Source organism: Aedes albopictus, chromosome 2 (assembly GCF_035046485.1).
Source record: "Aedes albopictus strain Foshan chromosome 2, AalbF5, whole genome shotgun sequence".
NCBI classification, from domain to species: Eukaryota; Metazoa; Arthropoda; class Insecta; order Diptera; family Culicidae; genus Aedes; species Aedes albopictus.
In genome coordinates, this window is record NC_085137.1 from 301,228,844 (window position 1) to 302,382,276 (window position 1,153,433).

At 40.9% G+C, this 1,153,433-nt stretch overlaps 1 protein-coding gene, 2 long non-coding RNA genes and 1 other non-coding gene across 10 annotated transcripts; all 4 read left to right on the forward strand.

Annotated features, from left to right (window-relative positions):
* Window positions 1-146,045: 146,045 nt before the first annotated feature.
* LOC109423842 (CUGBP Elav-like family member 4) lies at window positions 146,046-738,538 on the forward strand. Of its 6 annotated transcripts, XM_062852156.1 has the most exons (14): window positions 146,046-148,081; window positions 148,791-149,826; window positions 237,628-237,676; window positions 427,352-427,477; window positions 531,744-531,823; window positions 671,932-672,172; window positions 672,288-672,434; window positions 672,533-672,643; window positions 715,411-715,458; window positions 715,702-715,779; window positions 716,860-717,018; window positions 721,011-721,175; window positions 721,303-729,018; window positions 730,696-738,538. In XM_062852156.1, exons 2-12 carry the CDS (start codon window positions 149,770-149,772, stop codon window positions 721,136-721,138), a joined length of 1,224 nt encoding a protein of 407 aa, XP_062708140.1. In that variant the 5' UTR covers window positions 146,046-148,081; window positions 148,791-149,769; the 3' UTR covers window positions 721,139-721,175; window positions 721,303-729,018; window positions 730,696-738,538. The 6 variants fall into 6 exon arrangements, with proteins under 6 accessions (XP_062708140.1, XP_062708141.1, XP_062708142.1 ...); XM_062852157.1 differs by lacking the exon at window positions 730,696-738,538 and having other exon boundaries at window positions 721,303-729,020; XM_062852158.1 differs by lacking the exon at window positions 715,411-715,458 and having other exon boundaries at window positions 146,050-148,081.
* Window positions 738,539-847,062: 108,524 nt separating this feature from the next.
* LOC134287145 (uncharacterized) lies at window positions 847,063-847,694 on the forward strand. 2 transcript variants are annotated; one of them, XR_009997068.1, is made up of 2 exons: window positions 847,063-847,233; window positions 847,299-847,694. It is a non-coding gene; the product is annotated as an uncharacterized LOC134287145 (long non-coding RNA). The 2 variants fall into 2 exon arrangements; XR_009997067.1 differs by having other exon boundaries at window positions 847,063-847,229.
* Window positions 847,695-935,469: 87,775 nt separating this feature from the next.
* Window positions 935,470-935,588, forward strand: LOC115270806 (5S ribosomal RNA). Its single transcript, XR_003899565.1, has one exon. It is a non-coding gene; the product is annotated as a 5S ribosomal RNA (ribosomal RNA).
* Window positions 935,589-1,079,176: 143,588 nt separating this feature from the next.
* LOC134287146 (uncharacterized) lies at window positions 1,079,177-1,080,059 on the forward strand. The gene is made up of 2 exons (XR_009997069.1): window positions 1,079,177-1,079,306; window positions 1,079,806-1,080,059. It is a non-coding gene; the product is annotated as an uncharacterized LOC134287146 (long non-coding RNA).
* The last annotated feature ends 73,374 nt before the right edge of the window (window positions 1,080,060-1,153,433 follow it).

Sequence of the window (1,153,433 nt, forward strand, 5' to 3'; positions counted from 1 at the left end):
ATGTGTTGCAGTATTGATACATAAAAAAAAATTAAAGGCTAAAAAGTTTATCATGATCGGAGTTTGTATTCTTTAGAATAAAAAAGGATCCTGAAATAAATGTATAAGCATTTCAAAGCTCTTCTTTCACTGGTACCGTGAAACAGAAGACAAGGTGCCGACTTCAGCCAGGAAGTCGCACACATTTTATATTTACTAACACAAGAAAACAGGTAACACAAACACCCAGTGGCCGTTTGAAGGAAAATTTTCCGCTACTGGAACTGGAATCGATCCCATACTTCGAGGTCTTCTGTATGTCTCGACGACTAACATTGCTAACTGTGCGACGACGAAGCCTTCTTTAACTTTAACAAATACCAATATCAATGGTAAAGTGTCGTTAATAAATTATTATTATAAAAATAAGAATGGTCATGGAAAGGGATCAACCTTCACCCATTATCAAGACAACTGTAGTTTATCGGTTGTTTAGTTTTTGAAAAAAAATGTCATCAATAGAAATACGAAAGCAGCTAACGGGCCGTTATTGGAGTGGAAATACATTTCCCTTTATGTAAGTTTCCCTTAGCATAATAATTATAAAGTTTAGAAAACAAGTTATAAGTGTAACAATACCTGTACAGATTTATAACACAATTTTATTCGGAAATAAAATTGTTATACGAAAGTGAATTGATAAGAAATATGTATTCAGTTCCAGATAAGCGTCTATTCTGCGATAGCCTGTCTCATCTATCGTACAAGTATGAATGATGCTGTTGTTTTCAGCTAATGGTTAGTGCGCTGTGTCATGTGGCCTAAAAAAAATCGGAGCTTTTTGTCTGTACAAATAAATACATGTGTGTGTTTGGTAGCATCGGTCTTAGTGCTAAAGAAATAAGCATATTGCAAAGTATGAGAAATTGTATAATAAAAAAAAAAGTGAAACGTAGAGAAGAACTATGGCTTATTGTTTAAAGCGGTATTTAGTTGTTTGCACAGTCAGATTCAGTTCCTGAATCAACAGATCTTATCCGATTGGCAAGAATAACGCTAATAATCAACGAAATAATTCAAGATAAATTCGATCAGTCGAAAAAATGATATTATTAAATTGTATCTGTAGATCAGGAATAATATTATGAAATTTGAAATTAAATCAAAAGGTGAAACTGTGCAATATTTATTTAGCTCGAAATAACAGGTTATTGGTCATAAGTCGAGACTATTGTTAATTACATATCCTCTTGTACATCATCATAAACAATTAAAACAATTATTTTTTTGCGGTTACGATACTCGTTTATCATGAGAAAAATATAGCAACATGACCCGTGATGTTCTTTGGGGTGGGTTGTGTCCTTTAACTATTGCAGAATAGTTCACCGACGAGGGTAGTAAGTACATATAATTGATGATGTCGAACTTTTGATCTAGTGTGTCTCAGAATCAGAAATCCAGATGTTCAACACATTTGAAATTTTGTATTGAAAAGCAACTCCATATTGTTTGGGTAATACATATCTAGCTGTCATCTAAGGATAGGCCTTTTACTGTATTGCATGGTGATCGTGAAATTCGGAATTAGTTTCGTACTATAATTTGGAAAGCGATCTTTAATGAATTAGCTGCTGTTCAACATAACATATTTGATGTCATTTATATTGGACCTTAGATTCATTGAGGCTGTCATCGATAAGTCCGCTACATAACTAAAATGTTGTCTACTGAGAGATATTTTAGACCTCACATTACAATTTATGTTTTTACCTCCATTAAAGTGCAACTAAGTATTTGTATAAAACCTCTGATTGGGAGTTTATAATCATTTCATTGAACTCGTCAAAAAAAAAATACAAAATACTTTGAAGATCTAGGATATTGTTACTTTTAATAACTAAAAGATCTGAAATAAAGTTTAGGATAAACTTGTTAGAATCTTTAAATGGCCACCACAATGGACGACTTTGGCGTCTACTCAAGACTTGAAATTTCTGCGTCAGAAGTTCTGATGCACTGTGGAAGTGGAATTTCAAGACGTTTGTCCTCAATAATTTTGCTTCATCTAAATTTACACAAACCAAACAGCCAGAATTTGATTGTGTTTTTAATTATGGTATCCCATAAAATATACGATAAATTATAAAATTTAGATGCTTTGAATGAAAGAATAAGGGAAGGATATAGTCATGTCTTTATGAGACGTTGAATGAATTGTCATGTAAGCATATCCACTTTAATATGATAGGGTTGTCACCAGATAAAACGAACATGCGTGCAGCATATATTCATAAGGGTATAAAGCTACACCATAAAGTAAACTGATACCGACTGCGTTCTTATATTGAAAAGTTTACCGATATGTGAGGTGTTGTGAGCAGTAAACAGTTTAAACATATTTTCATTAGTCGGCAAATAAAGTTTCAGTTAAATGCTAATTAAATCCTTGAAAATCGTTAGGCTAAACTTTGGAGTAAAAAAAAAAAGCTTCAAATTTAAACTTTTCTATAATTAACTTTTTATAGGGAAAAGGGGATGTGGTAGAGTCTCGATGAACATTTGTACACACTTCGCGCGCACCCGATTGTTCTCGTCTTATCCACTTTGTTGCGCATTCCTTTAGTCTCTCTGTTACCATGCACGCGTGCAGTTCATAGTCCTCCGCAGCGCGTGTGATATTAATCTTGATCTTATTAGGTCGTTACCACAAACTTTACATAACATTTTTATATACAAAAATCGTTAAATACGTTAAGTTGAAGACATCAAACGTAAATTTAGTTAATTATCTTTGAAATGAGCCAAAAATAATTAAAATTGAACTATAGATGACGAAGATATCACCAAATCACTTTTCCATGTTTTTTTGTGAAAAAGTTTCTTTTAAATCATGTTCAAAGTTTCTTGGACTTATTATCTTTTGAATTAAACCTAGGGTTTTGAAATCGGACGCAAATTGGCGGAGATATGGGCCTAAAAAAATGACATGTTTTTGATGGGGTGACCCCAAACTTTTGAACGGGAGTGTATGCTAGTTGTGCCAGAGTGGCCATATTAGTTGATACAGACTTCAGTCTATCGTTTCTGACCCAGTCATTCGAAATCATGAAGATTGGTATGTTGCACGGCATGTTTAGGTTAAAAAACAGAAGTGTCTAAAATGAGGCCCCGCGGAACCTGTCACGAGGATGCAGATGGGCCAACTTATTCAAATCTGGTTATCGCAGTTGTGTTTCACTGTTCGCAGTAAAAAATTTGCTGAAAGTCTATGGTTCAAATAATCGAAATAATCACTTCTAGCCATTTTGGCAACCTCCTGACCCCAGCACAATCCGGAATATCCCCGGAATGGTTCCGGATTTTACATGGCCACCGGAGTATAATGAATTTGGATTGAGGGTGACTTCATAAAAAGTCGGATGAACATTAACGAAATGCCAGCATTTTGAAAATGAGTTGTCGGAGGTTGGGTATGAGAAGGTTAATTTTCAAGAATAGTTCATTTACCAAAACTGATGCCTGACATATTGCCAAAGAAATTCTGCAGAAAATTTTAAATGGAATACAATAGAAATTGCTGGATAAAATTGCTAAAATAATTTTTAACAGAATTTCCGGAGAAATTATTTGTAAGGAAAACCAAAGCAAATTTCAGTGGAATGGTCATTAACAGAGGAAGCTCTTAGTAAATGATTGAGAATAGAACACAAAGCTAACAAGTTGGCTCCAAGTAAAGAAGAACACTATCATATTGAAGTGGGAAAAGATCGAACTAAAATGTTTTCATTCTTCTGTCTAACTTTGTCGAAGACAGTATACTTCTAAAGTGGCCCGGAACGTGAACAATGCATACATATACAACATTTAGACTCACAAAAGCAGTTGCATCACGTAATGAGTGAATTTTGAAATAATATATCTTCTAGATCAGTGGTCCTCAAGCTTAGTGTCTATGCGGGCCAAAATTGAATTCTGCAGTGAGACTGCGGGCCGCAAAGTATTTAAAAATTCAATTTGGACTAATTAAAAAAATATATCACTGGTACGGCGATCTTCAAATGGGCCATTTCTCCGAAGGAGAGTTTCCCATATGATCCATTTCAACGAAAAGATTATACATTACTTTTTTGTTCAAAGTATTCGCTTGCCACATTTTTTTTTTATTCATGAATTTTAACTAATGCTAATTCCTAATAATTTGCTTGCCACAAAATTTAGTCAGTAGGGACTTGGTGTTAAAAAGACCAAGCAGCAATAAAAAAGGATTAAAATTGCCTTTGTTTATTTTAAGATGATTTTTTGTTAATTTATCATCATTTTGATGTTTAAAAGACTAAATTTGGGCTAAATTTCGAAAAAAAATTTTTTGATTTAGCAATTCAGCCTAAATTTGATGGTTTGTGGGCCATGCCGAATATAGCCAAATGTGTGATGGAACAATCAATAAGGAACAGTACAAAAATAAACACGACACTATTGAAATAAAAAGTGTTAACTATTGAAAAAATATATATTTTAATTATTTTGATTGTTGATTACACTAGTTTACAAAATAAAATGAAAGTCGTGAACTTCTGTCAACGACCAAAATTTTTGAAGCACAATTTAGCACCGATTTCGAAACCGTGCTTCAAAAAATTTTAAGTAGAGCAGTTTTTGAGTTTTAGCTCAATATCGAGTTTTACAACTTTTAAAAATATGGAATTTACTAAAATTCAAATATCTTGCGTTTTGTTCAACCAATTTCAAATCTTTTTCCATAAACTAAAAGCTGAATACAATACCATTTGATCATCTGAATGCAGGTTTTGCGTCAGATTGATGAAATTCAAGATATTGGCGAATTTTAGGGACGATCTCCTTAAAATTTAGCCAAATTTCCAAAAATATATGAAGAAATGTATTTTTTTCAATAAGAAAAAAACAATCTAAAAATTCTTTCTCAACGTTTATTTGACATATCATATGTAGGCAAGTTACAGTAAAAAATTCAGTTCAATCGGAGCATTGATTACGAAGAATGAGATGTGTGAAGTGAGCGACGTTGCTTAAAAATAGAACAAAAATCGATTTCAAACCATCAACCTTGTATGGAAAGTCGAAAAAATTTCCGCTCTACTCTAATTTTTTTCCTTCGCGTTTTCGAACTCAGGGCATGATTCTACACCAAAAATGATCATCAGCTTACCGAGTTCAAAAATGCTGTAAACTAGTGTTATTAAACGCAGCAATTTATCATTGAGAATGATATCATGGGCTGCTCTTTTCGCGCGTTCAATATTTTTAAGAAAGCTCCCGGTTGGCATGAAGAAAATTGATTATTTAGAAGAGTGTTAAAACTACCACAGTATTGTAGTAGTTGAAAAGCGATCTTAGAGTTCCCATACAAAAGTGTGCGAATTTAACGTACGTCCATGTTTTTTTATTGAATTAGTAAACTTGTTCACAAATTCACACCAAACATTTGAAGGATCAATAATTCTTTGTTGCAAAAATGTAATGAATTTCAGCGTTATTGAAGAAATAACGATACTGATTCAAAAAAGCTTTGTAGAGTAAAATAATTCTGCAAGGTGATTTTATTTTCTTACAAGTCAAAACATATTTAAAAAGCATCCTTTTTCAAAAGTTATTCATTCTATCTGCGGGCCACATTCTTATACATATTCCAAAATAGGGTCGCGGGCCGCACCAAACCTTCTCGAGGGCCGCATGCGGCCCGCGGGCCGCAGTTTGGTGATCACTGTTCTAGATAAAAGGTTTGATTCTTTCAAACAAATTTATCGAATATAGCACTGGACCAATAGAAACCTCTGTTCCTCTGAAGTTTCTAAAGAAAGTCCCTCAGAATTCCGTGTGAATCCCTCTTACGATACTGAGGTATTCCCTCTCAGTATTCTTGAAGAATGTTTCCAAGCATTCAGAGAGAATCGCCCTCAAAATTCAAAGTGAATCCTTCTTATGATTCTGGGATAACTTCTCTCAGTTTGAAGGAATCACTTTCAGGATTCTAGATAAAATTCTTACTGGAAAACCGCTACCAGGATTCTATAGGAATCCTTATCAGGATTTTTGAAACATTTCTCTTAGGGTTTTGGAAGAGTCCCTGGTTAAATCTATCCTCTTATTCTGGGAGCGGTAGTATCTCTCAGATTTTCTTAAGGACCCTCCCACATATGAGAAGATAGGTTTAATTAAAAATACGTAGATTTATATCAAATACTCTGCTAAAACTCTGTAATCTGCTGATACCCTTATGGCCCTTATCAGCCGCGGGCTGAAAATCTTTTTGATAAAGCTAATAATAATAATTAGAAGAACCTGTCTCAGGATTTCCGGGGGAATTCCTCTAAAGATTCTGATGCCATCCCTCTCAGGATTCTAAGGTAATTCCTGTTGTTAAGCATTTATTCGCATCGTACTGAGGAGAGCCAGTTCGATTCCCGCCGCAGCTGTCAGGAAGAGTTTTCGGGTTTGTATGCCGTTGTCTAGTGTCGTGCTTCCTTTAAATAGCGAATAGCTCACTGGAAGCTTTGAACGTGTCCGTGTCTTTTAATAACTCTGAGGTAATCTGTCTCAGGATTCTGTCTAGGTGAATCCTTAACAGATCTTGAGGGTATCTCACTGATAGTTTTTTTTTTCTAAAGCTTCAAGGAGATTTCCCTCAAGACTCTGCGAAAACACCTCGCAGTTTTCTGTGGGAACCACTATCATAGTTCTCGGGACTCCTTCTGTGGATTATGGGCAAAAGTTTCTTATGATTCTGGATAAATCGCTTCCGGGAAAATTTCTCTCAGAATTCTTGAGGAATCTCTTTCAGGATGATAGGAGAATTCCTCTCTGGTTTTCGGGGGCAGATCTCTTTGAGCTCTGGGAGAATACTTTTCAAGATTTTGTGAGAATTTCGCTCAGCATTTTGAGGAAATTCATGGGAGTTCCCCTCAGGTTTTTGAAATTATGCAAATCAGAATTCATTGCAAACCTCTTTCAAGTTGATATGAATTTTCTCAAGATTTTGTAGGAATCCCTTTTAGAATTATGCGAGAATGCCTCTCACAAATCTAGCAGAATTGCTATCAAGATTCTGAAATAATCTCTTCAGTATTCCAGGATTGTGGTTTTTTTTTTTTCTCAGAATTTTGTACTATGGAGGAATTCCTTTTGGGAAATCACCCTCTCCGGTTTCATTAAGTATTTTGGGGGAATCCATCTCAAGATTCTGGAGAAAAATATGGGAGAATCTCTCTCAAGATGTTACAATCCTTTGCAGAACTCTAGGAATGTACTACAAAATCTTAATAGTCACTTGACAACTTTGTATAAAGCTGTTACAAATATTTATTACACTTTCTGTCCCACCACTCTCTGGCTGATCGAGGGGGGTATCAGGTATCAGTAGGTCGGCTCTAGAGGCACGTTCTCTTCCATTTGGGAAATTTGTGCCATCGCCATGAACACGAGCCTATTCATCATTTACCTGACGGAGAAGGGAAGGAAAAAGGATAGGACAGGAGAAAGGACAGGTAAGGGAATAGGATCGTCATACACGCAAAAGTGTACCACAATGCGCCCTGAAAAGCACACTGTAATAACGCATAAGCGTACCACAATGGGTTCAACAGCGCCCTGAGGGGCTGTCCATTAATTACGTAAGGGTTTATAGGGGGAGGGGGGGTTTGAGAAATCTTACGGGCCATACAAAAATATTTGGCTTTCCATACAAAAAATCTTACAAGGGGGAGAGGGGGTGTCGAAAAATCGCAAAAAATCCCTTACGTAATTAATGGACAGCCCCTGAGAAGGGCACTGTGATAACGCATAAAGCGTACAGAAAGTCTACAGCTCTATACCACAGCGGGTCAAGAACAGCAGAACGTCCTGAAGATTCAGGTTTCTGAAGTCAGTTTCACTTAATAAGTGTTTTCCGAGTACTCGGAAATGGAGTTGTGCAAAAATTGGACAGTTAAATCTTAAATGATACGAAGTTCCATAATCGGATTCACAGCTATCACAGTCAAATGAATCAGCTTGCTGAATATTCGCCATGTGATAGCTGAGTCGGCAGCGGCCAGTCAAGCATGCTGCAATTCTGCTTTGACAGATTTGTAAGATAATTTGCAAGAGATGGCTCTACAATTTTGTTTGACGACATGACTCCAAACTATTCCAGTATTGTTTGTGCTGAGTGGCAGCCCAGGTGTCAATCTGAAGCTTTACCCAACACTTGGATATCGGAATAGCTGGCTCAGGGCCAATGAAGTCATGTGATGCTCTAGTGCGAGCTAACTCATCAGCCAATTCATTTCCAGCGATGGAAAAATGGTCAGGTACCCATACAAGGTGTACAGCGTTTGCTGAATTCAGCTCCTCGATTTGAGTTCGACAAGCGATAACTATCTTCGACCTGGAATTGGCCGAAGCAAGTGCTTTAATAGCAGCCTGGCTATCTGAACAGAAGTATATTACTTTGCCCATTACGTGCTGCTGAAGTGCTGATTGCACTCCGCACATAAGAGCAAATATTTCGGCCTGACAAACGGTGCAGTGTCTACCAAGTGAGTAAGACTGATACAGCCTTAGCTCACGAGAATAAACACCAGCACCTGCTCTACCTTCGAGAAGGGAGCCATCAGTGTAACATACGATGCCGTCTGAAATACTTCTCTCTAGATAACCAGATGTCCACTCTTCCCGGGAAGGGAATTTCGTGAAAAATGTCCTATATGGAAAATTACAAGCAATTGTAAGATCACTTGGAGCAAGGACAACTTTGTCCCAATTCAGCAAAAGGGGAAACAACGAGGTGTGTATTGAACTGCGGTTCACAGGAGTTTCCTCTAGTAAACCGAGTACCCATAGACGGTAAGTGCAAGAAAGTGCTTCTTGTTTGAGATGAATGTGTAGTGGGGCAACGTCAAAGAGAACTTCGAGCGCTGCCGTAGGAGTTGAAGAGAACGCTCCAGACATAGCCATTAAGCACATCTTTTGGAGATGGCCTAACTTTGATTGGACCGTTCTCACTTCGCCCTTTTGCCACCACACAAGACATCCATAGGCCAATATTGGTCGAACAACAGTTGTGTAAATCCATTTGATATACTTGGGTTTCAACCCCCAAGTTGTACCAAAGGTTCACCGGCATTGCCCGAAGGCCATACAAGCCTTCTTGATTCTGAACTCAACATGAGGTGTCCAGGAAAGCTTGGAATCAAGAATGACTCCAACGTACTTTACCTGTTCAGTCACATTGATTTCAGAATCAAAGAGACGTAAAGGTCGAACACCATAACGGTTTCGCTTTTCCGTGAAAAGAACAATAGATGTTTTACTCGGATTAACTGAAAGGCCATATTGGCGACACCAACCCTCAACTACCTGAAGACCGTTTTGCATCAGGTCGAAAAGGGTGCTGATGCACATACCGACTAACAATGTTAGGTAGTCGTCGGCAAAGCCATAAGTAGGAAAACCGCTATCATTGAGTTGCCTCAATAGCGTATCTGCTACGAGATTCCACAAAAGTGGTGATAAGACTCCCCCTTGGGGTCATCCACAAACACTCAATTTCCTAATCGCCGCTTGTCGCAATGTCGCGAAGAGATGTTGGTTTTTGAGCATTTGGTTAATCTAATTGGAAATCATTGGAGATATACCATGACTCCGTGCGGCTTCCAATATGGCATCGAAAGGCACGTTGTCAAAGGCACCCTCGATACCTAAGAAAACACCCAAGCAGGATTGCTTTTCAGCGAATGCCTTCTCGATATCGTAAACAACTTTGTGTAAAAGAGTCACAGTGGACTTTCCAGATTGGTAAGCATGTTGGTTCACATGAAGAGGCACATTGGCCAGATGAACAACACGGATGTGAAGATCGACAATGCGTTCTAAGCATTTCAGAAGAAAAAAGGTCAAACTGATAGGTCTGAAGCTCTTTGCTTCTTCATACGACGCACGACCCACTTTCGGAATAAACTTCATGGGTAATTCTCGCTGAGACCGGCCCACTATTTACACCTTGTCTTCAAAAATGTTTAAGGTGTCGATTTTCTGAAACCCCTGCCTAAAAAGTAAGAAAAATGCATTTGGTTACTCAAATTGATGGACCCCCCGCTAGTTAGAGCCACAACAATTTTTGCAGACCCCTCGATTTTGGTCAAATGGTGACTCACTTAAACCGTTATAACTCGAAAGTTTCTCCAACAACCACCTCAAAACGAACTGTTGTTGAAAAGAGGAAAGATAGAGCTACTATTTACAATAATAAAAAGTTGGGTCAGCCATATTGATTTTGGCCGCCATCTTGGATTTTTATACCAAAACATTGTTTTCAGCATGAGGGCAACCACCGATTTTCAAAATTTTTGCATCAATTGAAAGCTGGGACATTTATACATAACATATCAAAATATTTCTTCTTTCAAAAGTTATCTGCAGTTTTGTAAATTAAGCCACGTTTTCTCCATACATTTCCATGCGCACCGGCAACGACATGCAACAGCATCCGAGTTTACGCCTGCATGTATACACAAAGGCGCGTGTCGCAAAATTTGGCCAAATCGGAGGCTCGTTTCCGTTTTTGACTGTTTTTCAAAGATGCAGGCATTGTTTTTATAACTTTTTTAGTGTTTTGAAAAGCTTAAACCTTCAGCTTTCCATTAGTGGGTTCAGAATTTAAATTCGTGTTCGAAAACACTGCGAAATAACGGTGCATTTATGCACCGGGCCCAGTGCGCAAAAGTGGCATGGTTTACAAAACGGCAGATAACTTTCGAAAGAAGAAAAAGACATCTCCTATTTTTTGATATGTTATGTATAAATGTCCCAGCTTTCAATTGATGCAAAAAATTTGAAAATCGGTGGTTGCCCTCATGCTGAAAACAATGCTTTGGTATAAAAATCCAAGATAGCGGCCAAAATCAATATGGCCGAGCCAACCTTTTATTATTGTAAATAGTAGCTCTATCTTTCCTCTTTTCAACAACAATTCGTTTTGAGGTGGTTGTTGGAGAAACTTTCGAGTTATAACGGTTTAAGTGAGTCACCATTTGACCAAAATCGAGGGGTCTGCAAAAATTGTTGTGGCTCTAACTAACGGGGGGTCCATCAATTTGAGTAACCAAATGCATTTTTCTTACTTTTTGGGCGAGGGCTTTCAGAAAATCGGCACCTTAAACATTTTTGAAGACAAGGTGTAAATGGTGGGCCGTTCTCAGCGAGAATTACCCTCATAGTAATATCCCTTTTACCAAAACTCCTCGTGAAACTTTGGATTTAATGATGGAAACCCATTTTCCGGGTTCGGTTCTAAGTGTGGATTCCAATGATACTATATCTCTGGAAGGTGAAGGATGTCCTAGTATAAACTCTTCGGAGTCAACTAGGACAATAAACACCACCTCAGATTTAGCTGATGAAATCTTCACGAAGGCCAGAGTGGAAAATGCAATTAGATCTTTTCAGCCTTTTAAATCTGCAGGAGTTGATGGAATATTTCCAGCACTGATTCAAAATGGAGAAGCGGTGTTGGTACCATCACTAATTGAGATGTTCAAGGCTAGTTTAAGATTGAATTACGTTCCATCAAAATGGAGACTTGTGAAAGTTATCTTTATACCAAAAAAGGGGAAGCGAGACAAGACGCATCCCAAAGCATACAGGCCAATTAGTCTTTCTTCAGTTTTGTTGAAGACTATGGAAAAGGTTTTGAAGGATTTTATCAATTCTTCTTACATAAAAGACCATCCCCTATCTGACTTCCAGTTTGCTTATCAATCTGGTAAGTCAACGGTTACAGCACTTCATTCGCTAGTAACAAAAGTGGAAAAAACGTTTTCAGCAAAAGAAATAGCTCTATGCGCCTTTTTAGACATAGAAGGAGCATTTGATAATGCCTCCTATTCATCTATGAAGCGTGCCATGGAGAACAAAAACTTCGACCAATGTATCATACATTGGATTTATACTGTGCTTGCAAAAAGAGAAATCACCTCTGAGCTGGGAAGTTCTTCTATAACAGTAAGGGCAACGAAAGGTTGCCCTCAAGGAGGAGTCCTCTCACCACTATTGTGGTCCTTAGTTGTAGACGATCTTCTAAGAAGCTTGAAGGAAAAAGGTTTCGAAGTTGTGGGCTTTGCAGACGATATAGTCATAATAGTGAGAGGAAAGTATGACGAAACTGTTTCGGAGAGAATGCAAAGGGCCCTAAACTATACACATTCATGGTGTATTAAGGAGGGCCTTAGCATCAACCCGTCAAAAGTCGTAATTGTCCCTTTCACTAGGAGAAGGAAGATCAACCTAAAAGCTTTTCGGCTTGGAGGGATACAAATTCATCCTAGGGATCGAGTCAAATACTTAGGTTTGATACTGGATGCTAAACTGAACTGGAATGCTCAAATTGAGTCCGTGATCGGTAAGGCAACAAGTGCGTTCTGGTTATGCTCCAAAACTATTGGCAGGAAGTGGGGCTTGAAACCAAAAATGATAATGTGGATTTATACTGCCATAATCCGCCCAAAAGTGACGTATGCTTCGTTTGTCTGGTGGCCAAAAACGAAAGAGGCTACCACACAATCAAAGCTTGCCAAAATTCAACGTCTTGCGTCCATTGCTGTTACAGGAGCGATGCGAAGCACTCCATCAAAAGCTTTAGATGCGATTCTCAATCTGCTACCTTTGCACGAGTACGTGCAATTAGAAGCAGAAAAGGAATTGCTGAGACTTGAACGAGTTGAAATGTTTATGCCAGGTGATCTTGTAGGTCACCTGAGCATTTCACAATACTTCCAAAATAGGCCAGTAATGAAAATGATTAAAGACTGGATGAAACCTGTGGAGAATCATGATGTTCCTTACAAGTTACACGAAACAACTCGTGCAGATTGGGAAGTCGGAGGTCCCACTGTTCGTCAAGGGTCAATCAAATTCTTCACAGATGGCTCAAAAGTTGGAATAAAAACGGGAGCGGGAATCTACGGCCCTGGAATACAAATTTCAGTGGCGATGGGACACTATCCTACGGTGTTTCAAGCAGAGATTCTTGCTATTTTGAAATGCGCAAATATCTGCCTTGAGAGAAAATACAGATACGCAAATATTTGTATTTTCTCAGATAGTCAAGCTGCACTAAAAGCATTGTGCGCTTACAAATGTACTTCAAAGCTTGTCTGGGAATGCATTCTTTCACTGCGCAGGCTGTGCCAAGGGAATTCAGTAAACTTATACTGGGTTCCAGGTCACTGTGGCATTGAAGGAAATGAAATGGCAGACGAGCTTGCTAAAAGTGGTTCCAATTTACAGTTTGCTGGTCCAGAACCATTCTGTGGTATATCAAACTGTACAATTAATATGGACCTGAAACGCTGGGCTGAGCAGAGGGTGATATCCAATTGGATGGACGTCAAAAATTGCAATCAGTCAAAACGATTTATAACACCAAATGCTTATAAAACCAAAAAGCTCTTAGAGCTCAACAAGAGAGCTCTATGTACATACACTGGCCTAGTAACTGGACACTGCCCGAGCAGGTATCACTTGAAAAATATTGGCCATATTCAGAGTGATATCTGTCGTTTCTGTAATACGGAACGTGAAACCTCGGAACATCTGCTTTGCAGTTGTGGTGCTTTATACACGCGCAGGCAAAGATTTCTAAATAGTGGTTGCTTGCAACCCAGTGAGATCTGGTCTGCAAAACCTGGGAAGGTCTTGGAGTTTATTAATTCCATTGCACCTGACTGGGAGACGACGCATCGTGGCAGTAGCTGATTACTTGACACATGGTAATTAGCTGGCTAGATGCGAATATCAAAACGGGACATGCCACGAAAGTTCAGCCTATTGGACGCAGTGGCTTAATTTCCCCAACAGGGGAGGAAAAAAAACAAAAATATCCCGCCAGGATTTGGGAATATACCCTGTAGCAAAACTGCAAACAAGTAGTTGTTTCAAAACATGTTTGAAATGATCAAATCCCTTCTGAAGCAAAATGGGATAAATCCCATCTGCCCCAGGAGATTTGAAAGGAGCAAAGCTATTAAGTGCCCATTCAATCGATTCTAAAGTTATGATACTCCGAGCCGAAGCTAAAGAATCATAACTACAAGAAAAGACACCAGGTTCATCCGAAGATGTAATATATCCACACATCCGGGGAAGTGTGTACTGAATAAACATTCCAAAACTTCCTCATCAGAGGAAGTGAAATCACCATTTAGTAAACGAAGTTCGTTCACTTGAAAATAATTAGATTTTGCTAAGATTTTGTTCAACCGACTGGCTTCACTCAGACTTGAAACATTTGTACAAAGATTTTTCCAGCCGGATCGTTCAGCAGACCGAAGAGCTTTCTGGTAGGCCATGCGAGCCGACCTGAAAGCCTCCGATCCAGCAGAACGTCATCTGTTCCAACTCTTTCTACATTGTTTCCTGAGCTTCGCCAGATTAGAGTTCCACCAAGGGGTTCCTCTTGTGGTCTTCACAGACCGCAGAGGGCAAGCTTCTTCAAAAGCTTCCATGATGAATGCCGTTGTAGTATCAACGGCATCATCTTAATCACTTGGATTATCAATGGATGGTGAGTATCCATGACATTTGGCTGCAACCAAAACGGTAAAGAGATCTCAGTTGGTTGACCGGGGGTTCCTGAAACGCAAAGCTTGCGAAGTAACATTCACATGTTCAAACAAAATGTAGCGATGGTCAGATAAAGATTCTTCATCTGCCAATTGGTCAGCTCGTGACTAATTCTGCTAGAGCAAAGCGTTATGTCTAACACTTCCACTCTAGCAGATACCATGAAGGTTGGGCGGTTGCCTATGTTAAGTAATCCAAGATTTGTACTACTTAAGTATTCCATCAAACTGGAGCCTCTCAAATTGATGTCTGAGCTGCCCCAGATTATATGATGAGCATTAGCATCACTACCAACAATTAGCGGAAAGCCTTTTGAAGTGCAGTATGCAATGACTTGCTTGAAAGCAACCGTAGGGGATGGTTCATCATGCGATAAATAAACCGAACAATAAACGTATTTCCTGTTGAGGTTTCCAACAGATACATCGATTGTGATAGCACATACATCTCTAGTAGTTAGTTCAGAGATGAGTGTAGCAACGATTGCGTTGTTGACAAGCACACATGCTCGAGGCATGACACGTGAGTTTGCCATTTCATTTTTACTGAAAGTAACAAACACCGGATTCACAAGGTTTCCTAGATAGAAATTCCCCTTACGAAAGTAAGGTTCTTGGACTAACGCCACTTGGGCTGTACCATTTTGCATAAATCTACAAAGATTGATCGTTGCTGTTCTTTTGTGCTGAAGATTGATCTGAGCTATCCCAACCGTAGCCACTACCCAAACTAGGCAAGATTAAACTCTTAACAATCACAGCACAAAAAAAAGAACAGCAAGCCAGATCGGTATCGATTTGAATGCGCCAAAGGCGAGGATGCACAGCATACACTGTGTAAAACGCATAATGCGAAACCATATAGGTGAAAATTTAAAGTAATTAATAACTCTCAGGCTTATCGAGGGGGGGGATAAAAATAATTTATTTATTTATTTATTTATTTATTTATTTATTTATTTATTTATTTGTATAGTAAGGTGAAATCGTGATCTATTTTTGTTGACGAATAAGTAACGTTTTTTTGCTCGTAGAATACGAAGCACTCATTTCTTCTACCAAGCATATCTTTCTGCGTTGTGAGCTTCGCAGATGTGGGACAAATTCATAAACATTTTTTCTACGGTCTTCAAAAGAAACCTGATAATTTAACACAACTGAAACAAAAATTGATTATTACAGTATTTTTGCCTGATAAGTATGACGTGATATTCACCCATCACCCATTTTGGACCGAGATGAACCAGCCCTGGGATGAAAATCTCGTTAATAAAGATAATAATAAAAAATTCACCCATTTGAAAAAAAATAACACAGTCAAAATAAATTTCCGATAAAAGTTTACTATGCTGGGCTTGGCGAGATGTTAACTTTGGGCAACGATTTCCCTCCAGATTTTTCATCTGACTGTGCGCAGTGCGCACTTACATAGTAATAAAAATAGTTTTATACCCTGAAGTTAGAACTTGAGACAATTTCGTCTTCTACTTTTGTAATAGTACTCTTGTCACTCTCTATTTTCTTCACCGAACTGTAAAATGATGCTGCCTGACTGTGCATAAAAATCAACCAAATTCGATTTTTTTTCTTCAAAAATAAAAAAAAAATGCTGGGACTGCTATCGCTCGATAAAAAAAAGCTTTCAACAGTACAAACGTTACTGTAACCCAGAATCTTCATGTACTTTCTCGCAAAAATCTTTCAGTTTTTGAACTCTGATGTTGAAAGTTCCGTTAAGGACAAACGTATTGAAATCCCGCTTTAGCAGTGCATCAGAGCTTCAAACGCACAAATCTCAAGAAGCAAGCTTCAAAAAATAGTGCATTTTATTATTCTGTTCTTGCTCACTTGTAAAAAGCTTAAAATAAGAAGCTCAGGTGCACTTGTTCTGTTTACGAAGAGATTTGTGCTTTCGAAATCGTGAGTAGGTGCCAAAGTCGGCCATTGTGGCGGCCATTTTGGGATTCTAACAAGTCTGTCCTTAATATGTTTGATGTGCTTTGTGCTTAGTACAAAACCGGTTTGACTATTTTGACATTTCGCGGGACATAATTTGTCGCGGGACATTTGGTCAAAATGCGGGACTGTCCCGTGAAACGCGGGACGTCTGATCACTTTAACATAATTGAGCCGAAATCTTTTGTTTTTACATTGATTTTACATTAAACAATTTATTACTACATTAATACTATGTTAGTTTGGGAAGTCGAAGTACTCGCGGCTGTTTCGAGGTTAAGGATTTAAAAAAAATGGGAAGGAGAGATGTATGGGTTTAAAACTAAATTATTTGCTAACATATTCTAAAAACATTGATGGGACCAATTGTCCATATCTGTAACCAAGAAGAAAGGGCTTTATCGGTAGACAACGACAAGAAAAGGACAAACGGAAGGGGGGGGGGGGCGACGACAGACAGGGGCGAACAACAAAACCAATAGGCGGACAACGTAAACAAGGAACGTACTGCATCAAACTCTGACATCAACACGTTTCAAAAACTGGTAAATCATGTATTCCAAATCAAGTCTTGCCAACACTTCTCTAACGGGTTTGTGTTGTTTTTCTCGGCACTGGTCGCTGAAATATCTGAAAGAAATAATCTCAACCGGACACTCGATTACATAGAAATCGTATTTTTGCGCGGACGCATCCATCGCGTAAAAACAGAATTGAGTGAACTTGTTTTCCACTCAATTGGTCTTTGAATAATATTGTTCAGTCACAACACATAGCTAACTGTAGATTTTCCGAAAATTGCACCTAATAAATAACAAACGCATTGAATGAAGACAAATCGATCCGGCGAGGGAATCGACTTTACTTGAACATTTTCCATGCTTTATTCACTTCAAGTTGAATTAGTCCTCTGAGAGCACACGTTTCTGAAAGATCTCAGTTGCTAAAGTTTTTCCATCCGTTTCTTCAACCGCAAGAAAAAAAAACAACAAATAATGAATGGAAAAATAACCACACCACATCATTGCTATTCCGCAATCACATATTTTAACCATTTTTTGCGGTTGAAGACGTTGAGGGAACATTTATTATTTTATTACTGCCACTGAGGTGAAATATTCGGGCCCCGAAATAAGACAAAAACCGACAACAAAAATGAAACAAGCCGGAAGTTTCCTGCCACGCTCTTTGCGCCTCCTCGATGCTGAACTGATCCGGAGTTTTCTTTTTCTCTGTCCATTTCAAAGGCGCACGCTTTTGTTATCGTAAAAGTTTTCCTCCTTGCGGCGAGGAGGATTCGCCTCGGAACAACTCATATTCTCATGTGGGGTTTCGAAGTTTTTTGCTTCCACCTCTCGTGAACGTGGGTAATTTTTTCGCGCGCATTGTTTTTCCCTTACTCGCAGAGGCAGGTCAACCCCACTTCGTCACCAATTGCGGTGTGAGTGTTGTGTGGAAGTTTGGCTGACACATGAGATATTGCTGGAAAATTGAAATCTCTGGGGACCTTGATGGGAAGTTGCGTTGTTTTTTTTTTTTTTTTTTGAATACTCCAGTATGGGTAAAGTTTTATTTTCTGCATGATGAAGATCGTGAAACTTATTCGTTGTTCATCTTTTCAAAGTGATAAGGTGTAAACAGGTTGTAGAAAGCTGATAAGAAGGATGCTTAAATGAACCCGGGTTAATAATGGAAAATATAGTGGTTGGTAGTAATAGGCAAATTATACCTATGACGTTTTAAATAATTCAACTATTTTGGTGTGTTTCCAGTCTCTTTTATTTTGTTGTATCTTCTTTGGATGATAGAAAAAAAAAACAACGAACAGAATTATTGATTAAGAATTCACTCGGGAGTCAACAAAGAAGAGTCGATAAGCATCGGAGTATTTAAAATCCACTCTGCCATAAATCCTTGACAGTTCTCAAACTATAGAATAAGCAGGTATACTACATGTGTGCTCTCTATAGTTTGAGCTCCATACCAACTAAGCATTTTGAAATGTTTAATGTTATATTTTTTTTTAATAGTGAATTGAAATGAAAAGATTTCGCAGAAGGTAGAGAAAAAATGAACGTGTCACATACGTGTATCAGTTTTGTGAGCATGAGCATTGGTGACCGTACACTTCGTAGTTGCTACTCTATGATTGACCAGAGCTATCGGAACTGCACAGAGAACCAAAAGATGGGCCTTGGGATTAGCAGAACTTCCTCAATGTACACGTTCCGAGAAATCTAACTTCAAAAGGTTGATAACGGCACCGGTCACGTCTCTATGGTCAACCGGGGAAGGGAAGGAATATTAGTTGGACAACCGTTGCTAATACATACTACTGCACCATTTATAGATGTCACGGGATGGAGTTTTTGTTAATTGAGAGGGATTGATAGCTACGTAAATCAGGATTAACTTTGGTAAGCAATGGGATCTATGTAACTGTGAGCATCAGGTATCAGTAGGTCGACTCCAGAGGCACGTTCTCCTCCGAAGCATACACAACACATGTATTCACAGAATTGTGCCACCTCACAGTTTGGAATAATGTTGCGACCATGAAAATTCTTATAATACTGGAACATATTGAAAAACAAAACACTGTGACCAGTGGCGGACTATTTTATTAAAAAAAATATGAATAGCAAAAAAATGCGCCGACACTTGAATTGGTGAACTTTACAGGGCTTGTTGTGTAATTAACGAAGGATGTGAATTCGAAATATGGATACACAAACAGATACATAACAGATACAGCCGAAGAGATAATTTTCGAGAGTCCAAGTTTTTATGCGAACGTAGAGCCGAAAAGAAGAAGAAGAAGATGATGAAGAAGAACATAACATATCAAACAGTAAGAAATGTCTTTCAAGTCATTTTTGAGCCGCAGTTTTTTTTATATTTCAAGTTTTGTGCTCATATACATATGGAATCACCATGCGTCTCCATCACTTTAAAATAGCCGTTTATTTTATTTATTATTTATTTATATACAGCCATGGACTACTAGGTGAACTTCAGTTAGTTAAAACATATCAGTGAATTCGCCTGCTAAAGAGTGATAATCCTCCATGAATTCCATCAGGCTTTCCTTCAGAAATTCCTTCGGCATTCTTCCATAAATAGCCTTCTGATTTTCCTGTGGAAGTTTTTTCTCAGATTCCTCCTAAAATTCTTTCTGAGTTTCTTGTAGGAGCTCCTTCTGGAATTGCTCCAGGAGTGTCTCACAGATAAGTCACAGATTAAAACTCATTTCTTTCTAAAATTTCTCCAGAAATGAACCTCCCCAGGAGTTCCTACTGAAATTAATTCAGGGAAATCTTTAGAAGTTCTATCTTGGATTCTTCAAGAAATTCCTCTTTGAATATCATTTTTGCCTTTCTCGTACACTAAGTGTACTGGAAAGGCTATATGTTCACTCCAAAAATGACTTTTTGATAGAAGGCCCGGAGGGTCGAGTCACATATACCAATCGACTCAGCTCGACGAATTGAGGTGATGTCTGTGTGTGTGTATGTGTGTGTGTATGTGTGTGCGTGTGTGTGTATGTGTGTATGTGTGTGTACAAAAAACTCACATCACTTTTTGGCAGTAAACCTCAACCGATTTTAATGACCGACGGTTCATTCGACGCGGCATACAGTCCCATTGTTTCCTATTGAAAATGGTTCAGATCGATCCAGCCGTTCCGGAGTTATGGCCATTTAGGTGTTCCGGACCGGTACCCCTGGAAGGGGCCAGACATGAAAATGCAACAAACCCAAGCATTCGACATATCAAACCACGGCATTTTCGATCATCTGATGAACGGTTAGCAGAAAAATAGTCTCAGATCATATCAGAATCGGTAGTGTTCCGGAACCGGTTCCGGATGCCCCGCCGGAAGTGGCCAAATATAAAAGAGAACCAAACCCATGCATGCGACACATCAAACAGCGGAATTTTCGATAACCTGATGAACGGTTAGCATGAAAACAGTCTCAGACCATATCTGAACCGGTAGTGTTCCGGAACCGTTTCTGGGTGTTCCGCTTGAAGTGGCCAAATATAAAATTTAACATAACTAATTCATGCGACACATGAAACAGCGGCATTTTCGATTACCTGATGAATGGTAAGCAGGAAAATAGTTTCAGACCATATCTGAACCGGTAGTGTTCCGAAACCGGTTCTTGGTGCCCCGCCGGAATTGGCCAAATATAAAATTGAACATAACTTATTCATGCGACACATCAAACAGCGGCGTTTTCAATAACCTGATGAACGGTAAGCAGGAAAATAGTTTCAGACCATATCTGAACCGGTAGTGTTCCGGAACCGGTTCCGGATGTCCCGTCGGAAGTGGCCAAATATAAAAGATAACCAAACCCATGCATGCGACACATCAAACAGCGGCATTTTCAATAACCTGATGAACGGTTAGCATGAAAACAGTCTCAGTTCATATCTGAACCGGTAGTGTTCCGAAACCGGTTCTGGGTGTTTCGCCTGAAGTGGCCAAATATAAAATTTAACACAACTCATTCGTGCGACACATCAAACAGCGGCATTTTCAATTACCTGATGAACGGTAAGCAGGGAAATAGTCTCAGACCATATCAGAACCGGGAGTGTTCCAGAACCGGTTCCGGATGTCCTGCCGGAAATGGCCAAATATAAAAGAGAACCAAACCCATGTATGCGACACATCAAACAGCGACATTTTCAATAACCTGATGAACGGTTAGCAGGAAAGCAGTATCAAACCATATCTGAACCGGTAGTGTTCCGGAACCGGTTCCGGGGGGTCCCGATGGGTGGATGCAAACTTTTTAAGGAGTGATATAGGGGTCTTCAGTTAGGCTAATGGATAAGGCTATGGATCGCCAATCCGGAGACGGCGGGTTCGATTCCCGTTCCGTTCGGGAAAATTTTCTCGACTCCCTGGGCATAATGTACCATTGTACTTGCCACTGAACAAATTCATGCAATGGCGGGCGAAGAAAGTCCTTCAATTAATAACTGTGGAAGTGCCCTAAGAACACTAAGTTGAAGAGAGGCAGGCCAAGTTCCAATGCGAACGTCGAGCCGAAAAGAAGAAGAAGAAGAAGATGATGTTTTTTACTTTGCTTGCCTCAAACTGGCTATTACTTGAAAATGGTCAAACTAATCGCAGCTTTTTAACCCTCAATCGAAGGTTTAATGAATTTTCTTTTAAAAAAGATCTTTTAATCTATTGGGTTAGTTAAATAACTTAGTTTTCTAAAGCAAATAAGCTCGAAAGTATAATTTTGCCTTTCTCCTACACTGAAGTGTAGGCCGATAGAAGGCTCGGAGGGTCAAGTCACATATACCAATCAACTCAGTTCGACGAATTGAGATGATGTCTGTATGTGTTTATTAGAGTGGGTCAACATTGTATGGAGCTCAAAAAGCGTTGCTTTTTCAATCTGTATTAGCGTCCAAAGCAACTGTGCAAAATTTGGGAGCGATTGGTTGCGTCCCCGTATTCCGCATTGCGATTGAAATTTGTATGGAATTTAGTATGAGAAACGTACTTTTTTGCATTTTTTTCCCAATTTGATTTTTTTTTGTCTAACACCGTGTAACTAATGACGTTAAAGTATAGCCTAGAATATGCCGAAAAACTTTGTCGAAGACCGCAAAGCGATCCGACGCTTGTGAAAAGAGTTATTTTTTCGGTAACTTAGGCCAAAAGTTGAGATTTTATTGATGTTATTCCTTTACATGTTAAATGTTCAGCACCACTGGGAAATCTGCACGTTATAACTTTTTTCACAAGTGTCGGATTATTTTGCGGTCCTCGGCAAAGTTTTTCAGCATGTAGGCTAGGCTATACTTCAACGTCATTAGTTGGATCGTTTTAGACAAAAAAAAATCAATTTAGGAGAAAAATGCAAAAAAAAACCCGGATTGATCCACCTAGTGGTGATAGTGCCTTTCTCGTCGAATATGTACTCATGACGTTTCCGTTGACGTGAGCTGAAATGTTCCTGAATCATGAGAATACTTTACTTAGAATTTTATCAGAGCCATCATTGAATTGACTTTAAACTTATTGATGGCACATATTCCGACGTTATGTTCAACGTATAGGCAGAGCTGAAAAATATCAGACCTCTCAGTTGACAGCTTGACCTCCTTCACTATCACTGGAGACCGATCAACACCAAGACGATACAACTTTTTCACAAACACAGATACCTTAACGATTTTTGACAAAATATTTTTTACACACTTCTACACACGCTATATTTTATTATCATTGGCTACAAGATGCATGTAAAATTTGACAAAAACATGCAAGTAACTGAAATTTTTTATACTGAATCCCATTCAACTTTCAACCACATTACAGTGCGTGAGGGAGCAACCAGCCGCACAAAAATTTTACGCAGTCATTTTAGACGTGAAAGAGAATTGAAAAAGTTTGTTCGGAGTTATTACGATTAAATTTTAATTTTCCCATACAACGTTGACTAATCCTTCTGCATTATTACACCTCAGGAACCTGAAATGGTGTTTTTTTTTTTCCTTCTAAACCATAGGGGGATAAATCTGCTCATCAGACACCCTAACAGGAAGGTTAGGGTAGTGTGGGGATGAGGCCGTCTTCTACAATGCCGGTAGAAGCCAGGACTACTCTCTCCTCGACCCACTAAAACACATTCCTATGGTCGCCAAACCCTACGTCTCTCCGGAACCACCAAGAAGGTATTGCTTCAGAGAGCCTGAAATGGTGTGATTGGATGAGATCGTCTTAGTTTTGACAAGATATCTATCGCTTGCTTTAATTTTTCTCACTTTTGAATTCCGACGAAGCATCCAACGCTAGTTTTGGAATACTACCGGTAGTTTCTTATGTGGTCTGAGATCATTTTCTTGCTTACCTTTCATCAGGTTATCGGAAAATCCGCGATTTGACGTGTCGCATGCATGGGTTTGGTTCGCTTTTATATTTGGCCACTTCCAGCGGAACACTCGGAACCGGTTTCGGAACACCATCGGTTGTCCCAAATATGGTCTGAAACTATTTTCTTGCTAACCGTTCATCAGGTTACCTGAGGAGCCGCGATTTGATGTGTCGCATGCATGTGTTTGGTTCACTTAAATATTTGGCGGTGGAGCGGGCCTGGTTTGATGGTTAGAACACAAGACTATCATGCCAAGTACCTGGGATCGAATCCTACTCCCGACATATTCAAAAAACGTAGGTTCTTCCTTCGGAAGGGAAGGGTCCCAAGATGAACTAGCTTCGAGCTAAAAATCTCGTTAAATAAAGACAAAAAAAAAAATAATATATGGCCACTTCCGGAGGGAACCCGGAACCGGTTCCGGAACACCACCGGTTGTCTCAAATATGGTCTAAAACTATTTTTTACTAACCATTCATCAGGTCGCCTAAGGAGCCGCGATTTGAAGTGTCGCATGCATGGGTTCGGTTCACTTTTATATTTGGCCATATCTGGCGGGACATACGGAACCGGTTCCGGAACACTACCGGTAGAATCTTAGATTGGAATTTTCTTGCTTATCATTCATCAAGTTATTGAAAAAGCCGCGACTTGATGTGTCGCATGCCTGGGTTTGCTTCACTGTTATATTTGGCCACTTCCGGCGGGACCTCTGGAACCGGTTTTGGAACACCGGTAGTTTCTTATGTGATCTGAGACCATTTTCTTGCTAACCGCTCATCAGGTTATCGCAAAGGGCGCGATTTGACGTGTCGCTTGCATGGGTTTGTTTCATTTTTATATTTGTCCACTTCCAGCGGGACGCCCGGAACCGGTTCAGGTACACTACCGGTTCAGATATGATCTGAGACTATTTTCATGTTAACCGTTCATCAGGTTATTGAAAAAGCTGCGATTTGATGAGTCGCATGTATGGGTTTGGTTCACTTTTATATTTGGCCACTTCTGGTGGGACCTTCGGAACCGGTTCCGGAACATTACCGGTTCAAATATGGTCTGAGACTTTTTCTTGCTTACCATTCATCATATTATCGAAAATTCCGTGGTTTGATGTGTCGCATGCGTGGGTTTGTTGCATTTTCATATCTAGCCCCTTCCTGGGATACCGATCCGGAACGCCTAAATGGCCATAACTCCGGAACGGCTGGACCGATCCGAACCATTTTCAATAGCAAACAATGGGACCAGATTCCGCGTCGAATGAACCGTCGGTCATTAAAATCGGTTGAGATTTACTGCCGAAAAGTGACGTGAGTTCGTTTGTACACATACACACACACATACACACACACATACACACACAGACATCACCTCAATTCGTCGAGCTGAGTTGATTGGTATATGTGGCTCGAATCTCCGGGCCTCCTATCAAAAAATCATTTTTGGAGTGAACATATAGCCTTTCCAGTACACTTAGTGTACGAGAAAGGCAAAACACGTTTTGCCTTTCTCGTACACCAAGTGTACTGGAAAGGCTATATGTTCACTCTAAAAATGACTTTTTGATAGGAGGCCGGAGGGTCAAGTCACATATACCAATCAACTCAGCTCGACGAATCGAGGTGATGTCTGTGTGTGTATGTGTGTGTGTATGTGTGTGTGTATGTATGTGTGTATGTGTACAAAAAACTCACATCAGTTTTTGGCAGTAAACCTCAACCGATTTTAATGACCAACGTTTCATTCGACGCGGAATGTGGTCCCATTGTTTCCTATTGAAAATGGTTCGGATCAGTCCAGTGGTTCCGGAGTTATGGCCATTTAGGTGTTCCGGACCGGTACCCCAGGAAGGGGCCAGATATGAAAACGCTCCAAACCCATGCATGCGACACATCAAACTACGGCATTTTCGATAACTTGATGAATTTTAAGCAGGAAAATGGTCTCAGACCATATCTGAACCGGTAGTGTTCCGGAACCGGTTCCAAATGTCCCGCTGGAAGTGGCCAAACATAAAAGCGAACTAAACCCATGCATGCGACATATCAAACCGCGGCTTTTTCGATGATCTGATGAACAGTAAGCAGGAAAACATTCTCAGACCATATCGGAACCGGTAGTGTTCCGGAACCGGTTCCAAATGTCCCGCCAGGTGGCCAAGTATAAAAGTTATTCAAACCTATGCATGCGACATATTAAATAGTGGCTTTTTCGATATATTGATGAGCAGTAAGCAGGAAAATATTTTCAGAATATATCTGAACCGGTAGTGATTTCGAACCGGTTCCGGGTGTCACGCCGGAAGTGGCCAAATATAAAAATAAACTAAAACCATGCATGCGATATATCAAACCGCGTCTTTTTCGATAACCTGATGAACAGTAAGCAGGAAAACATTCTCAGACCATATCGGAACCGGTAGTGTTCCGGAACAGGCTCTAGGTGTCCCGCTGGAGGTGGCCAAGTATAAAAGTCACCCTAACCTATGCATGCGACATATCAAATAGTGGCTTTCTGATATACTGATGAACAGTAAGCAGGAAAATATTTTCAAAATATAACTGAACCGGTAGTGATCCGGAACCGGTTACGGGTGTCCCGCCCGAAAATGGCCAAACATAAAAGTGAACTGAACCCATGCATGCGACACATCAAATCGCGGATTTTAGGAATCTTGATTTGGCAAACAAGTTTCCGGCCATATTTGGGACAACGGTAGTGTTCCGCAACCGATTACAGGTGCCCCACCGGAAGTGTTCAAATATAAAGGAGAACCAAACCCATAAATGCGACAAATTAAATTACTTTTAGGTAACCTGATGAACGGTTAACAAGAAAAAAAAATCATAGACCATACTTTGGAAAACCAATAGTGTGCCGAAACCGGTTCCAGATGCCCCGCCTGAAGTGTGGTCAAATGTAGAACAGAACTAAACGCATGCACGCAGCACAATAACTAACGGCTTCTACGGACAGCAAGGAAATAGCCTCAGGACACATGAAAGACTGCCGGTAGTGTTCCGGAACCAGTTTCGAGTGTCTTGCCGGAACTGGCGAAATGCACAAATGAACCACACCCATGCATGAGGTACATCAATACGCGACTTTTCAGGAAAACTGATTAACAATTTGCATGATACTAGTCTAATACCACATCAGGGACAATCGGTAAGTTTAGTAAAATGTGAACCGAAAGTGGTAAAATGTGAAATTGAACCAAACCCATATGTGTGGTACCATAAAACCACGCTAATTCGACAATGATTGCAGTCAAATCCTACAGTTCATTTTACGATTGTTGGCTTCCGAAGTTCACTGCGTTTGATTACCAAACGGATCAAGTGTCGGAAAGCAACCAATTTGAACTTCAGGAAATAACAGCCGCACGAGGAGCAGCTGCGGGTGTGAGTAACAGCACAATATCAGATCATTCGTGTTTCCAGAGTTTTACACTGCGACATTTGATCATTTTTTAATTCGACAAATGTCGAATGAACGAGGCACAAATTTAAAAGTGTCGTATTGTAGAGTGAGGATTACGCGGTGTTTGACAGTACATCAAATAGCAGCTTTTTTGTTAACACGATGATCGATTCGTAAGAACCGTAGACCATATTTTAGAGAACCGGTAGTGTCTCAAAACCAGTTCTGGGTGTCTCATTGGAAGTGGTTAAATGTAAAAATGATCTATACCCAGATAATTCAAATCGTGTTTTAGGTAACCATATAAACGTTAGCAATAAAATAATCTGAGACTATATTTAGGAGACCCGGTAGTGCTCCGGAACCTGTTCCGGTACCGCATCGATAGTAACCAAATATACCATGCGATACACCACATTTCGAATTTTTTAATAACCTGAGGAACGAAAAAAGGTTTATACAGGCAAGTGATAAAAATGTGTAAGCGAACAAAATTTTGACAAATTAAAACCACATACAAACAGACGTCTCACTGTACTAACTACCTATCCTTCTTGTTTTCAACTGTCATTAAAATAAAGCCTAAAATGTGCAAAAAAAAACTTTGTGATCTGTGATTGTGTAAAAAGTTATATCTTAGCTTGTTGGTATCGTCTTGATATTGATCAGTCTCCAGTGCGAATGAAGGTGCTCAAGCAGTCGACTGAGAAGTTTGATATTAATCAGCTCTGCTTATACTATACTTATACTTATCGGACTATGTGCCATCATAAGTTTTCCAATAATGGATTTGATAAAATGCTTGTTTTTCTTAAAAAAAAAGTATCGGGATTCAGGAACACTTTGATTTACGTCGACGGAAAGATTATGAGAACATATTCGACGAGAAAGGCACTATCACCACTAGGTGGATTAATTTGGGTTTTTCCATAAAAAATTCCATACAAATTTCAATCGCAATGCGGAATACGGAAACGCAACCAATCACTCCCAAATTTTGCTCAGTTGTTTTGGACGCCAAAAGGAATCGAAAAAGCTGTGTTCCAAAAAATTGACTTTGTTGATCCAGTCTTTTGAATATTTCTATTAAAATGGTACGGATAGGTCGAGGCGTTCCGGAGTTATGGCCATTTCATTGATTCAGACCAGCTCCGGCGGAACTGGCCGTATATAAAACTGAACCAAGCCCCATTATGCGACTTATCAAACTGCGGCGATTTTTGTAACCTTTAGCATGGTTTACGAATTTTATGCGAAAATGAAAACTGGAGACCAGGAATTCCACGATATCGGTCAAAAATTCAAGATGGCATCCTAATATTCAAAATGGCGGCTGTTTAAAGGAGTTTCAGGCTTCAAAACCATGCAATATTTGGTATTGGAAAGATGTGGGAAGTCCAAAAATGATGATTAAAATATCCTAGATGGCGACCAAAATATCCGAGATCGCATCTCAAAATTCAAGATGGCGACTGTTTAATGGAGTTTTAGGACTTGAAACCATGCAATGGTGGGGAAGAAATCTTTACTCCAAAAATGACAAACAGAGTATCCAAGATGATGGTCTACAATCCAAGATGGCACCTCAAAACTTAAAATGACTTCTGTTTAAAGGAGTTTTGGGCTCTATAACCGTACAATATGGGTGTATCTTGTATGGGGAAGAAGTCTGGAGTCCAAAAATAGCGACCGGAGTTTCCAAGCTGCTGGACTTTAATCCTAAACGGCGGCTCAAAAATCAAAAACCAGATAAACGATATGGTCTCTGATGCCATGAAAAGGATTTCTGTTAAATGTATGAAAGTGCAATATCCATCAACATGTCACTTGAGTTGTGTTGAAAAGTATTTTCGAAGGCACGAGAAAGGCGCCATCACCGCTAGGTGGATTAATTATGGTTTTTTAGAATTCTTATCAAAAGTTCCTTCTATGATTTTTGTTAAGAGTTCTTTCTGAGATTCTTCAAGGAGTTTTTTGGGTTCCTTTGAAAGCTCCTTCGAGGATTCCTTCAGGAGTTCCATTACGGATACCACCTGAAGACCCATCTGGGATTTTTCCACGATTTTTTTTCCGGAATTATTCTTTAAAAAGCTCCTTCCGGAATTCACTCCTTTTCCATGATTTCTTCAAGAGTCTTCTGGGATTTTTCAAAGAGTTTCTTCCGAGAGTCCCCCTTTTGAAAATTCCGATATTCCTCCAGATGTTCCTTTCGGGATACTTCTACAAATTCCTTAATGGTTTACTGGAGTTTTTTCTATGGTTTCTCAAGACGATTCTTCTGAGATGTATTCACGAGTTCTTTCCTGGATTGAAAACATCTCCTTTCAGGGGTCCACCAAAATTTTTATGCGGGATATTTTCATTAACTCTTATTGGGATTCCTCCAAGTACTTCTTCAAGGAATCCTTCATGAAAGTCTCCCATAATTTCTTCAGGGGTTTCTTCAGGATTTTCTCCGAAGATTGCACAAGAAGTTCCTTATGGGATCCCATCAGAAATTTTACCCTGGATTTTATCCAGGTTTCCTCCAGAAGATCTTCTCGGAATTGCTGCCGGGCAATCCTTCAGAAATTTCAGGAATTCTTTCTAGGTTTCATCCAGGAAAAGCTTCTCGGGGGATTCTTCCCAGAATTTATTCCGGAAATTTTAGGTAATTCTTCCAAAAGCTTCGTCTGTGATTACATCTCTCCAGGAATTCCTACTGGGAATTCCGGAAAAAGTAGTTCTGAAGACATTCCCTGAAAGATTCTTTATGTAAATCTTATAAGGAATTCCTGGGGGAATTACAAAAATAATTGCTAGAGATTTCTTGGTACTCCTGGATGCATTCCAGATGGAAAACCTTTAGGAAACTCATAGAAAAAAAACTCCATAAGCTCAGAAGAAACTCCTTGAAAAATCCCAAAAGGCTCTTGAAGAAATTGTAAAAGGAAGGAGAACCAGAACACCGGAGGGAATCACGGTTGAAATTCCCAGAAGGAGGAATCTTTGAAGGAGCTCTTGGATAAATCACAGAAGCAACTCTTGCTGAATCTTGGAAAATCTTTGAAGAATCCCAGAAGAAACTCCAGTAGGTATCCGTAAAGAAACTCCTGAGAAAATCCTCGAAGGAGCGTCTGGGGAAAACCTGGGAAGACTTCAGGAATTTCTTTGGAAGAAACTCAGAAAGAGCTCCTTGAAAAATCACAGAAGAAACTTTTGAAGAACTTCCAGAAGAAACTGTTGGAGGAATTCTCAAAAAAAAAAAAACAAACGAAATCCTTAAAGGAATTTCTGGACGCATCCAAGAAGAAACTTCTTAATGATTCCCAGAACTAATTCCTGGAGGACACCGAATAAACTGTTGGAGTACATAATATCAGTAGGAACTCTTGAGGTCCCTCGAAGGAACATCTGGAGAAATTTTAGAAAGAACTCTTAGATTAGTTTGAGCAATATCGGAGCACTTTTATTCTCGAGAATATTATTTCTTTCATGAATGTTGTGGATGTTGGAGACATGTAACAACATTTCATTTAAGAGTACAAGTAAATTTGGTTTCGTTAGCCCATGCATATTTCATGGATAACTCGCTTCCATTGGCACTCTAAGAGAGTTTCATTGTGGTTTTGTTACTACAGTGCCTTCCATTGAGGTATACCATAACTATTGCTCTAAAAGAAGCAAACCGTAGATGTGAGGACCGCCAGGGGAACTCCTGAATGGAGCTCAAATCTGGTAGTTCAAAATATTCTTCTGCTAAACCAGTTTTTTCGTATAGTTGCGAATCTCTGGCTTCTATTCCGAGTATTGTAGTTTAGAATGTAGATATAGAATCGATTTATTGGGCACTTAAGATTTACGCTTCCTTGAATTCTCCTGGAGTAAATCAAGCAACTTCCATTCCCTCCAGAGGAATTTGGATATTACCAATTGCTTTAAATATCTACACTTTTGTGGTTTTTTATTGGGTATTTTTATAGTGTGAAATAACTTTATTGTTTCATCCCGATAGGGTGCGTGCGTTGTATGAAAAAGCAGAGTTACAGGTTAACCTTGTTGCTTCTGACTCTTATGTCTCCCAATTTGGAATGTCTACATTGACTCTTCTACACAAACTTGTATTATGTCTCTCAAGAAAATCAAAATACCGTCTTACCCCGCTGGTTCAACACGTTTCAATACGACACTTTTTAATTGGTACCCCGCTTATTAAACATAAGTCAAATTAAAAAGTGTTCAAAAGTCACAGCGATGCACAATGTAAATACGAAACACTTTGATAATGCACTTATAGGGTAAGTAATCATGAGCTAAACCAAATTGCGGCTTTCTAAAGCATCGGGAATTTTGACCGATTTTTTCACCCACTTGGAAACAATTTACTACAGTAAAGTCTCAGGTATATGAAAGCCACGGGTATTAGCTTTTCACAAAGTGGTGAAAAGTTAACATTTGCACCAAATTTCATTGAAAAATTCAATTATTCATCAATAGTGATTTTAATCTTAATTTGAACCAATTTTAATCTAGATTTGAACTACTGGCGGCAGCAGCTCGAGCAATTCCCTCAACAGCCAATTTCATTCTGAACAAGTAAAAATCACATGGATCTGACAATTCTCATAACCATTTTTCATTAGGCAGTGGAATTTCAACTCAGAATGTTCTGAATTCTTCAGAAATTTGGAAACTTAATTTGGAATTTTCCACCTCTCAAGAGTAAAACAAAGCAGCCACTAGCGCAGTCTGCAGGCCAACACTGGAAGCTCGCCCCCATTCATTAGTTCAAATCTAGATTACAAATGGTTCAATTCAAGATAATATTGTCCAAATAATAATTACATATATTTGATAATTTTAGTACAAATAATGTCGAATTTTATTCGGTTGGTCGATTCTACGATGAATTTGCTTTTAATTAACGTGTTACCGTAAGCCATTTACCAACTTTTTTGCGACAATATTTGCCCAAAAATTGTGTAATTTTCATGGATTTCGAAATGGTTCAAATTATGATTACAATTTGACTAGTTCAAAGCTAGATTTCTTACCCTACACGCACCCGCAGCAGTTCCTCTTGCAACCGCTCATTCCGGAAGTTCTGAGTTGATGCTATTCGACACCGGGGTAATACGGCATGGCAATTATCTGCCTCTGGCATCTGATATAAGCACGACAGTCACTAATCATAACAGCGTCATCAGATTTAAAAAGTATTTCATTCCATTATATGGGGTTTGACAGCAAGGATACTCATTCCAATAAGCCACTCTTGCCGTTCATCAAAAATACATTTAAAAACATCTGTCACTTCACACACATTGTCTTTTGTTTTGCCTTGCGAGTGTCACTGCGGCTGTATGTCTTGCGAGCGTACGACCGCCGCCGGACTCTCAAAAAGATAAGCGCGGCAATATACGTTTTCAAGAGAGCGCTCGCTCAAACCAGAGAAGTTGTTTATAAAGAGAAGTGCGAAGACTGAAACCAAAAGTTTCAATTGAACCGTCAAACGCGGTTCCAATCGAGCAAATTCAAGGAAATGGAGAAAACAGAGAATAACATGGTAAACAAAACTCAACATGGGAGTGTGTTGGTGAAAGCTGTGACGTCACTTATTTGCTTGGCGACTTTTGGACAGCTCAGACTAACACTGAAGCTAAAACATATTTTTGTTTACCTAAAAACATATTGTTATTGGGAGTGATGTAAATAAACACAACCAAAATCCTCTCCGCGTTTCTCTAATAACAACTCTCTGGCTCAAACGTACACTGAAATAAATTTTGTTGGAAACTACGGATTCCATAGTAAAATTAATAACCGTACCTATGATTCTCAATCGACAACAAAATCTGTGAAGTTCATTGAAATATGATTGAAGTTACAATGCAATGCAGTAAATCTGACTAAAAGCGCAGTCGCCTCAACAACAAAACATTGTCAATTATTCCTTGACACGCATCTCACAACACAGTATGGTTAAAAATACAATACCCAGCCGTGTAAATTAATTGTTTTTGGTAATGTTAACAGCACTACCACTTAAATTGACCGTGTTTTAGTGAATGTGATCTAATTTCTCATACATCTACTATTGAAAATCAGTTGTAGTAGTTTTTACTTGGGTGAATTCTTGAATGCTAAGGTTCCTTTGATGACCTGCCTTTCAATTTCGTATAGGAAATCGATGACGTCACAAGCTACCTCCAATAAGCTATAGGCTTTCATTGTTCTTTTCTGGGTGGGCACTGAACAAATCCGCTGTGGTATGGGTTATGAGCTCTAGTTACGCTTATGTTTTAATTTTCACTTCTAGAGTACTCCTTCCTCCAGTTCAACAACCAAGGTAAAATATTCCCGCAAATGTCAATAACGAGACCCACTAACACATCTGCGTTAGTTATGAATAGTTTGTGATTTTACTCTAGAATGTCATTATTTCTGCAAAATTTGTAAAGTTTTATTAGTTTGAATGTTTTTAAATGCTGTAAAAATATGTTTAGAACCAATTAAAAAATGTTGTCATTGATTTTCAAATGGCGATTTTTTCTGATTTATTGCATGGAAGTCTCTTTTTATCCAGTGAGATGCCTTTTAATAATTGCCTCTATTATTTTTTGAGCCTAATCTATATCTATCTATATATATAAAAATTATTTTGAATTCCCTTTTAGGCAACAAAACTCAAGAACGGGTGAACCGATCAGGATGACTCATGCAGGGTTTGATTCATATTCATGGTGGCTGTGTTTATATGCAGGAAAAATTACGAAAATCATTTAAAAAAGCATGAAAATTGTGAAAATGCTGGTTTTTGATGAACCGGGAACAAATTCAGCGTGATCAAAATTAAAACAATCTAGAGTACGTTGCTGCGATGCCCTTAACAGTTGTCAAACCATCGCAGCTTGGCAAGACAAAGTTTGCCAGGACAGCTAGTCTATATATATAAAAATGAGTTTGATGTACTTTTGAGGCAACAAAACTCACGAACGGGTGAACCGATCAGCATGACTCTTGCACGGTTCGATTCGTATTCATGGTGGCTGTGTTTATGTGTATAAAAAGTTATGAAAATAAACTAGAAAAGTAAGAAAATTGATAAAATACTGATTTTCATGAGCTTTCAAGCACAAATCTCAATAAGCAAGCTTCACACAACAGTACACATCATTGTTCTGTTCTTGCTCACTTGTTATAAGCTTAAAATAAGAAGATCAGGTGCGCTGATTTGTGCCCTCGAAATCGCGAGTAGGTGCCAACGTCGGCCATTGCATTGTGGGGGATTCAAACAAGTCTGTCCTTAAGGCTATGGATCGCCAATCCGGAGAAGGCGGGTTCGATTCCCGTTCCGGTCGGGAAAAATTTCTCGACTCCCTGGGCATAGAGTATCATTGTACTTGCCTCACAATATACAGATTCAGGCAATAGCAGGCAAAGAAAGCCCTTCAATTAATAATTGTGGAAGTGCTTGAAGAACACTAAGTTGATGCGAGGGAGGCCAAATCTCAGTACGGACGTAGAACCGTAAAGAAGAATTACTCCTGATGTATACATCATATTTTCCTTTCCTAATCCCCATCCCTTGTCCCATTCTCCCTCAGATAAATGATGAAATGCCGGTGTCCGTGGCGCAGTGGTCACACGTTCACTTCATAAGTGGATGGTCATGGGTTCGATCCCAGCCCCGGCACGTCTGTAATTTGACCCTCTTCAGAGCCTGTGCTCTAACGGAGCAGTAAACTTGAATGGACTCCCTATCGAACTGAAAAAAAAAAACAGCCACACCACACATCAACATCATCGTGCTCATCATTCTACCATGGACAAGGTAGGAAAGCGACAGGACAGCAGCACATAAGTAACCAGTACGATATAGCCCTTTCGTGACGGAGCGCAAAAAAGTGAAATCTCCATACAAATTGGTCAACTTTAGCTCTCCAGAACTATTAGATTTCCCAAAAAAAGCAATAATTATTTTTCTTCATTTGAAAGAATTACTCTTTGTCTTTTGATTTCAAGCGTTGACCACGTAGATAAATCGGAAATAAAAAATATGCGACAAATAAAACTTTTTCATGTTTTACCGTTTTTTCCCACATTTTGTTTACCATGTTGTGGTAAATTTTGCAGGCAACGTAAACAAAAATTTTTTTCACACATACAAGTATAAGCGATGGCTGAATTAGTGGAACAATTTACATCATATAAAACAAAGTCTAAACAGATGAAAAATATGCAAAACTGTTACCGCTCAACAGCACAACTGTGTTAGTTCGTCACGAAAGGAATAGTAGAATTAGAATAGAATACATTTAAGTGCTGTGCAAAAGCGTAACTGCAGCTGCCAATAAGAATCGCTCACGTAGTGCCCTAGAGGACAAAAGAGCTGTTAAAAAGGTTAAGTGCTCTAATATATTTGGCGGTGATACAAACATCCCAAATGGAGGATAACGTGTCTCGTGAGTCAGCCTTTTGATACACAGATAGCCCATGAGGTGCCTGAGCCTTCCAAATAAAGGACTTGAAAATACTTGGAATTTCTATGCAATCATGTTAATCAATCATTATGAGTCTTGCCACTGACTTATAAGCCAGGTGCGTTCGAGTGAAAGATTATTTGAAAAGTTTCAATTAGTTTCCGTAGGATCGTAAGCCCAAATATATCTCAAATAGCTCACTGTTTTCATATAAAAGGGGTACTGAACGTATACGCTTTTCTTTCCGCACCGACAAGGTAATCCTAAAATTTTAGAGCATAATTAATTACCGTCAATAATCCACCAACTGCGGACAAAATTTCAAATCATTTTAGGGGCTGTTCATAAACCACGTAGACAAAATTTTAGCCATCTCAGACCCCACCCCCCCCCCCTCCCCCCTCGTAGACTTTTGTCCATACAAATTTTTTGAAATTTGTATGGAGCGTAGACTTTGGCCGAACCCCCCCCCCCTCCACCCAAAAAGTCTACGTGGTTTATGAACGGCCCCTTACCTGTAGCAACACGAAAAAATCGCTTCCAATGGTAGCACACAGAGTACATAAGAATCCCATTTTTCCCTCTCACATTTTCTGTTACCACCAGCTACATCATCCGAGCGGGCAGCAAGGGAAACCGATTTATTGGGCAATTAATATTATTTTCCTATTTTTCACCAAATCCCCATCGAATTCTTAATGTTGCCACCGCCGTTGACTGTGGTCCCTTTTAAACACATGTAACACAGTGCACCAGCTGAGACCTAAAGTTTAATTCACGTCTCTCCACCCCACCACAACCGAGTAGCCAAGGATTTTCGACGCCCACACTCGCGGAAACTGTGCCACTTAGAGAAAGTAAGGTGGAGGCATTCAAATTCCAATTTTTCTCGGAAATCACGGGCCCGAACACCTTGCCTTTACCGGTCGGAGGGAGATCCATCCTGGTAAAAACGAGAAGGAATATATTTTTCAATTAAAATTTCATTTATTTTTAATTAATTTCGAATGCTTCGGTACTTGTGCTTTAGGAAACCGCTGCCGTCAGGCGAGGCGAGGCGGCATTGGAAGGCAGTCCCAAGCCCAAGGCCGAAACGTTTTGTTTCAGTCTCCGAAGGAGTGTGTACCAGTTTGGAACCATTTTAGCACCCAAGTAATCATTTTCGTCGCCCTTGGAGGCCGAGTGAAAGCAATTTTCGGAAGTAATAGGCTTTCCTCCTGGCTTTCGGCGTCGAAGCAACAAAAAACCTCAACATGAAGGGGTTCAACCGGGGCTTTGTGGAGCGTAAGGTAGGCCAAGGTATGTGGGTACGTACGACGTGGAACAGTTCGTTGAGCCTGCTGAAACACAAAGGCAATTTGCGGATGTCATCTGGGAAGAAACGAGAACTCGAGTGGCGCACTTGAGAATCAACACCGAGGACGACGGTTACGATGATGATGATGATGATGACTCTCCGTATGGGTAGAACAATGTGTTTTCGACTTTGGTAATGGTTGTTCATGTGATATTGTGATATACACGGACTGTGTTGGTCTACTCTATGCCGTTATGAACGTTACCGTTGTTCACATTGTTGGGCTAGCGTGTGGCCTTTCTCACCATGGGAGCTGAGAATGCGAGTGACATATGTTAAATTGTTCCTAGTAGGACATGTTTACAATCCATGTCTGCCTATATTCAAAGGTGCCTACATAGAGTGTTCTTTAACTTTCTACTGGTACTGGGAACACATTCAATTATATCTGTTTAGTTGTCAAGAAACGTCAGCGTCACTTAATTAGGGCTTTTATTGTAAAAATTGCTTTGTTGCTATGAAAATTGAATGAACATATATATTCACAATAACATCATTTTTTTCTATTTCTTTTCAGGTATGCTTCACCGCACATGATATGGACAAATACAATAATTTCAACAACAAATGATAAGTACAAAAGCCACGAATGAAACTATAGCCTTTTTTCGTGCTCAACCAGGTGGAACAATAACACGTTTCAATAATTAAAAACAGCGCTTGCTCATTGTTGACTTGCAGCGCAAACAATCAGCAAGAGTATATTTGCATTAACGAATTATTTAATGTAATGCAAAGATAAATACGCTCGTACGAAAAAAAAAAAACCTCACTCATCTCGGCAAACAGTCACATTTCATCTCGCAGCTCATGTGTAAGCATTCTACCAAAAAGCGTCGAGGAAAAAAAGCACCCCCGAACGTGAATCGTTTGTAACTCAAACTATACGGAAGTAAACGTGTACTTTCATAGCAAGCAGACGAATGCGGTGTTTTTTACTCAGGGTATGCGTGCCGGCGGAATAGACCCACCGCAATTTCAGACGGAGGCGGTGGCGTTGGGCTTCGGAAACTGAAATTAAATTCCGAAAAAGTAAGTTTTAAACAACGATCTGGCTCGGCTCTTTTCCTCGAGGTGCAACGACAACAGTGTGAGGGCGTTTTTAACCATAAGGGATGGTGGGGTGAGATGAAGCTTTTTGAGAATTCGTCACTTCGCATGTTCACCGACATTTAAAATAGATATATTATAAGCCAGAAGGATGAAACGCAAGATGTAAAAAAAATATTTCAGGAAATTGTATGGAACCATGTTGAACTCATTTATCCTCTATACGACTATCCGACAAACAGAAGCAAAATCCTGAATAAACAACGAACAAAAAAAAACTCGGAAGCGCTACCTGCACGAACAACAAGTGGAAAACATTTTCCAGCCATTAATGAAATTGTAAAACCAGCGTTAACATTCGTGTTTCCAGCAAAGCGGGAATCTCCGCCTCTCCGGAGATACATACGATGATATTGGCGACGAAAGTAAGTGGGGATGGAATGTGCGAGAAATTGTACACGGATAGTGCCGGTCCATATCACATTCCAAATAAATCAAACAATTTTGCACTTGCTGCAGCAGCAGTAGCCAAATGAGCTACGGGATCTGGGAAGCGAGGAACCGAAACAATGAACAATGATATGCTGGCGAGCGGCTAATTAATTTGTTTTACCATGTTATTTAAGTACTTTTTATCGGAGATTTTGCGCTGAGTTTTTTGCGTGAATTGCTTCATGAGCATGCAACGTGAAATGTTGTGTTTGTTTCAGATTTAATTTATATAACTTGATCAACGCGAGCAAATCAGATTGAAAAAGTTTACAAAATTCACTCTATTTACTAAAATATCAAAATATAAGAATATACTTGTTGGGGCACGTGGCGCAATCGGTCACACGTTTGCTTCATAAGCAGATGGTCATGGGTTCGATCCCAGCCCCGGCACTTTCGTCAGTTGCTCTTTTCCCCTGAGAGCAGCGACACTGACCCTCTTCTGAGCCCATGGCTCAAATGAACCCGGATACTTGGACATCGGCGAACGGCAACCCATAATGGACCCCCAATCGGACTGGAAAAAGGAACAACCAACAGCCACACATCAACATCCTCGTGCTCATCATTCTACCATGATAGGGTAGAAAGTGAAAGCAGCGCAACGGCAGCCAGTTCGATATAGTACAATTAGAAAGTATATTCAGGCGCTGTACAAAGCGTAAGTACAGCGTCCAATTGGAATCGCTCACGCATTGCCCTACTGGACAATAGAGCTGTAAATTAGGTTAAAAAAAAAGAGAAAATACTCGGACATCCTGCGAATCGGACGAATCTAAGCTCCATAAAACGGACACACATGCCATTTTCTATTTCTTTCTAACTCGAAGTTCTTACTGGAACTTGGCTTGCCTCTTTTCAACTTAGTGGTCTTTGAGTACGACAGAAAGATCCGTTATATCAGATTTCCGGCGATGTCCAGAAGGCAGATAGGTCTGTATGCCTACGGGTCGCCATGTGGCTTCCTGGTTTTGGGCAGTAGAGCCAATCTCTACCTTTTCAAACTCTCCGGAAATTTGCCTCTATCTAGGCACATCTACACAGCCGTTCTGAATACGCCAGATGACCTCGATGGCCGTCTTGATGGCTATTGTCGGGATACCGTCCGGACCAGGAGCCCTGTTCAACTTAAGCGTCTTCGCTGTTGCGATGAGCTCGTCGTTCGTCACCGGGGCGACCTCGCTGTGGCCGGTTCGACCATAGGGGACGGGGGCCTATGGTCTTGTTTCGTGGCGCGGGAACAACGTTTCTACGATCTTCTGCGGAATCTCAGGGAAGTGTTCTGGGGGTGCTGACATGCCTTTCGCTTTGGTCATGTTTGTAGGCAGTATCCCAAGGAGTCGGTTGTGTTGGCTGCCTGGCAGAGATTTTCGAAGAACGCCCGCTTACATGCCTTAATCTCTTTGTTCAGTGCCAGTTTAGCCGCCTTGTGGGCCTCACTTCGATCATTTGCATCCTCCTTCTAGCTCTTAGGCAGGATGCGCGGAGTTCTGTGATTTCTTCACACCACCAGTACACCGGCTTGCGTTCATTTCTGGGTAGGTATCGCCTTGACATAGCGGCGTCACATGCACGGCTTAGGGTTCCGACAAGATCATCGCTGAATAGATCGTCGGTGTTACTCTCCATAAACAATCGCTCCACAAATGCCAGCTTATCGAATCGCGAGGTCAGCCATCCCCGATGACGGTCGATGACCTTCGGCTGTGGCCGTCTTCCTCCGTATTCCACTCTGTATCGAATCGCCAGATGGTCACTATGCGTGTATCCATCGTCGACCCTCCAGTCCGGGCTCTAGAAGGTCACATCAATGATGGACTCTGCACCATTCCTACTGTAGGTTTTTTTGTCGCCTACGTTCGCGACATCTACGTTTAGTCTAGCCATAGCTTCGAGTAAGGCCCAACCTCTCGCGTTAGTCAAGCGGCTACCCCACTCAATCGCCCAGGCGTTGAAGTCTCCACCGATTACCACGGGACTCAATCCCACTATTGCGCTTGTTTTCGAATCCAGCATAGACGAGAACTGGTCTATCGGCCACCTGGGAGGGGCATAACAACTGCAGTAGTACACTCCGTTGATCTTCGCTATCGTGAAACCCTAGTGCGACGTGGAAATTATTTCCTGGACCGGAAAACGGCCAGTTGTACAGATCGCCGCTAGCTTGACCTTATCCGCTATCCAGTTTCCGTTATCGGGAGCGATGCGGCATGGGTCCGATAGCAGGGCGATGTCTGTACTTGACTCTGAGACTGACTGCCACAGCAACTGTTGTGCGGCTCCACAGTGGTTCAGGTTTAGTTGTGTAACCTGCATTATCGTTAGGAACTTCGACCTCTTCGCGTGCCTGAACATTTAGGCCCGCCCGTCGTCGTGTCACTCTTGTCCGCCGTGAAAATCCGGCATTTTGGCGCCGAGTTACACTCCCTGGCGATATGGCCTTCTGCTCCGCACTTCCTGTGTAGAGCTTACTTCGGTCGAGGCCTTTGCACGCCCAGGACTTATGCCCTTGCTCAAAGCACTTGAAGCACGCCATTGGCGGCTCGTATGCACATTCACCAAGCTACTTTTTCGCAGGTGGATCAATGCACTTGGTACATCTATCTCACACTGCTCTTTGAGTGTGGCTGCGAACTCTTTTGCGCCAGCAATCTCGTCCAGGTGTTTACACTGGAGAGTTGCCTCTGCCGTTAGGGCTCTTACCTGCACCTTTTCGCCAAGAACCTCTCGGGTTAATGCTTTGTAGGAAGTACCTGTATTGTTTTTTAATATTAACTGCTTCTTTTTTCAGCACTAGCATCATCTCTCCCGTCCTGGTGCGCCGGATGCTTTCGACATCTGCGCCCAGCAGTGAAAGACGATTTTCGCCTCGGATGGCCTTCAGCACCTCGGCGTATGTGTCTGCTTTGGTTTTGAAGACCAGCGCGTCGCTTCTCGCTCGTTTGCGGGCTGGTTCCGCAAGTTCTCATTTTCTTCTTTTTTCCAACCGTAATCCAAGGGTTCTCCTTCCCTTGGTCCGGTTGACCTCCGTTCGTCATAGGGTTGGCCTGCTGGGGCTTGGTTTCCCTGCCTCTTGCGCGCTTCACAACCGGCTTGGCAGCCTGGTTACCTGAGCTGGCATTCACCTTCTCTTTCTTCGGATTTGCAGCCGTCTCAACCGGCACTTCTTGGGCCGCGTCCCATCAGCAGGCTCAGCAAAGAGTAATCTGTCCGTTTGGGTGGACTGCTCTGCCCTGCTCGCATCAGCAGCACTCCGCTCTTCTACCAGGAGGTCGTACTCCTTCTTGACCAGAGCCAGCGATTTGTGGAGCTTCAGCAGACCCTGTTTCAGATCCTTGCTGATGGTGGTCCGCCCGCTCGTCCAGCTGTTCGGCAACTACCAACATCTTTGGGTCGACCAAGTGGAGGACGATCTGCAGACCCTACGCAGAGTGCGGAACTGGAGACAAACAGCCATGGACCGAGTGGAATGGAGACGGCTATTATGTATAGCAGAGGCCACCGCGGCCTTAACCTAATCGGTAAGATTAAGGTAACATCTTAGGTAGCCCGCTCCTGTTGCGGTTCAGCGCCCGCGTGAGGTCCGCACCGGTTATCTGTGCTTCCTCCGTCGGCGCTGTACCGCTTCGTGCACTACTTGCTCCACTTGTTGAACTATGCGAACCAGTTTATGACGGGAGGATAGACGATTCCTGCGACCACAACAAGAGCAGATGCGTTGTTGTAGTCTGTAGCGAATTGCCAGGTGGTCGCCTTGAGCGCAGGAACCGTTTATCCTCCCGTTATAAACTAGACCCCGCTGGTCCCCATTCCATAGCCCAGGAATTGGAGTCACTCGCTATTATCACCGGCCTTCACCCTGTCAACTCAGCCGTCGACCAGAAGAGGTACATAACAGTCACAGTAGAAGAGTTAGTTCACCCGACGACCACGAAGCCTTGGATGTTGCCACCAACTCCTGCGTATTCGCACGTCGTCCAATATGGACCACGTCCACAATTTTGGACCGGTCCGCAACCCAATTACCATTTTCAAAGGGTCCACGTTATTGGGTCCATACCGCAATGGCAATGTCCATCCCGAACCAGTAACTGCCTGACGTATTCCTCTTGTATAAACCTTGGTACAGTGCATTTCTTCACTGACTAACCGATGTACCTACCCGAGCATGAATATTGAATTGTGGCTTCATTAATTCATGCAATGTGTTTTATTCTCTCTTTTGCCTCGATCCATATCATCGCACTTCGTTACTCACCGTTCAACTGTGGTGACATTGGCTTCCCAACCGACGAACCGACGACGAATGCGTTTTATTGTTCCCTGAACGCCTCCCTCTTCCTTCCGGATCTCACCTCGGTACACCAGGCGCCCGGGCGCCCCACAATGACTTTGCCTGATAAGTTTTGAGTTATTTTTGATGAGAGTTTTTCACTTTTATGGTTAATTTACATACGCACCTTTCGCGGGTTCCCCAGCAGTAAATTTGAAGTATAACAGCCACGCAACGAATCTCGTGGGAACGGGCCGCAATGTCGTTGGCTCTCGATGTCTTTGAACTATTAAAACGCTATTAGGATCACTTAGGCTTCATTTTCGGGGAGGGTTTGCTTGCTTTGACACAGGTAAGAAAGCAGGTGGTGAAAATTCGTCGTTTCTCATAGAGGGAATTTTTCAGGTCAAAAAAGGAACAAATGTGTGGATAAGTGAAACAAAGGTGGACAGAAAACTTTGTTCTCGGGGTGTGTGAATTATTGGGATCTGTGTTTTTATAAGAAACAGCTTGGCCAAAAAGAACCAAATAAAATATTCATCAGTCGATTGGAAAATGATTACATCCACTCAGGCATATTACCTTTTGGTTTCATGGGATGTTCCATTATTAAAGATATTGTTTTCTAATAGATGGTATTTTTTCATAGCACGTTGTTTTTGTGGTAAAGATGTCTTAAATCGAGTGGTGGTCAGCAATAATCAGAGTTTCGATGATTGCCTTTCAAGAACAAAGAAAGCCGTTAAATTAACTTGCAATATTATAATATCTCACACAATGGCAAACCTCTAAATTCAATACAAAACCTAAATAACTATGCCCTAATAAGACGTCATTACAGTTGACAGCCTTCTACCCGAAAGGTATTCCCTGCGTTGCTGGTTGCTATTATGTTTCACCCGGTGGAACCTGGAGAAATAATCTTCCAACTCATCAAATCCTGTCCACGGCAGAAATTATTTTACAGAGCTTAGAGAAGAACGGAAATTGACAACGGTTCGGCCATGATTGCAAATACGAAAATCAGCTCATCCCCATGTCATCTGTAGGTACGGGAACATGTGTGATCCCACATCGTCTTCACTCCTACCTACACATATGATGTCATCTTTGCTTCTTTCATCTTGCCGAGCGAGCTTTTCAAACTGTCAGCTCTCGGGCCAAGAAATGGGAAATAAAAAGAACCGACACCTGATTTGCTGCCGATGGCAACTTTCAATTTTCTCCACTCAAAAAAAAAAAGTATCAGCAGGGGAGCAGGGAGGCCTTATTTCTGTTTCATCGAGCATTTGCAGCGGGATCTGATTGAAACTGACAGGGCCCCTTTCTTACATGAGTGGTTGAGTTGATTTTTTTTCTTCCCGCAGAAATCAAAGTTCACAACGAGGAGCTATGTTCGGCATTGGGATTGAGTATAAATTAAATTTAAATTAACTTTATCTTCGTGGGGAACCTTAGAATAGCTATGCCACGACTCCAAAAAGTAACATGAGAGTGCGATTTCAGATGTTTTTAAGGAAGAAGGTGTTCTCTGACATCCTGACACACTAGTTTTGCTGCGATGATGTGGAGTTGGCATTTGCCTACCGACCTAAGCCTACGCCTTCGAAACTGTTACCGAACGGTAACTTTCCTTTTTCATAAAATTTGATGCGGGCAGTAAGGGGCTTTGTTGAAAACAAACTAACGATCATTTTAAATCACTATCTTGACCAATAGTAATGGCTCAACTCAGAGAAGGAAGATGGGAGGACATTTTATTTTTCCTTCTACATCATGGGGGCCGGAAATCTGCTCAACAGACACCCGAACAAGAAGAACCGGGTAGTGTGTGCACACTTAGAAATTCTGAAATTTGCACGAAACGGAATCACCAAAGAACGTAAATGTTTTCAAGACTGAATCATAATTTGGACTCAATTTTACGCGCATCATGTAAGTGCTGGTTGGTTGCGTTAGATGTCAACAAATTCGTTTCACCAGAAACGTAGAAGCAGTATCACGTTCATCAGCCACCTTCTAACTCGGTGAAATAGCCGAGGGGTAAGAGATGCGGCTCACGATCAGGAGATCCGGTGTTCGAATCCATGCATGGCATTATTTTACTTTTCTATGTTTTATCTGTCAAATTGGTTTTAGCGATTGCTAGACGCTAAGAAAAAATAAGTTTATTTTGGGAATTGAAAGACGTAAATTTACATGTTTCAACCTCTAAATTTGTGTTTTTGGAGATGCTCGTATATGTCAGGTTCAGGACACTTAAAATTACATGATATTTTCTAGGTGTGTGGTTAAGGCCGTCTTCTTCAACACAAGTAAAAACCAAGGCTACTCTCTCCTCGACCCACTAAACACATTCCCACGGTCGCCAAACCCTACGCATCTCCGGAATCACAGAACCTCAGAAGGCATTGCTTCAAAGAGGGACTAGTGCACATCGCACCCTCAAGGTTAGCTGCGTAACCTGCCGCAATGAACATCGATGACTTGCTTTGGAGAGTCCACCACGATAGCAAGCTGGCGCTTAGCCAGTTTCCCGAGTGGTCCTCACCACTCCTTTTGTCCTCGGAAGGTGGGCAAGGTAAACCCTACGCCCGCACCCAACTGTTTTGCAGACATCACGAACTGATACCTACGTGCAACCCGATCTGATTTGTTGAAGGCTGCACCAGAAGGTTGCTGACAACAGGGCCCCCACCTGCCCCGCCCTTACCGGGGATTCCTTTCCAACCATGGGCTCGAATCCAACCCAGTAGACCGACGCCACGACAGCAACGCTACCAGAATGTTCTCTGTGCAGCCACTTAATCGCTGTGTGGGTCGATTCTGACCGCAGGGTACCGGTATGACCTACGATGCCGACTCTGAACCCCTGGACCACCTCCTGTATCGCGTCTGAACTAGCCATTCACCGAGCTCACGCGCCATTTGCTCTGACTTTATAACTATGTGGGTGATAACCGTTGAAACGGCATTCCAGCAAAACTCATCCCAACACATCCTCTGGACAAGATTTTCCGGAGTTGTGTCCTCCCCGCATGTGGCATGCATGCGGTTACGCATTGTGTGAAAACGCAGGCACACGAACAAAAAGTGTCCCACCGTTTCCTCTAAACCAGCACAAACCGGACATTCGGGAGAAACCGCATGACCGAAACGATGCAGATACTGTCGGAAGCAACCATGACATGAAAGGACCTGAGTCAGGTCTACCCTCGGGATCAACCTGGTTGAACTGTCCCACGTGCACTGCCATTTGACCATGGACGCCATATGTATATTATATAGTTCTCTCAAGCATTCTTTGTTTGAGTGCTTCGAATGGTTGATTCACAATAATTTGATGCCCAGTGGCATTGCCGACACCAAGCATAAGTTTCGTTTATATCAACATTATTGAACATCCACCATCAAATGTTCAAGCCCAGCTTATATGTCATTACTTGAACCTTGTTAACCCAACCTGACTGCTGTCTTCTCAGTATTTGGTTATCATGCTGGAAACAGCGGTGATAGTTCAAGGTGATTTCGACTATGTTGTTGTATTGTCTTATTTTACATTCAAAACAAGTTTTGCCATCTGAACGTTCCTGTGGCAGTGTATTTAGTGCAATATGTTCTAATTAGATTATATTACGTTAAAATACGATAATTTTAGAAATATTTATCCCGAATGCGTAAAATGATTCTAAAATGCGAAATAACCCCACTTGGCCGATTTTTTGTGTTTGGGATAAGTTTAGCGTAAGCATGCTCAAATCTGCCATAAGAATATGCGAGCTGTCAACCCAACAACAATTAATAGTGTTGATGTAAGCATATCATGTGTGAGTCAACCATTTTACTTGCTTTAATCAGTTCTTCAATTTGGTTATTTTAAACTTCTGTTATGCTTCGTTCTACCGTATTATGCGTAATCTCAATCTCAAAAAGGACTATACAAACATCAGTGCACAAATTTGCTTGTTCGTGATCGCAAAATGATAGCTTTTTTTTTCTTGATCCACAGGATCGAGTTGAATGGCAAGACGCTGAAGGACCTTACGCAAGAGGGATGATTCGCATTCCCTGCCTTAACAATGCGGGGACGCACCTGATATCCGCTGGAACTCCCCCCCCCCCTGAATCTGAAACCCTTTAAAACTCCTGGATCGTTCACTGGAAGACCACTTTTACTCCATGGAAACTCCTGGAACGCCCTGAAACTCCCTTAAATATCAACAAAATCCTTTGAAATCCTGTAGAACGCTTCTGAATTTTCCTGGAATACCGTTGGAGCATCACATAACTCCTTGAAGACCCCTAGGATCCTGAGATTCCATGAAACACCCCTAGAATGTTTTTGAAACCTTTTGATAACCTCTGAAAAGCTCTGGAAATCCTGCAACACCTTTGAAACCCTTGAACACTCCTGAAATCCTCTGTAACATTCGTCAAATCCAATGAACAACACCTTTGAAACCCATTGAACGCTGATATTTTCTGGACCACCCCTGGAACACCCATGAAACCCCTTGAAACTCTCTGGACCGCCTTTGGCAACCCCTGAAAGCTCCTGACACCCCTGGAACGCCTCTTGTAAAACTTTGATGTGTACAGGGTTTTTGACTAAATTCATCGACAATATGCTACATGATCTTGGTCCCGCCGGAAGTGGCTAAATATAAAATTGAACATACCTCATTCATGCGACACATCAAACAGCGGCATTTTCGGTAACCTGATGAACGATTAACAGGAAAATAGTATCAGATCATATCTGAACCGGCAGTGTTCCGGATGTCCCGCCGGAAGTGGCCATACATAAAAGAGAACCAAACCTGCAGCATGCGACACATCAAACCACGGCATTTTCAAATTTCAACCGTTACGTAGTAATTGAAATTTACATGTTTTTGACTTTGCTTGCCTCAAACTGGCTATAACTTGAAAATGGTCAAACTTATCGCAGCTTTTTAACCCTCATTCGAAAGTTTATTGAATTTTTTATCAAAAAAGATCTTGGAATCTAGTTAAATAACTTAGTTTTCTGTTAGTTGTATTGTTTGCCTTTCTCGTACACCGAAGTTTACTGAAAGGCTATATGTTAACTCAAAAAACAATTTTCGATAGAAGGCTCGGAGGGTCAAGTCACATATACCAATCAACCCAGTTCGACGAATTGAGATGATGTCTGTATGCATACACACATACAGACATCATGTGTGTCTGTGCGCAAATAAAGTACACTCATTTTTAAGGCACTTCCCATTGGCGGATTATAGCTCGAATCGAACCGGAATTTTACCGCATTTTTTGCTATTAAAATGGTTCGGATTAAAATTCAAGATGGCACCCTAATATTCAAGATGGCGGCTCAAAATTCAAGATGGCGGCTGTTTAATGGAGTTTCAGGCTCTGAAACCATGCAATATGGATATATTTGGTATGAGGAAGATGTCCGGAGTTCAGAAATGGCAACCAGAATATCCAAGAAGGCGGTCTAACATCCAAGATGGCGGCTCCAAATTCAAGAAGGCGACTGTTTAATGGAGTTTAAGGACCTGACACCATGCACTAAGGGTATACATATGTGATATATGGACTCCGAAATTGGCGACCAGGATATCCAAGATGGCGGTCTAAAATCCAAGATGGTGGTTCAACATTAAAGATGGCTGCTGTTTAATGGAGTATTAGGATCTAAAACCAAGCAATATGGGTATATTTGGTATGGTGAAGATGTCCAGAGTTAAAAAATGGCGACCAAAATATCCAAGATGGCAGTTCAACATTCAATATGGCGGATGTTTAATGGAGTATCCCCAAGCAACACACATGTTATAATAAAGTTACGACAGCGCAAGTTTTGGTTATGTAGAAGTTTATTTTACGTAATTCTAACATTGTGTTGAAATAACGTAAAATAAACTTCTATACAACCAAAACTTGCGCTGTCGTAACTTTATTATAACATGTGTGTTGCTTGGGTCAGGCTCTAAACCAATGCAATATGGGTATATCTGGTATTGGGACGAAGTCTGGAGTCCAAAAATGCTGATTAAAATATCCAAGATGGTGCCCAAAACATCCAAGATGGCGTCTCAAAATTCAAGATTGCGGCTGTTTTTTAAGAGTTTTAGACTCAAAAATCAAAAATCAGATAAACGATATGATCTCTGATCAGTGTGTAAAAAATTCGAAGGGTGAAAGTAAAGATTGACATTCTCATTTTTTTCATTCGTGCTTGTCCACATTCATTGTCAGCTGAATGCCTCTCTTTTTTCATCCAATTCTCTGTCGCGAATATTTATTCGCACATCGTTGAATATCCAATTTCTGTTAACAGAAGCACAATCCCACTTAATGGACAAATAGAGCAGTTAATTAGTATTCTGATTAACTATTACACTATACTTTTGAAGTGGTTGGAAGGATAATTGGGAGTTACGGTCTAGTTATATTGTCAGTGACAGAAAAATGAATGAATTAGTGAGAAAACTCATTCACCCAAATTAGTTTTATTTTGATCCCTCAGTTGAGAATTATCACTTTGAATTTCACTCACTGAAAATGAAGTTTTTATACTCTGTCTCTGATGCCATAAAATGGATTTCTATTAAACGCATGAAAGTGCGATATTCATCAACATGTTGTAACGTTCTACTCTGCTCCTTAAGCAACGGCTTAAGCGCCACCTTCGTATTCAGAAGGACCGTTACCCTGTCTAAGCCCGGTATGAGACTACCCTTCTCAGGGCAGGTCGCAAATAGTCAAGCGCAGAAACAAAACCAACAAACTTGGCACACACGAAAGGACAAATGAACTAAATGAACAGGAAAAAGACTAGAAAACTACTAAGTATCGGAAACAAAACCAAAAACAAACCAAAGCTGAGCGGCAGAAAAGGGTTAATCTTAAGGAACAAACAAATTCAAGAACAAGCTTACAAAATAATCAACGACGTAAAACTAGTAAAGTCGTTCTTATCTGAACTAGAAGATATTAAAGAAAATTATGAAACAATGAGACGAATTTATTATAAAAAAAAATGAATTTAGAGAGTTGTTTGCATAGGACCAATTCAAAAAAGTCTGCAATCTCTCAAATTTATTGTAAAAATTCAGATAAACCTAAACTAGTCTGGTGACGTCACGCATTTAACTGCAATTTCTTATTCTAGGGGTTTATCTTCATTCAAATAGGAAAACTAGTGTGGATCTGACCTTGGCTCTGCATGGCGAGGTGCTCCAACGGCGAAGGCTTGAATCTCTCGACGGCGGGAGAGATGCGTTGAATTCTAATTGGAAAACGTCCTATGTGGTTGACTCGCGCGTGGGCACGATCATCAGGGTAGAGGCGTCCCTGGAGGTTGGTGGAGCGAGAGCGTAGTTGGCGTCGCTCTTGCGCCTCACGCTTTGGCTAAACGAGTCCGAGTCGTCGATCTATCCGCTCTAATCTAACTAATCGACGAACCACCACAGGCAAACGCTCGGGCACAAGCTCACGTCTGAGCTGCTCGAATCGGCAAAGCTTGACTCGCCGACAGGAATTTTCCACCCACCACAGCCTACAATCACTCCCAGACGGAAGGACTACGTAGCCGGAACAACCATCGTCTACTAAGCACGTGGTTTGTTGGGTGCCTTCTTGGACTAGCGTGCACTATTCTGGGTTTGCGTTAGCCGAAACTAGCAGGTTTGAGCCGGAACTAGCTGCCCACGTTGGCTGGGCTTGACGATGCCTATTCAACGTGATAACTTCACTAACTTGCATTTCTTAATAGCATTTAACTAAGGGCTTACCTGAATCGTCACAATAAACTGTTCACTACTATTACCGGTCAAACTATATAGAACTCTGAAAATTCAAAACTAAAACAACTCGAATTTAATATTGGGTTCGAGCAACTAGAAAGAAAAACTCGCGCACTCACTTCGAGTTCAGATTGGGCAACTTTCGACAAAGAATTAGATCCACTTTTGAAAGTTGGCTTCACTTTAGGAAACTTTTTCAGCTCGGAAAATGATCCGTCTATTTCAACTGACTCCACCAGAATAAAATGGAATCGCGCACTAGAATCTGGTTGAACCTTTTAGTTACGACGCAATTTCCATTTCGCTCTGTACTCGGGTTTTTAAAGCTAACTCTTCATTGGTCGGCTCTGCCGAACTCAAATTAATCTAAAAACTTTCCATGGGTTTTAGTTTTCCTATTGGCGGTTTAACAAAATTCAAAGGAGCAGGTACAAATTAACTCGCGGAAAATTCCATAAATTACCGAACGATTTCGCTCGCAAGAAGTTCATTCGCCCTTTAGTATGCATCGTGCGCAACACTTACTTTAAGGTTTACTTCATTCGGGCACAAAAGCTTATTCAAAAGCTTCTCTTTCTAGTGATCATATAGAAAAGGGAACTTCGTTAGATTGGTCCAAACTGATCATTACATATTCGCCTACACTAATTGCAATAAAAATTTTGAAATTTATTTCAAAATTTTTATTGATCAGACAATAATATTCATTAAACTCTTTTTGAATTCAAAAAGTATTGAATTTATAGAATTTTACTATATTAAAAAAAACATGTAATAACATTTAATTTGAATTTTAATAAACATACAGTATAAATCTAACACAAGTATTTTTTTGGACTTCTAATTCACAAGGTAATCTAACATGAACACAAACATGGTCAATGCTATGCCACAATGAACTCTCACATTGCTTACTAATACAACCATACTCATTCAAACCGACTTAAACTAAACCGAACAAACCTCAGAAATGTCTGAGAAACTAATCGTACTACCCAAATTTACCTCAGAAATGTCTGAGCATCTTCGACCGACGAATAACCGATTAAACCAAATTGCCCTCAGAAATATCTGAGCAGATTCTCTTCCAAATAACCAACGTACTTCAGAACAATGGTCTGAAAATATACTTGATCATAAATTACCTAACTTAACGCGAACTCATTCATTAACTACGCGCATTCATTCAACCACTATGTCATAGCAAAAACGCGAAACACGAAACAACGAACATTTCGACGAACGCTTCACAAATTTCCCGAAATTTTCGGTACCGGGTTATCGCGAAAGCTTTTAGCCGATCTGTCAAAACGAAACACGAAATCGATCAACACGAAAACAACAAACGTGAGCTGTGCTGTATGTGATGAAGGTAAATTCTGACTAATTTCTTCGAAAATACGGGTTTATACTACGATGGCATGACGGAATCTACTTTTCAACGATTACGTGATGATTATGGAGTGAATTGAGAATAGAAACTGTGGTAAACTATGGGTATTTTAGTAGAAAGGGACAAGTTTAGTGAATTGGGCTATTGTTATTTTTATTATGGCAAAGCTGTAGGTGATGGGGTCAAGGTCAGCGATTCACATCACTGGCCTCTGTGAAGATTGCAATATATGCAACACAGCTCGACACAAACTATACAAGACGAACAAAATTGAATTCTAATTGGATTTCTATTCTAGGTTTGTTTGACTAGTTAGACTGGACGATAACGATCAACGATGTGAGGAAATTGATATTTTGACTTCTCGAACATCGGACATGAACTTTTTCAACTCAAGGAGTGTTTTATGTCTAAATTGAATGGTTTATGTGCATCAAATAGCACAGTCATAGCTTGTTTGAACATACAACTAGATTGCTAGTTGCTAATTTTGTCAACGATCGAGGAAACACGAGGACATCTCGGATCGGACTGCATCGTTGCACCACAGTTGTGTATTTTGTTGTTGTGAATGGTGTATGTACTACGCGGCCGTAGTACAGTCATAGCTGGATTTTACGAACGAATAATTGTTAGTCGACAATGTGAGGAAACAGAACTAGCTGACATCTCAAACATTGGACGTAGTTTAGTGACCTCATAGAGTGTTTTGTTGTAAATTACATGGTTTATGTACATTCTCACGAAGTACCGACATAGCTTAAGGTTTTACGCTCGTTTTAGAAACGATCCATGATAGCTTCCTGCAATTCGTTGGCCGTCTAGACGCTCTAAGACGTAGGTATTCGTTCCGACGACCTCTTTTACTCGAACCTTATCGTATTTGTTGGCAAACTTGCCCACAAAGTTCCGTGATTTGTCCGAAAGGTACACAGTTTTCTTGTAGACAACATCTCCTTTCTCAAATTGGTGTTTTCGATTGGCACGCAAGTTATATGGATGGCTGTACTTCTGATACGCCTTAAGCAGGTTTTCCTTCACTCTACTGTATAGAAGTTCCAGGTCTCGGCTGACTTCTTGGGGACTCTTTAGTGGCTCACTTTCTCGCAAGGTTTCGTATTCACTACCAGAGCTAATCATATTCCGTCCGAAGTTGACGAAGTAGGGGCTGAATCCCGTACTTTCATGTACGTTGGTACGTATGGCTTTCGCGATTTGATGGACGTCCTTATCCCAATCGCGATGGTCTTTTTCCTTGTTTAAAGAACATCTTATGGCTGTTACGATGACCCTATTAACACGTTCCGATGGATTTGGGCTGGGATGATACACTGCTAAAGGCCAATGGGTCACGGAGAACTTTTGCAGCATTTTCTGGAACAGGTCCGATTTGAAAACCGTTGCATTATCCGTAATGCAGATTGATGGTGCTCCAAATACGTTGAAAATCATATTTTCAACAAAGTTACACGTTGAAACCGCCGTTGCGGAGCGCATGCACTGTACCATAACAAATTTGGAGAAGAAATCACTCACTACGAGCAACCAAACGTTACCTCTTTTCGACCTTGGATATGGGCCTAAAAAGTCCATTGATATCAACTCCCAAGGGCGAGAGCAGTGTTTGGGCTTTCCACAGATTGGTTGTACGTTGACGTTCGGTGTTTTTGATTCACGGCATATCTCACATTGGCTGCAATACCGCTTAACGTCTGAAGCTAAGTGTGGCCAGTAATGCCTCTCTCGAATTTTGGCGAGCGTCTTAACAAATCCTAAGTGAGCTTCGTTATGGATTCTCTGGATAGTTTCTCTCCTTTCAACGACTGGAACAACGTATTTCCAACGGAAGGATGGATCTTCAGCAACGGTTGAGCCAGTAATATATTTATACAGCTTCCCATCTGAGACACGGAAGTCGGAGTATCGTTCAGGCACGGATTGAATCATTTTCATCAATTTTGTGATATACGGGTCAGAACTGGGCGTTACATCAATAGCGTTGACCGCACGAGACAGCGCGTCAGCAGGTATGTTGTCGCTTCCTTTCTTATACTGCAGGAGCATGTCGTATTTCGAGAGTTTTAACGCCCATCGAGCGATTCGTGGAGACTTACTCTCGATAGACATTGTCTTCAGGAACGTCAGACTCATCGCATCAGTCTGAATGATGAACTGCGACCCCTCGATAAAGTGCTTGAAATTCTCTATGCTGAGTAGAACAGCAAGACATTCACGCTCTGTGGCGCTGTAGCGTCGCTGGGTACTCGAAAGTTTTTTAGAGTAATACGCAATGGGTTTGCGCTCTCCATTTTGAACTTGAGCTAGGACAGCGCCTACAGCCAAGTCCGAGCTGTCGGTTTCAATCACGAACGGCAACGAGAAATCTGCATTTGTTAATATTGGTGCTGAAACCAATGCAGCTTTTAGTTTTTCTAAGGCAGAATCTGCTTCCTTCGTCCATTGAAATTTCTTGATCCCCTTCTTTAGCAGATTAGTGATGGGTGTCGTAATCTCCGAGTAATTTGGCAAGAATTTCTGGTAAAATCCTGCAAGTCCTAACAATCGGCGGACATCTTTCACCGTTTTTGGAGCTGGATAGTCTAGAACCGGTTGTATTTTGCTCACGTCCATTGAAAGTCCTTCTTCAGACAACACGTAACCTAGATATCTAATCTTTTGCTGACAGAACTTACTTTTCTGGAGGTTTATAGTCAGTCCTGCTCTGCGGAGCCTCTCTGCAACAATAGTGATGAGCCGGATATGCTCTTCGATACTGTTGGACACGATAATAATATCGTCCAGATAAACGTATACATATGGTTCAAGATCATGGCCTAATACGCGAGTCATCAATCGGGCCATTGTTGCCGGGGCGTTAGTCAGACCGAAAGGCATAACAGTATATCGGTATAAACCTTTATTTGTGCGAAACGCTGTTTTGTCTTTTGCTGAAACTTCTAACGGCACTTGATAATATGACTCTGACAAGTCGATAACCGAAAAGTATTTCGATTTAGGAATCCTTTGGATGATCCCCATCATGTTCGGGAATGGAAAGTCATCTTTCTTCGTACATTGATTTAACCTGCGTGAATCCAAACAGATACGCCATTTGCCATTCGCCTTCTTTATCGGCAATAGCGGGTTGAGGAAATCTATTGGACCATGGCACTCCTCGATAACTCCTAGCTTTTCCATTCGTTCTACTTCGGCATCAATTACGCTTTCGACACTAGGTGACCAACGATAATACGCAATTTTTCTGGGTTTGGCGTCTGGCAACAGATCAATACGGTGTTGAATCAGATTCGTTCGTCCCAAGGAACCTTCTTGGGTTTCGGGTAACTGTTTTATTGCTTCAAACAAGGCTTTTCTTTCTGACTCCGTGAGTGGATGTTCGGTGGTTAGGTCTTCCAGAGTTTCCAGGGTCTTTTGTGGCACTTCGACGGTGGGCATCTCCAAACTCTCGTCGATGTTTTCCATGAATTTCGATCGGTCCACGTCAGAGCTTGGCTCGATCTGAAAGCATACTTCGTCATCCCGATCTCCGAAGTAGTCGTCAGCAGAAGGCATGTGGTTCAAAGTCCTGGATTCCTCTGGTCCCGCTAAAGAGGTTGATAGTGGTGGAGGAAGAAGTCGAAAACCGAATTTGTCCAGAAAATCTACACCCAATATTAGGCATTTCGACACCTCTGGAACGACAATCGTTGGGATGATATGCGTTTTACCCTGATAGGAAAAAGGCGCATTGACAAATCCTAGACACCGGTATGCTGTACCGTCAGCTGTCGAAATTTTCACGGAGATTGGATGGATTTTCAATCCCAATTTGTTGATCAAGTCTACCGAACTAATGATTGTGAGACTTGCTCCGGTATCTGCAAGACCTTCGATTTCTTCCGACAGGATTTTCACTTTTAAGTGTGGACAGCGATGAAATTTGGTTTTTATTTGATGAACGTGATTGAAGATATTGTATTCGGCATTGGGAACCTCTGGATTAATGCTTGGAGGACATGGATTCCCGGAATTGCCCTCACTTAATCGTTTTTTGGCAACTCGTCTCTTTGGCCTTGTTCGTGCTTATTTGGGCACCGGTAGGCCGTAGTATCTGACAATCCACAAATATGGCAGAAGATAGTCTTCCTTCTATCACATTCCCGCCACATGTGTCCCACTCCTTGGCAATTCCAACAAATCAATTGCTTCATTTTATCCTGGTTCTCACCCGTTGTCTGTTTAATCGTCGGAATCTTCTTATTGAATCTCGCTTTGATTGCATTGAGTTCTTCGGTTTCTTCAATTTCACGCTGACCATCGTCATAATCTTCATCGCAATCGATCTGATGGATCACTGGACGCGAATGGCCGGAGATTGTGTACAAATTCGACTCGAGAGCATCAAATTTGAAGCATAGTTGCGCCAAATGCTCAATCGAGTGAATCGGTTCCAACGCGAGTCGACGCTTGTACGATTGTTTCATATTCTCCACAATGACTTCAAACTTTTCAGCTTCGGTCATCTTCTTCATCATCCTTTGGGCCAGCATTTCCATTTCCGTTAGATAAGCGCTGAAGAGTTCCGTGGGTCGTTGTTTCCTAGCACGCATTTCTTCGCGAATTATACGATCGCGGTTTGGATTGTCATACCTCATCTTAAGGTAGGATTCCAACATCTCCCACGACGTAAACTTTTCTTCGTACGTAGTATACCACACGTACGCACTGTCCTTGAAAAGTAGATGGGCATGCATCCGTAATTCTTGCTTCGTAATGTCGTAGGATCTGCACAAGATATCTATTTGTCGCAGAAAGTCTGTGACAGGAACCGTGTTGGTGTCGCCCGTGAACTTTGGCCACTTTTCGATAATACTGCACTGCTGATGCGGCAGTCTTCTTGGGTATCCACCTGTCGACAGTCTGCCAGAGTTCATCTGATTCATCGGGGCGAACGTGACATTTCCTATACCTGAGTGTGCTGATGATCTGAAATCATTCCTAGGTTGACCAGTCGGGTTTACAGGATTCCATGCTCCTGGATCAGGTACCGGTGTGCTACGGTGTCCCATAGCGTTTCCAGACAACTGCAAAGGTGGCGAAGGATCAGGGAATCTACCAACTCGAGTCGGGTGATCACTTGGGATGGACATCGCACGAGGAAGTGGTCCTCTGGATTGTAGATTCATACCACTCAGATTGTTCGACAGCAAATCAACAGTTGGGTCACCCGCGAGTCCGGGGAACCGTTGGCGAAGCAACTGATCAAAGCACTTTTCAACGTAAGTTGTAATCTCGGAAACATGGACGTAGTCACTATTCTTCACCTTTTCATTCACAGGTACGGTACGAGACGCTAAGATGGTCCCAAATGGGTTTGGAACCGATGGTGACACACCAATCCTAGGAGGTTCGAACGTAGCAGGGCTTCCACGCTCTTAATCTCAGGGTCGTGGGTTCGAGCCCCACGTTGGGCGCCAAAATGTAACGTTCTACTCTCCTCTCGAAATCACGAATGTTCTGCGAATTTCCGCCTGCTTGGTCTTCTTCTTGAGACAAAGGCGCAGTTGGCAAGCTGGGTAGTCTCATCTGACGCGGAATGGCTCCTGTCGCGGGTCCTTGTTCTTGGTTGCAGAAGTTCAAGAGATTTTCAACGAGTGCTGGTATCACATCCGTCGCATTCTCCGCTGTATCCGCATTTCCGCCAACCGCTCCTTCCGTGTCATTCCAGGTCCTCAAGATTGGAGACTCCTGGTAGTGCTGAGAATTCATCTGCTGCTCAGAGAAACTATGAGGAACCGGCTGTGATCCAACGGCCATGTTTAACGGCGCACCTGAACCGTTTCCTTCCGGTAACTGGACCTGTACGGTCGATTCGGCGACTGGTGCCGAACGTAATGCATCATCGTAGTTGAGGCCATAATAGTGCATGGTTATTCTGGAGATCAAATCGAGCAAGTACTGTACGTCTTCTTGCTGTCGCCGAGTACGAGGCTGATAACGTCGGATTCGTTGATGGTAGTGTACCAAGCGAGAAAGGCACGAAGGATCCGATCCCTGATACAAAATGTCCGCAATCTCCTTCAGCTTCCTCGGCACCGTACAGAGGTCATCAACCATCATGTGCTCCGTCACCCGTACCAATCGCTCCGATTCTGGATCCCGAAGTACTGCCCGGAGGTCTCGTCGGCGTTCTTCAAGCGATCCCCTCGTAGAATAATCACGCAACAGTAGTTCATAATTCAGTTCACTTTCGTCCAAATAACAAGCTTTTATTTTATACCACTCCATTGTCAAACAAACCAAATTCAGTTCAACAGTAGAAAAAACTTATTTAAAGGAAAATAATAATCGAATTCAAACACAATTCACTTAAACTTTATCACTAAACCGAAAATGCTTATAACCGAAACTTAATAACCAAAACCGAACTAATTACCGACCGAATTTTATCACTAATTACCGAAATTATCGAACGAACTTAAACCTAGCCGCGTATTTATTTAGAAACAAGATGAAATTGACAGAATATATGGAAAATGTGAATGAGAGTACTGTGTAAGAGTTCAAATAGGCAATTTACTTCAATTTATATACAAAAACTAATTCAACTCCAAAAATTTAAATTTGAAAACTATTGCTTTTCGAGGGCCCCACGTTGGGCGCCAAAATGTAACGTTCTACTCTGCTCCTTAAGCAACGGCTTAAGCGCCACCTTCGTATTCAGAAGGACCGTTACCCTGTCTAAGCCCGGTATGAGACTACCCTTCTCAGGGCAGGTCGCAAATAGTCAAGCGCAGAAACAAAACCAACAAACTTGGCACACACGAAAGGACAAATGAACTAAATGAACAGGAAAAAGACTAGAAAACTACTAAGTATCGGAAACAAAACCAAAAACAAACCAAAGCTGAGCGGCAGAAAAGGGTTAATCTTAAGGAACAAACAAATTCAAGAACAAGCTTACAAAATAATCAACGACGTAAAACTAGTAAAGTCGTTCTTATCTGAACTAGAAGATATTAAAGAAAATTATGAAACAATGAGACGAATTTATTATAAAAAAAATGAATTTAGAGAGTTGTTTGCATAGGACCAATTCAAAAAAGTCTGCAATCTCTCAAATTTATTGTAAAAATTCAGATAAACCTAAACTAGTCTGGTGACGTCACGCATTTAACTGCAATTTCTTATTCTAGGGGTTTATCTTCATTCAAATAGGAAAACTAGTGTGGATCTGACCTTGGCTCTGCATGGCGAGGTGCTCCAACGGCGAAGGCTTGAATCTCTCGACGGCGGGAGAGATGCGTTGAATTCTAATTGGAAAACGTCCTATGTGGTTGACTCGCGCGTGGGCACGATCATCAGGGTAGAGGCGTCCCTGGAGGTTGGTGGAGCGAGAGCGTAGTTGGCGTCGCTCTTGCGCCTCACGCTTTGGCTAAACGAGTCCGAGTCGTCGATCTATCCGCTCTAATCTAACTAATCGACGAACCACCACAGGCAAACGCTCGGGCACAAGCTCACGTCTGAGCTGCTCGAATCGGCAAAGCTTGACTAGTCGACAGGAATTTTCCACCCACCACAGCCTACAATCACTCCCAGACGGAAGGACTACGTAGCCGGAACAACCATCGTCTACTAAGCACGTGGTTTGTTGGGTGCCTTCTTGGACTAGCGTGCACTATTCTGGGTTTGCGTTAGCCGAAACTAGCAGGTTTGAGCCGGAACTAGCTGCCCACGTTGGCTGGGCTTGACGATGCCTATTCAACGTGATAACTTCACTAACTTGCATTTCTTAATAGCATTTAACTAAGGGCTTACCTGAATCGTCACAATAAACTGTTCACTACTATTACCGGTCAAACTATATAGAACTCTGAAAATTCAAAACTAAAACAACTCGAATTTAATATTGGGTTCGAGCAACTAGAAAGAAAAACTCGCGCACTCACTTCGAGTTCAGATTGGACAACTTTCGACAAAGAATTAGATCCACTTTTGAAAGTTGGCTTCACTTTAGGAAACTTTTTCAGCTCGGAAAATGATCCGTCTATTTCAACTGACTCCACCAGAATAAAATGGAATCGCGCACTAGAATCTGGTTGAACCTTTTAGTTACGACGCAATTTCCATTTCGCTCTGTACTCGGGTTTTTAAAGCTAACTCTTCATTGGTCGGCTCTGCCGAACTCAAATTAATCTAAAAACTTTCCATGGGTTTTAGTTTTCCTATTGGCGGTTTAACAAAATTCAAAGGAGCAGGTACAAATTAACTCGCGGAAAATTCCATAAATTACCGAACGATTTCGCTCGCAAGAAGTTCATTCGCCCTTTAGTATGCATCGTGCGCAACACTTACTTTAAGGTTTACTTCATTCGGGCACAAAAGCTTATTCAAAAGCTTCTCTTTCTAGTGATCATATAGAAAAGGGAACTTCGTTAGACTGGTCCAAACTGATCATTACAATGTCACTTGAGTTGTGTTGAAATGTGTTTTCGAAAGCGCGAGTAAGGCATCATCACCGCTAGGTGGATTAATTAAGTTTTTCTTTTCTTTAAATTTGTCAAACACGCACTGCGTTTAGACTGGATTGGACAAGGACCGAATTCTGTGGGAAGGATTATTAATTCGGAACTATTACATACTTGAATAGGGTTTCTATTTGTCTGATTATTCTATAACACTAGTTAACAAAATGAAACAAACGACGTGATTTTCTGTCAACGACCAACATTTTTGATGCACAATTGAATCTATGACAAAAGGTCGAAAGACATAAGGTCGAAGGACAAAAGGTCGAAGGACAAAAGGTCGAATGGACAAAAGGTCGAATGGACAAAAGGTCGAATGGACAAAAGGTCGAATGGACAAAAGGTCGAATGGACAAAAGGTCGAATGGACAAAAGGTCGAATGGACAAAAGGTCGAATGGACAAAAGGTCGAATGGACAAAAGGTCGAATGGACAAAAGGTCGAATGGACAAAAGGTCGAATGGACAAAAGGTCGAATGGACAAAAGGTCGAATGGACAAAAGGTCGAATGGACAAATGGTCGAATGGGACAAAAGGTCGAATGGGACAAAAGGTCGAATGGACAAAAGGTCGAATGGACAAAAGGTCTAAAAGGGTAAAGAGGTTAAATAGACTAAAGACAAATTGGAAGACATGAAAAAGTGATCAGAACTCGACAGAAAAACGACGATTAAAAAATAGAACGAGTGAAAGCAAAATTATTCAACAACTTTAAAACAATCATTATTGGAAAATAGGAAAGTGTCTTCTAAAACTTGTAATAGCTTATATGCAGCAGTGTTTACCGCATTGCAATTCGAAATAGATGCCCATAAATGATGAAAAGTAATGTTATTCATTAAGATTAAATATGGAAAATAATAAGTCTACGTCTACGAGGGGGAGGGGGGTTCTGAGATGGCGTGGTTTATGAACAGCCCCTTAGAGTGCTGCGTGAGAGCAATGAGAGCCCGCAGGTCATAATCCTAGTGCGCAATTTCTGCGCGCACGCAGAAAAAAAAAAACAGAACTCAGTGCACACGCAGTGTGTTTAAAGGGGTCAGTGTTGTTTGAGCATTTGGTGAACCGAAAGCATGCCAGTAAGTCCAAAACCCGCTAAGGGGTATCAAATCCTGTGATATCAGAGACAAGCAGACGTCTTATGCTGGTCAAGGACTTACAGTTGATGAATATTTTGGTTCCAAATTCCACCAACAGGTGGTGCTAGTGAGCTAACAAATTTTGTTTTTCATATATATCAGGAAAATTTGCAAAACATTGCAACTAGCGCCACCTAGCTGCAGAAACTCGAACCAAACAATAATTATCCTGAAAGCCCTTGATCTACCAAACAATTTTGCCGAAGACACCATCTTTCTAAAGAATCAGAATGCTGAGATATGTGAAATGTAAAATTTGTACGCTATTTAGCGCCGCCTAGCGGTGCAATCACAAATCATACGGCACATATTATGAAAGCTCTTGACCAGCTGAACAACTTTGTCGAAGACACCAACTCTCTAAGTAATCAGGTTCCTGAGATATATGGGATGGAAATTTTGTCAGTGTTGCATCTGCTTGTCTAAGATATCAAATTTTCCTGATATTTATGAAAAAAAAAGTTTTTAGCTCACTAGCACCGCCTAGCGGTGGAATTTTGAATCTTAAATCTTATTATCGGTTAGTCCTTGACTAGCCAAACAACTTTGCCGAAGACACCAACTTTCTAAGTAATCAGGATCATGAGATATATGAGATTGAAATTTCGTTAGTGTCACATCTATTTGTTTGTGATTTATGTGATATCTTAGACAAGCAAGTACTTTTATACTCCTGTGGTACACACTGTATTGCACTGGAAGCACGACTGAGTGCGCTCTCAACCCGAATTTTTGTGTGCTCATTTTCTGCGCGCACAAAACAAAAAAACATGTTTGTGCTAACATTTGTTTGAGCACTCATTTTGAGGGTGAGCGGGTGGTTTGTGTGTGAAAAAAGTTGAGTAGTTCACCCTCGCTCTCGTTGAAAGTCGTGTGTAGAGTGTATGTTTTCTCTTCACACATTTCGCACTGAGGAGCATGCCATCTCTGATTCCTTGAAAGAACAGCCTATGGGTTGAAGAAGGATGAATCATAGATCGGAATATTCTCATTTGCAATTCCAATCATTAATGCGATTAAATAAAGTCAAGCAGTCTATAAATTAGAAAAGGACAAATCTTTGGGTATTATAGGGGTAATCCATGAAGTACGTCACGATTATAGGGGGAGGGTGGTTTGCAAAAGTGTAACAAGCAATATAGTTAGTATTGGACAGGGAGAGGGGGATCGAAAATTCTCAATTTTTGGCGTAACGCCTGTATGAGCAAACAAAATGAAATTGTTTACTTATACAGTATAATTTTTAGGATCTACCTATCAATCCAAGAGGGGATGATCACTAAGCACAAGAAGTTTGTGAATGTTTCTGTAGTACAGTTAGAAAGAACAGATATTGAAAAGAAGAAGGCAAAATTTCTGATTGAAAAATAAGTCCCTAAGGAGTCAATAATTATTTCACTAACAAAAGTTAAAAGAACAGCTTATAAATTTAAGATGGAAAAATTCCCTAACAAAAAAACCAAACTAAATTGCCGTTAAATAAATACTACATTAACAGAACTTGAAAGAACAGCCTACAAACAAAAGAAGGAAAAATTTCCTATGGAAATGTTAGTGACTGAAATGCATATGATTTCTATAACAGCACTACAATGTTTCTTTCAATGAGCGTCAACAAAGACTTCTCAAAAATATTTGTCTAGCGAGAAATACCAGCTGGTAAATTGGTCTACTAAAATTCGACCTTTTGTCCCATTCGACCTTTTGTTCCATTCGACCTTTTGTCCCTTCGACCTTTTGTCCATTCGACCTTTTGTCCATTCGACCTTTTGTCAATTCGACCTTTTGTCCATTCGACCTTTTGTCCATTCGACCTTTTGTCCTTCGACGTTTTGTCCTTCGACCATTTGTCCTTCGACCTTCTGTCCCAAAGTCGCACAATTAAGTGCTTCAAAAAATTTTAAGTAGAACAGTTTTTGAGTTTGATCTAAAATCGAGCTCTACAGTTTTAAAAATCTGGGGTTTACTGAAATATATCTTGCGTTGTCAACCAATTTTCAATTTTTTGGCATAAATATAAAGCTGAATATAATATGTTTCGATAATCTGAATTAATTTTGTGCATTAGTGGAATGGCCAATATGGCCAATTTCTTTAGAATCGAGTAAAATTTCCAAAAAATAATAAAGATTTGTATTTTGTTTCAGTAAGAAAAAATCAAATAAAACAAATTCTTTCTCAACGTACGTTTGAAATATTAAAATTAAATCAATCGGAGCATCGGTTACGGAAAAAAAATGTATGGACAGAGCAACTTTCCTTAAAAACAGAACTAAAATCGATTTCAAATCGACAGCGTTGTATAGAAAGTCGAAAAAAATTCCACTCTTACTGTAATTTATTTCCTTCACGTTTCCAAATTCAGGGCATGGTTCTACAATAAAAATTATAATCAACTTACCGAGTTCAAAAATGCTGTAGACTAGTGTTAATCACTAGTGGATTAAAACTAGTTTTGGTATTCGTAAATTGCATCCATTGAAAAGTTATATTACAAAAAAAAAATTAAAAAAATGTAATAATCTATTTGAATTAGCCAATATCAGCGTGTTTGACAAGCACCACACAGGTGAGAAACAAATATTGATTGAAATTTACACGACCCTGTTTGATTCAATGCTCTCAAGCCAAGCAGAGGAACATAATTTTTAATGGAAAACCATTCATCATACTTACTGGCGCACATATACTTTGACGAATGATTTGCACCTCCATCGGTATCCAGGAGCAACGACCCACGGAAGCTGCTGATTCAGGCCCAATTTTATGTCTGCTGATCCGGCCTTTTAACCAAAGCATATAAAATATTCCTGGCAACTTCTACCGTTTCGTGCACGAAGACGACGCGTCGGCTTTGGCAGGTAACAAAAATTCACCGAGCCGGAGTCATAATTTATAGATTGAGTTTAATCTTTATAATGTACCCATTCTCGTTCCTTTGCAGGAAGGTTCGCATGGCCTTAAGAAACTCGATGATGGGCTCACTCGGTATTAAGGCTGACATCTCAAGGACCAGCTTTTCGGTGAAATCGTCTGGGAAAATGCGGTTGAAATTCGGCTCACCTAGGGTGACAATGGGTATTATCGGCAGGTTTGTTCTCTTCGTCATGGGGGGTTTTTGTCAGCCAAATTGCCTGGAACTTGGCCATATAATTCAGCTTAGTTGGGAAGGATTTGAGACAAAATCTGAGTTCAAAAGGTTTCAAAAAACCCCCAAAGACGAAGAGAACAAAACGGCCGAGAATAGGTAATTTCCCCTATCTAGTGAGAGAAATAAATAAATTGTTATGTGGAATGGAGTATGGTTTCGGATTTTGATGAAGTATTTTTTTTTTGGTTTTGAATAGTGATGGAATTTAGCACGTACAGGATAATTTTATCCCAGAATTCAAACTTGTCACACACGTTCATTCTTATCAATGTATCGTGTGAAACTATGTAACCGTTCGTCGAATTTGCTCGAGAGGTCTGCAAAACTCGGTGGCTTTTGCGCCACTCTCGCGAACGAGAGACCACCGGTTCAATTTAGGTTTGCCCGACTAATTTGATGACTCTACTCTCAAGGGCTCCTTCGAACGGCCGCTATCTTGAACAAAAACCCAAAACGCACTAATTTGTATACAAAAAACGAACGAACTGAAACTCTAACGGAAATTTACACAAAAACGGACTAGAAACTGAATAAACAACAACAAGCAAACTATTACGAATTGATGAAGTGAATTTATTAATTACTTATCGAGAGAACGAACACAAAACCAATGAAAACAAGAACATTAAACAATCGAATTCGTTTAAACGTATATTCTTTTTCACAAAAATGCTCGTCAAGTGTGTGTGTGTGTGAGTGTTGTGTGTGTGTGTGATCATGGCCATGAGTAACGTACCTGCGCAGGTTTTTGGTCGTTGACGGTGCTATCTTCGTGGCCAATCGTCGACGACGGTGGGCTCTCCTTGACATTCGCCGAACTAAAGGTGCGGAGGGGTGTCGGCGCCGGTACTCTGCCTGATCGTGCCTAAACTGCACGCAGGTAGGCCGGAAGTATCCCCTTGAGTCCGTTTAACTGCCAGTAACTGGCGGGCGAGGACGAGCACTAGTGGCTTAAAGCCCAAAATAAAAAGCGTCTTGGACGCTTTGAAACTACAAGTAAAGGCACAGGGAGCAGAGTGTCTGCCCCTGGCGACAAAATCCAATATAATTAACTTTAAAACAGAACGAACTGGGAGAAGGTCGCCGAAGCTCACTTCTGCTCACCAGCCGACTCAACTATGAAGTGATGGAGTCAGTCGAAATCTCTAGTCAAGTAAATTTCCTGCTATTGAAGCAGTCGTCTATTCAATCTTAAAACTATTATATACAAGTGCGCCAAATTTAAATCGCACATGGCCGTAAAAACTATTTAGCGCCATCGAAAAAGTCCTATAAGATAAGTAGCATGAATCGTCATTAGCTTAGCCTAGACACAAACCATATATGAAACGGATAATCTATACTAAATGAAACGGTTCAAACTCTAAGGCAAATTCAACGAATCCAATTCAATTAAGATTTTACTTGAAAAGATAAAAACGTCAAAAGCTACAAATTAACTAAAATAATCATGAAAACTAATAATTAATTTAAAAAAAAAACAAATTCTAAAATCAAAATCAAAATATTCAAAAAATATATCAATTTAATCTAATTGAATTCAAACTTTATTTTACTTAAACAGAATAAAAACGTCAAAACGTTACAACTACCATATTGAAGATGTATCGGTGTTGTCTACCAAACGGTTGAAAGGTATTCAGAATACAGTAAAAATACTCCTATGCAAGTGAATGGAAGCACCTAGTTGAAAGGAATCCGATGCACTTCAAATACCTGCCCGGATCAGGGTAAACGATTTCACGAAACCTGTCTTCTGCTCGACTGTCGATTGACTTCCATGGCTGTGCGAATCGAAATCCACACAATATTTTCCCGATCCAGTGAACGTCGATGCACGGATTCGATTACACTGCTAGTCGGATTATCTTTCTCCTGCTGTGTCTGTCCGTCGAAGTCCTTCACTGCTCAAAGTCAATAACTTACCCTTTCAATTATGGTGCAATAAATACCGGGTAAAATCATCGACAATCGCTCGAGGATATCCTCCACTTGATTTTTTTTTTGACGCCGTATTTCTCCATTCTCAAGTTAACAAGTCGGAGTTCGGTCAATTCCGACATTTTCAACATAGCATTGGATAAAAATACCAGTTGCTGCCAGCAGCAAGCATGAATGGAGAAAAAGATCTAAAGAGAAGAATCCCATTCCCATCTCCGAAACTGGGCTCGGAAGCTTTTGGTCAGAGGATCCTGTTGAATCAAAAACCGTTATCAACACAAAAGGACCTCTGGCATGGCATTTGGAACGAGTCATTCGCCTTTTTCCGATATTGAAAGCAACATGAGCTGATTATTATTTTTGATGCCACTTTTCTTCGCAGCGAAAGCCCATTTCCAACGAAGGCTAAACTCCAGTCAGAAATGGCAGAAGAAGAAACCTCTTAGCGCTTTGTTAAATTAAAATAAAAATTTGATTTCCCATTCCCGAGTCTACCCGCTGCCAGCTGCCTCCCAGTTTTTCTTCGATTTTCCGTTCTCCTCTGTTGGATTCGGTTTTTCGCCACAGTCAGTCCCAGGTCCTTCAATTCACTTAGATTAGATTGGACGCATTTGTTCCTTATGGACACAACAATGGTGGTAATGCGGATAAAAATATTACACTGGATGACGGCGATGATGTAGGAAAAAGTACCAAAAGGGGACGAAGAAAATCTTCCTTCAATTACTTACCTTCTCGACCCTCCACTGGATGACGTTTCTGTCCTGATTGAAGGCAAAAAAAGGTAATGGAAAAGGCGAGCGCGGAGCAATCGGTTTTGCATTAAAACCGTTCGATTCTTTTTTTTTTTGCTCGGAGATGGTTCCTTTTCGATCCACCGCATAAATTCATTTCTGATGATTGTTTTACATTTCTTGGGTGACACAAAATGGACCGTTGATTTTGACTGCTGTGTTTTAAATCAGTTAGATTGAATATCTTTCCCAGAGTAAAAATAGTAGATTCTGCCTTTCTCGTACACTGAGTGTAGTGGAAAAGTCATAGCGATAAGCGATTTTATTAGACTTTATCAAATGTTTTACAAATTAGTATTTTTTTTATCTGTATTAACGAGATTTTTAGCCCTTGGCTAGTTCATCTCGGGACCCACGCTTTACTTCCCTTCCGAAGAAAGAACTCACATTTTGTGAGTTTATCTGGAGTGGGATTCGATCCCAGGTCCTCGGCGTGAAAGGCATGCGCTTCAACCGTCACACCAGGTCCGCTCCCAAATTGGTAATTTTATTTTGGGTGGCTTTGGGTATTATCGGCAGCTTTGTTCTCTTCGTCATGAGAGGTTTCTGTCCGCCAAATTGCCTAAAACTGAGTCGCATAATTCTGCTTGATTGAGAAAGATTTGTTGCTTATCTTTCGTTCAACAGGCTTCAAACCCCCCGGCCCCACTGGCGAAAAGAACAAAACGGCCGAAAAACATAAGTTCCCCTATTGAGGCGAACCAACCAAGGGTTGAAAACCTCATTAATCTTGGCCAATTACCAGTCGTTCATTCATGTGCTGATGTTCTCGTACTGGTTACTGCACAGGGTGGAAAAGCCAGTTGAATTCTTAGTTCAAATCCTGCCTCCGCTATTGTTTTTTAAAGCATGTTCGGTAATGATGCAGCCGTAGCTAGCAATGGTACTCATCAAGTCTTTAAAAATAGGTCTAATAATGAGAGAACCGCAAGTTCTCAGGAAAGTAGAGGGTTTGTGTCTATGCGAGCGCCATCTATAAAAAAAATGCCGATCTACTGCCGGTTCTGAATTATAACGATGTTGGAGGTGTGCTGTACATGATCCGTGGTGCGCACATTTAGAGGTATCATACCATCTACCAGATCTGCGATAATACAAGCCAGCTGAGGACAGCATTCATAATGATGGACATTATGCATAGGCGCTTTATTGGTTGGAGACCGATCGACGAAAGAATATGCAGATTGAGGATCACGGGCCGATTTTTCAACTTCAGCATAATCAACGTGCACAGTGTACACTCCACACTGCACGAATACGAATTCCCGGATGAACTGATACGATTGATCTAGACGACGATGGATCGAGTGATGTTCGTAAAGCTTGAGTCGTTTAATATCTGGACGCAAGAAACCGGAGCTATCTCGGAAATATGTTATTGAAATAAAAAATGTTTTACACTCAAAATATAGGATATTTATTGCACTTTAAAAGAAAAATGGCATTGAAATTATTCCGACTTGATTTTAATAAAATCTCAAACCTTTCTTAGAACACCACTAATCATGTCTTGGACAGTCCGTTGAAAAACTTGAGTTATAACCTGGTAGCTCATGGGATAGGGGAATCTACAGGGTCGTTGATGGCATTTCATTCACCCCGATACACCTGCCATGGATGGCCTTATCTCGCAGGAGCAATAGCTAAATAAAAACCTGCCCACGGAGGTCTAACTACGTCATCTAAAAAAGGAGGGGAGGATACTCTTACGGCAATGATCCAGGAAAAGCGAGGCTTGGAGGTTCCTTTGTGAACCCGGAGAACGCCACAAACACAAAATGGTGAACAGATCTTAACTCTTGGTGGCTCTATCTAAGATACGCTACACCTGAGGTTACAATTTTATTAAGTGACGTCACAGAATGGGTACTTGCATGCTTACTGGTTGTTCCGGATCGTTGTTGGTGGTGTAGCTAGTGGCTAGTGAGCTGATCGTGGATCGCCGATCGCTGCTGGTCGTGGAAGCAGGCGTCAGAAACTTCGAAGGGGTGTTCGACGGACGCATGCCGACTTCGGACAGGCCGGGCTATTGTCGGTGTTGGTGCTCGTCGGTTCGTGCAGATGGGAGAAGATGACGACTGAAGGATGGCAGGCGGTGTCGAGAAGCATAATTGCGCCAAAGCAATGGCGGCACGGAACTACTCTTCAGAGTAACGAGACGGGTTCTGAATCGCCTCCGGAACTACAGAACTTGTGCACACTTCCGGCCCACACATTCACGGAACCCCGCACGGCACTTCACTGTCGGAAACTCAGAGAAAAGGAGTAGAAAAGAAAAAGATCCCAAGCATGGAACTTTTTCTTGTTTTGTTCTATGTTACACGTTGTTTTGTCGTTCATTGTTCTATTGTTTGTTTTTGTATGGGTGGGTTTTACGTACTAACACATTTTAACACACATTCCGTACTATTACATTTTAATACATTTACTAACAAACATTTTTAACTTTTTCACGTATGTTAAACGAACAATTTAACTGATCCTCAAACTACTATTTACACACGCGCGCTACTACTACTCTGTTCGAGGATCACTTACAATAAGGAAAGATCCCCTAGTTTCAGTCAGGCTTTTATAAGACCCGCCAGCTTGCATAGAATTCTGCATATGCATTTATGCTCTTAATTTCATGTTTACCCATCCTGTTGTAGTTAACACCATCTATGGGACGAGGTGAGTACTTTCAGGGCTGTTGTTTGTTTTGCCCGAGCTCAAGCTGCTCGAGTTTGGACGCATTTTAATGGCACGGTATGACGTGAAAGCGAAACACGACTCACTCATGCACGCAGAAAAATAAATTGTAAACACAATTAAATTCTAGTTCAAATCAACCAATTTTTCAGTTTACTATAGCGACAAACTGATTTCTAGTTTAAACTGAACTGTTCTATTGTTTGATAATACAAATATTTTCATTTGTCGAAATTTTTGACAGTTTGTTAAAACAAACAGAGATTTGGTATTTTCAACATGAAGTAATGGATTGATTCAAACAACTGCATTTTGCCACTAACAAACCCGGAATGTGATTGTGTTGGTGACGGCAGCAACTGCGGCAGCTCGGAAATCTATGTTTAGACCGTCAGTAAGCGGATGGGGAGGAGAACGACTAAAAAAGACAAAAAAAGGCGAAACCGATCAACCGTGAGTACCTGCGCGTTGTCCATCACGGCCAAAGCTGCACTTGGAAGTTGGCGTGATGAATTTGCTGCACCTTCTTCGTTGTGGCGATGTTGGGGTAAGCATTTTATAGATGTGTGAGTGCTTTCGGACCATGTTTATGATTTTTATTTTGTTGAAACAAATGAAATTTTTGACATATCGGTTGTTTTTATCGATAAACTCTAAATGAAAACAATCAAATATAACTTTGGAATAAATAAATTCTCAGTTTGAAAATCAACCATGCGTTTTATTGTTTTAAACAAGCACTGTTTTTCTGCGTGTGGTCTGCATCCAGTGAGTGTGTGCGTTCCTTTATTACAGGGTCTAATTCAGGGATAAACATTTTTGAAAATAGGATTTGTGACAGAGCCAACAAGTAAATTTGGAACCGAACAGTTACAGAGTGGCCATTTTCTTCCACTATATCTTCATCTTCGTTGCATCCCGAACCACCTCTCCACTGTTCTTCACTCTTCTTCAACTTCTGCTTGACAATTGCCCAAAATGTCTCTACTGGGGGGAACTGAGGGCAATTTAAAAAAATTGATGTCCTTTTTTATGAAATCCACCCCGCTGCCTCGATACCACTGTAGCAATTCTCCACTGTAGTGGCAACTTGTCAAATTAGGCCAAAACTCTACAGGTCCATTGTGAGCTATAATGAACGAAAGAACACAGTTTTTCAGGCACTCCTGCTTGTAAATTTTGGATTCCTCGGTATTGTTTGCCACGATTTTTTTTTTGCCCAGTGCTGCGAATACCCTGCCAAATCAGCAGTTTTTATGCAAGTTCATCGGCAAAACAAACTCAAACTTGCTAGAGACATCACCCCAACCTGTGGCTTTCAAGATCTTTTGTCCGGAAAGCGGACCCTAATCCATTTTCACGTAGGGAAGTGGAACCATCTCGGCAGGGGTTCTATTTTGGGTACTTTTCTGCTATAACTCAGCCAATTCTGAACCAATTGACACAATTTTTGGAACGCGATGAGATACCTATAGTATCTAGCCGAGTATAAAATTTCAAGTCAATTGGTTTGGAATTAACTGAGTTATAGCGAAGAGTGCCCAATATACCGGCCGCTGCCCAAGTGGTTCGCTACCCTACGTTTCATCGTCCCTGAAAATGCATCCTTCGTACTTTCTCAGAACCTCGTCATACAACTTTCGGGTACGTGTTTTGGTCACTTAGTTGTGCTTTAGTATCCTGTTGAGCTGCTTACTGGCCCGAAAAGATCAGAATCCTTCTCGTAGATGAATTCTTGTGCCGGTACTTTGTCTGGCATTTTTTTTTTTTTGACGACATCATTATCCGGCTACCCAGGTTTTGCCCTAAATGTTCTCACATCTTCAAATGCAACTTCCGATCCTTATTTTCACTACGACGCTTGTTATGATCCTGCCGATCGATACTATGCCCCTGACGGAAACATTTAAGAACGCTGCAACGGTCGATATGGCCAATTTCAACGATTTCGCATTTTTTGAACTTGATCACGTCGGATTTTCGAAGTGAGTATCCAAAGCTAATTTTCGGTTCGTGGCGTCCATCACATATAACTTATTCGAAACAAAACGAATCGTGACGAAATTTTCAGCATTCCAAAATAAATTGCTGCCAATTTTCAAATCCGACCACCAAGAGCGCTGCAGTAAATCAAACGATGAGTCCTGATATAGGCAACTCCAACGGAAGCTAACGATCCCTCCGCATCTGGTGGCGGGAATGAGAAACCTATGAAAAGAGGGGCTCCGCCAAAATTTGCCATTGCGCAGCATAGGCAAACTGCACTTTTTTCACTTTTTCATATCGAATTCCGCATCGTAGAGAAACAAACGAGCACTTTTTGAAAAGAAAATCTAATTCTCTTTCAGATGCGTTTAGATCCGGTTGGTACTTACAAACAACTTAGGTGATTAATTTGAGGAGCTCTTGCTATGCCTCCGGCGGGCAATCTTCCGGATTTTTTGTTAGCTGGTCAATCCGGTGTCTGTCGCCGTGGGCATCGAGATTGATGATAATAGAAGCCATTACCAATGGAAAATAGCAACCACCAAGGCAAAATATGAGTTAATTTTGAAAACGAAAAAATGAATTTTTGATGTAAACAAACGATTTCCACCTTATCTCACTTAGCGCCTCTACAATTGGGGGTCATCTGAATTCACCTATTAAATGACTCAAGCTCGAGTATCAGGAACACTCTCGAGTCCCTTCGAATCTCGCGGAGGGTTACGGCAAGGTGATGGTCTTTCGTGCTGGATCTTTAACATCGCCTTAGAAGATGTAATAAGGAGAGCGGGAATAAACACGATTGGAATAATTTTCACGAAGCTCGTTCAGCTGCTTGGTTTCGCTGATGATATAGGCAAATCCAACGGAAGCTAACGATCCCTCCGCATCTGGTGGCAGGAATAAGAACCCTATCAAAAACGTGACTCCACCAAAATTTAACATGGCGCAGCATAGGCAAAGTGCACTTTTTTCACTTTTTCATATCGAATTCCGCATCGTAGAGAAACAAACGAGCACATTTTGGAAAGAAAATTTAATTCTCTTTCAGAAGCGCTTAGATCCGGTAGGTACTTACGAATTATTTATGTGATTAATTTGAGGAGCTCTTGCTATGCCTCCGACGGACAATCTTCCGGATTTTTCGTTAGCTGGCCAATCCGGTGTCTGTCGCCGTAGGCATTGAGATTGATGATAATAGAAGCCATTACCAATGGAAAATGGCAACTACCAAGGCAAAATATTAGTAAATTTTTAAGACGAAAAAATGCATTTTTGATGTAAACAAACGATTTTCTCCACATCTCACCTAGCGCCTCTACAATTGGGGGTCATCCGAATTCACATATTGTTATTATAGCGCGTAAACTTGAGACGATGGCGGAAACGTACATCCGACTAAAGAGTGAAGCCAGGCGAACCGGACTAGTCATTAATGTGTCGAAGACAAAGTACATGATGGCAAAGAACTCCAGGGAGGAATCACCGCGCCCGCCACCGCGAATTTCTATCGACGGTGATGAAATCGAGGCGGTTGAAGAATTCGTGTACTTGGGCTCACTGGTGACCACCGACAACGACACCAGCAGAGAAATTCAGATGCGCATTTTGGCAGGAAATCGAGCTTACTTTGGACTCCGCAGAACTCTACGATCGAACAAAGTTCTCCATTACACGCTGATTGACCGGTAGTCCTCTATGGGCACGAAACATGGACCCTACGTGCAGAGGACCAACGCGCCCTTGGAGTTTTCGAACGGAAGGTGTTGCGTAATGGGATCCCGATTAGAAAATTGTAACAAAAATATAACAAAATCCTAACAAATCATGATATTTATATCTGATTGTGATATAATCATGTTCAACATCCTTGGTGTTTTCAAAATACTATAACTCCATTCTATCACATTATGTTATAAATGTTGTTTCATATCTCATTGTATTATAATTTAGTTTTAAATCTTCGACATTTGGGAAATAATGTAACAAAATTATATCAAATTATAATAGAAACCAGTAATCCAGAGGCTAAAATTCATATCACATTTGGTTATAACTTTGATATGATTATAACAAAATAGGATATAATCTTGATTAGACCAGTGTACTTTTTGTTACAATTTTAGTTATTTTAACATCATCCTGCATCTAGTTTATAACATAATAAGTTAGAGAAAAATATTATAACATCATAACACAATATGATACAAACTTGATATAATTTTCTAGTCGGGATGCATATGAAAAACCGATAAATTTACTGAAAAAACATGCAAAAAAAGAAATCGCCATAACTTATTTTCTTATTAATAATTTCAAATTAAGTCAACTGTTTTTTAAAGTTCATTATATAAGTCGTAAATGATCAAAATTTCATTGCATTCGGTTCATTGAACCTGGAGATATAACAGCTCAAAGTTGGCTATCGAATAATTATACCTTTTTCTAGAATCTCTATAACTTCGTGTAGAATGGTCCGATCTTTTCCAAATTTGAACCACTGATACACAACTAGTTGATGAACTTACAGTCAAAATTTGAGAATATTTGATGCCCTTTTCGAAAAGTTATTGCGAGTTGAACATTTTTTGAAAAGTGAAAATTTCACCTGTCCCAGTTATTTTGAGTATCCCCTGTAGGCGTGGAAGAAGAATTCAGACCCATCAGCAAACGGTCTAGGACTCATCGACTTCAGCGCCTTTAAAAACATGGCCTTAGGAAGCACATTTTTTCAACAAAGCCTCTAAATATGGAGATCACCACAGCAAACGGAATCGCAAAGTGACCACGTTCTGATTATCGGACGGTACTCTTATGTTATCGACGTCAGAACCTATTTATCGTGGCGCTAACATCAACTCTGACCATTACCTGGTGATGGTCAAACTGCGCTCAAAACTTTCTGTCGTCAATAATGTTTGGTACCAATGGCTAGCACGGTAACAACACCTTGACCGACTGAAGCAACCAAATGTCGCCTCATTGGCAGACTACTTCCTCAATTAGTAATAAAGGAGGTGGTCACAGTACATTTAGCTGAGCAGCAGGATTTGTTCCAGTAAAGACGTTGTCAAGGAGAAAAGAGAGAGAGAGAGTCACAAAAAACTAGCCAAGATGGCGAAATGCAATTCATCATCCACCGATGATGGAAGGTCCTATACGTCCCACGGACCACAGCCAAGAGTGCGGCATCGTCACACATAAATTTTATAGGAAAAACATGTAGCTTCGATAATGAAACCAATTATCGGAATACAATTTTCTTCGTTCCCTTCGTCGTTGCAGCCTGTCCGATTCAGGCCAGAGTTTTATGATATTTTTCCACCACATATGAGCACGAACACTGGTGCAAGTCCTATATAGTAGTGCACTGAACTAGAACTCACCCGGCAGAAGGGATGGAATCGGTGAACTCTATCCGCCGAGGTCTAGCAGTTATAGTTTGGTGATGACGCATTTAGCACTTCATATTGTGTCATGCCGAACGAGCCGGAAGACCGGGTGGATCCAGGGGGATCGAAAGTGCCGACAAGTTGGATTTATTGGTGGTACAGATACCGGCAATAAAATTGATCGCTGTACTTTGGGGCACGTAAATTGGAAGCATGATTCCATGGTGGAATTGCAGCTGGCTGTGAGAGATCTCTAGTTGAGCTGGCAATGCTCGAGGACTGCACTTTCAGCACGTGGGTTTTCTGTAATCAGCACTCGTGCATATGGCCGTTTCGAGCGATGGTTGAGATATGTTCGAGCGTAAATCCAAAATTGAGTGCCACAAAATTCGAACACGTTCATGTGCTTGGGTTTTTTTCTGCTATCGGTGCTGATTTTTATGTGATACGGTGTGTGAAAATTTACAGATTTATGATTCTTAGCGGTTTAGTTGCGATGACGGATGATAGAAATTTTTATTCTACTTGGAATGAACTTCCAACTGGGAGACAGACTGTTTGACGGTTTTCTGTTGTTTTGAGCACTTCCATAGTTATTGACTGAGAGTTTTTTTTTTTGACATTTACCCATTTGGTATAACAAGCACAAAATACTAAATGCTTAAGAAAGGCAGAGTACGTTTCTGGACAGGCTGGAAAACGAATTCTGACGCTTTTAGCTTCACAGCAAAAAAATATGAAAGTTAAACAGCACGTAAATTGAAGATCAACTGAAATTTGCAGCAGAAAAATGTAAATCACCAACATTTAACGTCAGCCGAGCAGCCCGCTGCTGGTCAGACGGCTTGTTTACAGATTTTAAAGCATATTCGCTTTAATTTTACATGCATCTGTTATAAATCATGCCAGCCACTCTCCGATCAGCTGAACGAACGGCTGCTTGCGGCTGTGGCGGTTTCCTCGTTGTCTCTCTCAGTACTCTCTGTAGCAGCCGGAGCACGTCGTGAATGCGTGCATTATGGTAGAAGCAGTTTAACTTTGACTGTCAGCTTTTCAACAAGCTGAGATAGCCGAGAGAGCTCGGGCGTGCTACTCACACCCCAAGGATCTGAGTTCAATTCTCGCTCGGAGCTCAGTTTTTCTTTATATTTTATAACAGATATCTGCAATGTAATTTTAAGATCGCACAAAAATTTCCATCATATATGACGGGGTCCTTTTGTTACATTCGATCCGTCATAAATTTACAGGTTTTTTTTCGAACTGTGTTGGCAAAATGAATAGCTCCAGATATGTAGACTTTTCAAAGCAAGTAGTCTTATGAGTTTTATTGGAAAAATCACGTCGTTTGGCGCATACGACCAACTAATATTAGGCTTTCTGATTGGCAGTAGTAAAAGCGAAAGATTCTTTAGCATGAGTGTTTACTATACTACTTTCCCGAAGAAGGTTGTGCAATGTACAATGATTCCATTCGATATTTTCAACTTACGTCATTGAGAGTATAAAAATTATCAATCATTCTGGACACATAAAAACCATAAGAACAAAAGCAGAAAAATGCTGTAAACTAATTGAAGTTTTTTTTTCTCTTTTCAGGTATGGATCATGCTGAATATAAAAACAAATTCGCTGTTTGAAGGATAAGTATGCCATCTCCAGTCCCGATTTGTTTGAATTCTCCGGTGTGAATCGAACTCACGACCCTCAAATTCGTTGAATCTTATGTAAAGATCTTATCCGTTGTCCAGTGGCTGTCAATGTGACCGGCCTAATAGTTTTCCACAATTTCATTTACTTGGGTGAAAAACTATGGAAGATAGCACTTAGTAAATGGCATTCATAACTGTTATTGCTCGGAAGTTCTCACACTCCAACTCGTCACTCGTCTTGTTAAATGGGCAGATGACCCCTTCGATCTCCTAGATCTGGACTATTAGCCGGTGCAATAAGGTGACCAACTTTTGCGGGCCCATCTTGATAAGTTCAGCAGTGACACCATCCTTATCAGCTGACTTTTTGTTCTTGAGCTACCTGAGAACATCCTTAACCTCCCTCAACGTAGGAGTTGGCTCGTTGTTGCCTACTGACGAATTCATTGCTTTTGCTACCTTGGTCCTCTATGTCAGCACTCTCCGCCCCATTCAGGTGTTCGTCGTAGTGCTACTTTCACCTTTCTATAACTTCAAGCGCGTCCGTCAGGAGACTCCCGTCCTTATCCTTGCACATTTCGGCTCGTGGCACGAAGCTTTTGCGAGATGCGTTGAGCTCTTGGTAGAACCTCCGTGTTTCTTGTGCATGGTACAGCAGTTCAATTTGTTTGCTTATGATCAACTGGAAGCCGCTGTACACAAAGTTTCTTTATTCCTTCGAAAAAAAAAACTGCCGTGAAGAACTATACGTTGCAATGACAACTAGTGGTACGACGGCACACCCTTCGTTTTTCGATATCCGAAGGTGCTGAAAAGGTTCTAGGAGAATCCAGGCCGAGTTTGACAACGATGTTGACGATGCTCTGCTGTCTATGCACCATTATTCATCTGCAGTGACTTTTTTAGCCCGTTCGAAGACATTTGTCGCCAATGTTTGATCCTGAACACCACGTTCATTGACCACTGTAGACACATCGCTGTTTCTTAGAGTTCTACAGGTGTTATTTCTCACGGACACAATCCCGCAGACATATTCAATCCTCCACTCGCTGATGGCAAGGAAAATTCTGAATTTTTTTGCATCCACGCTGCTGGCCCAAAACCATCATAAAGATCAAGTTGTTCAAAAAAGAATTGTCACCCTATTCAGTGCTCAAGAACAGAATTCAGTTTATGAACGCAGATTGTGTGACGATTTTTCCAAGTGTTTCAAATTTTTCAAAAGACCGCCAATCTTTCATTCTGAATGACACTTTTCCCTGCATCGCTGGAACCCTTTTCACGTCCTAAATAAAGCAAAAAAGAGTGGAAACTTCTTTCGAACGGAAAATCTGTGCGGGTGAAATATTTTTTCCCGCACTTTCCAATCCGATCCGCGAGAGTTGAGCTCATATTGCAGTTTAGTGGAAAAATATCACATCTCGCAGCCAGAAAACACCAAACGTCAACTAACCCAAACCGCCACCGCACAATTCATCAAGCGTAAAAGGATCCATGTTGGTCCCAAGCCCGACGACGACGACGACATGCTGGATGTTGGTTCTCGTCCTCATCGTCGTCACCATCGTCGCCGTTTTCCAGTTGTGCAAAATCAGCAGAAGGGGTTGACGGAAAAATATGGTTTACGATTATGATTGTCATATCGTTTTCACTTCGGCGCGAAACGATGTGTTTTATGCGAATGTGATCCCGGCAAACGGCCCACGTCCGTCCCCGTCCCAGCCTCCCTGCTTTCAGTCCTGTCTAGTTGCTGAAATTTCCTGAACGCGGGGTTGTTATGGGAACACGGGCCACTTCATCATCAGTGCTGCTGCGTTGGGGAAGAATTGTTGATTCGATTTTACGGTTCTATTTTCCGAACGCCAATATCAAATCTCTTTTGCCTCAGGGGTGTCACTAGATGCAGGTGCGATAATAAAATTTCCATGTCGATAAAATGGGTAGTGATTCTGTGGCCTAGCATTGGAACTATCTTTAAAATAATACTTTTACAAGTAGTTTGAACTTATAACTGCATGTATTGTAAGCTCTTTATTTCAGCTCTTACAATTGAGGCATTGGTGTTACATATCAGTAACTTTGCCTCTACTTTGATAGCTACAGCCAGCGTCAAGACTTTAGTGGAACCTCAGGTTTGGATCTCAGTGATCTTCTTCTTCTTCTTCTTCTTCTTCTTCTTCTTCTTCTTCTTCTTCTTCTTCTTCTTCTTCTTCTTCTTCTTCTTCTTCTTCTTCTTCTTCTTCTTCTTCTTCTTCTTCTTCTTCTTCTTCTTCTTCTTCTTCTTCTTCTTCTTCTTCTTCTTCTTCTTCTTCTGCTTCTTCTTCTGCTTCTTCTTCTTCTCCTTCTCCTTCTTCTTCTTCTTCTCCTTCTCCTTCTTCTTCTTCTTCTTCTTCTTCTTCTTCTTCTTCTTTTTTCTTCTTCTTCTTCTTCTTCTTATTCTTCTTCTTATTTTTCATCTTCCTCTACTTCTTCTTTATGGCTCGACGTTCGCATGGGCCTGCCTATCTTCAACTAAGTGTTCTTTGAACACTTCCACAATTTATTGAGGGCTTTCTTTGCATGCACTTTTTTTGAATTTGTACATTGTATGGCAATCACAATGATACGCTATGCCCAGGGAGTCGAGCAAATGGTAATCGAACCCGCCATCTCCGAAGTGACGATCCATAGCCTTAACCACTAGGTTCACTGGACACCTGAGATCTGGAAGTCTCAGTGATGTTGAAGGTGTAGTTCTATGTGCGTAACATTATCCTCCTTCTTCTTCTCTTTGACATAACGTGATAACTGGAACAGAGTTTCCCTAACCAATCAATGTCAACTTTATATTCGTATATTGTCTATCAGACACAAAAATACTCAGTACCCAGGGAGTCATAGAAATTTCCATTACGAAAGGTTCCTTGATCCAACCCTCTGGAAAAAGACCATCTAAGTTCCTTTTATTCTTTGGAGCCGGCGATGAAACCTAGCATAACAAACGTGTTCGAGGCCAGCGAGGTTGTCCATTCTCAATTCTGAATCCACCTGGATCTTCCTCCCTGAAGACCTCTTTGAACCATTTTTATCCCCTTTGTATATCTTAAAACCCTTTTGAAACGCCCCATTAATCGCAATGCAGCGCATATTAAACACATCTAAAAACGTCATAAAACTCCTAGAACCTTATTATTTCTGAACCATCTCAAACCCTGGAACCTTAAATCTTAAAATGCTTCTGAAACTTATTAAGATCACCAGAAATATTCTAGAAGCTACATTAAACCACTTTAAAACCCTAAAAACTACCATAAATCTTGAATAAAGCTCTTTAAAACCTTCTAGGATGGTTCTTCAAACTTACTTACTTTCAGTCCTGAGCACCCATCGTGGTGCAGAAGGCTGATTTGAAATATCTCCATCCTGGGCTATTGCCCGCCATCGCCTTGACCTGTGGCCAGGTCAAATTCTGTCGACTTCCTTTATTTCCCTGTTAAGGCTGCCCCACCATGAGCCTCTGTGTCTGCCTCTGCTGCGATGTCCTGCTGAGTTCCAATCTAACGCCTGTTTGCAGATTTCGTTTCCGACCCTGCGTAGAGTATGGCCGACCCACCTCCACTTTCGTTCCTGAATTTCTGACGCTATCGGATTTTGATGATATCGACGGAGGAGCTCCACGTTGGAGATCTGATTGTGAGGCCACGATTCACAAATTATATACCGCAGGCATCTATTGATGAAGACCTGCAGCCGTTGAGTGTTTTCCGCTGATACACATCAGGTTTCACTGTCGTACAGTACCACAGATTTCACGTTCGTGTTTAAAAATCGAATTTTGATGCGCCGACTAATCTCATTGTTTTTCTGTGCCACCATTTAGCTACCAAGATATTGGAAGCTTTCAACATTCTCCACTGCTTGCCCATGTACCGTGAAGCTGGAAGGGTTGACCGTGTTTATATCCGATTTGGTCTTGTTGATGTTAATGGTAGGACCTGCCGCCGAAGAGCAATCGTCAAGATCATCGATATACTCTGCACATCAGAGCGCCGTTGAACTAAGAGACAACGTCATCAGCTAGTTCGAAGCCATTTAGGTGCTTCATGGTAATGGACTGTCATAGCATCCAACGATTTGGTTCACGATCAACCGCATCTACCAGGATCTCGTCGATTACGATGAAGAACAGCAACGGTGATAGGATGCAGCCTTGCCTCACTCCAGCAACGACCCGGATGGTATCGGACAAGATACCGTTGTTTAGATCTCTGCACGAAAATGCCCTGTACTGTGCTTCAATGAGGCCGAAAATTTTCTCAGAGACACCTTTTCACTACGCCATGTTTTCTCAGTCAGGTCACACGCCTTGCATCCAGTCGACCGGAAATGTAGCGGTTTCCCATATGTTGCAGAATAATTGATGCAGCAGTTGTGCAGATATGGCGGGATCAGCTTTGAGCATCTCAGCTGATATGCGTTCGAACACCGGGGCCAATTCCGGGGCTCTGTTCGATTTCATGCTACGGATGGCTGTTTCTGTATCCTGCATTGATGGAGTTTCGGTGTTGACACGGGTAATACGTCGAACCGTTGGTGTTGGTATTGAAGGCGTGGCCGACACTTGAAAAAGTTTTCCAAAGTGCTCGAACCAGCGTTTCAGCTGGTCAGCCGCGTCAACAGCTGTCCAGATGTGTCTTTCACGGGCATCGTAGCATTCATCCTAGTCCCACTAATGCGTCGTGAGACATCGAATATCGCCGGTATTTGCGGCTATCTCGCCTTCGTCGGCTAGGGAGTTCGCCCATGAACCAGCCTTCGCGTTGAACTAGCCCATGATATCACCTTTCGGAGTCTTGTCCACGACAACATTCAGTTGACTGTAAAATTTCCCTTTGTCTTGCAATTCGGCAGCATCGTTTGGCGCGTAACATTGTATTACAGACAAACAGACGTAACTCTTAGAGGAAATTAATCAAAAATTTTTGCCCGGTGACTTTTTCATGAGCACACTGCCACCTGTTGGTAGAACCGCGCTCGACACAGTCGGCCATGATGGATTTCGATTTGACGTTTGTCTAACACGCACGCTCCTACACAAACTTCCTGTAATTTTGTAATTTGCTTGTAATAAATAAATAAATAAAAAATAAATCAAATGGAATTTGCATTGATCGTTACATGCATGTGCCAAGTCGTTTTGAAGTGTGTTACGTCTGTTTGTCTGTGATTGTATCATGGTAAGGTTTCGAACCCGTATTCTGAATCTGGCTACAATTATCCTCTCGTTAATAGGTTCCCACTTCATTAGCGCAGCGTTGGCGTGAGCGCTAAGCAGGAAACCAACTCCACGGTGCCAAGGAGCGTGTTTGCCTTGCAGACCAGAGTATTGACCAATCCAAATTCCTGTGTGGTAGTGGTTTGTGTTCAGATTTCCCGTGTTAATCTATCTGTAAGAACTTTATAAACATCTTTTGTTCTCATGTATATGGATAGGCTTGCAGTAGGTTTCGTGACACTTTTTTTGGACAACTCAATAGCAGAATTTGACCCGACGCTTATCTGTGTTCTTCCAAGTTTGGCCAACCAATTTCGCTTAGTCACAGGATCTCAAACTTCATACGGCATGCCTCATTGGCTAGCTGTGCCAGTTTACCCTGCTGGGCTAGGGTTGATACATTCTAAGTTCCAATTCTTGTTCGTTGATTCGTGCTAAAAGTCGTTGCCTTTGACTCAGTTTGTAATCTTTCAATTTCGGTTTCTGTAACGGTTTCGGGAACAGTAGGTTGTTGGCCTAAGTTCCCCTATCTACCGTGGTGGGGCTGCCATCTTAGGTATACAGCTTCCGGTGGATGAGCCGCTGGAGGCCACAACAGACGCTGTTTGAGCTGCACCTCCTTGGTGAACAGACGCTCGATACGTACCTTCTCAATCTAGCTGACGTCAGACTGACAACAGTGCCCAGGCTGCACTACCAGCTAAGCACGCAACTCTTGGCGGTCTTTGTCGTCTCTTGACCCGTGGAACCATGAGGTAGGAACTTGTGAGGACCAGAGCTATGTTGGACGCTCTCCTTATCGACTCATCGTTCTGCAGCCCAGAACTCGTTAAACGCTCTTTTAAATCCCTCTGACACTCCCTAGAGACCACGTGAGACTTCCTGAATCGTTTCTGCAGCCTTATAACCTGTTTAAACCCTGAAATTTCAATGAAAGCTTTTAAAAACCCCATTAAGCCCGCTGAATCCCCTAAAGTCCTAGTCTCTAAACAGCTCGTTAAAACACTTTAGAAGCCTGCTGAAATTTTAATAAAATGCCCGCTCCTTCAAGTGCAACCTTGAACTGTAAATTTGGAAGAGCGTCACTCTATTTTATCCATCTAAGATCGCAAATAAGGTAGACGCTTCGTTTGCGATTCGATCGCTTGATATTGATCCATTCAGCTTTGCAAGTAATAGCGTAATATGTTTCACTATAAAACCAGGTTCCAACATTAGTTACCCAATCGTGTTACCAATTTGCAGGCATACTCTTTATTGTGATGTTACAAGTGATTCTAGCCATGGCTATGGACACCTAGATAAAAGGCGACAGTACCAGTTGGTGGAAAGACTTAAAGTATGTAGATAAAAAGAAACGGACTGATATTTAACCTAGGACCTTGTGCATTCGAGTTAGAAGTGTCAGCCATTAGTCTACCAAGCCCTTTAGTATTACACACATAGTAGCTTTTATTGAAATGATTATCTGTCTACGCCACTGAAGTCAAAACCAAAGTCCAAAAACCAACAATCCACCCGGAAGTCAGCGGTGTGAGTCGGTTTATATGTCATCAATTTTATCAGCGCCGAATATTAGTCAATAAATTATAATTCCGAATCAGTGGGGCCGGTCGTTGGCCGATGAAGAAGGAAACAAATCATCGAGCTCACATTGTAGAACTGAGGGGGGCAACCTTCTCTGCTGGCTGAATGGAAAATTGTCCTTTTTGTCCGAATCAGTTCCCCCCGATTTTCCAGAGCGAGCAAAACGGATCGTCAAATAAGGAAAGGATAAACAAATTCACCGGCACCCGGAGCTCTGGTGGTTGGGGAGCAACGACGCTGCCTTAGTGGAATGGGCAAGAACGGCAAAGAAACGACAATGGCCAGCCGAGAACCGGTGCGAGTCAGATCCTCGAGAAGGATATGATTCCGTTATAATGTGCTTTTTGCTGTCATTTGTTCCGTCCATAGTATGCAGATGTTGTTGGCTGAAGGTCGTTATGAGAACTATAATGATGCTTCTCTTGTCCTGTGATGGTCACTTTTCTGGTCCTGAGAGGAGATTCGGAGCTGTGCAGTCTTCAATGTATATGGACAAAAACGTTTGGGTAGTAGTGACTATTTGAATTATGACTGCAGTTGGAGAGTTGATAGATTGACAAAGAATCGATGAAAGAGTTAAACCCTTTTAAACGTATGTATATTTTTTATGTTTGCACTTTTTTGTTTGCTGTATTTTGTGTATGGTTCAAGTAGCGTGGAGTTTTCTCCAAATCCTCTCTGGAAAATGTTTACTTATTTTGAAACATATATAACAACTTGAACAGACAGGTTGATATTGGGACACACAAGAATGACACACAAACTCACCCGTCATGCTATTCCGAAAGCTTTTATTTATATGCTAATGAGGGAAAGCAAAGACATCTCGAACCGGAATTCTCGGGTCAACTTTAAATCATCACTCATCATAAAGTGTTTTAAAGCCGATGAAATATGCCCAACTCCATTGTCGCACTCGTTTCCATTTGGGCTGACTGACCAACCCAAGTCAGGTTAGGTGCGCCTTTGGACAATGATCTTAATCAAACAAAATCCAACAGCAAAGTTTATGTTCGTGTGATAGTCCCCTTTCCGGTCCCGGCAGAATAACTTTCTGGGCCCTTTTCTCACTTTCACAAAACCGACGCCCGACAGCCGGCATCATCATCATCATCACTTCAATGCCTTATTACGGAATCCCCATAAAATATGCCTCCTCACAGGACCGGGATTAAAAACATACAAGTTGGAACGTTTCCTGATCCACATTCACAGCCCGGGCGGGAAGTGAAATAAAAGTTTAGCTCTGCTCCATTGTTGATCTCTGTTTGTTTTCATAATGTAATGCCTTAATTATGGAAAGACTTCCAGCTGGCCATTTGGGTTGGAATCTGGTCCGGAAGGGGGGCCGAATCATGTGCAAATTTTATGCCCGGATAAGGATGGAGAATTTTTGCACACGATTAGGTCGGTAATGTCTAATGACAGCTGAAGCTAATATTAGCAGGGGATATGATGCAATTTTTTAACATGTTCAGATGGCTCTATGAAAATGGAATTGGACTCATGGCTGTGATTCACTATTTTCTAATGTTTCTGAGCTCCAATAAAAATGAGATGAAAGTTTCAACCTTTTCTAACCCCTAATTTGATATTTAATTAACTGTGCTTGCTGGATAGCATGGAAAGATTACCATTTACCGGTACTGATATAATACATATCTCCCATGCAGAGCCGTAGCGTGTGGTTGGCCAGGTTGGCCCCGTCAAGGGCGCCAACCTCAGAGGGGCGCCGAAATGGCCTAAGACTAGAAGAAAATGGAATGATGATGTTTTATTTTATAGATTTTGAGTATTTCTTCGCAATTTCTTGCTAGGTTTCCCTCAGAAAATCTTTCAAAAATTCTTTCAGAAATTCTTCTAGGGATTTCTTTCAAAAAATCTCAAACAATTCCTCCAGAAATTCTCACAGAAAGTCAAAACAGAAAATCAAAAATTCTTCTAAAGATTCCTCTCGAAATTTTTCGAAAGATACCTATAGAAACTACTCTAGGGAGACATTCTATCTAGTCATCTAATTTATTATCTGGTTATTTATTCAGAAATTGGCTAAAGGTTTTCTTCTAATATTTTTCTAAGGATTTTATTAGATAAACTTCCATAGTTTCCTTAAAAAAATTCTTCCAAAAAATCTTTCGTGGATAAATTTGGAAATTTCCTTCAAGGTATCTTTAGAAATTTCTCCACTGATTCTATAAATTTTCTGGGGGTTTGAGCTTCTATTTCTCCATACTTCTATTTCACATTTTTTTTACTATAGAAAATCTTTTATAGATTCCTTTAGAAATCCCACGCAGGATTTTTTTCAGAAATGCCTCTGAGAAGAAATCTCTCATATCGCTTAGAAAATTTACCATAGATTTCTTCCAAAATTATTCCATGTTCACTAAAGATTTCTCCATAAATTTCTGCTGGAGTCCCTCTATAAAACCATGAGTTTTCCCATAAACTCCTCCAGAAAATCATGAACTTGGCATTCCGTTAGAAAATCCGCCATTGATTTCATCCACAATTTCTCCAAAGATTTTTTTTTGAAAGCCTTACATGGATTTTTTCAGAAATTCCTCCAGGGATTTCTTCGTAAAATCTTCTGGGGATTTTTGGAATATCCTCCAGAGAATCGTTATTTTTTTTTATCAGGAATTACTTCAAGAATTCTTTCAAAAATATTTCCAGTGGGTCTCCACAAATTCTTACATGCAATTCTTCACAGGATTTTCAGGAATTGAATATTCTTGTTGAAATGTTTCCCGGGTTTTCATCAGGTATTCCTCCGAATATTCCTGCAGGAACTCCTCCAGAATTTCAGAAGTTCATTCAGTGATTCCAGCAGGAATTCTTCTGGAGATTCCAACAAAAAAACTTATAAAGAGAGTTCTACAGGATTTTTTTCCGGCACTCTTCCATGTCCATGGTGCGTATAATAATTACTGAAAATTCACTTTTTTTCTGGGAAATATTTTGATTAAACTTCAGAGGAAGCCATTGGTCCTCCTCTCTCTCCTCTTCTTGGGGTCACGTCCTCCTGGGACAAAGCCTGCTTCTCAGCTTAGTGTTCTATGAGCACTTCCACAGTTATTAACTGAGAGCTTCCTCTGCCAATGACCATTTTGCATGTGTATATCGTGTGGCAGGCACGAAGATACTCTAAGGAACACCAAAATCCAACCTTTAAAGAAAAAGCACCTCTTTCTGAGCCACTATGTTTTTTTTTAGATTTTTAGAACTTTATTTTTGTACCTAAAATCAATTTCAGACAATTTTTGAAATCACCTTTTGACAGCTGGGCAACTACTTGACAGCTCCGCCCCTTACAAAATGCAACGAGTGGTGATTCGACAAACCGAGCCCATACAAACTTCGAACTGATTTTTAAATAGGTTCCCGGGAACCAAAATTAATGAAAATTTGGATTTCGGCTCAGTTTGACAGGCAGATTCAGGAGTCATCTCAACACCGCTAAAGAAGCCAATTGTCGTGGGGCGCCAATCTGAATGCTTGCCAAGGGCGCCATGGGACCACGCTACGGCTCTGCTCCCATGCGTGTGGTACCATAAAACTACGCTAATTCGACAATGATTGCTGTCAAATTATCTGGGTAAACTTTTAACTCGATAAACTAACTCTATTTTAGTTTTTGTTTAGATTGTAGTATTTGTCTTTGAACACAAATCCTACAGATATTGAGGTAATACGAATTAATAGCTTGTTCATTATACGATTGTTGGCTTCCGAAGTTCACTGCGGTTGATCAACGAATCAGATGTCGGAAAGCACCAACTTTGAACTTCCGAAAGTAGCAGCTGCACGAGGAGCCGCTGCGGGTGTGAGTAACATCACAATATCGGATCATTCGTATTTACAGTGTATTACACTGTGACATTTGATCATTTTTTAATTCGGAAAATGTCAAATGAGCAGGCTACGAATAAAAAAGTGTCGTATTAAAGAATGATGAATACGCAGGGTTTGACAGTACATCAGATAGCAGCTTCTTTGTTAACTTTTTCTTCTTTATGGCTCGACATTCGCATTGGAACTTTGCCTGCCTCTCTTCAATTTAGTGTTTTTAGAGCACTGCCGCAGTTATTAATTGAAGGGTTTTCTTTGCCTGTCATTGCATGAATTTGTATATTGTGAGGCAAGTACAATGATACACTATGCCCAGGAAGTCCAGAATATTTTCCCGACCGGAACCGGAATCGAAATCACCGTTTCCGGATTGGCGATCCAAATCCTCAACAGCTAGGCCAACTGGAGACCCTTTTTGATAACACGATGATCGATTCGTAAGAACATAGCCTCAAACCATATTTTAGACAACCGGTAGTGTCCCGAAATTAGCTCTGGGTGTCCCACTGGAAATGGTCATATGTAAAAGTGATCTATACCCATGTATAAGATAAATCAAATCGTGGTTTTTAGGTAACCTCATGAACGTTAGCAATGAATTAATCTCAGACTATATTTGAGAGACCCGGTGTTGCTCCGGAGCCTGTTCCGGTACCGCATCGAAAGTAACCAAATGTACCATGCGACACATCACATCACGGCTTTTTTAATAACCTGAGGAACGATTGATTAGAAAATAGGCTCATACCACATTAGAGACTACCGGTAGGATTGCACAACCAGCGTTTGATCCTTCGCCGGAACTACGAAAGTAAATAAAATCAATGCAAGCGATAAATATGTGTAAGAGAACAAAATCTTGACAAATGAAACCCACATACAATCAGATGTCGCACTATACTCACTACGTTCTTGTTTTCAACGGTCAACAAAATATAACCTAAAATGTGCAGAAAAAACTTTATCGAAGACCGCAAGGTGATCTGTATAAAAAGTTATATCTTAGCTTGTTAGTATCGTCTTGATATTGATCAGCCTCCAGTGTTAGTAAAGGTGCTCAAGCAGTCAACTAAGAAATCTGATATTATTCAGCTCTGCTTATACGTTGAACATAACGTCGGACTATGTGCCATCGATAAGTTTTAAGTCAACTCAAAAATAGCTTTGACAAAATGCTTGCTTTTCTTGAAACAATATCAGGTTTCGACTTACGTCGACGTTAAGATCGTGAGAACATTTACGACGAGAAAGGCACTATTATCACTAGGTGGATTCATTTGTTTTTTTTTTTATCTGTATTAACGAGATTTTTAGCCCTGGGCTAGTTTATCTCGGGACCCACGCTTTACTTCCCTTCGGAAGGAAGAACTCATATTTTCTTTTGTCGGGAGTGGGATTCGATCCCAGGTCCTCGGCGTGATAGCCAAGTGTTCTAACCATCACCACAGGTCCGCTCCACACGAAATGTGAGTGTCAAATAAGTAAAAAGAAGTGCGATTGATCGTCTAAAATCCCTTCCAGAACAAATTTCTGGCAGCGCCACTGCCCTGATCCGTTTATGGAACGGTTTGAAGCGCCTCTAAAATTTCCCTGTAGCTCATTTGAGAGTAATGATCCAAAATATGTTTTAACTTTTGAGAAATTTAATGTAGGCTCCCTAAAACACTCTCAAAAATCCCTGAAAAACGTTTGTCACGCTAACACTGCACAGTGTTCGAAATCGATGATTTTGCGATCAAAATTGAATAACTTTTTTTAGGTTGGTTCTAGAGGTTTGGCGTGTTCTACAAAGTTTTTCTGCATGTTAAAAGGCATCTTTTGATAAAGTGTTTTCAATGAATAATCCCCCTAGAAGTAAGATGAAAATTTTATTTTTTCAAAATTTTTTTTAGAGGTTTGACGTCTTTGTCAAAGTTGTAGGCCATAACAAGAGAAAAACTTTCGTAGAGCATGTCAAAGCTTCACCTCTTACGGTTTTCGAAATATGGATCGTTTTGTGCGAAGTACCCCTGAAGCTAGTTTATTCAGTGTGGCTTCAACAGATGCAATCTTACAGCTTTATGACCTTCTCCAAACTTGTTCAGGACGTCAAAATACACATTTCTTCCGAAGATGTAAAGTCATTAGGTCTTAAAACAAAAAAGTTATAGGCAAATTTGCCATATTTTAAGGTGTACTTTCACCTTAAGTAACTATTTCCGGCGCAAGATGACTCAGTCGGTAGTTGAAAGATTAGACTTTTTGCTATCACTTGGGGGTGGAAACCCTCGTGGGCAATAGTGGGAAAGGTGATTTAAATACAAGGCAAAATTTTATTATTTTGTTTGTAATACAAGAAAAAAGAAATAAAAAATAATAAATTAGAAGCCCATAGTATTCTTTACTGCACTGTGCTACTTCCGGCAAATCTTGACAAAGTTTTTGCAGAAAACAGTGAGTTTTTATCACTTAATTTGAAAAATCAGAAGAAAATATTGTTATAACCCGAGAGTTATAACTAAAGCTAGTTATATTGTTTGAATAAATTCAATACTTTTATTTAAAAGTATTAAATTTCTTCAAACATATGCCCAAACGATTGACTACCTACCCAATAGGCCAATAGTCATAAAATTAAATGGCTACAATGGTTAGAATATTAAATGCAGTTCGCAGTTCTAATTAAGATAGTTGTAATTTTACATTTTTCAAATCAAATCAGCAAAATGATTTTCTGGTGAAAAAAAAGTAAATTGTTTCAAATGTGCAATTTGATATAAAATTTTATTTTCAACCCGATTTTTTTGAAACGCACTGTTATAAATGTGAATAATACTTCAAATAACTCATGAGACAGACGATGGGACATCAAAACATGTAATTTTTCAACGTCAAGAGATTAAAAATAATGTTTGAAATAAAAAATAATCTTTCGCATTATTTCATGGCACACCTTGTATTTTATTGATTTAAATCTCATATATTTCAATTGCTTCCCAGTTGTGAGTCAAACTCGTGGGTTACCGAAAAAGCTGTTAATCTGCTATCGGACGAATCAAAGCTTCTCCTGATATTTTCCGATACTGAGTCCATAGTTGAAAAGTCAAACAACAAATATTATAACCGACAAATAGACATTTCTAGGATAATTGGCCGGTGAAGACATAATAAATATTCACATGGGAAAAAGTTTTCCCAGGTGAATATTTCCCCTCAAGACTATTGCTGTAGATGTAATGGCATTCGTTTGACGGTTTCATGGCATCCTAAAGTAAAATAGAATCAATTGGCATTTTTATACATGTAGAAGCAATTGCATACTTATTTTGGGTACCCAACAGGTATTCAGTGAATTAAATTTGCACATTGCTTCTACTACGAAGGGGGAAGACAATATTCATTTGATCCAATATAAAACCTTTCTTTGCTTTCTCGTATTCACAGCAAAGAACGTATGCGCCAACGAGATGATTGCTCTGTATCATTGCGCTGAAAGGTGGTACAGAAGAGTGGAAGAGTGTGTGTGTGTGCGGAACGTATGTAATTATGTGCGATCCCATTTTATGAATATGATTATTACGTGTAAACATAACCACATGTATACGGCTGTGCCACGCTTCCCAGAAGAGCCCTGTTTGAAGGCGAAGCGCCTCTCCGTGCTGGATTGAACTGATACCGATCAAGCATCGAAGAGTTGCCAGAATGGTGGCGATGATAGAGGAACGTGTTTTGTTGTGAAGCAGGGCAGGGAAGGCACAGTCGTCGGTGCGCCCGTCAATGTCGAATCGTTCGCATTTCGGCAGATAGTAAATTATGCCACAGAAACAGCAATGATAAATGTAATTTCTATGGAAATTTACTCCTGTGACGGGGCGTGTAAATGAACATACATGCGGTGTGTGGAGCTGGGTGGAAGAGCCGGGTGCTTTTTTGCGATGGAATCGTTTCCATTGGGAAATTTCGTGCCGGAGCAGCCAGCAGCAACAGCAGCAGCAGTGGTTTGGCGAGGATGGCGGTGGTCTTTGTGACTGTGACACACATGCTGCACCGGGTTTGTCAATTTATTTGCATATTTTGTACCAAGCTCAGCAATCACCGAGCGGGTTCTTGCATGGCGGTGGATACGCGACTTGACTTGTAACGTTTGAGTGGATTAGTTGATTGGGTTTCCTTTGTGTTCGCCATGTCATCATTGTGTATTTAGGGCGGTTTGAATTAAAGAGATTGGTTGAAATTTAATTGCATCGTTTCCTTCATATTTAAACGGAACAAAAAAATAACAAAAATAATTACAAATTAATCGTTTTTATCTGCTCTTTACTGGTGATGACAGTGACTATCTTAAAATGTGTTCTCAAGTCCCTTCATCTGTAATAAACAAGGCCTATTTTCCCACACCAAATTATCAGTGCTGTAATGGTTCATTACAGCACTGATTTGCGATGCGTAATGAACCATTACAGCACTGTTTTCAGTTTGATCAACTTCTTGATGTTTTCTGGACGCAGGTTTGGAAAATTGTGACAACTACACAGTATAACCTGCTATGATCAGACTTTCTTAAACATGGCTATGAACATCAGTGTGCAGTTTGATGAAAAAGTTTTATTAAAAACTATCCTCAAGTGGTAATTTATGAAATTGCAAAAAACGTTGTACGCATCTCGGTGTAGAACTCGATTTTTACAGCACTCGTCGTACTTATCCAACTCGGCAAGCCTCGTTGGGTAAGTGTACAACTCGTGCTGTAAAAATCTTCATTCTGCACCTTGTTGCGTAAACTACTATTACGCAATAATTGTACAATTAAGAAAAACCGTGACCACACGACAAGCAGAACAGTAAAACGTCGGGCAAAATAAAGTAACACCATCCAAAAAAAAAATATGACTTAGATTGCCGCAAATAAAAGTCAATATCAAGTTCAAGTCGCAACAACCATTCAATGGAAATTACCTTACGTAATAAGTGCTGGACAGCCCTCTGAACAAAAGTGTCCTGCAACAAGCCAAGGTCAGAATTTGAACACATCTTGGCAATCATAGTTTACATAACGAATTTCGCGCCAACCCTTCTATGGGACTGGCAGCACCCTCTCAAAATCGAACGAAACTTGGTGGACATAAACAATAGGTCTATCTAAGCAACTTTGCGTACTTTGTTTTTCGAAATTTGTCTAGAAAAACTTTTGAATAGGGCCTATTTTTTCCATAGATTTTATTTTCAAATCGATGAACCTAAAAAATGACAAGACCTACAAAAACGTATCCCGAGCAGAGGAGAATATCAAAATTATAACAATAGAATCACATGGCCAGTTTTTATATCATAATTTGTTATTATTAACTTATCAAAGTATTACTTTGTCATAACATGTTTTGTTGGGCAATCTTAGTTTGTTATGTTCAAATTATTGAGATTCATCCATTAAATAACATTTCAATAGTAGACTTTGTTGTAGACCAAGTTTTGTTATTGAAAATGTATAAATATGTGATGAACTATAACACAACAATAACAAGTTTTCAAACTCACTACAAGATAAGCGAGATAAAAAAATATTTTTCCAAAAAATACAGATAGACGTTGGATGTTTTCGGCAAAGTTGGGCAAAATGCAATTTTGAACAACTTTGTCAAAGACGTCATAATGCTAAATCTCATACTTTACGGGATATATTGCGTTGTATGTGCATGACCCCTAGAAACCATATATCTCATCATAACTTTTTAACGGGATTATTGACATTTTTTTCGTCTTCTAAAAAGTTGTTAAGAATGTAAAAAAATCATGTTTTTGCTGAACATCGATAAATGCTAACTTTTAGAAAAAAAAAGTTATTCACAAATTACTGATTTTTATAGGGTAACTTTGAACACGTCTAACTGCTTTCGGCGCAAAAGGGCCCAGAGAACCGTTTCGAATAATGGAACAACTATGTTTCTACTTTATGAAAATGGCTTAAACTTTTGTATGCAAGTGTATTCTTTATGTGTTTTGGTAAATAAACAAACAATTATCAAATGTTGAAAATATTTAATAACTTCTTAATTAAACGAGATAGAATGCCACAATGTCCAGCGTATTTTAGTATGCTCAACAAGTCACATGTTTAAGCTGTAAGTTTCGTAAATCTCTTTTAACGCGGTTATAATAAATAATCCATGTGAATTAACTTTTGTAATTCTCAATCATTATTTGTTGCCAGAAGCATGTCTACTTATTAGCAATCACTCTGATCGTACGTTCACCACATCACAAAACAACTCTGCATAAATCAACCTAATCCAGTTCTGTCTGTTATACAACCGTTAAACAACTAATGCGTTGCAAGGCAATCGATGTTCCTGCCGTCACTGTAATTGACAGACGATCCGCACCGAAGAAATCAACCCCCAATATATCTTTCCCTATCTCGTCCCGATGAATTGCAAAATAATTGTATGCAAATAAATCAGCACCCATCGGATCCACACCGCACTGGCTGCTGGCTGACCGAGACTTAGTATGGACACTGCTTTATATTCCTCGTAAGGTTCGCTCACCAGCCAACTCGGGGTTAGCGTAAGTAATTTTTAATTATATGGCCAATGCTGATCACTCATTCAATTTCTGCTGTTGCACCCCCAGAGTGGCCGGCCAAGCACAAGCCGGAATATGCCGTCCCGAACGACAATAATGTAATGAATATAAATTCAAATTAGAGTTCTGTCTTCCCTTCGGTCGTCCGTTCGTCTGAAAGTTCTATCCTTTTGGGTCCTTTTGATCCAGGACTCGGCTCAGCATACAAAAGCCAAGCCAGACCACCAACAACAACGAACGACCGAAGTACGATGGGTGGCAGAGTGTGATTAAGCGGCGAGGTCAAAGTGTTTTAAATTGACTTCGTGTTCGCTCTCTCGTTGTACCCCTGCGTGTGTCCGTCCACATCCACATCCGGGAAAAATACTGCCACGGAGCCGGATCAAAGGATTTCCCGACCAATAATTATAGCAAGTGGTAAATGAATTTATATTCACGCTTCCGAACTGCCTGCCAGCGACCATCTCCGTTGGTGGGCAGCATGTGTCTTCGGGGCAAAATTGAGGCAAACGACCGAACGAACAAAAAAGTTCTTTTCCAATAATGTGGGCAGACAAGGACGCTGGCAGTAAACATCCCCCATATCACCACGACAGGAAGTATTACTTCTGCACGTATTTTCCAACGCCTCCGGGCAATCTTGGCGAACTCGCACCAGCAATCGCTGTCTAATGTTAAGAAAATGAAAATTTATGTGTTTTTGTTTTCGAAGGACACCTCTGTCGAAGTGAAGCCGGCCGAAGAGTTTCTCAGGAAACATATTTCTCAGGCTAAGCTCTTTATATATCGGATCATATCAAGGTCGGGCTAAATTGACGACGACGGTGGAATAAAGCAAAACGCACTTTTGTTCAATTGGTGGTTGATTGGTGGTGGTTTAGCGGTAATCAGTTGATAAAGTAAACCAATACAGAACGTTCAACTTTATGACAGTGTAGGATATTGGAGGATGTAAGATTACATAGGAAAATGAAATGCTATGGTTCCTGTTGAATGCAACATAAAAAATATTGGGAATAAAAATTGTTATAGGGTAAATGACGGTTTACACTTCAACAAGATTCAAACGATTTATTTATTTATTAAATGCATTAACAAAGTTCATACATTATCAAGATAATATTTCATCTATTTGATGAAAAATTGAGCTGAATAACTCGCACAAGGAGTCTGTTCATTGCAATTGTTCCGTATTCTCTTGCATTGTTCTTATTACACTGCTTCCACGTTCTGGATCCATATCGCTGAGGATTATACAAAGAATCCTAATCTTATGACACAGAATCGCACCCAAAAAGCACACGAATCGTGCCAGCACAACAATGGGAAACCTTTCCATGAGCACTTTTTCCATTCTTCTCAATGAAAAATCGCCAAAAATGTCCCGGTTCATCCATACGTGATTCCGGACCGATATTCGGGTGCCTATCCGGTACCAAGACGGTGGAGATGTATGCATGTTTTCCCCTTTCATACCCACGCGCTACGAGTATACTTGGATTCAAAAAAAAAGCAACCATTCGTATCTTTCGAAACGAACGGTATAGGCCGTTTGCGGACCAACGAACAGTGGCAGATCTATGATTGCGTTCCGAGCCTAGTCAAATATTTGTTTATGATCTTCTCTGATGCCTAGGCGGTTGTGAGACCATCGACCGGAAGATTGAGAGCTACCGGCGGCGGGAGTATATGACAATTGCCTTTGTCCTTCGTACGCTGCTGGATACGTGGGATGGTCCAAATTCAATAGACTGACTGAAGGTATTCTTCATTCTTGCGCAATACCATTTCTATCCATTTTTTTTAGATCAGAAACTTTCTCAGTTTCACGGGATATAGAAAGCGGCATCACTAAAAACTAAAACTAGAGATACAGGTTATGACAACGCTCTGTGGGGAAGAAGGTTTTGTAGTAAGAGTAAAAAACTGCTTTGAAAAGTATTATACTGCTTTTACTTCATTATACATTTCTTTCACAAGGTATATGTGTATTTAATAAGCTTATTGATTTTTATTTGGATTTTATTGCTTACCACATCATATTAAATAATTCAACCATAATATTGATCAAACCAAAAGCGTTTTAACCTAAATCACATTTAATTACTAAAACTCAATAAACTGTGATGTTTGTCAAACAGCCATGCCGTAGTCGAAAAAAAACCTGCCACTTCCGCAAACAGAAATATGATAAATTACTATCCTCGGCGACAAATCAAATTAATTCAAACTAGAATAAATTGGTTTCATATCCGTGGCTCCGGTCTCTTTTATTTGGTATTTATCCCTCAACCACTTTTCTATTTACTCTAGCAAACATACACACAAAGTCCGGTCCGGATTTAGTCTCTTCATGTGAACGGTAAATATTCAATGTGTGATTTTGATGGATCTACTACCTCTACTCTGTTCTGTACCGTCGGCCGGCCTCCATTGACGGAAGCAACTCGTATTCATTAGGGTGCGCAAGCGTTCCAAAAGGAGACTCTAATGTTTTTTGAAGTATCCTATTGATGGGCTACAATTCGCTCCGTTACATATACCGCCAATCCGGAGACGGTGGGTTCGATTCCCGTTCCGGTCGGGAATACTTTCTCGACTCCCTGGGCATAGTGTATCATTGTACTTGCCTTTTACTTACTTGATACTTGATGGGCTACAACTCTTAGCGATGAGTCTACGCCGAATGAAGTATCCGCCTCCACTGGCCTCGGTTCTGGGCCAATCGCTTCCAGTAGCCCTGAACGTTTAGATTCCTTAGGTCCTCCTCAACTGCAAAAAGCCAACGAGTGCGCGGCCTTCCACGAAGCCGACGACCCCTTCCTGGTTCTCTGCTGAATATACTTTAAGCTTGTCGTTCTTCCGGCATACGAGCTACGTATCCAGCGCACCGCAGCCTGCCGTGTTGTATTCGCTTCACTACCCATGAGATTCCATCCCTTTATATACCTGGTACAATTCGTAGTTCATGCGACGCCGCCAGATGCCGTCCTTCAGTTTACCGCCGAGTATTGTTCGCAGCTCTCCGATCAACTTCTTTTAACGTCCACGTTTCATGACCGTATAAAGCGACCAGGAGCATCAGAGACTTGTGCAACGCGAGTTTTGTCTTCGTTTGCAGCCTGCGGGACCTCAGCTGGTTTCGCAGACCGAAAAAGGCCCGATTTGCAGCCGCAATCCGTTTTTTCACCTCGCGGGTAACATCATTATCGCACGTCACTAGGGTACCAAGATAAACAAATTCATCCGCAATTTCAAACTTTTCCCCACCTATCACCACTTCGTCACCACTACCACGGCCAGACCGACGTTGAACACCAGGAATCATGTACTTAGTCTTTGTGGTGTTGATCGTAAGTCCAATCCTCGCAGTCTCCCTCTTAAAAGGTACGAACGCCTCTTCCACGGCCCGACGGTCGATTCCGATGATGTCGATATCGTCCGCGAAGCCCAGGAGCATATGCGCCTTCGTGACAATGGTTCCGCTCCTGTGCACACCAGCTCTCTATATCGCTCCTTCCAGTGCTATATTGAACAGTAAGTTCGAAAGAGCATCGCCCTGCTTCAGTCCGTCAAAGGTTACGAACGATGTCGAAATTTTATCAGCAACCCGTACACTTGATCTCGACCCGTCAAGTGTCGCACGAATCAGTCTAATCAGCTTCGCCGGAAAACCATGTTCGATCATAATCTGCCATAACTCGTTTCTCTTCACTGAATCGTACGCCGCCTTGAAATCAATAAACAGATGATGGGTCTGCAAGTTGTACGCAGAAAAAAAAAGAAAAAAAAAGAAAAAAAAAGAAAAAAAAAAGAAAAAAAGAAGAAGAAGAAGAACATATACCGTCAAGTCGTCATTCAGCGTGGGGGCATTCACCGTGGGCCTTCAAATATATTTTCATTATTTGCATATTACAATGGAATGGTATTACAATTTCACTTTAATTTCACCAACACGACACTAATGGATTGTTCCTATGTAAAAACGCGGGTTAGAAACTTTTTACAGTACCATTTTGACACTAAAGTGTGTTTTCATGAAGCAATATTTTGCTCAGTCACTGCATTCGTAGTAAAAAAACAAAAACTGCGCTTACGTGATTTAAGCGATTAACTAAATATAGTGACGATATTATTTCACCCAGAAGCATTAAATTCACCTATCAGGTATCTATTTTGCATTATCGAAGCAAGTTTACCAAAAAAGTACGATTCCACTTATTTTTTTTTATTGAAACAAAAGGGCATGGAAAATGGGTGGGTACCCTGAAAATCAATGGTCTCTATTCACCGTGACCCATGTTGACCCATGTGGAAAAAAAATGAAAATTTGAAAATTCATTTTTCTAAATAAATCTTGCAAGTTATTACTTAAAATCAATATAAACGAAGAAAATTTACTTTTCTAGGTGGTTTTGATCATTTTCAAACAAAAGAGAAGAAATCTTCTGACACACGGTGAATGGGTATCTACTACCACGATGAATGGTGACCTACCACGGAATCAGGCGACCTTCCCATCCTCAACTAAATGTACTATATCATCAATTTTTGAGAATTTTTTTCTACTTTGTGGTTTTTATTTTTATTCTAACCTATAATGAAGGCAATTAACAGCGGTACCAACAATGTTTATAAGATTGGTGTAAAACGACAGCCTTTATTCGCCTCAAATTTTCTTAGATCCGCGGTGAATGGTGACTTGACGGTATGTCTGCTTTGCGTAAACCAACATGTTTCTGCCTCTCTAGGGCATTACGGCATCCTCCAACGTACTTCAACACCTTGATCAGAAAGAAAAAACTTCAAGTTATCTGTTAAATGTGGCGGATGTGCGTGGGTTTATGCAGAGACAGATACGCAGCCCAAACAACACACATGTTATATAAAAAGTTACGACCGCGCAACTTTTGGTTGTATAGAAGTTCATTCGACGTTATTTCAACATAATGTTAGAATTGCGTCAAATTAACTTCTATACATCAAAAACTTGCGCTGCCGTAACTTTTATAAAACATGTGTGTCGCTTGAAAGATAGGCCCTTGTCAGTTGTTACGCTGGAATTTTTCTTCATTGGATATTTTTGGTTAACCTTTCAGTACTCGCGCCAATTTTTGTAACGCGAGCAGTCGCGCGTTGTACTTTGTACAACACCCATACATTCTGAAATATCTAAGGATCCTGATTGTTTAGAGGAGGACTGTCTTTGGCAAAGTTGTTGTAAATGTCATGGGCTACTTGATGCTGACAAAGTTGGTTCGTAATACGTCCGCTAGGCGGCGCTAGTGAGCAATATCATGTTATATCTTATATCTCAGGATCCTGATGTCTTAGAAAGATGGTGTCTTCGGCAAAGTTGTTTGGTAAGTCAACGGCTTACAGATTATTGGCCGTTTAATTGGAAATTCCACCACTAGGCGGCGCTAGTGAGCAAATAAACTTTATATTCTATGAATCTCGGGATCCTGATTACTTAGAAAGATGGGGTCTTTAACAAAGCTGTTTGGTAGGTCAAGGACTTACGGACGATTCGCAGTTTAATTTGAAATTTCACCACTAGGCGGCGCTAGTGAGCAATTTCATGTTATATCTTATATCTCAGTATCCTGATGTCTTAGAAAGATGGTGTCTTCGGCAAAGTTGTTTGGTAAGTCAACGGCTTACAGATTATTGGCCGTTTAATTGGAAATTTCATCACTTGGCGGCGCTAGTGAGCACGTAAATTTTATATTTTATGTAACTCTGGACCCTTATTACTTAGAAAGATAGTGTTTTCGGCAAAGATGTTTGGTATATCAAGGGCTTATAGATGAGTGACAGTTGCGCTAGTGAGCATGTAAATTTTTATTCTCATGTAGCTCAGTATCCCGATTAAAAAGGCACGGGACACCGTCTTCAGCCAGAGGCTGTACAGACTGTACAGAACTTAACACTAGACCATGGACACGACATACATTACATGCACCAGTGGATAGCATGGTGCGGTTACATGCTTGGTAACGCTAACTGAACGGCCACGAAGCTCCACTTTACTCAGAAATTGCGTAATTATTCGACTGGATGATTACTCAGAAAGATGGTGTCTTCGGCAAAGTTGTTTGGTAGATCAAAGACCAAATGGAGGAAAAGTTACCTCTCGTGCCGACCTTCTAAAAGATCAAAAACTTACAGATAGGTGTCCGTTTGAATCGTAATTTCACCACTAGATGACAATAGTGAACATAAAAAAATGTATATGCAATAGTTCTCAGGATCCTGGTTACGGTAGTTTCGGCAAAGTTGTCAAATAGGTTAAGTGCAATTGGTTTATGGGTCGTTGAAATCAATATTTCGCCAGTAAGTGGTGCTAATGAGTATGAAAATTTTATATCTTATATATCTCCGAGTCCGATTACCTGGGAAGTTGATATCTTTGGCAAGGTTGGTTGGTACATCTAGGGCTTTCAGTTGATTGACCATTTGATTCGTGCTTCTGTCACCAGAAGACGCTAGTTGAAAATTTGCAAAAGCATGAACGTGTTATTATTTATCTAGAAAAAAAAATCAACGAGCTGTAAATTTTTATACTTCCGAAAGTTTTCAAAATTTGAAAATTACACAACTAGTTGATTATAATTTGTTTAAATTTGCACTTGATTGATTAATTTTACATGAAGTTAAAGCGCTTAGTAATATATTCAATATCTGACCGTCGTATTTCAATATACTCCATCTTAAGGTTGTCAATGTCACGGAATAAGTACATCCATCCTTTATCCATCAAACAACAATGTCGAAGACATCATCTTTCTGAATAATCAGGATCTTGAGATATATGAGGTATAAAATGGGAATGCTCACTAGTGCCATCTGTATGTGGAATTGCACGTCATATTTGTCTTCATCAGTTAGTGTTTGATCTACTAAACAACTTTTCAGAAGACACCATCTTTCTAAGTAATCAGGGTCCTGAGACACATGAGTTGAATACCCACTAGCGCCACCTAGATGTGGAGTTTCAAATCATACGGCTCTCCATCAGTTAGTGTTCGATCTGCAAAACCACTTTGCTGAAGACATCATCTTTCTAAGTAATCAGGATCTCTAGATATATGAGTTATAATATTTGAGTACTCACTTGCGTCACCTGGATGTGGAATTCCACATCATACTTGTCTTCATCAGTTAGTGTTTGATCTACTAAACAACTTTGCAGAAGACACCATCTTTCTAAGTAATCAGGGTCCTGAGATGTATGAGTTATAAAATTTCAATGCCCACTAGTGCCACCTAGATGTGGAGTTTCAAACCAAACGGCTCTCCATCAGTTAGTGTTTAACCTACCAAACAACTTTGCCGAAGACACCATCTTTTCAAGTACTCAGGATCCTGAGTTATATGGGATATAAAAATTACATGCTCACTAGCGCCGCCTATCGATTGAAATCTGAATTTCTCAGATCACTTCGCGAAGGCCCTTGATATTCCAAGTAACTTTGCCGAAGACACCATATTTCTAGATCATTTAGATTTTGAAATACACTAATTCACATTCAACTGTCTATCTTATCTTAAATATAGTACGTTCTTCATATTGTGATTTTCAACTTTCCGCATTATAAGGAGTTACACTGTTTTCAAAAAAGGTCTCATAATATTCCAAATAAGATTCCTGTAGAATACATTTGGGGTTGACATCGATAGAAAAGATGGTATCAAAGTAATAGTCGATAATTCTCATATGTTGTACAAAGTACAACAGCGCGATTAACGGAAGGTTAAAGCACGATTTATAAGCAAAAACTGCTGCTGGTGCATACTGTTTACCTGAAGCATGCAAAGTAAATAGAATTAGTACGAATTATGGCAACATTTGCGTGCCTAAAATCACAAAAAGTCATTTTCTTTGGATCATTAAAATAACTAAAACGACCGCTATGAAATGAACAGATAGCGTCACCGTAGCCTTGTGTGTTTGACATAACTTCACTGCTGTCACAATGGTAATGTCCATATACGGTGGCGCCTTCGTTTACATGCGGCGAACAAAAAAAAATTGCTGCTTTCATCCGTTTGAAAAAAAAAAACCCTAATTAATCCACCTAGCGGTGATGGTGCCTTTCTCGTGCTTTGAAATATCCTTTCAACAAAACTCGAGCGACATGTTGATGACATTGACATAAATACAAAATGAAAACTGCTTGGTTAATCTACTCAATATGGATACATTTTATATTAGCATAACATCTAATATTCAGAAAATATAAGACAACGATCCAAAACTCAAACCAAACAAGTGTCATGAAGCCGCAAAACTTTGAAACGTCATTTTAGATTTTCCGGTCATCATTTTATGACTCCGGATATCTACCCCAACTAAACTAACCGCCATCTTGAACATTGAGACACCATCTTGGATGTTCTGGTATTCATTTTTGGACTCTGCACCTAAAATTACATAAAATAGTCGCCGTATTTAATTTTGGCATGTCGTTTATGATTTTCTGGTTCCCAGTTTTGGACGAAGACCGGCATTCTTCCCCATTCAAACTATAGTCATATTGCAGACCTTGTGAAACAGCGCACAGCTTGGGTTTTCTGATTACAAATTTTGAATTCTGGACATATTTTCATACAAAATATGCCCATAATGCAAGAATTAAAAATCCTATAAAATAGGCACTATCTTGAATACTGGGCCATTATCTTGGACTTTGGACCGCTATTTTGGATACTCTGGTGGACTCCAAACAAATTTCCCATACCAAATACACTTATTTTACATAGTTTTAGAGCTCAAAATTCCTTAAAACAGCCACCATCTTCTGTTTACGCGATCAAATTTTTATTTTTCCATTCAACGTTGACCAATCCTGCTATAACTTTACACCTTAGGAATCTGAAATGGTACGATTTGATGAGATCGCTTTAGTTTTGTCTATATTTTGTTCTCATATATGCGAACTTAGACCTATTTGTCACTGTTGTTCATACCTAATGTTTATCAGGCCATTAAACAAAGCCACGATTTAATTGTTCACATGAACGTTGATTGTTACACAACAGCTAGTCTCTAATGTGATCTAAGGCTATTTTCTTGCTAACCGTTCATTAGATTATCAAAAAATCTGCGATCTGATGTGTCGTATGTATGGGTTTGATTCATTTTTATATTTGATAATTTCCGGTGGGATAGTCGGATCTGATTCCATGAGTTATGGACCATGACACTACCGGTTGTCCCAATTATGGTCTGATAATATTTTACCGCGATTTGATATATCACATGAATGGGTTTGCTTCACTTTTACTTCTAACCACTTTCGAAGCCACAGCTGAACCCACAACACTACCGGGAATCTACAGGGTGTTCAATAAGTTCGGATACACCATATAACTTCAATTAATTTCATATCTGTAATTCAGATTTTCAAAGTAAATGTATTTATTGAAAGGTCAGATAACACTGATCAAATATAGCATATGGTTTTGAATAAAGTTTTTTTTCTACTTTTTTTATAAGCCTTAGATGTATCTAAAGTTTGTTAGCTCCGGCACGCTGGAATAATTTTCGATAAGTTGCTCAAGCTACAGAAGTCTAAAACGTTGACTTTTGAGTTTATATCTCACTATACTATATTAAAATAAATAAATTAATAGACAAAACCTTTACACTGCTATTTCAGTGATGATATGGTGATAAATTTGCAAGTTTAGTCAAAATGTGCTTAAATCTATGAAAATGACATAAAAACATTATATAAAGCCAATTTTGTTTCAAATTTGCCACAATAGGGATATAATCAAGTTTTGGAAAAGATAACTATGGATTAAACTGAGATATAACGCAGCCTTGCTTTTTGACAAAACAAAAATCATTAAACCAGGTACAGCGGCAATTTTAGAAATTTTAAAGATCAAAATAAAATGAGTCCGTATTTCACCCAATCTGAATCTTATAAATTATTTCGTATGGCCATAGTTGCTACCACTAATGCTGAGGACAACAACCTAATTTAATTCAACTTAACGCCATTACTCAATAAAAGCTAGACGAAATACCAATGACAGACGTGCGTGCCGGCCAAAAGGAACTTGATACACATTTGCAATTATTACAAAAGGATAAAGGACAGTTTATTTCAAAACATATACTGTATTTGATCAGTATTATGTGAGCTTTCAATTAATACATTTACTTTGCAAAACTGAATTACATATGGGAAATAAATTCAATTTTACTGTGTATCCGAACTTATTGAACACCGTGTAATGTGGTCTGACCCTATTTTTCCATCAGGTTGTTGATAAGTCGTGATCAGTCTTCGTTCTACTGCTCGTGTTGTGTGTAGGTAAGAGGTAACGATAGCACACGAATGTAACAAAGCCGACTGCGGCAACGAAATGAAGGTAGTAAAAAGTGTCGAATGTTTACAAGACTGGTCGTGATTTGATGTACCACATCCATGGGTTTGGTTAAATTTAACATTTTACAACCCGGATCTGATTCCGGGTAACTACCGGCTGAACCAAATATGGTCTAACATTATTGTCTTGTTAACTGCTCATCGGTTAACCAAACACGCTGCAAATTGAAGGTGTCACATGCAGGGTTTGACAATTTCGACGGGACTCTCTGAACCATTTCCGGACCACTACCAGTGACGTAAGGCTATTTTCTAACTGTTCATCAGGTTATCGCAAAAGCCACGATTTGATGTGTCACATGCCTGGATTTGGTTCACTTTTACATTTGGCCTCTTCCGGCCACTCAAAACCGATTCCGAAACACTTGCTGACCGTTCATTAGGTAATCTAAAAAGCCGCTATTCGATGTGACGCATGTACGGGGTTGTTTTTCTTTCAGATTTAATCACTTCGGCGGAACCCCGGAACGGGTTCCGGAACACTACTGGTTCAGATATGATCTGAGATGGTTTTCTTGCTCATTGTCCATCAGGTCATCGAAAATGCCGTGGTTTGATGTGTCGCTTGCATGGGTTGGGTACAATTGTATATTTGGCCACTTATAGCGGGACGCCCAGAACCGTTTCGGGAACACTACCGGTTCAGATATGGTCTGAGACTATTTTCCTGCTTACCGCTCATCAGGTTATCGAAAATGCCGTGGTTTGATGTGTCTCATGCATGGGTTTGGTTCACTTTGATATTTGCCACTTCTCCGGAACGGCTGGACCGATCCGAACCATTTTCAATAGGAAACAATGGGACCAGATTCCGCGTCGAATGAACCGTCGGTCATTGAAATCGGTTGAGGTTTACTGCCAAAAAGTGATGTGAGTTTTTTTTGTACACACTCACACATACGCACACACACGCACACACATACACACACACACAGACATCACCTCAATTCGTCGAGCTGAGTTGATTGGTATATATGACTCGACCCTCCGGGGCTTCTATCAAAAAGTCATTTTTGGAGTGAACATATAGCCTTTCCGGTACACTTAGTGTACGAGAAAGGCAAAACAAGTTCATATTTACCGAGCCCGCGGTGGAGATCTAAACTGAACTTCAGCTAATTACATTACGAGGCATCGCATTTATCTTGGTTTGTTTCTCTTTGTCATGTCCATTCTTGGTGTCATGCTGGTGGGTGACTGCGTTAGTGTTTTTTTCACACTGATTAAACATCTTTGGGCTGATTTTTTAGGAACTGGATTTTAGGCTTTCTTCAGCTGCTAACAGGCACCAGCCGGGCCTCTTCTTGATTCTCTACTGAATATTATCTTCCCTTGTCGAAACCTGCTGTGCTTGATTAGTATGTGAATATCCATCACTTGGTGTAACTCAAAATTAACAGGTCACACCCAGAATCACATTGTAGTCAGACGTCAATAAAGATCCAAGGCAGACGAATTTCTCCACCACCTCGAAGATATCCCTGTCTATCGTGGCATCACTACCTTGAAGTATTCGGTCGTTTTCGGTTTCTCCTACCAGTACCAGCAAGTACTTTCATTTTAACGCGTTCACTTCCAGTCCGACTTTTGTTGCTTCGCGTTTACGGCGTGTGTACTGCTCTGCTACCGGTCTAAATGTTTTTGCAATAATATCTATGCCATCCACAAAACAGACAAATTGGTTGTATTTCGTGAAAATCGTAGCCCAGCTGTTGAATCCGGCTCGTCACATAACACCTTCCAGGGCGATATTGAATAGCAGGCATGAGTATCCATTACCTTGTCGTAGTCCTCGGTGAGCTTGCTACTCATGGCAAAGAATTTCTTCTGGGCGGATTCTGGTGGAACCGTATTTCGAGACCGACAAACGGGTGAAACAACCTGCACGCCGTATCGAATGATAGCGGCCAGCGATGCGTAAACTTTGCAGCCTCCCGTGGGTATGGTAGTCCGAAGCAACTTCTTCCCCCGCAAAGATATCCACATAGCCACCTGGAGGTCACCCGACCATTAAACAGAAAACCAAATCGACAACGTTCTAATCGACGGTAAATTCTTCTCGGATATAACCAATGTCCGCACATACCGCAGTACGAATATAGATTTAGATCACTATTTAGCCGCTGTATGCATGCGCTCAAAACTTTCGACAGTTATTACAATGCATCAAAGTTGAACGCCGCGGTTCAGCATCGAGAAGCTACGTAATGTAGAAGTAACTCAAGACTACGCGCAGCAGCTAGCAGTGGCCCTACCAACGGAAGAGCAGCTTGGCGCAGCTACACTTGAAGATGACTGGAGGGACATCCGATCCGCCATAGGTGGTACCTCGGCTACAGCATTAGGCCTTGCGACTCCGATCCGAATCACAGAAACGGCTGGTACGACGGCGAATGTGAACAGTTAAAAATGGGAAGAATGCAGCATGGGCGAGAATGTTGCAACACCGTACGAGAGCGAATGAGGCACGTTATAGTCAGGCACGGAACAGGCAGGACTCCGGAGTCTTCCGGAGGAAAAATCGCCAGCAGGAAGAACGACTTCGCGAAGCGATGGATGAGCTGTGCCGCGCTAAGGACACACGAAAGTTCTACGAGAAGCTAAACCGCCACAAGCCGACATGTGCCGAGACAGTCACGGGAATATTCTCGCGAGCGAGCGTGAGGTGGTCGAGAGGTGGCGGCAGCATTACGATGAGCACCTCAATGGCGACGTTGCAAGCACCGAAGGTGGCGTGGTAACAGATCTATTTGGCAGTACGTGCGCAGGACGAAAGATTTCCAGCCCTGACCTCCAAGAGATTGAGGAGGAGATTGGCCGGTTGAAAAATATCAAAGCTGCTGAAGCCGATAAACTACCAAGCAATCTTCTAAAATAATGTGGACAAGCACTGATGAGGAATAGATGGAAGGTATAGCGTGTTCCATTTAGAAGGAGGACTACAAGTTGGATTGCGGGAACTATTGTGCGATCACACTACTGAGCGATGCCTACAAAATCCTTTCTCAAATTCTTTGCCGCCGACTATCACTGATTACAAGAGAGTTTGTGGGACAATATCATACTGGATTCATGGGTGAACGTGCTACAACGGACCAGATGTTCGTCATCCGCCAGGTATTGCAGAAATGACGCGAATACAACGTGCCCACACATCACTTGTTAATCGATTCTAAATTGGCGTATGATACAATCGATCAAGGCCAGATATGTCAGATCATGCACGAATACGGAATCCTGATACGATTGATCAAGGTGACGATGAATCGAGTGATGTGCGTAGTTCGAGTATCAGGGACACTCTCGAGTCCCTTCGAATCTCGCAGAAGGTTACGGCAAGGTGATGGTCCTTCTTGCCTGATGTTCAGCATTGCTTTGGAGGGCGGTTTTTACGAAGTCTGTTCAGCTGCTTGGTGTAGGGTCCACTTCCGGAAGCAACTCTCGCAACGGCAAACTCCAGCTCTCCAGTTCAGAAGCTTTCTCCGGTCGTTCGGATTCACCAGACTTCCACAGGTTCGCTGTCCGTCGTCCGCCGACGCTCCACTTTATCGCAACTGTCACTCTACACGCTCATTCGTAACTGCTCAATTCGCACCATCTACACACTCAATGTAAACATAGAGAGTGCATGCCAGTACAAACCCTACACCCCCATCTTTCATTAAAAAATGTTATGAACCTGACATCTGAACAATCTCTCTTTATGTAACACTAAAACTACAGGCTCCCTTGAATTCAGCAAATTTAACCCATGCTCTGAAATGCAATACCAGCCTTATTATCACTCAGCACCCATCATTTACGCTATGCAACGCAATACTTGAAAACAACGCTAAAAAACCAACACAATACACGGACCGTAATGTAGACGGTTCAACAATACCGCATACTGTTCGAATTGTACCCCGAATGGGTGGTTAAGCAAATCGTATGGTTATCGTTTATGCGGGAACAATCCACAATGCCTCCGCTGGACTTTGGCCTGCCCAGTAGCAACATTCCATAAGCAATCTAACATCAAGGACCTTCCCCGCCTGCTATTGGACGAACTTGCACATTGTGGAAACCTCATTGATATATCACATCCAGGAAATCTCGAATACCTTACGATCGAGACGGGAATCCAACCGAGCAGGAGAAAATAGCTGAAGAATACCAAACTCAGGTATGGAAAACCGAATACCTACAACCTGAATGAGGTATTAATAAGCCCTGCATAAGAGGTAAAATACCTAAAATAGTAACTGATGTGTATTCTGTGCATAACACGTAAATAATGGCATCAGGCATGGCAATACCTAAATAATAATCGGCGATTTTTCCATACAAACAGTGATTTTTCCATAATTGAATAATACCTCAAGCAGTCCTCAACACCAAACCAATAACTCGTTGAGGTATTATATCAATACCAACACAATACCTAAATGAGTTATTTTCCCCACCGGGATAACCGACCAATACCTTGTCTTGGTATGATACCTGACTTGGGTATGCTGCAGTTATGTGTCAGTTATTTGTTCGTGCTCGGGCAACTCAGCTTCTCTGCAATTGCAAGCCCTATCCATTAGACCAGTGTTGCTCAAACTGCGGCCCACGGCTTAAACGCTAAATTTCAATTTAGCCCGAGGTATGCTTCAGCCCAAGCACCACTGCATTGGACTAACTGGAGATCCAACATCTATCAAATACGAAAACACATCCGCGAAACCAAAAACAATTATCCATAACCTTCCCCTTCTTAATTATCAAACCCCGTCACACAAATTATCAGAACAATCCACAAAACAAGACTCTGTGTTCAGCAGCTACCATCAATCTTCTTGCATTTTTTTTTGCATGCCGGCCCACATGCTCCCCAACATCAACGTGATGTGACGTGGCTCAACTATTTCGAATAACATCCCCTTGGCTTTTCAAACCTTTTCCAATTCTAATTCCAACCTTTTATCAATGAACAACAGTCAATAGCTTCGTCAATAGTTTCACATGATGTTCACTTTTCCATAACAAGGAAATACTTAGTCAAAGTTCAATAGAATTCTATTAGCCGCACTGCACCGATGCGTCAAGCAAGTGAATGAATGAATATAAAGAATGTATATGAGAGAAACTAGACAAAGTATACTTATAAGACAACTTTTAACTGTTCAACCAGTTGATTTTTCCCATTGGTGCAGAGGTAAATCCAAACAACCTTAAGGATTTGTTTACCTCTCAAAAATCTCAGTTTTCATGGCACAACACATTTTGGCCATCCACAATGAACCCAAAACTTGAAGTCACTATTTTCTTTTTTTAGTCACGTTTTCTGTCTGTGCCTTATACTCATTTGGTTTGATAGGAGCCACGTGTGTCACTCTCTGAACTTATGCTTCATTTGAACTACACACTGCTTTTCATAATATTGCTGACCCCTTCGGTCAACCGTGTAAGATATATTAATCATAGTCGTCAACTCTTTTCAACACTAGATACAGTGGACGTTTGATAACTGCAACATGTTTACGTTTCACTTACCAAATGAAATTTGATAACTGCAATAACTGACAGACGTCACATAGCTGTTAGTTGCTGCAGACGAAAAACATCACATAGCAACAAAAGTGCATGCGAAAAGCATCGCATTGCTGTTGACATTTCATTTTGACGAATAGCGGTGCGATAACTGCAAAATTGTTGCACTTTACGAACTTGCAGATAAAGCGTTTGCACCGAGCGAACGTCTACTGTACTTTATTTTTCAGCCAACTTCTCAAATGCGCAATTCAATGACGCACAAAGTCCAACCAAAATTTTCTTATTCCAATCCCAACCATCCGCGTACAGATAGCTAGCCAACCTTCAACAACCAAGTTTCAACAACCCTTGGTATAATCAACAATCCATTCTTGAATCCAGCATCCAAGTCAGTAAACAAAACATGTCTCGCTTTCCCTTCCACTCCGTGCACAAACCATCAAACATCACACGTTCGCTTGGTGTGACAACTGTTGCATCAAATCCATCGAACTACGAAAACCCTGTTCTCCTCTTCCATGACAGAATCAATGGATCAATGAAAGCAAACTTTTCTAGTGTTCACCGCACAAAGGCGCCATTGTATATGGGCATTAACATTGTGACAGCAGTGGAGTTACGTCAAACACACAAGGCTACAGTGGCACTTTCTGTTCGCTTCATAGCAGCCGTTTTAGTTATTTTAGTGATCCATTATATACATGTATTACCCTTTACAAGCACTTTCAAACCATGGAATACAATAATTCATGCCCGCACGTCTCTCGCAAGAACTATCAGGCGATAATACGATTTACTTCTAGTGCTCTCGAAAGTCTCAAGTGCAACTTGGAATCTCTAAGTCAGACCAATCTTCTTAGAGGCATCCTCAAACCATGGGAACACTACACTGCCTTCAAACACAACATGCAAGGCATCGCCCCTCCATCATCCAACCAATCATCACACTGTTCCAATTAATGGATCCACTAATATACCCAGGTTTTCTTCCTGAAGGAAGGAGCTTCTAAAGCAAATTATTTTATTGTCATGCGCCCCCAGCCATGGAAATGTTACCATGTTGTGGTTACAGGAACTGTCAAAACCACTACCAACTACTATAGTGTATTCAACGCACCTTTAAGTCATGGCAACACAACACCTCGATGTCATCTGATTGCATCTGATTGCAAGAATTTACGGATCCTTTTCCGGGCGCCCCCAAGTCATGGAATCACTACCTTGCTCCCAAGCACCCTTGTAGGGACTTTCAAGGTTAATCATTCTCTTTGATCGGCAACCCGCAACGATCAAATGTTCCTTTCGACCGGCAACCCGCCACGGCCTCGATTATAACCGGCACCCGCAACGGTTAAATTCCTTTCGACCGGCACCCGCCACGGTCTCAATTGTCCTTTCAACCGGCACCCGCAACGGTTGAATTTCCTTCGACCGGCACCCGCCACGGTCTTTTTGTCAATTTTAACTGGCACCCGCAACAGTTAAATTTGCTTCGACCGGCACCCGCCACGGTCTCATGTGTTCTTTTAACCGGCACCCGCCACGGTTAAAATTTTCTTCAACCAGCAACCCGCCACGGTTGAAAAAAATGTTCAGATAAATACCGATTGTACCACGCACATTCACACTTCTCCACTGAAAATATCATACAAGCACGCTCTCTCAATGAGCTGTCCAAAATTATTAATCAACACCTGCATTTACAAAACACTGTGTCATCAATTCCGTGCAAATAATTACACTTCCTCTTTTAATTTCACCTGCCGAATTGTTGCACCGTTTCTCCCATCATCATAACACCAACCAACCTGCCAGCAATCCATTTGAAAACAAACACGTTCAAAGGGTCAAAAAACATTCACCATCCCATCCTCGTCGCCAATTGTAGGGTCCACTTCCGGAAGCAACTCTCGCAACGGCAAACTCCAGCTCTCCAGTTCAGAAGCTTTCTCCGGTCGTTCGGATTCACCAGACTTCCACAGGTTCGCTGTCCGTCGTCCGCCGACGCTCCACTTTATCGCAACTGTCACTCTACACGCTCATTCGTAACTGCTCAATTCGCACCATCTACACACTCAATGTAAACATAGAGAGTGCATGCCAGTACAAACCCTACACTTGGTTTCGCTGATGATATAGATAATATAGCTCGCAAATTAGAGACGATGGCGGAATCGTACATCCGACTAAAGAAGGATGGCAAAGGGCTCTAGGGAGGAATTACCGCGCCTGTCACCGCGAATTTCTATCGACGGTGATGACATCGAGGCGGTTGAAGAATTCGTGTACTTGAGCTCACTGGTGACCGCCGACAACGACACCAGCAGATAAATTCAGAGGCGCATTGTGGCAAGAAATCGAGCTTACTTTGGACACCGCAAAACTCTGCGATCGAAAAAAATTCGCCGTCACACGAAGTCAACTATCTACAAAACGCTGATTAGATTGGTAGTCCTCTACGGGCTCAAAGCATTAACGCTACGTGCAGAGGACCAACGCGCCCTTGAAGTTTTCGAACGGAAACACATCTACGGCGGATTACAGATGGATGAAGGGAATTGGAGAAGGCGAATGAACCACGAACTGCATCAACTGCTGAGAGAACTAACCATCGTCCACACTGCGAAAATCGGGAGACTACAATGGGCGGGTCACGTCGTCAGGAATCAGGATGTCGGATAGCAACCCGACTAAAATGGTTCTCGAGTGTGGAACTGGGACACACAGCCATGGATCGAGCAGAATGAAGACGACGGCTTTGTTCCACAGAGGTCACGCAGGCTTTACTCTGACCGGTAAGGTAGATCAAATAAATACCAACTGATTTGCGAAATAAACTATCCTATACCTTTACATTTTTGCGCTCATTTCACGACCTGTATAAAAGTATGCTAGATGTAACAATTTTGAACTAAATTTCCTAAATGGATCACCCTACTTGCCAGAAATAGGCACAAGATTTAGTCCCTACTCGTACAAATACACTACAGCACTAAACTGGGACTATTTCTGCTCGGTTCTTTATTGATTGAAGGCTCTACGTCCATTGCGGAAGACCAGCACACATCCACCCAACAACGTATCCTATCATTGCGTATGGCTGCGTTTCAGTTGATTACGAATAAAAATCATTGCAAACATGTTTTATTCATCGTCACTACTGACTGGTGGCGCCCCACCACTACCCACTCACTGGTACTGTCGGACTGACAGGCAGATAGTCCATCTCGTTGAATAGATTCCGTAATGACAAATCACTTTTTACGTTTGCCGAACCTGCAAGAAGGATGCACGCACACTGCCCACAGTGCGGAGAGTGAGAGCCAATTTTTCCGCTGATATGATTTGATTCCGGCTTCCCCGTTTCCGGATGGAATGGAGTGGGCTATATACTGGGGGGATGGCTCGTCTCACGGAATGCCACGTCAGGAAGTTGTGCGCTACCCAGACAGACCGGCCAACGCACATTCAACACAAAGCCGAGGCCTCTGATTTTGAAATGGAAACTAATAAACCACAATTAGATTACGTTCCGTTCCGGCTAAATCTGATTATACAACTAAGCGATTTTTTCTGCCTTATGGCTCCACGTGAACGGCTCTGGTCTCTCTTTGTTGGACGACAGCAGCAGCAGCAGCAGCAGCAGCAGCAGCAATGTGAGCCTAGCCTTTATCCCTCAGCTGGAGGGGCAGAGATGGAGTGACCGTAAGTGGAAGCGACATGGCGGCAGGCTGGCACTTCCTCCCGAATATGGCAATCACTCGGATTATCTCACTTTGAGGTAAATCGGATTTCGGCAGAACGAGGATGATTTGATGAAAAATTGTAAATTAAATTGATTCTACGTATTGAGGATGGAGATGGCGTTATATAAACTTGTTATACGGATTGTGTTCGCTGCAAATATAGTCTGACAGAGCATAAATCACAGCGAAATACACTATGCTGGGGACGTGGACGCATTTTGCACCATATGGAAGCAAAATTCTTTCAAAACTCAATGTTCTTGTTCTGAATGTGAAGAGATATTCACTAAATAAGCCATTCAGTACGTTTACCATGATTCGAGGTAACATTGATTTCAAAAAGCCTTTCAAGGATTCTTTTTGAAAGTTCTTTTAGAACATCTTTCATGGATTGCTTCAGAATTTCCTTCAGAAGCTCTTCGAAAGGATCCTCCAGAAATTTCTCCAAGAATTCCTTCCCTGACTCCTCAGAAGTTCATCCATACATTCATTCAGAAATCCGGTCGAGAGCTCCTTCAGGAAACCATCCATGGCTTTCTAGAAACATATCGTAGGAATTTCTGCAGGACTATCTTAGGAATATTTCAAGAGTTTACCCAGGCATTTCATTAGATTTTCGTACAGAAATTCCTTCATAAATACATCATCTAAGAACTTTACTAAATGATTTGTTCAGAAATACTTCCCGGACCCTTTCCATAAAAAATCCTCAATAATCTTTTCTAGGAATGTCACCAAAAATTTCCCTAGTAGTTTCTTCATGAATGTCTTCAGCAGTTCTTCCTGGAATTCATTTAGGAATATCACTCTGATTTCTTCATGTACTTCTCTAGAAGTTCACCCAAGAGTATTTCCTGAGATTTTTGCAGAGATTCTTCTGGAGATTTCTTCATAAATTCCTTCAAAAGTGTCTCCAAATTTTTCTTCAAAATTTTGTAGGTTTCTTCACGAATTTCAGCAAGGTATTTTTCAAGTTATTCTTCAATCGGAAAAAACTCTGGTGGTACCTTTGGCGATTCATGGAAGAAACCCTTTACATTTAAATTTAAATTTAAAAGGCGCCTGGAGAAATACTTAGAGGAATTTCAAAAAAAAAAAAACTCTTTGAAAATGTCTGAAGAAATGGCAAGCAAAAGTACTGGTAGAATTCTTTAACAAATCCCTCAATAAAATTCGGAAGGATCCCTTGAAGTAATATTCGGAAGAATTACTGGAGGAATTCTTAGAATAATTTCTCTAAGATATTTTGAAGAAATTAATACACAAAAATTCCTGTAGAAATTTCTGAAGTATACCTGCAGAATCAAACAAAAAAATCGGAAGGAATTCTTTAAAAAACTGAAGGATTCTCAGAAGAACATCTTCAAAAATTCCTTGAATACCTGAAACCCTGAATATATAAAGTAATATCTGACGTAATCTATTGAGAAAATCAATAATATTTTCGTGTTGCTCGCAAAATGAATTTATAAAGGGAAACACTTTGAATCTCTGTCTGAAGAAAAACCAGGGAATGTACCTGGAGGAATTCCTAAAAAAATCTAAAAAGAAGAGAAAAAAATATATATTACATACATACTAGTTTATTTGTGGACGCAATAGCGCCCGAGGCAAGTGTTTTTTTTTTTGTCAATATAAACGGTTCATGTGGTATTCACGCTTGTAGATTTTAAATAAAAAACCCGATTTAATCCACCTATGCTGAACAGAACCCTTCTTACACTTATTAAAACTATTGTTGTATTATTTGTATTTAACATATTTATTTAGTGTGATGGGCCAAAAGTTCTAGAAAATATTGTGGATTTGGCATCTAGTGAATTGGTTTCCAAAATAGCATCATGAACCATGGACTAAACTACCAGAAATGCCAGACACCTTCTAGAATCTTGTGTGAAATTTTTAAAAAATAGCTTACATATTCTGGAATATTGTATCTTTAGTTAACTGCCAAAAGATCTTGAATCGATTAACAAATGGATAAGAAAATCAGCGCGATACACTTTGTCTAATACCTCTTAATCAGTCGATTTTTTTTGTCTTTATTAAAGAGATTTTCAGCCCTAGGCTGATTCATCTCTGAATCAGTCGATTAAATTAGCTCTGTAGTACTTGGTATTCATGGTTATGGTGCAAAAAGGACACACATTATATATCCACTAAGTTAATCAGTTTTGGCATTAGCTAGTTATTTTCGCTGTCCGGTTCTTGCATTTTTCCCACAATATATAAATTCAAAGCTTTCATTTAACATATTGTTTTCATAAAATTCCTGTGTATTTGTAATTTGTTATTTATAATTTTATTGAAAACAACAATACACTTTGTCAGCATTATTTATTGAAACATAATTTCCCATAGAGCTTGAGCTTGAGCTTGATTGACCGCCCGTGGATGCTACTCCAGTATCGCCAGACCAGCTACACTCACACAAGGACCAATGAGATAACTGCCGGGGACTAGCAGGCATCTTCAGTGTGTGAGCGTTGGTGATCTTCTATTTTTAGGCGACAATGGCGCCTGCCACGTCAGGTTGCAGGTCAATGTGGGGAAGGGGTAAGGAAGTGATGATTGCAATCGTTTGTATCCACATCTGGCCGAATATACCTCTGCGCCAGCACAAATTCATGCGGATGTTGGAGTGTTGGTGGGAATTGGTTGGCAGAAGGTTCACACATTGGTGTGTGGATACCAGGGGAAGGTGATAGAATTGTGTGTTTCATTATTTTGAAGATGTGCGGCACAGTTCGCTTGATTGCATAACTTGTAGGCGTTTTCTTATAGGATTGTTACACTGTGCTGTGAAAGTTTGGAAGGAAGGGAAACGGCTTTTTTTTTAACCCGTTTCTGTTCTAGCGACGGCTATGAACATGTTTATATACATGAGTTGTATATGTAGAGAGCAGAGAGAAAGTATATAGAAAGATACAAAGTAGGAGGAAAGGGACGGGCCAGGGATTGAACCCAGGACCTTCTGCATATAAATCAGAAGCGGTAGCCACTAGACCACCAAGCCCGTTTGAAAAATAATTTCCCATAGACTGGTCAAAAACTAATGCAAGATATCAAGTAAGTGAATAGATTAATAAAAAAGAATTTATAGAAATACTCTTCGTAAGATATCTCAGTAATCAAATGTCGAATCGAAATAAAATTTCAGGGCCTTATACAAGGATATTGTAGCTTTCATTTGGTGCTTAGAGAACCCAAATCGGTTGACAGACAGCTGAGATATTTATTATGGTACCCTTGGTCAAAAACCTCTCAAAAAGTTAAACTTACTCCCAAGTACTCTTTGAAAGATATCTCGGTAACCAAATGTCCAATCCTAATAAAATTGTGTAGGGTTCTACTAGAATGTTGTAGCTTTCATTTGGTGCCAGGATAACCGAAATCGGTTGACAGACGGCCAGAATATTCATTATGATACACTTGGTCAAAAATCTCAAAAAGTTTAGATGTATGACTCATAAGTACTCTTCGAGAGATATCTCGGTAACCAAACGTCCAATCGAAAAAAAAATTCAATAGCGTTCTACTAGGATGTAGTAGCTTTCATTTGCTTCCAAGAGAACTCAAATCGGTTGGCAAACGGCTGGTCAAAAACTTTAAACCTCATTCACTCGAATGTGGGTTTTTGTCACTTACACCCCTTTGCTTCTAACCCCCTCAAATAAACTTTTGAAAGCTATTGTATTACTTATATCAATAGACTTTTGTAGTGGTTGAACTTATTTGTGTTCTTTGTCAAAAATTCAGCACTTTCCCCATCAGCAGCTATTCAGTGCTGTAACAAGATACAAAATCAATATTTCCAATTTTTCTTCACGCCAGTTGGTGCTCCTGGTATTATGGATGAATGCTCAATATACTGTATCCCATGTAAGACATGTTCAAAAAATGAGTTTCTGCCAGCTTTTCTCAAAATTGGAGCTCTGTGACTCGGCAAGTTGACTTTGATGGCACTGGCTGCTGACTACAAAAGAACTCAGAAGTCCACAGGTGATGGGTATTTATCTCAACTCATTTCGCAAGTAATAAATATTTGAATTTTTAATTATGATTTTGATTCGTATTTTGATTAGGGTGTTAGAAGTTTTGTTAACCATTTCAAGCATTCATAAATTCATAAATCATAATTTCCCATCACATACCTTCGAAATAGTCGCATTTAATATCGGTTCAGTATCGATATTATCGACGACACATGGTATGATGTTTAGCCTCCTCGTCGTATCGGCACTATCAACATCAACACCAGCAATGATTATAAGTCTAAAGTATACATATGTATCGAGTATGGTGCAGCGTGCTGTTCTATTTGTTGACTTGCGTAGCCTCCTCTCCTCATCATCCTTCCACTGGATACACGTGTCCCCGATACATATTCATTCCCCTGTCGTCCCAGCGTGCAGAAATCCGTCATCGGCACCAATACTTTGTAGTTTTTTTTCATACCCTTTCTATCACAGCGTGTTTTATTCCGATGAAAATTTCAACAAGCTCAACTTCGAACCGAGTAAGATTGATAGCAAGCGGTAAACATCAGGCACCAAAACTAAAACGCACTCGCACACACCCTCATCCGACCCAAGCGATCAAGCGGCTACGGTGGTGGCGCCTGTTCAGCGTCAGCTACTCGCCTCATATCATGGCACATGCCTGCGACCTGGAACCTGTTGGATGGGTTGGATACGGCAGGGATAGAGGAATGGATTTTTTTTCTACGTTCGTTTCCTTTCGTTTCCGTTCCTGGGCGTAATAATGCGAGGAAAAGCGGAATAAACACAGCAAATATGTGTGTTCATACGTACTATCCAGCAGGGTCGAATCGAAGATTTTGATAATTTACAAAGTTGGTACACAGTTATCACCATAAATAGATGGTACATATACGATTCTGCATGCAGAGGCTATATCCGGTTGCTTCAGTCATACTAAGCAAAGTCGATGTTTCGCCATGAGTGGTCCTGACATCGATTATGGTGTCAGAAAACTGCCGTTCTTTAATCAAAAAGTAGTCGATTTGCGATTGCGTCTTATATATGATATCAGATATAACGACATGGCAGGCTATGCTGGGAGGCCGAAAATATTGAGTCAGATACCATTTGGGTTCGTCAATCATAGATAACTTCTGTTAAAATGTCTTCATCGCATCGGTTGAAGCTATTCCTGAATCGGGACCTGCTTTCGACAGACACACAAGTGTGTTGTGTGCTCGGAAACTGGCAAACGTGCGACCGTGTCTCACATGTGCGTGTGCAACTTTATCGCCCCGTTTGTTGGTTAGCTGGACTCTGCTCTGAATAACAACACCAATAGTGCACTGAGCTCAGCGATACATGTTACGTATATGTAGGAGACAGTCCGTGTGTGTCCTGGACGAAGGTCGTGATATCAGTGCAGGGGTGGTCCAATGCGTAGCGGAAGCAACAGATCCCCACCTCAGTATAGGGTGACACCATGATTGATGGTTGTGTTTTTCATGGACGATCAGGGATTGCTGCCGTTGGAGCCCCTGCATAGTCATTTCGCAAGCTTTTATCAACCAATCGACGTTAGAACAACCCAACGATATCTTGGAGCCACCCTAGCAGTCACACATAGTGCAAAAACGACCTGTTGGCGTTGCTGCCGAGAATCTACTGCGGGTTGGGCTGAGAGGGGCGGAGGGAAGAAATCAAGTCCAAGGAAATGAGGGAAGGATATTAAACAAGAGGAAAAAATAAATCAACATCACTGCCTGCCATGGCACGCTACAGCTGTCGGTCTGTTGGTTGGTGGTGCTTCTGGTAGAGGTAGGATTGTGCCATACCTGTTGCCACCAAATGAAACGGAACCAATTCCGTTGATTTGTTTACGAGCATTAAAAATAATTTATTTGCAGGCGGCATTGATTTGCTTCGCTGGCGTCGCGGTGAGTGATGACGTAAAGTTGACCATGTGTCTCCAGGCGGAAAGTAGAATTGATTGATAATTTTTCCAAAAAGGCTGATTGGATTGCAGTGTTTTGGTCATCAATTATCATGCATGCGTTAAAACAAACACAGATGGAGTTTGAGATAGAAGTTGCAGATGGCGACAGCGCCATTGCATCGACGAAAAATGGGATTTGAGATTAGAAGTCGGTACGTTAAACTGCAAAACGGTGAGTCGATAAGGAGAGCATTCAACAAAGCTCTGGTCCTCATAAGTTCCTACCTCATGCTTCCACGGGTCAAGCGATGACAAAGTCTGCCAACTAAGAGTTGTGTGCTTAACTGGTAGTGCAGCCTGGGCACTGTTGTCCTTCTGACTTCAGCTAGATTGAGGAGGTACGACCCCAGCGTCTGTTCACCAAGAAGGTGCGGCTTAAGGACAGACTTGTTAGAATCCCAAAATGGCCGCCACAATGGCCGACTTTGGCACCTACTCACGATTTCGAGGGCACAAATCTCTTCGTAAACAAAACTAGCACACTTCAGCTTCTCATTTTAAGCTTATTACAAGTGAGCAAGAACAGAATAATAAAACACTCTGTTGTTTGAAGCTTGCTTCTTGAGATTTGTGCGTCCGAAGTTCTGATGCACTGTTGAAGCGGGATGTCAAGACGTTTGTCCTTAAACAGCGTCTGTACTGGCATCCAGCGCCACAGTGGGAAAAAACCGACCCAAAAAGGCACCTAATTATTGCGGCTGATTGCGATCTTTGAGGCCCATCTTTTCCGAATGGAAAAATGCCAAGGAATCGATTGGTGATAGTTTCATTCACCGGAATTGAGTGTAAGTGTCCATTTTGCCCCATTTCCCCTAAAAAACACTGTTTTTCTGAATTAAATAATGGTTTCAACTGATTGCGGCTAACCAACCAATTTTTTATTGATGTAGAATTGACAGGTGAATTTTATGGAGCATACCTCGATCTGTGTCTTTGACTGGAAGTGCCCATTTTGCCTCATTTTCCCCTAAAAATACTGTTTTTCTGGATTAAAAAATAGTTTCAACTGATTGCGGCTAACCAACCATTTTTTTCTTGATGTAGAATTTACAGGTGCATTCTATGGGACACACCTTGATTTGTGTCATTGAAAGAAAGTGCCCATTTTGCCTCATTTTCCCTTAAAAAACAGTTATCCTGAATTAAAAAATAGTTTCAACTGGTTGCGGCCAACCAACCAATTTTTACCTGATGTAGAATTAACCGGCACATACTTTGGGGTGCACCTCGATATATGTCATTGACTGGAAGTGCCCATTTTGCCTCATTTTCCCCTAAAAATACTGTTTTTTCTGAATTAAAAATTAGTATCAACTGATTGCGGCTTACCTATTATTTTTTCTTTATGTAGAATTGACAGGTGCATTTCTTGAGGCACACCTCTTCCCGTGTCCTTGACTGGAAGTGCTCATTTTGCACAATTTTCCCCTATAAAAACTGTTTTTCTGGATTAAAAAAATAGTTTTAACTGATTGCGGCTAACCAACCATTTTCAATCTGTTTCAGAATTAACCGACGCACCTCGATCTGTGTCTTTGACTGGAAGTACCCATTTTGCCCCATTTTCCCCTAAAAATACTATTTTTATGAATTAAAGAGATGTTTCAACTGATTGCAGCTAACCAATCGATTTTTGTTTGATGTAGAATTAACTGGCGCATATTTTTTGGCACACCTCGTTCTGTGTCTTTGGGTGGTGGTGCCTATTTTGCTCCATTTTCCTCTAAGCTACGGATTTTCTGGATTTAAAAATAATTTCAATTGATTTCAACTAACCAATATTTTTTCCTATAATTGAATCGACCTATGCATATTATGGAATACACCTCGCGCTATGCGTTATTCTGAAATTGCCCGTTTCACCCCATTTTCCCCTAAAATACTGTTTTCTGGGTTAAAAAGTTTGTTCCTACTAACTAAAACAGTGTTTTAGGAGAAAATAGGACAACATGACCACCTCCAATCAATGACACAAAGTTTGTCTGACAATATGCTCTGATCAATTCTACATGAGGAAAAACTTGTTTTGTTAGCTTAAGCTGTTAGCTTAAATTGCTTAGCTTGTTAGCTTAAATAAGTTGAAATTGTTTCTCAAACGAGAAAAACAGTGTTTTAGGGGGTAAAGGGGGAAATGGGCACTTCTACCCAAGTAACCATTAAGCCGTAAAAATGGCATTAAGTCGGTTCTATAGTTGAATATAGAACATGCTCAACAGAGCTAATTGGAACTATATCCTCTAATAGGGCTGCTCAAAAGCCACTTTTGGCGAATTATTCGGCTGATAAGCGGCTTCCCGTACCGAGTTTCTGGCGAGAGGAATGTCAAATGTAAATAAAAAAAAGAAAAAAAAAACACTTCTATTTTTGTCTTGATTTTCTACTTCCACTTTCTCATCGACGTTCATCTTTTTGCTACTTGATCCAGATTCCGGCCAATGTCCTCAATGTTCCTGCGTTGATTTTCTACGTGTTAACCATATACTCCACAAATGCATCGTGAACTTCATACGCTCAGAATGGTATTTGAAGCAAAGAGGCGATGCATTGTTGATTTTTCCATCCAGGAGTAGCAGAGGGATCCTAAATCAGGTACAAAGACGATCGGATCCGAAGCCAGATTCGATCGATACAAGTGATGATAAATTTGGGTTGTTTTCGGTATCAAGGTAGGACAGCGAGCGAAATATCAGGAGTAATCTACTAGAACAAACTGAGAGCTCGTTGGTTCTATAAAGGAAAAGATATTGCTAAATCAGATGAATCATCTGGAAATTTGAAGGGGATCCATCTCGATTTCAGATAAAATCAAATCCATGGTGCACTACATGCTGCCGCTTGTCAATAACTTTTTTCAATTCCTGAACATTTCTTCTATGTTAGATTTGCTTTCACAATTTTAGTTTTGGCGAGAGTTATGGTTTGATTAAAATTTATTTTGATTGGTGTGGATGTCATGTCAAATGTCATGTTAGACAAGCCGTTCAACAGCACTGACAGCTGTCTAACTAGGCTTGAAAGCACAGGGCTAACAAGCACTAAAAGATAGCGTTATATACCCATATACGGCTTATTTCAATGCTTACGACTTACAAGGCCTATAAACATTTGAAAACCTTCTTTAGAGCCTGTTGGCACTTATATCAGTGCTTAGTGGTTACCTGGGTAGTCATAATGCATCGATTAATTTCACATTAGGAAAAAAATGCTTGGTGAACCGCAATTAGTTGGAACTAATTAGGGGAAAATTGGTTAAACGGGCAATTTCAGACTAACGCATAGCGCGAGGTGTATCCCATCCGCGAGGTGTTATCCAGAAAATCCGTAGTTTAGGGGAAAATAGAGCAAAATGGGCACTACCACACAAAGACACAGAACGAGGTGCACCTTAAAGTATGTGCCGGTTAATTCTACATCAAGTAAAAATTGATTGATTAGCCGCAATCAGTTGATACAATTGTATAATTAAGAAAAATAGTATGTTTAGGGGAAAATGGGGCAAAATGGGTGCTTCCAGTCAACGACACAGATCAAGGTGTGCCCCAAAGCATGCGCCGGTTGATTCTACATCAGGTAAAAATTGGTTGGTTAGCCGCAATCAGTTAAAACTATTTTTTAATCCAGAAAAACAGTTTTTATAGGGGAAAATTGTGCAAAATGAGCACTTCCAGTCAAGGACACGGGAAGAGGTGTGCCTCAAGAAATGCACCTGTCAATTCTACATCAAGAAAAAATGGTAGGTAAGCCGCAATCAGTTGATACTATTTTTTAATTCAGAAAAACACAGTATTTTTAGGGGAAAATGAGGCAAAATGGGCACTTCCAGTCAATGACATATATCGAGGTGCACCCCAAAGTATGTGCTGGTTAATTCTACATCAGGTAAAAATTGGTTGGTTGGCCGCAACCAGTTGAAACTATTTTTCAATTCAGAATAACTGTATTTTAGGGGAAAATGAGGCAAAACGGGCACTTTCATTCAATGACACAAATCAAGGTGTGTCCCATAGAATGCACCTGTAAATTCTACATCAAGAAAAAAATGGTTGGTTAGCCGCAATCAGTTGAAACTATTTTTCATCCAGAAAAACAGTATTTTTAGGGGAAAATGAGGCAAAATGAGCACTTCCAGTCAAAGACACAGATCGAGGTATGCTCCAAAAAATGCACCTGTCAATTCTACATCAATAAAAAATTGGTTGGTTAGCCGCAATCAGTTGAAACCATTATTTAATTCAGAAAAACAGTGTTTTTTAGGGGAAAATGGGGCAAAATGGACACTTACACCCAATTCCGGTGAATGAAACTATCACCAATCGATTCCTAGGCATTTTTCCATTCGGAAAAGATGGGCTTCAAAGATCGCAATCAGCCGCAATAATTAGGTGCCTTTTTGGGTCGGTTTTTTCCCACTGTGCAGCGGCTGAGTAAGAAACGCTGCATCTTGCCCAGCTAGATCCAATGTGGTAGCCGCATCAGCGTGGTCGTTCCAGTGTTAGTTGGGACGCTTAACAGAACTGGTATCATGGCCCTCTGGCTAGACAGGAGTATTGGTGTAGGTCCAATAAGCTACCAGTAAAAATCCTTTTTACGAATAACCTTGGAGAAAATACGACTAGATACAATCGGCAAGAATGCAGCATGGGCGAGAATGCTGCAACACCGTACGAGAGCGAATCCTGAGCAGGAGAAAATAGCTGAAGAATACCTTATTCAGGTATGGAAAACCGAATACCTACAACCTGAATAAGGTATCAAGTAGTCCTGCATAAGAGGTAAAATACATAAAATAATAACTGGTGTGTATTCTGTGCATAACAGGCGAATAATGACATCAAGTATGACAAAACCTAAATAATAATCGGCGGTTATTCCATACAAATAGCGATTTTTCCATAATTGCATAATACCTGAAGCAGTCCCCAACACCAAACCAATAACTCGTTGAGGTATTTTACCAATATGTACCTACAAAATACCAAAATAAGTTATTTTCAATACCTGGATAACTGCACAATACCTTGTCTTGGTATGATACCTGACTTTAGTATGTACGAGTTATGTGTCAGTTATTCATTCCTGCTCGGGATGAGGCACGTTACAGACAGACGCGGAAGAGGCAGAACTCAGTCATCCGTATGAGGAAGCGCCAGCAGGAAGAACGAGATTGCGAAGCGATGGAAGAGCTGTACCGCGCTAAGGACACTCGAAAGTTCTACGAAAAGCTGAACCGCTCGCTCAGAGGCTTTGTGCCACAAGCCGACATGTGCCGAGAAAATCACGGGAATATTCTCACGAGCGAGCGTGAGGTGGTCGAGAGGTGGCGGCAGCATTACGATGAGCACCTCAATGGCGATGTTGCAAGTACCGAAGGTGGCGTGGTAACAGATCTAGGTGTATGTGCACAGGACGAAAGACTTCCGGCCCCTGACCTCCAAGAGGTTGAGCAGGAGGTTGGCCGGTTAAAAAACAACAAAGCCGCTGGAGCAGATCAACTACCAAGCGAGCTTCTAAAATACGGTGGCGAAGCACTGGGTCATTACCAAGATTTGGGAGGAGGAAGTATTACCGGAGGAATGGATGGAAGGTATCGTGTGTCCCATCTACAAAAAGGGCGACAAGGTGGATTGCGGGAACTACCTTACGATCACACTACTGAGCGCTGCCTACAAGGTACTCTCTCAATTTTTATGCTGCCGTTTATCACCAATTGCAAGAGAGTTCATGGGGCAATATCAGGCAGAATTCATGGGTGAACATGGTACAACGAACCAGATGTTCGCCATCCACCAGGTGTTGCAAAAATGCCGCGAATACAACGTGCCCACACATCACTTGTTCATCGATTTCAAATCGGCGTATGATACAATCGACCGAGAACAGCTATGGCAGATTATGCACGAATACTGATTCCCGGATAAACTGATACGATTGATCAAGGCGACGATGGATCGAGTGATGTGTGTAGTTCGAGTGTCAGGGACACTCTCGAGTCCATTCGAATCACGCAGAGGGTTAAGGCAAGGCGATGATGGTCTTACGAGCTTGCTGTTCAACATTGCGTTAGAAGGTGTAATAAGGAGAGCGGGGACAAACACAAGTAGAACGATTTTTACGAATTCTGTTCAGCTGATTGGTTTCGCCGATAATATTGATATTATAGCTCGTAAATTTGAGATGGTGGCGGAATCGTACATCCGACTGAAGAATGAATCCTGCCGAATCGGATTAGTCATTAATATGTCGAAGACAAGGTACATGATGGCAAAGGGCTCTAGGGAGGAATAACCGCGCCCACCACTCCGAAATTCTATAGTCGGTGATGAAATCGAGGCTGTTGAAGGATTCGTGTACATGGCCGCACTGATGACCGCCGAGAACGACACCATCAGAGATATTCAGAGAAGCATTGTGGAAGGATCGATCGATCAAAGTTTGCCGTCACAAGAAGTTAACTATCTACAACACGCTGATTAGACCGGTCGTCCTCTATGGGCACAAAACATGGACTCTACGTGCAGAGGTTCAACGCGCACTTGGAGTGTTCGACCGGAAGGTGTTGCGTACCAGGTACGGCGAAGTGCAGATGGAATAAGGGATTTGGAGAAGGCGAATATACAACGAGCTGGACATTCAGGCCTTTATCTGACTGGTTAGGTAAGTATGTTAAGCTGCAGATATTTCAATTTCATCGGGATCATTGTGATATCTCTGGATTCTTCCTGGCAGCAATTCCTGAAGCTATCCATCAGAAATCTACTGCATAAACCTCAGCATAAATTTCCGTAACAATTTCATGGTTGGGATGCGACTGGGATGATTTTGCTTCGGAATGTTGGCTTTGCAGTCTTTTGGGGAATCGAAAACACTAGTTTATGATTTTTCCCGACGTTTCGGTCCGTATGGGACCTTTTTCAAGGGTTCAATCGGTCAAGGTTTCCTAGTCAAGATGGCAATGGTGGAAGATTCCAAAAACAGAGACCGAATTCTAGACCGCCCGATAGGTAGGAGATTATCCGCATCATGACGGTCGAAAACCGAACGGACTCAATCTATACCAAAACTTCCGCATGACATTTTTGAGTTTAGCAAAGCCATCTTGGCTAGGAAACCTTGACCGATTGAACCCTTGAAAAAGGTCCCATACGGACCGAAACGTCGGGAAAAATCATAAACTAGTGTTTTCGATTCCCCAAAAGACTGCAAAGCCAACATTCCGAAGCGTAACAATTTCAACAAGGGACCGTTCATAAGCTACCTAGACCTCTCCGTTCCTCCTCGTAGACTTTCGTTTGCATTAGCATTAGCCTTAAGAGAGTTGCACAAATTCGTAGGTAATACAGTCCTATTGTCCGCTTTCAAGCCAAGGTGATCTACCCACGTTACGGGAAATTCCTCCTCGTAGGCTTTCGTTCATACAAAAAATTGAAAATTGGTATGAAACGCAGACTGTGGCTAGACGGGGGCCCCTTGTTCCCCTAAAACTCTTGCTGGTTAATGAACGGCCCTCAAGTGTTCATGGAGAAATCTTCTAAGGGCATCTGTGGAAAGAAGACGTAAATTTAGTATGTTTTCCATATTGTGACGAGAATTCATTAATGAAGTGATTTCAGCACCTATTTGAAGATGTCTACCTGACCATTTCAAAAGGCAACGATTGACGTTTGTTTGGTCCCAGTCAGTCGTAACTAAGAAGAAGAGTCCCTCAGCATCTTGAAACGGCAATGGTTTAAACAATTGGACAGCGTTATACTACCTACGTTAGGCTCAAAGGAAGTAGAAATGTGTAATTTATTCGAAAATATTTTGACGTTTTCAAAAGTTCGACGAGATATCGTCCTGCTATTTATAAATATAGGGTCTGGGATAATTTGGGAAGAAGCACCTATTTTGGGCGTTTGCTGCTATAACTCAGTCAATTTCAAACTAATTGATATGATTTTTTGTACATTGCTAGATACTGTGCGTATCTTATCGTGTTCTATAAATCAAATCAATTGATAGAAAGTTGACTAAGTTACAGTAGCAAGTGCCCACAATAGGTGCTCCTGCCCAAATGGTCTCAGACCCCATGATGCCAAAATACAATAACTGAACTTGTTTTGATTATAAAATGGTAATGTTGAGTGCAACGTGCTATTTTCCTTGTTAAAAAAGCTGGCCAAACCGTGACGTACGTCCATTTTGCAGGTTTGTTCTCCAGCATGCCTAAACATGTCCTGCCATGAATTCTTCCAGTTCTGTCCACCTTGCGGATTCTAGGTGTGCCGTAGAGCGCAGCCAGCTCATGGTTCATCTATGGCCGCTAAACATCATGCTCCTGCACACCACCAAAAATCATCCTTAGCACGCGTCGCTCGAAAACATAATATTGACCACATTGATACATTGATGACATTAGAAAAGATAATTCATGCATGGTTTAGAGGAAATTCCTTTGAGGAATCAAAGGCATTTCTGAGCTTGGAAGCTGCATCGAAAGACTACACTGTATATTGCGATTTCTCAACGACATCAATCACGACCCGCAAAAATGGCACTCATCCATCAAACTCATTATTAGAGCGATGTCATAACTTACTCTACTTCCCATGACAACCATCTCTGTAAGTATAAAATATTTATGAAAACCAAAAAATCCCCAAAACAGTTGAGCAGCATCAGTTCCGCCAAAAGGAAAACCTCTGCTTTATCGTAGATCCTGGCTCGATAAGACGCGTATAATAAAGAGGCAACGAGGCATTCATAACTCCGACTCGGACTAACGGTGGAACCACGTCGAAAAAAAAGGAAAACAAAAGCGTTGAATCATAACAAGCACAATAAAAAATAAGCGCAACGAATAATGCCACCAAAATCGTCAAAGCACAAAAAAAGTTTTCCGGCTGAAGAAGATCCCAGGCGCACCGTCCGACTGCGGCTCTATGTAGGCATCCAGCGGTGACTCTCTACAGCCGGAGTCGTCGTCCTTTGGAATAAAATTTCTTATTTCACGCTTTGATGAAATTATTATGACATTTCTAGATCATTTTCAGATGATAAGATTCTGATATATCTTCCTCGTTGGCTGCTCACGGATTCAGAAAAAAGGGAAAAGAAGAAAACCTCCAGAGAAGGAAAACTTGTTGGTGCCAGTCGAGGCGGCTGGTTTGCTTTATGTATTTTTCGCCAGGCCGCTCATTATTATTTGTCCGGAGCTGTTGAAGATTTCCGTGAGCGATATGGTTTCGGCCGAGTTGGGCTTGGGCTGCGTCTGGACCGTCGCCGCCGTTATCTTCTGCTTCAGCACCGACCGTCTTGCTATCGATAGGAAGTGTCACAACGAAACCAACTCAAGCCGAAACTTTGTCCAAGATGTGACAAACACACGGGCTGCGATGGTAACGGACAAAGGCCATCCACAGTCACCCGTCCGACTGCCGACGTGTGAGCTAGAAATATTATCCTCGTCATGGATGAATAGAGGCAACGAGGACGATGAGGAGTTTGCTCATTGGGGTTCGTTTTTCATCTTTCGTTTTCTGGATCGCGATGGTGTTTGGATAGTTATCCAGGACAAATTGACGATAACACCAGCTTGGTGACTGTGGGGATACTTGAATGGGACCATTGAGGACGCATATCTTTTGATGTGACAAGGTTAATATGTTTTTATTATACATGGCGTTTGCTTTCGTGGTGCTCGAAAACCCTTATTAATGCTAATGAAGGAGCCTACCTAAACAGATAATAAGCGAAGAAGGAGTTTGATTTTGATGATGCAAACCTTACATTCACTTATCATAGGTATTTCTCTAAAATGAAGGAAACTATCAATCTATAACCCGTGCACTGAAAAGGCGACAAGGTAAGGGTTTTTTCCGGACTATGCGGACGGGCGCATAGTTTATGGAACATCGGCAATGGGAGGGGTTTAACCCCCAAAACCCCTCCCTTGTGCATGGGCTTGACTGTGCATCTTTTCCTGCTTCCAGGGCATCTCCATAAACTTAGTACAATGCACGAAATGTAGTGTAATATGATGCATTGTACCGCATCCAACTCCAAACTTGGAGCAAAGGTGATTCGGGTGATAGTCACAGTTTGTAAAAAATTGGTGAAGTGGTTCTGGTTTCCGGAAGCATAAAATTGAAGGACTTCGATAGAGTTCATTTGAAAATTCATCTAAAAAATCTAAAAAGAACCCAATTTCTTCAAAAACTTCTCCAGGAGTTGGTTTGAAGATGTTCCCAAGAGATTTACGTAAATCTATTCAACAGACACCTAAAGGAAATACAAAATTCAGGTAGTGTGGACTGAGACCATCTTCGACGTCAACGTAGAAGAAGGAACCGACTTTTCAGACCTAACCCTAAAACTGTGTCGCTGCTGCCAAGCCTATTGTTTCCTCAGAGCTACTAGACATATTGCTTCGAAGATGGGCTAGTGCAGTTTTCTACACCGAAAACATCAAGGGTTTGCCTCAACTTCCGACGGCTTCGGTTTATTTTAAATCTTTTTCAGGGGATTAAAGGCTTGCTTTCTTGCTAGAATCCATGCAAGCCCATGAAACTTTATCCAACGGAATTTGGATGGCGCCACCTTCGGTTTGCAGACGCTGTAGTGGTATAAACTGTTCCCTTAGCTTTTAAGCTTATTTTTGCTTCGCTTTTAGCTGAACTTTTTGGGATTTGCTCGCCTACACTTTTATCGACACCTGCTATGGTGGATATCTACTCAACTTTCACATAGTGCATTTGGTGCGTGAGTGAATCTTTTTAGACTACAGCTTCTTCTGGAGCCCGTAGTAGGCCTGACTTCCACTGATGAAGCGCCTTCGAATTTCACGACTCAAATCTAGACTCAAATTGTTGTCAGCCGTCAGTAGATGAACTCCTCTACCACCTCTAAGGTATCCCCGTCTATCGTAACATTTCTACCCAGACGGACTTGGTCGTGTTCGATTCTACCTACCAGCATGTACTTTGTTTTTGAAGCATTCACTAATAGCCCGACCTTTGATGCTTTGCATTTTAGGCGGGTGTACAGCTCTGCCACCGTTCCAAATGTTCTGGCGATAATGTCGATGTTGTCCGCAAAGCACACATATGCTGTTGAGCCCTTATAGTCGCATCACACCTTCCAGAGCGATATTGAAGAGTAGGCATGGGAGTTCGTCACCTTGTTGCAGTCCTCGACGAGATTCGAATGAATGGATAGTTCACCCGAAACCCTTACGCAGTTTTGCACACCGTCCATCTTTGCTTTAATCAGTCTAGTTAGCTTCCCAGGAAATCCGTCTTCGTCCATGATTCTCCTTAGCTCATTGCGGTCGATACTGTCGTATACCGCTTAGAAGTCGATGAACAGATGATGCGTTGGGACCTGGTATTCACGGCATTTCTAGAGGATTTGCCGTACAGTAAAGATCTGGTCGGTTGTCGATCGGCCGTCGATGAAGCCGGCTTGATAACTTGCTACGAACTCATTCGTTTTAGGTAACATACATCGGAAGATAATCTGGGATAGCACTTTATAGGCAGCATTCAAAATAGTTAATACTCTGAAGTTCTCACATTCGAAATGATCGCCTTTCTTGTTATTGAGCAGAAACCTCTTCCTTCCACTCCTCCGGTAGATTTTCGATTTCCTAGATCCTGACTATCAATCAATGCAGACAGGTGGCCAACTTTTCTGAGCCCATCTTGATATTTTCAGCTGCGATGCCATCCTCACCAGCTGCTTCGTTGATTTTAAGCTGGGGAATGGCATCCTTAACTTCCCTCAGCGTGGGAGTTGGTTTATTTTCGTCCTCCGCTGCACTGGCGTCGTCGTTTCCTCCGTTGCCGAGATCTCCCGTTCCTTATATATCCACGAAGTGTAGATTTAGCATTAGTTAAAATACACAGAAATAAAAATTAAAAAATAATACTATCTCCACCCCACTCAGGTGCTGATCGGTCCTTCCACTTTTCGATCACCCAACGTCCGTTTGTCAAGAGGCCTCCGTCCTTATCCCTGCATATTTCGGCTCGCGGCACTGAGCCGTTGCGAGATGAGTTGAGCTTCTGGTAGAACTCCCATGTTTCTTGGGAATGGCATAGCAGTTCCATTGCTTCGTACTCCGCTTCTTCCAGGTGGCACTTTATCTACCGAAAAAGCTGGGTCTGCTGTTTCCACTTCTGTTGGTAACGTTCCACGTTCCGTCGGATCCCTTGCTGCAGCATTACCGCCCGCGCTGCGTTCTTCTCGTCCAAAACCGTTCTGCATTCTTCGTCAAAGCATTCATTGCTCTCGGCAGCGTCGTTGATGGCTGCTTTCACTGCATTCCAGCAGTCCTCTATAGGGGCTCATTGAGCACGCCCTCGTCGGGCAACGCGGCCTCGAGATTCTGCGCGTATGCTGAGGTTAAATCAGGTTATTTAGGTCGCTCCAGGTTGTACCGTGGCGGTCACCGGTACCGTTTATTGGTGATGACGGAGTGTTTTGGGCGCAGTTTGACCATCATTATAGCATGCTACACAAATTACGTAACGCTAAATCGGCGGTTTCATACTCCCCCTCCCCCTTGTAAAGCTTTTTGTATGAAAACCAAACAAATTTTGTATGGTTTGTAACGCTAAGTTAGACTCCCCATCTCCCCCTATAGCGTTACGTAATTTGTGCACGATGCCTAGGTAGTGGTCGGAGTCGATGTTGGCGCCACGATAGGTCCTGACGTCAATAATGTCGAAGAAGTGCCGTCCGTCCATCAGAATGTGGTCTACTTGCGATTCCGTCTGCTGTGGTGATCTCCAGGAGTAACTATACGGGAGACCGTGTTGGAAGAAGGTGCTATGTATGGCTATGGTTTTGGAGGCGGCGAAACCAATGAGCCCTAGGCCGTTTTCGCTCGTCTGCTGGTGGGCGCTGAACTTTCCAATCGTCGGTCTGAATTCCTCCTCCAGGCCTACCTGAGCGTTTAGATCTCCTATGATGATCTTGACGTCGTGACTTGGGCAGCGGTCGTACTCGCGTTCGAGCTACTCGTAAAATGCGTCCTTGTCATCATCAGTGTTGCCGGAGTGTGGGCTGTGTACGTTTATTCTGCTGAAGTCGATGAATCGGCCCTTGATCCTCAACCTGCACATTCTTTCGTCGATCGGCCACTAACTGATCACTCGCCTCTGCATATCACCTATCACGATTAAAAGTGTTCCCATATCGCGTGTGTTGTCGCAGTTTGTAACAGGATAAACCTCACACGATACAAAAATGCTAACCAGAATTTGCTTCGACCGAGGGTTACTGTCACGGTTAGGGGCAACCTTTGTAGTGCGCTAGCGTTATATCGCAAACGAGACGAACTAGGTCCAGGCTTAGCGCAGCTACCCTTCAGTTGCGACCGATTTCCAAACCCCGTAAAAGTATACAAGTCCCACTTATGCGCCAACACACTTAATAAATGTGATGCGGAACCGCGTTTTTTTAGTAAATTGCCCGACTACCTCACTCAGGGCGGGTTTTGGGACGATCCATTCCACAAAAGAAACTCAAAAGGAATCAAACGAACAACCGTATCAAGAAATTTGGATTTCGTTAACAAAACTATTGGGGGCTAGTGTTTCAGCTTATATTCATTACTTGACCTTTTCTCTCCCTAGCTTATTGTGCGCGCACACAGAATATTGTAAATATAAAAGTTATAAACTAGTAGCTACTATGCTCTATCAAATTAATACTAATGATTCGACTCACGTGACGAAGTGGTTGATGCGATGGCGGCTACAGTGGCTTTGGTTGGCCGATGGTTTGCCCGGACTCACTATCCTTGGGCGACTCTACGGCGTAACTGGGCCAGCGGATAGCTAGCGGCGGAACGGCGTCTCGACGTGTCGGAAGGTGACTTGATGGTGCCGACGGATGGGCGCCGGATTTCTGACGGATTGCCAGTGGATCACCAGCGGCGATAGGCCGGTCTGCTTGGTCGAAAGTTGGCTCTCGACTGTGCCGACGGATTGCCGGTGAAACACCAGCGACGAATGGCCGGTTAGCTTGGTCGGAAGTTGGCTTGACTGTACTGACGGATTGCCGGCGAATCACCAGCGACGGATGGCCGGATTGTTTGGTCGGAAGTCGGCTTGATAGCGCCGACGGAATGCCAGCGGGTTACCAGCAGCGGATGGCCGGTTCGAGTGGTCGGAAATCTGGCTTGACGGTGCCGACGGATTGCCAGCGGATCGCCAGCGATGCTTTGCTTGGTCGGGAATCGGCTCGACGGCGCCGACGGAATGCCAGCGGGTCACCACGTGGTGTCGGGTTATTCGACCGTTCACTTATCTTCACCCTAATCGAAACTGAAAGGCGCAGCCTTCAAATAACAGAAGAAATTAGCTGCATGCCACAAATAGAATTAATCGCTTGCACATCCTACCTTTTATTACTTATAAAACATCCTCTTCTGGCTAGTTTTCCACTATAAATTATACTGTTTTATCAACTGTTTAAATCAACTGTTTCCTATGACGTCCAAAGTTCAAAGAGAACAGGTTGTTGAAAATGACTCAGGAGGAAAACTCGCGGGACAGATTATCATGACGTTTTCCATCTGATGAGGCTCATCAGTTTGGCTGATGTGATGAGGAGAAAATCAAAATAAAAGTCATAACAGTATAACTGTTATACACGGTGAATGATCACCGATCGCTCTAGATGGGTCCTGGCTAAGGTAGCGTTAGCTTCGCTATCGCTTTTAAATTGACCCGTACTGTTAAAGCATTCGTTGGTTGCTTACGCGCGAACGCACAGATCATTGCCCGCTATACTGTTACAAGTTCTGGTAGACGGTATGATTACTTCTAAACGTTCACACCATGTATCCTGTCCAACATACCTCCTGCAGCGCACATTGGAGTAAATCATATCGAAACCTGATCATAAGTGGAAAAATTCAAAATTAATCAATTTTGTTTTCCGTTGTGTTTTGGCCAAGTGTAGTTTTCGTGTAATCGTTTGACAGCTAAACTGTGTCCAAATGTTCTGTTTACGCTTATCAGAAGAGGTTTAGTAAAGCTGAATTTTAGCCGTTTTCTTTGATATAACTCACAGCGCGTGCAAGTTTTGACCGTATAAAGTGAATAAAATTGATTGTCAATCAATTAAACGATACAGTTTGTTAAAGAAGGTTAATATTAAGGGTACTCACTAAACAGATTAAATTGCTGCGTAAGCCATGACTTACTGCTTATTTGAAATGTTTCATGATTTTGCGAATGAAATAATCAAAGATAGCCTTGGTGATCGCGACGTTTAATCAAAATAAACTTTAATAAGCAGTTTACGCCGTTAAGTGAATCCCCCTATTGTTATTCTGTTTATTTGAAACCCAAACAAATTGACGTTAAGTTTCCACACAATATATAAAAAATATTGAGGAAAAAAATATTTGATGGAATCTTTTACCGTACATTCAAAAGGAAATAAATTGATTTTCCGGCTGTTTCCGGGAAATCTTATTTTAGTGTATGATAAAACTAGTGTTCCTCTTTCCTTTCCTTCCGGATGTTTCCGGTTTCAAAAATTACAACACTTTGATAAAATCGTGATAATAATATTATTTGCCTAAAAACACTATTTGGCCTTCCGGACGCATTTTTGCTGGAAACTAAAATTCAACAGCTTTCAAGCAAAAAAAAAGTTTAAAATCGGTCAACTGGTTCAAAAGCTGTGATTTTTTGGAAAAGTTTCGTTTTGAAAAATCTTGATTTCTACTATCATAAAATTGGTCACCCTAATTAGGAAATATGTACAAAAAAACGGGTCTAATTATTTTTGATAAACTACAAAACCACCAAGTATCACGATGTTCGGAGACACACTACACAGTTAGAAAAAATCACCGACTTCGGTAATGTTTCACCGAAATCTCAACCGTTAAGTTTGTGTTGTGTGGTAGCAACTTTTACCGAAGTTCGTTAGAGTTTGACAGATAAACGATAACATTTTACCGAATTTTGTAAGTTTTTTACAGAATTTCGTTTAAAATCCATTACCGAACGCTCAGCGGTTGAGATTTCGGTAAAAATTACCGAACGCAATTAGCTGTGTATATCGATTTTCTATGGAATTGTTGTATTATTAAAAAAAAGTCTTGTTGAAGTCGGTTAGGTTGGTTGTTTCTCACTGCTAGGCGAATTTATTGTTTTAAAATTCATTGAAAACTATGAAATACGTTTCATTTCTAATTTGAGTTGCATTTGGGTTGGGAAAATACGTTGATATAATTTTGATCAGTTTTGATGTGTTAGGTACTCCACTGTGCAGCGCTACGATGCCGAACCCGCGATCCTTCAGTAGATCGGCGAGTATGCTGGTGCTACCAATGGAATTTAGAGAGCGGCAGTTCCGCGTACCGAGTTATCAATCGCAAGGTTTATTGCTGATTGTCCTTTACAATGGTTTTTAACGGCTGGCTCGTAGGGCCGGACAACAACCCCCTACTTTCCGGAGGGCCATAGTGTGCAGTTGAACTAAAGGTCCTTGACTATGCCGAGTTTTCACGCCTTTGCAGCTGTGGTTTTAGTGGATTTTTTTTTTCAGATGTTCCTTTTTAACTTCGGTATTTCATAGGGAAATTTCTCCAGGAATATTCAAGGAGTTTTCTTTTTATTCGAAAATATTCAAGGAGTTTTCTTTTTATTTCTTACAAGAGTTCGTTTCGAAACTTTTAAAATTTGGTATAAAGTTTTTCCAGGAGGAACTTTTTTTTTTCGAGTAAAACTTTACACAATAATTACACTAGTTTACAGCATTTTTGAACTCGGTAAGCTGATGATCATTTTTGGTGTAGAATCATGCCCTGATTTCGAAAACGCGAAGGGAAAAAATACAGAAGAGCGGAAATTTTTTCGACTTTTCATACAAGGGTGATGATTTGAAATCGATTTTTATTCTATTTTTAAGCAACGTCACTCACTTCACACATCTAATTCACCGTAGTCAATGCTCCGATTGAGTTGATTTTTTACTGTATCTCGCCTACATATGATATGTCAAATAAACGTTGAGAAAGAATTTTTATATTGTTTTATTCTTATTGAAAAAAAATACATTTCTTCATATATTTTTGGAAATTTGGCTAAAATTTAAGGAGATCGTCCCTAAAACTCTCCAATATATTGAATTTCATCAATCTGATGCAAAACCTGCATTCAGATGATCGAATGGTATTGTATTCAGCTTTTAATTTATGACAAAAGATTTGTAATTGGTTGAACAAAACGCAAGATATTTGAATTTTAGTAAATTCCATATTTTTAAAAATTGTAAAACTTGATATTGAGCTAAAACTCAAAAATCGCTCTACTTAAAATTTTTTGAAGCACGGTTTCGAAATCAGTGCTAAATTGTACTTCAAAAACTTTGGTCGTTGAAAGAAGTTCACGACTTTCGTTTTATTTAGTAACTTGTGTTACTGTCATATTGTTAATGGCATTTTCATCCATCATTTTCCGTATATAAAATACATTCGTGAAAAAGATTTTGGAGCTACTTAAGCAAGCTTTCTGTAGAAAACTGATGAAAATTGATGGATGAGAGGTATGTCGCTAACGAAGACTTAATTGTATGTTCACTTATATTTATAAATTTAATTTCCAGATAATCATGAAACATTGCAAAACTCTAAAATCTAAATTTAAACATAAGTTTACCTATCTTCAAAAGCCATCATCTAAAAGATCCACATTTCCAAGAAATCGAAGTCTAATTAGGCATCATGTCTACCGTTTACGTCGGAAGCCCACCCTTCGTTTGTCTGACGACGACGGAAAACGGGTTTCCTATAAACGATTCTTCCATCAAACGCGCATTTCATGGAAAAACTCTTCCGATGATGATTTAGTTGTTTTGGACCGGCAATGCTGGTCCCCATGCGATGATACCTACCTAATGTTTGTCTTCTTGTTTACCAAACAACCCACTTCAGGTTCTACGTACTTCACACTGCGTGTACATCAGTGAGCGAGTCAAACCATAGAAAATAAAATCTAAAATTCCTGAAAAAGTGAAGAGAGCACCGGCATACCCGATGTGTCATTCAAAACAAATCAAAAGCGATTACATAACACTTTTGGCCGCAATCAATTCTCGAAACTCATCAGTTTAGGCTGTGCGGCGACGGGAACAACTCTTTTCCCAGATTGGATTGAAATTTGCTCAATCTGTTTGATTTTTTTTGTGTGTGTGTTTCGTAATCGGTGAGTTTTGGAGCACATTTGGGGCTATTGAACAGGTTCGCTTTAAGAGTGGTAGGTTCGATTCCCGTTCGGTCCAAAAAAATTTCGAAATAGATACATTATCGATTTCTTTACGCATTCAATAATTTCGTTCCTGTCCCATAATAACGGTGAATTGACAAAATAAACTCTCAGTTAATATGGAACGCTAAACGTAGACTCTTTTTCATTGGGGACGTTGCGTAAGAAAAGAAAATAAAAAGCTTTTTCTAATGGTCATTATTTGTTGAAGTTTCCATTTTTAATTTATTTTTAACTGCAACCAATATCCCTTTTTTATCAAAATGAATTTAAAGTAAATCAAGTTACGCGAATCATAAAGTATTTGTTCAAGCATATTGCAGAGCTCAACCCCCATCGCCACATTCTCTCTTCACGCCATTGGAGAAAATCGGTGGTTAAACATCTTGGCCCCAGATAATGTTTTCCCCGACGAAGAACTCAGAGTGGGAAAAACAAACAAAACAAAAACGAACCAAAGCTTTGCCGATTTCAACTGACAAGTCGGTTCAAATCCCTTGCAAGCGCACACACGCGCTCCACACCTCCGTCGGTCGGCCAACTCGGAAAAGTTGATGGATTTGCCAAAGGGATGCGATTTGTGACGATTCCGATTGCGCCGACGACGACGGCGGAGGAGATAGGATCACCACATCTCCCTCTCAATTTAACTTTGCTAATTTATTTAATGACTACCGTAGCGTAATGAAGTCATAGAGACGACGAGAAAACCCCGAGGTCGCTAGGGGGTGTGGTGGTGGGTTGCGACACGCGCGCGGTAGGAGGACAGAAAAATCAGGTTGCGATCCTTGCCTTCCACTACCGCCCGCGCGCCGTACCTACTTCGTGGTGGGTGGCGAAGACACATACTGCCAGCGAGGAAAGGGGTGGATGGTTGGATGGTTGCTTGGTTGGAAAGCACTCACTCATACCGCGTTCTCGAGGTGCAGGGTGTTCGTTGGGGTGCGATGGTCGGTCGGTCGTCGGTTTTGCTGTTATCGCTACAACGCATTTCGTCATGCACCACTACGCACGAACTCACGCACAAATACAGGGCGCATACACAGACATACGCACCCTCCCCTCGACCACCCAGCCACCCACGCACTAGACTGGTGCAGCGATTTGTTGACTTCCAGTGGTTTCAAGAAGGGAATATTATTTGGGGTACATTTATTTTTCATAATAACTACCTTTGGACATAGCGAGTGTTGCTAAACACACGAGAATTAAACATAATTTAAATCTTGCTTCTCGAGAGACATATAATCATTGGAGGTCAATTGACCAATTCTGCACTATCGGTTTTTGGAGAGTTTACAGTGCTGCCATTGTTTCGCACTCTTGATGTTATGCTTTTGCGTAACGTGACAAACATTAAAAATGATACCATAAATTCGCAGTCAAAACAATTTGTAATCTCCATGACGTTTTGTTTATAATATGTATAAGGAACAAACTTTCACACGTGCATTATCGTGTAGAATTTAATAGTTTATTCTTTTTCTATTTTCAGGTACGTATTGTTCGTTTCACCGAATGCCAGGGACAACAATGATGTGAGGAATAATAAACAATACATCCTCAGTCCATGCACTGGAAATGGAATTACAACAGGTTGAGTTTCCATTTGCTTCAACTTTTGCTCATCATCAACAATTCGTCGGTTTTTTAAGAGTATGTTATTGAGCTTAAACTTTCTTACTTTACTTTCAGTCCTGAGCACCCATGGTGGTGCAGAGGGCCGATTTGAAAGATTTCCATCCTGTACGATTGCCCACAATCGCCTTGACCTGTGGCCAGATAAAATTTCTGTTGATTTCCTTTATTTCCTTATTGAGGCTGCACCGCCATGAGCCTCCAGGTCTACCTCTGCTGCGATGTTCTGCTGGGTTCCAATCTAAAGCATGTTTGCAGATTTTATTCCCGCCCCTGCATAGAGTATGGCCGATCCATCTTCACTTTCGTTCCCGAATTTCTGTCGCTATCGACTTTTGTAATTCCACGTTGGAGATCGTGAGGCCACCATGCACTAATTATATACCACGCATCTTTGATGAAGACCTGCATCCGTTGAGTGTGCTCCGCTGATACACACCAAGCTTCACTGGCGTACAGCAGCACAGATTTAACGTTGGAGTTGGAAATTTGGATTTAGGAACGTCAACTAATCTGGTTGTTTTTCCATACATTTCTTAAATTCGCAAAAACAGTTCTCACCTTCTTGATCCGTGCACCTATGTCGATCTTGGTGCCGCCATTAGTCGCCATTCGGCTACCAAGACATTGAAAACTTTCAACATTCTCTACTACTTGCCCAACTACCGTAAAGGGTTAACCGTGTTTACATCCAACGATTTGGCCTTGTTGATTTCGATGGTAAGACCTGCCGCCGAGGAGCGATTGTAAGATCATTGATCTAACTCTGCATATCAGAGCGCCGTTAAGATACACAGATCGAAAAAATAGTGTAAAATTCTGTGACATATGATGCACAGAAATTTACATGACATATCATGTAAAATCAATAAAATATCCTGTGAATTTCCATTATATGTCATGTATTTCAGCATGACTCTGAGTGTATACATGGCATATAACACAAATGTACATGATATATCATGTAAACCATCATAACAATAAGTTTTCATTACTAAAAATAATGTAAAGAAAAAATATGTTATTAAAATTCAGTTAGAAATCATGCACATAAAGGGAATGCTAGAGGTAGTGCATTTTTACATGAGATATAATGTGAAATTACATTACCATCGTGTAAACTTCCGCCATCCATCGTGGACTCCAACCGGTTACGTGACTATTAGCGGAAATTTACACGATTGTAACGTAATTTTACATGATATATCATGTAAATATGCACTAACTCTAGCATTCCATTTATGTGCATTATTTCTCGCTGAATTTTACATTAATATTTTTTTCTGTGTACATGACGTGTAAATCTCATTATTTTTTTCTGTGTAGGAGAGCAACGTCATCAGCCAATTCGAAGTCATTTACACTCAGGAAAATTGCATCATACTTAATAGCAAATATCCATGTGCCAAACCACATCCAAAGTATATGCAACCAATACCCAATTACGCAATTTATTTCACCAAATTAGGATGATAGTGTGTTTTAATACACAGAACACCTAGATTAAGTTGAAGAATGTAAAAATTGATTGAGATACTAATAAAGATTATTAAAAAAAAAAAATACCCAATTACGCTTGGAAATTAGCGCATGAATAATATGTGCTCCAAATTGTATGAGTCGTTGCTGTATGGTGCCTCATCAAAAGTATGAGTCGCACTAATGGAAAACATTTGTTTACCCCCATTGCAAAAATCCATGTCCCGGACACATAGAAGAAATGAAGATTTTTTTCAAAGTGTAGGTGCTCCATGTTAATGGGCTGCCACAGCAACCCATGCTTTGGTTTACGATCAATCGTACCTACCAGGATCTCGTCGATTACGATGAGGAATAGCAGTAAATAGCGGTGATTGTATAAATCCTTGCCTCACTCCAGAAACCACCCCACAGTGGGAAAAAATGGACGCGAAACACGACCCAATTCATTTTCTCAGCTGAGTAATGGGTTCTGCCAACGACTGAGACCATTTTCGTCTGGAAAAAGTGTGCTGACTCGATTGGTAGCGGTCTCGTTGGCCGGAGGCCTTACCCCAGTTAGAGGGCCGGAATCAACCCGAGCTCCTTACGGAAACCAAAATCATTGTCATCAAAGAATACTTTCGCACCAGATATTTATTTTGAAGCCGTAAACCAGAAGTAAATCGCATTCCGGATAATAACAGTTGCATTTTATGATCTGTGTGTGATTTCGGAACCATCCGGAACATCCGTTATAAACGGTTATACAGAAGACTGACTCTAATAGACATTTATATTACATTCACACCCATATTGAAAGTATGATAAGTAAATCTGCAAAGATCTAGTTTTACACGCAGAGAAAAGAATGCTAATCTTAAATGAATCATGTATTGTTTCAACGCAAGTTTCGGATTATCTGCCGGCCTATAATACGCTTTTATAGATTGTATGCGATTTGGATTTGAGTTTGACAGCTGGGTTACTAGCACTTCTACAAAATGTTTTGTTGAAACAACAAATTTTATGCATTGAAATTACACTGTTTATTTTTGAAATTACAATTTTCTTCGTATTAAAACAACAATGTTTATTTTTAAAAGAATACATTCCGTTTTATTAAATCAAATGTCGTTGTATTTATTCAAACAAACGTTCACCAAAACTAAATGGGTGGTAACTAAACGGCAATCCTAAATGCTTCCGGAATCCCTCAGGGATGCTTCCAGAATTCTTCTAGGCTGGGTCAAGAATCCTTCTGGGTTATTTTCAAAATACTTCTGATATGCTTCCGGATTCCTTATTGGATGCTTCCAGAATACTTTTGTGATGCTTCCAGAATGCATCTGGGATGCCTTCAAGTTCCTTCTGGGATGCTTCTAGAATCTTTCTGGTTTCCTTTAAAATTCTTCTAGGTTGCTTCAAGAATCATTCTGGGATGCTTCCAGATTTATTTTAGGGCGCTCCCACAATCCTTCTGGGAATCTTGTAGAATCCTTTTGGGATGTGTCCAGATTCCTTCAGGTATGCCTCCAGAATCCATCAGAGAAGCTTCTTGAATTCTTCTGGCTCGGGACACCTCCATATTCCTTCTGGGAATCATTTTGGACATTTCTCGAGTTTTTTTAGGGATATTACCAGATTTCTCCAGGGACACCTCCAACATTCTTCTGAGATGCTTGCTGATTTCTTCTGGGATGCTTCCAGAATCCTTCTGCGTTGCTTTCTGAATTCTTCGAGATGGCTCGCAGAATCTTTCAGATTTCTTTTGAGATGCTTCCGAGTTGTTTTGCGATACTACCAGAATCTTTCTGGGACCAGGTAACAGTAGGTCGGCTCCAGAGGCACGTTCTCCTACATTTGGAAAATTTGTGCCATTGCCATCCTTCTGGGATGCTTTCTTCTTTCTTGTAGGAAACGGTCAGCTTTATTTTCTGGGATGCTTCCAAAATCCAATGCTTCCAGATTTTTTTTTCATTAGATATGCTTCCCCAGTTCTACAGGGATACTTTCAGATTCTTTCTGGGTTGTTTCCAGAATGTTTCTGGAATTATACCAGATTTCTTCTGAGATACTTCCAGATTCCTTCTAGGATTCTTCCAGAAACCTTCTGAGTTTATTTCAGAAATCTTCTAGGCAGCTTCTAGTCTGAAATGCTTCCAGATTCCTTTTGGGACACTTCCTGAGTTCTTCTGGGATTCTTCCAGATTCCTTCTGAGATGCTTTCCAAATTATCCTGGGATGCTTCCAGATTTCTTTTGGAATTCTTCTAGATTCCTTATAGGATGTTTGCAGATTCGTTTCAAGATGCTTCCAGAATACTCCAGAATACTTCTGGGATGCTTCCAAATTCTTCCAGGGATGTCTCCAAATTTCTTATATGATGCTTCCAGAATTATTCTTGGCTGCTTCCGAAATCTTTGTGGGATGCTTTCAAATTACATATGGGAAGCGTCCACAATCTTCCTGGGATGCTTCTAAAGTCCTTCAGGTATGTTGCCAGAATCCTACTGTGAAAGAATCTCAAGGATACTTCCAGAATCATTCGGCGATACTTTCAGGGACCAGCAGAGATGCTTCCAGGGTTTTTTTTTCTGAGATGCTTTCAGTTTCCTTTGTGTATGATTCAAGAATTCCTCTTGGTTGCTTCCGAAATCCTTCTGGAATATTTAAGAATTCCCAATGGGAAGCTTCCAGAATCATTCTTGGATACTTTCAGAATCCTTCAGAGTTGCTTGGAGAATTTGTTTTGTGATACTTTTAGATTCGTTATGGAATGCTTCCAGAGTTCTTCTGGGATGCATCCAAAATGTTTCTGGAATGCTTTCAAGTTCCTTAGGGGGGGCTACCAGAATTCTTTTGAGATGCATCTAAAATTCGTCAGGGATGCATCCAAAATCCTTCCTGAAAACATTTAAATTTCTTGAATGCATCAAGAATCTTTCAGTTATTCTTCCAGAAACCTTCTGGGATGCTTCCAGGTTCCTTCAGGGATGCCCGCCAATTTTTAATATGATGTTTCCAGAATCCTTCTGGTACGCTTTCAGAATCTATCTTGAATTCTGGAAGCATTCTAGAAATTAGTTCTGAACTATCCCAGAAGAATTCTGAAAGCAACCTAGAAGGAAACTAAAAGTGGCCCTGAAGGATTCTAGAAGCATCACAGGAGGAACATGAAAGCATCCCTAAAATAATCTGGAAGAAAAAAAATTGAAAGCGTCCCAGAATTATTTTGGATTTGGAATTTTGGAAGCTTCTCCAGGGTATCTGCTCATAAGACAAAATGAAGTTCTCTTAGTTTTCCAGGATTAGGGTTGAGTTTTGTAATATTTCCAATTTGTGAGTTAGTTTATATTTTATAAAATATAAAGTTCTGAAAGCAACGAATGTAAACAATTAATCTTTAAAAAAAAACTGTACAAAAAAATTTTCAAAAATTTAGGTTAAATTAAGCGGGAGTTTCGTATGGAAGCTCGTAAACAAACATAAAGAAGTTGCTGAAGGAACAGTGCCATATTTTTGTCACAATCGTTTGATAAAAATGACCCGTAGAAATCTGCTCATAGAGCAGAAGCAAAAATGAGTGAACTATGAACGAAATAAAGCCTGTATCCGCAATAATCGGGACACAGAAGCACGGCTGTAGCTATGTAATGAATCGGAAAAATTGGCCATATATTTGACTGCGAACTCTTTGGTGTATGTTTATTATTTGTGCAAAATTTCATAAAAATCGATGCATTTCTTTTAACTGTGGATGAAAAACAAAAAGACGTGGTTTTAAGCATTTTGTACAATCATGACCAATTTTCCTTCGCATAATAGATGGTTCTTTCACGCTACAGTTCAAAGTTCTGTGATGATAATTATGAAATTTCGTTAGCAATTATGATACTTATAGAGACATATTCTTGCAAAATTTCATCAACTTTAATCAATTGGTTTGAAAGCTACTGGTATTGATAGGGGTGAGTGACAGTGAATATTTTTCGTGCTTTTCATGTGCGATGTTTTCCTATTCATAACTTTTGCATTTCTCTGCGAATTTTCATGAAATTTTCACAGAAGGTAGTTGATTATGTGTAAATTATGCCTGCAAAATTTGATGAATATTGGTTTAGTACTTTCAATAGTACAATCGAAACAATAAATGGTGCTCACTAATTGCTGTTCAAGGTGCTAAAACCACGTTCAGTCCCAATACATGTTTCGACTATAAAATTATTGATAGTGAATCGATTTTTATGAAATTTTACCGATGCAACAAATGTAGATTGCGAGGTTTGTGTGCAAAATTTCAGCCATTTCCTTTGCCATATTCAAAAGTTACAGCGCTGACGAGCAAAACTTGGGGCTGTACAAATTTCAATGGCGCACATTCAACTTTTTCATTGCTACAACAAAAAGTACTGCACTGATTCACATGAAATTTTATAGGTGAAATGAAGACATTGAAAGATGTTATTAGGCCAAATTTTAGCAATTTTAATATATCTATTGAAGAGTTACAGCTGTATTTCTGTGTCCCGATTATTGCGGATACAGACTTTATGTGAATGGACGAGATGTGCATTTTGGTTCACGACTATCGGTCATATAATGATGAAGTTCATTTACTTGCAAATCTGTCTACGCTCTGATTTGATGACAAGCTCAACGTCAGCTAGTGCCTGGTCCGCAGATTTGTAGAAAGCGCAATCAGTGTCAAAAGGCTCCTACAGTCCTGGGACTCTGGCGTCTTGGTTTTTAAATATGGAGCTAGTATTTATCTGACACTCAGGGCGACAACTCAATCAGCTGTAACACGCACATCACAGAACTTCCATCCAGAGCCCCATGAACCGGTCTAGCCCACATTCACAATCACACACCGACACGGCACTGGATCCTGGAACGGGGTGCGGTGTGGTGCGGTTGTTTTCGAAGAGAATAGGTCACGAGAAGCACATTCACAAGACGTAAAAATAGTCGCACATTTCATCCTGCGTCCTCCTGATGATGGTGGTGGCAATTGCAATCATGGTGAAATCGCGCGGACAGCTGGTTTTCCGACATCACTCGAGTTGGCAAAATTTTCCCAAATTGACAGAGGAAAGTAATTAATATTTGAGCTGCGGAGTTTGCGGACCAGAAGCGAGATTCGACATCGATTAAAGTTGTCCGTTTTTCGGAAACAAATTTGATTAATTGTCCACAAGATGGTCGACTCTGCAGTTCTGGGGCGACAGGGCCGGGTGGAATTGGGTTATGGAGGTGTGGGATTTTAGGATTCCGATACGGAGGAAGAATAAGAATGACACAAGTTCGATGCAATTCGGAACGAGCGGTGAACGGACGAACGGACGGACGGAAGAGACAATTACTACACACTTACAGAGCCCACTTACAACTGCACTGCGTGTGGTGGGTGGCGGTGGGTTGAGAGGGTGGGCTTGGGGTATGGTGCAAGGTGTTCGAGACGAGGTAATAAGGTGCTGCGCATGTGTATTTGAGGGAAAACCCCGCCTCTGTGTGCAGCAGTAGAAGGCGCCCTGTCGGAAAGCGAGCGAGGAACTCCGGTCAGGATGCTGCTATCTGTATAGGTCACCGTGTCGTGTCGTCGTGTGTCCTATTGATGTCCTATGGATGTGTCGGTCGGTTGGCGAGGCATTGCGACGAGCCGAAGCTTGGGGCTCCGAACTTTCGAAGGCGAATCGGTTTGCGGTGGATGTAGTTGTGCGGGATGTACGTGTGACTCGGAGCTTCGAGGCTTCGGGGGGTGAAAATTATGTAATTCTTCGAGCAGAATCAACAGTCTGTTGTTTCGAGTGAGGGCTCAAGGGGGTAAAAGGGTGGAGGAGACAGTGGGTTCAGCGGGTGATCGACATGCGCATTGCAAGGCTCACGGAAGGTTTCACTAGTGGGGGTGGAAAGGTTTCAGGTTGTTTTCGTTTTTTTCGTTCGACCGGTGTCGGCACAACATTACTTTGTTGGCGCCAGTCTTGCTGTGTGGGTGCATCGGTTTTGAGGGGAACTGCTCGAAATGGTCGTACCTGCTCGAATGATAACTCTTTCACAGTTAATGGTCATAGATTGACTGTCGAATTCCCCCTCGTCATAGCCGCTTAGTCGCTCGGTGCAACGTGTTTCAAGTGGTTCTGATTCCTTTCCGCTTTGTCGTGTTTTATCCTCTCGAGTTCAACCAGAACGGAGGCACGTGTGGTTGTGATGAGCCATCGCTGTGTGTGGGCGCATACTGTCGCATCAACACGTACACCGTCGTTTGCGTGAAGGGGATTTTCGGCTTTTCCTAGCACGACGAAAGGAAACTAGGAAAGAGTAACAACGGAGACCGATTTCCGAAGTCGCCGTTCGGAAGCACCCGTTTTCCCCGGTGTGTTACTACATACTTACAAAACAACCGACGTGCGGTCCGTGCTTTAGTCTACAATTGAGTTTTGTATAGTTAAGTCGTGATCATATACACTTGTTGTTTGTTGTTATATTTAATTATCTGTCTATAAGCTGTGTCTGTGTTTTTCGGAAAAACCGTCACAAGAAGTGGAAGATCGCGATTTTTGCGGAAGAATCTAGGTTGACACCTGATTCTTCTCCAAGGGGGAGTTCAGAGAGTGTGGAAGTTCTTTCCAGCCTCCTTCCGGCCAGACAGCGAACCGACAGCAGTCAATAAAGCGTTTTTGAACTACACAAGTGCAGGAGATTCGTACGCTCGGCTAGAACGTGTGTTTCCAAGCGAGTCGCGCGATCCGGCGTTCTCAGATAGATCGTTTCGATCTCCGCCAGTTTGGTGATTTTGAAAAGTAATACGAGCTTTTGGCACAGATGGTCAGCTGTTCTACAATATGGTTGATTGATATTCAGTTGATGGCAACTTAACAGATGTTGAACATTCCGTTCCAACTTAAAGTTTTACATAAACTATTTTTATTAAAGTAGTGCAGATTAAACTTATACGATTCCCAAATATTCTTAAAGTGACGCATTCTTGTGATTAAAACGCATTGAGGTAGTACCGTGTGGGATTTTTTCGTAGCATATGGTACACTTGTTGATAAGATAAAAGATAATGAAAGATAGGAGATTATAATAAATTACGCATTGAACAGTTTTTAAAACAACATGCTTCGGCTAAACAAAAAAAAAATAATATTTTTAAAACATACTATTAAACGGTAGTTAAGTTTCCAAATTACCGAATTTCTTGCTATTATGCTCAATTTGTTGTTTTTTTTTACATTTTTGTCAAACTCGTTTGATTTTTTTAATTTTTCATCTCCAAGTTGAACATTTCTCGTCTCAATGCAAAGCTTAGTTCGATTAAGTTTATTCCTAAAAGGATACAATCCATTCAGTAGAAACTTTTCATGTTACTTTTTCACATAGATTATCGTCTCATCCATCAATCAACTTATCAGTCAGCATATTGTAGAACCTGGCCATGAGTTATTAGTTCTATTAACGAATCCAACTTAAAACGAAGTTTATAACTTTTTCGTTTTTCGTTAACAGAATTGAATAGCAGCAAAAACATTTCCAGAAAAAAGTGGTAATATAAAAACAATTAAATTTGTGCTTTGCATAAAAAAGTGAAAAGGCAGTGAGTTGTGTTTGATAAAATATCGAGCATCCAGTGCGGGAAAAAATCAAGACTTGTAGTGTGCACCACGAGTGAAGTGAGTTTGAGCAGAAAAAAAAAATCTATAAATCCTCCTTGGAGAAAAAAAAAATAAATATAATAAAAGTTAGTCCAAAGAAGTTGAAACTGTTTCTCGTCTCTCCGGTTTGAGCTCAGAGCAAAGAAGAAAGTATTTCGCGTTGAAAAGCGAGGCAAAATTTATCGCTCGTTAAAGTAGTGGGTGTCGAAACGGGCGGAAAGTCTGCCGTTCCAGCTAGATCGCTAACCGCATACCGAAGGCACTGTGAGAAGAGATTGCACGTGGAAAAAGAAGAAGCTGAGCAGAAGCAGCAGCCGTAGAAGAAGAAAAATTCAGTATAAATCATAAATACACATACCGCAAAACAACAAGTCCCGAAACTCCCGAAAACCCATCGAAAGTGTTGGTGGTGACGTAGAAGGTGGCGACACAGTGAGAGAGGCGCGCGCGGAGAGCTGCTGCACACCCCACACAGCCCCTTTGATCGGTCGGTGGGGGAGAAAACGCATTCTCTTGTGTGAGTTTAATCAATTTAATAACATTCACCCGAGCCACCCTCTCCGGAGGAAAAAAAAAACACCGAAGAAAAACCGCTCTCTGATAGAAAACAGAAAAACATACCCACAGTTTAAGTGAATCGCCAACAGTGAAGAAAAAAACTCTCGCAGTTCGATTCGTTCCTGAAGCTTGAAGGAGACGACGACTAAAGCAGCCGCACTACTACCATCCAGAGAAGAGGAGGAAAAAACACGCAGAAGAAGCATCCAAAAGAGAAGCCTGAAGTTATTCCAATATTAATTTCGGTTCCTGCAAGTGAATTCAATACATTCCATATGGTTCACATGATAGAAATCGTTCGTCAAGGGAAAGTTGACTTTCCTCAAGTGATTGTAAGTTGATTTTTCGCCTTTCTTATTCGCTTATACCCTCCTAGACTAGAGCTTGATGCCCAATGATAGGGGATAACCCCGGCATTCCTTCGTCCTTCTTGCATGCCTTTTGCAGAGGTTCCCACCAATACTGTTTTTTAGCACTCAGGCATGGTTAGTCAATTAAATAAAAATATAAATCACAGAGCCCTAAAGGTGATTTTTTTTTGTTCAAAAAATTGTGTTTATTTTTTTTTGTAAAATTTCAATATTTGAAGAAATTTAGTTAGGCTGATACAAATTTAATTTTGACTAGTTCTATACCACCCCCACCCCCTCTTCAAAAATGTTCGACTAGATTTTGGATTTTGACAAATTGTCGAATCTTTTCAAAAATTCTGTAACAAGTCCGATAAGTTTTTATTATTTTTCAGATTAAATACTCCGTTATTTTTAAGACCCCCCCCATCAACCAGCCAAAGAGTGGCGGGACATAAAGTGAAATAAATATTTGTATCGTCCTTATTAACATCAGCCATTAGGCTGACACGAATTTCAATTTTCCCTCATGTCACCCCCCTCGGAATTTTTTTGTCTGAATTCGACATTTTGAGGGGGGACGCAAATAAATTATTTAGGAAATTTAAAAATTTTAAAGTGAAATTAGAGTCTTCGAGAAAATTCCTGACAAATCCGATGAGTTTGACGATTTTGCCTAATTGTTTGGGTAATTGTTGATGAAATACATTTATTATTTATCACCCCCCCCCCCCCCCTCTTGACGAGTCAACAAGCAAAGTGACAAAAGGAGAAAATGAGATTTGTTCCGGCCTTTTTCTTTTAAAGATATTTTGGTCTTAATGCGTATATTGGATTTACATCAAATAAGCTTCTGAATTTAATTTTGTGAAGATAAAACGCCAAACAGAATTAAATTTATTTTTATAGCAACTTAAGGTTAGCGCGGTTAATTATTGTCAATAAACCTTGTTTAAAAAAAAAAACATCTCATAAGCTTTTTATAATTCCAGCGCAAAATACTGGTATAACTTTAAGTCTAAAGTACTTTAGAATATTTTTGAACATTGTTTGAATTATTTTAGACCTAAAAAATGTGAATGCATTTTCAGTCGTTCAAGTGTTTGCCGGTCTTTCGTGGAAGATAATGCAAAAAATGTAGCTCTCCCTTATCAAAGAAACATAAATTAACCCTTCAGGACGCGCGCTGCTGTAAAAAGTACAACTCCGCCAAAAAATCTCGCTCGCTTACAGTGTGAGCACGGTGCAGTTTTGCCTCAAAGAGGTATGCATCTTGAAAGGTAAACCCACATGGTTAGAAGAGCTAGTTAGGCTACCTCCACAGATGAAAATTTGATGTGTTGATGTTTCTCTCTTTGTTTTCAAAAGAACTCGTGTGAGGTGAGACGAGAGGGAAAACTAGCTATTGCTAGTTGAAAAACATTAGCTGTTATGTTAGGTAAATTTGAGTTTTGAAAACTCACTGAGCTAGAACATTTTTCTATGCACACCTTGTAAAATTTTGCTCAATCCTCAATCACTTACATGATTGTTAAGCGCATCCATATTTGTATAAGCATTTCGTGTATTCAAATTGTAAAATACTCCTGAACTTCTTTCGCTTCGGAAAAAGTTTCTACTACTTTGGTTTCCAGTTTCAAAAACTATTCCAAATAGGTAGTCCGTTCCAAGTGGCTCCTAAAATGCACTGCCTCTAAAGCCTGTCCACGTGAAATTTCGGGCACCTAAGAACTGCAGAAACTCTAAAACAATGTTACAAACTCCAGATAAAATACCACGTGAACATTACGTCAAGGTCGTAGAAAAAAAAAACATTGCGCATACAGTTAGTTTACGGCATCAATAGAGACAACTTAGTAATCTGCTTGAAATCTCAAATTTTAGGGGCCTTTTACCAACTTATTCTCGCGTTTCCATCATGTTTTTTTCAAGAAGATATTTCTGCTTAGAAACTCCAAAAGAGACTTATGTTAAAGTAGTTTTTCCAAAAAAGTTTTTAAGACCATTTATTTTGGAGATTTCTTCAAAAGAAATTTGTTTACACTAAAACCAATCTTTTGGAGATTGCTATAACAGGGGTTAGTACAGATTCTCTTTAAAAAAAAATACATCCAGAGTAAAGCCTTCGAAGTTTTTTCCAAGATACATTTTTTGAAGAGAAATTGTTTCGGATATTGGCATCAAGACAAATTCCTTCAAAAATTACAGCCAAAAATTGTTTTTCAAAAATTTTTCAAAACAATTTTTAATAGTAAAACTAAAAAAAGATTCCGCTTCCCACATTCAATGCGACTGAGGTACGAAAGCGTTGCTTTCAATTACTCTTACTCTCACTGAGTCCCGTTGGTATAGGGGCTATTGGCTGCGACCGGCAATCACTCGATCTGAATTATAAGAAACTTTTTTCAATTGCTCACGATGTCGATAAGTAGATTTTTACTATTTTCGTCGATAAAATAGCTCTGAATGTTGATAACAAAACCAGTTATCAATCAGCTGTATTGTTAAATGTTGATAACTAAATGCAATGTTGAACAAAATATTGTATAACACAATTAGTTATCAACTTGAACTCAACGATAACTTAACTTCTTATCATGTTGATATTCGAGGAGTAAATTTGAGTTATCATGTTTGTTATGTTGGCTCTTAATTCAACCTAAATAATAACAAACTTAGTTATCAAACGAATGATAACCAGGAAACAGAACTTGCTATTATTTTGTTATTCGCCTTTGCTCGGGTAGGAACTCCTTCTTAATATCCTCCAGAAATTTTCTCCATAGATTTCAAATATGACATTATCATAGATAGATCGTAGATATTGCCAAGAACTTCTCCAAAGCTTCCTGCACGATTTTTTTTCTCGAGAACTGCTTCAGAAATGTGTCCGATAAATCTTCCAGAAATTCGGCCTAAGATTTCTCAACGAATGCCTTTGAAGTTTCCGTCATAAATTTTTACAAGGATTTCTCAAAAAACACTTAAATTTTTTGTTTCTGGATTCCTTCACAAATTTATTCGAAGATATCTAATTGCATAATTTACACCCAAATCCTTTAAAGACTCCACATGATTCAGAAAGTCTTTCCAAGATTTCTTTGAAAAAATCTTCGGAGATTCCACCAGGAGTTAATCAAGCAATTTTTATGAAGATTCCTGCAAGACTTCTTCTAAAGATTGATCCAACAACCCCTCTGAAAATTCCTAAATTTATTCAAAGATTCGTTAAAAAATTTTTGTAAAAATATTACCATAAATGTCATTATTGATTTCTTGAGGCAATTCACCATGAGCTCCTGCAAATATCCATCCAAAAGTGTCTTCGAAGATTTGTTCAAGAATTATCACGAGGATTACACCAGCGATTCCTTCAAATTTTATCTGACGTTTGGCCAGCTCTCAATTGAAACTTCAACAGGGATTTTTATTAAACATTAACAATATTTTCTCTCTCCATGGATTCCTCCTTAGATGTAGGATAACGTGCCTCTGGAGCTGTCCGTGGAGCGGACCTGGTGTGATGGTTAGAACACTTGACTATCACGCCGAGGACCTGGGATCGAATCCCACTCCCGACAAACCTACAAAATGTGGGTTCTTCCTTCGGAAGGGAAGTAAAGCGTAGGTCCCGAGATGAACTAGCCTAGGGCTAAAAATCACGTTAATGCAGATAAAAAAAATCTGGAGCTGTCCTTCTGAAAGAAGGATGAGTTCAAAGATTTTTCTAAGAAGTTTCCTTCCAGAAGAACTCTTCAACGTTTTTTTTCTAGAAATAATTAATTTAAAAATGTCCTTACAGTAGCTCCTTCGGATTTTTTTCAAATATACTTTCGGGGATTTCTCCAAAAGAAAATAATTTGAAGATGCTCCTAGAAGAGCTTCTGTTGATGGTTCTTCATGAAGATATTTCTGCCATGAAACTTCTTAATAAACTTATATAAAAAAAATTCTTCCGAAAAATTTTCTAAGAGCTTTTTTTGGCGATACTTCAGAAGAAACTTTAAGGAGAATTCCTTCGAACTTTCCTCTGAAAAGAGTTCCTTCCTGAAAAGAGTTTTCCGCAGAATCGAAAACAAAATCTTTTTTGAAGATTGATCTAAGAGGAATAAGTTTACCCTCAAAGAGGAGATTTCTTCAACAGTAAATTCTTCAAAAACTTTCTCACGATACATTTCTTGAAACGAATTCCTTTAGAGATTACAGTCCATGGATTTTTTTTAGAGATTTTTTAAGATATTTTTTTTACGGTAATTCCTCCAAAAAACACCTTATTATTTCAAAATTCCTTCAGAGATACTTTCAGGTATGCCTCCAAAAGATTTTAACTTGAATTTCTTCAGAAATCGCTCTGATGGTTTCTACGGGAACTCCGCCCAAATTTTCTGCACTTTTTTTGTTTTTCAAGGTTCTCGTTTTTTGTAAGGATCAACAGAAATTTCTTCAGGTATACCTTCAAATATTCTTATTCTAAATATTCCTATTCCAAATATTTCTTTGAGGGAAACGCCAAGAACTTCTCTAAAAATTTCTCCAGGATTATATTTCCTAAAACTTCATTAGGATTTTGTCATGCTAGGATTTTTTTAAAGATTTTTTTAGAGAATTCGTCATAAGTTTCAACAAGAATTTCTTCAACAATTAATCCAATTATTTTTAGAAATGTGTTCTTGAATCTCACACAGAATGTTTCACGATTTTTTCTAATAAATCTTAGGAAATTACCCCTCGAAAGATTTTTCCCAAAATTCAAAATTCCTCTCGAATTTTTAGTTGAATTCCACCAAAGAATTCTTAAAAAAAATCCTGTGATGATTCTTCCACAAATTTGTTCTAAGATTCTTCCATAACAAAAGCCTTGCATTCAAAGATTCCTGCAACAACGTCTCAGATTATTCTCACATTTTGACAAAGATTTCTCTAGAATTTTTCTGAAAAAAAAACTACCCAAAACTCTTACAATATTTTCTCTCTCCGTGGATTCCTCCTGAGATTTTCTATTACGAATTCTCTTAAGATTTCGCAATGAGCTTCGGCGAATCTTCCCACAAAATTTTTTTAGTAAGTTTGTTTATTTTTCTTACGAGGAATACGCCAGGAATTCATCCGAAAAAAAAATCCGGCCTGGACTTCTTTACAAATTTCTTTAAAGATTCTATAAAAAATAGGTACTTCATGTCAAGGCCGTATGTGAGCATTCTCCACTTAACATTCTTTTAGTCAACATATTGGATTAATATTCAAAAAAGAAAAATGGTAGGAAGCTCTCAGTTAATAACTGTGGAAACTCTTCTTCTTCTTCTTCTTCTTCTTCTTTATGTCTCTACGTCCCCACTGGGACTTGGCCAGCCTCGTTTAAACTTAGTGTTCTTTGAGCATTTCCACAGTTATTGACTAAAGGGCTTTCTTTGCCTGCCATTACATGAATTTGTATATTGTGAGGCAAGTAGGATAAGTGTACCAATTATGGCTATAGTACTAATTATTCGCCATAATTGATTTCCACCCTTTAACGATGTAAATCAACAAAAAAAATGTGAACAACAGATCACGTTCACAAAAGATGATTGCACTCATTTAAACTCCACATTTTGTTCAAATTATAGTAGAAATAAATCATTTTCCTTAAAATTTCGGCTTCCTTGCACCCTTTTTCGCCATAGTGTACCAATTATGACTAACTCCATAAGAAATGCATGCAAATAGTGCGAAAAGGAACCGAAGTTGAAAAATGTAGCCATAACTGGTACAGGGCTCCCATCATTGACACACGATGTAATAAATACTAAAAGTAGTTTTGGCTCCGTTTCTATATTTTTCCTGTAAAGTATGGAAACTAAACTATATTTTAACATATTGATGACATTCGTTGGTCTTCTTGTTATTTTTGTACAAATAGTTTTCCTTATGTAGTGCCATGTACCAATTATGGCACTACATAAGGAAAACTATTTGTACAAAAATAACAAGAAGACCAACGAATGTCATCAATATGTTAAAATATAGTTTAGTTTCCATACTTTACAGTGATGCACTATGCCCAGAGAGTCGAGAAAATTCCCAACTGGAATGCTTTGTATATGCTGGCAAATTCGTTTATATCATCCTATTTTCTATTTGCATGAAAACACAGCAGTTGGTTCACATATTTACAATTGGATGTAGGAAAAACCAAGATAACTTGTAACACACGGTAATTAGGAACCTCTGCTCCATCGGTTCGATTATTTATTTTTTTCTACATTTTCTGTAATCATTCCTTCAACGATCAGAGCATCCATCTTATCCATCCATCCAACCCGAAGAAGCTCGACAGAGCTTTACTCCCCCTCAGACCTCACCGCATGCAATAAGAATGCCAGGAATTTTTCTTTCTTAACCCCATCTTCCATTCCGCTTCATGTGCCTTTTCGCTACTACACGAGCCGTATAAATTTCAATGATCGATCACAAGACCCTCCGCTCAGGCCGTAGTGGAGTCGTCTTCCAGCCAGTTCGATAACCACCAGAGCGTTCCATATCTGTAGTTGGTAGCCGTCCTCCGAAAAGAAGCGCATCAGGGTTGCCTGGTTCAAGACGTCGTCGTCGGCGACCAAACAAAACCGAAATAGATATGTAGTCCGTTGTATTAGAGAATCTGCTGCTGCGATTATGCGGCGGGATCGGTTGGATGTATTACATACCCAAAAGGAGTCGGTCACCATAAAGATACTCGAACCCCACATCTTCAGAACTTACGTCAAACATTCCCTATTGCTGATAACTCTCCCCTACGGTTTACTCGCGACCCAATGCACAACCGTCAACATCCAATCCAACGCGAGTGTATGTAACGCTGCCACTGGCGGCGGCCACCCCCATGAAGTATTTCATTCATCCGTTTAAATTTTATCGATTTTCATATTATTTTCTATATAAACATCTCGGGCTAATCCGGTTGATGATGCTGCGAAGCGAGGTTTTCCTGCTGCTGCTTTTTTTCTTGCTGGATCCCATGTAAACAACCCAAACCCAACCGCGCCGACCGACACACGACAACAGTCGGGCAAGCTAGGGTATGACTCTTCAAGGAAAACGGGTTGAGTAACGGTTACTACAGCGGATCGGAGCGACCGGAGATTTTTTTCCTCGTAGGTATTTTCTTCGGGGATGTTTAAGGATCAAGGGACAGCAGTGAGCAGTGAGTGCGGCTTTCCGAAAACGGTTTATTGTGGGAAATTTTTCCAAGCTCGAGAGGTTTATGTGGATGATTTTGGGCCTTGGCTGTGTTGTCATGTATTTTGGTGTGAATACTTGAGGGCAAACGATTTTCGGTACTTGAACATGGTCGGTCGTACTCAACGGTCAAGATGGATATGCTCTGTTGGATGTGCAATAGTTTGTTAAATGATGTTTAATGTTAACGGAATATGTAAAAAAGTATTGGGGAAATTGGAAGCCACGGCGTATCTATATATATAAAAATGCAGTGGCATACGTGGGACCGCGCATAACTTGCGAACGGATGGTCCGATTCGGGTCGTCTAAGTTTTGTTCTGTTAGTTTTCACCCAAGGAAGGTTTATGAGGCCTAAAACATGGGAAAATTGAGAGTTTTTAAAAATCGGGTTTTCATACATTTTGAACGGGGACTTGAGCGCTTGGCTAGGGACTTGAAACGTCAAAAACGTAGTAGGCAAGACAAAGTTTGCCGGGGACAGCTAGTTTTCTGTAATTTATTAGAAATTCCAGCTGTATTTCAGAAGTAAATTCTGATAAAATTCCTTCTTGTGTTATAGAATTTCTAATAAGAAGACGTTTCTCCATTAGAATCAGATCAAGATAATTTTTCGATTATAATGATTTTTAGGTCAAATAGGCAATGATTGACAACTCAAATATTTCCTATTAAGGCGAAACTGGAAGCATTTTCTCGTTTTTTCGGTTTTTGATTTTTTTTTATTTAATAACGAAGCAATATTTTCAAAATCGGTTTTCGTACACATGTAGAGTATGGATCAAGGTATCTTCTGAATTTTTTTGACGTGGAAAATGTTTTCCATTTTTGCAGAAACCATTTTTTTGTGAAATTTTGTTCAAAAATGGTTTCTGCAAAAACCAAAAACATTTTCCACTACAAAAAATTCAGAGGATACCTTGATCCATACTCTACATGTGCATGTGAAAACCGATTTTGAGAATATTGTTTCGTTATTTAATAAAAAGAATCAAAAACCGAAAAACGAGAAAATGCTTCCAGTTTCGCCTTAACTTGTTTTTCCCAAAAACTGTAAATATTAATTTCTGGTATTGTAAAAATACTACTCCACAAATATGTCAAGTTTTTGGAATTAACTATCGAGAAATTAACCAATTTAGCAAATGCATCAATACAGGTTTATGATAAGAACTGTCACTACGACGACACTTCTGGTTTTGTAGGACGGTTTTATCCAATTTGTTGTTTTTAAGTAAAATAAAACCTTTGACATTGTTCGTAAAGTAGTGCAACTTTTTGCAATTGAACTATTTTTAAAGCTGATTTTCATGTTTCAATTGGAATTTTAGGTTGATCATTATTCTGAAAAATTACATGCAAACAGTGCTATGAATTTTATTTAAAAAAAAAACAATCTACGTTGTATTTTTATCAACATTGAACAACCACAATCCATCAGAATATCTGTTCCATATCGCTTACAAAAGATTCTACTCAAAACATTGGTGCACCAGTTCAATGAAAATGACCCGAACCGGGATGGCAAGAGCAAAGACCACTATTGAAAAAAATTCTTCATGTTTCTGGCGGTAATATCTAAATTTGGATTTCAGTTCAGTTTAAAAAAATTGCAGTAGCAATTTCAGAATATGCAGTTGTGTTGAAATCTTGAAATACCTAATTTTGGTTTCAGCTTGAATAGGTGAAATCAAACTTCAGAATTCCTAAAATGCTTCTGCATTCTGCTAAACATTCCTACAATTTTACCATCATTCCGTGTGATTTTTTTTTCACAATATCATCAAAATATTTAGGGTGAACTTTTGGATTTTTCATTTAACAGGGTTAAGAATTCATGTGAAGATTACTTCCAGGGTAATCCTAGTACTGGCAAGTAGAAGAAAAATGCGATACTGGTTCTGTGTATCACGTGGCATGCATTTATTGAAAACTAACGTAACCCACTCGTACTACATGGTGAGCGTAAACGATGGAACCAAGTGGAGTTGGAGTACACCGCCAGAAGTTACGTCTATGATTATTAGAAATTTATTGCCTGTGAACGGACAACACAATGTCCTATGATTTGCCTAGATCAAAAAGTTTCATTCAGAAAAAGAATTATGAGCTGCCTCTTATGTTGCGCCATCACTATTTCATTGAATTTCTACAAAACGACATTTAAACACTCTTTTGATATGTCCATGTTTGGCCACCCGAAAAAAAAATCAAGGTAATCAACCTTCAAATGAAACACCTACATAATTGTAGCACCTTTGTAAAACATTTAAATTTTCTTCAACAATATTCAAAAGTTTCACCAGGTAATTAAAAAAAAAAATTACCTGACAATTAAAAAAAAACAATTTTACAATACATTAATATTTCAAACTTCTGATTTTTCTTATATATTTTATATTTTACTAAGGAACACTATTAAGTGTTAGGTATTAGTTTTTGAAATATTACATTTATTTATATCGTAGAACCTTATTTGTGCAGATAGAGTATCTGTTTTGCAGCATATTTCATCAAAATTTGTCAAAAAATACGTACACCATTTTTTATTTACCACCATGGAAGTTTTATTCATGTATATAATTTGTGTCAAAATGACGGGCTTGGTGGTCTAGTGGCTACCGCTTCTGATTCGTACGTAGAAGATCCTGGGTTCAATCCCTGGCCCGTCCCTTTCCTCCTACTTTGTATCTTTCTATGTACTTTCTCTCTCCTCTCTACATATACGACTCATGTATATTCACATGTCCATAGCCATCGCTGGAACAGAAACGGATTGAAAAAGCCGTTTTCCTTCCTTCCTTACTTCCACAGCATAGTGTCAAACTATCAGATAACGCCTACAAGTTATGCAATCATGTGAACTGTGCCGCACATCTGCAGAATAATAAAACACACAATTCTACACACTTAAAACAGAATGCCGAGATCGGCTGTGCAAATCTCGGTTAAAGTTCATTTGCTGAATCTCGGCTAAATACTTGACGTTTGAAGTTTGATGCCAGCGGCAACCGTAGGTGCTGCTACGAATAAAATTGATTTTTTGCCGATATTTCAGTGAAATTTAGGTTGCCGAGCAATCGGCTGTGCGGATCTCGGAAAAAGAATGGAAATTAGCCGAGCTCAACTGAGTGTGTATCTCCTTACCCTGCCATCCACGCACCAATGTGTGAACCCTCTGCCAACAAATTCCTACCAACATTCCGACATTCGCACGAATTTGTGCAGACGCAGAGTTATATTCGGTCTGATGTGGATACAAACGATTGCAATCATCACTGTCGTCCCCTTCCCCACATTGACCTGCATCTTGACGTGGCAGGCGCCATCGTCGCCTAAAAATAGAAGATAAGCAACGCTCACATACTGAAGATGCCCGCTAGTCTCCAACAGATATGTTATTGGTGGCTTGTGTGAGTGTAGCTGGTCTGGCTATACTGGAGTAGCATCTACGGGCGGCCAATCAAGCTCAAGCTCATAAGTCCTGTAAAAAATGAAATATCTTTTTTGGAAAATGAGGTATTATGCTTTTTGTAAGTGCACAATATTTTAAATATTTGCAAAACTTTGTACATTGACCTTTGTGACGTTCTAAAGTATGCATATTGAAGATGTTTTGGTTGGGGATCATGCTAAAAATCCAGACTTGTAATCAAGTGTTTTCATACATAAAATATTTCTTTTTCAAAATGGTTAAGAACAGTTGGAGTACTTAAGATTAGGGATAATATTGGTTTATTAAAAGAAGTAGAGTGGAGTTAAGGGGAGTTTGGAACGTGTTCAAGGGTGCAAGATGAGAGGGTTTGGATCTATTTAAGGTTAAATAAATGTAACGCCACTGAGATCATCCGGAATTCCTCAATACGTTCCTCTGGAACCCACTGAAAATCCTTTGAAAGTACCTGAAGTGGCTCTGAAATCCCATGAAACCGCATTGGGTTCCTGTAATGCACATGAGAACATCTAAAACAGAGGAGCGGACCTGGTGTTATGGTTAGTACACTTGACTATTACGCCGAGGACCTAGGATCGAATCCCACTCCCGGCAAACCTACAAAATGTATACGAGATGAACTAGCCCAGGGCTAAAAATCTCGTTAATACAGAAAAAAAAACCTCTAAAACCTCCAAAAACTGAAACGCCTCCGAAATCCGCTGAAAGTCTTCTGAATCTTCTAGTAATGCCACCGAAAACCCTCTGAAACCCCCTCGGACCACATGTAACGCATCTGAGACCCTCCCACGAAGATGCCTCTGGAACCTCGTAAAAATCCTGTGAAACATCCTGCACAGCAAATAATTTTGTAATATCCAGGCGCCGAATTTATGGCGATGTATCCATTTTTGAACGTAATCTCACTCGAATATTTCATTTTCCAACAATTACCACTCTCGCCATGTACACCTTGGTTTGCACCGGAAAGTGCCAACTAACTCATTCCAGCAGATACCTAGAATCAGTATCTTATTTATCTTCTATCTTCTATCTCGGTGAAATAGCCGAGAGGTAAGGGATATGCCTCACATTTGATGGATCAGTGTACGAATCCATGCCAATATTTTACTTGTAAGTTATCACTCGAATGGAATTCGGAGTGTTTTTGAGAATTTAAAACCGATCAAAGTAACTGCTAAAACTGAACTAACTTTATTTCTTACTCTCTACCCTAAGCTAACCTACAGGTCCCTACCGAAAGGCACACGACTGTTCGAAGATGCTGACTCCGTCCGTTCCCGTCGTCGTCGTTCTTCGTCGCTCGGTGTGGTTCGATCAATCGATGGACTTTGTTATTCCACGCTGCGCTCCTACATTGAAGTCGATGCACCCGGTTGGTTTTGGTGCGTTGATGATGATGTTGCACTATCGATCGAAGGGTGTCGTGGTTGGCCTCTGGACTTGAAGATCGCTGACTCGTCTCGATATCGTTGATAGCGTTCTACTCCAAGAATGTGAAATCCAGCCGTTGTTGGGTGGCTTTGGATGTTCTTTCATCTTGTGGGTGAGGTTCGGATGATAACTTATATATGATTCATCCATCGATCCGGTTCTAGCGATTGCAAGACCCACTTTGAAGCTGCGGCGGCTGATTTGCTGCGTGGAAAGGTGGTAATTAGTATCACTTTTACGACGCGACTAATGTGCAGGGTCAATGATGTGATATCACTTTTTTTTGCTGTGTGAAATGCCTCTGAAAACTCCCACGGACCCCCTGTAAAACAAGTGAGACCCTCCTAAGACAACGCCACTGTAACGCCTCTGAACACCCCTCCCTGCTCCTAAAACTTCCTTGTTAACTCTCTAAAACCTCACAGTACCTTCTTTGAAATATCCTAGCCATTCGCTTTCTATATCGTTAACGACAAAGAATAAGAAATTTGCATATGTATGTACAGATGGATACATTATAGGAGAAAATTAGAAAAATATCCACAGCCTAGGTGATATTTGAACTCGCGACCAAACACAAAATACAACACCGCTCGAGGGTTAATACAGGTCGGACTCGATTATCCCGAGTCGGATTTTGATACTTCTCTAACATATATCTGAGGAACGGATGCTCTATAATGCTGATTTTTTTTACATTTTGTCGAACCAACTTTGATTAGCTTCTTACAGCATTCTGTTTGCGAGATATTATTTTGGGAAGCGCCAGAACCCGACTCCGGATAATCGAATCCGACCTGTAGTTGAATTAGCCATTCAAAAGGTGATCTACGGAGAGCAAGTTGAGTGCGGCGTCTTCTCTGTACTGAAAAAAATGTGATATGTTATATAATATTTACCATAGAATGTTTGAATTGGTAATGTAGAGCTAAGTCTGATATATAATCAATACTTCGTAACAAGTATTGATCTGAAGGCATCAACTCAAAAAAGTTATGAGAAACCCCTAGAGATAAATAGAGCTCTGGAATGAATCAAGCATGCTTTGTATAGCAACTGGGAACCAAACGCGGAAATTCCAAAAAGGGTATTGATTCCCTTATTAAGCATGTGGCTCCCGTTTTCATCCTACGAAAAACAAAGGATTGAAGCGCTGTTTGTTTTGTTTCTTATTTTTGTATTTTTTGTTAGAAGTGAGCACCCATGAAAACAAAAAGAACTTAATCAATCGGTGCCGCAATCGCTTGTTATCGAATAGGATGAATATGGGAGCGTAAGATTACTGATGGCACACATACCCTATGTGTGCTCTTGGTACACATTAGAGCACATTACACATTTTGATCAAAGTGTAGAATTTGAATTAGTTAAGACACACAAAAATAAAAATTTAAAAATAAACATTTTGGCCAAACATTTAGTTAGAATAATTTGGATGATCTAGTATCAAGATGAAATACTCAGTATTATATACATTTTATTATCAACTGTCTAAGCTAGAGTGATTTGTAGCCCTTGGTTGGTGCATCTCCTACTTTATTTATCTTTCCTAACTGCTTCTTATTACCTCAAAAATCCCTATTTGGATGACAATTTATTAACAAATAGAAATATTCCCCTATTGAGTAATCAATGTACCTTAAGAATCCACCAGCAACCAAATCACTTCAAAATAAGGCCCAAAATTGCATAACATCACCGAAGCTTTCGTTGTTTTCCCCATCGTTGCACTCACCAAAATTGCATCGATACTTGGAAAGCCCGGGGGAAAAGTAGCAAAAAGACACCACCCCATTTCCAAATGCAGTTGCCCCTGCACAAACACGGCAGTCAGGCAGGCAGGCAGGCAGGCAAAGGCTCGACAGATGCATTGAAGTCGTTTCCTGTGGAAGTTCTCCTCTATCGGCGCAGCTTTGGAGGAAAATCTTTTTCTTCCTCTTCACGTTCTTCGGCCGTTTTCTTAGAGCTCGCTCACTACCTACAACCAGCAGCGCCCCGGCCGTCGTCGTCGTCGTCATCGGTCGGTGCCGTACCGACTCACACTCTTCACGCTGCCCCAATAGGAGGCCAGTGTTTGCAAGTTTCTCTCTCCACTCTCCAGAAACGAGCTTTGGCTCTGCCAATTTTCATCTCTCGTTCACATGAAAACAGGCCGACCCCCGCCACCCATCCGTGTCGGTTTTGCTTCGCCGTCTTCGTCCTCATCATCATCCTCGTGGGTTTGGTTTCGGCTCTTTGGGCTGGAAATCGGGCCGGGCTTGGCAGCCGCTGCTGTCATATTCTGTCCGTGGCCTCGGAAAGCAGCGCCAGCCAGGCAGCGAGCAAAGCCGGTGCTTTGGGTCGTTGGGGGGTGAAAATGAGGGGCCAAACACTTGGGCGAAGCGAAAAACCGGAATGACACCGAAATAGTTTTCATGCACTATCCAGCAAATGACAAAGACGACAACAGCCGGAAAATCTCGGCCCCCGGTATGAAAGTGTACCGGTTTTTTTTTGTGTGCTGCCCGGCTCGCTGCCTTTTCGCGTGTGCATGTCCGAAGGAAAAGTGGGTGGATCCTTTCCCGATGTGGGGATGAGAATTTCATTTTTCCATGTTTTATAACCCTTTCCGAGCTGGAATGCGCTCTTTTTTTGCAGCTCGGATGGAGGGTCGCTAAAGGTTAAATGTAAATCAATGTGTCAATATGTTGGGTGCTCTTAAATGGCGATAAAGTTTGTTGATGTACTGGCAATAGTCGAGCTTTTTTCGCTGGTGTGGCATACACGAGCATGGGAATTACGTCACCTGGTGAAACAGCTGATTCACTAATGCTCTGCTGCGCATTTACGCAACCGTATAGTTCGGAGTAGAAGGGTTGAATAGCTTGTTCGTGTTTGGGGCTTAGGAAGAAGCACGCGATCGATACTGATGGGATTTATATTCCCACAGCTGGTGTCGATATACGGATGCTCAAGGGGAGCTATGTCGATATGCTGGGGGGAAAAGGATGAGCAGAAATGTTTTCTTGACTGGTTTATTTTTTTTGGAAAAGAAACAAGAAACCTAGGGGCTATAAGAGTTTATGTGATTATAGATAACAGCCCATAGCCAGCATGGTAAGCGCGAGAGAATTTGACAAGGTCATGCTGAGGGTGACGGGTTCGATACTCGGTCGGTCCAAGAACTTTTCGTAATGGAAATTTTTTGATTTTTGGGCCTAGTGTATCTTTGTGCATATGCATACCAGTAGAAAAATATCCACAAAAGATTGAATCGCAATCGTGCGATAAACACTCTTCACGCGTTCTGAACCAATGTTCCTAGTAGAATTTCAAACATAATTTTAATGAAATTATTATAAAAAATATAATGGGACTTCTTATACAAAAAGAAAGAGAAGAAAATTGCCAGATAGAAGAGCCACAAAATTAAGGTGGAAAGTTTATCCTTTGTCCCAACTTGTACATCTCAAAAATGGTTGTTTGTGACAAAACAAAATATTTTAAAATATGTGACGTATATTTTAACTAGTGAATTATCAGTTATGGTAAACCGAAAATCATTCTGTTTGGTGGTGGTTATTTAACAGTAATATATTGTTCACTAACTGAAAGTTATTTCTTCAAAAATACGGTCAATATTATTCAGTTCAAGTTGGGAAGATCCCATGTCGTACTGGGTGGATTATCACAACAAACGGAGATTGCGACAAAGTGTTACTATTGCTGCATGATGTTCATAGTTGTATTCAAGTTGTATTCATGAATGAACACACTACAATCCCTAGGAATTCAGCCACAAATTCCACCACAAAGGTATAGACTAAAAAATCTCCATAGTAATGCATTCTTCACTGCCTATATTCGTATAGCTGACGTAAGTGCCACTGTACTTTTCAACACAGCTTTGAAATTTTAACAATGAACAACGGAAAGTTCAAGTATTTTTTTTTATATCTAGCTAATGATTAAATCATGTGCTCTATTGAATAAAACTGGTCACAATTATGCACATGTGATAGACATTAGCTCGTGAATGCTGAAATTGTCAATGGTGGTTACGTCGACTATGCGATCACGGGCAGTTCACCTTATCCGGGATTTTCTAAAAATTGGAAAAAGTTTGTCGAAATTATCTTTTTAGGGTCAGACATTTTTCAACCCCCTAATACCCAACCCCACATTAGGGCAATTTTGTTTTTTTTTTTCTATCCTGAACAATCATTTTTTTTTTAAATTTTGGGCTGATATATAGGACTGTTCTGTATATCTTAAGATATACATATTTTGATATTTTGATGTATTTTTAACCGTATTTGCATTTTTTTTTTAAATCATTGCAACACTGATGTTTTGATTACCTTTCATATGCCATTGTTTCTTTTGTATTGATTAGTGTTAATTATTAAATATGAAATTTTCCTCAATTATTCTGTTATAATAAAATAATTAAAAGGAGTTTAGTGCACTCTAAAATTATTTTCCTTAAAATACTTGAAAAATATCATTTTCCATAAGAAAATTAAAATTTTAGTATTTCATCAATAATCATTAAATCTCTAAATGTTTTTGTCTGAAAAAAATCTGCATTCTTATTAGGCTTTCTGGAAAAATATAAAAGTTCAAGAATGTTCGAAAATAAAATTTAGAAAAATCAAAAACCAAAATTCACAAATTAGCGAATTAAAACGAACCACCTTCCAAAACATGTTCCAATTAATAAAAAAAAAATAAAAAAAAACAAAGAAATGAAAAAAAAAAAACGATTTTGGTCGAAATATTAAAAACAATGGGTTTTAGAGGGTTAAGATTTTTGGTAGTAGTAGCTTTATGAAATTAAAATCCAATTTATAATAAATCTGAATATTTTCAGGAATTGCCCACCATAATATCTACACAATAGTTTCGTTAAATCTTTTCTGAGATGGACGCCGAGATTTGTTTAAATCTTCAAAGAAATTGTTCAATGTCTGCTCTCCATCAATATTTGACTTTATCTCAAAAAAAATAGTGGAAGTAATCACGTTAAATGATAACTGTACTGATGCAAACGATATACAGGTATACCTCGATGTAGTTGACCCTCGATTATATAGACCCTCGATTTTATGTACATTTTTAAAGGTATTTTTTTCAATATCCAAACAGTTTAAAACTTGTAGTTTGCATTATGATGATTAATAATGCAGGGGTTTTCAGCCTTTTGACGCGTGGAGCACTTCATATCAATAAATTATTTTGTGAAGCACCCATACTGAAATTTAGATATTTACCTTATTCTTATATTTCCCTTTCTGACTTTATTTATATAAATATGTCTCGCTTTGTCGATGATCACGATGAGCGGAGTATATGGGGTGCTTCTCTGACAATATTTTTACTGATCTCTTAGCATTTTTAATGGATGTACGTCAGACTTTTCCTCAAAGCTAACAAACTTCTTTCAATATTTTTTATGACATCTTCGCCGAGTAGATGATTTTTACTATCTTGGCGTGTACTCAGCTGATTGAATTCCATCATTTGTAGCAAACTCCATATAAGTTCATTGTAATGCTTCAACAGATTACTGACAGGATGTGTGGTAAAATATTTCCAGTGCTATCATGGTAAAATTAGAGCTTTTCTTTTTATTTTTATTATCGAGATTTTTAGCCCTAGGCTAGTTCATCTTGGGACCAACGCTTTACTTCCCTCACATTTTGTGAGTTTGTCGGGAGTGGGATTCGATCCCAGGTCCTCGACGTGAAGAAATCCCTACTGAAATTGCCGAAGTAATTCGATTCCTAGACTTGAAGAAGTCTCTAAAGATATTTCCAAAAGTATCACTGAAGAAATTTCAGAAGAAATAAAAAAAAAATCTGAAGAAAATAGTAAATAAATTCCTGAAAGAATAAAAACAGGAATATTTCAGGATTTTCTGAAGAAATTCTAGAAGGTGTACCTAAAGAAAAACTTGAAAACCACTGGTGAAGTATTTAACAAAACCTCTTGAGATGTTTTTGGAAAAAAATTTGGAGAAATCCCCTAATAAAAATCCTACACATTTTTTCAATAAATTCCTGCAGGAATCAATAGAGAAATTACTAGAGGTACGCTTGGAGGAAATCCTGGAGAAGTTTCTGAGAAAGTATATAGAGGAATACCCGTAGGAATTTTTGTTGACAACTCTGAGTGAATTTCTGCAGGAATCTCTGCTAGAATGTCTTCCAGCCTTTCCATAAGAATCCTTCTAAAAATCTCTGAAACAATCTGTAGAAAAGAAATCTGAAGGAACCTTTGAAGGATTTTCTAAGACTTTTCTAAGAAATCTTTGGAAAGTGAAGAAATCTTGGGAATTTCCTTAACAATCTCTTGTGGAATGTCTAAAGCAACCCTTGGAGAAAATTCTTCAGAAAGCTTCTGCGAAAATTTTGGAGTTCTGAATTCCTGATGCTTAATGTGCCCGTGAATAATTTTCTTGAACAAAAATCATAGAGTATTTTTGAAAATGGAAGGTTTTCTAGATGGATGCTTTGAAAAATTTCTAAAGAAATCTTTAAGAAAAAAAATCAGAAGAAACTCGCACAATCTACGCAATTTTTTATCAAAGGAATTCTTGAAATATTGAATCCATGCAACATTTTTGGAAGCTATCCGTGCAAGACTTTCTTAAGGAGTTCTTGGATTTTTTTTAAATAATTTTTGACTGAATTTCTTTAAGATTTCCTGGATGATTTTTTAGAAAAAGAAGAAGAAGGAGAATGCTTTTAGTCTTTGTGAACACCATCAAGCAAGCAATGCATGATATACCCCGATAATAAATATTCCTTAACAAAACAAGATTTACACCATACATTGATCTTGTTCTTCCCAGAAGGATGATAAAATCAAAGAATTGCAAGCCCGCAATCACGGCCCTAAAGTCGTTAAGCTTCCCGTTCACCTATTTAATTTAATCAATTTCCATGCTCTTTCACCTGCTTCCGATTCAATTCCAAATCTCGGAAAAGCGCAGTTTTTCCTCTCAATTTCGCACCAACCCACATTCTCTTCATCCCACAGCACAAAGTCATTGAGCTTATGTGTTGGCTCTTCTTCATCCCCATATCCACCGCCAGCCACGATTTCCCAATGGCCCCAAAAATAGCTTCCGACTGGCAAATTTAAATATTTTCTTGACCTTAATCTTCATTTGCATAGGAAACTAATTTTTCTCCCAACTTTATATGCGAAATGTAGGCGCTTCTTCCTTTCGCTTCCGGATCCAGCCAGCGCAGCGCTGCTGTTCCGCTCGTTGAGCAAACGACGACTTTGAATGGCGACGACGACGACGACTTGAACGACTATTGAAAACGAGCCGACCGACCATCTCGTCTTCATCGCCTCGGAAAATGGTTTGTTTGGGGTCGGGAAAAAAGCCCCACGTTCCGACACCTGAATTCGGCGACCTAGAAACGATGTCAAGTGGAAAATGTTTCCCTCGCCTCTTGGCCACGTTCGGCTTACCTACCCGTCTCATCCGTGAGGCGACTGGTAATCCCTAATACGATTCCCCTCTCTTCTTCGGTCACCCTCATCAGCCCTGGGATCCCACCATGTTTCGATTCGATATTTATGACACGGAAACATTTTGTATGAATTTTACGGCCTGAGGCGCCTGGCAAGTGCCGAAAATCTCTTATAAAAATTGATTTTTCGTTATAAAATATGCAGTAACCTTAACTCTGAGTGTGTGTGAGTGTGAGTGCTCGCCGGCTGGTTCCGTGGGGTCGGGTAGGTGAGAAGCAACCGATGAGTGTTTATGTCATCTTTTTGAAGGATTCCTTTTTTCGGTTCCTGAACACACATTTATTCGCTCGCTACTCCAAACCGGAGGATATATTTTGTCGTGTCACATGGTGGCGAAGCGAGCACGGTTGCGAAATAAGCTGACGGCTAAAAGAGTCCCCCGTCGTTGTCGTTGAACTGTTGGAAAAATTGAATGCGAATGTCACACAGCGGAGCAGCGAGCAAAAAAAAAAGCAGCGCATAAAATATTAACACGATATAAAACGAGCACTTTTCGGCGTTTGCGTTTTGCTCTCTCACCGACTGGGTGCTCGCTGGAGACCACCCACACCTTTTGGCAGCAATGTGCTGCGCGATAAAATATGAACCCTAAAAACAGCCATTTGACACCGTAAAATTTACATTTTCCCATTGCGAGACTGAAGCGGAGCCGGAGGAGCAGGAAAAAAAAACTGTAAGTCGCTGAACTAGATGGCTCAACTCCATCACCTGGAACTGGAACGGCGGGCAGCGGAACAGAGAAGAGGACATTATTCACTGGGAATCAGGCGGTTCCGGCGATAAGCAAGGTTGGGTGTTATTTGATGGGAAATCATTTTAAATTACTGTATTGGCATGGTTGTGAAGAAGCATTTTTAAATTATTTCATATGTGGGAGAGCAATGAATCTTCGATAAGGGAATATATAATCTAAGGTGCAATTGCACATCGCACATAAGAGTAAAGATTTCAGCCTGACAAACGGTGCAGTGTCTACCAAGTTTGTAATACTGGTGTAGCCTTTGCTCACTAGAGTGGACACCAGTGCCGGCTCGAACCTCGAGAAGGGAGCCATTAGTGTGTATCATACGATGCCGTCTGAAATACTTCTCCCCAGATAACCAGATGTCCACTCATCCCGGGAGGGGAATTTCGTGGAAAATGTCCTACAGGTCGACTCGATTATCCGGAGTCAGGTTCTGAAGCTTCCCAAAAATATATCTGAGGAACGGAACGCTCTACAAAGCTGATATTTGACTGATTACACTGCTCGACAAAATTTTACAAAATATGGTGTTACTAAATTTAGTATTGAACGGTGTTACTAATCAAGGTTGACTTAAAAAATGTCAAATTTACAGCTTTATACATCATTCCGTTCTCCAGATATATGTTTGGAAAGCTTCAGAACCCCACTCCAGATAATCGAGTTCGACCTATATATGGAAAATTACAAGCAATTTTAAGATCACTTGGACTAGTAAACCGAGTTCCCATAAGCGACGAGTGCCAGAAACAGCTTCTTGTTTGAGATGAATGTGAAGTGGGGCAACATCAAAGAGAACTCCGAGCGCTGCCGTGGGAGTTGAATAGAACGCTCCAGACATCGCCATTAAGCACATCCTTTGAGGATGCCCTAATTTTTATTGGACCGTTCTCACTTGGCCCTTTTGCCACCACATACGATATCCATAAGCCAATATTGGTCGAACAACAGTTGTGTAAATCCATTTAAACACTTGGGTTTTAGACCCCAAGCTGTACTAAAGGTACGCCGGCATTGCCCGAAGGCCATACAAGCTTTCTTGATTCCGGACTCAATGTGAGGTGTCCAGGAATAACTCCAACGTACCTACCTGGTCAGTCACATCGATTTCAGAACCAAAGAGATGCAAAAGTCGAACGCCGTTATGGTTTCTCCTTTCCGTAAAAAGAACCATAGTGATGTTTTACTCTGATTAACCGAAAGGCCATGTAGGCGACACCAACCCTCAACTACCTGAAAGACGCTTTGCATCAGGTCGAAAAGGGTGGTGATACACATACCAACTAACAATGTTAGTTAGTCGTCGGCAAAACCATAAGTAGGAAAACCGCTATTATTGAGCCTCAATAGCGTATCTGCTACGAGATTCCACAAAAGGGGTTAAAAGACTCCCTCTTGGGGGCATCCACAAACACTCAATTTCCTAATCGCAGCTTGGCGCAATGTCGAGAAGACATGTCGATTTTTGAGCATTTGGTGAATCCAATTGGAAATCATTGGAGATATACCATGACTCCGTGCCAATATGGCATCGAAAGGCACGTTTTAAAGGCACCTTCGATATCTAAGAAAACACCTAAACAAGATTGCTTTACTGTGAATGATTTCTCGACATAATAACTTTGCGTAAAGTATTTACAGTGGACATACCAGATTGGTAGACATGTTGGTTCACATGAAGGGGCATGTTAGCCAGATGAACATCACGTATGTGATGATGCACAATGCGTTCTAAGCATTTTAGAAAAAAGAGGTCACACTGATAGGTCTGAAAATCTTTACTTCTTCATACGATGCACGACCCACTTTCGGAATAAAGTTTATAGAAATATCCAGCCAGGATTTGGGAATATAGCCAGTAGTAAAACTGCAAACAAATATTTGTTTGTTTTTTTTTCAAAACATGTTTGAAATGATCAAATCCCTCCTAAAGCAAAATAGAATAAACCCCATCAGCCCCAGAAGATTTTAAATGAGAAAAACTATTCAGTGTCCGCTCAATCGTTTCTACAGTTACTACACTCCGGGCCGAAGCCAGAGAATGATAACTACAAGAAAAGACATCAGGTTAATCTGAAGATGTACTATCCACACATCCGGGGAAGTGTGTGCTAAATAGGCATTCCAGCGCTTCCTCATCAGAGGAAATGATATCGCCATTTGGCAAACGAAGTTCGTTCACTTGGAAATCCTTAGATTTTGCCAGGATTTTGTTCAACCGACTGGCTTCACTCAAACTGGAAACATTTGTACAAAGGTTTTTCCAGCCGGATCGTTCAGCAGACCGAAGAGCTTTCTATTAGGCCTTGCGAGCCGTTCTGGAAGCCTCCGATCCAGCCGAACGTCGTCTGTTGGAACTCTTTATACATTGTTTCCTGAACATCGCCAGATCAGTGTTCCACTAACGGGTCGTCACAGACGGCAGAGAGCAAGCTTCTTCGAAAGCTACCATAGGCTAGAGGAACTGGTTCACCTAGCGTGAATGAGGATGAAGCATCTGTCACTTTTAGCATTTTTTTTATATGAAGATCTACTTTTTCTTTGACAGATGCTTCATCCTCATTCACGCTAGGTGAACCAGTTCCTCTAGCCTATGATGAAGGTCGTTACAGAGCCACGGGATCATCTAAATCACTTGGAGTGTCAATTAGATAATGAATATCTATGAAATTTGGCTGCTACCAAATCGGTAAAGAGATCGCAGTTGGTTGACCGGGGGTTCCTGAAACGCAAAGTTTGCAAAGTAACATCCACGTGTTCAAAAAAGATGTAGCGATGGCCGGATTAAGATTTTTCATGTGATATTTACATGCCAATTGGTCAGCTCAATACTAACTCTACTAGAGCAAAGCGTTATGTCTAACACTTCCTTTCTAGCAGACACCATGAATGTTGGGCGGTTGTCTACGTTAAGTAATCTAAGATCTGTACAACTTAAGTACTCCATCAAACTGGAGCCTCTCAAGTTAGTGTCTGAACTACCTTAAATTATGTGGCGAGCATTAGTATCACTGCCAATGATTAGCGAAAGGCCTTTTGAAGTGCAGTATGCGATGACTTGTTCGAAAGCATCCGTAGGGGATGGTTCAACATGCGGTAAATGAACCGAGCAATAGACGTGTAGACGAGTGTAGAAACGATTGCGTTGTTGACAAGCAAAGAGGCTCGGGGCATGACACGCAAGTTTACCATTTCATGTTTACTGAAAGTGGCAAACAACGGGTTCACAAGGTTTCTTAGATAGAAATTCGCTTTACAAAAGTAAGGTTGTCACGAGTTGTCAGTGCACGAGACCACTTGGGCTGTGCCATTCCGCATAAATCTGCAAAGACTATTATCGTTGCTGTTATTTTATGCCAAAGATGGATCTGTCCTAACTGTAGCCACTACCCAAACTAGGCAAGGTTAAACTCTTCGCAATCACAGCACAACAAAGAACAGCAGTCAGAAATCTAGATTGGCATCGGTTGGAAAACGCCAAAGACGAGGATACACAGAATACACTGTGTAAATCGCATAATGCGAAACCATATAGGTAAAAATTTAAACTAATTAACAACATCTTCATAATTCCGCCCTTATTCAGTCACAAGTTTGAAAGAAGGGCAGCTGATTGTCTCGGAGAAACACAAGGTCCACTATACGGAGCAATGGTTAGCGCAGTAAGGGCAAAATACTGTGGAGGGTGCCCTGGTTCTTCACAGGCTCCGTTAGCGGTTAGTTTTTTATTAGACCCCCCTATAGCCATTCATTCCTAGGATCGGTAAGCATATAGCCGCATCACACCAACAACTAGGGGTCGCCTATTTAGTGGACTCTTACCACTGGAGCAGGCAATCCGTAGTGCTAACCTTAGCCAACTAAACAACCGCCACCGACACTACACAGCCACAGACAAACAGACGTAATACTTAGAACAAATTCCTTAAAAAATCATCGCTTAGCTACACTAGCACCTGCTGGTGACATTATTGCGCGAAGCATTGAGCTATGCAATATCGTCAACAGCAGGCGTTAATGTGAAACGTCAAACGCAAACAAAAACGATACGCGCGCCTCTGGTTGTGAAAGTAATTACTGCGGAGATTTAAAATGGTCGTTAAAACCGTGGGAGATGAAAATTTCGTCATCGTTACGTCTGGTGCTATCTAGGCTGATCGAGAAAAGAAGTTAATATTGATAAGGTGGTCATCATACGCTCGAAAAGCTGGGAGACCAACAAGAGAAAAGCACCTTAACATCAAGCGCCAAGGTCTCGGTATTTCATCCACCCAAATACAGTCAATCCCCACCTAGGTGAATCAATCTCCGCTCGACTTATCGTTGAACAGCTCCGGTTCCATTCATTCTTTTGGCGGCCTTGCCAGCGCGATTTACATCCTCCAATCTCTTATTTTATTTCCATTTTATTCGCGTTTAGCTGACAGCTGCCAAGAGAAGAATGGTGGTTGGTATCTCTCTGAAAGCACTCGCCCGGTTTGGATTCTCAGCCTTCGCCGGAAAAAGGTGAACTCTTGAACTTCTCTACGCCATCACAGTCGCAGTGGAGTGCCCTAAATTGCAAAGCTTCTGCTGCTGCGGCTGCTTATCTTCCCGTGTCTTCTTCGGCATTTGTAAAAGAAACCCAACGACGAGCGTGGGTGGCTGGCTGGCTACAGTCGAAGAGAGGGTGCACACCGATATTTTCACCCCATTACCGAGGCACGGGACTAATACATATGCATTAGTAGAGAAAAGACGAGCCCTGATCAGCAGAGCAGCTTGGGGGTGGTGGTAGGTTAGCAGCACATAAAAGAAAAGAACTCGGCTCGTTGCGAGGACCAGGAAGGCAATAATTTTCGACATTTATTTTTTTTTTCCTCGGCTGGCTGCAAAAATAACAATGGGAATTTTCGCTCTCCGCCCACACGTACACCGCCTGAAGGATTCATCGGAAGGATCACGGAACGAGCGGAAGGATAAAGGCTTATCAACTACTTACAGCATGTAACAGAGCAGCATTCAACCGCACAACCGAGATTTGCCAATAAGAGTACGTCAGAGCAGAGACCTTTTTTCCCTGAGTCGAATGCCGAGAAACCCATCATTATCGATCCGAAGATATACGCACTCAGTCGAAGCCGGAACAAGGGCATACAAATAAATTCCGATTGGCTGTTCCGAGCTCCCAAAATGGCAGTCAATCAGACTTGGTTTCGGTTGATGGTATATTGCGGGCAGTTTTCTCGTTTTGGGCCAAATCGATTCGTCATAAAATTGTGTACCTCTCCTACGTCGTCGTCTTGGTTGTCCTCAGTCACTTGAGCTGACTTTGAATCACACTCTCAATTTCGGTGCGTACAACAACTACCGGTCCCCTGCCATTTCGGTCCCGGTAGGCAGCTATGGGGCTGTCCATTAATTACGTAAGGGTTTGTAGGGGGAGGGGGGGGTTGGAGAAATCTTACGCGCCATACAAAAATATTTGGCTTTCCATACAAAAAGTCTTACAAGGGGGGGAGGGGGTATCGGAAAATCGCAAAAATTTCCTTACGTAATTAATGGACAGCCCCTATGTGGTTAGGAGCAGCTCTCGGCAGTAAAGTGGTTTTGATTGGAGCTTAACGAACGGTACTCCGGTAAAGTACTTCGGTGCGTGTTTTCGGTTCAACGATGGCGATGATGATTGCCTTGCAATGATGTCCTGACAAAACAGGAATGAATATTAATGTCGGGGGGTTCTGTTGCACGGTATGGTGATAGCATCATTAGTGTGGAATTGTAATGCATACACCAGTTGTTGGGCGATCCGGAAGATGAAGTAGCTTCCAATGACCAGTAGTGGTACAAAATGTGATATTAGCATCAAATCCACGTTGTGTATGATTTGGAGTTGCTGCAGTCCGAATGCAAGTACTGTATGTATGGAAGATGAAACCCACTCAATGTTTCCAGAAGTGTATTCACTTTAACAAAAGCTCAATCACTTTTGAAAACAATTTGAAATATTTCGATAATGTGAAGCACATATTTCACATACAAGTGACATGACACCATTTCCGTAAGTTTGGCGGAAATTTAGTGGGACGAGACATTGTCACACGGCAGCTACATGTATAATTTGAGGTAGTACTTCTTACGAAAACGAAGGTCGTCTGGGAGAGGAAGATACCAGAACATCAATTAGTTCGAAATGCGGAGACAATCATAAGTCAATCTTTTGGAGTTGCCCTACCCGTAAAAAAGTTTTTGTTGTTTCCAAACATGAAAAAATAATGCTGTAGTTGTTCTAAGTCGGGCTATAATTCTACTGAAGCCCATGGCCAATACCAACGTTTCCATGTACTTTTTAAAGACATTATCGACTTCGTTCGGTTCGTTTTCGTGCACAAATTCAAGCATCTAAAATCACCCCACAGAGGAATTTGTTCGCTCGCCGCAATAATCGCAACCCATGAAAACTATTAAGATAATAGACTGATAATGTCCATGCCCTCGCGCGCGCTCGTCAACCCCGACAGCCAAATGTATAAGCGTACTCCTCGCCACAGGAAAAGAAATCATTACCCAACAGACCGCCTGAATCCTGTTCGCTGTGCCACCCGCCCCTTCATCGTTCGCGACGGTCGGCAACAACACTCATAGTCAGCCAGTGCAGTGGCAGGGGGTTAAAGCACTCATTGTTCGTTTTCCCTGTGTGTCGTTACGGTCGGCGACTCTAAGCGAGCACTAGAGCAACTAGCTCCACTATGACACTGGCTACGAAAGGATATTTATGCACTCACTAAACATAAAACCGTGCAGCCAAGTAATGGGCGAATTGTAGCGAATAAAGCACCCTCCCACCTGTGGAGAGCCGAAGCACGGCAGCATTAAATTAAATACAGAAAAATGCTATTTGTCTTTGGGCTGCCGTTAAACCACCCCGGGCTGGGCAGCCGGATTTATGTATAAACACTCCATAAATATAAAATTCTTATTCTCTGGGAAACGCTCTCAGTTCAGGCGACGATTCCGACGACCGACTGGAGGGGCCTCAAAATTAATAGAAAATTAAAATAAAAACAGAAACAAACTCGTCCCGTTTGTCGTCGGTTGAAATAGAAAAAATACCGAAATCACTAAACCCCGTGAATTTATCGTTATTGTCCAGAACCGGGGCCATTCGCGCTCTATTGTTGCGCTGGCCTCATCCGGTCCGGCCTGACACACAGTCTCCCACCCACCCGAATACATGTGAATACGTGGGCAAATATTGAGAATAATAGTTGCCATACATATAGTTTTTTTTTCTTTCCACCCTCGCCTAAGCACAGACAAAAGCAACACTCATAAATTCTGACACAATAAAGCGCTGAAAACATGGGCTAGTTTGGTGATGTCCTGGTTCTGGATCTGAACTGGACAGACCAGACGGGGGAAAAAAAACCAACCATACCACACAGCGATCCAGCCAGAGTCAGATGCGAACCCTCTCCCTCGTCCACCTAGCCGTATAAGAAAGTGGAAACTATACTAGGGGAGTGAAGGGTTAAATGTGTTTTCCGGATTTTCCGTTAAAGAAAATGTTTGCACAGTGGTTCAGAATGGCCCCTATAATGAATTTATAAAAGTCTTAGAACGTCTAAAACGATTACAACACCAGAACACTATAATGATACAACGCTATATCTATAATGATATATCCCACATTCAACAGACCCTATATAAAGTAGACAGAGACATCTGCAGCTGAAAACTACCATCGAAGTCATAGTTTTCGAAACCTTTTGACGTTGGAATTCAGAAAGAATACTGACTAGAATAATGATTTGATTATGATGGAGGTCTAGTATTCCAGCCACTTTCATGTGATGGTAAGGAGAGTTACCAATTTATTGATGGAGCTACAGATACAGAGGAACATGTAATTAAAAGGCACGAAATGATTCTAATTGACAAATTGAGAGATGAAATTAGTGAAAAAAATCGCGTTCTGGTGGGATTCAAACCCACGGCTTCGTATTCGCTAGACCGGCGCTTTAACCAACTAAGCCACAGAACATGTAACGATTCGGCGGAATAGGAAGCCAAACTGACTCCGAAGTCACACTTTGAACACTCCTTTTTCTCACAAATCCATATCTTTTTCGGCTCAGTAGCCAATGCACAATGGAATAGTGTAAAAATGAGTATTCATAAGGCGTGGCTTCGGAGTCAGTTTGGCTTTCTATTCCGCTGAATCGTTACATATTCTGTGGCTTAGTTGGTTAAAGCGCCGGTCTAGCGAATACGAAGCCGTGGGTTTGAATCCCACCAGAACGCAATTTTTTTCACTAATTTCATCTCTCAATTTGTCAATTCTAAGTTTTTCCAGCATGTTTCAGACACACCATGTTTCAGACAAACCAGCAAATCTGGTAAATGTCAGTAAAGTACAATACATATGGGGTAAGTGTTACAATTATGGTTATAGTAACAACCATTCGCCATAGCTGATTTTCATCCTTTAACGGTGTACACTCCCGATCAAAAGTTTGGGGTCACCCCCTCAAAAACATGTCATATCTTTAGGCCCATATCTTCGCCAATCTGAGTCCGATTTCAAAACCCTAGGTCTCATTTAAAAGATAATAAGTCAAAGAAACTTTGAACATTATTGAAAAAAAAACCTTTTCAAAAAAATATGTATGTAAACTTAACCCAAAGTTACTAAATTAAAAAAAAAAAAATGAATATAAACTTACGGCAGTGTCGCTGGAAATTGGGTCGACCAAATTTTAAGATGAGAGCGGTAATATAACCCATTTTCTATTAACTTTCAACTGCTTTTTACAGAACTTAGCTAAACAATCTAGAAAAAAAGTTGTTAAGTAAATTAATCCTTGATGTCATCGACCAAAAGTTTGGGGTCACCCCTCAAAATGATGCATCGGCCAAAAGTTTGGGGTCACTATCGTAAAACATGGAAAAGCGATTTGTTAATATCTTTGTCATCTTTTATTCAATTTTAATTCTTCTTGGCTTATTTGAAACACAATTAATGATACTTACTGCATAGCCACACATATTTGTTGAAATTTACATACTAAAGCTTATCGTAAAGTTGCCTCATTTTTTGAAATGTGGTGAAATGTGTTAACTTTACATAACATTTTTATATACAAAAATCGTTAAATACGTTAAGTTCAAGACATCAAACGTAAATTGAATTAGGGGGATTAGGGGCATAATGGACACCCTAAGCAAATGAGTATGTTAGGCCTGTATAACAGACAAAAACTTAATATATTATCAGTTGGCTTACAACTTTAACTGGTTTCCTACGTATTTCAATCATTTACAGCTGGTAGAATGTCATTATTGTGAAGAAACAATGAATTGAAAACCGTGTGTTTTTTTGGGGCTGGCAGCAAAGGTACGGGGCGAAATGGACACCCATCGGGGCATGATGGACACCCCTGCATATTTTATGCTGTATCTTTGAGAATATCGACCAGTTAAGTAATTTGCCAACGGAGATCAATACCACAATCAATAATACTCCATCTTAGACGAGTTTACATAACTTCAAAGTTAATTAAATAAATTTTAGGCTAAAATAATCGGATTGAATATTTTCAAACTCTCTAAAACGCCTAACAGTATGCAACGCGCGTACATCCATTCGTAATTGCCAGTGTTCATTTCGCCCCTAATCAAATACAACATTAAAATTGCTATTTTCAGTGTGTTCTGATCAAAAATATTATACTTCATCCATTGCAAAATCTACGTATACATGTAGATAAGCTAACAATTCACTTGTTTGTATGGTAGACACACTCAATCACTCGAAATACCTTATTTGCTGCTGCTTCGAAATTATAAGAAATCCACCATATGAAAAACATACTTCAATTTCAATGATATTTTGGTTATTTTAAAGGAATATAAAGGGTACTTGTAAAAAATAGAACAATGACTTGTTCCTTTACACTTATGCATTGAAAGTTTTACTTAAAAGTCAACGGTTTCGGCAAAAACAGGGGTGTCCATTTCGCCCCGGGTGTCCATTATGCTCCTAATCCCCCTAATTATCTTTGAAATGAGCCAAAAAGAATTAAAATTGAACTATAGATGACGAAGATATCACCAAACCACTTTTCCACGTTTTACGATAGTGACCCCAAACTTTTGGCCAATGCATCATATTGAGGGGTGACCCCAAACTTTTGGTCGATGACATCAAGGATTAATTTACTTAATAACTTTTTTTTCTAGATTGTTTAACTAAGTTCTGTAAAAAGCAGTTGGAAGCTAATAGAAAATGGGTCATATTACCTCTCTTATCATAAATTTTGGTCGACCCAATTTCCAGCGACACTGCCGTAAATTTATATTCATTTTTTATAAAAATTGGCAACTTTGGGTTAAGTTTACATACACATTTTTTTGTAAAAGTTCCCTTTAAATCATGTTCAAAGTTTCTTTGACTTATTATCTTTTGAATGAAACCTAGAGTTTTGAAATCGGACGCAAATTGGCGGAGATATGGGCCTAAAAAAATGAAATGTTTTCGAGGGGGTGACCCCAAACTTTTGATCGGTAGTGTAAATCAACAAGAAACAATTTGTGAACAACAGATCACGTTCACAAAAGGTGGTTGCACTCATTTAAACTCTATATTTTGCTCAAATTATGGTAGAAATAAATAATTTTCCTTAAAATTTCGGCTTCCTTGCACCCTTTTCCGCCATAGTGTACCAGCTATTGCCAAACCCATAAGGAATGCATGCAAATAGCGTGAAAAGTTTAAAAATGTTACCATAACTGGTACAGGGCTCCTATCATTGGCACATAGTGTAATAAATACTAAATGTAGTTTTGGATCCGTTTCTATATTTTCCTGTAAAGTATGGAAACTAAGCTATCTTTTAACATATTGTCAACATTCGTTGGTCTTCCCGTTATTTTTGTTCAAATAGTTTTACTGAGGTAGTGCCATAATTGGTACAGGCACCCTATCGTTGTACTATGGTACCTCTCAAAATTCTTCTGGAGATTCCTCCTGGGATTGTTCCTGCGATTCCTTCCGGAATTTGTGCTGAGATTATTTAAGAAAATTTTTCTGAGATTCTTTCAGAAGTATCTCCGATAATCTGGTGGGAATAGTATCGACTAAGATAATCTGTCAGAGATATGTTGCCGGCGTAGCAGTAGCTTAACAAATCAAAAACAAATTTGTTTCGACAACATATCACTGTTTCTCTAAAAAATTATCCAGGAATTCCTTCATAGATTTTATCCAAGGATTCATGCAAATATTCCTCACGGGATTCCTCCAGGACCTCCTCTTGATCTTCCTTCAGGGATTCCAACTGGGATTTCTCAAACAATTGCTCCTGCGGTTTTTACAGCAATGATAACTGTAGTTCCTCTAGAGATTTCTACCGTGTAATCATCCTATCATTCATGCGAGAACTCCTCCATGGATTTATTTAGAATATCTCTACCGACACTTCCGATTTACTCTTAGGGATTTCATCAGATATTTCATCAAGTTACTTCTTGTGGAGCGGATCTGGTTGGATGGTTAGAATACTTGACTATCACGCCGAGGACCTGGGATCGAATCCCACTCCCGACAAACTCACAAAATGTGAGTTCTTCCTTCGGAAGGGAAGTAAAGCGTGGGTCCCGAGATGAACTAGCCCAGGGCTAAAAATCTCGTTAATGCAGATAAAAAAAAAGTTACTTCTTTTAGGATTTGTCCAGGAGTTCCTTATGTTTTTTTTTCTGGAAATTTTGATACAGATTCCTCCAGCAACTTCTCATAGAATTCCCCTGGAAATAACCACTATGATACCTCCCAGAACTATTCTGGGGATTTCTCCTGGGATTCTTTCTGAAATTCTTACTGAGATCATTCAAGTGATGCTTCGCAGGGTTCTTCCAGAAGCTTCTGCTGTGGTTTCCCTGAAATTCTTATAAATACTTTAAATACTTCCACTGATTCGTCCAGGGACTCCTATACAGTTTTTTTTGCAGAGATTCCTCCAGGATTTTTTCTAGATCTAGATTCTCTTGGATTCTTACTGGGATTCTTCCTGGCAGACTTCGTAGGATTCTTTCTAAAATTCATTCGGTGATTCTTCCAGAGACTGTTCCATGGATTCATCCAGAAACCCCTCTTGGCCTTCCTCCAGGAAGTCCAGCAGGAATTTCTAAGGCTATTTCTCCTGTGTCTCTTTCAGAAACTCTTCCTAGGGATCATCCATAAATTCTAACTGAGGCTTTTTTATGAATTCTTTTAGGGATTTCTCCTAGCATTCTTGCTGGAATTCTAACATGCAATCATACTATAGTTCCTGCGAAAACTTCTCCATGGATTCCTTCAGAATACCTTCACCAACTCTTCCAGGGATTTCTGTAGGTTTACCTTTAGGGATTCCACCAGAATGTCCTTCAAGCAACTTCTTTTAGGATTGCTGTAGGAGTTCATGATTGGGTTTCTCTAGAAATTTTTGTACAGATTCTTCCAGCAATTCCTATAGGTTTCTTCTACATATTTCTACTGTGATACCACTCAGAATTATTCTTGGGATCTCTTCTGCGATTCTGTCTTGTCTGAAATTTTTGCTGAGATCATTAAAGAAAATCTTCCTAGGGTACCTGAGGAAGTTCCTGCGGTGAATTCTCAGGAATTCTTTCAAAGATGTTATCCAAGGTTTCCAGCAGTAACTTCTGTTGGACTTCCTCCAGGAATTCCAGCAGGGATTTGACAAGCAATCCCTACTGTGGTTCTTCACGTTATACATCCTAGGATTCCTCTATAAATTCTTACATTTCTCTTGGCATTACTGAGAATCTTCCGGCCAGTTTTCTTAGGATTCAATTTCATTCGGTGATTCTTTCAGGAATTTCTCCATGGATTTTATCCATGGTTTCCTCCAAAAATTTCTCATGGAATTCCGTCAGAAATTCCTCTTGGCCTTTCTCCAGGAGTTCAAAGGTCCAGTTTTTAAATAAACCATTAAATCGGTGTACGATGGGTATTATCAGAGTGTTACGTCTGTTTGTCTCTGATCAAAGTGTTGTCTGTTTATACAGGGGATGGCCAAAATGTTTGGGATAGGCAACTTTTTTTACTCTCACAAAAAAGTTCAACAAGCTATAACTTTTCATAGAGCGCATCAAAAAATCTTAAATTTTGCCTGTTTGTCAACCTATTATGTGTGCATCATTGACATAAATTTGGGCTCGATTGATTAATATTTCGCAAAGCTAGAATCGTTCGGGTAAAACACTATTTTTCAAACAACTCATTTTTGAGGTGTCATATCTCGGAAACCAGTGAACCGAATTGAATGAAATTTTGAACGTACACTAGCAATATGTAAATGCATCACAAACTATTAAAACATAGGTACTTTTTAAACGTTGAAAAAAGTTATCATGGATTGACACTTTTTTGATTTTTCTCGAAAAAATGTATTTTTTTTACATTAATGTAAAAAAATTTTAGTGTTGATATCCAAAGATTTTCCACTTCTGATCTCAAGTTATCTCTAATCAGATATATTAGAGCCTATTTAGATTGAAGGAAGAACACATTTAGTAATTTTTGTGTAGTATTGTAAATTTGACTTATTTTTCTCTGTATGGGTGAAAATTTCAATCCGGTATAACTTAATTCGCCGTGAGAAAATATTACATTTTATAACGTCGTATTAAGTATCAATATATTGTTGATAAACGTTATGAAATTCATTCAATTCGGTTCACTGGTTTCTGAGATATGACAGTTCAAAAATTAGTTGTCTAAATAATAGTGTTTTACCCAAACGGTTCCAACTTCGCGAAAAACTAATCATTCGAGCCCAAATTTGTACCAATGATGTACATATAATAGGTTGACAAACAGTCAAAATTTGAGATTTTTTTATGCACTCTATGAAAAGTTACAGCATGTTGAATTTTTTTGTGGGAGAAAAAAAAGTTGCCTATCCCAAACATTCTGGCCATCCCCTGTATGTGATAGATAGTATGTTTTCAGGCAAAAATGTTTAAAATATAGTGGTGTTAATTATTGTAGTTTTTTTTTTCTGGCGTTACGTACCAACTGAGACAAAGCTTTCATCTAAGTTCAAAGTGCCATGAAAAGTTACACATATTTTACTGACTAACTAGAATTTCCGAGAATCTCTTGATTATTTAAGGTTAGTGGCTTAATATTAATTGATTCTTTCGGTTTATTGGAAATTCCTGCAGAAAAAAACGACTATTCTGAATTGTTGCACAGCAAACACGGTTGATTGTATCTACCGTCTGACGCATTTCACATTCAATCCCCCTCCCTGCGACTCACATCCGTGCAAAAAAGGCGATGACGACGGCCAGCTTTTGTGAAAAACTTGACATTGTTAGCGAAAAGTTGGTCCGGAAAAACTGCACACATTTAATGACGTCATCAATTCCACCGGCGACGACGACGTGCCTTTGGTGCTAGTCACCCGAGTGCCACAGTCGGTGAAAAGTTGTTCTTAAAGACTCGCTTCTGGTTTGCAGCCTCGTCCCACTCCTCCGAGTTACCTACCTACTACATAACAAAGCGTTCGACGTCGTTGAGCTAGATTTAGCCGACTTGGCGATGACGATGTGATTGTCGTCGTTGTTGTTGTTGTCGCCGTTCTTGCTTGGAAGGCTGTTTGCTGGTCGGACCAAGGAGCGGCGGATCTGTAAAGAGTTATCTTCCTTTAGGTGACCTCTTCCATGGCAATAATCGTTAAATTATATGATTGGATGGAATAATCGTAAAAAAAAGCTGGTAGCGAGGAAACGGAGAACCGTGCTGTGCTGGCAGTACTATCCTAGTTACTGTAGTGAAGGAGCTTACTGTGAGTCAGTAGACGTAGAGTGGGTAAGTGCGAAGAATACGAACACAGTGACAGTATGTGAACGATCTTGAAGACTTCGAACAGTAATGACGTAAGATGTTTTGAAATTGCGCTTCTAGTTTAGGTAGACGTGTTCATTTGGTATTCTGCTAAACAACTTTCAATGCAGGATCTCGAGTTCATTTGAATTGTGTTTTTAAGATGGATTAGGATTTTCTAAACATTGTCAATAATATCTGTGAAGAGTTCGAATTCACATAATGGTATTGTAGTTTTGGTTCAAACCTTATTTGAATCCATTGCCGACATGTAGTAGGGTCTTGTACCATTTGGGCAGGTGTACTTATTTTGGGCACTTGCCGCTATAACTAAGTCAATTTCAAAGCGATTGATTTGAGATTTTGTCCAGAGTTAGGCACGTTCAGTATCTAACTCTGTACAAAAATTCAAATCAATCGGTTTGAAATTGACTTAGTTATAGCGACAAGTGCCCAAAATAAGTACACCTGCCCAAATGGTACAATACCCTACAATGATAATTTTATTTGTATTTTTTCCTACTTGGACTGCATCAGCCATAGTTTTAGAATTTCAATAGTTTGTTACGACTCACTCAAAGTGCAAATTTTCGGTAATACCAATCCGTGTGGTCAATTATGAATTTCAAATAACTCAACGTACATATGTACAGATGGGTAAATTATTGGTTAAATTGGGAAAAAAAATCCACAGCTCAGGTGAGATTTGAACTCAAACAAGGGTCGTGAGTTCAAATCTCACCTGAGCTGTGGATTTTTTTTCCCAATTTAACCAATAATTCACCCATCTGTACATATGTACGTTGAGTTATTTGAAATTCATAAAAGTTTGTTGTAATTGTTCATATAAAAGTCAAAACCAGAAGCAGGCATGTGCATTTTCAAAATCTTCTGAGTTTGAATTTTGCTTGCTAGTAATGACTGCGGGAGAGAAATTTGTTGGACCTAGATGGGTGTTAGAGTGGCTCATCGTTTATATGGAAAAATGAAAAATTCAATGGTATTCCATCAGATCAAAGCTTTTTTGATCCCATTTCAGAACCCAAATAAGTGTGCAAAATGTGGGCACGAACGGTTATGTCTACGTTTTGCGCATCGCGTTTGAAGTTTGTATGGGGTTTTACATGGGAAAACACACTTTTTTGCATTTCTCTCATAACAAGCTCGATTTTTTTCTCTAAAACCGTGTAACCGATAAAGTGAAATCATAGCCTAGGGTGTCCTGAAAAACTTTGTCGAAGACTGCGAAGTGATCTGATGCTTATGAAAAAAGTTATAGCGTTGACATTGCTTGTCGAAATAGTATGATTTTGTTGCTATTGTTATTCCTTTACATGTTAAAACATAAACACATGCATGCGGTTCGTTGGTTATACCTATTTTCACAAGTATCGGATCGCTTTGCGGTCTTCAACAAAGATTTACAGAACATCCTAGGTTATAATTTTACAGTATCGGTTAGAAAGTTTCAGACAAACTTTTTCAACTTATGGTTAAAATTCAAAAAAGTATTTTTTCCCATACAAAATCCCATACAAATTTCAATTGCAATGCGCAAAGTGTAGACGCAACCGATCGTGCTCAAATTTTGCACAGATACCCAGGACCCGAAACGGAACCAAAAAAGTTTTGATCTGAGAAAACGGTTCCGATGATCCACACTAATGGGTATGCATGTTAGTATGAATCAACCGTTCATTGATGGGAAAATGTGCGAAGTAAAAAAAAAATATTGCCTACAGAGTTTTGATAAAAAAAAACTGACATTTCCATTCATCTACCAGGCAAGCGATTCAACAATTTTTTACGGGTAATACAATATCAAGAGTTCATCTTGTAATAGCCTCCAAATTTTGAACATTGTTTTTTTTCTGGTATCTTTCGTCACTGGACAATTCGTTCTTTACGTGTGAAGTGCCATCACAATTCATGCTCTCAGCACCCATATGGGGCAGTATCTCGTTTCGTGACCCCACTCTTGCCACTTTTCCTAAACAAATCTATCATATTGTTTATTTATAACCTTTTACCATGGAGCAGTAGTATTTGTAAAGTGCAGACAGCTTATGTCCAAGATTTCTTTCATGTTCATTTTAACCTTACATCTTGTGTGATAACCATTCCTAAATCTCCATCATCATTGATAATTCGCATTCCCATCCATTTCCCCTCAATTTAATCCTGGCCAAAATAAAACACACAAAACACCTACTAAACCCGGTGAAACTTTTCGGCAATCCTCCGGCCCAACCCTCCTCGTCCAACATCGTAACATATCTACTCAGCACTCGTATATTTTGTTTGTATTCTCCCACCGGAAAACTCATTTCCAAGTCACCTTTGGTAGGATTCAATTTAGTTTGCTTTATTAGCATAATTTTCATCCTGGGGAAAACCCATGTTAAATTTGGGTTGTTGTACCTATCTCTGAGCAAAACGAGGGAAAAAGCAACCTAGACCTTTGCCCAGCTATCCAGAGTCGATTGAGAGACCGGGAAAAAAGCTCCGACCCAGGCCGGAATCTCCTCGAGAGTTATTTATTTTTCGACACCACTCTCGTCCTATCGATCGGAAAACTTTTCAAATTATCCCATGAAATTGTCAAAAATCGATAAATGTAAATGATGGTGGTGGATCCCATCGCTCAACGTCGTCGTTGTCGTCGTTGACGTCTAGCTGGGCCGTGCTGGGATGTGCTCTCCCTCTTCAGACAATAATGCGGTCACCAGCCAGCCAGCCAGCCAGCCTTCGAGCAGCGTCAGAGTGACTGTTTTATTGCCAGGCGACAACGAACCCAATCTAAGCTACTCTTTTCGGAGGTGCGACGGGTTGAGATGGAAGAGGTGATCCTTCTCCCAAAAAAGCGAGAATCCTCAAAAGGTTCTATCCAGCGTAACCACCACTGAGCTGAACGCCCCCCGGCAATTGCGAGAGGATCCTAATAATGATACACCGCAAAGCTGGGTTGGTTTCCTTCGTCGGGCTCTCTTTTTCTCTCAATCATAGGACACGAGTTCTCAAATTCTAATTTCCATCCCCCTTTCAGGGAATCCCTGGTGACCGACCTACCGTCATCGCCAGTCCCTTGTATTCACCGAGTAGCATTCCAAAACCGACACACAGGGGGCGGGAATGTGTCACGATAAAGTATTCTAATTTTGTATCTTTGCCGTATTTCCGAACTGGCTGTTTGGCTGGCTCGCTGCTGGTGGAAGTTGTCACCGTCTACTGGGGGGAGGATCTGGAATGGAAAATAATTGAACACTGAGGGTCGATATTTTAGAACGAAATTTGGAAATCCGCTCCACAGTGCCAAAGAGCGGTACTGCTGGTAGTAAAATTCGTCTTTCGTTGACGAAGAAAAACGAAAACACTGAGGAGGCTTTAATAATTTAAAACAGAAACAGTGGGAGTTTCTGTCATTGGTGGTGAGAGTGCAGAGTTGGATTCGGCGAATTTTCCTTCACGTTGTTGTTCTACTGAAATGATTAATACAGATGGGCTTGGTGATCTTATGACTCCCGCTCATATGCAGAAGATCCTACCCAAGCAACACACATGTTATATAAAAGTTACAACAGCGCAAGTTTTGGTTGTATAGAAGTTTATTTTACGTTATTTCAACACAATGTTAGAATTACGTGAAATAAACTTCTATACAACCAAAACTTGCGCTGTCGTAACTCTATTATAACATGAGTGTTGCTTGGGTAGGTTCAATACCTTGCCCGTTTCCTTTCTCCCACTTTGTATCTTTACATCTATTTTCTTTCACTTTGTTTTCTATTTATATAGGTATGTAATTTATGTTATTTTTGAAACAAAAGCCGTTTCCCTACTTTCCATTTTTTTTAAATCTTCAGCCACTCAACCTAATTTACAAGACGGGCTTGGTGGTCTAGTGGCTACCGCTTCTGATTCGTATGCAGAAGGTCATGGGTTTAATCCCTAGCTCGTCCCTTTCCTCCTACTTTGTATCTTTCTATCTACTTTCTCTTTCTCTCTCTTCTCTACATACACAACTCATGTATATTCATATGTTCAAAGCTATCGCTAGAACCTGAAACGAATTGAAAAAGTCGTGACCCCCAGATCTCCCATCCTTTCCATCTAACAAATACCTCAATCCGTGCTGGTTGTGGGGACGCAGAGGTGCTCTCGGTCTCTAGTAGCAACAACCATCACACTCTAACATTCTTTTCCCTTCTCAGGTGACTATAAGGACTTGGCCGACGTCGTTATTGATCAAAAATATATGAGCTGCTTAAATTGCACTTTGAGAATAAGTGAAGTGTCCCAGCCCTTATTCATTTGGATCTCAGTGCAATTGGTACCAACTCGGAGGAGTAACCATTGACATGTATAGTCATTGTTTTTTTTTTTTTGATCGTTCAACTACTTAACCTAATTTACAGTTCTTTTTGTCCACTAAGGCACTGCGATTCCAATTGGCAACTGCACTTACACTTTGTACAGCGCGTAAATGTATCCTATTTTATTTCTTCTATATCGAATTGGTTGCCTTTGCGCAGCTGTCACTTTTCTACCCTGTGCATGGTAGAACGATGAGCACGAGGATGTTTATATGTGGCTCTTGTTCCTTTTTCAGCCTTTTAGCCGATATCTAAGTTTGTGGGTCCGTTAGTGCATATGCTCAGAAGAGGGTCAGGTAGCATACACTCTTAAAAGGGAAGAGCATCTGACGAAAAATTGCAAGTGCTGGGACTGGGATTGAACCCATGACCATCCACTTATGAAGTGAACGTGTGACTACTACGCCACGGACCCTAGCACTTTCTTTCCAGCTTTACAAGTTATTGTACTAGCTAACTGTGTCGCACTTTTACAGTATTCTACCACCTACCAAACAGAAACCACGCACCAACGTAAACGCTCTGCTACACTGCCTCCCCTAACACTCCGCCATCCCAGCCTGAGCCTATGCAGATGCAGAGGACTCAGAGCTCACACGCAGAAGGGTTTGCTCCTTTTCATACCACGGGCTCAAATCCAACCTGGCTGGCTGACGCTACAACAGCAACATTACTAGGAAACCTCCACGTGACCACTGTTTCGACCGCAGGGTACCACCGTAATCGACGCCTAGGCCTCAGGCCACCTTTTGGATGTGACTTTACTATCCACTCTTCGATTCCACGCGCCTTTCCCGCTGTTGCTTCGAGACGACTTGGGCAACTGTCGAACTATTGGTGTTCCAACCAATCTCGTTTCGGCACATCCTCTAGACGAGATTGTCCGAATTCGCTCTTCCGTAACTACGGACACATAAAGAGTAAGTGGTCCACCTGAGTATACCGCTGTCAACTGCCCAAAGCTTAGACTGCTTAAGTTTCGCTCATGTAAGAGCGTCTCATTCAATACCTCATCGCTGAAGAATGATGCCTTCCACCTGTGAGGGCATGGCCTGGTCGTCCCGTCCTCCCATCCACTGTCATTTTAGTCGATGTAACAACGCCAGAAGTACGTTACGGTGACTCCCACACCTCATAACATGTTGCTTGAGTAACGTCGGTGATCGGCAACACTTCGTTTCAGTCAAAGGAATTTTTGTTCCAAACTGACCTGATCAGTAAGGACCCTTGACGCCTCTACTGGTTCGTCAAAAGGATTCCTCTTTACACTTTGAAGTGACTGAGGTTCGCTGGAAGGCCTCCCGTCGGGTGATTATTTTATCGGGTTTTCTGAAACAGTTCAGACACTTGATATGTTCGTGCAGCCTTGTACCTTTAGGTCTGTTCATAAACTACGTAGACTCTTGGGGACGGGGGGTCTGGCCAAAGTCTACGCTCCATACAAATTTCGAAAGGACGAAAGTCTACGACAGGGGTGGGGAAGGTGGTTCTGAGATGGGCAAAAATGAGTCTACGTAGTTTATGGACAGCGCCTTATGCCCTTCGTCTCCTCATGGCCTGCTCGCTTCTGTCAGAACCTTTGTAGTTGTACAACTTGTGTCCCGGTTCGAAACACCTGAAACCAGTGGTTGATAATTGCTCAAAGAGCTCTGTGATTAGCCGACTTGAGCTTACCTACTTTACGGATTTGTTAGCGTTCGCTGCAAGGTAGCCAAGGCACTCCCGCATGTGTCCCGAACTGGCATTTCTGCAGCCTAACGCAGTGCTGTGGCAAGCTCCTCCGTATCCATGATGCTATCCAGGTTTTTGCACTGGATAGTTGCTTCAGCAATCATAGCTCTGATTTGTACTCCTTCGTCCAATTATGGGACCCTTGCGCTCGGTATGTTTCCCAATATCCCGGATCATTTCACCAGTACGAGTAGGCAGGATAGATCCTCTTCCTGGAGCGCCCTAACTTGTAGTAGCTGAGGTGAGGACCCACACAATGTCACTGCTTCTGCTCTGTTCAACCTAGGTCGATCCGGCTTTTTCAGACCCAACCCAACCTTCGTAGCCTTCTGCAGCGCCTTACTGGAGGTCAACTTATTGGATTTATAACCATTTTCATATGTGAAAACTCGGTTGCCAGCCAAGCGTTCTGAAAAAAATAGGAAGGGTGGGCCTAAAAGGCCGGCCATTCCCGGAGCCGGAGGTTTCGACCACTGATTGGTTCTCAGTAACCACAAGTTAGTTTGGATCAGGAGGACGCGGAGGGAAAAGAAAAAAAACCGCAGGACATGATGAAGCGTAGATACATCAGGCCTAAAAGGCGTAGGAGGACGTCATGAAGACAAAAGAGTCTAAGTAATCTAAGCCTTGAAAGTGATTAGAAGCGTCACCTAGCTCGTGGATATGGGATCCGACGTGCGCACTGCGTAGTATTAGACGTACTGTACAGGTGAAATGGACTTCCAGCACAAGCGCGGCAAAAGGGTGCCGCTTGCAAAAGTCTGGCGGAAGAGGTCCTTGACGAGGGTGTCGAAGTGAGGACTCTTACAGCGGAGGCAACTCTGAAGGTGCTCGTTACGGCAGTGTGGCAACAGTGCGAGATGCAAGTAATCACCGCAGCCGTTCGGCTATGGAAGGGCCCGGCAGAGACAAAGGTGGGCTAGGTACAGCTACCTGTGGTGGACGCAAACAAGTCTGTTGAACTAGGGAAGCACTAGGTGGGCCAATAAGTATGCCAACTGATGCTACATGAGCCATCAGAGGCCCATGCCTTCAGAAGAGCCACGGCCTTCAGAAGAGTCACGGCTGACAAATCGCAGTGCAAGTAACACAGCTGAACCTGACCCATTACTGAGACGCAACCCAGAAACTGTTTTGTCAGGCAGTTACTGAGTGGGAGACGGATATCGCCATCATAGCGGTAACGGCAATTGGGTTACGGATGGGTCCGAAAATTGGAGCTGATATGGACGATGGGTTAATGCCCAATACATGAGTTGGTGTCTACTACTTAATACGAAGGCTTCGTGGTCACCAAAGTAAACGGGGTCTTCTTCTGTAGCTGCTTTGCGCCTCTGCGGTGGTTGATCGAGCAGTTCGCACAGATGTTAGACAGTATGAAGACCGCGCTGACAGGGCAAAGCCCGATGGTATTAGCGGGTTACCCAAAGGGTGACCTCAATGCCTTGGCCGTGGAATGGGGAAGCCGTTTCACGAGCCAGCGGGGTTAGACCCTGCTAGAGGCACTGGCCATACTAGATGTCGATCTCATTAATGTCGATACCAAAAGTACCTTTAGTCGAAACGGAGTGGTGTCGATTATTACCGACGTTACTTTTTGTAGTGCTGGGGCGCATACAACCTTGAATTCAGGTCCCCTATTTGATTGGTGTCTAGTCTATCCTCCATACAGGTGGTCCAACAAACTTCTCTAGCACAATGATTAAGTTGAAATAACTACAGTGCCATGTTGAGTTTCTTTTCTCCTTCTGGATTGTCGCTGTTGAATGAAAATAGCTCCTTTTTGTATCAGCATATGGCTAAAGATCTCACCAAGGTTGCTCGTAGCCTGACCAATTCTACGAGGAGCATAAGTTATTAGGATACAACTCATTCTCATTCTCAAATTATATTCCCACCTAATAAAAACCCATCCGACCCTGTCCTTCTCGCCGCACAAATGTGTCTCCCTCGATCATCGAAACCGAACTTTGACCGATTTGTACCGCGCTCGTCACTGCTGTTGCTGGTGCTGGCGGCGCGGCACTATCAATAATTTAAATTATTTCAAGAAGATTATAGGGGTTGACGACGGGCAAAGACACGAACGAGGACACGTCCGCCACGACGACGACGACGACGACGTGGTGGATGTACGTACCCAACTAGACAACGTCCTCAACACAGAACACCCCGTGAACCTCGGGAAAAATATAGGTTGGTGGGTTGATGCTATTGGAACTACATAAACGGAGGGTTTGAAGTTGAGAATTAAAAGCGACAGACGACAACGGCGGCGGCGGTGGCGGTGAGGGCCGCGCTGCCACTGGCACATGCCACGCGAACGCCGGATTGAGTGTGTCACAAAGGAGGCATACCTGAAGGTTCGTCCTTGATGTGACAATACTGTGCCATTACGAGGTGCCGTACATGCAATTTTTATCTGTCTTCGGGCGATTGGAGGAGGGTTCGACAAAGCGGCACGCGTTCGGCGAGTTGTCCATCTTTCTACACTGTCATAGATGTTTACCAAGTTATGGCCTTCATTTCAAAACTGCTCTAGGGATTGTTTTATTAATTCTTATGCGCCACCCAGCTCCGTAATCAGAATAATAATTACTATGTAGTAGCACGTCTCTAGTTTCCTATTCCGAGGCCCAGCACGTATCATATTCCACTTAAACATAATTCCCGGGTGTTCGGTGGCAAGCCCTCTCATAACTTCTCTTAGCGCCGCCAAACCACCCATTATTCCACAGTATCAATTTATTGAAAACTTTCATTCCCCTTTCTGATGTGGCCATCGGAGCTCCGTCCGAGTCGGAGGAAGGCGAAACGACTGGCATAGAGCCAGCCGCCGCGCCGCGACCCTTGAAGGAATATCGCCATAAATCATACTCCGCAGTTGGTTGGTGGTAGGTCCTTCGGTTCTTGGCCGGATGGTTTCATTCCGCAATTCAGGCACGCACCTCGTAGTTTCGCGCTAATCGTTCGCTGTTGTTGGCAGCTCGCCCGATAGCTCACCCATCCCACTAGGATGGAGAAGCTATATGGCAAACACGGGCGATCGCTTGCTCTAATGGAACGGGTTACTAAAGAGTAGGGGATGTCATTTTGGTTTTACGCGCACTATTAAAAGCGCTGTGCAAACTTGGTCGAGAGGGGTCTGGGTGGCGCGCCGTACCGGCCAACGGCGGCTGTTCGACAAATGACGATGTGGCTGGAAATAATTACGCCAGGTGACAGAAGAGCTATTTTGGAGCACACTTTAGTTGTTGCCACAGTTGTTTGTTCCTGTTTGTTCCGATGTCGTCGTTTGTCCGCGCGGTTTCGTGCCATTGATTGGGCCGGTTGTTGTTCGTGGTGAGCTGGGGTGGTGGATTATTGAATTTTGAGAAATACAAAAGAGTTGCTTGACAGTTTTGTCCTGGCGGTGACACATTTGTAATAAGTCGTAAATTATGAAGGCTGTTTGGCAGCTATATTTGAATACGGATAGAGTGAAAAAGTAACTTCTACTCTACGTTCCGATCGTAAATAATAAAGTATTAAATTTTTGGTCTCTAAGTTCTTGCTAGTGTATGGTCAATTATCTGTTTTTGTAAAATCTATTTATGTACTTTCAGAAAAAGTACCTTCACATAAATATAATGTTATTGCATTCAGAGCATTACATGATGTGGGGTGTAATATATTTGATAGCTTTACTTTTTTGGCATGGGATGTTCTCTACAATCTGTTGAACTAAAGGTTGGCTTCAAAATTCTCCTACCAAACTGAAATACGTCCATGGTTGAGGCTATTTGGCCAATGAAATAGTGGGAATAATGCTATTAGAAATAACCACAGGCGCCCTAGCTAAAGCAAATGTCGTTTTAACATAAAAATGTTACTATAACAGCTGCACGATATTTTAAGTTCAACCCTACCTATTATAGAGTTAAAAATCAGCTCAACGTCTACGTGTGATTCTCAAAATGTTCGCCATCATTTTCGAAAACAATTGCAAAAAAACTAACAAAAAGAAAATTGGTTGAAATTTTCAATAAGGTACGTCTTTAACCCTAAAAGGGATACCTGGGGTCCATTGGACCCCAGGCACCTTTCAGAGCTCGTCTTTGATGGAACACACTCAGCGAGGTGACGAAACTGAGGCCATGAAGGTATCCCTTTTAGGGTTAAATATCTCCGGTAATTTATTTTTATGCAATTCAGTATCATAATTTATAATTTATATAACTCATTTTGGTATCATAATGACCAATTTTTCCGAACTGGTTCATTATACAACTGAAATGAGTTGCATAATGAAAAATACTTGTATAATGTTATGAACATTATGCAACTGAAATGGGTTGCATTATGAAGAAATCATTGCATATAATTTTGTGTGGAACTCGTTGGAAAACTCGATTTTCTCAGCACTCTTCGTATTTATCCAACTCGGCAAACCTCGTTGGATAAATGTAAGACTCGTGCTGAAAAAATCAATTTTTCGCAACTCGTTACACTAATAACTATTAAGAATTTATCAAGTTAAACAACGTCATGTAATTAGAGAATAATAATTCTTGTGTATTTATTATTGTTTAACAGCTTCTGTTTGTATATTATGATGTTAGCATCTTTGATATTTATTAGAAGAGAATCAATGGGTGCTGCAATCGTTTTTTTTTTCAAAATTTCTCCTAGAATTCATTTTGGAAAATATAAATATAAATAATTTCTTAGGACTTTTTGCAGAATACCTTTTAAAACTCCTCTCGGTTTTTTTTTATAAATTGTTTCGTAGAACCCCTACCGGAAATTATTCTATGATTTATTTGATATTTCTTTTGGGATAATTTTTATAAATTCTACTGAAATTCTTTACAAGTTTTTTCGTCAAATGATTATGGAGATTTCTCTTGAAATAATTCCATTTTTGCCTTTCTCGTACACTAAGTGTACTGGAAAGGCTATATGTTCACTCCAAAAATGACTTTTTGATAGAAGGCCCGGAGGGTCGAGTCACATATACCAATCAACTCAGCTCGACGAATTGAGGTGATGTCTGTGTGTGTGTATGTATGTGTGTGTGTGTGTGTATGTATGTGTGTGTGTATGTGTGTGTACAAAAAAAACTCACATCACTTTTTGGCAGTAAACCTCAACCGATTTTAATGACCAACGGTTCATTCGACGCGGAATCTGGTCCCATTGTTTCCTATTGAAAATGGTTCGAATCGGTCCAGCCGTTCCGGAGTTATGGCCATCTAGGTGTTCCGGATCGGTACCCCAGGAAGTGGCCAGATATGAAAACGATACAAACCCATTCATGCGACACATCAAACCGCGGCACTTTCGAAAACATGATGAATGGTAAACAGGAAAATAGTCTCGGACCATATCTGAACCGGTAGTGTTCCGGAACCGGTTCCGGGTGACCCGCCGGAAGTGGCCAAATATGAAAGTGAACCAAACCCATACATGCGACACATCAAACAGCGGATTTTTCGATAACCTGATAAACAGTAGGCAGGAAAACATTCTCAGACCATATTTGAACCGGTAGTATTCTGGAACCGGTTCTGGGTGTTCCGCCGGAAGTGGCTAAATATGAAAGTGAACCAAACCCATGCTTGCGATACATGAAACAGCGGCTTTTTCGATAGCCTGATGAACAGTAGGTGGGAAAATATTCTCGGACCATATATGAACCGGTAGTGTTCCGGAACCGGTTCCGGGTGACCTGCCGGAAGTGGCCAAATATGAAAGTGAACCAAACCCATACATGCGACACATCAAACAGCGGATTTTTCGATAACCTTATAAACAGTAGGTAGGAAAACATTCTCAGACAATATCTGAACCGGTAGTATGCCGGAACCGGTTCTGGGTGTTACGCCGGAAGTGGCCAAATATGAAAGTAAACCAAACCCATGCATGCGATACATCAAACAGCGGCTTTTTCGATAGCCTGATGAACAGTAGGCAGGAAAACATTCTCAGACCATATCGGAACCGGTAGTGTTGCAGAACCGGTTCCAGATGTCACGCCCGAAGTACCCAAGTACAAAAGTTAACCAAAACCTTACATGCGACGCATCAAATCGCAAGCTCTTCAGGCAACCTGATAAACGGTTAAAAAGAAAATAGTTTCAGATCTAATTTGGAACAACCGATAGAATTCCGGAACCGGTTCCGGGTGTCCCGCAGGAAGTGGTCAAATGTAGTAGAGATCAAAACCCATGCCTGCGGCACATTAAACAGCGACTTTTTGAATAACGTGATGATCGATTAGCCAGAAAATAGGCTCAGACCACAAAGAAGATCTTTATAAAGGCTACCGATAGTGTTCCGGGACCGATCTAGGGTGTCCAGCCGGAAGCATGCGACACATCCAACCGCGGTCTTTTTTTAAACCATGAGGAACGATTAGCAAAAAAATAGGCTCAGACCACATTAGAGGCTACCGATAGTGATGCAAAACCAGCATTGGGTGCTTCGTAGGGTGCTTCGCAGGAACTACAAAAATGAACAAAGTCAATGCAAGCGATAAATATGTGTAAGAGAACAAAATCTTGACTGAACTAAGGCCACATACATACAGACGTCTTACTCTACTCACTCTCCATTGGAGAGTGAGTAGCAGTACTGCAATTTTTCGACAGGCCTTTATGATAGCGATATTTTGCTTTTTTCATTTTCTTCGTTTTGTTTTTCCTGTCAATGTTGATTTCCGATCAGCAACACGGGAGCGAAATGAAATAGGTACTCACACTCACATGCAGCGTGCTGAAAGCGAGAGCTGACCGGGCTAAATTTCCATTCAATTTTCTGTATTTGAGTGTTTTCACCCGTGGTATTGTATAGGGCACTCCCTCTCAGAAGCCACCGCTTGAGACGAATGGCCTGTCAACATGAGTAGTGTGTGAATGATTGGGAATTGACCTTGTTGGGTTGCTCATGAATGGAGCTCTCGGACTCTGTCAGTTCTCACATCGAGGAACTGAAAATGACCGCCGCAGTCATTCATTTTCGACTGAAAAACAGGCACTGACACTGATATTTTGCAGGACTGCTCTCCATCGTCCTTGTTTTCAACGGTTGAATCAAATATTAATCGTTTTTGCTCGTTTGACGTCTACTCACTACCAACATCAAGCCAGCAGCGGCTTGTGAAACGCAACCTGATTAGCATTTGGCGATTATTTTTTTGTAACGATGAATATAATAGCAATATGTTACAATTGATATGTCTTTTTTTCTGTACTAAAGCAATCTCATCAAATCACTGAGGTGTAAAAATATACAGTAGGATAGGTCAACGTTATATGAGAAAATGAAAATTATCGCATCAAAGCTTTTTCAATCCTCTTTTGCGTCTAAAACTACTGGGAATTTTTTTATGGGATTTAGATGGGCAATTTCACTTGCTTGCATTTTTTGTCAAATTTTACATGAATTTTGAAACCTATGATGATGAAATATAGCCTAAAGTGTGAAGAAAAAACTATGTCGAAGACCGTAAAGTCATCTGTGATTGTGAAAGACGTTATATCCTAGCTTGTAATAATCGTCTTGATGTTGATCGGTCTTCAGTGATAGTGAAGGTGCTCAGGCAGTCAACTGAAAACTCTGATATTTTTCAGCTCTGTCTATACGTTTAACGTAACGTCGGAATATGTTCAATTATTAAGTTTCCCAATTTTATTAAAATTATTGCTTTTCTAAATAAGGTATTCTCAGGATTCAGGAACAGTTCGCATTACGTCGACGGAAATATCATGCTTCGGAATGATGGCCCATGCACAGAAACTAGCTAAACAAAGCAATAGTCGAAGATTCCAAAAACAGGGACCGAATTCTAGACCGTCCGATAGGTAGGAGATTGTCCGCATCACGACGGTTTTAAACCGAACGGACTCAATAAATACCAAAACTTCCGTGTGACATTTTTAAGTTAATCGAGGCCATCTTGACTAGGAAACCTTGACCGATTAAACCCTTGAAAAGTCCCCATACGGACCGGAACGTCGGAAAAAATCATAAACTAATGTTTTCGATTCCCCCAAAAGGCTGAAGCCAACATTGTGAAGCAAAATCATCCCAGTCGTATCCCAACCAAAGAAAGATCATGAGTTCATGTTCGACGAGAAAGGCACTATCACCACTAGGTGGATTAATCTGGGTTTTTTTCTTAAATGTGCTACTGAGAGTTCTCCCGGAATATTCCATGGGGTTTTTTGAGGAATCATTTTTTCCCTGAATTCCCCAAGAACTTTTTCAAAAAATTCTTTCGAAATTTCTGACGGAACCCTTCTAGGTATGTCTATGGAAGTTTTCTAATATTATTTTCAGGATTTATGCCTGAATTCCTGCCAAAACATTCCCTGACACTCCTTGCACGACTTATCAGCAAATTATAATGATTACAGTTCCATAGTTTTTCACAGAATAGATTCTGGTATTTTTTTTTTCGAAGTTTGTTTCGGGATTTCTTTGAATTTCTTCCAGAATAGCTTTCTGGATTTATCTGAGTTTTCCTCTCGGCATCTCTCCCAGAAATAATTCTGACATTTTTTCTGATATTAATTCCAGAATTAGGGTGATTCATGAATTTTTGAACGTTACCCAAGTATTGAACAGTTTCTGAAAATCTAATTCTAAATCGAACATAAGTCATTCTCGCTCAATGTCAACGTCATATGTAGATGCATATACATGAGTGCCACGATATTGCACTGTTTTAGTTACTGTATGTTGAATTCAAATTTTGTACCGCTGATTGTACAAAAACTGCACTATTCTTAAAATGAATTTCAAGAAAATGCTGTTAAGAAATTTGCTGACAAACTGACCAGAAATATCAAGGTCACACCATATTTTTAAGAATTGTGAATAGAAAACTAATATTAAATAAGTGAAAGTTACATACACTTTTGCATTATTCAAAATTAGTTTTTGATTAAAACCAAAATTATCATATTTTCATTATTTAATTGTTCAATCATTCAATTACTGAACACTGGCGTTCCCTAAACGGTAAGCTTGACCGCCTGATATGTTTCAATTTACCGTACATTTCAAACGGTTTCATGGGTGTTCAAGATATGTTCCAAGGCGTTCCAACGGTGTTCGAGAAGGTTTCAGAAACATACCAGAGTTTCAGAGGCGTTCCAGGAGATTGCAGAGGCTTGTAGGAGTCCCAGGGGCGTTCCCGTTGGCGTAAATAGGGGGTGGCCAGGGGAAGCCTGGCCTCCTCCAGAATAATCCATTTTGTAAAAAAAATACACAATTCAAGCGAAAAGTATATTTTAGTATAAAAAGACTATATCGACATGGCCTTGGCCCCCCTAGAGCTATGACCTAGTTACGCTTATGTGCGTTCCAGGGAGCTCCAGGAGCGTATTAGTATTTTCAGGAGCGTTCGAAGATGTTAAAGTAGTCCCAGCCAGGGGCATTCCAGAGATGTTCTGGGGGGTGATATGGGCGCTCAAAGGGGCTTTCAGGAGCTTTCAGGATCATCTAACAGGTGTTTCAGGAGGTTATATGGGCGTTCCATGGAGGTTTCAGGGGATTTCAGGAGCGTTTCTGGGGTATTGGATCCCAAGGGCGTTCTGGGGGTTTTCCATGGGGTTTCCTCCTCTCCTCTCCTCTTCTTGGCGTAACGTCCTCACTGGGACAAAGCCTGCTTCTCAGCTTAGTTTTCTATGAGCACTTCCACAGTTATTAACTGAGAGCTTCCTGTGCCAATGACCATTTTGCATGTGTATATCGTGTGGCAGGCACGAAGATACTCTATGCCCAAGGAAGTCAAGGAAATTTCCTTTACGAAAAGATCCTGGACCGACCGGGAATCGAACCCGTCACCCTCAGCATGGTCATGCTGAATACCCGTGCGTTTACCGCCTCGGCTATATGGGCCCATGGGGTTTAGGGGGTTTAAAAGGTGTTCAAGAGGCCCCAGGCGGCTTCATGGGCGTTCCATGGAATTTCAGGGGGTTTCAGGAACGTTTCAGCAGATCTGAAAAGGTTCCAGGGGCCTTCCATGGTTCTTATACGTGTTTCAGGATACCCTAGGAACGTTCCTTGGGTGTTCCAAGAGGTTTCAGGTGTGTTTCATGGTACTGCAGGGAGTTTCAGAGGCGTTCCAGAGGGATTTTAAGGGTCATTTCAGAGCTGTTGCAGGGAGTCTCAGGAGGTTTCATAGGCGTCCCATGAGGTTTCAGAGGATTTCTGAAGTGTTTCAAGGTGTTTCAAAGGTGGTCCAGGGGATTCCAAGAGGTTTCAGGTACGTTCCGTGGGCGTTCCTAGTCTTATCATGGGGTTTCAAGGACGTTCCAGGGGATGAGTCTCTGATATTACTTGAAACCCTGAATTACTTTCAAACCTTTTTGAAAATCTTCTGAAACTTCCTAGAAAGCCCCCTAAATTCTCCGGAAACCCCTCCGAAACCTTCAATTTTTACTTAGAAAATGGATTTTAATTCAAATTCCATTGGAAGTATAAGAAATGACTGGATCTGTTTTTTAACAGTTATATTATGCACGGAAAACAAACGTTTCAGCATCAACCTTTCAGCAATTGGCGAATCAACCTAGTTCTGATTTATTTTTTCAAATTTTTTCAGAACCTGGAAATTTTTGCGAAATAGTTGTCTATTGATGCCTTCCCAAACTTCCCCCTGGATTTATTCCAGATTTTTTTCAACGATTTTTGTCGAAACTTCTAACGAGAATTTTCTTGATATTTCTTACAAGACATCTCCCAAGATGTCTTTGAGAATTTTTCCAAAAATCCTTTCGAAGTTATCCCTGACGTGTCTCACGAAGTTGCTTTTGATTTTCTCTTAAACTTTCTCCCAGAGTGTCTCGCGATTTTTTTCTATGATGTTCTCGGAAACTCATTCGAGAAATTCCAGGAATATTTACCGGAACTCTTTTCAGGATTTCATTGGGAAATTATTTTGAACAATAAAGCTTTCGAAATTTATGTCTTCTAAAAATTTATCACGTAGGGTAATTCGCCAATTGTTGAACGGTTAGTACCGGCATTTTGGTTTTCGTTTATTTTTCCGTGCATAATTCCACTTTAGTTGAAAAATATCCAGTGAACGTCTAGATCTACTTATCCCTTATACTGCCCATTGAATTTGTATTCCCTTAAATTTCATTTTCTAAGAGAAAATAGAACATTTGTATGGGAAGTCTGTAACCCAAATGTTGAACGCTTCCTTAAGCTAGCTCATCCTAATGTTGGACGGTTCTCGCCAATTGTTGAACGGTTGAAGCTTTGTTCGTAATTGATGACGTATAACCCGACATCAACCTATCATTCACCTGTTTTTATGTTGGCCACCAAACCCAACATAGACACGACAGTTACCCGATGTGGGTCCAACAGTGGTCCAACATCTGATGAAAATTGACCCGACTTTGACCCGACATCCGATATTTTTTCACCCTGGCGGATTTTTTCCGGGTTTTTTGTGTTTTGTGCCCAGCTAGTCCGAGCTAGTGACAATTCATTTAAATAACAAAGAATCGCACATTTGAAGAGAGCTCTAGTGGACTGAAATCGGTTTAAAGATGACTAGTTGCAAAAATGGCTGAAAAGATTTGATTAGAAGCGAAAACGACAGAAGAAAAGTGCGCCTGTTCAAACCCCTGAAACTCTTCTGGAAACCCATGGGACCCACTCAACCCCCAAGAACATTCATGGAACGACCCTGAAATCCCTTGAAAACCCTTGGATTGCTCCTGAGCCTTCTGGAACGCCTTGAAATACTCCTGGGACCCCCTTAACACTCTGAATTCCTCTTGAACACCTCTGAAACGCCCTTGAAACCCATTGAAAACCACTGGAATCTTTCTGAAGCTCACTGGAACACCCCTAGAACATCCCTGGAACGCCTTTGAAACCCCACGAAATGTACGGTTTTGTAAACTGAAAAAAAAAATCTAGCAGTCATGCTAACATCGTAGGTTATGCCAGTGTTCAACAATTGGATCATGGATGCATAATGATAGTGTGGTAAGAAAAATATTTTTTTCAAATTAGATTACAATGAAAATGTGATTTTAAACAATGTGTTCGCACACAACGTCATTATTATTGCCACTGATTCTATTCCTAAATACCACCACATACCAACACATTAGGCTATAAGATTTACTGAATGCAAATAAACAGTGTTGTTTGAGCCTCCGCCATGGCTGGTCGGCGAGAAAATCGATCGTGTTTCAATTATATCTTTATCATCACACAACGTATTTATGCGGTCCAACCTGTTGTTCATACATAATTTTGGTGCCATGACCTAACCATACTCGATTCCTGGCTGGCAATGATTTTTAATCCATGGTGAAACAATAGTGAGCATGCAGAGAAGACTCGAAACAAATGCAAACGAAAAAGCAGTGTGAATGATGCCGTCGACAATCCTGATGACTCCCAGCTACGATGGTGTGGCCCAAATGGTAGCCATCTGGCAGAGTAGGTACCGTTCTCGACTCACCTCGGACTACGGACAGTCTTGGTCGAGAAACCTATCCTCATCAAAAGGCGAGCGCGGATGGATTTTTATCGTCGATCATTACTTGCAGCGGTGCTATCTACATATTGTGAGAAGAGTCTTCTAGAGGAAAACAATAGGCCTGCACGATCTACGCCGTTCTACAGAAATTCATTTCGTTCTAACAGTTTTATTCTGTGCATATGAGTTTGTATTCGTCTCGTCAATACACGTTTTTGTAATATAAAACCGTTGGTTTTGGCGGGCGGTATGTTCGCACACAACGTCATTATTATTGCCACTGATTCTATTCCTAAATACCACCACATACCAACACATTAGGCTATAAGATTTACTGAATGCAAATAAACAGTGTTGTTTGAGCCTCCGCCATGGCTGGTCGGCGAGAAAATCGATCGTGTTTCAATTATATCTTTATCATCACACAACGTATTTATGCGGTCCAACCTGTTGTTCATACACAATGTTAAACTGTTAATGACATCCTTCCAGTTCTTGTAACTATGGTGTGCCTTTGATATTTGTGGTCGATTTGCCCGCAAAGCTTAGTTCGTAACAGCAATTTCTTAAAATTAATCTTAAGAATTCTGCAGTTCCCGTGTCATCAGCGGTATAGAATTTTCAAAAAATTTTTTTGACGAAAAATATGTATAATTTTGTAACTTAATTAGAGCAATATCGTGACCCACATGTATATGCATCTACATCATACGTTTACGTTGGATGAAAATTACTTAAGTAAGAATTATAATAAAATATTCAGAAACTGTTCAACATTTGGGTAGTGTTCAACAATTAGCGAATTACCCTATTTCTCGGGAATACCTTTCTGAACACTCCGTCCAGACATTGTTATGAAAATTCTCTTGCTGTTTTTACAATATTTTTTCTCAGAATTTCTCTTACAGTGCTGAAATGCTTCGACATCCGTTCACAACAGAAAAATGTGTGTTAATTAACAAATCCAGATTTAAATTGCGCAAATAAATCCACGTGTTCAGTGGATTAAAACCCACAATCCCAATTCGTTTGACGTGCGTGTTTTCCCTCCAAGCTACGAAGCCACTTGACCATCTCTGTCTCCTAAACTCGAAGAACTGAACTCGATTCCACCAACGCACATTACATCTGGTAGTTGTTTCTTTCGTTACGATGAATGCTTCTATGTATTCCTGTCCAAAATCTTTAACTCCTCTTAATTATTTGAATATATAACAAGCAATTACCATCAATCCTCCTTATGCAGTGATGCCCTAGCTCTATCGTCACAGCATTCATTCTGCCCGTTGCACAACCCTCACTAGCAATTGCATCCTTTCGTTATTTAAATGCACTTCAGCAGCACATCAGGCGTTTCACTCTCCAGCTCTTCATCCGCATTCATCCCTTTTTCACTTCTAGTTACCATCCAAGTTGTGTATAGCATTATCCTGAGTTGATAATCAGCAGGAGCCGACAGATTTTGCAGTGCAACGATCACACATTAATTAACGCAAACATCACCAACTCCGGTAGAAATATAGTCTCGTCATCGCCTGGAACGAGATTAAAATAAATATTTTAATTATGACAATCGATGCGAGTAATGGTGAATTTGCCCAGCATCATCATCACCATAGCATCGCCCTCGCATTCTGCTGAGTCGTTACGCAAAGCAGCCATAGAATCCGCTCTTCCAAATGAGCAAGACCCGGTCCGGTGGTGTTCGCGTGTTTGCGCTCCGGTTTGCAATGGGATTAATATTTAGGAACCTACACCAATCGTGATAAATTACTGCAACTTGTGCGCGAATTGTGTCTGCTCCTGTATTGACGATGCCTGTCACCCATCAGGAACGACATCCAGGATGTTGTTAATACAAACAGCCGCTGACAGTTAGGTAGTTGCCCGCGGATAGATGCACTGGCTGTGCACCACCACCGGGGCGGCGATGACGACTGCCGACGTTTCGATGACTGCGGAGCACAGTGTAACCAAGTGGGGACCAGAACTCGCAGGATCAAAATCTGTTAAGACTTAAGTAAATTGTGAACCTGATGAAGGTATAAGTTGGAATCGAAAATCGAAAATATAAGAATAGTACGACGACTGTTGCAAGATAATGCAGTCACCGCAAGAGCGTGATTTCCTTTTCTATTCAAACTGGAATTTCTTATACCATAATTTTTCAACGTTTTGTCCACCTTCGAAACTGCAGTGCCCCACCATGCAGGAAAAACTGTGCACTGTTGTCATTGCCGCTGAAGCGAAAAGAAAATAGATCCGCTATTTACATGAACCAGGAAACGTCGAGCAACCCTTCCCGGCGATCCAGTGGCGACGACAACGCCGACAATGACTACGCGAGACAAGCGAGATCTGCTTCTGCCATCGCATCGCATAGCATCGGTCCGTCGTCGTCCGTGCACTGAATGGTATACACGGCTCGGAATGCCATGCCGTCTGCATTAGTGTTTATGTTTGAATGATAATTATTATTATCGTAAACAATTGCGTTGACGTTTATAAATGTACACCACAAACACAGACGCGCTGCTCCCGGATCGAGGTCGGAATGTTCTCACGTCGTCCAGCTCCAGGCCTGGGATGCTTGTTTTCCGGTGTTCTCTTCTCGGTAGCCCACCAGCTAGCACGAGCGGAGATTGACTGGGACTGGAACCATGCGTTTAGAATGTAACATCATCCAGTAAGCAGTTGGGACTGTGGGTTATTCTGGCAGAGGGAGAACATGAATTACGTGGCAACATGAGCAAGTGTCAACCGACCCGGCACAGATGAGTCTGGGTTTCCGTGATTCGCATTAAAAAGTATTATTTAAATAAATAGAACCGGTGCTAGAGGCCAGGCAGCGGTGGTTCAGCTTTGGAGGAAATGCTGCGGCATTTGAACTTCAGTGGTGTGTGGCTCTGGCACGTATTTATCGTAGATATTAGAACGTAGCTGGAGAAAACAAGACTCCTGGGTCACTGGTGTGGGCTGTAGTTCAGTGGTTTTTTCTAGGAGAGTTCTTTCTTCTTCCTCTTGGCGTAACGTCCTAACGGGTACAAAGTCTGCCTCTCAGCTAACTGTTCTATGAACACTTCCCCAGTTGTTAATTGAGAAGTTTCTCTGTCAATGACCATTTTGCATGTGTTCACGATATGCAGCATACTCATGCTGAATACCCATGCCTTTACAGCTGCGACTATATGGTCCCAACAGGTTTTCCAGATTATCTAGAACCTCGTGTACTTTGCCGTTTTGCCCAAGACCATGAGTGTAGGTACCTCACATTTTAAAAATATTAATTTGATTTTAGTTGTGGTTGTACATGTGGAAACTTATAAACTTGGATGATTTAGAAAACATCTTCCGCCCTCAATTCTCGGTTCCGTTCAGATTTATGAATCTCGAAACAACATACCCTTTGCATGGAACTTTAGGTGATCACTGGTTTTTTATGTACATAAATAGATCACATGTAAGGTTTTTTCTTCTTCTTCTGAACCATGGGGAAAAAATCTTCACAACAGACGCCTGAAAAGGGAGGGTCCAGGTAGTGTGGGGCTAAGGCCGTCATCTACAACAAAAGTAAAAGCCAGGACTGCTCTCTCCTCGACCCACTGAACTACATTCCTATGGTCGCCAAACCCTTCGTCTCTCAGGAATAACCAAAAAGGTATTGCTTCGGAGAGGAGCTAGTGCACATTGTAGGTTAGCTGCGTGGCCTGCTGACTCGCTTTAAAGAGTCCATCATAATAGCATGGTGGCGCTTAGCCAGTTTCCCGAGTGGTCTCCACCATTCCTTTTGTCCTCGGAAGGCGGGCAGATTCAACTGCACGCCCTCGTGCAATTGTTTTGGAGGTACCGTAATCCGGGGTATCATTGATCAGCGGGGTAACATTGATCGGCTTGACTGACCTCATGAAATGTTCAAACAAGCATTTTACATTGAATCAGTTTCTGCTATCAAATTTTATATCGTAATCTGCTATTATTTGGCTATTAAATGACATGTAATTCTTGAAAATTGAATTTCATAAACATTGAAATAAATCGATTTTTCCATAAATGTGGTTCGTAACGCAATGAGATACATTGTCAAACATTCATGTATGGCATGAATGCGAGATACAATAGGAGGTTCGAAATCACTCTATTACTTCAATATAATATCCTAGAGTTGGATTTAATGAACGAAACTTTTATGAAAATGCTCCTTTTCAGTAAAATATACGTTTTATTAAAAGTAGCCTGTCAAATATTTATGCAATTGCCTACCTTTAGGCGTTATTCGCGGTTTGGAGGATTTTAATCTTAAAATAACTCAAAAAGTACATAACTTGTAAGAATTTAGACAACATATTCGATATCAGCGACCCCGAATTGAGTAAGTAAGGGTATTTTCAAAACAAACAAACATTGATCACTGACATGATCAATGTTACCCCAAATCAATAAAACCAAAAATTAGATTAAAAAGGCTATTTAAATATGTTTAAAAGTATTACAATACTTTTTCGAGTAGTTTAACACATAATCAGAGGGCCAGTACTTGTTTTAAAAATATAAAATATGTAACATTTGTTTTAACAAGAGAATTATTCAAGAAAGATCGAAAATTCTGATCAATGTTACCCCGGATTACGGTATCAAGAACTGATGCCTACATGCAACCAGATCTGACCTGCTGAAGGCAAGGGTATCACTAGCCTTTAGCCCCTTTTAGCTGCACCAGAAGGTTGCTGACAGTAGGGTATCCACCCCTTACCGGGGACTCCTTTCCAACCTCGGGCTCGGATCAAACCCAGTAGACCGATGCTACGACAGCAACGCTACTAGGATGTCCTCTCCGTGACCACTTTAAAGGGTCGAAGCTGACTCCGAACCCCTAGACTGCCTCTTGTTCCGCATCTTAACTAGCCATTCTCCGAGTCCACGCGCCACCTACACTGTAGCTCCAAGACGATGTGGGTGATAGCCGTTGAAACGGCAAACTCATTCCTACACATCCTCTGGACAAGATTGTCTGGAGTTGTGTCCTCCCCGCATGTCGCAAGCATGCGGTCACGCATTGTGCGAAAACGCGGGTACATCAACAATGGCCTGAAAAGACCTGTGTTAGGTGGAATGTTACTTCCCCATGGTGCCTATTAATTCAACTATCTACCCTCGGAATTAATTTATGTGGCTTTCCCGCCGCAGCTGTCAGGAAAAGTTTTCGGCTGTGCCACTGGGCATTGCATGCTAGTCCGTTGTCTAGTGTCGTGCTTCCTTCAAAGAGCTAATAGCTAATAGCTGAAGCATTAAACGTGTAGTGTCTTTAAACCTATGGGTCCACCCTCCTTTGGTGAAAATGTCCCACGTGCGCTGCCATTTAACCTTGGAGGCCATCCTGGCAGTCCTGCGCATTCCTCTTTTTCCGCTCTCTATGTCCTCCCTGATAAGGATGCCGATAGGCACCATATCAGTGATGACTGGCGTCATGTGACACGGTACGCGCCCGGTACCCTCAGGCACATCAGCCAGTACTTTTCAGCTAACCTCGGTAGCTTTCGGTACTTAGCGCAGTGCCCCTCGCCGGGCCGCCATACATTAGTATGGACGTAGCGACACTATCCAGAAGCTTGCGCTTAATGGCGTACACCGTAGAGCTGTTGGACATAATCCGGGAACTTTAACCTCAACACCTCGTCATACATGACATTCCATGACACTGGACCCAAGATCGAACCTTGCGGGACTCCTGATGTTATATGAAAGCCTTTCTGACCCACCTCTGTGTCGTTAATTAGTACTCGATTCTGGAAGTAACTTCCGAGAATCTTGTACAGGTACCTGAGTATCCCCAGACGCAGGAGCGCATCGGCAATAGTTGGTTAACTGGCGCCGTGTCGATCAAGATTGGTCTAAATGCCGACGGATCTCCGAATGGTTTCCCCGCCTTTGGCAATAGAACCAGGCTCTGCCTCTGCCATACTTCTTGGAAAATTCCTTCGTTCAGGCATTTCTGCGGGAGCCTTTGCAATAGCTACTTTCAAAGTCAGGTTCGGAATCCGTCCGGACCAGGGGCCTCACATACACTAAGGGACTTTGTTATCTCCGCAAGTTCCACATTGGTGACCCTCTCCTCTATGCCAGCCCCAGATCCCGGCTGTCCTACGAAAGAAGGCCAAGGACTCGGGTCATGACGAAGAAAACGTCCCTCAATGATTCCCTCCAACATATCTGGAGATTACTCTGTAAGAGCCATTACATGTCTAGTCTTGGTAATCACGATCCTGTTAGACATTACTCCGCGGATTTGCATTGGCACTCGGACAGAGTCGTAAATTGAGGACAATGATCGGAAAGTTTTGGTCAAAACTTTTTTTTTACTTAATCATTTATTTAAGGCTCATGGGCCGACAGGCATAACGGAGCCGAATTCAGTTAAAACTTTTTACAATTGGTCAAACGCAGAGTGGACAAATTACCTGTAACGATAAAAACAGAAGATTTTCGAAGGGACACGAGGTGGACAGGTGGAGAAAAAAGATGGGGATATCAAACGAAGACTAGTTTCAAGAAGTCGCGTACACAAGATTCATGTACCGTAAACCGGGGTCAAATTGATCTCCGGGTCGAGAAACAATTTAATGTAGGTTTTATCTAATTGAAAATCGTCTGATCAATTTCGACCCGAGATCAATTTGAGCCCGGTTTACGGTACTCAAGTTCAAGTTTACCCAACACATCTCCAATGTCTTTTTTCCTGGTTTCCCTCGGGCCCTGAGGGATGCACATAAATCGGATCTGGCAATACCGTATTCGGGGCATTCCCACTCAACATGGTTGACATCTTGATAGCTTAGACCACAAATACAGCGATTGCTATCTGTGAGCCCTATTCGATAGAAATGCCAAGAGAGTAGTGATTGGACATAAGTCGACACATCCCAACTTACAATTGCAAGTCACAAACAAGCAAGCTTGCTGAATTGCTGCTTGATAATGGTAATGATAGCTGAACCAAAATTATGAAAGTAGTCAATGTTCGACTTTCCTCATCGGTATGATAAATTTAAACACTTTTTAAAAGTTTAACAAGAAATTTATTTGACAAGCACTTTGACATTTATTTGACAAGCACTAACAAAACATTTTTCTGCATCTTATGAGGCTAATGTATCAATAAGCATATGTTCCTGTACAATGTGTTTCTTTCTTGTCAAATAAACGCCATCAACCCGTCATAGTTTGACTTGTAACTTTGTTCGGATAATGAAATAAATCATGGCTAAAACTTTTTAGACAACCAAGGCTCAACACTGATTGTTAAGAGACGTAAAAATGAGGCATTTATTAATTATTATTAGTCTGTAATAAGAAATACTTTGATTATTATATTTGAGGAGGTTAGAAGCAAAGAGGTGTAAGTGACAAAAATCCACTTTCGAGTAAATGAGGTTTAATGTTCTTCACCAATTTTTCATCCCATACAAAATGTATGAATATGCAAAATCGACCCAATTTTCTCCGATTAATTGTATTTTTTCTAATCATCGTAAATACAAACTTGAAAAAGTTCACGAAAGCTTGAAATTTGAAGAATTTTGTGATATGCTCAACTCAAAATCGACAAAATGGTCACTTACACCCCTTTGCATCTGGGCCACTCATTTGTTATCCATAGCAGTTCCGCAGTGCTGTCTGTTTAGTGAATATTGTTCCCACAAATAACCAAACAACATTCAGAAGATTCCATGACAAAAACATAAATAAAAATTTTGCTTAACAGATCTTCGAGTGAATATGAGTAAACTACCTGAACAGATGTTGTGAATTCACCATGTCCAAGACCGTACCGCACCACATATTGCCATACATTTATAAAGATCGATATTTTATAATAAAAATAAAAACATATTCATTTCGCAATTAGTACATCTGAAAACAATATCTTCAATAAGTATGTACCAAAACTTTTTGGCCGCATTCGATACAAGTTTTCTCACCGTGCGATAAAAATACTGTCAGTGAAATCAGAATGGAAAACACGTGTTTTGGGCTGAACAGCTGTTGAAGTATAAGGCGTTGTTCAGTTGATTACCACGTGCTGTGCTTATTCACCACTGCTGAACACAAGTTCAGGAGTGATCATTATTGAGTCAGGGCAAGAGTATGTTTTGCTTTGGGTGCTGCATCTCATCATCTCTAGGATGGCGCAGATAGGAAGGCATGAGGTTGGCAATCGACAGCTCTCAAGTTCTTATCCGGATTTAGGTAATTTTATATGTAATTCTTATTTCATAATAGGTATTCACAATAAGAGCAAATACTTACTCTCGTGAGAGTTCAACATTTTTGCATTTTATTTATTTTCAGTCATTATTGCCAAAGCTTAATAAAAGCCTTCCTGTGTAATTGTTAAACGCTTTTGACAACAAAAAATTAATTTGGTGCATAACATGATGCTTTATAACTTCTCCAAATTTGTGTGAACCAAACCCGAACATAGGTTGTACGTGAAAATAATTCAAATGTTATTCAACATTATGCTGAATTAATTCGTCATAAAGATGCCTGTTAAATGACTGATTGTTAGTTGGGATTATCCTGATAAAATCTTGACTCATGTCCAACCCCTTGAACCATGACTTCGATGCCTGAAGACGATGCCTGATACCTGAATGAGAATTGAATGTAACCACCTGTCCAATTCGCCTGAATCCCATTTTTGATGCCAACTGACCAAGGCATGCTGACGAGCAATTAAAAAAAAAAAATATCATTGAAGGCGATATAACGGTCATAATCACCTTGACGAGTGAGTTTACTTTCTTATTGCACGGATTGAACAACGCGAAACTAAGGTGATATAATATGCTTGATTCGATAAAGCACTCAAAAATGATCGTTTTCTGCATAGGAAATACGTGGAATGCTTTACCGGCCTCATAGCCTCAATTGAACTGAGACTATCCGTCAAAAATCCGTAAAAATATTGGTCAGAGGGAAGAGAGGCGATGCTCTAATGTGTATTATATAGCCGCCAATTCTGGGACATATACTGAGCAAGGACTTTGAAGCTTATGGGCGACGCTATGAAGCTTCAGTGAAAAATGTTAACCTCCAGAGTCATGTACGAGTAGTACACTGTCATAAATTTTGTTTAAAAATTAAAAATTTTCAATTATCATTAGATTCAGCACCTCACAGCGGATGACAAACCTTAACGAACTTTTTTAATAAACCTATTTGTAAATTAGCTGTGTTATATTTAATTTTTGTTACTGATCTTTAACGGTTAAATATTAAGCATTTTACCGATCCTTGACAGTAGCAACCTCCGACATAAATTACCAAACCCCGTATCCGCGAGTTCCTATACACATCCTTACAGGCTGACTGTGATTGCCTCAACCGCCTGGATCCGTGCTAGGTCTGCTAAAGTTGTACATTACTGATCGTGTGCTTGTTGTATACCGTACGTAGCCCAGGAAGGATATATTAACATGAACACAATGAGCCTGGCACCCACCATTAATGCAGAACCATCGCATCGCCGCCGCCTTGCAGCACAGCAACAGCAACAGCAGCAGCAAAAGGGCTGAAAGCGCACAAAGCGAAATTTGCAACTTCCTTCCGGTGAATCGTTTTAAAACATATGCATTCCCTCGCAGCAGCAACAGTAGAAGCAGATAACTGCTGCAACAGTCAGTCCGTACAATGGAGCGACGACGACGACGACGACAACGGCAGAGAGGGCGGTTAAATGCTTTCACAGTGTAGCGTGTACATTTCACGATACACACCCTGCCACAGCCACAGCCCAGCCCAGTCCGCGCCGGAGGACACAATCCTTCAGCGAGAGGCACGGCACTTGGTGTGACTCCTCCTGGGTCCTCCGTCCGGAGGACGACGACGACGCAACAAGAGAATGTGAATGATAAAATCAAAAATTATAAAATTATTCATGTAGATGATGCACTTGTAAAATTGCACGGTGCCAAGCGGAGGAAACGACGGGCAGCAGCGTTGGAACAGAGAGACGCATTTCTGTTTTTTTTTCCTGCTGCTTCTGTGGTAGACACGCTCCGGCCATATGGTACCCCGAGGGCACGACACCGCGAGTGACGAGAGAAGATATCATGTGCAAGCAGGCAGCGCTCGACTGGCGTCGAGTCGGGATAGGATATGTTTATATCAGCTTTCTAATCTATTTTTTTTTTCTTTGTTGCTTTGTCGTCGTATCCCTCAGCTGATACCGAAGGGAGGAAAAATGAATGTGTAAATGAATGCAGCTTGAAAACTCTCAAGTGCATGCTTCATCCACGTGCAATGTGCATCGGGAGAATAATGTAAACATAGGAAAAGATCCATAGGGTACGGTATGCGGCGATTGCAACAGAGGAACAGAAACGCTGAAGATACCTGCACAATGGTACTCAGGTAACATTTAGACAATTTGAACAGGTTGGGAATTCAAGCGGTAACTACTATGTGAAACTACATGACTCTGGATTAGTATGGCCTGGTTTTTCATCGGATGAGAGCTAAAATTTTTACTTTTTTAACCATTTTGTCTTATGACCATTATCGAAAGTTAAAAATTAAATGCATTCATTTTAATTTTGCAGAGCTAGAATATAGACATTACCAATATACTGTCATAAAAATAGTCATATATATATATATATATATTTCACATTTAGCGTATAAAAGCGCCATGAACCTTTCGCATTTTTCCTGCTACACCCTGTATTTTTTCAGCCAGTTTTCGTCCCAGTCTTTGTACATAACGGAATACATTGCTACTTTCTCTGTACTTCCATAAAATGTCCGCATATCGTTCTGTTCCGTATCATTCAGTGCCTCAGTACTTACATATTTTATAAGCTGCGTTCTCCTCCTGCTGTGAGTTCTTTTTTCCTTTAACTATTTGTGTTACTTTAAAAAAGTTTGCTTTTTTGATATTACATACAGGGGATACTCAAAATAACTGGGACAGGTGAAATTTTCACTTTTCAAAAAATGTTCAACTAGCTGTAACTTTTCAAAAAGGGCATCGAATATTCTCAAATTTTTACTGTGAGTTCATCAACTAGTTGTGTATCGTGGTTCAATTTTGGAAAAGATCGGGCTTTTCTACATGAAGTTAGAAAGATTCTAGAAAAAGGTATAACTATCCGATAGCCAATCTTGAGCTGTTATATCTCTGGAATCAATAAACCGAATGCAATGAAATTTTGATCACTTATGACTTATATAATGAGCTTTAAAGAACATTTGACTAAATTTGAAATTATATATTAAAAAAAAAGTTATAGCGATTTCATTTATTCTATGTTTCTTAGTAAATTTATCTTTTTTTCATATGTATTCCATTACTTTTTCAATTTAATGCCTGCAATTTTATTACTTTCCTTCGAAACATAAATATATTTAAGTCAATTAGAGGGAATTTAAATGAACTATAAATACTATTCATAATTTTGAAACGATGATGAAGTTTCGGATAAATTGGTGTTATATTAGAAAAATAATCTAATCGTTTTAACTTTCTTTCGTGTAATGATTTTTAAGTTTAGTCAAAAGTTTTTAATAGCTCATTATGTTAGTCATAAATGATTAACATTTTATTGCATTTGGTTGGTTGAATCCGGAGATATACCAGCTCAAAGTTGGCTATCAGATAATTATACCTTTTTCTAGAATCTTTCTAACTTTATGTAGAAAAGCCCGATCTTTTCCAAAATTGGATCATTGATACACAACTAGTTGACGAACTCACAGTAAAAATTTGAGAATATTCGATACCCTTTTTGAAAAGTTACAGCTTGTTGAACATTTTTTGAAAAGTTAAAATTTTACCTGCCCCAGTTATTTTGAGTACCGTAAACCGGGGTCTAATTGATCAGCGGGGTGAAATTGATCACTTGGGTACTACATTGTAATTCCACATTAGGAACTCTTAATCGTCGTAATGATCTTAAACTTTTTACGTCATCTGATTCGTAGATGTCTAGAGATGAGTGTAGACTTTTAATTTTTTAGAAAAAGGTTAGTTTTGCGTTATTTTTTTAAGGAATTTGCAATGTATTTCTCATTTAGCTGAAATCATTGCTACTAAACAATCAATTGCTAACAGGACTTCCCGTAAATTCTCTGTTTTAACATTTTTGTGGAGCCTTGGTTGGGATGTTATGCAGTTAATCAGAACAAGAAATAGTTATAAAAAGTTCATTTTATGAAGAAATAGTCATTTATTGTGATAGAAATCACTTATTTCAAATGAAATTGTCTACCTTTAGGCGTTTAAAAGAAAATTTCAAAATTTAATTTTGCATTTAAAGTATTAAATTCACCAGTTGTAAGATTTTAGATGCGTTATTCGGTTTAAGAAGAGCCAAATTAAGCGGAGAAGGAAATTTTCTTTTCTAACCGATTCATAATTGTATACTGATCAATTTCGCCCCAAAGTGGCATTTCCAATATTTTGATATTTGAAGTTATTTAACTCAAAGTTTAAATTTGTTGAACAAAATTCTGTCACATGGTTCCATGGAGATCCACTGGGTACTGGTTTTACAGAAATTCTTTTGGCAATATTTGGATAGGCACTGATGTTATCCGCTAAAGTTGTTTTAAAGTGATCAATTTGACCCCGGATTACGGTATCCCCTGTACAGTCATCAACATTACCACTTCCAGAAATGTCATTCTTCTAAGCGTTCAATTTTCATACGGGCATGGTGCCACAAAACCTTCCTATGTAGTTAACTTTTCTAAACACATTGTGACACCCAACGAAAAGCTACGGGTATCGTTTTCCTGCGTCGTAATCCACCTGTCAGCTAATCGTAGATAAAGGAAAAAATCGATTCCGGTTCCTATCTATGCCATTCACCACCTCTACCACCTGGCCTATATAAGCTGGCACTCAAACAAGACATGATCCAACAACCCCATCATCGTTCTAACAGACAACCACAATCAGCCACCCCATGCTAAGGCTGCGTGGGTTTTGATGTATTACCAGGGCTATTGATTTATATTTTATTACACCCAAATAGAGCCATTAGCCAATCTCACTAAATTACCATTACGCCACGATGCCCACCGCTGGAAATAAAGGAAAAAGTCCCTCCCCCTCGCACATTTTCCCCACCCAATTCTATGCTGCTACGTGCGAGAGGCAGCGGTGTGTGGAAGTGATTGGCGCTGCCGAGCTACCGGAGAAGACATATGTTTTCCACGCACAGGTGATTGGCGGTGCGGTGGCGGCTGGGACTCGGTCGGGAGTCACCCGGATGCATCCGAAGAGGAAAGAGCTCGCTCATTGAACCGCACGTTCACTAGGTACTGACAATAGGTGGCCAAACTCATCCACGTTGCGTTATCTACGCCGAACACTTTGTTATAATCTGAAACATAATATAAATGGTAACTAATTACGTTAATGGATGTGTGTTTGTGTGCGCTCGCGAACCACTACACAATGCCCTATTCCGGTGGTCGTCGTACGGTGTGGTGAGCGCTGTGGGGAAGAAGCACATCCAACGCCAACGCCATCTACACCGCACAGTCAGTCAGTCCAGTTGGTGGATTGTGTTTGCACTGTGGGAACAGAAGGCGAAGGACGACCACCACCAGCTCGAGGATAGCCACACTTATTTACAAGCCTGTTTCGACCGAAAGTGTGCGGCTCAACGATATCGTTGAAGCGAACAAAGTCCAATCAAGCGTGCAGAACTTTGGTCTTTTGGTCGACCGGAATTCCAGCTCGCCACCAACCGAAGAACAGAACCAGACAAAGACATACTGAGCTCGCTCATCCCTGCTATATCATTCACTTTGAAAATTTATTTATTACGGCATCTCTTCCATTCCTCACTCCGTCCACCAGTTGCCAGTCGGAGCTTCTTGGTTCTGAACAGAGATCGATCCAGTAATTAATTAATTAGAGCCCTGGCGTTCTGCTTCCACTTGACATCTTCTCCATCGGGCACTGCCAGCAGACGTTTCAGCTTTCAATCTCCGGGGACCCATCACCCGCCTACGTCAAGCTGCGAGAAACCTAAGACCAACGAATTCCAACCAAACGACCCAAGAAGTGAAACTTTTTTCTTTCCAAAGCGAAAACTTTCACCGCCTCAAAGAATCCGGAACAAATTGTCTCCCGAGGTTCGAGGAGACTGGATCCAAAGAAGCACAGCAGCGGCGCGGCTGGCGCGGAGTGCATTAAAATATTAACGAAGTGTCTTCGAACCAGAAGGACAACTTGCCACGCCGACTGATTGGTCCCCACTATTTGCTGAATGAATTGGTTGCCTTCTGTTTCTCAGTCAGTAGTGCGGCGAGGCGCCGTCGTTTGTTCGACAGCTATTGCAATACAATACCGGGGGAGATGGTGCGCGCGTAGCACTCGTAAGTCCGCTCGTTCGCTCGCTTGAATGGTGACGGAATCCACCGGGGAAATAATTAAAAGTGGCTTCCTCGATTTTCATTTATTACATATGGTTTGGGATTGGGCGGGTGGAAAGGGCAGGGAAGGATGGGAGGAGGATTGAGGGGGAATCCACTTGAGTAGATGAAAACGTCGTTGTCGTCACTGCGTTGGTTGTCAGTGGAAGTCCTGTGGCGATTGTGCAAAGGGATGGGCAACACACGATGCAGCTTAGGAAACGGTTGCACGATTTTCACTTTAGTTATAACGAATGGCTAATGTCCCAGGAGGGAAGTGCACTGTCTGAGTTGCAATCCGACTTGGAACTGTTGAACGTTTGAAGTGTATGATTGAAGATGATTTATTTGACGGGGTGTTTTGGCTTTATTTTGAAAAGGATTTAAGTGACTGTTTGTATTGATCTTTATTTTATTCTGTTTTTAAGCGTTATGGAAACATTAGTTATCAAGGGAGCCAGCCTCAAATCATTTTCATTTACTTAGCAATACATCACAATCAAAATAAAACTGGATCAGCTATCTAGATTGCCACAAAAGTCGTTTCTTGACTGCAGGCCTCCATTCTCGGCCATACTTGCCAGTTCTGCAGCTGGTCCGCCCACCTTACACGCTGTCCTACAAGTCATCTTGTACCATCAAAATCTCTTGCAAACACCAGCTTTGCAGGGTTGTTCTCTGGCATTCTCACAACATGCCCGGCCCATGATATCCTTCCAGCTTTGCGACCTTCCGGATAATAGGTTCGCCGTAAAGTGCAGCAAGCCCGTGGTTCTTTGTCGCCACGCACCGTTCCTCTGAATACCGCCAAAGATGGACCTAAGCACCCGTCGCTAGAGCACTTCGAGTGCTTGCATGTCCTCCTCGAGCATAGTCCAGGTCTCGTGCCCATCGAGAACTACCGGTCTTATCAACGTTTTGAACATGGTACATTTGGTGCAAGGGTAAATCTTTTCAGACCGCAGATTCTTGTGGCGCCCATAGACCCGACTAGACAGATCACCCGAAGCCCTTACAAGTTCCTTACACCTTCCATCGTTGATTTAAACAATCTAATAAGCTTCCCGGAGAAGCCATTTTCGTCCATGATTTTCCATTGTTCTGAGTGGTTGATACTGCCGTATGCCACTTTGAAGTCGATGATCATATGATGTGTAGGTGACCTGGTATTCACGGCATTTCTAGAGGATTTGTCGTGCGGTGAACATCTGGTCCGTTGTCGACCGGCCGTCGATGATGCCGGCTTGATAACTTCCCACTAACTCATTCGTTTTAAGTGACAGATGACGGAAGATCATCTGGAATAGCACTTTGTAGGTGGCATTCAAAATAGTGATCGTTACCAACTGCTTTGTTGGTTTAGAGCAGCCACTTGTCATCCGAATACTACCCCACAGTAAAAAAGCGAGCCAACATCTCTGACCCCCACTGTGCTTTGAACCCCATTTTGACAGCAAAAAGTTTGTAAACAGTAAACTTTTCTAGCCCAACACTTGAAATTCGCGTAATATTTTCCACAACAAAAAAGAAAATTTTCGAAAATACTAGGAGAATTATGAAAAAATCTTATTCTCTTAGCTGAAATGTGTTATAATAAATAAAAACGTGTTCAAATTAGGCCGCAATTGGGGATGCAAAGAATTTTTTTGTTAAAGAAAAAATATCGCTCGTAAACTACGCCTCAATCAAATGTTTGACCTGAAACAGATGATGACTTCAAAAACATGGCCGCTTCGCAGCCGGTTGGTTTTGAGGTGGTGAATGGCATTCTTGCTTCTACCTTTCGATCACTCGCGTTCGCCTGTCAAGAGGCCGCCGTTCTTATCCCTGGATATTTCGGCTTGCGGCACGAAGCCGTTGCGGGATGCGTTGAACTTCCCGTAGAACTTCCGTGTTTCATGGGAACGGCACAGCAGTTCCATTTCCTCGTACTCCGATTCTTCCAGGCGGCGCTCATTCCCCCGAAAGAAGCGGGTCTGCTGCTTCCGCTTCTGTTTGTAACGTTCCACGTTCTGCCGAGTTCCTTGCTGCAGCATTACCGGCAGTGCTACGTTTTTCAGCTCTGAAATCGTACTGCACTCCTTGTCGAACCATTCGTTCCGCCGACTGCTTTCCATGTACCCGATGGTGCTCTTGACTGCGTCATTGATGGCTGCTTTTACTGTTCTCCAGAAGTCCTCTAGAGGGGCCACATCGAACTCACCCTTGTCTGACAACGCTGCCCCGAGATTCTGGGCGTATGCTGAGGTGACATCCGTTTGTTTCAGTCGCTCAAGGTTGTACCGTGGTAGTACCATCACCAGATAGTGGTCGGAGTCGATGTTAGCGCCACGGTAGATCCAGACGTCGATAATGTCGGAGAAATGCCGTCCGTCAATCATAACGTGGTCGATTTGCGATTCCGTCTGATGTGGTTATCTCCAGGTGTTACGTAAGGGAAGCTGTGTTGGTGCTACGTACGGCCATGTTTTTGGATGCGGCGAAATCAATGAATCGTAAGCCGTTTTCGTTCGTTAGCTAGTGGGCGCTGAACTTTCGGCGGTATGAATTCTTCTTCCTGGCCAACCTGAGCGATTGAGTCTCCTATGATGATTTTGGCGTCGTGTTTTGGGAAGTTATCGAACTCGCATTCGAGCTGCGCGTAGATTCCGTCCTTGTCATCATCAGTGCTTCTGGAGTGTAAGCTGTGCACGTTTATTATGCTAAAGTTGAAGAACCAATCCTTAACTCCAACTGACACATTCTTTCGTCGATCACGCGCCCCTGCATATTACCCATTACTATAAAAGCTATTCCCATCTCACGTGTATTGCCGCAGCTCTGGTAGATAGTATGGTTACCTCTAAACGTTCGCATAGTTGATCCTGTCCAACACACCTCCTGCAGCGCTACAACGCAACACTGAACCCACGGTCCTTCAGTACATCGGGAAGTTTGCGGGTGCTCCCGATTGAAAGATCTGCAGCTCCACGTACCGAGTTTACAATGGCAAGTCCTTTTTGTTCGCTGGGATCCCCCGCGTTTACTGTCCGGAGGGACCCAGTAAGTATGCCGAAGCAAACCCCTCTTCTCTGCCAGCATAGACCAAAGTTCCCACCAGGATAGATTACCCGATCTTCCCTGAGGTTGCTCGAATCCCGACCGATGCCTCTTGGAGTAAGGAGTGTAGTTGCGTGGCAAGAAGCTGAAGAACCTTACAAGAGGTTTAAATTGCATTGCCAACCTTTACCGTGCCGACGCTGCAAACCATTATCTGTGTCATCCAAACGTTCATCAAAGTGCAGCAACCACCTTTCGATCAGCTCATATTAATTCGTCTGAATGCTTCCAGATAGTATCAAGGCTGGAACCGTACATTGTTGATGCCATAGAATTTTGGACAGCTTGATCATCACAAGATAGTGATGAGATTCGATGTTAGCACCACGGTAGGTCCTGATAGCGACATTGTTGGGAAATGTCGTCCGTTTATGGAATTGGTGAAATCCATGGCCGTCTGTTCCAATACTCACTTTAGCCAAAGATAATTCCAAGCTGAACCAACGCCGATTAAAGCTACAAATCACAGCATCCCCATCAAACAGCTGATGTTCCGCTTTAAAACCGCCAATTCCATCCGGTGTGGTGGTTTGTCTGTCTATCCTGCACATTCAACAGGCACAGTCAGACATCATCCCCGGCTCCAAACAACGGCACCACCAATTAGCTCATCTGTCAGAGCATTCTGGCGCCCGCATTTTCCAAACCAGTGAAAACCGACTTGTCATTCAAAGCCATCAGCAAGCTGGAAAAGTGTCACTTAAAACTGCATAATTGACGACAACTGGCACCGCTTGACTGCAAACAATACCGAGTGACGTCCAACAGCAGCCCGAATAGCGGCGGTGGTGAATCAACAGCTCCCCAGATCCTTAATGACAACATTCTACTTCTTCAGCGGAGGACGACTACGGACGGCCGGGTGCTGCAATTGCCATTGTAGTTGTTGAATGGTGAAAACTTTTCCTTCCGCAATTGTTTTTTGCTTCTGCCTTCTGCTTCGCCGTTTCTTCTCTGGGTCCTTAATGCTTGTTGGAAAACTTTAATCCCCCTTTCCGGGTTGTTTTCCGCGCGGCTTTTCTTGTCGCTGCCGCGCGCTGTACTCATCTTAAAGACAATCAACGGGAACAATGTAACTATTCATAGGATTTTTTTTTCTACGCGAGCGCTGGTAAAGTTCCTTCTTTACTCAGCCAACCAGTGGCAGCAACATTTTTATCGTTATCCTTTTCGGTTTTAATTGTTCACCTCCGTCCCTTTTTCCGGACTTGAGCTGGAACTGGAGCTCGTCCAGAAAAGCGCAAAATTTCACAATCAAACTGTGAATGCGCTTCCGTCCGATGAGCATTGCGCCCGGAGCGAAAGGTTGCAACCGGTGAGTGGCGTGGCGTGGCGGCACTCGTCCGAGGAATGCTCATTAAATGCTTCTCACGATCCACGGGGTCATCTTTCTTGTGCTTGGGTGGGCCGAGCCGGGACCGCGGGAGGAATCGAGATCGGGTGCAAAATCAACACGCTTAAGCGCACTGTGAACTGCATTCGAAACGAGCCCCAACCAGGCGATTACTTTTCCGCGGAAGGATAAGACCATAGAAAAATAATCGGAACCCTTAATTTTTCCTCCCTTTCAGCGTCCGGAGCTATGGGAAGGTTGGAAAAAGTACGCGCGGACAATGGGGGACAAAGGCTGGGTACTTCTCCCTAGACCCGGGGAAATGAATGAGCGAACGAAATTTTCCTAACAGAGGTAATCAGAGTGAAGATACAAAAGGATTTTCCCGGGGATCGATGAGGGTCCAGCGGACCAGCGCACGTGGAACTCGACGAACGGGGTATAATTTAAATTGTATTATGGCTGAGGCTCAAAGAGAAATGCTTTCCCCTCGTCGTCGTCGTCGTCGCATCGGACGTTGCTGTATTGTGCAGACACACATTGCCACGTCCACGCCGAGTGCCAGGAGAAAAATGTTTTAATTAAAGTCGAAGGGTTTTGTGTAGTCCTCGGTGGAGTTCGGGGCTTTGTTGCGGACTTGGCTTGGAAGGGGCGAAGAGCCTCCAGCTTGAGCATCGGGACACGAACGAAGCATTGTTTCGAGCGAGGTCACGGCTGCTAATGGTCGAGCGAGGCGGAACGGTGGAGGACTCCGTAAGGTGTGATCAAACGATTCCGAGAAGGATAACGAACGATTCTGGTGGGATTGGAAGGTACGCGCGTGATGGGAATTGTACACTGCATTCAGTGGTTTAATTTAGTTTGTGCTGCCTGTGACCTAAATAAACAACTGTGGCCGAATGGGTTGAAGTTGAAACAATAGTACAGCAAAACAGTTTTGTTCGGTATCTAGTTAGCCTAGTAGGTAAGGGGTTTGATAAGTAATATAGAGATGGTGGGTTCGATTCTATTCGAAATTTGAAGGTTTAGTTCTTTTCCGAGGAAAATCTGCTCCTCACAAAATTTACAAATTTACCCTAGCAAGATGTGGGGGTCAATATGACCTAGAATAATACGCTGAACACACTAAGATGTTCCGTTGCTATTGTGTTGAGCGATGCAAGGAACCTTGAACTATACACGGCGTACGAAAAGTTCGGATACACAATCAAACTGAATTTATTTCCCATCTGTAATTTAGATTTTCAAAGTGAAATTGAAAGCTCACATAATAGGGGCTGTTCATAAACCAAGTAGACCAAAATATGGCCATCTGAGACCCCCCATCCCCCACTTTTGTCCATACAAAATTTTTGAAATTTGTATGGAGCGTAGACTTTGGCCAGACCCCTCCCCCTCCCCTTATAATGTCTACGTGGTTTATGAGAGGTCCCATACTGATTAAATACAGCATATGTTCTGGAATAAACTGTCCTTTATCCTTTTGTAATAATTGCAAATGTGTCTCAAGTTCCTTTCGGTCGGCACGCAAGTCTTTCATTGGTATTTCATCTAGTTTTTATTAAGTAATGGTGTTGTTGTCCTCAGTATTAATGGTAGTGTGATGGTTAGATCACTTGACTATCACGCCGAGGACCTGGGATCGAATCCCACTCCCGACAAACTCGCTAAATGTGAGTTCTTCCTTCGGAAGGGAAGTAAAACGTGGGTCCCGAGATGAACTAGCCTAGGGTTCAAAATCTCGTTAATACAGTTAAAAAAAAGTGGTAGCAACTATGGCCATACGGAATAATCTATAAGAATTCCTTCAGGAGTTCCTGGTGGGATTATTCAAGAAAATCTTCCTAGGATACTTCCAGAAGGTTTTTCGGTGATTTTTCCAGAATTTTATCCTGGTATTTCTCGAGACATTCCTCATGCAGTTTTTTTTTTCAGGAGCTTCTATTGGCCTCCCTTCTAGAATTCTTGCAAGGATACCTCAGCAACTCCTGCTACGGTTTTTGCAGCAATTTCTAGATCTCCTCCAGAAATTCTAACAGTGGTACCTTCAGAAATCTTATTAAAAATGTAGATTTCTTCTAGCATTCCTGCTGGGATTCTTCCGGGCAACCTGGTGATTCACCCAAGGATTTCTTCAAAGATTTATCCTGGATGTCTTCCTGAGATTGCTTCCAGTGATTCTTCCTGAAATTTCATATGGCATGTCTCAAGGAAACCCTAGTGGCCTTTCTCCATGAATTCCAGCAGGGATTCCTCAAGCAAATCCTATTAGGACTCCTTCAGAAATTCTAGCTGTGGTACTTCCAGGTATACTTTTAGGGATTTCTGAGCAATACTTTCAAGAAGCTTTCCTGTGATTTCTCCAGAAATTCATCCTGCTATTCTTTTAGGGCATTATATATGCATTCCTCTAGAATAGGGACCGTTCATAAACTACGTAGACTTTTTGGGGGGAGGGGGGGGTGTCTGGCCAAAGTCCACGCTCCATACAAATTTTAAAATTTTTGTATGGACAAAAGTCTACGAGGGGGAGGGGGGGGGTCTGAGATGGCCAAATTTTGGTCTACGTGGTTTATGAACAGCCCCATACCTCTACCCGTTCTACCAGGGGGTTCTCGAGGCATTACTCCAACCAAGCATTTCTTCGATGAATTTATCTTTGGATACCTCCAGGCATTCCTGATGGCGTTTCTCTTCAAATTTCGTGTATAGTTTCCTTTGGCAATTCCTCCTAGGATTTTTGCTGAAATTTTTACAATAATATACCCTAGAATCCTTCTGAGAATGCCACCAGAGACTTTTCCTAAGATTCTTCCAGAAATGCCTCCAAAGATTCCTCTGGAATTTTCATCCAAGGATTTCCCCATAAACTTTTCATTGAATTCCACCAGTAACTCCTCTTGGTCTTGTCCATGCGTTCCAGCCGGATTCCTCAAGTAATTCCTGATGCTGTTCTTCCAGCAAATTCTCCTAGGACTCCTCCAGAAATAAGTACTGTAATACATTTCGTAATTCTTCTAAGAATTCTTCCAAGGATTTTTCCTGGGATTCCTTCAAAACTCTTGCTGGGGTTATTCAAAGTAATCTTGCTAGTTTTCTTCCAGAAGTTCCTTCGGTGACCCCTCCAGAAATTTCATCTTGGGATCATTGGCGTGATCATCTTTTTCTGTTTTGATGAGAGTGAGTAATCTCATAAGCAAACACGAGAATGAGAAGGATGGAAGAAGGGCAGTGAATCCTTCCTTCACCACGATCTTTTTAATGTTAATCAAGGAGAATGAATGAGCAAAAGAAAAATCTGATTGTGTCAATGCCTGAAATTTATCTAAAAATTTCTAAAAAAAACCTTCATGCAGGTACTCATGCTGGGATTCCACAAGCAATTCCTGCTACGATTCTTTCAGAAATTTCTCCTAGGACTCCTTAATAAATTCCAACTGTGATACCTACAGGAATCCCTTTCTCCTTATTTCCTGGAGTTTTTCCTGGTAGACTTCCTAGGATACTTCAGGAAATGTCTTTGGTTATTCTTCCAGGATTTTCTCATTATTTTTTCCGGGAACTCCTCTTGGCCTTCCTCCAAGAATACCAGCTGAAGGAATTACGATTATCTCGAAATAGTGTTTCGTGGTGGTGATCACGATATCTTTAATACTTGTTGGCCGATTTGCCGCCTCTTAGAATATAGTCCTACGTAGCACCTATTTCCAGCACTGCCTCTCTCATAGTTATACCTGGAGATCAACAAAGCAGATAGAATACCAAATTGACTACGTTTGCCCTGATTGATGGAAGGCATTTCTTCGACATTATCGACGTTAGGACCCATCTTTACCCTGACATTGACCTTAACCATTACCTGGTGATGGTAAAATTGTGCCAAAAACCACTGATAAACAATGTACAGCACCGACGCGTCGACCGCCTTGCTATAATCTGGCTCAATCTGGCTGCCTCAATCGCAACCGGATGTTGTCACCGCATAAGGGCAGCACCTCAAGCAACGTTGCCGGACGAGGACGAGCTCAATTGAGTACCTCTAGAGGACTGCTGGAGTAATCAGCCATCAACAACGCAGCTTTGACCAATGTTGGGTAGGGTAATTGATCCGATCATGGAGGAGTTAAGCGCTGGGTTCATGTTTAAACCACAATTGTATCGCCCCAAGCAAACTTTTTACATGGATTGAATTGAAAATAATAAAATCCATCCTTAATCTATGGGAAAATAACGAAATATTGCCACTTTGATGTTGTTATGAGCATTTTATTCGTTTTTATCTGAAAGAACATTGTGTTCCTAATGTTGCGGTATGTGTTCCTAATGTTGCGGTATTTTGTTCCTATTGTTGCGGTATCCCATTGAAATCATATGGGATACCGCAACATTAGGAACACTACCGCAACAATAGGAACACAGCAGCAAACACATTTAGGAAAATATTTTTTTAAAAATAGGTTTTTGGGCAAATCTTAAGCAAACAAATGGTGCAATCTCATAATTTAAGCACCATACATCTATTAAAAATACCTTTTGGTAACATTTCAGTCGAAAAAGTGCTCAATTGCCATTACCGCAACAATAGGTACTACCACAACGATGGGAACAATTACCCTATGTGGAACGGATCCGAAGGAACGAATGGTTCGACGATGAGTTTAGAGCAGGGTTCCTGATTTCCACTTTTTATCTTCTTCCACAGTCAGCAGCGAACGGTTGTCGCTTTAGTTTGTGTGTTTGTTTGTCAGCGACGACAGCAAACACCGGCGAACGGTGGGAAACCATACATGGAATTTAAACATTCGTCCACATTCGCATCGCAAGCGATGGAGAGGTGATGCGATTCGTGAGTGATATTGCGCGAACGAATATTTGAAGTTTTCAAAAAATGTTTATAATTTTCTTTGCTAATCTAGCATTTCAACAACAATACACTAAAAACGTATGCATTACATGCAGAAATTCTCTTCAAGTTATGATAATTGCCGCTTCGATCACTCACCAGCATTCGGCACCATTCGCCATTCATTCATTCGCTTGCGATCCAAACTGCGACGATCGGCCACGAATATCCATGTCAACCAGCTTGCGCATCGCTTCCTACTGGTGATGGGGTTGCGTGTTTGATCACGACTATCCGTTTGCTGCATCTTTCTCGATTTACCGATCCTTGGTTTAGAGAGATTTTGGAGAAAAAGAACGCAGCGAGGGCGTTCATGCTGCAGCACGGGACTCGACAGAACGTGGAGTGATATGAAAGAACGCGGAAACAGCAGATCCGTCTCTTCTGGGAGAAAAAGCAGCACCTGGAAGAAGTGGAATGTGAACAAATGGTACTGCTGTGCCGTTCACAAAAAAACACGGAAGGTCTACCAGAAGCTCAACTCATCCCGCAAAGGCTTCGTGCCGCGAGCCGAAATGTGCATCTTGACTGACGGACGTGAGGTGATCGATAGGTGGAAGCAACACTACGACGCACACCTGAATGGTGTGAAAACCGCAATCATGGAGGATCAATACAGCGGGAGACTGGTGACTACGTCAGTACAGTAGGGAGCAACAACGAGTTGAGGGAAGTTACGAAAGCTACCAGCAGCTCAAGAATAATTAGTCACCCGGTAAGGATGATATCGGAGCAAAACTTATCAAGATGGGCCCGGAAAAGTTGACCTCCCGCGATCAAGATGCTGAGGAGTCGAATTTTGTGTCTCCATACAACCTTCTCCAACTCGCGGTTTGAGGCATCGGTCTCAAGGCGGATGTCATTCCTTATGTTGATAAAATTAGGGACAATCTTACACCTTCTACAGTTCAACAGAAACTTCATTCTGTTGTTCGCTTTCGCCAGCCTTACAGACACTTTGAGAAACCGCCGAATCGTGTGCCGTCCTTCTTCGCCATACTTGTTCGTGATTTCATTAACTATTAACATCTTGTCTTTGCCAACTGATTTTTACTGTCCGGGGTTGATCACCGTGAACGATTATTATGTGGTTTTACTGGCAATTCCTCTCTTCTTCTCTCTCTTGTTGGCGTAACGTCCTCACTGGGACAAAGCCTGCTTCTCAGCTTAGTGTTCTATGAACACTTCCACAGTTATTAACTGAGAGCTTCCTCTGCCAATGACCATTTTGCATGGTGGCATGCATGTGGCAGGCACGAAGATACTCTATGCCCAAGGAAGTCAAGGAAATATCCTTTACGAAAAGATCCTGGACCGACCGGGAATCGAACCCGTCACCCTCAGCATGGTCATGCTGAATACCCGTGCGCTTACTGCCTCGGTTATATGGCAATTATCGATGAAAAATAACGAAAACAGCTTATTTCGGTTCTTCTTTTCTTCGGTCATCATCAGACGCCTAAAACATTATACATTTATTTAATACATTGATTCAAGTACAAATACAATACAATTTACAAATCACAAAACACTTACATTCAGCTGGAATCACCCCTTCAATTTCGTCAGTTATATAAAACAAATTTGCAACACCCATCTCATGCCTACTTTCACCCAACTTTCACCCATTATGTTGTTTCACTCATTCTCTCATACTCGCAGTTTTCCTCTCACGGTTGTCTTCGCAACTGAGCTAAAAGCCCGTTGTAAGCCGAGTTAAAGTTTCCACACTCTCTCTGAAGGTTCACAGTGAGTTCTTCGCCTTTCTTCTTAATATGAAACACCTCTGCTATGTTCCTGGTTGCCTGGTCTTGGATTCGATCCAAAATCTTCACTTGATCGAAGTTGAAGATAGTCCTTTTTCCATTTTTTGGACTGCCAGGCCCGATTTCGGGTTTCTACCTCGGCAGTCATTCTTGTGTTCCGCCACTCTTACTTCTAGCATCCTTTTCGTTTGGCCGATGTACACCTTGTCGTGACCTCCTGCCTGCATCGGCTATTAGCCGGCTATTGCCCGGAACTGGAAGGCCGAACAGCTTTCGGAGCAGTGAAAGGAAGGGATTATTTGCCCCATCTACAAGAAAAGTGACAAATTGAAGTGCGAGAACTCCCGAATGGCCACAATTCTGATTGCCGCTTACAAAGTGATATCCCAGATCATCCTCCGTCGTTTTTCTCCGAAAGTTAATGAGTTTGTGGGAAGTTATCTAGTCGGCTTCGTTGATGGCCTCTCGACAACGTACGAAATCTTCACCGTGCTGCAAATCCTTGAAAAATGCCGCAATAACCAGGTCCCAATGCACCACCTGTTCATCGACTTCAAGGCGGCGTACGATAGTATTGAGCTCTTTAGTTTGATCAAAGCAACAATGGACGGTGTAGGAAACTGCGTAAGGGTTTCGAACGTTCTGTCTAGACAAGGTGATGGACTCATGTTTGCTGTTCAACATCGCCCTGGAAGGTGCTATGTCACGATCCAGGCTCAACAGCCGATGCACGATTCTTAAGAAATTCGGCCAATTTGTCTGTTTTGCGGATGATATGGATATTATAAGTAGCACATTAAGAACGGTGACACAGCTACACACCCGCCTGAAATGTGAAGCAGCAAAGGTCGGATTTACGGTGAACGCGTCAAAAACGAAGTACCCTGGCAGGCGGAACCACGGCGACAGAACAAGCCTAGGCAGCAGAGTTACGATAGACGAGGACACTTTCGAGGATGTGGAATACTTCATCTACCTCCGGTTCTTATTAACGGCAGACAACAACGTGTTGGCCGAGAAATACGAAGGTGCATCATCAGCGGAAGTCGGGCGTACTTTGGGCTCCACAAGAACCAGCGGTCGAAAAAGATTCACCCTTCGACAACCGCATGGCTTGCGCAGACTCAGTAAATTCTACTACTGTGGGTAAGTTCTACTGCTGTGACGAAGGTCTGTAGTTCTAGGGGAGAGAAAGAAGCCTTCTTGCTGAAAGCTTCTCTCTACAGCTCCAGTGACTGTATCCCCATGCTGGTGACCTACAGGATCCTTCTGAGCGATATCCGCTGCATCTCGGACGAGGGTGCAGATAGTTTGTGCGATGATAATCCTCAGAATCTTTGGTATGGTGGGTGGTGTGGATGCAGATTAACAGATTCACGGTTCTGGTGTAGTGGTGTGCTCTGTTGCGTACTTCCTACGCCCTACTCGACTCGGTAGATCATCCAGGTGGTTTATGCGCTAGAGGTGCTCTTCGGTATGCCTGCCGAGATGTGCAGACTCCCACGGCGTGGTTCCTGGTATGCTACTGTACTGTATCCTCTTTCCGCGAGGGCAGTGTGTTGAGAATTATACAGGACGATCTTCTTGCACTTTCGGTTGTAGCAAACTGCACCAAGACTTGCTGGCCCTTACTGGCTTCTCAATAAATCCAATAACCCTATCGTGGGTATTGGTTTTCTTCGTCGGTACAAAGCTGCTGCCGCGTACTAGTGTAGCCGTTTACACCGCACCAGAGTCGTCCTCCTAGCACCGACCACATTTTGCGAATCGCCGTTTCTGCTCGTTATGCTTCAGAATTTTGGAGTAAACGATTAGAGTGTGTAGTTCATATAGAATCCTATGCAATATTGCATCATAAAACTAGTCCAGTTTATGGAATGCCCAAAAATCGGCTTAATATTGTTTGAATATCAGAGAAAACCGAACAAAATAGCGGAGGGTCATTACCTTTGAACACCCGCCTTTTCCCAGGTGATCAACTACATAATAAGGAAAAACGTTTTCAGCCAGCTTTTAATGACTTCAGCTCAGTTTTAATTTATTTTCAATTTCTTCACAATCCTCCAACCACGGAAGAGCCTCCTGTAGCCGTCGTCATCATCTGGTCGGAAATCTTCGTCAACAAAAAGAGTAAAGTGGAATTAAATTTCCTACGAGGAAAATATGAGCTACCTCCGCCGCCGCAACTGCCGTCAACGCTTTTTCCACGAAGCAGCAGCAGCGGTAAGGTGAATCCTTACAAACATAACATGATTGAATCGAGCGCCGAGCCCAGCATCCATTACGCGCTCAAGCCGTCGAACCACCCAGTGGAGTGGAGCGGAGGCAGGCAGTTCCTCCAAACGGTGTGGCACCGAGCGAGAGTAATTTTCATTTTAATCCTCCTTTACGTCATTCACAAAGCCGCAACAATGTTTTCGTTTCATTATAGCAAATTTTCGGTGCGTTATTTTCCCCGCTCCTTCCCACCCAGGGAGTGGGTGGGAAGGAAAGCCGCTTTCGCAGTTATACCTACTCCGAGGAAAACCCGCCCCGGAAAGGTATAATGAGTGCTCTCGAGCAATATTTTATATGTTTTCGCTAGCTTTAGATAAATTTTAATAGTTATTTCATCATTTGCGAGCTGCTGGCGGCGGCTGCGAGCTTTGTGGCACATAAAAAGAGTAGAACGAGCACGACGAGGCAGCAAGCGGTGTAGCAGACGGTTTATTTCTTAATTTCTTCGCGCTCGCGGGTTAACATTATCAAACGACAAAAACGACCACGACGGCAGCGGCGGCCAGGAGGAAGACGACGACGACGGCGATGGATAGATGGAAATATACATGAAAATGGTTTTATTTCTGAGCCGTTCGCTGCCACACAGGCGGCGCACGGATTCCTCCTGCAGACAGAAACCACAAGCACGGGCGGCATCGGTCGTCATCGGGGAGGGGAACCTATAGGTGTAGGTTATACAATTGAGAAAAGCGGTAGTAAAAGTGAATGTTTCAGAGTCGTAAACAAGAAGGGCTTTTATCTTATCGCTGCAAATAGCGAAGTAATTGAAGTCTGGCTGATAAGTGGGATTGGTTAACGATTTTGGCGAAGGGAGTGGAGCGACATTGTGTCTCTGTTTGGGAGATAATGTGTTTGGAAAGGATTTACCCGGGAATCAGATGTAAAATATATATTTTTAGTTGACTGCTACTTGTTTCCGAAGTATCTTCTTTTACACTTTGTGCTGTTTGGACAGTATTGCTAGCATTGCTTTTATGAGTTTGCCAAGCATTCACTTTGAAATTTCTGGAAATTTCTCCAGGATTACCTTTAGGGACGCCGCCGGAAATTCTTTTAGGGATTCCTTGAGGATTTATCAAAACAATTCTGGAACGTCTACATAGAGAAGGTTCTCGCAGAAATTCTTAGAATGATTTTAGAAAGAATTTTTCTAAATATATCCCTGTCAACAGATTTCTTTGAATTTTTCTACAGCGATTCATCCAGAGATTCTTTTAAAAAATTCCTCAGGAATTACCCTTGGCACTTCTTCAGAATTACAATAATACTATTGTATTTTTTACCCTGGCGCCGCCTAGCGGCCGAATCACGAACCAAAGTCGCCGTTGCCAGTTAGTTCTTAACCTGCTGAGCAAATTCGCCGAAGACACTATACTTCTATCTCATCGGGATCTTGAGATATTCTTTGCGCAACGTATGTGGCCAATTTTGGTACCCCAAGACAATCCGGAATAACTCCGGAACCATGTGGACCAGGCACCCATGTCCCCGGCATCAAAAACTAGAAGAGTTTTTCGGGAAATTGTGAAAATTTCATCAAAATCCATCGAAAAACAAAAAAGTTATGACCATTTTTGTGCTTTTCCGAAGGTGGAAAATGTACGTTGGCTGGATGAAGGTTAATTCAATTTGTTTTCAAACACTTTTTCAGAAATTATTGCACACATTTTTTCAGAGGTATTACTCCATGTAGTTTAGAATTTATATTTCAATTCCTCTAGAAAATTCTCAAGATATGCTTCTGCAAGTTCATTCAAGGGTTTCCCCAATAGTTCCTTCAAGTATTCCTCCAGCCATTGCTTTGGATTCCTTCTGGTTTTTTTTTTTAATTTTTTCCATACATTCTATCAACAATTCCTGCAGAAACTTCTTCAGAATCCTAAGCATTTTATGGAACTTGTCAGAAAAATTTTCTATGAATACCGGAAAAAGGATCTGTAGCTTATTCAGGTATTATTTAAGAGTTCTTCAAAAAATCATGTTTTTATTGCCTTCAGTAGTTCTCTCCTCCCGATTTTTTATAATGTTTTTTTTTTTGCAAATTTTCTTTTAGAAATTTCTCCAGATAGTAGTTTAGGGATTTTTTTTTGTTTTAATCTTTTAAGAAATTTTATAAGATTTTTTACTGAGAATTTATTCAGAGGTATGAACAGAATTCCTTCATAAAATCAGACATTTGTTGAAATCTATATTTGTCTATGATTTCCGTAGTTATTTTAAACTTTCCTCCGGATTTTTCCAGAAACTTCTTCAGAGATTTCTCAAGAATTTTTTCCCTGCTGATTTATTTTATAAATCTAAAAAGTTTTTTTTTTAGAAAATAAAAGGAATATTTATTAAGGTCTTTCTTTAGGTATTCTCCTACATGTTATCTTAGGCATTTGCACACAAAATAACTCTAGAAATTGCTTCAGGAATGTTTTGTCCAGGAATTCTTCAACAGTAATTTTTGTGAAATTTTTGGGAGAAGTTCGGAAAAAACCCCTGGAGGAATATCTGAATAAATTCTGCAGGGAACTCCAAAGATTTTTTTACTTATTCGTTTATTTAGAAGGTTCGGGCGCCACATGGGCATAACTGAGCCGAAATCTTTTGTTTTTACATTGGTTTAACATTCTAAAATTTATTACTGTCTTAATACTATGTTAGTTTTGGGAAGCCGAAGTACTCGCGGCTGTTTCGAGGTTAAGGATTGAAAAAAAATAAAATAAAATTGGGAAGGAGGGATGTAGGGGTCTTAAACTAAATTATTTGCTAACTTATATTTAAAACATTGATGGGACAAACTAACTCCAAAGATATCCCAGAAAATATTCCCTAGAGCAATTTCCTAAAAAAATTGTAAGTATTTCTGCAGAAATCCTGAAGGAATTCTTGGAGAATCCCTGGCAATAATTTCTGAAAAACTCCTTGGAATAACTTTTCGTATAATTCCTTACTGAATTTGTCGAAGAAATCCGTAAAATTCTGAAGTAGATAAAAATATCTTCCAAAAGGAATTTCAAAAGAAAAGCCTGCAGAAATGTTTGAAAGAAACTCTTAGCAGTTTCGTGATAAGAAAGGTGGACTCTAATCTGAAGTTTCAGCTCTGAAACCTCTCATTCTATGAATGCATGATTACATTTGGGTGCAACAATTTTTGGTAGTGAAGAAATCTTCAGTAGAATCCCTGCAGAAACCTTAGGGAGTACTTTCGAATGAATGTTTGGAGGAATATGCGGGAGAAATTTCAAGGAAATTCTTAAAAGAATCCGAGGAGAAATACCTTAAAAATAGTTTGGCAAATCCTTTGTGGAATTCCCGGAAACAAAAAATATTGATTAATTTATAGGAAAATTCCTGTACAAATCCTTAATTGAAAGTTTTGGAGAATTTCCTGAAAGTATTCTTGTAGAAATCTGTGAGCGAATTTCTCAAAAAAATCTAAATACCTGAAAAACTGTATTGTGAAGGGTCTGCAAATATCTATAGAAAAAACTTACGAGATATTTCTAAAGGAATTTCCGTAGAAATTCCTAGCAAATGTTTTTGAATATCTTTCTTAAAGAATACGTGGATATTAAAATTGTGGTTATACTTAAAAATAAATCCTGGAAAACAATCTAGGGTAATACATCGAGGTAATTCTAGAGGAAATCCTATTCTCTGCATGAACTCCTGCAGAAATGTATTCTCGTTCGTATTCCTGGTAAAATCTATGGAAGGGAAAACCATGGAAGCTTTCCTAGACGCATTTTTGAGAAATTTCCAGAGGAATCTTTAACGAAAATTCCGAAGGGAATTCTAGAGGAAATTCTGAAGCGATAAATGAAAGATGATCTAAAGAATCTACAAAAGAAATCTGTGAAATATTTTCGGAAATGAATTCATGGTATATTTTCTATGGAAATCCATGGATCAATGTCACAAGGACTCCAGGGAAGCTTTTTTTTTCTAGTAATCTGCAAAAAAACTTTGGAGAAAATTCTAAAGAAAACTAAGAATTGTTTAAAGGAACAGAAATAGAAATAGAAGAATTTCTGAAAGATTTCTCGGAGAAATCTTCAAGACATTATTGGAAGTTTTTTTCAAATTTTCTGACAGAATGATAAAGAAATGTCTGGAGAGTTTTGGGATAAATTTCTAAAAGTATGCGTAGCTAAAAAATCTATGAAGAAATTTTCCCGAATTTTTATTTGAAAGATACTTAAAATTCCGCAGAGGAATGTGTGTGGTAATCATTGAAAAAAAAAACCTGAAGAAATCCCGTGACGAACTTCTGAATCACCGAAATATTTCTTTTATTTGTAGCGATTTCTATAGGAATTCTTGGAATAAGATGCATTAGCACAGGATTTGTTTTTGCATATGTTATAAAGTAAAAGTTAGTTTACTCTATAACATATGCAAAAACAAATCCTGTTTCTGCTAAAGTTAGACGCTTAAGCTTCGAGTATTACCTAGGGTAATTTTATATGTGATAAACCACGTTTGGAGATATTCCTATATTTGAAAGTTTTGAGGAAAAATATCCAATATCACAGTAGTTTTAACAGATATGAGAGTGCAAAAACTAGGAAATGGCCATACAGACGATTTTATTTTTGACGTGTCCATGCGCAAACATTTTTAATATTCACAAAGTTAATTTTGCATCAGCAATACAAATATCATTTTGTAAAGGGATGGATCATCTAAAGCCACTTAGGCGATTTTCCTTGTTGGACGAAGCGTAAGAAAAAAACCAATTTCACAAAAACTCATGCAAGTATTTGAGAGCGAAACAATAGGGAAACTTTTTTTTCTTAGATACCTAAATTAGAGCACCGACCTTTCACCCAAGGGCGTAGTTGTGAGGGTTTAGCCTCATTACCCAAGTTCCATGTAGTAGGCGCCCCCTGCATTTTATTGAAAATATGAAAAATTCTCAAAAAAAAAGTTCAACAGGCTGTAACTTTTCATAGAGTTAATAAAAAATCTCAAATTTTGACTGTTTGCAAAACTATTATATGTTCATCATTGGTACAAATTTGAGCTTGATTGGTTAATCTTTCACAAAGTTTAAACCGTTCTCGTAAAACACCATTTGTAAGACAACTAATTTCTGAACTGTCATATCTCCGGAACCAGTGAATCAAATTTAATCAAATTTTGAGCATATATAAACAATATATTGATGCTTGATACGATTAATAAAGTATAACAATTTCTCACAATAAATAACATTTTACCAGTTTAACGTTTCCATTCATATACACAGTTAGAAAAAATCACCGACTTCAGTAATGTTTTACCGAAATCTCAACCGTTAAGTTTGTTTTACAGGAAAAAATCGGTACAGGTAGCAACTTTTACCGAAATTCGTTAAAGTTTGACAGATAAACGATAACATTTTACCGAAATTTGATAATTTTTTACAGATTTTTGTAAAAAATCCATTACCGAACGCTCAGCTGTTGAGATTTCGGTAAAAATTACCGAACGTGATTAGCTGTGTAGAGAAAAATGTGTCAAATTTACAACACCAAACAAAAAAATACTAAATGTGTTCTTCCTTTATTCCAAATGAGCTCTTATATATCTTATTAAAGATATCTTGCGAAAAGAAGTAGAAAATCTTCGGATAAACATTTTTTCGAGAATGATCCAAAAAGTGTCAATCTATCATAACTTTTTGCAACGTTCGAAAAGTGCCTATTTTTTAAAAAAAACTTTTAAAGCATTTGTACATTGTTGATTAACATTCAAAATTTTATTCGATTCGGTTCACTGGTTTCCAAAATTTATATTTATTACAACTTGTTGAACTTTTTTGTTGGAGAAAAAAAAAGTTGCATATCCCAAACATTTTGGCCACCCTCTGTACAACCTTTACTTTATTCGGCTACCTTTGCATAAAACTACAATGTAAAAGTCCTGCAAACACCGTTTCTTGATAGCATGTTCCTGAACTGGTATAGTATCAAGTGAGCTTTGTAAGTGAGTATTCCCAACACTGCTGGCAGTATTCCTGAATTTAGAACCAGTAAATCCTGTGTGTTTTTGAAAAGCAGCCTATATCCAAACTTCAATATAAATGTAACGAGCTGTCCAATCGAACTCAATAAATTAACAGACTCTTCTTTGTCCTCTTTTTCCAGATGAACCGTGCTATTCAAGTTAAGCCAGCGGATAGCGAGAACCGCGGTGGTAAGTTGGAACCATTTTTTATGCCCTTGATGCCCTTACAATCAACTCTTTCATAACAGATTACGATACAGCTTCGTTCAGATTATAATTCCTCACTTATGATTTAGTTTCAAGTTTGTAATTATTTCAATCGCCGTGCGATTGATGGTGAATTTTGAATTTTATTTTGTCCATCGAATCCATTCGATTGGAAAATTGTCTCCGAAATCCAAAACGAAAAACATAATCAACAATATCGTTTGTTTCACAAATTTCAAGCTGAAATCCGAGCCGCAATCGAGTGGAGCTTGCGAAGAATAAATGTAAATCTTATCCCCCGCAATTCCAATCGCTTCGGGTGTCGATGGTGTCGTATGACTTGGCTGTGCTTTTATCACACTTTTTGCTTTCGTTGCTTGTTGACCGACAATAACATCAACAAAGACACTCGGAGCAAGTAAAACGAGACGAATGGCGACAGGCTGGAAAAATGCCATCTCTGGTAACGCTCGCACTTTCCGCGCGCGCGAGATTGAACAAAGATTTTCCATTTATTAAAAGTAATTCGCCTGGTCGCTGCCCTTTTTCTTTCTTCTGCTGGAGAAAAAAACAGTGAAGTCGTTCTCTTCCCCTTCAAACGAGCCAAATTTTGTTTTGCAATTGGATCCTGGCCCGAGGGGAGGAGCACAATTGCCACACAAGAAGAACAACGGGCGAGCAAAGTTTTCTTTTCTTTTTCCTACTCCGGATTGGTTTGGAGTCTGGGCTTGGTGCTGGGGTGAAAGCAAAGCAACCGAAAATCATAAATTTAAATCAAATTCAATCTGGGAAAACTAGGCAATTTATCTTCTTTTTGTGTACTTTGGTGACAAAGTCAGAGCATTTGTGATGGTCTTCTGCGTTTTTTTTTTGTTTTCTTTGGGGCATGGGTTGAACTTCGGTTGGAAGATTTTTTTTTGTTTTGGAGTGGTGGAAGAATTAGATTGAAATCAAGTCGAAGTCGAAGTCGAAGTCAAGTCGAAAGTTGAAAAGTTTGTTCTTTTCAACAAATTTTCTTTCTTCTTTTGAAACTAATAATTTTTGTAAAGAATTTTGAATAGTATGTGATTTTATTATTTATATTCCATAAAATATCGTATCTCAAAATTTACAAAACGCGAATAAGCAAGGAAATTAGCCTCTTTTATTGTTTATGAAACATTCATTAAACATTCCGAATGTGATTAAGCAAATAGGACAAGTCATAACCCATCCACGCTCATTGCGCTCGGATTTTCTCGATAACATCAATTATTCAAAGCTACGTTAACCGAACATTCAGAAATTGGACACTGTAATTTACCTAATAGGAAATCAGTTGCATACAAACCATCAGCGCTCCGATAAATATCTCTCAACAAGCTTCTATCGATCCATATAGCAGAAACTCATCGCACAAAGTTTCCAAGTCGACGTCGTCAACGCTTTTCAGGTTGATAAAAACCATGTCCGAACCATTACCGTTCATCGCGCCTAAATACACTTCCCTTTTTTTGGAACACGCGCTTCGCCCGCCATCAAGGGTCGCTCGCCTTTCATCTCCCTAATTACCGACAAGGCTGATTGCCAATAAACGTTTGTAAAAGCGACCCCTCGGAGAAAGAAGGAGGAGGAGCAGTGGGGAAAGACCCTCCTTGGTGGACTTCGTCGTTCTGATATAGTTGCCATCACATCATTTTTCCACGTAGGATCATCATTTTAGTGGGTACTGGGTACTGGTTTCATCCTCCTTCTTGTCGCATCGCTTTCACTAATGACGGTACATGTGTACCTACTGCTGGCCCCTGATAACATCAGCCAGGTCGTGTCCATAAACGATACGCTAATGAAATAATTTTCGTAATATATATTATCTAATGTGCCATTTTCACGAAATGAAGCAGATAAAAATTTTCCACTGTCGTCTGTTGGTGGGGAAAACAGCAGAGAAAAAAAATCTGCTGGGGAAGTAATAGCCTGTAAACAGTGAATCTGGTTCAAAACGGTGGATTATGTTTTGCAGTCATACAATACACCCAACAAAATCGTATATGGGAGATAAAAAAAACCTGTGGAGATTCTGGGAAAATCCCTGTCAGGAAACCGGGAGGTCTTTGTTAGGATTCTGATACAATCCCTGTTAGGATTTTGGGATTCTAGGAGAATCCATGTCAGGATTCTGGGAGAATCCCCGTAAGGGTTCTGGGAGAATCCCCGTCAGGATTTTGGGAGAAACCCTGTCTGGATTTTAAAAGAACCCCTGTCAGGATTCTGGGAGAACCCCTGTCAGGATTCTGGGAGAATCTTTGTCAGGATTCTGGGAGAATCCCTGTCAGGATTCTGGGAGAATCCCTGTCAGGATTCTGGGAGAATCCCTGTCAGGATTCTGGGAGAATCCCTGTCAGGATTCTGGGAGAATCCCTGTCAGGATTCTGGGAGAATCCCTGTCAGGATTCTGGGAGAATCCCTGTCAGGATTCTGGGAGAATCCCTGTCAGAATTCTGGGAGAATCCCTGTCAGGATTCAGGGAGAATCCCTGTCAGGATTCAGGGAGAATCCCTGTCAGGATTCAGGGAGAATCCCTGTCAGGATTCTGGGAGAATCCCTGTCAGGATTCTGGGAGAATCCCTGTCAGGATTCTGGGAGAATCCCTGTCGGGATTCTGGGAGAATCCCTGTCAGGATTCTGGGAGAATCCCTGTCAGGATTCTGGGAGAATCCCTGTCAGGATTCTGGGAGAATCCCTGTCAGGATTCTGGGAGAATCCCTGTCAGGATTCTGGGAGAATCCCTGTCAGGATTCTGGGAGAATCCCTGTCAGGATTCTGGGAGAATCCCTGTCAGGATTCTGGGAGAATCCCTGTCAGGATTCTGGGAGAATCCCTGTCAGGATTCTGGGAGAATCCCTGTCAGGATTCTGGGAGAATCCCTGTCAGGATTCTGGGAGAATCCCTGTCAGGATTCTGGGAGAATCCCTGTCAGGATTCTGGGAGAATCCCTGTCAGGATTCTGGGAGAATCCCTGTCAGGATTCTGGGAGAATCCCTGTCAGGATTCTGGGAGAATCCCTGTCAGGATTCTGGGAGAATCCCTGTCAGGATTCTGGGAGAATCCCTGTCAGGATTCTGGGAGAATCCCTGTCAGGATTCTGGGAGAATCCCTGTCAGGATTCTGGGAGAATCCCTGTCAGGATTCTGGGAGAATCCCTGTCAGGATTCTGGGAGAATCCCTGTCAGGATTCTGGGAGAATCCCTGTCAGGATTCTGGGAGAATCCCTGTCAGGATTCTGGGAGAATCCCTGTCAGGATTCAGGGAGAATCCCTGTCAGGATTCTGGGAGAATCCCTGTCAGGATTCTGGGAGAATCCCTGTCAGGATTCTGGGAGAATCCCTGTCAGGATTCTGGGAGAATCCCTGTCAGGATTCTGGGAGAATCCCTGTCAGGATTCTGGGAGAATCCCTGTCAGGATTCTGGGAGAATCCCTGTCAGGATTCTGGGAGAATCCCTGTCAGGATTCTGGGAGAATCCCTGTCAGGATTCTGGGAGAATCCCTGTCAGGATTCTGGGAGAATCCCTGTCAGAATTCTGGGAGAATCCCTGTCAGGATTCTGGGAGAATCCCTGTCAGGATTCTGGGAGAATCCCTGTCAGGATTCTGGGAGAATCCCTGTCAGGATTCTGGGAAAATCCCTGTCGGGATTCTGGGAGAATCCCTGTCAGGATTCTGGGAGAATCCCTGTCAGGATTCTGGGAGAATCCCTGTCAGGATTCTGGGAGAATCCCTGTCAGGATTCTGGGAGAATGCCTGTCAGGATTCTGGGAGAATCCCTGTCAGGATTCTGGGAGAATCCCTGTCAGGATTCTGGGAGAATCCCTGTCAGGATTCTGGGAGAATCCCTGTCAGGATTTTGCGAGAACCTCTTGGAACATCGCTGTCCAGATTCTAGGAGAATCCCTGCCAAGATTCTGGGAGAAACTTTTTGAGGATTCTGGTTGAATACCTTGCCTTGTTGCACAGGGGAGTCCACCGTGTGTCGCAAAAAGCCTTTTCCCCATTCACCAACTGCCACCGTACCACTTGGTAGGTATTTAATCTCGCAACAGCTTTCGGCACCCTCGCCCCTCGGCAGATTCCCGCAGAATACGGCAACAATTTCGCTCTAAATCAGCAAAATTGTCCCACTTTTCCGTTGGGCCCCACTTAGCATGTGGTGGGGCCGGGGGAAGAAAGCGAGTAATCCTGGCTGGTCCATATCTTACAACTAGCCCGACGGCAAGAAAAGGACGAACCATGTCGTCGTCGTCTGCTTACGTTATTAAAATTTATGTACACCGACGACGAACCGAGCCAACAAACGATCTTGGGCTCGTTTTCCTTTTTTTCTTTCTCCGACCGACCGACGACGCCCACTCCTCCTCGGGGCTCGTCCATCAGAGTTTGTCCAAAACAAGTTTTTTTTCTCTCTAGACTCCGGTCGACGACAACGAAGGTAGAAGCCGAACGACAAAAGCGTTGAAGAATTATGAGAATGCTAATAAATCTCCATAAACATTACCGAAATATACACTCGGGATCGGCCGTATTCCTACGCACCAACAACCGTTGTTGTCGTCATCGGAGCATGGGGAAGGGTGGGAAGATGACACGAGGAAGACTACCTACAACAACGGTTCGGTCAGACTACTATTGCGGGGCTGATGTCTTTTCGTTGGGGTTCTTGGGAGGGTGAGTGGCGGAACTACAAATTGCCAGGACTTACAATCTTTCAGCACGGGTCTCGTGTGTTGACGTCGTCGTCGTCGTCGCCGCCGGTTGGCTGGGTGGGTGCTGGACGATGGACGGATCCGTCTTGTTGCCTGCGTGGAGGCGATGATGTTGAAAAGTTGGTCCGGAGAAAAGTCGCCTGTTGGACTTGCGGCTGGCAGACAGCCATGCGTAAGGAAAGCGAGAAAATTCTTGTGTGAGTGTGGGTTCTGATAGAGGGAGGATGATATTTTTTCTATGGTTGGTGCATGATAAATGAATTCAGGGCAAATGACCTTATTTTGTGGATGGGATGGATCGTTGATGGAATCAGGATGAGCAGACAAAGGGAGTCAACAGATGTTGGGATGATGTTCTGTTTTGAAAATGGTTCCAAGCTTGGGTCGATTGAACGTTTTTCCCAGAATTGTTGATGAAGAATAAAAATAGAAAATCTGTTACAATAGCTTTCTGGTTTTATGTTAATCATTTAAGATCGATTTCTAGTAACATCGCAAAGTTTTTCATTTTAAAGTTTAGGAAGTTCAAGAAATATCCTATCATGATTTTATTGAAAATTACTTTGGGAAGTCGGCTGAAACTCTTCCAAATTTGAGAAAGTGTCTAGCAAGTCCTCCAGAGATGTCACCTGATATTTTGTAAGAAATAATGTTTATAGCATTTGCAGAAACTACTACAGCGATGCCATAAATTGGATTTTGCGTTGGTTCTGAGCTGATTTCGCAGATCGCTGATGGATTACTATTTCTTCGTTTATTTTTTTTACTGAAACCCCAGTGCATTACTTGAGATCAACCGTTGATGTGAACTGCATCAATGGCAAAATTTTCGAGGTGCCCCTGCTATCGTCTTCGATTATAATTTTAACTATAATTATAATTATAATTACAGCCGTTGGACTCTGCAACCATCGGAGAAGTAATAGTGGAAATCCTCAAAATTTTGCGAATCCTGATGGAAACTTTACCGAGTCCTCAGATTATGTGTTTTCAGTTGAATGTAAATGACTTTTAAGGTTTTTTTTCTTAAAAATATTTCAGGATTTTCTTCAAAAGTTCCAACTTTCCTTTAAAGTTACTTGTGAATTCCTGTAAAATCCGCCCAAGTAATATTTTGATGACCAATTGGTCTTGTTGAAGTTTTGAGAACCGTCATAAAACCTTATACCTTTATTTTGGTTTTATTATGGTTTTAAAAACCTCTTCTAGATAATTTGACTTAAACTTGTTACTTGGGCGGTGTCCAAGTTTCTTCAAGAATCCTCCGGGAAAGGATCAAGTTATTCCCCGAAGGTTCCTCCAAGAACTCCTCCGCAAAGCTCTTCTGTGATTTCATTCAAAAAAATACCTGCAAACTTTACCTCGATTTCCTATTGCAATAACATTAGAAGTCCTTGGGTCAATTCCAGGAGAATCTCTGTCAAGATTCTGGGAGAATCTTTGTCAGGATTCTCAGAGAATCCCTGTCAGGATGCTCGGAGAATCCCTGTTAGGATTCTCGGAGAATCCCTGTCAAGATTCTGGGAGAATCCCTGTCAGGATTCTGGGAGAATCCCTGTCAGGATTCTGGGAGAATCCCTGTCAGGATTCTGGGAGAATCCCTGTCAGGATTCTGGGAGAATCCCTGTCAGGATTCTGGGAGAATCCCTGTCAGGATTCTGGGAGAATCCCTGTCAGGATTCTGGGAGAATCCCTGTCAGGATTCTGGGAGAATCCCTGTCAGGATTCTGGGAGAATCCCTGTCAGGATTCTGGTAGAATCCCTGTCAGGATTCTGGTAGAATCCCTGTCAGGATTCTGGTAGAATCCCTGTCAGGATTCTGGTAGAATCCCTGTCAGGATTCTGGTAGAATCCCTGTCAGGATTCTGGTAGAATCCCTGTCAGGATTCTGGTAGAATCCCTGTCAGGATTCTGGTAGAATCCCTGTCAGGATTCTGGTAGAATCCCTGTCAGGATTCTGGTAGAATCCCTGTCAGGATTCTGGTAGAATCCCTGTCAGGATTCTGGTAGAATCCCTGTCAGGATTCTGGTAGAATCCCTGTCAGGATTCTGGTAGAATCCCTGTCAGGATTCTGGGAGAATCCCTGTCAGGATTCTGGTAGAATCCCTGTCAGGATTCTGGTAGAATCCCTGTCAGGATTCTGGTAGAATCCCTGTCAGGATTCTGGTAGAATCCCTGTCAGGATTCTGGTAGAATCCCTGTCAGGATTCTGGTAGAATCCCTGTCAGGATTCTGGTAGAATCCCTGTCAGGATTCTGGTAGAATCCCTGTCAGGATTCTGATAGAATCCCTGTCAAGATTCTGGTAGAATCCCTGTCAGGATACTGGTAGAATCCCTGTCAGGATTCTGGTAGAATCCCTGTCAGGATTCTGGTAGAATCCCTGTCGGGATTCTGGGAGGATCCCTGTCAGGATTCTGGGACAGTCGCTGTCAGAATTCTGGGAGAATCGCTGTCAGGATTATGGTAGAACCTCTTCTTGGCTATTTGACTTAAAATTATTACTTGGGCGGTGTTTCTTCAAGAATCCCCCGGGATAGAAAGTAATTCCCCAAAGGTTCCTCCAAGAACTCCTTCGCAAAGCTCTTCTGTGATTTAATTCAAAAAATTACCTAGGAAGAGTTTCCTCGTTTTCATACTGGAATAGCATTAGGAATCCCTGTGCTTCAAATGTGCACAAAACTTCTTGAAAAAATATTCCAAAAATATATAACCTTCCAGAATATCTTGAGATGAAAATAAAAATACGAATATATATGAAAAATTCAAAGTTACTAAAATTACTATTTTTTTTTGTTTTCAGAGATATAAAGTTTTTTATCAACTTTCATTCGCATAAAAAATGTATGCAGTTTCGTAATCGACCAAATTTTCTCCGATTTATTGTTATTTTTCTTATCATCGTATAAATAATTTTAAAAAAAGTTCTTGAAAACTAGAGATCTAAAGATTTTTTTCAATGCTCAGCTCAAAATCGAATAGTCACTTATACCCCTTTGCATCTGGGCACCTCAAGCTTCTTTGAAGCTCATACAGCTTTGTCGTTGACTAATAGGTTTTGAAAAACCGAGCCCGTGTTTTTCATATTTTGGTAAATTGATAGTTCTGAAAATTCCATGAATCTAGTTGACTTGACCATCTTGTACCGACATTTCAAACCCTCTAAGCAGAGTAACCTCTTCGAATGGGTGTAATCAGTTGTGTACCTTTCAATTCCGCCCTGTTTTGCTTATCCATTGACAGATACGTGTATTTGGACTACCACTTGCAATCTTCCTCAGTGTTAGTCATGCACCGGATATTTTTGTTAAATGTTATTATTTGCAGGATACATTTGTTCCATGAAGACAAAAAATGCCGATACGGAAATAGATCATTACATAATCATTTTGTCAGAAAAAGAAATGAAATGCAGCTAAGTATCAAACGATCAGAGAACCCTTTACACACCCTGTTACTTTTCGATCACCCACTAAAACCCATTCCATCGAAACCATTTCCGTCCATTTCATTGACCCATCCGAAACGAGCGCTGGATTTGTTTGAACCCATTTTTCCTGCTCATTTGCTTGACGATTCGAAACGATTTCATCCCTTCAGGCATCCGCTTATTTTCTTTTTTTTTCTGCGCTCTCAAGGCCACTGCTCATTAGTAGCTGAAAACGCTTTACGCTCCATAAAAAAAGCAGCGAGCACAGCAGCATTCCGATTCGTTTTACTGAGCTACAAACAACGGAGAACGTTACTAGTGGGACCTCTTTTTTGTGCTCGGCAGCATCACGGTGGTGGACGGTCTTGCATAGTATTCTACTGTGTAACGAGTGAGCAGTGCCTCGTGTAATTTGCATAATATGTACCTCTATCTGAGGTACATGAACTACGGGGACACGACAAGATATGAGAGCACAGCACTGGTGACAACAATGGTCGGTGTGCCCAGCAGCGATTTAGCTGAACATAGTATAGGAAGAAAATAAAAAAAAAAACTAGGTCAATTCACCTAGTAGTGAAATGATTGGTTAATTTTCCTTAAATCATTGCTGACAATAATGTTTTAAAGTTTTGTGTATAACCTCGATGAAAAATATCGAGGATTAACAGCTGTTAACCTTATTAGGAATGATGATATACCTGGGCTTGTTAGGGGAATATCTGTAAATAAAAAGAAAATCGTGTTAAGTACTGTTCCTTTGATTGATTTGTCTTTATTAAAGAGACTTTCAGCCCTTGGCTGGTTCGTCTCTACTGTTCCTTTGAATTCCACCAAGAATTTGCATCCTTTGAGCAAATTCTTAGTGGAATTCAAAGGAACAGTACTTAACACGATTTTCTTCTCATTAGGAAGTTATCATACTGAGCTTTTCAACAACATATTACTGATTTCTTAATTTTTTTTTCTGATTATTGTAATTTATGTTTTATTATCATGACTGAAATTTTGTTCTTATAGGAGATAAAAACACTTAAGTGACGAAAATAAAGTATTGTTAAATTTCATTTTTTTTTCTTTTTTTATGTCTTTTACTTTTATTTTCTATTTTTTACTTTTTGTCCTTTTGTGTAGATTTTTAAAATTTTGTTTGAACTATTTTTTTCTGTTGCTCAATATCATTACTGTTCGCTACATCAAAACTACAATAAAATAAGGGAAGAAAGGCACACAACAAAAACACAAGTGGACAAATTAGTGATACAACCAAGCTGCGCTGCAAATGAGATAATTTAAATTAATGGCGTCGAGGTTGGCTCCTCGTTTCCGATCTAATTCAGTGCCCTCCGGGCTCGAGCAACAAATAACTTCAAGGTTTAAAATTCGAAAACTTTTTTATGTTTTTTTTTCCTAAACCAGACGTTTCTTCCGTTTTTATCAGCGACCTGCACACGGTGACGAACTGACTGCTACGCCTAATTTCACGCAGCTATTTATTGGTGAACTTCGGCCCTTTGAAATTCGGACATGATGGCGGGCGACCTTCGCCGCTGGAAAAGTGTTCTTTGTTTTACTTTTTTTATGCCACTATCTTTCCGGCATTGTACGCGGAAAGGTCGCACCTAGCGATTTTTATTATCTCGCACGTAACGAGCGGCGGAAATGGACGGACTTCGCCAATGGAAGGTTGTAAACTTTGGCGCGCTCTCTCACTGGACAAGAAGGCCTTCTGCGTAGGTTTATGGCATAGCGCTTCCTTCGCACAGTGCTTTTAGGCTGATTAATGTCCACTTAGTTCCATTCTACGTGGAATGGGGCCATTTTACCTAGATGGGCGCTTTCACGGTGCATGCGATTTATGGTTGGATGATTTTATTGGGGATTTGTTTCGGGGTTTTGTTGTTTCGTTGCGCGGATAATCGAGTTCATTAATCGTGATTTAATGGATGTTTAAAGTCTTAATCATGGGGATATGGTTTTGCATTTCTCATGCTGGAAAAAAACTTCCATATTCTGAAGAATGTCTGGGATCTATTTTTACTTTCAAATACACCATGAGAAAGTAAAAGCAGGAAACGACAATTCAAAGAACTATTCGGAGTCTTAGTAATTTTGATGTGGTTTTGACTGCCATAAAACTTAATTATTGGTTTCAGGGCTATTCTAAGAATCTATTTGACTTGAAAAAGTTACTCGAACTTAAACTTAAAATGCATCCAAGTGATTTAGATTTATCGAAGCTAGAATTACTGCCTTAAATAAGACAAACCGTCGTGAAATCCATTCCATAGCACAATTGGATGCAACAGCTTGCCCTCATGATCCAACATTTGCTCTGCAAACCGAATAATAACCGATCTGTTTGTTCCCTTCACAACATTGTCTATGTTCTCGGGCGATTGATGAAGTCTCCCATTCCACACCCGGTCCATCCTGATCCCCACCAACACAGGAAGCCGCTGCAAAATGGAACTGTTGAAATATCAATCGTAATTTAATTTGGCCACTTCCGCTCCCGCAAACAATCGTTCACCGCAGTCAATTTCAATCATCGCTTTTTCCGCTCGGTTCCAATATGCGATGTGCAGTAGTAGTAGCAGCAGCAGAGGCACCCAAACCCAAAGCCGAACCAATGGCAATGCGAGCGAAGCAACAATCGTCTGCGGTATTTCAACCACCAGCTCCGGCAATCGAGCTTCAGTGCCCCCTCTCGACCGGTGGTAGTCCTTCTGCTCACAGTCATAAAAACACATCACCTGTCTGACGGCGACTGGATATCTGGTGAAAAAGGGGAAATTTCCATTCCCGGTGCCTGCCCGTACGGTTCTGCTGGTGGTGGGTGCTTTTCCAACTGTTGCGTTGCACTTTTTAAATGCGCTCACCTCCGTTTGTTGCTGGTTATCCACCATACCTAGGTAGCTATTGGTGCGCATACAAACGTTCGACAGGTCTCTCTCTGCAAATGACTGACAATCTCATAAAATATTCAAAAGTGCTGCTACTGCTGCTGGCTGGCGCACGGAGTTCCTGGCCGTACATGTGAATACGGTTGCATAGGTTCTGGCTGAATGAACGAAGGCCTCTGGATTGTGGGATTCAGGCTCACAATTTTGGACAGATGTCGTTTTCCATATCTATTGCTTGAACTTAAAATTCAGTCTATTTTACTATTTTATATTTCTCAGTTCATATTAAGTTCACAGTATATTCAGTTCATTTACGAAACAAACTATAGATACTGCTTTAACGAGGATTTATGGTAGACTTTTTCAGTATTTCGTGGAGTTTCATTCTTTTCGGGAATCTAAAACAACTATATGTTTACTATGCCCAACGTTTCGGTCCTTAGTGGATCTTCATCAGGGAATCGAATCTTTGAAAAATCCACAGTTTATTCTTTCGATTAGCTGAAGGAGATCCAATAACACAAGTTTACAGCATTTTTGAACTCGGTAAGCTGATGATCGTTTTTGGTGTAGAATCATGCCCTGAGTTCGAAAACACGAACAAAAAAAAATACAGTGGAGTGGATATTTTTTCGACTTTCCATCCACGGTTGATGCTTTGAAATTGATTTTTCTTCTATTTTTAAGCAAAGTCGCTCAATTCATTCATCTCATTCTCCGCAATCAATGCTCCGATTGAGCTGAATTTTTACTGTAAGTCGCCTACATATGATATGTCAAATAAACGTTTAGAAAGAATTTTAAAATTGTTTTTTTTTCTTAGGCTGATACAAATTTTATTTTGACTTTTTGTCTCCCCCCCCTTCAAAAATTTTTGGCTGGATTCAGCATTTTGAGGGGGCAGATAAAAAAATATTTATCAAAATTTGGGGTCTTGTTCAAAACTCTTTAACAAATCCGATGAGTTTTAAATATTTTTCAAATTAAATGCTTTATTATTTTTATCCCCCCCCTCGACCAGTCAAAGAGTGGAGGGACAAAAAGTGAAATAAATATTTGTAACGGCCTTATTGATAAAAAAAATACATTTCTTCATATATTTTTGGAAATTTTGCAAAATTTAAGGAGATCGTCCCAAAAACTCGCCAATATCTTGAATTTCATCAATCTGACGCAAAGCTGCATTCAGATGATCAAATAGTATTGTATTCAGCTTTTAATTTATGGAATAAGATTTGAAATTGGTTGAACGAAACGCAATGTATTTGAATTTTAGTTAATTCCATATTTTAAAAAATTGTAAAATTCGATATTGAGCTAAAACTCAAAAACTGCACTACTTATAATTTTTTGAAGCGCGGTTTCGAAATCAGCGCTAAATTGTGCTTCAAAAACTTTGATCGTTGACAGAAGTTCACGACTTTCATTTTATTTTGTAAACTAGTTTAATATATGGTTGAAATGTAACAGTGCCGTGAACGAAATTCTACTCTATTCTAATTTTTGTTATATTTTAAGAAACTTTGATCGACAATTTAGACGTAAATTTGTAAGAAAACTACCCCAACCCTTAAATAAGAGATATGCATTTTGGAAGTATTTTTGTAGAACATTTTTGTTAATAATTCAGAGACTCCACCTGGCGATTTTTGAAAAACTGTACTAGTTCAATATAAATTCTAAAATAAAATAAAAAAAAAACATTTTTTGTAATGATTTTCCAACTTCTAAATTTCTTCTCTAAATCTTGCAGAGATTACACTAGAGTAGTTCTTGAACACAGTAAAGACATTTTCCACCTACATATGATTTTTCGTTGCAGGAATCGGTAAGAAATCAAGAAATCATCTGATATTTTTGAAAATGTTCAAGATTTTTCTTAAGATAATATTATTTTTTGCGAATATTTCTGCATGTATCTTGTTAGAATTACTTCTCAGGACATTTAACAATTGTCTAACAGAAACTTTTGTAATTGCGGATTTCTGGAGACCGTTGAAACTCACCCACAAACTGATCGAATAGAACTGCATCACTCTTTTCAAGTCAGAAAGGTTTTAAATCACACTGTTCAGCAATGCCCTTCTATTTTAATTTAAGAAAAATTTAGAAAGTTCTAGAAAATTATGAAGTCGAATCCATTAATAAAACTCTTAAATTTTCTTAAATTTTCTAAACTTTTCTAAAATTTTCTAAAAATTCCTAAAATTTTCTAAAATTTTCTAAAATTTTCTAGTTTTCTAAAATTTTTAAATTTTTTTTTTAATTTTCTAAACTTTTCTAAAATTTTCTAAAATTTTCTAAAGTTTTCTAAAGTTTTCTAAAGTTTTCTAACATTTTCTAAAATTTTCTAAAATTTTCTAAAATTTTCTAAAATTTTCTAAAATTTTCTAAAATTTTCTAAAATTTTCTAAAATTTTCTAAAATTTTCTAAAATTTTCTAAAATTTTCTAAAATTTTCTAAAATTTTCTAAAATTTTCTAAATTTTTCTAAAATTTTCTAAAATTTTCTAAAATTTTCTAAAATTTTCTAAAATTTTCTAAAATTTTCTAAAATTTTCTAAAATTTTCTAAAATTTTCTAAAATTTTCTAAAATTTTCTAAAATTTTCTAAAATTTTCTAAAATTTTCTAAAATTTTCTAAAATTTTCTAAAATTTTCTAAAATTTTCTAAAAGTTCATAATCGACTTCCATCATTATCGATAAAGCTGTGCTGTTACGACGAAGAACGCGGCAGGAGTAACAAATAAAACGATGTGCCTGATTGTTATAGAAAGTGTTTCGGTCGTCGGCATTCCTGAGATGCTGAGAGGAGCTCCCATTTGACGTCATGTTATTGTAACGACAATATAGAACCCAGGTTCTTAGACATCGTCTCTAGAATCATCATTTGGAACTGCTGTCAATTTCCTCACAAAACCCAAATTCCTATATCTTCTTGATTTTTTTCCAGAATGCTGGCCTACTGAATTTATCCAATACTTATCTCAAAAAAGCTCGTATGTTTTCCATAAAATAATGCAAAAAAAAACTGTTCTGAAAATTTCCTAATAAAAAACTTCGTTCAGAGTATAAACGTAAACTATTCCAAAATTTATAAAAAAAAATTGGTAACTTGAATTTAATTGAAATGTCATTGCAACTTCAAGGGTAGACTAGATGTTCAACTGACAACTTTCCATACTGTTTCTGAGAAAGTTTTTCCATAAAATTATACTTTTTTCGAACTCCATCGATTTTTTAAGCGTCATTCATAGTGATTGTCATAGCGTCATTCAGAATTCTTATTCGATTTTTTTTATTATTTTTTAACACGAAATAGTCCTACACGGTTGAACATAGTTTCATTCACGCTACGTTTTAGTGCCATGCTGAAGAATTTCGCGAGAAAGGCCACCTGGAAGAATTAATGTTAAAATCATAAAAGAAATTTCAAGGGAGAATCAGCTTAAGCCAAAGATGTTTTGTTTTTGAGTTTTCCTTCCTGAGCGAACACCACGGCTTGTTTCTGAATTTCAAGACAATTTCATTGGAAATTTTAAAATAATAATTTAAACTTGATCCTCAAAAACATACATTTTTGTTTCCTTCTCTTTTCAAAGTATAGTTATGGTATTCTGCCCATGATCGCATAGTTGACGTTACCGCCATTGACAATGTCAGCATTCACAAGCTAATATCTATCACATGTGCTTAATTGTAATTAGTTTTATTATTCAATAGAGTACAAGATCTAATCACTAGCTAGATGTCAACGTGAAAAAACTTAAACTTGCCATTATACATTGTTTTTTTTTATAATCTTTATTATCGAGACTTTCAGCCTAAGGCTGGTTCGTCTCCGATTATACATTGTTAAAATATCAAAAGTGTGTTGAAAGCTACAGTGGCGCTTACTTCAACTATGCGAATATGGGCAGTCTACCTTTGGAAGTTATTACAAATATTCCACATGGATTTTTCGTTGTTTTTTTTTCAATGTCAAACACTCTCTACGATGCCAATGGAAAATCCTTGCAAACAGTATTGACCAGTGATTCCCAAAGCGATCGAAATTGCCCCATGGGACTTTCATCAAATTCATGGTCTAACAATTTAAAAAAATAAACAAATGAATTGCGAAAGTTCTAAAAAATACGTCGATTTTTCACTGATTTGAATCCATCAATCGAATTCCGAAATCTGAAACCAATTTTAAAGAGCTACAAGTTTAAAATTCCGTTCTAAAATTTCTAACTCATTGAAGCTGGTACGGGGATGGGACAGTCCCCTCCCAGTATAAATTGAAAACCCAGTAAATACCGTCCACATTTTCTGCAACAAGTACCCACAGTGCACAAATGCTACATCGGCCGGATATTCCGGATGCATGCTTAGAGCGGCTGCCAGCAGCTACCAGCCAACCAACCAACCAACCGACGTTCATCACTAATGGCTGCAATCAGGCGGGTAATGTGTTGAAATTTTACTGCTCATTTTTGCCTCCACACTCCAGCCTGCGACCAGTGCCGTCCTTCCATAGCATAGTGCTGAAAGAAGGGTGAAAGGTGGCACATCATCAAAGCGATTGCACCAACCTCGGTGGTGGCGCTGGTGGCGGTGGCGGTTCTACCGATAAGTGATGTGTGGGGAATTCTGCCATTTTTTTTTTGCTTCAGCACATTGCTGACTGTTGAATCCCCACTTTTTGATTGGAGGCAATTATTTATAATGCAAAATTATGCATTTTTATCGGCGCTGGAACAAAGCATCGTAAAAATTAATCTGTTAACATTAGCGTTGCTGTATGGGTTGGTCTGCTGGTGCGACGATATGCCTGCGGTACGAAGAGGTTCGAATGCGTTGGAATCGCAGATTTTTTTTTCCAAGTATTGGAGTTGTAACGCACTCTTGAGAAGTGTAATTAACCTTATCTTGAGTCGTGATACTTGCATAGTACTTTATTAGTAATTAAATAGGTCTCGGAATGGCGTTTCAAGTACATACAAGCTTGTCATGCATAGAAGTCAGTACATACATATACGGTAAACTGCAATGACGGAAGCCTGCGTCATGTTTTTTTTCTTAAGTTATTTCCAGAAACACCTGTTAATGACAACGTTATCCAATGCTTTCCAAATCACTTAATTCCACGCAACGGTCTTAATTTAATCATTCAATTGATTCGCCTCGAAGCTAATCGCATGCCAACTTCAGTGAGGCAATCGATGAAGCACTTGAAGAACTAACTCACTTGAAACATGAAGATAGTGCTGTCAGTCAAAGACCCGTTTTCAGCCGCCTTCAAAACGGAACGACATAGACAGAGAAGTCCTTATCTAGAGCTACTGAAGTACACCCTCTTCCATTCACGTCGATAGTCGATAGCAGGAGAAGCACGACGAAAGCAACTTCAGCTATCCTAATTTCATCAAATTATCAGTCATGCTGACAGCTTTCTCCACCGGTGAAACTGCTGAAATGGTGGCTCTTAACCCTTGTGAGGCACCTGTGCAAGACTGAAGAAAGGGGAAAAAGGATTAAGGCAATTATGGTATGTACCTTGCTTCTCGCATGTCATAGACACACACTCTCAGCTCCCACACACTTTTCCTTTTCCACACAGCCCGCGAGTAACAGGTTTTACGAGTTTCATCATCCTCGTAGACGTCACACTCGAATGGATCCCGAACAACACGGATGGATATATGTATGTATCTAATGAAGATTGAAGACTGATGTTGACGGGTTGCCAAGCATACAGCTGGACTCACTCTCGTTCACCGCGCACAGCCCGACACACTATTCCACTAAGGTTACTGGAACAGGCGGGGCTAATTGGCAGGGTACCCTCGTTCCGAAACGAAACCCAAATCATCCCACAGGAAACTTTAAACCCGTCGTCGATCGATAAACCCTCGTTCAGTCGGAGAGGTTCATACACACGAACACCAAAAACGCCAATCTAGCTGTCGCTCAATAAAGATGATGAATTTATGACGAGTCTCCAGTCAGTCAGCCATCCACCCGGTCGATGTCAGTGGGGGATGTTTTGCATTCCCAAACAGACGCCTGCAAATCAGACAGTGACACTGATGAGGGATGGGTTTACTCCTACTACCCCAAAAACCACTGCTGTTTCCATTCCCAAACAGCAATACAAAACACTCCACACTGCACACAGACGGTTGAATCTTTTCGCATTTCCATTTCTCGTACAGAAAAGTTTCTCCCTTTGGCTGGCACATACGCAAACGACCACCACATCGAGTCAAACGTAAGTGTTCCAAATGTGAGCTCTGCGCCGCCACCGTTCGGTGTTGGGAAGGTGCCACTTACCTCAGCATCTTATAAAACTTTCAGGATCCTCATCAGTACAAATTGATAGCAAATTATTTATTTTTATAAATTATTCATCCGATGGAATTTGGTTTGCTGCTTCCACTGAGTTTCTTTCAAATGGAGCACCTTACCAAGTCCATCGTTCGTCGCCGGTGACCTTAACAGGTGGACAGGCAGGGTGGCTGGCTACCACTAAGCCGAAGTGTTAGGTGCGAGTTCTCGGCATGAGCTTGCATGTTGCAGGTACATATTGCGGGGACTGACAGTCAGTGCTTTGTCATGGACGATGAAGTCCTGCAAAAAGGTGATTGAATATGTCTTTCATTTGTGGCATGAAGGTATGGTTCGGTTCTCACGGTGGAAGGTTGTGGAAAAAAACATTGCGAGTACATACTGACTCAAATAGAAAAATCAACTTTTCCTTCTTCAGATGTTACATTAGGGGATTTTTATTTTTTATCGTACAAATTGGGCCGAAGGGTCTCAGATTTTCATGAAACTTTTTCCACAGGCAGGGCATACGGATATATATAAAAAAAATAATAAAAAAGGTCAGGGTCGTCCATTTTTCCGGAAAACTCAGGTGGATTTTTTTGTTGTTTTTCCTTAACACTACTTACTTTAAAAAACCATTACCCAAGAACGAATCATCGTAAAAACAAAGTTTTTTTTTATGAAAATGAAAGCAAATTTTCTCAGAAATCTTAAAAAAATATGAAGTGGAAAAAGTTTTCCACAAATTTTTCACCGTTGAGAAAATTTGTAAAAAAAGCCGGAAAAACTACGCTCGAACTCGTGGAAATTTTTTTTAAAAGGTTTTTTCATAATTTTTTTTGAGTGCACTTTTTTCCGTTATAGGCTTATACGGCACATTTGGACATTTTCAACAAAATTGGCAATAACTCAAAAACGAAAAAAAAGCACTCCAGAAAAAAATTGTGAATAAAGCTTATGGAATAACCTCCCAATATTTTTTTTTAATTTTCCACGAATTTGGGCATAGTTTTTCCAGCTTTTGCTTACGAATTTTCTCAACTGTGGAAATTTGTGTTATTATTATTATTTATTTTATTAGAGAGGCTTTAAACATAACCGTTCATTCACCTCTGTGGAAATTTGTGTGGAAAACTTTTTCCAGTCCAAATGTTTTTTTTTTTATTTCTGAGATAATTTGCTTCCAGTTAAAAAAAATATTGTTTCTACGATGCTTCATTCGTGAGTAATGATTTTTCAACGTGATTAGTGAAAGGGAAAAACAAAAAAAAATCCACCTGAGTTTTCCGAAAAAATAGACGACCCTGATTTTTTTCTTCATTTTTTTTGTTCATATATCTATAAGCCCTGCGTGTGGAAAAAGTTTCATGAAAATCTGAGACCCTTCGGCCCAAACCCGTACGGTAACAAACAAAAATTCCCATTAGTAAGTTTGAGTCTACGGGTACCATAAACAGTCCCAAAGTATCATTCTCGTTTAATAAAATGTAAAACATTGTAATTTCATCATAATGCTTAAGAGGAATATCCTAAGGAATTGAAGGAAAATTCGTAAAGCAATCAAAGAAGCACCTTTCCAACAAAGTCTCCTTAGGAAACCCCTGGTAGAGTTACCAAATGATTTTTTTGTGTTTCAGAAGAATTCCTGGAAAAAAATCAGAAATTACTTGTGATTTTATTTGAAAAAAATCGTGAAAAACATTTTGGAGAAATCCTTAAGGAATTTTCCGAAGAAGTTTGTGGAGGAATTCCTGAGTGAAGTAAAAATTTAAAAAATAGTTAAAATTGACAATTAAATCTGAAGGAATTTAAAGAATACTTGTAAAAAGCCCTGTTGAAATCTCTGAAGGATTTTCTTAATATTCCAAATTCTTGGTGAAATTTCTGAATAAATATTCAGAAGATTGTCTGGAGAAATCCTTCAAGAAATTTTCATATCATTCCCAGAAGGAATTGCTGAGAGATCTTCTGGAAGTATCCTCTGAGAAATTTTCGATGGAATCCCATGAAAAATTTCTGAAGAAATATTTGATTTTTTTTTTCTATATAACCTCCGAAAAAATATCTGCAAGATGATGTTAAACAAAACTTGGGGATATGTCCATAAAAATATCCAGAAAAATTTCATGAGGAAACTTTTTCAAGAAGTTCTTGTAAGAATTCCTGGAAGAATTTCCCAAAAATTCATGAAGGAATTGCTGATGTTATTGTGGAGATTCCGAAGGAGTGCCTGAAGAAATTGTCTGCATGAATCTTTAGAAGATTTTTTGAAGGATTGCGATTTCTGTAGAAATCTTTGAAATTTTTTTTGAGATATCCCTGGAGGAATTTTTGAGTGGCTTTTCGAAAAAAAACCGAAAAAATCTGAAGGATTTTCTGAAAGATTTTTCAAAGAAATCCATCGACAACTTCTAAAAAAATACACAGAGGATTTGTTATTAGGGATTCCCTGGAAAAGCTTGTGAAAAATGTCTTTACTAGAGGAATTTCTTGTGCAAGATTGTTCATGTCTGTTCTTACTAGTTCTACCATTTTCCAAAAGCATTCTTCAAGAAAATTTTCGAATAAAACCTTGAAAGGTCTTTTGAAAAAAATAGTGTTCTTTTTCTGGAGAAATCTTTAGAAAACTTTCCAAAGTAGTTTGTGGAGGATTATCTGAAGGAATTGTGAAAAACGAAATATATTTTTTCGGATTTAATCTCTGGAAAAAATTTCCACATCAATCCAGGAAAGAAGCCATGAAGGAATTCTTGGAGGAGCCTCTGGATGAATTCCTGGAGAAATTTCCAAAGGAATCCATTGAAGAATTTCTAAAAAAATATTTGGAGCAGTTTCTGCATTTCCGGATTAATTTCTGGACGATTTTGTTGGAAAATTTGACTAATTTCTAAGCAAGAATTTCCGGAGGAACTATTGAAGACATTTTTGATGAAGTATTTGCAGGATTTTTTTAATGTTTGAATTCACCCGAAAATTCCTCCAGGGATTCTTTAGAGATTCCTGCAAGTACTTGATGAATTTTTTAAACAATCCATGAAAGATTATCGGGCAGACTTTTTTGTGGGAAATCTAAAGAAATTTGTTAAGCAATACCTACAGAAAGTTTGTGCTTGAATCCTGAAGGATTGCGAGAAGGGATTCTTGAGGAATCCTTGGAGAAACTTTCGCAGGAATTGCTTTGGAAAAAGCGACATGTTGAAAAAGTCTTTGGAGCGAAATTTATGAAAGAATCTCTGAAACAGTTTCTGAAAAAGTCCTTTCTATGGAGAAATTTCTGATGAAAGGTTATCCTAACAAGTTTTTTTTTTTGTAAAACTCTGGGAGAAATCCAATGGAGAATTCTTAAAGAATCCCTAGAGAAATTTATACAGAAATCTCTAGAAAATATGTTGAGTGATTTCTGTTTATTAATCCAAGGTAAAATTAATGGAGGAACTCATGGAGAAGTTTCCGAAAGAATCACTGTACTAATTTCTGAATAATTCCAAAAATTTTCAAAATTTTCTAAAAGAGGTGAAATTTCTGGAGGAAAGTGCAGTGATTTTTTTTTTTGAAAAAATTGTTAGAGAAATTTCTAAAGCAATCCCTGGAGAAATGTTCAAGGTAATCCTTGAAGACAATTTCTGCATGAATCTATAGATGATTTTTGGAAAGATTTCTTGAATGTATTCCTAGAAAAATCCTTGGAAAGAGATCTAAAGGAATTTCTAGAATATTTTGTGTAGGATTTTCCAAAAAAAAAAACGAAAAACAATCTTAAGGAATTGCCAGAGGATTTTTAGAGAAATCCCTGAAGAGTAACTTTTGAGGGAATCCCATAAAAAAAACGTCGTGGCTTCGTGGTCGTGCGTTAGTGTCCTCAACCATTTGGACACACCGTTCTGAGGAGCACGGGTTTGATTCTCGCCACAGCTGTCAGAAACAAATATATAAAATAAATAAAATAAAAAGTTTTTGGCTGTGTCTTTGGGCTTTGCATGCAAACCCGTTGTCTAGTGTCGTGCTTCCTTTAAAGAGCGAATAGCTCACTGGAAGCATTAAACGTGTTCGTATTTGTAGTTTGCTGTCAAATGTTCAGTCCAAACGCTCATAGTAGAACAAAGTTACAACATGCCAAAGATAACTATTTTGTATCGAAAACGGCTTTCACTGCTATTTTTATGAACACAGTTCTAGATTGAGTTTAAATAAGTGCGAAAGAACCATGATCGATTTCTCTTCATCGATCCTCTCTACTTTTAATTAAAGTGACAGGATGCGAGTTTGGTTGCACTTTTCGGCCATTGAACGCTAGGCTGCAATGTAATCTTTCGTTTAAGCGTAAAAAAGGTTTAATCAAACTTGCAGTCGATGAAGAGAAATCGATCATGTTACTTTCACCCTTATTTAAACTCAATCTAGAGTTCTATAGCAGTCGGATGCCTTGTAAGTCCTTTGTGGATTCCGTTAGAGATCCTTGATAGATTTCTCTTGGCTAAATTCCTGGATAGCTTGTTTTTATTCGTTATACAGATGAGCAAATTCGTTGTATAGTACATTATAATAAACACATGCATAGCTTATCCTTCTATTCTACTCCACAAGTCCAAGCTCATCCACAGTTCCCGTCATACATGTGACCCCATTGTTTCAATCCCATAATTGCTATGCTTAAAGCGACACGAGCACACGAAGTGAGTCATTTCCAGAGGATAAATAGTACCAATTTTCTGTCTGTGACAAGCTAATACGGTGCCCACGTTGTTCCATTCTTGGTAATACAATACCCTCAAACAAAAAGCTACCCGTCTACCTTCTCCAAACGAACGTCGACAAGGCTACTACGACAATAACGATGACGACAACTCCTAGCTGGCTGGCTTGCTGCACGTGGAACACCTCATGTTTCTCTCGCCTCCAGCTGTGGCAGCAGCAGCAAGCATGTAAAAAGAATTTGGGAAAATAGAGCGAGCCCACCCCCCAGAAAAGCGGCAAACACATTTGGAAGCGTATTAAAGCGACAATATTAACACCACCCGGAACGTGCTCGGAAAAGTTTAGGTACGGGCGGAACTATATTGCGTATGTGTGTTTTTTTTTTTTCGAACCACGACAATCAGTCTCCCTTTTCTCGTGGAGCTCAAACTTTAGCACAGCACACACGTAGAACATTCAACCACTAAATCTTGGTCACCACCGGGGGCTCAGCAACGATCTGCTTTGGGTGGTGTTGGGATGGAGGAAAACCGCAATCAAATGCAGATATTTACGGATCAGGATGAACAAAGGGAGGGGTGACGTGCTAAAAACAACAATTTCCTAGCTTTTTTCGGGAGTCGAAGTTTTGTCTGGGTTGCGGTTTGTACTGCGTGAAAACCTTTCAAGGGGAATTCCAGATGAAGATTAAATTTGAGGATCGATTTTGGCGAATCCAAAACATGTAGGCATTTCTAAGCAAAACTGCTAGAAGCTTTGGTCCACCCTAGGGCATTTTGCATGCCAAAAGAGATTAGACTATGTGAATTTATTTATCTGATTTTGCTTATTATCCTAATGAGTCTGTTCAACTACACTACCAAGAATCACTGCTTTTTTGGATGCTGTTCATATGAACCATTCAATGACAACTTGCTTGGAGACATCAGGAATGATTAAGCACAACTCCGATCAGCGGAAGGACAACCGAAACTATATGCACGAATGAGAATGTAAGTCATGAAGATGGAGGACATGAAATGGGGGAGAACGTACCTCTGGAGCCGACCTATTGAAGTCATGAAGATACCTATAACGAATCCAGTACAACCTTATACAACCGAACCGTACATATTCGACTGGCACCCCTAGTAAGGGTACAAATCTGTTCACCACGTGTGCTTTATAACAATTTTGCAAACATCGACATTGCAACTGATCCAGCTGACACTGGATAGCCAGGCCCAGTGACGACATGCTAGATCGCTTGTTTCTCCCACTGAATTGTACTTCCTACAGTAGTGTTCTTTAACTCCACGTCTTCGTGCAATATGTACCGCCGATAATTCTTCGTCACCATAACCTAAGTCTAGATGGGTACTGCGAAACTTTTGTTTCCGATAAGAGGTCATGTGCTCGAGTTCTAGTTTATGCGTTCCACGACCTTGTTGATAGTCTTGCGGTACATTCAGTGACAGTGCTAGCTTTCTACGAAACACTCTCGCAGCTGCTGGAACCAGGAGACGCATAGAACCTGAATATCGACGATGCCTCTTCCTTCTAATGCGAGTATCAGAGTGACTACCTCGCTGGAAGACTTTGTTTGAGGCATTCAGTGCTCGTACACCACCCGTACTATTAGTTTTAATGCCTCAAGATCAGTGTTGGACCACTTCACCATCCCAAAGCTGAGGGCCAACACCCAGAGGCACAGCAATCGTGTAGATCACCTTCAGTTCGTTGCCATCTGACAGAAAGCTCCTCATTGTCCTGTGCAGCTCTTGCTTGATCCCTGTGTGGCGAATACTTGTAAACTGCAAACAAATTCCGAGGTATTTGTACGCTTCATCTTTAATTATATTCTAAATCTCTTCCTATTCGTTGATGTAGAAAGAGCTGACATTCACTACTCGACCCCGGCGAAAATGTATCGACCGACAATAATTACCTATCCATTCAGGAAGCGACTTTTATGGCTTTTTAACGGGGTAACAATTCTATCAACTACTTCAAATCCTTCTTCTATGTATCTTCCAGGCAGCCGTACTAGTTCTTCAACTGACCTTCGACGCTTTGCAAGGCTGGGTAATGTAAACTCGGTTTATCTGTGATCCTGTGGGAATGGCAGCGGCTCAGGCTGAAACTGATTGTTATCTACCGGACGGGCATCGTCGTTGCTCGGATGACTGGTTGACATTCTTGATTTCTACCGCTTGGCATCAGCAGTCCTAGTGCAGGGTGATCGTTTCGATATGAATGGTGCATTCACTTTGTCGGTACATGAAGCATTCACTATCTCACACTGATCTGCCTGCTGCTGTTTTGGGGAACCGTGAATGTCCAGGTTTTGGAACATTGCTGTAATTGATGCTGTCCTGGAGGGTTCCTCATGAGGGGTCCTCACGTGGTAGACAACTATTGCTAACGAGTAACGATGGCTTCTGGTACTACAACAGATGTGATTCTTCCATAACGGTATCCCATATTGGTTAGTGACGGTCGTACAACCAAGTTGCTCTACATCAAGCCCGTGCACAAGGGGAGGGGGGATTTGGGTGTTAAACCCTCCCCATTACGTGCCGGGCCCGTGGCGTAGTTGGTGATACGTTCGCTTCATATGCGGATGGTCATGGGTTTGATTCCCAGCCCCGGCACTTGCAATTTTTCGTCAGTTGCTCTTCATCGAGAGCGGCTGACACTGACCCTCTTCTGAGCCCCATGGCTCAAATGGACCCGGATACCTGGACATCGGCGAATTGCTACTCATAATGGACCCCCAATCGGACTGGAAAGGAATAACGGCCTCCTATCATCCTTGTGCTCATCATTCTACCATGTAGAGTAGAAAAGTGAAAGCAGCAGAAAGACAACCAGTTCGATGAAGTATAATAGAATACATCTAGGCTCTGTACAATTCTGTAGGTACAGCTGTCAATTGAAATCGCTCACGTAGTGCCCTAGTGGACAATAGAGCTGTAAATTAGGTTAAGTGATTAGGAATAAAAAAAATCCCTCCCCATTACCGACACTTCATACACTAGGTGCCCCTCAGCCTTTTGCCGAAATTGGGATAAAACTCCTCCCTTGGCGCCACTTCTGTGCACGGGCCTCCTGTACGGTTATCGGGCATCTGAGACACTGATTAGCCCTAGGGATGGTAGATTACCATGGGACTGTATGAAATGCTCTCTCCAGTCTACACATACACAGTCATTCATTGAAAGAATCCTGGAAAATGACAGAATCGAATGGGACTGTATGAAATGCTCTCTTTGTATTAACTCTGATTTCATAACGGTGATTACAGGCGTATTTCATCGAAGTGCAAACGGATCTCATGATGGTTTGACGGCCCAAAGAGCACATCTCTCTGAAATGTGAAATGCTGTCTCAGAGCACAGTCGAATTTCTCGAAGGATATCGCAGGATTTGCGGAGATCGAAGCTGGATCGCTTGGTTTCGTATCGCTGGATCACTTAATAGCCCCGTACAGAAACGGATGAACATATGCTCGCCGTTGCAAATTCGTTTTGGTGACAAGTTCGCGTCCATTCCTCACGTAATTGGTTCTCGTTGGACGGTTGGTCATCAGGTCTTACTGTGGCATGACTCCTTTTTACAAGACGAGCTACCAAGTTGCTCCTGAATGGTCTTCGATTGCTCGTTGGATGTCGCAGTGATTGCCAGCGACTCTAGACTGGAGGAGTCTAAGAGATCATCTGGAATGAACTCCACCTTCGATGGAGACGTCCAGATATTTGCAGGTCATCTTGCTCCTCGAAGCTACGATACCGGGATGTGATTCAAGGTCTCCTGGTAAAGGTTCATGTTCTTCAAGTAGTACAAGCTCAATTTCCTCCATGTTATTGATGATGTACTTGACCTTCCGAAAAGTTTGGTCACGGAGACGGAAGAGCCTCTGAATTTTATTCATAAAGGGTTCTTGAAATTCTAATGTGATGGGATTCATGACCACAGGTAGCATAAATGTCTCACTTCCCGAGCAGAGTAAAAAAGCTCAATAATAGCATATTTTGATACAGAGATCAAAAAGTGATATTTGTTTGTTTGAGATAAGAGGTAAAAGTACTGAACATATTATCTCAATTTTACTCCTGAAACATCATCATCATAGCACATTTAGCTCTTGGTAAGATCTAACCAATAGCAGTAAGCTATTTGATTGATCTTCAAATTTCAAATTTTGCTATTGGTTAGATGGTTCAAGAACAAAGCTTTGCTATTATTTTCAGTACTTTTACCTCTTATCTCAAACAAATCAATATCACATTTTGATCGTCAGTACTTGACCTCTGCCCGGGTTGTTTCGGGTACTCGACCGATGGTCATCAACTAATCACCTAGGTTAGGTCGAGGTCGCCTCTTTGACCAAAGGAACGATTCACACTGATCAGCAAAAGCTCCTCTAGGCTCTTGTAGGACTGAGTTCTGATTCAACTTATCCTTCGTTGATCAGTAAAAGGCTCGTTAGAGACGAATACCTCGTTTATTGATGTGCAGCCAAAGATGCCAACGTTGATAACAATCGTCACGTTTACTGGCGGGATATATCCATTGGTCGCCTTTAAAGTGGCATGAATGTTGAATCAACATTGTTGATTTCGGTGCCGACCTCCACCCGACCAGTGGGTATTTCCCAACTAATCGTCTTGTTGACCAGAGAAATGTTGGAAAAAATGCTGGAATCGATGACCTCTATGATAGGCAAGAAATCAGCTCCTCGATAACTTTGTTATTATTTCATTTAGTGAATAGAGATGTAGAAATTGAAGGTATTATAGTTGGAGCAATTGAACAATGATACCTTCGCAAAGTTGTTTAGAAGGTCAAGAACATTCTGGTGATTCACAAATTAGTTGTCTTTGTTGTCAAGCAAAGTTCATCAAAGTTTTCCATTGTGATTAAATAAAGTTTGAAGTGCTCTATCTCGGGATAGAACAGTTTTGTCTTCAGCAAAATCCTCCAGCAAAAGTCAAGATTAATCTAGTGATTTAACATTAAGATGGCTTTGCCGCTAAGTGGTGGTAGTTGTCAAGTAAAGTTAATAACTTCTCTATCTCGGGATCCAAAGCAAATTGTCTTCGACAAAGTTCTTCAGAAACTCAAAAGCTGCCGTTTGCTTGAAATTTCGCTGCCAGGTGGTCCTACAGGTTAAGTAAAGTTTTGAAGTCCTGTGTCTCTTAATCCAAAACAGACAGAGAAGTTTTGTGTTCGAGACACCATGAAAATAGAGTCGGCCCAACTACACACTAAGAGAAAATTACCGATTTCGGTAATATTTTACCGAAATCTCAATCGATGAATATATTAACAAAGAAATTTGGTGCAGTTCAAAACTTTTGCTGAGTTTATTTATAGTTTGAAGGACAAACGATAACAATTTGTGAAAAAAAGCAGAAATTTCGGTTAAAACAAATAACCGAACGTTCAGAAATCGATATTTCGGTAAAACTTACTGAACGGACTAACATTGCATATTAGGGAGCGTCCACAAAGGATGTAGTTTTTTAGAGGAGAGTTGTGACGAGCTGTCCCAAGTAACACACATGTTATATAAAAGTTACGACAGCGCAAGTTTTGGTTGTATAGAAGTTTATTTTACGTTATTTCAACAAAATGTTAGAATTACGTAAAATAAACTTCTATACAACCAAAACTTGCGCTGTCGTAACTCTATTATAACATGCGTGTTGCTTGGGGTATTAGGTATGGTAGAATACAGGACCAATCAATAGCAGCTATCTGCAAAGTCTAGCGTGCGTTCTTTAAGTTTGTTGACCTTTTCGGTGACAACGGCATCGACTGTGTCATTACGTAGCTCGGTTTTCCCATAGTTTGCAAAAATAACATCGTTCCAAGGCAAACAGCTCAACCGGAGCGCTATCCCCACTGAGAGCATCATGTAGATCGATCCGCCAAGCATATGGTCCCGAGCCTGATTACGGTCGAAGCCATTCCGCCCCACATCGAGCGGACCCCGACGATGGGTAAGTGGATGGTGGTAGCTAGCTACACGTGAAGGGTACTCTCAGACTCGGGTGAGGAAACAGTATTACAGATAATCACAAACATTATTGCCAAAAAAAAAGGCGAAAAGACGCCTGGTAGTCGAACAAGTCGTTTCTAAGCATACTCACACACTTTGTTGCAAACGAGTGTGCAAACCGGAGCGAACAACCAGAGGGGAGGGCACATATGTGCGGGTGGCTTCGCAAGAGATTAGGCAAACAGCCACGTTTGGAAGCTCGGCGAAATGTATGCGCCTTGTTTGCCGGGCTCCCCCTCTGTGCGTCAGCCCGACTGTCACACCACATGTGTGTATACGTTTCGGTGTGACGGGTTATTCCCCCTCCCATCTCCGCTCACATACCCCACACATGGTTAAGGTTCACCGAGTTGTCAACCGATGTGACGTGTTTCCCGGGAACTTTAAGAAGCCGGGCTCTCGTCGCAAGGGCGTCGTCGTCGCGGAGCACACCCGCGATGTTGGTAAGCTTCATTTTCAATTTCAATTTTCGTGTCTAAGCCCGGATGGCTTAGCAGCAGCAGGCAGAATCGATTGATGGGAGAGGGGATTGGTGAGGGCAAAAGGGGTTCTTTTCAGTGGAATACATGCCGGTTTTTGGGCTGAGCATAACACAATGCGGGATGGCACTTCGTGGAAGATTGAATTTTCCATGAATTTCGCCCCGAAGCGCTTTCCGTGAAGGTTAACTATGTTAAGTTAAAGCAGAAAGGCTGGGTTGGTTTGGAGGAAAATTACTCAATTTTACTTGACTAAAAATTTCAGCAAGATATTAAATGACTTCCCTTATTTTAGTTCGCAGATATGATTGACCAAACTCTTCAGCTTTTGTATGTATTTGAACGGAATTCAATGTTTTCAAAAGTCCTTAATTTTTGCTTAAATACACAAGCTAAAATGATGTTAATTCTATGAATCTGAAGTTTGAATTTACGAATAAAAAGAATTAAAAAAGTAGTTAATTTTTCCTCTAGAAGAACCCGTTGATCTGGAGATGCACTACATTCGGAATGAAACTCTGTTGACAACAAAAGAAAGTTACGATCCTTTCAATAATCTAGAATCGTTAATTTCAAAATACTACTTTAGCTAGATGCTTTCAGAATTCCAAACGGTAAGCTACTCAGCAACCACAAATGTGTTCTCCTCATTAAGCTTGCGGCAAGGGTAATGCTTTGATTAGATCCCAATCCAACCAATTGCAATAAAGAAACCCCATTTAAATTCAACCTTTCTTTCTTTTTCGGAAGTCATTCTTTCATTTCTTCCAACAAGGTGACCAAGGACCCTTCTTGGGATCTGAAACCCTGTTTCCCATTGTGTGTGTGTGGTGAAAGAAATGCTTTCTGACAAAGAAAAAATAACAGAAAAAGGGCCACGGAAGAAAAGCTTTCCTCTAATCAGGAAACGTAAAATAACCATCATCGGTTGTCAATCCCACACATACGTCCGATCAGGGGAACTTCGCTCCATTCATCGCCGTCTATTGGGACTTTTTCAATCAAGCTGAGCAAGATTCCCGCACTTCAAAAGAAAGACTCTTTAAATCTTTCATCAAATTAGGACAAAAGCATCCTTTTTCAACCCATCTCATACACTATCCCGTCGTCGTCCTCGGTCGTCGTTCCAACATCAGAACCATCCTTTTCTCCCAAAGCGATCTTTATTTGAATTGATTTTATTATCTGTCGAACAGAATCACATGACACACATTCACCAATTCAAACACACACAGAAACCCACGTGCTCCCCAAGCTCTCCCCGGATCGACCGGAGATGGTCAAACGAACTCCGATCGACATCCCTTCGCCCCTCATATATGGGTTAGTGGCGGATGAACCGGACTCGGGGTAACAAGAAAGATGCGGAACAGAAAAAATCAATACCTTCCATCCATCCACCCACATTCGATTAGAAAGATGTGTGGAAACCCCCCGAACCGAAACAAAGAAATCCATCCGCTCGCTCTCTGTCGTCCATCGGCGTCACCGTCGTCTTGTGTGCGCGCGTGGAAACGCATTATCTCTGGTCCAGGGGTTCCCTTCCGTTTTTATTTTTCTATTTCGTTCCCATTCTCCGGTGTCCGGTGTACCACTTCCGACAGCTCGGGAAGATGTCGATAAATTTACGGCGAACAAACATCCTCCCCTTCGCCCCTTCCTTGACCAGACCAGACCATGTCGATACACACGGAGCAGTGGGTGATGATGGGCCATCGGATAAATATTACGATGGCGACCGACGACGGGTGACGAGGCCAGCTGCTGGGAAATGTAGGTGACACCAATGCTGGACGGACGGACGGTCGAATCAATATTTGGGCTTTGTGGTTTTGATACGTCGTGCAGTTTTTGTTGGTAAACAAAACGATTGAACGGGACGGATGTTCCATTGATTGGTTTTGGTTGTGGGATAATTCGAATGCAAGGCAGGGTTTCGTAAGGTGTTCATCAAAACCGAGTATTGAAAATTTGTCTTTTCTACTAGAAGATTCCAAGAAAATGATATAAAAATAAATATTCAAACTTATTCTAACTACTCAAACTTCAACCTTAAACGGTTTGAACAGAAACAGCTAAAGCAAGAAAAGTTGGGAAAAATATGATTTATTATTCCTTAGGAAGGATTCCAGACGTTATTTCAAGTTTAACTTCTGAAGAAAGCGAGAATTAAACCAGTAAAGCATCTGCTTTAGAGCTTACAGCTGGCGGAATGAATTTAATGTACATTACATACATGTTCAGATTGTGTGGAGTTGGGGACCACCGCCAACAGTCAACGAAGAAGTCAGATCTACATCCTGATCCACTATACCGTTCCCTACATTTCTCCGGGATCACCCAGATGAAATTAGGATAGTGTACATCGCAGCGACAAACGTCAAGACACGTTTTTTTAGAAGGACAGATAGGTATGACGCTGGCCTATTAGTAACTGTCCGTATGGTCTTACCACCCTTTTCATTTCGGAAGGCTGGTTAAGGTCGACATCACTGATACTGCGTGCATCGCGATTTGACCACCTAAAGGTAAGGACCTATCAGCTAGTACTTGCCGACATGGGTCCTCCACCTGACCCAGACCTTGTAAAAGAATCTTTTCTATACACAGGCTCGCAAAAACTCAGCAAACCGACGCTTCGACAGTAACAATACCAGAATGTTTTCCGCACGGTCACTTGTTCGATAGATGGATCGAGTTCTATCGCATAAGGACTGTTCAATTTATAAAACGGACAACTTTACAAGGCTATAAAAAAAAGACGCCTAGTTCAAATTTAACCACCCTTGCTTTGTTTTTCAGTATATCATCTATCATTATGGTAATAATTTTTGAATCGAATAAAAATAGTTTTATTTTATAGAAAATCGGCCAGATGTGAAATGAGGTGAAATTTTCGATTGCTGAAAATTTGACAAATAAATAAAATTACTGTTCACATATGGTATATCGTTGCTGCAGCAGCATGAGTAATAAACATTCTGGCGAAATTTAAACTCAATTGGAAAATTAGTTGTTGAGATATCAAAGTCTCAAGTCAGATTCAATTTTCTGAATAAAACTCAATTGTAGGGCGCAAAGGGCATGAAAATATTAAATAAACAATTATTTTATGCATTTAGTCGATAGTAGGAATAATGTGGTTTCAAATGCAGAAAACCGCTTTTTAATAGCATTGCTGGTTTGGATACTGTGCGCCATTGCAGGTACAGTAATCAAAACAGTTTCATTCTTTAAAGGTTCTTCCAAATAACAATGCAACCTTATGCAAAATTTAGCATAACAATGATGTTGGAAATGAAAACTTTACATTTAATTATTACTAAATAAGGCGTACAATAGCATAGGACCAACTTTGTTGAAAATAAATAATAACAAGATTCACTAGAGTCGAAAAGCTGCATCAATGGAGCAAAAAGTATGCCGTTTTTTACTATGACCATCTTTATGGATTAAATTTTTGATGAAGAATGCAATTTAAAGTAAATTTTTCTTCTGTATCATTCAGAAAGCAATATTATACTACTCTGGACAAATTTTCAACCGAATCCGTTGTGCTTTTGCAACACAGGACTTAAATAAATATTTTTTACTAATTACTATGAAAACAAGGCAACTCACTATATCAAGCTGGAGGCTGCCTTGTGCATTATTACTGACCAACTATTGAGCTTTACCTTCAGTAGAATAGTATGAGATTGCAATACATTGAAAACTTCATGAAAATGTGCATGTTAAATATGTGGAAAGTTATGTCGAATTTTGAGAAATGGGTTTTTATTGATGTTTTACGAAAACCGCTCCAGTTACACAATAAAGAACATTTTACTCAATGTTATATTTTTCCTACATTTGAAAATAGCTATAGAAAGTTATGCAAAAAACTGATAATGATTTTATTGAAAAATAAAAAAGATATCGCACAAGCAAGTTGTCCGTTTTATAAATTGAACAGTCCTTAGTATCGGTATAAACTTCGAAGCTTTGGATCCCTTTCGAGCCTACGCACCGCTTTCTCTCCGGATGATTTGGACGATATCCGATGAATCGGCATTCCATCCAACCTCATCTTAACGCATTCTCTGGACGAGAAATCGTGTTCCCACCACACGTAGCAAGCATGTTGTCAGGTCACGTATTACGAAAACGCGGGCGCACAAACAACACGTGTTCCGTCGATTCCTCTAAACCTGAAAGAACTGAACACTCGAGAAAATCCCCATGAGCGAAATACTAGCTGTAGATCCTGCCTTCAGCGTAACTTCTTCAAAGAAGTCGACGAAGGCAGGCAACAGCAACTGGGAACTTCATCCTCAACATCTTGAAACTTCTTTTGACCTCGGGAGCTTGTGCGGTCCCAGAAGGATACTCGCCTAGACCTCAAGCTGTTGGCCTGACCAACGGCAGCTTCTGGGGTGGGCGCAAAAGGCCGAGTCCCAGAGCGTTTTAGACTAGCGGAAATTCGAAGGGCATCGTCAGCTGGGTTGGACGCTTACGTCAGTTGCGTTCTGGGAGCTTTTCGTCCCAGGTGGGGTAGGTGGTGTGTCACCGACATTTGGGGCGTTACTCGGGATATCCGGGTGTGGTGTCCGTTCATTCTGCTGTAACATGCTCTCTGGTGTTGCTTGCGGCGGAGTGGAAGCTGATCACAAGGCTTGTTGCTTGCATTCAGGGTACACTTATCACTCGCTTAAGTGTAGGAGTCCGTTCTGCCTGAGTCAGAGTGGTTGTATGGCTGCTCCGAGCCTGCTCGTTCCTGGTCTACCGTACTGCGCCGAATTGTCGTTCGATTCGTGATTCGTGGTTCAAGAATGATGAGCCGGCCGCCTTGATAACGCCATGAAGTTCGTTTTGATCGTATACCTGGTATTGATTGATTTCCGACCGTCTTGATAATTAATGGTACTTTTGGCGCTGTATCGGTCTTCGGGTTTCTTTAAAAAAAACAACCGGTTAGGTTAAAAGCCGACGTTTCGAATGTTTATTCATTCATCCGTATACCTGGTGTTCGGACGGGGACGCGGACGCGGACAGGGAAGTTGTCGAGTGCCATTCTCCTTGATTAGGAGGGGGAGGGATTGGTGTTGCTGTTTGTCAAACTTGGATACGAGTTGGTTTTCCCACAACCCAGAAACCTTCGAGCACCAACGGGCGCTCAATCCGACTAACTCGGCAATCCATCGGCTGGCCCCGCTTTTACCCGTTCTTCTCATTCGGTACTGGCTTGGTAGCACCACCCACACGTATTAGTACTGGTGCTACCGCACAGAGCACTCAACATACACGTTGACACGATGTAATTTGCAGGCTTGACAGAAACTCCCTCGCGAGAAAATGAGGAAGCGATTTCGGCGATTTTCTGAGGAGTGAAAATAAAACTCAAAAATCACAATGCAAATCCTCAACAGCACCGAGCGCATAATCGCTTGTTGTGTTTCTCACATCCACTCACACTCAAAAAGCTCTCGCGAGTTCCACTCCCATACAAAGAAAGACTCTCGAGGCGAAAATCGCACTCAAAAACCCGAAATAATCATCGGCTCTTTTTTCGTTTCCCTCTTCCTCGCTCAGTTTTTATTGCCTCTCTGTTTGGGGTTCGTTCGCTCCCTCGCGACGAGGCAGAAGCAAAACACCGTTCTAGAGCATGTTGCAAAACTCTTTTGATTTCGAGGAGGATTATCAAGCCAGGTAATTTGTCTTTCTGTTTCCTGAGCCATTGATTAGGAACAGTGTTACCATTTTAGACTGTAACATCCTCGTCATACTTGACATTTCATAACACCGGATCTAGAAAGGAACCTTGCGGAACTTCTGATGCTATGTAAAATTACTTCGGGTTCGACCCTCTGAGTCCTATACAAGTACTCGATTCTGGAAGTAGTTTCCAAAAATCTTGTACAGCTGCTCGGGTGTACTCAAAAATAGGAGCGCTCTGACAATAGCTGTTCAACCGGCTCTGTTGAACATAATTTTCCCATTCCACGATGGAGAATCTCAGCTATTTTGGTAACAAACAAGATAGCGTACATGGTTAGTTTTCCCTTTCGGAAGCCGAACTGCTTACTTCAGAGATCATCTTCACTCGGTGTACCTTAACAGATTGTTGAGTTGAGGATCATTCTCTCAAGCACTTTCCCTGCAGTGTCGAGCATACTATTGATATGTATGCCGATGGGTTACAGGGTGGTTTCTTCAACTTTACCAATAAGACCAGATTCTGTCGCTTCCAAGTCTCTGGGGAGACTTTCTCGTCTAGACATTTCTGCATAGCAGAATAGCTGAATGCCAGAAGTCATGGCTACAATTAACGCCAGGTTCGTAGCTCTGTAATGACCTGGGGCCTTACCTGCGCTTCAGAATTTTGCAATCCCATCAAAATTCTCAACGTTTTCCCTCCTCTCATGGCTCGCGTTTACGCGAGACGAACCGCTCGATGATTCTCTCCAGCATCTGTGGTGACAGCTCGGTAGGAGACATTACACCTCGTGTTTTAGCCATTACGACCCTGTAGACATTACTCCTTGGTTCGTATTGGCTCTTCAACAGAGATTCTCACAGCAGCCCTTATCTCGGTCTTGAGCGTGACTTTGGCTGTCGCTAACGCCACCCGTCGTTCATCACGCTCCTCATCAGTACGTGCTTGCGGTATTCGTCACTTTTCCCGTGGACAGGCGTGGCACAGGTTCGAAATAGCTTGAGTTCACCAGAATGCCGGTATCCTCCCATTCCTAGGGTAGACCTAGACATTAGCATCGCATACACGCGAGAACACTGCAACCAACTGGTCACCGCATGAACTTAGTAAGCTTCGCTCATGGTGAAGAGCTTTCCTAAATACTTCGTTGTTGAACGTCTTCTACCTTCGTGGACTTGATCTGGTTGACCTGTCTCCGCCCACTGCCTGCAGTTATTGTAGTCGGTACTGTAGCAGACCAACGCTGTGGTCGCTGTGAGTGTAGGTACTTTTCATACCGACAATAGCCAGATCGACATCTAGCATGGGCCCGACCAATGCCTTAAGCCGGATCTGCCCAGGTATTGAAGTCAAGCCGCTATGATGACGATATCCATTTCTCACTCAACGACTGCCTGACATAGCAGTTGCTGTGCTGAGTAGTAGTGGTTCAGATATAGCTGCGTTATCTGCACTGTGGCTTGTGTGGAGCGGACCTGGTGTGGTGGTTAGAACACAAAACTATCACGCCGAGGACCTGGGATCGAATCCCACTCCCGACATACTAACAAAATGTGGGTTCTTCCTTCGGAAGGGAAGTAAAGCGTGGGTCCCGAGATGAACTAGCCAAGGATTAAAAATCTCGTTAATACAAAAAAAAAACAAAAAAAAAACTGTGGCTTGTCAGTTGAGGTCCTCTTGAAGGCCGGACACTTTGGACCTCCCGTCGGGTTCACGGATTTCCCGAAAAACAATCAAGCCCTAAGGTTTGTGCAGCATCGCACATTATGGCCTTCTCCTTACAAAACTTGCTCAATTATGGCCTTCGATTACACAGTTTACTCCTGTCAGGGCCTTTACAGTCCCACGACTTGTGTCCTGGTTCAAAACATTTGAGGCAATCTTCCGGTGGCTCGTGTATGCCCAGCGGACATACCTACCAGTCCACCTTGAGCTTACCAATTTTAACGGACTGAACGGTTGCGGTGGCCACCTGCCTCTTGTGTTATTGTCGCAGTGCCGTGACGAGCTCTTCCGTGTCCGTGATCTTGTCCAGGTTTATGATTTTTAAAATCGCTTCAACGGCGAAATTCCTCATCCTAACATCCCAACCTTCACCAAGAAGTCTACCGCCAGACACTTGTAGGCCTTTATGCGTTTTGTTCCTCTTGAGCTGGACGATCATTTCTGTGATACTAATACGTCAAATACTGCGTACGACGGCTCCAATATCCGTAAGCTTGGCATCGCCTCATCGCTTGGCACCTACCATCCACCTCTCCTTGGCTTAGCGTTCCTAATATGATGTTCCTTTTTCTCGGTCAACAACTAGGAATTAGGTTACTGTTAAACAGCATGGACACTCATCATTCATTGACACTCCAAATGGAACTATTATTGATACTGCAACGCCTTTCATCATGGAAGCATACCCTGTGTCTGTGTTGTTCTGCAAAAAAAAAACAGCGCTACTTGTAAAAATTATAAGCAAAAATTCCAATATTTCACATATCAATTACCACCACCGCCCGTATGATGTATTGGTTTCAATTCTCGCTGACTACATTATGGCAGCCAAGCATTTTTCACCGGAATACGAATCACAAACATCCCAGAAAAAAAGCGTACAAAAAGTTTCCTTCGCATGCCGCTCGACTCGGAAGTCGGCAGCGTGGCAAGCAAGTTTTATTGTACCTTCATTGTTTGGCGTTTTTTCACGCAACCTCTCCTGGTAGTTCTCCGATGACTGACCGACCAACCGACCGACCGACCGAGTGTGGTAGAGAGTTAGATCCGTGCATGGCGTGTGGTTCCTGGTCCGAACACGTTCACCACTTTGTCTTTTGATCACGTGCCGCGGACGTGTTCATTAGACTAATATTTCTCTTTCTGTTGGAAGCAACCAGGATGGTCCGGAACTGAGACGTCCAGAGTCCGGGTTGACGGCGGGCGTGTGTATCGAATTTCAAATTATGTAATATTTTTTCTTGTTTTGCCAGAGCTCGCCCGGATGCTCCCTCGGGTCCTGGCTGGCGCTTTACCCTACTAACCTCCATATAAATATCTCAGCTTGGGTTGTTTTTCCCGCTGATGTAGACGGGGCGCTTCCTCTGTCGTTTGGCAGCGCCAGCAAAATTTCTCGAAAAGTAAGTTTACAGCCTGGAGCGAAATAAATCAATCGATCGGATTTTGGTGGCAATAAATAATACCTGGTGCGTCGACAAATCTTCGCATTTTGTGTGAAAAACAACTTTTTGTCGTCACTCGCTTGTGCTACTGGTGGTAGTGGGCGATCAAATTGAATTTAAAGTGGAAGTGGTGCTTTTTCAGCTGTTTTTGGGAGGAACTGCTTGCGCGCAGACCGGGTTGATAGTGCTGATCCTGGTAGCCAGATAAACAAGTTACTTCTCCTATGGTTCATTCCTTTATGAACTCTGTGTGAGGAAGAACAATATCGGGCGACGAACAGCAGTAAATTTTCACCCCTTTTTTCTCGTCGTCAAGTTCGGAGCTCTGGAAAAACTTCGGTGACGTGCGAAGAGGTGGTAGGAGAGAAAAAAAAACTTCTTAATTCAGGTTTATCACATTCACGTTCAGTATGAGCCCCAGTCTTCTTCTCGGCTGAGCGAAAAGATTAACGCAGTGGTTCTCAACTAGTGTTTTCCGTGGTATTTATTCCACCTTTTGCATCACCGTTATTTCGGAAATGATTTAACTGCTCTAGTTCTTCATATTTCAAATCATATTTCTTCAAACATTTATTTCTCACATCAGAGTTGGAAACCCTCCTCTCAGAAAGGAAGATGATTATTCAACCTGATGATGCCGCCGCAAGGATAAGGAGATACATCAAAGTCAGCGAGTGCACGTTGTTCGTCTCGCAACCATCCTCCCAGCCAGGAAAAGCGATATTTGATCGTATATTTAAATCACGTATTTTTGGAGGACTTTTTTTCTCCCCAAATCCTCTCCACAGCAAGTTGGTCCATCCATCGGATCCATCCCTTTTCGCCCGGAGATGGATGTCGTCGTTGGCGTTATAAATAGAAGTTGCCGTTACCTGCCTGCCTCCCGGTGGTTAAGCTCACCCATGTCACCTATCCATGTGAACTGTGCGTACGTGAGCGACGAGTGGAGTGCGTATTCACGATGAGCAAACAGCACCCAATGCAGGGCTTACCAACCTTTTCTCGCGCCTTGGCGAGCGGTGGTGAGCCCTTCCTTGTGTGAAATGGGTATTTAGGTAAGCGAAAACATCCAGACCGTGGCGACGTCGTCGTCGGAGGAGGGATTATTAAGGCAGCGGATAGAATTTAATCTAGGAAAATCAAATATTCGCACGAAGGAAAAGCTATTCGGTGCACGAACTCACAAACACACGGCACGTGAGGGAGAAAAATCGGTTCCTGCTGACACAGACTGCGGAGGGGAGGCTTGTTCGGAGGTGTGTGTTGGTAGGTTTGGGGAAGCGAGATCCTTTTGACAAAAATTCAATGTGGCTCGGGTGAATGATTAAATCCTGTGTCGAAGCTGAATAGGAACCAAATTCTTACAAATGATGAGGTTCACCTTTGGAAGGACTCTCGGTGGAGGGAGCCTGGACTCTGTTATTTTGATGAATATGCTTTATTGGGTGTACGGGCACACACACACACATCGGAGAGATGACGTTGATGATGGAACAAGATAAATGGCACGAAAGGAGGCTTAATTTTGATTTGATTAACGTGATCGGAAAAGGTTTCTGCTGGTCTGTGGAAATTTAGGTAAATTGGATGACATTGAAGGGAAAATGATTCTATCGGATTACAGCAATGGCCAATTGGATGGATTGTATGATGGGCACAACGAGGATCGGTTCGATTACGCAACACCAGTTGGGTATTAAATCTGGTCTCTGTTACTGTTTGGTAACCATATAGCTATAACGGTGACCGCGCTGCTTTGCTAAGGGTGGCTGGGCTGGGTTCGATTCCCGATCGTGTCAGGAACTTTTCTTTATGCAAAATTCCTTTATATTCTCATAGAACACTTAACTTAGTAGCAGAATTTGCCCATGTAAAAGGCCAAGATTAAGAAGATTATTTTTCTGTACTGATAGTTTTCCAATTTTTGATGGGAAATCCTCCTGTCCTTTTCAGCAGTTTAAACTACTCTATCAGCACATTGGACCAATCGTGTTACTTCCCAATGGGAGTTGCCAAAATGCTTAAACTTAAAACCATAGTATAACCATAATATCCACCAGTCAAAAATAAATTAATGCCGATGAAGAAGGTGGCGAAAGGCTGTATATGTGTATAATGCATTATGGCTAAAAATCGAATGACTGATAAGGTCATGATAAGGTATTTTTCATGATTTTTTTCCATGGTGTCCTTAAGAAACTCAAAAATATTCCTCTTGGATTTTTTTCAATGTTTTTTACTAAAATTTCCTTGAAGTTCCCTCATGGTTGATTTCGAGATTGCATTACGAATACTTTCCTGGATAGCTTCAATTATACCTCATTTCTATTCGAGATTCCTCTATAGATTTTCTCCAGAATTCATACAATAAATTCTGGATCCATTTTCATGATTCTTTAAATGAAACCTATTCAGATTCTTGCAGTGGTTATTTCAGATACAACTCCAGTGATTCCTTCTGGGATTCCTCCTCCTTTGAATTCTTCCAAGGACTTCTTCTGAAATTTGTACAGAGGTTTCTCTTGGGATTTTCACAGCTATCATGAATTTCTTCCAGGGATTTCTTAGAGCATTCCGTTCAACTACCTGTTTAGAAATGTGTGGCGAACATTACAATCCATTCTAAACTCAAACATTTGCATTTGGTCAATTAATTGACTGTCTTTACATGTATAATAGCAAGCTTGATGGTCTTGTGGCAATCACTTCTGATTAGTTTGTAGCACTAACCCTTGACCAATCTCTTTCCTCCGGCTTTGATTTGATTTATTTGCTTTCTACCTTTTCTATACTCAACTCAAGTATTTATATATGTTCATAGTCATAGCCCAAACTTGAAACGTATTGAAGAAGCCGCGTCCCTTCTTTCCATGTTTACAGTTCCCCTTGCAGTTCCCTATTATCATTCTATCATATTACGACTACAAATTGGCAGCTCCCCAGTTAACCAGTGATCGTATAAGATGTCGCATAAGATGTTAAAGTGGAGGCGATATGCGTACATTTTACATGCGCCTAAATGGAGGCATGCACGTATACAGGGTGCGGCAGGAAAAAATGCGAAAAGTTCAAGGCACTATTACACGCTAAATATGAGATATATATGACTATTTTTTCATGACAGTGTATCAGTCAATGTCTATATTCTAGCACTGAAAAATAAAAATGAACATATTTGATGTTTAACATGTGATAATGTAGGCCTAATAAGCGGATATCAATAAACTGCGCGCCCAATGGTCATTAAACAAAATGACTATAACAGTAACAAAATTAGCTCAAATTCGATGAACAACCAGACCACACTGATCCAGAGCCATGTAGTTTCACATACCAGATGAAATAAGTACATATATTTGATGATATTGTGAAAAAAATCAAAAAATTTGTTTTATCAGATGTGAAATTCAACGACCTGTGCGATTTTCTGCGGTTTGAAAATTCTGGTTGTCTTCATCTTCAGGCGCCGCCCTGTAAAGGTTAGTGACTAAAATGGGAAATTTTTTAATTACCTTTTCAGAAAACTAGCCTATTATAGATCATGGAACGTTGAAACATAGATTGGTTAATGTCAAATGGACGAAAATGAGGTTTGAAAATGAAAAACACTTTCGCATTTTTTCCTGCCGCATACTGTATGACCTCCACTTTATCATCTTATGCCACATCTTATACGATTACTGGTTGTCTGGGTCAGAAATTGTGCCGCTTCATTTTGCAGTAACATCAGAACACAGTTTTAATTATTATTCGTAATGTTCCAGACATAAACTTGCGCAGACGAGCGACTGCGTCATCACTTTCTCTCCTTTCTCCACATCAATTAGCAATCTGACGTCGCCATTCCCACCTAATACAGGTATTAGGTATAGACATTTTCGAAATGTCTATAAAATCGAATTTGTTTACAAAAATGTTTAAAACATATTACAACTGCATGACTTTTCGATAAAAGGATCAGAGTTTTGGGCATATATTAGTTTTTCTTGCTGAATGACGAATAAACCACTATTTCGCTAGCTGGACACCAATGCCAACTTTTTTGGTAAAGTGTCTTTAATAAAATATAATAATAACTATTTCGCTAGCATGCTACGATCGAAATCTTTAGTCTCCATAAATATGTATGGTTGATTCAAAAGCCAATATTTTGAGCCAAAAATTAAAAACTTAAACATTTCATTCAGGGATTCCTTTGAAAATGTTTCCAATGATTTATAGACTGTTTCAGAAATTATAAATACACTAACGATTAACTGCCATTTCAATTTGAGCACAATATCCAAAAAAAAAATCTTCTAGCTTTTATAGTAAACATGCTAACGAAGCAAATAATACCAATTGTGTTGATGTTTCTCGTAAAAGTTAAAAATTAGGGCTCTGTGAACTAGATGATTGAAATTTGAAGTTGCACAAAGTGGTCAAAAATGTAGCATAGTAGAAAAGAAAAAAATCTCACAGATAACATATTTAATTTCCAAATACAATAAAAATTGCTGTATCGTTAATAAAAGATATTTCTCGATAGGTAAGAGCAATTTTACTGGAATATTTGATCAAGAATCATTATTACGGGCCTTCTCAATACAAATTTTTTTGTTTCAAATTTCTCATCAACACCAGTAGTAACAAACGTTAAGCAAACGAATGTCTTAATTACTGCTAACTGCATTCGTTTTTATGGTAGGACAAGCTTTGCCATCTGAAGGATTGAAAGAGCTGAAAAAATAAGTTTGTTTATATTATATGCGTTCAGGAAAGCTAAGAAACTGTGTGGTAGTTCTTATGTTCCGTAGAAATCCTTAAAAAATAAGAAACTTGATCTCCGAAAAAATGTTGTGGAAATGCCTTTATCAATTTTTCCTAAATTTTGATCAAGGAATCCTTTGAACAGCTAGTTGAGAAAGCGGATGTGATAAAAATTTAGATAATTTTTGGTATTTAGTGATAAATAATGCTGAATTTATTAAAATACACCTTTGTGCAAATTCAAATTTGAAAAATTTAGTTATTTGTTAGAGAACTCGACTGTTTTTTAAAATATCAAGACAATTGAAAGGAAATATAAAAATATGGAGTACAATATGCTATACGCTGAAAGAAGTTGGTAAAAATCACTAGGAAAGTTCATTTAATTTAATAAACAAAGTGTATTTATAATTTCTGAAACAGTCTATACCCTGGAATTTATTTACGAATTGCTCAAAAAAAATCTTTATGAATTGCTTTAGAAATTCTTCCAGGGATCTCTTCAGTAATTCCTCAAGGGATTCCTTCGCAAATTTAGAAATTCGTGACGAGCACTTGATAGAGCGTGAATACTGATTGGGATTACTACGAAAATTCCTCTTGATAATCATTCAGAAAAATCTCTAGGCATTCGTTTGGAGAATCTATGTAAGATTCCTTTAGAAAATTTACCAAAATTTTCTTCTGAAATTCTTCTACAATTGTCTATTAAAAACCTTTCTAAAAGTTCCCTCAGTATTAGCTTAAAAATTCCCTCATGGATCCTTTACAAAATCAGTCGGAAATATTCTTCAGGTATTTGTTTAGAAATTACTGATATTTTAAAAGTTACACAAAGAATTCTTTCAGAGCATCTTTCATGATTTACTTCTCAATTTCCTCCATTTTTTTCAGAAAAAAAAAATATGAATTTGAGCAGAAATTCCTCCAGGGCTTCTTTCAAAAACTCGTTCTGGAGTTACTTTGAAAATTGCCCCAAAGATTTCACCAGAAATTGCCACAGCAACTTCCAAAAAATCTCTCTCTTTTGAAACTTCTCGTAGCTTTACTTTAAAATATCATTCAGGAAATCCTAAAAAAAACAATCAGTCAGAAATTCATTCACTAAATCTTCTAGGGATTCCTTTTGACTTTAAAATATCCTCCAGAAATTTTACCAAGATTTCTTCAAGTCCTGCATGGATAGCTTCCAAAAATGTTGCATGGATTCCTTTAGAAAATACTTAAAGAATTCCTCTCAAAAATCTTCCGCAGATTGTTTCAGGAATTCATCCAAGAATTTCATTAGATATTTTTTTTTTCATAGAGATTCCTCCAGAATTTTTTCAAAGCTGACATCTAAAAAATCTTCCATGAACTTTCACAAAAATACTCTAAGTTTTTGCCTTTCTCGTACACCAAGGTGTACCGAAAGGCTATATGTTCACTCCAAAAACGAAAATTTGATAGAGCCTCCGGAGGGGTCAAGTCTTATATACCAATCGACTCAGCTCGACGAATTGAGGTGATGTCTGTGTGTGTGTATGTGTGTGTGTGTATGTGTGTGTGTGTATGTGTGTGTGTGTGTATGTGTGTGTACAAAAAAACTCACATCACTTTTTGGCAGTAAACCTCATCCGATTTCAATGACCAACGGTTCATTCGACGCGGAATCTGGTCCCATTGTTTCCTATTGAAAATGGTTCGGATCGGTTCAGCCGTTCCGGAGATATGGCCATTTAGGTGTTCCGGAACGGTACCCCAGGAAGGGACCAGATATGAAAATGCATCAAACCTATGCATGCGACACATCAAACCACGGCATTTTCGATAACCTGATGAGCGGTAAGCAGAAAAATAGTCTCAGATTATATCTGAACCGGTAGTGTTCCGGAATCGGTTCTAGTCGTCCCGCTGGAAGTGGCCAAATATACAATTGAACCAAACCCATGCATGCGGCACATCAAACCACGGCATTTTCAATGACCTGATGGACAATGAGCAGGAAAACCATCTCAGATTATATCTGAACCAGTAGTGTTCCGGAACCCGTTCCGGGGTTCCCGCTGAAGTGGTTAAATCTGAAAGAGAAACAAACCCGTACATGCGTCACATCAAATAGCGGCTTTTTAGATTACCAAATAAACGGTCAGCAAGTGTTTCGGAATCGGTTTTGAGTGGCCGGAAGAGGCCAAATGTAAAAGTGAACCAAATCCAGGCATGTGACACATCAAATCGTGGCTTTTGCGATAACCTGATGAACAGTTAGCTAGAAAATAGCCTTACGTCACTGGTAGTGGTCCGGAATTGGTTCAGAGAGTCCCGTCGAAATGGTCAAACCCTGCATGTGACACCTTCAATTTGCAGCGTTTTTGGTTAACCGATGAGCAGTTAACAAGACAATAATGTTAGACCATATTTGGTTCAGCCGGTAGTTACCCGGAATCAGATCCGGGTAGTAAAATGTAAAATTTAACCAAACCCATGGATGCGGTACATCAAATCACGACCAGTCTTGTAAACATTCGACACTTTTTACTACCTTCATTTCGTTGCCGCAGTCGGGTGTCAGTCGGCTTTGTTACATTCGTGCGCTATCGTTACCTCTTACCTACATACAACACGAGCAGTAGAACCTGTAGAACGAAGACTGATCACGACTTATCGACAACCTGATGGAAAAATAGGGTCAGACCACATTAGATTCCCGGTAGTGTTGCGGGTTCAGCTGTGGCTTCGAAAGTGGTTAGAAGTAAAAGTGAAGCAAACCCATTCATGTGATATATCAAATCGCGGTGATTAGGTAAAGGTGAATAAATAGCAATAAAATATTCTCAGACCATAATTGGGACAACCGGTAGTGTCATGGTCCATGACTCATGGAATCAGATCCGGCTATCCCACCGGAAATTACCAAGTATAAAAATGAACCAAACCCATACATACGACACATCAGATCGCATATTTTTTGATAATCTAATGAACGATTAGCAAGAAAATAGCCTTAGATCACATTAGAGACTAGCTGTTGTGTAGCAGAACCAACGTTCATGTGAAAAAAATAAATAATGGCTTTGTTTAATGGCCTGATAAACATTAGGTATGAACAATAGTGACGAATAGGTCTAAGTTCTCATATATGAGAACAAAATATAGACAAAACTAAAGCGATCTCATCAAATCGTACCATTTCAGATTCCTAAGGTGTAAAGTTATAGCAGGATTGGTCAACGTTGAATGGAAAAAAAAAGAATTTGATCGCGTAAACAGAAGATGGTGGCTGTTTTAAGGAATTTTGAGCTCTAAAACTATGTAAAATAAGTGTATTTGGTATGGGAAATTTGTTTGGAGTCCACCAGAGTATCTAAAATAGCGGTCCAAAGTCCAAGATAATGGCCCAGTATTCAGGTTAGTGCCTATTTTATAGGATTTTTAATTCTTGCATTATGGGCATATTTTGTATGAAAATATGTCCAGAATTCAAAATTTGTAATCAGAAAACCCAAGCTGTGCGCTGTTTCACAAGGTCTGCAATATGACTATAGTTTGAATGGGGAAGAATGCCGGTCTTCGTCCAAAACTGGTAACCAGAAAGTCATAAACGACATGCCAAAATTCAATACGGCGACTATTTCATGTAATTTTAGGTGCAGAGTCCAAAAATGAATACCAGAACATCCAAGATGGTGTCTCAATGTTCAAGATGGCGGTTAGTTTAGTTGGGGTAGATATCCGGAGTCATAAAATGATGACCGGAAAATCTAAAATGACGTTTCAAAATTTTGCGGCTCCATGACACTTGTTTGGTTTGAGTTTTGGATCGTTGTCTTATATTTTCTGAATATTGGATGTTATGCATATATAAAATGTATCCATATTGAGTAGATTTAGCAAGCAGTTTTGATTTTGTATTTATGTCAATGTCATCTACATGTCGCTCGAGTTTTGTTGAAAGTATATTTTAAAGCACGAGAAAGGCACCATCACCGCTAGGTGGATTAATTAGGTTTTTTTAGATAATGATACACGGATACATTAAGAATCTTAAGTCTTTCAAAAATTTCTCGGAACCTTTCTAGCGAATTTTCTCAAAAATTTGCTTTGAAAATTCGCAACATTTTTTCACATTCCCTTAGGTATTCCTTTAAGACATTTCTCTTCCAGAAATTATTCCAAGTATTAAAAAATCATCCAAGGATTCCTTCAATAGTTTTTCAACAGATTCTTTCGGAGATTCCTATAAGAATTCTGACGGAAAGGCAGGAAGGCAATCATGCAGATATTCCTGCAAAAAAGAAAAATCACAAATGAGGGGCCCATAATCACAGGGGTGTGAGTGACCATTTTGTCGATTTTGAGCTGAGCATATCATTAAATTCTTCAGATTTCGAGCTTTCATGAACTTTTTTAATATTCTTCCTACAATGATTGGAAAAATTACAATAAATCAGAGAAATTTGGGTTGATTTTGAAACTTCATACATTTTGTATGGGATGAAAAAATGGGTCAAAAACTTTAAACCTCATTTACTCGAAAGTGGGTTTTTTTTGTCACCTACACCCCATTGCTTCTAACCCGCTCAAATAGATTTCATCAGAAATTCATCCAGGATTTTCATCAAGCGTACCTCTTGGAATTTCTGTAATTCCACCAGGAATTCATTTAAAAAAAATGTTTAGGATTTCTGTTAGGGGATATCTTTAGGTTTTTTGTTTTTCAAAAATACCTCAAAAGGTTAAGTTAGGTATTCCAGTTGTTTCTTCTGCTATTTCTCCTGGAATTTCGTCAAAAAATCCATCTGAGGGTTTTCAAAATATGCCTGTTTTTCTTTTGAAATTATTTCAGGAATTTATTTAAAATTTTCTTCACTTTTTTTAATTCCTTCTGACATTTCTTTAATGATACTCTCGAAAATATCTTTAGAGATCTTTTCAATATTCCCGGAATTACTTTAGAAATTTCAGCAAGGAATTCTTCAAAACTTGTTCCATAAATTATTTCAGAAGTTGATCCAGCACTTCCTCTAGGAATAGCTCAAACGGTTTCTACAGAGATTCCTCTAGGAATTCATCCGGATGTACCGATGAAGGGCTGCTGAACCTTGTCCATTGGAAACCGGGGAATTTGGGCTAACTATCTCTGATTTTACTATGACTGGAAATAATTTATCGCACACTTGTCAGTAATCTGCCGAAGCATTACAGTGACCTTTTTATGGAATTTGCTATAAATTTTGGCATTCAATCAGTTGAGTACACGCCAAGACAAAACTGGTTTTTAGGATACATTTGGTTTTTACGAATTCCCACTAACATTGATGTCAAAGAAGCAAATAATCACAAAACATTAGAGAATATGATGTCATTTTAGAATATCCAGCTTAATCCGTATATTAGGGTGTTCCAAAACAAATGCTATCAAAAATTCAACTTTTTAAGGTTCTTCGGATTACTATGTTTCCTTCAAATTTATTGGCAAACGTTGTTCGAAGAACTTGTAGCAAGTATATCTTTCAATTTGTGCTAAAATAATTAATTTTCGACAAGTTTTAGTGTATCTGTGTAGATTTCTGTTAGTCTCAAGCAGTTAGCTTGCGCAAGTGTTGCTGATCTGAAGATAATGGAGTATCAACTACGGGCGATCGACACTAACGTCAAACAACGGACAACTTACCTAAACTTGATTAGATGCCCGTATCGCCAGACCAGGTATACTCGCACGAGGAAGCATATCCCATTGTTGTACTTGTTACTTGTTACTAAGAGACATTTTCAGTGTGAGAGTTTTGCTGGTCATCTGTTTTTTGACGAAATTGACGCCTGCTCTGTCAGGTTGCCGATCAATATAAGGAAGGAGAGGAAAGCGATGATTGCAATTACTTTTCCACTGCAAATCGTTGAGTCCTTCGCGTCCGAACAACTTCATGCAGATCCACAGCCCAATTATGCTCAAGCAAGGGAAAAGAGTGTTTGAGATTGCCAAATAGTTAGCTCAAGCAGTTTATGGAAAGTACCCCGAACGTTTAACCATTGGCATTTCCAAGCTTCTCAACCCACAGCAGCACAAAACCGCCTGAAAATATTATGCAAAATTTACCGTAACTTCATTACCATTCAAAAGAGCATCGAAGCGAAAAACCAACACCCCAGACAACCCAGAAGGTCGTTCTCCGGCAGAAGACAACGCAACACATCGAAGCTGATTTGTAATTCATAAAACATGTATATGAGCAAACGCAGCGCAACAACTCGCAGCAACATTACAAAACTCCCAACCGTTCAACACGTGTTCTGTGTGGGGGGAGCGCCATCGAACGACATCATTTTCCTATATCGACTCGACACAAAGCCATTCGGCAGCCATCAAAAGGCATGCAAATATAATGATGCATCATCGTTCGGTCGTTCCTTCACCACCAAGGACTTACCCTACTACCCGTACAAGCCACACAAGGATTCACCTTGTGTGTGATCGAACACGTTACCACACCACCGTGTACCGCACACCGGAATTGATGGCTTCGGTTTTTATGTATATTTTATGTTATTTAATTTGTAAATACATACATCACAATCAATTTCGTGATTTTTCACGCTCGGAGAGTCACACGCGACTCGGATGGCGATGAGATGAGCCAAAGCCAAGCCAAACCGAACGATTCGGGCCCGGTAAAAAATGGCTCGTCGTTGGAGTCTGCCTTGATTACATAATTTATCTTCATTAAAGCGATGAGCAAAAGTGAAGTGTAGAATTGCGCGTACTGTGAGTAGGTAAGTGAGCGAGTGAGTGCCCGGGGAGTTGGTTTGAATCCTCGGTTCGGTTGTACGCGGATGTGCGTTTTTTCTTTTGCTCGTTCAAGTAACAGCTCGGAGCTCTTTCCGGTGTAATCCGGGTACGCGGTGTGGTGGCCAAGGAAACACGGAGTGCTTTTTAGCGTCAATCACAGACCTCCCACTGGGAGCGACGAGGAGGCTGCGCCGGATAAAAATTCGGAAAAGAAGATGCAAACACAGAAACGCGTGTTCCCGGGCTTTTCCTTTGAATACATTTGGGAATCCGGGCGTGCTGGTTATGAGAGGGAAATTAAGAACGCATTCAAAACATCTGCCAAGATATATGGGGAAGATAATCACTTCTTTTCGGATGAATACGGATTGCTTCAATAATAGTGGCTGATGTAACGTTTATGGAGTGCAATCAATTTGAAAAACTCGGGGTCAGAACGATTTGAAGTGATGTACAGGCTCAATTTTAAGCTCGAGCTTCCACTAAAAGGTAATGGAAAATTTCAAGTTGCTTAGTTCCCAACTGGATAGAGCTGTCTTGTCTTAACGGCGCTAACTAATCAAATAAATGATAACAAGTCTTTAGACTAAACAGATAAAAAATGCTCCTAGTTCTGTGCAGAATGAGTCAACTTCACGTAAATTCCAATTAACTCACATGACACATCAATTTCATGCCCAACGTGTAGACAAATAAAGTGGCAACTCAATCAAGAAAGCACATTATTAAAATGTTAATCAGAGTGGAAGTCTCCTCGCATGCGAGGTCAAGTGCTGCTGATTGGATTGGCCTCCGGAGCCTAGCAACCTCTCAACGATCCAATTGAGGTCATCTCCAACGTCAGCATCAGCGCCACAAGCCATTTTCTCCGGTTTCTCCTATTACAAGTGAGAAAGGATTTAATTATTTCATTTCCTTTTTCCAGCCTTCAATCAAAGTCATGAGCCCGCTCGCATTTCTCGCAACGACGTCGGACCGTAGGAAGAAAATCACTCTCTGCCAAGACGACGACATAAGCTCCCGGTGACATCAGACAACAATCCTCTCATCTTCCGGCAATAGGGGACCAGTCAGCACATACACCCGAGCGTGCACAAATACAAGCTGTCATCGTTGCTGACTTTAATATTGATTGAAGTCCTTACCGGCGAAGACGATGCTGCTGGTGCTGGTCCTCCATATCTACCAAGAAAGCACCACCACCGGTCCGCATTCAGAGCCTTAGCCGAGAGGGATAAGTCATGATCCGACAGATTCCTGGCAAAGCCGGAGCGAAAAATAAGACCAAGATGAAGTGGAACAATGTAAATTGCATACAAACTATTCTGTCTTCCATGTTCCGCCTTATGCAGAACATCAAATGGAGGTGGTGGTGGTGGCTGTGGTGGAGTCTGCAGCTACGATACTGACAGGCGACCCCAGGGAACAAGACCGAGAACCCTGACCGCCTTTGCCGATGCACACTGCACACTCACACGCTCACCTCCACCTACACGGAGCATATTAAAATTAAAGGGAAAGAGATCTAATATATCAAATGTCAGAGCCAGTGCATGTGGTAGCTCTTCCTTGGTCCGGATTTCTTTCTTTCTCCGGGGATGCCGGGCTTCTGGGCACGGCAACCTGAGTCAGAAGTGAATTTTGAGCCGTCGTCAACCAAATTGGGGGGTTTTGCATACATGCTTCCAAAGCTGATTATGTCTGCACTTCCACCCACTTTTGGAGCTTGCTCTTGGCCAGTTGAGGGCTGTGCGATACGGAATTTGAGCGAAAGTATGGAATTTATTATTCTTGGAAGATGCCAAGAAGAATTCCTCTAAATTTCCACTTCGAGTCTTCCGTAGTGGAGCAGCATCAAGCTTTCAGTTTCACATATTGCACCAGATATCGCCCAGCCCTACGCGAAAGTAACCTCAACCAACCATCAAGGAAGTGAAAAGATTCAATTTTGAATAGCTCCCGTGCACGTGAGGTTACGCTTCCGAGGGCATTAACAATAGCAAATTAAGCCATTTGTTAGCGCTCGTTCGCTCGCGGAAAACTGCACTCTGGAACGCGAGCATTATGGTCACAGGCCAGGAAGACGGTTTGAAATGCGCTGTTGGGGTTAAAACGAACTATCTTAGAAACACAATTTGCAATTTGAAAAGAGAAATCATTCTTTTCAAGGCGTATCCTTAATTTTTGAAACTTTTGTGAAGCCATTTATATACATGATGACATATTGAAGACATTCTAAATCTTTCAAAGATTTTCGAAAACATCGAAAGTTAATTTTGTGATTTGTAAAACACGTTATTTTATTTTTGGAACAATTTCAGATAAAATTCTAGTCCTAATTTAATGAAAACTTAAGCAAACGCTTCTAGCGGTTCATGTGAAACACCTACAGAGCCCTAAAATTTCTAAATTTATTCACTGTTTTATAAATTTATCTAAATTTATCCACCCAGAAATATTTCAGAAGTTTCTTCCAATTATTTTCTCAAATTTTCAGCCCAAGGATGTAGAGATTTATCCTGTCTTTTTAAAAAGAATTTATTTGAAACCATCTTCGGGTATTCTTTTAAAGCTTACATGAAATATTTCTTTCCAATTCCTTCAATCGCCACCACACATTTTCTTTGAAATTCAATGGGATTTATGTGATTAATGAGAAATTAAATTTTATAGAATCTACAGGATTTTTTGAGAGGAAGTCCTCAGACTTGAGGAATGTATCCAAAAAATGTCACCAGTAGTTTATCCAATGACTTGAATGAAAATTCCTCTAAGGGTTTCTTTAGCAATTTAAAAAAAAAATCTACAAGGATTCACTCAAAAGCCTACTTTAAAAATTGCAGCAGAAATTCTGAGACAAAACCAACACAAATTTCTCCGCAGATTTGCCCGAGATTTTTTTTTTGTCATCCTTCAAGGATTTCGGCAGGATTTTTTACACAATTACACATTAAAGTTTCTTTCGAATAATGTTTCTTGCAGTTTAACGAATATTTATATAAGAATTTATCTTAAAAGTCTTCGAGAATGCTTTCAAGAATTGTAGCGGTAGTTTCACTGAGAATTTCACCTACAAATTTCTCAAAACATGCTCAATTGTTTTTGAAGAACTCTCCAGAAATGTTTTCGTTCCTAAGATTTTTTTTCCGAAGACTCATTTTATAATTATTTTTGTTTTCAAAAGTTCATGGGAAATTGCATCCAGCGATTTAGTCTTCTATAAGTTGATACTGACGCATGCCCATCGCTCGGCCTGATCGTCAAGTTTATTTTGCATATTAGAGAGCCGTTAAGCCAAGGGAGCAATGCAATCGTCCACTTCGAAGCAAATAAGATGTTGCAATTTATTTTTTGATAGTTCATGCGGAAATTTCTTCTAGGTTTGCTTTGAAAATTTTTGCAAGGATAGCTCCAGGAAAGCCTTTAGAAATTACTTGAAAGATTTTTATTTCTATCTTCAAAACATTCCCTGAAAATTTTCAAAAAATCAGACACCTTTACCTGTGCATCTCGGTAGATGAAGGTTGACATAACCTACCGACCCACTAGGCCTCCTTCCTTATCCTCTATGGAGCCACCAATTGGTATTATTGCCTACGCTGACATTCTTACAATATTTCAGTAACTTGGGTAATAGCCCTCGACTGTCTGATCCATACACATATGCCAATCTTAGTGTGATCATCGGCTGCCCTTTGGATACCAAGATTTTGGAAGCATTCAATATTCTCCACTGTAAGTCACGCTACCATAAAATTTAGAACGTTGACCGTATTTGCATCGGCAAATTCGTCAAGCTTGTGTTGCATATTACACAGCCGTTGAGCTAAGGGAGCAACGTCATCATCCACTAGGAAGTAAATAAGATGCTGCAATCTATTTTTTAAAGTTTATGTGGAAATTCCATTAGGAATTCTAGGAGTCCTTCAAAAATTTATTCAAGAATTTTTAATTTTTATTCTTCCAAAAAGTTCTCTGTAAAATTTCTCCAAAACTCAGACATCTGCACCTGTGCATTTCGGTAGTAAAAGGTTGACAAAACCTGCCGACCTACTTAGCCCCCCGATGGATACAGCTCCTAATCCTCCATGGAGCCACCATTCGGAATTACTTAAGCCAGGCAACTCAAGTCAACTATTTAGCCGTTAGTTGCATCTTAGCCAACGCGTTACCTGCGCTGAAATTCTTACAATGCCTCAGTAATCTGGCTAATAGCTCTCGACTGCTTGATCTATACACATATGCCAATCTTAGTGGGATCATTGGCTGCCATTCGAATACCAAGATTTTGGAAGCTTTTAACATTCACCACTGTATGCCAAGCTACCATAAAGTTTGGAGCGTTGACCGTATGTGTAACCAGTGATTTAGTCTTGTGAACGATGGTGGTGACACCTGCGCATCGCTCCGCAGGTTCGCAAAGCTAATTATGCATATAAGAGAGGCGTTAAGCTAGAAGAGCAACGCTATCATCAACTTAAAAGTAAAAAAGTAAACGTTCTCTGAAGATTACTACAAAAATTATTTCAAGGATTGTTCTAGAAGTTGGTCAGAGAAGAAACATTTATGAGAATTTATTCAGGGATTCCTTTTAAAATTCCTTGAAAATTTACTTCAGGAATTCCTATAGAAGCTCCCAATTAGGTTCTACCATAAGCATTTAACATTTTGTGCGCCTGCCCCCTGAAATTCATTCAAAAAATCCGTCATAGTTTATTTTTCGAAGAACCCATCAAAATTCATTAGAATATTTTTTTTTTTGAATTTTAATGATTATTTCTCAAAATATTACTCTTCCAGCAGTTCGAGCATGTCTCCATCCCAAGTAACACACTTGTCACCGAAGTGTCACGGCGGCGCAGGTTTTTGTTGTGCAGAAGTCACTGTGACTTACTTCTAGCAAATAAGTGTTTATTTGTTAGAAGTAAGTCACAGTGACTTCTGCGCAACAAAAACCTGCGCCTCCGTGACTTTTCGGTGACAAGTGTGTTACTTGGGATGAATTCTTTCGAGCATTTCCTTGAAAATTTCCAAGATGATTCCTTCAAAGAGTCGGAACCCGTGGCGTAGTGGCTACACGTTTGCTTCATAAGCAGATGGTCATGGGTTTGATCCCAACCCCGGCACTTTCGTCAGTTGCTCTTCCCCCCTGAGAGCAGCTGACACTGACCCTCTTCTGAGCCCTGAGGCTCAAATGAACCCGGATACTTGGACATCGGCGAACGGCAACCCATAATGGACCCCCAATCGGACTGGAAACAGGAACAACCAACAGGCACACATAAACATCCTCGAGCTCATCATTCTACCATGATAGAGTAGAAAGTGAAAGCAGCGCAACGGCCACCAGTTCGATGTAGTACAATTAGAAATAGAATACATTTAGGAGCTGTACAAAAAGTATGTACACACAGCTTCCAATTGGAATTGCTCACGCTGTGCCCTAGTGGACAATAGAGCTGTAAATTAGGTTAAGTGATTGATTCCTTCAAACAACTCTGAAATAAAAACAAATCTATCAATCAAAACCTTCAAACTCCTACAGATATTCCAAACCTCCAAAATTCTACAGATATTCCGCTTAATGTTCTCTGAAGCAACCCTCCAAAAATGTATTCTAGGACTTCTGCAGAAGTTCCATCGAAGTTTTCTCCAGATGTTACCTCGGAAATTCATCCCTAATTTCCCCGGAATTTCACCTGAAATTTAGCCCATGGCTTTTTCTCAGAAATTCCAACGAAGACTCCTCAACAATTTCCTTCAAGGATTCTTTCAAAATATAACTCGTAAATTCCCTCTGGATTTTTTGAAAGGGTACGTTTACAACTTTCTCTGAGATTTGCTCAAAGATGTTTTGAAGAGTTCACAGATTTCTGGGATGAACCTGCTCATTGCAGAAAAAAAGATCCACATCCAGACATTTCTCAGAGAACTATTGCAGAAATTCATCAAATATTTTCCTGGAGATTTCGAAGTAGACTTTCCCAAGAACAACTCCAAAGGTTCCTCTAGAAATATTTTAGGAAATTACCCTGATGATTCCCATAGAAATTTTTCGAAGGTTTTTCCAAAAATATGTATTTGCAAAAATAGCTTTACGAACTCCTCTTCAGAAATCTTTTGAGTATGTTTCTGGAATCTTTTCCTAGAATTGCTCTTAAAATAATAATAAAGTTAGAGTCTGGGATCATTTGGGCAAGGGGACCTGTTTTGGACACTTGCTGCTATAACTAAGTCAATTTCAATCCGATTGATTTGAGTTTTTGATCATTGCTAGATACTGTACGCATCTGATCCTCAAATAATTGATATCCCAAAAAATCAAAGTCAACCGGTTTAAAATTGACTGAGTAATAACTGCAAGTGCCCAAACTAGCCCCTCCTGCTCAAATGATCCCAGACCATACCTTTGTTGGTTTTTAAAATGAAATGTTTTAAATTCAATTAAATGAAGGCTCTCAGAGAGAAAACATAAAAATCACGTAGGAATGCTTTCAGGAAATCCAGGCAGCATTCCATGGAAAGTTGTGCAGACATATAGCATCAGAAGTGGAAAAAGGATTCCTGGAAAAAAAATGCAGAATACAGAAAGAAACAGACACGATTCATGCAGTTTACTAACCAAATGCCGGAAATAATAATTTAAAAATTGTAGTAAAAACTTTGGGGTAAAATTTTGAGTAAACAAAATTCTGCACAAATCTATGAGAATTTTTTAAGAGACATATATGATCTTGTTTTTTTTATGGAATGTTAAATGAAATTATTGTAACATTTAAATAACTATGGTCTGGAAAAATCCTTCTGGATTTTTTGAGAGTGTATTTGAAGTATTCTCAAGCTAATTTAACCCTTTCCTTCCCACGACTTTGAACGACTATATCTATGCTAAAAAGCGTTTCCGAAAAAAGTGCTTGAACAAAAGTTATTGCAAACTGGCTAAATTTTTCGAAATCAATGAAAAAAAAATGGTTGTAAATCAATAGGTTTTTGATTGTTTATCAATAGTTCGAGCCACAGTTTCTTGCTGCTGTAGACCTTTCATCTATTGCCTCCATTGAACCAGGTACCGTCATCTAACTTCAAACTTACATTAGGACGACCGCTATGGACATACAGGAGGCTCAAATGACACACACACACAGGCAACCAGAATGTTTCTTTTTAAACAGCTGCGAGTCTTTTCCCATAAAGTTTCTAATACCCTGCTCTCCCCCACCCACCAAGCAGTGAGCAAGACCTGAAACCGAAAAACAACCGGCAAACTCCCCGCGGAAGAAAAAAGAATCCCGGAAACTTCATCAATTTCTTTTTAATTTTAATAGAAATATTACCGAGCGTTGACGTCGCCTCTCAAACTCAATCTTCGCCCCAAGTGGCTGTCGTCGGTCGCGGTGTGGTGCCAGGATAATACGTCTAATTCGTGCTTGTCTGCCCCGCATTGCCATCATCGTCCTAGTGGAGGACACGACAACGACGCGACGAAAGGCTCCTCTATTGTGTGCCTGTGCTCGTTGGTTGGTTGGCAGCCAAGCCAAGCCAAGTAGGAAAAGCGCTTTTCCGTCTCCTTTTTGCTGTTTTCCTGTAAAACAACTTGATCGATGGATTGCACTTGAAGAATGAAAAGTAGTTTTCGTATGGTTCGGCTTCGGGTTGGGCTTATGGCGAGGTGGTCGGGTCGGGTCAAACGTGGGGTGATGGGGAGAGTCGGACGTAGTGAGTCAAACTTGCACCCAAAGTGGCATTTTGTCGTCTGGTGTAGGTGTTCCAGGCCGCTCTTGGAGGGGGGTGGAGACTTAAGAAGGTGAACTAGGCCGCGGGGGAGGTTAAAAGGGGTGATTGTTGCCTGTCAAAACATTTCACACGAGTGCGCTTACAGCGGGAAACGGCAACGCTGGCTGCCGGCTGCTTCGGGGTGTAATGAGAAATGAATGTAGGAGTTTTGCTCCGCTTCGGTGATGGAGAGGTTAGGCTCTCCCCTGGTTCTCCCCTCGGCGGAAAGGAAATGTAACTATGGAGGGCCATTGGGAGAGGGCGTACTTTATGATGAATTGCAGTTCAGAAGACGACAACAACAGCAGTCTTGCTGCTACAATAGTGTGCAATTCTGCAACTGAAGCAGTTGTTCCGACGGAATCTACGTTGGTGGAGACGTGTGAAAAATTGGGCATGAGAGGTTAGCGTCCTCAACGTCGTCGTCGACGACAACAGCGTGTTGATGACGGTGTGATGACTGGGTGAGAATGTAAGCAGTGTACAGGCCGTTGTCGTCGTCAAAGGGGACAATGCGACTACCGGCGAATGAGTGACGATTACGCTCGACGATGACGGAACAAGTGGAAAATTCCCCCGCATTCGGGTAGAGCTAGTTGTACAAGTTTTCTGTGTTGCCGACGACCACCGCACCGCCATTGCTGTCTGCATCCAAAACACTTGAGAGCCTGTCATAATACGGTGTGGTTTTGTAAAGCTTGTTTTGCAACAACAATTTATTACGTGTTTAGTGCGGAATAAGTTTCTGAAATTACGGCAAAATGCACACAATGGGCCCTTGAAGAAGTGGCTTGACACAATGTCACATCAAGTAGGGGCAACGAATGCGGGATGGACTGGAGTGATGGACGACGGAGAGGCATAATTTATTTCTTGAAACTTTAGGGCGTAATTTTGCGTCTAGTAGAGGAACAATTTCTGAAGAAGTAAGCGGATTTACAATACCGAGTTAATTACTACAAAACATTCAAATTGAAGCTCTAGATACAAGACGTATATATAAATTAGAAAAATCAAAAACTGAAACACACGAAATCGAGAATTAAAAAGAATCATCTTTTCAGAATTAATTTTTTCAATCGATTTTACATGACAAAAAATGATATTTAGATCAAAATCAAAAATTTGGAAGGCTAAATAAACTTCTCCATCTTTTTTTAGAAATTCTTTAAGAAGGACCAAAAGAAATTACTTTACAAATTTTTCTGGGGATTCGTTTAATAAACTCCTCAAAAATTTCTCCAAAAATTCTTTTAGAGTTCCTACAGGGATTTCTTAAGAAATTATTTCAAAGATTCGGTTATTAATTATTCTATTGGTTTCTATAGAAATTTTTTCAGACATTTCTTCAGGAATTTCAACAGAGATTTGTCCAGGAATTGTTCTGGAAACTCCATTGATAGTTCCCACATTGATGTGTCTAGAAATTTCTGCAGAGATTCATCCGAACAATCCTGAAGAAATTCCTCTAGGCATTCTGGAACATTTGCTTTCAGTAATTCCTCCACAGAAATACCTTCAAAAATATCTCATGAGTTTTTTTTTCTAGAGATCTTTGCAGACGCTTATCCATGCGTATCACCTGGTTTTTTTCGGAAATACGTCCACATTTTTTTTTTCAGGAAAACTTTCATAAAATCCGCCAAGAATTCTTTTGAAGGATTTATTAGGGAATTTTCTTATAAGTACTTATTTTTTCTGACAACTCCACCAAGGATTTACCTAGAAATTTTTACAGGAAGTTCTGAAGAAATTCCACCGTGGACTCCTTCAAGAGTTTTTCAGGGTTTTTTTTCCGATACTCAAGAGATTCATTCAAAAGTACTTCTCAAGATTTCTGCAAGGGGTTTACTGATGATTTATGCACTACCAAAACCCCTTAAACGTTGAATGTTCATGGAATAATAGGTTCAAGCTGACGCCTTCCTGATCACGAAACCCCTCAGGGTTTCTTTCAGAAATTCCAGCTGAATTTCTAGAAGAAATTCTTGTTTTTTTTCAGGGAATTCGTGGAAATACAATTCCTGAAGCAATTATCTCGAGAACAATTGCTAGATGAATGCCTAGGATAATTCCTAGGAAAACAAATGAGGATTCATCTTGAAGAACCCTCTTAAATCACTGCAAAAAAATCATTGGTGACTTATGGAGGTCTCTGGAAGTAATTCCAAGAAAAGAATCCTCGGACGAATTCCTGCAGATACCTCTGAAAGAATTCTCATAAAAATGTCTTGCACAATTTCTGGAGGGATTTGCACACAAGAAGTCCTAAACTATTACCTGCAGAGGTTTCTGAATAAAATCCTGAAGAATATGGATACAATATTTGCTTGGCGGCATCTTTAAAATAATAGCTGGAAGAACTGGAAAATCATTGGCAAGTATTAATTGCAAAATTTCTTGAAAAAATCCTTAAAAATACTAAGAAAAAATGTTCATCATTTATTTATCATTTATGTCTGGAATGTCTGGAGGAATACCTGAAGGAACTATTGATGAAACTCCTGGAGAGACTTTCAAAAGAATTTCTTGAGGTTTTTTCTAAATGAAGTTCCAAAAACATGGTCGAGAAAATCCCAGAATAAATGGAGTTAAACCTGAACCTCTGGAGGTATGAAAGCAATAATTTCTGGAAAAAATACATAAAACAAATTCTTAATTTCCCAGCAGGAACTCCAAAAGAAATTATGCTTTTTGAAGGAATACTTAGAGGATTTCTTTTGCTAAAACCGTTCTATGAAATCCTGCGAAAATCTTCATTTTTTTAACATTCCTAAAAATGTTTGGTAAATCCTAAAAGTATCCCTAAAGAAATTTCAGTCGGAATACCTAGAAGTAATCCTGGCGAATTTTCTAGAAGTTTTAAGAAAAATTCTTGCCAAGCTCATAAAAAAAATTCAGCAAGAATGCACTTTGCACGATATTAACAGAAAAAAAGTGGAATAATAACAATACATGAAGGGGTTTTCCGGAAGATATTTTTTTATTTAACGCAAGATGTAGGGAAATCATTTCCTTTCCTCATCCTCCATGGAGCCACCATACGATATTATTTGAGAGAGACAACCGGTTGTTCAATATTCTTCTCTTCTTCTTCTTGGCGTAACGTCCTCACTGGGACAAAGCCTGCTTCTCGGATTAGGTTCTATGAGCACTTCCACAGTTTTTAACTGAGAGCTTCCTCTGCCAATGACCATTTTGCATGTGTATATCGTGTGGCAGGCACGAAGATACTCTATGCCCAAGGAAGTCAAGGAAATTTCTTTTACGAAAAGATCCTGGACCGACCGGGAATCGAACCCGTCACCCTCAGCATGGTCATGCTGAATACCCGTGCGTTTACCGCCTCGGCTATATGGGCCCTTGTTCAATATTATGTACCGAATTTAAGTCACGATTATTGTGACATTGCTGACACTTGGAAGCGGTTTGCAAAAGCCTTCAACCGGATGAAACGCAGTTTGAGTTCGCTAATATAGCGATGTCGGTAGTAACAGAGGAATGCAAATTGACACAGCAGCTTCCAAGTTGCGTTACTATGGTTCAGTTTCGGTTGAGATAGTTGTACTGTGGATGATCAGCCCATGAATGTTTCGTTGTTAACGTGCAACCAAAAAAGCTTATTGTAGTCGTAGGCTACATCTGGTTATTCTCGCTGAAAAACTCCCAGAGAGTATCTTGGATCAATCTTTTAGAACTTTTCATGAAAATGCTAAAGAAACACTTTGGGAAGTTTTAAGAGAGGCTCTGTCCCTATCGTATCTATCTCCAGAATGTAGGAAATGAGAACGAACAATATAAATTGCTACATTACTAAACAACTTTCCATACATTTGCTATATCGTTTGCTTTGAACATTACAAAGAGTCCCGATAGGGGGCTCCCCTTTATGACACAAATCGGTCACTGTCATGCTCTAATTTCCCTTTGCAGTTGATTACTTTTCCCGTAGCTTGAATCCCTTTTAACCTCCTGTTTAAATCGGTCCAATCACCTGAGTGCATTTAGCCATAAAAACGCGTCCAAAGTGGGTGAGTGTGCTATGTGTGCTGGGCAGGATCGGAAGGGTACCTCAGGTTCATTCGCTTTCATCGGTTCTACAACACCAACCGATACGACGTAGCCACGGTGCCACTCACTTCCATTGACTGGGGCCATCAAGAGAGAGACTGAGTCCAGCGGTAGCAATAAACATGACAGCACCAGTCAAAACCCTTTGACGTCTCCAGTAAGCCAATTCCTTTCTACGACGGCTCCCACCGGCAGGGAATTTAAATTAATTAGAAAATTGCATGTTTCGGGCTTGAAGCTAAAAGTCCTGCAGCTTTCGGGGCTTTGGCCGTTTCTTCTTTTTAAGCTCCTTGCTTCGGTGACTCGTTCTGGTAGTTGGTAATAAATTAGAACCTTCCGGCTTCGGTTCACCTTCCCCCCGGTAGATCCCGGGGAGTTTGCACTGGAAAATACGGTGCACTACTCACTGCTATCAAGATTAAATGTATCTGATGTCGTACACGATATTTTACAGAAACCGGCAGACGAAGTACCGAGCGACCGACCGACTGACGAGTTCAAACTTCATGTTGTTCTGTCGTTTGGCAAACACAGCTAGATCCAGCACCTATCTACCTACGGTGAATCGATCTGGTTTGGTTCGGTCGATTCCCAGACGTCATTGTAAAAGGAAGAGATACGAAAATTTTTCAATTGCTGCTGGTCCTTGCGCTGGTCCAAACGATATCCAGGGCAGTCAGTGTTGGGAAGGGATAGATAAAAAAAAACCTTGACTGTGATGGGCGGGAGATTGACGAACTGACAGTGACACAACGGGGTTGGACGGTATGATGCCAGAGCCGGCTTGTGGGAATTTATGGCAGAAGTCAGAGTGAGGCTATGTAGGGAGAGATGTTTTAAGCTTTCTACGGTTTTGGAAGAAGTAGACAGGGGTGATTGTTTTATATTTAATGGGCGTTTAAGAAGTCCAGTAGCTGAAATGAATATGTGTAGATAGAATCCAATTGATTGATTGATTTGTCTTTATTGGGACTTTCAGCCCTTGGCTGGTTCGTCTCTCCATAGAATCCAACGAAAGATCATACTGATACTTTTAAGTCTTCGCAAACCGGTTACAATCACAAATGCCATTGCACAAGTTCTCAACCCTCACCATTGAGTCCAACTCTGACCATCACGTTACTTTGCAGTAACAGTGGGTGGATTAAAAACCCCCATTTGGACTTTCGGCCACCCTCCCTGCACTCCATCGTCACTAAAACCAGCCGTTCCGCATTTTTATTGATTGTTGTTATGCCAACTTTGAAAGGCTTCTCGGTTTTCAACAAACGGTCGGCCGGCTGCCGGACAGAAGTGCGTCCTTCAACCGATTTTTTAATCCATCGACGTTGGGGCGGCCATCGGTTGTTTCGTTGCGCCCAACCGTGGTATTCCGTTGATTTTTATCGCTGAAAGCTGTAGGTAGCATCGTGTCCATCGTCAATGTCCGGAGGAAACCCCGTTCGTGTGTTGGCCCGTGATCCTCCCAACGCAGCGCAAGAGTGTTGAAACATGGCGCTGTGTGCAGACAGAAGAAAAAATCCGACCTTGCAATGGATCAACTACCCGGCAAACTCGGAAACTCACAGAGCTTTTGTCAACTAAGCTGCTGTAATTACGAGTGATTTGTCTCGTTCTCTGCTGTTGGTTTTCGGTGCTGTTTGTGTGAGGACTTTCCACTTGGGGTCCGGGGACCAATGCACAACAGGACAGTTGGACGTATGGTGGCGGTGCGGTGGCGATTTGCATCGCTCGGTTCCGTTAGATGGATGACGACAACGATGCCGCCACCGTGAACGACGACTCTGACGCCGGTTGAGAGTCTCCCGGTTGAGAGTCTCTTGAGCTATTTGCTTTTGGCTACAGAGTGAACGAAATATATTGCCACGATAATTAATCATACGAGTGGGGAGCATAAATTGTACCACTACTGCAGTTGATTAATACACTTGGTTTTGCTGCCGGCAGTGGAAGAGACAGTGCATCATCTTGAGGTTCGTTACTTTATGTATAAAGAAAGATAGGAGATTGAAGATTTACATAAAAGGAAGTTTTCGGTACGAATTGACATATCAGCATTTTAGCACGGGATTACAATTCCTCCAGGGATTCCCATTATGCGTTCTTCCTGAGATTCGCTTCAGGAACTCTCCAGGAATTCTTTTTAGGAATATCTCTAAGACTTATCGTCAGGAATTTTTCCAGGGATTTCCTTCAGATATTCCTCCAGGGATATGCGTCAGGAATTCTTCCAGGGATTCCTTTCAGGAATTCCTCCAGAGATTTCTTTCAGGAATTCCTCCAGAGATTCCTTTCAAGAATTCCTCCAAGGATTTCCTTCAGGAATTCCTCCAGGGATTCCCTTCAGGAATTCCTCCAGGGATTCCCTTCAGGAATTCCTCCAGGGATTCCCTTCAGGAATTCCTCCAAGAATTCCCTTCAGAAATTCCCCTATGGATTTTCCTCAGGAATTCCTCCATTATTTTCCTGCAGGAGTTCTTCCCGAGATTCCCTTCAGGAATTTCTCCTGGGAGTCTCTTCAGGAATTCCTCCAAGGATTCCCTACAGGAATTCATCCAGGGATTCCCTTCAGGAATTCGTCCAGGGATTCCGTTCAGGAATCCCTCCAGGGATTCTTTTTAGGAATTCCTCCAGAGATTTCCTTCAGGAATACCTCCAGGATTTTCTCCAGGATTTCCATCAGGAATTCCAGCAGGGATTCCCTTCAGAGAGTGTAGAATTAGCATCTAAGTTGAAATACACAAAAATAAAAACTAAAAAAAAAAAGATTCCCTTCAGGAATTGCTTTACGGACTCCCTTTAAGAACTCACCCAGGAATTTCCTTCATAAATTCCTCCAGGGATTCCCTGGGGAATTCTTTCAGGGAATTGCTTCAGAGACTCCTTCAAGGATTCCCTTCAGGAAGTCTTCCAGGGTTCCCTTCAGGAATTCCTCCAGTGAATCCCTTCAAGAATTCCTCCAGAGACTCCCTGGAGGAATTCCTCCAGGGAATCTCTTCAAGAATTCCTCCAGAGATTCCCTTCGGGAATTCCTCCAGGGATTCCCTTCAAGAATGTTTCCAAGAATTCTCTTCAGGAATTCATCCAAGCCTGCCTTTCAGAAATTCCTCCAAAAATTACAAATACCGGGGCTGAGATCGAACCCATGACCATCCGCTTATAAAGCAAACAAGTGACCACTGCACCACGAGCCCCAACTCAAAGATCATTGTGGGACAGAAAGAAAAAATAGAACATTATTCTGTTTTGATATTTAAGGCAGTAATCTGTTCGCCTTTTCCTTGATATATCGGTGGAGACACATGGTATTTCTTACTTTCCGGGCCCTTGATTTCGAAGCAAGGAAAACATCCCTCCAAACACGTTCCGGTCATCCATCGCTAAAAGCATTCCATAAAACAGTGTCGAACGACTACGACGACGACGGTGGTAAAGTGTATCACAAATTTCGTGCTTGTAGTCTGCCGGCTTGTCTCACCGTCCAGTTCTTATTCGGTTTCATTTCCGGAAAGCCACTCACCATCACCTCAGCTCATGGTCCTTGCACCTCCTGAATTCAGTCAACCGCCAGAGCTGCACAACAAAGGCGCGTCTTTGTCGGCATATGCCAGGGAGTCCTCCGTCTCCAAAGGACCGCACCGGAAAAAGTGAATAATTGACATTTTTATTAAGTTTACACTTTATGAATGTTTATTGAGTTTGCATGTGAGAATTGCAATAAATTTTATGGTTTTATGTTTTTGTTACCCTCGTCGTACCACCACTATCGTTCGCGTCAATGGCCAATGTAATACACATTTGAAATCCGTGCGGGACAAACCTATTGTCGCGCAGGCAGCCCAAATGGAGTCCCTTTTATGGATTTGGCGCCCAACGTCGGCCAGTTCCGGACAAAAGAATCGCGCTATCTGGGTTTAGTGTTAATTTCCATGAATGCCAGTCATGAAAGCAGGAAGAGGGCGTGAATGCCACCGTTGAAATTGCCCACTAAAACGGACCGGAACTGAAGCTCGGCTCGAGAGAAAAAAAACGTTCCGTGCCTTCCCAGTGTGGTCGGGGTTGGCACGCCAGAGTTAAGCTTCGTTGAAGCAAAAAATATTAAATAAAATAAAAAAAACCCAGATTAATCCACCTAGCGGTGATAGTGCCTTTCTCGTCGAATATGTACTCAACATTTTTTCCGGCCATAAGCCGAAGTGTTCCTGAATCCTGAGAATACTCTAGAACGGAATAAATCTCATTTTCTTCTTTTGTCACAGTGCTCGTTGACTCGTCAATGGGGGGTGGAGTTGATAAATAATAAATGTATTTGATGAAAAAATTCTTAGAAATTTAACCAAAACCGCTTCGGTTTTGATAAACTGGAAGACTCTAATTTAACATTAAAATTTAAAATTTTATTGGTTTATTTCAATATGTTGAATTCCGACCAAAATTTCCAAGCGGGGACCCCTCTGGACTTGAAAGAAAATCGAAATTTATGTCAGCCTTATTCAGAAATGCAAGAATTTTATCAAAGCCATAATTGAATTTGGAAACTTATTGATGGCTCATATTCCGACGCTATGTTAAACGTATAGGCCGAGCTGAAAAATATCAAATCTCTCAGTTGACTGCTTGACCACCTTCGCTAACACTGGATGCCGATCATTATCAAGACATTTCGGCAATTTTTTTCTGCGCACTTTAGCCTATATTTTATTATCATTAATTATAAGATTCATGTAAAATTTGACAAAAAAAAGTTCAAGCAAGCGAAATTTCCCATATTAAAGCCCATTCAAATTTCAACCGTGTTACAGAGTGCGAGGGCTCAACCAGTTGCATCAAAATTGTTCGCAGTAATTTTAGACGCAAAAGGGGATTGGTGCTATAAAATTTAAATTTTTCCATACAACGTTGATCCATCCTACTGTATAATGACGCCTCAGGAATCTAAATGGTGTAATTTTACCAAGCTTAAATTTTTAACAAGATTTTGTTCTTTTACACATATTAATCGCTTGCATCGATTTTGTTCACCTGCGTAATTTCCGCAATGGATCCAATCCTGATTCTGCAACACTGCCGGTAATCTTAAGTGTGGTCAGAGACTATTTTCTTGCTGCCCGTTTATCTGATTAACAAACTTTTTTGATGATATGATGTTTCGCATGCATGGGTTTGGTTTAGTTTTTTAATTGGTCACTTCCAACAGGAAACCTGGAACCGGTTCCGGAACACAACCGGTTTAGATACGGTATGAAACTATTTTCCTGCTTACCGTTCATCTGGATATCGAAAAAGCTGTTCTTCGATGTGTCACATGCATGGGTTTAATTCACCTTTTAAATAAGCCACTTCCGGCAGGATATCCGGAACCGGTTCCGGGATACAATTAGTTCAGATATATTCTGAAACTATTTTCTTGCTTACCGTTCATCTGGTTAAGTGTGGTCAGAGACTATTTTCTTGCTGCCCGTTTATCTGATTAACGAACTTTTTTGATGATATGATGTTTCGCATGCATGGGTTTGGTTCACTTTTCTTAATTGACCACTTCCAGTGGAACAGCTGGAACCGGTTCCGGAACCCAACCGGTTCAGATATAGTCTGAAACTATTTTCCTGCTTACCGTTCACCTGATTATCAAAAAAGCCGCTCTTTGATGTGTCGCATGCCTAGGTTTGGTACGCTTTTTTAATTGGCCACTTCCGGCAGGACATCCGGAACCGGTTCCGGAACACTACCGGTTCAAATATGGTCTGAAACTGTTTTCCTGCTTACCGTTCATCTGGTTATCGAAAAAGCCGCTCTTTGATGTGTCGCATGCCTGGGTTTGGTTCGCTTTTTTAATTGGCCACTTCCGGCAGGACATCCGGAACCGGTTCTGGAACACTACCGGTTCAAAGAAGGTTTGAAACTATTTTCCTGCTTACCGTTCATCTGGTTATCGAAAAAGCCGCTCTTTGACGTATGCCTGGGTTTGGTTCGCTTTTTTAATTGGCCACTTCCGGCAGGACATCCGGAACCGGTTCCGGAACACTACCGGTTCAAACGAGGTTTGAAACTATTTTCCTGCTTACCATTCAATTGGTTATCGGAAAAGCCGCTATTTGACGTGTCGCATGCATGGGTTATGTTCACTTTCTTATTTGGCCACTTCCGGCGGGACACCCGGAACCGGTTCCGGAACACTACCGGTTCAGTTATGGTCAAAGACTATTTTCCTAATTCCCGTTCATCAGATAATCGAAAATGCCGTGGTTTGATGGGTCGCATGCATGGGTTTGTTGCATTTTCATATCTGGCCCCTTCCTGGGGTACCGGTCCGGAACACCTAAATGGCCATAACTCCGGAACGGCTGGACCGATCTGAACCATTTTCAATAGGAAACAATGGGACAATGTACCCTGTCGAATGAACCATTGGTCGTTGAAATCGGTTCATATTTACTATCTAAAAATGAGGTGACCTTTTTGTACACATACACACACACACATACATACACACACACACATACATACACACAGACATCATCTCAACTCGTCGAGCTGAGTCGATTGGTATATAACACTTGGCCCCTCCGGGGGCTCTATCAAATTTTCGTTTTTGGAGTGAACATATAGCCTTTCGGTACACCTTGGTGTACGAGAAAGGCAAAAACACCAACAGAAATTTGCAAGTTTCATAATTGTTTGAGCGTTGATTTTTCTTCCCACTTTTCTTAATTTGGCAAAATTAATTTCTTTCATTTAGGTTGAGCGATGTGGTGTGGTGTAAGGGGTTGTCTACTTCTGCACAGCTTTGCATTTTTATGAGACTCATCCTCGTTCTACCCCTAATGCCCTGTGCCGGAAAGTTGAGCAGCAGTTTCTTCGCTTTACAACTGTCATTCTTCATTACACCTGCTCATTTCGGCAGACTGACTGGGTTTGGGGAGGTTCTCGCTGGGATTTGTGCGCGAGGATATGAAGATGAAGTTCTTTGTTCCGAGAATAAGTTTAGTTTTTTGTGTAATCTAGGAAAATTGCTATACGTAACTTTAGAAGTGGCATGGAAAGTTTGACACGTATTCATAATCAGCAACAACTATAGTCATGCGTAGTTCCCAAACCAGAAATGAGTAATAATTTCTTTGAATTATCTAACTCATCAAAGTTAGAAATTTTCGCTTCGATAAACCATACAAACACCAAGGAAACGGAATCTACGGAGCTGCTTCATCTGTTTGAAATTCTACGGAATCCTTTGAACAGTATATCCTCAGCGAAACTCACCACCGTGGTTTCCAATTTCATAAAGTTATTTGCTTCAAGCTTCAACAGTAACAGCAGCAGCACCTCCGACCACTCTCGAAATGAATCCTTAGCCAGGTTTAAAAGGAAACAGGGTGACACCATGGAAACAAATGCCTTCCTACATTTTGTGGAAGCACACAATTCATCTTCATTTTCGGTGAAAATCATATCTCACCCGCAAAGTCGAGAGCCGGATGTGGGGCTTCTTGCATCACCAAGACGACGACGACGACTCCCATCCCAATTTCTGCTTACTTCTTATCATCAAAGGCTCATGATTTCTTTGCATTGGTCTTCGCCAGCCGAGCCTCATCTTGTTGTGCTGTTTGTTTTGGTCCAGTGCAAAAGAGGTGTGCCATACTCATGGGCGTAGCAGGTTGAAGGGTACTTCGAAATATGTTGCAATGAAATGTAGTCATTTCATGTCATCAGGGCATCCTCTAAGGCTTTCTTCAGAAATTCTTATCAAAATTTCTTTCCTGTGTGAAATCCCTTCATGAGATCATCCTGAGACTATTTCAGCAGGAATCAATCCTCTCCACTTTATGGATATTCTTTAAATAAAATTCTCCTGAGATTTCTTCAGGAATAATTTCTGGAATTCTATCAATATTTCTTCACCGGATTCGTTCAAAAGTTCTTCCGGAGATTCCATAAAGAATTCCTTCGGATGTACCAAAAAAAAAAAAAGTTCCTATAAACTGTTTCCTTGGAATTCTTTCGAGAATTCTTCCGGAGGAATCCTTCTGGGGATTTCTTTAGTAGTTTTTCGGGGATTTTTTCGGAAATGCCTCCATAGACTCAATATGGAATTCCTCCGATAATACCTTCAGAAATTCCTGGGTTTCCTTCAGAGATTCCTCCGGATATTCCGTTAGAAACAAGTCCTTCCTACTTGAAGGAATTCCTGAAGACATCTCAGAAATTCCGCGAAGAGTTCCTAAAGGAACTCGTTCGGATATTCTTTAAAAAAATATGTCCTGGAATTTCTCCAGGAATAGTCCTATGTATGATTCTTCAGGTCTTTCTAGAGATTCTTTCAGAAATTCATCCTTGGATTCCTTCAGGAAATTTCTCTAATTTCTGGGATTCCTACAGCAATTCCTCCAGCTATTTCTTCTGGAACTCTTCCGGGGATTCATTCATGAACACCTCTAGAATTTGCTTCGAATATTCCTCATTTTGGATTATTTTGTTTTTTCAACTCCTCCAGAGATTCCTTCAAGAATGGCTCTGAAAGTTTTTTCAGGAGTTCCTTCGGAGTTTGCTTTGGATACTCCTCCTTGAATTCCTTTTGGAACTTCTCCTGTAATTCCTTCATAAAATGCTCCTTCAGAACTTCATTAGGGATTCCTTCGAGAACTTCTCCTACTGTTCCTTATAATAGATTCCTTCAGACATTCCTCAGGGGATTCCTTCAAAAACTTCTCTGGAGATTTTTTTTGTTTAGAGAGACTTCGCCGTTCTCGGCATTCGTCTCTTCAAGTCTCTTCTTCTCTAGAGATTTAGTCAGGAACTCCTTCGGAGATTGTTAAGGGTACTTCTCCGTTGTTCAGTCCAGAATCTAAACCAGTGTTTCTTACAGCATTCAGACGTTCACTGTAGTACTGTTTCCACCTTTCAATTATCTGTTTTAGTTGTTTCCATCTCACATACTGTTGTTTTTTTTTTTGTATTATTATTGTAGTTCATACCTTGGTATGTGTCTTGTTCTCCTACAAAATGTATCTACTATCCCCTACCATCAACATTTCCCCCCCGTTGAATGCTTTAGACAACGTTCCAAGCGCAGTTGTTGATAGCTTGTTCTGAATATTTATGTACGGAGTGAGATTTATGTGAAAGAAGATATAAGTTCAAATTTGTTGAAGCTCAAACATAAACGAAAACGAAACAGCCATCACCAAAATTTCGGCTGATTACGCCAATGATAGCGCCAATGCCTGGGCCATGTCACTGCTGGTTGTCAAGTCAACCTACACTGAGGCGGAGATGCCGTAGTACGGACTGCTTTCGAAAGGGGATGGGTATCCAAGGTGATGCAGATTCGCTTGAACTAAACAAACATTCATCTTAATAAAGGGAAAACGGACTCACATGGCTTCTTCGTCTGTGCCATCGTCGTCGTCGTCGTCGTCGTCATCTTCTCCGGGGATGATGACTTCTATTGTTGAGGCTTGGAAGGAGAGGAACATGATTTTCAATTTTTCTGTAAGGTTGCCCACCCGGCTTGGTTCGGGTGACGTTTGGAGGCTGAGTGGAATGAGGTGGGTGCCTAATGGTGGTGCAGAAATCATGAAAAATGAGTCGTTTGTGCTATATTTCTTGTCGTCCTTTTTCGTAAATTGAAGACGCCTTTATAAACGTGAAGAATTTTTATTGACGTTTATTCATATTGATTCGACTGGTACCGTTCAAGACGACCGACGACGGTGTCGTTGTCTGATCTTGGTGGCGTGTTTTGCTGAGACATCTCATAAATATTAGCTCTCGCTGAGATGTGGGGTCTTTGAAATGGGTAACGACGTATTCAGGTCGACAATGAATGGGGCGAATCAGACTAGACGCCGTCCCGTTGTTGTAGTGGATGGAAAATCGATAACGTTGAAGGCAGTCAAGCGCAAAAGGAACGTAATTTTTGCATATTTAATGCTTGATTGAAGTTCGCTGATAAGGAGCAGTTTAAATTTTAGCTACCTGGCGATGTGGCAAAACAGCTTCCGAGCTGCTCACAAGGAACAGAATGATTGAAAACTCTGGCGATGGAAGATGATTGATTAAGTCATTCACACGAATGGTTATTCATTTATTAACTTACCGTCGCCACGTTGAGCGAAGGTTTTTCAACAGCCGGATTCGCCACTGCAAAAATACATAAAACTTCCAATTTAATGAAGATCGATTATTGTTTGTCGAGCGCCAAACAGCGCCTTCCCTATCTGCCACTGACATCGATAATGAGCATCCCTTAATATTTGAGTGGCAGAACCGCAAAACTCGAATCAATGCCTTCCGAGCGCCTAATTTCTGCTTTCCAGCCGCCTCCCGAGGTCACACCCCCACCGTCTCCTGAATCCACTCCGATTTCAAAAGCGTGGCTGCTGGTCTAATCAGGTTCGCATTTTAATCGAAACCCGTTCCGAAACAATGCCAGCTTATTTAAATTTCATCGAACTTTAATTCAATTTAATTCCCTTCTAATCCGCCGTGCCCTCGCGCGCGCGCCTAATGCGCAGCACGTGATCCGCCAACCCGGGTAGTCGTAGCGGGAGGCTCCAGTCTGGCCGGCGACAACGTACGGTGATGGCACCATCGCAATCACCCTTTCCACGCTCCACCCGATCTGGACGGGGCAGGTCAATTTTTAGCGCATAATTAAAGCCACCAGACAATCCCGTGGATTACGGTGGTGTCGACGACGACAGCAGCGGCGACAACAGTCGCACAAATAACAATAGGGATGTGTGCCGGTTTTCGGGTGGGCAGCAGTCGGACTTCCCGAATTTCGTTTTTGATCTAGTTAGATGATTCGAGGTTGCTGATAGGGTGATGCATATTTGCGAAAAATACTGTTGGACTAAATTCTTGGATTATTCAAAATGTATTCAAGTCTCAGATTTACAATAGTTTCAACAGTTTTTGTTGTGTGAAGGATGAGGGTCTCTCATTAGAAGAATAAAGCTGGTTGATTTTTCTCTAAATTTGATGAAAATACAAGACAAACAAAAATAATGAGATTTACACGTAATATCAACTTTATATAAATAGCGTTAACTTCCAACTCGATCTGTGTCATACTGAATTACATGACAGATAACACAAGGTTACAATATATTTCATAAAGTTTATTTTACATGTCATTTCAACATCTTTGTCACACCCTGTTTATGTTCATCATATGTCAGAGAAATTTACACGTTTCTTTTATCTGTGAACGTTTATAAAGTTTATTTTAGAAAAATCAGAGTTGAGATTTTGAAGTTCAATTGAGTTAATAAAACTCCAATATTTCTTAGGTTCTCGGAAATGTTATAGTTTCTTAGGTTTTGTGGCTACTCAACTTCATAGAGCTGCTAGGATATCGGAGATTTTTAGAACTCTAAGAGTACTCAGGCTTTTAGACAATTCATGTTCATTTTTTTCTCAAAATAAACTTAATTATCACAACTCTTAGCAATCTTTTAATTTTTGAGTTCTTTAATAGGGCTGAAAGTCTCTTTAATAAAGACAAATCAATCAGAAATTATTGTTTTTTTTGTGGGTTTTGTGATAGAGTTTTGTACCATTTGGGCAGGTGTACCTATTTTGGGCACTTGCCGCTATAACTAAGTTAATTTCAAACCGTTTGATTTGAATTTTTGTACAGAGTTAGATACTGTACGTGCCTAACTCTATACAAAAAATAAAATCAATCGGTTTGAAATTGGCTTAGTTATAGCGCCAAGTGCCCAAAATAGGTACACCTGCCCAAATGGTACAAGATCCTATATAGGACATATACAAGCTCTGAGCAACTTTCAAATTTCATAGCTTTATGAATAAATTGAGTTTTAAAAAAATTCATACAATTTCTACATATCTACGAATTTATGTTTTTTTATGTTTTGAAAATTCTGGAATTATGTGTGGTACTAAGTAGTTTCACTTCTCAAATTTGTTACTCAAAATGCTTTCAATTCCCAATTTTTCGGAAGTTTCAATAGCTCTTTTGTGTTATACCTATTTGGAGATCGCAAATTGTAGATAACTTCAAAATTTATTATTTTTTTCTCAAAACTTGATGAAATTCCAAATTTTACTATATATTTGAGAATAACCGGAGGTGGTTAAGAATATGAAGATTTCTAATTTTTCATAGCTCGTAGAATTTTCAATACTTTGAAATGATGATAAATTTTCAGAATTCCTATAGCACTCAGAATTCATTTGAAAATAAGGATTTTTACAGTATCTATTCTTCTTAATGGATTCTAAGAGTTCTTGAAACTCTTAGAATTTTTTTTTTCAAACTTTGATAGAATATCCAGATATATTAGAACTCGGGGATGAACCCATGATAAAGAGTTAATAAGAAAAATAAATTTTATAATTTCTAGAAAACTTTGTGAATGCTGAGCTCTAAGGTGTGCAAAATCGAAGTTCTTTTTGATCTCTGATTTTTTGGTGCCCATTTTCCTTTGAGCTCCCATTGTTCCCAGAGTTATAATTTCGCAAAGTTTTTTGGAAAAATTCAAGTTTAGAACAATGTCTGAGTTCTTTCAAACATTCTGTAATTCTTAAAGTTTTAAGAAAACTAGTTCTTGAATCTTTTGAATTCGGAATGATCTAAATCGGTCATAAAATTCTAAATTTCTACATTTTTCAAAATAATAAATCACTCTGAATATTTGAAAGATTTTAGAACTTGTACAAGAATTAGAGCACGTCCCAAGCAACCAAAAGTTCGGTTAAAATAGCATGTTTGGGCTTAATCAGCTATTCTAAGGAAGATGAATAGCATTCTATTCAGCCCACATTTTAAGTAATTAACCGAACTTGAGTTCACAAAAAGTACACTTGTGTCGCTGAAAGGAACGCTATTCAGCTTAAAAATAAGCTTCAAAAAAATGAAAAAAAATGTGTTTAGTCCTCAAAAGTAATTTATTATTAAGAGATGAACTAATGTCTGTGGAATCCAAATTGACTAATACCTTGAAATATTTTTTGATGTTTTTTACTTACTGAGATTTGAACTCGGGTTCTCCTCGTTGAAAGCCGGTGCCTAACCACTACTCCATGTATGTGTTTTTAGGCACTGTGGGATTTTACTCAATGTGCTGATATCATTTAGTATAGCTCAATCAGGTTCGCGTGTGAACTTTTTCTGAACTTGGAACACTGTTCGAAGTCGAAAGTTCGAAATAAGTTCACGTGGAACTTCTTGTGAACTTGCATAGTTTGACATTTTCAGTTTGTTGTGGTTCGCAGTGCAAAGCAAGAAATTAGGCCCAGTGTATCGATTTCCAGAAAAGATTATAAGTTTCCAGCTTGGTTTACAGTGACTACGATCGCGTCGATTACCGGCGCGCTGCAGCGACAAGTGAGACGGGGTAGGAAACATCCAGCATAGCTGGAAAAAAAATATGCAGAGCCAAAAAAACTCCGGTGGAATCCGATGTGGAACAGTTTTCCGCTGCGGGGGCAGCCCTTGAGCCACACAATAGCATTCGTTGCTTTGCGTTTGCGTTGATTACAAGTAAGTACGTTGAAATATTATAGTGAAACAAAGTGTACTTGTGAAATTAACACAAGCTGTGGCTGCTGAGCTCGATTTCCGAGTGATTTAATTGAGAATTTCCCCCGAGCTCCGCTGCCGCCGAAGTTCAATTGAAGTTCACTTTTGGTACGGTTAATATTTATCTGAACTTTTAGTAGTAAGTTCAAAACAAGTACGAAACAAGTTCGAAACGAAACTTTTCAAGATGTTGGTATATGTCCAACTGAACTTTATTTGTGCTTTAGAGCCACGCAAAAGTTCAACATGAGTTCGGTTAAATTTTAATTGAACTCTGCTCAAAAGTTCAAAAAAAGTTCTTTCTGGACATCTTTTCTACTTTAATGTCGCTTTGAAGAGAAGTCTAAAGCTTGCACATGTACTTCCAAGTTCATAAACAATTCATGAGTAACTTTTTGGAGAATTAAGTTCAACGAAGCCGGAATTGAACCAAACTTGAACTTCTGAGTTCGTTCTTCAAGTGGAATCCGAACTTTTGGTTGCTTGGGGTCAGCCTAGTGAATATTTTTTTTCTGTTACATACGAGATGCCACGTATGGTACGAGAAGGGTGGGAAGGGATATTCAGGAATAAGATAAAAAATAAAAAAAAAAACACATTAGAAAAATGAAGGATCATTGTTGAAAAAGTATTTCCAAGTATTGAAAAAGATTATGAAAATGCTGAATGTACATAACGTTTAGGCGTGCTTGGGCGTGCTTAACATTTCCAAGATTTTATATTTCAGATTTTTTTTCTCATTGATGCTGGAACAATAATTTTTCGATATTTTCGAGAATGTTGTAAATTTTTAGAGATTTTGATTTTTTATAGTTTTAAGGACTGCTAAAATGATTGAGTTCTTAAATATCTTAGAATTATTAGGGCTTCGAAAAATGTCGAAGTCATTAGGATTAATTTTGGAATGTTGGTTATCAGATATATGAGATTTCTATTTTGAATATTAGAGCTATGAGATTTTTTTAGAGATTCCAGAGAACTTGGAACGATTGGAGTGTTCCGAGTTTTTGGAATTCTCGGAGTGCTGGTAGTTTTCAAAAATTTTTGAGTTGTTATACTTCGCATAACTCTTTAAATTTTCTATATTTTTCATGAATGCAGGAACAAGGCTGCCGGTTATTTTTCAAAAGTTATTGGAATCTGGAATCAGGGATGGCAAGCTCCTCAGTGTGTGTGCAAGTGTGCACGGTTTTAATATGAAAATGAGCTGAAATGTGCACATTTTCTGTGCGAAATGCTATCTCTGCCTGGAATTCGTCAACTCTTTTGGATTCAAATGATATAAAAACATAAACCTCTGAGTTTTAGCCAAAATATTGAGATTTGGAGGTGGCGCAAACGCCTCAAAGCTGAATTTTCGAGTAATAAAAAGGTGCTTTTACATTAAGGGCCACATTTTTTTCAATTTTAAACCGATTTCAATATTTTTTATGAAACTCTCACAAATTAATTTTTGAATAAACTTGTGAAACATTAAATTTTCCCAAAGTCACGCAAAACGTTTTTTTCATCTTTTTACAAAAAAAAAAAAAAATAAGTTTTGGGCCCGATAAATTTTTAACGCTTAACTAGTTTTAAATTTTTAAACGTTCTTTTGTAGATATTTTAGTTGCTTAAGAGTGCTGCGCAGAAACTGTACCTCTAAACATGGTTTTAAGATGACTAAATATCAAAAACCACTCAAAGCACGTATTTTACAAGAAAAAATAGAATTATGGTACAATTTTGATTCTTTCATCCTTAGTTCCGGACTTAAGATGAAAAATGTATTCAAAATAACCATATGGACGCCTCAAATTTTAATGTTTGTAGTGTTCTGAATTTAAAATATGTTTACGTTTTAAATGAGAGGAAAAAATTAAAAAAAAAAACCTTCACTGTGTGCGAAATCCCTAAATATTAATGCTAAAAAATCTTCCACAACCCCATTTTTTTTTGGGGTCTCCAGTTAGCCTAGTGGTTAAGGCTATGGATCGCCAATCCGGAGACGGCGGGTTCGATTCCCGTCCCAGTCGAGAAAATTTTCTCAATTCCCTGGGCATAGTGTATCATTGTCCTTGCCTCACAATATACAAATTCATGCAATGGCAGGCAAAGAAAGCCCTTCAATTAAAAACTGTGGAAGTGCTCAAAGAACACTAAGTTGAAGCGAGGCAGGCCAAGTCCCAGTGGGGACGTAGAGCCATAAAGAAGAAGAAAAACCACATTTTTACATGAAAAAAAAACAAGTTCAATTCATATATTTTTTTCGGTAAAAAGTATTATGAAAATGAATACTTTAACGAATAGTTCGTTCAAGACACATTTAAACAACAGAAATATCTAAAAAAGCACGACATAAGATTTTAAATTTGTGAAGTGGTTAAAAAGTTATCGGGCTCTAAAGATATTTTGTGTTGTTAAAAAAAGAAAAAATAAATAAATACAATCTTTAAAAAAACATATTTTGCTTGACATTCGAAAGATTAAATGTTCTACAAGCTTACTCAAAAATCAATTTGTGAATGATTCATAAAAACTATTAAAAACCGGTAGACAATTGAAAAAGTTATGCTACTTAAAGTGAAACTACCTTTGTATTACTCGAAAATTCAACTACGCGCCACTAATTCAAAAGAGCTTACGAACTCCAGTTTTCATTTACTTTTGAAAAGTAAGCTGCAGCTTAGAGAACACTCTCAGCATGTTCTTGATGAAAATCTGTACCTCTACCATTTCTGTTGTATAGGCTCTGAGGTGCATCTTGTTATGAGTATAAAAAATAATTGAAAGCATGTGCTTTTATAGATCAGGATCGTAAAAAAAATAAAATATCCAAGCTTGGGCTAGAAATATTGAAATTTTGAAGTGTCATGAGCGCCTGAAAGCTGAATTCTTGGGTTGTTAAATGTTAATTTCACATTAACTCTCTTAACTTTTTCAATTTTTGTGTTTTGTTTATGGGTTTAACATGTTATTCCATATTTTTCATCTAGCATTTTAGTTTAGGGGGGCGCCGCAGCTTTTCATCTGCTTGACCAATTTCAAATCATCCGGCATGCTTTCAAATATATTTTATTTAATGGAAAAGCCATGAAAAAACATATGTTTGCCTTTCTCTTACACTAAGTGTACTGGAAAGGCTATATGTCCACTACAAAAATGACTTTTTGATAGAATGCCCGGAGGGTCGAGTCACATATACCAATCAACACAGCCCGACGAATTGAAGTGATGTCTGTGTGTGTATGTGTGTGTGTAGCTGTGCGTGTATGTGTGTGTGTTTGTGTGTATATGTGTGTACAAATGAACTCACAGCACTTTTTGGCAGTAAACCTCATCCGATTTCAATGACCAATGGTTCATTGAAAATGGTTCGGATCGGTTCAGCCGTTCCCCGTTTGTGCCAATTCAATGATGGTTTTGATAAAATGCTTGCTTTTCTTATGGAGTATCAGGATTCAGAAGTCTTTGGCTTACGTCGACGGAAAGATCGCGAGAACATTTTCAATGAGAAAGGCACTATCACCACCAGGTGGATTAATTTGGGTTTTTATTGAATAACATTGATTGTTATACACGGTGCTCCCCAGACCGTTATTATAAAATAAAAATCTCCATCCAATCGGTGCCCATCATTCGTTTTCTATGGCTATCCTGCATGTCTGCACAAAATTTGAAAAAAAAATCGTAGGGCCCATTTTTGAGTTACGCCCTTTTAAAAGGGCGTAAAGCCCAATATTCAAAGAAAAAATCGAAATATTTAGTACTTAACCATTTTTAACGATTTTGATGAAATATTTTCTTGAAGAATTGTATTGCATTGAGTGTTAGATTTATTTAGCATAGTTTTTGTTGAAATAATTGAAGTAAATATGATGTTTTTGTGAGTTGACATAAATTAAAGTGTATTTATATGAAAATATTTCAATAATATTTGTAACTTCTCAGGTTCAAATACGGTAAGAAAACGTGAATGTATATAAACAAAAAAATAAAGTAAATGAAAGGAAAGCTCTTAAAAAGAGAAATTTAGCATAACATGTGAAAAGGGCCTAAGTGCTTTTGTTTGTTTACACGTTTCAATCGCTGTATGGCCCAACTGTACTCACGAATATCTGCACCCTTTACCGATAGCCCGAAGATTACACTTTCTGAAACATGTTTGTTTACAAAAAGCACTCAGGCCCTTTTCACATGTTTACGTAACTTTAAAATGGGCCCTACAAAAAGCACTCAGGCCCTTTTCACATGTTTACGTAACTCAAAAATGGGCCCTACGATTTTTTTCAAATTTTGTCCAGACATGCAGGATAGCCATAGAAAACGAACGGTGGGCACCGATTGGATGGAGATTTTTATTTTATAATAACGGTCTGGGGAGCACCGTGTATAGTTTCATTCTTCAGCATTCTTAGAGTCTTATAACGTTCTTGAAAATCCCAAGTAAGAATTATAGCTGAATAACAGCTTATTCAGCTAAAATTTTCAAAATCAAGCCTAATAGCGCAATAATATTTGTTGAGGGTAAGATCTCCTACAACCTTTAAAAAATATAATTGAAATAGTTCTACCATCTCGAGCACGTATCTCGACCACCCTAAGCCGTAATCATGCATCGCTCAACCGAAGCTCGCCAGCCAGCTCCCTACACACTCAGCTAGCGACATCTAGATTGTTTTGCACGCAAATAAAGCTAATTAAAAATACATTAAACGATGATTAAATTTTAAAAGAGAGAATCATTATTACATTTTAATACCATTATGCACAATTTAATTATTGTCATTTTTCTTTCGCCACCCATGTACCGGAATGGCCAGGCCATCCATCGCATCGGTAGCTAGAAGCTGCTGGGACTGCGTGGTGATACCGATCGCTGCAACGCCCACGTGTAGCGCTGGCTGGCTGGCTGGCGACAAATTACGGAAGCTGAGCAAGTGTGTACTCGGTGGTGGCTGCGTGCCCAACAACTTCCAACTTGCACACAGTTTGCATCGAGCTGCACCGAGAGCCCTAGTTGGTCCTAGCTGGTGTGTGTGTGCGGAATAAAATTTGAATAATGCAGTCATGTGCATAATAGTCTGACGAATATGTAGGTATCGCCTCTGCCAGCATTCAGGCGGCTGTAGTTCCATTGTCAGTGCAGTGGATGGAAAGGCTTCCAGCAGCTGCCGGACCGGAATACCAGCAGCATTCAACACAACCACTGGCGTGTAGAAACCATGTCCAACTCCAACTGTGGAGCGAGAGATAGCACCTTACATCATATGCAACTACCCTGTAGTTGCACCCACATGTAGTTGGCGGGGATTGCTTCTGAGCTTGTGGACTGTAGTGGCAGTCTATGAAATGGTCATTACATTATGTTTTGAGGGCAAACTCTGTGGAATAGGTTCGAATTGAAGGGGTTTGAGAGTCAGGAGAGGGTAAAGCTGCCGAAGAATGTGAGGGATTTAATGCCCTGTTCAATTCAACTCCGACGTTATGTGAGAAGCTTACTTGTGGTGTGTTTTATCAGTAAAGTTTTGAGTGGGCAAAAGGTGCAATCATTAGGAAAGGGGTGAAAATTTAGACTTCAAATGAAATGAATTTTAGGAATGGTTCGAGGAGCATCTTAAAAAACTGTTGCAAGCTGCTTATTAGGCATGTAGTGGGCATTTTTCGGATCTTTTGTATGAATCCAGATCCAGAAATTCGTGTATTATTTTATCAATTAATCAACAGGTTATTTCTTTTGATTACTAGTTTCAAATAGAAATTCAAATACTTCACACATTTTATGTTATTTTCTTTCAACTTCCTATGTATCACGTATAAATTTTTCTATAACATTACCTCAAAACAAGTAAAAATAGTATGGAAACCGTTCCGGCCGAACTCTCAAGTTCCACTCCATGTTCCAGTTCCTCAAAATCTCGGCAAATAACACCACTCGCACTGAAGAGTCTCAACTCTCGAAGCAAAGAAAACCCCGTGTCCCGTGTGTCCATCCCAGCTGCCGGCCAAGAAAGCATCCATTCACCAAAGGAGAACGAAGCCCTTCTGGCAGAGAAGAAGCCGTTCTGATCAAATAGAACCGTTCAGTGAAGCACTTTAAAATTCCTATTCTCGTCTGAAAAGCTGAAAAGCGCAAGTGTCCAAGGCACACTCCAGCAAACAACCGGCTCCGGCTGTCTCTTTAGCCAAGGATGCCAACGACGACGAGACGAGGGATAACGAGCATCCATCAGCTTTGGGAAATTTTTCCACAGTCTGATGCTGAAGAGCTGCTTACACATCAACTGCAGCAGCAGCAGCAGTCGTCGTCCTATCGTTGGTACTCGGCTCTCACTCGCCACCCAATGGGGATGGGCTGAAAGCCATTTTCCTTGCCATAAATTATAAATAGGAGAAAAATGTGTATTTTCCTCTCGGACTCTCTTGGGTGCGGAAAAAAGTGGAAGAAAAAATCGGCCTTCAAGTGCTGCTCATTTATTCATACACACATATTAAGTGCGAGAAATGGCTGCCTCTAAAATGATTTTCTGGATGGGCCCCGAGGGGGAGGGTAAGTACCGTACTGTCAACTGGTTGCCGGTAAGCGAGCTGTTTTCCTAGGGCTCTGTAGCAGAAATCATTCCGCTGCACTGCGTTGGTCGGCTTGTTGACCGTCCGGCCGGCCGCCCACCCGAGAGCAGAGAGCAGATTTTCCTGCCGACAGGATCCACTCACCGCCGCTCGTAATTGAGTTTGGCAATTTGCGATAATTATTCGGATAATTAGATTTACTAGCTCGTTTCGTCGTTCTCGTTGGCTCTGGCGCGAGCTCGGAGTGAGAGATTCTGATTCCGAGAGTCCACTTACCCGAAATAGAAGTGCCCTCCAAGCCGTTTCCCGTTTCCCTTCGGGCACACGAAGAGCCGGCCGGTAAACTCACGGACCGGGAAAATTAGACTACGAATGAAAGGATGCGTGTAAAAGTGTGTAATGAGATTTCCACTATTTTCTACTGGCGAGTGTCGTCGTCGTCGTCGTCGTCGTCGTTGCTAAACAACCGGCAACCCAACATGTCAGCCCGGCAGCGGAAAGCCATCCGGCGCCGGGTTCCGGTGAGAGCACCCCCAGTTAAAGGAGTAAAATCAATTTTCTACGGAGTCGAGGTGACGCGGCTATGTGGGGACCAACATCACCGGCCTGGCATAGTTCCTCGTACTTCTTGCTGCAAGAACCGACGACAACAAAAACGAAAGCCATGTGTCATGATGGTGAAGGATGATGCTTACGAAGATAGGGGAGTTTTACAACTTATTTTCAGCACTCGGGTGGACATAAAAGTTGACCCGGATAGCCGATGACCTAGTAAATCTAATTACGTCCCGAGCGTCGTCGTCGTCACCGTACTTAATCCGGATTGTGGAACGAGGCATGACGACGACGGCGACGAAGACGACGATGGATGGGACGCAAGTGGAAGGCAGTTTTATCGTTTACGTGTTGAAATGTACTTGGGCGTATAATGATGACAGTGCAAAAGTGCGGGCTAACTGAGGCATTTCCCAAATGATGATGAGATATTGATTAGACTCGGTTCGATAACGACTTGGTGGGTGACCTTTCGAATGTGAAGCCATCAAATGCAAGGCCGATCGGAATGTACGGATTTGCTCTGATGATGGCTTCATGAACAATCAAAATGGGTTTATTATAACTAGGCTTAATGATTGGTAAAACGACATAACTATCAAAAATGGTTTTCGTAGAATTGATGAAGGATGGAGCTTCTGTTTTCGGTTTTTAGTGGACTAAGAAATGTATGGAAGTTGTTGAATCACGTGCCTGGCAGATGAATGGACTCTTCAACTGTCTTACTCTGTAGGTGGGATTTGTAAAAAAAAACCTCCATCAGAAAACCCAAGTGACATACTTGTCACCGAAGAGTAACGGTAGCGCTGGTTTTTGTTGCACAGAAGTCACTGTGACTTGCGCATAATAAACAAGTGCTCATTTGCTAGAAGTAAGTCACAGTGACTTCTAGCAACAATAACCTGCGCTTTTCATTGAAAAGAGGTGAATCTGCTGTTTGCATCGTTCTACGCTTTGCCGAGAGCGATGCTGCAGCATTCCGCCAGTGTTGCGTCCTCACTCAACCATTAGAACCGCTCAGCGATCCCTCACTAACCCATTCGTTCAGTCGATTCAATTCAACATACCCGACAGGTCTAAAGGCTGCATCGTTTATGGCTGCCCAGTAAACACAAAGTCATAAATGAGTCGAGTCAAGTACAAGACACTGAAGACGACCTTACAGTTGAGGTCGAAATACGTATCTGTCAAAGGATGCAAATTCTTAGTGGAATTCAAAGGAACCGTACTTAACCCGATTTTCTTTTTTATTTACAGATATTCCCCTAACAAGCCCAGGTTAATCATCATCATAAATGATGTTGAATAGGATGCTAAAGATTAGGCGATATGCGCACATGCTTCCATTTAACCGCGTGTTAAGTGTGCGTATATCGCCTCCACTTTAGCATCCTATTCAACATCATATGCGATCGTGTGTTGACTGGGTGCTTTCACTATACTAGGTGTTCGTGTATATCAGGCATCACACGAATTAACTTATTTATGGAAAATTTTGTAATTATTATGGACAAGGATGGGATCATTTATTTGCAAAGAAATACATTCACTTGCTACTATCTCATGAGATAGTACGATAGTACGGTATTGCACTTCATCCGATGTGTAGTACCGTGCTGGGGAAATGCTTTATGTCAAGTGATGACGACCACTCCCAATAGTGGTACGTTATCCAGACAAAGCTAAACAAAAATGGGGAATATGTCACAATAGATCAAAACAATGGTCGCAGTGATGCTAATACCCAACACGGAATAAAAAATAAAAAATAATAATAATAAAAAAATAATCTCATGAGATACTGCAGTTCAGAAGCATGCTATCAAAAAACAATGTATGGATGAATTTAACCTTGTAGTTTTATCTGAAAGATTACCGAATGACATTAGCGTCGTACACGCATACCAAAGTCATGAGCGAGCTGTGAAAGCAACTCTCCATGCCGTGAATGTAAAATACATTCACACCGTGGAGAGTTGCGTTTGCTGGTTTCTGTTGACTTAGTTATTGATGCTACGCTAGTACATTGTTCTACAAAGTTTTAGGAAAAACAAAAATGAAAATGTGTTCCATACATTGATTTTTGCTACGATGTTTCTGAAGCGAGTTGACTGATTGCAAATGAATGATCCCATCCTTGATTATGGAAGTTTAATTGTCTGCCGTTATTTTTAGGGATATTTAGATCTAGAAGTCGTATCTAGGCGGTTTCTCCATGAATTCCTTCAGAATTACTTCTACAGATTGCACAACAAATACTTTCAGAAAATCCTGCAAGAGCATTACAGTCAGGTTTTTTTTTACGCGGGGGATACGTACAGCGTAAAAATAAAACTCAGTTCAAAATTCAAAAAAATCGCGTAAAAAAAGTCTCACCATTTCTCGACAAATCATGCAAAAATAAGACGATGAAATTTTTTTTTGTATGGAGTTTTCATTTGCGCGGCCGCGTAAATGAAAACAGCTTAAAAAAAGACCTGACTGTATTAGAGAAATTATCCAGGAATTTTCCTAAAAAAATATTAATAAATTTTCTGGCAATTCCACCAAATACTTACTGTGGTTTCCAGGAAGTTGAGATATTTTTCCTGAGATTCAATCACTTCCTGATAATCAGTACTTTCTGATAATTTTTCACTGATTATACAAATTTTCTTCGGTAATTCTTTTAGAAAGTTCTGCTTGGATGCCTTCTGAAATTTCTTCAGAGATTCTTTCAAAAATATCTCTAGAAACTTCTTCATAATCTCATCAGAGAACTTTCTTAAGGAATTTATTAGAAATTTCTGCCATGGAGTTTTTCAAAACTTTATTTGAAAGTTTTTTTTTTCAAAAATCCTACAGAGATTTATACGGAAAATTTTCCAAGGGTTCCTCCAACAATTCCTTGAGAAATTTGTTCGGTGTCTCTTGCTAAAATTTCCTAAACGTTTTTTTAGAATGGATCCTACGGTTCTGTCAGATATATCTCCTGGAATTCCTGCACAGATTCCTGCCGGATAAATTTCAGTTATTATTCCTGGGGTTTTTTCAGAATTTCTTCTAGAAATAGAACACAAATATAAGGAAAAAAATATTTAAAGAAACCCTGAAGGAATTTCTAAACAAATCCCTAAAGGATTGTCTATAACAGATTTCTAGAAAAAAAATCTTGATAATTTTCTGGAAGGATTTCTGAAGAAAAACTCCTGAAGCAATATCTGTTAGCTCCAGAAAAATTCCTGAAGGAATGCCAGGGAGAATATTTAAAGAAACTCCTTAAAATATATCTCACAGAAACAAATCATAAGAAACTTCTGGAGGATCTCTGAAAATTATACCAAGGAAAAAAAAAGTTCTGACTCCAGAAGAAATTCTAGGAGAAATCCATAGAGGAACTTCAGAAGGAAACTCTTAAAAATGCCTGCAGAAATAGCAGACAAATTTACTTTTGGAATTCTTGAAGAAATCTCTCGACAATTTCTGAGGGATCCCAGCAGGATTTTCTCAAGGATTTTTTTGCAAAAAAAAAAACTCCAGGATATCCTGGAGATACTTCAGGAGGGATTCTTAGATAAGAATTTATTATAAAACTCGTGAAGGGACTAGAACACAAAGAAGGAGGCATTTTTTGAAGGAAATCATGTGAGAACAAAAGAAAAATCCTTCAGGAATTTATTTTGGGAATCTTTGTAACACTACTTTGCCGAATAGAATAATAGAATCCTTTGCAGGTACTCATAGAAGAATTTCTTGGAATAATTTCTGCTGAAATTGCTGCGAAAACCTGTGGGAAAAAATCCTGTAGCGTCACAGAAAAAAAAATCCCTGAAGAGATCTTAGATTTAATGAAATCCTGAGCAATCCCCCAATCAGCTTCTTCTTCTGGAAAGATCTCTATCGCTAAGATCGTTATCTTCTGGAAAGATCTCTACGTGATCTTTGAGTAGAATCTTCTGATTTTTTTAAATCAATCTTCGGTGTATCTTCTGAAGTAAGTCCTGGATAAATTCCAAGAAAATTATCTTTAGAAATTTTTAGATGAATTCCTGGAGAAAGTTTAAAGAAAAATTGCTGGAAAAAATACTCCTGGATGAATTCCTTCTGCAATGTTAAAAGTGTACATGAAAGAATACATGCACAAACTTCTGTAGACGTTTCTGAAGGGATTTCCTAATAAAATCACAAAGAAATCCCAGGAGGAATTTCTGATGAAATAAGCGGACTAGTTTCAAGATGATTTTTTTAGAAATATCTTGAGGAATTTCTGAAGAAGACCCAGGAACTCTCAAAAGAATCTCTGAGAGGTTCCAAAAAACTCCAAAAAAATCATGGATATGAATGTCGACAAGCGGGATACCTGAAAGAATCCTTAGATGTATTCTTGCCCTAAATCATTTTTGGAAATCCTGCGACAATTTTCTTAATAATTATCACAGCAAAAATTTCCCTTCCGCGAAAATTACACAGAAAAAAAAACATGAAATAATAATGCATGGATAGCATTCTCTGGAATATTTCCTATAATTAGACGCATCATTGAAGTTATGCTTTGCAAGCATTTCAATATATGGGGTGCTGAAACCTTGAGCTCTGATTTTACCATGACAGCACTGCTAAGCACTCAGTTCTTAATAGACAACAGCTGTCCCCACATTGACATGGCTGGAACGTTGCTTCTGTAGATAGTTGACTCACAATTTTACAGAACCAAGGTTACTTGAAAGGTTACTATAAATAACATCGTAATAGCCTAGGCTCCATTCAAGTATAAGTGCTTGTCCTTTTTGGCCTTCTAATGCATTTTCTTTTTAATTTGTGACTGAAATTTCATCACACCGTAGCAGAAAACTGCATACATTTTCATTGATTGCACCCTCCGGTCTCTTCTTGAAAACGTACAAACTCCCGCAGAAAGGTGCTTCTGCTAAGTAATTTCCATCCACCTTTCGACTCACCTCAACCTCGTCATCACCGCCAGCCAGCAGCAGTAGACAAAGTTTTTAATTTACTCCAATCATACCGCCATGGTACCAAAAATTCCCCCGCAACTACTTAATACTAACTGCCTTCACCACCGCACCACTAGCACGGATTCGCTGTGGTCGTTGTGCCCGCCGAGAGATGGAATTAAAAAGTGCTTTCAACCTTTCCTCGGCGGTTGATGCTTTCTGCTGCTACCACTACTGCTACTACTGATGATCATAAACGTTGGCCACGATGATTGCCACTACGACGGCATCATCGTGAGAGGCACCACCACCTGAGGGAGGATGATGGGTGTGGTTTTATTTCGCTGGGTGTGACGGCACTATATCCGGGCCAGCAAAGCTGGGCTTGGGGAGGCGAAGGATTCGCGGTAAATTTGAATAATTTTTAATTATTGTAATTATGAAAAAGTTGAAAAGCGGAAGGAAATTACACTTTTGTCAGCGGTTTTCCGTTCCATCCGTGGTTGGAGGGCTTTTTTTGCGAGTTGAAAACTCTGTCAGTGACTGTTGTTTTATGTGAATGAGTTTATTGCCGTCTTGTGTTCGTGGGTAATGGAGTTTCGGGCAGAGCAAAACTAGTTGCATCGGGATGCTTCCCATGGTTCAGCCCTGCCAGTTTTAATGGCGATGTTGACACTATCATTTTTTATGTGGCGGAGATCTGAGGTTTCTTGATCAATTTTCACTCATGGTTCAGAGTTCTTGTGCTTGGCGTAACGTCCCCACTGGACAAAGCTTGTTTCTCAGTTTAATGTTTTATGAACACTTCCGCAGTTTTCAACTGCGAGCTTCCACGGCCAATGATTATTTTGCATGGGTATTTTATTTATTTATTTATTTACGAAGATGCTCTATGCCCAAGGAAGTTATGGCAATTTCCGTTACGAAAACATCCTGGACCGACCGAGAACGCCAGTTACTTGTACAATATGCACATGGTGCATCCTTTGTGAATTCCTTAGTAAAGAGTGGACGAGAGAATGTATCATCAATTCCAATTCCTTAGCTGCTAGTACTGGCAATCTAAATAGCAGGTGCTAAAAACAGAGGCTACCAGTACTTATACATTGTGGATGCCTTTTTTCACGTAAACATCTGTGTTGTTTTTTGTGGGAGCCAATCAAACTGGTATGAAAACTTTAACTTTTGATAAAATGTACTGCATGCCGTATCGATTCCGGTCCAAAGACCTCGAACTTTAACATGACTTGCTCCGCACATCCGGAAAAACGTCGCCATTCAGCGCAATCTGGCCAGCCCCTGACGGTGTCAAACGGAGACGATCGTTCCGACGAGATTGCGTTTTTAATACGAGATTTTCATTAACGTTTCGTAACAGAGTCATAAAAGCGTCACAACCAACGACGACGACGGCAACGGACAACATGAGCCCCACGGAGAGTTGGAAATGGCTGGCTGGCAAAACAATGTTCTGCAGCTGAATCAAATCAGCGTTTCTCGTCCTCATCGTCGTCGTCACCGTGTTGTCTAGATCCACCCAGAGGGCAAATGTTTTCCATGGCTAGCCATGGTAGCTCCAGGCCCCCGACAAGCACAAGGCATGCAGCATCCGTTAAACAGTGTGAAGCAGGATTTCAATTCTCCGCTTGGCGAAAAAAAGCTTAAAATTTGATATTCACTGTAACACACACGTATTTTTATGCAAATGAACGTTTTGCCGGGAGGTATCGCTGGCTGCTTGCCGTGTCGCGCTTCGCTTGCTGGTTGCCATCGCCACCGTCCTGTTCCGTCAGTCAGGTCACATGATGGCCAGTCAGTGGTGGTGGTAATGGGATCCAACAGGAAACGGACTACCACTGTGTGCCACTTCCCCCTCCTTCAATCCACATCGCCGGATTCCGCTAACGAACAACAGATTCCAGCATTCGTGTCGGTCGGTTCAAATCTCTGCCACCCGCCGTAGAATGCAACGGAGCAAAGCAATGCAATACTCGCTTGAGGTTCGAAACTATTCAGCGCGGGTCCTTCGGAGTGGGGGTCAAATGTATGCATTCTCTCCCTCTCTCTCTCTCTCTCTCTCTCGTCGCAATCGTGTGCAATCCACCACGCAAAGTAACAACGGGTTCTAGCTGGAAAGCTCTCCATTCAGTGTGCGGCTTAAATCCGGAAAAACGGAAAGTTTCGCTGCACAGACTCGAATGTGTTTGGAATTTTGGGTGATTTCTTTTTTTCCTGTGTCGAAGTGGTGGCGGTCTCGTCACGGTGCAAGTTTACATCGTTTTTTGGTTACAGAGCTCTTTTTTCTGACACTTCCTCGCCGGGTATGGTGGTGGATCAAGTAAAATTCTAAATTCAATTTAGTTTTATTCGGTGCAGCGAGGATTTTGAACTTCTGCGGGCGGCGGTGGCTCTGTTGAATAGAAGTGACATTCGCGAGGCGTTTGGGAGGTAAATGGTAGGAAATTGTTTTGAAATTGCTTTTAACCTAGTTGAATGGAGGCCAGGAAATGAATTTGCTTTTTTTGCTGTTCTGAAAGTAATTCAACGGTTTATAATGAAATGTATACAAAGTTTTCATGGTTGGGAAAATGCAGATTTTGCTTCCAGTTTCAGGTTTAGAGATACCTTCATAAAAGGGCTTCATATCAGATTTTACCCACTGAAGTCTGGATTTGACTATCGGTAGGTCCTGACTTTTAATTTTAATCTGTAACTTTTGTTTCAATTATCGATTTGACATTATTGTCATGAAGGTAAAGAATGTAGCTTAAATATATAGCACCGCCTGCGTTGAACAGTAAGTTTGAAAGAACATCGCCATGCTTCTATCTGAAGTGTAATCCGAAACCTATACACTTGATTCCAATCTGTCAAATGTCGCATGAAACAGTCTAATCAGATTCGTTGAAAAACCATGTTCAATCATAATCTTCCCGATAATTATCGAAAATCTGCCACAGGGAGAACATCAGATCCAACGTTGATCGGCCCTTACAAAAACCCGCATGATATTTGTCTACGAAGGACTCCTCAATTGCCCTCAGCCTGTTAAACAGGATTCCGTACAAAATTGTGCATGCTTAATTAAGAAGTATTCCTCTGTGATTCGCGCACTACAGTCGATGCCGTTTCTTGTAAAGAGGCTAAATGAGACCATCCAACCAACTAGCAGGCAGTTCAGCATCTTCCCGTATCATCGATAACATACGGCGTTAGAGTTGATACAGCTCGGCCGGGAGTGTGCTCCACCCAGAAGCGTTGTTGTACTTCAGTCCTCTATTAGCTGCCTTGATATCGTCTTGCGTTGGAGGTTCCACAGCTTGCCAGTCGCTGTTGATTCGAATTCTGTGTGTTGCTCTTTTATTCCCACCGCCTCGAAGCGCTCTCTCCTCCTGGTGGCCACCATTGTTTTTTTTTTCTGTTAGCACACTGGCTGTTTTTCCGCAAACCATTGACAGTTTCGTAAAACCTCCGCATATCATTCTGTTCCATATTCTGTTGAACCTAAGCAATAATACTTTCTCATGCCCTCTTTTTTGCATTGGATTCGTTTTCAGCTACTTTTGCTTCCCCCTCTGTTCTGCAGGATTCCCGACACCAGCATGTTACTTGAGCAGTAACTATTATCTCCCACGCTGCTATTCCCATCGCTCCGTTGATAAACTCCCACAGAGTGTTGAGATTATCCTTCTCGAAAATTTATCTTATTTGTTCGTTCAGCTACTGGTGATAATCAGCTACCGTACCGTCTGCTGAAACACGCTCAGATTCTTAATTCTTCTTAAATTATCTTTCCAAATATTGGAAACCTCTGTTTTTTCGTTTTTCATCTCCATTCTTGACATTAAAAGGTTGAATCTTAGATATGATTTGCTTGTATCTGGAGAAAATTTCGGAATAGCGTTAAGCCATTTTGCTCATAGGCTGCGTTTTACCCCAGGTTACATTACCTATTGTCCATTATAGCTAACTAGGCATTCGGACATGAATCAATCATTTCACTTCGTAACTAGCAACTGCCATAATAGCCACGCCAACTAGCGATCTCCCGCTCATCAAACGAAGTCACCGACAGACAGCTCCATTACACGCTTTGCGCACCGTTCACATGTGGAGCAATTTCACAAATCGTACAACTTTACCATGAATATATCCAACTAATTATGAATTCCATACATTTCATTACCAAGCCATGGGCAGAAAAAAGGGAGCTCCCGAACTGGTAAGGCGGGCGGTCGATGGGAGGTGGATCTTTCCTCTCATCAAACAGACATTCATAATGAACGAGGTTCAAACACACACCACCGCGCTGTTCTGTTGACTGTCGGAATTCAAAGCTCCCATCGTGTGCTGACTCTCACACACACTCATTACAATGTACTACACAAATTTACCATGCTCGCGCTCACTTTGCTACTCAAAGCCTGGGCCGCCGTACTCGCGTAAGCAATTACTGCAATTATGGGAACGTGAATAAATTATTTTCCTAATTATTTAATTGAAGCAAACGGCAGCGTACTCTCCCTCGCCGGCTGACGGCACACAAACGCACACATCCCCACGAACCGGCTCGCGTCGCGCGGGTATCCCCCGGTACGGGATTTGTCAACACAGATTCGCCGTGTTTAACGATGATGGGACGACGTCGACAAAGGTAGCACCAACTCCGCCAAAAAGTTGCTTATTAATGCTTAGGCAAATTTGGGAAATCCCTTAACAACCGTCCAGGGACAGGAGTCGGGAACCCCTTTTTCGGTGTGTCTTCTCAACTTTTGAAAGCATTTGGCATTGGTACCTACTTAGTAGGAAGTCATCTCTTCGCCCCCCTCCTAGCAAGCGGGATGCGGGAAAGAGTTGCAAAGGATGGCTTTTGGGGGAATTGTGGTTTTGGCAGAGAATTAATTTGCTCAACTCTTAAGAAGCAGCAACTGCCAGGATCAGCTTCCTTGAGTGCTACACACGTTCCCAGGTATGTACTTTTGATGAGCAGAAAGGTCTCCCAAGCATTCAAGTTAAATGGCGACACTTTGTAGAAACGGGTCTCGTTGAATGAAATTCGCACAATTCCCCGTTGAATTTTTATGTGCACACTGATAGGTACATTTGGAGCGCACATTAACTTTGTCTGTCAGCCACAGCTCCTTAAGTTGCATTTGTGGTAAGGAACTTTTCCATTTCCGTTTTTCGTTAAGCTTTGTTTTGATTGTACAGCAATCTTGATCGTGGCAGCCTGCACACGTATGAGGCTGAATTTTAAAGTCGTCTGTCACGCTTTTAGTCTGATTTGGTGAGTTCGTTCCAGTATATCTTTTATAAACTTTATTGCCTAAGCGTTAACCCAGCAGGCAGTTCTGCCTCTTCCCATATCTTCCATATTATACGACATTAGAGTTAATACAGCTGCTCACTACCATGCTTTAGAAGCTCGGCCAGGAGTTTGTCCCTCCCAGAAGCCTTGTTGTACTTCAGTTCTCCAATGGCTGCCTAGCGTTTGATGTTCCACAGCCTTCCCATCGGCATTGATGGGAACTCTGTTAAGCGTTCTTCCATTCCCACATTTCAACAGTGCCTCGCAGTTCTCTCTCCTCTTGGGAGGCCTGTAGGATTCCAACCCCCCCAGGGAAATTTAGGCATGAATGTGTTATATGAAGGAATGCTGTGAGAAATCCCTGAAGGAATCTTTGTAACGTGGCTTGAAAAAAAATCCTTGGAGAAAAATATTGAATCTTCACTAAACTTTACTAAAGGATTGTTGAACGAATTGTGAAATGAATCTCTGGACGATTTCCTACAGCAGTTATTGGAAGAATTTCCGAAGAAATCCCTGTAACAGGCTTCTCTTGGGAGCCACCATTGTTTCGTCTGTCAGCGTCGTTGTACATGATGGTGGAATGCGCTGTTTTTTTCCGCACGCCAATGACAGTTTCATAAAACATCCGCATATCATCCTGTTCCATACTCTGTTGAGCCTGAGGAACAACATTGTCCTCGTGCTTCCGATTTCTTTGCATTGGATTAGTTATTGGAAAACTTTTGTTCCCTGCTCTGGCTGCATTCTTATAGTCCGTTACCCTCTCGCACTACTCGTTGAACTATCCGTTCCCAAGTCGTTTTCGAGCACCCATGTAACATTTTGATCACCAATTGGTCTTGTAGAGGTTTTGAGAACCGTCATAAACCCTGATTTCTTCCATTTTGGATTTAGTTCTAAGAATCTTTCCAAGCCTTTTGACTAAAAAATGTTACTTGGGTGCGCCAATCACCTCCCACTCTGCCGGACGCTCCGTGAACAAACCTCCAAAGAATGATGAGATAATAACTCTCGATGATCTCTTTTTTTCGCTCGTCCAGCTACTGGTAATAATCAGCTCCCGTACCGTCTGCTCAATTTCTTAAATCTTTTTCAGTGGGAAACCTTCGTTTTTCTCGATTTCCATATCCATTTTTGGGATTAACAGGCTGAATCTTATAGTATTCCTGTATATATTTTTGAGCATTGCTGGCTAAACGTTGACCCGTGGTCACCCACTTACATCATTGGAACTCCTATAAGGTGATATAGAGGTATCTGCAATCCTATTAACCCTTGAGGGATTCCTTCACATTATTAGAGGTTTTACTCCAGATTCTTAGATGAACTCTCTGAACCCTGAGAGGGATTTTTCAAGAATCCTGAGATAAACTTTCCAATGCTCCAGAAATGGTTCCTCTTAAATCCAAGTCGAAGGGAGTCTGCAGGAATTGGTGGAAGAACCCTACAAGAGACTCACCCAGAATCCTAAGAGATGTTCTGCTAGAGCCCTGAGGGAAATTCCCCAAAACTCCTGAGAAGGACTCACCAATACCTGGAAAAGTACTTTTTCAGAATCCCTAAGAATTTTGAGATACCTGAGATAGCAGAATCTGCTCGGTCGCCTTTTGTGTAATTTTGCGGTTTCAAACAACAGTAAGCGAATTGTCAACTTTATTACGACGGTTTCCGTAGGAAACTTCCCAAATCGAATCATCATGTAACAGATTACATTCTATCTAGCATTAATTGCTTAACCAATTCCTCCATGAATTTTACAAATCACTTAACATTTTTTTAAGAAATTACTTTAGAAAATCCTCAGGATATTTATTCAAATATTTCTCTAGGCATTTGTTTGGAGAATCTATTGGAGATTCCTATAGAAAACCTCCGAGATAAGCTAGCCTAGGGTTAAAAATCTCGTTAATACATGCAAAAAAAAAAGAAAACCTTCCAAAAATTTCTTCAGAAATTCCTTTATAATTTTTTTCCAAAAATAAATCTTTTGGAAATTTGTTCGAGTACTAATCCAAAAATTTCCTGGCGGATTCTTCCAAAAGATTTTCTATGGATTTATTCGGAAAATTTCTTCAAAGATTTGTTCAGAAATTCCTATTATCAAATGTTACAAAGAATTCATTCAAAGCATCTTGCGTGATTTTCTTCTGAAATTCATCCATTTTTTTTTTCAAAAAATATCCATAAATTTGAGCAGAACTTCTCCCATGGACTCTTTCAAAAAATCATTCAGAGATTTCTTCAGAAATTTCTTTGTACACCAATTCAGAAATTTCTTCAAAGATTCCATCAATAAAACATTCAGCGATACCTTCTGGAACTGTTTCAGAATTTTTCAAAAATATATTTCAAAAAATTGTGCTTTGGAAATTCTTTCAAGGATTTCACCGGAAATTCTCACGACATCTTCTAATTTCTCTAGAAATTTCACTAGGAATTCTTCCAGAAGTTTCACAAAGAGTTGTGTAGGAATGTTGTGTATGAGTTTTTGCAAAAAATCCTTCAGGGATTTCTTTATAAAATCCTTTTAGAGATATACTATATTTTCCTTTAGGCATTCTCTCAAACGATCTTTCAAGGATTTATTCCAAAACATTCTCCGGGATTGGCTTTAGTAGTTGCTCCAGGTTTTTTTTCTGAAAATCTGAATTTCTGGCAGAAACTTTTTCTGGGATTTCTGTAAAAATTTCTCAATGTGAGATCCATTAGGGAATTTTCTGCAGGGGTTCCTACAGAAACTGCCCTAGGATTCCTTCAGAAAATCTCACATGGCTCTTATTATAAATTCCACTAATAATTTCTTCAGATTTTTCTTAACAAATTTCTTCAAGGATTTCTTTGAGAGAACTTCCACAGACTTTTCGAAAAATCTTTCATGGACCTTTGCTAAAATGCATCCTAAGATTCATTTGAAAGATCTTCCACGAGTTCTGAAAAAATCTCTCGGAGATTCTTAAATAAATTCTTTCGGGGACTCCTTTGTAAACTCTCGTTCTGCTTCTTCTTTGTGGCTCTACGTCCACACTGGGACTTGGCCTGCCCCGCCTTAACTTAGTGTTCTTTGAGCACTTCCACAGTTATTGATTGAAGGGCTTTCTTTGCCTACCATTGTATGAATTTGTATATTGAGAGGCAAGCATAATGATAGTCTATGCCCAGGGAGTCGAGAAAAATTTCCCGACCGGAACGGGAATCGAACCCGCCGTCTCCAGATTGACGATATATTGCCTTAACCACTAGGCTAACTGGAGACCCTGAAAACTCTCGTAGATTAATTTAACAAATCATCCAGCAAATCCAAAAGAAATTCAGTCAGGAAGTGTTTCACAAAATTTTCTAACGATTCCTTCAGACTTTATAATTACCTACAGAAATTTCTCCAAGAACTCATTAAGAAAGTTTTGTACGGATAGCTTCCAAAAATACTTCGAAAATTCCTTTCAACAAATCTTGGATAGATTGTTCCAGAATTTCATCTACGAATTTCTCCAGATTTTATTTTTTCATAGAGATTTCTCCAGCAGAAATTTTTCAAAGCTGTCATCTAGAAACCCTTCCATGAACTATCTCAAAAATACTGCATGGTTTTTTAAGAAAATGAAGAAAATTTTCTCCAGGGATTGCTTTAGAAATTCTACCAGAGATTATTGAGGAAATTCTCAAGATTCTTTCACATATTCATTTAAATATTCGTTCAAGATATTCCCCTTCCAGTAATTGCTCCAATGATTTCTTGAGAAAGTCTTAGAAAATTCTCCAAGAATTCTTTTAGAAATTTTCCAACAGATTTATTCAGAAATTCATATAAGGATTCTTACGACAAGGCTGGAAGACATTCTTGCAGAGATTCCTGCAGAAATTCAAAAAGAGATTTCATCAAAATTTCCACCGAGCATTATTTAATGTATTTTCTCAGAAATTGCTCCAAGCGTACCTCCAGGAATTTCTTAGGAATTTTATTAGGGGATTCCTCCATTAGCATTGGCATTAAGTGAATCGCACAAATTTGTAGGTGGTAGAGTCTTAGACCATAGTTATGAGGGTTGCCTTCTTTCTGTTCGAACCATAGCACAAAGATTTGGGACTAATATCTGACTCTTAGACAAGACTGACGCAATCCCCCAATGGTCGAAAACTGTCCCAGCCATGTCATTGCGACTGCTGAGAGATGGGAAAGGATGGTTAGTTGGACACCTTAGAAAGTTGTAGACAGCTTTACGATCTCTCGGACCTAGATGTCACGGGAATTTAAGTGTTGTTAGTGTATGGGTAAACTCCAACGGATATGTTTGGTAAACCTTCAGACGCGCGTAATATTATTTAATTGTATTTCTTCAAGTATTATTTCTAGATTTTTTTTTCTAAAAATCTTCCTGTTTTTTTTTCAGAATGTCTTACAGGAGTTAATATAGAACTTTCTTCAGATTTTTTTTGAATTTATTCTGAAATTTCTTCAGTGATACTTTCGGAAAATCTTTAGAAAGTAGCAAACACCGGGTTCACAAGGTTTCCTAGATAGAAATTCCCCTTACTAAAGTAAGGTTCTTGGAATAAGGCCACTTGGGCTGTACCATTTTGAATAAGTCTACAAAGATTGATCGTTGCTGTTCTTTTATGCTGAAGATTGATCTGAGCTATTCTAACCGTAGCTAGGCAAGATCAAACTCTACACAATCACAGCAAAATAAAGAATAGCAGCAATAAAACCAGATTACTATCGGTTGGAAAACGCCAAAGGCGAGGAAACACAGAATACACTGTGTGAATCGCATAATGCGAAACTATATATGTGAAAATTGTAACTAATCAATGACATCTTCATAATGCAATTTTGAGACTAAAGAAGGGCAGCTGAATGTTTCGGAGAAACACAAGGTCCACTGCACCATTGCTCCGGTTAGCGCAGTAAAGGCAAAATTCTGTGGAGGGCGACCTGAAATTTCACAGGCTCCGTAAGCGGTTAAGTTTTTATCAGACCCAGACCTCCCCCCCCCTTATCTTTCATATCTAAGCACGGTAAGCATAAAGCCGCACAACACCATTAGTGGACTCCTACCACTGGATCAGGTGTGCTGTTCTTAGACAATCGAACTAACCGCTACCGACACTACACACCCAAGTAACACACTTGTCATAGAGGATTCACGGCGGCGCAGGTTTCTGTTGCGCAGAAGTCATTGTGACTCACTTCTAACAAATAAAAACTTACTTGCTTGAAGTAAGTGTGGGCTTCGTGGCCGTGCGGCTAGAGGCGTCAGTCATCTAGACGTTTCGTAAGCCTCGGAGTGTGAGTTCGATTCCCACTCCAGTCGGGGAAAACTTTTCGTCAAACGGAAAATTCTCCACTGGGCCACTGGGTGTTATGTGTGTTGTCCGTTGTCATATGTTTGTGCTTGTTAGTCTGTACACCCTCTGGGTGAAGACGGTGTAGTGTCTTTTTTTTTAGTGACAGTGACTTCTGCGCAACAAAAACCTGCGCCGCCGTGACTCTTCTGTGACTAGTGTGTTACTTGGGAGCTATCTTGGCTGATCGGGAATAGAAGCTAATATGGATGATCAACTTCATACGGGTCCGAAAACCCGCTAAAGGAGAGAAGGATCCTTCCATGTCTGGAGAGGCACTTTTCTAGAATCTCGTTGAATCCCAAAGAATTTTCTACACAATCCTTTCAAAGTCTTGACGAGATTCCAGCAGAATTCTTAAAGGGATTGCTCTACAACCCTGCAAGGGACTCACTCAGAATCTTTGGAGGTTTATTCCAAGAATTTTGAGAGTAATCTACAGTATCCTGAGAACATCAAGTACCCTCAGTGGCGTCTCAGTATGCATTAATTCCGAAACCATTTTAGTCTGTAAAAAGAGAAAGATTGTCTTGTTGTATAGTAAAAAAACATATAAAAACCCATTATATTTAAAAATGATTTCAATTTTTCTCAATTTTAATCTGGCCATGTCACATGATTACCTTGACTGCCTAACGGCAGCAGAATAGCATCACAAACATCGTTCCACAGCTGGTTTCCCAACCATTAGGAGCTTTAAATTAATTTTTCAGAATGAATATATCCCGAAAAAAAAGTTAACGCTGATATTAAACTGTACCATGGCACCAAACGACCCAGAGAGTTTCTGCTCTTCGCCGTCCCGAGAAAAGTAAACAGCTAGCAGCGAACCGAAATTAAATGAGTGAAAACGGTAAAGAAAAATAGCCATCGGCAAACTGAGTGACAACAAAATTGCCATCCGGAGCAGGAGGAGCATTTTCCTCTACTATACGGGTTCTGCTCGCGCTCGGGTACATCCAAGTTCCAGCGTTGTTGAGCACTCCGAGGCCAGCCAAGATGAGAGGCTGCGGTTGAGAATACATAAAATATAAGCAAATTATTTATTCATGACACCGAATTTTATTTTTTATATCTACATATATAAACAACATTTTCATTTACATTGCGCTCACTTCAAAACCCGGAGACGGACGGGTGGCGTCACCGTCGCCGTCGTCGTTTGTCGTTGTCGTTGCCGACATCATCATCAGCATCACCAGCTACAGTGAGCGCGCCATATCAGAGTTGTCTCGATTGGAGTCAGCGATTCACTCTGAACAGCGACTGGGGGGCTGTGTTTTGCATAGTCATGCCCCCTTATCCTGATCCCACAACGATTCGTTTTACTTTTTACTCTCGTCGTGCCGTGTGGTTGCTTCTTGGTCTTGCCCTCTGAAAGCATTTATTCCGAAACTCGTGACGCGTGAGAGGTTGAAAAAACGATGTAATCGTAACCATTTTCATGCTGATTTTATGCCACTCTTTGTTGGAAACTGATTTTTCACACGTAAAAATCGTGTCGGCTTTATGGGGTGCAGTCTGGTGAATATGGTTAAAGAGATCATTGTCTGGGAACCTAACAGTAATGGTTGAGCATTTTTTATGGATTCGGTTAAACAATGTGCATTTCGAATAAGTTTGAACTTGAAACTTCTATTTTACGTGATAAAACCATAAGTTCCGTAGAATGTTATTGTTAAATTGTGATTGCTTATTTGCTAAGTTTTATATATTCCTAATGTTGGTTTTAAAAAGGCTCTGAATTTGTCTTAGTTGAATCATTGAAATAATTGCACTTTTTTTTCCATAAAATCATCTTCATTGACAACCACCATTGTGTGAAATTCTCTACCTACTTTAGGATGGACATTGCAAGTAATTTAAATTTGTAATCAAAATCTCACTTCTCCATCCATCTGGTCTTCATCCCATAAAACCTGAGTCGGTCGAGCGGAAACGAGAGAGTGATGAACCTGACCAGAGAATTCCTTTCATCTCCGTTGCCTCTCGGAGCTGTAATTAATTCGCAATTAAAATTCATGAAAACCGATACCGCCCACCAGCACAGAGCAAGCAGTTCACCAACAATCAAATAGAAGATTTTTACTTGGCTAGGTCCTGAGCGCAAGGAACAGGCACCATTCCCGAAATCCCCTGAAGCCCTGTCAGATCGATGAAGGCATCATCGCACTTTGGGGGTGCTCTGTGTTTCGCAGTTTTCCAGACGAGTTAAAATATTGTGCATTTATAATTCACAAAGCCGGGCAGCCACACCATCGCCACTAAGACGGCTTCGTTGCTTTCTTTTGGTAACGTCATAGCAGGAAAAGACGAGGACGCGAGTGATGAAGGCGTACAGCAAAATGCTTTCAAATTTCACAAGAAAATCCTCCAGTAAGATCTCGGTGAGGCTTCGGATAACAACAACTTGCTTACTTACTTGGGAGTGCTGAAGAAAGGATAAAAAATGCGACGAGTCGGATCAACTTTTCCCCTGAACGAAGAAAGGAAAACTGTTGCTCTTTGTGTATATCCTTCTTTCCTCGACATTTGGAGCCCAATCTAAATGAATTGAAATTTTTGTGAATAATGAATAATTAACAGCACCTTCGGGACAGGAACGTGGAAGGGTTTGGAATCGCAACAAGGACAGCACCTACACAGCTGTCTGCTTTTTCCCAACCTTGCATTTCGCTTGTTCCATCTTAAGTGCCTAGAGGCGAACCGCGGAAAGACGATGTTGATTAAAGGAATCTCACTCTCGGAGTAATCATTTTCCAACCCGTTGCTCCTTTCGAGCATTTCCCACGAAACGAAGTAAGTAACACACAATGCTCATTGCTCATTGTCCTGGTTGTTTTTCACGGCGAAGCGCTTTAAGCGGTTGCTCACCATCCGACAATGGGCCTGTCAGACGAACGAGTGCCCTAATGGCCCTTTCCTGGAGGCTTTACCAACAACCGGTGGAAATTCCAGGAAAATGCGCCGAAGGCTTTAATTCCATTATCATCCTACTGTCAGCCGGCCGAGAGTCCTTCGAAGATGACGACCCGGCTGGTGGTGTGGCGACGAACCACCTGAACGACAACCACGAACTATGTACTAGCATTTCTCGTGCGGCTGGGCGATAGCATCTTAAAATAAACATAGGAATAAATTGCTTACTCCGTCGGGTGCCGTTGTTGTTTGCGTCCTCGACGGCGGCGGCGTCGCTGAGCACGCGATAAGTTTTCGGGCCGGGGGACCAGCCGGAATCGTGCGCTGCGGTTTGGCTAATGTCCCATTGTAGGGAAAGAGTATAAGCCGTCGTCATGCCACTATTGCTGTGCCGGCTTTCTGTCCTCGGCGGACCCAGCCCGGGGAGGACGATGCAACAATTTGGTTATGCTAATATTTGGTTTAATCATATTCCCGTGTTTGCAAGTGGGTACTTTCGTGCGGGTGTTGAATATTACAGGGAAGACAAGGGCGGGCGAACGGTAATTAGAGCTTTTAGTGAGCGTTTAGCAACGTTTTGTAAGGGACGGCTTGCGACAAAGTGGTGCACCTTAATTGTATCAGTGAAAACATTGCTGAATCGACAATGCTTGAAATGTCTCAAGAATTGAGTGCAATTGTGCAACAGTTTATACCGAAGTTCATATTTATCTCACTTATGGATAGTTCACCAAAGCGGAGACTGGGTTTCGATTGTAATGCCTCTGGAATCATCGTTGATGGTACTTCTTCGGGAATTTATTTGTAAATTCGTTCTGCAATTTCAATTGAATTTGATGCCCCCCTTTTCTATTGGATTATTTTTGGGGTTTTCTTGGGCATTTTCTCAAAAACTAATTTCTTTGAAATTTTGTTCGGAAACTCTTTTGAAAACTTCTTCGACATTTATTTTGGGAATTGTAGGTAATTATTTTTGAAAATACCTTTGCCTTTTTCGGAAATTCTTTAGTAACTTGCTTTCGAAATATATCAGGCAACTCCTATGGAATTTACTTTGCCATCCTTCAGGAAATTATTTGAAGCTTTGCTTGCAATCCCTTCAGTAATTTATTTGTCAATTACATTGAAAAGTCCATAGTTAACTTGTTCATAAAATCTGGCAATTTTGAGAAATTCCCGTGACAAATCCTTTCAGAATTTCGTCTGTTATAACCAGTACATGAACATGGTAAAATCAAAGCTGGTAACCCAAGGTTTCTATATTTCAGCACCACTATACTGACAAGTGGAAGTGGCTTCAATATTGCGCCTAATTGAGAACTATTCCTGAAAAATACCTCCATGATAACCTTGAAATTGAAGGGGAATTCTTGCTGTAGTTCATTTATTAGTTCAGTAAGAATTCCTCTAAAGGTTACCCTGAGAATTCTTTAAGAATGTATTCCTTCTCCTCCTCGATCATCTCCAGGAACACCACTAGAGATTGCTCAAGGAATTCTTGTGGGAATAGAAGTCATCGATGATATCAGATAATGATTTCAGCGAAATTTATTTTTCAAAAATTCCTCCAGGTATCTTTTTTCGTGTATTTGAATATTTCTCCAGGAATTCCTTCAGAAATTCTTTTAAGAATTTTTCAGAAATATTCTTTGGGTGTTCTTCAGGAGTTTCTGAAGAAATTACTCAAGAGATTCATTCTGAAACTAGTCCACGGGTTTCTCAAAAGGAATCCACCTGGTCCTGGGGTTCCTTCAGTGATTCTTAAGAATTGCTCTAAAAGTTTGTGCATGAGGACATTCCTCCCGAAATATAATCAGAATTTCCTTCAGGATTTTTTGTTTTCGAGGATTCTCTCGGAGTTCTACCACAACTTTCTCAAGCACTTCTGGGAGTTTCTCCAAAGATTTCTTCAAACGACGCAATTTTCGGATAAATGTTTTATAGAGATCGAGATTTTTTTTTTTTTTTGAGGAATTTCTATATAGTTTTCCGTTGAAAATTTGGAAAATTTTCAAGGAACTCCTTCAGAAATTGTTGTATGAATTACTTCAGAAATTCTTTCGTGTGATACTACATATAACGAGAGATTGTCGCAGGCATTGATTTAGCAGCTCTTAAAGAAAATTCGCAACAGATTCTTCTGAAAGTCTTTCAAGGGTTTTTTTTCGGAAGATCCTTCAGGTATTCCTCCAACAGGGATTTCTTAGGATTTATTGAAACATTTCGTCAGGCATTTTATCAGAGTTTTTTTCGGTAATGCTTTAGAGATTTCTACAAATATTCTAACCGCACAATTATTGCAGAACTATGATTTTTTTTCAAAAAAAAAAAAATGTCAAGAAATTTGCAGTAGGGTCTGCAGTTTTTTTTTTGGTATTGTTTCAAATATTTCTTTAACAGATTAAAGATTATCCTGAGATTTTTTTTATTTTCTTTCTTTTCCTACCCGGAGATCTTCAGAAAGACCACTAGGAATTTCCCAAGGAATTCCTTCAGGAATAATATTTATTTTATTTTTTTATAGAAAAAAGAGTCTTTGCAGATTTTTGAGAATTATTTCATCGAGATTTTTCTTAGAAATTCCTCGAGGTATCTCTTTAGAATACATTCTCACCCATGTATTTGAATATTTCTCCAGGAATTCCCCCAGTATTTTTTAGGAATTTTCCAGAAATATTCATTAAGTGTTAAAGTGTTTCTGAAAAAAAATATCTCAAAAGATTCAATCTGAAACTATTCCACGTGTTTCCCAAAGATCAATCCACCTGGCCCTGGAATTCCTTTAGTGATTCTTAAGGATTGCTCCCAGGATTGCTATAAAAGTTTGCTTATGAAGGCATTCTCCCAGAGTTCTTCAAGAAATTTCTGAAGCACTTCTGGGAGCTTCTCCAAAGATGTCTTCAAACGATGTTATTCTTAAAAAATGTTTAATAGAGATAGAGTTTTTCTTTTAGAAATTTTGAATTTGTTCAAGGAACTCTTTAAAAAAAAAGACGCGGACACCGTCTTCAGCCAAAAGCTGCACAGACTGAATGAAACTTTTGTTCAAGGAATTCTTTCAGAAATTATTGTCGAAATTTCTTCAGAGATGCATTCGAATGTCACTACATAGAATCAGAGATTGTCTCAGGCATTTAATTTGCAGATGTTAAAGAAAATTTGCAATAGATTTTTCTGAAAGTCCTTCAAGGGTTTTTTTTCTGAAGATCCTTCAGGCGTTCCTCCAGCAGGATTTTCTTAGGATTCATTGAGACATTTTGTCAGGGATTTTTGCAGAGTTTTTTTTTCGGTAATGCTTTAGGGATTTCTACAAAGAATCAATCAGTCGTTTCGACAGAAACAAGAATGTATTCCATAGAATTAAAAAAAAAGATGTCAAGAAATTCTTCAATAAATATTTGCAGACAATTCATTGTTTTTCAAAAATTTATTTAGTGGTGCTCTGAAGAATTCCTTCAGAATTTCTCTATTGTTTCTGCTGGATTTCATTCATACATTTCTCCAGGTAGTACTAAGAAGATTTGTATGTACGAATCTCTTCAGAAATTGTATTGGAACTTCTTATGAAAAATCCTCAAAAAATCATTGAGAAATTTCTTCAAGAATGACAAAAAAGACAAATTCTCTTAGTCTGCATTTTCTGTTGACATTTTTGAAATGACATCAACCAAAATTCATCTAAGGATATCGTCGGTTATCACTTAGGGATCTCTTTGGAAATTTCTTATGCATCCCGAAAATCACCCAGAGTAACTTCACTTTTTGTCCAACAATCTCTTCAGAAATTTTTCAATAATTATTTCTTAGAAGCTTCAAAGATACAGCGTTTAATGGGTTCCTTCTAGAATTATTTTTATTACTGTCTCATCAACTTTTTGTGCAATTTTTTTGAAAATTTCCGGAAAAAATTCTGGAAGAATATTTGAAACCATTGTTGCAGGAACCCCCGGTGGTATTCCAGAAGATATTCTTGACGGAACCGCAAGAGCAGTTTTCCTTTGGAACACTGATAGAGTGAAGGAATTTTTGCAGTTTATTTTAATTTAGATATTTTTTTCTGAAATCAAGCTCCATGATAAAACTTTTAAAAAAGTCAGAAAAAAATCCCGAAATTCTGAAAAAGTCACTGGTAACATTTCTTTAACGAGCCCGAGCAGGAATTTCTGAAGAATTCTGCAGTAGAATTCTTTTAAATATCTCAGGAAGTACTTTTGAATGAATCTCTGGAGAAAAATCTGAAGAAATTTCAGGGATATCCTGAAAGGAATCCCTGTGGAATTTCTGTGGAACTTCATGTTGAAACATCACGAGAAACCGTTGGCGAAATTCCTAAAAAAAAGTTTATTGCGGAATTTTTAGAAACATTCCTGAAGAAATCGTTCGATAAAGAGGATTTTCTGAAAGTATTCCTGGAGAAATCTTCGAACGCATTTCTAAAAGAGTTTCTGCAGAAATGTCTGGAAAAACGCTCCGATTGACTGTAAAATTGATGTAAAAAATCCTCAAAAACACTGATGAGATGTTCCTCAAACAATTTCTGACGAAATTCAAAGGAAATAGTTGTGAATAAATTCCTTGGGAAATTCGTGGAGGAATTCAGTTGTGCCTAGAGGAAATGTCGGAGAAATTTCTGCGGAAATACATGGAGAAAAAATCTGGAGGAAATTCTGAAGGAATTCCTGCCTGAATCACTGAATGTATTTTTGTTTATTTATTTTTATTCTTTGATTTCAACAACAGCAAATTTTTCAAACAAAATCACTGAATGTAACTATGCAAGAATCTCTGGAGGAATTCTTGCAGTATTTTCTGGATGATTCTGGTCACTCGAAGAATTTCTGGTCACATTCCTGCAGCAATTTTCATTAGAATCTGTAAATAAATTTTAAACAAATCTCTGGTGGACTTCTTTTAGAAATACCTGTATGGATTTCTGAAGAAGTGTCCAGAAGATTTTCTTTGAAACAATTAATCAAGGAATACTGGAGAAATTTCTGAGGTTTTTTTTTTAAATATATCTGAAGAAAAAATTCAAAGGCATGGATGAATTTTAGAAAGAATTCATGGAAATCTTCCCAAAATAGTGCTTAAAGGAAATTTCTTGGAATTTTTTTTAGTAATATTTGAAGAAATCGCTGGAAAAGTTTTTGAAAAACTCCCTGGAAATAATTCAGAAGAAACCGCTGAAAAAGTTTCTGATAAATTCAAGGCCATTTTCAAAACAATCCATGGGGTAATTTAAAAAAAACTTAAAATATGACTTAAAGCAGTTCTTGGGCATTTTTTTGAGATATTTTATTAAGAATTGGCGAAAGCATCTCTAGGAAAAGTTTTAATTCTCCAAATGAATTTTTGAAGCAATCTCTTGAGAATTCCTTAAGATAAGATTTGCTGATGATATTTGTGGATTATTTTTTGAACGAATTGTCGTTCGGATTTCAAAAATTTTTCAATTTTCTAAATGAATTTTTGAAGCAATTTCTTGAGATTTTTTAATTTAAGAATTTTCTAAGATACTCGAGGATGATTTTTTAAAAGAATTTTCATTCGGATTTTTAAAAGAATTCATGGGGAAACTCCTGAGGAAACCTGTAGACTCTTTGCTAGTGGAATTCTTAGATAAATTTCATGAACATTCCAAGGTAGGCTTAATTACGTAATTCTGTAATTAATTTTAGGAATAATCTCCAGAAAACCTTGAATTTTTTTTTTGAAGAAAATTGCAAATTTACTAAATGAAACCCTGGAAGAGTTCCTGAAGGAAATCATTTTTTTTTTTTTTTCCTCCCCTGTTGGGGAAATTAAGCCACTGCGTCCAATAGGCTGAACTTTTGTGGCATGTCCCGTTTTGATATTCGCATCTAGCCAGCTAATTACCATGTGTCAAGTAATCAGCTACTGCCACGACGCGTCGTCTCCCAGTCAGGTGCAATGGAATTGATAAACTCCAAGACCTTCCCAGGTTTTGCAGACCAGATCTCACTGGGTTGCAAGCAACCACTATTTAGAAATCTTTGCCTGCGCGTGTATAAAGCACCACAACTGCAAAGCAGATGTTCCGAGGTTTCACGTTCCGTATTACAGAAACGACAGATATCACTCTGAATATGGCCAATATTTTTCAAGTGATACCTGCTCGGGCAGTGTCCAGTTACTAGGCCAGTGTATGTACAAAGGGCTCTCTTGTTGAGCTCTAAGAGCTTTTTGGTTTTATAAGCATTTGGTGTTATAAATCGTTTTGACTGATTGCAATTTTTGACGTCCATCCAATTGGATATCACCCTCTGCTCAGCCCAGCGTTTCAGGTCCATTTTAATGGTACAGTTTGATATACCACAGAATGGTTCTGGGCCAGCAAACTGTAAATTGGAACCACTTTTAGCAAGCTCGTCTGCCATTTCATTTCCTTCAATGCCACAGTGACCTGGAACCCAGTTTAAGTTTACTGAATTCCCTTGGCACAGCCTGCGCAGTGAAAGAATGCATTCCCAGACAAGCTTTGAAGTACATTTGTAAGCGCACAATGCTTTTAGTGCAGCTTGACTATCTGAAAAAATACAAATATTTGCATATCTCTATTTTCTCTCAAGGCAGATATTTGCGCATTTCAAAATAGCAAGAATCTCTGCTTGAAACACCGTAGGATAGTGTCCCATCGCCACTGAAATTTGTATTCCAGGGCCGTAGATTCCTGCTCCCGTTTTCATTCCAACTTTTGAGCCATCTGTATAGAATTTGATTGACCCTTGACGAACAGTGGGACCTCCGACTTCCCAATCTGCACGAGTTGTTTCGTGCAACTTGTAAGGAACATCATGGTTCTCCACAGGTTTCATCCAGTCTTTAATCATTTTCATTACTGGCCTATTTTGAAAGTATTGTGAAATGCTCAGGTGACCTACAAGATCACCTGGCATAAGCTTGTCAACTCGTTCAAGTCTCAGCAATTCCTTTTCTGCTTCTAATTGCACGTACTCGTGCAATGGTAGCAGATTGAGAATCGCGTCTAAAGCTTTTGATGGTGTGCTTCGCATCGCTCCTGTAACAGCAATGGACGCAAGACGTTGAATTTTCGCAAGCTTTGATTGCGTGGTAACCTCTTTTGTTTTTGGCCACCAGACAAACGAAGCATACGTCACTTTTGGGCGGATTATGGCAGTATAAATCCACATTATCATTTTTGGTTTCAAGCCCCACTTTCTGCCAATAGTTTTGGAGCATAGCCAGAACGCACTTGTTGCCTTACCGATCACGGACTCAATTTGAGCATTCCAGTTCAGTTTAGCATCCAGTATCAAACCTAAGTATTTGACTCGATCACTAGGATGAATTTGTATCCCTCCAAGCAGAAAAGCTTTTAGGTTGATCTTCCTTCTCCTAGTGAAAGGGACAATTACGACTTTTGACGGGTTGATGCTAAGGCCTTCCTTAATACACCATGAATGTGTATAGTTTAGAGCCCTTTGCATTCTTTCCGAAACAGTTTCGTCATACTTTCCTCTCACTATTATGACTATATCGTCTGCAAAGCCCACAACTTCGAAACCTTTTTCCTTCAAGCTTCTTAGAAGATCGTCTACAACCAAGGACCACATTAGTGGTGAGAGGACTCCTCCTTGAGGGCAACCTTTCGTTGCCCTTACTGTTATAGAAGAACTTCCCAGCTCAGAGGTGATTTCTCTTTTTGCAAGCACAGTATAAATCCAATGTATGATACATTGGTCGAAGTTTTTGTTCTCCATGGCACGCTTCATAGATGAATAGGAGGCATTATCAAATGCTCCTTCTATGTCTAAAAAGGCGCATAGAGCTATTTCTTTTGCTGAAAACGTTTTCTCTACCTTTGTTACTAGCGAATGAAGTGCCGTAACCGTTGACTTACCAGATTGATAAGCAAACTGGAAGTCAGATAGGGGATGGTCTTTTATGTAAGAAGAATTGATAAAATCCTTCAAAACCTTTTCCATAGTCTTCAACAAAACTGAAGAAAGACTAATTGGCCTGTATGCTTTGGGATGCGTCTTGTCTCGCTTCCCCTTTTTTGGTATAAAGATAACTTTTACAAGTCTCCATTTTGATGGAACGTAATTCAATCTTAAACTAGCCTTGAACATCTCAATTAGTGATGGAACCAACACCGCTTCTCCATTTTGAATCAGTGCTGGAAATATTCCATCAACTCCTGCAGATTTAAAAGGCTGAAAAGATCTAATTGCATTTTCCACTCTGGCCTTCGTGAAGATTTCATCAGCTAAATCTGAGGCGGTGTTTATTGTACTAATTGACTCCGAAGAGTTTAAACTAGGACATCCTTCACCTTCCAGAGATATAGTATCATTGGAATCCACACTTAGAACCGAACCTGGAAAATGGGTTTCCATCATTAAATCCAAGGTTTCACGAGGAGTTTTGGTAAAAGCTCCATCGTCGCGCTTCAGGTTTCCCAATTCATTTGAATGATCTTTTGCAAGCGTTTTTTGTAGTCTTGCAACTACAGGAGTGCTGTTTATGTTTTCACATGTCAGCATCCAAGATTTTCTTTTCGATTTTCGTATTTCGTTGTTGTAATCAGTCAGGGCTTTCCTGTACTGAGTCCAATCTCCCGTTTGTTTCGCTCTATTGAACATTTTACGAGAAAATTTTCTAAGGCGATCCAGTTTTAAGTTCCACCATGGCACGTCTCTAGTAGAAGACGATTGTATGGTGGGACAACTTCTGTTAAAGGAATTGATGATACTTTCATTTACCCTTTGAGAAAATGATTCTAACTTTTGGGTTGAATCAATAGTTTCTCCCATTGTAGATGAATGCGTATTCAACAATTCTACATATTGATCCCAGTTTGTCCTCCTGGGATTTCTAAATGCGGTTCTAGAATAATCTCCACCACTCCAATTGAAGATTATGTGTTTATGATCAGATAGAGAAATCTCATCTGACACGTGCCAGTTTGTGATCTTGTCAAAGATTGCAGCATTGCACAGTGTTAGATCCAAGACCTCTTGTCTGATTACATTTGAGAAAGTAGGTTTATCACCATTATTGCAAATGTCTATATTGTTCGAAGACAGATACTCTAATAGTGACTCACCTCGACTGTTAATATCCGTACTACCCCAAACCGTGTGATGTGCATTGGCGTCACAGCCAATGATAAACGATTTGTTGTTTTCTTTACAGAATTGGACAAATGATGCGATCTCAGGAGGAGGTGCCTCAGGAACATCACCAGGAAAGTAAGCTGAAGCCACAGCGATCTCAGTTTTACCCCTAGTGGTTGGTACCTCTACCATGATCGCAACAATGTCCTTTCTGATAAACTCTGTAATAGGATAGCATTTTAACGTTTTGCGTACTAAGACAGCGGTTCTGGGTGAATCTTGTTGCTCATCATAAAATAGTTTACTATTTTGTGTCAGAACTCCAAGAATCTTTCGTTTATTGGACCATGGCTCTTGAATAAGCGCCACTTCCAGTTCTTCTTTTTTAAACCTTCGACTCAACACAGCAGAAGCACCTTTTGCGTGATGAAGGTTTACCTGTACGAACTTAATTCCTGTCATAAAAAAAAAATCATTTACCCACTTTTATTAAGCCTCGGAATTGAGACGTAAGAAAAGTGGCCGATTTTCCCGGAGACAAATAAGGTCCACTGCGTCATTGCTCCGTTTAACACAGTAAGGGCAACATACTGTGGAGGGTGCCCTGGTACTCCACAGGCTCCGTTCACGGTTAAGTATTTATAAGACCCCCCTAACCATTCATTCCTAGGCACGGTACGCTTAACACCATGAATTAGGGGTCGCTTGTTTGGTGGACTTTTACCACCGGATTAGGCAATCCGTAGTGATATTCTTAGCCAGTTGAGGGAACTGCTACCGCCACTACACGGCTATCTAGGCTGATCGGGAATAGAAATTAATATTGATGATCAACTTCTTTAGAGCCCGAACAGCCGGCAAAATCATAGAATAAATCTCCGACGGCATTCCTGGCTAAATTTCTTAAAAACTTCCTGGCAGATTTCTGTGGGAAGCGTCGGAAGAGTTTCTTAAGATAAGCCTGCAGATATTGTTACTGGAATCAATAGAGGTACCGTAAAATGGGGTATCTTTGATAATGCGGGTAACTTTGATAGTGCGACAGGCATGGTATAGATTACCTTATAACTATGATTCCTTTAACCAGTTAAGAAAAAGGCAAACGTAGATCAAAACTATACATATGAAAGTCCATCTTAAACAAATTTCCATTAAAACCGAGTTTATATTTAACTTTTTGGGCTAAAAATAAAAATTGGTGATATTTTTGTCATTTGTCAAACCCTTCAAACAATCTGCTGTACAGCTCTGTTTCAACAATTTTTTCCATGAATTGCCTCTTATTCTCGGTAGATCCATCATAGTAGATTCCAAATCTGGCCTTGAATCTCTTAACGAAGTGCGTTTTTACAAACTGGACTTAATTTTGTAAATTGAGACACAAATCTCCATGCACCAATAAACGCCTAAAAGTATGCAATGCCCTTGTAATAACATGTAGATAAATCTGTGTTATTCAAAATTTATTAAAAGAACATTGAAAAATACCCAAAAAACCCAGAATAATCCACCTAGTGGTGATAGTGCCTTTCTCGTCAAACATGTACCCATGATCTTTCCTTGGTTGGGACGACTGGGATTATTTTGCTTCAGAATGTTGGCTTCAGCCTTTTGGGGGAATCGAAAACATTAGTTTATGATTTTTTTTCCGACGTTTCGATCTGTATGGGGCCTTTTCAAGGGTTCAATCGGTCAAGGTTTTCTAGTCAAGATGGCCTTGCCTAACTTAAAAATGTCATACGAAAGTTTTGGTATTTATTGAGTCCGATCGGTTTGAAACCATTGTGATGTGGACAATCTCCTACCTATCGGGCGGTTTAGAATTCGGTCCCTGTTTTTGGAATCTTCTACTATTGTTTGTTTAGCTAGATTCTGTGCTAGGGCAATCATTCCGAAGCATGATCTTTCCGTCGACGTAATGCGAACTGTTCCTGAATCCTGAGAATACCTTATTTAGAAAAGCAATAATTTTAATAAAATTGGGAAATTTATTAGTTGAACATATTCCGACGTTACGTTAAACGTATAGACTGGGCTGAAAAATATCAGAATTTTCAGTTGACTGCTTGAGCACCTTCACTATCACTGAAGACCGATCAACATCAAGACGATAATTACAATAACGTCTTTCACAATCACAGATGACTTTACGGCAGACCTGCTCAACCTTTCGTGGCCGCGGGCCACAAGTGATATTCCATACCAGTCGACGGGCCAGACATTAAATTTCGACATCAAATTTCGAAAGCATGAATGCAACAGTGAAATTATGTACATCCGATTACTCGTTCTCGCGGCAAATCACAAAACTGACATCATTTGGGTCATAAAAATGTGAGCAAGAATTCTTGATTTTTTGCAAATTCACCCTGAATACTTTTTTTCTGAATTTTGCCGAACTGCAGGTTGCAGCAAACAATTTGCTGAAATTCAGCAAACTTCCCTGATTCGTTCAGTAAACTCTGCTGTTCAGCAGCAACGTTTTTCTGAAATTCAGTGAATTTTGCTGAAATTCTGCTTTAAATTTGGCTGTACCTTTCAAGTTTAAAATTTTTAAATTTATGTATTTAAATTTTTTAATCTTTGAAAATTTTTAACAAATCACTCTACCTATTTCGAGTTTAATTTTAATATTAAGTTTTATTTAAATATGAAATATCTTCAAATATTTCAATCCTTGGGCCAAGTTTCATTCATCGATTCCGCGGGCCGTATGTTGGACAGCCCTGCTTTACGGTCTTCGACATAGTTTTTTCTTCACACTTTAGGCTATATTTTATTATCATAGGTTACAAAATTCATGTAAAATTTGACAAAAAATGCAAGCAAGTGAAATTACCCATACTAAATCCCATAAGAAAATTCCCAGTAGTTTTAGACGAAAAAGAGGATTGAAAAAACTTTCTCCGGGGATGATGCGATAATTTCCTCATATAACGTTGACCTATCCTACTGTATATTTTTACACCTCAGTGATTTGATGAGATTGCTTTAGTACAGATAAACAGACATACCATTTGTAACATATTGCTATTATATTCATCGTTACGAAAAAATAATCGCCGTTGCGTTTCACTGCGGCTTGATGTTGGTAGTGAGTAGACGTCAAACGAGCAACAACGATTAATATTTGTTTCAACCGTTGAAAACAAGGACGATGGAGAGTGAGTAAGACGTCTGTATGTATGTGGCCTTAGTTCAGTCAAGATTTTGTTTTCTTACACATATTTATCGCTTGCATTGACTTTGTTCATTTTTGAAGTTCCTGCGAAGCACCCTAGGAAGCACCCAATGCTGGTTTTGCATCACTATCGGTAGCCTCTAATGTGGTCTGAGCCTATTTTCTTGCTAATCGTTCATCATGGTTTAAAAAAGACCGCGGTTCAATGTGTCGCATGCATAGGTTTGGTTCTTTTTGGCATTTGGTCACTTCCAACTGGACACCCTAGATCGGTCCTGGAACACTATCGGTAGCCTTTATAAAGGTCTTCGTTCTGGTCTGAGCCTATTTTCTGACTAATCGTTCATCACGTTATTTAAAAAGCCGCTGTTTAATGTGCCACAGGCATGGGTTTTGATATCTACTACATTTGGCCCTTTTCCAGCGGGACACCCGGAACCGGTTCCGGAACTCTATCGGTTGATCCAAATATGATCTGAAACTATTCTCTTTTATTAACCGTTTATCAGGTTGCCTGAAGAGCTTGCGATTTGATGCGTCGCATGTAAGGGGTTGGTTAACTTTTATACATGGCTATTTCCGGCGTGACATCTGGAACCGGTTCAGTAACACTACCGGTTCCGATATGGTCTGAGAATGTTTCCCTGCCCACTGTTCATCAGGCTATCGAAAAAGCCGCTGTTTGTTGTATCGCATGCATGGGTTTGGTTCACTTTCATATTTAGCCACTTCCAGCGGAACATCCAGAACCGGTTCTGTCACACTACCGGTTCAGATATGGTCCGGGAATAATTTCCTGCCTACTGTTCATCAGGCTATCGAAAAAGCCGCTGTTTGATGTATCGCATGCATGGGTTTGGTTCACTTTCATATTTAGCAAGTTCCGGCGGAACACCCAGAACCGGTTCCGGAATACTACCGGTTCAGATATGGTCTGAGAATGTTTTCCTGCCTACTGTTTATCAGGTTATCGAAAAACCCGCTGTTTGATGTGTCGCATGTATGGCTTTGGTTCACATTCATATTTGGCCACTTCCGGAGGATCACCCGGAACCGGTTCCGGAACACTACCGGTTCAGATATGGTCCAAGAATATTTTCCTGCCTACTGTTCATCAGGCTATCGAAAAAGCCACTGTTTGATGTATCGCATGCATGGGTTTGGTTCACTTTCACATTTAGCCACTTCCGGCGGAACACCCAGAACCGGTTCCGGAATACTACCGGTTCAGATATGGTCTGAAAATGTTTTCCTGCCTACTGTTTATCAGGTTATCGAAAAATCCGCTGTTTGATGTGTCGCATGAAGGGTTTGGTTCACTTTCATATTTGGCCACTTCCGGCGGGTCACCCGGAACCGGTTCCGGAACACTACCGGTTCAGATATGGCCCGAGACTATTTTCCTGTTTACCGTTCATCATGTTTTCGAAAGTGCCGTGGTTTGATGTGTCGCATGAATGGGTTTGTAGCGTTTTCATATCTGGCCCCTTCCTGGGGTACCGATCCGGAACACCTAAATGGCCATAACTCCGGAACGGCTGGACCGATCCGGACCATTTTCAATAGGAAACAATGGGACCAGATTCCGCGTCGAATGAACCATTGGTCATTAAAATCGGTTGAGGTTTACTGCCAAAAAGTGATGTGAGTTTTTTTTGTACACACACATACACACACACATACATACACACACACACATCCATACACACACACAGACATCACCTCAATTCGTTGAGCTGAGTTGATTGGTATATGTGACTCGACCCTCCGGGCCTTCTATCAAAAAGTCATTTTTGGAGTGAACATATAGCCTTTCCAGTACACTTAGTGTACGAGAAAGGCAAAAAGAAGAAAACTCACCATGAATAGCATGCAAACATATGTTGATGTAACGTTAAACATATATTTTTACAAAGATTTTGATTTTTAGCAGCTGAATTCACTGTGTTTTTCACTCAGTACTTCACAAACTCATTTTTATATGTAAAATTCAGTAAAAAAATCAATGTTTTGATATAAAAAATCTCTGATATTTTCCACAAGGCTTCTCTCATCATGTTCATATTCCTAAGATTTCAATCTGTGATTGTTTTTTAAGATTTGATGTGTTTTTCAGGCCACTATCAAAGTTACCCCAAAATGAAAATCTGTTTTTCGCTCATATGGAAAACTCAAAGTCACCCAAAATATTTAAAATCATCAAATCTTTCAATTGCAATTGATAACTGATACCCCAGTACTTGTTTTAAAAATATAAAAGTAGGAAAAATACTGTTACGTGGAAAAATATTAAGAAAATTCGCTGAAAAACTGTCAAAGTTACCCCATTTTACGGTAGTTCTTGAAGATATCCATGGAAAGTTATCTAAATAAATCTTTCGATAAATTTCTGCAGGAATCTCTCAAAGAGTTTGTGGAAAGATGAGATAAAATTCATGCAGGTTAAAATTTTCAAAATTTTCCAGGAAAATAGGTTGTTAGAGATCATGGAACGCTAAATCATATATTGGTTAACGAATGGATGAAAATGAGGCTTGAAGTTGAAATGCACTTTCGCATTTTTTCTTGCAGCATAGATTTCTGAAGATTTATCAGATTAGGACCAGTGTCCGTAAGAACTCGTCTGTTCATAATTGTCAAATGTAGGAAATAAACAAAAAAACCTAGATTAATCCATCTAGTGGTGATAGTGCCTTTCCCGTCAAATATGTACTCATGATCTTTACGTCGACATTAGCCGATCCTGAGAACACTTATACGCTTAATACGATTCATGTAAAATTTGACCTCCTTATGGACCAAGTTGTGCACAGTAATTTTAGATGCAAAAGGAGATTCAGTGTTGATGCGATCAAATTAAAATTTTCTCATGACACGTTGATCCATCGTACTTTATATTAACACCAAAGGAATTTGAAATGGTGTGATTTGATGAGATTGCTTTGGTCACGATTTTTTTTTTCTCTTGCGTATATGAAGACTTTGACTATTTCTTCACTTTTAATCTTACCCAACATTTACCAGGCTTTTCAAAAATCCACAACTTGATTTATCGCTAACATTGGTTTTGTTCACTTTCATAATTCCACTATTTGATGTGCCGCATGCATGGGTTTGGTTCAATTCCACGTTTGATCATTTTCGGCGGATACCTGGAACCGATTCCATGACACTACTGGTTGTCCCAAATATAGTTTGTGGTTATTTTCTTGTCAACTGGTTATCCCGCCCATATTCGAATAGTTGGCGTAAGCGCCATTGTAGTTTTCATCAAACTTTTGAAAATTTCACAGTGAATAATGGAAAGTTTATGTTTTTTTCGCGTTTACATTTAGCTAGTGATTAGACCTTGTGCTCTATTAAATAAAACTGGTCCCAATTATCCACATGTGATAGATATCAGCTTGTCAATGCGGACATTGTCAATGGTTCTCCCAAATGTGCGTCTCTTTAATAAAGACAAATCAATCAATCAACCCAAATTTGGTCTGAGACTATTTTCTTTAACCGTCCATCAGGTTATCGAAAAAGCCGCTGTTTGATGTGTCGCATGCGTGGGTTTGATTTACTATTATATTTGGACACTTCCGGTGAGACATCCGGCACCTGTCCCGGAACACTACCCGTTCAGGTATGGTCGGAGACTAGTTTCTTGCTAAGCTTTCATTAGGTTATCAAAAAAGCCGCGCTCTGATGTGTCGTATGCATGGGTTTGGTTCACTTTTATAAAAGGCCATTTCCGGCGAGATAACCGGAACCGGTTCCGGAATACAACTGTCAGTCTCCAATGAGCTCTGCGCCTACTTCCTTAATAACAGGCCATCAAATTATTGGAAAAGCCGTGATTTGATGTGTCGCATGCATGGGTTTGGTTCACTTATATATTTGGCCACTTCCGTCGGGACCCCCCGGAACCGATTCCGGAACACTACCAGTTCAGATATGTTCTGATACTGTTTTCCTGCTAACCGTTCATCAGGTTATCGGAAATGACGCTGTTTGATGTGTCGCATGCATGGATTTGGTTCTCTTTTATATTTGGCCACTTCCGGCGGGACATCCGGATCAGATATAGTCCGATAATGTGTTCCTGCTAACCGTTCATCAGGTTACCAAAAATGCCGCTGTTTGATGTGTCGCAAGCATAGATTTGGTTCACTTATACATTTGGCCAATTCCGTCGGGACCCCCCGGAACCGGTTCCGGAACACTACCAGTTCAGATATGTTCTGATACTGTTTTCCTGCTAACCGTTCATCAGGTTATCGGAAATGCCGCTGTTTGATGTGTCGTATGAATGAGCTATGTTCAATTTTATATTTGGCCACTTCCGGCGGGACACCCAGAACCTGTTCCGGAACACTACCTGTTAAGATATGGTCTGATACTGTTTTCGTGCTTAACGTTCATCAGGTTATCGAAAATGCCGCTGTTTGATGTGTCGCATGCGTGGGTTTGGTTCTCCTTTATATTTGGCCACTTCCGGCGGGACATCCGGAACCTGTTCCGGAACACTACCGGTTCAGATATGGTCCGATACTGTTTTCCTGCTAACCGTTCATCAGGTTACCGAAAATGCCGCTGTTTGATGTGTCGTATGAATGAGCTATGTTCAATTTTATATTTGGCCACTTCCGGCGGGACACCCAGCACAGGTTCCGGAACACTACCAGTTTGGATATGGTCTGATACTGTTTTCCTGCTAACCGGTCATTAGGTTATCGAAAATGCCGTGGTTTGATGTGACGCATGCACGGCTTTAGTTCTCTTTTATATTTGGCCACTTCCGGCGGGACATCTGGAACCGGTTCCGGAACACTACTGGTTCTGATATGGTCTGAGACTATTTTCCTGCTCACCGTTCATCAGGTTATCCAAAATGCCGTGATTTGATGTGTCGCATGCATGGGTTTGTTGCATTTTCATGTATGACCACTTCCAAGGGTACCGGTTCGGAACACCTAAATGGCCATAACTCCGGAACGGCTGGACCGATCTGAACCATTTTCAATAGGAAACAATGGGACCAGATGCCGCGTCGAATGAACCATCGATCATTAAAATCGATTGAGGTTTACTGCCAAAAAGTGATGTGAGTTTATTTGTACACACACATACACACACACACATACATACATACACACACACAGACATCACCTCAGCTCGTCGAGCTGAGTCGATTGGTATATAACACTTGACCCCTCCGGAGGCTCTATCAAATTTTTGTTTTTGGAGTGAACATATAGCCTTTCGGTACACCTTGGTGTACGGGAAAGGCAAAAAACATTTATTTCCTGCAGCGCTTTACCTTGCTATGCAAATTACACAGCGCAACATTGTTTAGTCTCAAGCGCAAACTTATGTGTCTCTGATAGATTTTGGGCCGCTGAATCCGAATCTGGGCTCAGTTTTTCTCCAGCACGTCACAATTTTGAGCTATACCTCAGTTTATAGGGCAAAATATGCGATATTGTTTTTTTTTTATTGCAAGCCATTAATCATGGAAATATTTTTTTAGCTATAGGGGTAGGCGGGGCAATATGGACACCCTAAGGTTTTTGCTAACTTTACCTGGCAAGATGTCAAAAAAGTTTAGTTTTTTGATACATGTATCCTTTTAAAGTCTATTTAGCATCTATTGCATAAGAATGCTCACGAAGAAAAATGATTTATCCACTTCAAAAAATGTTATGAAAAATGTTAGTTTTTCATGACCGTCTTCAAGCATACGGGGCAGAATGGACACCCCCATGGGGCAACATGGACACCATGAGACTTTTACGAATTTCATACATTATTTACACATATAAAGTCATTTCATTACAAAACAACTATTATGGATGAATAATACGCCGAAGTTGTTCATTTTTGTTCAGTTAATTTAACTTCAGGCTGTTTTGGATAAAGCTTCGTTTTTGTCGGCATGTACAGCTGTGCCTAGAACAACTATTTTGCACTGCTGTCGTTTTTGACCAATTTGTTTCACCCTATGTCTACTATAGTGAATATTAACCCGAAAATATACTGAAATCGAAGAATTTGGTTGGTTTGTGATTTAGGTTATATTTTTCCCTTGCCGCTTCTTGCAAAAAGGTGGGTGTCCATTTTGCCCCGGCAGCAGAAGATATTTCCAAACTTGATTTTTGATATAATAAAGAAGAAAATATAAACATGTTAAGCATGTAGACACAGCAAAACTACTTGCATGTGCTCTAGAAATATCAGGTTTTATTCGACCTGCAATAAATTAGTCACTAAATCTTATTTTAGATGGTGTGAAAATTATAATTTCCATGCACAAAAAACGGAGGACGCAACTTTTTCGTGTAAAATCAAGTATAATTTTAATTTCGAATGTTTCTTTCCTGAAACTACGTTTTAGACAAATGGACTATATTCTCCATTCATTAAAAGTTCAAAAAAATTCGCATATTTCAAAATATTGAGGGTGTCCATTCTGCCCCGGGTGTCCATAATGCCCCGCCTACCCCTAAAAAGGTTAATTGGTCAATTAACATCTTAATGAACGATTTATGCAAAATATTTCATTTTACCAAATCAAATTTGATAGATTTAAGCATTATATGTTAGTATGTAAACTGACATGCAACTTTTGGAGGGTGACTTGTATGGGAAATACCATACCTAACATAAATCGAGGTATACATTGAGGTATAGCTTAACATTGTGACGTGCTGGAGAAAATCTGAGCACGGAATCGGATTCAGCGGCCCAAAACCTGTCAGAGACACACAAGTTTGCTCTTGAGACAGACCAAAAGTTATTTTTTGTTACGCTGTGTTACCTTGATTATTCCACTGGATCCAACATGTCTTCTTAAGCCCACAAGTTAGAATATTTGCCCTTAACTCTTCATGAAGCTAATCAAAATCACTCACGTGGTTCCATTTCCCAGCCAATAAACAAACTGTCCTCCAATCTTGGGAAAGTCACTTCCAATCCAAATGGGACACATTCATCCTCCCAAAGCACAGATCAAAAAGCTATATTTAAAGCCATCAAAAAAGAGCCATCTACCAACCTTCCACTACCCTAACAATCGACACACACACACATATGAGGACCAGAAAACGATGGCAAAAAACGAGACCTGAAAAGCAATCTCAGCTTTGTTCGCTACCAAATCGAAGACAATAAAATTAAATGACTGACCTGAATCGAAAATCCGTTGACGACCAACTTTTCCACGTTCGATCGGCCCACCTCCTCTGTCTTCTGCATCCACCGTTCATGGTGACCAACGGTACTCATGGCATGTCTAAAATGTCATTCCTCCTCCTAAATCTCGTCATCATCCGAACCCATATAGCAGCAATCGGTCGCGCGAATTGTAACCGATGGGGTCCAGACAATCGATACACCGACCCTTCCTTAGCGACCAAACACCGGACACGTCCTCTCTCTCCGAGATTTCCAGACTGGTGGGGGTGACTGTCCTTCCAGTTGGAAAACAACACCCCAAAGAATATGCGAGCAGCGAGATAAAAAACACAGAACATTCGGGACAATGATCGTTTTATGTCACCATCTGCCAACGTCAATTTAGAACCGAGAACCGAGGTTGGTTCGGTCTTCCAGGCTACAGACAGGCTCCGGTCAACAACAGCTGAGTTCTTACGCTGCTCTACCGGAGGGATGACGACGCGACCGTCGTGAAGTGGAGAGAGGGACTCGGTTCGGTTGATCGAATCAAATCACACCAAACCACTTTCGAGCCATTTTATTGCCCCAAATCTGTGCCGGCCGTTGGTTGTTGTCCTCTTCGTCATCATCGTCGTCGTCGCCATAGTCATTCAATAAAAGTTTCTTCTTCCTGAATTTTCGGAGGGAGACTTTTTTAAAGGGGGTTTTGTAGTGATGACTGCACTTGATTGTCACAAACTTTGACGTCTATGACGACAACGACACCGACACAACTAAAACTGGATCTAAAACAAATAAAAATGTAAATCCGGTTGTCTCGTTCGCTCGGATGGACCAATTAAAATCACCGTCAGCGGGGAGGAGCATTCAGGCTTGGGAAATTTTATGGCGCCCGAGGAAAATCCCACGAAATGATCACATGAGTGACCAGACGGTGACGGTCACTAGGATGTGAGGGGAATCCATGATTATTATGATTGAATCAGAGAATCAGTGTACGGAAAATTTCCCCTCACAGAGGAAAGACATTTTAACTGGAAGGAAGACCATGGCATTTGTTCATTCTGAGAAGGGCATAGATACAGTGGTTTTTCGGTTTTATCACGGTCAAAAAAAATTTTACCGTGATATAAACGAAACCGTGAATTTAGCGAAACGAGAAATAAATGTAAATTTTTAACCCAAAATCGTTCGACTGCAAAATATATAAGTCGTAGCTTATATTTTTTAACTGTTTTGGTGGACTGGACATTACTGTATTGATTTTATATTGATTTCGGTATGTTTTAAAACAAGTGTGATAAAAACGAAATAAAAATCGTGATATAATCGAACAGAAAACCGTGAATTTGGGCGAGTAGTGATTAAAACGACTAGTGATAAAACCGAAACGCCACTGTAGTTACATCGGATGTGGAATGCACGAATGAAGGGATCTCTTCGTTGCCCGCCGCATGTAGACAAGACAAGATTATCCTTCAGAAGGCAAGTCGACCGTCAGCCCGGAAGACAAGTTAATAATATTGTGCAAATAAAATTTAAAGTTTTCCGGATCCCTTGTCTGAGCCGATTGAAGCGTCCGGGTTCTTGGATGAACTCAAGGGGTTTAGCAATGGTCGAAAATGTGTTATTTTCCTTACTTCTGCACTTTTTACAATTTTCTGAAGATTTCTTTCAGATATTTCATAGACAATTAAGCTTGGGCTTTAATAAGTCTAGTTCACTAGAACGCAGGTTTTGTACCTGGGCATTTGAGATGGGGCTAAGAGAGTTTTAAGAAAGTTCCCAGAGAGCCAAAAAAGGGGGTTCCAAGGGGTTTCAGGAAAGTTTTAAGAGCGTTCTCTCAAGATTTGTCGGCGTTTTAATGGGATTACGTGGAATTCAGGGGTATTTCAATATAATTAAGGGGGTTTCAGGGACGTTTCAGGGGGCTTTGAGGGTAATTCAAGAGATCTCAGGAGTCTTCAAAGGTCGTTTGAGTTGAGGGGCATTTAAGGTATTTCAGAGTCATTTAAAAGAGCTTCAGGGCGTTCCTACAGGTTTAAGGTGAAGATATGACGAAGCCACAGCTCAAATTTTCAAGAGCACAAATCTGAAGAACCGGATGTCGGATTGCGCTGAAAATTTGATCGATTGGTCATCACCAGCGGGTAACCAATCGATCAACTTTTCAGCGCAATCCGACGTTTGGCTCTTCAGATTTGTGCTCTTGAAAATTTGAGCTGTGGCTTCGTCATATCTTCACCTTAAGGGGCATTTGATTGTATTTCAGAGGCGTTTCAAGGGCTTTTCAGGTGCATTTCAAGGGGTTTATGGACTTCATTAAAGGCGTCCATAGTGGGTTCAGAGGCATTTCAAATTGATTATGATTATTTCAAAGGCCTTTCATTCGGATTACGGAGGTTCCAGGGGCGTTTTGATGCATTTTAGATCAGGGTCATATGAGGGAGTTTCAAGAACACCTTTAAATCAAAGGATATTTCAGGGGCGCTTCATAACATATTGTGATGGGGTTTCTAAAAATGCTCTGCAACTTTCTGAAACCAAGACCCCGCTTTAACCCCCTCAGACCCCATATAACGCACCTGAGAGACTCTAAAATCCCCGAAAATTCCTCCGTAATGCCTTGGACCCCATGTAACACACCTGAAAGGCTCCGAAACTTCCAAAAACGCATCCGCAAAGCCTCTGAAACCAGCAAAAAATGCTCTGAGACTTCCTGAAATGCCTCCAAAACCACCTAAAGATTCACTCGGGCCCCATCTAACGCACTTGAAACCCGTCTAAAATCCTCTAAAACTCTCTGCCATGCTTTCGAAGACCCCTTCAGACCTCCGAAAACTTCCCTGAGATCTCCTGGTACCCCTTTGGACCCCCTGAAATACACCTGTAACCTTCCTGTGCTCTCCCTAGTAAAAACTCCCTGACTACCGTTGCAATAGTTTCCGTCATTATTAAATATTCTTATATACAATATTGGCTCCGAGTAGCTTTCCCTCTTGTTATGCAGGGCATAAAAAAGATTCCTGAATTAAAAGTGCATAAAAACACGCAATAAAAGAGGTTTTAGTGTATTGGGGTTTTGAATAAAATTTATACTCACACAGCCTCTGGTATCTATGTTCTATCAAGTCAATGATGCTCTATCAAGATCTATAATTGTATAGAAGTATCCAAGAACTCCCTGGAATTTGGGCCATCTGATCCAAAAGTAAAATCAGTGATCAATTAGAGCAATAGGAATTCAATTTATGCTTACACAGCCTCATGTAACTATGTGTTGTCAAGTGGTGTGTTCATTGTCATCGGATGTACTAACGTAGTTGGTTGTCTCTAAGAGCTTTATGACTAAAGTTCATACTCACACAGCCTCAGGTAGAGATGATTTATCAAGTGATGAAATCGATGGTTCTTTAAGTGTCTACATGAACTCCCTTAAGTGAAGGTCATCGAATCTACGAAAGCTACTAGTATTTACAAAAAAATACGAATGAGGGCCATACTTACACAGCATCAGGCATCTATGTTCTGTCAAGTGGTGGATTCCATGATTGTATAGAAGTATCCAAGAGTTCCCTGAGGTAGAGGTCATCGAATCAACAAGCGTAATCAGTGATCTATTGGAGCAAGATAAATGAAAATTAGGCTTACACAGACTCACTTATGCAATGATGTGCTGTCAAGTGATGAGTTCATTGTCTGTTTGAGGATCTCCATGAACTCCATTGAGTATAAGGCATCAGATCTACTAAGGTATTTGATTGCCTCTAAGAGCTTTATGACTAATGTTAATACTCACACAGCCTGACGTATTCTTGAGACGCTTTGAAACGCCTGTGGAATTCCCATGAAATCTCCATGAAATTCAGCTGAGAGCCTCAGGATCTCCCTAAAGGACCTAAAACTTTCTGTAACGCATTGAAAAGCCTCAAAAAACGTGTGATACCCAGATAAAATCTTCGCGAAATTCTGGTGAGCTTCCTCTTAAACCCCACGTAAACATCATGAAACGCCCTGAAACGGCTTGAAACGCATTGAAACACTTTGAAACACCTCTTAAACCTTAAGCCTCAATCCATAAACCGTAATATTTAACGCCTCTGAAGTCTCTAAAACCTGTTGAAACGTCCTGGAACGCCATAGAACGCCTTGAAGCACATCTAAAACCACCATGAAACCTCTGTGAAACTAGTCTGAAAACCTCACAAACCCACCAAGTTCATGAAATTCACCTGAGAGCCTATGAAGCCAATGAATCCCCTCTGAAACCTCTTGAAACGCCCTGAAACACATTAAAACGCTTTGAAACGCCTATGAAACCCCCATGAAACTTCCGTGAAATTCACCTGAGAAGCTTTGAGGATCCCTAAAACCCCTCTGAAACCTCCTGAATCGCCCTGAGATGTCCTGAATCGCTTTGAAACGCCTATTAAACGTCCATGAAACATTCGTGAAATTCATTGAAACACATTAAAACATCTTTAAACGCTTTGAAACGTCTTTAAACGCTTTGAAACGTCTTGAAACGCTTTGAAACGACTTTAAACGCTTTGAAACGCTTTGAACTCTAAAACTTCTCTTAAACGCCTCTGAAATAATCTCTCATATTACTTTAGAGCCTAAAAAGCCCTCCTTAAACGTCTCTGACCACCTGAAACGTTTTGAAACGCATTGAAACGCCTCTGAAACCTCCTGAAATGCCAGGAAACACCACTGACAACACTATGAAGCTCGCTAAAGCCCTGTGAAACCTCCTGAAACGTCACTGACACCACCACCCTAAATTCCCATGAAATCACTCTGACCATCTCCCTTACATCTGAATGCTATGACCCTCCTCCTCTTTGCATCTGCTAAACACTTGCCCTTCTTTTATTATACTTCTCTTCAGTCAAGGCATTTAGGTAAGAAACTGAGGTAATGAATCCATTTAGGAAAAAAAATCTGTTTGGGCAGTCCGGATTCGTTACCCATATACCTCTGGACGTTTATTTCCTTTTTTCAAAGTTTTCACTCAGAAACTCACAGTGTTCCCTATATAGTTTCCCTAAGATTTCCTTTTGAAGTTCCATAAGAGAATCTAGCAAAATCTTCACACACTAATCAACTCAGTACGTCGAATTGAGATGATGTCTGTATGTGTGTATGTATGTATGTATGTATGTATGAACGCAAAAAAAGTTCACTCACTTTTAAGGCTATCCCCTTTGGCCGATTTTTTCGAATTTAAGCTCAAATTGAACCGTAATTTTACCGCTTTGTTTGCTATAAAAATAATCCGAATCGGTCAAGGCGTTCCGGAGTTATGGCAATTTCAGTGATCCGGACCAGCACCGGTAGAATTGGCCGTGCGTATGTAAAACTGAAACAAGCTCCATCATGCAACACATCAAACCGCGCCAATTTTTGTAATCTTTTGCATGGATGACGAATTTTGGGTGGAAATCAACACTGGAGATCAGAAATTCCACGATGTCGGCCTAAAATTCAAGATGGCGGTCTAATATTCAAGATGGCGGTCTAATACTCAAGATGGTGGATGTATAATGGAGTTTTATGTTCTAAAACCACGCAATATGAGTATATTTGGTATGTAAAAGATGTCCGGAGTCCAAAAATGATGACCAGAATATCCAAAACGTCAACCTCAAATCCAATATGGTGGCTCCAAATTCAAGATGGCGGTTGATTGTTGGAGTTTTAGGCTCTAAAACCATGCAGTATGGGTATATCTGGTATGGAGAAGAAGTCTGGAATCTTAAATACAAAATGGCGGCTCATAATTCAAGATAGCGGCTTTTCTCAAAGAGTTTGAGGCTCAAACATCAAAATCCAGATAAATGATATGATTTCTGGTGCCATGAAATGGATTTTCATTAAACATATGAAAGTGTGATGTTCTTCAGCATGTTACTTGAGTTTTGCTGAAATGGGTTTCCGAAGGCACGAGAAAGGCGCAATCACCGCTAGGTGGATTAATTATGGATTTTGTTTAATAACACCAAGTGTTTCTTAGTAGAATTTCTATTCTGTGGAAATTTTTGACGATAATCTAAGATAAATAAAAAAAACAAGAAATTTTGATAGAATTCCCATGGCAGTAATTTCCCACACGAACTACTATTTTCCGAAGGAACTTCTGGAGCAATTTCTGAATAAAAATACTTCGGAGGATCCCTGCATAAACTCATGAAAGAAGTCTTGCGGGTCACCTTTAGGGATTCTCGAGAGGAATCTTCAATGACCATTCTTCAGGAAAATCATGCAGTACCTTGCAAAGAAAGCTTTTAATGGAATATCTAAAGCAATACATGAACTCTTGCAATAATTGTATGCGGAAAAGAAAAAAAATATTAGCAGGAATTGGATTGAATTTGGATGAAATGCACGATAAAATATTTGGATGAAGAAATCTGAAAAAGAAATTTTGTAAGAGTTCTTGTGCAACTCCTGAACAACTATTAAAAGAATCCAATGAAATTTAGAGAATTCTGATTATGTGGAGGTATTCCTGGATAAACTTCTCGAGAAATTCCCAAAGAAACTCATTAAGAAGCACCTGGCAGAGCTTCTGAAGGAACTTTTCGAGAAGCTCTTGGAGAAAATCCTGAGAAGCTCTGGGAGGAGAACTTCTGTATGACCAATTTGGAGAAGTTATGGAAGAACTTTACCATTTTCTCGATCAACTTTCATTCTAGGAGCGATTTTGGATCAAGCAAATCGTGCTATAACCATCACAGTTGTTACCGAATGGTAACCTTGCTTCCAAATTCTGGTGGGGCACGTAGGAAATAGTAATTGTAACTAGTCAGAAAGAAACTGTGAATTTGAATTGTCGGGACAAGCGGGATGAGTGTGCGGTACACATTTAGATTGCGTTTCTACCACGACCGAAAGAAACGCAGATGGTCAAAGCGAGAGTGAGTGGGCTGCATGGAGCTGAGAGCTGAGTGGTCAGACGAAGATAGGTAGAAAACCCCCGTATGAAAAGGAGTGTGTTGGAGACCACGAAGGAAGGCAGTTCGCCGTCACGAGGAGGGATCGTCGCTTGGCCTCACAGAACCGCGAAAAGAAGATTCTTGAAGATTCTATGGGGGGGTGTGTTCGCTAGCACGTGGCGTGGTGCAGTTAGTAAAACCACGTACTGCCGACGTCTCCGGTGACGTTGCATGACTCCCCCCCCCCCCCCCTTTTTCGTCAACATTCAGGCCGCTTTTCGAACACCACAATCGGCGGCCATTACGGCTGCACCACGGTCATCGCCGGTCGCTAGCCATCCCGGCGGCCCTCTGGTCACTAACCAGCCGATGTGCGGACGCTCTACAACTACCGGTCATTCCGATCGCTCCACGACCCCCTACAGTTGCCGGCCATTCAGGCCGCTTTCCGACCACCACGTTCGGCGGCCATTACGGCCGCTCTCCAATCCTCACGTTCACCGGCCGTTTCGGACGCTTTCCGATCACCACGTTCGCCGGCCATTCCGGCCGCTCCTCGATCATCTACGGCTGTCAGCCATTTCGGCGGCCCTTGGGTCGCTAACCGGCCGAAGTGTGAACGCGGTACCATTATCGGCCATTCCAGCCGCTCCACGACCAACGTTCGCAATCACCACGTTCGCCGGCCGCTGTACGAACACCACAATCGGTGGCCATTACGGCTGCACCACGGTCATCGCCGGTCGCTAGCCATTCCGGCGGCCCTCTGGTCACTAACCAGCCGATGTGCGGACGCTCTACAATTACCGGTCATTCCGATCGCTCCACGATGCTCTACAGTTGCCGGCCATTCAGGCCGCTTTCCGACCACTACGTTCGGCGGCCATTACGGCCGCTCTCCAATCCTCACGTTCACCGGCCGTTTCGGACGCTTTCCGATCACCACGTTCGCCGGCCGTTCCGGCCGTTTCGCAGACATGTGCAATCATCAGCCATTCCGGCGGCCCATACCAGCCACTCGTTGATCCGTCTACAACAATTTCGCTATACCCTACGACCGCGGCGGCCCAGGTGGCCGCTTCTCCAAGTAACGACAGTTTTCATCCTAGCACCCAATAAACCGTTAATTAAGGTACGTCAATTCATTCTCGTAGGTTATTTAGGACAACCCCACCGAAAACTCCCCCTGCCAATACGCCCTGGGACCCGGGAGGCAGAAGATGGCCTTGAGTACCCACCCCGGAAGCGGCCGCTGGCTCAGACCAGCCGCTTGGGGCTTTGGCCGGTCCCCGTCTGGGATCGAGCAGGAACTCCCGGGGTCAAAAGTTGTTTCACAGTATTCCATGTTTCTACCGTGGAAACTCGTTTTTTATCAAATAATTGCAACTGTTTTATTTAATGAAGAAGTGAATGTCCTTGTATTACTTAAACGGCAAACAAAAACACGATTTTTTAATGCAAAATAATTATTTAAGCAAAGTTTATGTAATAAAGTAAAAATCTCTTCTCTTATGGACCCCTCGCTAAAAATTCCTCACTACCGTCACCCGAAATCCCAAATTACACGTCAACTATTTTGAGTGACAGACCCGAGAACGGACCGGAGATTTGGAGGCCAGAAATTCCAACCGAAAACTTTTGTCATCGTACCCCAGCTTGCACCACTCACATTCAACGGAGAGAAGGGACAAGTTGGGGGAAACGACACAGCCGAAAGTAGCCCCAGGAGCAAACAAGACGAAACACTCGGACAAGACTATTTCCTTCTCATCGTGGTGTTTCCACGCTTGACAGAATCTGCGATTTCGGTCACTTCCTTACCGTTGATGATGAGCAGCTTAGCCCACGAAGACCAAGTCCGAGCGAACTTTGGCCGGGCTTCCGGAAATAAATTTGAGAATTATTCAAATTACCTTTGCGAAGCACACGGCTCGACTTTCGGATATGTGCGATTTTTATTCCGAAACTTTCCCGGTGGGTGAAAGGTCGTTGGTCGGTCGAGCCAGTGCGGTGTGGCATCCCAAGCATGATTGATTTGGGTAGCGTCAGGTTCGTTATGGCCTAGGACAATCGGACGGCGCGGCGGTCGGTGGCGGAGCATAATCTTATGGGCTTCACTAGTCAGCAACTGATAAGCAACTGTTGGAAGCGAATTTTGGGCTGTTTCTGTCTCGACCGACTTCGTCTGTTCCCTCGTTCAAGTCAGGAGATGACGTTTTTACCGGTCGTAAATTTATCAGAGGAGATGAAATTTCAACTGGAGCGTTTATTTTCAGGCCTTTCCTGTGCCTACCGGACGGGCCTTGTGCGTATGAGAGAAGAAAGTTGGAAAATTTATGACGTATCAGATGGAGAGGCACCATTTATTCTTCTTGGATGGTATTAAAATATGGCGGATTAGAGCAAAAGTGATGAGTGTGCTCCTCGGGAATATCCGATGGATACCAGTGAAGAATAATAAACCCCTTGGTACAGCGCAGACTAAATGTTCGAGTGCCCTTCTGAAGAAATTTTTCACTAATGAGATTATCGCTCGATAACTTTGACAATGGAGCAAAGTTTTTCCCCGAGTTCTTTTCGTTTTTTATGGTTCTGGCAGATGAAAGCTTGGAATTCTGCACACGAACGCCAACCTAACCCGGGGAGCATCATCTACCTGTGTGCAAGGTACCCAGCTACTGCTGGCTGGTGTGGAACCTCTCCGGGAAAAGTTCGTTCACAACTAGTAAAAGGTGACACATAAAAAGGGAAACTCTTGTGAGCCAGGCAAGCACTTAATCCAGCCAATTTTCTGCACTTTGACTTCAAATGGAGTTGATGCAGTCAGTGCGCGACGGCGGCGGTGGTGTCAAGAGCAACTCTTAGCATTGTCAAAAGAAAGACTCCTCAGGAATAAGTTTCTCTGCAAAATTTATTCCACGAAGAGCAGTTACCCATCAATCATATCCAATCAGGAATTGGTGGATGTGACACTGACTTGTGCACGTAAAAAAGATGTTTTTTATCCCAATGCTGCACAGAATTAAGATAAGCTAACGTCAGTATGTTCAAATTATTTATTTCATGGGGTGAAAATGGGTCAAAAATGCATACTTCCACATTCAATAACTTTTGCTTCTTTGCATGAAAATACCCTTTGATCACTGGAATGCGATAATTGGTAATGCATGTACAAATGACGAAAAAAAACTTTGGGGTTCGTCAATTTTCCTTAAAACTACAAGTGTATGAGTATTGACGCATTCTCACCCCTTAGAGAGGGTGAGAATGGGTCAAGGAAATCAAATTTGTTTCGCATTGACAACAAAGCGAGTTAATGAAGTTATGTTCAAGGTTGATATGTCACCCTCAACGACGGTATTGCATGTTTCAGGGGCTGTAAAAATCTTCGAGCGATCTTGTTGATCTACAGATATTGCCCTTGTCATTCGCGAAACAGAATAACTGACCGGATTTGTACCAAATCATTCTCAGGCACACACAGAGGCTCTCATCCTCATCTATACATTTTTCGGTTCGTGATTTGTAGCCTTTACGGAAAGCTGCAGCGCTTCTAGTAGAGGTTCCATGATTCACACGGCACTTTTGGTTCACATCTTGCAGGTGGATTTTTTTTCTTCTGGTAGATATTTAGGTCTGGTTCGTTATTGTTTGAATCGTCCCACAATCTGCTGAGTGCCATGCTGCGAAATGACAGCCGACGCTGAGTTTTTCTCTTCAAAAGCCTCTCTGTATTCCTCTTCCTCGACTGGTAACGCTGCATCGCAGTCTAGTAATGGCAAAAGTGAGATCCGCTTGCTTCAGTTGCTCAAAGTCTGAGTTTTAAGTTGCAGCTTGATCACCTCCATGTAATAATCAAAATGATAAACAATCATTATCATTCATCCTGCAACAGCATATCTTACCACTATATTCCTGAATTTCTTGTTAATCCATTTCGATCTCTGCCACATAAAACACAAACCGCCTAGCAAACACTCAATCTGAAGTACCCACAACATTCTTTCGCAATCACTCACTCAATCATCATTCATTCTCTTGTTGTCAATCATCCGGAACGCACCTACCGTCCTCACCGGAACAAAAAAAAAGCAAAAACAGCCAAACAGCCGCCGCCCATCGTTAATCGACCCTAAACGGCAACATCTTTCTGCGAGCGAACGCGAAAAACTCCTACACCTACACACGTCTTGTGGGAAAAACTTCCCCGTGCAATCGTAGCAAATTTCACCTCCAAAGAGGAAGAAACACTTTTTGCTGGCAGCCTCCACCATACTCAATCAATCTGCGCGCCTCGTGGGTATGTTTGTACCAAGCACCAAAGGTACCACACCGCGTTCCATGTGCAATATCAGCAACATCTGTTGTTCGTTCCTTTTCAAGAGAAGATGCCTCCGCTCAATCAACTCAGACGACGACAGCCTTAAGAACACTCAACCTTCGAATGGCGCAAACCTGCCCTACAAGGTAGGGAATGGAAGAAGCAACATCAGCAATCTGAGCCGCTTGAGGTGAGGCCGAGGCAAAGCAAACGCGCGCGCGGTGGGAAAACTTTGCCCCGAAACACACATAATTAATCTTTTTATAGACACTCAAGCCGGCAGCATGGCAGGCAGGCAGCCATCCATTCCACCCCCGCCCGCACACAAATGGTAATATCGTGCAGCCAGGGGGCGTGATGTCTGAACTTTTGCCTTCAAGGATGAGACCTTTGCCTACATCTCTACCTACAAAGGTGAAGTGAAATGAGTCGAATTCCTTCGGCGCTGACAAAGACCACACCCAGACCAGACGACGCACGACACTCCGGGACACCGGGATCTTAGACGAAAGCGTATAGTAATGAAAACTTTTTTCCCTCTCGCTGCCTACTCGCACAAGTTGGAATCTAGTTTCTGCGAGTTGGGGAAATCCAATTTTCATCAACTTACTAGCGGCGCAAAGTGGGGCACAATGTATCCGAGAGGCTTACCGATCCCGGTGATGAAAGAAGGCCTTGAACGGGGATAAAATGCGGATATAGAGGCGATGTAAGAAAAACTATGCCACACAACATTGCTGTGTGTGTGGGTGAAGATGCGTGAAAGCTTATACGTGGAAAACTCATTATACGTCGTAATCAATTTCGCTTTCAGTAAACTAATTAATTTGGGATTATAACGCACTAAACGATGCTGTTTGATGTGTTTGGAGAAAGATAGACATGCCTGGCCTGTGGATTTGTTTCACTATATGAAAATTTGTGTAAAAATGGATTATCAGTTGTCATCGATAAACTTTTCTAGAGAATATCGAGTCAAGGATATGGATGGTATGATTTAATTCAAAATATGGAGTTTGCGAACGTGGAAAAGTGTGCTGATTTATCACTTGATGACAGCATGGTGGCTCTCTCCAGCAGGTCTCTTCAAGATTCCACAGGAATCCCAGGAATATCGCGGTTTCTCCACGAATTTGTCGCAGGACTCCTCCAGGAGTGTCTTCTGGGATTCCCAGAGACTTCTTGATGAGTTTCTTCCGGGAATTTATATAAGACTCCTAGAAGTTCCCTCTGGGGTTCTTCCAGGAGTTTCTTCTAAGACCCCTACTAAAGAGGATCTGTCAGGGATTCCTTTAAGAGCTCTTACCAGGATTCCTCCAGGAAGTACTAACGGGATAGATCCAGAAATTTTTTTTCCTGGTTTGCTGGAGGAATACCTTCTGCGATAACTTCAAGAATTCTTCGATTTTTTTGAAAATTCCTTCCGATTTTTTTTTTCTAGAAATGAATTCCGAGATCCCACTAGGATTACTCCTTCCAAGATTACCCTAGCCTTTTTTTAGGGATTTGTCCAGGAATTCCGTGGTTTTTCCACATTTTTTAAAGATCTCTCTCGGATTTCCTTCTGTAGTTCCCTTGGAGGTCCTTCCAGGACCTTACAGATTCCATCTCTAGAAATCTTTCCAGGATTCCTTCTGGGACTTCAAGGGATTTCTCATGGAGCTCCGAGAATCCTCCAGAAATCAAGTTCTCCTAAAAGCTTCTGAGGAAAACCAGAAGTAACTTGCAGGAGTAGTTCCAAAAGGAAGAAGTTTTCGAAGAAGTGAACGAAGGAAATCCTGAAACTATTCCAGAAGCAATTCCTGAAAGGACCCAGAATCCCGGAAGGAGATCCCCAAAGAATCCTGAAAGTTATTCCTGGAAGAATCCCGGAAAAGGTTCTTGGAGGAATTCTGGATGAAGATCCCGGAGAATTTACCGTAGAAATCACGGAAGAAGCTCCAGGAAAAATCCTGAAGAAGTTTTTGGGGGAATACTCAAAGTAGTTCTTATAGGATTCCATGAAGGATCTCATAAAGAATGCATAAAGAAGTCCCAGAAGCAACTACAGGAGGAATCTCGCATAGATTTCCGCAAACAATTCCCTAACTAAATTTTGGAAGGAGTTTCTGTAGGAATCTCGAAACGAATTCCAGGAGATATCATGAAAAAAAATCCCGGGTAAAATTGTTGGAAGTTCGAGGAAAAAAACTTTTGGAAACATCCCCAAAAAAAACTTTTAGGAGAACCTAGTTCGGAGTACCTGGAGGATGAAAGATTCTAGGGATTCCGGAAAAAATCTCAGAAGGTATTCTTTAAGAAATCAAAGAAAAAAATCTCTGGAAGAATCTCTGGAGTACTTTCATTATACTCATCATAATACTCATAATACTCTCAATTCTCCATTTAGTTAGGAGTTCATTTAGGTGAATTCTATTTAGGTGGTGCTACATATCCAAATGGAGTTCATTATTTAGTTGGTTTTGTTAGTTATTAAAGATCAGTTTCCGGAAAATCGTTTTGGAGGGTTTTAGAGGAATAATAGCGGTTTTGAGGGGGTTTCAGGTCGTTACATATGATTTTAAGGACTATGCTAGGGTTTACAGGGTTGACAAGGGCTTTCCATGGACGATTCAGGGATCCTTAGAGATTTCTGGGGGTGTCAGAGACGTTCCATGGTGCTTCAGAACTATTTCAGGTGGTTTCAGGAGATTTCAGAAGTGTTTTAAAACTACTTAAAATCACTCTAAACGCCAGGACCTCTGGAAACCAAATCCAAATGCCACTTGAATAGGTACCCTGGAACCACTACCTGGAATCTCCTAAAATGCCTTGAAATCTGTCTGAAATAAAAAAAACTCTTAACCCTCCTTTGCCATTAGGGTCAGTTTCTGACCCAAACCGTACACTATGCCAGCGAGGTGTTCCAATCGTGATGCAAAAATCATTTTGAACCCCATGAAACGTCCTGAAGCTCCTCAAAAGCATCCTTGAAACTTGGAAGCCCCCCTGAAAGTTTCTGATACTACCTGAAACCACTGAAACTCTTGGAAAATCATGAAATTCCACCTGAAAACCTCCTGAAATTTCTTGGAAAACTCCCCGAATTCCTCTCTGAATCTCCCTTAAATCCCTCAGAAACCCTTCCGGAACCTTTTTAAACGCCCTGAAAAGCTTGGATGCGCCTTGTAGCTCCTCTGAATGTTCCTAAACCCTCTTGGAAGACCCAATAATCCCCGGAAAACCCTCAGAAAATCAACTGACACTCAAATAAAACTTGAAAATAAAAATGGAACAAATTTTTATCAGAAAAGTTGAAATTTCAAATACCGCAGTGAAGCGGTCAACCATTAGTGGAAATCAGTCAATATTATGATGCGTTAGCGTTAGGATGCGTTCAACATTTGTGTTCCAGACTTTTTGTACAAATGTTTCAATTTCTATTATGAAATGGAATTTAGGAGAATTTAAATTCAATGGAAAGTATGAGTAATTACTCAATCTTGACGTTGGAAGAAGCCTCCACGTCGTCTACAACCAGAGCCTGCACAGACTGAACGATCACTAACATGAGTCAACGGACAACACACACGAAACATCCAGTGGTGCAGTAGAGAATGTTCCGTTTGACGAAAAGTTTTAACCGACTGGATTGGAAATCGAATCCACACTCCGAAGCTTACGAAACAACCAGACGACTGGCGCCCCTAACCACACGACCACGAATCCCGAAATTTTGAAGCAACTTCTTAGAGAATTTCCAGAGGAATTTATTAGAAACTCTGAAAAATCCTTAATTTATTTCAGCTGGGAAGAACTCCTTAAGTAATTCCCTAAAGATCTCTATGAGAAATTGTCAAAGAATTTTCAGAAACCATCTTAGAAATAACACAACAATCTCGAATAAGGGTATGCGGTATACCGAAAAGTTTCGCCAAATATAACTCGAAACGAAATTCCGCGGAATTCCACGGAATTCACCTTGGCGAAATTTATGATTTTGAATTTCGTTTCGTTTCGCCAAATTTTAAAAATTTCGTCTCAAAAAAATAGATTTTGACGAAATCAAACGGAATTCCGCGGAATGTCAAACAAATTTCGAAAACAAATACATAGTGTAAACATCCATATCATCTATTGAAGATCTTGCTAATCTCAAATTACTGAAAAGTGTTTAACAAAACATCTTAAATAACGAAAGACAAACCACTCCCAGGCTCTAGAATAAAGACAGAAACAATATCAAATAGCTTCTTTTATCTTGGACCTACCATCAAGATCTTGCTCAATAGGTACATATATTTTTAGCATTTGCTGTATGCCGAACCATACATAGCATTTTGGTTAAATTTTCTGAAGGAATCAAATGCAAAACAAAAACAAGTTAAGTTCCTGTCTTCAGTTTAGATTCCTAACGGGATTTTTTTTTAGCAGAGTAATGGAGAATATTAGGTTAGTTAGGATGATACAGGGTGTGGGATACACTAGCAAAAGTTCTAAGAAAACATGGATATATCTCCAGAAAAAAAATATATAGGAAATCGCAGAAGAAATTGATAAAGACAAATTCGGTTGAAAGTATAATACATGGAAAATTTTCTGGAGAAATTCTTTTCCAGGAAATTTGCAGTTGAACTCTTGAAAGAGTTACTATCAAATCTGTATGACGAAGCGTTATACACGATGTTTTAAACTATTTGTTTATTTCAGCAGTGAGTTTCAAATGTCAAAAGGTTAGATGAGCACGACTAACTGTAACAACGTTATGTGTACAGCCAACTTTTATACTAGATTGCGGTGAAAAAGACGTTTGCTAGCTGGATTTCTCGGCTGGTGATATTATGTGAGACACTTTTTTTCAAATACATAACTGCATATTTATAACAGTTTCCGTTTTTTGTCTATATTGAGTTAATACCGGGGATCATCTCCAAATCATCAGTACTTTCATCCACAGAAATGAACTTGACATGTTTATTCTACGAAACGTGAAAAAAATACCAAGTCGTTTTGTCTTATTACCTATTATTCACGAATGTATTCGCATAACAGTCACACTGGCCTCATAGCGTTCCATCAAAAATATTTTGGTCTAATTATTTTTCTAACTATTCGCCCAGAATAGAAGAAGAGCTGTAGAAGATTTCATTGCTAAAGGATTCATTTTGAATTTTTATCATTTTTTTAAAATTTTGATCCTTTCCCATAATAATCAAGTTGCAAACTTCCATTTTTTCAATGCCTACAGGAGAAAATAGCTGCAGAATACCAAACTCAGGCAGGGATGGGAACACTCACTTGCAAAGAGTTACACTCACTTGCTATTTTCTCAGCTCAGAAGCGTGCAATCAAGAAACGATGTATGGGCGACTTCTGCCTTGTGGTTTTGTCTAAAAGTTTCCCGAATAGAGTAGGGGTCGCACACGAATACCAAAGTCGTGACAGAACGGTGAAAGCAACTCTCCACGAGGTGAGTGTAATTTACATTCACCTCGTGGAGAGTTGTCTTCGCAGCTCCCTCACTATTTCGGCATGCGTGTTCGACCCCTACTCTATTCGGCAAAGTTTTAGATAAAACCACAAGGCAAAAGTCGTCCATACATCGTTTCTTGATTGCACGCTTATGAGCTGAGAAAACAGCAAGTGAATGTAACTCTTTGCAAGTGAGTGTTCCCATCCTTGAACTCAGGTATGCAAAAGCCAATACGTACAATCTGAATGAGGTATTAAGAAGCCCTGTATAAGAGGTAAAATACCTAAAATAAGAATTGGTGTGTATTCTACGAATACTACGCAAATAATGACATCAGGTATTACCGACGATTTTCCCATACAACCCGAGCAGGAGAAAATAGTTGTAGAATAACAAACTCAGGTATGGAAAACCCAATACCTACAACCTGAATGAGTTATTAATAAGCCCTGCATAAGAGGTAAAATACCTTAAATAATAACTGGAGTGTATTCTGTGCATATCTAGTGAGTAATGACATCAGGTATTGCAATACCTAAATAATAATCGGCTATTTTTCTATACATATAGCGATTTTTCCATAATTGGGTTCTTTAGGGGTATCCGGATTATTTCATAATCGGATTCTCCGCCCAACAATTAGTCAAAATCCAAAATTTCATAATTTTCGGAGTCCGGGAACTATTTTTAAAATGCATTTAAAGTTTGTATGGGGATTTTTTTTTGTTCGGGTCGAACTGTCACTTTATCGATTGAACTGTCATTCTATCCACAAAAATGAAAACTGTTTTGTTAATTTAACCATCAATACAAAGCTATCGGAATCCAATAAAATCACGTTATACTCAGAAAAATGAGCTCTTTCGATTAGGCTATACAAAATAGCAATATTTTATTCACTAAAGAACCCAATTGAATTATACCTCAAGCAGTCCTCAACATCAGACCAATAACTCGTTGAGGTATTTTATCAATACCTAGAAAATACCAAAATAAGTTATATTGAATACCTGGGTAACCGACCAATACCTTGCCTTGGTATGATACCTGACTTTGGTATGCTGCAGCTATGTGCCAGTTATTCATTCCTGCTCAAGTTTTGTCGAATGTGACTGATATGCAGTTATGGGTGGATAAGTTTTGAAAAGCCTTTTTATTTTATTTTCTTCAACTGTTGTAACAATATGTTAAGCCCTAGGCTAGTTTATTTCGGGACCCACAGGCTCAAATCGAAAGACCCGAAGTCTTTTGGGAGTGGTATTTGATCCTAGGTCCTCGAAGCCTGCGCCGAAAATGACATGCACTTTAACCATCACACCAGGTTCAAGTCCTGATCTATCTGGTTGATGTTTTGGCCTAATACCTAGAGATGATTGTGTTATATTTTTCGAATAACTAGCATTAGCATTAGCATTAGCATTAAGCGAGTCGCACAAATTCGTAGGTGGTACAGTCCTAGACCGCTGTTATGAGGGTTGCCTCCTTCCCGTCCGAACCAAAGCACAAAGATTTGGGACTAATCTCTGACTCTTAGACAAGACTGACGCAATCCTCCAATGGTCGAGCACTGTCCTGGCCACGTCCTTGCGACTGCTGAGGAATGGGAAAGGATGGTTAGTTTTGGACACCTATGAAAAATGTAGACAACTCTACGATCTCTCAGGCCTAGGTGTCACGGGAATTTGGGTGTTGTTAGTGGAAGGGTAAACTCCAAAGGATACGCTTGGTTAACGTTCAGGCACACCATTGTTAGACTGCTTCGAATCAGTTGTCTGCCCAATTCATCCTCGTCATCTTGTTGGCATTTGGTTGAATTACTAGATTCTTCCGTTGATAATCTGAAATATAAAATAATATTAACATCGTACGTCAAATAAGCTACATATTAGTGATACGCTCGCCACAGTTACATATTTTTAAAATATGATTTATATCGTGCGATACATTTACCTGAATCCTGCTGAAATAAAATGTTAATTAGCAGTACATTGAAACACAAATACTACAAAACAGAAGGAAAAGAGCATCAAACTTTGATCTTGGAACATTTAAAAATACGGTAAATATCAAGATCAAAATTTGATTTGGTGTTATATTTTTCGAATAACTTCATATTTAATTAGTGTCGCACACATTTCCTAAATATTCTTTTCAATTCCTATGTAACTTTTATTTGTTTTTTTTTGATAATTTCTATCATCTATAAATTTTAGGTTTAGATTTTAGGCTTTCTCCAGAAGTTACGCTATCCAACAAAGTTTGATTGGTAAACATCTGGCTGATGTTTCCATATCATTGCTTCATGTTTGTGATAAACAAACAGCATTAGATCACGCATTATTGATGTGCTCTTATTGAGTCATTGAGGCAATCTTATCAGGTTATTGGTGGAATCATTAAAATTTTAAATATACGTCGCGAAAAATATTGAAAGTATAAATGGCACTGTACCCAATGAAGCTGTGGGATAAGAGTATTTTTAGAAACTCAATACGTGTTACCACAAACACGCAGTAATAATCCGCAAAAAAAATATGTTACTGCAAAATTCCGCGAAACTTTTACGGAAACTTCGTTTCGTTTCGAAAAATACCGAGTGAATTCGGATTTCGTATCGATCGCACGAAACATTTTTGAATTCCGTTTCGTTTCGTACCGCATCGTATCAGAAATTTTGTATTTCGTTTCGTTTCGTTTCGCCTTGGAAAAATCCCATACCGCATACCGTTAATCTCGAATAAATCCCTAAAAGAGTTTCCACAGAACTGTCTGAAAGAAATCCGGGCTGAGGTAGTTCCCTAAAAATCTCCTGAAAAACGAACTTTTGATGGAGTTCTAGGAGGAACTGTTAAATAAACTTCTTACTTCTTACGGAATCCTCAAAAAAGCTCTTGGAGAAAATCCTCAGAGTATTTTCATAGTAACTTCAAAAAAACCAGAGAAACTCTAGACTGATTTGCTATAGTAGCATCTGAAGGAATTGTCAAGATAAACAACTGAATGAACTGCTATAGTAATACAAAAAAAATCCTCTATGGCCTACCGATTCAAATGCCATTTTTTTTTCTCAAAGTATTTCCTACAAAAACAACTGCTGGAGAAGCCCTGGGAAGATCTCATGCAGTAATTTTCGGGAAAATAAGGTATTAACAGAAAAAAATCCAAAAGGTTTGCGATAGAGTTTTTTTTATGGAATTTCCTTATGGAACTTCTAGGAAAGTTCCTGATGTATCTTCTAGGAGAGAAGTCTTAAGAATAAAAACTCCAATAGCCATAAAGAAGTCCAATAGCAATTCTAGAGGAAATCGTAGATATCTTGCTGTAGGATTTCCAGTTGCAATTTCAGTAGGAAGTCGCGTAACAGCTTCATCAAAATTTCTCGGTGAAAATACAGGAGAAATTTTGGGTGATGCTATTGAAGAAATTACAACAGAAACATAAACTCCGGAAACCACAGAAGGCATTGAAAAATACCCCTATTGATCGATTTTGAATGGTCTCTTTATAGGTTAACTCAGAACAGAACTCAACCCAGAGGATTGTCTCTATTTTTTTCACCGGATTACCTATCCCAGACAACCAATTTGTACGTATAATGAAGTTTATGACCGTGTTATACGTGCTTTTATGCAGTTGAGATATACGTGCATTGTCGGGATATTAATGATGCCATATGATTTAAAACAATATATTTTGCTATGTACGGTGAGCTCTATTGCGACGTTATATAGAATCTTATGGAACTTAATAATATTAAAAAAAAAAAACAATTTTAGTTCCCTCAGTGTCGAACTAACGGCCTTCAGATCAACGAGTCCTACTTTACGCTTAACACCAAACACTACTTGTAAAACAAGCTAATTAATTATCATGATATTCTAACTCACCTCAGTGTTTGTTGAAATAACTTGATTTACCTACGCTGTGCGTGACTAACTGGTTGTTAAAGCGATGAGCCGTGATTCCCCACATTAATTCCACTATCCCTTTTCCATTGTTGATTATCAGGAACACAGGACAGACATGATGAATTTGTAACGATAATGAAAGCTGTTCAATTTCTTGCAGCTTGTTAATGCGCCGTCCAACAGCATTTATTAATTATTATCACATACCAAATCGCATTATATCAATGTAAACGATTCTGGGTTATGCGAGTTTGTATGCACATATTAACGAGTTTATTTTAACATTTATGCGATTTCATTCGTACACTTACGCGATTTAAACTGGCATAATATGGAAAGCACCAAGCGCAGTCATATAATCTTCGCAATACGCATTTATGCGAATTCGCATAACACTTTGCGAGTTCGCTCGCAGACTGTTGCGAATAAGTTGAGTTCATCGCAATAAAACATCATAATATCGTTTACTAGATGTAGTTGTATCTTGAAAAATTTGATTTGTATTGTTATACGACTTTCCCAGATACATCGCAAGAAGTTCAAAATATAGCACCATATGCGATGAAAATTGCACCGTACATATATGCAATAGTAACTTTAAATAGTACCTTATACGATGTACTGCATGCATCCTTATGTGACTTCTGGTTGTCTGGGTACTGGATGTTCAGAGGTATATTCGACTAAAGAGTGGGCAGTACTATGGCCATGAGCAGTCCTTGTGCAAAACGAACAAAAACGAACCATCTCTTAAAGTTGGAACGGACTTATGTGAAAAATGGAACTAGGCGTAGAACAGCTCTATTTTATTTGGAACGAAATAGCCCTAAAATCGAAATTGGTGTTGGTCTTTCCAAATGTCAGAATTTGGATTAGAACACCACCACTGAAAACAACCAGTGACATAAACAAGTGATTAAGTAGCTTCATATGGGCTTTTATGCCAAACCCTGCCGCAGGTTTCACTTTAGAAAGAAAATACTTGACATCACGCTTGCTGGTTTGCCATTTTTTTTTATAATTTTTTTCAATCGAGCAGAAGCGAAAAGTGAGTTCGGTGTATAACATGTTTTCACAAAGTGAATATAAAGAAAATCACTTTACTGCAAGTTTGCTTCGCAGAACTCGTCGTCCAGTACGACTAGGGTAGGGTGCTCCACTGTCATACTTGATTAAATGTTTTTGCCATTACGTTCCAACTGCAAATAAGTCCGGTTTTCTAACAAGTGTTGTTGTACTTACAGTTAAGTTTGCTTCAGAACGTCAGGATTCTAAAAAAAACTTCTAGGAAGCCTTCAAGTTGTTTAAGAAGCAGCTAGTCTGTTCAATGTTTTAATCAATTTCAGTGTGAGCCTCTTGAGTATCCTGAAAGCAGCAGGACGATGGCAAACTCATGCAAAGACAACATGTGAAATCAAAGTTTCTTTCTATCAATCATGACTATCTTACTAACGACGAATAAAAACCCCATCACCATACCTGGTGCTGGGATGAGACAGAGAGAAAACCGGCCACACAGACCAAACAGCCAAAAAACCAACACACAATTTCGACAGCTCTGCAAACACACTTCTCGACGTTCGGAGGAGTGATTTTCATGCAGAAATGTAAACAAACTGCGCAGCGATGGCTGTGGCGATGGCGGCGGCGGTGGCAGCTTGGCTATTTGCGCAAGTGAGCCGGCATCCACCACCGCCGGAAATGGCTCTTCCAAGTGTTTCCATAAAGTTAGAGGATTTTTATTCTATGTTGCGGCGCGCCCATCCTTGGACCGAAACCATTACGACAGAAAGCCAAAGGCATCCAGACTTCGGAGAGAGTCGGCCAAGCCGGCGTGTGGTAGTGGAAAACCGGAAGCACCCATCCGGGGAAATTAATGGCAGAAATGCAAATCTTGGTTTCGTGGATCCATTTACATCCTTACTGTCTGTCTATTCGTGAGAGTCTTTGCTCTGTGGGAAGTGCGGCAGGTGTGCTTTGGACACATTCGAATAGAATGGACTCGCAAAAGAGGTGCATTTTTGTCTCTTGAAATGGCCATCATTCGTCCGTCCAGCTGCCGGTCAACCGACAAGAACTTCAAACCTTTCTCTAGTGTTTTCCATTAGTGTGAGGGGAGAATGCAAATTAAAATTGTTTACTTGCGCATTTCAATCATCCGTGGTCCAAAGTAAGTCGCTAAAAGGAAATTTGCTCTGTCAGGTGGTTGCATTGAGGTTCCACATGAAAGAAAGGTTCATAATGGTAGGTAGGGGAACCAACATATTTTGGACACAGCAACGAGCCAATATTTTTTGGACACGTACAGCAAAAACAAATGGAAGTATCCAAAATATATTGGCGTAACGCTGTGTCCAAAATACGTTTATTCCCCTATGGGTTGAAAGGGTTGAAAAAAAAGTGGTTCGAGTAACCGTATTTGCAGTCGAAATGGAAGAAAATAGACCTCACTCAGGTAACATTTTAAAGTCAAGTACAGGGGATGGCCAAAATGTTTAGGATAGGCAACTTTTTTTCTCCCACAAAAAAATCAACATGCTGTAACTTTTCAAAAAGTGCATCAAAAAATCTCAAATTTTGACTGTTTGTCAACCTATTATATGTTCATCATTGGTACAAATTTGGGCTCGATTGATTGATTTTTCGTGAAGTAAGAACCGTTCGGGTAAAACACTATTTTTAGACAACTATTTTTTGAACTGTCATATCTCGGAAACCAGTGAACCGAATTGAATGAGTTTTTTAACGTTTGTCAACAATATATTGATGCTTAATACGACATTATAAAATGTAATATTTTCTCACGGCGAATTAAGTTATACCGGGTTGAAATTTTTACCCATATGGAGGAAAGTTAGTTAAATTTACAATACCACACAAAAATTATTAAATATGTTCTTCCTTCAATCTAATAGGCTCTAATTTATCTGATTAGAGATAATTTGAGAACAGAAGTGGAAAATCTCTGGATATCAAAACTAAAATTTATTGACATTGATGTAAAAAATATACACTTTTTCGAGAAAAATCCAAAAAGTGTCAATCCATGATAACTTTTTTCAACGTTTCAAAAGTACCAATGTTTTAATAGTTTGTGAAACATTTACATATTGTTAGTGCACGTTAAAAATTGCATTCAATTCGGTTCACTGGTTTCCGAGATATGACAGCTAAAAAATGAGTTGTCTAAAAAAAGGTGTTTTACCCGAACGATTCTAACTTTGCGAAATATTAATCAATAGAGCCCAAATTTGTACCAATGATGCACATATAATGGGATGACAAACAGTCAAAATTTGAGATGATTTGATGCACTCTATGAAAAGTTATAGCACGTTGAACTTTTTTGTTAGAGAAAAAAAAAGTTGCCTATCCCAAACATTTTGGCCATCCCCTGTATATTCGAGAAGGTTATAACCACGTTCATAAAACCAAAATAGAATCACCTTAATAAAATTGTTGCTTGAGCAGGTTTATGGCCTGTTATGATTGATTGGCAGCCGTAGTGGTTATTCGATAATCGCCACTTGCACAAGAAACCGATGAGACAGCTCCTTAGGAACAAGAGATATCTTCAGTTTGAAAGTGTTGGTGATCTTCTATTTATTGTTATCCTATAATGGTTCCTGCCACGTCAGATTGCAGTACAGTGTAGGGGAGGAGAAGAGTTTGTCTATGGCAGACCGTACATACCAAGCTCAATTTTCAAGAGCAGGTGAATGCCGTGTACGAAGAAAAAAATCTTCCATGTTGACCCTTTGTACAGCTAGGAAATTTAGGTTAAGCAGTAGCATTGTTTGATAAACTTTCCCAACCATTATGGCAAAACAAATTACTCTATTACCCTTGTCGAAAAAAAAGCAATCGATGCGCTTCAGTTCATTCAACAACTGCAAATTCAATTTGCACTTAAGGAATAGACTTCGATTGAGGATTCATTTTATAAGTGGTATTAGCGAAATGGAAAATCATTATTCTGCCTTCCCTTTCCCATTCGGAATAGCAGGATAACGTAAAACCATCGTCACCGAAGCTTAATCCTCCCGTCGAAACCGCACAATTTCATTATCCTTCCGCTCTGCGACAAAACGTCACCGCTCTTCTTTTTTTATCGCCCATCTTGATTTATTGATCCTTCGTTGTTTTTGCCACCCATCCACCCTCTTCGAAATCGATCCAAATCGAACCAATCGCCTCGAGGAACGAGCTTTCACCGTGCATTGTCGCGATGAATAATCGTATTTTGATTAGAAAGAACGTAGAATCGAGCTCTTCCGGCTTTGGAGACGATGTGGAAGGCGGAAGAAGGCAGTGAATCCTGTCTACTATCATACCATCAGTGTTGTTGGTATTGGTTCGTCACTGGAATCTTCTTTATCCGCACAAGGCATTGAATTTACGCCCACTCGTCTCGTCTTTCTTGCTAGGAAGACGCCGTCATTACTCCTAATTTCGATTCTCACTCAATAAAGACCGCGCGTTTGCTTCAACAGAAGTCGAAACGCGGAATCCTTCTAATCCTACTCAGCAAAGCGACGGAGCCCATCGTGCATTGTTGTATTGCTGCCGTCACCACCACCACCACCGTTCCTTGGAATGTCTTTTTATAGTCAAACCAGATCATTCCCAAACGCTGTAGTGTGGAAGAAGAGGGCAATAAAAAGCGCCTGTCTAAGCCCGGGCAAATCTTTCCGCTCCCCCAATGCAACTCACTGAGCAGCATGGAGATGGGGACTACTATTTAGAAGCGAGAAGGACATTCAACAGAGTGTTCCGTTGCTTAAAAGCAGTTTGTTCGGAATCAAAAAAGCGAACGCGCTATTTTGTGGTGTGTTGTTGCTACCATGACTATGACGATGATGATGATGATGACGAGCTCAGGACGACGATGCTTATGATTATGTCTGCCTTTGTGTGCACCCCGTTCCCCCGGAGTTTCGGTTCTTCGAACGCTTATCACCAGGCCGCGCGATTATATGGAACTTCCTCGGTCGGCCGTGGCTCGGTGTGGGTGGTGGACAGAATTTATGTGTCGTTAAAAGTTAATGATTATTATCTATCGTAAAAGTTTCCTCCCTCTTGTCGGCCGGTGCCCTGTTGCACCGCTTTTCATTATGAGCGTGGAATTTACGGGAAGTGCTGGAGTAGTTGAGCGATGGCGCTTAGTGTTTGGGTGCTTTTAGCTCGTTTACCTTGAATCACTTTGATGCACTTAACGGCGGAAGACACTCGAAGGCATTCGGTGCTAATGGGATTGCAGTTACTTCATCACTGGATCATTACCGCGGGGTTGAGGTTTTGATTCAGATGGTTATGGAGCAAACAACATTTGTACGGCCTCATGACTCACGCTAAGTAGAGTGCGATAGTTACATAAGGATTTTTTTTTAAATTAGTTGCTATTTCAGCTCTGGGAACCCTAAAGGAGTTCCCTATGAAAATAAAAAAAAACCTCTCGAGGAATTTCTGATGAAACTGTTTCAGAATTTTTTTGAGTAACTCGCGGAAGCATTCCCAGAATAACTCCTGGAGAATTATCAACGGAACTCCTAGCAAAAAAGAAGACCAAAGGAACTCCTGAAGGAATAGCCGAATAATTCCCAGGAAAATTTCTGAAAAAAAACTCCGAATGATCTCCGGAAGAAATCACCAGCAAAACCCTTACAAGAATTTTAAAATATACATCTGGAGGAAATCAGGAAGAAATTATAGTATAAATTGTTCAAAGGGACCATTAATTAAGCACGTCACGGTCTTAGGGGGAGGGGGAGTTGATTGATTTGATTGATTTATCTTTATTATAGAGACTTTCAGCCCTTGGCTGGTTCGTCTCTTTGAGGGGTGGTTTGTGAAAGTGTGACAAGCAATGTATTAAGTATAGGAAAAACCCATACGATGGTAGGAAGAGGGTGTCGAAAATTCCCAATCTGAGCGTGACGTACTTAATGGATGCTCCAAAAGAGCTCGTGAAAGGATTGTTCTATCTCTTGGAAGAATGCTAAAGACAATCATTGGGGAAATTTCTAAAAAAATAATTGTCTAGGATTGATAACTGCCAAAGAATTCTCAAAGAAATTCCGGAAGAAACTCCTAGAGAAATTCCCGTATAAACGTCTAGATCAATTTTCAAAAAAAAAACTTTCAGGAAATTCTCGACTCGAGTTGCAGGAAAAAATACGACAAAATTTAAGAATATGCTCCTGGATCTTTCTTACAATTTCCTGTACTAATTCTTATTTGGCTAATTCTCGAGATGATTCCGGCAGGTATTCCTACAAGAAGGCTTGCAAGAAATATCAGAGAAATTTCTCCAAGGACCTTTTAAAAGCATACATATTCACTTCTGGAAAAAAAATAGAAATTACTGGAGTAATTCTAAAAAAACTCTCAGAGGAATTATGGAAGCAATTCATGGAGATTCTTTTAAAGAAGTTCACGAGGAAAATCTTGAAGAAATACATGAGGAATTAATCTCCTGATGAAATTCACGAGAACTCCTGATGTATTGTCGAAACAGCTCTAACCCTAATGTATTATTAGACGAATTTCCAAAGACATTTTTGGAGAAATTATCTAGGAACTCCTAGATTAACTCGTAGAATGATTTCTCAATCTCTTGGTGGAGTGCTCAAGAAATTTACCGACTTTTAGAATACACTACACAACTACGGCCAAATCATAATGTTTGACAATCTTATTAACCATGGTGTCACGTACAAAGTGTGACGGGACTGGAATTCATGCTGTGCCCGAAATAGCTGTAGATCAGATGGAAATAGAGCTCAAGGGACAATTATTCAATATTATTATTTCAAGAAAATGGTATTTCGGCACCAAACATTTCAAAAGGGCGTAACTGCATTTACAACCAATGCCTTCTCACAGAGCTGTGGATCGTATTTCATTCATCTCATTGGTTGTAAATGCAGTTATTCCCTTTTGAAATGTTGGTGCCGATTTGTTTAACAATATATTTTTTACATGATATGAAAGCCAATTTATGGATTAGTCATTGAAACCAAAATGGCTGTGAGACATTGGGCTTAATCATTATTGGTCGGTGCTCTGTATGATGGGAATTAGATAAAAATCCTAGCGTATGCATCCAAATTGCGATATTATTTTGAATAATTATCGTAATTAGTTAAATATGTGTATCTTTTGTCAAATCTTAAAGAAGATTAAAAAAACGAATCCTTTCGGTTATGAATCTTCTTGTGACAGTGTCACATCCCCTATTAGCAGCTTCTCGCCTGAGCTTCTAATTAGCTTCGAGCAAATTCAACAAGCTCCATTCGAATCTATGCGAGTGCCTTCCTAATTCACCGGCAGGCGCCTAGCCGGAATGTAATTATCAGAATCTCATTTAAACCAGGTGACACACCGAAAAGCGTAAGCCGTGAACCCAGACCACACACACACACAGACGAACGTTGCCTTTCACCGTTCCCAAGCATGATGTGGGATGGAAAATTAAAAGCACGTGCGTCACTTTCGGTGGGAAAACTTCCCCGGCACACGGGCAATCTTTGTGCACATACACTTGGAAAGTCGACCTCATAATCACCGGTTCCCAACGAATGTTGATGCCGGCGTTTGTCGTCTCCGCCGTAGTCATCGGGGTACGACCGTAGTGGAATATTGCGGTGACTCTCTAGTTGACGATGGTGTGTTTCAACGTTTTCATTCTAACTACGAAGCAATTTCAGAGCAGTGGCATGTGCCGTCAAAAGCAGTCAGTCGGCGCTGGAGTCGACGAGTCACATGTGGGTGACTTCATGGCTCTCTATTCTCGCAGGAACAGGTGAAAATCCCTCCAGTTTGGATGCTGTTCAAACAACGTCACCGGGTAGCTGGCAGCACACGGTTTCTAAAATACAAAGTTAGCAGCATAAAATTGAAATGTAATAAAAACTTATTTATGCATGTTTTCCAGGTTTTTTTTTTTCACGGGAGTGAGGCCCAACCAGGCACGGGGCTTATCCCAAAGTCAGGTGCCGTTATTGCCTTTTGGCGATTCACTCGTTCCAGCTTGCTTGCATCCTGCCAAAGGGGGCGCCAAGTTAGAAAAGCACACTTAAAACCACTTCGCCTTGACGACGACGCGACGACACGGGAAATGTACTAAAAGGAGCAGCTCACACAGGAAAGCGAGAGAGCTAACTTTTTGATGCTCGCCACTTCTGGGTGGAAGCCGCTTTGTTCATAACCTTCCACTTGGTGAACTCTTTTAATTCTTCACTTTCGTTCTCCAGTGGCGTTCAGTCGAGACCAAGGATGATGAAACAAGAGTGTTCTCAGAGTTGGCTGCCGCCGCCGCCGTCAGAAGCAGATGATCCTACAGACAGCAGCGCCGAGCCGATGTGCTTCCGTTCATGCCGTGTGCAAAACAAAAGCCAGGTTGACTGAATTTTGCCACGCAAGCATGTGCAACCTCACATCCTATACTCTTGATGTTCCGTTTCGGGTTTCAAACCGTGAGCAACGTACAACTTTTGATGGGGAATAAAAAAAGGAACGAGTTTGGTGTTGGCTTTTGGAGGAAAAAAAAAGTTGCGAGAGAAGATATTTGTATCACACACTTGCTATTTTTATCCACTTCCGGCAGGCAAAGAAGTTTCGCCTGCCGAAAAGACCTTCAAAGTCTACAGGTTCTTACTCACGTGAGCAACCAAGAAGCTGATTTTTTCTTCTCTAATTTACAATGAAGTTGGCCTTTTCCGGGGGGAAGATAAAGGAGTAGCTCGGGTTTTGCAAACGGTTAGAAGGTTGGTGAGAGACCGCGGCATTCTTTTCCGAATTCTTTCCCGCTAACACTCATGCCACTCAACCGACCTAATTGAGTTGAAGATTAAGTTCCGACACCAGAACGCCACCGCAAGGGTGGCTTCGATCTTTGCTTCGCCACGCCATGCCATCAGGTTGCTTAGAGATGGATGGAAAACCTGAGTGAAATCGCTCCGGGCTGGACATGGTATCAGGTTATCGTGCTGGAAGTTTTATACCTTCAGTGAGTGGTATATTTTATAGCAGCAATATATTTATAGGTTAACATAAGAGATTAATCCAGTTCATTTGGGTGGGTAAAGGAAGCATAAGGTTGGGCTGTAAATTCGTTAAATTTTTCCAAAATTTCTCAACGAGTTCCTTCAAAGTTTTCTTCAAAAGATGCAATTCCAGGAAAAAAAATACAAAGAATTATTTCAGAGAGCCATTGAAAAGTTCCTTTAGAGGGTTTCTTTAGAAATGCCGATTTTTTACTGGAAAAAGTTTTATTCCTAATGTAGAGCTTCCTTCAGGCATTTATAAAGAATTATCACTAGAAAATTCTTAAGAAGTTTCTCTAGAAATTCCTCCAGATATTACTCCATGTTGGGTTAATTCATACCTTACTTCAGGTATTCTTTCGCAAATTTATCCGGTGATGCTTTAGAAATGTTTCCAAAGATTCTCTCAGCAATCTATACAGAAATTACTATTCCTTGAAAATTATTAAAGAAATTATCATCCTTCTATGCTAACCTTCAGAGAGTTTTCCTGTTCTTCCAGGTGTTCCATAGATTCTTTAAAAAATCTTTTGTTTTATTTTTTCAGAAATTCGTTCAGAAGTTTTCTAATATTTTTTTTTTCATGATGTTTATTCTTTCTGCAAGATTCACTTTAAGAACGTTTCTTCGGAGATATTTATGTAATTATTCCTAAAGAAATTGTAAAAGTTTTTTTTTTTTCTATGAATTCCTTCAAAAAAATCTTCAGGAGTACTTCTTAGCATTCCTTAAAAAAATCTTCCAGGGATCTCTCAGAATAAAAAGAAAATCGGGTTAAGTACTGTTCCTTTGAATTCCACTAAGAATTTGCATCCTTTGACAGATACGTATTTCGACCTCAACTGTAAGGTCGTCTCGAGTCAAGTACAAGACACTGAAGACGACCTTACAGTTGAGGTCGAAATACGCATCTGTCAAAGGATGCAAATTCTTAGTGGAATTCAAAGGAACAGTACTTAACCCGATTTTATTTTTATTTACAGACATTCCCCTAAAAAATCCAGGTTAATCATCATCTCCCAGAAATTCTAAGAAATCCTTCAGAAATTCTATCAGGGATCTCTCAGAAATGTATCGATTGATTCAAACAAGAACTCCATCAGAACGTTTGTTAAAAATTTTTACAGGAATTTCGGCAGACATTTTTTTACGCTTTCCTTCCCACGACTTTGAAAGACTTTTTCTATGCCAAGAAAGCGTTTCCAAAAAAAAAGTGCTTAAGGACAAGGTATTTGAAGTACATTGCTCAAAATTTCTAGAGCACCGTTTTTTAAGAACTGTTGAACGGATTTGGATTGAAATGCATCACGCTGTTGACAACCACTGAACAATTAGCGTGATGCATTTTCATCCACATCCGTTCAACGGTTCCAAAAAACGGTGCTCTAGAAATTTTGAGCTATGTACTCCAAATACCTTGTCCTTAAACAAAATTTTCTAAAAAAAATGGCCAAATTTTTCGAAATCAACGAACAAAAAATAGTTGAAAATCGATAGTATTTTGATAGTTTATCCATAGTTCCACTATTGAAACAAGTAGTTGAAAGCTGGGTTAATATAATTAGATTACAATCATATTCTAAAAACTAATGAATCATATCCATCTAATTCCGTTTGTCTCTAGTTCGTCGAAAACTGATGGTGCTCTAGAGCAACCATGGGAAGTAGAGGGTTGAGCGATTCCTTCAAAAATTTCTATACATATATCTGCAGAACTCCTCTCAGAAATATCTTAGGCAATTTGTCCTTGAAATCACTTGGAGAGTTCTTCAAGAAATTTCTCATCATTTTTTTTTAGGAATTAAGAAGGTATCTTAATGCGTTTCTTCAGAAATTTATGTCCAAAAATCATTCCAGATTCTTTTTAGAATTTATTCAAAGAATATCCAAAGTAATAACAAGGTGTTTTTAAGAACGGATTCTTTCAGCCAATCATCCAGAGATTCCTTTAATATTTCCTTCAAAGATTATTTTAAGAATTTCACCAGGCATAATTTAGTGCAATTTCTGGAAGAACTTCAGAAAATAATCTGAAACAATTCATACACGAGTCTTTGAAGGAACTCCATGAGTTATTTCTGACGAAGCCACAGATGCAACTTCCAAACTAAAATCGTGTAGGAATTTCTGCAGGAATCATGAAATTCTTGGAGGAACCCTCAGAAAAGATATCGTAAGAATTTCTGTAGGATTCTTTTTTATGAAATGTTTTTATGAATTTCTTTAAAACTTCATGAACTATTGAAGAAATCCCGCACTTGAATTCCTAAGGAAATCCCTGGCACTCTGAAGAAGTCTCTGAAGATATTTTTGAATGAATCCCTGACGGAATATCACTGAAGTTTCTAAAAGAATCTTAGAAGAAACTTTTGAAGAAATCTCCAGTGAAATTTCTGTTAAAATCTCAGAAAGAAATTTTGAATGCTTCTCTAGAGGAATATCTCAAAAGACCACTGTGAAGTTTTTTGAAGGAACTCCAGCAGGAAGTTTTGAAAAACTACCTGCATAGATAGCAGAAGAAATTCCCTGGAAAAGCCTTGGGCGGAATTCCTAGAAAAGTTTATTAAGTTAACTTCAAGAAAATTCCTGAAGAAATCCTTTAATAAACTATCCTAACAAGTCTGTAGAAGATTTTCTAAAGTAATCCATGAAGAGATTTCCGGAGGAATTTTGAACTCTTGATTTCATGAAGGAATCACTGAAAGCATTTCTGTATTCCTGAAGCAAATTGTTTACATATTTCTGAAGAAATCCCTATGTAAATACTTGAAAAGACACCTAGATAGGCTTCTGCAAAGATTGTTAAAAAAAACTCAGGATCTTTTTAAAGGAATTCCTGTAGAAATTCTTAGGAAGCATTTCTCAATAAATTCCTCAAAGAAATCACAGATAAATTCTTAGTGTTATTCTTTAAGGAAATGTCGGATGAATTTATGAGGAAATACATGGAAAAATATCTGGAGAAAATCCTGAAGGAATCTCTGTATGAACTCCTGGAGAAATTTCTGCTGGATTTTCGGGATGAATCGCAGAAGGAGTACCTGGACACATTCTGACGTAATTTTTCAAAGGAAAGGAAACAATTTCTAAAGTAATCTCTGTAGAGATTTGTAAAGCTATGTCCATTCGTCAAGATGCTCCTGTACCTGTCCTTGGCGGTTGCGATTTCGGCTTGCGGCTGATAGAAATTCCATTTCCTTGCATCACAGTTCTTCAAACGCTGGTCTGGCAACGCTGTCTTGAGATTCTGTGTTTATGCTCAGGTGACATCCTGTTGCTTCAGGTGCTGTAGATTATGCCGTGGCAGTTGTTGGTACCGTACATTGTTGTGACAAAATGCTTTGGGTGCAGATTGATTATCACCAGGTAGTGAGCAGAGTCGATGTTAGCTCCACAATAGGTCCTGATGTCGATAATGTCGTAGAAGTGCCATCCATCAATCAGAACGTGATCGATTTGCGATTCCGTCTGCTTTGATGATCTTCAGACGATAAGGGTGGCTGTGTTGAGAAAATGTGCTACGAAGAGATAAGTTTTTAGAGGTGGCGAAATCGATGAGTTGTAGGCCGTTTTCATTTGTTTGGTTGTCGTATAAGTTTCCAACCATCGGTGTGAATTTTCGTTCCTGATTTACCTGGACGTTTCGGTCTCCTACGATGATCTTGATGTTGTGGCTTGGGCAGTAGTGGTCGTACTCGAATTCAAGATGTGCGTAGAATGCGTCCTTGTCATCATCAGTCCATCCGGAGCGAGGATTATGTTGAAGATTTGGTCTTCAATCCTCAACTTGAACATTCCACACCTGAAAGCTGTTCCCAGTTCACGTGTGATGCCGCAACTCTAGTAGATTAAATCTAAATCTAAATGTTCGCTACAGGAATCATGCCAAACACACTTCCTGCCTACGGTCCACGGGAGAGACCAGCGAGTATGCGAATATCTAATCGCAAGTCCTTTTTGTTATCCGAGGACGTAACCTTTGGCCCCAATTCATATTACTCTGACTTTACATTGCAATTAGTTTACACGGCTAGCTCGATGTGCCGAGCAAAAACCCTCTCATTTTCCGGAAGATCATGGTGCATATTGGAACTTAGAGTCATTCATTAGCACTTGGACGCCAATCAGTAGCCTCGGACGTTAGGAACAGCCGCTCTTCTGAAGACCAGATGCACAGGGCAGCACATCTAACTCCCCGCCCATCCTGTCAGTCTATGACCAAAGTTCTCACCAGGGTTGATTACCCGATCTTCTACCTGGTGGGATGCCACTGGACTGTATGGATTTGAGTTGCCTAGAACTGGTCTATATACGCATAACCCTACCGTACTTCCTCTGCCAACGAAAGTATCCTGTGCCCATTGAAATCGAGGAAATTTCCATTATGACAAATTCCTGGACCGAATGGCAGTGCTTGAAAAGTTAAGCTATTTTTTCCCGAACGAAGCAAAAATTGTTCCTCTGACCGGCGCATTTCGACCCGGAGCGATAGCTGTAGGGGGGGTGGGGGTAAGACGGACATGTTTAGTAAACACTCTATTTTAACAGTGTAAACAATGCGATAATTAAAATTTTATCTCCATACTATATACTTCAACTAAGATACTTTACAGTCTGGAAGCCGATTTTGCAATAAAATTTGATTTTCCATGACTTTTGAGATAATTAAAAAGTGATCTCCAAATGTATGTTTTTCAACAGTGTGGGTAAGACGGACCGGTAGGGTGGGTAAGATGGACACGTTTGGAAATTTAGCTAATACGCCTCTAATTGTGTTAAATGATGTTTGTGGCCGTTTGTATTCGGTAGATCAATCATAGTAGAATCTAAATTTGGCCTTAAATCTCTTAGCGAAACGTGTTTCTGCAAATTAAAATCTATTTTGTAAATTGGAAACCTCCATAGACTGATAAACGCCTAACAGTATGCAATGCTTTGGTAATTTTACAAAGTTCAAACTGTTCCAACAACAAAAATTCTAAGAAAATGAATTTTTGAATAAAAAATCAATATGAAATGCTTTATACGGCTTCCACAATCATTTTTTTACTCCCTAGATTTCAAACTGTGAACAATGTGGGGGTCTTAATGTATTTCTTACGGCACTATCAAAGTAACCCCAACACTGTCCGTCTTACACACCCTCAAGGCCGTCTTACCCCCACACAACGCAAAATATTCATTCCACCACCGTTATTTATAATCCATGAAATTAACCTCAATGTCGTTGTGTATAGGATGGAACAGTTTACTGGGAAACTCAAAATAAAATGCAAAAACTTAGCAATTTAATGTTAAAAAGCTTATTTACTGCCGCTTCAAAATTAGATCCCAGCACAAAAGCGTGTAGCCTGGTAAATGATTGATTATTTTTTGGACTTTTGACATATGTATTCTCTCATATAGTGGTTCAATAATCATCAACTGATAAGAAGATAGAGTTAATCGTAAAAGAAAGTCAAATTTCAGCTCTTAAGTGCCAGAACTAGTCGGTGGTCCGTCTTACCCACCCGGTCCGTCTTACCCCCACCCCCATAACATGCTTTTGAAGCAAGAGGACACAGGAGGAATAAAAAACGTAATTAAGAGTGAGGAACAATGGTTCAGCGGAGAGTGGCTCTCTGAATCTCTGAATCCCAAATTAAATCGATCACGATAGTCACGTCCAAGACAATATTCGAGCAAGAAATATATCTACTGAATCATTCCCCATCACCTCCCTCGCAACAGCAAGTGAGAACGAATGGTCTCCAGTTAATTTGCTTTAGGTACAAGCCAACCGACCGATGAAGAACAGCGGTCACAGTTGATTTGTTTTTTTTTTTGCTTCCTTTGCGTGTTCGTTCGTAGTGGCAGTTAGCGCTGATAACAGATCGTATTTTTAATACTCACTCAGATTCCTTCACTAGCGAATGGGATTCACACCCGTCATTTGCAGCATAGCATTGATGAATGCCCTCACATTTACCGCTTCGAGTTTGAAATGTACTAATCACTATGCTCACCACTCCGCTTATGAACAATAGTCACCTATTACGACCTATTTTGCATCATCAGAAGATATTTGTTGCGATATTCTATCTACGATTTGACATACTTCTGACATTCCTTTTATGATGGCATGGAGCAACGCTCCCTTTTCACAGATTTTCGTCAACAACCGGCTCTTCCACTTCTTGGCTGTAGCTTTCTCCAACAGCCACTCCAGCCAAGCCATTTCTCAAAAGCTCGCCCTCAAAACAAGACACCCAAACAATCTAACTTATCTCTTCCATTAGGGCGCTCCATCCGGGTTCCCCATCCTTGAAGTTTATTACCGAAAGATACACAACCATAAATAATACAATTTATTTTATTCTCAAGATTTATTCTAAAGAATAAATCATCTCCCCCCGCCATAACCGGACGGGCCACTGCTCCGAATCGGGCGCAACGCAATGCCGGTCGGACTGCATCCTCGAGCCGGGAAGCCAGAGTCCAGAATCCGCGTCCAACCGACAACCAGAAGGTGGCAATTTACTCAATGAGACGGCGTGCACACGACGATGCCGACACCACCAAAAACTAATGAGAACAAAACCACTTAGCCCTTGGCACAACATCCGGGTTATTTTGGCACTCACCTTGTGTTGGTCCACCACGTCGACGTCGCCGTCGCCGACACCGTCATTTGATAGATACGACTTTTAATCAGCGACTCATCCCTAGGCCGCCCCGGAAATGGGCTCCATAAAGCCCGTCGCAACTGACTGAACCGGGAAGGGGGACTACCAAATTTGAAATAATTATATTTCTTGATTAAGCTCCGAGAAACGGCGGATGAATGCTAATGCGAGTATTATGGGTTTGTGTGAGACAGAATCGTCAAGGAGATGGGCTGTGGTTTGTAACGGGAGAAGAGAAATAGTTTGCATTACTCGAGACTTATCATCAGGGAAAGGATTACTGCTTTGGAGCGAGGAAAAGATGTCTTCCGAAAATGATCCAAACTCGGTTGGTGGCGGTGTCATTGGGGTTGCGATAGCGAATATCGTTACTTAAGGATTAGGGTGGCATGCAAGTCGCGGAGCTTTGGAAAAATATACAACTTTAATCATTTTTACAGCTGTTGGTATCCTTGATAATGCAATAGTCCGGAAAATGTCTCTTTAAGACATATTTCATGATAAAAACCGGCGAAGCCTTGTATTTCATGGCTTCGGTAATATTATAAAACCACAGCATATTGCTCCGATTCAAGATTTACTGCGCTACTGCCATCAAATTCTTATCATCATTCTGGATGCCATGATTAAATTTCTTCAACGTTTAGTTCACATGGAATTCTTCTTCTTGGCATAACGTCCTGAATGGAGCAAAGTCTGCTTCTCAGCTTGTTTCATGGGTACTTCCACAGTTATTGAACAAGAGTTTTATCAGCCAATGACTAATTTGCATTTGTATATTGTGTGGCAGTCAAAAATATATGATATAGCTAAAATAGCCAAGGAAATTTTTCTTGAGAAAAGTTCCTCGAGTGACCGGAAATCAAATCCGTCCTCCTCAACATGATCTAGCTTTACTGCTTTACATGTTCGGGCCCTAGGAAGTTCTATAGCTCAATTTTATCCTACTTTCTAACTGACTAGAGCAACAAAATGTTTCCATTCATGTAAACCACCCTATCCCTGTTAAGGCTGAACATCTGCCCGCATCCGGTGTCTCATCTTTGACTTCCAAGAGTCATGTTCAAATCTTTGAACCCACATATTCCCGGCCAAGCCCAACCCCCTGGTCATGCTTCCATTATATCAAAATTGTTAGAAAACATCCTCCCGTCCGTCAGCCAACAACGGCGCTTGAGTCACTCCTTTGTAACCATATTTCGGTCGTTTCGGTCGTTCGGATCTGTTTGAATATTATTTTAGGAGCTTAGCAGCAGTTTCACATGCTGAGAAACGACCACCACCACCGGCTTTGGCATCGGAGACGCCACCAAGAACCACACAAACCCTCGCACACGTGGTAAGCAACTTAACGTGATACCATCCCCACCGCCACGTTGCCACCGTCATCGTGTCAGGTTTTCTTTGTTTTAGCTTTTGACTTTTGGCTGACGAGGTGGTTCAAGCTTGTGTCGAGCCCCTCCGCCTCCTGTTTCTTCCCGGGCGATTAAGAACGATCCGCAGCTCCAACATTGAAATTTAACTATTCGGCACCGACACCACCTCCACCATCGCCACCGCCGCCGTCATCTTCGTCATCAGCACACGGAGAGTGAGAGGATTGTCACTCTATACTTCCTCTAACGACAAACTTGTTATCAGATATTTTTGAACAAAGCTGAAACAAAGCGTTAATGACTTTTCTTTTGCTTTGCGGGGAAAGTTTTGGAAGGGGTTGAGGGGCTGGGTGATGGAACAACAGGCGAACTTGAGTCGACAGTTTCATTCGAAACCATTATTACGCGTCATTATGGGGAAACGTTCGGTTATTATGAAGAGAAAGGCTAAATGACTTCTTCGGGAGTAGGCGATCCAGCCAGCGGTGCAAGCACAAGAAGGAACGCTGTCTGTGGGACAAGAATGTTGGAATCTTTTTGTGTCTCGGTGTACAATGCCGTCATTACGGTTGTAAAGCTGTGGATTATTGAATTTCTGGTTGAAAAGTGATCCTTTTGATAGTTCATGTAATAGTTTTTCGGTATGAATATGACTACAGCAGTCCAACGTAGATGTTGTTATGTACACAAAGCTATAAAAATTACATGATTTCATTAAATCGCGCTGTGATAATCAATTCCATTATCGCCTCTCGCATTATTATAGTGTTTGCCGTTGTACTTCTTCCACCTTTCCAACACGTTCAAATGCATGTAGAATGCTATTTAAGAAATCTACGCGGATCTCTGTTTTTTATGTACATGTTCACAAAGTTTTTTCATCCCACACATTACGAGGAAAACGCAATGAATTCAATTCAGTCGTTGTCAATGATAAATATCACCTCATATTGTTTCCGCGGCTCTTCCCAACGTGCTCCCAATTTCCATATTTTCACACTCGGTTAATATAGGCTTCTTAAGAAATATTCTTTTCCACCTACACAGCCCGGTAATTTATGCGGGCCAAAGAGCGAACCATCCTGCCGACCTCCCTAGGCTTACCTTCCCATTCGGAAAGGATCCTACACTCCGGAGCGAGGGGTTTCCTTCCGACCGACGATGTTTGCGTAATCGGGCTGTTCACCTCGGCCACGTGTGAAGTCGACGCGTTCTACCACCCCGCTACTGCCATTCTAGGGACCGTCCGCTCGTTCTAGATTTATGCGTTTTCTTCTCCTGCTGCCGCCAGCTGGCTCCGGGATGAGCCTTCGCTTCAGAATCAGCTTGTGATGCCGAGCACCTCCGCTTCTTAGCTCCTTACTTGTGTGCTACCACACCGCCAAGGTAAGATACACAATGGCCGTCGTGCGTGGCGTGACGTTTACTCAAGTGTATTTTGAAAAACGATGTGGCGAATAAATTTAATGTTCATAAATTTTAACCACTTCAGGCAAGGGCGAAAGGATTTTGCAACAATGAACAGGATGATATGACGCATGAAAAGCTGTTTCGTCATTGAAGTTAGCAGTTTCGGTAACTTGGAAAACTTCTGCATAATTGTTGATTGCTTGTGTCGAAAACACACGTTTTTAATTTTGATGTGCTAGGTAGTCTGCCCTTGTGACATTTTCAAGCCAAATAGGCTGAATAACGTCTTTTAGCGATCATAAAACTAAAATAAAACCATTAGGGTTTAATGCTGGTTTTTAGAACCTCCTTAAAGCTAGTTGGACTTCAAATTGTTTATTTTTGTAATAATTACCGGTTAAATTTCATGATGATGATGATGATGATGATTGAGTACCCACCATCAGCGCAAGGATTACCTATGGCTGCAGAGTCATACCGGAAGGGAATGATCTACCTGATGGTTTGTTGTAGCAGGGTAAGCTAAATTCACTGGAAACCTTCGGAAGACAACACGATGGTTGTTATCTCGTGACAAAGTCTGGCTACCCCACGAACATTTGCCCAGAAACCAGTTCATTTAGCTTCCTTAGGCTACCCCTCCCAAAGTCCCAAGTTTCATGTAATTTAAATATAACTTATTATATAGTTGACCAATTACTTGATTTAACCTGAAATAATAAATATTGTTATTATGATATATTGAATTTTGATTAACCTTCATTACAATTACAGCTTTATTTACCTGAACAGGGCTGAAACAAATCATTATATTAAAGTTAAAATTTAACAAATAACACTGAAACAAATGGTACATTAGTAATGAAGAAACAAAATATAAAAATCAAACAAAAACACAAAAAAGTAAACCAAATGTTGATCTTATAATTCTCCTGCATTTAAATTAACCAAGCAGGAGAATTACAAAATCAAAATTTGTTATGGTAGATCTTACACCGTAACGCACCATTATAAGGTGATCTACCCACGTTACGGGGGAAAATTACCGGTTAAATTTCATATGCAGAAACTCCTTGAGAAAACCTAAGGTTCGTTTCTTGGCTTGTCTTATTCCTAATATGGAATATGGAAATCCATTCATGCGATTCGTCATTAAACTAAAAGGTTTTATTCAGGCCGGTGATTTTAAAATTTTTGTCTCGTATTTGTTTTAAAAAAAGGTTCCGTGACCATCGATATCGGGTAGATATTCTTCGGTTCCTTGAGTATCTACAGCTCATCAGGCGACACTGAAGATACACCCAAGTAACACTTTGATGACCAATTATTCTTGTAGAGGTTTTAAGAACCGTCCTAAAACCTAATATCTTTTATTTTGGTGTTATGATGGTTCTCAAAACTTCTTCTAGTCTATTTGAAAAAAAATGTAACTTGATACACCAATGATCTAAAGCACAAATCCCATTCCAACAGCGTTGTTGAAGATCCTTAGTGGAAGTTTTTCCAGATATTTTTAGAAAAACCAATCGAAGATAGCTACAGTGTATTCTAAGGATGCACCAAACATTCCGGCTTCCTTCAAGGGGGGTTGCCGCACACCGGTCGAGGTGCTGTCATGGCAGCCGGTTCCGATGGGTTCGGTTGCTTTCTCCTGCTGCTGCTGCTGCTGTTGTTGCCGTTGTTGTTGTTGTTGTTGTTGTTGTTATTGTTGTTATGCCACGCGGAGCACGGAGGGAAGAAACATGTGTGCAACCGGGGTTGTGCTACTGGGGCAGGGGTTGGAGCAAGAGACGGAAATTTAGACTGACTTTATCTGGTGGAATAAATCAAATGCCTGTCAGCTCGATTCTTGGCAGCAGCCGAGGTCGAGGCGCTCTACCAACTGGGAGAGGTGGATGGAAGTGTTGTTTTTGGAGTTTTTTTTTTGTTACATTTTCCAAGTGTAGCAGATTGGAAGAAGGGATGAGGGTGTGGCGTGTGTGTTCATGTATGCTGTTCCTGTTCTCGGAAAGGGTAGGAGATGGATTGTGCTTTAATTGGGAGTTTAATCTTTTCACGAGCGCTATGCCAATTGTTGGGGTGAAATGCTTGGAGAGATGGTTATGTTAGAGGTAAGTATTCATTAAATCTTGCTATAAATCATGCGTAAGAATGTTATCTGATGGATTTTAAATAACCGTGAAATTTATGAGAGATTCGGTTCGCGAAGGTTTAGGTGTATGCAACTGATTTTCTTAAGCGTAAAGGTGTAAGTGAATGTTACTAGAATGATTTTAACCTTTTAAGACGTGCGCGTCGTGAGGGGTTGATATTTTATTTCAGATTCAATACGCACTCAATTAAAAATTGCAAAAATCGAATACATACATTTAAACATTAATAACATTGATACTGATTCAAATGTGGGGTTGTCCATAAACCACGAGGTCAGTTTATGGGGGATTCGACCCATCTACAGACCCCAAACCTCCACCCCCCCCCCTCCCAACGTGGTCTTTCTATCATACAAAAAAAAATTAAATTAGTATGGACCGAATCCCAAACATGAACACGTGGTTTATGGGTGGCCCCTATGAACTTTTCAATCAATTAAAAGCCAAACTGAAGCCATTTTAAAACCATCATTATGTGTATATGTTTTATAAGCGTTTACTAGACAAGGGTTATAATAGCCTAGCAACAGAGCAAATCATTCGAAATCTTGCTCAAAGCCAAACAAAGCCTGAATGAAGTCAATTCAGAGGCAACTCAAAACCAATCCAAATCCATTCCACAGCCTATCCAAGGCCCACATAAAGGCCTCAAAAATAAACAAAAACACTGCGCAACATTTTTTTTGTCTCAAGGGCATACTTATGTGTCTGCGAAGGATTTTGGGCCGCTGAATCCGAATCCGGGCTCAGATTTGCTCCAACACGTCACAATTTTGAGCTATACCTCAATTTATAGGGCAAAATAGGCGATTTTGGGCTTTTTTGACTGCAAGCCAATAAGCTTGGAAATATTTTTTTTTAAGCAATCAAAAGGTTAATTGGTCAATTAACATCTAAATTAACGACTCATGCAAAATATTTCATTTTACCTAATCAAATTTGATAGATTTAAGCATTTTATGTTGGTATGAAAACTTGCATGCAACTTTTGGAGGGTGACTTGTATGGGAAATATCGTACCTAACATAAATCGCTTAAAACTATCAAATTCGATTTGGTAAAACGAAATATTTTGCATGAGTCGTTGATTTAGATGTTAATTGACCAATTAACCTTTTGATTGCTTAAAAAAATATATTTCCTTGCTTAATGGTTTGCAGTCAAAAAAGCCCAAAATCGCATATTTTGCCCTATAAATTGAGGTATAGCTCAAAATTGTGACGTGTTAGAGCAAATCTGAGCCCGGATTCGGATTCAGCGGCCCAAAATCCTTCGGAGACACATAAGTTTGCTCTTGAGACAGACAAAAAGTTATTTTTTGTTACGCTGTGAAATCATTCCATATTTAAGGTGAATATATGACGAAGCCACACCTCGAATTTTCAAAACCACAAATCTGAAGAACCGAATGTCGGTTTGAGCTGAAAAGTTGATCGATTGGTTACCCGCTGGTGGTGACCGATCGATCAGCTTTTCAGCTCAAACCAACATTCGGTTCTTCAGATTTGTGCTTATGAAAATTCGAGGTGTGGCTTCGTTATATATTCACCTTAATCAAGAGGCATTTAAGACTAGGCAAGATTCCATTGTCAGGATTACGGTCAGTGAAACACCTATCCATATCTTATCCATAGTTATTAAAGAGTATATTGAAAAAAAAAATCTCAAACAAGTTCAAAGTAAATCTAAAAATGCCATTTTAAAACGATGTAGCTTTGAAATGCCATTGGATTGGTTTTGGTTTAATATGTAAATTTTTATGTCGAAATGGTACATATAGAAAACTTTTAACAAGCTTGTATTAACGATTTCCTGACTTGAAACGAAAGTTGCAAAACATCATTGTGAATCAACTTACCAACCATAATTTTGTAGACTTATAAATTCGAAGAATTGTGAAAATTATTACTGAATCGGAAGAAGTCGCTTGGCTTTTCACCACCTCTCAGAACCTTTTTTAAACTTATTAGACTTGGAAATGTTGCTTGAGTTGTTATTTTCAAAAACCATCTGACCGAATAAATTACTACCTTAGATTTTGTCATATTGTTGTTACAACGTTTCCACTGTTTTGCTGAATACCTCGTTCCATGAGTGTTTTTTGCTATTTCAAAGCAATGCGGAATAACTTTAATGTGATTTACAAACGCTCATAGAACTTAGATAATCAAGAAATAATGGTTTAGTTGTACTGTCTATATGAATATGTTATAATGAATCATGAGTTTTACAGTATAATCAACCATATCGAATTATTATTTCTCATTTCACCATCAATCTGCTTATAAAAATGAACCATGCAAACAAGCTGTAATACAGTTTTGATTTCCCAGTGTCAAATCTCTTATTTTCCTCCTTTTCTTTCTTTCCTTTTTCATTCTTGGACTGCCTTCCGCCCGGTACATGAAAACCATGCAAACATTAAAAAAAAAAACTACTTCCTAATCTGTTTGGACACTTGTTGAACAAATCGGATTTCACATGGTACACCACATACAATACGACCACACGACCCTCACAACCTTTTCGGACTCTTCAACTTCAGAACAGACGTCATTTCTATCACGATGAAGTCGATGTTCTTGGTATCGCCTTCAAAACAATTTTTCGTACCACAACAATCGGTCAGCAGCGCAACATCGGCTACCGTCAACGGTTACTCGTGTTAAACGAAGCTAAAAAGAGAAAGAATACTAGAATACTAGGCTTAGCCACCACAGCAACAACAACAACAGCTCACGCGTCGCGCATGTGCTAGGGAATTGAGGAACTCGCAAACAAATTAAACAAAAAAGAAACCAAGTAACTCAAAACAGTGAAAGCCAGCAGAAACAGTAGAGCTTTAAAGCAAGTGTGATATCTAGGAAATAGGAAAAATAAGAATTTTTAGGGAAAACCAGCCTAGCCAAAAAAAAAAGATACAAATCAACAAAGAAACACAAGAAAATTGTTTTGAACAATATCAGCCACATCAACTTCAAAAGTTAAGCAAGCAAGGTACGAAAGAGAGCGCAGATTTATAGGAAATTATAAGAGTTAGCCAATTTTTTCCGACGAAACGTAAGCCAATTCTTCAAACTTCAGGACTTTATACTCTACGATAACAAACACATACACCCCATCCTCCGTAAAAAGAAACCCACACACGAGATTACAAATACAAAAAGAACCTTGGTATCGCGTCCGAGCGCAAAGAAACTGAAACCGAAAGTGAATCCGGGAATTCTTTTGAGGATTTGCCGTTCTCCATCGCCGTCAGCAACAAAGAGACAGAGAGCTAGGAGCGCAGAGGAAACGAACGCGAAGGCTTCAGAAGTAAGCACCCTAGAAAACTTCATCCCCGAGCACCACGTTGTGTCGAGACCGGTCGAATTGCAAGCGACGGAAAGAAGGTGCGAGTGGCTGCCGAACTACGATTCCGCACAAACCAATCCGCACCACCCCCCCACTCGGATGCGATGTGATACAAGAAACTTGGCCCTCGAATTGAAAAGCCATAATTTACGGCCGTAAATTACTAACCAACTGGGACGGCGGCGCGGCGAAGGGTGATTCCGACATCAAACCATGAAATTGTGGTTCCCTTCCTGCGAAGGACCACACGAACGGTCATGAAACGGGCGTCCAACACTAACAATGGCCATCCGTCCTTCCGTCCGTTCGTGTTGCGTTGCGTTGGTTGGAGGAAAATTTTAATATTCATTTAACGCCACCAAGGATCGTGACTTAAATATTTTGTCGGACCCTTATTCGCCTTTATTCTCTGGAAGTCCGTTTCCGCTTCTTCCGAAACTGTATCACATCGCGCCCTAGTGGAGAATCGGTCGAAGGGGAGGAAGATTTCTTCCCGAAGTTGAGGAACCGAGCAAAAGCCACCCCCTCCCAAACGCTTGCTTTCGAGGCCTCCACCACGGTGTTGTCGTTTTCTTTCATTCGTTGTCGTAACCTTAAAGTGTCGTGCGTGATTTATATCTTGCCTTAGGGTGTTGTCTGTAATTATTTGGTAGTTTTCTGTTTGTTCGTACTTTTTTGTTTCGTTTTTATGTTGTTCGATGATCCTGATTTAGTTGTTTTTGACTCTCTCTCGGAAATTCAATTGCTTTCATTTCGTGGTAAATGTGACAGCAATGCAACCGATTGTACCCGGCACCCGCAGAAACGCAAGCGCAAATTCAAAACTAGATGCAAGTGTTTGTTAGAAGCAAGATCTAACCAAGAACCGTTTCCGTTTGAAGTTTATGATTATTAGTGCCATTCAGTTTGCCGTAATCATTATCAATCTCCCATGTATTAGCCAACTCGTCAAAGGTTGTCAAAGTTCACGCGCAACACCATTCGGGCCCATGGATTCCAGAAATCCCTCAAAATTACGTTCGGTAGGTTTCGATGACAGACGGAAGAGACATACCTTCGAAAGAGTTGAACTCCTAGTTGTTCGTCTATTCTGTGTGCGTGTTGTGTGGATGTACCTTTTTCCAATTTCCAATCGAAGCAATAATAATCAATTACACCATTCCTAAATGAGCACACCATACACTGTGGCTTTGATGACGAAGATGCACTCAGGTAAAACTACGGTCAATGAATAAGAATGTTATCCGAAAAAAACAGAGTATTCCAGAATTTATAGTGAAAAACTAGTTGTTAATTATGTAAGAATAAAAGGGAGACCCATACTAAAATAAAAACGTTAAATTTGAAAAATATTTAATCTTATATTCTGAGTCTTTTTTTATGTACTCCTAGTGCTCCTGTACTCAAAATTTGCGCGAAATCAATTAAATGGGCGCTCAACTAGCTTGGAGTATGGGAAAACTTCACAAAATGTGTACATAAATTTTTAAGTTACCGCTAGGCGGCACTGCTGGCACGTCTTCCAGGGATTCCATCAGAAATCCCTCTATTTATTATTTCTGGTATACTTTCTTGAAGATACGACTGTGATAGTTGATTCGGAATAATGGCTTCCAGTCTCTTTCTATTCTGATTTAAATTGAAAGAGACTGGAAGCTATTATCCCGAATTTCTGGTATACTTACAGAAATTTATCCCAGGATTTTTTTTAGAAATTTATTCAAAGATAACCCCATAAATTCCTCCATCAATTGATCTATGGGCCCTTCAAAAAAATCTATCAGAGATTCGTACGAAAATTAACTCAAGTGTATTCTTTTTGTTCTCACATGGATTATTCAGATATTTCATTTCTATTCCTTCAATATTTCGGAACAGCCTTTTTCTTTGAAAATATTGCATGAATTTCTTCAGAAATGCTTAATTTATTCATCAAAAATTCTTTAGGAGAACCCATCCATGGATATCTTTGGAAATGTCTCCCTAAATTGCTGTAAGGATCCTCCAATTATTTTTAAATTTCTTTTAGAGCATGGATTGCTTTAGAGAAATTTATCTTAAATTTGCTGTAAGGTTTCCTCTAGAAGAGGATCCTCCATAAATTCCTCCAAAAATTTATCTAGGAAAGCTGCCATTGGATTCCTAAAAAAATCCTCCATAGATTTCTTTAGAAATCCGTACGAGAATTCTTCCAGGAAATCATCAACGGATTCCTTCAGAAATGCTTAGAGCGATTCTTTCAGAAAACCAAAAGCTCAGGAGTCCTACATAAATTTCTGCGATGATATCTTTGGAATTTCTCTGTAAGATTGCTCCATAAATTTGTCCAAGGGTTTCTGTAAGAAGTCTTCTGAGGATTCAGAAACTCCTCTAGTGGTTTCTTTAGAAATTCTTTAAGAGATTCCGTCAGATGCTTTTCCCAGAATTTCTCCAGAAATTTTTCCCAAAAATATTTTCATCATATTTCCATGGGTTCACTATGAAACTACGCCAGGGGTTAGTTATGAAATTTAAGAATTCGTTTAGAAATATCCTCGGAAATTTCTCCAGGAATTACTCAAGAATTTCAAACAGAGTTCCTTCAGAAATTCTTACATAAAGTCTTCCAGAAGTATCTTTAGAAAATCTTGCACAGATTTATTTAGAAATTCGTACAAGTATTTCTTTAAGAACCAAAGATTTGTTCAGGAATTGCTCGAGTGGTTTCATTGAAAATTCCCGCAGGAATGTTTTCACGAATATATTTAGGGATTCATCCTGAAATTTCTACTCTCCAGAGTATCCTGATTTATTACTTTCAGAGATTTGTTTAGGATTTTTTTCAGAGATTCCTGCAGACGTTCATACAGAGTTTCCTTCTGCATTTTCTCTAGAAGTTTTTCATGTATTTCTCCAGGAATATTTCGGGTATTTCCTTTTTGCATAACTCCAAGAACTTCCAAGATTTTTTTTTCATAAATTCTTTTTGGAATATCACAAGAGTTTTTTTTATTGATCTTTTCAGTAGCTTATCAAGGCGTTTTTTTTTTTTGGATATTTCTACAGGAATTTCTTCATAAATACATCCACAGATAACTCCAGGAACACTTTCATAAAATCCTCCAATAATGAATAATGAATAATGAATCCTCAATAAAGTTTTCTGGGTATCGTACCAATGGTTTTCTGATGGGTTTCTCCAGGAAGTTCCTTCTTTGAATATGCCTAGAAGAAATTCTTGAAAATTTTCTTGGGGGATTTCTGGTCAAGCATTTCTGAAGTTATATGTGGAGCAATTCCTAAAATAATACCTAGAAGAATACCTCGTGAAACTCCATAACATACCTTCTTAATTCCTTAAAACAACATGAAAAACTTCTGGAGGAACTCTTGAATTAGCTCCAACGAAAAATTACTCAAGAAATTTTTTGGAAGGATATCTGGAGAAATCCGTAGAGAAATTTCTAAATGAATCTCTTAAAAAATGTTTGCAGAAATTGCAAACAAAGGGGCTGGTGGAATTCTTGTTGAAATTTCTCATTGAATTTCTGAGGGATCCCTTGAGGATTTTCTGTAGGAATACTTGTAGGAACTGCTGGAGATACCTCTGGAAAAATTTAGAACCTTTTTTTTAATTTTTGAAAGGGTTAGTACACTTAACCCCCTCAAAACAACCTGAAGAAATTTTTTAAGCAAATCCTGCAGAAACAAAATACAACTTGGAAAAATTCTTAAGAGAACCACTGAAAAACATTTCGAAAAAAAAAATATTTTTGATGTAATCTTCTAAACGAACTGGAGAATCCTCTGCAGATATTCATTGAACAATTTATTGTAAAATTCTTTGAAACGTTCCAGAGAATAGATTCTGGAGGGAACTTCAAAGGGTTTCTAGGAGCTTCAAGGGAACACTGGATGATTTCAGTGAAGTTTTCAAAGTACGTCATAAAAGCTTCAATGGATTTCAGGATGATTTTATAGCGGGCATTAGAAAGACTTTAGGAAGTTTCAGAGTTGTCTCAGTGAGTTTGAAGAGCTCAAGAAGGAGTTTTAAGAAATTTCTAAAACCCCAGGAAAATGGTTACAGAGCCTTGGGGGAGCTTGAGGAAAGCTCAAGGAAGTTACAAAGAAGATTTCAGAGAATTTAAAGGGATTCCAGGGAGTTTCAAGCATGGATTTAAAAGTTTAAGAAAATCATTAAAAGCATTCTGGGGGTTTCAGGAGAACGATTGTGAGAAGATTTCAAAGGACTTAATAAGGTTTCAGAGGGTTCCAAAATATTTCAAGAGAACTTCAATGGGTTTCAAGATGATCTGAGTGGCTCCAGAGGAATTTCATGTGATTTAGGTAGGGTTTTAGATGGTTTTGGGGATGTTTCCGGGAGTTTTAAATGTGTCTGTAAGCTACAAGAATTTAAGAAGGTGTTAAAGGGATTTAAGGGATTTCACAAAGTTTATGCTGGCTACAGGAGAGCCTCGGGGGCTTCGATGGTATTCCAGGAGATAAAGAAGTTACAATTTGGAGTAATTCCAGGGAGGGTCAAGTAAGAATTCCAGGAGTTCTAGAGGGTTTCAGAAGGGAGATTGTAGGGAAATTTCAAGGGACTCACTGGAAGGTTTCAGGAGGTTCCAGAACCTTTCAAGAGAACTTCAGCAGATTTCAGAGTGGTCTCAGTGGTTCCAGAGATTCGGAGAGCTCTCAGACAATTCAATATCCTAAGGCGGTGATACTGAAGCTTCGGGGAATTTCAGGAAGGCCCCAGGGTATCATAGGGCGTATCAAGGCATCTCTAGGGGTTCCAGGAGATTATGGGAGATTTCATAGTATTTCAAAGAGGAGATACAAAAGTTTTAAGAGAGATTTAGGTGATTTCATGGTTATTTAGACGATTTAAATAAATTTCAGTAAACACCAGAGGGTTTCAGAAGGATCAAAGGACCTCACAGATCCTCAGGATTTAATCCCAGATCTCTCCAGGAATGCCTCAAAGCAGATTCCTCGAGAACCTTTTTCAACAGTTCCCCACGATTTTTGAAAATTTTATAAAGTGTTTCTAACAGAAGTTCTACTATGATTCCTACATCAACCAATCCAACGAATTGAATAGGATTCCTAACAGGATGTTTCCAGTGATTTTTTTAGAAGTCCTTCACAAATTCTTACAGGAGTACATTAAGACATCCCCTAAACGATTCATCAGGGATTTTCTCTGTAATTCTTTGGAAAGCTCTACCAGGAGCTCTACCGGGAGAAAAATTACAAAGAAATCCTAGCCATAGATTTTTTTAAATTTTTCTAAGAATTTCTCAATAATTTTATCGATAATTTTCATAGGTGTTCATCTAAACATTCCTTTAAAAAAAAACCTTCACTTAAGTAACGAATTCCTCAAAGAGTGACATCATGAAATCTAACAAGTAAATGTTGAAAAATATCTTCAACAAATATTAAAAAATACTACGTTTATGAATTACATCAGGAATTCGCTCAGGATTGTTCTCTTGAACCCCCCAAAAGTTCCCTAAGATTTCTTCCGAGTGTTGCTGCATCCATTTTTCTAGGAGTTATTCCAAGAATTTCTCAAGATTTTTTTTAACAATTTCATCTTTGGTTCCTCTTATTTTTTTATGTCTTTATTATCGAGACTTTCAGCCCAAGGCTAGTTCATCTCCATTAAAAAACTTAAAGAAATTTGGAAACAAGTAATCCTTGGATACCTCTTCAGGATAGCTTTTACATTGAGAAACACTCGATATAATTTAAAGAGAAAGAAAAACATCTTAAGCGTTCGCTTGAATTTCTTAAGGAAATCCTAAAGAAACCCATTGAGCGATTTCCGAATAAATTTCGAAAGAAATTCCTCATGCAGGTTATTCATGAAGATAAGCTAAGTGGAATTCGTGCAGAAACTTCTAGAGAAATTCCTGAAAAATGCACAGAGAAAAGTCTAAGCTTGAGGAGAAACTCTTGCAAAATTTCAGAAGGATATATTATAAATTATTTAAGGAATTTCTAGAACGGTTCCTATATAAACTTCTTGAAGAATTTCTTGGGTAATTCTTGAAGAAATGTCTGGAGGAAGTTCTAGTGATATTCCAGAAAGAGCTACTGAGGATCTAAAGCAGGAATTCCTAAAAGGAAACATAAAGTAATTCCTGAAAAAAAAAGCTCCTAGAGATACTCATGCATCAATTACTGCACGCTAAAACTTCTCAGCACCTAGAATGTGTAAGTCCTACTCATAAGTGCATAATTTCTAGACTACAACAAAAAAGGTGTAACCCTTACACAAGCACAAAAACAGCTCTTACACTCTTCTAGATGCGAAATGTCGATACTTTTTGTTTACCAAGGTCACTATTAAACCTAGCTAGATTGTCGTACAATTTGTTTTAGCGAATTTCACGATTTTGTGAACGCAGGTATTGATTTTGTGAATGTGCAAAGGTTACACATTTTTGGTGTAGTCTGGAAATTATGCACTTTAGTGCTGAGTGGTCTCAGCGTGTGGAAGAATTTCTGAAAGTTATCCTAGTGGAATGTTTAATAGAATAACTTCTGAACGCACTTTTTCAGCATTCACTGCACTGCACACTGCTCTGATTGTGTTTGGGATATTGGCATTAACTGGCCTTGTTGCTTACAAATGTTCAACATTATTGAAAACGACCCCAGCAGGAGAAAATAGCTGAAGAATACCAAACTCATGTATGGAAAACCGAATACCTACAACCTGAATGAGGTATTAAGAAGCCCTGCATAAAAGGTAAAATACCTAAAAGAATAACTGATGTGTATTCTATGCATAACACGTGAATAATGACATCAGGTATGGCAATACCTAAATAATAATGGACGATTTTTCCATACAAATAGTTATTATTCCATAATTGAATAATACCTTAAGCAGTCCTCAACACCAAACCAATAACTCGCCGAGGTATTTTACAAATACCTAGAAAATACCAAAATAACCTATTTTCAATACCTGGGTAACCGACCAATACCTCGTCTTGGTATGATACCTGATTTTGGTATGCTGTAGTTATGTGTCAGTTATTCGTTTCTGCTCGGGTACCTAAAATAATAACTGGTGAGTATTCTGTGCATAACGCGTGAATAATGATATCAGGTATGGCAATACCTAAATAATATTCGGCGATATTTCCATACAAATAGCGATTTTTCCATAATTCAATAATACCTCAAGCAGTCCTCAACACCAAACCAATAACTCGTTGAGGTATTGTATCAATACCTTCAAAATACCAAAATAAGTTATTTTCAATACCTGGACAACCGACCAATACCTTGTCTTGGTATGATACCTGACTTTGGTATGCTCTAGTTATGTGGCAGTTATTCATTCCTGCTCGGGGAGGGGAAGAATTTCGTGAAGAGTCCTGTATATTCATAATGTGTAAATTTGACTTGAGCTTATAGTAACACATGACATGACCAGTTGTTGAACACTTCTTCATATCAAACTCAAAAATTCAATTTTATTGAACTTTAAAAAAAACATTCGCTTTAACTGACAGATGACCCATTATTTTCCGCTTGACCTGACCTTGCATCAAAGTCTGTCATTACGAAAAAAAAAAAAAAAACTTTGCCACTCTCATCAAGCCATCAAAGCCACTGACAGGCTCCCAACGGGGTACCAAAGAAAGGAGCAATTTGTTGCACCACAATCCCCACAGCTCACCGGGACTCACCACCGCCGTCCATAAAACTCAAATTATGACCGTCCGGCGGGCGGCGTCCGCAAAAAACACGGTCCCTCTGACCCCCTTAAAGGCGCCTTTTCACCCACCGCCACTGTAAGGAAAACGACCACAAGAGCGGCACGGCGCCATCATCCAACAACGCCGCTGCAACGGAAACAAAACATCCTTTGCTGGAGAGACAGAGAGCGAGAGCGAGAAAAAGCTCGAGCTCATTAATTTTATCTGTCGCCTCATTACCCTCGTAAGTCAAACAAACTTTGTCAGCATCTTCACGCTCGTTACCCAAAGTGTCCCCCCACTCCCCTTTCGCGAGGGTTTTCACCATCAAAAACGGGGACGAAACGGCCTATTTGCAGTTGGTCCGTTGTCATCGGAGTCGTTAGCGTGGCCACAAACGGCTTCGCCGCCAATTCCGCCAATTGCTGCAGCTGCGTTGATCTATGCCGGAATTAATTGTGAAAATTTAGAAATAAATGTCAACGAAATGTAGCGGATTGCTACTCGTTCGTAAACGTTCGATGTGGCTTCCTGGCTTCCGAGTCGACGTAAGAATACCGGAGTGCTATCATTCGCTCTACTGGATGTGGAGAATTCGAACGCGTAATTAACGATATTAGATTCATTGAAGGCCGTCACTGTGCCAAAGACTATAAATTAGACATAACGATCCAAATTATATCTAAATGGCTATATTATCCATTTCTAATGGGAAGCACAGCTTCTGTTACGACTTTCCACAGAGATAGTGGCAATAATGCTGAGAATCAATCGATTCCAAAAAGGGAGTTCGTTATCCAATTCACTTGTTGAAAATCATCTCTAATGTTTTCGAGCTCATCCGAACGATCATTGGGCACGTATGGGGAACATCTTCCGACTGGATGATTTTCCTTCATCCATCACATCCAAGTCGGGCATGGGAAAGTTAGCTGAAAACCGAAAAGAGGGAGAGCGGAGTTACATGCGCTTTTTGAGGAAAAGATAAATTAGTTCTTATTACCTGTATTGTAGGCACGTCGGGTAATGTGAAGAGGAAATACAGGGGTTACTCAAAATAACTGGGACAGGTAAAATTTTCACTTTTCAAAAAATGTTCAACTCGCTGTAACTTTTCGAAAAGTGCATCAATTATTCTCAAATTTTTACTGTAAGTTCATCAACTAGTTGTGTATCAGTAGTCCAATTTTGGAGATCGGACCATTGTCCACGGAGTTATAAAGATTCTAGAAAAAGGTAAAATTATCCGATAGCCAACTTTGAGCTGTTATATCTCCGGATTCAATGAACCGAATGCAATGAAATTTTGACCATTAATGACTTGTATAATGAGCTATGAAAAACCTTTGACAAAACTTAAAATTCTTAACACGGAAGAAAAATATAACGATTAGATAATTTTTCTAATAAAACACCAAATTATCCGAAACTTCAACATCGTTTCAAAATTCAAGATGCAAATTATAGTTCAATTAGTTTCCCTCTAAATGACTTATATATAAATGTGTTTTAAAGGAAAATTACAACATAGCCGCTAATAAATTGAAAAAGTAATGGGATGCATATTAGAAATTGATGAATTTACTAAAAAATCATGAAATGAATGAAATCGTTATAACTTTTTCTTTTGTTAAAAATTTAAAGTTAAGTTAAACGTTTTCAAGAGTTCATCATATAAGTCATGAATGGTCAAAATTTCATTGCAATCAGTTCATTGAATCTGGAGATATAAAAGCTCAAAGTTGGTTATCGAATTATTATACCCTTTTCAAGAATCTTTATATCTTCGTGAAGAATAGCCCGATCTTTTCCAAATTTGAACCACTGATACACAACTAGTTGATGAACTTACAGTAAAAATTTGAGAATATTTGATGCCCTTTTCAAAAAGTTACAGCGAGTTGAACATTTTTTGAAAAGTGAAAATTTTACCTGTCCCAGTTATTTTGAGTATCCCCTGTATGAAGAATCCTGTTCCAGGAGGTTGACAGGATTTGCTTACATGGGAATCGCTGAGTCGGTCCCAATCAATTCCACTTTCGGGCTCGCACTCCTGTCGCTATCAGCTTCCAATGGAATTGACGATATGGTCCTGAATAAGACTGTATAGACTCCCAGCAAACCAACATGAACCTGTAGACAACCGTTTTTGCGACATCCTTATACAGAACCAGCTTGTTAAGATGTATAACAGGCTATGGTCTGTAATAGGCGAGCGATTACATTATGAATTTCCAAGAAGCCCAAATTCGTATGATTGTAAATTCCACTCCGTGCAACTTCAAAGATCTATCGAATGAGCTTGGAATAAGCATTTTAAAACTAGTCTACCAGGAATATGACATGGTAGGTTCCATTTTAACCAGCAGGAAAACAACTGCTAATCCAGGCAATTTTGTATACGTACGATCTCTTAAGTCATGTTGTTTTTCAGGCTTTAAAATTTCATATTATCTGTTTTATCGTTGGATCTGACTTATTTTATACCGGATCCCCCCTACACCTACTTTCTACTCGAGTGCACTCTTTGATGCACTTTTAATGGAAAGAACAAAGCTGAAAACCCTCGCCATCTCCATCAGCGTCGAAGACAAAGACTTCGACGTGGAAAATCACCAACTTCTTCCTCCTAGTTGGTTGGCTGTCGGGCTGAGGTTTCCTAATAGCTTACGAAAACATCGTTACCCAAAACGCTCACGTCCGGCTGGTTGGCTGGCTGGCTGGCTGGCTGCTTCCGAAGCCGCACAGACAACGAAGATGCTTCCATCACCGCCGTATCCAAAGTCCCTTAGTTCTTAGAAGTCGATGGCGATGGGACGTGACGCGAGGAAACGCACGCTCCAAACCCCGATACCGGACAAAGAACTGCTCGTTCCGAACGCCGCCGCCACCAAACGCCAAACCAAAATGTCACCATCTTTTGTCAGCGTTCGGAGGCGCCGAAAATGGGAAAATTATATTTGATTAGCATAAAAATTTTCCTCTCAGCTGTACGTACGTCCTCTGCCTCCCGCTGCCCTAGCCGGTAAGTGGAGTTGGTACAGTATCTAAAACCGTTTGTTGTTTGTGGCTGCTATGAAGACCGGGGAAGACAAAGGCATTCTTGGGTGATCAAAAACATCAACCAAAATCGGAAAAAAGTAGGACTGTTTTCAGCGTTGAGCAACAGGAAGAGCGTGCGATGGTGAAGATAATAGAGGCTATTTGGCAGTGTCGTCTTTACGAGTCTTTGTTTGAAACTTGACGGTGTTTTGCTGAATCGGAGAGATGTTTCAAGGACGCATAGCGTCCGACGTCCTTCTATGGGCACTGATTCTTTAGGCATAGAGCGATTTGCAAGAATTTGTGCTTTAACGAATCCAATTCAATCGTTATCCAACGAAACGAATTAGCCCAAAAATTACTTCAATCAGCTCGATCAGCAACTGCCCAGACCATGCACAGAATCCACCAAACCCACAATAACCGCTCTCGGAAGCCACAAAACCCAATTTTACCGTTTGATGGAAACTCCGTAGAACCAGACAAAGCACGGCGAATTCGGCGGCTTTCGTCGAACCATCGCATTGCCTCCGAATCATCATCGAACGGAACAGTGCGAAGAGAGCTGAGCCCGAAAAGGGAAGCCATAAATTATCCTAATTACATGATGACGCTGCTGGTGCTGCTACTTAAGTCAATGCGAGGCACGGCGAGGCCAGGCGAGCGCTTTTTGTCTGGTGGGGTACTCGGCGAAGAATTTTCCTGCAAATCAGCGGTGTCAGCTGGAACGGATTTGCCCGGTCAATTGGTGGTGTTTTGATGAGTCGCGTATTTGTTTGCTTCGGCGAGGGAAGAAAATCGATAAGATTTCTCTTTTGTTTAACTCGAAGCCCTTTAAGCTGCTTCTATTCTTCCATATAGCCTCTTAAATTTTTGCTCTGTGATCGTCTTATGATGTGCTCTCGAGAAAATTTCCCGGCAACAAAGCATTCGCGTCTTTTCTTATTCCATCAATTGGCCCTCCGCTAAGGGCCATCTGAAACGCCCATTTAGCATCCAAGAACGCTCTTAACATCTGCTTCCGTTTGAACTTTCGTGTTCGCACTGACTGCTGTCTCTAATTAAAGCATCCCTCCCCGAAGTTTAGGCAAATGACGTCATGATCAATTCTTCCCCCAGCCAGCCGAGCTCTCTCATCCAATCAGGCAGACCGGAATTTTCCGGCATTTTGTAGGTCAGGCCTTTTCCATGGAATGCTTACCCCCGCCTCGCCGCCCAGCCTCTCCCGAGAGTCCACTTTTCCACGGCCGTCGTCGGTCGGGGAAGGCAACGGCAAACAACATTAAATCATCTAATTACCTAAATTTTTCCTTGTTTCTTCAGAAGCGGGGAGGGAAGCGAATCCACTTTCATTTGGGACCTTTGGGACCGTAGGTTGCTTCCGCTGCTTTTACAAGTACTCGAAGTTTACAGTTTGATCCCCGCTGGTGCGTTTGGCATGGCTAAGTCTTTTTTTTTTTCCTTCTAAACCATAGGGGGATAAATCTGCTCATCAGACACCCCAACAGGAAGGTTAGGGTAGTGTGGGGTTAAGGCCGTCTTCTACAATGCCGGTAGAAGCCAGGACTACTCTCTCCTCGACCCACTAAAACACATTCCTATGGTCGCCAAACCCTACGTCTCTCCGGAACCACCAAGAAGGTATTGCTTCAGAGAGGGGCTAGTGCATATCGCACCCTCAAGGTTAGCTGCCGTAGCCTAGCAGCAACGAACATCGATGACTCGCTCTGGAGAGTCCATCACGATAGCATGCTGGCGCTTAGCCAGTTTCCCGAGTGGTCCTCGCCACTCCCTTTGTCCTCGGAAGGCGGGCAGGGTCAACCCCGCCCGCGCCCTACTGCTGAGCGGACATCAAGAACTGATGCCCACGTGCAACCCGATCTGACCTGCCCGTAAGGAAGGGTATCACTACCCTTCAGGCCCTATCAGATGCACCCGTAGGTTGCAGACAGCAGGGTCTCACCTATCCCGACCCTTGCCGAGGACCCTTTTCTAGTGGCAGTCGAGTGCCATTCCACTGCCAGTCTTGCAGTTCCATTGACAGATAGTTGGCATCTCTTGACAGTCAAACGCCATTCCACCAAGCCCGTGCACAAGGGAGGGGTTTTGGAGGTTAAACCCCTTCCATTACCGATATTTCTTGCACTAGGCACCCCTCCGCCCTTTGCCAAAATTAGGAAAAACCTCTCCTTTGAAGACTTTTCTGTGCACGGGCCTGCATTCCACAGCCAGATTTTCTGCCCATAATAGCATAGTTGACGTAAACGCCACGGTAGTTTTCAGCACGCTTTCAAAATTGCAACAATAATTAATGAAAAGTTTATGATGTTTTTTCACGTTGATATCTAGCTAGTGATTAAATCTCGTGATCTATTGAATAAAACTGGTCACAATTATGAGCATTTGATAGATATTAGCTTGTGAGTGCTGACAATGGAGGTTACGTCAACTATGCGATTATGGGCAGTTTTGATTCTCATTTACCGAATTACTGTCAGTCAATAGACAATTGAGCCATTCCTTTATGAGTCTATTGCCAGTCATTTGCCATTTCACTGCTAGTCAATTAATAGTTGAATGCTTTTGCTTTGCCAGTTGATTCCTCTTCCACTGTCACACTCTCTGACTGTCCAGTCTATTTGCGGTCTATTGCGATTCTGTACTAGTCATTTGACTTTTCCTTCCCGAGCAGAGGGGAATATCAAATTAATAACTACGAAATCACAAAACCTGTTTTTATATCTTGTTTTGTTATTATTGAATTATCAAGGCATTACGTTTCCATAACATGTTTTGTTGGACAATCTTATTTTGTTATGACCAAGCAATTGGTATGCATCCCTTAAATAACATTTCAATATTACATTCTGTTGTGGAACAAGTTTGGTTATTATTGTATTATTGAGAGTGCACAAATACTTTATGGTATTGCTATCTAAACTAAAACAAATTTTGAAACAAAACCTACGTCATTCTACAACGTTATTTACAGCATTTGAGGGAAAGCAACTGCATATTCACTCATCAATTTGTCTTCCTCTTCCATTTATCATTACATCCAAACTGAGACAAAGTGCATACCCCATATCACTAACTAGTATTCCGTGGGAAAAAGTTTGCATAATGCACCAGAAAAACTGTTTAACAATTTTTTGAAAAGTGCGCAAAGTTAGGCCCTAGGTGCGCAAAGTATGGTACGCTTACGGTATCACATTTGATAAGAGGTGTGGTATATTACGTGACATGGAGGTGCTGTAATGTGTACAAAACAAAGTCCCTGCTGGGCGGCGCGAGGTTTTGCTAAATTTCTGAAATTGACTGAGTTGTAGCTGAAAAGTACCCAAAATACCAGCCACTGCCCAAGTGGCGCAGTACCCTGCATACATAGCAGAACATAGCAGAAGAAGAACGATGGTGTTTTGAAAAATCCTATCCCTATCACACAGGAGAAGATTTTAAAATGCCTCTATAAAATCTAAAACAAAATCTAATTAAAAACGGTTTCATGTACGGTGTAAGACTTTGGACGGACTACATATTGAACGTATAAATTTAAATTTAACATTTTTTTCTTGGTAAGGTACTTAATTTGTACCAATCACTAATTGGGTTTTTAAATTAAGAATAATATATTGATTTTTTGATTTTATTCGAAAGAGCACCTTTTTATAAGCCAGTATGATTTTTTTTCAGATTTTTAAAACTTTATTTTGATACCTAAATTCAATTACAAAAAGATTTTTTGAAATCACCTTTTGACAGCTGGGCAACTGCTTGACAGCTCCGCCCAGTACGAAATGCGACGAGGGGTGATTCGACAAATCGCTCCCATACAAACTTTAAATCGATTTTTAAATAGGTTCCCGGGTACCAAAGTTCATGAAAATTTGGATTTCGGCTCAGTTTGGCATGTAGATTGTGAATATGGAATTATCTCAACACCACTAAAGAAGCCAATTGCAGCTGGTTTATGGAAAATTCCACGTGTATGGCAATTCGGGTTTTTTCTTAACTCACGATGACCAGATCGCTTCAGTCGGATTTGTTTTTGATGGAAAAAATAAATCTGGATCAAATGAGATCAATATTGTCAAAATCGGAGAAAATTTATCGCAGATATAACCATTACATAGTTTACCTGCTTTATTTTATTGTCTGCTGTTTCATATTATGAAGTAAAAAATAAAGGCATTGCAATATCTAGAAATTTCATCAGACTCTTCCGTATTTTTTATTTTATTCATTGCTATAATTTGAGTTTTGGGTAAATATAGCATCATAGCTATTGATATGTTTATCTTTGTATTAATTTCCTTTTTTCAATATCCCAGTCCCGTTACGGTGCCAAATTCCTATCACTTTTCTACGATTCCCAATTCTTATAGGTTAAGTATAATTTTAGCTTCAAAAAGTGATACATCTGCAAATGAGTTTTTTTTTATCTCAAAATTGAGTAAACTTAGTTGAATTTATATGTCATTTTAACAGTACTGCTATTCTAACCTCTAATTATAACGTCAAAAAGTACCGAACAGACTATGTATTACGAAGTAATGAATGTTAGTGAGAGTGGAGATAGCAAATATGGTACCTACTAAATAATTCTAATCAATAAAAATGTCAACTATACAGACAATTCTGCTCAATTGGTGATTGCATTTGTCTATTATAACTTTTTTCTTTCGATCTATTATTATTCGATCATATATTGTTTGACATTATGTCAAAAATATCTTTTTTCATTACTAAAAATAATCCTAAACAGAATAAAACTAAACAGCATCTGCAGAAGTAATCATATCGGCATATGATATAATTACCTTTTACCTTCGCTCACGTAGGTACGTGTATAATCGCCGTTCTCACAACGCGAACAAAACAAAAAATAAAATAAAAATCATCTCCGTCCGGAAAGAATCTTTGTCGCCGCCAAAATACACCCCATGACGAAGCTCAATCATAAATAGTCGACTACCTAGAACTTTTTCATCGTTCTCTTTACTCCTTGGAAATTGCCGACGACGGGCCATGCCACCACTGTTATTAGTGTTTCAGTGCGCATGTCTGCGCACCGCGATAGCGCTGTTGGTAAGAGAGAGAGGTTCATTGTTTGATCTTGCATTCAAATCTCTGTCTATTTTTGTCCTGCGACTGGCAAACATGAAATGGGGGAATGGGGAAACTGGCAATACGTAGAACCAGTAAAGCTTCTATCGTCCATCACTGCAAGTGCTGTGATAGCCTCATTGGTAAAGGCGACTGAAAATTTACGATAGCAGGATTGGAGGTTCAAATCCCGTCCATGTTTGTAAGTTTTATAATGAAATCGAAATTTTTTTTATGTGATCTATTATTTTCTAAAAATAGAATAACACACTTAAAATCATTACCCAAAAATGAGTAAAAAAAGTTAGTTTTTACCCTAATTTCTAACTCTAACTCTAACTCTTTAATATCAAAATTTGTTATTGAAATATTTCCCAAATTCACTGTTATTAAGTTGTTATTGCCACTAACAAAACATGTTATTAAATTGATTTTTCAGGAACAAATTTTTGTTATGTGACTTGTTATTTTGCCGCTTATGACAGACAAGTTTATAACTCAATATGTTATGTTAATAACATGAAAATTACTAATTCCATTATGCAGTTATTTTGCCAAAATAACGCATTTTGTTATGCTGTTGTTATTCTCTTCTGCTCGGGTTGCCATTCCACTGCCAGTCTTTTGCTGTTCTACAGCCAACAAATTAACAGTTGGCTTTCATTACACATACAGAGTCAATTAACCGGTGATTACTATTCCCCTGGATAGTGGATTGCCATTCCACAAGTGCCCTATGGCTAATCAATTGCCATTCTACTGCCAATCTCGCAGTTCAACTGACAGTTGATTGTCATTCCACTGGCAGTCTCTTATCAGTCTCAAACAGTGAATTATCAGATGATTTTCATTCCACTGCCATTATTTTGACGATCATTTGCCATTTTGCTGCCAGTCTTTTTGGTGATCAATTGCCATTTTACTGCCAGTTGATTGCAATTCCACCACCAGCATATTGACAGTTCATTGCCATTATACTACTGATAGTCAAATTGCCATTCCTCTGACAGTATATTTCCAGCTGATTGCGATTTCATTACCAGTCTACTGTTTGTCTATTGCTTTTCTTCTGCCCGAGAATTGAAATTCATATATCAATTGGTAGTTGACTGCCATTCCACTAGTAGTAGTCCATTGCTAGTTTTTTTACTGCCATATTACTGGCAGTTGATTGACATTTCAGTTAATCAATGTTAATGTCAATGTTAATCAATGGCCAGTTAATAACAATTCCACTACCAGTCAAATGACTGTCAAATGCCATTTTCATGCCGGTAAATACGTTTTTGATTATGATTCTACTACAAGTTTAATGGCATTACATTTTATCATCGATTGCTAATAGAATTGCCATTTCTAGTTCCAGTCTATTGGCAATCAGTTGCCATTCTTGAGTAAGTTGCAATTCTACTCTTAACCAATCGATGATTTGTATGCCATTTTACTACCAGTGTGCATACAGGCAACCATTCTACTATCAATTTAAAGGCAGTTGATTGCCAATCTCTGTCAATAATTGTACAGTATTCCAGTACCAATAAATTGGCAGTCGGATGCCATTCTGCTTCACGACTATTTGCAATCATATGCCATTCCAATGCCCAGTCTATTGGCAATCAGTTGCAATTCCATTGCCAATCAATCGGTAACTCAAATTCATTTTTACTACCAGTCATTTGACAGTTTGTCATCATACTGTCAATTGGCAGTTGCCATTCCACTATTAGTCTATAGGCAATCATTTGTTCTGCCAATCACTGCGACTTTCTTGCCCTTCCACCGATTGTCTGATGACAGTGACTTTCCATGATTCAGTTTCCATAAAAAAATTTCCTGGAATTGGCTACAAATTCTGCAAAAAATAAAAAATAATGTTGGGACTGCTATCGCTCGTCAGAAAAAAAAGCTTTCAACAATTCAAACTTTACTGTAAACCAGAATCTTTACCAAAAAGCCACTGGAATTAACTGAAGAAGCAACTGGAATTGTCAATAAATAGGATTACGACTTTAATTGGAACTGCTTTTTCACTTTACACGTATTCGAAATATTACTCTAATTTCGGAATTTATCACCACTGACATTGGCACTAATACTACTCTGCTAATATTGCCCAATGACATTGTTACTGGAATTGTCTCAACGGATGCCACGAACGTTGCAACTGGACTTGTTCTGTGGAAGGCAAATCCAATTCAAATTAAAACTGAAATAGAACCGGGAAATTAAATTGGCATTGCTTCTGGAAACACTACTGAAACTGCAACAGGAATTCACAGTGAAAATACCCTTTCAAATTGCCACATGAGTTGCCACTGGAATTGCCACTAGAACTACGACTGATATTGCTACTTTTCACTGATGTGGCTAGTTTTCACTAAAGTGGCAACTAGATTTTCAACTAGATTATTACTTTAAAATCATCATAGAATCAGTGATAGCAAGTTCATGAATATTAAAATTTAAAATTGTAGCAGAAATAGACTCTGCTATACACAAAGAAATTGCCACTGAAATTGTCTCGAAGAATGCCACAAAAGTTGCAACTGAAATTGTACTGAGGAAGGCAATTCCAATTGAAATTAGAAACTTGAACTTAGTATTGCTACCGAAACTGCAACTGGAATTCACAGTGGAATTTCCATTTGAATAGCCACTTGAGTTGCCACTTTAGTTTAACTGCGATTAGAATTGCCGCTGAAGTTTCCACTGAAGTGACAACTGGAATTCCAACTAGATTTGACTTTATAATCAACATAGAATAAGAACTGGCAAGACCACATAAAAATTTTGAATTTTCACTGAAATTGGATCTGGCGTGTACAATAAAATTGCCACTAGAATTGTTTAAAAGTATACCACACGCTATGTCTGAACCAGCAGATTATAAAAATTGCATGTACATCGGGTTTCTTTCCATAAAACATCAACATTCAAGCTATATTTTCATTTGCAGAAGGTTTCAAAATATTCTAACGGGGAAATTTTGATTTTTCCATCTTTTTGATCGTTTTTCATACAAATTTGCTTGAAATCCTCATTTTCCTCCCATACAAAATGTTTGGCAAAATTTTCACCGATAGAATATTTTAAAACCTTCTGCAAATGAAAATATAGCTTGAATACTGATATTTTATGGAAAGAAATCCGATGTACATGCAATTTTTATAATCTGCTGGTTCAGACATAGTGTGTACCACAAAAGTTCGAACTGGAATTGCTCCATGGAAGGCAATTCCAATTCAAACTAGAACTGAAATAAAAACTGCAAATTAAATTCAAGAAATACTACTGAAACAGCAACAATAATTCACAGTGGAATTTCTATTCAAATTGCTACTTGAGCCGCCACTGAAATTACCACCAGAATAACGACTGGCAACTGGAATTACATATAACTAGATTTTTAACTGAGAATCATCAAAGAATAAGAACTGGTAGGACCATAAATATTGAAATTTTATATTGTCACTGAAACTGTCATTGATGTACACAATGCCACTGGAATTGTCTCCAGGAATGCCACAAAAGTTGCAACTGAACTTGCACTGAGGAAGACAATTTCAATTCAAATTAGAACTGAAATAGAAACAGGGAATTGAATTGACATTGCTTTAAGAAATGCCACTGAAACTGCTACTGAAATTCACAGTGAAATTGCCACTTCAGTTGCCACTGGAATAGCCACTAGAATTGTGACTGGAATTGCAACTGAAGTTTTCACCGAAGTGGCAACTGGAATTCTCACTAGATTTTCAGTTAAAATTGTGACTGGAGTTGCCACTGAAATGGCAACTACAATTCCAACTATTTTTTTTTACTTGAAAATCATCATATTATAAGAACTAGCAAGACCATTACTATTTGCATTCAAAATTGTCATTGGAATTGGCTGTGGATCTAGGGACAATTCACCTCTTAGAATACCTCAAAAGTTGCAACGGGACTTGTACTAAGGAAGTTGATTCCAAATGAAATTAGAAACAAGACCTCAAATTGTAATCGCTTCTGGATATGCTACTGAAGCTCGAATTGGAATTCACAGTGAAGTTGCCATTCAAATTCCCACTTTAGTAGCCACTTGAGTTGTTACTGGAATTTCCACTAGAATTGTGACTGAAATTGCCACTGAAGTGGCAACTGGAATTGCAATAGAATGTTAACCTGAAAATCCAAATTAGAATTATATTTGTACTAGAAAGACCAATGAAAAGAATTGAAACAGTTTAACTGGAAATGGGATTTTCATTGTCTGTTGAGTTGCGACTGGATTAACGCCTGGAATTGCCAAAAGAATTTCCATCAAAATGTTAAGTGGAATGGTTACTAGAAACCCCACTGTAACTGTAACTGGAATTTTCACAGCTACCACAGCTTAATATTCATCGAAAGCCGTGTGGAATTGAAATTTGAACTTAAGAACTCGAACTGTGATTGCCACCGAAATTGCCACTGAAGTGGCAATGGGTAGGCAACTGCAGTTGAGATTAATATTGATACTAGGATGGCAACTGAAATTGGTCAAAAATTGGGTAAAATGGCCACTTTAGTTGCCACTAAAATTTCCAGTTTTCATTAGAATAGCTACTTAATGTTCACTTGAAAAACATCCAGAACTTTCGATCAATTATAACTAGCATTGGAACTGGATTGAAACTAAAATTTCACTGGAAAAGCAAATTTAAATAATAATGGGACTGGGGTTTCAATTGCCACTTTTGATGAACTTCTAAAGGAACTATCACTGACATTGTTACTGTATTTGCTGCTGGGGTTGGAAGATAAATGACCACAAGAATTTTCTAGAACCAAATTTTCTTCGAGAAGATTGTGGAAATGGAATTATCAAAAACATTGCGATAGAAATTGCCACTTAATATGCTGGACTACCTTCAGGATTGCCACTGGAACTAGCTATTGGAATGGAAAATTGAAAAAAAAATCCGCAGGAAAGGCGATTGGAATGGAAAAATTAGGTAAAATTATAATTTTAATTGGAACTGAGGTTGTCACTTATTTTAAAACTGGGATTTTTGCTGAATTATCAACTGTAATGTTCATCCGAATCACAACTGTAAAAACTATTTACAAGAGTTAAATCTTGAATTGAAGCGAGATTGTTTTGTGATATTCAAAATATAACAGGAATTGCCACTACGAGTGCCACTAGATTTTCAACTGAAAATTGTGATAGTGATTGTACTTGAAATGCCACTTATGTGGCAGCTGGAGTTTGAGTTACAATCGCCACTAGTAGTGGCCTACTACACTGACCACTTGAATGTTCACTGAACTTGCCACTAGAATGTTACCTGAGACTGAGATTACCACCAAACTGGAAACCAACAAGAATGGAAGAGTTTGGGACTGGAAGAGCAGTTGTAATAACAAATAAAATTGGAACCATAATTTGATTTAGATTACAGCTGATAGGCAACTTTAATTAGAATTTTTTGGAACGGGGATTGCCACTGAAAATGCCACTAAATTTGCCAAAAGAACTTCCACTGCAGTTGCACCAAGAATTGGATCTGAAGTTGAAGTTAACATTTTTACTGAAAAAGCAACTTTCATTACCAACAAAATTGGAAATAGCGTGAAAGGTATTTGGAAGTGTTATTATTACTAAATGAACACCAGTGGATATTCTGATTTGCAGATGCCACAGAGTGCAGAGGCAGCTCTAATTTAAATTTGAGTGGGAATTTGACGATAAATTTAACATTAATCTGGCCACTGTATTAAAAACGGAATGAAAGGGGATTTCAAAGTGATAATTACAGCGAATTATTATCGCGATTCCTACAAACGCACTTCTCGAAATTCGACAGTAGTTCACTAAAAAAAACAGAAGCACGAAAAAGGGGCCACAAAACGGCAAAACCGATAGGAATGCTAATAAAAATTGAATGGAAGAAAGACATTCTTACTTCCTCGTTCCCAATCGCCCGTGATCCTTGAATTTTCCTCCACGGTTCACAAGCACCACCGTAATAAGAATGCCCTATCCCCTTCTAACTATTCGTCGTCGTCCTCGTCGTCGTCGCCATCGTAAGAGGCCGTGAGTAGGTACGCCATTAGGAAGATTGTCCTTTTTTTTTTTTCGACACTCCCCGCGATGTCCACGACGACCGCCGGTGTCTGCCACTTTTTTCCCCAATCCCAAGTGTGCGCACGGACTAACGCACGCACCACCACACCGGGGAGTGATTGAACTTGTGCGAAATATTTTAATTTACATATAAATTTAATAAGAGCGTTCGGGGTTTTATTTTTCCTGCGCTCCAGTCTCGTCGGCACCTACACGGAGTTGCGCGTCCAGAAGGTGGAAAAATCGTTTGCGAAAATAAACAGGGGATTAACGGCGAAGTGTGGGGCTCTGTTGGTTGATGTCGACTGGAGAGCGAAGATAATCATTGACTACCACCACTGAGAGCAGCCATTCTACCTGTGTGGTCCCTTATTTACGCAGGACCAGCCATTCGATTGATGGTGGGTCGTAACGGTTATGATTTTTTGTGTGGTTTTTTTTCTGAGCTGAAACTGTATGTTCAAGGCTTATCCGGAGCGGAGGATGGTTTGCTCGCTACACGACGGATAAGGCTGGGTGAATTATGAATAAAGCAAGCACATCATGAGCGCATTAGAGGCGAGATGGAGCGTTGAAGGGAACTGAAGTGAGATGTGTGGGAGATCGTCGTTTGGAGCTCAGTAATAGCCACTGAGGATTGTGGAATAAATATTTTTGAAGCACTTTGCTGGATAGGTGGAGGCTGAGCTGAGTGGTGTTACAAATGAACATAATTATGGGCTTAATTGGTGATTAGCATTTTGTGGGGGATTAAAATTAAAGCGTTTGAAAATGCTGATAAAAAGCATGCCTTTAATGGGAAATTGTTTGGATTTTCTGTATCTGAATTAATTCTAATTAAAAATAATAGAGTACTAGATAAAGGAAGAAGTAAATACACGATTCGGCCTTGTGCACAGTGCACATCTTTCAAAATAATCCAATCACCGAACCGCAGCCAAGCTACACCATCCTCTTTCCGGTGACGTGCTCCGAAGATAAATGAACGAACAGACGGAGTCACCCGATCGTTGTTTATGATGGAAGCTTCCCGTGTCGGGTTCACCACCGAGTCCGGTGCTTGATGCATTGCACACTATGGTAGCAGTAAAAGCTTAATCATTTTCTTGGACCGGACACGCCTTGGTTCTTCGGACTGTGGCTTGCCACTTTTATTGTTTGGCATCGTCCTGAAAGCTGCAACAAGGCCATCTGGTTTTAATCTACGTATGGCGGGGATATCTCCCATTTCCACTGAAATTGAGTGACTCATTGCAAAGAGCCACCAAGGAATGAGTGTGAACTGCGATGGAGAATTTTAATGCAGATGTTCTCAATTTCTTGAAGTTCCTCCATTTGAATTTTAATTTTTGGCCATGTCCATTTCAGACCACTTTATTACAACAGGCTGACAAATTTTATCCGGCGAGTAATACATAGACATGTCTACGTTTCAGTGTTGTGCAATTTCAGGATGGTCAACGCCCAACGACATTCACAGTGATTCTTTAAGCATACTGGTCATCAAAACATAGGTGAATCACGCCAATGTAGCTCAAACCCTCGTTCAAGGTTGTATTATCAACATACAACAATTGTAGCGATTGTCTCTTCACACGATGAAACACCGAGCTCTGACTGCATGCTTTTATTGTTTTTCGCCTCACATTCATATAACGTGCTATATTTGTGTTTAAAGCACCGTAGTGCACTAAGACTAATCAAATTGATCCACTTTTGAGTCAAACTTGGTGACTGTCATTCAGCAGTGAGTGTCACAATACTTGTATTGAAGCGACGGTAAGATGCCAGTGGCGTAGCCAGAAATTTTCTCTGGAAGGGGTTTTCTAAGGTCAATTATACCCTTTTTGTTTTGGCACTAAAATTTTGTAAATAGTAATGCGCAATTGTATTCGTAATTTAAAAATAGCGGCGCAGTCGAAAATTTTTTTCGTCGCAAAGCGCTTTATACTGAATATTAGTTTTACAAATTTTGGCTCTTGGGGGGTTTTCAACCCTAAACCCCCCCTGGCTATGCCAGTGTTACATGCTATTCAGATTTTCAACGGATGTGCGTTGTGGGAGTTGTTGTCGCACCAATGCGTTCATACATTTTACATATAGAGTTTATTAAATCTCATTAGTTTTGTGGCTCAAACACTACAAACCAAAACTTTCAAGCATCAGTCATCTGGCCACATAACGTTTGGCAATTTAATCTCTACTGATTGTTATAAGACTTAAAGTATAAAACTACTATAAAACCATGGTAAGCCCTAAGCTATTACCTCAATGGTCAATTTTGTAACAGTGCAGTGGCAACAAAATCTGATAGCTCAGGGACATGATAAGATAGTTGTGCTAGTTTTGATACAACCTACAATGAAACCTTTGGTTTGACATCCCCTGAACTGACAATATTCCACAAAACCTAGGTCAGTCTGCAACGTCTCCCAATCCAAAGCCAACAAAGTCAACCCAAATTGGGTGAGTATCTGAGGGCGGGGTGCTGCGTCTTCTTCGCAACGTCTTAATAGATTTACGAGAGAGATTTTGATTTATGATATTATTTTGTTTACGGTAGCAAAGTTTCGGTTTTGATTAGGACTTTCTTCTGCTGTTGCTGCTGCCGCCGCTACTACTCGTCCGGTTTTAATAAATATCATCTCCGTGCCATGGATCTGGAATGGACCTGGAGTGACGGCCGGACGGGCCGAGAATCATAAATCTTTGTTTCGTCGTCGTCGTCGCCGTTATGGGTCCGGGGCCGGGACAGGAAGAGACCAACGATGGGCAAACAAAAAATTGATGAGATAATTTTACTGCTCCCAGACTGTAGGCGGAATAGATGCGCTTATACATATTTTCTTTTCGTCTCACACTTTTCGCACATTGCAAGTAAATTATTGCCCCGCAGCAGCCTTATTGAAGATTGAAGTAATGCGATGCGCGCGTATACAGGTTGAGCTTACTTCCAGCTAAAAGAAAAATAAGTTGTATGTGTTGCTGTTGTAGACCGTTTTTACTTGTTACTTTGAATATGGATGTTGTTATTTTGATCGTTGTGGATTAGACCTTGTGACCAGGTTCCGAACCGAGCAAATCGATAGCTACTCTCTAGATTTGAACGTGACTGAGATTCTTAGATATGTTCGTAATTTGCTTAACAGTTTTATACACTTTTCTTGTTTTCTTATATTATACGTGTAATTTTACAGCATTGATGGTGTACATGTACCTTTATATTACATCCCGAGTTTGTTTTGTTCTGACCTTATTAACAATCTTATAATCTCTTAACCGATCCAGTGTTGTGTTTTTATTTGATTAATCCTCTTTGTATTTTCGTATATCCGACATTCCCGTGCGGAAAAGATATTGTAAAAAGCTGTTTTCTGAATGTTTGCAACACTTCCTAGTGTTACTAGTTTACTTTCTTCTTAAATACAACACGCCACGATGCTCAGCAGCAAAATTTATTAATTTACTTTTTTCTTCTTTTCTCTTTTCTTTTTACGTGATTTCCCCATTGTGCTCACTATTCCATCCAACCCAATCAAACCATCCAAAATCCTAAATTCAATCACATTCCCAATTCCCCTATTCCAAAATCCTTCTTGTTTGTTCTGCGCGATTTAAAAAAAAATCACACATCACCACCCGCCTAGATCGAAAGCTTTTCGTTGGCATGCTTAGCAAGCAGCAGACCGAGGAGGATGTAAGACAGTTGTTTAACGCGTTCGGAGCCATTGAAGAGTGCACGATACTGAGAGGACCAGACGGTGCCAGCAAAGGTGAGTGTCAATGACGACCATATTTGCAGTTATTTTTCCAGCTTCAGATCCGATGATTATTGCGTTGAATGTTATGAAACTTGAGTGACCGTACGAAACTCACGGACCAATATAATGCAAGTTGAGCGCCAATTTCTTATTTCTTGTACTCGTTTTATGTAGTGGATTGTGGTTCATTGTTTGAATGATTGAAGTTGTTGTTATGGAGATGAATTGCTTGTCGTGTGTTGTTAGAACAGAAGAAGCTTGTTTTTCTTTAGCTGGAAATGGAATACTGATGGTTTGACCGGCTACTGTACCAGGTTTTGCAAGAAACGGTCAAAATTATCACAAAAATGAAGAGGACCTTATACAGTTGACATGAAAAATTATCATCTTGCCGTATACAGCATACAGCGGGGCTCGAAAGGAATTGAGAATGTCTTTGATACTCGAGCTACGCTCATTACTCGATCGGCACAGGCATTGAAGTGACCCGCTCTTCCCGTCTAGTGTTTGCTGATCACGGATTTCTAAAAGATATTACGCGTTTTGGGAGGGTTTGTGCAAGCTTACACCTTATGACCTTCACCTCCAGTCGCCTACAAAGCATGCTTCTGTCGGGTCCTTTACAGTCCCGCGACTTGTGTGGTTCAAGAAGCCTTAAGCTCGCCTCCGGTGTTGCACGCCCCCACTCCACTGTTTCCGGCCTCATTGAAGCACAGTACAGGGCATTTTCAAGCAGAGTACTGTACAGCAATGTCTTGCCCGATCCTTTCCGAGTCGTTGCTGGAGTGAGGCAAGGATGTATCCTATCCTCGCTACTGTTCCTCATCATAATCGACGAGATCCTGGTAGATGCGATTGAATGTGAAACTAATCGTGGGTTGCTATTGCAGCCCATTACCATGGAGCACCTAAATGACTTCAAACTGGCTGATGCCGTTGATCTCTTAGCTCAACGGCTCTCTGATATGCAGAGTAAGCTCGATGACCTTACTAATCGCTTCTCGGCGGCAGGTCTTACCATCAACGTCAACAAGACCAAATAGTAGGATATAAACACGGTCAATCCTTCCAGCTTTACGGTAGCTGGGCAAACAGTGAAGAATGTTGGAAGCTTCCAATATCTTGGAAGCCAAATGGCGGCCGATGACGGATCCCAGAAGGAGATTGGATACTAGCAGGACATCGCAGCAGACGCAGACCCAGAAGTTCATGGCGGCACAGCTTCAACAAGGAAATGAAGGAAGTCGACAGAAATTCGACCAGGCCACAGGTCAAGGCGGTGGCTGCCAAACGCTCAGCATGGAGATATTCGGCCCTCTACCCCACTATTGGTGCTCAGGACTGAAAATAAGTAAAGTAAGTCCTTGCTCGTTTTGTCCCTCTTGAGCTTGAGGATAATTTCATCGGTACGACTACGTCGATTTGAAAGTTCATTGAACTAGGCGTCGCTTCTGATCGCCCCCAAGCTCCCTGAGTACTTAGACTCGTCTGTCGTGATAACAAGGGTGTCGCCCTTCTTTCACATGGTACCTGCCCTAATCTGTGGTGGATGAGGACCCTCATAAGGCCACATCCTCCTGCAATTTTTTTTAAACCCACCCTTCTCAGCTCTAAGGGACACAAGGCTGGTTTCGACTTACTGGATTTACTACTCTTTACTTTCAGGATTAACACCTACTAGTCTTGCAAGCACTGCATAATTGCTCCTTCCCTGAAGATTGCGTCATCGTCACACGCTTCTGCGATTGGTTGGCATGAACGGTCACGTCCGGCTTACATTTCAGGCTACCTGGAAATATTATAAGAATCAAAATAAAATCTACTTTGGCGACTACTTTTGGTCGCAGTCAAAGATACGCGCGAGATAGTCGCCTAAGGCAACAGACCTGGTTTTCAAATTTTCCATCATAGTGTTCTTTGATATTTCATGACAAAAGTTGACCACGTGGACGGGTGATGAGATGACTGCTGTGACTACACGTGGTATTTGCACCGCGATTGAATTTAGACCATCTTTCAAGACCTGGAAAAGTAGTCGCCATAAATGTGTTTTTCATGCAACGCACAATACGAAGACCTTCAGAACTTAGGATCTGCTTGTTGGCGGGAGCGATGTTTTCCACCCGCCGCCACTGTGTCATCCATCATCGATGATCTCACAATTGTGAGCGCGAGACAGATGAGTGCTTAATTATTAACCCGTTTTTATATACCCCTACACTCAGTATTAAACACAACACGTTCATGTTAAGAAGTACCCCGGTTGTTCCCGGTTGTATATCCGATTCCGAAGTTTCCCCGTCTTCCCGGTCTCAATCCTGGTCCGCCGCATAGCTTGCCCCGTCGGAAGTTCTAACAGGTTATGGGCCCAGTGACGCGAGTGTAATAAATGTCCTCCGCGGGTCGGAAGCTAAGGACAATTCGGTGCGAGTCGGAAGAGTTGGCTGTCTGGAAAGCTAAAGAATTAGGCTGTGTGATATGCGTTCGGCGTTTTGATTTAAACATTGTTCCCTGTCCCGAGAGTGAACGGAAGAGTTGGCTGACTAAAAGCTGAAAAAGATGGACAAAAGTTGACTTTCTGTTCGGTACATGTGTGAGACTTTGTCGGTGATTGTGTTTGTATCCTGAACGTAGTGAGAAGTGTTTCGTCAGTTGGTTCCTCACTGCCGGTTCGAAGTGAGTCGTGAGTTGGACTGTTGTTTACAAACAGTGTGTCGGAAACTTGTTTGTGACGGTAAAGAAAAACAGAAAATGACGGAGAAAATTTTGATTCCCCTGTTGACAAACAGTAATTATTCGACGTGGAGGATCAGAATGCAGGCGTTGCTGATGCGCGAAGATTTCTGGTTTGTAATTGAGGATCCACAACCAGACCCGATTACCTCTAACTGGAAGAGAGGGAACCAGAAGGCGCTGGCGACGATTGTGCTATTTTTATCTGACAACCAGATGAATTTAGTGAAAAATGTTGCGACGGCCAAGGACGCATGGATACAATTGAAGGAGTATCATGAGAAGGCGACTATGACGTCACGGGTGTCACTTCTCAAGCGGATTTGTAGTATGAACATGACCGAAGGACAGGAGATGGAGAAGCATATCTTTGAGCTGGAAGAGCTTTTCGACCGACTGCAGTGTGCAGGGCAGCAGATGGATTCGTCACTCAAGATCGCGATGATTCTGCGAAGCGTTCCGAGTTCTTATGGTGGATTGGTGACAGCCCTAGAGAGCCGAAAGGACGAAGATTTGACCATCGAGCTGGTGAAGCAAAAATTGATTGACGAGTGGCAACGACGATCGGAACAGTCGGAGAATTCCAATGAATCAGACGAGAGGGCGATGAAGGCACAGAGTAAGCGACAGGAGGAGAAGGTATGCTATTATTGCAGGAAGCCGGGCCACTTCAAAAGGAACTGCCGGCTGTTCAAGAAGGAGCAAGGTGAACAAGAAGAAGATGATCGTGCCGTTCGAGCCAAGCAGGTTGCGGAGGCGGCGAACCCGATTTGCTTCACAGTTGGAAGTCGTCAGTGTAAAGGTCGTTGGTTTGTGGACAGCGGATGCTCGAACCATATGACGAGTGACAGAAGCTTCTTCGACAAACTGGACGAAACTGCTACAGTGGACGTGATACTGGCTGACGGTTCGAAGTCAAAATCAGCAGGTATTGGAGAAGGTTCAGTGAAGTGTTTCGGCAGCGATGGAAGAGCGCACAAGATTCTATTCAAGGGTGTAATGTATGTACCCAATCTGTGCAGTGGATTACTCTCTGTTCGGAAGTTAACCCAGAAAGGATATAGAATGCAGTTCCAAACTTCAAGGTGTGACGTAATCGATCCAACGGGAAAGGTGGTGGCCATTGGCGAGGTCCGTGAGAACCTATATGAGCTGAAATCAGAAGAGATGACGAAGGCGAGTTTCAGTTCTGGACGTCAACGTGATTGTCAGCTAGTTTTTCGGAAACAATCTTGCAAGGCCGCTTTTGCGCCGTCGGATCCTACCGTAAAGAGTGTCGCTAAAGTTTTCAAGAAGTACAATCGGGAGCAGTCGTTCGTTCATTACGGGCAGTTCATTCAGGAGGAGCTGCAAAACGACGTGCAGGTCGACAAGCAACAGCTGACGAAGCGGAACGAGCTGGATTCTACCATGAACTTGAAGAAGCTGTGCTGGCACGAATGCCGGTGCGTTCGAAATTAGAAGTACGTATGTTAGGATACCATACGTTCGAGGAAGAAGACCACAGTGTCTGCTAGCGGTTAAACATCGAGGAGGAGTGTTGGCGGGAGCGATGTTTTCCACCCGCCGCCACTGTGTCATCCATCATCGATGATCTCACAATTGTGAGCGCGAGACAGATGAGTGCTTAATTATTAACCCGTTTTTATATACCCCTACACTCAGTATTAAACACAACACGTTCAGGTTAAGAAGTACCCCGGTTGTTCCCGGTTGTATATCCGATTCCGAAGTTTCCCCGTCTTCCCGGTCTCAATCCTGGTCCGCCGCATAGCTTGCCCCGTCGGAAGTTCTAACACTGCTGACGCAGCTAAGTGTATAAAAATTCGCAATTTTTGGGATGGCGTCAAAGCCATGGCCCACATCAATCACGCTTCATTCATGCGCTCTATATTTGTGCTCATTTTGCACGCCAGAGTTCTGCATCACCGTGGTAAGGGCAAATGGCTGTGAAGATTGTTCAGGTGCTCCTAACTTACCTATCCGGCCAGGCTAAGGTCTGAGTGTCCTCCGCTGTACAGAGTAGCCGTCTCCATTCTACTCGGTCCATGGCTATGTGTCTCGAGTTCCGCACTCTGCGAAGGGTCCGCAAATCATCCTTCACTTGATCGACCCACCTAGCTCGCTGCGCACCACATCTTTTTGTACCTGTCTGCTAGCTCTCAAGAACCATTTTAGTCGGGCTGCTATCCGACATCCCGATGACGTGACCCGCCTAGCGTAGCTCCCCGATTTTCGTGGTGTGGACGATGGTTGATTCTCTAAGTAGCTGATGCAGTTCGTGGTTCATTCGCCTTCTCCAATTCCCGTCTTCCATCTGCACTCCGCCGTAGATGGTACGCAACACCTTCGAAAACTTCAAGGGCGCGTTGGTCCTGGTTGGTGAACGTAAAATTCATGCAAGAATTCATACTTCATGCCCATAGAGGACTACCGGTCTAATCAGCGTTTTGTAGATAGGTAACTTTATTCGATCGTAGAGTTCTGTGGATGGCAAGGTAAGCTCGATTTCTGCTACAATACGTCTTTGAATTTCTCAGCTGGAGTCATTAGCGAAATCAAGCACATGAAAGGACTTCGCGAAAATCGTTCTTCTCATGTTTATCCTCGCTCTCCTTATTTCACCCTCTAAAGCAAATACCATAACCTGCCGTAACCTTCTGCAAGATTCAAAGAGACTCGAGAGTGTTCCTGATATTCGTGTATAATCTGCCATAGCTGGTTCGATCGTTTGTATCATAAGCCGATTTGAAATCTATGAACAAGTGATGTGTGGGCACGTTGTATTCGCGGTATTTCTGTAACACCTGCAACACTAACCATCTTGCAATCGGTGACAGACGACGGCATAAAATTTGAGAGAGTATCTTGTAGGCAGCGCTCAGTGATAGTTTCTGCTCTCGTGATAGTTTCTGCGTTCCAACTTGCCCAGGTGCCCAACAGGCTCCATTGACGAGCAAACATCTTTTTAACCCCCTCGATCATTCATTCCTCGGCACAAGTCCCTTGACAACTTGTATTGGTTGTTACCCTGTTTGGTGGACTCTTACCACCGAAATAGATGACCCGTAGTGTTATTCTAAGCTGGCAACTGAACGGAAAGATGTCCATCGCCTTGCTCTTTAGATTTGTACTTATCAAATCCCTAGGTGTGGCTCCAAATATACAACCTAAATCCAAAAATGTTTAAAGCACAGACCCTACTTCTCCCATGAGATCATTCCACAACCCTTCAATCCCACCCATCAAGTTGAAACAAATCCAGAAAACTGGATATCTCACATTTCCGAACGCCAAAGGGAATTTTTAATTAGTTTCATTTTCGAAACATGGAGATGGACACTGCCACCATGGTCGGTGACCGAATAAAACGGCACAAAAGCTCCAGATGAATGCCCTTGAAGCGACTGACTGCTACCTCATGCCACCACTCAAATCTAAATAATGACTTGCCAGTACAACTGAGCCAACCCAACAAAAAAATCCATTCCTCACCGTCGACAAGGACGAGGATGTCAAACGGACGCGGCGGGCTCCCGGGGGGCCACTGGCTGCTGGGAAACCGTGGTCTGCCCAAAGCGCGTGTAAAATGCAACCGAAAGCCATTTGGTACCTACCGGTACGGTGCGGCATCCGACCGACCGTCCAGGGAAACGAACATTCCCCAAAAAGTAGGAGAAAATCCTCTTACAAGCCCGAATAGGTGAATAAAAGCATCCCGAAAATACCTTCCCGCAGAATACTGGTCGAGCTTGATGGTCGTCGGACGCTGGCAGGCGAAAAAAAGAATACACAGTACCAAATCCTCTCCAACACGGAGAACAACGGGCGGCGGCCAGCCAACACACACCGGGCGAGAATGAACTTCCGCAGCAGGGCTGGGAGGCGATGGGATGGCAGAAAATGCCCGGTCCAAGTGACTGCTTGACGGATGGACAAATGGTATGAAGTAATTGAAAATGGTCTGCTGGCTTTTTTCCTAGCCGAGAAAACGAAGAAAAATCGTACCAGATGAATGGAATATCTTTTTTTCCTGGGTCGTCGTCGGTGGACCGTTTGGTTCCCAGCGTTTGGTCGCTCTGGTAAAGTGATAGTGAATAGTTTGGAGAAATGACTAGCATTTTTCCGCTCTTAAGGTCCCGCCCGCCGCGCTGCCCTGTGTGGTGAGAGGGATTTGGAGAAAACCCATTTGCCGGTCAGTACCTAACTATACAAGTCGGCCCAAGGGCAGGGGATTTCCGTTTAAGAAGTTTCCTTGTTGATAATTAATCTGCCAAGGGGATTCGTTATGCACAGGGCAGGAAATGCCTTTGTGGCAGCTTCGGTTACTGTCGGAATTTGTGACACGTTGCTGCTTTATAAAGAGAACAAGAGACTACATTTTAAAGAAGCTTTGCGGTGAAGAAGTGGTTCTCAAATTGTTTGGATAAGTGGTGAGAGAATTTAATCATTTGTAGCTGCATTAGCTTCAAGCACTTTACTTGGGCACCTCGGACCTCTCGGACTCCCCGGGATCCGAGTGGTAAGTCCCACTCCAAACAACCCACCCCTCCACCACGACACCACGATCAATCCGGTCGTTATGGAGCAAACACAATACTACCGCTCAGAACTCCCCGGGTTGGAGCCCCCCCAGACGAAAAACTCTGGGTTTGGGTCCCAACTTTCCACGAGAACGCAAACCATCGAGCGCCTCGGGCTTACCCAAGGATTAATTACCCAGCCGACGAAACCATCCCGGCCGTGGGCACCTCGGACCCCCGGACTTTCCGGGATCCGAGCGGTAAGGTCCACCCCAATTGTATTAAGTTTTAAGCATCATTTTTATATTCGGGATCGGGCTGGTGCCGGGCCGCAACGACCGGTCTCTTGTATAGATATCGGGAATTCATCGAATGCATTTGTTGTTTGCTTTTTCAACTGATGTGAAGAAAGTATTGTTTTTTCTATTTAAGTGAAGATTAGATGTCGCAAAATAGTTATTTATGCAACAAGTTGCAAAATGATGATTTTTTCAGCACGAGTCGTACATTTATCCAACGAGGCTTGCCGAGTTGGATAAATACGACGAGTGCTGAAAAAATCGAGTTTTGCAACGAGTTGCATACAAAGTTTTTTGTAATTGCAAAAAAAAATACCCATCCAGTATAATCCTTGGTATAATCTTGCTACACATACATGTATCAATACGAACCACGTGGCAGCATTCATGCGCGTCAGCGTGGTGCTTTTGTTTGATCAGGTAGGCTATGATAGGGTAGGTGTCAGAAATTTGCAAACTCCCGTCGTCGTCGTCGTACCGCAACCGCAGCTTGGGCAAGAGCAAAAGTAGCTTCAGCTGCTGCTTCTACGCCTGATCTGCAGTCTTAATCTGAATCTGGATAGTCCTGATTCAGATTCGAGCTCATTAGAGGATGTAGAAGTAGTAGCTGTGTCTACGGTAGCCTCAAAAGTTATCGAAAAGTGGGCTCTGGCAAAGGTGTCGAAAAGTGCTACTTTTCAGCACTCTTAAGAGTGCCGAAAAGTAGTACTTTTCGGCACTTTTGTTTTAGTGAAGAAAAGTAGGCCGTTTCAACGTTACAACCGCGAGTGAAAAGTAGGGGAAAACGCAACGCAATTACAAAAATAAAGTTTGCTTACAATCAATTAGTAATGATGCTCAATCTTTTGGGAATAGAAATCGACCAGTTTTTTTTTTACTTCGAAGTACCTTGGGGTCTGGTTTGATTCAAAAGGCACTTGGGGTACCCAAATCAAGTAGTAAAAATGTCAACAAAGGATCAATTTTCTACGTACAATTACCGAAACATGGTGGGATACTCACCCGGAAGAACTCATAAAACTTCACGAAACGGCTATTCTCTGCGTTCTAGAGTACAGCTCTTTCTGTTTCCTCTCAGCAGCAAATCGCAACCTAATAAAATTGGAACTAATTCAATACTGTTGTTTGCGCATTGCTCTCTGCTGTATGCACTCAACGCATAACGCTAGCCTGGTGGTCTTGTTAGAGATGAATCCTCTACAGAACCGTTTCTGTAGAGCATTCATCTATTATTTCTAATGTATCTTTGCGAGCGTGACATTACGGTTTGGACGTAGGTCGAGACTTCGTACGCGTGATGTCAAGACTCATGTCCAACCATTACTAGCTAGACGCACATTTGCTTAGAATAAACCTAGTGCTGGACCAACTTTGTACTAAATGCGGTTCCGATTATGATGACATCAAACCACGATGTTTGGCAATGTCCGGATAATGACGCCTCCAGAGTGCTTCCATTGAATAACCTAAAAGCCCGAGGTAAACAACCCTTTGTTCCAGTAAGAGATGTGTTGGGAACCCGTGATCTAATCCATTTATGATTTTATTCGCATGTGTTGTATGAAGATATAATCTTCTTGTTTTTTTGATTCAGTTTTTTTTTTGTTTTTTGTTTTTTGTTTTATTTCCGTGATAAGTCCATATCATCACCAGAGGCGACACCAAAAGCCAAGACACCTCCCGGATGTGCTACAGCGAACCCTGAAACCTTATACTCACCATGCCTAGGGGCGGGACAGCTCTAATATTGATTAGCGGTATTAGGCAGTATTAACAATATTAATCCCAGCGGAAATCAATTTTTGAACAAAGCAAGCCATGAACTAGGTTGGTTTAAACTGTCAATAAGAAATGCGTGCTTTCATCGCGGTTGTATAATTGAATATTATTATAAAGCTTATTATAAAGATAAATAGAAATCGGCATGCGAGATATGTATGCTTTTTGTCTACGTTTCAAAAAATCATTCTGTTGTGAGTCCTCCTGCGGATCAATTTTCGATAAACAATATTCAATTAGCCAACTTCAACAATCTGAAACTAGCAGTTGCATCCAAGCTCGAGAGGGCATTGGAGTACAATTTCTCATGAGTAGAAATGTTCTGCAATCTGTGCCAATTGCCAATGCCAATTCATTCCCATTGATCAGCTCACACGATCGTCTTTGGGGAAATTTTAGAGTAAGCTTAATTGGCAACAATGATTAATGAACCATTCGCATTATCAATGGGAGTTTAATACGCAGTCAGCTATTTAATTCAGTGTTTATTGCATGTTAGAATATTCACATTTGATAACAAAAGTTTTCCACGAGCACTAGGTCCTAGGCATAAACTAGGACCTGAATTATAAGCGCTTTTAAACTGTATCCCATGAAGCCACCTTTTACATTTCTTCACGGCCAGCGACACGGTCTTTTGGAAGCCACCCACCTCCTCAGTTCAGTTTTTTCACAGCTAAAATGTTCAACATAAATTAGAATCTAAAATAAACAAATTAAACACAGACAAACCGTATTACCCGTATTACCACTTCTCGTTTTCGTGACAGTTGGTTGTTGCTTGAAAAATCATGACATACTACGCATTAAATGCTTCGGTGAACGGAAAGATTAGGAAACTAATATTTATTAGAAAGTATTAGCATCGATATTAAGAGCTGTCCCGCCCCTAGCACCATGCCTTTCCATAAAATTATGTGACCCGCTAACATCGAGCAGCCACGAGTGCCCTGGCCTCGTCCAAGTAGTAACCTTGAGTACCTATCTAAGAAACCAATAAATTGTATATAGTAATATGCAAAATAGGGGCCCATATAGCCGAGGCGGTAAACGCACGGGTATTCAGCATGACTATACTGAGGGTGACGGGTTCGATTCCCGGTCGGTCCAGGATCTTTTCGTAAAGGAAATTTCATTGACTACCTTGGGCATAAAGTATCTTCATGCCTGCCACATGATATGCGCATGCAAAATGGTCATTGGCAGAGGAAGCTCTCAGTTAATAACTGTGGAAGTGCTCATAGAACACTAAGCTGAGAAGCAGGCTTTGTCCCAGTGAGGACGTTACGCCAAGAAGAGAGAGAGAGAGAATATGCAAAATAATCAAACTCGGCTCCGTAAAGTTACACGCCATTGAGCCACAAATAAATGAACAAGAAAAAAACACACAAACAAACCAAAGTAAACGTGACGAAAAGTTTGGGAACCTCTGCAGCAGTAGCCTGAAATACTTCAAACAAACGACGCTGCTCCTTTGTTCCGCCGAAATTTAAGCTCCGCTCGGCGAGAGAATGACAAAGCAAAGCTTAACAGAAGAAAATTAAAATTGATTTTACACCGGAAATTAGCTCAGGATCGCTATCCTCTTTCGGGATTAAATCAAAGAAAGAAACCAGCTAGTGAACAGTAGCTGTATACCAGTGAACGACGACGACGACGACGGAAAAAAGTGTTCTGGCCCCTCGAAGAGCATCATTTGTGTGTGCCGCCAGAAGTAGTATTTTGTTCACTTTGACAGCTTCAATTAAAAACTAATTTTACAAGCTTCGATGAAATTTTAATTATGATCCGTCCGGAGCAGTTTATTGCCGCCGCACCGCACCCCATCGTGCGAATCGCGCGCGCACCTAGCGAAAGGACAAACTTTGCCATGGCCTTGGCTTGGTGGCTTGGTGGTGACAAAATCACGTTCCACTCGTTATTTCTTCGCCCGGAGGGGCGAACGGTTTTTCCGAGCTGAGCAAGATGACGAAACCCTGAGTCCGAAGACTCTTGACGGCGCGTTCTTATGCTGCTGGTGGCGGTGGATTTTAATTCGGTTTCAAGCACAGATCAACTGACAAAAAAGCGGTGTCGAATCTGTGTCCAGTGAGTAGAAAGTGTCGGCCGGCAGCGGTACTAATGGCTGAGAGGGATAGCTTTGGGGAAAAAAGCCGGCCTTCGTAACAGAAGGTTCCGAATAAAGCTGTCGGTTTTTATCGGTTCAAATTACAGCGTTGCGAACACGAATGGCTGCCATCGATTGGAATAGATTGGTTTTATTGTTGTAATGGTCCGAGCTGTTTTTGTTACCAAACAACCGAGATTGGGGAAATGGTTGAGAGTAGCCACTGACTGTTTTACACAATGGCCCGAATGGCGAGATAAGATTAGGACGATAGAAGTGATGGAGATTCGGTTAGCACTCAATGCTGTGAAGCGATTTTTTGTCACTATCGTCTTTTGATGGAATCGACGACAGAGCTCCACGTTGGAGATACAATTGTAATGCACGATTAAGTAATATAGTGCAGGCGTCCCTTTAGTGTTCTCCACTGAAACACAGTAAGTTTCACTGGCGTACAGCAGCAAAGATTTCACGTTCAAGTTGAAAATTCGGATTTTGGTGCGTTGACTTTTCTGGTTGTTTTTGCACACATTTCTTAAACTCACAAAAGCAGCCCTCGCCTTCATAATCCAGGCATCTATGTCGATCTTGGTGCCGCCATTGGCCGCCATTTGGCAACCAGGATATTGAAGGCTTTCAACATTATCCACTGTTTGCACAGCTACCGTAAAGCTGGAAGGGTTAACCGTGTTTACATCCAACGATTTGGTCTTGTTGACGTTGATGGTAAGACCTGCCGCTGAGGAGCGATTGGCAAGATCATCGAGCTTGCTGTGCATATCAGAGCGCCGTTGAGCTAGGAGAGCAACGTCATCTGCCAGTTCGAAGTCATTTAGGTGCTCCATGGTAATATGCTGCCACAGATACCTATGGTTTGGTTCACGATCAATCGCACCTACCATGATCTCGTCGATTATGATGAGGAACAGTAGCAATGTATACTGATGATCGAATGGGATCGGATAAGACACCATTGTGCAGTACAAAAATGCCCTGTACTGTGCTTCAATGAGGCCGATGACTTCCACAGTGACATCATTGCGCCTTTGGGCTCCCCACATGTATTCATGATTGAACCGGTCGAAAGCTTTTTCGTAATAAATGAACACCAGGTAGAGAGACTCTTGGAAATCATTGATTTGCTCCAAGATGATGTGGAAGATTACAATAGGGTCCAAATAGGATCGTCCGGCACGGAATCCTACTTGCTTCCATCGCAGAGTTGCGTCAATTTTCTCCTGTATCCGATTAAGGATCACTTTTAAGAGGACTTTAAGAACGAGACACAGTAACATGATGTCCCGCCAATTATCGCATACAGTCATGTTACCCTTGTTACCGTTTTTGGGTATCTCTACGGAGACGCCTTGCATCCATTCGGCCGGAAATGTCGCGGTTTCCCATATGTTGCAGACTGTTTGATGTGATCAGCTTTGAGCATCTCAACTGATATGCGATTGACCCTCGGAGCTTTGTTCGATTTCATGCTACGGATGGCTGTTTCTATCTCCTGCACTGATGGAGCTTCGGTATTGACACGGATAATGTGTGGAACCCTTGGCGGATACTAAGAGATTGATGACGTCGCTGATACTTGAAAAAGGTTTCCGAAGTGCTTGAACCAGCGTGGTCAGCTGGGTTGGTCAATTGCTGTCCAGATGTGTGTTTTTACGCGCATCGTAGGATTCATCCAAGCATTCACCTTAGTCGCACTAAGGCGACATGAAACATCGTAGAAGAGACGAATGTCACCGGTATTTGCGGCTTTTTAGCCTTCGTCGGTTAGGGAGTCCGACCATGCACATTTGCCCCTTTTACATGAGCGTTTTACTCCCTTCTCGAGAGCCGAATAGCGCTGACGGGCTACGGCTTTGGCTCCTCGCGTTTTCGCTCGCTCTATTGCGGTTTTGGCATTCCTTCGCTCCTCCTTCTCCTTTTCCTTTGAGATCTGTAATCCACTGCTTCTCTGGGTGCACAGCTCATTCAAATTATTCTCGCCGGTGTCGATTAAGGCGATCTTGATGGCGCTCTATAGATCTTGTACACTTCCACCTTCCGGAATATCCGCCGCATGGTTCTCCAGCTTCTCGATGAAGGGCCTTTTCACAGCAGCGTCTTTCAATCAGCGTGTGTTGAACCGGCGCCCGATTTTCTCTCCCGATTTTGTGCACTGGTCGATGGGGCAAAAGTGATTCGCCCATCACCATGTCATTGTTGCCAGAAAACTCGGTAAGCAGCTCTTCTTTCTCCGAGACTATGGCGTCCCTGGACGTGCTCATAGTTCGATTTCTCGGAACCAACCTTCGCGTTTAAGACGCCCATGAAGGTTGGATAAGGTTTCGTACCCATGTTCTGAATCTGGCTACAACTATCCACTCTTTAATAGGTTCCCACTTCATGAGCGCAGCGTAGGCATTAGCGCTGAGCAGGAAACCAAGTCTACGGTGACGAGAAGCTTGTCAGCCTCGTAGGCCAGGCCATAGCAGAATTTGGCCAGATGCCAATCTGTGTTCTCCAAAGTTTGGCCAATGGACTTTGCTCAGTCCTAGGATCTTAAGCTTCATACGGCATGCCTCATTGACTAGTTGTGCCAGTTTACTCTGCTGGGCTAGGGTTAATACAATATAAGTTCCAATTTTTGTCCGTTGTTTCGCGCTAAAAGCCGTTACCGTTGATTCAGTTCGTTAACTTTCATTTTCGGTTTCTGTAACGGTTTTGGGTTTCGGGAACAGTAGGTTGTTGGCCTAAGGTCCCCTATCCACCGTGGTGGGCTGCTATCTTAGGTATAGCATCTGGTGGAGCATTTTATTCTCAGCCGCTGGATGCCAGAACAGATGCTGTTTGAGCCACATCTCCTCGGTGAACAGACACTCAGTACGTTCCTTCTCAGCTGAAGTCAGAAGAACAACAGTGCCCAGGCTGCACTACCAGCTAAGCACACAACTCTTAGCTGGCGGTCTTTGTCATCGCTTGACCCGTGAAAGGTAGGAGCTTGTGAGAACCAGAGCTATGTTGGACGCTCTCCTTATCGACTCACCGTTTTGCAGCCCTAGGAATGCCGTTCCTGTCCAGAAATTCCCATTGCTCTGTGCAGTCGATATTGTCGTATGCTGCCTTGCAATTGATGAACATCTGATGCATTGAGTTCTGGTTTTATTGTTCTTGAGCTGCTGGATAGCATCAATATCTTGCCTCATCGTGGAAGTTGACTTCCATGCTCCCTGCTATGCGTTGTTGTTTCTCCAGGAATGGCAGAGCAGTTTCATTTCATCACACTCCGCTTCTTACAGGTACCACTTTTTCTCCCGAGAGAGAGGCGGATCTACTGTTTCCGTTTATGTTTGTACCGTTTCACGTTCTACCAGGTTACATGCTGCAGCATCACCGCACGCGCTGTGTTCTTCTCCTCCAATATCGCTCTGCACTCCTCGTCGAGCTATTCGTTCAGTCGACCCCGTTCAACGTAACCGATAGTGTTCTAGACTGCGTTGTTGATAATTATAAACTGTTTTCACTGTACTCCAGCAGTCCTCTAGAGGGGCCAAATCGAGCTCAATTTCGTCTGCCTTGAGATTCTGCGCATATGCTGAGACGACATCCAGTTACTTCAGTCGCTTAAGTTGACATTGTTGATAATGGATCAATATGTCGCCAACGGTGCAGCTAGTGGGCGTTCAACATATCGTTGCAGTGCTTGCAGTATATGTGCGAGACGTTTGTAGCATTTTCTGGATTTGGCCCGTTGATGAGTATGGTCTTTGAATTTTTATTAGCTTAACCGTAGTGTGGCCAGCAAAAAAAACACCCGTAGAAGGCCGGCAGGGTACCCGGGTACCCACGAAATGGAAATGATCATATCTCAGCGATTTTTCCACCGATTTTTAAAATTTTTGCCTCATTCAACTCAGAAACTCATTATCTATCGATATCGTATTTGGTTGGACCGGTCCGATCACCATAGGTACCGGAAAATCCGGATTTCCGGATCCATGTTTTTATACAATACAATATACGGGATTTTCGGTAGGTTAGTAGCAATTTCGGTACCAAGCATCGTAAAATTGCTTTGGCATATAGTATCTGACCGGCCTGGAATCATAAAATTGTTGACTTTGAAACGGTGATTTCGAAACACGCTTCCCGTGGGGCCATGGTTGACCATAAACACTTTAACGTATCCTAGTCTTAACAATGTGGGTTTCAATATGGTATAAGGACATGCTCCCAAAAATATGGATTTTCCCAAAACCACGGTGATTAGATCGGTCTAACCAAATATTTTCCCGATAGATGATGAGTTTCTGAGTTGAATGAGCTAAAAATTTCCAAAATCGATGAAAAATTAACGGAGATATGTATGATCATTTCAATTTCGTGGGTACCCGGGTACCCTGCCGGCCTTCCACGTAATAAAAAAATGCAGGAGCCCCTCCCCCTGCCCCTCCTCACTTTAAAATTCGGTCAACCCCATTAATAGATGTATATTCACGAGTTCTAAGATCTAACAGAGTTCCAACATCCTAGTCTCAATAACCATTAAAATATCGAGATTTGAAATTGAAAAAGGTACCCGGGTACCCTGCCGGCCACATAAGTGTTAACTGACATGCAGAACTAAATATTCAAAAGAATTAAATTTCACAAATCTCTTCCAATCTGCACAATTGCAGTAAAGTCTAATGAAGTTGTGACAGACTAAATTCTTCCTCTTTAATCGCTGCCTTTCGACAGAATTATGCAGAGGCAAGAAGATTGACTTAAACAAATAAAGAAAAAAAAAACTAGCAACTGTACTACAGCACACCACAGCGTAAGGCCCCAACCACAAATCAGAGCATCGACTAGACAAAAAAACACAGCTAGGTAGGTACTTGCTCCACAGGGAAAAACTTTTCCTCAACTCATTATTTTCTACAGCCAGCCAGCGCGAGAGTTCAACGCCAGAGGCGAAAGGACGGTTTTATAACTTCAGCTTTCTTCGTCGTCGTCATCGATGTCGTCGTTGGTTGGTTCGCTGTCGCCCATCGACACAATAGGTAGCGACACACAAAATCTTATCACTGTCGGGTCGAGTCGGAAGAAAATATCTTTTTTTCGCAATGTCTTAAGATTTTCTCGCGCGCGCGGTACCTAGCTGTGTTTTTTTTTGTTCTTGTGCTTTATTCAGTACTCTGACTGCGCTCTCTCTCTATAACTCGTCAGTCAAGTTGCCAGCTGCCGAGGGGTGATGCCTTCAAGAGAGCCTGTTTCCTTCGGTCGGTCGCCGTCCCTGTAATTCGTTTTTGTGTGAGCCGTGTTCGAAGGAGCAACTCCTTTTTTGATCCCTTTGTTTCATGCTGTTCTTGATGTTCTAGGCTACGGGTGACGGCGATGATGGGCAGAGGAGGGGGTGGAAGTGCTTCGTTATCCGGCCAGTTTTGCCCGTGCTCGCTGCTCAGTTCCGACTCCGAGATTGTTATCAAGGACAAGAGTTTCTTTTTTCCGGCTTGTCTTCAGCCAGTCTCGCCGCCACTGGGCTGATGTAAAAAAGTAGCCTCAGAAATGGACTTCGGGACGATACAAGTAATAAGCAGAAGGATAAAAGCACTCCTGACGAGCGAAAGAGGACTGCAAATGAGCTCATTTTTATCACGATGACGACGACGAGAGTCAGTCAGTGCTCAGCACCACCGACGCGGATAACGAAGAGTGAGGATTGTAACATTTGCGAGTGCTGATTTTTTTTCTTTCTTTGGTTCTTTTCGGAAATGGAGGGATTTTCGCTTGCTTGTTTTAACTTTTAGCCAGAAGGGATTGCGAATACTTCAGGGGGACAGGACCATTAACGAGGCGACTGGCCACGCTACTGCTACAAGCAACTTAAAATTAACGATGCTTTGTATTGTCGGCAGGCAACTATAAAAGCAAAATCCCAGCTACAGAGTAGAATGAAAGAGATTATCCGTCTTGCTAAATGGGAAGAAATGGGAGGAGAATTTAATAAAAATTGTTAGAATAATCTTGGATTTACTTTGATTGTAATGACCAGTTTCGGATTTTTCCAACAAATGAAAACTCCGGACAGGAATGTGCCTCAAACGTACACTATTGGAGACGTGAAGCGTATCCGTAAATCGTGTGCACTATTGCGTTGCAACGTTGCATCATTTGCGATTTAACAATATTAAAAAAAACAAACTCTTGATGAACTAATGAGTTTTGGATTAACGGGCCGCACGTTACACTTAACATATAATACTTGTTATGAAACGAGCTGAAAAATTATCATGACTAGCTCAGCTCGGTGTTTGCTGTAAAGCGCTTGGTTTACCTGCGCAATGAGCGACTAATCTACTATTCCGAGCTGTTCCTTTGGCAATTGATTGAGGGTCCATTATAAGTTGCCGTTTTGCCGATATCCAATTCTTCGGGTCCGTCAGAGCAACTGACAAAATGCTGGGGCTGTGATCGAACCCATGACTATGAATATGTACACTCCCGTTCAAAAGTTTGGGGTCACCCCCTCAAAAACATGTCATTTTTTTAGGCCCATATCTCCGCCAATTTGCGTCCGATTTCAAAACCCTATGTTTCATTCAAAAGATAATAAGTCAAAGAAACTTTGAACATGATTTAAAAGAAACTTTTTCAAAAAACTTTGTATGTAAACTTAACCCAAAGTTGCCAAATTTTCTAAAAAAATAATATAAACTTACGACAGTGTCGCTGGAAGTTGGGTCGACCAAATTTTAAGATGAGAGCGGTAATATGACCCATTTTCTATTAGTTTTCAACTGCTTTTTACAGAACTTAGCTAAAAAATCTAGAAAAAAAGTTATTAAGTAAATTAATCCTTGATGTCATCGGCCAAAAGTTTGGGGTCACTATCGTAAAACATGGAAAAGTGATTTGTTGATATCTTTGTCATCTTTCATTCAATTTTAATTCTTCTTGGCTTATTCGAAACAAAATGAATGATACTTACTGAATAGACATTGAACCACACATATTTGTTGAAATTTACATACTAAAACTTAGCGTAAAGTTGCCTCATTTTTTGAAGCGTGGTAAAATGTGCTAACTTTACATAACATTTTTATATACAAAAATCGTTAAATACGTTAAGTTGAAGACATCAAACGTAAATTTAGTTAATTATCTTTGAAATGAGCCAAAAATAATTAAAATTGAACTATAGATGACGAAGATATCACCAAATCACTTTTCCATGTTTTACGAAAGTGACCCCAAACTTTTGGCCGATACATCATATTGAGGGGTGACCCCAAACTTTTGGTCGATGACATCAAGGATTAATTTACTTAATAACTTTTTTTCTAGATTTTTTAGCTAAGTTCTGTAAAAAGCAGTTGAAAGCTTATAGAAAATGGGTCATATTACCGCTCTCATCTTAAAATTTGGTCGACTCAACTTCCAGCGACACTGCCGTAAGTTTATATTAATTTTTTAGAAAATTTCGCAACTTTGGGTTAAGTTTACATACAAATTTTTTTGAAAAAGTTTCTTTTAAATCATGTTCAAAGTTTCTTTGACTTATTATCTTTTGAATGAAACCTAGGGTTTTGAAATCGGACGCAAATTGGCGGAGATATGGGCCTAAAAAAAAGACATGTTTTTGAGGGGGTGACCCCAAACTTTTGAACGGGAGTGTATGTTTCAACGGGTTTATTTGACGAGTTTATTTGTGCACTTATGCGAGTTAATTATGTGGAACACGAGAATATACGAATCTACTAGATAACTGACACAAACTTCCCTCTGGAGCCAACCAACCGATTATTAGATACATCTCATTGAGTTAAAAAAGTAACATCATATTCGATGAAAATTTTTGTTTCCCCGTACATGTGCGATAGTGACTTAAAATAGTGCTTTATACGATATAAATCATGCATCCTTATGCGACTGTTGGTCGACTGGGCTGCGAAATCGTGAGTTTCCATTGCTTCTCAGGGAATGAAATGATCGATCACGATCGCGATTGTAGAAAACTCTCTCACACGCATTATCGGCAAAAAAGACGTGCGATAAATTCAGAACCGGGCTTCTCCCGAGAATGTGTTTTCGCTCGTTCCGCAGCGCCGAAAATCGATTATCATCCGCAATGAAAAGTTGACTGGTTTGCTTTCTGCTCTTTGTTCGCCTCTCCGTAGTGCTGTCATCAACGACTGTAGCTTTTATGTATGAAATTTCTGTCCCCTCTCGAGCAGCTTGTGTGGTCGTGTGGTTATGGTGCGCGCTCATACACATTTTTGTGGAGGGTCTAGGTTCGAATCCCGTTAGCGGCAAATTTTTGTTATTTACCTTCTGATAACTATCGCGATAACTTCGCAGGCGATAAACTTGGATAGCGAAAATGAAAAGAGTGATTTCCAGTTTTCGGCTATCTTTGATCGGGGACAAACAGCAACGACCGATAAACATTTCTCACAGGAAAAGTAAAAACAGAAAAAAAAACGGTTGCTCGAAAAACGCCGTTTTTCGTCTCAATTAGCTGATAATTTCATTCCCTGCTTCTAATCAAAAGCTTCAACTTGTTCTTAATTCAAATACTGAAATACTAGCACCTTTCAATAACTCAGGATTTCTCGTATTTGAATGTCAGGAAATCTTCTGGGCTTCTATTTAATCAAAATGTTGCTACCTTCTTCATTACATATTACGACCATCAACAATTCTTACAATGAAGAAGACATGTTCCTGCTCAACACATGTCCAAATGCCATTCCAACGAACCTTATCATACTCCAGAAGACGTTTTCCCATTACACAAGACATTGTTTCCATCTCTATAGGCTTCGGTTGTGGTATCTAAATAGTTAACGACACAGAAGATGCCCACCCAGCTCCAAGTCCAAGCATGCTAGTCCTTTCCCAGCATAGGCATCTCTCCTAGGCAGGGTCACCTTCGTTCCACGAAGGATGACGTACGGGTTTGTGTGTTACTTCAAAGCGTGGAATAACAGAAATTTAATTACATTTTGTGTTTTTGAAAGGTATCGACAGAGTAATCTTGTGTGCAAGATGCTTGGTGAGTGTGGGCGGCGAATGGGAGATGTTTGTTGCTGGATACGTTCCTCCTGAGACAAACTGTTGGGTCCCAAGAAGGCGACGTCGACGACGACGTGGGAAAAAAGGCCAACCAAGCTCGGCAAAGGACCTAGGAGTAGCAGCTTCTAGCCGGAACGGAAGGAGCCTGAATGCCTTTTCCCATTCGAGAGAGATGGTCGGTGTACTGTGGCGGTCGGTGGTGACTGTAATGGCCGGGGTGGTGGACGGAAGAGGGTGAAATATGACGCGAGTTTCCGATGCAGTGGAGAGGAAATTATGATTGCTATTTCATGCTCTCGATTCGGTAGGAGGACGGGTGGAATCATAAGCTGGGGAAGGGTAAGGGCGAGGGAAGGATGGAGCTGTATAGATTTATAAGAACCTATTTAATTTATATCCAGTCATCATTTTCATGGAAGCCTGGCTCTGGCAGAGAGCCAGTGGATGTTAAAAGGTCTTTTGTGTGTCGAGAATTTCCAAGCTTGTTTAAATTTAAGATTGAATTTCCAGCTCTCGAAGCTGTAAGTGCAAGAAAGCGGAAATCGATTTCTTCTCGAAGCTTTCCGGGGAGGAATTCTCATAAAAAATACATCTCAGGAAGCTCTTCGAGCAGGAAGAGGCCAGACGTAAATCATTCCACCAGCCGATATCTGTCAAAAATGAGCTGCCATATTGAATCAAGACTTAATTTCTCATCTTCTGCGAGCCGAAGTCTTCGGGCCAAAGGAGCCATTCGACAGGATATGGCAGCGAAAATGGTGCCCAGCTAGGATGAGGATGAAAATCGAGCATCATAATTCACCCTCTTCTGTCAATACGTTCGATTTCGATTGATTCCTTCGTCTTCCGATGCTTGCGAGGCCGGGAGGGGCAAATTGAGCGCAATACATTTTTTTTTCTTTCGCTTTGAATTATACATGTAATCTTTCAGTTCTGGCTTTTCGACTTACTTTCCGTTTCCACTCAAAGATGATCATTCGTACTTTGGTTGGCGACGCGATAAATTATGTATTTACAGGAGTAATCTCCATTTAAATGACTTCAATCAAATTTGCTAAAGCAGCGCTTCAGACAGAAGTGAAATTGGTCTTGCTTGTTCGGCGATGTGCTCATTTGGATATTGTAGTTTTCATTGAAGGTATTTGGTGCTTCTCCATGGCGTTCCATCCCCATAGAGACAACGCATACCTCCAAGTTGTGTGTTCTATGCACGAAAAAATCCTTTCCCAAAATCATGAATATAGCTCATAACTTTCTGGCATTTGTATGATTTGAAGTTATAAATATACACCATGATTATAACTTATGATATTATTAATGGTTTCACCATAACGCTCTGCACCCGTTATTGTTTTGGCTTTCGACGATCAAAAATGGAAAATATAATCATGAAGCTATGATCATGAAAAGTATTAATGAAATTAAGAAAATGTTTCATGATTTTGGATACAGATCCTGATGCTTTACAACCATATTCATAAAATTATGGTTTGGTGAAATGGAACCATGCATAGAATCATGAAATTAAAAATTACTTTTATGGTTCCGTCGTCATCGGTCCCTAATGCTTTTGATTAGATTAATAAAACAAAGCAGACTAAAATCATAAGTAAATAAAATTTGTGATATTAGAGCCCATTTTTATGATTTTTGGACCTATCCATCATCCATTTATGAGAGGGCAGCACTTTTTAGTTGACCTCTTGTTAGTGAAGATATGTCATGTTCAAATATAAAAGGGAACAACAATGATCGAACTCACCGGATAATCATATTAAGCTGGATTTCTATTTTTGTATCTGGCTGCTGCATCCAATAGGCTGAGGATGCCCTCCAAACCATTACGAATGTTCACTAGTTCACACCACTTGCTGAGCCTCAGGTCGTCGAATGAAGGGTAAACCGGAAGAATTCGAAAGAATTACCGAAAACCAGCGAGCGCAATTCCCACTTTACTGCACTCTCCGTCAGGCTTGACAGAAACTCCCTCGCGAGAAAATGAGGAAGCGATTTCAGCGATTTTCTGAGGAGTGAAAATAAAACTCAAAAATCACAACGCAAATCCTCAACAGCACCGAGCGCGAGCTTGCCGCGCAGCGAGGAGTTCGTCCAACACTCATAATAGGAAGCAATCAGTGAAGTACTAGATTGAAAATAGTGAGCTGGATTTTTGTATGGTGAGATGATCAGTTCTCCATTTCTGCAATGAAATGATGCAAACAACGTGGGTTATATGGTTTCTTGCCTAATTTGATGCTGTTTGAGCAAAAGCTTGGGTAACTGTGTTGTTGAAGTTGCAAGGAATAAATAATACAACAATACAGTTACCCAAACTTTTGCTCAAACAGCATCAAATTAGCCAAGAAACCATATAACCGACGTTGTTTGTACCATTTCATTGCAGAAATGGAGAACTGATCATCTCACCATACACAAATTCAGCTCACTACTTTCAATCTAGTACTTCACTGATTGCGTCCTATTGCTTGCTATGTTTCTCACGTCCACTCACACTCAAAAAGCTCTCGCGAGTTCCACTCCCATACAAAGAAAGACTCTCGAGGCGAAAATCGCACTCAAAAACCCGAAATAATCATCGGCTCTTTTTTCGTTCCCCTCTTCCTCACTCAGTTTTTATTGCCTCTCTGTTTGGGGTTCGTTCGCTCCCTCGCGACGAGGCAAAAGCAAAACACCGCTCTAGATCATATTGCAAAACTCTTTTGATTTCGAGGAGGGTTATCAAGCCTGCTCTCCGTACATAAACTCGGAACTACGACGGATGGCACAAAGCAAACGTGAACTGGGCACTGTTCACTTTTAGCGCGTTTACTTCTTTAGTCAATCAACTCCCAACAAACTTCCCCATCTTACGGGCACACTGTTTTGTTGTTGTTCCATTTTCTGATATGTGCACATTCATTACTCTAATCAAATAAAAACTTTGCAAAAATAGCAGCTTCAATTTTTTTCACGTGTCTGTGCGAAACAACCGCGCAAATTTTATCTGCCATAATCCAACGCTAGGAAGCGACCACGAATATAATTAATGAAAATGCTTGTTTGTATTCATGATTCTGGTCATCTCGTTCATGCTATTATGAATCATAACCATGATATTATGACTTGAAAGACTTCATAAGAACTTTTTTTTTTATTCATGATGAGGGGAATGGATTTTTTCGTGTGAGTTAGTGTGCTAATGGTTAAGATCCTTGCTAAAAAGACGCATTCAACGGTGGAATGTTGCCTCAGAACCCTGGAGACGGGATGGTTGAGATCCTTGCTTAAAACACGCAAAAACGGCTACGCTCAAAAATGTGTTCGGCCTGCACATTTTTAGTAAACATCCATGCCGCACATGACTGTGTTCGAAACACACATTTTTTTTAAATTGCTCGTACGCTCATATGAGCATGTATTTTGCAATAATTTCGACATGGCAACCTCACTGGGTTTATAAACCACCTTCAAATACCGAAAAATATTGATATTTTGCAAAAATGTGAGCGTGCGAGCAATTTAAAAAAATGTGTGTTTCCAACACAGTCCCTGTGCGGCATGGGCGCTACTCAAAAATGAGAGCTTTTATTTTAGAGAGAAGACGCATTCAACGGCGGAATGTTGCCTCAGAACCCTGGAGACGGGATGGTTGAGATCCTTGCTAAAAAAACGCATACAACGGCGGAATGTTGCCTCAGAACCCTGGAGACAGTCTGGTACCTTTTAGTGAGGGCTTCTCCAGGAACGAGTTAAGGCCAAGGACGACATTGACTTGCTGTTTGTTGGGGTAACGGTTTTGATTCTTGCCACAAAAGTTCAGCCTATTGGACGCAGTGGCTTAATTTCCCCAATAGGGGAGGAAAAAAAAACGGTTTTGATGGTTGGCTTGCTTCCGAAGCTAAATGAATTCAGCTCTCTTCGGCAGGTCCGGCGGTTCAACGAGTTATGCTGATTGCAGCGTAGGAACTTCAGCCACGCAAGGGTTCCCGTTCCCTATGGCCAAACCGGCCGAAGCCAGATAGCGATAGCGAAGTCACTCAAGGTGAACAAGGCACCTGGTCCAGATGGTATTCCGACAGTGGTCATTAAGGCAACTATCTACGTTTGCATGACCTGTTCAGAATGGATATGAAAATGTGCCTGGACCCGCGGTGTTCCAAAGAGGTGAAAAAAAAAACAAAGATTGGATCTACACTACACCCAAACACAGAAATCACTTGTCGACCCGTCGGTGGACCAACAGTCTGTTTGACTCCACCGGAAAGCTATTGGAGTGAATACCGAGAGGCCAAATGACTCAGAGTTCTTGAATAAGCAGTTCGACTTCCGGAAGCGTCGAGATAGTGCTCTACAAGAGCAAAGGGAAATCCACTACTGCGTGGTTGTTACACTAAACGTGAAAAGCGTGTTTAACAGAGTCCTACCACCTAGGAGAGGAGTCCCGGATAACCTATGCCAGATACTGGAAAGCTACTTCTAGAACAGAGCGTTCCTCTAAGACATCGAGGAAGGAGAGAACAGGTACAACTTCGATGTTGAACAGGAACCACCATCCCCGAGCAGAAGGGAATAACAACAGCATAATAGAATGTGTTATTCTGAAAAAATAACTGAGTAACGGAAAGAGTTATTTTCATGTTATTTACATAACATATCCTGTTATAAACTTGTCTGTCATAAGCGGCAAAATAACAAAAATTATAACAAAAAAATGTTTCTGGAAGACCTGCTTAATAACATGTTATGTTAGTTTCAATAACAACTTAATAACAGCGAATATTTCCATAACAAATTTTGATATGAATATGTTATTGATAACAATCTGAAAACAAAATTTGCTTTTTTTCTGTTGCGGATAGGAACTCCTCCAAAGTACCATATGAATTTAATGGGATACGCAACAATAGGGTCTATTGTTAAATGTTTCATTCATAATTGGGACGCTATTGTTGTCGCAAGCGATTTATTATCAAAAACAGACAGAAACAATAGTTTTCGTTTATTTTCCAAACAACTTAAGATGAAAAACTACCGACGTTTTGAAGCCCTTTATTAGGTGGTTCATTGTTTATAAGATTAATTCACATTATTACCCCATTGATTGACACATTTATCCAAGTGAATCTAAGTGGGCTCGATGCAGTAAAATCAATAAAAATAAAATGTCTAAAAATAATTAATAGAGTTTTTCTTCGTGATGACTTATTTTTTTACATTTTTGTCGAAAATGTGTTGTTCGTTCTTGAATTCCACCAGTTGATCCAAAATGTTTCATAAAATGGCTAACAACTTGGCTAACAATCTATTACACTCTCTATATTCGTATTCATACCTAACTGAAACTGGGACAAAAAAAAACAGGTATACCTTTCAAAGTGCTTATAAAACAAAGGCTGATAAGTTGGCTCTGTCACAGTGAAAACGTAATGTCAGAAAGAAGAGGCGGACTGATGACAAAATAATATTTCTCTTACAGTTCCTCACGGTATGATGTGAACAACGAAAATGTCGAATTGTGTAGTTTTGATTGCAAAGCTATGTTGTAATATTAATAATCAAATATTTGTACAATCTCAATGACACAATAATAACTGAACTTGTGCTACAACAAAACATGTTATTGAAATGTAATTTAAAGAAAATATACCAAGAGCACGATCATAACAAAATAAGATTGCCCAACAGAACATGTTATGGAACGGTGATGACTTAATAAGTTAATAATAACAAACCGAGATATAAAAACAGGTTTTGTGATTCCGTTGTTATTATTTTGATATTTTCCTCTGCTCGGGTCCATCCTTTTTCGTGGTAACCATTGACAGCAGAGTTATGCAATATCGGGATGATTGATCAATACATGACGACACTCGTAGTGTCGTTCAAATTGCAAACGACTTCCATCGAAATAGAATCAAACTACGCCAAAGCAACTAAAGCTAACCCACTTTCTAAGCTGAATCAACATCCAACAGCGGCAATCGCCTCTTCTTCTTGAATCTCACGACGAAACACAAAACTCTAAATGCATGCATTGTTTTTCTACGCTTTACATTCATATTCAAATATACTTACTTACTTGATACTTGATGGGGTACAATTCGTAGCTGTGAATCTACGGCGCATCTATGAAGCAATCGCCTCCACTGGCTCTGGTCCTGAACCAATCGCTTCCGGTTACCCTGAACGTTTAGAGTCCTTAGGTCCTCCTCAACTGGAAAAAGCCAACGTGTACGCGGCCTACCACGAGCTCGACGGTTTCTTCCTGGTTCTCTGCTGAATATAGTTTAAGCTTGTCATTCCTCAGGCATAAGAACTACGTGTCCAGCCCACCAGTTGCCTGTCGTCAAAGATTTTTAAGTATTATATTTATTATATTTGCTGTCGTCATTGATTCGCTTCATTATATCCACTTCTTTACATACTTGGCACAATTCATAGTTCAAGCGACGCCGCCAGATACCGTCCTCCGGTTTACCGCCAGCATAGTTGTCCCATGTTCTATCAACCCTCCAGTAGTCACGTTGAAAAAAGCTTGGTTGCAGTACACAGCACCAGCGCGGTGTTGGCAGTATTAGCCAACCGCGCGAGTTACAGAAGGTTAACATGGGACAACTATGCTGCATACGGCAGCATGTCCATATAAAGCAACCGAAGAATCACAGCCTTGTACAACGCGAGTTTTGTTTACAACCTACGGGACTTCAGCTGGTTTCACAGACAGAAAAATGCCCGATTTTCAGCCACCTCGCGGGTAACAGCGTTATCGCACGTCACTAAACAAATTCGTCCACAACATCAAACTTTTCACCTCCTAGCACCACTTTGTCATCACTACCACTTTCTGACCGACATTGACCACAAACAATCATGACTTTGTGGTGCTAATCGTACATAAGTCCAATCCTTGCGGTCTCTCTCTTAAAAGGTATGGGCGTCCCGATGATTTCGATATCATCCTTTAATCCCAGGAGTATATGCGACCGCGTGGCAATGGCTCAGCTCCTCTGTACACCAGCTCTTCTGCGATAACTGGCCGACCGAGGACGTCTCAATTGGCCTCAGTCTGTTAAACAAAATTTCGGACAAAAGGTTTATACGGTTAATTGAGAATCGTCATTCCTGCGTAATTCCGGCATGAATTACTCACGTACTCCAGCTCTTTCATCAAACCAACTATCAGGCAGTTCTTACTCGTTCCAGGTGTTCTTTAGGCCTCTAATGGCTGTCTCGACCTCGTCTAGCGTTGGAGCTTCCACATCCTGTTGTGCGTCGTCGTCGATTGAATTCTGTCTTCCATTCCCACAGTTCCACCATTCCTTGAATTGCTCTCTACGCCTGACAGCCACCATGGTTTTGTTTGTCAGCAAGTCTCCATCATGGTCGTTGTGCATTACGGGAGAAGGTGCTGTTTTTCTCTGCATGCCATCGACAGTTTCGAAAAACCTCCGCATATCCTTCTGTTTCATACTTTCTTGCTCCTGAGCAATCACATTTTCTTCTTTTTTTTTTCTTTTTTTTTCGACTTTTCTTGCTTTTATGATGGCTCCTTGCTCTGTCAGATTCCCAACACCAGCATTTGACTTCTGGAAACATTCTCCTTTTTCGTTCATTCGATATCTTATACCGATGTTCAGCGAAAAATGTTGAGCAATTCAATATACTATTGATAAATGTGTTTGAAATTCAAAATTCTCAGCTCGACTGCTCAAAAGTCTACCTTTTTTACAAATTCTTATAAGACCTAATTAAGAACTTTCTGTTACTACACTACATTCTAAGTAAAAGCACTACACCAGATAACACTGCAAACATTGTAGCTTACATTTGCTTCCAAATTCAGCAAACGTACACAGTACCGGAACACGAAAAAACAACTCCCAACTGCGGAATGTAATTATCGACAACAAAGTTCTCCTGGTGCATTTCGCAACATCAGCGCAGCGCCCACTCGCCCGTCGCGTATGTGTCCTGTGTGTTGCATTTTCCCCAGAACTGTCTATCTTATTTGTTTATTTGAGCGGAAAATTCGTCTCCTCCCGGGGTGTGAGTGAGTGGAGCAGCCGAGTTTTATTCCGGCAACTTTGTGCTACATGTGCGCTGCGGTGCTGTGTTTGTTTCTATTTTCGGGAAGCTTTTAGTGACGCGGTAGCACTTTTTGTGTGACGAAATTAAATTAGAAAACTTTACAGCATTTGGTAAACATCGCCATAAAAATGTGTATGTGAAACGTTGGTGTTGAATCCGAATGGAGATTCTTCGGGACACATTATTTTCTTTGTTTCTGGATTTATGATTGTTTTTACATTTCTGTCCATAATATTCGTTCAATGGAGTCAAGAATTGTAAATTTCTATATGGAACTTACCTCCACTGTTTCTTACTGGTATGAGAATGACCTACTGTCAATGCTATTTCAAGCTTCACGTAATACTGACTCAGATAGTTCCAAGTTTTATTACACCTATCATAGCCGCCCATCAGCGCAGTGGCAAAACATGAAGATCATCCAATGTCGTAAGTTGAAGACGACGAATGATAGTGCAGTAGCTCGGAGAAAGACTCACTTCCACCCCGGAAGGCAAAACTAGAGGCAACAGCAATGGCGAAAGTAATCAACAAAGTGTTACTCTGTTGAATATTTTCCTCTGTTGCACGCCCAGCGAAGCAACTATTTCTCGGTCCTTAAAACTTTTTATCGTTTCTTGTGTCTCGCATCGTAAGGATTCTGCAACCTCGAACCACCCGACCCGAGCGCCACTACTACAATGTATGCGAAATTCTTACCAGCGGAAACTTTGAAGTCTTCAGAGCCCTTCGTACTCAGAACGGAAATGGACGCCATCATCAGTGCACTGCTACGTAGTCGTCGTTTGGCTTCCCATCCAAAAGGCAACTTCAAGTGACTGAGGCTCTTTCTCTTGGACGATTTCGTGTCGTCAAAAACTCGTAAAACCCAGAAACAAGTTTGTAACGACTAACCACCAAAATTGTTTGTCCCATTGGTCTGTCGTTGACTCTGTCGACGGGTTCAAGTTTTCAATATTGGCGAAGGAATGGGGTGCGGGAGGAAATCTACGTCAGCCCTCACCCAACCGCACCACTACTGAGCTGCTAACAATGGAGTTGGTCTCGGTCCAAAAACTATGATGTGAATCTCCAATGGGTATCATCAATACTTTGAAACAGCGTTTCACAACCTATGGATCACTCGTTTGATTCGACAGTGAAATCTTCTGAGCATAAAGTTTCAAGCTTCCCGATAAAATGAAACAAGCACAAAAGCTATGTTTTTGACACCGATTGATACATGACAGCTCCTGGTACGCAAATTTTGACTTCTGATCGGATTTCCACCGCAGCAGTTTGAGAACCCCTGCCGTCCATAACTTTTGCACATGAACACCCAGCCCGGCGATGCTTGATACGGACAGCATTCTTTCCAATCAACTTTCCCTCACGAGGATCATCAGCTCCAGCACATTATGTCACTTTTGTCGCCCGGAGATGAAGGAAAACTTTTCTGTTCTAGACCGAAAAACAAGGAGAGAGGAGAAAAAAAACCTGTCTCCAAGAAAGAAAAGTTTCTTCGTTGTTCCGCAGCAAGCGCTTGATCCTGGCGCAACCGAAGCTCAAACTTCAGATATTGGATCGTTTCCCCTCGCTTTTCTCCGCAGGCTCACGGTACGGACCCAGGGTCCAGTGTTCGATTACTTTGGTTGGCTTTCACCCCGAGAGATGAGCTGTAATAAAATATATTTACTGACATATTCGCATAAATAAAATGATGTTGCCCCTCTTCGACGCGAAGGGAAAAAAAAGTTCCATGAAGGACAGCAAACTTTTTTCCCTGTTTTCGCCCCATTCAAGTGCATTCGACGAACCACCACTATCGACTATTCGAGGGCAACTTTCCGGTACTTCGGATTCGTCGCCATCGTCCTCAGATGAAACCATGTGGGTTTGTTTGTGTCGCCGTCTATTGATAGAGCCAGACGACGAAGATGAAGACCCAGAAGCAACGTAATATCAAGAAAGTCGTAACAACTATTACTGCCACCGGAAGTTGAAATGAGTTCGTAATAGGCCCAGCCTCCGGTTGACGGAGGATTTCTTTTTGTGCTCTGGGTTTGCACAGACGATAGGAGTTCCTTAAGAATGGCGTGTAGGTTCTGAAAACTGCACGGACGGCACAGCAGGAAGCCGCTGAATGGCTTGGTGGCTTCCGGGTTTTCGATAAATCTTGAAGAACGGAGATGTTCTGCTATTTCTGCTGTTTTGCTGACTGAGACATTTTGAGTCTAGCCACTGGTGTTGCATTAAACTTTAATATTATATATTAATGTATATTTGTATATTATAAAAAAATAAATCGTTTTCTTTTCTTTATTTTTTTTTTCAGGTAAGGAAACAATCGTATTGAATTCTGTTGAGTAAGTCAACCCTTTAAATCGCACAATGATCCCTTTGAAAAATGAAAATCAATTTCAAGCCATTTCTGATGACGTAGAGATTTACCTCAGCTGAATTTTCACGCATAACTCTCTCCTTACACGATGTTAGAACACGAGTATGAGTGAGCATGAATCACAACGATATTTAAAGTTGCTACTCCGTGATAGTCCGATCGCACAAAGAACCAATGAACGGGGCTTGGGCCTATGTAACCATACTCAATATGCAAATATCAAGAACTCAATATGCAAACTCAAGAACTCAATATGCAAATATTAAGAAATCAACTGGAACTTGATTCGTTTCTCTTCATTTGTTTTGAAAACTTCTACAGTTATTAATTGATGGGCATTGTTTGCCTGTCATTGTGTGAACTTATGCATTGAGTAGCAAATACAATTAAATACTATGTCCGGGAAGGAACTCGAGAAAATCTCTCAACTGGAACGGGAACTTCGGTTTTATGATCTAAAGCCTTATCAACTAGGGGGCTGTCCATAAACCACGTGGTCATTTTTTTGGGACTTTTCAACCCCCACCAACCCCCCCCCCCCCCCCACCCCCGCGTGGTCATTAGTCCATACAAAAATTTTTATTTGTCCATACAAAATGGTCATTGGCCGAACCCCCCCCCCCCGCCTCATGACCACGTGGTTTATGGCCAGCCCCTAGGCTTATCAGCGACCTTCTGGCTAACTAGTGATTGGATACAGGGATGCCACGAGGGATTTTTTTTAGGAATTCTCCTGCGGATATCTCCAGAGTTTCTTTGGTGATTTCTCTAGATTTTTTTCTAGGGATTTCTCCAGAGATACCTTTAACCTGTAAACACCCGAAACGGTCTTCTTTTGGTCAACATGCAATATCTGTTTAGTTTTTTTAAGCATTTTACCCTAAGGTCTCCAAAGTAAGGCATCCAAAGTACTCCGAAGTTAGTGTTACAAATCCAACAATTTAAACCAAATTTCATTCGCGATGAATGATCATAGAATCATAGTTCTTCGGCACTCAAAAAGCCTAAAAGCACCCTGGTACATGGATTGGGTGATCTAGGTCATCCAAACTACTCTGCAATTCATTTTCTTAAGATCTACTGGATCTACCATCATTTGTGCTTACTCTGTTCAAGAAATATGGTCACGTTGATGTCCATTAGACCTCGCAATGCTACGAGCAACTTGATAAACTTGATATTGAAGTAGTTGGTCATTCCGTGGAATACAAATGACCTCCAATACACTTTGAAGTTTGGTTCACGATATCTACATAGTGTACCATGTTTGAATTGTAAAAAATATTTGTGGAATGTAGTCTATACTGCTGATGGAGCCTCAGTGCACAACTATAATTATTTTGGTACATTCATGGGATATTCCAAGACTTCCAAACTATTCTGGAATTGGGACCTTCAAGGTCAACATGGCACTACTCTTGTTTCTCTTCAGTGTATTGGCATAGTTCCTTTACGATGGTGTTTGTTGCACCTCATAATATTACGAGTACCTCTATGTATTGCTGGTTAGGTGTCCACTGGCATATAAAAGTACCCCAATGTATTTAGAAGTATTGTTCGCAATATCTGTAAATCTTTGGATATTTTTATAATAGCGAATTCTGGCGGAATATAATCTACGCTACTCTTAGAGCCTCAGAGCGCAATTCTGATAACTTAGCAACATTCATTCGGTAATCTAGGTCATCAAAACTATTCTGGGATTAAGAACTTCAAGCTCTATAAGCTATGCTCTTGTATCTCTTTATTTAATCGGTGTAATTTTTTCATGGATATTTCTGTAGTATCCCACAATATTACGAGAATCTCTTTGTGTTGTTATTTATGCGCCCTTGCATACAAGTGATCTTCACAGTATTTTGAATTATGGATCTTAAAATCTGAATATCTAAGCACATTTTCATTGGAGCGAATGCTCGCCGAATATAATCTACGCAATTATAATAGCAAGCCGAGTAGATGGAGAAATCTGATGGACAGCATATTCAGTTATTATTGATTGAATTACTGAAGAGCAAAAACTGATATTGGTTTGATTGATATAAGAGGTAAAAGATCAGAAATAATAACAAAATCTAATATGGTGAACTACTCAATAAAAGCCTGTTAAGATATTAAAAGATCAAAACAATAGCAGACAAGATTTTTTACTTTTTCTGGAAAAAAATAACAAAAAGTCTGTATGCAGTATCGAACCTACAACCTTAGGATTCACAGGCGGCGATGCTTACCACTCAACTGTGGCTCGCTATTGTAAATAAAATGGGGATAAGAGCATGCGGTTCTTCGTTTCCACAGCTCAGAAAGGGCGCATGGCATTTTACCAGCATTGAGCCATCTCTATGGGTGTATGTGTTCCATTTCGTGCAGAATAATTAATAATAATTTTGCTATATTCACTTGGTGATCTAGGTCATCCAAACTATTCTGGAATTAAAACGTTCAAAGTCCGCAAGCTCAACTCTTGTTTCTCTATACTTTTTCAGTAAAATTATTTCACAATTTTGTTGTACTACAAGACTTCTACCAAGAATTTTCTCCAAGGAACCCTTTAAGAATATCTCCAGGAAATCCATCTATAAAATTCCTCATGAATTTCTCCAGAATCTACCGTGAAATCCTCCAGAAATTGCTCCAAAAATTATTTCTGCAATTACTGCAAAAATTTCTACGGGGAAAAATTATCTAGGAAATCCTCAAAAATTATTTCAAGAATTACACAAAGAATTACTCAAAGAATTAATTTAGGATTTAAAAAAAAAAGAAAAAAAAACTCTAGCAAATCCTTTAAAAATTTCTCCAGAAATGCGTACAGAAATCCCTCCTGGAATTCTTCCAATAATTCCTTCAGGAATTCCTCAAAGCATTCCTCCAGAAATTCTTCCAAGAATTCCTCCAGGAATTCTTCCAGGAATCACTCCAAGAAATTCTCCAGGAAATCCTCCAAAAAATTCCTCCAAGAATTTCTGCCAATAATTACTCCAGGAATTTCTCAAGAAATTCCTCGAAAATTCTTCCAGGAATTCCTCCAAGGATTCTACCAAAAATTCTAACAAGAATACCTCCAGGAATTTATCCTGGAATTCCTTCAAGGATTCCGCCAGGAATTTCTCCAGATGTTCCTCTAAAACTTATGCCAAGAATTCTTCAAAGAATCTCTGTTGGTATTCCTCCACAATTATTTTTCCAGGATGTCCTTCAAGATTTAAACATTCCTTCAGGAATTACTCCATGAATTTCTCCAAGATCTTTATAAATTCCTCACGGAATGCCTCCAAGAATACCTCTCCAGAAATTCCTCTTATAATTCCTCCAGGAACCTGCAAGAATCTTCCATTTTTTCCAGGTATTCCTCCGAGATATCTTTTATGCATTTCTCCACAAATTCCTCCAGGAATTGGTCAATACTTTTTAAAAAATCCCCCATGAATTCTTCCAGAATCCACCATGAAATCCTCCATAAATTCCCCCAAAAAGTTATTCCTATCAATCCTGCAAAAGTTTCACCAAAAATTATCCAGGAAATCCTCAAAAATTACTTCAGGAATAACACCAAAGATTACTCCAAGAATTTATTTGAGGATTTTTTTCCAAAAAAAAAAAAAACTCTAGGAAATCCTTCAGAAACTGCTCCAGAAATGCCTACAGAAATCCATCCTGGAATTCTTCCAAGAATTCCTTCAGGAATTCTTCCCAGCATTAGAGACGAACCAGCCAAGGGCTGAATGTCTCTTTAATAAAGACAAATCAATTCCCAGCATTCATCCAGACATTCTTCCAAGAATTCCTCCAGGAATTCCTTCAGGAATCACTCCAAGAATTTCTCCAGGAAATCCTCCAAAAAATTCCTCCAAGAATTTCTGCCAATAATTTCTCCAGGAATTTCTCAAGAAATTCCTCGAAAATTCTTCCAGGAATTCCTAGAAGAATTCTACCAAAAATTCTCACAAGAATATCTCCAGGAATTTATCCTGAAATTCCTTTATAGATTCCACCAGGAATTTCTCCAGATGTTCCTTTAAAACTTATAAGAATTCCTACATGAATAACTCCAGGATCCCTCATGAAACCTTAAGAAAATAATCCTGGAATTATTCTAACAAATCGTCCGATTATTTTTTCATAGATTTCCTCAGGAAATCCTCTAAAAATTTCTTAAGAATTTATGCCAAAAACTCCTCCCAGAATTATTCCATCAGGAATTAATCTGGGAATTCCACCTGGAACTCCTTCAGGAATTTTTCTAGGAATTCCTTAATAAATTCTTTTTGAAATTATACCAGGAAATCCTCCAAAAATTGCCTTAGAAATTACTCCGAAAATTTCTCTTATAATATCTTCACAAATTTTACCATGAATTAAACAAGGGATTCCATCAAGCAATTCCAACAAACAATTCCATCAAGCAATTCCATCAAGAATTCATCAAGGAATTTATCCAAGAGATCATCCAGGAAATGCACCACGAATTCTTCAATCCAAGAATTCCTTCAAGTCATCTGCCTAGAATTCCTTCAAGAATCCCTTCAGGAATTCCTACAAAAAATTATACAGAATTTTCCCCAAGAACATCCAGAGGTTCCTTTGAGGCTTCTGTCAAGAGTTCCTCCAAAAATGCCTTCGCGAATTTCGTAAGATATACCTCAAGCGTTTTTTTTTTTCAAGAAATTCTCTAAGAATTCATCCAAAAAATCCCCAGAAATCGCTACAAGATTCTCCAGAAATTCCTCAAGAAAAAAAAAACTCCTGGAAAAACTTTAGGGATTCCTCCGAGAATCCCTTAAAGGATTTTTGCAAGCTCTTCTCCACGACTTCTTCCAAGTTCTCCTCCAAGGGCCTGTCCATAAACTACGTTGACTCTAGGGGGGACGGGGGGGGGGGGTCTGACCAAAGTCTACGCTCCATTCAAATTTCGATAATTTTGTATGGATGAAAGTCTTCGAGGGGGGAGGGGGGAGGGGCTCTGAGATAGCCAAAATGAGTCTACGTGGTTTATGGACAGCGCCCAAGAGTTTATCCAAGAGTTCTGCTAAGAATTCCTTCAAGAATCCGTCCAAAAATTTCTCCAGAAATTCTTTCAAGTATTCCCACAGGAATTTGAATAAGATTTTCTCCAGGACCTGCTGCAATACTGTCAAAAATCCCCCAAGAACCCCTCCAGGAATTTGGCCAGGGATTCCTTTATAAACTCCTCTAGGAATAACTCCAGAGATTTTTCAGTAAATATGTTCAAGAATTCTTCCAGGAAATCCTTCAGAAATTCCTCCAGAAATACCTACAGGAATCCCCCCAGGAATTTCTCCAAGAACTGCTTCGGCAAATCCTCCAAAAATTCATCAAGGAATTACTCTAAGACATCTGCCAAGAATTCTCCCAACAATTCCTTTCCAAGAATTTCTTCAAGCTTTATTTCAAGAACTCCACCAAGAATATCTCTAGGAATTTCTCCAGGAATTCCTTGAATATTTTTTCAAGAATATTTCCAAGAATTCCTACAAGAGTACATACTTCCAGAAAGAAATTTCTGGAGGAAATCTTAAATAAATAGCTGGAGTACTTTCTGGTTGAATTGATGTAGTAATTTGTGAAAGAATGTTTAAATAATTTCCTGGGGGATTTCTTAGATGAATTCCTGGAGGATTTCCTGAAGAGTTTCCTGTAAAAAGTCATGAAGTAATTTTAGGAGGAATTCTCAAAATAATTCCTGGAGGAATATCTGAAATATTTCTGGTATGAATTCCTGGAGTATTTCCCAGATCAATTCCTGTTACAGTACCTGGAGAAATTCCTGAAGATTTCGTGGAGAAATTTATTGAGAAATCATGGAGGAAGCTCGGGAGAATTTCTTGGAGCTGTTACGAGAAGAATTTATGGAGAAGAAGAGTTCCATGAAGAATTCCAAGCGGCAGCCTTGGAAGAATCCCTTGATGAATTTCTTGAGAAGTCGCTGAAGGAATTTTTGAATAAATTTGTGATAGAATTTTACTAAAACTAGATCATCCCGGGTGTTTACGGGTCGAAAACATGACGCAAAACCCTCTTTGCATTCATAAACACGGATCACGATTGCTACTTTGGGGCAAGAGCTGGTTGAATTTTTGAACTCCAAGTTGCGATTGCAATAGAAGATTTCTCCATGGAACAGCTTTCAAACTACCATTCTTTGGCCTCGGTTACGTTTATCTTTGAGCTTTACACATTCATCGCATCATCATCGGCTGACTACGGTATCCAGCCAGCCCAGCGGCACATTCCTATCGATCCATATCTCCCGCTGGCATTGCCCCGTCTGGTAGCATGGTTAGCCCGCCGGAAATTCCACAAATTTATTGATGATAATTATGGCGGTTTCGCTGATCTACGTGCACCGCGGACTGGTTACTTTGATAACGCGCGCGCATGACGATGAAGTTTTCGCTGGGATTTGTGATGAAGAGGGAGATGTGGCGGGCCCGGTTACGATGGATGTATGCGTGGGGATTATGCTGTGGTTGGCAACGGAATTCCTCAGCCTTCGAAAACTGTCAATATTTGCAGGCGTAGTTGAAGCGGTCGGGTTTGGAGGAGGAAGGGGCAAATACTTCTGTAAATATTTGCGGTTAATTGTTTGCTGGTGATTTATTAGGCCGGTCGTTTATTAACTTTATTAGCAACTGTGGTATTCTTGGCTTGATGATCGACTTCAAAGCACTGTAAATCTACGAGTCGGATGAGTATTTCGTCGGCGTTGGATGAAACGTACCAGAAGTAATTTGCGCAATCCACCGCTAATTCCTGAATTATGAACCAATCGAATTCTGAACAATAATTGCATCAATAAAATGGAATGGAAATGGAAAATAATCCAGCAAATAACCGATCCGCGAGAGTACTGCCGCCTGCCTGGAAGCATATTTCTACCATTTCCAAATCTGCTCTGTCGAAAAGAAACAAAGTAATTTCCATCTGCCTATAGGTTTGGATCGAACCATTTTTTCCTCTCTATCCACTTCAATATCCGTCCAAAGCAATAGCCATGAATGTACATCAGGGAATCATTCCCTCTGGCCCTGTGTCGGTGTGGTGATAGAGCTTCGTGCAAAAGTGGCCTGGCTTCTGGTCTACTAACAGCACGATATGCAGAACACTTCTCTGCCCGGTGCCCGATATGGAAGAAACCGGTCCAAGGCTCTGCGCCGCCAACTGGGAGCAAAAAATTGGGCAAATTTGGCAAAGAGCAGAGCTCAGGGCAGAACCAAACACGGTCGATGATATTCCAGTCAATATATTTCAATTACCTTTTCGGATATTTTCATTCTGCCTGAACCAGCCAGTCAGCCAACCAGCTGCAGCAGAATCGACGTCGGGTGGCGAAAGTATGCATTGCAAATCGGTGAGAAATGAACATCCGGTCGGGCGGTTCAATTTGCGATATTGGTTCCACGCCGAAAGCAGACGTTGCTGATTCTGGGGTCGGAACGGGAATCAAACTGCAATAAAAATTTTCGACACTTGGCACCAGTTTTTGGGAGGAGGAGGAGACGCTGTTTGAGAAGGTGTTTGGTGGTTTTTGTTATTATTAGATAGCATATTTTTTTCTTGAACTGAAGTGCTTTGATGTTGATGCTGTGATAACTCTTCGGAAATCGCAACAATAGAAGAAATTGGTATCAAACTCGAAACTGGGTTGAAAAATTAAGGTTTTATTTCGTAGCAAATTGAATGCTTTTGAAGTAACTAAATACATAGTTTAAATCGCAGCGACTATGCAAGCACGTGGGAGTCAGATTATTTTTCATCCATTTTATTTTTCAGTATTGCTTAAATTAGCTTAAATTTTTCAGTATTGCTTAAGTGGCAAATTTCACGAATGCCAAATGAGTTAAAATTTTCAGTAAATAAGTCTGCTGCGTTGAAAAGTTTTACAAAAGTAAAGTTCTTAAGTTTTACAATTTTAGCCGAGGGCTTTATTTGCAAATTCTCTGTATGCCTTTACTTCGATCTTGGTGCCGCAATCGGCTGCCGCTTGGCTACCAAGCTACTGGAAACGTTCTACATTCGTCATTACTTGCCTACACACTAAATTTAAAATGCTGGAATCTCAGCATTTCCTCAAACTTTCGCCGAGATCCGCACAGCCGAGCGCTCGGCAAACAACAACATAACTGAGATCTCAGCAACTTTGACAGTTCATTACTGAGGTTCGGCAACTGTTTTGCTGAGAATCAGCTAACAAATGTTATTTTAACCAAGATATCAGTTTTCAAATTTGCTGAGTAGCCGGCTGTGCACGGAAAGCCGAGCCCGTAAATGTTTTTAAAGTGTGTAGTATAGTAAAGTTGAAAAGTTGTCTTATTGACGTTGATGATAAGACCTGCTGCTGAGGCTGCAATGTCATCAGCCAGTTAGAAGTCAATTAGATGCCCCAATGGTAATGGACTGCCAAAGCCACTCATGATTTGGTTCATGATCAATCTCACCTACCAGAATCTTGTTATTTTCGATGTGGAATGGTAGCGATTGCACATTTTTGCATCATTCTTGCGGAGATCTGGATGTGATTGGACAAGATATCGTTGTGCAGTACTCCACACAAAAATGCCTCGTAATGTGCTTCAATGAGGCCGATGATTTCCTTAGGGACATCCTTGCATCTGAAATGGTTTCAAGATGTTGTGGAGCATGACAATATGGTACAATAAGAATCATCCGGCACAGAAGCCTGCCTGCTTCCATCGGAAAGTTATTATTATTATTTTATTTAATCCATCTTACTTAGGTCTTAATGAATGCATGGTAAACTAATTGACATTTACAGGACGTACTGAAACAATAATTTTCCGTCTGAATTCGACTGAAGAAATCTCGAATTCAAAGTGATTGGCCACGTCGTTAAAAGCTCTTACCATAGCGGAAAGAGGTTCATAGAAGCCAAACTGTGAACGGTGAATCCTAGTAGGAGCGTTCAACGGTAGCAGTGCAAGGAGGGTTGGGCAGTCTATTTCACAATTGAGGATTTTTGCCACAGTTACTGCTTGTTGGATGGTCAGAATTGGTTGCTCAAAGTTACTCAAATTTCGGTGCCCCTATACTAATACTGATCCCGAAAAGAAATGGCCTTAGTATTTCTGCATTGATCTTTGAAGACATTCCTACTGGAATCGCTGGAGAAAACCAAGCAAAAATCTCTAGAGAAAACCCTGAAGAAAATTTTAGAGACATTCTTGTGGAAATTTTCAATGAAATCACAGCATGAATTATGATACATTCAAAAGGACTCATTAAAAAGCTGCCTGTGAAAGTTCCTGAACGCATATTTGAAGAAATTTCAGGGGAAGTTCTTAAAGAATCTCTGAAAGAATGTATCAATTAATCGCTGGAGGAAAATCATGAAGAATTCTGAAAAATATGCATGAAGAAATTTCAGGAATAGTTCTTGAGAGAATCCATTAAAGAGATTCTGGAGGAAATTGTAAATGAAAGCATGTAAGTTCATCTAAAATACCGGTATTTCCAAAAGAAACTCTGTAGAAATTTTTGAAGAAATTCATGGAGGAAATTCAGAAGCGATCTACATGAGACTTTCATAAACATTAAACATCCAAAGCAAATTTTTTGAAAGGAATCCATGGAATCCATTTAAAACCACTAGAATAGGTTTTAAAGTAATGCCTTAAAGATTTAAAAAAAAAATAATCTCTGGAGATGTGGAGGAGTTTGTGAATGAAAACATGAGAGATCTTTCTAAAGAATCTCCGGAGGAATTTCCGAAGAACTTCCTGGAAGATTTTCTAAATCAACGAAAAAAGGAAAATATCTTGAAAAATTTTTGAAGAAACCCCCAAGATAATTTCAGAAGAAAAGATTTTTTGACAGAATATCTAGATAATAATAATATGTAATCCAAAAATCAGCCAAGGAATATTTCTTAATTTTCCCAGAGTTCTTTCGGGTTAATTGCAAGAAATTGCTTTGATATGTCCTCCCACAATGACATAAACATAAGGTACACCGGGGTAAGTTGAAACGGGTGAGGTAGGATGAAACAGCGGTTCAACTTGGTGTTGTCTAATCATTGTAAACAGTTTGAATGCCATAACGCATATTTTTTTTTATCAAAACAATCTTTTAGCGAAGGATATAATTCCAAATTGTATTGAAATCTATTTTAAAACATCGCGTTTCATTTTGCCCCACCCGTTTCAACTTACCCCGGTGTACCTTACTCCAAAATATCAGAAAAAAAATTAGGTGGTCAATCAGTCATTCTACAGACTATATCAACGGTTTATTCCATACACAGTTTTGAATATGAACTTGGAGATTTGTACTCAGTGCTGGTGGTGTAGTAATGTTGAGTTTGACGAATTCCACCCATCATTCTTCCTTCAAATCCTTCTGGATTTTATTTATGTTCATTTCCAGTTTTTCATTGAAATTATCAAAGTTTTTTTCTGGTTATCCCAAGTTTTTTATGGTGTCCCAAGTATATCCAGAGGTTTTTACATATTTGTTTCCATAAATAGTTCCTTCAGAGATTCTTCACGATTTCATGTTTTTCTAAGTTTTACACAGGGTCTCTGATAGAGTATGTAACCCCGGACCGCCTTCCAGAGTTTCTCGTTGGATTCCTCCCGTAGATCCTTCCAGATTGTTTTACAAAGTTCTTCTAGGAATTTCTCTCAGTGGTATCGGGGTAGTTTTCCACTAGTTTCTCTCGGGATTTTTGCAGGATTTATTCAAGGAATTTCTTCCAGGGATAGTTTTCAGGTATTTCTCGTGCATTTCCTTGCGGGATTTGGCACGTAGTTTCTCCCGAAATTTCTTTTTAGAGGTTTTCGGAGTTCCTTCTTGAATTTCCTCAATATTTCCTCATGAGATTAGTACCAGAACTTTTTTACCGAGACGTTTCTCTCAGGATTTCATTCGAAGTCCAAAATGGAGCATCCAGAATCTCGAGATAATTTCTAGTACAGATTCCGGAAAGAGCTCTGGGAATAATCCCGAGAAAATCTGTAAAAAATAATCTTAAGTGGATCACTGCAAGAAATTAGATAATCAACTACAATAAAAAGCTTTGAAAAATATCCGAAAGCAATCACGTGACGAATCCCATGAGAAATACCAGCAGTAGCTCCTGCAGAAATTCCTGAAAGACTCTCCTAAAAATTTTAGGAGAAAGTCCAGGATAAATTCTGAAAAACTCTGAGAGACATCCCAAAATCAACACCAGATGGATTCTTCTGAGAGATGTGCCGTGAGAAACTCTGAGATAAATCACAGGTGAAACTTCAAACGAAATCTCGCGAGAACCTCTGGGAAATATACCTATAGAAGCTTTTGTAGAAATCCAAGAAGAAACTTTGGGAGAAATCCCGGAAGGAAGTCCTACAGGAAATAAATGAAAAACAAATGATACCCCTAGGAAGAGCTTTAGTAGAAATCCCTAGAATAAGTCCTTCAAGAGGAATCCCAAAAGAAACTCTGACGGAATTTCCGCGGCAACATCTGCGGTATTTTCTGAGAGAAACACTTGTGGAGATCTCAGGATAAAGGTAGAAACCAACGAGAACTCCAGGGGCAATAAAGCCCTTTAAAATCCAGAAGAAATCGATCGAAATTCCAGATACTTGGAAGATACTCATGGAAAAAATCTGGAAAGAAAGTTAGAATCTTGGAAAAATGCTAGTAGGAATCCGAAAGATTCTCCGGAAGGAATTTAAAAAGGCCCGAAAAAATACGGAAGGAATATTGTAAAAAAAAAACCTGGGAGGTATTTCAAGAGGTATTTTCAAAGGAAACCTAGGAAGAAATGCTTACGGAATTTCTGGAAAAATCGTTGGATACACTACCACTACATAATCGAAAACTTTTTTATTCATACCCACGATGTAGTAAACTCTGTGGACTCTATTTCTAAGTAGATCTACAAATAATGAAATTCGCTCCCATCTATTCATACGACCCAATGTTTAATTTTTCCTCTCGGTGCAAAATTTCCCTGAGTATTCAGGGAACGAAAACTTTGGGTTGAATCGTTGGTGGTTTTATTAATGAATCCGTAAATTTAAAGAGAATGATGGAATGCCTGAAGAAATTTCAATAACAAAATTCTTGAAGATTTTCTAAAAAAAACCCCAAATGATTTTTTGATGGATTCTCTAAAGAATTTTCTGAAAAAAGTTAGAAATAACTGTCTAGAGAAATACGTGGACGAATTTTTGGAAGATCATTTTTTATGTTGGTGAGAGCATAACAAATTCGTAAAGCTTCAGTAAAATGAGAAGCATCTCCTTATACAGGGAGTTTGTTTTTATCTTAAAAGCTGGTTTCTCACTGAGTAACCTGGATTAACCTCGATGACAACAATATCTGTGAACGGAAACATATTGTACTTCTTTCAGCATATGTTTTGTTCCGTGTCAAAAATTGAATTCAATAGGTACATCAAAACAAACCATACTAATTGTTCCTCAAATTTGACTATTTTGAATCAAATTATTTTCAAATCAACCAATTTGATCAATTATTCACAATAGTGTACAACGAGATCAGCTCGGATGCTCGATTTCATGCTACAGATAGCTGTTTCCATTCTCTGGAATAATGAAGCTTCAGTGTTGAAACGAGTAACCGTAGTAATCGTAATTCCACGGGCAAGGTAGCATTCATCATTGTCCCACTAAGGGAACAAAAGATATCATAGAGGAGACGAATGTCACCGGTATTTGCGGCTCTCCCGCCTTCGTGAGTTGTGGAGAACTGAATAGCTTTGATGGGCTACAGCTTTGGCTCCTCGTGTTTTCGCTCGCCACTTACGGCCGGGCTCACAACATTGTGTTTATTTATTTCTCTTTTTTTCATCCAGATCACTTACAACACGGTATCTTCCAATCGTGATCTTGTATTAAGCTTTAATAACTTCAACGATTATATTACTGAATCGGAGTCCGCGAGGTTTCGTAGAAATCGATAACAGAAATAAACTTTTCTACTTTCATATCCAGCTATCCTAGGTAGCAAGACTTCAAACAAACATTGGTCTCCCAACAAAGATCCTCTAGCATCCACCCAACTAGGGAACTGTGCCACGCAAAATTGAAAAAATAGAAAAACGCCCCCTAGCAGTGTGATGCCGCAAACTTTAGGCTTTTCACGTCATGCTGAGCGCGGCGACGAAGTAGGAAACCTCAGTAGGAAACAGCCAGCCAGCTAGGCAATACAAACGCGTTATGACGTGGGTAAGCTTTTGGTGAAAAGCCGAAATGACAGTTTCTTCCTTCCTGTTGTTGGCAAACACACGCACGCCCATCCACATGCTGACTTTTGCTGCTGGACCGGGATAGGGAGGGCGGGCACGCAACGGGAGACTTTTCTCAAAAGATGGTGTGCGGAGATGTGGTGGAGCAAGCATGTCATAATAATAACAATAATGTCAGTTTTCCTCCTCCGTGGTGAAAACGCAGCTTAGGTGCAACATATTTTTCTCGGCTTTTCATCTTTTGGAAGAATAAGACATTGTCGGTGGTAGAATGAAACTGTAACTATTAAAGTTCGCTCATAGAACACACAACTTGCACTATACAATATAGTAGATTTCAGTAGTAGACATAATTGTTTCAATATTTTGAGGGGTGCATTGCATACATCAGTAATCGCTATTATTCCTGGACACTGATAGGTGTTATACAACTAGTGCCTCGCATCATTGAGAGCAGTATGAATCCCCCGCATATCGTTCCGATCCATGTTTCCTTCGCTTTATAAAGCTATACCGCTTCCAGATGAGCTGAATATCAGACAAAGTTGCCTAAGTACATCCAGAATAAGCAAGAATCGCATTTTCAATTATCCAACAAACCTTTTACCAGAAGAAACTCAATAAAAGCGAAAAGGTATGGCATCTGCGTGTGTAGCAAGCCACGTGAGAAAAACGAAAGAAAAACATTATTTCGAAACAGAAAAATACCATCAGCTTCTGTCATGAATACGATACAAATGCGAATTCGAAGAAGACGGCTTATCTACGACGAATGTGGCGGACGGGCCGACCGACAGGCGAGTTGCCACCCATGTTGGAGCACATCAGCAAGACAGGCAGCTGCCTTGGTGGCTCTGCTCGGAGGAAAGTTTCCAAAGAAGGGGCGTGGAAGTTGGGTGTTGGAACTGACACTGTTTCTGATGTGTTGACGTCGTCGTCGTCGTCGTCGTCTTCTGTGCCTCCTGCTGCAAATGATTCCCGTGATAGAGATATATCAGCCGCAAACACAAAATACATATTTGTATGCATTATGTTGTCGTTATGTCGGTGCCCAAGTTGGCAAGAAGCAGCAACAGAGTGGCAGTAAAAAAACGAACATCTTCAGCTACTTGGCAAAATGGTACTCTCGCTTCGGAATAGACTTGCCTGCAAGTTAGAGATGGGAAAAATGCTACCACTTTGAAAGGAAGTTGGCAGGACGATGGGAGAGCGATGCTGACAATATGATTCATGAAGCTTTCTTCTTTTGTTGATTGGCTGAACGTTACGGAGCGTACAAAGAGGCCCTCTGACAAATGAAGGATCCTCTTTCTCACACACCTCCGCAACGAACAACAGTAGGAAATTGTGATGATGAAATAATTGCTTCGACGTGGGTGCTTCCTTGGATGCTTCCGACATTTTTTCCTGCACTTGTGCGCGTCTGCCTTGAGCACACATGAGATAGGAGAAGAACCATAAAGGATGTGGTTGGTGTAATCGTTTGTAATGAGAGCCGAGAAAGAGGCTCATTTTCGGTGTGATTGTTGACAAATTGAGTGCGAGACTCTGTCGTTCTTGTTCTTGTTAGACCTAAACCGGTGCAATTAGTACCTTTTGATGGTGTCGTAACAAGTATTTGGTTGTTTTACTTGATCATTTAATCTACCAGAAAGAGTCCTGATTTTTGTGGTATTTGTCAGCGCAAGGGTATGGAAATATTAAAAAATGTTCATAAATATAGCACATTACTACTACTATTTGTATTAACTCGAAAGCAGGTTTGTGGACGTACAACTCGGATAAAAAAATCCCAATCAAAATAGTTGAAAATAAGTTCTGACAACAACACTGCACTTAACGCCTAAGCTACCAACATGAACCGAGCAAGTGACGAAACGAGTAGAATACCGAGCAGTCATATGCTAGTTTTTGGTAAGCAGCTCTACAGAGATCGGAACAGGATGTCGAAAGCATAAGAGAAACTAACTAACCATTGCACTGAAAGACAATTCGAAAAGAGTGTGATTCCTAAAACGAAGGCCAGCATGGATCAGAACGATATGCGGAGGTTTCATACAAATGATGCACTAGTTCCTACCATGCGCAGACCGAGTATGAAATTTGCAGATAGACTAAATAATATCGGGAGCTAAAAGGAATATTTCACCTTAGTGTTATATGAGCACTTCCACAGTTATTAACTGAGAGCTACCTCTGACCATTTTGCATATCAATATCGTGTGGCTGACACGAAGATTTTTTTTTCCTCCCCTGTTGGGGAAATTAAGCCACTGCGTCCAATAGGCTGAACTTTTGTGGCATGTCCCGTTTTGATATTCGCATCTAGCCAGCTAATTACCATGTGTCAAGTAATCAGCTACTGCCACGACGCGTCGTCTCCCAGTCAGGTGCAATGGAATTGATAAACTCCAAGACCTTCCCAGGTTTTGCAGACAGATATCACTCTGAATATGGCCAATATTTTTCAAGTGATACCTGCTCGGGCAGTGTCCAGTTACTAGGCCAGTGTATGTACATAGAGCTCTCTTGTTGAGCTCTAAGAGCTTTTTGGTTTTATAAGCATTTGGTGTTATAAATCGTTTTGACTGATTGCAATTTTTGACGTCCATCCAATTGGATATCACCCTCTGCTCAGCCCAGCGTTTCAGGTCCATTTTAATTGTACAGTTTGATATACCACAGAATGGTTCTGGGCCAGCAAACTGTAAATTGGAACCACTTTTAGCAAGCTCGTCTGCCATTTCATGGCACACGAAGATACTCTATGCCCAATGAATTCAAGGACATTTATTTTATGAAAAGTTCCAGGGCAGACCGGGAATCGAACCAGTCACCCCCAATATGGTCAGGCTGAATACCCACGCATTTTCAGCTTTGGCTATATGGGTCCATATGTTTGTTTTATTTGTTTTCATTTTGTTTATTTATTTGTTTGAAATTACTTTCAATGTATTCCAACAATCTATTGAAGGACAACATAAATAATTAAGTTCTTAGAGAAAAACTGTAACTGAGCAATCTCATGTCCAAGAGCAAGTCATTTAAAGTAGTAGGTATTCTATCTATTTCATATATGAGCATCATAGCCATGACTCTTAAAGATTTCAGAATCATCCCCCAAATGTAGACCTCCATTCATTTCCCAGAAAGTTCCACATTCTTTCGTCACATTGTCCCAAAAGTGCACCGAATTCCTGGAAGAACCGTTCCATACAGGTCCGATTTCTAAACACCACCACCAGCACCGTACAGAAAACTGGTCCTTTCCAACCGAGCGCAAATGGCGTTGATTGCGTTCTTGCTTCCAGCCACATTTACAGCTTCATTTTCTTTCCTGCCAACGCTGGCCGCCAACGAACCAACACGAGCTACAGCTTCACAACTGTTTGCGCCTGACTTGGGACTGCCTCATCATCACCCCCGAAGGTTTGCGGAAAATGGAACCGAGAAAAATTACAAACGAGGTTCCGAGAGAGTACCAGTCATAAGCCAGGGAAAAAAAGGGAAATACCCCTCGCGGGCTTGAATTTCCATATTTTTCTCCGGTCCCTAGCTCCCACAGCCCTTGCAACACAATCAACCGGCGGTGTTGGTTGATGCTGGTGGTGCTCCCATTTTTATCAGCTGAAGAGAAAGCTATAGTGTACTACCGTCACCCACCGACCGTGTCGTGCGCTTTTGTGCGATTGTGCGAAAATTGTCCCTGAATTTTGCCCCGAAAGCGGCAATTTCTGCATTTATTTGACACTTGAGTGACATCTGCAAGTGGAATTGTGTCGTGCCCTCTTTTGTTTACTGGAGGTCCCATTCTGTATTAGGGATGAAAAATAAGTGAACGCGCGACGTAAGAAAGACGCGCTTGTTTTGGGTACCATCGAGGGCTGATTTGCGAGTTAAGCCACCGAGGATTTCAAGAGGATAAATCCAATCGTTTCAATTTGATTGGATTGTTGGTGGAGTGGATCAACTGTGTAGGTGTTACTTTAAACGCCTTAAGGCAAATTGTGGGTGGTACGGAGACGTAAAGAAATTTGACTTTTGTACGGAAGTTAAACGTAAGAAAATCACAGACGAAAACAACTTCATCAAGTGGAGCGGCGCCAGAATAATAGATATTGAGAAAATTTTGACAATAAAAGCTGGTTGCAAAAATGGCAGCGGTGAAAGTTTTCCTGATGCCGAGAATCGATACGGATTCGAGCCAGCCAAATGAGCATCTTGAATGAGAAGAAAAGTTGAACGTTTACCGCACACACAAGCTTTAAGAGTGCGAAATTAGTGCACATAATTCATAGATTGAGATTTATTATAAATGGCCAGATGATTTTGAATTCCTTTCCCATGATTGACTGGCTCAATAGTGATAATTTACAAAGAACACTGAAATGAGTAATAAGTTCTTTTTTAGCCTACATCAGTGGCTTTTATTGGCACTTTCGAGTCTCAACGATGTCCATTTGGGTTATCTCAGTTATATGTCTATTTGAACTATATTGAATACTTTTGGACCATCTTAATATCTGCTGTTCAACCAAACTGCACTTCTAACATCACTGCTGTTCGTATAGGAGAAACTAATATCCCATTCACTAAATCTAGCTTAAGGACATACGGCCCAATCCTCCCTGGAGCCGCCATGCGATAATGCAACGCGAAAGGACCCGCTACAATATTTCACACTCACTTCGATCTATTGCCTGCTGCTCTGCAATCAATTTCTTTTCTTTTTGGCATAAACTTCCAAATGAGACCAATCCTGCTTCTTCTACTGGGAATCGAAGTAGTTACCCTCAGCAATTAGTTTACATAATCGGAACTTTATTATAGATAAACGAATAATTTCAAGTTTCTATTCCATGATTGACCGGCGCAAAAGTGAAAATTAGCACAGAGCACAGACATGAATAACAAGTTTTTTTTGGCCAGAATAAGCTTCAGGCTATGCTATTGTTTCTTCAGCCTATCGTAATGTACACTCCTGTTCAAAAGTTTGGGGTCACCCCCTCAAAAACATGTCATTTTGTTAGGCCCATATCTCCGCCAATTTGCGTCCGATTTCAAAACCCTAGGTTTCATTCAAAAGATAATAAGTCAAAGAAACTTTAAACATGATTTAAAAGAAACTTTTTCAAAAAAAATTGTATGTAAACTCAACCCAAAGTTGCCAAATTTTCTAAAAAATGAATATAAACTTACGGCAGTGTCGCTGGAAGTTGAGTCGACCAAATTTTAAGATGCGAGCGGTAATATGACCCATTTTCTATTAGCTTTCAACTGCTTTTTACAGAACTTAGCTAAAAAATCTAGAAAAAAAGTTATTAAGTAAATTAATCCTTGATGTCATCGACCAAAAGTTTGAGGCCACCCCTCAATATGATGTATCGGCCAAAAGTTTGGGGTCACTTTCGTAAAACATGGAAAAGTGATTTGGTAATATCTTCGTCATCTATAGTTCAGCTTTAATTATTTTTGGCTCATTTCAAAGATAACACTAGTTTACAGCATTTTTGAACTCGGTAAGCTGATGATCATTTTTGGTGTAGAATCATGCCCTGAGTTCGAAAACGCGAAGGAAAAAAATTACAGTAGAGCGGAAAATTTTTCGACTTTCCATACAAGGTTGATGATTTGAAATCGATTTTTGTTCTATTTTTAAGCAACGTCGCTCACTTCACACACCTCATTCTCCGTAATCAATGCTCCGATTGAGCTGAATTTTTTACTGTAACTCGCCTACATATGATATGTCAAATAAACGTCGAGAAAGAATTTTTAACTTGGTTTTTTCTTATTGAAAAAAATACATTTCTTCAAAAAAATTAAGGAATTTTGCTAAAATTTAAGAAGATCGTCCCTAAAACTCGCCAATATCTTGAATTTCATCAATCTGACGCAAAACCTGTATTCAGATGACCGAATGGTATTGTATTCAGCTTTTAATTTATGGAAAAAGATTTAAAATTGGTTGAACAAAACGCAATATATTTGAATTTTAGTAAATTACATATTTTGAAAAGTTGCAGAACTCGATATTGAGCTAAATCTCAAAAACTGTTCTACTTTAAATTTTTTGAAGGTCGGTTTCGAAATCAGCACTAAATTGTGCTTCAAAAATTTTGGTCGTTGACAGAAGTTCACGACTTTCGTTTTATTTTGTAAACTTGTGTAATTAATCAAATTTACGTTTGATGTCTTCAACTTAACATATTTAACGATATTTGTATATTAAAATGTTATGTAAAGTTAGCACATTTTATCACGCTTCAAAAAATGAGGCAACTTTACGTTAAGTTTTAGTATGTAAATTTCAACAAATATGTGTGGTTCAATGTCTATGCAGTAAGTATCATTCATTTTGTTTCAAATAAGCCAAGAAGAATTAAAATTGAATGAAAGATGACAAAGATATCAACAAATCACTTTTCCATGTTTTACGATAGTGACCCCAAACTTTTGGCCGATATAGCATTTTGAGGGGTGACCCCAAACTTTTGGTCGATGACATCAAGGATTAATTTACTTAATAACTTTTTTTCTAGATTTTTTAGCTAAGTTCTGTAAAAAGCAGTTGAAAGCTAATAGAAAATGGGTCATATTACCGCTCTCATCTTAAAATTTGGTCGACCCAACTTCCAGCGACACTGCCGTAAGTTTATATTCATTTTTTAGAAAATTTGGCAACTTTGGGTTAAGTTTACATACAAAATTTTTTGAAAAAGTTTCTTTTAAATCATGTTCAAAGTTTCTTTGCCTTATTATCTTTTGAATGAAACCTAGGGTTTTGAAATCGGACGCAAATTGGCGGAGATATGGGCCTAAAAAAATGACATGTTTTTGAGGGGGTGACCCCAAACTTTTGAACGGGAGTGTATATACCAATACGTCATGGATTTACTAAATATTCCTTATGGGAACGGAGCTCAATCCTCATCGGAGCCACCTTGTGAAATTGGTACAGGAATGGAACCGGTACAGTACAATATTACGCACTCACCTCGATGTACTGCCAATAAATGCAATATCTGTTGCAATCACTGTTGCTGCACTGTTTGCCTCCCTCTGTACTCTTCCAAACAGATACCTGAGAGGCAGCGCAGATAGTGTGGGACTGTAAACTCCTCGTGGCATTGGAAGGAGAAGAGAGAGAGACTAAATACTTTTCCGACCTGACACAAGTCTACCATCTAACGGTGAACTTCCCCGTCCCAAAACACACCACGGGGTCTGACTGATCAAACTAACCTCAAGCGGTGACGAAGTAGCTGTAATAATAAAGCACGGCATCCACTATGACATCCACCCCTTACCAAAGGAACCACGTCATTGAGGCCGTCAGCGATAAACTCCAGATTTTTTTCAGGGATTCCTCCACGAGCTCCTCCAGGAATTTCTTCGGGGATTCCTCCAGGAATTCCTTCGGGGATTCCTCTAGGAATTCCTTCGGGGATTCCTCCAGGAATTCCTTCGGGGATTCCTCCAGGAATTCCTTCGGGGTTTCCTCCAAGAATACCTTCGGGGATTCCGCCAGGAATTCCTTCGGGGATTCCGCCAGGAATTCCTTCGGGGATTCCGCCAGGAATTCCTTCGGGGATTCCTCCAGGAATTCCTTCGGGGATTCCTCCAGGAATTCCTTCGGGGATTCCTCCAGGAATTCCTTCGGGGATTCCTCCAGGAATTCCTTCGGGGATTATTCCAGGAATTCCTTCGGGGATTCCTTCAGGAATTCCTTCGGTGATTCCTCCAGGAACTCCTTCGGGGATTCCTCCAGGAATTCCTTCGGGGATTCCTCCAGGAATTCCTTCGGGGATTCCTCCAGAAATTCCTTCGGGGATTCCTCCAGGAATTCCTTCGGGGATTCCTCCAGGAATTCCTTCGGAGATCCCTCCATGAATTCTTTCGGGGATCCCTCCAGGATTTCTTTCGGGGATTCCTTCAGGAACTCCTTCGGGGATTCCTCCAGGAACTCCTTCGGGGATTCCTTCAGGAATTATTTCGGGAATTCCTCCAGGAATTCCTTTGGAGATTTCTCCATGAATTCCTTCGGGGATTCCACCAGGAATTCCTTCGGGGATTCTTCAAGGAATTCCTTCAGAGATTCCTCCAGGAATTCCTTCGGGGTTTCCTCCAGGAACTCCTTCGGGTATTCTTTTGGGGATTCCTGCAGGGATTCTTTTGGGGATTCCTGCATGAATTCCTTTGGGGATTCTTAAAGGAATTTAATTGGGGATTCCTCTAGGAATTCCATCGAGGATGTCTCCAAAAATTCCCTCAAGAATTTCTTCGAGAATTTCTCCAGGAATTCCTCCAGAGGATTCCACCTAGAGTTCCTTCGGGATTCCTGCAGGAATTCCTTCATGGATTCCTTCAGGAATTCCTTTGGGAATTCCTCCAGAAATTGCTTTAGGATTCTTCCAGGAATTTCTTCGGGGATTGCTCCAGGAATTCCTCCAGAAATTTCATTGAGAATTCTTCTAGGAATATCTTTAGTGATTCATCTAGGAATTTCTTCGGGATCCACTCAGAAATTCCTTCAGAGATTTCTCCAGCAATTTCTTCTGGGGTTCCACCAGGAATTCCTTCAGGGATTCCACCAGGAATTCATTCATGAAGTCTTTAGGGGATTCCTCCAGGAATTCAAGGAATTTCTTAGGGGATTCCTCAAGAAGTTCTTTCGGGAATTCCTTCAGGAATTCTTTCGGGGATCCCCTCTGGAGTTCCATCGGGAATTCCTCTGGATATTCCTCCACGAATTCCTTCGAGATTACAACAGGAATTCGTTTGAAAACAAAACAAAAATTCGCTAATAATGCTTATAGAAATCAACGAAAGAATTCCTAAAGGAATTAAGCCAATTTTTAAAAGAACTACAGGAGAAGGAAATGTCGAATGAATTGCATTACGAAATTATACGAAAATCCCAATTTTTGAAAATATTTTCCACGCCATAGGAAATTATCTGAAGAAACTTGTTGATGAACTTTTTTATTGTATACTTGAAACTTCTTTAGCAAGTCTCAATGGAACTTCCGAAGTAATACCAGAGATCTTTCGAGCTATGAAAGCTAATTCTCATTTTAGAAAAATAAACCAAACGCCCAAAGAAAACGAAAACACACGTTGAGCATCGATTTCCGAGCCGCGATTTCGATTCGACCCATTTTCCTTCCAGTGAAAACCGCAAACCCAATTACCGGAGTACGCAGCCCTTTGGCATCATTCACTTCGGAGAAACATCTTCACGTGCTCCTGTCTCCGTTTCCCCAGCCAGTGCTCGCCGCATTCTTCCACGCTCATTTCACCAGAATCTCATAAATCAAAAAAGATATCGTACTCCCTGGCGGAGTTGTAGCCTTACAAACCTTCATCAACACACACCACGTCGTCAACCGCACCACTTCCTTCCATTCCAAGGCCAAACGATTGTCTACTCGTCTAGCCCCTCTCGGGGGAGAGTTGGAGGGCAGATCAGTTGTTGATAAGTTCTGTGCACTGTACTCCACAGCTGGCGGCGGGGTTTGAAAAATAAGTGTTGGCTCTTCTGGAATGGAACATGAGCTTCTGGATTGTAACAACACGTATGGAATGACTCGTTTCTCGCATGCCTGCGCCTAAATAACAGAGACAGCTCAGTCCACATTCTGCACATCCTAGGGGGTGGATGATGACTTGTTGGGAATGGGCGAAGTGTATGAGATACGAGAGTAGGATTTGTTGCTTGTTTTTCTGGCCGCTCCCGAGCTTCCCCAGACAAGATGAGGCGAGAGCAAAATTTATAATTCCGCCTGACTACTGAGCTGAAAATAAATTGGATATGACATAAAAATTATTCTTTTATGTTAAGTCGAATCGGGCTGACTGGGTCGGGGTGTAGAGAGTGCCAACGTCGGTTCGCTGTCTCTTTCGATACAAGTCATTCGCCAGGAAGCAACCGGAGAGTAAAGATCGTTCGCTTCGGGGCACTTTCCTTTTTTTTTTGCCGGCATGTTTTGACTCGACTCGGCTCGTAAGTGTTGTTTGGGATATTCCAGCTTATTTTCCTCCTACCGTGTCGAATGGCGCCGTCACCCGCCGTCACAACAGGAAGCGGAAAAGGCCCAGGCACGTAGAGGAAAGATTTTCACGTTTTTTATATCAATCACTTGGTCTCTGCTCTGTCATCTCAAGGCATTCGTCTGTCCGTCTCGCGTGCCAAGGTAGGAACCGTTCACGCAATGGAAGCTACGCGTTGATCCTTGAAATGAGTGAGGTCTTCGTTGGGCAGGATTCGACGTGCGTTCTGCAAAAACTTTACTCCCTCTTCCTCCTGGTCATGACGACGAGTGACTGACGACCTTAGATTCGGTCCCTGCTGTGCGCTACCGGAGGTTAAGGTTAAAGGTTTGGCTTTTATCTTAAAATGGGTTTATGACTTTCAGTTTATTGCGCAAACGATTGCCATTTGTCGTGAGGCTTTGCTGGAATCGGAGAGTTGAAACGGGCGGAAATTTGCTTTGGGAATTTCCGGCCTCCCGACTGCGCGTTGGATGTTTTAGTTGTCATACAAGCGAAGTGCACATCGCGCTCTGCTCCAACCGTAGCCTTTGGCATTGCCATCAAAAACGGCTCGACGACATAAATGATTGTCATTCAGAACCCGGCTGGTTGACTGACGATGGTGTTAAACTTTTCGGTTGGGGTACACTAAACTCGTTCGAGCTTTGGTGCCAAAAAGAGCTAAGGTAATCGAGTTATGAAGGTTATAAGCCATATTTAAATACGTGACTTGTTCACCGGCATCCACTGTGAGACAATGGAATGTGTGAGTGAGGTTGATGTCCCTGGGGCGTGAGACGATGAATCGCTGATCACGATTAAACTTTCGGACGTGAGTCTAACTTGGAGAGACGAAACCTTTTGTACCTCACACGATGTTAAAGACGCATTTAAAGTTGCTTTTTTTTCAACTGTTAAAAATCATAGATTTTATTCATTCCCGCGCTGCGTTTCTCGCTCCTTTCATCGATTTTCATCGATATGCTGCTTCCACCTTTCAATCACCTCACGTCAGTCCATCATTGGCTTCTAATCTACCTATTCATGTCGGCTTACAGCATGGATTTTTTGCGGGTATGTTGAGCCTGTCATAGATCTTCAGTATTTCGTGGAAATTGTCGTTTTCTTGTAGTCTGTATTTTTTTCCTGAATCACCATTCACGCTGCTTTCTTAATCTCCAAAACTTAACTGCACTCCTAGTCGTATCAATCATCCTGTTACCCGTTGCACGTACCCAGCGGTACTTCAGTTTGCGATGATGATTACGGTTTTGACTGTACTTTTGCATCTCAACCACACCAAACACACCCTCTTCCGACAACTCTGGCATAGGTAACGGAGACATTCTGTTACATCACCCGTTTAGGGTCGTGCTTTTACGATACAGTAAATGATAAATATAAACCAAATCTAGTCGCTAAACGGAATTATTTTCCGGAGAAATCGAAGTTGACGGATTGATCGTATTACTTTATTTCCTCGTACGTAAGATCACATTTATAAATCAAAAACGTCTTCTCAGTAGGGATCGCACAAAACATCTTCCTTTCCCGTGTGTCCCTTTCAATCGAATCGCATTTCGAAAAATCCCCACACAGCAGCAGAAAAATATGCTTTCTTTCCACCCTCCCGAGAATCCTGTGCCCTACAATTTCATCACGTCGGTTTCCTTTCGGTGTCGAGTCTTATCTTGACACAAACAGACGGGTAAAAGCTTCGACATCGAACGGCGGGAGAGGTGCGTGCTTGTTTGCGCCGCCACTCCCGCCAGGATGATATGCCCCCGAAGCAATTGAAGAAAGGATTTCTGTTATCCTTGCTGGATGGGGCCTTTCGTTTATAACTAGTGTGACATCTACGACGGAGGACTCGACGATGCCCGCGAGTGAATGACACTTTTTCTTCTCACTTCTCTTTGTCAATCGGGATAGGAATGTGGTGTCGGCAGATGGGGGCTTCAGTCAGAGTGCGAAAAAGAACAACACGGAATTCAGCGGGAAGAAAGGTTGCAGAAGATAAGAACAAGTGCTTGTTCCAAAGACCTGGAGGGCATTTACTTGTTTTCTGCTCAATATTGGCTCAGATGGTGACACTTCTCTGGGTGAGTAATGCAATTTGAACTCGTTTTGGTCCAATTGTGGCCATGAGGGGCTGGAGAAACAATAGCCTTCAGCTGTTGATTCGCAATGAAGTTGTTTAATCTTGAAGTTTCTGTGGAGAACGCGACTACGAGTAGGGGAAATCTTCTGGTTTCAAGAATGTTTGAGTTGTGAAGATTATTTGTCCCTCGAAATAATTTAAAGCAACAATATCGTAATCAGTGATTTCACCTTTCGGAGTGTAATGGGCCAACCCACGATGACATCAACCGAAACTGCCATCGAAATTCAAGCCCATTATCGACCAATTGAAGCGTTGCAATACTACTTACGAGCTACGTGCCTTTCCGGTGATCTGATTCGCACGCTCCTGGATCGTGCCGCCCTGCCAAAGTACGTGTCCCGTCCCTTCGGAATCCACATTGTGCCTTCTGCACCCCACCACTGAAACAACCAGAACACATACTGAAAACACATGTTCACTTCACCAGCAACTCGCCCACCAAGTCACCTGTAATTATGACTCCATAAATTGCTTTAACGCTGGCGCAAATTAAAGGTGACATTTTCTAAGCGTTTTCCGGTCCACTTCAACGAGCAAACTGGTGGACACGGGTTATTTTTCCCGCCACTAAAAATTTCACCGTTCAACGATACGGATCCAGCCGAGTTTTAGCTGTGTTCAACCGGTACCGGCGATGGTGATGTTAGAAAGTGGGTGGACGATAAACGAGAGTGGTTTATTTTTCCATTTTCCGGATGTCATGTGTGTGCGGTTGCGTTGCGTTGACCGAGCTTAACGGTTTGGTAAATGACCGCCACCCCAGTCAATGAAGTTTTGGTTGACCGAAAATGATAATCGCTAAACGTGACAAGTTTGGGAATGGTGGTGCTACATAGTAGTTGAAGAGTGACACAAAGTCATTGAAAGCTGGGTACACCTATTCCAATCAGTAAAATTACTTTTGGTTATTTACGAGTAAATGTCGACATTCTTGATGAAATACACGGGTGAAAATCCACTACCAGAAACTTTCAAAATTTGTAATGATCTAGCGACAAACCAGTATTTTTATGTTATGAAAATACGCCATAAAAAGGCAGCACGATACTATAACTCTTTTGTCGGAACATAACCTCGACAATACGTGACCTCATTCTACTCACTACGGCAGCGGGGTGAGCGTCAGCTAATGCATGAAGAAGGCTGATTTTATTCACAATCACAGATCACTTTGTGATCCTCGAAAAGTTTTTTTAGCACACTTTAGGCTATATTTTAGTATCATTGGTAACACGATTCATGTAAAACTTGATCTCCTTACGAGAAAAAGCAGAAAATGGAAATTTTTTATTCAAATTTCAATCACAATAAGAAGAGCGAGGGCTCAACCATCCGCACCCAAATTGTGAGCAGTAATTTTAGAAATGAAAGGAGATTGAAGATAGAAAAATGATGCGATCAAATATTTTTTTTTCACGTTGTTCCATCCTACTATATATTTACACCGCAGGAATCTGAAATGGTGTGATTTGATGAGATCGCTTTGGTCACGATTTTGTTCTCTTGCATATATGAAGACTTTGACCATTTTTTCACCTATAATCTCACCCAACGTTTACAGGCTATCAAAAAAGCCATGATTTGATTAATCGCTTTGACATTTATTTTGTTCACTTATATAATTCCACTACTTGATGTACAGCTTACATGGGTTTTGTTCAATTTTACGTTTGACCACTTACGGCGGGACACCTGGAACCGATTCCGGTTGTCTCACATATGGGCTGAGACTACATATGTTCTTGTCAACTGTTCATCGGGTTACCTAAAAAGCCGAATATTAATGTGATCTGAGGCTATTTTCTTGCTAACCGTTCGGAGTTTTTTTTTTTGCAAAAGCTGCGATCTTATGTGTCGCATGCACGAATTTGGTTCACTTCTATTTAATCACTTCCGATGGAACACCCGCAACCGATTCCGAAATACTATTACTAGTCCCCATCACCAGTTCTGGAACACTACCGGTTCTCTCAAATATGGTCTGAGCAGCGGTCGGAATTTTCGCTCATTCTCACGAAAATAGAATTCTCCCTCACGCCAATTTTCAGCGAAAATCTGGCTTGAAAAATCTCCCGCACAAAAAGCAGAGCGAAAACATTTTTTCACTCACTCCCAAAGGTGCGAGAATTTCGTTTGCCCTTTGTCGGTCGATTATGTTGTCTTTCCTTGACTCATATGACGCCGACGATTATTGGTTTTATGCATTATATTTTCTACACCATCTGTGTGGTTGGCGTGGTGGTGTGGATAGAGTGCGCTTGTCGCGTATGTTTTTAATAATGTTCCAGGTTCGAATCCCGTCTCGGGCACAATTTTTGTTAATCTGCTTTGAAAAGATTTTCGTGAAAATTGAGTGAGAGAAAATATAACAGAACGAAAAGAAATTATCTGCAGGTTGAAGCGATTTTCAGTTATCATGAATCGCTACTCTCGAAAGAAGTGCTGGAGGGGAAAAGTGTTCCTCAAGCAAAATAGTGAAAATAAGCTCTCCCGCCGCCGTGAGAATAACCATATTTCATATCGCTGAAACGAAAATTACGATCCCTGAGTCTGAGATTATGTACTGGCTAACCGTTTATCATGTTATGTTAAGTCATTGATATGTCGCATGTATTGGTTCTCTTTTACGTTTGACCATTTCTGGCGGGACACCCGGAATCGGTTCCGTAACACGCTGATATGGCTTGCGTCTGCTTTCTTGCAACCGTTCATCATGTTACCTAAAAAGCCACGATACCTCATAGATGGGTTTGGTTTCTTTTCCAGCCCGGAACCGGTTACGAAACACTACCGGTAGTCTCTTTAATAGTCTGAGCCTATTTGCTTGCTAACGTTTATTAGGTTATCAAAAAAGCCACGCTTTGCTGTGTCGTATGCATGGGTTTGGTTCAATTTTATATTTAGCCGCTTTTGAAGTGAAACCCGGAACTAGTTTCGGCATTACTGGCAGTCCCTAATGTGGTCTTAGCCTACTTCCTTGATAAGCGGTCATCAAGTTGTCGGAAAAGACGTGATTTGATGTGCCGCATGCATAAGTTTTGTTCACTTTCATAAACGTCCATTTCCGGCGGGATACCTGGAGCCGGTTCCGAAACACTACCGGTTCAGATATGGTCTGAATCTTTTTATGCCAACCTTTCATGATAAAAAAAATCTGCGCTTCGATATGTCGCATGCAGGGGTTTGGTTCATCTTTATATTTGGCCACTTTCGGCGGGACACCAGGAACCGGCTCCAGAACACTACCGGTTCAGATATGGTCTGAGACTGTTTTCTTGCTAACTGTTCATCAAGTTATCGAAAATGCCGTTGTTTGATGTGTCGCATGCGTGGGTTTGAATCACTTTTATATTTTACCAATTCCAGCGGAACATCCGGAACCGGTTCCGGAACACTACCGGTTCAGATATGGTCTCAGACTATTTTCTTGCTAACTATTCATCAGGTTATCGAAAACGCCGCGATTTTATGTGTCGCATGCATAGTTTTGGATTACTTTTATATTTGACCACTTCCAGCGGGACATCCGGAACCGGTTCCGGAACACTACCGTTTCAGATATGGTCTGAGACTGTTTTCTTGCTAACTGTTTATCAGGTAATCGAAAATGCTGCAGTTTGATGTATCGCATGTATGTGTTTGTTACATTTTTATGTATGGCCCCTTCCAAGGGTACTGGTCCGGAACACCAAAATGGCCATAACTCCGGAACGGTTGGATCGATCCGAACCATTTGCACACACACATACACACACACAGACATCACCTCAATTCGTCGAGCTGAGTTGATTGGTATATGTGACTCGACCCTCCGGGCCTTCTATCAAAAAGTCATATTTGGAGTGGACATATAGCCTTTCCAGTACACTTAGTGTACGAGAAAGGCAAAAATAGATTGAAGCATTTGACCATCTGAGGCTTCTTAGCAATTTTAAGGCTGAAATCGGCTTTCTCCAGAAAAATCGTTTTGGAAAATTTTACTTATGTAACATCTTATAAAGATTGGCGATAAAAATAAGTATCAGTGCAATTCTACAAACCGTTGTCGAGTTAAAAGAAGAGAATAAGGTTTTTTTTCCATACGCCCTTTCCAAAATGATGAGGAAATTGGTTATGTGTCGATGCAAAAGTCAATGATTCACGAAATATAATTCTCATTCATATTGAAAAATATCGAGTCAAATATGGCATATTTTTTTATGTTCCAGCACAAAAACAATGGTCTAATTTTAGTTTTTATAGTACTAGGCAAGGACCAAATTTACCATTGTACTTTTATATATATATAGATGTATGTACAGAGTATGTCAATCACTTTCTTATTGCTAACACTTTTGGCACTAATCGCTATGTTACTGCTTTTCTTTTACTTTGTCGTTGACGGTAGAATAAAGAGCACGAGATGTTTTTGCTCTTGTTTGTTATCAGTCCAGTTCAGTGCTGAAAATTTATTTTCGTCATATCTAAATTCAACCACCTACAGCTCATTTTAGAAGCTGAATCTGAGAATACGGTATATGAAAAACTTGTGCAGCTAGACCAGTTCTACAAAAAAAGTCACGGAAAAAACAGCTATTTTTCGAATATTTAAGGTAAATATCACGGACTACCTCTGAAAAATGTCAAATGATATTCACCGGACTCCAATTAGAGTTCATTTGGCTTCGCTGGGGTTGGTAATCCATTTTTTGTTAGAGCATGTGCTCAGAAGAGGGCCAGTACATATCAATCGAGGATCGTGTGGTCCTTGCGACCACAAGGCCACACCGCCCTGTTCATGGGAGTTTTTTGACAATTCCAAAAGGTCATTTCACCGAAAATAGCCAATCTAACTAAGCATATAAATTCCAAAAGGTTCCCCGGAAGTTTTTCCAGGTTTTTAGGGATAAAAGAACTTAAACAAACTGGAATGGCTTGCTGCCAATTTATGCATTAATTGTTTCTCAAGACTCTCTTGTGTGATTGAAATTGTTTCCGCAAGTTCTCTAATACTTGTTCTACAAATTTTTCAAGAGCAATTGTGCGGATACAAATTTAATTTTGACTTTTTGTCTCCCGCCCCTTCAAAATTTTTTGGCAGGATTTGGCATTTTGAGGGGGCGAATAAAAAAATATTTTTCAAAATATCGGGTTCTACGAAAAATTCTTTAACAAATCCGATGAGTTTCTAATATTTTTCAGATTAAATGCTTTATTATTTTTATCCCCCCTCCCGACCAGCCAAAGAGTGATGGGACAAAAAGTGAAATAAATATTTGTAACGGCCTTATCGGAATTAATATTTGAACAGTTTCCAAAAGTATTTGTTTATACTTACTTCACTTAAGAAGGAGAAACTCACATTTTGAAAGTTTGTCTGTAGTGGGGCTCGACTTCAAGTCATATCTGCTCCACAATTAAAAAAATACAATTGAAAAAAATCCAAACGTTAACCGTGTAAAACAAGTGGTGTCTAGTATCTGGACAAGATCTTTTCAATGAATTAACCGCAACATGAAATACTGCAGACTCGCAGGTTGCAACTCTCCAGTCTGGTAATACCCAATATCGACAATAATTAGATTTTATTTGATCCACGCGATGTTGTTTGTTGTCTGGCATTTTTTTTTTTTGAAACATACTTGGCCTACTACCGGCCGCCTTGAGAATGTTTATCGTGCTGATCTGGATGCCATAAAAAATATTTCTTGGAATGAATCAATCAAACTCTTAAAATACTTGATGCATAGGCCTGGCGTCATGCAAAGGCAATAATGAAAAAAAAAATTGTTGACCACACTATTGAGGTGAACCCTGAGTTCCACACAATTTTCAACTTAATTGGCCGAGTTTTTCTCGGAAACGCCTCCACCAGGTAAGGAAAATTTAAAAGCGCGATTACAATAAAATGTCGAAACCAAAGTCAATACAGTTCCTAGGAAACGAACTTTGAAAGTTTTCTGTGGAATCTTTTGGGCACCTTGTAGTGCAGTAGCTTCCCCCTTCGAACAAACAGTGATTGAGAATGCCTGGTCCGAGTCCACGCCGTCAAAAGATGGATAAATACCTCGACCGGGTGTCCCACGGGAGGACCCACAAAAAAGGCCTTGTCATGTGCTGGTTGTGGAATCGGTTGTTCGCTGACGACACTGCGTTGTTGTCGGTCCAGATCCAGAGCCAGAGTCAGAGCCGCGCCGCCAGCATGTCACGGTGGATGGATGGACGAACGATGGCCTCCCTACACAAGCGATTTATGCCTCATGCATATTTCCCGTTCGATTTTCTGTTCTGCTTCGGTTGGGTCCATAATTGGATTTTAAAACACTCTCCCACAACTGACTGTGGTCCGGGGGAGCCGCCACGTACACGCTAAAACTGCTCAGCACTAAAATGTGTAAGACCTACTCATAAGTGCATAATTTCCAGACCACACAAAAATGTGTGACAGTTACACATTCTCCAAAAACAGCTCGTACACTCGTCTAGATGTGAAATGTTGATTTTTTTTTGTTTTCCAAGGTCACTAGTAATCCTAGCTAGATTGCTGTACAAAAATTTTTGCGAATTTAACGATTTTGCGGACACTGGAGCTGATTTTGTAAATGTGCAAGGGTTACACATTTTTGGTGTAGTCTGGAAATTATGCACTTTAGTGCTGAGCGGCGTTAGCGTGTACTGTTCGTGAATGTGGCTGCGGGTGCGGTGGGGGTAATGGGGAAGCGATGCTTTTAGTATTTCAGTTCCCAAAAGCCGGCTTTTCGACGTACTTCGGAAAGGGATGGAATCGTATGGTGTGCGGGACAATTTTTAATACACTTGGTGAAAAGCATGTATTTATGCTTTCAACAAATGGGAACATTGCAGGTGGTGGGTGGCTGGTGGCTGATGGCCGACGGAGGGAGGGCTCGACAAAAAGCTTTTCATGTAATACAAACAAATGCATTGATTCAACATAGCGGGAACGTGTAATTACAGTCACTTGCTGGTAGTGCCGAAAAACGAGTGTTCGTCCGGAGTGGAAAAGAGCGTTCGTTCATCAAATATGTACAGTTACTCTTATAGCCCAACGCTTTGCGTTTTCCAACAACAAGTAATTATTTGCTATTCATTGGGCGTTTTCCATTCTCGTCGGTTTCGGATGGACAGCAGCCAGCGCTGCACTATGGAGTGTTTTGGGGGCTGGTGTGCTACAACAATGTATGTGGCAGTTGACCGAGTGTGATTTGACGTGGAAATGAGAGTACATGTTGTATTTTGTAGCCACAAGGGACGTAGGATATACTTATACAAAACAGTAGGGGGATTCACTTAACAGCGTAAACTGATTAAACTGATTAAACGTCGCGATCACCAAGGCAATCTTTGATTATTTCATTCGCAAAATCAAGAAACATTTCAAATAAGCAGAAAATCATGGCTTACGCAGCAATTTAATATGTTTAGTGAGTACCCCTAGTGTGATTTTTGGTGAAATTATAGTTGTTGTGTCAAATTGTCAGGAAGTGTAGTTGCACATTGAACTAATTAAGGTTTTGTTTCTTGTCTATTTACAGGTATGTTTGGATGTCCAATGCTAAACAGGGCACATGAATCCTTCGTAACTATACATCCATTATGGATGATCCATAGAATAGTTTTTAGATTTTAGGATTCATACATTAATTTATTTGCACACATTTCACAATACAACACATAATCAACAATAGTACGCCGCAATACTCGGTTTGCGGCTGCCGATCTCCAACCTCGATCACGCCCGATACTCGCCAGATCACACTCCTCCTGATCCAGCCATCGAGCTTTCCGCGCTTCTCTTCTTCTTGTGCCAACCGGATCAGTAGCTAACACCACTTTTGCAGATTCGTTGTAGGGTGCAACGAGCTAGTACCTTTTTCATTCTTCGCCGCCAAACACCTTTTCTGCGTACCACTAGAGATCATCCTCAATACGCATCGCTAAGAAACTACGAGTGCTTGCGGTTTCTCTTTGTCTATGTATCGTATCCGTAAAAGACTATCGGTTTTACAAGCGTTTTGAAGTAGGGTGCCTGTATCGCACGACCTAAGAAAAACTATTTCCAGAAAAAATAAGAAGAAGATCGTCGAATCTCATCAATATGCCAAATGATTAATTAGTTTTCATACTTACCAGGAAAAATATAGAAACGGATCCAAAACAACATTTAGTATTTATTACGGCGCGGCGTGTGCTACCCAGGTAACCAATAAGCACTTTATTTAGCATTATTTCAGCATTATATACGCCTTAACAGCTGATCAATTAATGCCACTCAGCCGTATATGCGCCCTTAATGCTACTTAAATGCAGGTTTTGGCCCAATATACGGCTGCTTAAGTGCTATACCTTTAGGAACTTCTAAAACAACTGTCAAAATAGTAACACCTTGACTGTAACGCCTAATATGAGACAAACCAAAATAGAACAAACCGCCCCTCTCACTCTGGTCCTCTACTTGCTCTGTCATTTTACACTCTCATTAAGTACGGCATATTTTCTGGCAGGTGTTTTTTTTTGCTTGACTGCGTCTCGATCTCAAGACCCTGCGATAGAACGTGTTGAAAGGAGCAGCTGCGCGCTACAGGATAGGCTGAAAATGAAGCTGTGAAGTGCGCTGTTTTTTGTTCTATTTTAACTTTGTAGTGATTGGGTTTCATTCCTGCTCAGGTCGCTTGGAGTTATTTGTTCGAAGTTGAGCGAGAAAGATGCACAGAAACAGAACTGTAAAATCATCATTTTCACTACGCCATGATTTGTTTGCATGTTTGCATAGACGCGACGATGCGACAAAAAATATGAAAAACGAATTGAGTGCATAGCAGCAACACATTATTTTTAAGCAGTTTTGTGGCTTTAAAATGGCATTTGGAATGCCTAAAACCCAAAACAAAACGTGCATTTGAAATGCTACATAAAAGCTGAAGGTTTTTGAACTGCATTTTGAATGCTAATTAAGGGTATCTAAGCTGTCAAACTGCTATGCTAGGGCAGCAGGCAGATGAAATGCAAATATAAAACTAATGTACTGCTTATTCAAATGCTTATTGGTTACCTGGGTAATGATAGGAACCCTGTGCCAGTTACGGACACATTTTCTTATTTCGGTTCCATTTCGCAATATTTACATGCATTCCTTATGGAATGAGCCATAACTGGTACACTATGGCAAACTAGGGTGCAAGGAAGCCGAAATTTTAAGGATAATGATTTATTTCTATCATAATTTGAGCCAATTGTGAAATTTGAGTGTTTGCAACCATCTTTTGTGAACGCGATCTGTTGTATACTAAATTTTTCTTATAAATTTGCATCATTCTCTCTCTCTCTCTCTCTTCTTGGCGTAACGTCCTCATTGGGACAAAGCCTGCTTCTCAGCTTAGTGTTCTATGAGCACTTCCACAGTTATTAACTGAGAGCTTCCTCTGCCAATGACCATTTTGCATGTGTATATCGTGTGGCAGGCACGAAGATACTCTATGCCCAAGGAAGTCAAGGAAATTTCCTTTACAAAAAGATCCTGGACTGACCGGGAATCGAACCCGTCACCCTCAGCATGGTCATGCTGAATACCCGTGCGTTTACCGCCTCGGCTATATGGGCCCTGCATCATTAAAGGATGAAAATCGACTATGGCGAATTTGAGATACTATAACCATAACTGGTACACTGAGCCTTTGTTGAATTCATTGTCTACTAATTATAACAGAGTGATTCGATGTAACTGTAATGAAATGTTACCGCAAGTTCATTTATACAATTTTATTTATCTATCATAAACAATATATAAGCAGTACAGGTACCAGGTTTGGGACCTCTCCTCCATTCATCTACGCAAATAATCCAGTTTAAAACATCGGCAGTAAACTCTTCCCAATATGTGCTTAGAATTTACTCCACAATCTTTTGCATCAAAACATACGGCTTAGACACTCAAGAAAATTTAATCCATTAATCCCCACATCATCAAAAGCTCGCTTCCTTCTCCTCGCCCAGAAAGCACTTTTCTCAAGCTCTAAGCTTAATCCAATTCCAATCAAATCTCATCTCCGTCCGCACCATCTTCACTGGATTTGAATTCAATTCGAAAACGAATAGACAAGCACAGCAGCGCATGAAGGTGCCGAGCGCGCGTGCCTCTGCATAAAGAAACGACCTCTTCATCGGCATCATCGGTGTCGGTCGTCCAGAGGTTTTTCTACTCAGACCCACAAAAGCAACAACAGAAAAAAAAATCGTTCAAAACGAGAAACCATCGCACCTTGCTTCAACGGTGGAGGCGGTTGAACCGGAGATGGTGCATTCGCGAGGAAAATTCGATCATGCCGTTGCTCCGGCTGCCGCCGGTGCAAATCTGTGTCTTCCGTGTGGCACTTCTCGACCAAATTGCTAGTTTCCGTTCGATAACAGCGCCAATATTTGCTCGCTCGTTTCCTTCCCCGCCGTCGTCGGCTTGCTACCTCTCGGGGCTGAGGCCTTCACGATGCGATGGTGCGAGTGACAAACTACGTCTGGTCTAGTCTTGACACTAGACTTCTTCCTGACTAGGTTTGGTGTTTGGCAGTGTTGGCACTGGTTGGAGTACGTGCCGCCAGAGTGGTTTATTCCGATACACATAGCCAGCAGACTAGGTACATATGGGGTTTCTGAACGCGCCGAACGATGAAAAATGGTTTGACTTTGGGCGATGGGTATGTGGGTGGAAAAGTGAGAAAATTGTTGCTCGTTTTCGTTTTCAAGAAACTACCACTGGTAGCCGCTTGAAAATTTGCACGCTGTTTTTGTTTTAAGACACTAGCGAGTATCTGAGTATCGAGGAGCATGTAGTTTTTTTTTTTTTTTTTTTTTTTTTTTTTTTTATCTGTATTAACGAGATTTTTAGCCCTAGGCTAGTTCATCTCGGGACCCACGCTTTACTTCCCTTCCGAAGGAAGAACTCACATTTGTGAGTTTGTCGGGAGTGGGATTCGATCCCAGGTCCTCGGCGTGATGGTGAAGTGTTCTAACCATCACACCAGGTCCGCTCCAGCATGTAGTTGGGCTTCAGCTAGATTACAGAAGCGCGACCCGAGTGTCTATTCACCAAGGCGGTGTGGCTCAAATAGCATCTGTACTGGCATCCAAGAAAGGAACTTTTTCTCCACTTTTAATTGGTATGTTGCGTTTCAGCCCTCTACGCCTCCCATCATCGCCTTGTCATCTGGCCAGGTCAAATTTATATTTACTTTTATATATTTTTAAAGGCAGTGTTGCACGCCATGAGACTTTGGGCCTGTCCCTTCTGCGTTGCCCTGATGAGTTTCAGTGGCCGACCCACCTCTTCAAACCCTCCAGAATTCATATTGCTGTCGGCTTTTGATAACGACATCGACGATGCAGATTCAATCACGAGACAACCATGGCATCTGTTGATGAAGCAGCCCGTGAATGTTTTCCAGTAACGCAAATAAAATTTCTCGTCTGATATGCGATCAACTCCAGAGGTTCAAATCGATTCCATGCTCCCGATGGCTCCGAATGAGTGTACCTAACCCAAGTATCACACTTGTTACAGAAACGTCACGACAGCGCAGGTTTTTGGTGCGCAGAAGTCACTGTGACTTACTTCTAGCAAATAAGTATTTGTTTGTTAGAATCAAAACACAGCGACTTCTGCACAACATAAACCTGCGCCGCCGTGACTTTTCTGTGACAAGTGTGTTACTTGGGAATCAATTTTGTACCTTTTAATAACGCCATCTTTTGTTTATCCTTTAACAGATACGCGACGCGTATTTCGACCAACACTTGTAATATTCCTCAGTGTCAGTTATCCACCAAAGAAGTCATCGCATTGCATATCTCCAGCTCCTCGACGAAGGTCCCTCCAACCCCAGCGTTTTCCAGTGTGTTGAAACGGCACCAGATTTTGCCCTTCCCTTTGATAGGCCCTAGCAATGCGCAGCCGAATCTCACCGAATACGAGATGATAGTTCGACACAATTTCGACGCTACGTTTGCTCCACACATCAAGAAGACTTTGTCTCCATTTTGCAGATGTAGGTGTGATCGAATTGTTTTTTTTTTTTTGGGACGTCATCACGGGAAATTTATACCACTTTGTACAGTACATTGATTATCGGGGTTAGAATGAACTCCCGATCACCATGTCGTTCTTTCCACTATGTTCTAGATACATATCTCTTATCTAAAAGTTTTCTCTGTCCTGTCTTTCGTCGGCATCGGTTGACGCGTAACATGGGGTCATGGCGAGATTTCGTTGGATCTGGCCACATTTATACTCCAATTAATAGCTCCTACTTCATGGGCGTAATGTATCGGGGTCGGGGGTGCACAAGTGGACTTTTTTCCTAAATGGATTTTAAGGCTGCAAGGGAGTTGATGTCATGTGCTCTTTCTGAAGGATTTCGTGAAGTTAAAGGAGGCTTTTAGAGAAATTTCAAGAGAATTCAATAAGAATATCAAAGCATTTCAGTTAGCTGCTGAGCGGTTCCCCGGAGTTTCAACAGGGTGCCGGGTCTTTCAGAAGGGCTTCAGAGGAGATTTAAGAGAGCTTTTAAGGTGTTTCAGAGGATGTGGGGGTTTTTAAGGTGTTTCAGGGAGATTTCCAAAGAATTCGAAGACTTTCAAGAGAGCTGCAAAGGGTTTCAGAGGGGTATTATAGGAGGTATCAGATGGTTTTTCAGAGGATGTGGGGGTTTTTAAGGTGTTTCACGGAGATTTCCAAAGGATTCAAGGACTTTCAAGAGAGCTGCAAAGGGTTTCAGAGGAGTATTTTTGCAGGTATCAGATGGTTTACTTGGTCGTTCATCGCCAGTGACGTCCACACACCTGGGCAGTGGACGAAACACGAGTTTTAAGGCGCACATGCAAAGGGAAACTGTCAATGTGTTGAGGTGTCACCGGAGTCCAATCGATGTTCATCGAAGTAGCTCCGGAGAGAGGTGACTTGCCCATGTAACAATGGACGCTGAACAGTGAGAATATAAGCTGAACCTCGCTTGGTTAATTGTGTTGGTGGTTGAACAAAATGACAGCTGAATTTTGATCTGAAATATTACTTGAAATGTTAAGTTTCTAAGCTCCTGAGCGCCATTTATGAAGACGAAACATGTTTCGAAACATCCGATTCGGTTTATGTCAGCTAACTTCAATGAAGTGTCTCATTTATACGACTTCAACTTACCAGTGTCTACTCTTCAGCGCCAATTTTCCGTTTATTTTAGAAATGTAAGATAGGAAAAACCCTCACATTTTACCATTACGATATTGCTTTTAGTAAAGTTAAGTTAGTATAGCTTTTGTATTGTGACTAGGTCATGCATGTTCACATTTTGTGTTGTTTTATTGCGGTTAAAAGATACAGGGTTTTTATGCCCCTTTTAATGTGGCTTTTCTCTGTCCAACTTCATTGAGACGTCACGTCAGATGAAGCGATTCATATGAATAAATAAATAAATAAATAAATATCAAGTTGAAGGGCATTCTTAATCTCTGTATTCAGCTTTGGAAAATTGACAAAATGTAGCATAAATCAGCTGTTGTTCAGCTCTCACTAAATCAGTGGAGCCTCGTAGCCGTCCGGTTGGGGTCACCAAGCTTCTAATCGCACTATGCTATATGGGGTGAGGGTTCGATTCCCGCTCCGGGCGATGAAACTCTTCGCGAGAATAGTTTCTTCTCCGTATTCACTGGTGCATGATCCGTGTGTCCGTTGTCTAGTGTTAAGTTTCGTTCAGTCTGTACAGCCACTGGCTGAAGACGTTTGAACAGTATCAAATAGTTACCTGGGTAAGCCGCTATACTCCAAATTACAGCCAGGGAATGGAGTTGGCCCGACGCTCCTGGATGAGGTTACGACCGGAAGGCTCCCGGTAATGGATGTATTGACCACAACGATCCAATCGAGGTTACGTGGATGCATGCGTGGAGGTGTCGGCGAAAGCGTGTTGGTGTCGGCGTGCAAGCGTGGAGGTGTCGGCGAAAGCGTGTTGCTACTGCCAGCGGCGTATCACGTAGTCGACACGTGGTCATGCAGTGATGCCTCCCACGTAGATTCATGAACTTCTCCAATGGGAAGATTCATGAACTTCTCCGATGGGATACAGCCGTCGATCATCACCAGTGGTGGCGTCTAGGTATCGAGCGTGCTTCTCACGCAGGGTCATCTGTTCAGAAACGGTCGGTGGTTGCTTTGAAAACTTGTTCTCACCTCTTCTTTCTACTCACGGTATGGCTAACGATAAGACACTGTTGCGATGGGACGGACTTTGCAATTTTCCACGAGCACGTTTAAAAATGTCGTGATCTTCCCAAATTTGCTCTTAAAAAAATATCAAGAGATATCGATGCGTATCAAGATGTTTGAAAGGATTTCATGGGATTTTAGGGGACTTCAGGGCGTTCCTGGAGGGATTATGAGAAGTTCCTTAGAGAAGGCTCAAGACGTTGCAAGGGATTTCAGGGGACTTCAGGGTGTTTCAGAGGCACTTTAAGAGAATTTGAGGGGGTTTCAGATGGGTTTCAATGTGATTCACATACGTGTGGCTTCAAGCGGTCACACCATGAAAAAAAATCGCTTACGGTACACAGCATGCACGTAGTATCGCTGATACGGGTCGAAGACGTGACTACTCGAGGGTGAGGTCTACAGGAGTTCCTTGGATTTTCAAAGGGTTTCATGAAAAGCTTTGATATAAAATAAGTTGCCGGACGTCCCATCAGAAGTTTGAGGTAGTCTCAAGGCGTTTCAGAGGGAAATTGATGAGATATATACCCAACAAACATTTTTGCTGTACAACGACTGAATAAACTGCTTTTCAGCCTTATTTCAAAAATTTTGGCTGAATAAGCTCTTATTCAGCTGTCATTGTTTCTTGGGTACCTCCCGATCAATAGTTCGGGGTCACACTCTCAAAATATGGCGTTTTACCAAATCCATATCTCCACCAATATTCGTCAATTCTCAAAGTGTAGGCCTTATTCAAAGGATAATTTATAAACCTACATATATGAAGTGATAATAGACCTTATTCATAATACTGTGAGAGCTCACTAGCTACGCTTGTTGATTCCAAACATTTCCTTAAATAATACCCGAAGAAGTTCTTGGAAACCTCAAGCAATGAAACGCACTACGTACCAAGAAAATAATTGCATGAGGCTGGGTGAGCAATGCTTGGTTGGTGAGCATGAACTTGGTTCGTAGGGCTTTGTAGTTTTTTTTGTTTGAAGATACTTTACCGTTCTCGGCATTCGTTTCTTGTTTGTAGCTCAATTGCTCAATTTTCAGTGGGAGTTCTTTGTTATAATTATACAATTTGGTCCTCGTTTGAACTCGTTTTAAACACCCATCACTCCTCTCTCATCCCCTTTCCCGTACATCCGTCTTACACTCCCGTGCAAAAGTTTGGGGTCACCCCCTCAAAAACATGGAAATGTTTTTCGGTCACATCTCAGTCATCTTTCATTTAATCCACTCGTTCTTAGGCTCTATCGAAAGATAAAGAGTTGAATTTGATTCGTAGGTACTTTTCACAAATTTCATATGAAATTTTTGGTATGAAAAGTTAACCCAAACTTACATGTTTTTCCTCAATCTGTACGAAAAATTGTTTTCCGTGTAATCCAAAATTGGGTCGTCCAAATTTTAAAATAAAAATTACATTAGAACACTATTTCTATCCTCTTTGAGAGCTATTCATTAGATTTCAGCGGGAAAATTCATAACATAATTTAAATGATCGAGTTAGGTTTACAAGTCACCGTGCAAAAGTTTGGGGTCACCCCTTAGTATGCTGCATCGTGCAAAAGTTTGGGGTCACCTTCCAAATGAAGTCTGAGTCGGATTTTTATTCAAATCGTCATTTTTTTTGTGCAACTCCAATTCCTTCTTTGATATTTGAATGGTAAGACACAGAAATGGTTATGAAATGTTCATAAACTAAGTTCTAGACAAAGTTAAGGTAGAATATAGTAGGGGTACTCACTAAACAGATTAAATTGCTGCGTAAGCCATGATTTTCTGCTTATTTGAAATGTTTCATGATTTTGCGAATGAAATAATCAAAGATTACCTTGGTGATCGCGACGTTTAATCAGTTTAATCAGTTTACGCTGTTAAGTGAATCCCCCTAGTATATAAAATCCTTACTATATCAGTTAAGTTCGTTATATAAAGTGCGAAAAAGGATGGAAGTGAGATAAAAATGACTAATTCGTGAATTTTACCCTATATAGCTGTAAGTGTTATAACCACAAACATACCATTACCCTAAAATCCATAAATTTCAGGAATGTTACATATTTTATTTTAAAAGGCATTTTATCAAAAAATATCCCTTTGCTATGCACCAAAACCCAAAATCTCGAATGTAATAGTACATTCGGAGAAATGACATTCGTTGTTATGGATTTTGGGGTAATGGCATATTTGTGGTTTTAATACTAAGAGTTATATAGGGTAGAGTTCACGAATTAGTCATTTTTATCTCACTTCTATCATCTTTCGCACTTTATATAACGAACTTAGCTGATTTAGTATGGATTTTATACCCCATTTTCTACCTTAACATAGTCTATGGAAATTTCATAACCATTTCTGTGTCTTGCCATTCAAATAACAAAGAAGGAATTGGAGTTGCACCAAAAACAATGACGATTTGAATAAAAATCCGACGCAGACTTCATTTGGAAGGTGACCCCAAACTTTTGCACGGTGACTTGTAAACCTAACTCGATCATTTAAACTATGTTATGATTTTTTCCGCTAAAATCTAATGAATGGCTCTCAAAGAGGATAGAAATAGGGTTCTAATGCAACTTTAATTTTAAAATTTGGTCGACCCAATTTTAAATTACACGGAAAACAATTTTTCGTACAGATTTAGGAAAAACATGTAAGTTTGGGTTAACTTTTCATACCAAAAATTTCATACGAAATTTGCGAAAAGTACCTACGAATCAAATCTAACTCTTTATCTTTCGATAGAGTCTAAGAACGAGTGGATTAAATTCCATGTTTTTGAGGGGGTGACCCCAAACTTTTGCACGGGAGTGTACATCTCACTCTTTAGCTGAGCATAACAAACGTGTTCGAGGCCAACGGGGTTGTGACAGCAGTGGCAGTACAATCCGACTCCAGAAGCATAAATCTCAAAACAGCACTGAATACAATCATTTTTTTTTTAAGTAGTGTTACCCTAATTGAAATACCTACCTAAATTACCTAAATGGAGCTTTGGCTTTCAATTTCTATCATCGAAGTTACAAAACAGTATACGGCAAAATGCTAAGTACACATCTCAACAGTATTTTCATCATTTTGTCTCGCCATTACGTCCCTGCATTTTTTTTCTCCAGGTAATAAAATCTCATTCCTCATCAATCGCCAGGCGCCTCTCTGTCCATTATTGTGTCTCCCAGTTAGACTTTTGTACTTTTGCTGTGTATGGAAGTGGAAGAATTCCACCCATTCGTGTGTCCTACATTCCGCTTTCAGTCAGGTCTCCCCAAACAAACGGCACCATCAAAGAGCATAAACAATAACACACCCCCGTTGATTGCATTCTTCCTGCTCTTGGCTATAGGGTTGCCCGGCTCGAATAAAAGCTTGTCAGCCCTCATAACAATGATGCCATACGCAGAGGAAAATTCCAACGCATCCGCACGTAGATTCCTGAGGGCAAAACACCCTAGATTCATTCATCTGTCGAGATCTTGACCTGTTTCCAATTTAAATCGACAAAATATACCATACCCAATCTCAGCGGACGTTTTACCTGACGTTCAACCAGCGAATTGAATCATACGTTTTCTGACGAGAACTCAATACTTTTCTTGATCATCCGGACACAAGCAAAACATTACGAAAAGTATCCTAAAAAGTGGTGATGGCATCCAGTGTGCTCGTGGAATCAGAAATCGATAAACAATTATATCAAATGGACACATGGCATTCCAACGTACGATTCAAGTGTGTAGAGGAAAATGGTACAAAGTGATATGTAATAAAAATTATTTTGATATATGACAAAAAAAACTTCATATATTTTTGTTGAGGCCTCGTGTAACGTAATCCAATCATAACTTCCTTACTAGCAATTTAATTTCTCGGGAAATTCGAAGGCAACATTTTGCCCCAACTTCTCCTCGAGCTTGCAATTCGAGTTCTGTTTTTTGTCACTCTCGATATCCCATAGCCCATGTGAGCTGATCCAATCCTTTTCCCCTCTTTCTCGCCAAAGTCACTAGAATTGCCGGTCTCCAATCGTTCCCTGCCGCACCGTCGTATTACATGTCGATCCACATTGTTTTCGTTATATTTATAAGAGAAAATAAAATTTTACACAAAAAAGTACTGTTTCACTTCACGGGTTACTAGTAGAAGTAGCGAGAGTATAGGTCCGAGTTATGGGCCCAGATTCTGTGAAGGCACGCAAGGGGGACAGTTGAAACGAGTGGGAATGAAATCAAATAAAACAGAATTAAGCGCCGGAGTTGGGCTATGTTTGTAGCTCTCACTCTCTGCTCGTGTGCGATGATGGTGGCGACGACGTGCAAAAACTGTGGAAAACAGTTTTATTGGAAAAGTTGATCGCCAAACGTGTGAGCGTGTGCCGTTTGTCGGAGTGTATGCAGTGGAAAATTGCAGTTGATCAAAATGGATTTATGCCGGCGAGAGGGTATTTGAAGAATGTGCGAATCGTTACTCGGTGTTTGGATGACGGACTACGGGGGAATATGGAAGGGCAGCTCTACAGTAATTGAAAATGAAATCAAACTTTGATGTGCGATGCTTTGATGTAGTACATTGTGGCACAAGCTACAAAAGTGACTTTACTGCGAGGAGAGGTGTATTTTTGTTCCAGCATGAAAAAGATGCGGAAACATTTCTTGGTGTAGGGAGACTTAAAGTCCATACAGACACAGTCTAAGATGAAGTTCGTTTCAGAGTCTTGCCAATTTGTTAACTACGGCAGTTTGCAATTATCACAATGATTAATTTATCATTTTCAATGATTCAAACAATCGGTCGAAAAATTACTGAGATATGGCAACTTAAAGTTGTCTAGTTTGTATGGGAAAACGGCTTTGTTGCTTTTTTCATGTCCGATACTGTAGCCATCGCTAGAACCGGAAACGGATTGGAAAAGCCGTTTCCCTGACATCACACTATCTCAGCACAGTGTCAATCTATATATAACGCCTTCAAGTTATGCGACGAAGCAAACTGTGCTGCATCATCTTCACAGTAGTCTGCACGCACCAATGCGTGAACCCTCTGCCAAAAATAATCATTTCCGAATGATCTTGTTCAGGTGCAGAAGACTCAATGGCCTGATGTGGGCAAACAATTGCAATCATCAATTGCCTACTTTTCCCCACATTGACTAACAATCTGACGCAACCGCCTAATACAAAAGATCACCAACACTTACACACTGAACATGCCCGTTAGTCTCCTGCAGCTATCTCATTGATTCCTTGTGCAAATATAACTGATCTGGTGATAATGGAGTAGCAACTACGGGCGGTCAATCAAGCTTAAGCAAGCACCTGCCGCTTCTCTTCACCGTCAGCCTTCGAAGCCGGAATTATTATAGATGAAGGCTGCCAAACACAGCCGAAACATCGGGTAGTTCACAAACTACCGTTTGATTGTATAAGGCTAAATAACCGAAAACTCGTAGAAGGTATCAGTATCTTCCAGTCAAAAACAATCGTAAATAGAGGATGCTAAAAAAGTTTCAATCAGCACTGCTCGAACTTTGCTCTTTTCGTTTTCTTATAATAGCCAACAGAAGCAATGCGGGAAACATAGGTCTCTAGGGCGACTTTGAATGAACTCCGGAGAATTTGAGGGGTTTTGCGGTGTTTGATGGGACTCAGAGAGGTGTCCTCAATGGTATAAGAAACGTTCTAGGAGCCTCAGTGGGTACCAGAGACGTGTTAGGGGGTTTCAGTGGGTATCAGGTGGAGTTAGGAGGTTTGAGCTGCAGCCAAGGTGTTTCAGAAGGATTTATAGAGTCTTTTTAGGGTGTTTCAGGAGTTCTCAGAGTAGCCAAGAGGTCTCGAATGATTCGGGATGTTTTGAGGAGCGCTCCAGCGGGTCCTGGAGTTTTCGGTAGACTTTGAGTGGAGAATTTCGGCAGGAGGATATTAGGATCGTTTCACATAGTATTATTAGTGTTCTAGAAGGTCTCAGTGCATTTCAGGAGCTTTTGAGGGTGATTCACTGATTTTTAGGGAGATTCTGGGGGTTTCAAAAATGTTCAGTGAGCTTTAAGGGTTCCATAAAGGTTTTCAGAGGTATTTTCAAAGCTTCTTAGAGGCCATTACCTTTGTAGCTGTTTTGTTTGTTTTTTTTTGTGTGATGAGATCCGTGCTTTAGGTATTTGTAAGGCAGCTATTCAGCAAGAACTATTTTATAATACGAATAAGAACACATGTACCGGAAGTCGGGATCGCAAATTTTGAATGTATCCTTAAGTCATCTTATCCTTATAATATTGACCGTGAATGGTTCACACTGGTAGTTGAAACTTTAATTTTTCTACTGCATTCATATCAGATTTTCATTTTGAAGTTTCGTGGAAATTCCAGAAAGTTTTTGAAAAGATTTCGGAGGTTTCAGGTATGTTTCAGAAGTATAGCTAGGCTATCCATGGAATTTCAAGAGGGTTTCGTAAGGATTTCGGTTTCAGAAGGGTTAAAAGGCATTTCAAAACGTTTCAGGGGTGTTAGGGACGCAACTTCCTCGGGAAAAAAGAAACCTCTTGTTGGCAGCTTACTGTTACAGAAGTTTTGAGACTGCAAGGTTTTATTTCAACAATTATTTAGTAATACATATGTATACTATATGTAACATACATTATAGTGTCATAGTTGGATTTCTCGAGTCAAGACACTCCTAACTTTGTAAACTCGGTATCAAAAGACATCTCCACTATTGCTGTTGATGCTGCTGAACTTGTCTCTATCTGTATATCAGATGGTACCTCGAAATTCACTATGCACTGAAAGAACTTACGCAGTTGCAAATTTCCAACAAGCAAATTGTCGTAAGCTAACCAAGGCATTTCCAGACGATTCAGGAGGTTTAAGAGGGCTTTCATGGGAGTTTTAAAGGGAGTTCCAGAGGGCGTCGAGGCGTTTCAAGTGATTTGAAGGAGTTGTAGAACGCGCCTGAAACATTCTGAAACATCATGAAATCCTTCCAGCCCACTGGAACCCCTCAGTGCGCCCCTGAAACCTTCTGAAACGTCCTTGATAACATCTGAAACTCTCTGGAATGCCTTTTAAATCCCTTGCTACTCCCCTGAAACCCCCTGGAAACTTCCTGGAACGTTCTTAAACCCCCTTGAATACACCTGGATCCCATTGAAAACCACTGCAGACATCCACAGAAACACACATGTGCTTCGAACATCCCTGAAGCCCATTGAAAACTACTGGTATTGCCCTGAAACCTTCTAGAACTCCTTGAAAACTCGCCTGAACGCTCCTGAAATCCTCTGGAACAGCTTTCAAACCTCCTGGAAGGTCCTGGAAACGACGTGGGACACCCCTGATACTCCTTGAAATCCCATAGAGTACCTCTGAAACACCCTGGAACACGGCTGAAACCCAAGGAACGCCGCTGAAAACACCTGGATGGCTCCTAAAACCGCTCGAAAAACCCTGCAAGCCCCTGCAACGCCCTAGGGGCGTGGTCATCTAAGGGAAAGGGGAGGTTTGGCCAAAGACCACGATCTATACAATTTTTTTTGTATATACCATGCGCTGGGGGAGGGGGGTTTGAAATATGAACATGGTTTTTGGACAGTCTCCAAGAACGCTCCTAAAACTTAAGGTTAATCCTTGATACGCTCCTAAATTCCTTCATATGTATTCCAGAAACGCACATTGAACTCTTTGGAAACCTCTAGAATGCCCCTGAAACCCCTTGAAATCCCCTGAAAACAAAATAAAATCTGTTATTATGTTCAAAAACCGTATTTCCGATCGTTGTCCATGATACGTTGTACTTAGGCTTTTCAGAGGTAATGGGTTTCTGCAGGCCATCTTACCCGAGGCTGCGCTGCCTATATCGTCTTGAATTGAAAAAAGTACTTAGTTTACCCAAGTTCAAAGTTCTGCACGAACTTTAAAGTGTGACATCGTTTGTTGTCTTCACAACCATTGTTTCACAATTCCACTAAGCAAACAAACAAAAAACTAGTTCTCTACATCTCCTCCAATCAACGAGCAAAGTTTCCAACTGAGGAACACGCAACGCACAACGTCGTCATCAATGACAGCCGCTGTCAGTTCCAATCACGGTTACACAACAGCGGACAAACACACATACGGGGATGAAAATGAGAACAGCCACGATGGGATGGAAGGCAAAAAAGAACCTCTATCGTTCAACTCCACATTGATACGCTTTTGTCTCACAGCCCGTCAGGATTTAAGTCGATTCCAATTTCATTCAACCAAGCAATCTCGATTGCAGAACTGGATGCAGAAAAGCTGTGTAAAATGAGGGAAAGCGTTGTATGGTGCACTTTGTTGGTGTTTTCGATCGTGGTATATACCAAAGAGTTCACCAACAAGTTTCGAAATTGATCGAAAAAGGTATAGTTAACATACCTGCAGAAGTAATGTTCCGTTCATAAACCACGCAGGCTTTTAGGGGGAGGTGGGACGGTTTTGGCCAAAGTCTACGCTACACACATTTTTTTTTTTTTGACAAAAGTCTGCGAGGGTAGAGAGAGGTGTCTGAGATGGCCAATACATGGTCTACGTTGTTTATGAACAGCCCCTAAGCAATCTCATATTTTGATATACACTGAAGATTTTTTTTTACGACGGTAATGGTACCGCGTAAAAAAACGCGAAAAACCGCGTTATTTCAAAAAACATTGTGAAAAAATTCAAAAAAATCAAGTTACGTTGGATGTCATCCTGACTATTTTGCGCGTGTTCTTGAAAAAACTCGTTTTTTTACGACGGGTTTTGAAATAACGCGGTTTTTTTTACGCGGTACCGCGTAAAAAAAAAACGCGTAAAAAAACTTCAGTGTATTTTTTTAAAGTCAATATCTATTTATTTTCCTGCTGGTTTTTTTACATAAAACTATAAAATGTAGTGAGCAATAACATTCCAATGAATATCCAGCGCCATTCTCCCCAACCTATGGAAAAAGTTGACAAATTTCAAACAGACCCAGCCCCTCCATCCGTGTACCCCTTCGTCGATCTGCTACCACCCGTCGCGTCGTCGTCCGTCAGCATTGCAACATATTTTCACTTTGAAATTATAATTGAATGTATCTGCAGCAGCAGGTTTTGCTAGGATTTCTCGGACAGAACTTTTTTCTCCTGCTCTCCACATAACAGGGCTCATCGTTGCCCGGCAGGTGGTCGGCCATCAGTTGCCATGCCATCACCATCAGCCAGCCAGGTTGTTGCCACATTGAAATGTGCCGGCTTCTGCTCCAGGCGGGCATTGCACAGTCCGCGGACGGACGGAGGGACGAGCGGACGCGGCGACGGCGACGACGGTTGAAGAGTGGGTGTAGTTCAAGTTCTGAAATTTCCAATCCACTTTCATTATGGAACGAATATGTCCTGGCCGGGCGCAGCGCGGGTTCACATTTCCAGCGTGTTCAGCAAAGTTGTGCCACACAGTGAGAATGAGTTGCCGTCAGGCAGAGAAAACATCTCACGCGCGCATTGCGCTACTGAATGATGGTGACGTTGCAGTCCTTTTGCTGCTTGTGTGAAACCCCAGCAAACCAGCAGGAAAAAAATGAACGTTGAAGGATGGTGGTGGAGCTGGAGATGCAACTTACATCTTTTCCTCGGCGTGAACCTGATGCTGTGCGAAACTGGCAATCAAAGTTGACAGATTTGTTATTTCCAATTTTCGGTTCGGTGTTCGTTAGCAGGTTTGAAGGGAATTATTTTTTCACCAAGGATCGCTCAATTCAGGCTGAGTCAGTTCAACTTATCGGACGAGACGTGTGTACTTGTTGGAAACTGCTTGTGGAAAGGCGTTCGTGCATTTCCGGGGGAAAAAAGAAACTGATGATGTCAACTGAAATCGCATGCATCATCCGGATGCATGTCGAAAAGATGTCTTCGCGATGAAATTGAGATTGCTGAAAGACTATTTTGAATTGGAAGCCGTCACACAATGGTTAGAAGATTGAATTAAGAATGTCAATTATTCACATAAGTACACAGCAACAAAATATTATAATTAAACAGCACTTAGAAGATCAACTGAAAAATGTAACAGAAATAAGGAAAGCCCAAGCAATTTGTGTCAGTCGAACATCTCGCTCACATATCAACCAACCAGCGGCTTGTTTACAGATTTTACAGAGTGGAAGTTGGTTCGATACCGTCCTATACTGATGTACCGACAGTAGGGGTTTCATTGTCCATTCTTTTGAAAGCCGTTACAACAATATTTCAGGTCTAAGTCAATGTGGAATTCCGTAGACACGATTATTGTTATATAATTTAAGATTGGTTTAAGTATAAATGATCCAAGTTTAATTTTGACAATGATAAAGTTTATTTGAAATTGGCCTAATTTCACCCCTTCTAGGAGGTGACATTGGGTCAGCCACTCAAATAACGTTCTGGCAACACTGCTCTCGAGTGCACATGTGCTTTGTAATCTAGCTCAGCTGTCGCTAAATTTTCAAGAAGAATTGTATGAGTAGTGGAAAATCGTGAGCTATAGTGCAAAAGTGTTCTAAGGCACTGCCAATTGAATCTTTACTAGTGCATAGGTGAGAACAGTAGTGTATTCAAACGTATTTTATTCCAAAATTGTGATTTTAATAGTGGAACAGTATAGAAATAAAAAGGAAAAGAGGCCATTTGCAAGAATTTCTTGTATCGCATAACTGTCAGATGCTCAATGGTCTTCTGCATGACATATTGCAAGCGTTCTTGCACACAAGTGTGGTGAAACTTGCACAGCAATATATGGTGCAATATACACGCAATAAGTTTTATGACAAATTGAAACACGAAGCATCAATACAAAAATAATACGAAAACCGGAATAAAAACACAAAAACATTAGTGTGACTTTTATTTATTTACTTTTATTTTTTCTCTTCCTCTATTTAATTTCTTTACCATTATTTTATATATTTTTTCTTTCCCCTCCTTTCGCTATCTTATTAATTTTGACAACTATAATTTTGCTGCTTCCAATCCGAATACATACTTTTCTTGTGTACATAAGTACTGCAGGGGTACAAAAAATGAATCACGAAAAAACAGTGATTAACACAATTGGCCAATCGGAACCCGCGGAAGTGGATATGGAAATAGCTGAATCAAGGGAGGGAAAATGAACTTCTGAGTGAATCTTCCTCAGAAGCTCCATCCTGTTCCTCTTCTATAATCAATACACCGAAAAATGATCCGATGGAAAATGATTGTGACGACGATGGCATTAATTTAACTATTAAGCCGGTTACTAGTAGTGTTATTTTTTTGGTCTGTTATCGAAAGTTTGATCAACAATAGTCGAGCTCTAAGTGATAGCAAGCCGAATATCAAACGGCGTAAAAATATGCCAAAAGAACAAATGAATAAAATATAGAAATGTGTGGTAGCTGGGTTGAATAAACATGAAGCCTGGAAACAAGTATTTTCTAATGTTACTCCTGGCACTCCAAACTCAACTAAGATGTTAAGAAAAGGTGGACGAGGTAGTAGTAAGGAGAACTCGAACGTGAAGATGACGAAGGTGAGCCTCTCTCCAAAGATGCGTGCGAGCTTAATCTTTTCTTACACTCAAGCCTTCAAATATACGAAATAGACTTTCAAGAATTCAGGAAAGACTGCAGTAAAAGTTCCGGAATATTATGTTAATCTTCCAGTCATTCCATATTCAACAAGGCACTCCAATAGGGATGCGGCAAGGACGGTCAAAATGTGTATACAAGCAAAAGATTATCCTAAACATCAAATGACGACGCGACGGAGCAACTTGATGTTCTGCAGGAATCAATTCTCTTAAAAAATAGAGAATCACAGACATGATAAAGTTAAACATGAATTTACCAAATGTAGCTACAGGCATGGTTATCTGGTCCTTGATAGCAAAGACTTAGTAACTGAAAATCGTCTAAAAGATGTAACTGGGATGCTTTCTCCTTGGGAAAATGCGAAACTAATTGGTCTGTATGAAAAAGACATTCCTCGTCCGGAAGTTTTTCATGCGTTCATCCCCCTAAGTGGTGACTACAGCGATGAGCGACTGAGAGGACTCAAAGAGAGTCCTGGTGGGAGTGAATGGTGGGCCTGGCATGAAAAGCCGGAGAATTCTAACCCGTTCCAACGCAAATAAACACACAGAGTGGATGCTTAACGTAAACAAAGGTTTCTTGGAGATACTGTCGAAAAGAAACTTTGTCCTAAACTTCCTCTTTGGCGAAACACAGAAGGTGCAGCGGCATTCGGAGATAACTGCCATTCCTGCCAAATGTAACGCAACAAAGCACGAGAAGGTATGTCTCTGAAAGGATGCCTTATAAGACGGGAGAAACCCGTGTCTTTCTTCAAAAAAGGAAAAAGATAGGACCATCGCTTCCTGCAAAGGCCAAGAAAGGCGTTCACCGCCTTCTCATGAAACCGATTAAGTTCGTTCAGGTGAACCTGAATATGCGTGAACTGATATGCGTGCACTTTCAATTTTGCATAAATCTTACATTTATTTTCAAAACTTTACACCGAACTATGCATATAATAATATGAATACCAGTGCTGAAAATTTCATTTCGTCATATCTAAATTTAACCACTTACAGCTCATTTTAGAAGCTGAACCTGAGAATATTGTATATGAAAAACTTGTGCGGCTAAACCAGTTCTGCAAGAAAGTCACGGAAAAACCGCTATTTCACGAATATTTAAGGTAAATGTCACGGACTACCTTTGAAAAATCCTAAATGATATTCACCGTGAATATCATTTGCATTTTCCGAAGGTAGTCCGTGACATTTACCTTAAATATTCGAAAAATAGCGGTTTTTCCGTGACTTTCTTGCAGAATTGGTTTAGCCGCACAAGTTTTTCATATACCATATTCTCAGGTTCAGCTTCTAAAATGAGCTGTAGGTGATTGATTTTAGATATGACGAAATGAATTTTTCAACACTTTCAATGAATACACAGTTGTTCTAATTGACATTTGTAGGGTTCTCATACTGATTAAATTACTTTTAAATGGTCCAGTCACCCACAAAATGAATTGTTTGTACTACAGCTCGAATAAATTAGTTTTTCATATACTAAATAGCATACAAAACTAAGATAAATCGTTTTTTTTTCGACTTTTCAAAACAACTACTCAAAACACATTGAATTCATCAATCCTTTGCATGTCTGACGTTTAGCCGTTTTCCAGAGGACATTTAAAAACAACAATTTTGATCAACACGCTTTACAATAAAATTCCTCTCGCGTTTTCTTAGTGGAAAATTAACAAAATGTGACTTTTTTCTCAACCAGATGGTCAACGCAAGTTATATTTACCAAATAATATTCACTTTTGATAATCACTCTAATAAATGTGATGTTAGTTTTTGAGCAAAACATCTTTCTTGATGTTTCGCTCAATGTCACCCCGACTGATGGTAGTCGTTTCCTCCATTGCATTGCCTTGATTTTCCGTTGCCAACGTTCAGCTCCGTGCGTTTGTTCTGATTCTTATCGAAGTGCTGCTTCCTCCTTTCAATAACATCACATCCATCCAAGTTGGCCCATACGACAGTTCAACTGCACAGGAAAAGTGTATTTGAAGAGATTCAAAGTCCACAAGTCCTTATATACCCATACTGTCCATATCAACTATGATGAATCTCTCTCAACCACCTCAACAACTAAAAGGTAGAAAACTAAAAATACGCGTTTATTAAAACGCCTAAACCCTTGCGAACACTAGTTTTGCAGGATTGCTTCCGCTTCTGCTTGTATCGCTCCCAGGGGGATGACGAATAGCCAGAATCAGCAAACCAGCATTCGATTCAACATGGCGTTCAATGTTTTTGTTTTGATTGCTTAATTCATGGCAAAAATACGCTTATAACATCGACACTGCTTTGCTGCTACATATAATATCGTGCAAAGTGATAAAGAAAGAGAAACAATCATCAACGACAACAATTTCCTTTGCAATGTGAGATTCCGGAACAAGCACTAGCAAAACACGAGCCACACACCCGAAAATCAGGACCAAGTTAGGGTAAACCGACCAGAAAGTGGGTACCAAAACGCGCCGTACCAAAAACGATGATGATTAGAGCGGCGATGTACCGAGTTTGACAGCTGTGACCCCCACTGATCCTCCACGTTCTGCCAAGTTCCATGCTGCAGCATTACCACTCGCGCTGAGTTTTTCTCCAGAATCACTTTGCAATCCTCGTAGAACCATTCAAGCCGGAAAGTGAAGTGCCGATTACCCAGATTCAACAAATCTGGGTTTTCGGATAACTCGAATTTAGACAACCGCTAATAACATGAAAATCCGGGTAGAATCTTGGGTCCATGGTATCGAAAGTATCGTCATGCTTACCCCAGGATGAACGAATACACAAATGTTCATTGGTAAAGGAAGCTCTCAGATAAGGAACTCTTTTTTGAACATTTTCTTAAGAACTTGCGGAAACAAAGCTTGCAACAACTTGTTATGAATATATTACGTAAGTAGCAATTAAGTTGAACATTGTTTCGATGAGTAGCTTTTTCCTAAAATCCCTTATTATGGGAAAAACAATCCATATCAACCATGCCATAGCACTTGATTTCATAAGCGTTATATTAGCCAAACATATCAGAACCAACGCCAGTATACTCCTCCCTGCTCTTAGACTTTTTTCGAGCATTTCCCACATACCGAGTTGGCTAGGACGAAGCCCATAGTGCACCGTGAAACACATCGCCCGACGAGCACAGCAATGTTATTGGAAGAGATTGGAGCTGAAGCTGTTTCCCGGTGACGGTGCAGTGGGGCAGGCGCGGTGGTACTTGTCGGCGGGAATCCAGTTGAGTGGCATGTTTATTTTTCATTTCGATCGTCATCACTCGGAACAGCTTAGTTGTTCCATCCGAGGAGACTGACGACGTCGCGGCCAATGTTTTCTGTTTAGCGAGCAAATCGGATTGGAAATTACGGTCTGTTTTGATGAAAGGTTTCAAGATTTTATCTCTATCGACTGGCGGAATAATCCTTTTCGGTTTCGGCAAAGGTCAATAGGGGGCGGAAAGTGATCCTGATTGAATCAGACAGAACACATTGTTTCTCATTGGAATACTTTTCCCCGTTTCTTTGAAAGGCATCTTATATTTTTGCTTTTTCCTTCCTTTCCTACAACAAACGGAAATTGAACAACAAGACCGATGAGCAAATCAGATCACGATTCTTCGTTCGCCCACCCCGCGTTCCACGAGCTGAATAGATATCCTCGAATGCAGGCAGGAGTAAAAGGCTCCCCGTGGTGTGTTCTTGTTCGTCACGTGCTCGCCGTATTCCTTGCACGAGTTCTGCCCTTTTCCCGGTGTTGCTCCATGGTAACTTCATCGGCTCTCGGAAGAAAACAACAAAACAGCGAGGAAAATGAATAAAATTAATTATCTTATTTCGTCTCTTACGCTCGAATTTGAATTCCCATCCTGGGAAGGAGCGCGCGTCAGTTCGGAAACTGTTTGCACCGGCACACCACCACCCATCCCCGACCGACCAAAGTTCAAAAGGAAAGCGGAAACCTCGGCTGTGCGCACAAAACAGACACGAGAGGAAAAAAACAAGACCTTTGCTAGATATAATGAAATTGTTTTCCATTTAACCTTGGTCCTCACTCTGTGCACATTCGGCGAGCATTTTGTGCTACGGTGAGAATGGGAGCTGGTGTGAGTTACTTTTGTCGTCGACTACGGTGGAAATGAATACAACCCAAATTACAGTGTTTTACTAGGTGTTTTATCTTCCGTTTGTCTGAGTACGCGATTGTAGTTCAGAATCTACGTTTAAGGTATACTGAGGAAAACTGAGAGATTTTTGAAAATAAAACGATTTTTTTTGTGAATAATTTCCAATTTCTGAAGTAATCCCAATGGAATTCCTGGAGTGATCATTGGAAAGATCCTCGGAGAAATCCAATTATAAATTTATGTATGAACCTTTGGAGAAATCTCTGGAACGCTAGGGTGTGAACGTTAAACAATATCCTGAGATTTCCAAAACAAACTCAGGATAACTTGTCTAACAAATTCCTTAAGCAATCCTCATATTCATCATGAATGATGCATTTATAGAAAATCCAGAAAAAATCCAAAAATTTCCGAAAAATATTGAATCTTCAGATTCATCTGTATATGAATATGGTGATACATCAGGAAGAATGAAAAAAAAATTCATATTAGCGGAGGAGTCCACGACATAATTAGGTACAGGTTGCATACAATCAGAAAAACCAAGATGAAGCATCCAAGGATTTCCATGAGAGATTCTCGGAGGAGTTCCTTGAAAACAATCAGGAGGAAATCTTTAACCCTCCTGAGATGCTAGATTTTTTGGATCACGATGGTGTAGTGCACGTTCAGCGTGCCTGTCTGGGTCATATAGACCTCAACATCCTACTAGGGTAAAGTAAAGGATTATTGCAAGAATGTCTATAGGTTCTAAACCAATTTGTGGAGAAATTGTGTAACAAATTCCTTGAGCAGTCCTCAAATCAATCTTTGAAGATGTCTTTGTAGAAAACCCTAGAAAAAACCTAATAAAAATTTCTACAAAATATGGTATCCGATTTATTTCCCTTAGAGGAATATTCCTAGAAAAATTCAGTAAACAATTCTAAAATAATTTCCTCTGTATGTAGATTTTTGGAATAAATTCACGAATCAATTCCAAAGTATGTATTAGTATTGGGAAAAAATCCTAGAGTTAAAAAATAATGGATTTTCATTAATAATCCTCGAAACTCTAGGAAGAATATACAGAAAAAAATCAAACTCTCGGAGGAGTCCCCGATATGGGGTGTATCCTAGCTGTAATAATCGGATGAATCCTCGAAGGATTTCCAGGATAAATTCTCGGAGTAATTCTTTGAGGAAATTCAGAAAATCGCTGAAGGAATCCTTGGGAAAACTGCTGAAAGAACTTTCGGATATAACCCTGGAGTAAGCTTCGGAGATTTTTTTTGTTTTTGCTGATGCATCGTCAAATGAATATAATGAGCATTTGCGGGATGTATCTTGAAAAGAGTTTCCGCAATTTTTGAAAAACAATTCTCAAGGATTCTTAGAACGAAGATTGTGAGGAATCTTCAAAGAATATGTGGTGCAACTCTTTGTCATATTGCTAGAAATGTTGGATATTATGTTTATAGACGATCAACTGGAAAACGCTCGATAGAATGTTTTAAGCAGTTTCCGCAAGTTTTTGAAAACATTTTAAGAGGAATCCTGGAAAGAATCCTCGGAGAAATTAAAGCAAGAGCCCTTAGATAAATCTTTGTAGATGTTTCAGTAAAAATTTAAAAAAATACTCTGATTATAATTAATAACTCGTGGAGATGGTTTTGTGTAAGTTGTTTAAGAAATCGCCTTGGGAATACTTAGTATCACGAATAATGTTTTTTTTAAGTAATCATCGAAGGAATCTCTATCGATACTCTTATAAAAGACCATGGGTAAATCTTCGCAGGAATTACTGAAAGAATCCAAAATCTTGGAAAACTTTGAAAAATACTTTCAGGTATTCCTAGGAGTACATCCGCAAGAGATTTTAGGGCACTGCCTGCAAAAAATCTCCTGAGAAACTATTGAAGAATTTGGGAGAATTGTCGGAAGAATGACATAATGTTTTCATGGAGGATTTCTGGCGTAAACTTCGGATGGATTCCCAAAAGAATTCCTGGCATCCTCCGAGGAATTAACCGAGCAGTTGTCGTAGAAGCCATCAAAAGAATTGCTGAATCTGTGTTGAAAATTTACTTATTTGGATACTTGATGGACTATAATCCGTTTTATTAAAACTACGCCGAACAAAGAATCATCCTTCTCCACTAGACTCGGTCCAGGGCCAAACATTATTGGAAGAACTTTCGAATAAAATTCTGATGCAATATTCGATCGTTTTTTTTTTTGCATCATCGAAGGAACATCAAAAGGTTTTGCTGGAAGATTTTCTAAAAGAGTTTTTGGTGAAAAAATACCACGTCATTTATTTTATAATTTCCCGATGAATTTCTAGGAGGAGTTATCAAGGAAATCTTAAATGAATCTCGGTTGCTATTCTCGGTGAAATTGCCAGACAAAATCTCCGGTAGAAATATTAGATATATTTTCAGAATCATAGCTAACAGAATGCCCAAAGCAACGGTTTAAGCAGATCTTTCGTTTTTTCTGAAGACACTTTTGAGTGGCTCCAGGCAAGAAACTAATGCATTGGCCCCATTAGAAATATTTGTAAAACTTAAACTCGTAAAAAACTCTCGAGGGCATCTTGCAAGAAACTCTGAAGTAAATAAAGAAATCGGTTCGGGAATTTCTAAAAACATTAAAAAAATAATTTTTGAGTGAGCCTCAATCGCTGCTTTTATAAAGACTCAGAGAAACTATCACAAGAGTTTTTTGAAGTACCCGAAAACCTCGGAAAACTTTCTAGAAAAAAAATTAAGTGATACTTGTAGAAGATCTTCCAGGGAGAGCCCCAGTGAAATTTTAAGAGCAACTCCTGGAAGAACCTCTGATGAAATGTTTGGAAGAATGTGTGATAATCCTCGAAAGAACTCCAGGAAGTTTCCTAAGAGGATTTCCAGGTTCAATCCTCGTAGTCCTGGTGGAAGCTTCCTATGGATTACTCAGAGAATTCCTGAATGAATACTCCGAGGAATTAATGGAGCAGTTATCGTAGAAGCTTTCAAAGGAATTACTGAACCCTTAAACTATTCGCTCCACTGAATCTACGCCGTGGCGAGGCATATTTCTCAACTGTTCCAATCGTTTGAAGGCCCCACAAATAGCCATCTTGTGCACAGTTTGTCACGGACACGTTGACCACTCCCTGGTTTTCTGCTGATTATTATCTTTGTCTGTCGCTCTTTCGACATCCTTGCGACGTGATCAGCCCATCTCAACCTTCTGTATTTCATATGTTTTCCTCATAAATTGTATGTATCTTGTGATTCATTCGACACCACCGAATGTTGTATTCTTTACTGTCGAGTATTGTTCGTCGCACCTTACGATAAAAACACCAAACTATCTCCGATCGACTATATTCAACGTCTAAATCTCTTTACCTTAAAGATCAGTTTTTTATACAACGCGAACTTTATTATTGTCGGCAAACCACGGGACTTCACCTGGATGTTGAAACTGTAGAAAGCACTATTTGCAACTGCCTGACCCCTTTTCACCTAGTGGGTACTATCATTGTCGTACCACAGTAGAGTTCCAAGGTAGACAAATTCTTCACTTATGTCAACATGTTCACTACCTATCAACTTTGGAATTCACTATTCGATCCACGCTGTCTACCAGTGAGCATGAACAAAAGGGATGAATGCCTCTTCTGCGGCTAGACGATCAATCTCAACTATATCGATATCTCCTCAAAACCTAGGAGCATGTGCGACCATGTGGCGCATCCTTCAAAAGTTACGAAGGAATTCGAAATCTCATCCACAACCCGTTCACTTAATTTCGATGTATGTATCAAGCGTTGCAAACCAGCTAACCAGTTTCGTCGGAAAATCGTGTTCTACCATTATCTGCCATTACTCATTTCTTTTCAATTAACATATGACGAGTCCGCAGTTCTACTGCCGGAGTTTGTCTAGGCCACTGTACCTTACACCGCTTAAATCCTCCACATTTTCCCTCGTGCACGCCTCTGAACTCTCATTTGGCACCCCCACATCCGGGAGGATCCCCGGTTCTTACAATCCCCTCACGATGTTGTTTGCGGCAAGCAGAGCGGTCGTGGTTTTGCGTTCCTACTTCTACATTAACTTCTTATTCAAAAAGACTACGCTGAGTCGAGCTCCCTGCTGGCTGGCTGCTGCTGCACGTTGCTACGACGAGAGACACGTGAGCAAACATCTCCCGCAAAATCTCCGTGCAACAACGCAGCAAAGACGGACGACGACGACACGAACGGGAACATGTTTCCAAATGAGATTTTTCCTTCGGGCCACCCGTTCCACGTTTCCGGTTGGTCACCTGCCTTCTTCGGTTCCCGGTCTTGGCTGTTGCACCACAGACAGGATTCGGGCGAGACCAGACAGGCAAGCAAGCAGGCAGGTGCTCCTTTGTTGTTTCGTGGTGGGTTCGTTTTCATTTCCCATTCCTTTATAGGTTGTCTTCGTCTTTGTGTCGGTTGATTCCGCAACAACACCGCTGGTTTTTCATTCGGTCTCGGTGCGATGGGAAGTAACCTGTGCTACCGGCTTACTGTGGTGGCGTGCAAGTGAAGTGCGGCTGGTCAGCCGGGTACAGCTGGAGTGGGATTTCTTATGGCATCTTTTAAAGATTGTTCCGGCATATTGGGGTCGGATCTCGTGTCCTCTGGCTTTTGGTCTAATTAAATGTAGACACAATGTAATAGGGTGGGAGTAGAGAGGGGACTACAGCTTATTGCATCACCACAGCAACAACGGAAGAAGTACCTAGTCGCTGTGGTGAAGTCAAGCATAAAATGAGCAAATTTATGGATTTTCTTATGGTGCTGAAAGTTTGTTTGTGTCATAACTTGTATATATTGCATAAATGAAAAATCGAATGACTTTAACCTTATTCTGATAAAACATACTTGAAGTCAATTCCGTCGAGACTTTAGTAAGTTACTTGCAGTTCCACGTTTCTCCTTTTCGTGCCACAACGTTTTGCGTTTTGTGGACGTTTGGATATGATCCTCAATGATTTTGGCCCTTGTTAATGCCTAAATAGTTTTGTAGAGGTTTTGAGATCCATCATAAAACCTTATACCTTAATCGTGGTGTAATTCCTGGGGTATGTCCTTAGGACCTATCCACAAACAGGTAACATACAATTACGTACAATTACGTGACAGTTAAAGCAATAAGTACATAGTAATGTTGCATAAAATGAAACTCTTGAACCTTGAATCCGAGTCTGGTATTTTTTCTACGAAAGCACCTTCCATTCAATACAATTAGAGCAGACCGAACGATCATTAACAAAAGTACCAAATGTAAAGCATTTACTGATTATAAACTTTAAAATATATTAAGGCGAAACTCCAAAGCATTTTTTTTTTCTAAATCCAGAAAAAAAAACCTTGTCTTGCTTTTTCTGACAACTTTCCCTATTTTTAACACGGGTCACATCACATCCGCATCATGAATTTTCACCAATTTTACGGAAAAAATATTGTCCATCACAGCATCGGTCAGTCCGTGTGTGACATGTTCGATTCAACATCGGAAAACGCACACACCCGGTTGATTGACACATGTTCTGGAATTAGCATTGTTGTAGCGCTACCAAGTTCGTTAGGAATTTATGCTTGTCTTCTCCGATGAACCAATAGAAATACACTAGAATTCCAATGGCGCTGTAGTCACTTTTCCTATTTAATTAAATTAATTACTTTCATTGTAATAATTGATTGTTTTTAAGTGTCCAGCTTGAAGAGCATCACTTGTTTTGGTAAACAAAATTTGTTTGACACTTCAAGTACCGCTACTGACGCTGTAAGGGCGTGGCAAACTAGATGTTAGTCACATGAATAGTCGCGACATTGGACTTCTGTGGCTAGTTATTCTACTGATGAACCCGAATGATACCCGCTCGGTTACGTAGTTCCTACCTACATACACGACTTTGCACAAAACCTGCTCGTTATGAATTCACATTCGGAGTACCTTTCTCAAGCGGGGAATCCAGCAGCAGATTTCTAACCATGGCAACCACCACCATAACAATTTCACCACGGGATGGGAAGCCAAACCGAACATCGTATCACATCAGGATCCCGCTTTACAGCAGCGCACAGAAAGTGGAATCATTTCAAAGGATTCCATGTGTCTCTCTCTGGTTCTAGTGTGGAACGCTTGTTTGTGCGCCTCGCATGGCATCTATAAATTTTCCAGCATTTGACCGATCGATCGTCATGACGACCAATTGAAATGATTTCACTTTTGCTTCTAGTTTTTTTATGTTCCGCTCTTGCTGTGATCCATGCATTGCACTCATGTCGAGGAACAAGTGAAATATTTTCATCATTCCACCCAACTACCTACGGACGCCAAGCCACGTTGATTTATTTTTGCCGAATCGCGATGGATGGGGGAGGAAGCATCCGCTTGAATCCTCGCTTGTAATAGAATGTGTATTACACTCGCTCCCTCGGGGCATTACTAGTTGTCCATCAGGTGGATGTCCGTCTCTGCTCCGTTGCATCGCTTGCACAGTGGCCCTGCTTGAAAAAATTAGTGATAATAAAGATTAACCTGGCAATGTTGATTAAAGCTTAAAACCAGCACAACATACCATTGTTTTTACACAAGTAACCATTAGTACCGTAATCCGGGGTCAAATTGATCACTTTAAAACAACTTTTGCGGATAACATCAGTGCCAATTCAAATATTGCCAAAAGAATTTCTGTAAAACCAGTACACTGTGGACCTCCATGGAACCATGTGACAGAATTTTGTTCAACAAATTTAAACTTTAAGTTAAATAACTCCAAATATCAAAAAATTGGAAATGCCACTTTGGGGCGAAATTGATCATTATACAAATAAGCATCGGTTGGGAAGGAAAATTTCCTTCTCCGCTTAATTTTGCTCTTCTTAAACGGAATAATGCGTTTAAAATCTTATAACTAGTGAATTTAATACTTTAAATGCAAAATTAAATTTTGAAATGTCCCCTTAAACGCCTAAAGGTAGGCAATTTAAATTGAAATAAATGATGTCTATCACAATAAATGACTATTTCATCATAAAATTAACTTTTTTATAACTATTACATGCTCTGATTAGCTACAAAACTTCCTAACCAAGGTTCCACAAAAATGTTAAAACAGAGAATTTACGGGAAGTCCTATTAGCAATCGATTGTTTAGTAGCAAGGACTTCAGCCAAATGAGAAATACATTGCAAATTCCTTAAAAAAATAAGGCAAAACGAACTTTTTTCTAAAAAATTAAAAGTCTACACTCATCTCTAGACAGCTACGAACCAGATGACGTAAAAAGTTTAAGATCATCACGACGCTTAAGAGTTCCTAGTATGGAATTACAGTGTAGTACCCAAATGATCAATTTCACCCCACTGATCAATTTGACCCCGGTTTACGGTACTATGTTTCGCCTTTTTTGGCGCACATGTATATTAAGCGGCTAATATAGAGCGTGTCTGCTCCTTATTAGCATTGTATTAGTTCCGAGGAGAATTATAGTGCCTCGTGATTACTTGGGTACTTCAGTTGAGCTACCAAATCAGCTGCGCTTCCTGAGATATGTACTTTTAGCTACCCTATAAGGTCCTATATTCTCCTGTGATTCGGTTTGTGATGAATCCAGCTAAAAAAAATATTAAGATCGACGGTTGTTTGATTTAAGAATACCGTGGAGAAAAAAAACTTTCAAATCTGCAAGCGTAACTAGTTATCACTCGATATTTGGGTCCATTCGGGTAGAATGCATCAAGATTCAATCTATTTAGGGACCGTTAATAAACCAAGTAGACTTCTAGGGGGGAGGGTGGGTGTGGCCATAGGCTACGTTCCATACAAATTTTAAAAACTTTCTATTGCCCTGTGAAGAGGGAAGCGGGTCTGAGATGACCAAAATCGATCTACGTGGTTTATGAACAGCCCGTATATACCTCCATTAAGGTAACGAATCCTCCATTTACGGATAATAAGCTGCCAGAGGAGTGTTCTGGGTTAAAGATACAGCCTCATACAATAAGGTGATGTTATGTAATGAGTCCAATATTTGTTTTGAAATCTCTTAAAACTCTCTTTAGTATAAGATATCGGTTTTATAAGAATAATCAGTTTTGGACGTCTTGAATCCCTTCTGAAACGACCTGAAATACTCGTGAAACACTATAAAGCGCTTCTGAAAATTCTGAAGCTGTAAGAAGAAATCCAAAATTTATTGTCATAAACGGTAGGCAACTTGAAGTCCCGTCAAAAGCACTTGTAACGCTCCTGAGACCCTTCGAAATCCCCAAAACCACCTATGAAATTACAGGTTATCCTCTGAAACTTCCTGAAAAGCCTCCTGAAACCATCTCTGACCCTCTATAGCGCACCAGAGACCCTCCGAAACCCCCAGAAATGCCCTTGTAACGCCTCTTATAACAGATGTTTATCGTCTGAAACTTCCTGAAATCCTCCCGAGAATGCCCTTATAACGCCCTTGAAACCAGTAGAAAATCCTCTGAATCTTGCTAAAATGCCCCCGAAAGCCCTCTAAAGCACCCTAAGATCCTCTGTAACACATTTGTAATTATAAATAAAAAGAAAATCGCGTTAAGAACTGTTCCTTTGAATTCCACTAAGAATTTGCATCCTTTGACAGATACGTATTTCGACCTCAACTGTAAGGTCGTCTTCAGTGTCTTGTACTTGACAATGTCCAGTCAAGTACAAGACACTGAAGACGACCTTACAGTTGAGGTCGAAATACGTATCTGTCAAAGGATGCAAATTCTTAGTGGAATTCAAAGGAACAGTACTTAACGCGATTTTCTTTTTATTTACAGATATTCCCCTAACAAGCCCAGGTTAATCATCAACATTTGTAATCATTCAAAACCCTCTAAAACGCCCTATAGCGTCGCCGGAACCTGCTGAAAATCCTTTTAATCTTCTGGAATTGCTTTTGAAACCCCCTGAATTCACGGACTACTTGTCAAGCACCAGGGGCCTCCGAAACCCTCAAAAATCACCTCCGAAACCCGCGGAAAACACTCTAGATTTTGCTGAATTGCATACTACAATGTCCTGAAACCCTCCCACGCCACCTGCAATGCACCAGAGACCCTCCGAAACCAACGCCCCTCTAACGCCTATGAAACTCGCTGAAAATCCTTTGAATCTTGCTAAATTGCCTCCTGAAGTTCTCCCCCTCGCGCCCACTGTAACGCACCTGAGACCCTTCGAAACCATAGGAAACGCCCCCGACTCACCAGTAATGTATTTGAAACCTCCTGAAATGCCTTGAAATGTTTCTGATCTGAAACCGTACATGACTCCCTTTTCAAGTCTCCTAGCCCTTCTTGAGCTTCTTAACAACCTAGGAATTTATTAAGGTAATGCATCCATTTAGGTTAAATTCAATTTTGTTAATCCCAACTCATTACCAAAATGGAGTGTTAACGGTTTAGAACAAATCCTGAATGAAGATCCCAACTTGGAACATGCTGAAAACCGACGATGTTTTGTCCTGATTTGACAGGAAATAAACTGGACTAACAGAGAAGAAAAACTACAAAGCCGCTGGAGCATATCAACTACCAAGCGAGCTTCTAAAATACGGTGGAGAAGCACTGGTGAGAGCACTACACTGGGTCATTACCAAGATTTGGGAGGAGGAAGTATTACCGGAGGAATGGATGGAAGGTATCGTGTGTCCCATCTACAAAAAGGGCGACAAGTTGGTTTGCGGGAACTACCACGTGATCACTGAGCGCTGCCTACAGGATACTCTCCCAAATTTTATGCCGCTGTCTATCACCGATTTCAAGAGAGTTCGTGGGGCAATATCAGGCTGGATTTATGGGTGAACGCGCAACAACGGTTCGCCATCCGCCAGGTGTTGCAGAAATGCCGCGAATACAACGTACCCACACATCACTTGTTCATCGATTTCAAATCGTCATATGATAAAACCCATCGAGAACAGCTATGGCAGATCATGCATGAATACGGATTCCCGGGTAAACTGATACGATTGATCAAGGTGACGATGGATCGAGTGATGTGCCTCGTTCAAGTATCAGGGACACTATCGAGTCCCTTCGAATCTCGCAGAGGGTTACGGCAAGGTAATGGTCTTTCGTGCTTGCTGTTCAACATTGCGTTAGAGGGTGTAATAAGGAGAGCGGGAATAAACACGAGTGGAACGATTTTCACGAAGTCCGTTCAGCTGCTTGGTTTCGCTGATGATATTGATATTTATTATTTTTTATTATTCTTCAATCACTTAACCTAATTTACAGCTCCTTATGTCCACTAGGGCACTGCGTGAGCGATTCCAATTGGCGGCAGCACTTACACTTTGTGCAGCGCCTAAATGTATTCTATTCTAAATATACCATATCTAACTGATTGCATTTTGCGCTGCTGTCACTTTTCTGCCCTGTCCATGGTAGAATGATGAGCACGAGGATGTTGATGTGTGGAACTTGTCCCTTTTCCAGTCCGAGTGTGGGTCCATTATGAGTTGCCGTTTAGCCGTGTAGCCGCTGCTGGGCGATCCAGCATAAAACACGTGGCTTATGCGCCACTCCTCGAAAGGAGACCACGAGCCCAATTTTAAATTGCCCGGATGAGACTCCCTAAGGGCGAGTGCATTTAATTTCCTGGAAAGGATTTATGGATCGATCCAGCTGGCTACGAACTAAAACGGCCAAACGGGAAATCCCTATTACCACAACATAACAGCACAATCACGACGACACTCAGAGAAGCGGTGAGAGATATCACCTGAACCCCTACGATCTCACTCAAGAGAAGTTGTCATCACTGGCAGACTCTCTCCTCTCGCCACCAGATCCCTCACTGAGCTGGAAGACACTCATATACGCTCTACGTGACGTCACTTGATGGAAGCTCATCCACCGACGAACCGACGTGACAGCTAGAACAAATAAATTCAAATTTGTTGTCCGCGACGCCATGATGAAAAATAGCCGAACACTATCGCCACCTCTATAACGGCTCGCGATGATTTGATAGCTCGACACCAAACCCCCGTGTGTTCATATAGGAAACGGTTCGCGTCTGTGCTGATTTGACAGAAGCGATCGCTCGCTTTGCTGGTCGACCGTTAAATTAGGGGGGGGACAGTTTTGGACAGTTTTGGATCGCCACTGTCACGTCGGTTCGTCGGTGGCTCATCTCCGTATTTGTCTGCGCTCCTGTGACAAACCTTTTCTGCAGTGGTGGCGTATGCGGCTCACGCACGCATTTTCATGGAACCGGAGGTTCCCAAGACGGTGTCGGGTAGAATTCCGCACACCGAAAAGATGTTGGTTGACTTTTCAGCACTTCATCCACAGTCTTTGACTGGCAAAAAAGATCCTCCGCGGCGCCCTCAGCGGACACCGCACTTCTCAACAAAGAAAAGAATGGTTAACTCACCGATCTGTTCTGCTTACGAACCTTCGCAGTCGATGACCTGCAGGCCGGGTCGTTGACTCACAGACGACTTGGCTGATTGATGGCGGTCGTTGGTCGTTGATCGGCTCGTCTCCACGTGATCGCAATGGCGATTGACGTGATCTTCACAATGGTGGTTTCTGGGTAGTTGATGAAGCCCTGCTGATCAATTGGCGAACCAGCTCGTGGACTTCGTCCACCTGAAGGTCCCCGGGCCTTCTCGGACCGATGTGTTGACGAATCCGTCCGCGTCCGGCTGATTGGCGGTTGCCGGGTATCTATCGTCCGTTGGGGAAGAAAGTGATCGCTCTTGGCGCGAAGATCTGCGGATTGAAGATTGAAGCCCAAGCTAGCGGGATAAAGAACTTGAGCTTTGGCACAACGAGCACATTCAGAGCACGGTTTCATACCTTATCTTGAGCTTTCTAATTGTTCTCAATCGCACACAGTTCTTACGCACACTTTTCCTGACCTACTATGGAACGAAACACACAGATTAAACTGTTTAACTACATTTAACATCACTTAAACCTACTTTTGGTACACGAAAGACTAACTCACAAACGCGGACACTTTCAACTCTTTGCGTTATCACGGACGAAATGATCGAGACTAAGAAGCCTCAGATAAGGGAAAGTAAATCTCGGACGTACTCGGAAGTACGTCATTTCCCGAAACCCTTCGTGTTCAATCGTGACTACACCGCTATGCGGATAACTTGACCGATAGTCATGCTGCTTTCCCTTTCCCACCTTATTCAGAAAACAAATGGCCTCGACCTCGTAAAGCGTTTGTTCATGGATGCCTTTTTCGTTTGCCTAAACTAAGGGATATCTACAAATTCAAGTTATCCGAGATAGATCACATTCCCTTACAATCTATCTTATTTCAAAAATTTAAAGACTTATTTACAAAATATACACAAAATCTCCTGACCGCTACAGCCGATATCCGAGTTTCCGGGTCCGTTAGAGCATATGCTCAGAAGAGGGTCGTGTCAGCCGCTCTCGGGGTGGTCAGTGCTCACAGTTCAAAAACGGCTGATTGATTTCGACGCTAAAAATGCGTCAAAAATCCCACGTGAATAACAACTTACGGTACCGACGACCACCTTGGTATAATCTGGAGCAACTGAAGCAATCGGATGTCGCCATCGCACAGCCGCGAAATATCTAATCTTAAGGCAGCGTTACTGGAAAAAGGCGAGCTCAATTAAGCCTGACTTGAAGGCTACTTGAGTGCAATGAAACCAGCTTTTAATAACGCAGCTGAGAGTAACATTGGATATGTGGAATGAAGTCGAAGGAGTGACTGATTCAGCAATGAGTGTAGAGAGATTTTGGAAGAGAAGAACGCAGAGAGGGCGATCATGCTGCAGCACGGGACCCGGCATAACGTGGAGCAATGTTAAAGAACGCAGAAGCAGAAGATCCACTTTTTCCGGGGGAAAACAACCAACCAGAATCAACCAAGAAAAAATTAACCAGAAGCTCAGCACATCCAGCAAAGACTTCGTGCCGCGAGCGGAAATGTGCAGGGATAAGAATGGGAGCATTCTGACGGACGAACGTAAGATAATCAATAGGAAGTGGAAGCACTATGACGGATACATGAATAATGCAGGGAGCGCAAACATCACGGACCAAGGCAGCGAACTCATCAAGGTTGGCCCGTGAAAGTTGGTCACCTGCCTTCACCGGGTAATAGTTCGGATTTGGGAGACCGAACAGCTACCGGAGGAGCGGATGAAAGGAGTCATTTGCCTCATCTACAAGAAAGGTGGCAATTTAAAGCGTGAGAACTTCCGAGCGATCGCACAGTTCTGAATGCTACCTACAATGTGTCCAAACCATCCTTCGCCGTCTTCAACCCAAAGGGAATGAGTTTGTGGGAAGTCATCAAATCGGCTTTGTCGATGGCCGTTCGACAATGGACTAGATCATTAACGTGTTGCAAATCCTCCAAAATGTCGCGAATACCAGGTCCCTACGCATCACCTGTTCTTCGACTTTTTCACAAAATCCGGTCAATTTGTGTGCTTTGTGGGCGTCTCGAGCGTTTGGATCGGTGATAGACCTACTTGTAGCTGTAGGTTGTTCTGGTGGTTAATACGTCAAAAGCAAAATACATGCTGGTAGAAGATACCGATAACAATTTGAATCGTAAAATACGAAGGTTGTGAGAGGTTGTAAAGTACAAATAAAGAAAATTTCTGATAATTTGTAATATTTTGTGCGAGTTTGCACCACTGTGCTAACCGAGCTAACCGGCTTAAAGGTGGAACATTTACACGGTCCAACTACCGTTCGGTTCGGTCCCATACACACGATATACATACGCTAATCAAATCATTTCGTAATTGATTTCAATTTCATCATTTTGCATTTCATTGATTTTGTCGACAGAAGTCCCTGATGGTCAGTGATATGGAGTTTCGTCCTGTGCATCCGAGTTGATGTACTATCGTCGTCGTCACCACTGACTGATAGGGTGCACGCTTTGGGACGGACGAACCAATTCAGAGAGAGATAAAAAAATCCGTCCCGACACTCATTGAAATGATTGAAAATATTTGCCGTAGGGAAATCTGACTCCCAAACAAGCTGTGTGATGAGCGCGTGCAACAAGCTCTACCACGTGATGCGCGGCTGGGGTGCAGGACGGGGCAACAGAACCCACATCGAAGAGAAAAAATTGCCTTGACTACGAATAAAACCCTAGGGCGGTGGCGGCAGCGGTGGTGGCCGACGAGAGCCCGCTCCAAGTGGTAATGGTAGACATTCCGATTTTTCGTTCTCGAGGCGAAATTGAAAATTTAGCCCGCGCCAGCCTTGAAAGGCTTCATCTCGGGTGGTGTTTTTGTGCGAATGGTTTCTCTTCGGTTGAACTTAGTCAGTGGGAAACGTGGGAGGCAGCAGAATTGGAATGTTCGGGTTCGTTGCTGAGAAACGCATCGGAGGAATTAATTCCTCGGAACGAGCCCAGTCAGTGTGATGGGTTGAAGAGCGGTAGTGACCCTAGCCAGTAACTGGTTACGACACATCAAAACGGACTGTTGATGGTTTTAATTAGCTCGTTTTATGTTCAACATCGTTTTACGGTTTCGGAAATGGAGGTTGAAGTACAGGGGGTGGCCAAAATGTTTGGGATAGGCAACTTTTTTTCTCTCACAAAAAAGTTCAACATGCTGTAATTTTTCATACAGTGCATCAAATATTCTCAAATATTGACTGTTTGTCAACCTATTATATGTGCATCGGTGGTACAAATTTGAGCTCGATTGGTTAATCTTTCGCGAAGTTATAACCGATCTGGTAAAATACTATTTTCAAGACTATCAATTTTTGAACTGTCATATCTCGGAGACCAGTGAACCGAATTGAATGAAATTTTGAGCGATTATCAACAATATAATAATGCTTAAAAATTCATCAGAACATAGATACTTTTTAAACGTTGAAAAAAGTTATGATGGTTTGACATTTTCACCCATTTAGAGGAAAATGAGTCAAATTTATAATACTGCACAAAAAATACTAAATGTGTTTTTCCTTTAATCCAAATAGGCTCTAATATATCTTTTTATAGATATCTTATGAACAGAAGTAGAAAATCTTTGGATATCAAAAATAAAATTTAATGACATTGATGTAAAGAAATACGTTTTTTCGAAAAAGATCCAAAAAGTGTCAGTCCATCATAACTTTTTTCAACGTTTAAAAAGTACCCATGTTTCAAATGATTTTCAAGCCTTATTAGGGTATGTGTGCCATCAGTAATCTCACGCTCCCATATTCATCCTATTCGGAAACAAGCAATTACGGCATCGAATGACTCCGTTCTTTTTGTTTTCATGGGTGCTCACTTCTAACAGAAAATACAAATATAAGAAACAAAACAAACAACGCTTCAATCCTTTGTTTTTCGTAGGATAAAAATGGGAGCCACATGCTTAAAAAGGGAACCAATACCCTATATTGTGGATAAAAGTTTAAAATTTCATTCAATTCGGTTCACTGGTCTCCGAGATATGATAGCTCAAAAATTAGTAGTCTAAGAAATAGTGTTTTACCAGAACGGTTATAGCTTCGCGAAAGATTAACCAACCGAGCTCAAATTTGTACCAATGATGAACATATAATAGGTTGACAAACAGTCAATATTTGAGAATATTTGGTGCACTGTATGGAAAGTTACAGCATGTTGAACTTTTTTTGTGAGAGAAAAAAAAGTTGCCTATCCCAAACATTTTGGCCATCCCCTGTAGAGTAAAGTGGGGCAAAAGTTCGAGTGGGGCAAGAGTTTCTTTTGAAGTTTTTGAGCTCAATTCAAATTATTTCATTCGGTTGTTAAGGTTGTTCGAAGCCTTTTTGAAAAACAGTCTTTCACTCCAGAAATTATGAAAATTGATCAATAATTCGAAAAGTTATGACAAAATGTTGATTTTTGATCAAAAAATTGTAATATGCGGTGGTCCTTCCAACGCATGGAATGGAATTGTAATGAAATCGAATTCGATATTTTATTTTGGGGCGTAACTAGGTATGTTTTGAAGATGCTTTTGCATGTATAACTTTTTGCAATAAAGATTTGGAAATCATATTTTACAAATAGTGGGGCAAAAGTTCGAATTGTGGGGTAAGAGTTCGAGTCATGTAGCAACAATAGGTAAAAACCTAAAATTCTGGAAAATGTACATATTATCTTCAAAAATGATAAAATTAGTGAGAAAATTCGATCAAAGTTGAAAAAAAATGTTGTTTCATCTGAATTTGGCAGAAAACTACTATTTTTTCGTGCAGTAAATTTAACCCTGATTTGGGCAAAATCCAGATGGAACTTTAAAGTGTATTTCAGTTCCAACATAAAATATTAATTGGTTTTAGGTATTCAGATTACCAAAGTGTCGAAATAGTGTGCTACGGTTAGTGGAATTCCACAAACACTAGATTCGAACTTTTGCCCCAGTGGTGGGGCAAGAGTTCGAATTAGACACACACATACAAAAAGTGTTGTAAATCAAAATTGATAAGACATTTGGCGTAACTTTGTTCAGCAAATGTTTAGCTCATGGATGGTAGAATCACCACACGGTATTCATTTATTTTTATCTGCTTCGATTTCTCGAAAAAAGTTGAATTTTCAACTAAGGTCGAACTTTTGCCCCACCTTACTCTATGATGTGTTTTTTTTTTTTTTTTTTGAAGTTTTGATTTGCGCTTAGTCTATGGAAGAGTACTTTACTCTTGAATAAAGTTAACTGCCGCCAAAAACATAGGAAATTGTTTCAATTCAAATGTACAAAGGTGTTCCGCCGGGGCCCGTGGCGTAGTTGGTCACACGTTCGCTTCATATGCGGATGGTCATGGGTTTGATTCCCAGCCCCGGCACTTGCAATTTTTCGTCAGTTGCTTTTCCCCGAGAGCAACTGACACTGACCCTCTTCTGAGCCCCATGGCTCAAACGAACCCGGATACCTGGACATCGGCGAACTGCTACTCATAATGGACCCCCAATCGGACTGGAAAGGAACAACGGCCATCCATCATCATCCTTGTGCTCATCATTCTACTAGGTATAAAGTAGAAAAAGTGAAGCAGCAGAAAGGCAACCAGTTCGATAAAGTAGAATAGAATCTAGCCACTGTACAAAATGTAAGTGCAGCTGTCAATTGAAATTGCTCACGTAGTGCCCCAGTGGACAATAGAGCTGTAAATTAGGTTAAGTGATTCAGAATAAAAAAAAAAAGGTGTTCCGGTTTTGATTTTTGTAAGAGCCTCTGTTAAGGCTCCCCTTTATTTTCTTTTTAAGTTATTTTATGTTTTATTTCTGAAATCTATTTTATATTTTTTGAAGTCCAGATATTTTTCCAGCAATTAGATTCAGCTTTTAGTTTTAGATTTTATTTAAATTCATCACAGAACGTGGGGTGTATCTCGGGAAAATGTTCTTATTTCCTTCAATATGACTAATTGGACAGTTTACAAGGAGATATACAAGTTTCATTGTCATCAATTCCCTATAATTGAGTTAGCCTTTTTCTACAATTTTCCCTTAAAATCTTAAAAACCTCTTGAGAAACCTTTCTTTTACATCACCACTTCAACGACTACCATTTCGTTCCGCTAATTAATTATGAACATCGCAAGTCGGGAAGCAATCCAAACCCCTATTCCCATCTTCACCCAACCCAGTTCCATTCCCATAGCACGCGATCATTATTTCCACGTAAACAATTCCATCGAAATCGTAACCGCGTGCTCGCAGCCTTGTTCCTTCGTGATTGCTCCTGATTCGTAAGAAAGCCGTATCTACGCCCTTGGTAACCATAATTACACAACCCTTTACAGGTGCTCATCCCACGCTTTCCCTCACCATCTGTACCACTCTTATCATTACAAGTCCTGATTTCTTTCCGCTTCACAATCTTCTCTTGTTGTCGCAAACACCCAACTAAAAGGACGTTCCGGTTCTCTCTTTTTTTTTCTCATTTCCAGGTTGCGCCTTTGTGAAATTTACCTCGCATCAAGAAGCTCAAGCTGCTATAACAACTCTTCACGGTAGTCAAACTATGCCGGTAAGTACCATACCAACAACAACAACCAACCAAGCTTTGCTGCTACTAGCAGTTTCTTCTTATTCTGTTTGGTGAAAAGGAAAGAAATCATCCTGGTTGAAGATTTGCACTTTTGTTGCTTCGGTGTTCTGAATAAAAATCTACAAGATTCCTCAGAAAATGAGTTTTTGTCGATGGCTTTTTATATATGCATTCAGTTAAAAACTGGAAAGTAATTCTTCACTGGTTCTGTCTTTTCACAGTTTTAGAGTTAACTGTGGATATTAGAAAAGTGACACTAGCAATTGAATTGAAGAAGTGTCGAATAATTTCATAATAAAACTTTTCTCAAATCTCTGAAACGACAACAAAAAACTTTTTTGGAAGGAAGTCATAAACATTTAAAACAACTTCAGTCATAGGCATTTTTAGCAAATGATGACATTAAACAACGTATCAAATTACAGATTAATCATTTTAACGCGATAATAATGAAATTGTTAAACTCGTTTCAATTTTGTGCTACACTCTCCCATAAGCAGCAATCTCAATAAACCTATTTGTAAAACACCTCCCAAAACATTATAATTTTTACGTGACAACATCACACTAAATGTCACCCCGTGCGAAAAACGCTCCTCATCCCAAACCCAAAAATCCCGCACCGGCACCGATGGTAGAACCAACCGACCATAGTTTCCCGCTCACCTTTCGGCCCCCACCGCGTTCGCGTAAAAATTAAATGAATTAACAACGATGTTTGACATTTTCATAAACTTCACGCATAGATGGGAGCTAATTTTATTAAATTATTCATGAAAATGGCACGGCGCTCCCGCACCCCCGCGGGAGTCACTCAAATTCCTTCCCCCTTTCTCGTCCGCCACCACGGACCGGCTGTCACCAATTGTCGAGCGCGCCACACCGGCAGCGCGAAAGTGTTTGCCTTCCGGTTCCGTTCCGCTGTGGCGCGTGCTTCACAGTTCGTGGCGTTTCACGCCTATGGACCAACCGACCGACCGATGCTAACCGGCACCCGGTGAGAGGAGAGGGAGGAAAAGAGTTGCAAATTATATTAAGTGACACGCAATCACTTTCCATTTTGGGCTTGCTTCTGCTCGGATTCAAATCTTAACCCTTGCCTCCTGTGCCTGGTTATAGCCAAGCCAAGCGTGCCACAGGAAGTTCTTGAAGAATATTCAGGCTAAGATTGTGCTTTGTTTCAGGATCCTAGGTTTCAGGTGGAGCGTTTCGACTGCGAGATTGAAGGTGCAAAAACAATCGTTTAGTAATGGTATTCGGGATTTTCCGCTTCAATCTTAAAAACTTAGAATTTTGCTATAGACTTTTAGAGATTCCTTGAGGACGTTCACCAGAAAATTCACAAGAGATTCCTCTATGTAGAAAATCACACAAGTGCTCGTCTCTTTTAAAATTATTCTTTCCAAAAACTAATTTTGGACCAGTGCTGCCATGGTAAAATCAGAGCTAGTTACTCCAGGTTTCCAAACAAAAAAAAACATTAAAAAAATAAAAACATCAGACACCCATGTACTTGTACGCCCTTAAGGAAATTACGTTAATATTGAAACGTATGCACATTATTTGGGGTTTCCCTTATCATTCTTTAGAGTAGAAAAAACACCCTACGAAGCATATTTAATTACTCTCATAACTTCTCAAAGAATACTGTACAAACAATACTCGGATGATTTTTTTTTTCTAGCTTTTCCTCTAACAACTCTTCAGATATTTATACAGCTATTCCTTGAAAAAATAATTTCTGCAGAAATCCCTAACAGATTGGAGAGGAATTGCGCTTTAGCGATTTCTTCAAAAGTTTTATCAAAGTTTCCTCCAGTTATTTTTCAGCAATTCCTCAAAAGATACTTGTATCATAGTTTTCAGAGGTCAGAGGTTCATCTCGGAACTCTTCTACCGATTCCTTCAGATATTTAGTTTTTTTTTGTCTTATGGTGGCATACCTCCCCTCCCCCCTCGGAAAGTTTTGGATGGAATCCAACATTTTCACTTTTCAGGACGCGCCATCTTGCAACCAAAACTGCGCCGCGCTTGCGCTGTATACGAAGAGCGAGGTTTTTTTGATAGTGTTGTACTTTTTACAACAGCGCGCGTATTGAAGGGACACAAATAAATATTCAAGTAATGGGTAATTCTCGCTGAGACCGGCCCACTATTTACACCTTGTCTTCAAAAATGTTTAAAGTGCCGATTTTCTGAAAGCCCTCGCTAAAAAAGTAAGAAAAATGCATTTGGTTACTCAAATTGATGGACCCCCCGTTAGTTAGAGCAACAACAATTTTTGTTGACCCCTCGATTTTGGTCAAATGGTGGCTCACTTAAACCGTTATAACTCGAAAGTTTCTCAGAAAACCACCTTAAAACAAATTGTTGTTGAAAAGAGGAAAGATAAAGCTACTATTTAAAATAATAAAAAGTTGGGTCGGCCATATTGATTTTGGCCGCCATCTTGGATTTTTATACCAAAACATTTTTTTCACCATGAGGGCAACCACCGATTTTCAAAATTTTTACATCAATTGAAAGCTGAGGCATTTCTACATAACATATCAAAAATTTAGAGATGTCTTTTTTTCCTATCAAAAGTTATCTGCAGTTTTGTAAATTAAGCCACGTTTTCTCCATACATTTCCATGCGCACTGGCAACGACATGCAACAGCATCCGAGTTTACGCCTGCATGTATACACAAAGGCGCGTGCCGCAAAATTTGGCCAAACCGGAGGTTCGTTTCCGTTTTTGACTGTTTTTCAATGATGCGGGCATTGTTTTCATAACTTTTATAGTGTTTTGAAAAGCTTAAACCTTCAGCTTTCCATTAGTGAACTCAGAATTTAAATTCGTGTTCGTGAAAATTGCGAAATAACGCTGCATTTATGAAAATGGCTGGCACCGGGCCCAGTGGCAGGATTTACAAAACGGCAGATAACTTTTGAAAGAAGAAAAAGACATCTCTAATTTTTTTATATGTTATGTATAAATGTCTCAGCTTTCAATTGATGCAAAAATTTTGAAAATCGGTGGTTGCCCTCATGGTAAAATAAATGTTTTGGTATAAAAATCCAAGATGGCGGCCAAAATCAATATGGCCGACCCAACTTTTTATTATTGTGAGTAGTAGCTCTATCTTTCCTCTTTTTAACAACAATTCGTTTTGAGGTGGTTTTCTGAGAAACTTTCGAGTTATAACGGTTTAAATGAGCCACCATTTGACCAAAATCGAGGGGTCTGCAAAAATTGTTGTTGCTCTAACTAACGGGGGGTCCATCAATTTGAGTAACCAAATACATTTTTCTTACTTTTTTAGCGAGGGCTTTCAGAAAATCGGCACCTTAAACATTTTTGAAGACAAGGTGTAAATAGTGGGCCGGTCTCAGCGAGAATTACCCAATATTAAAATTTTAGGGTGAAATTAGAGTAGCCCAGAATCTGTCTGAACAAATTCGATAAGCTTAACGATTTTACGTAATTGTTTGGGTATTTTTTTAATCAAATCCATTTATTATTTATCATCCCCCTGCCTCTTGGCGATTCTATGAGCACAGTGACAAAAGAAAAAAAATGAGATTTTCTCCGGCCGAATGCTTTCTGAAATTTCTGTTGGAGTTCCTATATAGGTTCCTTTTATAAAATGCTCTGTATATTCCTTTAGGATTCTTTTCAGGAGTCCCAATTCTCTCAGGCGTTTCATCAAAACTTCAGAAATTGCTCCAGAAAATTCTCAAGAGGTTCTTCTAGAAGATGCTCCAGGGAATTTCCCAGAAAATCCTCAGATATTTCTGCAGGGGTTGCATCATAAACAAACTTATTCATTTAAACCTTTCTTCGGGAATATGTTTCTAAAACTAAAACCGAAATCTCGCTTTCATTAAATGATATAATTAAGCACGGCATTTTAGTCGGAATTGCACTTTACTCGAATTCGAAAAACGAAGGAATAATGAGGATATTCGAAATAAGTAAAAAATGGTAAATAGTACTAGTTTGACATTTGAGGGCGACCTTGACATGGAACTCGACATTTTTCGTACTGGGGTTTCAAGAATGTTCCTATCTGACATTCACGGTGAAAAAAAATCACTCACAGTATGTGTTATTAGCTAGGGGCGGGACAGAAGATTTGAAAATTTAAAATTATATATTTTCAACCACGGCCAATAAAAACGTCTAAAACTGAGTAAATATGTACTCTTGGATGATATTTTGTTGTTTAAATCAAGAATCTAGAGAGGGCTTTGGGGCGAGCCCATTGTTTAAGAAATTTGACCCTTCAGCATTCAGGAATCCATTCAGAGATTCTTTCAGGAGCTCTTTCAGAAATCACTCTGGGATTTTTGCTTGGCGTTTCTCCAGGAATGATTTTTTTTAAAGTAGAGCTTTCTCCAGTTTTCCAGTCTTCAAAAATATGTTTTTAGATTTTTTTTTATTTTTAAGTTGTTTTTTTCTTATTGAAAAAAAAAAATACATTTCTTTAAATTTTTTTGGGAATTTTCCTAAAATTTAAGAAGATTGTCCCTAAAACTCGTCAATATCTTGAATTTCATCCATCTGGCGCAAAACCTGTATTCAGATGACCGAATGGTATTGTATTCAGCTTTTAATTTACGGAAAAAGATTTAAAATTGGTTGAACAAAACGCAATGTATTTGAATTTTAGTAAATTACTTATTTTGAAAAGTTGCAAAACTCGATATTGAGCTAAAACTGAAAAACTGTTCTACTTAAAATTTTTTGAAGGTCCGTTTCGAAATCAGCACTAAATTGTGCTTCAAAAATTTTAGTCGTTGACAGAAGTTCACGAATTTCGTTTTATTTTGTAAACTTGTGTTAACAGTTGTTCCAGATTTAATTTTCTGATTTCAAATTTTCCTCCGAAAATTTCTCTGAGAAAACGGTTTCACAGATTTTTTCCGCAAATAACATTGAAGCATTATGCAAGAAATTCTTTGAATAATTTATCCAAAAATATCTCCAGAAGTTATTCCAGATTTTTTTTCAGATCATTGTACAGGAATCTTTTAACAAATTAATTAAAAGATTTATTAAATGACTCCTCCAGTATCCTTGTCTGCAATTTTTGTGCGGATTCCCGCAGATATTTTTTTCAAGAATTCTTCCACAATTTTTTTCGAGATTTAATTTAGAAATACCTCAAGTATGTCGTTTAGAAGTCCAATCTTAGATTTTCTCTGAAACTTCTCCTTGAATTTTTTCATAAACTTTTCCATAATTTTTTCCAAAAGTTTCTGATAAAATTATTTTTGGAATTCCTATAAAGCTATACGCGTTCCTCCAGATATTTTCCAAGTATTCCTGCAAGAGCTTCTCCATTGACTACTTCAGAAATTGCTTCAATGAATTTGGTTCAGAAAAAAATAAGGTAATCCTTGAAGATTTAATCAAATATTTTTTTATGAAATTTCATAAAGTATCTCTGTAAAAATCTGAAATCTGAAAGAATATCTTAAAGATTCCAAGGAGATATTTCTTTAGGAAGAAAGTAACCTTTTACGAATTTCTTCGGTTATCCCAGAGGAAATTTTGCAAAGGATTCCTGAAGAAATCCTTAGATGAATTTTTGAAGAAACCGCCAAGAATAATCTTTAGAAATGTGGTAGGGGAATCGACTGTTTTTCGTGCAACCCGGATTCAATAAATCTCAACGAGTTGTTATCGACCTCCACATTTCGACACTTAAAAACAGAGATTTTTGGCCGGTGGGAGATTCTTCTCTAGAAACCATTGCTAGAGAAGAACGCACCACCCAAATTGTGGAAACGCCGGGTTAGATAACACCGCCTTTTGGTTCATAAAGACTGCGTAGCCATTAAATCTGAGTTAATGAATGGAAAAATCTCTAAGGTAATCCCTTGATGACATTCATAAAGAAATCCTTATTAAAGTACTGAAGGAGTCTGGTGATATTTCTGAAAGAATTCTTGATGATATTTAAGATGGCTTCCGTAGAGGAATTTGTGAAAGAATGAATAAATCGTTTATCTGATTCCCGTAGAAATCCCTGGAGATATTCTCAAAAGCATCCTTGAAGAATTCCTGCAGAAAAAAAAAACCAGGGAATTTGCTAGAGGAATTCTGGAACCAGTTGCTAAATAAATTTGAGTAACATTCCCTCAGAAAACCTTGATGGAATTCCTTTAAGGATATAATAATAAATATTTGAAAAAAAAATCTAGAGAAATCGCTTACCAAAATATAGGCACATTGTCTAGATCATGGTTTCCCAAACTGTGGGTCGCGACTCCTCAGGGGGGTCGCCGGCCTTAATCCAGGGGGTCGCGAGGCACAGTAAAATATATTACTGCAACGGGCAACAAATGAGAGAATTTCTACGGGGGGTCGCGAAAACTACGTCAAAAGGGGGTCGCGCGATCTGAAAGTTTGGGAACCTATGGTCTAGATGTATTCCGGGAGGAATTCGTGAACGTATTTTTAAAGAAACCTCTGAAAGAATGTCTGGAGAAACACTTAAACTTCTGCAAAGATTCCTAGAAACATTTTATGAAAAAAATCCCGAATGAATCACTACATTACTCAATAATTGGAATTCCTTAAGTTTTTTTTGCGAAGTTTATATCATATTGTATTATGATGTTATAATATTTTTTCTATAACTTATTATGTTATAAATTAGATGCAGGATAATGTTAAAATAACTAAAATTGTAACAAAAAGTACACTGATCTTATTAAGATAACAACCTATTTTGTTTTAATCAGATCAAAATTATAACAAAATATGATATTAATTTAAGCCTCAGGACTACTAGTTTCTTTCAGGATTTGATACAATTTTGTAACATTATTTTCCAAATGTCGAAGACTCAAATCTCTATTATAATACAATGAGTTATCAAGCAACAATTATAACATAATGTGTTATAATTGAGTTACAGTATTTTGAATACACTAAGGATGTTGAACATGATTATATCACAATGAGTTATAAATAGCATGGTTTGTTAGAATTATGTTATATTGATGTTACAATTCTATAGTCAAGATAACCCATACACAAGCTTCAGAGGTTCCAAACAAAAAGAGTGCCATAGGATAAGTGGGTTGAAAATCGACAGTTTTTGAGTGGCATAATTAATTTATGGAATTTCTAAGGAATTAAGTGAAGACATTTTATGGGGTTCTGTACAGAAATTCTTCAAAATAGTTTAAGGCATCCCTAAAAATGTTATAAAGGGTTTTTTTTTGAAAAATTTCCTGGTGAAATTCCTGAAAAATCTCAAATATTTTATATAAATAAAACGCTGTGAGAATGTCTAGAATCTGTGCATGGTTTTCTGAAAGAATCCCGGGAGATTTTTTTTTTTTTCAAATAATCCATAAGGGAATTACTTGAGCATGGAAGTTTTTCTAGAAGAACTCTTAGTGAAATTGGAGAAGAATTCTTGGTGGGGGTTCTGCTACAGGAATTCTAGAAGAAGTTTGGAAGAAATTTCAAAGAATAAAGGCTAACATGGTCATTTTTCACAAAATTGGCCATAACTCAGGAAAGAAAAAAAAGTGCATTTCAGCGATCACAACTTATAAAATCACCTTCTCAAAAATATATTTTTTTTTATTTCCGCGAATTCGGGCATAGTTTTTCTGGCGTTCCTTAATGAAATTTCTCAACTGCGGAAAATTTTGTGGAAAGGTTTTACCACTTTTTTTGATTTCTGATAAAATTTGCTTTTATTTTCATTAAAAACTTTGTTTACACGATGCTTCCTTCTTGAGTTATGATTTTTCAAACAAAATCAAAGAGAGGCACATGTGAACATTCATTAACAAAATTGGCCATAACTCCGGAAACAAAACAAAAGTGTGTTCCAAAAATTTCAGCGACTAAAGATTATAAAATAACATTCTCAAAAATATTTTTTGAAAATTGTCCGCGAGTTCTGGCGAATTTTCTTTTTAACGATTTCTGACAAAATTTGCTTTCATTTAAAAAAAAACTTTGTTCCTACGATGCTTCGTTCTTGAGTGATGATTTTTTGAAGTAAGTAGTGTCAGGGGAAAACAAAAAAAAATCCACCAGTTTTCCGGAAAAATATGCGACCCTGATTTTTTTCAATTTTTTTTTGTTCATATGTCCATGAGCCCTTCCTGTGGAAAAAAATCCATGAAAATCTGAGACCCTTCGGCCCAATTTGTACGATAATAAAAGAAAATCACATGAACCTCATTTAAACTCCTAGCCACTTCCTAATACTCCTTTGAAACGGAAAATAGATTTAAAGCTATTTAGGAGATAGAAAAAATAATAATACATACAGTATGCGGCAGGAAAAAATGCGAAAGTGTTTTTCAACTTCAAACCTCATTTTTGTCCATTTGACATAAACCAATCTATGTTTCAACGTTCTGAAGATGAAGACAACCAGAATTTTCAAACCGCAGAAAATCGCACAGGTCGCTAATTTTCGCATCTGATAAAACAAAATTTTTGATTTTCTCTACAATATCATCAAATATATGTACTTATTTCATCTGCTATGTGAAACTACATGGCTCTGGATCAGTGTGGTCTGGTTGTTCATCAAATTTGAGCTAATTTTGTTACTGTTATAGTCATTTTGTTTAATGACCATTGCGCGCGCAATTTATTGATATCCGCTTATTAGGCCTACTTTATCACATGTTAAACATCAAATATGTTCATTTTTATTTTTCAGTGCTAGAATATAGACATTGACTGATACACTGTCATGAAAAAATAATCATATGTATCCCATATTTAGCGTGTAATAGTGCCTTGAACTTTTCGCATTTTTTCCTGCCGCACCCTGTATAACAAATGGTACAAAATAGGGGGCATCCATTAAGTACGTCACGCTTAGAGGGGGGAGGGGGGGGGTGTTTCTGAAAAGTGTGACAAGCAATGTGTTAAGTATACGAAAAGCCCGTACGAAGGGGGGAGGCGGGGTTGAAAATTCCCATTTTTATCGTGACGTACTAAATGGATGTCCCCATAGCTACGTTTAAAAAAAAAATAAGTTTGTTTTTCGGCATATCCACAACACTGTCACAAGAACAAATATGTGTTAGTAGGAAGCCATAAAAATTTGCTTGATTTTATTCAACTTAATCCAAATACACTTTTCATATACAATTCCATTAGCCCAGATGAGTTTGCAAAATGATGAAAACATTGATTCCCGAGTCAACAAGTCTCCATCAAAAGCATGAAGGAAGATGCTCCGATTATTGCCAAACATGAAACTTTATATCCACGTATTTTCGGGTTGTTTATCAGTTTGACACGTGCCAATCGCGGCGGTAGATCGCTTCCGCAGGCCCCTACTGTCGTAAACCCGGAATCCGTCTCACGTCTCTCACTTTGTGTCAATAGAAGCATAAAATTCGGATACTATCAAATATTAATAAAAGAAAACGAACGATCAACAGCGAGTTTTATTGATATTTGCTATAAAAACGAGGCAACGCGCGTACAAGGACTAAAAGTGAAATTCGTTTTCGAATCAGAATCGATGTTTATTTTTACAACTTTTTCCGCCTCGTCCAACCCCCGCCGAACATGAAAATCTTCCGCGAGGCTCATCCCGATCCGCCGGATGGGATGCGCTTCCGAAATTTTCATTTGCTTTCTTATTGGATGTTTACTATTTGAGTTTTATCTCCAAGACGTGGCATGTCGCTGCCGCCGCAATCCAGAGGAGATTGGACTCGATTGGTAACGGTGTGGCGGCCGGAACATGAAAACAAGAGTGTGCCGTGGGTACTTGCGGGCTATGGCAAATCACTTTATAAAAGCAATTTTCCTCCCCCGGGGTGATAGGCGAAAGGGGGGGGGGGGGGGTAGGGTCCATCCGAGGGTGGCGAGCATTTTCTTTCGTTTTGGTCTTTGTTCGCACGAAGAATGCTTTCCGGAGATTGAACGAAACGCGTTCGCGTCAAAGTGAAATTTAAAATTGATACAAGTGCAGCTGGTACTTCGAATCGTATACAGCTGGGGACAATTGCGCAAAACGAGCTGTAGGGTGTATGTTCCTATTGCATCAGATTTGGAACAGCTCTCTGACGTAGAGTTTGAATAAAAAGTAACCCTAATGTAGAAGGAAGGTTAAAAAGTGAGCATTTCACTTGGAATCTTATCTACTAATGAAGTTTAGGAAGATGGCAGGTTAAATGAAATGAGTGTTCCGTGCATCATAGAACACTATCCTCTATAACAAGCCCAAAACAAGAGTGGCATGGAGGAGAAAATCGTACAAAGAGAAAATTGTAATAAGAATTTACAAGTTGTAAACAAATAAAGTAAATTGAAGCCTTCGTTGAGCGACAGCATTGCCATTCTTGGAAACCCGGATCGATTCTGGCTAGCTGGTGCTGACGTTTGAAGTTTTTAATGAGATTTTTTTGCTGGGCTCGTCTTTCATGGCCTGCGAGCACCAAATTCCTAAAATCGTCACCGTTGAAAGGACACAAAGGGAAACCCTGTGAGAATGATTGGTCCCTTGCATCGATTATTTAGACTGGGCCAGCAGCAATCAGACCCATCATCAGAACGAGATTCATTTGGCCACGGCCCCCCCCAGCAGCAGCAATCAAGTGCAGAAAAAGCCTAAATCAATGTTTACGCGTTATTTGCGTTTGTGGACCCATTTTTCATGGCATCGTCCTTCAACCTCAGACCGTCGTCGTCGTCGTTGTCGATTATTTATATTGTTTCTGGGCGCTTGTGGCCTTCGCCGTCCCAGCGTCCCTCCAATCAAGAGGACGTCAGTCGGCCCCGTTCGCCTACATCAAAATCGATTTCAGATTCCGGGGATGGTCGTTGATGAACAACACCAATAGCTTTTATTGCTTCCCCAACTGCTGCGCTCGCTCTGATGGTGATGGTTGCTGCACATCGACCAAGATCCGCCAGGAATGTCTGTTTATCTTGTTCAAAGTTTTTCTATCCTTCGTCGTACTGTGCGGCCTGCGGCCAGTAAGCATTCCGAATAGCATGTGCAGAAGCCGGGGAAAAAAGGTCCATGGATCCAAGTTTACTGAAGGAAGATTACTTTCATCTGCTATTAATCGTCTTGGACTAGTTTCTTCTCTTCGGGGCCACTGCCGACTGGCCGGTGGGGCAGAAGGACGCAACCACCGGCTAATGTACCTACAAACTGTGTGTTTTTCCGATCGATTGGAAAAAGTTCATCAACCCACATAATGATTGCGATGGGAAATTGCTTTCGTATTCATGATGCACACAGATTATTCGTAGTAGCATAGCGGTAAAGTTACTGTTCGTGTTTTCAAACAAGCTGATACAAAATATTTATGAAGCAAAAAATATCTTTGAGATGTTTATCCGGTTGCTTACTTTAAGGCCTTCAAAGAAAAGTTTGCCTCATTTATGAAAGAGACAACACAATAAAATGTAAGGCAAAATGGCTTGTCCATGTAATTTATAAAGTAAGCTATTTAACCAAATATCGTTAAAGTTTTACTTCTGTTGATGAACCCAATTCATCACCTTATAGCTACCTTCCAGGGCGATGATGTCACTTTCCACAGAGAAGCTCGAATCAATTGGATAGTTCACCCTTAACCGCTACACAATTTTGCATACCGTAAAACGGGGTATCTTTGATAATGCGGGTTACTTTGATAGTGCGAGAGGCATTGTATAGTTATCTTACAGTTGGCTCTCTACATCTCGATATTAAAGGGACATCGAGAGATCGAATTCAAGAACCAATTTGTAATGCATACTAGATTGAAACATCGTCCGTAACTAGGAAGAACCGTCTACAAACAGATGTCATTTCGCCTTCCCAGAATGTTTTGCACCTAAGAAACGATATCTAGCAACCTGTAAAAACGGGTATATCGACATATGGAGAGAAGGGGGGCACGCGGCACGAAGCCGTTGCGGGATGCGTTGAGCTTCTGATAGAACTTCCGTGTTTCTTGGGAACGGCGCAGCAGTTCCATTTCTGCACACTCCGCTTCTTCCAGGCGGCGCTTTTTCTCCCGAAAGAGGCGGGTCTGCTGTTTCCGTTTCTGTTTATAACGTTCCACTGTCGAGTCCCTTGCTGCAGCATTACCGCCCTCGCTGCATTCTTCTCCTCCAAAACCGTTCTGCACTCTTCGTCGAACCATTCGTTCCGTCGATTCCGTTCCACGTACCCGATGGTGCTCTCTACTGCGTCGTTGATGGCTGCTTTCACTGTATTCCAGCAGTCCTCTAGAGGTGCCTCATCGAGCTCGCCCTCGTCTGGCAACGCGGCCTCGAGATTCTGCGGGCTCGAGATTCGAGTCGCTCTAGGTTGTACCGTGGCGGTCGCCGGTATCGCACATTGTTGATGACGGAGAGTTTTGGGCGCAGTTTGACCATCACCAGATAGTGGTCGAAGTCGATGTTGTCGCCACGATAGGTCCTGATGTCGATAATGTCGGAGAAGTGCCGTCCGCCAATCAGAACGTGGTCGATTTGAGATTCCGTCTGCTGTGGTGATCTCCAGGTGTAACGATAAGGGAGGCTGTGTTGGAAAAAGGTGCTACGTATGGCCATATTTTTGGAGGCGGCGAAATCAATGAGTCGTAGGCCGTTTTCGTTCGTCTGCTGGTGGGCGCTGAACTTACCAATCATCGGTCTGAATTCCTCCTCCTGGCCTACCTGAGCGTTCAAATCTCCTATGATGATCTTGACGTCGTGGCTTGGGCAGCGATCGTACTCGCGTTCGAGCTGCGCGTAAAATGCGTCTTTGTCATCATCAGTACTTCCGGAGTGTGGGCTGTGCACGTTTATTATGCTGAAGTTGAAGAATCGGCCTTTGATCCTCAATCTGCACATTCTTTCGCCGATCGGCCACCAACCGATCACGCGCCTCTGCATATCACCCATCACGATGAAAGCTGCTCCCAGCTCGCGTGTGTTGCCGCAGCTCTGATAGATGGTATGATTACCTCTAAACGTTCGCACCATGGATCCTGTCCAACACACCTCCTGCAGCGCTACGATGCCGAACCCGCGGTCCTTCAGTAGATCGGCGAGTATGCGGGTGCTCCCAATGAAGTTGAGAGATCGGCAGTTTCACGTACTGAGTTCCCAATCGTAAGTCCTTTTTGTTCGCTGTGGTCGTTGCCGTTGGTCTCGGTTCGTATTATTCTGTTACTGATTTTCCGTTACAATGGTTTTTTACGGCTGGCTCGTAGGGCCTGACACCAACCTCCTACTTTCCGGAGGACCATAGTGCACAGTTGAGCTTAGAGTCCTTCCCTGGCACTCGGACGGAGATCAGCCGCCCCAAACATGGGGATCAGACGCTGTTGTGAGCCGCTCCTCCTGGAGAACAGACGCTCAGGTTTACCGAAGCAAACCCTACCTTCCCTGTCAGCCTACGACCAAAGTGGTAATTACCGTTGAAAGTTGGATACAGCGATTAGGTAGTGATCAGGATCCAAATCTATATTCTCACTGCGGTATGTGTGATGCTAACAATGGGACGACCACCTTGTACCAATCTGTGCGTGATGCAAAATTTCTTACTCAGCCATTGGATGTCAGAACAGACGCTGATCGAGCCGCACCTCTTTGGTGAACAGACGTACGGGTCGTACCTCCTCAATCAAGCTGAATTCAGAAAGAAAACAGTGCCCAGGTTGGATTATCAAAAAAGCACAGCTTTAGCTGGCGGTCTTTGTCATAGATTAACCCATGGAAGCATGAGGAAGGAACTTGTGAGGACCAGAGCTATGTTGGACGCTCTTTTTATCGACTCCCAGTTTTGCAGCCCAAAATTCTCAAGGATTTGAATTACGCGAAATTCCAATTCTTCGCCGTCTCATTTTTAAGAAATTTGTGTTCTATTAATCCTCATGCTATTGTTAGATATCATCTGGTACCCCAGATGAACCAGTCGAGGGCTGAAAATCTCGATAATAAAGAAATATTTAATAATAATAATAACATCTGGGATTTAGTAATGGATTCGATTACATTATTGTTTAGCTTTTGACGTCATTTTTGATTGAGTGTTGATGCATCAATTCAATGTAGAACTGGAATTGAACAGAACAACTCGCAGTAAAGCACGTTCATCAAATATACATATGTTTACGATTGCTATACTGTTGCCACCACAACCAACTTCATTTATTGAACATATTCCGTTTCATGTTCCTGATTGGTATTATACAATAACGATATGGCTACCGAAGACTATCCAGCTGTGTATCGACTCTTTGTTTCGTTCGACAAATGTTTCAGTGGACGGGATATTGGGTGTTGTTATTTCGGTAATAATGGCGGCACCAGATGTTTATAAAGTTCAAATGTCTCCATTTGTTTTGTATTTCTGTGGCAGATGAGGAGAAGAAAATTAGACTTTTTATTACTGATTGTGGATTTGTAAAATTCGGTAAGCAGTGTGTGGATTGTGATGGTATCGATATTGCTCTGCATTTACACGAATCTTTCTTGGTGATCATTCTACGAGAATAGCCCATTCGACAAAACCGATAAAAGAATCAAACGATTATCCAGGTAACGTCATCTTGAATATACGAACTCTAATAAGGATTATTCTCCGTCATGCTGTTCTTTCATATCGGATCGACTTTCTATCTTTGTGAGAACACACACCACCCGACACTGTAAGCCTCACGAGCAGACACATTTGCTAATATCTATCAATCTCCTTTTTCAGTTTCACACTGCAGCCGTTGTTTCCCTCATCACCCTACCCCATTCTTACATCGGTCTATTCGTACCGGAGTTTCCGTACACCCAAGAGCAACAGACTCGAATCGATCCCTGCTCCACACCAGGCCAGGCCAGGGTGGTCCTGATGTGACCGAGAACAGATTCCATCTCTGTTCCAGCTACGACGAACCACCATTCGCCCGGATTTACATTGCCACACATATCCTGGCCAGGCTGTGTGGCGGCTTGGTTGTGACTTGGCTCGGAGAGTAAACGCGCTGCTGCCAGTCGAGAAGCAGGATAACAATGAAAATTACTAGTTGGAGATAGATTGAACGAGTCATGTAAGAATGGAGAAGAGGCCACTTCCATCGTACCGAAACGGCCCTTTAGTACACTGATAAACGTTTTGGCAACATGTGAATTTGGTCTCATCCTCACGTCACTGCCACACCACTGGCAGAGGCTGTGTCTGCGAAGAATGGGTGCCGCCTCGGGAAGGGAGCTTTTCCGTTTCCATGGGTAGCAACATTATCATTTTGGATGGAAAACTCCGAGTGCTCCGGGTGTCCGAAAGCGAAAAACCAACCGCATCTGTTGTTGATTTGGTGGCATTAGGAGAGAACGTTTCCCGTCTTCGGCTTGTGTGGCATTGTTGCTCCTGACACAATCTAGTGGTTGAATTAGGAGCACGTAAAAAGGGCTCAAGTATTTGTCGGTTGGGCCACTCGGAGGAGATGAATTGTACTTTGCTTATGGGCTCCCGATATCTCGCCGGGGAATTTGTTCGTGTCAGCAACAACGGAGGTGAAGGTTGAGAAGGGATAAATTATTATCATTTCGGGTCCTGCTAATGACATCTGGCGATTATGATAAACGCTATTGAGCTTAACAGGTGATGAATAATAAGACACGCTCCAATGGGACGTCCGAGTTGAAATGAGATTAGTCGCTGGTGCGTAGAGATGCTCGGATCAATGACTGCTTTTAACAAAGTATTTTGAACATGTTCCAACTTCTTTGAGATGGAGAAATAGCTAGCCCAAGCAACAATCTGAAGTTCAATTGGTTATATGGAGATCCTGCAAACCTTCATAAAACCAATTGGGTTTTTTTTTTCTGATTCTACTTGTCCTAAAATATTACTTTGAAGTCGTCGTTTAATCTTTCAGAAATACACATGAGAGTATCAGTTTCATATAGTAAACCCACCCTCAGTGGAATGCCACATGCCACAGCCCTTAGTCAATTGAGAATTACATTTCAATTTAAAGTATACATCGTCTAAAAGCATTTGCTCAACCATGCTCGCAAAAATTCCGCTGGTCGCTGGTTTCTTCAGTATACAGAAAGATCATAAAAATCAGTCCCACCAATACCATTCCACCATCGTCATCCCCCCATTTCCCATCACAATGCCGCCGTTCCAATTTATTCCGGCATCCAAAATCGACATTAACGAACGACCTCTAATCCACGGGACGTGTCCAAAAATTTGGCCCGAAGATTAAAGGCTCGCACGCTCCACGGGCAATCATTCAGCCTTCGTTTAGTTCACTTTGCACGCATTTGGGACCATCCGTCCGCCGTCGTCAGTGCCGGCCATCGCACCGTGCACTTTTGTCGAATCCCCCGCATCACAGTGCGTCCTGTCTTGCCTGCGACCTTCCGCTTCCTTGACGAGCTGAGCCGGGAACAAGCGGAATAACACAAAGTCCTTTCGTTTATCGAAGAACGAACACAACAACCAATATTCGCTCGCCGAGCCGGCCAAGTTCGTCAGATTTCTGGCCGTTGTTGTCGTTGCTGTCGCTCGAGTGATTCCGGTCCGGTTTGGAGTACCACCCCGTCGACCAACCGAGTGGACCCACCAGGAGAGGCAGGCGGTATTTAAATATTAATGTTGTTTTAGGATTTATTCAATTTTACTAAAGCAAACACACACAATGCGGACCGCGCGAGACGCGTTTCCGATCGTCCTCTGGTTAGGATGTCGTTGGATACTGGAGGCATCTTCTGGTAGTTGTTGTCACTGCCAGAGTGGGGTTATGCGCCCATCTCTAAACTGTGTCGATTGGTTGATCACGGGCGTTGCACAGTGGTTATGTTTGATGAGAAATACGGTCATGGAACTTTTCCTATGGAAAACAATGCAATGGTACTGGTTTTTTTACGCACGCCATTGGCAGTTTCAAGAAAATTCCACATATCGTTCTGTTCCATACTTCACCTCTGAAATGACATAAGCCTTATTCTGCTGTTGGGCTGCAAAACGGTGAGTGGATAAGGATAGCGTCCACACAAGGTTCTACCTCAAGCTTCCACGGGTCAAGCGATGACAAAGACCGCCAGCTAAGAGTTGTGTTCTTAGCTGGTAGTGCATCCTTGGCACTGTTGTCCTTTTGACTTCAGCTAAATTGAGCTAGATTGAAACCCAAAAACTGTTACAGAAACCGAAAATGAAAGATTACGAACTGATAGAATGACATCGACTTTTAGCGCGAGGCAACGGTTCGACACACGCCGACTGGAAGAAGCTACTGTGAAAAGGTCCTTCGTCGAGGAGCTAGAGAACCGTGTTGCGAATATTCCAGAAGGTGGAAACGTAAAAGATCAATGGAGCGCCATTAACAACGCCACCGGCGAGAACAATTTGGGTGAGCTACGCACCTGGGGAAAGCAGTGGATCACAGATGATACCTGGAGGAAGATAGAGGAGCGAAGGAACGCCAAAGCTGCGATTGAACGAACGAAAACACGAGGAGCCACAGCCGGAGCACGTCAGCGGTATTCGGCTCTTGAGAAGGAAGTGAAACGCTCATGTAGACGGAATAAAGGTGCGTGGGCGGTCTCCCTAGCTGATGAAGGCAAGATAGCCGCTAGCACCGGCGACATCCGTCTCTTCTACGATGTTTCACGTCGTCTTAGTGGGACTAAGAAGAATGCTACGAGGCTCAAGAAAGACACGTCTAGACAGTTACTGACCGACCCGGTTGATCAGCTGAAACGCTGAATCGAGAACTTTGAAAACCTTTTTCAAGTGTTGGCTACGCCACCAACACCTCAGCATGATCCGCCAAGGGTTCGACGCATTATCCGTGTCAACACTGAAGCTCCATCAGTGCAGGAGATAAAAACAGCCATCCGTACCGTAGCATGAAATCAAACAGGGCCCCAGGGGTTGATCGCTTATCAGCTGAGATGCTCAAAGCTGACCCCGTAGTATCCGCACAACTACTGCATCAATTATTCTGCAACATATAGGAAACCACGACATTTCTAGCCGACTGGATGCAAGGCGTCTTAGCAAAGGTACTCAAAAAGGGTGACCAGACTGTCTATTATGATTGGCGGGGTATCATATTACTGTATATCGTTCTCAAAGTTCTCTGCAAAGTGATCCTTAACCGGATACAGGAGAATATTGGCGCAACTCTCCGACGCACATTGGAGTAAATCATATCAAAACCTGATCATAAGGACTGTTCATTTTATAAAGAGGACAACTTTGCAAGGCTATAAAAAGAAAACGCGTAGTTCAAATTTGAGCAGCCTTGGTTAGTTGTTCAGTACATTATATTAGCAGATAATAACCATAAATAAATTGGTTTAAAATTATTGAACTTCATAGAAATGTGGCAAAGTGTTTCGAGAGATCAATTTTTCAATTCCCAAAAACTAAAGATAAACACAAAATTTCTGTAAATCATCGGTGTATCGTTTTTAATTGCAAAAAAGTGTTTGCCATGCAGCGGCAGTTTGAGTGATACATATTCTGGCAAAATATAAACCTAATCGGAATAATGGTTGTTGAGATATTAAAGTTACAAATTGGACTCGATTTTCAGAATAAAATTTATTTGGTAAACAAAAATGTATAAAAATATTAAATTTTGAATGTTTTCAATGGATCTAGTCGAAAGTACTAATAATGCAAATTCAAATGCAGAAAACCGCTTCTTGATAGCATTGTTGGCTTGGTTACTGTGCTTCATGGCAGTTACCGGAGATAAAACCGCTTCGTTCTATGCAGGTTCTTCTAAATAACGATGTACTCTATTGCAAATACAACGTAACAATGATGTCGAAAATAAAAATTAACATGTAGTTATTTTCATATAAGGTATGTAATCACATAGCGTCAGACCTTGCTGAAAATAAATAATAATAAGCTTCTCTAGAATCAAAAACTTGCATTCATGGAGCAAAAAGTATACAATTTTTCATTATGGCCATCATTAAGTATTAAATTTATGATGAAGAATGTACTTTAAAGCAAATTTTTCTTCGGTATCATTTAGAATGCGATTCTTTTTATACTGGACAAATTTTGAACTGATTCCGTAGTGTTATTGCATCACTGGACTTAAATAAGTATTTTTTTATCAATTTCATTGATAACCTGGCAACTCACTATATCAAGCTGTATAATGCTTGGTGCATTATTACTGACCAAGTATTACACTCTACCTTTAGAAGAATAGTATTAGATCCCAACACATTGAAAAGTTCATGAAAATTTATGAGTTATGTATGTGGAAAGTTGTGTAGAATTTTGAGAAATGGGGTTTTATTGAGTTTTAACGAAAACCGCTTCAGTTCCATAACTAAGGACAATTTGTATAATGTTATATTTTTCCTACACTGTAGAATAGCTATGGAAATTTATGCAAAAAAACGATAATGATTTTATTGAAAAATAAAAAAGATATCACACAAATAAGGTGTCCTCTTTATAAAATGAACAGTCCTTAAGTGGAAAAACTCAAAATGAAGTAATTGGGTTTTCCGTTGTGTTTTTGCTTTGTGTGGTTATCGTGTAATCGTTTTACAGCTAAGCAGTGTCCAAATGTTTTGTTTACGCTTATCAGAAGAGGTTTAGTGAAGCTGGATGTTAGCCGTTTTCTTTGATATAACTCACAGCGCTTGCAAGTTTTGACCGTACAAAGTGAATAAAATTGATAGTCAATCAATTCAACGATGCAGTTTGTTAAAGAAGGTCAATGTTGTTATTCTGTTAATTAGAAACCCGAATAAATTGACGTTAAATTTACATACAATATATGAAAATATTGGAAAAAAAAATGATGGAATCCTTTACCGTACATTCAAAATGAAATAAGTTAATTTTCCGGCTGTTTCCGGAAAATCTGCTTTTAGTGTATGATAAAACTATTGTTCCTCTTTCAAATGCAAAAAGAAAACCTTCCGAATGTTTCCGATTTCAAAAGTTGCAACACTTTGAAAAAATCGTGATAATTATATTATTTAATGATATTATTTGCCTAAAATCACTATTTGGCCCTCTGAACGTATTTTTGCTGAAAACTATAATTCAACAGCTTTCAAGAAAAAAAAAGTAGTTTAAAATCGGTCAACTGGTTCAAAAACTGTGATTTTTTGAAACATTTCTGTTTCGAAAAATCTTGATTTTTACAATTAAAAAATTGGTCACCCTAATAATGAAATAAAAAAAATACGGGTCTAATTATTTTCTATAAACTACAAAACCACCAAGTATCACGATGTTCGGAGACACACTATATCAATTTTCTATGGAATGGTGGTATTATAATTAAAAAAAAATCTTGTTGAAGTTAGATTGGTTGTTTCTCACTGCTAGGTGAATTTATTGTTATTAAAGTCATTGAAAACTATGAAATACGCTTTATTACTAATTTGGGTTGTATTTGGGTTGCGAAAATACGTCAAAAAAATTTTGATCAGTTTTGATGTACTAGGTGCTCCACTGTGCGACGGCAGCAAACAGGATTCCGTGCCGGACGATCCTGTGTGGACCATATTAAAACGCTCCGTATTATTCTGGAGAAAATCAATGAGTTCCAAGAGCGTCTCTACCTGGCGTTCATGATTACAAAAACCCTAATTAATCCACCTAGCGGTGATGGTGCCTTTCTCGTGCCTTCGAAAACACGTTTCAACACAATTCAAGTGACATGTTGATGAATATCGCACTTTCATACGTTTAACAGAAATCCATTTCATGGCATCAGAGATCATATCATTTATCTGGTTTTTTGGATTTTTGAGCCTTGAACTCTAAAAAAACAACCGCAATATTGAATTTTGAGCCGCCATCTAGGGTTTATGTCCAGCAGCTTGGAAATTCTGGTCGCCATTTTTGGACTCCAGACTTCTTCCCCATATCAGATACACTCATATTGAATGGTTTAGAGCCCAAACCTCCATTAAACAGCCGCCATTTTGAATGTTGAGACGCCTTCTTGGATATTCTGGTAGCTATTTTCGAACTCCGGTTGTCTTCCCCATACCAAATATACCCATATTGAACAGTTTTAGAGAGTAAACCTTCATTAAGCAGCTGCCATCTTGAAGTTTATGTCGCCATCTTGAATTTTGAAACGCCATATAGCCATATAGTGAACATATAGCCTTTCAGTACACTTCGGTGTACGAGAAAGGCAAAACAATATTTTCGATCTTAAGGCGAAACTGGAAGCAATTCCTCATTTTTTTGGTTTTTGATTTTTCATAAAATAATGAAGCAATATTTTCAAAATCGGTTTTCGTGCACATCTAGAGTATGGATCAAGGTGTCTCCTGATTTTTTTCCAGGTGGAAAATGTTTTTCATTTTTGCAGACACCTTTTTTTTGTGAAATTTAGTTTAAAAATGGTTTCTGCGAAAACTAAAAACATTTTCCATCTGAAAAAAAATCAGGAGATACCTTGATCCATACTCTACATGTGCACGAAAACTGATTTTGAAAATATTGCTTCGTTATTTTATAAAAAATCAAAAACAAAAAAGTGACGAAATGGATCCAGTTTCGCCTTAAATGCTTAAATGCGACGGGCCCATATAGCTGAGGCGGTAAACGCACGGGTATTCAGCATGACCATGCTGAGGGTGACGGGTTCGATTCCCGGTCGGTCCAGGATCTTTTCGTAAAGGATATTTGCTTGACTTCCTTGGGCATAAAATAGAGTATCTTCGTGCCTGCCACACGATATACGCATGCAAAATGGTCATTGGCAGAGGAAGCTCTCAGTTAATAACAGTTAATAGCTGAGAAGCAGGACGTTACGCCAAGAAGAGAGAGAGAGAGAGCTGTAGAAAACTAAGATATTTAACTAAACCAATAAAGTGAAAGATCTGTTTTGATAGAAAATTCAATAAACTTTCGAATGAGGTTTAAAAAGCTGCGGCAAGTTAGACCATTTTCAAGTTATAGCCAGTTTGAGGCAAGCAAAGTCAAAAACATGTAAAGTTCAATTACCATGTGACGGTTGAGATTTGACCATATGCGTACACATTTTTTTCACCATTAATGATCCTCTATCACTCCTTAAAAAGTTTGCATTCACCCATCGGGACCCCCGGAACCGGTTCCGGAACACTACCAGTTCAGATATGGTCTGATACTGTTTTGCTGCTAACCGTTCATTACGTTATCGAATATGCCGCTGTTTGTTGTGTCGCATGAATGAGTTATATTCAATTTTATATTTGGTCACTTCCGGCGGAACACACAGAACCGGTTCCGGAACACTACCAGTTCATATATGATCTTATACTGTTTTCCTGCTAACCGTTCATCACGTTATCGAATATGCCGCTGTGTCGCGTGCATGGGTTTGGTTCTCTTTTATAGTTGGCCACTTCCGGCGGTACATCCTGAACCGGTTCCGGAACACTAACGGTTTTGAGATGGTCTGAGACTGTTTTCCTGCTTACCGTTCATTAGATTATCGAAAATGCTGTGGTTTGATGTGTCGCATGCATGGGTATGGTTCTCTTTTGTGTATGGTCACTTCCGGCGCGACATCTGGAACCGATTCCGGAATACTACCGATTCAGATATGGCCTGAGACTATTTTCCTGCTTACCATTCATCAGGTTATCGAAAATGCCACGGTATGATGTGTCGCATGCATGGGTTTGGTTCTCTTTTATATTTGACCACTTCCAGCGGGACATCAGGGAACCGGTTCCGGAACACTACTGGTTCAGATATGATCTGATACTATTTTCCTGCTAACTGTTCATCAGGTTACCGAAAATGCCGCTGTTTGATGTGTCGCATGAATGAGTTATGTTCAATTTTATATTTGGCCACTTCCGGCGAGATACCCAGAACCGGTTCCGGAACACTACCAGTTCAGATATGGTTTTCCTGCAGATACTGTTTTCCTGCTAACCGTTCATCAGGTTATCGAAAATGCCACTGTTTGATGTGTCACATGCATGGGTTTGGTTCTCTTTTATATTTGGCAACTTCCGGCGAGACATCCGGAACCGGTTCCGGAACACTACCGGTTCTGATATGGTCTGAGACTGTTTTCCTGCTTACTGTTCATCAGATTATCGAAAATGCCGTGGTTTGATGTGTCGCATGAATGGGTTTGTTGCATTTTCATGTCTGGCCCCTCCCAGAGGTACCGATCCGGAACACCTAAATGGCCATAACTCCGGAACGGCTGGACCGATCCGAACCATTTTCAATAGGAAACAATGGGACTATATGCCGCGTCGAATGAACCGTCGGTCATTAAAATCGGTTGAGGTTTACTGCCAAAAAGTGATGTGAGTTTTTTGTACACACACATACACACATACACACACACGCACACACATACACACACACAAACATACACACACACAGACATCACCCCAATTCGTCGAGCTCAGTTGATTGGTATATGTGACTCGACCCTCCGGGCCTTCTATTAAAAAGTCATTTTTGGAGTGAACATATAGCCTTTCCAGTACACTTAGTGTACGAGAAAGGCAAAAAGCTATAGACCGTCTCAATCACGAAAACATTTGGAAAGCCCTCAGGCGCAAAGGAGGCCCTGAAAAAATCATCGGCCTCATTGAAGCACAGTACGGGGCATTTTCGTGCAGAGTACTGCACAACAATGTTTGGTCCGATCTCATCCGGGTCGTTGCTGAAGTGAGGCAAGGATGTATGCTACCACCGCTACTGTTCCTCATCGTAATCAACGAGATCCTGGTAGGTGCGATTGATAGTGAACCAAATCGTGGGTTGCTGTGGCAGCCCATTGCCATAGAGCACCTAAATGACTTCGAATTGGCTGATGGCGTTGCTGTCCTAGCTCAATGGCGCTCTGATATGCAGAGTAAGCTCGATGGTCTTGTCAATTGTTCGTCGGCGGCAAGTCTTAACACCAATGTCAACATGAGCAAATCGATGGATGTAAACACGGTTAACCCTCCAAGCTTTACGATAGTTGGGCAATAAGTGGATAATATTGAAAGCTTTCAATATTTTGGTAGAAAAATGGCGGCCGATGGCGGCACCAAGATCGGCATAGGTACACTGATCAAGAAGGCGAGGGCTGCTTTTGCGAGTTTAACAAATGTATGGAAAAACAACTAAACTAGTCGACGCACCACAAATCAAATTTCCTACTCGAACGTACAATCTGTGCTGCTATACACTAGTGACATTTGGTGAGTTTCAGCGGAAAACACTCAACGGCTGCAGGTCTTCAAAAATAGATGCCTGCGGTATATAGTTCGTGCATGGTGGCCTCACAATTGGATCTCCAACGTGGAGCTCCATCGTCGATGTCATCAAAAGCCGAAAACGACAGAAATTCGGGAGCGAAAGTGGAGGTGGGTCGGCCACACTCTACGAAGGGGCGGAAACGAAATCTGCAAACAAGCATTAGATTGGAGCCCAGCAGGACATCGCAACAGTCAAGGTCAAGGCGATGGCAGGCAATCGCCCAGGAGAGAGATCGTTCAATTCGGCCCTCTGCACCACCGTGGGTGCCCAGGACTGAAAGTAAGTTATTCTGCTTCTTCTTCCTGCGATGAGTTATTTTCTCAGTAGCTTTCACTAAGGTACTATACTTGTAAGCTTCTGGTCGTCACAACTTCTGTTGGGAAGCAAAAAATAATGAAGACCTTGCTGAAGCATATGCTTTGGAAAAGATGTCAATTTAAATACATTTGCTAATTACCGTAATCCGGGGTATCATTGATCAGCGGGGTAACATTGATCGGCTTGACCCACCTCATGAAATGTTCAAACAAGTATTTTACATTGAATCAGTTTCTGCTATGGAATGGTATATCGTAATCTGCTATCATTTAGCTATTAAATGACATGCAATTTATGAAAATTGAATTTCATAAACATTGAATTAAATCGATTTTTCCATAACTGTGTTTCGTAGCGCAATGAGATACATTGTCAAACATTCATGCTTGGCGTGAATACTAGATACAATATGAGGTTCGAAATCACTGTATTACTTCAATATGATATCCTGGAGTTGGATTTAATAAACGAAACGTTTATAAAAATGCTATTTTTCAGTAAAATATACGATTTATTAAAAGTCGGCTATCAATTCCTTAAGCCATTGCCTACCTATAGGCGTTATTCGTGGTTTAGAGGATTTTAATCCTAAAATAACTTAAAAAGTTCATAATTTGTAAGAATTTGGACAACATATTCGAAATCAGCGACCCCGAATTTAGTAAGTAAGTGTATTTTCAACACAAATTAACATTGATCACTGACATGATCAATGTTACCCCAAATCAACAGAATAAGAAATTAGATTAAAAAACTTATTTAAACATGTTTTAAAGTTTTACAATACTTTTTCGAGTAGCTTAACGCATATTCAGAGGGCCAGTACTTGTTTTAAAAATATAAAACATGTAACGTTTGCTTTAACAAGAGAATTATTCAAGAAAGATAGAAAACTCTGATCAATGTTACCCCGAATTACGGTACTTGAAAAGCAAAACATTTCAAAAAGTTTGGATTGTGCTTTTCAATTTCTAGCCTTCGACAATGCCACTGTGCTCCGCGGATAGATTGCGCTCGTTGACAAAAAGATGGTCACCACCGCACCGCTTCAGCAGCAGCAGCAGCATCATCGAAGTGTGTGTTGATGATGGAAGCGCACAAATTGAGTTGCCACCACGACCAACCGATGCGATGATGCGATGCCCTGTCCCAGGGATCGGATTGATTGAGTCCTCATCCTCGTCTTCACCCACCGACAACAATGTACCCGTACCCACAAAACCCCCGATGGATACCGGTTTGTTGTTGATTGGTGGGGTGTAAGGGTGATCGGAGGCGGGAGGGAATATGCAGATTATGTTTGTTGAATCATTAAAGCGGACATTTTCACACAAACGCGCTAAGCAAACAACAAACAGTCCTACTGAGGAGGAGGAGGAGGCTGAGGAGAGAGATTGTGGATGTCCTCAGTATAGCATCAGCGCTCTTCAGAAACGCGACGAAAGGAAACGCTCTTTACGCTTGAGAGATCACGCCTCGATTCGGAAAAACGATAACCGAGATTGATTGGTGAGTGGCGGGTTGGAAAGCTGCGGGTGAAGTGGGATGAGGGCGAAAACCGTGGGTCAATCTAGGGATTGGGAATTTGATGGGACAAATGCTTCCAGTTAGAAATCCTCGGCAAAGAGCATAAATTAAATATTTTGACGGAACCTTTAACTGAGATACGGTTCACATTTGAATCCGTCCAATGTGCGCTTTGCAGATAAGGACACTGTTTCCATAATATTAAAAGTTGTTGCAAATCAGTACATCTACCTAAAGAGAAAAATGGCAAAAACTAGATTGCTGATGACTGGAATATTCATGCAGAAAATCCACGATTCGAAGCGAGGAAACTTTAACCTTCAATTTTCCTAACACCTTTAAAAGACTCCCCGGAACCATAAAACCATTTTCACGTCGCTCTTTTTTCAGCTCTCTGCATTTTTTCTCCTGCACACGAGAGGACGTTCCCGGAGGAATGCCTCACTTCGGAGCTCTGCTTTTTTGCCTCTTTTCATCGAAATTATCACCATTATCATTACGATCGTTAACATTTAATTTAATGTTTTCCGTTTTTCTGCTTTCGTGCTCGTGCCATTTCACCGCATTTCAACCGTGGAGAATGGAACGTTTTTTCCCGCCGCCTGGCTCTCGCCAGGACGGACGTTTGGCTCTCCACATTAAACATTCTTTGGCATATCCTTCGCCGCGTCGCGCTGTGCCGCAGCCCAACCCGGGCCATCATCATTACCATCAACATCGTTTTAAAGCTCACCTTGGAGATCCATTTCCGGGTCTCGACTCCACCGGCGTTGCCGTTCGCGTGTGCAGCACATCCACATCAGGATGGTTCACGAGCACGATTATAACCAATCAGAGCAGCTCAGCCACCGACCGCACCGTGGCTGAGCAGCGCGCCAACGTCCTGAACGGAGCGAGCAACAGACTGACTGATCCCCAAATACTCCGGGCAAATATTAAATATTGAACTATTAAGGAACGATGTACGAGCAGCTTTTTCTGGCTGCCAGATTCTGGAGTCTGTGTTTTCCCATCCATCTGATTCGACTGTTTGTGAAGGGTTTGGAGGTTGGGCTACTGGTTGGTAGGTAGGTACGCTCACTAGCAGTCGTCTGATGGCATGGATCACATCGCCAACCGAAAGTGAAAACGAGTGGCATCAATATTTGATTGGAAGCTGAGTTGGTTTTCTTTTGGGGCCAGAATGCTTGGAAAAAGTGGGATGTGTGAATGCGATGAACAATTTTATGTGCAAATGATGGGAAAATAGATTGTAAATATAATGTTATAGTTCATATTACAATATTGTCCTGATTTTGAAACTTCTTCCATGTAGAAAATTTATGATTTGACACGAGTATCATATTGTCAATAGTAATCCAAGATTTTGGTCTTCTTTACATGCATGGATTGCCGCAGGGATTTATCTATAAACATATTCTATGATTCATTATATTATTCTCCATGGACTTCGCCTAGGGTTCTTACCAGGTTTCATCTTGTAATTCCGTCCGAGAATCGTGTAGAGATTTATTCCAGGATTTCTCCTGGAATTCCTCTCCGTATCCACTTCAAGAACTCTTATAAGCATTCTTCCAAGAATTTTTGCCCGGAATTCTTTCAGAGATTCCTCCCGAGATTTTGCCACTGAATTTCCCCAAGGTTCTTTCGAGGATTTCTTATGATATTTTCCTAGGATTTTTTTTTCTTCGGGACTCCTTTTTGGAAATCTTTCTAGAGATTATTACGAAGATTTTTTTTTTCAAGATTCCTGCATTGATTTTTCACGGAAATTTTTTTTCAAGGATTCCTCTCACGATTTCTTCTTAAATTTCTCCTGGGTTTCCATCAGAAATTCAACCAGGGATTCCATCAAGAATCCTCCAGGCACTCCATCGGGAATTTCTCCCTGGAGTCCTTCAGAGATACCTCCTGGGGTTTCTTAATTGATTTCTCCCAAAATTCTTTCATGGATTTCTTCCGACATTTTTTCCAGGATGTCTACATATCGTCAGGATTCTGGTGGGGATTCCTAAAGTAATTCTTTATGGAATTCCGTTAGAAATTCCTTCTTCATAGATTTTCCTGGGATTTTTCCAGCATTTCATCAGGGATGTCTCCCATCCTTCTAGAATTCTTACACAAATCACAAATTATTCCCGAGATTGCAACATTCATTGCATATTCCTCTAAGAATATTCCGAGATTACTTTAAAAGTTCCTCTCAGGACTTTTTTTTATCGATTTTCCCAGGTTTTCTTAAGAGATTCCGAGAATCATTCGAGGATTTTTTTCAAGGGTTTTTCCCAGAATTGCTTTTGGGTATATCTCCCGCGATCCCTTCTGAGATTTCTATATTGATTTTTCCCAGGTTTCCTTCCGAAATGTATTCTGGTATTCCTAAAAGATTTATTCCGAGATTCTGCAAATGATTCCTTCAGGGACTCCTCGTGGGATACCTTCAGGGAGTGCTTCTGGGTTTTTTCATGACTCCTACATAAACTCCCACATAAATTTATTCAGGGATTCTTTATATGATCCCTGTAGAGATCTTCCTTGGATTCATTCAGGTATTTCTTCAGGATTCTTTTAGAACTTTTCCCGGGATACTTTTTATTTATTTTATTTATTTATTTATTTATTGAGTTTCGTCAAACAACGTAGACTAGTACATATACATACAGTTTTTGTTTCATTTCTTAAAGCTATAGTACATATTGTTAATAAAATACATATAAGAAAATATATAAATAGTGTATGCTGGTGGATGTGTGTATAATTTGTGCTTTTTAAATATTTTAAGTACTACTACTGATGTTATTTCTTATAGGTGTTTCACGGGTTCATTCAGGATATTCAAAGTGGCTTACTCAAAACTGCTACTGAAAATTTTTGGCAGAAAATAATATGTTTTAGCAGATTTGGCTTCCTCAGTCTAGGGCAATACCAATTTAATCGTTTGGATTTCCTAGACTGAGAAAGTCAAATCCTGCAAGATTCTCTTAGAGATTCCTTCAGAATTGTTTGCCTGGATTCTTTCAGAATTCGTCCTTGGTTGTCTCTTGTGGATATTTTTCCAAGATTTATCCCGGGTTTTCTTCGTGGGTTCATTCCTTCCTCTCTCCCAGGATTTCTTCATTGAATTCTTCCGGGATCCTTTAGAAATTCCATCGAAATTTTTTTCAGGGGTTCTCTGAAAGGGTTCCTTCAGAAATTTTTCCTAGGATTTCATTTTTTGATTCCTTTATTGATTTCTCTGGAAATTTGTTTATGAATTTCTCCGTGATTCCTTACGGTAGTATTTCAGGTATTCTTTATAAGATTCCTTCAAGGATTCCTTCAGGGATTTTTCCTGGATTACTGCAGAGATTTCACCAGCGATTCCTTCATTGACTCTTCCCGGATTTATTGGTCTAGCGAACACAGAGTCGTGGGTTCGAATCCCACCAGAACGAGATTTTTTTATTTTCAAAAAATTCATATCTCAATTTGTCAATTAGCAACATTTCGGGGCTTCTAATTACAAGTTTTTTTTTTCAATACCTTCCGGTATTCTTTCATGGACTTCTAATGAGATTTTTTTTCAGGAATTAATCCAAGTTTCTTCCGTGGATTGCTCTTGGGATTCCTTCCTTTCCTGAACTCCGCTACGTTTTCCTTGTGGAGAAGTTCTATCAGGAGTCCATATAGCCGCAGCACATATCCACCTAGACAAAAATCGGCAGCATAAGCCGCGGGGTCGCATCAGGTACAAGAATTAAAAGAGTGAGTGATGGTTACCAAAGCACGCGTAGGAATCGCCCGAGCAGAGGGGAATATCAAATTAATAACTACGAAATCACAAAACCTGTTTTTATATCATGTTTTGTTATTATTGAATTATCAAGCCATTACGTTTCCATAACATGTTTTGTTGGACAATCTTATTTTGTTATGACCAAGCAATTGGTATGCAGCCCATAAATAACATTTCAATATTACATTCTGTTGTAGAACAAGTTTGGTTATTATTGTATTATTGAGAGTGCACACATACTTTATGGTATTGCTATCTAAACTAAAACAAATTTTGAAACAAAACCTACGTCATTCTACAACGTTATTTACAGCATTTGAGGGAAAGCAACTGCATATTCACTCATCAATTTGTCTTCCTCTTCCATTTATCATTACATCCAAACTGAGACAAAGTGCATGCCCCATATCACTAGCTAGTATTCCGTGGGAAAAAGTTTGCATAATGCACCAGAAAAACTGTTTAACGATTTTTTGAAAAGTTAGGCCCTAGGTGCGCAAAGTATGGTACGCTTACGGTATCACATTTGATAAGAGGTGTGGTATATTACGTGACATGGAGGTGCTGTAATGTGTACAAAACAAAGTCCCTGCTGGGCGGCGTAAGGTTTTGCTAAATTTCTGAAATTGACTGAGTTGTAGCTGAAAAGTACCCAAAATACCAGCCACTGCCCAAGTGGCGCAGTACCCTGCATACATCTAAACGAGAACATAGCAGACGATATTGAAGGTTTTTAAGGTTTTCAAAGGAACGTTCCAGATTCCGCCTTTGACATGTGAATTTCAATGATAAAAATGTCAAACTTATGGAGTAAACTTGTTTAAACGAAGCTAATACAGACAGCTGAATCCAAAATTGTAGATGGTTTTGAATGGGATTTTTCAGAAATAATTTGTATTTCACATGTTTTCCCTGTCGTTCCAGAGGATGAAATCGGATCTACCTATTTGAAAGATAGGTACATGAATAGTTGACAATAGACCTATTAGGGAAGAGAGAAACTGAAGTTCGCATTCTCACATGTTGGTCTAAATATATAGAATTCTCAGCCATCACGAAGTCATATATGATGTAGAATAGGATGCTAAAGTGGAGGCCATACCCGACTAGATGAACATATCAAGAATATATCATAATTATATCCTCATGTGATATAACTAACAAATTATGTCATAATTTTGTTATGACATGGACTGTTTCAAACTTCTTCAAACTAAATTATAACAAAATATATTATAATCTTTTGTAACTAGTTTTGCTACAAATAAATCAGAACAAACTCTGTTAAAACTTTGTTATTTTTGCAACTGAACAAAATAATCAGTTGCAAAAATAACATAATTAGGTATATCAGAATATGAAATAATTTTAATTTTTAGCTAGGGAATCGCGCCACTTGGGCAGTGGCTTCTATATTCGTCTGTTTTCCACTATAACTCAGTCAAATTTGAACCAATAGACACAACTTTTGGAATGTGGTGAGATAGGTATAGTATCTACCCGTGTACAACATTTCAATTCAATTGGTTCAAAATTGACTGAGTTATAGTGGCAAACAGACGAATATAGAAGCCACCGCCCAAGTGGCGCGATACCCTATATTACAAAAAATGAGAAATTTGATTAAGTACCGTAATTCGGGGTAACATTGATCAGAGTTTTCTATCTTTCTTGAATAATTCTCTTGTTAAAGCAAACGTTACATGTTTTATATTTTTAAAACAAGTACTGGCCCTCTGAATATGCGTTAAGCTACTCGAAAAAGTATTGTAAAACTTTAAAACATGTTTAAATAAGTTTTTTAATCTAATTTCTTATTCTGTTGATTTGGGGTAACATTGATCATGTCAGTGATCAATGTTCATTTGTGTTGAAAATACACTTACTTACTAAATTCGGGGTCGCTGATTTCGAATATGTTGTCCAAATTCTTACAAATTATGAACTTTTTAAGTTATTTTAGGATTAAAATCCTCTAAACCACGAATAACGCCTATAGGTAGGCAATGGCTTAAGGAATTGATAGCCGACTTTTAATAAATCGTATATTTTACTGAAAAATAGCATTTTTATAAACGTTTCGTTTATTAAATCCAACTCCAGGATATCATATTGAAGTAATACAGTGATTTCGAACCTCATATTGTATCTAGTATTCACGCCAAGCATGAATGTTTGACAATGTATCTCATTGCGCTACGAAACACAGTTATGGAAAAATCGATTTAATTCAATGTTTATGAAATTCAATTTTCATAAATTGCATGTCATTTAATAGCTAAATGATAGCAGATTACGATATACCATTCCATAGCAGAAACTGATTCAATGTAAAATACTTGTTTGAACATTTCATGAGGTGGGTCAAGCCGATCAATGTTACCCCGCTGATCAATGATACCCCGGATTACGGTATTCGTTTTTTTTTATTGCTTGTAGAGCAAAAGGTCGATGGATAGCAGGTAAAAGATCAGAAAATGCTTTTTATGAGGAAACAGCTTTATTCTATGTAATTGAAAAATTAAAAAAAAAACATTCAATTGCTGTTGAGGGGCTGCAATTTTGCTTGTTTTTCATTGCGTAGAATGCCGGAAGCGTATCCGGCTACCCTCAAAACTGAAAAGTACTCATATTTTTTTCAACTTTGAACCGATTTAAGTGAACTTTGACTCGTTTGAATAAGAAATCTTTTTTTTTTTTATTGATTGGTTATGCGAATAGAACGATTGGGTTACGCGGTATTCCCAAAAGTCCAAATTTTCTGGAACATATCCTTATGCTATTGAGGGGCCCAGATGCAAAGAGGTGTAAGTGGCCGTTTTGTCGAGTTTGAGCTGAACATATCAAAAAATCTTCAGGTTTCAAGCCCACAAGAACTTTTTAAAGATTATTTTTATGATTAGAAAAATTACAGTAAATCAGAGAAAATTGGGTTGATATTGAAACTCCATACATTTTGAATGGGATGAAAATCTGGTGAAAAACTTCAAAGCTCATTTACTCGAAAGTGGGTTTTTGTAACTTACACCCCTCTGCTTCTAAGCTCCTCTATTCTAATATCGGCGTTGTTGGAGTTAGCGTATTGAAAAGATATGGTCTCTCGTGAAACATGCTTCGTAATTACACTGTTGAAAACGCTTTGACATCCACGTGCAGCACAACAGAACATGTGCTCGATGAACAAATTGAGATTTGAATTATGAAAATGCTACGGTCAACCTTGGCTTGGTCAGACAAAGCAAAATCAAGAAATTGACATTTATGCTTCGTAATGATTACTTTGAAGTCAATGCTTTGGACCTAGCTATTGGTGATTTGATGGTGCATGAAGAAGAAGAACGATGGTGTTTTGAAAAATCCTATCCCTACCACACAGGAGAAGATTTTAAAATGCCTCTATAAAATCTAAAACAAAATCTAATTAAAAACGGTTTGATGTACGGTGTAAGACTTTGGACGGACTACATATTGAACGTATAAATTTAAATTTAACATTTTTTTTTTTCTTGGTAAGGTACTTAATTTGTACCAATCACCAATTGGGTTTTAAGTTAAGAATAATATATTGATTTTTTGATTTTATTCGAAAGAGCACCTTTTTTTAAGCCAGTATGATTTTTTTTCAGATTTTTTAAACTTTATTTTGATACCTTAAGCTTCAATTACAAAAAGATTTTTTGAAATCACCTTTTGACAGCTGGGCAATTGCTTGACAGCTCCGCCCAGTACGAAATGCGACGAGGGGTGATTCGACAAATCGCTCCCATACAAACTTTAAATCGATTTTTTAATAGGTTCCCGGGCACCAAAGTTCATGAAAATTTGGATTTCGGCTCAGTTTGGCATGTAGATTGTGATTATCTTAACACCACTAAAGAAGCCAATTGCAGCTGGTCTATGGAAAATTCCACGTGTATGGCAATTCGGGTTTTTTCTTAACTCACGATGACCAGATCGGTTCAGTCGGATTTGTTTTTGATGGAAAAAATTAATCTGGATCAAATGAGATCAATATTGTCAAAATCGGAGAAAATTTCTCGCAGATATAACCATTACATAGTTTACCTTCTTTATTTTATTGTCTGCTGTTTCATATTATGAAGTAAAAAATAAAGGCATTGCAACTTCTAGAAATTTCATCAGACTTTTCCGTATTTTTTATTTTATTCATTGCTATAATTTGAGTTTTGGGTAAATATAGCATCATAGCTATTGATATGTTTATCTTTGTATTAATTTCCTTCTTTCAATATCCCAGTCCCGTTACGGTGACAAATTCCTATCACTTTTCTACGATTCCCAATTCTTATAGCAGGTTAAGGGCGGACGGGACGGTCGGGGAAATATCCGCCATTGCTCTGTTGCTACTAAGATGGTAATCTCAGATTCTACTTCATATTTTGCAACAAAAACCTATCACTGTGTATGCTCACTTGCAGTGCATATGCTGATTGTTTTTCAGCATCTTCAGTGCGATAGAACTCGAGATTACCATCTTCAAAATCGCGAGGCAAATTGTTAGAAAGAGAGGCAAGATAGGAAAAATAACACGGCGTCCCGTTTCACCTTAAGTAAAATTTTAGCTTCAAAAAGAGATAACATCTGCAAATGAGTTTTTTTTTTATCTCAAAATTGAGTAAACTTAGTTGAATTCATATGTCATTTTAACAGTACTGCTATTCTAACCTCTAATTATAGCGCATTTAGTTCACCACTGGACTATCGCACTAGTTTTCATGAGTGCGAAAACGCTAATAAAAGTGCGCGATTGCATCAAATCAACTCGGTGTCTTCAGAACACTTGTTCTCTATAGATTGAAGAAATAGTGCGCCGAAGACATCAACCTGATTTGATGCAATCGCGCACTTTTATTTACGTTTTCGCACTTATAATGTCGCAGTTCGCAGTCCAGTAGTGAACTAAATGCGGTATATAACGTCAAAAAGTACCAAACAGACTATGTAATACGAAGTAATGAATGTAAGTGAGAGTGGAGATAGCAAATATGGTACCGTAATACGGGGTAACATTGATCAGAATTTTCGATCTTTCTTGAATAATTCTCTTGTTAAAGCAAATGTTACATGTTTTATATTTTTAAAAGAAGTACTGGCACTCTGAGTTTGTGTTAAGCTACTCGAAAAAGTATTGTAAAACTTTAAAACATGTTTAAAACGGTTTTTAAATCTAATTTTTGATTTTGTTGATTTGGGGTAACATTGATCATGTCAGTGATCAATGTTCATTTGTGTTGAAAATACCCTTACTTACTAAATTCGGGGTAGCTGATTTCAAATATGTTGTCTAAATTCTTACAAATAATGTACTTTTAAAGTTATTTTAGGATCAAAATCCTCTAAACCACGAATAACGCCTAAAGGTAGGCAATGGCTTAAGGAATTGATAGTCGACTTTTAATAAATCGTAAATTTTACTGAAAAATAGCATTTTCATAAAAGTTTCATTTATTAAATCCAACTCTAGGATATCATATTGAAGTAATACAGTCATTTCGAACCTCATATTATATCTAGTATTCACGCCAAGCATGAATGTTTGACAGTGTATCTCATTGCGTTACGAAACACAGTTATGGAAAAATCGATTTAATTCAATGTTTATGAAATTCAATTTTCATAAATTGCATGTCATTTAATAGCTAAATGATAGCAGATTACGATATACCATTCCATAGTAGAAACTGATTCAATGTAAAATGCTTGTTTGAAGATTTCATGAGGTGGGTCAAGCCGATCAATGTTACCCCGCTGATCAATGATACCCCGGATTACGGTACCTACTAAATAATTCTAATCAATAAAAATGTCAACTATTCAGACAATTCTGCTCTATTGATCATTGCATTTGTCTATTATAACTTTTTTCTTTCGATCTATTATTATTCGATCATATATTGTTTGACATTATGTCATAAATATCTTTTTTCATTACTAAACATAATCTAAAACAGAATATAACTAAACATCATCTGCAGAAGTAATCATATCGCCATATGATATAATTACCTTTTACCTTCGCTCACGTAGGTACGTGTATAATCGCCGTTCTCACAACGCGAACAAAACAAAAAATAAAAAAAAATCATCTCCGTCTGGAAAGAATCTTTGTCGCCGCCAAAATGCACCCCAAGACGAAGCTCAATCATAAATAGTCGACTAGCAACTTTTTCGTCGTTCTCTTTGTTCCGAAACAGCCGACGACGGGCCATGCGAACGCCACCACTGTTATTAGTGTTTCAGTGCGCATGTCTGCGCACCGCGATAGCGCTGATGGTAAGAGAGAGAGGTTCATTGTTTGATCTTGCATTCCAACGTCTGTCTATTTTGTCCTGCGACTGACAAACAAGAGATGGGGGAATAGGGAAGCTGACAATACGTAGAACCAGTAAAGCTTCTTTCGTCCCTCACTTTAAGTGCTGTGATAGCCTCATTGGTAAAGGCGACTGAAAATTTACGATGGCAGGATTGGTGGTTCAAATCCCGTCCATGTTTGTAAGTTTTATCATGAACTCGAAAGTTTTTTTATGTGACCTATCATTTTCTAAAAATAGAATAACACACTTAAAATAATTACCTAAAAATGAGTAAAAAAAGTTAGTTTTTACCCTAATTTTGCTTTCGGAATGTTATCAATAACTCTTTAATATCAAAATTTGTTATTGAAATATTTCCCAAATTCACTGTTATTAAGTTGTTATTGCCACTAACAAAACATGTTATTAAATTGATTTTTCAGGAACAAATTTTTGTTATGTGACTTTTTATTTTGCCGCTTATGACAGACAAGTTTATAACTCAATATGTTATGTTAATAACATGAAAATTACTAATTCCATTATGCAGTTATTTTGCCAAAATAACGCATTTTGTTATGCTGTTGTTATTCTCTTCTGCTCGGGTCAACTTCCACGTGACATAAAGGGCGAACACGATGAAATGGCCGCACAGAAAATATTGTATAACTTTTGATTGCGTTCGTCAAAATAGCTAATTTTATGACCATGAATAGTAAATTATGTGTAGCTAATACCATAAAATTTTCATTAAAATCGGTTGAATATTGGCGCATATATTGTCGATTTCATAAAATGAGATTTTAGAAAATTTGTGCACCCATTTCAAAAAATTACTTAGGCTATAACTTTTTTGTTACCTTATCAAAAATTTTGAAACTTTCACTCGATATTCTTAACATAGTATCAATTAAGTGGTAAAAATTAGTTCAGTACTTTTTCTAGTAAATATCCAAAGCTCAAATCGCTTCAAGGTAAATTTTAGGTACTTTTTGACCATTTTTAGTTCCGCGTGCACTATTTTGACTGTAGAACTGGTAACACTGTCCCGATTTTTATAAAACTTTGACAGTGTAAAATTGTTGCGTTAAACTGTTTACAGTGAAAATTTCAGCCATTTTTGTTAAGTACCGTAATTCGGGGTAACATTGATCAGAGTTTTCTATCTTTCTTGAATAATTCTCTTGTTAAAGCAAACGTTACATGTTTTATATTTTTAAAACAAGTACTGGCCCTCTGAATATGCGTTAAGCTACTCGAAAAAGTATTGTAAAACTTTAAAACATGTTTAAATAAGTTTTTTAATCTAATTTCTTATTCTGTTGATTTGGGGTAACATTGATCATGTCAGTGATCAATGTTCATTTGTGTTGAAAATACCGTCGTTCGGGGTGACATTGGGCCTAGAGGGTAACATTGGTCCATCGATCCCACGGATTCAGTTTAAGTCAGAGAATCCGACGATGGATGCAAAGTATCTTAGAATTATGTAATCTAGTAGTCTAACACACAATATGCATTCCCTTCGTATTCTAAACGTGCGGAATAGTGGCCCAATGTCACCCCACTTTGGCCCAATGACACCCCGCATGACGGTACACTTACTTACTAAATTCGGGGTCGCTGATTTCGAATATGTTGTCCAAATTCTTACAAATTATGAACTTTTTAAGTTATTTTAGGATTAAAATCCTCTAAACCACGAATAACGCCTATAGGTAGGCAATGGCTTAAGGAATTGATAGCCGACTTTTAATAAATCGTATATTTTACTGAAAAATAGCATTTTTATAAACGTTTCGTTTATTAAATCCAACTCCAGGATATCATATTGAAGTAATACAGTGATTTCGAACCTCATATTGTATCTAGTATTCACGCCAAGCATGAATGTTTGACAATGTATCTCATTGCGCTACGAAACACAGTTATGGAAAAATCGATTTAATTCAATGTTTATGAAATTCAATTTTCATAAATTGCATGTCATTTAATAGCTAAATGATAGCAGATTACGATATACCATTCCATAGCAGAAACTGATTCAATGTAAAATACTTGTTTGAACATTTCATGAGGTGGGTCAAGCCGATCAATGTTACCCCGCTGATCAATGATACCCCGGATTACGGTACTTTCAAAGTAAGAGCAGTTTGAATCTCACTATAGGTACCAAAAACCACATCTGCTCATTGTGACATAGTGCGACATATATGGCTATAACTTTTTAACAGCATGATCAAAATGAATGAAATTTTGACAAACTACTTCTACACACATATTTTACGTACATAAAAATTTTCATTGATATCGGTTCAGTATTTTTGGCGCCAGCGTTGAAATGGCAAAAAAAGTGATATTTTCCAAAATGTTTGTTTGCACAAGATTCTCAAGTAGCAATTTCCTTGTTTCAACGATATCTCCGCCAATACTCAACCGATTTTAATGAAAATTTTATGGTATTAGCTACACATAATATACTATTCATGGCAAAAAATAGCTATTTTGGCGAACGCAATCAAAAGTTATACAATATTTTCTGTGTGGCAATTTCATCGTGTTCGCCCTTTAATGTATGTCAGGTTGGTCAAGGATGTTTTAATCGGTGCTTGCCCAGATTTTACCATACAAGGTCCCCATTGCATCCTGAGAGCCGATTCTTCATTTCCTGCACCTTCTCCACATTGACTAGTAACCTGACGTGGCAGGCGCCATTGTCGTCTGCAAATATAAAATCACCAACACTCCCACTCTGAAGAAGCCTGCTAGTCCTCACAAATATCTCGTTTGTTCCTTTTGTGAGTGTAGTTGGTGATACTGGAGTAGCATCTGTCGGCGGTCAATCAAGCTCAAGTGAAAAAGGGGGGTCTTCTGTTTCCGCTTCTGTTTGTAGCGTTCCACATTCTGCCGGGTTCCTTGCTGCAGCGTTACCGCCCGCGCTGCATGTCTTACCCTATCAGTGTAAACCAATATGTCTTACCCTATCAGTGTAAACCAACAACTGCCAAGTATGCAATGATATGCCCGGAATCCACCGCGACTATTCCGGACTGCAAAAGTGGTTCATAAACATTCCCTAGTGTGTATTTTTGCCAAAACTCACGGTTATTTTAGCATATCTTCCAGCGAGCAATGTCCTGTCCGAACATATATCCACTCGGTGACTCCCCTAACACTTAGCTCAGCGTCCTTTGCAAACAGCAAACGAACGTTCCAATGCAGAACCCAAAACGAACCAATACGACCAATATCGCACTTATTCAGAAAAGCATTGCTGCTATGGCACCGTGTATTCCGTCTGAACTGTGCAGCAAGGACGGAAGGAGCCACAATCCAATAACGACAATGGAAATCCCCCAAAAGCACAGAACGAGCAAGCAGCCGGTCGGAATAAAATGAATAAAAGCGAATAAACAAAGGAATAATAAAAGTAAATTGAGTGCTACATGTGCATCATGAGAGGTTCCCGGGTGCCCTGGCCGTACCAACATACATATCTTCGATTTTGCCACTAACCAACAACAACGGCGGGCGCCCACACCTCCCGAACAACGAACAACAGAGCAAACAGATCAGCACGCGAATAAGGTGGTGGTGGTGGTAGAATCTTCGATTTCGGTGGGACGATACGATTGTGAAGAGAGATAAGCAAGCATCCGAAGGTTGGAAACGGTGGAGGTGGCCGGATCATTGTCGCTGGATGCTGGCTGCTGGCAGGAGCCTATCAGGAACACCTGGTGTCGTCGACGAGGACTACCTACGGCGACGGTCGGTGTTTTTGGCATTCTTCGCTACACACCGTTTCAAATGGTTCACCGAAGAGGAAAATGAAATAAATACAACATTATATATGAACAATGGAAACGGTGGGTTACGGCATCCTTGTGTGGGGGACTTGGGATGCTGCCGACTAGCAGAGGGCGAAGGGATAGGAAACGAGCCGAAAATTGGACAGGATACAATGTTGGGTGAGAATGTGCGGCCTTGTTGTTCATAGAATCTGGAAGTGTGGCGCCATGCTGGGTTCAATATTCGAGAAATTATGTGCGTGTGAAGCAAAACACACGCCACTACACTGACTGGCTGGCTGGCTGGATGCCGGCTGGCCTTTTTTCGCCAGAGTCAGCACGGCGGGAAAGCAGGACTAGGCCAGATGGTCTGCAGTTGGCAAATTAGATTTGGGTTTGCTGTATGTTGTGGATTGCGGTGGAAGGAGAGTGTTGATATCAATATGGAATTTTATTGGTGGGTTGAATTACAGGCTTGAGAGGAAATTGAGCTATTCAACAGATTATTAAAGCTTTGTTATGTAGTGCGAATGCTGGAAAACAGGGCTACAGAGAACTGATGAATACGGGTAAATATAAAGAAATCTCGCGCTTAGTATCATACGGGCGTATCTACAATGATCGATTTCTCTTCGTCGGCTTTCTCTTTGGTCAATAACTTGGTCGATAATTATTTTTCAGTTATTTTCATTGTTCTGGATGCTAGTCCTAGTCGTCCTGCACTAAAAAACATCAAGAGATCATCCGAACACTGTTCGTATTTCCCGGAAAACTCTAAAGAGAAAATCGATGAAGAGAAATCGATCATTGTAGATACGCCTGCATGATACTAAGCGCGAGAAATATAGCTGTTTTGATATATTTATTCATATTTATCGATTCTCAGAAGCTCTTGAAACAATAATGTGCTGTCAGAGGCAAAGATCAGCAGTGAATTCTTGAGATTGTGTCTTCTTTTGCTTTTTCCTTCATGGTACATCCATATGTTCTGTAACCGTCGGTTCCATATGTAGCTTGTGGCTCCACTACAAATCAAATAATTCCCCTTCCCGAACATAACGCGCCCTTTTCCGAAGTAAGGTACTAAAACCAATGGAGTGAGTGGCACTCATGCAGTGGCTTGATGTATGAGAAAGTGCCTCTCCACTCTCACTGCCATCTGTCATGCTGTGACAGTTCATAGTCGAGCAGTTAGAATCAGTACCCAAGTAACACAGCTAGTTGTATAATAGTAAAATATTCACGTTTAAGACATACTCTGATGTTTTTTCTATGTATTTTTGACTTAATATCAAATACTTATATAATCAAAACAGCGCAAAAAATGGCGGCTTATACAACATCTTGGAAGTTAGGTAAGATGTTTTCCAGTACACATATATAACTAAAATGACGTCCAAATATGTTTCATCTAAACCTGATGTGTTATTAACAAATCAATTTATCATAAAAGAAACTAGTAAAATGCGTGTTTAATACAATCGCACACAAAGTTGAAATATAGCTATGTTCAAGTTATTTAGCTAGTAGAATACATTTAGGTAACATGTTTTAGCCATGCAAGTTAAAGCTGTGTTTTTGTCAACTATATAACTTGCAGAAATCCTTTATAATACAAACTATTAAGATACGTACTATGCCAAGCAAAGCAATATGTCAAAAACGAAGGAAAATAAAAAAAATATATAGCAGATAAACTAGTAAATTTATTTATCCGCTATATGATCCGCTCCATCCTTAAAAATAATATGGTTGGTGATGAAACCAAAGGTCCTATAAGATAATTTTCGTACAACAAGATATGAATATTGTTACACTCACTAATGATAATGCTCATTGCCATTCAAAATTTATTGTGAACGTTCTGATTTTACTCGTTCATTTTTTAAGCGCCATTCCGTTGAATCGAAGAATGTTTCATGAATTCATCCAGGAATCCATCAAGTCTGTGACATTTTTGTTAATCCCCAGGAAAAACAATATGGCAGGTTCTTCTTGAAGCTTACACTACCGTACGAAAATATTGGGAACAGTTTTTGGTTTGATCATGCTTAAAAGTGAGCCCGAAATTCATAATTGAATATGTAACAAATAAGATGCTAGTATTTTTAAGTGAAAAAAACAGTGTCAAGAGAAAAAATGTTCACTTTTATTTCATGTACTGATTTGTGCATTAATATTTTTATTTGGCAGTGTCATTTGCATAATTTGTCTAGGAGAATTGAAAACAAGTTAAAATACGTTTAAAAAACGTCGTGAAAACAACTGTATAATAAACTGTAGAAGGAATTGTTATAGTGTTTTCAATACGTCTTGACAACATCTTTTGAACAGTGCTCACACATTAGCTATGATAATGTATTGCGACGATCACAAATACAACACCTAAATAACTCAAATATAACATGTTTCTTCGCTGGACTTTATCTGTCAAAACATCAAAACATTGTTTTTTTTTTAGTTTGTTTTGTGGACGGCCCAGCAGATCGTCGGAATTTCCTAAGATTCTCGTTCCCCCTACAGCGACCAGACCAGCCTGTGGAGGAATATCTAATTCGCCGTTGCAAGGTTCGCACAGCCACGGCGGGTGTAGCTACGGTGTGCAACAAATTGGCCAGCAGCTCGGTGTGAAGGAAAACGCTGCAACACATGGCTAAAACGAGATGTCGTTGAAAATTAAACTCGCTGGTGGTTCCGTTTGTCATCGGCCACCAGTAGACAGCAGATATGGGTTCATATTGAATGACCAGAACAGTTGAGTCCAAGGTTGTTAACCGATAAATTATCGACAGTTAACTCATCGCAAACTCGATAACGATAAAGGCTACTCGATAACCTCTCGATAACGATAATCAAACGATAAATCAACGCAAAAATCAACGTACCTTCGATACTTCAATTCTTGGGATTTGCGCTAACGTAAGAACCTCGACAACACTAATAAGATGCGACGCGAGACGGAACACAACACTTATTATTCTTACAACGTTGTAAGAATAATAAGTGTTGTGTTCCGTCTCGCGTCGCATCTTATTAGTGTGGTACCTTCGATAATTTTGCGATAAATCTAGTTACCCTAGTGACGGCATCAACAATGGTTCAGATCGCGAAGAAAATTTTTCGGAGACGTTATCGAGTCGATAATTTCCACAGTTAACTGTATCGTCGATGACGTTTCCACCTGAAGACGTTATCGTTATCGACGATAAACGATAACAGACGTTAACTTTATCGCCGATAACGATAATTTATCGATTAACAACCTTGGTTGAGTCCTCACCCCTCAGGGTACGAGGAATATTCAGCACCGGATTAAGTTATACAGCGAATCCGTTGTTGCTAGAAAATGCAAGTAGTGGAGTGGTGGTAAGTAAAAGTATTGACCGTTTTTAAGACGGAGGATTTTACCATGAGACTATGAGGTAGTTTTGGTGGTATCGGGACATTTATGAAACATAAATACAGGAGATTAAAGTTTTGCGATTGCTGGAATCTTCGGGGAATTCAACTGGACACTCGGGGTTAGTTCCCTTGGCTAGCTAGTGATATTTTTTTTCAATAGCATTATTGTGATAGCTTCTGTACAGGATGCTCTATTAATGTTATGCAATTGTTAAATTAACTCGTTTCAATCTTGGTAAATCCGATAATATTTGTTTTCTATTAATCATCGATCAACTTAGCTAGAGCTTATTTATAACACAAGTTGTATTGTTATCCAATTACACTAGTTTACAGCATTTTTGAACTCGGTAAGCTGATGATCATTTTTGGTGTAGAATCATGCCCTGAGTTCGAAAACGCGAAGGAAAAAAATTACAGTAGAGCGGAATTTTTTTCGACTTTCCATACAAGGTTGATGATTGGATATCGATTTTTGTTCTATTTTTAAGCAGAGTCGCTCACTTCAAACATCTGATTCTCCGTAATCAATGCTTCGATTGAGCTGAAATTTTTACTGTATCTCGCCTATATATGATATGTCAACTAAACGTCGAGAAAGAATTTTTAAGTTGGGTTTTTCTTATTGAAAAAAATACATTTCTTCAAAAAAATTTGAGAATTTGGCCAAAATTTAAGAAGATCGTCCCTAAAGCTCGCCAATAACTTGAATTTCATCAATCTGACGCAAAACCTGTATTCAGATGATCGAATGGTATTGTATTCAGCTTTCAATTGATGAAAAAAGATTTAAAATTGGTTGAACAAAACGCAATATACAGGGGATAGACAAAATGATCGGGACAGGCAAAATTTTCACTTTCCAAAAAATGTTCAACTAGCTGTAACTTTTCGAAAAGTGCATCGAATATTCTCAAATTTTTACTGTAAGTTCTTCAACTAGTTTTGTATCAGTGGACAAAATTTGGGAAAGATCGGACAACTCTTCACGAAGTAATAAATATTTTTGAAAAAGATAAAATTATCCGATAGCTAACTTTGAGCTGTTATATCTCCGGATTCAACGAACCGATTGCAATGAAATTTTGACCATTCATGACTTATATAATGAACTCTGGAAAACATTTGACTTAACTTGAAATTTTTAACAAGCGAAAAAGTTATAGCGATTTTATTTTTTTCACGATTTTTTAGTAAATTGGTCGATTTTTAACATGCATCCCATTACTTTTTCAATTTATTGGCGGCTATGTTGTTACTTTCCTTCAAAACGCATTTATATATAAGTCAATTAGAGGGAAACTAAATGATCTATAATTTGCATCTTGAATTTTGAAACGATGTTGATGTTTTGGATAATTTGATGTTTTATTAGAAAAATAATCTAATCGTTATAATTTTCTTCCGTGTTAAGAATATTAAGTTAAGTCAATGGGTTTTCATAGCTCATTATAAAAGTCATTAATTGTCAAAATTTCATTACATTCGATTCATTGAATCCGGAGATATAACAGCTCAAAGTTGGTTATCGGATAATTTTACCTTTTTCAAAAAATCTTTATAACTTCGTGAAGAATTGTCCAATCTTTTTCAAATTTTGTCCACTGATACACAACTAGTTGAAGAACTTACAGTAAAAATTTGAGAATACTTTATGCACTTTTCGAAAAGTTACAGCTAATTGAACATTTTTTAAAAAGTGAAAATTTTGCCTGTCCCGATCATTTTGTCTATCCCCTGTATTTGAATTTTAGTAAATTACACTTTTTGAAAAGTTGTAAAACTCGATATTAAGCTAAAACTCAAAAACTGTTCTACTTTAAATTTTTTGAATGCCGGTTACGAAATCAGCACTAAATTGTGCTTCAAAAATTTTGGTCATTGACAGAAGTTCACGACTTTCGTTTTATTTTGTAAACTTGTGTTATATTACACTTATACAACATCTTTTTATTTTTTTCATTTTTGAAGATGTTTTCTGTGTTACTTGGGTAGTGTTATTACTAGTCGTAACCCACAGGTGTCGCATAGGTAGCGAAAATACAGGCATGGCATGTTTTTAGGATACAAAAAGCATGAACTAGTTGTAAAAACTTTTCTATAAAAGGAAAAGTCGTACCCCAAAATTCCTCTTTTGGCTAGTGATTCCAGAATGGAATAGTAGTGCGCGCGTGTGTAGTTTAACCGTTAATTGTTGAGGTTAGTTTGAAGAGAAAACCTCATGTGGTGTAACTATTTTAATTCGGTGTTATTTTCTCTTTGTTGTAGGACTGATAGTTAATTGTTAGTAAAGTCGTGCAAGAAATGTTAGTGTTTGTTAAAATGCGTTAGTAATCGTTAAAAATCATGCAAAAAGTAGGTACAGTGTTAGTAAGTGTTAAAACAAAAAATCTTATAATTAATTGTTAAAACTATTAGATACAACGAAACACAAACCTTAAACGCTATTAGACAACAACACAAATATTAAAGCAAAACTACAAGAAAAAGGTAAATTTTGTTAAAAAATGGAAATAGTGGTTTTGCGACGTCACGGAGGTTAATGTGTGGTTTGGTCCGAAGGACGGGCCTTTTTCTTTTTATTTTGGACCAGTCATCCAGTACTTCGGGCTTCCAGCGGCCATAGCGTAAACCAAGGCCGTCCGAACTACAGCGCCGAAGAAACCAGCCAAAACCGCCATTGTTCATGACTCTCGAGAAGGAGTTGACGGTGAATTGGACTACTCCCGTCACGGATGACATTTCCTCCAACTTCCGAAGCCGCCATCTTGGCCACCGGCGTCGTGCACTCGCTCAGTATGCACTGCCTGAGACTTTCGTCAGCGACCGTCATAACCAACAACCGCCGTCTTCGTGCTAGACTAGCGGAACATCGGCAGAACGATATGCCTCAACCACGGGAACCAGAGGTTCCCAAGCTACAACTCTGAAACTGCAAACCGCAAGTATAAAACCTCTGAATGTGACGTCTAGGGAATAAATTGTACATAGGATTGTAAATATGAACCGCTGTGTTAGGTTATTTAAAGAGCATAACCCTGGGAGGGCCCATATAGCCGAGGCGGTAAACGCACGGGTATTCAGCATGACCATGCTGAGGGTGACGGGTTCGATTCCCGGTCGGTCCAGGATCTTTTCGTAAAGGAAATTTCCTTGACTTCCTTGGGCATAGAGTATCTTCGTGCCTGCCACACGATATACACATGCAAAATGGTCATTGGCAGAGGAAGCTCTCAGTTAATAACTGTGGAAGTGCTCATAGAACACTAAGCTGAGAAGCAGGCTTTGTCCCAGTGAGGATGTTACGCCAAGAAGAGAGAGAGAGAGCCCTGGATTAAACGTGTTCCACCACTTTTCGTTTTGTCCGCCTTTCCGGGCTAAAAGTAGCCATCGTGCCTCGCCTTTTTGGAATTCCACCAATTCTTCTAACGTTTTATATGCTTTTTGTATCGTCCGTCCTGTGATCCGTCTAATTATGAAACACTGGTGGGTAAGCGTAGCTTTAATACTGGTCCTGCTGCTATGTTCGTCCTCAGCTGGAGATGTGGGAGACAAGTCACGTTTGAACGACCCTGTGATCCACAATCCCTGAGCTACCGAGTTACAGTTCTGATCACTGCATCTGCATTCTACATTGCAAGTCGTTGTTGATCCCACGAACTCCGCTGTAATTCTCTATTTCTTCACTTCATTGCTACTCATTCGATCAAGTATATTGCTCACGTAGACGTCTGCTCCAATAATTTTTATTTTAATTTCTGCATTTTCTTTATTTTTTCAACTGACTTCATCTGCTTACGCTTAATGAAACTTTAAGATGAGGAAAAGCCTATTTGAGGGATAAAAAACCTCATTTCTTTTCAAATGGCAGGTATGTTTCACGACCTTGGGTGTCAACTTTGGGGAAATGAAGATTACGTATTTTTTTTTCTGTGAAATGAAGATTGCAATTGTTTGTATCCACTGCAGATCAAATACAGCTCTACGTCTGCACGAATGCATACGGATGACGGAGTACTGCTGGGATATGGTTGGCAGAGGGTTCACACATTGGTGCATGGATGCCAGGTGCAAGGTGGTAGAATTGTGTGTTTATTATCCCGAAGAAGATGCGGTACATCTCCCTTGATTGCATAACTCGTAGGCGATACTGTGCAGTGAAAGTTGAATGGAAAGGTGTTTTCAACCCGGTTTTGATTCCAGCGATTATTATGAAAGAATATATGAATATGCTTGAGTTGTATATGTTGAGAGGAGGGAGAAAGTGCATACATACAAAGATACAAAGTAGGGGGACAAAAACAGACTAAGGATTGAACCCTGGACTGTCAGCATACGAATCAGAAGCGGTAGTCACTAGACCACCAAACTTTTCTTACAGCGGTCCCATCTGTTTCGGGAGAATAGGCGCCACCTGGAAGAAGCGGAGTGCGAAGAAATGAAATGATTGTGTTCTTTCCAAGAAACATGGAAGTTCTACCAGAAGCTCAACGCATGACGTAACAGCTCCGTGCCACGAGCCGAAATATGCAGGGATGAGGATAGGAGCCCGTAGCATGGGTAGATCACCTTTTGGGGTTGCGTTGCGGCGAAATATCTACCAAACCAAACCCTAGTCCTAACTGCTTCCAACTAGTGGAGCAGCATAATTAAGTAATCAAAGGAAACACTTTGATCCTTATTACATTTCAAATCGGTTTGGTAGTGGCCGAGATAGATCTTGAAACAAGGAAAAATGGATTAGTATTCCTAATCTTTTACTCGATGTTCATTGGTTTGAAACAGTAAGGACTAGGGTTCCGATGCATGGTCAATATCGGTATTATTTCTTGACTTTTTCGTTAAGGAATCCAATTTTGACAGAAAAAGGGGCGTGTTGAAAGCGGCACCTATCAATCAGAATCCTTCCTTGTGATTAAGTTGAAAATGACTACAGTATTAAAACCGAATACTTTATAGCTTCTCAATAGTGATAAAGTAATACGACATGCACCATACAAAGGACACGGGATATATCACAGTGGTTATTTCCCGAAAAGGAAAAAAGCGGGAGCCTTTTGACGGACGGACGTGAGGTGGAAGCAGCACTTCGATGAGCATCTGGATGGCGTGAAGAACACGGCAACGGATGAAAAGACTACACCACTGCAGCAGAAGACAGCAAGTTAAGATTGCCATTCATTAGCTCAAAACCAACAAAGTAGCTGGTAAGGATGATGTCGCAGCTGAGCTCATCAAGATGGGCCCAGAAAATTTGGTCACCTGTCTGCACCGGTTAATAGTCAGGAAACCGAACAATTATCTGAGGAGTGAAAGGAAGGGGTATACCCTGCCTAATTCACATGAAAGGCGACCATCTGGAATGTGGGAAATTCATAGCGATCATCATTTTGAATGCTGCATACGAAGTGCTATCCCAGATCATCTTTTGTCGTCTGTCACCTAAAACGAATGAGTTCGTGGAAAGTTATCGAGCTGGCTAAATCGACGACCGGTCGACAACGGATCAGAACTACACCGTATGGAAAATCCTTCGGAAATGCCGTGAATACCAAGTCCCGATGCATCACTATTCATCGACTACAAGGCGCCACACTTACGACTGTATCGAACATACAGAGCTAAAGCTGTATTGTATACTAAAGATGTGGACTGTGGAGTGACGAAGGAGAACGGCTTTCAACGATCCCCATTCAACATGTGGTCTGCGTAATGTCGGCGAGTTCAGGCCAACCAAATATCATGCTAGTGCATCAAATATCCGGGAAATATCTGAACAGAGACCATAATGGGTCTTGTTGATGGTGGCTGTATCCTCGGAGTTTATTTTTAGCGTCCACACTCAAATACCATTGACTGCTGCCGTTGCCCACTCCAGAACACAGAAAAAATAATCCAAAAATACATTCATTATCCATTTGCATCAAGTGCATTGCCAACCACTCCAAAACGAACCGACGCATGAATAACCGAACAGAGAAAAATAATCATAAAACAAACCTACAATTTCAATGAATCCGCAGACAATCCTCGCACACAATAACGGCGCGCACTTGTAAATGAAGCCCTCCGTGAATCGATTCCAATAATTTTGCACTTGCATTCCATCATCGACCTCCAACCAATATCTACCTGAACCATCACGCACAATAAGTAGGTAGGTATCCACCTACATGGCTGGTATGGTCGAAACCACCGGCGGCGGCCACCTCACTCGGGACGGCGGCGTTGCGTTGGCGTTTGTGTAATTCGAGTGCTGCATCGTTGGTTGCGCTTATTAAAAGCCATTTACAAACGATGAGTTGGATTACTTTTTTTAACCACACACACGCATCACCCCCACATACACACACAGATATAAAGCTGCTGCAGCTGCATTCAGAAGCAGAGGGTCCATTCAGTGAGCCGTCGTCGTCGTCATCGCCAGAGCCAGTGTGGTTTTCCCCGTGGGGGGATGGGTCGGGGGATCGAAGCTATTGGGGCGAACTAAAGGATGATGAAGCCCAACGGTAGCAAAAGCTCCACAAACACTCGGTTATTAAAGGGGCTAGGCGTTCGTTTGGCGCTCTCCATGATTAAGTGATTATAAATATTTACACAATAGTGTGTATTTATGTGTGTAGGTCCACAGCACCGGCCAGCGTCGCCGTCGTCGATGTTTATTGAAGGTTTGTCCTGGTGCGGTTCCAAGAAGCGAACGCCGCGTGAACTTCACAACTGGTCAACATCGGCACACTCCGGTGGATGTCCAACAGCTGAAGTGTACCCAGTAGTGTGTGGTGTCAGTATTAGTAGTCACACAAGTGGATTTACCACGCGGCTTTGCCAAGGATGATGACGACAATGTTGTTGGTTGGCGACGGCTACGACGACGACTACGGTGATGATGTTGTTCTCGAGTAGCCCCGGAGAGATGATTATGGGCTTGTGGCACACCCTCGGCTCAACCCATTCTGCGCCGGAATCGGAAGCATCAGCAGAATTAATAGATCAGTGAGTACAGACACACTCCACACAGCAGAGTGGCCGACGACGACGGGTCGGACGAACGGTGGAACGATGATGCAGGCCGGCGGCCGGTGACGACCCGACCGAGGATTATAATTCGCATCGCCCATATCCAATAAGTGAGTTTTGAATACACAATGCTTAACCGTACAGCTCCGGTAGCCAGACGACGAGAGTGAGGGAGATACACAGATAGACAGAGCCGCTTGTCGCCTTCGAGGCCTATTATGCGGAGTGGTTGCCTGTATAAGGTATACAGCTGCTTTTGTGCTGCTGTGGATTTAACCCACATGGCCCAGGGTGTATTTTGGGGAAGAGGGCGGATGCGATTGGGGAGGTGAGCGAAGGAAATGCTGGTGAGAGCACATCTTTTGTTATGTTTTAATTAAATTTAAATTATAATTATGCTTTAATTGGATTAAGATAGCGTTATCAATTATTGGCAGTAGCGTAACGACGGTGGCTTTTTAATTGAAAGCGCATTATGGTAAGTGATAATCCTTTGACCGTGTGCCATAGGCCATGCTAATCCAGCGATGGAGATGTCTAATGAATTGCGAAACTGAGATTTAATACACAGACACCCTATTCTGGGGTAGTCCCACATTATAGACGTTTAGCATTGAAAGACACTGTGTAGAGGAATTGTTTGGTGTTTCCTTGGTGTTTTGGTTTCCAATGCAAATCCAAAATATGATAAAAAAAATCACAAGGTACGTGTTCGCGCGTATCACTAAATGGTTTTCGGACACTGACAGAAATTCGCGACGGACTTAGAAAACAACACTTGATTTATTACGCGAACAGAAACGAAAGACCTCTTGTCTTCGCGGTGGTATATTTGTATCTAATCAATCTGTGTATTTACAGTAAACAGCTGACCGGCGGCGGCGATCGAGAGGCGATCGTATGTATGAGTGCTACCTGCGGATCCGATCGTTGCCCCGAACGAAACGGGCCAAGGCAAAACATGTGGCAGAACGGGATGACTAACAGTACGACGACTGTGGAACATGTTCGGTCACTCATTTTATCCCTTGCTCTACCATAAGCCGGCCGCCTTGAAATACAAACAATTTCAATACCTCCTACTCTAACTAACGTTTGTGTTCAAAACTAGCTTAGGTAGTAATTACAACGTGAACAAATTCAATTTTGCTTATATACTATATACACTGCTGCTGCTACTGCTGACGACGACGATGAACCAACGGGATGACCTTGGCCTATATACTGTGCACCGACGGGCTGTCGGCTGCCAATTGTTCTTCATTGAGTTGGAGTATTCGACGACGTTGTTGTTGTTGTTCCTCGGTTGGATGGAAAGGTGGATATAGTATCGTGGAGTAAAATTTTGTAAAACCGGAACAACTTACCTGGCAGACAAATTTCTGCACTGGAGACCGTTCCGTCTGCCAGGATTTGTTGACTACCGATGCGATTCGTAGGGTGGGTAGGTGGCTTCAGTAAACGTTGGATAATCTCGGTGTGTGGACTGTAGATTTCTTGACAATGATGGTTTGCATTACAGGCCTCGATGCATTCATTGCAGCGACTTCGACCTTGGATGATTGGTGACGTGACGATGACTCTGGCTACGACAACGATGACTTCCTGGACTTCCGACGACTTAATCCTGAACGGATGATGATACTTCGAGTTTGGATGTGTAGATGACTTGAGCGCCGCCTTCGAAGGAACTACGACGGGCGACTGTATTCCGAACGATGACGGTACGACGTGCTTGACTCGATGGGTGGCTTGGAAAATTTGGACGACTTGATCTCGGATGTTGAGGCAATCTGTGCCTCTGGTGACGATGGTGATCGCTGAATAAAATGAGAGGGTGCTTTTATAAACGAAATTTTGAATACGAAAAAGACTTCCCTGGATGGAGGCCCTTTGGCCTCCGGTGGACGCCCGAGCGGCATCGACGATGACAGACCATTGCTTCCTTAAACCCGTTGACGTAGAAACTTGACGATTACTAGACGTGATGACTTGGTGGATGGCTTGGACGCCGTCTTCGAGCTGACGATTGACGACCCTTGACTTCGGACTTCTGACTACCGATGGCTTAGACGGATGTTGAGGCAATCTGTGCCGCGGGTGACGTTGGTGGACTCTGAATAATATGAAAGGGTGCTTTTTCACATGTAATGCTGAAAACAAGAATGACTTGCCTGGACGGAGGCCCTCAGGCCTCCGTTGGGCGCCCGTGTGGCGCCGACGGTCCCTCTGACGACAACGATGGTAGTTACGAACGGTCCTGTTCTCGATGACGATGATGTTTGTCGGTTTCGCTGCTATCCGTAGCGGTTGCGACGGATCCTCGATGCCAAATGATCTTCACAGGTTGGCCATACCCGTGGGAAATCGTGGCGGGAATCCGGGAGGTCGAATTGCGCACTTCTTCCTCCAAACGCAACGGTAGAATTTACCTCGAAACATCAAACGTTTTTCTGACTTTAGTTTCAGGACATGACGAAATACTACCAGACTTCTAGCCGTTTGCTAGACTGACGAGACAATCTGAACAGGATGCAACGATGCACATGCAACAACCACCAACGTACACGACACATATTACCTCAATTTCATGACAACGGACGGAGGACAACTCAAAATTAGCTTGAGTGTCGTTTGTTTGGCTGCACCAAACGGCAGGGAGGCATGTCTGAGGAAAAATGAGGAGGTTACTTTTTCGAAAGTTTAACAAATACATAACTTAACTGGGGTTGCGGAGGTCTTTTCGACCTCCGCCGTTGGAGGAGTCCTAGTTCTCCCCTTCGCCAGATGAAAAATTGTCTCGGATTGGCAGCACGCAGATCTTGGAGATCGCTCGCTGATAACTGCCGTCTTTGGTCCGCACGGTCACAACTCTAATGTTCCCGTCAGACCCAGGGTGGACCTCGGTCACCCGTGCCAACTGCCATTTCAAGGGTGGCAAATTCTCCTCCTTCAAAACAACCATAGTGCCAACAGCTATGTTGTTCCTCTGCCTCGTCCATTTCGTCCGATTGTGGAGGTTGGACAAATACTGCTCCGACCATTTCTTCCACAATCTCTGGGTGAACTCCGTCATTCTTTCCCAAGCCGAAAGTCTGTTCTCCGGAACTCCACCAAGATCGGGTCCCGGAATGGCCGTCAGCGGCCGCTGGATCAAGAAGTGTCCAGGGGTGAGGGCCTCGAAGTCGTCCGGATCGTTGCTGATCGGCGTCAGCGGTCTTGAATTCAAGATTGCCTCTGTCTGCGCCAGCACCGTTTGCATCCTGTCGTACTCCAGGCTACGGGTGCCAATTGTTCGCTTGAACAGGGTCTTGAATGACTTCACCGCTGATTCCCACAGTCCTCCAAAGTTCGGTGACCGGGCTGGAATGAACCGGAACTCGATCCTGTCCTCTATCGTCTGCCGAAGCACTGCATCGGTAAACTGCTGACTCGCGAACAGCTGGGCTAGCTCATCCAGCTTCCGTCGAGCGCCGACGAAGTTCGTCCCGTTGTCGCACATTATCAGCGATGGTTTGCCACGACGCGCAGTGAATCGATGCAACGTTGCGAGGAATGCCTGCGTCGACAGATCGGCCGCTAGCTCCAAATGCACCGCTTTGGTAACTAGGCACACGTAGACTGCTACGAAGCAGTTGATCGGTCGGGCTCGACGCTGCGGGTACACCACGTGGAACGGACCGCAGTAATCAACGCCGACTTTCTGGAACGGGAAACAAGGCCTGACTCGCTCGGGGGGTAGATCGGCCATCAGTTGCTCCTGGATTTTTGGTTTCGCACGAAAGCACTGCACGCATTCGTGGATAACCTGCCTTGCGAGATTCCTGGCGCTCGTTGGCCAGAATCGCTCTCGAACTGCCGTGACTATGTGCTGTTGACCAGCGTGGAAGTATTTGCGGTGGTAATAGACTACGACGATTCTCGTGAAAGGATGCCGATGGTCGAGTATGTACGGATGCTTCCTGTCATCCGGAACAGTCGCGTTCTTCAGCCGGCCGCCAACGCACAATACGCCTTCAACTAATTGGGGATTGAGGTTCGATATTCTAGAGGAATCCTGCACCTGTCCGTGTCGAGCAATGTCCGCGAATTCCTGTGGAAAGCATTCCCGCTGCGAAAGCTTCACCAGCTCCTTGACTGCGTCGTCGTACTCCTGGGACGTGATGCAGCCTACTTTCCGACAGGACCGATTCGCCGGCGATGAATTCCACTTGAACCGTCGAATGTGAACAGTCAGCCGAACTAGATCCACCAGCGACGAACGAAGTCCGAAGATCTCACTAGGGGAAACGGCGGGGAGGGCCGCGACAATCGCTTTCTCCTCTAAGTCTGCCTGGTCGAGACTGCTTTCGTCGATCTGTGCCGAATTGGGCCAGTACTGGTTGTCCAACATCAACCATTTCGGTCCGTGGAACCATCGAGACTCGTACTGAAGCTGCGCTGGACTCATTCCTCGAGAAATAATGTCCGCCGGGTTATCCTCACCGGCAACGTGCTGCCACACACTTCCCTTCGTTATGTGCTGGATTTCGGAGACACGATTCGCCACAAATTGCTTCCATCTTTCAGGTGACGATGAAAGCCAGCAGACGACGATCGTCGAGTCTGTCCAGAAGTGGCACTTGGTGACGACATTGATATTCTTGGCGACCTTCTCATACAGGTGAGCAAGGAGAAGTGCCGAGGACAACTCTAGGCGGGGTGTTGACAGCGACTTCTTGTTTTTCTTCAAATTCTCGAGCGGAGCCACCCGAGATTTGGAGGTCAGCAGGTGAACTGACACGTTCCCATCTGCTGTCACGGTACGCACGTACACGCATGCGCCGTATGCCTTGTTCGACGCGTCGCAGAATCCGTGCAGTTCAATCGTTTCGGTGCTACGGCTCGTTCCGACCCATCGGGGAACTGCAATTCCGTCTAGGCCTGCTAGATTTCGCCTGTACTCACGCCACTGCTCTTGAAGCTGCGAGCTAAGAGGTTCATCCCACTCGCAGTCGTGCTTCCAGAGATCTTGAAGGAAGATCTTCGCCTGGATGATTACCGGACCTACCAGTCCTAACGGGTCAAACAGTCGAGACGCATCAGACAAGACGCAACGCTTCGTAATCTCCGCGGCCTCATTCCAAGCTGGCGAACTGAATCGAAAGCAGTCCGTGCTAGGCTCCCATGTCAAGCCTAACGTTTTCACGGCGGCGGTAGACGAATCTAGCTCCAGAATCGAGCGCTCATCTCTCAAACCCTCCGGCACCGCTGACAGCAACTCTTTGCTGTTAGAATTCCACTTTCGCAAGGAGAATCCGGCAGACTGCAGGAGTTCTACCATCTGACCAACTAGTGTCTTCCCTTCTTCGATGTCGTCTACGCCGGACAGCATATCATCGACGTAGAAGTCCTTTCTGAGGACCTTTGCCGCTGCAGGATGCGACTTTTCCCCTTCATCTGCCAGGCGCTGCAGACACTTCGTTGCGAGGTATGGAGCGGACGCTGTACCGTAGGTGACTGTCGTGAGAGCGAAAGTACGGATCGGCTCTGAAGCGCTGTCTCTCCAAACGATCCTTTGCAGCTGCTGATCGGCTGCATTCATCAGCACCATGCGGTACATTTTAGCGACGTCTCCTACGAGGGCGAATCGGTGCGTACGGAACCGGAGTGTGATGTCCACGATCATGTCCTGCACAACGGGTCCCACCATTAGGGCATCGTTCAAAGAGATTCCACTGGACGTCTTGCAGGAAGCATCGAAAACGACACGCAGCTTCGTAGTCGTGCTGTCTGGCTTCAGAACAGCGTGGTGAGGCAAGTAATACGACTTTGCGCTCGCATCATCATCGTCGGAAAGCTCCCTCATGTGGCCCATGTCCAGATATTCGCGCATGAACTCCGCGTACTGCGTCTTCAGTTCTGGATTCATCGCGAGCCGCCGTTCTACTCCCAAAAAGCGCTTGATTGCTGTTGATCTGGAGTCGCCTAGCTGCTGGATCACTCGCTCCTTCTTCGGCAGTGTGACTACGTACCTCCCTTCTTCGTCCCGAAACGTCGTCCTGTCGAAAAACTCCTCGCAGGCCGATTCTTCGACCGACAGCATGCTGGTTGACTGGCAAGTCTCTACTTCCCAGAACCGGGAAAGTTGATCTTGGATCTCCGCCGTCGAACAAACGTGGGTTAAGGAGTACGTTGCAGCAGTCGGACCCTCGGGAACAGGACCGGAAACAATCCATCCGAACACGGTGTCTTGTAGAGTCGGGCCGTCGTCTGTTGCCCTCCGCCGTTCGTGTTTGAGCAGCTCCATGTAATATTCTGCTCCGATGATGATGTCTATCGGTCCCATCTCGAAGAACTTGGGATCCGCTAGCAGCGAGGGATTCGGAAGATTCCACGTTGCGACGCAGAAGCTTGCTGTCGGCAGTGACACAGTCAACTTCGGCAAGACGTGAAACGACATTTCTTCGACGAACGACGATATGTTCGGCGACCTTGGACCTACTACAGCGGTAATCAGCTTTGTCGACACTGCTTGCGACGATCCAATGCCTTGAATCGACAGGTAGACTGGCGTTTCGTCTAGCTTCAGCTTGCTAGCGAAACCTCTTGTCATGAGACAATGCTGCGAACACGAGTCGAGTAGAGCTCGTGCTACCACGGGGTTGCCGTAGCGGTCTTGAATGCTGACTAGTGCGGTCGAGAGAATGATGGTTTGTGTCGGTGTAATTGGGAGAGCTACATGTGTTTGGCTTGTGGTGGCGTGTTCTGTGGCTGGCTGAGTGTGTGAGTCTGGTGTGTTTGCAGTGTTAGCAGTCCGTGTCTGTTGGTTCGGTGTTGGCGGTCTGGATTGTGGCTGTCTAGGTTGTTGATTGACTGTCGACGGTCTTGACTGCGTGGGTGGAACGGAGGATCTGGGCGCTTCAGAGTGCAGCAGTGTGTGATGCTTCTGATGGCACTGATGACACGTTCCCTTCTCGCAGGTTCTGGCCCAATGTCCAGGATACAAACAATTCCGGCAGAGCTTGTTCCTGTTTGCAGCTTCAATCCTCTCCGGCACGCTCATCCGCTGGAATCTTGCGCACTGGAATACAGAGTGTCGTGGCTCGCTGCAGAAGTGACACTTCAGAGTGGACTTGAAAGATGTGTTGCACACCGCTGGACGAGATTGTCGTTGCTGGATGGGAACCGTAGACCTTGATGGAGCGATCGACTGTAGAACGGAGCAGTGACTCTTCAGAAAGTCCATCACAGCGGGATACTGTGCAACTTCCTTGCTGTTGTGGTGGGTTTCCCAGTGGCGTAGGGTAGTCATGTCCAATCGGGAGCAAACCATATATGCGAGAATCGTGCTCCAGTCCGAAGGTTTTTCGCCGATCTTCTCCAGCATCTGCAGATTTTTCTCGAAAGCGCTGATCAACCGGTTGAGCTCCTCGTAGCTTTCCTTCTTGAGTGCCTCCACGGCGAAAAGTGCATCGAGGTGCGCCTTGACGATTAACTTCTTATTTTCGTATCGGCTCTCCAACGCCTTCCAGGCCACCGCGTAGTTGGCTGCAGACAAATCAATGCAGTTTATTTCCTGCAGCGCATCACCGGACAACGAAGACCTCAAGTACGTAAACTTGTCCACTTCCGTGAGGAGATTGCTGTCATGTATGAGACTCCGGAAGCTGTCACGGTACGGTACCCATTCGTTGATCTTTCCAGTGAACGACGGCAGCTTAATCTCGGGGAGTTTTACCTTCGCAAACTGGGTTCCTGGTTGCGCATCCGGTGCTTGCGACGTGGAGTTCTTCAACGTACTGCATCCAATCGACTGGAAGGCCTGCAGTTCGGACTTCAGCGCGTAGTAGCTGTTTTCGAAGTTCTGCCGCACTTTGTCATTCTGCTCAACGAGCGCTTCTTCGTCGCCATCCTCAACCGCATCCTCCAAAAGCAGCTCGATTTGCATTCGGGTTTCGAGGAACTGACTAAACAGCTTGTCCAATGCTTCCAGTCTAACGCTCACTTGTCCCGCATCTCGCTTCGTTTGGAAACCACTGACAAACTGTTGAATTCCATCCAGCGATTTCCGCAGCTGGTGCTCCTGCTTGTTGAGCGTTCGGAGGTCAGGCATAATTGGACACTAATTACACTCGCACTAACGATCGAGATGGGCAGCTCAATCAAACAAAGTACCAAGTTACTCCACTGCACAGTTGAAAATTCACACCACTGCACTGCACTGCACTTGCACAATCACCTAGCACTATGATCGACTCGACGAACCACCCACGCGACCCGGTTGACAGACTTACAACCCAAAAACGACAGCAGCAGGGGAACCAACCTTGGAAGTAGAATCAACAGCCAACAAATTCCAGCGAAACCGAGACCAAACAAGACCTTTTTAAGCGGACACCAGGGCTACTGCTCTTGAAATAAAACTGACTCACATCACATGCATTTCAATGATTTATTCCTAACAGCCACAGAATTTTTACGGCGATTCATGCAATTCGCCACCACTCATGCACTCTACTCCCTGTTTTGCTAGCAGCAACCGACTACTTCATCCACTCGTCCTCGTTGGCGCAATCCGTCCTCGTCGTGCTGGTTCCTCCAAGGGGTTGACCGCTGTCGCAGGAGATGGCCACTATCTGCTCCGGTGGTCTCCTATTGTTGCTTTAAAGCACTTTCAGCACTACCGACGGCGCCCAATTTCTTCGCGATGGCGCAACTTTCACCGAAAATGGTGACAGTTTTCACTGTCGTCCCTTTGTCACCGTTACCGCAATGGTGCAGTCCAAAGTCACTTTTTTCACTTGGCAATTGCCCACTTTAACCGCGCCCGTGTCCGAGAACCTTCGCCGGGAATAGAATCCGGCTCGAAGGACCAAATGTTCGCGCGTATCACTAAATGGTTTTCGGACACTGACAGAAATTCGCGACGGACTTAGAAAACAACACTTGATTTATTACGCGAACAGAAACGAAAGACCTCTTGTCTTCGCGGTGGTATATTTGTATCTAATCAATCTGTGTATTTACAGTAAACAGCTGACCGGCGGCGGCGATCGAGAGGCGATCGTATGTATGAGTGCTACCTGCGGATCCGATCGTTGCCCCGAACGAAACGGGCCAAGGCAAAACATGTGGCAGAACGGGATGACTAACAGTACGACGACTGTGGAACATGTTCGGTCACTCATTTTATCCCTTGCTCTACCAGTACGAATATAAAGTACGAATGTGAAGGCGTGGACATTTAGCATTATCATGCTGAGGGTGACGGGTTCTATTTCCGGTCGGTCCAGGAACTTTTCGTAATGAAAGTTTTCTTGACTTCCTTTTTGCATGCGTTTTCATGCCGATATGCAAAACGGTGATTGGCTCTCAGTTAGTAACTGTGGAAGTGCTCATAGAACACAGCTGAGAAGCAGCCTTAGTGCCAGTTGGGATTTTTTAAAGAGTTCTGTTAGATCAATTGTAAAAAAATGTACCTAGCATTGGGTAACTCGCTGAGACCGGCCCACTATTTACACCTTGTCTTCAAAAATGTTTTAGGTGCCGATTTTCTGAAAGCCCTCGCTAAAAAAGTAAGAAAAATGCATTTGGTTACTCAAATTGATGGACCCCCCGTTAATCGGAGCCACAACAAATTTTGTAGTCCCCTCGATTTTGGTCAAATGGTGGCTCACTTAAACCGTTATAACTCGAAAGTTTCTCCAAAAACCACCTCAAAACGAATTGTTGTTGAAAAGAGGAAAGATGGAGCTATTATTTACAATAATAAAAAGTTGGGTCAGCCATATTGATTTTGGCCGCCATCTTGGATTTTTATATCAAAACAATTTTTTCACCATGAGGGCAACCACCGATTTTCAAAATTTTTAAATCAATTGAAAGCTGAGGCATTTATACATAACATATCGAAAAACTAGAGATGAGGGGGTCAGAAGCAGAGGGGTGTAAGTGACCAAAACCTGATTTTGAGATAATGGACGTAAATTTTGACATCTTATAAAAAAATCAACAACAATCGAAAAAGTTTGGAATCGCTTTGAATATGCTACTATCAAGTGACTCCACCATTGGAGATGCACAGAAACATTATATACAGTATCGGACAATAAAAATGCACCAAAGCCGTTTTCCATACAAACTAGTCAACTTTAGATTGCCATATCTCAGTTATTTCTCAACCGATTGTTTTCAGTTTTTCTGTGACGAACTACAAATCATTTCAATTTTCGAAAACCATTGAACAAGTTAGGTGACAACTATTGATACAAAAGTTACAGATAGGTTGAATTTTGACAATAAAAATGCACCAAGACAAAAAATGATATAACAAAACATGGTCACGTCATATCATTGTGGTGTCTTCGACAAATATGTTTCTTGTGTGGTGACGAGTAAATTTGCTGAAAAGACCAACATGATTTGACTTCAGCATTTTTTGCTAAAAAATATTTTGTCTTGGTGCATTTTTATTGTCAAAATTCAACCTATCTGTAACTTTTGTATCAATAGTTATCACCGAAATTTTTCAATAGTTTTCAAAAATTGAAATGTTTTGTAGTTCGTCACAGAAAGGCCGAAAACAATCGGTTGAGAAATAACTGAGATATGGCAATCTAAAGTTGACTAGTTTGTATGGAAAAACGGCTTTGGTGCATTTTTATTGTCCGATACTGTACGTTGTTTTTCTTCGAATATGAAAATAGGGTTTTTTTTATTAATGCCACTTACACCCCTTTACCACTAAACTACTGACTTACACCCCTTTGCCGCCAAACAAATCCTCAATAAGGTTGCACCTCTATATGTAGACTCAAATATTACTATGCAAAAAGTGTCCCAAAATTGAAAATATAATGTTGTTGTAAGTTAAAAATACTAACAAGCAAGATGACTTCAAAGCAATATTATTTGTCCCTTATTGAAAATACAGGTAAAAAAATGGTTAAATCAAAATAGCTTATGAAGTCTACTTTGATATTGAAGGTCTAACTCGATGTAACCCTGACATGACAAAAAGGCCACCTAGTTCGACCAAGTTTATTTTTTTTGTTTGTAATGTAAACTAAAAAATACATTTCAAACCGAATTGATAAAAAATGTAAAACTAAGGAAAATGTGTGCTACTAACACATGTTTTATTTTTTATGGACAAGACTGCCTGAGTATCAAGCTGGCCGCCACAATGGCCGTCTTTCATTCTTCTCGATTTTCTTGAGCAGTAATCAGGGAATCTATCGAACAAGTTGATTAGAAATTATTTCTTGCTGCTTGATTACTTAGTGAACACTGAGTAGCATTTTCAGACTAAAGCTATCACTGGTATCTATAAACTTGTGCTTGAGAAAATACTTTTTTTTTGGAAGTGACCGCTGGTGATCTTCACCTTAAGCCAAGAAATGTATCAATTTTTTAAAACTGTTTTTACTTATTCGTTTATTTGGAAGGCTCGTTATTTCATTTGGAAATAATCATGTCAGATATAACGAATGACACAAAAGTTTACCAGACAGTGCTACCCTTTTAAACCCGATAGTTTTTAAATTAAACAAAATTGTGTTGATTTGTGTATCGAGTCCTGCAGGTGGTCCAATAGCCGGAACAAAATGTGGGCGATAATAAGTAATTTATCTACGTAATTTGTTAGACTGCCAACCAATTTTTTTCAAGAAATCTTCTTTGAAAACTTCAACGCATTTGGCGATTTTACGCGCATTAAACTGAACGTTCAAGACTTATCTGACGTAATCACGCACTTTCATTGAGGTATACTGCGTACATGAATCCATAGCGTACATCCTGCGTAATATTTTTGTATGTATGCATTCAAATGTTTTCAGAATAACAGGAGCCATTTCTCCTGTTTGTATTACTTTGATGTTTGATTACTATTGACAAAAAAATATATGAAGAAAAACTAAATAACACAATACTTGTGTGAATTACATCAATCTAAATACTTACGAAAATTATGAAATATTGTAATTTTCCATTACTCACCCGTGAAGAAATCTTGTTTTCTTCGAAGAACTTGTGTGCTGGAAATTGAACTACAAGCCAAAATATTTAAACCATTACTGCCAACAAGTACTTGGAAGTATAAATAACTAATTGAAACTAAATAAAGTTATTACTTTGCAAACTGGGCTCAAAGTCTCTTAAATAAAGACAAATCAGTCAATTAATCAACTTTGCAAACTACCTTCGGCACGTGCCGTGGTCCCATAACATAAGGCATGATTCAAAGCATATACAAAGAGATCATATATGGACATCGACTCGTGATGAAGTATAATATGTTGATTTTATAGAAATAATATTAATATAATATTGCACTTACACCCCTTTGCCTCCAAACAAATCTCATCCATGGTTAAGCGTAATTTTTTCGTTCAATGTGAAAACATGCTAAAACATTTTTTTTTAAATTACGGGTCTTCGGCAACAAACAAAGTTGATTTCGTAGAGCCACGTAGGATATATATCTCAATTTTGAATTTTTGGTCACTTACACCCCTCTGCCTCTAACCCCCTCAGATGTCTTTTTTTCCTATCAAAAGTTATCTGCCGTTTTGTAAATTAAGCCACGTTTTTCCCATAAATTTCCATGCGCACCAGCAACGACATGCAACAGCATACGTGTTTACGCCTGCATGTATACACAAAGGCGCGTGTCGCAAAATTTGGCCAAATCGGAGGTTCGTTTCCGTTTTTGACTGTTTCTCAATGATGCAGGCATCGCTTTCATAACTTTTTTAGTGTTTTGAAAAGCTTCAACCTTCAGCTTTTCATAAGTGGGTTCAGAATTAAAATTCGTGTTCGTAAACACTGCGAAATAACGCTGCATTTATGTAAACAGCCAGCACCGGGCCCAGTGCGCAAAAGTGGCATGATTTACAAAACGGCAGATAACTTTTGATAGAAAAAAAAGACATCTCTAATTTTTTGACATGTTATGTATAAATGCCTCAGCTTTCAATTGATGCAAAAATTTTTAAAATCGGTGGTTGCCCTCATGGTGAAAAAAACGTTTTGGTATAAAAATCCAACATGGCGGCCAAAATCAATATGGCCGACCCAACTTTTTATTATTGTAAATAATAGCTCTATCTTTCCTCTTTTCAACAACAATTCGTTTTGAGGTGGTTTTTGGAGAAACTTTCGAGATATAACGGTTTAAGTGAGCCACCATTTGACCAAAATCGAGGGGTCTGCAAAAATTGTTGTGGCTCTAACTAACAGGGGGTCCATCAATTTGAGTAACCAAATGCATTTTTCTTACTTTTTTAGCGAGGGCTTTCAAAAAATCGGCACCTAAAACATTTTTGAAGACAAGGTGTAAATAGTGGGCCGGTCTCAGCGAGAATTACCCATTCCTTACATCTAAAACCTCTTAAAATCAGGAAGAATACTTGTAGGAGTTCGAACCGTTATTCCACAGGCCATATGACAGTTTAATTGCTAACACAGTTATGAAACTGTACTTGGATGCCTGTTCTCTGTTTTGATCATGTAGTAATGTGGAAATTTCGTTAAAAATCGAATGGGAAACTGGAAATGACGGTATCAAATCAACCATTTTCAATAAAAAAAAACTGGAGGTGCCGATTATCTTGGTTGTTGCGATAAATACTTTAAAAGAACTTTTTAAAAAATAAGAAATTCCTCGAGAATGTCATTCGAAACCTAACTGAAACTCGCATAAGAATTTTTCCTAAAATTCTACGTATGATTCTTTCTCAAATTCCTTTTGGGATTCCGCCTTGAGTTTCCCCTACAGAACTCTTCTCATGAGTTCTTCCTTGCATTTATGAAAAACTTCTTCCTATAGATTTTCCTGAGTGTTTTTTTTTGGCTTCTGTCGTGGTTTTTGGATGATGCCTTCAGTGGCCGCGGTGGGATGGAGACCGGGCGTTGCTCCTCCATCACTGTGGACTGATTTTTGTTTCAGTATCCAACTCTTAAGGGGTAGGAAATATAATTTTTCGAATAACTCGTGGAGTTTGATTTCAAAATATCCCGAAGGAAATTTTGAATTCAAACAATTTGGGTATCGAACTCTTAGTGGATTAGTTGCCTAGCTGTCCAAATGTGGAACCAGCTTTGGCACGCTGGCACCGTTCCCGTTATACTCACAGGGTGAGGGGAAGGCTCAGGCTGCTGCTGCTGCTGCTGCTCAGGAGGCGACCCGTTCGCCTTGACGTCCGACTCACGAATGAGCTGTGGTGCTTCTTTCTTTTCTTTTGTTGGGTTCGAGGGACTTTAACCCGAAGGTCATTCGTCCCTTAGAGAGCTGTGGTGCGGTGGCACCGTTCCTTTTATATTCTCTAGTGACGAGTGAGGGGAAATCTCGGTTTGAGGGGAATTCTCGGATTTCTGCTGTTGATGAGGCAATTTTCTTGCCTTACCGTCCCTAATGAGGGCTTATTTTTCAATCATAAATTGGAAAACACGTGTACATGAATATTTTGGACATATTGTTTTATTAACTTAACTAAGCTCCATGAGACATCTACAGCTTCTTCCATTTCTCCCAAGCTTCCTTCCAGAGGGATTTAACGTATTTGCTCACATTAATAGTTTCTTCCGAGATTTTTTGGTGTTCTTTCGAGATTTCTGTGAGTTGTTCCTAGTATTTATTCCAGAGTTTCTTCCTGAATTTTCTGCAGGAGTACCTCCCGGGAGTTCCGCAATATGTTTCCAGATGTTCTCTCTGGATTTACTCCGGAGATCCTACCAAAAATTATCCAAAACTTTTTCCGGAAAAGTTTTCCACCAATTTCTCTCGAGATTTCTGCGAGGTTTTTTGGAAAACTTCTTCCAAATAGTTTTTCGGTATTTCTTTTGGATTTCCTGGTGGGATTTGCTTGCTGCTCTTCCTGAGATTTCTCTTTGAGGTTTTCAGAATTCCTCCTTGAATTCCCTTGGCATTTCTTCTCGGGATTACTTCCAGAACTTTTTCACGAGATGTCCCAATCTTTCTCAGGACGTTTTCCAAAGTTCCTCTCGATATTTCTCCTATAGGTCTTTGCGGAGTTTCTCGGAAGAGTTCACCTGCATTCTTTCCGATTTTTCACCGGGAATTTCTTACAAGTTATCCTAAAAGACATTTCAAGAAAAATTCATGGACAAAAACTCATATAAGACGATCCAGAATTTGGGGACGATTTTCGGTAAGGGTTTCGAGCTATAATAATAAATATAATTAAATACTAAAAGGTATAATACCGGAAAAAAATTATGCAAAAAATAATCTTAGGTGGATCACTGTAAAAAATGCGGTAAGTAACTACAAGAAAAAAAACCTGGAAAAGCTCTGAACGAATAATATGAGAAAAATTCAGAAAAACTCTGAGAGACACCCCAGAACTAACACCAGAAGGATGTTCCGGGAAAAAAATCCATGGGAAATCTCTGCTTAACTTCAGAAACATCTTACGATAACCTTAAGAAAATTTTCTGGCTAAAACTCCCACAGAAATCCTGGCTAAAACTCCCACGGAAAAACTGTAGCAGAAATCTCATGGAAATTTCTTGAAGAAAATGCAGGAGAAGAAACCCTGGGAGAACCTTCTGCAGTAAATTCATGAAAATCTTAAAGAAATTTTTGGAAGAGGTCTAGTAGAATTATCAATAATAACTCCTGTAGCAACTCTGGGAGAAATCCTGGTGAGGTTTGCTGGAGAATGATAGAAAAAAATCGCGGAAAATCTTCAAAAGATATCCCGATAGAAACTCTAGGAGAAATTCCGTGACAACACCTGTGATATATCCTAAGGGAAACACTTGTAGAGATTTAGAAAATTCTGGAAGAAATCCCACGAAAGTTTGTTTGAGCCAAACGCAGGAATAAACCCACGAAAAACTTTGGGAGCAATACTGAAAGAAAAAAAAACCGATGGAAGGCATTCTGGCAACAAATTCTGTGGGAGTCTCGTAAAAAAACTCTAGGAGAACAAAGTGCTGACCGGTTGTGAGCTCTTCGCCATCGGATATCTCGCCCAAATGTTACTACGGGAGTGTCTTCTCACATTCTTTGGCAACTGCCTTGCAGGACGTGCCTTTTTGTGTTGCGCTCTTCCTCAATATCATAATCATCTTTAGTGTCCTGGTGCGCCGGATGCTTCTACTATCTACAACAAGTGACAAGAGCCCTTTCTCCTCTCATGACCCTCAGCACATCGGCGTACCTAGGTCTTGAAGAACAGCGCGTCCCCTTCATCGCTCTTGCGGGCTGGATTAGCTGTATTTCTCAATCCTTTCTTCTTCCTACCGTGATCCAGGAGTTCTTCCCTGGTCGAGCTAGCTCCTGCCCAGGCAACCAATTTGCACGTACAATGAAGTTTATGACCGTGTTACATGTAATCTTGTACGGGTAAGTTACATCGCATAAGATGCATCAGATGTGCCTTATGAGTATGAGAGGCATTCAAGGCATTACGCGTAGGTGCATTTACGAGGCAATAATTACACTCTATGACTTGAAGCGATATCTTATGCGATTTACGGTTTGAACTTCAGGGTTGTGCGAGTTTTTTTTTGTGATTCAGGCTGATTCGAGTACCTAGTACGTATACCTAACCAAATTATGTTTGTATTTATACGACTTTATTCATATACCCATACAAGTTAAACTGGCATAACAAGATAAAGTACCAAATGAAAACTTATAATCATCGCTGTATGTAATAGTGCATTATATTTGAAATTTAGTGAGCTTATCTGCTGGCCTATGCCAATAAGTTATGTTCATCGTAATAAAACATTAAAATATCGTTCAATGTGATGTAGTTCTACCTTATATAAGTAGAATTATATTCTTATGTGACTTACTGGGTACGTTGCAATTAGTTAAAACAATTAACGTCATATCCACCGTACATGTCTGCGGTAAATATTATTGAAAATAGTACTTTATACGATGTAATGCGTGCGTTCTTATGCGACTTCTAATTATCCTTGAGTCATGCTCCGGTGAGCTGCATGGCTCCGCCTATTGTCTTTACGCCCATCGAACATGCTTTGCTTCTCGACCAGAAGGTCGTGCTCTTTTTTTCCAGAGCCATCGACTTGCGGGGTTTTATCAGGCCCTGAGTTTAATCCTTGCTGATGTTGTTCCGCCCGCTGGTGTTTCTGACCAGCTCTCATCGAATTGCTCAGCTAATACCAACATGTTTTGTAGTCCATTCCTGTGGTTCAGCGTCTACATCAGGTGTACATCACTCATCTGTACTTCCCCTTATGGGGACTGTGCTCATATCTGAACAGCTGTTCATTTGAACTTACTTCCTGCTAGTTAGTTGCCTAAGCTGGATACAGGAACGTACTTCAAAGCCCTGCCAAAATTTTATGGGATTCTGCCCTACTGCCATTTTAGGTCAGTATTACCTAGTGCTGGAAAGTCGATAGTAAAATTGGCTTGGGAGTTCTTACTGTTCTTACTGATATGCCTCGCGCTCGTATAACAGGAACACCAGCGAAAGGTTCGCACCATCGATATTTTTGTGTTTCAAGGGATCACGGCAAATTTTTAGATAATGAAATCATAACTTAAACTTTTTCTTAAAAATCATGCATTTGCTATGAATCCTAACCTATGCATATTATTAACAAAACCTTCAAATCTTCAAGTGCTTTAACCCTCGAGTGATCGCGCTGTTGTATTTTGTACAACACGTTGAAAAGATTTCGCTTTGTACTCAGCATTACCGAGGTGCTGACGGCGGTGGTGGACAACCGCGCAAGTTACGGAAGGTTGAAATACATCAATTTTTGTGTGATGTAAAGAGTCCATTCCAGCGACTGACCACTTAGAAAAATTCCGGTCCAGTATTCATTCCCACCACTTAAAACTTCAACCCAAGCCCTTCGATTATCGATCTGCACCAAGCGGCAATCGAGCAGCCCAGCTCTAGAGCGAACATACCTACTCGAAATGTTCGGAAATTTTCCGCTCCAGTAACTTTTCCTGTCATCACTTACCTACCACCAGGTCCGGGCCGGCAGACCAAACCAGCCAGCAGCCAGCAGTCAACCTCGAGATTCCGGGAAGCCACCCCGGGCACGTGTGCTGCACCTCCGTATGCGACGAGATGGGGGTGTGTGTGCTCAGCTGTGTGTGTACACGTTGTGGATGTTATGATGGTTACGGTTGGTTTGCCAAAGTGGTGGGAAGCTTCGGCAATCGCCCAAAGGAAGAACGCACGGTTCCGGCTAATGTGGGTGGCTGGAGCGAGCGAGCGGATCGAAACACGCCTTATCGATATGGCGAGCTCTAAGGGTTGTCGTCGTCGTCGGCGTTGACGTCGTCGCAGCCAGTGTATCGAGAGAGGAAATTGAATTATATTCCATTAAAGACTGTTCCTTCGGTCGTCCAATGGCGTCCTCCTCGGTCGGCATGATCCAGATTCGGATAGTCCAAGACCCCAAGACCAAGGAAGATAGATGAGGCCGTGCCTTGGACGGGTAGCAAAATAAATCAATATTTTTGATGATGAAACTTTTTCTCCTTATCGGTAGCGCGGGATGTTTTTTGTTTTTGTCGGTGGGATTTACTAGCTGCTGGGGATAGGGCTTCCACGAAAACAAAGGGTCTGCTTCGGCGGCGTTCGTTGTTTCTCGTGTAGGAAACTGGAGGAAGCTGCTTCGAGGAAGGGTAAATATTGTTCTTCGTCGAACCAGAAGCTGCCTGCGGACGTGAACTGATCGAATGCTCTTTAATACAGCTTTTTTTGTTCGGTCATGTTTCATTTTTGCGTTGAGAGATTGGCTTGGAGCAAAAGTTTGCGAACAGAACAAAAAGTTACTTTCCGTATAACGAGTTGAAAATTTAAATATCTTTCAACGGGAAGTTTCAGGTTCGATGTGGAAATAAAGATGATTGGAAACGTGTTGGATCACTCTATGAATGTTCCTAAATGTGAAACTTTTTTAGTTTGGAGGAAAAAGAATAGCATAACTGAAATACTGGAAACAGCTGAATCCTTTACTATGCGTTTTCATCCAGTTCAAGTCCACAGGGATTTTCTAGCTATCTTGCATCCGATTGGGATGTTTGGAATTGAAGAATATTGTGTCTGAATAAACGAAATTTTCATTTCAAAGCTTGTTATCTGTTCACCGACTGGAGGGCAAATCAAACCCGCACTATCAGGCTTACCAAACGCCAAGACGACTGGCGTTGGTAACCCAAGTAACCAAAAGTTCCGCTTCCCATGACAAAATGCACTTTCAAGTTCCGCGAAGTTCAGATAAAGTTCCAAATGGAACTTTTTGACTGCTTAAGAGGCTAACGATGAGCCTTGCTGGAACTTCGGTCACAAGTTCCGGCAAAGCTCATTGTTAGCCTCTTAAGCAGCCAGAAAGTTCCATTCGGAACTTTATCTGAACTTCGCGGAACTTTAAAGCTGCTTAAGATGCTACGCGGAGCTTTGTCGGAACTTTCAAGTTCATAGAAGTTCAGTTCAGTAGCATTGTGTTTCAATGAGGATTAAATTTATTTCTTTTACTGAAAACAACTTTTTAAGCATACACGAATAAAAGACAAATATGAATCAATCAATGAATACTAGCTTAAGTAAAAAAAAATTGCCGCCCATCGGATTCAAACCGATAGTCGCTGCGTGAGAACCCTTTGCTCTACCACAGTACTACAGCTGTGATTGAGTGGACAGCAGGTAAAAGTCTGACTTGAATCGATTTTCTGTCGGCAGCTAGTTTTGCACATTTGCACAGCGCAGCGGTAAGTCGGCAGGTTATCACGCAGGAGGATCCAGTTCAAATCTACATAGCACCGAGCGACATTTGTGAAAATTTAATTGTCAGAAGCAATTTCCAGACGTGAATCACAAACCCACCAACAGGGTTGTGATTCTGAAAACACATTTTTGTTTCTGCATGAATTTTGTCAAAGTTCTGTCAGAAGCTGCTTAGAAGGCTATCCAGCGTGCTTATGTGAACTTTCAAGTTCCAAAATTACTTAAAAATGAAGCTGCTTAGAAGGCTAATGAGCAACCTCGAACAAGCTGCTTAGCTTATAAAGTAACCTTTTATCTGAACTTTTGGTTACTTGGGAAGCCACGGACACGAAATGATATTAACCATTAAATTTTTGTTTTTGATATAACTTCGGGGAACGATTTTCACAAAATCCGGTCAATTTGTGTGCTTTGCGGACGACATGGACATTATCGCTAGAATATTTGGAACGATGGCAGAACTGTACACCCGCCTGAAACGCGAAGCAGCAAAGGTCGGACTGGTGGTGAATGCCTCAAAAACAAAGTACATGCTGGTAGGCGGAACCGCAAACGACCGGATCCGTCTGGGTAGTAATGTTACGATAGACGGGGATACTTTCGAGGTGGTGGAGGAATTCGTCTACCTCGGATCCTTACTGACGGCATCATCAGCGGAAGTCGGGCCTACTACGGGCTCCAGAAGAAACTGCGGTCGAAAAAGGTTCACCCACGCACCAAATGCACCATGTACAAAACGTTAATAAGACCGGTAATCCTCTACGGGCACGAGACATGGACCATGCTCGAGGAGGACCTACAAGCACTTGGAGTTTTCGAGCGACGCGTGCTAAGAACGATCTTCGGCGGTGTGCAGGAGAACGGCGTGTGGCGGAGAAGGATGAACCACGAGCTCGCTGCACTTTACGGCGAACCCAGCATCCAGAAGGTGGCCAAATCCGGAAGGATACGGTGGGAAGGACATGTTGCAAGAATGCCGGACAACAACCCTGCAAAGCTGGTGTTTGCAACTGATCCGGTTGGCACAAGAAGGCGTGGAGCGCAGAGAGCACGATGGGCGGATCAGGTGGAGCGTGACTTGGCGAGCATCGGGCGCGACCGAGGATGGAGAGCGGCAGCCACGAACCGTGTATTATGGAGAAATATTGTTGATTCAGTTTTATCTTGAATTTGATGTAATACTAAATAAATGAATAATGAATAACTTCGGTGAACTTTAAACCGTATTCCTTTGTCTAATTGTCTAGAAAATACCCCGTGAATCGGCCAGGGATTCCTTATACAGTTTCAGTGTATCATCTCTGAAATCCTCCTGAAGTTCTAAAATCGCTTAAAACCTCTCTAAAACCTTATAAAACGCCCTTAAATGCCATGAAACCCCTGAGAGCCTGTGAAGCCCTCTAATATCTCATGAAATCTTCTGGAATGCTCTAAAACGCTCATGAAGCTCCCGTGGAGTTCACCTTAAAGACTTCTAAACTCCCCTAAACTTTTGAAACGTCTTTACGTCTTGAGACGTCTCTGAATTTCTCCTTCAGTCCTCGTGAAGCTTACCTGAGAGTCTATGAAGCCCGGTAGAAGCCTTCTAAAACCATCTTAAATACCATGAAATGCATTGTGAAACGCTTTGAATCGCCATAAAACGCTCTGAAACTCCTGGAACCCCTCGAGAGCATGTGGCGCCCCTAGAAGCCCTCTAAAACCTCTTGGCAAGCCATTAAAGGTCACTTGAGAGCCTGTGAAGAAACCCTCTAAAACTCCCTGAAATGCCTTGAAACGCCGCTACAATCCTCCTCGCTGCTGAAGTCCCCTAACCACTCTGAAACGCCTTCAGACGCCTTTGGAATCCCCGTGAAACTCACCTGAGAGCCTATAAACCTCCTGAAACACCATGAAACGCATTGAAATGTCTTGAATCACCTTTAACCCCTTGAAGCCGCCGTGAAGCTCATCAGAGAGCCTATGAAGCCCTCTGAAACCTTCTAAAACACCATGTAATGCATTGAAATGCTCTGAAACGCCATAAAACGCTCTGTAACCCCCTGAAACTCCCGTGACATTCACCTTAGAGCATGTGAAGCCGTCTAAAATCCCTCTTAAATCTCCTGAAATACCTTGAAATGCCGCAGAAACCTCGCTGAAGCCCTCGTGGAGCTCATTCGAAAGCCTAAGAAGATCCGTAAAACCCTCTGAAACCTCCTGAAACGCCTTGAAACCCCTTGACAGCTCTCTGAAACATTCGACATCCTTTTCCTGGCAGAATTTTTTTTTGTGAAATTCCGAATAAACAATTTGAAAATTCCTAAATGAAACATTAGAAAAATTAACAATTACGCCTAAGCAGGAATTTACTTAAAATCTGCGAAGAAGTTTACTTTTATGAATCTCTGGAGCAAGATACGAATGAATCTATGAAAGAATTTTCCATAGACATCCTCAAGATTCTAGAGTTATTCTTGAAGGAATCTTTTACGTAAAATACTTCACGAGAAACTATGGATAAAATGCCCAAGATTTTTTTCAGAGATTTTTATAGCATGTAATTAAGAAATGTTTCGGACAAAACATAGATTGCACTGTGTACTCTGTGTCGCCAAAATGTCTCAAATAATTCATTCATAAGAGTTGAACATTTTAATCACATTGAACCTTGGATTTTATTTATGGAAGGCATATAACCCTTAAAGTCATCTTTCCTTCTCGATCTCGAAGCTTTCTACTTAATCCGTCCCAAAAAAAAGTTCCAAAACGGGAAACCAGCAATAGGCCAATTCCATTCAATTGAAAGCATCTGACATCCATTCAAAATCCCCTCCAGAGAGAGAAAGAGCGCCCACCATATAGAAACCCATGTAATGCAGCAAAAAGCCATCATACCATTCTTCTCTTTGAAATCCGTCTTCCCAGAGCCGAGCCATCCCATCATGCAAATCTGTCGAAGATTTTAATACTGCATTATATCCATCCATTCATCGCCCCGGGCGGCGGAGGGCCACCGTACTCTCTGTAGTTGTTCTGGGACGTAGGTACTCTCGCTGTTGAAAGATCCTCTTCCGAAAACACTTTTCGGATCGAACGCAGTGCAAAAAAGGACCGAGTTGCATCCTGCACCCGGACCCCAACCTACACCTACCGCACTGCTCCACAAAGGAGACCCGGATGAGACCTCGGTGAAAAAAAAATGACGGAGAGGGATAATAGATTTCGATCCGTTCGGAAAATCTCTCCTACAGACAGATGAGCTTAAAGCCTTCATAACCAACCGGGGGAAAACACTGACTGCACTCTATGTACAATGTTGGTGAGCGAATCCACTATAAAAGGACCGTCGTCGTCGTCATTGGATGGGTGCAGCTTATAATGCAAAACAGTATGCAGTGTCCGGCAAGGGAATGGACCAAGCGATGATGGCGGGGATGAGGGAGCCATATAGTTTTATATTCACCAGAGTGACTCTCCAAAGAATGAATACAATATTCTCTGCTGCTGCCGGTGTTGGCCTTGGTGAACCTCCTTCCTGTCCGAGCGAGTAGTGGTGTAATGGAATACTGGAACAGATACGGAGGGTCGATCGATGGGTGGGAAGTGGTTGAGGATGTTTGCATGACCGTTAGCGTATCGGGTTGGTTGTAGTGCGGAGCAACTCCGTAGAAGACAGGCGTGCAACAATCGACCGAGGAGGTCAGTACGGAATGGGCTACGTTGATGATGAAGTTTCGTTTGAACAGGGCCGGATTCTGCAGGGTACACCCAGATAACCTATGTACATGAATAGGCTTCATTAAGGCTTAATGCCCGATGAAGAACAATAAATAAAATAAAATAAATAAAATAATGAAATTCTTGACCGTAGAACATTTTTTTTCTTCGTGATTTACAGAACAAGTTTCCGATAAATTTGAACAATTTTAACTATTACTTTTTACCCAAAATAGATATGACAAAACAACCCCTGATAGAACATTTCGATTTGAGCACCAAATTAAAGGGAAGACCCTTAGCTCTCTTTTGTGGGCGATACTGATTTTTAAAACAATATTATTATAAATGATCAAAGATTATAAGAACATTTTTTCCAAAAAAATCCACTTTTGAGGGCTTTTTACTCAAAATGTGTATGGGATAATAAGACTCATTAGGAAATAATGTTCAGAGATTGATCAATAAGCTCCTCCAGTTTTTTTAACCGAATTTTGCAGAAATTTCTCCAGGAATCCTGTGAAACATCCTACAGAAATCTCTTCAGAAGTTCAAGTTTTTTTTCTTTTCAGGAAATTTTCCAAATATTTCTTTGGAAATTTTTGGAAATTATTTTGGAAATTTCATCAAAGACTGCTCCAGAAATTTCATTTTTTTCTGAAAAAAACATCAATAAAAAAATTTCTTCTCGGAAGTTTTTGAAAAATTCTACAGTTTTCCTGAATTTCCTTTAGAGATTCCTCTCGATATTTCTATATGTATACCTCTAGAAAACATTCCATTCCTATTTATTTCTCCAAACCCTCTTTCAGAAACACCTCCGAAAATTCTTTTAGGAAATCCACAAATTCCATTACAAGTTCAAATTTTCTTCAGATATTTTTTTCCAAATAATGATTCAGAAATTCTTCCAGGCGTTCCTCCAACGGTTTCTTCTCTAATTTTTCCTTGAATTTCTACAGAAATTTCTTCAAGGAATCCTTTAAAAACTTTCCATAAACTTTGGATTTTGGAACGCAAAGTAAAAAAAGGGGAACCTCGTAGCTGTGCGATCAGTGTCACCAAGCGTGTAGCCGTACCAAGCCATGGGGATGAGGGCTCAATTCCCGCTTCGAGTGGCGAAACTTTTCACAAGAAATGTGTTTTCCTCGTATATACTGGTGTTCGTAAAGTATGTCGTATTCGTTGTCTAGTGTTAAATTTCGTTTAGCCTGGTCCGTGTCTTTTTAAAACTTAAGAAATACTACCAGGCATTAATTCATACAATCCTTCAAGGATTCATTTCGAAATTCGTCTAGCGAATACTTGAAACAAATCAATGGATTCCCCTAGGAATTCCTTATTATATTCAACTAAGAATGTCTTCAGAAATTTCTCCAATATTTTCTTTAAAAAGTCTTTAATGGATTCCTTTATTAATTCAGTATTCGATCAGACAATGTACATGGGATTTCTTTTGGAAATCGTTGCTGAATTCAGGAATTCATATCGTAGGAATTTATCTAGAGATTCGTTCAGGTTGTTTTTTATGTTCTTCTAAGGATTCTCTCGGGAATATTTTTAGCAGTTTCCTCCCAGGATTGCTTCCGGTATTTGTACGGGGAATCAATCAGGAATTTAATCCGAAATTCCTAAAGAAATGACTGAAAGAATTTCTTAAAAGATTTTCCAATGATTTCTTCCAGTGGCTTAGGCAGATATCCCTTCAGGAAATCCATCAAATTCATAATCAGATTTTCCTTAAGAATTCCACCGGAGGTTCCAATATGTATTTTCTCAGAAATTCCTCACAAGATTTTCTTTTAGGATTGAATATGATATCGGATTGTTCAAGGAATTAATTTGCTATTTCTCAAGAAATGTTGCCTAGGAATTTCCACAGAAAATCTTTCACCATTTTTAGGAGATTTTTCTATGAATATTTCTTTATTTTTTCTCTAGATATTCATTCAATAATTCCTTCAGGAAATTACCTACGCATTATGTTCCGGAACTATTAAAAAAATGTCTCGAGGAATTCCTCCACGGGGAAGCTATAGAGCTTCTTCAGTTATTTCTTAAATAAAATTCTTCAGAAATTTTTCCTGGATTCCTTCAGATATTCCTCCAATGATTTTTTCAATTCCACTAATGATTTCTATCGGAATTCAAGAAAAGACTGCTTAAATTAATGCAGGAGTTCATTTGAAATTCCAGTGATTCCTTCAGAAATATATCTACAATTTTTCCAAATATCATTCCATTTAATTTTTCAGAAGTTCTTTCAGGTATTTGTAAAAAAAATCCCACATAAACTCCTTAAAAAATTGCTTGAGTTAGAACAGCCTTCATTTTCCTTGGTTTTTCCTTTATATATGGGAGCAAAGCAGTTATTTGCCACAAGCGCCTAGTGTATGGAACATCGGCAATACTTACTTACTTTCAGTCCTGGGCACCCACGGTGGTGCAGAGGGCCGAATTGAAAGATCTCCATCCTGGGTGATTGCCTGCCATCGCCTTGACCTGTGGTCAGGTCAAATTTCTGTCGACTTGCTTGATTTCGTTGTTGAGGCTGCGCCGCTATGAGCCTCTGGGTCTGCCTCTGCTGCGATGTCCTGCTGGGTCCCAGTCTAACACTCGTTTGCAGATTTCGTTTCCGCCCCTGCGTATAGTGTTGCCAACCCACTTCGCTCCCGAATTTCTGTCGCTATCGGTTTTTGATGACATGATCCATCCACGTTGGAGATCCAATTGTGAGGCCAAAATGCACGAATTATATACCGCAGGCATCTATTGATGAAAACCTGCAGCCGTGTTCTCCACTGATACACACCAGGTTTCACTGGCGTATAGCAGCACAGATTTCACGTTCGAGTTAAAAATTCGGATTTTGGTACGTCGACTAATCTGGTTGTTTTTCCATACATTTTTTAAACTCGCAAAAGCAGCCCTCGCCTTTTTGATCCGTGCACCTATATCGATCTTGGCCGCTATTTGGCTACCCAGATATCGGAAGCTTCCAAAATTCTACACTGATTGCCCCGCTACCGTAAAGCTGGAAGGGTTGACCGTGTTGGATTGGTCTTGTTGACGTTGATGGTAAGACCTGCCGCTGAGGAGCGATTGGCAAGATCATCGAGCTTGCTCTGCATATGAGAGCGCCGTTGAGCTGGGAGAGCAAGGTCGTCAGCCAATTTGAAGTGATTTAGCTGATCCATGGTAATGGGCTGCCACAGCAATCCACGATTCGGTTCACGGTCACGGTAGTATAGATCCTTGCCTCACTCCAGCAACGACCCGGATGGGATCGGATAAAACTCCGTTGTGCAGTACTCTGCACAAAAATGCCCTGTACTGTGCTTCAATGAGGCCGATGATTTTCTCAGGGAGACCCTTGCGCCTGAGGGCTTCCCATATGTTTCCGTGATTGAGACGGTCGAAAGTTTTTCCGTAATCAATGAACATCAGGTAGAGAGACTCTTGGAATGTATTGATTTGCTCCAGGATGATACGGAGCGAGACAATATGGCCCACACAGGATCGTCCGGCACGGAATCCTGCTTGCTGCCGTCGGAGAGTTGCGTCAATCTTCTCCTGTATCCGGTCAAGGATCACTTTGCAGAGGAGTTTGAGAACGATACACAGTAACATGATGCCCCGCCAATTATCGCATACAGTCAGGACAAAGATGCCTTGCATCCAGTCGGCCGGAAATATCGTGGCTTCCCTATGTTGCAGAATTATTGATGCAGTAGTTGTACTACGGGGTCAGCTTTGAGCATCTCAGCTGATATGCCATCGACCCCTGAAGCCCTGTTCGATTTCATGCTACGGATGGCTGTTTCTATCTCCTGCACTGATGGAGCTTCTGTGTTGACACGGGTAATGCGTCGAACCCTTGGCGGATCATGCTGAGATGTTGATGGCGTGGCCGACACTTGAAAAACACAGCGTAACAAAAAATAACTTTTTGTCTGTCTCAAGAGCAAACTTATGTGTCTCCGAAGGATTTTGGGCCGCTGAATCCGAATCCGGGCTCAGATTTGCTCTAACACGTCACAATTTTGAGCTATACCTCAATTTATAGGGCAAAATATGCGTTTTTGGTCTTTTTTGACTGCAAGCCATTAAGCAAGGAAATATATTTTTAAGCCATCAAAAGGTTAATTGGTCAATTAACATCTATATTAACGACTCATGCAAAATATTTCGTTTTACCAAATCGAATTTGATAGTTTTAAGCGATTTATGATAGGTACGATATTTCCCATACAAGTCATCCTCCAAAAGTTGCATGCAAGTTTTCATACTAATAAAAAATGCTTAAATCTATCAAATTTGATAAGGTAAAACGAAATATTTGCATGAGTCGTTAATTTAGATGTTAATTGACCAATTAACCTTTTGATTGCTTAAAAAAAATATTTCCTTGCTTAATGGCTTGCAGTCAAAAAAGCCCAAAATCGCATATTTTGCCCTATAAATTGAGGTATAGCTCAAAATTGTGACGTGTTAGAGCAAATCTGAGCCCGGATTCGGAATCAGCGGCCCAAAATCCTTCTGAGACACGTAAGTTTGCTCTTGAGACAAAAAAATGTTGCGCTGTGAAATGTTTCCAAAGTGCTCGAACCAGCGTTTCAACTGGTCAGCCGGGTCGGTCAGTAACTATCCAGACGTGTCTTTCACGGGAATCGTAGCATTCATCTTGGTCCCACTAAGCCGACGTGAAACATTGTAGAGGAGACGGATGTCGCCGGTGTTTGCGATTTTCTCGCCTTTGTCGGCTAGGAAGTCCGCACACGCTCTTTTGTCCCGTCTACATGAGCGTTTCACTTCCTTCTCGAGAGCCGAATAGCGCTGACGGGCTACGGCTTTGGCTCCTCGTGTTTTCGCTCGCTCTATCGCGGCTCTGGCGTTCCTTCGCTCCTCTATCTTCCTCCAGGTATCATCTGTGATAAACTGCTGCACATCGGCAATAGGAAGAGTTTAACTCCCAAAACCCCTCTCTTGACAGGGGCTTGGTTTGCTATTGTTTAACTGTTTAAATTCCAGGAATATATTTTTTCTAAAACAATGCGTGTTGGGCGTTTGATTATAGAGTGTTAGCAACAAGAATGAGACATTTTAACGATACAATTGTACTTTCTGGCTGAAAAAATATTTCAAAGACTTGCCATTGTGGGTGCGTTTTCTTCATTAGCATTTCCGACAGAATATCGCATTACTGGAAACAAGTTACATTACTTACCAAGATAAATCCAGATCAAGTAAGTTTTCATTAATACCCACAAACAAAAACACCCGCCGGTGACAACTGTAGGGATGCAGAGGTATTCTAGGTGTCTAACAGCAGCGGACGTTACTCTTTTCCTGCCTATGTGACCGTAAAGACGAGATCGGTGACTTTCTACACTCCCGATCAAAAATTTGGAGTCATCCCCTCAAAAACAGGTCCATATCTCCGCCAATTTGCGTCCGATTTCAAAATCCTAGGTTTCATTCAAAAGATGAGTCAAAGTAACTTTGAAAATGATTTGGATAAAACTTTTACAAAAATATTTGCATGTAGACTCAACCCAAAGCTGCCAAATTTTCTAAAGAAATAAATATAAACTTACGGCAGTGTCGCTGGAAATTGGGTCGACCAAATTTTAAGATGAGATCGGTAATATAACCTATTTCCTATTAGATTTCAACTGCTTAAGGAAGCTAAATGAACTGGTTTCCGGGCAAATGTTCGTGGGGTGGTCAGACTTTGTCACAAAAAAACAATCATCATGTTGAATTCCGAAGGTCTCCAGTGAATTTAGCTTACTCTGCTACAACAAACCATCAGGTAGATCATTCCGTTTCGGTGTGACTCTGAAGCCAAAGGTAATCCTTGCGCTGGTGGTGGGTACATAATCATCATCATCATCAATATTGATTGTTCAAGTCAATAATGGAGTAACAGCTACGAATAGTACTGTCATCCTCGCTACTCATGCTCATGTAACTGTTCCTCAAACTATTACAACCTGTTTTAATAGAATACAATGTTCTACTTTGATATACATCTTTTGCCAACGGTCCACTGGTTGCTTGCCAACAGTTGCACAGGGTTCAGAAAATAGCATAATGAATATGTTTCCAGATAGCGATTCTTGATCAAAGGTTGAAGCTTTCTGAACTATCTCTACTTATCCACCATCCAAGCGTTTCAAGTTTAATATCTTCCAATACAACCACAGCTTATCAGATTAGTTCTCCTCCATGCTCAGCTCCAGATAATGCTCCTTCCGAACGTGTACTTTACATGCCCAAGGGTAGAGCTAGCCCTGATCATCGGCATGAAAAACTGATGAAGAGGGACAACCTGAATGCCCAATGAGTATTATGTAATAATGGACAGGACCAGAATGGATGGCTTTTCAGCAGAAGAGAACTGTGCCGGACTGATTGCAGCCAGACGCTCGTACAACCTCCCTCTTCACTGCACCGCAAAGCCGACGTGCAATGGATGAAAATGGAATTTTATGGCTTAAAAACAAATCTACATATAAATATTAAGTGCTTCGGCTTTGTTGTTACTTTACATATACTTATTTTTTGTATGCCCTTGTGTTTAATCCAAAGCCTCTTCTATCATCCATTCTTCGTCCATTGCTGGGCGCCATGTCGTCGTCGTCGTTGTCATTGCTGCCGGAGCCTGGCTTCACTCTCACAGAGTGATTGCTATTATTCGCAATTTTCCAACCAACAACAACGACAAGGACGAGAGTGCAGCAAACCGCCCGCCCTGGCATTGTCGTACACACTATCATTATTGCCTCTGTTGCTTGCTGGTACGACACGGTTCCAAAGCGCAGCATCCTTCTCGGTCGCCGGTTGAGTCTGACGAGAGGCCTTGTACTGCCCTGTACACCGACCGAGTCGAGGCCTCTTCACTAGGGCAAGCGGCTGCATGAAAAAATACCATCCGACCGTCTCCCCACCACCGCGCCGGGGTTCCCAGTGGCTCACGCAATGACAGTCGAGGTGAAAGCGAACATATATCACTGGAGGGAATTCTCATGTTCTTACAAAAATACCATTCTACTATTCGGTTGGACGACAATGGACGGCGATGGAAAGTGCACGCAGAACGACGGACGGACGGACGGACGGTGTCGGTTAGCGGCACAAAAAAAAAAAGAAAGAAGAAATGATAGGTTAGGTTGCAACAACTGACTGGAACAATTTGCAACAACCTCTAGCTAGGGAGCAAGTGCCGCCGCCGCCGCCGGGTCACCGACGACGGCGGATCGTTCTCTACACTGGCTGCCGCTGCTGCTGCAATCCATGAATCAGACTCCGGCCTGGTGTCTGGGGGAGAGAAATCTGCACTTGTATTACCCATGCCGGGGCGCACGGATTGAGCGGAACCACAACACACTCCCATGCTGCACGGTGGTTCGGGTTTTTGAAGAAGCTTGTAAGAATTATTTTTTCAGCAGGTTTTCTCGCCTTCAATTAGTTGAGTACTGCGTCAAGGACACATTATTTGAAAGATTTTTCCTAGCCTGAATGGAAGATTTTATAAAAGAATATCTGTAGAATTTCTAAATCAAAGCCAAAGGAAGTTCTCTAGAAAAAGTCTGTGGAAGAATTTATTAAACAAGCCATAAAAAATTCTTAGAATTTTGAAACCATTTCTTAGAGAAATTTTTAAAGGAATCGCTATCGAAAAAATACTAAAGAAATCCTTGAAGTATTTTCTAACGGAACCAATATAGAGCAATTACTGGAATATTTTAAAGCAATCTGTTGGGAAACTTCCAGAACAGGGCTGTCCAACGTATGTCCAATGTGCGGCCCGCGGAACAAAAAAAGAAAAATAATAGAGTTTGGCCCTCTATTTTGAAAATATTTTCGAAGGAATTTCAGACAGCTTCAGATGATTTTTGGCAAGTTTCAGAGATGTTACTCAGGCGTTACGTAGGCGTTTTGGGGGTTTCTGAGGAAGCTTCACACGATTTTTGACGGGGTTTAGAGGCGTTTTAGGTGGTTTCGGAGGGTCTCAAGAATGTTACAAGAAATTTTGAGGGGACTTAAGGGGGCCTACAGTTTCTGAAAATGCATTTTGAATCACAGCTCTTAAGTAAGCTTCAGAGGGATTTCAGCGGCGCTTCAAAGCGTTTCTTAAACGATCCAGGTTGCTCAAGAAAGTTCTTAGGAAACCTAAAACAGTTTTAAACCAAACCCATCCCCCCTGAGCATGCCCTGAATTCCCATTAACTCCACTTGCACTTGCAACTTGGCTTAATTCCCTTAAACCAACCTTATCCCTAAGGGACCATTCATAAACCACGTAGACTTTTTGGGTGGAGGGGGGTCCGGCCAAAGTCTACGCCCCATACTAATTTCAAAAATATTTTATGGACGAAAGTCTACGAGGGGGGAGGGGGGTCTGAAATGGCCAAAATTTGGTCTACGTGGTTTATGAACAGCCCCTAATCTAAAACACTCCAACTGCTCTGAACACAATCAGATTCCATTTAGGTAACGTTACCTAAATGGAGGGACCTAAATAGATTTTACCTAAATGGATTCGATCTAAATGGAGGTTTGAGTGTTCCAGTTTTATTATGTTATTACGATAATTTTGGTATTTTTTTCTTACTTGAAAGAATTCTCAAAAAAAATCTGCGTGATGTATTTAATGGATGCATTCTGTAAATATCTCTGGACGGTTGTTTAAACTATTTTTAATTTTTCCCGAAATTTTCCAAAAAATAACTGCTTTTTGCATGTGAAATAAACAGCCGTTCCACAACCGAGCTGTTGAAAATATCTGAAAAATACCAAACTCAGGTATGAAAAAGGGGGGGGGGGGGGGGGGTAACCGACTTATATCTTGTCTTGGTATAATACCTGACTAAGGTATACTATAGTTATGGGTCAGTTATTCGTTCCTGCTCGGGCAATAATACAAAATCGTTCAAAATAAGATTTGAGGAAAAATTTGCACGAACGATTGGTTTTGTAAAAACTTTTAGCAAGACTCAAGAAAACAAATTTTGAAAATCGTTTTGGAATTATAAATTTTTCAAGAAACTCACTTTTTAAAAGAAAGTTAAGAAAACTATGAGGACTTCTGAAAAAAAAAATAAAACGATTTTTGGACTAGGGTTGAACTTATTTTTACTTCTGAATCTCAAAATGTTTGGTTCAAACTCGAAGCTTTCCATTTTATGTGATTGAAGTCTAGAACAGTACGAGAAGGCCGTGAAGCCACTCTCGGTTATAATTCCTGCAAGACGTTCACAAGAACGTTCACAAACGTTGGAGAAAATTCCTAAATTTTCAAAAGAGTTTGTATAAAAATGGGAAAAAGACTTCAATTTTATTTTAAGTTTAAAAGAAATTTTCAGATTTGATTATGAATTCCGGGGAGGAAGATAAATGACATCCATTATATTCTGCAAGAAATGAAGGATTGTCGGAATTGTATTTATTCGATTTTACAAGAAGCATTTTATACACAGGCTAAATATAAATTTTAGCAGGAATTTCAAATTAAATAGCCGATTTTTTTTTCGAAAATGAATGATTAAAAAAATCTGGAACATTATTCTTATTTCTGCACTAAAATTCATTGTTTTACCTCGACTTTAAAAATCTGACCCACTTTGCACCGACAGATAGACCCAACTCGAGAGCCTGAATGAATGATTCCGAATGTTTGCATTTTTCATTTTTTTCGCCTCCTCCCTAACTCCTTACCATTGCTCATTTATAACGCGCCCGCTTTAGCCGTTTTCCTGTATGTTGGTGTTTGGTAAGGGTAATGCTGTGGCGGTCGGCGAGGTGGTCTGAATCTGAAGCTTTTTAAAAGCCTCTCTTCTCCGTTGCTTTGCGCCGGGAGGGGGTTTGCGCGAACAATCGCGAGAAGCTTAGCGATGCGATGGTGCGGTACCTACGGTACGGTACTACTACTGTGTTTGTGGGATGACTCTGGTGGGCACTTTAGTCTCGATGTGGAAATAGCAGGGCCCGGTGGGTACTTTATCATGGAATTAATGGCACTCGTGGAAGGTTTCTAGGATTTCGCAATCGAGTGGGCTTTCCGCAGGGATTGAGTGGTGCAATTTTTTACTAGCTTTGGCTGGCGTGGGTTAAAATGCAAGAACGATGAGGGGCTTGGAACATTTTCTCTATATTTCAGTTTTATCGGTATACATTGTTTGTTTTGTGAAACTACTGTTACTTACTGTTAATAGACTTATTTGCTAATGATTTTTTTTCTTTTTTTTTTCAGGTAAGCATTCAATGATTCGAGCAATAAAATTCGTCTGAAATCAAGTGGTAAGGCTTCACTGCAACTTTTTACTGATTTCATAATGAATAAACATGAATCCGATGTACGGTAACCCCATTTCATCTCTTTCACAAGAAACGATCATTTCTCTCCTACGGTTCAAAGTGCTAGAAAAATATGAAAATTTAAATATTAATCAAATTCCATTCCCACCCGGAGTGCATTCCGCCGCACCCAACGTGCTTATTTTCGCTTCCGTTATTCACGAGGTGACGAGGCACCTGCCATTGCACATTGGAATATTGCAACCATCATCTCGACAACGACACCAGAAAAATAAACCTTCATAACCTTCTTTTTTTTTGTCGAAACTACCAGCCCTGTAATGGCATTTCATTCGCTACCTACTTTATGTGCTGCTGCTGCATGACACCACACCAACGACCGAGCCCTCGCTGTTCCGCTCAGTAGGAAAACAGGAATAAATATCTACACATGCCATACGCTTTGATATCCTTCGTGATGAGGAAAAAAAAGTGATTTTGTTTATTTTATTCCTGGGAAAGACGCCCCCATATCCTGGTGGGAGCTATGCGTCATGAGAAACTTGTCAAAATGCAACAGCGGATGGGATGGAATGTGTCTCGCCCGTTGCCACCGACCGCTCGTCCACCACCTGACTCACTATGGAGGAAAAAATAGAATATTCATGATTCAATTTGTAAACAGCATGAAATGCTGCTGCTGCTGCTGTTGATGCTACCTAGATCCTGGCTGTCACTCCGTTTGGGATTCTGTGGGTGGACGAAAGTGTAAGAACATTGGCAGCTTGTAAAGGGGGTGCGATGTCTCTTGAAAGTTTCCGAGAAGGTGCAAATATAAGCACAATTCTTCTAATTAAAAGAAAATACGAGTTCCTCAGTTGTTTTTAATTTTTTAAAGCATGCACCTATACAGCCGCCATGATAAACACGCAACTAGAATATTTTTCGTCTCTTGAATAAAGACAAATCAATCAATCAATAGAATATGTTTAACCCTCCTAAGATGTTAGAATTTCCGCACCAGGATGGAGTAATGCACAATCAGCGTGCCTGTATGGGTCATATTGACCCCAACATCCTACTACGGTTAAAACATCTGGAATCGATTCCAGGTACGTTCCAGAATAGTTTGGCAACGGTGCGTGCAGATAAGAGGTATAGAAATACGTTACGCGTTGTCACTTCACAGGAAAAGTTATTGTCACGAATGCATCCTAGTTTGGGTCATGGCTACGATTTGCATAGCCCAGATCGAACTTCAGTGTAAAAAATAAGCTACGATCAACCTAAACATACTATGGTGCAGCCTAAGGGGCCGTCCATAAACCACGTGGTCGTTTTTTGGGACTTATCAACCGCCCCCCCCCGCTTGGTCATTAGTCCATACAAATTTTTTTATTAGTCCATACAAAATGGTCATTGGCCGAACCCCCCCCCTCATGACCACATGGTTTATGGACAGCCCCTAAGACCAAGCCCACTCGTGGGCTTAATACTACACACGCAACAGCACGTCGTTAACGATTTTTAATTTCGTTACCCACCCATTTTCGCACCGGTCGTTCGTTTCCATGTGAGTAAAATAATGATCGGTCGCCTTTGCGCACCGGTGGTCTCTATTCTATCCGTACCATCGGTTTTTTGCACTTCTGTAAATCATCGCAATATTTTGTGTATTTCTATGGTGTTATTGCAAATCTTATTCAGTATAATAATCTCTGCTCATATTTTGAAAGAAGGGGTTTTGGATAAGACTGAAAACAGTTAGTAAAAATTGAACTCAAATAAATAATTCCCTTGGAGATTTGTACCAGTTTTGGTGCGTTTAAAGATATTATTTTCTCAATAATGAATGATTGTATTTAATCTCGGAATTCAAGCAATCTTTTTTTAAATTATGTGTTTGTTGCTTACTGTATGACTTGTACGTTGAATTTTGATCTAAAATAATATCCATCTCTTCGATATCCATGTAGCCTTTCTCGCAAGAAATGTATCTGAATTTCAGATTTTGAGCATCTTTTTAATAATTAGGTTTATTGGATAATTATAATCCCTTGCATTTCCAACACATTTATAACGTAGTTGTCTCCTTTGCAACTTCACGTAGGTCAAGATTTTTGAATCCTGGTCATAGTAGAAGCTGTCGTCTAACAGTCTGCGATAAGTTTGCGCAACCTTTTTTCATTAACGTGTATTTTAACTTCAGCTTATTCTATACTCAGTCACAACCTTTTAGTTACAAAGCATCAATCGGAAATCTTAATATATATTGCGATCCTTTGGATGCTGGTATATGAATCTTTTGTTGGAAGCAGATTCTATGCGCTTGAAGTAGATTGCGTATTTGTCAAAGTACATAATTAGCCCACTCTCATTTTCGGCACTTCATACAACAATTGTTGTATTTTAACATCCAACACCTTGCTTTTTCTATAACGAGGAACCTACAATATGGCAGTCCTGCACACCGCCTATTTTAATTGATGAAACTTGGCAGCTCGACTGCATTTTTTTAGATTATTATCGGTATGATTAAAGTTTGTTTTTACAAAAAAAAAATTACTGATGTGTTTCTATGATATCTGAATTGAGTTAGGTACAGTCAAAGCATCTTTGAAAAATCGTAACTACCCTTATCTAATCTTATACATACGCAGCCAGTACGGAATCACCCTGGAAAGCAATCGTGTTACTTTTCTTGTCAATATTGATGCTTGCAGCATATCATAGATATGACACATGCATCAAAGCTGCCAGGTCTACTGCGTTGTATTTACGCGCAAAGATGTTTCTTCGAAATACTTGCAGTACAGAATATTTTCTTTCGGCAAGGTACTTCTCGAATTTACAGGGGAGGAAGGATGCGTGGACATATTGTACCAAACGATCCAGATAACATGTTGATGAATATGTTTTAAATATATGAAAATGTGGATAAAAGAGCTGTGAATAAATGTGTAATATTGGAAAGATCTCCCCAATTGTTGGGTTGTTTTTATAGATCTAATGTCGAACTTCCTATTTTGTATAATCGGTGTTATTCGCATGGGGTCTTCGCAGATTTTTTTCTGCTTTGCCTTATTGTTTCTACAAGGGTGAAGTTACTCATTTCGCACACTTTCTTTCTAATGTCTCGTTTGTTTAATTTATATTTTTAAATTTATATTTAATAAACCACCCATTGACGACCACCATTTTCAAAAACAGCAATCAAACCGAAACACCTTTGCCTTTTTCGAAATATTCACCACAAAACGAAAGGCTGTTCAAAGCGGGGGTTCTCAGCCCGGAAAGTGAAGAAAGAAAACCTTGTGATCACTTATTACCGTCAAATGGTATCTTTCCGGGTTAGAAAATACGCACATCTTCTCACCGGAATCTGCGACGGATGACGATAATTTTGGAACTTGTCGGAACAAACTTCGCGAGTTATTTATTTGGACATTTTTCTAAATGTGCGAAACCAAACTTTACTTGCTGCGTAGCAACCCCGGCTCAAACATGTACGTGTTAAAATAGCAAAACTCGCTGAATCACTATACATTTCTTCAAATATTAGTTTCGAAACGATCGGCCGAATCAAAACCTAAAGGTGTGATTATGAACAATCGCTATTTTTTTTTATAAGAAAATTAATACATTTTCGTTATGCATGATCCTAAAATTGGCGAAGAAGGGAAAACTTTATTCATAACATACTTAAGCAAAGCTTGTCAATTTAAACCTATTATTTTTCTGCGTTTGTATTGTCACTCTATCACAATTGTATGTCAGACAATTTGTTGTGTTATTCGTGTAACGATCTATGTTTTGGTTGAAAATTTCAAAGCAAGTAAAAATATTTTTTTTAAGTATTTGATGCAAACTAAAATAAAGTCCTACCTATAGAAAACAAGAAAATAATTCTCTAGAAACTATATACATACCTGGCAACAAATTCATACTCATGTTCTTTCGTCTCCTCTTTACGCTACCCAGAGAGTTAAACGCGAGAGAGCGCACGAGCCTACGGATAGAAACCGTACTTTGCGTGTCTCTATATTCTAAGCCCCGCTACGAACCGTACGTAAACTTTTCGCTTTCGAGCCCTACTTAGCAGCGACCGGTGCGGTTCGCTTCTTTGTTCGGGGCTCTACTTAACGTTAAAACGCTTGTTTGAGCCCATGAGTGGGCTTGGTCTAAGTGGCTTTAGTATAAGATCCTCACTATCATAAGGAAACTTTCAATATAGGTAACCTTGTGAACCCCTTTTGCTGCAACTCTCATTAAAAAATGAAACGACAAACTCACATGTCATACCTCGATCATGTGTGCTTGTCAACATCGTAATTGTTGCGACTACAAGAGAAAATACATCCATTGTTCGGTTTATTTACCGCATGATGGTCCATCACTTACAGATGCTCTCAAGCATGTCATCGCAAACTGCACTACAAAAAGCATTCCACTAATCATGCCTCCAGAGAACTGAGTCCTTGGTTCAGTACAATAGACTCTCCGTTGGGCTCAAGCTCTTGCAGGGAGGTAGGTCGAACTAACTTGCTTTTGGCTAGCCCACCATTTTCCCTCTGGTGACCACTGCATGTTTCTTGTGGGTCTTCATCCCCACCACATCCGTTTTGCGGTGTGCAAGTGACAGCTGTCTCGAGCTCATTTAATCCTCCACTATGCCGATCGAATGCGCCGCTATCAGCTCCACTTCCTCTTTAGACACGCTACGTACCTCGAGAGTCGTTGGAAATGCCAATCTGCTATACGCCTGGTGATAGTGTGAAGTCTACAAGTATCGATTAGTCGCGTAACAATGTCAGCTATCAGCTGTGGCCATCTTCCTCTGTATTCAACCCTGTTCTGAATCGCCAGCTAGTCACTGTCTGTATACCTTTTGTCGACCCTTCAGTCTAAATTAGGGTTTAGACCTGAACTCCTAAATGTCATAAAGATCGAAAACTCTGCACCGTTCCTACCGCATGTATTTTTGCCTACGTTCACGTCATCCACGATAAGCCTGACCATAGATTCGAGCAGAGTCCAACCTTTTGTACTGGTCAAGCGGCTGTCCTCAACCGATGAGGACTCAACCGGGACTCAGTCCCTACAGTGAACTGGACAGCGAATGTAGTATGGACGAGAACTGGGACATAGCATCTGCAGTAGTCACCCTGTTGATCTTCGCCATCCGCTAGCTGAGCCTTATCCGCCACCCCGTTGTCGGGAGGGATACGGTACGCGTCCACCAGTAAATCAAGCTGTGTGATTGATCACGAAACTGACTGCCACAGCATCTGTTATGCGGCCTTACAGTGATTAAGATTCAGGTATGTGATCTGCACTATTGTCGGCTGTTGGGTCTTACCCTGGGAATTAACGGCCACTTGTAACATGGTCCCTGTTAGGCATGACCTTTGTTTTGCACTTCCTGCAGCGTTCGCTGCTACCGGGGCCTTTACACTCCCCCATCACTTGTGACCTCGAAGTACTTATAGCACGCCTTTGGTGACTCGTAGATGCTGAGCGGTCTCACTAGTCAACCAACCTCGACCAACCTTCTCGACTGCGGTGGCTTTGTCAACCTCCCCCACTAGGACCATTTTTTTTTCTTCTAAACCATAGGGGAAACTTTGCTCAACAGACACCCGAACAGGAAGGTCCGGGTAGTGTGGGGTTAATGCCGTCTTCTACAACAAAAGTGAAAACCCATCAAACCCACTATTTACATTCCAAAGGTCGATAAACCCTTCGTCTCTCCAAAACCACCAAGAAGGCATTGCTTCAGAGAAGAGCTAGTGCACAGCACACTCTCAAGGTTATCTGCGTAGCCTGCAGCAACGAACATCGATAACTCGCTTTGGAGAGTCCATGACGATAGATGCTGGCGCTTAGCCAATTTCCCAAGTGAACCTCACCACTGACTTTATTCTCGGAAGGTAGGCAGGGTCAATCCCACGCCCGTGCCCAACTGCATCAAAGCATCAAGAACTGATGCCTACGTGCAACCAGATCTGACCTGCTGAAGGCAAGGGTATCGCTACCCTTCAGGCCCTATCAGCTGCACCAGAAGGTGGCTGACAATAGGGTCTCCACCTGCCCAGGCCCTTATCGGGGACCCCTGTCCAATCGCGGGCTCGGATCAAACACAGTAGACTGTTGCCACGACAGCAACGCTACCAGGATGTTCTTTCCGCGGCCACTTAATCGCTGTAACAGTCGATTTCGACCACACAGCACCGGCATGACCTACGAAGCCAACTTCGAACCCCTGGATCACCTCTGAGCTAGCTCTGAACCGCATCTGAACTAGCTATTCTTCGAGTCCACGCGCCACCACCTCTGTATCTCTAAGACGATATGGGTGATAGCCATTGAAACGGCATTTCAGCCGAACTCATCCCAACACATCCTCTGGACAATATTGTCTGGAGATTGTCCTCCCCGCATGAGGCACACGAACAAAACATGTTCCGCCGTTTCCTCTAAACCAGCACAAACCGGGCATTCGAGAGAACTCGCATGACCGAAACGGTGTAGTTACTATCGGAAACAACCATGGCCTGAAAGGACCTGTGTCAGGCGGAATGATACCTCCCCATGGCGCCTATTAATCCAACTATCAACCCTCGGTATCAACCTATGGATCCACCTTCCTTTGGTCCCACGCGCGCTGCCCCCTTACCACGGAGTCCATCCTGGCAGTCCTGCGTATGCTTCTTGGGCCGCGCATTTCGAAGCACTCTATACCCTCCCTGATAAGCATGCCGATAATCACCATGCCAGTGATGACGCAGAGTGTGCGTCGTGCGACAGGTACATCAGCCTATAAGTACTTTCCAGTTTACCACGGTAGCTTTCGGTATTTAGCTCCGTGCCCCACGCCGGGCTGCCATACCTTGGTATGGACGTAGCGACACTAGCCAAAAGCTTGCGCTTACTGGCGTACACCACAGAGCTATCGGACATCATCAGGGACAGTGCCACTATAGCTGTGGAGGCTCTTTTATCGGTGTAATCAACGTGGCTACCGAAGGCTAGCTTATCATCGCCAAAGTGTTTGACGGAGCGCTTTGATAGTGCAATTGCCTACACTGATCGCCGCTTGCTGCTCCGAGTTCCGATTGTTCACAACCAACACCTCAGTTTTTGTGTTGTGATACGCGACTTCAGATTCCCGGACCGCATCCACACTTCCACAACCTTGATCAAGTGGGTAGTTATCGTGGGTAGGGAGATAATATGTACTCGATTCTGGAAGTAACTTCCGAGAATCTTGTACAGGTACCCGAGTATCCCCAGACGCAGAAGCGTATCGGCAATAGCCAGCCAACTGGCGCTATTGAACGCGTTTCTTACATCCAGAGTCACTATTACACAGCAGCGAATCCTCCTTCTCTTACGCTTGAATACTTTCCCGGCGGTTTTTGTAACCGACATGATAGCGTCTACGGTCGATCTCCCCTTCCGGACGCCTTACTGGCTACTCGAGACCCCCTCGAGACTGCTGTTTTGGGTGAACCTGGCGCACATCGACCGCACTTGAGTCCTCGGTTTGAAAGTCGTACTCTTTCTTAGCCAGAGCCATTGACTTGCGGAGCTCTAGCAGACTCTGTTGAAGTAAAGGTCCTTGCTGATGTTATTCCACTCACTTGTGTATCCGATTAGATCATCGAGTTGCTCCACAACTATCACTACCACCCACTCCTACACCACACATCTACGCTTCCTCTAGTGGTGCTGATCGCTGGGGTGTACTTCAGCTTCTACCCTTTTCGCTCGTGATCTCGCGATCTCCCCAGGCCTGCATTCGCCAGCAAATTCATCGTTGCGCTCTCTACCTCACCGCTATTGTTCGCTTTTTGGTCTGTTTGGTCCCCCTTAAAACCGCTATCGGCCTCTGCCAATGAAGTAGTTTCCCGTGCAGTGATCCTAGTGATTATTTATATAAGAAGGAAGGCCATCTAGAGGGTTGCCAACCAGAGAGGGTTCAGGAGTGTTCATTCTATCCTGTTAGTTGTCTAAGCCGAGTACATGATGGGAACGCACTTGGTGTGAAAGACGGCGCCGACATTAGCCCATTCGCCGTTTTAGGTCAGTGTCAACACTAAATATTTAGAAGGTAGAATACCTTTTTCGGTATTTAAGAGTGTACCACTCAGTTAAGGGACTCCTACATAGCTGGGCTAAGGCTCTTTTGGAAGAGGTTCTAGGTCGCTTGTACAGAGTTGCTCACACCACGCCACCAGGAACTTGGTGGCCACCCGATTAAGTCCATACTGGTGGAGGGGGGGGGGGGGGGGGGGGGTGGTAAGGTTCTTTTCCAAGTTAATTTTAAAAAGCCTCTGGAGTTGGCCTTCTGTTACCTGCTACGTCTGTTATTTTCAAAATGTGACTAACTGGTGATCTCAACTGCAATGCAATAAAATATGAAAGTGAATATGATTTACACTAATATTGTTCATCAGCTCCATTACATTAGATGAGTTTCCCAATAGGTTGACAATTCAAGAATATTTGTTCAAAACCCATAAACCAACTCGTAAACCCCTTTCATCCCATCCCTGAAACCACCCATGATCCAAGATCAGTGTGTAACAACCAACCAGCGGTGGAGTGACGTTCACCGGAATCTGCGATCCTCCCGTTTCCCGTCGCTTTGTGTCGACATTATATTTTTCGATACACAGCATCATTCCCTTTCTGGTTGGTGTCACGTCTGGATTTGATGTATCCGCTCGGGTAAGCTGAGCTGGTGCATCCTTGCAAACGTGCAAACAACGACGGCAACCTGGGTACCAACAGAGTTTGACTCAATGGCAGACAGGCAGGTAGCGACGCAAATGAGATGCATTTTCATTTTCTAATTTACATAATCGTACCGGGCGAAATTCAACTGATCTAGGCGAAAAGGACGAGTAGGGTGTGAAGAGGAGTGTTCTCTGAATTTTGGCACCGTTGCACTTCTAATCTCGAGAGAAACAATCTGGATTTTCGCTTATAATTTGTTGATTATTTTATAGCGTTCGTTTCATGCCCGGAATGTTTTAAGAGGGTGGCAAGATACGAAGGAAATGCCCGGGCGCAGTCAAACGGGAGGAGATTATGTTGTTTTCACTCCCAAATCCCGGGAAACTATCTCACTGCTACTTTTGGTGAAGAATTTTCTCTACTATCTGTCTGTTTCGGTTTCGAATAGAGCACTTAAATCCAGGATTAGGAGGATCTTTCTGCTCGTTTTATGTGCTGATAGAACTTTCAACAGTTTGCAGTTTGATTTTTCTCAAATACTCTGCAAGCTGCTACATTCTGGGACTGAGATGCTTTTCAGATTCACAATCGAGCATGAGCAGGATAATCCTTTCAAAGAAAAAGTAACTATGTCGACGTATGGATAATTACCGCAATTTTTGATTGATTTTCTGAATCAAATACCACTGCATAAAACATTTCGCAAAACCGAAACTGATATCACAAGCGGTTGAATGAAGAACTCCCTTTAGCTGCCATTAGCCGAACGACAAGAATGTCTCTGTGGTTCTAGTATCCGGAGAATCACACCCAAATGAAGTTATCTATACTTTATCGTTTTGTGTCTGGGAAACCCATATGGTCCCTTTCCTGTACGATGATGATACTACAGGGAGCTCCAATGAACCAAAGCTCTCTTCACACGACGACGACGACGTCGAACGCTCCGAGGCAGGAAAAACTTTCTCTAATTCGATTAAGCTCCCAAAATAATGAATGCACATCACATAGGATATCTTATAATTAAAGTGTTTTTCTTTCGTCGAATGATCCCTTTCGGAGCGAGAGCTTAAGCCCCATATGAGCCGAACCTCACCGATAAAGTTGCAGTCGAGGAGAGAACCCTGTCTCTATAGAAAACCGAAGGCAACCAATCTCTCGGATGAAACACGCCGAAAGCGCAAAAGTTTTTAATCTTGCCTCTAAAATCTACCGACGGAACATGATATTTGCTCCATAAAACTATCTTTCTAATATCCCGCCCTAATTTAGGGTAGTTTGAAGCATGTTTTCCGACCAAATCGTCTCACCCCCTTTCAGAATCACCTACTGCTGGTCCCCGCCCGGCCCGATATGGGCACCATAATGGCACCCACTTCAGTAAAAGGGCTGCCAGCGACAAATTTTATCATCCCATTTAGCCTTAGCGTCTGGTCCGTCGTGTAGAACATATCTTGACTTTCTAATATCTCTCGGTTCCTTTCCGCCCCTCCCCGCACGCCAGCGGGCCACCGTTATCGGGAAAGAGTTTAACCCTTTGCCATTTTCCCCCTCCCGCCCCATCGGCGACGCTGGCATTTTGGGGCGATTAAATTAGTTGGCACGAAGGCACTGGATACTGGTGGAAAACAACGAGAAGCAAAGCGAAAGGTCAAGTTAATTTCGAAAGGGGAAATCTCCTCCGGGGCTCCGTCCGTTGGTTGCGTTGTTGGAGCCACGAACAGGGACAGGGACATTGACAATCAAATACGTTACAAGTTTTTCCCGAGTGGGAAAAGCGTTTCCGTTGGAATTTAGATGTTTGAAATCGGAAAGGATTTGAGTTTTATGCGATTTGAAGCGGGCTGAAGGCTTGGGCGGAACTGGCTGATTTTACATTAAATGTGGATTTGGTAGCATTTTTGGAATAGTTGGAATTGAACCAGCTGGGTAGCTGCTGGACGGAAATAGAGGCACATTTGCTGGAAATATTCTGAATTTAATCACTTTATAATCCGTGGTACTTGCTTCTTTCTTCTCCGTTTCGAATTAGGTATGTACAGACATACGTTGAATTAAAAACAAACTTTGCGACCAGTTTTAGGCACGGATTTTCGGACTCTTCATTGCGGAAGAGTATTCCGAGTATAGTTTGAGGACACAAAACATATTGTTTACGCATTGTTTGTCCTCCAGGTGTACCATTCATCATCACTATCAGAACTGTCAAAGCATAAGCAAACCTGTGCAGCAATCCATGGATACTTTGAATATCTGCACTATTTTATCCTGGAGGAATTCCATGGAGTCATGTCAGTCGATCCTGAGCGACCATTTCAAAAATATCTGAAACTTTGCACAGTTTTTCAATTTCATCTAAATCGCCATTTTTCGATATCAAACCTTCATATTCACTCACGACTAACTTTTCAAAAGGGTGCATGCGAAAATAGTTCAAAAATATTCTAAAAGCTGTACAGCAAAAACGGATTGTTCGATTGTTATGAATTTTTCAGCAAAGTTAGATAACTAAATGATGATTCCTTAGAAAATATACACTGCAAAAAAAATCTTTTTTTACCTTAAAAAAATATGATCTTTGTCACAAAAACTCAAATATCTCAAAACCCTATCTTTTTACCAACGTCAATTTTTTAGGGAAAATGGCCCATTATATCAGCTATCTACCATAAAATTTTGGTGATGGTAAACTGATAAACAAAAAAGTTATGACATTTCAAACATTTTACAATTTTTACATTTAGTAACAAAAAAATTTTTTTTCTGTGTAAATTATTTCGAGAATTATATTTTGATGCTGATTTTATTGTAAAGGCTACCGTCTGAATTAAACAAGTTGTTTTCATGATATTTTTGTTTGATTATTCATAATTACTATAGTATATATTTGAAACTTAGACGCGATCCAGTGTTGTGATCAAAAATATTGAGAGTGTCATACTTTTTATTGTGCGTGACTGGTGGAAAAATCCCTTGATAGTGTTGAAAAGCTGTTGATCATAAAAAAAATGGAATTAAACTTATTTTTAAGACGAAAGCTGCATAATAAAAGTTTTATATATACGCGTATACGTCTAGTTGATCTGCAAAAAAAAATACCTCTTAGAGAACAGACTTTATGATCGGAAGAATGCGAGTAACTTCAACAACAACAAATGCATGAGAGGTACATACCACAGACAAACAGACGAAATGCCTAGAACAATTTTCGTGAAAATCCATCGCCCATTTTACACTACCACCACCTGGTGGAAATGTTTCACGAAACACTGCGTTGTGCAATATCTTCATCAGAAGGCGCTAGTGTGAAACGTCAAACGCAAAGAAAAACGATGGGCACTCTTCTGGTTATGAAAGCCACAACCAAGATTCAAAATGATCGTTAAAGGCGTGGTCAATGAAAATTTCGTCAGTGTTACGTTTGTTTGTCTGTATACATACCATGACAATGCTCACGAAAATGCAAAAAAATACTACCGCTATGGATATTTGATTTGAGACCGTTTGAAGAAAAAAAAAATGTTCAAAAGAGTTACGAAATCTCACCGAAAGCACCATAGATAAACTGAAAGAGACTGGTTATGCCCAAATTGAATACAAATTTACGCATTTGCATGTCCTGCCGTCTAGACTTTGACAAACGAGCCATCATCGGTAAAGCAGGGCGCAGGAAGTTCGAAAACGATAACAACTGAGAAACTGCCAGAAGTGCTAAGTGCAGAGAGTCATGCCACCATTTTTTTTCCTCCCCTGTTAAGGAAATTAAGCCACCGCGTCCAATAGGCTGAACTTTTGTGGCATGTCCCGTTTTGATATTCGCATCTAGCCAGCTAATTACCATGTGTCAAGTAATCAGCTACTGCCACGACGCGTCGTCTCCCAGTCAGGTGCAATGGAATTGATAAACTCCAAGATCTTTCCAGGTTTTGCAGACCAGATCTCACTGGGTTGCAAGCAACCACTATTTAGAAATCTTTGCCTGCGCGTGTATAAAGCACCACAACTGCAAAGCAGATGTTCCGAGGTTTCACGTTCCGTATTACAGAAACGACAGATATCACTCTGAATATGGCCAATATTTTTCAAGTGATACCTGCTCGGGCCAGTGTATGTACATAGAGCTCTCTTGTTGAGCTCTAAGAGCTTTTTGGTTTTATAAGCATTTGGTGTTATAAATCGTTTTGACTGATTGCAATTTTTGACATCCATCCAATTGGATATCACCCTCTGCTGAGCCCAGCGTTTCAGGTCCATTTTAATTGTACAGTTTGATATACCACAGAATGGTTCTGGGCCTGCAAACTGTAAATTGGAACCACTTTTAGCAAGCTCGTCTGCCATTTCATTTCCTTCAATGCCACCATACCATCAGCGACATCTGTTTAAACAATTTAATCATGCCCCTTTTCAAAAATGCTTTGAAATATACTTCAACATCTATACCCATTTCAATATTTTTAAAGGTTGCAAAACACGCTTTCAACATTCATCTTGAAGAAGAGGGAAAACACTTGTCCTCAAATGTAACAGCAAATTAATGAATAAACGACTAATGCGCGGAGGGCGTGATAAAATCGGAACATTACTGTACATATAATATACATAATACATAATAAAAACAGCTTGTTTTACTCACGCAAGGCCATTAACAATAAAATCAGCATCAAACTGCGATTTCCGGCCGAAATAATTTACACAGAAAAAAAAATTATTACTAAATGTGAAAATTGTGAAATGTTTGAATTGTCATAACTTTTTTGTTTATTAGTTTATCATCACCAAATTTTTATAGTAGATTGCTAATACAATGGACCGTTTTCCCTAAAAAATTACAATGGTAAAAAGATTGGGTTTTGAGATATTTGAGTTTTTATGACAAAAATGTTATTTTTTAATGTTAAAAAAAGATTTTTTTTCACAGTGTATATTTTCTTAGAAATCATCATTTAGTTATCTAACTTTGCTGAACAATAAAATCAGCATCAAACTGCGATTTCTGACCAAATAATTTACACAGAAAAAAATATTTACCAAATGTGAAAATTGTGAAATGTTTGATATGTTATAACTTTTTTGTTTATTAGTTTACCATCACCAAATTTTTATGTTAGATTGCTTATACAATGGACCGTCTTTCCTAAAAAAATTACGTTGGTAAAAAGATAGGGTTTTGAGATATTTGAGTTTTTGTGACAAAAATGATATTTTTTAATGTTAAAGACGATGTTTTTTCACAGTGTATATTTTCTTAGGAATCACCATTTAGTTATCTAACTTTGCTGAAAAATTCATAGCAATCGAACGAATCATTTTGGCTGCGCAGATTTTTGAATATTTTTGAACCATTTTCACATACACCCTTTTGAAAAGTTAGTCGTGATTCAAAATAAAAATTTGATATCGAAAAATGGCGATTTAGATGGAACTGAAAAACTGTGCAAAGTTTCAGTTCAATAGAAAATCATGAATTAAAAAATTTCCTTAATTTTGATGCTGTTGCTTGGAATCGCTCCCTGATCGTGTGGCTCCCCATTATAACTTTCGTTCTTAAATTTCTGTCGATATAGGTTTTCAATGGCACTGACGATGGAGCTCCGTGTTGAAGATCTCTACTGATACACACCAGCTTTCACTAGTAGTAAGACCAGGCTCTACTGCTTGTAACCGGGATCCGCACATCTTGGAAGCCTTTGCACTTTTAATGCAAGGTTCGGAATAATTGTCGGACATGGGGCTTTATGTACCTTAAAAGATTTTGCAATCCCCGCAAACTTATCGTCGGCGAGACTCCCCTCATTGCCTGTCCAAGTCCCCAGTGGTTCTACAAGAAAAAGGCCAAGGACTCGGGCCATGATGAGCGAAGCGCCCTTCAATGGTCTTCTCCAGCATCTCTGGGACTACTCAATAGGAGCCATTGACCCTGTAGGCGTCACCACCAGGATTCGCATTGACACTCTGACGCAGGCTCGCGGTCTTTAGCGCGACATTGACTCCTCATCAGTATGTGCTCGCTGCATATGACACATTACCCGTGGGCATCAGGCGCGGCGCTGATTCGCAATATCTTGAGTTCACCATACGCAGGTGGACTTCCATTCCTAAGATATACTTTCCTAGACACTGTTGCATGGCATACATTAAAGAGCACCATGGGCGGAGCAGCTCCCTGAATACCTCGTCATTGAAGTATTCCTCTGCTCGCTGCCTACATTTATTGTAGTCGATAATGTAGCGAACTTTGAAGTTGTCGCTATAAGTGTAGCGTTCCATCAAAACCGACATAAACCAGGTCGACATCGAGCAAGGCCAGTGCCTTTGGCAGGATCTGACCCCACTGCACTGGTTCATGGAACGGCTTCCTCATTCCACGGTTCAGGCAAAGAAGTAACCCGCTATTACTACCGGCCTTCGCCCTGTCAGCACGGTCGTCATACATGCCAGCATCAGTATGAATTGCTCGATCGACCACTCTGGCGCATAGCAACTACAAAAATGACCTTGTTAACCTTGGCGACTACAAAGCCATCATCGTAGGGATTCCTGTACTGGGTATCTGTTGTTCATCTCACCGCCATTTTGGGCTCATTAGTCGTACCCGGTGGTTCTCAGTATGGATGGTGATGACATCCGTCCCCCACCCTGCGACTGCTTGGCACACCAGTTGTTGGGCTGTGTCACAGTGCTTCAGTGTTTAGTTGCGTTAACTGCGAGGTTCTCTTGAAGGCCGGGCATCTTGGGCATCCTGTCGGGTGCTTGCTGTTCGCGGATTTTCCGGAACAAGTCAAGCACTTGGGAGGGTTTGTGCAGCCTTGTGCGTTGAAACTTTCCCATCCACATCGCCTATAAAGTTTTCTCTTGTTAGGGCCTTAGCAGTCCCACGAATTGTATCCTGGTTCATGTCGCCTGAAGCAAACCTACGAAGGCTCCCCAAGTAACACACTTGTCACCGAAGAGTCACGGCGGCGCAGGTTTTTGTTGCGCAGCAGTCACTGTGACTTAGTTCTAATAAATAAATACTTCCTTGCTAGAAGTAAGTCACGGTGACTTCTACGCAACAAAAACCTGCGCCGCCGTGACTCTTCGGTGACAAGTGTGTTACTTGGGTCATGTACACCCAGCAAACATATCGACCAGCCCACTTTTGTACGCCGGCTCCACGTTCCGCGACCTTGATATCGTTCATGTTTTTTTTTTGTTTTAGACAAGGACACGTTCAATGCTTCCAGTGAGCTTAACGCTCTTTGAAAGAAACGCGACACTAGACAACGGAGTAGCATGCAACCCCCAGTGGCACAGCCGAAAACTTTTCCTGGCAACTGCGGCGGGAATCGAACCCGCGCTCCTCAGCACGATGTGCCGTACGATTACGAAGTTATCAAATTCATAGACTCATCCGTCTTAGCCACCCTGTAGGCCTCACTTCGCTCTATCCTCATCGGTACGAGCTCTTTGCATTCTCCCTTTAGCTGTTAGGCAGGATGCATGGAATCCTGCGATTTCTCCTTTTCGGTTTTCGTTTGGTGTCCAGTTTTGGGTAAGGATCGCCTTGGCATTGCGGCGTCACATTCACGACTTAGGTTCCCAACTAGATGATCACTGGATAGATCGACGTTGTTACTTTACTCTCCAGAAGCAATTGCTCCACAAATGCCGGCTTACGAAGCGCGAGGTCAGCCATCCCCGATGACGGTCGGTGACCTTAGGCTGTGGCCGTCTTCCTCCGTGTTCCACCCTGTATCGAATCTCCAGATGGTCACTGTGCGTGTATCCATCGTCGACCCTCCAGCCCGAGCTAGGGTTTAGACTCGGGCTCCAGAAGTTCAGAATGAGGGACTCGGCACCGTTTCTACTGTAGGTATTTCTGTCGCCTATGTTTGCGACATCCACGTTCAGTCATGCCATAGCTTTGAGTAAAGAGACACGGACACCGTCTTCAGCCAGAGACTGTACAGACTGAACAAAACTCAACACCAGACAAAGGACACACGGAGCATGCACCAGGGGATACGGAGAAGAAACTGTTCTAACGAAAAGCTTAATTGCCCGGAGCGGGAATCGAACCCTCACCCCACAGCATGGTGCGATTAGAAGCTAACCGCATGGCTACGAGGCTCCACGAGTAGAGCCCAGCCTCTCGCTTTAGTCGAGCGGCTACCCCACTCACCTAGGCGTTGAAGTCTCCATCGATGATCACGGGATTCAATCCCACTATTGCGCTTGATAGCGAATCCAACATAAACGAGAACTGGTCTATCGTCCACCTGAAGGGGCATAACAGTTGCAGTAGTACACCTGTTGATCTTCGCTATTGCGAAGCCCTCGTGAGACGTGAAAATTATGTTCTGGACCGGAAAACGACCGGTTGTACGGATCGCCGCTAGCTTGGCCTTATCCACTACCCAGTTCCCGTTATCGGGAGGGATGCGATATGGGTCCGATAGTAGGATGATGTCTGTACTTGACTCCGTGACTGACTGCCACAGCAACTGTGGCGCGGCCTCACAGTGGTTTAGGTTTAGCTGTGTAGCCTGCGTTATCGTCGGTTGGTTCGACCTCCTTGCGTGCCCAGACATTTAGGCCCGCCCGTCGTGTGACCCTTGTTCACCGTGCTAATCAGGCATTTTGGTGCCGAGTTTCACTCCCTGGCAATATGACCCTCCGCCTCTACTCTGCACTTTCTGCAGAGCTTGCTCCTGTCGAAGCCTTTACACGCCCACGACTTATGTCCTTGCTCAAAGCACTTGAAACACGCCACTGGTGGCTAGTATATGCTGAGCAGGCACACTGACCAGCCTATCGTGATCTTACTGACGGTACTCGTCTTGTTCACCTCTACGGAGAGCTTGATTGTGGCGATCTGCGTGCCTGCCGGACCCTTTCGCATGCGGATCATTGCACTACCTCGCACTGCTGCTTAAGTACGGCTGCGAGCTCTTCTGCGTCGGTGATCTCGTCCAGGTTTTTACACTCGAGAGCCGTAGTGGGGGTTTTACCTGCAATACCTATTGAGCTAGTGCCTTATAGAAGTTGCCTTTCTTGGCTGCCACCTTTTTAAGAACTAGCATCGTCTCTCCAGTCCTGGTGCACCGGATGCCTTTTACATCTGTAGCCAGCAGTGAGAGACGATTTTCGCCTCACATGGCCTTCAGCAACTCAGCGTAAGTGTCTGCCTCGGTTTTGGAGACCAGCACGGTTGCTCCGTTCGCGTTTGCAGGCAGACTTCACTTTTCTCACTACCTTCTTTTTTTCAACCGTAATCCAAGTGTTCCCTTTCCCATGGTCCGGTCCACTTCTTGGGCCGCTTCTCCTCAACAAGTTTCGGTCATACAGCTCGACTCGTAGGGCGGTTTGACCTCTCCGCTACGGCTCCGACTCTAGCGAGCTCCATGGTTTCGAGTTGCATTCTCGCGTTGCCAACAAAGAGAAAGCTGTCCGTTTGGGTGGACCGCTCCTCCTTGCTCGCATCAGCCTCACTTAGCTCTTCGACCAGGAGATCATACTCCTTCTTGGCCAGATCCAGCGATATGCGGAGCTTCAGCGATGGCGTCTGGTGTTCCCGATAATGCAAAGGCCTCCGTCTCGTTAGAATTCTGCACTTTCAGCTTCACAGGCCCTGCTGTACAAACTAATGTAAATGGATGTTCAGGTACTGCGCAGGTTCAGTTAACGGATGAGTATCTTTTTCACCTCCTCGACCATTCATTCCTTATTCAATCTCCTAGATTTAGGTAGTACGAAAACAAATCCTAGAATTAAAAAGACCTTATCCCCATTCATCGTTAGTCCTTACATTCCCACAACGGATCACAAAACTCTCTAACTGTTGCTTCGCCTCAATGGAGAGGAAATTTATTTTTCACCCAATTGACTTTGTATGTTGCACTGTTATGTAGAAGTAGCTAGCAAAGCAGCAGACACAGAGACACAGCCGAATGTAATGATGTCTGAAAAATGACAACCCGCCACGATAAAAAAGAGGAAAGCAAAACTAAGTTGCAGATCCTTTCGAACCGGTGCCGGTATGCTAGGTGATGTGTCGCACAACTGAATGCGTTTTCCTTCTGGACGAGTCATCGCACACAGTCGTTACCCAGAAGTCGTCCGTCGGTAGTCGCTCGTAATTTATATTTCCAAGCATGAACTTCCAGCCATTTGGCTGCCATCCGCCGCGCCGGTACCAATGCGACGCACCGGGAATCTCGGGACCGAACCCGGGGGCAGATTGGAGTGTACCATTTTCTTTCAATTTTCATATAAAACCCAATCGAGCATGGCGTATCATTTTCAAACATTGTTGGCTGCTGCTCCGTCGCACCGTCATCGTTGGTCGGGCTTTGGATGGGGCGATATGACGACCGGCAAAGCTGATGACGGCTTCTGGTAGCGGCGGCAGCAGCACTACTGACGTGGAGTGAATGGTGCTCGTTTCTGCCAAATTGATGCTTGTTCCTTTTGAGTGCAGTGTTCTGTAAATTTGGGATGGTTGGTTTTGAAGAAAGTAGTGGAATATGTTGCAGGCGATTTTCAGAAAATACGCAAAATATGTGTAGTCAACCACGGTTTTAGAAAAAAAAAAAACTGTAATACTTTTCACTAAGAGTTATTATTTTGAATTATGAGTTCTATTCCATTTTCTTGGATTTGCAGGTAACGCTATTAATAGATGATGGAAAAAAAAGTTACTATCATCACCAATAGTGTCAGTTTTCATAGCAGTTCTATAATCTATATGAATAAGCGAGAGTGAAGACGTGTTAAACACTATTCCTTTGTCTTCGTTTAACCCAAAACAGAATAGTTCTTGAAAATTGTGAAAATATTCATCATCATTACCACCATTTCCCTCTTTCCTTTATTCGAAAGACTCTGGACCTTATTTACAATTCGATCCTGTTTCCGTTCGCCACCTAGAAAACATGCACAAATTTCGACCAAACTCAATGAATACTTTACATTTTCCCCATTCACGTAATATGTCATACATTGCTTCCTGTCCCGCTCTGCTCACCCTTCCCCTCCACAAAATGGCATCCACATCCTTACCAGGAGCATCATGCTCAAATATGCCCCCATTTGAGTGCAAGGGAATCGAAACTCCAAGAGTTTCTACGAAACGCTTTCCGTTCCATTACCTTCACCTTTTTGCCTTGGAGCCCAATCATCGTCGTCTTCGTAGTCGTCGCCATCGTCATCGTTCATTCGCTTCTTATCTCATCCCCCGCACCTTTTCACGGTGCTTGTTGGTTGCAGTTTTGCCGATTGGATGCACCAATCATTCCGTTCCGTTCGTTCCTTGATGCCGTCGCCTTTGGGTCGACTCTTGCATGAAGCTGGGAGGTGAATTTATGCCAGGGAATAGCTGAAGTGTTTTTGTTTGAATTTCAAATTGATCCATCTTCAATATGCATATGACAGGCTGAGAAGCCTGTGGGGAGGTGGGGCGAGACTCCGTTGCAGTTCCACCAAGGGTGATAGGATATAGAACACAAAGAAGTTTTGGGAAAGTCATCGAGGTGGGAGACGTTTGGCACTTTTGTTCGCTAATACGGAACCAATATCCGGACACGAAAAGCATCGAAGGATGAGAGGAGAACGAGGTTGAATGCGTTCCCTATGGAAAGTGATGATTTCCACCTTGTCAACTTGGCCAAGAGCTCTGCTACCTGTGTTCTTCGGCCTACCTTCAGGATGTTGGGTTCACTTAGGGTGAAGCGAACTCGTAATTCATCAGCTGTTACCCAATATCAGTTTTGAACAGCGCCAAAGATCATCCTTAACATTCGTATCCTTAGTACTTCAAGTAACTGAAAGTCCTACATGAGCATATTTTAGGTGCCGCGGCTCGTCGTTTTCTTTTTTTTTTAGAACGATATTGAAGAGTAGGAATGAAAGTCCTTCACCTTGTCGCAGCCCTCAGCGAAATCCGAATGAACTGGATAGTTCACTCGAAACCGAAACGCAGTTTTGAACACCATCTATCGTTGCATTGATCATACTGGTCAACTTCCCAGGAAAACCGTCCTTGATCATGGCTTTTCACAGCTCTGTGCGTTCGATACTGTTGAATGCCGTCTTGAAGTCGCTGAACAGATGGTGCGTTGAGATTTGGGATTCCCAGCTTTTGTGGAATATTTGCCATGCAGTAGAAATCAAGACTCTTACGACCGATCGTCGATTAAGCCAGCTTGCTAACTTCCCATGAACCCATTTGCTTTACATAACGGACGACGGAAGATGATTTGGGATATCACACCGTGAACGGCATTTAGTTAAAATGGATTGCCTCCCAAGATAATCCCTTCCTTACACTCCTCCAGTAGCTGTTCTATTTTCCAGGTTATGATGATCATCCGGTGTAGGGAGATGTCTAACTTTTGTAGGTCTCTTCAAAAGTTCAACTGCGATACCGTTCTTAACCCTCTAATACCCAATCCCGCCTTTAGACGGGGTATAGTTTGAGCATTTTCGTAATTTTTGTTTCGTGGAAAATTATTTTTTTTATATTTTTGGCTGATATTTAGGACTGTTCTGTATATCTCAAAATGGTTTTTGGTGTATTTTAAAGCATATTTACATTTTTTAAAAATCATTGAAAAATTGATGTTTTAGTCACCTTTTAGAAGTCATTGTTTATTTTGTATTGAATCGCTTCAATTAACGTATTTTATTTTTTTCCCAAATCATCCTATCCTTGTTTAATAGTTTAAGGGAATCGAATACACTCTAAAATTATTTTTTTTTTAATTACACGGAAAATAAAATTTTCTGTGAAAAAAATTTAAAATAATAATATTTCAACAATAATCATAAAATCTCAAAATGTTTTCATCTCAAAAAATCTGTTCCCCAAATTGGCTTCCAGGAAAAATATAAAAATGTGGGGATGTTCAAAAATAAAAATTAGAAAAATTAAAAACTGAAATTCACGAAATCGAGAATTAAAAAGAATCATCTTCCAAAACATGTTTAAATCAATTTTAGATGACGAAAAATGATATTTAGATCAAAATCAAAAATTTAGGTATTAGAGGGTTAACAGCTGTTTTGTTGGATTTAAGCTAGTAAATGGCATCCATATATTCCCTCAGTGTAGTCGTACCCTCTGTTGCCATGGTTTTCCATGTCTACGTCCTTCACGCTATTAAGGTGTTCATCGAAGTGCTGCTTCCACCTTTCAATCACCTAATGTCCACCATCAAATGGTTTCCGTCCTCATCCTCGCACATTTCGACCCGTGGCACAATGACAAGATGCGTTGAGCTTCTGGTAGAGCTTCCGTGCTTTTTAAGAATGATACAGCTGCACCATTTTCTCGCACTGCGCTTTTTCTCAGTAGTGCTTTTTTTTTTTGAAAGTAGCGAGTCTGCTGTTTTCGCTTCTGTTTGTATCGTTCCACGTTCTGCCGGGTTCCATGCTGCAGTATTACCGCCAGCGGTGCGTTCCACTCTGCCAAAATCTCTCTCCACGTACCCGATGGTGCTCTCGGCTTCGTCGCTGATGACTACTTTTACTGTGCTGCAGCAGACCTCTAGAATGCTACATCGAGCTACCCCTACGTTTGGCAACGCTGCCTCGAGATTCTGCGCGTATGTTGAGACGACATCCGATAGCAAAATTTAGTTTGGAGAATATAATTGCAAAAAGTGCATTTTTCACCGACTCCCCCGCATTTAGCTACTGGGTGTGCTGACGTCGCAAGTATTACATACACAAGGTGGAAAGATTGCCCCCACCGAACACATAGACGGGAGCAGCGCAGGAAACAACGTATTTATTTCCAATCGAATGCTTCCTCAAGTGAGTGACTGGTGCAAAGATGAAATAAAGAAGCGTCTGCTTCAGCCCAGCCAGCAGCGCCGCCGATGGCTGCTTTCTCGATTAAGCTTGCCGGTCGTCAGTAGCTAGCAGAAGGTAGAGACGATGACACGAGGGCTTTAGTTTACATCTAAATAAGACGGACGACGAGGTGGAACCGGTTGGGAATGTGCGACAACGGGATGCTCAGGGATTTCGTCTCCACAGGTTGTCGTCCTCGTTTTCGCTGGATTTGCTATGAATTCCTTCGAGCTAGCGATTTTTTTTTCTCTGTTCTATTGCTGCAAGCTGTCTTCATTCCAACTGTCGACCAAGCCGAGTATTGAATTAGGTAGTAATTTGATTAAAAATTGAAGTACCGTTCCGCATTGGATATTTTCTGGCATCTGGTGTGTGTGGATTGTGATCCGTGGCACATGCCGGACAGCGAACTACTACGGATTCCGTATCCGGGATTTTTCTCGCGCCCGCCGTTGGAATTCCTATCTCGGTGAAAAGTCTCGACGTCGATTTGTCTCTCTAGCACTGGAGAGCTGCTGTCCCAATTCAATGATTAGTGAAATTTAATTCCCAATATTGGCAGGGCAGATTATATCTGCCAGAATGGACAGGCAAGCGTCGTCCATTTGTGACCGTTTTTCTAGCTATTGGCTGGAAACCACACGAGGCTCGGTGTCGTTTAGTGAATTAGTGAAATGTGCGAGAAAAGTGAAAACTCCCGCTGAGAATATCCGTGGATATGGCTTGAATGGGCATTTGAGAACCGTTCAGACAAAATTGGACAGCCAAAATGTTGTTGAATGCTTGTCATTCGGCTTGTGAACAATTATTTGACAGTGTCGTTCAAATTGGTTATCATTCGCATGAAATCTTTTTGACATGAGGAAATCCGTGCGAGGAACAGATCACTTTTTCCAACGATCAAACTCGTCCAGAAGCTTTGACTTCATCAAAACTTACCGTAAGATTTGCATCCGATCTTCTTTCGAGAGCCGTATCCAGTCCGGAACAGGAATGGGGGAGGCTCCGTTATAACATTGCCACCTTCAGGGAATCATACAGTTTCTGTTCATCTTGCGGCAGTCTGTCAAAAAGTTATTCCACTTCGAAAAGACTTGCACTTGCTTTCGGTCTTGAGCACCCATGGTGGAGAGGGCCGAATTTAAAAACCTTCATCCTGGACAATTGCCCGCCATACAGGTCAAGGCGAGTCAAGTCAAATTTTGGTCGACTTCATTTATTTCTTTGTTGAGACTGTACCGCCATGAGTCTCTTTCTGAGCCTGCCTCTGCTGCGATGTCCTGCTGGGATTCAATCTTATGCGACGTACTTTCAGATTTCGATCACTCTTCTGCGTAGAGTGTGGCTGATCCATCTCCACTTTCGCTCCCAAATTTGTGTCGTTATCGGCTTTTGATGTCATAAACGATTGAGCACCACGTGGGAGATCCAATTGTGAGGCCACCAGGCACGAATCCTATACAGCAGGCATCTATTGATGAAGACCTGCAACCATTGAGTATCCTCCACTGATACACACCAGGTTTCATCGGCGTACATTTGAGTTCGGAATGTCTGAACTTCCACAATTGTCAGCTATGGTTGCAACCTATGCCCGACGTTTCAATGGTCTATGCCGTCTTTCTCAAGATTACAAATCAAAAGTTGGACGTAGTAGGGTCAAGAACGATTTTGGCAAGGGCACCTATGTTGGACACTTTCTGCTATAACTCAGTGTATTTCAAACCAAGTATCTTGATTTTTTGTTTGTATCTCTTCGTGTCCCATAAATCAAGTCAATTGGTTCAAATTTGATTCAGTAATAGCACCATGTGCCCAAAATAGCCCCCCTGCCCAAATGGTCTCAGACCCAGGGATGCCATATGTACAGATTTATCTGTATTATACAGATGTTTAAGCTTCCATACAGATTTTATTTAAAATGAAATATAGCCTTTTGACCTTCTAGCTATTTTATTTTTGTACGGACAGATGTCCTCTTCTTGGCGTAACGTCCTCACTGGGACAAAACCTGCTTCTCAGCTTAGTGTTCAATGAGTACTTCCTCAGTTTTTAACTGAGAGCTTCCTCTGCCAATGACCATTTTGCATGTGTATATCGTGTGGCAGGCACGAAGATACTCTATGCCCAAGGAAGTCAAGGAAATTTCCTTTACGAAAAGATCCTGGACCGACCGGGAATCGAACCCGTCACCCTCAGCATGATCATGCTGAATACCCGTGCGTTTACCGCCTCGGCTATATGGGCCCTAACGGTACGGACAGATATTTCTCCCAAATTTTGTTTGGGATATAAATTTTTGAAAAAAATCATCTGGCATCCCTGCTCAGACCCTACTCGTTAAAAGCAAACTGGAAAAACTGCATAAGTGAGCACAAACTTACAGAAATATCGTTCGTCGTCTTCTGGTGGTATGAAATGCCTGAATTCTGAATTCTGCTCAGTCAAACTTTGGAGTACTTTATCAATTTTCTACAATTTCACAAATAATAATCAAAATAAACCATTTTACTTAACATTAAAAACACACCCTTGTGAATGTTCATAGTTTTGGCGACCTCTCACGAATAAAAATGTCAAATAAATTATCTGATTTTCGTTATTATTATTTTTTTTTACTTTTTCATATTGTAAAAAATAGGGTATCGGATCCCTTATTAAACATGTGGTTCCCATTTTCATCCTACGAAAAACAAAGAATTGAAGCACTGTTTATTTTGTTTCTTTTATTGTATTTTTTCTATGAAATTAAAACAAAAGGATCGGAAAAAATCGGTGCCGTAATCGTTTGTTTTCGAATGGGATGTATTTGGGAGCATGAGATTACTTCACTTTGCGTCCCCCTATACATGCAAAACTTGTCTATGAGTGGGGCTTCTTCGGTGGATTTCATTTATTTATTTCTTTATTTATTTATTTATTTTCTTTATTTCTTCAGAAATTCCTCAAAAGAATATATATTTCAAAGAATGTTTCAATATCTCCACAATGTATTCTTTCAGAAATTCAGAAAATCCTTCAGATATTGGTTAAGAAATTCTTCCGATTTTTTTTTAAATCTACTAAAAATTCCTTTAGAAGATTATCCAGGAATTCCTTTGGAAATTTATCCAGGAATTCCTTCACGGATTCCTTCAATAAGCTTCTTTTAGAAATGCCTTAACAATCCCACCAGAAATCAAGAAATTCTGCATTGAATTATTTCAAAAATCTTGCAAAGATGCTTACAAACTTTCTCCATGAAATTATTTTCAGATTTTTTTTGGTTGAATTCCATCAGATCTTTTTCCAAGGATTTTTTTTAGAAATTCGCCTATGGATTTCTAGAGGAATTCTTTAGGATATTCTTTTAAAAATCTAGTGATTTCTTTACGAATTCCTTTAAAAAATGCTTCAGAAATACTCCGACGTAAAGTGTAGAAAAAAAATCACAAAATTTCTTCAAAAATTCCACCAAAGGATTCTTTTGAAAAAAATTTAAAAGATTTCTCCAGAAATTCCTCCAGAGAAATTGCTTGAAAGATTCTATTCTATTCTATTCTATTCTATTCTAGTGCTTGCACAGCCAGTATTGAAAAGCATCCTGGAAATACCAAAATTTCTTCCGATATTTTCTTGTCAGCATTAATATTTGCAGCATATCAGAGATGATGTGACACAAATATTAAAATGGCCAGGCCCACTGTGCAGACTAATGGGTTGGAAGATAATTCAAAAACTTAAGGCAATCAGGTTATCCACTTATAAATAACATGAATGACAAACTTTTTTGAATTGAATGAAGGAAGAAACGGGGACAACCGTACCAACCGTTTGGTATTAGGGGAATGGTGTTTGAAAATAAAATCGTTGGGAGTGGTGCTGCTAAGAAGGTTAATGCACACTCCGTTGGCGTCTCTTCTCCTGGGATGGGACACAGGCATTTCTCCATATGTCCTGGCTTCATAGCCTAGGCTTAAGCGCCATTACTCGCTCTCTGAAACGAGAAAAAAAAATATAATGTTCCCTTCCCCGGATGTACAGAAAAATAAACACTAAAATAGGTAAACTGCTACAAATACAAATGGCAGATAAATTGAAAATGATAATTTTAGAAAGTCGTATGATGATTTACAGAAATAAAGTTCATCCTCTTCCTGGGTAGGATGTGGCTATTATCACAGCAAACCACAATTGCAACAACACGAAGTCCAGCACGAAGCAAACCTTAAAACGGCTCTGTTGCGAAAGTCGATGGACGAGGTCAAATATGACCACGAGAAACTTATGGAAACTGCAGCAGCGGCAGAACCGGAGAAAGCACATCACTTTTTAGCAAACTTTTATGAAAAAATTAAGCCTTCAAATCATAGAAGCAATAATTTTTTAAATTGGTTTTAATCGTACAGCATTTGGAAACGTCCAACCAGTGACAAGTAAGAGATTAAGCGTCTCTCATCACCTTCAATACTGCACAATCGCCCCCTCTTCCTGCCTTAAGCATCACCCAACTATTCACCATAGTTGAAATGGCATATTAAAAGAATGATTAGCGTCGTCTTTGCATTTTCTCACACTGCTGTTTCTTTGATCATCAAGATCATCCTGAAGAACCAGGAAATTAATAATGGGCGCAATTCACAAGTCTACCCGGATAAAAATCAAGCATCTATTCCGCCGTCGCATCAGCGCTGTAGAAATGCATTTCGGGAGTCCAAATTGCATTACAAGGTATAACATCTACCTCAAAATATAACCGTAACTGTGCGCTCGAAACTCATAGTTGGGATAAATATGACTCGGGCACGGATGATATGATATCAACCATAAATGTACCCACGGGAGCATCCGTATATGACGTAGCATTGTTTGGGCAGTTCTAGACACCCCTCCCTTATCTCAGCATATTTTCCCATTTCAATATATGACCCACATGACCCCGACATACTATCAAAGATTCCTCTAAGATTCATCAGAAATTAATGCATGTACTTTTATAACAAATCCTTCACGGATTCTTTCCACAAACACTTCCTGCGATTCCTTTAGAAGATCAGAAATGCAGAGTTTCTACTTCAAAGTTACCTTCATATATTTTTTTCAATTGATTCCGTTAGAAATTCTCTTAAAGATTGCTTAAGGAATTGCTCTAGAAATCTCTAAAAGTTTCCACTGTGATTTTATTACTTTCTCCTCTAGAAATTTCTCAAAGCTTTTTTGCCTTCCAACATTATTTTACTCTCAAAAATTACATTAATTTCGGAAAATCTTCATAAATTCTTAAGGAATACCTCCACGAAATCCGAATAATATCCCTTTAATAATTTCTTCAGAAACTCTTCCAAGAATTTCTTTTTGAAAGCCATCCATTGATTCCTTCAGAAATTTCTTCAGAAATTCCTCAACGGGTTCCTTGCAAAAAATCCACCTGAGACAAAAATTTATTGCAGGAATTTCATGAGAAGTTTTTCCAAGAATTGTTTCCCTCTAGATTTTTTTCAGGGATTCCATAAGAAATTGTTTTCTGAATTTTCAGGGATTTCTCTTAAGTTCCTTCCATGATAAGATGTTTCTGAAGGAATTCCACCTGAAGAGATTCCTTCCAAATTTCCGCCGGCGAATAGTCGTAGCATTGTTTCAGAAATTCTTTCAGAGTTTCCTTTAGGGGCTGTCCATTAATTACGTAAGGGTTTAAGGGGGGAGGGGGGGGTTTGAGAAATCTTACGCGCCATACAAAAATTTTTGGGTTCTCATACAAAAAATCTTACAAGGGGGGGAGGGGGTATCAGAAAATCGCAAAAATTCCCTTACGTAATTAATGGACAGCCCCTTATTTTTATTAATTTCTCCACGAACTCTTCCAGGAGTTTATTCGGAGATGTCTCCAAAAATATTTCTTAGTAATTTAAACAAGATTTTTGCAGTTATTTCTGAATATAATTAAAGGAATATGACCAGAGGTTTTTTATTTAAATTTCACGATTTTTCTCCAAGAATAACTTTAAAATAATAAAAAAACACCTGGAAATTTCAATAAATTTTTTTCCAAAAAATTCAGAAATTCAAGGAATACCACAATAGGTTTTCCAAGAAGATTTGCGGGATTCCTCCAAGATTTTTTTCGATTAATCTATGATTGCTTCAAGAACTTTACTGGGATTCCATCAAAAATTCCCTCAAAGATTTTTTCAAGAATTATTCCACAGATTTTTGCATGAATTTATTTAGAAATTTTTCAAAAAATTATTACCTCCAGCAAATTCTTCAGAAGTATCTGCAGTCAGTATTCCAAGGATTCTGCAAGAATTCGAGTAGGGAGAAAAAAAGATTGCATGCTATTGTAACTAAAGATTTACTTTAGAGAAATATAGAAGTTTTACTAAATGGTGCTTTTGTCCCGAAATTAGGAAACCATGAGTAATTACTAAACACCGCTTTAATTTTGGCTTGACTAGACTGGATGTTCAATTTGTGCACTCTGAATTTGTCGTTTTCTATCCCGAGCAGAAGAAAATAACAAGTGAATAACATATCAAAGTATTTATCTTTAATACTATCATACCTTGATATGCCCTTCATTAGGTGGTAATAAGAGGCAAAATAACAAAAATGAATACCAAAATTTTGTATAAACAACACTTAGAAAATAACAAGTCTTGTTATTTCAATAATGAATGCATACCTAAAATTTCAAATGCTGTATTTGTTATTCCAAAGTTATTGAATAGCAAACTAATTATATTTCTTGTTATTGGATGTTTCATTTGTTCGATTACTTCATGATGTAATAGCAAATCTTGTTCTTCGGTTATTTCCACAGCTAAACCAACAAATACTACATCAATACCAAACTCTGCTCAAAAACCTCCAACTGTTATTATGATGTTCTCATAACATTTCGTAGAATAACGCAGCAATAACAATTTTAGGTATTAGAGCACATATTGCTCTTCGCATGGTATTTGTAAGGTATGCCCTTCTGCTCGGGATATCTCGTTAACTGAGTGAAACTCGGAGGATTTTACTCTCAATGTTGTTAGGAATAAGAAAAACTCTGTATTTATATAAAAATACAATTGCTCAAATTTTTCCATATGTTCACGTCTATATTTCTTAGTCAACATGACAATTTCCTCAATCTCAGATCTCTTTCCAACTTGTTAACTCATGCTGTAAATCAAATTTAGCTCAGATTCATGAGTTAAAGCCGCCCGAAGTCATGATCGATTTACGTGACTGGCGAATTCACGCTCGTGGCGCATCTGCCATAAATGCCTCCTAAATGATGTGCCCGTTTCCATGGGTAAAGTTGCCCCAAATTCTGCCTAATAATGTTGGTTGGTTCCATCGTTCATGTCGTGGCTTAAATATTAAACGGTACATGATTTTCATTTTTTCCCCTTTTCAATTTAAATTCCTCGGGGTGTTCAGTCTGAGTCTGGGAGCAAAGAGAAGAACGGATAGCATCCGGTCCGATGTTAAAGCTCCAATTCAGTCTAATAACCTAATTAAGGTTCGAGGGTGAAAATCTCGCTCTTATAATAGAAAACCACGTCCAGTGGAAGAGTACAGCGAAAAAAAAAATTTCTTGTGAAAGAAATTTTTCCTCCGAATCCTCTGCGAAGCGAAAGCATCGTGGCATGAAAACTCTCCAGCGGGAGCATTTAAATTTAAACTTTTTTTAATCGTTTTCATTATAATTTGGAAAGCTAGTTTAAAGTTCGTCCAATACTCTCAGCCTCAGGCAAGACCCGCACTCGGTTCTCGGATTTTAACGAAGGGTCGTTATATGCGGGCATAGTTTGTGACAGTTGAAACCATGGGGCTGGGAAAGTTTGTCGATTGCTTGGCAAAATGAAAATCGCTTTTGAACCACCACCAACTACTTCCATATGCATGGGAAAGTGTCTTTGTTCGTTAAACGACCTCTCAATAATGAGGTCAGTCCCGTTGGGAACAATCACTTCCAACAATTGCTCTCAAGTGAGACACGATAAATGTTGAAGTAATTGAAATTTTCGGCTAATAAATTCCTATCACTTCATTGTCAAATCCTTTCAACCCAACAATTTCTCACTCTTTCGATCGCGAAAGCGGAGGAAACTTCCGGAAAACATTTCCATCCACCGAATCCGTGGAATTGTTTATCGAAGTATTACTTCAGGATAATCCGTTCAAAGGAACGAATTATAATTTTCAATCACTTTTGGCCAGAAGAATGCCTTTGCAGTTCCGCACAAAGTGTTTAAGTACTTAAAATAAAAAAAATATCCTCAGAAAAGGCTGCCAAACAAGAGATTCTCTTCATTCGGTCGTGCAAATTTGCCGCCGCATTTTGAACCAAGGCCCTCAAGTAAGTCGAATAGAGGCAACAATGGTAGCCGGGCGCGCCACGCGTTGTTTGCTCCCCATTCTGGTTCTTTAAGCACTTAAGCCGCTGAAAATTGTGTAACAAAAGCGGCGTCCCCTAACGAGAGAGAATCGACCCGAAAGTAGCTCTAAGAAGATGAAACTTTTTCCTTCGGATTCGGGTCCTCCAACTACAGCAGGATGGGCTTACTGGGCTTGGAGCGTGCCGCTCCGGACTGCTGTCCGGAAAAGTTTGATTCCAATTGTAGCCGTGGACGCTTATTTTGAATGGCTTTTTCCTTCCGAGAAAGGGAATGCGCACGACAGATTTCTGCTGGAGCAAGATCATTCAAACAGATGGGTGCCAGGACAGGTCATCGGTTGGGGAGCATAGTGGCAAACAACGATTGAGGCAAAACTTGTTTCCGGGGTTTGGTACTGGGAAGCTCGTTAGTTTTCGGCTTCGGATGGGGTAAAGTTTTCTTTGACGTGCAAACAAACAACGCCATTTAGTGCAAAACTATGCGAGAGAGCTGCTTCATGAGTTGATTGTGTGGCAAAGTGAAAAAAGTCATTTAGAGAGGCGCCATGCAGGCGCGATAAAGAATGTTCGGATTTAACCGAAAGTCGAAGAAGCTGTTATTTTTCTACTTATCCCTTCGTTCTATTATATTCCTTCTTCCACAAATTTCCCAAATGTGGTAAAATGTCTGGAGTTTCCCGATTCCGTGAAAAGTCAACAAAATTCGCCATCTTACCTTGCTGGCTTCAACATAACTTCACTCTCTAAGTTACATTTTAATTGTTTTTCTGCTGTAAAAGAGATTTTCGAATTCCGAAGCACCAGACTAACCACATCCTCCCCACAAAGATCACACGGTTTATGAACGGCTGTTAAGAAACTTAAATTGTCATCAGCTATGCAGCATATTTTTGAACGTCATCCCTGAAATGCTTAATCGCAAACATCGTTTTCCTGAATTCTTTCTTATGACTTCTACTAATCCGCAGCTGCACCACAAGCAATATCTGTCCAAATGAAAATGAAACATGTTGATCTCATACTTTGCACGCGGATCCCATTAGTTTGAATTTTACATGAATATCGCTCACCACGCTTATTATAATTCCACCCGAAGCCACATCAATCAAAATTGCGCTTCCCAAACCAAATGGCGCCACGGATGAATAATGTATTTTCTAGTAAAATGACACACACCCACACTACTCTCGGTCCTCATTCGCCGCCCCCAGAAGCTATACCCCTCGTTCGGCTGCCACACTCGTATTAAATTTAATCCCGATAATTAAAATTTTCTACCATGTTGTAATTATAGCCAGTGGCCAGAAGTACAAACCGTCGCCGTCAGTCGGTCGTCCCTTTACTCGATGGAATGCAATCCTCTCTCTCCCCCCGCGGCATCTAGCACCACCAACCGTCTCCAATACACGCCTTAAGCCGGGGAATAATGTTATGTTAAAACATAATCGTAATTGCACATAATGAGGAAATTTTCGTGCCATTTCCGTCCCCTCACTCGACCTTCCTTCGCCTTCCTTAGCCGGTGGTGACTCGGAGAGAGCAATTTCAACCCCGGACTTATCTGATTCCGATATGCATCAGCTGCAGTAGCCAGACTGGGGCTTTGCTCTCTCTCTCTCACTCGCCAGTAGCTACCTACAACACACGGACTGACACATTCGGAAGTGAGATTTTAATGACAAAATTTCCCCTTGGGCACCAGGCACTGACTGTTGCGAATGGGGTGGGTACTGAATTGCACCGACCACAGCGTTGTTGATCTGCGCCGGGACAGGCGGGGGTGGCAGCCCAGAAAATCCCTGCGACCATATTCGGTCTCATTTTTGGGTAATGCAAAAAATCTCTCCCAAATGGATGGGTATGGATTTCGGGATTTGTGCTTGCAGAGTGGTCCTGAGGAAGCAGTTTGGGTGTTCAATTTTTTATGGGTGAAACCCAATTGGTCTCGGAATTTGACGGATTCACTGCTCCGTTGCAGGCCGAATTCAAGATCTGAACCTTAGGGGGAAAATCTGCTCAACATGCACCTGAACAGGAAGGCTCGGGTAGTGTGGGGTTAAAGCCGTCTTCTACAACAAAAGTATAAGCCAGGGCTACTCTTTCCTCGACCCACTAGACAACATTCCTATGTTCGCCAAACCCTTCGAATTACCGGTACCACCAAGAAGGCATTGCTTCAGAGAGGGAGTAGTGCACATTGCACCCTCAAGGTTAGCTGCGTAGCCTGCAGCAACGAACATCTATGACTCGCATTGGAGAGTCCATCACTGTAGCATGCAGGCGTTTAGCCAGATTTCCAAGTGGTCCTCACTACTCCTTTTGTCCTCGGAAGGCGGGCAGGGTAAACTCCACACCCGCGCCCAACTGTTTTGCAGGTATCGAGAACTGATGCCAACGTGCAACCAGATCTGACCTGCTGAAGGCAAGGGTTCACTACCCTTCAGGACCTATCAGCAGCACCAGAAGGTTGCTGACAGTAGGATCTCGTGCCCTGGCCCTTACCGGGGACCCCTTTCCAACCACGGGCTCGGTTCCAACCCAGTAGACCGACGCAACGACAGCAACGCTACCAGAATGTTCTGTCCGCGGCCACTTAATCGCCTTAAGAGTCGATTTTGATCGCGTGGCACCCTGGACCACCTCTTGTATCGCAAGCCATTCTCCGAGACCACGCGCAACCTTCTCTATAGCTCTTAGACGATGTGGGTGATTGGGGAATGTGGGCATTCCAGCCAAACTCATCTTTTCACATCACTTCAATTTCTTGAGGTTTGTGCTAACGTAAGAACCTCGACAATACACATAAGATGCGACGCGAGACAGGACACAACACTTATAGTTCTTACAACAAATTAAAAGGATTTAAATTTACCTTTTAAGTCGACCGGTTTCGGGCTCGACGTTGCCCATCGACAGGACGATGTCCGACTGATTACATGGAGCACTAATACAATCGTACTGCGCACAGTACTCGTCGAAGTTGTTGTTGTTTCACTGAATTCTCAGCTTAGTCAAGTTGAAGAGGGGGGATTGTATTGGAGGATCGTCTTCGTTCATGAGAGGGCGATCAGCTGTGGCGATGTACATAGATTCCCAGGCGTTTAGTTCTGCAGCTTTTCTAACGTTCTTCACCAACTTAGCGTTCTCCCAATCCACAGCATGGTCCAAATGTGTGGTGTGTACTGCTACACTGGATTCATTGGTTCGTTCATTTTCGACTGCGTGTTTATGCTCACGAAGGCGAATTTTGAACTTCCTCCGAGTTTGTCCAATGTACACCGCAGGGCAGCTCTGACACGGTCTTTGGTAGATCCCAGATTTTTCCTCCGCTGGGACCTTGTCTTTCAAGTTGCATAACAAGTCTTTCAACGTGTTGTTACTTTTGTACACAACCTGAAATCCATGGTGTTTAAGGGTTTCCTGAACGGGGTTGGAGATTTTTGGGTAGAACGAGAGACTAATTCTTTTTACTTCTTTCTTTTCCGGCTTCAGTGTTGTGGCATTCTTTCTGTGTTTTTTCCTCTCGTGTTTACGGAGGATTTTATCCACGAATTCTTTTTCGTAGCCATTCAGCTCCCCAGCTCGGTGAATTTTATTTCTCTCCTCCACAAAATCCTCTCTTTCCATAGGGATATTATACAACCGGTGTGCCATGGAATGAAACGCTGCTTGCTGTTGCGCACCAAAGTGGTGTTTTTTTTTTTTTTTTTTTCCTTCTAAACCATAGGGGGATAATCTGCTCAACAGACACCCTGACAGAAGGTTAGGGTAGTGTAGGTCTGACAGGCTGTCTTCTACAACAAAAGTAAAATCCAGGACTACTCTCTCCTCGTACCCACTAAACCATTCCTATGGTCGCCAAACCCTACGTCTCTCCGGAACCACCAAGAAGGTATTGCTTCAGAGAGGGGCTAGTGCACATCGCACCCACAAGGTTAGCTGCGTAGCCTGCAGCAACGAACATCGATGACTCGCTTTGGAGAGTCCATCACGGTAGCATGCTGGCGCTTAGCCAGTTTCCCGAGTGGTCCTCGCCACTCCCTTTGTCCTCGGAAGGCGGGCAGGGTCAACCCCGCCCGCGCCCTACTGCTGAGCGGACATCAAGAACTGATGCCCACGTGCAACCCGATCTGACCTGCCCGCAAGGAAGGGTATCACTACCCTTCAGGCCCTATCAGATGCACCCGTAGGTTGCAGACAGCAGGATCTCACCTACCCCGACCCTTGCCGGGGACCCCTTTCCAACCGCGGGCTCGGAACCAACCCAGTAGACCGACGCCACGACAGCACCGCTACCGGGACTTCCTCTCCGCGGCCACTTAATCGTTGTAAGGGTCGATCTCGACCGCAGGGCACCGGTATGACCTACGAAGCCGACTCCGAACCCCTGGACCACCTCTTGTACTGCATCTGGACTAGCCATTCTCCGAGTCCACGCGCCACCTCCTCTGTAGCTCCCAGACGATGTGGGTAATAGCCGTTGAAACGGCGTTCCAGCCAAACTCATCCCTACACATCCTCTGGACCAAGTTGTCCGGAGTTGTGTCTTCCCCGCATGTGGCAAGCATGCGGTCACGCATTGTGCGAAAACGCGGGCACACGAACAAAACGTGTTCCGCCGTTTCCTCTAAACCATTGCACACTGGGCATTCGGGAGAATCCGCATGCCCGAAACGGTGTAGATACTGTCGGAAGCAACCATGACCTGTAAGGACCTGTGTCAGGTGGAATGTGACTTCCCCATGGCGCCTATTAATCCAACTATCTACCCTCGGTATCAACCTATAGGTCCACCTTCCTTTGGTGGAGCTGTCCCACGCGCGCTGCCATTTGACCATAGAGGCCATCCTGACAGTCCTGCGTATGCCTCTTGTGCCGCGCATTTCGAAGCACTCCATGTCCTCACTGATAAGAATGCTGATAGGCACCATACCAGTAATGACGCAGAGAGCGTCGTGTGACACGGTACGGTACGCGCTCGCAACCCTCAGGCACATAAGCCTGTAAGTACTTTCCAGCTTCCGTCGGTAGCATTTAGTACTTAGCGCGGTGCCCCACGCCGGGCCGCCATACCTAAGTATGGATGTAGCAACACTAGCCAGAAGCTTGCGCTTACTGGCGTACACCGCAGAGCTATTGGACATCATCCGGGACAGTGCCGCAATAGCTGTGGAGGCTCTTTTACAGGCATAATCGACGTGGCTACCGAAAGTAAGCTTATCGTCGATTATCACGCCCAAGTGTTTGACGGAGCGCTTTGACAGGATAGTACAGTCTCCTACACTGATCTCCGTCTGCTGCTCCGACTTCAGGTTGTTAACAACCGTCACCTCTGTCTTGTGGTGAGCCAGCTCCAGTTTCCTGGACCGCATCCACGCCTCCACAACCTTGATCGAGTGGTTGGTAGTCAACTTTACCTCCTCGATCGTTTCACCGTAGACTTCGAGCGTAATGTCGTCGGCAAATCCGACAATCACCACTCCCACTGGATACTCTAACCTCAACACCTCGTCGTACATGACATTCCATAACACCGGACCCAGGATGGAACCTTGCGGGACTCCTGAGGTTATGTGAACGCACTTCCGACCCACCTCCGTGTCGTAGACTAGTACACGATTCTGAAAGTAACTTCCGAGAATCTTGTACAGGTACTCCGGTATCCCCAGACGCAAGAGCGCATCGGCAATAGCAGACCAGCTGGCGCTATTAAACGCATTCCTTACATCCAGAGTCACTACCGCGCAAAAGCGAATTCCCCTCCTCTTAGGCTCGAGTGCTTTCTCGGCGGTTTTTGTAACCGACAAGATAGCGTCTACGGTGGACCTCCCCTTCCGGAAGCCGTACTGGTTACTCGAAAGACCATTTTCGCCCTCGGTGAACCGCAACATTCTATTGAGGATGATCTTTTCGAGCACCTTCCCCGCCGTGTCAATCAAGCATATTGGTCTATATGCCGACGGGTCTCCGGGTGGTTTCCCCGCCTTTGGCAATAGTACCAGGCTCTGCCTCTTCCAAGCTTCTGGGAAAACTCCCTCGTCCAGGCATTTCTGCATAGCAGACCTGAACATCTCGGGAGCCTCTGCAATAGCTACTTTTAAGGCCAGGTTCGGAACTCCGTCCGGACCTGGGGCCTTACCTACGCTAAGGGACTTAGCTATCCCCGCAAGTTCCACATCGGTGACCCTCTCCTCATCGCCAGCCCCAGTCCCCGGCTGTCCTACGAAAGGAGGCCAAGGACTAGGATCATGACGCGGAAAAAGTCCTCCAATGATCCCCTCCAACATCTCTGGAGATTGCTCTGTAGGAGCCATCACACCTCTCGTCTTGGCCATAACGATCCTGTAGGCGTCACCCCACGGGTTCGTATTGGCACTCTGACAGAGACCCTCAAAGCAGGCCTTTTTGCTTGCTCTTATCTCGGTCTTAAGCGCGGCTTTTGCAGCGGCGAACACCACCCGCCGTTCGTTTCGCTCTTCCTCTGATCGTGCTCGCTGCATCCGCCGCCTAGCCCTTAGGCAGGCGCGGCGCAGGTCCGCAATCGCGTCGGTCCACCAGTAAGCCGGTGGCCTCCCATTTCTAGGGTGGACTCGCCTAGGCATGGTCGCATCACACGCACGTGAGAGCACCGCTACCAGCTCGTCGCCGTCTAAACCGATTAAGTTTCGCTCACGGCGGAGCGCCTCCCTAAATACCCCTTCGTCGAAGTATGATGTCTTCCACCTGCGAGGGCTTGGCCTTGACCTAGCCGCCTCTTCTTCTATCCGCTGTCTGCTGTTATTGTAGTCGATACTGTAGCGAACCGCCAGGTGGTCGCTGTGAGTGTAGCCATCATCTACTCTCCAGTTCGAACTACTTGTTAGGCCAGGACTGCAAAAGGTCACGTCAATAATTGACTCCGCTCCGTTTCGACTAAAGGTACTCTTGGTACCGACATTAGCCAAGTCGACATCTAAGATGGCCAGTGTTTCTAGCAGGATCTGACCCCGCTGGTTCGTGAAACGGCTTCCCCATTCCACGGCCCAGGCATTAAAGTCGCCCGCTATTACCACCGGCCTTCGCCCTGTTAGCACGGTCGTTAAGCGGTCCAGCATTTGCGTGAACTGCTCGATCGGCCACCGCGGAGGCGCATAACAGCTACAGAAGAAGACCCCGTTTACTTTGGCGACCACGAAGCCCTCATAGGTAGTAGACACCAACTCCTGAACGGGGTATTTACCCGTCGTCCATATCGCCGCCATTTTTCTGGTCCCATCCGCGACCCAGTTGCCGTTGCCGGCGGGTACTCGGTATGGGTCCGATATGATGGCGATATCCGTCTCCCACTCAGAAACTGCCTGACAAAGCAGTTGCTGAGCCGCATCACAGTGGTTCAGGTTCAGCTGCGTTACCTGCACTGTGATTTGTTGTTCACTGCGGCTTTCTTGAAGGCCGGGCACCTTGGACCACCCATCGGATGTCTGTTGTTCGAGGATTTCCCGGTACAGATCATGCAGATGGGCGGACTCGTGCAGCTTTGGGCCTTATGACCTTCAGCGCCGCATCGCCTGCACAGTTTGCGCCTGTCGGGGCCTTTGCAGTCCCACGACTTGTGTCCTGGTTCCAGACACCTGAAGCAAACCTCTGGTGGCTCGTGGAATGTCAGGTGACATACACACCAACCCACCTTTATGCTCCCTACTTTAACGGACTTTTTGACGTCCGCCACAGGTAGCTGAACCAAAGCTACCTGTGTCCCTGCTGGCCCTTTCCGTAGCTTAACGGCTGCGGCGGCCACCTGCACATCGCACTGTTGCCGCAGTGCCGTGACGAGCTCTTCCACTTCGGTGATCTCATCGATGTCCTTGACCTTCAGAGTCGCCTCATGTGTCAAAGCCCTCACCTGCACACCCTCACCAAGGACCTCTTCTGCCAGCCTCTTATAGGCGGCGCCCTTGTGCTCCTTCTGGCGCTTCAGCTCCAGGATCATCTCGCCCGTACGAGTACGTCTAATACTGCGTACGTCGGCTCCAAGACCCTCAAGCTTGGCGTCGCTTCGCAACATCTTCAAGACGTCCGAGTACTTGGACTGTTCCGTCTTGATGACGATAGCGTCGCCTTTCTCGCGCTTGGCACCTGCCCTCCTACGCCTTGGCTTGGCGTCCTGCGCTACTACCTGCGGATTCGCCTTCTTCTTCTTCCGCTCTACCTTCGTCCAAGGGGGGTCCTCCCCTTGGATCGCCCTACTCTGTGGCTGTTGAGGGCCCACTAGCGGTCGCAACCCCTTGTTCCCATCGTTCCGGGACGGGCCAGCCTTTTCAGGCCCACCCTTCCCAGCTTTCCGGGAACCCTGGCTGGGGTCCGACCTTCCGGCATTATTACCGACTTTCGGGGTAATGATTCGCCTGGCCTTGCGGGCACCGCCAGACAGCTCCTCGCCTGACGGTTGCCTCGCCCGCTTCTGCGATTGCTTGCCCCGTTTGTCGCGAGCAGTCGCTTCCGCCTTATTTGGACTTCCTGCGAAGGAGAAGGCCTCCGTTTGGGTAAACTTCGGCACTTTCTCATTTGCAGGCTCCGCTGCTGCAGCAGTCAGCAACGCGAGTGCCGCGTGCTCCTGCTTGGCATCGTCGATCGACGCCCTAAGTCGAAGCAAGGCCGTTTTCAGGTCCTTGCTTATGTTCGACTTAGTGGACGCAAAGTCGATGATTTTGCCAAGCTGCTGCTCAGCCACCTCTATTGCGGACCGTCCTTTGGATCCTCGGTTGACGGCCCTCAACAACCACGCTCCGTCCATAACCTCCACCGGCTGGCTTGCCGGGAAGTGGACTGGAGCACCCACGCTTGAGCTGCGTACGCAACTCCCAGCGCCTATCTCCTCACTTCTCCTTGTCGGAGATCTCATCAACCCGCTTCTTGCGAAGGGGTTGATCCCACCACTACTTCCACCTGAATTTTGATTGCTTGATTTGTTTGATTTCATGATTAATCCCACGAGTCGCACGGGAAAGAATGTCCACCACGCCAGAGCCCTGCATTAACGCGGTAAGGGACAGCTTACTGTGGGGGGTGCCCAGGTACCCCACAGGCTCCGTTAAAGATCGAGCATCTTTTTCACCCCCTCGATCACTCATTCCTCAGCACGGGTCGCTTGACACCTTGAATTGGGGTTAGTAGTCCTATTCTTAGCCGGCGACTACGCGGCTGACTCGCAAGCGGGGGGGTGCGTCAGGCCCCAGGACTTTCGTCCCTGCTGCCCCCCGTCCTGCGGGACCCCTGAGGTTACGTGAAAGCACTTCCGACCCATCTCTGTGTCGTAAGCTAGTACTCGATTCTGGAAGTAACTTCCTAGAATCTTGTACAGGTATCCGGGTATCCCCGGAGAGCGCATCAGCAATAGTCGACCAACTGGTGCTGTTGAACGCTTTCCTTACATCCTGAGTCACTACTGCTCAGTAGCGAATCCCCCTTTTCTTACACTGAAGCGCTATCCCTGCGGTTTATTGTAAGTCTCAGCATAGCGTCTACAGTTACCCTCCCCTTCCGGAAGCCAGTACGGCTACTCGAGAGACCATTAACACCCTCGGTGTGCCTCAACATTTTATTGAAGATGATCTTTTCGAGCACCTTCCCCGCCGTGTTAATCAAGTATATTGGTCTATACACGCACGCGAGAACACTGCTACCAGCTCGTCGTCGTCTAATCCAAGTAGACTTCCCTTCGTCGAAGTATGATGTCTTCTACCTGCGAGGCCTTGGCCTTGTCCTAGCCGCCTCTTCCTCGCTGCATGATGTTGTTGTAGTCGATACTGTAGCAAATCGCCAGGTGATCGCTGTGAGTGTAGCTATTGTCTATTAAGTTCGGACTACTTGTTAGTCCAGTACTACAAAAAGTAACGCACCGTTCCGATTAAAAGTACTCTTGGTACTGACGTGAGCCAGGTCGACATCTAGGTACCCCACATTCTCCGATATTGATCAATCATCTTTTTCATCTCTTCGATCACTCATTTCTCGGCACGGGTCGCATGGCACCTTCAATTGGGGTTAGTAGTCCTGTTCGTAGCCGGCGAATGCGCGACTGATTCACAAGCGGGGGTGTTCGCCAGGCCCCGGGACTGTAATCCCTGCTTCCCCTGCTGCAATACGTGACTTGGTTATCTGCGGATGATTATTAGACTGCTCGTTACATTAAACGGCGTAGATACTGCATCCGTATGCTGCTTTCAAAATGTAGCGGAATATCTGTAGCTATCTGGGCTCTAAGCAGTAGATTGTCCACGTGAAGGCATCTTTGCCTTCATTACTGCTGAACCCAGAAGACACAGCGGATCGAAATGTTACGACTTCTCGGACACGACGAGACGTTTAGCAACAGAGTTAGTATCTTGAACTAGAATGTGTCCAACTGGAGAAGCCGGTGGAGTCCCAGGGTGTTTAAGTACAGTGGAAGGGTGATCGATTTCCAGTTCTAGTTTAGTTTCCCACAACCGAAGAAGGGAAAATGTTAGTAAAGACAAAGCCTGCTTGGCGCAGCAACTCCATCAATCGCCGACAAGTTTCGTTGTGTTTGAAATGGTCATCGTCACCAGCCCCTTTCTAGATGGCAGGAATCGCAAAGAAAAAGGTTCTTTTTCGTCAATAACCAACTGGTCTGGTCACACATACGAGTAGCGTGGAAAGACGAGTTGGCGAAACTGTAGGTGACAATCTTCAACTGATAGATGCGGACTGGTTCTTATGGATCTTTGTGAAACAAAACCTGTTGATACTTGCGGTCGTCCGAGGGCACCCGGATCTACATCTTCTTTCTTGACATCACTAGTAATTGCGTACCGATGAAGAGAGATGTTAATGACGGAGGAGTACAGAGCTGGCTGCACTGTTCGTGCAATGAACAGAAATTTCCTGAGCGATACGCTGATATAGCTTCGACAGGATTAACCTCCTCCATGTGACTCAGCTTTCCGTACTCTTCCTGGAGCTCGTGGTAGGCTATATAGAGATCTACATCGACAGCGAACTTCTTCTCCATAGGCAAGAGTGTGAACTGGTAGGAGTCGCCTAGCATTGGCAACATATCCTCTTGTTGGCGGTTTGTGGGAAATAATCTTCGTAGGTTTGAGCTAACAACGTTCGAGTTGCTAGGCGGTAAAGATCGTCAGGCCTTGGCTGTTGGCGGATCGAGAGCTGGATCAAATATTTTCCCGTAAATGGATGTATTCAAGGCAGCTTATTAGGATGGTATTCTACAAACCACTAGTTCAGTGTTCATCGATTTCAAAGTGGCATACGGCAGATCCGGATAGCACACGAAAGCACGATGCGCAAAGTTTACTGGGAAAATATGCGGCCGTAAATCGAGTGCTATGACGTGATAATATTGGTGTTGAGGGAAGTAGATCAAATGAATTAGCTTTTAATCTCCTTCGGACCACTGCGCTCATAATTGCACATGTTGTTCAATGTGGCATTCCACTACCCCAGCACTAGTGGTTGGGGCGGTTTGACAGAACTAAGAACTGACCAATTCGAACAAATTCACACCACATAAGCACATTTGCCTTGGTAATGGGAAAATAATATTGTCAACAAATTTAGATATATTACTTTATTTCGGTTACGACCTGACCGGGAAAGTTTACGATACCACTACCAACCAACCAACAACCGATGTCGGCCGGTGGTGGCTGGGGCTGCTATCTACAGAGATAGGAACATGCCATCCCAACCAAACGACGACACCGAGGGCATGTTTTGGCTCAGGTTCAAAGGTTTGAACGTGTTTTGGCTGCATGCACTTTGGCTCATCCCTTGAGGAATCCCGCTTGGGAACTAGAAGCCAGTAACATTTATTTTTATTTACGGGACAGATTTCCGCTCGATTCAAGACACTGAAAATAAAATGTTGGTCGTTTGGACGTCATAAACTAGGCAATAAAAATTTGGCAATCGTGCACTTGTGGCTGAATCGTTCCGGTATGAAATATGAGATGATCTGTTTCCCGACTTTTGGGAACGGGCCCAATCTGCCCAATCAAACTTAAGTGTGTAGGTATCGTTGTTGGCACTAGTTGCACTTTTTCGTTCACGGCTGCTTGCATTCCGGGCGAATGGTTTTCCCAACCATGCACGAAAGAAACTGTTACTTTCCCTCTTGAAGAAGAGATTTCAGCTGCAGGCAGCCGAACCGTTTTGCCAGGCTCTTGGGTTGTTTGAAGCATCCTTCAGTGTAGTTCCTACGATTGTTTACACGTCTTGCGGCTGGCGGCGGCGACTGGCTGGGACCCAATAAGGTGCACAATCCAGGTCTTGTGTTGTAGTGAGCCCAGGTAGCTCTTGTTGGAGGAACCCAACCTGGAGTGTTTAAGTAAAAGTTTTCCCATATCTGTTGATTTTAGGGCGACGGTAAAACCAGGAATGAATAAAATATCCTCAGCTTTTGTGCTAAGCCTCTCTGGGGTCCTCTTCCCGGCCCGTTACCGGCCGGCACGTTGTTGCTTCTCCTGCTGGCTTTGGAACTCTGAGGCGAGGAAATGGCATTTAGAATACCACTTTGTTGCATGATGAGAAATAGTCTGTATGGCGAGTGTGTTGTGCTCCTTCGGGACCAGGGCAAATAAAACAACTGAAATAAAACGAATTCTTTTTGTCTGATGCCGGTGGAAGAAGAGGTGAGTTTGAAGTGCCTTTCAAGGAGCGATCTGGTTCAATTCAATTACGAGAAAAGCTTCTAAATAAAATATATTATCCGGCAAGATGAACCGGTGAGGTGTCTGGAAGGAGAGGAATTTCCTCTCGTATTCGCTTTCGTTGCTGGCTAGGATCCTTGGTAGCGCACATATGAAGCCAGGACCATTCCGACATGGCGATGTGGGAAAGCGAGTGCATTGTTGAAAGAAGTGGTTTTTGTTTTTCCAGCCTTTTTCCACTCTGCCGTGTTCCGTTCCGGTTGAGTCAATATTGTTGAATGGCAAATGGCTAGATTGGACCTAGCAGAGTGGTATAATAGGGAGACTAAGAGGATCTGATTTTGATGTTTCGATGGTACTAGGTACGGCCAGGCATGGTGTGGATTTTGAGATTATGGGTGGAATAATTGCGGATGCAACAAATTCCCTACGGGAATTGAAGCAGTTCTGGTTTCAAGGTGGAATAGTTAGAATAGAAAAATCGATTTCGAAGTAATAAAAGACAAATCCTTCAATTTTGTCGATACTAGCGTCCGTTATTCCCTTCCAAATTGTTTCAATAAGTGTTTTATGTTTCAGAATACTTAGCTGTTACAGTAATATAAGGATTTCTCTTTATGTTTCTTCCATTTTAAGAGTGTATGAGATGCAGGGATCAGCTTTTTTAACTGCTTCATGGCATATTTTTCGAGGTTTCTTTCGTTAAAGCCGAAGGTGCCAGAACAAGTTACTATTTTTAAACGGTTTCAGGTTCAAATGTCTTGCCAATCTTGGAAACAAAGTGTCACGTCGACTTGTTGATGGTTGCTCCTCTGTGATTGGCTGGAACAATCAAAATTGCAAATGGAGCCTTAGTGTTTCTTACCATCCTCAGTGTGCTTTTCTGAGGTTCTTTAGTTTTGAAGTCAATGACGACGTCGACAACGTCTTTATGGCCATCGAAAAAATCATTTAAAGGCATCGAATGGCTCCTCTCTACCGCACACACATTAAAATTATCCGCAACGACGGATGGCACCAGGAACCGTTCTAGTCCGAGTAACTATGTTCTTCTTTTTTGCGCAACGTCCCAACTGGGCTAACACCTGCTTCTCAGCTTCCACAGTTATTCACAAAGCGTTTCCTCTGCCAATGACCGTTTTGCATGCGTATATCGTGTGACAAAAACGAAGATATTCTATACCTTAATAATTCAAAGGTATTTCCATTACGAAATGTTCCTTGGTCGACCAAGCTTCGAACCCAGCACCCTCAGCACGGTCATACTGCATACCCAGGTATTTACAGCTGTTGCTATACACCTTAACTTACCGGTCAGACTAAGGCCTGATTGTCCTCTGCCGTACATAGAAGTCGTTTTTCATTCCACTCGGTCCATGGCTGTGTGTCTCCCGTTTCGCACTCTGCGAAGCGTCCGCAAATCATCCTCCACTTGTCGACTCACCTATCTCGCTGCTCATCACGTCTTTTTGTACCGGTCGGAAGACTCTCGAGAACCATTTTAGTCGGTTTGCTATCCGACATCCTGATGACGTGACCCGCCCACCGTAGCCTCCCGATTTCGCGGTGTGGATGATGATTGATTCTTTCAGCAGCTGATGCAGTTCATGGTTCATTCACCTTCTCCTAATCCCGTCTTCCATCTGCACTCCGCCGTAGATGGTGCGCAACGGCAACACCCTCCGTTCGAAAACTTCAATAGCGTTGATCCTCTGCACGTAGAGTCCATAGAGGACTACCGGTCTTATCAGCGTTGTAGATAGTTAACTTCGTGTGTCAGTGAACTTTGTTCGACCGTAGAGTTCTGCGGGGTCCAAAGTAAGGTCGATTTCCTGCCACAATTCGTCTCTGAATCTCTCTGCTGGTGTCATTGTGGCATTTCTGCAACACCTGGCGGATGGCGAACATCTGATTCGTAGTAGCGCGTTCACTCATGAATCCAGTCTGATATAGTCCCACGAACTCTCTTGCAATCGGTTATAGACGGTTATAGCTGTGGCTGTATGTTTGACTGTATTAGTCGCCGAAAAGATTGAATCAACCAAATCAGCTGATGGTGACGACATGTATGTAAGAAAATTTGTTATCCGATTTGCAAACGTGACGTCAGCTTCGGCTTCTTTGTGTACTTTCGGCTTACTGAAGATAACATGACACTGCCTTTGAACGATTGTGTCACAATAACAATTTCGGTTGATGTCTGGACCTTGGTCTTATGCTACATTTTCTAAATAAGTAATTTATAAAATACATTTGGGTTTGACGTCAATATGAATTGTATTACAAAGAAATAGCAAACAAATATAATACATGAAATACAAACAAGAGCGCGATGAACCGAAGGATTTGAAGCATAAAAAAAATCAAAAAAGTCAAATTGAAACAGTATTGTTGAAGCACATTAACATTAAACTATGATCGAAATTTGTTTCACATCTGCATTCAAAAACACTTCAACCACCCCAGTTCGTTCGCTGCTGGAAGCTGGAACCTATTCATTACCAGCCCCTGGCATTCGTCCAGCAAGGCAAATCTATTCCCAGCGTTAAATCATTCTTTTCCAACTTGTTCCTTCTAAGGCACATTCAATGCAACAGACCAGCCAGGAAGTTCAAGATACTTGGTTTACACCAGCAAGTGACAGCCAACCAGCAGCAGGAGCCCTGTAATCTGTTCTCTGAATAATAAATGAACTTCTCAGATTTGATTTGAAATATTCAAAGGCGATATTAGATTTGCGGTTGCAACATACAACTGGAGAGCCCCAGTAGCCGTCGTCGTCTGAAAGGAGAGTTCCGACTGGCTGCAAAACTGAGTAGAAACCATTGCACTGGTGCCTGTTGGCCCAATTGCTGGAGCTGTGAAATGCAACAAGACGGGGGAGGGAATACCGTACATGTGCGGTTGCAACGCTTTTCCACAAACTATTTATCATTCAAGTGGAAAATGAAAGAAATGTGGCTTGTAAGCTGGAGCAGTAGCAACTAGCAGCAGTCGGAACGGAACGAATGGAAGAAGGTGGTTTCCGTTTGTTGGTTGTCCTCATCATCGACACTGCTCCGGTTGGGGAGTAAGGAGTTTCCACTTGACTGAAGTCGCAACAGCATCATCAATGGTGCAGTTTCGCGTCTCCAAACCCCATCGCCAAACACCGCCGCCACCACCACGTCGTCAAACCGCAAACGTGCCTGAAGATAGTCCTTCAGTAGATCAGCCCTCAGCCTAGACGGGTTGCCATTGGTAGCACTGTAGTGTATGCTGACGATGCGATGGATGGGTGAAAACTCATTTAAGTGTCTATTCAGGTCTACCTCCAAAAGTGAAGAAGCAGTGCTCGACTGCTGCAGGCAGAGAAACCTCTCGACCAACTCGTTGAATGGAGCGGGAAAACTAATCAACGCGGTTATCGATTGGCAAATCGGAGAAGGACCGTTTTATGTGCCACGGAGAAGGCGCCGACCTCACCCGGGATGCCAAGTTTGACATAGGTTAACGATTGCTTTGACACGTACTTGGTATTTCCCTCTGCTGCTTCTCACGACCCTTTGGGGAACTTGAAGGTGCTCGAAAAGTTTTATCCCCTCCTTTTGATTGTTGGCAATTGGAATTCAGGAGACGTATATCGATCGTCGGTGGCAGCGAAATCGTATCGCAACGTTACAAATTGCATTGAATTGATGCATCTATTGTTCTCGATTTCTGATGGTTTCTATGCTGACGGTTCAACCTGTATTTATGAATTCCGAGCGAAAATCAGACTCAAAGCTCTCATCCATTTTGTCATAAGTCTCGTGTAGCCGGATCTCCTCAATCAATTACTGCCAATCGACAGCTCATATACTGTCCAATTTGTTACAAAAAACGACACGCACTGAACCCACCGAATTCAATTAATCACTGCCACCTTTATCAGCATAAGCCCCCCAATCATACGTGGGAGGCCTTCCCCATCCAAACACGAACCGAATCAATAACAGCTCAATTTTCCACCAAACGAGCGCGAGAACACGACTCTACACAATGGAAATATCATATCATGTAATTTATCGTCATTGCCGTGTGCCCTGGTGAACCAAGAACCGTGTTCGATGGCAACAAAGAACCGCCCTTTGCCACCACAGCGCCACAGTGGCAGGCGTTGCAACAGTGTGGTAAGACGATATATCGCTCGGAACGAGAGCTCCTTCGAGGAGGCACTTCCTTTTTCCGGAGTAGTCATCATCATCGTTGTCGGCGGTCGCTCGGTCGGTTGGTTGGTTGGTCTAACGCCTTGGTGCGGTCGATAGCTACTTAGCTACTTCATTAGAGGCCTGCCGTGCACGCGGTCGGAAATCGCCATCATTAATAATGCTCCCATTCACGGTTGGCACGAGAAGAGGACACGAAAATCACTTCACCAGGCACACAAACAATAATGCAGCCCAACGCCACGCGTTGGCTTCTTGGGTTCTCGTCCACAGCCACTTCCGTCATAGCACTCATAGCACGGTAAGGGCTACTACTTGTGTGCTCTGGAAGTCGTTCTTCCCTTTGGTGATTGTGTCACCCGATATCATAATCGGGATGCTCGAATGTCGTCCGGATTGGGCTAATGAAATTTATCGTCGGTTAGTGCTATCGGACTGGTATTGCATTCGTTTGCGTATGATGAGAATTATAGCACTCAAAACGTATTTCGGAAGAGATTTGGAATATGGAGGAATAAAGGGCCTGATTATGACCGAATTTTTTCCTAAGTAAATTATATACGGGCACTAAGTCATGGGGGTCATTCAACCAACCATGTATATAAGCAATACCATTCGATTTCCGGTCGCTCTAGGGTTGAAAGAACTTGACAGCCTCGGGCATATAGTACCTTCGTGCTTGCTGAACGAAAAATGACTTTAAAAATTGGAACTCTGTGTGCGGGTGGCCAATGATCTTACAAAGGGTTGGAATCGACTCCGATGTGGAACCTGCGGGGATAGCTAAGTCCTTTAGCGTAGGTAAGGCCCCAGGTCCGGACGGAGTTCCGAACCTGGCCTTAAAAGTAGCTTTTGCAGAGGCTCCCGAGATGTTCAGGTCTGCTATGCAGAAATGCCTGGACGAGGGAGTTTTCCCAGAAGCTTGGAAGAGGCAGAGCCTGGTACTATTGCCAAAGGCGGGGAAAACCACCCGGAGACCCGTCGGCATATAGACCAATATGCTTGATTGACACGGCGGGGAAAGTGCTCGAAAAGATCAACCTCAATAGAATGTTGAGGTTCTCCGAGGGCGAAAATGGTCTTTCGAGCAACCAGTACGGCTTCCGGAAGGGGAGGGCCACCGTAGACGCTATCTTGTCGGTTGCAAAAACCGCCGAGAAAGCACTCGAGCCTAAGAGGAGGGGATTTCGCTTCTGTGCGGTAGTGACTCTGGATTTAAGGAATGCTTTTAATAGCGCCTGCTGGTTTGCTATTGCCGATGCGTTCTTCCGTCTGGGGATACCGGGGTACCTGTACAAGATTCTCGAAAGCTACTTTCAGAATCGTGTACTTGTTTACGACACGAAGGTGGGTCGGAAGTGCTTTCACTTAACCTCGGAGTCCCGCAAGGTTCCATCCTGGGTCCGGTGTTATGGAATGTCATGTACGACGAGGTGTTGAGGTTAGAGTACCCAGTGGGAATGGAGATTGTCGGATTTGCCAACGACATTACGCTCGAAGTCTACGGTGAAACGATCGAGGAGGTGAAGTTGACTACCAACCACTCGATCAAGGAGGAGGTGGAGGTGTGGATGCGGTCCAGGAAACTCGAGCTGGCTCACCACAAGACAGAGGTGACGGTTGTTAACAACTGGATGTCAGAGTAGCAGACGGAGATCAGTGTAGGTGAGTGCACTATCCTGTCAAAGCGCTTCGTCAAACACTTGGGCGTGATGATCGACAATAAGCTTACCTTCGGTAGCCACGTCGATTATGCCTGTAAAAGAGCCTCCACAGCTATTGCGGCACTGTCCCGGATGATGTCCAATAGCTCAGCGGTGTACGCCAGTAAGCACAAGCTTCTGGCTAGTGTTGCTACGTTCATACTTAGGTATGGCGGCCTGGCGTGGGGCACCGCGCTAAGTACTGAATGCTAGCGACGGAAGCTGGAAAGTACTTACAGGCTTATAAGCGTGAGGGTTACGAGCGTGTATCGTATCGTGTCACACGACGCTCTCTGCGTCATTACTGGTATGGTGCCTATCAGCATCCTTATAAGTGAGGACAAGGAGTGCTTCGAAATGCGCGGCACAAGAGGTACACGCAGGACTGCCAGGATGGAATCTATGGTCAAATGGAAGCGCGCGTTGGACAGTTCTACCATGGAGAAGTTACATTCCACCTGACACAGGTCCTTACAGGCCATGGTTGCTTCCGACAGTATCTACACCGTTTCGGGCATGCGGATTCTCCCGGGTGCCCAGTGTGCAATGGTTTAGAGGAAACGGCGAAACACGTTTTGTTCGTGTGTCCGCGTTTTCACACAATGCGTGACCGCATGCTTGCCACATGCGGGGAGGACACAACTCCGGATAATTTAGTCCAGAGGATGTGTAGGGATGAGCTTGGCTGGAACGCCGTTTCAACGGCTATTACTTATATCGTCTGGGAGCTACAGAGGAGGTGGTGCGTGGACTTGGAAAATGATTAGTCCAGATGCAGTACAAGAGGTGGTCCAGGGGTTCGGAGTCGGCTTCGTAGGTCATACCGGTGCCCTGCGGTCGAGATAGACCCTTACAGCGATAAAGTGGCCGCGGAGAGGAAGTCCCGGTAGCGGTGCTGTCGTGGCGTTGGTCTACTGGGTTGGATCCGAGCCCGTGGTGGGAAAGGGGTTCCCGGCAAGGGTCGGGGCAGGGGGAGACCCTGCTGTCAACAACCTTCTGGTGCAGCTGATAGGGCCTGGAGGGTAGTAATACCCTTGCCTTCAGCAGGTTAGATCGGGTTGCGCATGGGCATCAGTTCTTGATGTCTGCAAAGCAGTTGGGCGTAGGCGGGGTTGACCCTGCCCGCCTTCCGAGGACAAAGGGAGTGGCGAGGACCACTCGGGAAACTGGCGCCAGCTTGTTACCGTGATGGACTCTCCAATGCGAGTCATCAATGTTCGCTACAGGCAACGCAGCTAACCTTAAGGGTGTGATGTGCACTAGCCCCTCTCTGAAGCAATACCTTCTTGGTGGTTCCAGAGAGACGCAGGATTTGGTGATCATATGAATGTTGTTTGGTGGGACGAGGAGAGAGTACCCAGCTAACACAAAGTCTTATATGATGTTGGATACAACGCTAAAGTGGAGGCCATATGCGTACATGCCTCCATTTAACTGCGTGTAAAGTGTGCGTATATCGCCTCCAGTTTTGCATCCTATCCAACATCATATGCGATGGTGTGTTGACTGGGTAGTCCTGACTTTTACTTTTGTTGTAGAAGACGGCCTTAACCCCAGACTATCCGAACCTTCCTGTTCGAGTGTCTGTTGAGCAGATTTTCCCCACCATGATCTTCCCGCGGTCACTTGTTCTATTGAAGGGTTCGAGTTCGATCGCAAAGCACCGGTATGACCCTTTAACAAACTTTTGAATAGCGCCTGAAATAGTCACTCTTGAGATCTATTGTTTGTAGCTCGGAGACAATCTTACCTTGCCAAGAGCCGATGTAACGCTACATAGAAAAAGCAGCCCTCGTCTTCTGTATCCGTGCATTCATTTCCTTGGATTTCCATACAAAAAAAAACTTACTTCATCCTTCTAGGTGAACCATCACAATTCTTTCCTGTTCCCAATTAGTCAGAATCACGGCACAACGGTAAACGCCGGAGATTTGTGGTAAACGTAGGAAATACAACAGAGACCTGATTGAGGTTTGAGAAAATTCATCAGGTGTGCGTTTCGGGTTCACAAACAATGGCCCCCGTTTTAGGCCGAACAAAGCCGAAACAGAGTGACGTAGAGTTGACAGCTTCATTGAGGCCGGGTCGTTCTATACAAAAAAAATAGAAAAGTTCGTCGCATGCAACAGTTTCTAACGAAACGGGGATTTTTCGTTGATAAAAGTTAGGCCCCTGCCCCCTGGTGTGGCGAAGTTCGGTCGGGCGACGAACGAACGGACGGTCAAAACATGAGACGAAGCCTAAAAAGCATAAGCATCTACCGTCGTCGTCGGAGCAAGTGGAGCGAAGCGACCAGAAAGAGGAAAAACATTTCCATTTGGCCGCCGGAACTACCGCTTTTATAGTCATAGTTTTTCCTCGGCACGTTCCCCACCCGTTCTTCATCGTCGGTTACGTCCTCGTTCTGGCGCAGCCAGATTCGCTTTTTGATTTTATGCTGGCTGTTGTAGTGTTGAAATTCGTTTTTTTCCTCTCCTAGCTTTGTTCGTGGTATTATGTGGGCAGAATGGGGTGAAGCAACACGTTAGTGCTACAAGTGCCTCGAGCTAATGGTCTCTGGCCTGGCCCGTCCCATTCCTCCCTCCCTGCACTATGCTGCGCTGCTCTGATGACTGTGTGCATATTTATGTGCGGGCTTGTTTCGTTTGGTTCGTGTTCCGGGCACGGTTGGGGCTTAAAGCAGGAGGATTTTCATGTTGGTTGCATAAAACGGTCTCAACAGGTGGATCGGGATATTATAGAGTCATTTGGAGGCTTGCTTTCGGCGGAGTACTTTTTTGTGCGAGAGGCGCACTGTGGATGGGATGCGGAGGTGCAAGCAGGATGTGAAACTCATTTCAGGAGATAATAAGAGGATTTTTTGTGCTATTAAACTTAATTAGAGATAATTGGAAACAGTCATAGAGTTCTGCCGCTGAGTTTTGATGTTCATTATAGACGCTTATGAGTTTTGTAGAACCTAACTTACTAGATACACAGAAACATAAATCATGAAATAAAACTATTTGTCATGTATGATTCACACTTTGTTCACGATAAATGGCAAGCAGTGTCATATTGATATGAATCAGAATCATAGTTTAATGATTCCAGTCATACTTTCATGGCTTTGCGTCATGATCAGGGTTCGTAATTTTCGTTTCAGCGATACGAAATATGGCTATTCTCACGGCGGCGGGAGAGCTTATTTTCACTATTTTGCTTGAGGAACACATTTCCCCTCCAGCACTTCTTTCGAGAGTAGCGATTCATGATAACTGAAAATCGCTTCAACCTGCAGATAATTTCTTTTCGTTCTGTTAAATTTTCTCTCACCCAATTTTCACGAAAATCTTTTCAAAGCAGATTAACAAAAATTGTGCCCGCGACGGGATTCGAACCTGGAACATTACCAAAAACATACGCGATACGCGCACTCTATTCACACCACCACGCCAACCACACAGAGGGTGTAGAAAATATAATGCATAAAACCAATCATCGTCGGCGTCATATGAGTCAAGGAAAGACAACATAATCGGCCGACAAAGAGCAAACGAAATTCTCGCACCTTTGGGAGTGAGTGAAAAGATGTTTTCGCTCTGCTCTTTGTGCGGGAGATTTCTCAAGCCAGATTTTCGCTGAAAATTGGCGTGAGGGAGAATGCTATTTTCGTGAGGATGAGCGAAAATTCCGACCGCTGGTCATGATACATGATAGTAAACGTCATGAAAATATATTTTTGAAAATGATTAAAAAATCGCATACCGCTTTTCGCAATCATGACTTCTGGTCGCGAAAATGGTTATAATTGTTCATGGATTGGAACGCCACATCAAAACTTGTAGTCATGATATCATGGAGCGGTGAGGTTCATGATTTCATTATTTTTCGGTCATAAATCCATTACAACTTTTATTCCGTGTTTCTGGAAATGTGTTTATCCAGCCTAGCTTAGTATTCTTATACTTACTTCCAGTTCTGAGCACTCATGGTGGTGCAAAGAGCTGAATTTAAAGATCTCCATCCTGGGCAATTGCCCGCCTTCGGTTTGATCTATAGCCAGGTTAAATTTCTGTCGACTTTTTTTTTAATTCTTTGTTGAGACAGCGCCACCATGAGGCTCTGGGCCTGCCGCTGCTGCGATGCCCTGCTGGGTTTCAATCCAACGCTTTCTTGCAGATCTCGTTCCCGCCCCTGCGTAGAGTGTTGCCGATCAACCTTCACTTCGTTCCCGAAATTCTGTCGCTATCGGCTTTTGATGGTAATGACGATGGACCTCCCCGTTGAAGATCCAATTGTGAGACCACCATGCACGAATTATACATCGCACTCATAGACCTGCAACTGTTGAGTGATCTCCAATGATACACACCAGGCTACACTGGCGTACATCAGCACAGATTTCCCGTTTGAGTTGAAAATTCTGATTTTGGTGCGTTGACTAATCTGACTGTTTTTCCATACATTTCTTGAACTCGCTAAAACGGCCCTCGCCTTCTTGATCCATGCACCTATATCGATCTTAGTGCCACCATCGGCTGCCATTTGGCTTCCAAGATATTGGAAGCTTTCAACATTCTCCACTGCTTGCCCAACTACCAAAAAACTGGAAGGGTTGACCGTGTTTACATCCTGCGATTTGGTCTTGTTGACGTTGATTGTAAGACTTACTGCCGAGGAGCGTTCGGCAAGATCATCAAGCTTACTCTGCATATCAGAGTGCCGTTGAGCTAATAGAGCATTGTTATTAGATATTCCTAATGTCAATCTTTCAGGTATTACTTCTGTGATTCCTTCAGAAAGTCCTGCCGGGAATTCTTAAGAAATTCCTTCTGGAATTCCTTGCTGGATACAGCCCTGGGGTCTCCCAGCATACCATCCGCTACTAGTCCCATTTTTCTTTCCTTCCAGGGTTCTTTATGGATTCGCGGTATTCCCAAAGCTATTCTTGCCGCAAATTCTAAAAAGGTTCCTCCTGATACTTTTCTAGGGTTTCGCAATTTATAGTATGAATTGTAACCGAAATTTATCCCAGGATTTCATGAGGGCTTACTTCCGGGGTTTCTCCTGAGATTCGATGAATGATTCCTTTTTAGAGATTTGTTTTTCTATTCCGATATTCTCAATAGATTTCTGCTCCCAGAGGTTCTTCGGAAATAGCTTCTGTCATAACTGCCTACATTCTTTCAAAGATCTTGTATATGTAGGGTTTAACGACTGGAAATTTAATGGAAAGGGATATGGCTTTCTTAGTCTTCGAATCAAGAACGATTTTTATCTGCTTTCCCGACGTTTCGGCCTTCCTTCATTGATTCCTCCCTGGATTCTTCCAGGGACTTTTCCAGGAAATTCTCCAGAAGTTCCTTCTGGAATTCCCCTTGAGATTACTACTGGAACACCTCTCGAGACACCTCCCTGCATTGCTTGAAGGACGCTTCCAGGCAGTTTTTCAAAATTTATAACTTTTTGGGAAAATCATAAATTTCCCCTACAGTATTATAAGAACATCAAATGCATTGCTGTCAAAAGTACGATAAAAAAGTCCATTATGAAATTTCTTTTCGCTCTTGAGGTATTAATCAAAAGCTAGGGTATTGATGATCACGAGATATTAATTATACTAGAAAATTGTATTAGAAAATCAAAGCTTCGAGAACTGTAGCCTTTAAAGATGATGGAAGTCTTTCCGACGTCACAATGTTTAACTCAAATGTTTCTTTATATAGATTAGAAACATTTGATGACATAACAGCCTATGAAACATCACTTCTCTGCAGTATTTCAATAACATTGAATCAGGTTGAAAGTGATTTCTACTACAAAACCTCCTTTCTAATAATAAATCATTTCAATGAAAAAACACAACGCTTATCACAAGTTGTGATGAAGTTTACTATTTGTGAAACACGTTATGTAAATTGTCTAGAAAACAGCAGAACACCGTCTGCCACCCAAACAAAGCCATGGATTATCTCGCCATCGTATAATGGATTGTCCTGTTTTTGTCTGGACACTTTATTAAACGATATTAAAACGTAACCTGGAACAACGATGTTCGCCGGTGGCGGCAACAGCGTACCCCAAACAAAGAAACCAACCGAAAACTACAAACCCCAACCTTGCCGGCAGTCGTTTTAGTGTGTGTTTGTGAACTTCATGTTTGGTCTAGGAAAAACATATTCTCCCATGTTCACCTCGCTTTCCGCTTGCTGCCACCTCTATCAGTGGATCCGGTCTACCGCCACAATTAATCATCCCCGAAAAAAGTCGCCCCACCCTCGGCGTGTCCCCAACGGAGCGACCACGGGCCCGACCTTTCATGTGTCTCTGTCGCTGCCTGCGCCCACCACAATCTCGTGTAATAATCATAAATGGATATAAATTATGTTGCGGTGTTTAGCCTCCACTTAAGCAGACGATGATTTATACGAGCGAATTAAAATCCAACCATACCCCGGAATGATTTATATAATTAACGCATGTTTTTTTATTCTCTCTACTTTCAACTATTTCCCCAAACAGGGTGCGTCCTCTAGCTTAGTGGTAAAGTTTGCGGACACTGAGAAAGAGAGGCAACTCCGTCGTATGCAGCAAATGGCCGGTCATATGAACCTGCTGTCCCCGTTCGTCTTCAACCAGTTCGGACCGTACGGTGCCTACGCACAACAGCAACAAGCAGCACTGATGGCCGCGGCCACCGCACAAGGAACCTACATCAACCCGATGGCCGCGCTGGCAACACAAATACCTCATGCGTTGAACGGTAAGTAGAGTCCGGTGGGCTTGTTGGTCCACGTGACTTAACTCCCTGCAGTCTTTAGTATAAGACAAACTATGTCACGACTGTCCTAACAAAACCGTTATTCCCTCCCCCACAGGTTCAGGACAACCCGTGAACGGTACCATCCCGTCGCTACCCTCGCCAACGATGCCAACCTTCAACATGGCAGCACAAACGCCGAACGGCCAACCGGCCGGCTCGGAAGCGGTCTACACGAACGGAATCCCTCAAACCTACCCGGGGCGTAAGTAGTCCGCGGTCGTGTCCATCCCGGTGGTGGTGGGCCGCCCGCCGCATACCGCATTCCATTTCCTCAAAAATCACAGTAATGTATTGATTTAGCCATTTACGTAGATGCGCTCCACCTGTCGATACCGGCCCAAGGACTTCCAAATGGGGACGCTGCCCTACCGCATGCGGCGTATCCCGGCATCCAGCCCTATCCTGGTGTCGGTAAGTGCAAATCTTCCTTTCCTTACTGTAATTCCCAGTACTAAGACTAGCTTTGTGCACCCTGGTTCTCGTACATTATACATATATTTTTGATAGCTGCAATAGAGCTGTGTTTTCCTCGTACTATACATATCTATTTTTTATCTTTCTGTTACGCGTCGTCGTCCGGTCGTTCATTGTTTATGTGTCGATGTTTATTATTGCTCTCGTTTTTACTATATACATATATTTCTGTGAGTTTTACTCCAGCCGAACCCGACCAGCAAAAAGATACAATCGCTCTGTTTTTGTTATTCTGTTAATCGCTCTATTTCGATTCGTTTTCGTTGTTCCATGCTCTCTAGCTGTCTTTCGACCTTCCCAGTTCTAATTCAATATCGATGTGGTTTCTCCTTGTTATTTGATAGAACAAAAAGCGACGAGCTCAAGAAGAAGCGTTATTCGTTTCCAATTACTTTCCGTTTTTAATTACTGTCTAAAAGGTTCCATTTCTCAAACCCCCGCCTCCCACTGACTGCTGATTGGGGCCACTGCATTCCATCCAAGATGACGGGGGCGACCGACGGACGATTGTTGAACGAACGGAAAAACACAAAGCGAATAGATTGTCAGATAAACCGTGCATTCAACTGTCCTCGAAGCGCCCGGGACCGGTCCCTTCTTCTTCAAATTCCCCGAACTGTCCGCCATTTCCACTGATCGATGGGATCGAATCGCACTCGGAAATCATCACGTTCCCTTCTTAATTACTTTCGATATTTCGTTTTGGTATTATTTTTAGGTGCTTGTAGAGAAGTACCCCCGCCTACAGCTCAGTTTATTTCCACGAACAAGAAGACAATCGAGAACGGCAATGAATGGCATCATTTTGCTCCGGAAGGGGAGTAAACTTTTGATTGTTATGACTTTTGCTCTTTGTCCCGCTTCCGAGCACACCCACTCAGCCATCGATTCCGACTGCAGCCGGGCGGAGGTGGGTTCCTGGGAAAAACAAACGAACGGAAAGTTGGGGAAAGTTTCGTGAGAAAAGAAGGGAGTGTCGTTAAAAATTTACAATTCAAGTTGGTGCTCAACTTTCAATCAAATTATGGTTTGAAGGATGGGGTAAAACAAATCGACATCAATTATAAGTAAGATAGCACCCAAGTAACATTTTTAGGTCAAAGGGATACAAAAAGTTGTTCACGCAAAAACGGCTACGCTCAAAAATGTGTTCGGCCTGCACATTTTTAGTAAACATCCATGCCGCACATGACTGTGTTGGAAACACACATTTTTTTTTAATTGCTCGTACGCTCACATGAGCATGTATTTTGCAATAATTTCGACATGGCAACCTCACTGGGTTTATAAACCACCATCAAATACCGAAAAATATTGATATTTTGCAAAAATGTGAGCGTACGAGCAATTTTAAAAAATGTGTGTTTCCAACACAGTCCCTGTGCGGCATGGGCGTTACTCAAAAATGAGAGTTTTTATTTTAGAGAGGTAAAACCATGGTACAATAAAATAAAACTTTACTGGACTCTCCTAGGCACGACTGCATTGCAAGCGAATGCACCGCTGCCAACTGATCATCGCTCAGACCGGATAAGTCTCGCTCACAGCAGAGCGCTTCCTTAAAAACCTCGTCGTTGGAAGTATGGCGTCTGCCACCTGCGAGAGCTTGGCAAAGTCTTTTATTGTCGATACTATAGCGAACCGCCACTTGGTCGCTGTGATTGTAGGCATAATCAATCTAGCAGTTCCAACGACTTGGTAGACCAGGACTACAAACCGTAACGTCGGTGATCGACTTCGCTTCGTTCCGGTTGAAGGTACTTTCAGAACCAATATTAGCCAGATCGAACCTCGAGCATGACTACTGACCAGTAACCCTAAGTAGAAGCGTCTTTTTTTTTTTTTTTTCCTTCTAAACCATAGGGGGATAATCTGCTCAACAGACACCCTAACAGAAGGTTAGGGTAGTGTAGGTCTGACAGGCTGTCTTCTACAACAAAAGTAAAATCCAGGACTACTCTCTCCTCGTACCCACTAAACCATTCCTATGGTCGCCAAACCCTACGTCTCTCCGGAACCACCAAGAAGGTATTGCTTCAGAGAGGGGCTAGTGCACATCGCACCCACAAGGTTAGCTGCGTAGCCTGCAGCAACGAACATCGATGACTCGCTTTGGAGAGTCCATCACGGTAGCATGCTGGCGCTTAGCCAGTTTCCCGAGTGGTCCTCGCCACTCCCTTTGTCCTCGGAAGGCGGGCAGGGTCAACCCCGCCCGCGCCCTACTGCTGAGCGGACATCAAGAACTGATGCCCACGTGCAACCCGATCTGACCTGCCCGCAAGGAAGGGTATCACTACCCTTCAGGCCCTATCAGATGCACCCGTAGGTTGCAGACAGCAGGATCTCACCTACCCCGACCCTTGCCGGGGACCCCTTTCCAACCGCGGGCTCGGATCCAACCCAGTAGACCGACGCCACGACAGCACCGCTACCGGGACTTCCTCTCCGCGGCCACTTAATCGTTGTAAGGGTCGATCTCGACCGCAGGGCACCGGTATGACCTACGAAGCCGACTCCGAACCCCTGGACCACCTCTTGTACTGCATCTGGACTAGCCATTCTCCGAGTCCACGCGCCACCTCCTCTGTAGCTCCCAGACGATGTGGGTAATAGCCGTTGAAACGGCGTTCCAGCCAAACTCATCCCTACACATCCTCTGGACCAAGTTGTCCGGAGTTGTGTCTTCCCCGCATGTGGCAAGCATGCGGTCACGCATTGTGCGAAAACGCGGGCACACGAACAAAACGTGTTCCGCCGTTTCCTCTAAACCATTGCACACTGGGCATTCGGGAGAATCCGCATGCCCGAAACGGTGTAGATACTGTCGGAAGCAACCATGACCTGTAAGGACCTGTGTCAGGTGGAATGTGACTTCCCCATGGCGCCTATTAATCCAACTATCTACCCTCGGTATCAACCTATAGGTCCACCTTCCTTTGGTGGAACTGTCCCACGCGCGCTGCCATTTGACCATAGAGGCCATCCTGACAGTCCTGCGTATGCCTCTTGTGCCGCGCATTTCGAAGCACTCCATGTCCTCACTGATAAGAATGCTGATAGGCACCATACCAGTAATGACGCAGAGAGCGTCGTGTGACACGGTACGGTACGCGCTCGCAACCCTCAGGCACATAAGCCTGTAAGTACTTTCAAGCTTCCGTCGGTAGCATTTAGTACTTAGCGCGGTGCCCCACGCCGGGCCGCCATACCTAAGTATGGATGTAGCAACACTAGCCAGAAGCTTGCGCTTACTGGCGTACACCGCAGAGCTATTGGACATCATCCGGGACAGTGCCGCAATAGCTGTGGAGGCTCTTTTACAGGCATAATCGACGTGGCTACCGAAGGTAAGCTTATCGTCGATCATCACGCCCAAGTGTTTGACGGAGCGCTTTGACAGGATAGTACAGTCTCCTACACTGATCTCCGTCTGCTGCTCCGACTTCAGGTTGTTAACAACCGTCACCTCTGTCTTGTGGTGAGCCAGCTCCAGTTTCCTGGACCGCATCCACGCCTCCACAACCTTGATCGAGTGGTTGGTAGTCAACTTTACCTCCTCGATCGTTTCACCGTAGACTTCGAGCGTAATGTCGTCGGCAAATCCGACAATCACCACTCCCACTGGATACTCTAACCTCAACACCTCGTCGTACATGACATTCCATAACACCGGACCCAGGATGGAACCTTGCGGGACTCCTGAGGTTATGTGAAAGCACTTCCGACCCACCTCCGTGTCGTAGACTAGTACACGATTCTGAAAGTAACTTCCGAGAATCTTGTACAGGTACTCCGGTATCCCCAGACGCAAGAGCGCATCGGCAATAGCAGACCAGCTGGCACTATTAAACGCATTCCTTACATCCAGAGTCACTACCGCGCAAAAGCGAATTCCCCTCCTCTTAGGCTCGAGTGCTTTCTCGGCGGTTTTTGTAACCGACAAGATAGCGTCTACGGTGGACCTCCCCTTCCGGAAGCCGTACTGGTTACTCGAAAGACCATTTTCGCCCTCGGTGAACCGCAACATTCTATTGAGGATGATCTTTTCGAGCACCTTCCCCGCCGTGTCAATCAAGCATATTGGTCTATATGCCGACGGGTCTCCGGGTGGTTTCCCCGCCTTTGGCAATAGTACCAGGCTCTGCCTCTTCCAAGCTTCTGGGAAAACTCCCTCGTCCAGGCATTTCTGCATAGCAGACCTGAACATCTCGGGAGCCTCTGCAATAGCTACTTTTAAGGCCAGGTTCGGAACTCCGTCCGGACCTGGGGCCTTACCTACGCTAAGGGACTTAGCTATCCCCGCAAGTTCCACATCGGTGACCCTCTCCTCATCGCCAGCCCCAGTCCCCGGCTGTCCTACGAAAGGAGGCCAAGGACTAGGATCATGACGCGGAAAAAGTCCTCCAATGATCCCCTCCAACATCTCTGGAGATTGCTCTGTAGGAGCCATCACACCTCTCGTCTTGGCCATAACGATCCTGTAGGCGTCACCCCACGGGTTCGTATTGGCACTCTGACAGAGACCCTCAAAGCAGGCCTTTTTGCTTGCTCTTATCTCGGTCTTAAGCGCGGCTTTTGCAGCGGCGAACACCACCCGCCGTTCGTTTCGCTCTTCCTCTGATCGTGCTCGCTGCATCCGCCGCCTAGCCCTTAGGCAGGCGCGGCGCAGGTCCGCAATCGCGTCGGTCCACCAGTAAGCCGGTGGCCTCCCATTTCTAGGGTGGACTCGCCTAGGCATGGTCGCATCACACGCACGTGAGAGCACCGCTACCAGCTCGTCGCCGTCTAAACCGATTAAGTTTCGCTCACGGCGGAGCGCCTCCCTAAATACCCCTTCGTCGAAGTATGATGTCTTCCACCTGCGAGGGCTTGGCCTTGACCTAGCCGCCTCTTCTTCTATCCGCTGTCTGCTGTTATTGTAGTCGATACTGTAGCGAACCGCCAGGTGGTCGCTGTGAGTGTAGCCATCATCTACTCTCCAGTTCGAACTACTTGTTAGGCCAGGACTGCAAAAGGTCACGTCAATAATTGACTCCGCTCCATTCCGACTAAAGGTACTCTTGGTACCGACATTAGCCAAGTCGACATCTAAGATGGCCAGTGTTTCTAGCAGGATCTGACCCCGCTGGTTCGTGAAACGGCTTCCCCATTCCACGGCCCAGGCATTAAAGTCGCCCGCTATTACCACCGGCCTTCGCCCTGTTAGCACGGTCGTTAAGCGGTCCAGCATTTGCGTGAACTGCTCGATCGGCCACCGCGGAGGCGCATAACAGCTACAGAAGAAGACCCCGTTTACTTTGGCGACCACGAAGCCCTCATAGGTAGTAGACACCAACTCCTGAACGGGGTATTTACCCGTCGTCCATATCGCCGCCATTTTTCTGGTCCCATCCGCGACCCAGTTGCCGTTGCCGGCGGGTACTCGGTATGGGTCCGATATGATGGCGATATCCGTCTCCCACTCAGAAACTGCCTGACAAAGCAGTTGCTGAGCCGCATCACAGTGGTTCAGGTTCAGCTGCGTTACCTGCACTGTGATTTGTTGTTCACTGCGGCTTTCTTGAAGGCCGGGCACCTTGGACCACCCATCGGATGTCTGTTGTTCGAGGATTTCCCGGTACAGATCATGCAGATGGGCGGACTCGTGCAGCTTTGGGCCTTATGACCTTCAGCGCCGCATCGCCTGCACAGTTTGCGCCTGTCGGGGCCTTTGCAGTCCCACGACTTGTGTCCTGGTTCCAGACACCTGAAGCAAACCTCTGGTGGCTCGTGGAATGTCAGGTGACATACACACCAACCCACCTTTATGCTCCCTACTTTAACGGACTTTTTGACGTCCGCCACAGGTAGCTGAACCAAAGCTACCTGTGTCCCTGCTGGCCCTTTCCGTAGCTTAACGGCTGCGGCGGCCACCTGCACATCGCACTGTTGCCGCAGTGCCGTGACGAGCTCTTCCACTTCGGTGATCTCATCGATGTCCTTGACCTTCAGAGTCGCCTCATGTGTCAAAGCCCTCACCTGCACACCCTCACCAAGGACCTCTTCTGCCAGCCTCTTATAGGCGGCGCCCTTGTGCTCCTTCTGGCGCTTCAGCTCCAGGATCATCTCGCCCGTACGAGTACGTCTAATACTGCGTACGTCGGCTCCAAGACCCTCAAGCTTGGCGTCGCTTCGCATCATCTTCAAGACGTCCGAGTACTTGGACTGTTCCGTCTTGATGACGATAGCATCGCCTTTCTCGCGCTTGGCACCTGCCCTCCTACGCCTTGGCTTGGCGTCCTGCGCTACTACCTGCGGATTCGCCTTCTTCTTCTTCCGCTCTACCTTCGTCCAAGGGGGGTCCTCCCCTTGGATCGCCCTACTCTGTGGCTGTTGAGGGCCCACTAGCGGTCGCAACCCCTTGTTCCCATCGTTCCGGGACGGGCCAGCCTTTTCAGGCCCACCCTTCCCAACTTTCCGGGAACCCTGGCTGGGGTCCGACCTTCCGGCATTATTACCGACTTTCGGGGTAATGATTCGCCTGGCCTTGCGGGCACCGCCAGACAGCTCCTCGCCTGACGGTTGCCTCGCCCGCTTCTGCGATTGCTTGCCCCGTTTGTCGCGAGCAGTCGCTTCCGCCTTATTTGGACTTCCTGCGAAGGAGAAGGCCTCCGTTTGGGTAAACTTCGGCACTTTCTCATTTGCAGGCTCCGCTGCTGCAGCAGTCAGCAACGCGAGTGCCGCGTGCTCCTGCTTGGCATCGTCGATCGACGCCCTAAGTCGAAGCAAGGCCGTTTTCAGGTCCTTGCTTATGTTCGACTTAGTGGACGCAAAGTCGATGATTTTGCCAAGCTGCTGCTCAGCCACCTCTATTGCGGACCGTCCTTTGGATCCTCGGTTGACGGCCCTCAGTAGAAGCGTCTGACCCCGCTGGTTCGTAAAACGGCTTCCACTTATCACGACCCTGGCATTGATGTTATCCGTTATAAACACCGGCTTTCGTCCTGTCAGCTTAGCCGTCCGTCGTACTGTTCGGTAAACTGCTCGGTTGACCATCGCGGAAGCGTATAGTAGCTGCAGAAGAAGACCCCGTCAACCTTGGGATTACGAACCTCCGAATCTGTGGGGGCTGATGGCAGCACTGTTCCTTTGAGCATCACTGTGCCATTAAGCATCACGCATTCATTGGGTATGCAAGGAGTTGACAGTGTGAATGGACCATTAGTGTCACACAATGGTGGTATGAATGAAGTGCAAAAGGAGATGAATAAAGAATCACACCAGTTTGTAACCTCGACCTGTAAAGACGTGTTTTACTGCTTTCTCCGCTATTTTCCATCCAATACCCTTCAACCCGGGACAGCCGATCTTTTCAGGCCCACCCTTCCCAGCGTTCCGGGACGCCTGGCCGGGGTCCGACCAACTGGCATTAGTGCCCTTTACTTCCTGGGTTGATAAACCTCTGGCCTTGCGAACGCCGCCAGGATAGCCCTCCCCTGACTGTTGCCTCTCACGCTTCTGCGGTTGCTTGGCGTAAGCAATATCGTCTGGCGTACCCTTCGGACTACTCGCGAATGCCTCAGTCTGGGTAGCATTCGGAACTTTCAGCTTAACGAGCTCTGCTACTGATGCAGTTCATCATGGTCCTGGTTGTCTGCCATCACTGACTTACGAAGTCTCAGCTAGCCTTACTTGAGATCCTTGCTTATGCTCGACTTCGAGTACAAAAAGTCCTTATCAGTTGGGACATACTAGGTCATCCAAATCATCCTTGAGTTTACACCCTAAAGCCTACGGGTGTAACAGCATTTTTTTGCATTATACAAAGCTACGATTTGTCATCTACCAGATCCACTGAATCTTCTGAATGTTCAATAGCCATCATCAGATCAGTTGGGATGTTCTACACAGAAAGAAATTCTGAAAACTACACTTAACGTAAATATTAAAACGTTTAAATTTGCATTTCATTTAATGCGAATTTACATAAAAGAATTTCTTGCACACTAAATTGTAAGCAAGCTCCATACAACAGAGAACCTGTAATTTAACAATCCAGTGGAGAATTGTGTTGAAAGCAATGGATTTTGTTACAGTTAACTCGATGTAACTATTTTGAATTGTGTAGTATCTACAGCTGCTACATTGGGTATAATTAATTAAATTGCATGAACTGCTATACTTACTGCAGGTCATGACATAGTTTCGAGATATTCGGAAATTCTTTGAAAACTATTCATGAAATCTGCAGCCACATTAATATCTTCTTAGTAGTTTCAAAAGACAAGGACACATTCAATGCTTCCAGTGAGCTATTTCGACTTTGAAGGAAGCACAACAATAGACAACGGACTAACATGCAACACCCAGTGGCACAGCCATAAACTTTTCCTGACAGCTGCGGCGGGATTCGAACCCGCGCTCATAAGCACGATGCGATTAAGAGCTTAGTGACACTAGCCGCACAACCACGGAGCCGCACAAGCTACAGAGTTACAGAGAATTACCGACCGTAATGTTTGCATCTTCCAGGTCCAATAAACAATATGAAATACTTACTGTCGTGAGGTCTCCAACTAGCCTAGCGGACAAGGCTTTGGATCGCCAATTCGGCCGCAAATTCATGCAATGGTGGGCAAAGGAAGCCCTTCAATGGATAGCTGAGCTGGTGCTCAACGAGCAATACATTGAAGGAATTCCAGTGGAAACGTAGGCCCAGCAAGATTCACTCGACGTTTCGATACAGAGATAGTATCTTCCTCAGGGGGAAATAAATATTAACGTTTTTGGTCAAATGCTTTGTGTAACTTTAAATGTATGTAACACTACTGAACGTAGTGGAAAAAAGCTACTGTCTAGACTTGAAGTTCTAACCACCTGGAACATCTCAAAAGTATCTTGGAATGGCTCATGAAATTCCCGGGGAGGTTATATATTTGGTTCACAGTAATAATAATTTCTGCAACTGACAAAAACTAGACATTTTGGACCATCCTGAATGATGTATACTAGCTATTAGACCTCAGATTGGCACAGTAACCACGATTTATTATGCAATGATTCTGGGTACAGCAGATCTGGTTACTATTACAAGTGCAGATCTGAAATTCTGAAGTACAAGGTAGTTTGACTGACATATAATATGATTCTTTACAATGTCTCTGAATGACATTAGAGATTTCAAGAATCACGGATGTTAGCGTATTATGCAATGTTATTTTGAGGAGCGAAAGCACAGTAAATTATTCCTGTAGCTTTGAAGGACGTCATATCGGATTATTTCGAATACCTAGAATATCCCAGAATATAAAATATCTTCTTAATATTCTTGACGAATGTAAGAACGCAATCCACATTGAGGACAAGTGGTATGTCAAATATTACGTTTCCTCAAACCTCATGGTATACTGGATATTTTAGGACGACTTCTGAAAGAATCCAGAGACAGTTTTGAATAAATCCCTGCTAAAATTTCTGAAGTAGTTCTAGGAATATTGAAGAAGTCTCTGAATATATTTCCGAAAGTATCGCAGAAGAAATTTCATAAGGAATTCAAAAAAAAACCTGAAGAAAATTATAAATTGATTTCTGAAAGAATTTCTGAAAAAAAAAGGTTACTTTAAGAGTCCATATATGTATTTTCTGAAGAAATTCCACGAAGAATACCTTAAGAAACACCTGGAAACCTCTAGTAGATTGCCTAGTAAAATCACTTAAGATATTTTCGAAAAAAATCTAATCCTAAAAATCCAAAACATTTTTTCAATGAATTTCTGGAAGAATCCATTGAAAAATTCCTAGATATATGTACCCTTGTAGGAAATCCTGGAGCAATTTCTGATAACATATTTACAGGATTACCCAGCGAAATTTCTGATAAAATCGGTGTGAATTTCTGCAGGAATTTCTGTGAAATTGTATTCCAGCCATTCCGTAAGAATCTTTATGAGAATCACTGAAAGAAACTTTAAAAAAAATGGCAGCCTATTTATTGCACCCATAAACAAATAGAAATGCTCCATAGAAAATCCAAAAGCGCTCCATAAAGAAAGAACATATGTTCCATGAAAATATGCAATGTTACCCACAAATAATCGAAAACGTTCCATACTTTATGAAAAATGTACCGGTAAAACATAAAATTTTCTCATTAAAAATGAAATTTTGCACCAATAAATAATACTGAAAAGCTCCTTAATACAATACAAATGCTCCATAGAAAAATGCAAATGCTCCATAAAAAAATAAAATTGTACCCATAGAAAATTGAATATTGCTCCATAGAAAAATTAAATTGCACCATGGAAAATTGAAATTGCACCATAGAAAATAAATGGATTCTCCATAAGTATTATCAAACTGTACCATAGAAAATATAAACTGCTTCATGGAAAATTGAAAATCCTCTATAGATAGCACATTCTCATAATTAATTTTGACAGGGCTGAGTTGCTTTACATTGCACTGCTTTAGTGGTGCAAATGATTGAAATTCTGGAGAATTTTCAATTTGTTATGGAGCAAATTATATTCTATGTGGTGCTGTTTGATAATACCTATGGAGCATTTGTCTGTTTTCTATGGTGCAATTTTATATGGTGCAAATTAATTTTTCTATGGAGCAATATTCAATTTTCTATGGGTACAATTTTAATTTTTTATGGAGCATTTCCATTTTTCTATGGAGCATTTGTATTTTATTGTGGAGCATTTCAGTATTATTTATTGGTGCAAAATTTCACTTCCATTGAGAAAACTTTATGTTTTACCGGTACATTTTTTATGAAGTATGGAACGTTTTCAATAATATAGGGTAACATTGCACATTTTCATGGAACATATGTTCATTCTTAATGGAGCGCTTTTTGATTTTCTATGGAGCATTAGCAATTTGTTATGGTTGCAATAACCTTTTGCCAAAAAAAATTCTGCAGGATTCCTTGGAGCATTTTCTAAGACTTTCTTAAGAAATCCTTGGAGTAATTTCTGAGAGAGAAATGTCTTGAAGGTTGATTTGATTGATTGATTGGTTGAGTTATCTTTATTATAGAGACCGGAATATCTACAGGGATGTGCAGAAATCTTGTAAATTTTCTTACTAATCTCATATATAATTTCTAAAGCAATCCTTGAAAAAAAAATTCTTAAGATACCTTCCGAGAAATGTTTGAAGGAGTTCTGAATTTCTTATTCTTAATGTATCCATTAATCATTTTCTAAAAAAAATCCATAGAGTTTTTTTTTTTTTGAGAAAGTTCATGAAATGTTTTCTAGATCAATGCTTTGAAAAAATTTCTAGAGGAATCTCAATGAAAAAGAAATCTGAAGAAATTCAAAGATGAATTTGTGCAACAATCTATGTAAGATTTTTGAAAGGAAGCCTTGAAGGATTTTCTGAAGGAATGCAACACTTTAAGAAGCTACTAAGTCTTTCTTAAGGAAATCATGGAGAAATTTCTGGTGAACATTCTAAAGTCTTAAGGAATCCTAGAAGATTTTGTGAAAGAATTTCTCACTAAATTTCTTCAGGATTTCCTGGATGATTTTTTAGAATAAACCTACAAGATGTTTCCAAGGAAGACCCTGAAATAATTTCTTTAAAAATCCCTGGGAGATTGTTTTTGGAACTCGTGAAGGAAGCTTAAAATTAATCCTGGGATGAATTTCAGCAAGGATCCATGAAAAAATTATCAGAAAATCTGAGGAAGTTTTTTCAAAATAATCTTCAGAGAAATTTGTAAAGAAATCTCTGAAGGAAAATTTGGAGATATTTCTGAAGAAATTATTAGTCGAATTTATAATAAAAGCCAAGGAGGATTTTCTAAAGAATCCCTCGAAAAATTTGGGTAGTTTCAATAGGAATCCTTGCAGAAAATTCCCAAATAGATCTCACATTTTTTAAGAGTTCCTGGAGGAATTTCTAAAGAAATCTCAGAAAGATTCTGACAGAAATTCAGATTTTCAAAAAAAAATCCCTGAAGCAATATCTAAAGCAAACCCTGGTGAAAGTTTTGAAACCTTCTGGAGGAATCCCTAGTGGTATTTCTGGAGAAATTGGGGGTTGCTGTGGGAATATCTGGTGAAATCTTAAGAAGAACTTCCACAGACACCCCACAATTTCTAAAAAGGAACTTTTGAAACATTTTATGAAAAATTCAGGAATTGTTTCAGAAAGCATCGCTGAAAGTTTTATCAAAGAAAACTCGGGAGAAATTTCTGAAGAAACATCTACAAAAAATTTTGAAGAAATCTCTCAGCGAATTTTTGAAAGAATCCCTGGAGGAATTTCTGCTCAAATTCATGGATATATTGATTTATAGATGCTTTGAAAAAAATCTTCGAGGAATTTGTAGAATAGGAGGAATTTCTAAACGAATCCCTGAAGAAAATTTTGTAATAAATCCAGGGAAGATTTTTTGGAAGAATTTGTGAAGAAACTTTTGGCCCAATAATCGGAAGAATTTGTTAGAAAGATTTTTAAGTAGCATTTCTGTAGAAATTTATGTTAGATTCTTCAAAAGAATGCCTAGAGAAATTTCTGAATTAATATCCAGAAAAATTTCTGACACTTGTGACACTTGAGGTGGAACACAAGGAAGATTTTCCGTTATATTCTGTAACATGATCATTTGATTTAGGAAGCGGTGCTACAAACGCACACTATTCATAAAGAAAAATCATTCAGCAAATACAGCACAATCAGTAACCATGGTCTGTCAAGTGCTTGTCACGAATCTCTAAATTTCCAGAGGATCCCCTTGAAGAATTTCAGACGGGATCCATGGAGAAATTTTTGAAGAAATTTGTAAAGGCAAGTTTTTAAGGAATTCGCAAAGAAATTCTAGGGTAATTCCTTGTTTTTGGAGACAAAAGATTTCGATCGTAACAAGCTAGCGAGATAGTGGTTTATCCGTTTTAGCGAGAATTATTTATTATTATTAAATTGCCAAAATCTCCGCGCCTTTTAACTAAAAATCGGTTTTAAATTTAATAAAAAAATTGCTTCGATTTTATGTAAAACTTTTTTTTTTGTCAGAGAGAATCATATGAGAAGATCAAACAGTGCTGTTAACAGTTAAATGGTAAAGCTTGTTATTGGTTTGTTGGGAATAAGAGCGAAAATAACAAAAATAATAACTGACTTTGTACCGAAAAATAACTCAGTAGTAACTAATTGTGTTATTACAAAATCAAACCAAGGATGAAACATTTCTGGACTTAAAATACAGTTTTTTTCAATCATAAGAACAAAATGTACAATTATGTTGAACTTTTTTGAAATAACTTATTTTATACTTACTTTGTTCTCAATAACTCGATAATAACTGATGCATTTATTCTACAATTAAAATATTTTGTCCTTGGTTTGTTCTTATAATGATAAAATTAGTTATTATTGAGTTATTTTCTGATACAAAGTTAGTAATTATTTTTGTTCCTTTAGCTAATTCCCACCAAATTAATTACAAAATTTGCCATTCAGCTATTCAATTTTAAGGGTTAATTTTTGTTTCTTCTTTTGTTATTTTCTTCTGCCCGGGTAGAGAACACAATTTGGAACAACTTTGCCGAAGACAGTATTCTATTTTATTAAGTGAGTGAATCTATAAAGCCATTTTTATGTTGAGGTCATATATGACTCCTCCGGCTCCAAAGGGATAAGCTCATATGGAAATCCGAGTAGCATAGAGAAAAAGGTCCAACGCGTAAGAGCCCTAATGAGGTTCACCACGGTCTTTTGCCTTGTGACATTCATCTCCAGCTGTACGCCTTGCTTTTATCTGGGCGTTTGCAGTCCCAAAATTTATTCCTAAGTTCAAGACCCCTGTTAAAAGTCTCTGGCGGCTGGTAATTGCTCAACGACCTCTAAGCACTACCTCTACTCAATCACCACTAAGCCTATCCATAGATATACCTGAAACTATGTGCTGAAATGCAAAGATAGTCAGCCCCAGTTTGAAAAACTCATTTCCCCCAATGAAACCATTTACATCAAATTTCAGCCACTCGATTACATCGAACAATTTGACTTCGATTACATCAAACAGAAAACTTCCCCCAAATGACCGATGATAGTTACCATTCGACAACGACGACGGCTTAACTTGACGGAACGGGGTCAGAAATTGGAAGGCACGCAGAGTCGGGACTATTTGACTACCACCAGTCCAGTCCAGTCATCAGACAATTGCCACCACACACATTGCTGTTGGCGAAGAGCCCTTCGCCAGCAGGACCACCGAAGCCGACCGGCCGAACGGATGACTTCCAATATTTGCCCTTGACAAATAGAGAGTGTCCAGTGGCCGTTGTTCGTTCTGGTCACCACCACCGACCGGTTTGCCGGCCGGTCCGGGAAACGGGAACCAAATTTCCCAAAACCGAGACGGCCGACCGGATTCGGTGTCCAAGTGCCATAAATTCATGTACAACATTTTTGTAATGTGTCCGGCGACGACGAATCGGTAATTCGGGGGGAGATTTGGTCAACCGGCGAATGTCAGACGCCACGCCGGTCGGAACGAGTGCGGGTGTGAAAGTAAAGGATTGCAGAAGCTGCTGCTACGTGTGTTTCGTCGTAGGATCATTTGCGTAGGGCGGAGAATACAAATGCACATTTATGTTGCAGTTTGCAGATGGATACATATCTGAGCACGTGGAGTGGAACGGATGAGGAATGCACACGATGCAATGCATGAAAGACATTTTTGACATTGGAAATGCATAGGAAGGGCCTTGCATATTCCTGTCATGAAGTGCACGAAGCGAGTGCGTTTGGCTTTTTGAAGCAATGCAGTTGTATGCCGTGGGGAACGGTGTGAAAATTCGAAAACTATTTTGTATATTTGCAAGATCAAATGCAAAGGCATGTTAGTTACCTTGAAGTATTTTTCAGAGAATGGATCAAACTTTCGGAAAAAACAATAATAAAACTTTGCTATTACAATTAGAGTGGACTGCATGCCATGGGTCTAAATTAGCATCGATGAAATTAAATTGAGAAAATGGTCGAGTAGTTAGGGTGTGATGAACAAATATAGTGTTAATGGTAGATACTTACAGTTTTGCTTCTACATTCAGACGGTTGAGACAGTTTCTTCAGAAGCTGCTTAGAAGGTTACCCGACTATCTTATGCAAACTTCCTAGTTTCAATATTACTTAAAATTAAAACAATTTTAAATTGATTGATTCATTTATCTTTATTAAATAAGTAAAGAGACTTTCAGCCCTTGACTGAACAACTTTAAAGGCTAAACAACAGCCTCTAAAATCTGCTTAGCTCATAAAATACCCCTTATCTAAACTGTTGATTTCTTGGGAAAACTCTCATTCTTGACAGCATATCGTCTTAACATTTCTTTCAAGTAACCCTTGAAACTCGTGCCGTTGCATCTGCAAACAATGTAATACGTAGTCCCACAGTGCACTTGCCATTCCCCCACGTCGACGGTACTGCAGAGAATATACGAAGTGATATCGAGACACTGCACTACCTACACACCTATGTGCAGAGCATACCAACCTTGTTGCGAACCAGTGAAACTGTTCAGCTCCTGTCGATCGGACGTGGAATAGATACAAACGAGCCCGGGTTCTTCGAAGGGTTCAAATATGTCGGATTCCCATCCTGGCGGGGCCTCAGCTCTCTCCCACCCACTTGCTGCACCAAACGCATACCGGTATCTCACCCTTCCCGAGCAGCACACGCCACGATGGGAACGAATTTTATATATTAAAATAGAAATTGAATGTTTGGTATTACAACAAAATGAAAATTTATGCAATGTGTGCTCTTCCTATGCAAATATTTGCAGTGTTAGACGAGTGCGGATTTTCCGAACTGGGTCTGCTAGTTTGGGAAACTGACAACGATGATGATGAGCCTGTCTGGATGCACAACACACCGGCGCTGTGTCTGGGGCGAGGAAACGAGTGTGTGTGTGTGTGTGTGTGTGTGTATACAATTCAACTCCCACTGTCCGGCAGTGGTATTATGGAAGAAAGATGTCTGCAGTTGTCTGTATGTTTTTTACTGAGTTTCACACTCACAACTGAAATCATCTTTAGCCCGGGAGTTGAAAGGTGATAGCTCTGTTGGGATCCAGTGACCCGTTTCAGAATGTCTGGTTACTCACGCCCATTCCGAGGTCACTTTCACTTACAACAAGCCCCGCATATGTGCATTACCGTTATCAAATGGATAACGATAATGCAAACACACTTCCTGCTTCAAAGGTAACCTTCGAAACTGGCGTGTATTTAGTTCAATTTGTTATAGTAACGATAATCAGAACTTTCTCACCGGAATCCATCTAAGGTAGCGCTGCCGTCACCATGGGAACGTCGTAACAGCGCAGATAGGCTTGTTCGACACGCTCCTCGTCTCACCACCATCACGCTCGTGTTCAATCATCAATAGATCACACGTCACTTGGTCTTTCACATAATTACGAATAAGAGGCCACACTGTTTGATTCTGGAACCACTCGCGAATCGTTGATAGCGACTGATTCGCAAATCTGATGGCGTGATATATCAGCCAAAAAACGAAAAATTCGGCACCTCTGGCCGCTGGCGTGAATCCTCTGCTGGCAGCGGCACGTACAAGACACTAAAACTCTTCCGGATGTTGTAGCGCTGCCAGCTGCTCCAGTAACACGGATCCAATATGAACACAATCCTATGTTTGAACACAAATCTTCTCGAAAATTATATTTCACACTTTCTCACACGCGCAAGAGCCATCCGGATGGCGTAGCACCGACCAAACCGTCAGCAGAATCGCGAGGAAAAAAAAACTTTCAAACGCGAACGAAATGCGGCGAGCAGATCAAAACACGTCTGCGCGCGGCAACGCCTACTGCGCTTTTTTTTTTTCCTGGGGCGAGGAAACGAGTGTGAACCCGAAAATAAATATCAGTATTATAATGCCCCACTGCACGACCGCCTGCAACGTGCTCGAGCTTATTTCGACAAGTGTTCAAACCCATTCACCTCTCGCTGGATTGATATTTCTTAATTGAGTTTCCTCGGACCTCGACTTCGACGGAGGGCAGGGAGTCGCCGGCAGATATCGATTTTGTGTGCGCCGGGCAACTTTCGTGCTGTCTGTTTGCATATAAATATAATTAATATTTCAATTACAGCGCATTGATTTGCCCATCCGTATCCGTTTTGTCTGCCGCCGTCGTAGTCGCTTCGCTTCTTGGAAAACAAATTTGCCAACGAAATTCCGGGAGCACGTTGATGAATAAATTTAGCTTTGCTTTCATCTTTCTTCCTCCCGCCCGTCCCAAGGCGGAAACAGGAAGCTCCAAAGCCGACGACGGCGATGACGACGACTCAGCTCTCCTCGGAAGTATCTACCGCTGCAAATTTGTTTATCGTTGGAAATTTGCTCGCCCTCTTCCCACAAACCGAAGAAAGACTGAAGGCTGAAGTGTGCAAACATTTAATTCTATTAGCAATTCCTTCATCAATATTTGCAACAATTCGGTAGCGCCGTGGTTCGGCTTTTTGGGCGCAGCCATTCCGGAGGAATCCACCGTTGCCGAGAAGAAGCGATAATCGGCATCTTTGGAACCAGGGTTGGTTCTAGCGGAAAAAATATAAGCAAATCTTTGCCAAAAACAGCAGAATTATCATTTCTGGTTCAAAAATTCAGTAAAATGAGTGGTTTGAACCGTTTATGTGCTTTAATTTCTACGTACTCCCTGATCCACTCTGGTTTCAAAGAAGTTAATAAATAATGTATTACATTTGGGAAAGAACCCACACTCAAGCTTAAATTGTCTGGTACTTGGCAGAATAAAGAGCAGTACAAAGAAGAGCTGAAAAAATCACCAAAGGGAAAAAAGTAGAATGAGCATGAGCATGAGCATGAGCATAGATGACCGTACTATTCGTAGTTGCTACTCCGTGATTGACCAGAACAATCGAAGTTGCACAAGGAACCAACAGACGGAGCTTGGGAGTAGCTTACCGTCCTCAATGTGCATCTTCGAGAATTCCAAACTTTATTAGGTCAATAACGGCGCCGGCCACGTCCTTACGGTCATCGAGGAAGGTAAGGGATGTTATTATGACGTGCTTTGCTTACTAAAGACCGAGATCACCTCTGCGTCTCCACGTCTGTCATGGGAAGGACTTTTTGTTAGTGGGGAGGGGAAAGGGCGCATGATATGAGTTCACTTTGGTAAGTGGAGTGATTCATGCAACCCTATTAATATCAAGCCGCTTATTTTCATTTGGACTAAAACAAAACACATGCCGACATCGAAGATGACGAACCATTCAGATAGTTTTCGAAGTGCGAAAATTAACGAAAGAAAAAATTAAGTGATTTGAACCAACGTGGCTTTGGAACTTGGGCCGACACTTGACGTGACGAACATTTCAATGTCTGTTGACTAAAATCGCAAAAAATGTTGTTTGTTGCATTTATCGTATCATAAATCGCCCCGTACGAAGATGAGCAGTCAAATAGACGACGACGACGACGACGACGACGACGTGCACGCGGACGATCCGAATGAAAACGCGGCCTGTACACTTTGCCACCAAAAACTCACTAAATCACCCCGTACGAAGATGAGCAGTCAAATAGACGACGACGACGACCGAATGAAAACGCGGCCTGTACACTTTGCCACCAAAAACTCACTCCAAAAGGAAAAAAAAAGTAGAATGAAGAAGAGAAATAAATCTGGCTCAGAATAACATAGAAAAAAAATGGTATGTGAACATTTAACAAAACTGTGCACGTTGTACAAAGAAAAACAACGCCATCTTCGGTCAAGTGCAATGGTCAAGAAGATAATTTGTTGACAGATGAAATACCAGTGTCTACCAGCACTTAGAGTGCCTTCAAAAATGTCTTCACAAGTTCCTTCAGCAATTGCCTCAAGATTTATTTCAGTGAATGGTTCAAAGGAAACTTCAGAAACCGCTTCAGGAGTGCCTCACATCAGAAACTTTCTTCAGGTTGTTTCTTAAGAAGTTTTTCCAAGCGATACCTCTACAAACTTTCTTCAAGAGTTTCCTGAAAGAACTTTTGCAAGGTGCTTCTTCATAGAAATTTCTTCAAGAATACCGGAGTTTCCTTGAGGAATGTTACCCAAGCATTCGGTTTGAAAATTGATGTACAAATTCCTTCAAAGATGATCCTCTGGATATTCATGCAAAAACTGTATCCTTGTACAGGGGGTGGCCAAAATATTTGGGATAGGCAACTTTTTTTCTCTCACAAAAAAGTTCAACATGCTATAACTTCTCATAGAGTGTAACAAAAAATATCAAATTTTGACCTATTATATGTCAAATTTTGACTTATTATATGTGCATCATTGGTACAAATTTGGGCTTAATTGATCAATCTTTCGAGTAATTCCCTCAAACGCTCGAGTGAGGCTTGTGGAGCAGTTTATAAAATATCCTTCAAAACTCTTGCAAGAGCTCTAGGAGCCATGCGTTCATAGAAGCACTCGTTGCAACTCCCGAAGTGATTTGTATAAAGAGCGATTCCAAGCAACAGCATCAAAATTAACGAAATTTTTTAATTCATGATTTTCTATTGAACTGAAACTTTGCACAGTTTTTCAGTTCCATCTAAATCGCCATTTTTCGATATCAAATTTTTATTTTGAATCACGACTAACTTTTCGAAAGGGTGTATGTGAAAATGGTTCAATAATATTCAAAAATCTGTACAGCCAAAATGGTTCGTTCGATTGCTATGAATTTTTCAGCAAAGTTAGATAACTAAATGGTGATTCCTATGAAAATATACACTGTGAAAAAAACATCTTTTTTAACATTAAAAATATCCTTTTTGTCACAAAAACTCAAATATCTCAAAACCCTATCTTTTGTTTTGACTATGTTTGAAAAAACTATATTTTTTTACCAACGCAATTTTTTTAGGGAAGACGGTCCATTGTATTAGCAATCTACCATAAAAATTTGGTGATGGTAAACTAATAAACAAAAAAGTTATAACATTTCAAACATTTCACAATTTTCACATTTGGTAAATATTTTTTTCTGTGTAAATTATTTCGGTCAGAAATCGCAGTTTGATGCTGATTTTATTGTTCAGCAAAGTTAGATAACTAAATGGTGATTCCTAAGAAAATATACACTGTGAAAAAAAATCTTTTTTAACATTAAAAAATATCATTTTTGTCACAAAAACTCAAATATTTCAAAACCCTATCTTTTTACCAACGCAATTTTTTTAGGGAAAACGGTCCATTGTATTAGCAATCTACCATAAAAATTTGGTGATGATAAACTAATAAACAAAAAAGTTATGACAATTCAAACATTTCACAATTTTCACATTTAGTAATAATTTTTTTTTAGTGTAAATTAGGCTAATACAAATTTCGATTTTCTCTTATGTCACCGCCCCCTCGGAAAATTTTGGTCGGAATTCAACATTTTGAGGGGGGCACAAATAAAATGTTCAAGAAAATCAACAAATTTAAGGTCTAATTGTTTGGATATTTTTCCATCGAATACATTTATTATTTATCATCCTCCCCCTTAACGAGTCAACGAGCGCTGTGACAAAAGAAGAAAATGAGATTTGTTCCTGCCTTTATTTCGGCCGGAAATCGCAGCTTGATGCTGATTTTATTGTTAATGGCCTTGCGTGAGTAAAACAAGCTGTTTTTATTATGTATTATGTATATTATATGTACAGTAATGTTCCGATTTTATCACGCCCTCCGCGCATTAGTCGTTTATTCATTATTTGCTGTTACATTTGAGGACAAGTGTTTTCCCTCTTCTTCAAAATGAATGTTGAAAGCGTGTTTTGCAACGTTAAAAATATTGAAATGGGTATAGATGTTGAAGTATATATCAAAGCATTTTTGAAAAGGGGCGTGATTAATTGTTTAAACTGGTGTCGCTGATGGTACGGTGACATGACTCTCTGCACTTAGCACTTCTGGCAATTTCTCAGTTGTTGTCGTTTTCGAACTTCCTACGCCCTGCTTTACCGATGATATACAGATGACTCGTTTGTCAAAGTCTAGACGGCAGGACGTGCAAATGCGTAAATTTGGATTCAATTTGGGCATAACCAGTCTCTTTCAGATTATCTATGGTGCTTTCGGTGAGATTTCGTAACTCCTTTGATCATTTTTTTTTCATCAAACGGTCTACAAGAGAGAGTTGAGTTGAAGACCTTTGAGAAAGCGACTGTTCATGTTGTTCGTTAGATTATAATAAACAAAATCACTTATTAGTTTTAACTGACTAGTTTGGTGTTGTTTGCTTGGCTGAAGAAAAAATTTACTATTTAATATCCATAGCGGTAGTATTTTTTTTTTTGCTTTTTCGTGAGCATTGTCATGGTATGTATATAGACAAACAAACGTAACACTGACGAAGTTTTCATTGACCACGCCTTTAACGATCATTTTGAATCTTGGTTGTGGCTTTCATAACCAGAAGAGTGCCCATCATTTTTCTTTGCGTTTGACGTTTCACACTAGCGCCTTCTGATGACGATATTGCACATCGCAGTATTTCGTGAAACATTTCCACCAGGTGGGGGTAGTGTGAACTGGGCGATGGATTTTCACGTGGTAGGTAACTCTCATGCATTTGTTGTTGTTGAAGTTACTCGCATTCTTCCGATCATAAAGTCTGTTCTCTAAGAGGTATTTTTTTGAAGATAAACTAGACGTATACGCGTATATAAAACTTTTATTATACAGCTTTTGTCTTAAAAATAAGTTTAATTCCATTTTTCTTATAATCAACAGCTTTTCAACACTATCAAGGGATTTTTTCACCAGTCACGTACAATAAAAAGTATGACACTCTCAATATTTTTGATCAAAACACTGGATCGCGTCTAAGTTTCAAATAGATACTATAGAAATTATGAATAATCAAACAAAAGTATCATGAAAACAACTTGTTTAATTCAGGCGGTAGCCTTTACAATAAAATCAGCATCAAAAAATAATTCTCAAAATAATTTACACAGAAAAAAAAAATTTTTTGTTACTAAATGTAAAAATTGTGAAATGTTTGAAATGTCATAACTTTTTTGTTTATCAGTTTACCATCACCAAAATTTTATGGTAGATAGCTGATATAAAGGGCCATTTCCCCTAAAAAATTAACGTTGGTAAAAAGATAGGGTTTTGAGATATTTGAGTTTTTGTGACAAAAATCATATTTTTTTTAAGTAAAAAAATAAATTTTTTACAGTGTATATTTTCTAAGGAATCATCATTTAGTTATCTAACTTTGCTGAAAAATTCATAACAATCGAAAAATCCGTTTTTGCTGTACAGCTTTTAGAATATTTTTGAGCTGTTTTAGCATACACCCTTCTGAAAAGTTAGTCGTGAGTGAATATGAAGGTTTGATATCGAAAAATGACGATTTAGATGAAATTGAAAAACTGTGCAAAGTTTCAGATATTTTTGAAATGGTCGCTCAGGATCGACTGACATGACTCCGTGGAATTCCTCTAAAGCGAATCGTGATGTTATTTTTCAACGTCTTATTAGTTCTAAGAAATCCATTGAAAGAATTTCTAAAATACCTTCCTCCCAAAATCGGGTCAGCAGAGTATTATAATGCTAAATTATTTCAAATTTTTCCATAAAAATATTAAAAAGTTTTCAATAAAAAATACTCCCGGATAATCGAGTCTAAAATTTCGGATAATCGAATCCTGGATAATCAAGTCTCCGGATAATCGAGTCTCCGGATAATCGAGTCCGACCTGTATCTAATGAAACGATCCTCGAGGAACTCATGAAAATATCATGGAGGACACCTTAAGTTATTTCTAGAAGAATTACTGAAGAAACTTCAGGAGAAATTCATTAAAATAGTTTAAAGAAAAAGTTTCTAAAGGTGACTCCTAGACGGGCTCATGAAGCAATTATCTGATTTAGGTAATGGGTCACGGGGTTCAGAAATGAAGGTTTTACCTAAAAGGATGCAGTTTATTGTCTTTTAAGGCTTCAGGGCAGTTAAAGGTGATGCGAAGCTTCCGAGTTACTTAAGGGGCTTTCAGGAAAATTTCGGTTTTAGGGCGTTTTTGGGAGTTTGAGTCTAGAATAGTGGGCTTAAGATTTTTGTAGGATTGCTCCTTAAGAATTTAGACGGATTTCAAAAGGTTTAAAAAGTTTTGATAAATTTATGGAGGGTTCAGAGGTTTTTCAAGACTTTCAGGAGACCTTCAGAGAGGTTTCGGAAGGGTTTCACGGCGTGTCAATGTGTTTCAGGGGATTCAGGAGGATTACAGTGTGTTACAGGTTGCTGCAGGGGCTTCAAATACGTTCCAGATTAGTTGCAATGTGATTTTAGGATGTTTCAGTAGATTTCAAAGAATTTCAGAAGAATTCAGTAGAGTTCAAAAGAGGACTACGAGTCTCTCAGGTAGTTTTTCTGAGGGATTCACAAGCGTTTCAAAGCGTTTCCAGATGTTATAAAAGCTTGCATGGTGGTCAAGGAACTTCAATGAAGTTTGAGGGAAGCCAACAAGGGTTTTCAGAGGACAACAAGGTGTTTCAAGGCTTTTCAGGGTAATTCAATGTGTTTTGATTTGTTTCAAGGAGTCTCAAGGGAATTCATGGAGCTTCATAATAGTTTAAGAGAAGTCTTGGTGGTTTTATGAGGGGTTTCAAGGCGAGTCAGTGTGTTTCAAGAGGTTTCAGAGGGTTTCAGTATTAGCATTAGCATTAGCATTAAGCGAGTCGCACAAATTCGTAGGTGGTACAGTCCTAGACCGCTGTTATGAGGGTTGCCTCCTTCCCGTCCGAACCAAAGCACAAAGATGTGGGACTAATCTCTGACTCTTAGACAAGACTGACGCAATCCTCCAATGGTCGAGCACTGTCCTGGCCACGTCCTTGCGACTGCTGAGGAATGGGAAAGGATGGTTAGTTTTGGACACCTATGAAAAATGTAGACAACTCTACGATCTCTCAGGCCTAGGTGCCACGGGATTGTTAGGTTGTTGTTAGTGGAAGGGTAAACTCCAAAGGATACGCTTGGTCAACGTTCAGGCACACCATTGTTAGACTGCTTCGAATCAGTTGTCTGCCCAATTCATCGTGGTTTTCTCGTCATCTTGGATGTATTACTAGCTTCTTCGGTTGGTAATCCGAAATGTAAAATAATATTAACATCGTACGTCAAATAAGCGCCATATTAGTGATACGCTCGTCACAGTTACATATTTTTATAATATGATTTGTATCATAAGATAAATTTACCTGAATCCTGCTGAAATGAAATATTAATTAGTAGTGCACTAAAACAAAATAAACTACAAAACACAAAAAAGTGAATCAAGCTTTGATCTTCAGGTTTCAGAGGGTTTCAGTAGATTCTAAATTTATGGGAAGTCTACAGGGATCTCAAGGGTATTCTGAGGGGAATCGAAGGCGATTCTGGGCATTTCAAGGCAAAAGTTTCTGAGGTATTTCAAGACCTTTCAGAACGTTCTAAGGTATTTTGAGAAGTTTCTGGACTTCAGCTGGCTTCAGCAGTGTTTAAGGAAAGTATACAGGAAACTATTAAGAGTTTTATGAAGGGTTTTTGTGTCTTTCAATGCGTTTCTAAAGGTTTCAATGATTTCCCGTGATTTCAATCGAATTTGGCAAAAGTTAACGGGGATCTTAAGAGGGGCTTAATGAGTGATTTCAAGGCGTTTCTGGGGTTTTCTGGGGGTGAGTTCAAATTTCATTCGTAATACAGCGAAAGATCACTAACTATGCTTATGGGTCCAATAACATATATTCGAGGGAGTTTCTCTCAGGATTCTTGGATACTCTTAGACTCCCTCCCGCTCTAACTTAATCTCGTCTTCAACGCTCTTCAACCTCCTCCGCCCTTTTACGTTAACCCTTCTTAAACCTCACCTTAATTCCCCTAACCACTCTAAATACAAACTTCAAATTAATTTCCATAGAAAGCCCTGTACAAACTCCAGGCGGAACAAGCCAGACTATTTTCGAAAACTTTTCAGAAGCAGACGTTCCAAAAGTAATTCCCAGAGCAACTATTTCCTGAAGCAAATTTTTACGGAGCTTTGGGAGCAACTTCAATATGAAATTATGAAGGTATCGGTAGAAACATTTTTTTCTTAGGGCTGCTGTGCACAGTGTTTGCCAAAAAAAAAAACAACTTCTGGATAGGTATCTTCTGAATCTAGTCACGCATACGTTCACAGATTCCCGGCAAGGTTTCTTCCGAGTGTAGCCACGCACAATGTTTCTATTTGGGCCAAACAACAAACTCTCGGCAAGGAAGGCAGAATATTTTTAGAATCGGAAGGAATCCTCCGAATCTAACCGTACATATGCTCACAGTTTACTTTTTGTACCGAACAACAAATTTCTTGGTATGAATCTTCTGAATCTAGCCAAACACACGCTCACTGATTACTTTTCACGTCGAACATTGTACTCCCAGTAAGGAATCTCCCAAATCTAGTCACACACACACTCACTGTTTACTTCTCACGAACAACAAACTTCTGATAAAGAATCTTCCGAATGTAGCTGCGCACATGTTCACTTTTCCTTCTTGTGCCGAACAATAAATTTAATCACGTACATGCTCATTGTTTACTTTTTGCGCCGAACAAAGTACTTCCGGCCAGGAACCTTCCAAATCTAGCCGCACACAGGGTCGGTGATAAAACTTTTGCGTCAAACAGCAACTTTCTCGCCTGAATTTCTCCAAAGCTAGTTGAACGCATACTCGCTGTTCACTTTACCGAACAATAACTCGCAACAAGCAATGTTTCGAATCTAGCCTCATACACACTCACTGTTTACGTTTCACGCAGAGAATGCCAATTTTGTGTTCGTGAAATGTTAGTTGCAGCAGATAGTGATAAGAAATGATTTTCCAACGAAATTAAATGGCACAATGCAAGGTGAATCGGAATCGAGTATACGAGTTGCTCTAAGGATTAGGATATTCTTCGTCACCTTGTATATAGTGCGATGACTTTCGACCCTGCTATTTATCATTTTTGACGTCTCAATTCTGCAGGAGCTGCTACAAATGTAGATTTGTTCCAACGACAAAAAAAAAATTTCAACTTCTCGCCCAGCGCCTAAAAATTCGGTCGACCCTGCTCCCAAGTTAGCAACTCCCAAAGCCAAGACCAACTTTTGCCGACACCACACCAACTGTGGAGGAGTGGTTCTTCCTTCCTGGCCTAGGTTTGCTTCCACAGCCCACCAAATGATACGAGAAATCACATTTAATTTACTTCCACCTCATTGAAATTCACCGAAAATGACAGCAAATCTGCTTTTGGCTTTCGTTTACCAACAAACTACCGTCGTCGTCGTCGTCGCCGCCATTCGAATTCGAAACCCTATGCGTGGCAGCTCCTCGGAATGGAACGAGAAATCGGAAAACTAATCCGAAGTGCTTGTTTTAAACACAATTTAAAATTTTGTACATTTAAATGTCGTCAACAATTTTATTTATACCCCGGTGTGGAAACTGTTGCCGGCGTAGAACCGAAAGGCTTGTTGTTTTCCGTTGCATTACGCTCCGGCTCAACCAACGTCGTCGTCAGAAACTCGTCCGCAGAGAGAGCGAGCCGAGGAAGAAGCAATGTCGAGTCGACGACGACAAAAAAGCCGGGAGTGCACTTTTTACTTACCCACTGCTGGTCGGTAGGGCGGTCGGCCGCTCGGTGTTGGAACTCAAAGCAAAGGAGATTGTTATTTACAGGAAAAGTTAGAACGTTGAGAGGTCTCATTGTTACGGTTCTCGAAGCTGTTGAACGGCAACGGCAATGGGAACAGAAAAAAGTATACAAACAACTTGGTTGTTGGACTGTGATTTTGGCAAATAATGCAAAAACATGATTAATTCACCTGATGGGCTCGTGGGGCTGCTTTGGTTTCAATGAGGTGGACATGTCAATATATGGAAGGGTTTGATTGTTTTATCTAACTATGTGCCATGTCAGCATTAGCGTGAGCTCCCATAGTTCGAAGGCGATCAGCAACGTCAATTTCATGCTTCTCGCATATTGCGCTTGGATTTGCAAGTAACTTATCCTCTTTGGAGCCACCATAGGAAGATATGCCGAAGGAAACCAAAAGTATTTCCATTACGGTAAAAAAACCTGGACCGACCGTGAATCAAACCTGTCAGCATTAGCATGGTTTTTTTTTGGAATACCCATGTGTTTATTGCTTAGACCTTCAGATCAAAAATGACAATAAACCTTCTTAAATCTACCACGATAGCAAGAACAGTAACGCCGAGAGAAGCAGCTATCTGAAATGATTCAGAACCCTGTGTGTGGGTGTGCAGCAACGCACACCTCACCTACCCGTCAGAAAAAAAAAGTTTCGTTTTCCCTTTCTCCCCTGAGCAGCAGCTGAAATGCAATTAAACTTTGTTATTTGTTTTCGGGTGAGAAAGTTTATATTTTAAATGAAACATGACTCGCCCAGTGGTACCTACCGCCACCGTAACTACCCTTCTTGCTGGCTTCCGAGAGAGTAGAAGTACCATCAGCAGCAGAAGATATTCCTCCTGCATTTGCCTGCAGCAGCAGCAGCAACCGGGCTCTGTGACAATGCGCCGGTCAGTTGGAGTTTTCCGGAGAAAAAGAAAACATTCGCCCAGGTTCAGGAAAAAGATATGATGTCAACCTTTTGACTTGCGGGCGGATCTGGATACGGGGCGAGCGAGCTGCGGAAGGAAGTCGTTGCATGGCAACTTCTCGTAACTGCTAACTAGCTGCAATTAGGAATACTACAAATTGGGACTTCCGAGGAAAAATGGGGAAGCTCAGGAGCCATTTTTGGTTGGGATATTTGGGTTGTATCTCTGCCATGTTTGTGGGTTTTGAATGGAGTTTTGGATTTGTCGATTCTTGAAAACGAGAATTGCAGAACAAACATAATGGAATTCGATTGAGAACTAGAAGGAACTGAGTCAGCTGCTAGTTGCAACTTTGAGACAGCACTAAACAGTTGACTTGTCTAGTTCAGCTCAGAAATTAGTTGTACAAATGATGTGAACAAGAAGGAATGCCGCCCATGTAACCAACATTTAATAGGGTACTTTATGGTACTTTACGGTATCCAGGAGAGTTCCTCTTCCTCTTCTTGGCGTAACGTCCTCACTGGGACAATGCCTGCTTCTCAGCTTAGTGTTCTATGAGCACTTCCACAGTTATTAACTGAGAGCTTCCTCTGCCAATGACCATTTTGCATGCGTTTATCGTGTGGCAGGCACGAAGATACTCTATGCCCAAGGAAGTCAAGGAAATTTCCTTTACGAAAAGATCCTGGACCGACCGAGAATCGAACCCGTCACCCTCAGCATGGTCATGCTGAATACCCGTGCGTTTACCGCCTCGGCTATATGGGCCCTCCAGGAGAGTTAAACCGCATTAATAGTGACTCTTTAGTTTTCTATGCTTTATCATTTTTCAACACAGCAATCGGTTTGAATTCCAGATTTGTGTTGTTTTCTGCAAAGATGTTCATCTGAACAATTAGGGCTAGTTCACTTCAGGACCCACGGCTTTTGAAGCAAAAGATTTTCTCGGGAGTGGGATTCAATCCCAAACCCTCAGCGTGATAGTCACGTGCATTCCCAAGCAACACACTTTGTTATGGAGAAGTTTCTCGAGCTTCTCCAAAACATCTTACATTCACGGACTAAAGATGCGGCAACATGTTCCATGACTTTTGCGTGACCGAAAAAGCGCACGAAAAATGACTTCTGCAACATGTTTTGTTTTGTAAAAGTTTTGACGTAACTAACTGAAAACAAACAAACATGTTAGCAAGTTGTTATGATATACATATCATAGCTCAAAGACGGAAGTATTTTTGTGGTGTTTATTACTTTTAAAAAACAAAATTCTAACATCAGCTGACAAACAAGAGTGAGAGCACAATTATCACAAACACATATAAGTATTATTGACTTTTTTGACAGCAGTTCGTCAGAAAAACTCAAACTAAATCTTGCTATGAATCTGACTCACAAATAAAATGGAGAAACGTAAACCTGAATACAGTTGAGCAAAACTTATCCAAAATTGAGTGATTCCAATGCCGGAAAAAGTGTGCGCTTTAAAATTTACGGTGGATTATGGCATTTTACCTCCACAAAATTATTGCGCTATTCGATCGACTGAATATTTCTGAATATTTTTTGTCGATGTTCAACAAAGCTCAATATGGCGGTAGCACCAAAGGCCAGCACGAAGAATATACAGTGCCAACCAAAAACATTTTCACATGTGATTTTTTAGTGTTATTTGTTTTCAACAAACTTATCAACTCATCGGTGGGGTAAACACTAAGATATTTCATTGTTATAAATGCATCCATTTTTCCAATAATGTTCTTATATTTATTAATATCAAATAATTTTGGACTCATAGAAGCAACATGATACTTCACAGAACATTGGTGGTAGTTGAACAAAGTAAAAACATGTTGTGGCAAAACTTCTAGACGGTACGTTTGATTGTCTCTTGTGTGGCTGTCAAGAATATTCATGTGTTTCCAGTTTTCGCATGCAGCTCTCAAATAATTTCTGTTTATCACACTTTGCAAGATAACGGCACGAATGAACGTTTAGTTCATTTTCGTTAGTGCCTTCCTTTTCCATCCCACACGAATTTTGACAGCTCCCAGTGGTTTGTTTTGATTCCCATTCGTTGCCGTTTTTTTCTCCCGCACGGCAAACATTGAGGTTAACTTTCCTTGCAGAACTCAATTTATTTGTTGTAAATATTTTTGACATGCACTGTAACTGAAAACATATCGCCCAAGCAGCGCATGTATGAGAATTTGTGCGGTTATGTTTGTAATGCAAGCCTCTATTATGTTTTGAAATATGTTACCCAAAAGTATTGCAAAACAACATGACAAAAATCTTCTCATTTCGTAGCCCTCTCATCCAAACAACAATCAGCTGATTTGCACAACATGCGTCGCATAAACATACGGAAAAATGACAAAATTTCAACAAATTGGAGGATCTATTTCTAATTCCTGCAGTAGTGGATTTAATATTTTGTTGTAAATACACTGTGGTGCATAATTGATCGGACAAACGCCGATTTTCATACAAAATGGCCAAGTTTGAGATGCTGTAACTATGGTTTGCTTTGATGGATTGAGCTCAATTTTTGACACGGAACTACAAATATGCTGAATTTTGTGTATACAAAGTATAAAATGTTTTCGTTCACAGGTCTGGGCGTGGCAAGGCGTTGAAAAAATTGCAAAAGTGATCGGACAGCGGCACGCGTGTAAATCAAAGGGGTACCGCTGTCCGATCACTTTTGCAATATTTTCAACGCCTTGCCACGCCCAGACCTGTGAACGAAAACATTTTATACTTTGTATACACAAAATTCAGCATATTTGTAGTTCCGTGTCAAAAATTGAGCTCAATCCAACAAAGTAAACCATAGTTACAGCATCTTAAACTTGGCCATTTTGTATGAAAATCGGCGTTTGTCCGATCAATTATGCACCACAGTGTATCTCGAATCATTCTTCGTCGCTGTGTGGCAGTAGTGGGATGAAAGGAAACAGAAATGCATCCCCGCTTCGACGGTCGTCCGCCACGAAGAAAGATCAACAGCGCTCGAAATTAGAAAGAGGAAGACATGGAAGTTTTGCTTGGTTTCGCAGCCGAAACGGAGTAACAAACAATTACCGGCCACATAACAACAGTAAAAGAGGCAGCGTGATGCCTTCCATAGTGAGTGCAGGAGACTGAGCGAGATTCGTTAAGGTTTTTCTGGTTCGGGGAATGCGCATGATCACTAGCAGCTCAAAGCTGGAGGAGTAACTACACAAATCCGTTTTCGCCAAATGGAATCTCTCCTCGCTGGATTAAAGACAGTAATTATTTTAATCCGTTCTATCTACTTTTTTTACCAGAACTGCTCAGATTCACAGAACTGCACTCACTGACGGGTTCACGACAGAATGTAAACAAACATTTGTGTGTTTCATATTATAAAGGAATGATGTTATTCGTGTTGTTGATAAAACTAAATTATAACAAGTTTAACAAATTTGAGTGACAAAACCATTACTTGGTGGCGAGACACGCATTTTTCGTGTTTGTTTTCAAAAAACATATTCGAAACACTACTTTGGATGCACATGTTCTCCAAAAACCTGTGAAAACTACTTTTTAACTAGGGATGTTTTTGAAAAACTTTTGTATAACATATTTTAACATATTTTTAGCAGCAACTTGTTTCGCTGTGTTACTTGGGTTGATCATCACACCAGATCCGCTCCACATGTGTTATTGTGATTATTAGTGACAAATCATTCTACCAAGTAATGTTGGAGCTAATATATTTTTTTTATGTTTCGGCACTGTTGAAAGATATAAACAATGCCGTGAATAAAAACCATATGTCGGAAAATGTTGTGCAGATTGCACCAGTTACACGTATCCTGACATCTCGATATGTCGATATGTCGTCTTCAAGGATTTCTACATGGGTATTTATATGATTTTTTCATTCATTACTTTTTGGGTGTTTTTTGGGGAGGAATCCTCACTCCAGATATTCGATATTCCTCCGTGGATACACACTAGAATTACTAATGGGACTCATCATGACTTCTGCAAGGATTTCTTTCGGTATTTCTCACTGGTTCCTTCCAGGGAATCCTCCCTGGATTACTTCAGGGATTCGTACCTGATTTCCTTCAAGGGTTCCTCATCTGATACCTCTAGGGCAGGGCTGCCCAATGTACGGCCCGCGAGGACATTTCATGCGGCCCGCGACAAGAATGAAGAAAAGTAATGACTTTTGGTCAGTGGAGCAATAATTTTAAATGTTTTCCCTTTTCCAATGAATTTTAATTTCAAAACGAGTTTGACAAATATAAATAGTATATTTTCAAAGAATTTCAATCAGTTATTTTGAGCTTCTTACATATTCTGGCCGGGAAAGGTATCACATTTTCGCACTGACCTTTGAAATGTTTGCGAAATTTTGAGAATTCCGGCTGACATTGTAATTTCAAAAACAAACATTTCAACGTGATCTCAGAGTAATTCTAATCATTTTCAGAATTTCCGTTGTTGGGGGAAATTAAGCCACTGGCGTCCAAAAAGCTGGACAAAAATTCAGGTTATTGGACGCAGTGGTTTAATTTTTACCAACAGCGAAAAGAAAAAAATCTTAGAATGAATAGAATATCCAATAACTATTCTTGTGTATTTTAGAGATCTCATTTAAGTTCTGTGGCAACACAAAAAATATGAATCTTCGATTACGAATACCAATTTTTACAGTATCGACACAAACTTCAAAATTCTTCCAGAATTTACAAAAAACTCAAAAATTTCATACGAATTTGAAAAAAATGTAATTTTCTTCTTAAAATACGAAAAGCAACTAGGAAGAAGCCTTGGCCAGAAAAGTTTTAGGAAAACGTGTAGGATTTTGAAAATTCAATTCTGGCCCGTCAACTGGTGTGGAGTGTAATCTATGGCCCGCGGTCGTTAAAGGTTGGACAGGCCTGCTCTAGGGAATACCGAAATTCACTCCGGGTTTCCATTAGGGAATGTTTTTCGGAATTCTACTTCTACTGATTTCTTCGAAGGCTCATACCAGGATTACTTTGAGGATTTCTCCCGCGATTTTTCCTGGGATTCCTCCCATGGTTCATCCTAGGATTTTTACCAGGTCTCCTTTTCAGAGATTCTTCTTAGGATACATCTCGTTTTGCGTCCAGGGTTGTTTCTTTAGATGTCTATAAGAAGTCTTTCCGGAACTTATCCCAGAGCTTCTCGGAGATTTCTTCAAGCATTCTTTCAGAGGTTCCTCTCAGGATTCCTTCCAGAAATTCGTCTGGAAATATGTTTCTTCCTATAATTCATTCTGGAAGTCTTCCCGAAATTACTTGGAGGATTCCTTTTATTGCTCCTCCTGGAATTCTTCCCGAGTTTCGGCCTGAAATTTCTTGTAGAGTTCGTACAGAAATTCTATCAGGGATTTCTCCAAAAAATCATTCCGTTTTTTTTTCTCAGGGACTGTGATTCCTCCAAATATCCCCCTGGGATTTCTCCCAGTATTCCTCAACGAGTTTCCCACGGGATGGCTGATGGAATTCCTCCTGTGTTTTCTCCCGGGATTCAGAGGCTCCTCCAGGGATTATTCCAGGAATCCTTCCGCGATTCCTCTAAGATTTCTTCTGGAATTCCTTTCCAGACTAGCCCCGGATATTCTACCGGGAATCCTTCGGGATTACTACGGAGATTCCTCCAGAACGTTTTCTCCCGGGACTTTTACAGGGATTACTGGGTTTCATACAGGAATTGCTCCGGAGTTTCGGAGTTCCGGAATTTCTTCAGGATTATTCTTCCCAGGATACCTCCTGGGGTTTCTACAAAAAATGCTTTCATGGATTGCTTTCGTCATTCCTTCAGGAATGACTTCTAGAATATTTCCCGAAATTTCTTCCTCAGTTTGCAGAGAAAAGAGTATAGAAATGATGGGACAGGTAGAGAGTATTTTATCAAATCATGACTATTGATATAAATTCAGTGGAAGATTTCAATTGGGAGATAAATTGAGCATTCACAGGCTCAGATGGACTATCATACAGGGGATAGACAAAATGATCGGGACAGGCAAAAATTTTCACTTTCTAGAAAAATGTTCAACTATCTGTAATTTTTCGAAAAGTGTATCAAATATTCTCAAATTTTCACTGTAAGTAGATCAACTTGTTGTGTACCAGTGGTCAAAATGTAGAGAAGATCGGACTATTCTACACGAAGTTATAAAGAGTCTAGAAAAAGGTATAATTAGGTTATTTTTCTGATAAAACTCCAAATTATTCAAAACTTCATCATCGTTTCAAAATTCAAGATGCCAATTATCTATATATATAAAAATGCAGTGGCATACGTGGGACCGCGCATAACTTGCGGCCGGAAGGTCCGATTTTGATCGTCTTAGTTTTGTTCTGTTAGTTTTCACCCAAGGAAGGTTTATGAAGCCAAAAACATGGGAAAATTTGAAGTTTGTGAAAATCGGGTTTTCATACATTTTGAACGGGGACTTGGGTGCTTGGCTAAGGACTTGAAACGTCAAAAAACGTAGTAGGCAAGACAAAGTTTGCCGGGTACAGCTAGTAGTTCATATAAATTCCTTCTAATTGATTTGAATTTAAATATATTTTTAAGGAAAGTAACAAAACTTTCGACAATAAATTGAAAAAGTAATGCGAAGACCACTTTACTAAAGAAAATCATGAAATGAAATCGCTAAAACTTTTTTTCTTCTTAATTATTTCATGTTAGGTCAAACGTTATTCAGAGCCCATTATTTAAATTACCAATTGTCAGAATTTCATTGCATTTGGTGCATTGAATCCGAATCTCAAAGTTGGATCGGATAACTATACGATTTTCTAGAATCTTTATATCTTTGTGCAGAATAGTCTGATCTTTTTGAAATTTTGACCACTACAACTAGTTGATTTCCTTACAGTGAAAATTTGGGAATATTTGACGCATGTTTCGAAAAGTTACAATTAATTGAACATTTTTTGGAAAGTGAAAATTTTGCCTGTCCTGATCATTTTGTCTATCCCCTGTAGGTGTAGTTTTGCTCCACATATGCCTTTCGCGTAACTGATTGATTGATTGGTTTGTCTTTATTTCAGAGACTTTCTACCCTTGGCTGGAGTAACTGATTGAATCATTCATAGGAAATTTAGCTTTAGCCATTGCCAATGGTAATTGTGGGACGAAAATGGGGTTATCGACAGCAAATGAGTGCAGTAAAAACACATAGATTTTGAGAAAGAACTACCTAGTTCATCCATAAGATATAAGAAAAGTAATACGGAAGAAAATTTCAAAACTTCTAAGAGAAAGTGTTGATTCTGTAGGAGTCCGAGTATTGTCCGAGATTCTGCAGAAAGCCAGAAATGCTATTAAAAAAACTGGTAATTCGGACAAGATCCTCAATTTCTAAAACGAAGCTGTGGGTTCAAGAGAAACAGATAATTTCAGAAGAAAGCTCTGGGAACAAGCTGTCCAGTTCTCGGGAATTCCCAAAAGAGCTACTTCTGGAGTTCCCGGATATTTTTTCCAGGATGTTCCCCAAAAGTTCCCGGGGAATTCCTCCAGGAGTTTTCCAGAGATTCCCTGGGAATTCTTCCAGAAGTTACCTAGGAATTCCAACAGAAGCTTCTTTCGAATTCCTACAAGAACTCCATGGGAATTCCTCAAGGAGTTCCCCAGAAATTCTACTAGGAGTTCTCAGATAATTCCTCCAAAAGTTGTCCGGGACTTCCTACAAGAGCTCCCCGGGAATTCCTCCTGGAGTCCCTAAAGAATTCCTCGTGAAGTTCCCCGGAATTACATCTAGGAGTTCCGCAGAAATTCTTCCAGGAGTTCTTCGGGAAATTTCCGTAGAATTCTTCCTGGAGTCAATCGGGAATTCGTCTGAAGGATTTTCGAGAATTTCTGCAGGAGTTCTCCGTGAATTCCTGTAGGAGCTCTTCGGGGATTCCTGCAGAAGTCCCTCTGAAATACTCCAATGAGATTCCAGGGAATTCCTCCAGGAGTTTCTTCAGAAGTTTCTCCAGGGGTTTCCCGGGAGTTAGATGAGCTCGATTTCGTCGAGAATTCCTCCAGTAGTTCACCAACACGAGTTCTCCGGGAAATTTCCCAGGAGCTCCTCGGGAATCCTCTAGAAATTCCAGTGGAATTCTTCCAAACTACCCCACGAGATTTTCGAGAATTCCTGCAGGAGTTCCCCGGGAATCTTCTGACGGATTCCTGGTGGAATTTTCCGGAGGAATTCCTAGAAAAATGTTCGGAGGAATTGCTGGTGGAATCCATGGTGCAAGTCTTGGAGGAATCCCCGAAAGAGTTCCTGAAGGAAACCTCGGATGAGTTTCTACTGGAAGCTCCGGAAAAATACTTGGAGGAATTCCCGGAGGAATTCCTGGAGAAATCCTTGAAGGAGCTCCCCTCTGCAGAATTCCTCCAGGAGTTCCCAGAGCTCCGGGAGAATTGGTCCAAGAGATCCCCGGGAATTTCTCCAGGAGTTCCCCCAGAATTTCCTTCAGGATTTTTCCGGGGATTCCTCCAGGAGTACGCTGGGATTTCTTAAAATCTTCCAGGAGTTCCTTGAAATCCCTTGAAATTTCTTCAGAATTTTTTCTCAAATTTCCCCAAAAGTTTCTCCCACAATTTCTCCAGAAGCTTCACTGGAATTTCTAAAAATGTTTCCAGGAAATTCCTACAGGAGGTTTTTGGAAATTTCTCCAGGACTATCCCGGGAATTCCTCGAGAGACTTTCAGGGAATTCCTCCACTTTTTTCACAAAAACTCCTCAAAGAATTCTTCGAAAATACCTCTATGTGTTATTTCTCAATAATTCGCCATATAAGTTCCCAAAAGTATCCATTAATTTCTTGTGAATTCCTCAAAGAACTTCCCGGCAATTCCTCAAGAAGTTCCCCGAGAATTATTCCACGAAGTCTTCGAAAATTCATCCAGAAGTTCCTTGGGAATTCCTGAAGAAGTTTTTCGAGGGTTCCTCCGTTAGTAACCTGGGAATTCCTCCCGGAGTTTTTTCAAGGATCCCTGCAGGAGTTTTTCGGGAATCTTCCAGAAGTTCCTCGTGAGTTCTTGCAGGAGTTCCTTGCTAACTCTAGGAATTCTTCCAGAAGTTTCGCGAGTAATCCTCCAAGAGTTCCTTCGGAGGAATTTCTTCAGGAGTTCAATAGAAGCACATCAGCATTAGCATTGCAGATACAAAAATAAGACAAAAGCAAACCCCGCTTGAATAATCCATTGCTGCCATCAGTATATTTCAGCTCATAGCCACAATTTTTCGTCCACTCGTGATGTTAACAAGGCATCCTCGGAGCTCGTTAGTGGAGACACCAATAACCAGCCAGGCAAGGGCCAAACACAATCCTTGGGTTGGCTGACAGCGCCAAAAACCACTCAAGCGGACCCAAAATCCTCTCAACCCCCCGCAGCAAAGGGAAAACACCACCGGAAAAGTAGCAGCCTGCCAAAAACATAACTCACCTAGTAAAAACCAATTGCCTAAAAGTATTGTTAAATGAAATGGAAAATTCGTAACCGTAAACAGAACTAGGCAAGCTGCGGGCGAACGAACTGGCCATCGCCCGGCCCGTTTGGGTTACCCTCACACAATAGAGAAACGACGACGGGCGACGAAAAAAAATCCAATTCACAGAAACATATGGAAAACTATAAGACTGTACCTTTTGCGATTTCGCCAGACCCACGAGCGAGCGGGGACGGCGACAATATGCTTGCCATGCCATGCCTAGCAGCACACAAGGCTCGGTCGACCATGATAAACGAGTGCACGTGGCGGCGGCGGCGGCGCGGTCGCCTCTGCCGGAGAGACAAAGATCGCCACCAAAACAAATGACTGGAGTTGAGAAAAAACAAGATCATAACTTTCGGCGCAAAGAGAGCGAATATTTACCCCGGTCTGCGTCAGTCGGTGGTAGCAGCGTGGTGTTCCTGCCAGGTTGACCCTCCAACCCTCTAGCCAAAAGCATACGATACGAGCGTATTGGCTCTGGCTAGCGGAACCAGCTGCTCTGGAGTAGGTTCAAAGTCAGATAATATGTATCGATCCCGGGAATAAATCTTGGCAAATGGCGACCGCTTTCCAAGAGGCAAATAAACTTGGATAGGTAGTTGGTCCTCTGGGAGTGCAAGTGGACACTCGAATGAATGGTTAGGGACCGTAGGGCGAAGCGTATGGTGTGTGACTTTTGCTCTTTATTGGATCCTACTTTCGGTGCCGACAAGTTATGTGTTCGAATGTGTCGATTTTTCTGCTCATGTCGTTTGCTGTGGTTGGCAAGAAATCATATTCCAATTATGAGGGTATTAACGATATTGCTGTTGCCGCTTCATAGGCGGATTGAATTCCTGTCTTATCAGGTCTCTTTTGAAATCAAATTTGAAATTCTAACACGAAGAATCGCCCTTTTCATTTTATTTATTTAGTTTACAATTTTCCGTGCGATGTTCAATTTCTCAGTAGTGTGCAGCGAGCTTGTTTTTGTTCTCCGCTACACATCTTTCTCTTGCATAATCGTCACGGATCGTCCTTAGCACATGTGACTCTACTGTTGTACTGCTGCTATAGCTTGCCCTCTCTCTGTCCCCGCAACAAACGTGTTACCGTAGATTGTACATCTCATCTGCAAAGCAATCAAATTCGCCAGATTTGTTGAAAATCATAGGACTATCTACAGCTCAACATCGTTAAATTGTTTCTATCGGAATTCGCATGAACTGAAGTGCTCACCCATAGTCTGCGCCCAGGACTTCAACCCGCCCATCGTTGGCATTGCTTTCATCTGCCTGGTCAGGTTCTCGAGAAGCTGTTTTCATACATGACATGTGATCGGTGGAATCTGACATTCACGGAATGTTTAAAGGATCTGCTAAGCAACTGATCCGTGGTCGACCGACCATCGACGAAGCTGATCTGAAAACATCCCACAAACTCTTTCGATATAGATGATACAAGATAGAAAACAATCTACTTAAGTTAGCGATTGTGGGAAGCATTCAAAACGGTGATCACGCACAAGTTTCCTGAATGTAACTTGTCGTTTCTCCTCTAAATTCTTCAGCTGGTGGGCGGCATCCCTAACTACAAAACGAATCGGTTGGTTAGTTCCCATTATCTGCTGTGCTGACATAGGCAGTTCTTCCGCTACTTTAGTACCATTCTTAATCATGTTCAAATGTTCGTTGAATTAGTTTTTTGTAGTTGATTCTTTGAAGCATTGCCAGCCGAAACTGACACTCTCCAAAGATGACCAGCAGGTCTACCTTGCCATTTGCGGATGTCCTGGTCCTGACGATGGCCGATTCTGATATGATGGTTGGTGTTGGCTTGGGTATTCATGACAGGTATTTCTTAAGAGATTCCTTCACATATTCTATCACAAACTTTTTTGAGGAACTTCGGAAGTCTCCCTTATGGATTGCTTTACACGGACAGAAATGTTGTTTGTTCAATATAACTTTTCCTATAGTTCTCTCAAGCTTCTAAGATGTCTTGGTATAAGTGCTTCAAATGGTTGATGCCCACACCAAGCATACATTTCGTTTAAATCAACATAATTGCACAGCAACCATCAAATGCTCAAGCTAAGCATATATGTCATTACTTAAACCTTGCTTAAGCCCGTGTTGACCGAGCCTCCTGACTGTTGTCTTCTCAGTCTTTCGATTAGCAGCTAGTGGGAGCAGCGGTGGTAGTTTATAGTGGCTACGACGATGTTGTCATATTGCCTTGATGAACGATATCGAAAGACATTTTTGGCGATAGAACGTTCCTGGTATAGTGTATGTAGCGCAATATATTACCACAGACAAACAGACGTACCTCTAAATTCATCAAAAACTTTTGCCCAGTGTCATTTTAATGAGCACACTGCCACCTGTTGGTAGAACCGCGCGCGAAACTGTCGACCATGATGGATTTCAATTTGACGTTTTGCTGACACGCACACTACTACGCAAATTGCCTGTAATTTTCGTTTGCATCATTCAGCAACGTGTATAGTGGCAAACGTCAAAGCGATCAAACGCTAGCGCATCTGGTGGAACGATCGCGCAAATCAAATGAAATTTTAATTGATCGTTCAATGCATGTGCCAAGCCGTTTTGGAGAGTGTTACGTCCGTTTGTCTGTGATATTACAATTAGATCTTATTGCACTAAAATACGACCATTATAGAATAGTTTATCCTGAATTTAAAGCTTTTGATCATTCTATAATTGCACATAACCTCATTTGACCAATTTTTGTGTTACTTAAAGGAGCCATTCGTAACAGTTAGTTTAACCCTCAAGTTAAGGGTTAAGTTAGGTTAAGTTTAGCATAAACATACTTGAATCTGTCATGGGGATATGCGAGCTGTCAAACCATCAACAGTAAATATTGTTGATGTAAGCATAATATGATTGAGTCAACCATATTACATTTTCTAACCAGTTCATCAATTTTGATCATTTAAAGCTTCTGATATGCTTCGTCCTACGGTAGTATGCGTAGTACAATCTCAAGAAGGGATTATATGAAAGTCAGTGCACAAATATGCTTGTTCGCGACCGCAATATGATTGATATAACTTTATTTTTTTTCTCCGTGTAGAAATTTCACCAATTTTCCAAAAAATCTACAAAGGATACCTCCACAAATTTCTCGAGGCTTCCTTCAGACATTCTTCTATAATTTTCTCCAGGAATTTCACAAGGATTCGTTAAGATAAACTGTTTTTGATTTCTCAATAAATTCCTCCATAGATTCTTTTATGAAATCGTGAAAGGCAATTGCTTCAAGGTTTTTCAAAAAAAAAATTAGAATATATCTTGAGAAATGTTTTAGAAATTTTTAAGAGATTCTTCCCAGGATTAGTTTGGTAATCTTTCTTAAAATTTCTGCAGAAATTTTCTCAAGGATTTCTTTTGATATTTTACATAGAATCATTCAGAACTTCCTTTCAAGTTTTCTTAAGAAATTTCTCAGACGCTTCCAAAGATGTCTTAAGAAACCACCAGTTACTTTTTAAGAAACTCCTCTCTGGACGTTTTTTTTTTCAAAACCTTGCATGTTCTATATGGATTCTTCCAGAGTTCCTCCCGGAAGATCTATCATGGATTCTACTAGAAATTGTAGAAAGCTTCCTTTGGATTCATACGGAAATTTCTTCAGGATTCTTCCGGGTACCGTAATCTGAGAGAAAATTGATCAATTTCCATCTAATATTTTTATTAAAAACAGTTGAAATGCAAACAAATATTTTCAAAGCGTGTACCGAAGAAACCTTCATCAAGCTCAGGTTACAAAATTCTTACTAAAAATTACAATATTTTATAAAAAAAATATATGAAATGCCAAATATGAAAACTTTGAATCCGGGATGAAGTTGATCTAGTTGATTGGATGACACAATATTTTTAGTTTAGAAAATTAGGCTGATACAAATTTAATTCTGACTTTTGGTCCCCCCACCCCCTTCAAAAGTTTTTGGCTAGATTTTGGCTTGGCAAAGTGTCGAAACGTCGGGTTAGATACCAACTCGTTTTGCTTTTGAAAATGGCGGTGCAGCCTCAACAACGAAGTGAAGGAAGTCAACAGAAATTTGACCTGGCCTCAGGTCAAGGCTGGCAATCGCCCAGAATGGAGATCTATAAATTCGGCCCTAGGTCTGCCTCTACTGCGATGTCCAGCGGGATTCTATTTTAACGCTTGCTTGAAGATTTCGTTTCCGCCCCTGCGTAGGGTGTGGCCGACCTACCTCCACTTTCGCTCCCGAATTTCTGTCGCTGTCGGCTTTTGATGACATCGACGATGGAGCTCCACGTTGGAGATTCAATTGTGAGGCAACCATGCACGAATTATATACCGCTGGCATCTATTGATGAAGACCTGCAGCCGTTGAGTGTTCTCCACTGGCTACCAAGATATTGGAAGCTTTCAACATTCTCCACTGATTGCCCAGCTATCGCAAAGCTGGAAGGGTTGACCGTGTTTTCATTTAACATTGATGGTAACCCAGACAACCAGTAATCGTATAAGATGTTGCATAAGATGATAAAGTGGAGGCCATATGCGTGCATGCCTCCATTTACGCGCATGTAAAATGTACGTATATCGCCTCCACTTTAACATCTTATTCAACATCTTATACGATCACTGGTTGACTGGGAAACTTCTCGATTGGCAAGATCAGCTTGCTCTGCATATCAGAGCGCCGTTGAGCTAGAAGAGCAACGTCATCAGCTAGTTCGAAGTAATTTAGGTGCTCCATAGTAATGGGCTGCCAAAGAAGCCCACGATTTGGTTCATGATCAATCGCTCCTACCTGGATCTCGTCGATTACGATGAGGAACAGTAGCGGTGATAGGATGCGTCCTTGCCTCACTCCAGCAACGACCCGGATGGGATCGGACAAGATACTGTTGTGCAGTACGAAAATGTCCTGTACTGTGCTTCAATAAGGCCGATGATGTTCTCAGGGACACCATTGCGCCTGAGGACTTCCCACATGTTTTCGTGATTGAGACGCTCGAAAACTTTTTCGTAATCAATGAACACCAGATAGAGAGAATCATGAAAAAAGAACGATTGCAGACTATTTAAACAAAAAAGGACTTGAGAGAAACGAGCAGTGAAATACGTTATTATTAGTTTTTGTAGTTGGAATAATTTCAATAAATATTGACGAAACGATCTGTACTTGATTTGGCAGGGTTAAGTATTTTTCCTGTGATACGGCTAATATTGTACTCACAGGAAAAACCTGTTTACAAGTCCAACTTCGATAAATATCCGCTGAAACAAACGCCACAACCAGAAGCATATGATGCCATAAATTGCATTTCTCGATGAAAAATAGTTGCCAATTTTTTGTTCTTCTTCCTTGGGAGCATTCAATACTTTCCACTCGGTTCTGCACACAGAAATAGAGACAGAGAGCACTCCTTTCAAGTTAGCTAGCTAGTAGTAATCCTCTTCCTGCACTGGTCGGTCCCTCACCAACAACATGAAGTCGTAAACAATATTTATGAGTTTGGGATAAAATATGGAGCAACATTTCATGGGAACTGTTTTCTTTCTCTTTGTTTTTATCTCTTTTCTTTCCATATAGATTTCTTTTTCTCCCGTAACGATGAGTTTGGTCCTCTTAGTTTGAACTGTGAGAACTTGTAAACATACTAGAGCGATTAGAGTCTATTGTGATAACAAACCTGTAGAGACACAAGCCCTTAGCGCTAACGAGCCTCCTCAATCCAACTCCCGGCTACCGTAACAGAAAAAAAAACGCAAATCCCCGCTACAATATTCCCTTTGTATTACACAATGTCTAGTTACCTACTACTTTAACTGTGTGTTGTTGATGTATATTTGTTTTTTGATTGTAAATTTGTAAATTTAACAGCCTACCCAGCCGTATATGGACAATTTCCGCAAGCCATACCACAACCGATTGCCACCATTGCACCAGCACAACGTGAAGGTAAGCATCGCCCCAAAAGCGCTACTTCCTAATTCTACTACTACAACAACCGCATCAACGACGACTGCCACGACAACCCACTACTCCCAATACAGAACCAACGAATTTGTTTGCCCAAAGGGCCCCCCACGAGCTCTCTTGGCGGGCAAATTCCGCGCTCGGGACATCTGTGTAGCACTCCGCTAATTTTTATTTTTTCAATAGCTGTTCTTATCACACTTGTCTAGAAAGCGTACACATTGTTTTCGTTCTCGTTATTTCTGCATTCTGGAAATTGTTTTCCCCCTGAATCCAACCGATTGGATTTATCGTTCCGTATTTCCAACTTATTGTTGCTATTGTTTTCGTTCGTTTTTCGCAGATTTTCCGTTTTATGTTCAATAGATGTTTTAGTGTGGTTATTTTGTTTGGAAATCAACATTCAAGCGCTACATGGCGGAACAACACACGCAAGTAATACATTCGGCCTCATATGGGTGATGATTTCCCGTTTGCGACACGACTCTCTAGCACTGTGCTTTCTATTCAGGTCTATTGATAAATGTAGCGAAATAGTCAAACTGTACAGCTCCGTTGTGTTTTACTGCCGGAAATAAAATCCAAAAGACCGGGATGGAAAGCATCCGGTGCCGTTCGCTTCGTGTGTGTTGTTGTGCTATATAGGGCGATCCTCGGATAAGTGTTGTTTTTATATGTTTATTTATGTAGCATAACCTTTACTGGATATTGAGTCGAATGATGTTTATTTCCTGGTAAATTGATGTTTTCGGTTTGTTCTCAGAATTCTTTAGCGATAGACTTTGTCGGCATTTGGTTTTACAATCTAGCTTGATTTCCAACAAAAAAAAAATGGCATTATCAAAACAACATTTCCGGACAAAAAGTTCAAAGAGATTAGTTCCCGTTTTTTGTTTCACCCCGCCCGCCCATGCAGGAGCTTTCAACTGGCATGAGAAAGCTCTTTTGTGGTGTTCCCCCAACAATAGAATAAGTGACAACTGCAAAACAGTCCAGTGCGCCGCCATGCGTACACACCCCGAAAATGGTTCCTAAATGTGTGCTCTACCATCCCTCTACCAGGCTGTTCCATATCAGGCCCGGAAGGCTGCAACCTGTTTATCTACCATCTGCCGCAGGAGTTCGGCGACGGGGAGCTGATGCAGATGTTTATGCCCTTCGGTACTGTGATAAGTTCGAAAGTCTTCATCGATCGGGCTACGAACCAGAGCAAGTGTTTCGGTGAGTATTGTTTATGTTTAAGTTCAGGTTCAGGTTTCAGAAAGTTTCGGGGGTATTCAGGAGAATTCCCGGTGGTTTCAGAAAAATTTATGAAAGTTTAAGGAGGGTTTAGAAGGGTTTCAAGGCATAAGATTTCGGGGAGTTTCAGATGGTTTCAGGGACTTTCTGGGTTTAAGATTTGGAAACAGAGAAGCTTCGTATGAGATCCAAGGAGTTTCAGATAGAATTTCAAGCATTTCATGGAGTTTTATGGGTTTTCATACGGTATCAAAGGGTTTCAGGGGACTGCAGAAGATTTTAAGAAAAAAAAATGCAGGAGACTTAGTTTTGTATCAAAGTGGTTTCGTAGGGGATTCAAAGTGATTCAGCTGATTTCTGGGAGTTTATGGTTGTTTTATGAAGTTTCCCAGAAGTTTCAGCAAAGTTAACGGGGATGTTCAAAAACTTCAATAAGAGAACTAAATAAATTTGTTGCATAAATTACTTTACATTGAAGTTCGTGTATTTTTTTTTTGGAAGGTTTATTATAAGGGTTTTGATTTTTTGAAGAACTTCTGAGACGAATTTTTAATAATGGTTTTATCGTTTCTCTATTCATTTTTTGAGGGACACTCTTAGGAAATTTCCCAGACATTTTTTTAATATCCTGGAATATGTCACGAATTTCTGCGTTAATACCAAAATGGAAGTTTAGTGATATCTTGAGAAGTTATTGAAGTATACATTTTACAACAAATCCCCAAGGATATTCTCTGGAAGTTCTTGAGGATGTTCCCATTTTTTCAATGAAAACTTCTCCCGGATTTTTTCCAAAGGTTTTCCTCAGAGCCGTAGCGTGCGGTTCGTTAGGTAGATCTCTGCTAAGAGTGCTGCTAGCCCCAGTGAGGTGACAAAAACTATTCACTTTACAGAGAACATGGGCTAAGTAACTAAATGTTTTTTTTTTACAAATTTGGTTTACATGTTTTGTCATTTATCTATATCTGTTCTTGTCAGAGTTATTATAACTATGCTCCATTACAGAGTTTAGCAGAAGCAATTTACTTTTTTTCACGTTCTCTTTAAACTATTGTCCATGATCATTGAATATCATACTTCGTTCTTCAAAATATTTCTACCAATAAAATTTTATGGTTTTTTTTTCATTTCATGAACATATTTTTGGTAGCTCATGAAACTTGATTCCAGAGCAAAACTGAAAATGTTGTTTAATAATTATTATAGGTTTGCGTTAGATGTTTCTTCGGAAATTTAAAAATTTGTGGTTACGACTTTCCTCTAACACTTGCAGAAGTCACCATGTCTTACTTCTAACAAATAAATACTTACTTGCTACAAATAAATCACAGTGACTTCTGCGAAACAACAACCTGCACCACCGTGACTCTTCTGTGGCAAGTGTGTTACTTGGGTTTTGTATTGCATAATCCAATTTCTTTCTAAACCACTTTTCGTAAGCTTACTCAATACTTTTTTTTACAAATTTTTCCAAGACCACAGGACGTTTCGCAACAGCTCATCCAAAAATGTCTTCGAGTTTTATACATACACATTTTTAGAAATTTCACCGCTTGTTAAAAAAACGAAAAGTTTCATAACAGAGGATAATTAAATCTTTTAGTAAACACCCATTCCTCAAAAATTTCTCACCAGTTTTTACAGTAACTTATTGATTTTTTGACGGGTTGCAAAATGAATTTTCTCTGTTCTTGATACATGTGAGATATTGAGAATAAATGTCTTGAAATTTAATCCCACGGTTTTATTTTCCTGTAGAAAATCTAGCGGACTAAAAAAACATGATCAATAAATAAATAAAGTTTAAATAAAAATGAATTAAGAATTTGAAAAATAAATAATTGGTAGAATTTTGGAAGAATACTAAAAAAATGCTTCACAGACCGATATTTGAGTGAAAAAAAGTTTGAAAAACTTTTAGAAAAGGTTAGTTGGTAAACTTATAGAAGATTTTCGAGAGGTGTTTTTTTTTTCTTTTTTGTAAGGGTGTCCAATTGAGTGTGCGTCAAGGGCGCTACTGATCCACACTATGGCTCTGGTCCCTTGAGATTGTTTTCATAATGAATTCCGTGCAGCATGTACTGTGATTTTTTTTTTATTCTTAACCACTTAACCTATTTTACAGCTCTTTTGTCCACTAGGGCACTACGTGAGCGATTCCAATTGGCGGCTGCACTCACACTTTGTGCAGCGCCTAAATGTAGTCTATTATATTATTATTCTACTGCATCGAATTGATTTGCCTTTGCGCTGCTTTCACTTTTCTATCTTGTCCTTGGTAGAATGATGAGCAGCATGTACTATGATTTTTTTATTTTTTTATTCTTAACCACTTAACCTATTTTACAGCTCTTTTGTCCACTAGCGCACTACGTGAGCGATTCCAATTGGCGGCTGCACTCACACTTTGTGCAGCGCCTAAATGTAGTCTATTATATTATTATTCTACTGTATCGAATTGATTTGCCTTTGCGCTGCTTTCACTTTTCTATCTTGTCCTTGGTAGAATGATGAGCAGCATGTACTATGATTTTTTTTACTTTTTTATTCTTAACCACTTAACCTATTTTACAGCTCTTTTGTTCACTAGGGAACTGCGTGAGCGATTCCAATTGGAAGCTGCACTTACACTTTGTACAGCGCCTAAATGTATTCTATTCTAATTATACTACATCGAACTGATTTTGTTTTTGCGCTGCTGTCATTCTTCTACCCTGTCCATGGTAGAATGATGAGCACGATGATGAAATGATGTGTGGCTGTTGTTCCTTTTCCAGTCCGATTGGGGGTCGTCCATTATGGGTTGCTGTTCGCCGATATCCAATTATCCGGGTCCGTTTGAGCTATGAGAGCTCAGAAGAGGTTCAAGTGCCAGCCGCTCTCGGGGGGAGAGCAACTGACGAAGTGCCGGGGCTGGGATCGAACCCATAATATAAATTTTATAAACAGTATTTAAAATTTAAAAAAAAATAAATAACATGGATAAATTAGGAATGGTTCGAAAATTTCCGTCAGACATTTTTCATGAATGTTTTATGACTTAGATTTACTTCTAAAACGTTTATGTATTAACCTTTACACAACAATATATTCACGTTTTTTTTGTAAAATTTCTGTAGGAATTCTTTTTAAAAATCATTATGTGCATCAGCAATCTTTAACCCTCTACTTCCCATGGTTGCTCTAGAGCACCATCGATTTTCGACGAAGTCCGGACAAACGGAATTAGATGAATATGATGCAATATTTTTTAGAATATGGTTATAACCTCATAAGGTTAACCCAACTACTAGCTACTTGTTTCAATAGTTGAACTATTGATAAACAATCAAAAACCTATTGATTTACAACCTAATTTTTTTTCATTAATTTCGAAAAATTTAGCCAATTTGCAATAACTTTTGTTCTACCACTTTTTTCGGAAACGCTTTTTTGGCATAGGTATAGTCGTTCAAAGTCGTGGGAAGGAAAGGGTTAATTGGATTTCCAAGAAAATTCCAAAAGGGTTTACTTTTTCCAAAAATTAACATTCTTCTAGAATTTTCAAAAGTTTATTAAAGAAATTTTACCAAAAACTTTATTTATTTATTATTACTATGTTTTCGATAATAAATATTGAATAGCAACAAATTTCTTTGAAAATAAAAAAAAATCTGAAAAATCTACTTAGAATTTCAAATTAATTATGATATTTAAATGAGAATTTTAATATGGTCCTACTAAAAACTACACGTGTACTGGCTGAGCTATGTTGCTAGGGTGGCTTAGGGAGAACTATCAAAAATTTTGATTGACGCTCGTCTGAGAAAAGAGATAACTTGTTTGAAAAAGCAACCTGAAAATTTCATACGAGTTATGATAATTATGATACATCAAAGAGAATAGATTCTAATACCATTTAAATAGCATGGACATGATGCACCAATAAACCAATAAACGATTCAACACCGTATATTTTCTATTCCATCCCACAGGTTTTGTGTCATTTGACAATCCTGCCAGCGCTCAAGCGGCAATCCAAGCCATGAATGGTTTTCAGATTGGTATGAAAAGACTGAAAGTTCAGCTGAAGAGACCAAAAGACGCCAACCGACCCTATTAACAATCAGAGATCAAAAGCGCTTTAAAGAGTGCTTCTGGTAAGTGTTATTCGAATTTCATCTGTTTGATTTTTACACGTTTTGTTTCCAAAAGTGGCAACCGCAAATGAACTAACAGTTGCTTGTTTTACTTTCTCTTCTTTCCCCCTATTGGTGATTGATCCAGCTGAAGCTTTAAAATACGAAGTTAATCCCTAGACAAAACAAAACACTATATCATCAATTAATGAAAAGTGAAAAAATTCAAAAAAAAATCTAAAAATTACAAAAACAAAAACCCGTTCGATATAAAGTACAGTAAATAATCTACTGTGAGCTGCTACCACACTAAAACGGCGCACTTTTGGATGCTACAATCATGCGAGAGGATTTAACATCATCTTTCCTCTAAGAGCAACAATTTCAACCTACCACCATCGCCAGCATCAGCGGCAACCTTCTCAGCAAAACAAAAACGTGCGGTATGAGAGGCGCAGAACAAAGTCCAACTCTAGTCAAAAGCCACAAACCACATAAAAGTCATTAGAAAAGTTACCCCACGCCCCCCTCAAACAGTAGTCCCCACTCATCGTGCTCTTTATCCATCGCCCAGCCCGGACATCACCTCTCCAGCCGCCAACGCCAGAGAAAAATCTCGTTTTTGTTGTGTACAAAGTTTTTCTGAGTTTGAAAAGTCCTCCCGAAAACTGACAAACAGTGTGTGATTAGAATCATTCTGTGAGAGCACGTGAAACGAGCCTAGAACCGAACCCATTGAATAACATTTAAGCAGAGGAGATACGTCTCTCAGTTGGAATCCACCATGCTCTGTAAATGAATATAGATATATGATACACAAAAACACATATATTATATATACAATTCCTAAGAATATTTATACATTAGGTCGTAACGATGAGGCAGGATTTAAGCGAACAGCGGAGGAAGAGGAAGTTTTCTTTGAGTTAAGCCATTTTTCATCGTGCCATTTCGGGGAAAGGACGCAACCAAAAAAAAAACAGGAAGAATTTAAGTAAAGTAAGTTTTTTGTTTCACGTGCCAGACACGGAAATTCGAGGTTAGGCTTAGTAGAGCTGCATACATTTTGGCACATCCACACGCATGGCAGGAGAGGACTTTTACTATTAACAGGATACTGTGCAAACAAAAATCATACACATTTAACTTAATGAGAAAGGTAAGAGAACTAAAGAGGGCGAGCAGTAAAAATTGAACCTAACCACTAGACCACTGAAGTTCTATATACATAACTAAGCGAAATACTATTATATAGGAAGTTAGATAAACAGAACTTATTAAAAAGGAGTATTTAAATTAAAACCTACAACACTAGTGACGTAATAGAGCAAAATGAATGGGGATGACCTAAGTGGAAAATTTGGACTGTAAATCGACAGAAGGACAAAGGAACGTGCTCTTTTACAGTGCATGAGGGCGACACTAAGGACGGCCGTAAGCGAGCGGAACGCCGGTATGAAACAATTGCCCACTACTTAGTATACTAGCTAGAAGTAATTTACCTATATTGATAAATATGGAAATGGAACGCATCCACTTTCACCTTTACACACACACAAAATACACGGACACATACAAGAATCACAATATATTTGCATTGCACGGCAAAACAGTAATCATTCAAGTTTGGGATGGTGCAAACCTAGTGATCGAGCATACCTAGAGAAATTACTTAGAAATTTTTAGAGCTAACACTTGATGCTCGGTTTTTAACCATATTAATCTTACGGCATTGTAGAATGCTTGGAAGTAGTTTGATTGTTTTTAAGTTTCATCCTTTATTTATTCGCTGTTTAATTATCTCCATTAGAGCATCATTATTACCTGTTTCAGTATTAATTTATTCAACTTTTAAGTATTTAACCAAGCCTACTTTAAGTTACTTTATCCTATCCCTACTTTCCTTGCTCCCATCGTCGCTAAACAACTGATTTTGTGATTTTTAAGTGCAATATCGTTTAACTGTTTTTCGACTTGTCTTCTTAGAAGAGCGAATTTACTACTTAGTAACATAAATTTGTTAGAAGCATTAGAGCTGTAATAAATGAACTAGGTTTAATTAACTATTTGATAAACTTACGCAAATGAGATAGGAAAGTTCAGCTTGCAGCAAACCCAACTAATAAAGACCCCTGAACTACGCGTTATATGCTAATTAATCACCAGAAAATACAAGTAAATGAACAAACCTACATTCATTCGAGATGAATCTACAGCTAAGTAAAGCCAAAAATGAGATAAACTTGTAAAGAGAGCGGTTTGCAAAAATAAATGCCAGAACAAGTCCACGTTAGCGAAGGTTGAAGAAACACCGCAAACCCGTATTTATTATAAAAGAAAAATTAGTTCGAACTGAATGCCGGAACAAATACGAATACAGCTAGTCACGTTAGAACCCGTAAATTTAAGGCGCCTCTCTTTCCCAGTATTTCTATTTTCCTATTTGCAGACCCGTTATCCCATAGCCAGAGTTCAACAGTCTGTAGGTTTCATCCCCGGAAATTCAGATTTAAGGTAGCGATATTCAATCGTAAAGCTTTCGGTGCAAATCCTTAACGTCATGTAGCTAAATAAACCCCCGACCCGATTCTTTAGATTTTTTACCCACCCCCAACCGTCAATGGTCATCAAGCTGGAGACGTCAGTCAGGGCAGTGATGCCATCAATTCGACAACGCAGCAGTGACGGAAAGAGATTTCGAGGGAAGGAGTCGGCTGCCAATGCCGTCGCGGCTTTGAACGGGATGCGGTGTATATTAGAGAAAAAAATCGCGCTGCAGGAAGGTGGATTTCATGGTGAGGATTATCTTTACGTTTTTAATTAGAAAAGTGTGAGGATTAAGTGTGGTTTATGAACGATGGATACGGTGGAGGTCTCATCATCCCCGGTTGGGATGGTGTTATTATATTTTTGATGGGAAGATTTTTTTTTAAGGCGAGGAACGAAATGACTGAGGTGATGTGTTTTATGTTGGCTATATCTTCCATCATGACATATGAGAAGCTCCGGAAACAGTACCATTAAATAATGAGTATAATTGAAAACAATGAACATCTGCAAAGATGTACGCCAATTGTATCACATTTATTCCATAAGAACAACTCCAGTTGCCAAGTATTTCACTGGAACACTTCTTTAAAGAATTCTAGAGAAATCATGGGAAACCAACTAGTAGTATTTGAAGCTAAACTCCGTGAAAAATGTGTATACATATTTTTTTTTTTTTTTGCGAAATCATGATTCTGCCATGGAGAATTATTGACTAATTATTTAACGCAAGCATGAGAAACAGTCATTCAATTATTGCTTCTCCTTCATTCACCACCGCACACAATCTGAAGCGATTGGGTTTCTCTCCCAACCAAGCGAGTTCTTTCGACTGTCATTGTTCATTCTGTTTCCACCGGGCGATACAAGACTCGACGGTTGAATGAACCGCTTCCGAATCTGTGTGTCAAACGCGTGTTCAATGTAAGGGGCCATTCATAAACCACGTAGGATTTATGGGGGGAGGGGGGGGGTGGTTGTTCTGGCCAAAGTCTACGCTCCATACAAATTTTAAAATTTGTGTATGTACAAAAGTCTACGAGGGGGTAGGGGGGGGGGCCTGAGATGACAAAATTTTGGTCTACGTGGTTTATGAACAGTCCCTAAGTCGGGCGTGAAAGCATTTGGTTTGGAACGTTCATTCGACGTTCTTTGGGTGGATTCAGAACTAGGAATAGAATCTTTGAATGCGTCCGGATGCAATCGGCTGAGTAAGTTTTAGTGGCTTTGACGTGGTTCGATGCTGCTTAGATGGTCGGCGTTTGTCGTTTGAAGTGAAAATGACAGTGAGTATCCATCCGGAAATTGCATAACATTGGGGAGCATTGCTATTGTTGTTATTTGGTTGGTATTCCATATTCATTACTCATAATCTTAACGAAACTAAAAAAAAGCAAAAAATAGATTATGAAATGTTGAGATAAAATTTTCCTGAATGCAAAGATCAAGTCGATGCAACCAGAGCCAAGTTAAAACACATCCTTCTATACAGTTTCCGTCTATTTTTTTCATTATTTTTGATATTTCACATTAGTTTCTTACCTTAATCAAAGCAAATATGCACCGAATGAACCTATACTATCGCAGAGCATACTTTGGAAATCCGTAAATTTCGCCGCAACTAGAGCACAACGCACACATAAGCGCAAAACCAACTTTGTTAACTTAGACTTTTCGTTAAAATTGTTAAGAGCAAGAATCAAACAAAAAAAAAGTTACGCGCACAATTTTTGAACGGTGATAACGATAAAGTGAAGCTCCACACTCCACAGAACCAAAAGTACCCTCCCGTCGCGTCGATCACAATTACGAAGATCTCTCTGAATTTATCACACACGCAAAACAAACAAAACAACTTGAATGAACCTAGGTAATTCAACAAATGGGCTGTGATTTACGTGTTTTATTTGTAATGAAAACTCGGACTACTTTACACCTGTAACCAACCACCTATCGACCCTGGTGAAGCTTTGTGTTCCGTACCGGTCGGTCTTTGGACCGCTAGAGATGAATGTGTATAATCGAAACGTCTGTAAAGCGATGCTAGTGACATCTACAGTTTGCGCCCGCAGATGAGCGGCCTATCGAATGTGATCGTTGTACAGCTGTACAGACTGTTGGATAGTTTGGCGAAATACTACATCTGGCATAGTTACTCGATGATTTTGTTTGACAAAAGACAAAAACTTTAAAATAAACACCATTCTCGATGTTTGCTTGTAAAACTGTTGAAATCCATCAGCCTCAGTGATACCGATAATCGAGATGCGATCGTTTAGTGGCACTATTGTTCTCCGTGTTTCCGTTGTTGATGTGCAACTCGAAGTTAATTACTACTACCACGTGATTAGGGCTGTCGATGCAGAACGAGCGAGTGGAATTTGAAACAAACCAGTACCTTAACACCTAATAATTAGGAAGTAATGCGAGAAATTTTAAGAAAATTATTTACATCAAATCAATGTCGTAATCTAATACAATAGCTGTCGAGGAGATTGATTGGGTTTCTTTCAATATTCCATTATTCACCGACGTGGAACGTACTTTTGGTTCAAGGGTCTGAGCTTCGTAACTTACAGGGAAAAAGTCACCATTTTTATGACAAGGTCCGAGTCCTTTTCCAACGAATCCACCACCTGCAGCCGATCCCTTATTGCCAAACTTTAATTCGAGCATTTAGATCGTGTAAATACTGTACATTGATACTCTAGTTATATAATCTCTTTAAACCGAATAAATACTAAACACTTATACCTACTAGAAATAGAATACCACATAAAAAGGAAAGAAGCGAAAGGAAGAAAGTTGATTCAATCATATCAGTTTGAAAATAATTATTTTTAACAAAAACAAACATACCTATACCTATACACAGAACAAAAAACACCGATATACTTAACGAAAAAAAATCGCATATATAGCATATAGTTTTGAACAAACAAGTATAAAAAGAACATGAAAGGACTACAGCCCAACGAAAGTGAACCCACCTTTTAACGAGCATGCTTTTGATTGGTTCGTCCCTTCCTCGCCCTTCCTACCTACACCCTATCCAGCTCCACCCCTCCCAACTAGTTTCCAGTTATGAAATTGGTATTTTGAACCAATTCTGTTGGATATATTCCGCTGTCAATGGTAATAGAAGGCCCAATTAGGTACCAAGCCTGAATATAGATGAAAACCCCTGTTAGTAGTTGTTTACTCGTAGCTCGCTTAATCACTGTACCCTGTCACCCCTTCAGCCCCCTTTCCAACCCTCCCACTGAGTACTGCTCTACACCACATAAAGCATGGTTAATCTCGTAGAAGACAATTACAGCCTCCCCCCCTAACCGAAGATAACGCTCCTCCCGGCACATTTTCTCGTGTTGTGTTGTTTCAAAGGATGAAAAGATTAGAAAAAAAGAAACCGCTTAATCGAGAGGACAACACTTAAACCGAAAAAAAAGAATCAACTCTATATATATGCCCGTATCAAATCCGTACTGAGATATACAATAAATTAGGTGACGATCAGCAGGTGCAGAGTACCAGCAAAGCAAAAACTAAAACATTCGACACAAGTAGTACATTTCCGGGAGCGTCCGGGATTTCTCTCAAGCTGTTACCAGTCGGCAGCCGTTGGTCAGTTGGATACTAGAATATAGCATTACAGACGCCACCATCATCTACACCTGATGTAACATACAAAATAGATGGTTTCGTTCGATGTTGGAAACTGCAAAGAGCTCCAGGTTGAAACGGTTGAGGGCTGACGCGGAGTGTTGTAAGTATCAGAACACGTGCGGGAGATTCAGTATTCTATACAATCAAACTGCATTATCAGATTCTGCAAGTGATAAATCATTGGCGGAATAAAGTCATTTAAAGGTAATTTAAAGGTAATTAACACCTCTTAATTGTAAGAAAGCTATAAACAGTTTTCATACATTTAGACTGTGAAAAACCATCCTGATCAAAATAAGCAACTTACGCGCTGATATCTTCTACAGGGCAACCACAATTTCTTGGATGTCTGGTTATGTCAGGCGTATTGTCACAAATTAAAAACTCATTTATAACTTAAGAACCGAACAGTGGGAGTACGTTCTTGCTTCCATCGAGCACACTCAATTGAATGAGTGGTTTTAGGTCGCTATCCAGCTAAAGCACTTTGTTTGTTATTGAAATGCCCTGACAGCCAGTAGGTCGTTGAATGAATAAAAGCTCAATGAAGACATTCACATGATACCTTCCTCATATAAAGAATTTTACAATTGAACGATCTTATTTACTAGCCTACCTTATGGGTCCGTTTTCTTATTGGGTCCCTTTCGACGACGCCGCAGCAGCCGGTTGATCTGGCGGCCTAGTCGCTCTTTTTTCAAACACCACCGAATAACCATTGGAATTGTAATCTCCAGCTACACTGATCAAATACCGCATGCCATAACCATAACTATTTGATCTCCACCGTCGGCAAGTCGATTGATTCTGCAGTGAAAATCGTCGTCATCCGACCAAATGGATCGCACTTCACCACACTCGCACTAAAAATTCAAATGTGCCGCTTTTCCGCGACTGCAGCAGCACTGAACGATTCCGATAATGTTTGACATGTTTACATTGGCGCACGAGTTCGTGTCCGACTTCATACCTGGAAAAAGTCCGACAGCGATATCGATTGCAGACATACGATTCTATTACTGCACTATCCAAAGGATGGCATCTGAGCACGGTGTACAACTTTTTTGTGATTTTGTATGCCGTGCCATCTGAGATGCTTTCGGACACCGTCTTCAGCCAAAGGCTGCACAGACTGAATGAAACTTAACCCGGGAGCGGTCGCGTCGTGTACTGAATACACGCACCATGAAAAATGCACGCTTGATGTACACAGCGTGAGCGCGGCGTCGCTGCAGGTAGTCAAAGACGCGACTGCTCGAGGGTTAACACTAGACAAGGGACACGCGGAGCATGCACCAGATAAAGAGAAGAAACTATTCTCACGAAAAGTTTCATGGCCCGGAGTGAGGATCGAACCCTCACCCCACAGCATGGTGCGATTAGAAGCTTGGTGACCCTAACCGCACGGCTACGAGGCTCTTTTCATGCCGTGCTCTCGGGATTGCATGATTGCATATCAGGGCTTATTTCAGTGTTAGTGACTACGTACTAATGCGTGTGCTGAGTGAATGTTCCGAAACAGTAGGTCGTAGGGTAAATCTCCAATTGCTCCACGGCAAAAAAAAAACTCGCCAATTATTGCACATCTCATAATAAAAGCATTAAGCATTGGCGAGTTTTTAGCCGTGCAGCAATTGACAATTAACCATAGGTGTTGCGTACAGTTTCAGTACGCTTGCTGCTGAGTGGAACTGGTAAACCCGAAGCAAGAGTGGAGTGCATAAGCGGCGGCGCGAGGACCGACCGTATTGTTGGGACGACGATTGTCGCGGAACTAAAAACCACCCATCGACAGCAGCTTCCACTTCAAGCAGCTTCAATACTGCAAATATGTTTATTTAATAAATGAATAATTACATAACTTTTTACATCTTACAATGTAGTGTTCGTTCTCGGGACCGACGTGTCTCCCAACCGCAGTGCAGTTCCTTTCTCGTTCACGAACTAAACGACACTGCCGAGTCGTAAAATTATAACCACGGTCGGTCCTCGCGCCGCCGCTTATGCACTCCACTCTTGCTTCGGGTTTACCAGTTCCACTCAGCAGCAAGCGTACTGAAACTGTACGCAACATTCCCCCCCGTGGAACTGGTGACGAACTAGATATTCACACCAATCATAGTGCGACGAAAGTACTATGAAGAGGAAAAACGTCGAATCGAAGAAGACTACCAGCGAGAACTGGTGAAAATTGATGAAGAATTTCAAAGGGCTGCACAGAAAATGAAGTCGGATTTCAACGCCGAGAGGAAAGCAGTACTACGGCAACACAGTGGGTGTAAAGTCAGCGAGGAAGCGGTGGTGGAGCCGGCTCCGGTAAATGACAAAACCCAGCCGAAAAATGACTGCACTAGAGCATCAAATCCGAATGAAGCAGACTCTCCCGAACAACCTTCGCAAACAAAACCTTTGCCGAAGAAATCTACTGTTCCACGAAGCGTCATCAACGGTGAGTCAGAGTCTGCGTCATATCAAAGGCGCGGCAAGCTCACCAAAACAACGTCAGCTGATGCTCCTACAGCTGATTTGTTCGTAAGCTCCCTATCTCTGACGTCATCAATCCACAGCAGCAATCAAATGTCTGCAAAAGAGTGTGAAACTAATTCCGTAAAAACAATGGCCTTTGTAAAGTGTGACGCTTACGAGACCTGTGCGGAGCAAATTGGTTCGGGAAAGGTAGCCTGTCGTGTGCTATATCATCCGACGATAAAACAATATTTTCAACACAGCCACCGCCGCCGCCGCCACCGTCGTCGCCGCCGCCGCAGGAAGCAAGAGAATTGTCGTCACTTGAAAAAGTTGCTATTCGATCCCGGTGGGCATTGTGTTGTAGCAGTGGAACGAGGCAGCTTGGTTTGCATGTACCTATCAATTCGTATCGACTGTAGTACGGTGCTGCCATCTAGGTACTACTTGCTGTGTAGCGAAACGCTTCGGGAATTCGATGGAACATCGAATGAAAATTGTGCTGCAGTCAAACGTTGGATGTTCACTTTGTTACCTGTTTCACGGGGGGGGAATGTTGCGTACAGATGTAGTACGTATGGTGCTTAGTGAAACTGGCAACACTGAGAACTACAAGCACCGGCGCTGCCTATGAGCAATCGATGAGGCAGTGTTGTTCAATCAGTGAGCCCGGTAGGAACTGCACTGCTGTTGGGAAATCTGTCTGTTACGTGAACGAATACTAGATTGTAAGTTTTGAATGAAATGTAATTTAATATAGTCCAATTAAACCCAATAAATTTGCAGTATTGAAGCTGCGTGAAATAATGCTGCTGTCGATATGGTGTTCTAGTTCCGAGCGCGACTGACTTCCTAACAATAGGTATAAATAAAACAGTTTTCATATATGTTAAATTTGCTTCTTTCAAACATATGGTTTAACTACAAGCGAGCAGAGTATAACTGTCGAAACAAACCTTTTCTGCGTAATGCTGCCGAGAGATCTATACTGGAAGCTTGTGGTCTATGGTTCCGCGTAGAAGTTGCAGATTTATCCAAATGGTTATTCGGAACGCAAGTTAAATCCAGAGGATATCTGGACAACCGAACTAGAGGAACAAATCATGCAGATATTTCTTGCAAGCCGATAATTCTTAAAAGATGTTGCAAATTCTATGAAGACGCTGATGAATGTTGGAGTCAAAACTCATTCAAAAACTCTTCCACAAGGATTTATCCAGAAATTCAATCAAAGATGTTTTTTGAAACTCTCTTGGATATACCGTTTGGAATGCCTTACAGAGCATTCCTTCTACATTTTCCTTAATATCGAAATATCTCCTGGGGTTGCTTACGAAATTCCCTGAGAAATATCGAAAATAAACCTGGTGGATATCCCTGGAAAACTTCTGCAGAAGTCTCGCATCCCGGGAGAAACTATTAGAAAGCTATCCCGAAAAACCCACTAAGAGCAACCCATACAGGAGCTTTAGGAGAGTTTTGCTTGATCCGCGGAATGAATCACCCGAGAAAATCGGGGAACAAAACCGGGAAAACCTTGAGCTTGAGCTCCATCGACCGCCTGTAGAGGCTACTCCAGTATCGTGGGACCAGCTATATTCACAAAAAGAACCAATAAAATAGCTGCTTGGATCCAACAGGCATCTATAGTGTGTGAGTATTGATGACCTTCTTTTCTAGGCGACAATGGCGCCGGCTACGCCAGGTTGCTGGTCAATGTGGGGATGGCGAGGAAAGTGATGATTGCAGTAACTTGTTGTCAACATGCCGTGAAGTCCGCTGCGCCTGCACAAGGTCATGCGGATGTCCAAATGTTGTTGGGAAATGTTTATTTTTGGCATAGTTCACGCATTGGTGTGTTGATGCCAGGCGATAGATTGCGTGAACATTACTGTGAAGCGGCACAGTTCGCTTGGCTGCATATCTTTTAGGCGCTATAAAATTTGGATGGAAGATAAACGGGTTTTCTGTCAATCCATTTCTCGTTCTAGCGATGGTTACGCACATACGTTCATATATGAAATAGATATGCAGAGAAGAGAGTATTGAGAAGTAGATGAAAAGATACAAAGTAGATGGAAAGATACAAAGTACGAGGAATGGTACGAGCCAGAGATTGAATCCAGGACCTTCTGCATGTGAACCAGAAGCGGTAGCCACTGGGCCACTAAGCTCGTCTTAGAAGACATTCCCGGGTAATATTCATTGAAACCCAGTGAAAAAGTCCTGAATAATTCCTGAATAATTCCAATTAGGGATTCTGGTAGAAATCGCTGGAATAACTTTCAGGAATTCTAGAAGGAACCTTGGGGGTAAATCTGGTAAAATCCCTAAATGGAATTTTGGGAAAATCTTTCGAACAAATCCAGAAACAATCATTTTTAGACGAATTCCTGGAAGAACTCTGGGAGACGTCGCAGCCATGTTTGACGATGATCGGACCGATGCTTTGCGCCGGCAAGGACTGTTGGTTCACTGCTGAAAGCTTTCCTCCTGGGCCATCTACGCTGCAATCAATCCAAAGCTGTCATCATCAAGATTAATGATGGTGCAGCTTCAAGGCTTTAGATTTCTTAGGCAATTGTTAGACTATTAGATGCTCCAGCCCTCCTTTGACTTTGGGGTCATTTTTTACCAAAACCGTACATTGCGTCAGCGAGTTGCTTCCAACGTAATGCAAATTTTATTAAATTTTCATTCTTCAAAGAAATGTTTTGGATAAAAACAAGTCTAAATAACTTAAGTTTCTGACACCTCAAATACAAACACCCAATATGGGAAAACCGTTACCCAAACCGGAACTGTAAAGCTTCTCGACAGAAACCCAACATCAAAACGACCGACCATCAACCAAACCATCCATCCACCACTATAAATCAGTGAACGCTCCCACATATAGTTAGAAAAGAACAGTCTTCTGTTGAAAAATCTTATCTCTTCCGTTCCTACTATCTATTTAAGCTCAAGCTGTCACAGGCTTAGTTTGCGTTGAATCTATCAAGCACCGCTTCGATTGACCGAGGCACTTTATATCGAATCGCTAGAATCTATACTATAACACTTAACACTATCACTCACTTTTGCTATCTTTATTCGAACTCTAGTTTATTTGTTTGGAGGAAAAACTAAACAAACTAAAAATAGGAAAGATTTAAAAACTAAACCACTATTGTATACTTTTAGACCCTTTGCAGCACGTCTACATGCACTGTTTGATCGAAAAAAAATGCTTCACAAGCAGAAAACAGCAAACAAACGAAAAACCAAAACTATTTTACCGTAGAAAGTAGATTACGAATGTCATAGGCTAAACTAAAAACATTTGCTCTTCTCAACAACGCTTTCCAATAGTTTCTTTCGTTTAGTTTCCCACCTCGTCAGCAGAGGGCTTGTGTTTAGTCATTCAAACCCTAAGTAACACTCACGCACACTCTCGTACAGATAAATCCGTGCAAGCAGCGAGCGTACAGGACTCAGTCGAACAAACAACACACCCACATATAGACCCATAGACGCATAAACACATACACACTTCGTATAAATTAGGCATTTGACGCTAGTAAAGGAGGCTACGAGATGCGATGATAAAACTAAACCAAACCTTTTAAGGAAGAAAACTTAACATTTAGCGAGTAGGATGATGCTGGTGCAAAAGAAGCAAGAAAATATAACATGAATCATTGTATAAATTATAGGATACAGGGTATTTCTTGCAATTATAGAGAAAAACATGTTGATTCACGAAACTATTATTATTATTGAAAAAGTGAAAAAAAATAACAATTTAGATGAGATAATTATTGACGACGATATCGATCAGCCGTTTTTCCGTTTTATGCAAGAAAGAAAAGCACACATTGTTTGAGGAGGCGAAAATATTCTGTTTTGTGATATGATGAGATAACAACTATATGAAAATTACTAACTTATAACCATATTCGCGGAGAAAGAGAAATGAAAAAGGGAGAGGAGAACAAAAAAAGTATAAACAATAACAATTGAAGAATTTACTAAAGAAAAACTAACAGTATATGACTAGACTACAGTATGTACACCGAACAACGTATTTCAATTCTCTTCTTCGCGTGAAATCGAAAAAGATTTTATTAAAGTTTCGAAAATTCCTCCGCCCACAACCCTTACATGTTAGGTATGTTCAGTTTGTCCTACAGTAAGTCCAATTCGATTTCCTCTTCCGCCACCCTTCTTTCCGAAAACATGAAAAATATGCATGACTTCTCATTAGCATTTCTGCCTATACACTATTTTAGATCTAACTTATCGAATTAAAAAAAGAAAATAGCATTGATCATAAAAATCTGAGCAAAAACAACCTAGAAGGAAACCAGTAAAAGTGTAGCCAGCCACTTTGCATTATGAAGAATATACTAGATATATACAAGTAATTGAGAGATGCGAGCCAAGACGTGGACTAAAAAACTGTAACCACTCAGCACTATTTGAGAAGATGATAACAATTGTAAATTATGCGATATTTAACGCATCATATACATTTAGTATAAGAGAAGGAGATAACCAACCAAAGGCAGAAATACATGCAGCAGTCAACAAAACTACTGGATTAAGACAAATTTTTAGAGAAATTTTTCCATTGGTTCTCTCGGCTGACGATATGTGAGAAATGTGTTTTAACAAGACATTCTGGTCGCAAGGCGTAAGTTAAGCGGTAGTACATGCACTCGAGGACAGTAAAAAATGAATGCCATTCAGAACAAAATATTCAGGATGTTTTCCGCTATACCAGATTTTGATTACGAACCATGACGATGACGGGCGTTTAACTGAGAATCAAAATTTCAACGCACAAGTAGAGGAACCATAGCTCCCGAGCTCTCGCAAAACATTCCTCCGTTGAATTTACTTTTTGAACAATCATCACAGGCATTGCGGTGTACGTTTTGCACTGTTCGAATCGTGTGTGTACTGCTACTACGCCTTGGGATTTATATGGAAACTTTCCATCATTAGTTGAGCCACTTTTTGAATTGACGTATAATCGGCCCTTTCTTTCCGTTTACACCAAACCACTTTCAATATACACACGCATTCTCACACAATAACAAAGAAGGAAAAAACACAGTAATTTAAACATATATGGAAGAAAACTTTAATTATTGCGACAATATCGTATTATAATAAAAATAATTAAAATTGAAATGAAGCCTTAAAACATGTATATGCATCATAGAAAAAAATGCCAATTGTGCATGACTTAAAAAGAATATGAAGATTAGAACGCAGCGCAGGAATAAAATCGGAAAAGTGATTACATACACACAGTCACTGACAGGAAAAGCGAAAACGAGAAAGTTGCAACTAGTTCCAAACATCATGCAGTAGAGTAAAACAGAATCCAGCAAGACAGCACGAACACAGGCAACATGCCCTTCTATTCGACCATTTGAATGGTTTCAATCAAAGAATTTTCTCTAAACAAAAATAAAATGATAACATACTAATTCTATGAACAAACAAGCAGCTATTAATGGTGTTTAACAAGCCAATTGAACATACAAGAAGCAAAAAGTCATTACAACACTAACAAACAAGACAGAATGAGAGAGAAAGAACGATAACCGAACAACAAGGAAAGGAATCGAAACTGAACCACAAAAATCTTAGTTGTTCCTGTGTCCCCTCCAGAAAATGATTGCCCTTCCCAAAGTTCACTATTGCTATCGGATCAGTTGTCAAATCTACAGACAAAAACACACACACATACTCACCCATGTCTCCCTCCTCTATCCTAGGTTGTTTAAAACTAGTCAATGGTGTCAAATTGCTCCACCTCCCACCCCCACGTTTCTCTGGCTTTGGTTAATCAATTTTGATTGTACATCTTCACGCTCAATCCACGGCGTGAGTAACTGCAGTTTTCAGCACTCTAACGTTAAATGAAGTAGATGAGAACATATGAATTTATTTGGAAAATAAAGTAAATAAGAAGAATAACACGGATAAAATGAGTATAGTACATAAAAGTATATATTTATAAAAATAAAATTATTTATATTGAAGAAAATCTAAGAAAACAAATGTAAAAAGAACTATGATCTAAATTTTAAGTACAACAGTATTAGAGTAATCATAAAATATAAATTAATGAAAATACTGGAACTAGTTTAAATTGACCTATTATTTAGCGCAGAACAAGTATTCGTGAAAGAAAGAGAAAATCCATTTTGAAGTCCTAAGAGGAGTACTTAGTATTCATGAAAAGTCCTTGGAATTAGGTAATTTCAATGAAATTTTATGAGATTATGAACAGCACACCGCGATAAGAACAACATTCAACAATTGAAGGTGAAAACGGATGGAAAAGTAAATTCAGAAGTCATATCAGGCAAACTCTAAAATTAACTTTTAAAAAGTAAATTAATAGTAAAAATCAGCTTACATTCATTTTTTCATTTTTAGGAAAATTTTATACGTACTCGATCAGAAAAAAAAATACACACGCAAGCCCCTATTATGAAGAACACATTCTCCGTCACACCACCGACATGAACACATACTTACCAAACTCATTCAAAGCGTCCAGAAAGAGCTAACCATTACCAACGTAGCGCAACGTCGTAGCTGCTTCATATCAGCAAAATTTCTAGTGATAAAAGATTCTTTTTGATCAATTGGCAAACAAAGCAAATATGCTAAATTGTGTCATCATCGAAAGTATCAGCACCTCTTTCTGTTCGCTAGTGATCTACTACTCAAACTATTTCAGAAAAAAACTACAACAACAACAATAGCAACGGAAAATAAACTAACTAACACAACTACAACAAGGGAATATTTGAGGGACGGACGAAAAGCGTACTAATCAATTATCGACAAGAAACAGATGAAACTAAATCGCAAGCCATATAATATAAACACTAGACACAGTGAAAACCTAAACCATGAACACAAAGTGAAACCACATTTCCTTAGAAAAAAAAAACGTGGAAACACAACCGAAAACAAACGTAAAAATATGAACAAAAGTTTTAGGGAAATGCATTAAGCCAGCATCATTATGAAAAATAGCATAACATACAAAATATGAAAACAAAAATGAAATCATATTACAAATAGTTAATGAAAAAATGCTTCATTTCGAATGAAAGTCCCCCATATTGACCTTAAACTAATTCGAACAAACAAAACAAAATAAAAAAAACTTCCCCATGGAGGAGGTAAGAAAAATATAACTAAAAACAACTATATTTGACCACACTTTATACACAAAAAAAAACACACTAAAATATACAATAATTATTATTTAAGACAAATTATATCTATCAACTTTTGTCATCAATTAAATTAAAATTTAACTAAAAAATTGCGATAAAACAGGAATATTGATACTACATTTGGCAGACGAACAACTACCCGGGGTAGGATCCGAGACCGGAGCACACATACTCTCTCTAATATAGTTTTGTTATTTTGGCTCAAAGAAGGGCGAATGAATCCCGTCGCCAAATCTTTCTCTCTCGCACACACATATATACACACCCACACTTTTACCATACTGACACACAACCTTCCCAGCATAAAAGCCGACCTCGGATCGACCTCGGTCAGCCCTACGCCTAGCCGATTTAGAGACTTACATTCTTATTAGTGAAAAGGAAAACAAGTACTAAGTGAAGATAAGAGCTGAACGCTGCGAAATGTAACAAAAAAAAAAAAAGAAACGCAAATCGAAGCGAAGAGATTTAAATGCATACATACACACATATTTAGGGTAAAGCAGAGATTGTCTTTACGAAAGAAAGAAAACCAACACAAAAGCACGGAGAAGGAATACTGAGAGAGAAAGAGAGTAAATGAATAAAATGCCAAAACAACTTGTTTAGTTACAAACAAAAAAAACCCTAGAAGAGGAGATAAGGAAAGAAGAAGTTAAAAATATTATAAAAGAAAAAATACCAAAAAAAACAACTTTGCCATTTTATTGATAAAAGGACGAAATGAAAAAGAACTATTATTATCAATTATTATTAGAATGGAAGAAAAAAAAGCAGAAAGAAAAGCAAAAAAATTAACTAATTTTATTATCAAATTATTAATTATTGATTATTAGTATGGTTCTATTGCAATTATTATTATTAAACTGCAAAAGAAAAGAAAAGAAGAAAAACGCGATACAGAGGAAACAAACCATAAAAAATCATTGAATAATTTTGTATAGTGGACAAACCGAGCCGGTAGCAAGCCGAGAATCTCCAGCAAAGCGCACTCCCGTCACATCTCGTGTAAGCATTTTTTGTGCAAATCGTCCCACCTTCCGTGCACGTAGTGACGCAGCATTGACTCATTAAGCAAACATAAACGGAATACAGGAAAAATAAAACAACTCTAATCATCGTTCGTTAAGTTTTCGGTGCCAGCTGCATGTAGAAGTTAATTGCAATTAGTGCGCTACATAACAAGAAAAAAATCACAAATTAACGCATAGACAGGCACGACCAACGGGCCAGGTAGACACACAAATGCATTTAAAACCTATTGCTGGTGCAGGGGTGTTTTCGAGCATTTCAAGCTCACCAGGACGATTGGAATTGAAGCGGGGGTTAGTCGCGGCAGGAACCGGCTCGGTTTGTCCAGAGATCAAATATATTATTATATATGAAGAAAACATATTATTAACTTTATAACAAAAGAAAAGTAACAAAATAAAGTTAAAAATACACTTTTAAGAGCGTACTGTTTAATGTGCATTGATGACATTTCCATTTAACCCATGGCACGATTACGGTGAGAAGTTTCTATTGAACTTCTATACTTTGTCAGCACGCATTCTTCATGAAAGGTAGGTATCTCAACAGTCGGCATATGAGTTTTACAATTCACGTCTAAGGAACCGATGAGACATTAGCTGCCCCCCCTCGTATATCATTCCCATTTGATTTTCATTAAACGTTATGAATATTTATCATTTTCAATGAAAGTACTTACAAAAATCAATGGCGGATTTTTATGTCAATGTTTGAAAAAATATCAAATCATGGGCGTCTCATATTGGAAATACCAGTCGCATCGTGGATTTGTGCACTCTGTAACATAAAATTGAACGATTCTGTAGTAAATGTAATATTTTTTACAGTTATGTATTGAGGTGCAAAACAATCTGCGAATGTTTCGAGATGTTAGTAATATTTTTCAAGTAATGGCGATTCTTCAAAATTTACATGCAACAGAGTTTTCAAGTATTTCAAGCTCAATTCCTCAATTCTTAGTTTTTACAAATGCGAGATGCGTTTGGATAGGTTTACTCAAAGTCGAAATCCAATACCCATCGATTCGTAGCAAAGAACTAACCCGACGCAACGTCTTCACATGACTGAAATGTCCAGTGTGAGCATGAGCATGATCAATGATGATCGTACACTTCGTAGTTGCTACTCCGTGATTGACCTGAGCTAGCGATATTGCACAAAGAACCAACAGGCTTAGGGCTTAGGGGCCGTTCATAAACCACGTAGACTTTTTGGGGGGAGGGGGGGTCTGGCCAAAGTCTACGCTCCACACAAATTTCAAAATTTTCGTATGGAGAAAAGTCTACGAGGGGGGAAGGGGGTGGTCTTAGATGGCCACAGCCCCTTAGGTTTTGCCGCCTTCTTCAATGTACCCGTTTCGAAAGCTCCAACTTTTTTGGGTCAATAACGGCGCTGGCCACGGTCAACCGGGGAAGGGAAAGAATGTTAGTTCGACAACCATTGCTACTATGGTTGTATATACTACTGGACCCTCCACAGTTGCTACTTGCCATGAAATCGATATATTGAAATCAAACTTTGTACCGACTTTAACAAGAACAAACCGCACAAACTTAGGAAAAATACTGACGCAAAATTACGTATCATATTAGTAATGCCAGCACCATACTGGTGGCGGACTTTACCCATGTTTACGCCCAATATTGATGTTTACATAAGCTGTTAGTACACAGGGTGAAATTTTTGTCCAAAAAGAAACCAATGCTCAAGCATCTTGTTTGACTCGATCGAGTTTTCATTAGTGTCAAACTGATGTTGTTTCTTGAGTTCTTTCCTTCTCAAATATTTGACCCTGTGTACTACTGGCCATAGGTAACTAGCCTGCCTTGTGACATTGTATGCCGTGGCTGTGGTTATGGGATTAACCAAAGCAGGCGAGCTGATGCGTTTATCTGTACTATGAACTATCAAACTGTCAATGCTGGCATCCTTGATTGTATAGCAACCGCTGCACATGACACGCATCGGTATTCACTCTTGTCACTTTCAAACCGACACCAGCCTGGCCGTCCCAATTTTTGCAAAAGTTGGAGTTGTTCAAAGTTCAATATTGAAAAACGATTATTTTGGTTGAAAACAATCAGGCCGGGATGGGATAATTCAATCCCCCAGGGGGGCCTAAAGTTCTCAAAAATTGTTTGAGAGCTCAGAAAACATGAAATTGTGTCGACCCTAAAGGGCCAAAAATGTGTTCAGAACTGCGTCATCTCTTTTCGTTTCTGAGTTATTGACGAAAAACTAACGAAAACTCCACATTTTTACTATTTTTTGAGACCCCTAAAGAAATTACTCTATTTTGCTCGATAACTCAAAAATGAAAACAGATATCGTCATTCTGAGCACTAAAATCGCCGATTTTAGTAGAATATGGTATTTTTTTTTTTCGTCGATAAAATTTCCTTTTTTGTGATCCCATACAAATCTTGCACATGAGAAAATAATGCAGAATCGCACGCGAATGTGCTCACGCATCAGCGGTTTATGAGTGAGCGTTGCGTGTGGGTATACCAACACTGGAAGTGTCTTGCATTTTGCCGGACTTTGTTTCCAAAATCTGCTACCTTCGAAGGAGCTGATCTTCCAACGAGCTCTTGTCTTTACGTTTGGTTCATATTTGCGGCCGCCATCGGATAAATTGATCGAAGATAGCATCGAGGCAACGCCGCATGAAAAGCGGTACCACCCGCTTTCACTCCCGACGAAGCCGGATCTACACACTTAATCCTGAATTGCCTGTTCAGCACTTTTTTGACGAAAATAGAACAGCAGAACTATTTCGGTAGCTTCGGTAATCGATTTGACTGAGGCTCAGTACACCAACTGTCAAAACCGGGTGCAAAAGGTAAACAATGCAGTATAGCTGTATTCAGCTGTTCTATGTATTTTCGTCAAAAACTTACCGAACACGGTATTTCAAATTAAGTGTGTAACGATCTGCTGTGTGTTGGTATTCCATTGAGCAGCCAATGCTCAATGATCTCATCGCAGTCTGCACACCCTGGACATGCGGGAGAGTCTGCGAGTCCGAATCTGCATATATACCACCTAAATCACCCATGGGCAAAAATTGTGTCAAGAAAATGTTCACCTCGCCATGGGACCTGCTCGTCCATTTAGACATGCTCGGTGTGCTCATGAGCCTGTGTGTCCGTTTACCCTTGCTGGAGGAATCCCATTCTCTCTGCCACTTCAGCATAGACGACGTTCTGGTGATCCGTCTCGCACCTCTTATGCTGCGTCACACAAAGCACTCTTTGTCTTGTGCTGTGCCACCAACAAACACGTGCCCATAAGGGGAGGCGGTGTGGGGGTTGGTGTTAACTCTCCCCCCTTTACCGGCGCCCCTCCGCCTTTTGCCGAAATTGGAAAAAAAACCTCCCTTGGCGCCACTTCTGTGCACGGGCCTGGCCACCACTACTGCTATGGGCATCGTGCCCGCTAACACACATACCGCGTCCTTTACGACCGTACGGTATGCAGTGAACACCCTAAGGCACATCAGCTTGTGGGTACTTTTCAGTCGCTTCACATTATGGTTCACCACTAGCGCATTCGACCATGCAGCGGCATCATATCGTAGTATGGAGACTGCTTCTGTCACGAATAGCTTACGCTTACTCGAGACTAATGACGAGGAATTTGACATTATCTTTGACTATGATATTATCGCAATGCTTGCAATTTTGCAGGCATATTCCACATGGCTTCCGAATTTCAGTTTATCGTCGATCATAACCCAAATTGCTTCAGCGAGCGCTTACAGTTGATCGTGCATCCGCCTGTGTTACACTTCTTCTATCGGCTCGTCGTATACCACGAGGGTAATACAGATCCGACCAGCTTTACGCCCGATGAATGTTTGAGCCTCAATATGCCGTCACACGCCACGTTCCATAATACCGGGCCCATGATGGAGCCCTGAGGTACCCACACGGTGATCTTCTCGCCTTCCTCGGTGTTATAGATTCTGGAAGTAGCTCTCCAATATCAGGCATAGCCTCGAGACTCCTAGGTAGTGTATCGCGTACTCGATGGCGACTCAGTTGATGCAGTTGAACGCATTATTTACGTCCAGCGTGACGACCGCGCAATAGCGGATTCCCGTACGCTTGTTTTGGAGCGCTATCTCGGTCGTTTTTGTTACAGCCTTAATAGGGCCCACCGTCGATCGACCCTTCCGGAAGCCGCATTGGTTACACAGCGCAAGATTTGTTTGTCTCAAGAGCAAACTTAAGTGTCTCTGACAGATTTTGGGCCGCTGGATCCGAATCTGGGCTCAGATTTGCTCCAACACGTCACAATTTTGAACTCTACCTCAATTTATAGGGCAAAATATGCGATTTTGGGCTTTTTTGACTGCAAGCAAATTAAGTGTAGAAATATTTGTTTAAGCTATCAAAGGGTAAATTTGTCAATTAAAATCTAAATTAACGACTCATGCAAAATATTTCGTTTTGCCAAATCAAATTTGAAAAAAATAAGCATTTTATGGTAGGTAGTATGTAAACTTGCTTGCAACTTTTGGAGGGTGACTTATGGGAAATATCGTACCTAAAATAAATCGCTTAAAACAATCAAAATCGATTTGGTTAAACGAAATATTTTGCATGAGTCGTTAATTTAGGTGTTAATTGACCAATTTACCTATTGATTGCTTAAACAAATATTTCCACACTTAATGGCTTGCAGGCAATAAAAAACCCCAAATCGCATATTTTGCCCTATAAATTGAGGTATAGCTCAAAATTGTGACGTGCTGGAGCAAATCTGAGCCTGGATTCGGATTCAGCAGCCCAAAATCTGTCAGAGACACATAAGTTTGCTCTTGAGACAGACCAAAAGTTAATTTTTACGCCAGAGTCATCGAGTTTCTCGGTAAAGACCATCAGTCTCGACAGAATGATCCGTTCCAACAGCTCCCGATGGAGTCCAGAAAGCAGATAGGTCTGTATGCCGACGGTTCGCCAGGTGGTTTCCCGGGTTTGGGCAGTAGAGCCAATCTTTGCCTTAACAACCTCTCCGGAAATTCACCACTGTACAGGAACATCGGCATAACTATTCTAAACATGTCAGGGCTAGCATCGATGGCTGTCATGATGGCTACTGTCAGGATACCGTTCGGACCTGGAGCCTTATGCAACTTAAACGACTTCGCAATTGCGATAAGCTCGTCGTATGCCACCGGGGCGACCTCACTTTGAACGGTTTGGCCATAGGGCACGGGGCCCCATGATCTTGTATCGTAGCGCAGGAACAACGTTTCCACGATCTTCTGCAGCATCGTTCTGGGGATCGTTCTGAGACTGCTGGCGTGCCCTTCGTTTTGGCCATGATTACTCTGTAATCATCACCCCAAGAGGTCGTGTTGGCTGTTGGGCAGACATTTTCGAAACATGCCCGCTTAGCCGCCCTGTGACTTTTTTTTTTTTCAAGTTTTACCATCCATTTTTCAACTAACCCTTCAGCGCGCGCGCCGTTGTAAAAAGTACAACACTACCAAAAAACCTCGCTCGTCGTATACAGCGCGAGCGCGGTGCAGTTTTAGCTTCTTGATGGCGTGCGTCCTGGAAGGTTAATATCTGTTATTGAACATATAAGTTCGATTGAATTAAAGTTAAAGTTAACACGTGGGACTGTTGGAAAATGGTGTGCCGGAGAAATTGTATGAACTAAATACCACCAGCGGAAAGCTCGACGGATTGGTGCTTACTAACAGACTTGCTGCTGAAGGCTGTACAATGGAATTCACAGTTACGTGGAAAATTCTGTAAGTTTGTTCCATTAAGAATTAGGGAGATACCGGGAATCAACGTGCGAAAGCGATTTTAATAAGAATGAAAATGTTTCAATCTTTGGTTGTTTCGTGTTTATTCCTGATCATCGCCCTTTTTGGCCTAGCGTCAAATGAAGAGGAAGTGGTCGGAGCGTGGAAAAAGTGGATGCTCTTGGTACCATTTGAAGCAATGCAGTTGAAAATCAGATTTTTGACACGCGAAAATCGATGTTTCTCCTAAACCGTGCGTCGGACGTACGTCGGACATAGTGCGCTGGAGAAGGGACCTGATCCGCTGTCCATCGCACTACGTCCGACGTTAGATTTCACGTATGGATTTGGGGAAAAAATGATTTTCACGTGTGGTTAAACTTCGGATTTCAACCGCGACGACAATATTATTTTTTGAGTCATACGATGACTTCGGCGACGGACTAAGTACGGAGATATTTAGTGTAAATAACTTTTTGTCTGCGTTCATTCAATATAAAACTACATATATAATTTCATAACAATCCAGTCCCATTACTTAATCATACCCGACCATTCCCGTACCAAATCCCATTTCCTTTCTATTTACGAGGGCGTCGGTGAGTCGCTGGCATCTCGATAAATAGATAGCATCCCTTCCCTATTATCCCTTCTCATCAACATAACGTGTTTCTTACCGTTTCAGAGAGCGAGCAATGGCGCTTAAGCCTAGGCTTGTTAGCCAGGACACATGGTCCAAATGCCTGTGCCCCATCCCTGAAGCAAAAAGGCCCATGGAGTGACGAAATTTCTTAGCTTTGTCACTCCCAACGTTGGTGTTTAATATACCTAAACACTTACACTCACACCAACACATCTACATGATCTACTCAAATATACTTACACAATCTGAATCTTGCCGCATCACTCGCTTATAATGATTCCCCAATCATCCCATTCCAAATACCTAACTCCTTGACACTTATGGGGGTGTCAGTGAGTCGCTGACCTCTTGTAAAGTAGGCAGACGCGCCAACTTGGTCAAATTATTGGGGGGCAAAGCCAGGTTTTTCTGATTTTTTGTATGGGAAAATCTAAAAATCGTCAACTATTGGGGGGGGGGGGGCAAAACCATGCTTGCCCCCCCCCCCTAAGTTGGCGCCTATGAAAGTAGGTGTCATATAATCATATCCTTTCCTATCCTCGTAACGGAGAAGATGGGCGTGGCCGGCAATGGAAGTTTTCATGTCTTTTTACTTCAACCTATGATTGGATAGCTATTCATTCCCAAATAGCATTCCATAAGCAATTAGAATAGAAGTATGAAGGTTTAACATGACAACTTTCAGTATGCAATCTACGAATTACTCCGTTACCACGCAACGCAACGCAACGAAACATGCCCGCTTAGCCCAATGTGGTAAAAGTAAGGTGAAGAGATCATTTCATGTACTACACAAGCATTTGCTTGTGTTAGTGCACAGTTTGTGTTGTTACATAGCAACCCCTAACCTCCCCTTACCGATTGACGCTCTCTGACGTCATACGAGTTGTTATCAAAATTTCCTTCACGCTAAACATTGTTATGTCAAAACAGTTCATAACTTTGCACAATAATTTTAAATTTAAATTCTCTCACCCTGTGTATTCATTCTTTCAAAAACAGTTTTAATAGCATTTATTCGAAAAAGTAATTTAAAATACATATGAGATTATAAAAACTTACTTCAATACAAGCTTCAATATCAATTCAAAAGTGCCATTTTCATATGAATGAGCACAAATATGTGAAAACGGTCTTTAGCGTGCAGTGCATTGCAATCACTACCCCAGTTTCCAAGGGTAACTAGGACATTGTTATCCAAATAGAAACAAGGAAAATTTTTCAAGGCGGTGAGTAATGATGTTTCAAGTCATTAATATTGTTTTAATTCGTTTTATTGTTCAGGTTTCGGGATTTTGAGCCACATAAAACCGAAGATCACTCTTTGGCGAGCGTTCGTGCGAGACAGTCGCACCTTTTCGTTCGTCCGGTTTGTCTCCCGATACTTTTCAGTTCGGTGGCTTTTTTCGTGCTAGTGTTTCCGAGTGATCAAGTTATTAAGTGATAATCCCTAGTGGGACGCGTGCGGTTGGCTAGGCCACAAATTTTGCCGCAAAAGTTCGTTTGGTTTGAGTAAAGTTCACGTTTTCATAATATCACGTGGCGCATTGATATTTTATCGAGCACAACAGTGCAGCACCCCCCGCATACCGCGCCGCTCGCGCGGCCGTGATCGGGTGCTTCCAGTGAGTACCCAAGCTCATCGTCGTCGATAGCAGCAGCCCACCGAGAGAAGAGCAGAGAGCGTTCAACCGCGCGTCTCCTCCCAGTGCGGGCGATCCCATCGCTTGGACCTGTCGTCGTCGAGCCTCTGTTTTAGAGCACAAAGCTAAGTATTCAAAGTTACCCCTTTGTTCCCTCCTCTCCACTGTCTCTTTGATTAGATTTAATTTGGTATAAAAGCAGTTTTTTTTTCTTTTTTTTTTTCCTCACTTTCCCTGTACAGTTAATTTTGTCCCTTGTTTTTTGATTATTTCTTCCCCGTGATAAGTGTTAGTTTAAGATTTTTGAGTGCCCCGTGGTGGTAGTTAGCTGCCACAATGGGCGATGACAATGATGGCGGGGGTACGTCGTACCACATCAGCGAAGCTTTGTTATTGGCATCGGATTGCTCGAGCCAACAAGGCGATATAAATGCTAACCCCTTTGTCTCCCTTCACCCTGCTGCTTCTCCAATGGACACCAACAGCAAATCTGTTTCCACGTCCCCTCGCCTCAAGGCCTACCCTCCCGACTTTGGCGGGCCATATGTTGTTTTCTTCCGACCCAAAGGCAAACGTTTGAACACCGTTCAAATCAGCAAGGATCTGACTAAGCGGTATTCTTCCGTTGTCTCCATTGACATGGTCGGTACAGCTAAGCTTCGGGTGACAGTAGGCGACCGAAAACACGCTAATGAGATTGTGCCCTGCGAGTTGTTTACACTTGAGTACTTCGTTTACCTTCCGAGCGCGTCGATAGAGATTTCGGGGAAGGTCGCCGACGCATCTTTGACCTGCGAAACGATCATGCAAGGCTGTGGTCGTTTCCATAACCCTTCTCTACCTCCTGTCCAGATACTGGATTGCCGGCAACTGCATTTGGTATCCCAGGAGGGCGAGAAGAAGGTTTACACACCATCTGAAGAATTTTGTGTGACCTTCTCCGGATCTGCATTACTAGATCTGCTGGTGATTGGCAAACTTCGGCTACCTGTGAGGCTGTATGTACCGAAGGTAATGAATTGCATCAATTGCAAGCAGCTGGGCCACACCGCCCAGTACTGCAGCAATAAACCTCGCTGTGCAACATGCGGGGAGAGACATGTAGACGGTGCGTGTAAAACGCCGCCCAAGTGTGTTTATTGTGGTAGCGACCGTCCACACGATCTCAATGTTTGCCCGAAGTACATACAGCGAAAACAACATCAAAAACGATCGTTGCAGCAGCGTTCAAGGCGAAGCTACGCCGAAATGCTGAGACAAGCTGCTCCGGCCGTTGAATCACGCAACATCTACTCGTCTTTGTCTCTCGATGATCAGGGCTCTGACTCTGAGGTCGGGGACGGGGTTCCCTTTGTTTTTAAGGGTGAAACGAGGAAACGGGTGAGGCTCCAGAGACCCACCAAAAAACCTCGGAATCTGCCTAGCAGTGACCCCCAACCCACCGTGACAAATTCTAAGAGTGTTAAGAAAGGCGCCAAACGTTCACCTCCTGGATTCAAAATCCAAGATGAACGAGACTTTCCTTCGCTCCCGGGAACATCAAAAATCCCAGATGTCCCAATTTTTTCGACTTCTCAGCCAGAGGGACAGCATTCGGAGAACCAGGAACAACCCCTTGGTGCTCCGATGTTCACGCTTTCTGGCATCGTAGACATCATCCTTAACTTCTTTAATGCTTCTGACTCAGTGAAGAGCATTGTCAAAGCACTTCTTCCTTGTGTGTCTCCTCTTTTGAAGCAGTTGGCTTCTAAAATGCCCCTCCTTGCGACATTCGTATCTTTCGATGGCTAATTTAATCACCGAGGTCGAAGATATGATTTCTGTGCTACACTGGAACTGTCGTAGTATCGTACCAAAATTAGACGCTTTCAAGTTTTTAGTTAACAATTTACAATGCGATGTTTTTGCGCTATCCGAAACATGGCTGACACCCGATGTAACCTTACCTTTTTCCGATTTCAACATTATCCGTCTTGATCGGTCCGACTCGTACGGAGGGGTGCTTTTAGGGATCAAAAAGCAGCACTCATTTTACAGAGTCGATTTTCAACCGATGACAGGCATCGAAGTCGTCGCATGTGAGGTGACTATCCGAGGTAAAACCCTCAGTGTTGCCTCCATATATCTTCCACCGAGAACTGCGATATCTCGCAGGGATCTCGCCCACATTTGCTCGGTTATGCCTGAGCCACGGCTGCTCATGGGGGATTTCAACTCCCATGGTACAGGCTGGGGGGAACTGTACGATGACAGCCGTTGATATATGACCTCTGCGACGACTTCAACATGACAATTTTGAACACCGGAGAAGTTACACGAGTGGCACCTCCAGCTCAAGATGGCAGCCCTAGAAACAGCCGATTAGACCTCTCAATCTGTTCGAGCTCACTATCGCTGGAGTGTACATGGAAGGTTATCCAGGATCCCCATGGTAGTGATCACCTTCCGATCGTTGTTTCTATTTCCAATGGTTCACGTCAACCTCCATCTATCGACATTTCCTACGACCTCACGAAACACATTGACTGGGGAAAGTACGCGGAAGCAATTATCGACGGTGAGCAATCGGTAGAAATTCTTCCACCGCGGGAAGAGTATCAGTTTCTATCAGAACTGATCATCAGTAGCGCGCTTCAGGCACAACGTCGGCCAGTTCCAGGTCCGTCGGTTCGCAGGAAACCCCCCAATCCGTGGTGGGATAGCGAGTGTACAGAAATCTATCGCGAGAAGTCCGCTGCGTTCAAAGAGTTTCGGAAACGCGGTTCGGTCGAAAACTTCAAGCGGTACACTGCCCTTGAAGGCAAGTTTAAGAACTTGATCAAGGCGAAGAAAAGCGGTTACTGGCGTCGGTTCGTCGAGGGTTTATCGCGCGAGACATCAATGAGAACTCTTTGGAACGTCGGGAGAAGAATGCGTAACGCGTCGTCGGTAAACGAGGATCGAGAAAGCTCTCCTCGGTGGATTCTCAAGTTCGCAAAAAAAGTTTGTCCAGATTCCGTACCCGTGGAGCGAATAATTCGTGATGTTTCCGAGGATAGGGACGACATGGATAGGCCGTTTTCGATGGTTGAATTCTCACTTGCTCTTCTTTCATGTAACAATTCCGCTCCAGGAATGGATCGCATTAAGTTCAACTTGCTTAAAAACCTCCCCGACGTCGCTAAGAGGCGCTTGTTGAACTTGTTCAATCAGTTCCTGGATAACAACATCATTCCGGATGATTGGAGGCAAGTGAGAGTGATAGCTATTCAAAAACCCGGGAAACCCGCGTCGGATCATAATTCGTACCGTCCAATCGCGATGTTGTCTTGTCTACGGAAGTTGTTGGAGAAGATGATTCTCTTTCGACTGGACAAATGGGTTGAATCGAATGGCATGTTGTCTGATACACAATTTGGTTTCCGCAGAGGCAAAGGAACGAACGACTGTCTTGCGTTACTTTCTTCAGAAATTCAGCTAGCCTTTGCTCAAAAACAGCAAATGGGCTCAGTGTTTTTGGATATTAAGGGAGCTTTTGATTCAGTTTGTGTCGATGTTCTCTCCGACAAACTACACGGAAGTGGCCTTTCACCAATTTTGAACAACTTTTTGTATAATTTGCTGTTTGAGAAGCAGATGAGTTTTACTCATGGCGACTTGACAGTTTCACGAATTAGCTACATGGGTCTCCCCCAGGGTTTATGTCTAAACCCCCTTCTTTACAATTTTTATGTTAGAGACATAGATGATTGTCTCATGGAAAATTGCACGTTAAGACAGCTTGCGGATGACTGTGTTGTTTCTATAACGGGATCAATAGCAGTCGATCTGCAAGGACCACTACAGGATACTTTGGACAATTTGTCTACTTGGGCTCTTAAGCTGGGTATCGAATTCTCTCCGGAGAAAACTGAGATGGTAGTCTTTTCTAAAAAACACAAACCGGCAAAGTTTCCGCTCCATCTGATGGAGCATAGCATGTCTTCTCAATATCTCGGCGTCTGGTTCGACTCCAAATGCACCTGGGGGAAGCACATTGTGTATCTGATACAGAAATGCCAAAAGCGAATCAACTTTATGCGAACTATTACCGGAACATGGTGGGGAGCACATCCGGAAGATCTGATCAGGCTGTACCAAACAACCATTCTGTCGGTTTTAGAATACGGTAGCTTCTGTTTTCAATCCGCGGCGAAAACACACTTGCTGAAGCTTCAACGGGTTCAGTACCGTTGCCTTCGGATCGCGTTAGGTTGCATGAACTCGACTCATACTATGAGTTTAGAGGTACTCGCTGGTGTACAGCCTCTGACAGACCGCTTTGCGGAGTTATCGTTCCGGTTCCTCATCCGATGCGAGGTTGTGAATCCATTGGTCATAGAAAATTTCGAAAGCTGCTCGAACAGAACCCTCAAACTCGTTTTATGAGTGTGTACTGTGTACTACTGGTACATGACGCTGGAGGTAAGCCCATCTCCGGTTAACACCAATCGTGACAACTTCTCAAACTTCGACAGCTCCTCAGTGGATTTTGATCTCTCTATGAAGGAGGAGATCACCGGTATTCCGGAATCTTTTCGTTCCGTAGGTATTCCACAGATCTTTGCAAGTAAGTTCGGGCATGTTAGCGGGGACAGACAGTTCTTCACAGACGGTTCGAAAACCGATGATTCGAGTGGTTTCGGTGTCTACAACGAATTTCATAGCGCCACCTACATGCTTCAAAAGCCATGTTCGGTATACATTGCTGAGCTAGCGGCTATATACTACACCTTAGAGTACATTCGCACTCTTCCACCTGAGCACTACTTCATTTTTACCGACAGTCTTAGCTCTCTGGAGGCTGTTCGGTCAATGAAACCGATGAAGCACTCAGCGTACTTCCTGAATGGAATACGCCAAGTCTTGAGTGCTTTGTCCAAACGCTCATACATCATCACCATAGCTTGGGTCCCTTCACATTGCTCAATTCCGGGCAATGAGAAAGCGGACTCTCTGGCTAAGGTGGGCGCTAGCGGAGGCGATATTTACGAGCGTCAAATCGCCTTCGACGAATTTTTCGCATTGGCCCGTCAGGAGACCTTGATCAGCTGGCAACACAAATGGAGAGATGGAGAGATGGGTAGATGGTTGCACTCCATCATTCCACAGGTGTCGAAGAAGCCATGGTTCAAAGGGTTGGATTTAGGCCGCGATTTCATTCGTGTAATGTGTCGGCTGATGTCCAACCACTATTTGTTGAATGCACATACCTTCCGTATTGGGCTCTCAGAAAGCAATCTCTGTGTCTGTGGCGTGGCTTACCAGGATATCGAACATGTCGTGTGGGGATGCGATGAGTATCGTGAGGTCAGATCTGAGCTGCATGAAATTCTCCGGGTCCGAGGAAAACAACAGAAACCCGTTAGAGAAGTGTTGGCAGGACTTGATTTGGAATACATGAACCTGATTTACCAGTTTTTGAAACGTGTTGATGTAAGAGTTTGATGTAGTACGTTCCTTGTTTTCGTTGTCTGCCTTTTGGTTTTGTTGTTCGACCCTGTCTGTCGTCGCCCCCCTTCCGTTTGTCCTCTTCTTGTCGTTGTCTACCAATAAAGTCCTTTCTTTTTGGTTCCGTTACAGATATGGACAATTTGTCCCATCAATGTTTTTAGTATAAGTTAGCAAATAATTTAGTTTTAAACCCATAAACCCGTCCTTCCCAATTTTATTTTTTTTTTTTCAATCCTTAACCTTGAAACAGCCGCGAGTACTTCGGCTTCCCAAACTAACATAGTCTTAAGGCAGTAATAAATTGTAAAATGTAAAATCAATGTAAAAACAAAAGATTTCGGCTCAGTTATGCCCATGTGGCGCCCGAGCCTTCCAAATAAACGAATAAGTAAAAAAAAAACCGAAGATCCTTCAGTTAGAAATTTGGCACACATAAAATTGGAATGGTTAGCCGAAACTCTTAGGCTAAAATGATTCTTGTTTGAAGGCAGTTCCAAAGGGTGTGCATAGGAAGTGCTACGACTGGCAACGTTTCTCTTGCAAGCTCTTGAAAAACACAAAAACACTTATTTTGTGTGCCGTTTTTGGGCTGCATTTGCAATCTTTATGCTAATATTTGCCATGTCTAAGTATATTTTCGAGTTTATCGACAAAACCGACAAAAACAGTTGTAAAACGAGTAATTTCGGTGTAAAGACATACTGGTGACATTCTATTGTTGAAACCGTATGACGTCACCATCTTCCCCTTAAATTTTGTTTATATTTTAGACTCACTTACACAATCAAAAGCTGACTTCCTCCACACCTTATATAAATCACATTGCGCTTAGCCGCCCTGTAGGCATCATTTCTTTCCATTCTACCCGTGCGACCGTCATCAGTGCGAGCTTTTTGCATCCTCCTTCTAGCTCTTAGGCAGGATGCGCGGGTAGTTGACACTCTGAAGAGAGTGGTTGGCGTTTTGCCAGCGGTCGATAATAATTTCAGTTCACAATTCTACTCCTGAGGACTTGTCTCAGAAATGTCGGCCAAATTAACAGACTCTGATATCTCGATAGCGGTAGTAGCGCTAAAGCGACCGAAAGGTTACAAAACCCCGGTTGAGTGAATGAACTGTTACAAGTTTGTAATATAGTTTTTCGAGATTCTGCAGTTTTATGGTATCCAAAATTTAATGTGGACAGGCTTTATGTGTGTCCGTTGTCTAATGTTCAGTATCTTTCAGTCTCTACTGGCTCTGGCTAAAGACAATGTCCGTGTCCAATTTGGATTCTCTTAGTTGCAACTGAAAGCTACAACATCCTAGGGGAACCCTATTGAATTTTATTACGGTCGAACATTTGGTTACCGAGATATCTTTCGGAGAGTAGGCTCAGTGTACCAGTTATGGCTATAGTACCTCAAATTCGCCATACTTAGTTGATTTTCAGCCTTTAAAGATACAAATCAACAAGAAAAAAAATCGTGAACAACAGATCACGAACACAAAAGATGATTGCAATCATTCAAACTTCACAATTTGCTCAAATTATGGTAGAAATAAATCATTTTCCTTAACTTTTCGGCTTCCTTGCACCCTATTTTGCCATAGTGTACCAGTTATGGCAACTCCCATAAGGAATGCATGTAAATAGTGCGAAGTGGAACCCAAATTAACAAATGTGTCCATAACTGGTACAGGGTTCCTATCATTGGCACACGCCGTAATAAATACTAAAAGTAATTTTGGCTCCGTTTCTATATTTTTCCTGTAAAGTATTAAAACAAATCAATCATTTGACTTATTGTTTACATTCGTCGGTCTTCTTCTTATTTTTGTAGAAATAGTTTTTCTTTGGTGGTGCGATAACTGGTACAGACACCCTACTTACAAAGTGCATCATATTAAATATCTCAGCCGCCTGTCAACCGATTTGGGTTCTCTTGGCACCAAATGAATGCTACAACATCCCAGTAGATCTCCCAGAAATTTCGATTGGACATTTGGTTACAGAGATATCTTTCGAAGAGTACTTAGGATTTACATTTACAACTAAACTTTTTGAGATTTCTGACCAAGTGTATCATAATAAATATCTCAGCCGTCTGTCAACTGATTTGGGTTCTCTTAGCACCAAATGAAAGCTACAGTATCCTAGTAAAAGGCCATGGAAATGTTATTTTGATTGGACATTTGGTTACTGAGATATCTTTCGAAGAGAATATTAATAAATTCCTTTTGGCCAGTCTATGGGAAATTATTTTTCAATAAATAATGCTGACCTCATATTAAGTGTATACTACCAGGTTATTGTTTACAAATAAACAGGAATTCTATGAAAACACACGATGCATAGTTAAACGGACAAATTTACAAATTAAGAATGTCATACATTCTTACAACACATTTAATTGACTGAAGTTTACATTTATGCTTTTGTGTTTTAATAGACTATGAAAAAGCGATTTACTGTTGATGGTAATAATTGTTCCTTTTAATAACATAACTTTTCCGATGTCTCTGTGCTGTGCACATTCTTTATAACCTACGAATTACCGTTTCCTCACACTTCTCCAACTGTAGATGTTCGATTTTCTGACTATTAACCAAATGGTGAAAACACATGACTAAGCTTTTCCAGCTCAGCTGAACGGCTAAATTGTCAAAAATATTATTATGTAATAAGATTCATGCACTGCACATTGCTCAGCTTTCCATGCATAGGTATGCCGTGTTGTGGTTTATTCAAACACCCGATGAATATAACGCGTCTGATTACCATCAAACGCCAACGGTTTACCCACCGAATATCACTCGTCATCTGAAGGACTCTTTCAAATTTGCAGATCAAGTTTCAGATATCAAATTATCCACCAATTTGAACGCCACGTTTGCTTTAATTATTCATCAGCACCTCGCCAAAGCACTCCAAACACTCATAATGGAAGCACTGAATTCTGTCTCGACTCGACACATTCCAGCCATAGCACGAAGCAGCTCATCTCCACACGATCCGAGCCAACAAGACAACTCAAACACACCATTTTAAATATTCCAGAAATTAGCATTCAACAGGTAGGAAATAACGAAAAATTTCAACACTTTCGGATAGGTGTCTTAACCCCAAAGTCAGTGGCAGTTAGTGTATGGTGTGACAGTCACAGAGCAACTAAGCCCGGCTGGGCTCGCATAAAACGAATGCTTAACGTGAAAATTTAAACAGCGTACAGATCTTGCCAACTCCTCCACTCGACGAGAAGTGAAAAACAGAGCGAGAACATACCGCAACATACTGTTGAATGTTCCCTGCGTATGGAAGCTACCTACCTACCATCACCACCATCGACGGTAGTCGTATATTGTAGCAACGGACGAACAGTGACGTAGAGGGGAGTTTTTAGGGAACAAATCTATGTTTGAACAAAGCAAAGCAATGATAACCGTACACATCGTAGTTGCTACTCCGTGATTGACGAGAACAATAGCAGTTGCACATAGAACCAATGAATGTGGTTATGAAACTTCTGAAGTTATGAGCCTTGTGCTCAAAAGGGGATCAAGTGTCATTCATTTTTTGTGAAACACATCATTAAACATACCTCCATAAAACCCAGTTTTGAAAACTTTACAAATTATTTAAAGTCCTTTTGTTGTGGATAAGCTTGCAATAGATGTTCACCTGCCATTCCGTGCGAAAATGGTATCTAGTTGTGTTGGCAAATCAAGTGTACCTAGTCTCCCCTAAGGGTTGATATAGCTGCTAACATCCGTGCTGGAGAAGCACAATTGGAAGTTCGTCCTTCCCAGCAGCCTTGTTGTTCTTCAGTTCTTTAATGACTTCGACGTCGATTTGAATTCTGTCTGTCGCTCTCCCATTCCCAACGTTCAACAATGTCGCTAAGTCCTCACTCCAGCCACCAGAACAATGGTCAGCAATGGGCGCTGTTTTTTTTTTTTATTCCGCAAGTTAATGCCAGTTTCGTAAAACTTCCGCATATCATTTTGTTCCATAGTCTCTCAAGCAATCTTTTTTCCCACACGCTCTCGTTTATGTTTGCGATGGATTCGATTTTCGGCTACTCTTGCTTTCCTGCATCCCTCCCTGCTCTGCCAAGCCCCCAACTTCAGCACCAGGTTTCTGGCAACATTTTTCACGTTCGTTATCCTCTGCCACTTCTAGTCGAACCACCCGTCTATGAGCTGTGCCTATCACCATCACCTTCTGCGTTACCGTACTCAACTCTCCGTGAATAGACTCCCACAGAGTGTTGAAATTATCTCTTATGTTGATTTCACTTATCTGCTCGACCAGCTTCTGGTAATAGTCAACTATCGTACCGTTTGGTGAAAAACGCTGGATGTTCAAACACATCGAATGCCAGACCTTAAAGTCCGACACGGTTGATAACCGAGCTCGAATCTTACTCACTACCTGAGTCGATGTTAGGACCATCTACCAGCACATGGTCGATTTGGCTGCAAACTACGCATTGCGTGCTTGCGAAGATATTTGCATGCAAAGTTGGTGCTAATAATGGCTAATCCCCATGGCAGTAGCAAAGAAAGCAGAAGGAGGAAAGTCTCTTCGTACCGATGATTGGATCTGTGCGTTGGTGTCACCGATGACAATGTTAACGTCGTATTTTGGGCATTCTCCATAGGTCTTGCCAAGACATTTGCAAATGCATCATCCTCGTCATCAGTTTTGTCGTTGATTGGCACTTGTAATCCGACCACATGTCATGTCTTATCGATGCCGCTGTAGTAGATGTTGCTTTGAATGCTTTAATTGAATTGCAAGCTTGGGTGTGAGATTTCGACGGGGTACCATACCGGCCATTTTTCTGCCAGAAAGAGAAAACGGTACTAACCTTACCGGTCAGACTAAGGCCTGAGTGGCCTCTGCTGTAGATAGGAGTCGTCTCCATTTTACTCGGTCCATGGCTGTGTGTCTCCAGTTACGCACTCTGCAAAGGGTTCGCAAATCGTTCTCCACTTGATCGACCCACCTAGCGCGCTGCGCACCACGTCTTCTGGTACCGGTCGGATGACTCTTGAGAAGCATTTTAGTCGGATTGCTAAAATGCTATCCGACATCCTGGTGACGTGGCCCGCCCACCGTAGCCTCCCGATTTTCGTTGTGTGAACGATGGTTGGTTCTCTCAGCAGCTGATGCAGTTCGTGATTCATTCGCCTTCTTCAATTCCCCTCTTCCATCTGCACTCCGCCGTAGATGGTACGCAGCACCTTCCGTTCGAAAACTCCAAGCGCGCGTTGGTCCTCGGCTTCGTCAAAAGTAAGCTCGATTTCCTGCCACAATGCGTCTTTGAATTTCTCTGCTGGTGTCTCTGTCGGCGGTCACAAGTGAGCCCAAGTACACGAACTCTTCAACCACCTTGATTAAAGCATGTGGTGACGGGCGCAGTGATTCTTCTCTGGAGCCCTTTGCCATCATGTACTTTGTTTTCGACATATTAAAGACTAACCCGATTCACCTGGCTTCATTCTTCAATTGGATGTACGTTTCCGTCATCGTCTCAAATTTGCGAGCTATAACCAAGCAGCTTAACGGACTTCATGAAAATCGTTCCACTCGTGTTTATCCCCTCTCCTTATTACACCATCTAAAGCAATGTTAAACAGCAAGTACGAAAGACCATCCTTTTGCTGTAACCGTCTGCGAGATTTGAAGGGACTCGAGAGTGTCCCTGATACTCGAACTACGCACATCAATCGATCCATCGTCGCTTTGATCAATCGTATCAGTTTATCCGGGAATCTGTACTCGCGCATAATCTACCATAGCTGGTCTCGATTCAATCAATTGTATCATACGCAGATTCAAAATTAACGAACAACTGATGTGTAGGCACGTTATATTCGCGGCAACACCTGGCGGATGGCGAACATCTGATCCGTTATAGCACGTTCACCCATGAATCCAGTCAGATATTGCCTCACGAACTCTCTTGCAATCGGTGAAAGACAGCAGCATAAAATTTAAAGAGTATCTCATAGGCAGCGCTCAGTAGCGGGCTTGGGCGATAGTTCCCGCAATGCAACTTGTCGCCCTTTTTGAAGATGGGACACACGATACCTACCATCCATTTCTCCGATAATACGTTCTCCTCCCAAATCCTGGTAATGACCCAGTGTAGTGCTCCCACCAGTTTCTCCACCATATTTCAGAAGATCGCTTGGAAGTTGATCTGATCCAGCGGCTTTGTTGATTTTCAACCGGCTAAGCTCCTACCCTAATCACTTGGAGGACAAAACGGTGAGTGATAAGGAGAGCGTCCAACAAAGCTCTGGTCGTCACAAGTTTCTGCGCTGCAATTTTTTTTTTTTGCTGGTATTGAGCAAACTTTGCTCATTTTTTGTGCCGTTTGCATTCAGCAATACGGAGAAGCGCGCGGTTATTTTCGTTGGTCGGTCGGTCGGTTTTCTCGGTAGGGTGATTGGGACGCGAGTGTTGAATGTGGAATCAGAAGCGTGCGACTATTTTCGTGAGTAGGTCGGAATTCACGGTTAAACGATCAATGCGCTGACGCGATTAATCAATATCAATACGCTGACGCGATTAAATGCGACACCCTACCCTACCCTACTAACAAATAGGGGGATTAGGGGCATAATGGACACCCTAAGCAAATTGGTTCGTTAGACCTGTATGACGAAGAAAAACTTAACATATTATTAGTTGGTTTACAACTTTAGCTTGTTTCCTACGAATTTCAATCATTTACAGCAGGTAGAATGTCTTTATTGTGAAGAAATAACGAATTTGAAAACGTGTATGTTTTAGGGTTGGCAGGAAAGGTACGGGGCGAAATGGACACCCTTCGGGACAGAATGGACACCCCTGCATATTTTATGCTAATTCTTTGATTACATCAAATAGTTGAGAAATCTGCCTACGGAGATCAATGCCACAGATATAATACTCCATCTTAGACGAGTTTATACAACATCCAAGGTAATTAAGGGGATTAGGGGCATAATGGACTCCCGGGGCGAAATGGACACCTCTGTTTTTGTCGAAACCGTTGACTTTTATGTTAAACTTTTAATGCATCAGTGTAAAGGAATAAGTCATGGTTCTATTTTTCGAAAGTACCATTTACATTGGTCCACAATAACCAAAATATCATTGAAATTGAAACATGTTTTTCGTATGGTGTAATTCTTATAATTTCGAAGCAACAGCAAATAAGGTATTACGAGTTTTGGAGTGTGTCCATTATTAAAACAAGTGAATTGGTACCTTATCTACATGTATACGAAGATTTAGCAATGAATGAAGTATATTATTTTGATCAGAATTTACTTAAAATAGTAATTTAAATGTTGTAGTTGATTCGGGGCGAAATGAACACTGGCCATTACGAATGGATGTACGCGCATTGCATACTGTTAGGCGTTTTAGAGAGTTCGGAAGAAAACAATCAGATTATTTTAGCCTAAAGTTTATTTAATTAACATTGATGTTATGTAAACTCGTCTAAGATGGAGTATTATATCTGTAGTATTGATCTCTGTAGGAAAATTACTTAACTGGTCGATGTAACCAAAGAATTAGCATAAAATATGCAGGGGTGTCCATTATGCCCCGTACCTTTCCTGCCAGCCCTGAAAAACACACGGTTTACAATTCATTATTTCTTCACAATAAAGACATTTTACCTGCTATAAATGATTGAAAGACGTAGGAAACAAGTTAAAGTTGTAATCCAACTAATAATATGTTAAGTTTTTGTCTGTTATACAGGCCTAACGTACTCATTTGTTTAGGGTGTCCATTATGCCCCCAATCCCCCTAAATAAACTTAAGCTAAAATAATCGGATTGATTTTTTTCCAAACTCTCTAAAACGCTCAACAGTATGCAATGCGCGTACATCCATTCGTAATTGCCAGTGTTCATTTCGCTTCGAATCGACTACAACATTAAAATTGCTATTTTTAGTAAATTCTGGTCAAAAATAAAATACTTCATCCATTGCTAAATCTCCGTATACATGTAGATAAGGTAACAATTCACTTGTTTTTATGGTGGACACACTTCAACACTCGTAATACCTTATTTGCTGCTGCTTCGAAATTATAAGAGTTTCACCATATGAAAAACATATTTCAATTTCAATGATATTTTGGTTATATTGGGGCAATATAAATGGTACTTTTGAAAAATAGAGCCATGATTTGTTCCTTTACACTTATGCATTAAAAGTTTAACATAAAAGTCACCGGTTTCGGCAAAAACAGGGGTGTCCATTTCGCCCCGTGTGTCCATTATGCCCCTAATCCCCGTACTCCGTCCCGAGACAACTGTGGGATGCTGTGGATTCCACGGTTTCTAGTAACAACGGTTGTCGACCTAACATTTCTTCCTTTTCCCGATGACCGTAAGGACGTGGCCGGCGCCATTATTGACTTTCAAATATTGAATTTTTTTGAATTATATACCCTTTTCCAGAATTTTGCAAACAAAAAAACTCTCGAATTGTGCACATTGGGCGTGTGTAGCTAGTTCCAAGCACCATTCATTGGTTCTCTGTGCAACTTCGATTGTTCTGGTCAATCACGGAGTAGCAACTACGTTGTGTACGGTTATCTTTGTTTTGCTTTGCAATTTGCATTTAGCAATTGAATAAAAAGAAAATCGGCTTAAGTACTGTTCCTTTGAATTCCACTAAGAATTTGCATCCTTTGACAGATACGTATTTCGACCTCAACTGTAAGGTCGTCTTCAGTGTCTTGTACTTGAGTCGAGTCAAGTACAAGACACTGAAGACGACCTTACAGTTGAGGTCGGAATACGTATCTGTCAAAGGATGCAAATTCTTAGTGGAATTCAAAGGAACAGTAACCCGATTTTCTTCTTATTTACAGATATTCCCCTAACAAGCCCAGGTTAATCATCATCATTCAGCAATTATTTTTCAACTTGCTGAACCAGTCAACAATTTTGACAGGTGATCATCAACTTTCTGCTGAAATTCAGTAAAAATGTCCTAAAAAAACCCTAATTAATCCACCTAGCGGTGATGGTGCCTTTCTCGTGCTTTAAAATATCCTTTCAACAAAACTCGAGCGACACGTTGATGACATTGACATAAATACAAAATGAAAACTGCTTGCTAAATCTACTCAATATGGATACATTTTATATTAGCATAACATCAAATATACTATATTAACAATATAGGTCACTCTTACGATTTCTTGGCGACACCTTTTTAGTGAATGTGGCGCCACCAAGCGTCAGAAGAGGTACTACTACACACTAAATGCATGCGCTATCCGAATGACGTTTATTCTGTCGAACTGCATGATGGGGATGCCCATTTCTTCTGAAATAATCGAATTAATCGATTTTTTTTTCAACTAGGGAATCGCGCCACTTGGGCGGTGGCTTCTATTTTCGTCTGTTTTCCTCTATAACTCACTCAAATTTGAACCAATCGACACAATTTTTGGAATGCAGTGAGATATGTATAGTATCTACCCGTGTACAACATTTCAAGTCAATTGGTTCAAAATTAACTGAGTTATAGTGGAAAACAGACGAATATAAAAGCCACCGCCCAAGTAGCGTGATACCCTACTCAAATTAGAACAAATTTAATTCTCTCTTCTTAAACAATTTTTGGTGTATATTATCGTTGCAGCACCAAATCGAAGTCGCGACTCGCGACATGCGAAATAACTTTAAGCTGATAAACGTACATAACAGACTAAAACACAGAAGACCCTAAACGAGCTTTCCCTTAGTGAATTATGAACGGTATTTTCCCCGGAAATTACACAAGAATTTTCTTGTGAGATCCCTTTAAGAATTGCACCCTGGATTGTTTTTCTCCAAGATTCCTACAGAAGCTCTTGAGGGATTCCTCATAAAAATAATTCTGGAATTATTTTAGGAACTCCTTTCGGGATTGCTTAGGGAGAGCGTTCCAGCGTTCCTCCTCCATCCTCCAACATTTCTTTTTATCAAATTTCTCCAGCAGTTTTAAAAAAATCCTCCAGATATTCGTTCTGTTTTTTTTCCAAAAGTTCCTTCTGGGATTACATATCTCCATGAATAAAACGCAATCAGAGAAGTACTAGATTTGTAGTAATAAGCTGTATTTTGTATAATGAGAAAGTAAATTCTCTGTTACTGCAATAAAATTGTAACTGCAATAATGATATTGTCGTCGCGGTTCAAACCCAAAGATTCCCGACACTCGACAATCGAATTTTCTCATAATCCATACGTAAATTCTTACGTCGGACGTAGTGCGCTGGGCAGCGGATCTGGAACTCTATCCAGCGCACATTGCCCGACGTGCGCCCGACATACGGTTTGGGAGAAAAATCGATTTTCGCGAGTCAAAATTTCCGATTTTCAACTGCACGAACAATAATAAAAAAGCAAGGGTTTTATGACTGCTAGACTGATATGATGTTGTTTGAGCAAAACTTTGGGTAACTGTGTTGTTGTATTCTCATTTATTGCAACTTCAACAACATAGTTCTCCAAAGTTTTGCTGAGGCAGCATCACCGTTTCAATGCAGTAACGGAGAGTTTAGCATCTCACCATACAAAAAACCAACTCATTACTACAAATCTAGTATTCACTTATTCCTTCTGGGAATCCCCGATAAAGTACTTCTGAAGACATTCCAAATTTATAGAAATCTTGGAAGGAATCACAAAAATAATTCTTGGAGGATTTCTGATACTTCAATGAGAAAACTTCTGAAGGTATCCTGGAAAGATCCCTCGAAAAATATTAATTAAATTGTTCATATAAAATCGCGTTGGAGATTTACAGAGCCACTTCATCCCAGAAGACCTTGTGGAAATCCTTAAAGGACGGAGTGAATTCCAGAAGGAACTTTTGGAGGAATACTGGTATAAATCCCGGTTGAAATTCCCAGAAGGCGGAATTTTTTAAGGAACTCTTGGATAAATCACTGAAACAACTCCTGGTCGTTCTTGGAAAATTTTGGAGGAATTCAAGAAGGAACTCCGGGAGGTATTCGTAAAAAAAAACTCCTGAGGGAATCGTTGAAGGAGCTTCGGCAGGAATCCAAGAAAGACTCCAAGAAACTCCTATAAGGAAATCCTATAAGGAACTTCTTAACGAATCCAAGAAGAAAATTCTTGAGAATTCCTAGAATTAACTCTTGAAGGAACATCAGAAGAAATTGCTGGAGTAATTTCAGTAGGAACTCCAGGGGGTCCCTCGAAGAACCTCTGGAGAAATTGCCAAAAAAATAAAAACTTTAAATCAATCTTTCAAGGCACTCTTGGATGAACTTCAAAAAGAACTCCTGAAGAATGAGTCTCTGAAAAAAAAACTCTAGGAGGAAACCAAGGGGAATGACATATCCTTTTTTAATTGGAAAATCCGCATTTCAGGCCAAACATTTCAATAGGAAAATCCGCATTATTTATCCGTTCCTAACCGTCGCTAACCGCTGCTAACTGAGCCGCAGGCGCAAGGAAACCGATTAGTCCGGAATAAAACTATCAGTATTCGAATAAACTCACAGTTCACTTCGGAAGAACAACGAAATTAATCGAAATTAAATATTTTCATTCTCAGGACCGGTCCCGGAGCTTATTTTTTTTGTAAGCACGGAATGGATGCAATGTCTTGCACTCTGCCACAAGAAATTTGACGTGCACTTCTCGCGCTTAGTATCATACGGGCGTATCTACAATGATCGATTTCTTTTCATCGACTTTCTCTTTGGTTAATAAATGGACCAGCAAATCATTTTCGGCTGTTTGTGTTGTTTCAGATGCTAGTTCTAGTAGTCCTTTACTGAAACACGCCCAGAGATCATCCGAATATTGGTCGTATTTCTCGGAATAATCCGATGGGAAAATCGATGAAGAGAAATCGATCATTGTAGATACACCTGTATAATACTAAACGCGAGACTTGGTTGGTGATCTTCCGGATTTTTTGTAAGCTATCCAATCCGATGTATGTATGTCAGCGGGGACATTAAGAAAGATGACATTTAAAGCCATCGTCAAAGGAAAATAGCAACCACCAGGGCAAAATAACAGTTAATTTTGTTGGAGTAAAGTAGTAACAGCCCCCTTGTACTAGAATTATAATAACGATGAATGATGATTACTGATGAGATCTGTCTGAGTGTGTATGTGTACGAGTACCGACGAAGCATTAGTCCGTACTAGTCCGTTGGCAAACAAACAAATTTAAAAACGCACTCTGAGAGTTAATCAATTTCTTCTTGGTTACGCGAATCCCGGGACGGTAGTGATGTGATAGATCGGTTGGAATTACAGTGACGATTCGTTCGTTGAGAGCTCGTTAGATGGGCTGTCTCGATGGTTGAATGTTCACTGGTTGGGGCAAAACCCAACTAAAAAGCACTGTCAATGTCAAATAGATGTCAAAACGAGTTAGACGTCTGACCGCCGTCGCATCACAGCTCCTGTATACAGAACGATTGCGCATTGCGCAAGTATGTGAGTGTTCCGTGACGTATTTCTCGTCACTTGCGTGTGTCTAGAGCATTTTGATCAGAGATTGAGTTTAAATAGGGGCGAAAGTAACATGAGAGAATTCTCTTCATCGACTTTATCTTCTGCAAATAAAAGTGACAAGATGCAAATTCAATCGAACTTTTTTACACTTAGACGCTAGATTGCATCGCAACCTAGCGATTTATGACCAAAAAGTGCAACCATGCTTGCATCTTGTCACTTTAATTTGAGGAAGAGAGAGTCGATGAAGAGAACTCTCTCATGTTACTTTCGCCCTTATTTAAACTCAATCTTCAGTTGTCAGTTGCCCCAACGAACGAACACGATTTGCTAATCGGGGCGCAGTCGTGACCCTACCAGCGAATCCGAACTGTATAACCGTGTCCACTGCGAGGCCAAGTTCAACAAATTTTGAGGGTGAAAATTTTAAATTTCAAAGTTAAACGATTTCGTTGACTTTACAATGAGGGAGCATTCAAATTCTACAACAGATATTGAGTATTTTACAGCTAAGTAGACTATTTATATTCGTAGATGTCATCTAATGAAATATTATTTTGTTTGTGTACCTATATTGTAAATCGATTATTTATTAATCGATTATTTGGGAACAAAAAACTTCGACACCCCTAACATCTTTTTTCGAGAAGTGTCACCTTGCACGGTAAACTAAAATTGATCAAAATTCAATTATTGACTTTTCCTGACAACAGGTGGTGCTGTAATCATTCGTAAACGGCGTCTCCATGTCGTTGTATGTGAAAACACGAAGTGACCTATATTGTTAATATAGTATATTTGATAACATCCAATATTCAGAAAATATAAGACAACGATCCACAACTCAAACCAAACAAGTGTCATGAACCGCAAAATTTTGAAACGTCATTTTTGATTTTCCGGTCATCATTTTATGACTCCGGATATCTAACCCAACTAAACTAACCGCCATCTTGAACATTGAGACACCATCTTGGATGTTCTGGTATTCATTTTTGGACTCTGCACCTAAAATTACATAAAATAGTCGCCGTATTGAATTTTGGCATGTCGTTTATGATTTTCAGGTTACCAGTTTTGGACGAAGACCGGCATTCTTCCCCATTCAAACTATAGTCATATTGCAGACCTTGTGAAACAGCGCACAGCTTGGGTTTTCTGATTACTAATTTTAAATTCTGGACATATTTTCATACAAAATATGCCCATAATGCAAGAGTTAAAAATCCTATAAAATAGGCACAAACTTGAATACTGGGCCATTATCTTGGACTTTGGACCGCTATCTTGGATACTCTGGTGGACTCCGAACATATTTCCCATACCAAATACACTTATTTTACATAGTTTTAGAGCTCAAAATTCCTTAAAACAGCCACCATCTTCTGTTGACGCGATCAAATTCTTATTTTTCCATTCAACGTTGACCCATTCTGCTATAAATTTACACCTTTGGAATCTGAAATGGTACGATTTGATGAGATCGCTTTAGTTTTGTCTATATTTTGTTCTCATATATGAGAACTTAGACCTATTCGTCACTGTTGTTCATACCTAATGTTTATCAATTATGTTTATTATTATGCCATTAAACAAAGCCACGATTTAATTTTTTACATGAACGTTGGTTCTGCTACACAACAGCTAGTCTCTAATGTGATCTAAGGCTATTTTCTTGCTAACCGTTCATCAGATTATCAAAAAATCTGCGATCTGATGTGTCGTATGTATGGGTTTGGTTCATTTTTATATTTGGTAATTTCCGGTGGGATATCCGGATCTGATTCCATGAGTCATGGACCATGACACTACCGGTTGTCCCAATCATGGTCTGAGAATATTTTATTGCTATTTATTCACCTTTACCTAATCACCGCCATTTGATATATCCCATGAATGGGTTTGCTTCACTTTTACTTCTAACCACTTTCGAAGTCACAGCTGAACCCACAACACTACCGGGAATCTAATGTGGTCAGACCCTATTTTTCCATCAGGTTGTCGATAAGTCGTGGTCAGTCTTGTTAGAGATCGCAGTCATTTGAACCTTTTCATCGATATTCGGCCTCCTTTGTCTCCGACATTCGCAACACAAGCAATCAAACAACTGTTCGAAACAAAAATGTCGAACGAATGCACTTCACCACGACAGCAGCTTCGGGAGACGGTTCGGCTTTTGTCATGCCTGTCTTCTTCCATAATAAGAGCTATGTTACCCATCTGTGTGTCGTATTCAATGCAACATGCAATAATAAACTAATATTAACATTCATAATCGGAATTGGCTGCAAATCTATGCGTAACGCTAGAATTAGACACATGTCATCGTGTCAGATGACATTGATTTGACCCTTTCTTATGTTTAGTTTATTGATCTTCGTTCTACTGCTCGTGTTGCGTGTAGGTAAGAGGTAACGATAGCGCACGAATGTAACAAAGCCGACTGCGGCAACGAAATGAAGGTAGTAAAAAGTGTCGAATGTTTACAAGACTGGTCGTGATTTGATGTACCGCATCCATGGGTTTGGTTAAATTTTACATTTTACTACCCGGATCTTATTACGGGTAACTACCGGCTGAACCAAATATGATAATTGAATTTTATTGGCTTTTCTCGGTGAACTTAATACTACCCAAAGAAGGAGGGAGTAACGAAAGTAATGAAAGAAACGGTGGATAGAATCGCAAGTGTGCGACGAGAGAAATTGAATAGAAGTTGAAAATTAACTAAGGGCCATAATTAAACAACACAATCACAACGACGACCCCTTTGCCTAACGTCCTCGTGTTGAACGGCTAGGTACTAGTATTTTGATGATGACTACTAGCCCTAGACAGGCAAAAAGATCGTGGTTGTGATCTGTTAAATGTTGTTCGGCTTTGCTTTCGGTTCTATCGATCTGTGACACTTGTTCAGAGATTCATATCAAGCGAACGTTACTTATTTGATTTTTCGCGCTTTCATCTCGTATGCTCCTATTCAATTTCTCTCGTCGCACAGTTGCGATTCTATCCACCGTTTCTTTCATTACTTTCGTTACTCCCTCCTTCTTTGAGTAGTATTAAGTTCACCGAGAAAAGCCAATAAAATTCAATTATCATAAAGTCATGCGGTGATAACCGCAGAAAAAGTGAACCAAATATGGTCTAACATTATTGTCTTGTTAACTGCTCATCGGTTAACCAATAACGCTGCAAATTGAAGGTGTCACATGCAGGGTTTGACAATTTCGACGGGACTCTCGGAACCAATTCCGGAACACTACCAGTTGTCTTTAGTATGACGTAAGGCTATTTTCTAGCTAACTGTTCATCAGGTTATTGCAAAAGCCACGATTTGATGTGTCACATGCCTGGATTTGGTTTACTTTTACATTTGGCCTCTTCCGGCCACTCAAAACTGATTCCGAAACACTTGCTGGCCGTTCATTAGGTAATCTAAAAAGCCGCTATTTGATGTGACGCATGTACGGGAATGCGGCATGGGCGAGAATGCTGCAACACCGTACGAGAGCGAATGAGGCACGTTACAAACAGGCGCGGAACAGGCAGAACTCAGTCTTCCGGATGAAGAAGCGCCAGCAGGAAGAACGAGATCGCGAAGCGATGGAAGAGCTGTACCGCGCTAAGGACACACGAAAGTTCTACGAGAAGCTGAACCGCTCGCGCAGAGGCTTTGTGCCACAAGCCGACATGTGCCGTGATAATCACGGGAATGTTCACACGAGCGAGCGTGAGGAGGTCGAGAGGTGGCGGCAGTATTACGATGAACACCTTAATGGCGACGTTGCAAGTACCGAAGGTGGCGTGGTAACAGATCTAGGAGTATGTGCACAGGCCGAAAGACTTCCGGCCCCTGACCTTCAAGAGATTGAGGAGGAGGTTGGCCGGTTGAAAAACAACAAAGCCGCTGGAGCAGATCAACTACCAAGCGAGCTTCTAAAATACGGTGGAGAAGCACTGGTGAGAGCACTACACTGGGTCATTACAAAGATTTGGGAGGAGGAAGTATTACCGGAGGAATGGATGGAAGGTATCTTGTGTCCCATCTACAAAAAGGGCGACAAGTTGGATTGCGGTAACCACCGCGCGATCACACTACTGAGCGCTGCCTACAAGATACTCTCTCAAACTTTATGCCGCCGTCTATCACCGATTGCAAGAGAGTTCGTGGGGCAATATCAGGCTGGATTTATGGGTGAACGCGCTACAACGGACCAGATGTTCGCTATCCGCCAGGTGTTGCAGAAATGTCGCGAATACAACGTGCCCACACATCACTTGTTCATCGATTTCAAATCGGCGTATGATACAATCGATCGAGAACAGCTATGGCAGATTATGCACGAATACGGATTCCCGGATAAACTGATACGGTTGATCAAGGCGACGATGGATCGAGTGATGTGCGTAGTTCGAGTATCAGGGACACTCTCGAGTCCCTTCGAATCTCGCAGAGGGTTACGGCAAGGTGATGGTCTTTCGTGCTTGTTGTTCAACATTGCTTTGGAGGGTGTAATAAGAAGAGCGGGGATAAACACGAGTGGGAAGATTTTCACGAAATCCGTTCAGCTGCTTGGTTTCGCCGATGATATTGATATTATTGCTCGTAAATTTGAGACGATGGCGGAAACGTACATCCGATCAGAGTGAAGCCAGGCGAATCGGATTAGTCATTAATGTGTCGATGACAAAGTACATGATGGCAAAGGGCTCCAGGGAGGAATCACTACGCCCGCCACCCCGAATTCATATCGACGGTGATGAAATCGAGGCGGTTGAAGAATTCGTGTACTTGGGCTCACTGGTGACCGACGACAACGACACCAGCAGAGAAATTCAGAGGCGCATTGTGGCAGGAAATCGTGCCTACTTTGGACTCCGCAGAACTCTACGATCGAATAAAGTTCGTTGATTAGACCGGTCGTCCTCTATGGACACGAAACATGGACCCTACGTGCAGAGGACCAACGCGCCCTTGGAGCTTTCGAACGGAAGGTGTTGCGTACCATCTACGACGGAGTGCAGATGGAAGACGGGACTTGGAGAAGGCGAATGAACCACGAGCTGCATCAGCTGCTGGGAGAACCAACCATCGTCCACACCGCGAAAATCGGGAGGCTACGGTGGGCGGGTCACGTCATCAGGATGTCGGATAGCAACCCGACTAAAATGGTTCACGAGAGTCATCTGACTGGTACAAGAAGACGTGGAGCGCAGCGAGCTAGGTGGGTCGACCAAGTGGAGGGCGATCTGAGGACCCTACGCAGAGTGCGGAACTGGAGACAAACAGCCATGGACCGAGTGGATAGAGGCGGCTACTAAGTACAGCAGAGGCCACCCCGGTCTTAGCCTGACCGGTAAGGTAAGGTAAGTATGTACAGGTTTGTTTCTCTTTCAGATTTAACCACATCGGCGGGAACCCCGGAACGGGTTCCGGAACAATACTGGTTCAGATATGGTCTGAGATGGTTTTCCTGCTCATTGTCCATCATGTCATCGAAAATACCGTGGTTTGATGTGTCGCATGTATGGGTTTGGATCAATTGTATATTTGGCCACTTCCAGCGGGACGCCTAGAACCGGTTTCGGAACACTACCGGTTCAGATATGATCTGAGACTATTTTCCTGCTTACCGCTCATCAGGTAATCTAAAATGCCGTGGTTTGATGTGTCCCTTGCATGGGTTTGGTAAAATTATATATTTGGCCACTTCCAGCGGGACGCCCAGAACCGGTTCGGGAACACTACCGGTTCAGATATGGTCTGAGACTATTTTCCTGCTTACCGCTCATCAGGTTATCGAAAATGCTGTGGTTTGATGTGTCTCATGCATGGGTTTGGTTCACTTTGATATTTGCCACTTCCGGCGGGACACCCGGAACCGGTTCCGGAACACTACCGGTTCAGATATGGTCTTAGACTATTTTTCTGCTTACCGCTCATCAGGTTATCGAAAATGCCGTGGTTTGATGTGTCGCATGCATAGGTTTGATGCATTTTCATATCTGGTCCCTTCCTGGGGTACCGTTCCGGAACACTTAAATGGCCATATCTCCGGAACGGCTAAACCGATCCGAACCATTTTCATTAGGAAACAATGGAACCAGATTCCGCGTCGAATGAACCGTCGGTCATTGAAATCGGATGAGGTTTACTGCCAAAAAGTGATGTGAGTTTTTTTGTACACACACATACAGACACACACACACGCACACACATACACACACACAGACATCACCTCAATTCGTCGAGCTGAGTCGATTGGTATATGTGATTTGACCCTCCGGGCCTTCTATCAAAAAGTCATTTTTGGAGTGAACATATAGCCTTTCCAGTACACTTAGTGTACGAGAAAGGCAAAAAATGTTTTTAATAATAATATAAACTATATTCTGTGAAATTTTCATGATGTGATTTTTTTCGTTCCTGAGTAATGACCAATTTTGTGAAAATTATCCAGATGTAGGTTGATTTTCGACCGTCTTGATTATTGATTTGCACAAAAATGATCACTAGGGTAAACGTACCAATAGTGGTGCTATTAGTAGCGTACTAGTATTAATTGATAATACCACAAAATAAAAAGTCTGAAAACGTTAATCGGTAGTTAAATTTGGTAGGAAAAATGTAAAAAACCATTGTTTATTTCCGCTTTTGATAATAAACCACTTGCACCAACTATAGGTAGGGTATTGGTTCCCTTCTCAAGGATGTGGCTCCCATTTTCATCCTACGAAAAACAAAGGATTGAAGCGTTGTTTGATTTGTTTCTTATTTTTGTATTTTTTTGTTATAAGTGAGCACCCACGAAAACAAAAAGAACGGAATTAATCGGTGCCGTAATCGCTTGTTTTCGAATAGGATGAGTATGGGAGCGTGAGATTAATGATGGAACACATACCCTACATGATCTTGTAGCGACTTTTCAAACCCTCTAAGCAGAATACCCTCTTCGAATGAGTGTAATTAGTTCCGTACCTTTTAATTACGCCCTAATTACCTGTGAAAACATTTCAATAAATTCTGAAAACCTTCGTACCAATTTGTACGATAAGAAAAAAAATCCCTTCCTCTGTAAATTGGATATGATTACTGGTACGTCTTTAGACGTGCAGTTTTGTTTGTCGGAGTAGTTTATCAATCTGGGTTATCACGAAAATTGGAATGTTTCGTATAATTCTGAGGGGGGGGGGTGTATTATTGGTAATGGTTGGATATGTGATATGGGAGTGTCCATAAATGACGTAGCTTTTTAGGGGTGATGAGGGAGTCTGGGATTGTGTGACGAGCCATGTATTAGTAAAAAATCGACCAAAAATGCTACGTCATTTATGGACGCACCCTATAGAGAGAAGCACCAATTGATGTAACGACTCTCTGTATAACGGAGATAACTACTGTTACGAGTTCTGTGATTCTAAGCTCTTAGTTAGTTTAGATTTCCTGCATTATCCTTATAGTGTCAATAAATGGCTTCCGATGAATGTCATGAATTACTGCATATTATGCTATGTTACAACTTATTTCTAAAACGTAATCTTCTCCTGTAGATTTGATGGACTGAATTCCAGAACAGTTCTGAACACCTAGAACATCACAACTTATTAAAAAAAAACTGTTCCATATTAATAAAGAAGTCTAATAAAATACGTGTGACTGTAAATCATATCCACTACAGACACAACTAATGTTTCAATTATTTTATTTCCCAAACTTCTTGGTCTTCAGGGTGTTTTAGGATGTTAATGATGTTTAAGACCCGATTACTTATATTTTTCCCCAATATAGAAGTATGATTGAAATAACTTTTTTGAAGATAGAGTTCACTTTTATACGGCCATTTCTCATTTAGGCCATATACGACCCCTCCGGCCCAATGGGTTAACGCAATTGTCATTCATAGAAATATTCGAGGACTCAACAGAAAAAAAACAATGCAATAAGTATTACTTTAAATGTATTCATTTTAATATAAAATCTAGAGTAACCATTCGAGATCCCCTGCTGATTTACGCCCATGTTCACAACTGACATTACCGCACTAGAGGACTCGCATCCCAAACCTCCTCCACCTCGTCCGTTGCGTTGCTATGAAGCATGTTGAGTTTTAACTTTCCCATTTTGGATTATTATTCTCGCTGGAATCATCCTCGCCGTCGAGAGTGCAAAAAAGCTCCTCTCTCCCCAGCCCCAGCGAATCCAAAATTTCAATTCGTAGCCCAGACTGACTGTTTGTATCCTACGCGCTGATCCCAACCGGCGAGCATGTAGACACGTCTCCCTCGAAACAACACCAACATACAATCTCGCATCAGGCATCACATTCCCAAAATTGATGCAGCTCGCCGTGCTTTAAATTAAAAAGGGTATGCGAAGCGAGTAGTAACTTTCCCTTACCAATCCCCTCTCTCTCCCCCTGTTCCAAACGATGGTGATGCGATGGATGATGTTCCCGGGCATGGTGTTGAAATGTTTGATACCCTTCAGTCGCCGTCTGCACCCTTGTACTAGGAGTTGATAGAACACAGCATTTTCACTCACTTTACCATCCCAGAGACTCGAACGGAGTACTCGACTGTTTTTGCCGAGCATTCACTCTACATCACGGTCGGTGGACTCGCTCTCGTGCGTGGTGGTGGCGGTGGTGCCGTATTAACTTATAACTGAATTACATGGGAGTTAAAACGTTTTATAGCTCACTGAATATTTTATACGAAATGGCAGTTGTTGACGGGCTCGTATGAGTTATGCGAATGCCAACCAACCAGCCGTGGCGAACCATTCGGACAATCTGCGCTGAGTGAAAGTTTTTGTACCTTGCAAGTGCTTTCCATGGGAAATAAAAAGAATGGTGAGATAAAAAGTATGTGAACTTGGAGAACTTTTGGTACAGTTTATATAGAAATGCGAGGACCAGGTCCTGGTTACTGAATTTGTTTTTATTTTATTGGACGGCCTGGCCCGAAAAAAAAACTCCAATTCTTAAAACAACTAAAAAAACTTCTGCTACTTCTTCTAATCTAATTCAATCTAATTATCTGCTACTTCTTAGAGAAAATCCATATATTAGATAACATCTAATTCATGGATGTCAAATAGCAGGCTTCGATCATGTCTGCGGGTTGCCGATTATCACCGGCCTCTGATCGTTTCTGTACTTAATAGCAGTGGCGTAACCAAGAGATTATATTTGTAATCCGTTAAACGGAAACCTACACGAACACAACATCGAGCAGACGAAAGTCTGATGGAAAGGAGAAATAAAGCAGAGCTCATTCGATTCTGATTCTTAGTGCAAAACAGTCATCTTTATGAATTCCCCAATCCCGCAAATAGTATTCACTTTGGTGGAACACTCAGTGAAGATCTATTAGCAGTTAGACGTGCTACCGATCGATCCTCTGCTTTTTTCACTTTTTGCCTGTAGTTAGACGCGTTAACCTGTAGCACATAACTAAATAGTTCATTTTAATCTGTTAACTGTTAGTCTGTGTTGTGTGACAATAGTTGTTTGTCTAATTTCGCGAGTTTTTCAATAGAGTAAGGTGGGGCAAAAGTTCGACCCTAGTTGAAAATTCAACCTATTTCGAAAAATCGAAGCAGATAAAAATAAATAAATACCGTGTGGTGATTCTACCATCCATGAGCTAAAATTTTGCTGAACTAAGTTACGCCAAATGTCTTTTCAATTTTGAGTTACAACACTTTTTGTATGTGTGTGTTTTATTTGAACTCTTGCCCCACCACTGGGGCAAAAGTTCGAATCTAGTGTTTGTGGAATTTCGCTAACCGTAGCACACTATTTTGACACTTTGGTAATAGGAATACCTGGAACCACTTAATATTTGACGTTAGATCTGGAATACACTCTAAAATTCGATCTGGATTTTACCCAAATCAGGGTTAAACTTACTACACCAAAAATTAGTAGTTTTCCGCCAAATTCAGATAAAACAACATTTTTTTTTTCAACTTTGATCGAATTTTCTTAATAATTCCATCACGCTTTGAGATAATATGTACATTTTGCAGAATTTTAGGTTTATACCTAAGGTTGCCACATGACTCGAACTTTTACCCCACAATTCGAACTTTTGCCCCACTATGTGTAAAATATGATTTCCAAATCCTTTTTGCAAAAAGTTATACATGCTAAAGCATCTTCAAAATATACCTAGTTACGCCCCAAAATAAAATATCGAATTCGATTTCATTACAATTCCATTCCATACATTGGAAGGACCATCGCATGTTACAATTTTTTGATCAAAAACCAACATTTTGTCATAACTTTTCGAAATATTGCTCAATTTTCATAATTTTTGGAGTGAAAGACTCTTTTTCAAAAAGGGTTCGAACAACCTCGACACCCGAAAGAAATTATTTCAATTGAGCACAAAAACTTCAAAAGAAACTCTTGCCCCACTCGAACTTTTGCCCCACTTTACTCTATAAACTATTTGCACTACGAAGCCTATCTCTTTTGATTGGTCTCGCTGGAAGCCGTCTTCGGTGGCTGCGCCGGGGGGTTGCGAGGAGAAATGAACGCTGCGACATGTACTGTGTGTGCTCAAAATATTGCTGATGAAACTGATCGTGTCTATTGTTTCGGAGGATGCGAGCAAATTCAACACGTTCGCTGTTCGGGACTCAGCCCGGCCGGCGCCAATGCTATGCGTGATAATTATCAGTGCACCGCAGTGCACTGAGGTTTTTGTGCGCCAGATGTATCGAAAACCAGACAGCCCTCAATGATATTCGATCGTTTTGTGTTCAACTTGCGACCAAATTTGATGAAGTGCTAGAACGAGTAAAAAAGCATGACTCCACGCTAAAAAATATACTAGATGTCCATTTGAAAAAAAAAACGATTCGATAATCAACTCCCGTATCATAGCTGAAATGAGAAATAGTAACAACAGGAATTTACCGTTTGTGTGTACCCCAACAGTAGTCGCCCCCTCACCACAAACCACCGCTCGCAATCCAAAAGCGCCCTCCTTCGCGTACGTGGTTGCATCTTCCGATAACGCACCTCCAAGCCCTGGAAAGCGTAGGGTACCAGCCTATTCCGAAAATAAAACAGACACTACTGATGATGCTGCAGTTCCATGTCCTGAAGAAGGTGGCCTCCTCCGCTCAGGCAAACGCCGTAGAATTGATAACAAGTCAGATAACATTGCTCTACGTCCTCCGTCTTCGGAGTGTTTTTCCCCTGCCAATTCGCAGCCCAAGAGCAGAACAGTTGCGAAGATGGAACATACGGTTTCGGTTTCGTTCAAACCTAAACAAGATCAATCTGCTGAGTCAACGAAGACGGGTATCTGTTCGAAACTTGATCCCATAGTATTTTCAGTAAAAAATGTTCGACTAAAACACCACGGAGAGGTCACTGTGAGATGTGAATCAAAGGATTACGCAGAGAAGTTGACAACTACTGCTTCTGAACTATTTGGTGATAAGTATGACTTGTAAATCCAAAAACCGTTGAAACCGAGAGTTAAAATACTCGGTCTATCCGAGGCCATGGGCGAAGAAGAGCTTATCACTAAATTAACGAAGCAGAACAAGGGATTGGATTCCTATAATTTGAATGTAGTCCGAATGACCAAAAGTGATGCACACAGGAACAACCAAAAATCAGCAATCATAGAAACAGATGCTCGCGGTTTTGATGATCTCATCGATCGTCAGTGAGTATACATTGGATGGGAGCGGTGTAGGGTGGTTGAAGCCACAGATGTCATGCGCTGTTTCAATTGCTCTGAATATGGACATAAAGCTGCATCTTGCCAAAAACCTGCATGCTGCCCTAAGTGTGCTGGAGACCACCAGGTCAACGAATGTTCGAGTGAGTTCGCGAAGTGCATTAACTGCCATTTGCGTTTAACCAACCGTACCTCGTCTTACGACACGCTGCTTGACGTCTCCCACTCTTCCTGGAGCTCTGACTGCCCTATCTTTGTGAAACGACTAAAATCCGCTCGTCAAAGGATTGACTTCTCAGCGTAGCAATTAGACAACTCTTCTCAGCAAGACAACTCCTCGTTAATAGATGCAGCGTATACCCTCCAGTGTGAAAACCTGGCTGGGCCAGTAACATCGATGATGGATTGCTGCAACCAGTCCAGTGTTCTGATGTTGTCCGCTGAATTCCCCCCGACGTTGGATTTGATGTGTGATGCCCAACCTAACGAACTAGGTAGCCCAGGTAATGCTTTGAACAGTATATGTAATGTCCTTCCGAAGCAAACATGGATTCTGCACCGCCCGTAAGAGAATCTCAACACTTTCAGAATCGAACGAGCAATCCAACCGAGGTAGCTGACAGCTTGCGCATTTATTACCAAAATGTGAGAGGCCTACGGACGAAAATCGACGACTTTTACGTTGCTACGCAGAATGAAGACTACGACGTGATAGTGCTAACATAAACATGGCTTAAGGGCGGTATTACCTCTGTCCAGCTTTTCGGTAACGAATACTCGGTGTTTCGGAGAGACCGTGATCCAGAAGTGTCCGGAAAAGTTCGCGGAGGAGGTGTTCTGATTGCTGTCAGAAAAGAATTCCGTTCATTCTCTAATGCTTCCCGAATTGATGAAGACCTGGAGCACCTCTGGGTCAACATTGACGTTGGTGAGCGTCATGTCTGCGTAGGAGTTGTGTACTTGCCATCCGAACAATCTCGCAATGCTGCTATCATTGAGCGCCTCATCAGCTCCATCTCGTCGATAGCTTTCTCTCTCAATTCGCAAGATTTGCATCTACTTTACGGGGATTTCAATTTACCAGACTGCGGATCTGCGGATAACCCCAGTAACCATTTGTAACACAAGTTTACAAAATAAAACGAAAGTCGTTTTGTTCAACCAATTTCAAATCTTTTTCCATAAATTAAAAGCTGAATACAATACCATTCGATCATCTGAATGCAGGTTTTGCGTCAGATTGATGAAATTCAAGATTTTGGCGAGTTTTAGGGACGATCTTCTTAAATTTTCCCTAATTTTTTTGAAGAAATGTTTTTTTTTAATAAGAAAAAATCAACTTAAAAATTCTTTCTCGACGTTTATTTGACATATAATATGTAGGCGAGTTACAGTAAAAATTTCAGCTCAATCGGAGCATTGATTAGGGAGAATGAGATATTTGAAGTGAGCGACATTGCTTAATAATAGAACAAAAATCGATTTCAAATCACCAACCTTGTATGGAAAGTCGAAAAAATTTCCGCTCTACTGTAATTTTTTTCTTTCGCGTTTTCGAACTCAGGGCATGATTCTACACCAAAAATGATTATCAGCTTACCGAGTTCAAAAATGCTGTAAACTAGTGTAATTTATTCGCGAAGCACTTTTCAGGTGCTTTCGATAATGTAACGGCAACACCTCATCAGATCGATGACGTGCTACAAGATGTACCAACAGATGCATTCAGCATTAACATAAACAGCTTCAGTGAGGTGGATGTCTTAGCTGGAATTGCGAAACTTAAACCAACTGCAGTGCCTGGTCCGGATGGTGTTCCGTCCATTATAGTCACAAAATGTGCCAACCCGAGCAGGAATGAATAACTGCCACATAACTGAAGCATACCAAAGTCAGATATCATACCAAGACAAGGTATTGGTCGGTTATCCAGGTATTAGAAATAACTTATTTTGGTATTTTGCAGGTATTGGTGGAATACCTCAACGAGTTATTGGTTTGGTGTTGAGGACTGCTTGAGGTATTATTCAGTTATGGAAGAATCGCTATTTGTATGGAAAAATCGCCGATTATTATTTAGGTATTGCCATACCTGATGTCATTATTGACGCGTATTTTACCTCTTATGCAGGGCTACTTAATACCTCATTCAGCTTGTAGGTATTCGGTTTTCCATACCTGAGTTAGTTATTCTTCAACTATTTTCTCCTGCTCGGGAATGCGCTTAGCGGCCCCCTTATGACGATATTCAACATGTCCATCGCGCAATCGAAGTTTCCGTCAGACTGGAAAAGGTCGATAATGTTTCCTGCATTTAAAAAAGGAGATAAACGGGACGTTGCCAATTATCGAGGAGTTACGTCACTATGCGCAGGTTCCAAATTATTCGAGACTCTGGTAAACGACATTCTTTTTTGTGCAGCAAAACCATACATCTCGATAGATCAGCATGGTTTTTATGCGGGACGATCAACCACCACGAATCTGCTACAATTTACCTCATTCTGCCTCAACTCTATGGAACAAGGAGTCCAAGTTGACACGATCTACACTGATCTTAAATCAGCTTTCGATAAAGTAAACCATGACATTTTGTTAGCTAAGTTGGAGCGAATTGGTGTGGCACACAACCTTGTTCGTTGGCTGAGGTCATACTTAGTCAATCGTCAGCTATGCGTTAAACTGGGTTCTGCTGAATCCGATCCCTTTTGTAGCCTTTCTGGAGTGCCGCAAGGCAGCAATTTGGGACCGCTGCTATTCAATATATTTTTCAATGACGTCTGCTTAGCCCTTCCAGCTGAATGCAAATTGGTTTACGCTGATGATCTTAAAATGTACTTAAGGATAGAATCAGCGATTGTACGACATTTCCCCGAAAACCAGTTCCCCGAATGAAGTTTCCCCGAAAGTTATTTCCCCGAAAAACGATTCCCCGAACGAACCGTTTCCCCGAATGTATCGTTTCCCCGAAATATTTATAATGCTATTTTTAGTACTGGTTTCTAATAATTTTCTTGATTAATTCCATTGTCTGAACTAGTCATTGGAACGGAGTAGCGGAAAGTTAGCCTGAGTACAAAGTGTGCTGATGTGTAGTCTTTAGAAAGATATCAAGATCATGGAAACTTTCACATCTCATTGATATTGTGTATTCCCTCTTACCATGAATTCTTCGAGATATAATGTTCTTCATGATGCTTCAATAAGGTTTGCTTTTTTTAAAATATGGATCGTTCTTTTCTGTTTTACTGATTTAAGATGACATGGCACTCAATTAAGAACACGCTCATCATAATTTTCCCTTCTTTCATTCATTGGCTGTTCTTTCTATTTATTTTTAAATTTTCAATCGATGAAAACGCCCTTTAAACACATAAATCGAGTCATCGTGATTGTAGTAGTAATCTGCTAAAGTTCATTGTCATTGTAAAACACATGATACAGATGACTTCAAATTTATGTCTTAAAGTATTCTTGCTAGCGAAGGAAGTCTATGAGCACAATTTTAATGTGTATTAACAGGCTTTAAAACAAAAGTCAAGGTGTTTGACAAACAGATTTGAAGCTAAGCACTCTTCAGTTTTTTTTTGTAAATCAATGGATCAATCAAGACCGAAGTAGCATTTAGAATTGACATTTGACAGTTAGACCGCCGGCAATATTTTGAAAGAACAGTATATGATGAAAGAAGGGAGAATCTTTGATGAAGATTTCTACTATAATGCCTATAGATACCTACTAGAACAGTCGATCACAAAAAAGAAATAAATATAGCAGCAGTCAAATTACTGATGATTGATTGAGCTGTTCAACTTGAAAGAACAGCCTATGTTTGAAAAAAGGAAAATTTTATTAAATGAAAGGTTATCAATCTAGCCAAAAAGACGCTGCTGGATCTTTAGGCAGAAGTATGTCAGGCCGAAGTACGTTAGGCTGCAATCATTAGGCCGAAAGTTTCATTACGCCGGACGAGTATCATTACGATTGAGTTGAAAGCCAAGAAAAAAACAGTTTGATCATATATAACCCAATACTTAAAAGAATAGCCGACTTCTCAAAGAAGGGTAATCTGTCATGGGACAGTCAGTGGTTTGATAAATTAAAATTACTACCATCAATAAGCTTTGCAATAATATAACTAAAAACAACTGTGTGTTATAAAAAAAAGGCGACATTATCAGATGGAATGTTGCCAGAGTGATCACTTCCAAAGTAACATTGTTAAGTCAAATACACTAGAAGAGGTTCTTAGAACCATAACAAAACCAAAATAATAGATAGAAAGATTTATGGCGGTTTTCAAAACCTCGACAAGACTAATTGCCTATCAACATGTTACTTGGGTTGATCATCAGTTCTTCAGTAACAATATAACATCAACATCAAGAAATCATCTATGTGAGAAAAGAGAAAAGGATAAAAGAATATTGTAAAATCATGGAAGTATATCCCAGTATCCATAGAATTCCCTAGATTCAAGGAATGTAAAACACTCAAGGGACTCAAACATCTTCTAGGCCTTTGAAAACAAATTTTTACATCGTTTATGTAGAAAATTAAGAAGACGGACTACTGACCTACTCTACCCTATGAATTCAGCTTCGCAACCCATTCGGCTTAACGTACTTTGGTCTGACGTACTTCGGCTAAGCGTACTTCGTCCTAAAGACCGGATGCCCCTAGTTGTGCATTGGGTCAATGTTAAATAGCATATGCAATAATCTTTTCGGGGAAACGGTACATTCGGGGAAACGGTATATTCGGGGAAACGGTACATTCGGGAAAACATTTTTCGGGGAAATGGTACATTCGGGGAAAAAACTTTCGGGGAAATGGTACATTCGGGGAACTGGTTTTCGGGGAAATGTCGTACAATCAGAATCAGCTCTGGGCTGCCAAAGGTTGCAAAAACTAGTCGACATTTTTTTTCGAATGGTGTGGACGCAATCTTCTAATAGTGAGCGTAACAAAATGCTCGGTGATATCGTTCAGCAGGAAGAAAACCCCGATCATCTGGAACTATTTCATTGACAATCAGCCACTACATCGAACTAATGTGATGAAAGATCTAGGAGTACTGCTGGATTCTGAATTAAACTTCAGAGAGCATTACAGCTACATACTTGCCAAGGCAAACCGCAACTTGGGTTTTATTTTCAGGATATCCAATGAGTTCCGCGACCCTTACTGCTTGCGGTCGTTGTACTACAGCTTAGTTCGCTCCATTCTGGAATCCTCGGCTATTGTGTGGTGTCCGTATCACAATGTTTGGATTGAGCGGATTGAAAAAGTGCAGTCAAAATTTATTAGATATGCACTTCGTTCCCTTCCTTGGCGAAATCGAGAACAGTTACCGTCGTACGAGAGCAGATGCCAGTTATTAGGAATGGACACGCTGGAAAGACACAGGACAATAGCTAGAGGGTACTTTGTGGCTAAGGTCCTGCTCGGTGAAGTTGACGCTTCATGGATACTATCTCAGTTTGACATCAACATCGGAGCCAGAGCACTGCGACAACGAAGCTTCCTACGACTTCCATTTCACCGGACAACATGAGCCCATTGGAGCTATGTGTGATGTTTTTAATAATTGTTTTTCAATGTTTGACTTTAATATTAATGCTAAATCTTTCCGTGACAGATTGTATAGATCACTTTTATGAGCTTTTTAACTCCTTTTTTCATGTAGACCAAGGTGTCCGATGAATGTACACAATAAACAATAAACAATACACGTACGTAAAATAGTGATACCTACCCTACATCGGACTTATCAGACAGTACGTGATAATTCACTCCCGAGCAGACGTGAGCAAACAAATCTAAATAGTTTGGAAACCAGAGAAGCTGTTCATTGTCACCTGGAACTGCCGTTTGCTGCAGTTAGTATTATTCTTGTTGATTTCTGTTGCAGTTTTTTGTCACGGCTGCCCGCAAAGCCGGATACCAACCCCATATTTTCCGGAGGACCATAGTACACAGTTGATCTTGAAGCCATTCAATAGCACTCGGTTGTCGATCTGGCGCCTTTAACATGCGAAACAGATGCTATGGTAAGCCGTTCTTTCTGGAGAGCAGATGCTCAGGTTTGTAGAAGCAAACAATCTATTTCCTGTCAGCATACGACCAAAGTTGCCAATCGTTCATAAGGGCCTGGTTAATTTGGTAGCCAGTATCGTGATTTTCCATCGTCCCGCTGGTAGGATTGCGCTACCTACTTATATAATAAGAGGGCTCTCCGTACCAGTTACTTGACCGACAATTAAGTTGCACGACCGCAGTCTGCTCTGCTAACGGCCTCTGTATCCTTCACACGACGGAGGAGGTTCGCTCTTCCGGTGATCCAAAACGGTTGCAACTCGTCAGCTATGGCTAAGTGGATGTTCACCCTTCAGCTACACAATCACGAATGACTGAGCTGCGCGATGGGTCGCGCCTTATATAGCTGCCGGATGGCTGCCGCTCTTCCGAACTCTCTAAGTGGATGTTCACCCTTCAGCTACGCAATCACGAATGACTGAGCTGCGCGATGGGTCGCGCCTTATATAGCTGCCGGGTGTCTGTTGCTCTTGATACATTGGGGGAAGATTGGCAATTTAGTACATCTACTCCATATACTCTACAGTCAGTTTCGCACTTTAGGTGCTTTCAGGTCTGCTTACGAACTCAAAGCGGTATACTGTTGGCGTCCAGAAATCGCAGAACTGCGCGCATCCTGCCTAAGAGCTAGAAGGAAGATGCAAAGAGCTCGCACCAATGATGGTAGAATGGAGCGAAGTGAGGCCTACAGAGCGGCTACCCTGACACTGAACAAAAAGATTGAGGCACGCAAGCGGGCGTGCTTCGAAAATCTTTGCCAGGCAGCCAACACGACCACTTGGGGTGATTTTTTTATTCTTAACCACTTAACCTATTTTACAGCTCTTTTGTCCACTAGGGCACTACGTGAGCGATTACAATTGGCGGCTGCACCTTCACTTTATACAGCGCCTAAATGTATTCTATTATATTCTTATTCTACTATATCGAACTGGTTTGCCTCTGTGCTGCTTTCATTTTTCTACCCTGTCCTTGGTAGAATGATGAGCACGATGATGAAATGATGTGTGGCTGTTGTTCCTTTTCCAGTCCGATTGGGGGTCGCCCATTATGGGTTGCCGTTCGCCGATATCCAATTATCCGGGTCCGTTTGAGCTATGAGAGCTCAGAAGAGGGTCAAGTGCCAGCCGCTCTCGGGAGGAAGAGTAACTGACGAAGTCCCGGGGCTGGGATCGAACCCATGACCATCCGCTTATGGAGCGAACGTGTAGCCACTGCGCCACGGGTCCCGGCGACTTGGGGTGATGCCTACAGAATAATCATGGCCAAAACGAAGGGCGCGACAGCACCCCCAGAACGCTATCCCGAGATGCTGCAGAAGATCACGGAAACGCTGTGCCCGCATCACGATACAATACCTTGGGCCCCGTCCCCTATGGCGAAACCGGCCGAAGCAAGGTCGCCCAGTAACAACCGGCTTTCAACGAGGAGAACCCGAGTTCAAATCTCAGTAAGTAAAAAACATCAAAAATTATTTCAAAGTATTAGTCAATTTGGATTCCACATGAACTAATGTCTCTTTATAATAAATTACTTTTGAGGACTAAACACATTTTTTTTCATTTTTTTGAAGCTTATTTTTAAGCTGAATAGCGTTCTTTTCAGCGACACAAGTGTACTTTTTGTGAACTCAAGTTCGGTTAATTACTTTAAAAGTGGGCTAAATAGAATGCTATTCATCTTCCTTAGAATAGCTGATTAAGCCCAAACATGCTATTTTAACCGAACTTTTGGTTGCTTGGGAAGCCGTCTCGAAATATACATTGTCTTAGTTTTCGAAGAGTTTATCGGTAGCAAATTAGCATGTTAGTTGAAAAGTAATAAAGCTGGACGTCATCAGCAAACATATGAATAAAACATATCTTTAACACTGATGGAAGATCATTAATGAAGAGAGAAAATAAGAGGGGGCCTAACACAGATCCCTGGGGAACTCCTGATAAAATATTAATTGGACTTGAAAGATTTCCACGGAGATCAACTACTTGAGAGCGACAATTCAGATAAGATTTAATCAAATATACTGCATTCCGGCCAAAATTAAATTGATGAGATAGTTTTTGTAATAATTTAACATGGGAGACTCTATCGAAAGCCTTTGAAAAATCTATTAAAAGTAAAAAGGCAGTACCCTTTTTATCGATATTTTGTAAAATATCATCATGAACCTTAAGCAGAGCTGTAGATGTGTTGTGACCAGAGCGAAATCCTGATTGATATTGGCTTAGCAAATCGTAACGTTGAATGTGAGACTGAATTTGACTTTTCAAAATTTTTTCGAAGACTTTGGAAAGAGAACAAAGAATGCTTATTGGGCGAAGATTATCAAGATTGTCACCTGTTGGTTTCTTTCGTATTGGAATAATTCTAGCTGATTTCCATGCGCGTGGGAATTTAGAGGTGGAAATAAAGAGATTGAATACGTATGTTAATGGCGAGATAATCATTGGAAGAATTATCTTGATGAACCGCAAAGGAATACCATCCAAGCCTATCGTATTAGAAGAAATTGAAAAAATGGCTGCTGAGATGTCCTGTTCTGTGCAAGGAGAATAGTCAAAACCATTTGTGTTAACTGACGGAAGTGATGTTTGTCGGGTAAAGTGTTTTCCAAAGTAATCATTGATCTCATCGTTAGTGAACTTCAAATGTGGGCTATTTTGAACATTCCCAGTTACATTAAGATTTTTGAGTTTTTTCCACATTTCTTTGTTTGAATTGGCTGATTCTAATTTAACGCTTATGAAGTCAGGGCCCATATAGCCGAGGCGGTAAACGCACGGGTATTCAGCATGACCATGCTGAGGGTGACGGGTTCGATTCCCGGTCGGTCCAGGATCTTTTCGTAAAGGAAATTTCCTTGACTTCCTTGGGCATAGAGTATCTTCGTGCCTGCCACACGATATACAGATGCAAAATGGTCATTGGCAGAGGAAGCTCTCAGTTAATAACTGTGGAAGTGCTCATAGAACACTAAGCTGAGAAGCAGGCTTTGTCCCAGTGAGGACGTTACGCTAAGAAGAGGAGAGAGGAAGTCAGATTTAGCCTTCCTAATCAAATCGGTTACTTTATTCCGAAGCCTCTTGAATTGTGCATGATCAGAATTATTCCTACTACATATCCATTGACGGTAAGCTACATCTCTCATGAGCATGGTATTTGCGATATTATCATTAAACCATGGATCATTAGATTTTGGACGATAATGTACAAGTGGAACAAAATTCTCATACAATTCAGTAACGCATTGTTGAAAAAATCTAGCGCTATATCAGAGTCAGAAATACTGTATAACAGTGACCAATCAATTTCACTTAGAACCTGAATAAGATGTGGATAATTTATACGATTATAGTCTCTTTGTGGTATTGAAGAATTTGTTCTGGTACGCGTAATATTCAGTGATGAAAAAATCATATCATGCTGAGAAAATCCAGAAGCAGCAACCTGATTGAAATTCAACACAAAGTTTGTGTCGTTGGTTACCAACAAGTCAATTACAGAGCACCCACCAGAATAGAAATGTGAAGGTTCATTGTTTATACATGATAGTCCAAATGTATCCATCATGCTACAGAATCGATTTTTCCTCCCACATGAATTCATCAAGTGAAATCGCTAATCAATACTATATTAGTGTAGCTAAGTGATAATTCTGTAAGTTTTTCATCCAAGACACCAGCGCAATCAACACCAGGTGGGAAATAAATCACACCAAGAAGAAATTTTTCATGGTTGATTTGAACATCGATTAATAAGTATTCAGTGCGATTGCTATCATTCACATCAACTAATGGCTCTGAAGCAGCAATTGTTTTACAGACTAGGTCATTTTTATAATATAAGGAATGTTCAATTTATAAAACGGACAACTTACTTGAGCGATATCTTTTTTATTTTTCAATAAAATAATTATCAGTTTTTTGCATAACTTTCTATATCTATTCTCAAATGTAGGAAAAATATAACATTAAGCAAAATGTTCTTTTTTGTGTAACTGAAGCGGTTTTCGTAAAACATCAATAAAAACCCATTTCTCAAAATTCGACATAACTTTCCACATACTTAACAAGCCCATTTTCATAAAGTTTTTAATGTAATGGAGTCTTATACTATTCTACTAAAGGTAAAGCTCAATAGTTGGTCAGTAATAATGCACCAAGCTTTCTCCAGCTTGATATTGTGAGTTGTCTTGTTTTCATAGAAATTATTAAAAAATGTTCATTTAAGTCCTGTGTTGCAATACCATCACGGATTCGGCTAAAAATTTGTCCAGAGTAGTAGAATATTGCTCTCTGAATGATACAGAAGAAAAAATTAATTTTAATTGCATTTTTCATCAAAAATTTAATCCATAAAGATGGTCATATTAAAAAACATTATTCTTTTTGCTCCATTGATGCAGATTTTCGACTCTAGCGAATCTTGTTATTATTTATTTTCAACAAAGTTGGTCCTATGTTTTTTGTATACCTTATTTATTAATAATCGGATGCAAATTTTTAATTTCCAACATCATTGTTATGCAAAATTTGCATTAGGTTGCATTGTTATTTGGAAGAACCTTCAAAGAACGAAACTGTTTTGATTACTGTACCTGTAATGGCGCACAATAACCAAGCCAGCAATGCTATTAAGAAGCAGTTTTCTGCATTTAAAACCACATTATTTCTACTTTCGACTGCATGCATACAAAAATTGTTTATTTAATATTTTCATGCCCTTCTTGCTTTACAATTGAATTTCATTCAAAAAACCGAATCTCACTTGAGACTTTAATATCTCAACAACTAATTAGCCAATTGAGTTTAAATTTTGCCAGAATGTTTATTACTCATGCTGCTGCAGCATAGCACACACTTTTCTGATATTCAAAATGATATACCATATGTGAACAGAAATTTTATGACACATTCTACCGTGACGTTACAACGTTTTGATGCATTCGTAGTCAGATTTTCCACTATAACTCATGAAAACGATTGTAAACCTCAAAATATTTTTTTCATATTCGGATTCCTTGTAAAATTTCTGATATATTTGACCTATTGTACATTTAGTTTTCATTATAAAAACGTGTTTTAAATGCGTATTTGTAGCGTGACGTTACAACGCGCTAGAATCCGCTCCTCTCTACCGCGCTACCAACATCTTAAAAAATCTGCTGGGATTTTTATGTTATTCTGATTTTTTTTTTTCTACCATTGAAATTTACTGGTTTGTTCTTCAATTCAATGGAATAAAACATATAAATTTCGGATTTGTTTTTGGATAATCGACTTTTACATTTCGTGACGTTACAACGCACGTTCAGTTTCAAACAGGGTTCTGCTCGCGTTGTAACGTCACGAAAATGCACATCATGTTAGAATCAGAATAATCAGCCAAATTTGCCCAAATTTGTGAATATATTATTGCATTATCTTCACTGCTTCAAGGGGAACTTTATTCAATTGAAAATCCGTTTTGTGATAAATGGCTTGGAGGGCCAAGTTATTGCTATCAGCAGTATGAATATTCCTTCATGAAGGTTAATGACATCGGCACCCATCTTCGGCTTAGTACCAACTATATTCTTCTAATTTTATCCCAAAGACTAGACCGCTGAGATCCATTACTTCGCGCCGCCAGATATTTAGATTTTTCAGCATAGAACCCATCACGCCGTCGCGATAAACATTTCTTAAATAATCTATGCAATGCCATCAATTCAAGTAAAAACGCTTTAAGATGTGTGCAAGAATTTATTGAACCAAAGGCATACCAGAGGATCTGCATACAACTTAGGACCCTTAAACCAACTTCTGTGATCTCAGAGATAAATAGACCTAACAGTGATAAAAACAATCTTAAATACTTAGAGAGTTGGCGTCTTTGGCAAAGTTGTTTGATAAGTCACAACCATTGGACGTGAGATTTCGCGATGCTAAATAAAACTTTATAATAATTTGCAAATGATTAGAATTTCTCAAAAAGTTTCCTACGAGTTCTGACTAGCAGTCAAAATTTGAAAATTTTTGGACATTTTTATTTTATTTTCTGAATAAATATAATGTGCATGACTTTTCAAGATGTCAACTACCACTAGGCAAATAGTACATTAAACCAAACGACTTTTAAACTGTAAATCTTTGGAAAGTTAAACAACTCCCTAAGTATTCAAGGACCTGATATATATGAATCGGTGATTATTGTGATATCAAAGATAGACGTAACACTGACATAATTTCCATCCCTGTATATTTCAAGATCCTTATTATTTAAACAGTTGCTGGCCTCGACAAAGTTGTTTGGCTGGTCAAGAACTTTAAATTTATGAGCCGAATGATGTCAAATCCTTCTACTAAGAGGCTCTAGAGGGCATACACATTTTTAGTTTCGTTAACATCAGGATCATGGTAGATCAATAACTTTCAGTTAAATAGCCGTTTGGTTTAATTTCTGCCGCACCGTGGCGCAAGTTGCAAATTTTCAATAACATTCCAATTTTATTAATTATCTTGAAAACATTCAACAAGCCGTATTTCTGTAAAAAAATTATCAAAAATTCTCAAATTTTGACTGATAGTTTCTCAGCTTATTACCTGTAATTGCTACAAATGTAGACTTGATATGTTAGCTCTACACGAAGATGGAGCGCTTCAAGTAGAATACATCTTTTTTGACTGTCGTTCTATTGACTCTTTAATCTTGGGACCAAGCAAAAAAAATTAGAGGGGCGTGTACAAGACACAACCGCATGACGTAAACTACGTAAAGCAGTTTGTTATTGGTTGAATCAATAGTTTGAATCAATAAAAATAATCATATCATAAGAAACAAGGTAAATTCTGCAAGTTTGAGAATTCCGGTATTGGAAATAATTACAAAATAGTTTGAACCTGTACCGACTTTTCGAACTCTCTAAGCAGAATACCCTCTTCAAATGAGTGTACATAATAAGTTTTGTACCTTTTAATCCCGCCCTATTTTGCTTATCCTTTGACAGATACGCGTATCGACTACCACTTGTAATCTTCCTCAGTGTCAGTTATCCCCAGTTTGAAGCCTAAGCGAAGCCGGCGGAAATCCTTTATACACTGCGTTGAGAGGTCTCCAGGTAGCCTAGTGGTTAAGGCTATGGATCGCCAATCCGGAAACGGCGGGTTCGATTCCTGTTCCAGTCGAGAAAATTTTCTCGACTCCCTGGGCATAGTGTATCATTGTACTTGCCTCACAATATACAATTTCATGCAATGGCAGGCAAAGAAAGCCCTTCAATTAATAACTGTGGAAGTGCTCAAAGAACACTAAGTTGAAACGTGGCAGGCCAAGTCCCAGTGGGAACGTAGAGCTATAAATAAGAAGAAGAAGAACTGCGTTGATGGTAGCGCAAGAAAGCGCACTCGCTAGATTCAGAGACACGACCAGATGAAAAGACACGGTTTAATTTCCGCACAATGCTGTTGCATTTTGTTTAGTGTACTATAGTAGGTTTCAAAATTCGGCAGTTTTGACACGTATGTGACCAGCGTCACTTTATCGGAAAATCTGCCATTTACTCTTTCAGAAAATTGATAAAGCCCTTGAAAAGGCTGTTCGAACCAGAATTCAGTCAAATTACACAGTGCAACATTTTTTTGTCTCAAGAGCAAACTTATGTGTCTCCGAAGGATTTTGGGCCGCTGAATCCGAATCTGGGCTCAGATTTGCTCTAACACGTCACAATTTTGAGCTATACCTCAATTTATAGGGCAAAATATGCGATTTTGGGCTTTTTTGACTGCAAGCCATTAAGCAAGGAAATATTTTTTTTAAGCAATCAAAAGGTTAATTGGACAATTGACATCTAAATTAATTACTCATACAAAATATTTCGTTTTACCTTATCAAATTTTATAGATTTAAGCATTTTATGTTAGTATGAAAACTTGCATGCAACTTTTGGAGGGTGACTTGTATGGGAAATATCGTACCTAACATAAATCGATTAAAACTATCAAATTCGATTTGGTAAAACGAAATATTTTGCATGAGTTGTTAATTTAGTTGTTAATTGACCAATTAACCTTTTGATTGCTTAAAAAAAATATTTCCTTGCTTAATGGCTTGCAGTCAAAAAAGCCCAAAATCGCATATTTTGCCCTATAAATTGAGGTATAGCTCAAAATTGTGACGTGTTAGAGCAAATCTGAGCCCAGATTCGGATTCAGCGGCCCAAAATCCTTCGGAGACACATAAGTTTGATCTTGAGACAGACAAAAAGTTATTTTTTGTTACGCTGTGTTATTGCACGTGAGTTCAACAAACTTCATTTTTTTGGCAGCAAAAGTCAGAACAGCGACGAGGCTTTGTCTTAGGACGTCCATAAGAAGAAGAAGTAGAAGAATTGGTTTGATAAATAGAAGAAGAATTAGTTTGACGAGAGAGTGGTAAGAATCAGTAGTGCCATACAGCTTACTTTGCAATCAAACACATCAATCAAAAATACAAATCATTAAGCTTTTGCTAATTTGATGACTGGAATTGCCTATATATTATTATTTATCAAAGAATTTCTATAAATCGTAGTAGCTTTCTTCCAGATTTTGCGGCAAACATGAGCACAGAGAATTTTGATTTTTGCAGACATAATACTAATTGAAATTTGGTTGAGAAATAATCATTTCTTCATTAAACTTGCAATTTCTCTAAGCTTAAGAAAATTATTGGAAATTTCCGATCAACTCGCTTTTGTAAATTTATCGTCGGTTTCCTGCACTAGGGGCACAACTCAAAAAATGTGAATTTTCAGTATGAGCGTTTGAAAATTGGCAATCTTGAAGCACCTACTGCAAGCTCACTTATTTCTCTCATCATTTGACAAAAATAAACGAATTCTAATTGTTGTATCATGGGAAGGGACTGAAGGACTATCTGTTTTATGAATTTTGGACAACTATTTTTCAACGACTATTGAAAAAGTTGACTGATTTTGAGTAGTGCCTTTATTGCGGAAAATTGGCAAAAATGCCCAAATCTCGCGTTTCTCAACGAATTTCGGAACGGGTCTTTGTGAGATGATAGTTTACATAGTTTTTCATCATTTGCCATCAAAATCTCAAAAATGACAAATTTTGAGTTGTGCTCCTAATGCAGGAAACCGACGTTATATGGAGTGTATCATGTATGCTACAAGAAACAATTATATTTCCACTACTCCGGCTTTGAGACTGTGCCGATTTTGACGTTATTTGTGACCCGGCGCTTCGTCTTCCTTAGAAAATTATTCGGTTCATTCTTGTGGAGGAACATTGGCAAACGCGATGATTCAATGCAATCCCCTAGAAAGGTCATGAACGAATGATGGAAGATGAGAAGAATTTCACTGGACGGCAAAACGCAAAAATGTGCTCGCACGCAATCGGCTGGTTAAAACATCGGCTTACTTTTCCCAAAGTTTCAATAGCTTGCTGTTGAAAATCAATAATTTTGATTATTTGTCATAAATGGTACGTACATACATTTCCAATCGATTAATATGAAATATTTGGAAATAATACTATTAATGGCTGAGTTATTAGCGTGTAAATTCTGACATAATTTCGAGACCGTCGTAAAATTTTAGATTTCCAGTGCCGTGGTAGCGTAAGTACCCCATTTCATGCAATTTTACCGCACTCGCATAGTAGATGGTTTTAAAATGTCGGCATTTGCATGTCTTCACTTAATTCGGAATCAACTCTTGCAGAAAATATAGAATTGTAGCCCTCATAAGGGCTGTTTAAATTTAATTGCTTACTAAAGGTGAAATTCGGTAGTTACAATTGCGAAATCCAGAACGGCGACGTTGACTCCGATGGTGGGTTTGCGAGGCGATGCTGTGCAAATCGTGACGATGCGAAAGCGAACGCAACCGCCTTCGACCATCGCGATCGGCTTGCCAAAGCATACTGAAGGAAGTGAACTGAGCGCTCCGCTGATGCGTTCCCGTCAAAGAGTTGGCAAAGAATAAGAGAAAATGGGAAGAAGCAGTTTGCTTTTATACGGCAAGGCGGTTCGTTTTCCCCTCTCGAATGTGGTTGGTTCGATGAGAGAGGGGTAAAAATCAGTGATGCCATAGGATTTATTTGCAATATTTGTTTGATTAATGTTCATCAAATTCATTTTAATATCGTCCCCTTAATGCTAGAACTAGGTAACTCGAAAATCATAGTTTCGAGAAAAACGACTGTTACGGGAACAAGGGGTCATTGCCGATATCTATAAGCACCTCACAACTCAGGGTAGGTGTGAATCAGCTGTAAGCTGAAATATTTATTCCAATTAGATTTAGTTTACATAAGTTTAGCATTACTTACAAAAATCGGTTTCGGAATGTATTTTACGGTGAACTCCTTGTTCGCGTTGTTTTAATAATTCATCTGTGATTTTAGGTTAGAATAGAAAATACAAGCTAGCACTATTAATTGTAGAAACAACTTACGATCTGTGATTTCAACCTGTGATTAGAACACTTAGGTTTAAATAGTATAAGTTCGTTTTAACAAATTTTTAGTCTAAGTATTTAAATGATAATCGTTTGTGCGACTGCATTATTTCAATCATTTCACACTTCGCACTACAATGACGAATGATATTTTTGCTCTGTCATTTCTATCGCTTGACATATAATCCTATTTGAAACGTTTCGATTGAAACGACTTTGTCGTTTGGTTGCTGACCAGTGCTGGCAGCAACATACTCCCCCCGTAACACTGGCCGGAGGATCCAGTTTTACTAATACTTTTCCCTTTGCTCTCAGCTGTTTCCGTGACAGCATCTCCGAATCGAACACCGCTACTTTTGTCATGATACTTCCCCTTTCGCCATACTCTTTATGGTTTCTACCGTTTTGCCTATCCTTATTATTTTGGTCGTTCAACCAACGCTTCTCCTGCTCGAAAGTTAACTCTCCTCGTGGGTACGATAGTGGCCTATTATCTCGGCTGTTGGCACCTCTTCGATTGCCAAATTTTAGCCAGTAATTGTTATTCCTACACCATTCTCCACGATCAGTAGGATTACCAACCCCACACACTACACTGTGTTGATGCTTATCACCTAGACGGTCAAAGGCACTAGACTCGCTATCGTCATAACGTTGTGGATTACCTGGATTCCAGTAGAACAACTTAATATTCTGAGCATCTAGTTCTTCACGCCGTTGTTTGAACCTGTATAACCCATTGATCGTTGTTGCTTTGACCAGTGAATGTTTGTCACACTGGTGCAAAATTGTTCCTTCAATTGCGATGCGTATTTTATACACGCCGTAGATGCACCATGGTACTACCAAGACCGGTCGAGGCAACGGTAGAATACTCAAACCGTAGTCAGTAGCCTGGTACACGGTTTATATGGGAAAATACAAAAAATGTGAAAACTCAAGTTCCTGTATACTTTTTGAGTTCCACTTTGGTCCCATATCATCTGTGCAAAATTTCAGATCGATCGGAAAAACTATATTTTTGCGCCCGCCATTCTTAGTTTTTCATACGATTTAATATGGGGAAATTTTACTCCCGCAAAGAAAAATCGCTAGGAGTCACCCCTAGATCCCTAAAAATAAGTCGACGAATGATTTCTGTAGAATACTTTACTAGGAATCAGACCTCCGAAGACAGTAAATCGATGCGACGTTCGTGGAAAAAGTTATAAGGCCTCACCCGATCGATAAAATAACGAGATTTTATTATTTATTGTTATTCCTTACATGTTAAACAGCGTTTGCATGCCATTCGGTTTTCAGTCAATAACTTTTTCCACATGCCTCAGATCGCTTTGCGGTCTTCGGAGGGTTGATTCCTCGTAAAATTTCCAACAGAAATCATTCATCGATTTATTTTTAGGGGTTAAGGGGCAACCTGTGGCGATTTTTCTTTGAAACAGTGATTTTCCCCATACTAAATCGTATGAAAACTTAAAACGGCTGGCGCTAAAATATAGTTTCTCCGATCGATCTGAAATTTTGCACAGTTGATATGGGACCAAAATGGAACTCGAAAAGTGTACAGGAGTAAAATGTCTTTTTGCGTCCCACGCTAGTAGTCAGTCGATAGCAAAAACTCTTCGTCCGAATTGAAAGTTGTTAGTAGAAGATTGATACTGAAATTTTCTATTAGTAGTTGAAAATCGTTAGCCGTATGGTCTTTCCGTTCAATGCTGATTATGTAGTTTATCGCAGACGAGTAGAGTACAGCCAGGTTCTTCACATGAACATGCCGGCCGTATAATTTCTCCTTTCTCGCCTTTTTCCCGTCGTCGGTCAGTATCTCGCTGGCGATAAAAATCGATTGCTTGTGATGATGTGCCTTCCATCCTAAGAGATGCTCGTGATCATGGTTGTGCTTCAGTCGGGTGGGCAAGTAGCTCAACTCTCCCATCTCCATTACGCTCTCCGCGACAGCTGATTTCTGAGATTCTTTGGCTCTTACTGCAGTGCCGTAGGGAATGAGAGCCTCTCCTATTCTCATGCCGCCAACGAGTTGTACGGGCCGCGAAGCAGACCTTTGCAAGAACCTATTCTGATCGGCTAGCTGCTGTCGATGATAGCGATCGTCGTGAATTGTGTAACTGTTACCCTGGCATTGCTTCAGCGGGACCTCTTTCTTCTGCAGCATTTCACGGGGAACGTTCGCGTATCCAAGTGCCATTCCGCCAACATGCTTGATGAAACCAATACAATCACAGACCAGTTGCTTACCAGCTATTTGCACAATTGTAAAGCTGCTCTTAATGTTCGTTCGCTTGTTCACGGAGAGATTTCGTGGCATACGACGGAGCACGAGTGATCCACGAAAGTCTGTTTCGGCTTTGATACCAAGGTGATTAGTCCAGCCGTTGGATAACGACCGAGAACATTCCACGCACTCATCTCTAGAGAAATTGTCGCTGTAGTGGAACCAGCCGGGCAGAGTTATCGTGATGGTAAACTTCCAAAACCTAAATAGAAGCTTGGCCGTCGCCGCATAAATGATCGTGTGTTGTTGTACGTCATCGTCTAAACCAGAGATCATCAGCGTAGGAACGTTTCGTCGCTTATTCCAATGGGATGAGATCAAACTGTAGGTCGCTGAAGCCAGCTGGGCGAACATCCTGGCACCCTGGCCTGTATCTGGCTGCAGTTTAATTTTAACGGGATTTATCCACAGCAGCAACGCTTGGTCACCCCATTCCATTCGGAAGATTGAACGCCGTGGTTGTTTATGGTGTATAGGACACTTCTTACTGAAGCATGCTCCGTTGATGACGAGCGAGAGCTTCCCAATGGAGTTCTTTTCTCTATTAGACAAGCTTCGAATGTAGCCGCTGATATTCGATCCCGGCTTGCACTGCTCGGTAACGCAAGACGGCAGGCAAGACTGGTCCAGTACCTTTTGGTATTGGTACAGTTTAACTTCAAACTGCATGAAAGTACCTGGAGCTGTTGAATTCGTGGTCTGGTTAGACCTAGATGGTGTTGCAAGAATAGATGGCAAATTGTTGTTTTCATCGTTGACTACTTTGGGAAACGCGCGGTTGTATCGCTGCTGAACCCCGTTTGATTGCGGCCGATCAGGTAGAGAGTCCACCGGTGTAGCCAGCAGCCTCGATCGTGTTGATTGTTTGATAGGCTGCACCTCCGATTCTACCTGTTTCAGCGAGATGTGTCCCACTGGTTCATAGGGAATTACTTTTCCCCCATTGTATGCCACCGGTGTGTGTTCTCTGCCATTGGATGATGCTTGTTGTTTCTCTGATCCCATTGCGGACATCGCGGTGCTGCGGGAGCTGGATTTGCTCACATTTCGTTGTAGGGTTAGTTGCTTCTCAAGCAATCTATATTTTGCTTGTATAGCACTTCTTTCCTGTTGTATCGCTCGCCTTTCCGCTTCGAGTTCGCGCAGCTGTATCGCGCGTTCTGCCTTCAGTTGTTGCAACCGAAGGGATACAAGATCGAAGCGGTAGCGATTGGTTGATGTTTTACTCGCTGGTGTACAACTGCGAGTCATCTGAGTACGATCGTACGAGGCAGGGCGCTAATAGGTGCCGCAGTCTCTTGCTCTTGCTGAATGTAGCGATGCCGAGAAATCGTCTTCCCAATCAGTACTCATCGGATCGATTTTTCTTACAGTTTTGTTACGGGAACAAGGGGTCATTGCCGATATCTATAAGCACCTCACAACTCAGGGTAGGTGTGAATCAGCTGTAAGCTGAAATATTTATTCCAATTAGATTTAGTTCACATAAGTTTAGCATTACTTACAAAAATCGGTTTCGGAATGTATTTTACGGTGAACTCCTTGTTCGCGTTGTTTTAATAATTCATCTGTGATTTTAGGTTAGAATAGAAAATACAAGCTAGCACTATTAATTGTAGAAACAACTTACGATCTGTGATTTCAACCTGTGATTAGAACACTTAGGTTTAAATAGTATAAGTTCGTTTTAACAAATTTTTAGTCTAAGTATTTAAATGATAATCGTTTGTGCGACTGCATTATTTCAATCGTTTCACACTTCGCACTACAATGACGAATGATATTTTTGCTCTGTCATTTCTATCGCTTGACATATAATCCTATTTGAAACGTTTCGATTGAAACGACTTTGTCGTTTGGTTGCTGACCAGTGCTGGCAGCAACAACGACTTTGAAAATTTTACATTTTTTCATGCAGTTGTTTCAAAGGTATGGAACCTTAAAACAACACTTTTTTTGGTTTTGAATGCTAATTTAGCTTCTACTCTTTCTGCTACAAGAAAAACTTTCGAACTATTTTGGTTTAAACCTTTGATAAAAACAATAAATTGTTGAAAACTTGTCGAGTTACCTAGTTATAGCACTCAAAATGCAGCATAAATAATGGAGATGTTCTGAGATACCTAGTTTTTACCACTATTGATATCATTCTTTTCAGTTTTCTTGTTTCAGTATGCAAATTTAATAGGGTTCACATATTGAAATAAACGTGTAATTACTGAATTTGCAAGGATACCTGCTACATCACCACATGACACCTCAAAATGTTCATAAAATAATCGTCAACGAACAATCACAGTTTTAAGCTAAATCAATGCAAGTAAAATATTTTAAGTTTTCAAGCCTAAAATGAAAAACACGTCCAAGCATCCGATAGCTTTTAACCTGTGCGGTTGGAAATAGATATGATTTTCTCAGTTACCTAGTTATAGCACTCAGTTCATGTATTCTACACTGAGATACCTAGTTTTGAAAATGATGAATATTTTCGTCGTTTATAATCGTATTTCATTGGTCTTTGGATATATTATAGAGCTCAAAAAGCTCGATATAATGGTATATTCAACTCAAAAACGTCAAATTTCGAGTTACCTAGTTCTAGCATTAAGGGGACGATATGCAAATCATACTTTTGCAAATTGGTAGCAAGATTTATTAAACGTTTAGTACTTATAAATAATAATTTAATATCATGGTTAGGTATTGCAGATTTTAAACGGTTAAAGTACTTATACAATCAAATTTGGCAACACTGTTTAACAATGCTCATTTTCTTCATCAAAGTAACCATTTTTCTAAGTTGAAGAAATTGCACAAATTTTCAATCAAGTCGTACAAATTTTGCTGATTTTGTTCCTTCCGTTTAAAACAGCCATCGCATAGTAATTTCACTTGAAACCGTAACCTGTAAAATTATCCGTTCTCTCTTGTGGGACAGTTTTATAGCCCTCAGAAGGGCTGTTTTAATTTACATCATTTCCATCCGACGATGAAAAGTCCTCATCCGGCTGGCTACTCCAATTTTTCACCGCACGCCGCGCACGACGACGCACAACCGTTGACATCCACCGCGCTCCGCATGTCCCGGAACACTGAGCGAACATGCAAACGGAGAAACTGCTCTGTGTGGTCGTCAGGTCCACTCGTGCTGCCGCGCACTCCGACGCGAAGACGCACGCACAACCGCCGACAGCTACCACCGCGCTCGGAATGACTCTGGACTGGTCAGCAGCACCACTTGTACCGCAGCAGGCCAGGCACGATGACGCGACGACGGGCGACCGTCGGCAACCACCGTGCTCGGCATGTGGAAATATACTGAGCAGCGAAAATGCAAACGGAGGTACTGGGCTGTTCTCCTCCGATGCGTTCCCCTCGAGGAGTCGATACAGAATGGAGGAAGATGGGAAGAAGCAGTAATCTTTTATACTGGGTGGTGCTCGACGAAAAATCGCAAACTTGTGCTCGCACGTGATTGGCTGGATAAAACATGGGTCCACTTTTCCCAAATTTTCAATAGTTTGCTGTTGAAAATTAATAGTTAGCTATAATTATTTCAACGCGTAGATAAATTTCTGATCTATCGGTGCAAAAAATTTTGAAAATCGGTCGTGAAACGGCTGAGTTATTAGCGCTCAAAACCTATCAATTTTTCGTGACGGTCGCAAAATTTTAGATTTTCATTTTACACCCAGTACTTCCCGTAAGACGTAGTTTACGTCAAAAAGTTCCAGCTTGTAGAATACTTTTTGAGAAATTATAATCATTTGCCAACTTTCGCAAAATGCAAACTAGCGCCTTCTAGTAGCGAAATCTCGCATCTAATGGTAAATCCACTGCAAGTCCTTGACTTACCAAACAATTTTGCCGAAGAAATCATCTTTCTAAGAAATCAGGGTCTTGAGTTATATGAAACTTAAAATTTGTAAGTTCTCTTGCGCCACTTTTTGATGGAACTTTAAACCAAACTATCCATCAACTGTAAGTCTTTGACCAACCAGTAGGTCGGCTCCAAAAGCACATTCTCCTCTATTTGGGAAATTTGTGCCATGACCAACCTAACAACTTTGCTGAAAACACCAACTCTCGAAATTATCAACACTGTGAGATATATGAGATGGTAATTTTGGCAGTGTTTCGTCTGTTTGGTTCTGATGTCATGAAAATTATCGGTTTGAGTGGCATTTGATTACGATTTATTTTTTTTACAAGATCGCAGTATAATTACAATTTACACACTTTTTGGAACTTGTATAGAGCGTAGATTTTGGCCAAACATCACATCCCACGTCACTCAAGAGTCTACTTAGTTTATGAACGACCCCTAATTGTACGCAATTTATGAATAACACTGAATGAATAAATGAAAAGGGCTCATACACAACGCGGAAGAAAATTTCATACGACCTTTTCAAATCGAGCTCCAGAAATAGTTTTGAATATAGAACTACCTGTGTCCACTGCAGGAGCCACCCAAGCCAGAGAAATTTGCTCTTTTCCACCGAACTTTTTTTTCGTGACGTTACAACGCAAACTTCAACCAGGTGAAACTCAGGCCGGTTCACTGGCGCCTGAGTTTCACCTGGTTGAAGTTACTTTTTTTTAGTCTCATTGGAAAGATATTCTGGAGTACAAAGACCATACAAAATTTCAAATTTGAAACTTGTAACGAATTTGAATAAATTTCATAAAGGTTGCTTTTCCGTGACGTTACAACGCTTAAAAAACCTATACTTTGACCAGCCATACCTCAGAGTTGTAAAGTATTACAATTAAAACTTTTTGTATGCTAAAAAATCTACATACTTTTATCTGTTAATCATGGAAGACTTTTGAAAAATCAGTGCGTTGGTGTTTAAAACACGACAGCTTTGGTGAATAGTATGGCGAAATGCCCTAAAACCACGATTTTATTGTTAATCTTAATCGTCGTTCAATAAATGTTTATTGTTACATTAATATCATGTTGAATGCATTTTTGGGCGACAAGAGTAATGTAGAATGTTATAAAAATGTGAAATATGCCAAATTTCAACTTTGAAAAATGAGTATTGATGATACGGGGCCCGTAGAATGTGTCTTATACATATTTTCAATTTTCAGAAATCGAAATAGTAACCTCATTTAACACCTGGCCGATTTTCTATAAAAAAAAAACTATTTTTATTCGATTCAAAAATTATTACTACAATGAATGATGATGTACTGAACAACGAAGCAAGGGTGGTTAAATTTGAACTACGCGTTTTGTTTTTATAGCCTTGTAAAGTTGTCCGTTTTATAAATTGAACAGTCCTTACACATAATCCTCCACCTCGACTATACCTACGGTCGTGTCTCAAGAAACCATACCTATCGATAGCAACAGAGTTATCAGAAACATTTTCATTTCATATCACTCCGGAGAACATTGTTCAAAGGATGTGTACAGGAGTGGACAAGTGGGATTCCGTTACTTCCATGGTCTCCCAAATCATACTTGAACTTCAGAGAAAATGGCGAGCCTAGAAACAGCAAATTGTGTTGCCCCTCCCCCCCCCCCTTGCCATCCAGGAGCTTGGGTCCAACGGGTAGTCTAAGTGCCTCCCGGGCATCCAGGGGAGAGTGAACAGCTTAAGGCTTAAGGAACGCTTACTATTAGAGTGTACTCATGTACGGTCCGCCCCTTCTCAAAGTCATCCCCTAGAGAAGAATGAGTTCTTAGTGGGTCGAAACCCACATAACCCGAGGAACCTCCTCTTGGGTATCTGATCAGCAGATTTTTTCACTCTATAAAGGTCTGCTTACGGATGTCTATGCGTGTGCAAAGACCTAAATATTCCCACGCCTTCCGATATTCAAAGTCAATTCAACTGAAACAAAAATGCATTTTCACCCCACATTCCCAACAGCTGCCCGGGGGATTTTAGATTCAATTTTCATCGTAGGGTCTACCTACCTCACGCGCGGCATATTGGAAGCAACGAAAATCGCACCATTCGTTACTGACCTAGTTTTTATAACCCATCATCGTCCGGTGGTGGCCGGGTGCGATCGTGTTGCACCGCGTTAGGTCCGGTCGGTGTGATGCAATTTCAATTACGCTTGGGACAACGATGGGTAATAAACCCGAAAGAATGATATGGAACCGCGACATCATATTGATCGCGCTGGAACAAAGATTGTTTATTTTTGTTTCGAAATCAAGGCGCCGAATTGGCCGGGTAAGGTTCTGAACTCAGGTGAACCTTAGCTGCAATGTTCTGAAATTGAGACACCGTATTGGCGGCATACGGCGCCGGACTTGTTTTGCACTCGATTTGTTTTGACTTCGAGTAAACTGAAAGAAAAGAATGTGGGGGTATAATTTCAACCAACATCCGCGGCCGGTGCTCGGCTAGGGTTCACTGTGCCCAAGTAAGGTACACTTCAATAACAAAGCGGGCGCTTTGTTTTGGAGAATTTGGTGCCAAATTCCAAAGACGATGAGGATGATGGGGAGAATGATAATGACGTCGATGGTGGGGTTCAATTCTTTCACACACCCAAGCCTTGTATACGCTCAAGTGAGGCGGGGCTAGAAGATGTAGGCCTTGGTGTAAAGATTCTCAGTAGGTTTTGTGCGAACACGCCCAAGTCAGGCGTGGTTAGGAGATTTAAGTTTTTCGTTGGCATTAAGATTCTTGGTAGGGTTTTGGATACGCCCAAGTTGGTTCGGGCATTGTTAGGAATTATCATGACATCTTCGGCAAGACGAGAATGATCGTAGGAATTTTAGACACACCCAAGCTGGTTCGGGTATTGCTAGGAAATTTAGGCTATAAATACGGAGGCTTTGGCTTCAGTCGGGGGCTAGTAGTCGGAGAGTTCGGTGACAACGTTAACGCAGGCAGCACATCGGATAAGTCTTGAGCTCCCTTGTGGGACACCTCTAGATACTGTCCAAATAAAGGCTGTAGGTAGGACGTAGTAGTCGGGTCAAGAAGAAGCTGGAAGTGTCTCTAGTAGTTCGGTGAAGAAATACTGAAAATGTTAGGGTAATATAAGAACAAGTGAATCGTTGTAATATAAGTGATGGTTTGTGATACTTCAATATAGTTTATTAAAACTGTGTCGGACTGTAATGAAATGAAAGATATCACATTCCGTGTAGTGTTTAATGCTGCCCCTGGACGGTACAGGGCGCTTCACGTGAAAAGTAGGTGTTGCTGATGGCCAACCTTCTATTTGTAGCGAAAGACATTAGTATCAGATCATCAGGTATTAGTAGGTCGGCTCAAGAGGCACGTTCTCCTCCATGTGAATATCAGACCATACAGTGGTAGCAGATTGATGCCTCTCCTTATCAATTAACGGACGAAAACCTTTAACTTTTGAATAATGCTTTAAATATGACTAATTTAATTAATTGAATTTGTACATTGCGATGGTTTTTATTACAATCATGAAGTTTTTCACAGTAAGGAACGTCAAACGTTACAATATACAATAGTTGTAGTTATCAAACGATCAAACGCTAACGGCTTGTAGATATTTCCTTCCGAGGTACACTGGAAAAAGTTATAACCATTAAATTGAAAAAAAAATGCTTGTTAGAGAATATAAAACTTTGAAGCGTAATAAACAAACTAAAACAGTTGTACGCTCGATTCACATCTACTACGTACTACGGAATCGCCAGCTTCAAAAGAGAAACCCCCATTCGGAAAAAGGTGGAAGCCACCATTACGCAATGTTTACAGTGTGAAGCTTTAGTTCCAGAGCGTGCAAACAAGAAAAAGGTGCTGAGTGAGATTGCTACCAAACGGTGAGGGGGATGAGAGCAGTTTCGTAAACATGTTGTTTGTCTTTTGCAGCCTATCGGAAAAAAGCTCATAACCAACCGGTTGGTGCGAGGTTGTCAATGAGACAATCCAGGGCCGACGGAAGTTTGGGGTCGGAGTAAATGAGAAAATTGTTTACAGCCGCGACACCGTGTCGCATTCATTTGGCCCATAAATCTTATCGAATTGGTGGCTCCAGAATGGCTGCAAATAAACAATACACGATACATACAAGAAACCTTCGCAGGAGCATAATCCAAAATGAAGTTGTTGACCTTTTTAGGAAATCCTAGACCGAGAAAATTTTCTACTCAGTAACTGATTTGGTCTTACTCAGAAATCCTTTGTATTCTTACTCAGTTTCCGTTAAAAGTGGGACAACCCATTGGCAATGGGTTGTCCCACTTTTAGCTGTATTCTGGATTTTTCCACCAGCCAACTCAGCCTGAAGTTTCTAAGATAGTCGCAACAGTAAAAACGTGGGTATTCAGCAGGACCATGCTGAGGGTGACGGATACTGTTTCCGGTGGGCCCAGGAACTATTTGTAATGGAAATTTCTTCGACTTCATTGGGCATAGAGTATCTACCTAATCATAGAAGAGAGGAGGTGGGCACATGATTTGATCTGATCATTTACTGGTAGTTTTATGCTGCTATCATTCCTCTCTGTCTGTTATCTATTTATGTAGATGTTTCATGCACTCTTGCGTTGACCTTTTCCCATCGATTGTCCAATCTTTGATATTATTGCATAAAATGTCATCGTCGAATATCGCTCGCATGCTATTTCCATGGCACCCCGCTATGATGCAACAACCAACCCGACCCCGTTGTTGGTTGATTTTTCGCGAACGCACTCGAGTGAAAACTAGTGCTCGTGTTTTTTCCACCCAAACCATCAACCGGTCGGTTGTAAATGTATGGATTGTCACGTTCTGCAAATATTTGCGGAAAATTAAAAGCATGCTTCAACGGTTGCACTATAGTGTGGAAAAGCATCGAACGACAAACGCAAATTGGCGATTGTTTTTAAAAGCTCTATGCTGTTTCTGAACTTTGCAATACAATGGAAGTTAGGACATCAAAAATGTGAACTGGAATGCTGTATTCTGCCCTCCCTAACGATGAAGCTCGTCTTAGATTAATAGTTTTCCTGTTAAGACTTGAGCAATTTGATGAGACATTCTTGCCATAACAATTTAATTAGCTCGGATTTGAACTTTATTTCCTGCCATTTCAAAGAGGATTCATCAGCAGATACATTTTCCAGGAGTTCCCCAAGCACCGGAATGCATTGAAATTTATATTTCCCTCAAGTGGCTCTTGTAAAAGTTTCATCCCACTCCGGTTATTGTTGGCAATTTGGACTACTTGAATGCTGCTGCAAGTGCGAATCTCAGCTTCAGCTAGAGGTGCATGTAAAGCGCATAAACCCCGAGGCATCGTTTTGTGTGCTCCATTCAAAAACACAACATTATTGGAATTGGTGCTAATTACGCCCGCACATCTTGAAGATAATTGCTTTGAATTTATATCCGATTAAGCGCAGTGCAGTTTCCCGGCCCTGCCTCCGAGCTATTTATTGGCAAAAGTCCAAAGCGAGTGGGAAGCCGGAGACTATCCTGTTTACTGTTTGTTCCGTTTCCTGGCATCGAGCTATAATATGGGTTCTACAAACAGAGCTAGCGGTACCGTCCGATGAATTGCTACGGTATATTCCGTATCGATATCAAATTGGCGTAGAAGAGCGGAAGGTGATCTTTCATGGCTCAGTTGGATACGAGCAGCTATGAAGCAATACTATGCATGTTCTCGACAAGCCCGAGTTCGATGCCGGGTTTGGTCAAGAATATTTTAACAATGAAAATATCCTCAACGTCTCAGATAATGCTCTTGGCTAATCTTCATTCTGACATTATGTTCCGACTGGAACAGAGCTTGCTTCCCTGACGCTACAACAGTTATTTCTTCGGAGCGTTCCGTGTCTACGGACTTATCCATCGATGAACCGAATTCATAGCGGTCTGAAAATTTTGACACTAAAGCGGGGCCGTTTCCACAGAATTGAACAATTCTGATTGGGAATGGCCCCGCTCTAGTGTCAAAATTCTCGGACCGCGATGAATTCGGTTCATCGGTGGATAAGTCCATTGAGTAATTTGCATATAACCCTTCCGTTACCAACCCTCCCTAACGAGCGTGCGAAAAAAACTCCGTTTTCGCTAAAACTTTTTTGTTTTTCAATATTTTTCAACCAAAGTTTGACACAAGAAGCACATATCCTTCTAATTTACGGATTTATTGGAGATGATGGCCTGGTTCTGGAGTTATTCCGGAATCAAAATGGGCCCTTGGAATTGGGCATTTTGGAAAAAGTTAGTTTTCGATATGAGAACAATTTAATTTGTAGACGTAAGTGAACTGTGGAATGACAGAAAAATATGTCTGAAAGTCCATCCCGGTCAGTAAGTGCCTTGGGACCAGTCTAACATGTTCCGAGGACCCAGTTCCGAGGTCAAGTTTTGAATACGTTTCAATACCAACGTGCGACACCTCAAACTTCGTGATTTTTAAAGATATATTATTCTGTGCTGTTTTTTGTGTTATCCGAAATACTTTTGGCCGTTTTGGAACCAATGTGTTCACTGCGCTCCACGCCTTCTTGTACCAACCAATGGTGAGCAAACACCAACTTTGCAGGGGTTGTACTTTCTGGTTGCTGGGTTCGCCGTACCAGCATGTACTTTGTCTTATCCGCATTCACCACCAGTCCGACCTTTGCTGCTTCACGTTTCAAGCGGGTGTACTGTTCTGCCACCGTTCCAAATGTTTTAGCAATAATATCCATGTCATCCGCAAAACAGACAAATTGGCTGGATTTCGTGAAGATCGTACCCCGGCTGTTGAGCCCGGCTCGTCGCATCACACCTTCCAGGGCGATGTTGAATAGTAGGCAGGAAAGTCCATCACCTTGTCGTAGTCCCCGTCGAGATTCGAATGAATTGGATAGTTCACCCGAAATCCTTACGCTGTTCTGCACACCATCCATCGTTGCTCTTATCAGTCCAGCCAGCTTCCCGGGAAAGCTGTTCTCGTCCATAATTTTCCATAGCTCTGTGCGGTCGATACTGTCGTATGCCGCTTTGAAGTCGATGAACAGGTGATGCGTTGGGACCTAGTATTCACGGCATTTCTGGAGGATTTGCCGTACGGTGAAGATCTGGTCCGTTGTCGACCGGCCGTCAATGAAACCGACTTGGTAACTTCCCACGAACTCATTTACTTTAGGTGAAAGACGACGAAAGATGATCTGGGATAGCTTTTTGTAGGCGGCATTCAAAATGGTGATCGCTCGAAAGTTCTCACACATTAACATGTCGCCTTTCTTGTGGATGGGACAGATTATCCCTTTCTTCCACTCCTCCGGTAGCTGTTCGGTTTCCCAGATCTTGACTACTAACTGGTGCAGACAGGTGGCCAACTTTTCCGGACACCTTGATGAGTTCTGCTGCGATACCGTCCTTACCAGCCGCTTTGTTGCTTTTAAGCTGGTGGATGGCATCCTTAACTTCTCACAGCGTGGGAGTTGGTTCGTTCCCGTCCTCTGCTGCACCACCATAGCCATTTCCTCCGCTGCCTTGGTCCTCCGTGCAAACATTCTCTTCACCATTCAGGTGCTCGTCGAAGTGCTGCTTCCACCATTCGATCACCTCACGTTTGTCCGTCAGAAGGCTCCCGTTCTTATCCCTGCATATTTCGGCTTGCGGCACGTAGCCTTTGCGGGATGCGTTGAGCTTCTGGTAGAACTTGCGTGTTTCCTGTGAACGGCACAGCAGTTCCATTTCCTCGCATTCCGCTTCTTCCAGGTGGCACTTTTTCTCCCTGAAGAGACGGGTCTGCTGCTTCCGCTTCTGTCTGTGTCGCTCCACATTATGTCGGGTTCCATGCTGCAGCATTACCGCCCGCGCTGCAACCTTCTCCTCCAGAACCGCTCTGCACTCCTCGTCGAACCAATCGTTTCGTCGACTCCGTTCTACGTACCCGATAGTGCTCTTGGCTGCGTTGTTGATGGCTGCTTTGATTGTACTCCAGCAGTTCTCTAAAGGGGCCACATCGAACACACTCTCGTCCGGCAACGCTGCCTCGAGATTCTGCGCGTATGCGGTGGCGACATCCGGTTGCTTCAGTCTTTCTAAATCGCACCAGGGCGGCCGGCCGCCGGTAATGTACATTGTTAATAACTGAGAGTTTTGGGCGCAGTTTGACCATCACCAGGTAGTGATCAGAGTCGATATTAGCGCCACGATAGGTCCTGACGCCGATAATGTCGGAGAAGTGCCGTCCATCAATCAGAACGTGGTCGATTTGCGATTTCGTTTGTTGTTGTGATCTCCAGGTGTAACGATACGGGAGGCTGTGCTGGAAGAAGGTGCTACGAATGGCCATGTTCTTGGAGGCGGCGAAATCGATGAGGCGTAGGCCATTATCGTTCGTCAGCTGGTGGGCGCTGAACTTTCCAATCGTCGGTCTGAATTCCTCCTCCTGGCCTACCTGAGCGTTTAGATCTCCTATGATGATCTTGACGTCGTGGTTCGGGCAGCGGTCGTACTCGCGTTCGAGCTACGCGTAAAATGCGTCTTTGTCGTCATCAGTCGGCCCTTGATCATCAACCTGCACATTCTTTCGTCGACCGGCCACCAACCGATCACGCGCCTCTGCATGTCGCTCATCACTATAAAAGCTGTTCCCAGCTCACATGTGTTGCCGCAACTCTGGTAGATAGTATGATTACCTCTAAACGTTCGCACCATAGATCCTGTCCAACACACCTCCTGCAGCGCACAGTGGGAAAAATCGACCCAAAAAACGGATCTTTTAACGCCGCAGGTTTCGGTACGTGAAGTTGACCATTTCTGACGTAAAAAAGTACGAGAAATCGATTGGTGCTAAGTTCATTTACCGCACGGCACGGAAAGTGGCCCATTTTGCCCCATTTTGCCCTTTTTTCATACAAAAAGAGGATTAAAATGTACTTTCAAACAATCAACACGACTGTAGATCATTGAAAATAGCTGCAGGTGTAATTAGAGGTCGATAGAAATCATAAACATATATGAAAGATCCTTTTAAATGCTTATATTGCCCCATATGCCCCAACAACTCCTGGAAATTGTGAATTTTGCATGATTATGAATGGATTTTTAATGTTACTGATTTGAATTTCTTTTTTTTTTTGCATAAACAAAAAGCGCTAGATCTGTTATCACCAGAATCATCTTCAGTAGTTGTCCATTTTGCCCCATTTTGCCCTATTATCATAGAAAAATGAGATTTAACATGCATTTATAAGAAACAGATACTGTAATGGAACGTTGAAATTAGTTTTAGTTGAAATGTGAAACTAACAGCTATAATGCGCACAAGTGAAAGATATTTTCCCTATTTTGCCCTACATGCCCCTAAAACTGCTGAATGATAACATTTTTTCTATTATTTTGTAATGTCACTGGTTGCAATCCATGAAATCCTTTATCATTTATATATATATATACAAATACGGTTTATCGATAAGGTTTAGAATCATTCACGGGAAGGTACAAATGGCTGTCCATTTTACCCCAATTTGCCCTGATTTGTTGTCGCCTCATGAATGAATTGATTTCCTCCATTTGCTTATGTCCGAACTGATGGACTTTTGTTACTGAAACCATTGTAATCAAAAGGGCAGTTAAAACATATGACTTTGGTGGGGAATACAGGGTATAATAAGCATTAACCCTAATCTTAATTTGCGGCAAATACGCACATAACTGGTTAAATGGGACAGCTTAAATATATATAATTTGGTGCTTTGAGACGCCCTATTTAATCAGTTTAGCGCATATTTGGCATATTTTATAAAATGCTTATTATGCCCTTAGTTCCCCATCAAAAGCTGAAATTATAGAAAAAGTCATATATATGTCTTTTTGATAAGATTGGTTTCAGTACCAATGCAAATAAGGGAAATTAATTTATTCATTACTTGACAAAAAATCAGGGCAAATTGATTTATCTACTACATGACAAAATCAAGACAAATTGGGGTAAAATTTACAGCTATATATACCATTCCGAGAATGATTGTAGTATTAATCGATAAACCGCATTTGTATATATCAAAAATGATCCAGGGATTCATGTTTTGCATCCAGCACCATTACATAATCATACAAAATATGTTATTATCCAGCAGTTTTAGGGGCATGTAGGGTAAAATAGGGAAAATATCTTTCATATATGCGCATGATAACTGTTAGCTTCCAATTGCACCTAAAACTAATTTCAACATTCCATAGCAGTATTTGTTTTACATAAAAACATTATAAATCTCGTTTTTTTCATGAAAATAGGGCAAAATGGGACAAATTGGACAACTCCCGAAGATGATTCTGGTGATGAACGATCTACCGCCTTTTGTTTATGCCAAACAAATCAACTTTAATTCAGTAACATTAAAAATCCATTCATAATTAGGAAAAATTGTGAATATCCGACAGTTGTTGGGGCATATGGGGCACAATAAGCATTTAAAAGGATCTTTCATGTATTTTTATGATTCCTATTTACTTCTAATTACACCTGCAGCTATTTTCAATGATCTACAGTCGTGTTGGTTGTTTGGAAGTACATTTTAATTCTCTTTTTGCATGAAAAAAGGGCAAAATGGGGCAAAATGGACCACTTCCCGTGCCGTGCGGTGAATGAAATTAGCACCAATCGATTTCTCGTATTTTTTTTACGTCAGAAATGGTCAACTTCACGTACCGAAACCAGCGGCGTTAAAAGATCCGTTTTTTGGGTCGATTTTTCCCACTGTGCAGCGCTACGATTCCGAACCCGCGGTCCTTCAGTATATCGGCGAGTATGCGGGTGCTCCGATGAAGTTGAGAGATCTGCAGTTCTGCGTACCGAGCTTCCAATCGCAAGTCCCTTTTCATCGCTGTGGTCGTCGCCATTGGTATCGGTTCGCATTCTTCTCTTGTTGATTTTCCGGTGCTAGTATTTTTTTACGGCTGGCTCGCAGGGATTGACACCAACCCACTAACCCAGGGAGCTGGGCTTACCTTCCCGGAAGCTACGGGTTCTGCATTGGCATTTCCTCCAACTACAGTGGTAAATAGCTAGGCTCGAGCGCCAGTCTTCGCCGGGGTGGTGTTTTTAATGGGCGCCCAGAAGATAATATTTTACCTGAGCTTCCACACCCGGAAGGGTTAAATATCAGGCCCCAGATTATTAAAGACTGAGTAAAGCGTACCTGATGGAATAAAATACACCAAATTGAGGTTTCCTTGCTCATTTGTTTTGTTTATATCTCGGCCAGGGATTCCTTTCGAGATTCCTCCAGAAATCTCTTCAGAGATTCATCCAGGAATTCCATCCGGGATTACTCCTGGAATTCCTTCAGAAATTCCTGCCGGGGTTCCTCAAGTGTGGAATATGTGCTAGTTGATAGTGGTGAAACGTGGTGTGTATCAGTGGAAAACACTCGTCGGATACAGGTCTATAATTCGTTGATCACGTTAGATTTTCTGTTCGTATTAACTCAGCAGACAAAACAAACAATAAACCTACCTGTTCTTTTTCTATCAGCAGAATGAATATTTAGGTAATGAAGAAAAAAAGCTACCTCTGAGAAAAAAAAATATTGTAGCCTTCAATGACCTGATAAAACTTTCTCTGAAAACATGTAAATTCAACAACCGTTCAATTACAGGCTACGTAGTTGAGCGTAAAATAATTTGTTATATTACATGTTTCTCTCATAAATCAAACGATGCTCTGCAACCTATAGGTATCCCATGTTGATTGATATTCCATTGTAATTATAGCAAAAGACACAAAATAAAAATTCAAACCACTTTTAAATTACCCTACAAATTGTCATGTGCAGCAAGAGGTTTTTCGATTACCTATGAACTACACCGCGTCATAGAGGTGTTCACCATTTGTATCCCCATCCATGGCCGGCCGACTGCAGCCGCGAATTCACGCTTTACGCGTTTGTGACTATGAATTGAATTATCACCTTTCTCCCTAAATCCAGATTTGTGGCATAACACCTGTCTAGCTTTTAATTGTACATCATATCCACATAAATTTACAGCTTAATCTCATCATTAAAACCCATTTTTAACGCAGTACCCACAGGACCATGATTATCACGGAGCACTCGGTAACGCTGCAGTAGTAGCCAACGCAGCCAGCGCCAGCGCGGTGTGAAATGCAACAGCGCGTTGGTGGCCTGCCCACGGCTCGGAACACATGTGGCGTCATGTCCGAGACTCGATCCCCGTTGGTGGCCCATACCGATGACTGATTTCGGTGGTGGCTCGTAGGGGAAGCAATGGTGAAATCAATCATGCTTTGATTAAAATAGAATAGTAAGCTGTTCCTTCGTTTCAATGGCTGGGTAATACGCAGTGCAGTCCTAAATGAGAGCAGTGCCCTCTTTCCAACAACTTCTATTCCTACACACTTAGAAATTCTGAAATTTGCACGAAACGGAATCACCAAAGAACGTAAACGTTTTCAAGGCTGAATCACAAATTGAACTAAATTTTACGCACATCATGTAAGTGCTGGTTGGTTGCGCTAGATGTCAGCAAATCTGTTTCACCAGAAACGTAGAATCAGTACCACGTTCATCAGTCGCCTTCTAACTCGGTGAAATAGCCGAAAGGCAAGAGATGTGGCTCACGACCAACAGATCCTGTGTTCGAATCTATGCTTGACAGTATTTTACTTTTCTGTTTTATCTGTTAAATCGGTTCTAGCGATTGCTAGACGCTAAGAAAAATTAAGTTTTATTTTGAGGTGTCTTGAAAGACGTAAATTTACATGTTTTAACCTCTAATGTGTTTTTGAAGATGCTCGTATATGTCAGGTTCAGGATACTTAAAATTACATGATATTTTCTAGGTGTGTACCTCCCCGTGGTATCGACCAGAAACTGCGATCAACCTTAGGAAAGATCAGTTAGCCAACCCTAGGGGTACCTTGGTCGTAGACTGACAGGATACACCGGATGTTTCCCATCCTAGGAGCGACTGATTTACTGAATTGACAACTAAAAGTAATAACACTAACCGAGGCCAATTGTAACTACCTCAGCAATGAAGCAGGGCTTGCGATAGAAAACTCGGCACGTCTCCATTCCACTCGGTCCATGGCTGTTTGTCTCCAGTTCCGCACTCTGTGTAGGGTCCGCAGATCGTCCTCCACTTGTCGACCCACCTAGCTCGCTGCGCACCGCTTCTTCTTGTATCGGTGCTCTCGAGAACCATTTTATCCGACATCCTGATGACGTGACCCACCCACCGTAGCCTCTCAATTTTCGCGGTGTGGACGATGGTTGGTTCTCTCAGCAGCTGATGCAGCTCGTGATTCATACGCCTTCTCCAAGTCCCGTCTTCCATCTGCACTCCGCCATAGATGGTACGCAACACCTTCCGTTCGAAAACTCCAAGGGCGCGTTGGTCCTCTGCACGTAGAGTCCATGCTTCGTGCCCATGGAGGACTACCGGCCTAAACAGCATTTTGTAGATAGCTAGTTTCGTGCGACGGCGAACTTTGTTCGATCGTAGAGGTCTGCGGAGTCCTAAGTAAGCACGATTTCCTGCCACAATGCGCCTCTGAAATTCTCTGCTGGTGTCGTTGTCGGCGGTCACCAGTGATCCCAAGTACACGATTTCTTCAACCGACTCGATTTCAGCCCTTTGCCATTGTGTACTTTGTCTTCGACACATCAATGACTAATCCGATTCGCCTGGCTTCACTCTTTAGTCAGATGTACGTTTCCGCCATCGTCTCAAATTTACGAGCAATAATATCAATATCATCAGCAAAACCAAGCAGCTGAACAGACTTCATGAAAATCGTTTCACTCGTGTTTATCCCCGCTCTCCTAATTACACCCTCTAAAGCAATATATCGGTTTCGTGTCAGTTTATCCAGGAATCCGTATTCGTTGTGGAGTTGCCGATTCCTAATCTTCATCGGAAACGCCCACATACTTGACGTGGGGTGCCTATAGAGCAGTGTCCAGAGATGAGAGCATCATCGAGAGCGCTTTTTCCGCGTCATGATCCTAGTCCTTGGCCTCCTTTCGTAGGACAGCCAGGGACTAGAGTTGGCGGTGCGGAGAGAGTCATCGAAGAGGAACTTGCGGGGATAGCAAAGTCCCTTAGCGTAGATAAGGTTCAAGGTCCGGACAGAGTTCCGAACTTGGCCTAAAACGTAACTATTGCAGAGGCTCCCGGTATGTTCAGATCTGCTATGTAGAAATTTTTGGACGAGGGAGTTTTCCCAGAGGTTTGGAGGAAGCGGCAGAACCTGGTTATATTGCAAAAGGCGGGGAAACCACCCGGAATTTCGTCGGCATATAGACCAATATGCTTGATCGGCATGACGGGGAAGGTGCTCGAAAAGATCATCCTCAACAAAATGTTAAGGCACACCGAGGGTGTAAATGGTCTCTCAGGTAATCAGTTCGATTTTCGGAAGAAGAGATCGACAATAGACGCTATCTTGTCTATGATCGCCGAGATAGCGCTCCTGTGTAAAAGAAGGTCGATTCGCTATTGTGCAATACTCACTCTGGATGTTAGGAAAGCGTACAGTAGCACCAATTGAAAAGCTACTGCCGCTCCTGCGTCCGGGATACCCGGCTACCTGTATAAGATACTCGGAAGTTACTTCCAGAATCGAGTACAAGTTTACGACACGGAGGTGGGTCGGAAGTGCTTCCACACAACCTTAGGAGTCCCGCAAGGTTCCATTCTGGGTCCGGTGTTATGGAATGTTATGTACTCCGGACGGCGGTAAATCTATCGATGAAGTGACCACTTGATCGCAGTTGTGGAACGTTGAGGAGGAAACTGGAATGGGCAGGAACGTTGAGCAGGAAACTGGAATGGGCTCACTACAAAACTGAAGTGGTAGTTTTTAACATCCGGAAGTTGGATCAGCAAGCGGTGATCAGTGTAGGCAATTACACTATCACATCGGAGCACTCCGTCAAACACTTGGAGGTGATGATAGACGACAAGCTTATCTTTGGAAGCCACGTTGTTTATGCCAGCCAGAGAGCCTTTACACCTATAGTGGCACTCCTCTCTCCACTTCTTGGCGTAACGTCCTCACTGGGACAAAGCCTGCTTCTCAGCTTAGTGTTCTATGAGCACTTCCACAGTTATTAACTGAGAGCTTCCTCTGCCAATGACCATTTTGCATGTGTATATCGTGTGGCAGGCACGAAGATACTCTATGCCCAAGGAAGTCAAGGAAATTTCCTTTACGAAAAGATCCTGGACCGACCGGGAATTGAACCCGTCACCCTCAGCATGGTCATGCTGAATACCCGTGCGTTTACCGCCTCGGCTATATGGGCCCTATCCCGGATAATATCACTAGTTTACAGCATTTTGGAACTCGGTAAGCTGATGATCATTTTTGGTGTAGAATCATGCCCTGAGTTCGAAAACGCGAAGGAACAAAATTACAGTAGAGCGGAATTTTTTTCGACTTTTCATACAAGGTTGATGATTTGAAATCGATTTTTGTTCTATTTTTAAGCAAAGTCGCTTACTTCACACATCTCATTCTCCGTAATCAATGCTCCAATTGTGCTGAATTTTTTACTGTGACTCGCCTACATATGTGTCAAATAAACGTTGAGAAAGAATTTTTAAATTGTTTTTGTCTTATTGAAAAAAATACATTTGTTCATATATTTTTGAAAATTTTGCTAAAATTTAAGGAGGTCGCTTCTAAAATTAGCCAATATCTTGAATTTCATCAATCTGACGCAAAACCTGCACAGATCGAAAAAAGAGTGTAAAATTCTATGACATATGATGCACATAATTGGAGCGTGGGCTATCACAGAAGTTTACATGACATATCATGTAAAATTCATGAAATATCATGTAAACTTCCATTATATGTCATGTAATTCAGCACGACTCTGAGTTTTTACATGACATATAACGTAAATTTACATGATATATCATGTAAACCATCATAACACTAAGTTTACATTACCAAAATTAAGTTTACATGACGTGTAAATGTCATTATTTTTATCTGTGTGCATTGAGATGATCGAATGGTATTGTATTCAGCTTTTAATTTATGGAAAAAGATTTCAAATTGGTTGAACAAAACGCAAGATATTTGAATTATAGTAAATTCCATATTTTAAAAAGTTATAAAACTCAATATTGAGCCACAGACAAATAGACATAACACTTCGAACATTTTTCGATTCACATCATAGTCACGTCCACATGTTCGCCCAATGCTAAAAGGACTGAGCTTGGCCGACCATCAACTAGATGGCGGTAGTGGGCAAACGTCAAACTCGAGCAAAAACGATGCGAGCACCACGGATGGCCAGTTGGCCAACTATCAAATTTTTAAATAGACCGTTAAGTTGATGTACGATGGGAATCATCAGAGTGTTACGTCTGTTTGTCTGTGATTGAGCTAAAACTCAAAAACTGTTCTACTTAAAATTTTATGAAGCACGGTTTCGAAATCAGCGCTAGATTGTGCTTCAAAAATTTTGGTCGTTGACAGAAGTTCACGACTTTCGTTTTATTTTGTAAACTAGTGTATTCAATAGCTCTGCGGTGTATGCCATTAAGCGCAATTTTCTTTCAAGAGGTATGGGACAGTTCCCCGTCCTCCAAAGGAATGTGGACCCACAGGCTGATCCCGAGGGTAGATAGTTGGGTTAAGAGATGCCATGGGGAAGTAACATTCCTCCTATCTCGTTTCGGGGGCTTCAGGGGCTCCATTAGGTATCAGAGCGGTTGCAGGGGTCTTAGGGGCGTTTCAGAGGGTCTCTGAAGCGATACATGGGTGTTTCAAGAAGTCCCGTAGGGTTTCAGGGGGATCCATGGCGGGTTCAGGAGATGGTCTCCAGTGAATTAAGCTCAACTCCGCTACAACAAACCACCAGGTAGACCATTTGATTCCGGTATGAATTTGCAGCCATGGATAATTCTTGTGGTGATCGTGGGTACACATCATTTGTGTACCCTCATTTCATTGCATAAAAGGAAGGTTCCAGCGTACATGTCCATTTTATCATCTTTTCCTCTACCCTGCACAGCAAATCTGACAAACGGCGTTAATGCACCGGGTAATCATTTGAGTTGACATTTAAAAAATGCATTATCGAATAAAAAACAACAACTTAATGGCACCCAGTAGCATTGCCTCCATCGCGTCGTGGGAGGTATCACACCGGTCGGCCGCAGTGCCATTGGGTGTGGATCCGGGATGTGGCTATATGCCCAGCAGGACATACAACTCTATAAAATTTAAAATCAATTATGCACTCTGAATTTTTCATCATTGCAATTTATTTATATTGTTTCGTTTCTCGGCAACATTGTTTTGTACAATTGGATTTAATTTTATCGTGGAGCGACATAACTCTTTATGACTGCGTGATGGCATAATTTCGTTCGTTTTAAAATAATGACTGGAGCGACGGTTGCAGGATGAGATAGGTACCTAGTGGTAAGTAATGAGTTTTACTAAGCTATTACGTTTCGTACTACATCAAGCTACCTTGGGTTTATTAACTGTGCAGTACATAATTAAAGTGCCCAGACAAAAACGTAATGGAGATGGAGTGATGTGTAAGAGCATTAATACTTATAGGTGTGCCATTTCAAATTGCTAAGTCGCTTTAAACTTTAACAAATTTGGAGCAATTAAATCGAAACTGACGACCCATCATGATCCATTTCAACTATCGAACTAAATCTTACCCTAAACCCTGAGTAACATTAAAACTACTGCGGAAGGTTGAGCTCAGATAAATCGTCGCAATAAATTTGGACCGGAATTAATTACTGAAAAACTTGAAATAATTAATTGTTGATCTTTTCTCTTCCAGATAACTTTCTTTGTTTCACGTTGCCCATTGCAAATAGACTTCACCTCGGGGCACACGCTTTTCCCTTCTCAACCATTTCCAGGACTGCACTTATTCGGTAGAATCTTGTGCTTATCTCTTCGTCCTCCCGGAGGACAAGCCAGGAACGGACCATCTATTTATCTTCAGACCGATTACGGGAACCGAGCAAGTCAGACAGCCTCCACAGAAAAAAATATTCATGTAAAATTCAGCGAGAAATCATGCACATAAAGGGAATGCTAGAGTTAGTGCATATTTACATGAGATATCATGTAAAATTACGTTACAATCGTGTAAATTTCCGCTAATAGTCACGTAATCAGTTGAAGTCCATGATGGTTTACGCGATGGTTGGCGGAAATTTACACGATGGTAATGTAATTTTACATTATATCTTATGTAAAAGTGCACTAACTCTAGCATTCCCTTTATGTGCATGATTTATCGCTGAATTTCAATTACATATTTTTTTCTGTGTCGTTTAAAATCCAAAGCAGCAATTAACGATTTGTTGCCTTTTGCTAAATTGCATCGTTTCTCCGGCTTTGCATATGGCAGCTTTTTATAAGTAGGGGTAATTCTTTCTCACCGTTGAGAATTAATACTTGTCCGAAGCATGTTTCTGGGTTCAGTTCTACTGGACTGAAAGGACAACATTAACACTGCGTACAGCTTCTTGAAAGAGCAACACAATATGTATTCTGAAGAAGTTGGATTAGATGTTTAATATTTGGTTGACAGGTTTGTTGAGAGGTTTCAACTTTATGAGCCCAGGTCAAAAAAGCATATTTGCTTTTTTTTTTGTAAAGCAAAACGGCAAAAAAATATCCGGTAGTTTATGTAACTAAATAAGTGATGTGAAATCATATTGTTAATAGTGGTAGAAAGGAAAAAAACCCTAATTAATCCACCTAGCGGTGATGAATATTGCACTTTCATAGGTTTAACGAAAATCATTTCATGACACCAGAAACCATATCGTTTATCTGGCTTTTCATGTTTGAGCCTTATACTCTTAAAAAATCTTCAATCTTTAATTTTCAGCCGCCATTTTAATTTAAGCCCGCCATCATGGGTATTCTGCGAATGAGTGGAATCAGTTTTGTAACTTTTAATTCCGCCCTAATTGCTTATCCTTTGACAGATACGCGTGTTTCGACTACCACTTGTAATCTTCCTCAGTGGATAACTGACTGGTAGTCGACATACGCGCATCTGTCAACGGATAAGCAATTAGGGCGGAATTAAAAGGTACAAAACTGATTACACTCATTTGAAGAGGGTATTCTGCTTAGAGGGTTCGAAAAGTCGGTACAAGATCATGGGTATTTCGGTTGTTATTTTGGACTCCAGACTTCTTCCCCATACCAGATATACCCATATTGAAAGGTTTCAGAGCCTCAAACTCCATTAAATAGTCGCCATTTTGGATATTCCGGTCGCCATAGTTGAACTCATGACATTTTCTCCACCTAGGACATCTTCCCCATACCAAAAATTCCCAAATAGCATGGTTTTAATGCCTAAAACTCCATGAAAAAGCCACCATCTTTAATTTGGAGTAGCCATCTTGAGTTTTAGACCACCATCTTGAATATTTTGGTCGTCGTTTTTGGACTCCAGACATCTTTCTTATTCCAAATTTACCCATATTACATGGTTTTAGGGCTAAAACACCATTAAACAGCTGCCATTTTAAATTTAAAGAGGCTATCTTGAATTTGATCGGTAAGCAAGCATCCTGACTTTTAGATCGCCATCTTAGATATTCAAGTCGCCATTTTTGGAATCCAGACATCTTCCCCATACCAAATATAGCCATATTGCTTGGTTTTAGGGCCTAAAACACCATTAAACACCCACGATCTTGAAGTTGGAACAGCCATCTTGGATTTTAGATCGCCATCTTGGATATTCTAGTTACCGTTTTTGGACTCCAGATATCTTCCCTATACCAAATATATGTACCCATTCTGCATGGGCTTTGGAGCATAAAACACCAATTAACAGCCGCCATCTTAAATTTGGAGCCGTCATCTTGATTTTTAGGCTGCCATCTTGAACTTCAGGCCGACATCGTGAAATTTCTGGTCTCCAGTGTTGATTTCCACACAAAATTCGTCAACCATGCTAAAGCCTACAAAAATCTCCATGTGTCCCATGTTGGGGCTTGGTTCAGTTCTATATGCGGCCAGTTCTACCGGGATGGTCCAAATCACTGAAATGGCCATAACTCCGGAACGCCTTGATCGATCCGGACCATTTTTAATAGCAAACAATGCGGTAAAATTCCGGTTCGATTTGAGCTACAGTGTCGGACAAAACAATAAGACCACCGGTCCTATTTCATATAAAATGACCAAGTTTGACGAAATGGTGCTCGGTTTCTAGTAAACCGATTAGGCTGAAAGTTTGACATCCGACATGGAATGACCATAATTCTGATTTATATTAAATTGATTGAATTCTGTTCACTACATCAAAAGTTACAGATATACGGTGCGACAAAATTCCAACACCAGATTTTTATGATGGTTATTTGTGGTCAATTCAATAAAAATGTCCCAAAGTTTAAATTGCATCCTTAATTTTAGTACTTGTTTATCAATCATCAAGTATCAGATACAAATATATATCCTTTGATAATCACAATCTGAAAGTGGTCCTATTATTTTGTCGTTTCGTATATCTGTAACTTTTGATGTAGTGATCAGAACTCAATCAATTAAATACAAATCAAAATTCACGTAACTCCCTGGCGACTGTAAAAAATCAGCTAAATCGGTTCACCAGAAACCGAGCATCACATCGTCAAACTTGGTTATTTTGTATGAAAAATGGCTGGTGGTCTTATTGTTTTGTCCGACACTGTATAATACGGAAAATCGGTCATTGGGAAGTGCCTTGAAAGAACTAATTTTGCGCACAGACATACACACATACACACATACAGACATCATCTCAATTCTTCGAACTGAGTTGATTGGTATATGTGACTTGACCCTCCGAGCCTTCTATAGAAAATTTGTTTTTTGAGTGAACATATAGCCTTTCAGTACACTTTGGTGTACGAGAAAGGCAAAAACATGAATAACTTACCGCTCTGTTTAAACAGAATTAGTCACAAGTTGACCAATTGACCTTCCAAGCAACAATAGCCCATTTGCCTTCAAATGGTTTTGATAACCATTATTACACCAAGATGGCTTTATAATAGTGTTCTAGGCTAACCAAGCCAAGCGGAAATTACAACGTGTATTGCTCTGACATAGAGCGGGTGGCCAACATTATTGGGATAGGCAACTTTTTTTTTCTCGCAAAAAAGTTCAACATGTTGTAAATTTTTACAGAGTGCATAAAGCAATCTCTAATTTCGACTGTTTGTCAACCTATTATACGTGCACTGGTTTCTGAGATATGATAGTTCAAAAATTAGTTTTCTCAAAAACAGTGTTCTACGAAAACGGTTCTAGCTTCGCGAAAGATTAACCAGTCAAGCTCAAATTTGTACCACATATAATAGGTTGACAATCAGTCAAAATTTTAGAATTTTTGATGAACTTACAGCATGTTTGATGAAAAAGTACAGCATGTTGAACTTTTTTATGAAAGAAAAACATAATTGCCTTTGCTAAACATTTCGGCCACCCCCTGTACATACACGCAACAGAAACAAGTGTTTGATGAACAAATTGAGATTTGAGTTATGAAAATAAATCCACGTGCTCCGTTGGAAATCGAACTCACGACTCCCACCATTCGGCTGTGGCTCCGTAGCTTGAAGGAAAGAAACGCCCATCTAGCAAATTGGGAGTCGTAGGTTCGATTCCCACCGGAGCACGCGGATTTCTTTTCATAATTCAAATCTCAATTTGCTCATCAAACACGTGTTTCTGTTGCGTATATGCATATCAGAGCAATCAAACGTTGTAATTTCCACTTGGCTTGGTTAGCCTAAGAAAAAATCAAGAAATTGACATAAGCCGTTTTGTTGAACAAAACCATCACGGTCCAACCGTTCCATCATTATTCTTGCAAATGTGTATCAGATCCACACACCAGTTACCCCGAACGAGTTTCCGCAATGACATTTTCATTATGATGTCACTAGCAGGGCAAGTGCTGCAGAAAAGGTAGCAGCTCTTGCTAAGTGCCCACATGAAAATGTCGTTTTTTTTTTTTCTCCATGCGTGACTAATGAAAACATTGTCGCTGCTCTATCAGAGTGCGTTTCTTTCGGGGATATAATTGGATTTTTCGGTTTCGGAGTCGCTGGAAAGGGTCTTTACCGTCATTGTCGGTGGCAAAGCATCGCACGGAGAACGCTGCACAGTGCTGCACATACAGCCGAGTCGTTTCCGGGTAAGCGTTGCGTTGGGTCCTCCTCGGGATGGTGCAGCTAAACTTGGCGCGTATAGGGTAATTCATGTATTTTGGACAGGCTGAGGACAACATTGGAAAAATCGTCCCCTAGCTTCCTTAGAAAGCAATTAATTATTTTGCAAAACCACTAATACGCTTATAATATGGTTGTACTTTGCGTTCCTGGTGACAAAAACCTTAACGAAAGCAGTTTAAGCTGAGAAAATCACAATTCCCAATCGCCTGTTAGAATTGCATTTTGGACACCGAATATATGTTTTGGACACCCTCAGGTATATATAATTTGGACAGGGCAATTATCTCAATGTTTAGCCATGAATGCCGCTAAATCATAAAAGTAGCATAAATTAACAAATATTTTCTTGCATATCATCAAATGTCTTCGCTTAACAGGCAACTATTTTGTTGACTATTACAGTTTTTGTTAAAATCGAAGAAATATCGTCAGACCCACAGAATACACCTCCGAGTATGCAATCGCATAGCATCCCCATGTAGTTCGTCAGATGACCAAAATATATGTATAGCAGAAAACTTGTAATGTATTTTGGACACCATCTATTTTAAGCGTTCTAGATAAATGTTAAGAGATTGGCTGCCTAATGCTTCTTTATTGAACATTTTTCATTGCAATAAGGCTTTCAAATTTCTTACAATTATTAATTCAACGATTATGAGGTGAATATTGAATTTGACTGTGAAGTGTATGTCGTCTTGCATACCTGTGCATTTGAGGGGTTTTAGTGGAACAATTTACATTTTCGATAATTTTGAAGTAAATTCTTAATTGTTAAGGCTCAATTGAGAATGGCAAATGTTCCAGAACTAAAAAAGCACTTTTTTCCAAAACGATCCACAAATCGAAGAAAATAAGAATGTCCGATTATTTATTTAGTCACATATGACAATCGGACACGGTGGTTTTGTTCGCTTTTTCGTCATTTTGGAGAAAAGTGCTTTTTCATTTTTAGATAATATGCTATTTTTATTTGAGCCTTAAGCGTATTTTCAACGTAAGTCATCAGAATAGGGTCTGCTTGATCCAATAATCGATATTAAGAAGTATCCACTTTTATTAGCTCTCCGGAACAAGACATGCATCACCGTGCATGTCCAAATTACATATATGTCCAAATTATATTTTTTACCCTATGTGTGCATGAAGTTGTTTTATGCGGTTCCTCGCTGTCCATTAGCAGTTGGAAGATATTGTGTATGTAGAACGAGAGATAGGACAAACGACAAATGATAACTATAAAGGTTGACATTTGCCACTTTATCTTTCGGTGGTGATGATTTTTCGCATGCTCCAAGTTTTTGCCGGGTATCAGTGCGAACTGCTTTTAACGAAATGAGCTTCGAGTTCAAATAAATAGAAAAAAGCCACAAATGAGAAATTAATTGCTTTCTGAATATGTCACCTAGGCGAATACAGCAAACGAATAAAATTTAAAAAAAACTACAACTCAATTTTCATTTTGCCATCGCCATCCATCAATCAAAAAATGTTTTCAGTTTTTAAACCTCAACTTCTATATGTATTATCAAAATACAGACATATCGCGATATATCGTCACCTTTGAGACTTGTTTCGATAGAAATGTATCGAGCTCCTTCAGTATGCTGCAATAAATGTATTCTTAGATTGCTGGACACTCAGTGAATCTTGTGCAAGTATGCATACATGTGTCACTAAGACGATCAACGATCAACGATCAAATCTGACTATACATGTCAATGGTTGCTACTCCGTGATTGATCTGAGCTGGTACCAATTGCACTGAGATCCAAATGAATAAGGGCTGGGACACTCCACTTATTCTCAAAGTGCAATTCTAGCAGCTCATACATTTTGGGTCAATAACGGCGCCGGCCACGTCCTTATAGTCAGTTGGGAAGGGAGAGAAATGTTAGAGTATGCTGGTTGTTGCTACTAAAGACCGAGATCACCTCTGCATCCCCACAACGCAGCACGGACTGGGGTATTTGTTAGACGGAAAGGATGGGAGATCTGGGAGTCACCGTTGGGTCGGTGATGCGATCCATGGATAGGGGTTTATTTATAGTGTTCGTAAGGTGATAGATTGTGTGGTGAATGAGGTGAATATGGTCAAGCGGCACAGCACGCTTTGGTTGCATAACTTATATACACTGTGCTGTGAGTGGAAATTGGAAGGGAGGGAAACGACTTTTTTCCAATTCGTTTCTGGTTCTAGCGATAGCTATGAACATATGAATATACATAAGTTGTATATGTAGAGAAGAGAGAGAGAGAGAAGAAGTGGATAGAAAGGTACAAAGTAGAATGAAAGGGACGGGCCAGGGATTGAACCCATGACCTTCTGCATACGAATCAGAAGCGGTAGCCACTAGACCACCAAGCCCGTTATACATGTGTCACTAAGTTTGAAAAAGTGAGCTACGCAATCATAGGGAATCCATGTCACTTTACGCGCTGTCCGATGGGAAAAGCGTCATCAAAGCGTTGTCGCAACAAAGCTCTGCAAACAACTATCCATTTTCGCTCATTTCTCCAATACTCAGCTGTTTGAGCCCGTATGAAGTTCATCATCAATGTTAACTTCTTTTCTCGATCAGCCCAGATAGCTGTGTAGTGTCGGTAGTGGCTGTCTCAATTGGCTAAGAATAACACTACGGATCGCCTGTTCCGGTGATAAGAGTCCGCCTGTTTAGGCTATATGCTTACCGTGCCTAGGAATGAATGGCCAGGGGGGTCTTATAAAAACCTAACCGTTAACGGAGCCTGTGGGGCACCAGGGCGCCCTCCACAATATTTTGCCCTAACCGCTAACCGGTTCAATGGTGTTTATCCAAGTGTTTCTCCAAGACAATCAGCTGCCCTTCTTTAGTCTCATCTTCTTCTTCTTTCTGGCTCTACGTCCTTGTAGGAATAATAGTTTATAGTCACAACTAAATAGAAGTAATTTTAGTGTGTCATATTGTCTTCAGTGCAAATAAATGAAATTTAGTACAACGGTGCAATGCAAATAACAAATATTGATCGATAATTTGTTTCAGTGCATGTGAGTGTATTTTAGCACTAAATTTATTTAGTACTTCCTTCCAAGCGGGTCAGGGTCTCCAAAAAAAAAAAAAAAAGAGCACGACGATTTGCTACAGGATGTATGGCATTCAGTTTCGAGATTGATGTTGGAGGAAACGGATCGCTCCATATAGAGTCGTCGCGAAGTGCTGTAAAAAGTAGTGCGAAGAACCGGAGTGTAATCGGAATTCAGTGATATAATCCGAACCGGTCGAGGTTTTGACCGACTTGTAGTGCGAAACACCGGAGTGCAATCCGAAATTCCAGGACGGTAATCGTCCGAGAGTGTGTGTGTATCTGCATTGTTTCACAGTGCGAAGTTCCGCTGCTTGGATAGTGGCGGAATGGCGGATTCCGACCTAGATTCCGACAGTCCTCACTGGGACTTGGCCTGCCTCTCTCCAACTTAGTGTTCTTCGAGCACTTCCGCAGTTATTAATTGAAGGGCTTTCTTTCCCTGCCATTGCATGAATTTGTATATTGTGAGGCAAGTACAATGACACGCTATGCCTGAGGAGTCGGGAAAATTTTCCCGACTGGAACGGAAATCGAACCCGCCGTCTCCGAATTGGCGATCTATAGCCTTAACCACTAGGCCAACTGGATACCCAAAAATCTCACTTGAGGCTAAATAAGAGCGGGATTATGAAGATGTTGTTAATTAGTTTAAATTTTCACTTATATGGTTTCGCATGATGCGATTTACACAGCGTATTCTGTGTATCCTCGTCTTTGGCGTTTTCCAATCGATATCGATCTGGTTTAATTGCTGCTGTTCTTTGTTGTGCTGTTGTTGCGTTGCCTAGTTTGGGTAGTGGCTACGTTCAGGATAGCTCAGATCAATCTTCAGCATAAAAAAAAGTAGCAACGATCAATCTTTGCAGACTTATGCAAAATGGTACAGCCCAAGTGGTCTTGGTCCAAGAACCTTACTTTCGAAAGGGGAATTTCTATCTAGGAAACCTTGTCATCCCATTGTTTGCTACTTTCAGTAAACAAGAAATGGCAAACTCTCATGTCATGCATCGAGCCTGTGTGCTTGTCAACAACTCAATCGTTGCTACACTCATTTCTGAACTTACCACCAGAGATGTATGTTCTATCCCAAGTGATGTGCAAACCTCGACAGGAAATACGTCTATTGTTCGGTTTATTTACCGCTTGATGAACCATCCCCTACGGATGCTTTTAAACAAGTCATCGCATGCTGCACTTCAAAAATCCTTCCGCTAATTATTGGCAGTGATGCTAATGCTCACCATATCATCTGGGGCAGCTCAGACATTAACTTGAGAGGCTCCCATTTGATGGAATATTTGAGTAGTACAGATCTTGGAGTACTTTACATAGGTAACCGCCCAACCTACATGGTATCTGCTAAAGAGGAAGTGTTAAACATAGCACTTTGCTCTAGTAGAATTAGTCACTAGCTGACCAATTGGCATGTATCAGATGAAGAGTCTTTATTTGACCATCGCTACATCTTTTTTGAACATTTAAATTTTACTTCGCAAACTTTGCGTTTCAGGGATCTCCGATCAATAAACTGGGATCTCTTTACTGATTTGGTTGCGGAGAAATTTCAAGGATACTCACGATCCATTGACACTCTAAGTGATTAAGATGAAGCCGTTGATACTACAACGACCTTCATCATGGAAGCTGTTGAAGAAGCATGCCCTCTACGGTCTGTGAAGATCACAAGAGGAACCCCTTGCTGAGACTTCCGTACGATGTTTGGGGACTGAATTGCGACCAAGATTGTAAACTTAGTTCTGCGAACTTCAGTTGACCTGCCCTAAGAAGGCAGTCTCTTTCCGGGCTAACAAACGGAGTAACGGTCCTTCGTTAAAGGTGGCGCTTAAGCCGTTACTTGGAAACAGAACGAAGCGATACATGGTTTTGCCGACGCCTACCTTACATTGTTAGTTGGTATATGCATCAGCACCCTTTTCGACCTGATTCAAAGCGCCCTTCAGGTAGTTGAGGGTTGGTGTCGCCAATTTGGCCTTTCGGTTAATCCGAGAAAAACATCTATTGCACTTTTTACGGTAATGGCGTTAGACCTTTGCGTCTCTTTGATTCTGAAATCGATGTGATTGAACAGGTAAAGTACGTTGGAATTATTATTGTTTCCAAGCTCTCCTGGACACCTCACATTAAGTTCAGAATGAAGAAAGCTTGTATGGCCTTTGGGCAATGCCGGCGAACCTTTGGTACAACTTGGGGTCTTAAACCCAAGTATATCAAATAGATTTACACAACTGTTGATCGTCCAATATTAGTCTATGGATGTCTTGTGTGGTAGCAAAGCTATAACGCAAAGCTAGAACGATCCAATCAAAGTTTGGTCATCTCTAAAGAATGTGCTTAATGGCGATGTCTGGAGCGTGCACTTCAACTCCCACGGCATCGCTCGAAGTTCTCTTTGACGTTGTCCCACTACGCATTCATCTCAAACAAGAAGTATCTACTTTCTTCAACTTACCGGCTACGAGTACTCGGTCTACTTCTTTGAACCGCACATCAACACACACCTCGTTATTCCCACATTTGGTAAATTGGGACATTGTCCTTGCTCCAAATGATCTTACAATTGCTTGCAATTTCGCATACAGGACATTTTTCACGAAATTTCCTTCCCGGGAAGAGTGGACATCAAAATATCTGGAAATAAATATTTCATACGACATCGTATGTTACACTAATGGCTCCCTTCTCGAAGGTCGAGCAGGTGCTGGTGTTTATTCTCGTGAGCTAAGGCTGTATCAATCTTACTCACTTACACACACTGCACCGTTTTTCAGGCCGAAATCTTTGCTCTTATGTGCGGAGTGCAATCGATACTTCAGCAGCACGTAATGGGCAAAGTAATATACTTCTGTTCAGATCAGATAACCAGGCTGCTAGTCTTCGACCTAGCATCGCTTGTCGAACTCAAATCAAGGAGCTGAATTCAGCAAACGCTGTTCTCCTTGTATGGGTACCTGGCCATTCTTTCATCGCTGGAAATGAATTGGCTGATGAGTTAGCTCGCACTGATGCTCCACATGACTTCATTGGCCCTGAGCCAGCTATTCCGATATCGAAGTATTGGGTAAAGCTTCAGATTCACACCTGGGCTGCCACTCAGCACAAACAATATTGGAATAGTTTAGACCTGTGACTGTATTTTTAACTCGGTGCTTTTACACACTTTCTTTACTAGTAAAGGGATTCAACATGCCCAAATAAATGAATGCTTTAGCGTCTGTGCGATAGAAATTACCCAATTTGCAACAATATATTACTTGGAAACCAGTTAACCGGGAAATAAATTTTCCAAGCGAAAGCCAGTCATTTGAGAATCTATACTGGTCAACTTGTTTATGACATAGACTGGACAACGATCCTCTTTCGTTTGACCACGGGGAAGATTAAACAAATGGTTTAATATCACGACAAAGTCTACATTGCTTAATTACACTTTTTCGGGCTGCTGTGCGATGTCGCCACCAGAACCCACTAAGGGAGTCGTAGCTGACTGAGCTGGCCGGATGACCGACGGTAGTGTTAATTCGACCTCTCCGTACCTATTGTCTTCCTTGAGTTTGAAGGAAAAATATGGTCGAAACGATTTATGGCGTCGTTTATTAAATCTTATGCTTGTTTAACTGCGAGACATTTTGGAGTCTTTTGCGACTCTATATGGAGACATAAACGCCGTGTCACATCGGCGAGATTGTATTAAAATTTTAACGACGAAGGGTCTTTCATTAACAGTTTACGGTTCTGAGGTTCGTGTTGGTTTGCGTTGTAAGTCATTCCTCTTTCGCAACTAAACGTTGGATACTATGTTGCATTTTAACCACACTTTTCCGTTTAGATTCAATTTTTAACTTTAATAGGTTTCATTGTTAGCAGCGAAGTAAAATATTTGTATTTATATGACATATTAATTTTCAGCGAACTCTTGAGCATCTTCTGGAGTGGTAGCCCGTGTGTCATATGAATTCAACTACCTTATCCGAACACAAGCTGTCACAAGTAATAACTAAAGTAAAATGTGGACTGGTGGTGAAAACTATAAGATTCTCCATTACAACTCTGAAACCGGACAAGAGATTTCAACAAACGGCCAATGAGCACATGATGGCAATCAGCAGGAAATGTCTTGCTCCAGGTCCTCTAAGACGACCCAAAGTAAGACACTAGCATAAGTTCAGCATCATATCTTGGCACAACCAGAAGTGATTTGTATCCTTCACAATCATAATTTTCTTACTTTATTGCAACAATGGCTTACACCCAACACACAGGAAAGACTTTGCTTGGCGTTTTGGTTGCAGCAGTCCCCCCCATCCACTGCGGACCGACGACAGTTAACTAGCTACTCAGACGAGAAAAGATGTCTTTGGACTTGTGCCCAACTGAACTGATGGGTACTAGCCAACCGACGAGCTAACGAACTGAAATGTGACCATCATATTCGTAGACGGGGTATGATGTGTACGAAGGACGGAAGGTCGGGGAAGACGACCTGTCTGATGATTACCAAACGAACCGTAAGAACAAAGGGGTAGGAAGGTACAAAGGAAAACGAACGACACAAATGAGGAAGAAAAGAATGAGTCCTTGTGGAAACCATCAACGGGAGAAAAGCAACCGGAAGACGGTACAGTGGAGTGATCCTTCTTGGGAAATTCTTACACAGGACTGAAATCTGACAAGGGCAGAGGGAAGCTTGACCGGGTAGTTTTCATTTAGAGCATTGGGGTGCCATTGCTGGTAAGGACATCAAATGTGCCCACTAATAAACCGATTACTTTATGATTCCTGAGAAAATGTAAACTATTGTATGTGTCAAGAACATTCAGCAACTTGAACTGCTAAGGCAACATGAGCATTTTAGAACTGCAAATGGAATTTGAGCTTTGAGAGAATTTGGTGTTTCTGATAAAATGCTGCAAACAATGTTTGGCTTATATTAAACGGAACGATTTGTAGGTTTCATTTATCAGCGGTGTAACATTGATCGACTTGACCCACGTCATGGAATGTTCTATGGAGAATGTCTGATATTAGACACACAAATGGCGAAGTTGGCAACCAAATTAACCATGTGTAAAATTCGAGCTCGGTTATCAACCGTGTCGGACTCAAGGAACTTCCAGCGAGTTCCAGCAGTCGGTACGGCAGTCGACTATCCTCAGAAGCTGAACGAGCGGTTAAGTGAGATCAACGAGAGCAAAAACTCAACACTATGTGGTAGTCCATCCACGGAACGATGAGTACAGCAGCGTGGAAGGTAATGGGTGTCGAGGATTCGAGAGAGTGATACAGGTAATCAAGAGTTACCGAGAAACGAATCTACCGCAAAAAGGAAAGCATGAGGAAAATGCGTACATGATGCGCAGAGTACTTATTGGTACGCGTTTCACCTGCTACCACCTTAAGCTCAGACTCAAGCTTCTGGATGGGAAGAGGGCCAACTCAACTTGCTGTTGGTCAGCCCGCAATTTTCTCTGTAGTTCAAGATACGATATAGGCGACCGTGGAGGTAAGGATTCACTCAAATATTACGTAACGCAAAATATTTCAATTTTAAACTCCCTCCCTCCCCCTCGTAACAACTTTTGTATGTATTTTGAATTTTTGTATGAAGCGTAACGCAGTACTAGACCAGGGGCTAGGAGCCCCCCCCCCCCCCCTTAGCGTTACGTAATATTTGAACGAACCCTAACGGAATAATGCTTGTTCGCCGCCGTACACATCGTTTCAACAATGTTTTTTTTTATTCATCAATCACTACAACCAAATTTACAGCTCTTTGTCCACTAGGGCACTGCGTGAGCGATTCCAATTGGAGGCTGTACTTGCACACTTTGTACAGCGCCTTAATGTATTCTCTTCTAATTGTACTATATCGAACTGGTTGCGGTTGCGCTGCTTTCATGCTTAGAACGCTGCTTCTGAAATGCTTAGAACGCATTGTCGATCATCACATCCGTGATGTTCCTCTGGCCAATGTGCCTCTTCATGTGAACCAACATGCCTACCAATCTGGAAAGTCCACTGTGACTCTTTTACACAAAGTTGTTTACGATATCGAGAAGGCAATCGCTGAAAAGCAATCCTGCTTGGGTGTTTTCTTAGATATCGAGGGTTACTTTAACAATGTGCTCTTCGATGCCATATTGGAAGCCGCACGGTGTCATGGTATATCTCCAATGATTTAAAATTGGATTCACCAAATGCTCAAAAACCGACATCTCTTCTTGACATTGCATCAAGCGGCGATTAGGAAATTGAGTGTTTGCGGATGCCCCCAAGGGGGAGTCTTACCACCACTTTTGTGGAATCTCGTAGCAGATACGCTATTGAGGCAACTCAATAATAGCGGTTTTCCTACTTATGGTTTTGCCGACGACTACCTAACATTGTTAGTCGGTATGTGCATCAGCACCCTTTTCGACCTGATGCAAAACGCTCTTCAGGTAGTTGACGGTTGGTGTCGCCAATATGGCCTTTCGGTAAATCCGAGTAAAACATCTATTGTTCTTTTTACGGAAAGGCGAAACCGTAATGGCGTTCGACCTTTGCGTCTCTTTTATTCTGAAATCAGTGTGACTGAACAGGTAAAGTACGTTGAAGTCATTCTTGATTCCAAGCTTTCCTGGGCACCTCATGTTAAGTTCAGAATCAAGAAAGCTTGCATGGCCTTCGGGCAATGCCGGCGAACCTTTGGTACAACTTGGGGTGTTAAACCCAAGTATATCAGATGGATTTACACAACTGTTGTTCGTCCAATATTGGCCTATGGATGTCTTGTGTGGTGGCAAAAGGGCGAAGTGAGAACGGGTCAATCAAAGTTAGGCCATCTCCAAAGGATTTGCTTAATGTCGATGTCTGGAGCGTTCTCTTCAACTCCCACGGCAGCGCTCGAAGTTCTCTTTGACGTTGCCCCACTACACATTCTTCTCAAACAAGAAGCACTTTCTTGCACTTACCGCCTATGGGTACTCGGTTTACTAGAGGAAACTCCTGTGAACCACAGTTCAACACACCTCGTTGTTTCCACTTTTGGTGAATTGGGACAAAGTTGTCCTTGCTCCAAGTGATCTTACAATTGTTTGTAATTTTCCATATAGAAAATTTTCCACGAAATTCCCTTCCCGGGAAGAGTGGACATTTGGATATCTGGTGAGAAGTATTTCACACGGCATCGTATGTTACACTGATGGCTCCCTTCTCGAAGGTCGAGCAGGTGCTGGTGTTTATTCTCGTGAGCTAAGGCTGCATCAGTCTTATTCACTTGGTACCGTCAAGGCACCATTCACCGTGGATCTAAGAGGATTCGGGGCAAATAAGGGCTGTCATTTGACACCAGTCTTATAAACATTGTTGGTGCCGCTTTTAATTGCCTTCATTATAGGTTAAAATTAAGGCAATATCCACAGAAGTAGAAAATTTTTAACAAAATTTGGTGATATAGTACAATTAGTAAAGGGTAGTAGGGTCGCCTAATTCCGTGGTAGGTCACCATTCACCGTGGTAGTTGGAACCCATTCACCGTGTATGAGAAATTTTATTCTACTTTGTTTAAAAATGATCAAAACAACCCAGCCAAGGGAATTTTCTTCGTTTAAATTCATTTCAAGTAATAACTTGCAAGATTTTATTAGAAAAACGAATGTTCAAATTTTCGATTTTTTCTAGATATATGGGACAATATGGGGCACGGTGAATGGAGACCATTGATTTTTAGGGTACCCATTTACCGTGCCTTTTTGTTTCAATTAAAAAGTGCGAGTAATCGTACTTTCTTATTAAACTTACTTCGGTAATGCAAAATACATACCTGATATGTGAATTTAATTGCTTCTTGGTGGAATAAAAACGTTACTACATTTAGTTTATCGCTTGAATCACTTTAGCGCAGTTTTCGTTTTTTCACTATGAATGCAGTAAACGAGCAGAAACCCGCTTCATGTAAACACACTTTAGTGTCAAAATGATACTTTTAAATGTTTCTAATGAGCGTTTTGACTTGGTAACAAAACATTAGTGTTGTATTGGTGAAATTGAAGGGAAATTGTCATACCATTCAATCATAATATGGAAATAATGAAAAACTATTCGAGCGCACACGGTGAATGGAGCCCCCACGGTGAATGGCGCCTTGACGGTAGATACAGCACCGTTTTTCAGGCCAAAATCTTTGCTCTTATGTGCGGAGTGCAATCAGCACTTCAGCAACACGTAATGGGCAAAATAATACACTTCTGTTCAGATGCCCGGCTGCTATTAAAGCACTTGCTTCGGCCAACTCCAGCTCGAAGATAGTTATCGCTTGTCGAACTCAAATCGAGGAGCTGAATTCAGCAAACGCTGTTCTCCTTGTATGGGTACCTGGCCATTCTTCCATCGCTGGAAATAAATTGTCTGATGAGTTAGCTCGCACTGGAGCATCACATGACTTCATTGGCCCTGAGCCAGCTATTCCGGTATCCAAGTGTTGGGTAAAGCTTCAGATTGACACCTGGGCTGCTACTCAGCACAAACAATACTGGAATAGTTTGGAGTCATGTCGTCAAACAAAATTGTAATGTACTGAGTCATCTCTAGGGGTTGCAAAGTATCTAACAAATCTGTTAAAGCAGAATTGCAGCATGCTGGTCAAAGCATTGACTGGCCACTGCCGGCTCAGCTATCACATGGCGAATATTCAGCAAGCTGATTCATTTGCCTTTGATAGCTGTGAATCCGATTATGGAACTTCGTATCATTTAATATGTAACTGTAACTGTTTTTGCCCAACTGCGTTTCCGAGTACTCGGAAAACACTTATTAAGTGAAACTGACTTCAGAAACCTGAATCTTCAGAACGTTCTGCTGTTCTTGACCCGCTGTGGTAAAGAGCTATAGGCTCTCTTGACGCTTTATGCGTTATCACAGTGCCCTTCTCAGGGCGCTGTTTGAATCCATTGTGGTACGCTTGTGCGTGTATGACGATCCTATTCCCTTACCTGTCCTTTCCCCTGTCCTGTCCTTTTTTCCTTCCCTTCTCCGTCAGGTAAATGATGAATAGGCTCGTGTTCATGGCAATGGCACAAATTTCCCAAATGGAGGAGAACGTGCTTCCGGTGCCGACCTACTGATACCTGATACAAACTTTGTACAGCGCCTTAATGTATTCTATTCTAATTGTACTATATCGAACTGGTTGCCGTTGAGCTGCTTTCACTTTCTACCCTATTATGGTAGAATGATGAGCACGGTTGATGTGTGGCTGTTGGTTGTTCCTTTTTTCCAATCCGATTGGGGGTCCATTATGAGGTACCGTTCGCCGATGATGTCCATGTATCCGGGTCCGTTTGAGCCATGGACTCAGAAAAGGGTCAGTGTCAGCTGCTCTCAGGGGGAAAGAGCAACTGACGAAAGTGCCGGTGCTGGGATCGAACCCATGAACATCTGCTTATGAAGCAAACGTATGATCAATTGCGCCACGGGCCCCGGCTGTTGTCCGGAGTGATATCTCTACCGCATATCTCCTGCATACTCGACCTTTGTTCCACGAAGCGTGGGTATTCATAGAGCACATGCTCCGCGGGCGGTCTGCACATTTCGCATGTCTAAAATGTCTGAGCAGATACCAACTAAAGCACCCATGATGGCCTCACCAAAATTGTGTCAAGTGAAAGTTCACCTCGCCATGGGACCTGCTCGTCCATTTATACACGCTCGGTATGAGCCTGTGTGTCCATTTTTCCGTGTTGGAGGAATTGCATTCTCTCTGCCACTTAAACATAGATGATGTTCTGGCGATCTGTTCCGCGCCTCTTAGGGGTCGTCCATAAATGGCGTAGCATTTTGGGGGAAGTCCCTGAAATTGCTACGAGCCATGTATTAGGTATGGGAAAATAGGCTACGACCACCCTAAGACACATCAACCTGTGGATATTCTTGCTGTTTTGTCCTAGCTCCAAACTATTGCCGAGCTATTTGACATTACATTTGACAGTGCCATTATAGCTATACTTGCTCTTTTGTAAGCATATTCCACGTGGCTTCCGAATTTAAGCTAATCAACTATCATGACCCCCAATTACTTTAGTGAGCGCATACAGTTGATCGTGCACCCGTCTGTGGTGACCACTAGTATGGGACAAACATTAAATTCACACTCCAGTCGACTTTTTTGATTCCATTTAGGTCCCATTTGAACTGTGCAAAATTTCAGCGCAATCGGTGAAACTATAATTTAGCGCAAGCGGTTCAAAGTTTTCATAGGATTTACTATGGGAAAAGTTACACTTTCAGATAAAAAATCCCAGAGCTCACCCCTTGCCTCCTTAATTCAAATCGATCAACGTTTCTTGTAGAAAAACAGGCTGTTCGAGTCCGTATGAAGTTGATCATCAATATTAACTTCTTTTCTCGATCAGCCTAGATAGCTGTGTAGTGTCGGTAGCGATTGTCTCAATTGGCTAAGAATAACACTACGGGCCGCCTGTTCCGGTGGTAAGAATCCACCAACAGGTGACCCCTAATTCATGGTGTGATGCGGCTTTATGCTTACCGTGCCTAGGAATGAATGGCTAGGGGGGTCTAATAAAAACCTAACCGCTAACGGAGCCTGTGGAGTACCAGGGCGCCCTCCACAGTATTACGCCCTTACTGCGCTAACCGGAGCAATGGTGCAGTGGACCTTGTGTTTCTCCGAGACAATCAGCTGCCCTTCTTTAGTCTCACTTGAGGCTAAATAAGGGCGGGATTATGAAGATGTTGTTAATTAGTTTAAATTTTCACCTATATGGTTTCGCATTATGCGATTTACACAGTGTATTCTGTGTATCCTCGCCTTTGGCGCTTTCCAATCGATACCGATTTGGTTTTATCGTTGCTGTTCTTTGTTGTGCTGTTGTTGCGAAGAGTTTAATCTTACCTAGTTTGGGTAGTGGCTACGGTTAAGATAGCTCAGATCAATCTTCAGCATAAAAGAACAGCAACGATCAATCTTTGCAGACTTATGCAAAATGGTACAGCCCAAGTGGCCTTTGTACAAGAACCTTACTTTCGTAAGGGAAATTTCTATCTAGGGAACCTTGTGAACCCGGTGTTTGCCACTTTCAGTAAACATGAAATGGCAAACTCGCGTGTCATGCCTCGAGCCTGTGTGCTTGTCAACAACGCAATAGTTGCTACACTCATCTCTGAACTAACCACCAGAGATGTATGTGCTATCACAATTGATGTATCTGTTGGAAACCTCAACAGGAAATACGTCTATTGTTCTGTGTATTTACCGCATGATGAACCATCCCCTACGGATGCTTTCAAACAAGTCATCGCATACTGCACTTCAAAAGGCCTTCCGCTAATTGTTGGCAGTGATGCTAATGCTCACCATATCATCTGGGGCAGCTCAGACATTAACTTGAGAGGCTCCAGTTTGATGGAGTACTTAAGTAGTACAGATCTTGCATTACTTAACATAGGCAACCGCCCAACCTTCATGGTATCTGCTAGAGAGGAAGTGTTAGATATAACGCTTTGCTCTAGCAGAATTAGTCACGAGCTGACCAATTGGCATGTGTCAGATGAAGAATCTTTATCTGACCATCGCTACATCTTTTTTGAACATTTTAATGTTACTTCGCAAACATTGCGTTTCAGGAATCCTCGGTCAACAAACTGGGATCTTTATACTGATCTGGTTGCAGCCAAATTTCATGGATATTCACCATCCATTGACACTCCAAGTGATTTAGATGATGCCGTTGATACTACAACGACCTTCATCATGGAAGCTTTTGAAGAAGCATGCCCTCTACGGTCTGTGAAGATCACAAGAGGAACCCCTTGGTGGAACTCTGATCTGGCGAAACTCAGGAAACAATGTAGAAAGAGTTGGAACAGACGACGTTCGGCTGGTTCGGAGGCTTTCAGGTCGGCTCGCAAGGCCTACAGGAAAGCTCTCCGGTCTGCTGAACGATCCGGCTGGAAAAACCTTTGTACAAATGTTTCCAGCTTGAGTGAAGTCAGTCGGTTAAACAAAATCCTTGCGAAATCTAAGGATTTCCGGGTGAACGAACTTCGTTTGCCAAATGGCGATCTGACTTCCTCTGATGAGGAAGTTCTGGAATGCTTATTCAGCACACACTTCCCTGGATGTGTAGATATTACATCTTCGGATGATCCTGATGTCTTTTCTTGTAGTTATGATTCTTTAGCTTCGGCTCGGAGTATTGTAACTATAGAATCGATTGAGTGGGCTCTTAATAGCTTTGCTCCTTTCAAATCTCCTGGGGCAGATGGGATTTATCCTATTTTGCTTCAGAAGGGATTTGATTATTTCAAACATGTTTTGAAAAAACTACTTGTTTGCAGTTTTGCTACAGGGTATATTCCCAAATCCTGGCGGGATATTACTGTAAAGTTTATTCCAAAAGTGGGTCGTGCGTCGTATGAAGAAGCAAAGAGTTTCAGACCTATCAGTTTGACCTCTTTTCTTCTGAAATGCTTAGAACGCATTGTGGATCATCACATCCGTGATGTTCATCTGGCCAACGTGCCTCTTCATGTGAACCAACATGCCTACCAATCTGGTAAGTCCACTGTGACTCTTTTACACAAGGTTGTTTACGATATCGAGAAAGCATTCGCTCAAAAGCAATCTTGTTTGGGTGTTTTCTTAGATATCGAGGGTGCCTTTGACAACGTGCCTTTCGATGCCATATTGGAAGCCGCACGGAGTCATGGTTTATCTCCAATGATTTCCAATTGGATTCACCAAATGCTCAAAAACCGGTATCTCTTCTCGACATTGCGTCTAGCAGGGATTAGGAAATTGAGTGTTTGTGGATGCCCCCAAGGGGGAGTCTTATCACCGCTTTTGTGGAATCTCGTAGCAGATACGCTATTGAGGCAACTCAATAATAGCGGTTTTCCTACTTATGGTTTTGCCGACGACTACCTAACATTGTTAGTTGGTATGTGCATCAGCACCCTTTTCGACCTGATGCAAAACGCCCTTCAAGTAGTTGAGGGTTGGTGTCGCCAATATGGCCTTTCGGTTAATCCGAGTAAAACATCTATTGTTCTTTTCACGGAAAGGCGAAACCGTAATGGCGTTCGACCTTTACGTCTCTTTGATTCTGAAATCGATGTGACTGAACAGGTAAAGTACGTTGGAGTCATTCTTGATTCCAAGCTTTCCTGGACACCTCACATTGACTTCAGAATCAAGAAAGCTTGTATGGCCTTCGGGCAATGCCGGCGTACTTTTGGTACAACTTGGGGTCTAAAACCCAAGTATATCAAATGGATTTACACAACTGTGGTTCGGCCAATATTGGCTTATGGATGTCTTGTGTGGTGGCAAAAGGGTGAAGTGAGAACGGTCCAATCAAAATTAGGCCATCTCCAAAGGATGTGCTTAATGGCGATGTCCGGAGCGTTCTCTTCAACACCCACGGCAGCGCTCGAAGTTCTCTTTGACGTTGCCCCACTACACATTCATCTCAAACAAGAAGCACTTTCTTGCACTTACCGGTTACGGGTACTCGGTCTACTAGAGGAAACTCCTGTGAACCGCACATCAACACACACCTCGTTGTTTCCACTTTTAGTGAATTGGGACAAAATTGTCCTTGCTCCAAGTGATCTTACAATTGCTTGTAATTTTCCATATAGGACATTTTCCACGAAATTCCCTTCCCGGGAAGAGTGGACATCTGGTTATCTGGAAAGAAGTATTTCAGACGGCATCGTATGTTACACTGATGGCTCCCTTCTCGAAGGTCGAGCAGGTGCTGGTGTTTATTCTCGTGAGCTAAGGCTGTATCAGTCTTACTCACTTGGTAGACACTGCACCGTTTTTCAGGCCGAAATCTTTGCTCTTATGTGTGGAGTGCAATCAGCACTTCAGCAGCACGTAATGGGTAAAGTAATATACTTCTGTTCAGATAGCCAGGCTGCTATTAAAGCACTTGCTTCGGCCAACTCCAGGTCGAAGATAGTTATCGCTTGTCGAACTCAAATCGAGGAGCTGAATTCAGCAAACGCTGTTCACCTTCTATGGGTACCTGGCCATTCTTCCATAGCTGGAAATGAATTGGCTGATGAGTTAGCTCGCTCTGGAGCATCACATGACTTCATTGGCCCTGAGCCAGCTATTCCGATATCGAAGTGTTGGATTAAGCTTCAGATTCACACCTGGGCTGTCACTCAACACAGACAATATTGGAATAGTTTGGAGTCATGTCGTCAAACCAAATTGTATAGTGCTGAGCCATCTCTACGGGTGGCGAAGTATCTAACTAATCTGTCTAAGCAGAATTGCAGCATGCTGGTCAAAGCATTGACTGGCCACTGCCGACTCAGCTATCACATGGCGAATATTCAGCAAGCTGATTCATTTGCCTGTGATAGCTGTGAATCCGATTATGGAACTTCGTATCATTTGATATGTAACTGTCCAGTTTTTGCGCAACTGCGTTTCCGAGTATTCGGTAAACACTTATTAAGTGAAACTGACTTCAGAAACCTGAATCTTCAGGATATTCTGTTGTTCTTAACCCGCTGTGGTAAAGAGCTATAGGCTCTCTTTTGCTTTATGCGTTATTACAGTGCCCTTTTCAGGGCGCTGTTTGAACCCATTGTGGTACGCTTGTGCGTTAGTACCCTCTTCCAGGGTATTTTTCCTATTTCCCTACCTGTCCCTATCCCCATCCAAATCCTTTTTCCTTCCTTTTCCCTCAGGTAGATGATGAAATAGGCTGTTATTTTGGCGATGGCACAAATGTCCCAAATGGAGGATAACGTGCCTCTGGAGCCGGCCTTCTGATACCTGATGGGAAAATAGGCTACGACCACCCTAAGACACATCAACCTGTGGATATTCTTGCTGTTTTGTCCTAGCTCCAAACTATTGCCGAGCTATTTGACATTACATTTGACAGTGCCATTATAGCTATACTTGCTCTTTTGTAAGCATATTCCACGTGGCTTCCGAATTTAAGCTAATCAACTATCATGACCCCCAATTACTTTAGTGAGCGCATACAGTTGATCGTGCACCCGTCTGTGGTGACCACTAGTATGGGACAAACATTAAATTCACACTCCAGTCGACTTTTTTGATTCCATTTAGGTCCCATTTGAACTGTGCAAAATTTCAGCGCAATCGGTGAAACTATAATTTAGCGCAAGCGGTTCAAAGTTTTCATAGGATTTACTATGGGAAAAGTTACACTTTCAGATAAAAAATCCCAGAGCTCACCCCTTGCCTCCTTAATTCAAATCGATCAACGTTTCTTGTAGAAAAATCATTTATGAAACTTTCTTTCGAAGACCGCAAAACGATTTATTGCTTGTGGAAAAAGTTATTGATTTATTACCGATTAGTTATTATTATTATTATTATTTATTAAAGACGTTTTAACTTGAGTCATTCGCCTCTAGGATTACCGATTAGTGATCCAACGAACGGCTTTTTGTTTTGTTTTATTAGCAGCACTGTACCTGCTGCCTTGGCTGCTGCTGTTTCTGGGGGTGGTGATGCCTCCCGCCTCCGCTTGCAACAACGGCAGCAGCAGTGCTGCTGATAAAACAAAACAAAAAGCCGTTCGTTGGATCACTAATCGGTAATAAATCAATAACTTTTTCCACAAGCAACCAATCGTTTTGCGGTCTTCGAAGGAAAGTTCCATAAATGATTTTTCTACAAGAAGCATTGATCGATTTGAATTAAGGAGACAAGGGGCGACCTCTGGGATTTTTTATCTGAAAGTGTAACTTTTTCCATAGTAAATCCTATGAAAACTTTGAACCGCTTGCGCTAAATTATAGTTTCACCGATTGCACTGAAATTTTGTACAGTTCATATGGGACCTAAATGGCATCTGAAAAGTCGACTGGAACGAGGATTTAATTGTTCCATACAAGTGTGTCCCATACTAGTGACCACTGCCTGTTGTTCAGACTTGCGGTTGTTTACCACCATCACCTCCGTTTTGCGATGCGAGAGTGCCAGCTTTTTTAACCTCATCCAGTCCTCCACTGTGCCAATTGCGTGCGTTACTGTCAGCTCCACTTTCTCTATCGACTCTCCGTATACCATGGTGCACGAGGGCAAAGCCGTATAACACGATCGGCAAAGCCGACCAGCTTTACGCCTGGTGGATGTTTGAGCCTCAATACGCCATGGGGCCGTTCATAAACCACGTAGACTTTGGGAGGGGGGGGGAGGGGTCTCTGGCCAAAGTCTGCGCTCCATACAAATTTTAAAATTTTTGTATGAATGAAAGTCTACGAGGGAGGAGGGAGGGTCTGAGATGACCAAATTTTGGTCTACGTGGTTTATGAACAGCCCCCATCACACGCCGCGTTCCATAGTACCGGGCCCAAGATGGAGCCCTGAGGTACCCTCGCAGTGATATTGTAGCTCCTCTCGCCTTCCTTGGTGTCATAGATCAGCACCCTATTCTGGAAGTAGCTGTCCAGTATCCGGCATAAGCTAACCGGGACTCCTAGGTGGTGTATGGCCCACCTAATACTCTAGAATGCACTCTTTACGTCCAGCGTGACGATCGCGCAATAGAGGATTCCCGTTCGATGCTTTAAGAGTGCTATCTGAGCCGGATACAGCCTAATAGCGTCCACCGTCGATCGACCCTTCCGGAAGCCGAGCTGATTATCCGAGAGGTCAGAGTCATCGGGTTTCTCGGTATAGATAGACCAACAGCTTCGACAGAATAATCCGTTCCAACAGTTTCCCGGCGGTGTCCAAAAGGCAGATAGGTCTGTATTCCGAAGAGTCGTCAGGTGGCTTACCGGGTTTGAGCAGTAGAACCAATCTTCGCCTTTTCCACCTCTCCGGAAATTCGTCTTTGTCTAGGCACATCTGCATAGGCTACTGGCTACTGTCGAGATACCGTCTGGACCCGGAGCCTTAGTCAACTTAAGCAACTACGCTATTGCGATGATCTTGTCGTTCGTTAACGGGGCGACATCGTTTTGGCCGGTTTGGCTATAGGTGATGGGGCACCATGATCGTGGCGCGGGAACAACGCTTCCAAGTTCTTCTGCAGCATCTCGTGGGAGCGTTCTGGGGATGCTTACGCGCCCTTCGTTTTGACCATGACTACTCTATGGCATCAGCCCAGGGGGTTGTGTTAGCTACCTGGCAGTGATTTTCCTTTTAAATGGGGAGACTGCGGACTTACGATTAGCACCATAAAGACCAAGTACATGATTGCAAATGGTCAACATCGGTCCTGCCGTGGTAGTGGTGATGCAGTTATGTTAGGTGGATCTTGGCACCATAGTGACGGGCTTCTTCTTCTCCTTTTGTTGTTGTCGAGTGACTTTGACCCGAAGGTCATTCGTCCCTGCCTGTGAAGACTGTGCTTCACAGGATCATTTCTATAGTGACGTACGATAATCATGCTATCTGCGAAGTGAAAAAAAAAGGCTGCGGCTGCGAATCGGGCCTTTTCGGTCTGCGAAACCAGCTGAACTCTCTAGGCTGTAAACGAAGCCTAAACTCGCGAAACCATGAATCGTGGACGTTTGGAGAAGCTGATGGAGGGCCTTCGGAGTTTTCGAACGTATGGACATAGTGAAGCGAAAAATACGACATGCTGCGCGGTGGGCTGGGCATGTAGCTCGTATGCTGAAGGAACGACAAACTATAACCATATTCAGCAGAAAACCCGCAAGAGGACGTCGACTTCGTGGAAGGTTCGTGCAATTAAGGAGACACTAGAAGTTCTTTACATAACTTTATTATCTTTTAACTAAATTTTCTAAAAACGTCATCAAAATCTATTTTCAAAATTACCATTCCGATGGTTTATTTCCTAAAAGCAGTGGCAACTTATCGACAAGTGATGCTCAGCTAAAAAAAATGGAAGAGATGGTAGAAGCAAACGATAAAACCCCCAAAAATACTAGTTCTATGTCATACCCAAATTTTAACATTCTACTTCATAGAGAGGGGCATGCACAGTTGTCAAACAGAAAACCACTTCCGGGTTTGAACCTTCTTCCTTCACAAACGGCGAACACGGGAAGCAACAGAGTGTAAAAATTTTCCAATTATTATTCAGTTTCCACATTATGGAAGACATATGTTCTCGATACCGCTCGGAATTTGCCGACAAGAAGGGAGCAGCACAAACCATAATGTGCATGTGTGGCGTAAGGCACCAGTCAGCCAGCAGCAGCAGCAGCGCCTCAAATGAACCGTGGAGATTGCATGATTTTCTGGAATGGTACCTGTTGATTGCAACACCATCAGCGCCATCGTACGTGGTAGTGGCAACACAACGGTAGGCTGGAAGAGTTGGGAGTTGATACCGAAAAATACTTAATATTCCATCTAGCGCGAAGGCCAGACCAAGGAAGGCGACCATGATACTGGGAATGGTTACATTGGGAAAGTTGTTGATTGCGTGTATGAATAAGGTAACCACCATGTTCCTTCATATGTTCCTACAGAAGTTCTTCCCGGGATTAATTCATGAGTTCCTTCGAAGGTTCATGCAGAATAACAGTTCTTTCAAAGATTACTACAGAAATTCCTTCGGTGATCTCTCCAGAAGTTCATTCAAGGATCTCATCAAGAGCACCACGATTCAGGAATGCCTTCAGGTGTTCATTAGGAGTTCCTTCAGAAGTTCCCTAAGCTATTTTCACAGGAGTTCGCTCAGGTATCATTCCAGAAGTCCCTTCAGAGATTCTTTCAGGAGGTTTCATAGATGCCTCCTGGAGATCCGTCAAGAATTCCGAGATAAGTTCCTTCATAAATTCCTGCATGAGGTCTGGAAAAGTTAGTCTTGGAGGTCATGCAGGGGATCTTTCTGAAGTTCCTTTAGAAATTCGTACAGGAGCTCTTACACAAGTTAGTGCAGGAGCTCCTTCAGAGATTCCACCAGGAGTTCAAGGATTCCTCCTGAATTTCTTCAGGGATTCTTCAGAGTTCCTTCAGATAGTCTTGCAGGAGGATCGAAGGATACCTCCAGGAGAATTCGGGGATTTCCTCAGAAGTTTTTTCAGGGATTCCTATAAAGTGTTCTTTCTAAGATTCCTTCAGGATAATCCTTTCAGAGATTTTTCCAGGAGGACGCACGGATGCGTCCAGGAGTTACGTCAGAGATCTCTCCAGAGGCTCGTTCAGGTATTCCTACAGGAGTTCCGTCAGAGAATCTTGTAGGAGTTTTTTTTTTGAGATTTTACCCCTGAGGGCATTCATCTCACCTGCTTCATTTTATTCAAGTAAGTTTAATTCACGTACAATTCAAATTTTTTTATAAACATCAATTTTTTTGACATAATGAAGAACTTTCGATTCAGCTTCCCTATCGTTTTTCAAAATAGTTTCCAAGCTATCTGACAGGTTCACTTCATGTCTTTGTACGGCATACTGTTGACATCCGATAAGTAAATGATGAACTGTGAGTTTCCTGTTACAGGCATACAGGTTACAGGCATCGCAGGTTTCTGGAGGTTTCTTTTCGAACAGGTGATGTTTTGTTAGCCAGATGTGTCCAAGGCGCAGACGTGTCAGGACGATTTGGTCTTTTCTGCAGCGTTGGTCAGTCCATTTATTCACTGTAGATTTGACGATTCTTGTTATTTTCCGCGTCGATGTATCCCACTCCTTTTGGTGGGCTTTCCATATTTGTTGCTTACTCCATCTTACGATGTCTTCTGCTGGTACAAAGTTGGTTGCTCTCCTACTTCGCCGTCCGTTGTTCGCTGCATGGTCTGCCATTTCATTCCCCAAAATTTTGGAGTGTCCCGGTATCCATCAAAATTTAACGTCTTTTCCTGTCGCTACTCTTTCCAGTGCTAGGATGAAGGGGTGAGATGATTTCCCTGCCTCTAATACTTGGAGACAACTTGCAGAATCAGTAAACACGACTGATTTCCCTTCCACCAATCTAGTGGCTTGGGCCAAAGCAGCGGCTTCAGCTGAAAAGACAGAACATTGCTCTGGGAGACTGGCTTCATTGTGGAGCGGACCTGGTGTGGTGGTTACAACACTTGCCTATCACGCCGAGGACCTGGGATCGAATCCCACTCCCGACATACTCACAAAAAAAATGGGTTCTTCCTTCGGAAGGGATGTAAAACTGGGTCCCGAGATGAACTAGCCTAGGGTTAAAAATCTCGTTAATACAGACAAAAAAAAAACTGGCTTCATTTTTACTATATTTGGTCCTATCACGCCGAATCCAACTAATCCTTCCGCTAAGGACCCATCAGTAAACCACATACTGTATCCTTGATAATATCGACGGACGTGCTCTCGAAAAGTATCCAACGCCAGGTTTCGAAACAGGTCGTTCGCTTTACTCCATAGCGTGCTTTACTCCATAGCGTTCAGTTCTGTCGCAACTGTCGGTGAATACAGGCGGAGGCAATTTGCGCTCTGTAGGTCGTTTTTTGTTCCAATCAGCCCGCGCTGTAGGTAGTTTATTCGGTCGCTTTGTTTCCCGACTGTTAACATTTTTGCACAACTCGGCGACGACGGTGCTTTCGGTGCGATATTGAAATCGATTATCGCTATGAGTGTGATTATCAACACCGCACAATTTCGGTTCCCGGTGGGCAGCCCGCGACCGACTTGGGATGACATTGCCAGTTTTCTCAAGAAACTGGACACGGATGTTAAGCTGATAGAAACAGCATATAAAACAGCGCATGATCGGTCTCTGTTTGTTAAATTTGTTTCTGATGCTGCAATGAGAGAGGCATTGAGGAGAAATGCGGAGCCGAAAACCTTTGTCTATTCAAACGGACAGTCAGTGGAAATTCGAATGACCGTAGCCGGCACCAACGTACACTACGTTAGGGTGTTTGACCTGCCGCCTGAGTTGAGTGATGACACTTTAGCGTCCGAACTTAGCATGTTTGGAAAGGTAGAGCGCGTTGTTAGAGAACGGTTTCCTGCAAACTTGGGCTTGGATCATGTGTTCACCGGAATACGCGGTGTACATATCGACATCAAAAAAGATATACCACCGATGATAGAGGTTTCAAACCGGAAAGGTCAAATCTTCTACGAAGGGCTTAAAGATACGTGCTTTTTGTGCCATGGAGTAGGTCACCGGAAGGACTCATGTCCACAACGCCGATCCCGAGGAAACCAGGAAAACGCATCATGTTCGTATGCTGGTGTTGTGGCAGGAAAACATGCTGCATCAGAAACGCGAACGGTACCTGACGTAACGGAGAGTCCTATTATTGAGATTCTGGAAGAGGAGATCATCGACGAGGTGTTGGATTCGACAGAAGTGGACCAGGCGCAGCCGGAAATCAGCGAACCTAATTTGGAGGACCACACGCCTGTGAAGAAAAAAGTGGATTTGGAAGCGGTGGCGGTGGCGTTGAAGGAAGCAATGGGAGAGCACCTGGCCAATCAGCGACGGGCTCAATTCACAGCTTCCCATTCTAGTTCTGGTTCCGGATCAAGCTCGCGTCCTAAGAAAAAGTGCGCCCGCAAGACTTTCTATTGATAGATGTGTTTAAATTGAATAACTAGAATAACAAATTATGTATTCACTTGAGTTTCGGCTCAGTAAAGTTTTTAGTTAAACGATGAGCCTAACAAATAAACGCAATAGAAAAAAAAATACTCCATAGCGTATTGAAATATGAAGGTGATTGTTCACGAACGGCGCAAGCTTTTTTTACATATGTTAAGACGACCTTGTGCTGAAATGGTAGAGAGCCTGATTCTACTAGAAGAGGTAGTATGGGACTAGTTTTTAGAACACCGGAGGCTATCCTAATAATTTGGTTGTACGTTGCTGCCAGTGTCTTTATATTTTCTGCTCGCAGGATTTCAATACCGTACCTTAGAATTAGCATAAGTTAAAATACACGTAAATACAAACAGAAAAAAAAAATTCAATACCGTAGAAAAGCTTTGATACTACAATGGCATTCCCTATGTTCAGAAGAGTTTTCCGATCCGCTTTTCTAGAGATGGCCCTCAACAGGTTCAGACGACTCCTGCAGTCTTCTTTCAACTGCTTCGTGGATGCGTTGAATTTGCATTTTTTATCAAAAAGGACACCCAGTATTCTCACAGTTTTTTGCCTCGGTATTTCCTTATCGTCCAGCAAAATTTAAGCTCCCTCTAAGTGCCAATTCTTATGGCGTTGCATTTTGCAGCAGTGGATTGTTCCTGATTTCGAAGGGAACATTGTGAAACCGATGTTACGTGCCCATTTTTCCACAACTGATACTGCCTTCTGTAGCCGTTTCCGCAGAAATCCAACGCGTTTGCCGGTTGCAACGATCAAAATATCGTCTGCGTACAAAAATATCTGGACGTTTTTTGGAGCTACGTCGAAGATGGAGTTCATCACCAAGAGGAAAAGGGTTACGGACAGAACTGATCCTTGTGGCACCCCGTTCTCTTGCTCCGTTGTCTTCGATAGGTATCCTGCGTAGCTAACCTTCGATGACCGTTTTTGGAGGAAACCAGAAATGAACTTGTTCATTCTTGTACCGAGTTTGTGTTTCAATACAGTTTCTACGATGTTTCGGTGCCAGACTCTATCGTAGGCTTTAGTGATATCAAGGGTTACGATTTCGCAATGCTCCCCTTTGCTTGCTGCAGTTGATATTATTTCATCCAACTCGGAAAAATAGTGTGTTGTCCCTTTTCCCTTCCTAAAAGCGAATTGTCGATTGTGAAGGCATCCATGATTTTCCAAGTGAGTAACTAGTCGGTGGTTCACCATACGTTCGAACGTTTTTGACATGCAACTTGTCAGCGATATTGGTCTGAAACAGCTGGCATCATTTGTTCTGTGCCCATTTTTGGGAATAGGAATGATGATGCTCTCCTTCCATGAGTCCGGGATTTCACCGCTGCTCCAGATATGGTTGAATGCCTGTAGAAGACTCTTTTTGCAGTGGAAGGGAAGATGTTTGAGCATAGGATAACCTATCTTATCGGGTCCGACTGATGTTCCTTTAGTGCTCTCCAATGCACGAAACAGTTCGTGGGTTGAAAATTCGTCATCCAGAGTGGTGCTGTCGGCAGACTCCAAGTCAATGGGTGTTTCTTCACATTTCCGTTTTTTCTGTAAAAAATCTTCCGAGTATTGAGCCAAAGTCCCAATCAAGTCGTTGGACTCCCATGCATTAGTGCGAAATTTTGGTGTTCATGAAGTACTAGACCAAAAAACTATAATATTTTTGTATAATAATACCTTGTACTCTACTACAAATCGAAAATCAAGTTCTCCGCTAGTTGCTATGAGAAACAAACTACTATTATGCAAATATAAACAAGAAAATTACCGATTCTGGTGGGTAACGTATTGAGCCGAATTGATTAATGCTTTTCTTTGTACAATTGACCATTTATTTTATTTTAGGAAAATTAATCTTTTGAATTTGCCGAGTGGACGAAGGAGCCCCAATGACGTGCACATTAGACGACATATAAAGATTTCAGCTTGTCATTTCCCACCAGGTGCGCCATTGCTGCGACTCAGTGAGCCTAGGGCAAGCCGTTCCTGTGATGCACGATTTCTAGCTACTTTGGAACATTATTCAATTTTCTTTTTATTTTAGAGTTCACGTAACACCAGGATAACCTTCAGTATGATCCGAAATTCCGCGGGGTACGAGTTAAAAATCTGAATATTTGTGCTATGCAACCTCTCTAGATGCGTGAAAATTTAGGTCCAAAAAGCCATCCTGATCGTACCATGTTCTGCTTATTAAAATTGAAAAGTATATTACTTAAAATATTAAGATAGAAAATTGAAGTTATTTTTTCTTTAAAACCCTGGCCTCAACGCACCGCCGGAAAAATGCCGAAAGCAGTCTCTCTCGTTGATCCAAATAACCCACTCGCGACAAGAGCAATGGTCTACACGTCTCGTTCTCGTAAGACTTTTCCATGTTGAGATATGATGGAATGCATTTCGATGGTGGTGTAGATATTTAATAAACGATCTTGACCGGAACTGGGAGACCTAGGTGTCAGAGCAAGTGTCAGGGAAGGCGGGACGAGGGAGGGTTATGAGCAGCCATTCTCATTACACCGACAATAATAAGATACGTCGAGTATATGCGGTATTGTTGGTAACACTAGTTTACAGCATTTTTGAACTCGGTAAGCTGATGACCGTTTTTGGTGTAGAATCATGCGCTGAGTTCGAAAACGCGAAAGAAAAAAATTACAGTAGAGCGAAATTTTTTTCGACTTTCCATACAAGGTTAATGATTTGAAATCGATTTTTGTTCTATTTTTAAGCAAAGTCGCTTACTTCAAACATCTCATTCTCCGTAATCAATGCTCCGATTGATCTAAATTTTTTACTGTAACTCGCCTATATATGATATGTCAAATAAACGTCGAGAGAGAATTTTTAAGTTGTTTTTTTCTTATTGAAAAAAATACATTTCTTCAAAAAATTTTGGGAATTTAGCTAAAATTTAAGAAGATCGTCCCTAAAACTCGTTAATATCTTGAATTTCATCAATCTGACGCAAAACCTGTATTCAGATGATCGACTGGTATTGTATTCAGCTTTTAATTTATGGAAAAATATTTAAAATTAGTTGAACAAAACGCAATATATTTGAATTTTAGTAAATTACACATTTTGAAAAGTTGCAAAACTCGATATTGAGCTAAAACTCAAAAACTGTTCTACTTAAAAATTTTTGAAGGTCGGTATGTATTGACATTGGAAAAAGTATTATTCCTGGGAGTGTTTCTTCGACTCTATAAAGTAATACAATAAAGCTTCGAAGACCTAAACACAAGCCTTAACTATAAAAATAAATTATACGTTATATTGAAAACTTGCAAAAAACCATTGTTTCTTAATTCGCTGGGTCGACAACACATGTGTCAAATTGGATTCAGTGTTGAACTAGATTCGTTGTCGTTGGCTACTAAAACACAATGTTAATCAAAAAAGAGGTATGCAGTCAAATGTCAAACTTGGGTACCGGGGACCGAAAGTAGTACTAGAGTTGGTACCCAGTTTGAGCCCGAGTGCTACGACTTTATTTGGACTTTGATTGAGCTGTCGCGGAGGTCGATGAAAAGAAGTCTGCGAAGTGGTCTGCTATTGCAGCAGGATCGTTGCAGTGGGTTCCGTCGATAAAAAGACCGGGTCCAGAAGTGCGTCTTTTCCCGCTCAACTTGTTAAAACTCTGCCAAAGTTCGGAAGTTGATGAATCGCTCGTAAAAATTTCTTGAAATTCAGCCCAAAATTTGGCTTTGGCTTCTTCCACTTTTTTTCTTGCTTCATTTTTCGCCTTGTTGAATCGAAGCTTTGCTTCCGCTTTGGCTGGATCATCATCCTTAATTTTTCTTAGTCTTCTCAGGGCTTTTCTTCGTTTCCTAATTACTTCTCTGACTTCATGATTCCACCATATTTGATTTTTCTTCCCATGGATGCCTTTGGTCTTCGGGATCGTTTCTAATGCTGCCTCGTAGATTGCTCCAGTAATGTCATGGATATTGCTTTCACCATTAGGGGGAAGCCTCTGAGAGATGATTTGTTCAAATCTGGCCCAATCGGCATCTTTGTATATCCACCTCTGCTATGACCGTGATATTGGGGAGAGGTTGTTGGTCGTGATATAAATTGGGAAGTGATCACTTCCATGCAGATCTTCATCACAATACCAGTTGAATTTAGTTGCTAGTGAGTTTGATACAAAGGAGACATCTATAGCACTGAACGAGCCTGATGTACAGTGATAGTGAGTTGGAGATCCGTTATTTAGTGGGAGAAGGTTGTTTTCTACCGCCCATTCCAACAGTTGTCGCCCTCGTTGATTGGATTTGCTGCTTCCCCAGACTTCATGTGATGCATTGAAGTCTCCGCACAGTAGGTATGGTGGTTCAAGTGTATGTAAAAGATCTGTCAACTTACCGATTAGCTCCTGGTTGTTAAGGCTATGAGGCACGTATATTGAGACTACCGTGGTATTCCATGGCCTTCCAATACGGACGACACAAGCGTGTAGACCAGTATTGTGTTGGACGGCATGGAACGGAATGTCCTTGCCAATTCCGAGGCCGGCGATTCCTTTACCCAAACTTTCAGAACGACTGCATGTGATCCATTCGTAGTTGCTTTTGTGGAGGTTATCGGTACTGCTCGTCATCATTTCCTGAAGACAAATGGTTATTGGAAGTGCTTCGTCCACCATTTTTCGGAGCTCGTTGTAGTTTTTCCACACACTTCGCACATTCCACTGGATTGCGAATGACTCATGGATCGGCACGTTGGATTAGGAACCTGCGTCTGAATTGTCTAAGGATGGTGCTGTCTGGTGTTCTGCAAATGAATGTGGCAGGGCGGGAGAAGTATGCTCTTCTGACGGATTGGAGTATGTACTTGCCTGAGAAAAGGACAAGTTCCCCGCACCAGCTGCCGCCGTAGGAATGTGGGCATCTAGGGTCAGGGCTGGTGCGGAGACATGCCTGGGGTTTAAGGACCCCACTCCGATGTAGTTTGCAGCAATGTTGTTTTCTACGCGATCTATATGGTTGGTTGATATACCTGGGCAGGTGTTCGATGCTTGTGGTTGGCTGCATTCCGCGCGTTCTGTTGTTGAGGGTTTTGAAGCGAAAGTAAATTGTTCTCTGGATGTATGAGTAATGGTACTTGCCTGAGAAAAGGACAAGTTCCCCGCACCAACTGCCGCCGTAGGAATGTGAACATCTAGGGTCAGGGCTGGTGCGGAGATATGCCCGGGGTTTTCGGACCCCAAACCGGTATCTGGGATGGCAGCAACTTCTAAACGACCAGGGTGGAAAGGCGCAGCTTCCGGATTGAGGTTTGTGCATTTTGACGACATTTGGCAGTGATTTGAGGATAGTGGTGCAGAGTATTCCACTACAGCGGGCGTTTCTTTGCTGGAGACAGCCGCTTGTATCGGCTCGACAGACGAAAGCGTGTTGGTAGGAGAAGAGATTTGTGCAACGGCTGGCGATAAGTATGTACTAGTCATAGGATTTGAGCTGGCTGGGGATTTGTTTGAGTTGATTGTTAGGATTAAATTTGGGAGGGGAGAGCGATTTTCAGTGCATATTGTTTCAAGATTTCGTCGTTTGGGCTGCTCACCGGCCGCAGAGGAGGGTACGCCATCAACGGGTTGGGGTAGGACGTCCCGGACAGTTTCCCCAACCTGCTGCGCTTCTCTTGGAAGTGAGGGTGGTACTACACTTTCCCACTCCTCAAACCAGGCGTTGATGTTGTTGTAATAGGGTATGGTGTTGGTGAAGGTATTAGGCGAAGATACTGACGTGGATTTCGATTTAGTGTTTGGATCCATCTGAGGGTGAATTGCGAAATCGAATAGCATGCTCCTTCTCTGGTTCTGTTGTACCAACTGCTTCCTGGGAAGATTGGCTTGTCGTTCGTCTGGTCATGTACGGGCTTCTCGTGTTAGTTGACGTTTTTTGGAGGGAGGTGACATTCCTGTATGTTGTTGTTGTGGATGAGTTGTCCTTTTCGCTTTCTTCTTAGTTGTTCCTTCAACTTTTGATTCACTATTTGCCGACTCGTTTTGTTTGTTGTTTGAATTATCGAAAAACTTCTTCATGTTTTCTACCTGGGCTTCTAACTTTGCGATCTTTGTATCTTTTTCTCGGATGGTTTCCAGAAGTTTATCGATTTTTTCGTCCTTCTTTCTGCTTTCTTCCATGGATCGGTCCAGTTTGTCTTCTATGGTTTCTTTTCGTTTCAATTCCTGTTGAAGTTGCTCAATTTGGGTTCGCTGCTTTTGTACTTGGGCGGAAAGGGAATCAAACCTAATTTGATCAAGTCTGGGTTGGGCTGCGGCTCGTGCGTAGCTCCCGTTTCCAGACTCGACTCTGCTACGGGCCTCGGCGTAAGAAAGATTGTAGGATTGTAGTCAATTTTTGTACGGATCACTTTTGATTCTGTTTGGTAGATTTCACATTGTCGACTACTGGGACGATGCTTGCCTTCGCAGTTTCGGCAGAAGGGTTCATCTTCGCACACATCTCTTTCTTCGTGGTCTTTGAACAATTCGGCACCAACATTTCAAAAGGGCGTAACTGCATTTGGAAGTAATACCTTCTTTCAAAGCTGTAGGTCGTACTGCCTCCCTTACACTCAAACCACCGTGGTTGTCGGAAAGAGGAGAGTTTTTCCCATCTGGTACTTGTTGTGAAAAACATGGAAATCATAACACATGATGCACAGCTTTAAAAGAAGGTGATGATTCCAAAAGCAGTTACGCCCTTTTGAAATGTTGGTGTCGAATTGTAGCACAGTTGGGGATTACCGCATCGTTGTCGTGGGTGGCCATATTCGAAGCATTTAAAGCACAACATCGGATTTGGATAGTAGGGCCGCATCTCAACGTTGAGTAATCCAACCTTTACTGATTCTGGGTACACGGGTCTGTTGAACGTCAAAATGATTGCTGGGGTGTTTTCCTTGTTGCTTTTCTTGATTCTCCTCGCTGCGATCACTCCTTGATGTTCAAGTTCGGCTACGATGTATTCTTCGCTCTTCGTAATCAGATCGAAAGTTGATAACACACAACGACTGGTATTCAGTTTTGGGTGCAACTTTATCTCTATTTCGGTACCATCAAAAATGTCGTCATTTTAGCAGTTTTTCCACTTGGGCGGCCTTTCTTGTTTGCAGAACGTAACGACTTCCCTTCATTTCACTTTTTGCATGTTCGATTGGTCCGACGGCGTCTTCGATACTCTTCCCGATAATGAAGGGTTCGATCGGCAGGTTACGTCCTTCCTTGCCTGTAAGCAGCAGCGTGGTTAGAGCTCCAAATTCATTCCTTGGGTCCATGTAGCTGGGAAAACTTCTACCATATGACCCACCGGGGTCGCCTCCGCTAAAAGAGGCCATGAGAAGTTGAAATCAGACTTGGTGGCCCATACACACGAAACTTATGTTATCGCCTATTTAACCGCAGAAGTTGATAGCAGTCACCTGCTATCTACTCCGGTTGCGGTGGAGGGGAAGCGGGGGAGGGGATCACTAGTTAAACTATGCGTAACTACGTTGCACTTTGTTTCTCTTTTTATCACTATCACAGATTCGTCACAGGGTTCGTCGTCTAACGCGTTGCAGATCTCTAAGACTCTGCGCACTAGTTAGTATACGGGGTAATGGAGGCGCACGGTTCTGGATATGACTAGAACGGCACCTTTCTATTCCTGATACCCTGGTATCAGCTGAGCACTGCTGCGTAACCAAACTACGCTGTAACACGTGATGGTGGCGGTGACGTTACACTACTCGCGGAACTTTGCCCGAGGGCGTACCACTAGGTCCGGGTGGCGTAGCACCGCTGTGGATTGAACAAGTCGAAATAACTTTGGCACTGAGAGAAGCTGATTGAATAACCGATTGCTTCGGATACTCGACACGAACTGTTGTAGGAGTTCTTTCAATAATTTCCTTAGGATTATAACCAGGCATATCTCAATGGTTCCTCCTAGAAATCCCTTTCGATTTTTTTCCTGGAAATCTTTTGAAGATTCCTCCTGGGCTTTTTTCAGAGATCCCTTTTGAAATTCTTTCGGGGATTCATCTTGATTCACCGTCGTGGATTCCTACTGGATTTTTTTTCGAAATTTTCTCCTGGAATACCTTTGGTGATTCCTCTTTGAATTCCTTCGAAGATTCTTCCTGATATTCTTTCATAAATTCAACATGGAACTCCTTCAGTGATTTCTTCTAGAATTTCTTTTAGAATTCGTTCGGGGATTCCTTTTGGAATTTGTTCAGGGCTTCCTTTTCAAAATCCTTCGAGGATTCCGCTTGGAATTTCTTTGGAGATGCCTCCCAGAATTGCTTTGCTGGTTCTCCTTGGGATTCATGCAGCGATTTCTCTTGTTGTTTCTTCGGAAATTTCTTTTGGGATTCCTTCGGCAATTCATCTTGGCTTTCCTTCGGAGATTCCTCCTGGAATTCCTTCGGAGATTCTCCCAGGCTTCTTTCGGAGATTCCTCCTCGACCTAGTCCTCGACTTCCTTCGGAGAATTCACCCGTGAAACGCGGGACGTCTGGTCACTTTAAGTTTAATGTGCACTGCCAATGAGAGGTCCCACTTTAACGATTTCTGAGTATGACCAACTCAGTCACTGAGTAGAATTTTTACTCTATTGAATAACGTGATTGGAGTGCTGCATGCATCATGGCGTTTACTCGACTTTGCCGCTCAAAGGAATTTATACACATTCGAAAAGTTCTGGATTTCCGCTTTATGTTGCAAAGTTTTTGTCATAGGGTGAATCGGCAATCGATGCACACCATAAAAACTCGCCCAATTGTTGTGCACCTCTAAAGAAAAGCATGGAGTGTGCAACAATTCACGAGTTTTTAAGGTGTGCAATAATTGGCGATTTATCAAACACCAACGATTTTTGCAGTCACTGCGAGAGTCACGCATTTAGCAAAATGCATACTCGCGATTTAGGCTGCAAAACGGTGAGTCGATAAGGAGAGCGTCTAACATAGCTCTGATCCTCACAAGTTCCTACCTCATGCTTCCACGGGTCAATCGATGCTACTGAAATAGTTATCTATTGCCAGAACTTTAATCGTATGAGTAGCGCATCAAAGTTGAATGCAATCCATAAAAATATATTGAGTTCAAATTATTCAGTTATACTGGGCACTGAAACTAGCTGGAGTGACAGTGTCAAAAACGAGGAAGCTTTTGGTAGCGATTATAACGTGTTTAGAGACGACCGTGATCTAGTATTAAGTCAAAGACAATCTGGAGGAGGAGTACTCATTGCAATCTTAACTAAGTATAATTCGGAACATATAATTTCACCAAAATTTAAAGAGTTTGAACACGTGTGGGTCAAAACTAATATTGATGGTGAAGCTCACATTTTCGCCTCAGTTTATTTCTCACCTGATCAAGCATGCAAATCAACTTATGAAAAGTTCTTTCAAACAGCCGATGAAATTGTATCTCGGCTTCCTCCTGAATATAAAATACACATATATGGTGACTTTAATCAGCGTGATGCAGACTTTATTCCTGATGAAGAAAATGAGAGTATTTTATTGCCAGTTATTGGTGACAATGATACATTACAATTTATTTTTGAGAAAATTGCCTTTCTAGGTCTTAATCAAATAAATCACGTGAAAAACGAACAAAACAATTTCTTAGATTTTTTACTGACGAACACACACGAAGATTTCTGTGTAATTGAATCTCTTGCACCTCTATGGAAAAACGAAGTATTTCATACGGCAATTGAGTATTCTGTATTTGTGCATAATAATAGCATTCCCATCGAATGTGAATATGAAAATGTATTGGATTTCAACAAAGCAAAATTTGACAATATTAAGGCTAAATTAAATAGGACAAACTGGCAATCTTTTTTTCAGGAGTCAACAAAGTATTGATTGCGCTGTGGGAATTTTTTACGAAATATTATCGGGTATTATTCAAGAAGAAGTTCCACTTACGAAAAAGCGACGAAATTACAATTCCAAAAATCCAATTTGGTTCAACAAACAAATTCTGAATTTGAAAAATCGAAAGCGGCTCATAAAACATATAGAAAATACGAAACTCAAGAAAATTTGATGAAGTATTTAAACATTTGCAATCAACTTAATACAGCAATGACTTCTGCTCTTACTGATTATAATGTAAAAACTGAAAGTGAAATTAAGTCATGTCCACAGAACTTTTTCAATTATGTTAAATCCAAGTTAAAGTCAGCCAGTTTCCCGTCCAAAATGACATTAGACGAAAAAGAAGGACATAATTCAGAAGACATTTGCAATCTTTTTGCATCATTCTTCCAAGAAACTTACACAAATTTTTCAGATAATGATCGTGATTTTGAATACTTTTCTTATTTTCCTGATTTTCCAAACGATGTAAGTGTCAGTCACACTAATGTCAAAGACATTTTGGTTAGAATCAATGGCCTAGATATCACAAAAGGTTCTGGACCAGACGGAATTCCTCCATCTTTCTTAAAACCATTAGCAGTTGAACTTACAACTCCATTATTTTGGTTATTTAACATGTCGCTGGAATCTGGAAAATTCCCGATGGAATAGAAAAAATCTTTCCTAATACCCATTTATAAGTCTGGTAAAAAATGTGATGTTCAAAATTATCGTGAAATTGCTATTATTTCATGCATACCAAAACTTTTTGAATCAATCATCAACAGAAATGTTTTCGCTCAGATTAAAAATAGAATAATTAATTCTCAACATGGCTTCTTCAAAGGCCGTTCAACAGCCACTAACCTGCTTGAGTTTGTCAATTACTCTTTGAATGCAATGGAAAACGATAATCATGTGGAAGCTCTCTACACTGACTTCAGCAAAGCATTCGATAGACTGGACATTCCTATGTTGATTTACAAGCTTGAAAAGATGGGAATTGCAACGGGGCTCCTCAGCTGGATCAAGTCTTATCTAACTGATCGTCAACAAATAGTGCGATTCAATGAGAAAAAATCAAAACCAATTAAGGTCACATCTGGAGTTCCCTAAGGTTCACATTTGGGGCCTCTTCTTTTTATTTTATACGTTAACGATATCTCTTTTATACTAAAAAAACTAAATGTTCTTATATATGCTGATGACATGAAGCTGTTCCTAGAAATTAGAAATAAACATGACGCCGATGTACTTAAGAATGAAGTTCAAATTTTCCATGTATGGTGCTCTAAAAGTTTATTGGAATTAAATTTAAAAAAGTGCAATCATATAACGTACAGTAGAAAACGATGTTCATCAGATGTCTCAATAAAGCTAGGCAATCAAATTGTTGAAAAATGTGAAAAAATAAGAGATTTGGGTATAATTTTAGACACAAAATTAACGTTTGTAGAGCATTATAATACAATTATCCATAGAGCATATAATATGTTATCGTTTATAAAACGTTTTGGTTATAATTTTCAGGATCCATACACTATAAAAATATTATACATTGCGTATGTGAGATCAATATTAGAGTATTGCAGCGTTGTTTGGTCTCCTTATATGAAAAAAACATGAAGAACGCATAGAGTCAATTCAGAAGCAGTTTCTATTGTACGCACTACGTAAGTTAGGATGGACAGTATTCCCTCTGCCTTGGGGCTGTCCATAAACCACGTGGTCATTTTTTTTGGGACTCCTCCAATGAACTGGGAACAGGATTTATAGTGTTGGGCAAGATTCGATAACGTGTGATCGGGTGGCAGCCGATCAACGCAAGGATGTGCATGTTGAGAGTTAAGGGCCGTTTCTTCAACTACAGCATCATCAACGTCCACTGCCCACACGAAGGGAGACCCGATGACGAGAAAGAAGCGTTCTACGCGCAGTTAGAGCAAACATACGATGGTTGCTCGCCGCGTGACGTGAAAATCGTTGTCGGTGACATGCGCGTAGGAAGGGAGGAAATGTACAGACCGGTAATCGGGTGAAACCAGGGAGGGTGCAGGCAAGTCAAACTCGAACAAACCACGCCTACCTAACATGCATCGAGCGGGCCTTCCCAAACAACACACTGCGATTTCGCGGGCCATCCCCATCGACAAAACAAACCGATATCCAAGCAGGATTCGACCAGGCTTCAGGTCGCGTTGCCAGTTGACACTAACACACTCGCAAAAGATCAGCAGTAGGCCTACCTTGCCGCTTGCGGGTCTCCTGAGTGAAACAGCCTGCACGCCGTATCGAATGATAACGGCCTGCGATGCGTAAACTTTGCAGCCTCCCGTGGTATGGTAGTCCGAAGCACCTTCTTCCCCCGCAAAGATATCCACAAAGCCACCTGGAGATCACCTGACCAACAAACAGAAAACCAAATCGACCACGTTCTAATCGACGGTAAATTCTTCTCAGATATAACCAACGTCCGCACATACCGCAGTGCGAATATAGATTCGGATCACTACTTAGTCGCTGTATGCATGCGCTCAAAACTTTCGACAGTTATCACCACGCGTCGAAGTCGAACGCCGCGGCTCAACATCGAGCAACTTCGTAACGTAGAAGTGGCTCAAGACTACGCGCAGCAGTTAGCAGTGGCCCTACCAACGGAAGAGCAGCTTGGCGCAGCTACACTTGAAGATGGCTGGAGGGACATCCGATCCGCCATAGGTAGTACCTCGGCTACAGCACTAGGCTTCGCGACTCCGAATCACAGAAACGACTGGTACGACGGCGCATGTGAACAGTTGAAAAACGAGAAGAATGCAGCATGGGCGAGAATGCTGCAGCACCGTACGAGAGCGAATGAGGCACGTTACAAACAGGCGCGGAACAGGCAGAACTCAGTCTTCCGGATGAAGAAGCGCCAGCAGGAAGAAAAAGATCGCGAAGCGATGCAAGAGCTGTACCGCGCTAAGGACACACGAAAGTTCTACGAGACGCTGAACCGCTCGCGCAGAGGCTTCGTGCCACAAGCCGACATGTGCCGAGATAATTACGGGAATATTCTCACGAGCGAGCGTGAGGTGATCGACAGGTGGCGGCAGCATTACGATGAGCACCTCAATGGCGACGTTGCAAGTACCGAAGGTGGCGTGGTAACAGATTTAGGAGTATGTGCACAGGACGAAAGACTTCCGGCCCCTGACCTCCAAGAGATTGAGGAGGAGGTTGGCCGGTTGAAAAACAACAAAGCCGCAGGGGCAGATCAACTACCAAGCGAGCTTCTAAAATACGGTGGAGAAGCACTGGTGAGAGCACTACACTGGGTCATTACCAAGATTTGGGAGGAGGAAGTATTACCGGAGGAATGGATGGAAGGTATCGTGTGTCCCATCTACAAAAAGGGCGACAAGTTGGATTGCGGGAACTACCGCGCGATCACACTACTGAGCGCTGCCTACAAGATACTCTCTCAAATTTTATGCCGCCGTCTATCACCGATTGCAAGAGAGTTCGTGGGGCAATACCAGGCTGGATTCATGGGTGAACGCGCTACAACGGATCAGATGTTCGCCATCCGCCAGGTGTTGCAGAAATGCCGCGAATACAACGTGCCCACACATCACTTGTTCATCGATTTCAAATCGGCGTATGATACAATCGAACGAGAACAGCTATGGCAGATTATGCACGAATACGGATTCCCGGATAAACTGATACGATTGATCAAGGCGACGATGGATCGAGTGATGTGCGTAGTTCGAGTATCAGGGACACTCTCGAGTCCCTTCGAATCTCGCAGAGGGTTACGGCAAGGTGATGGTCTTTCGTGCTTGCTGTTCAACATTGCGTTAGAAGAAGGTGTAATAAGGTGAGCGGGGATTAACACGAGTGGTACGATTTTCACGAAGTCCGTTCAGCTGCTTGGTTTCGCTGATGATATTGATATTATTGCTCGTAAATTTGAGACGATGGCGTAAACGTACATCCGACTAAAGAGTGAAGCCAGGCGAATCGGATTAGTCATTAATGTGTCGAAGACAAAGTACACTCATTGCACAATTATGGGTCACTCAAGGAACAAACATTTCATAAAATGAACATTTTTCATACAAAAATAACACTTTCATTATTTTTACTTTATATTCTCTTCATTGGAACTCCTTTTCATCGTTTTATATAAAAATCTGCTTGAAAAATTCACTTTAGGCGGTGAAAATTACTAAAATGTTGGTGAATAATGAAAACTACACTAATGGGTCAAAATTGGTTGTGTAACAATTATGGGTCAATTTGTTGCCTATTATGGGTCACTCAAGAGGAATCGGCTCAACAATAATGCTTTGTCTATTTTTTCAATGAATGATCACTTATTCTCGATAGATCAACTATAGTAGAATCTAAAACTGGTCTCAAACCTCTTAACGAAGCGTGTTTTCACGATTTGGAATCAATTTTTCAAAATTGGGACAAAATCTTTAACACTACCAGCGATAAACGCCTAAATGTATGCAATGCCCATGTATGCAGAACTGTCAATATTATGCTGCACAAAAAGTGACCCATAACACTAGTTTACAGCATTTTTGAACTCGGTAAGCTGATGATCATTTTTGGTGTAGATTCATGCCCTGAGTTCGAAAACGCGAAGGAAAAAAAATACAGTAGAGCGGAAAATTTTTCGACTTTCCATACAAGGTTGATGATTTGAAATCGATTTTTGTTCTATTTTTAAGCAACGTCGCTCACTTCACACATCTCATTCTCCGTTATTAATGCTCCGATTGAGCTGAATTTTTTACTGTAACTTGCCTACATATGATATGTCAAATTAACGCTGAGAAGAAATTTTTAGATTATTTTTTTCTGATTGAAAAAAATACATTTCTTCATATATTTTTGGAAATTTGGCTAAAATTTAAGGAGATCGTCTCTAAAACTCGCCAATATCTTAAATTTCATCAATCTTACGCAAAACCTACATTCAGATGATGGAATGGTATTGTAATCAGCTTTTAATTTATGGAAAAAAAAGTTGAAAATGGTTGAACAAAACGCAAGATATTTGAATTTTGGTAAATTTCATATTTTTAAAAGTTGTAAAACTCAATATTGAGCTAAAACTCAAAAACTGCTCTACTTAAATTTTTTTGAAGCACGGTTTCGAAATCAGTGCTAAATTATACTTCAAAAATTTTGGTCGTTGACAGAAGTTCACGACTTTCGTTTTATTTTGTAAACTAGTGTAATTGTGTGATTTTCGGTGTTCCTTGGCACAATAATGAGTCACTTAAATTTTGCCTGAAATAAGCTTCAATCAGCTGCAGTCACATGAATTTCTACATTTAGAACGTAAATTATACCTTCGTTCTGGTAACGAAACCATTTCGCACTTGAAAATCAGTAAAGCTTGCTTTTACAGAGCTTACGAAAGCAGCGCACACACTTTCCGATATTCACAATCGAAGCGTTACTTTAACAGATGGTTTTGCGCCGAACAAAAACTATTGAAAATATGCATGTTTTGACGTATAAGCCTATGTGCGACACGTTTAGTGACACAAAACAAATCATCTTATGAACGAAAAATGATAATGGCTAACAAAAGCGTGCAATTAATTAGTATTTATCTATTAAAGTGAAAAGTGACTAATAATTGTGTGTGACCCATAATTGTGCAATGAGTGTACATGATGGCAAAGGGCTCAAGGGAGGAATCACCGAATTCGTGTACTTGGGCTCACTGGTGACCGACGACAACGACACCAGCAGAGAAATTCAGAGGCGCATTGTGGCAGGAAATCGTGCCTACTTTGGACTCCGCAAAACTCTACGATCGAATAAAGTTCGCCGTAACACGAAGTTAACTATCTACAAAACGCTGATTAGACCGGTCGTCCTTTATGGGCACGAAACATGGACCCTACGTGCAGAGGACCAACGCGCCCTTGGAGTTTTCGAACGGAAGGTGTTGCGTACCATCTACGGCGGAGTGCAGATGGAAGACGGGACTTGGAGAAGGCGAATGAATCACGAGCTGCATCAGCTGCTGAGAGAACCAACCATTGTCCATACCGCGAAAATCGGGAGGCTACGGTGGGCGGGTCACGTCATCAGGATGTCGGATAGCAACCCGACTAAAAAGGGTCCCGAGAGTCATCAGACCGGTACAAGAAGACGTGGAGCGCAGCGAGCTAGGTGGGTCGACCAAGTGGAGGACGATCTGCGGACCCTACGCAGAGTGCGGAACTGGAGACAAACTGCCATGGACCGAGTGGAATGGAGGAGGCTACTATGTACAGCAGGGGCCACCCCGGCCTTAGCCTGATTGGTAAGGTAAGTATACTCGCGATTGGTAAGGTAAGTATACTCGCGATTTGAGCTTAAAATCCTCGTTTTTACACTTAAATCGGCACCTTTTTCGCAAAAATAATAAATCGTTAGTGAGCAAACATACAAATATAAGCAATATTGCTTCAATTTCACCTTCAAATATGCGAATCCACTGTTAACTTTTTTTTTTGGTTTGTGATACTTTAACTTTTACCGAAAAAGAAGAAAAAAATCACATCAATCAGTGCATAAAAAAAAAAACAAATTATTTAAACTTTTTATTAGATATGTTGAGTTGAGGTAAATCGTTTCCCACTGGCCATTCAGGCAAAAATACATTTTCTTGAACACGTCGATCTATTCGCTTTTGATTGCCAAGCATCGCCAGAAGTCATTAAAATGCTCCAAACAGTTCCCGAGTACTATTGTTTCCCTTCTTTCAATAGATGGGTTTCTTACCAAACTGAACGTCAAAAAAGAAATCCACTTAATTATCCAGGGAAAAAAGGCACTACAAGCGCAGCAATGAGCAACGGAAAATTAATTGATATTTCCTTGTTGCTCAACCGTACCCCACTTTCCACCATTAGGGAGATCCGATTCATAATTTATTACAAGTTTTCCTCCATTCTGTTGCGGAATATCGACGGGTTAATGACGTTCGCCATCATTGAAGGCCAACCTCTCAAGGAAAGTGAAAAAAGAAAATATTATAGAGCACTACTTCTCTTTCGGAACCCATTTCAAGAAAATCCTACCAGCGAGAAAGAAAGATAGTTTGCGAAGAAAAACGCGCTACTCCGCGTACGTTGCTGTTTTCGTTTTTCTTCGCTAGTTGAAATCCCAAGAAGCGTCAGAAATGAGAAAATACTGGCCATGAAATCCAAACGGCTTATGGCCCTCCGAGCGGAACGCCTGTTGCATATAAACGATTCATTAGTTTTCATATCGTTCTGCCAGTCCATTGTTGCTTCTGGATGCATTCCCGCGTGCTGGTCGGCAGTGCTGGCAACTGATATTTAAGAATATTGAATATTTTATTCAATAAGACAGATTTATCTTTTCTTAGCGTAACGCTCTTACTAGAACGCAGCTTGCTTCTCAAGACGATCTTTCACTTTTTTTTTAATTGCTGGATATCTAATATTTGGTTTACCTACGACCAAAAAAAAAACCAAAGGGTCTGTCGACTGTCATGTAATGCACAATAAGCAGGTGGCCAGAAACAAGAATAAGAAGAATGAAATTGGTTCGTCGGGCGCGAGAAATAAATCGTGTGCGCGGAAGTTTGCTTGCCGGGAGTTGGTTGCGCATTAAAGGATGCCATAGCATTTAACCCTAAAACGGATTTTACGGATTGTCAATTCAAAAAAAATCCATAGAAAGCTATGTAGATAACATTATGAGGAAATTTGTTTCTGTCAAGCTTGGAGTTTTATTGTCGTCGCGGTTGGAACCCAAAGTTTCCCCACATGCGACAATCGATTTTTCTCCAAACCCATACGTGAAACCTAACGTCGTAGTGCGCTGGGCAGCGGATCTGGCCCTCTATCCAGCGCACTTTGCCCGACGCACGATTATGGAGAAAAATCTATTTTCGCGTGTCAACAATTACGATTTTCAACTGCAATAACCATATTTATCCGTTTTAGAGTGATTCACAATTTACTGGAGAAAGAATGTTAAATTTCAGCTATTTTTTTGTTATAATAAAAGGACTGTTTAAAAACACATAACTTTGGCTTAATTCCTTGTCCTGATATTTTTTTCAAGCTTCGCCTAAACCCCAGGTCGCTTATTGGTGCTTTTGTTGCGATTGGAGCTTCGAACCATCCTTTTAGAAGTGAACTCCAAACTGCACAAACCTTTAATCATTTTGCCTGTGATTAGTGATTCCGAAACGGATATACTTTGAGGCTGTAAATGGCTTTGGTCGTCCACCCTGCAATGGCGTTGCACAGATTTTCTATTTTCTAAGCAAATAAAGGGTAACTTCAAAAGCTCCCGGTAATATTCGCGAACGGTAGCTCTTTTTCTATCTCCGGAATTGACATTCGTGGTATCATAGCTCTTTATACTGATGGTTTCATGCAGATCCCTACATCGCAAGCTATGGAACACTGCTTCTGCCACGGCTTTGCTTGGCCCGGCCTTGAGAAATGTGATACTGATAATTTGTTCCACATTGTCGGAACCAGTTGTCTTCACATTGTCTTTCGGTTCAATACTAGCTGTTTCGATTCAAAATGTACCACCATCGATTTTCTTCATCAAATATCTCTTGTATTTTGTTGCTTATTTCATCACGAAACTTAGATATAGAGAAATAGCTTTTGATATACATTGAAACACTTTATAGAAATTGAAATACTTCATAGATTACTTGCCATTCTTCGCTTTCTTTGAGGAGTTGATTTACTCAAACTGAGATTTTCAGGTCCAAAACCAAACACAGCTTCTGTGGCCGCCTAGACACCAACTGCGCCACGGTATGAAACGCGAGTCCAATCTACTTTCACCCTCCTCACTACATATTATATTCACATGTCCAAATATAGCTATCGCTAGAAAAGAAACGTCAATCCATCAGATAACGCCTACAAGTTATGCAATCAAGCGAACTGTGCCCCATTTGAGTACCGTAATCCGGGGTAACACTGATCAGAATTTTCCATCTTTCTTGAATAATTCTCTTGTTACAGCAAACGTTACATGTTTCATATTTTTAAAACAAGTACTAGCCCTCTGAGTATGTGTTAAATTACTCGAAAAAATATTGTTAAACATTAAAACATGTTTAAATAGGTTTTTTGTCTAATTTTTGATTTTGTTGACATTGATGTTAACATTGATCATGTTAGTGATCAATGTTCATTTGTGTTGGAAATACTTACTAAATTCGGGATCGCTGATTTCGAATATGTTGTCCAAATTCTTACAAATTATGTACTTTTTGAGTTATTATAGGATTTAAATCCTCCAAACCGCGAATAACGCCTAAAGGTAGGCAATAGCTTAAGGAATTGATAGCCGACTTTTAATAAATCGTTTATTTCATTGAAAAAGAGCATTTTCATAAAATTTTCGTGTATTAAATCCATCTCCAGGATATTATATTGAAGTAATACAGTGATTTCAAACCTCATATTGTATCTAGTATTCACGCCAAGCATGAATGTTTAACAATGTATCTCATTGCGTAATGCGTAAACACAGTTTGGAAAAATCGATTTATTTCAATGTTTATGAAATTCAATTTTGATGAATTGCATGTCATTTAATAGCTAAATAATGGCAGATTACGATATACCATTCGAGAGCAGAAACTGATTCAATGTAAAATACTTGTTTTAACATTTCATGAGGTCGGTCAAGCCGATCAATGTTTTTGTATTTATTTCAAATGTGATGGAAAGTGTAAGTTGTCTTTTACTTACCTGTTCTCATTCCTGCAGTCATTCTCACAATCACTTTCAAGATCCTCATAATCACTTCCAACACTCTCATCTTAACTGTTCCACGGCTTCTTGGCAATTCTTTTATCTCCGAATTTTCTTTTTCAGTTTCGCTTCCGTCAACGTCTTCACTAACTTTGCACTTTCACAATTTTCCCACACTCTAAGCCCTTGCACCTGTCACTTACGCTTTCGCGGCATCCTTCTCGAATGGCGTTCCGATCGACTCTGACAAAATTCTTCAAATAGCATAACAATATGTGCTTGCTCTAACCATGTACAACAAAGCCTGTAAATCCCGTTAGATTATAGTTGCTTACATCCTACCAATGCAAAGCCTTCAAGTTTAGAACTTAAACTTGAGTCTCTAGCCCATGTATGAGATAAACGCACAACGGATTAGCAAGGACTTGCTGCGGGTAGCTGAAGGTTTCCCACTGCATGTACCTAAGAAATAGGATTCTGGAATATCAAATACATATTGCTCAAACTTATCTAGAAATATTCAGCATGTCAAAGCCAGCCTACATAATATGAGCCGAGAGGACTAAATCCTTTCAAGTCAATAATTTACATTGAGTTGGAGCGATCGTAGAGGCAGTCTATCATACTATTTTACCGTATCTTGCTTTCCCGCATCATCCGTGCGGTTGCCCACCGCATGCAAGCCAACAAACCGTTATCTGCTGTCCGATCGCGGTGGCACGCGTTGGATAAGAAAATGTTTTCATACAAATGCTTCTATATACTGATTTTTGTAAGAAACCCATGCATATTTATTTACTGATGGACTCGTTATCAGTTGCTGATTGGAATGAGCCAAACAATTATATGAAAATCATGTTTTATATGAGAAATCGCTGTGCCTGGTGTCCACGCGCCAATAATGTGTGAACCCTCTGCCAATCAACACTCCGACATAAATTTGTACAGACGCCTACGTATATTCGGTATCTTGTGGATACAAACGATTGCAATCATCACTTCCATCCCCTTCCCCACGCTGACCAGCATCCTTACGTGACAGGCGCAATAATTGTCGCCTAAAAATAGAATATCACCAACGCTCTCACAATGAAGATGCCTGCTTAATCCACGGCAGATATCTCTATGGTTCCTTGTGTGAGTAGCGATACCGGAGTAGCATCCTCGGGCGGTCAATCAAGCTCAAGTTCAAATCTTATCGATTACAAAAGTTTTTATTTGTAATCTTTTCGATTAAAATCGTTTTTTTTTCAACAAAAATGTGAGTTCAAATTCAAATATTTTCATGGAGCATTGTGGTGGTAATTTCAAAGACTACCATTCAGTAGTAGGTAAAACATCCTTCAATCTATAATCCCGGTTGATGAAATGTTCGGAATATTTTCAATTTGGCTGATTCGTCGGAGTTCCGGCCACATGCTTTAAACCAAACGAGTTCTTGGTTCTCGTCCTTGGGAAACAAAAAAAAATCACTCCAATTTTACATCACTTGTTTCCTTCGTAATGACGACAATTTTTCACCATTTCAAACGATTTAAATTTACGCACGTTGTGTTGCGCAGAATTCCTACCACGCGTGCTCCTATGCGAAAACAGGTGACTTCAATCACGTCATTTGTTTGTACATATGTATTCAAATTTGCTGCTTATATGTCGGTTACCGGCCTGCTTTGTTCCGTATGCCGCGCATGGCCCGCGGCCCGTAGTTTGAAAAGGTTAGGCAGCCCCGTGTCAAAGCATAACATTCATTTCATTTATTTAGTTAACATCAAATTCATGATAATACTGAATCAACAATTTGCCGCTATAATACTCGATTTGCAGCTGCAGCTCTCCAACGTCGGTCACGCCCAACACTCGCCAGATCACGCTCCACCTGGTCCGCCCATCGTGCTCTCTGCGCTCCACGCCTTCTTGTACCAACCGGATGGTTAGCAAACACCAACTTTGCAGGGTTGTTGTCCGGCATTCTTGCAACATGCCCTGCCCACCGTATCCTTCCGGCTTTGGCTACCTTCTGGATGCTGGGTTCGCCATAAAGTGCAGCGAGCTCGTGGTTCATCCTTCTCCGCCACACACCGTTCTCCTGCACGCCGCCGAAGATCGTCCTTAGCACCCGTCGCTCGAAAACTCCGAGTGCTTGCATGTCCTCCTCGAGCATCGTCCACGTCTCGTGCCCGTAGAGAACCACCGGTCTTATTAACGTCTTGTACATGGTACATTTGGTGCGGGGGTGAATCTTTTTTGACCGCAGTTTCTTCTGGAGCCCATAATAGGCACGACTTCCACTAATGATGCGCCTTCGTATTTCACGGCTCACGTTATTGTCAGCCGTTAGCAAGGAACCGAGGTAGACGAATTCTTCTACCACCTCGAAAGTATCCCCGTCTATCGTAACATTGCTGCCAAGGCTTGTCCTGTCTCGCTCAGTCCCACCTACCAGCATGTACTTTGTCTTAGCCGCATTCACCACCAGTCCGACCTTTGCTGCTTCACGTTTCAGGCGGGTGTACTGTTCTGCCACCGTTCCAAATGTTCTGGCAATAATATCCATGTCATCCGCAAAACAGACAAATTGGCTGGATTTCGTGAAGATCGTACCCCGGCTGTTGAGCCCGGCTCGTCGCATAACACCTTCCAGGGCGATGTTGAATAGTAGGCAGGAAAGTCCATCACCTTGTCGTAGTCCCCGTCGAGATTCAAATGAACTGGATAGTTCACCCGAAATCCTTACGCTGTTCTGCACACCGTCCATCGTTGCTCTTATCAGTCTAGTCAGCTTCCCGGGAAAGCTGTTCTCGTCCATAATTTTCCATAGCTCTGTGCGGTCGATACTGTCGTATGCCGCTTTGAAGTCGATGAACAGGTGATGCGTTGGGACCTGGTATTCACGGCATTTCTGGAGGATTTGCCGTACGGTGAAGATCTGGTCCGTTGTCGACCGGCCGTCGATGAAACCGGCTTGGTAACTTCCCACGAACTCATTTACTTTAGGTGAAAGACGACGGAAGATGATCTGGGATAGCACTTTGTAGGCGGCATTCAAAATGGTGATCGCTCGAAAGTTCTCACACATCAACTTGTCGCATTTCTTGTGGATGGGACAGATTATCCCTTCCTTCCACTCCTCCGGTAGCTGTTCGGTTTCCCAGATCTTGACTACTAACTGGTGCAGACAGGTGGCCAACTTTTCCGGGCCCATCTTGATGTGTTCCGCTGCGATACCGTCCTTACCAGCCGCTTTGTTGTTTTTGAGCTGGTGGATGGCATCCTTAACTTCCCTCAGCGTCGGAGTTGGTTCGTTCCCGTCCTCTGCTGCACCAACATAGTCATTTCCTCCGCTGCCTTGGTCCTCCGTGCCTACATTCTCTTCGCCATTCAGGTGCTCGTCGAAGTGCTGCTTCCACCTTTCGATCACCTCACGTTTGTCCGTCAGGAGGCTCCCGTCCTTATCCCTGCAGATTTCGGCTTGCGGCACGTAGCCTTTGCGGGATGCGTTGAGCTTCTGGTAGAACTTGCGTGTTTCCTGTGAACGGCACAGCAGTTCCATTTCCTCGCACTCCGCTTCTTCCAGGCGGCGCTTTTTCTCCCGGAAGAGACGGGTCTGCTGCTTCCGCTTCTGTCTGTATCGCTCCACATTCTGTCGGGTTCCATGCTGCAGCATTACCGCCCGCGCTGCATCCTTCTCCTTCAGAACCGCTCTGCACTCCTCGTCGAACCAATCGTTTCGTCGACTCCGTTCTACGTACCCGATAGTGCTCTCAGCTGCGTTGTTGATGGCTGCTTTGATTGTACTCCAGCAGTCCTCTAGAGGGGCCACATCGAGCACACCCTCGTCCGGCAATGCTGCCTCGAGATTCTGCACGTATGCGGTGGCGACATTCGGTTGCTTCAGTCGCTCTAGATCGTACCGGGGCGGCCGCCGGTAATGTACGTTGTTAATAACGGAGAGTTTTGGGCGCAGTTTAACCATCACCAGGTAGTGATCGGAGTCGATATTAGCGCCACGATAGGTCCTGACGTCGATAATGTCGGAGAAGTGCCGTCCATCAATCAGAACGTGGTCGATTTGCGATTCCGTTTGTAGTGGTGATCTCCAGGTGTAACGATACGGGAGGCTGTGCTGGAAGAAGGTGCTACGAATGGCCATGTTCTTGGAGGCGGCGAAATCGATGAGGCGTAGGCCATTTTTGTTCGTCAGCTGGTGGGCGCTGAACTTTCCAATCGTCGGTCTGAATTCCTCCTCCTGGCCTACCTGAGCGTTTAGATCCCCTATGATGATCTTGACGTCGTGGTTTGGGCAGCGGTCGTACTCGCGTTCGAGCTGCGCGTAAAATGCGTCTTTGTCATCATCAGTGCTTCCGGAGTGAGGGCTGTGCACGTTTATTATGCTAATGTTGAAGAATCGGCCCTTGATCCTCAACCTGCACATTCTTTCGCCGATCGGCCACCAACCGATCACGCGCCTCTGCATGTCGCCCATCACTATAAAAGCTGTTCCCAGCTCACGTGTGTTGCCGCAACTCTGGTAGATGGTATGATTACCTCTAAACGTTCGCACCATAGATCCTGTCCAGCACACCTCCTGCAGCGCTACGATTAAGAAACCGCGGTCCTTCAGTATATCGACGAGTATGCGGGTGCACCCGATGAAGTTGAAAGATCTGCAGTTCCACGTACCGAGCTTCCAATCGCAAGTCCCTTTTCGTCGCTGTGGTCGTCGCCATTGGTATCGGTTCGCATTCTTCTCTTGTTGATTTTCCGGTGCCTTTCTTTTTTACGGCTGGCTCGCAGGGCCTGACACCAACCCACTAACCCAGGGAGCTGGGCTTACCTTCCCGGAAGCTACGGGTTCTGCATTGGCATTTCCTCCAACTACAGTGCTAAATAGCTAGGCTCGAGCGCCAGTCTTCGCCGGGGGTGGTGTTTTTAATGGGCGCCCAGGAGATAATATTTTACCTGAGCTTCCATCCCCCAAAGCATAACATGTTTATTGTGATTCTTTTTACCTCTATAAACCATTTAAAAACAAAAAAATTAAATAGTGAAAAATAAATACAACCCGGCATAATTGAACCTAGGATCCAAGAAAAGCACACCTCGCATAGTGTGACTTCCGAGCACTGAGCAGGACATTGTGTCGTTTGGCAAATTATGCCACGATTGGACCCTTTAAAGCATTTCAATCTCATTTCATGCTGGTCAAACTCATCGTTTTTTGTCAATGGTAGGAACCTACCTATCTATTGCAATAAAATGATTTGCAGTAAAAATTTCAACCTCGTTGACGGATGAAAACGAATGCTTCAACATATTTTTCAATAAACGACCAATATTAAGTTTGATCTTTAAGAAAATAATGAATAAAAATCCTGAGTTAATGAAATAAGTTATAATTTACCTAGTTTGCTCAAGCACTTCTGGGTCTTCTATAGATTCTTCTGCAGATTCGCTGTAGCAATCCTAATATTTCTGCTCAATTTATCGTGCCATTTCCTCGTTCATGACCTTTATTATTTTTTATCATATTAGCAGTACCGTAATCCGGGGTAACATTGATCAGAATTTTTGATCTTTCTTGAATAATTCTCTTGTTAATGCAATCGTTACATGTTTTATGTTTTTAAAACAAGTACTGGCCCTCTGAGTATAAAGCTGCACGAAAAAGTATTGTAAAACTTTAAAACATGTTTAACCTTAGTAAGGTCTTGGGGTCTTTTTTGACCTTTTTCAAATTTCAATTCTCTGTAGCTTTTGTTTAACAAATCCTAGCAATCTGAAATTTTCTGACAATTATTTTTTCGCGGAAATAAACCTTTCCCAAAAATCAAAAGCATTGAATGATCCCTAGGGGCGCTCCCATAAAAAAAGTTACAAATAAGACCCTGGGGTCATTTTTGACCCCAAACTTTGGACAGCTCGCAAAAATCAGTGGCTTGACCGATTTTGGATCTCTTTGGCTCAAATGAAAGGGGCACAAGTCTAGTTTTCAAAACCACCGGAGAAATCCGGATTCGGCCACTGTGGCCACCGGGAACCTGCTTCAACTGAAAAATGCCGCTTTTGAGACCCTAACTTTGGCAAGCTATAACTTTGCAACCAAACAAGTAATCCGGACCGTCCGAGGGTCGTTGGAAAGGTATTCACGTGGACTTTGATTATAGACATTAATATTGACTAATTATTGAGAATTGGTTCCGGAAATCCGGAACATCCGAAATATTAGTTTTCATCATTGCTATGTGCTTGAAAATCCACTAATGTATTCCATTTATGCATTCTATTGCATTACTTCTCTGCACGCTTCACTGGAATGAGACACATATTGTTTAAGACCATTTTTTGAAGGGTTCTGGGCAGGTCTGGTCAATGCGGAACGGGTTACAGGGACTCCGGAAGATGGGGAATTGGGTACCCAAGCAACCAAAAGTTCGGATACCACTTGAAGAACGAACTCAGAAGTTTAAGTTTGGTTCAATTCAAGTTTCATTGAACTTAAATCTCCAAAAAGTTCCTTATGTATTAGTTATGAACTTGGAAGTACATGTACAAGCTTTTGACATCTCTTCAAAACGACATTATAGTCAAAAAAAGGTTCAGAAAGAACTTATGTTGAACTTTAAAACCGAGTTCAATTCAATATTAACCGAACTCATGTTAAACTTTTTCGTGCCTTTAAAACTCAAATATAGTTCTTTTGGGCATATTACAACAACTTGAAATGTTCCGTTCCGAACTTGTTTCGGACTTGTTTTGAACTTACTACTCAAAGTTCGGATAAATATTAACCGTACCAAAAGTGAACTTCATTTGAACTTCGGCGACAGCGGGGCCGGGGAGAAGGTCTCATTCAATTAAATCACTCGGAAATCGAGCGCAGCAGCCACAGCTTGTGTTAATTTCACAAGTACACTTCGTTTCACTATAATATTTGAACATACTTACTTGTAATCAACCCAAAGCACCCGTATTGTCTGGCTCAAAGGCTGCCCCCGCAGCGGAAAACTATTCTGCCCAGGATTCCGTCGGAGTTTTTTCGGCTGCGGATAAAAGTCCTCCAGCTTTGCTGGATGTTTCAATCCCGTCTCACTTGTCGCACCAGCGTGCCGATAATCGACGCGATCGCTGTCACTGAAAACTTATTAACTTTTCTGAATGATTGACACTGGCACTAATTTATTGCTTTGCACTTGATTCAATTACGAACCAAAACAAACTGAAAATGGCAAACTATGTAAGTTCACAAGAAGTTCCACGTAAACTTCTTTCGAACCTTCGGCTAGAGGTTCAGAGAAAGTTCACACGCGAACCTGATTGAGCTCTACTAAATGATATCAGCACATTGAGTAAAATCCCGCAGTGCCTAACAACACATACATGGAGTAGTGGTTAGGCGCCGGCTTTCAACCAGGAGAACCCGAGTTCAATTCTCAGTAAGTAAAAAACATTAAAAATTATTTCAAGGTATTAGTCAATTTGGATTACACATGTACTAATGTCTCATAATAATAGATTACTTTTGAGGACTAATTTTTTTTTTAATTTTTTCGAAGCTTATTTTAAGCTGAATAGCGTTCCTTTCAGCGACACAAGTGTACTTTTTGTGAACTTAAGTTCGGTTAATTACTTAAAAAGTGAGCTGAATAGAATGCTATTCATCTTCCTTCGAATAGCTGATTAAGCCCAAACATGCTATTTTATCCGAACTTTTGGTTGCTTGGGTAACGACAATGAACTTCGTATAGTTTTCGGTTCAAAACCCGGCACCACATGGTGCAACCTTCGTGGATTTTCATATCTGTTGTTCTGGTGATACACAAAAAGATTGATAGTCATCATCTTCTTCTTCTTGGCGTAGCTTCCCTACTGGAAAAAATCCTGCTTCTCAGCATAAGTGTTTTATGTGCACTTCTACTAGTATATACTGAAAGTTTTCTCTGCCAATCATTAGTTTACATATGTATATCGTATGGCAGGCACGAAGATACTATATGCGCATGGGAGTAAGAGTAATTTCCCTTTCGAAAGTTCCTAGGCCAACCGTAAATCGAACCCGTCACCCTCAGCATGGTCATGCTAAATGCCTTTGGGGCCAGCTAAGGTTATAGGGGGCCCAAATGAATTGTCATATTGGTTCCACGTGGTCACCGGAGTGGAAACCGGAGAAATCCATATTGTATTGCTCTCAGATTTTTACAACAAATGTAGGCTTCGACAGCTAAATTTTAATCATTTACATTTATAATTTGTTATGTTCTGGTATAAAAATGAACAAATGATCATCTCAATCTTGTCTTGCGATTTTCGACTGTGAAGATTACAAATTGGGTTCCAAACGTTGGAGCCAAGAAAATAAATTCGTAGGCCAATTAATTATGCAAGCCAGACCAAAGTTCGTTCAAAGATCAAAGATGATCTCGATCTTTCCAGGCCATGGTCACCAGAGAAACTGTTTTACAGCATAAGTAGACATTTAGCAGCTGACCTCATATTGTGTTTCACACTTGAGGTGCAATGTTTGAGAAACCAATCTGTCATTTGGTTCTTTGTGATCAAAGAATTGATTATAAAATGATTCCGTACTTTAGAAAATGAAGTTTTCCGTGCTTTAAAAATAGTATTCATACTGAGAATTACTCCAAAAGCTTCACCAGGAATTTCTCCAGAAGATGCACTGAGAATTTTTGTTGGAGTGAAATCGGGTATCTCTCCTTGAGGGATTCACCGATAAATCATCTCAAATTTCCGTGGATAATTTATCTAAGAGTTTCCCGGAGAATCTATTGAAGGAATTGTCGGATCGATGTCCTTCGGAACTTATGGAAAATTTATGGCAAAAATTCCGAAGGAATTCTTGAAGGAATTTTCGGACGACCACCCGAAGAAATATCCTGAGAGACTACTGAACGAAATTCTAGAGATCTACTGAAGAACTTTCTGCTAGAAAGATTCTTAGTAGAAACAATAGAAGAATTAGGGGTGGAACTCTTAGGACAAATCCTGTGGAAGTACTTGAGGAATCAATTAGTGGAACTGATTTTTGTTAGTGTTTTTTTTTTTCAAATTAAAAAAATAATAAAATTATCTCTTGGTAGAATTACTGGTGTAACGCCTGGTAATTTTTTTTACAGAATTTCCCGGTAAAGCTCCTTGATGATTTTTGATTGCAAATCTTAGAGGGATTCCTGATGAAAATCCAAAAAAAAAAATAAAAGTCCATAGAAACTATGAACCAGAAACTTTGGGCATTTAGTGGCACTCCTAGAGGATTTCTCGGTGAAACTCCTCTGGGTGTACCCACTATTAATTCTAGAGGAATATCCGGTGTAACTATTGTAAATTCAAGAGAAATTTCAGGAGGAGCTAGAGGAATACACGAAGCATATGTGTTGCAAAGCTCCTACAGTTATTCACAGCAAAACTCTTGGAAGCTGATGGATCTCTCAGAAAAATTCCCGGTTAAACTTCTTAACAAATTTACGGTGAAAATCTAAGAAAAATTAGAGTGGAACTCCAGATTTTCACACAAGAAAATGCGTCACGGAGGGGTGGGGAGAGTACGAATATTAAGATTTATGTATTACGTAATAAATTGATGCTGCCAAGATGAATTTCACTAGTATCATGCCCTGAGTTCGAAAACGCGAAGGAAAAAAAATTACAGTAGAGTGGAAATTTTTTCGACTTTCCATACAAGGTTGATAATTTGAAATCGATTTTTGTTCTATTTTTAAGCAACGTCGCTCACTTCACACATCTCATTCTCCGTAATCAATGCTCCGATTGAGCTGAATTTTTTACTGTAATTCGCCTACATATGATATGTCAGATTACCGTTGAGAAATAATTTTTAGATTGTTTTTTTCTAATTGAAAAAAAATACGTTTCTTCATATATTTTTGGAAATTTGGCTAAAATTTAAGGAGATCGCTCCTAAAACTCGCCAATATCTTGAATTTCATCGATTTGATTCAAAACCTGCATTCATATGGTCGAATGGTATTGTATCCAGCTTTTAATTTATGGAAAAAGATTTGAAATTGGTTGAACAAAACGCAAGATATTTGAGTTTTGGTAAATTTCATATTTTTTAAAGTTGTAAAACTCAATATTGAGCTAAAACTCAAAAACTGCTCTACTTAAAATTTTTTGAAGCATGGTTTCGAAATCAGTGCTAAATTATACTTAAAAAATTTTGGTCGTTGACAGAAGTTCACGACTTTCGTTTTATTTTGTAAACTAGTGTTTCCAAAGGAAAGTAGACTTTCCGCTGAATTTTCTGTGGAAATTTTAAAACACTACATAGTGAGACTTACAGAGAAATTATCGATGGAATTCCTGCAGGAATGTACGGTGGAACTTCTAAAGTAATTACTTAGAGAAATTCTTAGTGGAGTTCCTAGAGGATTTTTCAAAGGTATTTTGAAAAGAAATTTCCACAAGTTTTCTCGGCGGTACTCCTGTTAGGAAAGTATCTCCTGTGAATAAAACTTTCAATGGAATTCCTGACAGAATTTCTCTAAGGATTAAAAGTTTATCTCCTAGAGGAAATTTGCGGCGGAACACATAGAGAAGTATTTTGAGGAATTCTTGGGGAAATTCTCTTTGGAACTTTTAGAACGATTTCTGAAGAGATATTCGGTGGAACTTCGAAAAAAAATCCCACAAGAATTCCCGATCAAACTCTTGCCAGACTTCCCGATGGAACTTCGAGAAATAATCGATGCTACTCCTAGAGCAATTCTCTTTGGAACTCCTTGACGAATCCCTAGTGGATTTTCTAGAGGGATTCTTGCTGTAACTCCTAGAAGAATTTCTGGTCGAAGTCTTAGAGGAGTTCCAGTGAATGTACTGAAGGAATTCACGGTGTATATTTCACGGTGTATGCACGGATTCAAGGTGGATCAACTACTATTAATTCTGGATATTAGCGGAAGGTGTCCCACAAGTATTCACAGAGGATCTTCGGGTGAACTTCCTCTGTAACTGGAAGTACTTCCCTTGAAACTTTGAGCAGAATTTCCAGTGAAACTCTGACGGGAACTCCTAGAGGAATTCCCAGTGGATCTAGCAAAGAAATAATTGGTGAAAGTAGAAAAAAAAAACAATTAGTGGAACTCCTAGAGAAAGTCAATTTGGAACTCCTAAGAGAATTCGTAACGGAACTCCTAGAGAGTTTTCCTGAGAAACTCCTAGAGGCATTTTCGTTGTAACTTCGGAAACGGTTCTTAGTTCAAAAAATAACTACTGGCGAGAGAATTTTCGGGGCAACCTCTAGACGTTATGGCCCCCTTCAGTTTGAATACAAATTTGCTTGTTATTGAAATGGGTTTCGATAAGTAGGTACTAAGCAATTTTGTTGATGAAATGCGAAAAGTGCTGAGCACCATTGATCTTGAGGAATTCCTGCAGGAGCTCCTGCGGGCACTTCTAGAAGAATAATAGGTGAAACTTCGTGAGAGATTCTTGTTTGAACTCTGCCGGATTGCCAAGTGAAACTTCTATAGCAATAATCGTGGGAGCTCCCGAAGGATTTTTTTTTTATTTTCACCGGAGATGAAAAAGGCCGCTGGAATAGAGCAATTTTCAACAATCCTTCCTCCACCAGGTATGAAACCTCCTCATTTCTTCATCTTTGTATTTTATAATTTGCAATAACAATTTTTGAGTTCATTTCCAATGAGAGTGCACTCATTGATAGTTAGTTTGCTGCATCTACAATAATTGTTGTTGTGAGAATACTAACAAAAATTTACAAATCTATACATTTACTAGCTGAACCCGGCAAACTTTGTCTTGCCTACTGTGTTTTTTGACGTTTCAAGTGTCTAGCCGAAATCAAGTCCCCGGTTAAAACGTATGGAAGATCGATTTTCAAAAACTCTCAATTTTTCAATGTTTTTCGGCTCATAAACCTTCCTTGGGTGAAAACTAACAGAACAAAACAAAGATGACCCAAATCGTACGTTTCGTTCGCGAGTTATGAGCGGTCCCACGTATGCCACTGCATTTTTATATATATAGATATAGATTGGTAAAGAAACGTGATCATATTTGCAACACCAAAAGTAATTCCTAGTGGAAGTCCTGGTAAATTCTAGGTAAAATTCTAGGTAAAATTCTAGGTGGAACTGCCTCATGAATTTCCGATATTTTTATTTTGGAATCTCCAGTTTTTATGGGATCTCTCGAATACTATCATACACCGGAACTGATAATGTTATGCTATGTTGTCATTATTCTGCACAATGACGTAAGTGATTATGACAATTTTGGCTCCTTTTTAGTTATTCACCTAACAATCTATCGGTCATTATTTTACTTTCTATCGTAGATACAACCGAATGCGTGATACTGTTAGCACCATCGTCATAAGCGTAACTAGGTCACAGCTCTAGGGGGGCCAAAGGCTATGTCGATATAGAGTTTTTGTACTAAAAAGGTACTTTTCGCCTGAATTGCGTGATTTTTTTTCCAATATGGATTATTCTGGAGGGGGCCAGGCCCCCCTGGCCACCCCCTATTTACGCCAATGACCATCGTACAAATTAGGTTCCCGTATCCCGTACCACACACAATGTCTTGATTTTCTTTGCATGCACGTAAGTTCTAACTCACATCATAGTCAGTGCTGAGATGTCATTTCAACATATCTAATTTCAACCACCTAGCAAATTTTAGAAGATGATCCCGAGAATATCGTGTATTCTAACATGTGCGGCTAGACCAGTCCAGTGTGTTTGCAGGTGATACGGGAACCCTATTTGTACGATGGTGCAATTATTATCACGCATCGGTAGATAATGACAAAATCTTGCATCATAATCTGACAGAAATATTATAGTTTTATTATTTTACGAGACATAAACAAGAAAGTCAAAATTTTGAATAGCGCTAACGACAGTATGGTGAGCTTCCGAATGCCTATTTTTGTTGCAGAAAATTGAAGTAACACAATTGGGTTATTCCGGTGGTCACTCTAGTGGCCTAAAAAGATCGAGATCATCATTTGTTCATTTCTATACCAGAACGATATATAATAAAAATTTAGCCGTCAAAAGCCTACATTTATTGTAATAATCTGAGAGTAGTACAATATGGATTTCTCCGGTGGCCACTCCGGTGACCACGTGGAACCAATATGACAATTCATTTGGGGCCCCTATAACCATAGTTGGCCCCAAAGGCATTTAGCATAACCATGCTCGATTTACGGTTGACCTAGGAACTTTCGTAAGGGAAATTACTCTTACTCCCATGCGCATATAGTATCTTCGTGCCTGCCATACGATATACATATGTAAACTAATGATTGGCAGAGAAAACTTTCAGTATATACTAGTAGAAGTGCACATAAAACACTTATGCTGAAAAGCAGGATTTTTTCCAGTAGGGAAGCTACGCCAAGAAGAAGAAGATGATGACTATCAATCTTTTTGTGTATCACAAGAACAACAGATATGAAAATCCACGAAGATTGCACCATGTGGTGCCGGGTTTTGAACCGAAAACTATACGAAGTTCATTGTCGTTACCCAATTCACCATCTTCCGGAGTCCCTGTAACCCGTTCCGCATTGACCAGACCTGCCCAGAACCCTTCAAAAAATGGTCTTAAACAATATGTGTCTCATTCCAGTGAAGCGTGCAGAGAAGTAATGCAATAGAATGCATAAATGGAATACATTAGTGGATTTTCAAGCACATAGCAATGATGAAAACTAATATTTCGGATGTTCCGGATTTCCGGAACCGGTTCTCAATAATTAGTCAATATTAATGTCTATAATCAAAGTCCACGTGAATACCTTTCCAACGACCCTCGGACGGTCCGGATTACTTGTTTGGTTGCAAAGTTATAGCTTGCCAAAGTTAGGGTCTCAAAAGCGGCATTTTTCAGTTGAAGCAGGTTCCCGGTGGCCACAGTGGCCGAATCCGGATTTCTCCGGTGGTTTTGAAAACTAGACTTGTGCCCCTTTCATTTGAGCCAAAGAGATCCAAAATCGGTCAAGCCACTGATTTTTGCGAGCTGTCCAAAGTTTGGGGTCAAAAATGACCCCAGGGTCTTATTTGTAACTTTTTTTTAGGGACTAAGGAAGGTTAAATAGGCTTTTTAATCTAATTTTTGATTTTGTTGAATTGGGGTAACATTGATCATGTTAGTGATCAATGCTCGTTTGTGTTGAAAATACCCTTACTTACTAAAATTGCGGTCGCTGATTTCGAATATGTTGTGCAAATTCTTACAAGTTATGTACTTTTTGAGCTATTTTAGGATTAAAATTCTACAAACCACGAATAACGTCTAAGGGTAGGCAATGGCTTAAGAAAATGATAGCCTACTTTTAATAAATCGTGTATTTCATTGAAAAAAAGCATTTTCACAAAAGTTTCGCTTATTAAATCCAACTCAAGGATATCGTATTGAAGTAATACAATGATTTTGAAACTCATATTGTATCTAGTATTCACGTCAAGCATGAATGTTTAACAATGTATATCATTGCGTTACAAAACACAGTTATGGAAAAATCAATTTATTTCAATGTTTATAAAATTCAATTTTCATGAGTTGCATGTCATTTAATAGTAGAATTCGATAGTAGACTCTGATTTAATGTAAAATGCTTGTTTGAACATTCCATGAGGCCGTCCAAGCCGATCAATGTTACCCCGCTGATCAATGATACCCCGTTTTACGGTACATAAGTTTATGGGTTCATAATTACCTAGAGTTGTTAGTGTTTCACTAATTGTCCGTCCAAAGCATACTGGCAATTAACTCCAAGAGCATTGCGGTATAGTTTCGAAGCTGTATCGACTTTCAAGCAAACACATTTCCTTACAAGTTTCGTTCTGATAATTTTCTTGATTTTTTTTTTTTTGCAATGTTCTATCCACATAATATCTCATGCTCCGGTTTTTGATAACAACGTTTAATGCTCTCGAATTAATTATATCACGCAAACCATTCCATATCATAGAAGCGAAGTGTCACCAACTTCATTAGGGCAGGGCATCAATTAACGTTATTTTACTTATAGCGAAGGATCGCTTCGCTTCTTCTTCAACGGTGGCTGTTTCTGTGAGAGATGATCACCAAGGTCTAAGAGATTATAACCCCGGGGATGGAGAGACTTTGAATGACGAACAAAGTTTAATGTTTTCCATGTTCTTTGCACGTACGAGCAGCCTTGAACCCCACACTTATAACCTTCATTGGAAACTTCTTTAGCTGCAGCCTTCAAAATCGCTTCATGCGAGAGACAACCGGATTTGTTATTTTCTCATGTTGTTTCTTGAAGCTCATTTCGATTTGGTTTGCAAGCTGACTGCCTCATTGTAAAAAGTAACCTGAGCAGCATAGTTTGCTCACAGCAGTTGAATACTATGCTCATAGACAGCTCATGTCAATAGAGCTTAACATTGGTATTGTTTTCGATCAGCCTGTGTTCTAAATCTGACCAGAATTACCTGGCAACCAACTCCACGAAAACGAGAAGCGTATTCTTGAAGAGCAGCTCGGTACGCATCTCCTCGATCTAGCTGATATCAGAAGGACAACAGTTCCTGAGTTACACACATATCTAAGCCGGCAATCTTAGTCATCAACTGACCCGTGGAAGCATGAGGTAGGAAGTTATCACAAGTTATGATAACTTCTGCACAGTTCAACCCAGCTAATTTTCAAAAACTCGACACAGTCTGTAATAAAAGGCAGTTTAGTGATGAGCAGCACCAAGTCCAGTTCTTGTTTGTTATATAGGGTAATTCATGTATTTTGGACAGGCTGAGGACAACGTTGGAAATATCGTCCCCTAGCTTCCTTAGAAAGCAATTGATTTTACTGCAAAGTTACTAATACGCTTATAATATGATTGTACTTTGCGTTCCTGGTGTCAAAAACCTTAACGAAAGCATTTTAAGCTGAGAAAATCACAATTTCCTATCGCTTGTAAGAATTGCATTTTGGACACCGAATATATGTTTTGGACACCCTCAGGTATAGGGTGACAAAGGGTATTATCGGCAGGTTTGTTCTCTTCGTCAAGGGGGGTTTTTGTGGGCCAAATTTCCTGAAATTTGGGCACATAACTCAGCTTGATTGGGAAGGATTTGAGGCCAACTTTGAGATCAACAGGTTTCAAAAAACCCCCCATGACGAAGAGAACAAAACTGCCGAAAATACGTAAGTTCCCCTATATAATTTGGACAAGGCAATTATCTCTACGTTTAGCCATGAATACTGCTAAATCATGAAAGTAGCATAAATTCACAAATATTTTCTTGTAAATAATTAAATTTCTCTGCTTAACAGGCATCTATTTTGATAACTACCTATTACAGTTTTTGTTAAAATCGAGGAAATATCGCCAGAACTACAGAATACGCCTCCAAGTATGCAATCACACAGCTTCCCCATGTAGTTCGCCAGATGACCAAAATATATTTACAGTGGAAAACTTGTAATGTATTTTGGACACCATCTATTTTAAGCGTTCTAGATGAATGTTAAGAGATTGGCTGCCCAATGCTTCTTTATTGCAATAAGGTTTTTAAAATTCTTACAAATATTAATTAAACGATTTTGAGATGAATATTGTATGTGACTGTGAAGTGTATGTCGTCTTGCATACCTATGCATTTGAGGGGTTTTAATGAAACATGTTATATTTTCGATAATTTTAAAGTAAATTCTTAATTGTTAAGCGTATTTTCAACGTAAATCATCAGAATAGAGTCTGTTTGATCCAATAATCGATATTCAGAAATAGCTACTTTGATTAGCTCTCCGGAACAAGACATACATCGCCGTGCATGTCCAAATTATATTTTTTACCCTATTTTGGTATTTTGATTTGCTCCACTTTAGTGTGAATCAAACTAAAATTAGTAACCATCCATAAAAACTGTTGAACCAGTTAAATGAAACAAAATCAATTTTGGCAACACTCTCTAACTAGGCTACCTCATACGGTTGTGCAACTTTTACGTTTTGGACCGTAATGTGGTTGTTGGATGAAATTTACACCAGAAGGTACATCTTTATACCTACCTGGCCTTTCACCGTAGACCAATCGCTCATCAGCTATACCAGGCGGATACCAAACCAACGAAAAGCATAGCAGCCTGTTGAAAGCACTTCGAACACTCTCCATTGCTTTGCGGTTTCAGTATGAAATATAGTTTAAAATTTGCTCCTTCGTAGAATGTACCTTGCCATGAAAGTGATTCCGTGCACACATCCTATCTCTAGTTTTGCCATGAAGCCGACCGTTACCAACCATCCCCTTGAACACACTAACAATGATGGAAATTTGCTCCATTCATTCTCGAAATGCTTTTCTTGCTCACGTGCTTTCCTACCGTTAGGTGCAGGGATGTACCGAGGTATCCCGTAGTAACTCGAACCGTGCTCCCTCTCCAACTATACACACCTTTCTGATTGCAACGATATAAGTCTTTATCGATGATAGCGTGAATAAATTCAGAATATGGCATCGGTACGCCGCAGCTAGGAGGTACTGCTCCCACCAAACTATCTCCACCATCATGCGGTACACTGCCACAGATGGAATTGCAATGTGGTCTTATCCAGCAGCAGTAACCGACGTGGAAAAAGGATGATCTGACTCGAACGATCCCCGTCGTCGTTGGCGTCGGCGTCATCGTAACTTGGCTCGTCTGGTATTTACGGTAAAAATGAAACAATCGAGTGTATTTGATCCTCCGTCGATTCGCCCATTGGTTCCGATGACGACGTTCGCTCAATCGACTGACTTGTGATGAGATGCTATATTATTACTCGATTTCGGAAGCATGGACCAAGAGCTCCACAGAAGGGTTCCATCCGTTGCATACATATTGGCAACGAGCTTTCGTTATCCGCAGTTCTTCCAAGTGCTTTTGATTACCAACGCAGGTATTCATCGTGCTCGTGCTTATTGCCTCTATCAGAGATATGAAATTGGGAATAATTTTATGAGGTTACTTTACAAGCGCACTTCGGTGCGTTATGGTAGGGTGTTTTGGTGTGCTGCATGAAATATATTCTACTTATGCTCAATAGATGTGTAGATTCATTAGCAATTGGCTTTACCGCTTGCTATTATTTTCGGATAGAATGTTTTAGGTTGGAGAAGGAATATTTGAAAGGATAATCGTCAGTGAGAGAAACAGTTTTTTATTAAGTGTCAAGTGTCAGTGCAGTCAAGTGTTAGAGAAGCAAAGGCCGCGATAGAGCAGATAAGAACCAGAGCAGTCAAATACGAGTCCCGTCAGCGTTATTCGGCTCTAGAAAAGGAAAACAAACGCAGCTGCAGACGGAACAAGCCGCAACGATATCAATCTGCTCTACGATATCTTACGACGCCTGAGTGGAGCGAGGATGAATGCGAGGATGCCAGTGAAAAACGCAATTGACCATTTACTCCAACCAATTGGACAGTCCGACCAACCATCAACATCTCGGCATGAACCGCCTAGAATATTGTTCGTGAAGTTCGGTGTCCTTGAAGCAAAGTCGTTTTTTTGTGTTTCAGGACAGCTCAAGCTAAAAGGTTTACGGTACACCGTGGTAACTTTGAAAATGCGGGTAACTTTGGTAGTGCGACAGGCATTGTATCTGTATATTATCTTATAACTATGATTTCCCAATCAGTTAAGAAAAAGGGAAACGTAGATCAAAACTATACATATGAAAGTCAATTTCAGAGGTATGTTCATTACATTGCAATCTGTAATATATGTTTGAGGTTTGATGTATTTTTCAGGGCACTATCAAAGTTACTCCAAAATGAAAATGTGATTTTCGCTCATATGAAAAATAATTGGTCACCCAAAACAATTAAAACTGTCCAATATTTCAATAGCAATTGATAACTGAGACCCCAGTACTTGTTTTAAAAATATAAAACTAGTTAAAAAACTGTTACATGGAAAAAATATGAAGTAAATTTGCTGAAAAACTATCAAAGTTACCTCGTTTTACGGTATTTATTATTTCATGTTCTAATCCAATTCATAGCTACTTACAATTCAGTGGTCGAACAAGTATTTCGACGAACAAATGATTATCATCATTAACTTTAACTGGCTTTTTTCGGTGATTTAAACCTAGTGAATGGAACAAAAAAATAGTTTAGGGTTATCCAATAATAAGCTATAAATGAAAAAGTTTAGAGGTACAAGCAACAACAATTCAACTAATCTTACAATTTATACAGCTATCCACACAAATTCAATAGTTTAGCAAGAAGTAATGTTTTTCTACTGCTGCACAATTCAGGAATGGTAATTCTGTTTTGCTCAGTGACATTAACCTAATCGTTTCTCCCTTTCCTGACATTCGCTCATTGGGTCATCATTTTAGCTCTTCAACCGAGGGACTTGCTGCTGGTTACATCCTCCCCCACATGTCGCACTTGGCTACGTGCGTCATCCTCTGTGGAGCCACCATCCTCAGGTTCAATATCCAATATCGCCAGTTTGGCGACAGCTCTTTTCAGTACTACGCTTGAAGTAGAAACATCTGCTTGACGCACATTCCGTCTTTTCCAGGATATGTGCGTACCACACGACCGGTCGCGACCCTTCACCCATCTATTTCTGATCCGCTCATCGGCAATAATCACCAATGTACCTTCACTGATCGGACGAACATCTTGAAACCGTTTGGTCCTCCTCGTAATCATCGGAAGATATTCGGTGATCCATCTTCGTCAAATTTTGTCCAAAGTTTTCTGTACAGAGTTCCAACTATTCCGTACAGATTTTCCGTCACATACAGGATTTTTGATTGGTTGCTGCACGCACACCAGTTAAACTGAGTAACAAAAAATGATTTGGGCTGATAGCTTCTTCATCCGACGATTGTAGAGAGACGAAAGTAAGTGGACGAGAGTTAGCATTATTTCCGTTTCAGCGAAAAGTGTCTCTAATGATTCGTCGTCAAGCTTATCATCGATTGGAACCGCGGCTAGAGCTACTTTGATCGACCTCACCATTCGTTCCCAGCATCCTTTCATATGTGGCGCTGAGGGAGGGTTGAATCCACATTCTCCCTTGAAATTTCCTCTACTGCGTACGCTTCATTTTTTTTTGCAGGAAGTTTTATGAAAGTTTCTACAAATGCCTCATTATAGTACATTATTTGAAAATATTTTAAGACTAACGTACCGTAATACGGGGTATCATTGATCAGCGGGGTAACATTGATCGGCTTGACCGACCTCACGAAATGCTCAAACAAGCATTTTACATTGAATCAGTTTCTGCTATCGAATGGTATATCGTAATCTGCTATTAATTAGCTATTAAATGACATGTAATTCATAAAAATTAAATCACATAAATATTGAAATAAATCTATTTTTCCAAAACTGTGTTTCATAACGCCATGAGATACATTGCCAAACATTCATGCTTGGCATGAATACTAGATACAATATGAGGTTCGAAATCACTGTATTACTTCAATATGATATCCTGGAGTTGGATTAAAGAAATGAAACTTCTATGAAAGTGCTCTTTTTCAATAAAATATACGATTTTTTAAAAGAAGGCATTAAATTTCTTAAGCCATTGCCTACCTTTAGGCGTTATTCGCAGTTTAGAGGATTTTAATCTTTAAATAACTTAAAAAGTACAAAACTTGTAAGAATTTGGAAAACATATTCGAAATCAGCGTCCCCGAATTTAGTAAGTAAGGGTATTTTCAACACAAACGAACATTGATCACTGACATGATCAATGTTACCCCAAATCAACAAAATCAAAAATTAGATTAAAAAGTCTATTTAAACATGTTTTTAAGTTTTACAATACTTTTTCGAGTAGCTTAACATACGCTTAGAGGGCCAGTACTTGTTTTAAAAATATAAAACATGTAACGTTTGCTTTAACAAGAGAATTATTCAAGAAAGAACGAAAATTCTGATCAATGTTACCCCGGATTACGGTACCAACAAATTATTATATGTAAAAAGAAAATCGTGTTAAGTACTTCGTTTTAATTCCACAAAGGATTTGCATCCTTTGACAGATACGTATGTCGACCTCAACTGTAAGGGCGTCTTCAGTGTCTTGTACTTGACTCGACACTGTACGGGTACACTGTAGTACAAGACACTGAAGACGACCTAACAGTTGAGGTCGAAATACGTATCTGTCAAAGGATGCAAATTCTTTGTGGAATTAAAAAGAACAGTACTTGACACGAATTTCTTTTTACTTACAGGTATTCCACTAACAAGCCCAGGTTCATCATCATCAAATTCTTATATATTTTTCTATTCAATCCAGTTGTTTTTTGGAAGAATGTTGTAACTTCTGAGGTAATGCGATTATATATATTATACTTTGAGGACCATAATAGTTCACTAATAATTTGTGTAGTATACAATGCAAACCCGTGCGGTGCCTGGAGGACAATTTCAAAACATAATTTGTCATAAATTAAGACGTGCGCTACATGGTATGATTAATTGCAGAAACGTTTGCTTTCCATTCAAAGATACACATATTGCATATGCTACACCTCTCAGGCAGCGCGCAGCGGTTCGCAATCGAGACAACAACTGCACAAAAACCACCTGCATTGTTTACGTTGTGTAAGATAATTGATCACGTTTGCTGTGTGCCATTACCTGGCATATGCTCATTGAAGCGCGGCCAAACTTAATTTGTGCATACATACACGCTCCTTCCATAACCGGCGAACATCTTAAACAAATTTCGTGGCAGAATGTCTACCATGAGTGTGCCTTCCCATACATGACAAAGGACCCAATCTATTAGGAGCCCACCTACCGCCGGCCGCCTCGTACCGAACCCAGCCGGTTGTTTATTTACAAAGGAAACTGCGACGTGAGGATGCTTTTCCGAACAAAGGGAAATATTATGCATTGTAATTTCCCGGCAACGACCAACCCATCCCACCGATGAATAGGATACGCGATCCTGTTAAAACATTTACATCTATGTACCTACCCTTGTGTGTTTTCAAGTTCCCTTCCGTAACTATCATACATAACTAGCAGCTTCAGTATTCAAAGAAACGGAAGATGGTTTTTTTTCTGATGAAATAATGTTCCAAAATATTCTAACGAAACCGGTGTTACTGTACTACTGGCACAAAAAGCTTCAAATTTGGAAAATACGAATATCCCCCTCAAAGAACGAATACTTGATTTCTTCAAAGCTGAGAAAAAATAATGCAAATTATGTATTGCCAGCGAAGGCCTATAGAGTAATGCGGGGCAAAAATTCGCACCTAACAGACTTCACAAAATAACTATTAACCCTTTGAAGCCGGAATTTTTTCAAGCGTTATTATGGCGTTTTTTCTACATTTTTCTGTAGTTTTAATGATCAATAGCATAAAAACGGTAGAATATTACGCAGAATATTTTTTCTGGATATCCTAGGTCATCCAAACTGTTCTTGAGATTAGATCCTAAAGTCTACGGGTGTAACGGTAACTTTTTTCGTTATACAAAGCTACGATTTGTAATCTATCATACCGTAAACTGGGGTGTAGTTGATCAGCGGGGTGAACCTGATCACTCGATTACCCGCGGATATCGACTTTCAAGGAAGCAACAATTATATTTTACCTAGATAACATTAGAATTGAAAGGTAACTTCCTTGAAAGCTGATATCCGTGGATAATTGAGTGATCAGGTTCACCCCACTGATCAACTACACCCCAGTTTACGGTATCCAGTAAGTCTTCTGAAATATTATTAGACAATATCAGATCAGTCGGGATATCCTAGGTCATCCAAACTGTTCTTGAGTTTAGATCCTAAGGTCTGCGGGTGTAACGGTAACTTCTTTCATTATACAAAGCTATGAATTGTAATATATCATGTTTAGTAAGTCTACTGAAAGTTCAATAGACAGTATCAGATCAGTTAGGATATCCTAGGTCATCCAAACTGTTGTTGAGTTTAGATCTTGAAGTCTAGAGTAACTTCTTCCATTATACAAAGTTACGATTTGTAATCTACCATGTCCAGTGTGTCTTCTGAAAGTTACAGTGGTTGTTTTTATCAACTAAGCTTCATAACGGTAAGGAAGTCCATAATATCCCAAAAATATAATAGGTACAACACTTATTATTCTGTAATTGGCTCGGTAAGTACAGTGAATTATGTAACACTACTTAACGTAGTGGCAGAAGTTATTATCACAAGTGTAGACCTGAAGCTATGGCCTCAGGAGAAATGTTGTTGATCTGGAATATCTTAAAATATCTTTAAATGATTCATGATATACCAGGGGGATTACAGATTACAGTCTAAAGTTCATTGTGAGAATAACTACTGTTACTGGTAGTTTGGACGACCCTCAATGTCCCAAAGGTTCATAATAATATACAATAGACTTCAGGATGATACAGTCACCGCGATTGATTATGAAACGTCACTCAGTATGTCAGATAGAGCTGATGTTATTAGTGTAGACCTGAAGTTCTGAACTCAAAGATAGTTTGGCTGACCTAGAACATTCCCATAGTCTCTCTAAATGACATTTGAGATTTCAATAGCTTCTCGGATCTCAGCAGATTATGTAATGCTATTGTTTATGTTGAAAACACATAAAGTTTTTTTTGTAGATTTGAAGGACTTTATAATAGAATAGTTAGGACGAACCTGATGTAGTGTATGGATGCTAATTATTATGAAAATTTTATAAAACGTGATATGTGTCTATTTGCAAATTCAGTATTGATTTTGGTGTAACCGCATAGTCGGGATACGTTACACCAAAACCAACCATGAACAGCTCGCGTGCTGTCTGGTAGTCCACGCACACATGCATACAGGCGTCTTCGGTACAGCATTGTGCGAATGAAACTGGGTTGATGTATGATGGACGAATGAATGAGGGAAGAGTTTCGCCGGCAGAGATGAATGTTTGTGTTGGTGTGTATAGGTATGGAAAAAAGCGGGCTCGGAGCTCTTTGAATACAGGACTACAGGAGTGCAGTTTGTTAACGACTTTTAGGACGAACGAACGTCTGTTAGGAAGGGTCAATGTTTTTGGTCGGATTTTAGCAATTTTTGCTTGATTCGGCTTGTGTAAACCTTGAGTTTACTACATGGCGCAGCTGGTAGGTTTGCATAGGAAACTATTAATTGATTGCATGTTAAAAAATAGAATGTAGAGCGAGCAGGACTCTACGTAAAACGAATTCCAGAGCGAGCAGGTCTCTGAGGCATTCTTGTTTGATCGAATGCTAAAAAAAAAGTAGAGCGAGCAGGACTCTACGTGACAAAAAAAAACCAGAGCGAGCAGGTCTCTGACGCACTTTTTTTTTCGGTGATCGTGTGATTTGAAATAGAAAGTAGAGCGAGCAGGACTCTACATGACACACATTCCAGAGCGTGCAGGTCTCTGGGCCATTTTTTTTTCTTATGAGATCGATTGATTAAGAGTAATAAGTAGAGCGACCATGACTCTCTACGTGAAACGAATTCCAGAGCGAGGAGACATTTTTTTCTGTGATAGAATGCTACAAAAAAAGAAGAGAGACTCTACATGTTACAAAAAAAAAAAAAAAATCCAGAGCGGGCAGGACTCTGAGGAAGTTTTCTTCTCTGTTTGAATGCTATACAGTAGAAAGTAGAGTGTTCAGGACTTAACGCAAAGAAATTAAAAAAAAAAACAGATCGAGCAGGAATCTCAAGTTTTTTGGAAATTGAATGTTATAAAAAAAAGAAAGTAAAGCAGGACTTTCCAGAGCGAGCAACATTCTGGAGTTTTAATCGTTTGAGATAATAAAAAAAAAGTCAACAGCGCAATTTGTTCGTGGTGGAATATTACAGAGACAACAGTACTGTGACCAAGATTTTACATAATGAAATCTACAGAGTGATAAGAGCTCTGAGAAAAAGCACACTGGAAATAGGAACGTCATGTAATAAATGTCAGAGTTAGACTTCGAATCTTATTCTGGACCTGACGCTTGATTGGAGACATTGAGCCTGAACACCTCCATCCATGATAGTGTAGTTGAAGTCATCGCACAAAATCTCTTATCAGAAAATTATTCTGAAAAAAAAGATGGGGTGGATTTATGACTGGAATTCTGTTGGATTAAATTTCAATTTGATTTGAAGTAATTTTGTTTAGGTTTGATTATTGATTTGATTTCAACGGGATTGGATTACCATTGAATCTGAATTAGATTTGGAATGGATATTGATAAGAATTGGATTTTGAGTGGGTTTAAATCGGATCTGGATTAGATTTGGAATTGATTTGTAGTGGATTTGGATAACCTTAAGAGAAGGCTAGATTGGGATTTGGAATGGACTTAGATTGGATCTGAATGGGATTTGGATAGGATTGCATTTGAATTGAATTTGAAGTGGATTTAGATTGAATCTGCATTGAATTTGGAATGGATTTGGTATGAATATAAATTGGATTTGGATTCGGTTTGAATTGGATTTGTATAGGAATTGGATGTGGAACGAGCAACCCTCTGATGTATTTATGTTGTGGTCGGCAAGATTTGAGATAATAAAAAAAATGATGATATGCTCTTACCGGGAAGAAAGAAGAGTGAAATGGATTAGTGATGATTGATGAAGATTGTGAGATTTTTTCCTGTTGGAGTGCGACAGTTGTAAACAAAATATATCAAGACTTGATGAAGTTCCAACTGTTAAGTGATAATAGTAATATTAATCGTGGAGTGTGTATTGTACAAATTGTATTCCTGAACAATTGAGACAGCGTATTTTTTTCTATTAAAAAAAAACTAGTGGAAGGGCTAAAATAAGCTTCAACATGGTTTAAGAAAATAATAGAGAAATAAACAACCAAGAATGCAAATTTTGTGAGAATCAAAATAGTTCAGTTTTATATCTAAACCAATTTAAAAAAAAAAATCATTTTGGAATTTGATTGTTTTTGGATTTGCTATGGATTGAATTTTATTTGGATTGATTGTTAATTAGATTTAGACTGAATTTGCTTCAAAAGTGGATTCGAATTGAAATGGATATAGATTATATGTATTTTTGATTTAAATTATGTTGGAATTAAATCAAAATTTGTTTGAGATCTAATTTGGAAATATTATTTTTGTATAACTTTAGATTTTAAATATGTTTAAACCGGGATTTCAGCTGGAGCTGAAAATATATTGGATTTGAAATGGATTTGCATTGGATTTGTATTATATTTGGTTTGGATTAAGATAGGATTTGGATTGGATTTGGATTTGGATTTGGATTTAGATTGGATTTGGATTGGATTTGGATTGGATTTGGATTGGATTTGGATTGGATTTGGATTGGATTTGGATTGGATTTGGATTGGATTTGGATGGGATTTGGATTGAATTTGTTTATTTATTTATTTATTTACCATCATCTTCAACACTAGGTTGTACAGACTGTTACCTAACTTATAAATCTTATCCTATTACTAAAAACACTTTTGGAGATGTTAAAATCGAACACATCAGCAACTTCGTTAAATAATCTACAACTAATGTCAAACGGATCAAAATACGCATAGTTCGTGCGATGAGCAGGAATCCACAAAAACGAACGATTACGGAGAGAACGCACAGGAGCATAAAAACATAGATTTTGCAACAAATAATTACAGTCAATACGGTTAACAATTAGGTCAAAGATAAACAGTCTACGTAATTTTTTCCTGCGGTCAGCTAAAGATCCAGGTTGATCAGTTTACAGCGATTTTCATAGGCAGATAGTTCAGTTGGGTTAGACCAAGGAAGGCGACGCAACCGCATATCTTAAAAATGATCTCTGAATGCTTTCAATTCGGTTTATCTGTTCGTTGTGATACGGCGCCCAAACCTGGACCGCGTATTTCAGTGTACTACGCACTATTGAACAGTAAAGAGTTTTCAACGCATACACGTCTTCGAAGGCTGCTGTGTTGCGCCGGATGAATCCAAGTAGAGAATTGCTTTAGCGGTCACGGTTGAAATATGTTCATTGAACTTGGCTTTGGAGTCAATCAATACCCCAAGGTCCTGGATTTTATCGACTCGTTCTAGGACTTCGGATCCCATTTTGTACGAGAAGGCGGTCGAAGACTGTTGTCGAGTAAAGGATATCACCTTACATTTCGAGATATTCACCTGCATACCATTTCGTTCTAATTTGGATTGGATTTGGGTTGAATTTGGATTGGTTTTGGATTGGATTTGGATTGGATTTGGATTGGATTTGGATTGAATTTGGATTGGATTTGGATTGGATTTGGATTGGATTTGCATTGGATTTGGATTTAGATTGGATTTGGATTGGATTTTTATTGAATTTGGATTGGATTTGAATTTGGATTGGATTTGGATTGGATTGGATTTGGATTGGATTTGGATTGGATTTGGATTGGATTTGGATTGGATTTGGATTGGATTTGGATTGGATTTGGATTGGATTTGGATTGGATTTGGATTGGATTTGGATTGGATTTGGATTGGATTTGGGTTGGATTTGGATTGGATTTGGATTGGATTTGAATTGGATTTGGATTGGATTTGGATTGGATTTAGATTGGATTTGGATTGGATTTGGATTGGATTTGGATTGGATTTGGATTGGATTTGGATTGGATTTGCATTGGATTTGGATTTAGATTGGATTTGGATTGGATTTTTATTGAATTTGGATTGGATTTGAATTTGGATTGGATTTGGATTGGATTGGATTTGGATTGGATTTGGATTGGATTTGGATTGGATTTGGATTGGATTTGGATTGGATTTGGATTGGATTTGGATTGGATTTGGATTGGATTTGGATTGGATTTGGGTTGGATTTGGATTGGATTTGGATTGGATTTGAATTGGATTTGGATTGGATTTGGATTGGATTTAGATTGGATTTGGATTGGATTTGGATTGGATTTGGATTGGATTTGGATTGGATTTGGATTGGATTTGGATTGGATTTACATTGGATTTGGATTTAGATTGGATTTGGATTGGATTTTTATTGAATTTGGATTGGATTTGAATTTGGATTGGATTTGGATTGGATTGGATTTGGATTGGATTTGGATTGGATTTGGATTGGATTTGGATTGGATTTGGATTGGATTTGGATTGGATTTGGATTGGATTTGGATTGGATTTGGGTTGGATTTGGATTGGATTTGGATTGGATTTGAATTGGATTTGGATTGGATTTGGATTGGATTTAGATTGGATTTGGATTGGATTTGGATTGGATTTGGATTGGATTTGGATTGGATTTAGATTGGATTTGGATTGGATTTGGATTGGATTTGGATTGGATTTGGATTGGATTTGGATTGGATTTGGATTGGATTTGGATTGGATTTGGATTGGATTTGGATTGGATTTGGATTGGATTTGGATTGGATTTGGATTGGATTTGGATTGGATTTGGATTGGATTTGGATTGGATTTGGATTGGATTTGGATTGGATTTGGATTGGATTTGGATTGGATTTGGATTGGATTTGGATTGGATTTGGATTGGATTTGGATTGGATTTGGATTGGATTTGGATTGGATTTGGATTGGATTTGGATTGGATTTGGATTGGATTTGGATTGGATTTGGATTGGATTTGGATTGGATTTGGATTGGATTTGAATTGGATTTGGATTGGATTTGGATTGGATATGGATTGGATATGGATTGGATAATATTTCTATTGGATTTGGATTGAACTGGGTTTGGATTGAATTGGATTTGGATTGGATTCCAATTTGGATGGGATTTAAATTGGATTTGATTTGTATTTGAATTGGATTTCTATTGGATTTCGATCAGGTTTGGATTTGATTTTTGGATTGGATTTGAATTGGATTCGCATTGGATTTGCATTGGGTTTGGATTGGATTCAGATTGGATTTCGATTGGATTCCAATTGGATTTTGATTGGATTTGGTTTCTACTTGGGTTGAATTTCGATTGGATTTCTAGGATTTCGACTTGGATTTTGATCAGGTTTGGTTTTGATTTGGATTGGACTTCAATAAGATTTATATTGGATTTCGATTGGATTTCAATTGGATTTGGTTTAGATTTGGATTGAATTTAAATTGGATTTGGATTGCATTTCGATTAGGTTCTGATTGGATTGGACTTAGATCGGATTTGGATTGGATTTGGATTGGACTTGGATTGAATTTCGATTGGATTAAGATTGCATTTCGACTGGATTTGGGTTGGATTTCGATCAGGCTTGGATTTGATTTGATTGTACTTGGATTGGATTTGAATTGGATTTGCATTGGGTTTGGATTGAATCGGATTTGGATTGGATTTCGACTGGGATTTTGATCAGGTTTGGATTTGATATGGATTGGATTCGAATTGGATTTTGATAATATTTCAATTGGATTTCGATTGGAGTTGGTTTGGAATTGGATTGGATTTTGATTGGCTTTGCATTGGAGTTGTATTGGATTTGTATTGAATTTCGATTGGATTGGGAATGGATTTCTATTGGATTTCGATGAGGTTTGGATTGGATTGGACTTGGATTGGATTTAGATTCGACTTGGATTGGATTTGGTTTAGATGGTGCTTGGTTTGAATTTTAAATAAATTCATATTTGAACTCTACGCATCAAAAGAAATTGACTTTTGAATGAATTCCAGTTAACTAAAGGTAATATTTATTGAGATTTGATTAAGATTCGTATAACGTCTGATTCCTTAGTCGAGATTTAATTGGATTTAAATTCGGTTTGGAACTCAATTGAGTAATGATAAGATTTAGATTGTATTGATGTTAGATAGAATTTGGATTGGATTTTGACTAGATTCTATTTGAGATACTTAGATAAAATTGGATTTGAATCGAATTGGACTTGGATTCGATTGAGATTCAACATGATTTGTATACCCGAGTATGTGAGAAAATCTAACGAATAACACATTCAGTTATTAAAAATTGAATTACTGAAGAACAAAAACTGATATTTGTTTGAGATAAGAAGTAAAACAGCAGAAATAATATCAATATCTAATATGGAGAAGTGCTCAATAATAGCTCGTTAAGATATTACAAGATCAAAATGATAGCAGACAAGATTTGTCGACCTTTTCTTGAAAAAAAAAATGCCAACATCCAGCATCGAACCTACGACATTAGCATTTATAGACGGCGATGCTTACCACTCAACTGCGACTCTCTGTTGTAATATCATGGCAACAAGAGCATGAGGTTCTTCGTTTCAGCAGCTCAGAAAGGGACGCATGACATTCCACTAACATTAAGCCAGCTCTATGGGTGTATGTGTTCCATTTTGTGCAGAAGAGCTAATTTTTTTTATGCAGACATTTTCAGCTATTTCGACAAGAACAAAAACTGATATCATATCACTTTGAGTTATTGGTGCAATATTCTTTAAATTTTTGAATAACACATCAAGAACTATGACAGCAAAAACTGTTCGGTTTGAGATTTGATTTAGATATTCTCGTCTGCCCGGGTATGAAATAAAGGTTTAAATTTCTATTTGGATTTGATCGGGATTGACTTTGAATGAAGTATAGTTTACTTAAGAGTAGGTTTAGATGAAATTTGGATTTGAATTATGTTTGGATTTTGATGTAATCTTGGTAAGGATTTGAATGATTAATTCTAAACTCAATTAAAAATAGATAAGATTTAGATTAGATTGCCGTTAGGTGGGATTTGAATTTTGTTTTGATTATATTGGAATTTACAGAAGTGGTATACGGATTTATTTTTGGTAGAACTTTAAATTTCGCACAGAAATTAATTTTGCATTGGAATGTTTGGATTCCATTAATTGATTAATGGATATCAATTAATGGATTTGTTTCGGAAAGGATATAAAGTTGGGTTGGTTTTGAATTTAAATTTAATTGGATGTTAAATCAAATTTTTGATTGATTGCATTTTAATAAGTAAGGTTTGTTCTGTAGTGTGATGTTTGAAAGAATGTTATGTGCTCTTCGATATAATTTTGACACAAAACTGTAGGATTTGGAACTAATTTCATAAAGTGGTATGAAAAAAATGTCTACCTCGATGCGTGAGAAATTTCTTATGAATGATCGAGTGCGATGTAAAAGATCAAGTATAGACGTTTATGATGTTTTAATTTAATATTGGTGTCGGCCTTGACGAGATGAAATTTATTTAAAAAAAAAAACTAGGTACTCACTATGGTGTCGCAAGTATTCATTTCTGATATGTTATGAAATTGAATGTAATGTAATATTTCTACCTATTTTTTACTAATAACATAATTTTGAAAAGGAAGAACTTGAGAGAAAACATTTAATATTATATCGAGTTTTATAAAATGTCAGGTAAAATGTATTTTTATTTTCAAAAGTGAAAGATGACGATTACACCTTCCTCATTGCAATATATTATCATTGGACTACACCATTTAATACAGAATAGTACAGGAAAACCAATAGAAACATGTGTTTGGCAGTGAAATTCTGCACTGAGGGCGTGATGTCATTGTACAAGTCGCGTGAAGTTCATGACATTTTACCGCAGAACCATAAAACATATAAAGTGAAAAAAATATAAAATGGCGCAATATCATTAAAGTATTGATGTATGTACTAAACTTTTGCAAACCAAACTTTCAAGAGTAGAGAAGAAAGCGATTGTAGTGTATGGATGCTAATTATTATGAAAATTTTATAAAACGTGATATGTGTCTATTTGCAAATTCAGTATTGATTTTGGTGTAACCGCATAGTCGGGATACGTTACACCAAAACCAACCATGAACAGCTCGCGTGCTGTCTGGTAGTCCACGCACACATGCATACAGGCGTCTTCGGTACAGCATTGTGCGAATGAAACTGGGTTGATGTATGATGGACGAATGAATGAGGGAAGAGTTTCGCCGGCAGAGATGAATGTTTGTGTTGGTGTGTATAGGTATGGAAAAAAGCGGGCTCGGAGCTCTTTGAATACTGGACTACAGGAGTGCAGTTTGTTAACGACTTTTAGGACGAACGAACGTCTGTTAGGAAGGGTCAATGTTTTTGGTCGGATTTTAGCAATTTTTGCTTGATTCGGCTTGTGTAAACCTTGAGTTTACTACACCTGAATGTCCCGAAGGTTTATTATAAAAAAAGTAGACTTCAGATTGGTCTAGAAACCACGAATAAATATGCAACGTTACTCAGTATAGCAGATATGGATGTTGTTTCGAGTGTAGACCTGAAGTGCTGAACCCTAAGGTAATTTGGCTGACCAGGAATATCCCTGTAGTGTCTCTAAATGACATTTGGGATGTGAAGAGCTTCGCGGATCTCAGCAGATTATGCAATACTATTATTTATGGCGAAAAAACACATAAAGTTGTTCGTATAGATTTGAAGGACTTCATTAGGGGCTGTTCATAAACCACGTAGACTTTTTATGGGGAGGGGGGGGGTAGTGGTGTGTCTGGCAAAAGTCTATGCTCCATTCAAATTTTCAAATTTTTGTATGGACAAAAGTCTACGAGAGGGGAGGGGGAGTCTGAGATGACCATAATTTGGTCTACGTGGTTATAGAACAATTTGGACGACCCTGAATGCCCTAAAGGTTTATTATAAGCTTGTAGACTTCAGATTGATCCAGTAACTTCGGTTGAGTATGCAACGTTACTCAGGATAACAGATAAGGCTACTGTTACGAGTGTAGACCTAAAGTTCTGAACTCCAGGGTAGTTGTGCTGACCTGGAATATCCCTATAGCGTCTATAAATGACATTGTAAATTCCAAGAGCTTCACGGACCCAGTAGGTTATGCAATGCTATTATTTGTGGCGAAAATACATAAAATTATTCTTGTAGATTTGAAGGACTTCACTGTAGGACAGTTTGGAACACCTAGAACATACCAGAATATAAAACACCTTTTGATATTCTTGACGAAGGCTAAATGAATATGTATAAACGGAACCTACGTCCAAGTTCAGCTTTTACAACAACTTGTACGTCAATTATTTCGTTTTTTACAATTTTCGTGGTGTTCAGGATGTTCTAGTTCGCTCAGCTGTAAATAGTGCATAACTCAACCTTTCTTGCACGCATAATTCAACTTCGTTTTTTTCACCTTAGAAACATTTAAGCAATACTTTTAACTAAGTTCAAAATAAATAGTTAACCATGATAGATTTTTTTTTTTTTTTGAGATTTTACCCCTGAGGGCATTTATTTCACACCATGATAGATCAAAGTTGGGATATGCAAAGAAACCCATCAAAGGTCGGACTATCCGGGACATCGAAAAAAAAAAATCATCCCGGATAATCGAACCATTTTTTTTTTTTTTTTTCATTTCATGGGCTTATTGTGTTAGCACACTAACATTGGTATTCCTTCCGGGGATTCCTCCAGGAAGTTCATCTGAATATTCCTCCAGGAGCTTCCTTCCGGAGATTCTTACGGAATTTTTATCCGAGATTTCATCTTTCGATTACTTCTAAAATGCAAACTTGGATTCCTCCAGTTACTCCTGCTAGGGATTCCACCTTGTACGTCTTCTGTGGATTCCTCTAGATTCCTTAATAAATTCCTTCCGGGAGTCTATCTAGGAACTACTCTAGCGGTTTCTTTAAAGAGTTTAGTGTGTTGGTTCCTTTAGGAAACAGAAGCCAAACCAAGGATGCAGGAATTCGATCTAGGGATTTTACCAGGAACTTTTGAAGGATTCTTAGAAGAACTCCACTAAGTTGGAGCTGAAAAATTGCATCGACTAATATCTGAGAAACCCAAAAGCTAGCGGAGAAGTGAAAGAAAAAGATAGTCTGTGTCATATACCTGAAAAACGAAAAGTGAGAACTTCTGTGCAATCACCATTCAGAATTCCATCTGCAATCTAAAATCATCATCCTGATCTAAATAAATTCGTGGGATGCTAGCAAGTCGGAAACGTCGATGACTAGTCAACAACAAAACAGATTTTCGAAAATCCTTAAGAAATTCCGTAAATACCTTGTCTGGTGAACGGTGAACGCTGGACCTGTTCACCAATTGTAGAGTGACACATATCCCTACATTTTCAGCATTTTTTTTTTAAATTTAAGTCCTGGGCTAAATTCTATTGGCTTTTTGTTCAACATGACGCAAACAACTTGTAGACCTGAGCCTCGTGGGCATCTTGATTTCAGCTGAAGTTTCTGCATCATACGGCATGTTCAATATTACCAGATATCCATACATCCGTCCATATCTATAGGCGCTATGTTGCGAGCCGTGTTTGACGATAAAGCGCCCACAATTACATGGGCCTTTGCCTTCTGGCACACTGCCATTCGATTGAGCAACAGATAACAAGGCTATTTCAATTCAAATACAATATCATCTCCACACGATTCGCATGACTTCACTTGTTCAAAGTGCCTACTGAAGCAAACATCGACAGGCACTAGTAAACAGGGTGAAATGAAATTTTCTCCGTATCGCCAACATTGTGCTTACACTACACTACAGCATCGGAGCCGACGAGCCTTCACCACTTGCATCTTGAAGGGTTTCACCGCCACCCTTCTTGTTGTCGACATGCAGCCGAGCAGAGGTGGTGACGGGGCGGAGAGACTCCATGCCGGGAACCTTGTTCCGAAGTCAAGTAAACCGTTAATTACCTAGCGCGAACATTGTCGTTTGCCTTCGGAAAGAGGAACAAACAACGGCTCATTATGTTATGGAAGCGAGCAGCAAGCGGATGTGCTGTACTTGGCAAATGAATGCGTTTGGTGCGGCAAAATTACGGTAGGGTAGTAGAAAATCAACTTACTGGCTGCGGTGAGTAAACCCTTATGATAGCATAAGCTTCATGGAAATTGGTTGGTTGAGTAGTTTTTACTGTAAATATTGAATCTAAACTGTAGATCTTAAGGCGAAACTGGAAGCATTTTCTCATTTTTTCGGTTTTTGATTTTTTATTAAATAACGAAGCAATATTTTCAAAATCGGTTTTCGTGCACATGTAGCGTATGGATCAAGGTATCTTCTGAATTTTTTTGAGGTGGAAAATGTTTTCCATTTTCGCATAAACCATTTTTTTGTGAAATTTTGTTCAAAAATGGTTTCTGCAAAAACGAAAAACATTTTCCACTACAACAAAAATTCTGAAGATACCTTGATCCATACTCTACATCTGCACGAAAACCGATTTTGAAAATATTGCTTCGTTATTTGGTAAAAAATCAAAAACCAAAAAGTGAGGAAATGCTTCCAGTTTCGCCTTAAATGAAAACATAACTTTTTCACTATTTTAGTATTTACCTGTATGGTTTTTACGTATGCATGTATATTGTATATGTAACGAGTTTTGACGTCCGGTAATAGTTCCACTGGTTTTCCAAATGCTACGACCACTTTTTCTAGTAACACTTTTTATTTGAGAACTCAAATCTCGTTTGGGATCCGCTTCAGAGTAGGTAGTAGAAAAGCTGTAACAAAGAAATTTCACAAAGAAAAACGATGCGCGCGCCTCTGCTTGTGGAGATTTATACAAAACACCACAAACTGCCAAATGCAGACCATGATTGTTGCTCCAAAATCATCATTCGATTTTGTGTTGAAATCCCTCAGAGCCTTTTTTATCTCATTACTTTCACGATTTTCTCAGCTGACAACGATTCGAATATTGCAAATAAACCAAGATTTATCATTATATCCATCCATAAAATGTGTTGCCACGTAGAAGTAGTTGAAGAGATTTACGGTTCTTATAGCTATCCAAATTCTTTTATTGACGATGCTTTAAAGCTAAAAGTTAAAGTACATGTAATTTAATCAATGCAAATTAAACAAAATAGTGTAAATGTAAATGCTTACAATTCCGGTCACCCTTTTTATCCAAACTACTTCTTGTCGACAATTAATCGGTAATTACAGTTCCTAGATAAATGAAATTAATGCCAACAGTAATGAATTTTCTCAAAGCTATAACTACTTACAATTGTAGATTTTTAACTACAAATTCATCAATACTTATGATGTCTCAGCTACAACAACTGTAGATCGTAACCTGTCAATATTAAATTTATTGTCATTTCGGCATTATAGAAACGAATTCATTACTTACAATCAAGAAAATAAATCAGGCAAATAGAAAAATCTCTTCTTAACACAAGTTATTGTAGAAAATTATCATAATCACTTGTTTCTCACCGCATGTGGCTAATTTTGGTATTTATCCACCTCTATCTTCTCATTGACAGTTCATACAGTATTTTGTCTGACTAGCAAGCATGTCTTCACGTCATTGTTTGACGTGTTTGTGTTTTTCAATAGTTGCTTCCTCGCAACCGGGTGACTGTTTGTGGTCGAAGCGGCTCAAGCTGGTTCTACCCGTATGCGTTACGGTCTCGTCAACAAAATGTATATTAATGTTCAGATCAAGGTTCAGGTATTACTTGTTGCTCACGCTAGTCCACTCTTCTAACGTGGGACTCAAAAACTGGCGTTCTTGGATTTCCTGCATGGTCTTACCCTTAGTTTCATCATAAAAGTCACTGAAGCAGAGTTTTTCGTTTGCTGTTCGGTGTTTTTTTTTTCCTTTATTAGCGAATGATTGTCGTACGAATTCGCTGTTCGCAATTTTATTGACAGAGAAACCGTCGTTGAAAACCGAGCAACCTAATTCTTCGATCTGCGAATTTTTAATTTTACTGTGCGCCAGCGCGCTCGACTTCGGAGCAGAAGAGAACTCAGCAACAAAGTTGGGCGAACTTGCGCAATACATAACAAGCGCGCTCGACGTTAGCGCTGCGCAGGGCCTAGCTATGCGTATACCTTTGCACTTGAGGATTTCAGAACTCCGATGGCATTTTACTCATTCTGCATCGGAGTATGTTTTTTTTTTAAATATCACCAAATGTTTTCCAATTTGTACATGATAATACCAAATATTATTACTTTGTCAAACGGAATTTATAGTTCCTCGTCTCAAATCTGACTTCTTCACTGGTCGAAATCCTGGCATTATAATTTCAAAACTACACTGCATGGCGGAGATCGGATTATAATGGTCACCCGGGGCGACTTTTATGTTAAACTTTTAATGCATAAGTGTAAAGGAACAAGTCATTGTTCTATTTTTCAAAAGTAACATTCCTCCAAAATAACCAAAACATCATTGAATTTGAAATATGAGTGGCGCCAACTGGGAGCAATCAATAAAAATGTAAACAGCAGTCATCCCATTACGAATGGATTTATGCGCATTGCGTACTGTTAGGCGTTTTAGAGAGTTTGGAAAAATCCAATCCAATTATTTTAGCCTAAAGTTTATTTAATTAACTTTGATGTTATGTAAACTCGTCGAAGATGGAGTATTATATCTGTGCTATTAATCTCCGTAGACAAATTACACCGTTCAACACTAAATTTTGTTATGGGATGGAAAAAAAAGAACAGGGGTTCGGGACCCTACAAGTGTCATAGTGAAAGAATTTTTGAAAAATATTTGACCGGGCCTTCACAGTTCAAAACCGAAGGTTGTACGGAGAACTTGGGGTGTTCAATACATCGACATTCCAAACTAAAAATATAACAGATGGCATATGACACTTCAAGGATCCCAAACCCCTGTTATTTTTTTTCTCATCCCATAACACCAAAATTTGTAAAATTTTGTCGAGCAGTGTTATTTAACTAGTCGATATAATTAAAGAATTAGCATAAAATATGCAGCCCCAAGTGCAGTCCTAAAAACACACGGTTTACAATTGTTTATTTTTTCACAATAAAGACATTCTACTTGACTCTCTAAAACAAAAGCTCTCATTTTTGAGTAACGCCCATGCCGCACAGGGACTGTGTTGGAAACACACATTTTTTAAAATTGCTCATACGCTCACATTTTTGCAAAATATCAATATTTTTCGGTATTTGAAGGTGGTTTATAAACCCAGTGAGGTTGCCATGTCGATATTATTGCAAAATACATGCTCATGTGAGCGTACGAGCAATTTTAAAAAACCCGGATTAATTCACCTAGTGGTGGTGATGCCTTTCTCGTCGATTATGTACTCATGAGAACCATATCACAGAGCTCTAGGAGCAATCAGTTGGATCAAAATTTTGCGCAGCAATTTTAGGCGCAAAAGGGGATTGAAAAACTTTGCTCGAGGTTGATACGATTAAATTTCAATTTTCTCATTAAACCCCCATTCTACTGTATATTTACACCTCAGGAATATGAGAAGATGTGATCTTATGAACCTGCATCAGTTTTGTCAAGATCTTGTTCTCTTACACATATTTATCGCTTGCATTGATTATTTTCACTGTTTTTCCCACTTCCTGTGAGATAGCCGGAACCGGTTCCAAGACTGTACATATTGTCTCAAATATGGTCTGAGACTAGTCTCTTGCTAACTATTGAACAGGTTTTCTGAAAAGCCGAAAATTGATGTGCATGCATGGATTTGATTCATTTTACATTTTGGTCATTCTGCCGGGACATACAAAACGGGTTCTACCGGTAGCCTCTAATGTGATCTGAGACTTTTTTTTTGTAAACCGTTCATCAGGTTATCGAAAAAGCCGTGGTTTGATATGTCACATGCATGGGTTTGGCTCTTATATGCATTTGACCACTTCATGCCAGACACCCGGAGCCGGTTCCGGAATACTACTGGTTGTCTCAAATATGGTTTGAAACCATTTTCATGGTAACCGTTCATCAGGTTATCTAAAGAGCTGCGATTTGATGTGTTGCATGCATGGATTTGGTTCACTTTTACATTTGACCACTTCCGGCGGAACATCCGGAACTGGTTCTGAAGCACCACCGGTAGTCTCTGCTGGCTATTTTCCTGCTTACTGTTCACCATGTTATCGAAAAAGCCGCTATTTGATGTGTCGCATGCATGGGTTTGGTTCACTTTAATATTGGACCACTTCCGGCGGGACATCCGGAGCTGGTTCCAGAATACAACCGGTAGTCTCTGCTGTGATTGAAGGCTATTTTCCTGCTTACCGTTCTTCAGGTTATCGGAAAAGCTGCAATTTAATGTGTTGTATGCATGGGTTTGTTTCCTGTCTACATTTGACCACTTCCGGCGGGACATCTGGAGCCGGTTCCGGATCATTACCGGTAGTCTCTGCTGTGATCTAAAGCTATTTTCCTGCTTACCGTTCTTCAGGTTATCGAAAAAGCTGCTATATAATGTGTCGCATGCATGGGTTTGGTTCCCATCTACATTTGACCACTTCCGGCGGGACACACGGAACCGGTTCCGGAATACTACTGGTTTTCCTAAATATAGTCTGATTCCATTTTATTGCTAACCGTTCATCAGGTTATCTATGGAGACGCGATTTGATGTGTCGCATGCATGGGTTTGGTTCAATTTTATATTTGGCCACTTCCGGCGGGGCACCCGGAACCGGTTCCGGAACACTACCAGTAGTCTCTGCTGGACCAAAGCTATTTTCCTGCTCACTGTTCATCAGGTTATCGAAAAAGCTGCTATTTGATGTGTCGTATACATGGATTTGGCTCACTTTTATGTTTGGCCACCTCCGGCGGGACATCCGGAACCAATTCCGGAATACTACTGGTTCAGATATGGACTGAGAGTATTTTCCTGCTTACCGTTCGTCAGGTTATTGAAAAAGCCGCGGTCTGATATATCGCATGCATGGTTTTGTAGCATTTTCATATCTGACCCCTCTCTGGGGTACCGATCCGGAACACCTAAATGGCCATAACTCCGGAACGGCTGAACCGATCCCAACCATTTTCAATAGGAAACAATGGGACCAGATTCCGCGTCGAATGAACCGTCGGTCATAAAAATCGGTTGAGGTTTACTGCCAAAAAGTGATGTGAGTTTATTTTGTACACACACATACTCACACACACACATACACACACACACATACATACACACACACAGACTTCACCTCAATTCGTCAAGCTGAGTTGATTGGTATATGTAACTCGACCCTCCGGGCCTTCTATCAAAAAGTCATTTTTGTAGTGAACATATAGCCTTTCCAGTACACTTAGTGTACGAGAAAGGCAAAAATGTGTGTCTCCAACACAGTCATGTGCGGCATGGATGTTTACTAAAAATGTGCAGGCCGAACACATTTTTGAGCGAAGGCGTTTTTGCGTGGATGTAAATAAATGATTGAAATACGTAGGAAACAAGCTAAAATTGTAGGCCAACTGATAATATGTTAAATTTTTCTCTGCTATACAGGCCTAAAGTACGCATTTGCCCCTAATCCCCCTACATGATAACACCAAATATTATTACTTTGTCAAACGGAATTTATAGTTATTCGCCACAAATTTGACTTCTTCACTGGTCTAAATCTTGGGATTATAATTTCAAATTTACACTAGGGTTTCGAACTACTTCGGCACCCGCGTCCATTTCCGGCACCTCACAGCAAAACAAATCAAAATTTCACTTGCCGCATATTTTCCATACGCCCTTCCGTAGGTAATCGTCTCCCGCAACCTTTTCGCAACGGAATCCACAGTCAATGAGCCACAATTTCACTCTGAAGCCGCACAAGTGCTCAAAACAAATATTACTCGCAGACGGGTGCACTTCGGCAGCACAAAGATGGGTGCCGAAGTGATTTCCCATTTGATTTTGCTGGAAGTTCGGCACAGGTGCCGAGAATTGGTGCTGGACTAGGTGCAGTAAACTCGTTCAAAATCAACTTTCCGGCAGAAAATCTTCACAACCATAACTGTTAACAACAAGTTCAATCAATGAGGTATCTGATTCAGACGTAAGAAGTGGTTGAAAACAGTCGTTTCGTTGTGAATTTAGGTTATAAATAATGTTGTTTACATGTTGTGCCGGGAATAGGGCAAAAAACCCTATTTATGCATTTTTCAAAAGTTGCTGTAATGCTGGTTTTGCCTTTCTCGTACACTAAGTGTACTGGAAAGGCTATATGTTCACTCCAAAAATGACTTTTTGATAAAAGGCCCGGAGGGTCAAATCACATATACCAATCGACTCAGCTCGACAAATTGAGGTGATGTCTGTGTGTGTATGTGTGTGTGTATGTGTGTGCGTGTGTGTGTGTGTGTCTGTATGTGTGTGTACAAAAAAACTCACATCACTTTTTGGCAATAAACCTCATCCGATTTCAATGACCGACGGTTCATTCGACGCGGAATCTGGTCCCATTGTTTCCTATTGAAAATGGTTCGGATCGGTCCAGCCGTTCCGGAGATATGGCCATTTAGGTGTACCGGAACGGTACCCCAGAAAGGGACCAGATATGAAAATGCATCAAACCTATGCATGCGACACATCAAACCACGGCATTTTCGATAACCTGATGAGCGGTAAGCAGAAAAATAGTCTAAGACCATATCTGAACCGGTAGTGTTCCGGAACCGGTTCCGGGTGTCCCACCGGAAGTGGCAAATATCAAAGTGAACCAAACCCATGCATGAGACACATCAAACCACGGCAACTTCGATAACCTGATGAGCGGTAAGCAGGAAAATAGCCTCAGACCATATCTGAACCGGTAATGTTCCCGAACCGGTTCTGGGCGTCCCGCTGGAAGTGGCCAAATGTGCAATTGAACCAAACCCATGCAAGCGACACATCAAACCACGGCATTTTCGATGACCTGATGGACAATGAGCAGGAAAACCATCTCAGACCATATTTGAACCGGTAGTGTTCCGGAACCGGTTCTAGTCGTCCCGCTGAAAGTGGCCAAATATACAATTGAACCAAACCATGCATGCGGCACATCAAACCACGGCATTTTCGATGACCTGATGGATAATGAGCAGGAAAATCATCTCAGACCATATCTGAACCGGTAGTGTTCCGGAACCGGTTCTAGGCGTCCCGCCGGAAGTGGCCAAATATACAATTGAACCAAACCCATACATGCGACACATCAAACCACGGCATTTTCGATGACCTCATGGACAATGAGCAGGAAAACCATTTCAGACCATATCTGAACCAGTAGTGTTCCGGAACCCGTTCCGGGGTTGCCGCCGAAGTGGGTAAATCTGAAAGAGAAACAAACCCGTACATGCGTCACATCAAATAGCGGCTTTTAAGATTACCTAATGAACGGCCAGCAAGTGTTTCGGAATCGGTTTTGAGTGGCCGGAAGAGGCCAAATGTAAAAGTAAACCAAATCCGGGCATATGACACATCAAATCGTGGCTTTTGCGATAACCTGATGATGAGTTAGCTAGAAAATAGCCTTACGTCACACTGAAGACAACTGGTAGGGTAAAAAATATAATTTGGACATGTATATAATCTGGACATGCACGGCATTGCATGCCTTGTTCCGGAGAGCTAATAAAAGAAGATACTTCTCAATATCGATTATTGGGTCAAATAGACCCTATTCTGATGATTTACGTTGAAAATACGCTTAACAATTAAGAATTTACTTCAAAATTACCGAAAATGTAAATTGTTTCACTAAAACCCCTCAAATGCACAGGTATGCAAGACGCCATACACTTCACAGTCAAATACAATATTCACATTAAAATCGATGAATTAATAACTGTAAGAAATTTGAAAGCCTTATTGCAATGAAAAATGTTCAATATAGAAGCATTAGGCAGCCAATCTCTTAACATTTATCTAGAACGCTTAAAATAGGTGGTGTCCAAAATACATTACTAGTTTTCTACTGTTAATATATTTTGGTCATCTGACGAATTGCATGGGGATGCTGTGCGATTGCATACTTGGAGGCGTATTCTGTGGGTCTGGCGATATTTCCTCGATTTTAACAAAAACTGCAATATTTATCAAAATAGATGCCTGTTAAGCGGAGAAATTTGATTATTTGTAAGAAAATATTTGTTAATTTATGCTACTTCCATGATTTAGCAGTATTAATGGCTAAACATTGAGATAATTGCCCTGTCCAAATTATATATACATGAGGGTGTCCAAAACATATATTCGGTGTCCAAAATGCAATTCTTACAGGCGACCGGAAATTGCGACTTTCTCAGCTTAAAATGCTTTCGTTAAGGTTTTGACGTAAACTACGTCTATGGGGAAGGTACGGTACTGTACCACGGCACCGGGTGCAAAATGAAAATCTAAAATTTTGCGACCGTCACGAAATTGCATCAGATTTCAAACGCTAATAACTCAAAAAGTAATAGATGGATTTTCCGGATTATAGCTTGAATCGATGGGAAAACTGCACAACAATTTTCTGCAATACACAAAAGTTACTAATTTCAATTCTAAACTATTGAAAATTTGTAAATAGTGAACCCATGTTTTAATTTTATCCAGCCAATCACGTGCGAGCACAAGTTTGAGGAAGAAACGGGCAGTATAAAAGATTACTGCTTCTTCTCATCTTCCATCAGTCCTCTTCGACTACTCGATGGGAACGCATCGGCAGAGCGCTGCCGTTCTGAGTTAGTATTCTTCCGAGCGTCGACCGCGGTGGAGCGGGAGAGAGCATTTTCGCTCTCACATTCCATTCTGCTTCACACTGTCGAGCGCGTTGGACGTGCCGTCGGCAACCAAGCAGCACCGGCGGTGGTGGCTCAATCGCGTGTTCCCAGTGCGGTAGCGGATGCGCCCGGCAGCAACGGAATGGAAATTTCAACATCGGATCCAACACCTTCGCCGCAGGCAAATATCCCTCCTGAAAGTGGATTATATTTTGGTGTGGCGAAATCAAATTTAAACAGCCCTTGTGAGGGCTAAAATTTTAAATTTCTGCATAAGAGTTCATTCAGAATTATCCTAGAAAGCAAACACGTAAGTGCCGACATATTAAAACCAACTACAGCGAAAGCGCTGCCGTGCGCGGTACACGCACCAACAGCAACCGAGTAGCAGCGGCGATGGAGGCTCATTCACATTTCCCCAGTGCGGTAGCGGATAGGCATGACACAGCAACTGGGAATTTTCATCGGAAAGAATTTAACCGCTTGATGTCGAATCAGTTCTAAATTCAATGTACTGTGTATAAACTTATGCGCGCATCAAATAGAAATTTGCCAACTTAGAAAAATTTGCTGGTTAACTGGAAAATGAAAATTTTTAACCAGCGTTGCCAAATTTCCATAAGAATTTTCGAATTTCAAATATTCAAATATTATAATATTGGTTAATCCTAAGTCTACTGTTCAGGAAAAGGCTAATAATTATCATTTTAAATTATTTTGAATATTCTGCAAAAATAAATGATTACAGATAAATTTGTATGGCATCATTGATTTTGACTCCCCTCGTATCTAACCAATCACGTTCAAGAGGGGAAACCATACCTTTGTGCAGCATAAAAGCAAACTGCTTCTTCTCATCTTCGTTCATTATTCTTTGACCCATCGATGCAGAAGCATCGCCGGGCTGAAAGCGGAGCTCAGTTTGCTTTGGTCGCCGAGTCGAACGGTTGTCCCGCACACCGGACAGTAGGCCCGGTTTTATCGACGGTGGCTCATTTGAAATCTCCCCTGCAGTGCGGCTGCGGATGGGTACGGCACAATGAGAGTCTAATAGAGGTGGGGAAGAAGATACTTCGTGTGCGTGAAATCCGTGTCTGGTGCAAAACATGTCACTACTACGAACAAAGTGAGCTCCCATAAGAACGCGTGTCAAATAGTGACGTCACTATTTGTGTTTACATTTTTCTTTGCTTACTAATACATAGCCATCTCTTCTTCTTCCCCACCTGTAATATACTCTCATTGGGTACGGCAGCACGCGGAAAAATTTTCATCATCGGATCCAGCGCCATCAGCGAAGGAAGAAATCCTCAACAGTAAATAGATTTGGTTTTGCGAAATCAAATTTAAACAGCCCTTGTGAGGGCTACAATTTTAAATTTCTGCATAAGAGTTCATTCAGAATTATCCTAGAAAGTGGAAACAAGTAAGTGCCGACATATTAAAACCAACTTCAGCGAAACCGCTGCCGAGCGCGGTAGACGCACCGCCGGTGATGGTGGCTCATTCGCATTTCCCCAGTGCGGTAGCGGATAGGCATGACACAGCAACTTGGAATTTTCATCGGAGAGATTTTAACCGCTTGGCCCATCGACGCAGAAGCATAGCCGGGAAGCGGAGTTCAGTTTGCTAACGCCGGGTCATCGGCGGTGGCTCATTCGAAATCTCCCAGTGCGGTTGCGGATGGGTACAGCAGCACGCGGAAAAATTTTCATCATCGGATGCAGCACCATCATCGAAGGAAGAAATCCCTCCTTACTGTTGAACAGATTTGGTTTTGCTAAATCAAATTTAAACAGCCCTTCTCAGGGCTACAATTCTGAATTTTCTGCTAGAGTTAAAACCGAATTCTCGCGGCAAACGCACCGCCAGAAACGTAGCAGTAACGGGGTGGCCCATTCGCATTCTCTCATAGCGAGCGGTTGGTCATGTCAACTGGGAAGAATCTTCTTCTTCGGAGCTAACCCGGGCGGCAAAAGATTAATATTAAATGGGAATTTATTAGAAAACTGAGTGAAATTTCTTCTACAATTTGCTGGTTTGCCTGAAAATGAAAATTGTTAACCAGTGTTGACAAATTTGAATAAGATCTCAGCAATTACAAAATTACAAAATATTCAATATCTGTAATTTTTGCCGAAAATTCTTAAAATGTGTATTACATACAATTATTTACTAAATATTATAATATTCGGTAATATAAAGCCTACCCGTCTGGAAAAGGCTAATAATTAATATTGAAGAACAATTTAGGTTAGGAATGCATTTTTCCCAAAATTTCAATATTTTGCTAATGGAAATCAGAAATGAGTTACGTTTAAGAATGTAATCGCTCATAAAACAAAGAGGAGGAAGAATAGAAATCACCGAATGAAGACAACCATGGTATACACCTACCGAGCTGTCCGCCAAAAGTTCTACAAACTTAAAGTAGCTTCCGATCTAGCCAAACCACAAACCTCGAAGTTGGTCTAAACAAATTGTATGATTTGTTCGACAAAACAGCAAACAGAAGTCCGTTATCAATCATAATAAACTGTTTTACGTAGTTTACGTCATTCGGTTGTGTCATGCACACACCCTTCTGATTTTTGTCACCAGGAACGCAAAGTACAATCATATTGTAAGCGTATTGGTAACTTTGCAAAATAATCAATTGTTTTCTAAGGAAGCTAGGGGACGATTTTTTCAACGTTGTCCTCAGCTTGTCCAAAATACATGAATTACCCTAGTGTTCCGGAATTGGTTCCGAGAGTCCCGTCGAAATTGTCAAACCCTGCATGTGACACCTTCAATTTGCAGCGTTTTTGGTTAACCGATGAGCAGTTAACAAGACAATAATGTTAGACCATATTTGGTTCAGCCGGTAGTTAGCCGGAATCAGATCCGAGTAGTAAAATGTAAAATTTAACCAAACCCATGGATGCGGTATATCAAAACACGACCAGTCTTGTAAACATTCTACACTTTTTACTACCTTCATTTCGTTGCCGCAGTCGGGTGTCAGTCGGCTTTGTTACATTCGTGCGCTATCGTTACCTCTTACCTACACACAACACGAGCAGTAGAACGAAGATCAATAAACATAAGAAAGGGTCAAATCAATTTCATCTGACACGATGACATGTGTCTAATTCTAGCTTTACGCATAGATTTTCAGCCAATTCCGATTATGAATGTTAATATTAGTTTATTATTGCATGTTGCATTGAGTACGACACACACATGGGCAACATAGCTCTTATTATGGAAGAAGAGAGGAATAACAAAAGCCGAACCGTCTCCCGAAGCCGCCATCGTGGTGAAGTGCATTCGTTTGATATTTTTGTTTCGAACAGTAGTTTGATTGCTTGTGTTGCGAATGTCGGGGACAAAGGAGGCCGAATATCGATGAAAAGGTTCAAATGACTGCGATCTCTAACAAGACTGATCACGACTTATCGACAACCTGATGGAAAAATAGGGTCAGACCACATTAGATTCCCGGTAGTGTTGCGGGTTCAACTGTGGCTTCGAAAGTGGTTAGAAGTAAAAGTGAAGCAAACCCATTCATGCGATAGGGAAACTTACGTATTCTCGGCAGTTTTGTTCTCTTCGTCATGGGAGGTTTTTAGAAATCTGTAAGTCTCAGAGTTGTCCTCAAATCCTTCCCAACCAAGCTGAGTTATATGCCCCAATTTCAGACAATTCGACCCACAAAAACCCCCCATGACGAAGAGAACAAACCTGCCGATAATACCCATCGTCACCCTATATCAAATCGCGGTGATTAGGTAAAGGTGAATAAATAGCAATAAAATATTCTCAGACCATAATTGGAACAACCAGTAGTGTCATGGTCCATGACTCATGGAATCAGATCCGGCTATCCCACCGGAAATTACCAAATATAAAAATGAACCAAACCCATACATACGACACATCAGATCGCAGATTTTTTGATAATCTAATGCACGGTTAGCAAGAAAATAGCCTTAGATTACATTAGAGACTAGCTGTTATGTAGCAGAACCAACGTTCATGTGGAAAATTAAATCGTGGCTTTCTTTGTTTAATGGCCTGATAAACATTAGGTATGAACAACAGTGACGAATAGGTCTAAGTTTTCATATATGAGAACAAAATATAGACAAAACTAAAGCGATCTCATCAAATCGTACCATTTCAGATTGCTGAGGTGTAAATTTATAGCAGGATGGGTTGAATGGAAAAATAAGATTTTGATCGCGTCAACAGAAGATGGTGGCTGTTTTAAGGAATTTTGAGCTCTAAAACTATGTAAAAGAAGTGTATTTGGTATGGGAAATATGTTCGGAGTCCACCAGAGTATCCAAGATAGCGGTCCAAAGTCCAAGATAATGGCCCAGTATTCAAGTTAGTGCCTATTTTATAGGATTTTTAATTCTCGCATTATGGGCATATTTTGTATGAAAATATGTCCAGAATTCAAAATTTGTAATCAGAAAACCCAAGCTGTGCGCTGTTTCACAAGGTCTGCAATATGACTATAGTTTGAATGGGGAAGAATGCCGGTCTTCGTCCAAAACTGGTAACCAGAAAATCATAAACGACATGCCAAAATTCAATTCGGCGACTATTTTATGTAATTTTAGGTGCAGAGTCCAAAGATGAATACCAGAACATCCAAGATTGTGTCTCAATGTTCAAGATGGCGGTTAGTTTAGTTGGGGTAGATATCCGGAGTCATAAAATGATGACTCTAAAATGACGTTTAAAAATTTTGCAGCTTCATGACACTTGTTTGGTTTGAGTTTTGGATCGTTGTCTTATATTTTCTGAATATTGGATGTTATTGCTAATATAAAATGTATCCATATTGAGTAGATTTAGCAAGCAGTTTTCATTTTGTATTTATGTCAATATCATCAACATGTCGCTCGACTTTTGTTGAAAGGATATTTTAAAGCACGAGAAAGGCACCATCACCGCTAGGTGGATTAATTAGGGTTTTTTTTTTAAAGAAGCTAAGAAATAGTAGTACCGTAAAACGGGGTATCATTGATCAGCGGGGTAACATTGATCGGCTCGACTGACCTCATGAAATGTTCAAACAAGCATTTTACATTGAATCAGATTCTGCTATCAAATGATATATCGTAATCTGTTATTATTCAGCTATCGAATGACATGTAATGCATGATAATTGAATTTCATAAACAATGAAATAAATCGATTTTTCCATAAGTGTGTTTCGTAACGCAATGAGATACATTGTCAAAAAATCATGCATGGCATGAATACTAGATACAATATGAGGTTCGAAATCACTGTCTTACTTCAATATGATATCCTAGAGTTGGGTTTAATCACCGAATACTTTATGAGAATACTATTTTTCAATAAATTATACGATTTATTAAAAGTAGGCTATCAATTCAATCAAATTCCTTAAGCCATTGCCTACCTTTAGGCGTTATTCGCGGTTTGGAGGATTTTAATCCTAAAATAACTCAAAAAGTGCATAACTTGTAAGAATTTGGACAACATATTCGAAATCAGCGACCCCGAATTTAGTAAGTAAGGGTATTTCCAACACAAACGAACATTGATCACTGACATGATCATTGTTACCCCAAATCAACAATATCAGAAATTAGATTAAAAAATCTATTTAAACATATTTTAAAGTTTTACAATACTTTTTCGAGTAGCTTAATCAATACTCAGAGGGCCAGTACTTGTTTTAAAAATATAAAACAAGTGATGCTTGCTTTAACAAGAGAATTGATCAAGAAAGATCGAAGATGCTGATCAATGTTACCCCGCATTACGGTAGATAATAGTAGTGCTATTCTAAGCCAGCAACTACAAGGACAATCACATTACGGGCTGTCCATAAACCACGTGGTCATTTTTGGGAGATTTCGAAGACCACTCGACCACCCCCGTCCCTTCGGCTGCTCTTTCGTTCATACAATTGTTTAAAAAACTTTATGGACCGTGGTCGGCGTTTGTCCGATCAATTATGCACCACAGTGTAGGTATCCGACTGGGCGACCATCGACTACACGTCGACATCTAGTTCTTCAAGTCGTTTGATTAAACGTTATACAGTATGGCACGGCTGGCTGTGGTTTCAATACTTTCAAAAACCCACTACGCAATAATGGTATTAGAACCGCCAGTACGTCGAATAGCTTGAAAAACACGTCCACTGCTTGAGTGATGGAATTGCTGCAATGGATGGTAAAACCTTTGCAGATGACTTAATAGTGTCCATAGGTGTCCATGTTTAAACAGCTCAACCATACAGAACGGATGATATATGCGGCAACGAACCTTCGTCCTTGGCATGCTCATTCAAGACTTCAATGACCGTGTTAATCTCATCACACTGTAAAACAGAAAAAAATGAATAGTGAGAAAAAATCCTGAAAGAAATACATGATGAAATTTAGAGTTCGACATAAATTGGCTGTAAGTGCTCCAGTTTTACAGAAAATATAAATCTACAAATGATTTATTAGAGCTTTTCTAATAAATACATTTTTAATTTAGTTAGCATCGGGTTTGGAATTTTTAAACCCAAACTTATATTTCAAACGCAGTAAACCCTATACATAGTCATGTCTCCTTGCACTATGTACGGTATCAATCATTTTAAGGCCATCGATTTTATTTGATCAGTTGTTTACGAACAGCTTAGAAGACAATGTGTTGTTTAGATGGGCATAAAATGTACGGCACCGTGTGTTAGAGGTCCCGTCTTCAATTACACCACAGAGAACAGACGTCTATCTTCGCTTTCTGCCTTGTGTAAAACTTTGTAACGGTCATATCAGGGTATGTGGTTATGCTCCCGTTACGCGGCGCTTCCCATAACTTACATTGTAGTGTTGTCATATTTGTTTCCGGTGCTCGCCGTTTTTGGCCGTTTGGCGCTCGTGTCGCTTTGTGGGCTCTCTCTAAAATAAAAGCTCTCATTTTTGAGTAGCGCCCATGCCGCACAGGGACTGTGTTGGAAACACATTTTTTTAAATTGCTCGCACGCTCACATTTTTGCAAAATATCAATATTTTTCGGTATTTGAAGGTGGTTTAGAAACCCAGTGAGGTTGCCATGTCGAAATTATTGCAAAATACATGCTCATATGAGCGTACGAGCAATTTAAAAAAAATCAGAGGGGTGTGTGCAAGACACAACCGCATGACGTAAACTACGTAAAGCAGTTTGTTATGAACGACAAAGGACTACTTTGGATCAATAATAGAATTTGTAGTGGCTAATGGTTTTGAAAATCGTTAATTTTAACAAGGTGTAAATTCTGCAAGATTTTGGTGAATTCTGGGGATTTGTGATGGAAATATTTATAACAAAGTTTGAAACATAAGCAAAGCCTGAAGAAATTCCTTTATAGCTATACACTGTACACACAAGAAGAAAGCGTACTCGCCAGATTCGGTGACACGACCAGATGATAAGACAAGCTGTTGCATTTAGTTTAGGAGTAGTTTTCGAAATTCGGCGGTTTTGACACTCATGTGACCAGCGTCACTTTGTCGGAAAATGTACCGTTTATTTGTTCTTAAAACTGCTCTCAAAAGGGCTGTTTGAACAAGAATTTGTTAAAAATAGTGCATGTGTTATCAATGTTTTCGAAACTGCCAATCAACTAGCACAGTTTTAACAAATTTGTATTGAATATCTCATGGTTGCGGCGGAACGCTATTCAATTTTCACACAGCGCTCATAGTGATTGACACTTGCGTCCCGGGATTTCGTCCTAAGAAAATTATTTCTTTACTTCTGTAGGACATTTTCGTAGCCCTTACAAGGGCTGTTTTACTAAAAGCGCGATTCAGCGGTGTAATTTTGTTGGCTTCTGCAAAGCTGCCCGGACGCGCGATGAAGTAAGAATGAAGAAAGTTTCCGCTCTTGCCGCACCAGAGATCTGATCCGGTGTGCACTGGTTAGCAGCCCCACTGGTACAGCGTACAGCGATGCGAAGACGACTAGCAACAGCCAACGACCACCGCGCCCGGCTAGCCAAAGCATACTTAAGAGAGAAGCAAACGGAGAAGTCTTCCAATGCGTTCCCCTCGAGGTGTGAAAGAATGATGAAAGATTAGAAGAAGTTTGTGTGACCCGGCGTCTTTCTTGGAAATTATTCGGTTCTCTCTTGTGGAAAACATTTTCGAAGCCTTTAGAAGGGCTGTTTAAATCTATATGCTGAACAATAATTGTTCAATTATTGCGTACATGAGGTAAAATTATTCGGTTCACTCCCGTGGGGCATTTTCGTAGCCCTTACATGGGCTGTTTTAATTTAATTTACTTGCAGTATTACTGCAAGCGCGTTCCATAATTGTGTTAATTCCGATGTTGGCTTGTGCTGCCCGTACGCCCGATAATGAAAGTTTTGCAGAGATCTGATCCGGCGTGAACTGGCTGGCGCCCCGCTGGTACCGCGCACAGCGATGCGATAGTCGACGACCACCGCGCTCGGCTAGCCAAAGCATACTGAAGGGAGAAGCAAACGGAGAAACTGGCTAGCTGTCCTCCGATGCGTTCCCCTCGAGGTGTCACGAAAGAATGATGGAAGATGAGAAGAAGACAATAACTTATATACTAGGCGACTGTACGGCAAAGAGGTTCAAATTCCCCTCTCGCACGTGATTGGTTAAATGAAAGAGGGGTGAAAATTAGTGATGCCATACAGATTTTTGCACAATGCATACCAATTGCTTTCGAATTATAATTATCTCATTGAACTTTTGCAATTCGATCAGCACAATTATAATGTTCAACAAATCATTTCTATAAATCATGCAAATTTTTCGGCAAAATTGTAAAGAACATTTAAGAATTTTGCGAAGACCTACATACATTGAAATATGGCAACACTGAGTAATACATTTCATCAAAATGAAAATTTCATCATCTGAGTTGAAGAAAATGTTTTCCAATTGCCAAACAACTAGCACAGTTTTCGCACATTAAATTTTGAATTGCATTTCTCATTGTTGCGACAAAGCGCAGTTCAATTTTCACACAGCGCTCATAGTGATTGACACTTTTGTGTCCCGGGCTTTCCTCATGAGAAAATTATTTGGTTCACTCCCGTGGGACATTTTAATTTACTTGCAGTATTACTGCAAGCGCGTTTCATGATTATGTTCATTCCGATGTTGGCTTGTGCTGCCCGGACGCCCGATGAAGAAAATTTTAGCAGAGATCCGATCCGGTGTGAACCGGCTGGCGGCCCCACTGGTACCGCGCACGGCGTTGCCATGACTACTAGCATCAGCCAGCCGATCACCACCGCACTGAAATTATTCGGTTCACTCCCGTGGGACATTTTCGTAGCCCTTTCAAGGGCTGTTTTAATTTACTTGCAGTATTACTGCAAGCGCGTTCCATAATTTTGTTGATTCCGATGTTGGCTTGTGCTGCCCGGACGCCCGATGAAGCCAGAATGAAGAAAATTTTCGCAGATCCGATCCGGTGTGAACTGGTTGGCGGCCCCACTGGTACCGCGCACAGCGTTGCCATGACAACTAGCATCACCCGATGACCACCGCGCATGCCTAGGCAGAACATACTGAAGGAGGCTTTCCTTCTGAGAAAATTATTCGATTCACTCCCGTGGGACATTTTCGTAGCCCTTTCAAGGGCTGTTTTAATTTACTTGCAGTATTACTGCAAGCGCGTTCCATAATTGTGTTAATTCCAATGTTGGCTTGCGCTGCCCGGACGCCCGATGAAGCCAGAATGAAGAAAATTTTCGCAGAGCTGATCCGGTCTGGTTGGCGGCCCCACTGGTACTGCGCACGGCGACGCGACGACGACTGGTAATGTAAAGCAAGTGGCAACAGCCGACGACCACCACGCTCGGCTAGCCAAAGCATACTGAAGGGAGAAGCAAGCGGAGACACTGACTAGCAGTCCTCCGATGCGTTCCCCTCGAGGTGTCGCGGAAGAATGATGGAAGATGAGAAGAAGACAATCTATATATATAAAAGTCAATGTATGTATGTTTGTATGTTAATTTGTATGTTTGTATGTTTATTTGTTTGTATGTATGTATGTATGTTCCAGCATAACTCTAGAATGCCTCAACCAATTTCAACCAAATTCGGTATACACATTTGTCAGATTAAGGGGATGGTTATAAGGGTATTGGAATTCAAGATGGCGGCTCGGGTTCCAAGATGGCGGCCAAAACGTCATGCCATTCAACGATAAATCTTTTACGGATGTTATGCAATATGGGTATCAATCGATCGGGCTTAATGAGAAGAAGTCAATAATAGATATTCGACGCCATTTTGGAATCCAAGATGGTGGGCTACAATTCAAGATGGCGGACCATAATCCAATATGGCGGCCGTGGAATGGGGGTTTGAGCTATGACACCATGCAATATGGGTATCTATCGATCGGGCTTGCTGAGTAGAAATCAAAAATCATTATCCGACGCCATTTTGGAATCCAAGATGGCGGACCATAATCCAAGATGGCGGACCACATTCCAACATGGCGGCCATGGAATGGTGGTTTGAGCTATGAAACCATGCAATATGGGTATCTATCGATCGGGCTTGATGAGTAGAAGTCAAAAATCAATATCCGACAACATTTTGGAATCCAAGATGGTGGACCATAATCCAAGATGGCGGCCATAGGATGGTGGTTTGAGTTATGACACCATGCAATATGGGTATCTATCGATCGGGCTTGATGAGTAGAAGTCAAAAATCAATATCCGCCTCCATTTTGGAATCCAAGATGGCGCACACCAATCCAAGATGGCGGATCATATTTCAAGATATCGGATCATATTCCAAGATGGCGGCCTTGGCATGGTGGTTTGAGCTATGACACCATGCAATATGGGTATCTACTGATCGGGCTTGAGGAGCAGAAGTCAAAAATCAAAATCCGACGCCATTTTGGAATCTAAGATGGTGGACCATTATCCAAGATGGCGACCATGAAATGGTGGTTTAAGCTATGACACCATGCAATATGGGTATCTATCGATAGGGCTTGATGAGTGGAAGTCAAAAATCAGTATCCGACGCTATATTGGAATCCAAGATGGCGGACCACAATCCAAGATGGCGGATCATATTCCAAGATGGCGGCTATGGAATGGTGCTTTGAGCTATGACACATTGCAATATGGGTATCTACTGATTTAGCTTGAGGAGTAGAAGTCAAAAATCAATATCCGACGCCATTTTGGAATCCAAGATGGCGGACCACATTCCAAGATGGTGGTCATGGAATGGTGGTTTGAGCTATGGCACAATGCAATATGGGAATCTATCGATCGGGCTTGATGAGCAGAAGTCAAAAATCAATATCCGACGCCATTTTGGAATCCAAGATGGTGGACCACATTCCAAGATGGCGGATCATATTCCAAGATGGCGGCCATGGAATGGTGGTTTGAGCTATGGCACAATGCAATATGGGTACATCGATCGGGCTTGATGAGTAGAAGTGAAAAATCAATATCCGACGCCATTTTGGAATCCAAGATGGTGGACCACATTCCAAGAAGGCGGATCATATTCCAAGATGGCGGCCATGGAATGGTGGTTTGAGCTATGACACGATGCAATATGGGTATCTACTGATTGGGCTTGAAGAGTAGAAGTCAAAAATTAATATCCGACGCCATTTTGGAATCCAAGATGGCGGACCACATTCCAAGATGGCGGCCATGGAATGGGGGTTTGAGCTATGACACCATGCAATATGGGTATCTATCGATCAAGCTTGAGGAGTAGAAGTCAAAAATCAATATCCGACGCCATTTTGGAATTCAAGATGGTGGACCATAATCCAAGGTGGCGGCCATGGAATGGTGGTTTGAGCTATGACACAATGCAATATGGGTATCTACTGATTGGGCTTGAGGAGTAGAAGTCAAAAATCAATATCCGACGCCATTTTGGAATTCAAGATGGTGGACCACATTCCAAGATCATATTCCAAGATGGCGGCCATGGAATGGTGGTTTGAGCTATTACACGATGCAAGATGTGTATCTACTGAATGGGCTTGAAGAGTCAAAAATCAATATCCGACGCCATTTTGGAATCCAAGATGGCGGACCACATTCCACATTCTATCGATCAAGCTTGAGGAGTAGAAGTCAAAAATCAATATCCGACGCCATTTTGGAATTCAAGATGGTGGACCATAATCCAAGGTGGCGGCCATGGAATGGGGGTTTGAGCTATGACACCATGCAATATGGGTATCTATCGATCAAGCTTGAGGAGTAGAAGTCAAAAATCAATATCCGACGCCATTTTGGAATCCAAGATGGCGGACCACATTCCAAGATGACGGCCATGGAATGGGGGTTTGAGCTATGACAGCATGCAATATGGGTATCTATCGATCGGGCTTGATGAGTAGAAGTCAAAAATCAATATCCGACGCCAATTTGGAATCCAAGATGGCGGGCCATATTCCAAGATGGTGGACCATATTCCAAGATGGCGGCCAAGAAATGGTAGATTGAGCAATGATAACGGTTATCTACTGATTGGGCTTGAGGAGTAGAAGTCAAAAATCAATATCCGACGCAAATTTGAAATCCAAGATGGTGGATTATAATCTAAGATGGCGGACCATAATCCAAGATGGCGGCCATGGAATGGTGGTTTGAGCTATGACACCATGCAATATGGGTATCTATCGATCGGGCTTCCTGAGTAGAAGTCAAAAATCAATATCCGACGCCATTTTGGAATTCAAGATGGTGGACCATAATCCAAGATGGCGGCCATGGAATGGTGGTTTGAGCTATGACACCATGCAATATGGGTATCTATCGATCGGGCTTGATGAGTAGAAGTCAAAAATCAATATCCGACTCCATGTTGGAAATCAAGATGGCGGATCATAATCCAAGATGGCGGCCATGGAATGGTGGTTTGAGCTATGACACCATGCAATATGGGTATCTATCGATCGGGATTGATGAGTAGAAGTCAAAAATCAATATTCAACGTTATTTTGGAATCCAAGATGGTGGACCATAATCCAAGATGGCGGCCATGGAATGGTGGTTTGAGCTATGACACCTTGCAATATGGGTATCTATCGAACGAGCTTCCTGAGTAGAAGTCAACCATCAATATCCGACGCCATTTTGGAGTCCAAGATGGCGGTCCATTATTTAAGATGGCTCCCTTGGAATGGTAGATTGAGCTATGATACCATGCAATATGGGTATCGATCGGGCTTGATGAGTAGAATTCAAAAATCAATATCCGACGCCGGTTTGGAATCCAAGATGGCGGACTATAATCCAAAACGGCGGAGCATATTCCAAGATGGCGGTCATGGAATGGTGGTTTGAGCTATGGCACCATGCAATATGCGTATCTTACGAGCGGGCTTCATGAGTAGAAGTCAGAAATTGATATTTAATCCAAGATGCTGGACTATAAATCCAAGATGGTGGACCATAATTCAAGATGGCGGGCATGTCATGGTGGTTTGTGCCATGATACCATGTAATATGGATATATATCGATCGGACTTGATGAGTAGTAGTCGAAAATCTATATGGAACGACATTTTGAAATCCAAGATGGCAAACATAATCCAAGCTGGCGGCCATGGAATGGTGGTTTGAGCTATAATACCAAGCAATATGGGTATCAATCGATCGGGTTTGATAAATATAAGTCAAAAATTGATATTTCTGGATTCCAAGATGCCGCACTATAAACCCTATATGGTGGAATGGTGGTTTGAGCCATGATACCTTGCAATATGAGTATGAATCAATCGGGCTTGATGAATAGAAATTTCAAATCGATATCGAATGCCATTTTGAAAATCAAGATAGCGAACCGTAAAACATTCGTTAACCATAAAATATTTAACTTCTTCTGGCAATTTTTTTGCGTGGCAACTGCATGGAGGACTGAGGAACATCGGCGGCAGAAAGCCGCCGATGTTCCGAAAGTCCGATGCGCCGTGTTTGCGTCGATTCACTTCTAGGCGAACAGCTCATCCAAGCATTTGCCCTGTGGAATGCGAACAGAGGTGTTATCCCTTTTTTAAGTCCGACGAGCGTAAGCGAGTCGGACAGCATACGTTTACACGTTGTAACGCAAACATATTTCTTCTGATTGAGATTTAAAACCACGGCTCCGCAATTCGATAGGTCATAGAGCACGCTACGAAAACTTATTTGAAACGTCCATGTTTTGTTTTCGCAACATTTATTTATGGAACCTGAGATCTACATGAACCTTTAACACTTTCTCAAAGTGCCGTTGAAAAATGGTGAAGGAACATGATTTAGCTTTAATTTATTTTGACAGAGTAAAACATGAAGTATCATCATTTACATTGAAATACAGTTGAATCTCCATGAGTCGATGTTCCTTGACTCGATATCGACTCATGGAGGTAAATTTTTTCATACTAAAAAATAATTTCTGGGTTACTATGATGGTCCCCCCAAAAAGCTTCCCAAAGGATTTTTGTTCCACTAATCGATATTTCCTTGAGTCGATGGTCCCTTCAATATCGACTCATGGAGGTTTTACTGTATATGAAACTAATAAACCTAGCAAATGCCATGTGACAAAGAGCAAAATAAAATTCAAGTTATGGAATAGAACTTGACTTACCTCTCTTTAGCTTAGTGTGTTTCTTTTTAAGATAGCTACTGTTTTTATTTGAATGGCTTCTTTGATTTTCATTCCATAAATTTGTAGATTGTCTGGAAAACACAATGGTACTCTATGCCGTAGAAACGTATCAGTAGATTTAATGTTTAGTATACTAAGTATGCTTCGGAATTCTGGATTTTTGACAGTATTCTCATATGGCTTTTATGTCACCTGGAATCTCTTTATCTTCAGCATCATCTTGCGAAACACCGGCATGTTTACCCATTCGGCAATATGGGACTTCGCATTTACTCCAGTCCCCCTCAATAAATAAACCCGAGCAAAGCCGGGCAATTCAGCTAGTAACTTATATACCAAGCGAGAAAACGCAAAAAATGTGCTCGCTCGTGATTGGCTGGATAAAATTAAAACATAGGTTCACTTTTCCGCAATTTTCAATAGTTTGCTGTTGAAAATCAATAGTTTTCTCTATTTGACATGAAAGGGACATAGTTTTGCGATTGTTTGATGACAAAATTTTAAAAATCGGTCAATAAATGGCTGAGTTATTAGCGTGCAAAATCTTTCATAATTTCGTGACGGTCGCAAAATTTAGATTTTCATTTTACACCCGGTGCCGTGGTACAGTACCGTACCTTCCCCATAGACGTAGTTTACGTCAAAAATGTGTGTTTCGAACACAGTCATGTGCGGCATGGATGTTTACTAAAAATGTGCAGGCCGAACACATTTTTGAGCGTAGCCGTTTTTGCGTGCTAGTGCATTTTAACGATAAACACCGCCATCGTGGGGTCAAATCGACTTTATATGTGGGGCAGTCTCCGTTGGTGGCGTTGAGGTATAGGCTCAGTGTACCAGTTATGGCTATAGTACCTCAAATTCGCCATAGTTGATTTTCAACCTTTTAAGATACAAATCAACAAGAAAAAAAATCGTGAACAACAGATCACGATCACAAAAGATGATTGCAATCATTCAAACTTCACCATTTGCTCAAATTGTGGTAGAAATAAATCATTTTCCTTAACTTTTCGGCTTCCTTGCACCCTATTTCGCCATAGTGTACCAGTTATGGCAACTCCCATAAGGAATGCATGTAAATAGTGCGAAGTGGAACCCAAATTAGCAAATGTGTCCATAACTGGTACAGGGTTCCTATCATTGGCACACGCCGTAATAAATACTAAAAGTAGTTTTGGCTCCGTTTTTATATTTTTCCTGTAAAGTATGAAAACTAATCAATCATTTGACTTATTGTTTACATTCGTCGGTCTTCTTCTTATTTTTGTAGAAATAGTTTTTCTTAGGTGGTGCGATAACTGGTACAGGCACCCTACTTAAATCCTTTACACACGATTTCGACGTATTTTTGTTCGAGCTTAAACGTCTGTTCTCTGCGTTTATACCTACCTGCAATTATCTTATAAGCCGAAATTCTACTTATTCGTCTGGATGCATTGGGGTCTGGCTTCTCTTGCGTATGATGCCCCTGTTGAATAATAATTCAAAAATCCATAGTAAGCCCTTGACTAGCGCTATAAATAGTAAACAATATTGTTAAGGTCCGTAAATCAATTCACATATGCAATATATTATTACTACTATCTTGAACGTTGCTCCAGTTATTTTGATCCAGCATAATTCCGATTCGGATAAATCTGTCCAATCCTCGGTCGTGGTCGTGGTTTTGATTCATGTCATCAAAAACCAGTTGAATCATGCGATAAACAGAAAAAAAAACAAATCAGGCCAAACAATTCAATAGGTCCTATCTGCATTTGAGAGGCTCTCTTTGTTCACTTTCTCTTTCAATTATTGCAATGCAATGGTACACTTTTCTACTATTTTTGCAGAACAAATTAAAAGACGATTGTTTTGACCATCGTTCAATGTAAGGAGACAATCATAATACAAATAAACAGCTGAGATATTAACAAAAGAGAGGGAAACCAAAGAGAGCCTCTCTTCTGCAGATAGGACCTTTAGACATGTTCGGCCTGATATATGTATCGTAAAATGGGGTAACTTTGATAGTTTTTCAGCGAATTTTCTCAATATTTTCACATGTAACAGTATTTCCCCGAGTTTTATATTTTTAAAACAAGTACTGGGGTATCAGTTATCAATTGCAATTAAAAGATTCGATAATCTTAAATATTTTGGATAACTTTTAGTTTTTCATATAACCGAAAGTCTGACTTTCATTTTGGGGTAACTTTGATAATTCCCTAAAAACACATTAAATCTCAAAAAATAATCACAGATTGAAATCTTAGGAGTATAAACATGATGAGAGAAGCCTGATGGAATATATTAGATATAATTTTTATATCAAAACATTGATTTTTTACTAAATTCTGCATATCAAAAATCATTATCTTTGTAATAATGAATGCTTAACGGTACATCAACATATGATTACAAGCTATTCATGGTTAGCTTTCTTTTTTTTTGGTAGTTTGTCATTGTTTTATTACCAAATTTTGAACAACACATATTTTTCTACATAAAATTACAAGGGCATTGCATACTTTTAGGCATTTATCAATGTATGGAGATTAATATCCCAATTTACAAAATTGCTTCCATTACGTAAAAACACACTTCGTTGAGAGATTCTAGGTAAGATTTGGAATCTACTATGATGGATTTATCGAGTCCATTCATTGAAAAAATAGTTGTAACGAAGTCGTATATCGTGATTTCGGGTGAAATTGATCAGTGGGGTGAAATTGATCGACGAGAGGTCCATTTTTATTTGTTGAAAATAACGCTTCAAACTTGAAACAATTTGTGGTAAATGGCCATCACCTTGCTGAAGGGTTATTGAATACCGTAATCCGGGGTAACATTGATCAAAATTTTCGATCTTTTTTGAATAATTCTCTTGTTAAAGCAAACGTTACATGTTTTATATTTTTAAAACAAGTACTGGCCCTCTGAGTATGTGTTAAGCTACTCGAAAAAGTATTGTAAAACTTGAAAACATGTTTAAATAGGCTTTTTAATCTAATTTTTGATTTTGTTGATTTGGGGTAACATTGATCATGTCAGTGATCAATGTTCGTTTGTGTTGAAAATATCCTTACTTACTAAATTCGGGGTCGCTGATTTTGAATATGTTGTCCAAATTCTTACAAGTTATGTACTTTTTGAGCTATTTTAGAATTAAAATCCTCCAAACCGCGAATAACGCCTAAAGGTAGGCAATAGCTTATGGAATTTATAGGTTACTTTTAATAAATCGTATATTTTATGGAAAAATAACGTTTCCATTAAAGTTTTGATTATTCAATCCAACTGTAGGATATCATATTGAAGTAATACAGTGATTTCTATTCTCATATTGTATCTAATATTCACGCCAAGCATGAATGTTTGACAATGTATCTCATTGCGTTAAAAAAACACAGTTTTAGAAAATTCGATTTATTTCAATGTTTGTGAAATTCAATTTTCATAAATTGCATGTCATTTAATAGCTAAATGATAGCAGATTACGATATACCATTCGATAGCAGAAACTGATTCAATGTAAAATGCGTGTTTGAACATTTCATGAGGTCGGTCAAGCCGATCAATGTTACCCCGCTGATCAATGATACCCCGTTTTACGGTAATGAATTTACATGTTTTACAGCCTATTAGTTACACATTTCGATATTAAATTCAATATTTCCCGAAACTGCGTGTTAGGCGAACTTCAAAGACACTTTCAAACTTTTGTTACCGTAGCTGTATCTCACATGTAATGAATATTCAAATTAATGTTTCTAGCTGCCAAGTATTCACTAAACCCGATTTTGTCATCGATAGTTCTACAAATATTGTAATTTATGCATAAAATTGCACTTTTTCGGAAGTACAATATTAGGACACACAATTAGTGAGAAAATTGCATACTTCTAGGCGTTTTTTCTCGATTTATTGAACTTAAATAGTTAAATAGATAAAAATTTAGTAAACTTGTAACAGTTTTGCATAGCTTTTCGCATTCTAGGGTGCTTAATTCAAGTGGAAAAATAATTGTCAGCACTTACAAAGACATTTCATTGACTGATCAATTTCACCCCGAAAGTAAAATTTTTGATTTTTTATTTAAAATGATATTTATTATAATAAAATGATTTGCTGTAAAAGTTCCAACCTCGTTGACTGATGAAAACCATGGTCGTACTTGTTTTAAAGCATTGGATTTAGCCATTTCGACTAACATTAAAAAATTAGACGCAAAAAACTGCGAAAAGTGATCAATTTCACCCGAAATCACGGTAGCAGATTGTTTGAGGGGTCGATAAATGACAAAAATATCAATAATTTTTATTTTTTGTCTAAAAAGTTGTATATAAGCTAGATTTTAATGAAAATACGTCTAAGATGAACTTTCATATGTATAGATTTGATTTACGTTTACCTTTTTCTTAACTTGTTGAATGAATCATAGTTATAAGATAAATTACACAATGCACTATCAAAGTTACCCGTATTATCAAAGATACCCCGTTTTACGGTAGCAATATAATAACCTTGATTTGAAGAAAATTCGAAATATTAAAACACAGACAAACAGACGTAACAACTTGAACAATTTTCATGGAAATCCATCGACCAGTTCACACTACCATCACCTGGTGGAAAAGTTGCACGAATCACTGTGTTGTGCAATATCGTCAACAGAAGGCGCTAGTGTGAAACGTCAAACGCTTAGAAAAACGATGCGCGCGCCTCTGGTTGTGAAAGCCACAACTATGAAAATTTAAAATGATCGTTAAAAGCGTGGTCGATGGAAATTTCGCAAGTGTTACGTCTGTTTGTCTGTGGTTAAAATCAGTGAAAATAATAAAAATAAACAGAAAAAATATTCGCTTCTGTAGGAGGATCAAAGAAAGACGTGCAGCTCCGACTACGATAATCTTTATTGTGTCATTTTAGTAACTTTATAAATCACGGCCTGCTACAGTTCGGCCATCTTGACAACCACACATCGTCCTCGATGTGCACAACCACTCCAACGGGATTTTTCTCCGATAACTCCAACTCGATGACGCAGTCTGCGAAGTTGTAATACACCTGCTCTTTCGATAGCATCTTGAATTTTTGATAACGTCGTGTGCAACTTCTTTGCAGCGTTTTCTTCTCCTTGACTCCGTACTCCTCTCAAATGCCAATTAGTTCGAGAGTGATATGGGATGCACCACATCCCGACCGCTTCCTCCAGCTGTTTCGTCGACTCCATTAGTAGATAACCGCTTTCTTGAGTGAGTGTTTAAGTGCCCGCATAGAGAAATACAGTTTGCCATAGACTCCAAACAGTAAAACTCTTCTAACTGGTGGGGTTACATTTTCACATATTGTTGCATTTTGGTTGAACAACATGAAACCAAGCTCTTTGTAATATAAAAAACAGCACATGCAACCTAAAGTAAATTGTAACCATATATTGTAGTGTTCAAATAATATTGAATAATGTGAGAATGAAAAATTTCAATGAACAGTTGAAATGTACCTTCACATCATGCCAAACAGTTTGTTTGGATATTTGGATTTCACACTTACATAAGCATATTTTACACTCATTGCACAATTATGGGTCACACACAATTATTAGTCACTTTTCACTTTAATAGATAAATACTAATTAATTGCAAGCTTTTGATAGCTATTATTATTTTTCGCACATAAGTTGATTTGTTTTGTGTCACTATACGTATCGCACACGGGCTTATACATCAAAACATACATATTTTCAATATATTTTTGTTCGGCGCAAAACTAGCTGTCTAAGTAACGCTTCGATTGTGAATATCGGACAGTGCGTGCGATTCTTTCGTAAGCTCTGTAAAAGCGAGATTTAGTGATTTTCAAGTGTGAAATAGTATCGTCACCAGAACAAAGGTATAATTTACGTTCTAAATGTAGAAATTCATATGACTGCAGCTAATTTAAGCTTATTTCAGGCAAAATTTAAGTGACTCATTATTGTGCCAAGGAACACCAAAAATCACACAATTATGGGTCACCTTTTGTGTAGCATAATATTGAGAGTTCTGCGTACATGGGCATTGCATACTTTTAGGCGTTTATCGGTGGTTGTGTTGGAGAATTTGTCCCAATTTTGAAAAATTGATTTCAAATTGTGAAAACACGCTTCGTTAAGAGGTTTGAGACCAGTTTTGGATTCTACTATAGTTGATCTATCGAGAATAAGTGATCATTCATTGAAAAAATAGACAAAACATTATTTTTGAGCCGATTTCTCTTGGGTGACCCATAATAGGCAACAAATTGACCCATAATTGTTACACAGCCAATTTTGACCCATTATTGTGGTTTTCATTATTCACCAACATTTTAGTAATTTTCACTGCCTAAGATGAATTTTACAAGCAGATTTTTATTTAAAACAATAAAAAGGGGTTTCAATGAAGAGAATATAAAATAAAAATAATGAAAGTGTTATTTTTGCATGAAAAACGATTCATTTTGTGAAATGGTTGTTCCTTGAGTGACCCATAATTGTGCAATGAGTGTACACGTCGGTCTTCTCCTTTCCAGTCTGCATACCAACCGTTGATTCGATGCGGAACGTCCGGCTCGATTCGCACCACCTAGTAGAAGAAAGTATCGAGTTATCGAATGAAACGGGAACCTGCTAACTCCGAATACTTACGTCGCAAAATGGTCCCCAATGATGGAATCTTTGCTGGCCTCCTATTTCTCCTAAAACTCCTGCAGACTTACAAAAATGCAAAGCAAATCTGTGACCCAGTTGACACTTTTTTCTTGAAACGGTTGAGAAAACGAACACTAATGCGTGCTACTGTATGTCAAACTGTTGGGTAATAATAATCTATAGTACACTCATTGCACAATTATGGGTCACTCAAGGAACAACCATTTCACAAAATGAATCGTTTTTCATGCAAAAATAACACTTTCATTATTTTTATTTTATATTCTCTTCATTGAAACCCCTTTTTATTGTTTTAAATAAAAATCTGCTTGTAAAATTCATCTTAGGCAGTGAAAATTACTAAAATGTTGGTTAATAATGAAAACCACAATAATGGGTCAAAATTGGCTGTGTAACAATTATGGGTCAATTTGTTGCCTATTATGGGTCACCCAAGAGAAATCGGCTCAAAAATAATGTTTTGTCTATTTTTTCAATGAATGATCACTTATTCTCGATAGATCAACTATAGTAGAATCCAAAACTGGTCTCAAACCTCTTAACGAAGCGTGTTTTCACAATTTGAAATCAATTTTTCAAAATTGGGACAAATTCTCCAACACAACCACCGATAAACGCCTAAAAGTATGCAATGCCCATGTACGCAGAACTCTCAATATTATGCTACACAAAAGGTGACCCATAATTGTGTGATTTTTGGTGTTCCTTGGCACAATAATGAGTCACTTAAATTTTGCCTGAAATAAGCTTAAATTAGCTGCAGTCATATGAATTTCTACATTTAGAACGTAAATTATACCTTTGTTCTGGTGACGATACTATTTCACACTTGAAAATCACTAAATCTCGCTTTTACAGAGCTTACGAAAGAATCGCACGCACTGTCCGATATTCACAATCGAAGCGTTACTTAGACAGCTAGTTTTGCGCCGAACAAAAATATATTGAAAATATGTATGTTTTGATGTATAAGCCCGTTTGCGATACGTATAGTGACACAAAACAAATCAACTTATGTGCGAAAAATAATAATAGCTATCAAAAGCTTGCAATTAATTAGTATTTATCTATTAAAGTGGAAAGTGACTAATAATTGTGTGTGACCCATAATTGTGCAATGAGTGTACTAAAATAATGCAGAATGTGTACAAAAATGCCGATGCGTTGATCGAACCGCGATTAAAAAGTCTCAAGTTTTGCAATTTTGAGGAAAATGAAATTCCATGTTATGTCACGTTCATGTTGTGTCAACGTGCTTCAAATGAAGGAAACAAGCTAAAAATCAACTGTAAACAATTAGAGTGCAAGATATGAAGAGTTTTCGAAGATAACACTTATAGTGTAGTGATCTTTAGAACTGATCATTAGCATTAAGCAAGTCGCACAAATTCCTAGGTGGTACAGTGCCAGACCGCTGCTGCACTGGTATGAGAATCGCCTTCTGTCCATCCGTTACCAAAGCACAGAGATTTGGAACTAATCAGTGCAGTGACTTCAAAACAAGATTGACGCTATCCTCCAATGTTCGGAAACTGCCCTGGCCACGTCCTTACGACAGCTGAGGGATAGGATAGGAAGATTAGTTGGACACCTATGAAAGGTATGTAGAGACCTCTACGTGTTCTCAGGCCTTCAAATATAAATTCTTCAAAAGGTACGGGAGTTTTCATGCCTTTTTTCTCTACATAGTTGAAATACACTCTTAATAACGCATCAGTACAACAACAAGAAACAATATAAAAAAGACAGATGAATCTATGACCACCCAACTCAGTCATCATCGAAGTCGAGGAAAGAGAAATTTCCTGAAAATGTAAGAAGTTGCATTTTTCGTCTATCGGAAAGTAGCACATAAACGGGGCTATAAATTTCCAGCACAAACATAAAACACAATGTTACTCGAGCTAGAACCTTCGCAAGTAGCTATGTAACTTTGACTCAGCAGTCGTTCACCAGTCAGCGAGTGTGGTCTTGTTTTTGTTCCTCTGCAGCTGATGGCAAGATGCATTGAGATTTTCCCATACAAGTCATCAATCGGTCGTTCACCACCGAATTACGACGAGGTTCCTCCGTTGACTGCATGGGTGAGATGTGTTCGGTTTTGAAGCATGACGGAATGGCTCAGCACTTTTCCACCGTCTTCACACATAACGTAGCGAGTGGAGGAAAAACATTTTTCCTGTGCTTTCCTCGGAAGGAACTAGCTTTCTCTTTGTTCGATCCGGGGCTGCTGCAGTTTTGCACGTAAACACAGTAATAGTCAGCATCAGCTAGCAAGCTAATGGCCCTTCTAAGATTTTGTTTGTCCAAATTATAGGGCGGGTACAATTTTGCACCGTTTTATCGGTGCTTTGGATAGAATCGTTCCGACGCCGCCGGTGTCTTGCGGTATTTGGTACAGCAGCATTTTGGCGCCAATTAGAAGTAGCAATTTTGGCTGGCAATTAGGATCTCTGTCAGCAGTCACACTACTACCTTTGTGGAAGGTCGATAACTTGGAAGCTTTCACATTGTAGACTAAATAACGAGCTTCAGCCAGTCACTCCTTGGGCCATGGTTTGGTTCAAGCTCAGATTGTTGTACAGACAATTTCTCTTATGCAGTTTTATAACAATGAGATGTTAGAACACAAACCAATGCTGTTGACATGAAAAATGAGCTCAGGAAAGAATACATAGTATTTTCATTTGTAACACTTTTAAAAGTGTGTTCGAACTTATTGAATACCCTGTAGATAGTGAACATATTTTTCCCGAAAATATAAAAAAAAATACTTTAAACAATAATCTCTTACCTACTCAAAAAACTTCTGTTAGCTTCTCAATGAGCATTCGCATACAAAATAGAGAAAGCTGACTGTAGCATAAAGAAAGCGAACAGCGAGTTCATTACTGCAGATGAAGCGTGATCAAAAGCATTTCGTTAGCTCACGTGATATTTTTATATAATTGGTCATTACATAAAGTACGAGAATGAAAAACGCAAAAACGTGATTTTTCCTCTAAAATAAGTCGGAAAGTGCCTTTTCTTACATCTTCCACGGTCAGATGTGAAACGAATTAAAAAAGAGCTGTGGTTGAAAAAGTACGAGTGATGGACGACAGAAGATTGTAAAGGTTTGTAAAACTAATGTGAAATTCAATATTATTGTGTACAATGATACATACCTGCACAAACAATAATGGAAATGAGCCATTAGTTCTAATACCAAAAAGGCTAATTTACATGCAAACACAAAATTTGCCTACTCATCCGATGATCTTCCTGTCGTGTCCCATTGAATTTGTCCCTACTGAAGATGGTGAAAAAATGACTGCCAGAATGTTTCCTTTCATTTCATTAGAGACTTTATGGAAGCGTGTCATGCCGCCTAACCTTCCGTTAATACTCCGGCTGACAAAAGTAGTTACCTAAAAAGCTAAACAGCCCATCATGATTAAATATTAACTACTTCTGTGGCCCGAGGCATGCTTTCGACTGACTCCGCACAAGTTGAACAGCTACCGGAGCTGAAATATTAGCCAACTCAAAGGAAAAAAGAGAAAAGCCCAAGTCATCGTATATTTGCAGCGAACGTCTTACTGCTGCCCAATAGAGTCCCGTCCCAGGTGAATTGTACTTATAAATGTTTTTCCTTAGTAATGCGATTAGAAGAGGCTAACCCTCCATACCTTTGACAGAGGTAATCGTTTTCCCCATTTAGGAGTGTGTCATTTGTTTGATCGGGTGGTGGTAAATTGTCGGATCTCATGATTATCAACCATCAACCATTTCGGGCGTCACGTTAGGGAACTGGCTATAATCTGCTGTCCTCTGGTATCAAGAGCGACCGCTTTTTGACGTAGGTCAACGGTAGAGGTCAAAGCTTGTATGCGTAACATATAAGCTGCACTGACGCCTGTATGGTATTAAAATAAAATAGAAACAATGACACTGTATTGCAAACAAGAATACGTTTTTTTCAACTTCAGCTTGTGCCTACATAAATTTGCAAAAATAAAGAAAGTAAAAGATAGACTGGACTGCAACATGCGTTAAGGGTTGCGTGCTTGCGTCCCCACATCAACTACAGTAACGACCCGATTTTGTCAGCCTCTGGTAGTATTTTAGGCTGACAATATCGGATATTTTTTTTAAATCCTTTTTTTTATTCATGGAAAATTGATCTGAACTCGTCGTCAGAAACAGTAGCAGCGAGTGAGGGGTTACGAAGATAGGCTTTGAGGTTAAAAATGCGAATCATATTTTTGTGTCACACGACCTTGTTCAAAATAAATTTTGATATTTTTCTCGCCTCATTTCACAGTTCAATGTTCCAGAAAGAGTTTATGCATGAATTGAATACATTTTTTTTTGAAAACAAATGGTGTACAACGTAGGCCCTTTGAAAAACAACATGAGACTGACATACGAAGAGGGACATTTCAGTGCTTTGGCATAATGAATGTTTTTTTGTAGAATTTTACAGCAAAACTATCAAATCTTTTTCTTCTTCATCTTCTTGACATAACATCCCTACTGAAACACAGCCTTCTCTCAGCTTAAGCAACTGTGGTCTACAGAAGACAGTTGACCGGAGCTGGTAAGCGCAGCATACAGGGGATGGCCAAAATGTTTGGGATAGGCAATTTTTTTTCTCCCACAAAAAATTTCAACATGCTGTAACTTTTCATAGAGTGTATCAAAAAATCTCAAATTTTGACTGGTTGTCAACCTATTATATGTGCATCATTGGTACAAACTTGGGCTCGATTGATTAATTTTTCGCGAAGTTAGAACCGTTCGGGTAAAACACTATTATTTAGACAACTAATTTTTGAACTGTTTTTTTTTTTTTTTTAATACGACGTCTTGAAATATTATATTTTCTCACGGCGAATTAAGTTATACCGGATTGAAATTTTTACCCATATATAGGAAAATAGGTCAAATTTACAATACCACACAAAAATTACTAAATGTGTTCTTCCTTCAATCTAAATAGGCTCTAATATATCTAATTAGAGATAACTTGAGAACAGAAGTGGAAAATCTTTGGATATCAACACTAAAATTTATTGACATTGATGTAAAAAAAAAACATTTTTTTTCGAGAAAAATCCAAAAAGTGTCAATCTATGATAACTTTTTTCAACGTTTAAAAAGTAAATATGTTTGAATAGTTTGTGAAACGTTTACATATTGTTAGTGTACGTGCAAAATTTCATTCAATTCGGTTCACTGGTTTCCGAGATATGACACCTCAAAAATGAGTTGTCTGAAAAATAGTGTTTTACGCAAATGGTTCTAACTTTGCGAAATATTAATCAATCGAGCCCAAATTTGTACCAATGATGCACACATAATAGGTTGACAAACAGTCAAAATTTGAGATGTTTTGATGCGCTCTATGAAAAGTTATAGCTTGTTGAACTTTTTTGTGAGAGAAAAAAAGTTGCCTATCCCAAACATTTTGGCCATCCCCTGTATATCATAACATTTAGCTTTAGTTGTCAACGAATGAAAATGAACCAACATCTGATTGGACAAGTATATCTTAAATTATTCTGACCAAAAAGGCTACGTTTCCGCTACCTCTTCACTTCAACTTCTCTGGAGAAATCTTTGAAGACATTAGTGGGAGAATTCAACGATCATAGCATGTTGAAAACACCAGTTCTCGTCCGATCACTGAAGTTAAGCAACATCGGGCGCGATTAGTACTTAGATGGGTGACCGCTTGGGAACGTCGCGTGTCGTTGGCCTTTTTTTTTGGCACGGTATAGGCTGGGTATGCTGCGCAATTCAGATCCCATTGTGATCCATTAGCCTCTGCCCAGCAACTCCTATCCCTACCTCCTCGTGGTACCGGCCGGAAACTATGAGTAACCTTAGGGAAGATCGGGTAACCAACCCCGGTGGGAACTTTGGTCGTAGGCTGACAGGGAAGGGGGGTTTTGCTTCGGCGAACCTGAGCGCCTGTTCTCCAGGAGGAGCGGCTCACAACAGCGTCTGATCCCCATGTTAGGGGCGGCTGATCTGCGTCCGAGTGCCAGGGAAGGACTCTAAGCTCAACTGTGCACTATGGTCCTCCGGAAAGTAGGGGGTTGGTATCAGGCCCTACGAGCCAGCCGTAAAAAATCATTGTAACGAAAAATCAGCAACAGAATAATACGAACCGAGACCAACGGCAACGACCCCAGCGAACAAAAAGGACTTGCGATTGGAAACTCGGTACGTGGAGGTGTGTTGGACAGGATCCATGGTGCGAACGTTTAGAGGTAATCATACCATCTACCAGAGCTGCGGCAACACACGCGAGCTGGGAACAGCTTTCATCGTGATGGGTGATATGCAGAGAGGCGCGTGATCGCGATTCGAATCGCAAGTTCGCACAGTCGCACATTCGAATGTGCAGGTTGAGGATCAAGGGGCGATTCTTCAACTTCAGCATAATAAACGTGCACAGCCCACACTCCGGAAGTACTGATGATGACAAGGACGCATTTTACGCGCAGCTCGAACGCGAATACGATCGCTGCCCAAGCCACGACGTCAAGATCATCATAGGTGATTTGAACGCTCAGGTAGGCCAGGAGGAGGAATTCAGACCGACGATTGGGAAGTTCAGCGCCCACCAGCAGACGAACGAAAACGGCCTACGACTCATTGATTTCGCCGCCTCCAAAAAATATGGCCATACGTAGCACCTTTTTCCAACGGCTTTAGGACATTTGGTCAAATGACATTTGGTCGAAAGTACGTATGGTCGAAAGGACATTTAGTCGAATGAACATTTGGTCGAAAGTTTATTTTAAGGTAAACTATTTTGGGCTAAGGACATTTGGTCGAAAGACATTTGTTCGAATGGACATTTGGTCGAATAGCAATTTAATCGTGCTTAATAATATTTGTCATTTAAGAGCAAATATTACTTTCAAGTGAGTTTACTATTGTTATTTATATTGTAAATTGGTTTCGATGACAAGCTGTTAAAGTTGCTGACTTTCTCTGCTGACTGAAGATTTCTCCTTCTTTTTAAACTTGGCTCATCTTTCATGTTTTCTTGATTTATTACGTTTTATGTAGCATACTGACTTTTTCATCAGAAATTTCTCCTTCTTTCAAGTTTTTTATTTGTGCTGAGATATTATAGTTTCGATTTTTTGTTATCACAGATTTCTCTTTTTTTTGAACATATGCTGTTCTTTAAAGTTTCGTTTTTGTACTGTGTTTGATCAGTACGCTGATCGTGTATATATTTGTAAATAGTTTGATTGTTGTAAATAGTTGTAATTTGTAAATAGTATCTAGGATTAAGCTGACCTGAACTGAACAAAACACACCAATGAACTTGTAACCCGTCACCACATTTAAACCCAACACTGTACAATATAGACACCCAAAGCGATCGGTAGCGTGTTCTATTCTTTTATCCCGGCCTCGCGCAATAAACCCAAGTGCAGTGCAAACCCCATCAACCAAACTCTTTTCTCTATCCGAACCGTATCTGCGGTAGTGGCCAAAGGTGGCAATAATCTTCCCCGTCGGTCGATCGTCACACGTGCGTGCGTGCGTGAATGCACTGTGAAGAGGTGGGAACTGGTACTGTCAAGCGTACCGAAGGTGTGAATAGTGCCTAGAGTTTGTGCAATACGGATCGGAGAAGCGATCCTAGTGGGGAAATCCAACGTTCCCGTGATTTGGTGCGCCGCTGTTGCTATAGCGGGCAAGAAAAACCTCAGGTGGCCGGCAACAGAGCTCCACGCTCGAACAGTGTTCTAATGTTATAGCTGATGCATTTTTACTAGGTATTTTTCCTTCTTTGAAACACAGGTTGTTCTTTCAAGTTAAATTATTTCAGTAATAGCTGTAATAGCTTTTTTTCGTCAGAGGTTTTTCCTTCTTTAGGGGGTTTGTTGAAGTTTCTAATTTGACTATGACCAGATGATAAGGTCGCAGACTCATCACATATTTTTCCTTCTTTTAAACATTGATTGTTCTTCCATGCTGTATTGCATTTGAATTAAACGCGAGTCAAAAATGCAATAATGCGTTCAATTTTTTGAACGGTAGCGCAGTTGTTATTTAACTTGCATTTAACTTCAAGAACGTTCAGATCCCAACTCGGTTTCAAACTCTTATAGGTTCGTTCTATCGATATGCTATACGAATAAACTGACAAGAATGTGTAAGAATGTGTTTATGGAGAAGTTGGAATGGCCATAACATTCCGAACATATTGCTGAAAATCCGGATTTTCCGAAAACCATGGTCACCAGACAAGTTCACTCGAATATTTTCTCAAAAAAAAGATGAGCTTCTGAATCAAATGATCCCAAGATAATTTAAATCTTAAAAAAAAATACGGATATAATATATATTATGTATAACCAGTATAGTTTCGACGAGCAAGGTTGCAACCATTTATTTGCAAAAAATTACATTCATTTGCTATTATCTCAGTTCAAAAGCATGCTATCGAAAAACAATGTATGGATGAATTTAACCTTGTAGTTTTATCTGAAAGTTTGCCGTATACGCAAACGTATACCATAGTCATGAGCGAGCTGTGAAGGCAACTTTCCACAGCGTGAATGAAATTTACATTCACCGCGTTGAGAGTTGCCTTCACAGCTCGCTCACGACTTTGGTATACGTTTGCGACCCCAATGTTATTCGGCAAACTTTCAGATAAAACTACAAGGTTAAATTCATCCATACATAGTTTTCCGATAGCATGCTTCTGAACTGAGATAATAGCAAATGAATGTAAATTTTTGCAAATGAATGGTTGCAACCTTGGTTTCGAGGATACCAGGGTATCATGCCCTCATTTTTCTGCGTTCAAGTTAGAGCTCGCTCGCGTTCCAACTGAATAATGTTCAAGTATTTATGATCGCAGCGTGCCAAGTTTGAACTTGAACGCGTTCGGTCACTACTTTCATGTTACCCCTAGTGTTACCCTCTATTTGCATTTACAATTGGCTCTGACGGCAGCAAAAATGCACTCACTCCAATGGGAAATTCCATTTGTATCTGTCATCGTGTGCGTGAAGAAGTATAAACAAACGTGTTTTGTCCAACCCCCTGAAGAAAGCGTTAGTTATTGAAGCCGCCGCCTTTGGTGGGGCGCCACAGGTTTGTTTACGAAATTTCAGTCTGCTGGCCAATCTGCTACGTGCGGAAGCGAACTTTGTTGTGCGAAGATAAATTCGTGAGCGAAAAACGATCATTTCCACATATTGTTAAATGGGTTTAGTGTTCTTTGTTGAATTTACAAGACGCACAAGTATGAAAATACATTTAGCCCATTTAAAACAACACTAAAGTCAATTAAATTTGAATGTCGCAGCTGCTCCAACAGAAAAAATCACTGTTTTCAGCCTTATGCAACCGCCGATTCAAATCAGCACCACGCCCAGCACCATATTTTTGGCTTCAATCCAGTTGTATGTGGATGACAGCCGTTTCATGGGGTTGGTTTTGTCTCGTTTTTTCTCACGCTTGCCATACGACTCCCGCCTGGCGGCAGCACTGCGGCGCTGTCAAGGTCTATTCTTCCGTCTGACATAGTAATAGCACCTGTCACGGGCGCCCAAGAAATTACGGTTGCGAAACTGCCGTTCTGAGTCGTAGATATTTGAGTGTGTAGATATTTAGGGAATCAATTTAATTGTTGAGCACACACATGCTCGAGCACTTGTCCGGACGTACGGGAAGAGAACGGGATTTTTCTTCTTACTATGAGACTTTGTGGCTCTGCGGTGCGGTTTTTTGACAGTTCGAAATGACATTTACAATATTTCAACATCCTTCTATCTGATAAGATGAAAAGATTTCTAATTTATGATGTGCTTGATGGTGTAAATCCAAAGAGCAGAATTTTCATGCGCTCAGTGCGGGACAAGCCTGACACTGAGCACCAAATAATTTCTTGAAAACCAATCCTTCAACGTGTTCAGCAGAGCTTACAAGAAGTAGCAATAAACATTGGAATCATCAGCGTAGAAAACTGTAGTTCCGGGAGATAAGGTCAAAGCTGCGTCGTTTATTGATAGAAAGAGCAGATGTTAAAGATTGCTACCTTGAGGAACACCCTGAAGCTCTCGGAAAAGGATGAACTATTATGACATTATTGTTGTCAACTACCGCATAAATAACAATGATCTGAACAAGTTTTTGCATCCAGGGACTCATTCAACCTAATATTCCCTTTCACATACAAACACATCAATCTAGTGGAAAGGAAATGTTTGGGTAACTGCTTGGCAATTTGAGTTGATTGAAATTATTTGTTAAGCATGAGATATCGATATGATCCTGAAGTTAAGTAAGATAGAAGTTATAAACCGAAGCCAATGATATTATTTTCCATTCGTAAGTCTTTTAACCAGTTAGTGCCTTTCGACCAAATGTCCATTCGACGAATTTTCCATTCGACTAAATGTCATATGTTTCCTCCTCCACAATATATGATTCGACCAAATGTCCCTTCGACCAAATGTACTTTCGGCCAAATGTACTTTCGACCAAATGTCATTCGACCAAACGTCATTCGTCCAAATGTCTTTCGACGAAATGCCATAGATCCTTTTCCAACACAGTCTCCCTTATCGTTACACCTGGAGATCACCACAGCAGACGGAATCTCAAATCGACCACGTTCTGATTGACGGACGACACTTCTCCGACATTATCGACGTCAGGACCTATCGTGGCGCCAACATCGACTCCGACCACTATCTGGTAATGGTCAAACCGCGCCCAAAACTCTCCGTCATCAACAATGTACGGTACCGGCGACCACCACGGTACAACCTAGATTGACTGAAGCAACCGGATGTCGCCTCAGCATACGCGCAGAATCTCGAGGCTGCGTTGCCAGACGAGGGCGAGCTCGATGAGGCCCCTCTAGAGGATTGCTGGAGTACAGTGAAAGCAGCCATCAACGACGCAGCCGAGAGCACCATCGGGTACGTGGAACGGAATCGACGGAACAAATGGTTCGACGAAGAGTGTAGAACGGTTTTGGAGGAGAAGAACGCAGCGAGGGTGGTAATCAGGGATTGGCGGCATGCACAGTGCGGTGCGAAAAAAGCCTGTGCTACAAACAATCTCATGTGCTTGTCTCCCGTTTTGCCGAGAGACAGAGACGTATGAGTGAGAGCTTTCGTAATTGTGCGGGAGACAATCGCAGCACTAGCTCTACGGCGCAGGGAGTAATGCACGGTGCATGGGACTGGGCTTGTCACCAAACAGAAAAAAATCACTTAATAAATTAATTGAAGAGTTTGTGTTTTCGGCGCAAAGTTGTTAAGCTTGTCAAGGGTTGACAAGTGCTGGGTCGTTTGATTCGAAATTTTTCCAATCATGCGTAGTATCAAGCCAAGTGCAAAGCACGGAGACAAGCACCGAGAGAGTACATACGACAGAGCGTGAGAGACAGGAGAGCTCCAGCGCGCGGCAAAGTAAGCGAGCAACACACAACCGATTGCGCCTGCTCGTCTCCTTCTAGTTTGTTGTGCTGTCTCATTGCAGCGTATGCGGCACGCAAAGAGTTTTGAGTCGCACCCTATCCCTGGTGGTAATGCTGCAGCAATGGACTCGACAGAACATGGACAAGTGTGCAACAATAAGGTGCAATAATTAAATAGTAAATTATCCTATTTGTTTCAATTCGAAATTATTACGAAACATTATTCATCCATTTTTGTATTTTTATCCACCAAGCACCCCTCACCAAATATTCTGAGATGCAAATCATCATTACCGTCAACTATTCAAGGGCCATTCAGGAAACAATAAACATTCTCATAAATTTGCAATACTGTACCATTACCCAAAGAGCCCCACTTGAACGAAAAGTGCTTCTTGCAAAGAAAATCAAATCAAAATTACTTGCACTGTGAAACAATAAACTCGCTTCTCGGTAAACCAGTTCTCGTTCAATAAATATCAATTGCAAATAATTTACTTCAAATTTATTGAACAGATTCTTCTCCTCCAGCCAGCGTCGAGGCGGTGCCGCAGATTTCTCCATCGCTGGTTCGAGCAGAAATCTGGAAATTTTCTTTGATGAAAACTCAATGATTCGTGCTCTCCATCCGGAGAAGCGCACCGTATAGACCAGAGACAGGAAGAAAATTGCATCAAAGTAAAACCATCCCGGTGTGTAGCTCAAAGGTAGCGCAGCAGAGCAGCCAGCCGCATACGCGACTACTGAACACAGGTCATGAAACAGGAGTAGATTTCAAGTATTGAAATAACAACCTGAAAAGCACGAACAAAAAAGTGGAGAAGATGCACTTCTTCCGTCTCAGATCCGAAACCGTTTTAGGAGAAATTCGAACTGCAGGTTCCGATCCGACTGCTGTATTCACAGTTCATTTTATATCGCCAGACGACTGAGCATGAAAGCCTTATTCGCAAGTGGAACGAAGCAAGTTTCCACGTCAGATTATTATACGGGGTTCCTTTTCTCTAGGTAGGTAGCATCTGCTCTTTCGGGAGGAATGAACCTCTGAAGCGGCGCTCGAAAACATATTTTAAACATTATTACGGTTCAATGAGCAAAATCTTCTTAAAAACTCGATTGGAAAACTTTGAGGATCCGTACGCTTTATGCATGGAGTCAGCAGGCTGGTCGGATAGGTACATACATACGGAGGCACCTTTTCTGCCATCATCAGTAGCAGACGAAGCTACGACGGGACGGGGCAGCCTTGTCGACATGGTTTCGATGGAAGCGATTGCTTCCTTGGCTGTGGTGATCTTATGCATGTCTATATCTACGGAGAAACATAAGAAGAGTGCTACCAGCTAGTGGTTTCCATACGTTCGTAAATTTGGACTAGTAGGGTGTATGATTACTAATCATTGATTAGTCGTTATTGAATCAAGAATTTAATATTGAACTTCTGGTTTTTAGCCGACGTCATGATCCATAACATTAAACCTTTACCAATAAAAAATTATCACTTTTCTTTTCAATCAATATCTTTAGTATTATTTTAGAACGGACTACCATTTTCAATAGGTTCAGAAGAATATAGAATTTTCTTTGCTATGAGGACCACCCTGAGAAGAAGCCAGCAAATGTGTGCATAAAAATCTTTAACCGTTGTTGATGCAGGAGGCAGTTGAGATGGGTCGTTTGAAGGTTCATTGGGAAAGGTTCGGTTTCAAGCCTTCTCCTACTTTCGCCTACATCAACAGTGCTGATTTAGTTCTGTTGCTGATTTGGCTTTTTTATTTAAGCTTTATATAATACTTCAAAGTATTGTTGAGGTTTGTTTCGGAGCTTTTTCGGATGGTTGGTTCATGAAGCTGTTCGAGTGTGGTGTTGTAGAAATCTAATAGTTAGCAACAAGCCGTGCTACATACAGCTATATATTATGATCAGTGCTTCCATGGTAAAACCAGAGGTGGTTACTCATGGTTTCCAAATTTCTGCTCCTCTGGTCCGCCTCTAAGGAAATGACTTCACTATTGCGCCGAATTAAGAATTATTCCGAGAAAACCCTGCCGTGCATTATAAAAAAAAAGAATTCACACCGTCTTCAGCCACAGGCTGCACAGACTGAACAGATTACTTACACTAGAGACAACACAGAACACCCAGTGGCCTAGTGATGAATTTTTCGTTTGACGAAAAGTTTCCATCGACTGGAGTGGGAATCGAACCCACACTCCGAGGCTTACGAGACACCTAAACAACTTACGCTGCTAACCGATCGCCCTCGAAGTTTATGGGCTTAAAGTACTAAAGTACTTGCTTGTATGTATTCTTTCAAGTATTGCTAATTTAGAGAAAATAAGTCATCAGAATAGGATCTGTTTGATTCAATAATCCATATTGAAAAGTATCTTCTTTAATTAGCTCTCCGGAACAAGATATACATTGCCGTGCATGTCCAAATTACATACATGTCCAAATTATATTTTTTACCCTATAGTTAAAGCGAATTGTAAACTAAAATCTTGTTTCTACTCATCCTAAATTAAATTACAACGTTCAACACTAAATTTTGTTATGGGATGAGAAAAAAGAACAGGGGTTTTGGATCCCAGAAGTGTCATAGTGAAAGATTTTTTGAAAAATATTGGACAGGGCCTTTACAGATTAAGACCGAAGTTTGTATGGAGAACTTGGGGTGTTCAATTGATATGAGCGTTAGAACGCGCTGTGCATATATTTAGGCGTTAGACAATAACGAAACAAACCTTAATACCGAATGTGCAGGTTGAGGATCAAGGGCCGATTCTTCTGCATAGACCTAAATATTCCGATATTAAAATTTAATTCAAATGAAAAAAGTGCATTTCTCCCCACACTCCCATTATAACAGCTTTAAATTTAACGTTGAACCAGTTTTTTCGTTCAAATCAAACATTTCGGCACCAACATTTCAAAAGAGCGTAACTGCATTTTGAAACAAACCCCTCTTTCACATCTGTAGATCGTATTTCAATGCCGCCGTGCAAATCACCGCCAGTATAGGAAAGAAGAGCAATTTCTCCGTCTAGTAATGTTTGTGAATTTCGTGGGAAACTTAAAATGTGACCCACAGATGTAACTCTCTAGCTCAGGGATTAAGGGATTTAGGGATTCTCAGGGTCGTGCTTATAGGATGGCTTGAACCCTCAGCTTCCTCACTCGTTTGGGGACTCTTCACTAACAAGAACTAAAGAATAATCTTCTCACAAATAGAGCACAGTATCAAACAGGAATGAACGGTCATATAAACACAGACAATAAAGGGGGGGGGGGGGGCAACTCGACTATACCAATGGTTTCCGACGGATCATGGGAACAGCGAGGCTTGAAGACTCCGTTGAGTCCGGAACAAGGCGGAAAACACAAAATGATGAAAAAGACATTACCAGGGCTGCGTTCTGAATGAATTAGCTAACATTGAGGCAATTCACATAAGGTACACCGGGGCAAGTTGAAACGGGTGGGGTAAGATGAAACAGCGGATTAACATGATGTTATCCAATAATGGTGAACTGCTTGAATGTCATAACACATAGTTTTTGATTCAAACAATCTTTTAGCGAAAGAAAAATTTCCAAATTATATTGAAATCTATTTCAAAACTTCGAGTTTCATCTTGCCCCACCCGTTTCAATTTGCCCCGGTGTACCTTAGTACAATAATTTATTTAGTGGTGACGTCACACAATAGGGCTACTTGCATGCTAGTGGTTTTTCTTGATCCGGATCTTCATTGGTAGGTGCTCGGTGGCTGTTCTGGCTTTACCGGCGGCCATGGCTCATGTTGCTCACGGGAAACGCCAAGGGTGAAGGCAGATAGCGATGGCGGCAAAGGCTGGCGGAACCGATGGATGGCAATGGCGACTCCTATCGGTGCGCTAGCGAACACAGATGGTCGTTGGTGAAAAGGAACATCACTTGACACACTTGAACACACGACGGGACGCAGTTTTCCGATCGTTGAACGGCTCGTACGTCCAGGAAGGTGGTTCCCGGGGATCTTCTGTCGGCGGTAGAATAGAAATACGAAGAAAAAGGCCCAATTGACGGACCTTTTTTCTATAGTTTCCTTCACACACACACACACACACACACACACACACACACACACACACACACACACACACACACACACACGCACACACACACACACACACACACACACACACACACACACACACACACACACACACACACACACACACACACACACACACACACACACACACACACACACACACACACACACACACACACACACACACACACACACACAAACACACACACACACACACACACACACACACACACACACACACTCACACTCACACACACTCACACACACACACACACACACACACACACACACACACACACACACACACACACACACACACACACACACACACACACACACACACACACACACACACACACACACACACACACACACACACACACACACACACACACACACACACACACACACACACACACACACACACACACACACACACACACACACACACACACACACAGCGGATCAGCGGAGTAGAGAACTGCATGAGGAGTGTTAGTAACCGTAATCAATCGCTAAATGGCGAACAAATTAGTACACATTAGTACACATTACACATTACTAACTGGAGCTAAATGGCTCGGCATGTGGCATGGTAAATGTGGCTAACACAGTAGAAGGTCACTAAATGGCGACTGTTTAATCAAAATAGAATAACAAATTACACGGGAGCCAAACGGCTCAGTACGAAGACTAGAATAACGAATTGGTGATGGTGCACAAGGCACATAACGCCTCCCCTCCGAAGAAATACTGCATGGTGGTACCGGAGGGGAATTTAAGGTGGAGGTGAACTAGGAGAGTGTTTTTAGTGGGTAGGCGCACATTCGAATCCCACACAGCGTCTTTAGAAGATTTTTGGACTCCTAGAATAAAAAAAAAAACACACACACACACCCACACACACACACACACACACACACACACACACACACACACACACACACACACACACACACACACACACACACACACACACACACACACACACACACACACACACACACGCGCACTTGAACTCTTCGTTGTGTTTTTTTCTGTTTGTTCGTTTTTAGCTTTAACGTAATAGTAACGTACTAATATTCGCATGACTTCAGACCATTTTACATTTGCACTAACCGTTACTTACAATTGCTAACAAACTCTAATCTACACACGCGCGCACTACAACTCTGTTCGAAGATCACGATCGGAAAAGAAACTCAGAGAAGAAGCTCTGAGCTTTTTATAGACGAGTCAAACATACATCTAACATTTTCATACAAATAACATAAAGTTACATTTTATGCACCTTTAATGCCGGAAATATGAACAAGCACCCTATTTTTGCTGGCTCCATCTGTGAGTGAACAACGATTGACCCAGTTATGTTTTGGCCTGACAGCTCAAACTGTTATACGAGTATGTTGTCACCCAAACAGTGTGGAACATGAAAGAGGAGAAACGCTCTACACTCATCAAACCGCTGAGTGCAGCCACTGCTCCCTCATAGTGTTAGTGGGCGAAATATCTGAAAAGGGCGTGTTATTATGGCATGAATATTTTGGGACAATAATCGGGAAAAAGGAACTTAAGGAAAATTCGAGGGAAAACTAATCTTGTGGTGGAGCTACAAGTGAAATATGGAACCGACGGTTACACAGATGTGAGAGAGTGGTTTGTTTCAAAATTCAGTTACGCCCTTTTGAAATGTTGGGGCCGATTTTTGCAACGAAAATGGATTCACTGTGTTCTACATGAGGAATAGAATACAGTGAATACATTTTCGTGGTCATTGTTTTTATTTATAGTTAAAAACTGCTTTTCTATTTCCGAAAAATGATGACGGATACTTGAGCTTTAATTTACGCCAATAGCAATGCTCATCGTAGGTCGTCTACCTACGCGCGGAATTTCGGAAGCAATGAAAATCGCACCATCAGAAGGCCGGCTCCAGAGGCACGTTATCCTCCATTTGGGACATTTGTGCCAAGTTGGTTCGGGCATTATTAGGAAGTATCGTGACTATTTCGGCAAGACGAGAGTGATGGTAGGAGTTTTAGACACGCCCAAGCTAGTTCGGGCATTGCAAGGAAATTTAGGCTATAAATACTAAGGCTTTGGCTTCAGTCGGAGAGTTCAGTTTCAACGTTAGAGTAGGCAGCATATCGGATAAGTCTCGAGCTCCCATGTGGGACACCTCTAGATACTGTCCCAAAGCTGTAGGTAGGACTTAGTAGTCAAGTCAAGAAGATGAAAAATTGCCTTGAGGTAGTTATGCTTAGGAGTTCAGTAGAAACAACAAATGTTAAGAAGATGTAAGAAAAAGTGAATCGTTGAATTATTGGTCAAGCCGCTTGTTGTTGAATACGTTAAGCTCGTCGCCGGTTGTTAGTTTTTCGTATTTTAACGTGTTAAATCGTGTTAATTGTTGTGTATGTTACATCAGTGTAAAGCGGATTAAATTGTCGTGCGGAACTGTTAGTTAGTTTGTTTGATAGTGTGTTATATATCGCGATATTACTAATTATTAGATACAACGTGCACTGATTATTACCACCAAACAAAGGCTTCGTTGTACGGTGCGGTAAAGGGAACCGGGCGGGGGTTCCGCGTCTAAATAATGACGTCGGTAACGTGCAACGCTTGTGCCCAGAAAATTGCTAATGAGAACGATCGAGTATACTGCTTTGGAGGTTGCGAGCAAATTCTCCACGTTCGGTGCTCTGAGCTCACCCCAGCTGGTGCCACCGCTGTAAGAAAGAATATCGCCCTACAGTACCTGTGCTTTGGGTGTCGTAAACAGCTGACAAGCATCAACGATGTCCAAAAGAATTGTACCGAATTGATGCACCGCATGAACACAATCGCTGAGCTCGTCTCGAAACACGAATTTGCTTTCGTAAATTTTGAGAACAACTCCTGCCGAAAAATCGAAGACCACTTGCTGCCCCGTTTGCTAGCTGTGATTGATGCAGAAAAAACATCCGCCGCTATTCGTTCACCAAATGCTCAATCATCAAGTGTCTCTTATGCTTCCGTTACTCGTGCTTCAGCCAGACTGGCGGCATTGCAAAATTCGAAAAAACGAGGATCGAGTCAGTTGGATACAGTCAGCTTTATTAAAAATGAGATCACTGAAGTGCAGATTCAATCACCCCAAGACGATGCAGGATTTTTGAGATCAGGCAAACGCCGCAGATTGATTACTCAGAAGGATAAACATACTGCAAACATTGTCACCCCCACCATTGACATTGCGAGCCGTAACAGCCCTCAACTCTCCGCTACCCGTAACAAGTCTGGAGCGGTGGCAAAAATCGAAAAGACAGTTGTAATCCGACCCAAGGTGAATCAGAATGCCGACACAACCAGAGCAGATGTAAAAAACAAGATCGACCCAGTGAAATTTGGCGTCAAGTTTTCGGTTTTCAAAGATAACGGTGAAGGAACTATCATATGTGAAAACATGGATAACGCTGAAAAACTCTTTGATACTGTGTCTAAAACGATGTCCGAAAAATATGACGTTTCCCTGCTAAAACCGCTGAAGCCAAGGATTAAGATCATTGGTATCTCTGACGACATCACTGAGGGTGAAATAGTCGACAAATTGACGAAACAAAACGATCTGCCTGTTGCTGCTGATATCAATGTGATCAGAATTCTAAAGAGTGAAAGACGAAAGCAGGGCACAGCCAATGTGTTGATAGAAGTGGATGCGCGGTCGTTTGAATATTTAATGAAACTGCAAAGAGTGAACGTTGGATGGAATCGTTGCTGGGTGAAGGAAGATATCAACGTCAATCGTTGTTACAACTGCTCTGCTTACGGTCACAAAGCGTCCGCATGCCAACATCCAGCTTGCTGCCCGAAATGCGCTGGAGGCCACAAAGTTAACGACTGTGATGCGGATTTCGAAAAATGTGTGAACTGTGACCAAGCAAACAGCCAACGAAAGTCACCCTACGATGAAATTCTGGACATCAACCATGCAGCGTGGAGTGTCGACTGCCCGCTCTTCAAGAAGCGCGCCTACAATGCTAAACAGCGGATAGATTACTCTACATAGCAATCAGTAGCTGTTTCAAACGACACTGTATGCTTATCATCGCCACCCGTACCATCGATGGAAGCATACGCCGTCTGTGCATACCACTTGGCTGCACTTCCGGTTTCGTCAGGTAAGTTACACAGTGGTATATGTCCCGCCGAAGCCGGGGAGGATACTGCACCAAACCTGAGAGACCATTCCCAATTCCAGTTAGTCGACAACGCATCTACCGAAGATATTACACCGCAGGATCGTTTCGCCTCTGCAAAGCCCAGTGACCAACCTCTTCAAGCCACCGGTGACGGATTTACCTTCTACTACCAGAACGTCAGAGGCCTGCGTTCCAAAATCGAAAACTTTTTTGTTGCGGTATCTGATGCTGAGTACGACGTGATAGTCCTAACAGAAACCTGGTTGAACGATCAAATCACATCTCCAATGTTATTTGATCATAACTACACAGTGTATCGTAAGGACCGTGACCCTATCTCAACAGGTAAAACACGAGGGGGAGGGGTACTCATTGCGGTCTCGAATAGGATTTCGTCTTCACTGTTCAACACTCAAAGGGCTGATAGTTTGGAACACTTGTGGGTACGAATGACTGTGCAAAACGCATCAGTTTTTGTCGGAATTGTCTACTTGAGTCCCGACATTTCTTCGGATCCAAACGTGATGGAAACGCATATTAATTCGGTAAGCACTATTTCTAACGCTATGAATGACAGTGCTTGCCATGTGCTTTTTGGCGATTACAACCAGCCAAATCTTTTCTGGACTAGAAACAACATGGGTATGATAACTGTCGACGCTTGTGAATCTTCTTTTTCGATCGCAAGTAACGCCTTGGTTGATGGAATGACGTTGAACGGGTTGGTGCAAGTAAACGCAGTGAAAAACTTTCAAGGGCGCACTCTAGACTTAGTGTTTATGAACGAAGGATTAGACAACCGCTGCTACCTGGAAGAAGTAATAGCTCCGCTCATTGCTGCTGATGCCTTCCATCCACCTCTCAAGGCCACGCTATTCTGCACTGACGACGTCGACTACGTGGATCCTAGTGATGACAGAGAGTTTGATTTTGCTAGAGCCGATTTTGATAGCTTGAGACAGGCTTTGGCTGAGGTGAATTGGTCCGTGCTTGCTAATATCAACGATGTTGATGTGGCTGTTTCATTGTTCACTGACACTCTTATGGTATTATTCCGTCGATTCGTCCCGCCTCCACGCCGGCCTAAAAAGCCACCATGGTCAAACGGAAGACTGCGCTACCTGAAAAGAGAAAGGGCCGCTTCTCTGCGACATCATTCTGCTAGACGAACTCTAGCATCGAAGCAGGATTTTATACGAGCTACCACCAACTATAAAAACTACAACCGTTTCCTGTACACTAGATATGCTCAACGCAAGCAGCGGGAACTTAAACGACATCCTAAGCGATTTTGGGATTTTATTAAGGGTAAGCGGAAGGATAATGGGCTACCAAGCTGCATGTTCCTTGGAGATGTGTCGGTCGATACAATGGACGGAATGTGTAGACTGTTTGCTACTCATTTTCAGTCCGTCTTCGATCATTGTCCTGATAAAAATCATCAATCAGCTTTATGCAATGTCCCTGGAAACATAATCAACACGAACATAGGACCTTTCACTGAACATGACGTAATTATAGCTGCTAGGAACCTTAAGTCATCAATTTCGGCTGGTCCAGATGGGATTCCTTCGACTGTGATCAAAAAGTGTATTAACTCGCTAGCCTGCCCTCTGAAGATGATTTTTAATCTTAGTCTACGAACGTGCCAATTTCCTGAAACTTGGAAGGAGTCCTTCATGTTCCCTGCCTTTGAAAGCGGTGATAAGCGAAACATTGAAAACTATCGTGGCATCACATCTTTATGCGCTGGGTCTAAACTTTTTGAAATCATGATTGGAGGAAGCCTTTTCGAAAGTGTTAAGCATTACATTTCGCCGGATCAGCATGGATTCTTCCCCGGACGATCCACCTCGACCAATCTGATTGAATTCACCTCACACTGTGTTCGGTGCATGGAGAAAGGATTTCAGATTGATACGGTGTACACGGACCTAAAGGCGGCTTTCGATCGGGTAAATCATCCAGCACTATTGAATAAAGGGCCCATATAGCCGAGGCGGTAAACGCACGGGTATTCAGCATGACCATGCTGAGGGTGACGGGTTCGATTCCCGGTCGGTTCAGGATCTTTTCGTAAAGGAAATTTCCTTGACTTCCTTGGGCATAGAGTATCTTCGTGCCTGCCACACGATATACGAATGCAAAATGGTCATTGGCAGAGGAAGCTCTCAGTTAATAACTGTGGAAGTGCTCATAGAACAGCTGAGAAGCAGGCTTTGTCCCAGTGAGGACGTTACGCCAAGAAGAGGAGAGGAACTATTGAATAAATTGGAACACTTGGGTGCTTCATCGAGATTCGTTCAATGGCTGAAGTCATATCTGGTTGGTCGACGTTTGAACGTGAGGGTGCTTATGTCTCTGCTTCTTTCACAAACCCCTCAGGAGTACCACAAGGAAGTAATCTGGGGCCGCTGCTCTTTGCAATATTTTTCAATGACGTCTGCTTCGTTCTACCTGAAGGTTGTAGGCTAATTTTTGCCGATGATCTTAAGATATTCATAGCTGTGAAATCAATTGATGACTGCAGAGAACTTCAACGGATAGTGGATATGTTTGTGGATTGGTGCAAACGCAACTCTTTGACCATCAGCGTACGGAAATGTATGGTTATATCATTTAGCAGAAAAGTACAACCGTTAACATGGAACTACACGATGAAAGGCGAAACGCTACAGAGGGTGAATACTGTAAAGGACTTAGGCGTACTCCTGGATGCAAAACTACATTTCACCGAGCACTACACGAACATCCTGTCTAAAGCTAACCGGAATCTGGGAATGATCTTCAAATTCAGCAAGGAATTTAGAGATCCATATTGTCTTAGGTCTCTGTATTACTCGTTCGTGAGGTCAATTCTAGAATCTGCTGCTGTTGTTTGGGCCCCTACTGCGGTTGTTTGGATTAATAGGATTGAAAGCGTTCAGCGAAAATTCATCAGATTTGCTCTGAGAACCTTGCCATGGAACAATCCTGCTGAACTCCCGCCATACTCTGACCGCTGTCAGTTAATAGGTATGGCATCTCTAAAGAAAAGGAGGAACCTAATGAAGACAATGTTTATGGCCAAACTGTTGAAAGGCGAAATCGATGCACCGAACATCCTTTCTCGTTTGAATTTCAATGTTCCTGCAAGAACTTTAAGAAATACTAACTTTCTGCGGCTTGACTATCACCGTACGGATTACGGACAGAATGAGCCGATAAGGTCCATGTGCATGTTGTTCAACGAAAGTTACCATTTGTTTGATTTTAATCTTTCGACCACTACTTTTAAGAACAGACTAATTCGAGATGGCCCTATTTGATAATGTTAAATGTAGCTTTAGATAGTTGGCGTTTCATGTAGACTCAATGGAGTCCGATGGAAGTTAGGTTCAAATACAAATACAAATACAAATACAAATAAGATAAGTGTTGGTTTGCGATAGTTCAATATAGTTTGTTAAAAGACGAACAGACATTTTATGAATATTAAGATATCACATTCCGTGTAGTTTTTAATTCAGCCCCTGGACGGTACAGGGCGCTTCACTTCAACATCAGCATAGTAAACGTGCACAGCCCTCACTCCGGGAGCATTACACACTTAAATTCAGAAATTGATCTCGGTAAAAAGTTGGATTACCGAGATCTCGGCAAAGTTTCAACGACGTCTCGGTAAAACTTTTACCGAGATTCAGTAAAAGTTATTACCGGATTCTCGGCTGTTGGATTCTCGGCAATCCGTTTGCTGAGGTCGGCGATTTAATTTAAGTGTGTAATAATGACAACCCAACTAACAATTGCAAGTCACAAACAAGCAAGCTTGCTGAATTGTGGCTTAATAATGGTAATGATAGCCGAACTAAAATTATGCTCAACACGTAACTGTTTAAATGATTTTTCAATTGAGAAAATAGTCAATGTTCGACTTCCCTCATCGGTATCAACAATGATAAATTAAAACACTTTTCAAAAGTTTAACAAGAAATTTATTCGACAAGCATTGATTCTTTAACAAAAGAGTTTAACAAAACATTTGTCTGCATCTTATTAAGCTGATGTATCGATAAGCATATGCTCCTGAATAATGTGCTTTTCACTTGTCAAATAAACGCCTTCATCCCGTCATAGTTTGACTCGGAACTTTGTTCGGATTATGGGATAAATCATGGCTAAAACTCTTTAGACAACCAAGTTATTAAAGAACCATAATTTTAAGCGAATCACATAAAATTAAACAGAATAGAATTATGTAGTTCAACATTGAGTGCCAAGAGACGTAATCAACGTAAAATGAGGCATTTATTTATTATTATTAGTATGTAACAAGATAAAAAAAATGCATGAGTAGATTACCTGAACAGATGATGTGAATGCACCACGTCCAAGGCCATACCGCACCACATATTGTCATACATTTTTAAAGATCGATTTTTAAAAATAAAAATAAAAACATATTCATATCGCAATTAGTACGTCTGGAAACAATATCTTCAATAAAGACCAACACTTTTTGGCCGCATTCGATACAAGTTTTCTCACCGTGCGATAAAAATACTGACTGCGAAATCAGAATGGAAAACACGTGTTTTGGGCTGAACAGCTGTTGAAGTATAAGGCGTTGTTCAGTTGATTACCTCGTGCTTTGCTAATTCACCACTGCTGAACACAAGTTCAGGAGTGATCATTATTGAGTCAGGGGAAGATTATGTTTTGCTTTGGGTGCTACATCTCACCATCTCTAGGATGGCGCAGATAGGAAGGCATGCGGCTGGCAATCGACAGGTCTCGAGTTCTAATCCGGATTTAGGTAATTTTATATGTAATTCTTATTTCATAATAGGTGTTCTCAACATGAGAGCAAATAATTACTCTCGTGAGAGTTCAACATTTTTGCATTTTATTTATTTTCAATCATTTTTGCCAAAGCTGAATAACAACTTTCTTGTACATTTGTAAAACGCTTTGAACAACAAAAAATTAAGTTGGTGTACAACATGATGCTTTATAACTTCTCCAAATTTGTGTGAACAAAACCCGAACATAGGTTGTACGTGAAAATAATTCAAATGTTGTTCAACATTATGCTGAATTAATTCGTCATAATGGTGCCTGTTAAATGAGTGATTGTTAGTTGGGAAAGACGGATTTTACGCGCAGCTCGAACGCGAGTACGACCGCTGCCCAGGGATGGAAAATGATGAAGATTTCAGCTGAGCAGACACAAACCAAAACAAACATAACAGGGGCCCGAGAATACTCGCATTTCTTTATTCGTGAGTAAACGAAGCTGGCAAGCACTCGCATGTGATTCGCGAAGCTTCGTGAGTTTTTTGCATTTTGACGAAAAACGCATTTTAACGACTGACAGTGCTGCTTTTCAGGAACAATGAAGCATAAAGCATTAGTTTATGTTGGATAATCACTGGATTTGCTATTATAACCACAACAAAATGCACTTCCCGCACCTCCACTAGTTCTTCACGAATAGAAGCTCATGAGTGTTTCTGTTTTTGTTTTGCTTCTTACTCACAAAGCAGGCGGGTGCGAATAAACTCACACACTGTTTACTCTCGGAATCGTGAGTTAACCTTGTGTTGGCTTAACACTCGCGAATTGCTTCATGAGGAGAGTAATTCCATCACTGCCGCTGCCCAAACCACGACGTCAAGGTCATCATAGGGGACCTAAACGCTCAGGTAGGCCAGGAGGAGAAATTCAGACCGACGATTGGAAAGTTCAGTGCCCACCAGCTGACGAACGAAAATGGTCTACGCCTCATCGATTTCGCCGCCTCCAAGAATATGGCCATTCGTAGCACCTTCTTCCAGCACAGCCTCCCGTATCGTTACACCTGGAGATCACCACAACAAACGGAATCGCAAATCGACCACGTTCTGATTGATGGACGGCACTTCTCCGACACTATCGACGTCAGACCTATCGTGGCGCTTATATCGACTCTGATCACTACCTGGTGATGATTAAACTGCGCCCAAAACTTTCCGTTATTAACAATGTACAGTACCGGCGGCCGCCCCGGTACGATCTAGAGCGACTGAAGCAACCGGATGTCGGCACCGCATACTCGCAGAATCTCGAGGCAGCGTTGCCGGACGAGGGTTTGCTCGATGTGGTCCCTCTAGAGAACTGCTGGAGTACAGTCAAAGCAGCCAGCAACAACGCAGTCGAGAGCACTATTGGGTACGTAGAACGGAGTCGACGAAACGATTGGTTCGACGAGGAGTGCAGAGCGGTTCTGGAGGAGAAGGATGCAGCGCGGGCGATAATGCTGCAGCATGGAACCCGACAGAATGTGGAGCGATACAGACAGAAGCGGAAGCAGCAGACCCGTCTCTTCCGGGAGAAAAAGCGCCGCCTGGAAGAAACGGAGTGCGAGGAAATGGAACTGCTGTGCCGTTCACAGGAAACACGTAAGTTCTACCAGAAGCCCAACGCATCGCGCAAAGGCTACGTGCCGCAAGCCAAAATCTGCAGGGATAAGGACGGGAGCCTCCTGACGGACAAACGTGAGGTGATCTAAAGGCGGAAGCAGCACTTCGACGAGCACCTGAATTGCGAAGAGAATGTAGGCACGGAGGACCAAGGCAGCGGAGGAATTGACTATGTTGGTGCAGCAGAGGACGGGAACGAGCCAACAACCACGCTGAGGGAAGCTAAGGATGCCATCCACCAGCTTAAAAACAACAAAGTAGCTGGTAAGGACGGTATCGCAGCAGAACTCATCAAGATGGGCCCGGAAAAGTTGGCCACCTGTCTGCACCAGTAGTAGTCAAGATCTGGGAAACATAAGGAAGGAAGGGATAATCTGTCCCATCCACAAGAAAGGCGACACGTTAATATGTGAGAACTTTCGAGCGATCACCATTTTGAATGCCGCCTACAAAGTGCTATCCCAGATCATCTTCCGTCGTCTTTCACCTAAAGTAAATGCGTTCGTTGGAAGTTACCAAGCCGGTTTCATCGACCGCCGATTGACAACGGACCAGATCTTCAGCGTACGGCAAATCCTCCAGAAATGCAATGCCGTGAATACCAGGTCCCAACCTGTTCATCGACTTCGAAGCGGCATACGACAGAATCGACCGCACAGAGCTATGGAAAATCATGGACGAGAACAGCTTTCCCGGGAAGCTTACCAGACAGATAAGAGCAACGATGGACGGTGTGCAGAACAGTGTAAGGATTTCGGGTGAACTATCCAGTTCATTTGAATCTCTACGGGGACTACGACAAGGTGATGAACTTTCCTGCCTACTATTCAACATCTCCCTGGAAGGTCCCGAGACGAGCCGGGCTCAACAGCCGGGGTACGATCTTCACGAAATCCGGCCAATTTGTCTGTTTTGCGGGTGACATGGATATTATTGCTAGAACATTTGGAACGGTGGCAGAACTGTACACCCGCCTGAAAGTCGGGATGGTGGTGAATGCGGCTAAGATAAAGTACATGCTGGTAAGTGGGACTGAGCGAGACAGGACAAGCCTTGGCAGCAATGTTACGACAGACCGTGATACTTTCGAGGTGGTTCTCTACGGACACGAGACATGGACGATGCTCGAGGAGGACCTTAAGCACTCGGAGTTTTCGAGCGACGCGTGCTAAGGACGATCTTTGGCGACGTGCAGGAGAACGGTGTGTGGCGGAGAAGCATGAAGCACGAGCTCGCTGCACTCTCCGGTGAACCCAACATCCTGAAAGTGGTTAAAGCTGGACGGATACGGTGGGCAGGACATGTTGCAAGAATGCCGAGAAACTTTCCGCAGGTTAAAATGAATCCGCTTTATTGTAAGCATTATTGATAAGATGGTTGAAATTGTTTAATTAATGAAATAATAGGGGTACTCACTAAAAACAGATTAAATTGCTGCGTAAGCTATGATTTTCTGCTTATTTGTTTCATGATTTTGATGAAATTACCAAAGTAATGTTTTTGTAAATAAATGAACTGCTCTTGTATAATATAGAAGGTCACGCTTTAAAGTAATCTACAAAATCAAACCACCTCCATTCGACCAAATCCTTGAAAGTAACCCAACAGACCGACACCAGACCACAAAACTCAAGAGCAGCAGAGACATTTTGCTGCTGAACGTGACAGGAATATCTCCAGCCAAATGCTATATTACTGCGAATATTTCCACTCTGATTGTTTCGCCCATCCACGAACCATTCGTCGTCGTCGTCGTCGTCTGGTGGACCCTGGCCAATCGAGTGAATGCCATATTTAGGTCAGCTTAAAAGTTCCCAATCACTCCCCCACAACTATAATTTGTCGCCAGATGCAAGCAAGATTTTCCATTCTGGACGTGCCTCTCGGCACTGGTTAATCCTTTCTTCTCGCCAGCAGCCGGTCTATCGTTCCACGGTGCGATGAGTTTTAGTTCCCTCGGCCATTGAGGCAGCTTGCTTTCCGAGGCTGGAGAAATCCTTGTGCAAAGCGGAATTAACTCAATTGAAATCTAATTATGTTTTATGGCTTTTTGTTTCTGTGGTAGATTTTCATATGCTCTGTCTTCCTTTGGCGCCACCACGATAGGAAGATGTGGAGAGGACCTCGAATGTATTTATGAGTTTCTTTCGTGAACTTGCCTCAGTATTTTACCGTACATTAGGGGTAAGCTGGAAGTTGTCTAAAATTGTTTAATCTCGTCAAAAGAAAACTGAATCAACCATTATAAGCCACGTAGCTCGGTTCGCAGCTGCTTTCATCCTACCATGGGATGAATAAAACGACATAACACAATCGAAAATTTTACTTAACGACTGATTCGAGGCTTGATTTCACGTTCTGCAACACTATACGGCTGAATGACACTAATCGTGCGGCCATGGTGCCATATAATATCTCTCTACTGAACCATTTGTCTCCGGTTCACGGTGTCATTCAACTACGATCACCTTATTGCACGCTACAAGAGGCTCAAGTAAGCTGTTCAGCCCTGGCTTAAAACTATAATTTCTTGTTGTAGCCCGTACCTATCTATTCCAGTTCTGTAAGCCCGTGACCGAGATAGAACCGACACTAAGGAAATAAAATTGGATCATTTCTAGTCCCAGTGGAAATTGTGGCGGTAAATTTTATCGCAGAGGTCAAACAACTGCCTCTACTTGGGTTTGTATTGGCTTGACGAGAAATGAAAAGAAACGCATTTCATATCCCAACTAATTCAACAACCGTCGTCAGTCGTCACCAACAACAACGTTAGTCTCGATCGTTGGAATTAAAGATTTAAGAAATAATTTATGACAGCAATGAAGTGAAGAGCTGCGTTTGTGACATTAGGTCGTTTGTAAGGATATAACGAAATGGAAAGTTTATCATGAGAACCGAGAGGTAGCATGGGATAATAAGGAACTTATGAAACAGATTGAACATTTATTTTGTTCGTAGATGAAGAATAGAGTAATGCGGAGCAAAAGTTCGCAGTGGGTCTTTTTCTGAGCACGAGTTAAGAACTCAAACAAATCTGTATGGGTTCGACACATAATCAGGTCAGTTACTCGTCAATAAAAATTGGAAGGATTTCGTTATGGTTTGGCAGAGTTATGCAAAAAACTGTGTTTTTAGGTGTTTTGATAGAATTTTTGGACCATTTGGAATAAGAATTTGTAGTAACAGGAAGAAAAAGAATCTCATAACCTCTTGATGCCGAAGAATCGTTATTCTATAGTAGTGCGCGGGGTGCACTCGAACAAACTATAAACTACTAGTGCTTCTTGTAGAAAGGGACATTGCTAAAACCTCGACAGTGGGGTAAAAGTACGCAGTAGCTGTGGGGCAAAAGTTCGCACTAGATTTCTGAATCTAGTTCATCAATATAATTACAGAATCTTTGGAGCAATGATGATTTCGTATGGAAACTACTATATATGTATAATATGTGTAGTATGCACCCTGAAATCGTTGCGGCAGAGGGTTTGAACTTAGTTTTGAAGGCAGATTGATTGTAAGGCAAACATTATGTTCACCCATTTTAATCAAAAAATGAAGAATGGCCAAAAACATTTTAAAACATTCTCTTCGTCATCCTCGTCGTGTCTTTCCATATGTTTCTGAAGGTCTTTTGTTCATCTACTTTACCGGAGTCTTTCATAGCTTAATTTGTAAATTCACAGTTATAATTTATCACCATACTGACGCACGCAGAAAAAAGCATGGTAAAATCAAAAATATTTCAGGTAAACTCAAATAAATTGTCAATTTGTTCTGGCAACAAAAATGAAACTGTTTGGAGCAAATCGAATGTCACATTTGAAGCAAATGCAATCCATTTTTGAAACAAACATGCATCTTCTGACAGGTTATGTTAGAAGCAAATGTAAATTTTTTTGTGGCAAGTCGGCCCTACAGAAATATTTGTTTTCCAAATAAATTACAAAGTCATTTCCTGCTCTAGCAAAACCCACTTCCCGCGTGGCACTTTCAACGCCAGCATCATGTAGATAATATACGCTCCCGAAATCAATGGGATTTCGTGGAAACTTTTGGTGAAACTTGCCTTTTTTTGCAAGAGGAAATCTTGTTTGGTGCTGCAGCTGGAACTTGAGAGTTTTGTTTATGTTCTCGACGGCGGAACGGGGGGCTCTTCAATGGGTATTGTAAAAATCAATATGTAATTGAGTTAGTTTTAAAAATTATTATTTTAGTTTCTAAAATTTTATTAGTTTACCGAATAAACATGAATATTTTTGTTTGAAACGAACGAAATTTGTCTCCGTGCGGGGATAAGATTCGATTACGGTCCCGTTCAACAGTTTTGCTGCATATTTAATTTTATTTTTCATGTATTCTGTGCAACACGTATGATTACTCCACAATGTATTTTGACAACTACAGAAACGCTGGAAAGGACAGCTCCTAGTTAATAGTTGTGGAAGTCTTCATAAAACACATTCTATACATAAGCTGAACATCAGGTCGTATTCCAGTTGGGCCGTGATGCTAAGAACAGAAAGAAACAGGTTTCATGGCAAGAGTGAAACGACGAACATGAATTAACATGAAATAAATGAACATCACACCAATAAACTACCCTTTACAAGGTGCGAACTTTTGCCCCGCATAATGCGAACTTTTGCCCCCAACTATGGGGCAAAAGTTCGCATTGGAGTACTTGTATTGAAAATTGTATTACTATAACTAGAAAAGCAATGCGAAAAAATCTAGCACTACGTTTTGCATTGGCGTAACTAGGATTTTTTCCTGGAGGGGGCCCAGGGGGGGCCTGACTTGAGATGAATTTTAAGCGGGATGAGCACCCGATATGTGAATATGCAAATCAGTATTGTAGTTTTGAGTAATCAAAATGACTGTTTTAGATTTGCTCATAGTTTCGTAAACTATATGAGTACGAACAATTCTTCCAAGATTTTTTTCCATTGCTTGCTTCAGTGATTCCATCATGGCTTCTTCCAGAAATTCAATCAAGAATTCATCTAGGGATTCCACTAGAAATTTTTTCGAGGATTTTTCCTGGGATATCTTTAGTGGTTCCTCCAGTAATTGTTCCAGAGCTTTTTTCGAGGTTTCCTTCAGGAATTTTACCAGATATCCTTTAAAGTATTTCTGCAAGAATTCAGAGATTTCTACAGGAATTTCTCCATATATGCCTTTCAGAATTCCACTAAAGATTGCCCCAATATTTACATCTGGAATGATTCGAAGTATTTCTGCAGAAAAGTATTCCTGAAATTATCTAAGAAAGTTTTTCTTAGCGATTTATTAAAAAAATACTCCAAGAATTGCTTGAAAAATTTGTTCAAAAAACCTTTATGGATCCTAGTTTTCCTTCAACAATTACTGTAGTCATTGATTTCTTCATTTTTTTTATCCAGGAATATTCCTACAAAAATTCTTCCAGGTATTCGCTAAGAAACCTCTCCTGAGATTACATTATGAGTTCCTCATGGGGCTTGCTTCCGGGATTCCTCATCGGGTTTCTTCAGAAATTACTTCAAGAGTTCCTCCAGGGATTCACCGGAAATTTCTTCTGTTATTCTTACAAAAACGAATTCCGAGATTATTTTAAACATTTCTAGAAGAACTCATAAAGGGGATTCCTTCAGAATCTCCCGCAGGAATTAATCCAGGATTTCAGGGTTTCCTCAGGAATTTCAGCGGTTTCTTCAGTATTTGCCCTGAGAATTCTTCAGAAAATCCTCCTGGAATTCCCTCAGATATCGAACTTTGTATTTCATCAGGAATGAATCTTGAGATTCCTCCAGGAACTCCTCCCGGATTTTTTTTCAAGAATTATACCAGGTATTCCTTCTGGCATGCCTCTAGGATTTCATTCAGGCTTTCTCCAGAGACTTCTGCAAGAGTTCTACCAGGAATTTCTCCAGGTATTACCCCAGATATTTCCTCAGGAATTACTCCAGGAATTTATTCAAGTTTGGATCCAGGAATTCTTCCATGAATTCCTCCGAAAATTCTTCCAGGGTTTCTTCCAAGAGTTAAACCAGGAATTTTTTTTCTCTAGGGTTTCCTCTGCACATTCCTCCAGGATTTATATCATGTATCCCTCCAGGAATTCCACCGATGATTCCTGCAGTAATTCCTTTCTGAATTCCTCTAAAAATTCTCCAGGAATTCCTTCAGAAATTTCTCCAGGATTCCTTCCAGAATTCCTCTAGAGATTCTTCCTGGAATTCATTCAGGGGTTCTCAAGATATTCATTTAGGGATTCCTCCTGGAGTTCTTCCATGAATAGTTCCACGGAATTTCCCCAAGATTTCCAATAGAGATTTGTCCAGGAGTTCCTCCTGAGGTTCTCCCAGAAATTGTTTCAGGGATTCCTCCAGGTTTTATTGCAAGAATTCCCCCAGGGATTCTTCCAAGTAATTTTCTAGAAATTCCTCTGAGGATGCCTCCAGGAATTCCTCAAGAGCTTACTTAAGAATTACCCCAAGAATCCCTTCAGAAAGTCCTCCAGGAATTTATCCAGGAACTCCCATAGGAATTCCTTCAGCAATTACTACCGCAATTCCCTCAGGAATTCCTCCTGGAATTCCTCCAAAAATTCCTCTGGGAATTCCTCTAGAAATTTCTCTTGGAAATTTTTCAGAAATGTCATTTGGAGTTTCTTTATAAATTTCTCTTGGAATTTCTTCAGAAATTTGTTTTGGAATTCCTTAAGAAATTCCTCCATTAATTGCTACCACAATTTTTCTCGAGATTCCTCCAGGAGTTCATTCAAGAATTCTTCTAGGGATAGTTCCAAGGAATTTCCCCAAAAAATCCTTTACAGATTAATCCAGGAATTCTTCCTGGGATCCCGCAAGGCATTTGTCCAGAACTTCCTGCAGGAATTTGTCCAGAGAACTTTCCAGGCATTCCTCCTGCGGTTTCTCCAGAAATCTTCAGGGATTCCTTTAGGGATTTTTCCAAGAATTTTCCCAGGGATTCTTCCAAGAATTTCTCTAGAAATTTCTCTAAGGATTCCTCTAGGAATTTTTCAAGAGTTTTCTTTAGAAATTTCTCCTGGAAGTTTCTCCATGGACTCATCCCGGGATTTCTCCAACAATTCATCTAGAGATTGCTTCGGGAGTTCTTCTAAAAACTCCTAACTCCACTAGATTGCTCCCAGAATTCTTCTGAAAATTCCACCAGGAACTCATCTAGTCCAGGAATTTCTCTAGGAATTTTTCAAGGAAATTCCCCAGGGTTTCCTCCAGGGATTTCTTAAGGAATTTCTCGAGAGATTCTTCCAGGAATTGATACAGGCATGCCCAAGCAGAGGAGAATATCAAATTCATAACAACAGAATCACATAGCCTGTATTTATATCATAATTTGTTATTAAAAACTTATCAAAGTATTACTTTTTTATAACAAGTTTTGTTGGGAAATCTTATTTTGTTATGATCAAGTTATCAAGATTCATTCACTAAATAACATTTCAATTATATACTTTGTTATAGACCAAGTTTTGTTATTATTGTACTTTCGAAAATGTACATATATGTGGTGAACCATATCACAACAATAACAAGTTTTCAAATTCACTGCAAAATTCATTGTTATTAAGTTGTTATTGAATCTAACAAAACATGTTATTCAATTGGTCTTTCAGGAACATTTTTTTGTTATGATTTTTGTTATTTTGCCGCTTATAACAGACAAGTTTATAACATAATAAGATATGTTAATAACACAAAAATGACTGATTCCATTATACAGTTATTATGCCAAAACAACATAGTTTATTATGCTGTTGATATTCTCTTCTGCTCGGGTGTCTCCAGGAATTTATCCAGGGGTTCCTCCAGGCATTCCTCCAGAAGTTCCTCCAGAGATTTCTATAGGGATTCCTCCAGGCATTAATCCAGGATTCCTTCAGAAATTACTACCGTAATTTCTCCAAGAACTTGTCTAGAAAATCCTCCAGGGATTCATTTAGAAATTACCTCAAGAATCCCTCCCGGAGTTTATCCAAGAAATATTCCAATAATTCTTCCTGGGACTCCTGAATGATTTCCTCCTGAGATATCTATTTATTTTTATTTATTTATTTGACAACATCTTCGGCTGAATGCCGCACAGACTGATAAGCTAGACTTAATTCTATTTTTAAACACTAATTTACTTATATTAAAATCAAACGAGTCACACACATCATTAAACAACCTACAACACGATTCAAACGGGCTGTGATATCCGTAATCCGAACGATGAATGGGAATCCACAGCTATCTTGAATTACGAAGGCGGCGGGCTGGAGCGTGGAAGTGCAAGTCGCTAAGAAGACAGCTGCAATCGATTTTGCCGGTGACCACGTCTCTAGGAATTCCTTCAAATATTTTTTCAGGAATCCTCCAGGAAATCCTCAAGTTATTATTTTAAAAATTTCCCCAGAAATTCTTTCTGGAGTTTATTCAAGAATTAATTTAGGTATTCCTCCTGGCATTCTTCCAGGATTTCATCCAGGCATTACTCCTTCTCCACGGTTTCCTCTACACATTCCTCCAGAAATTCCACGGATGATTTCTCCAGTAATTCTTCCAGAAATTCCTTCTGAAATTGCTCGTGTAAGTCCTCCAGAAATTCCTCTGGAAATTTCTCCAGGAACTACATTAGAAATTCTTCTCAGAATTCCTCAAGGAATTTCTTTAAGCATTTTTCTAGGAATATATTCAGAAATTTCTCCAAGGATTCCTTCCAGAATTCCTCTAGAGATTCTTCCAGGAATTCATTGAAGGATTCCTCAAAGAATTGATTAATAGATTCTTCCTGGAATTCATCCATGAATAGTTCCATGGAATTTCCCCAAGATTTCCTATAGAGATTTGTCCTCCTGAGATTCCACCTGGAACTTGTCCGGAAGTTTCTCCAGGAATCCCTCCTAAGGTTACTCCAGAAATTTGTTTCAGGGATTTCTCCAGGATTCTTTCCAAGAATCTCTCCAGGGATTCGTTCAAGAATTTCTGTAGAAATTTCTCTAAGAATTTTTGCGGGAATTCCTTATGAGGTTTCTTCAGACATACCCCAGGAATTCCTTCAGAAAGTCCTTAAGGAATTCCTCTTGGAATTCCTGAGAAATTACTACCGCAATGTCTCCAGGGGCTCCTCAAGAAATTCCACCAAGATTTACCGCAGGTATTTCTTCAGAAATTGATCCAGGAATTTCTTTGGAAAATCCTACAGCATTCCTCCGGGAAATTCTGCAGGAAATCCTTCAGAGATTGCTTCCGATATTCTTTCAGGAGATTCTTCAGGAAATTCTATAGGAATTTTTCCAAGGGATTCCTCCGGAAACTCTTGCAGGTTTCCTCTAGGAATTAATCCATGAAATTCAACTCCAGGGATTCCTCTAGAAATCCGTCCAGGAGTTATTTCACGGGTTCTTCTAGAAATTCCACCAGGAATTCCTCCAAGAATATACCAGAAATTCCTGCAGGGATTCCTCTAAGGATTTTTCCGTGAGATTCCTCCAAGAATTCCCCCTGGAATTCCTCCAGACATTCCTCTGGGAATTCATCTAAAAATTTATCTTGGAATTTCATCAGAAATTTCTCTAATGCTCCAGGCATTACTCCACGAACTTTTCCAGGGATGCCTCCTTCAGAAATTTATCCATTAACTTTTCCAGGGAATCCGCCAGGAATTTGTCCAAAAAATTTTCTAGGATTTCCTCCAGAAATCCGTCTTGGAATTACTGAGAAAATTTGCTTATGATTTCACAAAAAAAAAAAGTGTCTATGATGCTTCGTTCTTGAGTTATGATTTTTCAAAGTAGGTGGTGTCTGTGGGAAATGTTTGTTTTTCACTGGAGTTTGCCGGAAAATTAGACGACCCTGATTTTTTTTTCAATTTAGTTTTTCAAATATATATGATCCCTACCTAATTTCATTAAGCTTCAGAACTTTCGTACCAATTTGTACGATAATAAAAAAAACCCTAATGCTCCAGGCATTAGTCCAGGAACTTTTCCAGAGATTCCGCATGGAATTTTTCCAGAAGGTTCTCCCGGATTTCCTCCAGAAATACATCTAGGAATTCCTCCTGTGATTTCTTGAAGAATTCTTCCAGGAATGCATCCAGATTCTTCTAAAAAAATTTCTAGTAATTTCTAGAGGGATTTCTGATGCGGATTCTTCAGATTTTCTTTCCTGAAACTCTTAGCATAATTGCTCTTCGGATTCCTCCAGGAATTCATCCAGGGATTCCTCCAGGTATTGCTCCGAGAATTCTTGTAATGATTTCATCCGAAATTTCTCTCGGGATTTTTTTTTTAATTTATTCAGCGGTTAGTTAAAAAAAATACAGTATTCCGTTCATAATGTTTTGCAGGGATTCACCCCAGGATTTTTTTAAGATTACTTGTAGATTTGTTGAATAATTTGAAGGATTTCTAGAGGAATTCCTCCAGCGATTTGTATTGAAATTCTTTTAGATAATTTTAGAGGGACATAGAAGCCAAAAAATTCTCCAAGAAGTCATCCAGGAATTCTTTCACAATTATCTCATGAATACCAAGTCTTTTACAAGTCCAATCATGAATATCATCAAACTTACGATTACATCTTGCAGCACCAGCTTTTAAATATATTAGAACTTCCTCAATGACCATTTGAATTTGTGCGTTGTTCGATAGACGCAAAAATACCCCTGGCCAACGAAATAAAAGAAATTAATAGTGACCGACTAGAAATCACCTCCAGCATTTTTTTAATGAATACACTCGCGTTTACGCTTCAGCTACGTACATCTATTCTCACTAGGAATTCACAAACTTTTGCTGGAATTCCATTGCAAATCCAACCAGAGTTTTTTACCACATGATACTTGATTTCCATAAAGAAGCACTTAACCATATTTTGCAGTAATGCTGCTAGAAAATTCAAAGATTCTTAAAGATGCCCATCCAGGAAGTCCTGGAAATTATCATTTAGAATTAATTTTTCAGCAATTAAAAAAAGAAGATGTACAAAGTATTGCTTTTTATATAATTCTGATTAGGGTATCGCACTACTTGGGCGGTGGTTTTCTTCGTCTGTTATTTTCGTCTGTTTTCCACTGTAACTCGGTCAATTTTGAACCGATTGACTTGAAATTTTGTACACGGGTAGATACTATACCTATCTCACCGCATTCCAAGAATTGTGTCAATTGGTTCAAGATTGACTGAGTTATAGTGGAAAACAGACGAATATAGAAGCCACCGCCCAAGTAGCGCGATTCCCTATATAATATTTCCAAACAAAACTAACTAATTACATAAACCATTTTGGACAATGATCTTGTAAAGAGTGACAAGTTGAGAATCGTCTCCAATAACTGTCACATATTATGTCAAATAAATTTCTATTACTGTACGTGCAATAGAGTTAATAAACTATAGAGGACGAATGTCGCTGCTCCCCCCTCGCAAACATGTCGGGTATCTATCTGTCAAACTGCATACTTTTTCGCTTTGACACTTATAGCCCGGCCTATCTCCGCCAGCAAGAGATGTTTCGGCAGCGACATTCTTCCTCTATAGTTTATTACCTCTATTGTACGTGCAGTTGAAACCCGGAATTTTCGACTAGCGAAGTTGGATTTTTCTCCAAATCCGTGCGTCGGACGTAACTTCGGAAATGGTGCGCTGTCTAGCTGTTTGCTATACAGCGCACCACTTCCGAAGTTAGGTCCGACGAACGGATTTGGAGAAAAATTCAACCTCGCTAGTCGAAAACTCCGATTTTCAACTAAATTGAGAATATAGATCTATGTTTGTCACCACGACAGTGGCTTTCAGATTTTTTTCTAATTTCCATATATGAAGTCATGAAAAATTTCTGGGGGGGGCCTGGCAGATTCTGGGGGGGGGGCCTGGCCCCCCTGGCCCCCCCTCTAGTTACGCCAATGACGTTTTGAAAGCAACATGATAAGGACCCGTTTAACGAAGAACAACGATATTATTTTCTTTTCGTTTAATAGTTATTTTGAGAAGTCTGTTAGGTGCGAACTTTTGCCCTGTAAACCTGGTCCGCTATATAGCGCACCACTTCCGAAGTTAGGTCCGACGCACGGATTTGGAGAAAAATCCAACTTCGCAAGTCGAAAATTCCGGGTTTCAACTGCACGGAGAATACTGGCCCTAGTACAGGCCTGCTTAATCTCACACGAAATTAGACGTTTGAGCGGTGTCGGCACCTCTCAAACGTCAGATTTTCTGTGAGAGTAAGCAGGCCAGCATATAGGTATACGTGCAGTGGACCATTATGATTGTTTTCAGTCTTTTTTTATGTACAGAAATATGTACCACTAAAAATCAAATTTTATCGACCAAAACCAGAATAATCCACCTAGCGGAAGTAGTGCCTTTCTCGTAAAATAATTTCTCCAGTACCAGTTGTATCTACCATCATGCTCCTGAAGTTGATTGACATTTTGGGTATTTTGCGACATGCTTGTCCCTCCAACATACAAAGGACATCAATTTCGCTAGCCGGAAGCAATTCCGCTCTTCCCTATGGACAAGCTTTGTGAAATTACCTACCCGAGCATACACACATCCCTACCGAAAAAAAAATGCGCCACGGAAAAGTATTTTGCTACCATGTCATCTTCTCCCTGCATGGTGATGTCATTTCAGAATTCATATGCAGCACTTTTAATTAATTCCCCATCTCGGCCAGAGTCTATTATATTTCCTTTCTGTTCATTTGTAGGTAGGCTCGTGCATGGGTTCCGCGCGCGTCGACAGCATCCGTGTAGGTCGATTTTCCATCACCCCAGTCCTTTCTTGTTCGTTTTTAATAAACTTTGTTGGCAAAACTAGATTGACGTTGATGAAAAATCGTCCTGCGAAATCATGTTTGTTCGACGCTGACCGGTCTCTGTGATGGAAAAGTATTGACAGCTTGCAGTCTGGCATGGCCCCTTTGAACGGGGTGAAAAAGTTTCCCGGTGGTGATGAATGTGATGGAAACCACGATAATTAAATATTTTGGAACGCGCGAAAAAAATGCTACTTTGATCCTGGTTAATTACGAAAATCGAAATTAGCCGAAATGGAAACGAGAGCAGAACAGCATCGCAATTATACGTAGTTAAACAGTATATTAGCATTTTGTGTATATTTACTACAACAAAAATAACACTAGTTTACAAAAACACACGAAAGTCAGGAACTTGTACCAACGACCAAAATTTTTGATGCATTTGATGTCAAGATCGTGCTTCAAAAATTTTAAAGTAGATCAGTTTAGAATAAGTCTAGAATCGAAATCTTCACTCATGATAGTTAAACTAATCGGTGGGCATCACTGCATTTTGCAGTGAAACATAGTAGCCATGATCTCAGTGTACTATCTTAATTTTTAAACTGAATAAGCTCAAATTTTGGGAAAAGGCATAGAACCTGGTTACGAATTGAATAAGCGGTGTGGAGCAAAAACGATTTTTTGAACGACCATCAACCTTGTCGTAATCCCCGGCAAGATTCGAACGGACTTAACAGATCGCCCGAAACCATTTCGCAGTATTGCACACCGTCCATCGTAGAAACCGTTCTCGTCCATAATTTTCCATAGTTCTCTGCGGTCGATACTGTCGTCTTCTTCATTTTCTTCTTTATGGCTTTACGTCCGTTCTGGGACTTGGCCTGCCTCGCTTCAACTTAGTGTTCTTTTGAGCACTTCCACAGTTATTAATTGAAGGGCTTTTTTTGCCTGCCATGCATGAGAATTTGTATATTGTGAGGCAAGTACAATGATACATTATGCCCAGGGAGTCGAGAAAATTTTCCCGACCGGAACGGGAATCGAACCCGCCGTCTCTGGTTCGGCGATCCATAGCATTAACCAGTAGGCTAACTGGAGACCCCAGTCGTACGCCGCCTTGAAGTCGATGAAGGTGGTACGTTGGGACCTGGTATTCGTGACATTTTTGGAGGACTTGCCGCTCGCTGAGGATTTGGCCCGTTGTCGAGCCGCCGTCAACGAAGCCGGCTTGATAACTTCCCACAAACTTTTTCCCCCTTTGGGTAAAAGACGTTTCCCCTTTGGCATTGGGAGCCAGGGGGACCTAGCCTCCTCCAAAACAATTCATTGCGGGAAAAAATCACGATATTTAGTCGTAGTATCTTTGAAGCAATTCTGGAACAGGGAGGGGAACACTCACTTGCAAAGATTTACACTTACCTGCTATTTCTCAGCTCATGAGTGTGCAATCAAGTAACGATGAATGAACGAATTGTGCCTTATGGTTTTATCTAAAAGTTTGTCGAATAGAGCAAGGGTCGCACACGCATAAGAAGGTAGTGACAGAGCTGTTACTCTCCACGAGGTGAGTGTAATTTACATTCACCTCGTGGAGAGTTGCCTTCACAGCTCCCTTACGACTTCAGTGAGCGTATGTGACTCTTATTTTGTTGGGCAAACTTTTAGACAAAATCACAAGGCAAAAGTCGTCCATACATCGTTTCTTGATTGCACGCTTCTGAGCTGAGAAAACAGTGAGTGTAACTGTTTGCAAGTGAGTGTTCCCATCCTTGTTCTGGAGTATAAATATCTATATCGGCATGGTCATGGTGCCCCCTAGGCCTATGATCTAGTTATGCTTATGCTCTTTGTGTGAAAGACGATGAAAAATGATCTGGAATACCACTTTGTGGGCAGCATCCAGAATTCAGATCGCTCGGAAGTTCTCGCACTCCAACTTGTCACCTTTCTTGTAGATGGGGCAAATAACCCATTTCTCCCAACCTTACCGGGCCCATTTTGATGATTTCAGCTCAGATACAATCCATAGCAGTTAACTTATTGTTCTTGAGCTGCTGGCAGACGCGCCAACTTGGTCAAATTATTGGGGGGGCAAAGCCTGATTTTTCTGATTTTTCGTATGGGAAAATCGAAAAATCGTCAAATATTGGGGGGGCCAAACCATGCTTGCCCCCCTAAGTTGGCGCCTATGGCTGCTGGATAACTTCCTTACCTTCCCTCAACGTGGGTGTTGGCTCGTTGTTGCTCCCTGCTGCACCGACGTATTCATTTCCGGGCTTGGCTCCCGTCCTTATCCCAGCGCACTTCGGTTCGCGGCACGAAGCCGTTGCGGGATGCGTTGAGCTTCTAGTACAACTTCCGTATTCCTTTCAAACGGCAAAGCAGTTCCATTGTCCATGTTCGCATAGTCGACGTAACCATCTGACGCATCTGCGTATATGTAACCAGTTTTATTCAATGCAACACAAGATTTAACCTTAAGTTAAATGTCAACGTGGAATAAATATTGAACTTTGAATTATTCATTGCTAAAATTTCAAAAGTGTGCTGAAAACTGCAGTGGAGCTTACGTCAACTATGCGAAAATGGGCAGTCCACTTGTTCACATTTCGCTTCTTCCAACGGCGCTTTTTCTCCCGGAAGAGACAGGTCTGCTGTTTCCGCGTTTCTTTATATCGCTTTACGTTCTGCCGGGTCCCGTGCTGAAGCATGACCGCCCTCGCAGCGTTCTTCTCTTCCAAAATATCTCTACACTCATAGTCGAACCAATCGTTCGTTCGACACCGTTCCACTGCGTTGTAGATGGCTGCTTTTATCGTATTCCAGTAGTCCACTATACCACGGCGACATCCGGTTGCTTCAGTCGCTCCAGATTATACCGAAGTGGGCGTAAGTACCGTACGTTATTGATCAAGGAGAGTTTTTTGGTGCAGTTTTTCCATCACCAGGTAGTGCTCATAGCCGATGTTAGGTCCGCTTCCAGGTCCAGGTGTATCGATAAGGGATGCTGTGCTGGAATTAAGGTGAACACTTTCCACGCACTTCTACGCCAAGGGTGTGAAATTTCAAAGTGATTGTTTTGCCCCAAACTTTCCAGCATATGAAAAAGGGTAGATTCAATCTTAGGAAAACCAATTGTTTAACTTAAAATTTGACTGGTAACGTATTCAAACAGCTAGGAGAACTAATAGCATTTTATGTAAGAAATATGAAATTTTTCATTATTTATTGTCAAATATGCCTGCTTGCATGTTAAAGTTCGCAAACATTACACCTATTTTTTGTTAATGTAGTATAATAATGTATATTTCATACACCGAAAAAAAACTTTTCATAAAAATGGGTTTTCATATGTTTAAGCACTTTTTGCAATAGCCGCAATTAAATGGTGTCCCGTAACGAAAATAGCACATTTCTAGACCAACATGTGAAAAGGGCGGATATCCAAAATGTTAGAATCGAGAAAAACGCTTGCAAAGTTTCACAATCTAAAACTAATTCCTATTTAACACTTTGTGCGCGTGCACTCAATCTTTTTCGTTGTTTTAGAAGAAAACACTATCCTCTTGGTGATTTTATGTCAAAAAGTACAAACAAGCGTTTTTCCTTGAAGAAAATGAATGAAATGAAAATGACGCCCAAATAAAAACTCATTGGTCATTACGCCCGACATGCTACGCCGCTTGGTCGCCAGCACTGGAATTACGCCTGGTCAATATTACCTAGAATCGATCGCCTTTGTTGTTACGCCCGAAGAAATTTTGTATCGAAATTAGTGGAATGCAATAGATTTTGAACCTAATCCACTGCAATAAATTGATATTGAAGCTTTCTTAACTAAAAGTAACTAATTGAAGTTTATCTGACATTGGACAATGGAGGAGGAAGGAAATTTTCTCTTGACGTTGCCTACGATGAGTGGTAAAAAAGCAATAAGTAAAATGCAATGGAAATCAGATTTCGATTGAAATCTATATTCTAGCTCTTATCTATGAACAACAACTCTTTACAGTTTATCTAGTATCGTACAGCAAAGGAGGGAGTTGTCCCTGCCATTGTCCATAATGCGCGTTGAAAAAAAAATATAGCTAGAGTACCGATGGGGAAGCGCAGGCAGCATATTATGTTCCCAGCAAGCCCGTGTACAACGGATGGGTTTTGGGGGTTAAACTTTTCCCATTGCCGATACTCTATACACAAGGCCTCCTTCACCCTTTGCTAAAATTGGGTAAAACCCCTCCCTTGTCGCCTTTTCTGTGCACGGGCCTGGTTCCCAATATCACCTTTTGCTGACTCTACCTGCTGTGACCTATGCCGGTCAATAGATTTGAGACCATTCGCTAACATTTTTATCACTGAAGCTTTACCAGCTGCATATCATTCAAATCTGGGTCCTTTGGAGAAAATATATCCTGAATAGACATTGAAGCCATATTATCGCCAGTTATTGCAGTCAGTCAGCGACTTCATTGAATTTTACGATGAAAAACGCACGATTTGATCTTGGGCGTAAGAACCATCCGTGCGCAACAAGAGCAATAAGTGCGCGGCGGATTTCCACTCAGACATTTTGATGGGCGCCGAAGCACGACGTAATGACGAAGGCTTTTCAATAACGGTGTAAGTAGTTTGGGGCGAGTTTAATCAAAAGTGGGAGTAAAAGTTTTGTGTAAATTTGATAAATATGAATGGCGAGATGCTTTTCTCGACTGTTTATTCAACAGTGTTAACAATTTTGTGCATTTTTGTGCTTTTTTTCAAAGGCGCGAGATCATTGGCGGAACAACCAAATGAAGTGATCAAAATCAGATGTGGAAATCCGCCTTTATTTAAATTATTGTTTTCCAGAAGTGGGAACTCATTTTTGAGCTAACGTCAGGAAAAATCATATGTTTATGAGTTGTTTCATCAAATTATGCTGAATAGTGATTTGTTTACATTTTGGCTCTTCCGCCCTTTTCAAATGTTGGTCTAGATTTGTTGTAATAACGAATTTATTACGAACTTTAGAGAAATGATTTTCAGGATTCTCTTAGTACTCGTACAGACCTTTCTTCCAACATATGTGGGTTACCTTGATCGACGCGTTATCTTAGGCGTTACAATGGGTACGTAGAAATGGTGTCCCGTTACGGAAATTTTAAAGACATTCATAAGTGGATAAATAAGTTTGGTTTGATCAAATATTTAATCAAAAATCTGCAACCATGATGAAATGATATTATAGGGTGTATATATTCTCATTATCTTTCTTGGTGTTAATGTCCCTACTGGAAAAAAGCCCGCTTCTCGGCTCCGAAAACTACGTAAACAAAGGGCAGGTATTCTGGTGGATCAGTATAAAAAGTGATATTTTATTAAGTTTTGTGGTGACAGCATACTCTTTAAATGCTTTAACCTTTTTAACATGTCTCATGAATTACCACTATGATGTATAAAAAGTTTTATGGATTCACACAACGTTCAAAACTTGAAGATCCCGAAGTGATGGTTGGCATTCCTTCTTTATCCCATTAATCATCATATAATTAACTTTGATGACGACAAACATACATAAGTGACCCGATTTTGTCAGCCCCTTTTCGGAATACATTTTTTTTATCTCATCGAAAACCTAAACATTTTTTTCAAACTTTTTATCCCTCTACACGCGAAAAAATCCGTTCCGATATTCCTGAACAAAAAATCATGGATAACGGAACGGATAGGTTGATCACAATCGTGATTTAGTTCCCGTTAATGTGACTCAATTAACCTGCATTCACGATAACTTATCTAAAAAATAGGAACGCAGTTCACGCCTTCTCAGTCCCGCAGTTCGTTTAGTAACGCAACCAAAAACAGGATCTCAAATCACGATATCGAGGAACCTAGCAATGGAATTCGTGATTTTGTTTCCAATAATGCGAATTTCGTTCACGCGCGCTGTCATTATTGATAACGGTTGCGTTCACAGTGTCAACACAAGTACTTTGTATTTATAGTGTCCGAGTAGAGCTTTCATTATAAATGTTCCCATTTTGTGAAAAAACAACTTCTGTAGTTTGTAAGTGACATGTTGAAGTGTTATTTGATTGTTCCGGAGCAGATTACTTTCCTAAAATCCAACGAGCAAGCACACAATGGACACAAGTAGGTACACAACGAGTTCACCGCGGTGCACCGCTGCTGTTTCGTCATACCCCTGATGGTGTTGATTTCTAATTAACGCAAGAAAATATTCAGCATTATTATTGAAAAACGTATATTTTATTCGAAACTGAGAGTGAAATCGACGGATAAAATGTACTAAAATTCTAGTTCCCGTGACTAATTATAAAAAATATGAGTGAAACCGTTCCCGTTGCCTGAACCGGATCAAATTTTGCGTTTTTGTGACCTCTGTTCCTCTCCGTAGAACGATTTTGCAGACCGTGAACTAAGTTCCAGGTACCGTGAGTCGGGTTCCTGTGTTCGTGAACAGAATTCTTTTCGCCGTGAACTAGGTTCCCATTTTCGGGAATGGAATCGTAGATCGCAGGCGTTACGTTTATACTGTGGAATAAAGTTCACGTTATTGTGACTTTAATTCATGGTGTATAATCGTAAATGAAAATCTTGCTTGTTCCAGGAATCGTGATTGATTGTGGACGATTTCCAGAACATATATGTTCTGCCCTTAAGCTGTAGTTTAATGATAAACATGAATGGATTGGTTAAAGTTTGACCATAAAATAAAGAGCGCAAAAAGAGTGTTGCGAAACGGGGCTGACAAAATCGGGTTCTTACTGTATTTTGAAGCTCATGTTTTTATTGAAAAAAAAAAATGTAAAATGCATCACGAAAATGGCATTGCATTACTTTTTGTGACTACACTAATTAGTAACCATTGATTGAAAGTCTAGCACCCTCCCGCTTGCCGTTTTGATTGCCAATCTTTTTTTTTCTTCTCCGTTTGTTTGTATCGTTACTGGTTGTCGTTGGCTAAATATCAACGGAAAGTCCCCAAAATTTCATCCCTTCCTAAAAAAAACATTGTTCTCTCTAGCCTCGACCACGGCGAGTTTAACGGTTCCCCAAAACTAACATAGTATAAAATAAAAATCCCCTTAAACATGTAAAATTTATTTCAAATGAAATTGGCTCCTTTATTCCCAAGGCGCATGAGCCTTCAAGGATTAAAGCAACATGCGACATATGCTTGAAAAGACTGTGTTGGAAGAATGTACTATAGATATCATTGAATCTTCTTCGGATCATTATCATGTAGAATGTGAAAAAACAGCGAAAATAGATACGTCGCACATCCATAGTTTTGAAGATACAACTAAACTTCACGTACCCGACCTCATACCTCATTTTCAAAATGCTGGCATTTCGTCAATTTTCATTCGATTTTTTTTAAATCACCCTCGACCGATCATAACATTTACATATTACACACAAATGGCCATGCAGTATCTGGAATTATTTCGGAGATATTCCGGATTGTACTGGGGTTCGAGGGTGGGAATGGGTCTGTTTTGTCAAATGGCTAAAAGTGATTATTTCGTGAGTGTTGTGTTTACGAGACTCCCGCGGAACCTGCTCCAGGTGTAACGGAGCGGCCATATCAGTTGATACATACTTAAGTCAATTTTTTCTATCCCATTCTTTCGAAATCATGAAGATTGATATGTCACTCGACATTTTTTGGTTCAAAACCAGAAATGTTCCTGATGACACCCCTGTGGAACCTGTGCTATATGTTCCGGGGTGGCCATATTAGTTGATACATACTTCAGTCTATCGTTTCTGACTCAGTCATTCGAAATCATGAAGATTGATATGTCACACGGCATGTTTAGGTTCATAACCAGAAGTGTCCTCAATGATGAGGCCCCGCGGAACCTGTCACGGGGATCCGGATGGGTCAACTTATTCAAATCTGGTTGTAGCAGTTGTGTTTCACTGTTCGCAACAAAAATTTCGCTGAAAATCGATGGTTCAAACACAACAACACATGAAATAATCGCTTTTAGCCATTTTGACAACCCCCTGACCCCAGCACAATCCGGAATATCTCCGGAATAGTTCCGGATATTGCATGGCCACTTGAGTATAATAAACTAGCACCAATTTACGATCAATTAAGGGCGGCTTCAAAAAAATCGGATAAAAATTGACGAAGTGCCAGCATTTATAAAATGATTTGTCGGGGGTCGGATACGTGAAGGTTAAATATACCTCGAAACTGGTTCCCCAGGACCCATTCCGATGGCCACCATAGGCCTGCCGGACAGCTACCATCTGTCTGAAAAACATTGCGAATACACCAACATTCTATCTAGCAAAGCATTTGATCTACAACTAGATGTCTTTAGCCGTAACGGGACACCATTTGCAAAACACTGTTTTCACGCGAGCGTAACGCTGCGCTCCCAAAACTAAATCAAGAATATTTCCTAAACTATACATTTCTCAGTAAAACTCACTTCGGCAATCTTGTTCACGTCAATCCAAAGAAGAAATGTCTAGAAGACTCTATTATTCAAAACCTCATGACAGAGCTGATATACGCATTTCAGTTTGAAAATTTTAAAAAGAAGATTTCTGCGACGGTGTCCCGTTACGAAATGTAACATGTTATATACCTAAAGTAAATTGGAACCAAAACCCTGTGCATCAGGAAGTATATCTAATAAGCTTGTTATAAAACCTGTTAAACCATATGGTCATGAACATTATATTTGATTGCAGACATCATTTGTTCACGAAAGTTAGTTCCTCGCGGTGTCCCGTTACGCTGGAATGTGTCTGATACGTATTTCCATGTTCTTAGAGGCGGCGAAATCAAAGAGTCTTAGGCCGTTTTCCTTTGTTGCTAGTGGGTACTGAAATTTCCAATTTTCAGTCTAAATTCCGCCTAGTGAGTGTTTATCTAGTACCTATTCAACAATGATAGCTGAATATCAGCTTATTCAAGCGAAATTTTTGAAATTAAGCTTTAGAGCGGTTGATTGTACAGTAATAATCTTTGTTGGGTCAAATCTCATATTATGATCTAGACGTGTTGTGTATTGAGCAGCTATCGTATTGGCGTTCGAGCTGCGCGTAGAATCCGCCCTAGTAATCATCAGTGCTTCCGAAATGTGTGCTGTGCATGATTATTATGCTCAAGTTGAAGAACCGACCCTTGACCCTTAACTTGCATATATTCTTTCGTTGACCGATCACGTGCTCCTGTATGACGCGCATCACTATAAAAGCTGTGCGGCAGTACCCGTGAATTGCCGCAGCTCTGGTCGATGGTATGGCCACCTCTGAACGTTTGCTTCGTTTGTTCCTGTTCAACATACCTCCTGCAGCACTATAAAGCCGAACCCGCGGCCCTTCAGTACATCGGCAAATATGCGAGTGCTCCTGATAAAATTGAGAGTTCTGCAGTTCTACATGCCAAATATCCAATCGCAAGTCTTTTTTGTGCGCTGTGGTCATTGGCGTTGGTCGGGGTTCGAATTCTCTTGTTAATTTTTTATGACCGGCTCTCAGGACCTAACACCAACCCCGCGGTTTACGGTCCGGAGGGACCCAATAACTTTGCCGAAGCAAACTCCCCGTCCGATGTAACCAGTTGCTATTGCGTGTACCACTCATAATCGCAATAGTTGAGAAAGGCTTAAGCTTCAGAATTCGCTCACTACAATACTGGAGTGGTGATTATTAACAGCCGAAAAACAACAGCCCATTAACAGTAGCATACAAATTCTACATTACATTTTGCTAGGCTTATCAAGGACCTTGGGCTTCAAATGATGAGTACGTCATGTCAACTCATCATCTGTAATTGATTACACATTTCCGCCGATCTAGTATAACCAACTTTGTCTGAACGTCTAGTACCCCACTAACGTCGTCGCGAGCGTTTTCGCTTCGACTACGATGGATGCACAAAACAAATAAAAGACTCTCATAACTGGAAGATATAGCATGCAACTCATCGTTCCGCCTGCTGCACGTATAAGTTAGCAGGAACGTTCGTCCTCTCAATTTCATACACTTCATGGTACAAAAGCATCACAATATTTTCTTCGTTGCGGTTATACATATTCCCATCAAAACCATCCCACCGAAGCTCTTGGAGAATTTGTTTGTGTCACAATCATGCTAATAACATTGTCATGATACACATAAGTACATAAGGGAAAATGTGCATGGAGGGGTACCTGTACAAAAGATTTCGCTAAAGCTCTCAAACGATGATGATGCTGCATGGTGAGTGGAAACACCGTCCGTCTGTACTAAAGGGGTTCTGGAATATGCGATGCACATATTGTACCTACTTTCGTTTTCCAGGTACCGCCAGTCGGGGTGACATTGGGCCTGGGGGTAACTTTGGGCCAAAAATCAAATGAGATGTTTCGCTCAAAATACTAACATTTATCAAAGTGATGATCAAAAAGTGGATAGTATGTGATAAATATAACTTGCGTTGGCCATCCGGTGTAGAAAAAAGTCACATTAAGTTAATTTTCCATTAAGAAAACATGATGTGGATTTTATGGTTAGGCGTACTGTACAATATTTTTATGCATAATACCGTGTAGTTTTGAAATAAATGTAAGATTCATACTAAATTAAGAATGCACGCATATCAGTTACTATGTAGATGATAAAGAAATATTACTTTCGTCTTTTGAGAATTTTGGTTGGAGTTATATTTGAGGAATAGCAGATGTATTGCATTGGATCATTGAACGTAAATTATGAATGTGATCAAACTTTCACGTTTGTTCGTCTGAAATGTCATTTTAGTGACTACAACTCTGATAGGTTGTACGCAAGTATCTATATGTTCAATAGCATTGATTTGCAAGCGATATTTTCTCATATTGAACTATTTTGTTGGAATTTTAGTGTTCGGCCCAATGTCACCCCCTAGAAGGGGTGAAATTGGGCCTATTTCAATTAGGCTATATCATTGTAAAAATTAAAGTTGAAGCATTTATACTTTGAACAATTCTAAACAATATAAAAATGAACGTGTCTACCAAAATTAACATTGATTTAGAGCTAAAATATTGTCGTAACGACCCACAAAGGGATGGACTATGTAATTTTGGCCCAATGACACCCCCACTGACGGTACCTAACTACTAAGGTTTCGTTTTGTTCAGAAGTAAACGCGGAAAATCATTAGAAGTATCAAGGCATATCCTCTTTTCTTTGCTGTCGGGAAGAAAACAAGCATCATATTAGGAAAATAATGGAGGAAATGTGTTCTGGCTCCAATGCGGCCAGACTGCATCTCATTTTACGTTAGGTTATGGCTTGCCTATTTTGTTATTTATTTGTGAAGAGTGATGACGCAGATAAGGTGAAAGAAAAGCATATTAGGAAGTAGTGATAAATTTTGACGCTTAAGGTGAAACTGGAAGCATTTTCTAATTTTTTCGGTTTTTGATTTTTTATTAAATAACGAAGCAATATTTTCAAAATCGGTTTTCGTGCACATGTAGAGTATAGATCAAGGTAGCTTCTGAATTTTTTTTTTGAGGTGGAAAATGTTTTCAATTTTTGCAGAAACCATTTTTTTTGTGAAATTTTGTTCAAAAATGGTTTGGCAAAAACGAAAAATATTTTCCACTACAAAAAAAAATCAGAAGATACCTTGATCCATACTCTACATGTGCACGAAAACCGATTTTGGAAATATTGCTTCGTTATTTAATAAAAAATCAAAAACCAAAAAGTAAGGAAATGCTTCCAGTTTCGCCTTAATATTGAGTTTTTGAATGGATCTATAAAAAAAATAACCTTCCGACACTCGCGCGGTTGAACATCATCACCATCACCAATGATGGCAAAAACAGCTAGATTTTTTCATCGTGTTGTATAAAATACAACAGCGCGTTCATTCCAGAGTTAAAAAAAAATACTGTGAACTACAGCACGTTTGCTTGTTTTGACTTTCATTAAAAACAAGGCCTTAGGCGCCGTACCAGCAGATGTCACATAGAAGTTGCAAGTGTACATCAACCGATAGTTTGCGGTGTAACATTTCCACTGTCATGGTATTAATCACTTGCATTTCTTACACATTATATGGCCCTTACAATTGACCCGCTGAAAGAACTAATTCCAGAGATGGTACCATTCTAATCTAATCTAATTTAATCTAGTGTTTTTTCTCCCCTGTTGGGGAAATTATCCACTATGTCCAATATGATGTGATACAAATATTAAAACGTGTAATAGGGGGATTAGAAGCATAATGGACACCCTATGAGTACGTTAGGCCTGTATAACAGAGAAAAACTTAACATATTATCAGTTGACTTACAACTTAAGCTTGTTTCTTCTTCGTACTTCAATCATTTACAGCAGGCAGTATGCCTTTTATTGTGAAGAAATAATGAATTTTTAACCGTGTGTTTTTTAGGGCTGGCAGGAGAGGTACGGGGCGAAATGTACACTAGGGCAGACTTCAAACATGTTAAAAGTTCAAAGCTCCCATATGTTCATTGCAATCCTTGGTGCAAAACTAGAGTCCTGTCAAATTTTCAGTCATTTCGGTGGTGATTTAATGGTGGCCCAAAAACAAAATAGGTTTGTATGGGAATTACTATGGAGAATTTTTAAAAAAGGTTCTCCGCGCTGTAGAGTATAGACACATGGATTGAATTCTTCAGATCTCAATGATGAATGTTGCCGAAGACCGCAACTCGTTTCAACTCACGAGACAGAAGTTATTAATCAATAATCATCCATGCATGCTTGAACAGAAGACCGCAGCTCGTTCGACATGCTTGACACGCAATCATAGTATGCGTGTTACCTTCTTGCACATCTTGCAGGACATCGTGTATAAAGATGCGCATGTGAGTGAGAATTTGCTCAATAACTTTTTACCCGATTGTCGAAATATGTTCCAGTCTTCGGCAACATTCATCATTGAGGTCTGAAGAATTCAATTTGGCTTTGACCCTATGACTTCATCCACGTGGGTGATGCTCTACAGCGCGGCGAACCTTTTTCGAAAATTCTTCATAGTAATTCCCATACAAACCTATTTAGTTTTGCACCAAGGATTGCAACGGACATATGGGAGCTTGGAATGTTTGATATGTTTAAAGTCTGAACTGCCCTAATGTACACCCATCTGATCATAATGGACACCCCTGTATATTTTATGCTAATTCTTGATTACATCGACCAGTTAAGTAATTTGCTTACGGACATCAATACCACATATATAATACTCCATCTTAGGCGAGTTTACATAACATCAAAGTTAATTAAATAAACTTTAGGCTAAAATAATCGAATTTATTGTTTTCATGCTCTCTTTTCGTAATTGCCAATGTTCATTTCGCCCCGAATCGACTACAATCTTAAAACCAAGGATGGAAATCTAGTGATCATGATCAGATTTCGAATGTGTCGCGGTCGAACGGCATCGCGCGATCATAGCAACAACGATAACATTTTGTCGTCAAGCATCATAACAAACTTTGGTCCGAGAAGAATGATTCGCTCGGCATGTGCGGGCGCGATGCGATCGTTATCATGAAGTCGAAATGATAAATTAGTGATTTCATTCACTTTTTGAGCATTCTTGGTTATTTGACTTCCAGATATGCTTATGAACGTATCATTTCGAATCATGAATGCCGCTTACGGGTGCATACCTGGCAAATAATGCGATGAATAAAATTTATCATGACTTGTAACATGATCCGATAACGGGTCATCACGCGATAAAGCATGCATCAGATGCTTTAATTGTTCTGTGATACGAGCACGATGTGAGGCGTCGGCATCATGCTACTGCAAGAACAAGGCTATCTTGGATTATTCGTATCCTGTATCATTTATCGCTTGAAGTGATTTTCTGCCATCCTTGCTTAAAACTGCTTTTTTGAGTAAATTCTGATCAAAAATAAAATACTTCATCCATTGCTAAATCTGCGTATACATGTAGATAAGGTTCACTTGGTTAAATGGCGGACACACTCAAACAATCGTAATACCTTATTTGTTGCTGCTTCGAAATTATAACAATTTCGCCGTATAAAAAACATATTTCAATTTCAATGGAATTTTGGTTATTGAGGAATACAGATGGAACTTTTGAAAAATAAAACAATGACTTGTTCCTTTGAACTAATGCATTAAAAGTTTAACATAAAAGTACACGGTTTCAGCATAAAACAAGGGTGTCCATTTCGCCCCGGGTGTCCGTTATGCCCCAATCTACCCTACAAATATTAATCGTTATGTGTCTGACAAACTTTTTGCTTTTTTCTACACCATGCTTTTTAAATGGGCGCTGGGTACCCGGGTACCCTGTCGGACACATAAGGGTTTAAACGGCCAGGCCCACTGTGCAGACTAATGGGTTCAAAAATAATTCAAAACATTAAAGCAACCTGATTATCCACTTACCTATGAATATTTAACATGGTTGACCCAAGTTTTCTAACTGGAGGATTGACGAAACGGGGGCAACTTCACCAACCGTTTCGTTATCAGGGAAATGAGGATTGGGTACAACAGGGGTTTTCAGACATTTCGGCTCGCGGTGCACTTTTTGAAAATAAATCGCTCCACGGTGCACAAGTTCATTATTGGTAAAAAAAAAACAATTATAAATTCGTAAAAAAGCTGTCGTATTTTTCACGGCATTTCCAAGGTGCATACACTCGTCATTATTTTTTTCCCACGAATTATGGCACTGTCTTACGTTTTTCATCACTTATCGGAGCATTCTGAAGTGGCATAGTTATTCAACTTGGAATATTTCTTGCTCAGAATGTTTCTGAAAACTTACAGACAAGATCTTTATAAACGCTGAAGGAAATCTTGAGCTGAATTAGTGGTATTTTGTTTTCAAGAACCTCGGGAAGTCCTTTGAAGACTACTGTATTATTTCTAGAGGGCCCATATAGCCGAGGCGGTAAACGCACGGGTATTCAGCATGACCATGCTGAGGGTGACGGGTTCGATTCCCGGTCGGTCCAGGATCTTTTCGTAAAGGAAATTTCCTTGACTTCCTTGGGCATAGAGTATCTTCGTGCCTGCCACACGATATACACATGCAAAATGGTCATTGGCAGAGGAAGCTCTCAGTTAATAACTGTGGAAGTGCTCATAGAACACTAAGCTGAGAAGCAGGCTTTGTCCCAATGAGGACGTTACGCCAAGAAGAGGAGAGAGGTGTATTATTTCTAGTGTGGTTTTTTGATAGACGTTTTTCTAAGACTTTTACCATATTTCTCATAAATTTCTAGCAAGTCACTTGGATTATTTTATTTTATTTTCTCAGAACTTTGGCATGTATTGACAATATTTTTGATAAATTCCTTCCAGGCTCTCTTGTCAATTCGGAAGGAGATTTCTATGAATATCATAAATACGTTATCAGTAGAATTCTTGGTTAACTGATTCCGAGAACAGTGATAGTTCCTTCTCTGGTATTAAGCAAAGCCACAGAAATATTAGTAAGATTTCTTCTGAGATTTTTTAACGCATTCATTGAAGATACATTGGAGATGCCTTGTAGGGTGCTTGATAATATACATTACGAGATCATGGAAAAAAAGAATAATATTTCTTGGGAGAGTTTTGGCCAATTTTTGGCAGATTTGTTCCATGATTTTTTGCGAATATCTGAGACGGTTTTTGCTGGATCCGAGTTTAACTCGCCGGCTGGAATAATGGAAATTTTATTTTCAACCCCTTGAAGCACCTTCCAATAGTCCAGTTGTTCTAATTAATTCAAATTATTTTTCATGAAATAGGTAATGAATTTAAATTTAAATTTGAATATGCAAGACTTTTCTGAATTGCTGCGTTGCACTTGCCATGGCTTCGCGGTGCACGATCTGAAAACCGCTGGGGTACAATATCGTTAGGAGTGCTGAAGCTAAGAAGGTTCATATTAATTATTACTACTATAGTATTATTAATACAAAAAAAGACCTTAGTGTAGTATAAAAAGGAAAGATCAAACCTTAACGGCGACCTATAGGGTGTCCCAGAAAGTATGGGCACAACTTTGTAAGGCGAAAATACAATCATTTTCTTAACAAACAACAATTTTTATATTTTTGTATTTTTATTCAAGGTATTTTGATTGATACCTGTAAAGAGTTTATACATTAAAAAGGGTTTTTGTATGCAGAGGGTTCAAAATGAAAAATCATCTTTCAAAACTTCTGCACAAACTACTTTTTTACGGTTATGCCAAACATCCAAATTCGAAACATTTTTTCGATTTTTTTTCACATGATGTATTCGAAAACATGTTTTCTCAGATGGTTGATTGAAATTTTTCATAAAAATATGTTTTGCCTGCGTGCACGGGTATTTCAGATTTTTGAGAAACCTGGAAAATTCGCCCTTTCTATTTCTGGATAAGACATGCCCACAGACATTCGAGTTTTTAAACATGTTTTAACGAGAATAAAAATAATTCAATCTACACTTTATAAAGCTGGAGCATTTATTTTACTTATAGTGAAATTAAAATGTAATTTTCTGCATGCTGTGATATATATTCAGAAGCTTGTTTTCAACTATTAGAAAAACGGGGTTTCATAAATATCGATTTTGGTGTTTAAATTCATTTTTCAGGTTCAAAAGTATATGTTTTTAATTCAAACTAAGGGTTGTATAATAGATACGCATATAAAAATACACGGATATATTTTTTGAAAATTTTATCGAGCTTAATTTCATGCGTAGGAAACAATTTGTTAAGCGATGTTTTTGAAAAATATAGCAATTTGTGCAGAAGCTTTAAAAGGTCTTTAAGGGAATCTTCTACCGCATTCAAACGAAGTGTTAAATTCAAATTTTAATGATTGGAAATTAATGTTAATATATTAAGGCAGGATATGTGTGAAAATAAGGTTTGTTTATGCATCCATTCCCAAATGGCAGAGCTGCAAAGTTGTGCCCATACTTTCTGGGACACCCTATATGTCACCCAAGTGCTGGTATACGTTGTAGACTGTAGACTGTAGACTGGACAGCAGACTTGTCATTTTTGAGTCACATTTTCCATAAGCGTAAAAGTATAATTTCACTCGTATTCTTCTGTACAATGTATCACCCATCTTGAGTTGTCGTCTAGTTAGCCAGCCATCAAACTACAATTGACCCTTCTGTCGGTCACATGCCAATAGTCGGAGCATCTGATGATGGGATTCTCTGGGTATATTCGTATATCATTGCGTTCTTAATAGCCGAACAACAAGTTTTAGCATTCTGCTGCCAATTTCTAGCTCGGATCGTGGGCTATCCTTCGATATTATAACGAATAATATTTCATTTTCCAGCACATTGGTCACGTACGATGGGAAAGTTCCCTCTGCCTTGGGTATTGTATATTTATTCGATTTGTTTTCGGATGCAATCCGGCAAAGATATCTTGTTCTGAGAGGAAAGATTTCGCTACAGAGGGAAACACAAAAGTAAGAAATGGGAGAAAAGCTGCTGAGGAGAGTCAAGAACCCCACAAGCTTTGTTATCCAGTTGGATGGCGCAGCTGTCGAGTGTCATAAAGCATTTCGGTTTCGTATTTATATTTTTTTTTTCAGAGCTACCAAGCTGTCCTCAAGTTTCTTGGCAAAGGTACCGACTGGCCCGTCCCTTGGTGGGGTGAGAAGCCAAGCCGTTTCAATGGTTTCCAAGCGAGGATGCGGCATTGGGTTAGGATGTCCGTCCACATACATAGAGCTTGGCTGGTATAGTGCTGCTGTGTCTCCACTTCACGCTTGTGATTTGGATGCCTCCAACAGATGTTGGTGTTGCATATATTTTCCTTGGGCTTTGGCTGGGAAAATAAATTTTCAACCGCACTCACAGCCAACTAACCTTTCTGGGATGACTTTTCAAAACCCGGTTTGGACAGGGTGATGTCCTCCAAGCGGTAGGAACCTACACGTTCTCGTCTCGGTTATTTATGGTCACACCGGATGGCAAGCGAACTTTGAATTTTCACGAGCCGTGCTGGCTCTCCGTTTGACTAGAACACGATAAGTTTTAACATATTAATAGGACGAGAGCAGAGTAATCTGAAAACAATGACGTTATAATTAGCACTAAACAACTCATTGATAACTGTTTCCAGTAAATTATATATGATTTTGAAGCGTGTCTGTTGAATTGACTTTTCCACCATTCTTGTCCATGCGCTTACCACATCGGGTACATGCGCCCTTTTTAATTCTAATTGTTTTTTTACTTGGACTAAAGTTTACGAGAGAGGAACGGGTCTGAGATGGCCAACATATGATTTTCGTGATCGATGAAGAGCCCATAACTATTAAAGTCCAAACTTTAATCTGTGTCATTTCCACTGATATATTTTCATTGCCGTTCAGTAACCACCGTTGCATTGTTAATCATTACCTCACAATTAGTTTTACTTCCACTATTCCCTTATTGGTAATTTATCATATCACAAACAACAATGCTCACTGGCGACAATTTCGCGCTGCCTTAATTACGATCGTTCCCACCAAAGTCGCCATTCTGGTTCATTTGCACGCAATTAATCAAAATTATACTCCTGGGATCGGGAAACAACTCCCTGAAATTTTTCTCCATCTTATTCCCGTTTAGCCGCAAATGTCTATTAGCGTCCGCACCAAAACAATTATCCGCGAGCACAAAGTTTCCTTCGCAGCCATTCTTCTCGGCCATCAGCACTAGCAAGAGTCTTATAATTTCTTATTCTCGCCTCATGCCACGCAAACAACAACGCTAAAGTTGTATAGTTGCTCCCAAAAGAAGCATCAGGCGTCGTCGTTAATATAGTGCTGCAATGAGTTGCTTGGTTGGTCGCTAGTCCGTCGCTCAAATTCGCACTAAAAACTTGCTCTTACTACTCGTGCTTGGTTTGCCGCGCGATGGAATAGGCAAGATCCTTCTTCATACGATTTGCTAGAAAAGCATTATTCATTCAGCTCCAGCATCATCCGTTCGTGTTGGGGACAGGGTCTGAATGACAATCTTCTCCGACCGGACTAAAAGCGAGATAATCAAGCGTGGCCATAAAAATAAATTTCAAAAATATCATAAAACCTAATTGACTATCAACTAGTGTCTCTTTGGTTGGCGGCTAGACCAAACGTTTAGGAAGAACTGTTTGCAAAATGTGTATGAAGAAGTGGGTTATATGTTGTTTTTCTTCTTCTTCTTCTTTATGGCTCTACGTCCCCACTGGGACTTGGCCTGCCTCGCTTCAACTTAATGTTCTTTGTGCACTTCCACAGTTATTAATTGAAGGGCTTTCTTTGCCTGCCATTTCATGAATTTGTATAATGTGAGGCAAGCACAATGAAACACTATGCCCCGGGAGTCGAGAAAATTTTCCCGACCAGAACGGGAATCGAACCCGCTGTCTCCGGATTGGCGATCCATAGCCTTAACCACTAGGCTAACGGAAGACCTGCTGTTTTTGTCAGACTGTAAGACATTGAAGCGCGAAATGAATTTATTAAATATTGCGCCTTTAAGTTCACCACTGGACTATCGCACGAGTTTTCAAGAGTGCGAAAACGTAAATAAAACTGCGCGATTACATCAAATCAACTTGGTGTCTTCAGAGCACTTATTCAGTATGAATCAAAGAAATAGTGCGCTGAAGACACCAATTCGATTTGATGCGACGATCGCGCACTTTTATACAGATTTTCGCACTTATAAAGACTGAGTGTGCAGTCCAGTGGTGAATTAAATGCGCAATGTTTAGATAAATTAGCTAAGGTTTCATTGAAAACTTGCTTTGTTTCACTTCCTGACTGCAGATCTTTACTGGGAATCTGAACCCCCGTACGAGCTTTTTCACAGTTATCTATTCTTTTTATTTTTTTTTCAATTTCTATTAACATGTATATAAACTTAAAGCTAATTCTACACTCAGTTATTTATTCGCCTTAATGACTTAGATGGATTTTGGGGTAAAATGGGCACCCATTTTTTAATACAAAATGAAAATTGTAATTCGTTTTTCGCGTGGTGGGATCAATATACATAATTTTTAAATCAGCAAAAGAATGATTTATTTTTTTCAAATACGCTATGCATTATTAACATTTGTAACGTACTATCATTTCTGCACGGGCCTCAAAATAATGAGTGAACAACCAGGATGGAGCAATGTGGCCCTCACAACTTATCTTACCGTACCGGTCAGACTAAGGCCTGAGTGGCCTCTGCTGTACATATGAGTCGTCTTAATTCTGCTCGGTCTATGGCTATGTGTCTCCAGTTCCGCACTCTGCGTAGGGTCCGCAGATTGTCCTTCACTTGATCGACCCACCGAGCTCGTTGCGTACCACGTCTTTTCTTGTACCGGTTGCATGACTCTCGGGAACCATTTTAGTCGGGTTGCTATCCGGCATCCTGATGACCGTTGCCTGACGACTTTCGCGGTGTGGACGATGGTTGGTTCTCTCAGCAGCTGCTGCAATCCGTGGTTCATTCGCCTTCCCCAAGTCCCGTCCTTCATCTGCACTCTGCATGTAGAGTGCATGCTTCGACTACACAGCGCAACATTATTTGTCTCATGAGCAAACTTATGTGTCTCTGACAGATTTTGGGTCGCTGAATCCGAATCTGAGCTCAGATTTGCTCCAGCACGTCACAATTTTTGAGCAATACCTCAATTTATAGGGCAAAATATGCGATTTTGGGCTATTTTGACTGCAAACCATTAAGCATGGAAATAGGGGTCGCTTGTTTGGTGGACTTTTACCACCGGATCGGGCAATCCGTAGTGATATTCTTAGCCAGTTGAGGGAACGCTACCGCCACTACACGGCTATCTAGGCTGATCGGGAATAGAAATTAATATTGATGATCAACTTCTTTAGAGCCCGAACAGCCCTTCTTCGACGATCTTCTAAGAAGCTTGAAGGAAAAAGGTTTCGAAGTTGTGGGCTTTGCAGACGATATAGTCATGATAGTGAGAGGAAAGTATGACGAAACTGTTTCGGAGAGAATGCAAAGGGCTCTAAACTATACACATTCATGGTATATTAAGGAGGGCCTTAGCATCAACCCGTCAAAAGTCGTAATTGTCCCTTTCACTAGGAGAAGGAAGATCAACCTAAAAGCTTTTCGGCTTGGAGGGATACAAATTCATCTTAGTGATCGAGTCAAATACTTAGGTTTGATACTGGATGCTAAACTGAACTGGAATGCTCAAATTGAGTCCGTGATCGGTAAGGCAACAAGTGCGTTCTGGTTAGTTAGTTAGTTAGTTTTTATTTTTAACCAAAATTTAGAAAGAGGGAAAAGCCCCTTTGAGTGATTTCTTTTACTCTCAATGAAATCGTTCTCAAAAAGGCACAAAACCTCTTTTTCTTTTCAAAAACATTTACAAAGGTAATATAACTTAAAATAAAGGCTCAAACGGCATTCGTCCATAGCAGAGCCAAATCTTGAATATGGGCCGAAAATCCTCCAAAGTCTTGAATGAACCACAATTTTCATCTACCACTGAGATATTTCTGAAACGAGAAATTTAAAAAAAAAGAGTATCATACTATATACGAAATTTCATTTAAAAAACTACAAAGTATTTTCATCAAACGAAGATTTTTACTACCTAAAATATCACGAACAGATTCTGGAACCCTGTGATTATCTATCCTAATATTGCTAATAAAATTAATTCTAGGTACAGAATATCTACTACAATGGAAAACTATATGATCAATGTCCTCATAGGCTGAGCAAAAATCACACAAATTAGAATCTTTGATGTCAATACGATATAAATGACTGTTACATATATAATGATTAGACATAAGTCTTGATAATGTACAAATGAAGTTTCGTCCAACAAACATATTTTTAAACCATAAATTTTGGTTGACTGTAGGCCAAATGGAATGACACCAACGCCCCTTATCACTAGAATCCCATGAATTTTGCCAATTAACTAACGAATGATTTCTCAATTCTGTAAAATATTCAGATGAAGCAATTTGTCGACAATATTCAACACCATTACGAACACCTAGTTTGGCTAAAGCATCAGCTTGCTCATTACCATAAATATTTGAATGAGCAGGAACCCACACGAACTTAATAACAAAACCCTGAAGATGTAAATTATATAGTTCTTCTTTCAACTTCAAAATGATATGATGCGTTTTAAAATTAAAATTAATCGACTTGATAGCATTCAAACAGCCTAAACTATCTGAACATATAAAAAAAATATTTGGCGACAAATGTCTGATTAAAGTACATGTATAATATAATGCAATTAATTCAGCAATAAAAATCGAGCAAGGAGATTGTAGTTTGAAAAAATATGCTGAAGAATAATTGTAAATACCAAATCCAGCTACATTTTGGATTAATGATCCATCAGTAAAGTAAAACTGATTAGGCTCTAGGCCAACAAATTTACGTTGAAATAAAATAGGTGCAAAACGAGGATATTCATAATTTGGAATTTGTTTCAGTTCGTGATAAAAAGACAAATCCACTATAGGATGAAATGAATGAATATCAATACCATAATTATGGAAATGACGTGATGGAATTGAACTCGGTATTATATTTACTGAAGAACAATAATTAAAAGAATCTAAAATTCTACAGGTAGGATTTATTTCAAATAAATATTTTAAAATGTTAACTACTGGATGACTAATATTGAAGCATTGTAACATAAATTTGCTATTTAATTCAATGAAACGAATTTTAAGAGGAATAATTCCAGATAAAACTTCTACTGATTGAGTATGAGTAGAATTCATTAGTTTTAAACAAATTCTTAGGCAACGAAATTGAATTTTTTCAAGTTTGGAAAAATGAGTTTTGGCAGCACTTGCAAAAGCAAAACATCCATATTCCATAACAGAACGAATGGTTGTTTTATAAAGTGCAATTAAATCTGAAGGGTGAGCTCCCCACCAAGTCCCTGTTATAGATCTAAGAAAATTGATTCTTTTTGCACAAATTTTTTGTACATATTGAATATGTTTATTCCACAATAATTTTGAATCAAACCATATTCCCAAATATTTATAATCATCAACTTGCTCGATTTCATGACCATTAAGATACAAATTAAAACTGACTGTAGAATGTTTACGTGAAAATATAATAAATTTGGTTTTCGAAACTGAAAACGTAAATCCATTGTTATGAGCCCAAACATCAATATTATCTAACGTACATTGCATAAAATGACGAATAATTTCTCTGTTTTTACCACTGATAGATAAAACTGTATCATCAGCAAATTGATAAAAATAACATCCATTTGGTATAACTAACGCCAAATCACTTGTGAATAAATTATATAAAAAAGGACTCAAACAAGAGCCCTGAGGAAGTCCAAAGTAACTATATCTAATCAGTTTAGAAGAACCATTGTGATAAAAAGGCATAATTTTAAAAGAAAATAAATTATATATAAAATTACTCATAACACAAGGAATTTTGAAATTATTCAGTTTCTGAAAAAGTAAATCAATGAGAACAGAATCGTAAGCCCCGGAAACATCCAGGAAAGTAGAAACTACATCCTGCTTCATATTAAATGAAAGATTGACTTGGGAAGCCAAAAGAGCAATGCAATCACGAGTGCTAGATCCTTTCCTAAATCCAAACTGCGATGAGGATAAAATGTTGTTGTTCTCGGCCCATAATTCAAGACGATTTAATATCATTCTTTCCATTAGTTTCCGTAGGCATGATAGTAAACTAATTGGTCTACGACTATCTACAAACGAAGGATCCTTACCCGGTTTAACTATACTTTTTTTTTTTTTTTTTTTTTTTTTTTTTTTTTTTTTTTTTTTTTTTTTTTTTTGAAGAGTGACCAGGTGGAGCTGCAGGACAGCTGATAGCAAAGCCTGGACCCTTTCCCAACTTTCCCTCTACTAGGACCAATACTCACGATGGACTAGACGATGTCGTCAACTTGAGCAAAGTGTGTAGTAATTAGCATTGGGTCGTAGTAGTTTTTTAAAAATACTGTTTTTAACTTTTCCCATCGCACTAGTGTTTTGATCGAATGAAAGCTCCAAGATGATTTGATAATTGAACAATATTTCAATAATCGAAAATCTCCGAGGTCACTGGACAACATTCAGAGATAAAAAAAAGTGTCTATGTCTATGTTAACGCCTTCAGAGTACTATTCTTAAGAAATATACAAAGAGCAAAAAGAAAAAAAAATGTGTAGCTAATTTTTAAAGATTTGATATTTCTGAAAATTATTCGCAGACAGCTACCAGAGCTAGCGTTTTTAGCCGATATGGGCAACTAGTTTTTCTGACAGCTTCCCCAAACAATAATCAGATAATATCCTCAGTTATTTTATAATACATTCTGAAAATTATTTCAAGCTGATTACCAATAGTGTCAATAACCGATGTTAGTCATTGACAGCACCAGCATCATCCCCAAATAACTCTCATATTAGTGTTAGATAACACATTTTGAGCTTCCATTCGATATTGTAAAGAAATTTGTCAAACCCTATTTGTCAAAATATAGTCAATAATGTATCAAATTGTGTTTCTTATTTCGCTAGTCGTCTTCTGCATATCTGTGATCATCTCAGTCCAAAGTAATATTATATCCATCGTAACCCTTTACAATGTCAACCGTCCTAAGTCCTAACTAAATTCCTGCTTTTTTGATCAGTGAAATAATACCGTCTAAGGTATAAAGACAAAAAAGTTCAGTCAACTGATTTTTGTCAAAAATAAAAAATGATAATGATTATTTGTCAACTTTTATAAATTCACAAAACCCATAAAAATAAGAAATACAAATATAAACTCGTATAATCAACAGTTTTATCTTTACCTAATCAGTCCATAATTTTCTAATTGTAATGAATCTAATCTGTAAGGCTGAAAGTCAACTTATCCTAGCGTCCCCTGTCCTGTGTACTAACGAATTTAAGTAACGAATGATGAATGTAACGCAGAGACCTCCTCTACCCACTCTTGCGTTACATTAAATTTAACAATTATTGGTAAATTTGAGAAAATTCAAAGAATGCAAAGATTAGGTCTATGCAAGCTGAATTATAATTTGTTTTTGACTTGTGATAAATGCACGACGGATACTCCTTTGGTTCCCATTAGCACTTACGGAGATTCCTTCACTTGCGCTCAACTCGTAAACTAGATATATCTAGCTCAAAGTCCAAGCGGTGGTGAATGAACTGGCGCTAAAGTGCTAATGGGTTAAGCCCTCCCATCGCGTCAAGATCGAATATCCAGGGGGAGGGCTTACCCGGTTTAACTATACTTATAACCTTAATAGCACGCCATTCTAAAGGTAAAATGTTCTCAAAAAGAAATGAATTATATAATCCTAATAAATGCAATTTCCCATCAAGCGGTAAATTTTGCAACACTACAAATTTTATATTATCAATACCCGGAGAAGTGTTATTTGTTATGGATAAAGCCAAGTTAAATTCTTCTATAGAAAATGGAGCACAAAGTTCAGGAAAGTAATTATATTTTTGATGATTTTTGAAATTTATAATCGGAGGAACAAAATCTGGACAAATCTTAGATGAAAATTTATGAATCCAATCTTCAGAATATTCTAGAATTTCAGGAGGAGAAGAATTATGATTTCGCAAATTTCTGGCAACTGTCCATAATGTTGATAAAGATGACTCTCTATCAAGATTTTCAACAAAATTTTTCCAATAATTACGTTTTTTGAATTTAGTCATTCTAACAAATTGAGCTTCAGCCTTACAATATGAAAAATAATTTTCCCTAGAGCCAAAACGACGAAACTTTTTAAAAGCATCTGATTTATTTTTTAAAGCAAATGAACAATCACTGTCCCACCAAAATGAAGGACGTTTATTTACAGATGATTTAGTAAAGTTTTTAAATTTTTGAGATTTAATTAAACACCGAATTAATATCTCACAAAATAATTTATAGTTTTCAAGAGAAGATACGGAATAATCAAAGTTGGTTAATGATAACGAAATGAGATCAGCAAATTTGATCCATTCTACATTTTTACATAGGTCAGGAACACGTGATTCATTAGATGGTTGATTATAGTTAGAATTACAAATTTCAATCAAAATAGGTAAATGATCACTACCATTAGGATCATTGATAGTTTTCCAGGAAGAAATAAATGACAAACAATTTGAACAAAAAGATAAATCAATGCACGTATGATGAACAGGAGGAACAGCAATTCTAGTAAAGGACCCATCATTAAGAATACTTAAATTAAATTCATCAATAATATCCATAATCAAATTTCCTCTACCATCAGTTATATCACTACCCCAAGCAATATTATGTGCATTGAAATCTCCTAGTATGTAAAATGGAGATGGAACATTATCTAGAACATTTTTAATATCTGATAATGAAAATGATGAATTTGGAGGGATATAAAAACAAATAATAGACAATTTAATGTCATTGTATTTAACAGAAATAGCAATGTATTCAATTGGTGAGATCAATGGTAAATTTAAATACTTAAACTCAATACCATTACGAATACCTATTAACACTCCTCCAGATGGAACGTCCCTATCTTTTCGAATAATATTATAAGCAGAAATGTTAAACTGTTTACTCTTCACCAACCAAGTTTCATTAAGGCAAAAAATATCTACATTATGTTTTAATAAAAGAACCTTCAATCTGTCAAATTTAGGTAAAATACTACGGCAGTTCCATTGTAATATATTAAATTTGTTTGAATTGATGTTAGCCATTAAAACGAGAACAAGGAAGCAATGAGTGGTCCAAAAGAATTCAATTTTTCAAAAAGTGAGGCAAAAAAGGGTAAACATTTTTTGATCAAATTTTTCCAGAAATCACTAAATCCCAAAACATCAATAATTTGTTCCAAAATATTTAAAATAGAACCTTCGTTGTTGTCAATACTATTTGAAGAGTTATTATTATTATCATTATTGTTGGGTAGTGGTTCATCGATATCAACTCTTTGAAACCCAGGAATTGTTTGAGATGGAGTTTTCAACGAAGGGAAGTGTTTTTTAGAAGATGTAGATGGACATGGATCACAATTTACATTATTTTTGTTAGATAGTAAATTATTTCTTTTTCTTTTAGTTGGAGGTTTGTAAACAAACTGATTAGATCCCTCATCAAATTCATCATTTTCACATTCAGATAGTGTTTCATACATGTTAGGAGTAGTGAAATTTTCAGATTTTTTTAAAATTTCTGAATAAGATAATTGATTTTTCAATTTAATTTGTTGGTTGAATTTTTTTTGATTAGTTTTGTAAACTGAACAATCTTTAAACAAATTGTGTTGTTTTTTGCAATAAATACAAACATCCGAATGCTTGACACATTCAGATGAAGAATGGTTATCTCCACATTTGGAGCATTTAGGTTTGTTGGAACAAAAGTTAGATGTATGTCCAAACAAAAGGCAATTAGTACAATGCATGAGCTTTGGAAAGTAAAGTCTCACGTCAAAATTAACATTATTAACCGAAATCACATCCGGAAGAACTGATCCGGCAAAAGTTATTCTAATACAATCAGAGTGAATGTAATTAGATGAGTTGCCATCAAAAGATAATTTGGATAGTCGATAACAATCCAAAACTTTCACTGGGGGGATAGATTTGTTTTTGAAAATACCTAAACCAAAATTTCTAATTTCATCACATGTTAAAGTTTCGTCGTAAATGACTCCACTAATTTCACATGCGTCGCAAGGTGCGTACACACGATACAAATTGCCAAATAAATTTGATTCAAGGAGAGCATTAGCATCTCCACGAGAACCAAAAACAACCCTCAACTTATCCAAGGAAACCTTTTTGATTTCCTTTACGGATTTATAACGTTTATATACTTCTGCAGAAATAAGCAGAACATTGATTGGTTTGTCCTTTTTTCTAAAATAAACAGGATAAGGACCAAGAAAAGTTGCCGGAAAAATTTTTACTCTGGAAGATGTGGATGTTGCAGCAGGAACTGCAGGACAATCATCCTTTTTAGAATTTGGCGAATCCCCGTCGGTTTCCATAGTAGGAAATCAACGGGGAATACTGGTCAATTCACAAACAAAATTAAAAAAAAAATAGGTAGGAATAAAAAAAATAATAAAATAAAAATAAAGTGATACTTCACCAAATCCAAGAAACACCAATTAATAATATAAACTTGAGAAACTTCTTAGCCAAGGAAGATTTGAAAAGCTTCGCACTTGAATCCTTCGAAAATCCGACTCCAAACGTCCCTTCAAAATAACGCGAGAAAATCCAGCCACGTCACTTATCTCTCGTCAAATACGTCAATCGAAATTGCACCGCTACTGAATCTCCAATTCGAACCAGTCCAATAATCGCCGTCCTTGGAAAATCCTTCAGAAAATCTTCACACCTGAAAAGAGGAAAAAACGTCAGACGTGGAAAAACACCGCCTTGTCGTTTCAAGGCCTACTGCAGCAATGAAGTGCGTTCTGGTTATGCTCCAAAACTATTGGCAGGAAGTGGGGCTTGAAACCAAAAATGATAATGTGGATTCAAACTGCCATAATCCGCCCAAAAGTGACGTATGCTTCGTTTGTCTGGTGGCCAAAAACAAAAGAGGTTAGGGTAAAAAATATAATTTGGACATGTATGTAATTTGGACAGGCATGGCGATGTATGTCTTGATTCGGAGAGCTGATAAGAGTAGATACTTCTTAATATCGATTATTGGATAAAGTAGATCCTATTCTAATGACTTACGGTGAAAATACGCTTAACAATTAAGAATTTACTTCAAAATTATCGAAAATGTAAATTATTTCACCAAAACCCCTCAAATGCACAGGTATGCAGGACGACATACACTTTGCAGTCACATATAATATTCGCCTCAAAATCGTTGAATCAATAATTGTAAGAAATTTAAAAGCCTTATTGCAATGAAAAGTGTTCATTGAAGAAGCATTAGGCAGCCAATCTCTTAACATTCATCTGGAACGCTTAAATTAGGTGGTGTCCAAAATACATTACAAGTTTTCTACTGTAAATATATTTTGGCCATCTGACGAACTACATGGGGATGCTATGCAATTGCATACTTGGAGGCGTATTCTGTGGGTTTGGTGATATTTCCTCGATTTTAACGAAAACTGTAATAGTTATCAAAATAGATGCCTGTTAAGCGGAGAAATTTGATTATTCGTAAGAAAATATTTATTAATTTATGCTACTTCTATGATTTAGCAGTATTCATGGCTAAACATTGAGATAATTGCCCTGTCCAAATTATATATATCTGAGGGTGTCCAAAACATATATTCGGTGTCCAAAATGCAATTCTAAGGTCGTTTTCAGCGGTGGTCCATTTTTTTGGTCCAAATTTATAACAGTTCTAAAAATTTGGAACGCCAAAAATAGACCAAATTCCGCTCGCTTCCACCGGTAGTTGTTTCAAATTTTAAATCGCGCATAAAACGTCAACTTGCCACTGTTTTCAAAGTAGAAATTGTTATCGTTCAAGGTGAAGCTTATTCCCGGATATCTGTAATTCCACCGGAGTTCCAGCTGGACGTTACATCAAAGCTCCCTCCAGGAGTTCCACCAAGGATTATTCCGGAAGTTCAAACTGATATTCTTTGACGGGTCTCATCCCAGATTTTTCTAGTATTTCCATCTGGAATTTTTACAAAAAATCAAATTGGTATTCGACCTTTCACTTGGATTCAGTTAACGTGAGATTTCTCGAAGAGTTTATCTTGGAATTGCCCCAGGAGTCTCACCGGGAATTCTTCCATGAGGCCTATTTGAAAATCTCGGAAGAGCACAAGCTGGAATTTCTTCAAAAGTTCCATCAAGGATTTTTACTGGAGTTTCACCTATGATAGTTCCATTTGGATTTGCGATATCTCCAGGAGTTAGAATTTCTTCAGGAGCGTCACCGTGGTTTCGTCAAAAGGAATTCCTCCAGGAGTTTCACCACGGATTTTTTTAAAGAGTTCGATCTGAGATTTCTCCGGTAATTCCACAAAGAATTCCTCCGCAAGTCCCTAAGAAGACCGTCTATATAACCACCACTGGTTCGCACTGAAACTATGGTAAAAAAAATTGAAAGAACTGCGAAAGAAAGGATTCCCGAAGGATCTTTGAGATGAATTTCTAGAGAAGCGGCTGATGGTGTTTCGGAAGAATATACCAAAGGATCAAAGGAATTCCCTGAACAATTTCAGAAAGGATCTCTGGAGGAACTACGAAGGGAATTCATTTAAGACCTTCGGACGGAACTCCAGGAGGAACACCTTGAGGTTTTTTTTTTCGGAAGAACTTCGGAAGAAAGTCAACAAGGATATCCGGGTAAATTACGGAAACAATCTCCAGGAAACAATTTTCAGAAAATAATTCTTAACCTTCCTTTTGCAATGGGGTCAGTTTTTATCAATCGATACATTCATTTGGTTGCCACTCCGTAGCAGGGAATCTTTTCGGGACACCTTCAGGAATTTCTCCAACAATTTCTCCAACAATTTCTCCAACAAATCCTCCATGAATCCAGGAAATCTTCAAGAACCTCCTCCATGGATTTGTCCAGGGATTCCTCTAGGCATCTTTCCAAGAACTCCGGGAATTCCACAGTGATTCCTCCAGGAATTCCTCAGAGATTCCTCCAGAAATTCCACACGGATTCCTCCAGGAATTCCACGGGGATCCCTCCAGGAATTCCACAGGGATTCCTCCTGAAAATCCACAGGGATTCCTTCAAGAATTCTTCAATGATTCCTCCAGGAATTCTTCAGAGATTCCTCCAGGAATTCCACAGTGATTCCTCTAGGAATTCCTCAGAGATTCCTCCAGAAATTCCACAGGGATTCCTCCAGAAATTCCACAGGGATTCCTCCAGGAATTCCACAGGGATTCCTCCAGGAATTCCACAGAGAATCCTCCAGGAATTCCACAGAGACTCCTCAGGAATTCCACAGAGATTCCTCCAGGAATTCCACAGCGAATCCTCCTGGAATTCCACAGAGATTCCTCCAGAAATTCCACAGAGATTCCTCCAGGAATTCTAAAGGGATTGCTCCAGGAATTCCACAGAGATTCCTCCAGGAATTCCACAGGGATTGCTCCAGGAATTCCACAGGGATTCCTCCTGAAAATCCACAGGGATTCCTTCAAGAATTCTTCAATGATTCCTCCAGGAATTCTTCAGAGATTCCTCCAGGAATTCCACAGTGATTCCTCTAGGAATTCCTCAGAGATTCCTCCAGGAATTCCACAGGGATTCCTCACGGATTTCTCCAGGAATTCCTTCTGAATTTCTCCAGAAATTCCTCAGAGATTCCTCCAGGAATTCCTCAGGAATTCCTCTTGGAATACCTCAGGGATTCCTCCAGGAATTCCACAGGGATTCCTCCAGAAATTCCACAGGGATTCCTCCAGGAATACCACAGGGATTCCTCCAGGAATTCCACAGAGTATCCTCCAGGAATTCCACAGAGACTCCTCAGGAATTCCACAGAGATTCCTTCAGGAATTCCACAGCGAATCCTCCTGGAATTCCACAGAGATTCCTCCAGAAATTCCACAGAGATTCCTCCAGGAATTCTAAAGGGATTGCTCCAGGAATTCCACAGAGATTCCTCCAGGAATTCCACAGGGATTGCTCCAGGAATTCCACAGGGATTCCTCCAGGAATACCACAGGGATTCCTCCAGGAATTTCACAGGGATTCCTCCAGGTATTCCACTGGGATTGCTTCAGGAATTCCTCCAGGAATTCCACAGACATTCCTCCAGGACTTCTACAGGGATTTCTCCAGGAATTCCACAGGGATTCCTCCAGGAATTCCACAGGGATTCCTCTAGGAATTCCACAGGGATTCCTCCAGGAATTCCACAGGGATTCCTCCAGGAATTCCACAGGGATTCCTCCAGGAATTACACAGGGATTTCTCCAGGAATTCCACAGGGATTCCTCCAGGAATTCCACAGGGATTCCTCCAGGAATTCCACAGGGATTCCTCCACGAATTCCACAGGGATTCCTCCAGGAATTCCACAGGGATTCCTCCAGGAATTCCACAGGGATTCCTCCAGGAATTCCACAGGGATTCCTCCAGGAATTCCACAGGGATTCCTCCAGGAATTCCACAGGGATTCCTCCAGGAATTACACAGGGATTCCTCCAGGAATTCCACAGGGATTCCTCCAGGAATTCCTTCAAGAATTCCTCAGGGATTTCTCCAGGAATTTCACAGGGATTCTTTCAGGAATTCCTCCAGGAATTCCATAGATTCCTCCAGGAATTCCACTGGGATTCCTCCAGGAATTCCACAGGGATTCCTCCAGGAATTCCACAGGGATTCCTCCAGGAATTCCACAGGGATTCCTCCAGGAATTCCACAATGATTCCTCCAGGAATTCCACAGTGATTCCTCCAGAAATTCCACAGGGATTCCTTCAGGAATTCCAAAGGGATTCCTCCAGGAATTCCACTGGGATTGCTTCAGGAATTCCTCCAAGAATTCCACAGAGATTCCTCCAGGAATACCACAGGGATTCCTCCAGGAATTCCACTGGGATTGCTTCAGGAATTCCTCCAGGAATTCCACAGAGATTCCTCCAGGACTTCTACAGGGATTTCTCCAGGAATTCCACAGGGATTCCTCCAGGAATTCCACAGGGATTCCTCCAGGAATTCCACAGGGATTCCTCCAGGAATACCACAGGGATCCCTCCAGGAATTCCACAAAGATTCCTCCAGGAATTCCACAAGGATTCCTCCAGAAATTCCACAGGGATTCCTTCAGGAATTCCAAAGGGATTCCTCCAGGAATTCCACTGGGATTGCTTCAGGAATTCCTCCAAGAATTCCACAGAGATTCCTCCAGGAATTCCACAGGGATTCATCCAGGAATTCCACAAGGATTCCTTCAGAATATCCACAGGGATTCCTCCAGAAATTCTTTAAAGATTCCTTCAGTAATTTCTCTGGGATTTCTCCAGCAATTCCTTTTTAAAGGAATTCATCCAAAAATGTATATACGCGTTCCATCAGGATTTTTTTTAAACACAATTACACCGTCTTCGACCTTGCGGCCTCTGCAGAATGAACAGTACAAACATTCGACAATGAACAACACATATTACACCCAGTGGCCCAGTGGAGAATTTTCCATTTGACGAAAAGTTTTCCCCGACTGGAGCAGATTTCTCCGGAAATTCCTCCAGGAATTTCCAAACGGAAGTTTTCCAAGAGTTCCTCCAGGATTCCTGGAGGATTCCCTGAGAAAATCCTGAAGAAATCGCTGAGGAATTTCTGATGGAATCCCTGAAGGAAACTCTGAGGAACTCCTGAAGGAATCCCTGCGGAATTCCTGAACGAATCCTTGCGGAATTCCTGAACGAATCCCTGCGGAGTTCCCGAAGGAATCTCTGAGGAATTTCTGGAGGAATCCCTTAGGAATTCCCGGAGGAATCCCTGAGGAATTCCCGGAGAAATCCCAGAGTAATTCCCGGAGGAGTCCCTGAGGAATTCCCGGAGGAATCCCTGAGGAATTCCCGGAGGAATCCCTGAAGAATTTCTGTAGGAATCCCTGAGAAATTCCTGGAGAAATCCCTGAGGAATTCCTGGAGGAATCCCAGAAGAATTCCTGGAGGAATTCCTAAGGAATTCCTGGAGGAATCCCTGAGGAATTCCTGGAGGAATCCCTGAGGTATTCCTGGAGGAATTTCTGAGGAATTCTTGAGGAATCCCTGTGGAATTCCTGGAGGAATCCCTGATGAATTCCTGGAGGAATCCCTGAGGAATTCCTGGAGGAATCCCTGAGGAAGCCCTGGAGGAATCCCAGAAGAATACATGGAGGAATATCTGAGAAATTCCTGGAGGAATCCCTCGAGGAATTAATGGAGGAATACCTGAGGAATTCTTGAGGAATCCCTGTGGAATTCCTGGAGGAATCCCTGATGAATTCCTGGAGGAATCCCTGAGGAATTCCTGGAGGAATCCCTGAGGAAGCCCTGGAGGAATCCCTGAGGAATTCCTGGAGGAATCCCTGAGGTATTAATGGAGGAATTTCTGAGGAATTCCTAAAGGAATCCCAGAGGAATACATGGAGGAATATCTGAGAAATTCCTGGAGGAATCACTCGAGGAATCCCTGAGAAATTCCTGGAGGAATTCCTGCAGGAATCCCTGAGGAATTCCTGCAGGAATCCCTGAGGAAATCCTGTAGGAATCCCTGACGAATTTCTGGAGGAATCCCTGAAGAATTTTTGAAGGAATTCCTGGAGAAATCCCTGAGCAATTCCTGGAGAAATCCCTGAGGATTTCATGGAGGAATACCTGAGGAATTCTTGAGGAATCCCTGACGAATTCCTGGAGGAATCCCTGACGAGTTCCTGGAGGAATCCCTGACGAATTCCTGGAGGAATCCCTGACGAATTCCTGGAGGAATCCCTGAAAAATTTTTGAAGGAATTCCTGGAGAAATCCCTGAGCAATTCCTGGAGAAATCCCTGAGGAATTCATGGAGGAATACCTGAGGAATTCTTGAGGAATCCCTGACAAATTCCTGGAGGAATCCCTGAAAAATTCCTGGAGGAATCCCTGAGGAATTCCTGGAGGAATCCCGGAGGAATCCCTGTGGAATTCCCTAAGGAATTCCTGAGGAATTCCCGGAGGAATTCCTGAGGAATTCCCGGAAGAATCCCTGAGAAATTCCCGGAGGAATCCCTGAGGAATTCCCGGAGGAGTCCCTGAGGAATTCCTGGAGGAATCCCTGAGGAATTCCCGGAGGAATCCCTGAGGAATTCCTGGAGGAATTCCTGGAGGATTTTTAGGAGAATTCCTGGAGGAATCCCTGAAGAGTTTTTGAAGGAATTCCTGGAGAACTCCCTGAGGAATTCCTGAAGAAATCCCTGAGGAATTCTTGAGGAATCCTTGACGAATTCCTGGAGGAATCCCTGACGAATTCCTGGAGGAATCCCTGACGAATTCCTGGAGGAATCCCTGACGAATTCCTGGAGGAATCCCTGAGGAATTCCTGGAGGATATTTAGGAGAATTCCTGGAGGAATCCCTGAAGAGTTTTTGAAGGAATTCCTGGAGAACTCCCTGAGGAATTCCTGAAGAAATTCCTGAGGAATTCATGGAGGAATACCTGAGGAATTCTTGAGGAATCCCTGACGAATTCCTGGAGGAATCTCTGACGAATTCCTGGAGGAATCCCTGACGAATTCCTGGAGGAATCCCTGAGGAATCCCTGGAGGAATCCCTGAGGAATTCCTGGAGGAATCCCTGAGGAATCCCTGAGGAATTCCCGGAGGAATCCCTGAGGAATTCCCGAAGGAATCCCTGAGGAATTCCCGAAGGAATCCCTGAGGAATTCCCGAAGGAATCCCTGAGGAATTCCCGAAGGAATCCCTGAGGAATTCCCGAAGGAATCCCTGAGGAATTCCCGAAGGAATCCCTGAGGAATTCCCGAAGGAATCCCTGAGGAATTCCCGAAGGAATCCCTGAGGAATTCCCGAAGGAATCCCTGAGGAATTCCCGAAGGAATACCTGAGGAATTCCCGAAGGAATCCCTGAGGAATTCCCGAAGGAATCCCTGAGGCATTGCCGAAGGAATTCCTAAGGAATTCTCGGAGGAATTCCTGAGGAATTATCGGAGGAATTCCTGAGGAATTCTCGGAGGAATTCCTGAGGAATTCCCGGAGGAATTCCTGAAGAAATTCCCGGAGGAATTCCTGAGGAATTCCTGGAGGAATTTCTGAGGAATTTTCTAAAGGAATTCATGGAGGAATCCCTGAGAAAATCCTGGAGCAATCACTCGAGGAATCTCTGAAAAATTCCCTGAGGAATTCCCGGAGGAATCCCAGCGGAATTCCTGGAGGAATCCCTGTAGAATTCCTGGAGGAGTCCCTGAGGAATTCCTGGAGGAATTCCTGGAGAAATCACTTGAGGAATCCCTGAGAAATTCCTGGAGGAATCCCTGTGGAATTCCTTAAGGAATCCCTGTAGAATTCCTGGAGGAATTCCTGAGGAATTTCTGAAAAAAATTCAAAAGGAATTCCTGGAGAAACTCTGAGGAATTCCTGGAGGAATCCCTGTGGAATTCCTGGAGGAATCCCTGTGGAATTCCTGGAGGAATCCTGTGGAATTCCTGGAGGAATCTCTGAGGTATTCCTGGAGGAATTTCTGAGGAATTCCTGGAGGAATCTCTGAAGAATTTCTAGAGAAATTCAAAAAGAATTCCTGGAGAAATCCGTGAGGAATTCCTGGAGGAATCTCTGAGGTATTCCTAGAGGAAGTTCTGAGGAATTCCTGGAGGAATCTCTGAGGAATTTCTAGAGAAATTCAAAAGGAATTCCTGAAGGAATCCCTGTGGAATTTCTGGAGGAATCCCTGCGGAATTCCTGGAGGAATCTCCAAAGAATTCCTAGAGGAATCACTGTGGAATTTCTGGAGGAATCTCTGAAGAATTCCTGGAGGAATCATTGAAGAATTCTTGAAGGAATCCCTGTGGAATTCCTGGAGGAATCCCTGTGGAATTCCTGGAGGAATTCCTGTGGAATTCCTGGAGGAATCCCTGTGGAATTCCTGGAGGATTCCCTGTGGAATTCCTGGAGGAATCCCTGTGGAATTCCCGGAGGAATCTTTGAAGAATTCCTGGAGGAATTCCTGTGGAATTCCTGGAGGAATCCCTGAGGAATTCCTAGAGGAATGCCTGAGGCATTCCTGGGGAAACCCTGTGGAATTCCTGGAGGAATCGCTGAAAAATTGCTGGAGGAATAACTGAAGAAATTTTGAAGGAATTCCTGGAGAAATCCCGGAGAAATTCACGTAGGAATACCTGAGCAATTCCTGGAGAAATCCCTGAGGAATTCATGGAGGAATACCTGAGGAATTCTTGAGGAATCCCTGACGAATTCCTGGAGGAATCCATGACGAATTCCTGGAGGAATCCCTGGAAGACTCCCAGAGGAATTCCCGGAGGATTCCCTGAGTAATTTCCGGAGGAATATCTAAAGGAATCCCAGAGGAATACATGGAAGAATATCTGAGAAATTCCTGGAGGAATCACTCGAGGAATTCCTGAGAAATTCCTGGAGGAATCCCTGAGGAATTCCTGCAGGAATCCCTGAGGAAATCCTGTAGGAATCCCTGACGAATTCCTGGAGGAATCCCTGAAAAATTTTTGAAGGAATTCCTGGAGAAATCCCTGAGGAATCCCTGGAGGAATCCCTGAAGAATTCCCGAAGGAATCCCTGAGGAATTCCCGGAGGAATCCCTGAGGAATTTCTGAGGAATTTTCTAAAGGAATTCATGGAGGACTCCCTGAGAAAATCCTGGAGCAATCACTCGAGGAATCTCTGAAAAATTCCCTGAGGAATTCCTGGAGGAATCCCAGCGGAATTCCTGGAGGAATCCCTGTAGAATTCCTGGAGGAGTCCCTGAGGAATTCCTGGAGGAATTCCTGGAGAAATCACTTGAGGAATCCCTGAGAAATTCTTGGAGGAATCCCTGTGGAATTCCTTAAGGAATATTTCTAGAATTCCTGGAGGAATTCCTGAGGAATTTCTGGAAAAATTCAAAAGGAATTCCTGGAGGTATCCCTGTGGAATTCCTGGAGGAATCCCTGTGGATTTCCTGGAGGAATCCCTGTGGAATTCCTGGAGGAATCTCTGAGGTATTCCTGGAGGAAGTTCTGAGGAATTCCTGGAGGAATCTCTGAGGAATTTCTAGAGAAATTCAAAAGGAATTCCTGGAGAAATCCGTGAGGAATTCCTGGAGGAATCTCTGAGGTATTCCTAGAGGAAGTTCTGAGGAATTCCTGGAGGAATCTCTGAGGAATTTCTGGAGAAATTCAAAAGGAATTCCTGGAGAAATACGTGAGGAATTCCTGGAGGAGTCCCTGTGGAATTCCTGGAGGAATCTCTAAAGAATTCCTAGAGGAATCACTGTGGAATTTCCGGAGGAATCTCTGAAGAATTCCTGGGGGAATCATTGAAGAATTCTTGAAGGAATCCCTGTGGAATTCCTGGAGGAATTCCTGTGGAATTCCCGGAGGAATCTTTGAAGAATTCCTGGAGGAATCCCTGAAGAATTCTTGGAGAAATCCCTGAGGAATTCCCGAAGGAATTCCCGAAGGAATCCCTGAGGAATTCCCGAAGGAATCCCTGAGGAATTCCCGAAGGAATCCTTGAGGAATTCCCGAAGGAATCCCTGAGGAATTCCCGAAGGAATCCCTGAGGAATTCCCGAAGGAATCCCTGAGGAATTCCCGAAGGAATCCCTGAGGAATTCCCGAAGGAATCCCTGAGGAATTCCCGAAGGAATCCCTGAGGAATTCCCGAAGGAATCCCTGAGGAATTCCCGAGGGAATCCCTGAGGAATTCCCGAAGGAATCCCTGAGGAATTCCCGAAGGAATCCCTGAGGAATTCCCGAAGGAATTCCTGAGGAATTCCTGAGGAATTCCCGGAGGAATTCCTGAAGAATTCCCGGAGGAATCCCTGAGGAATTCCAGGAGGAATTTCTGAGGAATTTTCTAAAGGAATTCATGGAGGAATCCCTGAAGATTTTTTGAAGGAATTCCTGGAGGAATTTCTGAAGAATTCCTAAAGGAATCCCTGTAGAATTCATGGAGGAATCCCTGAGAAATTCCTGGAGAAATCAATCGAGGAATCTCTGAGAAATTCCCGGAGGAATCCCTGTGGAATTTTTGGAGGAATCCCTGAGGAATTCCTTGAGGAATCCCTGAGGAATTCCTGGAGGAATCCCAGAGGAATTCCTGGAGGAATCCCTGTAGAATTCCTGGAGGAGTCCCTGAGGAATTCCTGGAGGAAATCCTGGAGAAATCACTGGAGGATTCCCTGAGAAATTCCTGGAGGAATCCCTGTGGAATTCCTGGAGGAATCCCTGTAGAATTCCTGGAGGAATTCCTGAGGAATTTCTGGAAAAATTCAAAAGGAATTCCTGGAGAAATCCCTAAGGAATCCCTGGAGGATTCCCTGTGGAATTCCTGGAGGAATCTCTGAGGTATTCCTGGAGGAATTTCTGAGGAATTCCTGGAGGAATCTCTGAGGAATTTCTACAGAAATTCAAAAGGAATTCCTGGAGAAATCCGTGAGGAATTCCTGGAGAAATCACTGTGAAAATTCCGGAGGAATCTCTAAAGAATTCCTGGAGGAATCATTGAAGAATTCTTGAAGGAATCCCTGTGGAATTCCTGGTGGAATCCCTGTGGAATTCCCGGAGCAATCTCTGAAGAATTCCTGGAGGAATCCCTGAAGAATTCTTGGAGAAATCCCTGTGGAATTCCTGGGGGAATCCCTGTGGAATTCCTGGAGGAATCCCTGAGGTATTCTTGGGGAAACCCTGTGGAATTCCTGGAGGAATCGCTGAAGAATTGCTGGAGGAATCTCTGAAGAACTTTTGAAGAAATTCCTGGAGAAATCCCTGAGGAATTCCTGGAGAAATCCCGGAGGAATTCATGGAGGAATACCTGAGGAATTCCTGGAGGAATCCCTGAGGAATTCCTGGAGGAATCCCTGAGGAATTCCTGGAGGAATCCCTGAGGAATTCCTGGAGGAATCCCTGAGGAATTCCTGGAGGAATCCCTGAGGAATTTTTGGAGGAATCCCTGAGGAATTCCCGGAGGAATCCCTGAGGAATTTCCGGAGGAATCCCTGAGGAATTCCTGGAGGAATCCCTGGAGATATTCCTGAGGAATCCCTGGAGGAATTTCGGGAGGAATTCCGGGAGGAATTTCTGAGGGATTCCTGGAGGAATCACTCGAGGAATCCCTGAGAAATTCCTGGAGGAATCCCTGTGGAATTTTTGGAAGAATCCCTGAGGAATTCCTGGAGAATTCTCTTAGGAATCCCTGAGGAATTCCTGGAGGAATTCTTGGAAGAATTCCTGGAGGAATCCCTGACGAATTCCTGGAGGAATCCCTGAGGAATTCCTGGAGGAATCTCTGGAGATATTATTGAGGAATTCCTGAAGGAATCCGTGAGGAATTCCTGGAGGAATCCCTGAAGAATGCTTAAAGGAATCCCTGAGAAATTCATGGAGGAATTCCTGAGGAAAGTATGAAAGAATCTCTGAGCAATTCATGGAGGAGTTCTCCCAGAAGTTCCTCCGGAAAACTCTTTCAGGCATGAATTTTTCTAGGAGCTCCAAAGGGAATTCCTCCAGGAGTTTTGCTGGGACTTTCTCTAGGAATGTTCCTAGGAGTTTCATGGAGAATTTTTGTACGATTCATCGGGAATCCCTCTTGGAGGTCCGCTTGCATTTCATCGTGGAGATTCACTGGTAATTCCTCCAGAACCCTCATTGGATATGTTTCTTTTGGAAATTTTTCTACGGTTTTCAGTGGCGATTTCCCATAAAGTTACTCCGAAAATTCACCGGCAGTGCTTTTGCAAATATCTCCAGGATTTCTACCGAGAATTCCTCTAGTAGTTCGGTCTCTAATTTCTTCAGGAGTTTCAGTGGCAGTGTCTCTGGGAATTCTCTCAGAAAAGCTTTTACAAAAATCATCGCGGAAGTCCGTTTGGACATTCTTCCGAAACTTCTACCCGTGGAAAACCGTCATCAAGGTCCTGCTGCCGTTGATGCTGCTGCTGCTTTTGTACTGCAGCTGCTCTTGTTGTAGTCGGTTCTACAAACAAATGGAATAATTAAATAAAAACGCAATGAAAAATGATAAAAAACTCACCAAAATTTTTGATTTCAAAGCGAACGACGACGACGGACGGCGACGAACCACAACAAACAACAAACGTCAAAAATTTGGAACGGGTCGATTCCCGTTCCAAATGCTGCGAGAAATGAAACAACGTGTAGAACAGTTTTATTTTTTCTAGACCAAAACTGTTCGAAAATAGAATTTGAAACGTACCGGTGGAAACTCGATTGTTCTATTTAACTCGGTTTGGTCTATTTAACTGTCAAAATTTAGAATGGAACGCGACCGCTGAAAACGACCTAACAGGTGATTGGAAATTGTGATTTTCTCACCTTAAAATGCTTTCGTTAAGGTTTTTGTCACCGGGAATGCAAAGTATAATCATATAATAAGCGTATTAGTAACTTTGAAAAATAATCAATTGCTTTCTAAGGGAGCTAGGGGGTGATTTTTCCAACGTTGTCCTCAGCCTGTCCAAAATATTGTGGATTTACCGGCTACTTGTATTCTACCGACTACTTGAGTAGCCGTTACAAAGTAGCCGTTTTCATATAAAAATCAACTTGATTGTCAAAAAATGAATGTCGCTGAGTAGCTAATGGCAACGAGGAATAGCGCATACAATAAAAATGTTTAAAATCATTTTTAAGTTATTCTTTTTATAAAACGGCTACTTTGGAGGCCATACTGAAGCGACCGGTAGAATACAAGTAGCCGGTAAATCCACAATACATGAATTACCCTACCACGCAATCAAAGCTTGCGAAAATTCATCGTCTTGCGTCCATTGCTGTTACAGGAGCGATGCGAAGCACTCCATCAAAAGCTTTAGATGCGATTCTCAATCTGCTACCTTTGCACGAGTACGTGCAATTAGAAGCAGAAAAGGAATTGCTGAGCCTTGAACGAGTTGAAAAGTTTATGCCAGGTGATCTTGTAGGTCACCTGAGCATTTCACAATACTTTCAAAATAGGCCAGTAATGAAAATGATTAAAGACTGGATGAAACCTGTGGAGAACCATGACAGTCGGAGGTCCCACTGTTCGTCAAGGATCAATCAAATTCTTTACAGATGGCTCAAAAGTTGGAATAAAAACGGAAGCAGGAATCTACGGCCCTGGAATACAAATTTCAGTGGCGATGGGACACTATCCTACGGTGTTTCAAGCCGAGATTCTTGCTATTTTGAAATGCGCAAATATCTGCCTTGAGAGAAAATACAGATATGCAAATTCAGTAAACTTATATTGGGTTCCAGGTCACTGTGGCATTGAAGGGAATGAAATGGCAGACGAGCTTGCCAAAAGTGGTTCCAATTTACAGTTTGCTGGCCCAGAACCATTCTGTGGTATATCAAACTGTACAATTAAAATGGACCTGAAACGCTGGGCTGAGCAGAGGGTGATATCCAATTGGATGGGCGTCAAAAATTGCAATCAGTCAAAACGGATGTATAACACCAAATGCATATAAAACCCAAAAAGCTGTTAGAGCTCAACAAGAGAGCTCTATGTACAAGCCAAGTAACTGGACACTGCCCGAGCAGGTATCACTTGAAAAATATTGGCCATATTCAGAGTGATATCTGTCGTTTCTGTAATACGGAACGTGAAACCTCGGAACATCTGCTTTGCAGTTGTGGTGCTTTATACACGCGCAGGCAAAGATTTCTAAATAGTGGTTGCTTGCAACCCAGTGAGATCTGGTCTGCAGAACCTGGGAAGGTCTTGGAGTTTATAAATTCTATTGCACCTGACTGGGAGACGACGTGCCGTGGCAGTAGCTGATTACTTGACACATGGTAATTAGCTGGCTAGATGCGAATATCAAAACGGGACATGCCACAAAAGTTCAGCCTATTGGACGCAGTGGATTAATTTCCCCAACAGGGGAGGAAAAAAAGCATGGAAATATTTTTTTAAGTAATCAAAAGGTAAATTGGTCAATTGACATCTAAACTAACGACTCATGCAAAATATTTCATTGTACTAAATTAAATTTGATAGATTTAAGCATTTTATGTTAGTATGTAAACTTACATGCAATTTTTGGAGGGTAACTTGTATGAGAAACATCGTACCTAACATAAATCGCTTAAAACTATCAAATTCGATTTGGTAAAACGAAATATTTTGCATGAGTCGTTAATTTAGATGTTAATTGACCAATTTACCTTTTGATTACTTAAAAAAAATATTTCCATGCTTAATGCTTGCAGTCAAAAAAGCCCAAAATCGCATATTTTGTCCTATAAATTGAGGTATTGCTCAAAATTGTGACGTGGTGGAGCAAATCTGAGCCCAGATTCGGATTCAGCGACCCAAAATCTGTCAGAGACACATAAGTTTGCTCTTGAGACAGATCAGGAGTTAATTTTTGTTACGCTGCACAATGGTCGGAAAAAGATAAAGCTCGGCCAAAACTCTTTTTATGTGTTTAACCGAAGTTATAGGTTGTCTAGATATGTTGTATAGTATTTTTAGTGTTTAAAAAGGGGTATTCAAAAATTACGCAACTTCAATAATTTCAGAATCGGTATAAATCAGTAAACCCCACATTTTTTGGATTTTTTGTTAGAAAATCAATTTGAATTTAATTAAATGATCATCTTTTGATCAAATCCAATCAAGTTTGTTCAAAACGTGTGAAAAATGTGGAAAGATAAATTTTATTTCTGTCAAAAATGGAAAAATAACGTAAAATATATGAAAAAACATGACTTTTTCAAATAGCTCTAATTTGAAAAACTGCAAATTTCTGCAAAAAGTTTAAACGTTTTTATGCAGCCCTAAGCATGATGTTTAAGATGTACTATTCGAAATTGTGGCGACACGTGACGACACGAACCGTTTTTTAACTTAAAAATTACCAAAATTCCTATGGAACAATATATGGAAATTTGAAAAGTTTTGTGACATATTAATTTTGCACCATACGAGCATTCAAATAGTCCAATAACAAGCTTTCTTATGCTGGATAACATAAAACATATATTCCATTCTCAAAATATTATTATTTTACTTTTTTCGAATAACTCATTTTTCAATTTTATGACTTAGGCCACTTTGGCAGTGAAAATGTCATTGAAATACAAAAGCTGGTATGCTTTTGATTAAGAATCATAAAACTACAATACATTATCTTTGTTATAAGGTGAAAAAAAGTTTAAAAATATCAATTTCGTTTTTTGAGAGTTTTGGCCGCCCCTTTGTATGGATCCCGACCAATGTGCGCTGTGCTACCGGTGAAATTAGCGTTTTGTAGATAGCACTAGTTTACAGCATTTTTGAACTCGGTAAGCTGATTATCATTTTTGGTGTAGAATCGAGCCCTGAGTTCGAAAACGCGAAGGAAAAAAATTACAGTAGAACGGAAATTTTTTCGACTTCCCATACAAGGTTGATGATTTAAAAGCGATTTTTGTTCTATTTTTAAGCAAAGTCGCTCATTTCACACATCTCATTCTCCGTAACCAATGCTCCGATTGGACCGAATTTTTTACTGTAACTCGTCTACACATGATATGTCAAATAAACGTTGAGAAAGAATTTTTAAATTGTTTTTTTTTTCCAGTTGAAAAAAATACATTTCTTCATATATTTTTGAAAATTTCGCTAAAATTTAAGAAGATCGTCCCCAAAACTCGCCAACATCTTGAATTTCATCAATATGACGCAAAACCTGCATTCAGATGATCGAATGGTATTATATTCAACTTTCAATTTGTGGAAAAAGATTTAAAATTGGTTGAACAAAACGCAAGATATTTAAAGTTTAGTAAATTCCCCATTTTTTTAAAGTTGTAAAACTCGATATTGAGCTAAAACTCAAAATCTGTTCAACTTAAAATTTTTTGAAGGTCGGTTTCGAAATCAGCGCTAAATTGTGCATCAAAAATTTTGGTGGTTGACAGAAGTTCACGTCTTTCATTTTATTTTGTAAACTAGTGTAGTTAACTTCGTGTGACGGCGAACTTTGTTCGATCGTAGAGTTCTGCAAAGTCCAAAGTAAGCACGATTTCCTGCCACAATGCGCCTCTGAATTTCTCTGTTGGTGTCGTTGTCGGCGGTCACCAGTGAGCCCAAGTACACGGATTCTTCAACCGCCTCGATTTGATCACTGTCGATAGAAATTCGGGGAGGCGGACGCGGTGATTCCTCCCTGGAACCCTTTGCCATCATGTACTTATTCTTCGACACATTAATGACTAATCCGATGCGCCTGGCTTCATTCTCTAGTCGAATGTACGTTTCCGCCATCGTCTTAAATTTGCCATAATACTTATCTATATCATCAGCGAAACCAAGCAGCTGAACGGACTTCGTGAAAATCGTTCCACTCGTGTGGGGATAAAGCTCTCCGTATTACACCCTCTAAGGCAATGTTGAACAGTAGGCACGAAAGACCTTGCCGGAACCCTCTGCGAGATACGAAGGGACTCGGAGTGTCACCGATACTCGAACTACGCACATCACTCGATCCATCTGCACGTTGTATTCGCAGCATTTCTGCAACACCTGGTGGATGGCGAACATCTGGTCCGTTGTAGCGCATTCTCTCATGAATCCAGCCTGATATTGCCCCACGAGCTCTCTTGCAATCGATAATAGACGGCGGCGTAAAATTTGAGAGAGTATCCTGTAGGCAGCTCTCAATAGTGTGATCGCGCGATAGTTCCCGCAATCCAACTTGTCGTCCTTTTTGTAGATGGGACACACGATACCTTCCACCCACTCCTCCGGTAACACTTCCTCCTCCCAAATCTAGGCAATCACCGGTGCTTCTCTATCGTATTTTAGAAGCTCGCTTGGTAGTTGATCTGCTCCAGTGGCTTTGTTGCTTTTCTACAGGCCAACCTCCTCCTCAATCTCTTGGAGGTTAGGAACTGGAAATCTTTCGTCCTGCACACGTACTCCTAGATCTGTTACCACGTCACCTTCGGTGCTTGCAACGTCGCCAGTGAGGTGCTCATCGTAATACTGCCGCCAGCTTTTGACCACCTCACGCTTGCTCGTGAGAAGATTTCCGAGATTGTCTCGGCACTTGTCGGCTTGTGGCACAAAGCCTCTGCACGAGCGGTTCAGCTTGTTGTAGAACTTTCGTTGATGTTGCGGCAACTTGCAACATTCTCGCCGATGCTGCATTCTTCTCGTTTTTCAACTGTTCATATTCGCCATCGTACCAGTCGTTTCTGTGATTCGGAGTCGCGAAACCTACACAGAAAAAAATCATGCGGTAGCTGCTACTATTAAGTTGTGTTCAAATTTACTATGACTGTTAGTGCTGAAAAGAACCAAGAAAACAGTCAGCTGGACCGATTTATAGTTAAGAATACTATGCCCTTTCTTAAATTGGCAATAGTCATAATGACTACATCGCATGGTAAAACTAACTACCATGAAAGTACTGATTTTGTCGTAGCAATAACCATGCGCGTTACTGTCATTGAAATTGTGGTTTCTTTTCTACTATGATCATGGTTATCTTAAGCGTTCTGCATCGGCAAATTTCAGCTGATCATGTTTTGTGTTCGATTTTACCACAAGCATGGTGATTTTGTTCCGAGCTTGATTTACGAGCTGGCGCCATGTTGATTTATGACAAGTCCACCGAATTGACTGAAAGTGATTTTATTTTCTAATTTCTTGAAACGGGGTCTAATTAAAACCCAGTTGAATATCAAACGAGATGAAATATTGCAGGTAAGTATATTTTATGTATAATTAAGCAAATATCTGATCATGTTAAAACATTGTTTACAGCGCAGGACATCATGAGCCACTGGATCCCAGTCGAATCAGATCACCCGGTCTCAGGAGATTGTTCCGGCAAATATTCACTGACCGTTCTTATTAAGCTACATGTTGTCGAACCGTCGTGGGTGGAACTACTTGCGTAAGATTATGGAACTCTGGTCTGAATGACACGTAATCATTTCCGCACAGCACTTCCCAGAAACTGTAAATGGTGAGTTGCTGTCGATATGGACACGAATATGAGCCATCCATTTTCTGTAAAATTCAGGTCTTCATGGCAAATACCGATTGTGGCAGTTCTACACTATCGTTTGTGGTCTGGACTCATTTGGAATTCACATTTCGATATTGGAGTACGAAGACGACTGATCCATCGAGATGCTAGGTCAATTACAATGTTGCTGCGGGAATGACACTTTTCTCGATATGCTGGATTTTTTCCTTAAAAGGTTGGTATTTGTGGAATAATTGATCGTTACAACCATACTTCTTATTTCGAATTTGCAGGCAACTACCACGCACCATTGACAACGCGCCGCATCTTCCGGAACATGGCATCGAGAATGTAAAAATAATGCAGTGTCCCTGGAAGCGACTCGGACTAGCGATATTTATCGGACTGAATTCTCAAACATGTACCTATCCTATAAAAAAATCAGTAAACTACGGTTTTCTTATACCGTTACAAAACCGTTATTAAGCAAATAAATTACGTTTGACTTCAATTCAGAGTTTTATAAAAATTACTTAGATGCTATACTTGTTAAAATAGAAAACAAAGTGTATTGAATAAGTTTATTTCTATAATTACGTTTTCCAGGGTACGTAACATAGAAATAAACTTATTCAATATGCTTGTTTTCTATTTTAACAAGTAGTGCATTTAATATAATTTATCACGGTTTCCAGCATGTTTCAGTACAAAGGACATTGAACATAGTTGAAATTACTATGGCCGCAATATACCTTGTAAATACCGTTTTTGTCTATTTGACTATTTTTGTAGTAGAATAAAATTACTATTAACATGGTAAAGGTAACTGCAAGGCGTGAAAATTGGGACATGGTAAAAATGCTTATTTAGTTAGGATAATATCGTCCTATAGTCTGCTGAAAAACGTAGGCGCATTGCGGTTAATTTAACCTCCTGAAATGGTATTCTCGACCACAACATTTTTTTGCGTGTAGTGCTGCAGCCAAGTTACTACCTAAGGCGAATCGGATGTCCCTCCAGCCATCTTCAAGTGTAGCTTGTAACATTCGACAATGTCCCATATAAATTAAATGTTATTTATAAAATAAAATGTAATTTATTTGTTTGTTAGGAGGTGGGAATTTTGCATTGTATTAAATTAATTAAATTTCAACCGCCCATTGGCACGTCGTCCGCTATCAATGCCGCTGATTGACACCGGCTACCACTGAAAATGCAGTTGGCATGCATGGTGGGCAGGAAACGGGTCGAATGTGAGAGACTGGGAGAGAAAATCTTCCCATTGGAATTTGCGAAGCTAGAGCGCCACTGCTGTGGGGAGTCAGTTCCAAGCTAACGAAGCGTACACACGCGGTTGTGATACCAGCGAATCGGTCGAGTGACATCACCTTTAGTTTTGTGGGGCCTGGAAGGCCCATGCTAGTTTCGGAGTAGTACGGCCTATGAATCATATAGTGTGTCGAAACACTATAAAGAAATCCCGTCGGATCGGAGAACGAGTGTCGATTTCGATGGTTTGGGACCGGATGAGCTGCAGGCAGTGCTGAAAATTTCATTTCGTCGTATCTAAATTCAATCACATACAGCTCATTTTAGAAGCTGAACCTGAGAATATGGTATATGAAAAACTTGTTCGGCTAGACTAATTCTGCAAGAAAGTCACGGAAAAACCGGTATTTTTCGAATATTCAACATTTACACGGACTACCTTTGAAAAATGCCAAATGATATTCACCGTGAATTTCAAAATCAGCCGCTGGATGCCAGAACAGACGCTGTTTGAGCCGCGCTTCCTGGGTAAACAGACGTACAGGTCGAGCTAAAGTCAGAGAAACAACAGTGGCCAGGCTGTACTACCAACTAAGCTCACAACTCTTAGCTGGCGGTCTTTGTTATCGATTGACCCGTGGATGCATGAGGTAGGAACTTGTGAAAACCAGAGCTATGTTGGACGCTCTCTTTATCAACTTACCGGTTTGCAGCCCCAATCACAACCTAATCAGTATCTATACCCCAAAGAACGGTAAGCCAGATGGCTTGAACGACAAGCTCCACCAGAAGCCGAATGTTACTGCCCGGTACCCGGCCCAACAGAGAACAGGTCAGGGCGAAAGCAGAAGATAACCGAATCCACCGCAGCCAGAAGCGGCCGAAGCACTGGTAGCCGTGGATCGGAACGATATGCAGAGATGTTATACAGATTTCAATGGAGTCTTGTACCACACTGCTCGCTCGGCATTATTGGAGTTCTGCTACTTCGTAAAGGTATCAATGTAGATATCATGTTTGCACATTTACTCTGGCACGGCACGGTAAAGGCTGGGTATGCTGCGCACTGCTCGCTCGGCATTATTGGAGTTCTGCTACTTCGTAAAGGTATCAATGTAGATATCATGTTTGCACATTTACTCTGGCACGGCACGGTAAAGGCTGGGTATGCTGCGCAATTCAGATCCCATTGTGATCCACTAGCCTCTGCCCAGCAACTCCTATCCCTACCTCCACGCGGTACCGGCCGGAAACTATGAGCAACCTTAGGGAAGATCGGGTAACCAACCCCGGTGGGAACTTTGGTCGTAGGCTGACAGGGAAGGGGGGTTTGCTTCGGCAAACCTCAGCGTCTGTTCTCCAGGAGGAGCGGCTCACAACAGCGTCTGATCCCCATGTTAGGGGCGGCTGATATACGTCCGAGTGCCAGTGAAGGACTCTAAGCTCAACTGTGCACTATGGTCCTCCGGAAAGTAGGGGGTTGGTGTCAGGCCTTACGAGCCAGCCGTAAAAAAACCATTGTAACGGAAAATCAGCAACAGAATAATACGAACCGACAACCGAGACCAACGGCAACGACCCCAGCGAACAAAAAGGACTTGCGATTGAAAACTCGGTACGTGGAACTGCCGATCTCTCAACTTCATTGGGAGCACCCGCATACTCGCCGATCTATTGAAGGACCGCGGGTTCGGCATCGTAGCGCTGCAGGAGGTGTGTTGGACAGGATCCATGGTGCGAACGTTTAGAGGTAATCATACCATCTACCAGAGCTGCGGCAACACACGCGAGCTGAGAACAGCTTTCATCGTGATGGGTGATATGCAGAGGCGCGTGATCGGTTGGTGGCCGATCGACGAAAGAATGTGCAGGTTGAGGATCAAGGGCCGATTCTTCAACTTCAGCATAATAAACGTGCACAGCCCACACTCCGGAAGTACTGATGATGACAAGGACGCATTTAACGCGCAGCTCGAACGCGAGTACGACAGCTGCCCAAGCCACGACGTCAAGATCATCATAGGAGATTTGAACGCTCAGGTAGGCCAGGAGGAGGAATTCAGACCGACGATTGGTAAGTTCAGCGCCCACCAGCAAACGAACGAAAACGGCCTACGACTCATTGATTTCGCCGCCTCCAAAAATATGGCCATACGTAGCACCTTTTTCCAATACAGCCTCCCTTATCGTTACACCTGGAGATCACCACAGCAGACGGAATCTCAAATCGACCACGTTCTGATTGACGGACGGCACTTCTCCGACATTATCGACGTCAGGAACTATCGTGGCGCCAACATCGACTCCGACCACTATCTGGTGATGGTCAAACTGCGCCCAAAACTCTCCGTCATCAACAATGTACGGTACCGGCGACCGCCACGGTACAACCTAGAGCGACTGAAGCAATCGGATGTCGCCTCAGCATACGCGCAGAACCTCGAAGCCGCGTTACCAGACGAGGGCGAGCTCGGTGAGGCCCCTCTAGAGGACTGCTGGAGTACAGTGAAAGCAGCCATCAACGACGCAGCCGAAAGCACCATCGGGTACGTGGAACGGAATCGACGGAACGAATGGTTCGACGAAGAGTGCAGAACGGTTTTGGAGGAGAAGAACGCAGCGAGGGCGGTAATGCTGCAGCAAGGGACCCGCCTCTTTCGGGAGAAAAAGCGCCGCCTGGAAGAAGCGGAGTGTGAAGAAATGGAACTGCTGTGCCGTTCCCAAGAAACACGGAAGTTCTATCAGAAGCTCAACGCATCCCGCAACGGCTTCGTGCTGCGAGCCGAAATATGCAGGGATAAAGACGGAGGCCTCTTGACGGACGGACGTGAGGTGATCGAAAGGTGGAAGCAGCACTTCGATCAGCACCTGAACGGCGTGGAGAACGTAGGCACGGGAGCCCACGGCAACGGAAGGAACGACGACGCCAGTGCAGCAGAGGACGGAAATGAACCAACTCCCACGCTGAGGGAAGTTAAGGATGCCATTCACCAGCTCAAAACCAACAAAGCAGCTGGTAAGGATGGTATCGCAGCTGAACTCATCAAGATGGGCCCAGAAAAGTTGGCCACCTGTCTGCATCGGCTGATAGTCAGGATCTGGGAAACCGAACAGCTACCGGAGGAGTGGAAAGAAGGGGTAATCTGCCCCATTCACAAGAAAGACGACCATTTGGAATGTGAGAACTTCTGGGCGATCACTATTTTGAATGCTGCCTACAAAGTGCTATCCCAGATCATCTTCCGTCGTCTGTCACCTAAAACAAATGAGTTCGTGGGAAGTTATCAAGCCGGCTTCACCGACGGCCAGTCGACAACGGACCAGATCTTTACCGTACGGCAAATCCTCCAGAAATGCCATGAATACCAGGTCCCAACGCACCACCTGTTCATCGACTTCAAAGCGGCATACGATAGTATCGACCGCGCAGAGCTATGGAGAATCATGGACGAAAACGGCTTTCCTGGAAAGCTGACTAGACTGATTAAAGCAACGATGGACGGTGTGCAAAACTGCGTAAGGGTTTCGCGTGAACTATGCAGTTCATTCGTATCTCGCCGGGGACTGCGACAAGGTGACGGACTCTCATGTCTACTATTCAACATCGCGCTGGAAGGTGTGATGCGACGAGCCGGGCTCAACAGCCGGGGAACGATTTTCACAAAATCTGGTCAATTTGTGTGCTTTGTGGACGACATGGACATTATCGCTAGAACATTTGGAACGGTGGCAGAACTGTACACCCGCCTGAAACGCGAAGCAGCAAAGGTCGGACTGGTGGTGAATGCCTCAAAAACAAAGTACATGCTGGTAGGCGGAACCGAAAACGACCGGATCCGTCTGGGTAGTAATGTTACGATAGACGGGGATACTTTCGAGGTGGTGGAGGAATTCGTCTACCTCGGATCCTTACTGACGGCTGACAACAACGTGAGCCGTGAAATTCGGAGGCGCATCATCAGCGGAAGTCGGGCCTACTACGGGCTCCAGAAGAAACTGCGGTCGAAAAAGATTCACCCACGCACCAAATGCACCATGTACAAAACGCTAATAAGACCGGTGATCCTCTACGGGCACGAGACATGGACCATGCTCGAGGAGGACCTACAAGCACTCGGAGTTTTCGAGCGACGCGTGCTAAGAGCGATCTTCGGCGGTGTGCAGGAGAACGGTGTGTGGCGGAGAAGGATGAACCACGAGCTCGCTGCACTTTACGGCGAACCCAGCATCCAGAAGGTGGCCAAAGCCGGAAGGATACGTTGGGCAGGGCATGTTGCAAGAATGCCGGACAACAACCCTGCAAAGCTGGTGTTTGCAACGGATCCGATTGGCACAAGAAGACGTGGAGCGCAGAGAGCACGATGGGCGGACCAGATGGAGCGTGACTTGGCGAGTATTGGGCGCGACCGAGGATGGAGAGCGGCAGCCACAAACCGAGTATTGTGGCGTACTATTGGTGATTATGTCTTGTCTTAATGATGTTGAACAAATAAATGTAATGTATGTACATTTACTCTGATTTTGCTTTGCAAGCAATAATATGTTTATATTCATAGTTTACAAATATTCTCCATTTTGTTATTTGAGTCGATTGAGAACAAAATGAACACATATAACTCAGAAAGATTTCTACTCAATCACTGACTTGGTCTTACTCAGAAATCAATAATTAGTTTATTGCGTTTATTGCCTTCTTACTCATATTCGCCTAATGACTTGGCAACCTTACCAATGACTTGTCCCACTTTCAACGGCATGTACAGTGTATCAAACAATTGTCTGTACAGCAATTTTTTGGTCAAAATAATTTTTCATTCAAATATTTATAACTTTTTTATACGTCAATCAAAAACGCTGAAATTTCGACCAATCATGAATCATATATTAAAGCTCCATTGCTAAAATTTTGAACGAGATCGGATAAGTTTTCTGAAAGTTATAGAACTTTTAGAAAAACTTATAAGATTTTTGAACACATATTTAAAACATTATATCTCAGTATGTACCCGATGAAACTTTTTCAATTCTTTTTGTGTTACAGCTGATACCAAAGACTTTCATATGCAGCTTCGTTCAAGGTTTTATATTCACTACAAAAAATATGAAAAATGAGCTTATGCAGTTAACGATATTTAAAAATTTGCCATATTTTTCACATATAATCTGCCAAACGTTTTCCACCAATAAAAGTGCATTAACTGAATGAAAAATACATAGGACCTACTATTCATATGTAGTTTAGTTGGTCCTGTATAAAAATATTACATTAACCTTAGTAAGGTCCTGGGGTCTTTTTTGACCTTTTTCAAATTTCAATTCTCTGTAGCTTTTGTTTAACGAATCCTAGCAATCTGAAATTTTCTGACAATTATTTTTTCGCGGAAATAAACCATTCCCAAAAATCAAAAGCATTGAATGACGCCTAGGGGCGCTCCCATAAAAAAAGTTACAAATAAGACCCTGGGGTCATTTTTGACCCCAAATTTTGGACAGCTCGCAAAAATCAGTGGCTTGACCGATTTCGGATCTCTTTGGCTCAAATGAAAGGGGCACAAGTCTAGTTTTCAAAACCACCGGAGAAATCCGGATTCGGCCACTGTGGCCATCGGGAACCTGCTTCAACTGAAAAATGCCGCTTTTGAGACCCTAACTTTGGCAAGCTATAACTTCGCAACCAAACAAGTAATCAGGACCGTCCAAGGGTTGTTGGAAATGTATTCACGTGGACTTTGATTATAGACATTAATATTGACTAATTATTGAGAACCGGTTCCGGAAATCCGGAACATCCGAAATATTAGTTTTCTTCAGTGCTATGTGTTTGAAAATCCACAAATGTATTCCCTTTATGCATTCTATTGCATTACTTCTCTGCACGCTTCACTGAAATGAGACACATATTGTTTAAGACCATTTTTGAAGGGTTCTGGGCAGGTCTGGTCAATACGGAACGGGTTACAGGGACTCCGGAAGGTGGTCAATTGGGTAACGACAATGAACTTCGTATAGTTTTCACTCCAAAACCCGGCGCCACATGGTGCAACCTTCGTGGATTTTCATATCTGTTGTTCTTGTGATACCCAAAAAGATTGATAGCCTTCTTCTTCTTCTTCTTCTTCTTCTTGTTCTTCTTCTTCTTGTTCTTCTTCTTCTTGTTCTTCTTCTTCTTGTTCTTCTTCTTCTTCTTCTTCTTCTTCTTCTTCTTCTTCTTCTTCTTCTTCTTGGCGTAACATCTCTACTGGAAAAAATCCTGCTTCTCAGCATAAGTGTTTTATGTGCACTTCTACTAGTATATACCGAAAGTTTTCTCTGCCAATTAGTTTACATATGTATATTGTGTGACAGGCACTAAGATACTATATGCGCATGGCAGTAAGAGTAATTTTCCTTACGAAAAGTTCCTAGACCAGCCGTAAATCGAGTCCGTCACCCTCAGCATGGTCATGCTAAATGCCTTTGGGGCCGCCAGCTATGGTAATAGGGGCCCCAAATGAATAGTCATGTTGGTTCCACGTGATCACCGGAGTGGCCACCGGAACAATTCATATTGTATTACTCTCAGATTATTACAATAAATGTAGGCATCGACAGCTAAATTAAAATCATTTACATTTATAGTTTGTGATGTTCTGGTTTAAAAATGAACAAATGATGGTCTCAATCTTGTCTTGCGATTTTCGACTGTGAAGATTACAAATTGGGTTCCAAACGTTGGAGCCAAGAAAATAAATTCGTAGGCCAATTTATAATGCAAGCCAGACCAAAGTTCGGTCAAAGTTCAAAGATGATCTTTCCAGGCCATGGTCACTAGATAAACTGTTTTACAGCATAAGTAGACATTTAGCAGCAGACCTCATATTGTGTTTCACACTTGAGGTGCAAAGTGTGAGAAACCAATCGGTCATTTGGTTCTTTGTGATCAAAGAATTGATTATAAGAAGATTCCGTACTTCAGAAAATGAAGTTTTCGGTGCTTTAGAAAAAGAAGTTATACTAAGAATTACTCCAAAAGCTTCACCAGGAATTTCTCCAGAAGATGCACTGAGCATTTTTGTAGGAGTCAAACCGGGTATCTCTCTTTGAGGGATTCACCGATAAATCATCTAAAATTTCCGCGAATAATTTATCTAAGAGATTCCCGGAGAATCTATTGAAGGAATTGTCGGGTCGATCTCCTTCGGAACTTATAAAAATTTCTAGCAAGAATTCCGAAAGAACTCTTGAAGGAATTTTCGGACGACCACCCGAAAAAATATCCTGAGGGACTACTGAACGAAGTTCTAGAGATCTGCTGAAGAAATTTCTGCTAGAAAGATTCTTGGTAGAAACCCTAGAAGGATTAGGGGTGGAACTCTTAGGAAAATTCCTGGTGGAACTGTTTTTTGTTAGTGTATTTTTTTTTAATAAAAATAATAATAAAATTATCTCTTGGCAGAGTTACTGTTGTAACGCCTGGTAATTTTTTTTACAGAATTTCCCGGTAAAGCTCCTTGATGATTTTCGATAGGAAATCTTATAGGGATTCCCGTAAAAATCCCAAAAAAAAAATCGAATGGAAGTCTTTGAAGAACTCCATGTGGAACATCCATAGAAAATATAAACCAGAAACATTGGGCATTTAGTGGCACTCCTGGAGGATTTCTCGGTGAAACTCCTCTGGGTGTACCTACTATTAATTCTAGAGGAATGTCCGGTGTAACTATTGTAAATTAAAGAGGAGTTTCAGGAAGAGCTAGAGGAATTCACGAAGCATCTGTGTTGCAAAGCTCCTACAGTTATTTTCAGCAAAACTCTTGGAAGCTGTTGGATCTCTCATAAAAATTTTCGGGTCAACTTCTTAACAAATTTACGATGAAAATCTTAGAAAAATTAGAGTGGAACTCTAGGTTTTCACACAAGAAAATGCGTCACGGAGGGGTGGGGAGGGTACGAAAATTAAGATTTATGTATTACGTAATAAATTGATGCTGCCTAAATGAATTTCCAAAGGAACTCCTAGTAGACTTTCCGCTGAATTTTCTGTGGAAATTTTAAAGCACCATATAGTGAAGCTTGCAGAGAAATTCTCGATGGAATTCCTTCAGGCATGTACGGTGGAAATTCTAAAATAATTACTTAGAGAAATTCTTAGTGGAGTTCCTTGAGGATTTTCCAAAGGTAGTTTGAAAAGAAATTTCCACAAATATTTTCGGTGGTACTCCTCTTAGGAAAGTATCTCCTGTGAATTAAACTATCAAAGGAACTCCTGACAGAATTTCCCTTGGGATTTAATGTTTATCTCCTAGTGGAAATTTGCGGCGGAACACATAGAGAAGTATTTTGAGGAATTCTTGGGGAAATTCTCTTTGGAACTTTGAGAACGATTTCTGAAGAGATTTTCGGTGGAACTTCAAGAAAAATTCCCAGAAGAATTCCTGATAAAACTCTTGCCAGACTTCCCGATGGAACTTCGAGAAATAATTGATGCAACTCCTAGAGAAATCCTCTTTGGAACTTCTTGACGAATCTCAAGTGGATTTCCTAGAGGGATTCTTGCTGTAACTCCTAGAAGAATTTCTGGTCGCAGTCTTAGAGGAGTTCCAGTGAATGTGCTGAAGGAATTCACGGTGTATTTGCTGGACGGATTCAAGGTGGATCAACTACTACTAATTCTGGATATTAGCGGAGGGGGTCCCACAAGTATTCACAGAGGATCTTCGAGTGAAACTTCCTCTGTAACTGGAAGTACTTCCGTTGAAACTTTGAGCAGAATTGCCAGTGAAACTCTGACAGCAACTCCTAGAGGATTTCTCAGTGGATCTACCAAAGAAATGATTAGTGGAAGTAGAAAAAAGAAACAATTAGTGGAACTCCTAGAGAAAGTCTATTTGGAACTCCTAAGAGAATTCGCAACGGAACTCCTAGAGGATTTTCCTGAGAAACTCCTAGAGGCATTTCCGTTGTAACTTCGGAAACAGTACTTAGTTCAAAAAATTACTTCTGGCGAGAGAATTTCCGGGGCAACCTCTAGACGTTATGGAGAAAATCCTTAGTTATATTTTCAATCTTCCGAGATATCCTCGATTGAGTAAAAAAAATAGCACTCATATTTGCCAAAGTTGGTCAAATTACGAAAAGTTACAAAACAAGGTTTAGTAACCTTGTACTGCAAAAAAAACTTCGATACTAAGCTTCAGTTTGAATACAAATTTTGCTTATTATTGAAATGGTTTTCGATAAGTACTAAGCAATTTTGTTGATGAAATGCGTAAAGTGCTGAGCACCATTCATTGATCTAGACGAATTCCTGCAGGAGCTCCTGCGGGCACTTCTAGACGAATAAAAGGTGGAGCTTCGTGAGAGATTCTTGTTTGAACTCCGTTAAATTCTGCCGGAATGCCAACTCCTATAGCAATAATCGTGGGAGCTCCCGAAGGATTTTTTTATTTTCACCGGAGATGAAAAAGGCCGCTGGAATAGAGCAATTTTCAACAATCCTTCCTCTAACAGGTATGAAACCTCCTCATTTCTTCATCTTTGTATTTTATAATTTGCAATAACAATTTTTGAGTTCATTTCCAATGAGAGTGCACTCATTGATAGATAGATTGCTGCATCTACAATAGTTGTTGTTGTGAGAATACTAACAAACATTTACAAATCTATACATTTATTGGTAAAGAAACGTGATCATATTTGCAACACCAAAAGTAATTTCTAGTGGAAGTCCTGGTAAAATTCTAGGTGGAACTGCCCCATGAATTTCCGGTATTTTTATTTTGGAATCTCCAGTTGTTATGTAATCTCTCGAATACTATCACAAACCCGGAACTGATAATGTTATGCTATGTTGTCGTTATTCTGCAGAATGACGTAAGTGACTATGACAATTTTGGCTCCATTTTAGTTATTCACCTAACAATCTATCGGTCATTATTTTACTTTTTATCGTAGATGCAACCGAATGCGTGATAATGTTAGCACCATCGTACCAATTAGGTTCCCGTATCCCGTATTACACACAATGTCTTGGTTTTCTTTGCATGCACGTAAGCTCTAATTCACATCATAGTCAGTGCTGAGATGTCATTTCGACATATCTAAATTCAACCACCTACAGCACATTTTAGGAGATGATCCCGAGAATATCGTATATTCTAACGTGTGCGGCTAGACCAGCCCAGTGTGTTTGCAGGTGATACGGGATCACGCTATGTCCAGAAGGAAGTATTATGAAAAGTGAATGTACCTCAAACTAGAACCGTATTTTTGGACCTCTAGATTCAGAATATATGCGATTTAAAATAATCCGTCTTGGGTTTTTTCCCCATACATTTTTATATGGGATGAAATTAACCTTAAAATGGCTTTTTTCGCCATTTGTATGGGAAAATAGGGAAAAAATAAAAAAAATCGAAAAAAATTGAAAAACCCAAGATGAAATATTTTAAACCGCACAGATTCTGAAACTAGAGGTCCAAACCAACGATCCTATGGAATAACATTTGAGGTACATTCGATTTTCATAATACTTCCTTTTGGACATAGCGTGCGGGAACCCTATTTGTACGATGGTGCAAACATTATCACGCATCGGTAGATAATGACAAAATCTTGCATCATAATCTGGCAGAAATATTACATTTACAAAAAAGTCAAAATTTTGATTGGCGCTCACGACAGTATGGTGAGCTTCCGAATGCCTACTTTTGTTGCAAAAATTGAAGTACCGTCAAATGGGGTAACTTGCAACACTTTTCGACTTTGAAGCAATATCATTGAAAATCTAAACATTTGAAACATCCTGTGAAGCATCGTGTACGCTAATTACCCCGAGTAGAATACTATGCAGCACTTTGTTTACCAAAATACGTTGCCACCTAATCAGGAGGTGCGAAATACATGCTTGTTGCAAGTTTCCCCATCTGTGGGGTAACTTGTAACATAGGACATGAAGCTAAGTTAGCTATCATTAAACAGTACTAACATTCTAGCATTTAGTCGTATTGTAAAATTTTGATGTTATGCATGAAACATACCATGAAAAGATGTACACTAACCAATTGACATATAATTTTTCATGAAAGGATTGATAGTTATTGCAAGCGAGAGTATATCGTTTAGCAACAGGCCTCACGTCCCTCAAACACAAAATATATATAATTCTCTTGACTTAGCACTCATTACAAAATGTCAACAAAGATTATTGTCATTTCTTGAAAAAGTAGAGTGAGTCATCTTCAAGTAGTTTTCAGTTTGAAGTGGTGTTTGGCAATTCCAGCTAAATTAACATGATTGAAACACACCTATTCTACTTTGTAAATTTCATACTCGCTAATTTGGGTATTAAACTGAAATAATTTACTCCATCTAGGTTCAGGATTGATATTGGTGATTGTTTTACAGCGTTCATAAACAAAAATTGAACTTTGAACATGATGAAACATGAATGAAACTTCAAAATGTGGTATTTCCTAACAATGTTTGAAGGTCACGTGCAAAAAAATGTAAAAAATGAATTGTCATTTGAAAATGAACGCTTTACGTAATCAATAAATGATCCATTTCGGTTATTTCTGTCAAGTATATCGTGAAATGAAGATAAATAATAGAAGGTTTCGTCAAATTCAACTGTTGCAAGTTACCCCATAGTGGTTATCGAATATAATAATGATTTTTTGCATTACTTAGTCGATAAGTTTATCAAACTTTTATCGTTTAGCTAAGCTTACTATTAGGTACCCTAACTGCAAGCAAGGTTATCAGACTTATCGCACTTACCATAAGGGAGAGGTCAAGCACGATTTCCATACTTGTTTTATGGCATAAAATGAGCAATCCGTTTTAAAAGTGTAGCTAAACCATAAACAAAAAAAACAAAGCTCATTTTTATACTAAATCGAAATACACATAATCTCTGTAACCGAAATAGTAGGGCATGCTAGTTTTTATTATTATTAGAAAATGCTTCACATTTAGTGTATGTCATCGTGTTGCAAGTTACACCGCTGTTGCAAGTAACCCCGTTTGACGGTAACACAATTGTAGTTACTCCGGTCGCCACTTTGTTCATTTCTAAACCAGAACATTACAGCTACGATTAATAAGAAAAATTGAGCAGTCAAAAGCCTACATTTATTGTAATAATCTGAGAGTAACACAATATGAATTGCTCCGGTGGCCACTCCGGTGATCACGTGGAACCAACATGACTATTCATTTGGGGCCCCTATAATCATAGCTGGCGGCCCCAAAGGCATTTAGCATGACCATGTTGAGGGTGACGGACTCGATTTACGGTTGGTCTAGGAACTTTTCGTAAGGGAAATTACTCATTTACTCTTACTGCCATGCGCATATAGTATCTTAGTGCCTGTCACACAATATACATATGTAAACTAATGATTGGCAGAGAAAACTTTCGGTATATACTAGTAGAAGTGCACATAAAACACTTATGCTGAGAAGCAGGATTTTTTCCAGTAGAGATGTTACGCCAAGAAGAAGAAGAAGAAGATGGCTATCAATCTCTTTGGGTATCACAAGAACAACAGATATGAAAATCCACGAAGGTTGCACCATGTGGCGCCGGGTTTTGGAGTGAAAACTATACGAAGTTCATTGTCGTTACCCAATTGACCACCTTCCGGAGTCCCTGTAACCCGTTCCGTATTGACCAGACCTGCCCAGAATCCTTCAAAAATGGTCTTAAACAATATGTGTCTCATTTCAGTGAAGCGTGCAGAGAAGTAATGCAATAGAATGCATAAAGGGAATACATTTGTGGATTTTCAAACACATAGCACTGAAGAAAACTAATATTTCGGATGTTCCGGATTTCCGGAACCGGTTCTCAAAAATTAGTCAATATTAATGTCTATAATCAAAGTCCACGTGAATACATTTCCAACGACCCTTGGACGGTCCTGAATACTTGTTTGGTTGCAAAGTTATAGCTTACCAAAGTTAGGGTCTCAAAAGCGGCATTTTTCAGTTGAATCAGGTTCCCGGTGGCCACAGTGGCCGAATCCGGATTTCTCCGGTGGTTTTGAAAACTAGACTTGTGCCCCTTTCATTTGAGCCAAAGAGATCCAAAATCGGTCAAGCCACTGATTTTTGCGAGCTGTCCAAAGTTTGGGGTCAAAAATGACCCCAGGGTCTTATTTGTAACTTTTTTTTAGGGACTAAGGAAGGTTAAGAGAGTTCAAAAACGCTGAAAACACTTGGCACTTTTATTGATCAAAATATGGTAAATTTCCGAATGACACTCTGAACATATACAGATTTTTCATATTTTATGTAGTGAATATAAAACCTCTAACGAAGCTGCATATGAAGGCCTCAGGTATAAGCTGTATCACAAAAAAAAAATGAAAAAGTTTCATCGAGTACATATTAAGATTTAATGTTTTAAAAATGTGTTAAAAAATCTTATAAGTTTTGATAAAAGTTCTATAATTTCCGGAAAGTTTATTCGATCTCGCTCAAAATATCACTAATAGAGCTTCGATATATGGTTCATGATTGATAAAAATTTCAGCGTATTTGATTGATGTATAAAAAAGTTATGATCATTTGAATGAAAAATTATTTTGACCAAAAAATTGCTGTACGGACAATTGTTTGATACACTGTATGTGCAAAAGTGGAGCTCTAAGACAAATTCTTGGAAAGCTCAAATAGAATTTTGACTTCCTGTTCGCAATTTTGGCAAATACTTAAATTTAAAATACTCAGTATTGATATTGAACTGTGTAAAAACAACATAGAATAAAACATATCTTAGCCGGCTGTTTTGGCAACGTAGCTCTTGAAGAAGGACTACGTACGATATGTGGTCACCGCCGACACTCCTTCAGCAAGATTAATGATTTCACTGAGTCGTCTGCTCTACCTAATCGTTGCAAAAGGTTTCTTTCTGACGGTTAGAAAATATGGTCGGTTCAATAAATAAACACTGTGACGGTTACTGACTGGCCAACAAAGCAGTTTTGCATCAAAGCAATTGAATGGCGTTTTATTTTACGTGCTTGTGCACTGTGTTTTACTCTTCAACGTATGTCCTTTAGGTGATCAATTCGATGTCAATACGGTGACATTCTAGGGTGGGTCGGTTCCGTATCGAGATAGTTTCTTTTTTTTTGTTTTGAAGCCATCCAATGCATCCATAGAAATAGAATGTAAGTAAAATAGTGAAAACAAATAGAAAACAAATTATCTGTTTATAACATCGTGCTTCAAGGTTCACATTTTAATGTCACCGACCAACTCAGTACCTTTACCATATTTTATCTGTTTTGTGGAGACTGTGTCGGTTGAATGTGTCTGCTTTGGCTGGTTAATATTAATGGTTTTAAGGAAATGCAATCATTGCAACGAGGAAAACCGAAGCTGCTTGTTCCATTAATCATCATGTGATGGCAACGGCATTCACGAGGAAGCCACTGCCAAGTGTTTTTCTAAGTATAAGGCTTTTTTCTTCTTTTTCATCTTGGCGTCACATCCCAAATTATGCATTGTGTAACTAACGAACTTCTCAAAGCTTGCCAAACAGTGTTGATTAAATGTCAAAAATTGCAAAATGAAGGCTTTAGCAGCAGAAAGGAAATTTCTACATTCTTTTTACCCCAATACCGGTTTTGAACTGGACACAACGTTCGTGACACCAAAAACCACAGCATGTAAGTAATTTAATTTAACTGGCTTATTACCAACCGTTCATTACCAGCAGCATCAGATCAATATGATGATTAAACCTCAACTCCTGCTACGGGTCTCGCCACGAATGCATGTGCGCACATTTTTTTTTATTTTCATAAAAAAAATCAAATAATGATGCCTACAGTAAAACAGCGAAATTCAATAACGTTTAATTTCGATGGCTTCTAGAGTTTCTGGCGAGCACCGCATCACGCACTACCAATCAACGTGTGTGGTGCGCTTCTGCTGCTGCTGCTAGCTGTTGGTGTTTGTGGTTGGAGTTTGGGGTTCATGTTATTATTATTGCTAGAAGCAATATTTTTATTTGATTTTCTATAATTAAATGTTCAATTGCGTTACGAGGTACCCGTAATGAAGCTTCATTTGCAAATACAAATATGTAATTTAGCCAGGTTGCCTCAAGAGTTTACGCTGACATGGTGGCTCTTTGTTGCACGTAGAAGCCTTTAAATCTGTGGCTGTTAAATTTTATTTTCAGCCGTGCCTAAATAAGTATCAATCAAGAATATTTGTTTCCATAGCTACAATCATCCATTCTAGCATTCTAGCCGTTTACGTCATTGAATTGAATGAGTTTGGCTATATTTCAAGTGCAAATCTCTTGAAATAAAGTTATTGGTTCAACGGAATTGCGGTCAGATTCAGAACACGGGTTCGAAACCTTACCATGACCCAACATTACGCGCCAACCGTCACTGCCGAATTGCAAGACAAAGAGAACTTCAACAGCCAACAGTCGTGGATAAGATTCCGAAAGATGATATCTAGATCCTCATGGGCGACTGGTTTCAAAAACTTGCAAGAAGAGCTATTTGCAAAGTGTTATGTGATTGGGGGATCGCTCTTTCCTCAACGAGCAGTGCACAAAGTGACATGGGTTTCCCTTGATGGTGTCACGGGAAATAAAATCAACCACATCTGCAACAGCCGAAAATGGAGACGGAGCCTTCTTGATGTGCGGAACAACCGTAGCGCCAATTTTGCGTCCGACCATCATCTTCTAATCGGCGAGATCCGACTGCGCATTGCCAGGATCCAGCGACAGGAGGAGAAAATCGGGCGCCGGTTCAACACACGCCGACTGGAAGACACTACGGTGAAAAGGTCCTTCGTCGAGGAGCTAAAGAACCGTGCTGCAGTTATTCCAGAAGGTGGAAGCGTAGAAGATCAATGGAGCGCCATCAAGAACGCCTTCATCGCCACCGGCGAGAATAATTTGGGTGAGCTACGCACCCGGAGAAAGCAGTGGATCACAGATGATACCTGGAGGAAGATAGAGGAGCGAAGGAACCCAAAGCCGCGATAGAGTGAGCGAAAACGCGAGGAGCCAAAGCCGTAGTCCGTCAGCGCTATTCGCCTTTCGAGAATGAAGTGAAACGCTCATGTAGACGGGACAAAAGAGCGTGGGCAGACTCCCTAGCCGACGAAGGCGAGAAAGCCACAAACACCGGCAACATCCGTCTCCTCTACGATGTTTCACGTCGCTCTAGTGGGACTAAGATGAATGCTACGATGCCCGTGAAAGACACGTCTGGACAGTTATTGACCGGCCCGGCTGACCAGCTGAAACGCTGGTTTGAGCACTTTGGATACCTTTTTCAAGTGTCGGCCACGCCATCATCACCTCATCATGATCCGCAAAGCGCCAAGGGTTCGACGCATGACCCGTGTCAACACTGGAGCGCCATCAGTGCTGGAGACAGACACAGCCATCCGTAGCATGAAATCGAACAGGGCCACAGGAATCGATCGCATTTCAGCCGAGATGCTCAAAGCTGACCCCGTGGTATCCGCATAACTGCTGTATCAATTATTTTGCAACATATGGGAAACCGGGACATGACCGGCCGATTGGATGCAAGGTGTCTAAGTACCCAAAAAGGATAATCTGATTGTATGCGATAATTGGCGGGGCATCATGTTACTGTGTATCATTCTCAAAGTCCTCTACAAAGTGATCCTTAATCGGATACAGGAGAAGATTAACGCAACTCTCTGACGGCAGCAAGCAGGATTCCGTACCGGACGATCCTGTGTGGACCATATTGTCACGCTTCATATCATGCTGGAGCAAATCAATGAAGATCCAAGAGTCTCTCTACCTGAAGTTAATTGATTACGAAAAATCTTTTGACCGTCTTAATCACGAAAACATGTGGGAAGCCCTGAGGCGCAAGGGTGTCCCTAAGAAAATCATCGGGTTCATTGAACTGTGCTTCAGGACATTTTCGTGAAGAGTACTGCACAATGGTGACTTGTCCGATCCCATACGGGTCGTTGCTGGAGTGAGGCAAGTATACATACCAACATCGCTACTGTTCCTTATCGTAACCGCCGAGATCCTGGTACATAGGTACGATTGATCGTGAACTAAATTGTGGGTTGCTGTGGCAACCCATTACCATGGAGCACCTAAATGACTTCCCAAGTAACACACTTGTCACAAAAGAGTCACGGCGGCGCAGGTTTTTGTTGCGCAAAAGTCACAGTGACTTCTGTGAAACAAAAACCTGCACCGCCGTGACTCTTCGGTGACAAGTGTGTTACTTGGGTTCGAACTGGCTGATGACGTCGCTCTCTTAGCTCAACGGCGCTCTGATATGCAGAGCAAGCTCGATGATCTTGCCAATCGCTCCTCGGAGGCAGGTCCTACTATCAACGTCAACAAGACCGAATCGTTGGATGTAAACACGGTCAACACTTCCAGCTTTACGGTAGCGGGGCAATCAGTGGAGAATGTTGGAGGCACCAAGATCGACATAGGTGCACGGATCCAAGAAAGCGATGGCTGCTTTTGCGAGAAATGTATGGAAAAAAAAATCAGATTAGTTGACACACCAAAATCCGAATTTTCAACTCGAACGTAAAATGTGTGCTGTGATACGCCAGTGAAATCTGGTGTGTATCAGTGGAGAACACGCAACGGTTGCAGGTCTTCATCAATAGATGCCTGCGGTATATAATTCGTGCATGGTGGCCTCACAATTGGATCTCCAACGTGGAGCTCCATCGTCGATGTCATCAAAAGCCGATAGCGACAGAAATTCGGGAGCGAAAGTGGAGGTGGGTCGGCCACACTCTACGCAGGGGCGGAAACGGAATCTGCAAGATTGGAACCCAGCAGGACACCGCAGCAGAGGCAGACCCAGGGGCTAATGGCGGTGCAGCTTCAACAACGAAATCAAGCAAGTCGGCAGAAATTTGACCAGACTACAGGTCAATGTGATGGCGCTCAATCGCTCAGGATGAAGATCTTTCAATTCGGCCCTCTGCACCACCGTGGGTGCTAGGGACTGAAAATAAGTAGTAGTAGTTCAACGGAAATGTCCCAAACGATTTCCATGAAATTTATTTCAAAAGTACTCCGGGATCTCCTTTGGGATTTTCCCAGTCCTCCAGTATGTATGTAAAAATTCCTTCAAGATTTCCTTCCTTCAGGATGTTTGCGGAAACTCCTCCACGGCCCAGAAATTCATCCAGCATTTTTATGAGACTTCCAGTTCAAAGATTTTTTTTCCAGGAGTTCCTCAAGATTTTTCCAAGAGTTCTTCGGGAATTTCAGTTCAATAGTTTTTTCTTCCGATTTTTTTTTCCAGGAGATCCTCGGGAATTCCACAAGGAATTTCTCGGCAATGCCTATCGAAAATTTCCCCAAAGTCCCCATGGAAATTCCTCCATAAGTTCTTTGGAAGTTCCCCAAAAATTACTCCAAGAGATCCTCATGAATTTCCCGGGAATTCTTTAAGAAGCACCTCGGGAATTTCTCCAGAATTTTCTCTGGCATGTGTCCAGGAATTCCTCGTGAATTCCTTAAGTTCCTCGATTTTTTTTTCCAGGAATTCCTCGGGAATTCCTCCAGGTGTTCCTCAGATATATTTTCGAGGAGTTCCTCGGGAATTCCGTCAGGAGTTCCATGGACATTTCTCCAAGAGTTCCTCGGGAATTTCTCCAAGAGTTCCACGGAAATTTCACCAGTAGTTCCTGGAGAATTCCTCCAGGAGTTCCTCGGGGATTTGTCCAAGAGTTCCACGGGAAATCTTCCAGAACTAATAGATATTTCGAACTAATACCTGGAAGTATTTCCAAATACCATCGAAATAAATTTCCGGAAAATTTTTTTGGAAGAGTTCTCGAGGAACTCCAAGAAAAACTCTCGAGAAGCTCTTGGAGAGATTTACGAGTCCCTCCTGTAGAAAATTTCCAAGGAACTGATATAAAAATTTCAGAGAAACTCCTGGAAACTGTCTCTCGCTGAATTCTCGAAGGGCTCCAGAGTGGATTCTCAAGGAACTCTTGGAGGAATTCCAGAGGAACTTCTGGTGGAGTTCCCGAGAAACTCCTGGAGGAATTTCCAAGGAACTCATGGAAGAGTTCCCTAAGAACTCGTGGAGGTATTATTGAGGAAATCTTTGAGGAATTCCCAAGGCAATTATCTAGGAATTCCTGGAGAATACATTACTGACACATTCTACCGTGACGTTACAATGTTTTGACGCCTTTTCCGTCAGATTTTCCACTATAACTCGTAAATTCGACCGTAAACTTTCAAATATTTTTACATATTCGGAATCGAATTTCAAATAAGTATGATCAGTTGAACAATTAGTTTTCATTGGAAAAGTGTGCTAAAATGGTAATGAGTAGCGTGACGTTATAACGTTGTAACGTCACGCTACTAATTCCAATTTTTAACATACTTTTCCAATAAAAACAAACTGTTTAACAGACTAAACTTATTGGAAATTTTACAAGGAATCCGAATATGCAAAAATATTTGAGGGTTTACGGTCGAATTTACGAGTTATAGTGGAAATTCTGACATAAAAGGCTGCTGGAGGCATATACGGTGAATATCTAGATGGCATCCTAAAAATGTCTATGTGAAATTCCCGAGGAACTCCTGAATAAATTCCCAAGAAATTCTTAGAGGAATTCCTGAGAAACAATGGGAGGAATTTTTAGGGAAATCCTGAAGAGATCTCCGGGAAATTCCTTGAGAAATCCACGAGGAACTTCTGGAAGAGTTCTTGGGGAATTTCTGAAGGGATTCTCGAAGAACTCCTGGAGGATGTCTCCAGAAACTCATGGAGGAATTCCCAAGGAACTCCTGCAGAAATTCTCGTAGTTCTCTTGGGGAAATTCTCGAGGAACTCCTGAAGAAATTTCCGAGAAATTTCTGCAGTCCTGTGAATTTCTGAGTAACCACTGGAGGATTTTCCGATGCACTCTTGGAAAAATTTCCAGGGAACTCATGGCGAAAGCCCCGATGACCCCCTGAAGACATTTCCGGGAATTTCCTGGAGGAGTTCCTGCTAGAACTATTGTTGAAGAACATCTGAAGAATTTCCCGTGTGAAACTCTTGAAAAATTACTGGAGATATTCCCGAGGAACTCCTGAAGAAATTTCCAAAAACAAATTGATGCAGGAAGGATAATTGGCTTCTTTAGCGGTGTTGAGATAATTCCATATTCTGAATCTGCATGCGAAACTGAGCCGAAATCCAAATTTTCATGAATTTTGGTGCCCGGGAACCTATTTAAAGATCAATTTGAAGTTTGTATGGGAGCGATTTGTCGAATCACCCCTCGTCGCATTTTGTACTGGGTGGAGCTGTCAAGCAGTTACCCAGCTGTCAAAAGGTGATTTCAAAAAATCTCTTTGAAATTGATTTTAGGTACCAAAATAAAGTTCTAAAAATCTGAAAAAAATCATAGTAGCTCAGAAAAAGGTGCTCCTTCGTATAAAATCAAAGAATCGATACATATTTCTTAATTTAAGAACCCAATTCGCGATTATTATGAGAGTTTCCCATCGGGATGCCGGAATTCGTCTTATTTTTCTCATCAATTTCGAGTTGTGCCCCTATTGCAGGAAACCGACGATATGTGGTGTGGGCAGCCTTTTCTGGCTCTGCCAACATTATTAAAACAAATACACTGAATTCTTTTTTTACACGACTTTTTTTTTACGCGATTTTATTTTGCACGACTTTTTTTACGCGATTTTCTCGAAGTTACGCGACTTTTTTTACGCGATTTTGGTCATTTGCGGAAGGCAAATCGCGTAAAAAAAATTTCCTTTGGATTTTTTTTGCGCGAATTCTCGAAGTTACGCGAACTTTTTTTACACGATCTTTTTTTGCGCGAACGCATCCATCGCGTAAAAACAGAATTTAGTGTAATGCGACTATATCTGTAAGCTCTGGCACAAGGTTTCAACAACTATTCGAAGCAGCGCAGTTTTTCTCATACAAACTATTGCAATAACTCACCTAATGACAATCACCATTCGTTCCTAGTGACAGCCATTCCCACCGTCGCAGTTCGCAATGGTATGGGCAATTTGTCATCCCTTCGGCAATTTGACAAACTTTAAATTACTAATTATAAAATTATAAATAAAACATAACGTTTCCTGGCCCCACACCTGTCACAACTGTGGGAAAATTTATATAAATTATCGAGTGAAAACGATAGGTTCCGCCGCGTTGCCGCTCTACCGGTGCCAGTCAATGCAATAATGTCGTCATGGCAGCTTCCCCGGGAAAGCAAGCGAAGCAGTGTAAAACTCTGTGTTCCCTCCGATAGCAGAATAAGTTTCAAAACACATATAGAGTATACCTGACAGGGACTACCTTCCGGGGAGACATGCGGAGATCTATCTATGCCGCTTCGTGTGGAACGCAATGAGAACAACATTTATGTGGCTGTGAAGATGACAAAGTTTGACGATATGTGGTGGCATATTGCACATGGTACCTTTTTTGATTCATATTATAGTCACTTAGGACTTATTTGTCCCATAACATATGTATCCTAGAGTATAATAGTTTTACCATTTCAACGGCAGAGACAAACTTATTTGAATGTTTTGTTATTACTTTTCAAGAATATGAAAAAAATAACTTCACGTTCATCTTTTTGTCCTACATTAGGAAGAGTAAGGGGTTTACCCGCAACCTCTTACTGTAAAAAATGCGTAAGTCAAGATAATCAACTTTGCCGAAAATGCGCCTCGCGTTGCCAGACGAGGGCGAGCTCGATGAGGCCCCTGTAGAGGACTGCTGGAGTACAGTGAAAGCAGCCATCAACGACGCAGCCGAGAGCACCATCGGGTACGTGGGACGGAATCGACGGAACGAATGGTTCGACGAAGAGTGCAGAATGAAGAAGAACGCAGCGAGGGCGGTAATGCTGCAGCAAGGGACTCGCCAGAACGTGGCACGTTATAAACAGAAGCGGAAACAGCAGACCCGCCTCTTTCGGGAGAAAAAGCGCCGCCTGGAAGAAGCGGAGTGTGAAGAAATGGAACTGCTGTGCCGTTCCCAAGAAACATGGAAGTTCTACCAGAAGCTCAACGCATCCCGCAACGGCTTCGTGCCGCGAGCCGAAATATGCAGGGATAAAGACGGAGTCTTCTTAACGGACGGACGTGAAGTGATCGAAAGGTGGAATCAGCACTTCGATCAGCACCTGAACGGCGCGGAGAACGTAAGCACGAGAGCCCACGGCAACGGAGGAAACGACGACGCCAGTGCAGCGGAGGACGGAAATGAACCAACTCCCACGCTGAGGGAAGTTAAGTATGCCATTCACCAGCTCAAAACCAACAAAGCAGCTGGTAAGGATGGTATCGCAGCTGAACTCATCAAGATGGGCCCAGAAAAGTTGGCCACCTGTCTGCATCGGCTGATAGTCAGGATCTGGGAAACCGAACAGCTACCGGAAGAGTGGAAGGAAGGGGTAATCTGCCCCATTCACAAGAAAAGCGACCATTTGGAATGTGAGAACTTCAGGGCGATCACTATTTTGAATGCTGCCTACAAAGTGCTATCCCAGATCATCTTCCGTCGTCTGTCACCTAAAACGAATGAGTTCGTGGGAATATATCAGGCTGGCTTCATCGACGGCCGGTCGACAACGGACAAAATCTTTACCGTACGGCAAATCCTCCAGAAATGCCGTGAATACCAGGTCCCAACGCATCACCTGTTCATCGACTTCAAAGCGGTATATGACAGTATTGACCACGCAGAGCTATGGAGAATCATAGACGAAAACGACTTTCCTGGGAAGCTGACTAGACTGATTAAAGCAACGATGGACGGTGTGCAAAACTGCGTAAGGGATTCGGGTGAACTATCCAGTTCATTCGAATCTTGCCGGGGACTGCGACAAGGTGACGGACTCTCATGTCTACTCTTCAACATCGCTCTGGAAGGTGTGATGCGACGATCCGGGCTGAAACTGCGATCGAAAAAGATTCACCCACGCACCAAATGCACCATGTACAAAACGCTAAAAAGACCGGTGATCCTCTACGGGCACGAGACATGGACCATGCTCGAGGAGGACCTACAAGCACTCGGAGTTTTCGAGCGACGCGTGCTAAGAACGATCTTCGGCGGTGTGCAGGAGAACGGTGTGTGGGTGTGGCGGAGAATGATGAACCCAGTCTTCAAAAAATCTCACTCCAAGAGCTGCTGGGATTCAAAACCACAGGAGCATGATCAATTCGACGCGCTTATTTCGTTTCAATCCAGGCATGCAATGAATCTTGCCTTATGTATGGGAGGATTGAATCCCATGGTCCAATGCACGAATTTATTCTGGCCTGCTTACTCTCACACGAAATTTGACGTTTGAGCGGTGTCGGCACCTCTCAAACGTCAAATTTCGTGTGAGAGTAAGCAGGCCAGAATAAATTCGTGCAGTGGACCATGATTCAATCCTTGATTGATTCCTACAGCAGGAAAAATGCATCGCGTTGCCATAGATATTTCATTTGAGTGTTGATGGAAAATTTATCTTGGACAGTTTACATGGGAAGTCATTTTTGATTCCTTGACCATATCAGCAGAATGGTCTCTGTAATCTGCTTTAAGATTACAAGTTCCTACATGGAAACTGTTGTAAGAAACCACCCACAGAAGTGTTTCGAAACGGGAGAACGTAAAGTTCTAGGCTGACGTTTTGTGGTTTTACGGATGGCTCGCAGGGCCTGTCACCAACCGTTTTACCCAGGAAACTGGGCTGACCTTCGCGGTAGCTATAGGTTTTGCATTGGTGTTTTCTTCATGACAAGTGCCAAATAGCTGGACTCAAACGCCAGCTTTGCCGGAGATGGTGCTTTTGAAAGACAATTTTCCTGTGCTTACGCTACCTTTTTATCACAAATGGGTCTACAGTTAACACACAAGAGGGGGCTCATCTTGTGAAGATCCTCCTACACAAATCAAAATGCGATAAATGTTAAACATTTGCGTTCAATAACAGGTTTCGTCTATGTACGGTATGTACTACTACCAATAGCTACCAATTAGTATTTCACCCGTATTGCAGTGGAACGGGTAACAGACACCCGAAGAGCCGATTCAAATACGGCGTCCATCATTCTTCTAGATTTTTAGACACTCCCTCCCCTCTCTATCACGCTTTTTCGTAAACTTATACATCGAGTCACACTTTCTCAGACTCCCCCTCCCTCTAATCGATGGACGCCATATTTAAATGACCCCGAAAAGGAATTTTTTCTCCAAAAATAAACACTGTCAAACCAAACAACCAACCTATTCAGCGCACTAGTGCACTTGAACGTAGGGATTCGATCTTGGGATTGAAGCTCATGCACAAATCCCGCACGCTGGGATTAGAAAAAAATCATGATCCAAATCGATCCTGGCATTAAGGATCATTTCAAAGCATGCTTATTTGAATCATGGAGTACAAGGATGCTCTTGAAAGACTGGATGAACCACGAGCTCGCTGCACTTTACGGCGAACCCAGCATCCAGAAGGTGGCCAAAGCCGGAAGGATACGGTGGGCAGGGCATGTTGCAAGAATGCCAGACAACATCCGTGCAAAGCTGGTGTTTGCAACTGATCCGGATGGCACAATGCTATGTAATGCTATGACTCAAATTTGCTTCAAACGATTCGTGACTGTGACTGCTGGGAGGCAAGATTCAACCTCTTATTAGAACTGGGCACTCGGAAAATCTTTTTTGACTTTTTATCAGAATAATTGAGAAAAAATATTGTGTAATATCTCAAGCTATATAGCTAAAACAGTCAAACTTGGAATAAAATTTAAAAAAACGAAGTGGATTAAACATGTTTTCGCATTATTTTTGTTAACTGTTTATGAAACCGCCTCAAACTAACATGTAACATAAAACTAACATAAAAAGATTAATGTCTTAAGTTACGTATTTTTGCAGCAATAAATGATCTTATGGAAACATCCAATTAGATAAAGCCAAGGCAAAAAAAGAGTTATTTCTCTAAAACCTTCCACAACTTCTAATGTGGGTACTAAGTGGCATCACACTACATAAAAGTTCGAATTAGAATCCCAACAAGGCACATCACACAAAGGGCATAAAACATCATTTCCATTTTGTGACGAAAGTTGTTAGATGACATGTTCTCCCTCGGTTCGACCGTTGATGTCGGTACAGTGCCTATGAAAAATAATTAGTTCATCCATGTGAATGCAAGCAAAACTTTGCCAATTATGTCGAATTATATGATTGCTGGGCGCGTGAGGCCATGGCAACCAATTTATACTTTCATGGAGCGTAAAATGCGAAGTAACGTTTACAAGTAACGTGCGAATACAAGTGAAAGGTTGTAGGTGGGTACCTACCTATTCATTCAAATCCGCCGAAGCAGCTAAAATGCAACGACAGAGTGGAGGTATAATAACGAACGGCTCGGCTCGGTATAACTTTGTAGGCCGAGAGCATGTACGGATCATTTCCAATGGTAATGGTACCGTGAAATAGACTTATTATGGTAAGTTTTAATGTTTGAATAGAAGCAAACACAATACAAAACACGTAAATTTGTGTTATTCAAATTGAATATAACTCAATGGTAACCAATTAAAAGCCCCAGAATAAATTTAAAAATTTCCATAAATAATTCGAAAATTGCCAATAAATGAATAAATAGGGATGAAAGCTATAATAAACTATATAAGTTCAAAAGACAAACAAATACGTGCATAAATAAATAAAGATTTCCCAAAAACAATTGATTTTCGAGCAATAAAAAATGTCAGAGTTTACAAATATATCAACAATTGCAATAAAAAAAACTATATTTTTTCTACCAAAAAAATTCGAACTTACGATACATGTATCTCAGAACTAGGGGAATTACCAAAGCCGATAATACCCATTGTCATCCTATTACATAAAGACTGAATAGACGGCAAAAACTATGTGTGAAATTTAACAGTCAATCGCTTGCTGTCCGAATTCGCTAACGCTCGTCGAACTTTAAAAGGAGATAGCATCTCTGTTCGCATTACTTAGGTACTTGATACTTGATGGCCTACAACTCGTAGCGGTGTGTCTACGCCAAATGAAGCATTCGCCTCCATTGGTCTCGGTCCTGGGCCAATCGATTGGCGAATGCGATCGCTTCCAGTCACCCTGAAGAGCCCTTAGGTCCTCCTCAACTGCAAAAAGCCAACGTGTGCGCGGCCTACCACGAAGCCGATGGCCCCTGGTTCTCTGCTGAATATGGTTTTAATTTGTCGTTCCTCCGGCATTCACTATATCTATCTCTTTACAAACTTGATACAATCCGTGGTTCATGCGACGCCGCCAGATGACGTCCTCCAGTTTACCGCCAAGTATTGTTCGCAGCACTTTACCTTCGAAGACTCCAAAGGCTCTCCGATCAGCTTCTCTCAACGTCCACGATTCATGGCCGTTAAAAGCGACCGGAAGAATCAGAGTCTAGTACAGTACGAGTTTTGCCTTCATTTGCAGCCTACGGGACTTCAGCTAGTTTCGAAGACCGAAAAAGGCCCGATTCACAGCTGCAATCCGTCTTTTCACCTCGCGGATAACATCATTATCGCATGTTACTAGAGTACCAAAATAAACAAATTCGTCCACAACATCAAACTTTTCACTACCTAGTACCACTTCGTCACCACTACCACGGCCGGACCGACGTTGACCACCAGCAATCATGTACTTCGTCTTTGTGGTGTTAATCGTTAGTCCAATCCTCCCAGTCTCCCTTTTAAAAGGTATGAACGCCTCTTCCACGGCCCGACGGTCGATCCCGATGATGTCGATATTGTCCGTGAAGCCCAGGAGCGTGACAATGGTTGCACAGCAGCTCTCCTTATCCCCCCTTCAGCGCTATGTTGAACAGTAAGTTCGAAAGACCTTCGCCCTGCTTCTGCCCGTCTAAGATTACGGACGATGACGAAATTTCATCCGCAACCCGTACACTTGATTGCGAACCGTCAAGCGAATCACACGAATCAGTCTAATCAGCTTCGCCGGAAAACCATGTTCGATCATAATCTGCCAAAAATCGTATCACTTCACTGAATCGTACGCCACCTTGAAATCAATAAACAGATTATGGTCTGCAAGTTGTACTCCCGAAATTTATCGAGAACCTGCCGCACGGTGAACATCTGATCCGTCGTTGATCGACCCTCACGAAAACCCGCCTGATATTCGCCGACGAAGGACTCCTCAATCGGCCTCAACCTGTTGAACAGAATTCCAGACAAAGTTTTGTACGCTGAATTGAGAAGTGTTATTCCTCTGTAATTCGCGCACTCCAGCAGGCATGGAATCATCCTCAGAGCAAAACAAGAGAACAAAAAATCTGCTCCGCGCTCCCGCATTCAAAGCTAGAGCGTTTTCTCTCGTTTTGTTTCAGCTTCTTGCTTGTAGCTTGTGACTCCGAAAAACGTGCGGATTGATTGCTCAAAAAAGTGCGTTTCCTCAAAATTGAGGCACTTTGTGTACGCCGGGAGTAAACATGAATATGTTTGTAATAACAAATCATTTATTAACAATTGCACAAGTATTTATATGTGCAATTATGACATACCACCCGATCGGCGAGCTCATACTGCGAACAACGCCATAAAAATAGTCCACCAACTTACCGGGTTCCTCAAAAATGAGGCACAAAAAAGTTACACTTTGTGTTGATTCAAGTGGCTCGAAGTTTCTCTTTGTCTCGCTCCCGTTCTCTCTTTGTGCATCGCTCCCGCACCAACGACTTCGGTAGGAACGCACAAAGAGAAAGAGAGCAAAAACGTTCATTTGAGGCACATTGTGGGAGCAAATGACAAGCCTGCACTCCAGCCGTTGCCCTTTTTGTATATAGGGTAAATGAGACCATCTAACCAACTAGCAGGCAGTTCTTCCTCTTCCCATATATTCATAATACGGTGGATACAGTTGCTCACTACCGTGCTTGAGAAGCTCGACCGGGAGTTCGTCCTTCCCAGCAGCCTTATTGTTCTTCAGCCCTCTAATGGCTGTCTTGACCGTCGTGTTGGAGGTTCCACAGCTTGTCCGTCGTCGTCGATTCGAGTTCTGTCTGTCGCTCTTCCATTCCCACCGTTCAACAATTCCTCGAAGTGCTCTTTCCATTGTTTTGCCTGTCAGCAAGTTTCCTGCACTGTCGTTGCACATGACGGAAGAAGGCGCTGTTTTTCTCCGCACGCCATTGACAGTTTCGTGAAACCTCCGCATATCATTCTGCTCCATACTTTCTTGCGCCTGAGAAATCACATTTTCTTCATGGTATTTTTTCTTTCTGCGGTGGATTCGTTTTTCGGCTTCTCTCGCTTTTCTACATCGCTCTCTGCTTTGCCGGTTCCCAGACACCAGCACCCGGCTTCTAGCGACATTCTTCTCATCCGTTACCCTCTGACACTACTCGTCGAACCACCCGTTCCAAGGTCGTCTTAGAGCAGCGCCTATCACCTCCTGCGCTGCCGTACTCATCGCTCCGAGGATAGACTCCCACATAGTGTTGAAATTATCGCTCTCGTTGATTTCACTTATCCGCTCGTCCAGCTTCTGGTGATAGTCAGCTACCGTACCGTCTGCTGTGCAACGCTGGATGTTGAAACGCATAGATCGCCGGTTCTTAGAGTCCGACACGATTGATAACCGAGCTCGAATCTTACTAACTACGAGGTATGGAGCTGAGTCGATGTTGGGACCCCTAAAAGTTCTAACATCAATGACGTCCGAGAAGTGTCGGCCATCTCGGTCGGCACATGGTCGATTTGGTTGCAAACTTCGCCATTTGGGTGTCTTCAGGTGTGCTTGTGGATATTCTTGCGTGCGAATGCGAAAACTATTAAATTTCTTTTTTTTTATGTCTTTATGAGATTTTCAGCCCGAGGCTGGTTCATCTCAGTTAAATTTCTTTGAAATATAAGGGGGACTTCGTTTCAACTATTTTTTCAATGAATGGCCTCTTATTCGCGATAGATTCATCATAGTAGATTCCAAATCTGGCCTTAAATCTCTTAACAAAGAATGTTTTTACGAACTGGAAGCAATTTTGTAAATTGGGACTTAAATCTCCATACATCAATACACGCCTAAAGTATAGTTTCATGTAGATAAATCAGTGTTGTTCAAAATGTGTTGATAAAACGTTTAAAAACTACCCAAAAAAAACTCACAATGAATAGCATGTAATTATATGATACCTAACGGTAAAAACGGTAAACATATATTTTTTACAAAGATAATGATTTTTGATAGCTATATTCACTATGGTTTTCACTTAGTACTCCATAAACTCAATTTTATATGTAAAAATTAGTGAAAAATCAATGTTTTGATACAAAAATCTCTCTGATATATTCTACAAGGATTCTCTCATTATGTTCATACTTCTAAGATTTCAATCTGTGATTATTTGTTAAGATTTGATGTGTTTTTCAGGGCACTATCAAAGTTACCCCAAAATGAAAATCTGATTCTCGCTCATATGGAAAACTAAAGGTCACCCAAAATATTTAAAATCATCGAATCATTCAATTGCAATTGATAACTGATACCCCAGTACTATGTACCCCAGTTTATGATGAACTCCAGGCCTCTCACCTACATTCCCCTTAAGTCAGCTGATCAAGAATCGCTTACGCCCAACCACTTTCTGTTGGGCAACTCTAGTGGCCTGAAGATTCTGCCATCCAAGCCAATGCTACAACGAGGAGATCTAAGGAGTAGCTGGAAGTTGGCCCAATCGATTTGCGACGAGTTCTGGCGTAGGTGGGTAAAGGAGTACGCACCGGTTATCACCCGCCGGACCAAATGGTTTGCGGAAACACGGGACCTGAAGGTTGGTGATCTGGTTCTTGTTGTTGGTGGAACGGCGCGTCATCAGTGGGTTCGCGGACGTGTAGAAAGGGTTATCTCCGGGAGAGACGGACGAGTGCGTCAAGCACAAGTACGCACTGCATCAGGAGTACTCCGAAGACCCGCAGTGAAGCTAGCTCTTCTAGACATCGAGGAGAGCGGTGAACCTGTCAAACATAATGGTGGCTCCATAGAGGAATCCTAGGACGTCATACAGGTTCACGGGTGGGGGGATGTTACGATGAGCCACCCCACTGTACGGATAGTTTGGTCGATGAGGCAAACAATCATCAAACGATAGGAGAAAACGATAGCTACGATCCCGAAAACCCGGGTGTAAACAAATAGGACCGATATGATTCAATAGCTGCTTATAGATGTAGCACAATAGAAACGAAAGTGAGATTGTGGCATGCATTTGGTAGTTCTTAATTCTATTCTAATATCTAAGTGAATTGTTATAAACTAATGAAATTCCTTTATCATCTTAGCTTACACTTTGTTTAACATCACCTCTGCAGTAAAATTAGTATCAGTTGCTTGAATTTCTCCCTATAATTAATAGTAGTTGTGTGCACAGGTAAACATACGAATGTGAATGAAAGTTCTTATAAGTAATTGAGTTGATCCTAAATCTAGGTGTACTTGCAACTAAAACTACCTCCCCTAATTCTACCCGTTGTACAACGAAGACAAATTTCCGTAATAAGAATTGATCATCGAACTCAACAGTGACGGTCAGAAAATATTATACGGTTGAATTACGTTGCTAAGGTTACCAAAAATTGTAAGCTCCTAAAATGTAAAAAATTGTGAACCAATTACTAAATATACATTAATTTTAGCTTAAAGCTTACCAAAGGCAAAAACCTGGTTTGCTTCATAGGTTTTGGAGAAATCATCCGGCTTCCACCAGGATTGTTTCCAGGGTTTCATCGTCTGGTTTTCGGGGGGCATCCGCAACCGCTCCAATTGCGGTTTTCACTGAACGTACGAGACGCTCCCAGGCTCCGCCCATGTGCGGCGCCGCCGGAGGGATGAACATCCATTTTGTTCTGGCACTTGTAAAAGATGACGCCAGAGCTTCGTTCCGCTCAAGCTGCTTCTCTAAAACATTGCCCGCACCCTGGAAGCACGTTGCGTTGTCGCTGTAGATTTCAGCTGGCGGACCTCGCCGTGCAACAAACCGCCGAACTGCCATGATGCACGATTCAGTTGACAAATTGTGCACTACTTCGATGTGCACCGCGCGCACTGTCAGGCAGGTAAATACTGCCACCCAACGTTTTACTTGACTCCTTCCAACTCTGACGAAAATCGGCCCGAAATAATCTACTCCAACGAATGTAAATGGTCGGACGAAAGCTTGCAGTCGAGCCGGTGGAAGTGGAGCCATTGCTGGAGGTTGTGGACGACTTTTCTTCACGCGACAAAGGGCGCATTCCCTTGAAACCTTCTCGACGAGACTTCGCAGCTTTGCCACTTCAAATCGTTGCCGCATTTCGTTCACGACAGTTTCCCTGTTTGCATGGCGGAAGCGGCGATGATAGCAGTCAGTTATAAGTTTGGTAATGCGATGATGCCGGGGCAAAACAGCAGGGAATCTGGCTTCGACTGGTGCAAATGTTGCAGCGCCAATACGGCCCCGCATCCGGAGGATCCCTTGGTCGTCCAGATACGGCCATACTTTGAAAATCGGGCTTGATTTGGACACGCAAGCGTGCCGCGTATCCGGTGATCCTTGCGTCGGAGACAGGACTGTTATTTCTTCAGGGAAGCAGTCCGCTTGAGCTACTTTCCACAACGTTTCCTCTGCACGCTTCAATTCAGTTTGGTTGAGAACGCCTAGCTGTAGTGCTGAACCGCTCCGTTTATGACGAAGATTGTCTACGAAACGTAAAGCATACGCCATTGCCCGCTGCATCCTCTCGTACCGACAGAATCTTGTGGCTTCAATCAGTGGGACTGCTGACCAGTGCGCATGAACTGGCCGAAGTTCTTCTTGGGTCGAAATATCTTGACGACGTTCCGGCCAATGTTCTTCACTTTGATGAAGGAAAGATGGACCACGAAACCATGGATTTTGTGCTTGGAATACAGGGCCTTTTCCCCACTTTGTGGCCATATCCGCTACATTGGCTTTTGTCGGGACCCATCTCCAGTCTTGAGGATCACTCAGTGTCAAAATTTCGCCCACTCGAACCGCAACAAACTTCTGGAACCGGCGGTGATCTGATAGAATCCACGCTAGTACGGTTGTAGAATCGGTCCACAGATAGCGTTTAGACACCGGAAGTTCATGATTGCTCAGAACAGATTGAAGGTATTGAGCACCGAGAACAGCAGCCTTCAACTCTAATCGTGGGATGGAAAGAGTTTTTAGGGGCGCCACTCTGCTTTTCGATCCAACCAGAGCTACTTGAATACCACTTTCACTCACTAGTCGGAAATATACGACGCAGCAGTATGCTGTTTCGCTAGCGTCAACGAACACATGGACCTCTAGTCGATTGGCATTGTTGGAAAAGGCGGTGGAGAAGTAGCACCGTGGAATCCTTACTGTTTTCAACTGATCGAAACAATCCACCCATTGGTGCCATTGTCGAATGTTGTTTTCGTTGATCGGTTCGTCCCAACCTGTTCCTGAGGCCCAGATTCCTTGGATTAGGACCTTTCCTTGAATGAGGAAGAAAGAGACCAGGCCTAGCGGGTCAAACAGGCTCATAACGACCCGAAGTATTTCTCGTTTCGTGGGAACGTGGTTGTGGTTGAGAATCCATTGAAGATCTTCCCGAAGGTTGACAGTGTATGTGAAGCAGTCTACACTGGGCATCCATTTCATCCCCAAAACCGATTCCGCGTTTTCAGCCCTCTCCAAGGCCAATTCCTTCATTGGATCTCCTGATTTTTCTCCGATACCTTGCAGAACTTCCCCAGAGTTGGACAGGAAATTACGAAGCTCGAATCCTCCCTTTGAATGAACGAGTTTCACCTCATTCACGACTTCTGTAGCTTCCTGGACTGTCCGGAAGCTGTCCAGGTAGTCGTCCACGTAGTGGTGCTTGATGATGGCGACCGCGGCTCGTGGATATTGCTCGGAAAACTCTGCAGCGTTTAGGTTTTTTACAAATTGGGCTGATACGGGCGAACATGTAGACCCAAACGTCGCAACATCCATCACGTATATTTTGATATTTTCTGACGGAGTGTCACGCCACAGAAAGCACTGAGAGAGACGGTCTTGTTCCCTGATTTTAATCTGGTGGAACATTTCCCGTATATCACCACACACGGCTACCGGGAATTGGCGAAAGGAGCTGAGAACGGCGAGCAATGGTGTCAGCAGGTCAGGACCCTTTAGGAGTTTAGAATTGAAGGAGACAGATCCCACTGTAGCTTTGGCATCCCAAATCAACCGAACTTTCTGCTTTCTGGGATGTTGAACTACTCCTAACGGCAGGAACCACAATCGGCTGCGATCCACTGAATCCAGCTCCGCTTGAGTCGCCCTGTGCGCGTAGCCTTTACGCTCGTAGTCATGAATCTGTTCACGTACTCGATCTCCGAGCTGCGGCTGTTTGGCAAATTTCCTTTCCAATCCCACCAGTCGTCTAGTCGCCATCGGGTAGCTGTCAGGGAATTCTGGATTATCTGTTCGCCATAGAAGTCCCGTCTCGAAACGGTCACCAATGCGTCGAGTCGTCTGTTCGAGAATCATCCTCGCTCGTTTATCTTCCTCCGATTCTAGGGTTTCGTTTCGATTGAAGAGGCCGTCATTCTCCAAGGTGAAAAAATCTCGCAACTGCTCGTTCAATAGGTGATCCGTATCCGCAGCTTCCACGGTGTGAAAATTAACCAAAGCTGCGTTTTCTCCTCTGTCACCAGCACACCCATAAACGGTCCACCCTAGGCGACACTTTGCAGCAATTGGATCGTTCGGTCCACCCTCACGAAGTTTCAGTGGAGCGCCTAGACGAAGGTTATCCAAGCCGATCAGAAGCTTCGGCTGAACATTTCCATAACTCTCCATTGGGAGACCGCGGAGGTGTGCGAAACGCTGAGACAATTCTCCGTAGTTGAGCTGCTGACTGGGCAGAAATAGACAGCTGACTGTCCTGGCTTGACGAAGATCGAACTTCTCAGAACCACACTTCCCTGATATTCCCAAGTTCACCTCCTGGGACCTGGACTCATTCCGCTTAACGTTACCTGTCCACTGGAGAGTTAAAGCTTTCACGGGACCTTTTACACCCAGCTGCTTCGCAACGTTGTCTTCCAGCAGGGTGATTTCCGAACCTTCGTCGATGAAAGCGAATACCGACACGCTTCTGCCTTCGTTGTATAGGATGACAGGCAGTATGCGGAACAAGGCTTTCGGTGAAGGTGTATGGGTAGAAGAATAATTGACATGGTGTGTCGATGAAGGAGAGTGAAGAAGAGTATGGTGCTTCAGTCGGCACCCATCTACCGCACAGCCTTGCCATGACTTACAAGGCCATTTGCCGTGGCTGTTCAGACATGTTCTGCATAAGCCCTTCTTCTGAATAGTCTTCCACCGCTCGTCGACGTTCAGCTCTTTAAACTGAGAGCAATCCGCCGCCCTGTGACCTTCGCGAGTACAGACACCACAGATTTTAGTCGGCTTCCGAGGTTGTCCTGACGAATTCGGTTTATTGATTGGACTATCGCTTTGCGAATGTGCATGGATCCCGGCACTCTCCCTTCCTTTCTGCTTTTCGTGCTTATACGTTTTCTCGTGGACTGGAAGCTCGAAGCTCACCGCACTCGCTGCGTTGACTTGCTTTTCCATGAAGCGCCCAAAGGTCTCTAAGTCTGCCAACGGTTGTTGGCCCTTGAAGGAAGCCCACTCCATTTTCATCGAGCCTGGGAGCTTATCTACCAACTCCTGCATCATCATGGGGTTCGTGAGATGTTGCTGTAACTGCGCCGCCCGAAGATGATCGACAAAATTGCCAACTGCCAAACCGAACTCGATAACCGTTTCCAATTTGTCTTGTCTTGGACCTGGTGTACGACGAACCTTTTCGAGGAGTGATTTGAGTAGCAGCTCTGGTCTACCGTAACGTATACGCAGTGTCTCGATAGCGTGAGGCACGCTCTCTGGCAGCAGAAGTTTGCTGCAGACCGACTCTTTCGCGTGTCCAGTCAGGCACTGCTGAAGCCTAATCAGGTTTTCAGCGTTTGTGTAGCCGCAAGCAGCGGTCGACTGTTCATAGCTACTGATGAACATAGGCCAGTCAATTGGGTTGCCATCGAATCTGGGCAACTGTTTCCCAACTACCTGCCGCGCTGAAAGCTGTTGCGACTGAAGAACGACGGATTGTTCAGCCATAGCTGGCTGCTGAACTGGATCTTGCGGAGGCACGATCTCCTGTTGGTATCGATGGGACAGCCGATTCACCTGTGGATTCGAAAAACCAACGTTCTGTGGAGAATACACTGGATAACTTGACCCGGGAATCCCTGCGTATCGCTGAGATGGCTGCTCAATGACCACCGAGAGCGGTGTCGCTTCCGACCGATCATATCCACCATGTTGCTGTTCAGGCGCTGTACTATGGGCCGCATCCTGGTTGACAGGGCCGCCGCTGTGCGGATGGCGTAGTTGCTGCTGTACGTATGGATAACACAGCTGCTGCTGCGCGGAGAGCTGGCGATGCACAGCCTGATTAGTACGCAGCATCGGTTGTATGTGAGGCTGGGAGTTCGCTACGTATCGTTGGAACGGTTGCACGACAATTTCTGACCGAGCTTGCTGTAGCGTTTGGGACAAGCTTCCCACCTGCATACCACGAGCCATTTGCGAGGTGATTTGTGCAACCCTGGATTGCGATGTTGGTAGCTGGTATGCCAACGGGTCTTGAGAAACTGTCGGGTGAAGGCCACTATTTGCTTTTTGTTCCTCCACCATCTTCCCCAAAGATCTTCCATCGGTATGTTGACCTGCTAGCCAACTCTTCACCTTCTCTCGTGAATCTGGAAGTGAGCTCGTACTGCTGCCGCATCCGCTTCCGGCCTCCGACATCCGCTTGATTAGCTCATTCTTCTTCTCGACCGATTCCCTCCGAATCAATTGCTGTTTCGCCAGCAACGCCCGTTGTTCGTCCAGCTTTCGCTGGCGGAGACGTCGTTATTCTTCTATCAGTTGCTTCTTCTCCTCGATTTGACGCTGTTCTTCTTCCAGTTCCATTCTCTTCAGCTCTTCCTGCTCCTTCAGCTCCTGTTCCTTCATCTCCTTCTCTTCCTCGATGACCTTCATTTGGGCCTCCAGGGCGGCTGCCCGAGCACTGGAAGTTTGGCTCGCTGGGATCGAAGGAATCTTCGAGCCTTTCCTCGAAGCTGATCTTCCACCGGATTTGGCGGACCGATTGTCAGCTTTCAGCTGTTTCCCGCGCTTAGATTTATCGGCACTCACCTTGGCTATGCAATCATTGCATACATACTGCCGATCCTTGACGGTTTCATCCACGCCCGCACACGTGAAGTGTTCCCACAACTGGCACTTGTCGCAGGCAACCATCTGGGCATCCGCCGAGTCAGGACGGTTGCAGGTTTTGCAGTTGGACACCGTCTTACCGTGACCTCCATCCATTGCGCCTATCCACGTACAAAAATTCTTAAAGAAAATGTACGGATGATTTCTCCAAAACCTATGAAGCAAACCAGGTTTTGGAGAAATCATCCGTACAGATATATTATGCGAATAACTATGTTTAGCGATTTATGTTGGAAAAGTTTTGTGGTATCGTGCATAAATTACGTAACACATATAATAAAGAATCACTGAGAAAAAAATGATTAAACTCTAGCAGCTCGTGCAAAACAAATTGATTTTATTTATACAAAAAGCGCCCTAAGGTTAAAGGCCGAAAGATTTCCAAACTTGCTTTTCATATTACGTAATTGATAAAACTCGCCAAGAGATTTTTCAAGATTTACAGATGTTATGTTTACCCTAACATAATTTTACGATCATTAAATAAAGATTTTTAAATCGTGAACTTTGAATAAATCGTTTTCCAATTTTTTCATACTATATGATCGGTTCCTTAATATTCAGAAAAACTCGTTGTGCAGCAAAAAAACGAAAAAATAATAGAATTTGAAAAAAATATGAAAAATAGATTATTTCGGTTCTACTCAAGACTTTACCATTTTAAACAATAGCTTCATCATCAGAATAGAAGTAATTAAGTATAATTCAACGATTGTTTACTTAACACGCCGATTTTTACTTCACTTTTGTGTAGGCTGAAGAAAGCGAGATCAAACTATGAAGTTGTGTTTGTTTACTCTCATATGTCTCACTTGCCCCAGATGCTGAAATGCACTGGGGCAAGTGAGAGCAGTTAACTAAAGGTAATAAATGAAAATAAATTACAGCTTTTTCCTTAAAATAATTTGCAAGCACTCTAAAGATGATCCTGAAACCGAAAAAGTTTTACTTTATTTGTTATTTTATTTTTAAACGACGAATGTAGTAGAGTACGTTAATCTCACTTAGTGAATTGAAAATTACATATGAACAACAATAACATATATGGTCTCTTTATGGTGAGAACAATAGCAATTTTTGAATTCAAAGTATCCGTTGGTGTGATACCTATGTTTTCTATGAAGAATGTTTGCCTTCACCGATGACAATCTTAACGTCATGTTTTGGGCATAGGTCTTGTCAAGGCATTCGTAAAACGCATCCTTCATGTCATCGGTATTGTCGTTGGTCGGAGCATTAGGGGCTGTCCATAAACCACGTGGTCATTAGGGGGGGGGGGGGGGGGGGTTCGGCCAATGACCATTTTGTATGAACAAATAAAAAAATTTGTATGAACAAATGACCACGCGGGGGGGTTTGAAAAGTCCCAAAAAATGACCACGTGGTTTATGGACAGCCCCTTATATTGGGCAAATCATTGAATCTGTGGATTGCTTAGAACCGAAGCGATGCAATTACGACACATCGGGTTATTGAAAACTTCGACGGCCTTCTCTGTTCCTCAATTCTCTGTGCAGCTTCGCCGCATGGCTCGGTGTCGGCCTTTAAGCTAGAAATGCATTGAAGTTAATTGCTCGTTGTTTCGTAGTTATTGCTGGACTATGAATTGCTTTTAAGATGTTTTTCAATGGAGAATTTTTAAATTTATTATGGAAAGTCGGATTTTTTTATGGAACATTTGAACTATTTGTGGAAAAAAAATGTCATTATTTATTGCATTTTTATAATTATTCGTGAAAAGTCCGACAATTTTGATTGCTCGAAAATCAATTATTTATTAGCAATTTCTGATTTTGTCAGAACAGTATAACAAAACATTTTATCAAAATGAAATTTCAAATGTGGGGGGTATGTGTACCATCAGTAATCTCACGCTCCCATATTCATCCTATTCGAAAACAAGCGATTACGGAACGATTGATTCCGTTCTTTTTGTTTTCATGGATGCCGACTCCTAACAAAAAATACAAAAATAATGAACAAAACAAACAGCGCTTCAATCCATTGTTTTTCGTCAGGTGAAAATGGGAGCCACATGCTTATTAAGGGAACCAATACCCTATATGAATTAATTATATGGCATGGCATTATTTCAATGTAGTATATAGATACATACAAGCAATCCGGCGAATTATTAGGTTTATGTTAATAATGAAGTGCATTTAGTTGCAAGTGAGAAATTCCACCTTAGAAAAAAGAAATTCAACCAGCTGATCAATTTGACCTCGGTCTACGGTACATAACTCATGTGCCAACTGCTTCGGCGTTGTGTTGAATTGCAATAATGAGATCCTGGAACGCTTGTTGTCCGCTTACAAAAAAAATAATGCATACAAGTGAACATCGTAACACATATGAAGCAAATGTGATCTAAAATGGTATAGCGGAGTTAGAATTCGTTTTTACCTTTATCGTACACAAAGTGTACTGAAAGGGCTGTATGTTCACTCTAATAAACGTAGAAGGGTCGAATCATACATATACCAATCGACTCAGCTCGACGAATTGAGGTGATGTGTGTGTGTGTCTGGTTTTTTCATTACGCACCTTTTGGATTGATTGATTGATTGATTTGTCTTTATTTAAGAGACTTTCAGCCCTTGGCTGGTTCGTCTCTTCAGCACCTTTTGGAAATCCGAGTTAATTTTATGACTTTATCGGTCATTTTCTACTCAGAGTGTAAGGGAGTAGAGATCAAATTGGATAATGAAATGACAGCTATGATAGTATTCGCTAGGGCCAGGTTGCGAACAAGTGTAAAAAATTTTAGAAGGAGAAATGAGGCATGAAGGCCATGTATTGAACGAATATATCGAATGCGTGAAACTTTTGCCATATGACCTGAACGCATTCGTAACGTAGGCTTGATTTACCGCCGGGGACATGACCGAGACGTCTGTAACGTGCCACTGGCTTTTGGTCGTCGGCGCGCCGCTGAACCGGAAGTCTACCACCAACCGGAACCGCCGGACCAACTTCGGAACCTGACTGGTCGGGATAGAAACATCGGTGTCGGGAGAGCTTCCAACGTCCAACACAAAGATTTAAAGTCTAACGATGTACACAATTATAAAGCGTAATAATTCAATAGGAATCATGTTTACGTCAAATATGGGTTTATAACGCCACCGCATACATGCAATAGGAAAACCAAACCGAAATATATTGTTTTACGGTGGTTCTGATTCTATGAAAGCGTAATTCGGTGAATAATGCTAACCATCATCGATACGATACGATACCCCCTTTTGGCGACCCGCGATGTAGTTGAAAACCGACAAGTGTAGGTAGCAACGGCAATCGATCTCCCGCGCACTCGTTCCCAACCTTGCCGAGATCCACGTTATATATGTAGCTGAACGGACTCATCTGTGATCACCTTGCGTACATTTCATCACGTGCTTCCGCTCAATCTATTCCGATCCATTGCAGTCGCCACAGTTTCCCCCGAGTTTGACCGATCCGCTGACGACGGGCTAACCGATGGAAATTGTGATTTTGAGACGATTGGAAAAAATAAATGCAAAAGAATATATTGAAAAATTGTAGCCCTTTTTTATCTTGCCTGTTCTATAAAATATAAATCTTCAATTATGTACAGGTTTCCTAACATGACAACTATGTCCGACCCCACGTAGATTTTCCCTCCCTTACCTATACGCTCATAGACTTTCAATTATACAAACTACACTTACTTATCTTTTCGTCAGAACAAGGCCTGAGTGTCCTCTGCTGTATGTAGGAGTCGTCTCCAGTCTTCTTGGCCCATACATGAGTGTCTCCAGTTCCGCACTCTGCGAAGGGTTCGCAGATCGTCCTCCACTTGATCGACCCGCATAGCTCACTGCGCACCACGTCTTTTCGTAGCAGTCGGATGACTCTCGAGAACCGTTTTAGTCAGGTTACTATCCGACATCCTGATGACGTGGCCCGCCCACCGTAGCCTCCTCATTTTCGCGGTGTGGACGATGGATGGTTCTCTTAGCAGCTGATGCAGTTTGTGGTTCATTGGCCTGCTCCAAGTCCCCTCTTCCACCTGCACTCCGCCGTAGATGGTATGCAACACCTTCCATTCGAAAACTTCAAGAGCGCGTGCGGTCCATGTTTCGTGCCTTTCTAATCAGCGTTCAGTAGATAGTTAACTTTGTGTGACGGCAGACTTTGTTGCGGAGTCCAAAGTAAGCTCAATTCCTGCCAGAATGTGTCTCTGAATTTCTCTGCTGGTGTCGTGGTCGGCGGCCGCCAGCTAGTCTAAGTAGGGGTTTTTTGGGGCATAATAGACACCCGGGGCGAAATGAACACCCCTGTTTTTGCCGAAACCGTTGACTTTTATGTAAAACTTTCAATGCATAAGTGTAAAGGAACAAGTCATGGTTCTATTTTACAAAAGTACCATTTATATTGCTCCAAAATAACCAAAATATCATTGAAATTGAAATATATTTTTCATATGGTGAAATTATAATAATTTCGAAGCAGCATCAAATAAGGTATTACAAGTGTTTGAGTGTGTCCACCATAAAAACAAATGAATTGTTACTTTATCTGCATGTAGGGGGGGTGGGGGTAAGACGGACATGTTTAGTAAACACTCTATTTTGACAGTGTAAACAATGCGATAATTAAAATTTTATCACCATACTATATTCTTTAACTAAGGTACTTTACAGTCTGCAAGCCGATTTTGCAATAAAATTTGATTTTCCATGACTTTTGAGATAATTAAAACGTGATCTCCAAATGTATGTTTTTCAACAGTGTGGGTAAGACGGACCGGTAGGGTGGGTAAGATGGACACGTTTGGAAATTTAGCTAATACGCCTCTAATTGTGTTAAATGATGTTTGTGGCCGTTTGTATTCGGTAGATCAATCATAGTGGAATCTAAATTTGGCCTTAAATCTCTTAGCGAAACGTGATTCTGCAAATTAAAATCTATTTTGTAAATTGGAAACCTCCATAGACTGTTAAACGCCTAACAGTATGCAATGCTGTGGTAATTTTACAAAGTTCAAACAGTTCCAACAACAAAAATTCTAATAAAATGAATTTTTGAACAAAAATCAATAGAGGAATTCCACGGAGTCATGTCAGTCGATCCTGAGCGACCATTTCAAAAATATCTGAAACTTTGCACAGTTTTTCAATTTCATATAAATCGCCATTTTTCGATATTAAACCTTCATATTCACTCACGACTAACTTTACAAAAGGGTGTATGCGAAAATGGTTCAAAAATATTCTAAAAGCTGTACAGCAAAAACGGATTGTTCGATTGTTATGAATTTTTCAGCAAAGTTAGATAACTAAATTATGATTCCTCAGAAAATATACACTGTAAAAAAATTCTTTTTTTACTTTAAAAAAATATGATCTTTGTCACAAAAACTCAAATATCTCAAAACCCTATCTTTTTACCAACGTCATTTTTTAGGGGAAATGGCCCATTATATCAGCTATCTACCATAAAATTTTGGTGATGGTAAACTGATAAATAAAAAAGTTATGACATTTCAAACATTTCACAATTTTTACATTTAGTAACAAAAAAAATTTTTTTCTGTGTAAATTATTTCGAGAATTATATTTTGATGCTGATTTTATTGTAAAGGCTACCGCCTGAATTAAACAAGTTGTTTTCATGATATTTGAGTTGATTATTCATAATTACTTTAGTATCTATTTGAAACTTAGACGCGATCCAGTGTTGTGATCAAAAATATTGAGAGTGTCATACTTTTTATTGTACGTGACTGGTGAAAAAATCCCTTGATAGTGTTGAAAAACTGTTGATTATAAGAAAAATGGAATTAAACTTTTTTTAAGACAAAAGCTGTATAAAAAAAGTTTTATATACGCGTAAACGTCTAGTTTATCTGCAAAAAAAAATACCTCTTAGAGAACAGACTTTATGATCGGAAGAATGCGAGTAACATCAACAACAAATGCATGAGAGGTACATACCACAGACAAACAGACGAAACGCCTAGAACAATTTTAGTGAAAATCCATCGCCCAGTTCACACTACCACCACCTGGTGGAAATGTTTCACGAAACACTGCGTTGTGCAATATCGTCATCAGAAGGCGCTAGTGTGAAACGTCAAACGCAAAGAAAAACGATGGGCGCTCTTCTGGTTATGAAAGCTACAACCAAGATTCAAAATGATCGTTAAAGGCGTGGTCAATGAAAATTTCGTCAGTGTTACGTATGTTTGTCTGTATACATACCATGACAATGCTCACGAAAAAGCAAAAAAATACTACCGCTATGGATATTAAAAATTGTATAGTGAATTTTTTCTTCAGCCACCCACCAACACCAAACTAGTCAGTTAAAACTAATAAGTGATTTTGTTTATTATAATCTAACGAACAACATGAACAATCGCTTTCTCAAAGGTCTTCAACTCAACGCTCTCTTGTAGACCGTTTGATGAAAAAAAAATGTTCAAAAGAGTTACGAAATCTCACCGAAAGCACCATAGATAAACCCAAATGTCCACGCATTTGCACGTCCAGCCGTCTAGAATTTGACAAACGAGCCATCTGTATATCATCGGTAAAGCAGGGCGCAGGAAGTTCAAAAACGACAACAACTGAGAAATTGCCAGAAGTGCTACGTGCAGAGAGTCATGCCACCGTACCATCAGTGACATCTGTTTAAACAATTTAATTACGCCCCTTTTCAAAAATGCTTTGAAATATTCTTCAACATCTATACCCATTTCAATATTTTTAACGTTGCAAAACATGATTTCAACATTCATCTTGAAGAAGAGGGAAAACACTTGTCCTCAAATGTAACAGCAAATTAATGAATAAACGACCAATGCGCGGAGAGCGTGATAAAATCGGAACATTACTGTGCATAGTATATTATATGTATACTAGCTGTACCCGGCAAACTTTGTCTTGCCTACTGCGTTTTTTTGACGTTTCAAGTTTCTATCCAAGACCAAGTCCCCCCGGTCACAAAGTATGGATGTTCAATTTTCAAAAACTCTCATTTTTTCCATGCTTTTCACCTCATAAACCTTCCTTGGGTGAAAACTAACAGAACAAAACTAAGACGATCAAAATCGGACCTTCCGTTTGCAAGCTATGCGCGGTCCCACGTATGCCACTGCATTTATATATATATATATATAGATATAAATAGATATAATATATAATAAAAACAACTTGTTTTACTCACGCAAGGCCATTAACAATAAAATCAGCATCAAACTGCGATTTCCGGTCGAAATAATTTACACTAAAAAAAAATATTACTAAATGTGAAAATTGTGAAATGTTTGAATTGTCATAACTTTTTTGTTAATAAGTTTATCATCACCAAATTTTTATGGTAGATTGCTAATACAATGGACCGTTTTCTCTAAAAAATTACGTTGGTAAAAAAGTAGGGTTTTGAGATATTTGAGTTTTTGTGACAAAAATGATATTTTTTAATGTTAAAAAAGATTTTTTTTCACAGTGTATATTTTCTTAGGAATCACCATATAGTTGTCTAACTTTGTTGAACAATAAAATCAGCATCAAATCGCGATTTCCGGCCGAAATAATTTACACAGAAAATTTATTTTTTTACTAAATGTAAAAATTGTGAAATTTTTGAAATGTTATAACTTTTTTGTTTTTTAGTTTACCATCACCAAATTTTTATGGTAGATTGCTAATACAATGGACCGTTTTCCCTAAAAAATTCAAGTTGGTAAAAAGATAGGGTTTTGAGATATTTGAGTTTTTGTGACAAAAATGATATTTTTCAATGATAAAAAAGATTTTTTTCACAGTGTATATTTTCTTAGAAATCACCATTTAGTTATCTAACTTTGCTGAAAAATTCATAACAATCGAACAATCCGTTTTTGCTGTGCATATTTTTGAATATTTTTGAACCATTTTCACATACACCCTTTTGAAAAGTTAGTCGTGGCTCTAAATAAAAATTTGATATCGAAAAATGGCGATTTAGATGGAACTGAAAAACTGTGCAAAGTTTCAGTTCAATAGAAAATCATGAATTAAAAAATTTCCTTAATTTTGATGCTGTTGCTTGGAATCGCTCAATATGGAATGCTTTATACGGCTTCCACAATCATTTTTGTACTCCATAGATTTCAATCTGTGAACAATGTGTGGGTCTTAATGTATTTCTTACGACACTATCAAAGTAACCCCAACACTGTCCGTTTTACCCACCCTCAAGGCGGACCGTCTTACCCCCACACAACGCAAAATATTCATTCCACCACCGTTATTTATAATCCATGAAATTTACCTGAATGTCGTTGTGAATAGGATGGAACAGTTTAAAACTACTGGGAAACTCAAAATAAAATGCAAAAACTTAGCAATTTAATGTTAAAAAGCTTATTTATTGCCGCCTTAAAATTAGATCCCAGCTCAAAAGCGTGTAGCCTGGTAAATGATTGGTTATTTTTTGCACTTTTGACGTATGTATTCTCTCATGGAGTGGTTCAATAATCATCAACTGATAAGAAGATAAAGTTAATCGTAAAAGAAAGTCAAATTTCAGCTCTTAAGTGCCAGAACTAGTCGGTGGTCCGTCTTACCCCCACCCCCCCCTATACGAAGATTTAGCAATGGATGAAGTATTTTAATTTTGATCAGAATTTACTTAAAATAGCAATTTTAATGTTATAGTCGATTCGGGGGCGAAATGAACACTGGCAATTACGAATGGATGTACGCGCATTGTACTATTAGGCGTTTTGGAGAATTTGGAAAAAATCAATCCGATTACTTTAGCCTAAAGTTTTTTTAATTAACTTTGATGTTATGTAAACTCGTCTGAGATGGAGTTTTATATCTCTGGCATTGATCTCAGTAAGCAAATTACTTAACTGGTCGATGTAACCAAAGAATTAGCATAAATATGCAGGGGTGTCCATTTCGCCCCGTACCTTTCCTGTCAGCCCTGAAAAACACACGGTTTACTATTCATTATTTCTTCACAATACAGACATTCTACCTGCTGTAAATAATAAAAATATGTAGGATTCAAGTTAAAGTTGAAAGTCAACTGATAATATGTTTCAGTTTTACAGGCCTAACATACTTATTTGCTTAGGGTGTCCATTATGCCCCTAATCCCCCTAAACGAGTTCTTTAATCGCCTCGATTTTATCACCGTCGATAGAAATTCGTTTTAATGTTTATGTATTCTATTGGCACGATGAGTAGATCGCCATAACTGGCTACACGTTCGATGCAACCGAGAAAACAAATGGAGGGTATCGTTACAAACCAACAAAGTAATCAATCAAATTGCATATAAATTGCATTATTATTTTTTATTGATGGTACGCTGCTATGTGCGCTTGAGAAAATCTACGATCTGTGAGTGTTTCCGGAAGGTGTAAGTAGAGATGGGCTCCATGTATGGTGCAACATTATGTTGCCGACGCTGTTTGGCGGTTTGTATTTGCGACCAGCAGCAGGATGGCCACCGAAATGCAAATTATGATATTTGGTCCCCTTGGAAAAGAGCAACGTGTGCGGCTTTTGCATCATATTCCCACATTGAAAATCATTGCTTGCTGGGGCGAAATAGAAATTTGAATATTTTATTCGCATTCGGTAATTAGGTTCCATGCACGCATATAATTACACATCAGCCTTCATGCTTTATCGCTGTAAGTAAAAATGTTCGAATGGACTTGCGAAATTTATGCTCTCATTAACAATGATTGTGTATTTTCGGAAAACCTACAAGCAACCCTCGACATTTTTTACAGTATATGTAATGTTTCAGATTGTTTAATATTTGCTGAAAAATCATTGTATTTTTGCCTTTCTCGTACACCAAGGTGTACCGAAAGGCTATATGTTCACTCCAAAAACCAAAATTTGATAGAGCCCCCGGAAGGGTCAAGTGTTATATACCAATCGACTCAGCTCGACGAATTGAGGTGATGTCTGTGTGTGTGTATGTATGTATGTGTGTGTGTATGTGTGTGTACAAATAAACTCACATCACTTTTTGGCAGTAAACCTCAACCGATTTCAATGACCAACGGTTCATTCGACGCGGAATCTGGTCCCATTGTTTCCTATTGAAAATGGTTCGGATTGGTCCAGCGGTTCCAGAGTTATGGCCATTTAGGTGTTCCGGACCGGTACCCCAGGAAGGGGCCAGATATGAAAACGCTACAAACCCATCCATGCGACACATCAAACTATGGCATTTTCGATAATTTGATGAATGGTAACCATGAAAATGGTCTCAGACCATATCTGAACCGGTAATGTCCCGGAACCGGTTCCGGGTGTTCCGCCGGAAGTGGCCAAACATAAAAATGAACTAAACCCATGCTTGCAACATATCAAACCGCGGCTTTTTTGATAACCTGATCAACAGTAAGCAGGAAAACAGATCTCAGATCATATCGGAACCGTTAGTGTTCCGGAACCGGTTCCAGATGTCCCGCTGGAGGTGACCAAGTATAAAAGTTAACCAAACCCATGCATGCGATATATCAAATGGTGGCTTTTTTGATATCCTGATGAACAGTAAGCAGGAAAATATTCTCATAACATATTTGAACCGGTAGTGATCTGGAACCGGTACCAGGTATCCCGTCAAAAGTAGCCAAATATAAAAGTGAACTAAACCCATGCATGCGACATATCAAAGCGCGGCTTTTTCGATAACCTTATGAACAGTAAACAGGAAAATATTCCCAAAACATATCTGAATCTGTAGTAATCCGGAACCGGTTCCGGGTGTCCTGCCAGAAATGGCCATATATGAAAGTAAACCCAACCCGTGAAAGCGACACATCAAATCAGTTTTTTTTTTCGATAACCTGATGATCGGTTAGCAAAAAAATAGGATCAAACAACATCAGAAACTACCGATATTGTCCCGGAATCTATTCTGGGTGCCCCGCCGAAAGTAAGCAAATATAAAAGTGAACCAAACCCATGCATGCGATACATCAAATCGCGGCTTTTTAGGTATCTTGATTTAGCAAAAGATAGTTTCCGATCATATTTAGGACTGCCGGTAGTGTTCATAGCAACTACCGCAACCCATTACGGATGTTCCATTGAAAATGGTCAAACGTAAAGGAGAACCAACCCATGAATGCGACACATTAAATTACTTTTTAGGTAACCTGATGAACGGTTAACAAGAAAAAATCATAGACCATACTTTGGAAAACCAATAGTGTGCCGAAACCGGTTCCAGGTGACTCACCGGAAGTGGTCAAATGTAGAATGGAACCAAACGTATGCACGCAGCATATTAACGCGAAGAACGGTCAGCGCAAGAAAATAGTCTCAGGCCATATTTAAGACTACCGGTAGTGCTCCGGAACAAGTTTCGAGTATCTCGCCGGAACTGGCGAATTGCAAAAATAAACCACACTTATGCATGCGGTACATCAATTCGCGATTTTTTAGGAATACTTATTAACACTTTGCTTAGAGCTAGTCTAAGACCACATCAGGAACAATCGGTACAATCCCGGAGCTGGTTCTGGGTGTCCATGCATACCCATTACCCATGCAGGCGATACATCAAATCGTGGTGTTTAGGTGAACATTAGTAATGAAATATAGTCTCAGACTATATTTGGGAGACCCGGTAGTGCTCCAGAACCAGTTCGGGGTACCCCACCGAAAGTGATCAAATGTACCATGTGACACATCAAACCACGGCTTTTTTAATAACCTGAGGAACGGTTAGCTAAAAAATAGGCTAGTATGGTATGAACGCTCACGGCGCACGCCGCGTTTTTGCTCCTGTTTAACGTTTAGTCACTACCGGCAGTCAGCTTATTTAGTTTTTATTTTATATTTAGGTATTGGATACACGCATTTGAAGACAACGGTTTTCCGCAATCAGCTCCTGCTTAGGACTTGCAATTGAAGTGCATCGAATCGCATTTGATGGAGCTACCTTTTTGATTTTCCTACGTCCAGCGATATGGGCTTTCGAGAGCCATCCAGTGCAGTGTAACTCACGTTATTTTCACTGCTAAAATACATAATCAAAACAAATTAGGGTTTAAAATTGAACAAATTAAAGAAAAACCTTCGACGAACCGTATCTCTATCTTTTGTATTCGTGACAGTTGGTTGTTGTATGAAAAATCATTACATACTACACAAAAAATGATTCGGTGAACCATGAAGATTAGGAAACTAATATTTATTAGGCGGTATTAGCATCGGTATTAGGCACTGTCCCGCCCCTTGTCTCTGATGTCAAGAAATGAATTTCTGTTAAACGTATGAAAGTGCAATATTCATCAACATGTCACTTGAGTTGTGTTGAAATGTGTTTTCGAAGGCACGAGAAAGGCGCCATCACCGCTAGGTGGATTAATTAGGGTTTTTTCAATGTACATTGACAAGATTAATTGTCCTCTCTCCTCTTCTTGGTGTAACGTCCTCATTGGGACAAAGCCTGCTTCTCAGCTTAGTGTTCTATGAGCACTTCCATAGTTATTAACTGAGAGCTTCCTCTGCCAATGACCATTTTGCATGTGTATATCGTGTGGCAGGCACGAAGATACTCTATGCCCAAGGAAGTCAAGGAAATTTCCTTTACGAAAAGATCCTGGACCGACCGGGAATCGAACCCGTCACCCTCAGCATGGTCATGCTGAATACCCGTGCGTTTACCGCCTCGGCTATATGGGCCCTCAAGATTAATTGTGCAAGTATTAAATTCTTATCATCAAAATTTTGAACAATTGTCTGCTTCATATATGAATAATAACACTCTCTCTTACTATATAAGCGACGTGTTTATCAACCAAAAAATTGTCTCGCTTTACTACCGATACAACTCTGTTGCCGAAGCTCACATCCCAACCGAAGGGCCAAACATATTAGTTTGCCCATGAACGGATGCATGAAAATCAAATAACAAAGTTATTGCAAAGTGCAAACTGATAGCTTATGCGTTCCACTTCATGAAACATTGTAATAAACTATCATCGCACGACCGGGGCATTCCTATTTCCGAGTATAAAACTATCAAAACAAGCAGACTTGTTAGTTTGTATTGACAATCAATCTGAATATTTTCAAACAGCCGACGGGCATTTTGTTTGAGGGAAATACATTGCTAATTCTCTTACTATGTTATTCTCGGATCTTTTCAGAGTTCTACAGAGTTACAATCTGTTGTATTATTTTTTAATGTTTACCTAGTATTCTCTAAAATGCGCGCAAACTCATTTGGCCCACATGAAACCTCCTCTGTTTTCATTCCAAGTACTTATGAGATTGATCAGATGGCAAATCTTGATTTTCCACACGAAACGGTGCTTTATTTATTAACTCTTACTTTTCGAACACATCCGATAATAACATGTTATTTATCCAGAAAGTACACTGCACACGACCGAGGCCACACAGTTTCTCTGTAGCAAAGCGTGATCCACTCACTCACTCGCTCATTGCAACGATTCTCCAATATCAGTGCAAAGTGCCCCCAGGAAAACACATATTGCTCATCATCATCAGCAGCAGTGCATCATTCTGTGCCTTCACTTCCTGAGCTATCAATATCCCGACCGTTTCTGATCCGACTATTTAGGAGTGCACCGTGCGGAATGGAGCTTTATATTATATACGATATAACATTCGTCAGATCACCATACTTCTCGCGTCTTCTTTTGTCACCTGGATCAGTAACGAATATCATCTTTACAGGGTTGATTTCCGGCACTTTCGCAGCCTTTCCCGCCCACCAGATGGTCGTGAAGCATACGTCTCTCAAAGAGTAATAGCAACACAGACACGCCATTGCGTCTTGTATGCGATTGCGTACCATAAGCACTAGCAGATGCGTGCGAAACGGCCTTGGAGGAAAAAAACATCCATCGGCACTCACAAGACCAGCAGAGTGTTAATCCCGAAGCATAAGGGCAACAAAGCACCAGAATGTGGCCCTGAAGAGCTCAGCCATTTCCGGTTGAAGGGAGCAGGAGGCTGTGACCTTTTTTGGCTCCTCAGCCCCTATATGCTTGGGCAGGTCAAAGAAAGGACGCCCCTTGGAAAGCACCCCAGTGGAAGAAAGAAGTCAAAGCAGAGGACAAGTAGGGTAAGAAATCTTACTTTGAACCTGAGACGAGACTCGCGAAGACGGTCTTCTTTTTCTCCAGTTTGTTATTTTTATTCTTCTTACCATCTGTGTTGACATTATGTTTTAGGCTTGTGGTTCAAACACGTTCGTGACCGCATCATCTGACATGCAGTGTGACTGAATCCCATTTACGCACAAAATCATGTTGAGGTGAAGTTTTGCATCGCCAACAATCACCAAGTTAAGTAATCATTGGAATATTTGGTTTTCATTTTTTTTTTCTGGCAGCACAACAGAAGAAAATGCTGCTCGGAGTAAATCTTGGTTTAAGAATTTATCTCGGATAGCAATACTTTCCTCGTTTTAGGTAATGTAATCAAACGGGCTACAAATGACAGCTGCATTTCAGCTACATTTGACGTTGCTTTTTTTCCTCTTCGCGAGTCTCGTCTCAGCTTTGAACTAGCCAAATTGTGATCTTAATTTGAACCATTTCGAAATTCATTAAAATTACACACGTTTTGTGCAAATACTGTCCCAAAAAAGTTGGTAGGTAAATGGCATTCCGTAATATAAACTGGTAACATTGTGTTTTTGCCTTTCTCGTACACTAAAGTGTACTGAAAGGCTATATGTTCACTCAAAAACCGAATTTTCGATAGAAGGCTCGGAGGGTCATGTCACATATACCAATCAACTCAGTTAGACGAATTGAGATGATGTCTGTATGTGTGTATGTATGTATATCTGTGCGCAGGAAAAGTTTACTCACTTTGGCCGATTTATCGAATTATAGCTCGAATCGAACCGGAATTTTACCGCATTGTTTGCTATTGAAAATGGTCTGGATCGCTTGGGGCGTCCCGGAGTTATGCCCGTTTCAGTGATCCAGACCAGCACCGGTATAACTAGCCGTATACAACACTGAACCAAGCTCCATGCGACACATCAAACTACGGCGATTTTTGTTCCCTTTAGCATGGTTGACGATTTTTGTGTAGAAATCAACACTGGAGACTTGAAATTCCACAATGTTGGCCCAAAGTTCAAAATGACAGCCGAATAATCAAGATGGCGGCTCCAAATTCAAGATGGCAGTTGTTTAATAGAGTTTTTGGCTCTTAAATCATGCAATATGCGAATATTTTGTATGAGGAAGATTTCCGAAGTCCAAAAATGATGACGGTCTAAAAACCAAGATGGCGACTCCAAATTCAACATAATGGCTGTTCAATGGTGTTTTATGCTCTATAACCATGCAATATAGGCATATTTGGTATGAAGAAGAAGTCTGGACTCCAAAGATGGCGTCCGGAATATCCAAGATGGCGGTCTAAAATCCAAGATGGCGACTAATGGAGTTTTAGAACTTAAACCATCCATATTGGGTATATTTGGTATGGGGAGAAGCAAGGGAAGAAGTCTAGACTCCAAAAATGGTGACCGATTATCCAAGATGGTCTAAAATCCAAAATGATGGCTCAAAATTCGAGATGGTGACTGTTTAATGAAGTTTTAGGTGCTAAAACCATGCAATATAAATATATATGGTATAAAGCCTAGTGCAGGCATAATATTCACATAGTCGACTACCTTCTGTGAAAATTGCATGAAAATTGGTAGAGAAATTCAAAAGTTATGAATAGGCAAACATCACACATGAAAAACATTCAAAATTTTCACTGACACTCATTCCTATCAATACCAGTAGTTTTCAAACCAACTGATCAAAGTTGATGAAATTTTGCAAAAAAAGTGTCTATAAGTATCATAACTGCTAACGAAATTTCATAATTATTATCACAGAACTTTGAACTGTAGCGCAAAAGAACCATCTATTATGCGAATGAAAATTGGTCATGATTGTACAAAATATTTAAAACCACATCTGTTTGTTTTGCATCCATAGTTAAAAGTAATGCATCGAAATTTATGAAATTTGGCACAAATAATAAACATATACCAAAGAGTTCTCAGTCAATTTTTTGTCCAACTTTACCGATTCATTACAGAGCTACAGCCGTACTTCTGTGTCCCGATTATTGCGGACACAGGCTTTAGGTAAGATGTCCGGAGTCTAAAAATGGCGACTATTCAATGGTTTTGCCTTTCTCGTACACTAAGTGTACTGGAAAGGCTATATGTTCACTCCAAAAATGACTTTTTGATAGAAGGCCCGGCGGGTCGAGTCACATATACCAATCAACTCAGCTCGACGAGTTGAGGTGATGTCTGTATGTATTAGCCTGGTACACGGTTTATATGGGAAAATATAAAAAATGGAAAAAAAACTCCAACCTCTGTATACTTTTTGAGTTCCATTTAGGTTCTATATCAACTGTGCAAAATTTCAGATCGAACGAAGAAACTGTATTTTAGCGCCAGGCATTCTTAGTTTTTTCATACGATTTACTATGGGAAAAATTAACTTCTTCAAAGAAAAACCGTTTGAGGTCACTCATTGATTTCTAAAAATAAGTCCATGAATGATTTCTTTAGATAACTTCACGAGGAATCAGACCTCCAAAGACCGCAAAGCGATGCGACATTCGTGGAAAAAGATATTAAGTCTTACCCGATCGATAAAATGACGAGGTTTTATTATTTATTGTTGTTCCTTACATGTTAAACAGCGTTGGCATGCCATTCGATTTTCAGTCAATCACTTTTTTCACATGCCTTAGATCGCTTTGCGGTCTTCAGAGGGTTTCTTCCTCGTAAAATTTCCAACAGAAATCATTCATCGTTATATTTTTAGGGGTTAAGGGGCAACCTGTGGCGATTTTTCTTTGAAAAGGTGATTTTCCCCATAGTAAATCGTATGAAAACTTAAAACGGCTGGCGCTATAATATAGTTTCTACGATCTAGCTGAAATTTCGCACAGTTGATATGGGGCCAAAATGGAACTCATAAAGTGTACTGGAGTAAAATGTCTTGTGTGAATCAAACCCTTGCATTCAACACATTCAATGCGGTACTTTAGATAAACTGATAACGGCTAGCAATAAATAGTTCAAATCATATTTGGGACAACTGGTAGTGTTCGAAACCGATTTCGGGTATCTCGTCAAAAGTGATCGTATGTAATGGAGAACCAAACCAATATTCACAACACATCAAACGGCTTTTTCAATAACCTTTTGAAAGGTTAATGGGTAAAAATCACATATCATATTTGGGAAAACTAGTAGTGCCCCGGAATCGGTTCCGGGTGTGCCTCCGGAAGCGGTCAAATGTAGAAGGAAACCAAAGCTTTACATGCGACACTACAAATCACGGCTTTTTCGATGACCTGATGAACGATTTTCCGAAAAAAAATAGCCTCAGATCACATTAGAGATTATCGGTAGTATTCCAAAACGGTTCCGGATGTCTCGCCGGAATTGGCCAAATGTAAAAATGACCTAATCCCGGTACATCGAATCGCTTTTTTCAGTAACCTGATGAACGGATAATCAGAAAATAGGCACAGTACACATAAGTTACTACCGGTAGTGTTAGTAATTCTGGGTGTTCCGCTGGAGGTAATCAAATGTAACAGAGAATCAAACCTATGTATACGGAACATAAATAGCGGCTTTTTCGATAACCTAATGAACGGTTAGCATGAAATCAGCCTAATGACCATTCGGCCTAGTGACCATTCGGCCTAGTGACCATTCGGCCTAGTGACCATTCGGCCTAGTGACCATTCGGCCTAGTGACCATTCGGCCTAGTGACCATTCGGCCTAGTGACCATTCGGCCTAGTGACCATTCGGCCTAGTGACCATTCGGCCTAGTGACCATTCGGCCTAGTGACCATTCGGCCTAGTGACCATTCGGCCTAGTGACCATTCGGCCTAGTGACCATTCGGCCTAGTGACCATTCGGCCTAGTGACCATTCGGCCTAGTGACCATTCGGCCTAGTGACCATTCGGCCTAGTGACCATTCGGCCTAGTGACCATTCGGCCTAGTGACCATTCGGCCTAGTGTCCATTCGGCCTAGTGACCATTCGGCCTAATGACCTTCGGCCGAATGGATGCTGGGTCATTAGGCCGAAGGTCATTAGGCCAAAGGTCATTAAGCCGAATGGTCACTAGGCCGAATGGTCATTAGGCCGAATGGTCATCAGGACGCATTGAAAGTTAGCCGTTGTTTTTACCTTTTCCAACAATTTTTGCCAAAAACTAGTTTAACAATGAAACTAGAAAGAATAGCCTATGTTTTAAAGAAGGAAAAATTCATGAATTGATAATCAGCAGTTTCAGCGCCAAAAACTATTTTAGCAATGATACTAGAAAGAACAGCCTTATGTTTAAAAGAAGGAAAAATTCATGGGTAAAATATCAGTAGATTCAGCATCGTTCAGTTTCATGGTAATGAAGTTTTCGCTCAAGAGTCAAACCTCTCCTAATATAATGAAGATGGTTTACGGTAACTATTCCGCTGCATACTTGTGCAAATGATGTCGCCGTGGTACAAATTTAGTTCCTCACTTTTGGAAACTGAAACAGTTCATAGAGCACATTATGATTGTCTAACTATAGAAGCATTGAAAAGGTTAATCAGTTCTATGAAAATCAGCATGATCGTTACGAAAACCATAACTCTGCCCTATGAACGTATATTGTTTTTCATTTTTCTCGCTGTTTCATCCAGTTTACTTTATGAAATTCGTATGTTCAATTCCCTAAGTGTATGCAATGCCCATGTACGCAGAACTCTTACTTTTATGCTGCACAAAAAGTGACCCATAATTGTGTGATTGTCGGTGTTTCTTAGCACAATAATGAGTCACTTAAATTTTGTCTGAAATAAGTTTTAATTAGCTGAAATCACATGAATTATACCTTTGTTCTGGTGGCGATACCATTTTATACTTGAAAATCACGGAAGCCCGCTTTTACAGAGTTTACGAAAGCAGCACACGCACTTTCCGATATTCACAATCGAAGCGTTACCTACTTTGACAGATGGTTTTGCGCCGAACAAAATTATTGACCCAAACTTCCCTTGAAGGCTCAGCTGGTAAGTCGGTAATGTAGTTAAGTATGAGGATTTCGTGGTTTCCAAGGCTAATAGGATTTCTCTTCTGTACCTAACCTCCTCGGTAGCCAACAGAGCAGTGCACGCAGATGCTGGACTGTATAACGACGAAGCTGATAGGCTAATAACTGCCGTGAATCGCATATCTGTCCCATCTTTGCTGGATTTCCTATGCAAATGGGACACATATGCGATTCACGGCAGATAAGCTGTGGAATAGTGTAGCTTTTTCACGTATCATTAGGCCATATGAATAAAGTTGAGTAAATACTCTTTACTAAATCTATGTGAAGCCGTGGAGCAAATCTCTGTGAAACTTCACAGAGATCTGAGTAAAGAGCATTTACTCAGCTTTATTCATATGGCCTAATGATACGTGAAAAAGCTACACTATTCCACTAAAGAGCATTTACTCAGCTTTATTCATATGGCCTATTGGGTCAGATCCTGTTAGAGGCATTGGCCATGCTCGATGTCGATCTGGATAATGACAGACTCGTGTAGCAACTGCGCGTAGAATGAGTATATTTGTCAGCATTACTGATTCCTGAGTTTTGGCTGTACATGTTGATTATGCTTCAGTTGAAAAGTTATATCATAATATCATATTATCATAGTTATCATATTATCATATTTATCATATGATTAAATACAACTTCACCAATTGATTCTAACCTTTCACTATGTATTAATGTACTTACACTCACACTCACAAACTGGAAAATGTTGGAAATCCAACCGGTGCCATCCGTACCATTTTCCCCTGGTGTCGTTGCATGTTTGCCAAGGATATGTTGCAGGCAAACATGTAGGTAGAGGGAAAACGTGATACCAACCAGCCAGCCCCCAACAGGCGAAAAGTGAGTTCTGTTCTAGGATTTTACCAGGCACGACGATGGTGATGATGCTGCTGCTGTACTACTGCTTGCTGCCTCCGCTGCTGGGAGGCAGAGAGATATTAAATTGCAAATTTCATTTTAATAAATTTTTGTTTGCTTTCCAATGCAAAATTCAACAAACTAACACGGATACGGTTTTGTATACAGAATCGGTTGGTAAATTAAACAGAATGTTTTACATTTTCGTGGAAGTTTTTGTGTTATGAATACCAAACAGTACCAAACAGAGAAAAAAAAACAGTGGAAACAGATATATTGTTGTCCATGACTTGTTTACCGCATTGCCAGATAGTATTGTTTTGTATATATAGAATTAACGTTTGGGCAGAGATCCATTAGTAGGTCTGGCCCAGAGGCACGTTCGCATTAATTTTGGAAATGTGTACCATTAGATTGAGATGTAATTGAGATATCTTCATCATTTTCTAATCACAGTACGTAATATATTAGAGGGCATATGTATATACACTACGAATGACATATCAGCTTGTCGGATTAGGTAACTTTTGCATAAATGGGTAGGTTTTTGTGAGAAAAATATGTTTAAAAAAATTGTTTGTTGGGTAATAAATATTTTCCAATCGGCAACTACATTTCAATGTGCAATATTTTAATTACATACCTTCCTTCGATTCTGAGCGACATTTCTACGTTTTGTTTTCATATTTTCAATTGACCAACACTAGGGAGATTGTTTGTATCCGAATAAGAAAACTGTTCAGAGAAAAAGGAGTAGAATGAACCTGTAAGCAGTATCCTTAATCAAATATTTATATTTAAGCTCTAAATGAACAATCTTATTAACCCGTAGGCTACGGGGCTTACAACAAAATTTCAAACCGCTGCCAAAGACGCAAACATCAATATTTTTTAATGAAATTTTGAGGTTCACTTCACTATTAGTTGTAGTTTCAATATGCTGGGAGCCACAAAAATTGGAGCCACGAGGACAGTTTTATTCCGGTGGACGTCTGGGTCAGGAGGGGTAAAAATTGCATAACCTTCCTTTTAGCAAGGCCCCATTAGTTGGAATTCAAATTTATTTATCTGAAAAGTTGTTAGTTCTATGTATTATTGTTTTTTACGTCAGGCCTGGGGGTTAAGAAGTATATAGGTGGTGTAGAACTTTTTCCAGGCCGCCAAAATATTTTCAATTTTGAGTCTGATTTCTATGCGCTTGTAAAAGATTTTAAGGCACGCAAGGAGTAGATTTTTCTGTCCTAAGCTGGGTCTTAAGCATATTGAATTAAACTATAAGTAAAACTTGATGGTAACACACTGTTTTTGTTAGAAAAATCATGTTTTCCTCGAAAGTAAGACGATTTTACAAAAAAAAATGCCTACTTTTAGGCGATAAATACGGTACCTTTTGTGAAACATTAAACGCCTAAAAGTAGGCAATTTCTTGTAGAATCATGTTACTTTCGTGAAAAACATGATTTTTCTAACGAAAACAGTATGTTACCATCAAGTTTTACTTATAGTTTAATTCAATATGCTCAAGACCTAGCTTAGGACAGAAAAATCTACTTCTTGCGTGCCTCAAAATCATTTACAAGCGCATAGAAATCAGACTCAAAATTGAAAATGTTTTGGAGGCCTGGAAAAAGTTCTACACCACCTATATACTTCTTAACCCCCAGGCCTGACGTAATAAACAATAATACATAGAACTAACAACTTTTCAGATAAATTCATTTGAATTCCAACTAATGGGGCCTTGCTAAAAGGAAGGTTATGCAATTTCTACCCCTCCTGACCCAGACGTCCACCGGAATAAAACTGTCCTCGTGGCTCCAATTTTTGTGGCTCCCAGCATATTGAAACTACAACTAATAGTGAAGCGAACCTCAAAACTTCATTAAAAAATATTGATGTTTGCGTCTTTGGCAGCGGTTTGAAATTTTGTTGTAAGCCCCGTAGCCTACGGGTTAAAGATCTGACGACAAAGACCTGGAAGGTGTAGAATACCTTGACAAAGAGCGGCTTGAGGAGGATCCTTTGGAATGTAGATACTTCATCGGCCTAATACCAAACGCACTGAGACGTTCTGCCGGAATCTAACCATGCCTTGATTGATCCCACTCCGGTATCAGCCCTCAACTGTCGGAAATAAATTAAGCAAACAGTTTCACAGAGCGCGATGTATACGAAGACTATGTAATTTGCTTTCAAGGAACATTTTGCCGAAAGCCCTTCCGAAGTCAACTCAATCATGGACAACTATTCATTAAGAATATCTATGGAGATGCAGTCGATGATATCCTGCGGTGTATCTGGGATATAGCGAATCATCATGTGATGCTGCAGGATCAAACAAAGAAGACATTTTATGCTATTTCGAGAATCACAGCTCGCGTCATGTCGTGGCAAAATACAGAAGGTTTTCGTGTTCGTTTCTTTCGTTAAGCGTCGACAGTAATGCACAACATCAAAAAGTACAGCGGGATCTTATTTCTCGTCCAAACCCAGATCGTTCACGCATTATGAGTCTGTTCTTGCCGACGAGCTGCGGTCAACGCATCCAGATATCGAAGGACATTGGAGCTCCTGGTAACTGTGGGCTAACTATATCAATTTGTCCCCCGCACTCGAACACGGTCACTTGTAGCATGTCAAAGCACCTCTTCTTGAATCATAGAAATATTTCCGGTAGACAGCAGTACCAACATCTACAAGAATTCAAGCCGTTCATCGAGAAATGATGGCTTGCAGAACTCTTTCAATCATCCATGGTAGGCATATTGTACACAGATTTGAGTGCACAGTGAGGTTAACATATCATTTTTGTTTGAAAATCATATTTTTCACGAAAATCAGGCCTACTTTCAGGCGTTTAATGCGAGTCTTTTTGTAACTAACCGAACTTTATTGTATTATATTTACATAAGAAATTTGTTTATTTATTTATTTAGTTCAACGGAATCTATATCAGAGCAAGTATCAGAGTTGAAGTGCGCAAGCTGTACGTACCGCTGCTGGTTGCACATATCAGACTTTCTCACGTTAACAAAGTAGGTGATGAGCCTTAAAAACTTGTGCTTCCTTTGAATTACTGCACGAATTTATACTGGCCTGCTTACTCTCACGAAATTTGTCGTTTGAGAGGTGTCGGCACCGCTCATAACGTCAAATTTTCTGTGAGAGTGAGCAGGTCAGCATAAATTTGTGCAGACGTTCATATGTTGCTATGAGTCTCATGCGCTCTAGCTCACGGGAGCCAGCGCACGAGCAAATCACTAGAAGACCGTGTGTTACTAGAATAAACAAAGTTTCAAATTTGCGAAGGTGTTGGCCGTAGCTCATTGAACATCCTAACTCTCGAGCATACTCTCAAGCTTGCATTTCAATGTTTATTCATTTGCTTGGTAGGTAGTTATCAATTTTAAAATGTTTACCGCTCAAGTAATAATCCTTAAAATTCTTGATATAGCTGTGCTAAACAGTAACGGTAGGTGCTAACGAACGTCTTATCGGCTCGGAACATCTTATCCAGTGCTGTCATGCTAAAATCAGAGCTGGTTACCCAAGTTTTCAAAATAGCTGCGCCCCTTATGATGCTACGCCCCCATATAAATAATTCAAGCATTGCGCTCAATTTAACTATTTTACTGTTCCCAAAACAAAGCAAACAAGACAATTTTCCCGCTCACAAAAAAGTGTTAGTCTTGGATGTTAAAATTGCGCTCATCTTATACCAAAAAAGGATAATAGATTTTTCAGTTCCCAAAATATAAAGTGGCTATCTCAGATTCGAAAACAGCTCTCATCGTAAATCAATAACAATGTGAAAATTCCTTCGCTTTTCAATGAGCTGCGATCTCAGTCGTAGAAATTCCCTCAAAATATATCATTAACAATGTAATATATGAAATTACGGATTTATATGATTTTGTTTGGACAAGTTTAATCATATTTGAAAAATAATAGTGTAATAGTTTTCAATTTATCAAATTTGTTGGTCGGAAAAAAAATACATATCATAATTCAAAGATAAGTGATGTTATAGCTGGAAACTTCATAAAATAAAATCAAAACTAGTGGTGATATCAGATGAAAAACTTGCACTCATAATATCAAGTAAAATGTGACAAATTTTAATTAAATTTAACTATATTCTATTTATACTAGAAAATTGCTCTCATCGCAAATTGATAAAAATGTGAGAATGTCTGTCTACCCATTTAAAATAAAGGATTTGCAATCTAAGATAGCATAGCATAGCATAGCATAGCATGAATACTTGCACAAATCTAGGATGGAGTTGCAAAGTTGAATTTCCATTGACATTGCTGATGTCGCTACTATCTACAATGTCATAGACTCACTCAGCTCCACACACCTGACCAAGTCCTTGCAAGCATTTATAAATCCCTTCATCAACTTAGAAAGAGCCCAGAACTGAAGCATCTTCCAATAGATGAAAGGATGTTGAAAATAGCGAATTTTCAACTTATATGCAGTTATAAAACAAATATACTAAAGTAGAATTATTTATAAATAAATAAATAATATTGGAAAGATCTCACCATCTAAATGTCTTGATTAATGTTCTTCTCTGTAAAGAACAACACAATACTCAGCAAAGAACAACACAATACTCAGGATTTGCAATCTAAGATGATAAAATATCTTATCTAATTGAAAACATTGAGACAATTTTGAAGTACTTAAACAAAATAAACGAGTTTGAATGTAAGATGAGACCATTGCGCTCTTCATACATTAAAAACAGAACATTAATTTGTCGGCTCCCCAAAATAGAAGCGGCGATCGAGGCGGCGATCTTATATTCATAAAACTTCACTCAACGGATAGCCATATGAAACTTCGTCGCTCTTTATAATAAAAGAGTCGCGTACTTAGTTGGAAAAATGTTGCTGTCATATTAAATAGATAATTTGAAAATTGCGCTCATCAAACATGTAAAAATGTTCGCTCTTCTCATAATATTAAAAAAACTGAAAACTGAAACGATTTCTGTTAACTGGCCAAAAGAGAAAAAACTTTCGCTAACTTAGAAAAATTTGACCTACCCTAATACGTTAACTACTTTGAATTACCCTATTGAACTAGATGTAACTTGTTTTCCTTTCCAAGTAAACTTACACTACCACAACTATAGACAACCTGTGTAACCCAGTCAGAACAGAAATAAAATGAGTCTATTGCAAACAGTAAAGCTGTTCGGGCGCGTTCTTTCGTTATTTCTCCCCGTCCGAATAATTCCCCGCGAGTTGGAAGTCCGCCATATTCGAAGTCCGCTGCGAAACCCTCGAAGGCCGGTTCCCGAGATTTGGTCGGTTGTGAGTTGTGACCGGGACCGGAAAAAATTCTGGAATTTACATGGTCCTTCGGCTCGGATTTTCGGTTCGGTCGTTTTCCCGGTATGCAAAAGTGCAAATCCGTCCGACTCGTGTTACTGTGAAATTACGCCAAGGATTGGCTGACACCGACAAGGTGTAGTAAAATTGAATCCTCCACAAAAAATTGTGCGAGAAACGGTGAAAAAAGTGCGAAAGTGGCTAAAAATCGACGAAATTCGGTCGATATCCGAAATTGCGCAGTGAAATTTCTCGCAGCGCCACCGAAAGAAAAGAGAAGTTCAAGGGCGGCCATCTTGTGCCGAGAAATTTCCACGAGATTCAGCCAGGTTTCAGAGTGTGTGAGTGAAGGAGATCCAACTTGGATCACGAAGTACAGTGTCAGTGTATTGTGGGAAAAGAAAGCAGAGAAGATACGGCACTTGTGAGTGCCTTTAGTGGTGGCTACCCCGACCACTGCGGCTGAGTGGTACGGGCCATCCAAGTGAGAAGAGAATAGTGCGCCGTTCAGTTGTTGGTGTGTATTCCCCACGCAGACCGAGGATTATATGCGTGTATGCTACCTGCGTCGCTGCTGTGTGCGTCGGCGAGAGCAGAGCAAAGAGCGAACTGCCGTTCGTTTGCTCTCGTATCATTTTGCACGCTGTTCCCGAGGATTCTCTGCCAGCCAGCCACAACAGGGATCGACTGCTGCTGCCGTCATTGAGTGAGTACCTACGCTGCTTCTTTATCATTGCATACGACTCGCGTCGTGGTTCGTTAACCCGTGCCGTTGTCGTCGGTGTCGGTGAGGTACGACTGTTCGTCGTCTCGTTTAGTCGGTTCGGTTGGTCGAGCCTATTGCTGGCACGGAAAGAAATTCGTTTCGTTTCGACTATCGCGTTGAGCCACCGTAAAGACAATGATTAAGGTGAAACGGGACGCCGTGTTATTTTTCCTATCTTGCCTCTCTTTCTAACAATTTGCCTCGCGATTTTGAAGATGGTAATCTCGAGTTCTATCGCACTGAAGATGCTGAAAAACAATCAGCATATGCACTGCAAGTGAGCATACACAATGATAGGTTTTTGTTGCAAAATATGAAGTAGAATCTGAGATTACCATCTTAGTAGCAACAGAGCAATGGCGGATATTTCCCCGACCGTCCCGTCCGCCCTTAAGGGCAGACTTGTTAGAATCCCAAAATGGCCGCCACAATGGCCGACTTTAGCACCTACTCACGATTTCGAAAGCACAAATCTCTTCGTAAACAAAACCAGCGCATCTAAGCTTTTTATTTTAAGCCTCTTACAAGTCAGCAAGAACAGAATAATAAAATGCACTGTTGTTTGAAGCTTGCTTCTTGAGATTTGTGCGTCTGAAGTTCTGATGCACTGCTGTAGCGGGATTTCAATACGTTTGTCCTTAAGGTTGAGGGTGATAAGCAAGCAGATGTCCTGAGCAGGGTTCCTGATTTCCACTTTTTATCTTCTTCCACATTCGAAGACAGTCAGCAGCGAACGATTGTCGCTTTAGTTCGTGTGTATGCTTGTCAGCGACGACAGCAAACTCCGGCGAACGGTGGGAAGCCACACTTGGAAATTACTCATTCGTCAACATTCGCATCGCAAGCGAATGCGATCCGTAAGTGATGCGATTGATATTGTGCATACGAATATTTGATGTTTTCGAATTATTTTCTTTGCTAATCTAGCATTTCAACAACAATACAGTAAAAATGTATGTATGCATTACATGCAGAAGTTCTCTTTTACTTATGATAATAGCGATCGAAGGCTCACCAGCATTCTTCACCATTCGCCATTCATTCATTCGCTTGCGATCCAAACTGCGACGAATGGCAACGAATATTCATGTCAAGCAGCTGGCTTATCGCTTCCCACTGGTGATGGGGTTGCGTGTTTGATCATGACGATCCGTTTGTTGCATCTTTCTCGATTCGCTTCAGCAAAGAGGAGTGAATATGAATGGAGTGAGGCGAATATACCGATCCTTGGTCCTGAGGAAGGCTAGAGATCACTTGTGGGAGTCACTTGAATTGCTAATTACCTTTGCAAAGGAGGATAAAACAGGGCAACAGGAATTGCTAGGAGCTTGGCTAGACAGGCTTGAAGAGATAGCTAAAGAGTATCGTAATACTGTATGTGTTCTTGAGGCATCGCACGGTGAAGACTACAAAGAAGACCGCATGAATTTCGACATGAAGTACTACATGTTGCGTGCATGTCTATCGAAACGTCTCAATCAAAAGGCTCAACCAGATGTTCCTCCCGCGCAACCCGTCACACACACCAGTCACATTCGATTTCCAGAAATCAATCTTCCCCGCTTCAGTGGAAGACTCGCCGATTGGTGCGATTTTCGTGACGCATTTAATTCTGCAATTGGAAGTCGTGTCGAAATCAGTAATGTCGAAAAGTTTCAATATCTCAAGGGGCTAGTACAGGGCGATGCTGCCAAGATCATTGAGTCTATTTCAATTAGCGAGGACGGATACCGCGACGCCTGGAGAGTGCTGAAACTACGTTATGAAAACAAGCGGCAGCTCATACGGTGCCACATCAAGTCGTTGTTTGAGGTACCCAGTATTAAGAAGGAATCGGCTGACGAGCTACTCAACTTGGTGTACAGGTTTGAGCAGCAGATTTCTGTCCTGAGGCGACTTGGAGAAGACACCAGTTCTTGGGATTCGCTTTTGGTCTACCAGCTGTCTACTCGTTTGGATCCGCACACGCTGAAGGAGTGGGAGAGCTATTGTGCCCGGCTGGACAGTGGCAATGTTGCCAATGTTCTTGGTGGTGCGGCAGGTGACGATTCAGACGATGATTCCTGGGGGAATCCCTGGAGGAGTTCCTGTAGGAATTCCTGGAGGATTTCCTGAGAAATTCCTGGAGGAATACCTAGAGGTATTTCTGGAGGAAATCCTGGAGGAATCTTTGGAGGAATCCCTGGAGGAAGCCCTAGAGGAAGCCCTAGATGAATTCCTGGAGGAATTCCTGGAGAAATCCCTGGAGGAATTCCTGGAGGAATACTTGGAAAAATTCCTGGAGGAACCCTGGAGAAATTCCTTAAGAAATCCCTGGAGAAATTCCTCGACGAATCGCTGGATGTATTCCTGGAGGAATCCCTGGACGAATTCCTTGAAGAAACCTTGGAGCAATCCCTAGGGGAAATCCAGTAAGTATTCCTGGAGGATTTCCTGAGGACTTCCTTGAGGATTTCCTGTAGGTATTTTTGGAGAAATTCCTGTAGGAATGCTTGAAGGAATCCCTGGAGGTATTTTTGAAAGAATTATGATAATTAGCTTTATTAAGGACAGGGCCCCTATAGCCACAGCTGTAAAGGCGTGGGTATTCAGTATGACCAAGCTGAGGGTGACGGGTTCGATTCCCGGTCAGCCCAGGATCTTTTCGTAATGGAAATTTCCTTGGGCATAGAGTATCTTCGTGCCTGCCACACGATATACACATGCACAATGGTCATTGGCAGAGGAAGCTCTCAGTTAATAACTGTGGAAGTTCTCATAGAACACTAAGCTGAGTAGCAGGCTTTGTCCCAGTTGGGACTTTACGCCAAGAAGAGGAGGAGCTTTATTAAGGAAATTTTCAGCCCTTGGCTGGTCGATCTCCGGTTTTTTTGAAAGAATTCGTGCAGGATTTCTTGGAGGACACCCTGGAGGAAGCCCTGGAGGAATTCCTGGAGGTATCCCTGGAGAAATTCATGAAAAAAATCCTTGGAGGAATACTTGAAAAAAAAAACCCTAGAGAAATTCGTTAAGGAATCCCTGGAGAAAATCCTGGAGGAATCGATGGATGTATTCCTGGAAGAATCCCTGGAGGAATTGCAACAACTTTGGGGGAATTCCTGGATGAATTCCTTAAGGAGTCCTTGGAGGAATTCCTGGAGCAATCCCTGGAGAAATTCCTTGAGGAATCCCTGTAGGAATTAATGGAGGAATTTCTGGAAGATTCCCTAGAGAAATCCCTGGAGGAAATCCTGGAGGAATCCTGGAAAAATTATTTAAAGAATCCCTGGAGAAATTCCTGGAAAAATCCCTGGGGAAATTCCTGGTGGAATTTCTTAAGGTATACTTGGAGGAATCCTTGGAGCAATTCCTGGAGGTATTTCTGGAGGATCCCCTGGAGGAGCCCTTGGCGAAATTCCTGGAGGCGCCCTGGAGGAATTCCTTAAGGAATCCCTGGAGAAACTCCTGGAGGAATCCCTGGAGAAATTCCTGGTGGAATTCTTGGAGGTATTCCTGGAGGAATCCTTCAGGTATCAGTAGGTCGGCTCCAGAGGCACGTTCTTCTCCATTTGGGAATTTCCTGAGGAATTCCTGGAGGAATCCCTGCAGGTATTTTTGAGAGGAATCCTTGCAGGAATCCCTGGAGGAAGCCCAGGGTGAATCCCTGGAGGTATTTTTTGAAGAATTTATGGAGGAATTCCTGGGGGAATCCCTGAAGGAAGCCCAGGAGAAATCCCTGGAGGTTATTTTTGGAGTAATTCCTGGATGAATCCTTGGAGGAATCCCTAGAGAAAGCCCTGGGGGAATTCCTTGAGGAATCCCTGAAGGAGTTTCTGGAGGAATCCTTGCATGAACTTTTTGAGGAATCCCTGGAGAAATTGCTGGGGGAACCATTGAGAAATTCTTGGAGAAATCCCTGACGAAACTCCTGGAGGAATCTTTGGAGAAATTTCTTCCGGAATCTCTGTAGGAAATCCTGGAGGAATGCCTGGGGGAATTCCTGGAAGAATCCCAGGAGGAATCCCTGAAGGTATTTCTGGAGGATAGCCTGGAGGAATTCCTTCAGGAACCCCTTGAGGTATTCCTGGAGGAATCCGTGGAGAAATCCCTAGAGATATTCCTGGAGGAATGTCTGGAGAAATTCCTGGAAGAATCCTTGGAGAAATTCTTGAAGGAACTCTGGAGAAATTCCTGAAGAAATTCCTGGAGGAACCCTGGAGGTATTCCTGGTGGAATCGCTGGTGGAGTTACTTGAGGAATCCTTGGAGGAATTACTGGGACAATTCCTTGAGAAATTCCTGAAACCCTGGAAGAATTCCTGGGGGAATGCCAGGAGGAATGCCTGGTAGAATTCCTGGAGGAATCCCTAGAGAAATTCCTGGAGGAATCCCTGGAGGAATCCCTGGAGGAATTTCTGGATGATTCCCTGGAGGAATCCCTGGAGGTAGCCCTGGAGGAATTTTAATTCCTTAAAGAATCCCTGGATAAATTCCTGGAGAAGTTTCTTGAGGAATCCCTGCGGAAATTCCTGGAGGAATCCCTGGACGAATTCCTAAAGGAATCTCTGGAGGAATACTTGGAAGTATTTTTGGAGGAATTCCTGTAGAAATTTCTGGAGGAATCGCCGGAGAAATTCCTGGAGGAATCTCTTGAGGAATCGCTGGAGGAATGCTTGGACGATTTTCTGGCAGTTTCCCAGGAGAAATCCTTGGGGGTATTCTTGGAGGAATCTGTGGAGAAATTCCTGGAGGAATCCCTGGAGAAGTTCCTAGAGGAATCTCTGGAGAAATTTTTGGAGGGATCTTCGGAGGAATTCCTGGAGGAATCCCTCGAGGAATCGCTGGAAGAATTCCTGGAGGAATGCTTGGATGATTTCTTGGAAGAATCCCTGAAGTTTTTTATTAAGGAATTCCTGGAGGAATTCCTGGAGGAATCCTTGCAGAAATGAATGCGAATCTTCACAAGAATCAACGATTTTTTTTTCTCATAAATTCCGAATTTTTTCTCATTAGTTGCCGAAGAAACGTTCAAAATAATATACGAATATTTTCCCGAATTATGCCGAAAGAATCCCTCAACATAATGTAAGATGAATTTGCAAAGTAATTGCTGGAGAAATCCCTCAAAAAAAATTATGAAGGAATTTCTAAAAATTGCCTAAAATAAATTTCAAATTATTTTTCGGAAGAGTTTTTAAAGAAATTTTCAAAAGTAGGTACTTCTGAAAGGATTTTATAATTATTGCCGAAAACGTTGTCGCAGGAAAGTTGAAAATAATGTCTGGAAAATATTGAATAAATTCGCGGAAGAATTGCTTAATTAATTCCCAAATCAATTGCCAAAAGAATTATTGATGAATTTGGCAAAATAACTTTAAAACGATTTACGATAATATTTGTTAAATATTGCCGCAGGAATTTCAGAAATTGCTGTTGAAATAATTATATTATTTCCCGAAGAAACTTATAAAGGAACTACGAATAATTCCTCCAAATACTACCGCTGGAATTTCTATAAAAATTGCCAAATAAATTTCCCAAAAAAATTTTTAAGCGTAGAATTAGCTTTAAGTTGAAATAACTTAAATTAAAAACCAAAAATGATTTCGAGAATTTTGAATAAACTTCTAAAAGAATTCACAAATAAGTTTTCCGATCAAATTTAAATAAAATAATGTCGAAGAGTAAATAATTGTCCTTGGACTTTTTATGGGAATTTCCGAATTCCATACCATATTCATATTTATTATGGTTATAATAAGTGATTGCAGGCGACGAAAGGTACAAAACCCCTGGAATTTCGGCAGCTGTCTCCGATTGACCATCGCGGAAACCCTCCATACCGAGCTTGACGGTGTTCCCTCTGATGGTCACATTGTCCAAAAACCTCCGAATTCACCTCCAACACTCTTGATTTGCAAAATCATGATGTTGGATGTGTCGCAAGCCAGGTTTCGTAATTGTTCGGGAAAAGGCCACTATTTCCGGGTAGCCCCAGGTTCCCGAAACATCCGGGATGGTGGTCAATGTGTCCAAAAATTTCTGAATATTCCTCCCAAATACTTGATTTGCGACACTATGTAGAATGGGACATGACAAATGTGTTTTTTAGAATTATGCTATGCAAAATGTCAGGTGTCAGGAACTTGCGAAATGTGTCTCCTGAAGGCACCCCAAACATGACCCAGAACATCCGAAACCAGAACCAGGTAATCCCAATTTACTCAAACAATGCATTTGCAATAATAAAACGATAATTGAACACATTTGCAATCTTTTTCCATGTGTTTCTCACAAATAATCAGTGATTAAAAGGAAGTTGGTCCATTTTTGACCCTATTTGACCCCCCTTCAATAACTCAAACCCCAAGAACCAAAAAACCATTTTGATATTTTTCCATGCAACTAGGGATGTAGCGCGGTCTTCATTCCAAATTTTGTAAATATCGGTTGAAAAATGAAGTCACGGCGATTTTCTGAAATTAAATTTCTAACTATGACCAAAACGGGTTAATCAAAGGTTTTTCTTTCGAGTGGCATTGTTGTGTAGCTTATGGCAGTTGAACTGTTAACTCTATGGTAGATTTTTTCCGTAACTACACTGATAAAGGTTTTACTAGCAATCAAACTGCATAGTTCACATGAGATTTTTCCTTCTTTTAAAAATAGGCTGTGCTTTCGAATTACACTGTTACGAAATAGTGGGCCTTCCTTTCTTAGTCAAGCATGTGGAATCATGAAACACATGGGAACAAATGCCCCAAATGGAAGATAACGTGCCTCTTTAGCCGGCCTTCCAATGTATATGAGTAGACATATAACTAATAAACGAAAGAAAAAATTATCAAAACTAATGATCAATTTGTTCGCAGGGTGACTGTGTTATGAAAATAAACAAAAAACATTAGAAAAACTGTGAAATTCATATAAGCTTTATAAGAAGAGAGAAATTTAAAACCATCTGGATTAAACCAAGAGTCGTAGTGCAAGAGCCACAATTGAAATGGGCAATACAAGGTTTGCCGGGTCAGCTAGTGAATACATAAAAATAAAGAATCAGGGAACAAAAACTGTGTGCTAAAGTTTCCAACTGGTTTTTTATTTGTCAAGGACATGTATAAATTGGAACAATGCAAATGTACACACATTTTTCTGATTGGAAATTATTGCCAAGGAAAACAAATTTTAAACGCCCAAATGTATGCACAAGAAATCAACCGTATACAAGTTATAAGAAAAAGTTAAACATTTTCAATCCAACGACAGTATCGCAAACGTAACATGGACATGTATGAGGAGTACACAGGGTGTGAATTTACCATATATAATATACTAATGTTTCAGTTCAGTTCAGTGAAGTGAAGTGATCTGAAAATTTTTGACGATGTGCACCCAGCTGGTGGTAATAATAACATAACCCATTTCTTTGGGAATTTTGAAATAAAGCGTTTTTGGCTTTAAAATAAAACTCCTTAGCGTTAATGTAGTCAAGGCGTTAACAGTGTGCACCCAAAATAACCAAAATTGGCATTTTATAATATTTCGCTTCCTGAGGGGGCGGTCCAGAATGTCAAATTGTTTAAAAATCCATATTCACTAAAACTGATGTGGTCAGGGCGTTAACAGTGTGCACCCAAAATAACCAAAATTGGCATTTTATAATATTTCGCTTCCTGAGGGGGCGGTCCAGAATGTCAAATTGTTTAAAAATCCATATTCACTAAAACTGATGTGGTCAGGGCGTTAATAGTGTGCACCCAAAATAACCAAAATTGGCATTTTATAATATTTCGCTTCCTGAGGGGGCGGTCCAGAATGTCAAATTGTTTAAAAATCCATATTCACTAAAACTGATGTGGTCAGGGCGTTAATAGTGTGCACCCAAAATAACCAAAATTGGCATTTTATAATATTTCGCTTCCTGAGGGGGCGGTCCAGAATGTCAAATTGTTTAAAAATCCATATTCACTAAAACTGATGTGGTCAGGGCGTTAATAGTGTGCACCCAAAATAACCAAAATTGGCATTTTATAATATTTCGCTTCCTGAGGGGGCGGTCCAGAATGTCAAATTGTTTAAAAATCCATATTCACTAAAACTGATGTGGTCAGGGCGTTAATAGTGTGCACCCAAAATAACCAAAATTGGCATTTTATAATATTTCGCTTCCTGAGGGGGCGGTCCAGAATGTCAAATTGTTTAAAAATCCATATTCACTAAAACTGATGTGGTCAGGGCGTTAACAGTGTGCACTCAAAATAACCAAAATTGGTATTTTATTATATTTTGCATCCTGAAAAAAAAATTTTTTTTTTGAACTGAAGAGCTGGTTACTCAGTGAGTAACTTGGAGTAACCACGATGACACCACTGATCTTATCGAAACGTTTATCGGCTATACCGCTGCATGTTGGCAATTTTTGTGGAAGCAGTTTTCTCACCTGGTATGTTTGCCTGCCTTTTTTAAATAAAAAAAAATAATTTGTTTTAAATTCTCTATACAGAAAATTCTAAATTAGTCATAAGTTGATGGTGATGAGCTCTTCAAAATTGACTTACCGGCCAAATAAGCTTTATGCCTCAAATATGACAGGAAAATAATCGATTTGCGCAAGTTCAGTTACTTCCGTCATTATAAAAAGATGCACACGGAGATCGCTCGTGATTTCGGACTTCGACGAGGACGATGAGAATGACGGAGAACCAACCAGAAAAATCCCAAAAATTGAAGTTCGTATAGACGAATGCACCCTCACTTCATCTTCTAACGATTAATGGACTCCCATTGAATCTACTGCGCTCCTGCGTTTTTAAGGATCATTCGGTCAATCGAAGAAAGTTTAAAAATGTCGCGCCACCTAAGCCCCGAGACGATTAAACCAATTTTGCGTCGTGTCAGCACTCAAATTCAGAAGCAAATAATTGCGGATATTACTGGTATCTCCATTTGTTTGAAGCTCGATTTGGCAACAAGAATGAATCGCAAGTCCATTTGTGGTAACATCTCAGTACGTGAAAAAAAAATCAAATGATCATCCGAACCTTGGGCATGTCAGCCACACGGCTGCAAACCTAACTGATGAAATATTGCGGATTCTACAACCATATGGCAACATGCTAAAAAATCCGTTCCGATTTTCGTGAACAAAAAATCATGGTAAGTGGAACAGCCGGTATCCTCAATTTCGTGAAGTAATTCTCATTTACATGATGTGTCGCATCACACTTTCCTGAATTTATTCCTATATCCAGGAACAAAATTCATACCCATTAGAATATAAGAACAGAAATCACGGCACCGTGATTTGAAAACTCATTGAACGTGATCTTGTTCGCGATAATGTGAACTTAGTTCGTGGTAATGCATCGCTGTCACTTTTTGTAACGCATGGATTCAGAAAAAAGTTTGAAGGACGACAAACTGAAAGAGGTAAGTAGTTTTATCATATTATTCGTTGAAAACTTCTATTACATATTTTAAAAGATTACTTAACAAATTACTTATGTGCAAATCTTTCATTTCAGACTGGAAAATGTTCTCAAAGCAGGAAATCCTGGCGGCTTTGCGCGAACTCCAATCCGAGATGCCTGAAGCAATAAGCACATCGGAACCACTTCCAGGATACTCCGGCGGCTCTCAGGAGGCACCGATCATCGTGCAGCAGCAACCAGTTCCGGAAAGAAGCGCAGCGAGGGAAAACAACGTAGTGGACACCCAAGATATCCGCTACGTTGTAGTGGACGATATGGCTGTAATGGAAAAACCAGCAAAAGTCGGCCAAGCTGGGTCGCTGGAAGAATTGCTTCAATCCGCTGGTCTGGAGGAATATACGCACACCCTGCAGAATGACCACGGCATAACAAGTGTGCAGATGTTTGCCGAAATGGAGAAGGAGAACGTAAACTTATTCTGCCAAGTCATCAGCCACCGTATTCAGTTTCGAAAGCTGTTGGTAGAGCTGGTAATCTCCTCGAATTTACGGTATAAGCTAGGCATAAGCCTAATCTTTTTTTTTGCAGAAGGACAAATCCGAGTTTGATTTTTCGACGGTGGACATCAAAAGGTTTGTATACATGTATACTGGTTAACGGAATCAAAAACAAAGCTAGTGTCATACTAGGATGATTATGATTTATGTTTCTTGCTAGCTGTTCCACTGTTAATCAGTGTAATGTAGAGAAAAAATAGTGATTCATAAACTTTTATTCACTGTACAGTTCAGCAACCTTCGTGATTTCCTCCAAAGTCGACCAGAAGGGCGATCAATTTTGGGCTACCATGAAGCGCACAAGGATCTGTCTAATGCGATGCGTAATGAACTCGTTCGCATCATATTGCTCGAAGGATTGAATTTGAAACTGACCCTGGACAGCAAATTTCATTCATTGATGACCGGAAAGTTCATTCAACTGTTCCCCGGAGAAAAGCAGGTATGATTTTTTTTCGTAACCATATTATTTTGTTTTTTTTTCGGAAAAATTTCGGCTTGCAGTCTAACAAATTGCGTTGATTAATTACATATCATCGCCGACGTTTCGGTCCGGCTACCGAACCATCTTCAGGGCTCGATATACAAATCAACAGGTCACACAATTTCGTATAATTTGTAAACCGTCGGGTTGAAAAGGGTCACGCCGTCTGGTACACTTTTGGGCCATTCGTTCCGGTTGAGTTTGGGAATTCCCTAGCTAGTACACGGACACTACCTGCCGGTGCCGACGATCGCCTCTACTGCGTACTGGGAAAGTAGAGTAGTAGAGTAGAGTAGCTAGTTTTACATAATTAAAAAATATATAAAGTTGCATTCAAACTTATTATATTAAAACGGTTTATTTTCAGACTCCTTCAGATGTACGTCGTAAGATAAATGAAAGGATTCAGTACCTGCAACAGCATTACAACAGCATTTCTTTGCAACCACCAGTTGTAATGGTTGGTTCACCAAAGGAATCGCCCGGATTTTTTGTCGTTTTCGGTGGGGCTGAGTATAAAGCCGACAGCATATTACATGCTGTATGCCTGTGACTGCAATTTTCATTTGTTTTGAATTTGGAATATTCACACGATTACAAACCGGTGTGGATGTTCATACAATCGTATTTATTTGGTATTTATGCATCCGTTCTAGAAATGCCGAAGGTCACAAGGGAATTGATCAAAAGTATTTCTGCATAACTTGTAGACATGACAATGCACCAAATGAGGAGGCGTTTCCTTAATTCACATTTTTAAACGTTGAACTGTTTTGTTTTTTTTTTAATGGCATACTTGTTATACAACAGTGTTTTATGCAAAAACAAAAAAAAAATCCAAAATATACGCAAATAAAGTTTCATTTAGATACATTTATTGAAGTACATGTTTTATTTAGCTTGTTTATTATTTTATAGGGGTCCATGTTGCCAAAGCGGTAAGCGTGAGGGTATTCAGCAAGAACATGCTGGAGGTGACGGGCTCGATTCCCGGTCGGTACAAGAACTTTTCGCAATGGAGATTTGCTTGACTTCTTTGAGCATAGAGTATCTTTTGCCTGTCACACTATACACACATGCAAAATGGTCATTGGCAGAGGAATCTCTTAGTCAATGACTGTGGAGCTGAGGAGTATTTTTTTCGCAGTTGGGACGCTACGCCATAGAAAAAGAAAAGGAGAAACAGTTATTACTTTGTTTTTGGGTTTGATATTGTTGTTGAAGTTCATCAGACCAGCCGCACATATGGAGCCATTCATAAGCCCCGTAGACTTTCTGGTGGAATGAGGGGGGGAGTCTGTCAAATGCATACGCTTCATACAAATTTTCAAATTTTGTATTGACAATAGTCTACCAGGAGGGGGGATTTGAGATGACCAAAATTCGTGGTCTACGTGGTTTTTGAGCGGCCTCTGTATCTCTGAAATTTCACAAATTACAGAGCACCTCGAGTAAAACTGATAAACACACCTTTTGTGCACATATTTACTTACGTTTATGCCAAAACCATACGTCCTATTACGGGGAGCGGCTGCTGGTATACTGACGGCAGAACTATTTTGTAAGCATACAATAAATCATAAGGGCCCATATAGCCGAGGCGGTAAACGCACGGGTATTCAGCATGACCATGCTGAGGGTGACGGGTTCGATTCCCGGTCGGTCCAGGATCTTTTCGTAAAGGAAATTTCCTTGACTTCCTTGGGCATAGAGTATCTTCGTGCCTGCCACACGATATACACATGCAAAATGGTCATTGGCAGAGGAAGCTCTCAGTTAATAACTGTGGAAGTGCTCATAGAACACTAAGCTGAGAAGCAGGCTTTGTCCCATTGAGGACGTTACGCCAAGAAGAGGAGAGGAGAGAGGACAATAAATCATACAAAAATCAAACATAATTATCAAAAATATGTCGCATTTTATGAAGTACGGTCTTCTTAGTGCTCTGATCACTGAAATCTTCGAAATTGAGTCGTTCCTGCTTTCGTGATTGTAATTTAAAACGCCGTTCTTGATTTTGAGATGTTTGTTTTGTTACTACTAGCATTTGATTGCAGCTCACACGGTGTGTTGAAACTGGATTATTATCGCACTTTCGTTATAAGTTAGCCTTGGCTGTACATATTAAGATTTTGGAGGTTAAAAAATCTTTCATCGGGGAAAATTAAAATAAATTCGATTTTAGTAGTTCACCACTTTTCCCATATGATATGGTATTACGCAAATCTGATGAACCTAAACTCCGTTAGAAAAAGTCCCCTTTCTTTTAATAAATTTGAAACCATTTAGAGACAAACGAATGTAAAAGTCTTGACAACGACTTTAAATTTGTTTGGCGTTCGTTTCATGTGTCCAGCCCACTACAGTCTGCCGAAAGTCATAAATCATAAAAGTCTACATTCCTTCCATTTGTCCGGCACATAGATATTACGAGGTAGGTAGGTAAACAAATACTTCCCATTAGTGCGATTCATACATTTGAGGAAGCGCCATACACCTGTGACTCATACCATTTGCAGCACATACTCTTCATGTGCTAATTTGCCTGTAATGGTGGGTATTAGTTGCACATACTTTGCATGCCAAACCATGTAACGATGCACCTAAACGACGATTACTCGGCCACGAACGATGCTTCGATTGGGAAATCATTAAACAAATACGGTGACTTAATCACGCGTATTTTTAACATTCTTGTTAACTGTAAATTTGTTTTGAGCTAGTTTAGCAGAAATACTTATAACTTTTCGAATATAATAAGAACTTTTATGTATATTGTGCTCTGATTTTGCAGGGCTCGATGTTTTACTAACAAGTGAAAATTCATCCTATGAATACTTTTGTTTGCATGTTGGACACATAGGGCCGATTTCTTCACCCTGGCTTAAGCGTTAAACCAGGTTTAACTATATGGGTAAGCTTGGTTTACCGGTTAATCCGAGGTGAAGAAATCAGCCCTTAGAGAATAGCTTTTGATTACTCTTTCGGCACACGTCCTTGATACACGTACTTCAAGGTAAGAATATGTTTTGAAACAGTTTAAGATTTGATGATGATGAACCTGGGCATGTTAGCGAAATACATGTACGTAATCAGAATATCGCATTAAGTACGAGACACTGAAGATGACCTAACAGTTGAGGTTGAAATAAGTTTCTATCAAAGAATGCAAAATCGTAGTGCAATTGAAAGGAACAGTCCTTAACCCTATTCTCTTTTTTACTTAGTTTTAAATATGTCCATTGTTGTTTATGCTGAGAACAAATTTAACTAAATCTAAAGATAAAATGAAAATTGAAAATGTAGAACAATATTAAGAAGACATTAGTGTTCTGGAAATGTCATAAAATATATTAAAAAAAAACAACAACAGTGATGTGTAAAGTGAGGCCAAGATTGACGCAATTTGAGGTTTCAATACAACTTTTTAAGAACTTTTATTAGTTATTTTATGCTTCATTTCGGAATCAGAATATGGTTGGAAGCAATCGAGTGTTCGGGTGACTTTTTGATTCGTTTTTATCACGCTCTGCAAGGACAAGTGACATTTCTCTCCATACTGAATCTATTGTTATACTCACTTTGCAAAACTGAAAGGATTTTACTTGGGAAAAAGAAACTTTATTTTATGCAGTCATAACATTGAAACCATTAAAATGCATGAAGTTTTTATCAAGACCAAAGTGTCTTATAACATAAAACTACAGATAACTCAGACGAACATAGAAAAAATCACTGCACGAGACTACCATTATTGAAATTCATCAGATGACTTGCAAACTGATATGTTTCCAATATATTTTAGGCTTATACTATAAGATGTCATTCCCATTGACATATATTAAGCATGCGTTGCATTCGGTAAATTCTTAATAAAAACTTGTGATGTTTTTAAAAAGATTTCAATACAATTTGTATAATTATCCTTGACCAAATGATTGTTTGATTTAAAAAAAATGTTATGACATTCAAATTGCTTATCATGACTAGCACTAGATAATATCACGTAAACCCGGTGTTTCTTCTTACCCCACTCGTTTTAACTTGGCCAGTGTGCCTTATTTTAAACCAAATGTTGAATAATCATTTTTGAATGCATTAACATAATATGACAACGCAAATCTTATGTATTTTGCGTCAACTTTTTGTTATTTGAGACTCAACAGCCCACTTAACCCAGAGGTATCATTTTAGAAGTAACAAGGAAAAACCAGATTTATCCACCTAGTGGTGATAGTGCCTTTCTCGTCAGATATGTACTCATGATCTTTCCGTCGACGCAATCAATCTTGCCTTAGAGTCAGTGATCAGCCCCAAATCTCTATGCTTTGGTAATGGACGAGAAGGGGGAAATGCTCATAACAGCGATCTGGGACTGTACCACCTACGAATTTCTGAATCATGAGAATACTTTATTTAGAAAATCAAGAATTTTATCAAAGTCATCATCGAATTGGGGCACTTATTCCGACGTTATATTCAACGTATTTTTTTTTCCTTCTAAACCATAGGGGGATAATCTGCTCAACAGACACCCTAACAGAAGGTTAGGGTAGTGTAGGTCTGACAGGCCGTCTTCTACAACAAAAGTAAAATCCAGGACTACTCTCTCCTCGTACCCACTAAACCATTCCTATGGTCGCCAAACCCTACGTCTCTCCGGAACCACCAAGAAGGTATTGCTTCAGAGACCCGATCAGAAAGGCATAACAAAATTATAACCGATTGAGTTATTTATTTCAAAGATTTTTCATAACAGAATGAGTTATAAAATTCGCCGGTTAGGTGTTAAAATAACAAAAAATATAACTAAAATTGCTCTAGCCATAACATAATTATAACAGGTGCTGATACAATTTTAACAAATTTATAACAACGTGAGATATAATAAATATTGGAATGATCAAAAAGTTATAACACATGTTGTTATAAATTAGATATAAATATATTGGGTAAAAATTGAGTTGGGTAAATTTTAACTCATTTTTTGGGTAATTTTTATTAAGAGTGTTATTTATTTTTAGCGAAAAGTTTTTTGTATAAAAAACTTGCCCTACGTAGTATATAAAAAACCCTCACCCAGACGGGAATCGAACCAAGGACGCCAGCCTTTAACTGCAATCCGGCGCCTTTATCAATGAGACCATTGCAGCACTTGAAGTGAAAGGCGGTATACGATCAAGTGGTTCTTCGTTTTGGCGGCTGGTCTATAAATAGACTCATGTGTCCAACGTACAGGAGAGAGAAAATATGACGTCACATAAAAGTGTTCTTGATACAGTTGATCGCAATTACGTCATCTTAGAATATAACAAAAGTGGATATAATTTGGTTATAATTGTAACTCAATAATTTGCTCTGCATTTTGGCATGCTTTTTCTCATGATTCAGACCCGAAATACATGTCGTATCTTCATCAAAGTTGTAGAGATAGTTAATGGCTAAACAGTGAAAAGAGTGGTATTAAATTTCACCTTGTCTCGGTGCTAGGGGGCTGTCCATTTATTACGTAAGGGATTTTTTACGATTTTTTAACTCCCCCTCCCCCTCTTGTAAGATTTTTTGTATGAGAAACCAAATATTTTTGTATGTAGCGTAAGATTTCTCAAACCCCCCTCCCCCCAAAAACCCTTACGTAATTAATGGACAGCCCCTAGCGAGCAATTAAATCAGAACATTTCGACATGTGTTATTAAATAATTATCTAATGTTCCTCACCATCAAGAAAGTTCCTGCCTATGGCAAAGTTATGCAGTAGTCTGGTGGTTTAAAATTTCACCGCATCGTTGCGTTAGTGTGCATTTCTGAAGATTGTCAGTTTTAGATGGCTTATAAAATAAAAAAAATGCAGTGTTTAAAGCACAATTTCAACATTACATGGTACAAGAATTGACAAACTGTGGCGTTTGCTTTGCCTCGTGATATCATATAGGGTAAATGTACCAATAGTGGTGCTATTAGTAGCTCCTCGTTGTAAAATAATTGAATAAAATTGATAACACCGCAAAATAAAAAGTCTGAAAACGTTAATCGGTAGTTTTTCATCAAAATTTGCTAGGAAAAATGTACAAACCATTGTTTCTTTCAGTTTTTGCTAATAAATCACTTGCACCAACTATAGGTACACGGTTCCTATTATGGAGGTAAAATTTAACTTCGTTTCCTATAGTGGCGCATCCCATTGAATTCTTATGGGACCCACCACTATGGGAACACTACCTCCACTATAGGTGCAAAGGAGCAAAAAAATTAGGGAAAATAATTGTTTAAAATAGGTTTTTCGGCAAATCCTGAACACAAAACTGAATTAATGTTATTAATGAGTTATGATGCATCTATTAAAAATGTCATTTGCAAGCTTTTTGGTCGAAATAGTGCTAAATTGGCTATACCACCACTATTGGTACTACCTCCACTAAGGGAGCTTTTACCCTAATGTTTTTATTTTCAGCAAAAATAGTTTAAACAAGAAATTCACCCACTAGTTGAAAGCACGTGTTCGGCATTTGCTTCGGCATGCATGACGATGTCCATCAACACATCGGTAAAAAAGAAATAGCTCTCGAAATTTTGAGCTATGTACTCCAAATACCTTGTCCTGAGGTAAATCCTATTTGAATAACCGCTTTAAAATTATGGAAGTTAAAGGAAATCATTGAAGCCCGATCGGTACTCTATCGAGCGTGCCACAAAGATCGGTTTCAGGACCATTGATGTTAGCCTTATTTATCAACGGCCTTCCTTCATCTTTGAGTATGTAACATCCACACCACATGTTTGCAGATAATAAGAAGCTGTATTTCTACTGAATTGATATGGACGTTAATTGCATGGCAATAAAACGTGACTAACGACATGGCGCGACCAAATTAGATATAAATTTCAAAGCTCCACAAATTATTTAGATAATAATCAATTCTTCAAAAACTAAGGTGATTTTCATTTGCAGACGACTAATTGTTCCAGTTGTATCATGTTAATGATAAAACTTCTAATTTCAGAATAATTTATTAGAATAACCTTGAATGGGACCACATACTGCAAAACCTATGGAGGTTTGTGAAACTTAAAACTTACTTCATGAGTGTTAACAGTTTCAATGAAAGTCATCCTTTTAATATCCATTTTGTTGCCTCACTTATCATAGCTTCATGTGACCGTTTGAGAGTTGCATCAACCCTAGTAGGAAGTTGGGGTCAATATGACCCAGACAAGCACGCTGAACGTACGCTACGCCTTCGTGGTGCAAAAGCCTAACTGTACGCGGGAATGCCAAACACGAAACTCGAACACCGTAGCAGGAAACGGAGGAAACCGAAATCCGAGTCGGAAAACGAAATAAAACGTGGAATAACACTCGATTTTGCGGACTGTGCTCTGCGACTATGCTCGAACGGAGGCGGATGTTGTTGACATTCGACTAGCTTGAAATCGATGGGGGAAGGACAGGACCAGTTCCAATTGTTGAGGGGAAGGACATACGCGTAAACACTAACATATTAGGAGGGTTAAATCATTGCATACGTTGGGCATTAAATTTTACTAGATACTCTAGTGTGGCTCACCTACAATGACAACTGCTGGGATACTCATTTCTTATTTTTTTTAACTACGTTGCTGTGTGATGCTATATAGAATCATTCGCTAAGGAACTAAATATTGTGGCCTCATCACTAAGATACTGATGATCTTAAGGCTTTAAGCATCCGTCATCATTTTTTGGAAAATAAAAAGCAGTTTTCTCGCTGTAAATCAAAACATCGACCATGAAAATATATTCACTGCATTCTATTAATCATGTGAAGTACAGTGAATATTAGCGCGAAAATATCCATCTGAGCTTTCTTAAAAATTTGGATCATGATTCAAACATGTCAAAAATACTGCATTTGTTTATTTAAGGTTTGAATTTCAATTTGTGTTAGTGAATTTGAAAGATAATCAAAAAATTGATTTTGAACTTCCAATGAGGGATAACCCTGAATCTAAATACAAGTATGTCAATAAATAAATTTAATGAATAAACTGAATTTTCTTAAAGGTCTGGATCATGATTCGAACTTGTTAAAAATCCTGCATTTCACAGGCGCAGTACCGCCACACAGCGGTGTAATTGCGTACCAAACACCACCTGTAAAATATTCATTTGACACAAACTGCATTTTCAAAACTATAACTGAGTTTGTTATAATGTTCATATAAAGATGATCAAAATATATTTTTTTTTGTATTATAACTGACCTTGTTATAATTCTGATATAATTAAATCAGGTTTTCAAATCATTTTTGTCAAATATATCTAAATATATCAAACGTTGATATATCTATCAACCGCTGATATAATTCTGTTACATTTTTGTTATGCCTTTCTGATCGGGGAGGGGCTAGTGCACATCGCACCCACAAGGTTAGCTGCGTAGCCTGCAGCAACGAACATCGATGCCTCGCTTTGGAGAGTCCATCACGGTAGCATGCTGGCGCTTAGCCAGTTTCCCGAGTGCTCCTCGCTACTCCCTTTGTCCTCGGAAGGCGGGCAGGTTCAACCCCGCCCGCGCCCTACTGCTGAGCGGACATCAAGAACTGATGCCCACGTGCAACCCGATCTGACCTGCCCGTAAGGAAGGGTATCACTACCCTTCAGGCCCTATCAGATGCACCCGTAGGTTGCAGACAGCAGGATCTCACCTACCCCGACCCTTGCCGGGGACCCCTTTCCAACCGCGGGCTCGGATCCAACCCAGTAGACCGACGCCACGACAGCACCGCTACCGGGACTTCCTCTCCGCGGCCACTTAATCGTTGTAAGGGTCGATCTCGACCGCAGGGCACCGGTATGACCTACGAAGCCGACTCCGAACCCCTGGACCACCTCTTGTACTGCATCTGGACTAGCCATTCTCCGAGTCCACGCGCCACCTCCTCTGTAGCTCCCAGACGATGTGGTTAATAGCCGTTGAAACGGCGTTCCAGCCAAACTCATCCCTACACATCCTCTGGACCAAGTTGTCCGGAGTTGTGTCTTCCCCGCATGTGGCAAGCATGCGGTCACGCATTGTGCGAAAACGCGGGCACACGAACAAAACGTGTTCCGCTGTTTCCTCTAAACCATTGCACACTGGGCATTCGGGAGAATCCGCATGCCCGAAACGGTGTAGATACTGTCGGAAGCAACCATGACCTGTAAGGACCTGTGTCAGGTGGAATGTGACTTCCACATGGCGCCTATTAATCCAACTATCTACCCTCGGTATCAACCTATAGGTCCACCTTCCTTTGGTGGAGCTGTCCCACGTGCGCTGCCATTTGACCATAGAGGCCATCCTGACAGTCCTGCGCAGTGAATCAAAATTCAACCATCGCGCAACAATAATGACAATGTCGCAACCTGTATTTGTTGCGACAATCCACCCAATGCGACATAAGTTTGTCCCAACTTGAAAATAATAGGATAAACATCGTGCGCCACGAGTTTAGAGATTTTTAAGCCTTGCATTGTGATTTTCGAACGGTAACTTCGAGTCTGTAAACACTGCAACTCTGTTGAAGATCTATCATCAAACAGTTTCGACTTTGGGTTAGTAATAATTGATTATTCACGAGTTGAAAAGTACGCAACAAATTCAGCTTCCGTTTTGTCTGCAACAAAAAAGTTCGAGATCATGTCATTATCTGTTACCAGTAGGGATAAAGAGTAATCGTCGCGCCTTCTTTGTTGCTTGTTTTGTGCCTCTTTTGTCTGACAATTCTCTTCACTGGTCCTGCGTATGCCTCTTGTGCCGCGCACTTCGAAGCACTCCATGTCCTCACTGATAAGAATGCTGATAGGCACCATACCAGTAATGACGCAGAGAGCGTCGTGTGACACGGTACGGTACGCGCTCGCAACCCTCAGGCACATAAGCCTGTAAGTACTTTCCAGCTTCCGTCGGTAGCATTTAGTACTTAGCGCGGTGCCCCACGCCGGGCCGCCATACCTAAGTATGGATGTAGCAACACTAGCCAGAAGCTTGCGCTTACTGGCGTACACCGCAGAGCTATTGGACATCATCCGGGACAGTGCCGCAATAGCTGTGGAGGCTCTTTTACAGGCATAATCGACGTGGCTACCGAAAGTAAGCTTATCGTCGATTATCACGCCCAAGTGTTTGACGGAGCGCTTTGACAGGATAGTACAGTCTCCTACACTGATCTCCGTCTGCTGCTCCGACTTCAGGTTGTTAACAACCGTCACCTCTGTCTTGTGGTGAGCCAGCTCCAGTTTCCTGGACCGCATCCACGCCTCCACAACCTTGATCGAGTGGTTGGTAGTCAACTTTACCTCCTCGATCGTTCAATCGTAGACTTCGAGCGTAATGTCGTCGGCAAATCCGACAATCACCACTCCCACTGGATACTCTAACCTCAACACCTCGTCGTACATGACATTCCATAACACCGGACCCAGGATGGAACCTTGCGGGACTCCTGAGGTTATGTGAAAGCACTTCCGACCCACCTCCGTGTCGTAGACTAGTACACGATTCTGAAAGTAACTTCCGAGAATCTTGTACAGGTACTCCGGTATCCCCAGACGCAAGAGCGCATCGGCAATAGCAGACCAGCTGGCGCTATTAAACGCATTCCTTACATCCAGAGTCACTACCGCGCAAAAGCGAATTCCCCTCCTCTTAGGCTCGAGTGCTTTCTCGGCGGTTTTTGTAACCGACAAGATAGCGTCTACGGTGGACCTCCCCTTCCGGAAGCCGTACTGGTTACTCGAAAGACCATTTTCGCCCTTGGTGAACCGCAACATTCTATTGAGGATGATCTTTTCGAGCACCTTCCCCGCCGTGTCAATCAAGCATATTGGTCTATATGCCGACGGGTCTCCGGGTGGTTTCCCCGCCTTTGGCAATAGTACCAGGCTCTGCCTCTTCCAAGCTTCTGGGAAAACTCCCTCGTCCAGGCATTTCTGCATAGCAGACCTGAACATCTCGGGAGCCTCTGCAATAGCTACTTTTAAGGCCAGGTTCGGAACTCCGTCCGGACCTGGGGCCTTACCTACGCTAAGGGACTTAGCTATCCCCGCAAGTTCCACATCGGTGACCCTCTCCTCATCGCCAGCCCCAGTCCCCGGCTGTCCTACGAAAGGAGGCCAAAGACTAGGATCATGACGCGGAAAAAGTCCTCCAATGATCCCCTCCAACATCTCTGGAGATTGCTCTGTAGGAGCCATCACACCTCTCGTCTTGGCCATAACGATCCTGTAGGCGTCACCCCACGGGTTCGTATTGGCACTCTGACAGAGACCCTCAAAGCAGGCCTTTTTGCTTGCTCTTATCTCGCTCTTCCTCTGATCGTGCTCGCTGCAACCGCCGCCTAGCCCGTAGGCAGGCGCGGCGCAGGTCCGCAATCGCGTCGGTCCACCAGTAAGCCGGTGGCCTCCCATTTCTAGGGTGGACTCGCCTAGGCATGGTCGCATCACACGCACGTGAGAGCACCGCTACCAGCTCGTCGCCGTCTAAACCGATTAAGTTTCGCTCACGGCGGAGCGCCTCCCTAAATACCCCTTCGTCGAAGTATGATGTCTTCCACCTGCGAGGGCTTGGCCTTGGCCTAGCCGCCTCTTCTTCTATCCGCTGTCTGCTGTTATTGTAGTCGATACTGTAGCGAGCCGCCAGGTGGTCGCTGTGAGTGTAGCCATCATCTACTCTCCAGTTCGAACTACTTGTTAGGCCAGGACTGCAAAGGGTCACGTCAATAATTGACTCCGCTCCATTCCGACTAAAGGTACTCTTGGTACCGACATTAGCCAAGTCGACATCTAAGATGGCCAGTGTTTCTAGCAGGATCTGACCCCGCTGGTTCGTGAAACGGCTTCCCCATTCCACGGCCCAGGCATTAAAGTCGCCCGCTATTACCACCGGCCTTCGCCCTGTTAGCACGGTCGTTAAGCGGTCCAGCATTTGCGTGAACTGCTCGATCGGCCACCGCGGAGGCGCATAACAGCTACAGAAGAAGACCCCGTTTACTTTGGCGACCACGAAGCCCTCATAGGTAGTAGACACCAACTCCTGAACGGGGTATTTACCCGTCGTCCATATCGCCGCCATTTTTCTGGTCCCATCCGCGACCCAGTTGCCGTTGCCGGCGGGTACTCGATATGGGTCCGATATGATGGCGATATCCGTCTCCCACTCAGAAACTGCCTGACAAAGCAGTTGCTGAGCCGCATCACAGTGGTTCAGGTTCAGCTGCGTTACCTGCACTGTGATTTGTTGTTCACTGCGGCTTTCTTGAAGGCCGGGCACCTTGGACCACCCATCGGATGTCTGTTGTTCGAGGATTTCCCGGTACAGATCATGCAGATGGGCGGACTCGTGCAGCTTTGGGCCTTATGACCTTCAGCGCCGCATCGCCTGCACAGTTTGCGCCTGTCGGGGCCTTTGCAGTCCCACGACTTGTGTCCTGGTTCCAGACACCTGAAGCAAACCTCTGGTGGCTCGTGGAATGTCAGGTGACATACACACCAACCCACCTTTATGCTCCCTATATATTCAACGTATGGGCAGAGCTGAAAGTATCAGTCCTTTCAGTTGACTGCTTGACCACCTTCACTGGAGGCTGATTCATACCAAGATGACAATTACTAGCCAGGATTAAACTTTTTCCACAGAACACTTTGACAAAGTTTTATCTGCACATTTTATGCTGTATTTTATTATCATTGGTAGCAAAATTCATGTAGAATTTGTAATTTAGTAATTTGAATTGCCAATGCTATATCACATTCAAATATCAACCACATTACAGAGCTCGCCCTCCAGCCGCATCAAAATTTTGCGTAGTAATTTTAGACGCAAATAAAGATTTAAAAGAATGTTCCGGGCTGATGCGCTTAAATTATAATTTTTCCATACAACGTTGATCCATCCTACTGTAAATTTACGTCTCAGGAATCTATGTGATTTGATGAGATCGCTTTGGTTTTTTAAGTTTTTGGTTCTCTTACACATATCTATCGCTTGCATTCATTTAGTTCACTTTCGTAATTTCGCTAAAGCACCCAACGCTGCTTCTGCAACACCACCGGTAGCCTCTTATGTAATCTGAGTATATTTTATATTGCTTATGAGACCCCCAGAAATGATTCCGTAACACTACCGGTATATTCAAATGTGATCTGAGTTTATGAAAACTGTTAATCAGGTTACCCGGAACTAAAAACACTACCGGTAGTAACTCCTGTGAACTGTGCCTATTTTCTTATCACCCGTGCATCAGGTTACTGACAAAAAAGCGATTTGATGTACCGCAAGCATGGGTTTGATTCACTTTTATGTATGTCCACTTCCAGTGGGACGCCCTTAGCCGGTTCCGGAAAATTTACATGGCTCATTTTTACATTTGACCAATTCCGGCGGGACACCTGAAACCGGTTGTGTCTCTAACGTAATCTGAGCTGGTTTTCTTGAAAACCTTTTATCAGCTTATCGAAAAAACCGCGGTTTGATGAAGCGCATGCATGGAGTTGGGTTCCCTTCTACATTTGACCACATCCAGAGGGACACCGGGAACCGATTCCGGGACACTACTAGTTTTCCCAAGCATGATCTGAGATATTTTTTCTTGGTAACCGTTCATCAGGATACCTTAAAAGCCATTTGATGATGGCTACTTTCAGCGAGATACCTCAAATCGATTCCGGAACACTATCAGTAGTTTCTAATGTGGGCATAGCTTATTTTCTTGCTGATCGTACAAGTTATCGAAAAGGCCATGATTTGATGTGTCGCATGTATGAATTAGGCCACTTCCAGCGGGACACCAGGAACCGGTTCCGGGATGCTACCGGTTCAGATATGATCTGAGACTATTTTCCTGCTTACCGTTCCTCAGGTTATAGAAAAAGCAGCGATTTGATGTGTCGCATGCATGGGTTTGGTTCCCTTTTATTTTTGGCCACTTCCGGCGGGATACCCGGAACCGGTTCCGGAACTCTACCGGATCAGATATGGTCTGCGACTATTTTCCTGTTTTCCATTCATCAGGTTACAGAAAAAGCGGTGATTTGATGTGTCGCATGCATGGGTTTGTTTCACTTTTATATTTGGACACTTCCGGTAAGACACCCGGAACCGGTTTTGCAACACTACCGGTACAGATATAGTCTGCCACTATTTTCCTATTTATCGTTCATCAGGTTATAGAAAAAGCTGCGATTTTATGTATCGCATGCATGGGTTTGGTTCACTTTTATATTTGGTCACTTCCGGCGGGATACCCGGAACCGGTTCCGGTACACTACCGGATCAGATATGGTCTGAGACTATTTTCCTGTTAACCATTCATCAGGTTACATAAAAGCAGTGATTTGATGTGTCGTATGCATGGGTTTGTTTCACTTTTACATTTGGCCACTTACAGTGAGACACCCGGAACCGGTTCCGCTATGCTACCGGTTTAGATATGGTCCGAGACTATTTTCCTGTCTACCGTTCATCAGGTTATACAAAAAGCTGCAATTTGATGTATCGCATGCATGGGTTTGGTTCACTTTTATATTTGGCCATTTCCAGAACCGGTTCCGGAACACTACCGGCTCAGATATAATCTGCGACTATTTTCCTGCTTACCGTTCGTCAGATAATCGAAAATGCCGTGGTTAGATGGGTCGCATGCATGGGTTTGTTGCAATTTCTTATCTGGCCCCTTCCTGGGGTACCGGTCCGGAACACCTAAATGGCCATAACTCCGGAACGGCTGGACCGATTCAAACCATTTTCAATAGGAAACAATGGGACAATATTCCGCGTCTATTGAAAATAAAAGCGTTGAAATAGGATGATATTTACTATCCAAAAGTGAGGTGACCTTTTTGTACACATACACACATACACACGCACACACATACATACACACACACACATACATACACACAGACATCATCTCAACTCGTCGAGCTGAGTCGATTGGTATATAAGACTTGGCCCTCCGGGGGTTCTATCAAAATTTCATTTTTGGAGTGAACATATAGCCTTTCGGTACACCTTGGTGTACGAGAAAGGCAAAAAGGTTTTTGAAAATTTTAAAATTTTGTATGGACAAAAGTCCTCAACAGATCAGAGGCAGAACTTTTACAAATGAGTCATGCACGCTCAGTATAGTCGACTAATACTTTTTGACAAATATCCATGTAGATGTGGTTTGACATGCAAAGTATGTGCAACAAATACCCGCCATTTCAGGCAAATTAGAGCATGAAGGGTATGTGCTGCAAATGGTATGAGTCACAGGTGTATAGCGCTTCCTTAAATGTATGAGTCGCACTAATGGGAAGTATTTGTTTACCTCCATTCAATGGAAGAAATGTAGACTTTTATGATTTATGACATTCGGCAGACTGTAGTGGGCTGGACACATGAAACGAACGCCAAACAAATTTAAAGTCGTTGTCAAGACTTTTACATTCGTTTGTCTTTAAATGGTTTCAAATTTATCAAAAGAAAGGGGACTTTTTCTAACGGAGTTTAGGTTCATCAGATTCGCGTAATACCGTATCATATGGGAAAAATGATAAACTACTAAAATCGAATTTATTTTAATTTTCCCCGATGAAAGATTTTTTAACTTCCAGAATCTTAAGATATACAGCTAAGGCTAACTTATAACGAAAAAATATTTTAGGTTCATGAAAGTGCGATAATAATCCTGTTTCAACACACCGTGGCTCATGAACTGAATTCTCCGTGCCGTGAACAGAATCACGGCTTCTGGAACTCAGTTCTAGTTTCCGTGATGTTTTGTTCTGAAACGTCAAACTTTCTTTTGCAGACCATGAACTTTGTTCCTGGTGCCGTGATATGAATCACGGCTGTAAGAACACAGTTCACGTTTTTGAGATTCTTGTACGGCTTCTACTGTCAGGCATTGCGTTACGGAGGCGTTACGTGCATGTAGCTGAACAAAGTTCTTGATACCGTGATTTTTATTCATGGTGTATATTTGTAAATTTATTATTTATTATTACTTTATTATAGAAATAAGTATATTTGTAAAGAGAGTTCTCGGTTGTTCCAGTATGCGTGACTCGATGTGGACAATTTTCGGAACGGTTTTTATTCGGCGTGAAGTAACATGATAGCAACGATCAATCACCTCAAAACCATTCAACAGGACGCTCTAACAAGTTAACATATGAATGAAAGACAGCATTTCAGCTATTAACCAAAATATTCAGTTTAACATACTATAATAGCACAAAACACGGACAGACAAGTAAAATGGACATCAATCACAAAGCTTTTCCAAAATTAGGGCAATCTTTAACACAATTGAACGTAATATCACTGATGTGATCATATCCTTTTACGGTTCCCACAAATCGTAGTTGTTACAGAACTCCCTGTAGCAGTGCTGAAAACTTCATTTCGTCATATCTAAATTCAATCATCTACAGCTTATTTTAGAAGCTAAACCTGAGAATATGGTGTATGAAAAATTTGGCGGCTAGACCAGTTCTGCAAGAAAGTCAAGGAAAATCTCTATTTTTTAATATTTGAGGTAAATGTCGCGGACTATTTTTGAATACAGCCAAATGATATTCACCGCGAATATCATTGGCATTTTTCGAAGGTAGTCCGTGACATTTACCTTAAATATTCGAAAAATATCGTTTTCTCCGTGACTTTCTTGCAGAACTGGTCTAGCCGCACAAGTTTTTCATATACCATATTCTCAAGTTCAGCTTCTAAAATGAGCTGTAGGTGATGACGAAATGATTTTTTTGCAATTTCTCATCGTTATAGGCTGTTTTACCCCACGCAAATCTGACAGGAAAAGGCCTACTTTCCCACACCAAATTAACAGTGCTGTAATGGTTCATTACAGCACTGATTTGCGTTGCGTAATGAACCATTACAGCACTGTTTTTAGTTTTGATCAACTTCTTGATGCTTTCTGGACGCAATTTGAAAAATTGTGACAACTGCACAGTATAACCTGTTATGATCAGATTTTCTTTAGCATTGGCTATGAACACCAATGTGCATTTGATGAAAAAGTTTTGTCAAAAACTATCCTCAAGGGTAATTTATGAAATTGCAAAAAACGTTGTACGCAACTCGGTGCAGAACTCGATTTTTCCAGCACTCGTCGTAATTATTCAACTCGGCAAGCCTCGTTGGATAAATGTACGACTCGTGCTGTAAAAATCGTCATTCTGCACCTTGTTGCGTAAACTACTATTTCAGCACTGCCCTGTAGCGAACTCCGGCGGGCCAAGTAGATGGTAGCATGGCAACATTCTTGTAGTCTGCATCGATCCCAATTTTAAACGACGCTTAGGGCCACCTCGTGATGCTAATTCAGTCGGCAACAATCTTCTTCACTACAATATTGCTGGATCCGATTGAACTTGACATAATCCTGTGCATTTGATTTTGTTTTGCAAGTGCGTAAAGAACAACCAAATTTTTTCCAGCGATAAAGGGGTCACAGATGCATTACTAGAAGTAGTTAACCACTTGGATCCATGTATCAGATTTTTACTGCACTCCGGAGATGATGGAGGAGGGCTATCGTGAAATGGTGTGGTAGCAGTGAGTTTACTCTGGTCAGCAAAAGTTCGTTGGATGATCGAAATTTCCTTTCTCAGTTGCATAATATCATTCTTCGTGGCATGTTCTTGAGTGGCGTTCAGTACAAAAACGGGAACGTTTCAAAATCAGGGACTTGTCGTCACGTATTTGGCTCAGTATAGTGCTACATTTTTTACACATCCACCACATGCATCGCTCCCGTTCAAATTTAACCACATCGGCATTAGCCAACTTCACACAATCTCTACATGATACGCATCACAACAGTTCTTATTCTCAGTCAGTATCAATGTACGTAATCAAGGCGAATTAAGATGCGCAGTTCCATCCAAAATCCTAAACGGGTAAATTTCACGAAATGCGGGATAAGTTTGACAGCGGTTCGCCAAGGCAGCAATGATTACACCAATACACCAGATGCAAGAAATATAAAACCTTTTCCAGACTCAGCATCATCAAATTTAGTTCCTACAATAATTTTCCAATCTTAGAATTTGAAATTATTGGTTGATTAACTTAACCTCGGATATAAAGTTTTCAAATTTGACCTTTCGAATATTGTTCACAAAATGTTGTAATTTCTTGTAAGCATTTCGTAAACGGAGCTTGATGGAGATCTCTTCGGTACATGTTTTAAAAATATTTGTTTGGTATCATGCGCATTGTAACTGATTATATTAAAAATTATAGATGAAATATGATCAACTTCCCCCCAGATTACGGTACATTTAAGAATAGATTTTCCAAGTGCCTAAATGGAGGCATGCACGCATATAGCCTTCAGTTTACCATCTTATGCAACATCGTATACGATTAGGGTAAATCATGTATTTTGGACAGGCTGATGACAACGTTAGAAAAATCGTCCCTCAGCTTCCTTAGAAAGGAATTGATTATTTTGCAAAGTTACTATTACACTTATAATATGATTGTACTTTGCGTTCCTGGTGAAAAAAAGCTTAACGATCGCATTTTAATCTGAGAAAACCACAATTTCCAATCGCCTGTTAGAATTGCATTATGGACACCGAATATATGTTTTGGACACCCTCAGGTATATATAATTTGGACAGGGCAATTATCTCCATGTTTAGCCATGAATACTGCTTTATCATGAAAGTAGCATAAAATAACAAATATTTTCTTGTAAATAATCAAATTTCATCGCTTAACAAATATCTATTTTGATAACTATTACAGTTTTTGTTAAAATCGAGGAAATATCGCCCGAACCACATAATACGCCTCCAAGTATGCAATCGCAAGTATGCAAATCGCACAATGTAACCGGAGAAGGTGGAAGATTATGGTAAGTTCCGCATACAACCTTCACTTAAGCGCCAGGCAAGTATATTTCCTTGCCGTGAAGGAGCGAGTCGATATCTCAAACAATCCCGTGCCCGGCGGAGAGACCTCAAGGCGGGTTCAGATCCAACAAACTTCGACCCACGGCCGAAACTAACGCACCAAGTTCACAGAATGAGTGATCTTACTCAAAGTAGTCAATTTCAGGGTGAGATTGGTTCCAAATCCGTGGAAGAGGCACCCAATCCCAGAGCCTATTCTAAAACTCCGAACCACAAATGGCACAAATGTCCCAAATGTAGGATAACGTGCCTCTGGAGCCGGCCTTCTGATACCTGATGCAATCGCACAGCATCCCCATGTAGTTCGTCAGATGACCAAAATATTTTTACAGTAGAAAACTTGTAATGTATTTTGGACACCATCTATTTTAGGCGTTCTGAACGAATGTTAAGAGATTGGCTGCCCAATGCTTCTTTATTGAGCAGTTTTCATTTCAATAAGGCATTTAAATTTCTTACAGTTATTAATTCAACGGTTTTGAGGTGAATATTGTATGTGACTGTGAAGTTTTTGTCGTCTTGCATACCTGTACATTTGAGGGGTTTAAGTGAAACATTTTACATTTTCGATAATTTTGAAGTAAATTATTAATTGTTAAGCGTATTTTCAACGTAAGTCATCAGAATAGGATCTGTTTGATCCAATAAATCGATATTCAGAAGTAACTACTTTTATTAGCTCTCCGGAACAAGACATACATCGCAGTGCATGTCCAAATTATATACATTTATTTATTTATTTATTTATTTATTTATTTATTTATTTATTTATTTACACATAAAGTCAACAGATAAAATGTTTACCCCAATGACATAAAAAAACGAAAGATACATTATTATAACTAAATTTAACAGAAGATACGCTTAAAGCTACGCTTATTTACTAAACGTGACACATTAAAATCAAATACAAAATAACAAGTATTGAACAAACGGGATATATCACGAACCGGCTCATGTAGGCTGTAATTGGTGTTTGCAGGTGGAAGATTGAGAAACGGGTGAGATCTTAGACTACGGCGGCGTGTCATGTCCAAATTATATTTTTTACCCTAAATCGATTACGACACATACATTTATCCAAAACAGCTCTCTTTATGGGAAAGACAGGAATAACAAAAACCGAACCATCTCCCGAAGACGCAATCGTGGTCAATCGCATTCATTCGACATTTTTGTTCTGTAGAGTAGTTTGATCGCTTGTGTTGTGAATGTTGGAGACAAAGGCAGCCGAATATCGAAGAAAAGGTGTAAAAGACTGTGATCGCTAACAAGACTGGATCTAGTCAATCACGGAGTAGCAAACAACTACGAATTGTGCGGTCATCTATGCTCATGCTCATGCTCATGCTCAAAGGAACTTCAAACTCATTTATATATATATATATATAGATGTAATGATATACCATCAATGCAATTAACTTATTACATTTAGGTTTCCATATTAGAAAAAAAAAAACGCAACATTTTACAATTTTTCCATTTTTTCATCCTGATAGCAAAAACAGTTTGATATCACTGATGGCAGGAATTGTTTTCAACTGCTGTTAAAATTAGTTTCAATTTGCTGTCAGACTTTGCTCGGGTAGCTGCATATATGGGGCTCTGAACTACCTTATCTATTTGTATTTTCAAGTACACCATAATAGTAGAACATTCGTTCGTGTGACCTTTACGATGAGATATCCAACAAGGTAGAAAATTTACATGGCGCTCCCAAAATCTTGTTACATACCTGGTCAATTACGATGAGACGCTTGACTTGATGCTGATTCCATTAATATTCCAAATCCAATATTTTAGCCGAGATTCCACCTTTCTCTTTGAAGCCAGCTAGCGGAAAATTGAATTTTCACTTTCGTTCCTCGGCGCGACGGGAAAGTTATATGCGTTCTCTTCAACCGTGCGCCCCGTCGATCCATCCATCAAACCAACTGGCAAAGTTCGAGTATCAGTCTCGGTCGAAATCCGTTGGCACAAAGGAATGAGGGTAATGCCACTCACTCCAGGGTTGTTCCAAGCAAGTGCTAATATCACACGCAGTCGACACACATAGTGGAAGAATGATTGGAAAACACACAACCGTTGAAACTCAAGGCCCACGCAGCGAGGAGAAAATTGCGGCATGCACGAAGTCTTCCTACATGGATCAAAGCGTTCTAAAGTGCTAACCCCTTTTAGGAAAACGTGGCGATAGATTCAAAGACTGTGCCTGTTCGATTTTGGTCGCCCCCAACCCATTGCCAAGATTTCGGCTAAGGAATGACAAAAAATACTGTTCGCGGATTTTGTCTTTTATCCGTTCGTTTACTACACACTTTTTTGTCTGCCTGCTGGCAATGCACAGTGGTACAAAAAACATATTCAAAAGGAAAACTTGAACTAGATAACCTTGAAAAGATAACTAAATAGGGATGTATTTTAATCCCAACTAAAAAATCATCCATACAGTTCAAACTTTCAGAACAACATATGTAAGGACATCAAACAGAAATCGCTGCTGCGAGAAAGATGACAATTCAACAGTACCTACCTAGTTCGCACGTAAAAATATATCAGAAAATTCATCTGGCGACACCACCTACCTGTCGACACCATTCGGGTGATACTTGTTCCCAAATGGACCATGTACAGATCGACGGGCGACATTCTTCCAACGTCTAAGATATGCAGATCCGGATCATAGAACTCTCAGATCAATATCTTAAAATTGTGAAAATTCGGGTGTGATTATTCACCATTACGAGTTTAATGAATAACAGAACTGTGCTTTTCAATGTACAGCGTCTGTCAACCGAAGAAGTTGCTACAGAGTACCATTAGAAGTTTTTCTTTTTTCTAGGGTGCTTCTAATTTGGCCACTCTCATAAGGATATGGCCAAAACTGATACAGTGCTCCTAATTTGACCAACACTCTTTTTAATGCAAAAACTAAACATCCCAGTACACACGGTCAAATATATGTCCTAAAAGAAAAAAATACTCAAATATCTTGTTTGACTCAATGGAATTTTCATTAGTGTTAAACAGATTATGTTTCTTAGATTCCTTCCTTGTGAAATATTTGACCCAGTGCAAGTGTTAACTCAGTTCCTGCATTTTCTCACAGAATATGGATTGAACGCTTTCGTTTAAGACATTGGTAGTTAAAATAATTACCCTTAAGCGGGCCAAAATCGGTGCACGAACCCTACCAAACAAAAGAACTGATAATTAGAAATTAATTGGAAGACAATAGCTTTTATGAAGTACTGTATTTTAAGCCAGGAAATAAACATTTCAAAACAACACATGCTTCTTAGACCACTGTACAACGACAGAAAATGGGCTACTCCGAGAAAAAAAAACACAAACCTTATAGGCAAGCTGCTACGTAGGCAAATTGAAATTGAAGGATTTAAAATCGTTTATCGTTTGATGTCGTTTGTTTGGTGTAATCTTGGCGCACGCGGATTTTTCTGTGACTAGCTTGCGACTATTTCTTCTAGCTTTCGTTTCTGGTTGCCGGTGTTAGCCGGAGGCAACGCAGCCTGTTTTGCTATAGATGCATCCCACAAGGATAACTGGAAAGATTTACTGTCGCAATTTATGCAAATCTGTTCGATCGACGCAGCGAGGCCCCAATAAACAAAGAATACCTTACACTATTTTTGTGAATGAGTTTCGGAAATGAAATGGCAATTAATTAAGCACTTAAAAATGTAACATACACATCTTTGAGTTGACATCGTGACATGGTGCGTTTGTTTACTAATGGAAAATTAAAATTGAAAAAAGTTAATTTATTCTAATACACAAAAATTTCATTCATTTGTACCAATTTCTGAAATTGATGCTATGAAGTTTTCGAATTCAAAAGATAATAAAAAAAGGTTTACTTTGTTTCAGATAGACTAAAGATCTAATATTCGAAAAATGTTACAATATAGAATGTATAAAAGAAGGATGTATGTTGTAACCTGCGTGTTACAATCAACCCGTTTTGTCTAGTTTCAACACTGCGTGTACTCTGAGTATTTTGTATATAGTCCTTTGTTGATACTCAGAGCAATGTTTTTGTTTTGATTGGGCAACATGCACCACCACTGTCGTGATGTACAATTCATTTTAATTCGTCAATTTCCTGTATGATTTTATTTGGTGTTAGGTTTTTTTAATTTTAATATGTTAGGAAATAAATTATAGTTTAGGTTTAGATAAATCTCCAAATGAAGTTAGGTCCCATTCTCCTCCCGTTGCAAAGAAAGCGGCGCGACATAACAGCATAACAAGTCGAGCACGGTGGTAGGAGATGGCAGCAAGGTGGTGTGCGATATTGGACGAGGGATGACATTTTGAAAAAGGGAGATCGTTTTGTACCGCGAAAGTGTCCGGACGCGCATTTTCTACTCCGCTCATCTGTGTGCACCGTTTAGCGATTAGGGAGTCAGGAATACCTGGATGGTTGTTCCCAGGTCCCCGGGAGTGAAAAGTGTCACATAGTTCCCGGGAAAGTGTCGACCCGCGGTCCAAGAACGGTAGTGCTGTGATAGTGCAGTGTATAGAGTGTTGGGTCGCCGCCATTGAGGGGCTAAGCGTTAAGGACCTTTTCGCCTCTTGCGGCTAATCGCCAAGGACCCAGTCACACATTCGCCGTCCTTACTGTAGGGGCTCAGCCAGTAGAGTACCTCGCCCCCGCAGTTAATCGCCAAGAAGGACGAAGTTAGGTGGTACAAAGGGGCGTACCACCTAAGGCAAGAAATTGCGATTTCTGCCAGTGCTATCTACGGCGAGTAGGTAGCACGGTGAATAACACCAGCGTCGCTAGGGGGGGTCCGACAAAGGAGTTAATTTCCTCCCCCTAGCTAAAAGCCAAGGACCGTCGCTTCGGCGGCGAATTAGCCCAGCCCGAAGAAGAGGAAGGTTAAGAAGCAGAAGTGGAAGAAGAAGAAGGAGGAAGGAGGAGCCCTGCATCTCGTGCGGGAGCCGTGCAGCGACGAACGCCACCACCGTGCACCACCACCAGCAGCAAGGGCCCCAACGTGTGTCATCGAGCGTTGACCAAGGACGTAGCAAGGGAGGAGATTCAGGTCAGACGTAGAATAGAAGTTTTAAATTGAAATATTTCTTCCTTTTTCCCATTATCACCCATCCGAAATCCAAAGTTTATTGGAAGTACTCTGCTCCGAGCCGCCCTGCCAGGCAAGTGCAGGTAAGGGCAAGAAAGCAAATCTTACAATGTATTGTAGAAAAGAAAATAATCAAATACATACATGCACATTTACACATATTTCATCAAAACACAAGTGTTTTCATTGATGTCTTGAGCCCTTTCCACATCGTAGTCTCGAATGGTTTCAATGTCAAGCACGTTAAGATATTAAAAAAAAGTAGTGAGCCCATTAAGTTTTAATGGATTGTTATTTGGATTCTGGATATATTACTGTGCGAGTTAATGCACAACAGGAGTAGACTGTCCCAAAAAAAATCGATGTTCGAATAGTCAAGGTGCTCAATCCTTAAATGAAAGATATGCATATTTGAAGCATTTTTGTAGAATATTTCGATTTTCCAAAAAAAATCGTTTAGAGGCTTCGCCAGGGCTATTTTTGAAAAATGACCCATTTTCATGAAAATTCTCAAAAAAAGATTTTTTTCGTAATATTTTTTCAACTTCTGATTTTGTTTAATATTTTTATATTTTTCTATGGACCTATAGGCAATCTTTAAGGGTATAAGATTTTGAAATAATGTTTTTATATTGACGGCAGAACCGTTTTTGTGATGATAAAAAGTCTTTTTTTAAGCATTTTTCTTCAAAATTTACTAAAAAAATACATGTACTATTTTTTATTTTCAACCATGGAAATTTCATCGGATAGTACTATTCATATGCGTCATTTCTCTAAAAAAAGATTTAAAATATCTTGTCTAGAAACTGAGATATTACGCTTTTAGTGAATGGACAATTTTTCAAATATTTGCAAAACTTTGCATGTTGGTCTTTATGCCACCCCAATGTATGTATATTTATTAACGTGGTTCAAAAAATCGTTTTTGCTCCACACCGCTTATTCGATTCCTAACCAGATTACATGCCTTCTCACAAAATTTGAGCTCATATGGTTGAAAATTGAAAGTGCACAAGCCCGTCAAAGTTTGTATGGGAATTACTATGGGAAAACGATGTTTTTCATTCAACCAACCGTAGCATTTCCCTAAGTGCCCTAGTGGGTTAGTCGACCCTTGGTTATCCTAGGCTACTCTATCAGCTACAACTTTGCCGAAGACCGCATTCAAATCGGACGCCTCATCAATTAGTTACCGATTTTTGTCCAGAATCAAAATCTTTACGCATGATGGTTAAACTATTCGGTGGGCATCACTGCATTCTGCAGTGGAACATAGTAGCCATGATTTCAGTGTGCTATCTTTGGCGCCATATGCAGCAATGTTGCCTGCTGGGAAGCTGGAGGATCATAGTTAAAGTTTGCCCAGTTGGATACAAATCGATAACTAATTAATGAGGCGTCCGATTTGAATGCGGTCTTCGGCAAAGTTGTAGCTGATAGAGTAGCCTACTATTACCAAGGGTAGACTAACCCAATAGGGCACTTGTGGAAATGCTACGGTCGATTGAATGAAAAACATCGTTTTCCCATAGTAATTCCCATACAAACTTTGACGGGCTTGTGCAGTCTAAATTTTTAACCAAATGAGCTCAAATTTTGTGAGAAGGCATATAATCTGGTTAGGAATCGAATAAGCGGTGTGGAGCAAAAACGATTTTTTGAACCACGCTAATATTTATAAAGGTTAGGCTTAAAATAAAAGCTTTACTTGTTAGATGGTTTCAACATGGATTGTTTATATTGTGGGATGGTTGGCAGTAGATTCATGAAAAGCTTTTATGTGAATAACTACAACATTGACGGGTGCCGTGATTACTTGTAGCGACGTATTAAGTTAGAGATTATTTCGTGGAATCCCCGACCGTTGCGCCCTTTTTTTTAAGTAGGAATAATTATTCCACTCAGAGATTACGCAATGGTGATGAAATCAATAAAAACCCTAATAAAGTCAAGATTGTTTCTAAATGGGTTTTTTTTTAAATAATAGATCAAATTTTGTTTTCGTGGAAATAAGTGAATTTTTCATCTTAAACCTGCAGGTACAATCAACTCTTTTTTTTAAATTTCAACACAAATTAAGAATGCAAACAGTATGGAAGGAATATGTATGGATTTGAATTACAAAAAAAAGTGTAAATTGTGAAAAATGCTGTTTCTCTGTTAAATTTTAGACTAGGTCTTGTAATCACATTCAAATCACGACTTAGGAAGTTCAGAACTTTCCACAGTTTTATAAATTCAATTCTTAAGCTCTATCAAAATGCAATACTTCAGACAAATCAATGCATCAATAAGTGTCAAGGTAAAGGCACAATTTTCAAATTGAACGATTTCATATGAAACTCGGCATTGTGGTGCATAGTTGATTGGACAATCGCCGTTTGTCATACAAAATTGCAAACTTTGAGATGCTATGACTATATTTTCTACAATGAAATGAGTTCAAATTTTGACACAAAACTACAAATAATGCTGATTTTCGCGTATGAGATATACAAAACGTTTCTGATTACCGTAAACTGAGGTGTAGTTGATCAGTGGGGTGAACCTGATCACTCAATTATCCGCGGATATCGATTTTCAAGGAAGCAACAGTTATGTTTTAACCATGCGCAATCAAATGACGTAACATTAAAATGGAATGGTCGATATCCGTGGGTAATAGAGTGATCAGGTTCACCCCACTGATCAACTACACCCAAGTTTACGGTACATATCTTGGCGCTGCATAGCAACTAAAATGTACAAAACCGATCGGACAGCAACACACGTGTAAATCAAAGGGCTGCGTTGTCCGATCACTTCTTCATATTTTGGTTGCCTTGTCACGCCCAAACTTGTGATCAGAAATTATTTGTATTTTGTATACACAAAATTCAGCATATTTGTGGTTTCACGTGAAAATTTGAGATCTTGAAGCATTGAGGAATCAATGTTTAAACATCAGAAAACTAAGTACTTCCATAAAAGCTAAATATTGTATTTAATATTATAAATTTATTTAGAATCAATTTTAATCTTGTACCGACTTTTCGAACCCTCTAAGCTAGCAGAATACCCTCTTCGAATGAGTGTAATCAGTTTCGTACCTTTTAATTCCGCCCTATGTTGCTTATCCTTTGACAGATACGCGTATTTCGACTACCACATGTAATTTTCCTCAGTGTCAGTTATCCATTATTTGTTTCAAATGTTACTCTTGAAAATTTTCGAAAAGCTTAGTAAGCAAAATTTCTTTTAAAAAACCTAGTCTTCATGCCCACCAAGTTCAATTCGATTCTGAGAGGGTGTTGCCAACCGCTGCTCGAGTTGGCGCGGAATTCGTCATATGTATCAGCTTCAGAAACTGCAACGTGGATTTCTTCAAAAACATTCCAGAGATTCCTCTTAGAAAATCTTCCATGATTTCCTTCAGTAATTTATCCAAAGATATTTTTAGAGAATCTTTCGCATAGATAGTTTCAGAAACTCCTTCAAAGTTTCCTATGAAAACTCCTCCAGTGATTCTTCCATATATCCTTCCAGCTCAGAACTCAGAATAGCTTTAGAAATTTTATCAAGGAATTTACCAAAAAATCCTTGCAGGGGTTGTTTCAGATATTCATTCAACAATTTCTTAAGAAACTTTTCCAAAGTTTTGTTCGAATAACGAATGGTTTCATTGGACATTCACCCAATTTCTTCAGGAATTCTTTAAAACAAATATCCAGGGATTTTTTCCAGATATTTCTTCAAAATATTGATATAGTAAACGTGAATTTTGTCGGCGTTTGAACATGACTTTTTCTGTTCTTTCGCCATCCAGTGTTGAATTTTTCAACAGCTAGCCACTAACACCGTCTAAAGTTTCACCTTAACTTAAAAATAAGTTACAGAATTTATTGGTGCTCAAACCGCTAACTTTTTCATATGTTCTGTTGTGAACTTTTAAATGGTCTGAATAAAAATATGATATAGTAAATTATCTGCATAATGTCCATTTCGTCAAATATTCATTCGAAATTAAAACCCAACCTAGAAAGAGCTTGTTTCTCAGCTTAGGACACGTTCAATGCTTCCAGTGAACTTCTTCTTTTTTTATGGATCTACGTTCCCACTGGAACTTGGCCTGCCTCTCTTCAACTTAGTGTTCTTTGAGCATTCCCACAGTTATTAATTGAATGGCTTTCTTTCCTTGCCATTGCATGAATTTGTATATTGTGAGGCAAGTACAACGATACACTCGATACACGATACACGATACTTGCCATCTCCGGATTGACGATCCATAGCTTTAACCACTATACTAACTGGAGACCCCTTCCAGTGAACTGTCCGCTCTTTAAAGGAAGCACGACACTAGACAACGGACTAGCATGCACCGCCCAGTGGCACAGCCGAAAAAATTTCCTGACAGCTGCAGTGGAAATCGAACCCGCGCTCCTCAGCACGATGCGACTAAATGCTTGGGAACATTTTAGCCGTACGACCACGAGACCACACACAATGAATGAAAGCTGCTACTGTTTTTTTTAATCAATTTTGATTAACGACATTGTTAGCCCTGGACTAGTTCATTTCCGGACCAACAATTTTAGTTACTGAAGGAAAAACTCACAAAAACTGACATTTATTTTTTAACTTGTATGGGCAGGGCCGAATCATAATCAAGGGGCCCGGGGCTCCATTGTTGTAAGGACGGCCGTTCAGCAAAACTTGGACGATTGCACAACTTTTAAGTATCAGGATATTTGTTTGCTTGCCTTCGCCTATAGCACGATAAAATGGATAAAACAGACAACACAGTGCAATAATATTTATGAAACGTGATATTTTCAGATCAAAATAACAGAAACATGATGCAGCTAAAGGAATGAATTATACAGGTTCCCTTTCATATGCCCTGGATTGATGTCAATTAGGGCTCATTTAACCTTTTGGAGTCGGATAGTTTTGATGCTGCTGCTGCAGCCTCGCTAGCCTCGAACACGGTTCTTATGCTCAAGTTCATCGCCTGGAATGTATATTATTCACATAAGAAGTACAACTACACATCGTATAAAACCAACTAAACAAATGTAACCAGAAACCATCAGTGCGCCAGCGCCAAAATGAACACAAAGGCAACAGGTTGCCAAGCAATGCTTTCTTCTTGCCAAAGGGAGGGGAAAATCTCTCACCATGGAAATTGCCGTGCTGGTAACCAACTCCCTTCCCCACCTTCATCAAGTAGGAAGTTGGCTTGGAGACGGGAAAATCGACGAAATCAACAGGTGTACTTCGGTATCGTCATTGAACTGTTTATAGCAGAGATCTATCAGAGAATTCTCTCCTACCCTTATTGGTGAGCTTTTTATGGTGCAACACATCAGTAGCTAGCGAAGCTATAAAATGTCACACTATGTGTTTCATTAGTGATGTGGCAGTTTCTTTAAGATAAAAGCTTTGTGCGGTCCATAAATAATGGTGTTTAGCAACCACGGTTTGAGAATACATATTTTAACTTTAATTATAGCTCAGATGGAATAAATTGTATGTTTCCCACCAGATGGACTCGTCATAATACTGCACTTTACAATGTAAGGAAGAGTTATGTTTATCTATGGTAGGCTATAAGTAACGCCTTAATCGGAAGATGTTACTTGCGTGCTCTTAATTTATAAACGATGCTTGATAAATGATGGGCGATGATTATCAGTGGTACTCCACTTACATGAAGGAATTAAATGAATCATTAGCCTCTTTCTCATCAACTCCTATCCCCATCCTCGAGCAGGGGAGAAGAGCTGTAAAATACCTCAGTTAAGTATGAAAAAACCTGCAAATACCAAAAACAATTAGCTGATTCATTAAACGACGCAATCACCAAGGAAATCTTTGATTATTTCATTCGCAATTTCATGAAACATTTAAATAATCAGAATACCCCTAATTAAGTAATGTAATAACTTGTGTGAATTCTTTTGATACCGAGTGAATACTAACACTAGGTATTGCAAGACCCAAATAAACCGCGTTTTTTTTTTCATAAAAATACAAAATAAAAGTATGTAGCTATTTTTCAATAATTGAATTATACCTCAAGCAGTCCTGAATACCAAGCAGATGAGGTAATTTTGCGGTGTTTTTTGTCGAAAACTATAATCAAGAAAAATACCAATATAATTTCCAAACATCTTAGGGAGATTTCATTTTTCAATCAAAGATAAGCGTTGAATTTCTTATCTCATCGCCAACGTTTCGATCCAGATGTTTGAATCTTCATTAGGCCTCGAAATGAATTAATTGGTCTGAACCCGTGTACATCTCACGATTGATTGTCGAGTTTTGATTTGACACTTCATAAATCTCATTTACTACCGACACCCTTGAATGTAGACTCCTGAAGCAGTCCCGGCACTTGATAACATTGCCAGAGCTAACAAATGATTCGTTGGCGTAAAGATAAAACAATCAACGCTTTTCTTTGACTGAAAGCCGAAATCCCCCGAGAAATAAGTCAACTTCCCAGTCGAACCTCTACAAATGAAACATCTTATTCTGTTCATTAAAGGCTCACCAAATACAGCATCTAGTCATGTCTCCAAAAACTGTTCAACGACCAAAGAGCAACGCCTTCTTGCATCGTATACAAATAGCTGTAGGTAGTGGCGGTGAAGAACCCGTCATTGCTCGTCGATTAGGAGTACCTCTTCAAGTCACATCCAATCGACCCGAGAATTCCACATGACTTGCGTTTGCTGTTGGGAGACAATTTTTACAAGACTGGTATCAGGTATCAGTAGGACGGCTCCAGAGGTACGATCTCCTCCATTTGGGAAGTTTGTGCATTCGCCATGAACACGAGCCTATTCATCATTTACCTGAGGGAGAAGGGAAGGAAAAAATGATAGGACAGGTAAGGGAATAGGGTCGTTATACAAGCGTACCGGAATTGGTTCAAACAACGCCCTAAAAAGGGCACTAAGATAACGCATCAAGCGTAAAGAGATCCTACACTCAGCGAAAAAAACTAGCGAAATTCTTCGAAATACCTTATGAAAATTTGCTATAATTATTTCTTATGGATGCCATAAGAATACCTTATGAAAATTGATGGTGCTTGCTATGACAAATCTCATAAGATAGACTTATGAAAAGAACAAAAAAATCTTAAAATGATGCGGACTGGATTCGATCCATGAACGTCGGGATCACCGAGCCCGTGTTATATCCACACGGCTACCGACGCTTGAGAATATCATGTTGCTAAACATGAATAAAAGCCAAGCTGTGAGACGATTTTACGTCATAGAGTGACCTTATGAAATTCATCCTAATCATTATGAATTATTTAAAGGCCGTTTCATAAGTTGAGCCTTATGGAAATCTTAAAATTATTTGGCTGAGTGTATAGCTCTTTACCACAGCGGGTCGAGAACAACAGAACGTCCTGATTCAGGTTTTTATATTCAGTTTCACTTAAGTGTTTACCGAGTACTCGGAAACGCAGTTGCACAAAAAACTGGACAGTTACATATCAAATGATACGAAGTCCCATAATCGGATTCACAGCAATGACATGCAAATGAATTAGCTTGCTGAATGTTCGCCACGTGATAACTGAGTCGGCAATGGCCAGTCAATGTTTTGCCAAGCATGCTGCAATTCTGCTTAGACAGATTTGTTAGATACTTCGCCACCCCTGGAGATGGCTCAGTACAATACAATTTTGTTTGACGATATGACTCCAAACTAGCCCAATATTGTCTGTGTTGAGTGATATCCCCGGTGTCAATCTGAAACTTAACCCAACACTTCAATATCGGAATAGCTGGCTCAGGGCCAATGAAGTCATGTGATGCTCATCGGCCATTTCATTTCCAGCGATGGAAGAATGACCGGGTACCCATACAAGGTGAACAGCGTTTGCTGAATTCAGCTCCTTGATTTGAGTTCGACAAGCGATAACTGCCTTCGACCTAGAGTTGGCCGAAGCAAGTGCTTTAATAGCAGCCTGGTTATCTGAACAGAAGTATATTACTTTGCCCTTTACATGCAGCTGAAGTGCTAATTGCACTCCACACATAACAGCAAAAATTTCAGCCTGAAAAACGGTGCAGTGTCTACCAAGTGAGTAAGACTGACACAGCCTTAGCTCACGAGAATAAACACCAGCACCTGCTCGACCATTAGTGTAACATACGATGCCGTCTGAAATACTTCTCTTCAGATAACCAGATGTCCACTGTTCCCGGAAGGGGAATTTCGTAGAAAATGTCCTATATGGAAAATTACAAGCAATTGTAAGATCTCTTGGAGCAAGAACAATTTTGTCCCAATTCACCAAAAGTGGAAACAACGAGGTGTGTGTTGATGTGCGGTTCACAAGAGTTTCCTCTAGTAGACCGAGTACCCGTAGACGGTAAGTGCTTCTTGTTTGAGATGAATGTGTAGTAAGGCAACGTCAAAGAGAACCCTTAAGGGCGGACGGGACGGTCGAGGAAATATCCGCCATTGCTCTGTTTCTTCTAAGATGGTAATCTCAGATACTACTTCATATAATGGAACAAAAATCTATCATTGTGTATGCTTACTTGCAGTGCATATGCTGATTGTTTTTCAGCCTCACCTGTGCGATAGAAATCGAGATTACCATCTTCAAAATCGCGAGGCAAATTGTTAGAAAGAGAGGGAAGATAGGAAAAAAACACAGCGTCCCGATTCACCTTAAATGAAACAACACAGCGCACGAGTAACTTTCACGCAGCGAGCAAAAAGACAAAGGATTTTTCACTCATATTTGTGTACGACTGGACAAATCTGCGTTAAAATTCTTTTGTCTTTTCGGTCGCTGCGTGAAAGTTTCTCGTTGCGCTGTGTCATCGAGTTCTGCGTGCGCTGCCGTGGGAGTTGATAAGAACGCTCCAGACATCGGCATTAGGCACATCCTTTGGAGATGGCCTAACTTTGATTGGACCGTTCTCATTTCACCCTTTTGCCACCACACAGACATCCATAGGCCAATATTGGCCGAACAACAGTTGTGCCCAGGAAAGCTTTGAATCAAGAATAACTCCAACGTACTTTATCTGTTGTAAATGCTTTGACATCCATGTGCACAACAGAACATGTGCTCGATGAACAAATTGAGATTTGAGTTATGAAAAGAAATCCACGTACTCCGGTGAGGCTCGAACCCACGACTCCTAATTCGCTAGATGGGCGCTTCTATTCCTTCAAGCTACGGAGTCACTCGACTATCTTCGTCGCCAGCAGGCCTAGAACTGAACTCGATTCCACAGTCGCACATGGTTATCTTCTTTTCACAATCTAAACCTCCTTCGGATGGGATTAGATAAACATCTAACACATACACTGTTGTGCACATGTGTGTCAAAGTGGGAGAGGAAATTATTTTTAATTGTCAAGAGCTTCGGGCACTGCCTCCCAATCACTTATTGGTATGACAATTAGTGTGCAGTCGGACTCTTGACGGGTCGGTCCTCGGCCGACCGATTACGGTAAGGTTGACCGTAACACCTTACAAATGTCAATTTCTTGATTTTGCCTTGGCTGACCAAGCCATGTGGGAAATTACACTGTTGAAAATGCTGAGGAAGACACTATCCCCGTGTCGAAACGTCGGGTGAATAAAACAACTCGTTTTTGAAATCTCAAGACTGCGTAGCCGTTAATCGAGAGAGTCAACCATACAGTCGTATTTCAATAGCAGTTGAAAATGCTTTGACATCCATGTGCACAACAGAACATGTGCTCGATGAACAAATTGAGATTTGAATTATGAAAAGAAATCCACGTACTCGACGCAATGTCGAGAAGAGATGTCGGTTTTTTTGAGCATTTGGTAAATCCAATTGGAAATACCGGGGTCATGGCATCGAAAGGCACGTTGTCAAAGGCATCTTCGATATCTAAGAAAACACCCAAACAGGATTGCTTTTGAGCGAATGCTTTCTCGATACCATAAACAACCTTGTGTAAAAGAGTCACAGTGGACTTACCAGATTGGTAGGCATGTTCGTTCACATGAAGAGGCACGTTGGCGATGAACATCACGGATGTGATGATCGACAATGTTTTCGGAGAATTTCAGAAGAAAAGAGGTGTACGTAGGTCTAACACTCCCTCTCTAGCAGATACAATGAAGGTTCGGCGGTTGCCTATGTTAAGTAATCCAAGATCTATACTACTTAAGTATTCCATCAAGCTGGAGCCTCTCAAGTTGATGTCTGAACTACCCCAGACAACTAACTGTTTGTTTTCATTTTGCAGGTCAAATGCACATGGTTGCCTAGTTTTTTTCACCCAAACTCAAGTGTCAAAATTGTGCCTCAGAGTGCCTCGGTGTGCCACACAGCGTATAAGACGGTGTGCTTGGCACCTCTTGGCACAATGTTCCAAGCGACTAGCCCCTTGTCCGCAAAGCACACAAATTGACCGGATTTTGTGAAAATCGTTCCCCGGCTGTTGAGCCCGGCTCGTCGCATCACACCTTCCAGCGCGATGCTGAAGAGTAGACATGAGAGTCCGTCACCTTGTCGCAGTCCCCGGCGAGATACGAATGAACTATATAGTTCACCCGAAACCCTTACGCAACTTTGCACACCGTCCATCGTTGCTTTAATCAGTCTAGTCAGCTTCCCAGGAAAGCCGTTTTCGTCCATGATTCTCCATAGCTCTGCGCGGTCGATACTATCGTATGCCGCTTTAAAGTCGATGAACAGGTGGTGCGTTGGGACCTGGTATTCACGGCATTTCTGGAGGATTTGCCGTACGGTAAAGATCTGGTCCGTTGTCGACCGGCCGTCGATGAAGCCGGCTTGATAACTTCCCACGAACTCATTTGTTTTAGGTGACAGACGACGGAATATGATCTGGGATAGCACTTTGTAGGCAGCATTCAAAATAGTGATCGCCCTGAAGTTCTCACATTCCAAATGGTCGCCTTTCTTGTGAATGGGGCAGATTACCCCTTCCTTCCACTCCTCCAACTTTTCTGGGCCCATCTTGATGAGTTCAGCTGCGATACCATCCTTACCAGCTGCTTTGTTGGTTTTGAGCTGGTGAATGGCATCCTTAACTTCCCTCAGCGTGGGAGTTGGTTCATTTCCGTCCTCCGCTGCACTGACGTCGTCGTTCCTTCCGTTGCCGTGGGCTCCCGTGCCTACGTTCTCCATGCCGTTCAGGTGCTGATCGAAGTGCTGCTTCCACCTTTCGATCACCTCACGTCCGTCCGTCAAGAGGCCTCCGTCTTTATCCCTGCATATTTCGGCTCGCGGCACGGAGCCGTTGCGGGATGCGTTGAGTTTCTGATAGAACTTCCGTGTTTCTTGGAAACGGCACAGCAGTTCCATTTCTTCACACTCCGCTTCTTCCAGGCGGCGCTTTTTCTCCCGAAAGAGGCGGGTCTGCTGTTTCCGCTTCTGTTTGTAACGTTCCACGTTCTGTCGAGTCCCTTGCTGCAGCATTACCGCTCTCGCTGCGTTCTTCTCCTCCAAAACCGTTCTGCACTCTTCGTCGAACCATTCGTTCCGTCGATTCCGTTCCACGTACCCGATGGTGCTCTCGGCTGCGTCGTTGATGGCTGCTTTCACTGTACTCCACCAGTGCTCTAGAGGGGCCTCATCGAGCTCGCCTTCGTCTGGCAACGCGGCTTCGAGGTTCTGCGCGTATGCTGAGGCGACATCCGGTTGCTTCAGTCGCTCTAGGTTGTACCATGGCGGTCGCCGGTACCGTACATTGTTGATGACGGAGAGTTTTGGGCGCAGTTTGACCATCACCAGATAGTGGTCGGAGTCGATGTTGGCGCCACGATAGGTCCTGACGTCGATAATGTCGGAGAAGTGCCGTCCGTCAATCAGAACGTGGTCGATTTGAGATTCCGTCTGCTGTGGTGATCTCCAGGTGTAACGGTAAGGGAGGCTGTGTTGGAAAAAGGTGCTACGTATGGCCATATTTTTGGAGGCGGCGAAATCAATGAGTCGTAGGCCGTTTTCGTTCGTTTGCTGGTGGGCGCTGAACTTACCAATCGTCGGTCTGAATTCCTCCTCCTGGCCTACCTGAGCGTTCAAATCTCCTATGATGATCTTGACGTCGTGGCTTGGGCAGCGATCGTACTCGCGTTCGAGCTGCGCGTAAAATGCGTCCTTGTCATCATCAGTACTTCCGGAGTGTGGGCTGTGCACGTTTATTATGCTGAAGTTGAAGAATCGGCCCTTGATCCTCAACCTGCACATTCTTTCGTCGATCGGCCACCAACCGATCACGCGCCTCTGCATATCACCCATCACAATGAAAGCTGTTCCCAGCTCGCGTGTGTTGCCGCAGCTCTGGTAGATGGTATGATTACCTCTAAACGTTCGCACCATGGATCCTGCCCAACACACCTCCTGCAGCGCTACGATACCGAACCCGCGGTCCTTCAGTAGATCGGCGAGTATGCGGGTGCTCCCAATGAAGTTGAGAGATCGGCAGTTCCACGTACCGAGTTTCCAATCGCAAGTCCTTTTTGTTCGCTGGGGTCGTTGCCGTTGGTCTCGGTTCGTATTATTCTGTTGCTGATTTTCCGTTACAATGGTTTTTTACGGCTGGCTCGTAGGGCCTGACACCAACCCCCTACTTTCCGGAGGACCATAGTGCACAGTTGAGCTTAGAGTCCTTCCCTGGCACTCGGACGTAGATCAGCCGCCCCTAACATGGGGATCAGACGCTGTTGTGAGCCGCTCCTCCTGGAGAACAGACGCTCAGGTTTGCCGAAGCAAACCCCTCCTTCCCTGTCAGCCTACGACCAAAGTTCCCACCGGAGTTGGTTACCCGATCTTCCCTAAGGTTGCTCATAGTTTCCGGCCGGTACCGCGAGGAGGTAGGGATGGGAGTTGCTGGGCAGAGGCTAGTGGATCACAATGGGATCTGAATTGCGCAGCATACCCAGCCTTTACCGTGCCACATTCAAAACAATAAAAAGTACAATTTGGAAATTTTGAAATTGGATGGAAGCGAAAAAAATGACGGGAGCAAAAATTTGCACATCCGCCAACACGCGTGGCACACTACGTTTTTCTGGAATCCCTGGAGAGATTGTCCGAAGAAACTCCTCGGGGGAAAAAGGAGAAGAAAACCTTGAAAGAACTCCTGAAGGACACTAAGGATTAACTCATAGAAAAACGATAAAAACCTCCTGGAGAAATCTTAGAAGGAACTTTTAGAAAAATCTTAGAAAGAACTCCGAAAGGAATTCCTGTAAAGATCTCTGAAGGAATACAGAAAGGAGGTATTCTCAAATGGAATCTTAAAGAAAATTCTTGGAGAAATCCCAGAATGAACTGCTGGAATAATTTCTGAAGAAACTCCTGCAGGGTCCTCCAAATTCTATGGTGAATTTTGTCCAAATGAAACCAATTTGGTATTCCTAACAGATTTATTAGTGAACAAACTAATATCTGATGGCAAACGGTGAAAAAAAAGGCAAACATAGGGAAGTGGAACCATCTCGGCCTCTACTTTGGGCACTTTTTCGCTATAACTCAGTCAATTTTGAACCAATTGACTTGATTTTTTGTACACGGTGAGATATTTATAATAACGTCATTTATGGACGCTCCCTAAGGACGATCTTCGTGCTCCCTAAGAACGGTGGCGTGCAGGAGAACAGTATGTTGCGGCCAATGATGAACCACGACTTCGCTGTACTCTACATCGAACCTAACATCCCGAGAGTTGGACGGATACGATGGACAGGCCATGTTGCGAGAATGTCGGATAACAACCCCGTAAAGTTTGTGTTTGCTTATCATCTGATTCGCACAAAAAGACGTAGAGTGTCTCGTCCTGCCATCTTGGTGTAATTTTCCAACTAGGGCCGTCCACAGAAAAGGTGACTAGGGAGAGGTTTTTCCTAATTTTGACAAAGGGCCACAAAACCCCTCCCTTGAACACGGGCTTGGTACCCACTGGAACGTTCACTTAGCTCATAGGCTGTATGGGCCTTTTATACTATGCGCGGTCCAGGTGGATCACGATCTGGTGAGTAAGACCGAGAGCAACAGCTGCAAATCTAGTGTACTATGGCGGCAACTCAGTGTTATGATGGATATGATGTAAAGCTTAATAAATGAAAATGAAGCTTAACCTATCACATTTTAAAACTCAGTAACAGACAAAAAGAAAAGTTAAATGGTATAATCAGTGAAAATCGTTCACTAAATAATTAGTAGCATCCTTGTGCCGAATGCAGATGTAACCAGTACAACTCAATCACACAGATAACCATTTACCTACTATTTTACTTTACCAACATGATACAAAGCCCACACTACATACTGCTATATAATTTGCAATACTAGCAGACCGATGTAGCGAAATTACCGCTCACTATTTGCAAATAGCCTCAAAGCACCAAGCTACACTTCCGTGTCAGTAAATCTTCAAACTCATTCGATACCGTCCACTCTTCACTCCGGGTTGTCACTCGCCAGCCAAAGCCTCCAGCCTCGCGCCCAAAGCCCGTTATCACAAAAGTGCGTCGAAGCGGAAACTCTTTTTAATTTACAACATCATTTTGCATAATGCTTAGTTTGTTATCAACTGGATGGAGACCTCCACGAATGCGAATGGACTGTTGGGCAAAGCACTCGCATTTACGACCGTGCCAACTAAAGGTTCTATTTGCAAGCTCTCAATTTGTAGGGAAACATTCCACTACTGTGACTGTAATTCCTGTGATATCTGGGCATCGATGAACGATAGCAGTATTCACGTAGAGGAACAACGCCGACCGTCGGAACAAGCAAGCCATACTAAAAGGACACAGGTAGAGTTGTACAGCAGAACCGCGAACACGGCAAAACGCACATCGGATCTTTTGATTCAGCATTCTATGGACATGTTAGACTTACCCGGCAGTGCAGAGTTGTGTGAATGTACTTTATACGCACCGTTGTAAAACGATATTCTGGCCAGTAGAAGAGGTGTTAGAAGTTGCTACAGAGCGGAAAATTATTTATTGATTTATTTTCTGTAGAGTGCCTAGAATTGAAATTAGCTCGTTTGTGATTTGTAAGCAACAACAGGGTTGGAAGAAACGCAAACTCAGTACATATAGGCGAAATGTGACGGTGGCTTGAAATACAAAATATTTCTAAAATAAGGTTTTAATGAAATTTAATGAACACTAATCTTGACTTCGATTGAAAAAAAATCAGAGATTTGGGGTTGACCAAATGATTATTTTTCAGTTATTAGTTTACAAACTGTTCACATAAAAATAACTATTTATTATTTAATTAATTTGTAAAGGCAAATATCTGGTATTTTCTTACGTCTGATTCTTTTCAAATCTGACACCTTTTGCACCGAAGCACAAACCGGAAACAAGATTTCCATCACATTAACATGCAGCGCAACATGCACAGTAGCAACAATGCTGGTACACGGATCGTGCCTAGGTGATTGTCGGATTCCAGCACACATGCAGACCACTGACCTCTGTTGCACCTATTCGAGGCATTCCGGCGCACTCGTTTGGATTTCCTGAGAACAGCGATGTAGACATAATTTTCTCGCACTCTGCACAGACCATTAACTAATCAATGGGGTATTAATTAAATGTAAAGCTACACGCTTCAATAGTATCACATCCAATCTTGTTCCCGTAGATAGGAACAAATAGCACTCTATCCTCCGCCAAGGGAATACTCTCTACTTAGGTACGTAGATTGCACGCAGGAAATGCTCCTGGCAGCCGACGCCCGATGAAGACAACTATATTTGGTAGTATTGCGACATTTGCACCCATTTAGACTCGGCCGAAATTCATTATCATCACAGTCGAATTTCGCACACGACTTCGCAGCGGCTGGCATACACAAGTTCGGTTGAGTTCATGACAGAGGAGTCGGATGCACAACAGGTAAACAAAATAATTTTGATTAGTGTGAAATTTCGCTGGGAAATGATGATTCAGTGGATTCTCAAATTATCACAGTAGTCTAAACATCAATGAGAAACCCAATATAAGGTATGAGTAAATTTGTGTTTAATTATTCAGGTACAATCACATACCGGGTATCAAGTTTAACAGATTGATGAATGTTTACAAGATTTGCTCGTCGCTCAAAAAAAGTTTAAGCAAATGCAAGTAAATGCCATTTATTCCTTTGAGATCTACATACTTAAGTAGACTTAAGTTCTTAGATCTAGTGAAGTTTGGTAGCCTTGAACAATCTCAAAAAAATCGTGAAATGAATTCTAATATTTACAGTGGTTCACAGGTCGCGTTGAGTTGTGTAATATTTTTTTGGTCATAGGCTTGCACGGAAGAGGAGTTTGCAAACTTGAGCGTCTGTTTTCCATAGGGAGGGGGCACAACAGCGTCTGTTCCCCACATTAGAGGTGGCTGATCGACATCCAAACTGGGGGTTGGTGTGTGGTCCTGCGAGCCTAAATTTAAACAGTAAACCAGCAACAGAATGAATAGGGGTTTCGACCTTATTTCCGGCACAACAGGTAGACAAAAATTTTCACTGCGCTAAATTAACAACGAAACGACCGTTTTCGTCCACTTCTTCCATCTGAATCAGATACCTTATTGTGTGAACTTGTTGTTAACAGTGATGGTTGTGAAGATTTTCCGCCGGAAAGTTTATTTTGAACGAGTTTACTGCCCCTAGTCCAGCGCCAATTCTCGGCACCGGCTTAGGGACAAAACGTCGAAAGACAAAACGTCGAATGCCAAAACGTCGAATGCCAAAAGGTCGAGTGCCAAAACGTCGAAAGGGACAAAACGTCGAAAGGACAAAACGTCAAAAACGTCGAAAACGAGTAATCTATGCAAATAGTTAGTTCTTTATTATTAGGACGCTCATTCTTTCACTTGTATCTGTCAACTAGTTCAGAGGGAAGCCTTCCTGAGGCTCCCTGAAACAACACCTCGGCATGTTCCTTGACCAGTTCTTCGTGGGTAGGGAATATTCGCACTGTCGTATACAAGGTCGTATATAAAAAACTCACATCACGTCACGTTAAGTGTAGGTATGTAACATTATTTATTTCCGAACGCGAGCCAAAAAGGAACTGAGCTTGGATGTGTCATCAAATCTTATGTGCGTCCTGACCAAGGTGCTGCCCTAGGACTTTGTGACGCATCTACATACATGCGTTGTTGCGCGAATACATGCGCCACAATGAAATGGGACATTTTGACATCGGGCATTAAGATTCTGCACCGAAATCCGGATTTTCCGGTAATCCACGGTGACCGAACTGGTTCCCCCTCTCAATAGAGGGTGACTTTCTGAATCGAATCAACCCAAAATTGTTAAGAATTTGTGAAAAAATGGCAGACACATGACCATTTAAGTTTACCAGGTACCAGGGTGCCATGTTTTTGCGGGTGCAGTTCTTGATCAAATTTTAACTAAACAATGTTCAAATATGTTTGATCGCAGCGTGCCGTTTTTGAACTTCAACGCAAATTGATCACGTTCAAATGCAACACTGCGAGTGGCACACTGTCACAAATTTCCTTCCACAAATTTTCAGCATTACGTCACAGCTTCCTTCAGGGTAGCTTCGATGGTAGCCTCTAGCTGCCGTCTGCTGGATCTCTGGCACCTTTAGGGTGGCGGTGGTGATCATCGGGTGCATTGTTCCTTCAAGGGCGTCTGGTTTGGTTTACGGCACGACTTGCCGGTACTTTCCATCCCAACGTAAGGGGTGGGAGGGAATGTCTTCTTCATTCAGAACCGGAGTTCTACTTGAAATAGCGGGGTTTTTACTAGCTGTCCTTCTCCGCAATTTATCCGGTATTCACAGAATATGGTACAAGTACAACAATGCTAAGTATCCTCGCAATAATTTATACTCAGCTAGTGGTTTCAACTAAAGCAATATAAAGTGCAAAATGAGTCACTGACCTTCGGCGTTCGGGCAGTGACCCCAGATAACGAGACAATATTCGAGTGTCCCCGTTAATCAGTTCGTCATCCTGCCATCTTGGTGGATCTACCGTATCACCACCCCTCCCAGGCTACGAACAGGATCGATTTAAATTCACACAAAATTTCAAAAAAAAAATCCACGCTGAACTGTGGACACTTACACACTTTTCAACGTTTTGTCCTTTCGACGTTTTGTCCCTTCGACGTTTTGTCCTTTCGACGTTTTGGCATTCGACGTTCTGGCATTCGACGTTTTGGCATTCGACGTTTTGTCACCCATTCCTCGGCACCAGTGCCCAACTTCCAGCAAAATCAAATGGGGAATCACTTCGGCACCCATCTTTGTGCTGCCGAAGTGCACTCGTCTGCGTGTAATATTTGTTTTGAGCACTTGTGCGGCTTCAGAGTGAAATTGTAGCTCATTGACTGTGGATCCCGTTGCGGAAATGTTGCGGGAGTGCGTTTGGAAAATATGCGGCAAGTAATATTTTGATTTGTTTTACTGTGAGGTGCCGGGAATTGACGCGGGTGCCCAAGTAGTTCGAAACCCTACTACGAGCCAAAACCAACGGCAACTACCCCAGCGACGAAACAGGACTTGCGATCGGTATGTTTAACTGCCGATCTCCCAACATCATTGGGAGCATCCGCATACTCGCGGATCTGCTCAAGCACCGCGAATTCGGCATCGTAGTGCTGGAGGAGGTGTGTTGCGAACAGGTACATAATGCGAGCGTTTAGCCATACCATCTACCAGAAGTACTAGGACTACCTGTAAACATTCTGTGTTCAAATTTTGGTGGAACCGTGGTTATGATGTGATGTAGCTATTGTGAACATAAATCAGTTTCAAAAGTTTCAGTTTTTGTTGAAAATGTAATTTGTTATGGTTGAACTCGTTTATTTCAAAGCAAATTGCATACCTTGTTTATTATTTATTCGCAACATGAACTTCAATAATTGCATCACGCAACACTGCACACTACCACAAAGATAAAGTTGCTTTCGGAGCAATTTGATGATCACAAAACTGCACGAAAATTCTCGCATTCTCATGCGCTCTGAAAGAGATTTTAATCCCCTCGACTGTTGCACCGGTTTGCCGAAGGTTGCGAATCACTCGTTTTCTGCCGGCTTCGAAAGCGATTCCGTCTACAAGTTAAAGTCGCCAGGTAATTTGAGCACGTGCAGGAAATCATACATAGTGCTAAAAATCATCATCTACTCCAGCTCAACGTTCAATTGAAAGACTCCGTCAAGCAGCCATCAAGGAAAAGACGATCATATTGGAATCAGCAAGGAACATCGTGGAGCGTCGCTTGCCATTGTCTTGACAGGTGTAATGGCGTCACGGCACAGTGGAAACCAGACCATAATGCCCTTTTGCCTTTAGATCCCGTCCACGCACAGGCCACAACGATCATAAAATTCGCCACTATCATCAATCGAAGTCGAACGTCGTTAACACAAGGTTACAGCAATTGCAGCCTATGTACGGCACTCCACTAAAATCTGAATTCAAAATAAGCCAGCAGAAACGAGAATCTCGCCGGGGCAGTGAGGCGCAGCCAAGTCCGATCCAGCTCAACACGAAGGAAGAGGAACGAAAAACAAGAGGCTCTCCTCGGAGGTAAAACCTAATAGAAATTCCAATAGGATTGATTTCTAATTCCCGCTTTGTCCTGTAGGGCTTTTTGTTTGGAGCTTTCCGTCGTGTGTACTCCACCACGGCACGGACCAATCCATGCGCAACCCAGAGTGAGCGAGAGAGGGAGATCCACCAGCATCACGCACTCACTATCAGCAGCCACAACGTAGACCTACCGGTACCGACCCACCACCGAAGCACACATTCAATCCGCAATCGAGCGGGATCCTCGAGCTGCAAGGCGGCGGCCGAGCTACAAGGAAGTAGGATATAACGTCGCTGGCAGGCGATAACTGCACGACGGTGCATGCCACGCGGCTACGACTCGTGCTGAAAAAATCATCATTTTGCAACTTGTTGCATAAATAACTATTGTATTGATAAGTAGCAGTCCCTGCAAACGTCGTCCTGCCTGCCTACTCTGTTTTTTGACATCCAGTTCCATGAAGAAATGCCCCTCAAAATGGAATTTCAGATTTTCTCGTTTTTCTTGCCTTTCCGGTCACCTTTTCTAATTATTTTTTCGTACGAACACGTCGAAGGCCTGGCGGAAAGCAACAGTGAAAGAATCATGTCGATCTGTTGACCCGTTCCCGAGCCTATTCGTGACATACAAACACCATTCCGTTTTCATTTATATAGATGTTGAAAATGCTTATGCTTATTCATTCCTCCTCTAACGGCCACCTATTGGCTGAGCGAGAATTTCCAAAACTATAAGAGCGCCATAGCCGGACAGGGACATACAAATGTTACAAATCTCAATCACCCAATTTCATGGGACCGAAATTGTAAGCTGGATGAAGCGAGTTGCGAAGTTTGGGAGAATTTGATCTTTATTAAGCGAAGCTTATTAAGATCAGTAATAACCTCCAGCCGTTTATGGATTAATTTCAAAATTAAACAGCCGAAAGTTACATTTCAATGTTTTTTTGAGTTGTTAAAATTTAACTTTAAACTTGTTGAACAAAATTCTGTCACGCAGTTTCATGGAGATCCACCTAATAAGGATCTTACAGAATTTTCTTTGACAATGTTATCTGCAAAAGTTTTTTCATAAGTGATCAACTTAACACCGGTTCGCAGTTCAGTGTGGGGTGTTTTTGTGATTTTGTTTGAATAAAAATTGTGTATTGTATTAAAAAGTGCTTGGTTCATATAATTATGCAGGGCTGTTACAGACGGCGTGAAATTTGCGTTTTTCGTGTTTTTTGCGTTTCTCGCGTATTTTTCGCGTTTCTGCTAATTTTGGCGTGCATTTTGCGGAAATGGTTTTTAAATATGTACACTTAGGTACATCAAACATTTAGACAAGGAGCTCAACGCATTCGAAAAAAAATAACATTGTCAAATTGTAGTTATGGAATGGTTGTACGTCGGCATCAGTTCCTGATGTCTGCCAAGCAGTTGGGCGCGGGCGGGGTTGACCCTGCCCGCCTTCCGAGGACATACGGAGTGGCGAGAACCACTCGGGAAACTGGCTAAGCGCCAGCATGCTACCGTGATGGACTCTCCAGAGCGAGTCATCGATGTTCGTTGCTGCTAGGCTACGCAGCTAACCTTGAGGGTGCGATGTGCACTAGCCCCTCTCTGAAGCAATACCTTCTTGGTGGTTCCGGAGAGACGTAGGGTTTGGCGACCATAGGAATGTGTTTTATTGGGTCGAGCAGAGAGTAATCCTGGCTTTTACTAGTGTTGTAGAAGACGGGCTTAACCCCACACTACCCTAACCTTCCTGTTAGGGTGTCTGTTGAGCAGGTTTTCCCCCCTATGGTTAAGAAGGAAAAAAATATGTATGAAGGACAGTGGCCCATTTGGACTCGATGATAGTGGAGACTGGCAGAAGAACCGCCAACCTAAAATCATAGACAAACAGACGTATCACTTGGAACAAAGTGCGATTAAAATCACCGTCACAAAAGAATAATCGCCCAATGCTAATTACACTGTGTTTCGCAAACCCACTGAGTAGATGGCGGTAAGCAAAACGTCTAACAAGAACAAAAACTATGCGAATGCCGTGAGCGAAAGATTTGCAAACTACAAAATATTTGAATTAGCTTCTTTAGCGGTGTTGAGATAAATTTGCATGCAAAACTGAGCCGAAATCCAAATTTTCATGAATTTTGGTGCCCGGTAATCTATTTAAAAATCAATTTGAAGTTTGTATGGGAACAATTTGATGAATTACCCCTCGGCGTATTTTGTACTGACCGGAGCTGTCAAGGCGATTTTAAAAAATCGCTTTAAAATCGATTTTAGGTATAAAAATAAAGTTCAAAAAATCTGAAAAAATCATAGTGGCTCAGAAAAAGGTGCTCTTTCGTTTAAAAAAATAAAAATCATCAAAAAACAGGCCAATAGTCCATTAAAATTTCTAACGATGGGAAGTGGGCAGAATAAGACGTCTGTTTGTCTGTGCTGAGCGGTTGCATCGAGTGATCGTGCAGATGGTTGTGCCCGCATAAAAAGTGTTGGTGATGGAGAAGGAAAACCGAGTGAAGCGTAGAAGGACAACAGAACCCCGCTGTTTTGGAACAAAACTTCGGTTCTGAATGGAGGTGTTCAAGATACAAGGCCTCTCTACATTGAGTCCGTCAATATACTCGGCAGCCCGAAGACTACAAGAGCATATGGATTCCACTATCGCTACCCCGGAGGCAGTTACATCGGATTACGGTTTCATGTTCAAAACGCTTTTAACCTTTGCGTCCTGACGTGTTTTGCACACTCATTCATTTGGCTCTATTTTCTTCAATGTTTACCTGATTTTGGTGAAAATTTGACAAAACAACCGGAAATTACTATCATTTCATAAAGTGCATTGGTTGGTCAAATTGGGTGACCAGTTCCGGATTTACCCCACTGGATACGTCGGTTGGCCAAAGTGGACCGTCTTCAAACAATCTGCTCCACAACAACGTTTTGGTCATTTTTTCAATTAGGGTAATTCGCCAATTGTTAAACACTACCCAAATGTCGAACAGTTTGTGAGAATGTTATTATAAATTTAACTTGAGTAATTTTTCATCAACGTATGATGTAGATGCATATACATGTGTGTTATGATTGGATCAATAGAGATACAAAATTATACATACCTATTTTACATCAAAAATATCGATAACAAATTTTGTACCGCTGATGACACGAAAGCTGCACAGTTCTTAAGATTAATTTCAAGAAATTGCTGTTACGAAATAAGCTTTGCTGGCGAATCGACCACAAATATTAAAGTCACACCATAGTTACAAGAACTGGAAGGATGTCCTTGACAGTTTAACATTGTTTAAAATCACATTTTCATTGTAATTTCATTTGACCTTTTTCAGGAGCGATCCACGGGTTTTCAAAGCATTTCAGGGTCGTTTCAGGGTTGTTCTAAGGGGTTGAGTGAGCCTCGTGGGTTTCCAGGAGTGTTTCAGGGCTTTCAAAGGCGTTCTTTTCTTCAGTCGTTTTCGCTTCTAGTCAAATCTTTTCAGCTATTTTTTGCATTTGGTTATGTTTAAAATGATTTCAGTCCACTAGAGCTCTCTTCAAAAGGGAAGCGATTCCTTGGGAACGTCCATAAATTACGTCACGCTTAAAGGAAGGAAGGGGAAGGGGGTTCAGCAAAGTGTGACGACCCATACAAAAATTCAGAGGTTCATACAAAAAGTGTGACCTAGGGAGAGGGGGCGTTTGAAATGGACAATTGTTGCATGTCGTAATTTATGGAAGCTCCCTCATTTGAATGAATTGTCACTCAAATGACTAACTGGGCACAAAACACGAAAAACCCGAAAAAAAATTCCGCCCCAGAGTGAAAAATTATCGGATGACGGGTCAAACTCGGGTCAAATTTTATCAAATGTTGGACCACTGTTGGACCCACATCGGATAACTGTTGGGTTTGGTGGCGAAAATAAAAACAGGTCAATGATAGGTTTTTGTCGGGTTATACGTCATCAATTACGGAAAAAGCTTGAATCGTCCAACATTAGGATGAGCTAGCTTATGGAAGCGTTCAATATTTGGGTTACAGACCTCCCATACTAATGTTCTATTTTCTATTAGTAAATGGAATTTAAGGGAATACAAATTAAATGGGAAGTATTAGGAATGAGTGGATCTAGACGTTCACTGGATATTTTTCAACTAAAGTGGAATTATGCACGGAAAAACAAACGAAAACAAAAATGCCAGTACTAACCGTTCAACAAAAAACGAATTACCCTATTGGCTTATTCTCGGTAGATCAATCAGTGTAGAATCTAAATATGATCTCGAATCTCTTAACGACGCCTGTTTTTTTTTCTTCTGGTAATAATTCAACAGAATTTCATCAAAATCGGGTAAAAATTGAAGAAAATAGAGCGAAATTTACATCAAAATTTGAGTACGAAAAATACGTAGGAACGCAAAGGTTAAGATCTGTGGTCCTCTATGGACACGAGACATGAACCATACTGGATGAGGACCTGCAAGCACTTCGAGCGATGCGTTCTAAGGACGATCTTCGGCGGGTGCAGGCGAACGGTGTGTTGCGGCGAAGGATGTTCCACGAGCTTGTTGCACTCTATGGCGAACCCAGTCGAAAGTATCCAAAACAGGAAAGATATGGTGAGCAGTGCATGTTGATAGAATTCCGGACAACTGCTCTGCAAAGTTAGCGTTGGCACAAGAAGGTGTGGAGCGCAGAGCCTGCTGAAGACCTCAACCTATCAAGAAAAGCAAACGTGTTGAAAGTTTATATTTTTTTCTAAATTTACCTCGTTTCTCGCAATATGTGTACATCAAAAATTGATTCATGCTTTATCAATCATTCACTTCCCCGTTAAGGGGAAAATAAAACGAAGCCATACCTTGAATTTTCTAAAGCACAAATCTGAAGAACCAAGTACCACACTGAGCTGAAAAGTTGATCGATTGGACTCCACCAGCGGGTGACAAATCGATCAATTTTTAGCTCAGATTTGTGCTTTTGAAAATTTAAGATAATCAGGAGTGGTGTAAAGGAATTTTAAAATACCCACTTTGTACGTTTTTCCACAATAAAGCAACAGTGCTGGTCAATATATCCTACCTCCTCTCTATTACTTGCCGCTTGACGCTGATGCTTGTCACATACAGGCGGATCAGTTGCTCTCGAGTTTCCAGTCAGCGGCTGCAAACGAGATGACACAATCAAGTCAGTTCCACTTGTGTGCAATATCACTCGGCGGACGTGCATAACGAATGGCTCCCAGAGATCACCCTCATATACAACATCGCATCGTCGTCGGTCCACCAACTAACACCACCAGCAGCCGCCACCGCCACCATCCGGAGGAAACAATTCGGATGGGTGGAAGATTGGGAAGTAGCATCATGCAATTTTCACTGCACACTGACGTGCCAGAGAGCCAATGATTCTCGTCTCATTTAACAATATTTTAAACTGCTGCTGCCACACCACTGAAGTGCCAAAATTGTGTGTTTCCTTCTTTTTTGATGTGCTAGTCTTGTGTTTTCAAGTTTTTCACAAACAAAATGAGCTTGAATCAAGACTTCTATTACACATGAATAGGTGACAATAATGGGAACAGTTTTAGCACAGTATAGTTTTAGTCTGACTCATTGATCGGTGCGGAAAAGAAATGTTAAGCGTCTGTAATAGGCACAGGCTCACTCATATAGAAAACTTAAAATTAGAAAAATTCAAAGCCTTACCCCCTGAATCGGTTGTTTTGGACTTCCAGAAACCACGGCCAAAATTTAAGCAAAATCGATTTAGTCTAAAGGGAAAAACTTGACCAAATGTATCCCACTTTGAAGTTTCCCAAACCATTCCGATTCATGATGCGAGCCTTGAACTTCGCCATAAAAGCATCTCAACAAACATGTTTTGCCGTAAAAGAATAAAACAAACCACTCTAAGGCAAACTTTAGCTTAAGAAACTGTTATTCAGCTAGTTTTGTTTCTTGGGCAGCTATTACAGAGGCATCGAGTCTGCTCGGATCTGCTATGCAGAGATACCTGAACGAAGGAGTCTTCCCAGATGTTTGGATCTAGTAGAGCCTGATCCTGGAGTTGATGAGCTTCAGAAATCTGGAATCAGCTGACCATAAAACTGAAGGGTTTTTACAACTAGAAAATTGTACAGCGGTCGGTGATTAGGGCAAGCAATTGCACTTTCACCTCGCTGCACTATGTCAAATACTTGGGAGTGATCATCATTTCTAAGCCCTAGCTCATCTTGATAACCATGTCTATTAAGTATGTAAGAAAGCCTCCACTGATATAGTTGCACTGTATCATATGATGCCCATATATAGCATAACATGTGAAAAGGGCCCAAGTGCTTTTTGTAAACAAACATGTTTCGGTCGCTGTAGAGCCCATCTTATCAGAAAACGCAATCTTCGGGCTACCCAAGTAACACACTTGTCATAGAAGAGTCACGGCGGAACAGGTTTTAGTTGCGGAGAAGTCACTGTGACTTACTTCTTGCAAGTCAGTATTTATTTGTTTGTCATTTATTTGTAAGTCACAGTGACTTCTGTGCAACAATAACCTGCACCGCCGTGACTTTTCTGTGACAAGTGTGTTACATGGGTATCTGTTAAGGGTGCTGATGTTCAAGGGTGGATGCAGTTAGGCCCTACAGTGACCGAAACATGTTTGTTTACAATTAGCACTTAGGCCCTTTTTACATGTTATGCTAGAATGCAAAGTGTTCATTCATCCCTTTTAACTTGCAGAGATATATAATTTTCAATTCATTATATCCTTCCAGTATAAAAAAATTAACTGCTGTCAAGTATTGTAACAATTCTTGACCCAGCGGTCAATCAGGCCCGTAGCCCTACATTGACCTACTTTAGATTTACCTTTATTTTCACCGCATGTAGGTAGTGCACCTACTTTGTGGTAATGCTATGAAAACTTACCACTTTGTTTAAAGCTCTTGTAACCCACGTGAAGCATAACATAAATTTGTGAAATTACCATAAATTTGTTATTTTTTTGTGTTTGACATATTACCTTAACTATTCATTTGTTAAGGGCCCCTACTACCCCTTTAAGGATTTGTCAACTGTTTATAGCTTTCAATTTTTCCTGTTTGTTTTTAGTTTTTTTTTATCAAAGTGAAGATATAATTCGAATGTAGGTGTAAGAGCGATAAAAGTCATCTATAAAATGCAATCACCGAACAATCGTTTCCACTCGAACAATTGCTCACAGTAATTACGGAAAAAATAATCCATTAGTACTCGTTTCAGTAAACGTTTCTACTTTCTTTTGTTACTATTTGCTTGGAACGGTATATGGTTCCCGTTAGAAGCACGGAACATACCGCAATGCTGGTACCACAATCAATCAATTATTTCCGAAACAGTTTATCAATTTCATTCACAGTATTGATCGAGCAAAACCAAATACCTACATTCAAAAAGTGGAATGGTTTGCAATGAAACTAAAAGCTTTCACCGCAATTAGAAATCCTTTTTTCGAAGTATTTTGCTCTCGATTCTTCATCGTCATCACACAATCTATGGAGTCTAAGAAAATTACTTTCAACTTGCCTGCATACTCTTCTGATTTTATCCTTTCAAGCATGAAGAAATAATCTGTGTGAGGATGAGATTAACTTTGAGTTTTGTCAATATGATAAATCGATCCTTTGTTGAGGTGACAAGGTATTCTTCTTATTTCTTTGATTAGGCATCCAACTCTTCTCATGTGTACCTCATCTTGTATTTTCAATTCTTCAGATACTGACTTGAGACAATATGGCGCCGTCCACAAATTACGTAATGCTCCTGGGGGAGTGGGGAGTACGGCCGTGCGTAACGGTCCATACAAAAATTTAAGGAAATTTAAAAAAAACGTTACGAAGGAGGGAGGGGGAGGGGTCTAAAAATGTTGATTTTAGCGTTACGTAATAAATGGATGCTGCCTAATGTACAAGCAAGCAATAGCATTAGAATTCATGGACAACATCTAAAACTTTAGCGAAATCGGATTCAAACCCGACACTCAAGTAATTAGTTGTTTTTTTTTATCCGACCTAATGTGAATATATAACGAAGCCACACCTCGAATTTTCAAGACAACAAATCCGAGGACCGGAATGCGGGTTCGCCCTGAAAAGTTGATCGATTGGTCACCACCAACGGGTAACCAGTCGATCAAATTTTCAGCGTAAACCGTCATTCCTTCAATATTTAGTGATCCTTAAAATCCAGTAGGTTAAATGGCTTCACATGACGTCAAATATAGAAGACAAAAGTTATGGCTACCGTAAAACGAAGTAACATAGATAAGCGGGATAACACTGATTAGTTCAATCAAATATTTATGCTTGTCCTGAATACTATCACACCTACAAAATATCATGTAATTTAAAGTGTCCTGAATCTGACATATACGAGCATCCTCAAAAACACAAATTTAGAAATTAAAACATGTAAATGTACGTCTTTCAAGACCCACCAAAATAAAACTTATTTTTTCTTAGCGCCTAGCAGTCGCTAGAACCGATTTGACAGATAAAACATAGAAAAGTAAAATACAGTCATGCATAGATTTGAGCACCGGATCTGTTGGTCGTGAGCCACATCTCTCACCTCTCTGCTATTTCACTGAGTTAGAAGGTGGTTGATGAATGTGATATTGATTCCTACATTTCTGGTGTGATGGATTTGTTGACATCTAAGCAACCAAACAGCACTTACATGATGGGCGTAACATTGAGTTCAATTTGTGGTTCAGCCTTGAAAACGTTTACGTGCTTTGGTGATTTCGTTTCGTGCAATTTTCAGAATTTCTAAGTGTGTAGAATTAGGGGAACTTACGTATTTTCGACAGTTTTGTTCTCTTCCTTATGGTTTTTTTTTAAACGTGATGAACTCAGAATTGGGCTCAAATCCTTCCCAATCAAGCTGAGTTATATGCCCAAATTTCAGGCAATTCGGCCCACAAAAACCCCTCATGACTACACTGCAAAATATTTTTGCTGGTAATCAGCGAACTTTGCTGATTTTTGGCGTGCTGATTGCATTCAGCAATACAAATTACTGAGTATCAGCAATTATTTTTCAACTTGCTGAACCATCCAGCAATTTTGACAGTTGATCAGCAAAGTTGTGCTGAAATTCAGCAAAAATGGTGCTGAAATTTAGCAATTTCTTTTGCTGATTTTTGGCGTTTTCAAAAATTTTGGTGTGTAGGGGTGGGACAGCTCTTATATTGATTAGCGGTATTAGGTAGTATTAGGGAATATTAATCCCAGAGGAGATCATGATTTGAACGAAGTAAGCCATGCCGAATACAGCTCCTTTTGGTACTTCTCACTCCTGAAGCAACGATTCCGGACATATCGCTGGCGGAATTGACTAACGAACTGTGATACCTCGCATTTTTAGCGGGGTAAAACGAGCTCAATACACTGATTTCCAGCGTCGTGCGGCGAATGAAACTCGCCTCATCTGAAACTATAGAGATTTTTACAGTTTGTGCAAAAAAAAAAAAGTTGGAGGGGTTGTGTATGTTCAATTGTAGATGGCAATTGATAGAACTTGATGTCAATGGAGCTTGTTATTATACGAATTTGAAAATTTAGGTACTCCTGATCGGAATTTTCGGTGGCCCTGAAAAGGGCCGTTGGTTGGATTGGAGATGGTGATTGATCAATCTTGATCTTAATCTTGATAATAATGGATCTTGATGCCGATTAAGGGTGATGGAATAAGCTCAGAAGGTTGGTTGAAGTCGGTTGGTGTGGCTGTTTTGAAAAATGTGAAATTACTATTACTAGACAATCAGAGTTTATCCCACAAAGCACCTGGTTGACACATAAACCCAGTCAGCATCGGTCGGTGGTGGAGGACACACGAATAGCATCTCTTGTTCTCACACCTTACATATCGATTAAATGTCGAATCTTCGCATAATGGGCCTTTTCATTTGACGTCTTAAATCAGCTGATTGTTCGGGCGTTTGACAGTTCTTCTATGAAGATGACACGTTCTTGTTAGCAGCTGTTGTTCAAGCTTTGTAAACAAATGCATGCACGGATCTGTCACATGAAAAGGCCTATCCCCTTTGAGTTGTTGCTTGAGCAGTGTTTGACGCCAGCTCAAGTCGAAGATACTTCTTCATGAAATCTAAGAATTCCATGTTTTCCTCCATAAATATGCCGATGCCAAAATTACCAGTGAGTGCCAAGAATAGTCTCTTCAGCTTGATTGTGGTGTCTAGTTAAATTAGCAAAATGCATTATTAAGTAAAGAACGATCATGCCGACTATATACCTTTCGAAATGAAAACGTAAATCAACAAAGTACAAGTAATACAGTACAGTAATAAGTACAGTCTTTAACATTTATTTCAAACTCAACGTCTAAGCTGAACATAATTGACCCAAGATTTAATTTCTTGAGAAATTGTAAATTTATTGAGGCGTGACGATTAATTTTTGAAAACTATTTTACCGAAAAATTAGAGGGATGTCTACAAGACACAACCGCATGACAACTACGTAAAGCAGTTTGTTATGGCTGTTGGAGTAGGCACATAAGCAAGTGCGATGCTAAGCATGCCATGACTTTAGTATGTAGTTAATGGATTACTGCACGAATTTACTCTGGTTTGCTTACTCCCACACTAAATTTGACGTTAACATTAACGGCGGCTACTATTCGAGCAACCCGCGCAGCGCTACCATTTTGACTTAACCACCCTTTTCCACACCGAAAGCAATCGAATTAGTCACCCTGATTCGTATCGGGAGAGCTGTCATATGAGCCATTTTACGAAGTGACAAAAATGTTGATGATGATATTGATTTCCCCGGGTTATTGGACGCTACCTCCTGTCAAAATTTATTCATAAAATCGGCTCGTAAAATGGACTATTCTCATAGAATTTTCAGCAGCGCAACTGTCCCGCTACTATATTTGGTCACCCACCCATAGCGCTACTATTTTGCGAGCGCATGAGAGGTGTCGGCACCGCTCAAACGTCAAATTTTCTGTGAGAGGAAGCAGGCTAGCATAAATTCGTGCAGTGAACCATTAGAAATAAATCATCAGTTATTGTTAGACCATCAACCGAGTCGGTTGTACTTTCATTTCAACTCTCCAAGAAGTTATGGGCCCAGCACGCTTAATTGTAATTTAAAATTTAAAAATTAAAATTAAATACAAATTCTATAATTTATTTCCATATATATAATTATAACATAAAAATAAAAATTTAAATAAATTATCTAAATTATATATAACGTCTCAGGTCCACCCGTTCTTGAGTTTTGTTGCCTCAAAGAAACTTCAAACTCATTTATATATATATAGATAGATTTATATTTATTTTAAAATTTAAATTTAAAATTTAATCTAAATTTAAACATATTAAACATAAAAATATAAAATAATTATATAAGAGATGGAGCCAGCAAAACCGTCGCAGATTCCGATGAATCCTGGCTACGTCACCACAGAGCAAAAGGAGGAGAAGGTAATGGCCACCGCCGAGAAATACCAGAGTCTAGTGGGCGCTTTACTCTACGTCGCCGTATGCACTCGGCCGGATCTGGCTCAGAAGGCCGGCTCCAGAGGCACGTTATCCTCCATTTGGGACATTTGTGGGAACCGCTGGACTGAAGCTGCAGCTTGTGTTTGTATGTCACGAATAGGCTCGGGAACGGGCCAACGGATCTACACCATTTGTTCAGTATTTCGTTCGTGCGGTGCTCCGACGTGTTCGTACGAAAAAATAATTGGGAAAATCGACCGGGAACGCACCGAAAACGAGAAAGTTTGAAATTCCTTTTTGCGGGGTATTTTTCTACAGAGCTGCATGTCAAAAAACACAGTAGGCAGTCAGAACGACGTTTGCCGTCCCGGCTAGTTACAACTAAAGTTATTAAAATAAATAAATAGGAAAACTGAGTACAGCGCCATTGGCGTTCTAGTGTATTTCTATTTTTCAAACCGTGTTTGGAGGCAGAGTGAAGACTCTATATGTGCTCAGAAATATCAAACAAACATACCTAGCTCGAAATTGATTTACGGCTCTAACAAATTATTGTAATAAACGAAACATAACCTGAAGATGAAGTGGGTAGCAGATGCAGGTGAAAAGCTCATAAATCGATGTGTTCATTTCTCCTGCATATGTTGCATATGCATCATCGTCGGACATTTTTTTTTCCTCCATTGACTAGATGCATTTCCGCTGGGCCCTATGAATTCGATTGTGCAAGCAAATATAGACCAACGCAATGCTTGGTCGTACACGAGAGGAAGGTGGATAAATGTTGCCAGTAGTGGAGCCTCTCTCTCTCTCTTCTTGGCGTAACGTCCTCACTGGGACAAAGCCTGCTTCTCAGCTTAGTGTTCTATGAGCACTTCCACAGTTATTAACTGAGAGCTTCCTCTGCCAATGACCATTTTGCATGCGTATATCGTGTGGCAGGCACGAAGATACTCTATGCCCAAGGAAGTCAAGGAAATTTCCTTTACGAAAAGATCCTGGACCGACCGGGAATCGAACCCGTCACCCTCAGCATGGTCATGCTGAATACCCGTGCGTTTACCGCCTCGGCTATATGGGCCCTAAAGTAGTGGAGCCATCACGACTAAATTCATGCGGTGTCACAATCCAAAGCCGGATGCGACTATGTGTGAATTGTTTTCCCAATAAAGCCGGATGTTTGACAAAACATTTATGGAGAATGACACCTAATTTGAATTTCTGATAGACACCACAATATTTATATATTAATGCTTTGAGTGTTAATTATAATTGCCTCGGATCATTATGGTCAAGCTATGATTTAGTGTGCAACATGTGCAATGTAAAATTATGCTCCAAGTGCTTATGATTGAGAGTAATTTAAAGAAAAAAAAGTGGTTTTGCAAATCCAAAATTATGTAAGTTACAATGTATGTGCTTCTGATAATTTATAATCAAAGCAAAGACTGACCTTTACAGTATAGTTACCTATCTTAGCTAAATTACCGTTTACAAAAAGAATGTGAAAAATAAATAAACATTTAGTCGAGAATAGTTTGGATTACATAGAATAGAAGAAATCACAAATAACAGAAACAACGAGTTGAACGGCAAAACATGGCATGAGATCTACGGTCGTTTAAAATTATAGCTACAGTTGATTTAAAATGCAGCTCATGTTCGCTCCTGCATGGTCCCGAGGAAATGTTACTGTTTGCTGTGGGGAATATGCACACACCACTAGTTGAGCCAGCTGTCGCTCTCACGAAAAAAATGAGACTGTTGCCTAATAAACAAAACAGAAGAAAATGTATACCAACTACTTCCAGGAATTGTTTCTTCATCATCATCGTCATGAGAGGTAAAAGTATGGGCTGGCCAACAATCTTCCGTCAAGGGGTATGCAGAGGACAACAGTGCATTTGTTTGTTGGTAAACTTTTAACGTCCTGCCTTCCGGTAGCATCTCCTTCAGTGCTCATGACAGTACATTATGGGATTTTATTTTCTAGACTCTACTTGAAGCAACTAACGGTATCACAAAAGAAGGCTACCGATTTACTTGTAGCTCCCACGCGAGATCGTTTGACTCAAAGAGAGTGGTTTCTATTTTACTGCGAGCTGATTTCCTTACCGGAAACTAATAAGGTATTCATATGGCATATGGCAAGCTTTAAACAAACACGTAACAAGGTGGGGAGAAGCATATCAAACTTTTAAAAAATAGTAGGTAGTTTCCAGTTCTAGCAGGTACATTTGAAAGATTAGGAAGCCAAAGGAACAATTTGTTTTGCACTCTGATTGCTACACTAGACCAACATATGAAAGATATTTCCAACAATTCATATAAGTAACCTTTTACCACCACCATGGGGATATGACTTTCCTCTATCCGTAACTGGAGAAAGTGGTGCATGCATGAATGGAAATACGCCTAGGGTTCATTCAAATATTACGTAACGCACAATTTTACCATTTTAGACAACCTCCCTCCCCTACGTAACAACTTTTGTATGGGATTTTTTTTTATTTTGTATGAAGCGTAAAACAGCGCTGGAACCCTCCCTACCCCCTTGGCGTTACGTAATATTTGAACGAACCCCTAGGAGAAGCTAGATAAACTGAATCTCGCATCCGAAGAAAAAATTACATTGCTAATTGGATTTGTTTGATTTTTTATTAGGGACATTGGGGAGTCATAGCTTTGAGGCCATAAAGCAAGTTAGCTGAACGGAGCAACGGAGCAAAACATATTTAGCTATCAAAATATCGGGTTATACTTAAAAATTCTTTGACAATTTCGATGATTCCACAAATCTCGACCAGAGTAGTGGGTCTAAGAATTAAATTAAAATGTGCAACGGTGTAAAATATTACACCTATTTGTGAACGTTCCCTTGGTATAGACGTATTCAATCGCGCTCAAATTTTGCACCCATAACCAGAAGAACCTGGATCTGAGAAATGCACCAGAATGACTTTTTCAAAAGTACATTCTACAACAGAGAACTTTAATTACATCTTGTTTTACAAAATTTACAAAACCTTAGTTTCCCGGAGTTCAAGCTATATCGACAAAAATACAAATGGAGTCTTGGACCATTTGGACAGAGGGACCTATTTTGGGCACTTGCTGCTATAACTCAGCCAATTTTTAACAAATAGACTTCAATTGTTGTACATGGCTAGATACTGTAGGTATCTCACCGTGTCCCAGAAATCAACTCAATTGGTTAAAAATTGACAGAGTTATAACAACAAATGAACTGGGAACAGGATTTATAGTGTTGGGCAAGATGCGACAACGTGTGATCGGGTGGCAGCCGATCAACGCAAGGATGTGCATGTTGAGAGTTAAGGGCCGTTTCTTCAACTACAGCATCATCAACGTCCACTGCCCACACGAATGGAAACCCGATGACGAGAAAGAAGCGTTCTACGCGCAGTTAGAGCAAACATACGATGGTTGCTCGCCGCGTGACGTGAAAATCGTTGTCGGCGACATGAACGCGCAGGTAGGAAGGGAGGAAATGTACAGACCGGTAATCGGGCGAAACAGCCTGCACGCCGTATCAAATGATAACGGCCAGCGATGCGTAAACTTTGCAGCCTCCCGTGGTATGGTAGTCCGAAGCACCTTCTTCCCCCGCAAAGACATCCACAAAGCCATCTGGAGATCACCCGACCATCAAACAGAAAACCAAATCGACCACGTTCTAATCGACGGTAAATTCTTCTCAAATATAACCAACGTCCGCACATACCGCAGTGCGAATATAGATTCGGACCACTACTTAGTCGCTGTATGCATGCGCTCAAAACTTCCGACAGTTATCACCACGCGTCGAAGTCGAATGCCGCGGCTCAACATCGAGCAACTTCGTAACGTAGAAGTGGCTCAAGACTACGCGCAGCAGTTAGCAGTGGCCCTACCAACGGAAGAGCAGCTTGGCGCAGCTACACTTGAAGATGGCTGGAGGGACATCCGATCCGCTATAGGTAGTACCTCGGCTACAGCACTAGGCTTCGCGACTCCGAATCACAGAAACGACTGGTACGACGGCGAATGTGAACAGTTGAAAAACGAGAAGAATGCAGCATGGGCGAGAATGCTGCAACACCGTACGAGAGCGAATGAGGCACGTTACAAACAGGCGCTAAACAGGCAGAACTCAGTCTTCCGGATGAAGAAGCGCCAGCAGGAAGAACGAGATCGCGAAGCGATGGAAGAGCTGTACCGCGCTAAGGACACACGAAAGTTCTACGAGAAGCTGAACCGCTCGCGCAGAGGCTTTGTGCCACAAGCCGACATGTGCCGAGATAATCACGGGAATATTCTCACGAGCGAGCGTGAGGTGGTCGAGAGGTGGCGGCAGCATTACGATGAGCACCTCAATGGCGACGTTGCAAGTACCGAAGGTGGCGTGGTAACAGATCTAGGAGTATGTGCACAGGACGAAAGACTTCCGGCCCCTGACCTTCAAGAGATTGAGGAGGAGGTTGGCCGGTTGAAAAACAACAAAGCCGCTGGAGCAGATCAACTACCAAGCGAGCTTCTTAAATACGGTGGAGAAGCACTGGTGAGAGCACTACACTGGGTCATTACCAAGATTTGGGAGGAGGAAGTATTACCGGAGGAATGGATGGAAGGTATCGTGTGTCCCATCTACAAAAAGGGCGACAAGTTGGATTGCGGGAACTATCGCGCGATCACACTACTGAGCGCTGCCTACAAGATACTCTCTCAAATTTTATGCCGCCGTCTATCACCGATTGCAAGAGAGTTCGTGGGGCAATATCAGGCTGGATTTATGGGTGAACGCGCTACAACGGACCAGATGTTCGCCATCCGCCAGGTGTTGCAGAAATGCCGCGAATACAACGTGCCCACACATCACTTGTTCATCGATTTCAAATCGGCGTATGATACAATCAATCGAGAACAGCTATGGCAGATTATGCACGAATACGGATTCCAGGATAAACTGATACGGTTGATCAAGGCGACGATGGATCGAGTGATGTGCGTAGTTCGAGTATCAGGTACACTCTCGAGTCCCTTCGAATCTCGCAGAGGGTTACGGCAAGGTGATGGTCTTTCGTGCTTGCTGTTCAACATTGCTTTGGAGGGTGTAATACGAAGAGCGGGGATAAACACGAGTGGGACGATTTTCACGAGGTCCGTTCAGCTGCTTGGTTTCGCCGATGATATTGATATTATTGCTCGTAAATTTGAGACGATGGCGGAAACGTACATCCGACTAAAGAGTGAAGCCAGGCGGGAGCAGGCCGTTAGGCCGAAAGCCGTTAGGCCGAATGCCGTTAGGCCGAAGGCCATTAGGCCGAATGCCGTTAGGCCGAAGGGGTCGTTAGGCCGAAAGGGTCGTTAGGCCGAAAGAGTCGTTAGGCCGAAAGAGTCGTTAGGCCGAAAGAGTCGTTATAGGCCGAAAGAGTCGTTAGACCGAAAGAGTCGTTAGGCCGAAAGAGTCGTTAGGCCGAAAGGGTCGTTAGGCCGAATGGGTTGTCATTATATGTGTCTACTGATTTTATCGTTTTATATTGCACAAAACGAAATAAACATGAGAAAAGTCGACTGTAGGGGACATCAATTTGGGAGGCGAAGTAGAAAAAATATAGCATCTTGAAAAAGCTTATTTTTAGCTAGAAAAAAAGAGTTATGATGAACGGGCACAACCTGAGCTATCGACAGGATAAAGATATTCAATACAGTAACATTGTCAACATAATACTACTTGTAAATGAATGTAATACAAATCAAAAAGGCTATTACACCTAACCTTAAAGCATCAATATCATCGTGCTCATCATCCTACCATGAGCAGGATACAAAAAAGGAAACAGCGCAAAGGTAACCAGTTCAATATAGTAAAATATAATACATTTAGGCGCTGTTCAAAGTGTAACTTCAGCTGCCAATTGGAATCGCTTACGTAGTGCCCTAGTGGACAAAAAAGCTGTAAGCATAAGTGGTTAAGAATAAATATAGCATTTCAGCTATTAAATTTATCATCGGGGATTTTTCCTTCCTTTAAACATAGGCTGTTCTTTGTAGTTTTAATGTTCTGCTCACTATGAGCATTACAGCAATTTAATTTTTCATCGGAGATGTTTCCTTCTTTTGAAAATAGGCTGTTCTTTCTAGTTTAACTTTCTACTCATTATAAGTTTTTCAACCATAAACTTTTTCATAAGAGTATTTCCTTCTTCTGTACATAGGTTTTCTTCTAGTCTAACAGTTGTACTCACTATAAGCATTACAGCTTTTAAATTTTCCATCGTAGATTTTTTCTTCTTCTAAACATAGGCTGTTCTCTCTAGTTTTAGTGTTCTACTCACCATAAGCATTACAGCATTTAATTTTTGCATCAGAGATTTTCCCTTCTTTTGAAAATAGGCTGTTCTTTCTAGTTTGATTATTCTACTCATTATAAGTATTACAGCCATTTATTTTTGCATAAGAGTTTTTCCTTCTTCTGTACATAGGCTTTTCTTCTAGCCTAACAGTTATACTCACTATAGGGGAGACTGAGGAGACTTGATCCCTGGGGAGACTTGTTCCCCCCATATTTTCTCGGAATCAAAAACAGTTTTCTTCTAGCATATTTTTTCCAAAACAACATGTGGACAGACGACAATGTTTTGGCTAAATGTGATTTTAATTGTGTATTGTATTATTTTTTAATGGCTGATAATTTGTTTTCAGTCCTTCAGAAATGTTTTAGGCGATTCCGAAAAATCTCAATAACTTTGTGAAAATTGAACCAAATCGTGTCAAAATTTCACAGCACATAGTATAAATAAAATACTATCAAACGTATTTATCCAAATAAAGTTGTTATATAAATATTTCAATTAATGTAGCTTAGTGTATACAACAGTGACATGGGGAGACTTGATCCCTCGAGGATTACACGCACATTATACATGTTAAAAGTAAAATTCTATTTGAAAGCCTCTATTTACTCGGTATTCTAGTATATTCAATGATAAAACGTGTCAGATAATTATTATTTTATTACACACCATTAAAATGGGGATCAAGTCTCCCCATTTTCAAAATACGGCATATCCTTAACAATTTAAGGATATCTTATAATTTCAAATACATCATATTCATCAAAAATGTAAGAAAACTTGAAAAGAAAATGAACAGGAAGCTTCTGGAGTTATTTTCCCTTTAAATTAAACATGTGCTCAAAAGGGGATCAATTGTGACCCATTTTTTAAAAATACATCATAAGACATGTCTCCATAACAACACAGTTTTGAAAACTTTAACAATAATTTAAAGTCCTTCTGTTGTGTACAAACTTGCAATAGATGTTTACCTGCCATTCTGTACGAAAAATGGATCTTATTTTGTGGTTTTTCTTAGTTTTACAGGCAAATTAAGAAAAAGGGATCAAGTCTCCCCAGTGTCCCCTAAACATAACAGCTATTAAATTTTTCATCGGAAATTTTTCCTTCTTTTGAAAATAGGCTGTTCTTTTTTTTTTCATTATAAAGATTACAGCCATTAACTTTTTCATCAGAGTTCCTTCTTCTTCTGAACATAGGCTGTTTTACTCATATACGTATTATAGCTATCAACTTTTTCATCTGAAATTTTACTTCTTCTAAACTCTTTCTAGTTTAACTGTTCTGTTTCACGGTGGTAGTCTACTGCTGCTCTTTCTAGTTTAAATGTTTTACTCATTATGAGGACTACATCCCTCAACAGAGTTTTTCCTTCTTCCGAACATAGGTTGTTTTTCGTAATTTTACTTTTATACTCACTATAAGCATAACGGCTAACAACTTTTCGTTCTGAAACTCTGAATTTGTTCCAGGTGTAACTATAATTTAGACTTCAAAACGCAAAAAACTATTAGTGTGTTTATTCAATTAATCATTCAAAGCCAACCAAAATTTCAAGGTCGAAGACCGTTTCTCTGAAACATTAAGGACAAACGTCTTGAAATCCCGCTTCAACCGTGTATCAGAACTTCAGGCGCACAAATCTGCCAGAGTCGGCCATTGTGGCAGCCATTTTGAGATTCTAACAAGTCATCCAGTTGCCTAAGCAAACCGTTTAACCTTACCACCTATTTGGTCTAGTGACCAGTTCGGCCTAACGACCCGACCCATCTGGCCTAATGGCATATTCGGCCTAACGATCATTTCGGTCTAACGACCCTTTCGGCCTAACGACCCTTTCGGCCTAACGACCCTTTCGGCCTAACGACCCTTTCGGCCTAACGACCCATTCGGCCTAACGACCCTTTCGGCCTAACGACCCTTTCGGCCTAACGGCATTCGGCCTAACGGGGTAGAACCAAGCCAGGCGAATCGGATTAGTCATTAATGTGTCGAAAACAAAGTACATGATGGCAAAGGGCTCCAGGGAGGAATCACCGCGCCCGCCACCCCGAATTCATATCGACGGTGATGAAATCGAGGCGGTTGAAGAATTCGTGTACTTGGGCTCACTGGTGACCGACGACAACGACACCAGCAGAGAAATTCAGAGGCGCATTGTGGCAGGAAATCATGCCTACTTTGGACTCCGCAGAACTCTACGATCGAATAAAGTTCGCCGTAACACGAAGTTAACCATCTACAAAACGTTGATTAGACCGGTCGTCCTCTATGGGCACGAAACATGGACCCTACGTGCAGAGGACCAACGCGCCCTTGGAGTTTTCGAACGGAAGGTG

Bases quoted from the DNA above. Each gene is read 5' to 3' on its own strand.
- LOC109423842 (XM_062852156.1), top strand. From the start codon at position 149,770: ATGGTTCACATGATAGAAATCGTTCGTCAAGGGAAAGTTGACTTTCCT. The intron at 672,435-672,532 runs GTAAGTAGTCCG...GTATTGATTTAG, and splicing joins CCCTCAAACCTACCCGGGGC to CCATTTACGTAGATGCGCTC. The intron at 672,644-715,410 runs GTAAGTGCAAAT...CTTTCCATATAG, and splicing joins CCAGCCCTATCCTGGTGTCG to ATTTCTTTTTCTCCCGTAAC.